Source organism: Macaca fascicularis, chromosome 13 (assembly GCF_037993035.2).
Source record: "Macaca fascicularis isolate 582-1 chromosome 13, T2T-MFA8v1.1".
Classification (NCBI taxonomy): Eukaryota; Metazoa; Chordata; class Mammalia; order Primates; family Cercopithecidae; genus Macaca; species Macaca fascicularis.
In genome coordinates this window covers 75,628,438-76,781,870 of record NC_088387.1, presented here as the reverse complement: position 1 = coordinate 76,781,870, position 1,153,433 = coordinate 75,628,438, and the positions used below count along the sequence as shown (strand labels likewise).

Here is a 1,153,433-nt window from a genome sequence, read left to right as displayed (position 1 = left end):
GGAGTGCCTATGAACAAGGCATTCACTTTATTTTCCATTCTGGAGCTGCCGATCAGAGGATATTTGTCTCTGTTGGGCCCAGAAGAAAGAAGTTCACCCCACAGTAAGGCAAGGGATCCAGCTGTGCACAGAAATGCCTGCCCGGAGGCTCTCTGCTGAGGCTGAAGAATGGCAGGGAGGCAGCTTTCCATGAAAAGCAATTTAAAGTGACATGATGTTAAAGGCCAGCAGTCCAAAAAAAAGGCAAACATCCCATCACCTGTGAGTGATCCCCTGGGCCTGGGGAACATTTTTTAAAAATCCATCTCACAATTGCCCAGTGTTTAACTTGAAGTCCATTTGTTAATTTAGTAAACACAGACATGATATTGACAATATGCTGCTAATCCAGGCAGGAAGGAAGTATCCGGTGTCAGGCAACTCCAGGCCCTCTGTAGTGCCCCTCACCTGAAGGACTGCAAGAGGCGGGACAGCTCAGACAGCAGGTGGAAGGGCAGTGGGGTCAGGGGTTCCTGAACCCTCTGAGGGTCAGGACACGTTCCCTTGGGAGTGGGGGAGGAATCTGTAAAGATCCTCTCTTCCCACCACCCTTAGCAGTACAAAGTGGTTTACAGTTTACAAAACACCATATTTTCTGACTAAATCTTCAGGCCTGTCCTATGAGCCAAGCTGTGATGGTTAATTTCATATGTCAACCTGGCTGTGCTATATAGTGCCCAGACGGTTGGTCAAACATCATTCTATGTTTCTGTGAAAGTATTTTTAGATGAGATTAACATTTAAATCAAGTTAAATGGGCTTTGAGAAAAGCAGATTATGCTCCATAATGTGGGTGGGCTTTATCTAAACAGTTGAAGGCCTTAATGGAACAAAGAGTTGCCCCCCAGAGCCAGAAGCAATGCTGCCGGCAACCTGCCTTTGGATTCAGCCCATGACTCACGCCTGAGTCTTCAGTCTCATGGTCTACCCTGCAGATTTTGGACTTGAACCTCTACAATCACATGAGCTAATTATTTAAATCTTTTTCTGTCTTCTCTTACTCTCTGTCTACTATATCTCTCTCTCTCTCACACACACACACACACACACACACACACACACACACACACACACACCCCTTGTTGGTTCTGTTTCTCTGGAGAACTCTGAATAATACACTGAAAGTGTTTTCAGTCCTGTTTTATGATGAGGAAATGGGCTTAGTGAGACTAGGAACTAACATTGGGCTACTGTGGTATAAACTGGTCACTCAGAATCAGTGCACTGGGGCAGGTTCACACACGATGACTTCATCATTTAGAAATGTAAAAGGCCAGGGCTAGGAAAGAACCCAAGAGGACAGGGCTGTGGTCTCTGATGTCAGACAAATATATGTCTTAATCATGTCACTTCTATTCTTGAAGATTTCTGGGGCTTGTGCCCCTACCTCCTACCCCCTTCACCCATTGCTTCTTTCCTCACTGCTGACTGAATCTACCTTCTTTCTTAATTTAACCCCATTTTTTGGTGGCATCATCCACACAAGGAAACATGCCTGATTGTAAAGTTTCTAGCAGGAGCCTTCTCCTCTAAATGACAATATTAAATAGCACATACACAATGCTCAGAGCATAGCAGATATACAGAATGAGCAGTCATACTAGTGGCATCCTACAAATGTAATCTGGGCTTTGTAAACCATAAGGCATTCAACAAAGGTAAGGAGTCATCATCATTATTGTTCTAGGTTGCAGGACTGAGTGAAGTTGAGAACACACAATTCTTAGGTATAAGAAGCAGGTCATAAAAGCTTCAAGTCCAAGGTTGAGACTACTCCATGCTAAAATTTAGTTTAAGTGAGATGGTATGAGACAAAAGACCCTGAACTTAGGTAAATAAAATCTGAACCCCCGGTTCAATCACCTTTCTTCCCAAACCCTCTCACTTCTTTATGGTAAAATAAATAGGGTCCCCTTCTTTATTAAGGAGAATTGTTTTGATTACGAGAAACAGAAACCAACTCAAGCCAACTTAAACTTGCAAGTGCAGTTCTCACAGAACCCAAGGGCCAGAACAGCTGAGCCTAAGGAAGGCCTGGAATCAGAAAATGGAAGGCCAGAGGGGAACCCAGGAGACTCTTTTTCTTCCTCCTCCAATGACTTCTTTCTTGTCCCTCTGTTAACTCAGTCCACATAGTGGAAAGAAGCCTACTCACTGGTCCTACATTTGTATTTTTCCTTTGTTCAGAAGTTTAGTCAAGAATGGAATCTTGGCTGGATGCAGTGGCTCACGCCTCTAATCCCAGCACTCTGGGAGGTTAAGGTGGGAGGATCACTTGAGTCCAGGAGTTGGAAACCAGTCTGGGCAACATCACACAAGGCTAATTTTTACATTTCTTGTAGAGATGGGGTCTACAAAAAAATTAAAAATTAGTCTGGTGTGATGGCACATTTCTGTTGTCCCAGCTATTAGGGAGGCTGAGGTGGGAGGATCACTCGAGCCTGGGAGGTAGAGGTAAGTGTTCTCAGTCCTGCTTTATGGATGAGGACACTTTTTTAAAAAGAGAAAAAAGAGGAGGAGGAGGAGGAGAATACGAAATGTAATCTCTTGTTCCTTATTCCAGATTTTAGGTTAAGAAATTCTGATGGCCAGTGTTTAAGCTAGATGTCCACTCCTCGTCCAGTTAGCTGGTGGGAGATGGTATCAGTTCCACCACCATGGCTGGCAGAGGCCTATCCTCATAACTCATGGCTGTAGAATGTGGACCTTTGCCCCCAAATGGGCAACCATACCAGCATTTCTCAGACCTGTCTCTGCATCAGAATCATCTGGAAAACTTGGGGAAAAAATGCAGATTCCCTAAGCCTATCTGGCACAGAGACCTTGGACTAGTGGCTGCAAGAAGTCTTGTCTACTTTTCCTGGAACATTCTAGGAATAGAACAGAATAATCAGTACATTTAGCAGTGGCTTCCTCCCCACTCTTCCATCCCTACTTCCTCTCACCCCATCCAAATGATTCTATGCAACTGTTTGAAGACCTATTCTGGGGAAACCACGTAAAATATCATCAGGCAATGCAGAGTAAGAGATGCAGAATACTAAGCTAATGACCTTGTTCACGCCTTTCACTGTGTATCAAGAGCTTTCCCACTTACCAAGTTCTTCCTGCCCAGCTGAGCATTGTGCTAGGCTGTTTAATAAGCATCACTTCATTCCATCCTCGCAACCCCATAAGGTACATACTTTTCATTTTCATTTGACAGACAAAGAAAATGAAGCTCGGAGAAGTTAAGTGACTTGCACAAGCCTCCTTAGTAAGTGACAAAACCACTTACTTATATATCTGTCGCCTTTGGTTGACCCTTTAGTGCCATGAAGTCACGGGTGAGAGGTGCCTACTTTTGCCCATCCCGGTATCCCCAACACTAAGGGTGATACCTGACATAGGAGAGGTGCTCAATAATGTCTGTGGGCAAATGTCAAGTAAATGAATGGCAGCCTGACAGTCTTTAGGCTGAGCCACTCCATGTAACCCAGGGAGAGCTTCCCAACCAGCTGGCTGTGGCACCTTCCCAAGTCCTGTGGCCTTCTAGGTGGACTGAGCTCCATATCCTTTCAGCGGCTGGGGCAGCCAGAGCCCTCAGACCTGGAATGTCCTCTGGCTGTTAGCATCTCGTCTACTTTCCCTAGAATGTCAAACTATTATCTTCTGCATGTGTTATGATTTGGGAAAGTGGGAAGCATAGCATAATCTCATTTAAAGAGTAAAGATTCGTCCTGCTCATGAAAGATTTGTAAGGTGGGCTGTACCCCCAACACAGCGCTTTTTGGTTATCCAAAAGCCATTCTGAGATCTTCAGAAAATTGTTCTGTATCCCCCATGATGGGAGAGTAACTGAATGACAGTCCTCCTGAGCCAGCAGCCACCTCCCTTCCGGCTAGAGCACCCCAAGGCTTCCTTCACCTGGTCCAGACTTAAACTCAGACCCCAGTGACAGACTGCAGGCAGGGGCAGAGATGTTGACTGAGGCCAAGGCTGACAGCATCTGGCATTCCTCATATGAAACCCAGAATCCCTAAGGCCGATGCCAGGACTCCAAAATGCCTTTCCTGCCGGGGATTATGTTCATTTGCACAGGATCTGAGATAGAAATTCCAAAGAGATGATACTGGAAACCAAAGGCCTATATCATATTAATAATAGAGACAGGAAGGCTCCCTCAGCAGCTGGTAGCAAACATATATTAAATAAAGAAAGGGACCTGGCCCCAGCCCAAACCCCAGCAATCCAACCAGGTCATTTCAGATTACAAATAGAAACAATTAAACCATATTATAGACCTTGTCTCTGGTTAGCTATTAGGTTTCTGCACTTACATGCTAATTTCTGAGTCAAGGAATCAGAGATCTCCCCAGATTAAGTGTCTACCACTGCCCAGCAGGCTACAAAAATCAAGCTGTATTTGCACGTCACTTGGATCCTCTGTGTCCACGACGGCTGCAGAGAGAGCTGGAAGCCAAAGTCAGCTGAGGGCTGCTTTGGCATCAGCTCTGCCTTCAGAGGGCTTGGGCCAGAGGCCTGGTTTGGCCACTCACCAGCTGAGTGATTGTGGGAGAGGCACATTTGACCACTTCTAACTTCAATCTGCCCAAGCACCCGAGCCCTCACCTTCTCAAAACCCCAATTCTAGTTCCCATCACTACTTCAGCCGGAGAGCAGCTAGCTGGCTAAGCTGATGTCAAGATTGGACAATCACATCTTTAAATAGTATGGGTTCAAATGTAGATGAATAAAACTTCAGCCTTCTTATCTGTAAAATGAAAATAATAATAACCCCTGCCAGGATTCTGGACCATCTGGGTTCATATTCTTGTTCAGGTCACTAGTTGTATAACTTTAATTACTTAAATTCTTGTGGTCTCAATTTCCTCATCCATAAAATGGGAACCAGCTTCTAGAAAAAAGTAATGAGATCATTGTATTTCTTATTTTGCAAGCTGCTAATTCTTGTCCTTTGTCCATTTTTCTTTTGGGACATTCCTTTTATTGATTTTTAAAGCTCGTTCTATGTGATAAACTTTAACCTTCATAGATGCCATGTTTTTCTCAGTTTATCATTTGTTTATGGTATATAAAATGCTTAGCATGGTGACTAACACATTGGCAGCAATTTTGTTATTGAGAAGTGGTCTGTAAGTAGGAAAGTTCCATACAAAAAAATGAGCTATCATTATTTTATTATTACTGACAAGAACACAGCTGGACCCAAAGAAGAGGAGCTCCACCTTCCTAGAAAACTGAAAGAAATGAGAACTGTCTGGAAGGAGACAGTGGTGTGAAGACAGACATGGCTGGCTGTGGCTTTGCCAGAGGCCAGGAGTCCTCAGGTGAGAAAGACAAATGCTGAGAGGAACTAAGACCTTGAAAATGAAGGGCTGTCCTTGAACGAGAATATATCCCACCCCATCTACATTGCTGTCCCTCCCTCCCTTCCTCTCTTATACACACACACACACACACACACACACACGCAATAGAAAGGCTCACATTCAAGACTATTCTATATCACACTGTTGGAGAAAACCTAAGAGAACAGCTTCCCTAAAGAGTTGGCACTGGCTAGCATAGAAACCAGTCCATGAAACGGCAGATACATTTGTGTGAACAAAGGTCACGACTAGTTATTAAGAGGAGGCCTCTGAAAGCAAGATGAATATGTTAACATGAGTGCCTATACTTGTACATCCACTCTCTCACTTGATCCTCAGAGCAGGCCCTCAGAATTGTCCAGGACAGATTTCCCGGGCCATTTCACAGAAGCTGAAACTGAGGCTCAGGAGTTCCATGTTTAGTTGATCAATGACAGAACTGGGCCTAGGATCTGAATCTCTTGACTCCTGTTCAAAGTTATTCATTCAATAAATATTTATTGAGACCCTACCTTGCTCCTGGCTCTGCACTGTGGGTTTGTTCTAATTCCTGATTACAGATGTTTCCAGGGTTGCTCAAGCCACTCCATGCTGGCCGCTTACACTCTGGGGTTCCCACAGTCAGTCTCAGGCTGGACGGACTCTTCCAAAGGACCCTGGCCAGATATCATGCCTCGAGGTTTTGCAAAGGGTCCTCCAATATATGCCTAAGAAAACAGAACATTGTTCTGTGGGCAACAGAACAGCTGGACAATGACACCTCTAATAAAGACGGAGCTTGTGCACCAAGCAGAATCTTCCAGTTTATTTTGATAGCATAAGAGGTTTACGAGCCTAGGAAATACCTTTGGTTTCACTGCCCCAGTTGAAATCCCTTTTACGTTTTAGTTCTTGCTAAATCAGCAAGATGAAGATGGCTTGGGTTAGGGCTGGTGGGGAAGAAGATACCTCTGGTCCCTAAACCCAGTTCACTGCCAAGCCCAAACAGCCCCCAGTGGACTCCATCTCATTCCATTCCTACAGTACACAACCCGCCCCCTCTTCCCTGACAACCACCACCACCACCACCAGGAAGGATGTGCACAGTGGTGACGCCACGGAGACCCAAAGCACGCCCAGAACCCAGCCGCCACACCGGGCTCACAGCTCTCTCGCCCCACCCGCTCCTCCCCGGCATCCTCTCCCTCAAGAACCTCTCTCCTTTCAGGAAGGGCGAATCAGCCAGCGGCCAGAGCCGTGGTAACGGAGCTCAGACACGGGATCGGGTGTCCGGAGGGCCCCACTGTAAACGGCGGGTCACATCCTTCAACTTGATGCCTCGCTCCATCTTACACTTCGTGTGTTTCCGGGGGACGCGGCGGCTGATGGTGAGAGAGACAAGTCCCTGGCATGGGCCTGTGGAATGAGGGATTGTTCTAAAATGGAAAAATTACTTCAGGTCCAAAGCGGAGCGGCTGATTTAAGAGCGTGGAGGAGAGGGGAGGGAGTGCCACCCTGGGGCGCTCTATTGCAAGTCTCCATTTCCCCTTCTGAGCCCCAGGAAGAGGACCCAGACCTTCTCTCTGCTCGTGCTCCAGGAAGCCTCCTCAGAACTGTGTCTGGAGGTTCTGGGCTCCCCGTTTTCTCAAGTATAACATGGAAATCTCTGAGAAAATGAGATAAAATATCAGTGCACGTCAGTCTTGGGAGGAAGAATCCTTGAAATGTGCAGGAAGGTTATTTTCCATCCTGGTGACAGTGTAACTGCAGAGAAAATGCTGCCTTTCATTCCCTAGCAGTGACAATGTTGAATAGGAATGATGGTGGCACCTGAGGACTTTTCACCAACGGTGCATATGGTGGGTATCTAAGAAGACAAAGTCCCTCACAGAGCTGCCATAAACCTCAGTCCTGTTTTCATGGGAGGAGTTGGAGGGGCCTCTCGCCCTAACCCAGGGCCCCCGGCCCCTGGACACCAGAAACAAAAGGGTAAGCCTGGGCAGGCCTACCCATCTCCATCTGCTCGCACCCTCAGGAATCAGCGAGGCGGCCCATTCTCACAGCAGAGGCCTCCTCTCTAGGGCTGCTCTGTGCCCCAGTACGCCATTTGTGTCACTTGAGTCGGTGCTTTTCAGTTGAACAAATCTCTCTCCCCCACAACAGTCGTGGCCTGACAGGCTGATGGTGGGGCTGCCGCACGACAATATTTAGACACATTGCTAACTATTTCCAGCTGCCTGGAGGACCCCGGTACTAGATGAGGTGAGACTCTTCCAGGTTTCACTGTAGAGGCGAGGACAGCCAGAGGGCATTCCCTAAACTTTATTCTACTGTCCTGCATTTGATGAAAGACTTGTGGTTAAACCTTTATCTTCCAGAAACATTTAAAATGCAGTTACCTTGATTTCCATGTCTCATTTTTGTTTTATTAAAAAAATGGGTTCCTTGCAGTAAAACATCTGATACTGTGGATGTTCTGCAGAAAACAGATGTTTCTCCATGTAATAGACGTCGGCAGGCCTCTGTGCGCCCACCAGGCCTCACTTGCACTCACACACACGCACGCACACGTGTGTCTCATGAAAGGCCAGGGCAGGACTGGCCCTGTGAGGAACGCTGAGGCTGAACAGCCACTAGGCCACAGGGCTTGAGTCCGTACAGCCATGAGATCTTTGGGCCAAGAGGCCAGAGGACACGCAAATGCACCACCGAGAGAGGTAACAAGGCCCGGAACTGTAACTGGGGGATTTCATCACTTCTGAGGTCTTGCTATAAACACTTCCCTCCATAGTTCCCTGTTTTCACTCTCTGGGGCCTCCTCACACACCGAGGCTCATCTGAGCACTCAAGCTCTCTCTGCCCGCAGCAGGGCTAAGGGCAGAGTTAAAACCCAGCGGGTACAATCTTTCTCGAGGGTGCACAGAAACACCTGGGGACCCTGCCAGGTCAGCCTCTGGCAAAGCTATAGGTAGTCCTTTTTTCCATCATTCTTCTCCTCTCACCACATCCCAGTCCTAGGCTGAAGGGAGGCCCATACAGGGCCCAGGGCCTTAGGAAAAGCCACTGTTTTTGCCTCCTCCACCCAGAACACACACACCTTTGCCAGCCTTATGCCTCAACCATTAGGACAGCCCGGCTCACTCATTTTCCCAGGAAGTGTGCTTCCCATCCCTCCTGGGAATTCTGCAAGAACTACCTGAGATACTGAGGTCTGCTCCCTGCCCAGAGACATTTGGACTTTTGTGGAGACCCTGAAAAATGAAGAGGTATCAAGACCAAGGAATTAATCCCTGGCTGTTGAATGCCTCCAGTGCTAAGGAAGCTGTTTCTGGGCAGGAGGGGTCTCTGCCATGCTGAAGATGGCCCCTCGCCACTCACACTGCCCAGCCCAGAGGGCAGCATCACAAAACACACCCTGCCTCAGGATAGCTGGGTGTCCTCTCAGCCTGCCTCCCTCTGTTCCGGGACCCCAGGAGCACCATTTCCCCTGTCGGTACTTCGGGATCACCTGAGGAGGGCTGGCTTTTGCTCAAAGTCCTGTAGTTCCTACAAGTTGAAACTTAGAGGCAGTAATTTTGTGAAATTATTTCCCTAGAATTGTCTTTAGTCATGTCCATTTCACCTCATTCCAAAAAGGATTTGTGAAGCTTTTAGAAATACAAATAATGTTTTTGTAAAAGGTGGTATTATAGCAAATGACTGAAAAACGAAGGGAGAAACATAAGATGTATTTCAGTGGCTACAGAATATTTTTGCTAAGAAGAACTGCAAATTTGGCTCCGGGCTTCCCAGATGCTACAGCAAAGAGGATATATGATCAGTTACAAGAATCACAGTGTCACTAAGGTAAAAGCAAACCATCACTCACAAGAATCACAGATTTTCCTGGCAGTGAGACTTCAAAGCAAGTCCGCACACGGGCTCACAGAGGGAATGTTTAGGTATGTAGTAAACCATTTGTTTTCATCTTGAAAAACAAAACAAACTTTAAAAACTGGATAAATCTTTTTCAAATTGAATTTCATACAAAAGGTAAAGAAAGTCAATAGACAGAAGAATTGCTCTGGCGGAGGGGGACAAGGGCTCCATGCTATGTTCAGGATGCCAAAGTATCCCATAACCTCACTCCCAAAACAGCTCAGTCAGACTGACTTGGCACTGCATGAGTCACTGTTTCCAAACCTGCCAGAGGGTATAAGTCCCCTGGAGGGCTTGTTAAGCACAGGGAGCCCAAGGCCCCACAGCAAACTGACTGCATCGGAATCTTGGGGAGGGGGAACGGGCATGGTCTGTAGCCCCAGGTGATCTTACGCCCAGGCCAGCTTTGGGAAACCTGCCACAGACAAATGTCTCAATCACCTGGCTGAGCTAGATGGTAAAAACCCACTGAAATTACTAAACTGCATCCTGGGTGTGTGGTATTCATCACAAGGTAGGGCCCCCGAGGAGGTCTCTGCCAAGAGAAACACTGTGGGAAAGACAGCATTAAGCTCTGAGGGCCATGGGCAGGCTGTAGTGATTCGGGAGAGGGGTAGAGAATTTTCCTGCCCCCTCCCTGGAAGCATCTCCCCCGCCTCCACACCAGCTACCCCTTCCCATCCTGCCCTCCCTGTTCCCAAGCTGAAGCAGCTCTTGCTGTCCTTTCCCCTGAAACATGCAAATACCACCAGGCAGGGTGAGTAACAGGTCTGCCCCTCCACGTGGCAGAGGGGGGGGAAAGACAACACCTCAGGTGAACTGACTGGTGTGGGCATTGCTCCATCTCCTTAGTTCAGCTCACCCCTCACACACAAGCCAGGGCAGACTTCTGCAAACCCTGTGGTCATCAGGTTACTTCCAGTTTGAAAAGTCCTTCAATGACTTCCCACTGGCCATGACTCTTGTCTAATCATATCATCGTTAAGAGCTTGGGCTCTGGAGCCATATGCGGGTTCAGACCCTGGTGTTCTCACTTTTGCTCTGTGTGCCCTTGGCAAGTTTTTAACCTATTCGGAGCCCTACTTTCCTCATCTATAAAATAATGATTCTGCCTATTGACTAGGCAGAATATGCTAGGATTTGCTGCAATAACAAACAACCCTGAAATCTCAGCAGATTACAACAAAGGTGTATTTCTTATTCAAGCAAAGTTGGCTGGAGGTTGAAGTCCTCTCCAAGGCAACTGTTCTCTACGTGGAAGCTCAGAGATCCAGGCTGTCTCAACTATGTGTCACCCCTGTCTACCATGTGCTTCCAGGATGCTGGAGGGCCTCATGGAGACCATTAAGTGCTTTAGCCTAGAAATGACACGTCTCTCCCATTCATCAGTCACTGGTCAAGCTACTCAAATGGTCTTGCCTCCAAAAAGGATGTGGGAAAGAGAAATTATCCTGTGTCTAAAAGAGACCCAGATATGAGGGATCGCTGAACACGGGTGATAATGTTTAATGGGTGCTGGTGATAACGAAAGGAAATAATCCATGTAAGCCTTCAGCACAATTTCTGCCACGTAGGAAAGGTTTAAAGAATATTCATCTTTTGCCTTCTCTGCCATTCTGCTTCTGACCAGTTTTCTGAAAAGCAGTTGCCCATTTCCTAGCTTATAATTTTACCCTCCAGGCTCAAGTCTTTGTAGCCTCTTATTTCCCTTAAGCCCAGTGTTCATCACGAAATTTGCATCAGCCATTGTGAGAACCCTTGATGCTACAGTGGCAAGAGGCGAAGGTTGATTTCTCATCTAATGTTCAATCACGCACACTACACACACTTACGTGTGTTAAAGAGTGCGTATTCCAGAGGTCATGAATTAATGTTTCATCAGCGCTGTTGTCATCAGTGAATAAGCTGATCCAAGGTCCAGGAACAGGAGGGGCCCCTAAACAGAGGAGAGAGCATTCCTGGGAAAGGAGTGAAGACTCGCCAGAGTCCACATCTGTAAAATGGGGCTGCTGTTCCTGCCAGGCTCACTGAGTTGTTGATAAGACTTGACAAGAGCAGGAAGCCTGGTCCCCTGTGACATGCCATCAAATGCAGAGCAGTATTCTCTGACAGGTGCCAAATATTACGGAATTTTTCCTGGAGAAAACGCATCAGCAGAATCCTTGGAAGATCTCCAGTGCTTCTCTCCTGTCCCTCTTCTGTCCCCACCCCCACACTCTAATCCTTACCCCCTGATAACTGACTCACCATACGATTGCACAGCCCAGTATCTCCTCTCTGCAGCCTCACTGGGAGGGGGCGGTCAGATTGCACTGGAGAGAGTGTGCAGCTTTTCCAGAGCTTTGCCCAGTAGAGCCCCAAGCTCTGGGGAACAGCTTACTGCTGCCCTAATCATAACAAGGCTCACACCACCATTACACAACTTTAATACCAGCTTTTATGCGGGCATCTGGGGATGTGTGTGCTTATGAGCAATTTGTAATGAGAAAAAGACCGACCTGCAGCAGGCTGGGAGGGGAGGGACTCAGAGCACCAGGAAAGACAGGCTCCATCACAGGGGCCGCCCCAGGCTCTGGGGACAGGGCTGCTGCCCTGGGATGTTTAAGGCACTATTTGATCTCTTGTTAAGTCCCACATGGCTTCAATTTCCATGTGCTCTGAAAGAGAATGGAATTAGAGTCAACAGATCCATCATGCTTCTCATAAAGATGTGCTCTTACTCAAGAAGAAGAAAAAGAAGAAATGAAAATTCACATTCATGGAAGACCTACTATGTGCCAGGACCATGCCGAGAGCTTTATTTTCATGCTTTATTTTACAGCCTCACAGTAACCCACTGAGGTAGATTTGTTACTGTTTTCTGTGGTAGATTGAAAAAAAAAAAATAGCCACAATATTTTGCACCTTATCCCATCGAGAAGTAGAATCTGTTCCCCCATCCTCTCAATTCTGTAATGACCATCCTGCTTTGACCAGTGGGGCATTAGCAAATACAATGTAAGGGGCTTGAAAAGTGCTTTTGCATCAAGAATTTCCCTCTCTCAGCTTTGAACCCTTTTGCCACTCTGTGAACAAGCACAGGCTAGCTTCCTGAAGGATGAGAGACCATGTGGAGCAAGGCCCCACCTCTCCAGCCATCCCAGCAGAGGTCACAGGCATAGGAGTGAGGCTATTCTTGACCATCCGGCCCTAGCTGAGGCTGCCCACACCTGAAGAACTGCCCAGCCAACCTACACAATCATGAGAAATATTCAGTGCTTGTTACCTTAAGCCACTATGTTTTCAGAAATTTGTTCTCAGCAAAAGCTACCTGATACATCCCTTTTTATAGAGGAAGAGCCCAAGGCTCCAAAAGCTCAAGTCATTTTGCCAAGAATCCTCAACTGAAAATTGGCAGAGCAAGGATTTGAACCCCAGGCTTATATTTAGTGCACTGAATTACCTGCTTTCCCCTGCAACATGCTAGCATGTGGAGAGAGACGCCCGAGAGAAAATTCCCTTGAGAAACTTTAACTCCCCCATAGGGTCGTCATCACCCATTCCATTTTGAGGAAAGCTGGAAAATCTCCAGTCCTCTAGAGAATTTCTGCTTGGATAGGCACAGCATAGACCTGAAAGTGTTTCTCTCGATGGCATTTTCATAAGTGGAAGCTCTCTTTTCCATTGCCTCTTGTTTACGAACTGCTGCATCCTTAGCTCTGAAGATTCTTCTAAGGGCACAGGCAGCTGCTGCTGGGGTCTCGGTCCCTCTGGCTAAGAGACCCTCAGCACAGGTGCTCAATGTACCTTCAAGTACAACTGGAAGTCTCCTTGTTCAGCAATTGTGCTAAGAAGAATCACTTTGGATGTTTGAATTTAAACCTTTTTTTTTTTTTTTTTTTTTTTTTTTTTTTTTTTTAGACAGAGGCCTGCTCTATCACCCAGGCTGGAGTGCAGTGGCATGATGATAGTTTACTGTAACCTTGAGTTCCTGGGCTCAGGCGGTCCTCCCCTCCCTCCTCAGTCTCCCAAGTAGCTGGGAATACAGGCACGTGCCACCACACCAGGTTAATTTTAAATTTTTTGTAGAGATGGAGTCTCACTATGTTGCCCAGGAAGCAACCCTCCTACTTTGGTCTCCCAAAGTGCTGGGATTACAGGCATGAGCTACCAAACCTGGCTGAAACTACCTTCTTATCCTGACATTATATTTCAAGAAGGGACTGCCTGAATGTGGACATACCAGGCTCAGGGAGGCCTAGTGAGTTTCATGTCCCAGCAATCAGTTCATGAGAATCAATCTCCCTGGCAAAGCCCTGTGGTGCTTGCTGGTATATTCTCAGAACAGCCTATTCCCATGACATAGGCAAAGGGTAGCCTATGAGTTCTGGGACCTGGGGGCAGGATAGCCCTCTGTCTTGATGCAGAATTGGCTTTAAGCGGAATTTTGAAATAATCACTGTTATATTCTAGCACTTCTGGGCTCTTTTTCAGGTCCCTAGCTTCTCTGCTTCTCCATTTTGGAATTTGGAATGAACCCTATCCCTCCTCTCACCTCCCCTGCCACCAGAGCACTTCATGCCTTAGAATTATTTCTCCTCTCCCTTCCATCTCCCTTGACTCTTCTGCTCTCCTTACCACCTAGATGGGCTGGACCTATAGAATGGGTTTCCTTTCGCTGTCCTCAGTTTGTTTGTTTCTTTGTTTCTTTTTCTTTTTCTTTTCTTTTTGTTTTTGTTTTTGTTTTAGACAGAGTCTTGCTCTATCACCCAGGCTAGAGTGCAGCGGCACGATCTCAGCTCACTGCAACCTCCACTTCCTGGGTTCAAGCAAGTCTCATGTTTCAGCCTCCCAAGTAGCTGGGATTACAGGTGTGCACCACCACACCTAGCTAACTTTTTTAATTTTTAGTGGAGACAGGGTTTCACCATGTTGACCAGGCTGGTCTTGAACTCCTGGCTTCAGCTGACCTGCCTGCCTTATCCTCCCAAAGTGCTGGGATAACAGGCATGAGCCACTGCACTTGGCCAGTTTGTTTCATTTTAACTACTTTTCATCCTCCATTTAGAATCGATGAATTATTTAGAAGCACTAAATATTTTTCACCTCTCTGTCACCTGGAAATGACAGCAGTGAGTCTGCTGGTAGCAGCCCTGACTCATCCATCAAAAATATTAAATTAGATTTTAATCACATCTGGAATTTCAGATATAAACTTTCACACATATGGTGAGGAGGGAGTTTGTACTTCAATATCCTTCCATTCTTAAAGGCAAAAATCTGAGTCCATTTAAGAATAAAATGCCTAAGAAGAAAGAAATCTTTTGATATGATTTATGGGATACCATATGGAACTCGGAATTTATTCTTGAAAGCAATTGTGTGCAAAGAAATTAGCAGATACTAATTGCTTGTGGGAGAAAATTGCCTCTCATTACAAACTATTGGATTTTTAAAAATGAGCTCCTTCCCAGCAGTGTGAACATCTGGATTCCCAGGGGCCATGGGCAATGCCAGAGCCCCATTTCAAGCCCAAGACAGAGGACAGGTATTGCAGACTGCTGAGGAGCTTTGCCTGAGGAAGGCAGCAGGATGTGGACGTGTCAAATGCTGCTTTTTGCCTCACAAGGTCAATCAGTATGGGGCCATCAGAAGCACTCAACTATTTATAATCTCAGCTTCAAGGTCGAACTCAGCTTGGCATTCAAGGCTCTGTAAAATCTGGGCCTTACCAGCTCCTTTTCCCTCTACCTTCTCTCTCCTCCATCCCCGAAACACCTATGCCCAGTCCACAAAGAACTCCTCCACCCTGGAACAACTGTCTCCCCTTTCTTCATGAATCCAAACCCCTAGCCTTCAAGGCCCATTGCAAAGCAACTTCCTCCCCACTCCCTAGGGAGCAGGCCAGGCCTCTCCCTAGCACCACCCTGGAAGAGCTCTGCTCCAGCCTGCCTCCTGCCGACTCAACTTCTAACAGGGGAGAAGGCGAGGCTGGAAGTCTCCTACCCAAAAGGTCCTTCTCAGGACTGATGCTCCAGATCCTTACGGGTTATACCCCTTTCCTCCCGCACAGTGCCATATTTTGGGGTGACCAGTCAGACAACTTTGTGCCCCAATCTATAATGATCAATAAACTGAGCAATAGTGTATCAAGATGGAGAAAACTGCATTCCCAGAACTGCCCCCAGGGCTCTTTGGCTAGAAGGAATACTTTGATAGCAGAAGGGAGTGAGGCAGGAGCCCCCAGGGGTCATTCTCAAGTAACTGTAGAGGGTCTCTAAACTGCACTTAAGGGCCCAGTTAACTCCATAGCTTGGGGCTTACTGAGAAGGGAACGTAAGTTGGAGCCAGAGCAGAATCAATTGCTCAAGACCAGAGGAGAAGCTGCAGCTACCATGGAAGGTCCTCCTTCTGTGTGCCCTCCCCATACAGCATTCCACCTCTCCTCAAAATAAAAAGGGAACAAATAGTTAAAAAGAACCCACTGGAAAGGCCCAAGGGAGCATGTTTAGGCCTTCCACCATGGGAGGAAAAAATGGGAAGGCATCATCTATGAACCAGAAAGCTGGTTCTCAGGAGACACCAGACCTACTGGCATTTTGACCTTGGACTTCCCAGTCTCCAGAACTGTGAGAAATACATTTCTGCTGTTTATAAGCTACCCAGTATGTGATATTTTGTTATGCAGCTGCAATGGACTAAAACAGATATATATGTATACAAACAATGAAATTCAGCTTTAAAAAGGAAAGAAATCCCAACATATACCACAACGCAGATGAACCTTGAGGACATTATGCCAAGTGAAAAAAGGACAAATGTGTGATTTCACTTGAGATACCTAGAGGATAAATCCTTAGAGTAGTAAAGAGATACTTAGAGTAGCAAAATTCACAGAAATAGAAAGTGGAATGGTGGTTTCCAGGGGCTGCCCACAGGGGGAATGGGGAGTTGCTGTTTAATGGGTACAGTGTTTCAGTTTTGCAAGATGAAAAGAGTTCTAGAGATTGGATGCACAACAATGTGAATATACCTAACACTATTGAACTGTGTATTTCAAAATGGGGCCAGGCATGGTGGCTTACGCCTGTAATCCCAGCACGTTGGGAGGCCAAGGCGGGCAGATCACTTGAGGGCAGGAGTTTGAGACCAGCCTGGCCAACATGGTGAAACCCCAACTCTGCAAAAAATATAAATTAGCCAGGCATGGTGGCACGCACCTGTAATTCCAGCTACATGGGAGGCTGAGGCACAAGAATTGCTTAAACCCAGGAGGTGGAGGTTGCAGTGAGCCAAGATTGTGCCACTGCACTGTAGCCTGGGTGATGGAGTGAGACTCTGTCTCAAAAATAATAATAATAAAGGCCAGGCACCGTGGCTCACGCCTGTAATCCTAACACCTTGGGAGGCCGAGGCAGGCGGCTCACATGATCAAGAGTTTGAGACCAGCCTGGCCAACATGGTGAAACCCTGTCTCTACTAAAAATACAAAAATTAGCTGGGCGTGGTGGTGGGTGCCTGTAATACCAGCTACTCAGAAGGCTGAAGCAGGAGAATCGTTTGAACCCTGGAGGCGGAGGTTGCAGTGAGCCAAGATCGTACCATTGCACTCCAGCCTGGGCAACAGGGCAAGACTCCGTATCAAAAAATTATCATAATAATAAAATGGCTAAAATGGTAAAATGTATGTTATGTATATTTTATCACACACACACACACACCTCTTTGGATCTGGGCCTTCACAGAGCAGCTTCCTGACTCTCAGCACTGCGGAGAGGAAAGATGCTCATCCAACGCTGCACAACCTGTGTTTCCACTGCCAGGAATGAAAATGTAAGATTGGCCATTAAGTCTCCACCAAGCCCTGTGATGTGCCCACAGGCCCCATGATGCGCTCGCGGCACACCAGCAACTAGTTATCAAGGCACTGTACCTGTGAACATCTCAGCACAGCACCAAAGTGTTTTCCAGCAACTAGTAAAATAGCCAAAGCATCATCACAACCCATCTGAGACTTAGTACGTTAGGATCCCAGGCTCCACTTCACCTTGGAAATTTCCAATTTATGGCTGATTTGACATACACTTTTGTTTTCAGTTGGCTGTTTCACCGAAGATGGAAGACGACTGACTGTGGATATTGTGGGGAGCAATGGTTTTCCCAAACTGTTTTAGTCATGGAACTCTTTCTTCAAATTGAAATCTCATGTGGAAGCCAAATACTTAAAACCTCAGGCCCACAGATTAGGCCCCTTCCTTTTTGATGCCTTAGGGTTTTGTCTTTAGCTCCCTCTTGGAATGAAAGTGATGAGCTCTGTCTTACTTTTTCTGCAAACAGTAAGACCTGCTAGACAAGAGAGAGAGGGTCCTCCACGCACATGCCATGGAAAAATGAGCTGCTGCTAACCCACTCCGGAGCCCCCTCACCTACTTTCCCCTGGCTGACTCCACACTGACCCTTGGAAATTTAAAGCTGTTCTTTTTCCTGATGAAATCAGGTAATTGTTCCAAAGTTCTAAAACAACAGGCAATGCAGCAGGTGTTGGGGTGGCAATTTGTACGATTTTTGAGCACCATGTTTTGTACTTGACTTCTCTGCATTGCACAAGGGACTACACCTCGCTGCCTAGGCTTCCAGAAAAAGAGTGATAAGAACACTTTTTTGGCCAAGCGTAGTGGCTCACACCTGTAATCCTAGCAGTTTGGGAGGCCAAGGCAGGTGGATCGCTTGAGCCAGGAGCTCGAGACCAGTCTGGGCAACATAGCAAAACCCCATCTCTATAAAAATAAATAAATAAGTAATTAAATAAAGTTAAAAAATGCTTTACCATTCCCTAACTCTCCCCTTCTCCCTTCACTTCCCTTTAACGCTTTCATCGTGGTGGGGTGGGGACCCTGACCACCTCCATACTTCCCCTGGAGGCTCTCCCTCTCTTCACTGAAGTGTCAGTTCCTAACTCCTGAGGTCCCTCCCCATCCCCTGCAAATAGGATAGACTCCAGCAGTCTCCTGTGAACATCCTGGGGCCTCTTTCCAGCCTGGCATCTGCTGCTTTAGAAAGCGAGGGAGGGTGCATCCTGGTCTCAAAGTCTTTGGACAACTTGAGGGCAGGGATAGAGAGAAGAAGTGTCCCTTTCTGAATGCAGTTGTCTTTTTCTCAACCTTAACTCACCATCATGAGAATCCATCCCTTAAAACAACAATAACAGAATTCCTTGGCTGGTCATCAGAAGAGATTTATATTCCTCCTTTAACCTGGCTTTGACCTATCTGATATTGGGGGAAACGAGTAACCGTGGTTCATGGATGGTATTATGTCCAAATCTCTTCTCTATAATACTGACTAGGATTCTTCCTTGGTCAGTGATGCGGTTTGGCTGTATCTCCACTCAAATCTCAACTTGAATTTTATCTCCCAGAATTCCCACGTGTTGAGGGAGGGACCCAGGGGAGGTAATTGAATCATGGAGGCTTGTCTTTCCTGTGTTATTCTCCTAATAGTGAATAAATTTCACGAGATCTGATGGGTTTATCAAGGGTTTCCCGTTTTGCTTCTCCCTAATTTTTCTCTTGTCACTGCCAAGTAAGAAGTACCTTTTGCCTCCTGCCATAATTCTGAGGCCTCCCCAGCCATGTGGAACTGTAAGTCCAATTAAATCTCTTTTTCTTCCCAGTTTTGGGTATGTCTTTATCAGCAGCATGAAAACGGACTAACACAGTAAATTGGTACCAGTAGAGTGGGGCATTGCTGAAAAGATACCCGAAAATATGGGGGCACTGCTGAAAAGATACCCAAAAATGTGGAAGCGACTTTGGAACTAGGTAACAGGCAGAGACTGGAACAGTTTGGAAGGCTCAGAAGAAGACAGACCTACCCTTCATCTGGTGGGCACAATCTAATCAGCTGCTACTTAATATAAAGCAGGCAAAAAAATGTGAAAAGGTGAGATGGGCCTAGCCTCCCAGACTACATCTTTCTCCCGTGCTGATTGCCTCCTGCCCTCCAACATCGGACTCCAAGTTCTTCAGTTTTGAGACTCGGGCTGGCTCTCCTTGCTCCTCAAGCTTGCAGACAGCCTATTGTGGGACCTTGTGATCGTGTAAGTTAATAATAAACTCATATATATATATATATATATATATATATATATATATATATATATATATATATATTTTCTGTTAGTTCTGTCCCTGTAGGGAACCCTAATACAATCAGAGACCATGAAAGGGGAGGGATTTATTTTGTTTGTCGGTTTTGTTTTAGCTAAATGAGGACTAGAGCTGGTCTCATTAAAATGGTGGGTGGGTGGTGGAATTCCCTGCCCTCTGAGCCCTCCACTCAACTCCTGGTAAACCCCCTGAATAGGGTTGCTACATTTTGCAATTAAAAATACAGGACGTCCAGTTAAATTGGAATTTTAGATAAACAATGAATAATATTTTAGTATACAGTAATTATGTCCCAAATACTGCATGAGACACCCCTACCCCTGAGATACCCCTGGGAACACCAGGACTCCACAAAGCACTAATTCAACCCACTCTTGCAGGCAATGTTGGTATCAATGAAGTAGGGGCTCAGGGTAGCTGATGTCCAAGGTTCCTTCATCTCAAGGATTCGGTGATGCCTTATGTACCAATGCACTGAGAGAGGACACAGAACATGGGTCAAGTCATGGTCCCTTCTGGAAACGGGCCCACTCCTTCTCAAACCTCAGCTCCTGACTAAACCCCTGACTGTGGCTCTGAGTGTGGTATTGTCTACTTTGGCTCAGGAGCCTCAAATCCTGACCCTTGTTCCTTCTTCATCCCCAACACGACCTCCTGTCAGCACTTCCAGATGACCACCAATACTTGATAGTGGGCTCTGCCTCCAGCATCTCCATTACCTGCCCTCCAGTCTGGGGGCCCTCCCTAGTTTTCAAGAGCCACCACCTGGCACCTCCAGTGAGTACTGTATAGCCAGGGCTTTGTCAGGACATCAGGCTCCCCTCAGAGCAACACAGACCAACCCTGCCTTGCAACAGGAAGGCCTCTGGCTCCCAGAATTAAAGTCCATGTCAGGAAAGTAAATGAGGGTTTCCCTTCCTGAAAACAATCAGCCAAGATCACCACATGAGAGAGAGAACAGTTTAGTTTGGCCAAAGTCAGGTCTAACAGAGAGTGTATGTGATAAGCATCTCCTGGCTCAGTGAGGGATACAGGCCAAGGGGGAAGGAGGAGCCGGGCAGGGAACTCATGTAACCAGAAGACAACGAATGAGAGGAAATACGGCCTGAAACACGGGAATGTTTTCTAGCTTGGTTCACCGGATGTGCTGAAGCAGGCTTGCAGTTAAAAAGATAAAGATGCTGACAAGAATGCTAGAGTCATCCTCCGACCTCATCTTTCTCTCAAACCTAAACATACAAAAACCAAGAAAAGAAATAGAAACATCAAAATTAACCTCTCCATTTCTGCCTCCTCTTAAAATACAAAAAGATCTTATTAGCACCAGGCACACAGCATGGACCTAGATTAAGCAACAATCTAATCACAGAGTAAATGGACAAATAAATGAAGGTAGCTGCCCTGTTAGAACTCCTTCTACACTGAGAACCAGAATATCTGAGTTCAAATCCCAGCTCAGCTTCTATTGATGCTATGCCCTCGAGCCAGCATTTGATTTCCCCAAAGCCTCACGTTCTTTATCTAAAAAACGGTGTTCACAACTGTATCAACTTCACCAGACAGCAGTAAGGACAGAATGACATGATGTAGCAGAAAGGGCAGTTAAACTCTAAAGCTATTTCCAAGTGTTAAATATCACAAAATTCAACCTCTACCTTGAAGCAGCCTGCAATCTGGATCTGTGCTGTCCACTGTGGGAGCCACTAGCCACGTGTGGCCATTGAGCACTTGAAATATGGCTGATGCAAATTGACACACACTGTAAGCATAAAACGCACACTAGGGAGCGTGTGTATTTTAACATTAAAAAACATAAAACTATATTGTTAATATGTTTTATATGGAACACATGGTGAAATGATAATATTTTGATATATTGGGTCAAATAAAATACACTATTAAAATGTCTCCTGTTTCTTTTTACTTTTTTTAGTGTGGCTACTAGAAAATTTAAAATTGCATATGTGGCTCGTATTGTATTGCTATCAGACAGTGTTGGTCTAGATGGACCACAAGACATGGGCACACATGAAGTCAACAATAATACAGCAACCAAACAATAAGACGTCGAGAAGCACAGATCAAGAGAAGTTCTCAACACTTTATCAATGCTCAATGATTGGTTGACGATGGCAGTAATTTATTGGCACACAAATGCTGGCCAATCGGTGTGCCTTGAAATGCAAACTGATTGTGTGTGTATCTTTCAGTCTCCACAGGTCCGAAGAGCAAACAGACATTTTGAACTTAAGCAGGCTTCAGGATCATCCAATCTGACATCTCATTTTTTTTTAAATGAGTGACCTCAGGTCCAGAGAGGGCTGGGACTTAACCAAGACCACAGAGCCCATGAATGACCCAGAGTATTTTCCATTAGACCACAGTGGGGTTTATAGAGCTTTTCAAAGCTTTTTTATGAAGATTGCCAAAATAATATCTCATAATTCTGAGACATAACAACCATATCCATATTTGGCAGGTGAGAAAACTGAGGCCCTCCATGAGTAACCACATACAATTAGTTGCCTTTTTGAAGCCAGAGCCTTAACCCTTTGCCCCATGCTCTGCCTCCCACCCCAGGCTTCCTCTCCAGATCCAAAGGATGGTCCAATAACACATAGCATCCCCCTTCCCTGGTAGCCCCACCTCCTCTTGCTCAGTACACGCCTCTGAGCATTCTTCAGCCTAATTAAATAATGGAACCACACTGATCCTTCCCTCCAAGCTCTGGGGGCACTGTTTCCTCTCCACCCCGGTTCTGCTTGGGAATGTTGACTTTGGAAAACGGCACTAAAAAAACTCCGGCTGCAATTTCCAAATCAGAAACAGCCTCTAAATCCTTATTCAGCAAAGGGTCGGAGACATTGGCAGGGCTGAGTCCATTTAGGCCATGGAAGCCTAGAACCTCTTCTCCCTACAAAGCCTCCAGAGACAAAAGAGTTATCAAAAGTCAGCTCAAATCTGGAAATAGGAACCCACTGGGTGTCCCAGGATTTAGAAATGAATCAAATGAAAGTCTCACCTCCTGGTCATTCCTAGTCCAATAGAGACTTCCACAAGCAGTTGATGGGAACATGAAACAGAAGGACATAGGCATCATACTACGGGGGCCCAGAATAAGGAGTCTCAAATCCAGATGGGCTTCCTGGAGGAGTGGGGGTCTGTGCAAGGTCTTAGAGGATAGGAAGGACATCATAGGCAGAGAAAGGAGGGATAGACCCTCCAGGCAGAGAGAACAGAGATCCAAGGAAACCTCAGTGTTTGTGGACACGTGACACTGGCTTAGCTGGTCCTTTCTGGTGCTCTCCAAGGTCTCTCTGGGCCAAGTTTTTCAGCAGCAACATTAATTACTATTACTTTTTTTTTTTTTTTTTTTTTTTTTTGAGACAGAGTCTCGCTCCATCACCCAGACTGGAGTGCAGTGGCTCACTACAACCTCTGCCTCCCGGGTTCAAGCAATTCTCCTGTCTCAGCCTCTCGATTAGCTGGGACTACAAGCACCTGCCACCACGCCCGGCTAATTTTTGTATTTTTAGTAGAGATGGGGTTTTACCTTGTTGGTCAGACTGGTCTAGAACTCCTGACCTCAGGTGATCCTCCCGCCTCGGCCTCCCAAAGTGCTGGGATTACAGGTGTGAGCCACCGCGCCCGGCCTACTATTACTATTAGTTACTCCTCACCTCTCTGTGAGGCTTCTTTCCCATGCCCAATCTCATTGGATCCTCACAGGCACCCTGGGAGATAGGCAGGGCAAATGTCATTCTCTGGCTCAGGAAAAAGAAACTGAGGCAGGCTAGTGCCCTGACTGGCATCACACAGCAATATTAAGGGGCAGAGCCCAGGCATCCCCAAGGGTTTCAGGCCCTTCCGCCTCCGCCCTTTCCCTTCCATACAGTCCAGCAGCTGTGAATTGCAAGACTCCAGGGCTTTCCCTCTCCTCTCTTGTCTTAATGGGAACTCAGTCACTGCCAAGCGCTGCCTATGGGGCATTTGCACGTGTGGCTTTTCCCTATGGCTGTTTTCTCAAAGTCTCTAGCTTATCTCTCGAGGTGCTCCTTTTAACTCTCACAACTCCTAGAACAGTGCTGGGCACACGGTAGGTATCAGTGGGCTTGTGGGTTCATTGATGGTAGACCCAGTGCAGAAGGAGTGTCACCAGGGAAAGGATAGGCTAGAAAAGGATTTTGGATATGATCGTCGCTACCTCAATTCATAGACACTTGCTTTGGAGGTCCTTAAGAGATAAGACTAGCTCCTGTCATCTCCTCACTTATGCCCTTAACCTGCCTACAAACATCTTCCTACTGTCTATCCACATCTGTTATTCCACTCAACCCACTTGCCTCCCAGATATTTTTCTTTTCCTTTTTTTTTTTTCTGAGACAGAGTCTCACTCTGTTGCCCAGGCTGGAATGCAGTGGCATGATCTTGGCTCACTGCAGCCTCTGCCTCCTTGGTTCAAGCAATTCTCCGGCCTCAGCCTCCTGAGTAGCTGGGATTACAGGCGCTGGCCACCATGCCTGGCTATGTTTTGTATTTTAAGTAGAGACGGGGTTTCACCGTGTTGGCCAGGCTGGTCTCGAACTCCTGACCTCAAGTGATCCGCCTGCCTTGGCCTCCCAAAGTGCTGGGATCACAGGTGTGAGCCACCATGCTGACCCCAGATATTTTGACTTTTGGGCTGGTGCAAAAACACCAGTCCATTTATCATCTATATCTTGGGCACTGGATCACAAATGTGTGTGTATGGAAGCTGTGGGTGTATTGTGACAGGGATTTGCACTGTCCACTAAGGCACAGGTGACTACTGAGCACTTGGATCATGGTAGTCTGAACTGAGATGTGAGGTAAGGGTAAAACACACACTGGATTTCAAAGACTTACTTCAGAGAAAACAAAAAGAATGTAAAATAGCTGGTTAAAATTGAATGCATGTTGAAATGATAATGTTTTAGATATACTGTGTTAAATAAAACATATTATTAAAATTAATTGCACCTGTTTCTTTTTACTTTTGTTAATGTGGCTACTAGAAAACATGAAGACATACATGTGGCTCACATTATATTTCTATTAGACAGTGCTGACCTATAGCGGGGTCTAACCTGGAAAGCAGATAGACTCGGCGACAATCCATTCAAGTGGGCCTGGAGTAGCAGGGGTGGTGTCTCCCTCTAAGCATTAGTCTCATGTGTCTTTCTCCATTGTCTCCACATTTGTTCCCTTAGTCTGTCCAACCCAACAATGAACTATTTCTATCTCTCCTCTGCCAAGCAATCCAAACCCACTCATTTCAGAATGCAACTCAAGGGCACCCTTCCCCACACCTTCCTGTCCATGCATGCCCCTGAGTCTCTTTTCTGCTCACTGCTTATTTTGCTCAATTTCTGCCTTATTAGCCACAGCACAAAGCACCTGCCATAGGTCCCTCAAAAGTGACATGAATGAGTGGGTTGCAAAAAAGTGGGCAAATAAATGAGTAAAAAGTGTATAATGCAGATACAACACCCCACCCCAGAGAGAGAGAGAGGGAGACAGAGAGAGAGAGAGACAGAGACAGAGAGAGACAGAGAGAGACAGAAAGAGTCCTGTTTGCCTATTCTTTTTCATATATACATGTCTTGTGTGTTTAACCAGCTATAAGACTTCTGCCTTACTACTTCAGTTAAGCCCTGGCCACACGGTTTTTATGTCAAATACACAATACATTCTTGCAGGCTGATTAATTCCCTCTTTTTTCAATGTCAAGCCAGAGTCTCACCTTCTTCATAAAGTCTTTGATATCTCATTCCACACAGCTCTTCCTCCTGACTCCCATGGCCGGCAAATCCTAGGCTGTGCAACAAGTATGTCTTGGGTTTTCTTTTTAGTTGTTTCATGGGTGCGAATCCTGCACTTCCTTTGACCCTGCCCCCACCCACATCCCTCGTGGACTGTAAACTTCTTTGAGGCCTGAAACTATCTTCACTTCAAGCTCTAGCACAGAGCCTAGCACACAGCCATTGTTCACTAAAGCCCTGCTGGTTGGTTGGTTGGAGGACAGAGGGATCTACCCATAAGTGTCCTCAAAAGAGATGTTTTGGGGAAGTTTGGTGGCTGGATTTCTGACTCCTTCTTTCCACCTTCAACATTCAACTACGTCTCGTTAAACATAAAAATCAGCCAAATAAAAATAACTTCAAAGGGTGGCCCACTGGGGCTCCATGCACTGCCTGGCAATGGATTTCTCCCCAAGAATGAATCAATTGGTCTGCACAGTGAGGCCCTTCAGTCTGGGGCTTCAGAAAGGAGGCTCTGGCCAGGAATTTTAGCAGAAGCAGGCACTGATTTAGACCTCCCTAATATATATCAGCTCTTACACTAACAAGAATGGCTGTGAGAGCAGCTGTGAGAGGGCCCAGCAAGGGGTGGGAAGCCAGGTGGGTCTCAGGTGGTGTACTCCCAAACTCAGGCAAAACAAGAACAAAGAGGTTAGGAAACTTCAGAACAATCACAACACCTCTCGCTCTACCTACACAGAGCTCCACTAGGAAGAGCCCATAAGTGCCAAAGGTTTGGTCCTTCTTGTCCACCAAGCCATCAAGCCAAAGCATAACCTCAGAGGACTCTACCTCCTGGGCCCTGCCCTCTGGTTTCCCAGAGGAGCCTCCTAGAGCTGGAGAGCCTCAGTGGCAGTCAACACCAAGAACACTGGGTGTGGGCTGCTTGGAAGGGGAGGAAGGACTTTTTCTTTTGCAGTTGTGTCTGGTTTATTCACCCTCTTTACCACAAGATCATCCTGTTGAACATTCTTGAGGGGGAAACAAGAGACCACCTTGATATTTTGACTCTCTTGAATTTCCATGGGGCTATGGGTATCTTGCCCATAGCATCACAGCCCCAGGCATAGACAAAAATGTGTATTTCATATATACAAATCCTAGGTGAGAGATCTAGGATTTGACCCACAGGTGCTCCCTGGACCTTTAGTGACCATTGTTGGAAACTGTCAGTGAAGCTGGCCACAGCCCTAAAATCAAGCCTAGGATCCTCTGACCTTCCTTGAGGGAGCATTAGGTCCCCTGCCCCTGGTCGCAGATCCTACAAAATCTGGCCTGGACCCCAAGGACCCTGCAGAGTAGTTCTTATTCCAAGCTAAACACCCCTTGTCTCTAGGACACCTCTCTCTTCGCCCAAGTAATCTCTTCCAGTCAGAACGTAAACAACCAGTTTGTTTCACCAAATGTCACTGGGATACACCTCAGCAGCTGTCTCTAAGAGTTCTCCGTAGTACAGCCTCTGAAGTGATTTTTGAGGGCTCATCCCTGACACATTTTTCATTTTACCCAGGCCCTTAGAAGACTGCACAACATAAGTACCCACCTCGCCACCAGTGTGGAAACCCAAAGACTGTGGCAGCCTCCAGACTTTGCCAGCATGTAGAGGTGGTGCTCTGGCTGTCCTAGCAGCCACCATAGCAGCCAGGCACCTGCAACTGACACATTCTGCCTGACAGTCCACTCACCATTCTCACTCCCCTCCCCTCCACGCCGTCAGGGATCTGAGTCCTTTGAGATTCCCCAGGAAGGCCAAGGTCCCAAAGCTGCTGGGACATTGGGATCATTAGCCTTTCCTAGAGGCCATCTCTCTTCACTGTTGCCAGGGTCTTAGAAAGCCCTGGCGTGTGAGAGAGGATCCTGCACTCAGAAAAAGGTACCTGGGGCTTTCACCTTGACCTGAGCCCCATTCCCAGGAGATAAGCAGAGGAAAGGGAGAGAATGAGCATCTCCCAAGCTCTAGGCACCCTGCTTGGTGACTACACCTGTTACTCACTTGGCAGCACACAAGAGCTATGTGTCCTCTCTGTAAAGCCCTTGCTTCCAGATGCCCCATTGGTTTTCTGGCAATGTCTGTGGGTGTGCTGTGTACACAGTGTGTAAGCTGTAGTGGAAGAGGCAGGTTGGAGCTTACAGCCTCCATTCAAAGGGCTGCCCTCTTTCCCAGTTTGGCAAGACTCCAAATGGACTTCTGAATGGTTTCTGGGGCAACTAAGGTTGAGGAATTATTCATGTACCCTGAAAACTTGATTGGCATGGAAAGTTTCTGACTTCACTTGACCTTGCTCAGGCCTTTGCTCAGTGTGCAGGCGCAGTGGAGCTTCAGAGTTTCTTACCAAGAGCTCTGTGCTTTAGTTCCTCTTGGGGCTAAAGTGAGGCTTAGATCCCGGGAATGGCACATGACTGGTGGGTACATGCATCTGCTATGAACATCATCTGCCACATACAAAAGCTGAGCATCATTAGGCTTGACTGCACATCATGCTTTAGAGCAGGAGTGTGTCTGCATGTCTTGTATCCACCACCCTTTATAGGGCCAGGGATACTGTAAGTGCTCACGAAGGACCTGCTGATTGATAATATATCAGCTTCTAGATGAATTTAGAGGTACAAGGGCACCCACACACAGCCTCTGTTGGCCATGAGATGTGCTGCACTGGGGCCCCCAGATGCTCATGGGGGCCAAGCCAACAGGCAGCGTGGGCAACAAGGCCTCCCACGTAGGTGTCAGGAGAGCAAGAATGAGGGCTGTCAGGAGGTCGGATGCAGGCATCCAGCACAATCTGGAAGGCTGCTGAGCCCCGGAGCAGATCCAGGCAGCTATGGATCCAGCATCAGAAAGGCCTGTCTGACAAAACAGGCATGTAAACTCACCCAAGAGTGCTGCTGTGATCCCAGGGAGTGCTACATACGGAGTCCGAGGCTCCAGATGAATCAGGTCCTCCATGAGGGGAGCAGGGCAGAGACTGAAGCTCAGCAGATCATCCAGGCCCAAGTCCTGAGCAGAACCTCAGAAGAGATGGCCTGATGCCGAAGGGCTCGTCCAGAGCCTCTGACCTGCAGCAGCTGAGTCCAAGCATCCAGGCAGAGCTGAGCTCAAGGCATTGCTCATGGCCACAACAGGAAGGTGACAGGGTCATGGTGTCAGGGCCTCAGCTTAACACTGCAACAGCCAAGTAGAAGCCACAGAAAAATGTCTAACTCTAAGGAAGGCAAAGAAACTAAATGCAACACACGATGTGCCTTCATCAATAACCCCGAGAAAGACAAGCCCAGGCCAGCCATCGCACTAACAGCCTTATTTCCAGTGCGTGCAAAAGCCCTACGTGCCCACAGCCTGATCCTCTTCAAGCTCCTGGTTTCCTGAATGCCCAGACCACTTCAGTCCACGCTATTTGCCTGTGTGTGCTCACCTACTTCAAGCATTAGAAGGCGTGTGTTTATGTTCTCTATTGTCCTCATAGGCATTTCTATTGAAGTTACATTTTTCTAAAATTTTATTGCTGGTGAAAGAAATGCATAAATGTGCAGAGTGGAATTACTGATACATTCAGGATATACGAGGGCCATTAAAGGCACTGCTAGGATTTGATGACAGCTGCCAAGAATCTTTTCTATAATCGTAAATGAGATAAGCACGAAGCAATGAAGACAACATAAAAAAACCTGGCACCAGCCAGGGGCAGGTGTTTCCCCTGCTGCAGTTAATGACCCTGTGGGAGCCCTCTGCAGGCTGGAAACACGTGCAGGCGCCCCCAAGGCCCAGGGTTCAGGGGGCTGGGGAGCCGAGGGGTAGCTCACTCATTCTCCACACCCATTCTTACCTACACACATTTTCCAGGCTGACACCCTGGCATGGAAAGCATCCCCTCCTGTGCTTTCATCTCCCAGAATCCCTGCCAGCCTTCCCAGCTTCAGCGGGAGCCCTCCTGCTCCCAGACGACTGACTTAACTTCTCCACTCCAAGTCTGCACTTGGCTCACCTTGCCTCTGGCTGCGCTCACAAGTCCCGGTGGGTCTTGAGTGCTTGGATAGCTGGGGCATTCCCTGGCCCTGAGGCGGTGCGTACTCTGCTCATTCAGGAAAATATTTTACTGGGCTCTTATGAGCTGCACATGGGAGATCACTCAGTAAGCAAGACAGGCCAGGCTCTTGCAGGTTCCTACTACCTCTACTGTGGTCTATCTTCCAACTGCCCGTCCTTTCCTTCCAAAAGTATTCGATTTCAAAACCTTCAAGCAAATTCTTATTGACACACCCTGCTCTGTTATTCTCTCAGTGGAGACGCTCAAGGGAGCAGCCTGGGGCTAAGACATCTTCGTCTTCCTCTCCAGACAGCTTGCAGCTCTGCAGAGGGAACTCTAGCTTCATGGCGCTCATGAACATGCGGATCAATCCAAGAGTCAGGGGAAATGACACCCCAAGTTATAAGCCTCTTGTTTTACTGTGGATTCATGAGCTGGAGTTTTCCCCCAAGCTCCGAAATAAACATGGTGGAGATCCACAGGCACCAGTATTTGGGAGGGAGGGGCTTAATGTGGAAGTCCTTGGGCAACCTAGTACCCAGGGGCATTCTGGGAAATCAGTGGGAGGCAGGAAAACCTCCCTGGGGTTTCCATCTGCTAATGTTACCTGCACTCACCCCAGGATTGCTCTCCTGCCGTCATCATACCCGGCTCAGCCCTTCCCACCTGCCCAGATGATTCCCGGTTCACCTCAACCCAACACAACCCTACCTACACCACTCATTTGCTGCCTTCTCTCTAAAAGCTGTAGCCTCTCTACGCCTCCGTTTCCTCAACTCTGAAATGGAGATAACAGCAGTGCTTGCTTTTGGACAGTTGTGAGGATTAAATGATCTGAACTAGTCCATGTGAAGCTTCTGGATCAGTGACTGACACACAGCAAGTGCCCATTGGATGTCAGCTGTTGCAGTTGGTATTATTATCAGCATCGTTATACCCCTGCCTGCAAGAGCTCAGGGTTTTCTGTGGTCAGTTACCTTTTATGTGCAATCTAGGGTCCTTGTGGGCCCGTGGGGAGGAAGAGGGAGCTGGGACCACACAGGGGCCTATGTATTGGTACCACCGCCACTGGCTCCTTTACATGAGCACACATTGTGTGCCAGGGATGTCATCTACACAGGATTTCTCAAACTTTAGTGCATCTAAGAACCTGCTGGAGACCTGGCAAAAGCACAGAACACTGGGCCACACCCTCAGACTTTCTGATTCAATCTGCGCTTCTCCCAGGTTCCCAGGCAATACTGCTGCTGGTGGTCCAGAGACCACACTTTGCAAACCACTGCTATAGGATGATGCAGGCATGAACTCTTCCACTTTGTCACAGCTGTATCCTCAGCACCCAGCACAGTACCTGGCACAAAAGTGTATCCTCAGCACCCAGCACAGTACCTGGCACAAAGTAGGGCTTTAATAACCACTTGATGATGATTTGTGTGTGCCTCGCTTATTCTGTGATCGTCCACCACGCTGCCTCCTGGCTCCAGGCAGTCACACCCTAGTTTGAAAGGCATGCCATCTGACCTACCCCAGCCCCTGGGTGAAAGCACCCCATCCCTGAACCACCTTAACATGCATCCAGCAGAGCTAGAGGGCAGTCCACACCTGGCCTGAGTGATGTTTCCAACCTTGCCATGCCCAGCCCAGGCTCTGCACAGCTGCCTGTCACAATTAACCACTGACATTTCCAACATTATTATTGACCCCAGGACAGGAAGAAGCCAGAGGTAAAAAACAAGTGGAGAGGTTGGGCATGAAAGAGCCATCTGACCCCAGAGATAGCCGCTTTTTGCCTTTCAACTACCCACAAACTCTTTCAGCTTCTTGATTTTTATTCCTCTTCTTCCTTCCTTCCTCTCTCCCTCCCTCCTTCTCTTTCTTCCTTCCTTCCTCTTTTTCTTTCTTTCTTTCTCTCTTTTCTTTTTCTTTCTTTCTTTCTTTCTTTCTTTTTCTTTCTTTCTTTCCTTTCTTTCTCTCTCTCTCCCTCTTTGTTTTTTTCTTTCTTTTCTTCTTCCTCTTTTCTTCTATCTTTTTGCTTGGTTTCCAGGGTTTTGTTTTTATCTTCTAAAATGACTTAACCATGACAGGGCACCTTCCCAAAACCAGCAATAAGCTTCAGGAGTCCTGAGTGAAGGGTATATAGAACTCTCTTCACTAGCATATTATTCTCACATAAAGTTTAAAAAATATTTGGTAGAACTTCCTTGGTGCTGGCTGCCTTACCTGCCTAAATCAGACTCTTCTTTTCTCTCCCCACTTTCTTTCCCGAGAAAAGAAGATGTGACATAATTCTTTGCTGCTGAAGCAGCATTTCTCCGGGGGACTTGCTCCAACAAGGAGAGTGGTGTAGACCCCCCTGCCCTGCCCCAAAGAAAGAGCACCTCACAAAAATGAGATGAGTCTGTAAGGGGTGCTGTGGGTGGAAGTCCACAGGGGCCTAATATTTCGGGTGCAGGATGGAGCCACGTTTCAAAGGGAGATTGGGAGTCTTCTTCCCAGGGCAGGTGCAATGGAGGCTGCACGCTGGTTCCGCACTCCTTTGGAGCTACGTCCTCCTAGGGTGTGCTGGGCCTTTAACTCAAGCAGAGAGGAACCCATGTAGCTGGGTATGTTTGACAAAACTAAGAAATGAACACTGGTACATTACAATGAATTAAACTCTGTATTTTATTTGGATTGTGCCAGTTTTTCTACGAAGGTCATTTTTTCTGTTTCAGGATCAGCTTGGCAAATGGATGGTTTTAGTAATTCAGCAAGTTTGTCTAGAGTTCTTTGGGTGCTTAAAATCACCATTAAGGAATCATGCCTTTAAAAAGCAAACACTTTCTGATCGTAAGAAGTCTCGAACATACCACACTTCTGGGATGGCTGATGCCATGAATGTACCATCAAGCAAGAGGATTCCATTTTCTGTCATTTATGGAAATGTAAAGATCACAAGCAGCTATATTCGTGACACAGCATGCCAAGAGTCTATGACCTGTAAGGGAGGCTGGCAGACAGCTGGCACAGTGGGTGGAGGCGCAGCCCAGACAGACTCTTGTGTTCCCAGGCACACATGGCATTGCTGTGCACCAGAGCACTTGAGGACCTATGTCGTCATCCTGGCAGTGTCCCTTTCCAAATAAGGGACTTAGAACCTTAGTGCCCCTCTCTGCTCCTCAGTATCTTTGCCTGCACGATAAGGGGATGGGCTGGGGGGTCTCCAGGGTCCCACCTGCTAACTCTCTACTGCTTGCCATGCAGAATGGCCCAGAATCTGACAGACAGGGAGCAAGAACAGACATAGTCTGGGCAACTCCAGGATGCCAGAAAGTGACTTTTTCAAACCTCATCTCCTGGGCCCCTACCAGGAGGTCTAGTATCATAAGTCAGCTTTGGAGACAGGAAGCATGAGGACAATTCCACAGTTAGGAGTTTTAAAGACACCTAGCTCCCTATAGCCTGTATGACTTTCCTGCCTCCCTTTCCCCAAGCCCTTCCTCAGGTTATACCCAAGGCCACTAACAGCCACCACGGGTTGGCTTTTCTGTGGGCATGGGGAGGAAAAGTGGTTGGGGTAGGGGCATGTCTCAACACACAAGGCTGCCTGCTGTCTGCCTGTTAGGAGAATGTATCCCATTTGCCCGGCTCCCTCATATCCCTAGGCCTGGCAGAGAATGAAGCAGCAGCTTCCCCCGAGGGCTGAAGAGTTACATAGCAGAGCCCGGGGTGTGGCTGGGGCGAAACTATTGTGGGAGGCACCTCCAATGAACTTGTGCAGTGTCCCCTGTGTGTGAGTATGAGGCCCAAGGGGCAGGAACTACATAAAGGATGCATGGCCCGAAAGTCTACCACCAGAATGAACCAAGAGGACAGGACTGCACTGGGCTGAAAGCCCATTTGCGGTGGGATGCGTTAGTCCCTTCTCTCTTGATTCTGGGGCTGGGTTCCTGGGCCTCCGCAGGGAAAAGGCTCTTCTAGAGCAGTACATGGAGCGTCCTGGGAATGAGCAGAAGGTCATCCAAAGGTAAGCTTTGAAGGACAACACTATGAGAATTTGCGAGTTCTCATGTGTTTTGTTGTTGTTGTTGTTGTTGTTCTTCTCTTAACCATAGTACATACAGCCCAACTGCCTGCTGCATTTCTCTGATTTTTGTTACCATAATTTAAAAGGTTTGGGGCTTCCTGGGTATATAGGAAAAGCAAACAGTTTTTCTCTATATTCTCAACATTTCTGGCACCAAATATGTGAGCGATTTCCCACACCAAGCACTTTTCCAATTCTCCGCAGACAACAAATGGGTGTCTCATAATTCCATTCAGCTCTAACACGATCTACTTGGAGTTAGTGAGGGATCCACAAGTTAAGGACTCACAAGATGCCCCACTTCAGATGCCACCTGCAAGCCCCAAGTTACCACCTGTACTTTTGACCCACGACTGGCTATAAACTGGGGTTCCCACAACCCCTTCTTCAAGCTTGGTAATTTCTTACAACAGCTCGCAGAACACAGGGGAACACATTTACCAGTTTATTCCATCCTAGAGGATAGGTAGAGACACAGATGAGCTGCCAGAAGAGGAGATGCATAGGGCGAGGGCTGGAGGGTCTCCAGCACAGGAGCTTCTGTTCCAGTGGAGTTGGGGGGCACCACCCTCCTAGTTCACAGATGTGTTCACCTGCACAGAATCCCTCCATGCCCTGTGCTTTAGGGATTTTTATGGAGGCTTCATCACAAAGGCATAATCAATTGTTAATTTAATATCCAACTCCTCTCCCCTCCCTGCGGATGGGGGTGGGGGCTGAATGTTCCAAGCCTCTGATCATGCTGTGGTCTTTCTAGTGACCAACCCCCATCCAGGGGCCCACCAAGAGTCACCTCATTAGAACAAAAGATGTACCTATTATCCAGGAAATTCCAAGGGATTTAGGAGTTCTGTGTCAGGAACCAAGGTCAGAGACTAAATATTAGAACAAAAGATGCTCCTAGCACCACTATCACTTAGGAAATTACAAGGGTTTTAGGAGCTCGGTGCCAGGAACTAGGGGCAGAGACCAAAGCTTTATTCTTTATTACATTACACAGGGCCACACTGACCCCTGTGGTTAACAAGAACCACAGGTGTATATTTATCAGCTTGTGTGGAAATCTTCTGTGGGCTATTCCATTCTTCTTTTGCATCTCCCCACTATACTTCCCACCATGCATTTGAATGAATGGTGCTCACCAATTTACTCCTATGGGTTCAAATGACAGCAGTGGAGAATGAGAGATTAAGTCCCAGGAAGAAGAGGTTGAAACTCAGAGCTGTTGGGCACCACCGCAGCACCATAGGCATCGGTTCTGTGGGTAAGATTTGGCAGGGCATGCTGAACTGAAGGCAGGACAATCAACTCAGTGACTCGACAGCGCTCTTTTAGATCAAGAAAAAGCATGTGTGTGTCTGTGTGTGTGTGTGTGTGGTGCGTGTGCACCTGTGGCCTGTCCCTGTGTGTTTTCTAATCCTTCCTCAAGCAAAATGAGAAAGAGAAGGGAAAAAAAAAAAAAAAAAAACCTCCAATGTTCTCTTAAGCTTGAGAGTGGCCAACTGCATTCCTCAACTGCAAGTGTATGAAATGTTTCTGTTTGGGTGGTTTCCTTGAGGAGAAAAGAAGATACAGCTTCTCTCCATTTATTTATAGTGTTTCTGGGATTGTCCACAATCATGCGACCTTTGACATTAACCCACTCTTGTCCCTGACTCCCAGCAGGAAAAGCCTCAGCCTGAAATCACTGCTTTCAGACAACATGCTCCTGGGAGTCTGCACCCACACAGCATCAACTTTTGCATCAAACATCCCCAAAATGAGTAGAAAGAGTCCTGTAAGCTGGCAGTAGAGGCAGACAAAACCCAGGGCTGAAGGCAGCTGGGATCCCAGGAGTCCTTGGCCAAGACGGAACATGATTCACTAGGGACAGTTCTCAAAGGGTGCAAGTCCAGGCCCCACTCCCGTGGTTCCTTTTGATAGGATCCAAGGCATCTGCATTTTACAGAAGTATCTCAGTGATTCCAGTGTGTACCCAGCGTTACCATACACAACTGAACAGTAATAGGCAGCCTCATGACCCTCTCTAGTTAGAACCACTGGTTTTGACCCAGCAAGGCAAGTAGCTTCTATGCAGAAACGTATTTTTATAGGATGGATAAGGGTATGATGACCCTTTACCAGCAATGGGAATAGTGATTGTCATTTCTATCTAAGGGCATGGAGAGGGTGGTAAGGAGAGCTTGGGGGCGGGTATGTTCAGGCCACACCACCCAGGAACGGCTCAAAATGTGAACCTGTGGCATATCAACCAGTCAGCAGGGTTCTGCCCAGGATTGACGGGCGCAGAGAACCTGAGACTCTTGAACTCTTTAGAGGAGAGCCAGATTTTCTTTTCTTTCTTTTTTTCCCGCTAAGTACAAGCCTCAAAATATAACCTACCGAAATTTAGGAGGAATGATCAAGAAGACATACTGCTTATTATCAATAACCAGCTACACTCTGCGGCCAACTAGACAAATTGGTAGTTAAGAGTGTGGATGCTGGGCCAGGCGCGGTGGCTCACGCCTGGAATCCCAGCACTTTGGGAGGGTGAAGTGGGTGGATCATGAGGTCAGGAGATCGAGACCATCCTGGCTAACACGGTGAAACTCTGTCTTTACTAAAAATACAAAAAAAAAAAAAAAAAAAAATTAGACGGGCGTGGTGGCGGGCACCTGTAGTCCCAGCTACTCGGGAGGCTGAGGTGGGAGAATGGCATGAACCCGGGAGGCGGAACTTGCAGTGAGCCGAGATCACACCACTGCACTCCAACCTGGGTGACAGAGCGAGACTCTGTCTCAAAAAAAAAAAAAAAAGAAAGAGTGTGGATGCTGGTGCCAGACTGCCTGGGTTCAAATCCCAGCACAACCACTTACCGTGTCATCTTGCATAAGTTAATCTCTCTCTCTGAGCCTCAGTTTACCTATGTATATAAAAGAGAAAAAAGTAGTACCTACCTCAGAAGGCTGTTGTGAAGAGTCAGTTAGATAATATGTGCAAAGTGCTTAGAACAGTGCCTGGCCCAGAGTGCTGAAAACAATGTTAATTATTGTTATTACTGGGGGCAAAGTTCTCAAAATTTCTGCCAGTCATTCTCAGGCATCAAGTCCTGAAAAGTCAGGATCTGAGGGGCTCTTCCAGGACCCCTGATGGCAGCAGCAAAATAAAGATGCTCCCTCTTCCAGCCCTTTGGAGGGCCTTAGAAAGAGATTAGGTTCAGAAGCTTCTGTATGGGGCTGGTTGAGAAAATTATGATACATCAAAATGATGCATTGTGATGTGGTTATGAAAAATAATGGTGAGCATATATGAATATACATGGGAGCTGTCACTCAGCTATCATGCTGAGTCAAATAAACAGGTACAGGAACAGGATAGTCTCATTTTGTTAAAAGTATATACGTGCAGCATGTAGGAATCATATTCCACATGCTTAGATCTGCAAAAAGCAACACATGTTGCTATTTTATTTAAACTGGCTCAAATCTGACTCGAAGTTTCACGCTGCTGGTCTGGTAGGAAATTCACTCTGAGGCATTGCCGGGGTTTCTTTCCCTACCCAACATCACTTGAGACTCCCACATGCTTCTGTGGTGTCCAGAAAACAGAGGCCACCTCTAGCCTCCCTCCCTTGTGGCTGCACTGACATTCTCATGGTTGAACCCACAGTCCTCTTGTGGATGCTCCAGGCTGTTTATCAGATGGGTGCTCAGGTGTTCATGGGCAGTCGCCTGGGGACAGTCATTCTCCACAAGTCTCCCTTTCCCCTCTTCAGATGCTGCCAGGACAGGTCCAGGTTGCCTGCAACTGGGGGCTCATCAGCCACCATTCCTGACCAGGGCTGCGGCACGGTCTTGTCCCCTCTCCCAGCCATCAAAGACATGTACATCTGACATAATGTGCAACTTTGGGAACCAGGATTTTCCTGAGAGACACCTCTTTCTTCTTCCTCTAATGAAGCTCCTCCAGGGGACCCATGCTTAAAATCCGGGGATGGAAGGAGCCACGGAGAACTTGCACCAACTAATAGCATGGGAAAAGGCTCGGCTGCATGTGCACATGTGTGCATGGGGTGACTCCAGCTGAGTGTCTGCTCAAATGTGGTTATCTCTGATAGAGCAGTGGAGAGGCTATTCATGAGTCTCCTCAGTTCATCCTTCCCAGAGCGCCATCAGTGCATCCTCCCCCGAGTATCCTCAGTCCATCCTCCCTTAGTCTTCTCAGTCCATCCTCTCCAAGTATCCTCAGTCCATCCTTCTGAATCCCCTCAGTCCATCTTCCGTGAGTATCCTCAGTCCGTCCTCCTTGAGTCTTCTCAGCTCATCTTCTGTGAGTATCCTCAATCCATCCTTTCTGGAGTCCCCTCAGTCCATCCTCCCTTGAGTCCCCTCAGTCCATCCTCCACGAATATCCTCAGTCCATCCTCCCCCGAGTCCCCTCAGTCCATCCTCCATGAGTATCCTCAGTCCATCCTCCTCCGAGTCACTTCAGTCCGTCCTCCACGAGTATCCTCAGTCCATCCTCCCCCGAGTCCCCTCTGTCCATCCTCCCCGGATATCCTCAGTCCAGCCTCCCCGAGTCTTCTCAGTCCATCCTTCCCGGGTATCCTCAGTCCACCCTGCCCGAGTCCCCTCAGTCCATCCTCCCTGGGTACCTCAGTCCACCCTGCCCGAGTCCCCTCAGTCCATCCTCCCTGGGTATCCTCAGTCCACCCTCCCCGAGTCTTCTCAGTCCATCCTCCCTGAGTATCCTCAGTCCATCCTCCCCCGAGTCCCCTCTGTCCATCCTCCCCGGGTATCCTCAGTCCAGCCTCCCCAAGTCTTCTCAGTCCATCCTCCCTGGGTATCCTTAGTCCAGCCTCCCCGAGTCTTCTCAGCCCATCCTCCCCGAGTATCCTCAATCCAACCTCCCCCGAGTTCCATCAGTCCATCCTCCCCGGGTATCCATCCTCCCCCCAAGTCCTCTCAGTCCATCCTCTGCGAGTATCCTCAATCCATCCTCCCCCGAGTTCCATCAGTCCATCCTCCCCGGGTATCCTCAGTCCATCCTCCCCGGGTATCCATCCTCCCCCCGAGTCCTCTCAGTCCATCCTCTTCGAGTATCTTCAGTCCATCCTCCTGGAGTATCCTCAGTCCATCCTCCCCCAAGTCCTCTCAGTTCCTCCCTGAGTCTTCTTAGTCCATCCTCCCTGAGTATCCTCAGTCCATCCTCCCTGAGTCTTCTCAATCCATCCTCTCTGAGTATCTTCAGTCCATCCTTCCGAGTTCCCTCAGTCCATCCTCCGCGAGTATCCTCCGTCCATCCTCCGCGAGTATCCTCAGTCCATCCTCCCTGAGTCTTCTCAGTCTATCCTCTGCAAGTATCCTCAGTCCATCCTCCCTGAGTATCCTCAGTCCATCCTCCCTGAGTCTTCTCAGTCTATCCTCTGCAAGTATCCTCAGTCCATCCTTCCCCGAGTCCCCTCAGTCCATCCTCCCCCAAGTATCCTCAGTCCATCCTCCCCCGAGTATCCTCAGTCCATCCTCCCCCAAGTATCCTCAGTCCATCCTCCCACGAGTATCCTCAGTCCATCCTCCCCCAAGTATCCTCAGTCCATCCTTCCCTGAGTCCCCTCAGCCCATCCTCAGCAAGTATCCTCAGTCCATCCTTCCCCGAGTCCCCTCAGTCCATCCTCCCCCAAGTATCCTCAGTCCATCCTCCCCCGAGTATCCTCAGTCCATCCTCCCCCAAGTATCCTCAGTCCGTCCTCTGTGAATATCCTCAGTCCATCCTCCCTGAGTCTTCTCAGCCCATCCTCTGCAAGTATCCTCAGTCTGTCCTCCCCTGAGTCCCCTCAGTCCATCCTCCCCCAAGTCTCCTTAGTCCATCTTCCTCCGAGTCCACTCAGTCCCTCCTCCCCAAATCTCCTCAGTCCATTTTATCTGAGTCCCCTCAGTCCATCCTCCCCTGTATCTCCCCAGTCCATCCTCCCCGAGTTCCCTCAGTCCATCCTCCCCAGCTGCCCTCAGCCCATTCTCCCTCGAGCCCCCTCAGTCCATTCTTCACCTGAACCTCCTCGGTCCTTTCTTCTTCGATGCCCCTCAGCTGATCCCTCTCTTTGTCCCCCTTGTACCTCCTGCCCTGAGATGCAGCAGTACCTCCAGATGTGTTTTTATGTGTCACCACCTCCTCCCCCTCACAATCCTTCATTGGGTGACAAAACAAAGAGGATAAGTAAGAGGATCTGAGCCTTGCTCAATCTGCCCTGCCCTTGGCGGGAGACCTGATTTATTTGTTTTGGTGAGCCGGCCAGCTGTGAGCTGTTTGTTTGGGGGCTATGGGATTAGGACTGTTTTCCTTACTGAGTTGGTGGAGTGGGTTGAGTGGAAGGATTCCAGGCTTAGAATGCCCAGGGCCTGGCCTTCGCTGTCACCTCTCACTGCTGCTTGGGGTCTTAGCTCCACTAAGAAATGTTGGGGATGCTGCTTTTCGGGGCAGGGCAGCTCTCCGGACACAGGTAACTAGGTATCCCCCCTGCCCCAGGGGCTAAAACACTCATAGCCTCTGGGGTTTTCCCAGGAGTGGTAGTCTTGGAAAACTCAGAGGAAACGGGAAGGAGAACAGCTCCTGTCTCAGCCTTGGGCTCCCAGTTTAGGCTGCTCCTCCCCCAGGCCTGTCAAAGGCCATTTTCCTCCACCTCCCAGCAGATTCTCAGCATCCCCAGGACATGCAGTAAGTAGGGTCCTCAAAGGTTCTTTGATCTCCAATCCATGGGAGTGCCAGGCCATAAATATTATGTTACTACCCCCGTCACCAGCCCTCCAGTGCGACAATGTCTATGCTTTTAATTCGGACTTAAATTAACAATGGTTACGTTCTATTTAATGATTCCTCTGTCTGGGCTTTTCCTCTTAACTTGATTGAAAGTTCTTTTAGGATAGACACCATTTTCCCACAAGCAAAAACTTAGGTTGAAAATTAACCAGGTGCCCCAACACACTTGTTGAATGACTAGGCTGGCTGGATGGATGGACGAATGGACAGACGAATGAATGAACAGATGGCTGGCTGGATGGCAGACATCCTTCACTGAGGTCTTCTCATAGCAGAAATAGTTTTTCTGTGCAATAATCTAACAAATATTTACTTATTGCCAGCCACTGTTATACATCCTTGGGATTCATCACAGTGAACAAAAACAAAACAAAACAAAACAAAATCCCTCCTTTTTGGAACTAATATCCCATTAAGAGAAAACTGTAAACAAAAAACGTTTAAAATAAGTACACTACGGGCCGGGCACAGTGGCTCACGCCTGTAATCCCAGAACTTTGGGAGGCCGAGGCGGGTGGATCACCTGAGGTCAGGAGTTCGAGACCAGCCTGGCCAACATGGTGAAACCCCATCTCTACTTAAAAAAAAAAAAAAATACAAAAATTAGCCGGGCATGGTGGCAGGCGCCTGTAATCCCAGCTACTCAGGAGGCTGAGGCAGAAGAATCACTTGAACCCAGGAGGCAGAGGTTGCAGTAAGCCGAGATCGTGCCATTGCACTCCAGCCTGGGGGGACAAGAGTGATACTTCGTCTCAAAAAAAAAAAAAAAAAAAAAGTACAGTGTGTAGACTGTCAGCAAGGGATAACTACTAAGGAAACAACATCAAATAGTAGAACAGGGTAAGAAGGGTTAGGATTTGGGAGGAGGCAGGTTGTAGCTTACAGAGGAGTCAGAGTGGATCTCACTGAGATGGTAACATGTGAGCAGATTGGAGGGAAGGGAGAGGGGATCATATGGCTATTTGGGGAAGGAGCACTCCAGGGAGTGAACAGGCAGTGCAAATTTTTTAAAGTGGAGCCTGCCTGGTGTGTTTGAGGAACTGACTGCAGTGAGGTTAGTAGGCAGGACCAGAGTAAACAAGCAGGGGAGAATAGAAGGGAATGAGTCCTGAGAGGTAGAGTTGGGATGGGCTGGCAGATCCCACAAGGCCTTTGGGAAATAGAAAGCCATGGAAGGGTTTTGAGAAGAGGAATAACATGATCTGATTTAAATTTTAAAAGCCTCTGTCTAATCTGCTGTTTTGAGAATGGATTGTAGAGGGACAAAGATGGAAGCAGTTAGGAGGGTACTGCAGTAATCCAGGTGAGAAAGGAGGGAGGTTCCAACCAGGATGGGAGCCAGGGAGGTGGGGAGCCCAAGCTATTGGAAGGATGGAGTTGCCAACAAGTGAGATGGAGATGGCTATGGATGAAGGAGGTTCACTAGGTAGGAGTGGGCACAGGGCAGATCAAGAGCTTAAGGTACCATCCAAGTAGGCATCCAAGTTGAGATTGAAGCCCAGATACTTCAATTTAAATTTGGTTGTCCATGGCATTTAATACTCAAGGTCATGGGATTGAGTGAGATCACCAAAAGAATCAATATAAATAAAGAAGAGAAGAGGACTAAGGACTGAGTCCTGGGGAATATCAACCCTAAATGATCAAGGAGATGAGGAGGAACCAGCAAAGGAGACCAAGAAGGAGCAGCTTGTGAGACAGGAGGGAAACAAAGAGAGCCATGCTATTCTGGAAGTCAAGTGAAGAATACACATCCTGGAGGAAAAAGGATCAATAGAGTCAAGTGAAGCTGCTAGATCAACAAAGTTGAGGACTGAGACCTGACCCCCGGACCCCGCAATGTAAAGGTTGACAACAGCAGGCTGTGCAGTACCGGGGCAAAAGGCTGGTTAGAGTAAGAGGCCAGGCACGGTGGCTCACGCCTGTAATTCCAGCACTTAGGTGTCAAGATTATGCCATTGCACTCCAGCCTGGGCAACAAGAGCAAAACTCCGTTTCAAAAATAAATAAATGAATAAACAAACAGCGGGTCTAGGAGAAAATGGGAGGAAACAAATGGCAAGAATGAGCACAAACAACTTTCTGGAGAAGTTTTGCAGCAAGTAAAAATCAAACAAAAAGTTGAAGGAGAAAACTTTCAAGAAAAGGTTCTTTTAAAATGGAAGAAGTAATCACATGCTCATATGCTGGTGGGAACGATTCAGGAGAGAATGAACAATGAAGATGTGGGAGAGAAGCAGGCAATATTGTTGGAGCAATATCCTTGAGTAGGTGAGAGGGTGAAATCCAGTGTGCAGGTGAAGAGGTTTGCTCTAGAGAGGAGCATGGAAAGTTCATCCCTGTTAGAGTCAAGGAAACAGAATATACAAGGTCAGATGCTGGCAGGTGGGGAGATGTGGTCTGAAGAGGGAAGAAGGTCATGTGCCAGGAGTAATATGGGGAGAAGGTGTTAGGGGTGTGAAGAGAGAAGGGATGGTGTAAAGGTGTCATCAAGGAGAGTGGATGGGCTCGGGACATAGTGCATGATGACCTAGCAGCGACTACTGACCTCCTTGAAAATTGTGGCCCTGAATTTAAAGGGAGATCAGTCACAGGGTTGTATTTTTTTTTCCATCAACAAGCATGGAGTAAATGGAGAGTTGGATCTAACCATGGTTATGGTTTTGCCAAAACAGTACAATGAAATGAGAGGGACAAGGACGTCAAAGGGATACACAAGGGAGTGATTATGGTAATTGACCATGGAATTGAAGTTGCGTTCTAGTAAGAAGGGTTTCCATTTTAGTAAGTGGGAACATGTGAGGTGTTTTACTTTGCCAAGAGTGAACTGTAGATGGAAAAAGTCTGAGACTTACTGCCTGGAGCCATCATTAACTCGGTGACTCCCTGATGATTTAATGGAGGTGACCTGCCTCCCAAACTTGCTCTCATAATTGGCTGGCCAAGACATATGATGTAGTAGAGAAGTAGAGAAGTCAGCGGTGGAACAGGGAGATTAGGAGCTGTCCTGTTTTACCAAAATTGCTGTTACACTGCCCGTGGAGCACCCCATTCGCCCAAAGACACAGTCCTCCCTGCCTCATCAGCAAGCCTGGTCTCACCAGGAGTAGCTCTAGCAGTCTCTGACTCAGCCAGGCCTTCAAGCTCCTCCAACCTTGGCTGAAGGAGCTCTGCCAGGCAGCTGCCTGTCCCTGTCCTCTGGCCTCCCTTCATATGGTTGGCTTTTTCCCACCCAGTCTGTTAGTCCTGGGATGGCAGCTCCCACTCAGTTCATAGCTTTGATTCCCAGAGATTTCTGATTCTCTTCTTCTGGCTTATAGGACAAAGTCCTTGGCTGCTCTGCCCTAGTCAACCCTCTACTCTTCCCCATTACTAGCCCCCATCCAACATCCAAGCTGGGCCTCACCAGCCAGCCTCATTCCTACATATTCAGCCCTGGGATTGCTAACTCAGCCTTCCCCTACCACGGGCAGAGAGTAACTTCTAGGCCTGTGTCCAGAATCATGAGGACGATAATAATAACAGTAGTAACTACCACAATGTAACCACGGAGAACAACCAGATCTACTTTGCTTCCTGCTACGCTCATGTTTCCAGAATGCAGCACAGAACCTTACACATTGTAGGTATTCAGAAATGTCTGAGGAATAAAGGAATAGATGAGTACCATCTATCAAGTGTTTACTAAGCCCCAGAAAGGCTACCTAAGTCTTGTTCACACATTACCTAATTTAACCCTCTAAACAAATTTTAGCAAGGGATAATACTGTCCTAATATTATGGGTGAGGAAATTGAGATGCTGAGGAATCATATAGCCAATAAATAACAGAAACAGATGTAAAACCCAGTTCTAAATGTCTTTTAAACCTACTACCCTATACAAATCTGGCCTGTGAGTCCCCACGGTCAGTCTGGCCCCACTAAGAACAGAACAAGAGATTACAAATCAGAGCCCCCTGGGCCACAGCCCTCACCAGTCAAGCTACATCTCATGATGTGTTACATAGAAATGGCAAGCCGCTGGCTCCCAGAAATGTTCTGGTTCCCCCTCAGCTCTGGGAAGCCAGGCTCCAATGCACGACTGCCCAATCCCCTCAGATAGCTCTGGACAGGGCGTACAAGCTGACCATCCAGAGCTTCGGCCAAGAACTCCAGAAATTCCTCCTGCTGGTGACCACCTTCAGCCCCTCCCCTCCACTGCTGGACCACTGTGCATTCCAGGCAGATGTCTCAGACATGAGGTGGGACCTCAGTGATTTGGCAGGCTGAGTACCTGAAACAGATGAAAAGACTACTAGTCGTCCCCAAACATTCATTCTCTCTAATAACAGAACTTCCAATTTTAGATGGGTAAGTTCTGGGAAATAGAATGACACCAGAAGTAATGTATACTTTTTCTAGATCAGTGGTCCTTAACCGGGGATGATTTTGCCTCCCAGGAGGTACCTGACAATGTCTAGAGATATTTGTCATTGTCACCACTGGTACCTAGTGGATAGAGGCCAGAGATGCTGCTAAACACCGACAGTGCACAAAATAGCCCCCGACTAAAGAGAGTTATCTGGCACAAAATGCCAACAGTGTCAAGGCTGAGAAATTCAATTCCAGATCATACCCTTAAAAGGACTGCACACGACCTCCTCTGGTTTTTTCCTCCTCTCCTCCAGGCTACAAGTTGAGGAAAATTGGAGCAATCTCCTTGGACTTAGAAAATGGAAACTAGGTCAGGTGTGGTGGCTTACGCCTGTAATCCTAGCACTTTGGGAGGCAAAGGTGGGCGGACCACGAGGTCAGGAGATCAAGACCATCCTGGCCAACATAGTGAAACCCCGTCTCTACTAAAATACAAAAAATGAGCCAGGCGTGGTGGCATGCACCTGTAGTCCCAGCTACTTGGGAGGCTGAGGCAGCTGAATCCCTTGAACTCAGGAGGCAGAGGTTGCAGTGAGCTGAGATTGCACCACCTTACTCCAGTCTGGGTGACAAGAGCAAAACTGTCTCAAAAAAAAAAAAGAAAGAAAATGGAAACTACCTGCTTGGGGATGTCAGAACCACAATAACAGCCTTGGATGATCTACCTCTACTATTAGCATGAAAGAGAAATAATCTGCCTTGTATTTTGGGGTACTTTTGTTATAGTAGCTTAGCCCATACCCTGATACAAGGGATTTTATGAGGCTAAATAGGATTTCAATTTAGCATAATTTAGTGTAATTCCTTTTTTTCTATCCTCTTTCTCTCTTAACCTTGCTTTTGATAACACCCTGTGGTGGGCAGAATAATGGCCCCCTAAAATGCCTCTGTCTTAATCTCTGGAACCTGTGAATATGTTAGGTTACATGGCAAGAGGGAATTAAGGTTACAAATGCAATTAAGGTTGCTAATCAGCTGATCTTAAACCAAGGAGGGTATCCCAATCACCCTGAATTGTCCACTGCAATCACAAACATCGTTATAAGTGAAAGGGAGAGGCAAGAGAGGCAGAGTCAAAGTGACACAGCGTGAGAAGGACTCAACTGGCCATTGCTGGTTTTGAAGATGAAAGGGAGCCACAAGCCAAAGAATGCAGGGAGCCTCTAGAAGCTGGAAAAGGCAAGAAAATGGCTTCTCCCCTGGAGCCTCCAGAAGGAACCAGCCCTGTGGTCACCTTGACTTTAGCCCAAAGAGACCCCTTTAGGACTTCTAACCTTCAGAACTGAAGGATAATCAAGTTATATCATCTTAAGCACCAAGTAGTGTGGTGATTTGTTACAGCAGACAGAGAAAAAAAAATATTCATCGCCTTCTTTCTTTCTCCTTCCTCTTTCCTCTGTCCCTCTTTTCAATCTAACTTCTGGGAATCTATTCATTTTCTGTGAAAGTCTGAGCCACTGTGTAGGAGAGGCCAAGGCCCTAGTTGGCCTGTGTCTGTAGTCTCCTGGAAAGCCCTCACCAGCAGGATAAAATGTGCACCTGCACATGGAAACAGCAGCCATGCTAATCTGGAGCATGAGTTCGGTCCAGCAACTTATGAATTTGACTCTAATTTCTTTCATGATATGTTTTCAGAAACACACTTCATCAACATCCAAGAACCTGCAGTAAGGAGCCCGGGCTGCTCTTTATGAAACCCAAGTCATCACTACGTGGTCTGCTTTCCCAAAGGTGCTCTGCCCAAAACCAAAGGGACCAGTAGGCAACAGCCATGCTAAATGTAGGCGGAATTAGCCAGCCCTGTAATTCCAAAGTGTTTAGCTTTGGAGCACAAAAAGTTAAACACCTTCTTGCAACACATTGTAAACATGTCAGTGTGTTTAACATGTTAACCATGCTCTGTTCTCCTGCCCATGTGTTTAGAAAAGAAACAGGTTATGATGTTTAACTAGTGAATGGATGTATGCGCTCATAGCGGCTAACACTTTCTAAACACTTGTGGATGCTTAAAATTATGATGTGTTTAAGATTCGAACACATTTGCTTTTCTACACTCTTAATCCAATGAGTGCTGGCAGCATTTTTTTTTTCTAATTGCAAGGGTTTGTCCACCTTGCAAAGGCCAGTCTGCCATGATGAGTTCCAAGAGTTGTCAATTGCCCTTTCTTAAAAATTAGCATTTTCTTTGATACACGAATCCCCTTCTCAAGGAAAGGATTAACTAAGAGAGTGTAAATAATAGTCATTGTTTAGAGGATGTTGAGAGTCCTATTCTGTTAGAGAATCTAAAGGGTTTTACTGGCATCAGCTGTGAGGCTTTACTAATTTCACCATATGGTTCAGAAAATGAAAACGAAAGAGACTCCAAATCCTACAAAGGTCACGCAGAAGTGTATGGAGGAACAGGGGATAATACCAGGCCTCCAGGTGCTGCCCAGGCCTCTGCTTACTTGTCCACTCTACCCAGTCTTCTCAAACCAGTAGCCGGAAAAGGCATTAAACACTGCCTCTCCCTTCCAAGCGTGGGCTCACCATTAGCAGTCATCCAGAGGATTGTTTGGGGGTGGTTGTCCATCCAGTCTCCTCTGTCCTGCTGTAACTTTTCTACCCTACACTTCCACACTCTTTCGCCTGATGACACCGAATCTTCCCTCCGATCTCCTTTATCTACTCTGTGTCTGCCTACTTCTCCATGCCCTCTTCCGACCACAGCCCCTCCTATAAGTGGCCTCTGAAATGGCCTATCTCTCTGCCATCAGACACCCTCCCTAACCAATCTTATTTCTTGCTGATGTCTCCTCTCCCCTGTAGGCTCGAGGCACCCTGGCCTTCTTTTAAGCTATTTCCTGCCTCGGGGCATTTCAATATGCTGCAAGAAAGCCAATCTTTCCTTGGTTCTTGTCAACTAGCTAACTGTTTTGAACACCAGTGCCTCGGGAGAGCTTTGCCTGACTATCCCACAACCCCCTCCAGCCCAGGTCATATCCCCCTTTTCTATCCCGACACTTTTTGCTTCTCCCCTTAGAGCTCCTAATTACCATTTATTTAGGTTTGCCTTCCCCCACTAGGCTAAATTTCCAACGAGGGCAGGGTCTAAGGCAGTCTTGTTCACTGTTGTATCCCAGGCACCCAATGCCTGACAGGTAGTTAGCACCTAATGAATGTTTGTTGAATGACCAATGGGACTTCCGGCTACCCAGTCACTCTTGGGGTGGTGGAAAGAAAGATCGCATTATGAGTTGGGGGCTGTGAGTGCGGTTTCCCACCTGGTGGGAATTTAATTTCTCTGACTCTCGGTCTGTCTGCATGCCAGATGGGGAACTGACTCAATTCAGCAAATATTTATCAAGCTGGCCTCATGTATAAGGATGCTGATAGGCTCTCTTGGTGCCTGCAGAGATGAAAAACACAGTCCTGGCCCTCAAGGGGCTTGTCGTTTAGTGTGTAAGATTAAGCGGCCGGGTGCGGTGGCTCACACCTGGAATCCCAGCACTTTGGGAGGCCGAGGCGGGCGGATCACCAGGTCAGGAGATTGAGACAATGCTGGCTAATGCCTTGAAACCCAGTCTCTAGTAAAAATACAAAAATTAGCTGGGCGTGGTGGCGGACGCTTGTAGTCCCAGCTATTTAGGAAGCTGAGGCAGAAGAATGGTGTGAACCCAGGAGGTGGAGCTTGCGGTGAGCTGAGATTGCGCCACTGCACTCCAGCCTGGGTGACAGAGCGAGACTCTGTCTCAAAAAACAAAACAAAAAAAAAGATTAAGACTTCAACATAAGTAACCACAATACAAGGCAAATTTGTTTTTTGTTTTTAGTATATGTCTCCATTTATTTCATTATGCCATTAATAATCTCCCTGCAATATTTTGTAGTTTTTAGTGTACTGATTTTTTACATCTTTTTCAGCTTTATTCCTAAGTATTTGATATTTTCCAATGATATTTTAAATTGCACTACTCATAATTGTAATGGCCAGTGATTCTTTGTAGATATATAAACATACAATTAATTTGTATTTGTTGATCTTGCATCCTGCAACCTTGTTAAATTTAGTGATTAGTTGTAGAATTTCTTTCTTTTAACTTTTAGGTTTAGGGATACATGTGCAGGTTTGTTACTGTGATACGTGTGTCACGGGATTTGTCTTACAGATTATTTCATCACCCAGGTATTAAGCCCAGTCCCATTCGTTATTTTTCCTGATCCTCTCCCTCCTCCCACCCACAAGACAAATTCGATAATGCTCCAAGATAATTCTAAAGGACTAGGGAATGCATAGAAGAAAGAACCTACCTCCAAGTGACATACTGAGAAGGCTGTATAGGGGAGGGACACCTGGGTAAATTTAGAACAGGCAGGACTTCAGCAAGCCAAAATGAGAGGAAATCCTTTCACTAATGCGGTGACGTTAAAGACACAGAGGTGGAGAAGCCTGAGAGAGGCTTGAGGAGCACCTAGGATCCAATGTAGCTGCCATGTAAGTTGCAGAGGAGGCGATGAAACTGGAAAGGTTGACTGGAGACACATCAGGAGGTTTTGAAACGCCACTCAGGAGTTTGGAATAAACTATGCTGTAGGAGCTAATGGAGGACTGTGGACAGGAGAGTGACCAATGAGAGCTACACTCCAGGGTGATTAATCCAACTTCCAGGACAAGAGGGATGATGTGTTAAGAGGCACCTGCAGTTATTCAGGAGAGAAGGGAGAAGGGAGATGGCAGTGAGAAAAGCAGCAAGAGGGGGAGGCTGAGCTCAAGGTGCTCTTGAGGACAGAAGCAGCAGGACTGGGGAGCTGGCCAGATGAGCAGGCCAAGGGGAAGAGTGAAGCCCAGCGAGGATGCCAAGGGCGCAAGCTCGGACCATCAGGAACAAGATGGGATAACAAACAAAAACAGAGGCCGGGCGCGGTGGTTCAAGCCTGTAATCCCAGCACTTTGGGAGGCCGAGATGGGCGGATCACAAGGTCAGGAGATCGAGACCATCCTGGCTAACACAGTGAAACCCCATCTCTACTAAAAAATGCAAAAAAACTAGCCAGGCGGGTTGGCGGGCGCCTGTAGTCCCAGCTACTTGGGAGGCTGAGGTAGGAGAATGGCGTAAACCCGGGAGGCGGAGCTTGCAGTGAGCTGAGATCCGGCCACTGCACCCCAGCCTGGGCGACAGAGCAAGACCCCGTCTCAAAAAAAAAAAAAAAAAAAAAAAAAAAACAACAACAAAAAACAGAGGCCACCAGACGAAGAGAAGTGGGTGGGGAACACATAGCATATCTCAGACACGCTTACTGCAAGGCCCGGTGAAGCCGTCAGGTGAACACTTGAAGGCAATGGGAAATGCAGGTCTTAAAACTAGAATGTGGATTAACACTTCCCAGCCTGGCCACAGGGCTATTGGGAAAATCAAAGGAGATGGTAAAGCAGAAGGTACGTTGGGACTTACAAGTCACCATGTACATGTAAGGCATGACAATTTGTATTTTTATTACCGCTCCACAATACATTTTAAATATCTCAGAAGCTGGGGATGTACATTTGGTCTCTCTCTAATCTCTAATCTTAGAGATTAGAAACCTGAAAGTATTCCCTGAGTGTTAAAACCAACCCACAAAAGAGCAGAATAGAGGTCTTCGTAAGAGACAGAATGGCTTCAGGGCCAGCAGATAGTGGCAAAGACGCTGAACCATCCCTGTGGACACGGGAAAGGGAGAAACATGGGGCATGACTGAGGCTCACCTGAGTACTGTCTAGGGGCACAGGGGCAGGAATATTTCCCTCGCTGGAACACCCACCCCTGTCATCACACAGGTCCTAACACCTAAGTGCAGAGACACACGTACAGACATATTCTCTGTGCCTGGATTCTACTCCCAGAGATGCAGGCTGGCCTTCTGGTTTCCACAGCAGCCTGTGCCTGTGCGAGTTTGGTTAATGTGAGTTATGCCATTCATGGCAAGCAAGGCTGAGCACTAGACGTTACACCAATGATTTGCCAAGTGAATGCCACTTGGTGAGTCCTTAAGGCATTTTAAGGAGACAAATGATCCTGAGCTTTCAAAACAATATTTTTAAAATACTTAACTCCCATTTAGAGACATAAAGGAGAAACTTATTTTTCAACAGTAATGAACATTCAACATATTTTCATTTAAAAAATTCTGATTAATATAAAACAGAATTCCAGACACTGAATGTGCCATTAGCCCCTCAGTGCATTTGGAACTGTCTCTCATTTTCCAGTTTTGGCATCACTGATAAATGGATAGCATTAGTCTCCTGCACTCACTGAAGTCTGAGGTAACATCCATGGATAACGTTACAAGGTCGTATTGAAAATATGATTTATGGTCTTTTTTCCTGGCTTTCCATTTTTCTGTAATTCTTTTGGAATCAGGTGGATGGACGATTGGTTTCCTGAAGCTGGCCTCCCAGAGAGGGAGCTGGCCTTCTGCTGAGTTCCATGACTCCTCTGCAGTTTTCTGAACCGGGCGTCTTCTTGGGAGGTATATTAAAACATTTAAATTTTAGATTATAAAATAAATCGCTCATTTCCTGAGAACAGCATTACTCCATGCATAATCCACTTTCAGAATTTCAGCTGGCTCTGCCTGCTAGCTCTGGGCAACAGTCAACTCGCTAGTCTCAGACCAGGTGAGGACACCCACAATTCACACCATGCAACTCACAAATGTGAGTTACCTAAGCACTTAACAGACACAGGTCAGAATGGTAGAGACTGTTTCCCATGACTGTGGAGTGCACTGTCTGTGAGGTCACAGTAGACTTTATTTGTTGTCCTCCTGGCACAGGAAGCCTGTACTTCTCAAGCCCCCTGGAGCAGGGCAGAGCCATGTGCTGGGCGAGGAAGTGACTCCAAGGCTGAGGCAGTGATGAGCCCATGCAGGGCTTTTTCTCTCCCTTCCTGTGCCTCATTGATTAAGAAGGTCATGTATTTTAGAAATGCAGCCCTCATGGCTCCCTGAGTTGTTATATGGAGCACATTTGCTTTGCAGAGTTGCCAGAACTGGTATAAGAAGTAAACCTGTGTGTTAGAACTTGGATATTTGAAGATTGTATATGGAAATGTGACCCATGCCAGATTTTTCACTTATTTGGTGACATTTCTGCTCTTATAATTGATTGGTGACTAGATTAATTCTCTATTGCTGCTGTAACAAATTACCACACACTTGGTGACTTCAAACAATACAAATTTATTATTTTACAGTTGTGGAGGTCAGAAGCCCAAAATCAATCTCAATGGACTAAAGTCAAGGTGTTGGCAGGGCTGGTTCCCTCTGCAGGCCCTACAAGGAGAATCCATTTCCTTGCCTTTTCTAACTTCTAGAGGTTGCCCACATTCCTTGGCTTGTGGCTCCTCCTCCATTTTCGAAGTCATTAGTGTAGCATCATCAAATCTCTCTGGCTTCTGTTTCTGTCATCACATCTCCCTCTGTAACTCAGACTCTCTTGCCTCCCACTTCTAAGGACCATTGTGATTATACTGGGCCCAGCCAGATAACCCAGGAAATCTCACCCGAAAATTCTTAACTGAATCACATCTGCAAAATCCTATTTGCCATGTAGAGAACATATTTACAAGTTCAGGGGATTCCACTGTGGATATCTTTGAGGGGCTACTATTCAGCCTTCCACAGTGACCCATGCATTTGCTTATCCAACTGATCTTTAATCCCATTCTGGTGAGATTTAACCAGTAGCCAGATGGCCTTTCCCAAGTAATATTCCTCCATATTGCCTACAGCCATATATAGCTTTTCTTCTGAAACACATACATTTCCATATATGAGAACTGATTATGGGGAAATAATCCAAATGAAGATAAGCTTTATGCACAAAGATGGTTATGAAGGATTATGGATTTTGTTATAAGAAAAAAATTGGAAACATCTAAAGTGCAATGATATAAGGAAATGTGCAAAGAAATTCTAGAATACCCCATGTGCAAATATCATGCAACCATTATGTTTATAACAAATATTTATCTCTGAAATGTTTTTTATAATAATTTTTAAAGAAATTTACACATATATATGATCTCAACTCTGAGAAAAACATGTAGAGGAGAAAATTCTGCACATGTATACACCAAAATGTCAACAGTGAGGTTTTTTTTTTCTTTCTGTAGGGTATATATAACTTTAGTTTTCTTTTTCATACTTCCATTTTTTTAAATATCCACAAAAAACAAGGATGGCTTTTGTAATCAGAAATCTCTATTGATGATAATAGCGGGTCACCAGGTTAGATAGGAGTGAGCTGGAAGTGCTGGAGAATTCTGTTTATTAGGAAAGGTGCTCTATCCTCCATCTGTAAGCACCTAAGGACTGGATGCTGGATGATTCCCCTTCTATGTGTGCTGGGACCCTAGGGCATCCCTTCTTTCAGGGCGTTTGCCCTGAGGGAATATCTAGGATTTCTCCAGAAGGTGCAGGAACCCACCACGCTTTGGGCCATACTGGACAATGAGGTACAAGGTTGGAAATATCACATGGATGGTTACCCTCAGGCTTCTGTTCAGTCAACAAGAAGATAATCGAAGGAAGGTCTTCAGTGTGAATATGAAAAAGTGTACCATCCTCCAGGGTGGCCAGAGCCAAGGTAAAAAAAGAAAAGAAAATATTAGGCCATAGCTCTTCACTGCAGAGAAGCAGTGCTGGTCTCAGACCACATCATCCCCAAGATGAAAATGAGTGGCAGTCGGTGTGATAGGAGTGGCAAAATGCGGACATTCAAAGACTGCCAGGGGAAGTGCAAACTAGTAAAAACAAAACATGCCTGTGGAGGGTAGTAGGGTCTGAATCAAATCACAAACATGTCAGTTCCTGTGGCCCTGTATTTCCACTTGAAGAAATGTATCCTAAAATAAGAAAGTTAAAAATCTAAATTCCTAGCTTTATGAGATCCACACAGTAGATTATGCAACCATTAAAAATCATGCTCAAGTAGAATTTTTAATAAATAGAGATGTTTATAATATATTGCTAAGTTTAAAAAGCAGAATATAAAATAACAAATACAGCATAATCAACTTTCATAGCAAATAAATATGTAAATAGATGTTCCTAGCAAAAAGCCTGCTTATACTAAAATCATCAAATGTGACAGAATAACAGGTAATTTGCAGGGTTTTAGGGGAGGTTGGTGTGGAGAGGTATAGATTTTCTGCATGAAGTGTGTATACCCTTAACGTAGGGCTTTTGCTTCCAAAATAATCAGCCTACAGTTCCTTCCACTGTTGGAACTCCTGTTCTGCTCCCTGGCAGACACCTTCATGTCCATTGTCCTCCCGGGTCACATCTGAGTGGCTATTGGAGAATGTGGACTTTGAAGAATTACCACGCTTTTGCAGGCCCTGTCCTGCTGTTGCAGGACTGGGTGCCCCGGAATGGTTTTAAGGATTGAACACGTTTTTTAAGGCCAAGATTATGGTTCATTTGATAACATCATTTCTTCAAATACATTTGAAATACTTTTGTTTCTGGTCATTCCATATGTAAAAAGCTACCACTAAACCGCTTGCCTATTCACAATTTTTAAACCTATAAACTGTTCTTTCACATACCGCCTGCTGGGCTCTGCCAGTGCTCGTAGTTTTATGGTAACTATGTTGAGGCCAGCTGAAAGCGTAGGTGTGGGTGGAAAGGCAGCCCCCCTTAAGCCCACCTAGACCACAGGCTCCCTATAGCTGTATGACAGAACACTAATTTTATCCTCTGCTAAGTCTATGACTTCTCAAATACCACTTACTCTCTGCTTCAGTTTCAGGTACAGAAACAATTGGCTTTTTCAACCCAGCAAGGTTCCAAACTACTGAACTCTCAGTCAGTTTAGACTCCAGGCTGCAGGCAAGAGAGCAGCACAAAGTCCTTTTCCTGTCCATCTGCTCTTGCAAACTAGCTCACGCTACCCTAACTTCACTGCATTCTTATAAGACTCCGTAAAAGCAACAAGCTGCAACCCAACACACACCAAGAATCTGAGTCCCTGTCATCATTTCCCTATGGCCACAAGCCTCAGGCAGCGTGTGATCTGTCTTCAGTGTCGGGCACAGTTTGATCAAATGTTTTGCCACACACAACAAGGGTCACTAAACAATATCTGAGTCCTTACTCACTGTCACCTCAAAATCTTTTTGGAACAAGAGAGAGTATGTAGCAAAATATGCATATCCCAATGCATGATGGCCACTTCGAGGGTGAAAACCTTCATTTGACTGTGTGCATTCTGTAAACTTCATTTTTAAATTGCCAACCTCAGTTTCATATTACTCACACTTAATAATTTCCTGCCCAATGTCCTTGGAGGGAGACTTTCTCCATATTTAAATGCCTTTCTCAATAATTAGCAAAAAGTGGACATGGGTTCACCTTGATTCATCATGTCATGTGTTAAGGTGTCTGCACATAGCAGGTAGGTCCAGCAATTCCCCATTAGATTCCAGTGAGATGTCTAAGGCTGATTTGATGACAGATATGGAAGCTCAACACTCAGGATAAAGTAATGTCCCCCAATCCCCAATACAGTTTGGATATTTTTTCCCTCCGAGCCTCATGTTGACATGTGATCCCCAATGTTGGAGGGGGTGGCTGGTGGGAGATGCTGGATCACGGCGGCAGATCTCTCATGAATAGTTTGGCGCAATCCTCTTGGTAATGAGTGAGTTCTCACTCTATTAGTTCACGAAAGAGCTAGTTGTTTAAAGGAGCCTGGCAGCTCTCTTGCTGTCTCTCTCTTGCCATGTGACATGTCTGCTCCCCGGTACCTTACGCCATGACTAAAAGCTTCCTGAGGCCTCACCAGAAGCTGAGCAGATGCTGGTGCCATCCTTGCACAGCTTGCAGAACTGTAAGCAAAAAAAAAAAAAAAAAAAGCCTCTGTTCTTCATAAATTACTCAGTCTCAGGTATTCCCTTAGAGCAACACAAAACAGACTAATACATCCCCATATCCCCAGTGCCTGACCAGAATGATGGTGTTTTTCCCCATGGTTCTAGACAGGACATGGCGAGTTGGACCCACCAACCCTGGTATGTGTGACAATAGCTCTCTTTAGGTGTCTGACCTGAGTCTACCAGCCCTTCTTCAATCAGTCATTTTCTTATTGATATAGCTGCAGGGAAGATTCTGCTTTTTCCAAGACGAACGATGGTACTAGTGACAACAGCTTTGCAAGTTTGGAGGAGTCAACCTGATTTACTACTGTCATCTCCCTGGTCAGGACAATTCTTCGTAAAAGACCAACGTGGGGGGTGAGGTGGGTGAGGAGGAGGGAAAATGAGAAGGCTGCCTTTGGAGTGTGACCTGTGTGTGCAGGTACATCACCAAAGCTCGCTGCTCACAAGTCTCTCTTGTCCCCTGCAGACTCCATAGTCCCCCATCAAGGTTCCTGTTCCAACACTGGAAACTTTAACGAGGTTACCCTTTTAAGTGTCTCTGCCCAAATGGGACAGCTGGTTATGATGCAGGCAAACCCCAACACTGGGGCTTAGCCCAAGAGGGTTCTCGGCTTCACTCAGGAAATAATTCAAGCATGAGCCAACAGTGAACGGAAGCCAGTTGATCTGAGCAACAGCATACAGCGAAATGGCTGCTCTATAGACAGGGAAGGGCTGTCCCACAGGCAGAGTAGCACTGGTGGATTGCTGGCTAGGTATATTTACCCCTACTCCTAATTATATGCTAAATAAGGGGTGGGTAATTCATGAACTTTCTGGAAAAGGGGCGAGCAGTTCCTAGAAGCATATAAAGTCATTTCTGGGCATTGCCATGGCATTTATAAACTGTCACTGTGCTGGTGGGAGTATTTTGTAGCATGCAAAAGTATTATAATTCCTAGTCCTTGCTGGTTGTGGACGGTTTCCTTGCTACATCAGCAGGGTCAGGAAAACAAGCCCTGCTGATCTCCTGGCTCAGTTAGGTTAGGGTTGGGGTCTAGGGGAGTGCCGTAGTGAAGACCCCAGCCACTGACCCATCCCCAGAGCCTCCTCCTCCAGGATCATTCCCTACTCATTCCTTTGCCCATTTCCTGTGTTTGTTTGGTCTCTATTTCAGCTCCTCTTCCTGGCTACAACATCCAGGTAATGGCTCTCCCCACTCAGCTCAATCCCTGGGGCTTCTGCTATTCACCATCCTTGAAGGGAGTGAACCCACCCACCACCAAATGCCTCAGAAGAGCTGCATCAACAGCTGCTTCCCAAGAGGCAGGGAGTGAGTGCTCAGAGAAAACTCTGCGTAGGGGTGAGGACGACGCCAAAGGTTAGCTCTGCTCCCACTGTGCTCATGACTATCTGGGCAGTCATGGTGCTTGGCCAGCTTCTCTTGGCATCAACCCCCTTTCTTCAGGTCCTGGTCCAAAACCCAGCCTTGAGGATGCTGCCTGTCTCAGATCCTGAGCTCCATAGGAGAAATGGGGCCATGCCCAGCACTGGGGCAGATGTAAAGAGCAGTTTAAAGACTATGGAAAAAAGGAGGACATAAAGGACATGGGAAAGGGAGAAAGACGAGGAGGAGGAGGAAGAACAACAGTGCCTCCTTTATTCCAGCCTCCATGCCTTTGCTCATACTGAAACCTAAAGCGTCGCCATGTATGATCTCCTCCCCACAACCATTCCCATCCTCATTGCTCTCCCCTGCTGCTGGCCTCACATCTCACAGAGCCTTGCCTCGCCTGTGCCCTCCCAACCCAGCCTGGGCTTACAGCCTGCAGCGCTGTAGCTGTTCACTGCATGTGCTTCAGGCTTGGGTCCACACTGCAAGCTGCTCCTCTCGCTTCCCTGCGGTGACTCACGGGCCCTTGCTGCAGCCTTGATTGATTGGGTGACAGGGTAGCCAGGGTCTGAGGCACCCTAGTGGCTCTTGCAGGAGAAAAAGGAGTCCAGGGCACATTCCAAGCCCTGTCAACGCTGGCTTAGCCCCTTAGTGGTGTAAAATCTCACGCCTGGAGTCCTGTAAGCTCCTGGTGCCAGCTGCAATTTTATTGGTGGTCTGTGACTTCAAAGGCCTCTCCTCCTGCGTGGCTGAGCCAGGCAGACTGCAGAGCAGAAGGCCTGTGCCCAGGGCACCAGGGAATTCCCCCAGGACCTGGACCCAGCCTCCTCTCCAACCTACACTGCCTCTTTCTTTTATAGTCACAAAAATCACTTTCCCAGCTCCCTTAGTAGCCAGAGCAGATGGAACTGCAGAAGAGGAACTGGCTTCGCTGGATCAGTTTCTTAGGATACTGCTTTTCTGGATCCGTTTGTCCCAGATTTGAGGTGAGACACTTCCAACCAAACATCTCTTCAATGTCTCAACTGGATAAGATACTTTTTTTTCCTCTCTCTCTAGAAAGTCCCAGCAGTGGAAAGACAGGAGGCTGGGGTGTGGTCTGGGTCATCCTCAGCACCCACTTGGCATCGGTCTGCCTCATCTATCAAGGAGGGTGACACTGAGGCCTGGCCACTGCCTCACAGCTCTTTGGAGGTTAGAAGAGGTCAAGTCTGGGAAAGCAGGCAATGAAGCTTTCAGAGAGAAGGCACTGCTCAGTCCACACTGCTGGTGCCCCTCGCTGGCCGTCTCCACACTCAATGAAGTGTTTAAGACACAGTGTCTGAATCTCAACCCTGACATTTCCCAGCTGCATAACTTCGGGAGAATTACCAACTCCTCTGGGCCTCCATGCACTCGTGGGGATTAGCTCATATTGGTGAAACACTTGAACAGTCCCTGACACCTGGTAGGTGCTATAGAAATGTTTGCTATTGGTTTTTTTGTTTGGTTTGGTTTTGAGACAGAGTCTTACTCTGTCACCCAGGCTGGAGTGCAGTGGCATGATCTCAGCTCACTGTAACCTCCACCTCCCGGGTTCAAGTGATTCTCATGCTTCACCTCCCGAGTAGCTTAGATTACAGGCGTGTAACACCCAGCTAATATTTTTTGTATTTTTAGTAGAAACGGTGTTTTACCTTGTCGGCCAGGCTGGTCTCAAACTCCTGACCTCAGGTGATCTGTCAGCCTCAGCCTCCCCAAGTGTTGGGATTACAGGTGTGAGCCACTGCACCCAGCCAGAAATATTTGCTGTTGTTATTATTGTCATACATATGCCTCATCTTGCTCATTTATTCCACATGAATAGGATTTGTGTGCCAATGAGATGGCAAGCTTCCTGTATCCTTTCCTCCCCAGCACACACAGACACCCAGCCCAGCCTGGTGTGCTCAGGCGAGAGCAGCTCAGACCCTGCTCGGCCTTTCGCTTGTGAAGTAAGCGTGCGCAAATGATTAAACCCCTGCAATCCGGCATGCTCGTTTATAAGGGGTAGCTAAGAATAACCTGCTTCACAGAGTGGCATAGAATTTACATGAAATTTAGATAAAACTACTAGTAAATATCAGCAAAGCTCAGCGCCTGGCCTACTACAGGCACTTAATGAACGTATTAATGAATATTTGTAGTAAGCATTGAATGAATGTTTGTTCTCCCCGGTGCTGGGCAAACAACAGCTCAGTAAACACTTGGTGGCTTCAGGTCAGTTCTGAAGAGCATGTGTTAAAGGGGGTGGTGGCATCAAGTGACCAGCCCCACCCTCCACCACTGGCCACACCTTCCATAGTGACTACACTGAGAAAACATTTAGATGGACCGATGGGTGTGAATCCCTTGAGAACAAGGACTGCACCTTCTCTCTTGCACTTGCCAGCATCTGGCACAGCTGGGTATTAACCATGCAAGACACAACCTCAGCAGTGGCAGCCCTGGATGTCTGAAATCCTGTCCAGAAGAAAATTGAGAGAAAGCCAAAGAAGGAAAAGCTGCCCTCAAACATGCCCAGGATCTTGCTGGAGATGGAAACTAACAAGGATGGAAACATGACAGCAGAAAAATACAGACCAGTTTGAAGTCTGCCCACCTGGGAGTCAAGCCACATTGAAAATCAATAAGGCATCAAGGCCGGGAGCTTGGAGAGCCGACTGGATACCTGCGTGGGCCTCCTTTAAAGAGGGGAAAGCTTTGAAGTTGCAGACGACCAATAAAAATACAGCTGGCATTTACAGCTTCAACTCCTCCTGCTTTTGCTTTTCACCGTGTTGCTAAAGCTGCCTACAAAGCTGCTCCAGGCTGGAATCTTGGCTCAGGTCGACAGAGCCCATTCCCGTTCCACGGACAAGAACAGGGGCTCTTGGTGTCTACAGGCCAGGGATTGGTGATCAACTGTGGGCACACTGGCAATTTCTCAGGGCAACCCCATCTTAGGTTCCAAACATCAGAGGCAATGGCTAAGCTCCCCCAAAGCACTTTGGTAAGTTCAGTTAGAAGCAGGCTAAGTGGTGGCCAAGTTCAGTTAGAAGCAGACTAAGCGGTGGCCAAGATGAGCCTCAGAGAAGCTCATGCTCTTCTGGGATACCTTCGCTCTATTTAATGTGTTTTCTGGTCTCCTGCCCATTCAGTGTTCCCTTTTCAATGCCTGTAACACCAGGAGGAGGAAGGGCCTTCTGGAATGAGCTCTTCCCCTCAAAGATGGAGCAATGCAGGCACAACAGGTTAGTCTAAAAGGGAAACAATGGTTCCAGTGAGAGGGAGCTGGACCCTGATTCCCAGCCCAGTACCTAGGATTTAAGATGCTGAAGCTGGAGGCTCTTCTTTCTTCTCTCACTTCTCTATTTACCACTCTCAGGAAACTCCAGGACCTTCCTTTTTTCTCAGTAAGCACAGAAAGGGTTCTCAGAACTAGGGGCTCCTGGCCCAGTCAGGGAGACAATACTTAAAGCCTAAAACATCCAGGCAAAAAGCTACAAAGCAGTCTCAGAATGAATGGAAGGTGTTATGCCAGGCAACATATATGGGCAATGTCAGGCTTAATGACCAAGCTGAGCTAATGTCAATAAACAGAGAACTATTAGGAAATTCATTAATCAAGGTCTTGTTTATACTCCTATTTGTCAACCAAATTATTTGTTTGACTTGTGGCCTCCTTGGTTTATTATGGCCATTTCTGTCATCAGTAGAGCTGGGCTGCTGGAATTTCACACATAGGTAGTCCTGCCTCTGTCTTCCGCATGCTCCTGGTCAACCTTCTCCCAGAATCACACCTCTCAGCAGGGGCCAAGGTCTGTCTTCAGTTAACAAACAACCGTTCTTTATAATCTAGTGATTTCTCGGGCCTTAATTAATTGATTTGCTAATCACTATTTCCTGTTTCTAGAAATGAGCCCAGAAAGTTGACCTTTGAAGCACTCCCCTGCTCTTGGGGGCATGTCATCAGGAAGAAACTCCAGGCTGAAAACACAACCGCAAGGCCAACAGGCCGGGGAGCAGCTTTCTCAGGACATCTGAGGTCCTGCCCCACCAGGCTCTGGTCTTCACACACCATCTCTCACTGTGTTCCAGCCCCAACTGCCCTTTGCCTTCCTCCTCCCTGAGCCCACGCTTGCCCCTCCCTCAGCATCTCCCTAGCCCCAGCCTGAAGGCCAACCTCCTCCAGAAAGCCTCTCCGTCACCACAAGGCCAGAAAGAGCCTGTCCTGCCTCTAGCTTCTAAGCTTCTTAGTCCCAACGACTGTCCCTGCTCCATTGACACCTTCCATACCCAGCTTTGTGAGCTGTGCGTATCTGTGGTTACCAGAGGGTAAGTTCGAGGGCCAGCTGATGCCTACTGTCTCCACTGTCTCACAGCTCTGCACCGGGTTTCCTTGGCCCCACTCCCCCACAGACACACGTACATGTACACACACAACACTGGACCAATAGAACTTTATCAGTAAGATGTAACTATTTTGTTACACCAGAAGCTATCCCTGTCTAAGGCCCTACCCCCAAAGCAAGTAGAGAATGACAATTACCTTGATAAGGAACAAGGGCCTTCCCACTTCCATCCCCTAAATGACACTAATTTCCGGGGTTTCCACCTTCTCTGAGCCAGTGCTTCCATGTGGGAAACAAATATGAAATGATTTCTCCATTCAAAGTGACAGATCACAGGTTTCTAGGTAGCAGGCAGGGGAACCTGCCTCACAAAAGGTAGACATCCTTTCTGACTTTGAAGGGAAAAGGGCGAAGGGCTTTGTGGGGAGTGGGAGCAAGGATTGGATTTCTCCAGAATCACTCGGAGTAATATCTATCCTCAGCAGCCGCCCTGTGGATTCTGACACATCTCAAAAAAGCAGGGGTCTGGAAAAAGCAGTCAGCATCTCTTACCTTCTGCAAAAGCTACCGTGCGGACTGTTCCTTTGTAGTTTGGGCGTAAAGAAAAAAATCAAACCATCTTGGAAAAATCAGAAAGCAGATGCGCCCATAATTGAACTTGGCAAGAGCAATAGAAACCTCGTTATGGGTGTTACAGGCACTCACACCTCAATTAACCTAGGGGGCTTGGGGCCGTCGGTTTCTCTGCACAGATGTCAGGGTGAGAGACCCTCATGGGCAGAAGACTTAGATACCCTGAGACCCCCTTCGGAAACCAAGGGCCCGGGATCCCCACCCAGCCCTGGCCTAGGATCCTTCTCAGAGCTTCGGAGCCTCATGTCCAGGGTAGTCTGTGGTGCACCCTGGGCTGCCTAGGCCGCCAAGCCCACCCTGGAGTGGCAGGAGCCCAGCCTGTGGCCAGCTCTGCACCCACAGCCACGACCTGCTGCCGAATTTTACTATCTGCCATTTACCATTCTGACGGGGAAAACAAATTTAAAACACCTGGAAATTTATGTCTCTGATGGGTCAGGTTGCACTGTTCCATTATATTAAATAATCCAGGCTGTGTGCTTCAAAGGCCGCCGGCCTCAGGAGGCCGCCAGGGCGTGGGGCCTTTGTTAGCGGTGGGAATGTGGGCAGCCCGTGGCCCACCTGAGCCTGGGAACACCCCAGGGTGCTTGGGCCTGAAGGCTGGGGGTTGGGGAGAGGGCAGCCTTCAGAATCAGCCCCAGGCACTGGCATGTGCTTGTGAGTTCTTTCGGAGGCCTGCTTTCCTTTTCCCTGGACTGGGGATGATTCTCATCTGCACTGGCCTGGGTTTAGAAGGTGTTTCCTTTCTCACCCAGTCACTCACAGGCTCAGCGACGTGGGGCCCCAGTTTCCTCCTCTGCGTAACAGGACCTTAGTGGCAGGCAGCTCTGTTCGCATGGCTGACGCCCCTCCCCAGCCCCATTCTGTCCCCTAGACTTACCGGGGGGTTCAATTGATTCCCTTCAAACTCTCAGAAGCTCTGAAGGTCAAGATGGGCAAGGAAGGGGTGAGAAGATTGGAGTTTGGAGGAATGATCAAACTGCTGAGACTTGGGTGGCTAGTGGGGTCAGTAGCAGAAGCTAGGAGAATTCACAGGAGGCGCTGGCCAAGCAAAGCTCTCAAGGCCAGGCTGGCCAAGAGCAGCACTGATTTGGGGGAAGAAGGAGTTCAGCACCCTGAGACCATCTGGCGAGTGACCCTCACCCAGCACTGACACTGCAGGGGAGGTGGCAGGGCCAAAGGGCAGGGGTGAGGACTTGTGTCCCAGAAGCTGGGCAGGAAGGATAGGTGAGTTGTGCCTGGAGTCTGAAACCAACAGATTGGTTTAAGAACTCACATGACGTCTTGGAAACTTCTAGAAAATGCTAGAGGATGGGATGGGAGTGGGCTCTGAGATGTTCTCACCCTATGGTGAGGCCTGTGAAGCTTCTCAACGTTGGTGCTACATCTATAAGATGGAGATGAAGCTTCCTGCTCCCTCTGCCTCACAGCACTGCTGTAAGGGCCAGCGGACAAGTCTTCCGGAAGTACCTTGTAAACCTAAGATTCTGTAAATGAAGACTTATTTTTGCAGTTGGGAAAAGGAAGCCTGGAGGAGGCTGGAAACATGGCAAAGCCACAGCAGAAAGAGAAGAAAGAGTGGGTGTTCTCACTCCCAGCTCTGTGCTGTCCAGCCCCTCGTCCTGCCGGTCATCAGGACCACTGCCCCCTCCCCCATGTCTCCTCTAATCCTCTAAGTGTGTCATGGGTCCTTCCCCGGGTCACTGGTGACACCTTGCTCAGCCACAGCACCAGAGAGGAGAGAGAACACCACAACAGTCTTCATAGAATTAAAAGACTTCCTGGAGCGCGCTTGCCCTTTGTTTTTATAGCTGCTGCTCTGTGGATAAGAGTCACTAGTTCAGCTCATACTCAGGACCAACAGAACGCTTCCAAAGGTGGCCCACCTCAGAGACTGGGACTCCAGAGGTCAGCGCGCCTCCATCTAGCTGTGCTTTCTAGTGAACACGTTACTTCACCTCCCCTGGGCTCAGTCTTGTCACTTTGGCAATGAGGGCATTGTGCGGCATTCTCTGAAGCCACCCTACCCCCTTCAATGGTCTGGAACCTTAGCAGCAATTGGAATCATCTGAGGAACTTTTTAAAAATACCTTGGCCTGGGCTCTGCCCCCAGAGGTTCTGATCTAATTGGTCTGGGATAGAACCTCAGGTGGTTCTCATGTACGGGCCAGCTCGAGGACCCCTACACTAGTGGCTATGAGGATTTTATTCAGCAAACATCAAACCCCACATGGAGTGGTCCAGGAGCCAGAACCTAGACATTCAAGAGGAAGCTCCTGTGAGTTTAACTTCCTCTCCTGGAATAAAAATTTTTAGAACTCAAAAAGCACAAAAGTTGATTTTTTGGGGGGTCTCTTTTCTATATGACACTAAGGTTAGGTCGCCATCAGTCATACACAGGTCAGAAGGGGCCAGTGCTGGCCTGGCTGCTGGGTGGGTTTATTGGCCACAGAGAGACTAACTTGAATTAATCTTAAAGGAGCCCCTTGGCAGGAGGAATCAGCAGCCAGCGTGGCCACTCCACTGCCTGACCCGGACCCCCAAGGCGAAGGAACCCTTTGAGCCTCCGTGCAGCAGCCCTGCCAGGAGGCACCACCGTGATGTATCGCCGTGGTCAACCATCCCTCTAAGCCTCAGGGCAGCCTTTGAACCGGGTTGCCCTGCCCACAGTGCGAAGCCAGTGCTCTGAACAGGCATGGCAGAGAATACTGCCGGAAAGTCACTCCTCAGGACCAAGTAGAGAAGGGCCGTAACGAGCAGCAAAAACTTATCCATCAACGTGTTTAAAAGAAATCCTTTGTTAACCCTTTTAAGGATACTAAATGGCAGATGCTGGTGCTTGAAGAGGCCTGGCCCAAACCCTCCCCACAGGCAGAACAGGTTCTCTTATCCCCATGTTTCCTCCACAGTAAAAACCCAGAGGAAGAGCTAATCATGTGCTGCCCACCTGGTCTACTCCCAGGACACAGGATCATTTCTAATTAACCAGACTCTAAACAAATGGGTGCAATTGACATGCTGGGAACATTTTCCTTTCTTAAGTGATAATGATAATATTTTCCCTTTATTACGTGCTTGACTCTGATGTGTTGCACGGGATGGCACTTCATAACCCCTTGAGAAAGTGAGGCAGGTATTCGTGTCTCTATTTTACAGATTAGGCACCCAGCATAAGTTAATGCCAGGGCAAGACTGTTTGTAAGCCAGGTCTCCTGGCTTATCCCCACCTCACGTTACTGTTCATTCTCTCTCCAGCTGCAATCAAGCTTACATTATCTGTGTGCTCAGCAATTTTAGTTTTAGTTTAAAGGCATATGTTGTGTTCCCAATTATAATTTAAAAAATTAAAAGTATGGCATTATATTTAAAGTATGAATCCAAGTCTGAAAAAACACATGTAAGTTATACTCATGTAGAATAAAATAACCAAAATAAAACACATCAAAATATTAACCATGATTATCTATAGATGGTGAGAATGTGCTTGACTTTCACTGTCTTTATTCTACCTTTCTATATATTTTGAGAACTTTAAAATGAGCATGTGTTAACTTGGAATTTCAAAACAAGATGCTTCAAAAATTGAGTTTTGGTTCAGCAGACTGTGCAAGAATAAGCTTCTGTTGGCCCCATCTGCGTCATCGTAAGTTTCAAAATGGCACTGATCCAATTGGGAATGGCAATTACCAAGGGAGAGCTTGTAGTTTAGCACCCCAAGCAAAGCCCAAAATTAATGGCTGTTAGCCATCACAATGGCCAATTTCTCAGGGATCACTCCAATTAGGATCTTCTCCATGGCTTACAACACTAGCCCTCTGACTTCAGACAAGGCGCATCTGCAGCACAGCTGGAGCAGCTGGGTTGGAAAATCAATCACTGCCCAACAACTGTGCAACTGATGGCCCATCAATCAGAAACATAAGGCGTTCACTCCATTTGTAAAACGCATACATTTGCTTGCAAATCTGCAAATGCAATAAGCAGCCCAAGCAGCTCCAGCCCTGGAAAAATGGCAGCACCTGTCAGTTTTGCCTGTAGAGAGTCACAGACTGTCAACCCAAATGAAGCACTCCCATTGCAAGAGTCCACAAAGACCCCTGACCCCACACTCACTGGCCCTCAAAGCCCTTACAACCCACAGGACAGAGTTCTCCAGATATACTCGAGACCTGACAACAGTCATACTTTAACTCCTTGAGAATCCATCAGTGCTTGAATAATTTCTTTGAGACCTTCTAATCCTTCCTTCCTTCCTTCCTTCCTTCCTTCCTTCCTTCCTTCCTTCCTTCCTTCCTTCCTTCCTTCCTTCCTTCCTTCCTACCTTCCTCCTCCTCCTCATCCCTTTCTCCCTTTCTTCCTTCCTTCCTCTCTTCCTTTCTTTCTTCTAAAATTCAAACATTAAAGGAGAAATGTCTTTTCCCTAGGTCATGGTCAGATGAAGACCTAATTTGTAGAACTTAAATGCACACCTGCACGCAAACCACTTTCTGCGGCAAATCTACTTTCTCGGTACCCAAAAACTTTGTTGCAAGGTCCACAGACAACATCACTCCATGCAGCATTTTAGATGCCCTCAGTAAATGTATTCAGAATAAATATATGAACAGAACACTTTATAGCCATAGCCGCCTCTGTTCCCTCCAGGACACCCTAACATTGCCTGGTGATGTCTCCCTCATTTGCCTCCGGAGTAAGATGAACAGCCCTTGGCCTTCGGTCTGGCACCAGGGTGGAGAGATAGCCCAGCCAATATTCCTGATCTCTGGCAAGACCACTTAATATGTTCCTCTCTGAATAATAATAATGGTAAGTATAAACATCATATATCACTTTGTGATTTATAGATAATCTCACTTGATCCTGAAAATCCTGCCAAATAAGCATTATCATCACCAAGAAAGATGAGAAAACTGAAAGAGAACTAAGGGAAAGAGAAAACCGAAAGAGAACTAAGAAAACTGAAAGAGAATAATAAGGACCTATCAGTGATGTGTAGCACTGTGCTAAGTACTTTTCCAATGTGAGATCATCCATTCTTTAGGATACCCCTGAAGAATGTAGCATGTAGATATTATTAGACCCAATTTATAGTTGAGGAATTAAGACTCAAAAAGGAAAAAGAATCAGAGAGTTGTAAGACACACCAAGGTCACATAGTAAGTGATGGAATGAACTTGGATTTAAACCTAAGACTTCTGACTCCAAATTCTCAAAACTTTCTGACTATAGTTTTGTGAATCCAAGTATGTTAGTGGCATAGTTCTTCAAGTCACGTGAGCTTTCCTGGTTGGTTGATAACCGGAAGCTCAGGATTTCTTTTCTGGAGCAGAAGACTGGACCAGGAAAACCCCCAAACAGCCCACCCTGAAGTCCAAACTCAATCTTGGGGATAGTCTTCCATGACCCACCCTAGCCCAACTCAGCCCTGAGGCTAGAGCTCAGGATTCCGGAGGCACCATTACATGAATAGCAAGTACAGTGTCAGGCCATCTCCCCATCCCTGTCCACTCAGCCCAGAACTGCAGGCTCTGTTTGCTCCTGAGGGAATGCTTCCTGAAACTCCAGGATCCTCCACCTGCACTGGTTTGGGAAAAGAAAGACTGAGCTGCCTCTGCCTATGGCTTTCAGAGCCTTTCCCTGTGTGAGCACAGAGTGCATGCCATTGTGGGGGCAGGAAGGAGTGCTGCAATGGGCTCCACTTCTGTTCTGAGAAACTTAATAGTGGTATTACTAATGCATCAGAAAGCTTCGGGCAGCAGAACCAGACTGCCAAACCACATCGTGCTTGGGGGTGAGCTGCAAAAGGCCCCAGCAGTTATTGAGCATGTGCCAGGTGGAAGAGCAATCAAGCTTTTCCATATGGTTCCAAGGAAGGACCACAGGGAAGAAGCTAAAGGGAGACCCATCTCAGGTTGTAAAGGGAAGAACAAGGCTATGTAGAGATACAAAGACTGCCTTGGTGGGTAGTGCATTTCTCGTCACTGGAGGTATTCAGACATAGTGTGGACAAGCCCTTGCTGTGAGGCTGTAGATAGGATCATAGAATAGGGCAGAGGGTAAGATCTGAAGATCTTCAATGTCCCTTTCAACGAGGAGGTTTCTGTGATTCTACTTTGGTGTCACAGCCTGGTAGCTCCTCTCTTCCATCCTTCAAACCAGGCATTCGCTGAACAAGGAGCAAGGTTGGCCCCCCATACCAGGCAGGAGAGGAGCTGAGGAGCTGCTCAGTTGCTCAAGGCCGCTGCGCCACCCTTCCAGGCATGGTGCATGGGGAAGTGCTTAGGGTGGGTTATGGAGAACTATCTCCAAGACTGAGTTTGGACTTCAAGGAAAGCTACATCTATCAGACCCCTCCTGCATTCCCTAATCTCACAAGCTCTTTGTAAAAACTCTCAGAGCCAATGGTAGCTCTTTTTGGCATTTGCAATGAACACAGAATCCAAAACTACTTTCTGTTACTGAAATAAACCCTGATTCCCAAAGAAACAGGTCTTTTGGATGGCATCAGATTCCTTCCCTTGCTATTGCCAATTGCTGTTTTTCTTTACTTTGTAACTTTCAGTTTTTCCCACAGTTTGCCACTCTGGAAAAAATGTGGAAATGGGGCTCTCACATGTTTGAGGTGGAGAGCAAACTCCTGCTGGAAAAAATGAAATCTCCAACCTGGAGCCCCAAGCCTGAGTCAAACTTTCCACGGAATCAAGATCTCTACTTACAACTTGAGAGGCAAAATTAAGTTGTAATATTCCAGCAAATAGCTGCAGCCATTCAGAATGCTACTCCTGGCTCCTTGGCTGGATCACAAACCAATGCAGAGGCAAATTTAATTACCTGTCAGGAACTAAATAAAAGGTTTGCTTCATCTAATATTCCCAGTGTGCGGGACAGCTATGAAAACAGTCTGACGCTCCATCGATTTGCTATTTACAGAGGCCCAAAGAGGCGCTGAGACACACAAATGGGCTGCTTGAAGCGTGCACAAGTTTAAATATTCCTTAGTGTATTTGCCGACTGCTCCCTATTCCTGAGCTACACTCAAAGTCACTGCCTATCCCCAAGGGCTCTTCCATCTGTTCCTTAAAAATATTCCATGATCTTTCCTTTCAGATGTTGAAAATGGCTGGTAAGGCAAGTCCCACTCCATGAGATAGATTACCCACAGCAGAATGCTCATCTCCCGCAGAGATAATCTGGCATTCTGCGGTCCACTGCCTACTCAGCAAGAGTCCAGGCTGCCTTTTACCTCCAGCAGCATCGGCCATCAGGGTGTCAGGGCAGAAAGGACATTTTTGCACCAGGAAACTGTGATTAACAAGGTTAAGTTCACATCCATTGCTCTAAACCTCAGTTTCCCCAACTGCAACCTGGGGAAACCTGCCTGCCCACTCACAGGGCTGTAGTGAGCCTAAGTGTGACGATGAGTCTGAAAGACCTGGGCTGATGTAAAGAGGTGTTACTGCTGATTGATACGTGCAATGGCATTTCGTTGTCTGGAGTTGGAGAGCCAAGGCTGGGGAAGGAGCAATTTCTATCTTCATGGAAGTCGGAAATGGCAGCTGTGAGCAGCACACGGAGAACACAGAGGAGGGGCAGGGCAGGACTGTGATGGGAGATGGGCAGGACTGTGATGGGAGATGGGCAGGACACAGCCAGCTCCCAACAGAGCTTCTCCTCCAAGGCTTTGCAGAAAGCAAAGTCAGCCCACAGAATTGCTTGAGAGAGCCCACCCCAACTTGTTTAGGGTAAGACCCTGAAGATGCTACAAAAGCAGCCGTCTGTTGGAAATGAAGGACAAAATCAGGACTGGAGACAGGAGCTTTAATGTTTTAAAATCATTTCTTCCCTGTGCCTAAAGTCAGCAGTATGGGTTTTTAGAGCAAGGACTCCATGTTGCTGTATCACTTGGACATGTTACTTAACGTTACTTAACTTCTCTGAGCCTTGGTTTCCTTACCTATAAAATAGATTCTGAAAAAAGTAAGTAATCTTAAAAGTGAAAATCATTATGTAAACAATTCTCGTACCATGATGGCTTCTGCCAGTTTTCACCTAGAAGCCTGGAGGACCTTGGTGAATAAATGGACTCATCTGTCCTCACTCTATCCTCAAGAATGTTGTTCCAAAAAGGGTAGTGTATTAGTCTGTTCTCACACTGCTATAAAGAGCTGCCCAAGACTGGGTAATGTTGAAAGAAAAGAGGCATAATTGATTGGCAATTCCACATGGCTGGGGAGGCCTCAGGAAACTTACAATCATGGCAGAAGGAGAACAGGCACATCTTATACGGCAGCAGGTGAGAGTGAGTGTGTTAAGCCCAGGGGGGATCTGCCATTTATAAAACTATCAGATCTCATGAGAACTCCCTCACTATCACAAGAGCAGCATGGGGGAAACGGCCCCATGATCCAGTCACTTTCCATGAGGTCCCTCCCTCAACATGTGGAGATTATGGGGATTACAATTTGAGATGAGATTTGGGTGGTGACACAGAGCCAAACCATATCAGGCAGCTTGGTGCCACCCAGGAGACACTGCAGACCTGGGTCAGTCTCCTCAACTCTGGGTCACTGGGCCAAGGAGACATTTTCAACATAAAGGCCCCAGGCTCTTGGCATGTATGTCCTGGAATTATGAAGCATGGATTAAAGCATGGGATCTTCCCATCCAGCCCCAAACCCTGATATCCAGGCACTATCACCACACCCCCAGCAGGGCTCCCAGGACCAGAGAGGCCTCCTTCCCCTTTCTCCACACTCCTTAAAGACAGGTTCTGGAAGGTGCCTGAGACAGCTGAGCTGGGACCAAAGTCTGTGACTCAGTCACCTCTGCTGGCCCTTCTGTCATTGTAGGAGTCACAAGGGGCTCTAGCCATATCCCCACCTCCTTGTCTCCCACAGATCAGCTTAAAGTGTTCTTTCTCTGGCCACACTCCCTAAGCCCTAGAAGGGACTGAGCACAATTTCATTCATCACCTGGCCAAACTCAGGGAGGGTCAAGTCACCCCAGCACCCCAGCCATAGCGAAGGATGAGCTAGATGAAAGCATTTGGAGAGCCTCTGGCTTCTTTTTCTAAGTGCTGGGTAAAGAAAGATGCTCCCTGCAGCATCTTCAATGATCTAATTATCAGGAAGACACCACATTTTAAATTTCTCTCCATGGTGACTTTTTTCCAAGGCAGTGCTAATAAAATCTCTAACCCACGTGGAGCCCCCCACTGCTCATCAACTATTAGCTGCCCTCAGGCTGTACCAGTCTGTTTATATTATAAATAAAGGCTGAAATATGCAGCTTGCTCGGTGCAGGCTCCTTGGGGGCCGTGGGGAGCGGAGCCAGCCCCCTCCACTGCCTGCCCACCCCAGGTTGGGGAGGGATAGCCCAGCAGAGGTTTTGCCTGAAGCCAGCTCCTTTGGACATTAACAAACCACTACAAGGACCTGCGATCCGTCCCTGGAATCCTGCTTAAATTATTTAGGAGGAAGAGTGTTTTGGCTTCCCCCAAGCTCTGCAGACCCCCAGAGCCCCCAGAATCATTGTTCAATGCTTATTACCGCCGCAGGCCCAGGCACGGTGTTGCAGAGACCTCATTTCAATATTTACCACTTAGATCACTTAAGGGCTGTCAGCTTTAATAACATTTTATCAATTGGATACTTATATTATTCACGGCTTCATAAAAATAACAAGACCTGCCTTAGCATTTCAATCATACCCGGACTAATTTCAGTGACTGCTCAGGGATTTCGTTTTTATTAACATTTAGATCCGCTGCGACTGATCTCTTCCTGGACGCATAGCGCATGAGGTGGCCACCGGCAGGCTGTGGGGGCGGGTGCGGAGCGATCTGCCCTGGGCATGTGGTCAGGGAAGGCACGGAGTTGACACACCAAGAGGCCAGGCTGAGATCCCGTCCCATTTGTGTGACCGTTCACGGTGGGTGGCCTGGCTCAGGGCTCTGTTGGGGGAAAACTTCCCCCTCCAGCCTTTGACAATCTGTCCACAGCCTGGCCTCCTTCCTCCCAGTCCTGGAGCTTGCAGCCACAGCGACTATCTCCTGGGCTCTGAAAAGCAGCGCTCAACTCCACAGGGCTCCGCCTGTAAGGCCTCCTCCCGGAAGGCCTCCTCCCTGTCTTCCACCGGCAGATCCCTATTCAGCCTTCCGGGCTCACCTCCAAGGTCACAGCCATGAAGCCCTCTCCTGCTGCCCAAGAGCCAGCAGCATGCTCGGGGCTCAGAGTATGTCTGTGGAGGGAATGGCATCCTCCTGGCCTTTCCGGTCACTTCCTGCCCAGGTTCTGATGTCCCTTTCTCCCCCAGGCACCAGAGTTCTGGGCTTTCCTGAAGCCGCCATCACGCGCCACTCTCCCTTCTCCATCCCTCAGGGGAATGGCATCGGAGTCTGCTAGTAACTGCGAGGCAACTCCAGGCCTTTTGTCCACTGTCCATGTTGGAGATGTTGTCCTTTTAGAGGAAACACCGCCTCGCCCAGCAGCTGCCACATCTTCAGGAGTGGCTCAGTCTCTCCTTTGCTGCTCCCAGGTCCTAGCGTCTTCTTCAGCGCCCTGTGGCCCCAGGAATCCTGCTGCGGCAGCCTCCTGCCTACCTGGCCTTGCCTGCTCCTTTCCCCTCCAGTCATTCTCCTCACAAAGGCCAAGGTCCTTTTATGTCACTCTCCTCTGGGCAGCTTTCGAGCTTCTCCTTCAATAGATTTTTATTGCTCTCAGAACCAAATCAAAAGTTCCTCCTAACCAACCCCTTGCTCTGTGTGCCCCCACTCTGGCCTCACCATGCAACCCTTCCCCTACGCACAGCGGGCTGGCCATCCTGGTCTTTCAGGTTCTGAGTCCACCAAGCCTGTTTCCCCCAGCAGCTTTGCAATGACAGCCCTCCCTGGGAAGCCCTTCCCACTGCTCCCCACGTGGCTCATGCTAGCCCCTGCTTCCATGTCACCTAAGAGAGCCATTCCCCACTGCCCTCTCTAACGTGGGTTTCTCCCTCCAGCCGTGTCATTCTCTATCTTGGTCCCCTTTGCTACCTCCATGGGACTGATCACCACCTGCAATTTTTACATTTCTTTGTTGATTTGTTCTGCTCCGTGAACTCAGAGACTGTAACTGGCGCAGAGCAGTTGCTCAATAAAAATGAATTGACTGATTGAATGAACTTATCCACTTCCTTAATCCTTTTCCCTTATGAGAATTCTCCCCATCAGCGTCCTTCCTTCTCACATCGTCTTGACTGTCTGTGCTGATAAAGGGAATTTGACTCCTATGGGCCACTCGCATCACTGGTAAATGTTCAGACTAGAGCCCACGGTCCACAGACAGGAGCACAGTGGTTGAGGACAGCCTCCCTTGTCAGCTGTGCCTCAGTCTGTTCATCTGTGACTTGGGGTTAGTATTATAATACCTACTTCATAGGGTCATTGTGAGGATTAAATGAGTTGATATATGTAAAGTTCTTAGAACAGCGTCTGGCACATAGTAAGTGCACTATAAATGCCAACTATTATTACAGTAAGTTTAGAATGGCCATCCCCATTTCCTACAGAGAAAATTGCCCTCAACATACACACACACTCTGTTTATCACACCCTGTAGGTCGCAGGGAGGTGATTTAATGAAGCTGTGACTCCCTCACTTCCCTGCAGTTGCTGTGAATGGCCTTGGGGTGGGGATGGGGTGGGGGCTGGGTGAGTGCTTCCTGCCGGCTCTCCAGGCAGACCTTCACCTTGAGGGGGACAGGCTTTCTTGCAAGAAGGTATTTCTCATTCCTGCCTATCATCCCAAGGTAGACTCCCTGAGTCTCCATAGAAAAAGCACATTCTTTGCAATAGAGACTTAAGGAAAGTCAGTGTCCAATAACTGCTCGCCGGAAAGGACTGCCACAGCTGCATGCCGCAGGGGGGCAACCAGTGCTGCTGGAGGGAAGTAGCTGGGGAAGCCTGGGACTGGCCAGATTCCAATGTCCTCTTCTTCCCAGGCACCACTGCTGTCCTGGCTGGAGTCCTCTAAACAGAGGCAGATATTCCAGAGCTGCCAGGCTCCATTTGTGCCCTGTAATTGGTACAAATTTGTCAGTAAATTTGTCTATTGCTTGAAGCTTCTATTTCTGTTAAAGAGATGTTAAATACCTCCCAGGTGACTGGGCTGCAAGGTTTCCAATCTCCCAGGGGCTGTGTGGGGTGTGTCTGTGTGTCTGTGGTGGGGAAGCTATGTGAAGTAAGACCTTATCCATTTTGACACCCTGAGTTGCCTGGGTTCTGTCCTCCCAAGTGTTCTAAATTGCAGGATAAATTGCCCTGACAGAACGTCCTGCTGACAGACAGTGTCTTTTGTTACAGACGGAGGTGTTGATCCTTCTGTAATCAACAGCTTAATTAGGTCTGCCAAGATGAAAGAGCCATTTTTACTTTGGGAGCTAATATTTATAGACAACCTTCTCCCCAGCCCCTGCACTGGAGGTGTTAACAACTTGAGGGCTAAATCAAATAAAAATTATAAAACTCATTTCTTCACTCTACAAAAACTACTGGCAAACTCAGAGCTCTGCAGACTGTAAGCTGCCCCATCGAGCAGCTTCATTCATGGCCATAGCGCCCAGCACAGATTTTGGCACACGGTGGGCACTCAGGAAGCATTTGTTGAATCTTGAAAAAGTGGAGAGTCAGTTTGATGCCTTCCTTCTCTAGCAGAAAACACGATGGCATTGTGGTTAAGAGCTTGGCTTGAGAATTAGACAGTCCTGGAATTAAATCCTAGCAGCCTCACCACTCGGCTGTATGACCTTGGGCAAGGTGTTTAACATCTCTAAGCCTCAGTTTCCATGGCTGCAAAATGGGACAATAATAATACCTATAATTAGGGCTGTTGCCCTTAAAACCTGTATGTAGCACAGTCTTTGGCACAGAGAAGCTCCTTTAGTGTTGGCTACTTGGAGCAGAGGTGGTAGCAGTAGGGGTGGAAGTGACAAGTAAATCTCAGAGCAGCTATTGCTATAGGAAGGTCTCTGGGAAACTTTTAAGTTATCTTGTTTTATAGACTGCTCAGTCCTGTTAAGAATATATTAGGCTTCCTTATTTGGGAAATGAAAATTAAAACCACAAGGAGATACTACTTCTTACCCACCAGGCCAGCTATAATAAAGAAAACCGGAAAATAAGAATGTTGGAGAGGATGTTGAGAAATTGGAACTCTCATACATTGATGGTGGGTACAATCAATGGTGCAGCCAGTGTGGAAAATGATTGGGTGGTTCTTTAAAAAATTCAGCATAGAATTACCATATATCCAGCAATTCCACTCCTAACTATGTCTTAGTTTGTTCAGGCTGCTATAAGACAAAAATACCTTAGAATGGGTAATTTATAAACCGTAGACATTTATTGCTCACAGTTCTAGAGGCTGGGAAGTCCAAGATTAAAGCACCAGCAGATTCAGTATCTGACGAGGGCCTATTTCTCATAGATGGATCCTTCTATGTGTCCTCACATGGCAGAAGGAGCAAGGGAGCTCCCTCAAGCCTTTTTTATAAGGTCAATGATCCCATTCATGATTGTGGACCCCTCATAACCTAATCACTCTCTAAAAGTTCTAGCTCTTAATACCACCACAGTAGGGACCAGGTTTCAATATGATTTTTGAGGGACACAAACAATCAGACCACAGCAGTTTATGCTCCAAAGAATCAAAAATAGAGACTCAAACAGATTCTTGTTCACCCATGTTCATAGCAGCATTATTCACAATAATCAAAAAGTAAAAACAACCCAAATGTCTATCAGCTGGTGAATAGAAAAACAAAATGAAGTATATTTACACAATGGAATATTATTCAGTCATGAAAAGGAATGCAATTCTAATATGTGCTATAACATGGATGAACCTTAAAAGCATTATACTAAGTAAAAGAGGCCAGACACAAAAGACCACAGGTTGTATGATTTCATTTACATGAAATGTCCAGAACAAGTCCACAGAGACAGAAAGTAGATTAGTGGTTGCTATGGCTACCCATTCCTCCTTAAGCTGGGGAGATATAGGAGAATGGCCTTGGGTTGGGGATGGAGTGGAGGTCAGGTGAATGCTTGCTCCTGGCCTGCTTGATAATGGGTATGGGGTTTCTTTTGGGGGTGATGGAAATGGAATTAGATAGTGGTGATGGCTGCAGGGCATAGTTAATATGCTAAAACCCACCAAATTTACATTTTACATTGTGTGAATTATACCTCAATTTTAAAAAAAGAAAAAAGAATGCATTGGGCTCCCAGTGGTTGACACTCAGCACTCACTCCCCTGGCACCCACGTGCCCACCCCTGCAGGCGGCTTTCTTCATCAACTTGCTGTCTGGGACATGAACCAACAACTGTAGTCACAGCCCAAACAGTATAAAACTTTCTCTAACACTTCACAATTTGCAAATCCCCTTCCAATTTGATCCTTACAATAGCCATGAAGGCAAGTATTATCATTACTATTCTACAGATGTGGAAACTAAAATCCACAAATATGAAGCAACTGGGTGAAGATCACCCAGCTAACAAGTGAAAGAGTTGGAATTGCAACTGAAGCCTTCAAATCCCAGCACTCCCTATTTTCCCTACTGATGACACACAGTTTGTTCAACAGCGCTTTCAAATCATCACAACTGTGAGCCACTTCTGAACACAGGCCAGAGTTATCTCTGAGTTTAGCCCTCAGCCTCAACTACAAAGGCAGCGTTCCTGACCCTGTGAGCTGAGGACCTCCAAAGTGCATGTCCCACAAGAAAGAGAAAACGTTTCACATTCTGCACCTGCAAAACAGGTCGCTCAATTCCTGTGTCACCCAGGCAAGGAGTTGGCCTGCAGCACAAGTCAGTATTCAGCTGCCAGGTACCGCTCTGTATGTCCTGCTGATTTGGACAGTGACTAAACACCTCAAGCAAGGAGCAGTAAAGAAGTCCCGGTTTTCACTCATTTCTGTCGCCTTCCAGAGTCTGCTGCATTTGCAAGAAGGTTTCTCATGAAGTTCAGAGGCTTTTACATCAGATTCATCAAGATGAATCAGGTGTTGGGGGCATCTAACCATCTGGGTCAAGAAGAAAAGGCCAGGCCAGGCGTGGTGGCTCACATCTGTAATCCCAGCACTTTGGGAGGCCGAGGCAGGCAGATCACGAGGTCAAGAGATCGACACCAGCCTGACCAACATGAAGAAAACCTGTCTCTACTAAAAATACAAAATTAGCCAGGCCTGGTGGCACATACCTGTAATTCCAGCTACTCAGGAGGCTGAGGCATGAGAGTCACTTGAACCCGGAAGGCAGAGGTTGCGATGAGCTGAGATGGTGCCATTGCACTGCAGCCTGGCCAAAAAGAGCAAAACTCCGTCTGAAAAAAGAAAAAAAGGAAAAGTCCAGATGCAAAGAAGCTGAGAAGAGTGAGGAGGGCTTTTCATTCCAAATGTTAGAGGAGTGAGAGAAAGGGAGGCAGAGGAGAACCAAGGAATAGAGTGGAGAATATGCAGTGTGTGGAGGGAACCATGAGGAGCCCAGCCTTCCTGGAGCAAGAAGGGCAGAGATAAGGCTGCAAGAGCAGGTGGGAGCCAGATTTCAAAGGCCAAGGACAGCAGGGTAAGGAGGGAGGCCCTCTCTAGCAGGCAGTGGGAAGCCCCTGGAACTTCTTGAGTAAGACACTGATATGAGAGTTCATATTAGTCTCCAAGATACAAGTTGTCGATGTGGAAAAGCCATTAAAAAGAAAAAACATCTGCTTATTTATGGGCCTTAGATGTAGTTTCTGTGGGTGCCCAAGAAAGACTTTAATGACCAACCAAGTTGGTTGTTGCCTCATGAGGAATGGAACTAGGGAGGTATATATAGAAGTAGATACCCAAATTTTTAACTATGAGATGTTAGGGAAAGGTCCTAAAATCTCAACACTCTCTTCTTCATTTGAGTGCCCGGTACTTTGTTGAAATAGAAGCTAACCCTTTCAGAACTGGTCAGATTCAACGGATGCAAAGATAATGGCCTTGTCTTCCTAAGGCTAAAAATGACCTTGAAGTCATTGATGCCTCCATGTGAAGCCCACGTTCCGAAGTAACATCCTTGCCAAACTGTTGTCCAGCCTTTGCCTGAATGCCTGCAGTAACAGGGTTGTCACTGTCTACTGGGGTAACCCTCTCTATCTTTAGAAATATCTGGCTTTTAGAAACTATTTCCTTAGATGAAGTCAAAACCTGACTACCTATGACCTCCATTCATTGGCCTCATTCCACCTCTTGGGGCTTCTCAGAAACACATTTGCTCATTCTTGCACATGGCGGCTCTTCCATGTTTTAAGACTGCTATTCATCCTCCATGCCTACTCGGTGAGTCTTCTCTTCGTATTTCTTATATGACACTGATTTGAAGCTCTAAACTACCCTAGTCATTTTGCTCCTTTCTCTTTTCTTACAATTTACTTTTCAGAGAAGGAAAAGTTCATATTCTGCATTTCCTCTGAAATACTTCTGAACTTCCCCTCCATGGGTTAGCACAGCATAGGAAAATTCAGTACAGGATCATTTATCTCCTCCTCACCTCCCAAGTGTTCTGTCTCATTGCATGGTCATGCCTGGATGACAGCAGGGATGGGGACCTGGAACTAGACGCATCAGCTGGGTTATAGCGGCTTCTGAGAGGATGTCAAGTGTAACAGCAGAATGTGACATGAGTTAGTTAATGGGCATGAATTAGCAGAATGTGACATGGGTTAATGGGCGTGAGCTAGTCCGACAATGAAGGTCTCAAGGAGGGTCTCCCCATAGATCCAAAGATCGGACATCCAGGAACAAGCAATACCCCAAGAATCAAGCAGACAGTGGCACCAGGAAAGCTTTACAGCAAGTGACCATGCCTCAGGCACAGGGCCATCATCTCAAGGAAACTGGTATTCTGCGAAGGCCAACAGTAACAAGGATGCAGGCACAGAAAATTGAGCCCCAGATCTGGGTCTGGATGAGGGACTTTTCTTGGCCAGGTTGCATACCAGTTCTGATTAGTTGGCAGTGAGTCCTGGGGCCCGAGGCTGAACAAGATTCTGGTACCTGCTCTTGCAACCTCATCTCTGCCCTTTTTGCTCTGGGAAGACTGGGGTCCTCATGGTTTCCACCACACACTTTGTATATTCTCCACTCTATTCCTTGGCTCTCCTCTGCCTTCTTTTCTCCCACTCCTCATCTCAACATCTGGAATGGAAAGCCCTCCTCAGTCTTCTCAGCTTCTTTAAGTCTGGCCTTTTCTTCTTAACTCAGCTGGTTGGATGCCCCCAACACTTGATTCACCTAAGACTCTAGGAATCGGAGACAAGATTCTAAGACTGATTCCAGAAAAGACTTTAATGATTGATTACAAATGTCATCCCAGGCACAGGAGGGAAGAGTAATGGCTTGAATCGTTGACTATTTCCAAACCAGCAACAAGGTTTGTCTGTAGAACTGGGGCCAGGGTCAGAATGGGAAGAGAATCAAATGGTACTTGAAGTTATTGAGTCCTGATGTGGAACCAGAGTTGCATCAATTCCTCCTGCCAGAGGACAGGACTCATCCATATAGAAGTGTATACCAGAATTTTAAACTATGAGATGTTGGGGAAAGGTCCTAAAATCCCAATGCTCTCTTCTTCATTTGACTCCCCGGTACTTCATTGAAATAGAAGCTGACCTCCTTCAGAACTGGTCAGATTCAATGGATGCAAAGATAATGGCCTTGGCCTTTTTTTCTTGGTATATACTTCTACACAGGGCAGAAGGCAACATACCAAACCTGTAGGGGGTATAGGGGGAGAGACTGCCAAGGCTGGAAGACCAGGCAGGACTCAACAGCCACAGTCTTCAGGCCAAAATGAGCTTCTGGCCATTTATAATTCCTCCAAATTGTAGCGATGCTTGACTTTCCTCAGTTTAAGTGGCAAAGTTATGCAATCGAAAAGCATTCTGCAGAAGCAATTGTTGCAGTGAACAAAAAGAGAGAATTCCAGCTGTTTCAGGTCAACAAAACAAAACAAAACAAAACAAAAACAAAAAGAAACAACGCCTTACAAAAACCAGGGGGCAGAGAAGGGAGATAAAATGAGGATGGAAATGGTAATAAAGAGATTCGCTTCCATGTTAAGTAACTGGCAAAATATTTGAAATTTCTTTATGTCTATTTAAAAGCTTCATATCACTGCTTGGAAAGTTATCCTGCATGGGAAACCTGTGATAGAAACTGGTTGGGTTTTCTCTGAATGACTTTATTGTAAGAAACCCACATTCTTAATGAGGCAAGGGAAGGCGGGAGGATGGACCACAGCAAGAAGGAGGGCAGAGCATCCTGAGGTGTTTGGAGCCTGTAAAGACATTTGAGTAGGATTTTATGTAAATCTAATCAGTTCCCAAATCAAATCACAATTATTTAACCCATTATCACTGGTCCAGAGTAATGCCAGGCATATTATTCTTACCAACCCCTCACCCTGTCAAGACCAGGAAAAAATATGAGTGTTTACTTTTATTATTATGCATCCTGTTACGAGCGCCACAGTTGCTAAGTGCACGCAGCACCTTTAACTAAAGAAACTAATTGCAAGCCACTTTCAATATCTCTTGTTTTTTAATTTAATGTCCTCAGAGATATATAATTGGGCTGGAGGGAAGAATTTTCACTGAAGTCATGAATTTGCTATATAAATACAAACAAGAAAGAAAGCTAATACAGTGAGGGAATATGGGATTAATTTTGAAATTGTCTGATTAGTGGATTGCTGCCCATCAATAATTGCCTTATATTTTCCCAAGGCCTTCTCTTTATTGGAGTCTGGCACCGCATCTGCCCACAGTCTGTCAATCAGCCTGTGCAGCTGGGAAGGTCTGGGGAGACCACAATTGGAAGCCTGCTGGGGCACCTTGTTAGACAAAGCAATATATCCCAGACGTGAAAACACTCCCATCTCAACTCGGCTGCTAACATCTTTACACTCAATCCTCCTGCCTTGGAGCAGGACCTCAAAGTGACTAAGTCTGATTTTTAAAAAGGAAAAGAAAAAGTCACAACTGCCTGTTTACGTGTATTTTACAGGCCTGGGTTCTGCTGGAATTGGAGGTCAGAAACACCTTATCCCTGGAGTCACTAAGTTGCCTAGTAACATCCTTGAGAAGAGCTCTGCAACAGCTGGAATTTTTAAAGCAACATCGGCGCCATGGGGGACACCTAAACATGCTTCAGACATTTAAAAATTAAGAAATATGATCAGAAGGGCTATGAGCAAGTGCGCAGATGGTGGGTTTCTAACTTAATCAATGCCTAAGATCTGGAATGTTCCTTAAGCTCCAAGAACATTTCCTATCTATCCTCTCCAGGCCTGATGCTCCCAGGTCCTTAAAGACTTGATCACAGAGAAGAGAGGAGGGTCTATTGACTGAACTCACCATAAACATCTTTTCAAACCACAGGCACATGTGCATGTGCATGCACACACACACACACACACACACACACACACACACACACACACACACACAGTTGCAGCCCTGCTAATGACATGTTTATACCATGCCCATTTCCAGAAATATTTATGTCTCTCTACCTTGCCAGCAATCAGTCAAAATACACAAAAATGGATTTGCATGTAAAGATGCTTCATTTAGAAGACCTAAAATATGATAATAGAACAAAGATAGCCCAGAGCATATTTTTGTTTTGTTTTCTTATCTTCTACTGCTTTCCTTTTCTGTTTGGTAAACTGAGCATTTGTTTTAAATTGGGATTTTGTCCTTGTGAGGTAGGAAATAAAATGATCTGGAGCCAAGGTCCCTAAACATGAGTTTATTTGTGTCAACCAAAAAGTGACTGGGGCAGATGTCAATTGATTTAGAGGCTTATTTGGCCAAGGTTGAGGACGCACCCAGGAGAGAGACACACGGGTCCCAGTAGGATCTGTGTCTTGCGCTTTTTCCAAAGAGGGTTTTGAGGACTTCAATATTTAAAGAGGAGAGAGGAAGAAGGAAGAGAAGGAGGGAAGGGAAAAAAAGGGGAGAGGGCAGGCAATGAGGCAAGTGGTCACATTCTTGTAAGGCTCTGATCGGCAATCAGTGAAGCTACATTTTACATGTGAGAAGAACGGAGTAGTGGGGAAGTCAATTATGCATTCCTATCTTGCTCAGTAGATCTACATTCTACATGAGATAAAGTAAACATGTAAAACTACAACTGTTTGGGAACAGAAGAAAGGTAGCTTTTTGCATGACTCAGTTCCCAAGCTTAACTTTCCCTTTGACATAGTGAGTTTGGGATCCTGAGATTCTATTTTCCTTTCACATTAGTCATTGAAAGGCAATTTCCTTTCCTCGTCACAGGGGCAGAGGTCTAAAGGACAGAGCTAGTTGCGATCCAGGCCTGCATGACAAGAAATCCAGCCACCGAATGGCTCACATCCATGTTCACCACAGAAACCTTAGGAATCATCCATCCCTTCCCTCTACTTTCCATTTGGTTTTCAGCTTTGAAGTTGGTCACACCTTCCTCCAGTGTGTCTTCCTCCTGTGTGACTAACAAGAGCAGGTGCTGGTGCTTGGAGCACTAAAATCACCCTGGTGGGCTGGGCGTGGTGATTCACACCTGTAATCCCAGCACTTTGGGAGTCCAAGGCGGGCAGAACACGAGGTCAGGAGATCGAGAGCATCCTGGTTAACACAGTGAAACTTTGTCTCTACTAAAAATACAAAAAATTAGCCCGGCATGGTGGTGAGCACCTGTAGTCCCAGCTACTTGGGAGGCTGAGGCAGGAGAATCACTTGAACCCAGGAGGTGAAGGTTGCAGTGAGCCAAGATTGTGCCACTGCACTTCAGCCTGGGCGATAGAGTGAGAGTCCGTCTCAAAAAAAGAAAAAAAATCACCCCAGGTGGACAGCTCAGCGCCGTGGGGTACACACTTACTGTGGCCTTGCCAATTAGCACAACTGGGGCCAGTCCAAAATGGTACATCTCCTGTTGAGAGATAACACGGATACTTACGTCACAGAGTTGTTGTGAAGCTTAAGACATAGAAGGCAGGTGGAAACACATTTTCAGCTCTAGTCTAGAGCATTCTGTCAAAGTAAGGTGATATTTTGTTATTACTAATTCTTTTCATGACTGGTCATAAGAGTGGTATCAAGGCAGCCGCCTTGGCTGCTTCCTTTGCTTTGGGTGAGTGGGCAGCCACCAGTTTAGGTCACAGGTCCATGGGACTTGTACTCACAACAGTGACCTTCCCAGGTGCTGGGCTTGTGGCAGCAGGATAGAGGAGTCTTCCCTGCCTCTGTTTCTCTTTTCAAATATGCTGGCCCTCTAAGGCCTGTCAGACATTGGGCCACTTCTCACTCTGGCTTAAAGGAAATCACAATTTCTTTGCCTTACGAGTTCAAACCTCCAGAAGGGCAAAGCCTCGGCAGGCAAAGCCCTTCTCTCCAGGTACCAAGTTGGCTTTTGGGACCTCTGTAGTATGTACCTGCTATCCCTGCCAGATATCCTCATCTTTTTCACAGGCTGATCCCATCAACCCGAGGGGGGCTAAATCTTCTACTTGTTCATGTTGTTTCCTCACTTGCAATGCTTCTCTTCTTCCTCTGGGGCCCAAGCCTGCCCTTCTTTAAAGCTACCCCTGACCTCATGGCTTCCAACTGCATCTCCTTCTACTTTCTCCAACCACACTAGCCCTTACTGATCTCCTCCTCCCTGAATCTTGCAGCATTCATGGTTGGTAAAGGTCACTGGACAGTGATGAGCCTCTATGAGCTTGTTCCTTTCACATTTGTTGAAAATTCCCTATGTGCTAAGCATTGTGCCAGGGCAGATCCAAACAAGAATATATAAAGTTATGCGATTCCTCATTTTATGCTAGCAAGTTTCATTTGCCTAAGCTCCTGGAGGGCAGGAACCATATCTTATACTATATTTTGCAAGATTCACAGTATCTGTCAATAAATACAGAGTGAATGACTCAGCGACAACCAGTGTTTGGAGAGATCCAAGAGTGAGTTTAAACCATAGAGAAAATGATCTTGAAAATCAAAATGTTGGTTCCCCACTCAGGACAGCAATGTCCCTTGCCTCCTAGGTGGCCTGCCCCATATTACCAAACACATGGCATTGGGGAAAATCAAAGTGTCACAAAATAGGCATGTCTCCTCTCACAAAATAATCAACTTTATGGTTCAGGTATAACATGGAAAGACAGCACTGGAGCCATCAGTTTGTTGATTCTAGGTCCAGATGTGGGCACCCTGCTTATAAAGAGGACCCAGGGCTTCTAACTAGAGCATAAGAAGGTCACCAGGACCTGGGCCAAGGACTAGATCTGTGAGATCTCCAAAGTCCCCATGGGCCACCAAGATATAAGACTTGCTCCTGGATGAAGGCCAGGAAACCAGGTGGAGAGTCCCACAAAACCACGAGACCAGGAGGGATGAGCTCAGGGGAGGCCTTCTCTTCCAGGTTTGTAAGTGTTGGAGAGCCCTACAGCTGTCCTTGGACCTGTCCTCTTCTCCATCTCCCTGAGTAACTCTGTCGAGTCTCATGGCCCTCAACTGATCAACGATGATGCCTATATTTACAGCTCCAGACCCAGACTCTTCCTGAGCTCCAGATACTTGGATGTCTGATAAGTATCCCAAAGTTAACACGTCCAAAACATATCTCTTGATTCCTACTCCAAACCAGCTCCCTCTCCACCTTTCCCTTTCTCAGGAAATAGCATTGCTGTTTAGCCACTCCGGCCAAAATCCTAAGAGTCATTTTTGAGTTCTCACTTTTCTCTCACACCCCATATGCAATCCTTCAGCAAATTCTGTTGGCTCCATCTTCAAAAGATATGCTGAACTTGATGGCTTCTCATCACCTCGACCACTATGGCAGTGTGTGAAGTCAGCCAACCCCACCTGCCCGGGCTGCTGCTGCTGTTTCGTGGGTCTCCTTGCTTCCTTCTTTCTCCCCTACCGGTCTGTTCTCCACATAGCAGTCATAGTGATGTTTGAAAACCATAAATCAAACCATGTCAGTCCACTACTCAAAATTCTCTCGTGGCTTTACTGTATGCCTAGAATAAGATCCTAAACCCCTCCTGTGGTCTACAACGTGCCACCCAGTGTCGCCTCATTTCCTGCCATGCCTTCCTTGTACCCTGAGCTCTGCTCACATTGACCTTCTGGCTCTTCCTTCCAAGAAACCCTCTTCCTTCCAAGAAACCCTGTTTCTTGCCTCTGGACCTTTCTACCTCCTCAGTGTTCTTCTCCTGGTTCTTAGTATAGTTCCAAACTCATTTCACTCTCGCGTCCACCCAAATACCTTCTGAAGAGGCTCTAGTCCATCTACTCTCCTCCACATCCTCATCACTCTTCACCTCCTTTCCTTGTTCACTTTTCTACATCATCACTAATTGAAACTATCTATTTTGCTGTTGTTGTTGACATATTCCCCGTATCAGACCCATGAAGGTAGCAATTTTGTCTTTTTTGTTATTTGTTATATCCTTAGAGCCTGAATCGTGTTTGGTACATAAAAGGCACTCCAGGAATATTTGCTGAGTACGTCAGTGAATGGATAAATAACCTCTAAACTTAATGTCATATTACTATACTCATGATCATGTACATAGTGACTCTCATGGAGTAATTTGTAAAACTAAAAGCACTAGATTTGTAGGAAGGCCTTTCTTCGTGGAGGAGAAAATGGTCCCCGAAAGAAAGGAAAACACTAGAGTTGCTGATAGGACAGTGCAGATGATAAAGATAATGACTAGCTCCCTTCTTAAAGCAAAGCTCAGGTTTTGCAAGGTTGAGCAAGCGTGGCTGGGCTTTTTCTCCTCCGCATCGTTCTTGTCCCACAGTTCCCCTGACCCTGCCCCAAGACCTCTGAACTATTAACACTTGCAGCCTAGCTCCAATTCCTTGCAGCAGAGCTGAGACCACACTGGATCATTTCACCAAATATTCAGGGAAACTGAAAGAAACGCTTTGTATACAGTGAGCCAGGTGCTGTGAGAGGGCACAGGGGAGGAGGAGGAGGAAAGAGCTCTGGCAATGTCCTTCCCTGAGGGCCAGGCTCACTTGCCTTGCAGGACAGCCACTTTGGAGAAGACAATGTAAGGTTTGGGAGGTAGAAGGAGGACTTCGAAATAGAGATGGGAAGGTGCCTATACTTCCAATTGTTCATACCCATCCTCACCACTCATGAGAGATGAAAACTTGAATCCCAGTTTTTACAAGAAAACACTGTGCTTGGAGGCAGGAGTGGCAACAGGTCTGGGTGCCGCAAAGCTGGTGCTTTTTAATCACCTTGGATCCCCATTCCACGAGGACCCATGGAACCAAGGGCCACTTCTCCAGCTGGGGCCTGAGGAACACCGGAAGTGTCCACTTACAGTCTATGGCTTTAAAAAGTCTGCAAACATGTGTGCTGGCTCGTTTTAAAATAAATGGTGTCACCTCTGGTTCCCCATGATTCTCACACCAAAGTGGGAGTGGGGGAGCCTGCAGGGGAAGGAAAGCTCTGAAGCAAAGCTGCTCCCTAACCATAAGGCCAGAACCCGGCTAGAAACATGACTGATGACGTGATAAGAGGGTGCCTGAACCATACGGAATGCAAAACAGGAATTCCAAGGTAACTGGCTGCATCTTAGGAACACAGTTTCCATTTACCCACTTGGAACAGAACAATCTGTAGCATAAAAGGAGAGTAAAATTTGGCAGGGCTCATTGTGAGCTGGTGAGGAGGCATGAGTGGAGAGAATTCCTAAAAGAGATCCTAACTTAATCAATCACTTGAAGCAGGAGGCAAAAAGCTGCTTTCAGAAATAGATCAAAAGAGTTGGATTGGCCCAGGCGTGCACACACTGTATCAATCTCTGGCCCAACCGTGCGAGGCTCCAGGCATCACCTCACAAGCGTGCACAGAGCAGCCTGGTTTTATTTGTAAATGCACAGGAACCACCTGAAACCCAACCCCAGGGTAAGGCTGATGGGGCAGGGGCCATGTGGAGTAGGAGTCAGGACCAAATGGAAATTCCCTTGGATTTATTTTCCTCCTGATTTCATGCTGGTGGAACACACACTAAATTCATCCCCAAACTAACAAATTAGTGGGGCCCCATCTAAGAGATGGAAAAGGGCCTGAGGCAAGAAAGAAAGGCCAGGGCTGGCTGGTGCCAAGGACAGACCTGCCTCCCTGGCTTGTACCTGCATAAACTCGACTCCCAGGAACTGAGGCCACTCCTGTCTCTCATCTCCGTGCTCATGGTTTTGAGCCCAGTATCCAGTCTTAGTTCACCTAACCCTCTGCACATGTAAGCGACTCTATTAGTAGCTTCTTTATTTACACAGAAGATACGTTGTGGTCCATCTTGCTTTTCTCACTTTGTATCTTTTCTCACTTTACAGTATAACTTGGAAATATTTCCAAATTAACTTTGGTCCTAGGAAGGAATTAAGCCCAAGCACTTTAAATTAGCAATGAATATCTGGAATTACGTTTTCTCCTATGCATTCAGAATGGCACTAGTCATGTACAACCCTTGGGAAAATTAAGAAAACAGTCACTCAAAACAGTTTCTGTTTTCTGGGGTTTGGATGAGGACGTGGGTTAAGAAAGGCTGATGGAGTATGGTGAACTGTAATGTAACCCATCCTGTATTGATGGACATTTAAGTTGTCCCCTCACCCCTCTTATTTTCCTATTACAAACAATAGTGCAATGAATATCCTTGAAACGTAACTTGGAGAAGTTTGGTGAGTATCTCTGTAGAGTCAATTCTTAGCGCAACAATGCTCCACAGCTAGATTTTAAGCTCCTTCAGAATAGGAAAATGTTTTAATCATCTTTCTTGCTCCCTCACCTAGCACAGTCAGTATATAGTAGGAACTCAATAAATACTTATTGACATGGATTAGTGAAAAAGATACAATCCATACCCTGAAATTATAGAGCCATAAGCACAAAGCAAACAACGAAACAAAATGGTTTATTATAAAGTGGTAAGCAAAATGGTATGGATCTGGTAAAAGGGCTGCAAGAATTCCAAATGGAAGGTGTTAGGTCTTTGATTTTTATCCTTTTTCTTACATCTGAATTTTATATAACATTGCTAATTAACATCTCGTTCCAAGAGACCAACAATGGATAGATCAGTCCTGCCTTCTTACTCCTGGAAATAACAAGCAGGTGGAAGAAAAAGATCCTGGTCAGAACTTGTTCCTTTCATTGTAATTTTTGGGAGACATATAGAACATCACAGCAGGCGTGATTTCAAAACACAATCTTCTAGTACATTGGCTGGCTCAAGATGTTAGTAAAAAGAAATATATATATATTCCTATATATATATGGGAAAATGCTAGAATTTGGAATTTCATATTTTTCTATCTAAAATAATTTGGATCAGAGCTACTTAGGAACATATCCCACTGCAAACCAGCAGTTTCTGAATTCATACTGTACCACAGATATGAGGATTCCAGGCTATCTATGGGATTTGGGACAACTGTTGTTCACTTTGATACCAGCTGATATTTCATTAAGAAGATGTCATCATTATTAACAGCACAGCACAACACTGTGAGATTGTATCACCATTTTGCAAATTGGGAAACTGAGGCACAGAGAGTACTTGACATCCCATAATTCCTAAATAGCAGAGCTGAGCTTGAATCTAGGCCTTTTATTCTTTCTTTCCTTTGCTCGCAGGAGTGGACTTATCTTGATGCTTGAGCTTCAGGAGCAATCTGCGCTGCAATTTCCAAGACCCTGGGAGGGGTCCTAGTGTTGTCTATATGGTCGTGTATGTTTGTAAAATTTTCAGATGTAAGCTATTGAGCAGTAGTAAAAACAGCTATCTCTTTTCATACTGACTTTTCTTTCTGACTCACTCCCTTCCTGTTGGGTGGCCTCTGAGTAGTGGTAAGGACATTTTTAGGATCTAACTAAAAGAAAATTGAGCTGGGGTACATTTAGTTTGGGTTTGATGAGATATGTTTATATGACTCATAATCATTTCTATGTAGAGTTAAGTTAATGCTGGCTGTCCTGCAAAAGCAAAATAAACAAAACCCTTAATTTTTACTAAAATAATGTATGTACTGGTAACAAATCAAATAGCACAGGGGGCTTATAGAAAAGTTGAATAGTACAGATTAAGCATCTCTAGACTGAAAACCCAATATCTGAAATGATCTAAAATCGAAATTTTTTGAATGTTGGCATGACACCACAAGTGGAAAATTCCACACCTGATCTCATGGGATGAACTGCAGTCAAAACACAGGTGCACAACGCACAATTTATTCAGCGTCCTAGGTCTTCTGGTGATGCCATTGTGCTGCCTGGTTACCCTGAACACACTGTTTTCTCATTGTGTTAATTGTATGTCATATTGTTTACTGTTAAGTACTTATGTGTGAAGAAGTATAAGAGTGATTGCTTGTTGGTAGCATATAAATTCTGAGTCATGAACGATGGTGACGCCAAACAACCACAGAGTGTCCACATGGGTGACTGACAGAGTGACACTTGTGCTATCTGATGGTCCAACATACACAAACCTTGTTAAAAATTGCACAAATTTATTACAAATATTGTATAAAATTATCTTCAGGCTATGTGTATAAGGAATATATGAAACAAATGAATTTTATCTTTGGACTTGAGTCTCATTGCCAAGATATCTCCTTATGTACATGCAAATATTCCAAAACAAAAGAAAAATCAGAAATAAGAAACACTTTTGGTCCCAAGCGTTTTGGATAAAGGATATTCAGCCTATACTACAAGACTGATAACCAAAAGCAGTGCTCCCACTTGAGATCATTACTTTCCATTATTTTGGCATTTTCTTTTGACATTGATCTCCATATTTTAATTTGTATCATTCTTTTTTTTTTAACTCTGTTTTTTTTTTTTTTTTTTTTTTGAGACAGAGTCTTGCTCTGTCGCCCAGGCTGGAGTGCAGTGGCACGATCTCAACTCACTGCAAGCTCCGCCTCCCGAGTTCGCGTCATTCTCCTGCCTCAGCCTCCTGAGTAGCTGGGACTACAGGTGCCCGCCACCTCACCCAGCTAGTTTTTTGTATTTTTTAGTAGAGATGGGGTTTCACCGTGTTAGCCAGGATGGTCTCGATCTCCTGACCTCGTGATCTGCCCGTCTCGGCCCCCAAAGTGCTGGGATTACAGGCTTGAGCCACCGTGCCCGGCCTTAACTCTGTATTTTTAAACAATATCTTAATACTTCTTTTTTTAAAGTCAAAAATTTGCAGGTATGTAAAACTTCCCTTACATAAATTATTTTAATTTGGTTTTCGTATGGGGAAATAGCTAAATTTGGCTTTGTATGTTATAAATATTAAATATTAAAACTAGTTTTATAATATTTTATATTCTTTATTGATTTATTAATATTAGACATTACCTATTAATTTCTTATTTCAGTAGATAAAGCTTTCTTCAACCTACCCCCTTCCTTTATCTTCTTTTTATAGTTATGTTATAATTTTTGGTTAAATCAGTAGTCAGAGTTTACATTTTATATGATAGGGATACTATTTTTTAAAAAATTTAATTAATACTTTTCTTTTTCCCCTCAAATAATTATTCCCAACAGAAAAGCATGCGTATGTTCATTCACCAAGAAGACAAATACAAGAATGTCCACAGCAGAATTACTTATAATAACCTCCTACTAAAACCAACCCAAATGCCCATCCACAGTCAAGTGTATAAATAAATTGTGCCATACTCATATACTTGAGTACTCTACATACATAATAATGAAAGAGCTATTTTTATAGGCAACAAAATGAAAGAATCTCAAAAACATAATATGGAGCAAAAGAAACCAGACACATCACAGTACATTAATCTAATTATATAGCATATAAATACAGACAAAACTAATACTTCAGTTAGAAATAAGTACAATGGATGCCCTTGAGGAAGGTATAATGACTGTAAAGAGGTGAGAGGGAGGCTCCTGTGTTCTGGTAATGTTCTAGTTCTCCATCTGGGTCCTTTACATATGGGTATATTTGTATGTTCACTTTGTGAAAATATAACAATATGTATACGTAGAATTTCTGTATTTTTCTATATGTGTTTTACTTCCATAAAAGTTTTTAATCATTATAAAATGATATTCACACTTTATTATCTTTTGACCTCCCAGATTTTAAATATTTTATTTTACTTGTAACATGTGTCTTTATCCCTTTTCCTACCAACTTATATTACTTTAACGCATTTTCACAATATCTTGGTTTATCTACCTTATATTTACATTCTCTTCTGTTATCAAAAACCCCACATTTGTTTTACTTTTAGTTCTGCAGTTAAATAGACTCAAGGCTCACCACCAGATTATTTTCCTGTAGTTTTCCAGTCTTCTCCTAGGTAATTAAAAATGCATGTTCTTATTCATCAAAAAAGCTCAATAAAATAATATTCCCTCCACTATGTTCTCATATATTCAAAACGGTGTGTTGCTTTAGTACAGTATTAGAATGACAGTTGAAGAAAGTATGTTCTATTGTCTTTTAGTCACTCTGAGGCTTGTCTGTTAAAGCCCTATATTACCTCCTATAAGAAATCAATTTCTTTCTTTCCTTCTTTCTCTGTCTCTTTCTTTCTTTTTCCTTCTTTCTTTCTTTTGCCTCTCTTCTCAAAGGATTCTTTGAAGTTCCGTAATTTTTTGAGGATATATCTCTAAGTTGACCATATTGGTTCATTATTTTTTCTGGCTGTGTCCTTTCCATATGAAGATTCACACCTCTCTTTTATTTCAGGAAAGTTTTTTTTATCTTTAAATATTTGTCCAGTCCATTATTTCTGCCACCTTCTTTGAAGACCCTACATTGAACCCCTTGGCTTGTCTTCCATAACTATCATTTCTAAGCCTTTCTACTCATTCATTTGCTTTCATTTCATTTCACTATTTTTCTCATTTCCATTCTGTATGCTAATAATCTTAAATCTCATTTCCATTCTGTAAGCTAATAATCTGGGCAAAGACTTTCTTAAGGGTATGTAAGCATAGTTTTAAGAGCATCAATTTCCACAATCTCAATTTCTTAATGTAGAAATTCTTTCCAAAAATCAGTCTGCCAGGAAATATATCTTAAGTCGAGATGTTTTATGAGTTATTTTTTTTCCCATCTCCTCTTCCCAAATCACTCACCATCACTAGTGTTGGTGAAGCCTCTTTTACTCAAGGCACCATAAACTCTCAGTAGGGCTTCATATCTTTCCTTCTCTCATATATATTTATAATAAGTTTGAAGGAAGACATTAGAAACTGAGAATTTTGCCTGTGTTGGCATGTTCTGAATTCATTGTAACATGGGGACACAAAAGAGATGACAAATTTTGTTTATTAATCTCACCTCTTCCAATCCTTAACTATTGTCAAAAAGTGCACTGCTCTTCAGGGTGAGACTTGTGAGGGCCTGCAGGGTCAAACTGATGACAAGCCCTGGCTCTTATGTATCTTATCCACATATCCATTAATCTAAAATTTTCAGTATTAATATTTATTTTTAAATGATATTTCTACCACAACTTGTTCTTTCTGAATGTCCACCATTCTTGGTGATAGAGCTTAGAGAATCCTCTCATTCACCCATGCCCTGATCCCTTCAGGGGTATATCTACATGACTTTGAGGAGGAGGAAGTGAACAGTTCCACACCCATTTCCAATGCTCTAGCAGGTTAGTGTCACATCTGGAAATGGAACAGATACCTAAGTTAGGGGTTTGTATTTCCTTGAACATTTATTCAGACTGGTATGAGAAACATTTTCATTAACTTTTGCCAATAGATTATGCTATAAAGTCCTGTTGAATTTTTATTTGAGCATACATCTCCTTCTCACTGCTACTAGTTAACGACTTGCTCTTCAATTACTCTGTTTTGCCATGCAGTTATTAGATTTATATTATATCAGGGATATGTTCTAGATACCACTGTAAATAATGCACACAGCAACATTTATTAATAAAGTTTTCATAAGTCCTCCACTTAACTAATGGCCCAATACTTTCCTTTTGCTGTTACTTTCCATAAAGTAGTTTAAATTGCATTCTTAAAAGTAGAACATCTACCTCTACCCATGTAGGATAAAATGTTCCCCAAACATATTACAGAACATGATATCCTGAACCTTACCAGTGCAACTTTATTTAATTAGAGATAATTCCTCCCCTTCAGATGTTGATTGTGCTTCTCTAGTCATATCAAACACATCACTATAAACATGCTCCTTTTCAACCATTAAGTAAATGACTAACTTATCTCTATATAACAACTGTCAAGGATACAACTCTGTTCATCTGTCTTGCCTTTTTAAGACATTTTAAGTTGTCCTAGAAAAGCCGAATTCAGCATGATTATACTTTGTTCACAAAATGTGGACAATTTCTAATTTTTTAAAGTGAAACTGTGAACTGAATTTCCAATTTTATGCATTCTTCTTTAAAATCTATGTTTAATTTAAGCTACAAAAATGAGGTTTCTCTAAAAATAACAAGAATAATTAACAGCAATTTGATAAATCATGAAAAGACTTTTTCTGGGAAAATTGAGAAATCAAGAAATTAAATGGTTCTAAAGACTAGAAAACAAAATTAGAACCCAAGTTAAGTGGGTTCTAATTCCTGGGTTCCAACAAAATTGAGGGAAGATCTAATCAAGTTAGATTATTGAAAATAATTTTTGATGATCACGATATAATTTTGGCACATAACGTAAAAGAATTTCCAAGTCTTTAGTGAAATTAAAAAAAAAAAAAGACTTTGACCTCCGTCTACTTATTTATGTGATCAGCTCTATCTATAAAAACCGAAAAGAAGAACAGAATTGATGCTAAGCCTGTCACATCCTGGAAATAAGTCATATTTACTTATGTACCTATGGATATGTAAATTGAAAAATGCCTCATCCAATACTATTAGGTGGTAATTTTCTAATAAACTTTTATTTTATACATTAATCATTATTTATCAAAATTTAGAACATTTGCTTAATTGTATACTGCTAAAAATTATATGATTTTGGTTGCAAAGAAAAATGATAAGGTAATCAATGAACATCTCTTAAATATAAGATATTGTACTGGCATAAAATTATACAGAAGAAGTGGAAAGGAAAAGGAGTTAAAGGAAAAAGGAATGATGTACAATACTGGACTACTAAGAAGCTCATGCATTTTGGTACGTATCAAAGCACTGTGATATTTAGGTCTGAATGGATAATTTAAAAGAGTTATCCAAACAGTTTAAAGTGTCTATTGGGTTATAGTTTGCTAATCCCTGGTCTAGATCTAAGAAAGTGATGGAAAAAAATGATAATAATGTAGATGAAACTTAAAAGTGTGTCATATCTGTAGCCATTACATTGTGAATAGGAGAGAAAAGTATTTTTCCAAAATTCAAAAACTATTATCCAATTCAGCAAAGTCAGACACACCATTGACAACTGAACTAGTGAAATTCCAACACGTCTTTATTGTTTCGCTTGCATCTTACTTGTTAACGTAAACAAAAGGATCTATCCATCAACACTCATGTCAGAACCACACTTGGAGAGTTGGCCGCTAAGCATTTACCAGGAGTACACACTATTGGGATTCCACGTGGGATTCCTCGTTTAGTCCAACTCCTTTTGCTTTTCAAAACCAATTTTTGTCTCAGAACACTTCTCCCACCAGCCTATGCATTTTCTTCTTGCTATCGTGCACAAAGGATTAGGTCTTATACTTTAGGATGTTTCCCTCAACTCTGAGAAAGACATTTGCTAAGGCACTTCTGACATTTGCAGAATGAATCCTCTCTGCTGCTTTTTGTATGCTCTCCTGCTTGAGCTCCACAGCTTTTGTTTTTTATCCAGGCTGTATTATCTCTGCCTTCTAATCAAAGTATTTAAACTTAAAGTAATTACTGATGTATTCGGATTTAAATCTTACTATTTATTTTTTATTTGTCCCATCTGTTCTGTGCTTTCACTCTTCTCTCTGCATTTTAAATGAAAAATTAATCAAGTTATTTTTTATCATTGTATTTCCCTTTTGATTATCTTGTTAATTATACATCATTGGCTGGCTGCGGTGGCTCATGCCTGTAATCCCAGCACTTTGGGAGGCCAAGGCGGTAGGATCGCTTGAGCACAGGAGTTCAAAAACAGTCTGAGCAGCACAGTGGGACACCGTCTCTATAAAAAATAAAAATAAAAATATTAGCTGGTTGTGGCATGCACCTGTAGTCCCAGCTACTCGGGAAGCTGAGGTAGGAGGATCGCTTGAGCCTAGGAGGTTGAGGCTGCAGTGAGTGGTGATAGCACCAGTGCACTTCAGCCTGGGTGTGTATATATTTATACACACACACACACAATTATTTTACTACCCTTTTTGTGGTTCCCCTAGAAATTACAACATACATCTTAATTATTTGCTAGGATCAGATATAAATTTATATTTTTACCAATGCAAGGACTATAGAATATTTTAGTTCCCTTTACTCTTTTCCTGCTTTTTGTGCTATTATTGTCAGGAATTTTTTTTTTTTTTACATATTTTAAACACCTCAAGATAATATAAGTGTTTTTATACAGTCAATATTCATTATATATATATCTCTACATACTTTTATGGTTTTGGTATCAAGGTAATGCTGGTTTCATAGAATGAGTTAAGAAGTATTCCCTGCTTCAATATTCTAAAAGTGTTTGTGTAGAATTAGTATTTTTTTCTTAACTGTTTGGTAAAATTTCCCAGTGAAGCCATCTGGACCTGAAGTTTTCTTCATAGGAAAATTTTAAACTATAAATTCAACCTCTTTAATAGATACAGTACAATGCAAATTATCTATTTCTTTTTGATTAAGTTTTGGTAGTTTGTGCTTTCATGGAATTTTCCCATTTTATTTAAGTGTTGAACTGATTGCTATAAAATTGTTATTTTACTCTTTATCTATCTTTCTAATATGAATAGGCTCTGTGGTTACGTTAACTCTCTCATTCCTGACAATGAAAACTTGTGTTTTCTTTCTTTTTTTTTTTTTTCTGGTCATCCTGGGTAGAAGTTTACCTCCTCCCTGAGCCCCACAAACTCTCACCCACCGAAAGAATCAGTTTTTGGTTTGTTTTTCTTTCTATTTCATTGATTTTTGCTCACATATTATTTTCCTTCTTCTGCTTATTTTGGCTTCATTTGCTCTTTTTTTTTGAGATGGAGTCTTGCTCTGTCGCCTAGTCTGGAGTGCAATGGCATGATCTCAGCTCACTGCAACTTCCACTTCCCAGGTTCAAGTGATTCTCCTGCCTCAGCCTCTCAAATAGCTGGGAATACAGGTGTGCACCACCACACCTGGCTAATTTTTGTATTTTCAGTAGAGACAGGGTTTCACCATGTTGGCCAGGTTGGTCTCGAACTCCTGACCTCAAGTGATCCACCTGCCTCGGCCTCCCAAAGTGCTAGGATTATAGGCGTGAGCCACCGCACCTGGACTGCTCTTCTTTTTCTAGCTTCTTAAGGTGGAAGTCAAGATCACTGACAGGACTTGAGGTCAAGAATCTCAAATAGAAGGATAGTACATTTTGCATAAGTTTTCCTTTCAGAGAATCTGCTGACCTTAAAAGTTTATGTATAAGAGTTGAAGAAACAAAGCAAAGAGCAGCAGCTTAGAACCTGGGAATCCAGGTGAATCTTCCAGCAGTCTCTCAGGCTGGGTGGCAGAAATTAGAGATCAGTTCCTACCAATGAGGAGAGGCCCTGGTGTACCTTCCAGGCTTCCTGTTAAGATGCTGGAAGAGTAACAGCACAGGTATAAGGTGGAAATAGAACAGCATGCACAAAGGACTGAAACTCGGCTTCAAATGAGCTCATTCCAGACTGGATTAAAGTGATCTATTCCTACTTTGCCTACCTGCCAAATAGTAGTAAATCTTCTCTAGAAAATTGGCCAGAGACTCAAATTACACTTACGATTTTCAAATATAGTATCTGGCATTCAATCAAGGAATTACCAGACATGCCAAGAGACAGGACCAGCTGAACAAAACCAAGGAATAAAAGAGACTTGAGAACAGACTCACAGATGATACAGATATTAGAGTTATCAGGTATAACTTTAAAATGACTGTGATTAATTTGTTCAAGACAATACTGGTCAAAATGGAGAATTTCACTAGAGAATAATTATCAACAATAAAGATAAAATGTAAATTTTCCACCTGAAAAACACAAATTGTTGAAATTAAAATTTTGCTAAAATTAAAAACTGCATAGACAATGAAGAAAAGAAGATTAACTAAAGGACAGGTCATTAGAAGATATCCAGAGTGAAGCAGAGACTAAAAAAGGCTGGTTTCACTGGTATATGCAAATGTTAAAACTAATCAAATGACACACTTTCAACATGTGCAATTTATTGTATACCAATTATTCCTCAGGCACATATTGTTGCTATAATGGAACAAGAATCATGGTGGCATCATATTTCTTTTCTGTAAAATCATTTTCTAGAAGACAACAGAGCAATAATTTGAAAATTCTCAAAAACTCCTACTTTCATTCTAGAATTCTATGCTTAAGTAAATTAGCAATTATGTGAGGACTATTTTCAAACATGCACGTATCAAAGCATTTACATCCTGGGCATATTTTTTGAAAAAATCTTAATAATGTATTATAAATAGAAAACGGAGTACAAGAAAAAAGACTGAATATTCAAGAAACAGTGACGCTTACCTAAGAGTGTGACAAAAAGAAATTCCAGAATTACAGATAAGCATGAAGGAAGAGTTCAAAGCACAGATAAAAGAAGTGACAGAAGTAATGATAAGACAACATAAGAAGGTAAAATGAAGCCCAGGAAAAATGTAGAAGAGAAAAGTCATAACATCACAGACACAGAAATCACAGAAAAAACAATAGATATTATTGAAAAGCTAAAGAAGTGGAGGACAGGCTTAAGAAAACTGAGCACAAGAAAAAAGAGTTTTAAAGAATTATAGAAAAAGTCACACACATGGGAAACAGCTAAGGGAGAGTTCATGTTCAATTACGGATTCTTCAGAAGACAACAAAACAATCAAGCACACAAAAGATTTTCAAAGTGTAATCCAAGAAAATTCTTCGAAATAAAAGACTTGAATCTATAAACAGGCATACTATCTTCCAGGAAGAAGTAACAAAAATTCATCAGCATAGAACATACTCTATACAAGTTACTGGACTTCAAAGATATGATCTTTCAGACAAAAAATCAAATTGCTTCAAGGGAAGAGATATAAATCAGGTTGGCTTCAGACTTCCTTAAAGCAACAGTCTACATTGCAGAAATTCACTATCTTCAAACACCTCATGGAAGTATGACTCAAGGATTTTATTTGTAGCCAACGTATAGTTCAAGCATAAAGGCAACATGCGGATGATTTCAAATATACAAATATTCAAAGAACACAGTTCCTAGGCTCTTTCTTGAAAAAAGTTACTAACAATTTGCTCTGTCAATTAAAGACAAATGGAGAATGAAAATAATTAAATGTCCAGTACAATAAGTTACAAAAAGAATAGCAGAGTAATCTTAAGAGCAAAAGAAGGGAAATATTAGTAAAGATAAGAGCAACAATTAAAGAACTAGAAAAGAGAAGAACTGTAGGACAAACAAACACCTTCTAGAGAATGTTCTTAAGGAAAAATGAAGGGTAAACTTTTACCTAAGTTAATCAAACAACATAAATAAAAAGGGAAGACACAAATAAATAATAAAAATGAGCATGAAGAAATAAGCATAGATACTGAGGAAATTAAATGTGTTTTAAGAGAATACATTGCTCAGCTTTATGCAAATAAACGTAATAGATAATTAGCTCAAGAAAAATTATCAAAACTGATCTCAGAAAAGACAAATCAATTTCTAAAAATTTTTACAAGTTAATTATATAAAATATTTAAGGAACATAAAACCTTAATATTATCTAAATGGTTGCAGAGTATAGAAAGGAAAATTTCCAAAATCTTACCAACTCAACATTGACAGTCTAATCCCTAAACACTATAAATAAGGATATTAGCTGGTAGACTGTAGTCTATTATTAAGCAAATACATATCATGATCAAGAAAGACTCATACAAAAAAATGCAAAGGTGGGCTGGGCGCGGTGGCTTATGCCTATAATCCCAGTACTTTGGGAGGCCAAGGCTGGTGAATCACTTGAGGTCAGGAGTTCGAGACCAGCCTGGCCAACATGATGAAACCCTGTCTCTACTAAAATACAAAAATTAGCTGGGCATGCTGGCACATGCCTGTAATGCCAGCTACTTGGGAAGCTGAGACAGAAGAATTGCTAGAACCTGGGAGACGGATGTTGCAGTGAACCAAGATTGCACCACTGCACTCCAGCCTGGGCAAAGCAGTGAGACTCCGTCTCTATTATTATAACTTACACATAGATCAAAGAAGAAATACTGCATAAACATTTCTATAGATGCTGAAAAGTCATCTAACAACATTTAATATCTCTGCTGAATTACAAAAAAAAGTGTATTAATGCAATATTAATAGATGAGTAGTTCCTTAACATGAAGAATATGCTATTTTATTTCAAAGGTCAGAAACTATACAGTGAGTCTCATTAAAATCAGAAACAAAATAAGGGTGTACATCATTGTCACTACTACTTAACTTTGGGCAATACTAGCCAATGTCAGTAGAGAAGAGAAAGAAAAAAAAATTAAGATCAGAAAGGAAAACAAAGAAAACATTATTAATAATTTGCAGATGAGATGATACTACTCCAGAAGGCCCAGAAAAATCAACTAAAAAAAAAATCCCTATTTCCAAAAGTAAGAAAATTTAGCAAGGTGGTTGAGAACAAAATTAAAACACAAAAATCAACAATTCCCTCTATATAAACAATAATCATCTAGAAAATATAATCGAAGTAAGTATCCAACTTATGTTACAAGAAATATAATAGAATCCTTAGGCGTAAACCTAAGAAACATGCATTATTCACTTGAAGCAAATTTGAAAACATTATTTAAGGCCATTAAAAAAGACTTGAATATATAATAAGGGGTATCATAGTCTTAGATACGGATGGTGGTAATGATGGCCTCCTCTCCAAATAAATCTATAAATAAAACTTTCTAAATAAAAACATTGACACCATTATTTCTGGCATAAAGCAAGAAAAAAGCAATAAGGGATAATCAGCCCTACCTGGTACAGAAAAGCATTATAAAAATTACAGTAATTAAAGTAGTTTGGTACCAGCAGATTAATGGGAATATCTATGGAAAGGAATAGATTTCCCAGAAACAGACGTAACTCTGTATTGGGATTTTGTTTCTGACAAAATGGGCATTTCAAATCTGTAAAATTGTGTATTTAATAAATGGTATTAGGATAAGAGGGTAGCGATCTGGAAAATATAAAATTCTTTCTTTCACCCCTTACACCAAAATAAATTTTAGATAGATTAACAATTTAGATTAACTATTTAGATAAGAAAAAAAAGGAAAATAAATTGTATATTTGACTTTATAAAAATTTTGATTTTCTTCATGGCAAAAATCCCAATTATATTTTTTATTTCCAAGCATTAATTTAGCCTGTTTTATTAGACTTCTATGGTCATTTAAAAATATTATTTTTCTCTTCATATAAATGATTTGGGTATTCAATCCCTTCTTTCATTTAAACAGATTAAATACACCTATTTTATAAATCTTTTCTAATAATTCAACATGTGAAGGCTTTGTAAGTCTCTTTCAGTTGTTTCTTCTCTGCTGGCACTTACCTTTGAGTGGCTTGTTGCTTGTTTTCGTTGATTTGTTCGTTTTTAGATTCTTGACTGTACTATCACATTCCTTGGAACTTTTCTAAAATAATTCTTCTTCAGAGGAGATTTGCATTCACTTCAGCAGTGGTCAAGGAACACGGTCATTTTAAATGATATTCTTGGCTTGAGGATTTGTGGATCACTGAGATGGTACAGTATCAGCGGTACTAGGTAGCGTTTTTGTTCATTTTGATAGGTGGTATTTTCTTCCTTTTAAAAAAATTCCAAGTATTTGCTATTTTCTAATTTTCACTTTGATTTCTTCTTCGATTGATGGATTATTTCAAAGCTTCCAGACTTTTTTTTTTTTTTTTTTGCGCTACCCTCAATTACCTTTATGAGCATTCTGCAAGTGAACCTTCATCACTACTGTTTTATTCAGGCCTTGGATGCCTCTTGCTTATACTAGAATAACCACTGCACACTGTCTATGGCACCAATGTTGTCTCTCCACTCATGTTCTTTGTTTTTTGTTGCTGTTGTTGTTTTAACTGTATGTACTGGCATGTCTAATTGAGATCTTACAGAACTATTCCACAGAAAAATTACCAGCCAAACCTCCTAGAGAGGATATCAGAGAGGAACTGAATCACCTGGGTTCACCTGAAACAACAGAGCCCATTGAATCAGGGCAGTCAAACATGCTTCCTCTGAGGACACAGTATTGATTTGTTTAATTTCTGAAAGGTCATCTGCCCTGAGAAAGGGAAGGGGAATTGTTCATTCTCTTCCATGGTCTGTAACCTCATCCCTAACAGCTGCAAGGACATGTGTATGGGGGAGAATCTCTCCTTCTCCTCATTCCCCCTCCTCCATTGCTATACACACATAACTGCTCGAATTTACACTCATCACCATGTCCCGAAATGGACTGTGTTTGCCAGACTTCATGTTTTCCATAGAGGCTTGCCATGGGAAAGCTTCTTCTTCTTAGCCCCTCAAATCAACAGACAATGCATTATTCCTTCCTTGGATTCATCCTTGGATTGACTTCAGTTCACTAATAACTCCTGATCAGTATACCTATCCATGCCTGATCCTAAGTCAGTGTCTATTCACACTGACTTACACATTACCAGCTCCAGAAGGCAAAACACAAGCCAACAGAGTCAAAACCAAGCCAAGTCCAGGCCCCCATTAACTTGTACCAACTGCAGCAACTACCTTCTGACTGATCTCCCTGACTTCTATCCCTCCCACCACCCGCCACACATCTGCCAGAGAAATTGTCCTCAAATATTACATATTCAAATGCCCCCCAAATCAAATCCTTTCCCCCACCAGCTATCTTCAGTGGATCCTCTTTGCTTAAAAAATAAGGTACAAATGAAGAGAACCAGAAATGGTAGATAACAAGGTTAATATAACATACTATATAAATATATATAGTTAATCCCCGTATTTGTGATTTCCACATCCATGAATTCACCCAACTGCAATGAAAAATATTCCTTCAACCAAAAGCGAATGCCTGAGTCTGTACTGAACATGTATGGACTTTTTTTCTTGTCATTATCCCTTAAACAATATAGTATAACAAATAGTGTTTGCAATGTATTAGGTATTGTAAGACATCTAGAAGTGATTTAAAGTATATGGGAGGAGGTGCGTAGGATATAAGCAAATACTACACCATTTTGTATCAAGGACTTGAGCATCTGTGAATTGTGGTAGCTTCGGGAGTTCTGGAACCAAACTCCCATGGATACTGAGGGAAAACTGTACTTGCTTTCTTTTCTCAGCATCTTTAATAGACATAAAGATATATAAATAATTATACCAACATATTGTTGGTAACAACAACATAATATATAACATAACAGTAACAGTATAAGAAGGGAAGAGAGGGAATAGAGTTATAGGAGTAGTATTTCTTTTTTTTTTTTTTTTTGAGACGGAGTCTCTCTGTCACCCAGGCTGGAGTGCAGTGGCCGGATCTCGGCTCACTGCAATCTCTGCCTCCTGGGTTTACGCCATTCTCCTGCCTCAGCCTCCCGAGTAGCTGGGACTACAGGCACCCGCCACCTCGGCCGGCTAGTTTTTTGTATTTTTTAGTAGAGACGCGGTTTCACCGCGTTAGCCAGGATGGTCTTGATCTCCTGACCTAGTGATCCGCCCGTCTCGTCCTCCCAAAGTGCTGGGATTACAGGCTTGAGCCACCGCGCCCGGCTAGGAGTAGTATTTCTTTATCTCACTGAGATTGTTAGTATAAATCTGAAGTAGGTTATGCTAGGTTAATGTGTATATGGCAAGCCTAGAGAAACACTAAAAATATAACTCAAAAGACTTAACAAATAGAGAGAGTGTGTTAGTCTGTCCTTGCACTGCTATAAAGAAATACCTGAGATTGGGTAATTTATAAAGAAAAGAGGTTTAATTCTGCAGGCTTTATAGGAAGCATGATGCTGACACTTGCTCAGCTTCTGGGCGGTGGGGGGCCTCAGGAAGCTTACAATCGTGATGGAAGGTGAAGGGGGAGTAGACATGTCACATGGTGAGAATGAAAGCAAGAGTGTGAGAGAGTGGGGGGAGGTGAGGTGCCACATACTTTTAAATAACCAGATCTCATGTGAACTCAGAGTGAGAGCTCATTTATCACCAAGAGGATAGCCCAAACCATTCATGAGGGATCTGTCCCCATGGTCCAAACACCTCCCACCATGCTCTGTCTCCAACATTGAGGATTATATTTCAACATGAGATTTGGGTGAGGACGAATATCCAGACTATATCAGCGAAGTACAGACCAATATCTGTTATGCATGCAGATATAAAAACCCTCAGCAAAATACTAGCAAATCAAATCCAGTAATATATACAAAGGATTATACATTATATGTAAGTTTGCTAGGGCTGCCATAACAAAGTTCCACAAACTGGGTGGTTTAAACAACAAAAACTTACCGTCTTACCGTTCTGGAAGCTGTAAGTCCAAGATCAATGTGTTGGGAGGGTTGGTTGGTTCCTTTTGAGGGCACTAGGGAAGGATCTGTTCTAGGCCTCTCTTCTACCTTCTAGTAGTTTCTTAGTTTGTGGCAGCGTAACTCCAGTCTTCACATGACACTCCCTCTGTGTATGTGTCTGTATCCAAATTTTCCCTTTTTATAAGGACAACAGTTATATTGGACTAGGGCCCACTTTAATCCCATATGATCTCATTTTAACTAATGACATCCACAATGACCCTATTTGCAAATACAGTCACATTCTGAGGTACTGGAAATTAGGACTTCAACATATGAATTTTTGGAGGTCACAATTCAACCCATAACATACCCCTTGACCAAGCAGAATTTATCCCAGGAATGCAAGATTGGTTTAACATTTGAAAATTAGCTAATGTAACATACCATATTAACAAAATAAAAGACAACCCTGCAAAATCATCTCAATAGATGTAGAAAAAGAATTTGAAACAATTCAATACCACTTTATGATAAAAATACTTAAAAAAAAAAAAGAATAGAAAGGACCTTTTGCAACTTGATAAAAGGGTACAAACAAAACCCCCCACATAGCTAACATCATACCTGATGATGAAAGAATGCTTTCCCCTGAAAATCAGGAACAAGACAACAATGTCCACTCTCACTATTTCTATTCAATATTGTACTGGAGGTTCCAGTCAGATAAATTAGGCAGGAAAATTAAACGTTTAAGAAATTCAGATTAGAAAGACAGAGATGAAACTCCATTCACAAATGGTATGACCTTATAATACAGAAAATCCAGAAAAATCTGCTAAAAAACTATTAGAACTAATAAAATGAGTTCAGCAAGGTTGCAGGATATAAGATCAATATAAAAAATCAATTGTCTTTCTATACAGTTGTAGTAAACATTCAGAAAATATAAGAAATCAATCTCACTTATAACTGCATTAAAAAATTAAAATACTTAGGAATAGATGCAACAAAACAAGTGTAAAACTTATACTCTTCTACCAACAAAACATTGTTGAAAGATATTAAGGAATGCCTAAATAAATGGAAAAACAGCCCATGTTCATGGATTGGAAGACAATACAGGTGTGCCTCGATATCTACAGGGGATTGGTTCCAGTATCCCCCTCGAACACCAAAATCCACAGATGCTCAAGTCCCTTATATAAAATGGTATAGTATTTGCATATAATCTATACACATTGCCTCATACAGTGTGCTTTAAGTCATTTCTAGATTACTTATAATACCTAATACAATGTAAATGCTGTGTAAATTATTATACTGTATGGTTTAGGGAAAAATGAAAAAAACTCTGTATATATTCAGTTATAGATGCAGCTATCCATTTTTTTTCCCCAAATATTTTTGATCTGCAGTTGGTTGAATCCACAGAAGCAGAAACCATGAATATGGAGGGCTGACTGTTCTATTAAGAGGCTGTATCCCCCCAAATTGACCCACAGATTCAACACAATCCCTATTAAGATCTCAGCTGACGACTTTGCAGAAATTGACAAGTTGGTCCTAAAATCCATATGAAAATGCAAGGAACCCAGAATAGCCAAAACAATCTTGAGAATGAAAAACCAGGTGCAGTGGCTTACACCTGTAATCCCAGCACTTTGAGAGGCCGAGGGGAGTCGATCACGAGGTCAGGAGTTCAAGACCAGCCTGGACAATATGGTGAAACCCCATCACTATTAAAAATACAAAATTAGCCAAGACTGGTGGCACACGCCTGTAGTCCCAGTCACCTGGGAGCTCAATAGACAGTTCTTCAAAGAAGATATGCAAATGACCAATAAGCATATGAAAAGATGCTCAATGTTATTATTCATGAGGGAAAAGGAAATTAAAACCACAGTGTGAAACCACTTCACACCCACTAGGATGGCTATAATAATAATAAAAAAATAACAAGTGTTGATGAGGATATAGAAAAATTGTAACCCTCATACACTGCTGGTGAGAATGTAAAGTGGTACAGTCACTTTGGCAAGCAATCTTTTGAAGAACTCCTCAAAAGATTAAACATAAAGTTACCATTTAAAGACTCATTAATTTCACTACTAGATGTACACCCAAGAAAAATAAAAACATATGTTTACACAAAAACTGGTATATGAATGTTCATGGCAGAATAATTCATAATAACCAAAACATGGAAATAATCCAATGTCCATCAATGGATGAATGGGTAAGTAACATGTTGTGCATTCATACAGGAGAATATTATTCAGCAATAAAAAGAAATAGACTATTACTACATGCTACAACAGGAATGAACCTTGAAAACATTACACTAAGTGAGAGAAGCCAGTTGCAAAAGACCATGTATTGTATGACTGCATTTATATGAAATGTCCAGAATAGGCAAATCCATAGAGACAAAGTAGTTGTCTGCTAATGGGGGTACAGGATCTTTTGATGGGGTGATGAAAATGATAATATGTATTGTAATGGTTGCAGAACTCCTTGAATATATTCAAAACCATTGGCTGGCACCCTTTAAATATGTGACTTGTATGATATGTGAATTATATCTCAATAAAACTGTTAGAGAGCAAAAGAGCAAGAGTGTGCAAGGGAAAGTTTCTAGACACAAACTTTTTGATTGTAGACTATTTTCTTTGGTTCTGGCCCTATTCACTCGGGCCAGCAAACTGTATTAGGGAAGAGTTGGCCAAAGCCCAAAGGAACTCTCTTGATCTGTGCTTTGCCCTGAGCAATTTATTTTTAAGTAACCCTTTGTCAAATTAGACATACACAGTCTGGTTTTGCATATCCTCTCCTAGGGTTTTTGATGTTTTTATCTTAGGAGGACAGGGGCATGGAGGGTATGTTTTCTTGTTTGGAAGATGTGGTGGGTTAAGGGCCAATTGTCAGTTTTAGTTTTCTTGGCCCCTGACTCATCCATTTTCAACTCCAACAGCTTCCAGTATCAATCACACAGGAGCCAAACTCTCCATGAGCCCCAGAGATTTCCCCTCTGCCCAGAATTTCTAATTTTCTTTCTTTAATGGATAGGCAGCTGTTGCTCAGTGTTCTTGGATATCTAGGTGGGAGGGAAGTGATCCAAGGGAACCTTGTAAACAATGAAGAAATAAGAGATATTTTGGCGCCTTGGTCACCCGGTGCTGCAACAAATTGTGAGGCCAGGCACAAGGTTCTGGGACTGGATTGCCTTGGAGCTGGTTGGGTTGTATGGGTTACAGTTGAGTTCCACAAGTAGAGAACAGGAGCAAAAAACAATTGGGGTGGAAGAGGGGGGCAGTTCAGGTAAGCTAAGTTAGTTTGAAAGAACCTCAATTCTAATGCTCTGGAAGCTGTACTGGACTGGTTTATGAAGCTCACTCAAAGCCACATAATCCACTCGGATTCACTCAGCCTTGCCTATATCCCTCCCACCCCTGTCCTCAGCCAGTGGCTCCACGGGAAGCCTCTTTGCTACTGCAGTCATGGTGCATGCTGTCTCACCTTAGCTAGGGGTGGTAAGGACCAGACTTCAGAGTGGTCTCCTTCTCACCTGCTACTGTGGGATCCAAAGTAGCTCAAGCACAAGGGTCTGACCCAACTGGTTCCACTTCTTAGCAGCTGTCCACAAAAGCCAAGTAATAAAACCTTGAAGTATGGAGGAATCAATGCCTGGTAAGGTGAACACTAACTAGTAAGAAAGAAACAGGAGTCAGGAGGGAGACAGTCAATGAGTTTCTCTTCCCTACTTTCCTTCCACCCTTCCAGTGTTCTGTGCCACCATCATACCACAGAGCTTCTTCCATGACAACCTGGTGACTAAGAAACTGGCAATGTTTTCTTATGAGTCTATGACTAGCTAAGTTAACAGAGCACTTCGTATTTGCTTCCTCTGCTTCCTGGCTCACTTCCTTTTTTCCCTTCTTCTTCCTGCTCTGGGATTATAACCCCCAATAAAGTAAGAGTACATATGCTTTTTTCATGCTCTGTTTTCTCAAAAAAAAATGAGCTAAGAGCTAAGACAGAGCCCAAGGCCAAACACTGTATCTAGAGGAATCAAAGGAAAAAGATGGAAGACTCAGGTCTGATGAAGATGGGGGCAAAATCAGAGAAGGAATGAATAAAAGGGGGGTGGTGAGTTTTCTGATTATCACAAATAGTGGTAGATACTCAAGGTTGCTGTCCTCAGAGAGTCCTCAGAGGAAGACATTAGTTGCATGCTGTTATCACGTACATAAATGTATATGTGCAGGAAGTGAAGCAAAGTCATGTGGTATAAGGACAGCCTGTAATAGTGAACTTGATTTAGTCTGGGAGAAAATGCCCTCTGAGGTAAGATCCAATACTGGGACCTGATAAATGGGTGGAAGTAAGAGGAAGGGGAGGCCGTTCCAGGCAAAAGGAATGACATCTACAAAGGCTCTGTAGTATGAGGTACCATGCTGAGCAGGGGAACAGCAAGAGTTCTTCCCATAGAGAAAAGTGCCTCCCAGTTTTGACTTTCATTTTTTAAAATCTCAATCCAAAATAAAGACTATAGTTTACATTTTAACCCAGTACCAATACACATATATGTGCTCATACAATTGAAACAAAAAGTCATGAAAAAATATTTAACCTTACTGTATTGGTGGTGGTGGTAGGGGGTTCACAATAGCTATTGACCTTTAAATGTGCACATTCTCTGACAAAGCGGTACCACCAGGACAATGTAGGATGGTGCTCACTGCAGCACTGTTTGCTGTTGTTTACAAACACACAATGAAATGTATTAAGGTAGATATGTAGGTACTGACAGGGGAACATGTACATGCCTGATTACAAAGAGAAAGAGAACAGTGTACATATGACACCAGTTTGTTAAAAATCTTTAGGAAGGAACATACATATAGAAAAAGGGACAGGGATGTATGTAAACTATAGAAGGTGGCTACTTAGCAGAGGAGATTTTTATTTTCCAACTTTTGTATTTCATTATTCGTGCCTTTTAGACTACACATATTGCTTTTTCAATCAGGAAAAATCGTAAAAATACAGTTACAACAAATGGTCCAAAATAACTTGATGTTTCTTGTGGGTGATAATACAGGTCAACTGACAGTGTGCTTCGCTGGAAATTCAATTATTTTGGTAATTGAAGTAGCAAATTACATCAAATTTGACTAAACTGGGCATTTTGAGTTTTAGCTTCATAAAATCACCTTAAACCTGTGAAACAAAGAACATGAGAATATCTTAGTTTTGACTTTCACTGGTGTTGCCTTCTCTTTCATTGCTAAGAGCCTTAAACCTCAGAAGCAGGTGGGCAAATGTCAAATGATCAAAGAACCAATCGTTGGGACTGGAGAGAGACATCCAAAAGCATGCTCCCTTGGGGGAAATTCCCCCTGGTTATTGTGGGCCTGGCTATAAGAAGGTGGAAAGTTTTGTCAGAAGTGAAAAGCTTTCAGTAGCACGCTTTCATCCATCTTAGTTGATTGCTTTTGCAAAATACTGCAATAAATCTAGAGAGAGTTATATTTGACCTAATTGCTTGGATAAAACTGAACTCTTAAAACTTTGTACCCCACCAACGTGAAGCTATTAAATTGCTCTCTCCCCCTTCCTCCCTCCGTTACCCCATGTCTCCCTTCACCATTGTATCTTTAACTTTAGATTTTTCTGGTAGGATTGGGCCATATAACATTTCAGGCCGCCATATTAGATGGGTCATACAGTTAGGATAAACTCTCTATCTCAGAAGCTTCCCTGAAGCATTTATGTTAATACTTTATTTCCTTTCTTCAGGATGAGAGTTTCTTCTTCAAAATATTTAAGGGGTGGCTATATAAACCTTAGATTCTTGATATGAGGCAAGAGAACAACAAGTCTTTCTGGGGGTGGTTTTTAAATTAATTTCTAAAAAGGTAATGTTTAGTGCTGAAAGGACCAGAGTCTGCTTATCCCACTCTCTCCCTAAGAAACGCAACCTTCATGCACAGAATCATCCTCACCATATAAAGTGAGTGAGAAGAAACCTAATCTTTCTTCCTGTGGAACAGACTGCTTTGGCAATGAGCCCAGCCATTCAGGAGTTCTCCATGATCTGTTATTTAAATCCAACTCATTATGACTGATTTTAGGCAGGAAGCCAAAATGAAAAGATGGGCTAAATATATTTTTGGTGTTTCCATCCTGTCCCTTCTTGCCATCTCCAATTTTAATACAAGTGCTAACTTTGAAGTCAGGGTTAGATATATAGACATCCCAATATGAGCACTCCACTAATCCAAAGCTAAGCTTTCCAAAAGGTCCTGTGGTTTCAGATGAGATGGGATGCCACCATATTCTCAAGTAGACAGCGGCCAGCTGAATTCCAAAATTCTCATGATATTGAACTTAAAACACCCCTTACAGTAGCTTAAATTCCAACTCCTTCAGGCTGAAAACATCCTCAAAAGATGTGTTATCTTTTTTATCCCTAGAACCTGGCACAGGATCTCATGGGTATTCAGGAAATGTCTTCTGAATGAAACTCTTACATCTATAGGTCTGTGTTTTCCGTTTTTCCTCACATTCCACAACTGTGGCTATTCAATCGCTTCTCAAAGCTCTTCTAGTTTGCTCTTAATTAAAAACACTTTATGTATAGTCCATCTAGAATGTATTTTTGTTTGTAGTGTGGCAATATAATTTTGCCCCAATCTGAAGTGCCATTTCTTTACATTAAATTCCTACTGGTTTTGAATTGTTTTTTTTTTTTCCCCTCTCACTTCAATAAGCTGGTCTATGAATTGTTTTATTCCACTCTTCTGTGTTAGTAACATACTATTTAAATGATGGCAGCTTTAGAGTATACTTGAATAGTAGGGCAAAGTCTCCCAAACCATACATACAACTCAATTATTCTTTTCTTTTTTTCTTTTCTTTCTTTCTTTTTTATTTTTATAGAGACAGGGTCTTGCTGTTGCCCAGGCTGGTCTTGAACTCCTGAGCTCAAGCAATCTGCCTGCCTTGGCCTCTAAAAATACTGGAATTACAGGTATGAGCCACCACACCTGACCTCAATTATTCTTTTGAAGTATTGATTTGATTTTTCTCACATACTTTTCCAAATAAGTTTTAAGTTTAAATAAACATACAGACAAAAGCAAAGCCAACTGGAATGATGACTAAAATTGTGGCAAATAGATATATATCATTTTTGGAGGACTGGTTTTTCTAGAATACTAATTATAGCCTTATAAGTTAGGAAAATGGTATACCTTAATATATTCTGCTTTTTAAATATTTATTAGTAATGCTTTATAATTTTTCTTCATATTCATCTTTTATATTGCTTATTAGAGTCTAAATTTTTTTTGAGAGGAAGTCTCGCTCTGTCACCAGGCTAGAGTGCAGTGGCACAATCTCGATTCACTGCAACCTCTGCCTCCTGGGTTCAAGCGATTCTCCTGCTTCCACCTCCCAAGTAGCTGGGACTAGGTATACACCACCATGCCCAGCTAATTTTTGTATTTTTAGTACAGAAGGGGTTTCACCATGTTGGCCAGAATGGTCTTGAGCTCTTGACCTCGTGATCCGCCCGCCTCGGCCTCCCACAGTGCTGGGATTACAGGTGTAAGCCACTGTGCCCGACCGAGTCTAAATATTTTATAGTGTGTTGTAATGAATAGGAATCTTTACTCCATTATATCGTTTTAACATTATTTTTTAGATGTTTATTTTACATTGAACCATTTTATGGAATTCTTAGATGTTCATTTATTCACCCAATCAATATTTATTGAGCAACTGTCACATGCTGGGCATTTTTCTAGATATAGGGGATATAGTAGGGCACAACATAAATGTATATTAAGGAATACATTTTGCTGTAAGCCCCCACCTCACTCCCCTCAGCTTAAATGAATGAGGGTTTTGTTTTTTCTCACAAAATGTGAAGTCCAGTGCAGGTAGTTTGGGGCTATTTTGGTTACTCCATAATGCCAAGATAAATTTGGAAATTTTCAGTCATTCTGATGGAATCTCCAGCACCTTCAGCACTCTATCTGCATTCCAAGCAGGAAGGAGGGCAAGGGCAAAGGTTAAGAAAAGCAAGATAGCTGAGCTGCCTGCACTCCCCACCCCTTTCTAACTTTCCTAGAATTCCATCCTATGACTTCTGCCTATATTTAATTGATCATGTTCACGTCCATTAGCCACATCATTGCTCCTCTCTAGGCAGGATCTTCTTAGAAAGAAGGGGAGAAATCTGAATAAGCATCTAGCAGGCCGAGCCTGAGACAAAATTTTGCCTGAGACAAAATTCTTGCCTTATGAAGTTCAAAAATTTTATAGCTGAGGGTCTTGGATTTCAACAACTTGGCCCTTGGACCCCTTCTCCACTTTATCTCCACTTATTCCACTGGTGGTCTCATTCAGTCTCACGGCTCTAAGTAGTTATGCTAGTAACTATTAAATTCACATTTCCAGTCCAGCCCACTCCCCTGAATATCAGCACTTGGATGTCTAATGAGTATCTCAAATTTAACCTGTCCAAAATTAATTCCTTTACCAAACTGTTCCCCCTGCCAGTCTTCTCATTTCAGTAGATAATTCTATATTCCTGATTGCTTAGGCCAAAAACCTTGGAGCCATCCTAGATTGTCTCACATCTTATGCCAGGAAATCCTGTTTGGCTCTACCTCCGCCTAACTACATCCAGAATCCCACCACTTCTCACCATTTCTACCACTAACATTCTGATCCAAGCCACCATTATTTTAGCTTGCATTACTGAGACAGCCTCCTAAAATCATTCTTCACATAGATAATCCTTCCTGAATTCTCAGTTCTTTTTTTTGAGACAGGGTCTTGCCCTGTCACCCAGGCTGGAGTGCAGCTCACTGCAGTCTCAACCTCCTGCATAGGTGGGACACAGGTGTGTGGCACCATGCCTGGATAATCTAATTTTTATAGAGATGGGGTCTCCCTATATTGCCTAGGCTGGTCTTGAACCTCTGGGTTCAAAACATCCTCCTACCTTGGCCTCCCAAAGTCCTGGGATTACAGGCATGAGCCAGCACACCTGCTCCAATTCTGTTCTTGACAGACCAGAATTTCTTTTATTTAATTGATCTTACCTTATCCTTTACTTCTGCTACTTACCCCACTTTCATTCCCTATGCTGTCAGTGCCAAAAACTGCAACTCCTCTGTAATCTCAAGGTTATGCACTGCACTTTTGACAAGCATTCTTACCTAAACCCATTATTTCCTCTATTATTCCCACTCCAACATCCCTCCAACTTCATCAGGGCCTACAATCCTTTAATCCCATACTTTCCCACTGCTCCTCACTGTCCCCTTATACTCTCATTTTTCTACTTAAGCTTAAATTCCATGGTCAATAGTTTGTCTACATGCCCTCAACTTCTTTGTCCTCTTCATTGTACTTGTTTGGCAAACCCCCAACCCTGATTAAATCACCTCTCCACCTAATCTGGGCCCACACCCACAAAGATGATGGGCTGGAGAAAAAAATAAGCTGATCTTAGATTCAATTAATGATCAATAACCTTAAGTGAAACATTTAACACTGCCTAGAAGTCACGCTGTTTCCCTAGGCTTTTCACTCTCATTCTCATCCGTTCCTCACACTTCCCTTTCTCTTCAATGTTTCATCTCATATGATGGTATTCCTTCATAATTCAATGAGAAAACTAGAAGAAATTCAGACTTTCCATGAGCTCCTATATTTACCTACCTACATTTGTGCTCATATACTTAGTCCTTTCTCTCACTGATATGAATAAACTCTTTGTATTCCTAACTTAGACCAACCCCTTGTGCACTAGATTCCATCTGATCTCATTTAGTCAAGGATATCTTTCCAGTAATTCTCCCCTCTGTCTCCTGTATCATATTTTCCTATTTTTACTGGATCATTTCCATTTGTATACATTTCTTTTGTCTTAAATTTTGACTCCATTTCCCCCTTCCAACCACTATGCTATTTCTCTTCTTCCTTTACAGCTAAACTCCCTAAAAGAACTGTCTATATTCACTGTCTGCAATCTAATTCCTCCTACTCTCTTAAGCCCACTCCAATACAGCTCATTCTCACTATTTATTGGGAAGAGTTATTATTATTATTTTTTTTTTTGAGGCGGAGTCTCGCTCTGCGGCCCAGGCTGGAGTGCAGTGGCCGGATCTCAGCTCACTGCAAGCTCCACCTCCGGGAAGAGTTATTATTAAAGGTCAGTAAAATTTGTCCTAGTTCTGGTCATCTTTCACATCTCAAATCCCACTGAACTACTTTGACTTTTCTAAGTCAACCCATTTATTACACGTCGTCACCATTATATCACTTATCTGATTGTAGTTTTACATTTTTATATGATTAATTATGCTTTCTCAATAGACTCTAAGCTCCATAAGGACAAAGATAATGATTATTTTTTTCTTTTTATTTTCTTTTCGTGCTCCCTACCCCTACCTATTTTTCTATCACAATTTCTGGTCAGTGACTAGCACAATGCCTGGCACACCAGGAGGTCACCAGTAAACGTACATGGGAATAAACGCTTTCTCATATGCCATTTTAAATTTGGAAAAAGGAGGTCTGTAGAAGTAAAGATACCAGCTCAAAGGCACACTGGATTACTAGTAGAACAGGGACTAGGAATAGAATATAATGGATCACCATGCACACTTTGCAGTTATAAATGAGATGTGGCCCCTCATTTTATAGCTTAGGCCTTACACCAGCCTCTACCATGTCTGGGCTGGATGGGACAAACTACACAATCCAGTGCAATGTCAAGTCCTTGTTGTGTCCATGAAAGCCTAGCTGCCAGGTCAACAGAGCAGCTTTACACTGTCAACTGTTCTTGTTCCTATATCTGAAGTGCCCAGGGAGAAGGCCTCTTCCTCTAAAACACTCATGTGAACTTATATCTCGGGCTTCAGAGTAAGACTCCTCAGGTACACATCATTCATCACTGATCTATAGATTATGAACCTGGAAGAATATTGGGAGGAGTGAGTAGGAAGATCGACTTAAAGTTATAACATTAAGATAGATCCATTATCAGTTAAAGACCAGTAAGAAACAGAGGAAAAGCATTTCAGAAATGAAATTGCTAGGCAAATAGTTATCTATATCAAAAAAGTTGATATATGCAACTTTTAAGGAACCTACTGCATTGTAGAACTATCATGAAATATAGTCACAGTCACTACTTAGTGACTACTATAGTTGATCATATGATTTATCATCCAAAATGGGGCACTCTGAGAATAAAGAGAGGCAATATTAAAAATTATGCCAGGACAATGGGTGTTTCCTAAGCAAATGAACAAGACTGGTCGTCTTTAGTAACCATCCCCTACTTATGCATGGAGAAAACCAAACACTCATTCAGTCATACAAATATCTTCATCAGGTAAATCAACAGCAGCAGCAGTAGTCAGAATGAACAGGATACCAGTCCACTGTGGGCTTTATTTTGACCCTGAATGGTCATGCTAATCCTTACAATCTCCAATGAATAAAAACAGAGTAAGAGTCACTTCCTTCATATACTTGTTTTTCTTGTCCCTTCACACCTGATCTACATTTGATCTTTAAAATGGCCATTTCTATCCCCACTTGAAGTTTAATTCTGATTTAAGAAAGGACACACTCTTCTATGCTAAGTCAAAGAAAACCATTCTTCAAATTTCCAAAGGCTTCCCTCTTCTCCAAGGGTTACATAAACCATATCTTCTTTCATCAAGACTGACTTCTAAGTCATTCACTGAATCAATATAGCAAAAACAAGTCACTAGCCACAAACCTTTATTGTTGGGGTCAATATATATATCCTTTTGAGAAATGTTTCGAACCATTCATTTGATGGTTACAAACACATCAAAATCTGTTTTGGTTTGCATGACAAAGGAAAAGAGATTATTGCAAAATGATGAATGAAGTCCAAAAGGCCTGATTAAAAAAAGAATCTATAAAATGGAAGGATTAAACACTGCCCAGCCCTACTGTGTCAACAAAGACTGTACAAGTCAAATCAAGAAGACAATCCCATACCAGTCCAGCAAGGCAGATGTTGGCAAGTAGAAGTTAAGCAATCTGTTATACAAAATGCAAAAGGAGTTAAAGGTAAATTACAAAAAAATAAAAACCAAAATTTTAGCCAGAAAACTATTACTACATAAAGCCATATAAGAATGTGTATTTTTGGCCGGGCGCGGTGGCTCAAGCCTGTAATCCCAGCACTTTGGGAGGCCGAGACGGGCGGATCACGAGGTCAGGAGATCGAGACCATCCTGGCTAACAAGGTGAAACCCCATCTCAACTAAAAAATACAAAAAATAACTAGCCGGGCGAGGTGGCGGGCGCCGGTAGTCCCAGCTACTCGGGAGGCTGAGGCAGGAGAATGGCGTAAACCCGGGAGGCGGAGCTTGCAGTGAGCTGAGATCCGGCCACTGCATCCCAGCCTGGGCGACAGAGCGAGACTCCCTCTCAAAAAAAAAAAAAAGAATGCGTATTTTAGTTGTTTCCTTTAAGGGGAAAGGAAATCAAACTGTTGGTTTTCTATTAATTCAGAAGAAAAAATAAAGGAAAGTGTTTGGAAAATATTTATGATATTAAGTGAATTATTTCTCATTTGCTACCTAAAGTTTACAAGCAACTGACTTATTCTTGTCAATCTGTAGAAATGAGAAAATAAAATCAGTGTTTGGCCTTCAGTTGGACACTCATAACACCCGAATGAGGTCCAGAGTAATCCTAGATCGGGGGATGTCAATGTTGAGTACTTGGACTTCCACCCTTTCTCCAGGGCCCAGTCCAAGGCTCCTTCTCTTCTTTGTTTTTGAAAGTTTTGCTTCTGTCACATTTCGTATAGGAATCAGCCCAGATTTCCCTACTCCTATATCCACAAAAATTCCAAAGAGAGTGGCATTCTCCACTTTGCCTGTAAGAACTGTCCCAACCTGCAGATCTTCCAGGCATACTATGCTTCTCTTGAAATCAGGTTTATCAAAATCTGTAAGGAAAGAGAAAAAAAGTAAGTGGAAAAGGCATTGTACTTCCTAAATACAACTTTGTGAATAAGCACTTAATACATATTGATTATGTGCCCAGACCAATATTAAAGATTAAGGGGGGACATACAAGGAGCTGAAGACTGAGGCTTGCCTTCAGAGAACATGCATATCGGTTGGAGATAGCATTCATGCAGTAGAAACAATTCAAGAAAATTTACTTTCTTCTACAATGCTACATACTAGCATTATATGTGAGGATTGAGAAGAGAGTCTTATTTTCCTCTCTGTGAAGAGGTGGTGAGAATATATATATTTGCTTAATAAATATACAAAGCTAAACTACAAACACTGAGAAAATAAGATGTTTGGAAAACAAGAGACTGGAAGCTTTTTTTTTGTTTTTCTCCCAGTGCCTGGATTATTAAATTGTTTAAAGGTGGTAGAAAGTACATCAACTTTTGGTCAAATGGGGATGAAATTCAAATGTTCTTTCTTCCTCACTTCTTCCCAGAAATTTGGAACTCAGAAAATCCATTCCCACCCATTTCAAATATATTTATCCAATCAACATTTATGGATTCTTGATTATCTATGACTCAGAATCCCAGACCAGGTAGTACCTAATATTATTTCTCTTTCAATTAAATTCATCAAACATTTATTAACTCTATTATCTCCTGGCCAGGCACTCTGCTGGGTGCTACAGAAACAATGATGAAGATACAGATTTCTGTTTCCAAGTTCTTTATAGCCCTTTTTTCTTGCTTACCCCAGCATATATTTCTTTGTTCATTATTGTCCAAAAGATAGGCATAAAGTATGCCAAGGAATCATTATGGTTCTAGTTTAAAACAATGGTTTTTATGAGGGAGACAGTTAGAACTAACAGTTTAAACGGGGCTGTGGATTATCTGTGGATTCCATTTATCCATGCTCCTCTTGAAGGCCCCCTTTCCTAGGATTACTGAGTGTTGACTCTAATAACAAAGAACACATTCTATGCTTGGATCTCCTTTTACTAAGGCCTCATTTTCCCCTCCACCCATTCCATTTCCTTTTCCTCCGCAGCTGTTGGCTTTATCCTGATGACTTGTTAAAGCTATCCTTTACAGTTGTATTAACAACTGGCTACCCCTTTCTTCCCTTCCCCCAGTCCAACCACACTGATACCAAGATGTTTTAAAAATTAAGCTTTTTCCTATAAAACAAGATAAAAATCTTCTTTAAACTCCAAATTTCACCATTGCCATGAAAAAGAGTAGGCTAAAATTGGGATTGATTCTGTGGAATTTGACCTGATGCTAAAGCAGTGAATTCCAAAAGCAAGAAACCTACTGTAATGTAATATTACACTAGGCTAAGGCTGTGTCACAGCAAAGTGGAACTAAGTCACTGATCGGGGCAGAGAGGCAGGATGGTCTCCGAGACCCCATAGGCATTGTTTTTATGCTTGGAAATTCTTTGTCTCTCTATTTTCTTGCAGAGGTCCAGCTGCTGCGGATTCCCTAAGGGTTCCTGATCAGCTGCTTAGTTTAATCTTGCATGGAAAATCAGAGTCAGGAACTACTTAACATATTCCTGAAGACAGTCTGGGACACTGAGAAATCAGAAAACTCTCCGTTTACCACGCAAACTTTTAACACTTTCATAGCCAAGCATTTTCAGCCCCTGGGTCTGGACAGCTTCTGATGAACACAATTAGGGAAATTAACTAGTCACCATAGTGTTAATACACATGAAATTAATTACACCATTGATAAAACAAAAGACAGAATTATTATGAGGAAAGAATGAGGCATTAAGAAATACTTTTGAGAAAATGGAGGAAAGAGATGTAACATAAAACATCATCCATGGAAATGACCAAAATGCCCCCACAAAAGTATGGTTTCTATGCCTTCCTCACCTTGGGGATGTGTTTAGTAGTAAGATGAAAGTTCTCAGACATTTTGAAAATTGTGACTTACATTAGAGCAAATGTCAGTTCCAAAGTTTGCTTAAAGAGACCTATTTAAAACTTCACTTGCCACACTGATAAACACTGCAGTAACTGGAAAGCTCAGCCCAGAGCCCAGATGCATCTGTCTTTCTGTTCAACAACTTGGTAGTTTAATTGGACCATATAATTTGAGTGCTGATCTTTGCTCTGAGTCTACAATGCAACTGGGATAATGGAACAATCGACACTAAGACAGAAAAATGAAGATGGATGTGAAAAATCCAGTACAGGATACCTGCAGTTACAGCATTTTTTGCCAACCCGCTAATGCAAAGGATGTAGCCATACCACCTCCAAATCCAGTATTTTTGAGAACCATTGCTCCACCCAGCACTCCAGCTAAAAACCAGCCAAGAAATTCCCATAAAAGGATACCGGGCCTCCAAATGGAGATGGATTTGTCTGCTGAAACATCCACATTGGGTGGAGGACCACTAGGAGGCTTCTACTCTCACATTTTTGGCATAGTTCTTACTGGGTGTTATTTTATTTTTCTTTAACTTAAAAAAAAAAAAAAAGAAAAGAAAACCCTACAGAAGGAGGAATAGCACAATGAACTTGCTGGATATATTTCAAAATTCCTTTAAACCCTTTCAAAGAAGTATGTCTAACCATCTCAACACAGCCTAAACCAGAATAAAAAGACAATGGTCTAAACATGGTATCATCAAAACTGGTTATAAGACCAATGAGCAGATTCATTTAAATCTCAGGGGTTCCTATTCAAACTTCCTCGGGAAGTAGGTCATTTGATACTGTAATTCTTTTTTACTGGGTCACTGCTCTCAACAACTATGGTTGTTATACATCCCTCACCATCTACCTGTGCTGAAAGCTGAGAGCACTTTTAATTAGAAGGAAAATCAACAGATAGATATTATCTTATTTGTTCAGTGTGTTCATTGACACGGAATCCAAGAACTTGGAAAGCTATAATTAAGGAAGAAGATTCACCTTTTAGCTTGTGAAGGGACTGCTTTATCTTGCACTTCTGGCTCCCAGGAGATAAAAAGAGCTTACAAAAGGACCATAAAAAAATGTGTGCCTCCATGCATACAGCGGTACACGCATGATGCATTTAGTTTAGTAAATGGGAAATACACAGTGAACAAAGAGTCCAGGGAGACCACCTGGCTTCTAGCTTTGGCTCTGGATATTAACTATAATGACTCTGAAGGAAGATCACTATGCTTTAATTTTCTCATGTATAAAATGGGAGAATAATATCCATTCTGCTTACGGCATAGGATTGCTGTGAGAATCAAAGGAGATAATGGGAGCTCTGCATATGCAAGGTGCTATATAATTTAAGTTCAATTGTTTACCTGTTCGAAAGTCAAAGCTTTCAGGCTGGCTGAGACCATCTATGATGACCTGTAAAGTGTGTACTGTTGTTTGCAATCTTTCTGCAATTTTCTCCATTCCTTCCTTTTCAAGGAATGAATTTATTTTTTGTTGCATTTCAGGCTTTCCAATCTCATACAGTGTCCCTCCAATGGATGACAAAAATCTGCAGTGGAAAAAATAAAAAGCCCAACACTTAACAATATTACTTCTTTTGCAGTCTCCTTATACAGATCACCCTAAAATTCATTCATCTTAGACCCATAGGTCAATCCATCAGTCTTTATTGAGAATCTATTCTGTGTCCTATGCTGTAAACTGTCTTGAAAAAGAAAAGGCCAAGGGAGAAAGTGGATTAAAGTGCTATTTATCAAATGAAGCACCTGCTCAGAGTCAGCACCAAAAACCTTTTTTTTTTCTTTTTTTCCGAGATGGAGTCTTGCACTGTCACCTAAACTGGAGTGCAGGGGTGCGATCTCAGCTCACTGCAAGGTCCGCCTCCCAGGTTCATGCCATTCTCCTGCCTCAGCCTCCTGAGTAGCTGGGACTACAGGTGCCCACCACCACGCCCAGCTAATTTTTTGTATTTTTAGTAGAGATGGGGTTTCACCGTGTTGGCCAGGGTGGTCTCAATCTCCTGACCTCATGATCTGCCCGCCTTGGACTCCCAAAGTGCTGGGATTACAGGTGTAAGCCACTGCGTCCAGCCAAAAATATTTTACAGTATAATTAGTTCATTATAAGTTTAGTGTCACATATGTTTTTAAAATGAGGCTATCTATATTTATCTCTTCCCTACAATTTCAGTTAGGAAAACATTTTAATTTAAATTAGCTAATAGGCAAACAATGAAATGATACCAAACTCTAACAAAATATGCATTAAATATTGCCAGTTTTTGAAAAATGAATTACTCTATTCATGTGTCATATCACTGCTTTTTACTTCTGTATACCCTTAATGGCAGCATTACCTGTGCAGCATACCATCAGCTGCCTTTTATAATTTTCTTTTGCTATGTTTACCATTACCTTTGATTGCAAAGCTACTTCTCAATTGCTTTCCTTTATAATTCAGTAAGAAGAAAAAATAATTAAAGAGTTAAGATGCATTTCCCTTTAATTTCGTGTGAATACTGGGCTGTAGCTTACTTTCTTGACATTCCCTGGCTGGGTATTTTTCTACACCATTAAGTTCCATTTCCTATGATTAATGGCACTTTAAAAATGTCAACACAGTAATCAGACAGATAGTGATACTAATGCCCACAAATCCTTTCCTCTAGGGATACCTCTGGAATACAAAAAGAGAAAAAGGGAATTGTTGCAGGTTTGTCTATAATCAGAATTGGGATATATCCCATTTGGCAGGTTGCTGCACTATCAAAAAAAGAATGCTTGTGATTTTAAGTCTTTTTTGCATTGCTGTGTTCAACCAGAAAGGTCTCTTCACAGTGATACTCTGATAGTAATGATCTGGCATCTAGTGGAGAAAGTTCTCCCATCTCTCATTTAAGTAGGGTATCTCTTTGGATTCAAATGTGCAACACTCCGACATTATTACAGCCATACATATAGCCAAAAATAGACACACTTTATGGCATCCGACTAATTCTCTTGAGAATATATTTTGGTTAATGGTTTAATAAAAGATCAAAACGTTGGTGTTTGGTCTCCCTCTTTGAAAATGAGCTTTCATCCACACTGGTGGCCAGTGAGATAACACCGCAAGTCTGTGTGTCCGTGGCTTCCCCAGCACGGTGGAAAGGCAGCCGGTATCTCTTAGTGCTGATGGACGAACAGTAGCATACAAGGGTCCTGGTGACTGGGAACAGCTGCTGGAACTCTGACTGATGGGACAGATGACACATGACAACCTCTGCCCAAAGCAAACTTCCTTATACAACTTTCTAAATAATGCGTGCCCTGCTCTGAGCAGGCTTCCCTGGTATTCACCTTCTTGGCTTTATTGGTCTGCAACTGGCTACTTAGCGGAGAATCTTTCAAATCATCAAGATTTTGGCTTCTAACCATCTGTTAAAAATGACAAAAAGTATATTCACGCACTGTTAAGTCTAGAACCTTGAATAGCATTTTATAATAAAAGTAACTAAATGGCAGAAACTTCCCAAAGCACTGTATGAGTCTATCTTAAGGTTGCCTGCACGTGTGTGTGTGTGTGTGTGTGTGTGTGTGTGTGTGTGTGTGTGTGTGTGTGACAGAGACAGAGGGAGACAGGAACTAACTGCTACCAAAGTCACTTCCAAATAAAGAATTCTGCCAAAGCGGTTGCAGATGTAACAAGAACATTGGTCTGTTGAATCTGGGTGCATATTTCATATATCATTTTCATTCTCACACACATAAGCCTGAGGGCATTGGTAACTGAAATCAATAAAAAAGCACCAACTTGTGCTCGTAGCTAACGCTTCATATTGATCAACCCTATTTTTAAACGACTACAAAGTCAAGTGCTCCTTTATTTTGAAAACTTTCTTAAAGTTAACAAGGTCACGCACACACACACAAAGAGCCAACGAGAGAGAGAGAGGAACTATAAAACGAACTGGGAATAGCATTTAGACTGACCTCTACCTTAATTAATTTTAAATATAGTCAACTGTATATGATAGAAGCAATGTTTTATGCTTAGTAGCCACTCAATAAACATGCTCCTTAAATATCCTAAGAAAAATTTATTCTACGTATTCTAAATTTCACTTCAGAATTAAGTGTGATAAGTAATATCCAATACAAAGTTTCACTTTAGAATTGAGTGTGGCAAGTAATACTCAATACAAAGTACTTTCTAGCTCAGAAGTACCAAATAAAAACACACTGCTTTATGAAGCTTGGCATATAGAAGTGAACATGCAGTGATAAATATCTGTCAGACATTATTCTAAATAGATTTTTCTCATTTAATCATGACAATGATTCTAAAAGGTAAGTATTACATCATACAGAAAAAAAAATGAGGTTCAGGGAGTTTAACTTGCCCAAGGCCATGAAGTTATTCTAACTGGAGTTTTATGCCACATACAATATATACGTCTGTGTATAACAAGATATGTAAAATTTAAAGTGCTATATTTGGTTAAGATAGAAAATAATACTTTTGGTAATATTTTATAATTTACTGGCAGACTACTTTTAACATTAAAAACACTGAGTAAACCTGCAAAGAAATTATATACATGCTTTTAAACAGAATTCTCTCAAAAGTCAATGAATTATTAAAGTTATATTCTCATTTTCTCCACTGTTTTTGGAATGCTTTTTCAGGTTGGTAAGGACTGCTGTTTTTATTTAATACGTAATTTCATCCATCTTAGTTAAAGTAAGAAAGTAGCATAAATGCAACAAATAAGCACATCATGTTCTTTAAGCACACATCTGCACAAAGTTAAAATACAGATCTTGCAGCAGCGTAAATGCTTATTTTTCAAACAGAATGCTATATAACCTAAAATGGCTAATATTTTCAACAGAAACTTCTTATAAGTACAGGGCTTTTCCCCTCAAAGAATAAGAAAAGTCTTGTAAGGCTTTTCCAAAGAATAAAAAATTCTCAAGATTCATGACTTCAGACATGGCCATTCAGTTTTATGTAATCATTTCCAGCATGGAGATTTAGGAGCTGAGGACTTGGTTCATTACATTAAAGCAACATGATACCCCACAGAGCATAGAAGAACCATGGTGATGCAACACAATCACTTTAAAAACAACTTAATATTAGCATGTGCTTTGTGGGCAAAACACATATGATTTACAACTCAACCAAGAACCATGCTATAACAGCAAAGTACATCTAGTAGTTTACTCATTCTCAACACTTTCAAGAGACTTTCCTACTTGCTTATTTTTACAAAACCATTAGCTTTACTCAGTTTTAATGTAGTAACGCAACAAGCAAAAAATTAAATGCAAGAACACATTTTAGAAATGAATAGGTACAGGTAGAGAGAACAGGTCCTAATTTGTAATACAGGTTAAATATTCAATAATTTAAAAAGAAAGCTTATACTCTAAGAAAATCTGGCCTTCTAAAAAACTATGTAAACTGTGGGGCATAAAGTTTAGTAGTAATTTGTTACTCTAAAAATCTGTTACTGTTTCTATATTTTCTCTATATATAACATATATGTGTTACTCTACATATACATTTCTTTAACATTTATTACTCTCTATTTTCAAATTTACTGCTCTTAATATTAAAAATGGAATATAAATTTAAGTGTGGCAAATGAGGAAAACCTGCTGCTCCTTTAGGCTCTCTACAGAGGAGCTGAATTGACACTGCTGAGTATATCACACTACCTATTTAGCTTAGCTTACAGAAGGAGCGCTGGCTCCACCACAGCTGCTGTTCTAGCAGTCAAATCAAAGGGACAGCAATGTGAATTACATTTTAATCATCATCGAGGAATCTTTTCAAACTTTTTTTAAAGACAGGGTCTTGCTCTTTCACCCAGGGGCTGTAGCAGTGGTGCAATCACAGCTCACTGCAGCCTTGGCCTTCCAGGCTCAAGCGATCCTCCTCCCTTGGCCTCCCAAGTAGCTGGAACCACAAGCCCAGCTAATTTTTAGTTTTTAAAAATGTTTTGTAGAGGTGAGGTCTCAATATGTTGCCCAGGCTGGTTTCAAACTTCTGGGCTCAAGAGATCCACCCACCTGGGGCTCCCAAAGTGCTGGGATAACAGGTGTAAGCCACTGTACCTGGCATTTTCAAATGTCTAACCTCCTTGTTAAACCAAGATACTGAAATAGGCCAGAATCCTTAAAAATCTATGCTGGTGCAAAATATACAAGTAATTATAAATTCAAGTATCATTCATTTATAGAGGCCCACAGAACTACCTATTGTACTACAGAAGCTAACAGATATCTACTGAAAATAATATTTAAATGGCATTTCTAAGCATAATAATCAACCACCAAAAGGGCAAATAATTATCCAGTAGAACTTAAGCTGAGACTGGTCTTTTTTTTTTTTTTTTAAACAGTAAATTAACATACTAAGATAAACATTTTAAAAATGTAACCCTTTCAGAAAGAGTCATCAAGTTGTCCTGAAAGCTCTTCCAGACTCTGATGAGAGAATATAGTTTTAAAATGCATGCAGCTATCTGGGCAGGGGTGGGGGCATTTTAAATGTTATTGCTTGGTACCATTTGGAGCACCTCCTGCATATATGAGTAGCAGAAAAAAAAAAAGAAATGAAAAGAGAAAGATTTCCTGTCACAGATGAAGGAATGTAGTTTGCCTTCCAAAGGACTCCATTTATAAGCATCAGACTGTTACCTGCTTCTAACTTCTGAAGAATTTACTAAACGTTTCCTGCTTTTTCAAAGATCTGTTATACATGTACAGAAACTGGATACTCATTGCATGTTGCATTCATTGTATGTAGGAGAACACATCCTTAGAAAGCTGTTTTATTTTAAAATTTCTATTACTTAGCAATTTAGCATTACTGAACTAGAGTAAAAAAATTTTTTAAAGTGCCATTTAAAAAGTCCTGAGATAGAAATCTTCTAAAAGATTTAGGATGATCATCTTTTCAGAAATAGTTGAACAGTGCTCATATAGTTACCTCAAAAGTATCTAAGATCAGTGAAATAATAACCAACGCCATACATAACCACAGTGATTATGTAGCTTTTCCTATTTCAGAACCACTCACTTTATACTGTGTAATTATCATATAATTTAAACAAATGTACATATACATCTAAAGTATAAGTTGATAAAAACAGGAAAGGTGTCATGTACTGAAATGTTGCTATTATTGCTCCAAAGACATCTAAACTGTTGTAGGATTTGTCTTAGAAATAAATTTACAAGTGACACTAAAAAACCAGTCTTCTCACATTTTGAAAAATAACAAACCATTACCCTCCCAAAAGAGAACCAGGAAAAAAAAAAATCAACAACCCAGTATTATGCAGCCTGATCACCCTCTTTCCTGTGAGTCTGGTTGTTTTCACACACCCTGCCATTCCCCTGCCCAAATGACAAAGATTTGCTAAAATCAAGGCTCTTCAAAGGAATGTGACAAAATGCTGAAACCAACTAAAAATAATTTAGAAAACCATACTCAGCTTTATTCAATAAACATTTATTTACTGTGGAGGAAGGCTCTATGAAAGATAACAGAGCCTTTGCTTTGAATGAGCTTACAATCTAATTTCAAGTAATGACAGTATAAAATAGTCTTCTGCTTATATCTGCTGTTTTAGAGGCAGGACTTTCTGTGCAGATAAACAGATACTTTGAAAGTGCCCAGTACAGATTCATTTATTTCTCTCAAATATTTATTGTGAATGTAGATTTGCTGATAAGAAAACAAAATCTCAGAGAGATTAAGAGACTTGCCCACACCTGACACCATAAGGTAGTGGCAGTGAAGGAAAAAGTTATAACAGATGACATCTTCACTAGCATGCCTACCCTTTTACTTTGGAAGATTTTCACGCAGACAGAAGATTTAGATCTCTGATAAACCTTGGCACCCAGGACCACTGCCTGGGAGCAATTTCTTACTATTTTTTAAACCAAATTCAAAAGGAAAAAGCTTTGGCTCTTTTTGAATTTCTGAATAAGAATTGGACAAAATTAAGTTAGTGGTTTCAAAGGCTACAGACTCTCTACAGCTCAAAAACACTGTGTTTAGAATTAATATAATTTAATTTACTGCCTGTAAAGTCATAATGTGGATTAGTGCCTGTGAATGTTTGAAAGAAGAGGGCAAATTTAAAAAGCAGTATTTAAAAACATACAGGCTCACGGTGGAAAAGCTGAAATTAAACAGACCTTGTACCACTAGGGAATAAAGCCTATGTATCAGAGGTAGAGGACTCTTCCTTAGGAAATAGCTTTTTTACTATAAATGCCATCCTGTCAAGGAATCCTCCTATCAAAAAATTTGAAAACGCTTAACATCTGCCATTTCAATAAATCCCTAGTTGTCCTCTGAATGGGCAAAAACATTGTTATTCCATTTAAAGAGTATAAACTGAGGTCAAAGAAACTCGCTTATGGTGACACTGAGAATCAGAAGACAGGCTAAGATTAAAATCCCTAGCTAGGCTGGGGGCAGGAAGGGCAGGAGGGAGATAATGGGAAACTAAATCAATAACCTACTGAGTTTCAGGCTCCAGACTGAGTGGTCTAAACTTGATGAAAAGAAAAAAAGGAGGACAGACAAATACTTTGAAGATGGAAGAGGCTGAAGCAAGCACAACTTTATGACTGGCCGGCAACTCCCTCACACTCCTCCTTCACTGGGTACTAATAGGTTGCTCCATAAACATAGGAGAGAAATCAGCATTTTCTCCAGTCTCAAAACCCAATATTAATATTCATTAACAATGTTAAATGCCTAAAATTACATCCAGATAACAGGATAAAACAACTTTTTTCCTTGGGGACCAACCATTGTAACTCTCCTCCATTCCCTCCACCTACCTCCATTTCTTTTACTGCTTAGCTTAGCCCCTCCTCAATCACAACAAAAATAACAGCAATAATCATCATATCAACACTAGCTTATTCTGTCTAGGTGCTAAGTATTCTACATGTGTTAATTAATATAGCCCCATGAGATATGGTACTATTATTATGCACATTTAACAAACAAGAAAACTGAGGTATAGAGAGGTTAAATAACATTTCCAGTTCAAACAGCCATGATTTGAATCCAGGCAGTCTGACATTTCACTGCCTCCAGACTGAGCTAGCGGAAAATGTAAAGTCTCAGGTTCTTGATCTTCCTAGTTTCCTCTACCAGCTTTGCCAGAAACCTCATGTGTGCTGTGTTTTGGAACAGTGTGTAAGACATTGGATATGACAATCAATCCATAGCCTGATCATCTAATTCTCAAGTGGGTGAAGCTTTTTCATCATTTTTCTCATTTGGAAGGGCACTTTTGAAAATATGATTGTTAGTTCCTGGGAACTACAATAAGATGTTTAGGTTTTAACTACTAACAACAACACCACCACACAAAGCTGGGCTCAGTGGCATACACATGTAGTCCCAGCCACTAGGGAGGATGAGGAGTAGGATCATTAAGCCCAGGAGTTTGAGTACAGCCTGGGCAACATAGAGAGACCGCTGTATCTTTAAAAACAAAATTCACTTTTAGTAATCTGTCCACTTAACATTTTCATATTTTAGGTTTGGCCTCTCTTTCATGATGCTATGTCTTTTTATAAGGCAATCTAATATTGTCTAGGCATAGCTCTATTAGAAATTAATGCAGGATAACTAATTGATACACATCTTATGTTATCATTTATTAAAAGCCAGGAATGAGTCTTTCTGCTTTGCTGCCAATTCTTATAAGGCAAGTCCAAGTCCAGAAAATTTTGGGCTCTTTCAAATTTGCAAATAATCTCTTAGGTCTGTTTACCTAATCATCATTTATTGTACAGCATTGGCAGTTGGATTTCTTTTCAGGCAAGCTTCCCACAAAGGAACATGTTTTTATCATTGCAGGAGTTAGCTGGCATGCCAATGCAGAACGAAGCTGTGGTGAATTTTAGATGTGGGGAGGTGTGTTAGACATATTCAGTAGGCTAATGACTCACCCGTCAGAAAAATTGCAAATTACAAGTCATGGGCCTTCTGGTGGCTCATAGTCAAAACTCTGAATATCAAATCTGTGAAAAGTCAACTGTTGCTGGTTTTTAAATAAAAACAATGTAAACTTTTTGCATTACGATCACTTATTAGTTAGAAGACTTCTTTGCTGGGCAGTAAGCCCAGGTTGGCGAGAAGGTAATGAAGTCTCTGAAGGCAATTCTCAAGGAACAGTTCAGAGATGCTAAATTCTTGAACAGGAATGGGAAAGAGACAGAGACTGTGATATGCCCACTCATTAAGGGTCTTTAGTAGTGGAAAATCTTCACTATCTGGCTTGACTTATTTTAGCTCCATGGCAGGGAGCTAGGCAGAACATTTAAAGGACCTCCCTCAATCTCAACTACTTTTTAGCTCAGGGCACCAGTTAGGATCCTTTATATTCATTTATCTCATGACGGAATCCTAGTGTATCTATTGGGTTAATCTACTTTTGGTTCTAAAAACCTGACATGAGGTTTTAGTAAATTAAAGAAAAACACGGCTTGGCTTTTGTACAGAAGTTTCTTCCCTCCCCAAATAAATATTTCGCTAGGTTATATGATTATTCCTGTCCCAGACCTGAATTTTACATTCACGGCTGTCTACTCTCTGATACTTTTCAACATTGATTGTAAGGGTCACAAATAAGCACATCAGCAGAAACAAAGGAAATCCTATAGCACAAATATCACGTACAAGTACTGATACAAATCATTCCTTGATATACATTTACCTGGTCCATTCCAATGCAACTGCATGTGATATTCCTTCTACACAGGCTGTTAACCACTTACAGAAACTAGTATTAGAATTCCTCCCTAATGGGAAAAATTGAAATAACAAATACTAGCTAATGCTTTATCAAAATGAGTGCCAAGTGACAGTCTTGACATTAAATTTCCTGATATTTTTCAAGTTAAATCAAGAGCACAACCACTTTCAAGCTTAACTATCTGGAGTGAATCAAATTCTTAATGCAGCAGATTCTCTGGGAGAGTGCCAGGTCTCACTGTGACACATACAAATCAGCATCATCTGCAGCACCAAGCACTACTCCTGGCACCTTATTCAAGAAAAAGAGGAAATCAGATACCTGCCTTAGCTCTCTGGATCAACCCAAATGGTATGACAAAAACAGAGGGGGTAGTAGTGGGGGAAGTAACCCCTAAATAGGCTGTTTCTGGGTCTCATTCTACTAATATAGCAGCAATTTTACTTATGGTTTATGGTACACAACACAACTCACTCAAACACACAGACATGAGAGTTTCTGGATGACGACAGAAAATGGTAAGAAATCCTCTTTCATCGTCTCTAGTCTTGTAGTCTGCAAAATCTAGGAGGGCCTTGGCCCTTCACAATGCTCTGCGAAGGCAAACGGGATTCAGTTCGGGGAGGTCATGAAATTTTTTCAATCCACAAGAGATTCTGGAAGAAGTACTTACACAACATGTAGGACAAGCAATGTTAGGAAAGGATGATCTATGTGTTCTACCAACAGTTTTGTTTATACAACTGCATTGACCACAGCCAGTTTAGATTATAGGAAAAAAAAATACATGAATTAAAGTAAAGCTAAACATTTCATTTTGTTCTACTGAAGTTATCAGTTCCTGAGTCGTTCCCTTCCTCAGTGTTCTTTTATGTAGTCATCTTTCATTATTAATTTCTATCATTTATTTTCTCATTAAACAAACATTGCCATATCAGTATTTGTCAGGTGCTAGGGATAGAGAGGTAAAACAGGCTCTTATGATCCATGCCCTATTGGAGCTTATAGCCTATAATTATAAACTAACCTGAAATTTAATTGTCACTAGCCTAGCAAATCTGATGCCAAATTTTCAGATGCATTATTTATTTTGCAGAGACAAGGACAATTGAAGGAGCTCATGGCTTTACTATGATATTCTACTATGTTATACTCCTTTTTGACCATCTGAACATATTATGAGTAAGTGGGGTATGGTGGAGTAACCAAGGGGTACATCAAAAGCAGCTTTTTAATTAAAAAAATTAACATTATTTTTCTTGCTTTTATGCAAGATGTGTTTCAAGATTCCTGATCTCTAAGATCAGTTCAGTGTTCCCCATATTCTTTGTATTCTTATTTTAATATTTACTCTGAATTTTGTTGATGATTTTATGCATCATTTAGAACGTGAGGAGCACTGTGGCAGGGGCTGAAGAATATAAAAATGAATAGAGGTGATTTATACCCTCAAAGAGCCTCCCAAAGTAGGAAGGATATAACTTACACTCACAGATACCATAATAGGGGTAAGAAATTAGTAAATGCCCTTAGTGAAGCATAAAGGTTGTTCAAGGAGAAGGATCTCATTTTCAGCTAAGGATATCTTGTCAAACCAAAGATGATTTCAAGGCTCTGAACTGAGAAACTGAAAGGATGAACTGAAATAATCTGAGATGAAAAAGATTGTAGTTGAAGATTTTGGGGAGAGATGGGTTCAGATTTAGGCATGTTAGGTTTGAGATCTTAAGTAGGCAGATACAGTTTGGAAGAGTGGTTTGGGCTAAGAATATAAATTTTGGAGTCATGTGCTTATGGTAGTCCTTAGAGCCATGAGACCAGATGAGATCACTATGGGAATGATCACTGTTTAGTTCTTTAACTTTTCCCTTTTCCACTCCCCTCCAATACAGTGAGTTTCCACTTCATCCTCCACAGTGTCTCTAGCATTCATATTATTTTTGCCATTTGTAACCAGTTACTAATTTTCATATCCTTCATCCAATCTTTCAGTAAATCCTATTGACTCTACTTTTAAAGTATATCCAGAATCTGAACACTTCTCACCATATCTTCTGCTGTATCATCTGGGTCTCAGTCATCATCTTTCTCTTGGATTACAGCAATTAGTTTAACTGGTCTCCCTGCTTCTACCACTGCCCCTTACGGTGGACTTAAAACAGCAGACAAGGGGATCCTTTTAACATGTAAATCAGATCATATCACTCTTTCAGAACTATAGTCAAGCCCCTATAATAGCCTCCCAATGCCCTTTTGACTCAATCTCCTATTTTTCTCTCCCTTGCTCACTCTGCTCTGGCCACACTGGCTGCCTTGTTATTCTTCGAACATGTCATGCCTGCTCCCACATTTGAACCTTCAAATGTGGCTCCTCTTCCTGGAACTCTCTCAAGATATCTGCACAGCTCTTTCCTCCATCAAGACTTTTCTCAAATGTCACCAAGTCAATGAGGCCTATGATGACTACCCTACTTAAATTTTCAAACCCTTACCCACAATCCTGGCAATCCCTATCCCATTACTCTGCTCTTTCCCTGTTTCCCACAACATTTTATCACACTGTATAATTTATTTATTATGCTGGTTGTATACTGTGTCTCTTTGAGAGCAGGGACCTTTGAATGTGTTCCAAGATTGCATAACAGTACTTGGAATATAGCAATCACTCAAAAGACTTTTTTAAATGAATGATTCTGTCAGTTCTAGCCTAAGTTAATGGAAAGAGATTCATGCCATTAACCATTCACTACTGAGCCTTTTTGTTTGTCTTGTCTTTGTGTGGGGCTAGTGAGGAAGATGGAGATGGAAGATAAGAGAAGATGGAGTTGTAAAAGGAGGGACAAAGGGGGGTGGTACAAGTTTCAATTTTAGATACATAGAGTTTCCATTGCTAAGATACTCATGAGAAAATCTCTCACAGACAAATGGAAAGGTTGGGCTAGAGTTTAGAAAGGCCTGGACTAGGGATGTTAAGACACAGGATTTGAATTATATAGTCTAAGACATACAGATGGTCATGTGTATGGGTAGAATCATCCAAGGGAGCAAGTAGAACAAGTAGAAAAGAAGATGAAGATCAAAAGCTTGAAGAATATATACATCTACAGGGCCACAGGAGAAAGAAAAACCACAGACAGTATAAAAGTCATGGTAGAAGGTCGGTAAGTTGATAGTGTCAAATGTGGCAGAATGGGTAAAAGAGTTAAGAATGGAAAGGAGGTGACTGATGATTAGTTGAGAGAGTAATTTCGGAAGAGGGGTAAGGATAGAAGCCAATCTGTAAGGGACTGGGAGAAAGCACGCAGAAAGAATTAGAGGCAGATAGTTCTGAGAGGGTCAGCAATGAAAAGAAGGAGCAATGAGTTAGAAGGTCTGAGGGAAAGTAAGATAAAAGGTGGCCACAGCTTCCAGCTTTTCATGAATGAGGAATAGGCAGACCCCAGCAATAATACATCTCTGGCCAAAAATGATGAGAAGAAGTGAAGACATTAAAGATACAAGAGACAGTCATAAAGCTTTATAAAGCTATTATAAAAAATCTTATACATTTGGCTGCCACCCCCCCACCCCTAACATTTAGAGGTGAGGCAATTAAGACACAGAGATCAATACAATGGGCAAGGTCAGGAGTCCTCAGCAACAACCTGGAAGAAGTCAGGGTGGGGAAGGAAAGAGAATCAAGATATGGAGGAGCAGTGTAGGGTTACAAGACCCTGAAACAAGTAAAAGGAATTTAGAATAGAATGGCTTCAAAGAACTATTGAGGGAAAATCTATCTGTAGCAACAGTGTAGAGCAATACTCTAAATCCCATGTTTCCCTTATATCTTCTATAATATGGGTTCTCTTGCCATATTTAATTGACATTCTACCTCCATTCTCCTGCTGAAAACCTTGCTCTGGCTCCAGGATGAACACGCTACTCCTGTTCTGTACCATACTCCTCTCCTAAAATAAGAATATAGCAAACACATGCCTCATATAAAAAACATGATGGAAGGGAATTATTTTTAATGGAATATTTTCAGGAAACAGCATATCTGCAGCAGAACAGCATAAAATTCTACATATTCTAGAGAAGAATCCATTTCCAACATATCCCTTAATAAAATAAATCAGCAAAGTTTCATTTATTGGAGGGGGTAATGTTTTCTTGAGAGAAAAGGCAGTGTCCAATTTCAGCCATGTGATGATCGAGAATAACACTCAAAGACAGCATATTCCAGATACTTTTTTTTTTTTTCCTTAAGAAGCACATTTAACACAAGCCCTGTTATTTTTCTGTACAGAATAACACATAGAATCTTTCGGGTACAATACCTTTAACTGGAAAGACCATTATGATTTCATTAAAATCTGGCTGCAAGCTAGCTTTTTCATTGTAGCCTAGTTAAGAGCTCAAGCTTTAAAGTGACACAGATCTAGTTCAAATCTTGGTTCTACTAGCTAAGTTAGCTTAGACAATTTACTTACCCTATCTGAGACTGTATACTTGAAGAAGTGGGAATAATAATAGTACCATAGTACCAACCTCATAGGGTTGCTGTGTAAGGTTTAAACATGATGATGCTTCTAACATGCTTGGTAATGAGGAAGTAGTCATTGAAAGTTGTTTGTACTGGACCATTAACTATTCCAAAGCTGGCCTGAGCTATATTTTTCTGTCTCCAATCTTTTAAGTGCCTCTTTCTACAGAATGAAATCCTTAAAAACCTAGCCTAAATGTAACCTTCTGCATAAAACTTTACAAGATTCCCCTATCTGGAAATGAGTTCTTTTTCCTGGGAGCAACCTTTATGCTTCACAAAGGGTACTTTCTAATTGTTCAGCACTACTGTGATATCTGTGAATGTAAGTTTTATCCTCCCCAAGGAGTTATTAGGCTCCTTGAGAGTATAGTCACCTCTATTCATTTTTATATACTTCAGCCCCTACCACAGTGCTCTGTACATTCTAAGTGATGAATAAAGTCATCACCAACAGAATTCAGAGTAATTATTAAAATAAAGAACACAAAGAATATGGGGAACACTGAACTGATGATCTTAGAGATGTGGGCTCTTAAGACACAACTTGCATAAAAACCAAAAAAAGTTTTACTTCATAACAATTAAACATTCATATTTCAAAAACGTAACATTATAAGCAGATACAAAAGGTGAACAAGTAGAAAAACAACGCCAGTCCATAAAACAAAGGGCTTTAATATACAAAGAACTCATACATAAATAAGGCTTTTTAAAAATTATATAAATAATAAACATAAACAAAAAAGTTGACTTTCTTTAAACCACTAACTCAGGCTATAAAATATCATAATCTCAATTTTCCTAAAAACACATATGAGACAGACGACCATAAACACGAAAGGAAAGACTACCATAAACACGAAAGGTAATCATGTTACATTTTGATGTATTTGTGTGGGTGATATTATGGAAGGGTGACATTAAAGGCATTTAATTTCCAATAGTTTTCTGATACAACTAAAACATGAAATGTACTGCAACAAAAATTCTTTTAATAGAACTGAAATCAAACCAATGATGACCTAACCACATCTTAAATGGGCTTTTTTTCTTCCCTGGGAAGACACTTGTGTGAGAATATATAGAGAGTATGAACGACCTATGATGGGTGATGTTTAAACTAAGCGTACTTGATAGCCAGAAATTGCTATCGCAGTTCCAAACTGGATGATGGGGATGGCAAGATAAATTGCTAATTTCATCTCTAGGTTTCACACTTGATCTTAGCCAAAAGGCTGAGAAGCGATAATCTCTAGGTTTTAAAGGTCAGGGGTTGGACTGCAACAGAAGAAATTTCCCATTAACTAGTTCACAAATACCTTCCTTCTGAGAGACAAGCACAGACAGAAGGGTGAAGTCACTAGCAGGGCATTTATATTTCACATGCAGAAACTGGACCATATAAAAGTTGGCCAAAAAAAGTCCTGTTTAACAGGAGAAATTCAAGATTTTTCAGGTTTGAACACTGCTGATGGCATTATAAATCAGTGTGTTACTTGGTGATGTATTTCAAGAGCCACAGAAACTTTCAAGCCCTTTAATAGAGTAATTCTACTTCTAGGAATGCATCATAATGAACCACTATTAGCGCTGCTATAGCTAAAATAAGTTACAGTTCAATCACTTGATGAAACATTAAGCTTTTAATGAGAGGGATATATAGAAACAAAAAACAGTGCTTACAATAGAAAGCAAACTGACAAAAATTGAGAAACTTCTAAACCATATTATAATCAGATTACGGAAACAAACAAAAACATACATTATAAAAGATACTGGCTGGATACAGTGGCTCACGCCTGTAATCCCAGCACTTTGGGAGGCCGAGTAGGAGGACTGCCTAAGCGCAGGAGTTCAAGACTAGCCTGGGCAACATGGTGAAGCCCCGTTTCTACTAAAAATACAAAAATTAGCTGGGCATGGTGGCACAGCACATGCCTGTAGTCCCAGCTATTTGGGGCTGAGGTGGGAGGATTGCTTGAGCTCAGGAGGTTGAGGCTGCAATGAGCCAAGATCACACCACTGCACTCTTGCCTGTGTGACAAAGTGAGACCCTGTCCACATTCCCTCCGATCCCCACCCGCCCCTAAAAAAGATAGTGATTTGCACAGAACAAAATAATGTAGTCCCCATGTACAGCTCAGAATTACTGCAAGAAGTCTATGAAACCCTGTGCACATATGCACCTTCTCATCAAACACTAAAAAGACAATTACTATGGAACCACAATTTTTTTACATTAAAAAAAATCAGAACCATGTCCCAAAGTTGAGAACAAGACAAGGATATCTGCTCTCACCATTCCTATTCAACACTGTACTGAAGGTCCCGGCCATTGCAATAGGCAAAAAGAAAAAAAGAAAAAAGAATAAAGTAAAGAAAAATAAGAGGCATGAAGATTAAAATGGAGGAAGTAAGGTTTAATATAGTTACTGATGACATAACTGCTTATATAGGAGAACTTAAGGAATCTACAAATACCTAGTAGAACTAGTAAGTGAATTTAACAAGTCTGCAGGATATAAGATTATACAAAATTCATATTTTTATATACTAGCAACAAACAAGTAGCAAATTTTAAAAACTCCATTTACAATAGTGTTGAAAAACATACAATACATTTAATAAAACACATGCAAAACCTGTACACTGAAAACTAAAAGACACTGCTTAGAGAAATAAGACCTAAATAAATGCTAAGATATAATAAGTTCATGGACCAAAAGATTTGATAAATATTATTAAGACAGCAATAAGACATTTCTTTTGGTCTCTAAAAAAAAGAGGTAAACCACAAACTGGGAAAAAATATTCATGAATCATATATTTGACAAAGTACATTTTTATATATGCAGGATATATTAAAAACCCCTAAAACTCAATAATAAAAGGGCAAACAATTCAATTAGAAAATGGCCAAATAATATGAACAAATATTTCACAAAGAAGATATACAAATGACTAGTAAGCACATTAGAAAGTGTTCAATGTTGCCAGGGAAATGCAAATTAAAACCACGTAGATCTTTCTACACACATTAGAATGGCTAACAACTACCTAACATCATATGACAAAAATGCAAGGCAACCAGAATTCTCATGGTGAAAGTGTAAAACGTGAAATGGTACAACCAGAGGGATTCTAAGAAAACTAAACTTTCATCAGACTTCATGACTTATCAATTCCTCTCCTAGGTATTTTTCTAAGATAAATGAAAACAAAGGTCAAAGGCAACAAAAAAACTGTGCAAGAATATTCACAGCAGTTTTACTCAGAATGGCCAAAGACTGGAAATAAGCAAGGTTCATGTGATATTGGGAAGTACATATCTGGCTTTCCTCCCATTTCCCTGCAAAAAGCTCCTAAAACCTTTGGAATCTCCAGAGTGATAGATAAGAGTGTATTTTGTATGACATGACTGGTAGCTGGGGTCCCCTAGATAGCTTCACAATAGGGGACGGTCACCAGAAAAACCAAACAAGTGAGTAGAGGGGTTGTCACTTTCAGCTCCAGACCCTCAACCTCCAGGGAGGGGAGAAGGGATGAAAGTTGAGTTGATCACTAACAGTCAATGATTCAATCGTGCCTATGTAATGAAACCTACTAAAAACCCAAAAGCCTGGGTTCCAATGAGCTTCTAGATAGCTCAACACCTGGAGGTTCCTAGAGGGTAGTATGCCTACGCAGAAGTTCCACATCCTTCCTCCCATATGCCTTTCCTCTCTACCTTTCCCTATACATCTTCTCCATCTGGCTGTTCATCTGTATCCTTTGTAATATCCTTTATAATAAATGGATGAACATTAAGTAGATGTTTCCCTGAGTTCTGTAAACTGGCAAATCAATTGAACTCCAGGGTCGTAGGAATCCTGAAGTTATAGGTCACAAACCAGGCGCCTGAAGTCGGGAGTAATCTTATAGTACTGAACCCTCAAGCTGTGGGATCTGACACTATCTCCAGGTAGACAGTGTCAGAAATTAACTGAATTAGAGGACACCCAGGTGATGTCTGCTGGATAATCTGCTGCAGAATCGACTGGTTGGAGGGGAGAAATCCCTACATATTTTGGTGACCAGAGGCCACAGAAGTGTTCTACATTGTACCGAATGTAGAGAGTATAAAAAAACAGTTTGGTATTTCCTGTACCTCTTAGATTAATAGGAAAATAGATTAACAGGAAAATAGATAAGCTGTGGTATATTCACACAATGGAATATAACTAAGCAATAAAAAATAAGCTACTGATACTTGTTACAACACAGATAAATCGCTAAATATGATGCTGAAAGAAGCCTTACACAGATGAGTACAACTGTATGGTAGAGGGAGAAAACTAATCCTTGGTAGAAAAAAATCAAGTAGTTACCTCTGGGAGGCTGCGGCAGTAACTGATTGGAAAAGGTATAATGGAACGTTTTCAAATAGAAATGTTCCTGATCTCAACAGCAGTTTGGTTACACAGATGTAGGTATTTGTCAAAATTCAGCTAATACAAACTTAAAATTTAATTGTATGTAAATGTGACCTCAAAAGAAAAAAATTGTAAAGAATTATCAAATTGTAGTTAATTATTTGAATGTTGACGTATTTAGTGCAAAGTGTACCAATGTCTGCAACCTTCTTCGGAATGCATCAAAAACATAAGATGGGCCAGGTGCAGTGGCGCATGCCTGTAATCCCAGCTCTTTGGGAGGCCAAGGTGGGCGGATCACTCCAGTCCAGGAGTTCAAAACCAGCCTGGACAACATAGCGAAACTCCGTCTCTACTAAAAATATAAAAAATTAGCCAGACCGTGGTGCTGTACACCTGTAACTCCAGCTACTCAGGAGGCTGAGGCGCAAGAATCACTTGAACCCAGGAGGCAGAGGATGCTGTGAGCCAAGATCACACCACTGCACTGGATGACAGAAAGACCTTGTCTCAAAAACAAAACAGAACAGAACAAAACAAAAAAGATGGATGGACAAGTAGATGGATATGTAGAAAAACAAATATAGTAAAATGTTAATGATAAAATCTAGGTGTGGCTATATAGGAATTCACTGTAAAATTTTTGTTTCCAATTTTTCTGTATGGTTAAATTTTTTCATCATAAAACTTTTGGGGGAAATCACGAACCAGCTGGATGTTGACAGAATATTATTTTTTACTTCTTTTTTCTAAGTTTTCTATAATATACTATAGTCTTTTAAAATATTTTTAAAAGAAAGCAAATTAATGACATAATGACATTTACTAAAATAATCAAATACAAGTGATTTTAAAACAAAAATCTCATTTTAGATTCAATAAAAGTCAAAATATTCACTATATTTCTTATACTGTCATATAATTCAGTAAGAATCTTTTAAAAATGTCATTATGTAGCAAGTCACTGTTTTTGAACTAATTTAAAAAATTTAAAACTAATTAAATATGCTATTAAAAAGTTTTTTCTTTTTATGCCTTAAACTTCCCTTATACTCAAAAGCTTCCCCCATGTCATTCTGTTAATGTATACTCACTAAAAGTACATCATTTCTTAGATTTTAATAACCAATAACCAATAAAAATATTACTTAAGAAAGCTGAGTTGGCTGTATACTTTCAAAAGGGTTTTATCTTTAGAAAAGCACAAGTTTTATGCCAGGTTCTAGTCAGTTGTGTCTTGTTAATTTCCAAAACAAACAGAGGGGAGTGCCATGCAATTTCCATTACACACACTTCACCATTAGTATCAGGGTTTATTAGCTTGACAATGCTCCAGGAGTAATGGCTTCATTCCTCACTGAAATAAAATAATGTGCCACATAACTCAGCAATGCAGAACTTCTGAAAAATGTTGTCACATTAAACATGGTCATATTTTTCAGTTTCCATTATGCCAAAACAAAGGCCATTTGCTGTAAAGAACTCACTCTGGATATGGAGAATTTCCACATGGGCCTCAGACTTACCTCATTGCTATGTCATATGATTCTGGATGAATACAAGTTTGGTCCAAAGGATTTGGCTTCAGTAAAACATTCACTGCAGTTTTGCTCTTCTTTTTGCCCTGCTTCTCATTTGTGACCTCAATGTCTGCTGAAGATGTAACAGCAACTCCTCGAATTTGGCCTGAAGATTCAGTTTGCTGACTATGTAAAACCAGAAAAAACCACATTTATAAAAAGGGGAAGGTTGGGCAGAAAAGTCTTCAAATTAAAATGTGCTTATTTCTCTGTCATACAAATATGCAAAAACAGCAACCAGATTCTGACCTTTCACTTCATAGAAACTACCACTTATTTGTTTAAATCACTGGGAAAAGGGCTTTCTGTTACTTAAAGCCAAAAACATTCTTAACTGATTGTCTGTATAACTGGCATTCTAGGAGAGAAAAGAGGAAAATGTAGGGAAACAAAATAATATTTCTCAGAGCTAAGAAAAACAAGCTCTCAAAAGAATCTATTGAGTGTAGAACAGGATGAACAAAAAAAGACTCATACTTGGCTAAGCGCAGTGGCTGACGCCTGTAATCCCAACACTTTGGGAGGCCAAGGCAGGCAGATCACCTGAGGTCATGAGTTCAAGACCAGCCTGGCCAACATGATGAAACCCTGTCTCTACTAAACATTTAAAAATTAGCTGGTTGTGGTGGTGCATGCCTGTAGTCCCAGCTACTTGGGAGGCTGTGGCAGGAGAATCGCTTAAACCTGGGAAGCAGAGGTTGCAGTGAGCTGAGATCTTGCCATCGCATTCCAGTTTGGGCAACAGAGGGACAGACTGTCTCAAAAAAAAGAAAAGAAAAAGACTCATACTTGACGTATCATGGATAAACTTTACAATATAAATAATTTTTAAAATTCTAAAAGGCTTTCAAGAAAGAAAATTAAAACATTACTTAAAAAGGATCTGGAATCAGGCTAGCATCAGATTTCTCATTGGCAAACATCAGATGTCAGAACATAGTGGAACAGTATCTTAAAAGTTCTGAGAGAAAATGATTTTGAATTTAGAATCACATACCTAGTCAAATTAGCATTTGAGTAAGAGGGCAAATTGAAATCGTTTGCAGGTATGTAAGGACTTAAGTATAACCCATACGACCTCTCTAAAAAGAATTTCTTAAGGATTAATTCTAGCAAAAACCAATAAATCGAAGAAAAATGATAATATGAATTACAAGAAACCGTGTAGAAACCACAAAAACTGATTAAGTAAATGCTAGTGAATGATGTAAATATATATACATTATGTGTATATACACACATACAGTATGTGTATATATGTTAAAATATACATCTATAAAAATACATATTTTTATATAGAGAGGAGTGTGTATAGTGTATGTGTATATTATATACACATATACACATGCATATGGTGTATACATGTATATGTACACACGCATAGTGTGTATATGTACAGACACATGCATAGTGTATATGTACAGACAGATGCATATAGTGTGTGTATATGCAGACACATATAGTGTGTGTATATGTACAGACACATGCATATAGTGTGTGTATATGTCGCAGATGCATATAGTGTGTGTATATGTGAAGATGCATATAGGGTGCGTATATGTACAGACAGACGCATATAGTGTGTGTATATGTACAGACAGACGCATATTGTGTGTGTATATGTAAAGATGCATATAGTGTGTGTATGAGGGGAGGGGAGGGGAGGGGAGGGGAGGGGAGAGGAGAGGAGAGGTGAGGAGAGGAGAGGAGAGGAGGGGAGAGGAGAGGAGAGGAGAGGAGAGGGGCGGGGAGGAGAGGAGAGGAGAGGGGAGGAGAGTACTGAAACTAAAATCCCAGGTCGTCTTATCATGAGAGGTAGACAGAGTTGAAGAGAGAAAGATTGGGAAGGATACTGTTTCTAGTCGTCTCTAAGAGGGCAGAGACACCTATTAACTCCAGAGGTCAGTCCAAAACAAATTTAAGGATGATCATCAGAAGAACAGAAGATGTGCAACTTTGAAATCACTAAGGAGAGATAAAGATGAGATGAGATAACAAGGAAACAGAAAACTTATTAACTGATAAATCTAATAAATAGCCTAAAAGGAAAAGAAGAATCAGAAAGCATGATGGAGGCAAAATACATAGGAAGAATAAGCCCAAACATATAAATAAATACAACAAATGTGAATGTATTAATATCAGATTGAGTAAAACCATGAAATCTAGCTATATGTTTCTAAGAGCCACATCAAAAATGTCATAGAAAGTATAAAAATTAGAAAAAAAAAAACCAGGCATATTTTGAAAAGGCAAATATAGTAACATTGCTAGCAAATAAATTTCAAGCAAAAAACATTAAATGTGGTAGCAATATTCCATTCTGAATAAACCTATGAACTATTCAGGAGATGTAACAGTCACAAATCTTCAAGTACCTAATTATCAGCTGGAAAAATACAAGGCTTTAAAACAAGCTCAATATTCATCAATAAGACACTGATTAGACTAAATTATAGCTCATCCATACAATTAAATATTATGCAGACAATATAAAGAATAAAAAGTTAGATATCTATATGTAATAATTTGGAAAGAGATCCAGAAGACTGAAACAAATAAAGCAAGTTTCAAATAGTTGCAGAGCCTGATCCCTTGTGTATACATTTTTAAAAAAATAAACATATACAAACAAGGTGACATAACTGTAAATTTACTTTCTGGAAGCAACATATAAGAAACTTTTTCAAGTGAGACTTGAGAGGCATCTTTGACTTTTTGTTCCTTTTTTATACTGTGAGTTTTTTTGGTGCTTTTGGGGTTTGTCTGTTTTTGAGATAGATAGGATCTTGCTCTGTCTCCAGGCTGGAGTGCAGTGGCATGATCTTGGCTCACTGCAACCTCCACCTCCTGGGTTCGAGTAGTTCTCCTGTCTCAGCCTCCTGGGTAGCTGGGATTACAGGTGAGCACCACCACACACAGCTAATTTTTGTATTTTTAGTAGAAACAGGGTTTCGCCATGTTGGCCAGGCTGGTCACAAACTCCTGACCTCAGGTGATCAACCGCTCCTGGCCTATGCTGTGTTTTCTAACCAAGTGTTCAAAGAACATGTAAACTAACAAAAACAGAATCATTTTATCTTCAATTTTTTTCAGTGCTGGCTTCTAGGTTTCATGATCTATTTAGAAAGAATTTCCATCACTCTAATGCTCTGCAATATTTCCCCATGTTTTCTTCTGGTGCTTTTACAGTTTTACTTTTTTTTTTGCATTTAAGTCTATGATAAACCTGTAATGTATTTGGGCACAGGAGTGAGAAGTGGGACTATAGCTTCCTTCACACATATTGAATTACTGACAGTTGTCATAATATCACTTGTTAGATAATTAATCAATTTTACCCTACCATTTGAAATGTCACCTTTACTATAAACTAAATTCTAACTATGTTTTGGTGGATTTCAGACCTTATTCTGTGCTATTCCTACATCAAAAGCAAACTGTTTAATTACCACAGCTTTATAATATATTCTAGTGAGGCTTAATCAGTCTTTTCCAGAATAAAGGTTATCTTCCATATGACCTCTATTATAATTTTGTCAAAAGAAAAAAGTACATATGAATTAACCAGGTAGTCCCAAAGTAGTAGACACGTAAATGTTCTTTCATGATTATACCATGCTAAGAAGTTTATCTAACAAGCTTTTGTGCTTTCAGGATTAGAAAGTAAAGAAATTTAGCTCTTGATACACACAACTGATAATCAACGCTTTGATCCATTTTCAGTGAGGAGGGAGTGGGGAAACATATCTATGCTTAGGGAACAGCTATGTCAATATAAAGTGGTCACTTTGAAGTCACCATTGTCACCTCATCTTGTACCAGTCCTTCCTATTTGCTATGCTCCAACTGTGTGCGCCTTTCCCTCATTTCCTGAATACATCAAAGTTGGTCCTGTCTTAGGACTGTGCACACTTAGTGTTCACTTTGCCTGGAATGCTTTCTTTCTGATACTTGGGTGGCATTTCATTCAAAACTCTGCTCAAATAAGTTTTCAAAAAATAACGAATCTAAAGTAGTTGTATTACTCCCCTAAGACAGTGTCACATATCCCTGCTTCAATTTTTATAGCACTTCTTGCCTTCTGAAACTACTAATTTTACTAGTTTGCTTATTGTCTGTATTACACGTTAAAATACAACTCCATGAGAATGCAGAATTTGCTGACTTGCTCACTGCTGTATTCCCAATGCCTGCCAAAGGACACTCAACACATATTGAATGAAGGCATGCAATGGACACTTAGAATTTACACTAATCAGTAGTAGGATAGGTAACAGTAACAAGAGAGGAGGTTGACAATAGAATCAAAGTGTATACTTATAATCACCTGCAAAATGTTCGGATATAATCCTGGTTGATTCTGATGAAGCCAGCACACTGTTGGAAGGATTTTGGACCCAGTCCTTTCACTTTCTTCAGCTGTTCTCGGTTGATAAAGGGTCCATTTTTCTCACGCCATTCAATAATATTTTTGGCTCTGTTGGCATTGAGTCCTGCAATATGCCTAAGGAAAAAAAAAAAAAAAGGCAAACTGAAAAGAAGATATCATCTGAAAAGACAATGATATAAAACATTTGGATCATAAAAACAACTGCAATGACATATCCTCATATGTATAAGTTAAGTTAATCCAAAGGGGAGTCAAAAAAAGAAAACCAGAGGAAAAAAAAGAGTTGTGCAAGAGGAAAGAAAAAAAAAAAAAAAGACAAAACCAATAGCTGTCATAAAGATGCTGGTAAGCTGGCTAACACTGATGCAAGAAAAAAATGTTCCTCACAGTTTTTCTATATATTCATATTCCTTATGTTTCTGGATAAAGTAATAATTTTGCCTATTTTTTTCAGCATACATACAAAGTGAGTTAGAAGAAGTTATAATAGCTACAACTGTGTTGTACTACCTTTTTTGCATGTTAGCCTGTTCTCAGTAATATAGAGCTGAACTATAGAAAGGTCCTTATCTATAATTGTCATGGTTAGTATAAATTATATATAAAAACTATATTAGGTAGTTTCCTTGGTGTTAAAAGATTATTTCAGAGAATTTCAACTTTATTATGAAATTCCATATATGAAATTATGAAATGTTTGTAGCTGTGTTAGAAAATCAACAACTTAAAATGTAAGGGATAGTTTCTCCTATACCTGTTTCAGCGAAAAAGGTCCAGATCAGAGAATTTCATGCTGCATTAGCAGACTTGTGTAATAAATGCAAAACTGTGAACAAAAAAGCAGCTCTTCTAAAACCACGGGGGAAAAAAGATTATATAACATGTGATTATACTATGATAAAAATTTTGACAGGTTTCTTGTAGAATCAGGGTAAAAATACGGTAACCATACTTTGAACCCTCAGAATTTATCTTTTGGTTACTGCCAGGTTTGACAGATGCATGCAAGAGACTTAACTAGTGAAAAATCTCTACTCTCATGTGGTGGGAAACAGCTCTTTTCCATGTTAACCTTATTTAAATTCTATTAGCAACACTAATGCACTCAATGGTTACCATATGCTCTATGCTCTTCACTTTAGACCTGCAATATTAAAAATGATAATGTGAATTGTTATAATTCTTTTCTTACATGATGTCTTCCCCTCTGATTACTTAAAGCAATGTATAAACCCATAGATGTTCTATACTTGACAACTTTATACACGTGTTCCCTTCCTCTAGCCGAGTTTGGACTGGATAGCCAGTTAAACTCGATTCTGTGATCTTCAGCCACAGATGTGTCTCACCTTAACAAAACTTCTGAACAGATGTTAATGTCCACTCCCACAAAGCTGACACATTCTTCTACAACACTGTCCAGTGTTGCCTTGAGTAAAGTCTGGGATACGTCATGCTGAAAAGACAAAGATCAAATATCAAAAGTGAAGGAGATGTAGTTCTTGGACTATTCCATTACTCTGCCTACATTACTGGTGTTAGTTAACACACACCATGGTAAATTTCTTCATTCCTCTTAAACACACTGTTAGCAGACATAATTAAGCTGAAGTCAAGCCATCTATGGTTTCTTACTCTTTAAGCTATGCATATATGCCTAATTTGAATATAATAGTACCAGTATTTTTCCCTTGCCTAAAATTCTGCCCAGAGCAGTGGTTCTCAAACTTTAGCTTGCATTAAAATCACCTGTATGGCTTGGTAACACACCCACATCCAGATTTCTGATTCAGTAGGTCTAGGGTGGGGTCTAAGAATTTGCATTCTAACAATTTTCCGGATAATACTGTGGCTGCTAGATCAAAATGAGACATAGTCTCTATGATTCATGCATGGCCTTATAGTGTTATGGAGAAGAAAACATAAGTTATAATAGGAAGCAGTACAATAATAGTAAGACAGTAAATCAAACTTTTGTTTCATCAAATTCAAGATAGTACTGTTTATATGAAGCACCATTATTTTATACACCACTAAGGAAGAAAATAGTCAAACCATGACACATGCTTTCTTATTGCTTAAATTATTTATTTATTTTAAATAGTGAAAGAGCTCTTTAGACTTATTTAGAAACTGTAAGAACCATATATTATGTACAAATAAGAAAAACATAAGCAATCTAAACTGGCTAAGTTATTCCTAAAATTTCTTCACATTCAGTGTTCAATTCTTCTGATCACTTTTATATTCAAAACCATAGGTGTCAAGGTTTTCCATGTAGTATTGTTTTTATACTATCAAGATCCTTGATAATGTAGCATTTCTTAAAACAGCGATCCTCTGTTGTCTCTGGGACTTTCTTTCAAGCTTCAGATGCTCATTCTTACAAGCTTTGATGATAGTAGCACTATCTTAATCTTAACAGAGGGTATTAACAGAAGAGATTTTGGACAGTAACAAAACTCCTATTCTTTTCTCAAAGGTCCTTAAATGGTTTATTATTCAATGGTTTGTTAATTAAAACAACGAAAGGTGTGCAGTTCAGTCATGTCTCTAGGATTACCAACCAAGTTCATGTGGAAACTACACCATGATTTACCACAGGGACAACAGCAACTGTAGGACACTATTAAATGTAAGCTGCATTAAAATGTCAGAAAATGCGCATCTTACAATTGGTGAAATGCAATATTTTAAAGTATTTGTTGACTAATTGAAGCTAGGTTACAACAATTAATACACTTGATGTTACTCATAATTCTAAAATTAATGATCTGTGGGACAGCAGACTTCTCTTTACCAACGTCAACGAAAACAAGGAATATAATCTAGTAGAGTCCCCAAGTATTGTGCTTACATTATTACCATTTAATAACAGCAGAAGCTTTTGTTCTGGAAGACTGAAGGGTACAGGAGTACTTCTGTATTTCAGAGATAACTTACTGGTAACTAGCCAGGCCTCAGCTAAAAATTTTGGATGTCATTTAAAAAATCTAATAAGCAAGTATCACCATGAAAAAGATCACGAAGTAAAACCTAAGATCTTACCGAGAACTTGGTTACTCAGTTACTCTTGAGTCACAGCTTTTAAGAAGCTAGTCTTTTGTCTAAGCAGATGAAAAGCAGCAAAATGAAAAGGGAACTTTTTAAAATGAGAGGGTAGGAGATAGAATGACAATATAAAGGCAAGCACAATGATAGCAACAAGAAAAAATATCTGAGGAACACAAAACTACAAACAAACCAGAAAAAGGAAGAGTAATTGTTGAGAGCCAATGGAATAAGGGAAACAAGTTGGTACAGTACTTCCAAGCACACCAGATGCTTAGGACAGTTAAATGAGTAAGCTACAGTCTCTGCAGCAGATTATTTTGGTTGCCTATCCTAACCTCTAGTTGTCAAACCCCTTCTCTTCCTTTCAAACAGAAGCCTAACGGTGTGTCTAGCATTTATCCCATTTCTGTAAGGCCATATGCTTTGGAAAAGCTGGTCCCACCTCCGATAGACAATGGTGACTGGTTAAAATCCATGTTTTTCAAACTGAGGGTTATGATCAATTAGTGGATCATAAAATTAAATCAGTGACTTGCCACTGGCATAAAAAAATGAAGGAATAGAATAAACCACATAGAGCATATTGCATATATCCTTAACATCGAATGAACAATAGGATGAACAATGCAGCCAATTGAGACTACCATGTGCGAGGAATACAACATAAATTGTTCAGGAATAGGTATTTGGTTCACTGATACCTCATTTGATCTTCTGACACAGATTTAATGAAGAGGTTAAAGAGTAACTCTGCAGAGTTATAAGCAAAGTATGTGAGAAGTTTATCTATTGGCAAAGTGCTGATTCCTTCACCAAGTTTAGTTACAAACTTTCAGTGCATTTTTCAGAAAGAATGTTATTGAGTATAAAATTTTTCAATTCTCAGCAACTGTAATATTTTAACTGATTTAATACAAGTGGTCCTTAAAATGAATCAATCTACATTTAGAAGAAAAAAAGACAGTGAAGTAAAACCTACAGAGGCAAGCTCAACTACCAGATTTGGAAGTGTTGACAGTGACAAAATTGAGAGAAAATGTTGACTTCAATCAGTAACCTTTGACTTGACTTGAGCCACGTTTTATATAGAAAATAATAACCATAAGACTTTAAAATAAGCTTGATTTAAAACATGGTTTTATAAATGTGCAAAACAATAAAAATGACTGAACCCAGATGTATTGTTGGTAATGATATTCTTGTAGATGACAGTGTTAAAATAAAACTTAAAACTTAAAAAACAAAATCACGTGGAACACCCCTACCACAGGGCTAAAATGAAAACAATGGAAAATACCAAATATTGATGTGAATGTGGAGCAACTGGAATGCTCAAACGATAAGTGCATTTTAGGTTACATATGCAAGGCAACGCAGTTTAATGGAGGATTTATTTTATATGGTTTAAATGTAACTTCACATAAAATTAAATCAGATATGTTTACACAATGCAAAAATGCATACTTGTTCCATATACTTTAAACCAGATACGTGGTAAGAGAAAAAATGGAAAATTACTAAGAACATCAAAATTGCCAAAACTGACTCAAGAAGAAATATAAAATCTGAACAAACCTATTAAGTACAGTTAATAAATAATCAAAAATCTCCCAACAAAAAAAAGTTCAGAACCATATGGTTTCATTGGTGAATTCTACCAAACATTTCAAGAACACCAATCCTTCTCAAACTCTTTCAAAAACAGAAGAGGAGCCAATAGTTCTTACCTATTCTATGAGGCCAGCATCACCCTGATACCAAACCCAAAGATACCTCAAGAAGAAAGAAACCTACAAATATTAATATTTCCTATGAATATCAGTTCAAAAATCCTCAACAAAATACTAATAAACTAAATCCAACAGCCTATTAAAAGGATTGACATACAAGACCTACATATAATGTATTCAGTATGTATGAACTTAAGAGCCAAACTCACATTGTTTTGATTTTAAAACAATCTCTCTTGACATTTTTAAATTTTAACTGTGAAATAATTTCAAATTTAGAAAAGGCATGCAAGAATAGTCCAAAAACTTTATTACCCTTCCTTCACATAAATACTTCAGTGTACAGTTCCAAATAACAAAAACATTGACTTACATACCCATAATACAATTATTAAAATTAGACAACATACTGATGTAATAATATCACCTAACATTCAACCCATGCTCAAATCATCAATTTTCTCAATTTTTCTTTACAGCATTTTCTTCCCAATCCATAATTCAACCCAGGATGACATACTGCATTTAGTTGCCTCATACTTTGTGCTAGGCAGCTTCCAAGATGGTTCCCAATGATCCTCAAATCCTGGTATTGATACACTTGTGGAATTCCCTCCCACTAAGTATAGACTAAGTATAGAATTCACTGATGAATCTCATCTGAATAAATTATTAAGATTATTTTACTACTCAAAATGTCCTGTTTGTGTAAAAAGGTATTTTTAATCTTGACTCAAAATTTGAAAAACACAGCTCAACCATGTACTATATATGCTCACAGCATTATCCTCATGCATTCCAGACTGAAAAAATTCATGAACAGCCCATATCTATATATTAACTTACATCTGTTCTAAATTTTTGTATTTAGGTATTAAAAACCTATTTAAATATAAGTAAAATAGCATTTAACTTACAATGAGTAGTAAAGGTAAGCATTATTTTGAGAAACTTATTTTGAATTACATTTAATTGTGTAAGAGAGACATACATATGCCCAAACAGAAGTGATGTGTGATAAGTGCCCTTATCATGACGAAGTAAAATGTATTTCCTAGTGTGTCAAAATCAAAAGGTAGGAAAAACAATGGTCTAAACTAATCATGGTGGTCCCATTCTATTTATTCAATAATGGCAAATGAAATGTGAGGGTAAATCTGCCAGGTACTTCAGAAAAAGATTTCACTGCCCTAAAATAGAGTGAAAAAGAATTAGCCTTTTCTTCTTTTGATTCAAGTATGACTCCCAGTAATCACTGTATCATGTGATGGGACACGCTTGAAGAAAAGCTAACTTAGCGAGAATGGCAGGTAACATACGTTGAAAGACTGGTTCTTCATTGATATTCTTGAGGTTCTGAATTAACTCGTTCTGTACTCAGCCCCCCTGAGCATCTTGTAATAAAATTTTTTTATCATTTAATCAAGAATCAGAAATTTCCTTATTGTTCAGGCCACTTTGCGTAAGGATCTCTGATGTTTTTCTAATTGAAGCAGTCACTTTATTTAGGAGCTCAAAGTCAAGTGGCAAGACTGTGACAATGAAAACAATGACCATACTATCAAAACCCCTTGAGATTTTACTGTCAGGCATTGTTGTAAGGCTTTATAATAGCATGTAACCAAATCCTCACAATTCTAAAAAATGTACATATGACTTTATGCAGCATCTTCATATATAAGATTTTTTTCTAAGGAAATAGCAAGACACTTGCACAAAGGGGTGTGTATGTGTGTACAATCTAAATATCCACATAGAGATGACTCGTACAAATAAAGTGTGCAACAGCCCCACAATGAATAATTCTGATGCCATTAAAAAACACACAGTAGGGGGTGGCTGGCAAGATGGCCGAATAGGAACAACTCCAGTCTGCAGCTCCCAGCCAGATCAATGCAGAAGGCAGGTGATTCTGCATTTCCAACTGAGGTACCTGGCTCATCTCACTGGGACTGGTTAGATAGTGGGTACAGCCCGTGGAGGGCAAGCAGAAGCAGGGTGGAAAGCGCAAGGAGTCTGGGAACTCACCTGGAAAGTGCAAGGAGTCAGGGAACTCCCTCCCCCCCCAGCCAAGGGAAGCTGTGAGGAACTGTGCTGTGAGGGACTGTGCCGTGAGGAACGGTACACTCTGGCCCAGATACTAAGCTTTTCCCATGGTCTTTGCAACCCACAGACCAGATTACCTTGGGTGCCTACCCCACCAGGGCCCTGCGTTTCAAGCACAAAACTGGGCAGCCATTTGGGCAACACTGAGCTAGTGGCAGGAGTTTTTTTTTTTCATACCTCAGTGGTGTCTGGAATGCCAGTGAGCAGAACCAATCACTCCCCTGGAAAGGGGGCTGAAGTCAGGGAGCCAAGTGGTCTAGCTCAGTGGATCCCAACCCCATGGAGCTCAGCAAGCTAAGATCCACTGGATTGAAATTCTCGCTGCCAGCACAGCAGTCTGAAGTCAACCTGGGATGCTAGAGCTTGGTGGGGGGAGGGGCACCCATCATTACTGAGGCTTGAGTAGGCAGTTTTCCCTTCACAGTGTAAACAAAGCTGCAAGGAAGTCTGAACTAGGTGGAGCCCACAGCAACTCTGCAAAGCCACTGTAGCCATACTACCTCTCTAGATTCCTCCCCTCTGGGCAGGGCATCTCTGAAAGAAAGGCAGCAGGCCCAGTCAGGGGCTTATAGATAAAACTCCCATCTCCCTGGGACAGAGCACCTGGGGGGAAGGCGCAGCTGTGGGTGCAGCTTCAGCAGACTTAAATGTTCCTGCCTGCCGGCTCTGAAGAAAACAGCGGATCTCCCAGCACAGCTCTAGAGCTCTGCTAAGGGACAGACTGCCTCCTCAAGTGGGTCCCTGATCCCCATGCCTCCTGACTGGGAGACACCCTCAGCAGGAGTCAACAGACACCTCATACAGGAGAACTCCAGCTGGCATCTGGCAGGTGCCCCTCTGAGACGAAGCTTCCAGAGGAAGGAACGGGCAACAATCTTTGCTGTTCTGCAGCCTCCACTGGTGATACCCAGGCAAACAGGGTCTGGAGTGGACCTCCAGCAAACTCCAGAAGACCTGCAGCAGAGGGGCCTATTAGAAGGAAAACTAACAAACAAAGGAATAGCATCAACATCAACAAAAAGGACGTCCACACAAAATCCCCATCCAAAAGTCACCAACATCAAAGACCAAAGGTAGATAAATCCACAAAGATGAGGAAAAATCAGCACAAAAAGGCTGAAAATTCCAAAAACCAGAATGCCTCTTCTCCTCTAAAGGATCACAACCCCTCGCCAGCAAGGGAACAAAACTGGATGGAGAATTAATTTGATGAATTGACAGAAGTAGGCTTCAGAAGGTGAGTAATAACAAACTACTCTGAGCTAAAGGAGCATGTTCTAACCCAATACAAGGAAGCAAAGAATCCTGAAAAAAGGTTAGGGGAATTGCTAACTAAAGGAAAAATAAGCAAAGGTTGCAATCCTAGTCTCTAACCAGTTTAGAGAAGAACATAAATGACCTGATGAAGTTGAAAAACATAGCACGAGAACTTCATGAAGTGTACACAGTATCAATAGCTGAATCGATCAAGTGGAAGAAAGGATATTAACCTTAAATGTAAATGCGCTAAATGCCCCAATTAAAAGACATAGACTGGCAAATTGGATAAAGAGTCAAGACCCATCGGTGGGTGTGCTGTATTCAGGAGACCCATATCATGTGCAAAGACACACATAGGCTCAAAATAAAGGGATGGAGGAATATTTATCAAGGAAATGGAAAGGAAAAATAAGCAGGGGATGCAATCCTAGTCTCTAATAAAACAGATTTTAAACCAACAAAGATCAAAAAAGACAAAGAAGGGAATTACATAATGGTAAAGGGATCAATGCAACAAGAGCTAACTATCCTAAATATATATGCGCCCAATACTGGAGCACCCAGATTCACAAAGCAAGTTCCTAGAGATCTACAAAGAAATTTAGACTCCCACACAATAATAGTGGAAGACTTTAAAACCCCACTGTCAATATCAGACAGATCAATGAGACAGAAAATTAAAAAGGATATTCAGGACTTGAACTCAGCTCTGGACCAAGCAGACCTAATAGACATCTACAGAACTCTCCACCCCAAATCAACAGAATATACATTCTTCTCAGCACCACGTCGCACTTATTCTAAAATTGACCACATAATTGGAAGCACAACACTCCTCAGCAAATACTAAAGAACAGAAATCATAACAGTCTCTCAGACTACAGTGCAATCAAATATAGAACTCAGGATTAAGAAACTCACTCAAAACCACACAACTACGTGGAAACCGAACAACCTGCTCCTGAATGACTACTGGATAAATAACGAAATTAAGGCAGAAATAAATAAGTTCTTTGAAACCAATGAGAACAAAGACACAACGTACCAGAATCTCTGGGACACAGCTAAAGCAGTGTTTAAAGGGAAATTTATAGCACTAAATGCCCACAGAAGAAAGCAGGAAAGATCTACAATTGACACCCTAACATCACAATTAAAAGAACTAGAGAAGCAACAGCAAACAAATTTAAAAGCTAGCAGAAGACAAGAAATAACTGAAGATCAGATCAGAACTGAAGGAGATACAGACACAAAAAAACTCTATTTAAAAAAAAAAAAAAGGAATCCAGGAGCTGGTTTTTTGAAGATTAACAAAACAGACCACTAGCCAGACTAATAAAGAAGAACAAAGAATCAAATAGACATAATAAAAAAATGATAAAGGGCATATCACCACTGATCCCACAGAAACACAAACTACCATCAGAGAATACTATAAACACCTTTATGCAAATAAACTAGAAAATCCAGAAGAAATGGATAAATTTCTGGACACATACACCCACCCGAGACTGTACCAGGAAAAAGTCGAATCCCTAAATAGACCAATAACAAGTTCTGAAATTGAGGCAGTAATTAGCCTACCAAACAAAAAAAGCCCAGGACCAGATGGATTCACAGCCGAATTCTACTAGAGGTACAAGGAGGAGCTGGTACCATTCCTTCTGAAACCATTCCAAACAACAGAAAAAGAGCGACTCCTCCCTAACTCATTTAATGAGGCCAGCATCATCCTGATACCAAAACCTGGCAGAAACACTACAAAAAAAGAAAATTTCAGGCCAATATCCCTGATGAACATCGATGTGAAAACCCTGAATAAAATACTGGCAAACCGATTCCAGCAGCACATCAAAAAGCTTATCCACTAAGATCAAGTTGGCTTCATCTCTGGGATGTAAGGCTGGTTCAACAAACACAAATCAATAAACGTAATCCATCACATAAACAGAACCAATAACAAAAACATGATTATCTCAATAGATGCAGAAAAGGCCTATGATAAAATTCAACACCCCTTCATGCTAAAAACTCTCAATAAACTAGGTATTGATGGGACATATCTCAAAATAATAAGAGCTATTTATGACAAACACACAGCCAATATCATACTGAATGGGCAAAAGCCGGAAACACTCCCTTTGAAAGCCAGCACAAGACATGTATGCCCTCTCTCACCACTCCTATTCAACATAGTATTGGAAGTTTTGGCAGGGCAATCAGGCAAGAGAAAGAAATAAAGGGTATTCAAATAGGAACAGAGGAAGTCAAATTGTCTGTCTGCAGATGATATGACTGTATATTTAGAATGTCCCATCGTCTCAGCCCAAAATCTCCTTGAGCTGATAAGCAACTTCAGCAAAGTCTCATGATACAAAATCAATGTGCAAAAATCACAAGCATCCCTATACACCAATAATAGACAAACAGAGAGCCAAATCAAATGAACTCCCACTCACAATTGCTACAAAGAGATTAAAATACCTAGGAATACAACTTACAAGGGATGTGAAGGACCTCTTCAAGGAGAACTACAAACCACTGCTCAAGGAAATAAGAGAGGGCACAAACAAATGGAAAAAACATTCCATGCTCATGGACAGGAGGAATCAATATTGTGAAAATGGCCATACTGTCCAAAGTAATTTATAGATTCTATGCTATCCCCATCAAGCTACCACTGACTTTCTTCAAAAAATTAGGAAAAAACTACTTTAAATTTCATATGGAACCAAAAAGGAACCCGTATAGCAAAGACAATCCTAAGCAAAAAGAACAAAGCTGGAGGCATCATGCTACCTGACTTCAAACTATACTACAAGACTACAGTAACCAAAACAGCATGGTACTGGTAGCAAAACAAATATATAGACCAATGGAACAGAAAAGAGGCCTCAGCTATAATGTCACACATCTACAACCATCTGATCTTTGATAAACCGGACAAAAACAAGCAATGGGGAAAGGATTCCCTACTTAATAAATGGTGTTGGGAAAACTGGCTAGCCATATGCAGAAAACTGAAATGGGACCCCTTCCTTACATCTTATACAAAAATTAACTCAAGATGAATTAAAGACTTAAATGTAAGACCTAAAACCATAAGAACCCTAGAAGAAAACCTAGGCAATACCATTCAGGACACAGGCATGAGCAAAGACTTCATGACTAAAACACCAAAAGCAATGACAACAAAAGCATAAATTGGCAAATGGGATCTAACTAAACTAAAGAGCTCCTGCACAGGAAAAGAAGCTATCATCAGAGTGAACAGGCAACCTACAGAATGGGAGAAAAATTCTGCAATCTATCCATCTGACAAAGGGCTAATATCCAGAATCTACAGGGAACTTAAACAAATTTACAAGAAAAAAACCACCCCATCAAAAAGTGGGTGAAGGATATGAACAGATACTTCTCAAAAGAAGACATTTATGCAGCCAACAAACATATGAAAAAAAGCTCATCATCACTGGTCATTAGAGAAACACGTATCAAAACCACGAGATACAATCTCACGCCAGTTAGAATGGCGATCATTAAGTTAGGAAACAACAGATGCTGGAGAGGATGTGGAGAAATTGGAACACTTCAACACTGTTGGTGGGAGTGTAAATTAGTTCAACCATTGTGGAAGACAGTGTGGTGATTCCTCAAGGATCTAGAACCAGAAATACCATTTGACCCAGCAATCCCATTACTGGGTACATACTCAAAGACTACTATAAAGACACATGCACACGTATGTTTATTGCAGCACTATTCACAATAGCAAAGACTTGGAACCAACCCAAATGCCCATCAATTATAGACTGGATAAAGAAAATGTGGCACATATACACCATGGAATACTATGCTGCCATAAAAAAAGAACGAATTCATGTCCTTTGCAGGGACATGAAGCTGGAAGCCATCATTCTCAGCAAACTAACACAGGAACAGAAAACCAAACACCGCATGTTCTCACTCATAAATGGGAGTTGAACAATGAGAACACATGGACATAGGGAGGGGAATGTCACACACTGGGGCCTGTCAGGGGGTGGAAGGTTAGGGGAAGGATAGCATCAGGAGAAATACCTAATGTAGATGATGGGTTGATGGGTGCAGCAAACCACTATGGCACATGTATACCTATGTATCAAACCTGCATGTTCTGTACATGTATTCCAGAACTTAAAGTGTAATAGAAAACAAAAACAAAACAGTAGACCAGTTACTTCACCAAAACATCCCACAAGAAAAAAGGTCCAAGTTAACACACTGAATTTAGAAGTTTTAAAAACTCCTTTAGCAGCTATGTATGTAATAGAAACTTCTGTAAGCACTGCCATCAGGTCAGCTGTAAATATAAACTTTGCCTACATTCTTCCCCAATTTTTTGCTTAGGAAAGTACTAAAGAGTTAACCTATTTCTTTTCTTTTCTTTTCTTTTTTTTTTTGAGATGAAGTCTCACCCTGTCGCCCAGGCTGGAGTGCAGAGGCACGATCTTGGCTCACCACAACCTCCACCTCCCGGGTTCAAGCGATTCTCCTGCCTCAGCCTCCTGAGTAGCTGGGATTACATGCATATGCCACCATGCCCAGCTAATGTTGTGTTTTTAGTAGAGATGGGGTTTCTCCATGTTGGTCAGGCTGGTCTTCAACTCCCAACCTCAGGTGATCCACCCACCTCAGCCTCCCAAAGTGCTGGGATTACAGGTGTGAGCCACCACGCCCGGCCAACACTATTTTCTAAAACTAAAATCGTATCTATTTGGTGGAAGGAATACTGAACAAAATCCCATATTGTTTCCATAATAATGTCTTTGACATTAAAGCAGAGGCATTCGTTTGCCATTCTAAAAACATTTCTAAGCAACTATTTTGTATCAGACACTGTGCAAGTTGGGCTATGTGTTCAAAGTATAGAAAAAATCATATGTATTCCATGGTCTTCAAAAAGCTCCATTTAGATTTGCTGAAAGCTGAGTTGTAACACATCACTCTACTGGCAGTAACTGGTACAAGAAGCAAGAGGGTCCCAGGACTAACAGTGCCAATAATCCCTAAGGACTTCATGCCAGGAAAAATGAACTGTTCCATTTATAAGTAGAAGTTACCCAACTCTGAATTTTTGGGCAAGTTATTTGAATTGTATCAACAGTCTCTCTTTCGAATTCAAGGAAATCCTGGGACATTATATTTTTATTAAAATTTATGAGATTTTTACAAAGGAATATAAGTGATCACTTATGCTAGTCAGCTTTTGTTCTAAGGTCAGAATTCCCAAAAAATAAAACTTTATTATTCTACCACAAACTTCTGGAAAACCTGCTCAAACTGCTGTGTTTTATTTTGACCTGAAGGACTAAAACTGTCTAACAACTATTATTTTTTTAAAGTCCTTCCAGATGAAACACTGTGGACTACAGTTTCTAGAGCAACAAAATTTCACTTTACATTCCCCATACTAAACTTGAAGTTTTTCCCAAAGTGGTTTTCTAGTGCAATATTCTTGAGTCTTTATTTTACTCAGTGATCATCATCCACTCACATGTCTCTTCCTGCCCCTTAGTACTGCCAAATTACAAAATGCAGCTAGAAAACCAAAGATGCAAAAAAGCTTTACAGGTGCAGGGTCACTAGGGTAAATGAAGATATACTGAATTCTTTAAAAATACAAAGAGAGTGGATGCTGAGTGCGCACATCACAAAAATAACTGTGAGGTAATGCATTTGTTAATTAGCAAGAGTTAACTATTTCGCAATGTATATGCACCTCAAAACGTCATGCTGTATGTGACAAATATATACAATGTTATTTGTCAAATTAAAAAAAATAAATTTAAGCTTAAACCATGAAAAAAAAGCTTTACAGGCACAGTCTATTCAATTTCAAATAAAGCAAGTTTATGTCTTCATTTTGAATCTCTTTTTCTTTGATTGACACGTGACAGTTTTTAAAAGAGTCATCCAGACAAGTGTGTGCTGAATGACCCATGATAGAACTGACAGGAGGCTGGGAAACATTTGAGAAAACAGTGTGTGCTTAAGAAAGCTCCTCCTCCAATTAATCAAATCCAGTAAACAAGAAGTCTTTATATAGTCCCTTTAAAGACAATGTTCAGCACCAAAGAAATGCTTTAGTTAACTATGTAAAAACCTATGTGTTCTAGCTCTACTGATCACAGACAAGCACACAGAATAAATAATATTGGAAGAAAACCTTGAAAAAGGTATCTTCATAAGCACATTCTTTTAAAAATACATACTTCAAACACCAGATTTTTATTTTGTAAATGCATAAACATGTAAAATAAACAACTCATTGTGCCTATAAGGCTCTGGTATTAAGATGGCAAAGGGCATCAGCACTGAAAGGATGTTTTCTAGATCCTGAAACATAGATTGAAGCATGGCCAGTGGTCATAAGAGGGAAAAAAATAAACAGGAAGACATTCTCTTTGCAAATCCTCCTCCTCTGATAAAACATATGGAAGGTATGCTGAAGATTCCTTTACTGCTAACTCAGTATTTAAGCTTCAGGTTTGCATCAACCTATTATCAATTACTCATGCCAACTTGACAGAAGGATCCTTAGGACCATGATCATCTTACTTGTTCTGCACAAGACAAATGGAAACTAGTTTTTAAAATCCAATATTCTAGGGCTTGAATAGCCTTACTCAAGGCATGGACCTTCTCGGGTATCAAATGAGTGCCCGTGTTGTTCAGTGAGGTCTCCCCACTCTGGATGGCTTCAATTCTTATGTTCCCAGGACAGTGTGTAACCCCTGGAATCTCCATTCAGCTCACAAATCTTTAGCAGCTTTTCTATCCCAGCCCTTATGCATCTTGGCTTACATATGTGCACCTTAATATTTGGCAACCAATTTTTTTTTTTCAGAGAAATAAAGTCAGTTTATTCTGTCAAGGATCTCCTACCTCTAAAAACAGATAATAATTTCATAAATTTTTAAAGGGTCAATGTTCTCAGATTTCCTATACAACCAGTTATGTGTTAGAATCAATTTAATCACCTCCTTTGCAGGGCTCTCAATTAGAATGTCAAGGGTCTCCAGTTGACTTAAACTTTTGGCCCAGAGTTGTTTGTGTCAGCAAGATCTGAAATCTGATATATTCCAGAAGCAAGCCTTTCTTGCCTATTTGCATTTTTTTATTATTATACTTTAAGTTCTTGGGCACATGTGCACAACATGAAGGTTTGTTACATATGTATACATGGGCCATGTTGGTTTGCTGCCCCCATTCACTGGTCATTTACATTAGGTATTTCTCCTAATGCTATCCCTCCCCACTCCCCTCACCCCACAACAGGCCCTGGTGTATGATGTTCCCCACCCTGCGTCCAAGCGTTCTCACTGTTCAATTCCCACCTATGAGTGAGAACATGCAGTGTTTGATTTTCTGTCCTTGCGACAGTTTGCTCAGAATGATGGTTTCCAGCTTCATCCATGTCCCTACAAAGGACATGAACCCATCCATCCTTTTTTATGGCTGCATAGTATTCCATATATGTGCCACATTTTCTTTATCCAGTCTATCACTGATGGACATTTGGGTTAGTTCCAAGTCTTTGCTACTGTGAATAGTGAATATTTGGCAACCAATTTCAGACAGTTATAGGACTATGATCCCAGGGAGAGGGAAACTACATAGAATGAGCCTCACAATTGCCCTAGCTTTCTGTCTGAGAACACTTTCTAGACTGTGGCACCAGGAGGTAACCCAAGCAGGACATAGTAATCTTACTGAGCTGGAGAAACAGACTGGAGGTCAGGATTCCTGAAGATTTTAAGAGTATGATATCAGAGAGAATGAAGCTCTGAAGAGCAGTACTCCGGTTACTCATATAAGTGACATCTTAAGTATTTAGCTAAATACTAAATACCCAGAACACATACCCAGAACACCAAGACAAGATAACACAAGGCCAGGGGGGGAAAAAAAACAACACAGCTCCTTGGGAGATGGCAGCTACCCAGAGATTCCAGAGATTACACAGAGCTGGGAGACATAGGATGTCCTACCAATCATAGTGAAGAGATTTCACTGAACACCCCAGATATTCAGCTGATACCCAGAAATGGGTAGAAGTGGGCTATTCTAGTCCTAGAGAAAGGATTACTCTACACCCACCCTAACAAAATTTTAAAAAATAATCCTTACCTAGATGGGTTCACTGATGAATTCTATCAAACATTTAAGGAAGAAACTATTCCAATTCTCTATAATCTCTTCCAGAAAACAGAAGCAGAGGGAGTACTTCCTAAATCATTCTATGAAACCAGCATAATCTTAATACCAAAACCAGATGAAGATATTACAAGAAAATGACAGACCAATATTTCTCATGAACATAGATGCAAAAATTCTCAAAAAAAACTAGGAAATTAAGTCTAACAACCTGTAAGAAGAATTATACGCCATAGCCAAATATAATGTATCTCAGGTATGCAAGTCTGGTTCAACATTCAAAAAATCAATTAATGCAATCTATCACATCAACAAGCTAAAAAAGAAAAAAAAAATCACATAGTCCTAGCTGCAGAAAAAGCACTTGACAAAATCTATCTAACACCCATTCATGATAACAATTCTCAATAAACTAAGAATAGATGGGAAACATCCTCAAGGTGATTAAGAACATCTACAAAAACCCTAGAGCTAACAAAAAATTTAATGGTTGGCCGGGCGCGGTGGCTCAAGCCTGTAATCCCAGTACTTTGGGAGGCCGAGACGGGCGGATCACGAGGTCAGGAGATCGAGACCATCCTGGCTAATACGGTGAAACCCCGTCTCTACTAAAAAAAATACAAAAAAACTAGCCGGGCGAGGTGGCGGGCGCCTGTAGTCCCAGCTACTCGGGAGGCTGAGGCAGGAGAATGGCGTAAACCCGGGAGGCGGAGCTTGCAGTGAGCTGAGATCCGGCCACTGCACTCCAGCCTGGGCGACAGAGCGAGACTCCGTCTCAAAAAAAAATAAAAAATAAAAAATAAAAAATTTAATGGTAAGAAGCCAGAATACTTTCCACTAAGATCAGAAACAAGACAAGGATGTCCCTTCTTACCACCACTCAACATCATACTGGAAGTATCACCTAATGCAGTAAGAAAAGAAAAGTTATGTAGGATTGTGAGGTGTATTAGTCCATTTTCATGCTGCTCTGAAGAACTTCCTGTGACTGGGTAATTTACAAAGGAAAGAGGTTTAATTGACCCACAGTTCCACATGGCTGGGGAGGCCTCAGGAAACTTACAATCATGGTAGAAAGGGAAGCAGGCATGACTTACATGGCAGCAGGTGAGAGAGAGTGTGTGTGTGAGTGTAGGGAAAACTACCATTTATAAAACCATCAGATATTGTTAGAATTCACTCACTATCATGAGAACAGCATAGGGGAAACCACTCCCATGATCCAATCACCTCCCACCAGGTCTCTCCCTCAACACCTGATTACAATTCATGATGAGATTTGGGTGGGGACACAAGTCCTAACCTTACCATGAGGAAAGAAAGAAAATTGTCTTTGTTCACAGATATGATCATCTATGTAGAAAATTCAAAAGAATTGATTAAAAAACTCCTAGAACTAAAACACGATTACAGCAAGGTTGTAAGATACAAGGTTAATATACAAAAGTAAACTGTTTTCCTAGATGCCAGCAATAAATAAGTGGTATTTAAAATTTAAAACATAGTACATTTGCATTAGCACTCTCCAAAAGCTTAAAATATAGATCTAATAAAATATGTGTAAGAGCTATATGAAAAAAGCTACAATATTCTATTGATAGAAATCAAAGAACTAAGGGGAGAGATATTTCATGTATGTGGATAGGATGACTCAATATTGTCAAGATGTCAGTTCTTCCCATCTATAGATTCAACACAATCCCAATCAAAATTTTAAAGTTTATATAGAGAGCTAATAGACCCTGAACAGCCAACACAGTATTAAAGGAGAATGAAGTTGAAGAACTGACACTATCTAACTTTTAAGACATAATACACAAAGCACAGTAATGAAGACAGTGCAGTATTGGTAAAGGAAAAAAAAAAAAAAGACAAATAGATCAATGGAATAGAAAGCCCCAAAAGACCCATATACATACAGTCAACTGATCTTTGACAAAAGAGCAAAGGCAATACAATGGAGAAAAGATATCTTTGCAACAGATGGTGCTGGAACAACTGGACATCAACATGCAAAATAATGAATCTAGACACAGATCTTATACCCATCACAAAAGTAAATCAAAATGAATCATAAGCCAGACATGGTGGTGCATGTAGGTAGTCCCAGCTACTCAGGAGGTTGAGATGGGAAGATCACCTGAGCCCAGGAAGGGGAGGTTGCAGTGAGCCAAGATCGTGCCACTGCACTGCAATCTGGGCGATAGAGTAAGACCCTGTCTCAAAATCAAAAAAAATAAAACAAAGTCACATCAAAATGAATCATAGATCTAAATGTAAAACATTAAACCATAAAACTAGGCAATAACATAGGAGAAAATCTAACTAAACTTGGATATGGCAATGACTTTTTTAGATACAACAATAAAGGCACAATTCATAATAGAAATAATTGATATGGACTTTGCTAAAATTATAGTGTCTTTATGATACTATAAATAGTGAATATAGGTTATTATCTGTTTGTCCAAACTCATAATGGATAACATTACACCATAATGTAAACTATGAACTTTGGCTGATAATGATATGCATTCATCAACTGTAACAAATGTGCCATTCTGGTGCAGCATGTTGAGAGTGGAGGGGGCTGTGCATACGTAGCGGGAAGATTTATATGGTAACTCTCTGTAGTTTTTGCTCTGTTGTGAACCTAAAACTGCTTTAAAAATAAGTCTTGAAAAAAATTCCTGTATGATTCATTCTGATCTGATAGTCTGATCTGAGAGTTAATTATCTGATTAACAGAAGAAAATGCAATACTCTTTAAAGGAAGACAACAAAATTTGTATTCTCAACAACACATAGCATCCACAATATCTACCATGTAATAAAAGTAGCTAGACATACAAAAATGCAGGCACATGTGACCAATAACAGAATAATGGGAGTCAACATCACTTATCCAGTAGAAACCAAACTAGGATGACTCAGATGTTGGAAATAGCAGACAAGAACTTTAAAGTAGCTTCAGGACGTAAAGGAAAATATGATACCAAATCAATGAATAGATGGTAAATAGCAGTAAAGGAATTAAAGCTTTAATAAACAAAGAATCCAGAAACACAGCATCTGAAATAAAAGTATTAAATAGGCTTAACAGCAGATTGGAGTAGAAAAATAAATAAATCCGTGAACGCAAAGAGAGATATGCAGAAATTATCCTATTTGAAGACTGGAAATAAAAAAAAAAGAAGGAGAGGTGAGGATGAGGGGTATAAAAGAACCTTAGTGAACTGTGGGACAAGATCACAATGCACAAACATATGTAACTGGAGTCCTGAGAGGGAATGAGAGAATAGGGCAGATAAATATTTGAAGTAGTAACAAAACTTTCCCCATTTTTTTCAAAAACATAACGTATAGATCCAAGAAGCTCAGTGAACTCTAAGATGGATAAAAACAAAGAAAACTATACCTAGAAACTTTAGAGTCAATGGTTAACTTTTTATCAGAAACAATAGAGGCCAGGAGACAACAAAATGGTGTCTTTAAAGTGCTGAACACACACACACACACACACACACCCACCCACCCACCCACCCACTTGTCAACCTCAAATTCTGTATCTTTAAAGATAATGGAAAATGGATTTTTAGATAAACGAGATCTCATTGCCAGCAGACCTATACTACAAAAAAATTTTAAAGGGAATTTTGCAGACTAAAGGAAATTGACACCAGCTGGAAAATACATGGGTAAATATAAAATTGTGTGTGTTTATTCTAATTTTACTTAAAAGACATATAACCAGAAAGCAAAAAGTAAAACATGGTATTACAGGATATATATAGCACAAAGAAGGAGGTGAGGTGGTAAAATATTAACCACTGTTGACTGTGAGAAGATATGAATATGCATTATAATCCCTAGAGTAACCACTTTAAAAAAATGCAAAGAAGTATAGCTGAAAAGTCAATGAATTAAAATGGAAAACTAAAAATGATTTGATTTTCAGCCAAAATAAGGCAGAAAAGGAACAAGAAAGGATCAAAAAGCAGATGGGACAAACAGAAAGCAAACAGCAAAACTGCAGACCTTAATTAAATTATATTAATACTTATATTAAATGCTAGTTAAAAACTCCAATTACAAGGCAAAAATTGTCAATAAAGACTGTATCACTTAAAATCTTTGCATTTTTTTCTGTAGGTAGATCATACCCCCACCCCCAAAAAAAGAGAACCCTAAGTAAAAATACAACCTAAGTTTCTAAGTTTCTAACCTGGTAGGCCAGATAATCAGTTTAGAAGACAACAGTGGTGCCCTTAACATCTGTCTCTAGGGTTTCATAGCTCTAGAGAAGGTGGCCGGGGTGCAAAATACAGAACACTTCTTCTGGTTTTTGTCCACTGGAATCTGACAGCAGATGTCCTCTCCGGATGTCTCACCTCCTGACTCTAAAAGGTAATTCTTTTCTATATAAAGTATTTTCTAAAGCCAGAATCATTCTCAGTATAGCTTCTGTAGATCACATGGGTACTCAGTTAATGACACAAGCTTGCTAGTTAGCTGCTTGTTTGGTTCTCATTCCATAAATAGATGTTAAGACACTGATCCTGCCTTTAAAAGTTTCTGGTGATGATTAAAATTTAAACAAAATGTATAACTTCTTTATGAATCACGAAACTAAAAAAATGAGTCTTTTTGTATGTTATCTAAGAGTCCTGTGTTTAAATTTTAATGTAGACAGACTTTCATTCTTTCCTCCAGTAGGTGCTCTTATGTCCCCTAGTGGATATAGGTCGATATGGTGGAGGAATGACAGGGCAATACCGGCTAAGTAAAGGTTCATAAATCCTAAATGTCTGCCTTGCCCACATATTTTTCCAAACCAGTACCTTGTACTATTCTAATTTACCATAAACAAAGAAAACATTAGCATATCTGAACTGGACCACACCTATCTGCCCCATGTGTGGTCACTGGGCTACAACACAGTTCTGGCTCATGACATATGCATGAACAAATGCACACCAATTAGCTACACATTTTGACCTGACATAATACAAAAGAGTTGACATTTCCACTGTAAATCTCTATTTTTAGAGATTTATAGCTTAGTCATAAAAGTGGACTTTAGAAAAATCAAGAGTGCAAACATTTAGCCATAAGAAAGAATTTTCCCTTCTAATAAATTAAAACTGTGTGTAGAAAATCTGATCTGAAACTATGGTTGTGTGTGAGAGAGACAGAAAGAGAGAGACAGAAATAGAGGGAAGGAGGGAAGGAAGGCAGGGAGACATCCTCCTGGTGCTCAGAAATTTTGACAGCCGTGTTTAAAAAAAAAAAGTCTCCTTACTAATGTTTCCAGTAGTAAGTTAAAAAGATACATTTTCTCTTCCCAAATACACATACATGTATGTGGCCACGCATGTAGTCAGATATTAACTGGCTTCCAGTCCATTATTATTATAGACAGTAAACTTTTCCCAATTAGACCTGAGGCTGACACTGCCAGGACAGGATCCACATTAATGAGGAGTCAGAGAATTAATATGGAAAGGAAAGGTTTCCCTTTGTTTGCATGTCCCATCTCTACATAACCACGGCGACAGAGCCCAGGCACTCCACGTGATCTGCAACGATCCTCCACACCTAGCCTCCGGCACTGGTGGCAGTGAAGACCAGGCTGCAAAACTCTGCCTCCCATACTATTCCTATCCCCATTTCCTATTTTATCCATAGTATTTATTATCACCTGATGCACACAGGTGTGTATGTGTGTAAGTAAATAAATACGATTTGTTTGTTGTTGTATCCTGGTACATAGTAGGTATTCACTCTTACTGCTGCTTTAATTTGTATTTCCTTAAGTACTGGTTTAGTTGAAGATCTCTTTGTGCATTTGCTGGCCATTTAGACTTTTCTTTGTATTCCCACTTCTTAACACCATGCTTCTTAGTACATAGTAGTTACTCAATAAATTGGGTAAAGGAAGGAAAAACCAGGGACAAATTTCTAACAGTTCAGCTTTTGGATTCTTCTTGCTGAAGCTGGGAATTTGGTTTAAGAAAAAGAATTGCCCTAAAATAGAAGGAGATACTGGTGACATGGCATTGCTTGAGGGCATTACAACAGCACAATCTAAATTCCTATTATAGAAAAGCTTTCTTAGCAGGCATCATTCAACAGCAAACTCAGAAATTTTAAAGTGAAATTTAAGATGTCCTAACACAACATGTTAAGACTGCCCATAGCCACAGGCCCTCCCACTGCAAGCTGCCAAATTCTCATGCAAATAGTTTCTGGGTAGGTTTTTAGGTCAATAAAGAGTTCCTGTTAACTCACACCCTAGTCAGACTAATCTCTGATGCTTTAATTAGAAATGCTTAAGTCTTTCTTTTCCTGGGAACTCAAAACTTAAGCTTCTGTCGCTTCAAACATGAACTAAAGTATGGCATCTCGTCATACAATAAAAAGATACCAAAGAAGCTGGGAGATTTGGAACCGGTATGCAAAGACACACTAGGAAGTCCTGACATGCCAGCGCCCAGGTCAAGCCTTATGAAACTCATTTATGGGATGCCACTTACCACAGACAGATTCTCTACCTTATAACTGACATGGTCAGAAACCAATTAAGCACCTCTAACAGAAAGGTCCAACAGCATACGTTGGTACAGACACATACCTTAATGCAACTAATAAATTTGGGAAAAAAATTATATGAAAATGTTGCCTTTAGACATAATATTTTCTTTAATGTTCAATGTAGTAGAACTCATTTTCCTGCAATATCTCAGGTTCTGGGAAAATTAGGTGAAACCACACCCATTTGACCCACAGACTAACTAGGCCATGGACAAGGGCTAGGTCACAGAGTTAAAGAAAATACAAATTGAGGAATTCTGGAATTTAGAAAAGAGATATGGATACTACTAACTCCTCTTTACCAGGGAGAGAATCCTATGGTATAGGAACCAAATGTTGGTCCTTAGAGGAAGAAACAGCTATATGAGCAAGATCAGGACTCAGATAATTCATCTTATTCATTCTCAACCCATCAAGGGAATATTCTATTGGAGTAAAATCTCAGCTTAGAACTGACAGTTTATTTTAAATAAGTTTGGGTTTTAAAGTGAATCAGCAACTTATTTCCATTTTAGTTTGAAAGTTTTCTGACACTGAGAAGAAATGGAGATAAGCCAGTTTAGCTACCTTTACATGCCACCCTTTTATACCATTCTAACAAAATTTCTTTCCTTCTCTTGAGGCAGTAGTGTCTAGTCCCTAAAAGTAAGTTTGTAATAAATATCTACTGTTTTGAATGGCCAGAGGTAGGAACAAGCTACAGTGTTGAAACTGAAAGGAGGGCAATGTGGCTGAGACATAACCAAAAACAGGAGAAAGAACTAAGAAATAAGGCTGGAGAGTAGACAAGCTCTTGTAAGTCTCCATGGCAAGGAGTTTGAATTCTATTCCAATGACAATGGGAACAGAAATGGGATCTGACATATTTTTTTTAAATTATGCTGTAGAAAATGGATTTTAAAAAGACAAAAGTGAAAGTAGGAAGTCCTGGTAAGAGACTTTCTCAGTATATCAAGAGGGAGATGATGGCTGCCTAGAGTCAGGTGGCTGGAGGAAAAAGAGGGAAAGAAGCAGATGGAGTTAATAGTAGAGAATGAGAAGCAAAAGGAAGAATAAAGAATTTTAATAACAAGAAGTTTTTAATGACAGCAGGTTTGTAGTTTTACTAATTGGGCAGATGATGATGCCATTAATAGAAATGGGAAAGGATAAGACTGTGTGGTGGTTTTAATTTTAAAATTTTCGATGGGGGGGGTTAGTGGAGGGAGGTCAACATTTTTTTTAGACACGTTAAGTTTGAGAAGCCTGTTAGACTTCCAAATTGAAAGGTCAAGATGGCAGGTGGATATATGGAGTTTAGAGTTCAGGGAAAAGATCTATGGTGAAGTATTTAAGGTAGAAACTGTCTAGCATGCAGATGGGAAGAACACTGTAAACATCTAAAACTCTGGCAGAGAGGCAGGGTGTGGTAGGGAGCAGAACCAGTAACATCAAGGAATAAAGTGGAAACGTGTATATTGTAAGCAGCTAAGTAAACAAAGAAAAACAAAACAACTCTTTTGCAGTTGTTATATGCAAATAATTCTGAAATTCTTTTGAAAAAAAAAAAAGAGGAGGTGATAACTACCTACTAGTTTTACAAAGAGTGTTGCTTCCAGAATCTTTCTTACACATATCTAGTAATTTTCATCAGACCAGGTGCTTAATCTTTAATGACAGGTACTCCATAAATGTCTATTACAGGGCTGAATTTCCAGGGAAATATTCATAATCTGGTGCAGCTGTTTTTTATTCTAAGGGGCAAAATACAAAATGTCACAGAGAATCTACAGGAAGTTTTAAAGTTCTTCAATAGCTCTACATAAGAAAATCCATTTTATAGTACTAACACCAGAACATATTAATATTTATACTGGCCAGGAGCAGTGGCTCACTCCTATAAAACCAGCATTTTGGAAGGCCAAGGCATGAGGATCTCTTGAGGTCAGGAGCTTGAGACCAGCCTGGGCAACATAGTGAGACCTTAACTTTACCCAAAAAAATTTAAAAATTAGCTGCGTGTGGTGGTACACCTGTAGTCCCAGCTACTCAGGAGGCTGAGGTGGGAGAGTCGCTTGAGCCTAGAAGTTAGAGATAACAATTACAAGCTTATAATTTCTTTACCAAGATATCCACATAACTTTAGTAAAGAAATAAGCTTAATATCTAAAGTCATGGAAACCTCCAGTATACACTTGGGTGAAGATGGGACAGTGGTAATTTTTTAAAAATCTTTTTTCCTTCTTTTCCCAAAGAACCACTTTTAACTTTTCAGGGAAAGTTTAAAATAGCTTTGTTTTGAATGAATCCTTTTTGTTAATTATTTAAAAATCAAAATATGCAACTAAATAGACAAAGGACCACACTATAGTGGTTCAAAGTTCTTTATCCTTCTTCTTTAGTTAAAAATAATCATATACATATGTTAGTTGTCATCATAATTGGGAAAATTTCAATAACCTTTTTCTCTAAATTTCCTGTGAATGTACTTTTCAATTGCCCAAATACTAATGCTCTTCTGCACTGGCATCGGAAGCCATTCAAGTTGGGGAACTCCCTTGGTATCAGTAAGAGACAAGCCTCTGGCCCTGTGACCGCTCAGTGTTCAGCAACGGCAACCTTCTGGCATGAAAGGAAGGCTTCAGAAGTCAGAAAGAATGATGCAAAATTTCTTGAAAACATTGCCAGATGACGAACATAAAAAGTAGAGGGCAAAATAACATTGTCAAATTTGCTCTCCATTTTAGGAACTCAAGGCAAGACAAAAGTCATCCTGAGAACAGTAGACAATGTTTCCATTGCTTTTCACTAATCCAGTAGAAAAAGCATCTAAAGTTTCAGGCATTTAAGAGTGACAATTGTCTTTCAGACAGTTGGAAAGGATGTGAAAAAACACTTGTTGGAATAAACGGAATGCGCCTTGGCTTCTGTGGTCAAAATTTCTGGGACTCAGCTGAAACAAGATTCTGGCTTAAGACTTATATGGTTTTCATCACCCCATAAACATTAACATTATTGATGCAGATCTGTCACTTGAAATATTTTACCCATATCCTCCACTGCAAGGAATTTTCTTTTTACCCATTCATCTCTAGTGACAAATTTGTGGCATTTACAAATTTAAAAGGCTGTCAAAATCTAATAATGAAATCTTGGGGGGAGTCACATGGGGCACAGATCAGAAGGAACCAAAATTAATTCTAGAGGATTTACTACACAGGTTAGGGGTCACAGTGAGGCAAGTTTCTCTCTACATTGTGAAATGCACAGAAGCAATATCTTCTCAGAGGTAAAGAAAAAGTAGAAAAGGAATTAGTGTTAGTCAAGCCATGGAACAAAGTTAGAAACATACTAAAGAAACCAATGTTTAGACAGCATAGAAAAACCACGTTGTCAGTGACTTAAACCATGCCAGTGTCCATCACTGTTTTAATAATAGCTATTACTAAGAGTCATACACACTTTTCAACTACTGATAACTCACCTATGAAACTTTTTCATCTCAATAGAGATTAAATTTAAAGGCTCGAGTTCTACAATTTTTCCCCAGTAAAGTTCAACAAAAATGGAAACATGGTTTAAAAAGTAAAGGCCAGGGTGTTTTCCCTTGCTAAATCCCCTATGATGTACCTGCTACTAGAGAAAGTTCAATGGCTAGGAACAGACATTTGCCTCAAAACCTCAGTATTATGTGTCATGAGTAAGAAAAGTCAGAAGGAAGAAGTTGTAGGCTGACACATTCATGATGGGGACACAGTTAAGAAGTGGCTCCTTTCAGGCAGACCCTCTAGAGAGGTCTGGCTTGGGATATGTCAGATAAAATATTGGATAGGATGTAGGGCATTAATTCAAAGTCAGAATATAAAACAGTTGTCTCCTAAGAACAAGCTGACTTGCCAAAGACTGATTCCCAGCAGGTTGGCTTCACACAGACGTTGGCCTTCTGCACAGTATGCCACGGGAACGACAGCATAAGCTAATCAATCCTGATAGAAAGCTGAGGTGCTGAATCAGATCCCTGCTTCATAATGTCTTTAATGCTGGAACTGCAAGTCTTGAGATCCTAAGTCCCCATTATCATGCCTGGGGAAGAGCAGGGAGTCCCCTAACCATGTATACTGAGGTAGGAGAACAGAAGAAGAGGCAAAAATTTTGCCATACCCTACCACAACCGAATCCTCCCAAATCATTAATTCTCACATCTTAAGGACTGGGGATCCTTTTCCCAAGTCTGAGTTTTCAAGTGTGAAGTCTGGTCCTTTGAACTTCTCGTGTACAGTCCTGAATGCAAAGAACTACAAGAGCAAGAGGTGATATTCAAAAGGTCTGGTAAGTATGCTAGTCAGGCCATCAAGTCTTATTTGCTGCACACCCCTCTCAGTTTCCTAGGGCTGCTATAACAAATTACCACTAACTGGGAGTCTTCAAACAACAGAAATTTATTATCTCATAGTTGTGGAGCCTAGAAGTCCAGAATCATGACATGGGCAGTGGATTCCTTCTGGAGGCTCCAAGACAATCTGTTCCACACTTCTCTTCTAGCTTCTGGTGTTGCTGGTAATCCCTGGCTTGAAACTGTATCACTCCAATCTCTCTTTCCATCTTCACTCAGTGTTCTCTGTGTGTTGGTGTTCTCTTCTTACAAGGATTCCAGTCACTGGATTAGGGCCTACCCCAATCCATTATGGCCTTATCTTAACTATATCAGCAGAAACTCTATTTCCAAATCAGGTCACATTCTGAGGTTCTGGGCAGATATGAATTTGGTGGTGGTAGGAGGTGTGTCATTATTTAACCAGTATGCCCCCCAAATTCATCACAAGTAGCATCCAAAATATTTATTCCACCTATACAGCCAAATATTTATTCTACTTCCCCTATCAAAGAAGAAAAAAGTATATAGGGTTCTTCCCTAAGGAGACTGGAGAGAACCCAGGGAAAAAGTCTTCTGAAATCTGCCGTGTAGACATTTCCCATTTTAAGAATAGCCACTTCCCTTCAAGAGATCCTGACAAAGCAAAGCCTGCTAATGAAACAAACCTTACCTTACATGTAGCAAAGCTCCGTTCGACTTTGCATGACCATATTCTTAAATAGGAAGAGACCATCAAAGGCCTTTCAAGAAGCTGAAAAGTCCCCATCCTAAGAGATAGCAAGACAACAAATAGAAAAACGAAAACAAACAAACAAAAAAACAGAAAAGAAAGAGAAGAGAAATCCAGCTGATTTGTTTCTTAGAAAAATTAAAGAAAACATTGTAGCTAAGAAAATGAACAATAAAAAGAATATAACACCACAAAAAGGATTTGAGATCAAGAGTATTTTTTAGAAATTAAAAAATGATTATCAAAATGAAATATTCAAAATAAAATGATCAGAAGATAAAGTGGAGTAGCTCCCCCAGTACAGCAATAACACAAATCAAGAGCTGAAAAATTTAGAAAAATTGTAGAGACAAAGATGTTTCACCTAACAGTCCAATATTGAAGAAGAAATCAAATATACAGCAAAAGATAATTTCCCAGAAGTGAAGGACATCTTTAGATCGCAAAAGGTACAAGAAGTGTCCAACCCAATTAATAAAAAGATATGAGCATCTAAGCATATAAAGATGAAAAAAAAAAAATCCAGAGAACACCCACAAAAAAACCAAAAGCAACAAAAACACCCCAAACTTCCAGAAATTAAAAACATAGGTCACCCTCAAAGAAATGAGCATCAGACTGCCATCAATACCACTGGGTGGTAGAAGGCAACAGAATGGATGCAAAAAAAATCACTAAGGAAAAAATATTTGCAACCTAAAATTCTACATCCACTGAAACTATTATTCAAGCATGAGGGCAAAATATCTTTTTCGACATGCATGAACTTAGAACACTTACTTCCTATACACCTCCAAACAGTCACCCATCAGTGGCAGGGTTTTACATGCTTATTCTTTTCTAATTTTCTATGTACTACTAGCGTAATAAATGTTTTGTATCTGCATAATGAATACTTTCTCCTTAAAGAGTTTAAAGCAAAAATTACTTCTGTGACTTTCTTCCTTTTCCCATCACTTGTAAAAAATTACTTTTAAAATGGCATGTCGAGGCTGGGTGCAGTGGCTCATGCCTGTAATCCCTGCACTTTGGGAGGCCGAGGCAGGTGGATCACGAGGTCAAGAGATCAAGACCATCCTGGCCAATATGGTGAAACCCTGTCTCTACTAAGAATACAAAAATTCTGGGTGTGGTGGCATGCGCCTAGTCCCAGCTACTTGGGAGGTTGAGGCAGGAGAATTGCTTGAACCAGGGAGGCGGAGGTTGCAGTGAGCCGAGATTGCACCACTGCACCCCAGCCTGGCGACAGAGCGAGATTCCATCTCAAAAAAAAAAAAAAAAAAAGCATGTCACATTTTCTAAATGGGTCAGATACAAAGAGTTAAGTGATGTAACCCTCATGAGAGTTTTAAAAATTTTGGAACACATATTTTCTGTTCCATATAGAAACCAATTTTCTCCCTCTAATCAGAATCTCCCAAATTGGTTTCTTTTGCCAAAATAGAACCAAAAGGCAAACCAAAACATATATTCGAAGAATAGGCATTAGGCATATAAAACCATGAAAGTTGAATATCAAATTATTTAACAGAGAGCTTTCTTTTAATACACTTAGATAGTTATTGTAGGGGTTATATTCCTGAATGTTATGTAACAAAAGCTGAATATATCAGAATTACACATTTTAAGCTAATATAATTTTGTATAAGAAGTGAGTGTACTATTCCTTGGGGGCAGAGAATATTTGTATCAAGTTTCCATAGTAAACAATATTTTCCCTCCATATCTTAACATACAACATACAACTACTATACATTTAAAATAACATGGTTTATTGTTTAGTAAGAGTATTAAAGGATGCATTTTTAATAATTTGTTGTTTAATGAGTATTAAATAATACCATGTCGTTTATGACATGCAAAAACAAGAAAAGCAATCGTACTGAGTTCTCTCTTCTACAAGATAAGATTATTACAGGTTAAAGACTTCCAGAGATGCTAAAATAGAATCATTCCACATATAACTTAGTTATCAATATTAAGAGCACAGATTTTGAATCCAGGTAGACTTAGTTTCAAATCTTGGCTCTACTATTAACAGATTCTTAACCTCTTTGTGCTTCAAGTTGTTTTATCTACGAAATGGGGAAAATAACAGCACCTAGCCATATAGAACTATTAGAACTAGATAGAATATTTTATTATAAACTGGGTGCTACAAAAGGGCTCAACAAAAAAATGTTATGATCAACACTATCGCCACGACCATTACCATATGCTGAGTGAGGAAAAAACCCCCAAAACCCAAACTTGGAGTGGACCACTACTATTACGACAAAGGTATTCAGCGTTAGGCACAGAGCTGGAAAAATACAACGTTTGCATCTCACAGGCCTGGGAGGTTACACAAACGTCTAAATCACACAGGCACAAGAGAAAAATGTCGAGACTGAGGGTAAACTGGAAAGGCTTGTGCCCTAACAACCTTCAAATTTATATTATTTAAAAATTTTAGTGTTAGATAAGCAAAAATACTCTGCTAGTGGAATAGACTTGCAGATAACTATTTTTCACCTCTTGAACTAGGGCCATTATTTAAGAACTGAAGCTACCCTGAAAGAAATTAGAAAACAGAATTTCTACATTCCAGTGTGTCACTATTTTTTTCTGGATTTCTCATTTAATAAACCATTTTTTCTCCTTAGTGGAAAAAAAGGTACATGTTTTAATTACAGCAAATTAGAGCAGTGCACAAATGCATACAGAGAAGTAGAAAATAATACACACAATCTTATCACCTAGGGCAACTCATCTTAACTTTTAGGGATTTTTCCTTCAGGTTTTCCTAGGCATATTTTTCTTCTGTAATACAAATGTGAACCCAGCTTTTAGCCATTTGAACATTTTATTTTCACATTTTATTAAAAATTGTTTGGAAGCTTAATTTTAAATGATTGCAGATTATTCAATTATATGAACAAATTTTAATGTCTTTTTTATTGAACATTTTCTTAGCTTTTCCAGTTTTCAATGATTATAGGTAACACTATAAGAACATGTTTATGCATAACAGTTAACTTGCTTAAGACATAATGCTCAAAAGAGAATTGGTCAAAACAAAGCAGGACATTTTAAGGACCTTGATACACACTGTCAGTCTGCACACTCAAACAGTTAAATCAGTTTACAGTCCCTCAGGACAGAGGAACGCCCTTTTGACTACCTGTTTACCGACTGTGGGTCCATGGATATTCCTAACAAATGTCAAATTAAGATTTAAAATTGCTCCATAAAATAAGAAAGGTGATTTTAAACTCTTATTTAAAAGTAATTTTGATTCTGAAATCACCATATGACTTAAAAGTAGTATTACTTTTACTAACAGTGCATTGTAAAGTTTTACCAATCCTCTGAAATCCTGGATATGTATGGTTTTATTTCAAGTATCTCAGCTGTATGATAACAAGGGTGTGATACTAAAATCCAGGAATAATATTAGGACTATAATTTTGGCCAATATTTCAACCACTTCAACCCTGAAGTTTTTTCAGAGCTATAAAAATTAAAACACGGTATTTTTATACCAACATTCTCAGAGGGCATACTACGTAGCACTAGCTTGTGCTCTTATGGATATGCTGTGGAAATAAGCTACCTAAGAGTAAAGCCACAGCAATAAGCGAGCTACAGTTAACATGAACTAGAGTCATCTTGAGTCAACTACTTCAATTCAACTTCAGGTATGTGAGCTGAGAACTCAAAAATCAGTGCTGCATAAGGGTGATCTAGGTCTACAGTGATTATATGTCACAGCCCTCTCTCTTAAGACAGGTGAAACCAGGTATCACATACAGCTATTCAGGGTTAATGGCTCCATATAACACCAATAATGCCCAAACACTTGGAAGTGAAACCAGGTTTTTACCTTTCTTAACAGATGACACAAGACCACAAAAATAAGCACAAGAGGCCTAGGATACTAAATTTTCCCATTCGTCTCATGAGAGTGTTGTATGGAAATCAAATACAAGAACAGCTGGCCATTTGAAAAATTAAAGATCATTATCACTAAATAATTTTATAAATCAGCACATTTGGAAGCATTAATTCTCTGTTAAGTATAATGAGAAGATATCGAATTCAAAGTTCCTTAAGGGCAGGGATCATGTACTTTGTGATTTGTGGGGTTTATAGCATATTGCCCTTGAAATTGTAGGTATTACTGAGTAAATGAATGAAAAATGGTAATAAAAGTGTATATTTGTATAGCACCAAATGCAAACTATTTTTCACATAATTAATCTACAGCTTTAGTAGCAACAACATGTTTCCAAAAATTATAGATCTTCTATACTGGAAGAGTTACAATACTCTTAAATTTTCTGTGCTCTGTAACATTAGTTATAAATTAAGAAGTTCTTCTCAATTAGCATTATATCTTAAAGCACTGTCCTAGTACATTAGATGTTCAAGGGAGGGAACAAGAGAATGACTATACATGTCAATTGAAGCAATTACAGAACAGAAAGATGTTGGGATGAATATCCATCAAGTTAGTTTTAGAACATATAAGAAGCATCAGAGTTTTGAAGGGAAAAAAGGCAAAAGTGCCCTATCTTGGCTGAGTAGCACTATTAAATTCAGATGCAGGGTTCTATTTAGTTTGGACAGGTCCCAGCCACAGAACAAAGTCAGTCTGTCTTAGTACCATAACTGAATTCTACAAGTTAACAGCTTTTCATGAAAAGCTGCCATTTCAAAATGTCAATCAAATCTGAGCATAAGTGGGAACTCCTGCAGAAATAACCAGCTGCAGGTTTGAAAAACATTTTTCACTGAAAGTGGAAACACAAAAGATGTTTGAACGGGATCTCTTTTCATTCCTGTAACAGTAGACGGCCACTTTCACAACATCAAGGACAGAAAACAAAGGACAAAATTGCAAATAATGTCTTGAAAGGGCTATTTGCAGGGTGATGACTGATTCAAGTTACAAATGACAGAATTATTGGCAAATGGGAACTCGTTAATATGAAATTGTTTGTTTCTCATTAAGTGATCATAGTCTCAGACTAATTTTTTTTTAATTGCACTTGAATGATTATGCCATACAGAATGAAATGTAGCCTCAAATTTTGGCATTTATTCTTACCGTCTTTACAGACACTGATGATGGTATCCCCTAACTTTATGGGGGGGGGAATTATTGAACACATGAAAAACATTATGTTGCTTTTCCGAATACCAAAGATAATAAAAATACTGTGCATCAATATTGCACCTTTCATCCAGGAAAAAGTCCCTTGTTGGCAATTATACAATAAAGTGACATTAAATGACAGAGTACTAGGTATGACATACTACGAGAGATTTTGTGGAAGAGAGATAGCATTCATTGAGATACATCACTTTTCTTTCAGAAAATACTCTGCAGAAGATCTGCCGGCATGCAATATCTTCAGAGACACAAAACAGCAAAAAAGATTAATCAGAAAATAGAATTTTAAAATTGTTCCACAACTTAGAAAGTGGTAAAGCACAAATATCTTCCAAACTTTTTTTTTTTTTTAACATCACATACTTCAAGTCTTTTTTTTTTTTTTTTCATTTGCTGGCAGCAACGAAGAGACTTTAAGTGCATATAAAAAATAGCTCCTCTCAACACCAATGCAATTGTCTGTCTGGGCAGCAGAGATACCAATTTTGATTTTCTTTTATATAAATGAGACGTAAAAATAAAAATTGTGGTTAAAAATGTACTATTCATACGATAATGTTTCATTAAAATTTTGGGGGATCCCGCAGTTAACCAATTTTTATTTGCTTGAAGTCTAAGTTTTGTTTACATATTTATTATACCCCATATTGTTACTTAAATATAAAAACAAAAAGGTATTTAGAAATTAGACTCCCACCCCAAATAAATGCTACAAACTGTTCAAACCAAAAACTGCTTTCATATGTTAAGGAGTAATTCAGGGACATTAGAATCTGTCTTTAAAATTTTTATTTTACAGTTCAATTTCTCATTTTCAGAAATTTGGGCTTTCACTGTTTCGATAAAAATTTGCCACATCTAACTTAACTGCAGATTTATTTAATTGCAGCAGGATAGTTTAATTAACATCCTTATTTCTAAGCCAAATTGTGATTCTCTGGTTTCACACACCTACCTTTATCTGAGAATTTCTCTCAGGCTTATAATCAGCAGCAGCAGTGCCCCCCAAGTAAGCATGTAATAATATCCGTAACATTTGTATATAAAATTAATTATGCAGAGATATAATCAATCTCAGTACACCTTTTTAACCTTTCCGAAAGAGCTACGACTCATGTTTAGCTAAATACCAACCACATTCTCCATTACAAACTCTTCATCCTAATTTGAATAAATTAATTTGGTTTTAAGACATTTATATGTGTTTCCAAATATAAGATAGTTAAGTCTTGGCATAATGATGTCTTTTGCTTTAAGAACTTTTCACCTAGTACTATAGCATTCATAGATCTTCCTATGAGAATATCCAATATTTGGTTCTGAATGTTTTTAATTCTTGTGTTCAAACAGCTGTATGGGGTTGTAGAGCTTGTTAAAAAAAATTGGTTGTGGTGGGGGGGCATAAGTTGGTTACCAGTTGTCACCCAAAAATAACAGTTTCTTTTATTAGGGTATTACAAATGCAAATGGTTAATGTGGTATAAACTGTATAGTAGGTTTTAGTTAGAATGTCTAAAGCTATCACACAAGGCATTCATCTGCATTCCCTGTTTATGGGGATGAAATATGTAGTCATTTGAAGTCCACAATATGTATACTGTGTTTGTAATAACTGCAGATTTTACAAGCACATTATTCTTTCCATTAGGATTAAAACCTCACCGAACAGCAATTTGTGAAAGAATTCTAGCAGGGCCCAGAGCCCAGAACTCTGACCTCTGATGAGATGCTTGGCAGCAACAAACTCTAGGTCTAGGCAAAACATCTGGTTTGAGTTAGACTTCCTGAAAAAATAGCCCCTGTACTGGGGAAACTGGTATTCACTGAGCTTTGTATATATACTTTGACTGACTTCAACACTGCTATAAGGAAAAAAAAAAAAAAAAAGAAAAGAAAAAGGAAAGAAAGACTCCACTAGAATGCTTGTCAATCATGGCAGACTCCTTGGTGGCCCCTCCAGAGTTAAGCACTCTTATTAGCTACAACAGTCTATTTCTCTCCATTCCTTAAGTACTTTTTTCCACATTATAGTATATAGAATATACAATAATGTCAAATTAATTTAAGTTTGTTATTAACAAACAAATTACATTACTTTTAATCACTCCAGGGAAGAAATCGCTAAATTTAACTTCATTCTGTTTACATACATGGAAAGAAAAAAGGTAAAAACATGTTGAGAGTTCCTATAAATTTGGCAAATATTAAAACTCAAAAAAATTAAATAGCTTCTAACTAGTGTTCCTTTCTCCTAAAAATTACAAACTTAAATGTGGTAGTGATGTTTATTGCAGAAGTTCTTTCTGTTTTTGTTTTTAATCTTCACTGCAAATCAGATGAAAAACAAAACTCAGAAATTACTCCTCTAAAATAGATATAGAGAGAGAGACTAGAGAAAAAATGTTCTCGGTTAACATGCAAATATAAAATAATTTGGAGACAAAACATTCTTTTTAAAGATTCTTCTGCTCATTTTCCTCTTCTGATAAGCAACTTTAGTATGACAAATGTGGCAATTCGTCCACTGCAATTAAAATAAATCTCCAGTTCATTTTAAACCTATCAAAATATATTAAATTATTCCAACATTCTTATATACACAGTCTTTTGAAGGAGAGTTCTTATATGTCAGATTGAAGACGGCCTCAAACTATGAATGGTGCTACAAAAGGAAAAAGCATTATCTAGCAAGATCTATTAGCCAAAGACTAATGTACAGCCCTAACAGAAGCATAAAAGCAGGATATTACAATGTGGTATTCCCTATCTTACCTATGATTTGATTTGAATTTCTAGCAAAAGCAAAAATATAATCCAATTTACCCCATTGTCAATGTGTAAGATCGTGGTACTACGGGATAATGACTGGGAGCATGATTCACTTTGAAAGACCTGGGAGAGTTTTGTCAATCTCAGGTGGTGGTAAATTGCCATTTTATCTTTCTATGTATTACCTTAATTTAATTACTACCTTTGTGAGTTGAAGTGTAAACTTATTTAAATTTAGTGTTTTGAAAGAACAGTGTGGAATATAATACAAATTAATAGTTGTACATTTCTTTAGGTACAAATTTACTTTTCCACCCAACGTTATTGCGAAGGACTCCACTGAATAGTAACATGTTATAAAACATCAATCTAATTCCCCAACAAATATCAGCAGTCTGAAAACTCCACTTTTACCATACTTTAGGGAGCAATTTAGGAATAATTATGATTACTTACACTCTGCTCGCAAGTTAAAAATAAAATCTTATTGACCAAACTCAAGCGATAGTCTGCTCAAAGTTCCTCAGAGTTCTTACAATGCATGAACATTTGTTTGTCTATTTCTCACAAACAGCACGGTTTTTCAAAATGTGTCACAATCATTCAGAAAATTATGAACTTTGTTATATCTTAACATTATACAATTTTTAAAAAGCACATTCATATTTCTACCACAAAATCTTGTTTCTATTCTAATTTGAATCAACAGAATAATCACGGAAAGTAAAAAGTAAAAAATTTTACTTCTCCAAGCTTTGTTTCTTGAATCCATAATTTTTATATATTTTAATAAAGTTTTCCTTTGCCAGTTTTGGGTAAATATTATGTAGCTCAAATTTAGCATCTCTTTTCTCCACACTCTTACAATCTCTTTGTGTACACCCACCACACACACAATTCCTCTACACTTCTTAGTTCGCTATAAAACGTTTTCCTAAGATATTCATTTTGACACAAAAGTTAATGAAGGACATGACAAACTCTTTTCATTTAAATTTTTAAGAGAATATATTCTGAAATTAAAAGAAGATTAATATTAGTAAATTTCTATAAGGGTGAATTTACTTTTCCACTTCAAAACCAGAATAAAGTAAACCAGTTCATTTCAGAAAGAAGGCAGAAGCATTTTTTAAAAACTGTGTAAGAATGTATGCAGTATTATCATACATATTTACATGTAATCGTATTGCAGGTATATGATAGTAGATTTAGGAATAAAGTTTTTAGAATAATCATTGCCTGAGCTGCCTAAATTATTTTTTAAAGACTGCTTTCCCTTAAACCTGACTGTACAACAATCTGCATTTAGGTCAGAGCATAAACACAAATGTGCATAACTTGACACGTGTAATCTTTTCATTTTGTCTGACGATGATAAAGAGGAAAGCCATTATCCTAACTCTGAAGGCCACTCAGAGGGAAATCTTCTGAAGCATAGGGAAGGGGACTTCCTTGTCATCCTCCTTCTGATAGGGATAACAAGTAAACATTTTCTCCCTGACACAACTTTGCAATGTATGTAGTTAGTTAAATCCTGCAAGTGCAGATTTTTTTTAAGTTGACTTTAACAATAAATAGTAACCAAAAAAAAAAAAACCAGTGGTGATTTTGTATTCTAGTAGTACTTTTACTCTGGAATTAAACAGCAAATTTTCTTTCCAAAAGAGCATGTCACTGCTAACTCTGTGCATTTTTGAAAGCTATTGCCACAAAGGCACATTTATAAATAAGCCCCACTTGTTAAAACTGTAACATTGCCACCATCACTAGAGTTTCACCTTAGTGAGTTAAATAAATATACATAAAGTAATAAACACTATATGTTTTATAGAGTTCTATGAACCAGAAAAAAAAAATCACCTTACTAAATAACCTCCTGGCAAATGCAAAAGAAAAGCTAAATTTGGTTTGCTCATATTTTCTGAGTCCCCAGAATATAAAAAGCAGTGGGGGAAACCTTATTTAACTGGAAGACTTTTGCTTATTTCATTTTCCACACTGGCCTTTCTGGAAAGTAAGGGGAAAAAAAGTATTAAACAGGAAAGAAAGAAAGAATTAGAAAACGGCAATCAATATATTTTATGTTTTAAGATGACCTCGACAGAAATTTTTCTACTGAGCGAGGTGAGAGACTGAAAATAAGCTCTGTAAGAATCAGACAGGATGGCCTGCTATCCCAGGTGGCCAAACGTCCAGCAAGTAAGTTAACCCTTTTGTTTTCTTGACGGTTAAGTGATGTTAAAAAAACTTTCCATGCTGCTGCTGTTAGATGGTTGTCATGTCAAATGTTTATTCAGAATTGAGGGATAGAAAATATAAAATACATTGTTTCAGACTTTCTAATATATAATGGGCATTTTGTAAAGTTTGAATATAATTTTCGAGTCATCACCTGAATGCTATCAATAACAACAACACTTATTTTAAATAGCCCCAAATTATATACAGTTGAGTAAATTTTAATTTGTTTTCATTTAAGGTCTTCTAAAGTTTAGGCCAGCATGCTGAAGAAAAATATTAAACTATCTATAACCCTGTGTCAACATATGATGCTACTGGGAATGGTAAGTGAATTAATTTTCCAAGGAAAATTAATTACTTATGACTTACAGTTGTAAAAGCAAACAACGTAACTCTGGATTAGGGCACGTTTAATTTCTGTTTGTAGTAGCGATTAAATTAATTTCATCTAATTCATGGTATGTAATGGAAAGCAGAACAAAAATGAAATTCTAGACAATGGCTGACATAGAAAATATATATATTTATGAAGCTGATTCAAAAATAAAGGTCATGGATATTAATCACTGGATAATAGACCTGTATTTTTAATGGCCCTATAATAATGGGTTTTTATAGCATCATTTTTTAAAAAGTATTATGAAATAGAAAAGTCTAACACAGAAAAAAATAGAAAACTGTAACATCACCTAATACTCTTCCCTGTCACCCCAAAGAAGGCCACTGGAATAAGGATTTATGATCTTTTATTTATAACTGAATAATTTTTGTCCACACAGATTTGGGCAGCTAAAATTAAATATACCATTAAATGATTTGTGGATGAAGTTCTTAAAATTACAACTAAATACTCTTCCCTTGACACCCAACCACTAAAGTGCTTTTAAAATGGATCATCTGTGATTCATTTGACTGGATTATGCACCTGAGCACTACTAGGACAACAGATTTTGGCCAACAGAGCCCTAAGAATACATGCACAGCTGTGCATATGAAAATATTCACCTTTTATGTGCCATTACTGCCTACCTGCTCCAATTAAGCTAGAAGTAATCTTTTAATTTCAAATCCCAACTTCATGGTATAGCTAATATTTTAAGATAAAGAAATAAATCTTGCCTTGATACTAACTGCAGTAAAAGTAATATAAAAAATGTCATTCTCATGGTGTCTATGTTAAAAAAAAAAAACAAAAAACCTACAAACACATCATGTTCTGGTAACAACCTAAATATTAACTGTCACTAGCCACCTGGTGAAATCATTGATAGTCTAATTCAGCTAACATTTGGGAGCTTTTGACTTCAAGAGAGCAAGAAATTTGACACATGCATTTAAACTATTTTCAATGACTTATGCTTTTAGGAAAAAAAGTAGATGTAAACTTCAGATGAAAAACAGTATGAACACAATGCAAATGAGAATAGAAACTATACTCATAAAATATGCTTTTCAAAATTGGACATTTTACAAATTTTAAACTAAATTATTCCCTTTCCTAGACACAGCTCATATCTCAAAAAGCACTTACTATTCGCATATTCTCTTTTAAAAGAAAAATTAATTTATGTAATTTATGTAATGTCTTTGAGATCAAAGACAAAATAAGCAAATATATTCTAAAATCCATTATAATTTCAAACCTATCAAACAAGGAGAACTTGTGATGTTACTTTAGAGTTTATGAAAATAAAAAATTTTGGCACCGTAGTTTTTAAGGAGATTTTTCTGAACTACTCTGCAATGTCAAAAGATTAATTGGAGAAACCTTTCCATTCCGAGAGAAGCTGTGACCTGAGCATGATTAGAAAACATTTGTTTTATTCTGAAGGGTAAAACAAAATAAAACCACAGAAGCCTCACCTTTCTGGCTTGTTTTCCTAAAACACAGGATTACCTTTATTTCAAAATGGGATTCACTCAGCATAAGCCAGATTGAAAGCAGTCTGTTTACAAACTGGCCTAAATTAAGTCTCTTTAGAGTAGGAGGTACTCTAAAGCTATTCAGCTATTTTTCTGCTACTAAAGCTACCCAGAAGACTGAAACATCATCTTGGACCCTCCAACAACTTTATTTCCTTTCACGCTTGGCTTCAATATTAGAACAGTGTTTTAAGAAAAAAGATAAAGACAGAAACAAGCAACCATGTCCTTCTTCATCAGAACAAAATCTATCCTGTTATCCACATCAGTGCTGCCTTACTACATTTTTGAAAACAGAATGCTTTTCAGATTGGCAGTGGAGTCTACAAGAGAGGGAAGAGTTACACCAATACTTCCTTTTTAGAACACACACAAAACACCCTCTACATTCCCTTATATCTGAAATGAATTTCAGAAGTCTCTTCAGGTATTTTATTACAACTCACATTTATATTTCAGTAGAATGACTACAGGGGAATCACTAATTTTTATGTAAACTATGACGTTTTGGCAAATATTATATGACCAACTGTAAATCCACAAGTCTTAAATACTAAAGAGTTGGTAATTACATGATGAGAAACAGCTTGATTAGGGGAGAGGAAAGGCAGGCTGTCAACAAACAAACAGCTGTTTCTTATTGCCAACCCATCACTAGCTCGTGCATTCCAACAAACTAAAGAGTTTGTTTCTGTTGTTGCTGCTGTGTTTGTTTTTAAGCATTCTACCCTCTTCCACTCCCACCTCCAAAATACTGAGTCAATTTAGATACGAACCACAACAGAAGAATCAGACACACAAGAATAACAAGTAAAACACTATAGACTTACAAAAAATTTCTGTAGGTAATAACTAACAGAAGTTTAAAGTGTACTTTCCAATTCAACTTCAAATGCCTATCTTTCCTTCTGCAACACGTCCTGTCATTACTATTTATAAGAGGCAGGCAATGGGCCTTCACTTCCTCATTCCTGGATTATGACCACAGCAATGCTGCCATTCTCTCTGATCCTTTGTTTTGGAAGCTTTCCCCATTGGCTGCTTCTGTCCTCCCTTTCAGCAGAAGGGAATGAACATGCTTATACCTGCCAGGTGTGAACTAAATGACCTTGAGGGTCTCTTGTAACCTGAAATTAAATGATTCAGTGAATATTTGATAAGGTTAGCATATGAATAAACAATAGGAATAAATAGGACCTCAACATCAAAGGTTTAAACAAAAAACTACTAAAGTGAATGAAATTTGTTTGATTTCATGAAGTGAAATCACTTCCACATATGCACCTTCAGGCACTTCCATGTCTAATTTTTTTCCCTTTAACATTCCTTCAGAAAACATACGGGTATCCTTATCTTATTTTCCAAGAAGGTAAAATTACTTTCCCAAGGTGACATGACACATGAGTAGCTAAACCAAGGTCCATAGCTCACTTTGGTGTCCAGGGCTCTGTGGTCTTTCCACTAAACCACACCGAACAAGGATGGTGCCAGTGAAAATGTTTCTGAAATTTTAGTTTAAAGCAGGCTCCTGTCTATGTAGGATCTTTATCTCTCAGGGAAATTTTCACTAAACACACCCTGAATAACTCAACTGCAAGGATGGGCATAGGTCATTGAGCATAGTTATGTGCGCAAGGTGTGACTAACCAAGTATTCTAATCTAGAATCCAAATTTCCTTTTACAAACTTAATGATAAACACGGGATTTATCCACAAGAAAACACGTCCTGGCTCACTGCCAACTTCCATGTTCCATTTTATTCACAATCATGCCCTGACCATCTAGCTGACTGGGTTAGAACGTCTTCTGCATTCTACTGCCATCACTGGGTCAGTGTTCCGTTAATGTTAATTCTGGGAGCGTGCCCGTAAATTTGTATTTTGAAAAACTAAAAAAAGTTGCTTAGATTTGTCAACACATATCTGAGTAGGCTTCAAATCGTAAACAAGGTTTGGCTCACTTTTTTAAAAGCCTGGTTGTATTTCACACCATATGAGGAGGGCTCTGAATGAGGAACTAGGGAACAAACCACCTCTTCAAAAGGCAGCTCACAGGAGGTTGGAAGGGAGTTGAGGAAACAGGCACATAGCAAGCAGGCACAGAAGGAAACGCTGAGGAAGGCAGGGAAGAGCAGAGATACACTTGAAATTATGGCTTCTCTATTATCTATGTTTTAAAAATAACTTATGTTCTGCATTGGTTTGTGGTGGGCATTTAGAAGGGAGAAAGGAAGAGTAACAGACTTTTCAAAACCAACTCCCAAGAATAACTTCTTAAATCTCAACCTTATAAAAAGTAGCAAAACCATTATGAACATAAATCCTCTTTTAAAAATTTAAATGCTATCTTATGTAATACCAAACATAACCTCCCCTGAAATGTCCAGGACATAGTGAAGATACCTGAAAGTTTGAGAGGCCCAACCAATGCCATTAAAACGAAGTTTTGCCGACAATCCAACTTTAAAATGAAATTTCTACCTCAATCTGGGGCTGTCCACGATCGTTACTAATCACCATGACGGAAGCAGTTTCAAAGTAGATACAAAGTCACCAGGAATGACTGGTCAAGATGACCGAATAACAACCTAACCAGGCGTGCCAGTGCTCCCTCCCAGTTTACCCCATTTACAGAAACCACGGGCGTGGACCTCTCTCCTCTATAGCCTGTCTTTAAACTACACAAATAACGTTTCTCCTGGACTTTGTCAACTCTCCTGGGGAAGGGTTATGAAGGAATGACATAATTTTTAGAGTAAATGTAGGGATCTGAAGAGAAATGTGGTGTGCCACTCCAAGGAAGCAGAGATAAAATACAAAACTGATTGTTATACTTCCTTTCATGGAGACTTGTAATGTTCCAGATATAAAATACCTTAATTGCTGGCAGTTAAAAGGCTTACTGATTTCCAAGGCTTCCTGTCTGTTAATGGTTGGTACTTGGCACATCTGGAAAATGATGGGGTCTTTCAGAAATATTTCTGGGAAGATGACCTATTTTCACTCTCTCTCTACGCAGGTTCACATCACCAGATGATGCTGGATATGGCTCCACTCCAACGAAAACAACTTTTTCTTGGTCTTTCAATGGCTGTTTATGAGTATACAACAAGTGCTTTCAATACACTGCAAACTCGTTAGACAGACAAGTCCCTCTGTCAATCTCACTCTACAGTGTGTGTGCTTCTGTGTGGTACACATCCTCACCTTCTCCCATAACTGACGCCCCCCTACTTTTAAACCTCAAAGATTTAACCGCCTCCCTCCCCCAACTTTTAAATCTCAGAGATTGTCTTGCAAGAGATTAATTTTCTTTTCCACTATCTGCTTAAAAATGCATCCTACAAAAGGGAAGAATAGGTGCCTCATTTTCCCGGACTCTTATTTGACTTCAGATAGCTATCGTCATTCATTGAGAGCTTAGAATATTGACTTATTCTGTGGAGTCCTCTTCTGAGGTAGATGTGGGAGATACTTGGAAGCTATAAAGATGCTACTCACTTTCGTAATGCCCTAATGTGTCAATCCTCCTCCCTTTTTTCTCTTTAGTTTGCTGATGAGAGCTGTTTAGTTCATTTACTAAGTTCTTATTTTCCCACAATAAAATGAAAACAAACATTTTTCTAAATGCCCACCACAAACCAATGCAGAAACAGAGATTTAAAATTGTACAAAAACACTATAGAAAAAAAGGGAATCATTTTGTAGATAAACTTCATGTTGTGGTGTTGAAAGTTAAGGTCCACAAATCAAAATGCAGTCATTTCTACAGAGTTAGGCTTTTTCACTGCACTCCCAGTGAATCACGCTGTGGTTAGTTGAAAGTGCTGTTCACATAATAAATTAACCACCTCATTTCCTTCATCACCAAAATATACATAGCGCCCTCATACAGATTTGTTTTAATAAAAGTAATAAAGCAAGCCCAGAGGTTATGGCTGTTATGACATAATCACACCTCTGAGATTTAAAAACACTCACTTGCACATCATGCCTCAAACAGTCTTTGCAAGTCCCCTTCCAACAAAACCTAACTGCATTCATACCCTCTGGCCCCAGGTATTCCAAATAAATAATGAAACAAAAGCCTTGTATATGTCAGAAAATTCTCCCTTTCAATTATGCATTTGAAAAGAATATACACTTTTTAATAATACAGTACAATAAACAGTTTGGGTGCCATGATCTAGATTATTAAAGACAATATATCAGCAGAGTTAAAAGTACACTAAGAGGAGATCGACACCATCCTGGCGAACATGGTGAAATCCCGTCTGTACTAAAAAAAATACCAAAAAAAAAAAAATTAGCTGGGCGTGGTGGCAGGTGCCTGTAGTCCCAGCTACTTGGGAGACTGAGGCAGGAGAATGGCATGAACCCGGGAGGTGGAGCTTGCAGTGAGCCGAGATCGCACCACTGCACTCCAGCCTGGGCAACAGAGCGAGACTCTGTCTCAAAAAAAAAAAAAAAAAAAGTACACTAAGAAGGCAGCCAACTTGCCCACTGTCCCACTCAAAAATAGATTTTTTAAGGTTAGTTGTTCAAAATGACAACACATGTATTTCTGTGGACTGATAAACAATTTTCATTCTACACAAATCTAGGATAAGTAACTTTTCTTACCTGGTAATGATATGTAATTATTGAGAATAACCCGGGGGGGGGAAATATCTCTTGTCAATATAATTTTCCCTCACTACAGACTTTTACCATTAGAATTCCTTTCCATGATCGCCAGAAAGAAAGACACTGTAACACAACTGTCTATAGCATAAGATAGATTGGGTGGAGAACTGTGCCATGAGTGAATCCATACCATAATTCAATAAGGCCACCATTCCTGTCTCTGTACCACATTATAATCAATTTGCAGGCAGGGTTTATTTCCCACCTCAACTCTTATACCTTAGGCCCTCCTACAGGATTATGCATTTAATGCCTACTGTCCCTATAATAATGATGATGTCTTCCCCTTAAATTCAAAATGTAAGATAATCTTACAGGCAATTACATTAGCTACTGTGCTATTCTTAAAGATCATGATCAACACACACTCCAACACACACATATAAAGGAATGAGTTAATCAACATACCTGAAAAATAACACGTATCAGATATTCAGGACACAGTTTTGAAATTCTCAGAAGTAGCCTCCCTAGTACTTATACATTTTATTTCTCTTCTCAATTGCTATAATCACCTAGCACAATCTTATATTTGGGTTCTCAACATTTTTTCTAATGTGAACATTATTATATTACATGGTATTTTCCCTGAGTAAAGTTAAACATTACATCCAAGATTCTTAGTGTGCCAAACATTATATCCATACATTATATCCCAAAATTCAGCAAAGCAGTAATACCTTTATGAAGGATTAAACATTTTTGGAGTAATCTTATTGCACTATTTTTAGTCTACAAACTGTGCATCCACACACACCATTATATGCATCCACACATAACCAGTATACTAAAAACTTCCTTAGAGCTCTGTATCAAAGATAAAATTACTAAGAATGTCCATAACTTACATTTTGATGAATAAGTTCACTTTAAAGGAAAAATTCTATTCTGATGAATCCCATGGTAACACAGATTTTTCTTGGATAAAGATATTATACTTTACATTAGAAGTCCTAATTACTGATTTAGCCATAATCAAAGAACATTCCTCTGATGTGTCCTGGTAAGGATTACTTCCACCAAAAACAGAACATGCATTGTGGAGGGGGTAAAGAAATGAAGAGATGTATGCTAAATTAAAGAACTCTAGTTCCTTCATCCATAGCACTCCTTCTCCACTTTCCTTAGGCATTCTCACTTCAACTACATGGCTGTTCTAATGCTCTCTGGCCCTAAATTATCAAACACCTTTCAAGCAGGTGCTCACATACAGAACTCCCACAGAAAGATCCAAGTCAAAAGAGAACAGAAAGGAGATGAGGTGTGCAAGATAGCTCTCTCCTATCCCATTAGGTTTCAAGAACCTTTTGCTTACCAATTCACAGAAAAACGATGTTCTAAGGCACCTTTTGAAAAGACATTTCATGTCCTCAGATCATTGGTTAAATGGCAAATACAATAAAGAAATAACAGTCCTTATAAAGGGTCAAGTAGTAAAGAGCTGTAAGTGTCACCTCCATACACTGAATTACACAAAGCATTCTATCACAAAGAAGGGAAAGAATGTGGCATTGGTTATTCTGGTCACTACCTCAGCTTTGAGACAGATTACATTCTGAATATGTTAACAAGGCCTTCACAAGGCCAGCCATTCACTATAAACTAAATCCAAAGGCTTGAAATTCACACAGAGAAAAACGCTGAGACACAAAATTGGAGACTGGATCAGTGTTCCAGATCACAGAATGTGTAAATGAGACAGAATATTTTCAGGAAACTGAAGTCTGAACACTGAAGCTCTAAAAATGTATACAAAAGTATAAAAAGTAAGTTGTATGCCAAATACAACCTAATAAAATAAGAAAAAAAGGCTATTTATGAAATAATAAAGTGGTTTTACCAACATCTTTACACATTTGTCATAACTATTCTCAATCGAGTACCAATACTCTGTTAAAAAGAAACTGTCATGGTTGAAATTGTGCGCACAATCATCCCTTGGTATCCATGGGGGATTTTTTCTAGGACTCCCTGCAGATATCCAAATCCATAGGTACTCAAGGCCCTGATACAAAATGGTGTAGTATTTGCATTTAACCTATGCTGCACAACCTCCTGTATACTTTAAATCATCTCTAGATTACTTACAATACCTAATACAGTGTAAAGGCTATTTAAATAGTTGTTATACTGTATGGTTTAGGCAACAATGACAAGGAAAAAAAGTCTGTACATGTTCAGTACAGATGCAACTATCCTTTTTTTCCCCTCAATATTTTCAATCCGTAATTAGTTGAATTTGGAAGCCCCAGATATGAAGGGCTGACTATATACACAAGTATATAGTATGTGTATATATATATATATACACATACACACACACACACACACACACACACACACGAATGTGACTATCAAAATTCTGCTGGGAAATGATCTAGACTGCAAGAACACACCATGGTCCCTGTCTGGACAAAATACTGAACAAATTCTTACCTTGAACATAAAGGACTTAACACTTTTAAGGATCAAAGTATAAGACTGGAAGAAAACTAGAAAGAAAAACAATGATTTTCAACATATTTTCTTCAAAGGAGTTTCATTTTAAAAATACTAGTTAACAGTTCAGGTTTAAAAATTTAAGTGAAAGGCTACACTTTTTAATGTAACCTTGATTTTTACAAGATTTCCAGGTGTTCTGAATGCACGTTACAGTGCATTACATTACAGTGCATTCAAAACACCTGGATCTAAGAACATTTGTGACCAGGTTACTTTTTTTTATTTTAAATGAACAAGAATTGTTTTAAAATTAAACACAACAGACACATTTTCAGTTCTGATCCCACTTCAACAATAATTTGGAGAGGCTACAAAATTTTATAGTGTGTTTATAATAAGGTTTAACAAATACAATAAATGGTCAACTATACCAATAATCTACCATGTATTCATTCAGAAATACTTACTGAGTATCTACCATGTGCCAGGTCCTGGGAGCTGTAAATACAAGAGGAGGAAACACCCTGCCCTCATATAAGGGCTTTTATTGCATTAGAAGAGAAACACAGTAAGCAAATAAATACTGTGATTTCAGACACTTAACACTAGCTGTTCTTTTGTGTGTGTTGAGGGGGCAGTTAGCCGGGAGCAGGTTCCTGCTTCACAGAGAAGATAAGAAATGTAGGGGAACAACTCCTCACAGTCCTGCTATCTTCCATCTCTTCCCAGGCACCTACTACCCCACAGGAGTCTCTCTGGAGTTCCTCTCCATTTTCTTCCTTAGGCTATTCCTGGAGGCATCCTGTGGATGCCATCTCCTCAGGCAACCAGCTGCCTCCCTCTTCAGCATATTCACCTTCTCATTCTCTACTTCTACCTCCTCCCAGTGACATTCAACACCTTCAAATCCTGACCTCCTTAAATAACTCTCTTCCCTAAACATTTGCATACACTTGTCTCTCAAATGCTTACCCTTCGTTCAGTCCCGGATTTACTTCTTTCTGACTTCCGCCTCCACCGCTCCAGTGAAATTATTTTTATGGTCATCATCAACATTTTAAATGGGTAAGTTCACTTAAAAGGAAAATTTCTTTAAAGGAAACATTTAAAATTAAACACAAAAGACACATTTTTCAGTTCTGTTCCTATTTCATCTTGGCAGTGTTTTATAATACGGATTTTTGCTTCTTCAAACTCTCACCCTTAGATACTGGCATGTCCTAATTTTCCTCCTATATTACATACACTGCAATGTGCATTCAAAACACCTAGAAATCTTGTTAAAATCAGATTCTGATTCAACAGGCCTGAGGGCCCAGGAGACCTTCAGCAGGGTCTCCTGTTAATCACAACAGACCAGCAGCACAGTTATCACCTGAGTGCTTACTAAGAAACACAGACGCTCATTGCTCACTCCAGGTTAACTGAATCAGAATTTGCATCTTTAACAAAGGGATTTTATAAGCACAGTCAAGTTTGAGGAGCATTAGAGACCACTGGTTCTCAAACCTACGCCAATAAAACACAGATTACAGGGTCCAATCCCCCAGAATTTCTGATCCTACAGGTCTGGGAGGGAAGTGAAAGAATGTGCATTTCTAGCAAATTGGAGATGATATTGATGGTGCTAGTCTAGTGACTGTATTTTGAGAACTAGTGATTCTCTGCCCTGGTTGTACATATGAATCACAAGTGAATTTTAAGAAGCTTGTTGACATGTGGGGCCCACCCCCAGACCAATTAAACTATAATCTCTGGGGATGTAGCCTAGGTATTTTTAAAAAGTCCCCTGCATAATCTTAAGGTTTCTCATTTAAATAATTTAAGAGTGAGGGAAGCAGGTAGTGGCGAAAAGAAAATAGTATATGATAAATGCTAGTTAAATGACAGTACCATTGTTGTAACATATACCATAATTCCTTAAACATCTGCTCTACCCAACTCTGCCCCGTATATGAGCACTAGAAATTTGGCAGTCTACAGGTTTGTCGTAGGCCACGTCTGTCTAAAATGACTACGGGGGAAAAATAACTATTTAATTCTTAAAATTCACAGAAGAAAAACCTACTATTTATGAGATAAGATATGTTTTAAGATAGTGTCAAAACTGTGCCTTACAAAGCATTTGACTTCGTGCAACATTAGGGGCCTGACAAAGATTTCTAAGAATATTATGAAGGGAAAGGTGACCTATAATATTAAATGTATATTTAAATTTTCACTAACAATGAAAATAGCTTTTTTCTGATTATAAGTAAATTCTCATTGTAACATACACACGTACACACACATACATCAATGTATAGGGAAGACACTAAAACCAACTGAAAGCCAAAGTTCCCAAGTTAAAGCATCTTTAGCATCTGATCAAGCTTTCCTGCATCTTTTTAAAAACTTATGAAATATTTAACAAAAGTTACAGAGTATAAGAGACGCCAACCAGTTTAAGAAATAAGATATTATAAATATGATTGAAACTCCTGGCGTACCTCTCCTAGTTCCCATTTTTCTCTCATTCAATGCCCCATCCAAACTATCATCTTATATTCTGTGCTTATTTTTATAATCTTACTATATATAGGTATTCATAAACACTATATTTTTAAATTTTTTATCAGTCCCATAATACTGTACATATTCTGCAACTTACGTTCTCTCTTAACATTACATCTTATGAGGTTTCTCTGTATTAATCTAGCAGCTCTAACTGGGTCATTTTCACTGCTCTATCTATCTATCTATCTGTCTGTCTGTCTGTCTGTCTATCTGTCTGCTCTTTCACAGTCTTGACTTTACTAGTATATCTTTCCAGTTTCCAGATGATGAGCACAGTATTTCCAAATTTTCACTACTATAAATATTGCTTCAATTAATTTTTTTTTTTTGACACAGGGTCTCACTCTGTTGCCCCAGCTGGAGTGCAGTGGCGTAATCACAGCTCACCGCAGCCTTGATCTTCCAGGCCCAAGTGATCCTTCCACCTCAGCCACCCCAGTAGTTGGGACTACAGGTGTGCACCACCGTGCTCAGCTAATTGTTTTATTTTTTGTAGAGATGAGGTCTCACTATGTCACTCAGGCTGGTCTCAAACTCCTGGGCTCCCAAAGTGTTGGGATTACAAGTGTGAGCAACCATGCCCGGTCTCAATGAATTTATTGTGCATGTCTTCTTATGTTCATTTTAGAGAATTTTTCTAGGCTATATACATTTTGCAACAGAATTGTCGAGTTGAAGAGAATTCTCATCTCCAACTTTGTTAACTTCCACTGTTAACTTCCAAAGTGGTGGTACCAATTTATACGGCTACAAATAATGTAAAAGATTCCAAGTATTCCACATGCTTGCTAACATCTGAATTATCAGACTAATTATTAACAACGGCCTGAAGGGTTTATGGCTTTAGCATGCATTTCCTCCATTCATGATGAGAGAGAGAATTTTTTTCCTATCTTTATTATTCTTTTGTATCTCCTCTTCTGTGAATTGCCTATTCATAGCCTTTGCCTGTTTTTCTCTGGAACTGTCTTTTCATGTCTTGATTTCCAAGAAATCTTTATATATTCCGTATCATTTACAGTTTATGTGTTGTAAATATAATACCTTCTCCCTGTCTATGGATGGTCAATATATTGTTTTCTGACTGAGAGATGTTTTATATTCTAACGCAGTAGAATTTACTCATCTTTTCCTTTATGATAGTATTTTTAATGTCATATAATTTTTTAAATGATCATATAATTATTAGTTTTAAACACTGAAAGTACCTTAAAGTTTTAGAAATTGTAACAGTGATTTTTGTGCTAACGTATGAAACTAGAAAACTAGAAGGTGAACTTGAAACTGAAATGGATCTAGTTTCACCGCCAAGGTCAATGACATACACAGAGTAAGCAAACAAAAGATAAAGGAAATTAGATATGTCATTTTAATAATTTAAGGCATTATTGCTAAAAGGTTCTTCAAATCACGCTATCATTTCACATTTCTTTTAAAGATAAGTAATGGTGTTACACTAGGTTATGTGTGTATATATATGGCTTATTACATTGTTGGTGATTTCTAGGAACTTGAGAAAACTAAAGCTAATATTTCAACATAGGAAGCATAATTCATCCTGAAGCGAAAAATACCCAGAAAAGAAATTTTAAAACTTGAAATTTAAGGAATAAATAGCAAATTCTAACACATGAGATGGGTTCATACACCTAGTCAAGGTCAATTACTTGTTTTCCTTCAGTTAGGTCTCTGCTTTGTCACAAGTAAATGCATTGGAATTGCAAGGCTAACTCTGAATTTCACTCATAATACCCTGTAAAGCAAAGATTCAGTACAGCCCATATCCTGGGCCTTAGAGTCAAGGGACAAGATTGCAAAACCATTTTGGCAGAGAATTCAGCTGTGTAAATAATGCCTCAGTTTTAGAACAATTTCCTCTGTTTCACCTTTGTGTTTTCTCTATTTCAAAATACTGCTTTTGTGTATGGGGCAAAAATCCAGACAAAAGTCACCTAGGTGACTGGGCATGGGACAGACTCTTTTCTGTATCCCACTATACAATGATAATTAAGGAATTAACATGTTTTAAAAGATTTGAGCAAACACTGTAGAACAGACGAGAAACCTTACTTTATTCAGACCTAAACTAAAACTCCATTTAATAATCTCTACATGTTGACTATAAACCAGTATAAGTTGTTTTTTATTTTTTTGATTTGTTTTTACATAGAATTGATCCCACAGAGCAGGAATGAAAGAAAATGCAAATTCCCACCTTTGAGGTTTTACCGTGAAAAATTTCCGCTGGGAAGATGATTTTCCTTTTACAGTAACTATTCATTATCCACAATAATGAAGAATAAAGATGGCTGGATATAGAATCCAATAAGAGTTCCAAAAACTTATTTTGGCCAACCATTTCATTCTCTATCATCATCAAATGATCTAACAGAGAGGCACAAAAGGAGGAAAGAGCACTGTTCTGAGGCTTTCCTACTTTACTGTGTGTGTTCATTACCAAATGGAGGTGTTAATGAGCATGAAAATATCTAAAACACAGTCCAAAGAAGAAAAAAATATCAAGTAAATCCAGTGTATTTAAGTTGTGCTTTCAGGATATGACAAGGCCAAGCTAAACCACCATTCCCCACGTCCCAGAGAACTCAACAGAGCCAACCCTGCATCATCCTGCTCTCACTCTGGAGTGTTTTCTTGGGAGTAACACCAAGCCACTTTCCAGCAAAGTCTTTAGGGGTCAGTTAGGGATATGTTGTCATTTGACCACACTGGCTGCCTCTCCAGAAATAATGACAGGCATGTGTTTTTAAAATCACCTCTCCCCATTTTCTAAGACAAGGATTGGAACGCTGCCTTTAGCATTTTAGCTGTTATTAAACCAAAAGTATTTTAGTTTCTATTGAAATAATATTATAGCTTCTATTATTTCATCTATTTAACATTCTCTCTTTGAACAGCTTTCATTTTTTAAATCAGCAGTGTTTGTCCATCTACTCATATCTTAAATCAAAATGAAAATAAGTATTAAGTTTACACTGAAAGTACTTAGAAGTCCAGATTAAAAATAAATTCAGTCCCACTCTGGTTGTAAGGGAAATCTATGGTAATGGCTACACATTTCACAACAAATTTTTCCTAATACATATTCACTATAGGAAGTCTGAAAAACAAAAAGTGAAAAAAAAAATCACATCAACCGAAGAATAAGTATCAGTCACCTGCTGAGTTTTTTTCTTCAATGTAAACGCATGCCTACATTTTTAAAACACAAATTGGTTTTCTTTTTTTATTTATTTATTTTTCTTTTTGAGACAGAGTCTCGCTCTGTCACCCAGGCTGGAGTGCAGTGGCGCGATCTCTGCTCACTGCAAGCTCTGCCTCCTGGGTTCACGCCATTCTCCTGCCTCAGCCTCCACAGTAGCTGGGACTACAAGCCCCGCCATCACGCCCGGCTAAATTTTTTTTTGTATTTTTTAGTAGAGATGGGGTTTCACCTTGTTAGCCAGGATGGTCTCGATCTCCTGACCTCGTGATCCACCTGCCTCAGCCTCCCAAAGTGCTGGGATTACAGACGTGAGCCGCCGCACCCGGCAAATTGTTTTTATTCTGCATCAACCACTTTGTTGAAATGTAAAAATTTTATGTCAAGAGCAATTTCTCACGTTATTAAATCTTCCTTGAAAGCCTGTTTTAAATAGTTGTATATTTCAACTCATACCATAATTTTAAAAACTATTTTGCTATTATAGTTGCTTCTAATATTTTGCTATTACAGCAAACTTATGTATGAATCTTATCAGCAGTTCTTATTGTCTTAGAACTAGCTAAAGGGAGAACTAAAAGAAATGAATTTTTACAAGTGCATTTTAATAGATATTAACTATTTGCTAGAAACAGTAATTTAGACTTCTACCAGCAGTGTATATAAATGTTCACCTCACTGTATCCTTCTGACTTGCACAGATTTTTTCATCTTATTGCAACCTTACTTAATTGTTAGGTTGAAATAATAACAGCTTTTAAAATTTGGGTTTCTTTGATAGAGAGAAATTTGTATATCTTCCACAGTAAATGGTATGCAGTGGCTCTTTACATATTTTATGTAAATATTTTATATAAACCAACTACAAATGTATATAAATAAAAAATAAAACAAAACCTTAATAATAAAATATGTAGTTATCACATATACATTTGTGGCAAATAATTTTCCTAATTCATGACATGGCTTTAAAATTATGTGTTAATAAATGACCCAGCAAATCCACTCTGAGGTATACATCCAAGAGAAATAAAAACATACATAGAAACTTGAACGAAAATGTTCACAGCAGCATTATTTATAATAGTTGAAAGGTAAAAACAATCAAAAAGTCTAACAACTGATGAATGAACAAAATATCTCACACACACATATATACACAATGGAATACTACTTAGCCATAAAAAAAGAATGAAGTACTGATACATACTGCAATGCAGACCACCTCTGAAAACATTATGATGAAAGAAGTCAATCATAAAAACCCACATATTGTATGATTTCATGTATATGAAGTATCTAGAGGAAAATAGATTAGTGTTGTCTAGGGCTGGCAAAGAAAGGACAATGGAGAATGGCTGCTAATGAATGAGTTTCTTTTTGGGGTGATGAAAATGTTCTATTTTCACAACTCTATGACTATACTAAAAAAATCATTGACTTGTACATTTTAAATGAATGAATTGTATACGTGCAATTATGCACATATCAATAAAGCTGGGTTTCTTTGTCTTTTTAAGAGATGAGTGTCTCACTATGTCATCCAGGCTGGAGTGCAGTGGTTATGCACAGGCATGATCATTGCTCACTATCGCCTTAAACTCCTGGGCTCAAATGATCGCCTGCCTCAGCATCTTAAGTAGCTGAGGCCAGGTGTGTGTCACCATGCCTAGCTTCAAGCTGTTTTTAAAATGTATATATTAATATGGTATGGTCTACTAAGACTCCTGCAAAAACAGTGAATTTGTCTCATCTAATTTTTAGAAAAGTTAGTAATATGCATATTTCTTGAAGCTATGCTGTTAGGTAACAGATTGTTCAGGGCACTTATATTTTCTTGGAAGACTATTATTAATATGAAATATCTTTCTTTTTCCTATTTAATGATTTTGCCTTAAGTTCTATTTTGTCCAATGTCAATACTGCTATGGCTGTCTTTTTCATTTAAGTGGAACATTTTAATCCAAACCTTTAATATCAAGGCTGTTTTTTTCTTTAGGAGTGTCTCTTGCACATATATAACTTAAAGCTGTGCTTTATTTTGTAAAGTCTGAAATTCTATTAATAGGAGAAGTTAGCCCATTCACTTTTAAATACCTATTACTTATTCCTATCTCCTTATATTTTATTGTTTATTTCCTATACTTTCTTATTTTCTCTTCTCTACCTTTGGATGAAATTATAAACTTTTTACATTTTACTCTCATGATTTATATTAACTATCTTATTTGTGGTTGTTCTTCATATGTTTCAGGTTACATTTTTAATCAAATTCTAGAGTTAATTTATATCTGAATCTTTTTCCTGAAAAAGAATCTTAATACTTATCATTTCTTTTTCTTCCACTCTCTCATGTTGAACTGATCTGATCCAGACTTAAATATTTAAAGATTAACATTATAGATTTTAAAAACTATCAGGCTCAACTATACATTTTACTGTGTGTACATGTTTCCCATGTCATGTCTTTCCCTTCTTTGGACACTCCCCTGCTTTTGGGAAGGGAGTACTTCTATAAATTCTTTCAAAGAAGGTGTGAAACAATCAGAGAAGGTTCAAAATTGTTTTTATTTTCCACTCACACTGAATTGATGGTTTGCCTCATTTAGAATTATAAGTTCAAAATGTTTTTTTCCCACAACTTCACAATTACTGCATTCTATCTTCTATCATTTATTTTTTATCAATAATAGGCCTGATGTCAATCTCATTCTTTCCTTTGCAGATAAACTATGTTTGCTCTCTGAACACTTTGTCAGTTCCTCTTTATCACGTATTCTGAAATTTCATAAGCAAGCATTTAGTGTAGGCCTTTTGTTAGTCTTTACTTCTGCCCTCATAAGGTGTTTTCAGAAGACTTGTCTGTCTTCAGTTTGGGAAAATTTCCTTCTATTACTTCTGTGATTATAACTCCATACTATTTCAATTTTACATCAGATGAACACTGAAGGTTTAGAATGTCTTCTATATCATGTGACTTTTGTTCATGCTTTCCACCGTTTTCAGTTCAAAACTGTATTCTGAAGGAACTCAATCTTCCAATTCATTAATTTGCTTTTAACTGTGTCCACTCTATTTAGTCCAATTATGCATTTTAATCCTGATAATTACATTCTTAAATTCTAAGATATTTGATAGGTTTGCATTCATTTTAATACATATGTTCTTTATAAATGCAATAATCTCTCTTTTCTCTCTGTGAATCTTACTTTCACTTATTTCAAAGTCTCTCTTACCTATTCATTGTCTCACTGGGTATTGCCTTTTGTTTATTAAGTTTGGTGCCTCATTTGTCTACCATAGGTTTTCCTCAAATGTTTAATCATTCTTGGTAGTGAGATCGTTTCAGAGTCCCTGTCTGTCTGTCTATGTATGCTGTTTCTGTTTACTATTCCTCACCTCCAGTGATAATGTGGGAAATGTGGGACATCATGCCAGGTGTCATGTACATGGCAGGAATTTGTCTTCTCAGGATGAGGCTCCTTGAGCTTCCTGACAATCGAAGGTCTCTTGAGGTATCTCCCAGCCTCTCTGGCCTATGTTAAGGTCATTGCTTTAACTTGGATTCAGAGTATATTGGCGGAGGAGGTTACTACAGGCCTAGCTTCTCTATATGTATCTCCTTATCTAATACTTCAGACCTTCTCCCCACTATTTGAATCTGACTAGTTTGGCTCTACCTGGAACTGCACCTACCTCAAGAACACATTGATACACAATGATCTGTATATGTTTTGAACTGTGACTCCACCAGGTTTTATTTCTCCGTGGGTGTGATTCTTCATGCTTAGTATCTGTAAGGAATTCCTGAGATTTCCATCCACTAATGGGAGGGACCCTTTCTTGTTTTCCCATGCCGTTATCAATTTATTCGAATAAATATATATTTATATAGGTACACATGTACACCTTTTCTGTCAACGCATGGAATTAAGAGTTGTGAATATGCAGCTGATGATGGTAGTGTAATTAAAGAAAAGCATTAATTCAGCCTACCATCTTGATCACGTTCTTAGTTTTATTATTTGCTGAACAGTGAGTAGTCCAATGCTAATACGGCTATTTTTTTAAATCTCAGACTCGTATATCCAACTCCTATTTGACATCTTTCCTTGAATTTCTTGTAGGCATCTCAAGCTTAACATGTCTAAAACTGAATTACTGATTTTAATCCACCAAACCTGCTCTACTCAAGCATCATCTACATATCAGAACCCTTGGAGCAAATTCTTCATAATTCCTTTTCCCTCACTTATTACCACATAGACCTGACAAAATAGACTTGACCTCTTTCCATCTTCACTGCCATTAACTTTGTCCAAGCACTATTATTTGTCACCTGGGCCAGTACAAGAACCTCCTAGTTGTTCCTATTGCTTCTCTTCTTCCTAAGTCACTCTTCCCAGATCAGCCAGAGCCAATGCTTAAAAATATAAATCAGATTATGTCACCTCCCATTGCTTAAAACTCTTCTATTACTTCTCACTGCCGTTAAAATGAATTCCGAAGTCTTTCACATTAAATGTTATCTCTGAATCCCAATCTGGAGGTTAAGTCTCCACTATTTATTTAAAGATCTCTTTGAAGTCAGTAGCTTATTAGCCTGCCCAGGTTTCATAAATTTGGAAGCTTCTCTTTATTCCACTACCTTGCCAAGATGCTCCATAACTTTATCTTGAATGAATATAATTCCTCTTCATTATAATGCCTGTATCACAAAACTGTTATAGTTGTACTTTTTCTTTTTCGAGATGGAGTCTCGCTCTGTCACCAGGCTAGAGTCCTGTGGCGCAATCTTGGCTCACTGCAACCTCTGCGTCCTGGGTTCAAGTGATTCTCCTGCCTCAGCCTTCCACGTAACTGGGACTACAGGTAAACGCCACCATACCTGGCTAATGTTTGTATTTTTAGTAGAGATGGAGTTTTGTTATGTTGGCCAGGCTGGTCTCAAACTCTTGACCTCCAGTGATCCACCTGCCTTGGCCTCCCAAAGTGCTGGGATTACAGGCATGAGCCACTGCATGTAGCCAGTTGTACTCTTTAGATAACAGTCATTTCTATCTACCTGTAGCTAGATCAGTCCCTTTACCAACTATCTTTCTGAAATGAGTAAGTCCAGTTAAAAGTCTGAATGCCTTAGTCCAACTTGCTATAAAATGGAAATATTCCCAGTTGAATCTCAATATATGACAGGTTAATCCAAGCTTTGCTACCATGTGATCTTGGGTAAATGTCTTAAGTACTCCAGGACACAGACTCTTTTTCTATCAAATGAGGAGGGTAGGGTTACACGAATTCTAAGGTGTCTTCCATATCTAGTAGTCACAAAATCCATGACATGATATATTTCTTTAGAAAAAGTGTAGTATAGTACCTATCATTCAAATACCATAAAAATTATACAGAAGGAAATACTCTATTTCACAATTAACAGCTTTTGACAAAGAGGAAAACAATTTGACCCAAACCTTCTGGAAACAACTTAAGCCCCACGTACCATTTTGTTATCACCATAAATTCACTCTGCCAACGTTTAGTGCTGTCTTGAATTGTCCAATGAACACATACAACCTCAAGAATTAAAAATACAGTAACAACAAAAATGAGTACTACTATTACCTACCACTTCTCTAATCACACATAAGATCTACTTACTACTGTGAACATCAAGATCAATGCACGATATCACTATTGTAATTATTTTAGAATGCCACGAACTGCACCCATGTAAGGTAACAAACTTAATCAACTGAATGGTTTTAGACTATTTTGGGTAATGACCAAAAACGAACTATAATAATCAAGTAGGAATGGGAAATACAGGAAAAAAACAAGAGAGAGAAGGTACCAAAAACATTTCCTTGAAAGGTCAATAAAGATCAATAGTTCATACCGGTTTACACAAAGAGCCAACATGTCCCTGTAGCACCTCCACTTTTATAATAATGTTAAAAGAAGAGGCTCTCTCTCCAAATTAATTATTAGTTTCATCCAGTGTTCTCATAGTCTTTAAATCTGACCACAGTCAATTCTAAGTCTTAATCAAAATCATTAACACCAGAACAACGATGACAAAAATAATTCCCTCCTTCCCTGATGACTTAAAACTCCTACTTCCCACAAACTGTATAACCTTGAAAATGGGAATCTACTCCCATAGACACTTAATTACTATGCCAGGTTTGAGTACTGCTCCTTGTATTGATGGATTTCATAAATTAAATGATCCACATTGCTTTACCTGATACATTCCAACTCCAATGTGCTTCGGCTCAATTTTCACTAGCTCAGCTAATGGATCTTGTACACGCCTTGCTATGGAAACTGAAAAAATAGAATCAGAAAACAAGTATGACTTAATGTGAAAAGCAGTACCTAATAATTACTTACATTAGTTCCTCATAATGTAAGTACTTAATCCTGTCCCTCCTCATCATCCCTCTAAAAAGGCCAACAATTTAGCTAAGTTTCAAAGTTCTCTTTTCCCCGCACACAAAAAGTAAATGCAAACTTTCATGATGAATTATGTCATCAGAATTCCTAAGCATTCTTGAACACAAGTAGTTTGACAGGATTATAGATTTAGAAAAACAAATAAAACGTTTATTCCCTATACTTACAAGATTACCTATTCATTCTTTATATAAAGCATAATAGGATACCTCATGCTTCACAGAGCAAGCAAAATCTTGTTTTAAATAATCCTGCATCATTACAAATATGATATTTTTATATGTCAAATATGCTTATTAGAACTAGGTCCCCCAAATAATGAACAAATGATATAATTACCTCTTTTTTTAAAGTTCCCTTTTTTTAGAGATAGGGTCTCACTCTGTTGCCCTGGATAGACTGCAGTGGTGCCATCACAGTTCACTGCAGCTTTGAACTCCTGGGCTCAAGCAATCCTCTTGCCTCACCCTTCCAAAGTGTTGGGATTACAGGCGTGAGCTACTGCACCCAGCAGAATCATATCTTAATGCAACCAGAGATCAAGCTACTTGGCTAATGAATATACTCATGTGGTCTTGAATATGACTGCAAGATTGCCCTGGCAAGTGATCTCCTTCTGTCCCAACTGCTTGTCTCTTAACACACCATAGTTCTAATTACATCCCTTTCTTGACCATTACAATCCATGCTCAAGAAACTTTAGAGTTAATTTCAAACATTCCTTTAACTGTGTCACGATTTTACTTGATCGTCATTTATTGTCATTTTTTTTTACCAAATATCAATAAAAATTCACATCTTTCATTTATAAGATAGAGTTAGCTAGAAAAAAAGATACTACAACTCTTACGAATAGTTCTAAAGGTAACCTCCCTCTCCAGTAGCATATTTACGTTGAGTCTTTCTACATGAACTGCTTCCATTTTCAAAACACATGGAAGCTGATCAGTGTCACCTTCTCATACAGGTTGGATGAAATATAAATTCATTAAGTGAAAATATTAAGACCATCAAGGAAAATCCTGTGCCTGTTTCCATGTTAAGCTGTTCAAGGTCTGGAAACAAAAGTCATCTCTTGCAAGTGACTCTTAGATTCTCCAGTCACTGATTTGTACCACTTCTCTAATCAGACATAAGATCTACTTATCTACTGTGAACATCAAGTTCAACGCATGATCATTCAAGTTTTTTTCATATCCTTTATTACTACATCTAACATATAGTGACATATAGCTCCTTGCAAAGCAAGCTTAGAGAACATTGAGCTGGTGTTATACAATCTATTTCTCTCCCAGAAGAGATAGGGATTCCAAGGCCTTCACATACATCTTTATTATTTAAAGAAATCAATTACAAAAGGTTAGTTAGTGCAAGCACTGAAGGTGATAGGAGAAATGCTTTCCTCTAATAACCACATTCATTATTACAGATTTAAAGTAGAGATATGCTTGAATTTCTCTAAAGCAAGTATTATTTCTTTAGCCTAACATTTAAATGTGTAATGTAAATGTAACATTTAAAAGAATGATTTTCAACACGTATACATTGCCTATATACTTTTGAGTAAAAACAACAAGAAAAGCCCCCACAACAGTAAACCAAGTCAAGAATTTAAGAATATATGGACACCTCATTGTATTGCATTTCATTTTATTGTGCTTCTCAGACACTGCATTTCTTACAAATTGAAAATTTGTGGCAACCCTGAGTTGGGTAAGTCTACTGGCACCATTTTTCCAACAGCATGGGCACACTTCTGGTCACTGTGTTACATTCTGGTAACTCTCAGCAATATTTCAAAATTAAATTATATTTGTTATGGTAATCTGTGACCGATGATCTTTGATATCACTATTGTAATTGTTTTAGAACATCACGAACCACACCTATAAGGTAACAAACTTAATCAATAAATGATGTGTGTGTTCTGACTGCTCCACCAAGTGGCTATTCCCCTCTCTCCCTCTCCTGGGGCCTCCCTATTCCCTAAGACACAATGGTATTCAAATTAGGCCAATAAATAACCCTACAATGGCCCCTAAGAGTTCAAGTAAAAGGAAGAGTCGCATGTCTCTTACTTTAAATCAAAAGCTAGAAATAATTAAGCTTGTTGAAAAGACATGTTGAAAGCTGAGAAAGGCTGAAAGGTGGCCCTCTTGGGCCAGTTAGCAAAGTGGTGAATGCAAAGGAAGAGTTTTTGAAGGAAATTAAAAGTGTGACTCCAGTGAACACACAAATGATAAGGAAGCAAAACAACTTTTTGCTGATATGGAGAAAGTTTGAGTGATTAAACCAGCCACAACATTCCCTTAAGCCAAAGTGTAATCCTGAGCAAGGTCCTAACTCTCTTCAATTCCATGAAAGCTGAGAGAGGTGAGGAAGCTGCAAAAGAAAAGTTTGAAGACAGCAAAGGCTGGTTTGTGAGGGTTAAGGAAAGAAGCCATCTTCCTAACATAAAAGTACAAGATGAAACAGCAATTGCTGATATAGAAGCGGCAGCAAGTTATCCAGAAGATCTAGTTAAGATCATAATGAAGGTGGCTACAATAAACAGCAGATTGTCAATGTAAACAAAATAGCTTTCTCGTGGAAGAAGATGCCATTTCATTTAGGACTTTCATAGCTAGAGAGGAGAAGTCAATGCCTGGCTTCAAAGATTCAGAAGACAGCCTGACTCATTTTATCAGAGGGGAATGCAGCTGGTGACTTTAAGTTGAAGTCAAGGCTCATTTGCCATTTTGAAAATCCCTGGGTTCTTAAGAATTATGCTAGATTATGTAGCATCACATGCTACAGATAAACCTTTTGTGACAGGAGAGTCCACTGCCTGTGCTCTATCAATGAAACGACAAAGCTTGCATGATGGCACATATGTTTACAGCATGGCTTACTGAATATTTTAAGCTCACCATGGAGACCTACTGCTCAGAAAAAAAGATTCCTTACAAAATATTAGTGGTCATTGACAATGCACCTGTCATTCAAGAGTTCTGATGGAGGTGTACAAGATTAATACTGTTTTCATGCCTACTAACACAACATCCATTCTGTATACCATGGGTCATGGAGTAATTTTGACTTTCAAGTCTTATTTTTTAAGAAATACATTTTGTAAGGCTATAGCTACCATAGATGGTGATTTCTCTGAGGATCTGGGCAAAGTATGTTGAAAATTTTTGGAAAAGGATTTACCATTCCAGATGCTATTAATAACATTAATAATTCATGGGAGGAGGGCAAAATGTCAACATTAACCAGAGTTTGGAGGAGGCTGATTTCAACTCTCACGGATGACTTGGAGAGATTCAATACTTTGGTGGAGAAAGCCACTTCACACGTGGTGGAAATAGCAAGAAAACTAGAATTAGAAGTGGACCCTGAAGATGTAACTGAATTGCTGCAATCTCACAATCAAACTTGACATAATGAGGAGCTGCTTTCTTAGGGATAAGCAAAGAAAGTGGCTTCTTGACGTGGAATCTATTCCTGGTGAAGATGCTATATGAACATTGTGGAAATGACAAAAGATATCAAATATTACATAAACTTTGTTGATAAAGCAGCAGCAGCAGGAATGGATAACATGGACTTCAATTTTAAAGTTCTACTGAATGTAAAATGCTACCAAACAGCATCACATGCTACAGAGAAACCTTTTGTGAGAGGAGAGTCCACTGATGCAGGGGACTTCATTATTGTCTTATATTAAGAAACTGCCACCACATCTCAGCCTTCAGTAACCACCACTCCGGTCAGCAACCACCAACATCAAGGCGAGACCCTCCACCAGCAAAAAGATTGTGAACTGCTGAAGGCTCAGATGATCATTAGCATTTTTAACAATATTTTCTAATTAAGGTGTGTACATATTTTTTTGAGATATAATGCCATTAGATTCTTAACACACTATAGTGTAAACATAACTTTTGTATGCACTGAGAAAACAAAAATGTCATACAACACTTTTATAACTCCTATATCCAGGCTTTAGAGAGAGATGGTGCTACTTTCCTGCCGGCAAGATAATCAAGAATGAGTTGTTTAGTAGACAGTAATAATGCAGAGCTCTAGGTTGAGAATGATCAAGCCGACAATAGATTCTTGAAAGTAAGAGGGAGATAGCTCAGGAAAAGGGAGTCTAATGAATTGCTGATAAAGATAATTAAAAGGGAGGAAGAGTTATGGCCCAAAACTTAGGGAACGTCACATTTTGAGACAAAGAAGAAAAGGAGGAAGTAAAAAAAGAGGCAGAGAATAAGTGATGAGGACAGCAAAGTAATAGAAGTCAAAAAGATTTCTGGAAAATGTTAAACATAGTTACACGTGTCCCACTTTTTATTCTCAGGTATACGCTCAAGAGAAATGGAAACATTATGTCCATATAAAATGTTATTCATGAATTTTCATAGCAGCCTTATTCGTAATAGCCAAAAATGTTAAAAAAAAAACAAACCATCAACTGATGACTAAACAAAATCTTGTATACCTATACAATAGAATGTTATTTGGCAATAAAAAGAAATAAAGGGCTGATACATGCTACAGCATGTGGAATCTTGAAAACATTACGCTTAAGTGAAAGAAGCCAGTCACAAAGACCACATATTGTATGATTTCTTTTATATGAACTGTCCAGAACAGGAAAATCCATACAGAGAGAAAGTACATTCATGTTTGCCAGGAGTTTGGGTGGTGAGTGAAGACAGTAATGGAAGTGATTGCTAATGGGTATGGGCTTCTTTTTGGGATGAAGTTATAAAACTAAACGGTGGTGATAGTTGCACAGCTCTGACTATACTAGAAAACACTGACTTGTACACTTTAAAAGGGTAAATGTTATGTTATGTAAATTATATCTCAACAAAGCTATTGTTTTTTAAAATGTAGTATGTCCAAATGTATGCCAAATACTATTTTGCCCACATATAATGACAATAGTTTGCTGTTTCACTACTATTCACCATTGTTCAGAAAACTCTAGTTGATGCAACTTGACAAAAAGGGAAGATATAAATATTGAAATGACATTATTTACATATGATTATCTACCTAGAAAACCTAAGCAAATCAAATGAAAAAATATCAGAACTAACAAGATTCCAATTAGTTGGGTAGTTTCAAGACACACAAACAAAAACTGATGCTTCTACCATATGCTATCAAACCAATAACACAGGAGTTGGGGAGTGGAGAGAATGAGGAGATGCTGGTCAAAGGGTACATACTTGTAGTTATATGTTAATAAATTACAGAGATCTTACGTATAGTATGATGAAATTAAAATGTAATAAAAACAATAAAACAATCGATTCATGGATAAAAACCTATTCACAATGTTAAACATACACACACACACACACATATATATATATATAAACAACCCATGAATAATAAAAATAAAACATGCAGAACAGGGATGAAAGTGGAAATTTTAAAGAATTTCACTCTATATACTATAGACTTTTACAAATACAGTCATCCTGTATCCTTGGGTGATTGGTTCCAGGATCACTGCAGACACCAAAATCTGTGGATGCTCAAGTACTTTATATAAAATGGAGTACCATTTGCATAGAACCTACACACACCCTGCCATATACTTTAAATCACCTATAGGTTACTTATAATACCTAATACAATGTAAATGCTATGTTAATAATTGTTACACTATATTTTCAAATCTATATTTTTTTATTGTTGTATTTTTTTTAAAATACTTTCAATCCACGGTTGAATCTGTGGGCACATGCAGAGGGTCAACTGTATTAATTAAATGGCTTTAAAGTTCATTTGCAAAAAAAAAAGAAATACTATGAAAAATGCAATTTAAAAAAATTAAAGCAAGGCATGTTATAAGCCACAGAAATTGAGAGTTGCATTGTGGTAGGCTACATAGACCAATGAAATGAGAACATAAAGTACATATAGGGATTTTAGAGGTTTTTTTAATAAATGCTAATTTATTAAATGGTAACATAGCTCAATGTATAGAGGAAGACAATTAATATGGGATAATAATACAAAAAGTTAAGCATTAGAGAAAAAAATTACACTTGATATGCCAAAAGTTGGGAAGGGACCCCAGACTGAGTAAAGATTATCATCCTAAAAGACATGCAACCAGAGCTACTTCCTATGGATAAGTGGTTGAGTATATAACTTGCATGCCCACATACAGTAACCTTGAAAGCAACATTTCTCTTCACTCATAATATGTCTTATATCCAAAGAAAAAGAATGTCATGGGTTTTGGCCTTTCAATTCTATGAAATATCTAGAATCCTAAAGCTTCTGGAGCAAATCAATTTATTTGCTTAAAAGACTATAGTGAACTGTACTCTCTTTAAAATTTGTCTCATCCTGTTATCTAGCAATATTAGACATCTGTATTTTTAAAGTCCAATATTCATCTCATTTTATCCTTCCCCTTGACGTCAGACAGGAACAGAGGAAAATAAGCAAAATTCCCCCACGTTGTCTTTTTCAGCCAACAACTCCAAATTAGAATTTTTTCACTATAATGTTTATTAAAATGTAGTTTTAGCAGTCTTGATGCAAATCTATTATAATCTTGACCCTCTAAGTAATAATTACATTTTTGAACAAGAAGCTGAGAAATATGTTGAACTGAAAAAAATTTTCTGTATCCTCACTGTAATGGAGGTAGACTGAAGGTTACCCAACTAGTGTAAACTTTTCAAAATTCATAGATGATGTACCTAAAAAGGGTGACTTTTATTTTATGTAAATATATCTCTAAATAAATAAAATATTTTTTATTTCTTTGAGAATGTTAAACTTTTTCTTCTGTCTTCATCATCTCTATTTCCTCCAAGTAGTTTTTTTTCTTCCCTAGTGTATTTTGGCATCTGTTTTTAATATTAATAGTATAAGTTTTCATTACATGTTAGGTGACCTTTGACTGTCCACCAGGGGCAGGATGCTAAAACAATGACATTAAGTGCTTTGCCCAGTGGTAAGGCTTATCAACTATGGCTTTACTTTGGGTGCTGTGGCCATTTCTTTGTGGTACCTCTAATCTCAAGTTTCTTCAATGTTGTCTCTTGTATTGGCAGAGTCCTCTTATCTGCATAGATTGATTCCTCTCTAAGATCTCTACAACTGCATGTAAATATTTCCTCAACTCCCCTTTACTTCAGTAGCATCCCCACTCTCATTTGTAAGCTGTGTCCTCCTTTGTAGAATCCTTCTGTTTAACCCTCTCCAGAGAACAAATCCCCAGTCTTCTGCAAAAGTAGTGAAAAGACTTGTGGAAGGGGATGTTAATTGCTGTTGTTATTGTATTGAGGTGAAATTCTTGTAACATATAATTAACTATTTTAAAGTACAGAAATCAGTGGTACTTAGGATACTTGCAATATTGTGCCTCACCACCTCTATCAAGTTCCAAAACATTTTCATTATGCCAAAAGAAAACCCTGTACCCATTAAGCAGTCACTCTCCATTCCTGTCTCTCCCCAGTCCCTGACAACCTCCAGTCAGTTTTCAATCTCTACACATTTGTCTATTCTGCACATTTCATATAACCATACACTATGTGGTCTTTTGGGATTGGCTTTTTTTTACTTATGTTGGCATGACATTTTTGAGGTTCACACGGTGTTGTAGCATGTACCAGTACTTCATTCTCTTTATGGCTGAATGATATTCTATTGTATGGCTGTACCACATTTTGTTTATTCTTTCATCATGTGAGTTGTTTCCAACTTTTAGCTATTGTAAATAATGCTGCTATAAGCACTTGCATACAAGTATTTTGGTTGAATACCTGTTTTCAATTTTTCTGGCAACATGTGTAGGAGTGAAATTGCTAGGCCTATGTTTAATTTGGTCTCGTTGCTTTTTAAACAGACTTTCAACCAATACTTTCATTTTCAACCCAGCCTCAACCCTCTCAGCATACTTCCAAAGTACTTGGCACCATTTCCTGAACCTATAGGGGTTGTGTGATCCATCCTAGGTTAGTTCTGTATTTTCTACAATGCTGTCTCAGAATTCAACATTCTCAAGTTGACTAGGTGACTTATTGCTCATCTATCCACTTTAAGCTTCAAATCTTGTTGTTGTTGCTATCTGTTCTCCCATTCCTTTTATCTTAGTAGGTTTTATCTTAGTAGGTTTATGCTTTCATTCTATCATGTCATTTAAATCAATTTCAGAAGGAGAGAAGGAATAAAACATACACTCAATCTTCCACTTTAAATCCATAATAAACAGTTTAATATTACCCATCTACTATATCCATCCAATTTAAAGGCCACATACAATGCATCATGGGGAATTTAAGCATATATATAGAAGACAACTTCTATTTTCAGTAAGCTGATAAACTGGTCAATGAGATGTAGTAATGAGGGTCATTTTCTTACACATGCTTAACACACACATGAATGCTGAAGTTCTGTTATATTCTTATACAGTAAACATTTAGAGGACTTAAAGGTAAAATCCACACCTGTAGGTAGCTCAGATCTCACATAAATTAAAAAGTCACCCCTGGCATCAATCACCAGGAAAAAGAAAGACTCTCAATGAGAAATAGGAATTGAAAAGAAAGTGGACTCTAGAAAACCAAGAGTAGAGACTCCAACCTCTTTGAATATTTGACTCCAGGACCAGACTCAAAAGTGTCTAGGTATATATTAAACATGGTCATTGCCACATAGAAGTGAGCTAAGACACAGAAGGAAGACACAGATACTTACACTGAATCACACACCGAAGACATAGCAGACTTTGAAATTAGAGTAATTAGAACCATACAATGATTTTCCATTTTATTATCCTCTATTTTCATAGAGTCTTGTTGGAACGTTGTAATTCTGTCTCACCTATAACACTGTGACAATTATTTACACACATGGGCCAGTGGTTAAGAAGAAACAGCAGTCTCTTCAGCAGTGGGAGGCCTGAGGGATTGTTATCTCTCAGAAAATATGGTCTAAATATTTTTTCCAACACACTATTGGGAGATACTTTCTCAGTGCCAACTTGAGAAATTCTGCATTTTATTTTTTTATATATGAAAGTGCCCTTTTATCATAGAAATTAGGTACACAAATATTATGTGCACATTTACTGGTTATCTGGCCTCTTTAAGCCTTAGTTTCCTATTTTAAAAGTGGGGATAATAATAAATATCTCACAGGGCAATAGAGAGGATAAAATAATCTTAGTAACATACCACAATGTTTCACATATACTAAGTGCTTAAAAAATTACTATTAGTAGATCCCAGTATGACTACTTTTCTATTCCTTCTGCCATTATTATTATAAGGCAACCACAAAAAGAGTACATGGTGAGGAGATAGAAATCACGCTGAGCTGCTGTGCTAAGCAGCAGCTTCCCAGGAGAAGCAAGATTTTTAGCTAGGATTTAAGAAGATGATCATTTTAGAGAGTGAATTATGTCATGAAACAACTGAAGGGAAACTACAAGTTCTTTTGGATGTAAGAACACTTTTAGATTTAGATTAATGTAAAAATTTCATATATATCTCTCCAGGTATAAATTTCAAGAACAGCCAATGAAATCTGATGATAATATTTAAGGAAAAAATTAAATAACAGGTCCATTACTAACCAAGCGGTCTAAATATTCACCTATTATACAGAAAAATGCACTGACCTGATCTAACATATTATGATACCAACTGCTTTCATGAGATGCATCAAAGTATCTTAATTTCTTCACACACAAGATTTTGACTATTCCCCATTACAGAAATCAAAGCAATCAAATACAACTAAAACCAAAGCAGACTGTTTTAAGTAAAACATGATCAAATGACAACTCTATTAGCAAGACGAGAAACTAGCCATTTGACAAATATTTGGCACTAAACTGAAAGTCTGTGTACATTCATAAATTTGTATTACAAATATTTTGTTACTATATTACTTTTTGCCAACAAAAAGCTTTAATAATATTTTGTAACAATAATAAAAGATCTTATTGAGACAGAGTCTCACTCTGTCGCCCAGGCTGGAGTGCAGTGGCATGATCTCGACTCACTGCAACCTCTGCCTCCTGGGTTCAAGCAATTCCCTCCCTCAGCCTCCTGAGTAGCTTGGATTACAGGCCCCTGCCACCATGCCCCACTAATTCTTGTATTTTTAGTAGAGACGGAGTTTCACCATCTTGGCCAGGCTAGTCTTGAACTCCTGACCTCATGATCCACCTGCCTCGGCCTCCCAAAGTGCTGGGATTACAGGCTTCAGCCACCGCACCCAGTCTATTATTTTTATTACTGAACTCTCTGGCATTTAATGTTGCTAAAGACTTTGTGGGTCAACTTTGCACTATAGAATAGTAGTGTTCTTTAAAATAGTACAATATTCTTCCTCTTCTTTTCCATAATCACTTTCTTTCTAATATGCCAATTCTTATGCATGTAGTGTAACTTTAAATTTTCTTTGATATTTAGAATATTTAGCATGCCACACATGCTGTCCAAAATATCAAAATCACATGTTTTTGTGATGGTTCATAGTTTCTTACCTGCACTTCTCAAATTAGGGTCCAGTCCTGGCATCTCTTTGTTAGCTTCAGGGCTGACACTGTAGATTGATGCTCCTGCTTCACTGACGATACTGAGAAGACAGAAAAAGGGGAATATCATTTTCCAAACTTCCTGCCTGGTCAAAGAAAATAAAGGAATGAAACCAGGCATTACAAGGAAAAAAAAAAAAAAAAAACAGGGCAAAGTGTTCTCTTCATATCTCAATGATGCTGACAGCATCTGATATTTCATTAATATAAAATGATGATGCAGTGTTTGTTTTTTTCACATACGAAATGCACAGACTTAAATCCATAATGAATTCAATCAGTTGCTTTCTCTGTCACTGGTAACAATAGATGGTTTACAGATTAATACAATGAATACTCTCCCATGATGCCAACGTCAAAATTTTCAGAATGCACTTAGCCTCTCCTGTGTTTATAATCCATATTGACTGACATTTATGATTCTTATCTGGATGAATCATTCTAAGGCATCTTGGAGAGCATATGGACATATGTGTGCATATGTGCACATGCAGACATACAAAAAACCACCATCATAAGCACTGTTATTGTTATTACCTGGTTATAATTTACAACCACAACATGGAAAAAAAAGGGGGATCAGACAGGATGTCATCCGACTTTTCAGGAGGGTCTGAAAATCATCATCCTTTCAGTGAACTTAAAGCCTTCCACTCAAGCAGGTGTTAATTCATTTCATCATTTATTTAATCAAATAGTCACACAAATCATTCTCTTTCATTCTCTTCCTTTCTTCTTTGGCTACAAATACCATAGAAACCGCAATGAAAATACTGTCTTACAGCTGACATTTGTATGGGGATTGCCATTTGTACAGCTTATCAGAAATTTTTACATTAGAGTTCTCCTTTATGATATGACATGCAAAGAAACATCATCTATTCTAAGTACACACAATACATGTGGTTCTACACCACGTGACCATGTAGGTGTCAATATTCAAAACCAGAAACATGTTAGGACTCACTTTTTAATCCACTCTTAGCAACCTCCCTCTTTCTCTGCTCCTCAGTATTTACTTCAATTGTATGAGGCAAATTTAACGGATGACATTTAACATATTGCCCCACTGTAACAACTGAACACTGAGAAGTATAATGTGGAAAAGTTAGTTTGCTATCCCCATCTTTGGAGAATTCTTGAATAAATGTTTATGACAAATGTAAGCCACCATAACTTGAAAAGATTATTCTGGGGAATGTGAGGACTTCTCTTTCTGCAACCAAGATCTACTATCTTAAATTTAAATAGAAAAAAATAAACACTACAACTGAAAAGCAAGCTGCTCATCCTGTTTTTCATCATCACCATCATCATGATACAGTAAGAACTAACTGAGTGCATATTATACACAAAGCAAAAAAACACTTTACAGACATTATCTCATTTAACAGAGTAGGTTCCATTTTGGGGATAAGTAATAAGCCCAAGATCATATAGGTGGAAAGGAACTGAGTTAGATTTGGACCCTAACCTGCTTGATTTCCAAGTCTGAGCCTTAACCAGCACAACCAGGTAACCCTTAAATAGTTTCTCAAACTCTCAATAAAATGAGAATTCATATTTTTGTGCCAAACAACAAATGCAACATATTTTCTAAGGAAGAGCTATTTTCCTAAACAAAAGATCCAGAAGAACTCATCTCTTTCTTCTTTTACCTTTATCTTAGATCAAAAGGTAAAGTGGATTGTTTACTTATCTAAAGCAGAACTTAAGGACATATAGGAGTCAAAATGTGTTCCATAATTTCAGAGACCAGCTTTAAAATTAAAAGGTAATATTGCTTTTTCTCCAAAATAAGATTTAGATTATGCTTATCTTCTAATAATATAATGATCAAGGAGAAAATGTAATGTTAAATAAAGCTTGTAGTGAAGAAAATGTAGTGTGACATAATAATGTGATGTTAAAATTAACTTAAGAAGTGATTTTTTCAGTTCCATTATAGTGGCATTTCCTAACCGGGGGCCCTTGGACTACTGGGCAGGGAGAGGCAGGATTAATCAGAACTGTACGTAAAATGTTTGTGTTTATATACATTTCCCCCCTAGGAAAACAGGCTCTAGCATTCATTGACTACTTAGAGAAATTCATGACCCCCTGAAAGGTTAAGAAACGGTACTTAACCCAGGATAAGAATATTTAGCAACCAGCTATGGAAAATTCAGTTTTAAATACAAATCAACATTCAATCTAAGAAAGTCTTTTCTAAAAAGACAGAGTATCCATAAAAGTACAGGCTAGACCTATTATTAAGAGAAAAGAGTATTTTTTAAAATATCACCACAGATTTATTTTCTATCACTTCCAGAAGCCTCCCAAGTTACAACCATTTAAATAAAAGGAACTTAAATGGTAAATAAAAATTCCAATTAACTGTGGTTTTTAGCAACTGGGTACCTGAGAATTTGCCGGGCTCTTGGAGGTTATAATTTTCAATAGACTGAGGGAAACTATTGCAAAGAAAAACACTCAGATAATAAATATTCCTCCAAATACCATACTGCCATTTCTTTTAAACAGAGGAATATAAAACAGATGTGACACATTGCACCCAAAGATTTTGGATTAACATTAATATTAAATCAATACAAAATGTAGTAAATTTCATATGCTTTAGTTACTGAATAATAAGTGTCTGATAAACAGTTCAGTGCTCAGCATAGATCAGAAATCTTAAAAACCTAAATGAACAGAAAAACCTCAACATTGAGTACTTCAATATAAAACCTTTAAGGACCAAAGAAGTATATGTGACAAGAATTCATGAAACAAATCAAACTGGGAGAGGTGATGATTTTTTTCCAGACGTTGTTAAGAACAAAAGCTATAATACCCTCCTTTTTTCATTCCTATTTAAGAGTTCAAGAACAGACACTTGCCGAAAATATACTAGATTTACAAAAACACTTTCTGTTTGATGGGAAATTTTCCAATAAACTATTGGGAAATTATTCCAATTATCTCTAATATATTTTGAAGAAAGCAAAAATGAACTTTATATAAAATTCATACATCTAACGATTTAATATTACATTTCACGAAACAAATTTCTCACCAGTACAAACAAATTAGGCTCAAAATTCTAGCAATTTGATTATTTTATGTATTTTGCCATGAAGCAAATAAGACTGAGCAGAATTTATTATTTGGGGGGATTTTAATTGCCACAGTTGTAATTCAACTCATTATTTACAGATTATTACAGTACTCAGAAGGCCCTTCAAATTGCTATAGTTGAGACCTTCACCTAAACCAATACATTAGTATTTCAAGCTTTAGATATAAGAAATTACACTTCAGAAGCTACCATTGAATTTACATTTTACCAGATCTATAATATGACAATTCTCTATAATTAAATTGATAATTAAAAAGATTTTATTTAAGCACTATTTTTAGGATTTTTATTTTAAGGAAACAAACCACACACTTATAAACTAAAAAGCAAGTAAAGTACCTACAATATCAATGCATTCACTTTCGTATTTTTTGACAAAAACCTTATGAGTTAAAAATGCTAAGTTTTATTTAATTAATTTATTTTTTTGAGACAGACTCTCGCTCTGTTGCCCAGACTGGAGTGCTATGGCGTGATCTCGGATCACTATAACCTCCACCTCCCAAGTTCAAGTGATTCTCCTGCCTCAGCCTCCCAAGTAGCTGGGATTATAGGCGCCCACCACCATGCTCAGCTAATTTTTGTATTTTTGGTAGAGACGGGATTTCGCCATGTTGGTCAGGCTGATCAGAATCCCTGACCTCAGGTGATCCACCCGCCTCAGCCTCCCAAAGTGCTGGGATCACAGGCATGACTCACCATGCCTGGCACAAAAATGCTAAGTTTTATCTTAGGTAAAATTCAATGGTGTTACTTACATAAAGCGAATCATTAATCAATATAATTTGTTTTCTTTATAAAAGATGTATGTTTAAACAACAGAATTGATATCGCTACAGTTTACAAGTCTTTTCTACCATGACAGATTGTAAATTGATGGACCTTTTAAAAACTAGGTTTCCCAAAACATTTCTTACAGTGACTATTCATTCTGACAGTAAGGAATGTTATTATCATTATTATATTTTGCCAAATTGAGATGGGAAGGTGAGATTATTTTCATGAGAAAGAAAAACTAGTTTTTTTTTTTTTTTTAAGTTATTGGGCTAACAGTTTTCACATTCATTTACAAGATTTCATGAAGACTCTGCATGAATTTCTTTTCTTCCGATTTCTCAAATATGTAAATAACTTGGTTTTTCTGATTTTAAAATTACATGCCTTCTTATGTCAACAGAAGAACTTAATTTAAAGGTAATTTGCTTAAATAAAAATGCAGTTATTTAGTAAGATACCAAAAATCAACTGGGATATAATTTCTCAATACTGACTGATATGTTTTTAATTCTTTGCAAAAGTATATTAGAATTCTTCAAGTTCTACAAATATCTAGCATCTTCCTCTTTTCCTTCCTTCTGCCTATCAAAAACAAATGTATTAAAAAGCTACTATGCCAAATGCCTAGCTCATCTCAAAGTTTTAAAAATAATTTATCTAAAAAACATTCTTCCAACTTGTCAGACTGAGAAACGTATCATGAGAGATTAAATGACTTCCACTAGGTTTCTCAACAAGTAATAGAAAGCACTAAAAACATGAACCAACCATAAATCTTAATTATTTGCATATGAGATAACCTGTTCTGAAGTATCAAAAGAATAACTGTTTGTATTTTAGGGCTAGGAGACAAGGCCAAAAACTAAACTACCACAAATAATAAGGGTTCTAAGATTTAATGCTTAAAGGGTACAGCTTACTTCTAAGAAAATATCAAAGCAATTTTAAATTCTTTTATTTAATGATGAATTATCATTTCAGGGATTCTCAAATGAGCAATACCTAGTCACCTTAAAAACTTAGGTAGGGCCGGCACGGTGGCGCACGCCTGTAATCTCAGCACTTTGGGAGGCCCAGGTGGGTGGATCACCTGGGGTCAGGAGTTCAAGACCAGCCTGACTAACATGGTGAATCCCGGTCTCTACTAAATACAAAAAATAAAATAAAAATAAGCTGAGCATGGTGGTGCATGCCTGTATTCCCAGCTACTCGGGAGGCTGAGGAAGGAGAATTGTTTGAATCTGGGAGGTGAAGGTTGCAGTGAGCCAAGATTGTGCCATTGCAATCCATCCTGGGCAACAGGAATGAAATTCCATCTCAAAAAAAAAAAAAAAAAAAAAAAAAAAAACCTTAGGTAATCTAGTGAAGAGGACATAGGGAAACAAGCAGAATCATGCCCTGTCAAAGACTCTCAAACTGTAGAACTCTTGGATGGTAAATTGAAAATCAGATCAAAAAATCACAAAAATGTACATTCTCTCTGAACAAGCTATTGTATTTTTAACAATGTATGTGAATGAAATGTAAAAATTCAAAAAAATTAAACCGCACTATTTATGATAGCACAACTGTGACTAAAACAAAGTGAAAAAAATGCCTATCATTAAAGGGTTCATTTAATTACACTGTCATTAGAAATTATTATTATAAAACATTTTTATCTTATGTAAAATATTTATGATAAATTATTAAGTTAAAACTGGGTAAAAGAAAAAAACAGAAGGCTTATGTAACATGTTAATAGTATTTAAACATGTATTATTACTTTAATTGTATTCTTGTTTCTTTAAGTTTTTCTGCAACAACCATGTAATACTCATATGTAATCAGAAAAGGTTTAAAATGTAAGAACAATTATTAATTGGACAAGGAATCATATCAGATAATGGCCAACTTTTTTTTTTAATCTACCAAACTTTCTTTTAAGGTTATTAAAGTTATTGTGAACTTAAATCTGGGTAAACACTATCATTTGTAGATCTCAAGCAATGACATTTTATGATATCATTATGATAATATAAAAGAAAGATAGCTAAGCAGAAAAGTTCTGCAAGAGTAAGTTCTCAACTTTTACACACAGGCCATATAAGAAGCAAATGAATGATAAAAAAAAAATCTTATAAGAAAATACATATTATACATCCTAAAATTTCACTTGGTCCTTGCCCTCTTGAATTTTACTTGGCCTCCCAAGTTATCCTTCATGATCACTAAGGCATAATCAGCTCACTATCTATAATATAAAAGATGTGAGGTGACACAGCAGTATGCCAGGAAAGTAGTATGTATGAAAAAATACTAAGGGCAAAATATGGTGAGGCAGAAAAAGAGAAAGAAAACACACAACCTCCTTATTTCAATACCAAAGGAGTTTACCTTTGGATACGTAACACTAGCACCATCTGGTGGAGGACAAGTTAGAAGCAATTCTTCAATTACCAGTGTTTTGTTTTTGTTTTTCTAAGTTTGTTATGTTTCAAAAAAGATGATCATTTTCCACAGAGACCAACTCTAGCAGTGGTACAGTTATCACACAAAGGATCCATACCAAGCCTGGGAGAATACAAAAAGTCTAACAACCAGAGGATCTAAGTATACTCCCAGATGGACATCCTATCATATCTTAGCTACAGAGCAATCTTTCAAAAGAACAGAATTCTCTTGGCTACTTCTCTTTTGGTGCCCCATACCAAAGTGATGAAAAGAACACTTTACAACCACAAAAAAACCTAAAATGGACAGATCCGAATTACCAACTAAAAAGCAGAGCTTTAATTTGGACTTTGGGATTCCAAACTTCACAGAGATGACAAACTCAATGGTACCTTCAAATGTCATCATGGGGAAAAGCAAATCAACAAACTGAAGGACAAAGAAGATGGAAAGTTTGTCTCCTATTTGTAGATTAAGTCCCTCTACTGAGGCAGAAGAAATTTCGACAAAGAATGGCATGAGCAGAAATTGTCGTTTCCCATTACCTTCCACAGTAAGCATCTCACTATCTCTCTTCCCTCCTTCCCCGCATTCTGCTTTTCTTTTTCAAAATCCCTCTTTTACCTTTTTTCTCCACCTGTATCTGATACCAACATAAAGCTGTTATAAGTACTGCATGGCACCACTAAGGGAACTGAAGAAAAAACCTGCCACAGGACCAACTACAAGACCTGCTGCATAAGTGGCATTAGACTAAGCAAGAGGCAAGGGCCTGGTTGACTCTGGGACAGGAAAAGCAGGCTCACAGAGAGGAAGGAACAATAACTGTGGAAGAAATCATTATTTGCAACAGTACTATAAACATTTCAGGTTCACCGCTAACAAGATACAAAACCTAAGGGGGCAGGGAATAAATACTGTTCTAATTTTATAATTAAAATGTTCTTTGGTCAACATTTTGAAATGTATTGACTTAAAAAACATAGTACGTCAACCCACCTGCCATCCCCCCAAAACACCCAAAAGTTGCTTCTCCTGATTCTTGCAGTTAACTCCAAAATTATCAATTTCTTATGTACTCAAATTTGTATTTACTCATATAATACCAGATTATCTGCATTTGTTTATACTTTTCAAGTGCAACTTCATTCAGATACAAGTTGCACAAGGAATTCTGAAGTTTTCTTAACGAAGAGAAAAGTTTGCTTTATTTACTCTTCTACTGCTCCTATGTCTTGTTTTTTTATTTTTAGCTTAAATGCATCTGTGGGAGTTTGTCCAGTAATAAATATGAGAAGTTCAGATTGCTATGGAATAGATTTTTTAGAATAAAATATATTGCAAATTATTCTACTCCATCATTATCTAATAACATAAGAGAGAATTAGCCAACTTTGAGAATATTCTAATATTTTGCTATATTTTCCCAATAATACTATTAAAAGCGTTAAAAAAGAATGACAACAAAAAAGAAAATCCCAAATAAACAAACAGAAAAAAAAAGCAAAAGGAAAGAACAGTAAGAAGTAAATAATAATTAAAAAGAGAAAGACAGAAGCAGAGATATACTTTGCCGGCAACAAACAGCCCAGTTCTTTTCTACCTATAGTTGAATATAGTTTTGGAAATAACAATGGTTTCTGCTATATTCACTAATATGTTTCTATACTGTACTGTTAACATCTCAGCGAACTCCGCTAACAAATGACATACATTCATGACGCCATTCCTCACTTCTCCCTTTCTCCCTTCTCTTACATTTGTTTATCCCTCTCCCCATGAACTCTACTTCCCTCTGTACTTATACCTCAGCAGGAGTCACCACTATCCAGTCAAAGGAGACCCTATCTACAAACTTCATCTAACATACTCACCTCCAGTTTGGATCTTGAAGCTCTATTCTGGAGCAGCCTCAACTTTTAAAATTTCTGTTGGCCACCCAGCTAATGCTGAAAAAAAAAAAATTCTGAAAACACATGCTATGTACAGATCAGCCTCTTTTCTAATCATGGTTTTTAAAGTACACTGAACAGATGGAGGGAAAGAATGAGTTGCTCAGTTCAGCCGGCTGCTCCATTTACTTCTTTATCTATAGTCAGATCTTTACTTTTTTGGGATCACTGCACATTTCTGACTCTGCTATATTACACTGTGTAAATATTTAGGAGACATAATTCCTTTCAGGGATCTAAATTTCTACTGTCGTTATGGCAAATGAACCTGTTTATGCTATGTTCATTAACTAACAGCAAGCCTAAAAGAACACAGGAATTTACCAACATATGGTACACAAACATCACAATCATAAAGCTTCTCACAGGGACGTATCAAGAACATGAAAGGCCAGTTTATTTTTACTCTCATTGCCCTATAATTTCCTTTAACTCTACTAAAATAGTCCTTAATTCAAACCTTTCCTGCAGTTACAGGAACAGGGTAGACTGAATGTACATAAATGGTACCAAAAACAACCCATACTTCCACTTAACTTTCCTTGAATCTAGAGCAGTAATTCTCAAACTGGAGCCTACATCAGAATTAGCTGGAGGGTTTGATACAGACTGCTGGGCTGCACCCCCCTAGTTTCTACTTCACTGTGGCTGAGAATTTGCATTTCTAAGAAGTTCACTGGGCCGGCGCGGTGGCTCAAGCCTGTAATCCCAGTACTTTGGGAGTCCGAGACGGGCGGATCACGAGGTCAGGAGATCGAGACCATCCTGGCTAACACGGTGAAACCCCATCTCTACTAAAAAAAATACAAAAAAAACTAGCCGGGCAAGGTGGCGGGCGCCTGTAGTCCCAGCTACTCGGGAGGCTGAGGCAGGAGAATGGCGTAAACCCGGGAGGCGGAGCTTGCAGTGAGCTGAGATCCGGCCACTGCACTCCGGCCTGGGTGACAGAGACTCCCTCTCAAAAAAAAAAAGAAGTTCACTGGTGAATTAGATACTTCTGGTCCTGGGACTACTCTTTTTAAGGTTTGTTGAGGTATAATTTACATTACATAAAATTCACCCATGTTAAGTGTATATAATTCAATGACTTTTAATAAATGTTGTACAACCATCACTAAAATTCAATTTCATATTAATTTTTTTCTTTTTTTTAAGAAACTGCCAGCCAGGTGTGATAGCTCATGCCTGTAATCCCAGCACTTTGGGAGGCTGAGGTGGGCAGATCACGAGGTCAGGAGTTCAAGACCAGCCTGACCAACATGGTGAAACCCCATCTCTACTAAAAATACAAAAATCAGCCGGGCATGGTGACACACACCTGTAATCCCAGCTACTCAGGAGGCTGAGGCGGGAGAATCGCTTGAGATCGCACCACTGCACTCCAGTCTGGGTGACAGAGTGAGATTCCGTCTCAAAAAAGAAAACTGCCTAGGTGCAATGAAAGAAGGCTCCAGTTTGTTCATATCCTTGACAATACTTGTTATTTGTCTGTCTTTTTAGTATAGCTATTTTAGTGGTTTTGAAGTGGTATCTACTTATAATTTTACTTATATTTCTTTAATCATTAATGATGCAAATCATTTACTCAATGTGCTTATTGGCCTTTTCTAATCTTCTTTAGTGAAATATCTATTCTGCCCATTTTTAATCGGTTTGTCTCCTTACTAGTGAGTCAAAAGTGTTCTTTATGTATTCTAACTACAAGTCTTTTATCAGATACAATATTTGCAATTATTTTCTCCCAATTTCGGTTTATCTTGTCATTCTCTTAATGGTTTTCTGAAACACAAAGTTGTGTGTGCTCATTTTGATTTTTGAAAATTACTTGATATATAACTGTTCATATCCTTGGGGTATTTTGGGGGGTACATGTGGTAATTAGATACCTGTATATAATGTGTAATGATCAAATCGGGTATAAGTGGGATATCTGTCACATCAAACATCTATTTTTCTTCGTGTTGAGAACATTACAATTCTATTCTATTTAAAAATATATAATAAATTACTGTTAATTATAATTTCCCCACTGTACTACTGAATACTAGAACTTATTCCTTCTATATAACTTCTTCATGCCCCCAACTCTGGTGACTACCATTCTAATCTCTATCTCCATGAGGTCAACTTTTTTGTCTCCTACATATAAGCGAGAACATGCAATACCTGTCCTTCCATGTCTGGCTTATTTCAGTTAGCATAATGGCCTCCAGTTCCATCCATGTTGCTGCAAATGACAGGGTTTCATTCTCTTTTATGGTTGAATAATATCCCATTGTGTATACATACCACATTTTCTTTATCCATTCATCAGTTGACAGATACTTAGACTGATTCCATATCTTGGCTAATGTGAATAGTGTTGCAATAAACACGGGAGTACGATATCTCGTCAACATACTGAGTTTCTTTCTTTTGGATATATACTCAGCAGTGGGATTGCTGACTTATATGGCAGTTCTATTTTTAGTTTTTTTTTTAGAGAACCTGTATAGAGTTTTCCACAATGGCTATACTACTTTACCTTCCCACCAACAGTGTATGAGTGTTCCCATTTCTCCACATCCTCTCCAGCATTTATTTTTTACCTTTTTGATAACAGTTATTCTAACTGTGGTGAAATGACATCTCATTGTGGTTTTGATTTTCATTCCTTTGATGATTAGTGATGCTTAGCATTTCTTTAATATATCTAGTGGTTATTTGTATGTCTTCTTTTGAGAAATGTTTGTACAGGTCTTTTACCTATTTCTTAATCACAGTATTCGTGGGTTTTCTTTTGCTATTGAGTTGTTTCACTTCCTTATATGTTCTAGTTATTAATCCCTTTGTGATAGTTTGCAAATAATTTCTCCCATTCAGTAGGCTATTTCTTCATTTTCTTGATTGTTTCCTTTGTTGTGCAGAAGCTCTTTAGCTTGACGTAATCCCATTTATCTATTTTTGCTTTGTCTGTGCTTTTGAGCCCTTACCCCAAAAATCTTTGCCCAGACCACTGTTCTGCAGCATTTCCCCCATTGTTTTCTTTCAGCAGTTTTATAGTTTCAGGTCTTACATTTAAGTCTTTAATCCATTTTTAGTTAATTTTTATATATGGTAAAAAATTGGGATCTAGTTCCATTCTTCTGCACATGGATATCCAGTTTTCCCAGCATCATTTATTAAAGAGGCTGTTCTTTCCCCAATGTGTGTTCTTGGCACCACTGTCAAAATGAGTTGGTTCCACGTGTACAGATCTATTTCTGGGTTCTCTCTTCTGTTCCATTGGTCTATGTGTCTGTTTTTATGCTAGTATCATGCTGTTTTGGTTATAATAGCTTTGTAGCATACTTTGAAATCAGGTAGTGTGATGCCTCCAGCTTTGTTTCGCTCAGGGTTGCATTAGCTATTTGGGGTCTTTTGTTGTTTCATTTGAATTTTTAGTATTTTTTTTCTACTTCTATGAAGAATGTCACTGGTATTTTGATAGGTATTGAATCTGTAGGTCACCTTGGGTATTAAAGATATTTTAACAATATTAATCCTCCCAACCTATGAGCATGGAGTATTATTCCAACTTTCTGTCCTCTTTAATTTCTTTCACCAGTATTTTATAGTTTTCCTCGGAGAAATCTTTCACTTCTTTGGTTAATTTTATTCTGTGTGTGTCTCTGTGTGTGTGTGTGTGTGTGTGTGTGTGTGTTTGGTTATTCTGTGTGTGTGGTGTGTGGTGTGTGTGTGTGTAGCTATTATAAATGAGACTGCTTTCTTGATTTATTTTCCAGATTGCTGCTAGTATATATAAACAATATTGATTTTTTTTTTTTTTTAAAGACAAGGTCTGGCTCTGTCACCCAGGCTGAAGTGCAGTGGCACAACCACGGCTCACTACAACCTCCACCTCCCACGCTCAAGCCATCCTGCCACCTCGGCCTCCCAAGTAGCTGGGACTATAAGCACATGCCATCATGCCCAGCTAATTTTTTTGTAGAGACTGGGTTTCACCATGTTGCCTAGGCTGGTCTCGAAATCACGAGCTCAAGCAATCCACCCGCTTTGACCTCCCAAAGTGCTGGGATTACAGGCGTAAGCCACCACAGTTGGCCAACAATACTGATTTTCATATGTTGATTTTGTATTCGCAACTTTACTGAATTCATTTATCACTTCTAAAAGTTTTTTGGTGGAGTCTTTAGGTTTTTAAAATAAAAGATCATGTTGTCTGCAAACAAGGATAATATGACTTCTTCCTTTCTAATCTGGATGCTCTTTATATCTTTCTCTTGCCTCATTGCTCTGGCTAGGTCTATGTTGAATAGAAGTGGGAAAGTGGGCATACTTATCTTGTTCTGGATCTTAGTAGAAAGGCTTTCAGTTTTCCCCCATTCAGTATATTAGCTGTGGGTTTGTCATATATGGACTTTATCATGTTGAGGTATGTTCCTTCTCTACTCAATTTGTTGAGAGTTTTCATCATGAAGGTACATTGGATTTTACTGAATGCTTTTTTAGCATCTACTGAAATGATCATATGGGTTTTTGTCCTTGATTCTGTTGATGTGATGTATCACATTCACTGACTTGCACACATTGAACCATCCTTGCATACTTGGGATGAATCTCACTTGAAACACAAAACTTTTTAATTTAAAAAAAAAAATTAATTTTTAATTTAAAATATTTTTAGACAAGATATCACTCTGTCACCCATGCTGGAGTACAGTGGCATGATCATGGCTCACTGCAGCCCCAAACTCCTGGGCTCAAGCAATATTCTTGCCTTGGCCTCCCAAAGTGCTGAGATTATAGGCATAAGCCACTGTACCCAGCAAAAGTTTTTAATTTTGATGAAGTCTAGGACCACACTCTGAGAATCACTAGAATCACTGTTCTAAAGCCTCAAAAACTCAAAAGAAATACCAAGCCCTTGAAAAATGTGAAAGCTTATACATAAATATCTCTCGTAGCTTCAACTTTTCTGTTTTGTTTTAGCAAAGCCTATCATAACTGGCATCCTAAACATATTAGCCCTTTTTATAAAGAAAAGAAAACTTGCAACTGACTTTAATATATTATGGAATAAATAAATCTATTTTCATTTATTTCAGCTTCAGATGGGCCTGAGCTATCCCCTAGGAAGACTGGATGGAGTGTTCATACTAAAGAATATGGATTGCTGTGCCAGTGTTTTCAGAATCATTGGTCAGTCCTATGGCTTTTGACATCCTACTTATGAAAAATATAAGAAATATGTCTACTTTACAAATTAATAAGAAAGATAAATGGTGCACTGTGGTAAAGATTACAGAGAACAGGCCGGGCGCGGTGGCTCAAGCCTGTAATCCCAGCACTTTGGGAGGCCGAGACGGGCGGATCACGAGGTCAGGAGATCGAGACCATCCTGGCTAACACAGTGAAACCCCGTCTCTACTAAAAAATACAAAAAACTAGCCGGGCGAGGTGGCGGGCGCCTGTAGTCCCAGCTACTCGGGAGGCTGAGGCAGGAGAATGGCGTAGACCCGGGAGGCGGAGCTTGCAGTGAGCTGAGATCCGGCCACTGCACTCCAGCCTGGGCAACAGAGCGAGACTCCGTCTCCAAAAAAAAAAAAAAGATTACAGAGAACAAGCATATCATCTTAAAAATACATTTGATTTATCTTGGCATTTTTGTCTAATTTTATTAGTCATTTTCATTTTAGAGCCATTTAAAATAATTCACATTCCAATTCAGCCCTTTCTTTGTTGAAAATCTATTGTACTTCAAGTTAAGAGGAACCAAAGATGGCAGCTAAAGTTCAAATCTTGTCTTATACCATAATTAGCAACAGTATGAAACATACTTCAACAAATGTAAAACATGTTTGATTCAGGTCAAAGTATTATTAAGGTTGTTCATTTACAAGGTGAAACCCAAAATAATGCATAGTTTTTCCTTAGTGATTATCCACTTCTAAAAAGTAAATCCAAAGAGGAGAAGGCTTATATGAATGCTATTTCTATAACCTAAGACATATATTCTGTGATGCTATAGAAAAACTGTTCTAATAAGAAGAATCCAGTTAAAAGATAAAGACAGTTTAAATTTGCAAGAAGAATCCTTCTTTATATAATTCAAGTCAGTGTAGCTAGCCTAAGCAAGAAGCTTTCTTTACTGAAGAGCTACTAAGCTTCTACTATAAAATATTTTCAAATATTTATGTTCCAATTCATGGATCTTATTGATAACATAAAAGTCATTAGTCCTTATTGCCTTCTAATTGCTCAAGATGGATTTTACATATCTACTAGTCTTCACAAATTATCTACTAGTCTTCACAAATTACACTATATGGAACAAGCCTGTTGGCCCATCTTCATTCTCCCTTTTCCATGTGCCACTTAAAGCCACTTGAGAAAAAGCTTTCCAAAGTGATGCCAGAGGATGTAGCTTCACATCTGACCCACAATCTTTCAACATGGTCTGGTTCCCAAAAAATGACTTTTAGGGCATTTTTTCATCCAATCTTTTTATGTTTTTTTGCAATTCAAAAAGATTACAGTCATTGGAATTTCTTTTCCAAATTACACCAAATTAGACTATCACCATCTCTGTGATGTAATCAGACTTGAGATTCAAGACAAAGATTAATATATTAGAAATAGAGGAAATAGTTTACTCAATAGCATACAGCCAATTATAATTTAACCATAATATTAAAAGGTAATAATATGCAAAATAATAATACTTTTTTACGCCTTCCTTTTTTACCAGAGTTCAATTTCCTTCCTTAAACAGGCAGCTATTAATTACTAGAAGGAAAAAACTTATCACTTATCAAGTAAACACTTCTCCTGTCTTTCATTACTAATCAATCACCTAGACTCAGAACATTTAGATGGCTCAAGAGGGAAAAGGGAAGAGGAAGCAGCAAGGACCTTAAACAGGAGGTCTTATGCCTGGCAGTTTTAGATTTGATGGTCATCAGTGTGCACATGTGTATGACATATAATCATAACAGAAGCTCATCGTCAAAAATCTGCAATTTCCTAGTGAAGTTTTTAATAAAAATGAGGAGTAAGGATGGGAACACCCCACCAACCCTCATTATTATCTAGTGAAGTCCAGAAAATAATCACTAAAACCTTTACTTCTACAAAGATCAAGTTAGTATCACACCAAATAGGTGCAAAGGAGAATAAGGACACATAAACACAACTGAACCTTCTACACAAAACCTGTGGTGCACTCTCAAAAATAACTGAACTGTACCACTTCAGCAATTTATCCATCTATGAACAAATGCCCTCAGCCTATTCCTGAGAAAGGAAAAAATCAGTTATATCTGTCTTCATCTTCATCTTGTCTGAAAATCTTGACATTTTTCAGCAAGTAAAGGTTCCAAATGGCAGGTGTCAGAATGTCTTAGCCTCACATGTGGTGCTAGAAGGCAGAAAAAGCAGCAGCAGCATGTGGTCATGTCAGAGCCACAAAAAAGCCGCCTAGAGAGCACATTTCGAAAAGAGCAAACCTCAGACTCAGTTAAATCAATCTAGTGCTAGATGCCACTATCAGAACAAAGCTGTGGTGCCAAGGATTAGCTGCCCAGAGAAACATTCAACTCAAGGCTCTCACATAAGGGAAAATAGCTGAGCACAATGGCACCTGTCCATATCCTGTGTGTATAATTGGATCAAACGGCAGAGAAGAAAATGGCCACCAAATTCTTTGTTTAATCTACAAATTAGTATAATTTTCTCAAGGTCCTTTTCAGTTATTCTAAGGTAAATAAGATGAATCTCCTGCATTTGCACAATACTTAAGAGCTTCCTGAAGTGTTTTAGGATCTACTAACTCAAACCCATTTTAATATTTACAGCTTTATCAGGAAGTCAGGAGCATAAGTAAGCTCCTCATATTTGGAGTAAGAGAGACCTGAAGAGTTAAATAATCAGACCAAAATAATCTAAAACCAAGACTTACATCCTCTGCCTAATCCTCTCCTTCCAGTCATCTTTTCACTGGTTTTACCAATAATAAGAAAGCTTTGGAGGCTTTTAAAAGTTGTTTGTGAATATCAGTCAATTACCATTTTTGTTCCCAGAAGTTAACATAATTAGCATGATAGTATACTTTGTTGCTACTCAGACCTGAGTCTAAGAAAGGATAATAATGTTTAAGGAATACTCAAAGCAGGAGATGCTGGAGAAACATAGGGAGGATCATTTATTGTCAAGCCATCTGGTTAGATACATCAGAAATCAAACAAACTAGGATTCACTCAGATGAGCAGTACATGATTAATAATACAATCCATCCATGGAAAAAGCAAATTTGTCCTCATTTAGGTTTTCTTTTTTTTTTCTTTTTTTTTTTTTTTTTTGAGACAGAGTCTGGCTCTGTCGCCCAGGGTGCAGTGCTGTGGCCAGATCTCAGCTCACTGTAAGCTCCGCCTCCCGGGTTTATGCCATTCTCCTGCCTCAGCCTCCAGAGTAGCTGGGACTACCAGGCGCCCGCCACCACGCCCGGCCAGTTTTTTGTATTTTTTTAGTAGAGATGGGGTTTCACTGTGTTAGCCAGGATGGTCTCGATCTCCTCACCTCGTGATCTGCCCGTCTGGGCCTCTCAAAGTGCTGGGATTACAGGCTTCAGCCACTGAGCCTGGCTAGGTTTTCATTCTCTAATGGAACACACACAGGGATCACTGGGCCAAAGATTCATACTTCAAAGCCACTTCAGTTCCTCTCTTATGGCACAAGATAAAGCACAAGCAGGAGCCAGGACTTTACTTGTATTTAACTTAGTAATACTTTAACGTAAAACAGTGCCAACAGAAAGGCCTTTGGAAGTATCCAGAACAGGTATGATCTTCTAATTCTCTCACAGAGAAGTTGAGGTTTCCTCTATAATATTTTTTACTCCCTAATGAAATTTTTTATTCCCCACTGACATTTATTTATTTGCCATACACTTGTGCCTATTTCACACTAAAACAGCCCAGGGGAGCCTACATTATCTTGCCTTGTCATCAGGTAGCAAGTACTATTCTTAAATTCTATGCTCAATTAATTTCTCATCTTCATATTTTCAGATCTTCTTCTAAGGCCAATTAAAATATACAGCATGAAAAGGATAAAAACACCTATTAATAACAGACCCATAGTCATATGAAGACTCAGAGTATTCTCACATATATGTTCTACAGTCTAAAAATCAAATGCAAATTAAATAAAGTGCATATTAAATAAAAAGTGTTTTCTAAATTAATTTCTTATTCACCATTTAGTCTGCAGGTTTCCAGTTCTTTAAAACAAGTCATTTTGATATGATTTCTATGTCTGCTGTCTTTTTTCCTACACACTTGGCTGACTTAATTGATTCCAGACTTTCTAGCATCTCACATATCTGTTTTATAGACTGAAATAGAGGGTTTTGTTTTTCATTAATATGGATAAAAACCGATTTGTGTTCATGTTTGGCATATAGTAAAGAATGAGTGTTGGTAAAAACGAGGTCTGATGCTGTTGTCGAGAAATGTTTATTGCTTAAGATCATGAAAATGGAAAACTGACACATGAAATGGAAAAGCTCTGCATTATCAGACTTGGTATGTATCTCGACTGAAATACAAGCAGGACTAACCAGACACATATCTCATAATTTTCAGTGTCACTGTACAATCATATTAACAGTGGTCAGTTTTTTCCAATCCACAGAAAAGCAAGCAGACAAACCAAGGCACTTAAATGTCACTTGGCTAACGACACACGTTTCAACCTCTTTTACAAATCACAAAACACTATGCTTATTAAAATCACAGACCATTCTCTGAAACTTACAAATAATCCATATTAGGCTAGGTGCAGTGGCTCACACCTGTAATCCCTGCACTGTGGGAGGCTAAGGAGGGTGTAGATTACCTGAGGTCAGGAGTTCGAGACCAGCCTGGCCAACATGATGAAACCCCGTTTCTACTAAAAATACAAAATATTAGCCCGGCGTGGTGGCAGGCCCCTATAATCCCAGCCTCTCAAGAGGCTGAGGCAGGAGAATTGCTTGAACCCGAGAGGTGGAGGTTACAGTGAGCTGAGATTGTGCTACTTCACTCCAACCTGGATAACAAGAGCAAAACTCCATCTCAAATAATAATAATAATCCATATTCAGTCAATTCTCCCTGAAACCATGAAAATCATCTAAAATTTCTTTTGATATCCCTGGCAATTTTAACACTTAATTGTTGGGTCTAATTTTTGGCAAATACATTTTATCTTAACAATTCTCAATGCTCAGATGAAATCCTAAGTGGTAGAAAAAAAGAACCAAGACAAATAAATAAATAAATAAATAAATAAACATAACCTGGTCTAATCTTACCTAAAAGGAATGACATTTCTCCCATCCCTTCTTACTGTTCCCTGCCCCAAGTTCTTAAAGCTTGACCAATAGATATTTACACATAATTTTTAAAACACAATATGCTAAACAAATTTAGAAGGTTGTTCAGCTATTCAGTCACACTATAAATGCATCTAGTCTTAAAACTGATTTTAAATATAAAAATAACACAAATTAGAAGAAAGCTAAAGCTGTGTTCCTCAAATTCCCAAAGGTAAACGAGGAAAGGAAAAGTCATAGCTGTCACTTAATACACACTGAACACCATGTGTAAAGAAAATTGGCAATATAATCTCATCCTGAAGAATTTAAACTACAGACTTCCTGATTTTCCAATGTTGGAAATTACCTCTCACAGAAACTATACACAATGGCTGAAGAAACTTTTAAAATTATTTTATTTCCTCTAACTTTATTTTAAGTATAAAGTCTCCATTCCAAAATAAATTTTAAAGGACGTGATGTTGTCCTAAAAATACAGTCTTTTATATGACAGGACTCTAGTGAATTTTTCCTGTTAAGTTTTCTAACTCAAAATTAGGACAACTACAAGTGAAATTAGTATCTCTAATATTATTGTAGTATATCACATACATGGAGTCATATTCCAACATTATTTTCAGGTAAAAGTTAAAAAAACAAAATCAAAAGTATGTTAGAATACAAACCCAATGTGTGATATGCTATGTTGACTTAACTTTGACTTTTTTATTCTTAGAACTTTCTTTTCCTTAGAGGAAAAGAGAACAGTGATATTTCTTCTTTATGAACAATTTTACCCAGTGAATTGCTAAACGTAATAAATGATTTTTACTAAAATAAATGTAAAAATGATTAAAGTCATAAGTCTTCATGAAACGAATTATTTATAGTCACAGGCATTCTTACACAATGGCATGAAAAATGCCATTTTCCCTATGTTTAAATGAGAGAAAAGAAAAAAGGAAGAGAAAGAAGAAAAGCAGACAGAAAAATGTTTGCAGGGCACGGTGAGTGGGGAGGTGGGGGCAGGGAGGTACACAGAGAGAGAACACATGCTAGCAAGGGAGGTGCACAGAGAGAGAACACATGCTAGCACACAAACTTACATGACCACCAAATCCATTGAAAATTTTTCTTTCACTAAAATACTTAGGATACCAACCAATAATGGCTTGTTCTGAAGCAAAAGAATGTAACCAGTTGATACCAAGCAACCTACTTCTCCAAATCATCTACCCACCCTAATCTCCGATTGATATATTGGTAATAAAATCAATGCATTTTCCTCACCTGGAATAAGTCACTATTATCAGCAAATTTGAGAGTACCAACTTCTAACCTTATCTAGTAAAGAACAAAATTATACGTATTAGAAACACACATACATGGCCGGGCACTGTGGCTCACGCCTGTAATCCCAGCACTTTGGGAGGCCGAGGTGGGCAGATCACGAGGTCAGGAGATCAAGACCATCCTGGCTAACACAGTGAAACCCCATCTCTACTAAAAATACAAAAAATTAGCCGGGCATGGTGGCGGGTGCCTGTAGTCCCAGCTACGCGGGAGGCTGAGGCAGGAGAATGGCATGAACCCGGGAGGCGAAGCTTGCAGTGAGCCGAGATCCCGCCACTGCACTTCAGCCTGGGCAACACAGCAAAACTCCGTCTCAATTAAAACACACACACACACACACACACACGCACGCACGCAAAGAAGAAACTAAAGGTCACATTTTCCCTTTCTTCCAAGCTACTCCACAGGCTTAGAAACCAGGTTTGTCTCCAGATATTTTTCATTTTCCTTTTTCTTTTTTAAGACAGAGTCTCACTGTGTTGCCCAGGCTGGAGTGCAGTGGCGCAATCTCAGCTCACTACAGCCTTGTATTCTTGGGCTCAAGTGATCCGCCCATCTCAGCCTCCTAAGTAGCTGGGATTACAGGCGTGTGCCACCATGTCCATCGAATTTTTAAATTTTCAGTAGAGACAAGGTCTCACTATGTTGCCCAGGCTGGTCTCAAACTCCCGAGCTCAAGCAATCTTCTCACCTCAGCCTTCCAAAATGTTGGGATTACAGATGTGAGCCACCATACCCAGCTAGATATTTTTTCAAACACCTATTTCATTTCTAGTTTGGTTATTTAAATATTCCCCCAAATACTTAGAGAAACACAGATTTCTAAGATAATTTTTCAGAAATAAATTAGCATGCATGCTTATGTGTATATACACTCTACTTGTTTAAAGCTTTAACTTCATTATTTTAAAATGTAAGTTTTCCATTATATAGAGATATACACACAAACACACAAAGAACCTGTAATTAAAATTAGTCTTATTCTACTATTTTCAAGTGTGGGAAGGGATATTTTTAAAACAAAGAGTACTTTTTGAGTTAGACAGATGTAGACTATAATACAATTAAAGGATAAAGGAGCATAAAATTCACACATTTTATACCTAAATTTATTGTCCCTCTGGAAAGTTATGCTTTTGTCACAAAGATTAGAATTTATTGCATTACCCTTTAAAATACAGAAAAGTCTTTCCACTGTGTTAGACTATTTTAGGTGAGGCTCCTATGAAAAAACCAGCCAAGCAGCTTGAACTATCACATTAAATGGATCACAGGGTTTATAAAGTGCTGCTTCAAAGGCATTCCCTGCACTAAGTATCACAAACAGCAAGGGAAGACGCCACTTCAGGCCCAAGACTAAAATCGTTTTCCTGAATTGTTTGTCAAATTAAAATGTCAAAAATTATTCTATCAAATTCTGTCCCTAAGGATTCTAGCTCAATCCAAAAAGTAGCTACCAATTAGTAAAGCCGGGCCTTTTAACAGTACAAGAAATTTTTTCTATTGATATGTGAAATTAGCAGGTTCCAAAAAGAAAAGTTTCATCTCAGCAGTTAGTTTAAGTGCTACTGATAGCTATAATCACATGCAGGCTGCAATTCCTTTTTCAAAGACTTTTCAAATGAACAAATACAAAGAAAAAAGAGAAACACAAGTGTATTCATAGTGAATGACTGCCTAGGATTATAGTTATAAAAAGCCAAGGTTAGAGATCCAGATATCCATGAGTATTGTGAACTAACAAACCAAAGTCAAACGAAATCTCTGCTAACTCTTTTGACAAGGTCAGCGCACCCATCCCTTAGCACAAAAACCGACTGAATTGCAGGCTGTACAAGGTGCTCCAGGAAAATAAAACCTACCACCAATCATTTAACATTTTTCTATTGCTTTGGATGAGCAAATAAAATCCTCTAAGAAAAACATTTCCTGTTCACTTTGTTGTTTCCCCAAAGCTGCATATCTTTCAGAAACTGACTTGTTAGAAGTATCCATTCATTAGCAGCATAAATATACAGATATAATAAGACATTCTTGGCAGCCAATCATACTGTATCTTTTTCACTTGCCACTCCAGATGAATTTTTATAGTACATTTATAATTTATCCACAGAAGTAAGAGTAATGTTCATCTACCAGAAAGAACTATGAGTGTTCATGAACTTCCCCCAAAAAGTTCTAAAACTTTATGTCAAGGAATAAAAATACAAGTAACAGGAAAAACATGCTCACATATAAGACTGTTTACATGAGGCATGTACTTAAGTTGCCTAAGTTTACGGTTTGGCAAAAATCATTAAATGACCTGTGGCTACTAGAGTGATCAAAGTTTCAATTTTAACTGTAGTGAGAAACAATGTTATCAGCAAAAATTTAATGGTATATATTCACATGCATATATTCCTTCTGCACTTTTCATAAAGAGCCTCTTAGACTTGAATTATCAAATACTTCCCAGTGTTGACGCTTTTTAAAGTCTCCATTCCCAGATACCAAGCATCTTGGCATTGTGGCTAAGCAATGACAAACATCATTTCCTATTGATTCTACTTACCTCATCAAGACTGCCAAAATCCAGTTACGTAAAGAATTATTTTCAACAGCCACCTTCAATTACAAATGTTTGACATGATCACAGACTTCCAATGCTAATCTCCTTTCAAGTTGAAATACTCACACAAGAGCCCTTTGAGACACACAGCATGGCTATTTGCTTTGCTTTGCTTTATCCTGCAAAGAGGCTGAAATACACTGGAATCTTCTCTTCTCCACAGTTAATGCAATACACATCTTTTATGCAAAGTGGTATGCAGACCAACATGCTTTTATCAAGATAAGAGTCTTGCCAAAGGGATTTTCTAGGTTGAAATACTATTTCTCTAACATGAGCTTCTAAACCTGAAGGCTGCTTAAAGAAAAGGAAAGAAAATTTACATGTAATTGACTATCATTTCTCCAAGTGTTCTACCTATAGACCATACTTCCTTAGTTTACATACATTTGCATGACTTGAATACTACATCTGTAACTTCAGAGTCCTATTGCTAACCACAATTCTGGACTTAGAAACTTTCAGCCTAGTTTAGTGAGAATACGCATCACTTACCCAATGAAAAGAAAAACTGAATCTATAAAGGATAATCCTATCAACATACTAAATTGTACTTATCTGTTGAAGAGATACTTTTAAATTCCAAAAAATAAAAATTTTCTGGCACACCAAATTCAGGCATTTATACCAAGGGCAAATATCAAACTCTACTATTTCCATGTGATAACCAACTAGGGCTTTGAACACAAAGACAATGATTATGCTTTACGTGTAGGAAGATTCATGAAAATCTGCTCTTACACTGAATTTTTATAAGTCAAAATCCATTTTAAATGCAACAAAGAGCTCACCAGCTAAAGGAACTACACAGTGAAATTTTTACATTGCCAAGGATTCACTGGTAAAGTGCTGATTATCCCTTATTTTATGAACTTTTAACTTATGATTATATGTTTGGAATTTGTATAAGTGAATATTTTTCTTTATGCCTGTATTATTCCTAGGTTAGTAATGGAAATATGGACCTCCAAATTCTGTTAGAGAAAAGAAAGGTCTGTCCCCCTTAACCTACTAAGGGAAGTAGAAACAGACACAAACCTCATGCTGAGAAGGACCAAGCAAGCACACAATAAACACACAAATTACCCCCAGAACACATGCCCCTCTGGCAACAGAAAGCAAAATCAAAAAGCAAGAAATCAAGCTCTACTTTGCTGTCAAATGCTCTACTTCTGAGCTATATACCCCCATGGCCTCAAACTCTACTTTGAAACTCTTTCCTTTCTGGCCCTAACACTATTCTTCTGTAACTTTTACCCCATGGCTCCGGCAAGAACATATCCATAGGATAGCATGCCAGACAGCTGGACAGATCTTCTTTCCCCACATGCTTCATCATACGAAACTGTGTTAGCCCAAACGTAATCCGTAACCATTTCTTGCCATCTGCTGAGATTTCAGGCTCAAAAAAAATGTCCACGTATAATGAGAATATATGGTACCTAGTCTAGTTATGTAACAAGGACTAGATTACAACCTGAAAGTTCCTCTTCTCCAGAATGCTCCCTTAAGGAAACAAAACAAAACAAAAAACTGACCAGTTAATAAAATACTTAGTTTCAGCCTAGCACTGAGACAAATTCTGTTCATGCTGAATTTGAATTCTAAAGTGTATAAAAGTTGAAGAAGATGAAAAATTCAAAAGGTGTTATATTTCACAACCTTAATAAAAACGATTTGGCAGAGTTAGGACCTATAAAGAACAAACTCTGGCTGGCTTCATCATTGAGTCCTCAGGTACCTTCAAGACAATGAGGAGTCAGAGCAGATCTTTGAGGGTATTCTGACTTAAATACCGATCATGTATAATTTACGGAAATTCCTTAATGCTGAAAAAAAAGATGACAATTCATTAATCTGAATATAAATTCGGTCTTGGTTCAAAAGTGTTTTGTTTTTTGTTTTTTGTTTTTTTTGCTACTGTCTCCTCAACCAAAGATAAAAGGTAAAATTAAAGGGTGCTAAAGGCAAGTTTATTCTCTCAATTCAAACTTCCTGGTAATAGCTACCATAATAAAACAACGGAGAGGTAGAAAGGCAGCATGGTGTGCTAGGACTGTGAGATTTAGAATCAGATGACTTGGACTTAAGTCCAAACTCTTTAATCCATATTAGTTTATCAGTTTTCAGTTCAGTTTCCTCACCTATCAACTGTGAACAACACTTACAACCAGGGGGTTAAAGTAAGAAATAAATCAGAATAGGTATAAAAATACTTGATAAGTAGCAGTAAACCCATGGGATATGATTACAAAAAGTCTGAATTAAAGAATTTACTAAAATCTAGTTTTATTCATCTCTAAAGAAAAGTACATTTGAAATTCTTACTAATTAAGAGTATTATTTCCTACAACCTGATTTTTCACACCTTTCCAGTTCAGGAAATCACATTCTACGAAGTGGTGAAATAGTAACAAAGCAAATAAGCAGGGACCATTTGTTGTGAAGAAGTAGCATCTAGGATAACTACCAGTTCTGAATAATGCAAATATAGTTTCACAAGTACATGAGTATGAATCTCAAAAAAAATCAAATATGAAAAATAAAATTTGTGACAACTTACCTACGAAAAGGGAAGAAAATGACTGCTTTACCACTATGTTTAACTCCTAAAGTGCTACTGAGCGCATTCCAACACAAGTCATTTAGCTAACATTTAAACTAAAATTTGGCAGAAAAATAATTTTCTTACATGCCTACATAATATATGGCTAGAATGAAAACAAACATATATCACACTTCTGGATCCTTCTCGGCCAGAATCATATGGGATGAGGGGGGTGTGGAGGGTATTGAAACTCTCTGAGTTCTTCTGGCTCCATCATTACAGAACTCAATGAATAGGCTCAGTCAGGATTTCCAGAGGAAACACCTATTTTCATCCCAGTCTCTCTGGAATAAATACTTCTGAAAGTGTTCCAATTTTCACTTAAACCACTTTTAAAATTACTAACAACTTCCTTACACCTTACAAATTTAATAGCACTAACAATTTTCAAAGCATTTTCAAACAAAAACTCCAAGTCTCTCTTAGATTATGAACAGCTATGACAGATCATATTCTTGATCAAATATTCTTATGCAGTCTTTTAATCACTGGATGTCACTTTTTAATTTTAAAAGGAATTTCTGTATTTCATAAGAAAATATACCAGTAAGCAATATGACTAAGACACTTGGAAATTAACAGTGTTTCAAGCTCAAGAACAGCAAATTCCATGAGAGCAGGGGAACAAGAGAGAGTAGAAATCATATCCTACATACATACATGTGGAACCATTTCAGAATTAAAGGAGATGTATTATTAGCTACTGAGTGTTAACATTTATAGTTTCTATGGTCGGACACTGTTATCCTACATGTGTATTAATTTCTTTAACTGTCACAGCAAACCTATTATTATCCCATATATTAGCTGAGGAAACTAAGGTAGAGAGGTTGGGTAATTGTTAAAGGTTATACAACTAGTAGGTGGCAGAGTTGGGATCTAAGCACAGACAGTCTGACTCTAGAACCCATATTCTTAACACATATTGTGAGCTATATACTATATTCAGTACAGTGTAGATAGTTTAGGTAATTCACATATTCCTGAGACGTGGGTATTTTAGAAAACTTAAGCTCAGAAAGATTCAAAAACTTGCCCAAAGTCAGCCAGCTAGCAAGAAGCAGAGCTGAGGTTCAAACCCAAGACTGTCTAACTCTGGAGTCTATGGCACTATATTACCTCCTAAGGAGGCAGTGACTCTACCACCATGACAAACCCTAACCAATCACTATGCTATTTATTTCTCCTCCTCTGTCTCACCTGATTATTGTCTTAATAGAGAAGGTATGAAAACAAAAATAGATTATATGAAGAAAGAAAACCAGCAGCCAAGAAAGACCTGAAAGATGATTTAAGTACAGTGTTGTAGTATTTCTAAGTCATCTCTATACAGAAAGACCACTGTCAACAATTTCTATCATCAGTAGGTAGGTCATAAATTCACCTTCTCATAATCACTGGGCATGGTGGCTGATTCACTCCATGACAAGTCCCACAGACACACTCCAAAGGGAATCCCTAGATATAACTTCAGCAGCCCCTGCCTTGCCCTCTGTGTTACCTATGTTTTTCTTTCACTCCCAAAACACTCCTAGTCAAGTATTCAGCCTTGACTTTAAATACAGAGGAAAGAAAAGGATAGACCTAATAAGCTCATTTCAAAGTGCCAGGAACTGTGTTTAATTAAAAAACAAAATTCTACATATAGCACTAAATATATGAATTGCACCAAAGGCTAAAATGAGAATCTTTTCCTGTTAAAAAAGGGGACAAAACAGACATTCCAAACATGTAAACAAAAATATATGACAGTACACTATTATTTTTCAAAAATAAATATTAGGGATAAGCAGCAGTTGGAGCTGTTTTGAAAGATGGGATCTGTGTGCTTAATAGTATCCCTGCCCCCACAAAAATCCATATTCTGAAAAAGTACCATAAAATATGCACATGCGATAAGATACTATTCAGCCATCCTTAAAAATGATGAGAGGCCTTTAAAATGGTATTTATCTGTAACACATTAATGAGTGAAGGAAAAAACAGGTATCACTGTTAAATTATGTAACACACACACATAGAGATATATCTGGAATAGTGTTCACCAATATAATAATGATTGTTATCCCTTGATGGAAGTAGAGATAATTCTCTACATTGCTCTTTGGATTATTCTGTACTGTTAAAAGTGCTTACAGGAGTAGATATTTCCACAAAAACAATAGAAATATTCTTAATTTGTAAGTGTAGAGGTATAAAAAGATACATTCTGATTTCATTAAAAAAGTATTGCTTTTTTAAAAAAGCTAAGTACCCTCACCATATATATGCTGTCAGGAATTTTAACGTGATTCTGTAGGAAAGGCATTTCGTTAATATAAATAAAAGATATATTAGAATTCATAGGTTCTGGTTAGCACAGAATATATTAATTGAGTCACTCAATGTATGAGTACCATATGCTAGGCACTGCTCTTATGTCTGGGGATACATCAGTAAATAAATACCCAAACATGTCCTGCACCCATGAGGCTTACATGTTAGCCAATATTTACTAATCCTTAAATTTTAAGAAGTGTGCAGCCCAATAGCTAAAAACATATATAGCAATGTTATAGCAAAAAATTAAAATATACCAAAAAATTAGCTCTTCAGAAGGGTTCTACTAATTCATACACAGTAATGAGGGTATCTAACGCACCATACAATCTTCATAATTAAATATCATTTAAACAGTTTAAAATTCAGTTCAAACGGTATTAGGCCACGTTTTCTTCCTACTGTTTTGCTATGTGTATTTTATCTTTTAAATGGTTAGGTCTGCTTTGGCATTTTCTATTGTTTTTATTGCTCTCTATTCCTATTTTTACGACTATCACATTGTTTTGTAATATGTTTAATTTCAATTAGAACTCAACTTTTATATAAGTGAGTTCATTGTAATATGTTGTGGTAACAAAGAAGCCTAAAAAACAAGTAGGTTACAGCCGAGCAACTAAAAGCAGAAAAAACAGTGAAATCCTTTGGATTAGGTGAAAGCAATTTCACGGCAATGAAAGGCTGATGTGACAAGTTTTGACCAAGTCTGTATACAGCTAAGTCATCAAACATTAATCAGAAATTTCCTGTTGACCTTAAGTAAAAGTTAACTCTCAGCTCAGTCTCTGAATTTGAGTTTCAGAAATAACTTGGGTCAATTTTATTCAGTTTATATTTTATTTTATTTATTTATTTTTTACTTTTCTTTTATTATTATACTTTAAGTTCTAGGGTACAGGTGCACAACGTGCAGGTTTGTTACACATGTATACATGTGTCATGTTGGTGTGCTGTACCCATTAACTCGTCATTTACATTAGGTATATCTCCTAATGCTATCCCTCTCCCTCCCCACAATAGGCCCCAATGTGTGATGTTCCCCTTCCTGTGTCCAAGTGATCTCACTGTTCAACTCCCACCTATGAGTGAGAACATGTGGTGTTTGGTTTTCTGTTCTTGTGATAGTTTGCTGAGAATGATGGTTTCCAGCTGCATCCATGTCCCTACAAAGGACACGAACTCATCCTTTTTTATGGCTGCATAGTATTCCATGGTGTATATTTGCCACATTTTCTTAATCCAATCTGTCACTGATATATTTTATTTTTTTGTACGTACAAGATTAACTTATGATAATAATTTATGTCTAGATAATTCAAGGCTGGGCGTGGTGGCTCACAACTGTAATCCCAGCACTTTGGAAAGCCAAGACAGGGGGACAGTTTGAGCCCAGAGGTGTCAGACCAGCCTGGGTAACACAGCAAGATCTTGTCTGTATCAAAAACAATTTTTTTTTTTTTTTTTTAAATTAGCCAGGTCTGGCAGCACGTGCCTGTAGTCCCAGCTACTGTGGGGGTTGAGGTTGGAGGATCCCTTGAGCCTGGGAGGTTGAGACTGCGATGAGCCATGATTGTGCCACTGCACTGCAGCCTGGGTGACAGCCTATCTCAAAAAATAAAGATGATGATGATGATTCAAAAGCTCTCTTTATTTGATGAGAAAGTGTAATCTCATAGTGGGCAGGCTTTTTTTTTTTCTTAAAGTTACCATTAAAAAGGTGTGTCTTAAAATGGATAACATCCTAGATTAATTGAAATATAATAATATATTTAGCCTCCACAATAATCCTGTAAGTATTATCATCATCATTTTTACAGGAAGAAAAACTGAAAGGTAAATAATTCACCCAAGAGCATAAAACTAGCAAAATATCCAAATTTATGTGGAAACCAGAAATCTGGCTCTGCTGTGCGATACTGTCCCTTCAAAAAGTCTATTGAATATTTAAGTAATTATCCACTATACCTATCTTCTAATTTACTTGAGCACTGCTATATGAGATTATTTTGAGCAGAATGAATGACAGAATAGTATTATAATTTCCAAACTAGGCTGGCAGCACTTGTCAATTCAGTTGTTTGCTGAGTGGAGCGGAAGAGAGAAAAAGAATATAGAGGCTGGTAGAGGTCTCAAGGCTCCATGTCATGCCTCTCATTACCTTAATCTACAGCGCCTTGTTACATGGAAACCACAGCGAAAGACAAGTAGGTAATAAACTTCCAATTTACATTTATACAACATGTTTGGGGCTTTTGTAAGAATCAACCAAGGAAACATCTTTTTTATGTTTTGGACAGACTATAAAGGGATAGTCTGAAAAAGCACAGATCATAAAATAACAACCTATAAATTTTCTATATAAAGGATACAGCTGTATTGGAGCAAATAAATCTCTTCAAACACAAATATCTAATTTGACTTGTTTTGTTTACATTAATGAGGCAACAATTTACAAACTGCCAAAACATATACTGTTTTGGTTTGTACAAGTAAAAAAAAAATATTTAAATCTCATTTTGCCCAGAGAGAAATGACAGATTTGAGCTTTCTCAGGGTGAGCTCCTAAAAATGAATAAGGCCAAAAAGAAAAGATAGAAATCTCACCATTTTTCTCTAGTAGAATTTCTAGCAAAGTAGATTAAGAAAGCCTAGAAAATTGGTAGGTAAGACAAAAAGCTGTAACAAAAACTTAAAGTTATTCTAGGAGTGACTATAAGCTATAATTTTTTAATCAAATCATATTTATAGCTCTAAAAAGGTTAAACAAGATAGCTCCTGAAGGAGGGCACAGAAAAATAAAACAAAATATTTAGTTTTTATAGATAAGTAAAAATGTCAGTTATTCCCAGGAAAGACAAAGGGTACAACTTTATAACCCTCATCACACTCCTATACTCAGGGGTCCTAAACTATACAACATGGGGACCCCACTGGCCTCACTAGCACCTCACTTCACACCCATACATTTCAGACTAAACCTTGGCCGCCATTGGTCCAGGGAAAGGAAAGCCTTAACTAAAGTAAAGCAACAAAAAGTTCATCTGGCCTGTTAACTCTTACAAGGACCCAGGTGCTGGCCACTTAAGTAGTTTACAAGAGTATCTTTGATTAAGCATGATTTTCATTGTGTCTCCTGTGTCCTCCAAAGGTGATTAATCCATTCAGACTCTTTCATTTCCTTAAATATATTCAACATTCTTATATTATACTCTCTACTCAATAATTCCGACAACTGCAGTGTTTGGTGGTTCAAAAGAAAATTTTGTTCCTTCTTCTGACTCAGGCACATACATTATGTGATTTTTAAAATTTTTGTTCATTTATTTTTCCTGGAATTTTAGTTCCAAGAAATCTTTGATGCCTGTTAAATGTGCTGACTTTCAAAGAAGGTGGCGTGTGTCTCTGCCATACAGTAATGGAGCCTTCTTCTAAGTACTTGCATATGTTAACTCATTTAATCCTTGCAACAACCTTATACGGTTACTATTTATTATCATTCCCATTTCACATATGACGAAAACAAGGCACAGAAGGGTTAAGTAACCAAACCAAGACCAAAAAGCTAGTAAGTATTGGAATTAGGATTCAAACTCAGGCAGATCAGACAGAAAAGTGATGATCTTAACCACTCCCCTGTACAAGTTCTTTATGCTCAGAAAAAATATATCTAAAACAGGAGACACCAACAAGACAAAAGTAAAAAAAAAAAAAAAATAGAAAATTACATCCCAGGCAATTATAATACTACTTAAAAAGACAGATGTTCCAAATGTCAGCCAAATAGAGTCCAACAAGCTGTCAGCATGAGCAGCACAGTAATAGCAGCAGGGTACCTGGCCTCAATGGTACTTCTGTGCTGTGACTGGGTCAAGTCAGGCCCATGTCTGCAGGAGCACATATGGTAAAGCTAGGAATGAATCTGGTTCTACTGAAGATGATCCAGAAGAGATCCTCCTCCAAAGCCCCATGGCTGGTCCAGGCAGCAGTGTGAGAACATGGATTAGCACCTGTTGACACTGCCACAGGCTGTTTGCTTTAGGCATTTCTGTGACAGTTACAAGATCCCTGAATTTGCTACAGACAGGAGACAGGGAAACATTGGGGAGAAGAGGGCAGTTCCCTGGCAAAGGCCCCACCCTCAAACCTGGATATCTGTGGCCCTAGTGAGATACAGGCATTCTTGTTTTCGCGCCCAAAAAGTTGCCTTTTGGCCCACCATGCCCTTCTATCCTGAACCCCTAAAAACCCCGAATCCCAGGCTCCAGGAGCAGATGAAGAGACAAGCAAATGGCAGAACGGCACAGCAGAGAAAGAGGAGAGAAGGAGCATCTAAACACCGAGATGAGTTTGGCTGGGGATGGTCAGAGAGAAGAATCGGCCACTGTACAGCCAAACTCCAGGGGAAGATCATCTTCCCACTATATGTCCAGCCCCCATCCATCCGGATGAAAGCCACCTCCACCACTCAATAAGACCACACATTCACACTCTTCAAGTCTATGTGTAACCCAACTCTTCCAGGATGCTGGACAAGAGCTTGGGATACAGAAAGCTATCACAATGGCCCTCTGCCCTTGCAAAAAGGCAGAGGGTCCTCTGAGCTGGTTACCACTTAAGCCGTCCATGGACGGCAAGGCTAAAAGAGCACACTGTAACATGTCCACCTGGGCTCCTGCACCTGTCTGTCAGCATGCTCCCCCTCCCATAAGAGGTTTGAACAGCAGCAGCAACTAAACAGACAAGCCACACCCCTGCTGCACATCCTGCGAGGGGAGTCAGAGAAGTCTCCCATTCCAAATCCACTACCTGGATGCTGCCCAATGACTGCAGGGAGATAGAAACACAGAGAGGGAAAGTGCCAGTTCCACAATATATAAGAACTCCTACAACTCAACAACAAAAAGGAAAACACACACACACACACACACACACACACCCCGAACCCAACTCAAAAATAGGCAGAGGAGTTGAATAGACATTTCTCCAATTAAGAGATCCAAATAGCCAATAAGCACATGAAAAGATGTTCAACATCTTAGTCATTAGGGAAATACAAGTCAAAACCAAAATGAGGTATCACTGCACCTCTACTAGATGTCTATAATTTTAAAAAGATAAAGTAATAAGTGTTGACAAAGATGTCAAGAAACTGGAACCCTCATGCATTGCTGGTAGGAATATAAAATGGTACAGCCATTATAACTCAAGATTTGATAGTTTTCAAAAATCAAAATATACAATTTGATTGTATATTTACACTCCTACGTATATATCACCAGCAATTACACTCCTAGGTATATATCCAAAAGGATTGAAAGCAGGAATTCAAATCCCAGCACTTTAGGTGGCCAAGGTAGGAGGATCGCTTGAGCCCAGGAGTTCTACAACAGCCTGGGCAACATGGTGAAACCTTGCCTCTACAAAAAAATTTAAAAATTAGCCAGGCATGGTGGCACAAGTCTGTAGTCCCAGCAACTAGGGAGGCTCAGGTGGGAGGATCTCCTGAGCCTGGGAGATTGAGGCTGTAGTGAGCCATAATCATGCCACTGCACTCTAGCCTGGATGACACAGCAACACCCTATCTCCAAAAAAAAAGAAAGAAAGAAAAAAAAGGAGGAGAAAGCAGGGATTCAAACACATAATGTACACCAATGTTCATAGCAGCACTATACACAATAGCCAGAAGGTGAAAATCACCCAAGTGTACATCAACAGTCAAATGGATAAACAAAATATAGTATAGATTGATCATCCCAAATCCAAATATCTAAAATTAAAAAATGCTCCAAAATCTACTTTTTTTTTTTTTTGACAGAGGGTCTCATTCTGTTGCCCAGGCTAGAACAGTGGCATGCACCGCAACCTTGATCTCCCAGGCTCAAGTGATCCTCCCAGCTCAGCCTCCGAAGTAGCTGTAGCTGGGACTACAGGTATGCACCACCACACCAAGCTATTTTTTAAATTTTTTTGTAGAGACAGAGTTTACCATATTGCCAGAGATAGTCTAGAGCTCCTGGGCTCAAGCGATCCTCCTGTCTCAGCCTTCCAAAGTGTTAGGATTATGGGCACGAGCATGCATGGTTCCTGGCCCAAAATCTGAGCACAAACATGAGACTCAAAGGAATGCTCACTGGAGCATTTTGGATTAGGGATGCTCACTGTTAAGTATATAATGCAAATACAGTTGACCCTTGAACAACATGGGTGTGAATCATACTCAAATTTTCCTCCAGTTCTGCCATCCCTGAGATACCAAGACCAACTCCTCTTCTTCCTTTTTCTCTTCTGCCTACTCAAATAAAGATGATAAGGATGAAGACCTTTATGATGATCCACTTCCACTCAATCAATAATACTTTCTCTTTCTTACAATTTTCTTAATAACATTTTCTTTTCTCTGGCTTACTTTATTGTAGTGATACCGAATACAAGACATACAACATACAGAACATGTGTTAATTAACTGTTTATGTTATCAATAATGCTTCCAGTCAACAGTAAGCTATTACTAGTTTTAGGGAGTCAAAAGTTATACACAAATTTCTGGCTACACAGAGGGGGTCAACATCCCAACCTCCACATTGTTCAAGGGTCAGATGTATTTTAAAATCTGAAATCCTAAAAACACTTCTGGTCCCAAGCATGTGATACAAGGGATACCCAACATGTGGATAAAACAGAATAATTAATGAGTCAAAAAAGAAATGAAAAAGGACATTAGAAAATATACTTTAAGATGAATAAAAATGAAAACACAACATACCAAAATTTATGAAATAAAACTAAAGGATATAGCTAAAAATTATAGTTATAAATGCCCATATTAAAAAAAGAAGAAACATCTTACATCATAACCCAACCTTCCACCCAAAACGCTGGGGGGGAAAGAAAAAAAAAAAGCAAACTAAACCTAAAGTAGGCAGAAGGAAGGAAATAATAAAGATTACAGCAGAAATTAATAAAATAAAGAAGAGAAAAAATAGAGAAACGAACTCCAAAGCTGAACTCAAAACTTGGTTCTTAGAACATATTAACAAAATTGACAAACCGTTAGCTAGACTGACCAAGAAAAAGAAAGAAGACTTAAATTACTAATACCAGAAATGAAAATTATAAGAACAACTGTATACCAATATATTAGGTAACAGAGATGAAACTGACAAATGCCTGGAAAGACACAAACTACCAAAAATGATGCAAAAAGGAATAGACAATCAATTTGTAATTTAAAAATAAAAAAAACTACCCACAAAGAAAAGTCCTGATCCAAGTGGTTTTAAAACTGAATTCTACCAAACATTTAAAAAAAGGATTAATATCAATTCACAAACTCTTCCAAAAAACAGGAAGGGAGAACACTTCCCAACTCATTCTGAAAAGCCAGTATTACCCTAATATCAAAATCAAAACAAGACACCACAGGAAAAATACCAAATAATATCTCTTATGAATATGAATGCAAAAATTCTTAACAAAATACTAGCAAACCAAATCCAACAACACCATCACCAAGTGGGATTTATCCCAAAAATGCAAGACTGATTCAACATCCAAAAATCAATTAATACAGTACATATAAAACCATATCAACAGAAACAAAAAAAGGCATCTGACAAAAGGCAATATCTTTTCATGATAAAAATACTCAACAAACTATAATTAGAAGGGAAATCCCTCAATCAGGTAAAAAGCATGTAGGAAAAACCCACAGCCAACATCACAATTAATGATGAAAGACTGGCTGTTTCCTCTAAAACAGGAACAAGACGAGAATGTCTGCTCTTGCCACTTCTATTCAACACTGCATTGAAGGTTCTAGCCATGGTAATTAGGCAAGAAAAAGAAATAAAAGACAAATGCCCATAGTAGAAAGGAATAAGTAAGACGATCTCTATTCACAGATAACATTATTTTACATATAGAAAATCCTAAGAAATCCACTAAAAACTGTTAGCACTAATAAACATGTTCAGCAAGTTTGCAAGATAAAATATCAATTATAAAAACCAATTGGATTTCTACATCCTTGCAAGAATCAATTAAATAAATGAAAAAAGAAAATTCCATTTACAATAGCATCAAGAACAACAAAATATTTAGGAATAAAGTTACCAAAGGAAGTATCAAACTTATACTCTGAAAGCTATAAAACATTGTTGAAAGAAATTAAGGAAGATCTAAGTAAATGGGAGGACATCAAATGCTTATGGATTGAAAGACTTAACATTGTAAAAAGGACAGTAATCCCCAAACTGATCTACTCATTCAATGCAATCGCCATCAGATTTCCAGTTGATTTCTTTGGAGAAACTGACAAGCTGATTCTAAAATTCAAATGGAATTGCAGGGGACGCCGAACAACCAAAACAATCTGGGGAAAAACAAAGTAGAAGACTTGTATTTTCCAATTTCAACACTGACTATGAAACAATAACAATCAAGATGGTGTGGTTATGGCACAAGGATAGACTTACAGATCAATGAAACAGGACTGAGAGTTTACAAATAAACACACTTGTCTATGGTCAACTGATTAGGACAGGGTGCTAAGATCATTCAATGGGTAAAGAACAGTCTTTTCAACAAATGTTGGTAGGACTACTGGATAGTCACATGCAAAAAAAATGAATTTGAACCCTTACTTTATACCATGTACAAAAATTAACTCAAAATCTGTCAAATATGTGGATGTAGGCACTAAAACTATTGAACTCTTAGAAGAAAACAGGAGTTCATCTTCATGACCTTGGATTTGGCAAAGTGTTCTTACATAGGGCACCAAAAATCTGAACGACAAAGGAAAAAATAGAAAAGTTGGACTTCAAAATTTAAAACTTTTGTGCTTCAAATGTAATCAACAAAAATGTAAAAAGACAACCCACAGAATGGGAGAAAATATTTGCAAATCATACACTTGGATAAGGGACTTGTATCCAGAACTATAAAGAACTCTCACAATATCTAAATAAAAAATAGCAACAGTTTCAGTTACAGAAGAGTAAGTTTAAGCCATCTACTATACAATATGGTGACTATAGTTAATAACAATACATTGTATTCTTAAAAAATGCTGAGAGTAGATATAAAGTGTTCTTACTACAAAAATAACTATGTGGGGTAACGCAGATAGATGTTAATTAGCTCAATTTAGTCATTACACAATGTATATGTACTTCAAAACATCATGTTGTACATGATAAATACATACAATTTTTACTATCAATTTAAAGAAAATATTAACATTTTTTAAAGAATTAAAACCACCAATTAAACATACTATCATGTGTCTTATTAGGTTCTAAAAATAAATGAGCAAAGAATCTGAACAGACATTGATCCAAGAAATACATACAAATTGCCAATAAGCATATGAAGAAGTGCTCAATATCATTAGTCATCAGGAAAATCCAAATCAAAAACCACGATGATATACTACTTCATACCCATTAAGATAGTTAAACCCAAAAAGTCAGGTAACCGTGGCAGGTTGTAGATAAATCAGAACCCTCATACACCGCTGGTGGGAATGTAAAAGAGTGCCACCACTTTGGAAAACAGTCTGCAGTTCCTCAAACAATCATAGGGTTACCATAGTACTTCTACTTTTAGGTGTATACCCAAGAGAAATGAGCACATATGTCCACACCAAAACTTGTACACGAATGTTTATAGCAGCATTATTCATAACCACCAAAGAGCGGAAATAACTCAATGTCAATCAACTAACAAATGGATAAACAAAATGTTGTATATCCATACAACGGAATATTATTCGGCCATAAAAAGGAATGAAGTTCTGATACAAGCTATGACATGAATGAACCTTGAAAACATTATGCTAACTGAAAGAAGTGAATTACAAAACACCACACAATATGACTCCACTCATATGAAATATTCAGGACAGGGAAATCTATCTACAGAGACAAAGTAGATTAGTGGCTGCTTAGGGCTGGAGTAGGGAAGGTGAGAACCGGGTGACAGGAGAGAAGGGAGTGAGAGCTAAAGTGTACAGGTTTTTGAGATGAAAAAGTTTTAAAATTAGTAGTGATAGCTGCATATCTGTGAATATACTAAAAATCACTGAATTATATACTTCAAATAGGTAAATTATGTGGTGTGTGAATATCTCAGTAAAACTGTTAAACAAAATAAATGAATCAAGACTTCCAAAAATTATAAACAAAACCAGAAACAACCCAAATGTTAATCAACTCAAAAATAGAAAAATATTGTACAATTATGTAATGCACCACTCAAAATGAATCACAGTTAAATACATCAAAATGAATGAATATAAAATAATCTTAAGGAAGAAAAATCAAGTTATAGAAGAGTAGGATTCCTGTAAAGGAAACGTGCAAAATAGCAACAGAATTATTAACACAAAACTCAAGAGCATGAACAGCTATGGAGGGGAAGTCAAGAGATGTGAAAAAGAAGGGACAGCCAGGGACTTCAAAAGTACTGATAATGTTATATGTCTTAAGCTGAGTGGGAACTGGGAACACAGATCATTTAATCATTTTAAGTTGTTTCTATAGTTTTTAGAATGTTTTATAAAATGTAGCTTTAATCTGAAAAGCATACCTTTTATTTTTTGTATCTTCCATAGTCCTTATGGGAGTGCCTTATTTACAGAAGGTTCTTACATAAAATATGAATATATATACATACTCTCCACATACATTATGTGCAGGGGGAGAGGGGCCAGTAAGTTTTAAATCAATTCAAATTTCTGAGTGCCAACATGGGCAAACCAGTGAACTAAGTACTCTTCCAAATGGATGAACAATAACGATTCTTCCCACCCCAGTCATAAGTGAATTTCCAAAAAAAAAGTTACATAAATCGGTACAGTACAAAGGCAGCTATTAAGTGTTATGGAAGTACATAGAAAATTTTAGGAGAGCACAGACAAGGGTGAGATTAATTCTAACCTAACTTAGAGAACTTCATGGAGAATGTATGTGAGTCAGGCCCTGAAGGATAGGTAAGATTTTGATAGGCAGAGGATGAGGAAAGGGTATACCAAGGGAAGAAAACAGGATGAGCAAAAATAATAATTACTATACATTTCGAAGTTATAATAAAAATAACAGGTAGTATTTACTGATTGTATACTATGTGCCAAGCACTATTCTAAGTATTTGTTAATGTACTACTCAATTTAATCTTCAAGAAAACCCTATGAAGTAGATACTATTATTACCCCCACTTCAGAGACGAAGAGACACAGGGAGATTAAGTAACTTAAGCACAGTCACCATGGTAGTAAAGGATGAAGCTGTAATTTGAACCTGGTTCCATAGCCTATGCTCTTAACTACAAAAGGGTAGAAAACTTCCACCTAACACGTTCAAAGAACTAAATTCCAACTCACCTTGTATACAGGTATCTGAGAATACACGGTATGAAAGGAAAGGGCACTTAAATGGAAGCCATGGAAAACAGGAGCGAAAATTTCCTTGTAAGTAATAGGAGCAGATCAGGAGAGATTTAGCCAAGGCAATTTTGAATAATAAAACAATGTTGAAAATGGATTTATCTTAGCTTATATATTTAATAAAATATAGGATGTAATTGTAACTCTGGGCTGATTCTTATAATGAATAAACTGTTGATTATATAATTCTTTAAATTGTATGATTCCTTAATGAATGGCATCACAATGGCATAATGTAAAAATAAATATGGAGACCCAGATTATGAATCTTTGAATGATGAACACCGTGTCTTGGGTTAAGAAGTGAGTATCAAGAGACTATACATGAAAAGTAGGTTGAGGCCAGCTCATGAAAGCCTTAACATCTCAAAGGAAGAAGAATGGTAAACAAGAGGCATTGGAAGGAAGAAATAGAAGACACATTTTAGAGACAGAATCAACAGGACTTCATGGTAGTTTGAATGGGGTGTATGACAGAATAAGAAATCAAAGAATGCAAATGTTGTGCCCAAGAGAATTAACATCAATAAAGGAGGGACTTATAAAAGAATAAAAAACACATAAAAAATAGGTTTGGGAGCCAAAGCAAAAAGCTAAATTTGGTTGAAACTGAGGTACCAGAGGGGTACTCTAAAGACTAGTATAAGCCATTGAATCTGAGTCCGTGTCTCTGGTGAGAACTTGAAACAATGTAGACTTAGAACCCACAAGATGCAAACGATGAAGCTCCAGAAGTGGATGAAGAGATAATCAAGGAAAAGAAGATATACAGAGAAGACAAAGGGGGTGAGGAAAATATCTGGGGTGTTGTCTAAGTTTAAGAGTGAGGAAGAGGTACCAGGATGCCTAGAAAAAATGATTAACAAGCTTAGAAGTACAATTACCAAAAGCAGGTGGGAAAAACCGCAGTGTATGAAACTGAAAAGGAATCCAGATAAGCTAGAGCTTAGAAGAGGCTGCTGGGTTAAACACAAAATGGTCAGTGGATATGGTTTTACAAATCTTTGACTCTACCATGCTAAGCACTATACAGATAAAAGTGCTCAAAAAATGTGTTGAGTGAAAGAGTAAAAAAATTTTGATAGTCAAAGGGAAAGAATTATCCAATATAACCAAAACATTCCTGAATATGTTAGTGAAAATGTCAATAATTAACAGTACTATATAGTAAGATCTCAGGCTTAACTGCAGAGAGGAATTTAAAAGAAGAATTTCCCTTCTATATAATGACAAAAAAGGATTCTGTGTATGCACTAGATTTTGGAGACAAATATCCCCCAAGATATTAAATTCAACAAGACAGATACACTTTACATTTTCCCACTAAGCAGAAACCTGTCACTTCTCACTAAGGAAATGTAGTCAGAAGGAAGATGGGGAAAAAGCAGTAAAAAAATGAAGAGTAGAAACAAATCAAACCTGAAATAACTAAGATATTTCAAAGGCCCAATATGTTCCTGACATATTCTTAGCTCTGCTTTCTTTATCCACTTCTTATAAAAACCTTAAATGAGAAAAATGTCAAGTCCCAAATCCAAAAATTTGAACAGGGATCCCTAACACCCTTCCAGTCTTTCTGCACCCAATAAAAATTTTATTAAAATAGAAAAAAAAACTCATTTCATGGTAGAAATTTTAATTATTACTTTTCTCACCAAAGTCTAAACCATTTAAAAGCAGTATTTCCTATTCAGAACCAGATAGAGTCTCCCAAATGAGTTGAGTTAGGGATCCCCCAAATAGGAGAGAGGAAAGAAAAAAGGTATCTGGGTTCCTCCTGTATAATCAGTGAATTTTAACTCAAACTAAGCCTAGAACCTTGAAGGCAAGGAAATCATTGAATGCTAGAAATTACAGCATACAAGAATAGAAAGACTTCCTCAAAGCATTTCTCCTTATGAAAGACAGTACAGAGGCTTCTTTGCACCCATATCCCTTAAACTTAAAATAGGAAGTAGAATATGACAATGGCAATGATGGCAGCAGCATGGTTTAAACAATGGAACTGTCTAAATTCAAACCAGGAATTAGAAGGGTGGCCTATCAAACTTCTTACGTAGTCCTAGATTGAGGAAAACCATTATGTTGAAAGGAAAAAGAAAAATGCTTCGAAAGGGAGTGGGAATTTTAGGTAAATGGACTGAGTAAACACAAGAATCAGTAAAAAATATACCCACCAACTGCTAACCTGATGATTCATTTGCAAGCTCAAGTTGCTTATTACTAAGTAATATCTTACGATCCTTGACTAGGTGAACTCTTATTAATCAAGCTTTAGACTAGCCTGTAGTTAATATATTTGAATGATAACACATACAACACTAGGGTCAATTCATGTGTATAACAATGCTGATCCTAAATTACGTAGGATACACAAAACCTCAGAATATTTAAAAAAGAAAGCAGCAACAGCAGCATGAATCAAAAGTCAATCAAAGGACTCCACAACTGTCCGCCTCAGGAAAGTTAAAGTGCTTACAAAATAAGATCTTAACTTTCTAAGCAATATCATGCTTCACTGTCTCCTGTCTATGACTATGATGGGTCATATCAAATTATTACAGACACACATCCTATATATGAAAGAAGATGCTATTAACTGTGAAGGGGACGGGGGCAGAGGCTGAAGGGAAATGTGGCATAAATAGAAAGGTATAGCACTTTCAACCTTTTTTCTACTACCCAGTTCCTAGTATCAGTCTCTAAAGCCCAGAGGTCACTCTTCCAAATACAGGGGCTGAACCATATATGGTATATGGCAAGGACAGCAAGATGTTCTACTTTGCCTATGTCAACAAAGGGGCAAGCTGGACATGGTGCAGCACATCTATAATCCCAGATACTCACGAAAGGCTGAGCCTAGGAGTTCGAGATCAACCTCGGCAACACAGTGAGACCCTGTCTCAAAAACAAAAACAAAACAAAGACAAATGGGCAAGATGTACCTCTCCACCCACTTTCTTCATCACAGAATCAAATGTCAAATAATTTGCATATACTGCTCCCTACACACACATACAAGGCTATCTCCCTTCACAAAACCCCAAGAAACCTCGGTAGCTTATTCTATACTGATGGTTACAGTCTGTCTCAAATATCTGCTTTCCTTGAAAAGAAAAGGTCACTACCAAACTCCTCTGTGTCAGTTGTGTTGGTTTCTTATCCTTCACAGGCCAAAGTCTTTAATTCAACTAACTGCCAAGTCCAGGTCTGGATTGAAATTTATTTTCATACTCACCATATATAAATAAAAAGATAAGCAGGTAAGTGAAAACAATATTACAGAATGTCAAGAGAATATACGACTTTAAAGCATTTCAATACATTAAAATGCACATTAAAAATACAATTTACAATAAAGTTTTTATTACAATAGATTTTTAAAGATCTCAACAAGTCAAGGTTACATTAGTAAATTGAAAATAAAGTATATATTTCAAGGCAAGTAAATATTATCTAAAACACTCCATAATTTCTATTTTTCACTATTCAGATTAAAAAGTTCTATGGTAAAGATGATAGGAATAGATCCAAAGACAATCATGGTGACAATCCAAAAAATAAAATGCTTTTAAATATTTTTTTCTTAAGTAGGAAGAAACAGCCAACTAGTATTTGTGAAACAAAGAAGTAACCAGGGTTTCAAAACTTAGCTGTAAGAAGTTCTACCCCCATATATTCAGCCTAGAACAGAGACAAGAGCCTCTAAAACATGTTTACAGGAAAATAAACATTCCATAATACATATGGCAAGACTTCTCTAAGTCCTGTTTCCTTTGTTCTTTCTTCAGACTCAGTTTCCCACTTTACAGCTTCTTCTCATATGACTCAATAAAGAATAAACAGGCTGGAAGTTAAACTGATTGAACAATCTCTGAATAAGATACTGACACTGCCTTTAATTATTTCCTTCACAAAAGTTTGATGACTTTGGCCACCCTCTTCAGTCTTCTGAAAACCAAGATGAGTGCCTCCTCCTCCTAATCATAAGCACTATATTAAAGACTCCCTAACCCAAAGAAAAACACAAAACAATCCTGGGAGGGGCACAGCTGAAAAAGAACATTTACTCTCATTTACTCTCTTCTCTGGCTAACTTTTGCCACGTCGCTGCCATCACCACCATCACCACCATCACAACCACCCTCCCCGCCACAACCCCAAGACTTAAAACAACTCCTTTAAATTTCTTTTAGTGCAGCAAGCAATAGCTTGTAAAAGGATGCAAACCAGCTGAAACATTTGACAGACAGTGTTAAATACCAGGGAATTCCTATCAACCAATTTACTTTAAAAGGTGCTTTGATGTTGGCTATCTTTCATGTACCTCTTTCATGGCACATTAATAAAGAAAACGGAGCTGAAGTAAATCAAGACCCAAGGTCACGTCTAGAATTACAGCACTGTAGGTACCTGATGAAATAGGGATTAATGCTGCATGAGTAGAGAATAAACAAAAGCACCTCTACCCACCAATCAGGCAAGTTTTAAAAGTGCTTCTGAACTTTATTCTGCAACTAGACCTGAGATATCTTTAATCCCCCATGCCCTTGAAACCTAATTATCATAATGTGAACCCAAATGTTAGGGTTCCTTCAAAATGCAAGTGCTATGAAGCAGAAAAGTAATGGGAATTAAACTGGGCGTAACCTTAGAAATGTACGGATGTGGGGAATTTAAAAGAGGTATTTCATTAAGTTAGGAGAGCATAATACAAAGATTTAGCCACACAAAATACACTAGAATCAAAAGGTATACCGACCCCCCACCCCAGTCAAAAAATATATAAAACACAAATAAGGTGAATTCAAGAACTACTATTTTCAACTATCAATTTCTGGCCCCCGAATCTCCAAGTCCTATACAATCAAAAGAAAAAGATCTCAACAAAGGATTTCAGTAATTTTGAATTCAACTAATGCAACTAAAATGAGAGAGAGAACCATAATAATTCTTCATAACCCAGTTTAAGAAAAAACCTAGATATTCCTTCAATAAGAAATTGAATACATTTTTTAAAATGTGTTGGCCAAAGGTGAGACAAAACAGTAAGCTGTTTAATCCCAAAGAAAAGAAGAAAATATGGATAAGAATAGGCCAAAGAGTCAACAATCTTAAAATAAAAATGGTTCTAGTGGTAACCATTGATAATACAGTCTTATTCCTCACACATCTAATTTACCCTAGAAACTATGATAGAAAAAAAAGAGCTAACACTGCTTAATAGAAATACATTCATCTTGAATTCACTACATACCTGTTGTTCACCAAAACACAGAATTCAGCAGAAATTAAGACTGCACTGGACCCTATCCACAGAGATGGTTACTGAAAGTCTTAAAGGATGGGCACTACAACCCTAATATGGTTCCTAACTTCACCAAGAACAGCATTAATAAGAGGGTCTATGCATAATTATTTCATCTACCTATTCACAAGCATTAAAGTCTTAGAAACTATCCTTTTCTACTCAACTGAAGTCTCTAACAGAAAATACTGTTCATCTGATGTATGCTCTTTAAGAACAAAATTGTATACAGGAAATTGGTGAATTACACTCTATTTTCAAAATGGCAGTAAAATGTCAGTTTGGAGGAGTATCTAGGAGTGTAAAACTGTACATACACAAACTGAGATTAGACAGAGAAAATATGTAAAACAATTGCTCAAAGTTAGGCATTGTTTCCTCTAGTTCTAAAGGTTATCAAAAACACTGATAAAATCCCAAAGTTCATCAACTGTTACATTAATGCTGAACATGTTTAATTTACATTTTAGGTTCTGTTAGAGCCTAAATATACTTGTCTAAACAGGACATCTGTTTTGGTTATAATACATTGTATCTTTGGCAAGAACTTATAATAAAACTAACAAAAACAATCAAGAATCTTTATTGGATCTGGCAACAAAAGCAGATTTGTAACCAAAAACCTTAAGACAAGAAATGACCATCACTGGGCTTTAGGCCAATTCTAATTTAAGTCAATAAACAAAAATCTGCAAGAGGGGCTACAGTGAGGGGGTGGGGTAACTCCTGCAGATATTTAAATTGGACTTTGGAACACAAAAACACATGGGTTACAAACTGGTAAAACGTTTTATTTTGATCAAAAACGGTCAAACTGAATTCAAATCCAAATAGTATTTTAAAACCATACACACATGTACATATACACACACCCAAACTATTCATTCCTTATGTCTCCTTTCCCAACATACTTCACTGAAATGGTCTATTTAAATATGTATTTTTAAAAACATTCTGCCTTTCAACAAAATGAACATAAATTGTATTGATTGTAAAACACAGTTTTACTTTGCAATTTACCTTGTATCACAAACATCCTAGAAAGGAAACCCTATAAACAAGAGCTCAGTGTTTATAATAGTCACAGAAATGGAGATGAGTATCAAGAGAAAAAAGGCAACAAAGTTCTAGAATGTCACAGTACATCATCTCAAGCCATTACTGTAGAAAGAAATGAGAAATTTAAATAACACAGCACCTTAACTTGTCATTAGGCATGATAATCTGGATATTAGTTTTAATATCCAGAAAACAATTTAGGCTATCCCAAGTTCCAAGGATGATATATGGTTTTTATCATTCCTAGAAAACTGCATATGGAGGAGACAGGATATTTAAATACAAAAATCCTGATTTCAAATTCCACATGTGAAACGGAAACTACGGCACTAGTGAGAAATTAATAACACCAACCACATCTTTTCCTCCATATAAAGCAGTATTAACTTCATAACATTATGAACTTTACATAGCTAGATAGATTTTAAGTTATATAGCTAAGCTTAGTGATTTTTTGGAAAGTAAGTTTCTTTACACCAAAGCAAAAGAAAAAGGTCCAGGTGGTTCAGGACAGGGGAGATCTGCTGCACATTATTCTGATAGAGTCACCCACAGAGTAAAAAGAAACCCTAGAAATCATCCAAAAATCTCTACCAAAAATTTCCCCTAGCATCACAAAATTAATTTATCCTTATTAAAATTCATATTGTTAGATTAGGTCCAAACACTCAAGTCTTTCAAAAACTTTTTTGGTCCTGATTCTAACACACCTCAATGTCCACAAATTTGAAAAGCGTGTCTCTAAACCTTGACTGAATTATTGACTAAAATGTTAGCTAATACAATGTTTGTGGCACAACACTAGAGACCTCAAACCAGACATCAAAACATTAGCTAATCAACATCTTTTTGGGAGCCACATAACCAAATCTCCAGTTTGTCCATAAGGGTACTAAGAGACTATCAATAGCTATGCTGAGGTCCAGATGTTTCTACCAGTCTAATTTTCCTAACAGAAAATGAAATAGGTTAAGACCAAAATGTTGTATTTGTAAGAAACGCATGGTGATGTCCAATGATTATTGTTCTATTGTCCCTTCCTAAGTGCTCATAAACCATTCTTTCATAATTTAATAATAATCTTGCCTGTTCAAGGTTACACTCAGTCATCTATATAACCTATTTTATTTTCCCTCTGGAACATCAAAATAACATTGGTTCATCTCCAAGCTTCTACAATTTCTCAACAATTACCAACAGTGGTATCAAAATTTTATGTACAAGTCCACCCAGAACTCCAGAAAATGTTTCATCTGGGCCAGAAGATAAAATAAGAAACAGAAGATCTCTTAATATCTTCTTATTTTAATTATATTTTAGTTTTCTTTTATTGATACTTATTCGTCTTTTCAGCCCCCCAAATCATCCTATCTTACAAATCAAAAGAGAAGTTGAACAAGTCTACTCTTTTATCCACTGATTACGATTATGATATTATCTACAAGCAATGAGATTTCTTTTCTAACTCTCTTTACCCAAAGATAATCATTAAAAAACTTTTATGCTATACATGGGGGGAAGCAGGTAAAGGAGGAATTTAGTTCTTAAGTTTTGGTCTTCCAGAACTATTTTTAACAGATCAGTAACTTCCCTCTTACATACATTCTTGGTTACTTACACTTCTTTCACCTTTGTATATGTCCTTGTAAAATCCACACCTGGCAGGCAGTATGCAGTCAATACATACAAATTAATTTACTTTTTTTTTTTTTTTCTTTGAGACGGACTCTCGCTCTGTTGCCCAGGCTGGAGTGCAGCGGCGCAATCTCCGCTCACTGCAAGCTCGGCCTCCCAGGTTCACGCCATTCTCCTGCCTCAGCCTCCCGAGTAGCTGGGATTACAGGCGCTGCCACCACGCCCGGCTAATTTTTTGTATTTTCAGTAGAGACGGGGTTTCACCGTGTTCACCAGGATGGTCTCGATCTCCTGACCTCATGATCCGCCCGCCTCGGCCTCCCAAAGTGCTGGGATTACAGGCGTGCGCCACCGCGCCCGGCCAAATTAATTTACTTTTAGTTCCCAATCTTTTTCTGGTGGCAAAGCCCCTGGAAGTCAATGTGTTCTACTGAGAACACAATAGAATATTTGCATATTACATAATACAATTAAATATATAAGAGCTAAATCAGATACTAGTTACTAAAATAAATTGTTCCACACTTGGTTTGGCAAAGAACCTTTCTTGTATGAATGACATAATTCATACAAGAAAGGTTCCTTTCTTTTTTTTCTTCTGGGGAAAAAAACACACTTGATAGAATACTTAAGCAATTTTCTGACATACTCTAGTAAGTAGAAGACTTGATCTAGCAAACCAATCACCCAAACATTTTTATTTGTGTTTTTCTCTACTGGAATTATGTTCTGTTTTCCATAAAATTTTGTTACAAAGAGTGCATCTCTGAATTGGCCTATTAGAAGCCTTTTCCCTTGAAATAAGATTATAATAAAGTTTTAACGTGTTAATAACTAAAGTATTTGGAAAGTTTTCTTTGACATGAGGAATTTTAATTGAGATTGGGAAAATTCTATTCATTAATTTAACTTTTTTCCAAGGAATATGGTAAGGATCATGGCTCATTATTTTACTGGAAGAGCACATCTGTCCAGCTTACATATCCCAATGTGTTCTGAGAACCATCCCTCTATTTACTTTCCTTCAGAGGATCTTTTGCAGTTGTACAAGGTGGTCTGAATTTTATTTCTAAAAGCTTTCTAACTTTTCACTGAAGACTCTGGCAGGCCAATCTTCTCTCTTAACTTTGCATTTTTAAAGGCTGAAAACTGTAATTTCATAGAACAATGTTCCTCAAACTTTTATGATCAACCATAAGAAATACATCAAAACCCAGTACACAATACATATATGTAACGAAAACAAATATTCATGAGGCAATACTTAGCTTACTACACAAAATGCCCTTTATTTCCTATTCTTTTCTATTTAACTTTTTAAAAATGCTGGTTGAGACGCACTAAATGGACTTCACATTTCATCAATGGGTTACAAGTTACAATCTGAAAAACACAGGCTTATACGACACAGAAAAATGAGGATAAAGAGAACATGAATCTGGATAGTAGGATAAAGGAGGACACAAATTCATCACACTGTACTTCAGCACTGGAGGCTTCTTAAAATGTGTCTCATATACCAAGAATATCGGTTATAACTATACTTATCTAAAAATTGTACCTCTTGTCACTATCGCCTTACCTTGCTTTTAATTCTCGATATAGAATTTTTCACCAACTGACATATATAAAAATACACACACACTTATCTTTTTCTCTGTTTTCCCCATTGGAATGCACACTTCAAGAGGGGTAGGGACTTCACCTATACTGCTCTCGTTCCCAGCACACAATACTATGCCTGTCACATAGTCTTGGTTCTGAGGGATACTCTGCTGACTGGATGATGGAAATAGGAGCAATGGGATGTTTTTGTTCTAGCTAAAGCATCAAAGGCCTGTTTTGTCAACAACAGCAATCATCCATCTGTGTCCTATAAAATGGATGTGTTTTGGGGGGAGGGACAAGAGTTAGGTTCGAGAGAAAAAAATTCTTTGGGAAGATGACTGGGATGCTATGCTATTTTTCCTGCTCTCTCAACATTTCACATAGAAGAATATCTTATCCATCACATGCCAAGTGGAAGGTGCTTTACTGGGAACACTTCGTGAGCTTCACATATGCTCCGAGTATGGAGTGCTAAACATGCCTTAGAAAAATGAAAAGGAAGAGCTACCTCTGAGGGCACAGAAAAGTATGAGAGGAAGGCAAGGATGGGTAAGAAAGAGAATACATAGCAAGCACAAGGTATGAGAGAGAGAGAAAATTAAAAAGGGAGACAGCTGTGCTAAGGATAAGTTGCCACTGGAGAGCAGGCAAGGAGGTATGAGCCACATGGGCCTGCAGGAGGAAGTGTATGGCAGGCTTTCAACAGATTCTGTCCAAGAGGACTGAGCAGCGAAGTAACTCAGATGAGAATGGCTGGTCTGAAGCCCAGGGCTAAAGAGGGAAAGCAGGAACCAGTCAACCAAAGAAGATATCAGCTACATCACAGCTTCCTTGCAGGGGAAGTCTCAGAAAACAAAAACAGAAAAATTCTTCATAACACCCCATGAAAGGAAGCATCAGCAATTGTATTTGGGCCACCCAGGGGGCCTTAAAGGGCCTTAACCTAGAATGCAACTGGTCCTACTTCCTAAGACCATGCTCTTTTTCCCCATGCTACTCAACTCTGAGGACTAAACTTAGAGGGATCAAAAATTCAGCTAGTGAGTTAGGGAAAATAAGAATAACAAAGAGGAAAAGAGAGAAGATACTAACTACAAATCCCAATAAACCACCTGCAAATCCCGACAGTGAAGTAGCATCTCCCAGAGTGAAACAGGCCTGACATTTAATTGAACTTATCTCAAGTTTGGAGCTCTGATTATTGCACTAGAGAAGATATTTCAACTGCTGAAATGAGACTATGCTAATAACTAAGAGAGACTGAAAAGGCTATGATACCTGTCCATTATTTCAGCCAGGAACTCATGAGTTCATCCAAACATGAGTTCATCCAAACATGAGTTGAATAAAGAGAGGAGGTAGTAAAGAAAAAGTTGTTCTCTTCTTGTACCTTACTGAGTCTATCTCATTCAATCTGACATTTATAGGTGATAAATATTTGCTGAATAAATGCATGCATAGGTAAAATAACTACAAGAAAATATATAATAACATTAATATGATTCTCTGAGTAGTGAGAGTACCAGTGATTTTTATTTTCCTCTTGGCATTTTTCTGGACTTTTCAAGATCTCCCTCTTAAGCATCCTTTTAAAAAAAAGAATATTAAATTGCCAGAGGATGAAGGTTGTATCGTGTACATGTTTCCACAGGCATAGATATCCTGAGGAAAGAACTAAAAGAAACAAGTAATTCTTAACTCAAAAGTGTAAATTTAGATGATTTAAAAGATCTTTATCTACTTTTCTTTATGGTCTGTCTTTGGTGTCTGAAAAGAGCAAATTTTACATTTTAAGAAAATTTAAAATACAAAACCAATATGAGAAATTAGCTACTTGGATTCACCTTTTACTGAAAACAACTAAAATACTAGACCTATCTTCTTATAGAGATGTGTGAGTTGGCAAGAAAGAAATTTTTTTGCTATAAAAAAAAAAAAATGAAGTATATGTGAGAACCTTGATTTCCAAAGCTGACTTTCAGCTGAGGCCATCTGCTGAACGAAGTGTGTTTTATTTTCAAGTTTCATGGCCTCACAGAGCTTCACAGAACCAGAAGAACAAAATACAAAACCCAGGATCCACCTAAGATACAGATGTTAACAAAAGATCCCCTACCTACTCTCACACATGTAAAGCTAGGACTCCAGAGTTAGGTTAAGCCCTCAATGTAAGAATAAAACAGAAATATAACTCATTATACTCTACCCCCAGGGGATCACAACGAAAATGGACTATCTCAAACTCAGTCACAGGCTGATGAAGGGGGGAATTGCTGATGAGAATATGGAACCATAAGCCATCTGTCTGGTCTGTAGCCTAAATTCACACTACCTGGGTGGTCAGAAAAAAACTGAAGTCGAGAATTTAATTTAAGTGATCCCAACCTGGGAGTACCTAAGGGAGTGCAGCAGAAACAAATGCAAATCCTCTTTGAAGCAACTTACCATCAACGCAGGCCTAAATGAATTCCCACAAAGTTCCATCAAAAGAAAAAGTTCACCATAAAAACTGAACAAAAAAGGAAAGAAAGCATCACAAAGCAGAACCAGCAATTACAGTATATAGCAGAAATAAACTTCCAAGGATTCTAGAATTATCACACAGATTATAAAATCAAAGATTTAAAAATCAAAGGTTTAAAAAAAAGACAGGCTTGAAAATTATAGCCAGGAAAAAACTGTAGGAATCATCAAGCAGATATGAAAAACACAGAACTTCTAGATGAAAAATAAAACTAAAATTAAATGGGCTAGGTATGGTAGCTCACGCCTGTAATCCCAGCACTTTGGGAGGCCATGGCAGGCGGATCATGAGGTCAGGAGTTTGAGACCAGCCTGACCAACATAGTGAAACCCTGTCTGTACTAAAAATACAAAAAATAGCTGGGCATGGTGGCAGGCGCCTGTAATCCCAGCTACTCAGGAGACTGAGGCAGGAGAATCACTTGAACCCAGGAGGCGGAAGCTGCAGTGAGCCGAGATTGCGCCGCTGCACTCCAGCCTGGGGCGACAGAGTGAGATTCCATCTTAAAAAAACAAAAAAAAAATTGAATGGATGTCAGTTCTCCAAAAATTAAATTACAGACTTAATGAGTTAAAACTATAAAACTTCTATGATTTTCTAGGAGAAAATCATAGTATCCTTGATTTTGCCAAAATTTTTTTTTTTTTTTTTTTTGAGACAGAGTCTCGCTCTGTCGCCCGGGCTGGAATGCAGTGGCCGGATCTCAGCTCACTGCAAGCTCCGCCTCCCGGGTTTACGCCATTCTCCTGCCTCAGCCTCCCGAGTAGCTGGGACTACAGACGCCCGCCACCTCGCCCGGCTAGTTTTTTGTATTTTTTTAGTAGAGACGGGGTTTCACCGTGTTCGCCAGGATGGTCTCGATCTCCTGACCTCGTGATCCACCCATCTCGGCCTCCCAAAGTGCTGGGATTACAGGCTTGAGCCACCGCGCCCAGCCCCAAATTTCTTAAATAGAAAACAAAAAGCAAAAACTATACCAAAAAATTGATAAATTGGACTTTCTCAAAACTAAAATTTTTGCTATTCAAAAGATCCTGTTTAAAAAAAAGTGAAAAGCCACAGACTGGGAAAAAATGTTTACAAAACATACACCTGACAAAGGGCTTAATTCAGAATAAACAAAAAATGCTTATTCAATAATCACAAGGAAAACAATCCATTTTTTTAAATGGGAAGATTTGAACAGATACCTCACCAAAGAAGATACATGGATGGCAAATAAGCAAATGAAGATGCTCATGATCATTAATCACTAGGAAAATGCAGATTAAAACCACAATGAGATATCACTACATATCCACTAGGGCAGCTAAATTTAAAAAAGGCTGACCGTACCAAGCACTGACCATAACTTCATAATTCCATTGAGGATATGGAGAAACTAGTGTTACGGAATCCTTAGGGTGTCACTTTTCCAGCCAGACACCTCTGTGGCCAGTGGCGCCTTTGTCCGAGTTTTGTCAAGCTCCCTGGGCTCATTCCACTCACTCAAGCTGGCAGGATGTGCTTGGCTGGTGATACTCGCCCGGATCTCACCCTGTCAAGGGTGAGCCAGGCGTAGTGTGGTGAGCAGTGTGTGAGTGAACACAGGGTCTGGCCACTGTGCACCGGTAGGTGTGCCAGCTGTGGCAGGGCAGGCGGTGCCATGCAAGGCTGTGGCTGGACGAGATGTATCGCACACAACAACCACTGCAGACACCCACATCTGGACAAGGGGAACGCAGTGGTGCTTGGAAGGTGGGAGACGCCACGAACCACAGAGTCCCAAAGAGGGTGTCATAGCCCTGGCTTAGGGAGCACCTAGGTCTGGGCTCCCCAAAGGGTTGCAGCTAGCTCTTTTCTCCTTCTCAAGGTCTGCAACATGGCAGGCAGGAGGGCATGTTTCAGCCCTGTTTGTGTTACAGTTCTTTCAGATCCACCATTTGGTGGGACCAGAGTTCTTGTCCCATGTCCAAGAAGAATGAAGTATGTGGACAACTGGAGGGTAAGCAAGGCGGAGAGGAACTTCATTGAGTGACAGAACAGCTCTCAGAAGACCCAAAGTGGATAGACCCTTTCCACAGGCAGGTTGTCCCAATGAGTATCTAAATCTCAGCAGAGGAGACCCACAGTGGGTAGCCCCTTTCTGCAGGCAGGTTATCCCAATGAGCGTCCAGCTCTCAGTGGAGAGAAGATGAGCAGTGGGTAGCCCCACTCTGCAGGCAGGTCTCCTGACAAGTGTCCAGCTCTCAGCAGAGAGCAGACCCAAAGTGGGTAGCTCCTTCCCACAGCTGGTAGTCCCAACATCTGTGTCAGTCTGGCTGAGTCCAGGGTTTTTATGGGCTCAGAAGTGAGGAAATGCATGCTGATTGGTCTACGGGTGGCCACGGGCACTGGAAAAAGTACCGTAAGTTCTCACTCCAGGCCACAGACTCCACCCAGAAATGGTAGCCCGGCCTCCAGGATTCATGTAGGCCCTGGCTTGGAGGTCGGGGTTTCACTGAGACCTGCCCCTTGCCACCCAGGAATGTCTGCCTCCCACCACCAACATGCATCCACGGTGCCTGGGCTGTTTGTGCCAGGAGACACCTGTAGGCCTGTGCCAAGCTGCCCTTAGCCATCACCCCACCCCAGCCTCACTCCTGTGTTTGTTGGTGCCCAAAGTCCTGAACAGGCTGAGGCAGGAGGGGCTGGTGTCAGCACTGCCCCGAGTGCATGCACACCTGTCCAGGTCGCAACAGTGCCCAGGCTCAGCCACAACTTTGCTCTGTACTGGAGCAGGTGCTGGGAGCAGGGAGAGACCAGGGAACTAGAGCAGGCACTTCCAAGCCTGCAGGGGCAACACAGGCCTCTGAGAGCACAGGGATGCTCAGGTCCAGAGCTGCAGCTGGGCAGCTGCAACTGCACCCAGGAGCATGGGGCTTCTGCCCCACTAACCTGGTAGGAGGTGGGGCTCCCATCACCTACGGAGCATGTAATCCCAGCCACAACTCCCCTGCTGCAGCCGGTGTCTTCCCAGCAGCTGCTCCAGATGGGCCGCCACTGCCACTACTAGAATTCTGATACATTGCTGGTGGGAAAGTAAGATAGTACAACCATCTTGGGAAAAAGCTTGACAGTTTCTTAAGTTAAACATATACCATACACCACACAACACAGACTTTCCACACCTAGTTATTTACCTAAGAGAAATGACAGCATATATCCATACAGACTTGTAAACGAATGTTCATGCTGCTTTACTGGTAGTAGCAAAAAATTAGCAACAACTTTAATATCCATCAACAGGTGATTGAATAATCGTGATACAGCCAAACAATGAATACTGTTCGGTAATAAAAAGAACCACTGGTTTCTGCAACAACGAGGATGAAATTTCAAAATAATCATGCTCCATGAAAGAAGCTAGCAAAAGATTATATACTGTATGATTCCACTATGTATGAATCTAAAAAACACAAACTAATGTATAACTACAAAAGCAAAATAAGTGCCTGCTATATGTCAACAAATTGAAAATTGCAAACCATTCTAGCATATACTTTTAACAAATGACCCATAAAACTGTATAATTTTTCATGAACATTTTCAACTTTCATTTTTTCATGAACATTTCAACTTCAACTATCACAACTCAGTATGTGATAACTGAGACATTCTGCAATTTAACCATTCTGCATGGTTACATTCTGCAATTTAACCCCAGTTTAACTTTTTGCTCCTTTGGTAATTAGAATTTGTAGCTTTGGATGGCTTGCCCCATAATATGTGTAAGTATCATGATTCGTAAGGTATTTTAAGGGTAGGGAGAGAAATGAATGAGAGAAAAGATAGATGAATGGGTCAGGTTTCATGGGGTTTATGAATTAGGATATATAGCATGGCATTTGCTAACCTATGGTAGCATGTCGAGGCAAAGAGTGTTGGAAGGAACAGATAAGAGGAAATGTGCTGGTAGATATGGCTGGAAAAGGTTTTTCAGGATGAGTGGCTGACAAGATTATAGAAATACCCATCAGATAATCTGTTCAGAAGGTATTAAAAATGACTGCCGGAGAAAGCCTGGAGATTTCAATTTCAATGTAACTTCAAAGTGTTAAGATGAGAAAACATACTTTTCTCAAATAGGCACTTTGAATTGGCAAAATGGTAATAAAATGAAATTAACCAGCTGATTTTTCTAAAGCACTTGCTATAAATTCCAATTACATATTTGCGTCATTTAAAAACTTCAAAAGCACATAATATTAGCAAAGAAATGCAAAAAGTACTTTAAAAGACTAATACACTATAAGTAGAGTTAAATCAGAACTGCAAAATTGGTTCAACTGTAGAAAATAGCTACTATAATTTAGCACAGGGGTAGATTTTAAAACCCCATATAATTATAGCAGAAAGGAGAAAACAGATTATAGGAGAAAGACTACCATCCAAAGCAAGTCTTAAATTGCAACAAAAATGGGGCTCTTCTGAAAGAAAATGCCTAATGGAGACTATATTCATAAAAGTGCAAAGAAGGGATGAAAGATCCTGGCTAACACGGTGAAAACCCGTCTCTACTAAAAACTATAAAAAATTAGACAGGCGTGGTGGCGGGCACCTGTAGTCCCAGCTACTCAGGAGGCTGAGGCAGGAGAATGGCGTGAACCTGGGAGGCAGAGCTTGCAGTGAGCCAAGATCGTGCCACTGCACTCCTGCCTGGGTGACAGAGCGAGACTCCATCTCAAAAAAAAAAAAGAAATTTTTTTTACATATTAATGGGGTCTCCCTAATGTCAAAGATTAGCCCACACTTAACATATTTACTAAAAACAGCCTTAAAAATAGGAGATACATAACACATTCCATTTTAAATCTTCACAATGGTCTATGGTGCTAACAGGTAAGTAACATTTCCACAGAAGGACATGCTAAAGCTAACAGAGGATTAAAAATATATGGCTAATCAGAGGCAGTAGGTGGCAGGCCTGAACCTAGGTCTGTCTCTATAGCTCACATACTTCACATCATACCACAGCACCTATTGTGAGGCTCAACTAAAACGGCATCTAATTCATATCCATTAATAAGACTGAACATCTCATGATACCACGATACATAGATTATTTTACAAAAGTGCGATAGACATTATTACTATCCAGTGATAGATTTTACTATCATCCTTATTGCATCAAGGTGAAAATGAACTTTATGTAGGTTTATTAATTTGCATAAGAAAATACTGCCTCTAATTTCACAGCACTTTTAAATACATATAATTTATATTTGTAATAAAAGTACATATATAAACAAACACTCATAAAAAAACATACTATTTATTAAAGCCTTAGTGTTTTGTTGTAATTTATGTTATCTCACTTTTAATACTGTTAAAAAACCTATAAGGTAGATATTCTTTTCCCCATTTTAAAAATGAAGGAAAGTGAAGCTAAGAAAGGCTAAGTAACTCTTCAAAACCTGCCTAACTAGTAAATGATTAAAACAAAAGATGAACCCATGGGACATACATATCCCAATCAAGGGATATTCTATAAGCAAATGCAGAAAAAACTGAAGACATCTTCACGACTTAATATTTTTTATGATTTGAAAGTTGTACTTACAACCACTACAAATGTATGCAAGATATTTACATGAAATTAACGTGAACGGGTTAAAAAAAAATCAGAGAAGGTACCTGAAATAAACTGAACCAGCTACATCAGTGCTTGTATTAGTTTCTCAAAAGGACTGGGTGCACATTTGCAGTTCCCAGAATAGGGAAGAACCACAGTATTTCCCAGGCCAACTTAAATTACAACAAGAGAGGCTGGGCGCGGTGGCTCAAGCCTGTAATCCCAGCACTTTGGGAGGCCGAGACGGGCGGATCACAAGGTCAGGAGATCGAGACCATCCTGGCTAACCCAGTGAAACCCCGTCTCTACTAAAAAATACAAAAAACTAGCCGGGCGTGGTGGCGGGCGCCTGTAGTCCCAGCTACTCGGGAGGCTGAGGCAGGAGAATGGCGTAAACTTGGGAGGTGGAGCTTGCAGTGAGCTGAGATCCGGCCACTGCACTCCAGCCTGGGGGACAGAGCGAGACTCCGTCTCAAAAAAAAAAATTAAAAATAAATAAATAAATAAATAATAAAAAATAAAAATAAATTACAACAAGAGAAAGAGGGAAAAATCCTGCAGTGGATGTTTCAATCTGTTTCCTTCTTGAATCATGATCCCATGGCACCTATAGTTTGTTCCTGACCTTCTCTTACTCCCCTTGTTACCATGAGTTTGTTTTTCTGACTCTGACTACACTCTTGGCACTCTCGACTATACTAACTGCCTGGCCCTTCCCTTTTGGCCTACTTACACAAATCCTAGAATTCTTCCTGTGTTAGGTTTTACTTTCTGTTGGTTTGTTGATCCTATCAGCCACCTACTCATCAGTCGACTATTCTTTTAGTTATTAGTTTTCTCACTAGCAGTGGGAGATAGCTCTTGAGCACTTTCTGTTAAATATCAGCCATTATAACTACCCTCTCTCCTAGAATTAAATCCTTTAGGACTTAATATTCTACTGTAGTTTGGAAAAGGTAGCCATGACTATTGAGATCCAAAGAGCAAGAAGGGAAACAATGGTGAAAGAAAGCAGAACTACTACAGATGCAGGGACAAGACTAGAGAAATTGGGTCTCTAATCCAAAGCTATTCACAAGTTATCTGTATGGCTATATGAAATAAAAGTTTGTGACCAAGGGATAAATGAGGAAAGAATACTGGAAATACTTTTTAATTCATAATACTTACCTTGGCTCTCAGTTCTGAAGGGTAATGATTCATAGGCTTCAAAGCTTTGGGAGAAGAAGGCTAAGTTATTCACAGTCTACTAGCTGCTAGCCTGCCTGGTACATCATTCTACTTATTATTCAATAGTTAACTAGAACCCTCAAACAATGTATAGCCTAGAAAATCCGATGAAACTGAGCCCTAATGTGCTGCTTCTGTAAAAAGTTTCTGGACTCTGTCCTGCTCTAATCATTCCTATCTCAAATGTCTCCAAGACTCAGACACTTTACATTATCCTGCAAACTTCTCGTGAACACCAAGAGGTGATCTGGAGGGCAAAGAAGAAGTACATCTTAAAAAGAGAAGGGAGGATTCATCACAAAAGGAACTTTAAAGTTCCCATGCTTCTCCAAGAAAAGAGACATACGTAACAGCCTTACCAGTAAACAACATCCAGTGGTGCAAAATAATTCTTCATTATCAGGTCAGCAAAGTAAGCTTCTGTTTCTCGGCAGGCAGTTCCATTTCCAATCACCACTGTGCTGCAGCTTCAAGTCAGAAACAGAATGACAAACTGAATTTCCAGGCATGCTTTGAAAACAACCAGAGAAAATGTACAGAATGCACAAATACTATTATATGATGTTCTTATTCTCTCATATATACAAGCAACCTGTCCACTATTGCACAAGAAAAACACAGACTTATATAGAATAAAAGACACTGCCCTGCATTTGGTATAGGAGGCAGCAAAGAAGTATTTTACTGCCACACTATCTCAAAAAAGTCAGCTTTCTTCGCATCAAGAAGGAACCAAAATTAGACATGGGTAAGTCAACTCTGCAGCAATCTAAGCCACAGTAAAATACTATGATTAAATTATATAATACATTGTCAATTTCTGAAACTTCTAACTACAACCACATCTATTCCTCAGATGGAAAGAAGGGAGGGAGGAAGGGAGGCAGAAAACTGGAACAGAAGAATGAACTGCTCACATCTGCCCATATTACCTCCTTTATTTGTGAAGGTAGCAAAGGAAGGGTGCAGCGTTTCTCAAGTCTCCACATGCAGAGTTCTCCAGCAATTTTGCCCCAGCACTGTTTTACATGGTTCCTTCTCTCTCACAAAGGCACCTCCCTTAATCCCTCCCTCCAAATTAGGGGCTTCAAAGGTATCTCTGGTTGGCTGAGCCACTGAAATATTCAAAAGATTACTTATTTTCATACTTGAAATTCAGCAAAAGCCTCTTTATTTTCTCTGCCTCTCGGAAGCCTTGTCCACAATGCAAGTAAACCACATCAGTGTGAAGTATCTGACCTTTAAAAAATGAAAAGAATAAGACATTTTACAAGAAATTACAAAGTGAAACACATCAATGATTTTATTAAGCAAGTTGTTAACACAAAAGAAGACTGGCTTGTTTTTTAAAATGAAGTCTGAACTGAGAACAGGAGAATCCCAAAAATGTCAAAGACTACTTCCCTGGAAATCACAACAGTCAATTTGAGAACGGCAGCTGAAACTGAGAGAGGTTTAGTACAAAGGGTGCCCAGTAGTTCTGAAAGGATTAGAAAACACTGATCCCTACGAACTCTTGAAACTAACTAGTAGAAGATACCTTTCAAGACAAAAAATTCCACACTGAGGAAAAACAATTGGTAATCACATCCAAACTGAGCAAAGTAAAGATAGTAAGAGCAAAGGAAAAAGAAAGCCCAGATAAAGGAAAGCAACAGAGAAGCAGATTCCAGAAAGTATAAACTGTCTCTCAATCCACACAAAATTTTTTCTTTTAATGATTTGGAAAAAACAGAAGAGAAAGTTCTAGAGATATAGAGTGAGAACAGTTTGCCTGACCCAGCCTCTACTGAAAGTTCAAGCAAACTAATGTATAAAACTAAGCAAAAGAAATGCATGATGGTCAAATTCTACATAGAATGATTTTTTTTAAAACAAAAAAAATTTTAAAGGAGTAATATAATGTCCTTACAGAAAGATGTGCCTAATGTATGAGAACAAGCTTCTTAAAAAGAAACATTACAGAAAATAAGAGTAACGTAAATCTGGCTCATGCCTGTAATCCCAGCACTTTGGAAGGCCAAGGCAGGCCATAGCTTGAGCTCAGGATTTCAAGACCAGCCTGGGCAACATGACGAAGCTTCGTCTCTACTAAAAATACAAAAAAAAAAAAAAAAAAAAACCAGGCATGGTGGTGCGTGCCTATGGTCCCAGCTACTCATGAGGCTCAGGTGGGAGGATAGCTTGAACACAGGAAGCAGAGGCTGCAGTGAGCTGAGATCGCGCCACTGCGCTCCAGCCTGGGTAACAGAGCAAGACCCTGACTCAGTAAAAATTAAATATATAAAAGAATAACATAAGTCAAACTTAGAAAATCTCAGAAATTAGATGAGATAAACTGGGAATTAATTAGAGATGAAAGAAAAAAAATTTCAGAAATGAAAATCTAAACTAAAAAAATAAAAATAGCAAATGCTAACAGAAAATAAAACAAGAAGTTAAAAGATCAAAAAATTAGAAATAAAGAAGTTCATAGGGAGCTATAAACTATTTTTTAAAGTATCAAATGGAAAGTCTAAAACTGAAAAACCAATCATTTGAACTCAGTAGATGGTTTTAGTAACAAATCAGACATAGCTGAATACAGGATTAATTAACTTAGATGATCAACAGAAAATAAACAAAAAGGAGAGAAGAAACTGAAAGGTATAATACGTATGTAATTGGAGTTCCAGAAAGAGATGCTAGCAGCTCCACAAATCCTAAGTGGAATTCATGCAAAAAAGAAAAGACAAGAAAACCCACACATACACACACACTGAAGCATATCATAAGAAAACTGAAAAACACAAAGAGAAAATCTTAGCAGCCAGAGGAAAAAGACATATTACCTTCAAAGGAACAATAATAACAGTTTGGCTGACTTCTCAACAAAAATTATAGTAGTCAAAAACAAAAAAATGACATATTTAAAATACTGAAAGTACTGCCAATCTTGAATTCTACACCAAGCAAAATATATTCTTCAAAAATGAAGGCAAAACAGAGATGTTTTCAGACAAACTAAAACTAAGACAATGTGTCTCATTAAAAGTAATAGCATAGAGTTCTTCAGGCAGAAAGAAAATAATCTCAAATGGAAGCATGGAAATGCAAAAGAAATGAATATCAGTGAAAATGTAAGTAAATAGGAAAAAAATATTGACTGGGCAAAACAATAAAAATGTCTTTTGGTATTCGAAATATATACAGAATTAAAGTGCATCATATACAAATGCATCACAATAATAGAATCTGATGGGAATTAATAGAGTTCAAGTTTGAGCCTAATTAATCCTCAATATCTCTACTGAGACATAGGAAGCATATAAATGATAGTTGTATATTAACGGGTTTGATGAACAAATGAGAGAAAAATGAAGTTTGATTATCTGGTTCCCAATACCCCCATATGTGAGAAAACTACTTTCTAAGTCTTAAAGATTAACATTATTTCCAAATCCTCATGAAATGTATGAAATGAAACTTATAACCAACTAAACAACTTTTATATGGAAAACTGCAAGACAACTTACTGGTAGGAGAAATTATAGCTAATTTGCAACCATGTTTATAACCAGGATCCACTCCCATTAAGGTGCGCCCTGGAACAGGGCTTGTTAAAAGGAGCTGACGAAGGTTCCGTCCAAACATCATTACTGATTCCTTCTCTGCATCTGATGTTAGTTTGGCTCTTTAGAAATAGAAGAAAAGGTTTTTCATTCACCCAAATTTTCTTTCAGAAAAGGAGCATTCATTTTGTACAATTATTTCTCAAAGGATAATTTATTATAACAATATAACTTAAGAGAAAAATATACAAAAATTATATTGACTCTATTTTCACTAATCACAGTAATATATGATAGCACAAGCAATTCTGAAGCAAGTCTTGTAAGTTTATCATACCTACATTACCTCTCTATCTGCTCTCTACTGTATATAAAACCCATGCTTATAAATATGTGTATATGTGAGAAAGAGAGTGTACACACATTTGAATGTCACATGGGATGGAAACAAAAGTAGGGACAGTGGGCAGGGAGAAAATACCCCAGACAATGGAAACAGCATATGTAAAGGTTCATGGCTCATTATAGAAACAGCAAGTAATTTCGTATGCTAAAGTAAAAAGAAACAGCGAGACAGAAGTAGAGGCAAGAAAAAAACAGATCACAAAGGGTCATGCATGTTCTTCTCAAGAGCTTGGATTCTATCCTGGAGACAAACAAGATCAGCTGAAAGAAGTATACAAGCATGAAATCATGAGATGAGAATTTTGAAAGGGCGATTTATAATATGCACCAGAAAAGACAAGACAGAAGACCAAGATCATCTATGACGCTTGTTCAGTAATCCAGACAAAAAATGATGTCCTCGATTAAAAGTCACCACGGAGATAAAGGGGAGGAAAAATTCAAGTTACAATAAAAGATGGCAAAACAGATAGCACTTTATAACTGACAATGTAGAACTGATGACAGAGGTAGATGTGAAAAATGACACATGGATGAATGATCATGACAGTCACGGGAATAAGATATGCAGAAGTAGGCTATGCATAGTATACAGTCAACCAAATTAAGTGACTGCAAAATAAAATAGTCTAAAAAACAAACCAAGTGGGAGTTTCCTCCTCTTTAACTGTTATTCAGGTAAGTATTCCTATCAGGAGGCGTATCTGTAGATAATACCTGCAAACTAACTTATAAACTGAAATAAGTTATATTTCTTTACGGGCATTTTAGAAAAAGAAAAAGAAAGTACTCTTGCTTATCTGCTGCTAATAGAATTCAGAAAAGGTTTATACATTAAGTGATCCCACATCAAACTGTTTACATTAAACCTTAATGAAATTATTCCACATGCAGTGAAGCTACTCAAATCAAAAATATATGCAAAAAATGTCAAAAGTGCCACTAGACATAAGCAACATGAGAAAACAATAAAAAGAAAAACATACAAAAAGAAATTGATATTTTAAATAACAAATTTTCCTTCAGGAAGAACCAAATTCCTAATTTTTAAAGTGTATGCCCTAGCTCTCAAAAGCAAGAGATGTTAGACAGCTTGAAATGAAATACAATTCTAAAAGGAACAATATTTTCAGGCTACATCTAGGCTAAAATGGATGTAACAAGAGATTAAATGACTTTGGTAAAAATAAATTGGACAACAAGACTATGTGTCTTTTTTAATAGTACCTGCTCACTCCCTGCTCTGAACCAATCTTAACTCAATGGTCAAGTCCAGCAAAAGAGAAACAAGCCCTACATAGGCTGCTAAAAATTCTAGAGAGGTTGAAGAGATGGCTACAAAACTACAGTTCTCAAGTCGCCCTTGCTGAAACTTACAAATAAATGAGAATGAAGACAATCTATAATACTTTGGAAGGAATGTATTAGGGAATGTCTAGTTTCTAAAGATTGGGTACAAAAACAAGGGTTACAGAGAAGTAAGAAAGAGGAGTTTTGCCTCCCTACATTTCTTTTCTTTCCATCTTCTGTCCTCTAAACAATTCTAAACCCCACCTCTTTTGCAGTTTTCATCTTTATTACTTAGTCCTTCTATTAGTCCATTCACATTGCCATTTTAATAATCTCCTAATATTTATCATTGATGATAATTTTTCATCCAAATAACTCCCATTTGGAGTTAAAAACAAAGTAATTGACTCATCATGTACCCTACTGATTTCTTTATGCTTTCTTTGGCTCTCTTACCTCTAAAAACACCTCCAACTAACTTCTCCATTAACTTCTCAGTTCACTTCTGCCAAGCCAAATTTCTAATCAATAAAACCACTTGTTTAGCTTGGTTGTAAAATTGCAAGACCAGTATCGTAGGATTTCAAGGGGTGCACATTAAGTGGTCAAGATTTGAAAAATATATCATAATTAAGAACTATTTTTATGATCTATGCATGTGAAAGCATCTACAGATTGAAATCAAGCCTTAACTTTAACACTTTGTGATGCAGACTAAATTTTTTCAATTGGTTAATCAATCAACATATATTTGCTACACACTGTAATGGGACTAGTACCATATAATAATAAGCAGTACACAAAATTAAACAAGACAAGATATATACCTGAATTCTCTACAGAGAAGAGGATAAATAAGGCGTTTAAAGGAATCATTCAGTGAATCACGTAAGATCTTCATTAACTCTGGCCTTGCAAAGCCACGTGGTCTCCACCTGCAAAACAGAAAAGCCCACACTAAAATTGATGCAACAACAAATAAGGCCATAAAAGGGCTCCCAAAAAGAAGGGAGGTGGAATACAGAAGGGGGTAAAACCCTTATTGAAGTCAAAGTAACATAATCTGCAAGGAAAGGCTGTGGTATCTGGAAATTATTACTATGACATCTGGAGTTTTTATTTTAAAAACCCTAGTAACTATCTATGGTCAGATATAAAACAAGGAAAAAATTTCCTCTTCAGTAAAGGGTCTCCAAAGCATTATTAATAATGGCCAAAATCTTAAGATACAAGAAAGGCACCAAAAAATTACTACAACTCTGCTACAGACTGAATGGATCTGTCCCTCCCCAGATCCATACCTTGAAGATGGGACCTTTGGGGGATAATCAGGTTTAGACGAAATCATAAGGTTGGGGATCTCATGATGGAATTAGTGCCCATCTGATAAGAAGAGATAACAGAGAGTTTGCTCTCTCTCTCTCTTTCTCAACCATGTGAGGACGCAGGAAGAACACAGCTTTCTACAAACCAGGAGGGAAGCCCTCACCAGAAAATGAACCAGCTGGCATTTTGATCTTGGACTTCTCAGCCTCCAGAAGTATGAGAAAACAAATTTCTCTTGTTGAAGCCACATAGTCTACGGTATTTTGTTATGGTAGTCCAAGTTAAGACAGCTACTGTATCCTTTTTTTTCCCCTTTCTTTGTCTTTTTCTGAGAGTTAAAGTAGACTGAGCAAAGCAGAAATTCTATTTTAACCCTTGCCTCTTGCCATTTTTGAGTAGAACTTACTCTATTGCTCAGGCCACAGTGCTCTACCAGGCAGCATCTGCATATGTAATGAGGAGTATAAATGCCACAGAATCAATTGTTAATGAACACTGGAGAAAGAATAGAAGAGAAAAAACACAAGCTAAAAGAACAAATGTAGCCTCACTGAAATTGTCCCTATAAACCTTATAAAATTAATCAGGAAAGAAGGGAGGGCTAGAAATGAAAAGAAACCAAGCTGGTAGCACATTTAACATTAACCATGAGGTCAGCTCACTCTCTGACCTGCTTCCTCATAGTTGTTTGGTGCCTACTGTCCTAGAATTACACAGACCCTGTTACTAGATTTTAGCTTCCCTTAACTGCTTTATAGGTAACAACCTGAACATTATGAAATGTTAAGTTTTCCATTTGAATACTCTTTCAGGTCCTGTGTACCAAAGAAACCACTGACAAAAGGTAGTATGAAAGACCCACCACCAAGAAGCTGACTCACCAAAGAGTACAGTTTCCATATCCTGATGATTTTATCCCCCTCACCCCAACCAATCAACGACCACAATTTTCAGGTTCCTTGCCCTCCATGATCCCCTTAAAAATCCTAGCCCAGGCTGGGCACAGTAACTCACATCTGTAATCCCAGAATATGGCCTCCCAGAGGCCAAGGTGGGAGGATCACTCGGAGTTCAAGACCAGTCTGGCAACATAGCCAGACCCTGTCTCTACAAAAAATAAAAATTTAGCTGGATGTGGTGGTGTATGCCTGTAGTCCCAGCTACTTGGAAGGCTGAAGCAGGAGGATCGCTTGAGCCCAGGAGGTTGAGGCTGTAGCAAGCCATGACTACACCACCACACTCCAGTTGAGCAACAGAGACCCTTTCTTAAAAACAAAACCAAAACAAACAAAAAAAACCCCAGCCCAGAACTTTTTGAGGAAATGGATTTCAAGTCTTCCTCCCATCTCCTCACTCAATGCCCTGCAATCATTAAACCCTTTCTTTTTTTTTTTTTTTTTTTTTTGAGATGGAGTCCCACTCTGTCACCCAGGCTGGAATGCAGTGGTGTGATCTTGGCTCACTGCAACCTCCACCTCCCAGGTTCATGCCATTCTCCTGCCTCAGCCTCCTGAGTAGCTGGGACTATAGGTGCCCGCCACCATGCCTGGCTAATTTTTTGTTTTTGTATTTTTAATAGAGATGGGGTTTCACCGTGTTAGCCAGGATGGTCTCAATCTCCTGACCTCGTGATCCACTGACCTCAGCCTCTCAAAGTGCTGGGATTACAGGCGTGAGCTACCTCACCAGGCCCATTAATCTCTTTTCTCTGCTACAAATCCTGCTGTCTTGGTGTATTAGTCTGTTACTGCACAGTGGGCATATAAACCTCTTGGTCCTATGATACTATCTACTCTGTTTCATCCATCTATAGCATCTCTGCCCTTGCCCTCTTGAATGAAAACCATTAACAAAATATTAATTAAAATTACCTTAAGGGTACTCTCATCCCCTTTACTTATCTTAGGCTAGGAAATGAACTAAATTTCACTGAACAAACATTTAAGCACTTACAATGTTTTATTCCAAAGATTACATAATAGCAACTAATTGAATCTCTTCCATAGAAAGTGCCATATAATTTTTAAATTTTAGTGAAAGTGCTTTTAGGCAGGATACATCCTTCCTTCCACCTAAATCCCTGCTGCTCCCTACTGTAACATTTGCCTGAAGGAATTAGGGATACAGAGGAGTAGGATTTCTCTACTCCATTGAAAAAAGGCATGAATTCAACAAATACACCTTTTTTCAATGAAACAAATATTTTAAAAATGTATGGCACAATAAATGTAAAAATAGAAATAAATGTTAAAGATATGAAGAGCTCAAAAGCAGAAGTGACAGCAAACAGCAGTATAATACACTAGTTAAAAGTATGATCTGTTCTGCTCTATTACTTTTTTTTTTTTTTTTTTTTTTGAGACAGTTGAGACAGAGTCTCACCTCACTCTGTCACCCAGGCTGGAGTGCAGTGGCACAATCTCGGCTCATTGCAACCTCCACCTCCCAGGTTCAAGCCATTCTCCTGCCTCAGCCTCCAGAGTAGCTGGGACTACAGACACGCACCACCCCGCCCAGCTAATTTTTATATTTTTAGTAGAGACAGGGTTTCACCTTTTTGTCCAGGCCAGTCTCGAACTGCTGACCTCAAGTGATCTACCTGCTTTGGCCTCCCAAAGTGCTGGGATTATAGGCGTGAGCCCCCATGTCTGGCCTTGCTCTACTTTCATGGTGGATTTACTTAAGTATATCTGTGCTACTATTTCTTCAACAGTAAAATGGGAGTAATAGTAGTCTACTTCATTGAATTGTTGTGAGTTAATATATGCAAGGGACTTATAATGGTGCCTGATACATTCCATGTAAGTTTTGCTGCTACTGCTATTATTATTAATTTGGGGAATCCAATGTCAAGAAAGACTTCCCAAAAGAAACATCTGAGATGGGTTTTTTAACGAATTGTAGTTTACCAAGCAAGAAAAAAGAATAAGAGCATTCTGGGAAGAAATCATAGCATATGTAAAAGCTCAGAGGCATGAAAAAGCATGGTAAATTGAAGTATAAGATTAGTGCTTCTAGGAAATAAAGTGGCAAGATCAACAGGAGGGAAGATGAGGGTAGAAAATATGGCAGTGACTAGATCATAAGGGGTCTTATACACAAACTATAGAGGTTGACCAGGTGGGAGAGAGAACATAGTCCTGAATCATGGAACAATATGCTAGACAGTCCTTAGAGGCAGGAAGACCTAATGGAGCGATTTTTTTTAACGTATGTATCTGATTTGTCTCCTAGGGTCATTCCCTTTAAGCCACTGCTTGCAGGAAAAAGCCTGAAATCTTAAATATCACCTACCCATACCCTCTCAAACCCCCAGTAGTCTTCTTCAAGTCTCAAGATCCTCCGTTGGCTTGGACTGCTCTCCTCCCCTTCCTGAACAGAGAGCTGTGGGTCTATTTAATACTTGAGGATGCCTTGATTATACCCATTCAGTTGAACTTAGACCACCAGACCCAGCCCTGAAAGAGAACAGCTTTTTCATTTCCTACATTATAGAAACTCCTTTTTGCTCCTTACACCAAAACAATTCCTGCCCTTCACAGGCTTCCTGGGATTTATTGAAGGCACTTAGCATAATAAGGGACCTGAAATAGCATAGTAAATTCACAAACCCTGTTACTTAAATCTTTAAACTTAAGAAAATATGATGGGTTTGCCTTACAGGATATCATCCCAAAACTTGATTCTTCCTCTAATTCAATAGTTAAATACATCTGAATAAAACTAAGGAGGATTCACTTAAACCAAATCGTACATTGCAAAACACATGCTATGTATGTTGCATACAATGAAGCACAAAATTGAGGTGAGGGATCACAAACTCCTCCAAAGAAATATTCTCTACTTTGGCAAAGAAATATGCTCTCCCCACTCCAGTTGTCAGATAAAGATAGGCTCTCTCCACTGTGCTTTTTTCCACATTTGAAAGACAGACAGTTTCCCTTAAATCTACACGAAAAACAGCAGCACAATTTTAGAGAACAAAAATTAACTTATCAAGTCAAAGACACAAAAATATGAAAACTCAAAAAGACAAGTTCTGAAGCCAGGTGTGTGTGCCTGTTGTCCCAGCTAATGTGAAGGCTGAGGCAGAAGGATTGTTTAAGCCCAGGAGTTTGAGACCAGCCTGAGTAACATAGTGAGATAATGTCTCTATAAAGAAGTTTTCTTAATTTTTAAAAAAAGTTTTCCTTAAATATGTTTTTATTTAAAGAGCAAATGCAGAAACTTAAATTTCTGAGGTTCTCACAAACACAGCAACTATTTCAGCATCTAAAAAGCTTAGAAATCCTCTTCATATTTACCTTGTACTAGTAACATACAATTCCAAATGAGGAATTGTTCAGCTGCTGAATTTGGACCTAAATATTAGTTTCAATACTAATACATTAGCATTAAATTCTTCCTTGTTATGCTAATTAACTTATGTAATAACAAGATTGCCATTTAAATCATTATTTGCCCTATTACATAGTTCTTAATATATTTATAGTTTGAGAGTAACTATATCATCTACCTTATTGTTCAAGCCACACAATTTTTTTTATTTATTTATTTTTTTTTTTTGAGACAGAGTTCCACTCTTGTCGCCCAGGTTGGAGTGCAACAGCACAATCTCGGCTCACTGCAACATCCACCTCCCGGGTTCAAGCAATTCTCCTGCCTCAGCCTCCAAGTAGCTGGGGTTACACGCATGCACCACCATGCCTGGTTAATTTTTGTATTTTGTGTAGATACAGGGTTTCACCATGTTGGTCAGACTGGTCTCGAAGTCTCGAACTCCTGATCTCAGGTGATCCTTCCACCTTGGCCTCCCAAAGTGCTGGGATTATAGGTGTGAGCCACCACGCCCAGCCGCTACACAAATTTTATGCTTCACTTCACCTCTCCCTAACCAATCCACCCACCATTTAATCAGATACCTTGTCCTGCCCCGTCTACCTCCTAAATATTGCCCAGATCTGTCTACTTATTCCCTATTGTTACCACCCTAGTCTAAGCTACGATAATCTCTTGTCCCATATCTACTCTTCATTCCTTCCAAATAATTATCTACACTATGGCGGCCTGATTGATCTTAAAATGCAATTTGATCATCACACACTCCTGTATTTAAAATCTGTATTGGCTTCCCACCATCCTTAAAAGAAAAAAGTATTTAGCATACCTGAAAGCTATGTATTAGGATCTAACCCGTGCCAACATCTCAATCTTCATTCCATGTCACTTCTCTTCCTTCTCCTTCTATCTCCGACCTAGGCTAGATGTCAAGTCCACACTACTCAGGGTTCTGTTACAAGCACTTTTCTTCTTCTTCTTACTGCACTTTTCCTTCATAACCTCAACATACTCTTAATGATTTTCTCGGTGTTGTTCTCATGAAACTACGTTGTCATCACGGACAAGCAGTATATCTGTCTAATTTACAGGTGAATCTCCAAAATCTAGCACATAACCTGAATATATGAGTACATACAGAAGAGGGTGGAAGAAATAGGGAAAAAGAGAGTAATAAAAGGAACAGGAAGATTCATCAAGTAAGCATTTCGGTAGTCATTCACACATGTTTAATGGGAAGAAAAAAAAAATTGAGAATAATTCTTTAGGTCCTAGAAGAATGTTTCAGCTCTTGGAATTATCTAAATTAAGAAAAAGTTTCAGGCCAGGCACAGTGGCTCATGCCTGTACTCCCAGTACTTTGGGAGGCGGAGGTGGGTGGATCACTTGAGCGCAGGAGTTTGAGACCAGCCTGGGAAATATGGCAAAACCCCTGTCTCTACAACAAAGAAAAATTTAGCTGGGTGTGGTGGTACGCACCAGTAGTCCCAGCTACTTGGGAGGCTCAGGTGAGAGGACAGCTTGAGCCTGGGAAGTCGAGGCTGCAGTGAGCCAAGATCATGCCACTGCACTCCAGCATGAGCGACAGAGTGAGACCCTGTCTCAAAAAAGAAAAGAAAAAAAGAAAAAGAAAAAGAAAAACTTCCAAACTTGACTGAAAATTATATTACTATGCCATAATGATGTAACATGTTACACTGTAGGCTAAATAATATTACAAATTTTTCAATTGGAAAACTAAATAAAATATAAATAAGTCATAGAAAAATAAATCACTGTAAAAAAATTCCTTGACATTTACTTAGTCTAAAGATAATAAATAGCTTAAAAGCATATTTTTCTTTAACTATTGAGGACTGACTCTGATACTGAGTATTATGAATATTTAAAGAAAAATAAGCCAGAAGTTGTCTTCAACTTACTGTAATTTACTAAAACATTTCTAAAAAGAATTAGCACAATAATCCACTACTTTGTAATAACAAATACCATCAAAGGCCTGTTCTTCACCAGGCATTGTGCTACACAGTTACATAGATTATCACTTAATTCTCTCAAATCTATAAGGAAAATATTACCATTTTAAGGATAGACAAAACTGAGAAAGAAATTAAGTAACAAGCCCATAGGTGCAGAGGTAGAAAGTCATACAACTGGAATTCAAACTCAAATATATCTACTTCTTAGGAGTTTCCTCTATGAAACTATCTTAGAGTTTTATCATATCTTACCTAATTTCCTAATTTTTTAAATCTAGGATTTCTTTTAGGCATACATTTTCTCTTTCCTTTCACTGGAATTTATTTGCTTATTTATAAAGAAAATAAGCATTCATAAAAAATAACAACTAGCCAGGCATGGTGGGTCATGTCTGTCATGCCAGCATTTTGGGAGGCTCAGGCAGAAGGGCCGCTTGAGCCCAGGAGTTCAAGACCAGCCTGGGCAACACGGCAACACGGTAAGACCTCATCTCTTTAGAAAAAAAAAATCAGTTTATCCAGTGGTGCGCACCTATGGTCCCAGCTACACAGGAGACTAAAGTGGGAGAATCACTGGAGTCTGGGAGACTGAGGCTGCAGTGAGCTATGATAGCACCTGTGTGCTCCAGCCTACGCAACACATTGAGACTCTGTCTCTCAAAACAAGAAAAAGAAAAAAGACAAGACAAGTATATAGGAAAACATATACAAGTAATACAAAGACATTTATTTGCCTCTAATGAAATCATACTATAAATAAATGCTAATTGTAAATTGTCTTTTTAACTTAATAAGACGTGTTCATACTTCAACTTCAGCTCTATTTCCACTTTTTCAAAATGGCTGCACAGAATTCCACCATATGGACATAACATAACTGGCTTAAGCAATTTACCTATTGATTAACATTTAGATTGTTGTTTTACTTAATGGTTGCTTAGTTAATAGTATTTGGTTGTTAAGCAAGTTGATCCTTCATGGCTTTTAATGAATTAACAAAACAGTTCTGTTGAATGAGATAACTGATTTCCAAAATCCATGATACTTATTCTCAAAGAACAATTCATCTAACTTTTTAAGTATCATTCCTAGGAATCTCTCTATTCTAAAGTTACATAGAGCCAGCTGGTGATGAACTTTATCAAAATTTACATCTCCTAGCTGCTAGGAAGCCACTTTACTTACCTCTTTGTATCAGTTTTCTCACTGGCTAAATGGTGACTACAAAATCTGCTCTACCAACTAAATAGATTGTTGTGAGGATCAATTACACTCCGAAAAATTAAAACTAAAAGTAAAAAGTATTATACAAACATAGTGCTATTTTATAGGCTCCTTAACAAATAAAAAGGGTAATAAAAAATTACATAAGCTTAGACATTTCCTTAAAATATCTAAAAAATTTAATGTTTCTTTCAATCATCCTTAATATGCAACATTTATTCCCACATACAGAATGCTTAGAGATTTATATTGTAATATCCAATAAGTTATTTTTTGTTTCCATCATCCTTAAAGAGCTAAACACTTCAGATATGATATATACAGTATATCTTTGTTAGTTTGTTTTTGCAAGGGAAAAGATGATCTTACAAAAGTTTCAAATAGTACAGAAAAGTAATGAAGTAAAAAAGTTCTTCTCCACAGAGATAATCACTATCAAAAATTCCTCATACACCTTCCTGGATATTCTCTATTTAAACATGCCTGACACACATACTTTTTTTTTTTTTTTTTTTAATGCAAAAGGGACACTATTTACCTTGTCTGTCATTGGCTTTTTTTTTTTTTTTTTTCTGAGACAGAATCTTGCTCTGTTGCCCAGGTTGGAGTGCAGTGGCACAACCTCAGCTCCCTGCAACCTCAGCCTCCCGGGTTCAAGCAATTCTCTGCCTCAGCCTCCTGAGTAGCTGGGATTACAGGCACGCACCACCACACCTGGCTAATTTTTTGTTTTTGTATTTTTAGTAGAGACGGGGTTTCATCATCTTGGCCAGGCTGATCTTGAACTCCTGACCTCATGATCCACCCCCCTCGGCCTCCCAAAGTGCTGGGATTACAGGCGTGAGCCACCGCGCCTAGCCTGTCACTGGCTTTTTAATAATTTTTACATAATAGACATCTTTACATATCAGTACATATAGATATCAGTATCATATTTTAGAAAAGAAAGAAAATTCTGTAAATATCTGTAAACAGACCTGTTTTGGATGCACCACCTACAGAATTCATCCTTCACTCCATCAGAAATATTGACCTTAACCGTCAGTACCTTCAAATTTTCTCCACGGTTAATTGCCAGAATCTGAGTGCAAACATAAGGCAAAGACTAATAATCCACAAAATATATGAAACAAATCAGGCAGCTATGTAGCTGACAGCTATATGAATTTTTTACTCATTTATTTACCAAGAATACATTTTAAAATAATCATTTACTTACACTTTTTTCAAGTAACATACCTCCCTCATAAGGAAAACCCTAACATGTTCTTAGAAAATAAAATGCAGATACAAAGCCTATCTATCACATGTACAAGAAGAAACTTCGATGATCTAAAAATCTCATTGCAGATTGTACTAATTAAAAACTTTTGATCATCTGGAGCTGGAAGGGTATACTTTTTATAATTTGAAAAGATAACCTGTGCTAAGATAAATACAAACATGTAAAATCCCTATGTGCAATATTTAGTAGCTACAAATTGTTACCATCCATTGAGCATTACTAATTGTAGAGCCCATCTAAGCACTTTAAATATATTATCTCAAGTAATCCTTAGAGTCACCAGTGATGCGTGTATTACCTTCATTTTACATAATAATTTTTCTGAAACCTGTTCCAAATCACAAAGCTAGCAAGTAGCAAAAAAAGAATTTAAACTCAGACCTGTCCATGCTCTTAATTAAAATATTAAAAGTATGACTGTCTTAAAACACATTTAAAACACTCCTTAAAGAAGTACAAACAAAACCAAAACAAGCAAAAGAAAATAATAAATAATAAGGTAAAAATAAAATAGAGAATAGAAAAGCAATAAATATCAACAAAACCATAAATTGGTTCTTTAAAGATATCAACAAAATTGACAGATCTTTCACTAGACTAATCAAGAAAAACAACAGGAAACACTCAAATAACAAAATCAGGAACAAGAGAGAAGCCACTATTAAGGACCTTATAGAAATAAAAAAGATTATAAGGGATACCATGAGCAACTGTATAACAAATTAGACAACTAAGATAAAATGGACAAATTCCTAAAAAGACACAAACTACCAAAAACAAACCAAAAAGAAACAGAAAATCTGAACAGACCTATAAAAAGTAAGGACACTGAATTCGTAATTTGAAAATTTTCCACAAATAAATGTCCAGGCCCAGATGGCACCACCACTGAATTCTACCAAACATTTTTAAAAGAATCAATATTCATTCTTCACAAACGTTCCAAAAGATATTAGAGAAGGAAAAGCTTCCCAAATATTTCTATTAGGCCAGTATTACTCTGATAGAAAAACCAGACAAGACTTCACAAGAAAACTACAAACCAGTATCTCTTATGAATATAGATGTAAAAATCCATAATAAAGCACTAGCAAACCACATCCAGAAACATATAAGAAGGATTATACACCAAGATCAACTAGAATCTATTCCAGGAATGCCCGGTTGATTTAACATTGAAAAAATCAATTAACCTAACACATTATATCCATAGAATAAATAATAAAAATCCTATGATCATCTCAATAGATGTGGAAAAACATCTGACAGAATCAGGTAGCCCTTCATGATAAAAAAAACACTCAACAAACTTGGAAACATAAGGAAAGTTCTTCAATGTGAGAAAGGGCATGTGCACAGAAATCTCACAGCTAACATCACATTTACTGATCAAAGACCAGAAACAAGACAAGTGTGTCCACTCTCACAACATTGTACTGAAGGTTCTAGCCAGGGAAAAGGAAGGGAGGCCATCTATATTGGAAAGGAAGATGTAAAACTTTCTCTATTTGCAGCTAACATGATCTTATATATAGAAAATTCTAAGCAATTCACTACAAAACTATTAGAACTAATAAAGAGCTCAGCAAAGTTGCAAAACACAAGCTCAACATATAAAATTAATTTCTACATACAAGCAATAAACACTCTGAAAATATTTTTTTAAATTCCATTTATGATACCACCAAAAGGAATAAAATACTTAGGAATAAATTTAACAAAAAAAGTTCAAAACTTAAATGGTTGACCTTTGAACAATACAGGTTTGAATTGCATGTGCTGACTTATATGCAGAATTTTTTCAACCAAACAGGGATTGAAAACACAGTAATTGCAGAATCTGAAACCCACGTATAAGGAGAGCTGATTTTTCATATACACGGGTTCTGCAGGGCCAACTCTGGGACTTGCATATACATAGATTTGGGTATATGCAGGGATCCTGGAATCAATCTCCTGTATATACCAAGGAACAACTGTACTCTGCAAACTACAAAACACTGTTGAAAGAAATTAAAGAAGATCTAAATAAATAGACATCCCATGTTCATGGATCAGAAGGCCTAATATTGCTAAGATGGCAATACTCCCCAGGCTGATTTACAAATTCAGTGAAATCTCTATCAAATCCCAATTGGCATCTTTTGCGGAAATTGGCGAACTAATTTTAAAACACATATAGTAATTCAAAGGACTGAGAATAGTCAAGTCAATTTTTAAAAATAAAAATAAACTTGGAAGATTCTCACTTCCCAATTTCAAAAGTTACTACAAAGACACAGTAATCAAGACAGTGGGGACTGGCATACGGATAGACATAGAATGGAATAGAACTGGAGACCAGAAATAACCCTATACACATAGAGTCAACTGATTTTCAACAAGGGTACCAAGAAAATTCAATGAAGAAAACCCAGTCTTTTCAATAAATCTGGGATAACTAGAATTAACCACATGCAAAAGAACAAAAGTGAACAGACACCTACTTCATGCTATACATACAAATTAACTCAAAAGTGATCTTAGACCTTAATATAGGAACTAGAACTATAAAATTTCCATTAAAAAAGAAGAAAATATTTATGACACCAAGTCATAAAGCCTTCTTAGATATAAAACCAAAAGTGTAATCAATAACAAAAAAACAGATTGAACTTCAACAAATTTTAGTTTTTGTGCCTCAAAAAATAGTACCAAAAAAGTGAAAAGAAAATGAACAATATGGGATAAAAATTTTTGCAAATCATATGTCACATAAGGGTATCTAGAATATATTTAAAACTCTTACAGTTCAACAATAAGAAAACAAAACCCAATTTATTTACTTTCTTAAGAGAATGGGGTTTCACCATGTTGGCCAGGCTGGTCTCGAACTCCTGACCTCAGGCGATCCACCTGCCTCAATTCCCAAAGTGTTAGGATTACAGGTGTGGCCCATCACGCCTGGACACAATCCAATTTAAAATGTACAAAAGATCTGAAGAGGTATTTGTTCAAAAATTATATACAAATGACGATAAGTACATGAACAGATGCTCAACATCATTAGAGAAATGCAAATCAAAACACAAAAAGATGGACAATAAATGTTGGGGGGGATGTAGAGAAATTGGAACCTTCACAAACTACTGGTGAGAATGTAAAAACGGCATAGCCACTTTGGAAAATAATATGGCAGATTAGGTTAAACGTAAAGCTACCATATAACCCAGCAATTCCATTCCTAGGTACATATCCAAGAGAAATAAAAACATATGTCCACACAAAAACTTAGACACGAATGTTCATAGCATTATTCATAATGCCCAAAAAGTAGAAACAACCGAAGTATTCGCTTACTGATGAATGGATAAGTAAAATGTGGAGAATCCATATAATGTAATATTATGTAGCAATAAAAAGGAAAGGTGTACTAATACGTACCGTAACTGACAAACTCTGAAATCATTATGCTAAGTGAAAGAAACCTGCATGTTGTACGATTCCTTTATATGAAATGACCAGAACAGACGAATCTGTAGAGATAGAAAGTTGGGTGCCTAGAGCTTGACGCAAGGAAATATTTGGGAGAAAAATGTCCTAAAATTGCTTGTGGTAACGGTTACACAACTCAGTGAATTTACGAAAAACTACTGAACTTATAAAGTTCTAATGGTTGCATTATATGCGATATGAATTTTACTTCAATAAAGCTATTAGAAAATTAAAACACTCTTTTCTTAAAGCACTCTTCAATACCAATTATTAAGATGACAAATCTTAACACAAATTAACCAAATAATTTAATCAAGTTAACAGCTTCCCTTAAATAATATTTGCTAGTCTACATATATTTATGTGTATTATATATTAAAAATAAAAGAAACAACATCACTTCAATATATATTCAGATTTTTCACTAATTCTTAATGGCTTTCTTCCAATCACTCTTAATGAATGGAGTTTTAATAAACTAAGTTCTCCCTTTACAGGACACAAACTGATATTTTAACAATTTTAGCACATTTCCATGAGGATCTCTAACAAAAACTTAGACTTCCTATCTGTGGTGAAACAAGCTTAAAATAATTCAACTTAATATTACCAGAAAATAATTCTGCTACGAAAATTTCTCAATTTGTGCTTCATGTTGAAAAGAATGTCAAAAGATAAAAAGCATATTTTTCTAACTTTAATTTAAATTTTTAAAATATTGAGTAAAATTTTAAATAAATTGTCAGAGTTTTAAAAAATATATAGAGGACTTTTTTCTTTTTTTTTTTGAGACGGAGTCTCGCTGTGTCGCCCAGGCTGGAGTGCAGTGGCCGGATCTCAGCTCACTGCAAGCTCTGCCTCCCGGGTTTTTACGCCATTCTCCTGCCTCAGCCTCCCAAGTAGCCGGGACTACAGGCGCCCGCCACCTCGCCCGGCTAGTTTTTGTATTTTTTAGTAGAGACGGGGTTTCACCGTGTTAGCCAGGATGGTCTCGAACTCCTGACCTCATGATCCGCCCGTCTCGGCCTCCCAAAGTGCTGGGATTACAGGCTTGAGCCACCGCGCCCGGCCGACTTTTTTCTTATATACTTGAGAAATTTCTAAAGTAAACGTCAGCAGAAATAAAACAATCACTTAGAAATAAAAGTTTAGGCTGGGTACGGTGGCTCATGCTTGTAATCCCAGCACTTTGACAGGCCAAGACAGGTGGACTGGTTGATCTCAGGAGTTCAAGATGGGCCTGGGCAACATGGTGAAATCCCAACTCTACAAAAAATACAAAAATCATCCAGGTGTGCTTGTGCACGCCCATAGTCCTAGCTCCTCAGGAGGCTGAAGTGGGAGAATGCCTTCAACCCTCATGGTGGAAGTTGCAATGAGGTGGGATTCTGCCACTGCACTCCAGCCTGGGTGAAAGAGCAAGATATTGTCTAAGAAAAAAAAAAAAAGTAAGCTTACATAAAACAATATATTCAATAATACTGCATAGAACTATCTACAAAGAAATAAATTGTGAATACAAAATAAACTTGTTTGAGCTCAGCAGAGACTTCCGTATTTGCCATAGGTTGTGCCAGCTTAGTAAACAGAAGTTCTTCATACAAGAAATTATCTCTAATAAATTAATTCAAGTAGAGTACAACAATATAGAGGAGAGTTATTTAATTCTGATTTATATAACTATGGCATAACATCACAACACATTATTGGAGGATTTTTGCTCTTTTTTACCATACCTAGTAATGTAATATGTCAAACTTACAAAAAATCCTGACACACAGGAAGACCCATGGTGGAGAGGGGAGTAAAGTAACAGAAATAATAAAGCTTGGGACAGAAACTGGAATTGAAAATGAGTAGTGGGTTAAAGCAAAATTATTGCAGATGGTGACACTGAACAGGAAATAGGTAGTATAAGACACAGGAAATTGCATGTCAGTGAAAATACACACCAATAAAGATAAGGAACAGAAACTCCCATGAGAGAATGTGAAGACTGAGCTACAAATTCATGTGGTAGAAAAGATCACACTAAGGACCAATTTGAAAAAGAAAGAAAAAAAGATGCAGCTGGAAGAATTTACTAAGCAGCTATTAATGGCTATTCCCACAGTACTCGGAGAGAGTTCCACAGTAATTTTCCTTCACCACACTGTCTTTCATCATTTGCATTCATTTCTGTATTCTGTGATACTATGTGCTAGGGTATTTACGTAAAGGCTGAAAAGTAAGGTTCAGAGTTGGGACATGAGGTTTCAGCACTACAGGAATTGGGAAGCTGTTTTTGTAACCTAGCATATCATCAATCCGGCCTGTGCATGATAAACTAAAAAGTTCGTAAAAGGGCAGTGCTGTTTTTCAAAACTGACATTTCCAAAATGCTCTGCTTTCCCAGGCCTGAATACCGTCACACCCAGAAGCCTGTGTCAATCATAATCTTAAATTCAGTCACTAACTCAGAATGCCACGTGTTAAACACAGCAGCTAAAATGCAGAGCCCAAAAAAATATTTTCAAGCAGAAATTAGAAGGCTAGGTTTAACAGAATAAAAGCATTCATGTTTTTCCAAAGTTGCAATAAAATTAAATAAACATAAAAGGTGGACAAAATAAGACAGAAAAACTACTTCTGCAAAAGGAATGTTAGTATACTTAGTCACTGGTACTGTTAAAAATTATTTTTCATTATGTTATATCTGTGTCAGTAGACTATAACAACTAGGTATGTAAAATTTCACCATACTTTCTTTCAAATTATTGAAAGTATGTACTTCACTACTTCACCTGATGCGGTAAATATAGTGTGCACAAAAGTAAAGTTGACAACTTTAGATATAATAGTGAAACATTTCAAATATTCAAAAGGGCAAGGGCCGTGTCACCTCTATACCCTAAATAGGACCCAACATAAAATAACCTTTCAGGAAATACTTGTGGGATAATCCAACACTCTTCATGTCTTGTTACAACAAAACAAAATTTTTTCACATCTGTGTCATCTTAAACGAAAAACAATTACTTTTTTATTTTTTTAAGAGGCAAGGTCACACTGTTGCCCAGGCTGGAAGGCAATGGCTATTCACAGGAGCAATCCCACTACTGATCAGCACAGGAGTTTTAACTTGCTCCTTTTCTGACCTGGGCCAGTTCACCCCTCCTTAGGCAACCCAGTAGTCTCCCATTCCTGTGGGGTCACCATATTGATACTGAACTTAATGTGAATACCCAATCGGCATGGCACACTTCAGTCCAGAAATTCTAGACTCAAGCAATCCTCCCACCTCAGGCTCCTGAGTAGTTGGGACTACAGGTATGCGCCACCATGCCAAATAATCACATTCTTAATGATGAAAATTAAGTATTACATGAAAGGTTAGGAATACTAGTTTTTTCTATTATTCTCTCTTTATAGCAGTAAAATGCAGATAGGAAGAAAAATAAATTTTAAAATTATTTTTTGAGAAATTCCAGGTTTGAAAAACACTGACAGTTTCCTAACTTCAAATCTCCCTCTCCCTTTCTCAAAAAACTATAAAACCAATAAAGAGAATAAATAAAACACAACACAGAACCCATCTCTTTGCATTTCTAGGAGACAGAGAATTATACTGGCATCAGATTTCTCAAACATAACATACAAAGGAAGCCAACAGCAGAGCAACATATTCAAGAAACTTAAGGAAAGAAAGTGCAAACAAAAATGATTATACCATGCCAAGCTATCCTTCAAGTTTTAAGGCCATAGAAAACAATTCTGAATGTGTAAGAACTCAGAGAATATTGTACACATATACCCTTCTTCAGATCCTTCACTAGAGCAGAAGTTAGCAAACTATGACCTATGGGCCAAATCCAGCCTGCCATCTGTTTTTTGTGAATAAAATTTTATTGAAACACAACCATGCTCATTCATTATGTATTGTCTATGACTGCTTTTGTGTTACACAGCAGTTGTGTAGTTGCAACAAAAGCCATCTGGCTCACAAAACCTTAAATATTTGTTCACTGGACCTTTACAGAAAAAGTTTACCAACTGTATACTAGTCTACAGAATAAGTTTCTCACTCTAAAGACTTTGGAAAGCTCTGGCAAAAGGACCAAGGGCAAGCATTAATATAATTCTAGGGCCGAGATTAAAACAAGAGTGGGGTCAGTTTCCTTTAAGAAAGCGCGGGTTGCAAGGCAATCCTCATACCAAAGCAGACTTCAGAATAAAAAGCATTAAACAAGGTAATAAAGAAAACTTTATATAATGTTAAAAGCCACACTCCAGCTCTGGAATAGAACAAGGAGCGTGCGATCCTGTACTTTAAAGATGTTGTTAGGAGTGACATCACTGAAAATTGTGGAGTAGGGAACTCTAAATATCATCCCTCCACAAAGGTAAGGTAGCAAAAACCATCAGAATTAACTTTTTCACAACTATGGAATCTAATAAAAATTTTATAACAACGAAAGAAACACTTACAGAAAGAAGCTGCAGAATTTCTATAAGAGAGCACTTTTAACTTACACCAGTCTCAGCAGTGGCCTCTGAAGATGACAGCCCACTTTCCTAGGGCAGGTTGCTCTTATCAGAAGGAGCAATATGGACCTTATTCTCAAATAACTACGGTTGTGTGTTTTGATGTCTGGTGGGTCCCTGAGGAACTGACTCAAGGGCTTGCCTTTATTTCACATGCCTTGGAGCTTACTCAGGACAGAAGAAGCCTCCCAGGTGGCCTTTGTCAAAAGTACTTAAAGGCAAACATATTAGCACCAGCCATGAGGGGTAAGGGATAACACGGGGGCAACTAACACACAGACCAAAAAACCTGTGAAAAATAAGCGTGGAAATGAGATATTTGAGGGAAAAGGGGCTTTGTAAAATTCCTGGGCATGCTGAGGGCCAGGGTGCATGCTCTGAAAAGATCTGAGGGAACCTTAAGCTTTCACCTCTAAAAGAACTTTGGGCTCCATGCAAACAGGAAGAAAAGGCTAAGGCAGAGCTGTTAGTGGCCTCACTAAGTGTTGAAGGAGTGCCCCAATAAAGAATCAATCTGCAAAGTCTGGGAGAGTTTGGGGTTTTTTCTTTTAGGGTTTATTTTGTTTTTGTTTTTGGCTCCAGGCATTCAGGGGAATCTCTGTTAAATAACTAGATGGTTACTAAGCTAACAAGGGAGACCTCAGTGGACACACATAACAAAGAATAAAAATTTACAAAACTAGTTAAGAAAAGTCACTAGAACAAACCACCCCACAAAGCAAGTAGCAACAACAAACACGAGGGAGGGGAGAGAATCTGATTTCCAGAGTTATCAAGGTATAATATACAACATATACAGACTTTACCAAAAAAAAAAAAAAAAAAAAATCAAAGAAACTGTCCATGAGAAAGCTTAGACATTGGCCTTACAAAACAAAGATTTTAAATTAACTCTCTTAAATATGCTGAATTCAAGAAAATCATGAACAGAGACCTAAAGAAAGCCAGGAGAATGATCTTTCAACCATATAAAAAATAAGAGTTAGAAATTATAAAAAAGAACCAAATAGAAATTACGGAGCTGAAAAGTACAATGACTGACATAAAAAATGTACTAGGGGTTCAACAGCAAATTTGAATAAAAAGAACAAATCAACAAGCCTGAAGACAGGTCAAACGGGAATATACAGTCAGAGAAAAAAGAAAAAACTAAAGAAAGGAAAGGAACAGAGGCCGAGACCTGTGAGACACTATCAATCATACTCTTTACGTATAATGGGAGACCCAGGAGAGGAGAGAAAGGCGCAGAAAGGATATTTTCTTTAAATTATTATGAAGAATTTATCAAGTTTGATGAAAAACATTAATCTACACGTGTAAGAATCACAATAAACTCCAGGTAGGATAAACTCAGAAAGACCCACAACAAGACACATTATAATCAAACTGTCAAAAGATAAAGACACAGAATCCTGAATGCAGCAAGAGAGAAGAGACTTGTCACAAATAAGGCATCGTAAGATTAACACCTGATTCCTCATAAAAAACCATGGAGGCCATACCATAAGAGTGGATGGTATATTTAGTATTAAAAGGGAAAAATTTAAAACCATCAACCAAGAATTCTATATTTTAAAAAACTCTCTGTAAAAAAATGAAGGAAATGTTTAATGGACATAGAGTTTCAGTTTTGCAAGATAAAAAATTTCTGGAGATTGGTGGCACAACAATATAACTATGCTTCCCATTACTGAACTGTATGCTTAAAAAGGGTTATGATGGTACATTTTATGTTAAATGTATTTTACCACAATTAAACATAAATTTTTTTTAAAAAAGGAGAAATTAAGATTTTCCAGAAAAAACAAAAATTAGGAAGTTTGTCACTAGTAGACCTGCCTTACATGAAATAGTACAGGAAGTGCTTCAGACTGGAATGAGAGGGTACTAGATAGTAACTTGAAGCCATAAAAAGAAGTAAGGAGCACTGATAAAGGTCGCTACATATGTAAATATAAATGCCAGTATTACTGTATTTTTTGTTATCTCCTCTCTTTTTTCCCTTTATAATTTAAAAGCTACATTCCACAACATAGATATAGCCTATGACTACATTTACGAAAAAAAAATTTAGTAAACTGAAAAATGAAACTAAAAGACTGAAGTACAACGACTATGATTTGTATAACTAAATGAGACCTCTCACACTTTATTCTAAATCAGGTATCTCAGATTTGTATTTCACATGGAAGAGATCCAGAATTGAGCTCAAATATAAGGATACTAGGAAGCAGAGTCTAACAAAAAGATCACCAGCCAAAAAGTCAAGATATCTAAAATGTTATATTGTCAGCTCTGCTATAATTCTCAATGTCACTTATTAACTAACTGCTCTGGGTCGTTCGTTCCCAATTTGTGAAGTGGCGAGGATATGACAATATTATAAGAATTTATATAAAGAAAAAAGAAAACAGTTGACATAAAATTCTTTAAATTCTTAGTAAAGTAGCAGGCAAATCTAAAATATTATCATTATTACTGTATCAGCATGCACATGCAGTTTCTTTATTTACCTGATGATGGTGAATGCTTCTTATGTTGCACGAAAAATGCTGGTAGAGCAGAAACTTATCAACATCTTTCTCATTTACCTTTTTTGAGGACACTTTTGCCAGAGATGACTGGATACAAACGTGTCTGTTCTGGCACCTGTTCAGATACCCAAGTGTTCAAAAAACAAGCATTTATTAATTTGTGCTTTAGTAAAGAATATATAGAAATAAGGATAGCAAAAAAGTCCAAGTGAGTTTTTTTAATGATGCCCAGCTATGAAATCAATATTACTGCCCCATCAAAAGAGGACTCTTTGCCTACTGATACTAGCATAGTCCTCCAGATCTATTTATATATCTACTCAATCTCCCCATAAAATGCCTAAATGAATTCAGAAACCATCTGCAATTATGTAAAAGATCAAAACTCTCTATAGAAATCAAACCAACAGCTCTGATCTAAATATCAGACTTTTCTAATCACTAAGTTAGGCAGTCATAGTCAATTAAAAACTAAAAAAAAAGAGAAACAAAAGGACGTGTCAGGACAGCTTCCAATAACAATTTATAATACTGAACCAAATTTAAGCAGCATAATTACTTATAAAAACACATTTTAAAACCTGAGCAAGAATTTTGCTTCAACTCATTCCTGCTGGGGCCTCTGAGAAAATAGAAAAGTTATCTGCCTTGTACTAACAAAAAACCCTGACAAGCAACAGTAGTCAACTAGGTCATCTCCTTTCCTCTTCTCGGCACAGCTCAAACAGCTAGATATGTGGAGGGAGAGAGAGGGAGAACAGACCTCTGGCAGAAACGTGTCTTCTCTTCTGATACACAGCAGAAAAAGAACAAAATATATAAAAAGAGAGTTTTAAATTAATGTGTTTTTGTAATGAGGCATAAAACCCATAAGCCCAAGAAGGCTCTAGGTCAAAGATCTTTAATGTCTGATAAACCAGGACTGTGATCCCATAGATAAGCTGCTCCCCCAACAGCTAAAAATCATCTGGAGGTCAGTCCTTTTACCCTCATCTGATATTACACATTCTCAAATTAAGCCAATCACTGGTAAACACCAGAAACAAGATACTATAAAATTAAGCATACATCACAATCAACATGTTTAAAAAGCAATGCCACTCTAAAGGACATCAATCTCTCTTCATATATATTGTGTAAGGCAATGGTTTTTAAACTCATCAGGCCCCTCCACTGAGACGCCTCAGCATAAAGAGGGTGAGTAGGCAGAGTTCCAGGCTCCCTGCCCAGAATTCAATTAAAACAACTTTACTTTTATCTGTTTTATATATTTCGGTTATGCTATTTGAACAAAGAGTTCTGCTCCTTAAAAAAAAAAAAAGGTCTGAAAACAAAGTTTTTAATGAACATTGGTATTAGCACTAACCGTGTGACCCTTAACAGCACGAGTCCATAAAGCAGAAAACTCCATAAAAGAGTTACTCACAAGTTCCGAATGAAGTCAAGCGTGTCTTTGTCTTTAGCAATCATGTCTGCTAAAATATGCTGCACTCCTATTTCAATATCCTGAAGCGTTGAAAGCCCTTTAGGAGAAGGGTAAAAAGGAAAACAAAAACAAAAAGTATAAGATTGGTTTTAAATTCTATAATTAAATCACAGTAAATTAATTCCAGTCAAAATAAAACCTTAAGTTGACAGCCTCAAGACAGAAAGATATTGTAGCGGTATACTAGCTTCCATTTGTAACAAAAACAAGTCTCCAAAAGCAATAATACAGACATAATACATAATATATTGCCCAGTGGTAAAAATGCATCTCTGGAGCCAGCTGCCTTGTCTAATCCTGGTTCTACCATTTGCCAGTTGTGAGACACTGGGCAAGCTACTTGACTTCTCTGTACCTGAGTTTCCTATAAAAATGGAATCATTATGTACCTTCTCTATGAAGTGATTACAAATATTAAAGACATTATAGGAAATATATATTAATAGAGTCAAAACAAAGGGACAGTACTCCATTTGTTTAAAAAAATTATCCTTTAGAAGCAATTTCTATTTTGGATTACGGGGCATTTATTCACATTTTCAACGACCCATTTGAATTTCACAAATCTCAAAAGCACAAAACAAGAGCTTTCATGCAGTTGTTCCTCTTCACAGTTAAATTGTGTACAGATGGGCATTAAGTTCTCTTTAAGCATTTCTTATTTGCTAATTTATAGCAATGAATCTTGTAGATCAAGGTTTCTCTGATATTGACTTACGGACAGAGATCATTTGCACTGCTTTGTTTCATTTCTTTTGCCTTTATCATTCTATTTGCATGAAAGATTTTTGCACTAAACTTGAATTACACAAGCACTGCCTATTATATGTATGTTTTCCTGTAAGTAAAGTTTTAATGAGTAATAAGGTACAAAAGCCAAAGAGAGGACAGGAGGACATTTATTACGGCATAATTAATAAATAGAAAAGATCAGTTTGGTTGTGTTAGGATAAGTAATTATGTTTACAGTTGACCTTTAAACAACATGGGTACAGGACCCTTTTTTTTTTTTGAGATGGAGTCTCACTGTCTTCCAGGCTGAAATGCAGTGGTGCGATCTTGGCTCACTGCAACCTCTGCCTCCTGGGTTCCAGCGATTCTCCTGCCTCAGCCTCCCAAGTAACAGGGATTATAGGTGCGCACCCGGCTAATTTTTGTATTTTTAGTAGAGATGGAGTTTCACTGTGTTGGCCAGGCTGGTCTCGAACTCGCGACCTCAAGAGATCTGCCCACCTCGGCCTCCCAAAGTGTTGGGATTACAAGCTTGAGCCACTGCACCCGGTCTGCACAGGTCCACTTCTACATGGATTAATCACAATAAAAGTTGGAACAAGGGTGCCTGCCTCTCATCACCCCTTCCACCTCCTCTACCTCTTCTGCTTTTGCTATTCCTAAGACAGAAAGAACTCCTCCTCCTCCTCCTTCTTCTCGTCAGCCTATTCAGTGTGATGATGAGGATGAAGACCTTTATGATAATTCACTTCCACTTAATAAACAGTAAATATATTTTTTCTTCCTTAAAATTTTCTTATTAACATTTTCTTTTTTCTAGTTTATCTTATTGTAAGAATATAGTTTATAACACATATAACACACAAAATGTGTCATCTTTATGTCATCAGTAAGGCTTCAGGTCAACAGTGGGCTATTAATAGTTAAGCTTTTAGGAAGTCAAAAGTTATACCTAAATTTTCAACTTTGAAGAGGGAGCTGGGGCTGGGGGTTGTTCCCCTAATATCTGTATTAGGCAAGGGTCAACTACATTTTAAAGAAATTTAAAGAAAGAAATTTAGCTAATGAAACTAATAGGAATTCTATTTACATTTTAAGAAAACTTTCCTATGAGGGAATTTTCATTAACAAATTACCTTTACGAGATGGAAGACTATATATCTAATGGACTTAAAACAGCTATAGCACGTAGAGCACTCAATAAACATTTGTTCTTGTGTTAGCTCTCTCAGTCATCACCTAGGAAAACCATTCACAAGAACTAATTCCTGGAGTTCCAAGTATCTCAGAGCATCATTACATGAAGTTTAATGACAACACCAGGGTGATAAGTCAGTAGTAAAGATGGAACCTACAGGGAGAACCATTAATGGAATCAGAGAACAGAAGAAATTATAGACCTTGCAATAAGAAAGGGCCTTTGAAAATCCCCCATCATAAGAGGGGAATATAATTTGAAACCTTACGTAATTAATGAATCTAATTAAAATTGTGCTAGAGCTCTAGAGAAATGTTGTAAAGTGTAGTCTAAGGACCCAAAAATAAAATCATACCAGGTACTTGTTAAAACTATGAATTCCTAGACTGGGGAACTGAAGTGTTTTTATGGAGTGTCCCAGATAATTCTGATACCCATTCAACTTTAAAAAACTGCTGCTAGGGAAATGCCTTGAGCTACTTCTACAGCAGTGGTTCTCAATGGGAGACAGAAATTACCAGAGTCATTTGGGACACTCTTTCAAATTACATTCCCCTTCTCAGTCCAACCAGGGAGAAAAATAATTTTAAAATAAAGTCTTCTGTGTTTTGAAAAAGCTCCTTTCCCAATCAAAGAGAATAGACCTTGTGGGTTTAAAACAGTCAAAGATAACAGATGTTCCAAAAGTTTAGCACCTCAGTTAAATAAGGAGGAAATATGGTCCACAGAACCAGAAAATCATACCCTTTGCCTTAAAATGAAATCTTTCCAACTAGAGAATCGTCAAACCTCCACACCTGTAAACAAAAACCGAAAGGCCAACATTTCTTTTCACTTTCTCTGCACTTCAGCTACCTCTTCTTATATATGACAGAACAATCAGTTACTTCCTCTTGGACACGAAAGTAGTATTTTGGATATCCCAGGACATAGTCCATTTGTGGCACAGTATAGCTTTATGATTCAGACCAAATGCTTACTGGTCTGTGGCAAGCAGGCAAGAAGTGTCTTCTATTGGGGGGGGAAAAAAAACGGAACTATCTGGTTTCTTAAATATTTCTTTCAGGAATGATAGGATTATGAAACTTATTTAGAAAAACAAAATTAAGGGTGATCATGATTGTGTGTAACATAAAGAAGGAGGAGACAAAGAGAAGGAGAAAACATTTCTATCAAACTTAAAAAAAAAAAGCAGTACCTAGCTTATATAGACTTACTTATAATAATTCTACATTTTTGATCAGGGTAAAGGAAAGAGGGAGTAAAGCAAACAGAAGTCCTGATATGTCTGCTAGTACAGTACTACTGTAACTGTGCTAGACCCTGAACTATCCACCTTATAAGAAGTATCACCAAATGTCCGTTGTCATATATTCCAGCAGCCTCACCATGTATGACAATCCAAAGAGATACGGTTATCAAAAACCTACCCAGTAGGAACTCAGTGTGTGAGAGAACTCAAGAGACTTCGTACCAAAGGTAGTGAGAAGTAGAAGGAAAGAAAATCAACCACAAAGAGAAAAATAAAAATAAAAACAGTCAATAAGCCTTTGTGCATCTAACATTCTGAGAGTTTCAACATTCCATTTTAATAAAACATACGATGACTGGGCACAGATAGTTTCCTACTGTGGTTAACTTAATGCTTAGCTATAGTCTTAGCTATTATTAAAATATTAAGTGTTGCAACCATTTGGAAATCTAACTATAAATACACATTAAAAATTAAACAAATTTGAATTTTATTCATTTCAACCCATCTCTAAATTCACAATCCTATTTTACTTTTTCACTATTGCCCTTCTCCAAACATTAAGATAAGTGTGTTTGGGTATGAACAGATATCTAGATTTTACAGACATACCTACTTGGTTTTTTAAATCACAAATTCACATTTGCTGGGTTATTTAAAATAAAAACAGGCTATGGTATGCTGTAATTTTCTACAGGTTAGTACATACTGTGGATTTTGTTATCAGAGACTGCCCCCTACAGACATTTACATGTCCCAGTCTATGGGATCCACAGAAGGACAAAAGAAACTGGAGGTGGGGGTGGGGTGGAAAGATGTAGGTCAAAGGGTACAAAGTTGTAGCTACACAGGCTGAAAAAGACTACAGTTCTAACATACAGCACGGGGGCTATGGTTAATAACATTGTAATGTGTACTGTAAATTTGCTAAGACAGATTTTAAGTGCTCTTAACACAAAATAAGGTAACTGTGAGATGAATACGTTAATTTGCTTATCATGTATAGAATACTTTAACTATAGTACTCACTTCACTATGTATTAATACATGTATATCAAAACATCATGTTGCACATGTTAATTATATAATTTCTTAATATTAAAAAAATAATTTTTTGAGAGTAGACACCACCAGAACATCAATCTCCCCACTCAATCTTAACAGCAAATTCCTGAGAAAAAGGCACTCTTAACCGAAGTTTTTACTCTAAGGCTCATTTTTACAATAAAAAAAATGCACCTTGACATTTATCAACTGTCATTTTCCTTGAGTTTTTCTTAGAAATATCTCTCCCTTACTTCTTCCCTCTCTTATTCTCTGTTGTGCATGCACACACACGAAATAGGAAGATACACTTGGAGGGAAATTTCAGAAAAAGACACTTTACTCCTAGAGTAGAGAAGTGTGAGAACGGAGCTTCGCTTTACACTTTCTGGATGTCAAAACTGTTGACATTTTTAAAGAATATTTATGACTTTTACAAGTAAACAAATTTTTAGAAATAAAAGCTTTACTAGACAATATAGGAGAATCTTTATAAATTTGGGATATGAAGGAATTTCTTTAAAAAGAAAACACAGCTATTATCTTAAAAGATGGTTAGCTATAATAAAACTCCACTAATACCTATTTATCAAGAGATGCCATAAAGAAAGTGAAAAGACAAGTTACAAACTAGGAAAAAAAGATTTGCAACACATATCAATGACAAAAAATATTTTAAAATAATCATTTGAAAAGAAAAACAATACAATAGAAAAACGGGCAAGACTAGAATAGGCACTTCATCAACAGAGAAAAGTTGAATGGCTACTCAATAGGTATGTCAGGATTTGTTTTATTTCAATTATTCTACATACGCTGTAATATTCTTTCGTATAATCATTACTTAACAGAACATTTTTTTAACACACGTTTTTAAATTTAAAAAAAAAAAAAAAAAAGAAACAAAGTTGATCTCTGTAAATAAAGCCAGTACCTTTAACATCAGGCCTAATGTATGATAGCAGACTGAGCTCCCCTGGTTTCTCAAGCAGTGCCCTGGCTGCTCCTTCTAAGCCCAACTGTCTTGCTCTCTGGGCTTTAGTCCCTTTGCTCCCAGTTTTATATGGAGCAGACTAGAAAATAAAGGCAGAAAACATATGATTCAGTTTTAAAAAAACAAAAGTTAAAACTAGGATACAAAATTAGAGGACATACTGAGAATGCTAAAGAAACCCTTTCCTCAATCCTTTCTTCTTCCTTCAGAGATGAATTAAAACTAATTTGAAAACGCTTACTGTAAGAAGATGGTATGTGCCTTCTCTTATTCTTCATATTTTTCTATATGCTAAATTAGTTGCTTGGTTTCACTCATCTTAAAAACTCATTGCTTGGACTGCAAAGTCCTCAACTCCAGCAAGTTCCTTTAAAAGTGTGCTACACACAATTCTTCTACTTCTTTGTTTTGTTTTTTTTTCTTCTTTTTTTGAGAAGAAGTCTCACTCTGTCACCAGGCTGGAGTGCTGGGGCACGATCTCTGCTCACTGCAACCTCTGCCTCCTAGGTTCAAGCAATTCTCCTCCTCAGTCTCCCAAGTAGCTGGGCCTACAGGCGCGCATCACTATGTCCAGCTAATCTTTTTTTTTTTTTTTTTTTTTGCATTTTTAGTAGAGATGGGGTTTTACCATGTTGGCCAGGATGATCTCGATCTCTTGACCTCGTGATCTGCCCGCCTCGGCCTCCCAAAGTGTTAGGATTACAGGCATGAGGCACCACGCCCAGCTGGTCAATACTTCTACTTCTTTTTTTTTTTTTTTTGAGACAGAGTCTTGCGCCCTGTAGCCCAGGCTGGAGTGTGGTGGCGTGATCTCAGCTCACCGCAACCTCCGACTCCCAGGTTCAAGCAATTCTCTGCCTCAGCCTCCTGAGTAACTGGGATTACAGGCGCCCGCCACCATGCCCAGCTAATTTTTGTATTTTTAGTAGCGACGGGGTTTCACCATCTTGGCCAGGCTGGTCTTGAACTCCTGACATCGTGATCAGCCCACCTCGGCCTCCCAAAGTACTGGGATTACAGGCATGAGCCACGAGCCACTGCATCCAGCCAATTCTTCTACTTCTTAATCCACTCACTCTAACACCCACCACCATCTGGCTTCTCTTCTCACACACCTTGCTGGAAACGGTATCACAAAAATCCATGATGATCTCCTAATTACCAAATACATGTATTTTTTTCAGTTCTTATTTTGCCAAACTTCTCTGCTACACATAACCACTGATCATAACCTCCATCTAAAACTCTCTTCCCTGCTGTTCCAGGGCACCATCATCTCCTGATTCTCCTCATACTTCTCTATTTTTTCCTACCTCTTTATGCTCTCCCATCCTCCATCCACACTTCAAAAGGTGGTATCCTCCAGTAGTCAATCCTGACCTGCTGACAAACCCTTCTTGAGTGAGTTCTTCCATTCTCATGGTTTCATGTAACAACTACAGGCTGAAGACATCCACATCTGGATCTCTAGTTCAGCCCTCTCTGATAAGCTTCACATTTGTATAATCTACTGTCCTTCCCTACTTGACTGGAAATTCCTTGAGACAAAGACTATGTATTTATTCATCTTTGTAAACCCAAGTGACTAGCATACAAAAACCACTTTATAAATATTTATTGAATAAAGAATATTTTGTTGCAATGGTGGCTAATGACGTTAGCTTTTTATTTCTTGGTGTTCTTTAATCATAAGAAGACCCAAATTACAATATATTCAGGTATTATGTTAAAAGATAAAAAGGGTTCCTTACCACGTGTTCTAGTTCTTCAAAAGTTTTACAATTCAGCATGGCTTTTAACAAGCACTCAGACATCTTCCCCTCCTTCTTAATTTTCTGGATTGTACTATGAACTTTCTTTGCAACAGCCCTGAAAATAGAAACTTTTGTAATCTACAAAAACTGTATGCCAAAACTTTCTTTTCAAAGCTACCTCAAACTTACAGAAAAGTTGCAGGTAAAGTAAAAGGAACTTTATTCTCTCAGAACTGTTTGAGGATAAGTTAACATCCCTGCACTCCAACACTTTAGTGTGATTTCCTGCAAATACAAATCTTCTCCTACATAACCACAAAATAACCATCATTATCAGGTAATTAACACTGATATATTACTACCATCTAATCTGCAGACCTCATTCAGGTTTTACCAACTGTACCAATAATATCCTTTATAGTGGATTCAGTTAAGAATTATGGGTTACATGTAGTTGGCGTGCATCTACAGTCTCCTTCAAGCTAAAACAGTATTTCAGTCTCTCCTTGATTTTCTTCTCCTTGATAAGGCCTTGATGTTTTGAATGCTACTGGACAGTTATTTTGTAGAATGTCCTGCAGCTTGCGTTTCTCTGATGTTTCCTCACAATTATATACAGATGGAGCATCTTTGGCAGAAATATCATAGAAGTCATACTGTGTTCTTCTTATTACACGTTATTAGCTGGTACATGATTTTGATTTGTCCCATTACTGATTACCTTGATCATTTGATTAAGGTTGTATCTGTGGGTTTCTCCACGATACAGGTACTCTTTATTCCTCTTGTAATTATAAGCATTTTGTGGAGAGGTACTTTGAGACTATATAATTACCCCATTCCTCATTAAACTTTGAATTTATTCACTGACTTATTTACATCACTATAGATTTAATGGTTTCTTATTTTACTTAGTGCTTACAATCCATTGCTATCATTTATCTTAATGTTCAAATTGTTCCAGATTTGACCAGAAGTAACCCCTTCAAGCTAGCTTCTGTGTCCTTTTGACATGTCCCTGTCATCCTGTGAGCACTTCCTTATTCTCTGGCATATGATATTTCAGGCTTATCTTCTAGTTTCCCTGCCCCAGCCCTGGAATCAGGAGAACGATACTTGAAAACCAAGGTATAGGTATTAGGTAAGCTCATTGCAACCGGAGTATCACTGCTCAGGATGGGCACACCCAGCACTCACAATTAGTTTCCCAATCCATTCCCCACTAAAAAGAACCAGGATTCCATGTAGAAAAGCTGATTCCAAGAATCAATTTACAGGCATCACTAAACAAGTAACAACAAAAGGGTGGGCACAGTAGTTCCCCCACTTTACAACAGGTTTTCACTGTGAATATACAATCCTGTTGTTATAGTTAATGCTTCTCATCCTATTGTATTACCTTCTATTTATAGAATCTGCCTAATAATGGTACTGCTAAAATGATGGGCAAAAGTTACAGATGATAATATGATTTACTCAAAATGATTGGTGGAAAAGAAAATTAAATCTACTTGTAAATTAAAAAAAAAAAAAAAAACCAAAGGCAGAAGACTGTAAATTACAGAAAAGAATATGCAGTACTTAGATTACAACCTGTATGTCTTCTATAATCACGGTAGCCCAAGACTGTTTTCAAGGGCTAAAGCCTACCAGGTCATTTTAACAAAAAGCCAATTCCTTTTGTCCTATTAGCCTGCATATAAGGAAGAAGAGAATTATCTTTAGAGAAAAATACAGAAAACTTTTCTTCCTATGCAGAATCATACTCTGTAATTCACTTTTCAAAGTGAATTTAAAAATGTTTTACCTTGCAACCCAGTATACACACATATATATGCTGCATAATTGAAACATTTCATGAAACAATATTTGCCTTTACCACATAAATGTACTCTTGTATTTTCTATTTACTATTTCATTTTTTAAGTGGTATGACTTATTAAATTGGTTTTACTTCCAATGTAGGGGTAGCAATTAACAAATTGAAAACCAATGCTCTAGTTATAGAAAATGCTGAGCTTAAGAAAAAATAAAGATCATATCTCATTACCAAAAAGAAATCTCTGTATTATAGAAAAAGATCTCTTAAGTTCCAGTCAATGCCCCCACTTACTTCAAGGAATATTCATTCCTCTACTAATATTCAATGTATTCTGGGTTCATAGAAACCCAGAGAATGGAATTCTTTTGCAGTAGAAGCGTTTTTTAAAGAAAAAGAAAATAATAATATTCTTGATATACAGCTCCTATTTGTCTCCCATACAACCAAATATTGTTAGACTACCCTTTAATTTTTAAGCAAGATTTTCTTGCTTGTTTATGACGCTTTCTCCTGTTTCAGATCCAAACCCTCAGACTTTCTTAATTACCTTGCCTTAAACCAAACAGAAAGCTTACTTCAGAATTTGCAAACTGCTGGCATTCTAGGTGTGGTCGAGAGTGGTTTTGTTTGGCCCAGAAATTTCTGACGTAAAAACCCAAATTACCAGCTTCTTTTCAGAAATAGGAAGAACCAGCAAACTGGGCAGACAACCCTCCATGACAGTCATCTACTGGAGATGAGCAAGGGTTGCCCCACTTAGACAGGATTTGTAATCTCCAATTCTCATCCCCCATGCTTGATTATCCTAGCCTGGCTCTGGAAGATTTGCATCTGAGACTATTTGATTTAGTCATTTATACTTTTACATTGGCTAATTGATTCTGACTCTCAATGAAGTATAACTTTCCACATATTAGCATTTTAATTCTTCTGACACTAAGAGAACGTCAACAAAAGAGGTAGAAAAGTTAGTGAGATGCAAGTTCCCCCAAAATAACAGAAAGCCTGTCAAGCTTGTTATAAAAATTACCCTTAATACTTTTAAAATGGCTTCATAGTAGAATGATAATCCAATTTTAATCAGATCTTTTTTGTACACTTGAAGAATGTACGCATTAACACAGTGCCCATAGGAGACATGCAATAAATGCATAAGCAGTGAAGTGTTTTAATAAACGCTATCAAATAATATGGTCAGTCTTATAGTCTCTGTACATATATTTCTGAGTTATTAACAGCGAGTCCAGAGGCATAATTTTTTTAAAAAGGTACTTTCCATTCTGTAACCATATAAAACTTACAATCCATTATTGTTAAATTACCATAACCATTAAAAGTATGGGGAAAAGGCTGGGCATGGTGGCTCAAGCCTATAATCCCAGCACTTTGGGAGGCCAAGGCAGGTGGATCACTTAAGGCCAAGAGTTCAAAACCAGCCTGGCCAACACAGCAAAACCCTGTCTCTACTAAAAATACAAAATTAGCAGGGCGTGGTGGCACATTCCTGTAATCTCAGCTACTTGGGAGGCTGAGGCAGGAGAGTCACCTGAGCCTGGGATGCAGAGATTGTAGTGAGCTGAGATTGCACCACTGCACTTCAGCCCAGGCGACAGAGTGAGACTCTGTCAAAAAAAAAAAAAGTATGGGAAAAGAAAATATACATATTTCCTACCAAACTCTATACTGTCAAAGAACTCTCCACTTAGGAACTTTATGAAATTAAAAGGACAGTTTTATGTGAATGGTTAAAAGATTTAGAATAAAATGTACTTCAAGTTTCTTGCTGGCAGTCCTAATTTTGCCATTATGCCCAACCTTTTCTATGAAAGAAGATGACAGCCAAACTCTGAGGCACACACTTTTACTGCCAACGACCTTTTTGCTAATACATGCTCAAGCTATGCATAAACACACCAGCAGAGGGACTCCATACACCCCCTAAATAAGTAAAGTAGAGCTGACTTCCTCTGTCAGAAGAGGACTATATCCAGATTACAATAATTCAAGGAAACAAAATATTGAAATTGTCAAATACACCATCATTCACTTTCTTACTGTTCCTCATTGGCCTTTTTCCCTTACACTAGGCTCATTCTTTCTTAGGTTTCTTACCGTAGCTCTTCTAGGGTTTGTTGAACTTCTCTCAAGGAATCAGCATCAAGGTTATTAATGAGCTCTTTTCGATAGCGTATAATGAAGGGAATTGTGTTATCATCATTAAATAGACGAATGGTGTTGGCACAGACCCAAGGTTCAATATTAGTTCTTTCAGATAAAACCTGCAAATTAAAGATACTTAGTGATTTAAAATGCTGAAAATTAAACATCTATATCATGTATAATTTAAAACATAGTATCAAATAATGTTCTCCAGTGACTTAGAAATTATTTGCTATAGTTTTTTTTAAAAAAGAAAGCCATATAAAATACATGTATCCATTGACAATCATAATGGTAAAATAGTCATTTCACAAATTCAATAAAATCTAATCCAGACCACTGTATCATTCAAATTCCAGTGTTCAACGAGGGCACTTTTTTTTTTTTTTTTTTTTTTTGAGACAGAGTCTTGCTCTGTCGCCCAGGCTGGAGCGCAGTGGCCGGATCTCGGCTCACTGCAAGCTCCGCCTCCCGGGTTTACGCCATTCTCCTGCCTCAGCCTCCCAAGTACCTGGGACTACAGGCGCCTGCCACCTCGCCCGGCTAGTTTTTTGTATTTTTTAGTAGAGACGGGGTTTCACTGTGTTAGCCAGGATGGTCTCGATCTCCTGACCTCGTGATCCGCCCGTCTCGGCCTCCGAAAGTGCTGGGATTACAGGCTTGAGCCACCGCGCCCGGCCAACGAGGGCACTTTTTAATGATGCAATGATACACTTTTCATCTCTCATATTGGTAGCAAAGCAAGGAGTTGGTAACTCACTTTGTCAGCATGAGAACAAAGGAAAGCCATTTTTAGTCATTGTTAGTAAGCAATTAGGCAATATCTATGAAAATTTACAATGCATAAATAAACTCTTTGGCCCAGCAGCAATTCTACTACTGGGAATTTATCACAACATATACATGCTTCTAGAAAATAATATTATTTATAATAATTTTTTTTGAAGAATTGTTCCTAGCAGAGTAAAAATAAGCAAAAACCTAAGTTTACAATGGGAGAACTGGAAAATAAGTTATGCCCATACTAAACACCATGCAACCATTTAAGAACCTGAGGCAGCTCTGTATGAACTAATATGAAATGATTCACAAGATCTGGAAATAGAAAGGTAATTGGTTGGGTGAGGGTTAGAGTTGGAAGACTGTTCTATATCTTTTGAATTTTGTATCATGCACAAAATACAACATCTTCAAACTAATTAATTACTTTTTTAAATTTTTTTTTATATTTTTGTGACAGTGTCTCACTCTTTCACCCAGGCTGTAGTGCAGTGGCACAATCGTGATTCAACGCAACCTTGAACTCGCAGGCTCAAGTGATCCTCCAGCCTCAGCCTCCAAATAGCTGGGACTACAGGCCATGCCATTACACCTGGCTAATTTTTTTTTTTTTTTTAGTAGAGATGAGGTCTTATGATGTTGCCCAAGCTGGTCTCCAATACCTGGGCTCAAGCAATCCTCCCATCTCAGCCTCCCAAAATGTTGAGATTACTGACATGAACCACCACATCAGGCAATTAATTATTTTTTTAATTATTTGTTTTAAAATATTATTTATTTAAAATCATAGGCATTTTAAATATTTATTTTAAAATATTATAAATAATTAAATACTTAAAATTATTATTTTAAAACATATTAAAATTGATGTTAATTATATTGAAATACTAATTATTTACAATAATATTAAAAGATGATTTATTAATTATTTAAATATTTAATTATTTTTAAGTCTATGGGTTTTAGCAAAATGTACAGTTAAGCAGAAAAGTTTACAAAAGTCAGTCTGGAAAAGAGAAAGAACAAAATCCAATGTTAGTAGCTTCCAAAAACCTAAGCAACTCTTTCAAAGTAAAGAACAAAAGGAGTACGTTGTATTATTATTTCAACCCTGAATGCCCAAGACCTGACAGAAACTGTGGTAAAAAACAGGGAAAATTTATTAAAGAATTATCATAATCAACTGATTACCAAAATCAAGTCCAGATACATAACAGACTGAATTTCAAGACTACATATGAAATAAATGGCTAAACTCCAGAGACTATAGAGGATATCTCATTCATGGGGCATCTTAAATCCTAAGGTCTACATCTTATCACCCATTATCCTGGATTGATGCTAATTTCGATAAGAACGCCAATTTCACATTTCTATCCCTGACTCTCTTCCACATGAGCTCCAGACTCATTTAGCTACCTATTTTGACATATTCTCTTGGAAATCTAATGGGCATCTCAAACCTTGCATTTCCAAAATTATCTTCTTCTCAAACTTATTTCTCCTCTGGTTTTACCCATATTATGCTATTCAAATGGCAATTCAACCCAGAAAACTAAGAGTCTAACTCTTCTAACTCCTTCAACTCTTAAATCCAATCCATCTTAAGAACCAGTCAACTTGAACTGCAAAATATTTCCTTACTCTATCACTGTTCTTCATTTCTTCTGCCCCACACCCCAGTCTAGTTCTAGCCTGAACTAATGAAACAGCTTTTACCTGTTCTCCCTGCATCCAATTCTAAGTCTCATCTATTCCAGTATACACAAAGCAACAAGAATGTTATTTTCAAAATGTATACTGGATGTAGATCTGTCACTGATTTCCCATTGCATTTGGAATCCAAATTCCCTACCATGACCCAAAATACATCAGCCTCTCTCCACCCTCATCTTATCCAGTCTTTCCCCAGATCATTAGATGCCAACCCAATAGCCTTCTCTCAGTTCCTAGAACAAGCCCAGTTACTTTGCTCTTAAGAGGCCTTCATGAGGCTCCTCCCTCTTTAGAAATGCTCCCATTACTTGTTATCTTGCCTGACCCTCACAAAATCAACTCATTTATATTTTCTCCCTCAAACCTGTACCTTTTCCTGTTTCCTATTCCAGTCCACATCATGTCATCTACCACAGAAACCTTAGGGGATACTGTGGTAATCTCCCATAATATTGTGGCCACCTCTCTCCATTATATAGCAGCTATGTGGCTTGACAGCACTTGACCCTAACTCCAGCTCCACAGCACGTGGCTCAAGTAACCAGCTGTTTTCAGAATTAACAGCCTGAGTGCTGCATTGCCCTGGCCAGAGAGATTAGCCCAATCAGCATGAAGTTTAAGATTTGGGCTGGAACTCTGGACCCAGGTACAATTTCTTCCTCTGAAGAAATAGTTTGTAGAGGTAGAAATTCAAAGTTGTAGCCATTTTATTGTTATGAGGATGGTAGTGCTAAGAGAATAGTAGATTGTTTCAGTGAACTGACCGAAATTTTCCTGTTACGTAGATCAATAAATCTCCTTTATTGCTTAAACTAGTTTGAGATAGTTTTCTCTTATTGTAATCAAAAGCATTCTAATCAATGGCCTAAGCATCACTGTATATTCTCTATCACATCCCTCTACTCTGTCACTAAGGAGGCAAACAGAACTTCTAAAATGTCTGTTCCCTCCCCCATCAAGCTCTGTTTCCACTAATAGCATCTTTTATCTGAACTCATAGTAGGTTTTTATTGTTGTCTATGCCTCCCACCCATCCCATCTGCATTACTACAGATTATATTTCTAAAATACAAATGTAATCAAGTCCCTTATTTTTTTTCTTTTGTTTGAACTTAAGCTCCAACGACTCTTAGCTACCTACAGGTAAAGGTCTAACCACTTCCCTCTTGAGAGGCCTTCATGAGGCTGCCCATGAAGAAGTTAGCAATCTAGAAGGGAAGATAAAATATTAATGCAAATAAGTAAAAATAAAACAGCATGTGCCAGGCAATAAGTGGTACCATGTTTTTAAAGAAGAGAAAAGATCTCCCTGAGGTAATCAAGGGAGGCCTGCTGCAGGAATAGCATTTTGGTTGACCCTTGAAAGATAGGCAATGGCCGGGCGCGGTGGCTCAAGCCTGTAATCCCAGCACTTTGGGAGGCCGAGACGGGCGGATCACAAGGTCAGGAGATCGAGACCAGCCTGGCTAATACGGTGAAACCCCGTCTCTACTAAAAAAATACAAAAAAAAAACTAGCCGGGTGAGGTGGCGGGCGCCTGTAGTCCCAGCTACTCGGGAGGCTGAGGCAGGAGAATGGCGTAGACCCGGGAGGCGGAGCTTGCAGTGAGCTGAGATGCGGCCACTGCACTCCAGCCTGGGCGACAGAGCGAGACTCTGTCTCAAAAAAAAAAAAAAAAAAAAAAAAAAGAAAGATAGGCAAGATTCTGAAAGACAGAGATGACAGGTGGAAACGACAGGAATGCTCATCATTTTGGAACTGTGTGATTGTTAGAGCAATCCGTGGGCTCCCACTACCCATCAGCTCATCTATTGTTGAATAAAACAAACCTAAGACAGCTAAGACTCCAGACCCTGGATGGTAATAGGTCCTAACAAATCCATATGGCATCATGTATGTTATGGGAGTGTACAGTGCTGCTTATGCAAATTCGATCCTTGAAATTAAGGCTAACAAAACCACACACAAGCAGTCTTCATTTTGGGGACTCCAAATCACCGAATGTTTTCTATATTGATTCAGTTGAACATTTATTTTAGCTCATATTATATGCCAATAACCATACTAAGCCAATGATAATCAAGATGTAAAAAAATCAAGTCCCTCTTCTCAAGGAGCTAACAAGCTAACAAAAGCAGACAGACATGTAAATAGTTGACATACTGTATGGTTCATACTCTGACAGAAGTGTTTATACATTGTTTTAAGACCACAGGAAAGGTGGAAACATCGAACTCTGCAGCAATGGAAAAGCAACAAGAGAATGAAGGTATTTCCAGGCAGCTAAATGGGGAGGCAGGAATTCCAGGAACAGAGAATAACACCAAAAGCCTCTGATGAGAAACCACTGCACATTTTTTAAATTGCTAAAAGTTCAGTAATGCTGAAATGTATAAAACTGCCTTTGCAAAAATCAAAACTGAGAAAATTATTACAGTGAAAGAGATCCGACCTAACCAACTCCATCTTGTTCCTAACCTCCAAGCTGTTCTTGTCCATTCCTAGGTGTAGGCTGAACTAACTTTGGGAGGAACTTAGTTTATAGTTTAGCTTTGAAACAAAGACAATAAAAGCATTTTTGCAAAACAAACCCCCTTCCTGCCTAGGGACTAGAGTACCTTTGCAGGACTAACAAATTAGCCACAAGAGTAGAAATTATGGTTCAGGAGTTGATATGGTTTGGATCTGTGTCCCCACCCAAATCTCACCTTGAATTGTAATCCCCATAATCCCCATGTGTCAAGGGCAGAACCAGGTGGAGGTAATTGAACCATAGGGGTGGTTTCCCCCATGCTGTTCTCGTGATAATGAGTGAGACTTACAAGATACAATGGCTTTCTAAGTGTCTGGCACTTCCTCTACTTGCACTTCTTTTCCCTGCCACCACATGAAGAAGGATGTTTGCTTCCCCTTCCGCCACGATTATAAGTCTCCTGAGGTCTCCCCAGCCATGCTGAACTGTAAGTCAATTAAACCTCTTCCCTGGCCAGGTGCGGTGGCTCACGCCTGTAATCCCAACACTTTGGGAGGTCAAGGCGGGCAGATCACATGAGGTCAGGAGTTCGAGACCGGCCTGACCAATATGATGAAACCCCATCTCTACTAAAAATATAAAAATTAGCTGGGCATGATGGCATATGCCTGTAATCCCAGCTACTCGGGAGGCTGAGACAGGAGAATCACTTGAACCAGGGAGGCAGAGGTTGCAGTGAACCGAGATCGCGCCACTGCACTCCAGCCTGGACAACAGGAGTGAAACTCTCAAAAAAAAACCCTCTTTCCTTTATAAATTACCCAGTCTCAGGTATGTCTTCATAGCTGTGTGAAAATATACAAATTCAGGAGTCATGCAGCTGAAGGCTTCAGGATTTTAAAAATCCCCAAATTGCTCCTGGGGATAACATTCCTATTGTAAAACCCAGTATCAGTGTTTGAGATATTTTGCAGCCCCTGCACTAGATGGATCAGTCGGCAACACCCAGATTGATAACCTAGTTCATCTGGTCTTGTGGCCCCCACCCAGGAACTGACTCAGCAGAAGAAGACAGCTTTGACTCCCTATGATTTCATCTCTGACCTGACCAATCAGCACTCCTGACTCAATGGCCCCCTACCCACCAAGTTTTCTTTAAAAACTCCAATTCCCCAGTTTTCAGGGAGACTGATTTGAGTAATACTAAAACTCCGGTCTTCCATGCAGCTGGGTCTGTGTGAATTACTCTTTCTCTATTGCAACTCCCTTGTCTTGATAAATAGGCTCTGTATAGGCAGTGGGTAAAGTGAACCCACTGGACAGTTACATGTACAAGGGGTGTGAAGATCAGGTGAGAAATGCAAAGGTAGATGAGGCTACATGGTGAATTCTACAGAGTTTGAAATTGATATCCTGTACTCAATATGAAGCTGTTACAGGTAGTTAGACAGACATGAGCATGGCAGAAGAGCCCCCCTCCCCAACTAGGAATTTTGGGGTGATGGTTCGGCAATCATCACATTGCCTCTCTAAAAGTGATAAATTGGCAGCCAGCCCCAGGAAGAGGCCATTTCCTGATGGTCCATACCTATTACACTGAAGTGTTAACTGAACGCAGACACTAGGGAGAAGTAACTTCCTGGGCATGCACATTGAGAAACAAAATGATGGATATGGGTGTGATATGGGCTGGCTGTGATATGGGTTGGCTGTGTCCCCACCCAAATCTCAACTTTATTCGTATCTCCCAGAATTCCCACATGTTGTGGAAGGGACCCAGGGGGAGGTAATTGAATCATGGGGGCCAGTCTCTCCTGTGCTATTCTTGTGATAGTGAATAAGTCTCACCAGATCTGATGGGTTTATCAGGTGTTTCCACTTTTGCTTCTTCCTTTTCTTCTGCTGTTGCCATGTAAGAAGTGCCTTTTGCCTCCCACCATGATTCTGAGGCCTCCCCAGCCATGTGGAACTGTAAGTCCATTAAACCACTTTTTCTTCCCAGTCTTGCGTATGTCTTCGTCAGCAGCATGAAAACAGACTAATACACAGGGACACACCACCAGAGAAGCAAATAAAGCCTCAGATGGTCTATGTACAACTTCCTAAACACAGCACGTGCTCACCTCCCAAGCGTAAGGAAGGCACTGCACATGCAGGCAGCCCACTCTAAGGGAAGAATCACGGGAAAGGGGCCAGCCTATAGAGACCTAGGATCAAAGTTAAACACCACACTTGACCTCAGTGCCTGCCTGGGTCTCTTCCAAGCATACTTTCCTTGCCTTTCTTTCCTGTTCTAAAGCCTTTTAAACAAACTTCCACTCCTACTCTGAAGTTTGCCTTGGTCTCTCTTGCCTTATGCCCCTCTGTCAAATTCTTTCTTCGGAGGAGGCAAAAACTTAGGTTGCTGCAGACCCTTACAGATTTGACATCAGTAACTGGGATACCTTCCACTGGTAACAAAGCCATTCAACAACGATTCCACTCGTGGTTTGGTTTCAGCTATTGAGTCAACTCCCTTTTCAAGAGTTGATGAGATCTATGAACTACAGCAGTGGTTTACAATGTGTGGTCCCCAAACCAGCAGCATAAGCATCATCTGAGAACTTGCTAAAAATGCAAATTCTTGGGTCCCAGCCAAAAGCCACTCAATCAGAAACTCTGGGGTGGGGGTTTAATAATGTGTGTTTTAGAAAAATTAGGCAAACAACAAAGAAACAACTAAAAGAGCTAAAAATAGAAAGCAAGTCTTAGAGTTGGGAAGGGGTAGGGCAAAGAACTACTACAGTTTTCACCTATAAGCGATTCACATTTACTACTTTAATATTTTTTAAAAATTAACTGGCAGATAGGAATGAGAGTAAGGGGGGAAAAAAGGCATTCTCAAGAATTTTTTTTACCTCTAAGACAGAGAGGGACTTATTTTGACTGTTGTCTTAAGCTAATTCCTCTATAGAGTCTATTATGTTCCAAACACTTTTACACAGTCAATATAAACTCATTTAAACTATATGAGAAAGGTACTTTATTGTTCCCATTTTACAAATGCAAAAACTGAGGGCCAAAAAGATAAACTGCCCAAAATCGCACAAACTATAAAACCTCTTCAAAAATTCAATTTATATGCCAAGCAAGATGATTCCTCAGGCATAATCCGCATGCGTCAATGACACGACCAGGTGGAGATAACTGAATTATGGGGGACGGTTTCGTCTATGCTGTTCTTGGAACAATGAGTCTCATGAGATCTGATGGCTTACTGCTCTCTCTCTAAAACCTCCAAGAAAATGCTTTTTCCCAAAGTGTCCTGAGATTTACTCCTCCAAAAGGAAATTCCTATTTCCTCAGTTAAAAAGAAAACATCTTGGTATTAAGCAAATAAACTACAGCCTTAATCATCCAGGCAGCATCTGCATTTTAAAAGAACATCTAAGTTAAATGACTCTCTAATGAGTGGAATTGAGAGAACTTTCTATTCTAAATCACTCCCAAACCAACAACTGGCCACCTCCCCTCTGAAAAGCTGTTGATTTCTGCTGTTCTCCTTACCCTTGCCTAGTTATTTCACTGTATCACTTATTCTATTACACACACAAGTTTCCTTACAGATTGCAAAAGGAAAAACTAATCTAAGCTGTCAGAAATCAGAAGAGTGGTTGTATGAGAGGGAAGGAGGAATTGGAAAAGGGTATAAAGGAGGATTTTAAGATGTTGGTAATGTTCTGGAAGCCTGTTGCACGGTTACACTTCTGAACATCCCTGAGCTGTACATTTATGTACAATTTTCTGTATGTTATACTTCAAAAAGAAGTTGGTTTTTTTTTAAAGCCCATAATAAATACTAGCAACTAAATTATATTAACCAAAAGTACCAACATAATTTCTCTTATTTAATTTCTCCTGGACAAAGAGGTTAAACCTAATAAGTGGTTCCGCATTTATATACAGAATTGCACTGAGATACACAACTGAGAAATGCTGACCACTTTTTTGTCTCACTTCTTTCCCCAATTTTGTCATCCCATGGCTTTCTTCACCCACATAATCCCACATAATCTCTTGCAACAAAGGGAAAAAAGCTAATAAAAAAGGTTTTGTTTGCCTTTTCTCCCTGTTTAGCAAACTTTACTAAGATATTACACATGGCTGCTCAACTCCCCTACACTCACCACTCCCGAAAGAAACTGGACAACCACCACCTTTGGAGCAGTTTAATTTTCCCAAAAATTGTCTGTAGCTAGTCACTTCTTCCAATTCTTACAGTTCATGGTATCCATAACATATTTGCAAAATACATTTAACAAAAACTTGTTTCTGGTCGCAATCACACATTTGCAGTTTGGGACAAAGGGCTGAAAAGGAGTAGGTTGCTTCTGTCAAAAGACCTGGTGATCCCCAACCCCTGATCAGGAAATAAGAAACAAAATACATTCATGTCTAATGTCTGTTAAAACATTATAGGAGGCCATTGTTTTGGATGAAGCTCTTGCAGTAGGCCCCAATAAATCCTATGGTTCATAGACTAAAAATCAAAATGGACTCACACTGGCTAAAGTTTTAGTCACCAAACCAAAACAAAGTTGTTATCTGACTTTCCAAGAAATCTAAAGAATAACAGCCAAGTTCCCATACAGGCCAATTTCAATCTTCAATGAGCATGATAATAAAGTTCCCTCTACTTTAATCCTTATACAAAAAGACTGAAGTAACTTCATTTCAGCTGTTATTTTTCTATTTTTCTGTCTCCCTCTCTCCACCTTACAAGGAAAGTAATCCACTTTCTGTTGTTTCTGCTTTCATTAGTCCTATGTATAAAACCAAGTCCCCTGCTCAATTCATTAGAACACTTATCCTATTTTATGAAACGAGGTGTTGCTTGATTCTAGAATCACACACCCAATTGAGATCTTTAAACTAAACTTGTAATTTTGTCCTTTTGACAAGCCTAAAACTAAATCAAGTGTTGACTATATATAGTTCTGCCTCTCCAAACAAGACAGTGATGTTCCTGAAAAAAGTCTGTAGTTTTCAGAGTTGAGAAATACACCTCGAAAGGAAAAAACAGAGGACCAAGTTTTATTGTGGCCAAGGCCATGGGGAATAGTACACAAAATGAAGGAAATATAAGTGACATTTCCACATGTTCAACTAGTAATACGTAATAATTTCTATATAATTAAGTTTCATTAACCATTCCTTGCTAACTAGACACTATTCAGGATTTCCCCAAAGAATTTGGACATACATTTTGTGGCAGATAATATGCATATTACAGGTATTTCATTGAGTCTGGTCCATACCCAAATGTTCAAGACTTTTTCTGATTTTCTGGCTTGGTATTACTTGACTCTCATTCTTGTCAGTTCCCTCTTTTTCCAACATCTACCCCTGTTCTCAACCATGTTTACAAGCAGGAATACAGTTTTAAGACAAAATTACTTTCTCTCCCACAAAGTTTCTCCTGTTTACGGAGAAATTTTAAAAGTATAGGAAAGGAAATCCACATATATCACAAGAATTGTCTGTAAAATTCAAGTTAAAATTAAGGAAAGATAATTGCAAATGGTTAAATAAAAAGAACCCAAACATGTAACTTCACACGTAATAGTTTCCCAGGCAATTTCCCTAAACCTACCAGGAAAATGCTGAGCTTAATAGTTGCCATTGGCTTGCTCAGCAAAGGTGGCAGCATCCCAAAAACCACTTCCCAGATCACAGGCAAGGAGTGCCCAGATTCTCAGAGAATAGGCTTTCAGCTGTCAAAATTCGCTTCAAAAAAGGAAGAAGAGGAAAAAAAAATTGCTTGGAATTAAAAGGAAAATCTAGTATGACTATAATTTTCAAAATATTTTCTAAGAGGGCAAAAGGCCATAAAATAGTTCTTGTGCCTTTAAATGAGACAACTTGCTTCCAAGTCACTATTCCCACAACACAACAAAGGACATTACTGCTACTGGCTTACAAATAAAACTTTTGTTTCTTTGCTTTTCCTTTGTCACTCACCTTCTGGCAGCTGGGCACCTATCGCTTATCATACACTTGTCCCTCCTCACTCTACTCAGCAAGTAATCTTGCCTTTCTCTTGGAACGTATTTTCCAAAAGGCTCTGTTTAGCTGCTATTTTAGTGACATTACAAAACTCATTAGGGAACCCAGGTATTCATCCCTAACAAAACATTAAAAGTCTAGGTTAACGAATTGCAGAACAAATTTTCTTCTCTCAAAGCTCTGAAATCAACTTTAGTTATACCTATTAGAGAAGTGATGCAAACTAGAAACTAAATTCTACAAATACCTTGAGTCAATTCTCAGTAATTTCTCAGTAATTATTAACTTTAAGATGGTTTCTCTGAACAAACGAAACTGTTTTCTATTCTACTCCTACCTGTAAAGGATTTTTTGATAACCCATTGTATCTACTAATCCATCATGATAATGTATTAAATTAATATAAAGTGCCTAGTACAGAGCCAAGCTCATAACAAGTCATCTACAAATAAATGGTAAGTTTATTATCCCTTGTCAATTAAAGATCTGTAAATCAACACCTTAAGGTATTATGGTAAAAGAAACCTATGTAAATCTTTGCCAACAGTGGCTAATCATCACCTACATTTATAAATTTACATTATAAAGCTGAACCCTGAAGCAGACATCTCCAGGTGGCCCAGAAATGCCCGCCTTTTCTCAGAGAACACCCCCGCCCACCCAACACACACACACACACACACACACACACACACACACACAGAGATGGAGCTCTGGCAGCCGTATTTCTAAAATACGATGAGGCCTCAGCACCCCAGGCACTGGACCAGAGGTAGATACCTGGCCCAAATTCTGCCAATCAGACTTTCTTCTTAAAATTTGGAACTGGAGGCCAGGCGTGGTGGCTCTTGCCTGTAATCCCCACACGTTGGGAGAACGAGGTGGGCAGATCACAAGGTCAGAAGATGGAGACCATTCTGGCTAACATGGTAAAACCCCGTCTCTACTAAAAATACAAAAAATTAGCCAGGCATGGTGGCACATGCCTGTGGTTCCAGCTACTCAGGAGGCTGAAGCAGGAGAATCGCTTGAACCCGGGAGGCGGAGGTTGCAGTTAGCCAAGATTGTGCCACTGTACTCCAGCCTGGGCGACAGAGTGAGACTCCGTCTCACCAAAAAAAAAAAAAAAAAAAAGGCCGGGCGCGGTGGCTCAAGCCTGTAATCCCAGCACTTTGGGAGGCCGAGACGGGCAGATCACGAGGTCAGAAGATCGAGACCATCCTGGTTAACACGGTGAAACCTCGTCTCTACTAAAAAAAATACAAAAAACTAGCCGGGCGAGGTGGCAGGCGCCTGTAGTCCCAGCTACTCGGGAGGCTGAGACAGGAGAATGGCGTAAACCTGGGAGGCGGAGCTTGCAGTGAGCTGAGATCCGGCCACTGCACTCCAGCCTGGGCAACAGAGCGAGACTCCGTCTCAAAAAAAAAAAAAAAAATTGGAACTGGAATACAGAAGTAACTGGTTAGTCTATGTAACTAATAAAACTAATGGCAAATAAACTAGGGAGCTGTCATTTTCTATCCTCTGTAAAGAAGCAAGGAAATCTTATCTGCTCAGAAAATAATAACACAAGCAGAGAAGCAGCAGAAATTGGTGATTATAAGACACCAGATAGAGAGAAAACTAACAGCATCTTCTCTGAGTCCTCACAGTTTCCCAATTTCTAGTTCAAGTCCTTTGGGAGACTTGACCACATTCTGTCCCTTTTGTTCTTTGAAAGGTCCCTATGTCCTTGGTGAAAAACTCTTTTCTACTTAGGCTCATTATAAAGAAGTTTCTACTACTTGTAACCTAGAGACAAAAAGTTAAGGCAGGGCCACTTTCTATATCTCTTTCCCTGTAACACAGGGTGGGAAGCAGAGTCATAGAATAAGTAGCTCTTTACTATGAATAACTTATTACCAAGTCTCAAAGACCAGAGACTTCACAGTCTAAAACTTCTTAACTTCCTCCTGCACACTGTCAACTACCAGAGGTGGATCTATGTCAACAATGGAAATAAGCTTAAAAAGTGTTAGAAAAAGAAAAGAGAAGGGAAGTGGTACATGTCCACCTGCCTCTGTAGGCCTGGTCTGGAACCAAGAACTTTAAGAAAGGCTTCAGGGTGAATGTGATGCAGGAAGTCCATGGACCACACTTTAAAAGCGCTGTCCTCTAGGTCTAAACGAACAAAGAGAAAGAAGGCATAGAAAGGAGCCTAATTATACTCTGTTTTTCCAAGATACCTTGGACTATTCATTCAGGAACAAGGGTAAGAGGAAAACCTGTAAAGCAACATTCTATTCCTTAGTGCACCAGAGAGAAGAAAAATCATGATTAAAAATTACCAGTGACATTTTACTAATAGGTAATAGAAAAGGCAGTATAGGTACAAAGACATTCCTCTGAAGAACAAAGGTGACACACAGGCAGTCCCAGATTGAGAAGTGGAATCAGGATCCAGCAGAGGCCCTTGGCTCTACAGCCACAATCACAGCAAGGGAAAGAGTACACATCAGAACCACATGGGACAGATAACAGACAGGGAAGTCACCCCCATCTACTCTGAGAGGCACTACCACAATTAAGTCAAAAATGGTCCCAGAGTGTGCTCGGACAGACAAAAGCTCATGAGCCACTCTTCAGGTCTCCAATACTGTCCCCAAAGCCAACCAAAAAAACTGGGAGAAATCTGATTTCCCCTGTAGTAAGACATATAATTCTGGCATCTCAAGTTGGAATTCTTATAGAATTTCCTTTCAAAAATTGCTAGGTCTTGTAGTACATTACATCATCATACTAAGGGTTAACTAGATGTATGAACAGCCAGTGACCTAATCACCTACACTGCTTTTATAGGAAAATACAGCCCAAGTTCAAAGCAAAAACTTAACAAAGAACCTGTGGGGGCCCGACCAGTTGGTACAGCCTGTCTATATAGTGTATGTTCACTAAAACACCATGGCAAAGGCCAAGTGAAGCCACACATCTTAGCTGAAGAACTGATGATTAGCTACAACACAAAACAGTGTCCCCAAGAAAGTATCAAGTGGGAAAGCCTCCAGAAATCATTGGCAAAACTGTAGAGAGAAGTGAAAACCCCCAGCCCTTCCCTTAGACAGTACAACCCCTATGCTAGTCAAAAAGAAAGCACTCAAACAAAAGTGACAGAAAAAAGCTGCACATACCTGTACTATGTCCCAATTCATTTCCACCTCCTCTTTAATATTATTGGCATTTGCTGGAAACTTGACAGGCTGCCCCTGAGGACATGTTTCAGTCTTCATTTTCTTTAAAGGGGACTGACCAAATGTAAAGTCATCTTCATTCTCTTCCTTCTTGCATGTACCTCCCCACATAGTGCTTGTGGATGGTGTCTCTGAACTATTACTCTCACCCTCTAAGTTGCTGGCTTTGCTGGTTTCTTCATCAACTTTCAGTTTTTTGGTCCTTTGAGCTGCATGTGGCTGAGCTGAACATTTTCGTTTTGTCTTGGCTGTTTTCAGAGTCTGTACGGTATCCAATTTATTTTTTCTGTCTTCCAAAGCAGTGTCAGCAATAGCCACAGAGCTATTCTATCAAACCACAAAGAGAACATATGAGAATTAGAAGATAAAAAGCAATGTCCAGGGAATATTAATCACAAATAAAAGTGAACAAATTATTGATACACACAATAACTTGGAAGAATCTCAAGCAAATTATGTTGAGTGGGGAAAAAAAATCTCAAAGTTATATACTATATGAATACATTTATATAACATTCCTAAACAGATTAGAGGTTGGCAAGGGTCAGGGATGATGCAGGGAGGTGGGTGTGGCTATAAAAGGGCAACACCAGGCATCCTTGTGGTAATGGAACTGTTCTGTCATGGTAGATACACAAACCTACATGTGTGATAAAATCGCATAGAACCAAGTACATACATATACATACACATGAATGAATACAAGTAAAACTAGAGCAATCTAAATAAGATCAGGGAATTTTATCAATGTCAGTATCTTGGTTGTGATATCTTACCATAGATTTGCAAGATCCTACCATTCGGGAAAAAATGGATAAAGAGTACATGGAATTCTTCTATTATTTCTTGCCATTGCATGTCTATTTAGAAATAAGCAGTTTAATTTTTAAAAATGAGTAAAAGATAGGTCTGCACATGCCAGAAAACCAAGATTAACACTTGCTATCAAAGTCAACCACTTAGCAGGGAGAAAAGTAACACTCATTCGCTCATACAACTCAACAGGCAACACATGCCACCAATTTCTGCTGAAGAGTAGAGGATAGAACACAGAATGACAGCAGGCTAATGTCAGGCACTTTTCCTTAACAAGAGTCCTCACAGCAGCCCACAGAGGTGTCTAGAGGTGTAGGTGTAGGTGTCTAGAGACTACACTCTGCAACGCCACTGCCCCCCAATCCAAGTGACAGCTCAAGTGTGAAGAAATGAGACTTGGCACCCATCTTGGCACTGGGGATAGTGTAAATAAGACAAAGACCCTACCCCTAAGCTGGTCTGTTTTCCATTACCTAAGTGATGCAGATGGCACAAACATGAACAGTTCCCAAACCAAATTTCAGTCAAAATTCTGTCTTCTCTTCTATCAAGTATTTTTTCCAGAGTCACTATTAAGAATATTTAGAACTACAATAAAGAGCACCTCCATCCCAATGCCAACTTACCACCATCACCAACTGAACTTGAAAATAATGAACATTACAGAGCCCTCTGAGTATTAAATTTTTTGCCCAAAATAGAATGGATCAGAGCAGAGATATAAAGATAAAATAACTTCCAGGCCTAAAAGAGTTGATAACCTAATCAAATGAATTGACATATCTAAAGAAAGTGTCAATCATAAAGGGTGTTGTCAGTCACAGAGGAATAGAAAAAGAACTGCAGAAAGCAAATATGATCAGCGTTTTTTTAAATAACACAAGAAAGAGAGGAAAGCTTCACAAACAAATTTTGAGTATTTTCACCCCAACAGTATGAGAGCCCTGCTCTAAGGTGGATACTTCATACTGTCTCAGCTTCAAGCTATTAAAACGTTCAATTGTCATTGTGACAAGCACAGTGCCTAAACCACAGCAGACATTCAATAAACGCAAATGAATGGATTTATTCATCATCCTATTCTGAGTCCATGCTCATCAAGTATATTTCTGATTACTATTTAATTCCCTATTTAGATTAGCCTCCAAGGAGAGCAAAATGCTGGCCATAAGAATTTCACATCTTTAAGATTATTATTTTAAACTATTAATTATTAAACCAGCACTCTGGCTGTATTTATCTCTCTTGTGAACACAGCTGATGTAAAAACACCCAAGAGAGATATATCTGTTCCCAAAACGCTGAAAAAATCATGTTCCTAACTTAGAAACCCAGTTCCATCACTTACTATCTGTACACCATGAGCAAGTCACTTAACATCTCTTTCTTCAGCTTTCTCATCTATAAAATCAGCATAAAAGCACTTGCCTCAATGGTTGTTATAAAGATTAAGTAAAATCATTTAAATAAAATGCTGAGCACATTGCCTGGCTAATGGTAAGCACTCAACTATTTGCTAATGCCACCATCATTAACAGCACTACCACACCCAGTCCAACTCCTAGGAGAGGGAAAAGGGAATAGACACAGAAACACAGTAAAGACCCAAAAATTAAGACCCATGGTAGGGGATGCCATTGCTGGCAGTTTTTGTCATTTACATGCCTTGTCCTACTCTGTAGAATAAGAAAGTAACATCACCAATCAGGAAGACACCACAGAGTTCCCTCCATCCAGCTATAGCACCTACCAGCTCCTCCTTAACAACGACTTCTGAGCCATCACTGATCTGTGGGGTATTCTTCTTCACCCGAGGCATCCTCTTTGGTTTGGATTCCTTGGGAGGGGGCTGCTTACGGCTTCTGGGAACTTTCTTTTGGGGCTCCCAGGCACTATCTTCCTTGTCATCTTCTTCAGAGGCAGATGATCTAGAAGTAAATCAACAAAATAATCTCCAGGAAAATAAAAGCAAATGTCAAAGGTAAGAAAGAGATGCATGATTCTTGAAAAAATGATAAAGTAGGAGGTGTTTAATATAAAATGGAGTGATTGAGTACAGGCTGTGAACAGTTATTGCTAAGAATTGAACCAACAGAGTTGATGACAGACCAGTGTAAAAATACCCCAGTGTGCTGTAAATCACAGCTCTGTCTCTCCATTCCCTTCTCACCTAACTGACAAACACATACACACATTCATTCAAGACATAAAAAATCATTTATTACCTTAAGTAATTTACTGGGTCATGTCAAACCATAGTCAATGTGAGCTTTTCAATTTTAACAGTGAAAAGCACTTAAATAAGTTTCCAACTACTAATCAGATTCATTTAAATTGTATTAAGTTATTCAAATCAATGAAAGGATTGAGAAATGGTTCTAGGAAACACCCTAAATTACATTAAAAGCCAGCACCAAGACCATTCCAACTGCTTTAATTAACCCTTTTTTCCTTTCACAGAATGGATTTCTTTCCTGATTAGATTGGATCAGGTGCAACTATGGTACTTTTCTAACAACCAAGAATCAAACTCACAGCAAGAGCAGAGAAAAAGCAGCCATGGGAACTCTGTTAAAGGACCATCATGCTCCTGCCAACCCAGTTAATTCCATTCATTTCTACTCTGATATAAAAGGTCAATATTAGTGAGACTTCCTTTACTGAGATGAGTGAATAGGGAGGTCTGGGTTTTTTAATGTTAAGTTCTTCCTGGGGACAAAAACCTAACTGGAATTATGCTCTAGAAGAGAATAATCATGATAGGTCAAACTACTGGTGTTCTCTTCAGAGGTGACACTAAGCCTGGTAAGCAAAAACAAACGAATAATCAAACAAAAAACAGGAATTATCAGAATAACATAATAGCAATGGAACTGAAAGAAACTATAATTAGAAAACCAATGAACTAGAAAACTAGGGTTCCATTCCTCATACTATCATCAAACTGAGCAGGATGACTTCTTCCCTCCTTAGTCTCATCACCTATCAACCAGGATTACTGACTAACCCTATTTCACAGAGGAATATCACCAAGATTCAAGCCCTTTAGTTATTATGAAGAAAACACAAGCACAGATACATGAAGCAGTTCTAAGGCAGCCAGTCAACTCTCCTTCCCTATCACCTGAGCTCTCAGGAGCATCTGGCACTCACCCCTTAGAGCACATCCCTTATATACAGGAACCCCTCCCCTTGGTTTTCATACTACTTCTTGGCAGTTTCTCTTTAGTCCTTTTGACTCCTCTTCTCCCTAATTTCTAAACATTGGAATCCCTCGAGGCTTAGCCCTCAGCCCTCTCCTCCCTCTATGCTCTCTTGCCAGCTAATCTTTTATTTTCTCAATACAGGAATCTCTATTTTATTTTTATTTATTTATTTAGAGACAGAGTCTCCCTCTGTCACCCAGGCTGGAGTGCAGTAACGGGACCTCGGCTCACTACAACCTCCACCTCCTGGGTTCAAGTGATTCTCATGTCTCAGTCTCCCAAGTAGCTAGGATTACAGGCATGCGCTACCACGCCTGGCTAATTTTTGTATTTTCAGTAAAGATGGGTTTCACTATGATGGCCAGGCTAGTCTCAAACTCCTGGCCTCAAGTGATCAGCCTGACTTGGCCTCCCAAAGCACTGCGATTACAGGTGTGAGCCACCGCACCCAGCTGGGAATCTCAATTTTATATAGTATCTCCAACCTCACCTTCCCTCCTTGAGCTCAAGACTTGTATATCCACTTTCACCTGAATGTCCAGCAATCACATCAAACTCACCAAGTCCAAAACAGAATTCCTGATTCCACCACTCTCACACCTGTTCCTCTTCCAGTCTTTCCAAAATGTCTGTCATTCTTTCATAACCCAAATCCAATCCAGCACCATGTCCTGTCCACTCTACCTTCAAAATATATCCCAAATTAGACCATTTCTCATCACTTTCATGTCTAGAACCCTAAGCTTCTATAATAATCTCCTTAAGTCATTTCCCCTACTTCCAGTTTTGCCCCCTATAGTCTATTCTCCACCAAGAAACCAGAATATTTTACAAATATAAACCAGGGCACGTAACATCCCTACCCAAAACCCTCCAGTGTCCTCCCAACCCACTTCAAATAAAAATCTAATACCAGGGAAGATCAAGTTGGAGATACTGTATAAAATTGAGATTTTTATATTAAGTCATAAGATAAGATCAGCTACCAACAGGGAGGGGAGAGGGTATGGGGGGGGGGCGCTTAGAATTAAGCCTTGAGGGATTCCAAAATTTAGAGGTTGGTGACAAGAGAAGTCAAAGGGACTAAGGAGAAAGATCTAAGCCTATTAGAGCCAGATCCTACTCATTACAATCTCATGTCTTACCACTCTCTGCCTCATGTCTCTAGACTGGCCACACTGGTCTTCTTGCTGGTCTTCTTGCTGTTCCCTCAACACACCAAACATACTCCTGCCTCACGGTGTTTGCACTTGCTGCTTTCTCTATTTGGAACACCCATCCCCAAGATCTTTGCAAGTTGCACCCCCAAATCTCATCTAGATCTCTTGCCACATCTTCCAAACTTTCTGACTACTCTATCCAAAACGCCCCCTGACTGCAACCACTCATTATGCTCTCTATCCCCTGCCCTGTTTTATTTTTCATTATAGTACTTATTACCATAAATATTGTCAGTCATTTACTTAACAAATATCTTCAGAGCACCTAATATGACATTCTAAAGCAGAGATTCTCAACTGGGGATATCTAGCAATGTCTGGAGACATATTTAATTGTTATAACTGGGCAGGAAGCTATTGGCATCCAATGGGTAGAGGCCAACGATGCTGCTAAAAATCCTACAAGCCAAAAGATAGCCCCTACAACAAAGAATTATCTTGCACACAATGTCAGTAGTGCAGAGGCTGAAAAATCCTGCTCTAAAGCAATAGATAAAACTCTGTGCGCTCATGGAGCTTACATTCTAGTGTAAATATTATGTTATATATTTAGTTGGTTACTTTCTCTCTCCTTTTAATACTTTATTAGCAACACTAGACAGAACCTGGAATACGGCACGAGTTCAACAAATATTTGTTGCATGAATGAATAAAAAACAGTTTTTTCTACCCACATCACTTAAGGAGTTAGAAAGTGACAGAATGCATTACTCCTTACTAAAATATTCATCATTCCCCTACCCACATATTAAACCAGTACGCTTACAACTCAGAGAATGAAGAAAATTCATCTTTCGGTAGCACACCCTGGACCTGTACTTTTGCTCTTCTTGGCAATGATGACATCTAGAAGAAACAGAACATAAAATCAGCAACACTTGAATATTCTGATTACTGGCTACAAATAATGGGTCATTCAAAACTAACACTTCATAGAAAAAAACAAAAACAATGATGTTTATTCACAAGCCCAAACAACAGTTTCCCCTGCTATGTAGCTGTCAATTAAAAGAGTCGCTGGTTGGGCATGATGGCTCATGCCTGTAATCCCAGCACTTTGGGAGTACAAGGAGGGTGGATCACCTGAAGTCAGGAGTTCGAGACCAGCCTGGCCAACATGGTGAAACTCAGTCTCTACTAAAAATAAAAAATTAGCCAGGCATGGTGGTGGGCGCCTGAAATCCCAGCTACTCGGGAGGCTGAGGCAGGAGAATCGTTTGAACCTGGGAGGTGGAGGTTGCAGTGAGCTGAGGTTGTACCACTGCACTCCAGCCTGGGCGACAGAGTAAGACTCAGTCTCAAAAAAAAAAAAAAGAGAGAGAGAGAGAGGAGCTAACAGTCTTCCAATGATTTAAAAGCCTTAAGAGTATGGGCCATCTTTTGAAAAATGTTTTGCGCTTCATTTTTTAAGAATTGTGTGCTTAAGTATTCTGTGTTATTTTATGATAATACTATCAGGCAGCCACTTATAAAGTCCTTTATTAAACTATATCTCAAAGACAGAAACTTTTTTTCCTATTCTATGTATTCTTTTTTTTATTTTTTGAGACAGAGTTTCGCTCTTGCTGCCCAGGCTGGAGTGCGATAGCACGATCTCGGCTCACCGCAAGGTCCACCTCCTGGGTTCAAGCGATTCTCCTGCCTCAGCCTCCCTAGTAGCTGGGATTACAGGCATGCGCCACCACACCCGGCTAATTTTGTATTTTTAGTAGAGACAGGGTTTCTCCGTGTTGGTCAGGCTGGTCTCGAACTCCCAACCTCAGGTGATCTGCACACCTTGGCCTCCCAAAGTGCTGGGATTACAGGCATGAGTCACCGTGCCCGGCCTATTCTATATATTCTTAATGCATAAAGTAGAGGTCTCTCTACAAAGTCAGCAATGAAATCAATGATGCTGATTGACTGAGTAAGCAGCCAGGTTATTCTTAAAACAAGATAACCATTCCCTTATAATAAAAGCTCATTAAACTTAAATAAAATGATTAATCACTAAGTGACTAAAAACTGTTTACCAAATTCGAAGGCCAAGCTGTAAAAAAAAGTTAAGACAACTAACCAGACACATCACATAATACAGGAAAGTAAATAAAATTACTTTAGCTATTAAGATTAATTATCTAAAGAATGTATGCCAAACCATAAGGACTGCACTAGACTCTGTTTGGAACCCTTCAAACAAGTTTCTGACCCAGTCATATGTTATAATGCCTCTGGTTCTAACATCCACTTAGAAGAGGAAGTAATCTCTCATGGAAATACTAAAGGGTTGTCACAAAAGGGAATATGTTCTCCCAGCAGCTATAGCTCAACTCAGTCCAGTAAGTACACAATGATTGGGCAAAACAGTGCTCAGAGGGAACCAACAGAACAACAGGAAAGCAGTCTGCAGGAAGTAGACAGGATAATCTTCCATCTTTCCCTTCACTCTCTCTTTGGCATATTAGGTTATAAAGGTCATCTTTTCTCAAATTAGCACTTTTTAGACATTGATCATGAAAGACCAGATAATTGTGATTTCTATATTATGTGTATCTTGCCACAACAAAATAAGAATGAAGGAAGTTAGTGTATGACAAGGGTGGTATTTCACATCAGGGCAGGGCAAAAATTGATTATTCAATAAATGGTATTGAGACACCTAGCTATTCCTCTAGAAGAAAAAAAGGAGTTTAATTCCTACCTCCACGCCATTAACAAAAATTTATTCCCTAATAACTAATAGTTTAAAATGTACAAAATAAAACTACAAAAGAACCAAGAAACAAAGGTGATTCTTTTCATACTCTTGAGTGGGGATGGGGAAATGGAGGTTTTCCTAAATATTACTTCTCAAATTCCAAAACCAAAAAGACTAACAGATTGCAACACATAAACATTAAAATCCCAAGCCAGTAGTGGGGGCATTTGAGAAACCAAGCCAATTTACCCTGCAGTATTCTCAAAAAATAAAACAAAAAAATTCACATGAAGCAGTAGTTGATACCTTTGGAACTAAAAGGTGAAAGGGGTTAGGGCTGTGTGTAAACTGACAAAGGAATAGCTCTAGGTGTCCTACCTCACTTCTTTCTATTAGGCAACTGCCCCAGGAAAAAGTCTGTAACTTTATTCTCTGGAGAAGGTACTAATGAAACAGTCTCTAGACTGTGGGCATGGGGACCATACAGACTGAATGCTAAAGGCAGAGAACCCTAGTCGTCTGCCACTAAGATCCCAAAATACGGCCCTCTAGGGAGAAGAATGGGAAGGCTTTTCTCTGGACAATCTAACCCATCCAAGAGTAAAAACTTGAAAGTGCTAAGCTTCCCATCAAACCCACCTGCCCAGATCACCTTACAATCACTCTTACCACCACATTCTACAATATGCCTGAATTCAGAACATTCCCACACAGACTACCATATACCAATTCTATCTCCACACTTCAGCCTTAACAGAAATGTGTTTAAAATAGGGACAGGCAAACTCTTGGCAGGCTTATGCTTTTGCTTAACCATTATCCTTAAAGAAGGCTCCCCTGAATCAAATATTTCCAACTGCCTGTTTATTAGGCACCCTGAAAGCAATATACCATGGAAAGATGAGTAAGTTGTAATATTTCTTTTCACAAATGGAAAAAATATGAATGTAAAAGGAAAGGTGGGAAAGCAGAATCTGCATGAACACACAAGCCAATTTCAAGCATATCAGATTTAGAAAGAATACATACAAAAGCTGAAGACCTGGAAATTATGTCTTTAAAACTACCTATGAGAGGTACAACCCCAGGAGTATGTATTCTCCAGTTTAAACACCAATATTCTTGAGGCCTGTTTCTCCATCTCCACTATTCCCATGTCCTCTTACTTTGTATCATAAAACCTGTTAGATTAACCAAAACCTCATCCATCTCCACAGTATTACACACCGATGTCACCTACTTATTAACAATCCTAATCCCTCCATCCCAAACCTTGCCTTTAACATTCAGATTTCCATAACAACTGCCTGTCTCTGAAACTATTTAGATGTCTCACAGTTAACTAAACTTAACACATCCACAATGGAACTCTTGATGACCATTTCTTGCTCTAAAACCTGTTCCTATTGCAGTCCTTCCCATCTCAATAAGTGGCATCCACCTACTTGCTAAGCCAGAACCTTAAAAAAAATATTTTTTTTGAGACGGTCTCATTCTGTCACCTAGCCTGGAGTGATCTCAGCTCACTGCAATCCCCGCCTTCTGGGTTCAAGCAATCCTCCTGCCTTAGCCTCCTGAGTAACCGGGATTAGAGGCATGCACCACCACACCCAGCTAATTTTTGCATTTTTAGTAGAGACAGGGTTCCTCACATTGGCCAGGCTGGTCTCAAATTCCTGACCTCAGGTGATCTGCCTGCCTCGGCCTCCCGAAGTGCTGGGATTACAAGTGTGAGCCACAGCGCCTGGCCAGAAAATTTTTTAACAGCTTCATTGACATATAACTGACATGCAATACACTGCACATGTTTAAAGTGTTCAAATTTGGTAAGTTTTGACATATGTAAACACATCACTATAATCAAGAAAATGAACATATTATCATTCTCTGAAGTTCCATTTGCTAAGTCAAAATGTTGCAAATCTTTTTTTCTTTCATCTCCTATATCCAGACTATTAGTAAGTCATATAAGATCTTCCTCCAAAATATGTACTGAATCTCCACAATCTTCAGTGCGCCTTCAGTCCTCAATCTCCCTCACCTGAACTACTACACTAGCCTCTTAACTGCCCTCCCTGCTTCCACTCTTGCCCTTGCAACTCATTCTCCACTTATCAACTCAAGATCACTTAGAAAATGCTTTAGAAACACCGAATTACTTCCCACCCCATCCTTCACTTAGAATCAAGCCACATTTTTTATGACTGCCTTCCAAAAGGCCCTGTTGGCCGGAGCTTGCCCACCTTTCTAACCACCTTTACTACTTGCTGGAGCTCCTCAGCTCTTGTCACAGCATTCTTTCCCACCTCAGGTTCTCTCTGCCTGGAGTATTCTTCCCCCTGCTTGTCAATTGGCTGGCTCCTTGCGTCCCTTAGATCTTAACGTTTTAGGCCTAAAATAGGTTTCTCAGTTATATTTTAAAAGGAGCCTATTTACTTCCTGTATACAGTAGTAGGTTATAACATAATCTATAATTATTCTTTTATTTTACTTGTTTATTGCCCGCATTGCTGTCAAGAGAGTAAATACCATGAAAGAAGGAAATGCATGTGACTTATGCACTTCCATATCACAGAGCCCAGCACTTAACAGATGCCCTACAACTATTAAATGAACATAATATGTACAAATACGGTCTCTACAGAGGAATATACATTTTCCACCACTCTTAGGCAATGCCACACATTGCACTCATCTCTTTCTGAAGAAATGATGGCACATAAGAACATTCCTATTCTTCAGTGACGGGATTTTTCCCTCCTTTCAAACTATCTTAATCACTGTGGGCACATGAGCATATTCCAAATCAATAATTTGGAGGTTGCTATGATGTTACTAAGGGAAGAGCCACTAAACTAGGACGACTGAAAATCAGGAGTATGGGGCAAAAGGACGTGTACACGAACGAATACTAAATCACAATTGGGAAAAAAAATTTTAATTCAAGAAGGCGAACAAAAGAGGATGATTTCTTAAGTGGCACCTAAACAAGTTTCCCTGAAGGATCAACAGAGTGCTTCAATATTAGCAGATTTTCAAGTCACAAAAACAAAATACTAGAGCTGAAAGAACCTCTGACATCAGATAGTCCTGCTATATTCAGAAACCTGAGACCCAATGAGGTTAAACAGTTTACTCAAAGGGGAAAGATATGTGGCAAAGGACTATAGCCCTGTGCCTGGAATACCGAGACTAGTCTGGTTTCCCATTCCACACACATTATGTTAATGACATGTCACGTGAGTGGTTCGAGGAAAGTTGCCTACAGAGTTGCCAATTCATTCCTTTCCTCCGGTTACTGAGCGCCTCCTAGACGCCAGGCGCACGACAGAAGGTGCAGTTGATTCAGACAGGGCCACCATGACCGTGAAAAGGGTGCTTCCTCTCCAACCTCCGATCATTTTAGGTACAAAAACAATCCACGTAAATTAGCCGGGCGTGGTGGCGGGCGCCTGTAGTCCCAGCTACTCGGGAGGCTGAGGCAGGAGAACGGCGTGAACCCGGGAGGCGGAGCTTGCAGTGAGCCGAGATCGCGCCACTGCACTCCAGCCTGGGCGAGAGCGACACTCCGTCTCAAAAAAAAAAAAAAAAAAAATTCAGGTTTGCCCAGGCTTTTCCATGTCTGTTAGGCGCTAAAAGCTGCAGCAATTTGGCTGAAAGGAGGTGTCACGAGGTAGCTAGGAGGGGTTTTCGGGTGGTAGGTTGTAAGAGACCGCTGACAGTAAGATGCAATGAACTTCTCACTTTTAAAAAAGGGGTGTTATTGCCCAAATGAGCGCTCAGAACTTTTTTAATGGTCCCAAAGATACCGGAGCCCGGGCGCCGGGCTCTTGAGAACCCGCAAGACGACCGCCAAGGCGCACGCACAGCTCACCTTCCCGCCCGGCACGTCAGAAGACCCGGGATTCCGTGTGTGCCACCGCACCTTCCGGTTCCCGCCGGAAGTTTTTCAAACGCCGGAAGGTCCGCCTCGCTTCTTCCGGACCAAGTTAACCGCAGGCTGCCAAGGCGCGGCACTACTGGGGCGGGGCGGAGCCAGGCTGGACGGAGGCGGGGCTGGAGTGAGGATCCCGAGAAGCGCCGGGGTGGGGCTGGTTCGTAGAAATGAAAAATGACTTTTTTTTAAATGTGTTTTTTAACCGAGCACATTAAACTCTTAAGCCCACAGATACAGCGAAGTAAATTAGGTTATGAAAGTAGGGAAGGCCGGGCGCGGTGGCTCACGCCTGTAATCCCAGCACTTTGGGAGGCCGAGGCGGACGGATCACGAGGTCAGGAGATCGAGACCATCCTGGCTAACACGGTTAAGCCCTGTGTCTACTAAAAACTTCAAAAAATTAGCTGGGCGTGGTGGCGGGCGCCTGTAGTCCCAGCTACTCGGGAGGCTGAGGCAGGAGAATGGCGTGAACACGGGAGGTGGAGCTTGCAGTGAGCTGAGATCGCGCCACTGCACTCCAACCTGGGCGACAGAGCTACACTCCGTCTCAAAAAAATAAATAAATAATAGTAGGGAAATAAGGCTGCTGTTGTCTACATTCGAGTTTAGCAGATCAAAACCCCATGGATTTGTTTTAGAAAATTCTAAAAATCAGTTTTCCACTGCTAATGACTTATTTCCAGGGACTCCGAGTACTGAACAGCCTAGCAAGTTATTGAAATAACCTGTGAACGTGCCTTGTTGCAAATCTACCCCAAGTGAGCATAGATTTTACTGGATAATTTTTGTGATTGGGGGGAAAAAAAAACAAAATCAGAACTCTTTCTAAATTTAGTAAATCTAATCTTCTATATCTGAGATTTTTGGCCACGAAAGATCAATTTCCGAGATTGTTTAGGGATTCTTTTTTTTTCCTTTTTGATTAGCACAGTCGTATGTTGCCTTTCGTGATGGTTCCAGAAGGCCTAGAATTGTCTACTACAATCACAGTCTCCTTCACAATTTATGGCCCTGAAAAAGTACTAGAGAACACCAGTAAGGATTGTGGGAAGAGAAACCAGATCATAGAAATCAACAACAATAATTTACTATTTACTATTCACCTACTTTTGATGTTGCATTTGCTACACAGGTTTATGGTAAGGGGTTGTCTTGGTCAATTTTCTGCTGCTATAACCAAATACCACAGACTGGTAGATTTATAAAGAAAAAGAGATTTGCTTGGCTCGTAGTTTTGAAGCCTGGGAAGTCCAAGACAGAGGGCATTGTTGTGTCAAAACATGATGGAGGGGCTCACACTGGGGTGGGTATGTGAGCCCAATTGACTCCTGAAATGACTAACCCTCCTGTGATAATGGAATTAACTCATTCATGACCTAATCATTTCCTAAAGGTCCCACCTCTTCATACTATTACAATGACAAATTTCAACTTGAATTTTGAAGGGGACATTCAAATCATTGCAGAGGTAATGAGGGTAAAGGTGAACCAATATACTGCAAAGTCTTTTGACATAATTCCTGCCCTGGAGGAATTTACGACCAAGAGTAGGAACCAGATACAGCCACAAGAAGCAGAGACACAAACAAAACAGTCTAGATTCAAGGGTTGGGGTATGCAGGTAGCAGCTTCACTACAGTGAGGAGGAGAGTAAGAGTGGGCCAGCAAAGCATTGAACCTTGACTTTCCTCTCCCCACAAGGGATTTTTGCCTTACAGCTGGGGAAGAAAAAAAAATCACTAAAATAAATAGCCTGTTAAGATTTTAGACATCAGACATCTGGGAAAATAAAGCCTGAAGCAGCTTTCTCAAAAATTAAACTCTGTAGGTAGTGGCCTACTCTAAAGGCAAATAAGGACTGTCCAGAGAATATTTCCCTTGGAATTCTGCAGGAGAGCCACTCCCACTACAGGCTGTCAAGGAAAATTTGTAATCACTTAAGTATAAACCAGGCCCTGCCACAAAAACTGCCTTTTCTGTCTAGGACCTTGCTCAATCTATTGTTTACTTTTGGATTTCAAGTGCTGAATTCCAAGAAATTTATGGGTTTAGACTGAGAGCCTGGAATAATCTGTACACCCACTTGAGACTATGCAATAGGGTTTGGGAGTAATGGAAACTTGTTTTGGATTTGATTGGAGGTTGTTTTATCACTCCAAAGTATATAGCTCTTCCCGTGATATTCACTGGTATATTATCATTTGTATGTTATTTTCTGTTTTCAAGTCCTTTCCCTATGGGTCTAGCTCCCTAGGGCAAATGTAATAATAATAGTAATAACTTACCTTTATTGATTGCTTACCTGTACCAGGCACTAAGTTAATGCTTTTAGATGTATTTATGTATATAATTCACAAATTACGCCAATGTAATATTGCTATTAAACCATTTTTATAAATGAGAATTCCAGGTATAGAGAAATTAAATAATTCATCCAAGGTCACATCAGCTGATAAATTGTAGATCTGAGATTCAAATCCAATAATCTGTTTTACTCCAAAGCAAGTACTCTTAAAGGCATCCACATACAATTTGCTGTCTATCCGCAAGGGATTGGTCTGAGGACCCCCCACAGATACCAAAATTTACAGATACTCAACCAATCAGTGACAGAAAAAGTAGGCCCACCATATCTGCAGGTTCCATATCCACGAATGCAGATACAGATGGCCAGCTGTACCGCAAACTCAAAGCGAAGACCATTTCTCGCTCCACTATGGTGGCCAGTGAGACTCGTAATGTTTAAGGTGCTCCGGAACTGTTGAATCTCTAAATACTGTAAGTAAAGTACTATCTAATCACCTAAAACATAACAAAACTATTTTCTCTAGTGGCCTCAAACTAAGTTTCACAAGAACGAAAATTCTTAATATATTAATAGATGCAACTGTTTCACCTACTAATAGATATTTGGATCTAGGAACTAAGTCTTGGTAATTTTTTATCTTCCCCTCTCCAACTTCTCCCTCCACCCACACAGTGCCTAATAATGCTTAATATACAATAGGTACTCAATAAGATAGTAGATTAACTCCTGGACCCAAAAACATGTCTAAAGTAAAAACAAATTTTCCTCCCCTGTCCACCTTCTCCCTCCACCCACACAGTGCCTAATAATGCTTGACATATAATAGGCACTCAATAAAATAGTAGACTAACTCCTGGACCCAATAATTTGTCTAGAGCATAAACAAATTTCTCTTATGAGAAAAGTAAGTTAAAGCTCTTGACACAGAATGTGGGTTGCCATTTTAAAAATCAAGTGTACTTATGAAAATTCAAACATTTTATCTCTGAGAGTCAATCAGTGTGATGGTTAATTTTGGGTGTCAACTGGATTAAGGGATGCCCAGACAGCTGATAACGCATTACTTCTGTGTTGTGTCTGTGAGAGTATTTCCAGAAGAGACTGATATTTGAGTCAGTAGACTAAGTAAGGAAGATCTGCCCTCACCCAATTTCAGTGGACACTATCCAATTGGCTGAGGCCCAGATAGAACAAAGAAGAAAGGAATATTTTCTTTCTCTCTCTTTTGGAGCCGGGACACCCTTTTTCTCCTGCCTTTAAGCATTAGAACTCCACATTCCTTTGGACTCCAGGACTTAAATCAGCGTACCCTCTCAGCCCCATGTTCTCAGGCTTTTGGCCGTGCAGTGAGAGTTACATCATTGGTTTCTCTGGTTCTGAGACCTTCAGACTTGGACTGAGCCCTACTACCAGCTTCCCTGGCCCTCCAGCTTGCAGATGGCCAATCATTGGCCTTCTCAGTCTCTATAATTTTGTGAGCTGTTGCCCTAAAAAATCTTTTCTCATATGTCTTTATGCTGTATTTATTATACACACACAAACACACACACACCCTACTGGTTCTGTTTCTCTGGAGAACTCTAATACAACTAGCAAAGGCAAAAAATAATGGCTGTTTTAGATTAAAGAATGCACAAACAAACTGAGCCCTAGTTCAAAAATTTGCATATTTAATTAGCCAGGCACGGTGGTGGGCACCTGTGGTCCCAGCTACTCTAGAGGCTGAGGCAGGAGAATCGCTTGAGCCCAGGAGGTGGATGTTGCAGTGAGCCAAGATTTCGCTACTGCACTCTGCACTCCAGCCTGGGCGACAGAATGAAACTCCATCTCAAAAAAAAAAAAAAAAAGTACATATTAGCTCCTATCTCCCCTCTTTTCCCACTGTCAGATGTTCTTATTCCTAAACACTAAAACTCTTTGGCTTCAATGAGCTTCTCTGACTAATTCACCCAGAAATCTAGAGATTTACTGCAAAATCTAAGAGACTAGTAAACAGAGAGAGGTCTACTTCTGTTTCCCAAATGAAAAAGGAGTTTCTTATTAGTGAGTCTGACCGGGCTGGTAGGTGGGTTCTCAATCTTGGCCTGTCCTATTACCTCTTTCAGTCTGGCTGGGAACAGCAGCATGATTCCAAAGTGCTAGACTAGTGCTGATGCCATTGTTCTAGCCAGAGTAACTTTGTCGGTCTTTCTTAAGAAAGAGTAAAGATTTAAGAGATTAAAACCTGAGTCTTTATTAAATATTAAATGGATCTGGAGGAGGCATCAGTTAAAGCTGAGGAAATTAATTGTACAGATTTGTCAAGGAATTGTAATCAAAGGAAAGTGATTACATACATTTAAATTTATCTCACACAAAGCAAAATTATGGAAACTGCATATTGAAATACAATATAATTTATATCTTTAGGTGAAAATTAAAATGTTCGGTGCTTTATCCTACTTATTTTGTACAAATTCCCAAGGTATTTTGTAATGAATGCAGTTATAAATAGGATTAAGACACACAAAAAAAATAAATATTAGATGAAATACCATATCTATTGCATGATCACTCTTCCACTCATCACTTACCTTGCAAAGTCACTGGCTAAGAGCCATTCAATTGGTTGCAATCATGAGTAAACATGTTGAAATTTTTTCTCCTGGTAACTTTCTCATCAGTAGTGCTCAGGGACCATCTCAAAGGCCCAAAATATCTATTAAACAGTCTGAGATTCAAGTATGGAAACCCCAGAGGGCTCATTAAGATCCTAATGATGCCATGGCTGGCTGGGTTTCAAGGAAGGAATAAATGGCACCATAATGGGGCCAGATTTATTTTAGTCAAATCTAGACTAACCACAGGTAGCCATGTCTGGATACTGTAATTCAGAACTAAATGTTATATCTAGTACCATTGGTCCATCTTCCACCTTAATAAATTGAAATTATTCTGCAAAGTGCTTGCTTAAAAACATTCATCTAGGAATGCATATGGTCAGAATTTTAGTACTAGAGCCTTCGCATACTGCAATTCAAATTCAGAAAAGCATGGTGTGTCAGATCAGTCTATGTTCAAATTTATGTGTACTTTTTTTCAGTCAGGTTTATTGAAGTATAATTTACGTAGAGTAAAAGTCAGCTTTTTTATTCTTGCAAACACATAGAGTTATGTAACCATCACCACAATCAAGATATAGAACACTTTAATCATTCAAAAAAAAATGCCCTTTTATAGTCAATCTTCTCCCCCTCCCCCAGCCCCTGGCAAACCACTGATCTGTTTTCTGTTCCAATAATTTTACCTTTTCCAGAATGTCTTTATTAGTCCATTCTCACACTGCTATGAAGAAATACTCAAGACTGGGTGATTTACAAAGGAAAGAGGTTTAATTGCCTCACAGTTCCCCATTGCTGGGGAGGCCTCAGGAAGCTTAAAATCATGGCAGAAGGCAAAAGAGAAGCAGGCACCTTCTTTACAGGGTGGCAGGACAGAGTAAGTGCCAGCAGGGGAAATACTAGACACTTATAAAACCATCAGATCTTGTGAGACTCATTCACTATCATGAGGACAGCATGGAGGGAACCACTATCATGAGGACAGCATGGAGGGAACCACGCCCATGATCCAATTACCTCCACCAGGTCCCACCCTGGAAACGTGGGGATTATAGAGATTTGGGGGATTACATTTCAAGATGAGATTTTGGGTGGGGACACAGCCAAACCACATCAATATTATGTAAATGGAATCACATGGCATATAACCATTTGAGTCTCATTTCTTTCACTTATTATAATACATTTGAGATTAATCCACATCATTGCATGCATCGGTAGTTTATTTTTATTGCCAGTTAGCATTCCATTGTATGGGTATACCACAGTTTGTTTATCCATTCATAAGTTGATAGACTTAAGTGGTTTCCACTTTTTGGCTGTTATGAATAATGCTGCTATGAACATCCATGTACAAGTTTTTGTATGGACATATGTTTTCATTTCTCTTGGGTAAATAAACACCTAGGAACAGAATTGCTGAGTCATAAGTGTGTCTTTAGTTTTATAACAAACTGCTAAATTGTTTTTCAAAGTAGCTGTATCATTCTGCATTCCCACCAGCAATGCGTGAGAGTTCCAGTTGTACCACATTTTTGCCAGAACTTGATGCTGTCAGGTTTTTAAATTTTTTAGCATCTTAATATGCATATTGCATTTCCCTTATGACTAATAATTTTTATTAGTAATGCATTTATTTGCCCTCCACATATCTTCTTTGGTGAAGTGTCTGTTAAAATCTTTTGTCAATTTTTAATTGGACTTTTTGTTTATTGAATTACGAGAGTTATTTATATTTTGTCGATACCAGTCCTTTATCAAATATGACATCTGGCTTCAAGAGTTGTATGTTATCACAGGCAACTGTCAACATAGTAGCACACAGAAAAATGATTCCTTCGTTGACCACAAAGAAAACTTTACTATGGCCAAGCATCCTTCAAGAAGCTGACAGGTGAAATCAAAACCACCAACATTTTTATCATATGGAAACTTTCCTAACCCCAACATCCATGCAGATAGAACACATTCTTTGCAGAAAAATGACCTAATTTCGCAGTGAAAGATGATAAAATTATGAGCTTAAAGTACATGAGTTATACTAAAAGAATGTTTTAAAATTGGGAAAGTGGCACTTATAAGCTTTAGCAAATAACGTGGAAAGTTAGCTGAGTCATAATATTCATATAATATAACTGAGTATTTTGTTTAGATTGGACCATGATCTGAATATAAGAAAATTCAGATTGTTTACCAAGAAACTCCTGTAGCATCCTGGAATATAGAGTTTAGCAGAAGTAGGTATTGCATATACAAGGGTCTCTCATGACTTCCTACTATAAGTTTTTGTCATTCAGAACATCCCAGGTCTGTAATTCCTGTAACTTTCAGGACTGTTACTAGAAATCATGTAGCTAGTGTCATGCGTGTCCATGTGAAGAGACCACCAAACAGGCTTTATGTGAGCAATAATGCTTTTAAATCACCTGGGTGCAGGCGGGCTGAGTCCGAAAAGAGAGTCAGCAAAGGGAGATAAGGGTGGGGCCGTTTTATAGGATTTGGGTAGGTAAAGGAAAATTACAGTCAAAGGGGGGTTGTTCTCTGGTGGGCAGGAGTGGGGGGTCACAAGGTGCTCAGTGGGGGAGCTTTTTGAGCCAGGATGAGCCAGGAAAAGTAATTTCACAAGATAATATCATCGCTTATGGCAAGGACCGGCCATTTTCACTTCTTTTGTGGTGGAATGTCATCAGTTAAGGCGGGGCAGGGCATTTGCACTTCTTTTGTGATTCTTCAGTTACTTCAGGCCATCTTGGCCTATACGTGCAAGTCACAGGGGATGCGGTGGCTTGGCTTGGGCTCAGAGGCCTGACAGCTAGTACGTATCAAATTTTAATTCACCTAAGAACCACCAGGAGAGCTTCTCAAAAATCTCAATGTCCAACTTTAATTTGGGATCTTAACCCCAAGATCCCAAATTAATGGGTGTAAGGTAGTATCTACGTGTCTATGATGACACCAGGTGATTCTGATGGGGTGTTCTATGCACTACAGAAAGATTACCCTAATTCTTAGTGTGTACTTTGCTTAGAAAGCTAGAGAACTGAGCTACAGCAGTATGGTTTTGAAATATTGTATAACATTTTATGGGGCTTACCCTTGAACATGCCCTTCCAAAAGGCAGACCAGATATTCACAGTTCCTGCTAGCCACATTGACTACTATTGTATAGTTTATTAATAAAAAATAATAAAAATAGCTAACCTTTATAGATTGCCTTAATATCTTCAAGATATTGTAATAAACACTTTATATACTTATTTTAGGGGTTTCACATTTTTGTTTCATTTCGTTTTTTAGTTTTTAAAATAGTCGTTTGAGACAGATAGTTGATATACTTATCTCCATTTTAAGAGGATGAAATTCAGGCCTAGGGAATTTAAGTATTTTAGCCAAAGATACAGAGCAAAATTTATTTATCAAAACCTCAAGAACTAAAACATAATTATTATTATATGCAGTACCTGCTTCAACTAAATCTGCATTTGTTAGTGATCTACTGCTGCAAATACATTATCCCAAAATGTTTTTTAATGTTGTAAATATTTTCAATAATCCACTGGCTCTCCTGGCAAACAACCTGCATGAGCTGAAGTCCAGAGAGCCAGAGTCAGAATAAGGAAGAGTGCCCATTCAAAGATATATTAAAATAATCAATATGCCAGATTATTTCAAAATATGAGAAACAGAATTTTGGTTTTTTTTTATTTAAAAGCAGTAGACTTCATTTAGTAGACAAATAATGGTGTTAAAGTCTTTACTGGTAATATACAAGAAAGTCATACTATATTGATGGTGTCAACTCAAATTTTTTTTTTAAAACAGGGTCTCCCTCTGTCACCCAGGCTGGAGTGAAGTGATACGATCATGGCTCACTGCAAACTCAACTTCCCAGGCTCAGATGATCCTCCCACCTCAGCCTCCCAAGTAGCTGGGACTAAAAGCATGTGCCACCACACCTGGCTAATTTTTTGTATTTTTAGTAGAGATGGGGTTTCACCATGTTGCCCAAACTGGCCTCAAACTCCTGGGCTTAAGCAATCTGCCTGCCTCGGCCTCCCAAAGTGCTGGAATTATAGGCATGAGCCACCGTGCCTGGTCAGTGTCAACTCAATTGAAGGGCAAAAAGAATGCTATGCCTGAATAGTGCACAGTTCAAATGAACACCAGAATAAGTCTGAATTAACAGAAGAAGAAGAGAAAGATAAAAAAAAAAAAAAAAAAAAGGAAGGAGGAGAAGGAATAGGAGGGGAGAAGAGGAGAAACCTCACTCAAATGTATTCCTCTTTGAATGTTTTAAGAAGTCACCCAGAATTTGGACCTGAGCAAAGCCTACTTGTTCTCTGTGACCGTATGTCGTATTTATTTCCTAAGAAACAGAAATCCTCATGAAGTTCACATCAAAAGTCTATGGGTTTGGTGGGGGATGAAATGGTTCTGGCCATAAGCTGTTATTCTAATTCTATCAAACCTTCCTTCGTCTACATGACCATGGAGAATCATTTCAGAGAGTTTCTAGGGTTGAGTCAGCAGGTGTCAATGCAGGTGGGGCCATGGAGTAAATGTCTGAAAAGCAGAAAAAGCTTTGACATAATTTAGGTCATCAAAGAAATATCCTGTGACTTTTTCAGAGGATATTTGAAATAGCATGGTCTATGTTAATAGAAATATGTAGTTTAGGCCGGGCATGGTGGCTCGTGCCTGTAGTCCTAACACTTTGGGAGCCTGAGGCGGGCAGATCATAAGGTCAGGAGTTCGAGACCAGCCTGACCAACATAGTAAAACCCCACCTCTACTAAAAATACAAAAATTAGCCGGGCGTGGTGGTGCGCACCTGTAATCCCAGCTACTCAGGAGGCTAAGGCAGGAGAATCACTTGAACCCGGGAGGCAGAGGTTGCAGTGAGCTGAGATCATGCCATTGCACTCCAGCCTAGGCGACAGAGCGAGACACCACCTTGAAAAAAAAAAAAAGAAAGAAAGAAATATGTATTTTTGAATATAACTATCCCTGAAGTGCTGAGAAACTGATTTGCCCATTTGCTCTTCATTTTGAACTCGAACTACTTCTGCCACCTACTCTGTTACCCCTTCCAATTTTTGAGTCATAGGAAACTATTTCATTGCTTTTATTTTCACCAGGGATGGGCAGGGAAAGGAAACTCAAGCATATTAAATATGCTACTTGTTAGGTGCTTTGTGGGAAGATAATTGAAATTTTGTTTGCTTGACTGTTTTTTAAGATTGAAGTGGGACTTCCAGCCTTGGTAGGGTGAAGAGGTCAGTAAATCCTCTCTCTCCTCCCCATCCAAGAAACTGGAAAACTGGAGAATATTGTCCAAAAATGCCACTTCAGGGCTCTGTGATATGTATTGCAAATATTTTTTCTCAGTTTATCATTTGCCTCTTAATTTTACTTATAATGATTTTCCCATCAGAAAATGTTCAATTTATATGGTTGACCTCTTAGATTTATGCCATACTTTAAAGAATTTTCTCACCCTGAGAAAGGTCTCATAGTCACTGGGAAACCAATTCACACTAGTCATTATCTTGCATTAATTTTCTTGGTTTTATTTTTGGCTTCTTGATGAGATTTGGAAAGCAATCTAGAGTCCTGGTGGGAGATTGAGATAATGCTCTAGTTTCCTGATAAGATTTGAAAAAACCTTAGCTTCATTAGCAGCATATTTTTAAAACATCATCTGTTCTGTGACAAGTTCTCCCATTTCGCTGTGTCTGGATATCACCTAGAAAACTTGCTTAAAATACTGATTCCCCAGTCTGACTTCCAGAGAGAGAGAGTTGGATGGGGCCTGGGAAATCTGCCTTTTTAATCAAGTTCCAAATTACAGTGATGTGGATCATCTACCAGCTGCACTCTGTAATACCCTGGTTCAGGGGCATTTTATTCCATTTGATCAAATTTAGGCTAGGTCTCCCATAGGGGAGTACATCAATCAGGGTCCCAGTAGGAGACAAATGTTGCATTCAAATCAAGATACACTGTTTGCAAGGGTGTGGGCAAGGAAGAGGGGACCACAGGAGGAAATAAAAGAATGCTGCTATAACTTCTGGACCTGAAGGCATGATGATGGGGAATGGTTACTGTAGCTGGAGAGAGTCCTGTATAGTTGGCCCCCTTGAGAGGAGCAATAAATATAGTTGATCTCTTTGGTTAAGGTACACAGCCAAACTGAGTTGGCAAAAGTGGAGAATACATACGCTGACTTCACCTCCTGTGCCCCTCCACCCCCAACCCTGATTTCCTGCTAGAGTTCCCCATAAGCCAAACTCAACTGAAAGCTGGTGGGTGTGAGCCCTTGAGGTTGCCCATAGAGGTCAGCCTCCTGGGGCAGAAAGTAGGGTGGAGAAAAGTGGCAAGTAGATCTGAGGAACAAAGAAAGGATATCTGGCCCAGGACCTATGGAAGAATTACATCACAGAGTACAAAATGTGTGACAGAGAAAGAAAAGCCACGGGGAAACAGGCAAGCCAGTGATTCTTAAAGGGAAATCACAGGAAAGAAGATTTGGGAGTAAAACTTATCATCTGTTATTTAAATAAGAAAACCGTATTTTCTGTACCATAGATTGGAACAAATAGTCTATGCTTTGCTTTAAAAAGTTAGTACAGGTAATGTTTTATGTTAGTTGCACATTGAATCATCAGTCTTATTGAAAAGTAAATTTATATTAAATTATTAAATTAAGTCTGGCCTAATTCTAGAAAAGGTCGTTATTGCATCCATACCCCAAACAAGCCACACAAAAAAATGTTCATTTTACTGCTGGGTTTTAAGTTGACTTCACCCTGTAACAACTTGCTGATAAGAGTGAACCACAAATGCCAACAAAGATTGATAGTAATAACCCTGGAGCCTGCCCTTTCCACACCAACGAGCACTGGCTTGGATTCTGTCTATGTCAAACTTGAAAGCTCTGGCCCTGAAAACGGTATCTCTATTCTGCATTAACCTTTTTGACTTATTTTTGGAATAGACCTAGTATCATAAATCTTCACTGGTTATCAGTTATTCTTTGCCATGCAGGATTGCTAGTATTGATTTTGCTTACTTCAGATGTAGTGTGGCTTTTTTGTGCATATAATATTCAGCATGGTCTAGGAAGTGGCTATTTGCATTTCTAAGTATCCTCATCAACAGGAAGGAATAAACAGTGATCCCTTTAGTGCCATGCACAACTGCCAACATCTTACAGTTATTTCCAGAATCTCCTGGTTCATTTAGCAAATACCACATATGAGCCATTATAGTAACTCAATTGTCAAGTGCGTTGGTGCCAATTAAACTGTTTTTCTTTTCTTCTCAAGATGTTTCTCTCATTTCCCTACAGGCTGTTCTATGGTTCTGTTGGAAGTCAAAATCTAGTAAGAGCAGAGCATCTGATATATTTGTGTCTTTCCTTATAGAACAATTGCATCAACAGGAAGGTAAAGAAAACAATGAGGAAAACAGTCATGTTGAACTTAATTTTAACCAATAAAGATCTGGTTAATGATTTAAACATGACCAAAACCTTGGGAGAAAGGAATGATATCATTTAAAGTTAGTCCCTGACCAGGCGCCATGTTGGACCCTGCATTAAGAGAGAAGCATACAGTGGCAAAGCCCTACCTTCACAGTGCTCATTGGCCATCTCTAGGAACAAACACAGAACTGCATGCAAATCTCTGCGAAGTCGTGGTTTTGCAAGAGCTCATGTCCAGTTGTACTTTTTAAATTGGAATCTACTGTCCTAATGTTTTATTTGTTGAGATTTGTGGTGTGATTCAAAATGTGAAAGATACAAAAGGAAATGCAATAGAAATTCTGTCACTCTGTTTCTTAGCTACCTAGTTCTCCTCCCTATGAGCACTTCATTTTACCAGTTTCTTGAGAATCCTTTCAAACAAAATACTGTGCATATGTAAACAAATGCAAATAATATATTTTATCAAACCTAAGATGCCATGGATTGCAAGATGTGCTATTGTTACGTATACTACTACAAAAGAAAAATTTTTTAAAGCCCTGACAATTAAACTATGATATGGTATCTGTTACACAATGCATTCTAATTTCAGAGACAACAAATGTGAAAATGTATGCATCTTAGAATGAATGAAACTAAGTGTGGTGGCTCACTCCTGTAATCTCAGCACTTTGGAAGACCAAGGGAGGATCACTTGAGCCCAGGAGTTTGATACCAGCCTGGGCGACATAGCAGGACCCCTGTCTCTACAAAAAAAAAAAAAAAAAAAAAGTGGCTGGGAATGGTGGTGTATGCCTGTAGCCCCAGCTACTCAGGAGGCTGAGGCAGGAGGATCACTTGAGTCCAGGATTTCAATGGGCAACATGGTAAGACTCCAACTCTTTTTTAAAAATTGTTTTAAAAGAGGAACTTATGTCTGACATAAAATAAAACAAAAAGTATGATGAAATCTAGATCTTTTACAGAAGTTACAACCTCTGAGCCTGAACAAATACAAACCACAGCACCAAAACAAACACACAGGTGTGACAGTCAGTGTTGTGGACTTTTGTGAAGTAATGAAGAAGAGGGGACTTTAGAAGAGGTAAAAGATTATTACTGGCCAGGTGCAGTGGCTCACGCCTGTAATCCCAGCACTTTGGGAGGCTGGGGGGGCAGATCACGAGGTCAGGAGTTCGAGACCAGCTTGGCCAATATGGTGAAACCCCGTCTCTACTAAAAAATACAAAAATTAGCCAGGAGTGGTGGCACACGCCTGTAGTCCCAGCTGCTCAGGAGGCTGAGGCAGGAGAATCGCTTGAACCTGGGAGGGGGAGGTTGCAGTGAGCCAAGATCGTGCCACTGCACTCCAGCCTGGGTGACAGAGTAAGGCTCCGTCTCAACAAAAAAAAAAAAAAAAAAAAAGATTCTTACAAATGTGGAAACTGTAGATTAGAAAAAACATGGAGTAGTACAATTTTCCATCCACAAGGTTGAGAATACATTATTAAACAGATGGTTTGTTAGATTTAAAGAGTAAAAATGGCATACATTTTTAATTTTTAAATAAGGAGATGATTAGAAAGAACCAGGAATATACACAGGAATATTATGCCACAGCTGGGTTGTGGCTGTGATATGGGGAAAGAACCAAGGAGACGCTTGCTTTGGCAGGCCCTTAAATGAGTATACCCTATATAGAATTTCCTGTCTCTGATGCTGTGAGTAATACACTACAGAGAACAACAGTATAACAGGGTGAAGAATGGAACTGGTTCAAGTCCTGTTTCAGACAATAACTAGTGAGAATGAGCAAGTCAATTTATTTTGTTTTTCCTTCTCTAAAATAAGGAGATTGCATCTGTTAATTCCTAAATTCCTTTCTACTAATTCCATTGTGTTGATAATCTGATAGGTCAGGAAAATCTAGAAGAACTAGAGTTATTTGATGTAAGCAAAATGTCTGATGTTATCTGTGATATATTGGTGGAAGTGATGAAGAAATCTGGATTAGGTTCCCATCGAATTCCAATCAGTCTGACATCTGGGACCTCATGAGAGGCCTGGAGCAGAGCCACTCAGCTAAGCCATTGCTGGATTCCTGACTCTGAGTCGGTGTAAGACAATATATGCTTATAGCTTTCAGCCACTAGGTTTTAGGGTAATTTGTTTCACAGCAATATAGGACTAGGACTAATATGCACACTTGAAGAGACACTGACAAGACTAAGTATGTCCCAAGAGGGACAGCCAGGAGGGCACTAGGTTTGAATCTCATGGTTTGGGATTCTATTTTAGGATACTCTGTCTGCAATTCAGAGTGGATCACAGCTAAGCTCTTAGCTTAAATGAATATAAGGAGATGTTCCTTCTGCATGAAACTACAAGGTATTGGAGTTCAGGATCTCTGCCCAGCGCTGAAGGCTGAACAATAGGGTGACAGCTTACCCACCCACCTTGTGGGGCGAGGATTTTCACAATTATGTTATTTTACATCTTCACCAACCTCTAACATTTTTTATGTGTTTTCACATACCTTCTCTGATTTGAGACCAACACTGTGAGTAGGTGGCAGGAATGACTTGCCTCTTTTGTACCAAAGAGGACACTGAGACTCAGAGCCATTAAGTGATTCACTTGGAATCACACAGCTGGTAACTAACTAGTTAGGCAGGGACTTGGTGCCTGGATCCTGTTCATGTTCTAAGAGAAATGTCACAGGAAAGCTGAACTTCAGGTGAATAGATCTTGCTTGGAAGATGACCAGAAGAGTCTTCGGGAAACTTTAAGGCTAATTAAAGCAAATGAACCAGTGAAGGAGAGACTAGTCTCAATCTGTATTTCCAGAATGCCTTTCCAGAGACAGCCTTCCACCTGCCTTTTCTGAACCAAACTTGTTAATTGAAGGAATAAATGTGTGGTTGCTTGATTTGAAAATCAGACACTTAGACAGTTTCCTTTACTGGAAAAAAACCAACCAGTTATCTTCTAAGGAAGATAAGGGGCAGTGAGAAGGAAGCGTGATTTTGTGAAACTGTGTGGGTGCAACAGAAAAATCGGTGATAATAACCAGGAAAGTGGGTGTTTAATGCTTTATATTCCCTGTGGTAAGCTGAACCTTTTTTCTCTTAAAAGCTTAGCTTCTGCTCACTGGGTAATTTCTTATAAATATTTGGAGGGAAAGGGAGACTCTGGCTTTGTTCCTAGTTATGCCACCCCTGAAGGCTAATGGCGCAGTTCAAACAGGGTGAGTATACCTTTTCCAGGATAATGTGTCCTACAGGCTGAGGGAGGGTGGATTGGGAGAACGGGGAACTAGAATAGGAAAAGTAAATAGTGCAGCCTCCTTTTTCAAATAAACTTTTGGCTCACACCTGCCTTGGTCACCAGGCCTGGGTAGAAACAAGCCCGAAAGCCTGAGATAGGCAAATACTGTTGTTATCTTTTCATCTCTGAGTGATCACTGGTCCCAACGTAACCTAGGAGCCCAGGTCTCCAGCGAGCCATGTGAAAGCTCTGTGTCATTTCATACACAGAGTGGTATTTCTTTCTTAAACAATCAGTCCAGACTTATTTCGTCAGAGTTGGTTCCTCCTTTCCAGGGACTCTGAAGATATTTTTCTGCTGTCTAGGGGGAAAGAACAATGGAGAAGCATGAACCCAAAGTTTCCCTCATTCATCCTTTGCCTTCAACCTTAAACCTTTTCTAATGAGGCAGAAATTCCTAGTGTGAAAAACATGGGCTTTGGAACTAAATAGAGCACCTGGAATCCTATTTCCATCACTTATAAGAAGTGTGAATATAGGCACATTATATCCTTCTGGGGCCAGTTTTCACATGTATAAGAACACTGCGACTACTTACTTCATGAGATTCTTATGAGGACTGGATGAGATTGTGTATGTAAAACATCTAACATGGGTCTAGGGTCATGATACTTGCACAACACATATTATTTCCTTTGCTTCCACCTTCTACTCTTAGCTCTGCCAGAATCTTCAACTATGTCAGTTACCTGAGCAGATTCATCTAGAGGAGTGAATCTACCAAATGTCCCGTTCTTGTGGAAGCCTAAAAGCTCATAGAGAGACATTCCTGAGTTTTACTCCCAGGAAGGAGAAATGTTTATACTGAGCAATCCACTGTACTGCTTATCTGGCTTTCGTGTGTCCAAGGGCATGCATTGGAAACACAATTGACCAAGGTGTGGAGCACCATCTCTAGCTAGGATCAGGTTAAAATGTGTGGTGAGGAGAACTTATGAATTTGTCTTTAGCTATGGAGCAAGGCACAGGCTAGCTGGCCCACTTAGAGTCAAAGTTGGGATGCTAAAGAAAGGCTGGCCGCCAGCAAACTTGGAGAGTCCACGAGCTCCTCTTTCTGACTCCCAGACTCCCCTTTTAGGATCTTTATTTCTTTTAAGCCCTCAGCAAGCCCATGCCCTCTGAATTAGCTTCCCAAGGCTGCTGCAACAAATTAACACACAATGGGAGGTTTCAAGAAACAGAAATTTGTTCTCTCACAATTCTAGAGCCCAGAAGTCCAAAGTCAAGGTGTCAGCTGGGCCTTCCTCCTTCCAGAGGCTGCAGGGGAGAATCCTTCCTTGCCTCTTCCAGCTTCTGGTGGCTGTCTGCATTCTCTAGCTTCTGTGGCTTGTGGCCTCATCACTCCACTCTCTGCCTCTGTCTTCAAGTCACTTTCTCTTCTGTGTCTGCATCAATCTCTATTTCACTCTTATAAGGATACTTGCCATTCAATTTAGGGCCTACCTGGATAATCCAGGACCATTTCTTCATCTCAAGATCTTTAACTTAATGGTATTTGTAAAGATTCTTTTTCCAAATAATAGTCACACTTCCAAGGATTAGGTTCCAGAGATTAAGACGTGGACATATCTTTTTGGAGGCACTATGCAAGCCACTATACCACCTAAACCTTTTTATCCTTTCTTTCTTTATTTTTTTGAGACAGGATTTTGCTTCATTGCCCAGGCTGGAGTGCAGTGGTACAATCACAGCTCACTGCAGCCTCAACCTTCTGGGCTCAAACTATCCTCCCACCCCAGCCTCCCGAGTAGCTGGGACTACAGGTACACACAACCATGCCTGACTAATCTTTTTATTTTTTTGTAGAGGCAAGGTCTCACTATGTTGCCCAGGCTGGTCTCAAACTCCTGGCCTCAAGTGAGCCTCCTGCCTCAGTCTTCCAAAGTTCTGGGATTATAGCTGTCAGCTACCACACTTGGCCTAACCCCTGTTAGGGAGCTGACCAACTAATTCAGGCAATGTGAGTCCATGTATTACTCTTCCCAGGGGTATATGTACTACAAATATCACATTAACCTAAAAGAAAAGGGCAATTATTAATTCAAAAGGAAAAATAATCACCAATAGTGCCATTTTAGGTACTAACAAGCAACTGCTTCTTTTTATCATTTTCTTCTCATCAGTGAGAAAACTTTTCCTGGAAAGCTCTCTCCAGAAAACTCTCCAACTTTCACTTCTCACTGTATAGTTTTGTATCATATGCTCATTCCTAAACTACTCTAAGGTGAGGGGGATGCATTATACTTCCTATGACTGGCTTAGAGTCTTAGACTGACCAGGAATTCACTCCAGCAGCTGAGGAAGGAGGGAGGACCCAGACTCTGAGAAACATATAACTTCCCATCAATAATAGAACAAAACAAGGAAGTGGAGATTGGTGAGGGGTTTTTGGAAGGCAATCACCAGTGTCTGCACTCCATGTGAGTTATTTCCTTTCCCACTGGCAGTTGCGTTAATCCTGCTATGTAGGCTGCTCCACCACATGGAACATACCTTGTTGGGAGCACTTGGCTGAAAGGCATAAAAACATTGGACATTTGATGTGCAATCCTGATACTTCTGAAATGCAAGAATCTGTGGGAGAAGGCGTTTTTCAACATTCTTTCAAAAGACACCTACCTAATCATCAGAGAAATAGCCAAGGATGTCCACTCAGTATTTTTAAACTCCTGAGGTTTTAGGCCAGGCATAGTGGCTCATGCCTGTAATCCCAGCACTTTGGAAGGCCGAGGTGGAAGGATGGCTTGAGCTCTGGAGTTTGAGGCGACAGTTTGAGGCACGATAAGCTATGATCGTGCCACTGCACTCCAGTCTGGGCAACAGAGTGAGACCCCAATCTCTAACAAACAAACATATAAAACCGAGATTTTAAAGGACCAGGAAGAAAGTTCTTTTCAAAACTCAGAATGTCTCCTTAGAAAAATGTTTGCCTATTCAAATATCCCCTGACGATGGGTTTGCAAAAATTTAGAAGAAAAAGGGTCAAGATATCGGATTTAAATCAGCCTGGGGACTATATAGGGAGATTAGCCATATCTAGCTCAGCCTGATTCTGAACCTGTGACCTGCAAGTAAAGGCTGAACCTTTTCCCTCCAGAGGAAATGTCAAAGCAGCAGTTTTCTTGGGGCAGCCCCTGCCTTTGAGTTAGCCAGGAACCCACCTCCCACTGGCATTACATTCTTGGGGCTTATATGTGCATCTGATACTCTACCAGTTTTATCCTATGAGATATTGCCTTAGATTATTCTTATCTTGTTATTAGTCTTGTCTTTCAAGTCTACCTCAGGTTTCATCAAAGCACAAAGTAAGGCTCTGGGCATCTTGCCCACTGAAAAGCACTGATAAGAGTATAGGTTTGGGCACTGTAGCAATGGGAGAAAAACTATTGCTTCATTATGCAGTTGTACTACCATAAGATGTATCTTACCTTACTCACACCGTTATACCAGAGACCTGCAACTGGCTGGCAACCTACCAGCCACATCTGGCCTGCAGTAATTTTTAACTTTTAGATTAGTTGCATTCAATAGGTACTGGGAACTACTAGAGCAGAGCAAGGATTGAAAAACTGACTATTGGGTGCTGTGCTCACTACCTAGGTGATGGGATCAATCATGCCCCAAACCTTAACATCATGCAACATATCCATGCAACAGACCTGCACATGTATTCCCTGAATCTAAAATAAAAGTTGAAATTATGTTTTTAAAAATAAAAACAATCAGTTGCATATTAAACATTTAAACATTTTTTAAACAAAAAGAGGAAGGTTTGGATTTGAATATTTGTCTGATCCTTCCCACTCTCTCCTCTCCTTCCAGGACTCCAATTACTTGTATGTTAGGATGCTTAAGTTGTTCCACAGATCACTGATGACCTTTTTATTGAAATCTTTTTTTCTCTCTGTGTTTCATTTTGGATCATTTCTATTGCCGTACTCAAATTCACTGAATCTTTTCTTCTGTAATGTCTACGCCATTAATCTCATCCAATGTGTTTTTCTTCTCAGATATTGTAGTGAATATCTCTAGATTTTTTACTTAGGTCTTTTAAATATATTTTGTCTCTGTTTAGCCTTTTGAACACTTATAATTCAGTTATAATAACTTTTAATGCCCTTGTCTGCTAATTCTAACATCTGTGCCCTTTCTAGGTCAGTTTCAATTGATTGATCTTTCTCCTCATTATGGGACATATTTTCTTGCTTCTTTGCATACTGGTAATTTTTGGTTGGATGCTGACATTGTGAATTTTAACTTGCAATGCAAATGGACATTTTTGTATTCCCTTGAATATTCATAAGCCTTATTCTGGGTCACGGTTAAGTTACTTGGAAATAGTTTGGTCCTTTTAGGTCTCGTTTTTTAAATTGTTAGGTAGAGCTAGATCAGTGCTCAGTCTAGAGCTGATTATTCCCCACCATGAATGCAAGACCTTTCTAAATATTCTAATCAATGCCCTGTGAGTCCTGAAATTTCCTATCCTGGCTGGTGGAAAGAGACACTATTCTTGGCCCTGTGGGAGCAGCAGACACTATTCTCTCTAATCCTGTCCTGTAGTTCTTTCCCAGGCTTCAGGTAGTCCCCCCAACAACCCCCCATGCCATGCACTAATCAGTACATAGATGAATACTTGAGGGAACCCTCTTCACATATCCAGGGGAGTCCCTCTATGCACTTCTCACCTCTCTAGCGCTGTGTCATGAAGGTGCTAGCATTGTGGTTTCTCCAGACTGTCAGCTCCATCTCCTCAGCTCAGCAATCTCCCACGCTCTGCCTGGAGTCCTCCTGACTGCATGATAACCTAGAAACCCTCTCAATGCATTAAGCTGAGTCACATGACTCACCTTGTTTTCCATCTCTTCACTATTGCCTGACATTAGCATCTAGAAAAATCATCGTTTCACATATTTTGCCTTTTTTATGTTTGTTTCAGATGAGAGAGTAAACCCTGTCTCTGTTAGTCTATTTTATTTGGAACTGAAAGTTTTTCTCATTCTTTTAAAATGTCATTTTAATTTTTATTTTGCATGTAAAATAAATAGTACATGTACAATAGTACATGTAAAAAAGTTATTAAAAATTAAATCTACATAGGCTGAGGGCATCCAGTTCTGGAAGGTGGAGTAAGCAGCTAAGAACCTAAACATAATGCTTAGAGAAGCCATCCAAAGGCTCTGAAAAGTAAATGATAACAGACATACAAGGGAAAGAAACCAAACTTGAAGTACTAATGAGTTGGTGGTGATTTTTATTTTTTTCTCTTCCATGTCTCCCAGCCTGGACTCAAACTAAGACCAAGAACTGTGGGTCCTGAGAAAAGCTTTTCTTTCTGGCCTGAAGAGCAGGAAGAGGGCCCCTGTGGGATACAGAGATTTGGGGGGAATCTTCTCCCTCATTTTAACGTTCTCTCCTATCTCAGCCCCAGGTGATCCCCAGACACAAAATTACAATTATGTGATGGCAGTGGCTGCCAACAGACACCTAAAACCCACAGAGAGAGGAATGCTGCTCTCTAATCGTTGGAACTGTGATCCTAAAAATATACGGTGAATCTCAGGTGCTTTTTTGTCTATGTATCCTCCTGCTGCTTTTCCCCAGAGGTAGACTCAGTTGTAGGGAACAGAAGGGAGAGCAAAGAGACTAAAGCCCTAGATTTCCATCAGAAGACCAGGAAGGGAGATGTGTTTAATATATATTTAAGATAACTGAAATAATACCAGGTTTCCCAAATAATACCAAACGGAATTAAAGTAGAGCTCAACAACAGAAAGACATCTGAAAAATCCTACAAAACTTAAACATCTAAATAATGCTTATTAAAAATCTATAGATCAAAGAGGAAATATCAAGGGAAATTATAAAGTATTTTGAACTAAATGAAAATTATGTAGCTAAAGCAATGCTTAGAGGGAAAGTTTTAGCACTAAATGCTTAAATGAGAAAATAGGAATAGAGAGAAAACTATAGACTGATAATCTGTCATGAGTATAGATGCAAAAATTCTTTTAACAATGTAGCAAATCTGGCCAGGCGCAGTGGCTCATACCTGAAATCCCAGCACTTTGGGAGGCCAAGGTGGGTGGATCACTTGAGCTCAGGAGTTAGAGAGCTGGGGAACACGGCGAAACACTGTCTCTACAAAAAATTAGCTGGGCCTGGTGGTGCGCACCTGTAGTCCTAGCTACCCAGGAGGCTGAGGTGGGAGGATCACCTAAGCCTGGGAGTTCAAGGCTGCAATGAGCCATGATCACGCCACTGGACTCTAGCCTAGATGAACAGAGTAAGACCCTGTCTCAAAAAAAAAAAAAAAAAAAAGAAAAGAAAGAAAGAAAAATTAGCAAGTCAAATACAGCAATATATAAAAACAATAATATGTCACAACCAAGTGGAATTTATTCTTGGAAGGCAAGGCTGGTTCAACATTTTAAAATCAGTCAGTGTAATCCACCATATTAATGTCTGAAGAAAAAAATGTTTGTACCAAAAGATACAGAAAAAGCATTTGACAAATTTCAACATACATTCATGACAAATAGTTTTTTTGGTATAATTATGTCTCATGAAATGTTTTGGACATAATTATGCTAAAAAATATTCGTTGTTTATCTGAAAATGAAATTTAGCTGGATAGCATGTATATTGTCTGGGAACCATATAAGATCCAAAATGATTTTATAGACTTGATGAATAACAATCAAAATATTAGCAGGATTTTTTAAAACATAAGCAAGCTGATTCCAAAATATATATGAAAAGGCAAAGGACATAGAATAAGCAAAACAATTTGAAAAAGAAGAATGGAGTCAGCTCACCCTAACCAATTTTAAAACTTAGTCTAAAGCAAAGTATAATAATTTTAAGACAATGTGGTATTGATGAAACTATACACACACTGATCAATGGAACAAAATAGGCAATCCAGGAATAGTTCCACAAAAATATGATCAATTGATTTTTGAAGATAGATTTTTTTATTTAGATAAAATTGACATAAAATACATCATTTTAACCATTTTAAAGTACAAAATTGACAATTTTTGAAAAAGGTATTAAGGCAATTCAATGGATAAAGGATAATCTTTTCAACAAATGGAACAACTGAACATCCATATGCAAAAAAATGGACCTTAAGTTATATATCAGAGTATAATCTATAGAAAAATTAACCTCAAATGGATCATAGATCTAAATGCAAAACTAGAAACTATAACATGTTTATTTTAAAACATATGTTTTTGATAATGCTTAGATATGACATCAAAATCCAATTCATAAAAGCAAAAGAAGATAGACAATCAAAATTAAATTTTTTCTGCTAAAAACATTGTTAAATACTTAAGAATTAAAAGAACAAGCTATAAACTGGGATCAAATATTAGCAAATTGTATATCCAACACAGGATTTGTATCCAGAACATGTAAATAACTTTCAAAACTCAATAGTGAGAAGACAACAATACAATTTTAAAAATAGGCAAAAATATGTGAATGAACATTTCAACAAAGAAGTTATGCAGATGGCAGATAAAGATATGAAAAGTTGCTCAAAATCAGCCGTTAGGGAAATGAAAATTCAGACCGCAATAAGGTACTACTCCACACCTATTAGAATGACTGTAATTAAAACACCACCCTCACCACCACCAACAAACGAGAATACCAAATACTAGTGAGGAAGCAGAGCAGCTGGAAGAAACTCTCCCACATTGCTGATGGAAATGTAAAATGGCAGACACTCTGAAATCTGTTTGGCAGATTCTTATAAAGTTTAACATGTGCTTACAATATAACCCTGCCATCCCAATCCTAGATATTTGCCCTAGAGAAATGAAAACTTGATGCTCACAGAAAAACTTGTACATAAACGTTTATAGCAGCTTTATTCATAATCACCCAAAACTGGAAATGCCCCTCGATGAGAGAATGGCGAAGTAAATTGTAATGCATTCATTCAATGAATCATACTCAGCAATAAAAAGGAACAAAGTATTGATATGATCAATGACATGGATGAAGCTCAAAGACATTTTGGTAAGTTTACAGTCTCAAAGTTTCTGAAAGAAACAAGTCTCAAAGGTTACCTATGGTACAATTCCATTTATAAGATATTCTGGAAAAGGTAATACTACAGAGATGATGAACTAATCAGTGGTTGCCAGAGGTTAGGTGTTGGAGACAGAGTTTCACTACAAACTGGTAACATGAGAGAATTTGGGGAGGTGGTGATGGAACTGTTCTGTATTGATTGGTGCTTGCACAGATCTATATATATTAAAGCTCAGAGAACTGTACACACACAAAAATTAATTTTACTCTTTGTAAATAAAAGAAAAAGATGATGTAAAAAATGTTGATCTTTGGATGCCTTTGGTAACAAAAAGAAAAAAGAGAAAAACAAATTTTGGAACTGGGACAGGCTCCTTATTTTACAGTTGGAGAAACTTCAGCCAAAGAGTGAAAGTAACTTAATCAAGGTCAAAAGAGGTAACAAGCAACTACAGGAGTAGATTTTCTTTCTGGAAATATTTCTCATCCCTGTCCCTGACCCAGGCCCATTCTGGCAAGTCTATTAGTGTCTATTTTTCTTTAGGGAATATCTAAGTTCAGAGTTTCTGTGGAAGACAAAACAGAATCATGTGCAAATTAAAACAAAAGAAATATAAATGCTATATGTATAAATAAGTTCATATGCATATAAAAGTGATGGGGTTTGGCTGTGTCCCCACTGAATCTCATTTTGGATTCCCATGTGTTGTGGGAGGGACCCAGTGGGAGGCAACTGAATCATGGGGACAGGTCTTTCCCATGCTGTTCTCGTTTTAGTGAATAAGTCTCACAAGATCTGATGGTTACAAAAAGGGGAGTTTCATCCAGGCACAGTGGCTCATGCCTGTAATCCTAGCACTCTGGGAGGCTGAGGCGGGCGGATCACTTGAGGTTGGGAGTTCAAGACCAGCCTGACCAACATGGAGAAACCCCGTCTCTACTAAAACATACAAAATTAGCCAGGCATGGTGGCACATGCCTGTAATCCCAGCTACTCTGGAGGCTGAGGCAGGAGAATTGCTTGAACCCGGGAGGCCAGGTGCAGTGTCTTGCACCTGTGATCCCGGCATCTTGGGAGGCTGAGGTAGGATGATAGCTTGAGCCCAGGAGTTCAAGATCAGCCTGGGAAACATAGTGAGAGCCTGTCTCTACCAAAAAAAAAAAAAATTTATTGTATTTTTTTTTTTTAAATTAACCAGCATGGTGGTGTTGGTTCCAGCTATCAAGAGGCTGAAGTGGAAGGACCACTTAAACACGGGAGGTCGAGGCTGCAGTGAGCTGTGATTGCACCACTGCCCTCCAGTCTGGGTGACAGAATGAGACTCTATTTCAAAAAAAAAAATTGTTAAGGCCGGGTGTGGTGGCTCACGCCTGTAATCCCAGCACTCTGGGAGGCCAAGGCAGTTGGATCACCTGAGGTCAGGAGTTTGAGACCAGCCCAGACAACATGGCAAAAACCCATCTCTACTAAAAAAACAAAAATTAGCTGGGCGTGGTGGCTCACACCTGTAATCCCAGCACTTTGGGAGACCAAGGCGGGAAGATCACCTGAGGTCAGGAGTTCGAGATCAGCTTGGCCAACATGGTGAAACCCCATACAAAAGTTCACTGGGTGTAGTGGAGTGCACCTGTAATCCCAGCTACTCGGGAGGCTAAGACAGGAGAATCACTTGAACCTGGGAGGCAGAGGTTGCAGTGAGCTGAGACCTCGCCACTGCACTCCAGCCTGGGCAAAAACAGCAAAACTCTGTCTCAAAAAAAAAAAAAATTAAATATTAATTTCTGGCACATAGTTCTCAACCAATAGTTGTTAGCTTTTATCATTGTGGTTACTACTACTACTATTTTAAGAAATGAATAGCAAAGCTTGTAATAAGTTGTAAAATGCTCCTCACGCTGTGCCCTTCTACTGCATCTCTTTCCCACTTTGCTGTTGAATTTTCAAGCCCTGGCACCTGCAAACATGAATGTATGGATGTCACCAGAAAAAAAACAAGAGAAACACTGACCACTTCTCAGTTCTTGTTAGAGGAAAACCACAATGACATGCTAAATGTTGTGGCAGCAGGGTCAGATCTGGCCTGCACATGCTGGTTCTCATGGGATGAGTGAGAACTGAGCAATGTTTGCATCAATCCTTCACTGAAGGACAGGGGACGAGGGCCACGTCCAGGGTGATAAGAACATGGACCTAGGCTGCGGCTCTGGATCTGCCACTTGCCAACCCTGGCACTTGAGGCATGTGGCTCAAGGTCATTTCAGTCTCACTTTCTTCTCTGTGAAAAATAACTACTCATTTACCACACTGAGAGATACATACCTTAGGGTTCCAGTGAGTCAAATGGCTGGAACAGCATGGCTGCAAAGGGAAAGGCACTTAACCACATTGTTTCCCTATATTTCATTTATATTATCATTCAAGTTCTTTGACTCTTTCCATGCAGTTCTATATCTCACTGTAGGAAGGAGCAGTGTATAGGGGGATACCCAGATCTGGTCCTGGAGGCAAACTTAGTGGGATGCTTGGTGCAGGGCAAATCCCTTTGTGTGCCCTGACTCTTCACACCAAAACCCCATTATCCAGGAACCACCTTGGGGGAAAGGGGAAGCTGTAGGTCCTAGAGCTAAAAGAATTAAGGATGAGGCCGGGCGCGGTGGCTCAAGCCTGTAATCCCAGCACTTTGGGAGGCCGAGACGGGTGGATCACGAGGTCAGGAGATCGAGACCATCCTGGCTAACGGTGAAACCCCGTCTCTACTAAAAAATACAAAAAACTAGCCGGGCGAGGTGGCGGGCGCCTGTAGTCCCAGCTACTCGGGAGGCTGAGGCAGGAGAATGGTGTGAACCCAGGAGGCGGAGCTTGCAGTGAGCTGAGATCCGGCCACTGCACTCCAGCCTGGGCGACAGAGTGAGACTCCGTCTCAAAAAAAAAAAAAAAGAATTAAGGATGAAATGTACCATAGGGACAGTGTATATAACGTAAACTATTATTTCCTGAGAAGCAGTTGTGCCAGGTACTGTATTTACTGGTAATTAGTGGTTACAACCCCCTGTTGCATTTGGATAAATGGAGACCGCCATTGAGAGGCAGGTGATTTTCCTAAGATCCTAGAGCTTCCGAGATGGATTTCTTCTGCACACTACACTGTGCTGCAGGGAAGGGAACCCCATGCGAGCCATCCAGATTGCCCAGGTGACAGTGCTGGGGAGTCTTCAGGAGAACCACCAGGCAACTAAGCACTAGCTAAGAATTCTTTCTTCCTTTCTCTTTTATTTAACAAATGTTTACTGGAACCTAGCAAGACCTCTAGACCCTAAAAGTACTCCATGGAACCTGACGCACAGTCCCTGATTCAGGAAGTTTGCACAGTAGTGGGAAAGACCACGAGCGAACCTGGGTTTCATGGAACCTGAAGCTTAAGCAATTTGGAGAGGCCTCTTTAGGAAAAGGAACACCAAATTAGAAACTGGGGCTTGGAGGGAGCACAGCAAATGAAGGGCCCTAAAGCTGAAGCCTTACAAGCATCACTGCAATTCTGCTTTCTGGGAAACAAGCGAGTAGAACAGTGATGACAATAAAATGTAGTGTGGGCTGATGAGAGATCAGGAGAGTCACTTAGAAGAAATGCCTTCTAAGGTGAGGCCCACAGGATGGGCCAGGGAGTCCTGGGAGAGGGAATAATAGGGGCAGGATGCAGCCAAGGAAGAGGAGCTGGTGTGGTTTTCAGGGAGTGAGAAAAGCATCCTTTTTTCCTTCCTTTCCTAGATCACGAGGCACCTGGGATGGTCCCAAAGTGCAGAGCCCTGAGCTGCCACACCCTAGAGGTTAACAGGAGCCTTTCCTCGGCAGGGCTATCACCTTTTCTTCAAGCTCCCTGGGACATCTCAGGCCCTAGGAAAAGGCTTCCATACCTGGTTCTCACGCTCCAGGAAGAACACCAACCTGCTTTGAGGTCCCTGGCCTTCGTTCCTGGTTAGCTTATATTTGCATTTGTAAGAACAAAATGAGCCAGAAAAGCTTCCTTTGTCAGAAGTTAACCCTGAGGTCTAACAGGCTCAGAGAAAGGGAAGACGGGGAGAGGCAGAGGGAGACAGATGTAGGGAAAAGACTAACCATAAACAGGAAATCCTTCAGTGAGGTAAAAGCTTCAGCGACATCTACCCTAACCCAAAGGTGGGGTAAAGTTTGTGCCCCTCAGAAAGCATTCGAAGCAAGGTGTCCAAGGGGCTGTAACGCCCCTTAGGGAGCAGTGAGGGCTTTGTTTCCCCGTGTGCAGCACAGTGCCTTGCCTGTTGAATCCTGATGCCAATGCACTCTCCTCTTTACCTCCCCAGCCCCCAGGCCAAGTCGGCAGCTAAGAGTGGATGGAGGCCCTGATGTCTGAGCCTGTGTCCCTGTGCAGCCGGCCAGCTGGAGCAGAAGCCTTTGCCTAGCGGGGTGTAGGGGCTTCTTTGGAGACTCAGATTCCAGGGAATTATAAAACACACTCACCAGCGCATTTCACACATAAAGTGGGCAAGATTGGTCATGGAGGGAAGCCTTGTCTAGGGGTCTGGAGAACCAGGCTGTCCTCTGGGATCTGATGCACTCGAGTCCTTTACTTTCTCTGAGTTCTAGTAGCCCCGTCTGTAAAATGGGAATAATACTTGCCCTGCACTGTGGTTGAGAAGAGGGGAAAAAGGAGGGATGGATATAAAAGCTCCCTAAAAAGTTCAAAGTATAGACCATCATTACATCTGAAGCCTGCGCCAGGTGACTTGCTCATCAGCCTTCACTGCATTGCAGCAACTCTAAGATCACCTGCACAGAGGACCTTAACCATGTTTCATCTGTGGGTTGGGAATGGACCTCCTCCCGCCCCCCAGGAAAGAGTCGGGGATGGCTCTCACCATGCCACAACTCACACCAGAGATGAGGGCAACTTGGCATTTTAATGGGCAGAGGGAGAGAATCTGGAAGAGATGTTCTTTCTAGACACACCTAGCCCAGTGCGTGGCCTCCTCTTCATCACACCTCATTGTCCTTATCTTGGCCCACACTTGCACCTGTGTCTCTTTCACTTGCACCACAGAGTCCTCATAGCCTTTTTTATAAGGAATAAGATGGGGAAAGGGAGAGGGAAATGGAGAGGGGTTCAGTTCTGCTCTGAGGGTTAACCCAAACAGATCATCCTCATCTCCAGCAAAGGACGAAAGGGCCCAGTGGGAGACGCTGTTCACTGCTCACCAAGAAGCCAGGCTCTCCTCTTCTTCCTGGGCACACTACAGGGCTGTGCTTCCCAGCCTCCCTGGCAATTATATGTGACCATGTGACTAAGTCCTAGCCAATGGGATGCGAGTGACCTGGCCCATAACATCCTCCCAGACTTGCTCCCCAGTAATCTGTTCTCTTTCTGGATGGCTCCACTGGTGACAACCTTCAGGGTGACTCTGGCAGCCTGAGGACAGGGCTACCCCTTGGATTTGTTGACTTACCCAATACTGGTAGATGAGCATGAAATAAATGACTACTGTGTTTGAGCTTTTATGCATCTGGGGATCTATGTGTTAGAGCACTCAGCTTATGCTAATTCATACAGATCATGATAGCCCGTGGGTTTTGCCACTTCCAGGAAGCCCATGTGATCTCTGCCTTCTTTCTACTGTCTTTATCTCTACCAAATGCTACCTTATAGTGCTATTTAATCATTTCATGGGAATACTAACTAAAATTTAAACAAGGGGCTCACATCTTTCTTTTCAATTTTATGCCATGTCTAGCAAAGTGCTAGCCCCAAAGAGATGTTTAATTGTCATTGGATTAAATCTTTAGGTTCACCTTTCTGTGTATTTAGTAGGAAGTTCCTCCACCAGGAATGTCCATTCTTTTTCTCTACCTCTGAACTTCTAGCACCTTGTCCATGCCCATTCTCCACCTCTCTTCGTCCACGGGGGCTTTCCTTACCACTTTAGGCCTCAGTGATCTATCTTTCCTTCCTTCAAAGTCACAGTACCTTATGGTCACTTGCCTGATGATTCATCAAGATAACTTCTACATAATTGTCTTAACAGTGTAACTATAACATAACTAATATATAACATATATGTACATATAACATAACTTACATATAACATAACTTACATATAACATAATTTACATATTATATAACACTAGTTGTGTTATATGTAAATATAACATAACTAATTCTGCAGTGTAACCATAACATAATGATGCATTTAAAAGATGGGCAGGGGAAGAGGAGAATAAAAGAAACTGGCAAGGAGATGCCAAGCAAGTAGGAAGAAAACTTGGAGAGTTCAGATGTCCTTGAAACTAGCAGAAGGGCTGGGCAGGTGACTCACGCTTGTAATCCCAGCACTTTAGGAGGCCGAGTTGGTTCGGATCACAAGGTCAGGAGATCAAGACCATCCTGGCCAACATGGTGAAACCCCATCTCTACTGAAAATACAAAAATTAGCCAGACATGATGGCACTCGTCTGTAGTCTCAGCTACTTGGGAGGCTGAGGCAGGAGAATCACTTGAACCCAGGAGGTGGAGGTTGGAGTGAGCTGAGATGGTGCCATTGCACTCCAGCCTGGGCAACAGAGCAAGACTCTGTCTCAAAAAAAAAAAAAAAAAAGAAAGAAAGAAAAAGAAACTAGAAGGGAGCATTTCAAGGCAAGAGGGGAGACAGCATCATTTGCTGCAAAGAAAGTGGTCAAATAAGGTACAGACCACAAAAGTGAGTTTTAGCAGCATGGAAATGAGAGACGTTCCAATGAGCCCAATGATGTGGGCTGAGGAGGGAGTGGGTAGTAAGAAAATGGAGACTGAAAATAAAAAACACTTAACAAGTGAGAGAGAGAAGAGGGTTAGGTGGTAGTTGGGCAGAAATGTGAGGTGAGGAAGGGTTACAATTTTTTATTTTTTAAAGGGCTGAGACTTACTGAAGGAAAATAAGTGGTAGAGGGAATGAGGGTGGAGAAGGGAAGTGAGAGGGGATCCACAGAGCAGAGCCCCTGGGAAGCTGGGCTGGGTGGTGTCGTCAGAAGACAGGTGGAGGCCTGAGCCCAGCAACCTGCTTCCATGATACCTGGTGGGATGGAGGAATTACATTCTTTCTTCCTTCTTAAGCTGTTGTCAGGCTTGGGGGCAAACCCAGCTGATGGCTTCTGTGTTTTTCAGAAAAGCAAGCCCAGCTATGTGCTGGGATGAAGAGAAACAGCCTCTGAGCAGGCCCTGACCTGCTCCCATGCCCAGCACCTCCCATCCTGGAGGCGATGCCTGCAGTGGGGTTATATGGCCACTTCCCACAACCCTCACCTCGGCTTCAGGAGCTGACCTGCAGCCTCGGGTTTAGGAAAATGCAGGGGTGGTCCCTGTGGTCTGTCTGAAGGCCCTTAGAATATCTTTATCTTCAAATTCTAGCTTCTTTCAAAACTAGACCACAAATCCTTTATCTCTATTTTTCCTGAACCCACCTTGGATTTAACTGTCAAATAGATGGCCTGTGGCTCTAATGCAGCGATAAGAACAGAATTCTTCACTTTGAGAAGCCAAGTTGCTTAAAAAAGAAGTTGGGGGGCAGAGTTTTGGCATACAGCCAGTGACTGCATTTGTCCTCCGCCTGCGAGAGGCATGTGGATAACGGCGGTGGTCCCATGCCGTGTCGTCTTCCTCTTGGCTTATCCTCCTAACTCGCTGCTGTCCTAGTGGCCATGTACTATGTGCAGGACACTTTCATAGACTGTGAACCGGTATTAGTCCTTTCATCCATAGAGCAGTCGTGGCCTCTTCTAATATCCACTTAAGAGCCAATGAAGCTTCCGGAGCGCAGGTAACCTAAGTCACACAGCTTGAATTAGACTGGACAGTGAGCCACCTTTCCACCGTCGCTGCACTCTGACCCTGGGTCAAACGGCCTCATGACCAACCCCCTCCACGCCTGTCCCCTTCTTCCCCAGGTCTGCTGCCTTTTCTGCTCCAGGGCCTTAGGAATTCTCCTGGGACTGTGGCTCCCCTCGCACTCGCCTCCCTCCCAGTTGCTTTCTGTTCTCCTGTTCTTGTGGGTCTCTGTTCTCCTGGCTCCGGGCCTCACGGCCGCCTCTTCCAACCTTGGCCTAGAAGTCTCTTGGGGCGGAGAAGAGAGGGGCTGCCGCCTGACCCCGACCCTGCGACCCTTCGTCGCCCGCTAAACCTGGATGGCAGGCGGACTCGCCAGACCCCTTTTTAGACCCAAGGCTCTTTTCGCCTTTCCATCCGGCGCCGGCCGGGGTGGGGCGACCTGAGGGACCCAGTAGCCGACGACAGAGAAACAAGACCAGGCAGGACGTAGAAGGGTCGCTTCCCCCAGGCTTGGTCCGGGGCTGAGCCGGACACCGCAGGGAGCCGAGACAGCGGAGGCGGCGAGAACCTCGGGAGCCACTGGGGCGAGCGCGTCAGTGTCCACCAGAGGGCGCTGTCGGCTCGCGGAGCGGGGCGCTGGCGGCCCGGGGCCCAGCGGTGCGGCCCAGCGTCAGAGCGCGCAGCGACTTTGTCACTGCAGGGTTGGAGGGTGGGTTGCAGAGGAGAGAAGAGACCCACCCATCCTCAAGGCACTAATTTGGGCAAGGAGGAAGAGACCCACAAGAAGACTATTTGACACTCTTCTCATTTCAAATGTGTATAGAGCACAAAGTTGCATTTACCATGTCCAAGATACCGAGGAGTACCTAGATGAGTCATTCTGGGTCTCCAAATTTAAAGACCTTTAGGGAAGTGGCAGTATCAAAGACAGGTACCAAAGAACTGTACTACAGTATAGTAGGGGGAGGCAGGAACTCCAACAAGACGTGAGGATGAAGCGGTAGGAGAGTTGAGGGAGGAGTTACAGCTTCAGCTAGGGGATGAGGCCCGGTGCATGGAGAACTTGGGTCTTAAAGTGGCACAGCTTCGCCGCTTTCCAGCACATGTGTTGCAACAGAACCTGTGGATTTAAGCAGTTCCGGTTATACGTTCTGTTACACCTAAATGCTTATCAGTGACAAAAGGCAATATTCCTTGCCCTTTAGCCCCAGCTTGTTGATCCTGAAAGGTAAATTAGAAGTAGAAACGGATTCACCAAATATCCAGAATGTGCTAGAGATATATAACCTAGTCTGAACAATTAGATCAGTCATTCTGCTAATTGGTAAAATATCCACAGGGGAGCCCGGGAGACAGCTGTTACAGTTGGTTACAGGTACCATCAAATCATTCGCCGAAAATACCTCAATACTTCTGTTGGTGTTGGGAGAGGAGACGCAAAAATATAGAAGTTGAAGAACAACAAAGTCTTTCAGTCTTTTTGTTTTAAAGACTTTTATTACCAAACAACTTAAGGGAGAACTCTATCAATATCATAGTTCCTTTGAGAATTACATTATTATAGTATAGATTATTATTGAAAGAATTATTATATTGCACTGTGCTAAGGCTAGTTTAATTTGGAGCCAATAAATTAAAACAAATCTAGACCTTAGGTTTATAAAAATGTTGTTTCCAAGGAATTAAAATGTAATTGACATGATTATCATTAAATAATGCCGCATTGGTTCCGGCAAGGCAATGTTGAAAGAACAGTCAATGTATAAGGTATAAGATTTGGGTCTAGACCTCTAGTTAGTGTTTTGGGTTTTTTTTTTCTTTCTTTCTTTTTTTGGCAAGTCAGTTAACTTCTCCAGGTCTCAGTTTCCTTATTTAACAGAGGAATTTAATAATAAAGAATATAGTCTGGGCGCAGTGTCTCATGCCCGTAATCCCAGCACTTTGGGAGGCTGAGGCAGGTGGATCACTTGAGGTCAGGAGTTTGACACCAGCCTGGCCAATATGGTGAAACCCTGTCTGTACTCAAAACATACAAAAATCAGCTGGGTGTGGTGGTGTGTGCCTATAATCTCAGTTACTCAGGAGGCTGAGACAGGAAAACCGCTTGAATCAGGGAGGCTGAGGTTGTAGCAGCGAGACGAGATTGTGTGCCACTGCACTCCAGCCTGGGTGACAAAGCAAGACTCCATCTCAAAAAATAAAATCAACCAACCAACCAACCAACCAACCAACCAACCAAGTGATCTCTCAAATCCCACAGAGTATAACAAGTAAGTCTTCTCATTTCTGTTGGGCCCAAATGCCTCCTTTGTGCTGCTGTGGTTCTAAAGTGGATTTAAGGACCTGCACGTCCCATGACGTGTTAAGCACATAGAGGGAGGGGAAAGCAGCTTGAATGGCTGCTGGTTCTGATATTAGGCAGGATTCTCCACATCATCTGGAGTCTTCTGTATGCAGTAGCCCAGAGCAAAAGGGAGGGAGGATGGTCAAACAGTCTGACTCTTACTGTGATTATTGCTACCCTAAGTTCCTACAGTGCTTTCTGAGTGGGCTGATTATTTGTCATTTATTGTGTGCCACCTTGAATTATTTTTCTGCACCTGTCATTTGAGAAGAGTGTCTATGGCAGTCTTCAGTGCTATTCACCAAATATTCCATGCTCCTTGCTGGTACGGATGGTAGAACTTCCCAGACCCTGTGGTTGGGGAAGGTGGGATCACAAGACTGGTTCTAGCTAACAATTAGTGAGCAGAAGTGATGTTTAGCACTTCCAGATGGATTTTGCGAGTGGGGGCAGGTGGAGGACAGGGTTTGGCTCTGTTGCCTAGGCTGAAGTGCAGTGGCACAATCTTGACTCACTGCAGCCTCCTCAAGCAATTCTCCCACCTCAGCCTACCAGGTAGCAGGGATTACAGGTGCCCACCACCATGTTCAGCTATGGTTTATTTTATTTTATTTTATTTTGTAGAGATGAGGTTTTGCCAACCAGGCTGCTCTGGAACTCCTGGGCTCAAGTGATCATCCCTCCAGGGCCTCCCAAAATGCCGTGATTACAGGCATGAGCCACCAGGTAGACTATTTAATTGCCTGTGTAAGACCCTCCAGACATCCTTTTTCTCTCTGCCCATGACTAGCCATGTTCCAGATGGTGACTTTTTAGCCAGCCTGGATCCAGGAGTGAGAATGATGCTAATGGGAAGCAGAGCTCCCAGACAATCTGCCATGGACCTAGAGAGCATGCCTGAGAAGAAAGCTTTGTTCTTTTAAGGTGTTGGGATTTGGGGGGTGCTTATTACAGCAGCATGACCTAGCCAATCCTGACTAATAAAGGGCCATTGTGTGTTGTCATTTTTTGTTTCCCCAGTGCTCCAATGACATGACACTTACAACTGACTGTTAAATAAAGGACTGACGAATTGATCTACCCATCTCCCCAGGTAGAGTAGAGATTATCCATATAGCTATTTATCCTCCCTGGAGCACCTGCCCTAGTGTCCTGGATATATAGCAAGTACTTAGTAAAGACCCTTGGATTGACATACGAACTTAAAAGTCCAAGACAGGGGCCTGGCGCAAGTGACTCACGCTTGTAATCCCAGAACTTTGGGAGGCTGATGCAGGAGGATCACTGGAGTCCAAGAGTTCAAGACCAGCTTGAGCAACATAGTGAGACCCCATCTCTACAAAAACAATCAAAAAAATTCAGCTGGGCATGGTGGCACATGCCTGTAGTCCCAGTCACTCAGAAGGCTGAGGTGGGAGAATTCCTTAAGTCTGGGAGGTCAAGGCTGCAGTGAACTGTGATTGTGTCACTGTACTCCAGCCTGGGCCACAGAGTGAGACTCTGTCTCTTAAAAAAAAAAAAAAACCCAAGACACAACCCAACATCCGACCCACAGAAGATGGAGAATGTTATGCTATTCTCCAAATGGCGTCCTAGCAAGCAGGGATCATAGCCACAGGCCCTGAGGAAGAGAGGCACCAGCCCATCTCCTCCTGCATCCATCAGCAAGCTCGATGGGGCTGCCTCTGATCCCTCCACCTCTTTGCAGGTATTAAGTGAAGCTTTGCCTGAGTCACTGCAACAGAATACAGAGCAGAGATGGGGCCAAAATAAGACATGGCAGGGCAGACAAGAGCCTGCCACAGGAGCACAGGTGTGGGGCAGAGTTTGAAGTGGGGCTCAGGGTCGGGTGGGGAATAGGCTGGAGCAGGGCCAGCAGAGCTCTGGAAGGTTTCGGTGTCATTGTACTGCTGCGCGTTCCATCCCATGGCCCAGGTGGTTGGATTCTGTTCAGCGGAGCATGTGTGGAATGTATGATAGACCCTGACCAGGCAGACCTTTGCAGAAGCCCATTAACATTCTATAAATGGCAACAACCAGCACAGCAACAGGGACATGAATATTAACGCGCTAGTCTAAGGTTCTGGCTCCCCCTTCCCCGCTTCCTCCAGCTGATCTAAACAGTATCCACAGACAGTTTCAATTTTTGATTATACAGAGCGTAAATCATCTTCAGACTTGGATCTTCTCTTTCTCTAATACCCTGTTTTGAGGTGAGCTGTTTCTGGAGGAAAATTACAGAAGAGAAAAATATTTATCCATCACAAAATCGCCTTTATAAAGCATTAACACTCGTTATGCTACTTGCCTGCTGGAATGTTCGGTGTCTCTCCAGGAAAAAGTTGAGACCCATCTGCAGGCCCTCTGAGGTCTTAACTATCAGGTTCCTACTTACTTCATCTCCTGTTACTCACTGCCACAAGTGGGGCACACCTGGCCACTTACCTGAAGTGCCATGGCTTTCCTACCTGTATACTTTATACTCTTTGCAGCCAGTAGCCTTCCCTTTCCTCTTTGCTGCTGGAAGAACTCCTGTCGGAAAGCCTAGACTCGGCTCAAAGGATTCTGCTGGTTGATGCCTTCCCAGGCTCCCCCGGCAAAGGGGTGATCCTTCCTCTGTGCCACTCCCATCCTTAGATCTACTGCAACCCTGATTGCCCTGTCCTGGGCACATTTGTTGTTCTATTCTTTTCTCATAAGCCTTAATTTTGAAAGGAGAAAGGCTCCGTTTTGGTCATCTTTGTTAAATTATTGTATCATTTTCTTCCTTCTCACAAAGATTATGAAATAACTAGGCCACAGTTGGAATCCAAAGGACATTTTACTCAATGTATATGCTAACCATTGTCTTATCCTTTGGGATTGGAGACAGGGGCCGAGGGTAGGATGAAGCTGGCAATAATTTCTGATTGGAATTTTACCTTCTAAGCCCCCTCCTTGGGCTTTTCTTTTCACATGAAACCTGGAGCAGGGGGTGGAGACCTGCCTCTCCTTCAGGAAACCTTAAGAGTTTTCCCTTAGACAAGCTCACATCTGGCAGCTCCATGATGCCCCTGGGGAATACACATTTTCATTTGGCCAAGTTTGAGAGTAGGAAGGCAAGAGATTTATTTAGAAATAAGGAGGTAATAAGGGCAGAAAACTAGCAGTGTTTGCACACAGACTACTAGCATTCTCCCTTTTTATGTAAACATTAATCCAATACAAAACATGTATTTTGTTTGACAAAGTCTTTTATTACCCCTACTCCGAAGGAGTTGCTGTAATGGAAAGGAGACAAGCATTGGTTGCCCCTGAGAATTGCAGTCTGGTGATTTACACAGAGTAACAGTCTGCTGAGAGGCAGAGGCTGCCTTCCCATAACCTCACCCAAGATGCTAGGAAATGGTGCTGGAAGTTTGTAGGTTATTTGTTTAAAGATAGTCACTGAGATGGTAACAGACCCTATTTAATATATTTGGGGGCTGCGCATGGTGGCTCCTGCCTCTACAGGACTTACCCAAAGCAAGTAGTGAGAAGGTATGAAGCACCAATTAGTCAAGGATCCCTAACTCCATGAAATCCTAGACTTTCCAGACTTCCCAACAGGATCAGGACTAGGGTGAGGTGAGTGACGCACTCGGCTCAGGTACAAAATTTAACGGGTGCCAATAAACTCAGTAGTATAAATATTTTAGTGCAATATTTAAAATTTAAAATTTAAATTTTAATGTTTTTAAAATTTAAAATGTGGATATTGTGTCCATTCTGGATTCTCACATTTTTATTTTTTAAAAATTGTACTAAAATCTTTATCTTGATTACGTTTATCTCACTCATCTCACTTTGGTGCTGGCTCTGCTTCCCAAATGCGTTTTCAGCCATATTTGCCACTGCCTTCCATCACATGCCCTGGAAAGGGGGAAAGAGGCTTCATGAGAATAGCAGGGTGGAAGGAAGAAGCAAAAGGGAAAAAAGTAATAATCAAAGAAATAAAAATTAAACAGCAGTGAGATACCTCTGCTTGTGCTTTGTCAAATGTACATATTTTAAGACATCCTACCTCCAGCTGGGGGAGTGGCAGGGTAAGACAACCATTGAAATCCTGGCTCTTTACATCGGAGCTACCTAGATCGTACGGAAGACTGAATCTTAGCACCATCTCTACCCAGCTGCCCTGTTCAACAGGGCAGGCTGCGAGAAATTACTGTATTAGGAAGCTCCAGAGCGGTTGCAGGCATAGAAGATGGCCGTGGGACTTTTCTGATCATTTTTGGGACCTGTTTGCTGCACTTGATATCCTGTTTTTCCAGAGGACTGCCTCCTTCCTCGCGTTTAAGCCTTTTTAAGCTTTTAAGCCACAGGCAATGATAACCTTTATCCACTGAGGAAAAAGTGATCGGGAGGCGCGTTTTAAATTTTGGTTTACACTAACCAGACCCGCCAGATGAACACTCAGCTTACCACAATACCTACAAATTCCCAGACTTGACTTGGCAGAAGGGCGAGGGCGGAGGTTTTCTTTCCCCACTTGCATAACCCCCAGCTCCCCGGCTGCGGAGCCGACCTCTTACCCGCCGCCGTCTTCGCGGGTGTCCCAGCCGGGGCCGCGCCCCGGGGCCCCGCGCTCCGGGCCCTGCCCTCCCAGGTTCCCAGTCTTGAGCGCGGGGCAGTCCCTCACCGGCCGCCGGCCCCGTCCCGGCTCCCCGCCGAGGAAATTTTTCCCCAGCAGCCCAGGACTCGCCTCACGTGACCAGCCGCAGCGGCGGCTTCCAGCGAGAGTTTAAAGGTTACGGAGGAAATTAGCATGGACACAGCCACTCACTCCTCAGAGGGCGCGCCCCGTTTTCCCGCAGTCCGGACGGCGGCTGTCAGCGCGCTGATCAGAGCCGAAGTCCCCCAAAGGGGCACCGATAAGGCCCAGAGCAAATAGGAACAGTCACTTTGCAAAAAATAGAACACAAACCAAGCCGGGGCTCTACCGAGTTTTCGCTTGTCAACAAGTTCTTGCAGCCTGCGAAGTCCAGGACAGATCCCAAAGGGGAGAATGTCCCCAAAGAAAGGCAAGAGAGAAGAATAGAGTTTAAAACCTCACCCGAGCCATGCTTGTCCCTCCCTCTCCCCCCTCCCCCACCACCGTGGATCACAGCGTCCCGGGACAGAGTGACAGATGGGCCAGAACTCCGCAAGCTGCTCCTGCCAGCCGCCGCCCGAGTGGCGGTGGTCAGGGCGAGGGTCCCGAGGCCTCTGGGGCAACAGGGCTCCCTCCACTCCCCCATCCCCGGCTCTAAAAGACAGTGTTGACCGCAGGGTCCCCGAGAGATGCGCGGCCCGGCGGGGCCCATCCGTGGCCATCCACGGCCCCCGGCACGCGCACCTAGCCCAGCGCCGCCGCTCCCGCGGGTCCCGCGCGGGGTCCTCCCCAGCTCCCCCGCCCGCCGCCGCGACCCCGGGCAGCCTCGCCCGCTCTCCACGGTTCTCTCTTCGGCTCACTTTTTCCGTATTGCTCCCCCAACCGGCAAAACTTTCTATTTCCCCAAACACTGCCGTGCGCGCGCGCGCGTGCACACACACTCACACACACACTCACACACACTGACGTCTTTTGCGCATTTCCTGCATTAGAGGGAGGGAGACTCGCTCGCACACCGACCGAGGGAGAGGAGACCGCGGGGGAGCGCGGGCTGGCGGGCGGCGAGCGAGCGGCAGCCGAGAGCTGGGACGCGGGGAGCGCGGCGGGCGGGCGCCGGCGCCCAGGAGGTGGGGCCGCGCTGAGTCGCAGTCCCGGCCCCGCCGCCGCGCTGCGCACCGCCGGGTGCTGGCCTGCGCCCCCGAGCCGGATCGGCGGCCGCCCGGACTCCGAGCCGGCGCGGATGTGAGATTCCGGGCTCCTGGCGCCTCCCGATCGCCGACTCCGGCGCGGCGCTGCTTCGCCCAGGAGGCGGCGGCCCCGGCTGGTCGTGGGGCTTGTGGATTTTTAAAAATTTGGCTCCGAGGAGGACCATTTCCTCTCGACATGCATCCCTCCGGATAAACTGAACATCCCTCCGTCCACCCCCCGCCCCGCGCGGCCAGAGGCAGGCGCTGAGTGTGCGAAGAGGATCCGGGTTGAAATCTGCGCCCCCGGTTCTCGTCCCCGCCCCGTCCCACCGCCCCATCCCCCTCCCGGAGTCGAAATTTCCCGGGATTATGTTTCGGAAAGGTAGGTAAGCGCCGGGCGCGGCGCCCGCTTTCCCGCAGCCCGGAGTCGGAGAGCCAGCGAGGCGGCAAGGCAGCCCCTGCGGCTTGCAGCGGAGCCGACAGCTCGTCTTCTCTTCTGGAGGTGCAGCTGGTGGTCGCGGGGAGAGACTTGCTCCAAACACGGACATTCCCCAGCTCTCCCCCCTCCCTGTTTTCCGTTAGGAACCCGGCGAGGAAATACATGCACTGGCTGAGACTCGCCCGCGCCAGGGCGCAACGCCACAAGGTGTAGGGAGTGTGTGGGGTGGGGCGAAAGGGGACCCAAGAGTCCCTGTGGCTCGGAGTGCCGGGCCGTCGGTTCTTCATTCCTGCCCTCGGGGCAGACGGAGTGACCCCGGCCCCCACTCCCCGCCCCGACCATGGTAGTGTTCAATGGCCTTCTTAAGATCAAAATCTGCGAGGCCGTGAGCTTGAAGCCCACAGCCTGGTCGCTGCGCCATGCGGTGGGACCCCGGCCGCAGACTTTCCTTCTCGACCCCTACATTGCTCTCAATGTGGACGACTCGCGCATTGGCCAAACGGCCACCAAGCAGAAGACCAACAGCCCGGCCTGGCACGACGAGTTCGTCACCGATGTGTGCAACGGGCGCAAGATCGAGCTGGCTGTCTTTCACGATGCCCCCATAGGCTACGACGACTTCGTGGCCAACTGCACCATCCAGTTTGAGGAGCTGCTGCAGAACGGGAGCCGCCACTTCGAGGACTGGGTGAGTCCGGCGCCTCCACGTCGGTCCGGGAACCCGGTTGTGGGGTCCCGGGGAAAGACTCGCTGGCCTTGATCGTAGGGGTCCGGGACTTATTGACGACTGGGGTGTGTGTGTGTGTCTGTAAATCTCAGTTTCCTTGAGGAGGTGCACTTCACTTCATAGTTGGGGAGAAACAGGCACTGGCGAGGAAGATGAGACTTGGAAAGAGGATGTGGCCCTCTGCCCCCTCTGTGCCCTCCAGATGGTGGGTGCTGCGGGAGGTTTGCAAACTGGGAGAGCCTGGGCCGCCGGTGCTGAAGGTTGGCCGAGGACCCGGCTTTCTTCCGCAGGCGCGTGGTGGGCTGGCTGTGTGTGATTGTGTGTGGGTGGGTCCCTCCGTCCTTGGAAAGGCACGTGGAGCCTTTGACTGAAGGCTTCTTGCACGTCCTGGCTTTGTCCTGCTTAGCCGAGCGAGGAGTTGCTTTATTTTTCCCTCCGAGAGGGAGCTGGCTTGTTTCTGTTCTCCTGCATGGTGGTTAGCTCATCTTCTGACATACGAGTAGAAAAAATGTGTTCTCCAGGATGTCTCCTCTACGGTCCCAGAAACATCAGTCGGGCTTGTTTTGTCCAATTCATTGCCCATCCATGCAGAATGAATGTTGCATTTTAAGAAGGGTTCTGCCTGTGGGTAATTGGAAGTCAGCGCTTTGAATCTTATTTAAAGTTATATTGTTTCTCTGTTTTGATTGTTAAGATACTGTGCAATAAAAGACGATTTCTAAGCCTGAGATTGAGTTGTTAATTGATTTCATTGTGAAACTATTAAGGATTTGGAAATAGGTCTTGTCTCAATCTACTATAAACCAAATGCATCCAACCTTGGCACTTGGACAAGCGAAGAGAAGGAAACCTTCGTTTTGCTTTTTGTATTTGTTTTTGGGGTTTTTTTTGGTTTTCTTTTGCTCTTCTTGGAAGGAAGGTATTAATTTAGGACATGGATTTTTGTGTTTTCAGGTTTGTTACATGTTTCCACCAAGAGCAAGTGCAAGCGTTCCTCTGGAGGTATATGCTTTCGGGGTTCTTTGGTCTACGGAAAAAGTGAGAGAGCTATCTAAGCCTCAAAAGTGGTGTAGAGCAATTGCTTTCTGTTGAAAACCAGATAACTTCATGAATGTCCTAGAGGTCAGAGGTTGCACATGAATCACCTTGGCATATCACCTTACACATTTTTTTCAAGGACACGGAGTTTTAGGGAAAAATAGGAGAGAGCCTGTTGTTTTTATGCTCATGGCTGTGATGTAGTCTGCCTGAAACCATGGTTACGGTTTCACAGGAAAGCTCCAACAAGCCACATGCGTAGAACTCTAGATTTGTGGTTTGCACTTTGGAAAGCAGGCAAACCTTTATGGAATCCTGAGAACTCCATGCCATTCTATTCTGCTTCACAGATGTCCCTCATCTCTGCTTCCCTCAGCCCCCACAACAGAGCTCCCACTCATTCCCCATTTCCTTTCCATGCATGGCCTTTGGGCTCTTTCCTCATGGAGGCAGTGCATGTGAGAGGGGGAGTGGAAGGGCTAACTCATTTCAGAGGCAAACCTTGACACTGAAAACCTGTGATTTTGGAGTTGTTGTTTTTGGACAGGAAGGGGATGGAAAAAACTTGACGCTGGTAGCTAGGAGATGGGGGCCTTTTGCAGTGTATGCAGTTGAGGGGCTTTGACAGTGGGGCAGAAAGCAGGGACAAGGAGCAGCAGGTCTGCATTTATCCATAGAACAGATGTTGGTTGGAGGGAGAGCGTCTTTGTATCTCTGGTGATGTTTTGCTGGGGCACATCACAAACTCTGGGAGCTTCAGGACACTGTCCCCACCTTCATCACTCCTAGTGAAGCATGCAGTGGGAACTTGTTTGGTGATCATCCTCTAAGGTTCTCAAATTCATGTTGGATTTGGCCCTAGACCAGATCATTTAGTGCACAGGCAAGTTTTACAGATGAGGACGTTGAGTTCCAGAGGGTTAATTGGGGACCGAGGGTCACGTGACAAGCAAAGGTGGGTTGGAAGTAGGGCCCTCACCTCCTGTTGCCCATGGCTTGTCTGATGGGGAGCCGAGCCTGTCCATCTGGCCTCCCAGCCTGTTCTCCCTGCAGATCCATGAGCTGTGTCCCCGACATTTTTATTGTGCTTGATAACTTCATCTCTTTTGCCTTATAGCAAGTGTGAATTAGGTATGGCAGGTGTTGGACAAACTAAAAAACTTGAGATAGAGAAGCCCAAAGTCTCAAGGGTGAATCAAGTGGTGGAGCAGGTACAGAATGCCCATCTGTTTTCACCAGAGGATGTTGTGGCCACTCTGGTTCTTCCAGGCTGAAGGTGGGGACTCACTGGTAGGGGTAACTGGCCCTTGGAAATGGAGACAAGTTGCAACTGGGCTAAGTTCACCTTTCCCAGTCTTAACATTCAGGGTAAACCCACGGGTTCATAGCTTTGGGTAGAATTCCCTGGGTTCAGGTCTCTGCACTCCTTACCTGGCAGGAATGAAGAGACACACCCTTCTCAGGTGTGGCTAAGAGATCTGGCCTGAAGTAAGGGGGTGTGGACAGCATGAAGCAGCCGCTTCTCTCATTGCTGCGGAACATCGAATTCAACTGCACTTTGAATTCACTTGTATTCCTGGAGTTCCTGTTTTGTGCTCATGTCTAACCAGGGAAGCTTCGTACTGTGGGCAATCCAGAGGAAAATGAGGCCCTGGGTTACTCTCAGGGGGCTTCCATTTCACTAAGGAATTGACACCAAGTATCCACATATACATCAAGCTTGTCTAACCCATGGCCTGTGGGCCGCATGTGGCCCAGGATGGCTTTGAATGCAGCCCAACACAAATTTGTAAACATTCTTAAAACATTATAAGTTTTTTTGCATTTTTTTTTTTTAGCTTATCAGCTATCATTAGTGTTAGTATATTTTATGTGTGGCCCAAGACAATTCTTCCAGTGTGGCCCAGGGAGGCCAAAAGTTGGACACCCTGATATAGACACTAAACTAACAATTAGGTTCCACACAGGTGGTACCATTAGTATGTTAAGAATTTAAAAAGGGAGTGTGAGCTAGGCACTGTGGCTCACGCCTGCAGTCCCCACTACTCGGGAGACTGAGCTGGGAGGACTGTTTGAGCCCAGGAGTTCAAGATCAGCCTGGGCAATATAGTAAGACTCTATAGCTAAAAAAAAAACTTAAAAATTAGCCAAGTCTGGACCTATGGTGTGGTGTGTGCCTGTAGTCACAGCTACTCAGGAGGCCGAGGTGGGAGGATTACTTGAGCCCAGGAGTTCAAGGCTGCAGTGAGCTATGATCTGACCATCAGGCTACTGCATTCCAGCCTGGGTGACAGAGTGATACCCTGTCTCAAAAAAAAAAAAAAAAAAAAAAAAAAGGTAGGGAGAACTGGAAGAATCCAGGAGGGCTTTTGGAAGGAGGCATGAGTTGGGTGTGAAACAGTAGGTTATATTTAAAGACGTATCTACAAGAAGGAGCAGTGTTCCTGGCATGGCCACCGCAGGAATAAAGGCAGACAATCCTGTGGTCAGGGTCGGAGAACGGATGAGCAGGGCGGAAACTGAGTGTACCTGTCAGAAAGGAGTGGGTAGGACAAGGTTTCCCAAATTTAAGACTTTTATCTGAGTACTGCCTGTGCTTTTATTTACTTAATATTTAAAAAATGGATCCTTTTATTTTCCACTTAGTCTTTTCTTAAGCGCCACTGTTCATGAAATCACAGGTTTGGAACATGTAGTTATAACTTTTCTTCATTCACATTAAAATAAACAGGGCTCTACAATGCAGAACGAAGTTCATTCCAGGTGCCTCTGAACATCATTGGTGATGTGGAGCCCACACTTTTGAAACATTGGAGTAGGAGAAAGTTTAGAAAACTGAGGTGAATTCTAGAATGCGTAAAAGCCAAGCCGAGATGATTATTCTCCAGATAATGAGAGATGTTTCAGTTGTGTTGACAAAGGGCGTTGCTTTAGAGAAAGCTCATTACAGAGAAGGAAAGATCGTGCTGATGCTTTGAAGTAAAATCTATTATAACACTATTGGTATAGCTGGGTTTTCCAAGAACCAGTTAATAACACTACTCAGACTTTCATGTACATAAGAATCACTAAGGGAGGGTATATAAAAATATAGATCTATATAGATTTATATAGATCTATGTAGATAAAAATATAGATCCTCTGGCTCAACCTTGAGAGCTTTTGATGCTACACTTTAGAATAAGCTGGGAATCTATATTTTTAACCAGCTCTCCCAGAGATTCTGACTAGACTGGGCTTGCTTTGAGAAACACTGGACTAGAATAAAAATTGCAGGCCACAGAGGACTCCAGATAATTAATGGATCAAGCATTTGTACATAGATATGTCCTGAAATGTGACTGTATAACTTTATAATTTTTAAAGAAAGATTTAGAAGAATAATTATGTGAACTAGAAGTGTTGGGATTCATGTTAGAAGCAGAGGCGGAATGAATGCTGGATGGATTGGCATTGCATTTAGCACAGGGGTGGGAGGCAGGCGGAGCAAGGATTAGAGCTTGAAGGGCTGCGTGCAGGTGACAGCTGGCTGGCTCATTCACATTTTGGATTTTTCTCTATCATTGCTTCAGTAGTCTACATACTGAGCTCAGTTTCCTCTTTGTTCTACTGCCCTGCCTCTGAAGACGTCTTTGGTGAGTGTCACTCCCTTGCTGTATTCTGTAGAAGAGGCAGGCACTCAGAATCCAGAGGTATAGAAAGCCATCTTTTGAGAGGCAGTTCCCCGGAGAGGGGAAGTCTGGAGTCACACTGCTTGGACTTGAATCCCACCTCTACCATCTACCACTTACTTTCATGACCTTTAGCTAGTGACTTAACCTTCCGTATTTCCATTCCTTCCCCTGTACAAAGCAGGTGATAATGAATATGTATCCCTATAATGAAATGGGGTGATTGTGGGGATTAAAATGAGTTAATACATGTACAATGCCTAGACCAATGCCTGGTCCCTAGTAACTGCTCAATGTATATCTACTACAATTATTATTATTATTATTATTATTATTATTATTATTATTTTTTTTTTTTTTTTTTGAGGCGGAGTCTCACTCTGTCGCCCAGGCTGGAGTGCAGTGGTGCGATCTCGGCTCACTGCAAGCTCCGCCTCCCGGGTTCCCGCCATTCTCCTGCCTCAGCCTCCCGAGTAGCTGGGACTACAGGCGCCCACCACCGCGCCCGGCTAATTTTTTCATATTTTTAGTGGAGACGGGGTTTCACTGTGTTAGCCAGGATGGTCTCGATCTCCTGACCTCGTGATCTGCCCGCCTCGGCCTTGCAAAGTGCAGGGATTACAGGCGTGAGCCACCGCGCCTGGCCTACAATTATTATTATTATTATAGCCCCCAAAATGAGCATGGGACTGGCCTACAGAGAGTTTTTGACTGAATTGATTATTATATAGGCCACAAGAAAGCCAGGTTTTCATATTCCTCAAAGTAGCTCTCTTCAGTCTGGCCATCTCATTTGGCAAAGAACGGGACACTAGAAGTGTCATTTCTGGTTTGTATTTCCCAAGTAGCCCATCGGCTAAGCTTTTCAAAATGATGGTACCCCTGCTGACTCTGGGAGACAGGCTTATACCCTGTTTGGACTCTGGGAGATAGGCCTGTTCACCGTTTGGAGAGGTTAGGCTCTGAGGCCGTTCTCCCTTGGCCCACCAGAATCACTTGGGGGAGATTCATGCAACACAGATGCCAGGGCACAGCCTCTAGCAGTGCTGATTCTGATGCCCCGAATGGAGCCGGAGTAAAGCAGGCCCCCTGCTGAATCTCCTACAATGGCGGCATGACCGCACTTTGATATATACTACTCTAGAGCCATCTCTATCTTCAGGACATTTGTAGGAAAAATTTTTAAAAGGATTTCTGAAACCTCCATTATCATTTAAACACAGCGGGGTGGGAAGGGACTACTAAGGGGGTAAGGAAGTAGGGAAGGGTTGGCAATTGTCCATACCTCCTTCATGTGCCCCTATACCCTGAATTATTCCCCCAGCAGCTGAGGGTCCCTGGAACTCTCCCTTTCCCGTACTCCTATAATACCATGTAATACAATATTGCTCTTGTTGGTACCTAGCTGATTGTTTAACAACTACCTAAAGGATTCGTTCTTGGCCCAGTGCTATCACAGATAACCTCTTGGCATTGGGAGTTAGCCTCCAACTTCATGGATAGTCAAGGGTTGTTTGTCCTGTTTCCTCTTCTTAGTGTCTTTGACTAGCAGCGGATTTAGTGAATATTTGATACCCCAAATTCCCTGGCTTCTCAGTGGACCCCTCTCCCTGGAATCAGTGAGTTCTAACTGGAAGGCGTCTCCACCACTCACTAGTTGTGTGATTTGGGCATGTGACTTAAGCTTTTTAAGCCTGTTTCTTCATCTGTAAAATGGAAATGTCATAGGTCTTGACTTTCAGGATTGCTGTGAGAATTAAATAAGGAACTATAAAGTTTGTAGCAAGTGGTCTGGCTATAATACATTTCAGCAATTTTATTAATATTTGAAGAGTCATCTGTGTGTGTTCATAGTTTTAGAATCTTAAATCAGAACATATGGTCCAGTGAAAGATATTTTTCTCCTTGATTTGTGAATGTATTTATATGAAAAGTCTTACATAGTCTAAAAATAAATTTGATTTAGTTATACTTAACAAATTGCCCTTTTGAAAATAATAGAATTACTTGAAATGAGATTTTTTTGGAAAGTCTAGAACCTGCGGTCATTGTAGACAAAGGTTAATTATTTATTGAAGCATATGGGTAATTGGAAATGAGGATATTTGGGAGCTGGTGTTTTGGTTTTATTGTGCCAATGTCATCTAGTTTCATGGATTTAAATACATTTTCAGTGCTGTTGACACTAAATTCCTAATTCCAGCTCATAGCTGACCCTGAACTCTAGAATTTATATATGGGATTGCCTTCATGTCATCACCTTTCATTGTGTAAAGGGCATCTCAAACTCCATATGCCTAATATTGTATACCTACTTTCCCCTCTCCCCAGTCTAAGCCCTTCTTCCTCAGCTTAAGAAATAACAACTCCATCCTTCCAATTGCCCAGCCAAAAACCTTGAGGGGCCATCTTTGATGCCTCTAATTCTCAGGTGCCCTATATCTTATCTATCAGCAACATCTGCTGTTTCTGCCTTCAAAATATATCCCAAATCACATCTTTTCTGTACCTTTGCTGACCTCACTTGGGCCTAAGTCACTATTATCTCACACCTGGATTATTGCAACAGCCTATGAATTGGTTCCACCTGTCCTGGCTTCTCAGCTCCTGTCTCTGCTCACAGATCCCTCAGGTAAGATTATCCCTTGCCATAACTTACAAGACCAACAAAATCAGGCCTTCTGCTGTGACCTCTCTGACCCCATCACCTGCTACTCTTCTCCTTGCTCATTCCTTTCTAGCTATCCTGACCCACTTGACATCCCTTAAATGCACTTACCATAATCCCGCCTCAGTCTTTATGCTTGCCATCCCATCTTTCTAGAATGCCCCTTTCCCAGATATCCACATGGCTCAAGTCTTCGCTCAGATGTTATGTTCTCAGTAAGACCTTTTCTGGCAATCCTATCTAAAAGTTCACCCTCTTATTTTATACTTCATATGCTCCTTTGCTGCTTTTTTTTTTTTTTTTGTTGTTCTTTAGGTCTTATCTCTATCTTATACACTATTTAGTTTTCTTATTTATCTTTGTTGTTTATCTCTAATACCAGAACACCAGACGCTCTATAAATGTAGAGCTTTTTGTTCACCACTTTGTCTTGGCGCCTGAAACAGTGCCTGGCACTTTGTTGAATGAATGAATTGTTGAATGAATGAATGAATTTCTTGGCACATTGTTGAATGAATGAATGAATATACACAAAACAAGTGTGTATTATGGTCTAGCACTGTTGGTAGATATGGGGTTTGGTAACACAAAAGTTGTATATGCATAATTCCTGCCTCTGAGGAGCATGGCATCTCAATAGAAACCAGTTGAATGAGTTTCTTAAACAATCCTCCTGTACAGTTGAAAGAAGTGAGGAGGAGGAGGAGGAAGGAGAAAAGAATATTTTATTTTATAAAAATCTGTGAGATCCCTGAAGATGTTCTTATGAGAGAATGCTACATTATTTTCATGTAGTGATTTGCGTCAAGCTGAAGAATCTCTGTCAAGTCTGAAGTTCCTAAAAGTAGGAATTTTCTACCCTCTGGGTGCCCACGGCCCATTCCAGGTGCCATGGTGAGGGAAGAAGAATAAGGCCCACTTGTCCTCCATTTGCAGAGTTTAAATGAAATTTAAATTCTCATCAGGGCTTTAGATACAACACCCTTTGTAGTTGGCAGCAACAAGAAATGAAATTTCAAATTCTGGCGCCTGAACTCATACAGCTGTTGAAGCATATTCAGACAAAGCTTCCAGGGGTTTCACTTAGGCTAAAAGAACTCCAGAGCAGGTCTGCAGTACTTTACATCAATACAAGCTACACTTGGCAAAACATTATATTTCTCTCCAAGTTCCTCCAGGTATATATGGGCTTGTTAAGTAATTACAATCTATTATAATGCTAATCAGCAGGATTGCACCTGTTTGAAATTTAGTTTTCTGGCAGAAACCATGTGAAGTGGCCAGAAGTCTGTACTGTGCTGGGAGAACTGGGAGGACGGGAACATACAGTTCATTGTAACTTACTGACATCTAAACAAAATTGAAACTCCAGAGGAAATATAACTGAAATCTGTAATACTGTGCTGGGGAAGAAGAGGAAAAACAGAAGCCTATCATGAAACCCATATGCTGAAATGAGGATCTCCTCTCTCCCCACCATCCCCTCTATCTCACCTTGAAGTCTTAAAGAGGTAGTTTTAAGCTAGTGAAAAGTCACCTGTATTTGCCAGCAAGGAGTAGACTCACTGAGCTCCTGACCCCAAGAGGTAGATAAGACTAAAAATGTAATCAAGCTTAAGAAGAGTTTTTTTAAAATTAGAGATGGAGTCTTGCTCTGTTGCCCAGGCTGGAGTGCAGTGGCGCGATCTCAGATCACTGCAACCTCTACCTCCCGGGTTCAAGCGATTCTCCTGCCTCAGCCTCCCAAGTAGCTGGGATTACAAGCCTGAGCCACCACACCTGACTAATTTCTGTATTTTTAGTGGAAACGGGGTTTCACCATGTTGGCCAGGGTGGTCTTAAACTCCTGACCCTAAGTGATCCACCCGCCTTAGCCTCCCAAAGTGCTGGGATTATAGAGAAGTGAGCCATTGCACCTGGCTTCAAGAAGAGTTTCAAAATATTTATTTATTTATTTATTTATTTATTTATTTATTTATTTATTTGAGAAGGAGTCTCGCTCTTTCGCCCAGGCTGGAGTGCAGTGGCACGATCTCAACTCACTGCAAGCTCCTGCTTCCCAGGTTCACGCCATTCTCCTGCCTCAGCCTCCCGTGTAGCTGGGACTACAGGCGCCGGCCACTATGCCCAGCTAATTTTTTCGTATTTTTAGTAGAGACGGGGTTTCACCATGTTAGCCAGGATGATCTCAATCTCCTGACCTCGTGATCCGCCCGCCCCTGACTCCCAAAGTGCTGGGATTACAGGTGTGAGCCACCGTGCCTGGCCAAGAAGAGTTTTAAAAAATCATGATGAGTGAATCTAGAATTAATTATTGAGGAGAAAAATAGTCTTTGATTTTGCTTATGTCCTTCTTGAATAGATTTGTTTTTTCAGACTATGGCATCTTTTGTTGCCAGTCTTCTTTCCCCAGGCAGATATAAGCATCTCGTGAGCAGGAAGTGTCCCCTTCTACCCCCCTTTAGCTCTCTGGGGTCTGTCTTGTAGAAGCTCAAATAGGCAGTATTCTTTCATCAGACTGACTGAGTTTGTGCTCTTAGAAGTTCATTTGGTACAGTGCTGAAAAAGAAAGAATTCACAAAAGATTCAAAGCAGTGGACAGAGTAGTGTATTCATTCATTGTTCTGGCCATCCTTTCATTCATTGAGCAAATATTTATTGAATATGCCAGGCACTATGCCCACTATGTCAAGAGCTGGTCATGGCTCTCAGAGAGCATATACTCTACTGGGAGATGTGATATTAATCAAAGAATAACATAAATATATGATTTGTAAAATTACAACTGAGAAGGACAGCTTACCACAATCCTTTCAGCACCTGGGGAAACCTAGACCTCACCTCTTCAGTACTAGACTGGCTAATAGTTTTTTCTTGCTCTAGGAAATGTATTGAACGGGGGAGTCATGTGACTCCTATTAATCCCCTAGCTGTGAAATCAGGAGTTAGGATAGTCTAGATGCTCCGTAAAGGAACCTGTTAACTAATGATCCTGACTCAGCGCTCTAGACCCTACATTCTGGGCCTTGGCTGCGGTTAACCTTCGCACTTGATAATATTTTGTCTTTATTTTTTTCCATGAAGTTTAGCCTTGTCTCCCCTAAAAAAGGGTCACCTCCTGCTTTTTTTCCCTTCTTGCCTTTCTTCTTTTTGTGATCAAAATCACAAAGCTATTTTTGATAGCTTGCTTCTTTACCTACCTTTGTTCAAGGCCCACAAAAAATAAATTTAATTCTTAAATGGAGCCCTCTCTCTGTATCATTAAGCCACTCAGAGTACTCTGAAAACAAACAAGCAAGCAAGCAAGCAGAATTCCTAGAATGTGAGGTGTCTGAACCTATCTCCCTGCCTTCTGTACTGATGATTATCTCAACCAGTTGAGGTAGCTGAGAGAATCATCAATCAGCCATTAAAGATGGAGCATATAATTCACCAGTGTTTACCAGACTGACTTTCAAGGAGTGGGAGCCTTATGATATTTTCAGGTCTCTGTGATCAAAGAGGCTGGGAAATGTTACAGAGTCAGATGCACATTAGTGTATTAAAGACTCAAGATGGTCTATTGCAAAGCGAGTTGTACACCTCTGTTTAACCAGATATGTCCCCAAAATATTTCATCATAGAATGCTCTTATTTGGGAAACATTAAGAACTCATGTTTTGTGGACATATTTTGAAAAACATTATAATGAGAAAAAAGAAGAAATGGATGTTCTCAAGTGGGCCATTTGGAAAATCAAGATTAACACCCTTTTATAAAACAGTGAATTTGAAGAACTGTGGAAATTCAAGGGAGAGGGGAGTTAATGTGGATTCTGCTAGTTGGCAGAGGCTTCTTGGTAATATTTTGAGCCAAGACTTGAAGAAAATGGGATCTAAATAGACAGGGAAGGGAGACCCTTTAAATTGGAAGAAGAACATAGAAAATGTTGGACAGCTCACGCCTGTAATCTCAGCACTTTGGGAGGCCGAGGTGGGCGGATCACGAGGTCAGGAGATCAAGATCATCCTGGCTAACACGGTGAAACCACGTCTCTACTGAAAATACAAAAAATTAGCTAGATGTGGTGGTGGGCACCTGTAGTCCCAGCTACTCGGGAGGCTGAGGCAGGAGAATGGTGTGAACCCAGGAGGCAGAGGTTGCAGTGAGCTGAGATCGTGCCACTGCACTCCAGCCTGGGTGACAGAGCGAGACTCCATCTCAAAAAAAAAAAAAAAAAAAAGAAAATGCTGGACAGGCAGTTTTTAGCATTTTGGATTATGAGGGTAGTCAGGAGACCAGTTAAGATTAAAGTAGGAATGCAATCCAAAAAAATTGCTTGATTAAAAAAACAAAAACAAAAACAAACTATCCAAAGAAATGAAACAGTAGCTAGAATATATGTTCATTCATTAATCTATCCATTCATCTAGCCAGCCAGTCATTCAGCAAATATATATTGAGTACTTTCTATGTTCTAGGAACTTTGCTTGGAGCAAAGTGTTGAACAAAATCACTTATGATATATTGAAGTCTTAATTATCCAGGAAATCTATGCTGACAATCTCACATGCTGCATTTCCAATTAATTTTCTTTTGTTTGTTTATTGATAGGTCTGATAGGGATGGAGAATAACTTTGTAGCATCCTTCACGTCATTGGATGGTGGTTTGTCCAAGTTCACGGATCTAAAACTAGTAGAATGGGCTTTGGAGTTAGTCCTGGGTTTGAATTCTAGTTTTGTCAGTTTTGGCTGAATATCATACAAATCATTTGACCTATCTGTACCAGTCTCCTCATCCATAAAATGGGAATAATAGCTACCTTATAGCAAGTTTACCATCAATGGTAACTACTTATTATTGGTAATTATCTGTAATTAATGTTTATTATTAGATGCAGGTAAAATTGTGTTTCTGTTTGGGGATTTTATCGGTAATAACCAACTGAAGGGTTGCCAGTAAAACGTTTTCCAGTCCTTATTCCCTCCCTCTTGGAAATGAATGAGCAACAGAAGTTGGGTTTGCTGAATTCCAAGTGTGCAGAACTAGAATTCCATACTTGGTCCTTTTTAAGCAGCTCCTAGGATGGGGAGGTGAAGGGGACATGGATTACCTTCTCTTGGACTGGCATCTGTTTTAGTGAGTGGGCGTGTCTGTCTGATTGCTCCCTCTTGTGTATTTGAAAAGCTGAGACATTGTTGCATTTTGACCTGAACATCCTTTGCATTAGCTTGTGGGCCTAGTGTGGTAACTGAGGCTTGAGGCTTTTTTTTTTTTACATCCCATTTTCTGTGGTCCAGGTGTATATCCCATTTCTCTGGGCCAAAGCATCTGACTTCATTGTCCTACCATGTGAGTCTTATATATGCCCAACCTCTAATGCAATGCACATTGATTGTTCAGTTGTCCTGGGTCAAATTTGGGCAGTGCACAAGGGTGCTGCCTTTTGAGAGCAAGGCTTTGCTTTTGACCAGGATGTTGGAATTGCTAAGCAGTAACAAAAGTTGAAACATAGCCAGCCTTCTGAAAAGATTACTGTACTCTCAGTAAGGAATTATGCATTTACTTGTAATTGTTTGTTAAGAGCCTTGATCTTTAAGCTCAGATTTCATTTTACATAATTTACATTTAAGTAAAAAAAATATATGTAGCACGTCGTTCACCTACCCTTCATTGAGGATCAGTTCTCAGAAATTGCTTTTTCTTCTTCTTTTCAATCATAGAAACCCTTTTCTTCCTTTAAAACGTTCAGAATTCACCCAGGAGCAGGAGATCTTGTTCTTCTGCTTTATAGCTTTGTGATTTTGAGAAAATTCACTTAACCTCCTCAAACTTCTGTTTTCTAATTTAAGAAAAGGGTTAATAACAGTCATCTTTTGCAGCTCGTCGAGTTGCTGTGAGGATTAAATAAGATAGATGTAGGTGAAGTGTTTGGGCATTTAAGCATCAACTCTCTGCCCCAGTTAGTGAGCAACTGTGAGCTTCTACAGAGTCACCATGTCTTGAAGTTGAAAACAAAGTTTCTCTTTGGTACCCATGCTCCTTTGTCTTCTTTGCTTCTTCATGACACCATCCTAATTCTCTTGCAGGTACACTGAGCCCAGAGTTGCCAGAGGAAATACAGGATGCTCAGTTAAATTTGAATTGCAGGTAAACAATGAATACTTTTTTTTTTCTATAGATATGTCCTAGGTATTGCATGGGACATTCTTATACTACAAAAGTATTTGTTATTTATCTGCAATTCAAATTTAGCTTGGCCTTCGATTTTTATTTGCTAAAGCTGGCAACCTAGGCTTCTGCTTCCCACTACCCCAATAATGAAACATGCCCAGGAATGGATCTGCTTGTCTTCTTTTCCCTGTGAGGGCAGAGGAGGGAAATGTAGCCTCTTGTTAAAATAATTCCAGCCTTAGTGTAAGTAGGTAACGTATTTTTGATGAGGGACCCCTTTCTAGGGCTTCTAGAGTCATGGAGAAGGCCTCCTACCTTAACGTTTGAAGTTCATTCCTAGCCATTAGCCTGCTACAGGACTGCTTCCCTCTCCTCCTCTGATGGTGAATATCAGGGCTCTGTTCATAGAAGGTACACAATTCTTGGCCATGACTACCTAGCTGACTTTAAAAAATATTTCCTTCATTTTAGAAAAGAATATCCCATTTAAGCTCCAGGCGCCTGAGTACTAATTCATGGAGACAGCTATAGGAGGGGTTTTTGTATCTTTATTAGTCTGGTTCCTTGGAATCCAAGAGATTTGTGTATGAGTTGTGTGGGGATCATGGCACTAAATACCCTTCCGGGTGCTCAGAACCCACCATTGTCTCCTGCCAGGCCCAGTTGCCTACATAGTGAAGTCTACTCATCCCTCTAGACATCCAGGGCCCTGTGTGGTTTGCACCTCCCCCGCTTCCATTTTCTGCCAGGTGGATCTCTTATCCTCTGGGGCAGGAACCTTCTGCTTGAGGGCTTGTTTCTAACTTTCATACCCAAACTCTTTCTATCCCTTCTTTGTGCTCTGCTCTCCCATATCCCCATCCCTGGAATACTCTAACCAGCCATCCACATCTCCTTCTCTTTGGGCGATCATTCCCAGAATTCTCTAGGCTACAGCTCTTTTGGCTCTGGGAATTGCGGTAACATTTACTGTTTGTGCCCTCCATTTAAAATTATTGATGCCTAGTGTTGATGCTTTCTGTCTGTTTTTTTAGCAGAGACAGAAGAGGTCTGTTCCTGAGGGTAAAACTCCTGCCTTTTTGTGCTAATGCTTGGCATATTGCCCCACACATAACAGATGCTTGATTGGTTAAATTTAAAAACAAATTTATTTAAGTGGGGTCTTCCTCTGTCACTCAGGCTAGAATGCAGTGGTGTGATCATAGCTCACTGCAACCTCGAACTCATGGGGCCAAGGGATCCTCTTGCCTCAGCCTCCCAAGTAGCTGGGATTATAGGCGCATACTACCATGCCTGGCTAATTTTTAAAAGTTTTTTTATAGAGGCTGGGTGCAGTGGCTCGCGCCTGTAATCCCAGCACTTTGGGAGGCCGTGGTGGGTGAATCACCTGAGGTCAGGAGTTCAAGACCAGCCTGGCCAACATGGTGAAACTCCGTCTCTACTAAAAATACAAAAATTAGCCGGACATGGTGGCACATACCTGTAATTCCAGCTACTTAGGAGGCTGAGGCATGAGAATAGCTTGAACCTGGGAGGGGGAAGGTTGCAGTGAGCTGAGATCACACCACTGCACTCCAGCCTGGGTGACAGGTCGAGACTCTGTCTCAAAAAAAAAGTTGTTTTTTTAATTGAGATGGAGTCTCACTGTGTTGCCCAGGCTGGTCTCAAACTCCTGGCATCAAGTGATCCTCTCACTTCGGCCTCCCAAAGTGCTGGGATTATAGGTGTGAGCCACCATGCCCAGCCTGGTTAAGTAAAATTTTAACATGAAATTATAATATTGACCTAAATAATAAATATCCTTTGGGTATTTACACTAGGGTATTCTTTCTTCCATGACTGAGGGGAGTGTAGTATTGTAAAAAAAAAAAAAATTACATGCACACACACACCTGTATGAACTTTAAAAAAGGAAAAGGCCAACACATGAGGAGGATTTTTATCTTTTACTTCAGCATTATTGTTAAAAATTAATTAACTTTATTTTTTAGAGCAGTTTTAGGTTTATGGAAAAATAGGGGCAGAAAGTACTGAGTTCCCATATACCCCCTCACCTCCACAGCTAGTTTTCCTTGTTATTATGTATGTCTTAACTTCAAAAAAAAAGTGAAAAAGGATGCAGCACAACCACCAGATATGGAATCAGGTGGCACCGTGGTTAAGTGGAAGGGCTTTATATGCTGTCATGGAGCATGGATTCTCCATGCTCAATCCATCCATGGAGATGGATTCTAATCCTGGTCCCACCACTGAACCAGTTGTGTGACCTTTTGACAAGTTGTGTAACCTCTCTGAGGTTTCTTCATCTGTAAAACAAAGTCAGTATTATCTATCTAATTGTGTTTGAAATGAATAACATAATGCATAGAAAGTGCATAGAAAAGTTCTTGTCACGGCTGGGCATGGTGGCTTATGCCTGGGATCCCAGCACTTTGAGAAGCCGAGGCAGGTGTGTCGCTTGAGGTCAGGTGTTCGAGACCAGCCTAGCCATCATGGAGAAACCCCATCTGTACTAAAAATACAAAAATTAGCTGGGCATGGTGGAGAGCGCCTGTAGTCTCAGCTACTTGGGAGGCTGAGGCAGGAGAATCGCTTGAACCCAGGAGGTGGAAGTCGCAGTGACTGAGATGGCGCCACCGCACTCCACCCTGGGCGAGAAAAGTTCTTGTCACATGATAAGCACACAAAAATGTTTGCTATTGTTATTATAATAGTATTGTAAAATATAAATTGTGGACTATGTGGTTTGGGACTGATGATATTGTCAAAGAATCCATTTGGTTTATAGTTTTTTATGTCTGAGAGTCACTTGGGGTTAGGGGTTGCTTTTCATCTCAGGAGTGTGTCCTAGACAGATGGTCTTTCTCCTTATAATGAGTTACATAGGAAATGGCTGTGGTTTGCCAAATGTGTATTTGCTGCCCACTGTCAAGCATTTATAGGCTAGCATATATTCATAAAGTACTACATTCACAGTTTGCTAGTTCATTTTTCGCCATCTCAGCTTCACTGCTAATGAGCTGTGTGACCTTGATGAAGCTGAAACCTCTCTGAGCTTCAGTTTCCTCAGCTGTGAAATGGGAATAGTCACATTGACTCTGCTTACCTCACTGGGTTGTGAGACTCATTTAATATGCATCTGAAAAGAAAAACAGGTCACATATATAAGTAATAGTGATGAACCACTTTGGGATGCAGGGAGGGCATGGCCCTTTCATATACAGTTTACAAATGGGGAAACTGAGGATAAAGGGTGCCTCTTGGTAGGGACTAGAATGGGACTCAGACCTTATTTCCCCAAGTCCCCGATCACACTAAGCAACATTTGGGTTTCTTAGCCAAATAGTCTGCCTCACTCTTTCACATTGTTGGGGCTGAAGATTTAAAATTAATCTGTGGGTTTTGTTTCTAGGAAACTTGTGTCTTAGAAGCCCACCCCCTCACACAAGAGAACGTGTTTCTTTCTCATTGCTTCCTTATCCCTACTTGGCTCTTTAAACATTCTTCTTTATCACTGCTTATCATATGACTGTGCACAGACAACCATAAAGCCAACTGTTTGAAGGGGGAAAAAGGGAGGAAGACAGATAAGACAGTGATTCAGAAACAAGCAGGAAAATGGAGTCATGTGGTTGTCCCCTTGTGGGTGGGATTTACAGCAGTGTTTTAGACTGAGAAAGTCTCCTTTTCGCCTGGAGAATAAATTAGGTCCATCAGGAATGTGTGTTAGAACCCGGAGCGAGCACTCCTTCACAAGTCTCTCTGTGGCCAGCCTCAGTGCTGGGCTGTGTTCTCCTGCCCTGCAGCGTGGCTGAAGCTCTGCTTTGTGTCTGGGACTGGACTGAGCTTGATATAGTGGGGGTTCCAATAGAGAGGTCTTGGTGCTTGTCCCCAAGGAATAAAAAAGGGACAAATGCCGACTTGAAAAGACTGATCTGATCACATCAGTTTCAGGGAGAATAGGAAGAAACTAGGCCTTGTCCTACTGTGTTGGTAGAAATATAAATTAGCAGCACCTTTTTTGGAAAGCAAAAGGGTAGTATCTGTAAAAATTAAAATGTATATCGGCCGGGCGTGGTGGCTCATGCCTGTAATTCCAGAACTTAGGGAGGCCGAGGTGGGTGTATCACTTGATGTCAGGAGTTCGAGACCAGCCTGGCCAACATGGTAAAACCCCATCTCTACTAAAAATACAAAAATTAGCCAGGCCTGGAGGCAGATGCCCGTAATCCCAGCTATTTGGGAGGCTGAGGCACGAGAATCACTTGAACCCGGGAGGCGGAGGTTGCAGTGAGCTGAGATTGCACCACTGCACTCCAGCCTGGGTCACAGAGTGAGACTTGGTCTCAAAATAAAATAAAATAAAATAAAATGTATATAATCAAGACAATCAAATTTGTTATTAGTTATTAGTCATATACAGATGTGTGACATACTAATATTATTTAAGTAGCTTGTCTCTGCTAGCTGAAGGGGTGGCTGTATGGACACCCTCACCCAGTAAGTCGGCCATGTGCCTTCTCTAATGGGATTTGAATTTTAGGAAAGTAAGGCATCATCTGACTCTTTCCAAATTTAAATCTGTTAAGAACCTTTAGTGTTTAATATGCTTTTTGTACAGGCTCCATTTTTCTTTTTGAAGGAGAAAGACATGAGAAAAAGAGAATAAAGGCATATCCTGTCTAGGCTCTTGGTTTTCAAACTCTGGGTCAGGACCCCTCAATAAAAATGATGAAATCAATTGTGTAGATCTCTACAATAATTTTAAATATGAAAATTGAACAATATACACATTATCAGAATGCTTTGCATGCAATATGAATAAATATTGCCTTATAAAACTCCTATTTCAGTTTTATTTGTATGAGTACGTATGATCTTAATTCTTACTGTGAGTCCCAGTTTAAGAAAACATTGAGAAATATTGCCCCAGAACACAGTTTCTCATTCAATCTAATTTTAATGAATACCAGTAACATGGAGAAAAGAAAGTAAAGAGGATAGGGTTCCCTGCACTCAATAAACTTACATTTTACTAACCGAAACAATTCCATAAAAGCAAATACGTTATCATTCCCCAGGGAAAGACTGACGAAGGCTTTGTAGAGGAGGTGGCTTTTGACCTAGGCCTTGAAGGATGGATCGGATAGACTGGTTCTGAGAAACCTGCCTGACTACTCCTCAGTAAACAAGTCTCTGACGACAAATAATGCTGCAGTGCCCTGATGAACGGAAATACCTTCTGTGGCCTGAGAGCCCCCATCTCTTGAAACCCCTGCAAGTGGTATTCAACATCAGATAGTGGTGCTTCAGGGTTCCTGGGTTGAATTGTTGGAAATTCAAGGTCAGAGAGCTTAGTTCATGCCTTGTTCTGAGGCGGGTTTCCTCATCTCTAGCCATACTTCAGCTGGCACTGGAGAGTTTTGATCGGGAATGCAGCATCTTTGGAAGATAAGGTGTGTGTGGCCTCACCCCTCAGGAGACTGCACAATGGGAATACATTTATTCAATAATTTGTACTGTTTTCTTTTGATTCTCCCATCAGACTTGTATGGTAGTGAATATATTCAAAGCGGGAATGAAGATATTCCTCTTAATTTGACATTTCAGGACAAGATCCAGGGAAGTTAAATGATGAATTGGTGGCCACGGCAGATGAATGAACACCTGGGTGTCTTGCTTTTTAGGACAGAGGTTTTTTACTGCACATGCACAGGTATAGAGTCTCCCAAACACACTAGGTACAGGAGGCCTAGGGCCTGGCCTAGAAGGTATTGATATCAGTACCATTACACGTTTAATACCATTATCCATTTATGCATTTAAACTCTATTTAAAAAGGCATTCAAATGAATCAAAATTTCTTCTTTTGTTATTTCCTTACTACCTTCTTCTTTTCCTTCCATTCCCCTCTGCCTCCCCGCACCAGCCTTCTCTCACTTTCTTTCTCTTAGAGAAGATTAGGTAGGGGAAAGATTCATAGACCATTTTACCTCCAATTGAAAAAATGTAAATCTGCTATCTAATAACAGATATTCATTAAATCTTCATTTCTACATAAAAATATAAGAGTTCAGAAGTTTAGTGACTTGATCAAAGTAAAAAGAAATCCAGTAGAGGACAGGTATGGTGGTTCACACCTGTAATCCAAGCACTTCGGGAGGCCGAAGCAGGGGGATTGCTTGAGGTCAAGACCAGCCTGGCCAACATGGCAAGACACTGTCTCTACAAAAACATTTAAAAAATTATCCAGGTATGATGGCATGCACCTGTGGCCCCAGCTACTTGGGAGGCTGAGGCAGGAGGATCACTTGAGCCTAGGAGGTCAAAGGTACAACGAGCCATGATTATGCCACTGTACTCTAGTCCAGGTGGCAGAGTGAGACCCCCGTCTCAAAAAAAAAAAAAAAAAAAAAAAGAGAGGGAGAGAGAAAAGGAAAAAAATCCAATAGAGATAGAAAAAGTATGAGTAAACAGGTTTCCTGATTCCTAGTAAGGTACTTACCTTGCTATATCATGCTTCATCCAGTCACCATTCATCCATCATGCTTCTATCATTCATCCATCTCTACATCCATCCATCTGTCTATGCATCCATCCATCCATCCATCCATCCACCCACCCACCCACCCATCCATTCATCTATCTCTACATCCATCCATCCACCCATCAATTCGTCCATCCATCACTCCATTCATCCATCCATTCATCCATTCATTCATCCATCTCTATATCCATCCATCCATCCATCCATCCATCCATCCATCCATCCATCCATCCATCTATGCATGCATCCATCCATCCATTCACCCATCCACCTCTCCATCCATTCATTCATCTATCCATCCATCCATCCATCCATCCATCCATCCATCCATCCATCCAGCTGGACGGCCAGGCAGCCAGACAGCCTGTCAGTTTATTGGTCATATAGTTAATGCTAATGCCATGTGTCTAAAATTTTTAGTAAGGGAGTCTGATTTATTATTATTATTATTTTCAGTTTGGTTTTCAACTATTGACTGAGGTTGCGGCAATTGACCAGACTACCCTCTGGGCTGATAAAACCTGAAACTTGTCTATTTGGTTGAGATTACCATTTGTCTGTCCCTCAGTGGTTGGTCTTTACATGTGAAGAGGATGGTAAAAACTGCCATAAGGGGCTGAACACAGTGACTCATGCCTGTAATCCCAGCACTGTTAGACGCTGAGGTGGGAGGATAGCTTGAGCCAGGAGTTTGAGACCAGCCTGGGCAACGTAGTGAGACCCGGTCTCTAAAAAAATTTTTAAAAATTAGCTGGGTGTGGTGGCATGCATTTGTAGTCTCAGCTGTTCCAGGAGGCTGAGGCAGAAGGACTGCATGAGCCCAGGAGTTTGAGGTTGTGATGAGCTGTGATGGCACCACTCTACTCCAGCCTTGGTAGCAGAGCAACAGAGTGAGTCCCTGTCTCTAATAAAAGCAAACAAACAAACCAAAGACCATGGTGAGAGATTTTATTTTAAAGACTCCTCCACTCCTTTTTTTGGATTACATTGTTTTTGTTCCCCCTACTTTCTGAACTCTCTGGAGTATAAGGATACATTGACTTTTGTGATTCAATCAGCCTACTGCAATGGTAGATTCTTCCTTTTGAGTTGTAGCTCTTTCCTTGGAGTAGGGTTTCCCAAAATGTGTTCCAAACAATATAAGAAGTTAATAGGTCATTCACACTCAAAAATGAATGCCATAATCAAGTGAATTTGGAAAACCATAGAATAAATGAAGCTAAACATTTACTGCAGAACTTTTTTTTTGTTTTACAGCCTTCAGTAAGCTAATTTCCATCAGTTTTCTGGATGGCAATTGAGTGAGGCAGTGTTTCCAACTGGGTTTGATTGTTCAACATACATTTAGGGACAGTACTTACATCTCTTGATGTCATTTGGGAAACACTATCTTAGAATCTGGCCCCTACTATTTAAAGTTAATACTGCATATTTGGGGCTGTTGGCCAAGAGAAGCTAACATGGTGAGGAGGAAATAATCATTATCTATTTATGTTAATATTTTTATCATAAAGACTAAAACTTTGTTTTTTAAACTAGGATACCAAGTGGTTTTGTTTTGTTTTGTTTTGAGACAGAGTCTTGCTCTGTCACCCAGGCTGGAGTGCAGTGGCGTGATCTTGGCTTCCTGCAATCTCCACCTCCGGGGTTCACGCCATTCTCCTGCCTCAGCCTCCTGAGTAGCTGGGACTACTGGCGCCCACCACCACGCCCAGCTAATTTTTTTTTTTTTGTATTTTTTAATAGAGATGGGGTTTTGCCATGTTAGCCAGGATGGTCTCGATCTGCTGACCTCGTGATCCGCCTGTCTCGGCCTCCCAAAGTGCTGGGATTACAGGCTTGAGCCACTGCGCCCGGCCCCAATTGTTGTTTATAGGCACTTGACTAAAGAAGAGAGAAAAGCTTAGGTTGATGAAGTGTTTGTAGAGTATATGAAAATAGAAGTGCAAACAAGGCCCCTATTAGCCAGATTTTCTAAATGATATTCTAGGAGTTCATCCTTGTTCTGTCTTTAGTGAGTGACATTTATAAAGCAGTGGCAAAGCCAATGTTATGGTTCCAGGGATCGTTCCTATTGAATTACACTGGTTGAGGACAAAGACCCACGCTTCCTCCTCTTTCCTGAATCAGGTCAGGGTGATTATTATCCAAGTGCAATTGAACTCTTGCTCCTTCTCTTCACAAATCAATTGTTGCTTGATTGGACCCAGAATGTTTGCTGCTCATCAACTTTGTTTTGAAGGTGTATCTTAATATTTCATTTCCTTGTGTCTATTGGAATATATTTTTTAAAAGCTACTTGCAAAGATGTAAGTGTGATCATTGGGGTTGACTTGCGGCGAAAATGTGAGAGTCAAAGACTGATTTCAGGTTTTGCGCACGCTCCTTCCACTTTTGAGCCCCTCCAAGCCGGGGGCCCAGCCAGGATTCCTCAGTTCCTCTTGGCTGAGTATAAACTCATTTACACGAGGTAGATGGCCGTAATGAAATATATAAGACTGGCACTTTAGAAGAGTGCTGTGGAGGAGGCCTTCCTTTATCCAGAGGGTGACATTGCAACCTCTGGAATTTTCAGTTATCAGTGACGGGAAAAGATGGACTTTTGGGTCAAGAGGACTCTTTCAAACCAGGTACTCACTGGAGACCAGGCTATTTCTGAGACCATACTCTGTGTCAAGGGCTAGGGGTCTTTACGTGAGCCTTCAACTGTAAGTCAGGGCCCGACTCACTGTGGTCAGTGCATATATTTCTAGATTACCTCACATTGGAAACGCTTGTCTCTCCCCTCTGTGAGGGATTAGTGCTTTTCCACTTTAAAGGAAAAACAGGCCATAAATTACTGAGGAATTTTATGACACAGTCCAAAGCACAGATTGGAGGCCAAGGGAAAATAAAAGTCCAGCTTCTTTATGAAAGTTGAATGGAAAAGAGAGGTTGCTTCCTGAAAAGAGGTGGGCACTGCTTGAGGAAGAGGAGGGAAAGGACTCTGAGTGAGTCTACAGGAGCTCCTTTCTGTGTCCTTGAGGAGTTTATGAGAATTCTCAGCCTCATCTTGATAAACTTGAAGGCAAAGTGAAGCAGGCGGTTGAACTGTTTGGGAAATGGATGAGAGACATGATTATTTTTGGTAGCAAGATTTTCTGTGTTTGGATTATGCATGTTATAAATCCAGCATCTTAATTTCCATTTGCCTTGGGTGATCCATATGCCTGATTTTAATTCAATGCTGATGAAATGTCAGAGAAGGAAAGGAAGGGATGAGGTGGGAGTTTCCAAGCCTGGCTGACCAGGAAGAAAGCAGGCAGATCCTGGAGACTGGACCTCATCAATTACAAAGAGAACAATCCCCTGTAAGTTACAAAACAAAATAGCACAAGAAAACACTTTGTAGATGTACACTAAGCAGTCTCCTTTCCAGAAAACATTTCCCCAGACCAGGAAGACCCAGCGTGCCCCTTAGCACCTTAGCCCAGGCCTTCAGCTCTTCTCAGTTCACCTTTTCCTACAGTGAATAAACACAATGCTGTTTTTAAGTCTCTGCTTTCTTGTTTTACTCCAGAGCAGTGAGGGCACTTGTGACCAGCTTTGGGGAGATGAATACACTGTCATTTATACATAAATGCACTGTCATTTATCATTTCAGAATTGGAGTGAATTCGAAATGAATCATAACAGTTGCATTTAATGAATTATTCTCCTGGGTATTGGCTAATTTTAAACAGGTCTGACGAGTTTTAAGGTCCATGTGGTTTGAGGAAACTCAGTGGTGCATTTCCTGGTTAGGTCCTCCTCATTTCCCTCCAGCCCTGCTCCTTTTCAACATGCCAGGCTGCTTGGCTGGGTTATCTTTAATCACTGTAGGTGGGAGGAGGGGAGGCGGGGAGGTACTAGGCCCAAGGTCATGCCAGAAGAGTTCAGGCCTCTGCTTGTCAGCTGGCACTGCTTGGAATTCTCAGGGGTCTCCGGGGGGCTGGCCCTCAGTTCACAGATGGGCCTGACCTCAGCGAGAGGCGGCCTTCCACCAGGAAGCCTCCAGCTGGCAGGATGGGTGGGTGGGGAGGGCTGAACTCTGACTGTGGAAGCGTCCCAGCATTTTGCTCCCCTTCCTCACAGTTGCTTCCTCACAGTTGCTGCCTCCACTCCAGGCTTTTATTCAAGCAGTACCGGTACTTGGCAGTAGCTCCTACAGTGTTTTCTACATTGGCTCTAAATCATGGCCCAGTAGACACCAGTGCTTGACTTTTTTTTTGTTTGTTTGTTTGTTTTGAGAAGTTGTTTACCATTGGAGTGAGGGGATTTTCTTGGCCTTGTGAAGTACAGGGAGCCTCAGGATGGCTTCACTGGGCGTGTCATTACATGGTCATTATCAGTGGTAAGTTTCCCAGTCTCAAGAGGGAACCCTCTGTTGCTTCTCTGCCACACGTTTGGCTCTGTTGACCTTCCATTGCTCACCTGTGCTTGTTCCCCCAGCAGCCTGATTCTTGTAAATATTTGCCTCATAAAGCAAGTATTCTAGTGAGTGAAGTGTTGCTGTACAATAGAGATCTTTTAAACTGAAACCAGTGCAACAAAACAATTTAAAACATTTTAATACTTTCTTAAAGGATACAGAGCCTTTTCCTCTCTTAATACATGCAGGTCAGAATGACGTCAATAAGGGTTATATTTTTGCATTAACAGGAAAACTAAGTTTATAAGACTAGAGTATGGATGGAAAGGAAGATGGTTCTATTGGGATATAAACTCTGATCCATACAGGGAAGCGGCCCAGTCCGTACAAGCACCATTGCCTATTGCATTCTTGACCGGACACACATATTGTCCCATTGTGAAAGGTTGTGATAATGAAGAGAGTAATAGAAGGCTCAGCTCAGGTTCTAAGGAGGGGGTGAGTAAAGGCCGTGCTGGCCCATCCTTCTGTGGTCAGTCACTGCTGGTTGGGGAAGGAAGGAGGTATTAAGTGTCTCTATCGTTTCCTCTTTTCTTCATAGTTTCTAGATCGTTCATTCAGTAAATCATTAGGGAGCCCCTGCCATCAACCTAGGTCTTGGGATATAACTAGGAACATGCCTAGATAGGGACCCTAATCTCAGAGGGCTCAAGCTGCAGTTGGGGGACAGATACTCAAACAGGCAATGATGACATAGTGTATAAAGCCCTGTGATGTATGCCACCAGAGTACCCAAAAGGGCCCCAAACTAGACATGGGGAGTTGGGGAAGGCTTTTGGGAGAAGGCGACATTTCAGCAGAGACCTGAAAGGAGAAACTGGAAATAATTTAATGTGACTACTGCGAAGTGCAGTGGGGGGTGGGAGTAGGTTGGGGGCATGGGGACAAGTAAGCTGTTTTTTGTCAGCTGCCCTCTATCTTCCTCCCTCTCCTCCTCCCTCCCTGCTTCCTTCCTTCTTTCTGATTTAACCCTGGAATCACGAGAGGTCACTTTAGGTGAATAGCAACCCTTGAGTTTGGGCTTTATTCTGAGGGAGATGGAGGAGCCAGTGAAGGTTTTTTAAGCAGGGAAATAACCTGATCAGATTCAAATTGTATCACCTGTGGGATGGACTAGATGTGGATTAGAACATTAGGAAACTGCTTTAGGTATTTAGCCTGATAAAGATACTCTGGCTTGTGGTCAGGTGTTATTTGCTGGGTGGGCTCTGGTTTAAAAGGCGATTGCTTTAGATCGCTGTGGGAAATTCTGTTTCAGAGACACAACCGCTTCAGATGGGCAGCGACAAGGACAATAGAAAGGCCAGGACACATGGAAGGTCTGAAGAGGTAGTGGGAACTGGTAGGAGCACATCAGTAGCTTTCCCTGCCCTTTTCTCTGCCGCTGCAATGTAAACTTGATTTTACATGGAGCTGAGGAACCTTTTAGAACACAATTGAAAAAGTTGGTGGTTCTACACTGAGCCGGGGGGAATACTTTGTGGTCATAAGGGAATTTATACTCACTTGGCTTCTCTGCCTTTCTCACCAATGCCTTTTTGGTTTTCTTTGGAACTGGATGTGTGCGTATGTGAATACATATTGCATATTGAAATTTTGGGTTTTCTTTTTTAGACCTTTAATGTTCTACCCATGTTCAAATGTGTTCAGGATGTTTGACACTGTTTTTATATAACGTAAACTATTCTTAAAATGTCTTTTTTTTAATTAAAAGAATAAAAGAAACCGAAGTTAATATTTTAAATTTTATTTTGTCATTTGCTACTGGTTGTGATATATAATTTTGGTAACATTAGTGAGGGATCAGGTTTAAAAAATTTTCTCCAATGTTGTTGCCTTCTGCAGATTGCAAATGTTTTGCAACTACTATTGGCAAACTACAAATGCTTTTGCTAGTTAAGGTAACGAGTCATTTCCAAACTTTTTTTCAGTTGTAAGGGCATAGAATGAACATGCACGCATGATTCAGTGTATTAAAACTAATATCATGTGGGGACATTTTATAGATAAGAGGTTAGAAGGCAAACGACTCTATTTTGAGAAAAATTTGGAGGGAACCTTTATTTCAAGATAACTAAATTATTTACTGTCCAGAAATTTATTATGAAATTATCTGGATTTTTTTTTTTCATTTCTCCGAGCTTTAACTCAGCCTTGATGGACTCTGACTTCATAAATACGGTATATTTTTCCATTTTAGAAGTCATGGGAAGAGGCACACAACTTTGGGAATTTGTGAAACTTAAAGCAAGTATAATGAAGAGAAACGTATTCATTTTGTTTGTGTTCTGTTTCCATCCCATTATCTTCTACTATCACCCAGGTTCATCCTTGGCGAGGCCTAGATGAGTGGAAAGTTTCTCATTTTGAAGTTAGTTGTTTTTTAATTGGTCACGCAAAAGAAAGGCTTACATTGATTTTGAAAGACAAAACATGTCATTGTTTTTTTCACTAATGCCCAACTTCTACATGGCTGACTGGATATTGTTCAAATTTTCCAAAAGAATAAAAAAGAGAGAGAAACACCCTTCTTTTGGATCTGAAGCTAGTCATGGAAAATTTCATCCTGAAAGGATAATTTTTCATAAATATGCAAGCAGCAGAATGGCAGTGTGGCTGCAATAGAATCTGTCCCTGGACTTCCATGCATAGTACTTTGCTGTAAACATGGAATTACAGGCACACATATACTCATAGTATTGGAAGCCTAATTATTTCCACTAAGATTGAGATTTTTCCCTCTAAAAGCTATACTGGAGAAAGAGATGCGTCTTACTTCACTTTATTACACATCAATTCAGAAATTTTTATAGCATATATACTCTGTGAAAGGTGGTACTGGGCTAAGGAAAATAATTCTGCCCTCCGTGTGCAATCTAATAGGGAAAATAAAGTCCACATATATTAAAATTTAAGTCTGTTTGTAATGAGTGCCAAGTAGACAATATGAACAGGAAGTACTGTAGATCTAAGGAGGTCAGGCTCATGGGTGTACAGGTTGTAATAGTCATGAAGTCTTTTCAGGAGCAGTAGAACTTGAATGATGGGCTGGATGGGGATAATGCACAGAGTGGGTGCATGTGGAACACTTATAAGAAAAGGGGGTATGGGGAGCTGATGACCACCAAGAACGGGGAGCCTCTAGTCTGCGGGTGTATGTGGGGCCCTGCTGTGGGGGTGTTGATTGACCTCTGTAGGCACTATGCCTTCCTTCTTCTGTGTTCCCTCCAGCTAGGGTGGAGAGGAGTGGCTCAGCTTGGCTCTTCCGGGCCTGCCCAGAGGACCATGCAACATGAAGGTCAAGTGCTTGTAGGGCAAAGGGCATGAGAAGTCTCTCTTCTAAACCTAGGCTCTGCCCTGTCTCCATACTTTTATTTCATGCTGTTAGATCTGGGAAGAGATTTAGCATGTTTCTGTGTTAGTAGAGCATTTGAGGGAGATGATAACTATTACACAAGAGAGTTAAAGAGAAACATTCAGAGATAAACAGGTGTATTAGGATAAAGGGTGAGGGTACAGATTTGAGGCTACCATTCACAGACTAGGGCTGGCTATTCTAGAAACAATATATGTCATTAGACAAATAATGAAATGATGGTTTGGTATTGATGTTATAAACCTCCAGAGGTTAATAACTTTGTTGGATTTCAGTGGTGGACACCAGCAATCTTGGGAGGTCTAGCAGCAAGACTGGTTCTTGCCAAGTTAGGAGATGTTAGTGCTGATTGGATGGAATAAGCATACTACCGCTCTGTGTGCCCCCTTCTCTCCCCTCTGCAGGGTGTGAGAATGGAAAAAGAGAATTACACTCCTGATAACCCAAATATTCGCTAACCTGTGGTGGGGATGCTTATTCTGGCCTTTTAGGCTCAAACTTGTTTCTTTAACTGTTAGTTTTATGGTTCCCAGGGTTAAACTTTAAAGTTGAACTGTTTACATGCTTGGGACATGGTGAACCAAACTGGGAAAGTAAGATAAAAACAGGCTGATAAAGCCCAGCCAACTTCTGCCAGTAGGCTAAAACTCACACACTCTCAGATGTATACATACATATATGGCCAAGATGTCTTGCTGTTGAATGATCTTTAAGAGAGCAGAAAAGCCTTTTTAACAAATGCACATATTATAAAGTCTTTCCAATCGCCTATACCTTTCAACTTGTGAACATAAATAAGAACATATGGTTTGTCTCAACATGCTTTTAACAAAAACCAGATGAACATATGTAAAACAATTAGAGAGTTGTCTTAGGTACCCTGAAGTTCTTATACAGGAGATTTGTTCTTCATTCAACATTTATTGACTACCTGCTGTGTTCCAGGCCACCAGGCCCTGTGTTAGAGGTTAGAGATTTAAAACTCTAGTCACTTATGTATTATAATCTATACATGTCATTTAAAGACATAGCATTTTTGGGCCAGGTGCAGTGGCTCATGCCTGTAATCCCAGCACTTTGGGAGGCCGAGTCGGGTGGATCATGAGATAAGGAGTTCAAGACCAGCCTGGCCAAGATGCCGAAACCCCGACTCTACTAAAAATACAGAAATTAGCTGGGTGTGGTGGCATGCGTCTATAATCCCACTTACTCAGGAGGCTGAGGCAGGAGAATCACTTGAACCCAGGCAGCAGAGGTCGCAGTGAGCCGAGATCGCCCCACTGCACTCCAGCCTGGGTGACAGAGCAAGACTCCATCTCAAAAAAAAAAAGAAAGACATAGCATTTTCTTAATATAATTAGCTTCCTGGTGGGAATTAATTGTGATTGAGTGTCTAGGGCAATGTAGTTATCCTAAACTTTAACCAGGTGATTTTAAAATCGCCATTTGGAAAATGGTCCCATTATATCTATTTGTAAACTGAGTCATGAAGGAAGTTTTCAGGGTACCCAGGTAGGCATTTATGATACACCTAAGTAGAAGTCAGCCAAAACTGTTTTGGTTTTAGTGCTTCTGCCTGTGATTAATGTCCCGCTTGACTCCTTGAGCCGTTTCATCTGAAATTATATTTCTGAAATTCATCTGGCTTTGCTGATTATCCCTACCTGGACCGGTGGATGAGATCAGAGAGACCAGAGCTGGGGCTCTTTCTTGGTGATGCGTGGACACAAATAGACAATGCCTGTGGGAATCCAAATCCCAAGGACTGTGAGAGGCACGCATGCCCTGTGTTAAAGCGGGAGTCTGGTTTGGCGCTCGCTAAGTGCATGGTCAGCAGTCACTACTCCTGTGACATGTATTGTCTGAGTCACTCATTTGGCACTTATTACATCCTGTCTTGGGTTATTAGTAACCTTTGCATGCATTTGTTTGTCCTCCCCAGCCGCTCCTCCCCAGTGGTGCAGACTCAGGGTTCTCCTTGCCATTCAAATTCTTCACCGGTGCTCTTTCTGGGCAGTAAACTTGATTTTTGTTTTAATTATGAAATGGTAGTGTTTAAGCTTATTAAAATGTAAGTATTGTTTATCCAAATAATTATAAATGGACTTACTAAACTTTTTACAAACAGCTTTACTGAGACATCTCTTGACACATAAACTGCCCATATTTAAAGTGTAGAATATGGTAAGTTTGAGCTTTATAACATGATTTCTTATTCTTTTTTTTCAGCTAACATGATTTCTAACTCACTTTTTACAGATAAAATGATTTCTTACTCATTTTCTTTTTCAAAATGATGTTTGATGAGAACTGATTTTACAAAGGGTGCCTATCTGAGAGTACGAGGTAGGAACTTTTGAAATAACACATTGGTGGTAAGGGGGTAATATGGTTCCCAGATAACTTTGAGAGTCTAGTTTTTTTTTTTTTTTTTTGAGACAGAGTCTTGCTCTGTTGACCAGGCTGGAGTGCAGTGGCACGATCTTGGCTCACTCCAACCTTTGCCTCCTGGGTTCAAGTGATTCTTGTGCCTCAGTCTTGCAAGTAGCTGGGATTATAGGCATGTGCCACCATGCCTGGCTAATTTTGGTATTTTTAGTAGAAACGGGGTTTCATCATGTTGGCCAGGAGGGTCTCGAACTCCTGACCTCCAGGGATTCGCCCACCTCGGCCTCGCAAAGTGTTGAGATTACAGGTGTGAGCCACCGCGCCCAGCCAAGATTCTAGTTTTCTGCCGTGGTAAATTGAGGTACTCCTGACATGCAGTAGGCATGAAATAAAGCCTGTTTATTGAAGGCTATGTGTACGTAGTTGTAAAGTCACCTCAGTGCTCTTTACAAAAAAAGAATATGGCACATCTTTTATTTATTTTTTAATGGGGGAATAGTTTGTAATGGCCTTAGTAACTTTGAGCATTTTATCCTCTTGACAAATCCAGCAGAGATTTTACTTCCTGAATGAAAGGATACTGGCTAGCCAAGGGTTGGTTGAAAGGTTCAGTGGGGAAAGTAAGTTGATATTCCTGTCGCTGCAGAATCTCTTTGTCTCTGGATTTCCCTTTGATTTTCATGAGGACTGAGCAAGTCCTGCAGGTAATTCAGTGCCAGGGCAGGCTAGCTGAGTTTTAATTGATGCTAATTAGCACCCCCATAGACTGTGACAATTTTTCCCCTCAAGCAGTCAGCCAAGTGGCATTAGGAAATGTGAGACATCTTTCTTTGGAATCGTCATAGGAACAGAACTATTTTCAGGCCCAGTCTCCTCAGCAGGTCCTGCCCTTCTCAGAAATAGTGAGGAAATGAGATAAGGAAAGTAATACCCCGAGGAGTAAGGTACCAGGTAGTGTGCATTCTAGACCCAACTGTGGGCTTAGGACAGCAGGGAGAAGATGCTGAAGGATTTTGCTCTCAAGTACTTTTGCTTCTAGTTGGAAAGAATGAGAGGTGGGATGGAATGAAATCTGACTGTTGCATGGGAGATGGGGAAATGCTTTGCGGGAGCAGTATTTATGGCAAGTTCAGAAGATATCTTCTTACCTTGAACAAGTCGTTAGAGCTGGAACTGTGTACTGATGCCAAAAGAATAAAATCCAACAAAATAAATGGTCCCCAGACAGTCTTGTGTGCTCCATCCTCCCAGCTATATACTCCATTTTATCCTCTTGACAATCCAGTGTCTGCCTTTGGTGGTAGATGTTCCTGTTTCTCCATCCCTTGGCTAGATATGTGTTTTCCATTGATGGGCAGCTAAGTTTGCAGCCAATTCTCAATCATTTCTGGTGGGGGGGCATGGGGGGGGAACAGAAATAATGTGGGAAGCTAAATTCACCATCAACCCAGGGACTTATTAGCGAGAAGTTTCAATCTTCCTTGCCACTGAACACCATAAACAACTTCAGACCACAGCTGACTTGGTGTTTACAGGTAGGAGGGAGTGAGGAATTACGCCAGAGGTGGGAAAAATTGTCAAGTCAAGGGGGATCTCTTTATTCTTCCCCTCTCCATTCAGAGAGGTGATGGTGTCTCTCTACCTCATTGAAACCTGCTCCCAGGAGCATCTGAAGTTGGCCATTTAGAGCCCGGTGTGAATATAAGGCAGTGGGTTCCCTTTTTCAGGAAGTTTGCATTTGAATCTAGACCTCTTTGATTAACCAGAAGGCCTTGGCTCCTGGTGAAGAAACCATAAGGATATAGGGGAATAGGCAGGCTTGATTCTGAAATGATGCTGGGGAGGATAAGGCCTATTTCATCGGTGTTCACATGAACACCACAGTCAAGCCTGAGGCTGGATTTTCAGATATCTGACCTAGACTCGCTGTAGAAAATTCTGCCTTGTGGCATAGCATGCACCGTAAGGAGCAGTGGAACAACACTTAACCTCACTACATGAGAGGCATTTGATCTATGTTAATAACCTATTATTTTACTAAAAAAAAAATGTTGGTTGGACCTACAACATTGTTTTTACAGCCCCCTGGTGGCATGTGACCCACAGGGCTAGGCTGAGTTGCTCTTTCTGGTTTCCTGCATCTGGGCGCCTAGTCAGGGGGCAAGTTGGGACTGCACCTCGACTCTCATTTTTTTTTTGCCAAATGGGCACCCAGACTCGGGGTTGGGTGTGCCAGAGGTGGCAGCGCCTTTTATGATGTGTGTAAGGGGCAGTGTGCACATCCAAGGAAGGAATGCATGGGACTTGTGTGTCCCCAGTTAACCCCGTTTGTAATTTGCAAATAGGATCTGTGTGACTGGCAGGGGGCTGGCAGTGTGTACCAGGCGGAGGAAACAGAAGGTAGACTCTCAGGTGAGGAAGAGCTAGATCCAGAGGGGGAAATGACACCCGCCCCGGCTTTGGCACTGGTTAGAGAGTCTGTTCCAGGCTTTTTCCTCATGGCCTTTCTTTCACTTTGTGGTCTGAAAATTGGCCAAAAGATCAGGAAGGTGCTGAACCAAGACAAGAAGAAAAGAGCACTTGAAACCTCAACACTGGCCAATGACTCCTAGATAACCAAGATTTGGCTAAAGGGAAGAGCTAACATTCTATCTGCATGGAGAAGTAAAGAAAGATCAGTTCTCTGATGAAAATGAGAAGTATTATTATTAAGTTGATCGACAGTTTGTTGAAAACTTTCTCTGTACCCAGTACTAAAATACCCTGTTGTTTAAATAGCTTCTTATAGTCACTGTGGATTACAGTAATTTCTTTTTATAAGATATAAGATTTGCCCATCTGAACGAATACCTGTATTTTAATTCTATGATTTGTCTTTACTTCTAGCTACTTACTAAACATACATTTCCTGAAAGCAGAAGAGATTCAACTGCTGTTATTCACATAATGACTATCGTGCCAGGAGGGAGTGTCAGGGAAGTTAACAAAACAGGTGTGGTGGCTCACAACTGTAATCCCAGCACTTTGGGAGGCCGAGGTGGGCTGATTGCTTGAGGCCAGCAGTTTGAGACCAGCCTGAGCGACGTGGTGAGACCCTGGCTCCAAAAAAATACAAAAATTAGCCAGGCATTGTGGTATGTGCCTGTAGTCTCTTGACTGTAGGCAACCAGCAGTCTTTCCCCAAGTACGGGGGGCAGTGGTGTAGGACAGCTTTTAAGGGGGAGGAATGTGACTCAGGCTTTCATGGATGAACCTGGTGACAGTCTGCACACCGTAGACTAGAGCACTCTGCTGTGACAGGTATGCCTGAATAGAACTTGCACAGCTCCTACTCTGGCAATTTAGTCACTGCCTATCCACGGATAGAACCCTGACTACTCAGTAGTCCCAATAGACAAATGATAGCTTAGCAGGTTTTGGTTATTATTACTATTTTAAAATTTAAGTATAGGAGATTTTGCATCAATCATATAGAGAATCACATATGGATGTTCTTAGAATGGGCTCTTAGTACCTTATCTTGTGTGTGTCCTGTAAAAAACACACAGCTGATCCTATGAAGCCCAGGCAAGTTTTAAAGGGAAGGGGTAGGGCTTTAGCAGGGGAAATGCAGTTGGAGAGGAGAGAAAAACTTTTCCTTCTTTATAATTTTCCTGCTTCTGCTCTGTTTCACCTAAATCCCAGAGCTGAAATCAGCAATTTAATTGTCTTCCTTTCTCTTCTTCTGTAAGGGTTTGCAGAATACAGAGCCAACGGGATTGCATGGGGCTTCAGGGGGTCATGCTGCCAACAAGATAAGGAGGTCTACTACTGCTGCCTTTATTCACCATTTTTCTGTGGGCACTAGCTGATGTACTTGGACAAAAGAGAAAAAGGTATACATGCAGAAAGAGAGATTGACTTATGTCCGTATGATATGCTTATATGCTATACAATATGCTATTTATTACAAACAATAAGGTAATACAGTGAGGTGACTTGACATAGAATTAATATACAAAAATAACCTTAGAGAACAACGAGGTAGAAAATAGAGTGGAAGCAAATGCTTCATTCATAGTCAGGATAAGTGAGAATAATAAAGATGAACTAGCTCTGCCAGATATTACATATTTTAAACCATATTATGGCTTAAACTATATTTAATGTACTAAATATAGTTTAATATATTTAAATATACTAGTATATTAGTAGATGTATAGTATATTAATATACTAAATATAGTTTAGTATATTTAAACTGTATTTAAGTAGTATAGAATTGACACTGTGTAGACAGAGAAATCAGTAGTACAGAATAGAAATGGAAAATTGGTGTCCAGAGCTAGACACCAATATACACTGAAAATTGGTCTTTGGTGACATTTTGTATTAGTGAAGAATGATAGATTATTCAATAGTTTGGGACAACTGGGTGGCCTTCTGGAAAAACAAAAATTGGATCTATACCTAGTTTCTTCTGCCAACATAAATGCCAGATGAATGAAATATTTAAATATTAAAAGTAATAGAACAAAAAAGAGAAATTTAAAAAATCTTGTGGTGGCACAGTCTTCCTAGGTATAACAAAAACCATGGAAATAAAAAAGAGAGAGATTGATATATTAAATTTCTGAAAACAAAACAAAACAAAACAAACAGGTTTCATGGAGCCCGAGTCCCTGAAAGTTTCATGGACCAACATAAACAAAGTCAAAAGACAAACAATGAATTGAAAATCACACATAAAAACCAAAGGACTAATATCCTTAATTTATAAAGAACTCTAATAAATTAATAAGAAAAGATCAATAGCATAATGAAAAAATGGAAGAAAGTTGTAAACAGACAATTGACAAAAAAGGAGTACAGATGGCTCTTAAATATACAGAAAGATATCCAACTTACAATAGGTTACCATTTTTATTAACTGTTAGAATGATAAACATAAAAACATTTATCGTTGAAGGTGGAGGGAACCAGACATCCATGCATGATGGGAATATAAATTGGAATAACTTCCACAGTGGATGTTTTGATAATCTTTATCCAAAAATGCACATACCCATGAACTCAGTAATTCCACTTCCAGAAATGTTATCCCACAGAAATATTTCTGTGTGAAGATATGTTTAAGAATATTTATTGCAACATTTTGCTCATCTGTAAGGTGGCAATAGGGATTCTAGTTTTCTGACACTTGAAATGGCTGGTATAGGAGCACCTCAGAAACAAGCTAGGCTACTAGAAAGAAGAAAGGTATTCTGTAAATTTAGAACATTATTCTGATATTTCAGAAAAGGGGAGAGTCCTAATTATAAGATAGTTGCGCTGTGCTTTGTAATGCCAGGGCAGAGATAGCTTAGTTGTACTAGGTTCTCGCTTGCTTTTGTGCTCTGTTTGGAAGCATGTTGGAGACCAGTGTGATGGGGGTGGCTGGTGGCCTTTATGGTATGGGGTCCTCAGAGTTGGAGCGTTAGCACCCAGAATATGGGCTCCTCCCCACTAGGAATCCAGCTCTGGCCCTCTGGCAGTATCTCAAGGGAGAAGTTTCTCTAGGGCCTTTTACTTGATGCCCAGCAAGTAAGAAGCCCTTATATTTGACAACATTATATTCACACCAACATTAATTTGACTCAGATAATGATGCCACCTGTTACACAGTCCATCAGCATAATTACAGGTGAGGAAATTGCTAAGAGAGGTCCCTGAGCAGTTGGAGGCCAGAAGAAAATATTTTCAATTAATTAATGGCTGGGCAGGTAATTTTTTTTAAATATTAAAAAAATTAAGAATTCCCTAGCATAAGATGTCATGGCTGCTAACTGTCTAGAAAGGGGGTACATATTAGAAGAGGGTAAGCTGAGATTCAGGATGTTCAAACTTTGGTTGTAAGCTCTTTTCTTCTTTAAAATATTATTTTAAAGATACTGTGTTAGGTTTTCTTATTTTTTTACCCCTTAACCCCCAAACCAACTCTAATAAAATAACCATTCTGTGAGTTTATAAGTGGCAGAGGCTAGAATTCAGCAAAATGAAAGGAATTTAACTTGGATGAATATATTATGCATAAGAAATTGAGCATCAGTCTGGGCTTTGTTAATGGCGAATGCCTAAACCACCAAATGATTCTGTTGTTTTTGTGGGTTTCTTGAAAGAGACCAAGTATTTAGACTCTCCCTGACTTATGTAACATTTCAGCTATTGCACTGGTAAGTCAAGAAAAATAAGGAACAGAGAACAGGATTTGAAATAAAGCTTCCTATCTGGCTTGGAAGAATATGCTTTCTAATTATTTGTTATGATAATTTTATCAATTGCACCTACTGCAAATGCTCCTTGTCCTTGGATCAATGTGCATTAGCCGGAGACTGTCTTATCAGTAAGCTTCTGAATTGCCTGTATGAGGCACAAATCATTGGTTGCTCATCGACAACTGAAGAGACTTGATGTTGGCCTTTTGGGAGCTCATGTTTCAAATCAGATTAGAGCGAATGTGACCAGAACATAAGAACACAAGGAAAAATGAACAAAATGTTGTAGGTATGAATGTGCGATGGGGCGTGCTTTGTTTAAAGCAAACCTCATAAAAGAAGAGCAGGGTTAAAGAAACCTATTACGTTAGGGATCACTTATTTGCTTTACAAGAAGGGAGTGACTTAAGCACAGCTCTGTGGCACATTGGGAATAGAATTTGACTTACAAAAAAATCTAGATCCCAGATTCTGCGTTGAAAGCATGTCATATACGTGAGATAAAGAACAGTGATGCCTCATTTAACTGGGGAACAGATTTCAGGTAATCTTGGGCTACCAGGACATGATCATGAATCAGAAAATGCTGTGGAAGGATAGAAAGAACGGAACTGAACTGAACGGCCGGGGGTCCGGCCTCCCACGACCCCCAATCCCACTCTCTAGACCTTGTTTCCTATTGGTGAAAAGAAGGTATTAGACAGTTTTAAGGTCTCTCCCCTTGTTAAAAATTGATAATGTAACTTATCCTTTATTTGTTTTTATCTATTTTATCTATTTATATCTTTGTAATATTTAAGAAAAGATTTAATTTAATAAATATACATAGTAAAGCATTCATACAGTGAAAAGGTAAATGCTTGAAAGTTTGTTTTCCGGCCAGGTGCAGTGGCTCACTCCTGTAATTCCAGCGCTTTGGGAGGCCGAGGTCAGGTGTTTGAGACCAGCCTGGGCAACGTGGTAAAACCCCATCTCTACTTGAAATACAAAAATTAGCCAGGTGTGGTGGTGTGTGCCTGTAGTCCCAGCTACTTGGGAGGTGGAGGCAGGAGAATCACTTGAACCCGGGAGGCGGAGGTTGCAGTGAGCAGAAGTTACATTGATGCACTGGTGTGACAGGTTGGGTGACAGAGCGAGACTGCATCTCAAAAAAAAAAACAAAAAACAAAAAAAAAACTTGTCTTCCCCTTATCACAGACTCCCACTTCCCTCTCTAGAGACTAGTTCCTTGGATATCCTTCCAGCAATTATTCTATGCATTCTGTAAACTTATGCATATGTCTTTTGGAAACAAACAGGAAAAGCATCATACACACTGTCCTGCTTCTTGCTTTTGTTACTTACCAATTTTGGAAATTGTTATGATAGGCTCATATTGATCTGCTTTCTTCTTCTGAAAGACTCTACAGTGTAGTAATCCATAGTTCAATACTTAGTTTAACTAGAATCTTGGTAAATATTTCATTTGTTTTATAAATCTAATCTTCAGTTCCCTGCAGCTCTAAATTTCTATGACTGTAACATCTAAGTTAAAAAGATGTCTGAGATGTCTGAGTAAGAAAAAAAATAGTTGTTGCAAATCACATGTGCTGCTTCTCTTGGGGGATAAAGGCCCATTTGTTCTTGGTCCCTGACCACTGACATGTATGGTGCAAAGAAAGGGCTGAAAATACTGGTCCATATGTCAGCAGGGGCAGGGGGGCGAAGGAAGCACATTTATTCACGGTGGGGACAGGCCTCTTGCATTGTCAATTTTACCCATGTGAGAACTGCTGTTCCTGTTGGTGACTGGGTCACTGATAAAAGATTAAATCGGATTGAAGACAAAAACTGCACTGCCTTTTAAAGCAATATATACATGTAAGAGGTTTTTTATGTTTAAATGTGAAAAAGTCATTTGGGGTTACAGATGAACCCCTTAAAGAGAGGGCTGTGTGTATCGTGTGGGGCCTGGAAATAAAGGAGTTGTAGAATTTGGGAGGTAGAAGGTTTGAATGATTTTCCCTCTCTGTATAATGATCTGAAGTGAAGAGACCAATGTACTTTTTTAGGGCTGGACTGGGGCACAAGTGGAAAGGCAATCATAGACCATCCAGGTGCTCCCAGAGTTCCCAGAGTTTAGGAACAACTTGGCATGGGCCATGCTGGCTCACTCTGAGGCAGATACAGCACATACCTCAGGGTGCCAGCAAAGTTGGGGCACTGCAGATTTATTTTCGAAATAGTTTTATGTTTTACCAAAAAGCTTCAAAATAGCCTTCATGGGAAAAGCCTGAACTTTACTGGATTTCTTTCTCTTATGGCTTAGGATTAGATTTATTTAAAATTACATACATGGGGAGCATTAAGTTTCAGGACTAAGGTTCTGAAAGCTGTAGCAGGGCCAGAGTGGGGCCTGTAGAAACCAGTGAGCTGTGTCCATCAGTGGGTTGGGCGGGTCTCCGTTACAATCTGTGCAGGGAAGAAGGAGCCGTTTGCATTTCCGTGGCAGGAATAGTCATTTTGCCACCCTCAGATTTGATTTCCTCAGAGGAACAGGCTGGGTGCACCTGTTGCTGGTCTGCAGTGTCTCCAGAGAGACTGTGGATTTTCACTGTGACTCATGAGAATTATTTATGGCCACCAAGCTGGTGGACACCAGCAGACTGAGTGACGCAGGCTCAGAGAGTGTCTCCCCTCTGTCCATCAGAGGTTTTTCTGGAATGCCTTCAGTATATGGGTTTTTAGCATTTGTGCAAGAAAGAAAAAAGAGAAGAACTAACTGTCTGGCACATTCAGTAGTGTTCTCTCCAGCCCATTCATTCCTAAAAGGCTTTCAGTTCAGGCATCCACTTTGTTGAACTGAAAGTGCATCAGTATCAGTGTTGGCATCTTATTATACTCTACTTCGTGTGTGAAGAGAGACCGTTTTTATCAGCCTTCCTTCCCCACACCCCCTTTAATGAATCTAATTTCTGCTGCTTGGATTTGATATTTGAGGTCATTAGCTCAGTGGAACAGAGCCCTGTGCTAATGAGTACAAGGTCACAGCTTTGCATGGAGGAGGCACTCTTTCCTGTAGCGGACACCTGCAGGCCCAGCCAACTGCTTTGCCAGTGTTTCCATGAGGCATGGGGAAGCCAGGTGAAGAAGGTACAGGTGGCTTAGAACTCAGCCCATCTCTGTCCTTCTCTGGACACAACACACTGCTCTGAGGTTCTACTGATTGTGTGTCCATCGTTTTATCTTAGGAAAATGATAGTTTCGGTGTTAATAATAACAGTCAAGCCTCAGAGGTTATTTTTTCAAAAACCTTCACTCATGAAAATAAGTTTCTTGGTGTGGATGGTTCATTTTTGTTCATGAATTCACCGAGAAGTTATTGAGTTTTAAGGACTCTATGGACAGTGAGGAGTCACTCAAAGGTAAATAAGATGCAGCTCCCACCTGTCTTAGTTTCCCAGGACTGCTGTAACAAAGCACCACAAACTGGGTGGATTACAAGCACAGAAATTTATTACTCTTACTTCTGGAAACTAGAAGTCCTAAATCAAGGTGTTGGCAGGACCGTGTTCCCTCTGAAACTTGTCTGGGAGTTTTTTCTTGTCATTTCCACCTTCTGGTAGCCCCAGGCGCTCCTTGGCTTGTGTTAGCACTGCTCCGCTCCCTGTTCTGCCTTTACAGGGCCCTTTTCCTCTCCTTGTCTTCTCCTCTTCTTAGAAGGACAGTCGTTGGATTAGGGCCCACCCTAATGACCTCATCTGAACTTGATTATTCTGCAAAGGCCATATTTCCAAATCAGGTCACATTCATCAGTACTGAGGGTTAGGACTTCAACATATATTTTTGGGGAACACAGTTCAACCCATAAAACTATTTGTCCTCAAGATGCTTCCAATTCAGTGAGGGAGACTGATGGAAAAAATGATGGAATCAGTGCTACAAGGGGCCCAAGCACTGTGCTGAAGAGTCCAAGGGAGGACACACACACACACACCCATGCACACACACAACCCCCACACACGCCACTCTGCCCCACACTAAACACACATCTATCATATGATGTAGAATCGGTCCTTTCTAAAGGCTCTGTGGGTGAGTTTGCCCTGGCATGTGGGCTTGAGGGATGAGTGGAATTTTAGTTGTAGAGACGTGAGCCGTGCAGGGCGTTTCAAGCTAAACATGAGCAATGTCATGAATGCACTTTTGGTTTGGCCTGGGAAGGAAGATGCTTCTGGTAACAATGTAAGGGAAGGGCTGGAGGCTAGAGACTAGAGACTTGAAGTTGACTGAGAGATTCTGCAGGGGGCCAAGGTGGCTCAGGAGGCCTGAACTTGGAAGTGGTGGTGGGATGAGAAGTCAGGGACAGATCCTGAGGAGTGTGGGGTGGGGGAGTGAAGTAGGTGGGAGGTGGCAATGGATGGGTGGGTGGGAGAAGGTCAGAGGCCACCCTCAGACTTCCTGAAAGGGTCGATTGGGAGAATGGTGAAGACTTTAGGCAAGATAGGGGGTTCAGGGGGACAGTAAACTTGAAAGGAAGGTAAGTTTTCTTGTAAAGATGTTGAATCTGAGACAATTAAAGCTCCAGTGTAGGTGCCGAGCACCAAGTGAGAAACTCGAGATTAGCATTCTGGAGGAGAGGCCAGGGCTGGAGGTGAGAATGCCAGTGTGATGGTTGGAACCATGGGGGTGGCTGAGGTGACCTGGAGAGAAAGTGGACAGAAGAGAAGCAGGGCAAGGCCCAGGTTTGGGAAATGCCCTGCGGCATGGGTAGGAGATGGTGCAGGCCGGAAGGGCGGGGAGGAGAGTCAAGAGGAGACAGCCACCCAACAGGGCTGGGTCCTGCCTTGAGCTAGCTGAAAAGAATGGAAAATGAGGAGGCTGTCAGATCTGACAGCTGATGTTCCGTGTGAGAGGCTGATCTCAAGAAAACTCTGTCCACAAAGTGACTGGGGCAGAATCCAAATTGCAAGAGGTTAAGGAGAGGTGGAGTAAGGCAGTTGGGGTGGACCGTCGCCCCCGAGAAATTTGGCAAGGAGAAGTGAGAAGGTATGGACATCTGAAGAAGCAGGGTAAAGAGAAGGAATTTTTAGTTAGGGAGGAAGATAGAGAGGATAGTACACTGAAAGGTGAGTTCTAGAAAAGATGGCAGGTGCTGGGATCCATAGCAGGGAGAGAAGTTTGACTGAGACTTAAAGGAAGTTAGGGAACATATAGGGAGTTGCGGTGTGAAAGAAGTCTGACTGGTGTGAAATGTTTAATCCGTGAGGGTCACTTTTCCAGCCACCTGAATCCTGGGGGATGGAATTATTGACCCGTGGACACAGATTTTGTGGTTATTGATCCCTGCTGTATCCTAACAATATGAGGATGAGAGGCTTACACCTCAGCTGCACGAGCTTCCCATAGCTTCTTGTGGCCATTTCCAGAACTAAGGGGAGCTCTGGCATTCCAGATAGGCTTTCTCTAGCCCCAAGTAGTAAAGCCAGGTGAAATGTCTAATCTGGGAAACAACAGTAGGAGCCTGAGCTGGAAATAGCAATTATTTTCCCTTCATCACCATCCAGGGGAACAACTATGCTTTCCCCTCGCCCCTGCCTCTCTCTAGATCTGAATTTTGGGATCTGGATGTGGACAATGGGCAGAAAAGTGAGGATGGGGTCAGGGAGCATGGAGTGTATGACTTCAACCCCATGCCACGCTTATCGGGTGCCAAAGGTTTCACTCCAGGCCTTCCCCATCTAAGTACTAACAGATACAAGAGGAACGGGTTTCCTGTCTTCATGGGACTTATGTGGGACTAACAGCCTGTCCTATGCTAGTGGGCAAGACAGGAGTTCCCTGGGAAATGCATATGAATGAGTTGTGTGGTTGAGGAAGGAGAGGCAAAGCCAATGTTGGGTAGAGTGGCTGAGAAAGGTTCAGGGAGGACATGAGTGAGACTTTGAATGGTGGGTGGATTGGATAGATGGGTAAGACATGGAATAGCATCGTGGGTGGATGGCCAACATGCTGGAAGCAATGTGGTGCATCCCTGAGAGAGTAAGACCGGCAGACTACAGGGGAGTGTATTTGGGGGTGAACGGTGATCAGGTAGGACAAACCTGAAATGTGGAGGGTTTTAAATATCAGGCTGAATAGTGTGGGCTTTTTCCTGAGAATGGCTGAGAGCTACTGGAAGTTCAAGAGAAGAGGTCACATGAGGAGATCGGTGTTTTGGAAAGAGACCTGCCTCTCCCTTCTCCTTCAGTTTGGCTATAAAGAGCCAGCTGCCTCATGTAAGATGCACTGGCCCTGCCCTCTGCCCCTGTGAGACACATACAAGAAGGCAGTTCCTTCTCTCTGTTTTTCCTGAGTCAGGGAACTTTCTCCCAGCAGCTTGGATGTATTCCTTCAAACTGTATAGAAGGTTATTGTAAAGTTCGAGGAGGAAAACCTGCTTTTCAGCGTTTCTCCTTTTTTCTCTTCTTCTTGACTTTGGTCGCTTCCCCTTAGCCTCTAAGGATCTTGGTAACATTCCTTTTTGGATTTTCCCTGTTCCCACGATGATTTTAATGAAACCATCACTACCCACAGAAAAGAAGCCAGAGTCAGGCTGGAGTTAGAGAGGTCAACTGCGTTACAGTCTTTCTTTCCTTTTCTGCAGGGAGATGGTGTATGCGTTAGATAAACGTACCACCACTTCACAAAATAACTGCCCATCACAGAGGTCCTTGAAGAAATCCTAAAGTAACAATAATAGAATATGTATAATAGGGCAGGTGCAGTGGCTCACGCCTACAATCCCAACACTCTGGGAGGCTCAGGTGGGTGGATCATTTGAGGTCAGGAGTTCGAAACCAGCCTGAGCAGTATGGTGAAACCTTATTGCAACTAAAAATACAAAAATTACCTGGGTGTGGTGGTATGTGCCTGTAATCCCAGCTACTCAGGAGGCTGAAGCAGGAGAATTCTTGAACCTGGAGGCAGAGGTTGCAGTGAGCGGAGATCGCACCACTGAACTCCATCCTGGGCAATGGAATGGGACTCCATCTCAAAAACAAAACAAAACAAAACAAAACAAAATACAATAATAGAATATGTACCATGCTTGTAGGTACATATTCTACATGTAGGCGAAGAGGGTGGAGAGCAGAAAAAAGAAAGAGAGTTTAATGTCAGGCTGACAAGAGTTTATTGTACACATCAGTGGTTAGAATAATTACTTAAAATTTTTCTTTTTAGAAATTGTTTTATAGAACAGGGGTCTCACTGTATTGCCCAGGCTGGTCTTGAACTCCTGGCCTCAAGTGATCCTTTCACCTCAACCTCCCAAAGCAATGGGACTATAGGTGTGAGCCACCACATCTGGCCAAAATAACTACTTTTTTAAATTATGAAAGAAAGGCTTTATTCCTGTTAAATACATATTTGCAGTCTTTACCTATTTAACAGGAATAAACCCTTTTTTATAATTTAAAAATTTATATTGCCGAGGCCCCAAAAGAGCCACCTTGTTTTCCAGGTCCCTGGGGCATTTGGCAACAGGCAGTGGAAGTGCGCCCCTCTCCTGGCCTGCTCACTTCAAGCTTCCCTCGAAGAATTTTGTGTGTCTTTGCCTGATCTCTCCATTTTACAGTTTGGGTTTGGTGTTGGCCTCACCACGGGGCTGCGTGGTAGGTAAAGCCGCTACTCAGATTCATCTTTTCACTGCGTTCAAAACAGGCTTTTCTGAATAAGCAAAATGTATGATGGGTAGCTTTGGAGTCTGTGGGGGTAAGTGGAGGCCCAAAAACCTGATTTTCAGTTTTCCCACCCGGCTAGAATCTTCTCATGGGAAGCTGAGAATGCTGATGATCACTTTGTTCCACGAGTGAAATCTGGCCACCATGCAGCCTTTCGTCCCAATAGCAAGCCGTTCATTAGACTTTTAGACTCATTGCGGACCTCACAGAGGCTCCGAAGCCCTGGTGAGGACCTAGAAGTGACTGCTGGGGACTCCGTTGATCATGTGACTGGTCTCATGACCAGAGCCGCTGGTCACAGACCTGCTTTCCTCCCAGGGCCCCACACGCCACTTCCTTTTTATTCCAGACCTCCTTTCCCCCTTGGCTTTTGTACTTGCCACCAAGGCCCATGTTTGGTGCAGAGCTGAAAGCAACTCCTTTTGTGACTACGTTAATGTCCATGGTAATATTAAAGATTATCCCCTGACTGGAAAAGGTGGATGTTGTTCTAATACTTAGGGGAACATGCCTTCAAATAAGATGAAATGCTCTAGTGTAGCTGACAGTGACTGCATCGTCCTTTCAACGAGTCCGTGCTCTACCTGGGAGGGCCTGCGTAGGTGAGAAGAGGGCGCACCCCGCTGGCTGGCCTGGCCCTCCTGGCTGCCCACATTCTGCTTGGCTCTGGTCCGGAGGTTTTATGGGGGATCTGGAGAGCTCTGGTCTGGCTGACGCTCTTGCCCTCTCTGCCTCTTAATGGCACTCTGACCTCCTATTGTTCTTGGCCAAAATATGGGTGAAAATCCATTTTATTTATTTAGCCAGGACAGATAAGGACTAACAAAACCAAACCAGAGTGGACATGGCAACCTGAACCTCCCCAGCAAAACCAAAGAATTGGAGGGACAGAGAACAGGCTCTGCTCTTCACTCAGGGTAGACTGGTTGGCATCTCTATGTGGGTGGCATCTCCAGCTCTTTCTTTTGTTCCGGCCCTCATTACCTCCCTCCTTAGGTGACATCCCTGCAGGTGCCATCTTCACCTGAAGACCTTTGGCTCCCACCTGCCTCTGTTCCCAGGTGCTTCCTAGAAGTTACTTCCTGTTTCACAGCCCCTCTCTTACTTTGAGGCTCCCATTTCCAGACTGAAAGGACAGACTAGCTCTGCTGACCACCCCAATTTCCAGCAAGCTTTTTTAAATGGATCAGCGCCTAGGGATTCCTGCAGGTGGGTGGAATTTATCCCCAGATTCTTTAATTGGATGTGTTTATTTTTTACACTGGAAGAAATTGAGAATATTAAAACTCTTGCACACATCTTCCCTAGACAGGGTGAATGGAAAGCAGCCCTTTGACAGAAGAAAGACAGAGACCAGTTTTCAGTGAGCTCCCGAGGGTACGTCAGCGCCATGTAGATTTATTTTCAATTTCCAAGCAGCTAAGATTCTAGTGGACGTCAGTTTGTGCTGGCTGTATTTTCACAAATGCTCCGTTGGGTGCCACATGCAGATGTGGCTGTTGGCTGCAGGTCTGGCGGCACACGCTCATTTTGTGGGCAGGTTCTGGAAAAGTGGTTAGAATAGGGTTTTGTAATGTAGTGATCTACGTTATGGATTTATATGTAAGTACCCAGATTGGTGGTAGGTGAATTTGGTGGAATCATTTTCCACCAGCATCCTAAAACCATATTTTAGAATTGTATTTTAGCAAAATGAATGTAATCTGCCTGGATATAAAACAAAATCTCCAGTTGGGGGTGCAAGTGAAGGGAAGGGCTATTTAGAGGGAGTATCCCCAGCCAGTGGGGACCTGGCTCCCTGGGGGCTGGGGGTGGGGGTGGGGGTGAGAGGCTTGATTTTGCCCATCTCTGCTAATGATGTGGAGCTCCAGTAAACAGCAAGTTAATGGACTTCCCAGATATGTGAATTTCAACAGCTGTTGCAAACAGCAGTGAGCACAGAAAAAAAAATATATAAAGGAAGAGAGAAAGGAAGAGGAAAGAGAGGAAGAGGGGGGAGGGAGGTCAGCAGTGGAAGTAGGAAACAACATGGATGAGATCCAGTTTTTAAAATCCAGATTTTTGTATCTGGGCCTGATTGCAAATGCCGTGTATCCTAGGAAGTCATCTGGAAAAACAGCCAATCTGAGAATGCCCTGAGGGTGGCCAAGGACAGCCTTGTGGAGGGAGTTGTCTGGGTTTCCTAGGGCTTGGTGTGCCTATAGAGGGGAGGAGAACAGGCATTCCATACAGAAAGTGTATGTGGTTACCCCTCCCTTTTGAGAGAATTAACATCCATGGACTTAGAAATTCACCATCAGTAGTAGGTTAAAATTTACGTATTGTCAAGCAGTGGTAAGAGAGTACATCTTGTCATCTTGTTTTAAGACTCTTTATAAACTAGCCCCAGTTTTTATCTTTTCTAGCTTCGTCTATTTCTATTTTTAATAGACACCTTATACCTCAGGCGGGTGGGGTGATTTGCTGTTCCCATATTTTTTTTTCCTTCTGCTTAGAAGCTCTGTCTTGTGCCACCAGCTCCTTCCTGTCCTCCTCCCTGTCTGCTGTCCATCCTTAGCAGGCAAAGGAGAGGCTTCCCCTGATCCCCAGAGGTGTCACCCCCTGCAGGGCCCAGCAGCCTTTTGCATGGACCTCTACTGGGACACTGACTCCGCTGCCTTCTTGTTATGTGCTTCTTTGTCTGTAGCTTCTCAGAGTTAAGATGCTGGAATATTGCAGTGAAATAGGCCTTTTTCTTTCTCTCTCTCTCAAGTGACTCAAATGGTTTCGCTGACCTCAGTAAAGAGCTCAGTAAAGGTTGGCTGAGTCCGAGTGAGTGAGTTAACCATGAGTTACAAAGTGATAGAATAGCCAGATTGCTTCCTCCGTGACACCACGCAGAGCCCCTCTGTGTGGTTGAGGGGCCGCTGGTGAGGGATGAGGGGCACCAGCCCCCATGCTGGGTGGGTCACTGTGGACATGGCTCTGCTGTCATCTGTACACAGGCCAAACTTGTTTTAGCCTCAGTAAGTGTTTAAAGCTGACCCCAAGGAAGCCAGTCTTGTTTTTTTATGGTCCTGGAGGACTTCAGAAGCAGATCTGGAGATGTGTGTGCACAGGGTAGGATGGTAAAGATATACAGTTGGGTCCTCAGAGAGCAGTGGCTTAGAGGAGACTGTGCTCTTGCTGCGGGCTGCTGCGGGAGGTGTGATCCTCTTGGGATCCCAGAGGGCACCAGTGTGGATGCCACCCCTTGTGTTTGATGAGAGTGGAGACACAGACGCTCGTTGCGCACACTGATGAGATTGAGGCAGTGTGGGGAGCCGAGGGGTGCAGGGGGTAGCAGGTGGGGTGATAGCTCTCTGGTTTTCCTGTGATTTCTAGGCTGTAAATTGGGCTGTTGAGGGAAGGCAGTGGCCAAGTCCAGCCCACCTGTGGAAGGCAGAAGGCATGAGCCACAAGATAAATGGGGGCAGTTAACTAACCAGGCCACCTGGGGCTGAGGATGAACTAGCTACCTGAGTTTTCCTTTTAAGTAGCAGAGCGCTAACATCTGAGGCCCTGACGGGGCGCCAGGGTCTCTGTGGAGCGGTGAGAACACACTTGTGAATAATATAGAGCGGTCTTTTTTCTTTGCGGGGCTCGCAGTCTGATGGCAAAGAGAGACATCTATGAAGTAACCCCCAAAGAAACGGAAAACTAAGGGTGGTGAGGAGGGCAATGAGAGAGACATAAATGGTGAGCAGAGGTCCTGCGTAGGGGTTTTTGAGCTGGTCTGGGAGGTCAGAGAAGGCTCCTTGGTCGGTATGCTTGAGCTGAGAGGCCAAGGAGGACAGGATAGGTTCGGTGAAGAAGGGAGAGAAGTCTGAAGCAGAAGGAACAGTAGAAGCAGCCTGGCACTGTCATTCTTTGATGTGATAAATTTCCTCCAGATAGTCAAGTCTGTGCTTCTGCCTGACTGAGGATCATCTAGGAAATGAAACTAAACTTTGACCTAGACCTTGTGTGACCTTGAGGTCGTCACCCTCTCACAGGTGGGTGCTATGAGTTGAAGTGTGTCCTAGCAGAAGAGACATATTGAAATCTGAACCCCCCCCCCCCGTACTTCAGAATGTGACCTTATTTGGAAGTAGGGTCTTTGCAGATGTAATGAAGTTAAGATGAGGTCTCTGGGGTAGGCTCTAATCCAATATGACTGGTGTCCTTATAAGAAGGGGAAATTCAGATGCAGAGGCAGATGCAGGGAGAGGGTGGCCCCGTGAGGACAGACACAGAGATTGGAACTGTGCTGCTGTAAACCAAGGAATGCCTGGGGCTCCCAGAAGCTGGGGGAAGCAGGGAAGGATCCTCCTTTAGATGCCTTGGAGCGAGTGTGGCCCTGCTAACACCTTGATTTCGGACTTCTGGCCTTAACAACTTGGAAAGAATGCATTTCTATTGTTTTAAGCCACCTGGTTAGTGGTTCCTTTTTGTGGCAGCCCTAGGAAACTAAGACAGTAGAGGAAGGAAGGACAAAGAAGGATTGTGTTGAAGATTAAGTAGAATATATTTATACCTAGAACAAGGCCAGGCACATAATAGGTGCTCAATGAACAGTAGCTACTCTTGTCTCACTGGGTAGAAAACGGGTACATTTTATTTTTGTATGTGTGTGATGGGGTAGGGTTTTTTTGTTTGTTTTTGGACAAATTGGAAGTACTCAAAGGTTAAATTGGGCTGCTACCTATCTATCTATCTATCTATCTATCTATCTATCTATCTATCTATCTATCTATCTATCTCTATCAAATTTGCAGTCACCCTAGAGAATCATTTACTTACCTATGCTGAAGAAACTGCTCCCATCAGTTACCCTATGATGAGGTCTCCAGCCCTTTCATCAGAAGACAGAGCTTTAAAATGCAGGTGGTTAACAGTGACCTGAAGACGTACTAACAGGTAAATGATGCATCTCCAGATTCTTCTTTGAGGGCAGTTTTGATTTTGATACCAAGGTGGGAGAGCACAGAGCTTACCAAGGCAATAAAGGCCTGAAGTACAGAGGAGGGCACCCCAGATGAGATAATGCAGTGAAGAAACCTCGTTTTGCCCACCTCCTAGGTTCACCCAGGCACGGCCCCAGATGGAGACAGAATATTTTCTAGTTCTCCAGGCTGCTTCCCGTTCCCATGTAAATTCTGATAAAGCCTCACCTTTTACACAGGTGTTTTAGAAAACATCTAGATTCTTAGAGACATGACGAGTCTAGATTATTTTCTTCCTTCTTCTCTTAGTATCTGAAATTTAGGACTCACTGTCACAACACAAATACAAAGCACGAATACAAAGATGGGCCAGGTGCGGTGGCTCACACCTGTAATCTCAGCATTTTGGAAGGCTGAGGCGGGTGGATCGCCTGAGGTCAGAAGTTCGAGACCAGCCTGACTGACATGGTGAAACCTCGTCTCTACTCAAAATACAAAAATTAGCTGGACTTGGTGGCACGCATCTGTAATCCCAGCTACTTAGGAGGCTGAGGCAGGAGAATCACTTGAACCTGGGAGGCGGAGGTTGCGGTGAGCTGAGATTGCACCCCTCCAGCCTGGGTGACAGAGTGAGACTCTGTCTCAAAAAACAATGACAACAACAAAAAAACAAATACAAAGATGACTTATGCACTTGAAAATGGGAGTTCTCCGCTCAGATACAGATGTGGAGATCTACCTGGTTTTAGTGGCTGGTAAGGAGGCTTTGGCGTTGGGCAGCCCAAGATACTCATCCCAGCTCTTGGGCAAGCTATTTGCCTTTCTGCACCTGTAAAATGGGGATGCTAATGCCTACCCACTACAAGCAGTTTTCATAGTGGTGATCAGCTGAGAGAGCATCTGTAAACTATCTGTCTATTGTGTGCGATATAGAAGGAGCTCGGTCAACATGGTCAGTTTTACTTGCATGTGTTTATCCTGAGCGATGGACTTTGTGCCCCCAAAGGTTGATTGTTGGGATTACTTCGAGCATCTAGTGCTGTACCTGGTTCCATACACATTTGTTGAATAACTATTGATTGAGATGTAGTCACTGTTTTACTATAGTGATATCTAAATCACTATTATTTCTTTAGTAGGAGAACCCTTCTTTTTTTGTTGTTTTTTTCAAAATAAAGCTCTAGGGGTACCCCAGCATATATAGTGAATCTAAGAAGAGCTTCTGCTGTTACAAGCAGGACATGAACCACCTTTCTTTTCCATTTCTTTCCTTCACCATTCCTCAAATGCAAGGAGCCATTTGAACACCTTACTCTGGGAGTAGAAGGGCTAAAAGCTCTACTAGAACCAAAGTTTGAAAGGAGTCGTTCCACAGAAAGACTTCTGGGCTTAGTCTTCCTGAGATCAGCTGCTAAGGCCGTAGCTAACAGCCTCGGCAGATAAGAGCCTCTCCTATTATCAAGTTTTCTTGAGAAAGCATTTTTTTCTTCTTCTTTTTTTTTTTTTTTTTTTTTTTTTTGCCCTCAGGAAGTCAGTCCTTATTCCTAACTAAAAGTTGTAAAATTTAGCTGTCCTTAGTGAAGGTGGAACATGTCAGGCCTCAGCTTCTGTTTTATTTTTATTTTTTTGTATTTCTGATGGCTGTTGTTATGTCACTCCTACCTGAGTTAGAGGCCACAGTGCTGTTCGCTTTCCTCCTATATTTTATTCTCTAGCCCTTAAAGGAATAATAATCAGAACTTCTTGGGCTGGGTGTGGTGGCTCACATCTGTATTCCTAGCACTTTGGGAGGCTGAGGCAGGAGGATCACTTGAGGCCAGGAGTTCAAGACCAGACTGGTCAACATAGTAAAACCCCATCTCTAAAAAGAATTTGAAAAAATTTAGCCAGACATGGTGCCATGCACTTGTAGTCCCAGCTACTCGGGAGGCCAAAGTGAGAGGATTGTTTGAACCCCCAGGTTTGAGGCTGCAGTGAGCTATGATTCTAACACTGCACTCTAGCCTGAGTGACAGAGTGAGAGCCTGTTTCTAAAAAAAAAAAAAAAAAAAAAGGAACAAAGCAATAAAAGAAAAAAAGAAAAGAAGCTCGTTGAAGGTAGAGGCACCTTTTTTTGGAGTCTCCAGAGAACCTTCCACCTGAAGGACAAACATGGGCTATCTGCGTGGAACTCATTCTTTTTTGGATTTTCCTTTATTGTCCTAAATAGAAATCATCATTTGTTCTTGTGAAGGTTCTTTCCTAGAACATTTATTTTGTTTTGGTTTTTAAAAGACAATAATTGGGCTTCTGTCACATTCTTTGGAAAACTATCTTTATGCAGCCTGTTCATTCATAACAAAAAAAATTCCTATTCTCTCATCCATATGCTTGCAGAAGATAAAGCTAAAATAGCTTGTTTTATATTACTGGTATTAAAATGACAAATATGTCTCCAAATAGCGAATGGGTAGAGTAATACAGATTTAAATTTCACCTGGGTTAGGAGGCATTATTTCTGACAACATTGTTATTTCACCCATTCATCCATCTATTAACCAAACATTCATTGAGCATTTACTTAGTGCCAGGCCCAGAGACACATGGGTGATGCATAGCTGAATAGAAAAGGGTCAAGGAAGGCATGGTGGGGAGCAGCATATAGTGGAATTATTAGCATTTTACCTCCATTTACTCCTTTGTTTTTAGGATTAAACATAGGGAAAAAAAAACTGTATATGCCTCTTCAAGGTAGTGTATCCCAAGGAAACTATTGGTTTAGTATGTTGGGGTTGGTTTTTCTGTTTTGTAGATTGTTCATTTTTCATTCCTTCTCTTGTCCCCTGAATATTCTGTACCTTCTGTGTCCCTCCCTCTATGTCCCTGTCCAGGGACTGGGCAATCAGAGTGGGAAAGAGAAAGAGGGGTGAACCCATAGTTTTGCTTTTTGTTAGCTACTCCAGGTAAAGACCAGCTCAGAACTCAAATCCTAAAGTGACTTTCCTGTATGAAATGTGACTTGGGAGTGTTGGGGGTTTCCTTAGCCCAGTGTTAAAGTGTCGTGACTTGGCCTTTGTTAGCAGAGTCACTGGATTCTTAATATTAACTCTGTCAGTTATTCTCTGGGTCCCTCCTCTACCTCATCTGAAAAGTGAGCATCGCTACGCCAGTCTTTCAGAAGTATTGTGAGAATGAAATGCCTGTGTGGTGCTGGCATGTACAGGTGCCCAGCAAGTGTCCATCTCTTCCTTCCCCCTCTAGTATTTCAAGGGGACAGGCAGCAGTTTTCACCTAAATGTTATGCCTAAGAAATGATAATAACACTGTTCACTGCCGTATTTTAAGTTTAACCCCTGTGCTTATTAAAGGGCTATCACATTTGGTTGAGGAAGACCAGAGGTCATGAGAATAGTCTTGACCTTGCCAACTACTGTATAGTGTGACCTTAAGTAATTCTCAGTCCCTTTGTCCCTCCCATCTTACCCCATCTATCAGGTGGGAGCCTGAATGGTCCCCTCTTCCTTGCAGGGGAGCTGTGGGGCACAGATGAGATAAGGCGGGTGGAGTACTTCAAGAAGTTTAAAACTTACAAATACCAGAGACTTACTATCATCAGTGTTTGGACATGGAATTCACTTTCAATTCCTTATAGTATCTCTATTGCGGGCATGTCTTTTACCACCATATTTCATGCATACTTGTGCCCGGTTCTGTGGAGCTTGGCTCTGTGCAGCACTAGGGGCCTGAAGTATTATTGTTGCTCTCTTAGGATACAATTTTATGTGGGGAGAAGCAGCAGGCTTTATTTCACCTGCTTAAAACTCTAGTTGCAGAGAAATTTGGCTCAGACTTTCCAAAATAAACTCACCTTTGGGCTGAATCCAGGAGTGGAAAATTTTAGCTGAAAATGATGGTTTGTCAGAAAACATAGGAGTGACTGCCAGTTGGGGGTATATGTACTCCAGAGGAGGCTGGGTGTAAACCCAGCTGTACCATTCTCTGCACGGCATGCTCCAACCAGACCGACCCAGCCCTCTGTGAGTTGAGGTTATAGGCTTATTGGAAGGAGGGAGGCGTGACAAATCTTAGGGATTGTCTGTTTTTTTTTTCCACTGTCAGATAAACCTCCAGGCTTTGGCTTCTAGAGTGATGGGTGGGCTTGCTTTCCTTTTGTGGGTTTGATGGCATTTGACTGTATAATTATTCTTCTCAGCTGAATATCCCTGAGTATCCTTTGACATGATGGTGGTATAGGTAGCTTTACCAGGCGTAATTCCTATAATCCATAGAGTGTCAGGAAGGTACTTATTTTCCTATCAAATGCTGCTGACCTGATTAAGTCTTCTGCCTGGCTTTGTAGCTGAAGATAATGAGTTTGTCCAGTGCAGTGGCTGTTGGGACCTGGGGGCTTTTTGAAGATGACTGTAGCCTGGGTGTTGAGTGGGGCTTTGTGTCAGTTGCTTTAAGTTAGATATCTGCTTTGGAGCTCTGGTCTGATTCTGTTCCCCAGATCATAGTAGCCAATAAAGGGACCTGGTCCCCTGCAGTTGGCCCTTGAATTTTTCCTGTTGTTTGAGAACTAGAAACTATTTCTGCCAGAGATTTCACCTGAGCAGAATATATCCAGGTGAGTGCTTGAGGGTATGGTAGGATGAGAAGCAGTGGAAGCCCTGGGGGAAAAGAATTCTGAGTTGATGCTAGGGTAGGAATGCCATGGGACTGGCCAGGAGAAAAGCTTCACAGCTGCTATTGTAGTTGGCAAAAGAAAGAGGCTATGAAGTGAAATATTACACAGGATTGCCCTAGACACTCAACGGAAAACTTTTTTCCCTCCTTCCACCAGAGGAAATGATTGCATGCTGATGGTAATGAGAAAATGAGGCTCTTGCCTGCTTTTCCTTCATTTTCATCTTTCCCTTCTTTTCTCTGAATCCTCCCTGCCCTTGTGTCAAGCTTCATTCCTGGTTCTGCTAGGTCAGAGGAACTTGAAGCAGTGTCTGTCAAGCAGTCTTGACTGAGAGGTGTCTGAGAAGACTGGGATCTACCCTTGCAGGAGTCAGACTGGATTCCAGAATGACCTCTGCTCTTGTTTCTGCTTTGAATGAATGAATAGTTTGCACATGTCTTCATCTCTGGTATCACATCCCAGCAGTATCTCCTCTCCTGTTCATCCTGAGGCAGGATTTTGTATTGGCCGCCTGACAGTTTGGTCCCCCACAATGAATTAAATTCCAGGAGAAGGAAAATGGGAACCCCTGTCTTCTGTGTGTAAGAGAATCTGAGAATACTGCAGGTGACTCATAGTAAGAGATTTGATCATCAATAGCAAGAAATACCTTTCATTTGAACTGTGTCTTTTAGTTACCAGAGTCCTTTCTCATTCGTTATTCCTGTGAGAGGGAAACTGGGGCAGAGGGTGGTTAAGTGATTTACTCAAGATCCCAAACTGAATAAGCGATGATAGACATGAACCAGTTTTGCTTTTCACAGGTCAGTGGAAATTGAGTCGATTTTCCACTTTCACTCGGGAACTAGCTTTCTCCCCGAGGATGGGGGTCTTGGCCAACTTTGGAATTCTGTGATTTTATGACTGTTATATTCCTCAGTCCAACAAATACCACATCTGAGTCTGCAAGAGCTGGCGGTTGATGAGTGCAGTGGAAGTCCCTCGTGGCTCGCAGTTCATTACTTCACAGGCAGATATTCCTCGTGTGTCCCAGAACTTACCAGGTCTGCTTGCAGCCGAGGCCTGTGCATCAGTCCCCGTCTCTTAAATGTGGAGACTGCTGCCTTTCTTCTACTCATCAAGAGTGAGTCCTAGCCAAGATTGTAATTGTTACCAAACATCTGAATTCATTGGAGAGGCAGGAAGGGTGAGTGGATAATAACACCTTATATTCCCATAGAAAGCTTTATACTTCCCAGAGCCATTTAAACATTGATTATCTCATTCTAACTTCAGAACAGCCTTTATTATCTTCATTTGACAGATGGGGAAGAAATGGAGGCACAGAGGATTTGTCACTTGGCCAAGGTCACAAAGCAAACTCATAGCTCGTCCTGTGACTTGCTCTTGCCCCTGTGCTGGTCCTTTTGGGAGAGGCTTTATCTGTTCATGGAAGTCAAGGGTGTTTCCTTCAAATATTTTCCCCTGAGCCCCTGCTTTTGAGGATCTGCATTGGGGGAGGGAGAACATTTCTTCTGTGGCTTCTCATGTCTGTGGGACACACAGTTCGTGACGAATATGAAATAAAATGGAAATAGCTCCTGCATCCTCCCACACAGACGAGCTGAGAGTCTGCCTCTGATGTGAGAGCCAGCATGGAAGGAGTGATGGCTCTGGCTGTCCCCTTCTCCTTAGTTCACAACTGCCAAGCCAGGAAGCAGACCTGGGAGTACAGGCATGAAGACCCAGTTAGGCAGGCCACAGCCTTCCTGCAGCATGACTTATGTCTGTCTGGTACCCCCGTGGGTTGCATTCCTGCTGCTTCTCATAAGGTAGACACAAATTGGAGGTCTCCTTGATGGCAGGCAGTGCATGAGGAATGCTGGGATGCTGCAGGACGCTGCACATGTTTCTTGCCTTCAAGTGAGCTCCTGATCTACTACCAAAGTCTGTGTCTGTCACTCCTCCCTACACATCATAGGTTGGACTTGAGAGCCGGCAGATTTCCTTTAATGTCTTCCTGGGCAGAGCAAGTTGCTAGTTTAAGCTGGGGCTCCAGTCCAGGATCATCAAGTACCACAGAACAAAGCTGTGAGGTCAGCTGTAGCAGAGATGGCTTATGTGTCCACCAAAGCCTACATCATGGGAAAACAGCTAGACTACACCTCTCATTCCCTTATGACCAGGTGATATGGCTTGGCTGTGTCCCCACCCAAATCTCATCTTGAATTCCCACATGTTGTGGGAAGAACCTCGTGGGAGGTAATTGAATCATGGGGGCAGGTCTTTCCTGTGCTGTTCTCATGATAGTGAATAAGTCTCCTGAGATCTGATAATTTTATAAGGGGGAGTTTCCCTGCACAAGCTCTCTCTCTTTGCCTGCTGCCATCCATGTAAGACGTGACTTGCTCCTCCTTGCCTTCCACCATGATGGTGAGGCCTCCCCAACCACATGGAACTGTAAGTCCATTAAGCCTCTTTCTTTTGTTAATTGCCCGGTCTTGGGTATGTCTTTATCAGTAGTGTGAAAATGGACTATTACACCAGGTATGGCCAGGAGTGGTCATGTGGCTCAATTCTGGCTAGTGGAATGTGGGTGAAAGGAGTAAGTGCTTCTTCTAGGCCAGCCCACGAAAACCTCCTGGGTCAATGTCCCAGGTGCCTCTCCCTCTGTTGACTTGGAGCAGTCAGTCATAGTGGTCTTGGGGGCCATGTGTTGAAGGTGGCAGAGTCAGAAGAGGGAAGGAACCTGGCTCTCCAAATTGCTGCTTGGCAGAGAGCCACTCCTGTGTGGATAGTAGCACACAGTTTCACCTTGAATGGCATTGAGCCACTCTTTGGGAATTTACCTGTTACTCTAATATACCAGTTTCAGGGGCAAAGACAATGGCTTGAGTCAGGATCATGGATTCACTGTGGATGAGACAAGTGGGATTTGTGAAACTTACTGGGGCTGCTGCCTCTGGAATAATGTCCTGGCCTGGAGCTGCCTCTGGGTGTGAAAGAGTAGGAGGTGAGGACTCCCAGTTCCCTTCTGGAAGAGGTTAGTAGGTCCTGCCAGAGCTTGGTGCCAGGTGCTGGTCAGGAGCACCCTGGGCTGGAGCCAGCATACCTGGCAGACCCAGCCAGGCCAGAGTGGCAGCTGCTCCAACCAGGCCAAGACCCATGCACTGAGCTCTCAGCCTTCCTGGGTCAAGGCCAGAGGGCTGCTGTGATGGAATATGCCCCAGTTCTAGCAGATCTTGGCTCTTGCTTCATGCCCCACATCAGCCAGCTACGTAACCTTGGACAAGGCCCTTCTCTGGCCCTCTGCATGATTCCTTTTCTTTGCAGCAGCCAGGTGTGGGCTAGATGATCTTGGATGTCTATGAATGTGAATTTGAAAACTTCAGTACAGACTATGCTCTAGGAGTTTGTAGAGTTCCTGGGCCACCCCACCCCCATTCTGGATTCCAAGGCTGTGGTTCTGCCTTAGTGTGGTTGCTGCAGCATGTTGTCGAACAGCACTTTGACTTTCCCTGTGACCCTAAGTCAGGGACTTCCAGATCTAAACTCTTTCAAACTCTTTTGAATGAAATGGAAAGCATCTCCTCTCCAGTCCCCATCTCTATTCACCTGGATATTGTGATATCCCCCACTGGGACAGATGTCTCCTGTCTCCCCTGTGACCATTTTTTTTTTTTTTTTTGAGACAGTCTCACTTTGTCACCCAGGCTGGAGTGCAGTGGCATGATCTCGGCTCACTGCAACCTCCACCTCCCAGGTTCAAGTGATTCTCATGCCTCAGCCTCCTGGGTAGCTGGGATTACAGGCACATGCCACCACACCTGGCTAATTTTTGTATTATTTAGTAGAGACGGGGTTTCACCATGTTGACCAGGCTGGTCTCAAACTCCTGACCTCAAGTGATCCGGAAAGTTCTGGGATTACAGACTTAAGCCACTGCTCCTGGCCCATTTATCTTATTTAATTAACATATCCATAGCACTGGCTAGGTGCTGGGCACTATTCTTGGAGTTTTCTATATATTAACTCACTTAACCCTGTAACAACCTGATGATGTCGGTACTATCATTATCCTCATATGATGGGTAAGAACACTGAGGCCCAGCCTGAGAGATTAAAGAGTATGCCCCCAGTTTTTCGGCAGTAAGAGGCCAACCTGGGATTTGAACCCAAATAGTCTGGCTTCAAAGTCCATACCTCTGCCCACTGAGGTACACAGCCTGTCGTAAGTACTCCTTGAAAGTCCATACATCTTCCAGGGTCTCTAACATGTCCTCCTGAGAGCTTTGCTCTCCTGCTTCCGAATCTCAGTCCTAGATGGTCTGGTCTCAGTGGAACCCTGGTGTGTTTTTTGGCTGTATTTTCTTCTGTATATTTTCCTGCATGTTTTTCTCTTTGTGAAGCCTGTCCATAGATTAATGATTCCATTGCCAGGCCCCAGGCCAGGATTCCCAGTCCCAAGAAGTGGAAGGAGAAGGCTCTGGACGTTGCGGCTCCGGCATGGCCCAGAGTGTGCCCAGGGCCTGGGGACTGGCTGTCATAGGGATTTACAGCTGTTACTCACTGACATCTTGTTTTTGCCAGGGCCAATCAGAGACACCCAGGCCTGATTGAGATACCATTGTTTGCCACCCTGCTGTTCCCGGAGCTGAGGCCTGCAGACCCTCACCCCCAAGGGATCAGGGTGTTTTACTGCCTGGCAGGCCAGATGACACAACCCGACTTGTCTGGAGGCTGAACCAGGGGTGCTGGGAGACAGGGGGGACCTTGCCTTCTCTTGCTTAACATGGGCTGGGAAAATTCAGCCAGGCAGAAACATATTCCATCTGATCTCTCACTATTCTAAGTGTTCAGTCTTTTTTCAGGTTGCTGCTTGCTCCCTGTCCCCTGTCCCCTGTCCTCTCCCTGTGGTTTTTGGGCTTTTAGATTGAAGGGAGTACAGCTAAGAGCGTGAACTTTGCAGTCCCAGAGATTGATGTGCAACTCAACCACTTACTTACTCTATGTGCAACCATGGGCAAGGTACTTATCCCCTTTGTGCCTCAGTTTCCTTAGCTATAAAGTAGGGAGAAAAAAGAGTGCCTACCTCACAGAATTGTTGTGAGGACCAGAGTAATAGACAACAGCTGCCAGGTACTTTCTACAGTGCTGGGCATATAACAAGAGATCATGGACACTGTGACCAAGAGAGAGGATTCAGGCCAGACTGCCTGGCTGCAAATCACAGCTCTACTACTTACGACCTGGTGACCTGGTGTAAGTTACTTAATGTCTCTGTGTCTCAATTGCCTCATCTGCAAAATGGGGATAATGAAAGTCCTTATTTCACAAGATCATTGCAATGATTAAATGAATTAGCATTTGTAAAGCACTTAGCATGCCTGGTGCCTAGCAAATATTCAGTATTTGTTAAATTAACTATATAAGTGTTCAAGACAAGTTGGCTATTACTTCTATTATGTTTCCATTATTGTTATTATTTATGTATTTTCTTTGAGACAGAGTCTCGCTCTGTCACCAGGCTGGAGTGCAATGGCATGATCTTGGCTCACTGCAACCTCTGCCTCTCTGGTTCAAGCAATTCTCCTGCCTCAGCCTCCCGACTAGCTGGGACTATAGGCATGCACCACCATGCCCAGCTAATATTTGTATTTGTAGTAGAGATGGGGTTTCACCATGTTGGCCAGGATGATCTTGATCTCCTGACCTTGTGATCTGCCCGCCTTGGCCTCCCAAAGTGCTGGGATTACAGGCATGAGCCACCACACCCGGCCTCCATTATTGTTAATAACTTTATATTTTGTCCTATAAAGGAGGCAGGACAAATACTGTTATTTCACTCTGCAGATGAAAGGTTATGTGACAGGGGCAGATCCTCAGTTTAGCCCCCACTGTCACTTGAGTAAAGAATTACATCTTCTCCACACTGTCTGTGTGCCCCCAGGTGTTCCTGTTGACTGACCTCTTGCCACTCTACGGCCTGTCCTTTTTTTTTTTTTTTTTTTGAGACAAAGTTTCGCTCTTGTTGCCCAGGCTGGAGTGCAGTGGCGCGATCTCGACTTACTGCAACCTCTGCCTCCCAGGTTCAAGCGATTCTCCTGCCTCATCCTCCCGAGTAGCTGGGATTACAGGTGCATACCACCACGCCCAACGATAGCTAATTTTTTGTATTTTTAGCAGAGATGAGGTTTCACCATATTGGCCAGGCTGGCCTCGAACTTTTGACCTCAAGTGGTTCACTCCCCTTGGCCTCCCAAAGTGCTGGGATTACAGGCATGAGCCACTGCGCCCAGCCTGTCCTGTCTTTTTGACACCCAAATCTGATCATGCTATTCCCCCTGCTTAAAGCCCCTGATGGGAGACCTATACTCTTGGTGGCCTCCAGGAATATCTCTCCTCCTTGGCAAGGCCTATGAAGCTCTGGGCCAATTGGCCCTGGCTGATCTCACTGACAGTTGCATTCTCTCAATGATCTGCTACACCTCTGGGGCCTGGACATGCCGTTCCCTGTGCCTGGAAGGGCCTTTTGCCTCTTCTCCATCCAGCTCAAGTGTCAGCTCCTCCCTGTACCTACAGGGAGAGTCTGGCTCCCTCCTCTGGGCTTCCATCTGCTTGGCGCCAGTGTTCTATTGTGTGGTCCTCGTTTGTTTAGGAGGTGTTCAACTCCTCCGGCATACTTCCCCGTCCTTGGAGGGCAGGGACCATGTGTCATTTATCTTCATATTCGCCCCATACTTCTACCTCTTTGAGTCTGAGAGTATACCTAGCATATGTTAAATGCTCAGAGATTGTGACTAGATGAATAATAATGATAATTGCAACACTGTCGCCTTGCATCTGTCATGTGCCTCATGATTCAAAAGCTCTCACACCTTTGTGTTTTCTTCTTGGTCCCAGTCTGGTGCTGACTTGCAGTGCTGTCCTCCATCAGCTATAGCTTATTTCCCTGGGCCTCAGTTTCTCTCCCTGTAAATGATCTGTAGTCACTGTCACCTCGAGGCTCTGGTAAAGGTGAAGTGGATGCTTATTTAAGAATGTGTTTGGAATCAAGTTCTAGACATACAGAGGCTGTCATTGTTTTTCTCATCTTGCCCTTGGACTCCGCAGCGGATCACCTTGCCAGATGGGAAGAGCCACGGGAGAGCATAAGCCTGAGGGTGGCTAATAATGTGTATTTTTCTTTGCCCTACATATTTGTGTGACACCTGATGGTAATGGATAGCCGTAAAGACTCATTATGTCCCGTGTAGCTGCAGGGATATGCATCTTCCTTCTGTGTTACTGATTGGGAGGCTGAGCCCACAGAGAACCATCCAGGGCACACAGGCGAACGCTGCTGTAAGAAACTCAGTATATGAACATCCGGACCAACAACATAGTGGATGGTGTTAAAGCAATTTTTAAAAATCATTCTTCATTTGAAGAAGGGATCCACTGGCATTTCTTTAAATAGAAACCCATGGCTGTTTTTAGGTTGAAGAGTTAAAACCTACCTAATAATGAATGTGGTGGGCCAAGAAGGGGGAGGGCAGAGAAGCCTGAAGCTGTGGTATCAGTTTCCACTGATGGTAAATGAGAAGTGAAGATAAAACACCTCTGAAAAAGTGCGTCTCTCTAGAAATAGATCTGGATTCGCAGGCATTCCATTTATGGGCGCCTGTTTTAGAAGTAGGTCTGTGGTTATAACAGAGAGATCCCCATAACAATCTTCATTTACACAAAGGACTTTTATTCTATAAAGCACTGGTTTGCAAACTTTTGTATTTCTTGAGACAGTAAAATGTCTCTTCCTTCAACCCCCACACCTCCAAAAGGGAAGGGCGTTGACCTAAAGTTATGTTCTTTTAATTTTACCAAGAATTTGAGCAATACATTTACTGTCATAATTATTTCATGAACAGAGCATTTTACTTCAATAATTAAATAAGCATTTTTTGAGAGCCAGTAGCCCCAAACACTGTGCTAAGTAGTGGCTGTTTAATGGCAGACACGATAGGCATGGCCCCTACTCTGATGGGACTTAGAGTTGGATGGAGGAGGGGCACGAAACAAGCCAATACATAAGGAAACATGGAAAGGGGGCTCTGAAGAGAGACACGGAGCTAAGATCAAGGTGAGGGGAGACGGCTTGCCTTTTGGTGGCATGGTCAGGGAAGGACTCTCCTATAAAGATGCAATAAACGGGGACAATGACATTGAGACACAGAGGGAGAGAAGGAGCTGAGTAAGGAAAGGAAAATAAGTGTTCCAGGAAGAGGAAACTGCACGTGCAAAGGCCATGAGGTGGGAAAAGAACTTGATGTGCTCAAGGTCAGAAAGCAGAAAAAGCAGGACAGATACATCTCAGGATACAGAATGGCTCTTTAAATGAAATACATTCAGCTTTATGAAAACTTACGACAGTGATTGTCTTTCTGTCTTGCTTTCTGCTTTCCTTCCTTCCTTGCTTTCCTCCTTCCTTATTTGGCTGTGGCCTCGTGAAAGGTCTTCTTGGCCCAGCACTACAATCCTGTTAAAGAGGTCATGTCTAGGGTGTATAGACCGTGTGCTGAGGGGAATGGGGAGCTGGAGGTGTGACTCGCTGAGTGTCTTCCCTGACTCAGGGGATGATGAGCCTTGAGCCTGTCCAGCTTGTCCTGGAATCTCCTTAGCATTCTTGGAGTCTAGTGTCTGTGTCCCTCGGAACCAAGGTGGACGTGAGGCATTGGCCACTGGCCTGAGAGTATCAGTCACTTTCATGAATGTGGGTAAGCTGGTTGCAGCCTCATGGTTTGGGTTTTTGGACGAGCACACAACCACAAGGTGTTTTACCTCTTGGCCTTCAGGTTTCCGGCATCTGCAGGTTCCTCCTTAGGATTTGTTGTTTTCCCTGAAATAGGCTGGAATTGTTTCCTGGCAGAAAATAAGACCGGGCTGCACAAAGCTCTTCCACAGGCAGGCAACTCGGAGCTGTGGATTGAATGCATAACTCATTCCCTCACTTAACAAATATTTCTCGAGTGCCAACGGCGTGCAACTGTGTGCATGACGCTGTGCAGGACACTGCAGGAAGCAGAGGAGTGCCCACCTCCAGATGCTCCTGGTCCACACAATGGCATCTTTTGCCTTGAACTCTATGTGTATTGATCTTGTCACCTCTGCCGGGCTTACGCTCCTTGTGGGAGGAAGCTTCTTGTCTCCTTCTGTTTTGACCCCTTGACACCCCTGATAGATGCTAGTGTATCTTGAATCATGTCTCTGACTTTTGCCATCTTAGGGAACTCAGAGTCCTTAAAGATATGGTTGGGTTTTTTTTCTTTGACCAATTTTGGCTTCTCCTGTTGGAGGATATCCCTCCCCTCTTGCTTCCGTCTATCCAGTGTCCTTTGTTGTCATAGGGTTTCTAAGGAGTAAGGGACTCCTGCTCATCTCTCCTAAAGACTTGGCTTCTTCTGGAATTTTCTACAAGTGTCAGTCTACAAGGTAGTCTATTCTAAGGTGTCAAGTCCCTTTTAAAAACAAAATCTGCATGGTAAGATATAAAGAAGAGGTGAGCAGGCAAAGCAGGGATTATCTATGGGTGGATTCTGAGAGCCCTCTGTCTTCTTTGCACTACACGAACTGCCTTTCCTTGGTGACTCAGCTATTTTTGGGGGTGAGGATGGGGTCTGATGGTTTGGGACAGGTTGAGCAGTGTTGGCTGAAGGCAAACTGAAGTCCACAAAGCCTGTCTTGATTCCTCTTCTTCCCTTTTCTGCACTCCCCCCATGATGCCTCTCATCTCAAAGCACCCCTGAACTCTCCCTCCTGGTTGGAGGCCTGAAAGTCTCTGCTCCCTGTGTGTGCTGGGCCCACATTCTCAGCAGAGTCTTTCCTATTAAAATCCTGCTTCAGTTTTAGCTTCTAAAGTGCTTTTGAAACCTACAAGCCCCTCTTTTCCCTCCCTTATCTTTCTGCCCTTGTCTCTTACTCACCTTCAATTGAATAGGGGCCCAGGCAGAACTGGAATCCCTGGGAGAGTTGTTTCTCTAGCTTTCAAATGTCAAGGCTGGTGCCATGGTGTATTACTTCATTCTCATGCTGCTATAAAGAACTGCCCTGAGGCCAGGTGCAGTGGCCCATGCCTGTAATCCCCGCCATTTGGGAGGCCAAGGTGGGCAGATCACTTGAGGTCAGGAGTTCAAGACCAGCCTGGCCAACGTGGTGAAACCCTGTCTCTACTAAAAATAAAAAATTAACCAGGCGTGGTGTCGCATGCTTGTAGTCCTAGCTACTTGGGAGGCTGAGGCACAGAATCACTTGGACTCAGGAAGCAGAAGTTGTAGTGAGCCAAATTTGTGCCACTGCAACTCCAGCCTGAGAAAGAGAGCAAGACTCTGTCTCAAAAAAAAAAAAAAAAAAAAAAAAAAAAGAAAGGAAAAAACTTCCCGAGACTGCATAATTTATAAACAAAAGTGGTTTGAGGTTTAATTGATACATAGTTCAGCATGGCTGGGGAGGCCTCAGGAAACTTACAATCATGGTGGAAGAGGAAGCAAACACATCCTTCTTCACATGGCAGCAGAAAGGATAAGAATGAGAGCAGAGTGAAGGGAGAAGCTCCTTATAAAACCATCAGACCTCGTGAGAACTCACTTAGTATCATGAGAATAGCATGGGTGAAACTGCCACAATGATTCAATTACCTCCTATGGGTCTCTCCCACCACATGTGGGGATTATGGGTACTGCAGGATGAGATTTGGGTGGGGACACAGCCAAACCATATCACATGGTGATGCCCCTGCTGTCCTGAGCCTGTCCAAGGTCCCTGAGTGAAAAGATGAGGATCCCACTGTTTGCCTCCCACAACAGGCTAGGCCCAGATTAGGATGACAATTACTGTGAAGGAGGAGGAGCCCAGTTCTCCCATTTGCCGCCCACAGTACAGCTTCTATTGCATCCAGGTTTGTGTGTCTGTCACGTCTGTTTGGACCTGTGGGTTAAAGAGCAGCACTTAGATAACAACTGGTTTGTTCTCTCTTTCTCTCTTCTTACCCCCCTCTCTCAATCAATCATCTGTCTCCCTACCCAATCACCTGTCTTTTTCTATCTATTTATCTATACATGGGCACATGCATGTTAACATAAATAAGTATGTATTTTGTAAAGTTTTACTTGCAAAGGAATCCTACATTGGGTTCTCCCTAAAGTATATTGCATGCTTTGTGCATATCTGCGTGTACCCTGGAGCAAAATACGTTCCTTCTTTTTTTTTTTTTTTTTTTTTCTTTTTTTTTTTTTTTTGAGACGGAGTCTCGCTCTGTCCCCCAGGCTGGAGTGCAGTGGCCGGATCTCAGCTCACTGCAAGCTGCGCCTCCCGGGTTTACGCCATTCTCCCGCCTCAGCCTCCCGAATAGCTGGGACTACAGGCGCCCGCCACCTCGCCCGGCTAGTTTTTTGTATTTTTTTAGTAGAGACGGGGTTTCACTGTGTTAGCCAGGATGGTCTTGATCTCCTGACCTCGTGATCCGCCAGTCTCGGCCTCCCAAAGTGCTGGGATTACAGGCGTGAGCCACCGCGCCCGGCCTACGTTCCTTCTAAGTTCTGTAATCTGTCTTGACTGCAAGAAGAGGATCCTGAGACTTTTTTTCCTAATAATTGTTGTATTTAATGGTGATGATGATATTTAATTTAGCCCGCCATAGTAGTCTGCAAGGGATGTCCAGACTTTTTCTTCTGCCCCTGTTTTGGGGGCTCCTGAGGGTCCCATACCCACTGGTCTGGCTACTTCCACAAGCTGGTCATTAATTTTTGAGCAAATGAGAGTCAAACTGCATAACTGGCCTCATGTGGCTGTTAGCTATGGGCAGAGGATGGGGGTAGAGGATGCTCCAGTATCACAGGTCTGCTGGGTAACTGGCATTTGTGCCCCAGCCCCATATTGTACCTCTTGTGGACGTTAAAGGAAAGTATCCTTTTACATGTAAGCAAAGATGGGCCCCCTCAAGAAGCTGGTGGCTGGTTCTAGAAGAATCCTTGTAGATACATCGTTTTGGTGAATTTACCAGGATTCTCAGCTTTGCGGATCAAGACCATGGGTTTTTGGCACTCAGCACTATTGACATTTGGGCCAGATAACTCTTTATTGGGGGAGGCTGTCTTATGCATTTTAAGGTGTTTAGTTGCATCCCTGGCCTCTGCCCACTAAATGCCAGTAGCACTTTCCTCTCAATTGTGACAACCACAAATGTCATTAGACATTACCAAATGTCCCCCGCAGGGCAAAATTGCCCCCAGTTGAGAATCACTGGGTTAGCATACAAGGGAGGCTCCAGCAATTTGGGGCGAGCCAATAAACCAAGTGCTTACAATTTTTTTTTTTTGAGACGGAGTCTTGCTGTGTTGCCAGGCTGGAGCGCAGTGGTGTGATCTCAGCTCACTGCAGTTTTCACCTCCCGGGTTAGCTGGGATGACAGGCACGCGCCACCACAGCTTATTTGTATTTTTAATAGAGACGGGGCCTCACCATGCTGCCCAGGATGGTCTCGATCTCCTTACCTAGTGATCTGCCCACCTCGGCCTTCCAAAGTGCTGGGATTATAGGTGTGAGCCACCGTGCCCAGCCAAGAGCTTACAATTGTTATATAAAGTTGATATACTAGTTCAAGTTAGGAGAATTGTGTGTTACGTCACCTGGGATTCTAGGATAAGTTTGCTAACCCGTTAAGCTCTGGAGGCAGGCTCTGCAGAAAACCCAAGTCTACGCTGGAACCAGAGTCACAAAAATAAATTGAGTAATTTCATGGTTTAATCTGGAGTGCCAAGGAACACTGGTTTTGGAATTATGAATGGTGGTTCCATGTAGAAAGAGTTCTTATGGTCAAATGAATTGGGGAAATATTTAATTAAAAACAAACAGATTTCTTTATATCAGAATTTATCAGAGCCTTTAATATGCCAATATGTGCTAACAGTCTCCTAAAGAATTGATATTCAGTGTTGGCCAAATTTATTAAAACTTGTGGAGTAATTCTTGAGACTATACTTCACAACGTAAAGTGTGGAAAAATGATTTATGAGCAGCAGCTCGAGAAGGCTCGAGGCATCTATCCTTGCCACCTGTAGGCGGTGCTAGGATGGGCACTGTCATCCTATGCTTGGGGACTTCCCTCTTCCTTGGCACTCTTGGCTGGTCCTGGCTACTCCCCAACCCTACCCCAGCTTCTGGCTTCTTGAAGATGATGTTAATGTGTTTCATCTGATTGACATCTAATCTAAAGTGATTGGTTTTGCTTCTCTCTGCATTGATTCATCATTGGATTAATCTTACAGTTTTATTCTGAGAGGGCAAACTGTGTTTCTTAACCTTTTTTCCCCCTAATGAGAATATCAGTGGAGGCCCACATGCTGACATCCTTTGGTCTATATTCCCAGGGTGTCCTGTGGGCCACGGGAAGGACCGTTTGGGCTTCCTTCCCTCATTAGGGAAAGCAATGGCACGCAGTTGGCACTTGGGAAATAGGTACTGAGTGACTGGATGGATGGTGGGTCACATCTGAAAGTCAGGACCAGGACTGTATCTAATACGTATTTCAAGGTGTGGCACATCTGAAATCTATGCACATAATACATGCTATGTAGCCATGAAACACACACGGCATATGGATATGGCTTGGAAGAAATTTTCTCTCCTCCTTTTACAATCTAGATCAAACAAAATCATAACCCTCCTGCCCACAAAAACAATTAAAATACCCAGATTGGCCAGGTGCCATGGCTCTTGCCTGTAATCCTAGCACTTTGGGAGGCCAAGGCAGGAGGATCACTTGAGCCCAGGAGTTAGAGGTTACAGTGAGCTATGATCTAGCCACTGCACCTAGTTCAGGTAAGAGAAAAAGACCCTGTCTCCTAAAAACAACAACAACAAAATAACAACAACAGAACTCTCAGATTGTTAGTAGGGAGTTCACAGACAGCTTGTTTGCTGGAGTCCCTTCCCATGGATCACGGTTCGAGCAGCAGAATTTAGATTAACAAGGAAACAGCATTTCTTGGCTGCATCCTTCTTCTCTGATGGAGCTGTGAGCTGCTTGCCAGGGACAGAGAGGGAGGGAGAGGGCTGGAGGGGTAAGAGGAACTGTAGCGAGGTGTGGTAGGTGAGGGAAACAAGCCCCCAAAGCTGAGAGCAGCCACTGTCCCACCCTTCTGGGAGTTACCATAAAGTGGGGGAGTTGAGATAAAGTAAAGTGAGTGCACTATCGTTTCCACCTATTGGTTGGTAAGAGAACTACCTGGGAGGTTGGTGGCAGGGTGAGGGGGTGGAGGACGGGGTGGGGGGTGGAGGGGAGGTGGGGGGTCGGGGGGGTGCTGGCATGGCTCCTAGGGATTTGAGGGCTCCCCAGTACCCCCTAGGGGTGGCTTAGGAAGTTTTCTATGAGCAAGTGAGAGGAACAACATGTGGCCTCACAATACTGAAATCATAAAGTTCATGTCTGAGATGGAAATCTGTGACATTTGGGTAGGGACTCTGAGATATGTCCCTGCCCACCAACGCCAGTAATTCATGGTCACTAAAAGCTGGTATCCCTCTTTGCCCACATTCATTTCCAAATGTTCCCCTGGGAGGGCAGTACTGTCCTCTGGTGAGATCCAAACTTAGTGTATTGGTTCATGCCTCATTCAGTCATTCACCTAATTATTCATGCAGGCGATGGTTAAGGTCATTCCTGCCTGTCATGGCTGTGAATTTGGAAAGAAGATTGGTCTGTTTCTAATATGCCAGCACTGTGCTTGGGGCTGGCTCAAGAGCGTTACTACTTTTAGTTCTCAGAAAAATCCTGAACTGGCCAGGTGCAGTGGCTCATGCCTGTAATTCCAGCACTTTGGGAGGCCAAGGTGGGCAGATCACAAGATCAGGAGTTTGAGACCAGCCTGGCCAATATGGTGAAACCCTGTCTCTACTAAAAATACAAAAATTAGCCGGGTGTGGTGGCGTACACCTGTAGTCCCAGCTAGGTGGGAGGCTGAGGCAAAAGAATCACTTGAATCTGGGAGGCGAAGGTTGCAGTGAGCTGAGATTGTGCCACTGCACTCCAGCCTGGGCACCAGAGTGAGACTCCATCTCAAAAAAAAAAAAAAAAAAAAAAAAAAAAAAAAAAATCCTAAGCTAGGTGCTGTTGGAAAAGCAGATAATTCCCTGGGTTTCACAGAAAGTCTGCCTGGTCTGCATTTTATAAATAAGGAAACTGAGGCTCTGTAACTTGCCCAAGGTCAGCCTGCTAGTTAAGAGGCAGAGCTGGGATTCAGACCCATTTTCACAGTTCCACATTGCCTTGGGGAAGCAAGACACACCCACGGAGAGAGTTAAATAACAACACAAGTTACATAACCCAGACAATAGTGCAGGGGATGTCACCAGGCAGTGTCTGATGAAATGCTAGGTGGCATCGAAAAACTAGTTGTCAGGAGAGTGCAGAAGGTAGAATTCTCAGAGGGATGGGGCTAGGTCAAGATTTGGTGGAAGACATGGGGGTCGTGCCAGATCCTGAACGATAGATAGGGTCTGATGGACAGAAAAGCAACAGAGTAGTCCCAATTTAGTTTCTCAAAACACATAGACGGGAGTTGGGCATGGTGGCTCATGCCTGTCATCCTAGCGACTCTGGAGGCTGAGGCAAGAGGATCACTTGAGACCAGTAGTTAGAGACCACCTGGGCAATATAGCTAGACCCCATCTCCACAAAAAAATTAAATTAGCCAGGCATGGAGGTGTGTGCCTGCAGTTCTAGCTACTTGGGAGGTTGAGGCAGGAGGCTTGTTTGAACCTAGAAGTTCAAAGCTGCAGTGAGCTGTGACCATGCCACTGTGCTGCAGCTGGGGTGATAGAGACCCTGACTCTTAAAAAAAAAAAAAGAAACACGAATGGGATTTGAACATCTTTCTTTCTTATGAACTACTGTTTTTCACACTCTTGGGTCTCAACATCAAAATTTAAATTATTTAAATTTAAATATTTTAAAATTATTAAAGATTCCAGAGAGTTTCTGTTTATTTGGGCTACACCTATCCATGTTTATCACATTAAAATTGAAACAGATACATTTTAAAATTACTTGATTAAAACATGAGCCCATTACATGTTAACACGAAGGGCGTATTTTTATGAAATAAATGACATTTTCCAAAACAAAAGTCTTGGAGACATTGCACTGTTGTATATTTTTTGCAAATCTCTTTTTTATTTTTTAATTATTTTATTTTATTTTTATTATACTTTAAGTTCTAGGGTACATGGGCATCTCTGTGATGTCTGGCTTCATAGAAGTCAGCTGGATTCTATATTTGCTTCTGCATTCAGGCTATTTTCTTATCACATGTCATGTAGCCTCTGGTCTCTCCTGAGAGTAAGAGAGTGAAAGAGACAAAAAAAAAGTGTTAGTATTATTGTAAGACTAATTATGACCTTGCAGACCAAATGAAAAGGCCACAGGGACCCCCCAGAGGTGCCCAGACCACACTTTGGGAACCACTGCTTACATTTAAACCTAGGCAGAAGAGGGTGCTGAACTTGGGCAGCAACTCAGGTCTTGGATCTCCCTTGGGAAACGGGAAGATGAGGGAAAGCAGATGGGTCACCATCCTTTCACTTCCTGGAGCCATTGTGTGGCCCGTCTCTCTGCGTCTGAGGGTACTAAGCAGGTGTGATTCAGGAGTGGTGACAGGTTTGGCCTATTTCCACTTGGAGTCCTAATCTCACCTTGTGTATGTAATAAAAGCACCTCATGGCTTTCTTCATAGAAACCTAGGAATGCATTGTCGTCAGTTAAAAGATAAGTTAACAGGGCCGGGTGTGGTGGCTCACGCCTGTAATCTCAGCTCTTTGGGAGGCCGAGGTGGGCAGATCACTTGAGGTCAGGGGTTCGAGACCAGCTTGGCCAACATGGTGAAACCCTGCCTCTACTAAAAATACAAAAATTAGCCAGGTGTTGTGGCGAGCACCTTAATCCCAGCTACTCGGGAGGCTGAGGAAGGAGAATCACTTGAACCCAGGAGTCAGAGGTTGCAGTGAGCTGAGATCACACCACTGCACTCCAGCCTGGGTGACAGAATGAGACTGTCTCAAAATAAATAAATACGATAAAAAAATAAGTTAGCAGTGTATTTATTCTCTGCTGACTGTGGAAAAAAGAATATGGAAGGCCACTTTGGCCCTCTTGGGGCTTTCAGTCCGCATGGTTTACACATGTGGTTATTCTTCCCCTAGAGATTCTTGTAGAAAATGCTGTGACTCCTCCCTGTTAAAATATGCAAGGTAGGAGGAGAGGCCCCAATTGAGCCAGCATCCAGTTCACATGTGTTTCCAAGGTAGTCATTATTGGTAATGTGCTGGTAATGATGTACGTACCAACATATAGTGCTGGTAATGAGCCTCAGGCGGCTTCCAGGGCCTGAGGTTGAAGTGTTAATTTTCAATACAGATATGCTTCTAGGCTTCTGGACATTAGGTTAAGTGTGTCCTCTTGGAGCTGATCTGGGACAGTGTTGCCCTGTTTTCTAGCCTGTTTGCTCTGTTGATGGTCACGATTTACCGTTCCTTCTGCCTAGTGTGGATTCTCTGCTACTCAGGACAGCTCACTGGTTTAACATTCCAATACATGTTCTTTTGTTTGGTTTTGTTTTTTTGGGACAGAGTTTCGCTCTTTTGCCCAGGCTGGAGTGCAGTGGCGCAATCTCAGCTCACTGCAACCTCCGCCTTCGAGTTTCAAGCGATTCTCCTGCCTTAGCCTCCTGGATAGCTGGGATTACAGGCACCCACCACCACACCCGGGAAATTTTTGTATTTTTGGTAGAAATAGGGTTTCACCATGTTGTCCAGGCTGGTCTCAAACTCCTGACCTCATGATCTGCCTGCCTTAGCCTCCCAAAATGCTGAGATTGCGAAGGTGAGCCACCGCCCTCGGCCCCAATACATGTTCTTTTAATTTGTTCATTCTGTGATGACACAGTCTGTTCTTACATTCTTTTACGAGACCCTACTTTCAGCTCTCATTTTGAGCAGCTAGCGGTCTAGAACCCCCACTTATCACTTCTTGGCTTCAGACTCTGGGCAGTGTGCTGGCATTTTGCTACATGCAGGCACACCTTGTTTTATTGCACTTCGCAGATGTTGTGCTTTTTACAGAATGGAAGTTTGTGGCAAGCCTGTGTCAATCAAGCTTATGGCACCATTTTTCTAATAGCATATGTTCACTTCATGTCTCTGTGTCACATTCTGGTAATTTTTGCAATATTTCACACTTTTTGGTACAATTTGTTTGATGTTACTATTATAACTGTTTTGGAGTGGCATGAATTGCACCCATATGAGATGGTGAACTTAATTGATAAATGTTGTGTGTGTCCTTTCTGCTCCTCCAACTAGCCATTTCCCTCTCTCCCTCCCTCTCCTTCAGCCTCTAATTCTCTGAGACACAATGATATTGAAATCAGGCCAATTAATAACCCTACAATGGCCTCTAAGTGTTCCAGTGAAAGAAAGCCTCAGAGCTCTCACTTGAAATCAAAACTAGAAATGATGAAGCTTAGTGAGGAAGGCATGTTGAAAGCTGAGACAGCTGAAAGCTAGGCCTCTTGCTCCAGATGGCCAAGTTGTGAATGCAAAGGAAAAGTTCTTGAAGGAAATTAAAAGTGTTGCTCCAGTAAATACACAATTAAGAAAGTGAAACAGCCTTATTGCTGATACAGAGAAAGTTTGAGTGGTCTGGATAGAAGATCAAACCAGCCACAACATTCCCTTAAGCCAAAGCCTGCTCCAGAGCAACTCCCTAACTCTCTTTAATTCTATGAAAGTTAACAGGTGAGGAAGCTGCAGAAGAAAAATTGTAAGCTAGCAGAGGCTAGTTTATGACATTTAAGGAAGGAAGCCGTCTCTGTAACATAAAAGTGCAAGGTGAAGCAGCAAGTGCTGATGTGGAAGCTGCAGCAGGTTGCCCAGAAGATCTAACTAAGACCACTGATGAAGGTGATTACAATAAACAACAGATTTCCAATGTAGATAAAACAGCCTTCTATTACAAGAAGTTGCTATCTGGGACTTTCATAGCTAAAGAGAAATCAATACTTGGCTTCAAGGTTTCAAAGGCCAGCCTGTCTCTCTTATTAGGGGCTAACACAGCTGGTGACTTTAAGTTGAAGCCAGTGCTCATTTACCGTTCTTTACATTCTTAAGAATTATGCTGATTCTACTCTGCTCCTGCTCTGTCAATGGAATAACAAAGCCTGGATGGCAGCACATCTGTTTACAGCATGGCTCACTGAATATTTTAAGCCCACCATTGAGACCTACTGCTCAGAAAAAGATTTCTTTCAAAATGTTACTGTTCACTGACAGTGCACCTAGTCAACCAGGAGCTCTGATGGAGATGTACAAGGAGATTAATGTTGTTTTCATGCCTGCTAATACAACATTTATTCTGCAGCCCATGGATCAAGGAGTAATTTTGACTTTCAAGTCTTATTGTTTAAGAAATACATTTCATAAGGCTTTAGCTGCCATAGATATTGATTTCTCTGATGGATTGGGGCAAAGCCAATTGAAAACCTTCTGAAAAGGATTCACCATTCTAGATGCCATTAAGAACACTCACATCTGTAATCCCAGCACTTTGGGAGGCCGAGGCGGGTGGATCATGAGGTCAAGAGATCAAGACCATCCTGGCCAACATGGTGAAATTCCATCTCCACTAAAAATATAAATATTAGCTGGGCGTGGTGGCGTGCACCTGTAGTCTCCACTACTTGGGAGGCTGAGGCAGGAGAATCGCTTGAACCTGGGAGGTGGAGGTTGCAGTGAACCGAGATCACATCACTGCACTCCAGCCTGGCGACAGAGTGAGACTCCATCTAAAAAAAAACAAAAACAAAAACAAAAAAACACATGGGATGCATGGGAGGAGGTGAAAATTTCAACATTATCAAAAATTTGGAAGAAGTTAATTCCAACTCTATGAATGACTTTGAGGGATTCAGTACTTCATTTGGGAAAGTCACTGCAGATGTGGTAGAAATAGCAAGAGAACTAGAATTAGAAATGGAGCCTGGCGATGTGACTAGATTGCTGCAGTCTCATGACCAAACTTGAACGGATGAGGAGTTGCCTCTTAGGGAAAAACAAAGAAAGTAGTTTCTTGAGATGGAATCTATTCCTGGTGAAGATTCTGTGAATAGCGTTGAAATGACAACAAAGGATTTAGAATATGACATAAACTGATAAAGCAGCAGCGAGGTTTAAGAGGATTGACTCCAATTTTGACAGAATATACATCGTAGATAAAATGCATCAAACAGTGTCACATGCTACAGAGAAATCTTTAGTGAAAGGAAGAGTTCATCATGTGGCAAACTTCATTGTTGTCTTATTTTAAGAAACTGACACAGCAATTTCTTGCTGTGGGGTTGCCACAGCCACCCCAACCTTCAGCAATCACCACCCTGATCAGTCAGCAGCCATCAGCATCGACGCAGGATCCCCCAACAGCAAAAAGATCACAATGTGTGCTGAAGGCTCAGATGGACGTTAGCATTTTTCTTAGCAATAAGGCACTTTTCAATTAAAGTATGTACATTTTTAGACATAATTACATCGCACACGCAATAGACTACATACAGCGTAAACGTAAATTTCACATGCACTGGGAAACAAAATACTTTTATTACTTGTTTTATTATGGTTATCTGGAACTGAACCTTCAATATCTCTGATGTATACCTGCACTTTTGATTCTCAGGATACATTCTTCTAAAAAATTCTGCTGATTTAAGGGGTCAGATATGTCTTGGGAGCCTGTGGCTACTGATCCTATTGCCTCGATCATCAGCCCTCCTGTTTTCCTAGGTGACATAGAGGGCTTGTAGGGTGGCTGTAGGGTGGTGGAAAAAGAAGCAGAACTGAATTCCAGGGCTGACTTTGCTGCTTGTTAGCTGGGTGACCTTGGGAAAGCCACTTAACCTTTCTGGCCCTTACTTTCCTCATGGGAAATAAGATTAAAAATGTATGCAAAGGCTTAATATTGACAAGCTCTATTGGGTTTAATATTTGACCTTGGAGTTTTTATTAATAGACCTGCCATTTGCTAAGCAAATTTTCTAGGTAAAGATGTATACCTGGATGCATGTCATTGTATAGTCCCTGTTTGCCCGAGATGAAGTTAATTTTATGTGATGGGGCATAATCTTTGGAAGGCAAATGATGCAGTCTTCTCTGGAGTAGAAAATTATGCGTAGACAAGAACAGCTTACCTACCTCTTAAGGCCATAGTTATTTGTTTAGCATAAGCCAAATACATGATGATAAGGGAGATACAGTAAGATCCTTTGGAAGTCTTTTTATGGAAACTGATGTGTATTGAAGGTAGAAGACAAGCAATGGTAAAATGTTGTGTATGTCCAACCAGTGCGCAAAAATGGGAGTGGGTACCTCTAATGGGAGAGATCAGTGGGAGCTTCCTGGAGGACAGGGCTCAAACTCTACCTAAAGGATAAGGATAAGAGGATTTGGACTAGGAGGGAGGGCATTCCAGGTAGCTTAGAGGATTTGACCAAGCTTTTTTACAACATCTGTCATTCCACCCAGATGTGCTGCTGGCCATCATTTGCTCCCTGATGCCTTTAGTTTCTTGCCATTGCATTGGTTGGACTTTGCTTCTTGACTTCACATTGGGGCATGTATTTTTTTTTTTTTGAGATGGAGTCTTGCTCTGTCACCCAGGCTGGAGTGCAGTGGTGCGATCTTGGCTCACCGCAACCGCTGACTCCTGGGTTCAAGTGATTCTCCTGCCTCAGCCTCCTGAGGAGCTGGGATTACAGACGTGAGCCACTGTGACCAGCCGGGGCATGTATTTTTATAGTAAACTCTGGGAAGCCAAGATGGAAGATCTTACTGGCTTAACCCAGGCTGAGGGAGATGGTCTCTTGAATAAACACCATGCCTCACTTTCTGTTTAAGCGTATCTTTTTTTCAAGCCTGCTTCTTCTGTGTAAGTATATTTTTTAAAGTGTGACTCCACATCCTTTTGAAAGTCCTTTGTATCCCATCAAGGGAGTAAGATGATGGCTGAGAAGCTACTCTAAATAAATTAAGGGTAGTATCTGTTTTGGCTTCAAAGGGCAAAGGATCAAGGTTAGGGCAAGTAGAAATTTCTCCCTCTTGATTTTAAGTGAAAATTTTTTTTATAAGACCTTAATTGCCTACCTCATACCTAGAGGGCCAGGAACATTCCTGGAGGCTGGACTAGCAAGCCAGAGAACAATCTAAGCAATGCCATTTCACCGGCCCCTTCTTCACCGGAACCCTTCCCCCAATACTCCCATGCCCAAAACACACGCTGTCTTCACAGTATCCTCTTGTGCACGCTGCTTGCTTTGAGGGTGGTGCATGTGCTATTGGGTGTCATTTTATATTACAGTTGTTATGCTCACATGTCACTGGAATCTTCGTATCTTAGTCACAGACTTCTAGAGTGTCTGAACTGGAAGGAACCTTCATTCTCAGCCCCTTGTTTTACAAATGGGGAACTGAAAGCCCAGGTTGCCTGACTGTAAGTTGAAGTCTGTCTTCACCAGTCCATGGTTTGTTTTCAGTATCTGAGCAATAACAGCTGCTACTTATTGAGGCCCTGTGCTGAGTGCTTTTCACGCATCATGTCACTTATTTTTCATAACTGTATGGGGAAGGTATGACTATCATCAATCCTTTAAGTTTAGAGAGGTTGAGTAATGTGTTTAGAGTTGGGTGTTGGTGTTAGCAAAGATTTGAACTCAGTACAGGGTGGCACTGGGGCACTGGCTCCTAACCGGTAGGCTGTGCTGCACTGTGTTTGCCAAGTGAGGCTTCTTCTATTCCCACTTCTTCCCTCACTTCCCATCCTCTTTCTTTTTCACTGCCCCACCAGGGATCTTGCTCTCAACTTGCCAAGATAGGATTCTGACCATGGTTACCATGATGACTTGGAAGCCTGGACTCTAAAGGAAGGAGCTCCAAAGCCTTGATCAGTGGTTCAGAAGCATTGTCTTTGGGACCTAAAGGAGCTGATACCACATCACTTATACCAGGATCCTTGCTGGTTAATTCAGATAGGGCAGTGGAGGACACAGTGCAGTCTCTGTTTGCACTGGCTTATGGGAGACTGAGAAAGATAGAGAGAAAGTAGATGAAAGATGCCATGAAAGCCATCCTCAGCTCAAGCCTGTGTCCTCTTAGCAGGGGTCATTGCATCCTCTTTATTATCAAAGGGTGTGATCCTAATACTGTTCTGAGACAGCCAGTGTAGATGTGATATCAAGCCAGCTAGGCCCTCCCTGGAGCCTCCACTGTATGCATCTGTGTCTCCCCCTTCATTACTTTCCTGAGTCCTTTTCCCCCTCTTATAGCAGTAGCCTGAAGGATATTTTTCAGGCCCCCGTGAGGCTGTGATCACTGACCCTTGGCTTATGAGAATTTTTACACCGTTTTGAAGGGATGTGCATACTCAGGAATATAGCTATTTTTGAATCTGTACGAGAGATTCTAGGCTGTATCCTCCATGGGGACTTATTTTTTAAGTTTGAGCAGAAAATATTCCAAGGGACATTAGTAGTATAATGGATGAGCCTGCATGCTGATGCTGATTAGGCCAGAGTGGAGCTGGACTGCTCTGGCCATCCTTGACCGGAGGAAGAACTAGTCCCTCCACCTTGCCTCAAGGGGAGCAGATTTGTCAATGGCTCAAAGCCTGGAGTGCAGGTCCTACTAGCTCCACCTGGAGTCTTAAGAGAGCAACAGGTAACCATGGAGGAGATCTTTGGGTCCTGGGCATTTTGCATTTTTCAAGGGTATAGGGTAATAATTTTATAGTTCAACAACATTGACAAGAATGGATGTTTTGTGTCCCTTGGTTAACCTTGGATTCGAAAAGAGGAAGAAAAACAGAAACCACACATTAGCAGGGCAGCACTGAGGTTATAGTCATGTTACCAAAGACGCCAGGCTTGAAGAGCTGTTTGGGGATAACTGAGCACAACATTTGAAAAAAATTTTTTTCAGAGACAGGGTTCCACTCTGTCACCCAGACTTGAGTGCAGTGGTGCTCACTGTAACCTCAAGTTTTTGGGCTCAAACAATCCACCCATCTTAGCCTCCTGGGTAGCTAGGACTACAGGTGTGGGCCACCACACCCAGCTAATTTTTTACTTTTTATTTTTGTAGAGATGGAGTCTTGCTGTGTTGCTCAGGCTGGTCTCAAACTCCTGGCCTCAAGTGATCCTCCTGTCTTGGCCTCCCAAAGCTCTGGGATTACAGCTGTAAGCCACCATACCCAGCCAGAGCAATTTATTTTTTTAATTTTTATTTTTTTCTGAGACAGAGTCTCACTCTGTTGCCCAGGCTGGAGTGCAATGGCACAATCTCAGCTCACTGTGACTTCTGCCTCCTGGGTTCAGGCAATTCTTGTGCCTCAGCCACCTTAGTAGGTGGGATTACAGGTGTGCACCACCACACCTGGCTAATTTTTGTATTTTTAGTAGAGATGGGGTTTCACCCCATTGGCCAGGCTGATCTCAAACTCCTGGCCTCAAGCTGTCTGCCCGCCTCAGCCTCCCAAAGTGCTGGGATTATAGGTGTGAGCTACCATGGCTGGCAAGCACAACATTTTTAATTTTCAAGAGCTACCAGTTTCTTTTCTGTCTCTGAAGAGACATTTCTTCCAAGGAAATTTCCATTAAAAAATTATTATGTGTGTCTGCCTGACAGATCATGGGAGACAGAGTGCTGTTTTTAAAATGTTTGTAAAACATTTAAAAAATACATTTCTATATTTATGGAACATGATAATGATATTCCTGGATTTATCTAAAAGGAAAATCCAACTGGTGTGGAAGAACAAGTGGAAGCTGTTAATGAAAATTTTGAAGTAAAGGAAATAGGAATGTGGGAATAGTGGGAGCCTGGGTACTCTAACCAGGGAGAACTCTCAGGCAGAAGGTGGCTACTGTGGACAGTTTAGAGACTGGTGAGTTTTAGGGCCAGTTGATTTCTGTTATTAGTTAGCATTGGCCTTTGTGTTTAGAGAGGAAGATGGTTATTACAACTAGTGTCAGGAGAGCAAGGGGTGTCTTAATGGAGGGATGCATGGGTTTTGCCTATGACAGCTCAGCCTCTAGAGCTCAGAGCATTCACTTAGAAAGAGCAGCTCCATTCCTTGTGGTTTTCTGGTCAGTATTTTAGGACCATCAGTTCCGTGGCTTATGCAGGTTTGATGTATAAATGTCTGGCCTGGGAGAGATGCCACAAAAGAAGTGGGGAGATGGAGTAAAAATTATTTGTGTGGAGGTTTTTCATTTACTGAGTCTCTTCAGGAAACTGGGAGAAGTTGAGTTTCCTTCCTTAATTCTCAAGTTCATTTTAGACATAAGAGAAAGAGACTCAGAGACATTAAGTGTCTTGGATCTTGTAGTTGCTAATGGGAAGATCTAAGCCTGAAAATAAAGAATTTTCTGAATTCCTGGAATTTTTTTTTTTTTTTTTTTTTTTAGGCAGGTCTCATTCTGTTGCCCAGGATGAAGTGCAGTGGCACAAACATGGCTCCCTGCAGCCTTGACCTCCTGGGCTCAAGTGATCCTCCTACCTCAGCCTCCCAAGTAGCTGGGACCATGGGTGTGTGCCACCACACTGGGCTAAAATTTTTTGTAGAGACAAGGTCTCACTGTGTTATCCAGGCTGGTCTTGAACTCCTGGACTCAAGGTATCCTCCCAAAGTGCTAGGTTTACAGGCATGAACCAGTGTACCTGGCCAATTCCTGGAGCTTTTTACTGCTGCAGACTGCCATCAGTAATGCAAATTGGGATTTGAGAATGACCTCCTACTCCACAGAACTCCATTTTCACTGTCAGCCACAATCCTAGAAATTCAAACCTTAGAAAGTCTTTCCTGTAACTTAAACCTTGTTATGAGTAGTTAAAATACAGATGTCCTAGAGAAGGGCCATACCGTCTTATCAGTCATGTGAACCTCAGTATAAATGAAATTTATGAGAGCGTTTTTTGGAACAGGCTGTCATCACAGAGGGAGGAAAGAATATGGGGGCTCAGGACATCCCAGGGCAGGCAAAGGGCTCCATGTGGGGAGGCTAAGGACAGATATGTCTCAGGGACTCAGGTTTTTCTATAGGTGAGCCTTGAATGCCATTTTAAGTACATTCTACCCAGGTTGTTAATGTTAAAATATGTGGCTATGTTGAGGTTCTTCGTATGTTAGTATCAACTCACAGGGCAGATTTACGTTTCAGAGTACCTATCATATAACCAGGAGATTACTAAATAATGAAATACAGTATTGTTGGTCATTACCTGTATTAAATAGGTTTATTCATCCATTGATATCCACCTTTTTGAAAAAAGGTTTGAAGTCAGTCTATAATATATTGTTGTATGTTTTACTTATAGCTTACTTTGGGCAATAGTAGTGGTGGTAACAATAATCATTATAATATCTTAGATGCTGCTTCCTCCAGGAAGTCTTCCTGGATCCTCCAAATCCAGCTACACGTAGCTTTCTATGTGCATCTGTAACGTCTTGCCTGCACCTTCCTCAGCCAGCACCTACCACACTATTTGGTATTTTCCTATTTGTTTATCTGTCTCTTTCACTATCTTTCTCAAATAAGATTCCTCATCTGGACCACAGAACAACATCAACAACAACAACAACAAAAAACTGACATGAGTGAACTGTTTTCTCAGTTCTCCTAAAGATGGTACATGATTGGTAATTTCAAATTAACAGGAGAGAAGTTAAATCGTTATAATTAATGGATGTCCTAGATCAAGGGTCAACAACTTTCTTCTCTAAAGGATCAGAGGGTAAATATTTTTAGCTTTGTGGGCCACACAGTCTCTGTGAAAACGACTTGGCTCTACCATTGTAGTGCAAAAGCAGCCATAGACAATACAAATAAATGAATTTATTTACAAACAAAGGCAGTGACTAAGATTTGGCCCTGGGGCTGTGGTTTACTGGTGATCCCTGTGGCATAGGGCTTGAGAGTTTACTCTTCTCTCAGAAGCTGGCTGAGGAGGTAGCAGACTGACTGAATGTGAGCTTGATGCAGGCAGAGATTCTGACTTGCTTCCCACCTTTTCCCTGATGGCTGGCCCTGTCCTGGTACACAGTAACTGCTCAACAAATATTAGCTCTTATTCATTCATTCATTAATTCATTCATTCAACAAGAATTTGTTAAGTGCCTGTTGTGATCCAGGCATGATTAGAGGAGATTGGGATATGTGAGAATAGAAAACAAATAAGGTCTCTGTCCTCGTGGAGCTCACATTTTAGCAAGGGAAGACAAATAATACACAAGAAACAGTAAATCACAAATGATGGGGTATGTGATAAGATGACATAGGCCATGGAAAAAGAAAAATTACCAAGCAAGGTAAAAGGCGTTGGAATTCCCTGGGGAGGTACGGGTTGGCCAGGTTGGGGTGTTATATAGGCTGGTCAGCACTGGCCTCATTGAGAGGGTGAGGTTTGAGCAAAGACTTGAAGGAGGTCATGGAGTCAGCCAAGTGGCTGGCCTGAAATGCCCTCTCTCCTCCCTCTCACCATCTCCACTCTCAACCTTCTTTCTACACAGGTAAGAGTCTCTCTTCCCCCAAAGTCGTTTAGTAGGAAGAGCTCAGGGCTTCAAGGGACATGGATTCTAGGCATGACTCTGCTGGTCATAAGCCCACTTGGGGCCTGCTGGCCCCTGCCTTCTCAGAACAATGATTTTGCTTTGAGCCTGTGCACATGGCATTCATTGTGTAGCAGTTTCGTGGGGTGGTCTTAGCTTCAAGGAAAACCTCCTTGAAGGCGGGGGCCATTCCATACTTTTTATATCTGCCGTATAGCACGTGGAACCACATGGGTTGTGCAATTGAGGCTGGGTAATCATGAAATGCAATCCAGTGGAAAACATTAAACTCTGGGCTGGGTGTGGTGGCTCACGCCTGTAATCCCAGCACTTTGTGAGGCCGAGGCAGGTGGATCATGAGGTCAATAGATTGAGACCATTCTGGCCAACATGGTGAAACCCCGTCTCTACTAAAAATACAAAAATTAGCTGGGCATGGTGGCGTGTACTTGTAGTCCCAGCTACTCGGGAGGCTGAGGCAGAAGAATTGCTTGAACCCGGGAGGCAGAGGTTGCAGTGAGCTGAGATGGTACCACTGCACTCCAGTCTGGCAACAGAGCAAGACTCCATCTAGGAAAAAAAAAATTAAACTCTCAAATTCAGTTCCATGTCTATAGTTGAGCCTGATTTTATGCTTGCAGTCCTGAAAGACAATATTTTATCCGTGTCAACGGGGGGTTGTCTGCATTCAGTGGTGTGAGCACTGGAAGTTAGCAAATGCCAGTGAGAGAAGAAGAAGCGGCTTGATGGTGTGACTGGGAATCTGGCAAACTCAGAAGGAGATGAGGTTACACAGGTCTGTGTGTTCTCCGCCTTTCTGGAGCAACAGGACTTTTGGCCTGGGCCTCTGTTGTGTGTTAAGAGAATCCTAAGCTTGAGTGTAGGGGTGGATTTTTTGATGCACAGATCCCCCCCTGCAGGCCTGAAGTACTCACTTTCCAACTGCTGGGAGTGTGGGCTGCTGACAGCATGCAGCTGCGCCCCTCCTCCCTAGGACTATTGCCTCAGCAGAAGAGAAGCCCCTTCCTGAGGGCAGCCCTCGTGGAAAGACTGATTTATGGGCAAGGTCTAGCCTCCTTTCCCCAAACTGAGACAGTTCTCCAAGTCCATCCTTGCTGTAGAGCTCCCCTGGGATTGCCTAGGACTTTTCTTACAGCTGCATCACAGCCTGCCTGTTCCCTCTGCCCAGTCCTGCTTCTGTCACCCCTTCCACCTATATCAATTCTGAGAACAGTCTTCAATAAACCTCCTACATGCTAATCTCCCTCTCAGAGTCACTGGGCCAGGCCAGCATCTGGTGGAAACAGTGGCCTGTGATGTGGGCAGGTCCCTTGGAGCCCTGGGCACATGATGTGATTGCAACACCACATGTGGTCCATCACCCCTGCAGGCTGGTTTGGTTCCTTGCATGGCAAGGTTGCCATATCTCCCACCACTAGAGGTTTCCATCTTGAGTTAGACATCGTCCTCCTGACGCAGGGTCTCCTTTGGCTCACAGAGTCCTCAGAGACTATCACTTCCATATGAACAAATAATCAAAGCAGCTATAAGACAGCTTATAGTACAGTTTGAGGTACTTTGGGTTTGAATTTTGCCTCCTCCATGGATTAGCTTTGGTCACCATAGGCAAGTCATTTGACTTGTCTGTATCCAGGCTCCATCACCTGAAATGACAGCATTCACCTCATAGCGTTGTTTTGCAGATTAAGCGAAGTAGTGCCGAGGTGCCTGGCACATGCCTGTGTGAGTGTTGGCTCTTAGCAGATTTGTAGGAAGGGAAAGGAGCTCAGGGAGATGGGAAGTGGCAGGAAAGCAAAGTGTTGGAGGAACCAAAGAGAAAATAACTCTTAGAACATGAACATTTTGTGCATTTGTCTGAAGGTGCACATGGGCATGAATGAGGAAGGCAAGCTGGATCCTTATTCTGAGGAGCATAGATGCCAGGCAGGAGGTAAGGATAAGAGATGCCGTCATAAAGGCCAAGGCTTTCATTCTTGAGTTGTGGAGGGTTGGGGAGGAAGGAAATTAATGCGAATTTGACAACTACTACGTGCTAGGCACTGTGTCAAGTCTTCCTATATATCGTCCCATTTATTTCTTACCATCTGACATACACATTTTCTTTTTCTTTTTTTGAGACAGAGTCTCACTGTCACCCAGGCTGGAGTGCAGTGGTGTGATCTCAGCTCACTGAAACCTCTGCCTCCTGGGTTTAAGCAATCCTCCCACCTCAGCCACCAGAGTAGCTGGGATTACAGGCGTGTGCCACCACACTCAGCTAATTTTTGTATTTTTAGTTGAGACAGGTTTTCAACATGTTGGCTGGGCTGGCCTTGAACTCCTGGCTCCAGGTGATCCGCCCACCTCTGCCTCCCAAAGTTTCGGGATTACAGGTGTGAGCCACTGTGCCTGGCCGACATACACATTTTTATTCTTATTTCTGAGATGGCAAACTGAGGCTGTGAAAGATTAAATCACTTGCCCAAGGTCAGAGAGCTATTACATGGTAGGTGGGAGCTGGAAGGTTGCTCTGGTGACAGAGCCCGTGTTCCTGTGACTAGATCATACTGCCTAAAGCATTTTTTCTTCACTACTGTTGTGTGCCAGGGCTTGAAGGGCAGTTGCTTACAGAAAAATCAGTCTATTAGGCAAATTAGACACGGAGAGGTCACCTCTTCTAGGAAGCCTTCCCTAAGTTCCCCCGCCCTGGAGTCTACTCCTCCCTCTGACTTCTTGACACTGCCTGCCTTTCCATCAACTTTAAAACTCCTCTCACTTTCTACCATGTGTTGTGGTTTGCAGTGGGGCTATCCTCATTCCTCTTACAGTCAAGTTTCTGGAGAACAGGAAGGACTGAACCTCTTTCCTCTCATTGTCCTGCATGTGCGCCTTCCTCGAGCATCCTCCAGTAGGTGTGAAGGACGTTTTGTGGGAAGAATTTATGGATAGGAACACTAGGCAGTGATGGTAAGCGACTGTGGATTCTGCATCCTCAGAGGCCTCAGAAATCCGATGGAGGTAAGGATCATTTTGGTTTAGGGTGATCAGGGGAGACTTGACTGAGTGGATAAAGCCCAAATCCTGGTCCCAGAAAATGGGAACGACTGGGGGGCTGGTTGAGCAGATGGAAGAGGGGCCTGGCCATGCTCAAAGGGAGCTGCTGCCTTCAGGAGATAGACAGTCGTCGGTCACCATGCATCTCTCTGCCTGTGTGCTGCCAGGCCCCACACCTGGTCACTGGCATCTCCCCTGCAGGACGGGGTTGGGGGCTGGACGACTCTCTCCAAGGAAGTATGGTTATGCTAGCCTTGCCAACTTGAGACCGAATGTTTCTCCCACGCAGCTGTCTTCAAAATGAAATCCTGAGAAGGAGGTGGGTGAGCGAGCGAGCAAGCATGAATTACCCCTGGCCCACGACTTGGCTCGCTTACAGATTCCTCTCATCTTCTGGATAAATCAGGAACTCCCAAACACTCTTCAAGGAGTCATCCCTCACTCCCCACCCTGCCTGGAGCCAGGCGGAATCAGGCCTGCCAGTCCTGGAACACGCTGTGCTCTTCGGAGCACTCAGACATCCACTACCTGTCCAGCCTTTGTGTGGGTGGGGACAGTGTCCCCATTCATGTAGCGGGAGACCCCAAGTGGGGCTGATTTGCGCACAGCCCGGGACTCCTCCTCTCAACTGTCCAGCAGAGGACCTCTCAGCTCCTTTTCTGCCTCTTTCCAGGTGTCTCTCCTCTCGCCTGTGATGTGGAGATGTTCCCCCAGCATCTGCCCTGCCTGGCCCCCTTCTCCCCTGGAGCCTTAAGACACAGAATGTCAGGGTGGAGTCAGGCCAATCATGTGCTCTCTGCATCTCCCCCTGCCCTCAGGCGTGCTGTCCTTGCTCTGTCTGCAGAGTTCATCTTGCCCATGGCCCTCCCTCACCTCCACCTGGGGCCTGAGACTCACCCGCTCTGCTGACTTGTATACATTGCCAAGTGCTTCTTGAACATTTCAACCTGGACATTGCCCCAAGTTCAACAAAACAGGAATGAATTTACATCCCTCACCCAACCTTAGCACCCCTTCCTGATTATACAGCACCTCCATTCTTCCGTCTTCCTGGCTTGAACCCTTTGTTTCATTCCTTTTCTCTGTGTGCTCAACACCTCCTGGCAGGTCCTGACAGCCTCCTATGCCAGCGTCCTCCTCTCCACAGTCCTGCTGCAGGCGACGCAAACCTTTTGTCTGGGCTCTTGGAATTTTCTCCTAACTAGCCTCCCTGCTGCCAATCTCACCCACCTCTAGCTTCATCCTGCAACTATTACCAGATTTACAGTTTTAATTATGTTAATTAAAATCATTAATTAACATAGTTTTAATGATGTTATTTTTCAGGGTTTTCTCTTTGCTTTAGCATTAAGCAATGACTTCTTGCATAGCAACTAGAGCCTTTTATGGCATTTACTCAGTCTTTCTGACTTAATTTCTTTACACCTGTAGATAAAGTACACTTCAGCCAGAAGAGTTGATTTGCTGTTTTCTTCTTAAGCTGTGTATTTCCTTCCTCTCTGCCTTTGCTCATGCCTTGCCTTCTCCCAAATGCCCTTCCTCCTCTCCTCCACTGTTGAAATCCCACTGTTTTCAGATAACCTGTCTTCGAGGGTCCTTTTCTGATTTTTGCAACCAGATGCGTTTTCTCTTTCTTTTGGATTGCCTTTATGAAGGAGATTATATCTTGTCATTCTTTATATAACCACAGATCTTAGCCTTGGACGTTGTTCTCAGTATTGACTGAATTGTACTGAATTTGAGCATCTTAGGAAGGATCAGTGTGAGTTTCTATGAGGGCCTAAGGTGTGAATAACTCTGAGATGTTTGATTGTCATATGGGGCCTAAGTGTTTTGCTTTTAGCCTTACAGTTATTGGGCATTAAGCTATGATAGCTCTTAAAGGTACAGGATTGGAAATCATGTTTCTCGAGACTGAAATAGATGAATTTTAATATCCAACAGCTATGTAGTTTTTACATGGCTTGATCACAGGTGTTATTTTGTGATCTTTGCCACACTTCAAAGTAATAGGTAATTTGTGCATTATTTTTATTAAGCTAATTAAGGGGCAGTATTGGTTCATGTACCAGTCCAAGGATAGATGGAAGCAAAGTAGGATGACTGTGCTCATATGATGTCATCATATTGCTATCATTGTCCCTCCAGGCTGCTGTCTTCTGGCTGGCTGTATTCTCAAGATCTTCCCAAGTGGTAGGACAAATGGCCACCAGCCTCTCCAGGCTTAAATTCAACTAGTAATATTTTAGGGACCTACAGAATGGTACCAGAGCACATCTTTCCTGGTAGCTTTAGCACAAGCCACTGGGAAGGCCCATCTTTGGTCCACTGCTGTGGCCAGGGACACATAGTGCTCTGATTGGCTGGGTCTGGACATCACTGGACAGAGGAGAAAATTATGAGCTTTGGAAAGGCTAAGTAGCTTTTCTAAGATCACACAGAAGACTGAATTGCCTGTCTTGTGACCAAGAGTGTCTCTGTCTAAGCCCTTTTTTTGAGTTTAGGGGCAGCTGTTGTCTCAGTTGCAAAGGTAACAGATTGTATATTTGGGGTTTCAACTTTAATTTTTCCATACCCTTTTACAGCCTGCAGAGGACTCAGCTAATTCTGAAGACTCATCTAATGTTCAGTCTCTTAAAATTCTGTTTCTTCTCAACCTTTTTAAAAAGCCTGATGTTTATATAAAAAAAAAATTATGTTAAGTGAAAGAAGCCAGACTGAAAAGGCTATATACCGCATTATCTCATGTATGTGGTTCTCTGGAAAAGACAAAACTCTAGGGTTAGGAAATAGATCAGTGGCTGCCAGGAGTGGGGTGGGGGGACGAGATTGAGTACAAAGGGCACAGGGAATTTTTTGAGGCATGAACTGTTTTAGATCTTGATGGCGGTGGTGGTTACAAGATTGTATATATTTGTCAAAATCCACAGAACTCTACACTAAAAAGGAAAATTTTACAGTATGTAAATTATACTTGAATGAAAACAACAAAAAACCTTAAATCCTTTTCAGGCCTGTGTGACAATAGGATTTGCATCTTAATGAGCATCAGAACTGTAGCTGTGATGAACTAAGTAGCTTTGAGACATACCATAATCTAATATCAAGAACAAGAAACCACAAAGTATTAGATTCATTTGAGAATAATTGACTGTCAGCCAGGCATGGTGGCTTGTGCCTGTAGTCCCAACTACTTGGGAGGCTGAGGCTGGGGGATCACTTGAGCCCCAGAGTTTAAGACCAGCCTGGGCAACATGAGACCCCATCTCAAAACAAAAAAAAAAAGGACTTATTCACTGGAAAGTGAAAAAGTTGTTCCTGAGCTGAGTACACCAGCGGCCCTTATGCTGCTGCCACTATGTGACTGGAGCAGTGAAGCTGTGCCCCCAACTCTCCTTCCTTGAGCTCAGTCAGGAGGCCCTAGGGAATGTGGGAATCTGGGATGGAGGCAGAGGGCCTAGGGTAATATTCAGGTGGAAGCATCATTATCTCCACTCCAATTCTGTAGCAAGAATGATCCTTCCTAGCCAGTTGATAGGCTGGAAGGGGAGTGGAAAAGTCTGACATTCGGGGTTTAGCATTGTTTCTCCTTTACACTCCTTTCCCCTCACTCCTCCCCCTCCACCACCACCTGGCACATTCTTTAGGCCCTACTTGGATGCACCCTTCCCTGTGCCCATTGCAAGCCCTCCTCGAACAGCGCATCCTCAGCTCCAGGAGTCTCCCCAGGGGCCTGACTTCTCAGTCTTTTCCATGCCAGTTGTTGTATTCCCTATTCTCTCAAACTCCTCCCTAGTCACTTCTAGCTCATCTCATTACAATCTGAGCATTTTCCTTTTTCATTCATGTCTGGTTATTCACTTTGAGCACTACCCTCCCAAATGTTTCAGTCTCTCCCTGCCTCATTCTGATTCTACCTGGGTTCATCTCAGAGCACAATTGTTTGAAAGTGCAGTATTACAAGGAGATACCATATAACATGCAAATTACATAGTGGTTTGTGAAGTTTTAGTAGCCTTCTGCTCAGTGAAAGTCTTTACTGACATGGAGGTAATAAATACTTTCCATTGTAGATATCACATTTTCTGATATAAAACATCCGACTAAAAAATATGTGTAAGATGCAAACCCTTTTATTTTTTCTGAAATGATCTTTTTGTGAAAAATAAAAAAGGTTGCTCACCAGTTGCTAAAATTAAATGAGGAAAGTTCCATGGTGGAATTGATGCATCTGAATGCTGGTTTCAGGGATCCCAAATGTGATTGCTTCTATCTGTGCCTGTAAAGGAGTCTTTAATTATGAAAGCAGTCTTAGGCTGTAGGTAAGATCTAGAGCCAGGGTGGACCTTTGTATGTTCAGCAATGAGGGGATATTTTTGATGAGCTGGAATATCCGATTGAACAGCTGTAACAAAGCTTCTGAGAGACATTTCCTCACGGTTGTTTATAATCTGCTTCCAGCACATCCAGATCTGACACTTTCTGGCCTTAAAGTTGCATAAAACACCCTGTCAGTTGTAGGGAGTAAGACAGGGTCTTGAGCCGACTGGGGACAAGTATCAGAATCTTCCTGGGGCCAGTAGCGCCAGAAGAATGGGGCCCGGCAGACAGAGAGCCAAGGCTCCTCTGGGAGAAACCAGCAATGCCCTGGTGGAACGAGGTCTCTTCTCCACCTCTGACATGGTCCCCAGCCAGTTTCTACCAATCAGATTGGAGCCTTTGCCAGCTCAGCCTGGCAGACGGGCATGTGCACGTTTTGGGCCTGTGCCCAGGCTGTACGGTGTTGCTGACAAGCTGCGGGCTGTGGTCTTGGAAGGGAAGGTTTAGGGGGTGGTGCAAGGCTAATACAGCCTGTGCTGGATTACCCAGGAAAGCTGCCAGCATGACCACTGGGTGACCAGAGAAGCTCAACAGGGCTTCTCTGCTCCAGCACAGTCCTCTCAGTGGGCATGTAGAGAGCTACCAGAAGGCCATGGGATGCCCAGGGTCTCACCTTTAAAGAAGACAGAAGTCCCCTGTAATGCTTGTTACCTGGTCAGCCTGAGGGCGCTTGACCGAGTGTCCTGTGCTGCCAGGGATGTAGACAGGCAGGCTGTGGTTAGAGTGTGGGCTTTCTATGTTCTTGCTTCCAGGTGCTCTCCATCTCCTTCTTGGGAATTTCTTGGATATCACACCAAAAGCACAGGCAACAAAAGCAAAAGTAAGTGGGACTATGTCAAACTAAAAAGCTTCTGCACAGCAAAGAAAACAATCAATAAAATGAAAAAAACCCGCAGAATGGGAGAAAATATTTGCAAATCATATATCCAATAAGGGTAGCTATCCAAAATATATAAAGAACTTACATAACTCAAAAAAAACCACGCAACTGGATTAAAACCTGTGCAAAGGATGGCTTGCACCTATAATCCCAGCTACTTGGGAGGCTGAGGCAGGAGGATTGCTTGAGCCCAGGATTTCGAGGCTACGATGACCTATGATCACACCACTGTACTCCAGCCTGGGAGACAGAGCAAGACCCTATCTCTAAAAAGAAAAAAAAAACTAGGCAAAAGTCTTGAATGTACGTTTTCCCAAAGAAGACATATAGCTGGCCGACAAGTATATGAAAGGGTGCTCCACATCAGTAATCATCAGAGAAATACAAATCAAAGCCACAATGAGCTATCACCTCACACCTGTAAGAATCAGTATTATCAAAAAGTCAAAAGAGAACATGTGTTGGTGAGGACGTGGAGAAAAAGGAATCCCTTTACGTTGTTGGTGATAATGTAAGTTGGTACAACCATTATGAAACAGTGTGGAGGTTCCTTTAAAAATCAGAAATAGAATGACCCTATGATCCAGCAATCCCACTTCTGGGTGTGTATCCAAAGGAAATAAAATCACTGTCTCAAAGAGAAATCTGCACTTCCATGTTCACTGCAGCATTATTTGCAATAGCCAAGATATGGAAACAACCTCAGTGTCTGTTGACAGATGGAAGGATTTTAAAAACGGAATATTATTCAGCCTTAAAGCAGAAGCAAATCCTGCCATTTGCAACAACATGGCTGAACCCTGAGGATATTAGGCTAAATGAAATAAGCCAGTCATAGAAAAATAAATATTGCATGATCTCATTTATATGTGGAATCAAAACAAGTCAGACTCAGAAACAGAGTAGAATGGTGGTTGCCAGGGGCTGGGTGGGGAGTGAGGGTAATGGGGAGATGTTGGTCAAAGGGCACAAACTTTCAATTATAAGATGAATAAGTTCTGGAAACCTAATGTACAGCATGATGACTGCAGTTAATAATAATGTATTATATTCTTGAAATTTGCCAAGAGAATAGATCTTAACTATACTCACCACACAAAAAAGTAGGTGAGGTGAATATGATAATTAGCTTGATTGTGGTAATTACTTCACAACGTGCACATATATCAAACCATCACGGTGTACACCTTGAATGTAAACAATTTTTATTTGTCAATTATACCTCAATAAAGTTGGAAAAAAAAATAGCCAGGAGCCACCTGATGGAAGTCTTTCTCTCCTGCTATTTCCCTTCCCTCACCGACAGAGGCCCAGGAGCTTTCGGGGGTAGAACTTGATGCTTTTTTGCCTTTGAAGTTGCTCCGGAGAAAGGAACCAGGAGGAGCTGGTATAGGAAGTTAGCTCATCCCTTCCCACTGAGCCAACTCTGGTTTATCTTTCAGATCCCGCCCTGCCTGGCCACATCTGTGTACATTTACTTATTCCTCACATCCGTATTGTGGGCGTGGATATCTTTCCCCCCGACTGCTTCTTTCAAAACCTTGCCCTAAGCAGGAGGTTTTTAAGACTGTGTTTAGTCCAAATACTTGGAGCCAACACATCCACATTAGCAGACTCCACAGAGAGCTTGATTCCGGCTCTGGTTCCTACAGATGTTCTGTTGGCTCTTGGGCCCTAGAAATAGGAAACTGGCCTGGTCAGAGATGGCCCAAGCGCCAGCATGACCTCATCCCCAGGCCTGGTGAAGGGCGAACAGACCTGAGTGTACAGGAAAGAGCCTGCCTCCTGGGAGCTAACTAGATTGTAGATTTGGCCATTGGTTTTTCCCCACCCCCCCCGCCCCAGATAATACATCTAATAAAAATGATGTATGGGAGAAAGGCAAAGAGTCCTGGGTTCAAATCCTGGACCATCACAAACTGAGTAACTTTGGCTAATGTTTCTGAGCTTAGTGTCCTTGTCAAATGGGAATAATAACACCAACCCTGTTGTTTGTCATGAGACATAATAGATACAATATGCGTAATATTCGTAGTTCAGGCACAGGAAGCCAGGAAGCGCTCAATCAATGGTAGTGGTTGTTATTTGGACTAGCAAGTAGAGCATCTGTAGATATTGTTTTCCAAAAAATTTCCTAGAGAAGGCAATGTTTTTCTCCCAATTCTGGCCACACATCAGAATCACATGAAGTGACTTTAAAAACCCAGTTGCCTGGTCTTCCTTCCTTCCTTCCTTCCTTCCTTCCTTCCTTCCTTCCTTCCTTCCTTCCTTCCTTCCTTCCTTCCTTCCTTCCTTCTTTCCTTCCTTCCTTCCTTCCTTCCTTCCTTCCTTCCTTCCTTCCTTCCTTCCTTCCTTCCTTCCTTCCTTCCTTCCTTCCTTCCTCCCTTCCTCCCTTCCTTCCTTCTCACTGTGTCACCCAGGCTGGAGTGCAGTGGTACCATCTCCCGCTCACTGCAGCATCCACCTCCCGGGCTCAAGCGATTCTCCTTCCTCAGCCTCCCAAATAGCTGGGACCACAGTGTGCACAACCATGCCCGGCTAATTTTTCTGTTGAATAGAGACAGGGTTTCACCATGTTGCCCAGACTGGTCTCGAACTCCTGGCCTCAAGTGATCCACCTGCCTCGGCCTCCCAAAGTGCTGGGATTATAGGTGTGAGCCACCGCACCCAGCCATTTGCCTGGTTTTTCAATCCTGGAGATTCTGATTTGTGAGTCTCTTGTGGTGCCCTGAAATCTGTATTTTTCCAAGTGCTCCAGATGATTCTGATATGCCCTCTGCTTTAACCCAAAGGAATGAACAGCCCTGAGTAGAATTTTAGGCAATTGCTTGGGGTGCTGTGGGGAGGCAGGGAGCGAGGGGAGTTTTAAGGGACAAGGAAGGCTGATTTCTGGGGACTCTGAGATCAATTCCATCTTACAATTGTCCCTATCTGTCATGGGGGTCCTGTAAACCATTCCATTCTGTGTATTCCTTGCCTTCCTGCAGTGACTGAGACAGATGGTGGTGGAGAGCAGGTGCCTGGTGGGGAGAGGAGGCCCGGGACACAGATGCCTTGGTCTCATTGCCCTGACAGGTCCACCCCACCTTTCCCTGCAGTACCTCCAGAACTTTGCCTGGAACTTAGTCACCCTGGGGAGCCTTCTTTCCCTGTTCGTTCTGTTGTGCTTCGCTTTCTCATTCCTGTTCTCAATGACGTTTCGTCCCCTCTGCCCCACTCACATCACTCGCTCTGCCCTGGGGAGAGCTGATCTCTACCTGGCTGTCATTCCAGGAAGTTTTCTCGTTGAAACAAAAACATGTGGAGGTTTTGCTTTTCTGTGTTTATGGTCTGCACAGATAACCACCCCCAGATGGAGCTGGGTATGGTATTAAAAAATTATAATCTTACTTTTAATCCCAGTTAATTTGGCATCTGGCGGCTAATGAGATGCCTGGGAGGTGGCGAGTTGAGCCCTGACCAGCCTTCTAAGGGAGACCACCGATACAGATAACACATGTGGACCAGCCCCTGAGCGTGTCCTCGGTATCTGAACAGTGGTGAGGTGGGGAAAACAGACAATATCAGCGTTCCAGTTTCTGTATTTCAGTTTGTTCAGCATCTAATTTCTTTTCCACCATAGTTGAATTCTTTCTAGTCCTGGGTCACTGCACTAATTTAAACGGATGGCCTAAGAGGTCATTACAGATGTCGTCACAAGCCTCTGGACTTCTACCAGGCTGAGACGTGTTTTCTTTTCTGTAAATTAGCTTGTTAATTATCACATGCCCACAAGTGATAGCCAATAGAGATCAGACAGTGGAACTGAAGGAAGTTAGGCAGTAATCCTAAGTATCTGTCTTTACTTTCTGAGATGTTCCTTCCCCTCCTTGTTTGTTTTGCTTTCTTTCAGTTTTCGTTTATATTTGTAGGGAAAGCTATCAGCTATATTCAGTCCCATAGTTTTAAATGATTCCTATATATTGATTATTATGGAATTTTCACTTCTGTCCAAACCACTCCTCTAAACCTTAGAGGTATATTCAACTCTCTAGGTATCTAATAGGCTTCTCACACCTCAGATGTCCAAAACCAAACTCCTGGTTTTCCTTCCCAAATCTGCTCCTCCTGCAGTCTTTCTGGTCCTCACTGTCAAGGAGGGCACCTGGCACAGAGTGGTGCTCAAAAAGTATTTACAGAATGAAGACTAAGAAATGGAAAAGTTTATACCTTCACGCTTGGAGTTGGGAGTGTAGCTGATCAGTTGTGTGTCACCTATTCTGTAGCTGATCAACTGTGTGTCACCAGATGACTCGCTTACCTTTGTCTTCCTCAGTTTCTGCCTCACTGAAATGTGGACAATGCTACTTATTCTTTGGTGGTTTGTGCCAGAACAAGGTATTATATCATGCCTGTAATAGTCTCCATATTTTCAGTGCCCCTCCTTTCCTACAGCATCCCATGGACATTATACAAGGCTTTTGTGACTGGCTTGTTTTACTTAGCATAATTTTACCCAGCTTTCATTCAAGACTGCTTGACACATCTGTATCCTGCCTACCCAAATGGTTTCCCAGTGTGCTGCTTCTCTCCAAGGACACAGACTCCCTTATTGTCTTAGGAACGTGTCATTGCATTCCTGCCCTTCAGTCTCCTCTCCTTGTCCCAGGCCTGATGCCCTCCTTTGTCCTCACACCCATCTAGCCTCTTCCTCCCTTTCAAGCCTCAGTCCCCGCTGCCTCCGCAGAGTCCCACCACTGTGCAGCTGCACTGATGACACGCTGCTCTGATTACTCCAGTACTGAGCCACGTTGGGTTTTACCCTGCCTCCTTTTGCGTGCGCTCATCTCATTTCCTCAGAGATTATAACCTCTTGAGGCCAAGGCATTTGTTTCTCATTCTCTTGCATCTCCATAGTACGTAATATGAAACAACTAGGCATTTTTTTTGCAAATTAAAAAAATTGTGGTAAAATACACTTGACATAAAATTTATCACTGTAACCATTGCTAAGTGTATAGTGCAGTGGCTTTAAGTGAGTTTGCATTTTTGTGCATGCAGTCTCCAGAACTCTTTCATCTTGCAAATCTGAAACTCAGTACCTATTAAACACTAACTTCCCATTTTCCCCTGCCCACATCCCCTGGAAGCCACTCTTCTACTTTCTGTCTCTGTGAAGTTCACTACTCTAGCTACCTCACATAAGTGGGATTATATAGTATTTGTGCTTTTGTGACTGGCTTGTTTTACTTAGCATAATGTCCTCAGGGTTCATCTATGTTGTAGCATATGTCAGAACTGCCCTCCCTTTTTAAGGCTGAGTAATATTCCATTGTATGGACATACCACATTTGGTTTTTCTAATCCATTGATGGATGCTTGGACTGTTTTCCCCTTTTGGCTATTGAATAATTATGTAATGAACGTGGGTGTACAACTATCTCTTTGAGACCCTGCTTCAGTTCTTTTGGGTACACACTAGAAGCAGAATTGCTAGGTTATATAGTAATTCTATTTTTAATTTTTTTTTTTTTTTTTGAGGCAGAGTCTCATTCTGTCACCTAGGCTGGAGTACAGTGGCGCGATCTCGGCTCACTGCAAGCTCTGGCTCCCGGGTTCATGCCATTCTCTTGCCTCAGCCTCCCAAATAGCTGGGACTACAGGTGCCCACCACTGTGCCCAGCTAATTTTTTATATTTTTAGTAGAGATGGGGTTTCACCGTGTTAGCCAGGATGGTCTTGATCTCCTGACCTTGTTATCCGCCCGCCTTGGCTTCCCAAACTGCTGAGATTACAGGCGTGAGCCACCGTGCCTGGTCCTATTTTTAATTTTTTAAGAAACCCTCTTACTGCTTTTTATAGCAGCTGCACCATTTTACATTCCCACCGACAATGCACAAGGGTTCTAATTTATCCACATCCTCACCAACGCTTAGTCTTCTTTTTTTTTTTTTTTCTTTTTTCTTTTTGGATAGTAACCACCAGTTTCATTTCTCTAATGAGTAATGTTGAGCATCTTTTCATGTGCTTACTGGCCACTTGTATATCTTCTTTGGAGAAAAAAATGCAATGACATGTTCCTAAGACAAAGGACTTCTGTTCAAGTCCTTTGCCCATACTTACATCAGGTTTTGCTGTTGTTATTAAGTTACAGGGGCTCTTTGTATATTCTAGCTATTAACTCCTTATCAGGTAAATGATGTGCAACAATTATGTGCTTTTGTGAGGGAACACGTTGACAACCGTTGGTTATTACAGGAGTCCGCATCGAAGGCAGTCATTTGAAAAAATTTTAAAAATCTATGGATATATGCCAGGCATCATCTCATGCAAAGCTCACAAACACCCTGTAAGATATGTGGCATCATTTTCATTTTGCAGGTGAGGAAATTGAAGCTCAGAGAAGTCCAATAATTTACTCAGCGTCCCCTAGTCTAGTAAGAGTGGCAGAAGCAGGATGTGATGTCAAGCCTGCCTGACTCCCCATGTTGCCTCCTGCACCTTCAGACTGCGTGAGAGAGCGCAAGCAGGCTTCACACATGTGTTGCTCATCACTCTTCTTCTCTGGATTTCATTAAAGAAACGTCTGTGCCTGGCAAGCAGGCCGCTGCCAGCATCCCTGACTCTGCAAAATGTGATCCTTCTGCACGTTTGGATCTCGGCATGACTCAAATACCTAGTGTCCCTTTACCCAGCCTTCAATGGGAGGGCAGATACTCTGCCTTTTTGGATCTCTCATCTCTACCCTCCAGTCTCTAGTTTGGGTCTTCTCAGAGCTGCTCACACACATCAGTCACTTCAACAGGAAGCTTTGGACAGGCAAGGCTTTGTGTTAGATTCAGTGGGAAGGGATGATGCTCCTGCCCTGAAGGATTAGCCTCTACAGGTGCTAGGCTAGGTGGGGAATGCACCTGAGAGCAATGTGAGATTTTGTGCCTTTGAAAACCAAGTAAACAGTTCAGTGCAGGCTACCAGGACTTCAAAAACAGAGAGGGAACAGGATTTTTTTTTTTTTTTTTCTCAGACCGAATCTTGCTTTGTAGCCCAGGCTAGAGTATAGTGGTACAATCTTGGCTCACTGCAACCTCTGCCTTTTGGGTTCAAGTGATTCTCCTGCCTCAGCCTCCTAAGTAGCTGGGATTATAGGTGTGCGCCACCATGCCCAGCTAATTTTTGTATTTTTAGTAGAAATGGGGTTTCACCATGTTGAACAGGCTGGTCTAGAACTCCTAACTTCAAGTGATCTGCTCACCTCAGCTTCTCAAAGTGCTGGGATTACAAGCGTGAGCCACCGCCCCTGGCCCAGGAACAGGATTTCAATGGGTTCTTGAACCATCTTCCCTGCTCAGAAAAGCCAGTCTATTTAATATTAGGCTGAGCAAAACCTATTTAGGAAGAATAAATGCTATAAACAAATTCTATGGTGCAGCTCACAGCTGAGAGATGGGATCTTCAGATCATACATTATTCTAGCTCCTGGGCCTCGGTTTACTGGGGAATCGAATGAGCATCATTGGCATGTGGTTTGCAGCTCATGGACGCAGTTCTGCTACAGGACACAGCCCAGTCTCTTGGATGGATGAATGTCTGACATAAAGTAAGAGAAGTTAATGTAAGAGGGCTTCACCAACCTCAAAGAGGGAATTGACAGTACTAGATATGAAATGACAATCATACAATGTGGACTGCATGATTTTAATGTTATAGCACACATAATGAAAATTAGTGATAAGCATGTTATGAACAGTGTCTCATTTAATTTTTGAAAGAATACTATGAAGTGTAGGTACTATGATTAGTGAGGCAAAATGAATTCTCCAGAGTTTCGTAGCTGATAGATGATGGAACCAGACTTGAACATGACTCTGCTTGGTTTCTCAAGTCTTTGCTCTCAAATGCTGCACTAAACCCCCTGTTCATTACAGCTGCTGCAGGAAGACAGGACATAGGTTGATAAAAGAAAGGATAAATGCCACTTACCCTGGCTCACACATAGCATTCTGACAGAGGTATTTAGAGGAGTCAAGAACTGCATAAAAGGATAAGGCCTTTTTAGGGGAGAACATATATTCTGTATTAAAGATATCTTCACTTGTCTGCAGCCTGTGTTCTTTCTTCATGGTTGATTTTTCTAGGCTCTTAAGTACAAGTGGTGAATAATGTATCATCTTCAGCTCCTTTTTCCGACACCCAAAGGGTTGGTCTATCCTGTTAGGGTTTTAAAAACATTATGGTGAAGGACATATAACATAAAATGTACCGTTAGTGAAAATGCCACTAATGTACATTCACAGTGTTGTGCAACCATCACTACTGTCTATTGCTAGAATATTTCCGTCACCCCAAAAGGAAACCCTGTACTCATTGAGCAGTCACTCTGTTCCTCCCTCCCCCAGCCGCTGGGAAACATTATTCTGCTTTCTCTCTCTAAGGATTTTCTGGCTCTGGGTATTTTATATAGATGGAATAATACAAGATGTGGCCTTGTGCGTGTCCTGTTAATTTCACCACTCATGGTTCCTCCTTCCCTTACTGAAATTTGCAGTCCCATTGCCCTGGTGTAGAGCTGTACCCCGGCATAGGGAGCTGAGTCCCAAGGTGGGTATCAGTTTGGGATCAGAGAGACTGTGCCAGGTTAGTGCCCAGACAAGTTATGTGACTTCTCTGAGTCTGTCAAGGTTGTTGGAAGGATTAAGTGAAATGATGTCAAGTTCCTTGTTTTTGAACTTGGGCAAATTATTTAATACTTCTATGCTTCAGTTTTCTTCCCACATGAGATGGGACTATAATCATATCTATATAATGGGTCATTCTGAGAATTACATGAGTAATACATGGAAGTATATAGAACAGTGCCTGAATGTGGGAGGTGCTTGGTATGCATTAGTATTGCATACTTGGTAAGTGTGTGGTGGCATCATTTATACCAGGCTCCACACCATTCATTGGAGCAATCATGGAGGCCCCTTCAGTGGTCTTTCTCCTTCCTGTCTACCCTTGCAGGCAGAATATTATCGCCAGAGTGTCGCTGATCACACACTCTTCATTTCAAGACTCTTCTGTTAGCTTTGTGTTTAAGGCCCTCTGCGTCTCACTTGCTTTCCTTTCTGGTTTCTCTTCCCATTCTATTCCCCAGGAACCCATTCCCTGCCACCGCTCTGGACTACCTTTGGTTCCCCAAGCCCCTTGGGCCTTTCAGCCTTTACGCCTTTGCTTATACTCTTCCCTCTTTTGGGAATGACCTTCTACTCACCGTCACCGGCAAAGCTGTGCTCATGTCTTTCACTCAGTTTTTTATCTGCCATAATAGTGTGTACTTCATAGGGTTGTGCTGAGGATTGACTGACATGATACATGACCGAGATGATACACTGTACATAATAATATGAACTGAGATAATAAAGCCTGGATATGTGGGTGCCATCTGGTAATTGTTCAATATGTTATCACATCATTATATAATTATATTAGGACTATTTGTACACTCCTGCTTTCCTAACTAGGCTGCAAATTCCTTGAGAACAGGGCAATGTCTTGTTATTCTCTGGTTCCTACTTATGCCAAGTATACTGCCCTGCATTAAGTTTCCGTATTGTTTATTTGGTTTCTCAACAGTTCCTATGTATAACTCTCGTTTCTCTAATCAGGTCAAAAAAGTCAAGTCTCTGAAGGAGGGCCTGTGGTTTCTCCTTTTCTCAGATCCTCCGCAGCTTTTAGCACCAGGTTGTGCAGACAGAATATGATTAATACATACCCAATAGATGTCAGAATGTAATCGACTTTAAAAAATGACCCAAGCAACATTTTTGAAAACACATTTTTGAAAGTACAGAAAAGAAAATGAAAATTTCCCATAACCCCACCCCCAGTGCCATTCTAACTCCAGCGTCCAAAGCTAACCACTATTAGCATGAAAAGTGAACATGGCATGGAATAACTGACATGTGTTGAATACCTGTTATGTGCTAAATATTCATCTGATTTCACTCATATTTAATTTTATTCCAGCTGTGAAGCAGATGTTATCGCTATCCCCATTTTACAGAACAAGAAACTGAGACACAAAGAAGACACAAGACACAAGACTTTTAAGTAGAGGAGTTGAGTTTTAAACCCAAGCAATCTGGCTTCAGGGTCTGTACCCTCAACCCTGTGCTGAACTCCCTGCCTTCGTCCCTCCTACATCTACTGAGATATCGCCCTCCCTCCCCTCCCCACTGTTTAGTGGATCCAATTCAGCACTGGGACTCAGAGAAGCTGGACTTTCTCCTGTGCATTCACTGGGTGTATGACGTTAGGATGATCACTTCACCGCTCTGAGCCTGTTTCCTCATCTATAAATCTGAGAACTGGTCTTGGTGATCTCCCTTGCTCAGCCAGAACGTTCTGTGATTTCATGAATTAGACACTGAAGCAGGGACTTGCTTTTCCACCATATGCTGCCCTCCTCTCATCTCCTGCGCCTGCAGGCGTATTATCTTTTGTACCATGCAGGCAGGCAGTCAGGTCACCCTGACCTAGGTACTTCTCTCCACCTCAGTGTGCCTGGAGAAGCTGCCAACCAGCTACGGCCAGAGACAGAGTACTCCATGGGGTTTGCTGAGTACTGGAACTTAGTGGGTTATATAAGTTTTTTATGACCCATTTTAATAGAGTTTGCATCCTTTGAACTACAGATGGGGCACCGGCTGTTAATGGGGCTTTCTGGAGCATAGACTTAGGAGGAGGGTCCTTGGGATTTATGGAGCTTTCCTGCAGCACACACATTTCATGGAGGCTGTGTTGTTTTGTTTCTTCTCCCTGTCAACTTTCCTGGTCAGGGCACAGGGTGTAGGGCAGAGTTTATCTGGGTAGGGTGCCTGCGTGTATATACCGCTGTTGTGTGTTTAACAGACTCAGGGTAATGGCTGGGTCACCTAGCACCCCAGGGCAGTAAGCCTCAGAACTACCTGAAGCCTAGTTAAAAACACACTAATTCTGCCCCACCCCACCCTCCTCCCCACGTTTCTGATTGAGGAGGGCTTGGGCAGCACCCAGGCCTGACAATGTGCGTTTCCAACACGTTCCCAGGTGATGCTGCACCTGCTGGGCCAGGAGCCACACTTCGACAACTACTGTGCGCCAGAGAAGTTTAACAGAGAATTTTACATCTTTTTAAGTACTAGACTGAAACTAAACTAAAACACTTCTGTCCACGTTTTTAGGTAAAAATTATTTACTCGTATTCCAATATACCAAAAATGTCATCTCGTAGCTTCTTGATCTGTAGTCATAATTATGACCATTCATTATTGTGGCTGGCTGTAATTCCAGGGTGTGCTGAACCCTCCTTGAGACTGACCCAGGTTGTTTGAGTTGTTGGTTTGCATTCTCTGTTTGCAGACTGGCTGCCGTGCCCGTAGCATTCTTCCCTTCCTGGAGCTTTAAAAAAAACCTTTCTTATTAAAATGTTCACACCTATAAAAATAGAGAGTAGTATGACCCACTCCCATGTCCCCATCGTCTAGATTTTTAACATTTTTGCTTCATCTTTTTCTTGCAGAAGTATTCTAAAGCCAATCCCAGACATCCTAACATTCCACTCCCAAATATTTCTGACTGCATCTCCAAAAAAATAAAGACATTTTCTTGCATAACCACAAAACCATGATCACAACAAATCCAGCAGTGATTCCTAAGTATCCTCTAATACTCAAACCGTATTCCCCAGTTGCTCAAAAAGGTCTTTGCAATTGAATGAGGAGACGAACAAGGCCTATATTCACATTGCCTTTGATTGCTAGCTCCTTTTCCCTTGGAATTTGCTTTTGTGGGCGTAGGGGGATCTGCAGTGAGCTGGGGCTAGCTAGTTGCAGCGAGTGACCCAGAGCTGTTGAAATGCATCTGAGGTGGGGAAAGCAGGTTTGAGGTAGGGTCTGTGAGTAGAGTACAGTACTGATTCTGGGGCCTGGAGATGGCTCTGTGCTGCTCAGATGCTTTCACTTTATTCTATTTTCTTTGATCTGAAGAGGCAAGGAGGCCAGGCATGTGACTTCTAGATCAGTGAGTTGCTTTCATGTGTGAATATGCAACTGTTAGAATATGTTTACAGAACAGATATGCTGCCTGGGGTAAGAAAAGGAGTTCTTGGCCCTGAAGAATCTTGGCTGTGGCTGTTCTAGAGTGTTTGAGGCTTGCGCTTTATTATTCTCCACGGGATTTTCTTTCTCTTTCTGTTAATAATCCAGGCTTCATTGCGGCTCTATGGAGGGAAAATATTCCTTTGAGCTCCAGGCTCTGAGAGCTCCCCCATACACCTAGTCCACTTGGGTGGCCTGGTTTCCTGCCAGAAGTATGATAAATAAATATTGATATGCTGTGCCCGCCCCCTTGAGGGCCTGCCCCTGGGTTCATCCCTCATATAAGTGTTTTGAACATGTTACAGGCTTCTAATTTAGCTTCCCCATCCAAATCAAAGGTCCCTCACTGCAATTTAAATGCCATGGTGTACCCATGACTGGGGCTGACGTGCATTGGAAGGCAAAGCTGTCCTGCGTCACACAGCATCAGCTGGATCACCATATGGACCACAGTGCGGTGCTAGGAGAGGCTGCCAGCGTCAAGCTGGCTAAGGATTGAGGTGCGAGGCTGCCAGGAGGGAAGGACTTTTCTGGACGGAGACCTGATTGTCAGGGGCTTCAGGGGGCTTGCTACCACTGGTTCGAGGTTGGGGAGCAGCAAGACTATGCCATAGATACTGAGAGTAATGTAGCCTGCAAGTAACGTGGCCGGGCCTTGGCAAGGAGGGCCTGGAGGCGAGGAGGGGAGTGTGCATTGCTGAAGTCCTCGTTTCGGCACAGAGCCGTCCTCTCTGCTGCTTCCTGACCCAAGGGGGATGGTTCTGATAGTCACCCTTGCACTTCTTCTGTGGCCACATTGTATAAGGTTGCCAACTATGTTGTATAATAATGGGCTGGTGTATAGTTCTTACTGTTCTCTGGACTGGAAGATCCTCAGGGGCAGTGGACTATTTTGCTCTTTGGTATACAGTGGCACTCAATAAATGTGCAGCAAACACATTTTTGCAGCCCAGAAAAGGGAGGGAAGGAAAGTGCTTGGGTTAAGCATATGATACAGAAATAAATCTGAGGGGGTCCTGAGTGTCGTAACAAATCTAACCTGCCCAAGACACTGGCCTGCGTTCTACAGTGACTTTCATTCTCCAGTGACTGCTAATGGCTGCTGTTTTGCTGAGAAACGCGTATTGACTTCCTGCGCCTCACATTTTCCTGCCTGGCAAATGCCAAACCTCCACTATATTTAGCTCGAATTTCTTATGGCAATTACCAGGTCATTTAGAAATATTTCAGTTGTAACCATGTCTTATTCCTGATCTGGATTTTATGTTGTGTGAGGGCAGCGATTCCACTCGATTTCTCTTTCTATCCTCCTTGGGTCCAGCCCTGTGGCTTGTATATATTATTGTATATGTTACCAGTGACTCAAAACTGGTTGCCCAATGAAATGCATGACTGCTGGGTTTAGTGAGTCCTAAAGAACTGGCTCAGACAGGGGCTTGTCAAGTTCAGGGGAGGGAGAGCTCCTTGGAGCTGGAGTCATCAGACGAAACTTCCTTAAAAGCAACTGGAACTGGCTGGCACTCGGAGAATTGGAGAAGGTGGAGGGGAGGAGGATGGAGAGTGGATTCCATGTTGGGAAGATCAGAGGAGACTTTGCATCCCCACAGCTGGGTATAATAAGGAGGTGCAGCTAATTTGCTGGGAACCGCTGGCTTCTGGGCGTTTACTAGACACACAATGAACTGCCAAGGACGATAGAGGCTGACCGCAGGGAAGGGTGGCTACAGAATTCTTAGAACATGATGCTGACTCCAGTCTTTGGTGAGACTGATGGATATGAGTCAGGTTAAGACAGGGATAAACATTTGCTTATCAGATGAAGAGCCACCCTGTTTTCTAGGATCCTGGACTTCTTTGAAAAAGCATGTCTGCAAATACCAGATGATAGGGCAGAGAGGAAGAAGAGGATTAAGAGTATCCTGCTCCCAGGCTCTAGGGGTTCTGCTGGAAAGGAAATAGTGGGGTGGATTAGAGAGGATGGGAAAGTGCAAAGCTTCAGATGTGGAAAAAGGTTGATTGTACAGTCTCTCTCTGGAAAACGTTTTGCAAGTTTCTTAAAAAGTTAAACGTAAACCTACCATGTGATCCAGCCGTTTCACTCTAGGCCTTAACTCAAGATAAATGAAAGCATTTGTCCATTCAAAGTCTTGTCATGAATGTTCATAGCAGCTTCACTTGTAATAGTCTTAAACTGGAAACAACCCAATCTTTCATCAAGAGAGAATGGATAAACAAATTGTGGTATATCTATACAATGGATACTATTTAGTAATAAAAAGGAATAGGCGGATTAATCTCAAAATAATTATGCTGAGTGAAAACAAATTAAAAAAACCAGACAATTTGGAATGTACATTATATGATTCCATTCATATAACATTTTAGAAAATGCAAGCTAATCTATAAGATAGGAACTGAAATAGTGGTTGCCTCAGGATGGAGGTTGTGTGGGAGGGGCAGGAGCAAGAGATTATAAACTCTATGAGGAAACTTTGTGGACTGAAGGATATGTTCATAATCTTGATTATGGTGATGGTTTCACAGGGGTATATGTATGTCGAAACTTATCAAAGTTTACTCTTATTTAAAGAGTGTTCGGCTGGGCGCGGTGGCTCATGCACTTCGGGAAGCTGAGGTGGGTGGATCACTTGAGGTCAGGAGTTTGAGACCAGCCTGGCCAACATGGTGAAACCCCGACTCTACTCCAAATACAAAAATTAACAGGTTTTTAAACACCTGTCTCAGGCTAATTTAGAGATACCTGTAGAGACAGGTGGCGCACGCCTGTTATCCCAGCTACTTGGGAGGCTGAGGCAGGAGAATCACTTGAACCCGGGAGTTCAGTGTGTTGAGATTGTGCCACTGCACTCCAGCTTGGGCAACAAAGCGAGACTCTGTCTCAAAAAAAAAGTGTTTGATCGATTGTGGGTAAAGTATCCATTAATAAAGCTATTATAAAGAGCTAGGAATCATAGTTCATGCCTGTAATCTCAATGCTTTTGGAGGTGAAGGCAGGAGAACTGCATGAGGACAGGAGTTTAAAACCAGTCTGGGCAACATAGTGAGACCCTGTTTCTACAAAAAATAATAAAATTAGCTGGATGTGGCGGCATGCACCTGTAGTCCTAACTGCTTGGAAGACTGAGACAGGAGGATTGTTTGAGCCCAGGAGTTAGAGGTTGCAGTGGCCATGATCACAACACTGCACTCCAGCCTGGGTGACAGAGCAAAATCCTGTCTCTGTTAAAAAAAAATAATAATAAATAAATAAAAGTGATGATTGAGAGATTCAATGCAGGTGAGTTAAACAAGCCATTATTGCGAACTCCTTACATTCCCATCCCCCACATGGAATTCATTCATTTCACTGGCAATGAGAGGAGAAAAAATAGCCTCAGTGTGCTTAGGATGGCAGGGGAGGGCACTATTAAAGCTGAATGTACATAAGGCAGGTCTTGATGGAGGTTGATGCTGGAAAAAACAAAAGGAACTGCCTTTGAGGACTAGTCAAGGGAAGCTCTGGGGCAGATGTGGGATCCAAGTGACTTCACTGACTGGGGACAATGTTAAAGGCAGTGAGTGAGGTACAAAATGAGCAAGGCCTAAAAGACGGAATCAACAGGCTGTGTTGAAGAACCAGGGAAGACCAGTACAGAGAAGGCTGAGGGTGCAAGGGGCTACTTTCAAGGATGAAAGCTAGATGGGCTGAGACAGATTGCCTCGCTGTGCGTGCTGGCTGCACCACTTAAAAACTGGGCAACCTTTGGGTAAATGACCTAAGTTCTCTGTGCCTCGGTTTTTCCATCTGTAAAATGGGAATAGTAATACATACGTCATGAGGTTACACTGAACATTAAATGAATTAATGTATGAAAAGTATTTAGGGCCGGGCATGGTGGCTCATGCCTGTAATCCCAGCACTTTGGGAGGCCGAGGCGGGCCCATCATGAGGTCAGGAGATGGAGATCATCCTGGCTAACACAGTGAAACCCCGTCTCTACTAACAATAGAAAAAATTAGCCGGGTGCGGTGGCGGGCGCCTGTACTCCCAGCTACTCGGGAGTCTGAGGCAGGAGAATGGCGCGAACCCGGGAGGCGGAGCTTGCAGTGAGCAGAGATCGTACCACTGCACTCCAGCCTGGGCGACAGAGCAAAACTCTATCTCAAAAAAAAAAAAAAAAAAAAAAAAGAAAAAAAGAAAAGAAAAGTATTTAGAACCATGCCTGGCATATACTAAGTGTTAATAAATGTTATTGGTACTGTAATTATTATCTACTCTTGGACAGAATCTTGAATGCTAGGATTATTACAAAACAAGCAATAGGTACAGCAGTGAGAACCCCTAAACAAAAGTTTGAGGAACTGCTTCTAGCTTGCCCCTTTCTCAGAGTCTTTGCACTTTCTGAGACAACTCTGCCTGGAACACTTTTCCTTGAGATGAACTCCTACCTCACTCCCTCACATATTTTGATCTGTGCCCAAATGTTACCCTGTCAGAGAGGCCTTCGCTGGCCACTATATTGAAAATTGCAGGCCCTTCCTCCCCTACTACCTAACACAGGCATGTATCTTTATTTGTTTATTTTTCCTTCCTCCCACTAGAATGGAAGCTCTGTAAGCTCTTTAAGAATAGGGACTTTGTTTTCTCTACAGCTATGTCCCCTGAGCCTAGGACACTGCCTGGAATGTAGCGGATGCTCAATAAATATTTGTTGACTAAAAGATTTATTAGGCTGTGTCTTGGGGGTGAATCATCTAGCATCTTCAGGCCTCAGCCTCCTCACCTGTAAATTGCAGAGGGTGCATCCCTGATGGTTTCTTCCAGCCTGAAGGTGATGTGAATTTGTGGGGAGTCAGGCGTGATGTCTTGAACAAGGAGTGATGTGGTGAAGGGACCATGTGAGAGTATCGGCACTCATGAGACAGCAGGAGAGCTTCTGGGTCATGCCTCCCACAGGGCGATTGAATTTACAAAGTGAATTTAGTTATTTGTAGGTGATTTTGAAGATGACTTTCCAAACTCTCCCCTCTCCCCATTAGGGCACTATGCTGTCCCTTGTCCCTGCCCTCCATTGAGAACCCCTGCTCTAGACACATGCAGGGACAGAACATGCCAGAACAAGGCAGTAGTGATAAAATGACAAATAAGTGGTATGTGGGGTCATGGTTTTACTATGTCATGAGCTGCTCCGTTTTGAAGGACAGCTGACTCCAGGTTCTGGGCATAAGGAGCACGTTAGGCTGAGGGGTCCTGGAGGCTGGAGAGGAGGTGACACACGTGTGAGAGGAGGAACCAGCCAGATGGCTCTGATTTATCCATGTCGGTGCAGGACTGGGGAAAGAGCTCCGCCCAGCTGGGACGCTGCTGCTGCTGCGAGGCTTCCTGTGCATCTCAGCCCTTGAGAGACCGAGCCTCTCTTCTCACACCTGAGGTCCTGCAGGAAGCAAGGGCTGTGGTGGCTGGGAGTTGCCTGTTGTTCCTCACATTCAGCAATTAGCGCCATCTCCTTAAGGGCAGACCTCCACATAGCTGTAATCTGAAATGTCAGTTATTACACTCTTTGATTTAAGTATAGAAGTGCTTCGGTTATGATCTCAGGAGTAAGACAGAAATAGCTAGTCAGTGTGGTGAGTAATGTGCTAAAAGCATTCACAGGGATCATCCTCGCCATGGCATTATGTGCTGTTTAAAATCTGAGTAAATGCTTAGGAGTCCAGCATTTGGAGATGCGGGGAGGGGCGGTGGAATCTCTGGGAGGAATCCTGGCTTAAGTTTCCTCACTGCTTCTGTTCCAGGGGATCGATCATGCCTATGCTATTCTTTGAGTTTCTAATGTGTGGTTAGATTTTATGGGGGATACTGAAGGGCATGGGAGCAGCCCTTGGGCCTTAGCTTAGGTCCCAGTTAGGAGGGACAATACCTATGCCCGCAAAAGCCGAAGTATTTGAAAGTGCTGCAGGAAAGGGCTGTAACAGCTACTGGAATTACAGGAAGGAGCAGTCTCTATGGAGTGAGGTGATCAGGGAAGGTTACTTGGAGGAGGTAGGCTGTGAAAAGGTAAAGAGATTAGGGGTAGAATGTTTTGCTTTTACTTGGTTCCTGACCTGCCTCTGTCTTCTCAGGATGGAGGCATCTTCTTGCAAACCACCTTATCCAATAAAATTGACACACAAATAGAAAATCAAGGCCACAGAAAGAAAGAAATTGGCTAGTATGGTTGCTCCAGTTGAGCACTGGATTTGGTTTTGCACTTCTTGGCAGCCAGGACGTAATGAAAACCAGGTCAATTGCACAGCTTTCTTGATCAGAAAGGGAAAAGTCTACCAACTCCTCAGGGGAGGCAAAATTCTTACTGGCACATTTTTCTAAAATCATTTTCTCATGTGGGACTTCACATAAAAGACACAGTGGCATAATAAACATAGGTCCATCGACAGCAAAAGCCTTCATAGGTGTGGAGGATTGAACACCAAGGCGTGACACGATGAAGGTAATTTGGCCAGTGTCTAAGCTGGCAAGGTCCAGTTATGTGACTTTTAGGGGCTCTGACTTGATGTAAAATTAACTTAGAATCATTTTCTTGAAGAGGAGACCGAAGACAAATTCCCAAAGGAGACTTTGTAGCGGATGTTCAGAGGGGAAAGCTTGTTGGCCTTGGTGAGATTATACCCGGTGAAAGGATGTGGGTGCCCTCCTGCCCGTGGGTTCCCACTCTCCATCATATAATTACTCTGACTGGGTATCGGATTTGGTGCCAAATGTCCTGGTGTCTAGAGGCATAAAGGGAGACACACGTCTGATTCCAGAGTCCAGAGCTGACCTTGTCTCTTTTACCAAAACCTTTAGTGCACTATTCCCTGGTTTATCTTAACCGGGACATTAAAGCACCTGCTCTTGGCTTTGACATGTTCTCAAGGAGTTTGAAGTCTAGAAAGGTGATTTTACTTAAAAAAAAAAAATCTAAGTACAGAAAGGAATACATGCCAGTAGGTTGGCTTTGCATCATTTCCTCCTATCAATAGCTGCCATGTGTTGAGTATTTGCTCTGTCGCACGCACTTTACCTACAACACTTACGTCGTCTTCACAATGACGTCCAGAACATACGCTTTTATTGTTTCCATTTTATCAGAAAGACCGGGGCTTGGAGAGATTCTGATATTCTCTCAAGCCCCCAGCCCGAGGAAGATTCCAATTGGCCTCACTTTTGGGTCTAGTGGCTCCGGACTTGGGCGTCAGTCTAATCTCTGGCGTAGGTCTCTTCCTCTCCCCTCTTGCATCCTCCTCTCTGGCCAGTCTTCTATTCTAAGCTTGCCCTGGGCCTCCTGCAAGTTTCTGGCCTCTTGTATGAGATAAGCACTTCCCTGTCTGATTTCAAAGGTTTTCTACTGAGCCCACGCTGCCATATTCTGACCCCCAAGTCACCCCCTTTCTCACCCTTTCTGCTTGAGCCAGGGCTGTCTGCATCCCATCAGTCCCTTCCAAGAATCATAAAAACAGAGTCCAGGTCTCCTTGTTTTTAAAGCCTCCTTGCGCTTCAGGACCACCCAGCAAGTTCCTGCTTCCCATCAAGGAGTTACTGCAGATCAGACATTAATGCGGGGTCCCTCCCAGCTTGGGTTTCCATCCCACCCTCTCCCATGGGTTCCCTTGGTTGGCGTGCACCATTCAGCCACTCTCTAGGGGAGTAGCTGCTGTATGCCACCACCATGTTATCGTATCAAAAATATGTTTTAAAATACATTGAGACTTTCACTCTCATCGATGGAAGAGAAGGAAAAGGATGGCATTTCGTCAAGCTCTCTTACTTCTGAAGGATTTAGGACTCTTGCTGCCTTTGGCCACCAGGATCAGTGAGCATTCATTTCTATTGGAAGAGATTGTGTATCTGGGGATGTTGCCCAGCGGGTCTCACTATGCTGGGAAAACTGGTGACCAACTGAGTAATACTCAAATTTATGCCAAAATTCCTGCCTTTTCCCCTGTTCAGTCTTCTTTTGCTCCCTGCTGAACTTTGTCACTTGGGAATGGGATGGGATGAGCTGGGTGGCCTCAAAATCACATTCTCAGAGGCAAGTCCCTTTTGGTACACCAAGGCTCTTTTTTATCCTTTGAAGCTTTTGAAGGATGTTTTCAGTGGATCAACATGGCGTCTTGTGCCTGGCTCTATCTGGAAGAGCCTGCCTGGGAAGACAAGGAAGACGGTTGTCTAAAAGATACACGGAGAGTGATTCTCCCCAGACTGGCACATCTAGAGTTGCATGGATAGCTTCATTTCTCCTATCAACACAATAGCTATTATTTATTGAGTGCTTATTTTATGCCAGGTCCAGTGCTAATGTATTTGCTTATGTAATCTACCCAGCAACCTAACAGATACCTGATAGCCCATTTTATAGATAAGAAAGTGTCAAGCCTAGGATAAAAGGCTTCTGTGCTGTTGGGGGCCCTCAGGCTATAACATGCAGAGTAGTCAAAGAGCAAGCTACAGGTGCTGGGAGAAAGCTGTGTCCCTTCAGGTGTTCTTTCTTTTCTTTCTTTCTTTCTTTTTTTTTTTTTTTTGAGACAGAGTCCCCCTCTGTCGCCCAGGCAGGAGTGCAGTGGCCGGATCTCAGCTCACTGCAAGCTCCGCCTCCCGGGTTCACACCATTCTCCTGCCTCAGACTCCTGAGTAGCTGGGATTACAGGCGCCCGCCACCACGCCCGGCTAATTTTTTTTATTTTTAGTAGAGACGGGGTTTCACCGTGTTAGCCAGGATGGTCTCGATCTCCTGACCTCGTGATCCGCCGCCTCGGCCTCCCAAAGTGCTAGAATTACAGGCGTGAGCCACCGTGCCTGGCCTTGAAGTGTTCTTTCTTTGGCCAATCTACATCTTGGGTGTGCTTTGCCTTGGGCCTGTGAATAGAAGGGGCATTTCCTCGTTAGATAAGGAACTTTTCGGTAAAAAACAGCAGAGACCTGTCTAGTGGATGATTAAGCCTAAGCTTATGCTAAAGGGCAGGGGCTGAAATGATTTCATAACATTTTTCATCCTCCCCATCTGAACCTAGACCTAATGCTGTGCAGCCAAGTACAGGAATTGTTAAGGCTTTGCTCACATCCCACCTCTCTCCCTAGTCTCCAAAGGACCTCAGCCCTCATTGATTTACCCTCTTCTAGGACAGTTTTCAGCGTTTAAGTTCAGTAATACACAGCATAGGGCTGGATTTTGTGATCTCCCTTGGTATAACCCGCCATGCTGCTGCTGGTCCCAGGCTCCCTCAGCTGTCTTTCGCTGCCCTTCTGCCCAGACTCAGTGAGTCCTACAGTCAGGAAGGGCCCAAGGGATTATGTAGTTTAACCCACTCATTTTATGCGTGGGGAGAGAGAAGGCCAGGTATAGGCTCTTTTTCACGGCGGAGGGAAAAGTTACACACACCTTGTGAAAAGAATCCGAAGCCGAATTGAACAGATGGGGAGCTTTGTTGTTGGTTTTGGTGGACTCTTTCTCGTCTGCCTGCAGTTTCTCCACTTAGATCTGACATCCTTTTACCTAATTAAATTCCCTCCCTGGTCCTCTGCCATCTTGCTTATGTTTTAGGTTGGTTCTGATTTTTAGTATCAACCACAGAATCTCAAAACGAGAAAGATCCTTTGATGTCCTGAACTGCGATCCCTGGGGTTGAGGCCAGTGCTTCAATTACAATACCCCAGGAGCTCTTGTTATCAATGTATCTTAGGAGGAACCAAAAAGAGTCCTCCCACAATAAGAATTGTTTTTATCTGTTCTTAAAAAGCCAATTTCCTTGAGTTTCTTACAGCAAAGCCCACCTGTATGAATGTCCACAGGTGAAAACATTGACCCATTTAAGTTACACTTGTGCAATGCAAGAGGGGCACAATCCCAGCCCACCTGAGGAAATTCAAACACATGTTTTAAGAGCTTATCAATGAAGGCACAAGATTTTAGTTCAAAGAAAGAAATGGTTATGGCTGACAATAAAAGCCAAAATGAGATCTTAATTCAGGATTAATTGATTAAATACTTAACTAATTAATCTTCTAACTGGTTTCTGTTGCAATCAGGGTTCAGTTTTTAGACATGACCCCTGCATGTGAAAGTGAGTACTGCAGCTCGAATGTGTGCAGTGGGACAGGCGTGGCCCTAAAACCTGACAGGGAAATTCAGATCTGAGGCTAAATGAAAGAGGTAGGTGACAGCAGGTTTCAGCTCCCCAAATTTCTTTTCATCCATTTCTTTTATATGATGTGTTTGAGAAAAAATTGATCTGCTCATTTAGTAAGCCCATTTAGAAATAAGCTCAAATTATTACTTCCATGCCAGAGGCTTGCGGTCGGGGTTACTGTTATTTTTGAGCTTGGAAATTGCCATTCATTCTGCTGGAAATGAATTAGACTATATATATATACACACACACATATACATATATATATATATTAAAAACCATTAAAATCAACATATATTAAAAATATTCCTAACTCCTGTCTTTTTTCTTGCTCTTATATCTCGCACAATGGTCTGACCGGAATGCCTTGGAGACAAAGGAGTCTCTGGCATCTCTCGAGTCTCTCCTTGACATCAAGAGCGGACATGCAGAAGGACGTGGACCCTACGTGAACCATAGCCTTCCTCCCTGTGGCTTTGGCCTGGTACAGTCCGCAATGCCAGGCCCTCAAAAACCAACCCACTCACACGGGCCTTGTTTTCAGCGAATCTTCAAGTCTTTACCCTTAATGTGTTCTTAAGCCATGCATAACTCTAAGCCTGTTTTAACCATGTGCTTCTAATTAATTTTTACTTAATTCTTCAGTGTTTGCTTTATTTTTGGTTTTTATAAGAAGCAGCCACATGATGAGTAAGCCTGGAGATTAAGCTTTCTGAAGAGGTTCTCTTGACAACAAAAACAATATGTTTATTGAAAGGTGAAACTAATGGCCAAGGCCAATGGAGTCTCCAGGTTGGGTTGTAAGGTGTGAACTGCAGATGAGAGTGCTGAGGAGATGATTCATTTGGACTCCCTGGTGCCTTGAAGTTGTAGAGTAACCATCTCCATGTGGCCTCATTCTTAAATTCTACTCCCTCCCTACAGGGCTGTTGTGCTGTGTGTAGCAATACCTTTTGTGGTTTGCTTCCAAAGTTCTTCATTCAATGCCTCATCTTTCCCTCTGCAGTGGTGTCATTCTTTTTCACTTCTTTCTTCCTCTTCTCCTTTTTCCTTTTCATTTGGGGGAAAGCGTTTATGAAAAGAGGTCAAGTATCTTGGCCAAAGTTCTGATGGTGCTGGAAATAGAACTCTGGACGTTGACCCCCACATCCTAAGCCCAAAGATGAGACCACCCAGTGGGATCCTGGGCTGTCTCCAGAGCGGCTTCCCAGAACCAGGCTCTTGGCAGAGTTTGCCTTTTAGAATACAGAGAATTAATGCACAGAAGGGGATTTCCCTTTCTTCCTGCCACCCTCCCTCCTCCCACTTCCAACCAAGAGAAGAGCCTGTCCAAGTGTAGGAAAGGGAATTATATTGGGTAACTGTGGGTAGCAGAAAGAACTAAGAACCTTATTGCAATGAACTTGCAAGTCCAGAAGTTGGTTCCAACCTGATCCCCTCCCCCACCTCCAGGCAAAGGAAAAGTTAAAAGAAATTCTGGAGATGGGGGAGATTATTTTAGGACTCTGGCAAGCACAGCAGTTCCCTTGCATTGCTGGCAGGTACCCAAGTTTATCTGTGTTTATGGGGATCTGCAGTGTTGATCTGTGGTGGATGGAAGTGTGTAGGTCCGGAGACTCCATAGTCAATTATGTTTCCTGCTCATCCAAAACTTTCAGGCCAAGATAATCAACTGGGAGAAGGAAAAGAGGGGGCTTTTGATTAATCTGAAGGACTTGAACAAATGTTCTATTACCTTTTTTGGTCCTGGGTGCTGTGCAGACCTCTGTCAATTCTGAAGGAAGACTTCAGTGAAGCCTAGTACTTTCTCAGTCCAGTAAGAGAGAAAGCCCTGTGGCCACTTGAGGGTTGGTTCTACTTTCTTCTTTTTCCCCGGTCTGCAGATCTTCTATTTTCCTTTGGGTTAGATCAGAAAGATTCCTAGAGAATTAATGGGGACACAGAGACAGAGAGAGATAGTTGAGGGAAGGTTGACAAACAAATCACAGTAAGACAAAGGGAGAACCTGAGGTGTTTCTAACCAGTAAGAAATCTTCATGGTGGAATTTCAGACCTTAGGATGGCCTAATAGACAGGGTATGTGTTGGTTAGGGTAACTAGCGTATCTTGGGCCTCTTGAATCATGCTTCATAGGTGCCTCTTCCACTCACATTCAAATTCCTAATTGTGGGACAAAAGAAAAAGTCTGGGCTGGGCGCAGAGGCTCATGCCTATAATCCTGGCACTTTCGGAGGCCGCGATGGGTAGATTGCCTGAGCTCAGGAGTGCAAGACCAGCCTGGGCAACATGGTGAAACCCCATCTCTACTAAAATACAAAAAAATTAGCTGGGCATGACAGTGTGCGCCTGTAGTCCCAGCTACTTGGGAGGCTGAAGCAGGATAATTGCTTGAACCCAGGAGGTGGAGGTTGCAGTGAGCTGAGATCGTGCCACTGCACTCCAGCCTGGGCAACAGAGCGAGACTCCGTCTGAAAAAAAAAAAAGTCACTTCCTATGGGCAAATTTGGAAAAATGGCACTGTCATGTTCTACTTTGGTCTTTGCGTTTGCTTCCCATAGAAATGTACTTTTTCTTTGAAAGGATCTGGGCAAATAATTATCTCAAACATAAGATGGAGGCAACAGTTTTCTCAAATACCTCTGCTTCTGGAAGGAGGATGGAGAGGAATTAGCCCAACCCTCTAACTTAATACATTGATGTTCTTTGAAACTTTTTTAAAAAAGGAACAAGAAAGTAAAAAATCTGCACAGCAATGTCTCCTTTTAACCAACCTCTTAATGGGCAATTTTAAGTACTTTCAGAATTTGAAAGAATGTTTATGTCAGAAATATGTATCATCTCAGAATCTTGGTTATGATTATCCAAAGTCTTGGCCTTCCTGCCTTTTCCTCCTGTAAGGGAATTTATGTAGAAAGAGGGTATGTAATCAACCATGTTCACACTGCAGAGAGAGTTTATACAGGAAGGCACTGGTTTGGGCTTTGTAATACTGAAGGCTTTACACCCAGAAGAATTTTGTAATCTAGCACACTCAATCTCCAGGGGCATACATTTTCTCCAGTTATTGCCTTGAAGTTTTATTAAGGATCAAAGGAACAGCCTTACAAAGAATGTGCCTTCGCTCTCAGCAGCACTTCTGTGGACTTGCTGCTTTCTCTAGCATTCATGTCCATTGGGAAAGACCCATGTATTGGATTCCTTATTGGATGGTTTTACTGGAGGAAGACTTAGGGCTTTATTTTAGGAATTTGAAGACTTCTCTTAGGCCACCCTTCACAGTATCACAGGCGTTTGCCTCCTAGAGCATTGTAAACTAGAAACACTAAGGGATAGAAAACATTTGTGGGAATGATGGATCCACGCAAAAATACCTCAAAGAGCAAAATTTGGCTTGATACCAAGCAGAGGAGTGAAAACTCCAAGTGCTGAGCTTCCAGAAGCTTCCTGGAGAGGAGCTATTCCTTGGCAGTGATGCCAGTGCCCTGGTGAGAAGCAAAATTGTTGGCCAGGGCTTGTGAGTGGTTACCCAAACCCAGATGCCAGAGGTTGTGGAGAAGAAACTCTAAAATGGCCAAGCTTTTCCCACTCTTCTCCTCCAGATGTTTCCCAGTGGGTAGATGTGATCTCTTAGGAAATTTGACCAGTTTGGTAGTAGAAAGAAACCAAAACAACGAAAGAGCCTCGAAAAGCTGTTACATTGCTAAATGTACATTATGGGAATGCTTTTTTCCTTGGCCTTATCCTGGCCTGGCCCTAATTATCTACAGAGACATCGGATTAACTCCAAATGACATGGTCTATGTGTGAGTCTCATGGGGATGGCTTCTAGAAGGAACAGTTCAGGGACCATATCACATTTCATTAGTTGGGTCCCCCCTTTCATGATTTCTCATTTTGGTTGAGAAATGAAGCACATTTTATCTTTCCCTTCCCTTTTTCCCTTCTGCAAAAACTTAAGTCTCTGATAGTTGGCCAGGGGGCTCAATGGGTAGGGGAGAATTAGGAGGGGACAGTGAGGGCTGGGAGATGATGCTAGGTGCTCTTTTCCTTCTCACCTGAGCCCTACCTGAACAATGGGCCAGACAGAGAATGGATGTTGAGCAATTATGCTGTTTTCTTTCTCTGTTTATCCAAATGCTCTTTCACATGCAAGATGAAGGAAAACCCATTTCTACTACTGATTTTCTGTCCCTTCTCTGAATATGTATAGGAATTACAGTCTTTACCATGCAGCTTAACACACATTTTACATCTGTCTGTCGGCTACTGCTTAATTATATCCAAATGTTGGGTCTCCACCTTGCAGTAGGCTATTGGAGGCCCAGAACTCATTGGACAACTTCATATCTCCACGTTGCCAGGATAGGGCTTAGCCACAGATATTTATGGATCACCTGATTGTTCTGCTACTGATGCATTCACCTCATCAAAACCTGGTTTCAAAGCTTGGCAAATTCTGGGCCATTTTGGCAGCAGAGCTGTGGGACAAGATTTAAATTGCGTGTTGCCATTTATTGGTGAACTGGACAATCAATCCAAATTTAAAATTCTCTAATCAGATTAGTTTATTTTTAATCATCTGGAGTCTGGCTGAGTTTGTTCTGTGTGGGAGCCAGTGAGACCCAACTGTTTCATTGACTTCCTTTGTATACTCTTGACGAAAGTCTTTTCATCCTCGCCCACCTTATGCCTTCAAAACTGTGAGTCAAGCTGCATTTCACAGAGCTTTTTTCTCCTTCCTCCCCATGGATACATCTTAGTTGCCATTTTTTCTTACACCCCTTTTGTTAGGTGTTAGGGCTTCAGTCATGCTGCCTCTGTTTGGCAGGGCTGGGAGGGGTGTGTGTATATGTACACATCTGCATCTGTGTGTGTGTGTTGTTGGGGTGGCTTTTTGTATGCGTATCTGACTGTTGTGTGTACACTCATTCTCGCACAATTGCTGATGAGTGGTTTGAGTAACATGGCATCCAGCAAGGATCTTGGTTGGGCCTTGGAAACTGAAAAACTAACCATTTTTCATCGAGAGACTAGTTTATTTCTCACTGATATTGTTTAACCTGTGATACAGAATTGTGAAGGGATTCTCTTTCATGAATTTGTAAGTTATTTTCTTTTCTATGGGTTTTAGCCAGTTTGTCTTTAATGTGAAATTTGTACTCTGTGCTCACATATTTTCATATGTTTTGCTTCTTGGGGGTCATACTTAGGGTACAGAATCAACCAGATACAGATTAACTTGTGGATGTTTAGCCTTTGCTAAGTGCATCCTTGTCTCTAAATTCTTAAATTGCAGCACCCTGGATAAAACAGTAGGAGGTGTGAGGAGGAACCCTTCTGAGAGTAGATAGGCAGAAACATGTACACGCCGCCAATCTCCCATGGTTCCTTGCTCTTGTCAGTGCAGCAGGCACACGCGCACCCCGTACTGTCACTCACAGACGCATGCCTGGATGCCCAGGTGCACACTCACGCAGCCATCACACAGGATTTGCAGTTCTGCAAGAGGTGGGGCTGTGAAACGCTCTCCTTCTCTATGCGCATGTCTTTTATCTTCTCTCTTGGGTGGCTCCTGCAGTAGCAGGGTGCTATTGGAGTGCTGCTATTGGAGTAGTGTGTGCTCCAGCCCCCTCTCAGACTGCAGCCCCAGGGGACACTGTTCTGCTCCCCTTCTGTCTAGGGAGTTGCTGCTCTGCCCTAGGGTCAAATGCAGACTGGTCAGGGACAATCTGGAAATACTATAGGGATGCATGGGGAAGGTAAAAACCATGCTTCCTCTGTCTGGAAACAACACCGACTGTGGCTTTTTTATTTTAGGGACATGATGTCGTTCTTGTGTTTCAAAAGTATGTATATTGCCTAAGGTTCTCACGTTCACGTAGATTTTAATTTTTGAGATCAGCTGTAAGACCCTAGATATATGGCATCCCTTCTGCCACTTGTGTTTCTCTAGCTCGCAGAAGGATGGTTTACTGTTTCCACAGAAGTCTGAATGTTGATTGAGCATCCTACCTTCACGGGAGGACCAGGCAGGGCACAGCCATGGTACCGCCCCCCGCAACCACAAAAACACCCTGTGATTTAGGCAAGAGGCAGTTATGGACATCTTTACTTCATAGGTGGATGATGAAATTGAGACAGTGAGAAGCCCAGGGACTGGGACGCCAGCTCTCTAACCGCACCCTCTCTCTTGACCTGCCGGTCACCAGTACTGGCCCCATCCGCAGTGGATTATTTCTTCCTTCCTAAAAATCCAGGCTGCTTCTTGCCATGCAGAGACAATGAGCTCCTTAACCAAGGGTGAAAAAGACCAACCAAATCAAAACAAACAAGGTTTTTTTTTTTTTTTTTTTTTTTTTTTTTTTTTTTTTTAACACTTTTCTTAGGAAGTCATTAAGGAATTATTGAGCTGATTAATGTGAGTGGAAAATATTTAAGTTTGGTCATTGTTTAGGCTGGCCAGTTTGATTGCATTAGCAATTGACTTGCAAAGCCGCTGTAGTGTTCCCTCCAAGCGTCCTCTCATCCCTAGGGTGACTGATCAGTGGATCCCTGAGCTCAGTGATGATGAGGGTCCCACAGTGTTTAGAGGGGCTGCACTGGGGATTAGAGAGTGCAGGGGTGGGAAGAGGTGGGTCAATGCGGACCTCCCCTACCAGGCTGAGATTCTCTCTTGCCCTTTGTTGGCAAAGATGGTGATGCTAGGGAATTTGGAAGCTGAAGGGAAAACAAAGGACGCGGCTCAGGCAGAAGGCAAAGTGAAAAGGAGCGAGCAGCATCTGTTTATATAGGGCTCCGAGAGGCTCACGTTAGGCAGATCCTTTTTCTGGCAGATGCTGTGAGCAGCCTGCGGAGGAAGAGCCTCTCAGACAGCTAATGACAGGTTCCTTCTCCCTGGCGCGGCCACCTCCCCTCTCCAGCGGGTGGAGATGGAGAACCTGTCGGCCGGCCTCAGGGTGACCTCTCTCCCCACAGTCCCCTGCACCGGCCTCATCTCCGCTGAGAGCAGGCACAACACAGCACACACTCTGCGGCCCAGGGTTTTCCTCCCTCTGAGAGCCGCCCATTGTGACGTGGACTAAATCCTGGCCATCTTCCTCTTCCTCCCCCTTTGTCTTTTCTTAGAACTTCTGTTCCGGTTTTGTACTTGCCTAAGATACAGGGGACGTGGAGTGACTCTATCTAGTGGGGCGTGTGTGAGTGTGTGTGTGTGTGTGTGTGTGTGTGTGTGTGTTGGGGACTGCTTAACACCAGGGGCAGGCAGGCCTTGCCCCTTCCTCCCCAGAGCCCTCTAGCCCATTTCTGCCCCTGCTATTGCCCTGGGATCCCAAGTCTTCCAAAGGTTGCTTGGGGCAGGGATGGTGGAGCTGGAACTGCATGTGGCATTCCAGCTTCTCAGTCGGCATACTCAGTCATTGCCATGAGGCCCAAACCACAGCCCCCAACTTTCTCTACACACACTGCTGACCATGGGAGGGAAGGGCAACCCCTTCTCATATCATTTCATACTCTCAGTGGCTCTTGGAGATGTGATTGTCCCCATTTGACAGCAGGGGAAACCGAGGTCAGAGAGACTGAGTAGATTGTTCAACCTGGTTAAGTAGGTAGTTTGAGTAGCAGCCAGAATTAGCACCCAGACATGCTGGTGCCTAATTTTGTGTTTCTTCTTTATAAACGTGGATAGCAGAGAGACTAAGGTGGAAGGATCCCTTAAACGCAGGAGTTCAAGACCAGCCGGGGCAGCATAGCAAGACCCTATCTCAAAAACAAAAAACAAAAAACAAAAACCAAGCCAGATAGCAAGGAAAAGGTAGGGAGTAAAAGTAACCTAAGAAGAAAGAGAAGCAGAGCAATGGGAAAGAGAAAAGGGAGGTGGTAGAAGTGAGGAGGGATTTAGGAAGCTGGGAGGGATACTCTCCTATCTCCAAGGGTCACAATGAGAAGGAAGTGCAGTAACTACTGTGTATCTCCTAGGAAATGCAGATTTTGTCAGCTTGCCCTGATATTCATTGATCACTTTCACTATTCAGTTGCTCGTCTCCTGGGCACTCTGTGTGATCCTAGGCTCTCTGGGGACCGTTGAGACTGAGGAGAGACAGGCTCTTCCCACAGTGAGCTTGCTGCCCACACTGGGCATCCTTGCTTGGAGAAGTTAAGTGACAGCTGCTTACTGAAAAAATGTGAGTTGAACATCTGCCACATGCTCAGCACCATTTAGGGTGAAGTCGTGGGTTCTGAGGAGCAAGCTCTGCACGGGGAAGGTGGTCAGGGAGAGTATCTCGGGGAAGAGGAGCAGGGACTGAAGAGGACAAGGTGTCCTCCTCCCATTCTTAGCATGGAAAGGCATGCTACATGAACCCTGAGACTGTGTGCTACACCTGTGACACCCTAGTGAGCCGCTGTTTATCATTGTTTAGGTGTTTAGGCTGGCTTGAATGGAGTGGTGATGGCAGGTGGCTGGGCTGTGTATGACTGGGAAGGCTTTCTGGGAGAAGTGCACAGTCTTGCCCTGGAAGGCAAGAGTCCTAGCTAATAACTTCCTTCTGGCTGCTCTGCCCCTTCCCCTTCAGGATTCCTTAGGCGCTGGCTGCATAGCCCCTCTGAGGGGCTTTTGAACAGGACCTCTCAGGGTGGGTCTTTGAAAGTCATCAACCCAAGAAGATCCGTGTTGGCTCCTGGGACCCACAGTTTTCCAACTCTGCTCTCTGATGTCGCTGTCCCCAGGAGAAGGGTCACCCAGGCTACAGGAGGGTGAGGCCTTTTGGGAGTGGTGACTGAGGAGACCTGGATCCAGGCTTGCTTCTGGTCAGCTGTGTGACGTTGGGTGGAGATGATGGTGGCTGGGGTAGCGACAGACACGATTCATTGAGCCTGGCCCTGTGCTAAGCACTTGACAGACATCAACTCATCTGCTATTCACAGCAGCTCTGTAAGGGAGGCGCTGTCATCCTCCTTGTGCAGATGAAGACACCAAAGCTTATGGAACTCCTGGGCAGCAACAAGTAGGGTTGGGATTTATACCTGCTCTTGCTGACTCCAAACGCCTTGTGCTAATGATTAGGCCACACTGCCTCCCCAGTTATTACTCCTGGGCCTCCCCTCTCACTGTATGATTGGGACTTGAATTAACTGACTGTTTGGGAGCATTCTAGAATTCCAGTGAGGGGTGTCCCCAAGTAGGCCTTGGCCTGGGGAAAGATGGTGCTTCAGAAATGGCAGGGAGGAGCAGACCGAAGATGCAGGGCCTCCTCTTGCCCCACAGCAGCCTTTGGGCTGCTTCTCACCTCCTTCCTCCCCTGGCCACCCAGAGTGGCCTGCCCTGCTGGAAGCCCATGAGGTATACCCTGGGGCTCCTGTACCTGGAGCTGCCAGGCCTCGGGTAAGGTGCCCTGGGCAGCTGCCCGAGGCTGCCCCCCTCACGGAGTGGGCCTTCAGCACACATCCCTGCTGAGCGATGCTCTTGCTCAGTGCTGTCTGCTGCTGTCATCCCGTGGCTGCTGCTGTCCGCCACATCAGGATAGAAGTAGCGATTTCCTTCTAGGCCCCAGAGTCCTCCCTTCCCCCGCTGCTGCTGCTGCTCATCTCGGGGGATGCACCTTTTGTTGGCAGGACCTCCCTTGGAGAGATGGGGGCTGGAGGAAGCCAGGGACTTGTCATCCTGGGAGTTCCAGGGCTGTGCTTGGCTGGGCCATGTTGGGCTCACCACCCCTGTGGTCCGGGCCTGCGACTGGTGAGGTTCTAAGGCCTCCCCTCTCTCAGCAGCTGCTTCATAGCCTCACAGGAGGTGATCTGCCACCAGCCTGGCAGGGCAGCCTCATCTCACCTTCTGTAGCTCCCAGCCTTCCACTGTGGTGGGGCTCCCTAGATAGGTGTTGAATGGAGTTGTGAACCCAGGACGAGGCAGAGTCCCGTCAGAGGCCTGTAGAGGCAAACTCAGCGCAGCTTTAGAGACCGAATGCCCACTTTTTCTCTCTCTTTTTTTTTTTTTTTTTGCTGAATTCCCTTCCTTCCCTGTCTCTCCTGTCTCCTTTCCATCATGCGAAAGCACCCCATGCCTTGGGGAAAGGTGGATGCCAGGAGTCGGGTGGCTTTTGGTGTGACCGTACAGAGCAGGCAGCGTGTGGGGTACAGTTGCACTGAGAGTGGTGTTCTGAAGTCACAGGCCCAGGGAGACAGACAGGCCGTGGTCTCTGAGACCACCTGACTTCCCACTTTGCCTCCTGATAGAAGAATCAAGCCAGGACGCCCAGTCACCCTGACTTTGACTCTTTTCCTGGAGGGACCCACCCAAGCTGCACATTCCCAGGGCCAGCGCACCCTTTCCCATGTGCCTGGGAGCCTCAGCCCTGCTCCTCCCATTCCTGAGTTCGTCTCCAAGTCCAGGGTATCACGGTGACCTAAGGAAGCCCAGTGACACGGTCCCAGCAGGGTGTGGTGAAGGAAGTTGTTTTTCTTAATGGTAAACAGGATAGTAAAATGACAATAGCAGCGTAGACACTTCTCAGTTATTTACAAGTGGATTCCTCTGCATTCTGGATGATCTCCCCAAGGTGGGATTGGTTCCCAAGGGGGGCCTTGAGGAAGGAACAAAGATTTACTGAGATTGTATTACATGTCAGGTGTTGTGGCAGACACTTTATGTAATTACCCCTCAAGCCCCATCGTCCATGTTTATATCTCATTTGCTCACAAGGAACTAAGGCTCTTGGACGTTATTAAATAAGTTGCTTGTGGTCATTTGGTTAAAAAGTGCCCTCAGCAGGCCGTCTCACTCCACGAGTTACTGTCTTCCTGCTCCGTGAGTGTGCCCCGTGTGCATGTACACGCGTGTGTATGTGGAAAGGGCACGTGGGAAGGTGGACTCCACGCAGTCTGCCCGTTCTCATGCTTCATGCAGTGCTCACAGCATTTGAGGCTCATGAAATTCTTGCACCAGCAAGAGCTTATTCATACTGCCTTTGAATTTCTGGGGCCATTTTAAATCAAAGAGCCCCCGAACATTTCCATAGAGTCGTTTTCAACGTATTTTCATACCTGCCTGGAAGATGGAAAGTAGAGGCTGAAACTATTGCAAGCTAGGAAACTTAGGGCCAAAGAAGAGAAGAAATCCAGAATCTGACTCCTTGTGTTCATTTCCACTACCCTGGTCTGAGCCTCTGCCATCTCCTACCAGGGAACTTGCAGTCACTTCCTAATTGGTCTCTCAGCTTCCACCCTTGAGCCCTCCCTGCTGCTTCAGCCAGCGTGATCCTTGGGTTATGTTATTCTTCTGCTCAGAATCCCACAGTGGGCTTCTGAGCCCATCTTCATGATGAGATCATGGGTGAAAATCCTTATAACAGCCTACAAGGCCACACATGGTCTATACCCCACCCCTGCTTCTCCAGCCTCATTGTGCATTTTTCTCTCCCAACTCCTCCCACTGGCCTCCTTGCATCCCTGAGACTTACTAGGCATCCCCCTGTTGTCCTGGCCATTCCCTCTGCCTGGATCACTTTTGATCGCTGAAACCCCCGCTTCAAATCTTTGTTGTAATGTGCCCACGATAAGGCATACCCTGAATACTCTACTTAAAACCCCAATGCCCTTCCCCCATCCCGATCTCCTTACCCCATGCTATTTATTCTTTAGTGTAGAGTATGTACTTATCACATTCTGAAAGATCATATAATTTACTTAGAGTTGAACAGATTTAGAATTCTGCCTTTCAGTAAAATTAGACAGTGAATTCTGTGCATATCACGGGTTGAATAGTGAAGCTTCTGAGAAAAGGCGACCTGATGGACACCTTCCTTAAACTCTCCTCACTTTCTGAGCCATCCCTTTGGCATTTTCCTTGAGGTCAGGGATCAGACATCATTACTTGAATCCCCTACGAGTTTCGGCTTTTGTGCTGGTACACACTCAGTAGGCGTTGGTGGACTTGAGAGGAACTGAAATTGCCATTGCTCCTGAAGAGAACAAATAACCAGGAACTTGCAGATTAAAGGATGAAGGGAGACTTTTTTAGGGTGTCCTAATAAACGGACCAAGCCCAGAATCTCACCCACGTGATCTTACAGGCTTTTGCTCAAGGGACTTTGATCTTAAGCTCAGTATTTTCCAGTAGGTGGTCTGCTTGCAAACTTACTTGCTTTTAATCAAGACCTGCCTGTGAGAACTGTTAATTCAGATGATCTAATCAAAACCACACAGGAGGCTTTAATGATGCTACTCTGCCCCTGCTCCTCCCCCTCCCTCCACCGTGACACTCTGATTCCGTTTAAAGAAGCCCAAATGTGGTTTCAGGGCCTTGGAGAAAACTGCTGGAGGAAGGCCAGCCTCATGGCCTTTTGTCATGTATGCCTGTGGTTCTTTTCTGACTAGAACTCTCCAAGCAAACTCATTCGAAGAGTCCAGAGACTGTTCTTCCTTCCGATCTGTGTATTTCGTCTCAAGGAATGACCCGAGCCTTAATATGAAAGTTATCATTGTTTTGATATAACTAAAAACCCCTTGGGAGCAGTGTGGCCTAGTGAGAGGAGTGCAGGCTCTCGTGGATTGCTGACTGACAGGCCGTGTGGGTCTTGGGTGAATAACATGAGCTCCCGGAACCTCAATTTGCTCATCTGCAAAATGGGGATCGTAGTCCACAATTAATAATTCACTCGACATTTGGAATATGTATCACAAGGGAAAGCATAGGGTGTTATGAAAGCATGAAACAATGGGACCTAACCTAGTTGAAATGGGCAGAGTGGGACTGGGGGTTGTCAGGGACAACTTTCTTGAGAAGGTATGTTTGAGATGGGTGTTGATAGAGGGCAAGTTTTAAGTAGGCCGAGTCAGCACCTGGGTTCCTCTTCCTTTATATTCACGTACCAGCTTGGTTTCCTGGGGAAATGTGAGAGAAGTGTGCTGGAGAAGCATGGAGGTTTAGCGCCACCGTGGACCTCTGAGCACATTACGTAACCCACCCTGTCTGCCCTCGCTCTTCTCAGTATTGCCAATGAAGGCAGTGGCACCCAAGAGCTAATGTGACTTCCCTATACCCCTCAGCTGATGAGCAACAGAACTGGGACTATGAGACATAGCCACCTTTGTCCCTATTATGTGCCAGACATATGTCTAGCACCCTGCATACTTGATATTGAATCTGCACTAGCAACTCTATGCTGTACGTATTATTACTACTTCTTGTTTATGGATGAGGAAACAGAGGCCCCAGGAGGCTAGGCACCCCTGTAAAGGTCATACGGTTCAGGAAAGAGTCAGGATCTGGATTCAGTCTGACTGCACAGCCCCTACACTCCTAATCACTATACTGTCCTTCCCCCTACCAGAACCTTGGTTTGCAGTATTTATACTGAAACATGGCATTTTACCTGCCCTCATGGAGGTATGGTCTTTTTGGAGAGAAAAGACAGTAACAACAATTCAACACAGACACCACACCAAAGGTTCTTGAGATGGAACAGAATGCAGGCCCCAGGGACTCAAAGTCACTTTTCAGCATGGGAAGACTTGGCACCGAGTCTGGATAACAGGATGAGCAGTGCTGTGCAGAGAAAACCCAGAGGACCCGGAGAGTGGGCTTTGGGAGGAGCAAGTCAGTTTATCTCTTGGGCTTCATTTTCCTCATCGGGAGCATTGAGGAAGAGTAAGGGTGGGAAGGGTGGGTTAGCAAATGTTTTCCCAAGTCCCTGGGGTGGGTGGATGGAGTTTAAGCCAATTGCTGATGGCTTTGCCACCAGGTGGCAAAGTTCAGACTTTGTCTAGAAGAAGTGGGGAGCCATGAGGGGTTTTGAGCAGTGGGACATGAAGAAGAAAGTATTGCTTTGGGAAGTTGGAATCCAGGAGGTTTTATCTTCCAGTCTTGCTCTCTGGAGACTGATGTCCCAAGAGAACGTGCCTGGCTGCTTGGCTCCATGGAGCTGGTCACATTAATACTACTTTTCAAGTGTGAAAGGTTGAGTCAAGGTTTGGACTTCTGGCAGGTTCTCGCCTCTGGCTGGTGTTCCCCCTTTGAAATGGTCCTGCTACTTTCACTCAGCGTCCCTACCCCACACACATCATCCCCTCTACACAGACACCAAGGGCTCCTCAATGGGGTTTTATCGTTGGTTTTTAGCGGATGTTCCTCTAAGTCGGTGCATTTTCTCAAGCCAACTTCTATTCCACTATCATGGGGAAATTAATTTAGAAATTTCCTCCTTTGTATCATCAATTTCAGATGACGTATGTTCCCGGCTGATGGCCCTCCCCTCTATTTGCATAACAGCAGGTAAACAATACTGCCACCTAGTGGGAGCTCAAGGTGTGACCTTCGGAGCTCCTCCTCCTGACCCCGGGACATTATTTCTGTTACTGTTAATATTTAAATTAATGGGCAGTTCTGAGCTCAGTGCTCTTCCCAGTGGGTGGATCCACGTGGATTTTCACATCTCCTTCCCATTCTCATAAAACTTGCAGTTACAAGTGTCAGAAAAGCTGTTTTGTGTACACAGAACGTTTGAAACAGGCGCAGGGAGCTTTACCTACTTTACTTTTTGACTTTTGCTCACAGCAGTCCAGGTAGGTACCTGGATTCCCGTTTTATACGCGAGGAAACCCAGGCTCAGTAAGGTTAAGTAACCTGGAACTTTATCGAGCACCTAACGTGCCCAACTGTGTCCTGGACTACCTAAGTAGTATGGGGATTGTGGTCTGTTTTCCCCTAAGAATGCACTATCGAGACACAGTGGCAAGGCGTGGTTAGCTCCTGGCCAACTTGCAGAGGAGAGGAGAGACCCTTGCACATGGCAGTAGTGCATCAAGACTGCTTGGATGGAAGAAGTAGGTCTGGAGCTGGGATTCGAAAGGTGGCATGGGAAGAGAATGTTTGGCGGATGAAGGCACAGAGGTGGCCCTAGTACTAGGGTTGTTCGCGGGTGAGGAAGGACTTGCTGGTGTTGGGCTGTGCCAGGTGTCGTGGGTTGAGGGGTCTGGGATACAGAGCCTGTGAGAGCTAGGTTGAGAGCTCCAGGAAGTCACTGCGACTACTTCCTTGCTCCATTTGTGAACCGAGAAGTAAGACTCGTTTGATGGACGAAATTTAAATAATGCAGAAATATATTAAAGTAAAAAAAAAAAAAAGAAAGAAAATCTCCCTCCAGGCCTATTCTCCCCCAGAAAACATAATTAATAGTTAAACATTTGGGGTACATGCTTTCAGAAGATTTTCTTTGCCTGTAAAACTATATAGATATATGTTTATTCATGTACATAAAAATTAATACATGCATATGTAGTGTGATTTATTTTAATAGGATTATGTTTTAACTACTATTTTATAATTTCCTTATAAAAAATTCAAAAATATATTACAGTCATCTTTTAACTTAAAAAAACCTTTTACTATGGAAAATTTTAAACATATGCAAACCTAGAACAGTATAATCAATCTCCCTCAGCTTTAACATTTATCAATACATAGTCAATTTTGTTTTCTTCCTACCTCTCTCCATAGGTTCTCCTGAACTGGATTATTTTAAATAAAGCTCCAGACATCATACATTGCATCTGTAAATATATCTGTATCTACCTCAAAAGATAAGGACACTTTTAAAACATATATAACCACAATGCCATTATCACGTTAAAGAAGGATGTATTCTTTCATATCATCAAATAGCTAATTAGTGTTCAAATTTTTCCACTTGTCTCATAAACTTTGAACAGCTGATGTGCTTGAGTGATGATTCAAATAAGGTCTATACGTTGCATTTGATTGATTTTTTTATGTCTCGTTTCATTCATAGGTTTCTACTCCCTCCTTTTTTTGTTGTTGTTTTTGCCATTTCTTTTTTGTTGAAGGAACTAGTTATTGTCCTGTAAAGTTTCCCACATTTTGGATTTTGCTGATTGTATTCTCATGGTGTCTTTTAACCTGTTCCTCTGGCCCTATATTCCTTGTAAACTGGTAATGAGTTCTAGGTGCTTAAGCAGAATTAGATTTGATTTCTTGGCATAAAGATGGGAGCTTCTTAGGCAGGAAAATGAGGCAACCAAGAACCAGAGTAGTGGGACTGAAGAAAGCAGGAGACATCTCACTGGCCTCCGCGAGCAATCCCTTTCACTTGTCTTTCTAGGCACATGTGGGAGACACAGGGGGCACCCCAAACCTCTGTAGGGTTGGCTTCAGGAATGCTGAGTTTCCAGAGGGTCGCATCTCAGAACCTTCCATGGGTGGTCCACCCAATCCCACCATCTGCTCAGCCGGGGCTGCTTAGCAACTTGTTCTCATGATGAATGGAAGTCATAGCTTCCTCTTCTCATTGTGGTTTCGCATTTGCTTTCTTCCCTTCTTCTTATAAATAACATGTTTCTATTTTCTAAGAAATCACAAAAATGCTCTCTTTCCAATTCTCAGCTAGCTCATCCAGTTGACACTGCTGAGCCACTGAGGACAGCTTAACTGTCTCAGCTCAGAGCCAGGAAAAATTTGGACAGTGTTTGCAGAAATTGCCAGGGCTCGTGAAATGCTTTACATATTGTATCACAAGCTCCTGAGGAAGAATCACTTAATTTAGAAATCAAATGACTAAGCCGGGCATAGTGGCTCAAGGCTGTAATCCCAGCACTTTGGGAGGCTGAGGTGGGAGGATCACTTGAGCCCAGGAGTTCAAGACCAGCCTGGGCAACATAGGGAGACCCCATCTCTACAAAATTAAAAACAAATTAGCCTGGTGTGGTAGTATGCCTGTGGTCCCAGCTACTTGGGAGATTGAGGTGGGAGGATTGCTTGAGCCCATGAGGTTGAGGCTGCAGTGAGCCGTGATCACACCATTGCACTCCAACATGGGTGACAGAGCAAGACCCTGTCTCAAGACAAACCAAAAAGAAATCAAATTACTACCTCTGACTCCTGCTTCCCGCCCTATTGCAGGGAGTCCATCCTCAGCCCTGTTTTTCTTAAATGATCATATTCAATTCTTCAGTATTTTGGATTAGTCTCCCCTCCCTCTACCATGGGAATAAATTGCATTCCTTAATGACAGTTTGTTTGTTATTTTCTATTAATCAAAATTTGCAGTTGCAAGTGTCAGAGGGGCTGTTCTGCACACAGGCAGAACCTTTGGAAACAGGTGCAGGGAGCTTTACTCGGAACAAGAGATGCTCATCACCAGCAGCTGATGCAGGGCCTCCACCCCCCCCCCCCCCCCAACATGATATTGGAGTCACTACACCTGATAATCTAGTTTGCTGTGTGGTCTGATCTCTGTGAAATATTTGCTTTTCTTTAGGCTTTCAGAAATATTCAAAATAGCTTCTCATTATCACTTTCCTAAACTCCTGTGGTGTCTGGAACACCACAGTGCGGGGTTACTTCTCTTAGTTATTAGTATCATCAATTGCATTGCTAGAGGGGACCACGGAAGCCACCCTGGTCTGGGTCCTGCCTCGTCCATCCCTCCCCAGTCCACTCACTTGAAAAACAAATTACCTGAATCCCAGACAGGTTACATCCTTTCTCAGGATCAATAGATAATAAATGGAGATGAGGTTTGAGCCTTGTTTTTGGTTATGAGTTTTACCAAAATTCTTTTCTTTTTAAATAATTCATCTACAGAGAGAACAAACCTCACATTAAGGGCCAGCCTTCATAGATGCAGTCTGTGAAATGGAAAGTGTTTCTCCTTAAGTCTGCCTTGTACACTCTTCGGAGCTGAGCCAAGAAAGGGGTACTTTCTCAATTCTAAGCTCTCAGTGCTTTACCAAGCCTCTGCTTGTCCAGGCCCATCTTCCAACTTGACCCCAGCAAGTGCTCCCAGCCCCAGGTGCCCATTTCCTGGGAATGAATGTTGATTTTAGAGACTGTCCTTAGGTTCTTTCATGGAGGCAGCGTGGTGTCACAGAACAAACCCCAGACAGACTTGGATTCAAATCCCAAGTCTCCACTTGGTTAGCAAGCGGCTGTTGGGCAAGTCACTTCGATTCTGATCCTCCATTTCCTTATCTTTAAAATAGGCCGAGAGTCCCCATCCCAGGTTATTCCTGACTGTGCATCTCCAGTGGTGACATATACCACGCGTCATAAATGGTTGCTATTGTTCCTGTGGAAAGGCAGAGTTGATTCTAGCCTCTAGGGAAAAGAGGATGGGCAAGACCTGAGATAGAAAGCCAGTGTTTCCAAGATAATGTACGCTTGTGTGTGACCCTCAGATCTGGGAAAGACGATTGTTTTTATGAACTATCCACTTTTCTTCCTCACCAGCTAGAAACTGAGTTGAGATAATCAACTCTCTGTCAAACAATCTCTTGAGTGTTTTTTTGATGGATTTTATACATAGACACACACACATAAATGTACATATACACACACAACTATATACACACACACACCCCCCGAAAAGGGGAAAAATACTCAGCAAAGCTCTATCCACAGGTTGGCATGTGATTTCTGGAACTTTGTCAGCCAGTTTTCTCGTGTCTAAATCCGGAAAGCAAGCTGGGTTGGAGACAGTTCACAAGAAACATCCCCTCAGATGACCTACTCAGGTACTTCCTCTATATTATTTCATTACTTTTTTGTCCCGACAAATTTTGCTCTTACAATTTCAAGATAATCAATTTATTTTCATGCGCCTTCCCCATCCAAATTGGATTATGAATATAAATAGCCATGTGGTGGCCCCAGCGGCCAGCATGCGCTCCCAGGCTGGTGCTTGGCAGCCTGGGTCCTGGGGAAGGATTGGGCTGTTTGTTTATTTTCAATTGAAGCTCTAAGTGCTGGAATGACTTCCAGCTCCTTTACGCACAGCCATCTCAAAACTCCCTTTGTTCTCTGGTTGCAGAGGCCAAATACTCAAGGTTTTCATTAGTTATGGTAAGAATGCCGGCTCTGGGCATCATCCTGCTGGTGGCTGTCCTGTGGTTAGCCTTTTTATATAAAAATCACTGTGTGCACTTGGGCACATATAGACCCTCACCCAACCAAGGCTGCACCCTGAAGTTTACCTTACTGTTGGTTTTCTTTCCAGGAACAGGGAAAGCACCACTGGGTAGTGTCGTAAGGGAAATAGGACAGAGTCTCAGGTCAGGAACTGCAGCCATCTCCTTTGCTGGGTTTCAGCATTTCCCTCCTTGGGAATCTACTTCTGTTTGCAGGTTTTTTATACCTCATGTTCACCTTTGGTTGTATGGAAGTGGTTCTCTTATTGTTTAATCCAGCCTCCAGTGACAGAAGTAGAATTAGCTAAAACACAAATTAGGCTCCATGCTAGTCAGGAACTTGGTTTTCCTTGGTCTGCAGATGAGGGATGTTCAGTATCCTGAAACCCTAACCTCTGGTCACAGGGTGGTGTTTCTCTGGGTGTGGCCCATGAGCCTCCCACGTTAGAATCTTCTAGGACCTGGGAAGTGTGTAAGCTCTAAGCCCTACTCCTGACTTGAATCTGAATGTCTAGTGCTGGGGCTCAGGACCTGTGATAGGAGAGCCACAGAAAGAGCATAGATCTGTCTGAAGAAACTGCTGCAGCCTGCATTCATTTCTTTCTTCATCTTCCAGGCCATGACTTCAAACTTTGTTAGAATCCAGCCTGTAGGGAGATTTCATGTCAGTTCAGTCACACACACATTCACCCACTAGCATCGCTGTATCCAGCATCTTCTCTGGATGTCAGAAGAGCTCTGTGCTGGCCCTCAAGGACCTCAGGGTCTAGTTGAAGGGATGAAGTATGCTCATATTAAAAGAAAAGTAGCAATGCAAGGCAAAGAAGTCCAACTGCAAATGTGCAGTATAAGTTTGATTTTAAGGGAGGGGAGAGGTTTTGGCCTTGGCCAAGATCCCAAGGAAGGACCTGAAGACATGGAGTTGGAGGCAGTGAGAAAGGTGGTATTTGAGGAGGGAGCAGTGTGAACAAGGCTCCTCTGGGTGTGAAGGCCATGTGCGGGTGAGGTGTGGAACCAAACCTGCCAAAAAAGGAAGAATTGGGCTGGCTGTGAACCTAAGAGAAGACTTACATTTGGGGAGCTTAAAAGATAATCAGATTAATTGGGATTTGGGGGAGAAACTTTGGCAAATCAGTGCTATAATCAGCTTCATGTTGGGATTTGCAAAGTCGGAATCCAATTTCCTAATTTGATGTCTTCCCATTTCATTAGTTCATGGTGCCCCAAATTGTAGATCGCATCCCATTAGAGGGTTAGAGGGTCTAGAGAAGATTTTAGATAAAGTAGGAACAGGGCATCTCCTAGCTTTTTTTTTTTTTTAATCTTTTTATTATGGAAAATTTCAAACACTTATAAAAGTATAACATGAGCAGAACTTTGATTTAACAGTGACAAAGCTATGCCTGTGAGCCAATAATATGAAATTCAAAAACAGAAAAAAATGAACCTATGGGTATAGAAAGGAAAATGATGGTTGCCTTTGGTTGAGTACTTGACTGTGAAGGAGAAGGGGAGAACTTTCTGAAATAATAATGTTTTTTGTCTTTATTGGAGTATATGTGTATTTGTCAAACTCAGCAAACTGTACACTTAAGATCTGGTACTATAAGTACACCTCAAAAAAAAAAAAAGGTATTTCTTATCCTTTTCCTCTAATTTTCTTTCAGTCCTTCTCATCAAATCAAAGAGAAACTCTCAGCTTAGGACTAGAGTGTCATTACCATCTCTCTCATACTTATCATCCTCTTCACACAGAGACAGAGGGCCTCAGCATAATATTATTTCATTTTCATTGCATTAAAAAAATACTATGGCCAGTGATTCTAATTTTCTTAAGTAGTATTACAGTATTTTTCTTTTAAAAGAAAAATACTGTAATATTTAAGAAAAAAAGAGGCCAGGCACGGTGGCTCACGCCTGTAATTCCAGCACTTTGGGAGGCTGAGGTGGGCAGATCACTTGAGGTCAGGAGTTCGAGACCAGCCTGGCCAACATGGTGAAACCCCGTCTCTACTAAAAATACAAAAATTAGCTGGGCGTGGTGGTGCACACCTGTAGTCCCAGCTACTCAGGAGGCTGAGGCAGGAGAATTGCCTGAACCTGGGAGGTGGAGGTTGTAGTGAGCCGAGATCATGCCATTGCACTCCAGCCTAGGTGACAGATGAGACTCCTTCTCAAAAAAAAAAAAAAAAAAAAAAAAAAAGAAATGTAAGTGGTAAACATATATGGTGAAAGCTGGAGGCAGTGCATGACTGGCAGAGGTTTGAGAAACGCTGTAGAAGGGGAGCTCCGACTTCAGGTGCCCCTGTGGGATGGACAAGGGCTCTTGCTGAGCACGTACTATTCTTACTGGGTGTCACTCGGGCATTCTGTGTAGCACCTAGTTTTGTTTTCCAAACTTACGGTGACCACTACCCTCAGAGCCAGTGGCATTGAGAGATGCCGGTTGGGGTTAGGGGATCTGTGGTGAACTGGAGATCACTCAGCCCAGGCCGAGGAAACATAACAGATGGGAGTGTTCCTATGACACCAGGAGGCCAAACTCGAACCTCTGCCTCACGTGCAGCACCGGGCGGACTGCACTGTTGGAGTAAGACGGAGACAGCAGGGATGGCTGGTTGCCTTGAAACCTGTCCCTGACGCACCTGCTGCCGACACCCAGAACCTTCGGGAGTTCTGCTGCAGTCATGCTGCCTCGGCGCTGCTCAGGGGTCTGGAGTCTCACAGCCCTGCTGGGTCATCGTGGGGGTGAATAGATACACACTTCTCTCCAGGGATCGATGGCCTGCCATAGACACCTGCTGGGGACCTTTATTTGAAATGAGCGATGTATTAATAGCAAGGGGCATTGATGACAGTCTGCCAGTGACTTATTTATCCCGCATGCCGCTCCTTGCTTTCTGGTTTCCAGGGAGTGCTGGGCTTTCCAAGTTGCCTGTCTAGCGTCTCTGTGTCTCCCTGGCCTGGCCACACAGTAAAATTCATCCCAAATTTCCAGGAGGAGTTATAATGAAGAGACAGTTCAAGTGACAGTTGCTGTTTAACCGCCTCATCCGTGGGGTTCCAAGAAAACTGTGACATCAGTGAAGTTTGTATTCCCTACCGCAACTTCCGTTTCTGTACCCACCCACTCCCTCTCTTTCTGGCTGCTCCTAGTGTCTGCTTTCAGCCATTTTATCTTTAGTTTCCATCTGCACACTACCTAATTCACTTCAACAAGACCTGAAGCAGCCAGGCCCCACTCCCAGCAACAGGACAGGCCTTAGGGGCCTTCAGGCCTCGGCACTGGAGGTTCAGCTGGGAAGCAGAGTATTTTGTGTGAGATTCAGAGGTGGGAGCGAGGGGGCAAGGGTATAAGTTCATTATCAACGAACAGCAGCAAACCTTCCTGGGGGTTCACCGCGTGCCAAGTGGGCTCTGAGTGCTGTGTACAGCCTCTCACCCACCTAATCCTCCAACAGTTCAGTGAGGTAACCAGTACCCTCACCCCCGTTTTACAGAGGTGGAAACTGAGGGTTTAGACAGCTTAAGTAACTTGCACAAAGTCACATGGCAATAGTGGAGATGCGATTCATACCCCAGGGAATACGATTCCAGAACCTCACTGTTAACCAGGAAATGGGTGTTTCTCAGACTCGCCTAGTGAATCACTTGAGGCTTTGGGTCAAGTCGGGATTTCCCAGGTGTTTCCCCTGGATCCTATGATCCTGTGGGTTTGGGAATCTGCACATTGAATAGAGACCCTGAGTGCCTCTTATCTGCTGGAGGGTGTAGGAAAATCTACACTTGGCCATTTGGAAGTGAGGTGTGCCCCCAAGCTGGGAGGAGCATGGCTGTAGCTGGCAGTCCTGCTGGGGGCACTGAGCTTCCCGACAGGAGCCAGTGGTAGCTGGAGCAGAGTGCAGGCTCGGAAACTTGACCAGAATGGGATTCCAGGCACAAGAACTCAACGATCAGACCTAGACAGTTTTGGGGGTGGATTTGGAGAACATATAGAAAGCCTAGTAGGATAAAATGTGGTGAGGGAGAGGCAGAGACAGAGAGAAAGACAAGGTCAGAGACATCTGAGCTGAATAGCAGCTGAGAGGCCCCTGACGAGTCATCACCTCTGGGTCATGCTGGCCACAGAACGGGACTGAGCCTGCAGGTGGGTCTGGGGAGGGGAAGTTCAGTTGTAGGCAATGGAGCCAGACAGGTCTTTTCAAATGGCTTCCTAACCAGGTGTTTCATGGGACCTGAAGAGAGGGAGGCGTGACAAGACTCCTGCTATGGAAAGCCCTTCTACCAGGGGTGTCCCATTTTCTCTTTATAATATATTTGGGTTCCATATAAGATTTCTTCTGGAGAGGGGAAAGGTACTGAAAACAACAAGGCTTGCTGTATCAACAAAAGATACCTGACAACTTGGCTCAGGGTTCACGATACAAGTATTAACCATCCCATGGATTTTTGCATCTAAAAAAAGTGTCTGGGTAGTGGGATGTATGACCTCGAAGGATGAAGTTCTCAGCAAGGAATTGCAGGCCTGGAGATCCTGTGCAGGGGAGTGATATGTAACCGGCGGCCCGCCCCGAGCATTGCGATCCTGCCAGCCACGGAGGCTTCTCACTGCTCTCCCTGTGCCTTAGCTGTCTCTCATGTTAGGTTTTCAGTGAAAGCTTGGAGTACCCTGTGTGTGCCTAGAAACCCTGAAGGTAAGGGTCATTCAATAGTTTTCTCCCCCACTTCAGGCCTCACTATGTTTTGACTCTGGGAGGGACGGGATTTCTTCCTGGTCAAGCCAAAACTTTTCCTGCTAAAGTGTCTCCTACAGAAGTCTGTGGCTACCTGGGATCCTCAGGCCATGAGTCGTTCTGGGTGGCTGCAATTTCCAAATAGCTAAAGATGCATTCCTTAAATTGCCCTTACCTTTTTTTTTATTACTATTTTGATGGAAGTCATCACCCATATTTCAGCTTTCATAAAAAGGTTATAATGAACATAATTTAACTCATCCTTGGTGACTCTGGGCTTTTCTTAGGAGTATCGGTCATGTTGCTATGCAGTGGCGCGTAGATGTTCACAGAGCCATTCTGGGTACATCAAGGTGTTTGTTCCTTCGTTAAAGAATCCTGACTCCAACGTTTCTATGTGCAGTGTCTACTTCAGTTTTTCTGTCTCTTCTCTATTAGCACTCACTTCTCACTGCAATCAGGGGACCTGCTTCTAATAGCCCCTCTCATCCTTTCTACCTCCCCCTCCATCACCTCTAATTTACTTGATTCTGATCAGCTGTTGGTTTAGAAACCAGATAAGTGATCTTGTTTCAACAGTGCATAAAACGAAACAAGCGCCTCATGAGGACCAGAGGGACACTCCGTCTGAAAGGGATGTATGTGGGCATTATAACATCAGATCTAATTCTCTATTCAGATGCCTTTATTACTTACTTTATGTCTAAAGTAGGCAAAGTAGTGCTATTCTTTGGATTTTTAGGTCTGAAGAAATATATGAAGATACATTTCCTGATTCTTTAGATTCATATGTTTAAGGATAAGTCAATCAGAGAGGGGCATTGACTTACACCAGTGGTCCTCAACTCTGGCCGAATATTCAAATATTATTCAAATACCAGAACCTAATCCTACCCCAGACCAATTAAAGGAGAATCTTTAGGGATGTGTCCCATGCATTGATATTTTAATAACTCTCCTTGGGATTCTAATGTGCAAGCAAGGTGGAGAACCACTCATTTAGACCCTCGCAAAACCACCACACTGAAGATTTGTGTCTTTTAAGACAGATGACAGGTTCTTGGTGGGGGAAGGTGGCTCATGCCTATAATCCCAGCACTTTGGGAGGCTGAAGCAGGAGGATTACTTGAGGCCAGGAGTTCAAGACCAGCCTGGGCAACATAGCAAGATCCCATGTCTACAAAAAAAAAAAAGGTGCCTCTGGATTTTATATAATAATGTGATAACTCAGAAATATGTGTACAGAGACCATAAGATTGACCATATTATTCAATAGGTTTATTAAAACACTATTCGCAGTTCATGCATTTATTGCATGTCTTCTTTCACTCTGCTAATGTGTATGTTTGACAAAAGCCTAGGACCATAGTGAGACCTTGTCTCTACAAAATTTTTTTTTAAATCATATGGGCATGTAACTCATCACTGTAACTCCAGCAGAGCATAGCTCCTGCCTATGGTCCTAGCTACTTGGGAAGCTGAGGCAGGAGGATTGTTTGAGCCCAGTAGTTCAAGGCTATAGTGAGCTAATGATCATGGAACTGTGCTCCAGCCTGGGCAACAGAGTGAGACTCTGTCTGTCTTGGGGAGGGTGGGGGGAAAGACAGGGATTCTCAACCCTTAGCCCTGGCTGTCCTTGAGAACCATCTGGAAGAGCTAGAAATCGTTTGAAAATACCCTTGCCATCCATTTTTAATGAGCAGTCAGGGCTGAGAATCACTTTAAGATATTTTGCCTGTAATTAATATTTATATTTTAAATCTGCATTTTCTGAGAAGCTTGGAATTTTAAAAAACGTATTAGTATCTTTCTGAAGATAATGATAACTTGTGTCTTTAGATTAGCTTTACATATCTAATACCTAAATGGTAGCATTCATTCCTATTGGCAGGATAATGAAGGGAAGAAGAGCTTTGATCAAACGCCTGGGACACCAAAGATTTATCTCTGGTCCCGAGAGTGGAAATCTCGAGAGTGGCCCGGAATTACAGAGCTGGCAGGAGCCCACAAGTGGTTTGTGGAAGGATCAGCTCTTTGGTGATGGCTCTTGGGACAGACAGTTCCTGTGTAACCAGCTCTTGAGTATTGTCTACCGTGCATTCTGTAGTTGCAAAAATGCACATATGCATACATGAGAGTATCCTTTAGCCTTTGAATGAAATGTGCAGCTGAATGAGGAATGCTGAAGAGATCATCAATGCCACCAAATCCTCCAGTGTCGTATGAAAGCAGCGGTTTCAACCGAGATTCAGGGGGAAAGATAATATGAAAATGTGTCGAGGGTGGCAGCACGTGGGAAAACTTGCAGGATGCGCTGAGACAAACACACACGTGTGTTCCAGTCTCACTGATTTGGAGCCTCAAATCTGCTAATAGGGCCTGTGCTATTTTTAGCCTTGTTATCAGAGTGTAGAGCAAGTTTTCAAGGCTTGTAGGATGTATCTATTAAAATAACCTATGTGACTGAGTGGCTGCTCTCTATAACATTTTTGTTCCACTGAAATACAATGAGAGGAAATGGGGCTGCAGGAAATGGCCATTCTATCAGAGGACCCAAAGCACACAGGCCAGTCCAGTATTTACACACATTCTGGCCATTGTGCTTGCAACCTTGGGTAACCCTTCACGTTTTTCTGCTCCTTTTTCATTTTCTGCAGACTTTGACGGTTATTGGGCTTGAGGAGGAGTGTCCTAAGCTCTGGGAAATTGATTTGTGAATACACTTTGTATCTCTTTCTGCACCATCCTTGGAAGTTTTCAAGGCTGTTGATTCTCTAACCAAGCAGCTGACAGTGTGACCTTGTGGTTCTGATGGTGGTGGTGGTGGTGGTGGTGGTGGTGGTGAGCGGGGAATGTGGTGGCACAGCTATCAGACACCTGAAGCCTGTACCTGATGAAGGACCTCTAGAAAGGCATGTAGGCCTCCCGCAGAGGCCAGGCCAGCATCTCCATACCTTTGAAAAGGGAACAGAGTAGGCATGTGTTCCAGCCCCTCCACCTCCGCATAAACCTCTGCAGTCTACAGCCAGCTCACTTCGGTGACGAAGGGAAGGTTTTGTGTAGAGGTCTCTGAATTGGCTGGTAGAAGTGCCTCTGACTGGTCACGGGGCTTGGGAACTAGGGATAGTGTCCTGGGCCCTGCTGAATCCCCTCATTCCCACCTAATTAGCCCCTTTAAGTCCTTTTTACATATTGAGCTTTCTGGTAAAGAGGTTCCTGCTGTCAAAAGATTGAAACCAACTAAGAAGAACAGAACGTGAGAGATGGAAAAGACTGTAAGGCCAGCTCTCTGGCTTTCCGTGGGGAAAAGCTGTAGCGAGCAGGTGGGGGTCCTGGTCCAGAGCCCCTTTTCCCATGGTGCCCCGAGAGCAGGTCCTACTCCCACTGGGCCTTGCCCCCTTCTAGTTTCAGGCTACCCTGAATGTGGGCCAACAGGCTCAGCATTACACTGTATTTGTATGATTCCCTATGTCCTTTCCTTCCATATCCTCTTTCTTTTAGTTCTTTCTTGAAGAATGGGGTCAATTGATTGATCTTGAGTAAACAAATAGAAGCCTGAGTGAATACCTGCAGAATTAAATTCTGAGAGCTTGTTTCACTCTAGAATCTTTATGGATAGCTGCACAAAGTGGTGTACTTTCCTTAAAGACAGGCTTTCCTTCATGCTGGGTTAGTGTGCTCCTCTCTGCCCTTGCTGATGCTAAAGGGGCACTGAGGCTCAGATGCTCACTGCCAGCTATAACTCCAGTGGAGTATAATGGTCAGGAGCACAGGCTTTGACCCCAGCTGTCTCAATGAGAATCCCGGTTCAAGTACATTTGATCTGCAGGACCTCTCTGGGTCTCAGTTTTCTTATCCCTGGAATGAGGATAATGGCACCTGTTCCACAGGGTATTGTAAATGACCACATGCCTGTAGTGCTTAGTTGACACACAGTGTTTTAGTCCATTTAGTGTTACTCTAACAGAATACCTGAGGCTGGATAATTTATAAGGGAAAGAGATTTGCTTAATTCGTGGTTCTGCAGGCTGGCAAGCTCCAGAAGCCTGGTGCTGGCATCTGCTCGGCTTCTGGTGAGGGCTTTCATGCTGTGTCACAATGTGGTGGAAGGGCAAAAGGGGAAGAGGTGCAAAGAGGCCAAACCCGAGGGGTGTCCTGGCTTTTAACAACCCAGTGTCACCAGAAGTAATCCAGTCTCCCCAGAGCAAGAAGTCACTACCGTGAGAATGGCACCAAGCCATTCGTGAGACATCCGTCCCCATAACCCAGACACCTCTCACGAGGCCCCACGTCCCAACACTACCACACTCGGGATCACATTTCACATGAGTTTTGGCGGGGACAACTCAAATCATAGCATACGATGAGTGCTCAGTAAATGCTAAGCTATTGTCAGTGGCCACTTTCCATCCCTACCCCAAACACAAAGCTAGAGAAACTGCCCTTCCCACCCCTTCCCTTCTATCAGCTTCTTCTGGTGGCTCTAACACGCAGGAGAGATGCTGGCCAAGGGTGGCTTCTGGTGCCTGGTGCTCAAGTTCATGTCCCACTTTTACCACTCACTAACTGTGTGACTCTACTTAGCCTCTCTGTGCCTGGATCTCCTGCCTTGAAAGATGGGGTTAAGGAGAGTTTCTTCCTTCAAGGACTGGTTGTAGGACTGGTTGTAGGATTAAATGAGATAATGTTCATTGTAAAAGTACATGCATCTTGTCGTGAGCACTGATAAATGGTAGGTGGTATAATTAATTAATTATTATTATTATTATTTTTTGAGACAGAGTCTTGCTCTGTCACCCAGGCTGGAGCACAGTGGCACGATCTCAGCTCACTGCAACCTCCGTCTCCTGGGATCAAGCGATTCTCCTGCCTTAGCCTCCTGAGAAGGTGGGATTACAGGTGCTCGGCTAATTTTTGTATTTTTAGTAGAGATGGGGGTTTCACCATGTTGGCCAGGATGGTCTTGAACTCCTGACCTCAGGTGATCTGCCCGCCTTGGCCTCCCAAAGTGCTGGGATTACAGGCGTGAGCCACCCCACCCGGCCTAATTAATTTATTTACGCTTTCTTGTTCCAGAATAGATTTAAGCAGGGCAGAGAAGAGGTGTTTAGTAAACAAAATGTCTTGGAAAGCTCTCTGCTGACTGAGAGAGCGCTGCAGAGGAGCCTTCCTATTGGTTGAATTTGGGCAAATGGGGAAAATGCAAAACTCCCAATCCCCCAATTTCTCCATCTGTTTCCTGGGCTGCTGTTCTTCTTTCTAGCTTGTTCTCTTTCTTCTTCTGCCCTTGTGTGTTCCATGTTTGGTTAGACAGTTTGAGGGAGGGAAGCAAGCTGAGAGGGGAAGAAAGAAGAAAAGATTATACCCAGACTTCCCCAAATCCTGCTCTTTGGAAACCCTGGGAGCTGACAGGTGTTCTATCTCGTTTGTCTGCAATGAGAATTACTGATGAATCCAAGCTGCAGGTTGTTTTTCTGTAGCAGTGGTGAGGTGTGTGTCCAAAAGCAACTCCAGACGGTGGCTTCAGCTTACTGATTTTCTCTCTGATGTTCTGGCCTTTGAGTTCTGTATGAGCATATGTCGGGCAGTTAGCCAATTCCAGGTGTGCAGTTTTGTTTTCACAGCCATGATCAAGGCCAACCACCATACTTTGATCGAGGCCATCAGGCACCACCAAAAACAGCGACAATTGTTTAAATTTCCCCCTAGATATGTTTGGAACTGGGATCCGGGCTCAGCCAAAACCTGTGCCGGTGCTTGTCAAGGACAAGGACAGGGTCTCACACTGACTGGTGAACAGCCCTGTTAAATAGCCAGAAACAAAGGACTCTGAGTCATGAGTGTTCACATTTTTTTTTTTTTCTTGCTTGTTTCAGATTGATTCTAGTTATTGGGATGTTAACAGAAATGAATAGGTTTAGATAAAATCCACAGCAATCCCACATCTCCATGCCTGAATCCCAGGGAGTATGATTCGGATTAGCCCTAAAACCTTGCCTTCTTGTCGGGACCCCAGCTAGAGAAGCGGGGAGACGCAGATGTTTCAGCTTGTTGCAAATGGAATTGTTGACCAGTCAATGCAGAACTCTTCCTCAGGAGTGTGGCATCATTGATTTATGAATTATGGCCCTTTTAAACTCTCTGCTTGCCTTCTCGGATATCGACGTTTTAAAAAGCGATTTCTCATGTGGATCCTTTTCAGAAACACATACACATGGCCCGAGATGAGCTCTTATGTCAGAATAAATGGAGTGGCGCATTCTGGGCTGGCGTTTCCTTTGAATAATGAATTATTCAGGGAGGGATTTTTGTTTTTAAAAGTGGCAAATGCATTGCCGGGCGGACAGGAAGGAATTACACTCTGGGCTGAGTACCTTCTTATCTTTCGGGGAGGGGTTAACCAGCCTGGATGAAGCAGAGTGCCAATTCGTTCTCATTCCTGCAGTATTCTAGCACAGACCCTGATGCAAGGCTTTCTGTGGTTTCAAGCGCCTAGGGAGGAACCTGGGCAAGGCTGTGGCAAGGAATCTCAGGAAGGGCATGGATCTCGCCTGACAGCCTCGTCTCTGGAGGGAGATGTGTGAAGGTCCCTGACCACTCACTGCTTTTTCATTTTCCTTCTGAGCATCTCTGACTTCCTTTCTTCCTCTCCCACTGCCAATGTTGGACTGTTCGAATACTAGCCTCCTCCATTTCTAATTATTTGAAGTATTCAGAATAACGATAGGCATCCTTTATTGATCACCTATAGAACCCTATGGGGGAGGGACAATTATTGCCCTACCCCCACTCCACCATTTCTTTCTTTCTTTTTTTTTTTTTTTTTGACAGGAGAAGAAACTGAACCTGTAACAAGTAGAAATGTCAAGATCACAGAGCTAGTGAGAGCAGAGTGATTCAGACTCCGTTTTTGCTGTTGTTGGTTTGTTGCTGTTGTTTTCCACACTCTTTCCTTTCATCTTTGTGCCACCCAGCCCTATCTGTTCTTGGTACATGATCCCACCTTCCAAGGAGATGAGGCCAGCACCTCTTCCCTTTCTTGAGGTCCCCCACTGGGTTTTCCAGAGAGTGCAGTGTCCACGCTGATGAGCCAGCCAGGGTCCCGGCCTCACAGTTTCCAGTCTTCCTTGGCATGGGTGTGTCGTGGAGTGACCCGACCTTCTACCTGGAGCTTTGACCCTGCCCTCAACCTCTCCCACCTGCCCCCGCCTCCTACCACATCCATGCTGTGCTCTCCCTCAAACCTGAAGCATTTGAACAGTTTTTTTTTGAGACTGAGTGTCGCTCTTGTCATCCAAGCTGGAGTGTAGTGGCGTGATCTTGGCTCACTGCAACCTCCTCCTCCTGGGTTCAAGTGATTCTCCTGCCTCAACCTCCCAAGTAGCTGGGATTACAGGTGCCCACCACCACACCTGGCTAATTTTGTATTTTTTTAGTAGAGACGGGCTTTCACCATGTTGGCCAGGCTGGTCTGGAACTCCTGACCTCTGGTAATCCGCCTGCCTCAGCCTCCCAAAGTGCTGGGATTATAGGCATGAGCCACTACGCCTGGCCTGAACATTTTTAATTGCCCAGTCTATTCTGCTGCTGTCCTTACTGGATTCCCTACCTGGCCTGAAGGTCATAGTCAGCTTCTTCAAACCACACAAACTGGCTCCATGGGCCCTGGTTCCCTCAGCAGGGTGCTTTCTGGGATCGGCCACTATGTTCTTTGTCCCTTCTCATGTCACTGTCTGCCAGTCGTGCTCAGGTGGCCAGGAGCAGAGCAGAGCTAGGCAATGCCGTGAGACACCCGCAGACTTGTCTTCTGCAGGTCTGCACAGTTTTAGCATGACCTCCACTCCACTGAGGCTTGACAGTGCTTTTTCAAATTTCAAGCATTCAGAAAAGTTGAAAAGAATAGAAAAGAAACACAGCTCATTATTTCTAAGCAATACTCCCATCCTCCATCTCCCTTCACTCTAAGCTTCTTTGCGTTCCTTTGAAAGCAGTTGTTCTTCACACCTCTGTGCCTTTGCTTATGCTGTTCCTTCAGTGTAGAATGCCCTTCCCTGCTCTACTCGCTGAACTCCAGCTAATTCTTTGATGTCTTCTCCAGGTTCCCCATTCCCAGGCCTGCCCCAGTTAGTTGTCCTATTCTAGGCTAACAAAATGTCCAGGTGTCGTTTGTATAACATAGTGATTGATGATAGACTCTAGAGCCAGGCTGCCTGGCTTCAAACCCCAGCTCTCTCACTAGCTGTAATAAACCATGGACTGTTGCTGAACACTTTATGCATTAATTTTCTCATATGTCAACAGAGGATAATAATAATTTCTACTTCTTAGGGATGTAATGAGCACTAAAAGAATTAATATATGTTATGAGAACAATGCTTGGTGTATGGGTGCCACATAATACAAGCATTGGCTGCTATTATATCTCTTATGGTAATTTTGCTGAAATTATCACTAAAGTTGAACTTCTTGAGGGGTGGCACTATCTTATCTTGACTTGGGCGGTCTACTTCCAGGCCAATTCACCTCTCTGACTTCACCTTCCCCACCTGCAAAATGGGGTTGACATGATGTACTGGGTGGCTGGAAGGATGAAACGAGTAAATACAGGTATGTCATTGTGGTCAAACAAGGGTGAGCCATCATTCTTAGCTCTTGTGCATTTTTCCCAGAGCCCAGGTCAAGACTTGCAGAGCTAGAAAAGACTTCACAGGTCATGAGGTTTTACTTTTCGTTTTGTGGAGGTGGGGGGGTCTCACTATGTTACCCAGACTGGTCATGAACTCCTGGCCTCAAGTGATCCTCTCGCCTCAGCCTCCCAAAGTGCTAAGATTACAGGCACGAAGCACCGTGCCCAGCCATCTTGAGGATTTTTGTTTTTTAATGTTAAAGAGCTCAGAGCAGTTGCCGGGCGCGGTGGCTCAAGCCTGTAATCCCAGCACTTTGGGAGGCCGAGACGGGCGGATCACGAGGTCAGGAGATCGAGACCATCCTGGCGAACACGGTGAAACCCCGTCTCTACTAAAAAATACAAAAAACTAGCCGGGCGCGGTGGCGGGCGCCTGTAGTCCCAACTACTCGGGAGGCTGAGGCAGGAGAATGGCGTGAACCCAGGAGGCGGAGCTTGCAGTGAGCTGAGATCCGGCCACTGCACTCCAGCCTGGGCGGCAGAGCGAGACTCCGTCTCAAAAAAAAAAAAAAAAAAAAAAAAAAAAAAAAGAAATCATTGAGGGGTACATAGCTCTATTTACTACTTATCTGAGAGACAATGGTACAAGAGGATGAATCCCTCGGAGTGTCAGTGTTTCAGACAAAGCAGCCTGAGAAGAGGGAGAATAATGCTTGCTGTCTAGTGTTTGATATTTTCACAGACTGCCTGTGACTGCCTGTATGTAACAGGTATAGTATCATTAGCTTGCTGTCCATGTGAGGAGACTGCACCCAAACCCATTCTGGCGACATCACACAGTTGGCAGGCCACTTTACTCATTCTGCCTCACTGCTTAGCCTTCATAGAACAAAACCCCTACCAGAAACAAGCTGCAGGGTGAAGGGGAGGGAGGGAGCCACGTATCTCCTTAAACTTACTAGGGTTTCTCAGCTCTCCACGACTGCAGTAACCACACACCCTGGTTTGCCCAGAACAATCTCAGTTTACACCTGAGTTCAATGGTGCACCGCATACTTGTTCACTCACAGAAGTGTCTGTTCCAGGGCCGGGGAGCCACATCTTATGTTTTGCTTTTTTAACCTGCCAGCAGGCTTCTTGCATACACCAGGCTGAGGCCATTGTTCTCCTTAATTAATTCGCTGTGCAAGCCAGCCAACCCCACTGAAGCTCTGGGAGAAGGACAAGAGGCATTTAAACTGGCCCGTCTTGGGTGTGGGGGTCTCCGCTGTTGGGGCAACAGCACTACGCAGAGGATGACTGGAGTCCACATGCTCAGGAAGGACTGCATTGCACTTCATAGTTATGTTTTCTTCCTAGCCCCATCTTTTTCAGTTGGGACTACTGTGGTAACTTCGGTGCTTTCAGCATAGGTGCTGCTATTCTTACAAGTGATCTACCTCAGTAAAGGTTGAGGGAATCCAGGCCTTCTCATGGAACTCTGGTATTTAGCTGGATTGTAGCTAGAAGGAGAATGCACATTGCCAACATAGCAAAACAGGCGCTGGGCTTATTGAGTTCCTTCGCCAAAACCCAGGAATGTAGACTTGTTCTCATTTCCTCATTTTATACTCCTGTGAGGAGGAATTCTTGGGACTGCATAAAGTGATTAACCCAGAAGCCAGCTCCTTGGCATGTCGGGTGGAGAGGCCAGGTTTAATGAGTGTACTTTCTCCTGCCTTGATCTCAAGCAAAAGTCGTTTGTGCAAATAAAGTATACAGTGGAAACCACTGTTTACTCCATTGGGTTAGGCTAAATGAGATTGTAAAAGGCAGATGGGAAAAATAAAAAATAAATAGTTCTAAAACAAAAGAGGAATTTATACATGTGGAGCATATAATATAAGCTAGGTTTTATGATGTCTATTTTAGAGGTATAGAAACTGAGGCTCCCAAGAGTTAAGAGTAGCAGAGCTGGGGTTTGGATTTGGAAGCCCAAGCTCTCCCCACCAAAACACATTGCCTCCTCCTTTGCCTCACATACATGCCTGCCCCCGACTTTTGTGGGACCTCCTGCAGGCGCTCAGGGAGAGCCATATACAATGTGTCCAAATATTGAAATGTTAAACGTCAAACATAAAGACTGTTAAGATGTGTTCCAGCCTCCTAGCTTGGCAAATATACCTTCAGAATGATAACATTTAAAAAATGTAAAGCCAGTGTTTTATATGATTGAAAGTTAGCAAAATATCAAGTTCAAGTTGCATATTTAATGAGGACATTTTTCTTGCTAATTTTCATTGTTTTGGTCTGTAATTGTGTCTTAAGTCCTTATTAAATTGAGACTTTGTAATATATTGTTTCAAATTGTATGTGGGCCATGCTCAACAGAAGTGGCTTTTTTAAACCCATGTTTTCAGTGTTTTTAAAATTAAAAAAACTATATTTTATATTTTATTTTTATTATTATGGGCACATAATCGATGTTTTCTGTTTTTTAAAATGTGAGCATTGACCGGGCATGGTGGCTCACGCCTGTAATCCCAGCACTTTGGGAGGCCGAAGTGGGCAGATCACAAGGTCAGGAGATTGAAACCATCCTGGCTAACACGGTGAAACCCCATCTCTACTAAAAATACAAAAAATTAGCTGGGCGTAGTGGTGGGCTCCGGTAGTCCCAGCTACTTGGGAGGCTGAGGCAGGAGAATGGCGTCCACCGGGGAGGTGGAGCTTGCAGTGAGCTGAGATCGTGCCACTGCACTCCAGCCTGGGCGACAGAGTGAGACTCAAAAAATAAAAAAAGTTTTAAAAAGTGAGCATTTTCATTCATTATTGATGTTCTATTATTCTTTTCATCTCCTTTTTTCTGAGCTCCACTTTTCTGTTTCAATCATAATCCCAGTTTGTACTCATTTTCAGTGATCTGAAGAATTACGCAAGGAAATTTAATTACATTCAAGGTATATAACAATTGAGTATATATTTAGTAAATAGATACATTGTAATAAATATAAAAATTAAAATATTTGGTCAGGTGCGGTGGCATGGGCCTGTAGTCCCAGCTTCTCAGGAGGCTGAGTGGGGAAGATTGCTTAAGCCCAGGAGTTGGAGGCTGTTGTGCACCATGATCATGACTGTGAATAACCACTGCACTCTAGCCTGGGCAACATAGCAAGACCCTGTCTCTAAGAAAAAAGAATATTTTTTAAAAAATTAAAAATTAAAATTATTTTGATGTTTTCAAAAAAGATTGTCTTTCAAATATTCAAAATTAAAAGGCACATGTCAGTATAATTAGTGCATACTCAAAATCTGATTTTTTTTAAAGCATGGGGCTCAGGACAGGTCCCCTTGTCCCTAGTCTGCAGATGGCACTGCTCACACATTTAGTTTGTACAGGGAGGAGATTCCATTTCTTCTTGCTGAGATGATGTCAGAAGTAGTTACCAGAATCAGGACCCAGTCCAGGGCCAGGGTTTTCCAGCAGAGGCAGGATCAGGAATTGGAGTCATGTCACCAGGCTGCAGCTTAGTGAGGTGTAGGTTAAGCTCCTGGCATCTGAATGTCGGGACTTCTTGTCCACAAGACAGAGAAAGCCTAGATTTGAGACTGTTTCCATGGTGGGTCCTGGGGAGGAGAAAAGCTGGTATGTGGGTAGCCACCTCCAGGTTGGTCAAATGGGGAGAGATTTTTCCCCAGTTCTCTAGTTTGTATGATGCCGGGTAGATGAAAATATATTGCAGGGTAGGGTAGTGGTGGCGCAGGAGTGACCAGCAGCTGGATACTTGATTGTGTGTTAAAGCAAAGGCATGGAACAATACGCTAAACTCTGCACAGTCAGGCTACAAGGTTGCTGGGTCAGGTGGGGGTCAGGGTGTTTTCACAAAATACGAAAGGACTGAACAGGAAAGGGTGACCAGTATGAGAAGTCAGCCTTGAGAGCATGAGGAATCACACTGCGCAGGCAGCAGCCCTTCCTTAATGCCACATGCTGGGGGCATCTGACTCGAGAGAGCAATCAGGTTGCCTATGTCATTGGTCATGCTTCTGGGCCAGGCCTGGAGTGGCTGGAGCCCAGGAAGACCTGTGGCACCTGGCAGGTGCCAAGGGCAGTTTTAACTGGCAGTTGGCTACAGGCTTTTGCCAACAGGCAATGAGAGCCCCGTCTAGACTGGGGTTGAAGGGCAGTCTTCACTCCTTACTCCTAGAAGGAGTAAGTGCTGGAGAGAAGGACAAGGGAGAGCCACAGTCTTGGCAGAACTGGGCTGCTAGGCAAGGGGTTAAGTTCATGCCTTAAGCCCCATGGGTAGTTTCAACCTATGGGGTTCAAGGCAGAAGAACAAAATAAAACTTCCGCCATTAAAACTGGAGAATGAACTTGGGGGTAGAACTAACAGTAGAGCTGGTTTCCTTCGGTCTATAAATCTTCACTAATTATCTCCTATGCACCATGCATTGTGCTAGGCACTGACGTACGTGTATGTATGAGCCATGGTTCCAGGTCCTCCCAGAGCAGGGGATTATAATCCACTATATGAGAGAGGCAGAAGAGCAGATCACTACAAAACATTGAAACTAACGCAGTCATAGAGAAATGCAGCAGTTGCCTGGGAAAGATTCCTCAACAAGTCTCAGAAGATGGTAAGAATTAGTGGGGAGAAGAGCATTCCAGGCAGGGGGAACAGCATAAGTGAAAGCAGAGAGGTGGGTGGCAGCATTGGAGTGTTCCCGGGTATATAGGCAGTTGAGTGGGCCAAGTTCTCAGCAGGGTGGTGGGAGATGTTTTGAGAAGAGCCAGCCACATGTGGGGACCGATGGCCATGCTCAGGAGATCTTCCTTTAGTCTCCTGTGCTACCATGGAACAGTGTTAAGCTGACCAGTGGCAAGGAAAAATTGAATTTTAGGAAGATATTTGGTATTTTTAGTGCCTTATTAGAGATTGGATTTAAAAATGAATTTTCAGGGATCAATGTGAAGAGGAGAAGGCCAGAGGAGGAAATCCATTTAGACTGCTGTTCTGGAATTTAGGCCAAGGGTTGCAAAAATGGGGACTGCGGCTGTGCTCATTGGATAGGAAGGGGAGCACTGGAGAAGGGGGTAAACCCCACAGGACTAATTCATTGATGGGTGCTCAGGATGAGGGACAGGGAAGAGGCAAGAATGCTGCCCAGGTTTCCAGCTCAGGTGATGTGCCCTAAACTCTGCATAGTCAGGATTCAAGGTGCTGGGGATTTAGGATGGGGTGCTGGGAGGGAAGATGGGGAGTGCAGTTTGGGAGCCAGGTAGAGAGGAGGCTGAGGAAGGCCATTGGGCAGAGCCAGCATGGGAGACTGTGGGAAAGGAAATGCAGCCTGAGAAAAGACGTTCTCCCCTGGTATGTCCTGGCTGTCCCTGGGACAGGTTGCCAAACCTGAAGGAGGCTGCTGTGGGTGTGGCCTGAGGGTGCTCCAGAGACCCACGTCAGAAGTTTCAATGTTATGCTGATCCTAGCCTTGCTGCTGGGTTCAATTTCGCACCTCTCCTTTCCTTTTCTACAAAATGCGGACAATAATACTTACCATCTAGGCTGAGATTTAAAAGCAATACTAGGCCAGGCCCAGTGGCTCATGCCTGTAATCCTAGCACTTTAGGAAAGCCAAGGCAAGAGGATCACTTGAGGCCAAGAGTTCAGGAACAACCTAGGCAACATAACAAGATCCTATCTTAAAAAAAAAAATAACCAAAAAACTTAGCAGGTTGTGGGCATGGTGGTACATGCCTGTAGTCTCAGCTACTCAGGAGGGTGAGGCAGGAGTTGAAGCTCAGGAGTTGAAGGCTGCAGTGAGCTATGATCACACTCCAGCCTGGGTGACAGAGTGAGACCCTATCATTCCTTCATACATGAGTAAATAAATAAGCAAATAACTAAAACATGCATTTGGTTAAATCTTACATTTTTTCGACTTTCAATTTCTGAGAATTCCAAATACATCTTGCAAAAGTAGCCTGTTGTATTTTATTTTGGCCCCATTTTAAGATAAAGACCACTTTAAGATAAAGGTCCATCTTAAAGTGATAGTACCTTAGATAAGATGACCTACTGTAATTGATGTGAATGTGTTTTGAAAACCTCAACAGAGTAGACTATTACAAAGCCTTTCACAGCCTGCCTCACACTGATGAGGCTCTGTCTTTTGGTGTAATCTTCACAACAACAAATACATTAAAATGCATTAAAGTACACTTCTAAAAGCAAATGGAGTAAGCCCTCCAGGGAAGTCAGTCACTTTAGAACGCTCCACTCCGCCCCACTTCACTGCTGGGGATTTGACAGATCTCTGAAAGCAGAAAGGTTGGAATACACATCGGCTTTTCTTTTGTTCTTTCCATAGGGATCCAGTTCAGTGGCTGTCACACTTGACTGTGAATTAAGATTGGTGGACATAGACGTATAAACATGCGCAGTATATGCAGTATATCATATGGATGCTTTAAGGTTTTACAGGACCATCTTGACTATTAGTCAAAGTTTTTAGTCACCAACTGGAGAACACAACTCGCTTCTGGATGTGATACAGTGTTACCTGTTTACCGAGGAAGGCCCAAGTGTTATGTGAATAAGCAACTTAGATTGGAACCAGTTGGCTCACAGTATGAAAGGTATAGACACATATGTTTTTAAGCAATCAGGTATGGCTTGAAAGGTGGCACTTGATTTCTAAACAATATTTCAAAGCAATCTTAAAGAGAAATTCAAAATTTAACATGTCTCAGACCGTGGTGGATCTTAGAGGAATCATTAATAAACATTATGAGCCTTGAAGAAAAAGGAGAATGTTTAGATACAAGGGAAGAAGATTTGGCCTATACCTAGGTGTTTGAATTGTACAAGATGATCTGGTCTTTTAGCTGTGACCATTTCACACCACAAAATAATACACTGAAATTCAGTCCCAGAATAAAGCGCTTACTGGGTAAGCGCTTTGGAATATGTTGAGCATCATAGGAGCTGGTGCTAGCCTTGAACACAGTGAAGTCTCTAGTGTTTATTCCCCACTGGAATTTTGCCATATAGACAGTTTCCACTCCCTTTAGGCATGGATTAGAAGATAGCTTGTGACTATGCTTTTCCCATTGGCATTATCAGAGACAGTGGGAAGGGTTTGCTAGAATCCCTCTGCCCTGCTTGTCACATTTGAGTTAGGGGAGTGGTCACGAAGATGCTTTTAAATGTAATCCCTCTTTGGTCCCCAGCTGTAGGTTGGCCTTTAATATTTATTGATGGTTTGGATTTGAACAGTCAAGGGCTTCGGACCTCAGCGGTAATGAGTACTGGCTCAGTCACTGTGGGCTATGCTCAATTGAGGTCAGTGGAATAAATGTTTGGTAAATTGTTTCTGAAATGTTTTAATAACAGAGTGCTTCCCTCCAAAATATTGTATACACTGTAAATTTAGTTAATTTCCATAAGGTATTATGTTTTGCAGGGTGAGTGGGGGCTCCATGAAATAGTCTGTCTAAAGTTGCAGAGATTCTGTAGACAGGATGTTGTTTAATGGGCAAAGCTGGAAGTCAGGATCCTCAGGTCCTTATCCTTGCCCCATCCAGGAGAGGGGACTTTAGTCTCCCATTTGAGCCAATCTAAGATTTACCATCTTGCAGGAACCTGTTTCTCCCTTACTAGACAGGGGGTCCTGAGTTGCTCGGGCTATCTATGGCTGGTCCATCACCACCACCAGGCACCCGTTCAGTGTCTTGCCTGCCAGGAGTGCTTAATGAATGACTCTAGTGGGTGCTTTATGATGATGCCACAGCCAGTAGGAGCAAACCCAATGCCATGTAGCCAAAGCCAAGGGCTGTTAGGAAAGAAAATGGAATGGGTTTCAACCTGACTAAACATCAGCATTATGTGGAGGAGCTTCAAAAACCACCAGTGCGCAGGCCCCACCCCAGCCCAACCTGAATCCCACTGAGAGGATCTGGGCATGCCGAGTTGAAGTGGTCATAGGTTATTAATGGCCTTCCAGGGTCGAGAGCTCCTGGCCCGGTTGGGCAAGGCAGATCAGGAAAGGCTTGTTTTGATTAGCAGTGACTTCTCCTATACTGAGTTGCTGAAGTATGTGGGTAGCAGAAGGAACAAGCTCTGGGAAAATCTCTACAGGCTGCTCTAGAAAGCACTCTGCTGCCTGGGTTTTGGAGTTGGCCAGCTCCTTGCAGAGGATGACTTCTTGGGGAAGGAACATGGTTCCACTCAGATAACAATTCAACTATAATTGAGAAAGAGGAGAGGTTGCTGTTCTTTCTCCCCAGTTACCCAGTAAATTTGGAGGCTGAGGGACTTACATTACTGGCAGTTGGCTTGGCAGTGTTGATGTCTGGATGTTGGAAATCGGAGATTAAGGCAAATTAGTATAGGGAGGCCAACCAGGAATCAAATTGGATTGTTTCAAAAGCCTTCCCTATTTGTTTCTTTGGGACAGGATTTTGTTTTAAGCCTTTTAAGGACTTTGTTTAGCTAAACTCCTCACCTTTTTTGTTTGTTTGTTGGCTTTTGCATTTGCTCTATGTTCTGTTTTATGCAAGAAGAGATGACCATTCTAGAAAACCTTCCTAGAATGAGGCTGGATATGTGGAAGCAAAGGAGAAGAAAACATAAAAGACAAGTCAAAGATTCAATAATTAGAATAGCTAAGCCATAACTATCTTCTTCTTTTTAGATACTGTTCTGAGCACTAATTTATCTAATCTTTACAGAAACCCTGTGGGTTAGACACTATTATTATGATTCCTATCTTGTAGATGAGAAAACAGAGCCATAGAGAGGGTAAATAACTTGCCCAAGATTGTATAGCCGGACTCAAACCCAGTCGAACAGCATGATTTTGTGCTCCTAGCCACTACACATAAGGCCTTTTAAGTTTGGAGCCTGGTGAGGGGTCGTCACACAATTATAGATGAGTCCTCCCTTATTGGTTTGGTTCAGTGTTCCTTCTCAGCATTTGTGCCCACACACAAAGGACACTGTAATACTGTTTACTTGTGTCACTCTTTACTTGTGTGACTCTCTAGGCCATGACTCCCAGAGGACAGGTGTGGGTCCTACGGTGCAGACCCTGGGAATTAAAGATTTTTGAAGAAAGTTCACTTATTGAAGCTTATGCTAAGTATTTGCATACATTACCTTCCTTTTTATTTTTAGACAGAGTTTCATTCTTGTTGCCCAGGCTGGAGTGCAATAGTGTGGTCTTGGCTCACTGCAACCTCCACCTCCTGGGTTAAAGTGATTCTCCTGCCTCAGCCACCCAAGTAGCTGGGATTACAGGCACCTGCCACCATGCCTGGCTAATTCTTTTGTATTTTTAGTAGAGACAGGGTTTCACCATGTTGGCCAGGCTGGCCTTGAACTCCTGACCTCAAGTGATCCTCCCGTCTTGGCCTCCCAAAGTGCTGGGATTACAGGCGTGAGCCACTGCACCCAGCCTACATTACCTTCTTTATCGTATCACAACTATCTTGTTTTACACAGAAAGAAATGACCTTCAGAGAGGTCAAGGAACTTGCCCAAGGTCTCACAGCCATCTGGTGTTTCTGCGTCCATGCTCTTCAGCTCCCCACTGTCTAACTCAATACATGTTTGCTGAATGAGCTCCACGGTTTTGATGCAGGGTTTTAGTTGCCTGGGATATTGGAGGAGGGGAGACTGGGGCACTCATCCCAACCTTCAAGGGGAAAGTTCTTAATCTACATTTACATCCTTGAGAATGAAGATTATAGAAGGATTTTGCTTCGGGAATCCTGGCTGGCGCCTCAACCAAAGGGTCCCGTGTGTGAGAAGGCTTGTGGGCAGGAGATGTGATTGACAGCTTTGCTGGGCCATGATTTGCATGTCAATGGTGCTGCTCTTAACCCACCCACTCACCAAGCAGGGACTCAAGAGATTTACTTCTCTTCTTTCACTTGATTCATTTATTCATTCGTTTAATTAGTTTGTTTATTTTAGAACTTGTGGCAAAATACACATAAAATTGAACATCTTACTCATTTTTAAGCGCACAGTTCAGTGGCATTAAGTCCGTTCACATTGTGCAGCCATCACCACCATCCATCCACGAAACTCTTTTCATCTTGTAGAACTGTAACCATCTCTTTAAACGACAATCCCCATTCCCCTCTCCTCACAATCCCAGGCAACCACCCTTCTACTTTCTGTCTCTATGAATGTGACTACGGTAGGACTTTGTGTAAGTGGATCACACAGTACATGTCTTTTTGTGATCAGCTTATTTCACTTAGGTCGCCGGATTCTTTACCCTTAATGATCCTCAGGATGAGTACAGATGAGGGAGGACCCAGGGGTGGGTGAGGAAGTGAGTGTGCAAGGAGAGACCATGTATGTCAGGGACTAAGGAGGGGAGGGCTGGGGAAGCTCTGAGAGCCCATGGGCCTGGGAAGGTAGAGTCCGGGCTTGCTGCTTAGAGCTTCTGTGAGGCTTATTTAAATAGCTGGGCCCCTGAGGACGTTTTGCCTTGAGAGCCACGGTGAGTAGACTTCATGAGGCTGATGAGACTATGCTGAAGCTGCTTCCAAGAGCTTTCTGCAGGTCTGGATAGATAGAACAGGACAGGCTGTGGGATGCAGGGCTGGCATGGGCTGGGGAGCAGATAGGCCTTGGTGTTGAATACTGGCTCTGCCAAAATTTTGTTAGAGGTGTGATCTTGAGCAAGCCACGTAACTGGTCTCAGCCTCAGTTTTTTCATCTGTAAAATGGGGATAATAATCACTATCTTGCAATGTTGCTGTAAAGAGGTAATATACATAAAGTGTGAAGCGCAGTGCCTAGCACATGGCAGACACTCACACATAATAACAGTGGAATGATCAAAGATGGGCTTCTCATACTTGGCATTTTTAAAGAAGATGTAATCTCCAACTGGACAGTGTCTTCTGGTCTTTTCTGATGGCCCAGAATCATGGCTGCTAATTTCTCTCAAAATGCAATGTGTTTCACACAGAAATGAGAAGTGGGAGTATGAATAGATGTGGTAGCTAGTGGTTGGTGTCTCCTAATCCCATTGACCCAAAACCAGAAAACAACAAAGGGTACAGAAAAGCCATTTGTAGAAATGGAGACGAGCACAGTGCAAATCATTCCTCCAGACAAATCATGACTTCCGCTCCATTTGTATTTACTCGAGGAAAGACCTCCCAGAGCTCCCAACTGCCCAGCATTCATGGCCAACAGTCTAGCTGGGTGGTTCTCAAAGCGAGAACTCTGCACCAGCAGCATCAGCCTCACCTGGAAACTTGTTAGAAATGCAGATTCTGAGACCGGCACCTCAGACCTCCTGAGTCAGAAGCTGCGGATGGAGCCCAGCAATCTATGCTTTAACAAGCTCTCCAGGTGATCCTGATGCAAGCCCAAGTTTGATAGCTCCAGCCCCTGCCCAACCCCATTTCTACTTTCTCTCCCCCTGCTGCTTGACACATACTTCCTGCTCCAGCCAGACTGGTCTCCCTTTTGAAAATACAAAGCGTATTTCTACCCTCCCTCCCTTGCTGTGCCACCCCCTGCACCTGGACTGTCACTGGAAGCCCACTCATCCTCCAAGGCTGCCCGCAGATCTCAGCGCTCCCAGACTGCTGCTGGTCATGGTAGCTCATCGTGGTCACTCCCTCTCTGACCATCTGTAACCCTTACCACCCGAGCCTCACACTGCCACTTTTATTGGCAGTTAACTGGTCTTTTACCCAAGCCAGAGTTGTAAGTGTCTGGTTGGCAAGAACCAACCAGTTCTTTGCTTTGCCTTTAATATTCAATGTGTATTTTACCATTATGAGCACTGGAGTAGGGCACATGGTAGACACTCAGTATATACCTAGGTGATGAATTGACATTTGTAGGTTTGGAGGTTGTAGAAAAAAGAACTGTGGAAAATTGCCCAGGGAATACTGTCCCTGTCATTTTTGATGGTACATCGTGATCAACACTAACAACCATAAAAAAGTGTTATTCCCTAGATGCCCAACTTTTCACATCATTAGAGGAAACTCAACAGGTGTTGCTGGAGTGCTGATTAAACAATTATCACTCCTCCCTGGCTTCCTGTTTGTGTACAGTCTGGAGAATGCCAGAGTCACTGATGGTGCCAGCCCTTCCCATTGTCACTTGAGCTATCTGCCAGGGAGCTGCCAGGATTGGAGCCCCCTAACCTCTGGCACTGGGTTGGGTGGTGGGAGGGCTGTCTCTGCACGTGACCCTGCTGAGCTGAAGATGCTCTCAAGGCTGCTGAGATTGTTTTGTTCTAGAAGTATATAATCTTAGGACTGGAAATTGGTTAGTCCAGTCTCAGATGGGGAATCTGAGGCCCAGTGAGTGAGAGTGCCTTGCTCAGTGAGACTGCCAATTAGCGGGAGGGGATGCTGGTTCCTCTGATTCCTAGCTTAGTGCTTGTTCTCCAACAATACCTGGGATGGGCATGAACAGAGCTATAGTTTAGGGGGGTCTCCTCATACATCCTGCCCCCTCCTACTGCCCTCTTCCTAAATTTTTACTGTACCTGGCTCTAATCTGCCCAGAATCCTGTGCCTGAGAGTCCTCGTCTACCCTGGTGGTGTGTCCCTTCTGTGATTTCTGTGGGTATGGGCCTGTGAGGAAGCTCACTGAAGGGAAGGGCCTTGGGCTTGGTGCATTCTAGCCTGATGGGACTGGTCATCTAGACTAGGGCCCCCTTCTAGTCCTGAGACTCTGTAGGCATTCATACAGGTTCCTATAGTTTGCTGCCCTAAAACCTCCCAGGAACAAGCGGGGTATAAATCAATAAGTTTGCATTAGAACCTGGACAACTGAGAAACTTGTACTGATTTGTGATCCTGTAGCAGGAATGGTAATTAAGTGTCATTCATAACTCTTTTTGATACTAATGGCCACCTAGAATGTGACCTTGAGAAGCATTTTGAGTCAGGACTCTGGGGGGGAAAAAAGCTTGATAATTGATTAATGATGTCTGCCAAGAACAGTAAAAAGGAGAATTTGCAGCTGTGCAAAGATGAAATCACTACATATTCTATTAGTAAAAATTTCTCTTGAAGTCCTTTCATTGTTAGATTTGGCTGTAACAGAAAGCCTCCAATAATAAGGACTTAAAGAAGATAAATGTGTTTTTTTCTCACACGTAAAAGTCTGGGTACGGTTGGGCACGGTGGCTCATGCCTGTAATCCCAGCACTTTGGGAGGCCAAGGCAGGCAGATCACCTGAGGTCAGGAGTTCAAGACCAGCCTGGCCAACATGGTGAAACCCTGTTCTACTAAAAGAAAAAAAATTACCCAGACATGGTGTAAAAAAAAAAAAAAGTCTAGATACAGGTCCAAGGAGGGCATGGCTCTCCAAAATCACGGATAAAAATCACCTAGGCTCCTTTATCTAGAGGTAGTCTCAATCCTATTGTTCAAGATGATGGCATCTCTATTCCAGGCAGCAAGATAGAGAAAAGGATGTTTAAAGGATAACTTTTTTTTTTTTTTGAAATGAAGTCTCGCTCTTGTCCCCCAGGCTGGAGTGCAATGGTGCAATCTCGGCTCACTGCAACCTGTGCCTCCCAGGTTCAAGTGATTCTCCTGCCTCAGCCTCCCGTGTAGCCGGGATTACAGGCGTGTGCCACCACGCCCAGCTAATTTTTGTATTTTTAGTAGAAACGGGGTTTCACCATGTTGGCCAGGCTGGTCTCGAACTCGTGACCTCAGGTGATCCACCCACCTCAGCCTCCCAATATACTGGGATTACAGGTGTAAGCTACCATGCCCGACGAAAGGATAACTTTTTAAAAAGATGAACTCTTGACTATGAAACAAATATTATCTTTGCACGTGGCAAAGATTTTATTTAACTAATTAATTAATGAGGGAAACAGTAAGACGTTATAGCTGGTTCAAAGAAGGACTAAACATATATTCACACAGAGGCTACCAAGAATGCTGAGGTAAACCTACAATTAGCTGCACAATGAACCAATATTCCACTGCATTGTTAACTACATCTCCATTGGGCATCATTTGCAATGTTTTGGGGAGGACAGAGTCCCACCCTGTTGCCCAGGCTGGAGTGCAGTGGCAGAATCTCGGCTCAGTGCAGCCTCCACCTCCCAGGCTCAAGTGATCCTCCTGCCTCAGCCTCCTGAGTAGCTGGGACTACACACATGCACCATCATGCTTAGCTATTTTGTTTTTTTTTTTTTTTTTTTTGGTAGAGAAAAAGTCTCAATTTGTTGCCTAGGCTTGCAATTTTATGATAGGGCACATTCATATTATTAACAGTATTCTTTCACTCACAGAATGATAAAATGGCTCAAAGACAATGCAAGTCTGAGATAATACAAAAGTGTCCTCTAGACACGATACCCAATCATCATTTTTGTCCATTTCAAAGTCTTTCACAATTTTTCCTGATGAGGTGATAATGGAGAGTATTAAGGGAGTACATTTGCTTTCTCTTAAGGAAAGTTCCTGAAAATTGTCACATATACATTTGTTTGTATCCTATGGCGAGATTTAGTCACATGGTCACACCTAGTTACAAGGGAGGTTGGGAAATATGGTCTTTATAAAATATATGTTGTACAGGAGAAAGGGAATATGGATATTGCCAGGAACTAGCAGCCTCAGCCTCAGCCATCACCTCTAGTTACTGCTGTAGCATTGCTCTTAATAGCAAGCAATGAGAGGCCACTAAGGGGCCGTCAGATAATCTGTGGTATGTCCATACAATGGAACATTATTTAGCCACTCAAAGAAGGAGGCAGCTGCCTAAGTACTGATAGAATAGTCTACAAGATACAGCATTCAGTGAAAATAAGCATGCAGGAGAGTGTGTATAACAGATTACTGTTTGACCTGGAAAAAAATTATGGATATGTTTGTAAATCCATAGATTCTTATTAAAGGAATAATAGAAAGGACAAATGGTCTCTGGATGACTAGGGGCCAGACAAAAGAGGGAGGTTGGCTCATTCTGCATTGTAATTTTTCTTATTCTTTTTGAATTTGTACCATGTTCATGTTCTCTATTATCAATAGGATAAAATAAAGTCACCATCTTTGTATGGCTCTAAAAAAAACTGAAGTTGATCTGAGGCTGGGAAGAGGGTAAGGTTTATAAATCGTTTCAAGATGTTCCCCAATTATGGGGAGAAGTGGGAACCTTGGAGAAGGTGGAACCCTAGAATAAGAACGGATGATAAGGAGTCATCCCACTGCATATCTTTCTGGTATTCTTGAATTTCAAACCATTTGGATTTAATATTATTTTAAAGCCTTAAAATGTTTTTAATATTAAATAAAAATTGTAAAATTATGCTAGCTATTATAGATGTTTATACCTCCGTGCGCGCATGCGCACGTGCACGCACACACACACACACACACACACATCCAATGTATTTACTCATTCATCTGTTCATTCATTCTTGCTAGGGGATTCCACCACAGGGGAAATCTCTTGGCACTGTCTGTAGTCATCTCTTCTTAAGTGGGAAGAAGAGAGAACCAAGAGTTAAGAAGCCTAGTTTTTAGCCTCAGCCTCAACCCTGATGAGCAGTATGACTTTGGGTGAGTCACCCCACCTCTCTGAGTAAAGATGAGTATCTGTGAAACAGGCTTCACTACACTCGTTTTACTTACCTAACAGGATCATTTTCAAGATTTATGTTTGGAGGGGAGGTAATTTGTCAGCACTTGTGAAAAATGTAAAGCATTGCTCAAATGTAAGGGATTTTGATGGCCCACGGAGAGAGAAGCCACAGATCTTGTATGGGAAATTCTATCCTAGGCAGTAGAAAGGCTGTTTGAAACATGAAGCCTAAGGAGGGAACTGTTGAACTGTTACCCAGCAAAACAAGTACTTAAGGAGTGTTGGTGTGAGTCAAGCCCTGTGCAGGGGATCCCATAGAAGGCAGCAGAATGTGATGGTGAAGACAAGAAACTCCAGGAGTGCTGGCTTCCCCTCTTACATTCTGTGTGACCTCGGGCCCTTCTGTGCCTCAGTGACCTCCTCTGTGCGGGGGGAGTAATAATAGTATCCACTTCACAAGCTCCCGATGAGGGTTAAATGAGCTAACAGATATAAAACACTTACTACACCCATGCCTGGGCCGTCGTATTGGTAAATGCTGTGAAATGGTAACATTGGTGTCTACTTCAGTAGGTTAGAACCCTTAAATGTGCTGTTGATTTTAAAGCACCAGCAGGGACTGGATCCCATAGCAGTAGTGGTGGTGGTAAGAATAGAAGTAGAATTGATAGCATTGTTCTCTGCTCTTGCGTGACTTAAAATCTAGTTGAGGAAAGACTCACGTGAAACAACACACATTAGCAAAAATAGTAGTCTGCCAGGAAAATGTTTATATATGGAGTGGACATATTTGAATTTTTTAAAGCTTTGACAGGTTAAGAAGTGCCTTAAAGTTTTTAGCTTTGTTGCAAAAAACACAAAAGACACGAATTGGAAGAAAATGGCGATTGAAAATTCTATCTCTAGGGTTTCCTGGCCCCGCTAGCGGCCCAGGAATGAGCTTTGTTTGGGATGGAGAGAATACACTTTTGGCATCTAGTTCCAGGATGCAAAACTTCAGGGAATTCTGCATGATCTCATCCAGTGTGCTAATCGCCAGCCAGGAAGCCATTACACCTTCCTGAGGCACTTATCTAACTGGATTCAGAAGTGCAGCTGCCTCCAAGGACCTGGGATGGGCTCCTTGGCTTCATTCTGCCGGGACCTTGCTGGCCATGGGTCATTTTAAAAAGAAGGCCTTGAAATGACTCCCTGACTGCATTAGCAGGAAAGGGCACGCTGGGGTTAATGGCTAGAGGCAGATCACTCTTCCTCAGTGACGCAGTGTGAAGCAGATGCAGTGCTAAGGAAGGGGCTTATTCCTGAGCCGAGAGGAGACAGGAGTGGAGATGGGGGCTGTAGTTTGTTCTCCCCTTTCTTTCCGGCCATGTGCCCAGCTCCCTGGCAGACACCATGTGGGATATGAGAGTTGAGAGCTGGAAGGAACCTCGGGAGACAACCCTTGTCCTTCACAAAAGAGAAAATTGAGGTCCAGAGAGGAGCAAGGAGGTCACCCAGAGACTTGAACCAAGCTACTTCCAGCGTGCAGGACTTCAGAGCCCAGGCAGCGCAGGAGGCCAGGCAGTACAGCAAGAAAAAAGAACACAGACAGACAGAACAGGAGCTAAATTGTGGCCTGTTGCGAATTCTCCTCTGTGAAATGGAAATGACCCTGTGGAGCATTTGTCAGGAATCGTTGTGCTGATGTAAAGTGCCCAACACAGCCCACAGGACACGTGCTCCAGATTGTCTGCATCCGTCGTTCTCTTCTGTTACGGTATAAATACAGCTGAGATTAGCTGAATATTTGTGAAATCTAAACCTCCAAGACACGTGCAGTAAATTCATAACTGAGTATCGTCAGTGTATAATCAACATGAATCTCATAAATGGACCTTACCAAGGTGGGCAGGACATCAGAGAAGCGCCCCCTGGCCCCCTGCCACCCAACACACACAGAGGGGAATGATGCTGAGAAAAGGAGGGATTTGGCTAGGTGAGTTTCAAGTTGGAATAGTGAAGACGGTGACTCCTCTGTTGCCACTGTGATGAGTCTTGCTGTGACTGGGACCCAAGTGTGACTTTGGTGCTAGGTTGAGAAAAATCTTGAAGCCAGAGCTATAGATTGGAAATGGCAAACTTGATGGATTTGATCACTGCAGCTCACCAAGAATGATGAGGAGCCATTTTCCTAGAGAATCGCAGACCTGAGTAATTGGATGCCCCCATACCCTTGCCTCGTAGCCGAGGCCGACGGGGGCTCTGCAGAAGTGCTCCCTGCCTGGAAGGCAGTGGCTTGCTGATTGCAGCTGGAGGTCAGAGCCCTGCCTCTGTCCTGATCTCTGGTTTCATTCCTGGCAACACTGCTGGGGGCTGAGTTCACTCCTCCTCCAGAGGGATTTTAGAAATCTTTTATGCTGAAAATCAGGAAGGCAAATAAAACTCATGGACAAAATATGTACTTGTACGTGGAAAAGGAGGGATGGGATACTCCCTCATCACCACCGATTTGGAAGAAAGTGAGGAGCACCAATTCTCCTGGGGTCTGCGCTATTTGGGGTTGTGAGCCAGGCATCTTGATTCTTTTAGACCTCAGGCACATTCACGTTGGGTGCCAAGAATATTTGGTGCAGCAGAGTTGCTGACATGTCCTAGCTCTGGACAGTGTCTTGTAGAGTACTTCATCCTCTCTGGAGGGAGGAGGGGGGGGAGTTTTCATAGCACCTTAGCCACAGGCTGCAGTTGTCCTGATGAGCCCTTATTAGGAGAAGAGACCCAAGAAGGGTCCTGTGCTTTGGAGGCTGTGGCAATGTGACTTCTCCGAAAACCAACAAGGTGTTGGTTTGGGTGTTCTCTAAGTTCCTTTCTGCTCCGAAGCTCCATGTTCCTGGTTGGAGATGGCTTCAGCTCACTCACTTAGAGCAGGAGATCAGAGGTCTCTGTTCCCACCCTGTGTGATAGAATTAAGCATCCTCCCCATAGGAGAATTACCCTGTGGCATAATTTAGTCCCCAAGCCAGAACCTCATTACCATTTAAGAAGGCACTAATCTCATAAGAGGATTATACAGGAAATTTGATACACCAGTTACCCCCCTTCTTTGGTCTCTCTTTGGTGGTTCAGGGTCAAGAATATAATGTTTTTTTACAATGTTTATCCAGAAATACATTTGACAAAGTGTTGGTTCTAGAACCTAAAGAAAGCAGTATGTTCTTTGAGCTGCAAGTGTAGCAGGCAGGCAGTGATGCCAGAAGATTCTGAATCCTTTGTTCTCCTCACAAGCTGAGGGGGTGTGTTCCTAGACTGCCCCAGCCTGCACCATTCTCTCCCTGATTGTGTCCTACATTCCCCTACTCTTAGTTTGCAGTTGGTTGTCTCCTATTAGGTTCCAATCCCGGTGCTTTGTCTTTTTCTTCCTGGGTCCCCTCCATTAGACCTCAATAGAGAAGTGCCCAAGAAGCGCTTCCTGACCAGTCACTTTGCGGTGGAAGACAGCCTAAGTACAAATCTCTCAGGTAAATGTAAACAACCAGGTGTTTGCAGCCGGAGACTCCATGCAGGGAGATGTTTTATTGATAGAACATCCCAGCAACTATACTACTTTCTGTCTTATTTGTAAGGAATAACTAGGGAGGTTGTTGAGGAATGACATGGATCTGGAGTGGAAAATCACTACTTCTAGTAACTCCTACTTTTAGAACTAGTAGATTCTAGTTCTGCCCCAGCTGCTTTCCAGTTAGGTGACCTTGGGTATCATCCTCAAGTCCCAATTTCTCACCTGATAAGTGGGAGCACTGGTATCCACTCGACAAATCCCCTGCCAGCCCTGGGCTGAAGAATGTGAATGCCAAGAGCTGCAAATGAGAAGCCAAGAGTGTTGATCGTACCTTTATGGCAATTAATGCAAGACGTATCCCAAGTGCATTTGGGGCTCTCATTTAACCATTTTATCTTGGCCTGTAAAGAGTACTGGAAAGGCACAACTTTACTTATGCTTGTATTTATTTATCTATTTGCTTTTTATCACAGCTACCAAAATTCCTATGGTCATCAAGGCCGGGCACTGCGTCATACAGAAGTTTCATGTGTGGACTGTCCCAGTGAGAGTGTGATTTCAGGATCTGCTTGAGAGGCTTTGTTTACCTCTTTGCTGGGCTCAGGCCTGCTATGAATGTAGGAGGATAATTCATCCTAGATGACCAGGCTGAATGATATTTGTTCACAAGGTTTAAAGTTTTTGGGGTATCCTGGTGCTCCGGAGCTGGGAAAGCCATCGGTGCTTTTTTTTTTTTTTTTTTTTTCCCCTGGGGATGAGACCGCAAGGGCTTCATCCCTACAGCACAGGGCTGGATAACTTGGCATCTCGCCATCCCTGACACCCAGAGGTGCCTTTTTGTGTCAACTAGGGAGCTGGCAATTTAGCACTGTCCAGACTCCAGGCTTCTTGTGAAACTCCTGGATTTTGTTTGTTTTGTTTTCTTTCCTTAGCCTTAGATTCATGCCATATTTTGATGATAATTATGCCAGGCCTTTGTCTGTGGAGCAATCTTCCTTTCCTCTGTGCACTCTAATTGCACAGCCTACTCCTGTACCAGGGTATCTCCAGCGCCACCCTGCGTGGCCCCAGCCCCATGCATCAGATGGCCCCTTCCCAGCCTTCTCATTGCCCTGTTACCTCCTCGATATTCCTGTCCATCCTCCCTCCCCCTAATTGTTAGAGGTGAGCTAGCCCTAAGTGTAAACAAGGGGATTGGCTTAATTCCTTTTGGAGGTACAGCTCCAGAGAGCCCCTACTCGGGGTTTGAGGATGAAATGATTAAAAACATGTTTTCTATAATTACCCTTGTGAACTTATAATAGCAATAGGTGTCACTAAACATCCACAGAGACACAGAACGTTGGGGACGAACAGATCGTTGTGTAAAGAAATGACTTAAATTATATACTGTCAGTAGAGAGAGAGAGAGCGTGTGTGTGTGTGTGTGTGTGTGTGTGTGTTGTGGGTGTGTGTGTGTGCGTGTTGTGGGTAGGGACATGCCTCAGGGGGAGGGACCTCTTTTGGGCAACCCTTTGCAGCCCCGCCTGCAACCCCAGACCTTGTCGTGATAGCAGCAGCTCGTTTCTTATTGAGCTTTGCAGTTTGTGTGTAATCAGGCTTCACAGTTTATCAAGTGCCAACTTTCAAATACCTTACTTATTTTTACTTTATCTATATTTTTAAAAGTTTAAATCAGGGTAATCCTGTTTATACAAACTCACCATCAGCTTCAGTCAAAGTTATGTCTCATCACGAATCAAATACTTTCTTTAAAAAAACTTTCCAATCCTGAGACTCTGCTGACACTGACGCTTTGCTAGGTTCGGTGGCCTGTCTGCAGTCACCCTGTGGACAGGGGTGACAATGAAGCTGGGAGTGTAATCCTGCCTTTTAAGGCAAATCTGGCGCTCTCTCTGCCTGCCCTCTGAAGGTGAGAGGAGCCAGGTGGGCATCTCACCGCCTGCTCTCGAGGTGTCTGGGCAAGCTACAGGCCGAGTTTCCTCCAGCTTCAGTAACCAACAGAACAGGCTCAGTCTCCCTGGAGTTTGTCCTTCTCAGCAGAGTTTAAATCACTTTCATCCTTAGAGTATGACCAGAGACAAGAGGGTAGCACATTTGTGATTCTGTGACTTTTTCTCTTTCATGGGCTAGGCAATGGGGATTTCATAATCATTTTACACAATCAATTGGTCCATAAGGCAAAATGTATTATGTGCCACATAGAAATTTAAGTTCTGTTTTTGTTTTTACTTTCTGGCATTCACAAGACATGTTTTGGTACATCAAAGGGCTCATTCCAAATATTTGGGATTGAAGATGTAAACAAAAAATCAATCTTGTGACTTGTAGATTTCTATCTTTTTTGGCTTCAGAAGACGGATGAACTGGCTGCCCCACACCCCCTCTGGATTTGAAACTTGACTTTCATCTGAGCCATAAGGATAACATTTATGAGATCAATACCCCACCGGAAGTTTTAGCAAAGGAAGAATAAACTATCCTGGGTCTCAGTCATCCTAACAGATGTTTACTTAGGAAGGACGGGCCTCGGGTGGGCAAGTCTCTCAGAAACTGTGCTGTTAAAGGAGAACATCTAAAGGGTTCAACTTACACTTTGAGATTCAACCCTTCTACCCGCCTTTCATCCTCAGTTTTTCCCATCTGCCTTATCTCCTTCCTAGGCCAGCCCTTTGAGCTGGCAGTTTGAATTCAGAAGAACAGAAAACTCAAAGGAGCCTCTGGCTTCGGGGGAGAGTGACCACAGCAGTTTTAACATGAGGAGGTGGAGACCTGTTTTTGATCATTTTAATACCTTGTTTTCTCGTTTGCCCTGCCTCAGCACTCACCATGCCTGTTTCCAAAACATGCATAATGATGAAAACCTGTGTAAACACTCTTGCATTTGCCACCAAGTGTATCTAGTAGCTTGTAAGAATCTGGGGTGTTTTGCTGAGGGAAGAAAGCAAGTACAGCCCAGTATGAAGGCTTTGAATGTTCGGATAGAGATTTGATGTTTGAAGTATAGGAGGCACTAAAAGGAGGTAGGGAGGAAAAAGGATTTGGGGCATGGAGCCTCCTGAGACAGGAAGTTCTGTATTGAGAGTGAGGCATTTGGTCTCCTCCCTAAACAAAGCAGAGAGGAGTAGGTATAATAATAACCAGGGAGATGCTGCTGCTGATGCCGATGATAAATATTTACTCTGTCAGGCATTGTTTCTATGCATTTTAAATAAATTAACTCATCAGATCCTCACAACAATTCTGTGAGGGAGGTACTTTGTCCCCAGTTTGCAGATCAAGAGTGAGGCACACAAGGAATAATGGGTTTGCCCAAGGTCACACAGCTGTTAATGATGCCTGAGCCCAGGCAGTCTGGCTCCCAATCCCATGTGGTACCCATATCTTGTTCTTGCCTTGAGAACCCATCTGGCTCAGAGTGCTGCCTTTCCTCTGGGGCTGTCAGGGGGAACACCACGTTTATAAGTCAAGGTCCATAGCATGGATCCAAGAGGACATATTGTCCTCAGTTACAGCTGAGTGGCCGTTCTGTCCCTCCAAGTCTCTGGTTTCAGGGATGGTTCTCTTCCACCTTGCCCCCTGCCAACCTGACTGGTTGTTACTTGTGGTTTTTCATGTTCCTGGGCCTGGGGACAGTCCAGGTGATTGGACGGAAGCACACACGTACTACAGATAGGATGTGGGAGGTGAAAGGACTGAGGCCAGCCTGGATGACACCGTATAGCAAGCTGTGTTGTGAAACTGTTCAACTAAAAGCCTTGAGAGCCATCGACTAGAGCTTTGAAACCCATGGTGGTGCTCTGGGAAGTGTGGAATATAAAGCAATCATATTCATTTTTCCTATAAAGCTTCAGACAAAGCCATCTGGGTAAATAAAGAACAATGGTAAGACTACAACGAAGCAGCGACACAGGGAAACAATTGCATCAAGATGGTTTTGGGCTGTGTCATTGCACAGCCCACTGCATTCCTAATGTATGGATCTGGGGTGGCAGTTTCTTTGAAAACAACAGTGAGTTTAAGGGGTGTTGGGAGTAATCACTGCTGTGGGGATTGCAGATGGAACTTAAATGCAGTACTTTTACAGGACTGAGATGAGCTCAGAGCAAAATAAAGGAGGATGTTTTAAGTGGGTTGGACTGAAGGGGTGAATCTTCAATGGGATTTTCCAGCTGAAGGTAATGGAAACATCACAGCGCATCAGCTTTTCTTGGTATTACATCATTCAACCAACAAGAGTTTATTAAGCACCTTTTAAGTGCCCAGAAATGTTCCATGTGCTCCTGGAACACACAGAACATTGCCGGGCACTTAAGAAACATGTGGAGATAGGGTAATCTCCAGGGACCAGCAAGAGGGATACGGGTGTGGACCTGCCTGGTGGGGAACTCCAGGATCGAGAGGGTAACAGATTCGAGGTGAAAGTAGGCCTGAAAATGTAGGTAGATTTTATTTGGAGGGGGAAAGTGGGAGTTTGGAGTTGGGGAGGAATGAACTGTGCTAAGGAAGGGCAGAATGAGAAAGGCCTGGCATAGTAGGAGGGCAATATGGCTAAGGCATAAGTGGGTGGGAGAGAGTTGGGAATTTCAGGGCTGGGTTTTGAAAGATGTTAAATGTCAGCAAGAGAAATGACTCGTGACAGTAGGAATCACAGAGTTGAAGATTTTTTAATTTTGCTATTTGGAAGTGAGGTCCTTAGGAGGCCTTTTGTCCTTGAGTCTTGTTTCAAGACACAAATGCCATTGAAGTTTTCAAACTGAAAGCTTCTCTCTCTTCATTCGTTGTTCTCGATCATTCCCAACTTTCTGTTTGGTGCATGGTTGTTGCAGATTTTTGCATTGTCCCTTCAAGAGTTTACAGTTGAGGCTCCAAGAGATTGTCCTGGGTCATGTTGACCTTACAGGCAGAAGCAAGGCAAGACAGCCTTCTGTCTCCCCACCCCCTTCCCACCCCCCAGCATGGCAACAGACTGCAGTCTTACGAGGGTCTAGCTCTAGCTCCCTCACATCCAGAAGGCTTGTTTAGGTCTGGTGACAAATCACCTTAGAGATTACACAGCCAGCATCTTTGAGCCCCAAGGGTCAGGGGAGCCAAGCCTGGGGTAGGGAGGTGGAGGAGGCTCTTGGTTCAGAACTTCCAAGGCTAGTCTGGGATAATTCACCCCTTCAAGCCTCTTGTGCCCTATCTCACAGGCTGTGGGCATACTTCCTTTTTGTAATCTTTAGAAGTTGGTGATTGATGGAGAGGAGGGACAGCATTTAAAAATATTATTTATGTCTAGAATTACTTTACTCAACATTGAGTATTTACAAGTGGAAGTAATTATCTCCCCTAAGTTATAGTTTCTAAAGGAAGAGACAGACCACCATAGCCTGGAGTGGACACCATAAGCAACAAATGTTAATTGAACAGCCCCTAAGTGCGGGACCCTTTGCTGGGCCCGGGAGGATGTTGGGGGTTGAGGTATAGAGCAGGCCACACCTCTGAAGGGCTGCCTGTGGAACCTACCTGGGGACTAGTAGTACAGGTGAGAAGAGAGTTCCTGACAGCCCAGTTGACCCCCAATACCAAAGGGGTGGCTCAGAGGGAGACTGCTGGAGAAAGGAGTGAGGAGTCAGGATGTGCCCCAGAAAAGAAGGTATTTGGAGCCCAGCATGAAGCTGATTTGGGGACTGGCATGTGTTGGGGGACTTGGGCAGGATGGTGGTCAGGGGAGCCCGGCCTGAGCACTGGGCACTGGTGGTGGTAAATAAGGTATGATTGGAATGCAGGCCACAGTGCAGAAGTGGGTTACAATGTTGTGGAACAGAATGTCCCCCTGGGGACAGAGGGAAGTCTTGGGCAAGAAGTGTCCCGACGGCAGCTGTACTGTAGATTGGCTAGTTGAGTTTCTAGCTCAACTAGCTGGGTGGATTTGTGCTGAGGAGAGTAAGGGAAGATCTAGGAGCTGTCAGGCTAGAGGCTGAGGATTGGCGCCAGGGACTAGAATGGAACCGAAGGGTGGGCACAGCAGCTTACAATGAAGGGATTGAGGGGGCTTAGTGACTGAGGAGCTCTGAGGGGCGGGGTGTGGGAGGACCCATAGCCGGCTTTGGATGAAGGGCCTGGGAGAGCAGGCTGCAGAATGTTCTGGCGCCTGTCCAGGGTACTCTCTTTCTGAGTCATTTGTGTATACTTTTTCAGAAATGGTTGTGTCATGTCCACACATATCAGTTATTGTAGATATCAAATTTGTGTGTGCACAAAGGCACACAGAGACAGGGAAGCTAAATGTTCCTGTCACCTCCAAAAGGGAGGATGGTAATTTTGTAGTTTAGGGAAGGCCCATGGCATTTTAACAGCAGTTGATTTACAGAGGATGAAACTTGAGCCAGCCCTGGAGGAAAGTGCTGTGGGCTCTTGGGGAGAAATTAGAAAGCAGCCCACATTGTGCACCCACGAGCAACCCCAGCAGATGAGGTCAGGGCCTGGGGGTGCAAACGCTCTGGGGTGGCCCAGGTCCTGCCTGCAGGGTCGTGGCTGTCTGCGGATGTGTCTGTTGTTGGACGTGGACACAAAGGTAACTGCCAGCCATCCCCAACTCTGCACAGTCGCTCGCTTCCTTATGCCTGGGCTGGGGTGCCCTGTAATGACTCTGGGCATAGAGAGCTTTGTGCCATGGGATTTGCACTTTCCACCTGGGTAACTAAGAACAGCTTGGCAATTAAAGCGGTGGTTGGGGTGCCTTTGGAGGTGCTGTGGGGCAAGACATCTGAATACGTGTCACTCACTGAATGAGTTCCATCATTGCTAAGACTTTTCTATAGACTGAATTCTCTTTTCTGCCTTAGTTAGGAGTGCTTGCTTTTTAACCTTCTGTCTCTGTAAGGAGAGTTGCTTCTTAACTTTTTATTTCAGTAATGATTCCCTTATACAAAACTTTCATTAGTAATTACCCTTGTCTTCCACTAAAGGGTATACGATTGGTATGGGATGGCCAAAACAAAACATAATCACAGATAAGTGATGATCTATTTCATTTTCTGATTGGGTTCTGTTAGTCACTCCCTTGTTGCTAATTCCTGTTAAACCCCCACTCCCACCCCAACTGACCAGGTGCCATGCTAGGCCCAGTGGAAACAAAGATGTATGGACCCTGTCCTCAAAGAGCCCAGGCTCTGTTCCTTGCTGTCAAGCCGTGTGCTCCAGGAAACTTGTCAAGGAATAAAATGGACTCCACTAGGGCTTTGAATATTGGGCTAGATTCCCAGGCCTGGGATTCTTAAGGCTTGAGAAGTTTGTCCTTGAGGACCACAGCCTTCCTACTGCTTCAAGCAACACACCTGGGTCTATGAGAGTTATCAGTAGTAACGTTGAGCCTCTGCTCTTTCTGGATGAAAAGGAACTGGAATTGGTTGGAAAATATTTCACCCCTAGTGGCTGAGCTGTTGAATTACTTTCTCAGACAGGCTATTGAAACTTTTGGATCTCATTAAATCAGGAAACCTGCCATTCACTGACACATTAGTGAATTAAAGAATCAGAGAGTAACTTGACTTTCAAGGAGAGTAAGTGGTGGATTTTCTTCTATTTGACTAATTGGGTACCAGGGGATGTGTTACACTCCAGGATAGTCACTCCACAGCAAGAAAGTTGGGGGTAGGGAGCAGAAAGGAAGCCAGGAGTGGGCCATGGTGGCAGGCACTCCCAGCTTCTTAGTTTAAATGCCACCTGCTGGCTTCCTGGGAGAGCAGCTTCCATCTGCCTGGGACAGAGAGCTTCCGGGGACAGAGGCATACCTGTGTCTCTGGCTGATTTCCCAGGTTGTTCCCTGGGCCCAGTTCCACCTCTGAGGGCATGTCCAGCTTTGCTGCTGGCAGCCACAGAAGCATCTGAGAGGCATGTGCTCTGGACAACTGGGTCTGTTCCGTGCTGGCAGAGCTTTTGCAGAGGCCTGCCCAGAGGCTCGCAGCTCCTGGGAGGAGCGAGGATATGGTGTCTGGCTCAGCTGAGATGGACCATGCATTACACTCACAAGATGTGCTCACTGGCTCACTGGCTTTCCTTGGCACTGCTGGGAGGTTGGCAGGCTTATGTCGCACACCCTGCAGGCTGCCACAGCTCCATCCTGTGTAGTGCTGACTACACTCCCAGCTTTCTATGAGGGCACAGCCCAGCACGGCTGTATGCAAGTTTACTATGTTTGTTGGTGGAGAGGTAATCTTGAGGCAATCAAAGAGAATCAGGGATAAATTTCAGGCTTCAGCAGGACTGTTCTGTTGTTAACACAATTAGTTCCATTAATCCTCTCCAATCATCTAAGGTAAACAGACAGCCTTTGAAGTCAGGGCAAACATCTTTGTGAAGAAAGGAAAGGATGAAGTGATCAACTCCTTTCTTTCCAAAGCCCTTACCATTGTGAATCATGAACAAAACGTTAAAAGCATCACCACCTGCTATATCCACACAAGAGGACCAGGGAAGCGGCTTGGGGAGTCTCTTAAGCGGGGCGTGTTGTGTCCCCAGCAGGGGATTGGGTTGGACTGGCGGGCAGGACTCCCTTCTCCAATTGAGATCTTCGAGAAAGCCTAGAATTAGCCTTTGGATAACAGTCCAGTTGGGCTACTTAAGTTGACCATTTCCTCTCTCCCTCCCTCCCTCCCTCCCTCCCTCTCTCCCTCCCTCCCTTTCTCTGTTCTTCCCTCTCCCTCATTTCCTCCCTTCTTTTTTCTCCTCCTTTTCTTTTTATTTTATTATGGAAAATTTCAAACATATGCAGAAATAGAGCAGAATAATGAACCCTCATGTCTCTACCACTCAGTTTCAATAGTTATCATGGCCCATGAGCAATTTTCCAGTTGGTGTTTAATGATCACCACCCCTCCCTCTATGTGAGTTTTCTGATTTGTTGTGTGTTGCTTATCTGTGTATGAATGAAGGGGGAAATTCTAACAGAGATTTCCTGTCTCTTCTTTCTCTTCTCCTTAGAAGTTGAAGGGGCCAACAATATTCATTGGTGTGGAGGTTATCTGGGCCAAGAAAGTTGCAGTCAGGGCAGGAAAAGGGGTTGGAGAGGTTGGGTGGTGGGAACTGGGAAAAGGTTCTGCTGAACGTGGGTCCGGGTCCGGCTGGTGGGGTACATGGATTGAGAAGTGGGACTGCCTTTTTGTTTAGATTTCAGCAAATTTGCCAACTCTGCATTGCTTTTATTCCCCGGGGATGAATGTAGAAGTAGTAGACTTCGTAACAACAGCTATGCCAGTGTCATCTTTGCCTGGCCTTGGTTCTAATCCTGTTACTCCCTTTTCTGTGTCTTACCTTAAAACAGGAGCTGCACCTTGTGGGGACCTTGTGGCTCTGCAGCCTAAGTAAGAGAGCATCTTGGGCAAGGGGTTTAGGCACTAGCCACAGTTTTCCTGCAACAGGCCTGGGACTTGGGGTGCCCTGTTACAGCCCCCCACCAGTGTATCTTGACAGAATATCAGAGCTAAGGTGTTTAGTGGTGAGGGGTGGGACACTCAAATGTGTTAGAGCAACAGCAGCAGGCAGATAGGTTTCTTAGCAACAGGAAATGCCATTATGCCAACTTGAAACATTAGTTCAGTTTTTCTACTTTTTTTTCCCACCACACAAACCCCACTTTGCAAAAAGTGCAGACAGTTAGTTCAGTGGTGCATGAAATCAGTGTTACAACTGATGTAATAAAAACTACAGTATGCAGCTGGGCCCAGTAGCTTGCTCCTATAATCCCAGCACTTTGGGAGGCCAAGACAGGAGGATTGCTTGAAGCCAGGAGTTCGAGACCAGCCTGGGTAACATAGTGAGACCCTATCTCTACAAAATATGTTAAAAAATGAGCCAGGCATGGTGGAATGCACCTGTAGCACCCAGCTACTTGGGAGGCTGAGGCAGGAAGATCACTTGAACCCAGGAGTTAGAAGCTGTAGTGAGCTGTGATCATACCACTGCTTTCCAGCCTGGGCAACAGAGCAAGATCCTATCTCAAAAACAAAAACATGCCTACAGTGTATGTTTGGCAGGGAGGAGGGGGATGGGGGGATGATAGACTTGGGTTTTTTTTTTTTTTTCCCCATCTCTTTAGAAGATATACAGAAAGTTAAAAGAAGCAAGGCTTTTATAAGCCATGTGTCTGTGAAGAGGGTGCATGTTTGGTGATGAAGGTTTGGAAGGAGGGAAGTCAAAGTAGACCCCACCCAGGGCAGCAGAAGTCAGGCCTCTGCATTTTCAGACACCTGAGCAGATCCTCCTCACCCTCCTCGTCTCATTGTGTTGGAGGGCTCCAGGGTCAGTCCTCATTCCTCCAGTTTCGTGGCTCAAACTACAGATCTATATCTTTTATCCAAAATGCTTAGGGCTAGATTTGTTTAGAAATAAAGAATTTGGGGGAATTTTAGAAGGTTAATGTAGTAAATATTCTGTATATTACATAACATTCCCACTGGGTTCTGGGGCAGCTCTTTGTGATCAAATAATATTTCTATATCACAAATGTACAAATATTCACAGGAAGTAGAATCAACATAGACAGTAAATAGCCTTATGTCATTTTGGGTTAGGTTTTATTGCTGAATAATTTTGACCCAAACTTCAATGAAACTTTTAGTTTTTAGAGCTTCGTGGCTGTCAGGATTGTGGATCGCGGGTTGTGGGTCAGTCCCATCTCTCTGCTGCCGACTACCAAATTCAGGTCTGAAGCTTGGACCTGCCCCCCGAACTTCAGACCTATAGATGCAGCTGTCCCCGGCTGTCTCACAGACGTCTCCAACGTGGCTGGTGCAAACCTGCTCCTGTTCACCCCTCCCACCCTGTTCTGATCCCCGTCTTCTGTTCAGCCAAGGGCAGCTCCATACAATGGAGCTCAGGCCAGAAGTCTCCGTGCAATCCCTGCCTCCCCTCCTTATCTCACACACTACGTGCAATCCCGCAGCAAATCTTTTGGCTCTATCTTCACATTACATTCAGAATCTGACCAATTACCATCACCTCCACTACCACCACCCCTTCCCAGCCACCGTCATCACTTGTCTGGACTATTGCCATAGGCTCCTAAGTTGCCTTCCTACGTCCTCATGGGTGCCTCAGATTTATTCTCCTTGCAGCCACTTTTTAAAGTGTGAGTCACAGCATCTCACTGCTCTGCAGTCTCTCCTCTGGCTTCCCATCTCCCTCACAGCCAAAGCCTAGGCACATGCTAGGCCCTGGCTCTCTGACCTCATCTCCAACTGCTCCCCACACTCTGCTCCAGTCACACCCATCTGCTTCAACTACTGGCAAAGACTAAGTCTTCCCCCACCTCCGTGCCTTTGCATCTGCTCCTTTCTCTGCCCCCAGTCGAGCTGGCTCTTTCGATGATCAGGGCTTTCCTGGATAAAAGGTGATATAATTCTTACGTGTATTTGACCAAAATATCATATGGAAATCTAATATCTAGGATAGAAGGTCATAAACGAAGGACCCATTCTGACATTCAGAGCTTGAACAGTTTTCAGATCATTTTTGCTGTGTGCTTCAGGAAATATCTTCCCTCCTGGTTCAGATCGTGGTGTGGGCTTCAGCATATGTGAGTCTCATTTGTTGTCCAGCTGTATGAGCCAGAATTGTTCATTTTTAAAAGCCTGGACTTCATAAATCATGTAGAAAACAAGCATAGATGTATAAGGAGAGTTGCCCATTTTCAGAGAATATATAGTGCCTGCTTCCATATATAATTTGTACCTCAAAACTTATGTATTACTTAGTTACAGAAAAAAAGCCAGTTGGACAGTTTAGTGCACTCATTAGATTACATGTTAAGGCAGGTTTTATCCCAGAAAATAGAAAATCATGCCCTACTTCTTATTTACGTCTTGTTCATCGTTTTGATATAAAATCTAAAAGTCTTAAAAATTTGATTTATACCTTTAAAATTCAACACAGAGTCAACTGATGAATATTGGATTAAAGGAAAATGTCACTGATTTTGACATATCTAATCAATTCTGTTTTACTTTATGTTATATAATTTTGAGACTTATGCTTGGTTTCCTTAGAGAACCAGCATTTTTCTTTTTTTTCCTTTTTTCCTGTCTTACAAAGAATTCAAGACAAATAGGAGAATATATTCCAGTGGATTTCCATACATACAAAGATAGTGACTCTGAATAGGTTGATGATAGGCACTGTATGGTCATATATAGCAGAAATGTTTGCCCATTCCTGATCAATGAAGTCTGCTGTTATGACAGTTTGTTACGTGAAAGGTAGTTAAAAGGTAACATTGTCTAGGATATAAAAAATGTAGACTGCCTCACCTCACAAAAGTGGAGGAACACCATTATATGCAGGAGATTTGATCAAAGCAAAGGATTTTTCAGTTAGATTAAAAATCTATTGAAAAGTCTATTGATAATCCCAACTACTCGTGAGGCTGAGGCAGGAGAATCGCTTGAACCCAGGAGGCGGAGGTTGCAGTGAGCCAAGGTAGCTCCACTGCTGTCCACTCTGGGCAACAGAGCGAGACTCCATCTCAAAAAAATAAGATAAAAATCTATTGAACTATTGAAGCTTTTCCTTAATATGTTCAAACTGTATTCAACTAAGAAATACACTTGACTACTCACCACTCAGAGTTGGTGATTAGGATTGAGTAGTGCTGTAATTATTTGACCAGGAAATTATACTTTTCCAGAGATAAAATTTAAAATAATTTGTCTCATTTTTAATTTGTACCTTAAAGAACTGAAAATCAGGATAACTGAGTTTCTTTTTTTTTTCCAACTGTAGGCAATTTACTCAGGTGCTTTAATGGATTGTTTAACCTCATTATGACTCAGTTTCCTTACCTATAAATGAGAAGAGTGAACCACATAATGTTCTTAAAGCACCAAAAATTTACTTATTTTTAACAAAAAAGCTATAGTAGAAAGTAGAAGAAAAGTAGAAAGTTGAGAAACTATAGATACATAAAAAGAAAAAATTATTCCACTCCCCCATAAACACCTTTTTTCTTTAGCATATGTACCTACCACATACATATTTCAGTTTTACAAAATTGGATCATAGAATACATGTTCCTTTACAATCTCATTTTCTCCCATTGAATACAATATTGTGAATATCTTTGCATGTTATTACATATAATTCAACAAGATTTTTTTCCATGATGGCATGGTGTCTAATGGTTTGAATATGCTACAATTTATTTAAATAATTTTGTATTTAATGAACAATTAGTTTCTAATATTACACTCTTAAAATTTCTGTAATGATTATTCTCATAGTTAAATCTTTACACATATGTGTGATTTGAGATAAATTCCCAGAAGTGGAACTGCAAGATTAAAGGATTTTTGTCATGTAAGGCCAAAACACTCTTTACAAATTTTGTGTCAATTTACATTTCATCAGCAGTGTATAATAGTGTTTGTTTCTTCCCCATTCTCATAAGTACTGCATAATAGTACTTCAGATGACATATTTTGGAATTTCTATTCAAGGTGGTCCTGGAGAAAATGAGTTTTGGGGTTTTTGTTTTGTTTTGGTTTTGCCTACTCAAGACCCCATATAAATTATAAAAAAGGAGAAAAAGGGGAAGTCTGTATTAACCAAGTGGGCAGAAAGAGGTCGTCATCAAACTATTTCAGAGAATTCTGGGAGATGAAAGTAGAAGGTGGGGTGGCAGCTAGTGGAGCAGAATAGAGGGCTCTGGAGCTAGAGCCCAGAACATGTGCAGAGGGCACAGGAACCTAGCATAGAGCAGCTTCTCTGCAGGACTCTAAAGGGCTCCAGGCTTGAACACCAGGACCCTTGCCCCAGGTGATAACAAGTGACCATTGGAAAGTCTGTATGTGGAACCATATGCTCCCCACTGTCACTACAGAAGGGCCTAACTTTCACATAAAAAATTGGAAGGTTCTTTGAAAAAGAAATAGTTTAATGGTTTGAGGAGAACTAGCAAAGCATTGTGGGTATTACTCTCCAGAAGAAATCAATTTCTCATTCAGGGACCCCCTGCTCTAATGGCCAGATCCCACCATCTAACACTATGGCAAACGGGTCCACAATTCTTAGAAATATGCTGCATTCGTAAACAAAAATAAATGAGAGAGAGAGAAATGAGAAAATAGGAAGGCACTGCCTGTACATGAGAAGGGCATTATGAATAAATAGAAAGGCATTTCTGGAAACTCAAGATATTGTCAGAAAATTTCAGAGGAAGAATTATAAGATAAAATCAAGGAAATCTCCTAGACTATGGAATAAAAAGATAAAAGAAATGGATATATTTATATCACATAGTAAGAGACATAAGGATCATTCCTACTGGTCCAACATCTGCATTAGGAGTTTCAGAAAGAAAATGAAGAAGAGACCCATGACAAAGAACAAATAGAAGAGTATCTCCCACAAATTCAGTGTCACTTAGGACAGTGAATCCAAAAAGATGCCCTGAGACATATCACTGTGACATTTTAGAACACTGAGGATAAAGAAGACCCAAAAACTTCCAGAAAGTGAAAACAAGGTCACCTATTAAACAACAGTAATTGGGCTGACATCAGAGTCCATTGATAATATTGATGTTAGAAGAAAGTTCTGATAGATTGTGATTTTTTTTTTTTAAACCTGGAATTCTATATTCAGCTAAACTATCAATTATGTGTGAGAACAGGCATGAAAGGTTTTGGTAAGCTGGTTTTCTGATTAATATTTCAATGAGAATGTACTGTCCTAGCAAAAACAAGGGAATAACTCAGAATAAGGAAGAGAATGGATTTCCAAGACAGTGACTGCACCCAGCAGAACAATGAGATACGCAGTGCTACAGTTGTGCGGCAGACCAGAGAGCGTCAGCTCAGATCAGGGAGAATAGGACAGTGGAGTGTCCCAATAGGTACACCCTGCAAGAAAAGAACACTGGGAAGACTTAAAGATCTGAGAAAGGCAATTGGTAGACTGTAAGATGAAGAATGCATTTGAATTAGATGCTAGGTATATTAGCCATTGAGTGGCATGTGGATTGTTACATTGGGCCCATGGGAAAGAAGGTGTATGTAACACCATTTACAAAGTCATAATAAGGAAAAATGATTAGTTTTCAGATTTTAGAACTAATGTATACACAAAACATGGAAATTAACTATGGTTAGAAAACAGAATATCAGTGTTGTCAACCTTGATAGGTTAAGAGTAAAGACAAAAATTTCAGAGGTGGCTGGGATGCAGGGTGGCAAGCAGAGGATGGGGAATGCTGGAAGCACTAATGTCCTCTGGGTACAATGTGGAGGGTCAAGGGATATATTCTCTACAGTTAATGGAATAAGAAATTGACATTTTAGGTGTGTGGGTTTTTTTGTAGTTGTAGAGAACAGGGAATAAACAGAATTTTTGATGTATAACTTTTGTGGAAGGGCAAAGAGGAGGAAAGTGGTAAGTAAACTGAATCCTCTTCTATCATAGCAGCAAGGTAAAAGAGAATGTCTAAAATAATAAATCAGGAAATTGAGGCATACACATTTTATTTAGGGATACAGCAGTGACCACCAGAAAAACCCATGTAAAAATTCTTAAAATTGGTCCCTCTGAGGAGTGATGGGGCAGAGGACTGTTGCTTCTCACGGCAAGCAGACATGTAGCTTTTGGTTTCTTAAAACTGAACACATCACAGTACTTAGTTTTGGCTATATTTTAATGAATAAATAACACAAAAATATATAACCCAAATAAAACTTTGACTAATTTGATAAGCAAAAGAAAAGAAAAAAGATATTATCCTTTATTTTATTTTTGTATGTATTTTTAAACTAAATGATTTTCAAGTCATTTCTGACTCTTAGATTTCATGCTTCTATAGTTTTTTATAAGACTGTTCTTTTTCTCACAGGACATGGTTCCAACTATATGATGAAAAGCAATGGCAAATAGAACTGGTATACAGAGAATTATGATACAGGAATATTCCCCAGAGAGCAATTATTCCCCAAAGTTGGGCATCCTGCATCACATGTGTATGTCATTGTCTGAGCCTCTCAGCCATTTTGCTGTGGGTTTAGTGTACCTTACAACTATGAGCTCCAGGAGGACGATGAAGGGGCATTACTCTCATTGCTCTTGTGTCCAAGGAGCAACTTTTTTTTTTTTTTTTGAGACAGAGTCTTGCTCTGTTGCCCAGGCTGGAGTGCAGGGGGGCGATCTTGGCTCACGCAACCTCTGCCTCTTGGATTCAAGCAATTCTTCTGCCTCAGCCTCCCTAGTAGCTGGGACTACAGGTGCAAGCCACCATGCCCAGCTAATTTTTGTAGTTTTAGTAGAAACGGGATTTCACCATATTGGCCAGACTGCTCTTGAACTCCTGACCTCATAATCTGCCCACCTTGGCCTCCCGAAGTGCTGGGATTACAGGCATGAGCCACTGCGCCCGGCAAAGGAGCAACTTTTTCATCATTCATGCAGTATGGGCTCCATGACAGCTCACAATGTGTTCTTTCTGTAGATCTCCCAGAGCTCAGGCTGTCTGTGGGGCAGCCTGCCAGGTCTCAAGGTACCAATTGGAAGCATTGGGTCTCCAGTTGGAGAACCCAGCTTTAACGCACACTCCTCTTCTGCAAATTGTGAGGATGTGTGCAAGTTATTTAAATTCCTAAGCCTCAGTTTTATCACCCATCAAATGGTTAAGAACAACAATATTACCTTCTTCACATAGGTAACTCATGTAGAGTATTCAATAAAGGGTGCTTATTAGAGTTGTGATTATATTAGTATTCATAACACAGTCTCTCTTTTGAATAACTCAGAAAGATGGAAACGAATGATAATGTCTTGGCTTTTAAAGGGAGTCAAGAACTGAATATCAGCCCGGTGTGGTGGCTCATGCCTGTAACCCAGCGCTTTGGGAGGCCAAGGTGGAAGGATCACTTGAGGCCAGGAGTTCAAGACCAGTCTGGGCAACATGGCAAGAAAACAAACAAACAAAAAAGAACTGAATATTTTTGTGAGCAGCCATTGGTAAAAGTTCTATTAGGTTGTGATACCACAGAGACAGAAAATTTTCTGATACGAAGGTAATTTTTCTGGTTGCAAAATCCTGAGTTCCTGACTGAGCTTGCCTCTGTTCACATGGATTCATTCAGTTCCACTTAGAGTCTTTATTGACTACCTATCTCAATCCCAGCCCTGAATCAAGAGCTGTGGAATCCTCAAAAGAAGGACATGGCTTAGCAGGAGAGGTGCTCACAGTCTGGGTGGGAAATAACAATCATAATGACCCGGCAGCTCATATTTACAGGAAGTTGTGTGCCAGACAGTTTCAAGTGCTCCACCGTCTCCTCGAATCCTCCCAACACTCTGAAGCAGGTCCTGCTGACATTCAACTTGTAAGATGAAGAAATCAAAATAAGTGCCACAGAGCTTTAAACAGGCAGAACTGGATTGGAACCCAGGTAGGCTAGCTTCAAAACCTTTACTTTCAATCACTGAGAATTGACTTAGTGTAAGAAATAGGAAACATAAGATAAAACACACACATTCAAATATAACCTAGTGATAGGGACCATTGCCAATCAAAATGCAAAATGTGAAATGCAAAGTGCCGACTGGCAGTGGATTATCTGCTTCAGAATGCTTGGGTAGCTGGCTACATTGCCTGCTATTAGTACTCACCTACCTCTTCTTAGGATGTACAGTCATGTACCGCCATTTCTCTCAAAGTAGACAGGCAGACTGCTGTGACCAGATGATGCTGTGTACCCTTATATACTCTCCACATTAGTTTAGGCACTTTTGGATGTTTTCTCAGCTCAAGAAAGCATTTATGTACACATAGAGTTATTCATTTTTAGCTACCTCTGTCATCGGAGGGAGCCAGCTCTCTGGGGCCATTTCTGAGCCTGCTAAAAAGAGGAAGTAGGTGCTAACTTGAGCCGACTCCATTTGTGGTGTGTTGAGAGCTAAGATCTGTAACGTGGGCCTCCCGTCCAGCCAACAGGAGTTTCACAAAAAGATGATGGCTGCTGCTAACTTGGTTCCCAGTGACCTGGCTACGGGTGAAAGAGAAAGCAGTGTTTCTGCCAGTTTTGAGGGGTGTTTATTTAAGGTGTGTCTGGCAACTGAAGCAAGCTGTAGTCTTGGGGATTGGAGATTATAAACAGCCAGTGCAGTAAAAAGGGACATTTTATTTTTTTTAAATGGGTAGTAACTTAAATTTTTAACAAGTTAGCTCAGAACATGGTTTTGTAAATGGGCATAGAATAACGAATAAGGCCTCCTTTCCTGATTTCTGGTTTGCTCCTCCTGTCATGTCCATCTCTGGAGTCAACTCTAGCCTTTTGCTGATTAAGACTGCTTCTAGAGATGAGGACATATGTGCAGAACACGTGTGTGCATGTGCGTATGTGTGTGTGTGTGTGTGTACACCCATATACTCCCCCATTGTATTCACACAGCAGCACAGCATCAAAAACTTACGGTGTGTTGCTTTATTCCCCCTCCACTTAATGTATCACAGAGCTAGTTCCCTATCAGTTGGTACATTTAGATCTTTTTCAGTCTTTTTAAGGACTCACATGGTGATCTACCATATGATGTACCATAATTTATTTAAGCAGTCTCCTATTCATGGATATTTAGGTCATTAAGTTCATTAAAAGGCTTTCTAGAGCATTTGGTCTAATTATCTTGTTTTATATATGAGGAAATTCAGATCCACAAACACACAGACAGATTTAAATAATTCAGCAGACTCTCAAACCTACATTTTGGATGTGTTTATCTTGCTATTATTGTATTTTGATCACAGGAGACAGGAGAAGGTGGCTCAGCTGTGTGCCTGTGAGTGTGTTTGCACATGTGGGTGTGTGTGTGAATGTGCGCGCCTACACAGGTAGGTGTACATTATGTTGTGTGACAGATGTGCTCTTGAAAAACTCTGAATGAGTCCTTTTATTTTTAAAAATGGAATATGAAATTTTAAATGCTCCGAGGGTGGGAATAGGATTTGTTATTTAAAGGAAACTTGTGGAGGAATCCTTTTGCGAAATAAATCCTTTTTTTCCATTTTTAAAAACTGCTCCATTGAGGTATAATTTACATACAATTAAGTGCATTCATTTTAAGCGTAGGTTTGATTTGTCCCGCCAAATGTCTACATTCATGGAGCCGCCACCACAATCAGGATGGAGAAAACTCCCATCACCCAGGATGTTCCCCTGTGTCTCCTGGCATTCACTGGCCACCTCCGTCTCCAGAGAATCACAGATGTGCTTTTTGTTATTGTAGGTTTGTTTTGCCTGTTCTAGAACATCGTATCAGTGGAATCCTGTGGTATATACTCTTTAATGTTCGGCTTCTTTCACATAGCATCTGTGTTGTTGCATGTATTAGTAGTATATATATATATATATATATGTATGTGTGTGTGTGTATATATATATATATATGAAACAGGATCTCACCTAGGCTGGAGTGCAGTTGTGCAATCATAGCTCACTGCAGCCTCAAACTCCCAGGTTAAAGCCATCCTCCTGCCTCAGGATCCCAGGTACCTGGGACTGTAGGCATGCACCACCATACTCAGCTAATTTTTTTAATTTTTTGTAGAGACAAGGTCTCAGTATGTTGTACAGGCTGGTCTCAAATTCCTGGCTTCAAGTGATCCTCCTGCCTCAGCTTCCCAAAGTGTTGGAATTACAGGGGTGAGCCACCATGCCCAGTCCTCATTCTTTTTTATTGCTAAGTAACTTTCCATTACACGGATGTAGTGTGGTTTGCTTATTCATTTACCTATTGTTGGACATTTGGGACATTTCCAGTTTTGGGCTGTTAGGAATGAAGCTGCTGTGAACATTTCTGTATAGTAGATGGCTTCCCAATAAATCCACGCCACAACTCAGTGTACAGATCCAATTTTTTAATATATTGAAGTAGTATAAGCTAAGGCCATCCATTCAATAAGTCAACATGTAGAAATCTGTATTGAATCCCTCCCGTGTGCTGGACAGACAGGGTCCTGCCTTGCAGGGATGTACACTGAAGCCTGCATGTCTTTGCACTGCAATGGAAGGTGTTTGAGAAAAACAATCTGCCCCTCCTCTTATTTTCTGAAAGCAAGTGCTATTATAAGCCCATTAACAGAATAGAATCTTGAACGTATTTGATTACATGTGTACTCTCTGCTTTTTGACCAGTCACTGCACAATACCAATACAGCTAGTAACAAATTTTACCCCAAATGAAGAGTCTTTAATTAGCTGCTAACTTCAAAATCAGCACCCCGCAGCTGCTGATGAGTTGCTCATTGTATTGCCTCAATGCTTTCTGCTTTCCAAATGCAGAGCTGGGAGGACACCTGCTGCCTGAATGTCCCCTGCTCTGTCCAGCTGGCCTCTCCCATGCCAGGTGGGTCTGGGGACGGTAGTGTGCCTGTGGTGCCTCCAGGGGAGAGTGGCCATCAGTGAAGGGGTACAGGCCTTGGGCAGTGGACCCCCTGCTTTGGGAACTAGTCCCCCAGTCTTCTCTCCTGATGGTTCCCCGTCTGCCTCCTCCTCTCTCACTCTCCACCCTCCTCCAAGTAAAAAATAAAAAGACACAGCAGTAGATTATCTAGGACCTTACTGGTGGAACGAAGGCAGTGCAAGCCTTCCCTTGTCCTTCTCATCCTTTCTGGATTCATCTTTTTCAGACCCTGTCCCTCCCTTTTGCCTCTCTCCACACCTTCGTGCCTGACAGCAGATGGGAAGGGAAGTGAAACTCAAATTGGGCCTGTGAGACCTTTGTGGGCTGTCCTGAGGAAAGGTTTGCTTAGACATCTCAGGCAAAAGTTGAACCTATGGTTAGGAAGCTCGACTTTGTATATTAGACCTCCCTTCCCTTGAACCCAATAACCCCCAACATGTAGGCGTACAGATACCTGTGGGTCACATGGGGGGTGACAGCAGCACATCAGCCAGCAGCCCGGAGAGCAGCACAGGTGGAGTCCTTTCTATTTTGCTGTTGTGGTTGTCAGAGCTCCTGCTGGGCAGGTGTGGTGTCGAGGAAGGAACATGAGTCTGAGAAACAGGAGTTGAGGGAGCAAGTTCTTTTTTTTTTTTTTTTTTTTTTTGAGATGGAGTCTCGCTGTGTTGCCTAGGCTGGCATGCAGTGGTGCGATCTTGCCTCACTGCAACCTCTGCCTCCCGGGTTCAAGCAATTCTCCTGCCTCAGCATCCAGATTAGCTGGGACTACAGGTGTGTGCCACCACACCCAGCTAATTTTTGTATTTTTAGCAGAGACAGGGTTTCACCATATTGGCCAGGCTGGTGTCAAACTCCTGACCTCAAGTGGTCCACCTGCCTCAGTCTACTAAAGTGCTGGGATTATAGGCGTGAGCCACCACACCCGGCCTAGGGAGCAACTTCTGATTCTGCCAGTCCGGCTTCAGGGGTTTCATGTACAGATATAGGTGTGAATGGTACCCCCTGGGGTTGTGCAGCTGGTGTGACCTCACTAGCACACTGCATGATATAATGGCCACCTATCTTCCTTAACCCCAGCTTTCTCAGATGTTCAACAGCACTAGTAATACTTGTTACCACGCCTGTAATCCCAGCACTTTGTAAGGCTGAGGTGGGAGGAAGGTTTGGGCCCCAGAGTTTCAGGCTGCAGCCATGACGGCACCACTTCACTCCAGCCTGGGGGACAGAGCGAGACTCTGTCTCAAAAATTTCTTCTTGAAAATAGCAAAACTCGCTACCTTACAGATTAACTGTGAGGAATGAATAAATGAATGCATATGAGGGGCTTTGTAAATGACTGAGCACCACCCCAAAAAAGTCCCTATCTTTTTGTTTTTCTAAGATTGCCTTTTCAGGGCTTGCTGTGGGTCGGGCTCTTCCCCATTGCCATGTTCCTAATTCACATGAGAGGTACTCTCGTTGCTGCCCAGACCTCCCCTCAGAGCACCATGGGGTGGTCCAGGTGTCTGAGGCATTGCTGTGCCTTCCAGGTCTGCCTGGGGAAGACAGTGACACCTGAAAAGGGGAATGAGCCCACTCTGGGGACGGGAGGGTTGAAGGAAGGAGAACGCACCTTGGACTGGATTGTCAGAGGAGGCTCAGTTGGCCAGGCGGGGCTGGGGGTTGTGAGCGTGACTTGCAAGCTCTGTCGACCTCTCCTCTGTGCCCCAGGCTGACCTGGGTGAGAATTCTGGCTGAAAGCTCTCTAAGCCTGTTTTTTCATCAGGAAAGTAGAGAATATCGCGGTCTCACAGGAGAATGGATGAACTAATGCAGGTGAGGTGCCTAACATGGTGCCAGAGGCACAGTAGGTGTTGTTGCCCTTCTTTCATGAGTACCACAGGTCCTCCTGATGCCCAGGTATACCCTGGGTATAGCCCTTCCTGCCCCGGGTTTCCCCGAGAAAGGGTACATATAATACTCTTACCTTGGATTTTAAAGGACAATAATCTTATCTTAGTTAAGAAAATCTTTTCTAGAGATACGATCTCACTTGTCACCCAGACTAGAGTGCAGTGGCACATCGCAGCCTAGATCTCCTGGGCTCAAGCAATCCTCCCGCCTCTGCCTCCCAAGTAGCTGGGACTACAGCTGCATGCCACTGCACCTGACCTTTAGTTCTTTATTTAATACTCACAACAACACTGGAAAGTCATCAAGTGTCCTGGAATTACATGTAATAATACCAACTTCATTGAGGAAAACTTGTTATAGTAGAAATAACATTGGACTAAGAAGCAGAAGGCTTGGCTTTTTCATGATAACTGCACCAATGATGACTATTTTATGCCTGGTGCCTTTGCTAAGCACTGTTCATAGACTATCTCATTTAACCTCATAGCAGCCCCGTTTCACTGACAAGCAGGCTGAGGCACAGGGAGGGTAGCTGCTTGCTTCAGGCCACATGGCCACTAAGTTTGCTCTTACCCACCACGTGCAGAGTGTCTCCTGGGTGTTCAGTTAAAAAAATTTTTTTAAACTAAGGTAAGCTGCCAAGTGCATGTATGTTTCATGGAATTTTCATGACAACCCATTTCACAGATGAAGAGGCTAGAGGCTCAGGAAGAGTAAATAATTGCCTGAGGTCACTCAACTGATAAAGGACAAAATGGATTCTGCCCTGATTTGACACCAAAGGCTGTGTTTGTCTCCCCCAGTTTGACTGCCTTGCTTCTGGCCCCTGCTGGAGGGGTAGCTGAGGCACCGTAGTGTGAAAGAGAATCATAGTCAAAGAAAATAGAAATAGTAGCTGGGAAGATGTGTAAAGTTGGGGTATGAGGTCTAGGGAGGTTTGATAAATTGGGTTGCATCTGGGAGAACTGGGAGGAGCATGGTGCAAAGAAGGGGCTCAGAACTAACCCTGGGAATGCCTGGGAGGTGGTAGCGAGCCTGCTTTTGTGCCATGACAGCTGCATGGTGCCAATGCTGACTGACAGCTTGCAGGGTTGTGCAGGGCTGGGCACCTACGTTGCATCGTTATTTGGACCATGTAATCGTGAGCAGAATTTATGATTAAACTAATTCAGCGGTGAAGTTGTGTCACACTCTTCACCATCTTTTATACTTGGTGACCCCTCCAGTCATTGAAGACCCACCACCTTGGTTGGATTCTCAGAGCTTCCTCGCTTGGCTGGCTGGGGCTTGGCCGGCGATCTGTGGCCATCTGCTCATGCTGCAAAGCTCTTTGTTGCTTTTGGCATGTTTAATAGCTTAATTTCTATTTTTCTGTTTGGAAATGCAGTTCACCAGCACTGAGGCTGCAGTGGGTGCTAAAATGGTTTCTGATTGCTATCTTGAATGTTAATATCCGAATACATTTTATCATGAATGACCTGTCCTCCCTGCCACGAGTTCTCACTCCCCTTTTGCAAAGATGGGCATGGTGCCTGCCTTTGGATAGGCCCCGAAGCCCATCTCATTCCTTTGCTCTCTCCCTGCCTGCTTTACACAGATAGCATTGTACTTTGCCAATAAAGTCCACAGTCGTGGGAAATCTTTGAGTTGGAGGATATGAGAAAGAGTTTCATTTTGCCGGCAGGGTTTAATAGGGATGATCTAATCTCTAAAAGGCATGCAGTATTTAAATTCCATGCTTTTGGGCAAGAGGGCCCCTGATATTTTTGAACTTTGGCAGGGAGAAGATTCTGGTTTGGCTCTATTCAGTAGAGGCAACTGTTGGTTTTCCTGTTTGTCATTCGCTACAGGGGCTGGTGAGGGTCAGCACTAGTGGTGAGAATTCTGGAGAACATTTTCTTTTCCCAGAAACTTAAAATCATGGACTCTTGGGGAGAAAGGAATGAGAAAGGCAGCATGCGAAATTACCAATTTGGTATTTGGTTCCCATCTGGATTTAAAACCGAAGATCCCAAATTCAGGTGAGCAGCTCCCCCGGGGTGCCCAAGGGGCAGCGCAGGCCTGCTTGTGGCACTCCCTCACTCCTGTGCTGATGGAATACCTCAGCTATCACCAGTGGCCTCTCCCATGAGGCACTGAAGAGTCTTGTGGACGAAAATGAAATTTTGAGGGAAACCTTAAGCTCTCCTAACTATTGGAGGCTGAGTCAGGAAACAAGATGGGGCTCTGGAGTGGCTCTGGGAGCCTCCTGGATTGTGTGTAGGGTGAGACGTTGGGAAAGTTTAGAGAACATTGTTCCAGCTGGTTGCTTTGTCTCATAGGGACATGTGGGGCTCATGGTATAGCCGCCTCATCTTTCCTCTCCCCTTGTTCAAATGTCATTTTAGTAGAGATCACATGCCTGCCTTTCTTCCTGGGGATGGAGCCTTGGGAAGGTGAATGATCCCAGAAGACTCTGGAAGTTCTGAACACAGAGCCTTTTCCCACCTCCACGAGTGTGTGCTGGGTGTTTCCTAAGAGACAGTGAGCTAAGAACTAGGGATGCGAATCTGGTTATCATACTTTCTGTCTAGCAGGACGGAGAGGTAGATGGACAAAGTATTACAGATTCATAGGAGCTGTATTAGTCAGGTGTCTCTAGAGGGACAGAACTAATAGGATATATGTATATATGTATATATGAAGGGGAGTTTATTAGAATTGACTCACACGATCACAAGGTGAAGTCCCACAATAGGCCGTCTGCAAGCTGAGGAGCAAGGAAGCCAGTCCGCGTCCGAAAACCTCAAAAGTAGGGAAGCCGACAATGTAGCCTTCAGTCTGTGGCTGAAGGCCCAAGAGCCCGTGGCAAATCACTGGTGAAAGTCCAAGAATCCAAAAGCTGAAAAACCTGGGGTCTGTTTGAGGGCCGAAAGCATTCAGCACAGGAGAAAGATGAAGGCCAGAAAACTCAGCAAGTCTAGTCTTTCAAACTTCTTCTGCCTGCTTTATTCTAGCCACGCTGGCAGGTGATTAGATGGTGCCCATCCAGATTGAGGATGGATCTGCCTCTCCCAGTCCACTGGCTCAAATATTAATCTCCTTTGGCAGCAGCCTCACAGACACACCCAGGAACAATGCTTTGCATCCTTCAGTCCAATCAAGTTGACACTCAATATTAACCATCACAGGAGCCATGAGTAAGATGTGTCTGGTGTATTGTGGGAACACAGATGAGGGGCTAATTAATTCTGACTGGGCATATCTGGATAGATTTCAGAGAGGAGGTGATAATTGACCTTGACTTTGAAGGAGGAGGAGATATCCACTAGACTGACTCTTCTGAAGTAATTCTTGCTAAATGCGTGCCTGCTCTTTGCTGGGGACAGTGAAAAAGGAAAAGGAGGGGGATAGTGGTTCCTGCCCTCAAGATATTCACAGCTTGTTGGGGAGAGAGCCTGGCACTATGAACCAATGAAAGCTCTGTGTAGACAGATGGGATTGTGGAGGCGGAGAGGCTAGCAGGGGGACTTGGTGATCCAGAGTTTCCAGAGTTACTACTCTCTCTTATAGAGAGAACACAGTTTCTGTAAGGATAGTTCAGTCCTTTCCATAGATGTCTTTAACTACAAGAGGCCTAGCCCTCTGGCTTTTGTCTTACCTGATTATTTCACCACCCTGCCTCTGTATATTATAAGTAGTTAGCTGGATTTGAGGTGGAGAGGGAGGAAGTGAGGGTGCCTGTGCTGTTTCTTATGCCTTGCATACCTTCCCTTCCCTCTTCCCTTCCCTCTTCTACACTGATGTCAGGCTCATCAGATGCTTTATCGGTTGTTTTCCGTCCTTTATCATTAAGCTAGGTTCAGCATTGTTCTCCATTTTTTAACTCTGTAATGAGATGATAAATGCCGTAAAAGCAGGAATAGTGTCTTAATGCTTCTCATATTTCCCCTGGGAGCAGTTTGTGTGGTATAAAGAATATGGATTTCTCAAGACAGGCTTGGCATTGAATCTCAGCATTGTCACTTACCTTGGAATTTGGCCACAATTTCCATATCTGTAAAATAGGATTACATAGGACTTTTTCAACCTCGACATCATTGATGACATTTGGGGCTGAATGATTCCTTGCTGCGAGGGGTCATCCTGCGCACTGTAGAACATTTAACAGCATCTCTGGCTTCCACCCACTAGCTGCCAGGAGCAGCACTCTCTCTCTCCAATCATGACAAAACTGCCTCCAGATGTTTGCCAAGTGTCCCCTGTGGAGCAAAATTGCCCCCAGTTGAGAACCACTGGGATGGTGCTACCTATGGGGTATGCATCAGACCTCCCAGGTCTGCATCTGGGACACAGTAGGCATTCAGTAAATGTTGATTCTCTTTCATTCCTAATTCACCTAGCACTCAACACATTGTAGGTAGGTGAATTACATGGAGCTGTGTCTCTAGGTCTTAGCAGTTTGGGGTAGAAATGTTGTAGAACTCTCAGGTTGTCCACACAATGCACTAACAGAGTCACTGTCATTTTCTTAATTGCAGATTGATCTGGAGCCAGAAGGAAGAGTGTATGTGATCATCGATCTCTCAGGGTCGTCGGGTGAAGGTAGGAGAGTGTGACCTCTCATCCCTGTTCTCTTCCACTGGCCCTTTGCCTTCTGGGTCTCTTCTTTCCCTCCTTGGCCAGGACACATTATAGTGACATTTAATTAATTGGCATCCTTTAAAGGAAAAGGTTATTTTGAAGATGCTTACGCCTGTGTACCAAAAGGGATCAGCCATCTGTTAACTTTGGTGGAGCAGAGGGAAGATTTTGGACTTACCACGTGAGGCCAATAAAACGGGCGTTTTTGCATGCTGTGTGCAAGGCAGGCTTCAGCGGCGGGGCAGCCTCTCCCAGGAGGCTTGCGTGGGGTTTGTGTGTGTGTGGTGGGAAGGAAGTAAAACTAGTTGGTCTAACGGCATCCAGAAATGAAACAAATAAGGTGACAAACTTCAGAATCTTCTTTAGAGCTTCGATAGAAGTGGGACTTCTTTTACCAGTTCTTTACACAGGCAAAAGCTCTGCTCTTAAAGAGAAATAATGGGGGGTGGGGGAACATCTGCTCCCCACTGACTGATTCGATGGCGTATTACACCCTCTTCCTCTTACACCTTCTTCTTTCAATCCTTTCTTTGCTCACTTAATACACTTAAGACCTTTGGAGCACTTGCTGGGTGTTGAGGACTGAGCAGTCAAGGGAAGAAGGGAAGCCTAGAAAATAAAACCTTATCCAAATGGGAACAAGGAGATATAACTGACTTATGCTCTAAGAAAGATTTGGAATTCAGACTGAAATGTAGTTATTGTGGCCATCTTTTCTCTACTGCTCCTCCATCTGTGGGCAGGGGGACAGAACACTTGGCTTTAATGCCATGGCAGGGATATTGGAAGACAATGTGTAGTTCCTCTTGGCAGTGAGAAACAAGCCGTGTTTGGGGACTGTGTCCCAAAGGGAAAGATGGACACTCAGCTCTCTCAGCTCTCCTGCCTGGAACACTTGGGCCTCTCACAACATCTCCCCAGAATACTGGGGATCACAAGCTCAAAGTCACAGTCCCACACACTGTAGTTTAAAGCTCAGTGATAGAAGGCAGGATTATATATTCAGTTAGTCAAATGATGTGCTTGACAGTGGTGCCTGATGATTTCCATTCGGCTAATTTATCACCCAATCTCAACAGGTATTTGGAAGAATTCAATAATTGTGTATATATGGGGATTATAATAGAATTAAGCCCTCTTTTAATAGATCTCAATTATTTGGCATAGATTTAAAACTTTAAACAGCCTTCCAAAATTGGTTGCTTACATTTCCTGCTCTTTATTGCAATTACATTTTGGCATTTCCAACTTCCCTTCTCTGCTCTCAGCTCTGAATCGCCCAGAATAGAACCTGTTGTAGAAGATTTGAGGATTTAACAATATTTCATATGAAATATTTAAGACCTACAAAAGGGCTTAAAGACAAATTAAATGAGCACCAGTGTGCCCACCACCCCACTTAAGAATTAGAGCAAGCAGTGAGGTGAAGCCTTGTCCTTGCTTTTAACATAGCAAGTGATCCAAATTCACCAGACCCGACTTAAGGTTTTGCAGTGTGGCCTCCTGATTCTAGACACTGGCGAAACATTTGATGGGCAAAATCAATCCCCTTTTTTCCTTACATAATCTATGTGCAATATGATAATTAATTAAATATGTATTTCCTGTGCCAAGATGCTGAGCAACCAATGGGAGGCTGGGACTATTTTCTCTTTCTTTGAAAAGATAAATGACTTGCAAAATTATAGAAGACATCCTTTTTTACATTAGAGGGAAAGGAGATGGACAAATGAATGAATAAATAAATCAGAAGCAATTGATTTTTTTCTGCTTGCTTCCACAGCTTATTGCATGTGAATAGCCAAAGCAATTTCCATTGGGCTAAATTCTGAGTCTATTTTTTAAATCTCTTTCATCTAAAGAAAATAGAGTTTACTTCAGAAATGCTGACACATGCCAGAGTCTGTAAAGTGCTAGCATGTGTTGCTCTGAAGAAAAGAAGACATTTTTCTAGTCTTTTTTTTTTTTTTCTTTAATTGCTGTTCTTGGACTTGGGATCCTTTCTTTAGATGGTGGGTAGGACCTTCAGTAATCCGTTCTGAGAAGCTGCTCTTGTTGTTTGTGTTATACATGTCTGTTCCCCATCCTGTTCCTGGGACTGTGAGGGCTCCTAGCCTGGAGAGGGTTTTGGAAGAGTTGGGAGGGCAAGGGGAGGCCCTAGAGAATGAGAAACCATGACATTTCATACCTAAACCATGTGAGATGGGTCTGGGGTGAAGCAAGTTGTCACAGCCACCCTCCTGGATTGACAGACTGTAGACTTTCACAGATTCTTGTCTAAGTATTTTTTTTTTTTTAGTGAAAATACCTAACTCTGCAGTCTGTGAAAGGGAAAGAGTTGAAATGAGGCACAGCTGAAGTTTCACCACTCCATTATTCTGCCAGCAAGCATCCCTTCAGCTCTCATCTCTCAAATGCTGCAGCCCCATCAATGGAAAAAAATACATTCATGGGAATTGCACAAAGTTTACAACACATGCAAATTCCAAGGAACTCAGAGAGAGGTGTGGGGGTGAGATGGTGTGACTACACCCCCTTCTTCTAGGATGCGCTGAAGGATTCTTTTCCTTGCTCACATGCTGTTAGAAAGCTTGGGCGTTTATGTCTGCTAGAGCTGGAGCTAATGTGATTTCTAACTGTCTAATAAAATTCCACTGCTTGCATGTCCTGTGCAGTTCACTATAATGGAATCTGACCAGTGTGTGTTTTGGCTAAACCAGGCATCCTAACCCAGATGTAAGGGGGTCAGGCTGGATGACAGTTAAGGTCATTTCCGGCCATGTGATTTTATCCTTTGGTACAATTTGAATAGACATCTGTCAGAGCTCTGGACTGAGGGCTGGCTAATATGTACAGAAAAAAGGAGTTGCAAGAAATGGACTCGTTTCGACAGGTATGGTGCTAGGCACTTTACCTACATTATACCAAGTAGCAAACCTGCTCAAAATGCTCTTATGGGAAGCTCCAGTCTCAGTCCGTGTTTTACTTACGTCGTAAGTAATAATCACAGGGGTTCTGGTAAGCATGGCACGCCAGGCTCTCCAGATGCTTAAATCAAAGCATAATTAGCCCAGGTAACAGAAGCGTAAGACAGCAATGTAATTCTCACCTGTGCAAATGATGGTTTCCTGCTGTGCCCATTTGTTAGTATTTCTTCCTTTGATATGATGTAATTTGCATATTATTTCTTATTCTTTTTAATAATGTGGCAATGTCCCATGATTCACAGGCTTGCAGATGAGAGATGGTCGGGACCTGACCTGGGGAGTGATAGGTTCTTCTTCCCATGCCTTGCATCCAGGTGTCATGCTCACCTGGGAGAGTTCTTCAGCATCTAAACCAACAATAGCAATGACAAGTACACCTCGTTGGTATGTTTGGATCACCAAACTGTTTCTCCAACAAAATACAGAGGATACAAAGGAATAGGAATGATTTTTGCAACACATACATCACAAATCACGCAGAAAAGTCAAGTTCTGGAGGGATTGCATATTGTGGAAGCAGAAGAGCACAGAACAGGAGGCACCCTGTTTGTTTCTGCAGCCACAGGCTGACAGTGGTCAGTCTCCTCTGTGGGACTCAACAGATAAAGGAGAAAGAGCACAGCCTTAGGAGTCCCTCAGACTTGGATTGAAATCCTGGCTCTAGTGTTTAGTAGCTTAGAGTCTCAGATTTCTCACCTACAACACAGGGATAATGGTACCTATGGTAGGTGCTAGGCCAGGATTGTCATAAAAACAGTGCTTTAGTACAGTGCCCTTGCATGTAAGAGATGCTCAGTAAATACCATGAAGCCTTGGAGACCTGAGGGCAGAGAGGTTGGCATAGCTCTACCCAGTGCCCATGAAGGAGCATCAGGCAGGGTATTCAGGGAAACTGTTCGAGGGCAGGTTTCTGATGCTGGGGTGGGACATGTTCACAAGGGCCAAGAACAGAGCAAGGTACCAAAGAGGACTTAACAGAGTAATCTATCTGGCAGGGACTGTGAGACTGCTTTCTGCAGAGTTCAGGCCTTGCCTCGGTTTTGCCTATTGTCACTCTATTTATTCCTCATCCTCTCCCAAGTAAAGTAATTCCTGGAAGGACATTCTCTAGCATCCCTGAGCCACTCATTTGCATTCCATGGCCCTTAATGCTAGAGGCTTCTCCTTGTCAGAGCCTGGGTTTGTCCCATCCCTGCTTAGTGTGGACCAGAACATGTGGTCCACATCTTCTCACCAGCACCTGGGTAAAAGGCCTTTAAATATTTGAAGACAGTTATTCAATATCTCTTTTTTCAGGCTGAATCAATCAAATCCCTTAACCTTTCAGAAGGGATATTTTAGAAATCTTAACTCATCTTTGCAACCTCTTCTGGACTTTTTTCAAGTTGCACAGACAGACGTGATCAAACCAGCTTTGCTTGGTTCTGAAATAATAACATGTGTGTAGAGCTCTTAGCTTTACCAAGTTCCCAGCGGTATTACCTCCATGTGGGAGATGGTGAAATTGAGAGGTCAGATGATGTGCTCCAGGCCAAAAGGCTGATTATGAGACCCTGCTGGGCCACAATCCAGGTCCTGCTTCCAATCATGACCCCAGTAATGAGTTTGCCACATGGCAGTGATTCCCCACCCCACCCCTCGTTTGATCTTTTTATTTTAGTTCTTTTCTTCAGAAAGCTTTTAATAGAAATATAAAGCCAAAGTTCTTAGCTTTGAATCCAAAGGTGACAAGAGAGTCTCTTTCATAAATAAGCAGATCCCTTTTCCACTGTGTTAGAGATAAAAGCTCTTTTGGTCCGAGCTCAAGGTTGGATCCTTCTCAGGTTGTCTGTAATGTGGATCCATAGCTAAGTCTTGGTCTGAAACTAGACCTGGCTCAAATCCCAGCAGGTTAGTGATTTTTCCTACTGACTTTCCCTCCTTGTTAGAGATGTTAGTTTTGTACTTGAAGACTCCAAGTCCATAGCAGACATTAGAGCAGTGCCTCCAGGGTTGAAATCAAAGTGAAAGGGGTTTTTCTCTTGAAACTCTGTCTTAGCCAGTGGGCAGGATGCATATCGACAGGTTCTCTCAGATTTGAGTCCCACTGGAGCTTCAATTCATAAGAATTTTACCTCTTTTCTTCTACATTCTACATTAATAATCCAATGTCTTCTAGTTAGTAGAAAATTAAAAAGAACCATTCATTCAAATGACCAGTAGTTACCAATTCATTTTTTTTTTTTTTTTTTGAGATGGCGTCTTGCTCTGTCACCCAGGCTGGGGTGCGGTGGCAGGATCTTGGCCTACTGCAACCTTTGCCTCCTGGGTTCAAGTGATTCTCCTGCCTCAGCCTCCTGAGGAGCTGGGACTACAGGCATGCACCACCATGCCCGGTTAATTTTTGTATTTTTAGTAGAGACGGGGTTTTGCCATGTTGGCCAGGCTGGTCTCCAACTCCTGACTTCCTGTGACCCACCCACCTTGGCCTCCCAAAGTGCTGGGATTACAGGTGTGAGTCACCGCCTCCAGCCTACCAATGCATTTCAACAAATGTGCCCAGCTTTGTGTTTGTGTTGGGTTTGGGGAATGGAAAGTGGAGAGGGAAGTAGAAAATGGGAGATGGCATTGACAAGAAGTGTAAAACCCTTTGCCTTCAAGGAGCTTGCAATTCAATTAGGCACCCTAGACTTGTAGGATGAAAGCATTAGAGAACAATGCAAGACATTATGTGTTTGATTAGGTGTTACCAAGAGTTCTCCAAGTGGGAATAAGTCGGGACCAAAATAACCCAGGAAAACGTCAAGAAAGAGGCAAGCCTTGGGATGGAAAGGAAAGGATAGTCAGGCTGGATTGGCAGGGAAGAAGTGGAAAGACCATTGTGAGTGGAGGGAATCGTGTCATAATTATCAAAGACAACTTTGAAGCTCTTATTTTTGGGGATGGCTGGATAGATGGGATAAGTTAAATAGATGCAGTGTGAGCTCTCTAGGAGCATCCAAACAAATGCAGTCATCAGCGTTGCAGGCAGAAATTTTCATGCTAGGCAAACAAGAAAATGAAATGCCTTAAATGTTTAAACTGTCTGAAGATTGAAGGCAGTTCCTTCTGGATGTGACTTCTGGGTCAAGTCTCTCTCCCACCATGACCTACAATGGGAAAGAGTGTTCCAGGTCAAGTTTGGTCAAGTCTGGGACACTGGGCAGAGCACATTTTACAACTCTGACACTGAGGCATTTAGAAGATCAAGCCCAGGTACAGGCATCCCATCGTGGTCTTTGTGGTCTCTTTTCTCACCTAGCAACCTCATAGAGTCCCATCGCAATCCCTCTACCATCCTCAGCATTCTCTTCCTCTCCAGCCTTTCAGAGGTATCCCACAATCAAGCCCAGATACTCCCACACTTTCTGTTTTCAAATTCTGTTCAGTCTTTAATAAGAAATGTCACTTGAGAGGTTAAGGAGAGCTTCCAGCTTCCCAAACAGGGGACCTCAAAGCCAGAAACCAGCTCCAAGGTGCTGATCAGGCTCCCTCATATGTTGTGCCTTACGCAATGAGATCCTGATCCTGTTCACCACACAGACTCTCTAGACATGCATGGACATGTCAGATCCCCTGGCAGTGCATGGAGTCCAGAAAACAACAAAATAACAAAATCCAGATGTTCAACAACATTGATCTTACAATATGCACCCCACGTTACCACACCCCACCCCAGCATAACTTCTTCCTGTGACTGATTCTCAGATCCAGGGAGCAAGCCTCTGTGTCTTGGGATTTTTGGCTCTATTTTTGGTCCTGATGGAATAAATTCTTGTTCCTAGAAGTGACTATATGCACCAGATGAGACCAAGGGGATCAACTGGAAAACAGTGAGCACCAAGCCCCCATCAAGGAGTTTATAATGTCACAAAGAGACGTTGCTGAGATGCTTGATGAGACATAAGCCAAGAAACCCTCATTTCCTTCCAAATAGCCTCTAGATGCACAGCAGTTCCTCTGAAATGAATCATCCATGGTTAACAACACCAAATGCCAACCATTAGCAGATGAGAAACAGAACTGAATCTTGAGTGTTTGGAGAGCAGAGCTCTTTTGATCACTACTAGAGCCTCCTTCCCCTCTGCCATTACAGGAGCATAGATATATATTTCCTTTTGACTTGTGTGCCTGTCTTACTAATAAAATAATTGAAGGAAGCATAGTTATGTTGAAGAAATAAGCTTATCGGAAAGGTGGATTTCTAATAGATCCTTGGTCAAGAAGTGGGTCCCACATGGCCTCTAGTTCTATCTCTATTGTCTTGCTCTGTATCATTTCTGTGTCCTATAAAGAAGATTGTTTCTGGAAATTCCTGCTTGCAGCTGAGATCATACTGGCTTAAAATGGCTCCTAATTTAATCATTTATTGTTGCTGATGTCCTCATGATTTGGCTTAAAAGAAAGGGTATTTCCATTCATTTAACCTAATTTAGAGTTGTTTGTCTTTCAGGACCAATTACTTTATTCTTTTATCCAGTTGAAAATGGCCAGTGCTAACAGTTTTATTGATTTTCCTTATTACCTACCTTTGTTGAAACATGCACGTTTTCACAATCAAGTGCATTCACCATTTTTAATCGAGCTGTTGACACTGGGGCTTTTATCTTCCTCCTTTATGTAAACCTTTGGTGTGAGCTCCTAGGGGCCAGTGTAGGGGTGTACATGTGCCCATGTGCACACAGGTGAGAATGAATGTCTCTGAACCACCTATTCTGTCTCCCCCTCATCCTCCGTTTCTTCCATTAGAAGCATCATTTATTTGCCTATCTAATATATACAAGGCCCTGGGGATGTAGAGCTCATGAACACAGTGCCTGCTATCAGGAAGCTCATGCTGTGATAGAAGGAGGCAAGCAATAGACCAGTAAGCACAATCGTGTGTTTTAGTTGTTGGGTAGCTATTGGTAGGGCAGGATGCTGTGGGACCACCAAGGAGCCTTCCTTCTATTTGCAGGCTCTGCTGAGTAGGCAGTCAGTAAATGACAGCCACAAACACTTCCACGTGATCACTGATCCACACGGCAACCCTGAAATGCAGGTACTAACAGTAATCATCTTTCCTTGGTTGAGGAAATAGTGCCACTGCCCACTGAAGATTCATTTGAACAGGAGATAAAATAAAGAGGGACTAGGATTTGATTGACCACAATTTGAATTTTTCAGGAAGACATGGGATGTGTATATTCACTCATTCAACATATGGCTATGGGGCACTTTCTGTATGCTGGTTACTCTTTTCAGAACTGGGGGCGCATAAGTGAACAATAGAAACAGAAATTCTTGCCCTCATGGGGCTTACATTCAGGTGGATATGCTTGTGTGTGTTTGGGAGGGGTATGTGTGTGTGTTTGTAGGCTGTCTCTGCAAGGATACACAGCACATTGAAAACAATGGCTGTCTCTGGGGAAAGGAAAGGGAAAATTTGGAAAGAAGGAGACATTTCTTGTCAAGCTTATTATTTTGTTTTTCTTTCCCATGTATGTGAATGAGCTATTACTTTTTTATTACTTAGAAATGTTGAAAAAAAATTGAATTATATAGAAATGTGACCATTCACATTCACACAGTGACTTGCCCATGGCCAGAGGCTACAAGAGGCTCCAGCAAACCCTGCCAGAGAGAAGTGACTCACCAAATCCACAGAACACCATGTGTAAGGACAGGGAACTCCACAAAGAATGCTTCTCCATTCATGTATTGCTTAATAGACACCTCTAATGTATAAAGGGCTATGTTGAGGGCTGGGCGCGGTGGCTCAAGCCTGTAATCCCAGCACTTTGGGAGGCCGAGACGGGCGAATCACAAGGTCAGGAGATCGAGACCATCCTGGCTAACATGGTGAAACCCCGTCTCTACTAAAAAAATGCAAAAAAACTAGCCGGGCAAGGTGGAGGGTGCCTGTAATCCCAGCTACTTGGGAGGCTGAGGCAGGAGAATGGCGTGAACCTGGGAGGCGGAGCTTGCAGTGAGCCGAGATCTGGCCACTGCACTCCAGCCTGGGCGACAGAGCGAGACTCCATCTCAAAAAAAAAAAAAAAAAAAAAAAGGGCTATGTTGAAATTCGGGATTCCCTCGGGCTATGCCTGTCACCGAGGACTGAATGCGCCTGCCATGGAGAGGCAGGTGGGCCAGGTGGCCTGGGCTCCCGCAAAGTGGGTGATGCAAGACCCCCTCATAGCAGTAACTCCAGGAGCCACTTGCCTTCACCTGCCAGCCCTGCCTGCACCTTGCTGGATGGACAATCCCACAGTGGCATTTCTGATGGCAGTATTTTTTAGCATTTAGCTTCCGCTGGTACTTGTCCCAAACTTGTTCATCTCCCCAGACAGAGTGCTTTCATTAGCTCTGCCCTTCTACCCACCTAAGTAGGGCAAGCCAGCTACCAATGGGCCATACCTACTTTCCAGGCATTCAAGTTTGTGTGTTTCCTGACATTGAAAATAATGGTGATGTTTAGTTCAAAGGGAGAAATGTTCTCTGCAACAAAAACCCATGACCTCTACTGTTAGCCAAGTGTGAATTTGTTTCAAACTGTTTAAAAAAGTTAACTCAAGGGAAGTTAAATTTACTTCCAGGTGTATCCATCTGTTATTGGGTTCTGCATTGTAGTTTCTGCTCCATAATTAGTTAATTACTTGATTGACTGATTCATTCAACAGACGTATGCTGAGAGTCTATTGCCTGCCCAGGCACCATGCTAAGAGCTAAAGAAACAAAGATGAAAAAGACATAAGTCCTGCCCTCCGGGAGCTCCCAAACCAGGAGATGTCCAGTGACAAGTCATTTACTCTACTTGGGTCCCACTGGCCTGCTCCGTACACAGAGAGGGGTGGCACGAAGGGCTTCGTCTAGCTCTATAGTTCTGAGTCAAAACCAAGAGAGGTTTGCATACAGCTGGGCACCTGGAAGGGGGAAGTGGGAGATAATAAAAATGTTCAAGCCAGATCTCAATACAGAAATTATCTTATTTAAGCCTAAATGGATCTGCCAGGTAGGTTTTATCATCCCTCTTTTACATATTGGAAAAATGAGGCTTAAAGAGCTTAAGAATGTGAATTGCCTGGAGAGCCTGTGAAAATGCAGATTCTGACTCGGGGGGCCCAGGATGGGTGCTGAGATTCTGCATTGCTAACCAGCTCCCAGGAGATGCCTGTGCTGCTGGTCCCTGAACCTCACTTGGAGTAGCAGGAGACTGGAAGCCTTGAGATGTTCTGCCTCTGAACCATGCTGAGCAGGCACCAGTTCCTACTTGATGGAAAACTAAGAAGGAAATGTGCAGATTTTTCTTTCTCGAGTCCTGATCATTTAGCCTTCTCGAAATCAATGCCCTTGAATCCTTTTCTATTTGGAATCTTCTCCCTCCCTATTCTCCTTTCTTATGAGGAAAGGAGTTGAGAAGGCATCAGTGTTGTTAGAGAGCTGGGAAATGCCCAGGCCTTGGATTTTTCATTCTGGCTTTCATAGTTTGCAGTTTCCATTTTGAGAAGGTCAAAATGGACAACATCAGTGTTCTTCCAAGAAGAGAACAAGAAACAATTATACCGGGAAAACAAAGCACTAAGTAACCCTTTTAAAAGCAGCCAGTCAGGATATTGAATTTTTTGTTTTCGTGTTTGTTTTTCTATAAATATCCTGAAGTATTGAGTGGTGCCTGAATTTGATCCCACTGTGCTAATTTTTTTCCTGGTTCCTGGGGCTTTAATTAAAATAACTCACCCAGGGACCTTGCTAGAACTTACCTCTATGTGATCTCCCCTGAGGTAGGCAGGTCGCACCTGCTTTTGATGGAAGGGGAAATGCAGAGTTCTGGATTAGGTGCTGTGTACGCAGTAGGGGCATAATTTTTACTTGCTGGATAAATGAATGCATGACTAAATGAAAATAACAGGAAAAACTGTCACTTTTAAAGGAAACTACTGAGATAAACAAGGTGTTTGGACTGACTTTGCTTTGGATAATCGGTTGTTTCATATTCCACTGTACAATCAATTTCATGAGTGGGCATGGATCTGAATGTTTAAGCTTACTGTACCGGATGCTTATTAGGGACTTTCCAAGGCCACTCAGGGCCTGCATGCACACCAGGTCCCCAGTTATAAAACCCTGTCCTCTCCCTGTTTATTTAGCTACTTCTTTATCCTCAAGTTTGCCACCTGCTGGGAGCCTTCCCACACACGGCCCCATCCCACCAGCATTCCCCTGGTTCATGAAACTGGATTTGCCCCCACGCTCCTCTGTGTCTTTCTATACAACCATGTACTCACATATTTATATTGTACCTGTAATTGGAATCCAGGTTGTGCCCTGCTTGCCCCATGTAAGAGCACAAGGGCAGAGGTTCCTGTACTGGTCCAGAGCTGAGAGCTGGCCCGGTGCAGCGTGGCTCCCTGCTGGCCTTGCAATGTGCCATTGCTGAGCCAGGAACACCATCCTACCATTCTGACTACACAAAACAAGCATGGGGACAAGGACTGTCCCTGTACTTGGGGCCTCTCGGTCCAGTGGGGAGCCAGACCTAGAGACAGACTACCAAAACCCAGTGTGAAACAAGTTACCATAGAGAGGCATGGATTAAGTCTATGGGGGTCTTGCTTATTCCAGGGCCTCAATAGCACTGTTCACAAGACCCCCAACTGGTTACACCGAATTAGCATTAGGTGGCTTCATGATGAGGTATAGTGGGAGGAATCCTTGTATTAAAATAAGAAGCTTGGATTCTCTTCCTAGCTGCTACTAACTAGCCTATTGAAGGTAAACAAATCATTGGGTATTTCTGATCTTCAACAGGATTGCATTAAGATGCAATGATTCAGCCAATGCTCAGGAATTTGAATTCTCAGATTGAAGACTTGCCGAACACAGGTGTGAGTCCATGAGAAAGTTTCCTAATCTCTCCTTACACTTACCACCGGGGAGCCAGACCCAGTTATTCTTGGCCGAAGAACAGGAACCTTAATATTAATAGTAGATGAGACCTGGTAGGTGTCTTAGAAACTTAAATTGTGGCCAAGTGGAATAGAAAGAGAACTTACTCTGTGGCTCCTCTCGCAGCTTTGGGATAGCAAGGGTTACAAGGAGTTATAGGGAGGCAGATTTAAGCTTAGTTTAATGTATGGAAAAAGTCTCCAACAAGCAGAGCTCACCAGCAGTTAAATACACTCGAACAGTAAGTAGGGAGTGCTCCATCTCTGGAGGTATTCAAGGGGAGACCAAATAAGCATTTTGAAATATCGTAGAACAAATTCATATATTAGCGGAGGGCTGTATTGGATAATTGCAGTTCTTTTTTCTGATTTTGATGAACCAATGTTTCCATTTGTTCTATTACAAGACTCTTCTTTTAATGATCTTTTGTAAGATCTGGATGTAACAAATAACTTCCATAAATATATACAAGTGGAGGCTGATAGGGCAGTGTTTATTTTATTTTTTAAAAATCCAAGGCTTACACTGTAAGAAGGTAGAGAAAAAGAGTGTGTGAAATAAAGGAAAAGGGAAGAAGTTGGATCTTAGCAGGTATTTACAGAATAGTTAAAAACCTTACAAATTCAGGCAAAAATGGAAATATTAAAATTTGAACCTTGTTCCCAAAGAACTAGGGAAGCTCCCTATCTGAATGAACCCCCAATTGTGTGAACCCTTCCTAAGAAAAGTTTTTAGAAGTGAAAAAGTCTGTAACATCAGGATTTGCTCCTTAATGTCTCTGTCGTGTAGCTGCACACGTGGAGTCTGTTAAAACGCAGTGCATTGGTGTGTGTCTGGGAACAGGTCCATCTGGGAGAAAGGGAAATAGTAACACAAGCCCTTGACTTTAGGGGAAACATCCTTTCATCGTGCTTGCTCGTGTGTCCTGTGAAGTAAAGATTTTCTCCTCAAACTTACGAGAGTATTGTCTGGAAGCCACAGGAGTAGAAAGAGACTGAGGTTTCTTTGAGAAGAATTTAGCTTCTTAACTTGAGAAGGGGTTTTGTTTTGGGTAGAAAGCTTCTCACTTCAGTGGGTGATGTATTGCCATAAATGGGCTGAACAATGTTTTGCTCCTGTGAGGTGGGGCACAGTAAGGCTGTTGACTGCTGCCCCTAACACTGACCTACTTTCTGTCTTTGCTTGAGATCGTGCCTTCAGGGCTTTCACGATGATGATGGTTTAAAGTCTCCATGTGCATTAAAAGGCCAACCCTCCCTTCCCTCAACAAACAAAAACAAAACCCTTATGGAAAGATGGAATCCTAAGCCTTGCTTTCTTTCTTTATAAAAACTTTTTAAGAAATTATAATTGATACATAATAATTGCATATATTTCTGGGATACAATGCATTGTATATATTTCTGGCGTTAAAATGCATGGTGTACATTGTATAGTGATTAAATCAAGGTAATTACCATACCCCCCTCTCTAAACATTTATCATTTCTTTCTTTCTTTCTTTCTTTTTTTTTTTTTTTTTTTTTTTTTGAGATAGAGTCTCACTCTGTCGCCTAGGCTGGAGTGCAGTGACGCAGTCTCCGCCCACTGCAGCCTCTGCCTCCCAGGTTCGAGTGATTCTCGTGCCTCAGCCTCCCGAGTAGCTGGGATTACAGGCGTCCTCCACCACGCCCGGTTAACTTTTATATTTTTGGTAGAGACAGGTTTTCACCATGTTGGTCAGACTGGTCTCAAACTCTTGACCTCAAGTGATCCACCCACCTCAGCCTCCCAAAGTTCTTGGGTTACAGGCGTGAGCCACACGCCTGGCCCATTTATCATTTCTTCCTGTTAATAGCATTCAAAGCTCTCTCTTCTAGCTCTCTTGATATATACAACACATTGTTATTTGCTGTAGTCATGCTACTGTATAATAGAACAGGAAAACTTATTCTTCCTGTCTAACTGTAACTTTGTACCCACCAACCAACTTCCTTCCATCCCCCTTGCCTTCTATTTTCCTCAGCCTCTGGTAGCCACTATTTTACTCTCTACTTTTATGAGATCAGCTTTTTAAGATTCTGCCTATGAGTGAGATCATGCAGTGTTTGTCTTTCTATGCCTGGCTTATTTCACTTAACATGATGTGCTCCAGGTTCATCACGTTGCTGCAAGTGACGGGATTTCATTCTGTTTTATGGCTGAATAATATTCCACTGTGCTGATGTGCCACATTTTCTTCATCCATTCATCATTAGATGGGAGTTTAGGTTGATTCCCTATCTTGGCTGTTGTGAATAGTGCTGCAGTAAATGTGAGTGTGCAGATGTCTCTTTGCCATTTGATTTCATTTCTTGTGGATATATACCCAGTAGTGGGATTGCTGGATCATATGGTAGTTCTATTTTAATTTTGTGAGGAACTTCCGTACTGCTTTCCATAGTGGCTGTACTAATAAAGGACCAACAGCTAGATTTCTAGGCGGTTGGTTCCCTAAGTTGCACGTGATGCTTTCTAAAAATGTCAAAGGAGTGAAAGTTGAATAATTCAGTTGAACGTTATCATGGAGGATTCCATTACCAGAAAACTAAAATGCGTTATAAAATTCCCTCACTATGTCTTATTGTTCAGAAAAAATTTCTGGTAATATTTCCAGCAGTTTGATCTTTAAAAGAGTTTTTAAAAAAATGTTCACATGATCATCTGGGCAACCTGTCAACCTGCTTAAGTTCTGGAAGGGCCCGGCTGAGGCTAAAGCTTTGATGGTGTGCCCTGTGAGCCTCTATGCTGTGAGGTGGATCTATCGCTGTCATCACAAGGGCCCACATTTTATTTATTTTTCTAATTCATTGTTTTGATTGATTGATTTGTTTGTTTATTTATTTATTTTAGAGATGAGGTCTCGCTATGTTGCCCATACTGGTCTCGAACTCCTGAACTCAAGCCATCTGCCTGCCTTGGCCTCTCAAAGTGCTGGGATTACAGGCATGAGCCACTGCACCCAGCGTTTTGTTTTTTTTTTTTTTCCAAAGGGTAGGAGGCAATAAACTATTCAAATAATTGTACAAGCTCTTTAGGATCTAAGCTGTATCAGGGCAGGGACTGTGTTTATTTTCATCTCTGCTGTACTTTCATGACCTAAAACAGTGCCAGGATACAGTAGTTCTTAGGAAATATTTGCTACATGAATTAAGGAATGGCTGTTGTAAATAGTGCCAGGTAAAAATGGCAAAGCTGCGGAGGTGGCTGAGTTGCTTGGCTGGCAGAAAGCATCCTGTGACGTGTGACCGCCAGCTGACGGCTGAGCATCCACGTGTGGCCTGTGTGCTGTTTGAAGGCTGAAGGGATGAAAGGCAAGAACTGCCTGTAATAGGTGGGTTTGGGTCACCAGGGTCATTGGCAGAGCAGCTGGAGCTTGGAAGACAGACTTCACCTGCTTAATTACAGATGTTGCTCAGGCCGCCCAGCCTCTCTCTGCCTGTAATGATGGCCCTTCTAGCCGCGACACTACCAGGCCAACTGGAAACACCTGGCTCTGCCTGGCGACGAACCTATTTTGCTTTTATTTTTAATTTTTTAAAACATAAATCAAACCAGCATCTTTTGGATTTAACATTCACTTCCTGTACTGCATGAGGCCTTCATCAGGCTTCTTTGTCTTAGAAAAGAAATGATGGGTTTTTTTGACTTGAGAAAAAAATATCCTCTCTGATTTGTTTCCTTTGAATCAATCTGTCTTTTGGACTTAATTTAAATCAGACTTACCCTCCCTTCCACTATTCTTATTCTGAACTTCTATTGTATGTCATGGGTCATATGTCCCTATGATCCAGCTTTAAAATAAGTGCATCGCCAGTGCCTTTGCAGCCCCTGGGCATCCTTCACTGACTTTGTCTTTGTCATGTTTTTCCCCTCAATGGGGGGAAAGTTTGTAAATATCTTAAATTTTGTATTAATTATTTTCTTGCATTTTTTATGATTTTAGCACCTAAATGTATGTTTTCCCAAATAATATATTGTTTTGTTTTACCTGCTTTTGAGCTTTATTTAAATAGTATCAGGCCGGGTGTGGTGGCTCATACCTGTAATCCCAGCACTTTGGGAGGCCATGGTGGGTGGATCACTTGAGTTCAGGAGTTTGAGACCAGCCTGGGCAACATGGTGAAACCCCACCTCTACTAAAAATACCAAAATTAGCCGGGCATGGTGGCGGGTGCCTGTAATCCCAGCTACTCAGGAGGGAGGCTGAGGCAGGAGAATCACTTGAACCCAGGAGGCAGAGACTACAGTGAGCTGAGATCACGCCATTGTATTCCAGCCCGGGCAACAGAGCAAAACTCCATCTCTAAATAAATAAATAAATAAATAAATAAAATAGTATCATCCTATATAAATTCTTTGTGTTTCACACAACATTATACTTTTGAGATTCATCCATATTGATGTGTGTATGGCTGCAGTTCATTGTTTTATTGCTGTATGTTATTCCACTATATTAATATATCAAAATTAATTTATCCATTCTTCTATCCCTAGACATTGGGAATACTTTCAAGTTTTTTTCTGTTAAGGACAATAGTGTATTTCGGAGGTGTACTTGTTTCTATGTATCGTTTCTCTAGGTTATTTATCCAGGCATGGTAAAAGATGGTTCAACGGATATGTGCACATTTGGCTTTGCTAGGTAATAAGTTGTTTTCCAAAGTGATTTTACCAGTTGATGCTGCCACCAGACATGTTTGCAATATCCAATTGCTTTCTATCTTCATGACTATTTGGTATTATCAAACTTTTAAATTTCTACCAGTATGGTGGGTGATATGCCATTATAGTTTTAATTTGTATTTATCTGATTATTCATTATATTGAGAGTCTTTTTATGTGTTTTCGACCTTTCCTTAAAAATGTCTGTTCACTCCCTTAGTGCATTTTTCTGTTGTTTTTGCCTATTTCTTAGTGCTTCAGGGGTAGTCATGTATTGCAGTATCTTCCCCTCATTTGTAGCTAATCTTTTCATTCTGTGGTTATCCGATACATAGATATCCAAAGAATGAAACTTGGTAGATCTTGAACAAATCATGTCACATATTTGGGCTTCCAAATATGTTTCTACTTGGGCCAGTGAGCATACTGATGCATTCTCACCCTGCTAACTCAATAGGTAGCAGTGGCAAAATGAGCTGATGTACATGAAAGCTCATTTTGAAAGTAAAGCACCACACGCTTGTATAATGTAGAAAGTCTAGTTTTCTTTCTATCATCCTACTGTCTCCATTTTTATACATAATATACTTCCTGGGAATCTTTTTTGTTACTGGAGCTGCTTTTATGTCATTGTGCTTAGTGCCTTATGAAACTAGTATTTGTTTGTTTACTAATTATCCGTTTGCCCCTCTAGAACATAAGCTCCCGAGGACAAGAATCTTATCTAAGTTGTTTGTCATTGTATCCCTAGCAACCTGGAATAGAGCCTGGCATATAGCACATGCTCAATAAGTATTTGTTCAATGTATGACTGAAGCAGAGGTGTTAATAGTAGTCGGGTTATCATTGCCACGTAATCACCCAAATGCTGTGTTTAGGGGTTACTCCTTGTTCAGATAACTTGCAAACTTACGTAGTGCTCTGATCCATGTAACTCTGGCCTTCTCCTTTTCAGAGAGGGTGGGTGGAGCCAGAGGAAGGGAATTGTGCCTTTGGGAGCTGAGGTTTTAGACTTGTAGCTGGGGCCCCCTGATGGGCTGGCACTCCTCTGAAGGCAGATTTCTAGGGAGAGAACAGAATTTCCCAGGCTATTTTCTTTGCCCTTCTGTATGGTTGCTGTCAAGTTTACTGCTTTTTCAAACCCTGTTAGCTTTTGCTTTGTTACTATAGGAACCAGAGCTGGTAGTTTGGGGGAAATATACGTGCATGTGAGTGCTGGGGGAGGGGATGTAGTGGCTGTGGTGGCTGTGGACTGGAGGGAGTGAGGACAGCGGAAGATGGTCACTGCTGAAAGTCTCTCTGGGGGCCCTGCCCACTTTGGCCAGCACTCTCTTCAGAGAGTTTTTGACTTTGCATGGTACACTCTTGAGGAACAGGCATCCCTTTGTAGATCTGCGGCACTCTCCTGGCGCCCATCCAGCCCTTCAGTGGAACATCTGGAAAGCCTCGGCCCCTCCCCATGCCAAAGCCACTGAGCCCTGGAGACAGAGATCAATGACCTCTTCTTGGCTGCTCCTTAACCCGTGTCCCAGACAAGTGTTTTTCTGGGAACCAGTGAATAACACAGATCTTTGATGCCAGCACTTGTGTGCTGTTGCAGTAACACTTTCACTTTTGATGAAAGGGTAGGGGCAGAGGAAGGGCCTCGGTAGGGAGAGCAATGAGAATTTGGCTTTTCAGGAAATCAGAACTCAAGTGGGGAGGCCTGCTTCCTACTCACTCGTTTTCTGGCTGGGAAAACAGCAAGCTGAGCCATTGCCTGATGTGAGTGCTCCTTCACGCTGGGACTGGTATTAGGGGTAGCGGTGGGCTTGAGGCTAGGGACTGATTTGGTTCTAAGCGCCCCCGGCAATCCTTGTAACTCCTGGGAGATAATGCAGAAAAACTGCATGGTGATTTATGCATATAATTTATAACACACTGAGTTATGCTGAAAACAGTGAAAAGAACTTATGATATATAATAGATTGGGGGTAAATATGCCATGTAATTACCTGTTCTGCAGTAATGTTTTACAACCCGTGTATTAGGTTGCACATTTAATAGTTATCAAAAATATATACATTATATATGCATACAATAGCAAAAAAATATAGAGTAGAAATGCCCTTAGCCCATTCTTCAATAACTCCCTCTTCACATGAGGCTTCAGGTCCCCAAGACCGGTTTATTTTCAGTGTTACTAAAATAAATTTTCTTTTATTCTCCCTTCTCTCTTGCACATTGTAGGTACTCACTAAATGCCATTTGAACTGTTGACAAGAATGAAACTAGAGTTTTCCTTGACCCAGAAACTGCTGTAGGTTTACTTCACTGATGAAACTGCCCAGGTAATACACAAAGTGCCAGGTCGAAACAGCAGAATATTGGAGTCAAGGTAAATGTTTACAGCTGAAGGGCATTTGGTAACTCCTATAATGGAGTAATTAACAACAATGATAAGGTTTTAGGTTTATTTTTATATGTTAATGAAGAGAGGTGTTGAAAATAAATGGTTAAGTAAAAAATGTAAGTTGGAATAGTAGCTATACTGTGATCCCATTTGTGTGAAAATGAGGAAAGAAACACACAAACACATGCCAGCATTGTGTACACACACACAAATTTACCTCTGAAAAGTAGAAACAGGGACCAAGGGACTTATGCTCCCCGCCTAGCCTTGTAACTCATTGACATTTTTGCTGTGAGCTTATATATATGTGAAACAATAACTGCCCTGGAGAATGGTCTTAGGTACTACCCCGTCACCCTAATGTAACCTTTCTTCTTGTATATATATAGTGTTTCAAATTTGTTACTCTGAATTCTTCATTGTGTTCCCTCCTGGTTTACCATGACTACTTCCATTTTCTCCAACAATCTGCTTCCTCCTCATCTGTCCAGGTCTCACCACCACCTCCATGTCACCTCCTGGATCCCTCTCCAGTGGAGCTTGGCCCTCTTTGAAGAGCCACAGAACTTCCTGGTCATACCACCTAGTGGTGCATTAAGCCCAAGATGGTTCCGTCTTTTTTCTTGGTGTCAGCTCCTCCAACCAGACTGTCAGAAGTGAGCATGGTACTGCGTACAAGAAGGCGTCAGGCATTGCCTACCTGTGCAGTCAGAGGGGTAGGGGATTCTTTGGTTGGATCTTCTGGTTTTCTGTGTCCCTGGAGCTGGACTTAGTCACTAACTTCTGCACTTCTGGGAAACCAATTGCCAAGTTACCCTACAGATCACGGGAACGAAGTCGCAATGCGCAGGGCTTTGGGGATTGCTAGGACTCAGTGCAGGCAGCTTATTACCAAAAGTCAGCTCTATTCTGCTCCCCAAGGCTGTGTGTGTTTATATGTGTGTGGTGTGTGTACATACATGCATGCAAATGTGTGCACACATGCACCCATAATCACTTGTGCAGGGTGCCCCTAGGCTCAAAGCTTGGCAGGGGCTGTATTCACATTGAAAACTTAGGGACCCTGTGCCCCAGATCAGGGACTTCTGGCTGAGATCCATTTTGAAAACTGGCCTTACTCTCTAATCTACTCCCCGGTGTCTCCACCCCCTCTACTTGCCGTGGCCCCACTGCTGGAGGAGAAGGGAGCAGTTGGGGACAATATGTGTGGTTTGAAGGACTAGGGGGTTGTGGGAGAGGGAAGCTAAGCCCACAGTTTGTCCTGCTAGTGTGTGCTTGGGGTTCCTGGAAGTTGGGTATGCAGAATTAGGGTACTCATTTCCTGACAGCTCATAGCCTTCAGTCTAGACCCTACTGTCTAGGGTCTAGGATACTTTGATAGGAAGATCTTGACACTTCAGGAAAATGGAGGGTCTCAGGGCCACCCAGTGTGTTGCCTGTATAATGTAGCCCTTGGTATTTCCTATGTAAAGGTAGGAAAACTGTTTTGCACCCTCAAAAGGCTTAAAATTTAGTCCTAGAGACAGGCTTATCTGCAAACACAATACCAGGGTAAAATAGCACTTGCAAAGTCCCAAAGGCTGCTCCATGATGAATCAGGACCCCAAACAACACTATCTGCAAGGACCAGAGTGGTGCCTGCCTTTCCTCCCTCCCTTCTTCTTGCCCTCCCTTCCTTGTTAAGTGCTCATGGGCTAACTCTGGGGATGCAAAGATGAGTCACAGGCAGTCCCTACTCTCAAGGAGTTCATGTTTTAGTAGCAGGAATAGGCATTTAAGCAGAGTAAGTGCAATACAGTGCCACAGATTTAGGAGCTCATTCTGTTCAGGATTCATTGAGTCTTAACAGATGAACTGGCCAGCTCTTCCTGGCTCCGAATAAGGCTTGCAAGAGATGGCTCTTTTTTGCTGGGGAGAGGACAAATGGTCATGATAGCAGGCTTCATCTGGATGTGCAGGAGGTGAGCTCTCAGGGTGGGAAGGGCTAAACTAGACATTAGGGATGGGAACGGTGTGCCTGGCTGCACTGAAGAGTCTAAAAGGCGGCATTGCATCCGGCTGGACAGCAGATGGCCCTATTCAAAGGCCATAGAGGTTACAAGTCTGACCCTGCCACTGGCTCTCCTAGACTAGCCCCTACTTTTCCAGATTTCAATTTCCTTACTTGTAGAATGGCAACAGTAAAACTGCCCTTCCTACTGCTACTTTTTTGTTGTAGAGGAGGAATCTGAGGCTCTGGTTTAACTGGTTAGAGAGAAAGCCAGGATTTAGCCTGGGTCTGAATCCTTCTACCCCTCAAAGAGCCTCGTTCTGCTCTCTCTGGCTGCTTCCCACAGCAGAATGGACACCCTCAACATCAGTCCCATTGGACTAGAGGGCCTGAATCTTCTGATATTGCATGCAAGATTTTCTGTACATTCTGGAAATGCATTTTAAGGGAAGAAGGTTCATGGCTTTGCTCTAGCTCTTGGAAGAAGGCAAGACCTCAGAAAGCCTAACAATAACTGCCCTGGAGAATGGTCTTAAGTCCTACCACACCACCCTCGTGTAACCTTTCTTCTTATCCTTCCACGGTTTTAGGAACAATAGACTGTCCTAAGTAGTTATTTTTCACTTGAAAGAAACATAACCCATTGTAATAGAAATATGTTTTTAAATGTAAATGTAATTGCCTTCTTAATGTACTGAGAATTAACTGAACGAACACAACTTAAGGGCTTAATGTTTTACACATTTTTACGAACATCAGTTATTGGTTTGTGCTCTTCTAAAGAGTATGGGGCGCATAGGATTTATCCCTATACCAAGGGACCCCAGGTTGCTTGCTTGCTTCTTTAATTCCTCCCCAACCATTCCTATGGATTATAAAGAGATATTTCATGCATAATTGTTTGCATGGGAGCCCGAGGATGACTTCAGCCTCTCTTTTGAAGTAGAGTACATGTTTTCACAATCATCTCTTGCTGCTTGGAGCTCTGGATTCATAACAATATGGAGCTGTGTTTCAGGCTTCAGAGCAGTGGGCCTCGAACTTGAGAATACATCAACATCACCTGTAGGGCCAGTTACAGCTTGCTGGGCTCCACCCTCAGAATTTCTGATTCTGGAGTTTTGGGGTGAAGCTGAAAATTTACATTCCTGAGTTCCCAGGTAACCTGAGACCTCTGGTCATAGGACCAAGTGTTGAGAACTTCTGTTTTAGAGTAGGACGTTTCAAACTTTATTGTGCATATAAGTTACCTGGGGAACTTGTTAAAATGCAGAAAGTCTGGGGTGGTGCCTGAGATTTTCTTCTTTTCTAACCAGCTCCTAGGCAATGCCAGTTCTGCTAGTCTGTGGAACAGGCTTTGTGTAGAAAGACGTGAAAGCAGTGATTCTCAACCCATTTTAATCAATTGGAATTCTCAACCTATTTTAATCACACGAGGAGCTTGTGGCAAAAGGAGGAGGAGGAGAAAGAAAGAGTCATACTTCCAAATAGATGATAAATCATAATCTCAGAGGGTGGGGCTTGGGCATAGGTGTAGCTCCCCAGGTGATCTGAATGTGCACTCAAGTTGAAAATATCTCTCTCAAGGTTGTGTGGCTGCTGGAAAGTCTGTCCTCTAAATAAATGGAGGATCGTAGTCCTGAATAGTGCCATGTGTTGAATATGTCCCCTCCAAAATTCAGATGTTGTGCATGTGATAGTATTAAGTGCCGGGGTTTTTGAAGAGGTTATTAAGCCGTGAGGGATACTCCCTTGTGAATGAAAAGAAAGACCTTATAAAAGAAGCTCCATCAGCATTCAGCCTGCTCAACTTTCCACCATGTGAGGCTGCTGTGTTTCTCCCCTGTGGAGTCTTACAATATTGGAAGCAGAGAGCAGCCCTCATCACACAACTGAACCTGCCAGTGTGTTGATCTTGGATTCTCAGCCTCCAGAACTCTGAAAAAGTAAGTTGTTTCTTCTCCTTCTTCTTCTCCTTCTCCTTCTCCTTCTTCCTTTCTCCTTCTCCTTCTCCTTCTTCTCTTCTTCTTTTTCCTCCTCCTCCTCCTCCTCCTCCTCCTTCTTCTTCTTCTTCTTCTTCTTCTTCTTCTTCTTCTTCTTCTTCTTCTTCTTCTTCTTCTTCTTCTTCTTTTTCCTCCTCCTCCTCCTCCTCCTCCTCCTCCTTCTTCTTCTTCTTCTTCTTCTTCTTCTTTTCTTCTTCTTCTTTTTCCTTCTTTCTTCTTCTTTTCTTCTCCTTCTCCTCCTCCTCCTCCTTCTTCTTCCTCCTCCTCCTCCTCTTCTTCCTTCTTCCTCTTCCTCCCCTTCTTCTTCTTCTTCTTTTTTTTTTTTTTGAGACAACAACTCACTCTGTCAGCCAGGTGGAAATGCAGTGGTATAATTAAAACTCACTGCAGCCTCAACCTCACAGGCTCAAGCAATCCTACTGCCTCAGCCTCCCAAGTAGCTGGGACCACAGGTACATGCTACCACACTCAGCTAATTTATCTTCATATTTTGTAGAGACACAGTTTCCCTGTGTTTCCCAGGCTGGTCTCGAACTTCTGGGGTTGTGAGACCCTCTCTCCTCAACCTCCCAAAGTGCTGGGATTACAGGCATGAGCCACCGTTCCCAGCAGTTCATTTTCTTTATAAATTACCTGGTCCCAGATATTTTGTTATAGCAGCACAAATGGGCTAAAACAGTAGTTCATTGCTTTCCAACTGGGGTTTTACATTTGAATCATCTGGAAGGCTTTAAAAGCTATGGATGAGATAATATGTCTGGGATTTTCTATTTATTTATTTATTTATTTATTTATTTATTTATTTATTTATTTTGAGATGGAATCTCACTCTGTCGCCCAGGCTGGAGTACAGTGGTGCGACCTCAGCTCACTGCAAGCTCCACCTCCCAGGTTCATGCCATCCACCTCAGCCTCCCAAGTAGCTGGGAACACAGGCGCCCGCAACCACGCCCGGGTAATTTTTTGTAGTTTTAGTAGAGATGGGGTTTCACTGTGTTAGCCAGTATGGTCTCGATCTCCTGACCTCGTGATCCACCCATCTCGGCCTCCCAAAGTGCTGGGATTACAGGCGTGAGCCACCACGCCCTGCCTGGGATTTTCTTCAAACAAACAACGGTGGGGAAGCAGGTGAAGGTGTTGATCTGCGTTGTTCAATATGTAGCCACTAGCCACCTGTGGCTATTTAAGTTAATTAAAACTTAAAAAATTAAATTCAGTTCCCCTGTGACACCAGCCACATTTCAAGTGCTCAATAGTCAACATGTGGCTAGGGGCTGCCATATTACACAGTGCAGATATAGAACATTTACATCATTGTGGAAAATTCTGTTGATAAATCTATATTCATCAGCACTGGCTCATGAAATAACATTGGCTATGTGTTAGTAATTGTTGAAGCTGGGTGATTGGGGCTCTTGGGGTTCATTATCCTTTATTGTCTACCTTCATATGCCTTTAACTTTTTCCATGATAGACTGTTCAAAAAAGATGCCCAGGTCCCACTCCAGACCAGCTAAATCAGAATCCTTAGGGGTGGGGTCCAGGCCTCTGTTAACAGTTTCAGCAGCTTCCAAGGTGCCTCTAACGTGTAGCCAGGGTTGAGCCTCACTGGGCTGAATAGGTGTGCTGAAGAATGATTGTCCTGCTTGCCTCTCAGACATGTAGCAAAATCCAGAGAGAAAAAGAGTAGAAAAGACATTGGAAAGTGTCAAGCACCAAAAACACCTAAGAGGTTTATTGCTTTTTCTTGTTCTGAGCCTTGCTAGTGAGGCCTTGGAATAGGGTCACCGGGATTAGCAAATAAAAACCTGGGAGGCACAATTAAATTCGAACTTAAGACAAACTGAATAATTTTTAAACTTTTAGAGTATAAGTATATTCCATGCAAGATTTGGGATATAAGTAAATATACTACAAGGTTATTTGTATTTTACCTGGCAACCCTATGTTGGAGCCTCCTTCCCTACTGCAGCCAGCAGGGGTAGAGGACCTGAGCTGCTTATTTGCAACTGAAAGTCCATAGGACTACTTTTATTTGGGGGATTTTTTTCTGTTAACTGTCATTGTGAAAGTGATCAGGATGAGAGATTCAGATTTATTTTTAAAATTCAGTGGAGGAATATCTCCTCATTGATTTAGATCTTTGATTTTTTCGTCAGAGGTTTAGTTTTCCTGGTATAGATTTTGTGCATCTTTTGTTAGATTTATACCTGAGGGTTTTGTCTTTTCGGGGGGTGTGTGCACGTGTGCACATGTGTGCACTAATGTGTTTTTAAGTTCAAATTCATCGCTGGCATATAGCAATTGACTTTTGTATATTACCCTTGTGAAAAGAGCGAAAGACCTGATGGAGCCGTTGTGTGGGGGCCTTCCATCCTACCTCATCACTTGTACAGGACAGCCCTTTGGGAAGCCCCCAGGTCACTTGTTTTGGGGCTCCTCAATGTCTCCCTAGTTGGCCACAGGAAGTCCACTTGCATTTTTTGAAAAAGAGGGCGTATCATTATTTTGATGCCTCATTTCAGCCAGGTTTTCCTGTGGCCCCACATGGTTACAGCTTTTGAACCACTCTTTGGCTGCCTTGTTCTCCATGAGTGGTGGGTTCAGTCCTAGCTTCATACTGAAATATCTGCAAAGCTTTAAAAAAAACAACCAAACAAAAAAAACAAAACAAAAAGAAACACCAATGCCTGGTCTGGTTGAGGGGTGTAATGGAGCTTTCTGTTGTTGTTGTTCTCAGGTGATTCTACGGCCCAGCTTGGGTTAAGAACATCTACCCTAAAGTCTCAAAATCCCCAATCCCCTTTCCTGTCCAAAAAAAAAAAAGGTTTTTAGGGCAGTTAGTCCATCTTAGGTAAGGAAGGAAGGAAAACTGAGTAAATGAATGTACACTAAGGTGTGAGTAGTTGCTAGCCCAACTCTCCTGAGCCCCTTTTTTCCCTCCTGGACTTTTGCTTTTTTTGTTTTGTTTTGTTTTTTGTTTTTTGAGACAGAGTCTCGCACTGTTGCCCAGGCTGGAGTACGGTGGTGCCATCTCGGCTCACTGCTACCTCTGCCTCCCAGGTTCATGTGATTCTCCTGCCTCAGCCTCCCAAGTAGCTGTGATTACAGGCATCTGCCACCACACCAGGCTAATTTTTGTATTTTTAGTAGAGACAGGGTTTCCCCATGTTGGCCAAGCTGGTCTTGAACTCCTGACCTCAGGTGATCTGCCTGCCTCAGCCTCCCAAAATCCTGGGTTTACAGGCGTGAGCCACCGCGACTGGCTGACTTTTGCCTTTTAAATAGCTGGTAGGGCTGGTCACAGCGGCTTACGCCTGTAATTCCAGCACTTTGGGAGGCCGAGGTGGGCAGATCACCTGAGGCCAGGAGTTCAAGGCCAGCCCAGCCAACATGAGGAAACCCCGTCTCTACTAAAAATACAAAATAAAATAAAATAAAAATAACCAGGCGTGGTGGTGCATGCCTGTAATCCCAGCTACTTGGGAGGCTGAGACAGAAGAATCTGTTGAATCTGGGAGGCAGAGGTTGCAATGAGCCGAGATCGTGCCACTGCACTCCAGCCTGAGTGACAGAGCAACATCCTGTCTCAAAAAAGAAAAAAAAAGAAAACATAAATAAATAGCTAGTAGAATTTCCAGTTGTGTGGTTTAAGCTGCGTGGTCAGGTGAAGAAAAAAAGTTCATTTGGTGCATGGGTTTTCTTGACCTTCTAGGTCCTTTGTGATAGGTGATCTACTTTTTAGCTGAATTTAGGAGCTGATAGAAATATTTGAGAAACAATTTGTAAAATATTTGGCTAAATACTTCAAATGTGAAAATCAGTAACTTGATATTAATGACTGAAGATTCATGAATAGCTTTAGAAGAATGCAGCTTGTACTAAATGTTAGCCACCATTGTTATTATCCTTATGACCAAGATACTATGCATTCCAGCCACGTTCTCAGGGAAGAGAGGATTACCTGAGGGAATCCATTCTCGGTTCTAGTTAAAACTGTTTGTAATACTGCTAGTAATTACTCATAACAATGAAAGTCACAAAATACTGCTAACGATGATAACAAACACAAAATTTACCATTTATTTAGCACCTATTATGCACCAGGCACTGTGCTGAGCCTTTCGCACATGCTACCTGTTTCTTCCCCTCATAGCAACCCTAGGTGAGGTAGGGACAACTCTTCTTCCCATTGTCCTGAGCATAGAGAGGTTGAGCTCACTAAGGGAGCACACCTAGCAAGCCGGCTTCAAATCCTCCTGGGCCGTCTGGCCCCAAGGTCCATTACGTTCTTCTTTTTCTTTTTCTTTTTTTTTTTTTTTTTTGAGATGGAGTCTCACTCTGTCACCCAGGCTGGAGTGCAGTGGCGTGATCTAGGCTCACTGCAACCTCTGCCTCCTGGGTTCAAGCAATTCTTCTGACTCAGCCTCCCGAGTAGCTGGGACTACAGGTGCGCACCACCGCACCTGGCTAATTGTTGTAATTTTAGTAGAGACGGGGTTTCACCATATTGGCCAGGCTGGTCTTGAACTCCTGACCTCCTGATCTGCCCACCTCGGCCTCCAAAAGTGCTGGGATTACAGGCGAGAGCCACTGTGACTGGCCACATTACATTTTCTGTGGAGGAGCTCGGTGACCAAGGATAAACTGCTCTCCTTCCTGGCCTGCAGTGTCCTTCCCTGCAAGCCAGGTCATTTGGATTTGCGTTTCCATCAGGCCCATTGCAGCTACCTCTGAAGGGCTCCTCACATCTGAGTCCTTTCTTTAAACAGCCCTCAAGTATTACTCTGCTCACTCTGGGGAGGAAAGTCAGGAGGCCTGCTGGTTGACCAGGTTGCTGGAAATGCAGAACCCAAGACAGAGAGTACAATTCATGGAGTACTTGGGGTAAGGGGATCCTAGGAAAGGGGCCTGACCAGCCTCAAGGAGAAAGATCCTATGTAGACAGCTATTAGCAGCACGCTCCAGTGTTTGTGTGCATGTTCGAGATGCTAACCTGTTTTAAAAGTATAATTGGGGGGAGAACCTCTTTATACTCAGTCATTGTATTTTAACATCAGCTATTGATTTGGGCATTTAAGTGATGTTCTTTCATGAAAGAATTCACATTCAGGGGTTTTGTTGTTGTTATCTCTGTTTGTCTTGCCCTCTCATCAGACATGCAGAGCAAAATTTCAGCCCATTTCTCTTGAGCATCATGGAATCAGTTTTGAAAGTAGGGAGATGTGTGTGGAAGTCAAGGGGGAAGAGCCTGGTGGTCAAAGGTGTAGTTTTTGGAGCCAGACACACTTTGTTCAAATCCAGTTTCTGTCGGTTACCTTAAGCCATGTCACCTTGGGCAGGCTTCTTTAATTGTTCTAAATCTGGATTTCCTCACTTGTGAGTGTGCATGCTAATTCTCTCTCCTTCACTTGTAGTGACGAAACGAGGTGAGTAACATACTGGGCACATAGTGAGCGCTCGGTGATGACAGAGACCCTAGATGTTTGGAGGGAGTAAACCCCAGTGAGAGCGATGGCACTCGGGAGAAACGGGCTCCCCAGAAGATGGTGAGTGAATGCCCAGTCCCCACCTGTGCCCAGAAGTTTTGAGGCAAACAGCGGGGCCTGGTTGTCAGGGATGTTGTGGAGGAGACCTCTCAGAGTAGTGGTTGCTCCAGGGGCCCTGCAAATGCTTGTCTTCCAAAGTTCCAGGGCGTCCTAGTCCTTTCAGGACTGCAGTTGCATGTGGGGACTGAGAGAGCAGGCAACTCTGTTAACCACAGGGATGGAAGCCCCCTTCCTCAGTGGCTGGCCTGGTCTGTTGGTCCCACCCTGTCAAGGGGAGTCTCATTTGTGTATGGCTGTGGCTTTGAGAGCATTTCATGCTCTCTCTGGTGAGGACAAACGGAAGGTCATGCAGGTTCACACTTGCAACTGGAGTTGGGGTTCAGGATCTTCATCCAGAGGAACATTTAAATGAATAAAACGCTTTACCTGTTGCAGATTATGTGCTCCGGGGAACTTGTGGTTAGATAATCTGGGGTCCGCGGTGAAGGGGGCTATAAATAATTGCTCTATGGCTTTGCTTTCTCTTGGTGGAAATTCAAAGTTGTTTTCTCAGCAGCAAGAGCAATAAAAACATCTTCAGAAGAGCTGTCTCTTTTCTTTTTCCCTGACTCCTTGAGAGCAGATGATTTAAAGGTATCTCTATAGGAGATTAAATGGGATTCAGGTAAACAGCTGAAGGGTTTACATGGGATTAAGTTTTACAAACCCCATCCTGAGGGTATTTTCCTTTGCAGAGATGAGGGTGCAAACCACAGCTTTAGAAGCCAGAAGCCAGGTCAGTGGTAAGGATTTAAGGGAGGAGGAGTGGACTTCTCCACAGTTCCATCCTGAGACTACCCCAGAGACGAGAGACAGCCTTCTTTCCCCCTGCCAGAATATTCCCCTTACATGCTGAGGTGTTTGATGTCTGGGTCTGGTGACCAAGTGGAGAAGGGAGGCCACCTGAGGACCTTGGAGCAGCTGGAGCAGAACTCCTGTCCCCATTCCACAAGTATACTGAGGATGGAGTTAGTGTGACAGTACCCTATGCTAGGCACCATGGGAGGCTCTGGGGAGATGATGTGAACAACAGACAAAAATCTCTGCCCTCATGGAACTTACATTCTGGTTGAGGAGACAGACTGTAGATACTTGATAAGTCCTAGTTGTTAATAATTATAATTGCTAAGGAGGGAAAAATTAAGCAGAAAAGGGTAATATGAACTGTAGAGGGTGGGGATGCTGGGATATTAGGGGAACAGGGAGCCCTTTGGGTAACTCTGGAAGGAAACAAAGTCAGCCGTGCAGGAATGAAAGAACATCACGTTGGGCAGAGAAAACAGCAAGTGCAAAGACCCTGCAAGCAAAGAAGTAGCGTGACTGGAACAGAGCATGAGGAGGCAAAGGGCGGAAACGAGGTCAGAGCGGCAGCAGAGAGCCAGCTCGTGCAGGGCTTTGCAGATCAGTTAGGACTCTGGCCTTGGCTCTGAATTAAAGCGGGAGCCGTAGGAGGGCTCTGTGCAGAGGAGTGGCCTGACCTGAGATTTAACAGCATCATTCTGGCTGCTGGGTAAGAATGGGCAGCAAGCCAGAACCAGAGGCCAGTTAAGAGCCACTGCCATGACCCAGGCCAGTGATGACAGTGGCCTGAATCAGGGTGGCGGGGATAAGAAGTAGTTAGAGTTTGGATATATTTGAACAGGGAGAGTTGAATCTTATTGACATGCCAGAAGTGGATAGTGAGATAGAGAAGTCAAGGAGGGCTCCAAGGTATTTGGTCTGAGCAACTGGAAGGATAGCGGTGGTGTTAACTGATATGGGACAGACCTCAAGGGGGAGGGATCATTTCAAATTTGAGATGTCTAGGAGATATCCAGATGTCTGGATAAATGGCTCTGGTGTTGGGGTGGGCATGGAGGGGCAGGGTCAGGCTGCAGATGTAAATTGAGTCATGGGCATGCAGGTTGTCTCTGGAGCTGTGTGCCCAAGGACAGCATGGCACCTGGGAGCTGGAAGGTCCTTAGTGACTGTCTGGCACAAATCCAGCATCTTCTGAAGGGGAAAGTCAACCGCATGGAAACAAAGGGTTATACATTGAGTCAGTTGGAAAGACTGAACTAGAGCCCAGGTCTGCTAAGGGCCTACCTAGATATACTTCTTTAGAGTGTTTGAAACTGGAGTGATGGCTCTCACATATACACACTAGACTGTCTTAATACTGGACGGCCCTTTCCTAGTCTTCCAGCCTAATTCCTGGAGTGAAGCTTAAGAATGGTACAGTCCATGAACTGTCTGCCACTGGTCAGTAGAAAGGTAAAGCAGGAAGACCAGAAACTGAGCAAAAGCATTTGGAAATTCTCATGACAACTCCTAATTGCTGCAACATCCTAAGGCAACATCAGTAGTCTTGTCTTGTTGAGCAGAGAATGGAAAAGTCTGGGTGTTGTTGATGTCACATGGTCGCTTGTTTGTGGTACAAGCTGCATATGAGTCGGGCGTACCAAGACCACATAGATAGTAGATTGCAAAAAAACAAAAACAAAACCAAAACCTGAGTCCTCCACCACAGATAGTTTGAGAGGTATGGCCCCAGCATGGTGCCTTCTGAGATGAACCCTCAGCAAATACTTGTTAGATGTAAGTGTAGAATCCTGTGTTCCTGCTGGGCGCGGTGGCTCACGCCTGTAATCCCAGCACTTTGGGATGCTGAGGCGGGAGGATCACGAGGTCAGGAGATCGAGACCATCCTGGCTAACACAGTGAAACTCCGTCTCTACTAAAATACAAAATAATAATAATAATAATAAAATTAACAGGGCATGGTGGTGGGTGCCTGTAGTCCTAGCTACTTGGGAGGCTTAGGCAGGAGAATGGCATGAACCCGGGAGGTGGAGCTTGCAGTGATCCGAGATTGCACACCACTGCACTTAAGCCTGGGTGACAGAGTGAGACTCCATCTCAAAAAAAAAAAAAAAAAAGAATGAATCCTGTGTTCCTGTGTTCCTTTTTCTGTTTAAGATGCAGGTACTCTCCTTTGCCAAATGAAGTCAGCAGCTTACCTTTGCTCCTATGGGCATCTCAGCCGCCTCCTCACTCCTCCTGGACACCTGTGTCTCCACTCTCCCATGTCCCAGGAGACAGCTTGTCTGTCACCTCAGTGTCAGAGTGTTCCCTGAGAGCAGTCCTCCCAGTGAGCCCCAACCTGTCTTAAAGTGTGAGCCCAGCAGTGTTTACCAGAGGATGCCTATAACCACCCACTCCGCCCCAAAAAACCAACTGAGTCTCTTGTCTTGGCATTTTAGGCCAGGGAGGAGAGATATTTTGGTTTCACTTAGGCACTGAGCTATTTTAGAAAGAACAGGAGTTTTGGCAGGAGACAGATCTTGGACAGATGCCATTTACCTTTTTGAATATTTCTTTGGAAAATGGGGCCGTGTTCTCCACCTCATGGTGGTGTGAGGAGGGTTAGATGATATAGTGGTATAAGGTACCCACAAGGGCTGGTGTGAAGAGATTGTCAACACAAGTTCTGTGAAGTCACACCATGTAGGTAACTTTCTACTTATGAATCCAGACTTACCCCAAACTTCCATCTCTCACACCTCAATCGGAGGCCTATGTGGGAGTCCCCTTTCTCCTGGTTCCTCCCTTCATGGCCTTGTCTGCCTGCAGGAATATTTAGTCAACATGCTGGATCCCAGGTTGTTGAACCAGCTCCTGGCAAAGAAAGGAAGTGGCTGCAGGGGCTTCGCGATTATGCTGGTCTGCCCTGAACTTGTGCCTGTCCTCTGGCCTCCTGTCCTGCCATCCTCAGACTGAGGGAGGAAGGAGGCTGCTGAGCCTGGAGTGAGCCGCCAGCTACCAAGTAGTCCCTCCCACATTTGGGCAGTGGCTCTCCCAACTTGGCAACTGGCTTAGAGGCAAGTGACAGCCTTCCCAGGCTCCCTGCCTCCTTTCTGTCTCACTCTCTGGAGTAGGTCTTTAGAAGAGTCACATGGGGAGGGTGTGTCAAATATCCAGCTCAGGTGCACCACCTGTTTTATTTCCTGACAGTGCCGTCTTCATCCTAGCCTTCAGGTTCTTACTTCCTGGTGATTGAAAAGCAGCTGGTGGTTTAGGAGTCCAACAAGACGCAGCCCACTGCTTCCAGAGAGGATTCTTGCTTCCTGCTTCCTGCTTGCTGCTGGCACTTGATCTCAGATTTCAGAATATGCCACCAAACGGATAGCAGCTGGGGATATTTGGAATGAAGTGCCTTATTCTATTTGCCTCGTTCTGGCCTATTTTTATTTGGGGGTATAGCTTATGTCTATTTGGCCTACATTCCAATTAGGTAAGAATATCTTGTTTTTCTCATTGCAGTAAGGGGAAATGTAGATGTTGACATACTAAATGTGAAGAGTGTGTATGTGTAGATATACATATACCCACATCACACACATGCATGCAGGACCCCACCAGGTGCCTCCAGTCTCCACAGGTACCCTCAGATGCTACAGGATAGAGGTTGTGAATGGCATGGGCATGAGCGACCCCCTTTAGGCAGATCCAGGTGAGACTTGGAGTGAAAATATTGCAGTGCAGTCTGGGAGAAGAGAGCCAAATGAATATTTCCTTGTAAATTAGTAGAGAATATTATACACTTGAACCCAAGGTTCAACCAGCAATGTTAATGGTAAAACTCCCACAGCATATCTGATCTGTCTTAGCATTTTCATCTGTTGCCTTTAGGCATCATGCTTTAAAGCCTGCTAATGCAATGTCCACAAGCATACTGCAGAGTCTTTGAGTTGGGGCCAGTTCTGGTGTCACATGCTAAGGAGGATGTTGAAACATCAGAGTCCAGCTCTGTAGGGACCAGGAAGAGGGATCTGGAGGCTTGGACAGAGGAGAGTCTGTAGCAGAGACACCTTGCATGTATCAAGCCCTCCGGGCAGTGATTTACACATATGGGAAAGGAGGCTTGTATAGAAGAGGGATTGAGGTTTTTTTTTTCTGCCTTGATTAGGAAGACAGTAAAAACCAGTTGGGGGTAAAATGTAAGCTCGAGATACTTTCCCACTACTAAACTGGCTGCTTTTTTGGTGTGGTGAGCTCCCATCCCTGGAAGTGTTCACAAAATGTCAACTAATCTTTCACCTAAAAGGGGCTACAGCAGTGCCCAGGTGGTTGGACTAAATTAATTTGTAAACTCATCACAGACGTTTTAGAAAACAAATGACGGATCTTCTCCTTCTTTAAGGTTCTGAGCACTTTTCCTAAAGTGCTAGGCAGATGTCCAGTCCTCAGAAAATGCTAAATAACTTTATTAATAGTTCAGATGACAGGTTTTAGAATTTCAACGTTAAGCTGATTTTTGAAGAGGTTTAGCAGCAGTGGGAATAACCTTCTATGGGTGCTAAAAATCCACATCAGCTTCCCAGATTTTGGTCTCTCCATCTTGGGAATAGAGAATAAGAATTCTCACTTCTTTGTACATTACTGAATACCTGTATTTAGGATAATAAAATATTACAGTGGCTCTGGTCTCCCTGCTTCCATCTCCCCTTATTTCATTTTCCAAACAATCTTGCCTAAGTGGTTTTAAATGAAAATCTTGTCAAATCACTTCCTAGTTTAAAATCCTTCATCATTTCCCCATCTGCAAAGTATAAATCACAATTCTTTTATCAGAACACAAACCCTCTGTCATCTGGCCTCTCTGGTTCTTTCCAAGTCAACTCCAGCTTATCTTCACCTCACATTTCACACTCCAGCCACATCACTTCCCAGTGATCCCAAATGTTCTTTATTATTTCTACTTAAAAGCACTAGCTCTTTGTATTTGTGTTTAAGTTTATAATATTGCAACTTGTGGTCACAGATATTGTCTCCTGTGCCCCCTCCAATACTTTTCAACCATTTGGGGGTAAATCCCACCTTTTAATTTTTGCCTATCCCTGTGTAGACTGGTCCAGCCTACCCTGCAGGCTTGATTTGGGCCATATTTCCCTTTAGTCTTTACCCCTCACCACACTGATCTCCTGTTAGTTCAGCTTCCCCCTGCTGCACCTTTGCTGTCACTCTCTCTTATGCCTGAATAGCTATCTTGGCCAGATTGACAGCTTCTCATTCTTTGTATTTTACCTCATTTCTTATAAACAGCATACTGTTAGGTTTCAAATCCAGTCTGACAATCTTTGTCTTTAGTAGAGTATCTCGTCTATTTACATTTAACGTAATTACTGATATATTTGGGTATGTAGCCTGGTCTGGCTTTTTTTCTTAACTTTCTTGACTTCTTTTGAATTGAATTTAAATTGGTTTCTTCATTTACTAGTTTGAAAAATGATCATTCTTGTTATTCTTAGTGACTACTTTGGAAATTACCACTTAAGTATTTATGCCTACTTATAAAATTAAAGTTAACCAAAACTTTTACTTGTTTCTGGATGATATAACCACCTTTTATTCTTGCATGGTTTTGTTTGTTTGTTTGTTTGTTGCTAGTATAGGATTCTAGGTAGGGAGCTATTTCCTTTGAGCACATTAAAGGTAACATTCCACTGTCTAATATGGTTGCTGTTGAGAAGTTAGCTGTCAATCTGTTACTCTTTTAAAGATAAGGTCCCCTTACCCCATGTCTTTAAGATTTTTATTCTTGTCTTTTTGTATTTTAATAATAACATGTTTAGGTATGGCTTATTTTTTCTTAGAGTTCAGTGGACTTTTAAATTTACATATTATCTTTCAAAAGTTCATTATCTGTTCTGTCTCTGGGATCCTGATTAAATATACTCCATCCTCTCACTCTTTCTTCTACGTTTTCTATCCTCTCCTGTATTTTCCATCTTTTTCTTTCCATGGTTTGTTCTGAATAATTTCTGACTGGTCAAGTCTCTTTCTGTACCTAGTGTGATATTAAACTGTTACATCGAGTTTTAAAATTATGGTATTTTTAGTTTTTAGAAGTTCTATTTGGTTCTCTATAAAATATTCTAGGTCACTGTGTTTCCTGTTCCTGACATGTTTCTAAACTTTAAAAAAATTCTTTAATATAAGCGTGGTTGTTTCATAGTCTGATAATGCCAACACCTGAAGTCTTTGGTTGTTCTTACAGTTTTCAGTTGGTTCTTGCTCATGGTGCCTTTAAAACTGATCCAATAGTCCTATGGACTGTTCTTTTTGATGAACATAATTATTCATCCTTCTGGTCTTAAAGCTTAAAACTTACATTTGTTTTATCTGAGTTCCTTCCTTAGGAAAGGACCTTCAAGCCTCTCAAAGTATCAGAGAACTGAAACTTCACCGAATCACCACATCCAGACAATGAGATGCTGGACTCCTCACTCATCATGATTGCATCCTTGTCCTTCCCCAGTTCCTGTTTCTTGCACGTTGTTGCTTTTCTTCCCTGCTATATAAAGCCTCAGTTTTAGTTGGTCAGGGAGATAGATTTGAGACCGAGCTCCTATGTCCTTGGCTGCAGTACCTGATTAAAACCTATCTTCCCTGGCAATGCTCATCACCTCAGTTACTGGCTTGCCATGTGGCGAGCAGCAGAACCTAGACCAAACCTCTGGTGTTTCAGTAACATCTTGTTTCCTTATAGACTTGGTTATCTTTGGACTGGTTCATTGCGCTTGGAAATCTTATCTGGACCTCTTATGAAGGCATCCTCCTCTAGTGTTTGCATCTGCTAGATGCCTGGTAGTCCACATCCACCTTATAACAAGTTAAGGGCTTGAATATCCCAAGTTACAAATCTGCACAAAGGTTTATTTCCCGTCTACCCTTATCCTGAGTCTGGGCCTGGTATACTCAGGGGGGATAATCTTTGACTTGCACCTCATCTTTCAGCAGGCTCTGGTCTTTTTTATCTGTCTTCCTAATCTTAAAGACTCTTCCAAACTAAATTTTACTTTTCTAGGATTGGCAAATGCCCTTAGGGCAAAAGTGACTCCCTGGGTTCTCACTGTTCTTTAATTTCCCTAGTTCTTCACTACTATCTTGCCTTTGTTTTACTGCTTTAAAGAAGAATTTTAACAATTTTTTCTAGCATTTTGGGGGGTTGTTATTTTTAGTGGTACAGTTGGCTCAAATAACCTACTCTGCCATTGCCAGAGCTAGAGGTCTCACTTTTTTAAAACAGCAGAATAAAAACTTTAATACCAAAGACATAATAAAGAACAATCAATGAAATATGTTTAGCTTTAAAAGATGCACTTATTTTTCTCAGTCAGTTTCATTAGTATTTGCTCTATTTCTCCTCATGCTGGCAATCGAAATGCAAAGTTTGCTCTTGCTGTCTTTTTTTAAATCCACTTTGTTTCTGTGGATTTGCCTGTTGTAGACATCTTTCTAAATCGACATAAAATAATTATGATACGGACAGGAGGCAGAGAAATTCTAGGCAGAAAAGGGCTGGGTCCCTGGTGAGGGCCCACCCTCAAGCCTAGAACTACGGCTAAAAGTGAGAACTTGACATCCCCGTTTTCCCATTCGAATGTTGCCTTTTCCAAAGCGCCCTGGCCCACCCTGCCTCTGCATCCTACACATAAAAACTCCAAGCTCCACTGGCAGAGAGCAGAGAAGAGGGAAAGAGAAGAAGCAGCTGAATGTCAGAGAGAAGCAGCTTGACTTCAGAGGGACAGCTTGATGGTGGGACTTCGAAGAAGAGTCCAGCCGAGGATGGCCAGACTTCAGGGGAAGAATACCTTCTTACCCCATCCCCTTTCCCGCTCCCCTTCCTGCTGAGAGCCACTTCCATTGGCAGTAAAATCCTCCACATTTACTATCCTTCACTTCATTTATGTGACCTGATTTTTTCCTGGACACTGGACAAGAGCTCAGGATATAGAAAGCTATCACACTGACACTCTGCCCTTGCAAACAGGCAGCGGGTCCACGGAGCTGTTAAACACTTAAGCTGTGCACAGATGGCAAAGCTAAAAGAGCCCTGCCTGTAACACATGCCCTCTGGGGCTTCGGGGGTTGCAGGTACTCCCCTCTAGATGCTGCCACAGGGCTTGCGCGGAGTTTTGCCCCTGCTGGCACCCAAAAGCACTTGCTCTGGCTCCTGCACCCTCTCACTTTCCTGCTCCCCCTCCCACGAGGGGTTGAGAGCTGTGGGCTGAGTAAGCGAGGCCCATGAAAGGGTCAAGGGAAATTTCCTGTTTCAATTATACGTATTTATAGGGTACTGGTGATGTTTTGATACATCCGTTATATAGTGATCAGATCAGGATAATTAGCATACCCACAATCTCAAACACTTATTTCTTTGTGTTGGGAACATTAAATATCCTCCTTCTACCTATTTGAAATTATATATTAACTACATTAATCCTATAGTGGTATAGAATGCTAGAATTTACTCCTCTAACCTAGCTGTGTTTTTGTATCCTTTAACAAATCTCTTCCAATACCCTCTTCCCCCTACCCTTCCCAGTATCTAGTATCTTCTTTTCTACTTTTTATCTCTAGGAGATCAGCTTCTTTTAGCTTCCACATGAGTGACAGCATGCAGTGTTTAACTTTTCTGCTCCTGGCTTATTTCACTTAGTGTCCTTCAGTTCCATCTACGTTGCTGCAAATGACAAGGTTTCATTCTTTTTTTTATGGCTGAGGAGTGTTCTGTTATGTGTATGCACCACATTTTCTTTGTCCATTAATCTGTTCTCAGACACCTTGGTTGATTCCATATCTTGGCCATTGTGACTACTACTGCAGTAAACCTGGGGAGGGGGATACAGATGTCTCTTTGTTAGAATGATTTTCTTTCCTTTGGATAAATGCCCAGTAGTAGCATTGCTGGATTATATGGTACCTCTATTTGTAGTATGAGGGATGGAGGACTCACTTTGAATGTCAACTCTTACAAAGAGACTTGGCCGAGCCCAATCTTAATTAGGTCTCCTTGTTTTACGCTTTTATAACCCTGTTTTTTCCTTCTTGGCATTTACCTCAATTTGTAATTTTATGTATCTTTTTGATTAAGACAATCTGTTTGCTCCCTGGATAGCAGTGTAAAAGCAAGGAGTATATGTATACCAGTGTCTCACACAGTGGCTAGTTCATAGTAGGTGCACAACAAATATCCGGTCTTTAGGAAGGAATGCAACAGAGTATTTGTATAGGGATTGGCCAGATACCAAGGACTACTGTGGTTTGAATGCAGTCTTATTAAAGAAGCACTACTTGTCACTTTCATTATCGTAGATCAGTAAGTAAGAACTAGATATTAAGAACTCAGAACAGCTCTTTCAAGATTTCAGGGTGTATTTTCCTTCAGGGCCTGCAGCTGGTATCTTAATGAGCCCACCTTCTCCTGCTCTGTAGTATCTGTCTGGAGAAGCAGAGCCATGAAATTAAGTCAATCCATATATAGAACATGCTGTGTCTAATTTAGTCTTGTACAGGCTGAAAAATAAAGGATGAGACAAATGTTGCAATCCAGGTGGACACATTTTAAAACACTTAGATGGACACATTTTACATAGAATTTCTAGGCCTCATTATTATTTTTGGATATAATGGTACTTAAATAACATTTCAGTACCCAAATCAGACATTTATAAATATAGTGATTGCAATGAAAAGCTTTTGTATTCAAAGTGCTTCCTAAATCCTTAATATGCACTAAATAATATAATAGCCAACTCTTACATAGTGCTTACTATTCCCCAAGAAGGATTTTAACTATGCGATGTTTATTCTCTTAATTATCTCAGCATCATTATGTGGTAGATGCTATAATCATCCCCATTTTTACAGATGAGGAAACTAAGGCCCAGCACAATGGAATGACTTACCTAAGTCACACAATACGAGGTAGAGTCAAGTTGCAAACTCAGCCCTTCTGGCTCTGTGTCCTTAATCTTACTATTTACTATTGAGGGAACAAGATTGAATTGTAACTAGCTGCCTAAGGCTATCCAGGGCTATATAGCTGTGCAGGTTAACTAGAAACCAGAAGCTCAGTGGTAGCTCGAAGACCTGTGGAGCATGTGGAGCTCCGTGTGTTGTCATGACAATAGCCTAAGGAGACATTTCCTTGCCTTCCATTGGGTTTATGAGCTATTTCCAAAGTACTGATATGTCAGGTCTGACTGGCCAGTGGGGAAAGGTGTTTCTGTAGAAAGGCATAAACTAAGCATGAATTAATATTTTTAAAGTTTAGAAATGAAATTAAGGTGTTATAGTTGTTTGTTCTGCTTTGGTGACTTGTCTCACCTACATGTTTTCCTTCCAATATCATGATGTCATAGCTAATATGTGGTGACTGGGTTTTGAGTTTCAGGTTGAGGATGCCATGGTGATATACCTCCATGTAGAAGCTGTGAACTTACAACACCGTTGTTTTCACGTTAGTTGGCTTTTGATGCTGTCCTCCAAGACAGCTGCAATATCTCCTGTAGCCATGTAGTTCTGCATGTGGGTTGATATTAATATTTGTACGCAAGCATCACACATGCGTTAATGCAACATCCTCACTCTGATGTCCACAGTCTCATAGTAGTCTGAAGCCTCATTGGATGAGTCTACTCTGTGGTACTGGGTCCTCCTTCATTGCTGGGATTGACACATGCAAAGATGTCTTGGGGACAAAGAAAAATGATGTTTGGAAAATCATCACTGCAGAATAAACAGTTGTTGACTGGCTTTCTACTAGATGCTTTGCCTTATGGTGATATTTGAGGTTTTTCTTTCCTGAGTTATTCAGAAAATTGGCTTATTCTCAATTACTCCTTGACCCTGGAGGCCCATCCACCAATGGAAGAGAAGGACGGAGAAGACAGTGAGCGGAAGGGAGCCTGCCTTAAGAGCTGGAATCTGATTCCACTTGCCCCTTTGGGCCTGCACTCAACGTTTCTTAAATGTTCACGTGTTACCTCCGAGTCTGCTGATTCCAGGGAAGCTCTGGCTTCTGTCATCACCTCTGGCAGGACAAGCAAGCAGGCTCCCTGCAAAAGGACTTGGAAGCTAATAAAGCTGGCCGCTGCTTCGGAAATGCAAAGGCTTGACACGTGTTCATCTGGCAAAGCGGGACTGAAACCACACTCCCCGCAGCAATGAGTGGCGACGGCCAGTCGCTACTCAAATACTTGGCACTCTGGGCTTAAATTTTAGTTGGGTAAAAAATGGGAAAAAAGCCTTCTATATTCAAATTCACATTGTAGTACTTCTTTGAGGTACTGACTCTTATTCCTCCAGCCAGCCATTCTGTATGTTCGTTCTGTGTGTTCACTGCATATCAACGCTGCCATTTGGGGACTACCCTAAACAGATTGCTCTTAAATAGAGCCAAGTATGGATTTGGATTTTGTGGAGATTAACTGGTCACTGAGCTTGCGTTGTCAGAAAGCTGTAGTGTTGCAGCGCAATCCAGAGAGGACTCTGAGGCACCCTGCAGGGATGACTCTTGGCTGGCCTGTGGTGTGGGTGAAGACCCGAGGGAAGCCCATTACAGCCCCTGCTGCTGACTTAGCTGTGGCCAGTGTCTAATGGCCTGTGGGAGCCAGGCACAGAGTCTGGAAGGCTCCTAGAGGTGAGTTCCCCATCGTGCTGGGGGCATAGGCAGAGCAGAGCTACCCTTCTCCGCATGTGTAAGCCTAACAGGTCCTCCCTTGCTCATCTGCGTGGGTTTTGCCTTTTTGGGGTGGGAGGCATTAAATGTATACTATAGTTCTTACACATTTATAGTTTTTCTCATGCCTGTGCTGAGAGTGAGTCTGCACAACTACCATGCCACACTACACTCCCCATATGATGTCAGTCAGTTCCTTAGAAAGACGTTGTCCTCCCTGCTTGTCATGCTGGAAGGAAGGGCAAATGGGGCTGGCATGTCCTTTCTGCACAGCCACTGTGGGAACAGGGTGTGGGACACACACAGGCAGGACAGTGTGTGGGAAACTCCCTTCTGTCTGCCTGGGGAGGGGCTTGGGCTTTGGGGAGAAGTCCTGGGAATCCTTGGAGCTTGCTTCCCACATTGTCAATGCTTCACAGAGCTGAGGTTTTTCCTTTACTGCAGAGTCGCTCAGAATCCTTGAGACTGCCCAAGGCCTTCTGGGGCATAGAGCTGGGTTTTTGGCAACTGCCTTGAGAGTGGGTGGTGTTGTCGACTGCTATCCAGCCCCTCCCTGTCACAGTTTTTAGAATACTTGTTTTTGCAAACAACCAGGACTGTTGTGAACATCTGGGTCCTGAAACCAGCACTGTTTCAGGTGGAGGGGAAAGTCTGGAGAGGCCTGGCATCTCAGCCAGGAGGTGGGGTGAGAGGATTCTGAGTTCAGGTTCTGCCACTGGGCAAGTTACTCAACCTCTGAGTTCAGTTTCCTCTTTGATAAAATGGAAATGCTACTGTTGACTCACTTGTTGAAAGGATGCCTATGATAAAGTCTCCCTTTTATTGCTGGGTAAACCAAAACCAGAAGTGACCTGTCCAGGGTTCACGGTATGACAACAGGATCGTGGTGAGGAAGGAGGCCTGGGTTCAAGACCAGATCTCCCTGTTCTGCAACCCTTGTGGTCTTAGGCAAGTCCTCCAACCTCGAAAGTCTTCATTTCTGTGGAGGTAAAATGCGAGCAGTAACTGTGGCAGGAAGTGTCTTGTCTCAACACCTACGACAATGTTATAGGAATAAAGGGAGCTAGCGTATGCCTTGTAAATGGCAAGGAATTTGCAGCTGCAAAACATTTCCACCTCTACAGCTTGTTGGTGACTGAGCCAGTCAACAATGAGCTCTTTAGAGTTCCTGGCCTGTGGGCTCTTAAAGTGATTTTTTAAAAATGTTTTCATGGCTAGTTTTTCCAATTTATGAAAGTAATACTTGCTCATTGTAAAAAATTCAACCAGCACAGAGGGGCGAAGAGCAAAAGACACCCTTTCCCCAACCAGTTCTGTTCCCCGGAGGCGACTTCTGCTTACTTCTGTCTCCTTCTAGAAACTGTCTGTACCTGTGCGTATACACGCAGACACAGACACATGTCCGATTGTATAAGCTGCGTGAGATTTGTTATAGATGGTCCATATATATATATATATATATATATATACACACACACACATACACACACACACACACACACACACATATATATATATATATATATATATTTTTTTTTTTACCAAGAGCTCAAATGAAAATCCAGGTAGTTTTCAGGATTTTGGTTATTAGAAACAATGCCACACTGAGTGAGGTATACTTTCTTATAACTTGGTCTCTCTGGCTTTAAAACGAATGTTGAAAGCAGCTAGTGGCTCAGAGCTTTCAGAATTATCTTTTGCACTTGGCAGAATGAATCTTTCCCCAGAAAGAATTATGTCGTTAATACTGTGGTTTTCCACTGCTCCACCCAGTTAAATTTAATCACACCATGTGACTTCCAAATAAAATGATGTGTGTGTCTGGAGGGAAGGGACCTGACAAAGCTTCCTTTTTTTTTTTTTTTTTTTTTTTTTTTTTAAATCAACCCTGGGGAACAGAGCAAAGCTCTCTTCAGAAGGCCTTGCTTTCAGAGACCTTCTGCCTGGGACATTTATATTCGCAGCCCATTCTCCAATGTCCTTGGAGGAAGCTGCTGCTATTAATTGGGTTGGAGAGAGAGAGTGGCTATGTGTATTTTGATACATGTCTTCCTACACACAACAAGCCTGGCCCACTTCATTTAAAAAAGTTAATCTACATGAATTAATGTATCTGTCTGATTGCCTCTGGCCTGGATGGCTATTTGGGCAGTGCATAATCGTAGCCCGGCCAAATTTCTCTGACTGTTGTTGACAACAAATAGGATTTAGTTCTCTAGCCAAAGCAAACACTTCATCCTAAAGTGTATATTTGGGGGTTAAGGCAACTCCTGTGATTTCATATTGCAGTGGAAAATGGTTTCTCTTATGGTTAAAAACAAATCCACAAATTTGTGGGTTTTGGGTGCTTTGAATTTTGTTATTTTCCCAAAATGTTGTGTGTAGGATAATTTAAAAAGCAAAGTCTTATTTTAAATGCATGAAGGAACCTCGGAGAAATCCCATGGAGTTGCTTTTTAACGAAGGCTCTTTTGGCAATGTAAATCCAAGAATCAGGTGTGTAAAGAGTGTTGGACCCACACCTCCCCAGAACGTGAATCTTTCCCACTGAACTCCCTGATCAGTGGCCTCCTGCTCCTCCTCTTCCTCCTCAAGAGGCCTACATGGGAGTCTTGCCACTGACCCCACATTTCCTGGCAGTTGGAACCCTTACCTGTCCTGGCCATGGGCTCTGGGCTTCACATGCTGGACAATTTCTGTTCTTGGCCCTAGAATGCATGGTGAAGTGCTTGCAGAACTGTCCTCAACCCAGGGAGCTCTGGCTCCAGGTGACTCTCATTTCCTCTCTGTCAATTGTCCCAATTCCTAACCCACTCCCACTCTGAGCTTCTTAGCCTGTGTCTGGCTGCTGCCTGCTTTCCTGCCTGTTCTGTCTCTTCCTGAGAACCCCTGCCCATGGCTCTCTGGCTATCTTAGAGCACACTCTGAGATTGTGTGAAGAGGATTTGCTTAGAGGGGACTTGGCATTTTAATGCTAGCAGTAAAACAGACCTGCCATGCTGACTTCTATTGCATTAAAAAGTGAAGTAATAGGCTTGCTTAAACATAAACAGTAACAGTAAAAACCCAGAACTACCTAACTACATGGGCACAGGAAATAGTCCAGCCATCTTGGAGAATAGCACAAAAATACAGCTGACATGATAACAGTAACCCTGCAATGAGTCTTGACAATACTGAAGTCAAATGACTTTTTAAAACCTTTCCAACGCTTGGCTATAGTCTAAAGGAAGCATTGCACTTTGAGTGCTGATTTTTTATGAAGCTCATAAACCTTTTTCTTTAAATGCCAATGTGCTGAAAAGTTATGAGTATTAAATACTTAGCAAGTACCTTTAAAAGTGTGGGAAAAGGTCCCTCTCTTCTTGGTAATGATTCTCCAATGCTAGTAACAATAGTAGCAGTAATAAATGTCATTCTTTACTAGAATAGTTTTTTCTAAAGACCTTTTGGGTTTACTCTCAAGTTCTTTCGTATCATTGTATGAGGTGGATGATGTCAGTAGCCTCACGTGGCAGAACGGGGTCAGAAGCCCAGAGTTTAAGTAACGTGGGCTGGAATTAGAACCCAGGAGTATTGCCCCTTCTCGTAAACTCTGATGCCTGGGTTTTTACATGGTGTCTATCTGTGGTGGCTTGTAACAGAATTGCTCCTCCAGAAGTTTTAGCCTCATTTCTGCTTGATAGGCAGGGCCTCCCATTGGACCTGACCCAGGGTACATGCTTGGTTGCAGAAAGCCAGCTTTGCAGATTATACTCTCAGCATTTTGGCCACAATCAACCATGCAGAAGGCTTCCCACCTGGATGGACAATAGATAGTGATCTGTGTCTGAAATTCCACAGCCATCAAGGTGAGACTGAGAAGCTAGATCATCCTTGCTGGAACACAGCTTGAGTTGGGGTGTGGGTCAAGGTTCGGTTGTAGAAAACAGAATATATTACAGCAAACACGAGAAAGGAATTTATAATAAGGAATTAAATGACTTACAGAACTATGAAGAGTTCTGAAGACAAAGGTCTCTAGGTGGCGGTTTCAGGAATAAGTACCCTGGAACCACACTACAGAACTAGAACACCAAGAAAGCTGCTGCCGCTCCTACAGATGAAGCCACTTCTCCAGAATCACATTTCAACAGTCATGATGGAGAGGGTCCCACAATCAGGAAGCAATGACTTTTATGATTTTAGAACCATTGCCACATCGGCTATGATCAGCATCTGCAAATGATGTCCTGGTCCTGCCTCCTGGAACCCACAAAGCTGGTACCTGCATGCTGCAACACTGGCTAAAACTGTCATAGAAGAACCGGGTGCCTCTTGGACTTTGCTTGCTGAGCAAATGGCAGCTGCTGCCAAAATGTGGTCTCTGCCTCACTTTGGCGTTCTAAATTTCACAAAAGCACATCTAACTGGCCCAACCTAAATCACATCTGGAACTGTAGCTGCAGGGACTTTGAGAGTTGGCTTTAGCTTCCCATCATCTGCAGGACAGGTGAGCACACTAGAAGGATAGAGTGTGTGCTGGAAACCAGTCTGATGTATCTCCTGTGATCTGTGATCATTAGAAATGGACTTAGATTTCCAGAGTCAGCAGATGAAAACAGAACTGAGGTTATAGCCAAAACATGGAATGGTTGTGAGTATTTTTGGGAATGTGTGTGTGGATGATCCTTGGTATAACAGATGGCAAAGAATTAAAAGTGGCAAAAGACCCTGGGTTTGTCCTCCAGCTCCTGCTTAGCTGCTTTGAAACTGTTAAGCTGTAGTTGCAACAGCCCAAGGAGTTCTGGAGAACTCTAGTCTCACTGTGTATTATTTGGGGAAACAATATGTTAAAAAGGTGTCTTAATTGCCAAGCCTTTACTATGCTGATGTTTGTTGTGAATCTCTAGATATGGACACAGCATGCAAGCGTTCCCCAAACATTTGGCCACAGGAAAGCCTCGTGCCTCATGTTTAAAAAATGCAGAAGTAGTATTTCCCAACAGTCTTTTTTTTTTTTTGAGCTGGAGTTTCGTTCTTGTCACCCAGGCTGGAGTGCAATGGCGTGATCTCGGCTCAATGCAACCTCTGCCTCCTGGGTTCAAGCAGTTCTCCTGCCTCAGCCTCCCCAGTAGCTGGGATTACAGGTGCCCGTCACCACACCTAGCTAATTTTTGTAATTTTAGTTGAGATGGGGGTTTCACCATGTTGGCTAGGCTGGTCTCAAACTCCTGGCCTCTGGTGATCCACCCACCTTGGCCTCCCAAAGTGCTGGGATTATAAGCGTGAGCCACCACACCTGGCCAGAAATACTCTTCCAAAGAGGAAGCCGGGGAGTACTGTGGAGAAAAGGCTCGTTTGATTTCCAGGGAGTTAACCTTTTCAATAGCCTCCATCAGGAACGTTTACCGTCAAGATGATAAGATTTCCTCAAGTACAGATGGTGCTCTGCCCTTCAAGGAGAACTGAAAGTGGGGAGACCTTGACCAGCGAAACCAACCTGTGGTTGGTTCTCTCAGGAATTCAGATGGCCTGAGCCTTATCCTGAGATACCTCCAAAGAGGTAACCTGTGATCATAATTAGAAATTACAACAAAATACTAATTATCTGTAGACCACATATCATTTGTGTTGCTCTGTTATAGAAGCAGATGGTGTTACAGAGAAGGAACTGCATTTAGCTTAAGGAAAGTAGGGGCAGCTGGGGCAGGAGCTCAGCGACTAAGAGTATACGCAGTTGGGGGAGGGGAACACGCTGTGGGGTGTGAGTGCAGGAGAGCTGACAGCTGCAGTGGTACCACGTGAAATATATGGAGGGCGCAAGAAAGCAGACTCCACCTTATAAGGACTTGCAGCCAGGACAGCAAAGCCCCAGGGACAGTGATGAGAACTGCACCAGGCATAAATAGTCCATAAGCGCCCTGCAAACACTGGATGATGCAGAAGAGGGTGAGAGAAGACGCCTTCAGATATGAACTTGTGTCTTACAGCAAATCTCCCATCAATTTTGATTTTCTATGTTAATACTTAACAGTTTGTCTGTGGCATGTGTGTGTCATTCTCAGGCAAGTCCTTTTTGAAGTTTCTGCTTAAGTATTTAAACACAGTACTGGCTATTGGTGGGGTGGGGGAAGCCCTCAAATCTGAGTGTACACCTCTGCTTCTTAACACTAGGTGTGTTCCAGAGGAAGTCAGGCATGCCTTAAATAGACTTCCCAGGAATGGGAAATGGCAGCTGCAGAATTACAGAAGTTATATCTGCAGAATTATGAGCATGCTTCTGGCTCCCTCCATTTTTATGTGTTCTGATTTAGTGAACTTGATATTCTGGGATTGGTACCAGCTTCATATGGACACAAAGGTCACACACTCCTCCTCCAGTTACCACAAAGATTAACATGTGGGCTGGAACTGCATGAGCTGTGCAGAGGATGGAATCGCTACCCCTTCACCCTTCTGTGCTCTTTAGGCTCAAATCCTCAGTTGTCAGTCCCTTATTGAATTGCCTTTTTTCCCTGAAAGCACTCTAGTAAATGGAGGTTTAGCATTATTACTGAATCCCAGCTTTTTCTAATACACGGAGCTCAGTGCTTACTGTCTGTTCCAGAGCAATTACTTATCACCATTACCGGAGATTTGAGTCCTCTCCCTTGGTGCTTAGACTCTGAAGGATAGGCGTTTTAATTTTGATAGTTATGATTTAATCTTTTAAAGCTTTTATTATGGACAATTTCAATATGAAAAGTAGAGAGAATAATGTAGTTCCCATGGACCTATTCCTAGTTTAGTTATTACCCATGGCCAGTCTTGCTTCATCTGTACTTGTACCCATTTCCTCTTCCCCTTGGATTATATTGAAACTGTCATAGAAATGCTTCAGTACATAGTACTCTCTGTTCCTTCTGTTTCTCAGTATCTTTTCAAAACGTGTGTGTGTGTGACAGAGTCTCACTCTATTGCCCAGGTTGGATCACAGTGACGTGATCTCGGCTCACTGCAACCTCCACCTCCCAGGTTCAAGCAATTCTCGTGCCTCAGCCTCCTGAGTAGCTGGGATTACAGGCACCCACCACCACACCTGGCTAAGTTTTGTATTTTTAGTAGAGATGGGATTTTCACCATAGTGGCTAGGCTGGTCTCAAACTCCTGGCCTAAAGTGATCTGCCTGCCTCAGCCTCCCAAAGTGCTGGGATTACAGGTGTGAGCCACCACACCTGGTCTTTTCAAAACTTTCTAAAATCATAGCAATATGTGCTGAACTCATGAGGCGCTTTTAGATTTTTGCCTAGAATGAATAAATTCAGATTGCTCTACAGGTATATGGAGTGCCTACACTGCATAAGGCACTATGCTGTTTGAGGGATGGGGTAAAGTCAGATTTTGTTGGATAGAGTGGAATTATGCAACAGAAGTGGATTTAGAAGATGTTAGGCCCCTGTCCTGACGGCACGCATGGTCTAGTTGGACCTTGGAATGTTGGCTAACAGAAGTGAGCACAAGTTAGGTGCTCAGTGAAGTCGCTTGCTTTGTTTGCTTAGCAGAGCTGGAGGCTATGAAGTCTGGGTATTTGAAGATGAGGGCTTTTAGGAGGGGCATAGATACTGGGTTGGATTTGTTAGTTGTCAGCCAGCAGTGGAAAGCGATTCTGACTCAAGGAACTTTTTGGAAGACCATTGCATAACTAAAAAAGAAACGGGCAGGCTGGTGTATTGTTAGCAAAGCACACTCTGCCGTGCCACAGGAACTCAACCCAAATTGTACCACAAAAGCTGCCACCATTGCTCCCATCCTGATGCTGGCTATCACTACTGAATGCCTTCTCTGGGATTGCATCCTAAACCATCCCTGTGTCTTTTCCACCCCCTCAAGTTTCCAAGTCCCAGGTAGGACTGTGTGATCAAGGTGGGCCACACACCTGAACAGTGGGAGGAAAATTGTGTTGGACTCCTTCGGCTTCTGTAAAGACCTGGGGCTCTGCCTTCCATCAACAATCATGCAGTGGGGATCTTCCCCACGTAGAGTGGGGGTTTCAGAGCTAAGCACTCTTACCTTGGACTGCTTCCTCTCCCTTGTTCTCAGTCACAAGGCCTTGGCTCTCCTTACAAATGCCATGTGCACCTGTTGCTCCTGCTTTCCTGTTCCCATGGCAACCACGCTAGCCCAGGTGCTCCTCACTGTCAGGTGCCTCAGAATCTCTCGTACAGACTCGCTGCTCTCAGTGGCTCCCGTCCCCACGTCTTCCTACACAGTGCTGCCGCAGCATTCTTGTGAAGCAAAACAACACGGCGGCTCAAATCTGATGGTATCTTCCTGTTGGAAGGCAAAGGCTACCTGCTCACCTTGGCCCCGCTTCCCACAGTTGACATCTGGCTTCTGTTTCCAGCCTTATCTGCCACTCCAGAAACTCTTCTCTCCACGTAAGCAGGTCCCCAAACACCCTGTACCTTACCACCTCCACGACTGCTTTTCGATGGTTCTGTTTTCCAGAAGGCTTGCCCTTGTGCTCTCTGCCCAACAAAATCTGTTCCACTCAGGTTCTGCTGACCTCCCCAGAGAAAGGTGACAGCTCTCTGTGAGCTCGCATGGCCCCAGTGTGCATTGCTCAGTAAGCCCGTTCATGTCCCATGCCTGTCCACTTAGATGGATGAAGCCACTGGACAGCATTCTGCTGTTCTTTGTATTTCTCTTAGAGCTTAACACAGTGCTGGATGCACGGGGGCTCACTAGATATTTGATACTTTTTTTTTTTTTTTTTCATAAGAGAGCAGAGGGAAAAAAAAAACTAGGAACAGGAAAAGTGAAGTGTATAAATCATAAGTTGAGTGTTGACAAGCTGAGGACTTGAGGACTCAGGCAAGTTGGAGTGAGGAGGAGGGGGACAAGTGCCTCTGGAAAGGCAGTGTGGTGAAGTTTGTGCTCTGTTTGTGTTACAGACCAAATGGAATTGCTTTGGTTGTGTGCTTCCCAGGTGTGCTGAGTGCCCACCTGGTTTTAAAGGCTGCTCTGGCGGTGGCCCAGAAGCAAATGTAGCATCGTTTGCCAGAGACTCAAGAATGTGTCTGTATAAATAAAAGTGAAGGTGGCATGTGCTTGAGCAAAATTGGCCTAATGGGATATGGATTTACCCGACACACACTGATAGCAAATAGATTGTCCTTACAGCCTGCACCAGTATAGAACTGTGATATGTACCATTCTGTTTGCAGAAAGAGCAACCAGAAATGTGCAGCAGTCAGTAATGTACCCCCCGGGTTTGCTGTTGATTGATGACTTCTCAAGGGCAGCATCTCCACGGGGCTCAGGGAATTCACCATGAAAGTCAGCCTGGGCCTCCTGCCTACTTTCCCATTGCCTCATTCCGCTGCTCAGAGAAGTGTTGAAAGGGGCTCTCCAAGATGGACTGACTGCGGCCCTCACAGGACCCCTCAGGCCATATTCACAGCAAAGTTCACATGCAGAAGAATGAGAAGGGAAAGTTGGGAAGGGTCAGAGCACATGCAGCACTCAGTTGAGTAGTTTGGTGGAAAGAAGTGGCCTGTTCCGTCAGAGAACTTGGGGGCATTTGGTGATAGAAGGGCATGACCTGTGAAAATGGCTGCAGTCCGGCAGGGTCAACGTGATGGACTCACAGGGAGAGGCTGTTCTCAGGATCATCTCCCACAGCACAGCCTGGCTCATGTCTCTTCCCTCCCCTCCCCTCCTCTCTCCTCCCCTCTCTTGATGGAGTCTCACCCTGTCGCCCAAGCTGGAGTGCAGTGGTGCAATCTCAGCTCACTGCAACCTCCACCTCCTGGGTTCAGGCAATTCTCCTGCCTCAGCCTCCTGAGTAGCTGGGATTACAGGCGCCCACCACCACACCCAGCTAATTTTTGTATTTTTAATAGAGATGCGGTTTCACCATGTTGGCCAGGCTGGTCTCCTGACCTCAGGCAATCCGTCCGCCTCAGCGTCCGAAAGTGCTGGGATTACAGGCATGAGCCACATGCCCAGCCTGGCTCATGTCTTTCTGCTTGGGGTCCCCCCCAGTGCCCCGCTCTTCCCACATCATGGGCCGCTCTTATTTGCCCACTCATTGATCCCCCTGCAAATACTCGCTTGAACTGTAGGGTTTTTTTTTTTTAATGAGCAGCCAGGCTTCCCAACTATGCGGTGAGCTCCTGAGGACCGGGGCTGGTCTGTTCTTTGTATGCTGGAGGGCTCTTTGCACTGTGCCAGGCAGCAAATAGGAGGCCTCCTGGAGAGGCTGGGGCTCCATGGCCACAATCCTAGCCTCTCTGTTTCCAGGCAAGGGACTTCTAACCTAGGTCTCCGTTTGCCCATTTGTAAAATGGATATAAATGTACCCCAGATTAAAGAGGTAATGTGTAATGCCCCTGGGCATAGTAGGCACGCAAACACTGTCCTGATCCCTTCCACGCGGTGCAGCCCATACACATTGTTGCATGGGGTTGGCACACATTAGGTGTTCAATAGTGCATGTCTGTTGACTAGTGGTAATGAGAGTTGTTGTAATATCAGTTTTTGAAGGTCTCTTTTAGAGCTGATTTTAGCCAGCCAGCACTCAGTAGCAGAATCGCTGGGGGTGGGTTGGGGATAGGGAGTGATTAAGGAAACAGGTTGTTTAATAAAGGAAGATTGAGGAAACTGATTACTTTGAGCGATGAACACCTGGTTAATGCCAGGTAGCGACATCTTAAGGGAAAGGAAGTTGAGTCCAATAAAGAAGTCAATAAAAATCAATAGGATAAACTTGAGATAGAGGGAAACTAGATGGAATGCTCTGGGGAGTAGTGTCATTTAGTTAACACTGAAGAATCTTTTAAGATGAGGCATCCTTGCAGGGTGTGAAGGAAGGTGGCCTTGGGCAAGTTACTTAGCTTACCTGAAATGTGGTTCTCTTCACTCTAGGATGAGGGTTAGTGATACATTTCCTGGAGTGGACGTGAGGATGGGTTAACGGTGCATGTGAAACATTCTCCATGATGCCTGGCACACACACAGTAGTTCCCTTTCACTTCCTCTAAAGTAGAAAAAAGTTGTGTGTTTTGCCTTTTGTGTTTTCATTTGTTTGTTTGTTTGCAATGGAGTCTTACCATGTTGCCCAGACTGGAGTGCAATGGTGCGATCTTGGCTCACTGCAACCTCCGCCTCCTGGGTTCAAGCGATTCTCCTGCCCCAGCCTCCCGAGTAGCTGGGATTATAGGTGCCCACCATTGCGTCTGGCTAATTTTTGTATTTCTAGTAGAGACAGGGTTTTGCCATGTTGGCCAGGCTGGTCGCAAACTCCTGACCTCACGTGATCCATCTATCTCAGACTCCCAAAGTGCTGGGATTACAGGCGTGAGCCCCTGTGCCCGCCTGTTTGTTTGTTTTGAGTGAGCACGTAAATGTCACCAATGATTCCGTCTCTACCTGGGTAAACTTCAGAACTAAAGCGTTAATTTTGAGGGTTTGGCCACATGATAGGGAGAATGAAAAGGCACACAGGTGTCTCTTGAGAAAGGAAGTAAGTTTTTTTCAGGCGGAGTGGGGTGGATGAGGCACGTGTTTGCAGATTGCTCTCTCACCTCTGGCCACTATCAGTTGTAGATGTGCCCTTTCAGAACACACACAGCTATGGTAACAGTACCTCTCCATCCACAGCGAGTTATATGGACTTGAGGGAGTTTCGGTGGGGGAAGAAAGTGGGACTTTTTCATTAAAACAAGACTCTGCTATACAATGAGGGGAGGTCTAACTGTGTCTCCACACCCTGATGTCATCTGGCTGGTCCCTGGATGGTGGGGATATATGGTACAGCCACCCAAGGCATGGCAACCATGTGGTGATTTAAAAAGGAATAACTGTTAGGACACCAGGAAGTGCTCAATTAATTCTTCTTCAATTTGGTTAGAAGAAAAAAATGCTTTTCTGAGTTTATGCAAAATGATCATGTTTTATTCATTTGGTAGAAGTCACTCTAATGGCATGCAGGGTAGATGATGTCAGCTTTTCCATCTCAGCTGAATCAAATTGTGCTGAGCCCTTATTCTCTGTTAGGGGCAGGGGAAATTCAGTGGAAAAGGACATGGTCTCAATCTAAGTGTATTAGGAAAGCAGGAGTCAGCTCAGTGAGGTGCGATCCACGCAGGTGCACAGGTGTAGAGGAAGCGCTGTAGGGCCGCAGGGGGTGGGACTGTGATAGAGAAGGGTAGAGGATGCAGGCAAGGGGCTCCCAGAGGAGTTGGTGTCTGGGCTGTGGCTGAAGTTCACCATGTGACACTGTCCATGAGGAAGGCCTCAGATGGAGGAGGGCACTTCAGGTAAAGCATGGGCACTGCACAATGGTTGTCCTGGATGCGCAGGAGTGAGGTGGTCATCCACAAATGAGTGTTGCTAACCTAGATGTTGCCTCTTTGAGGTATAAGCATATCTAGGTCTTTGTCCTTCAACCTGGCTGTGTTGCCTAGTCCAAGTCAGTTCACCTTGCTCTTTGTAGGTTGATTAAATGACCAGTTATCCCTGCCATGCCTAGAGCGGTCTGTGTAGGATCTAAGGGAAGACACTTGAAAGGCATGGGCTCTTTGCTAAATTTTAGAGGTTAGGGTCTTGCTATGTTGCCCAGTCTGGCCTTGAACTCTGGATCTCAGGCATCCTTCCACCTCCTGACAAGCAGAGCCTACATGCTCGTGCCATTGCACTTAGATGAAAGTCATGGACTTTACGTGGCTGTGGCTGGGAGGGGGTTAAAAGAGTTTTTGCTCCATTACGTCTCCTTGGAAATACTGTTCCCAAAGGATGTTACGACCACCCACATGCCTGTTGCCTGTCCTTCCCACTTTTGCTTGTTTTCTGAACTTCTCTTTTCTGGCTTTTATATACTAGGTTTACATATTCAAATCAAGCAACTGGTTTTTCTGGGAAATGTGCGTAAATACTTACAAGACAAAAGGCAATTTTGAGTCACTATACCTCTTATCAAAGTAGCATAGTGCACATATACTTTTATTAGAGTAGATTGCAGAGAAAACATATGCAGTTGGCAAATAATCCTGAGACCAAATGTGCTCTCCTGAGTAACCAACAGTGACTTATATGTGCACTCGAGCTTCATGTGTAGCCTTTGAAGCAAGGACATACAAGAAAATGACTGCCAGGGCACCGTGGCTCAGCCTGTAATCTCAATGCTTTGGGAGGCTGAGATGGGAGGATTGCTTGAGGCCAGAAGTTCAAGGCCAGCCTGGGGAACATAGCAAGACCCCATCTCAGTAAAAAATTAAGAAATTAGCTGAATGTTTTCGCCTGTAGTCCTAGCTACTTGAGAGGCTGAGGTGAAAGGGTCCCTTGAGCCCATGAGTTTGAGGCTGCAGTGAGCCGTGAGCATGCCACAGCACTCCAGCATAGGTGACAGAACAAGACCTTACCTCTTAAAAAAAAGAAAATTACTATTAATAACTGCATTGGTAGTATCAAATGTAACAATTTGAAATATCTAAAACTGTATTACACATATACTCAAATTATCTAGAAAACTTCGCTCTTTAGTTCAGTAAGTATAGGCATGAATATATTTCATTCATCAGTCCATCTATCAGCCCATCCATTCATGTAATCTTGGCCAGCATTCCCAGACCGTATCTCCTGGAAGGTGATGTAATATCTGTAGACCTGCAGACACTGGTCTTCCTCAGGACACAGCCTGGTGATCACTGTCAGAGACAACATCATTGCTAACTAGCAAATCAGGGCCGCTTTTTTGGTCAGGTTGCCCATCTTGTTTTGTGCTAATAGACATATATCATCTTTATTTTTTGTTTTTATTTTTAAAATTTGAAGAAAGTTTATATAAGTCAAAGGGATGAAAGAACAGTTAGTGTTACAGAACAGAATGCAATTGAGTATCTTCAGTGGGGTAAAAGGCACGTTGCCCATGATAATTGCCAGATGTTTAGAGGGGCAAGAGGAGATGGTGCCCCATTTTTTATGGCTACATTTCAGTGGCTTTCATGACAGAGATGATCTGTTTTCTGCCTTGGTTGCAGCCCAGCTGAAGTAAGAGGAGTCAAGGTCAGTGTGGGGGGTACTGAGATGGAGAAAACAGCAATATGGTTTATGATTTGAGAGAAATGTTCTCTTAGCCACTCACATATCTTTCCATGGTTCTTCCTGAAACTCCATCACAAGAAATTAAATTATTTGAATTAAGAAGTGGCTTTTAATAATCACTGCTGACCAGGGCATGATGAGACACCTGGATAAACTGCTGGTAGGATACCGATTTGCCCAATCTTTGATGTGATTTGGGCGATCTCTATGACAGTCATTTCAGAAGTATATACCTCTTCTTGCCCAGCAGTTTTATCTCAATCAGTAAGGACTTAGTTGGGCAAGTGCACATCAGGCATAGGCATGGTTCCCTTGTGATAGAGATGACTGGTGATAGTCTAATTCCCAAAAACAGAAAGCAAGGATGAAGCCACGTGGCTTTTATGACCTAGTCTCTAAAATCACACCTCATCGCTTTACCTTATTTATTCATTAGAGGCGAGTTATTAAGTCCAGCCCACACTAGAAGGGAGGGAAATTAAGCTTCACTTCTCAAAGGAGGAGTAAGAGAGAATTTGTGGGCATAGTTTAAAACAGCCACAAACACATGATATTATGTTCAGTCTGCGCATGTTAGTGTGATTAGGATCTACCTGCTGGAAGCTGTCTGTCTTCTCCGTGGATAACAGAGAGCAGCAGCAAAGGGTGGGGCATTTGACTTTAACACTAGGAGGTACTTGGATAACACTTAGGGAACAGAAAGCTACTCAAAGAGGACTGGGTGGTTGGAGTCGGGAAGCTTGGTCCCACCACACATTGCTGGAGGACTCTGAGTAAGTCAGATGTCCCCTGGGCTTTCTTATCTGGTTATGCTGAGGATCTAATAAACCAGTGCAATTGAAAGCACTATATAAAACATGAAGCTGGCTGTTACTATCATTACCACTACTGTAACTGTTGGAAGAGAGTACCAGTGTGGGAGATGGAGAGGGGTGGGACACAGAAATAGACGGAGGAGTAGAGAGAGGGATTTGAATACTATTGTAACCAGATCAGGGTTTCCTAGGGTGGCTCTGAGGCGGGAGTGGAGAAGGCCTGCCTTGGCTGGAGTCGTATGAGGCCATGCCGTGATGATCACAGGGACTTCTGTGAAGGACCCCTGTCTTGGGTCTACCAGAACTCTAAGGCCTGGTCCATGAAAAAGGCATCAGTCAGGGTGGAATGTTCCAAGAAGAAAGCAGCCCCCAATCTTCTTAGCTAGGCCGTGCACCCGACTCATTGTCTCAGGACTTATGTATTCATTCCTGGCTTTGTGCCAAGCCCTGGGCTAGGGGCTGGGGAGATGGTCCAATAGGCCACAGTGCCTTCTCTTTAGGATCCAACTCCTGCAGGACAGGAAGACTGCAGCTGTTTTGAGTGAAAGGAGACTGAGCTTTGGCTGGTGGCTTCATTCCCTAAGCCTGGATCTGACCTTGGAAATGTTTTCTCAGATGGCCTTATTCTCTCAGAGGTCACATAGCTCTGCAGACTTTGGCTTTGGAAATTAAACTTTTTTCCCCTTTTGATATGTATAGGCTTCTACAGTGTTGGGCAAAGACAAAGCCAGGCCATTGCAATCAGATGGTTAGAATTGCCACTCCTCCTTCCTTCCGAGTCTTTATAAATTTTTTTTTTGTTGTTGTTGTTGTTGTTTTTTAGATAGTCTCACTCTGTCGCCTGGGCTGGAGTGCAATGGCACAATTATGGCTCACTGCAGCCTCAATCTCCGCAGGCTCAGATGATCTTTCCACCTCAGCCTCCCAAGTGACTGGGACCACAGGCGAGCCCCACCATGTCTGGCTAATTTTTGTATTTTTTTGTAGAGACGGGGCTTTGCCATGTTGCCCAGGCTGGTCTTGAACTCCTGAGCTCATGCAGTCTGCCCGCCTCGGCCTCCCAAAGTGCTGAGATTACAGGCGTGAGCTACGGTGCCTAGCCCCTTCCAAGTTTTAATGGCCAACACCATCGTTCCCGAAGGCCCTGCGTTCTCTCTCAGAAGGGGCTGGGCCTGGAGGTAGTGCTGTGCAGGGCATCGCTGCCTGAAGTTCCACTTGCTGTTGACCAGGGCACTGTGGAGAAAAGACTGACACAACGTGGGGAGAAAGCTGTGTGGCAATTGGGTCTCTTTTCATTTCTTGGTTATATTTCTAGCAAGAAGGGGCTCTAAATATCCAGAAATAAATCTTTCTTCTACTAGCCTAGGCTCAACTATGAAAGGTAAGTTACTTTTACTTAGCTGTTTGTGATGTCTGACTATATATTACACAGTAAACCAAGTCAGTTCAGTGTCTTACTAGATCAGCTAATCTATAACAGATTTAAGTGGGAACTATTGCTTTGGATAAAATGCAGTTGGAAAAAACCGAGAAAATAAAAAGCATTGATGAAGATGTGGGGAAATGGAAGCTGTTGTTTTTTGCTAGTGCACATGTAACATGGTACAGCCCCTGTGGAAAATGGCATGACATCTTCTCAGAAAATTGAATTACTATATGATCCAGCAATTCCACCACTACGTCTACATCCCGAAGAACTAGAAGCAGGAACTGATCAGATGGATATTTATACACCGGTGTTTATAACAGCATTATTCACAATAGCCAAAAGGTGGAAACAACTCGAATGTCCATCAATAGGTGAATGGATAAACAAAATGTGGTCTATCCATGCAGTGGAATATTATTCACCCCCAAAAGGGGGGGAGTTCTGATACATGCTACACCATGGACAAACTTGGAAGACATTATGCTGTGTAAAATAAGCCAGTCACAAAAGCACACATATTCTATGATTCCACTTACATGAGGTCCTAGAACAGTCAAGTTCATAGAGGTAGAAAGTAGAATCATGGTTGCCAGGGACTAGGGGGAGGAGAGAATAGAGGATTATTGTTCAGTGGTAGAGATTTTCAGTTTGGAGAGATGAAAAAGTTCTGGAGATGGATAGTGGTGATGGTTTCACAACAACGTGAATGTACTTAATGCTAATGAATTATATACTTACAATTTACCATTGTAACCATGTTTGTGTAATTTACCCCTGTAAAACAAAATGTTTTAAAAATGTAATTGATTCGTAAATTTATGCTGCCAGGCATACGATTTTGGGATATAGGATTGAACCAGACAGAGGGCCTGACTGCAAGGAGATCTAGATTGCTTTCTGCTGAGGAGAGATGAACAATACACACTTAACAAATGAGTAGGGCAATACAGGTACTATAAGGACTTTGGGAAAGAAATTGGGTAATTAACATGGTACAGAACCATGCCTCTCATGTGTGGGGTGGAGATGCTTTAGCTGGGGTGGCTAGGGAAAGATTCTGATGAACTGACATTTGGGCTAAGTCCTGATGAGGAGAAATGATGTGATATCGTAAACTCTACTGTGTATATAGATGTTCGGAATCCATTTTACTGGAAATCTCATTGAGATTTGAGATGCAGAAAAATTGCTACAAAATCCAGAACTTAGTACAAGTTGTGCTTACAGAACCGTCTGTTTTGAGTATTCCTAATCAGTCGCTTGAGGATTGAGTTGGGGACAAGCAAGGCATTAGTGTTTCAGAATGTTAAAATGTTTCTTACCCAAGGCCAAACGCTCAGACCTGGTAATGTTTTCATCTAGGTAAGGTATTAGCCTGTTCACATTTTTCTCATGTAATATTTTTAGGAACTCGATCCAATAAAGTTTGCCCTGGGCCTTCTTGGAAAGACTTGTACCTTTTAGAAAAGAACCGATTTACAAAAATCAACGTATGGCTGATAGATTTTTAACTTGTTATCATTTAGAAGATCAGTCTATTTCTTTCACCTTGGAAACTAAGGCTATTTAAAGCTCTGAGTGTAGAGTTTGAAGGACTTTTTTATAATTCACTTGAGATGGGAAGAAATATGCTGCTGGGACAATGAAGTGTGTGCACAGTTGATTTGTACAATGTGTTTACATTTCCCATTATGTATCTTAGAGACTCTCCTGTTGTTGCTCAAGTTTTTCTTTTTAAGTCAGTCTTGGGGTAGAAGATTAAAGTTCCCTGAAGAACATGGAAATGCAGTTGAATTCTTGGAAGTCTGTATCGTACTGGCCTTGGTTTGTGATGAAGCTCACATACAATGTCTGTAAAATCCTGAAGTCCAGCCAGGTGCATTAAAAGAGTATGGTGACTTCAGAGTTTAAGAGTAGGTCATTTTGCAATAACTTTTTATAAGAGTATGTGGCCATCTTTGCCTTAGGATAGTGAAGTGGTATTTTCCAGGACAGAAGAACTGAAATCATCTGAATTTCTAGTTTGTAGATCCTATAGTCCTTGGGAATTTTGACTTACAAAGTAGGAAACTATTTCACCCTCATGAAAATCTCCAATGCTGTCAGGTCTTTCCCACTTCCACTTGGGTTGGAATTGGAGTGTTTGCCCTGGTATGGTGATGATTAGGAGGTGTAGCAATATGGGCCTAGAAGGTGACTTTGGGATTCATCTCTCATCTCTCATAGTGCATGAGAGAAGCCAGCTCGTGGCTCTCTTAGAAAACATCCATTGTTCCTGAAACCTGCAGTAATTGGAACATGAGTATAATACATACAATAAACAGAATTCTGCCTATAAGCTCTTACCAAAAGCCTGCCGATGCCCAGCTTATCTTGCACTAAGGGGCTGTGGTCCCACAGGAGGGTAGTGCCCACGGGTAGCTTCAAGTCTGCCTGAGGAGCTAAGGTAGAAATGAAGTAATCAGAAAATACTAGCAAAAGTCAAATCAGGATATTTCGATTAACATCCTGAGGACATGGGATGTGTGAAAAGCTGTGCTGGGAAAAGTCAGAAACAAGGAAGTGGCTGGAGTGGGCAGGAGAGGCCAGGAGGGTCAGGGAAGTTCTTGGAGCTGGAACTTGGGCAAGGTCTTCGAGAAAGACCGTGACTGCACTGGTCTGGGAGCTTGGCTAGGAAGACCTCTGAGGAACCCAGACCTAAAGTAGGGGGTAGAAAGAAACAGTAACTCAAGGGTTAGTTATGTTTCAAAAACATTTACATTTCTGATATCCAAAGTGTTCTCTGTAGGATTAGTAGGTGTTAGAAGGGAACTGGAGTTCAGTGGGCTCTGTGGCCAAATACGTTTGGATAGTGCTTGAGTAAGCACTGGGAGTTTCTGGACTGCAAGACTCCTCAGGCCTTTGTATGCTGAAGTACAGTGACTTTCCCAGATGGGCATATATAGCATACAGCTTCCTGCTTATTTGATTATGGAATTATGTGTTTTCCCCCCAGGAGGATCCTACATAAATATGGTTTAGTTCCAAATAATATAATTGAGTTGAGAAAATGCTAGCCTAAATGATTTCACTTCAGTATGTGTTTTAGTGTGAATCACTATCAACAGTCATGTTTTCAGTGGTCTCAGTGCCCAAGGGAGTTGATTGGAAGGACGTCAGAGGGACTTCATTAAATAAGTCAGTGAATGAGGAGCCCTCCAAGGGATCCCCGCCTGGCAAGAAATACCCTAGGGCCATCTTGGTTCAGAAGTTATTCCTCCATACACTAACAGGCACATAACACAGGCTTTAAAAAAATACTAATTTTGTGAATATTATGGCTAATCCGTAGACAGAGCATCCCCTTTTCTTCACTTGAGATACAGGGAAGGATTTTGTGTCAATGGTATAGCGTCACCATCCCCCTGGGACAGGGTTGCAGCAGCTGGGGCTGTGAGGGAAGATGAGGCCAAAAGACCCGGCAAGATTAGGGTTGCAGATAAGATACAGGACACTGTTAAATTTGAACTTCAGATCAACTCTGTGTAACATTTGGTGTAACTATGTTCCAGATATTGCCTGTCACATACTTATAAAGCATTATTTTTTCTGGAATTGAAACTTAACCAGGCATCTTGTATTTTTATCTTCTGTCTGGTAACCCCATGTAAGAGGTTCAGGGAAGCCTAGACACACAGACCAGAAAGTGATGTAGAATGTACAAGGCAAGGCCAGTGAGGAATGATTCCAAGTTTTAGACAGCCCAGGTCCTTGTTCTTTTAAATGGGATAATACATCCTCAAACCCTCTTCCCACCTCATCACTTTTATCATATCCCCCTCAGTTTGGGAGCATTTGTATATGAGAGGTTGTAGCCTGGCAGTTTTTTTTTTCTCTTGGCAGAGTCTCGCTGAGCTGCCCAGGCTGGAGTGCAGTGGCATGATCCCGGCTCACTGCAACCTCCCCCTCCTGGGTTCAAGCGATTCTCGTGCCTTACCCTTCGGAGTAGCTGGGATTACAGGCACGCACCACCACACCAGCTAGTTTTTGTAGTTTTTAGTAGAAACGGGGTTTCACCATGTTGGCCAGGCGGGTCTCGAACTCCAGGTCTCAGGTGATCTGCCCACCTCCGCCTCCCAATATGCTGGGATTAAATCAAGTGCAAGATCCAAAATGTTACTGAAAAAGCTTTTCAGCTTTTTTAGATTCTCTTAAAAATGCAAACAAACAAAACAGTTTCTTAGAAAGAAGCTGGTTGCATGTAAACCGAGAAGTCTTGAAACCAAAAGAACTCCAAGTTCCCTGCCTGTGCTGAACACTATGGGGGTGGGCACGTGCCCGTCCAGGGCAAATCACAGGGAGAAGGTGAGGTTTCTTAACAGTACCACCTGTCACTTTTGGTATTTGTAATGGAGGACACAGAATTATATCACATGTGAAAATGAAACAATGGTTTAAAAAGTCATGTCTCTGTGCTGGCTTTGGATGAGATGAGCCTTTTGAGAAGGCAGAGGCATGCTTGGTGGGTTGGGCTCTGGGCATTTTTTCCCCTGCCAAGAAGTGAAATGTCTTAGCTCCATGTGCAGTGATGATTACTAGCTGACCAGGGCTTACTGTAAGTGGGCTGTGCTCAGGGATCTCACTAGGAAGAAAAAGAATCAAACTAATCCCTTTCTGGAAACCATCTCCCCCGGTTGCCTGGGCCACCTGTCCCAGATGTGCTCCTCTTTCCCAAGACACTTCCTGTCTCCCTGCTGCCCCAGAAGCCTACCTTTTCCCCAGCCCTACATGGGACCTTCTCCTGATGGCAGGGACCCATAAGAGGGGGGCTGGGTGAACCTATGTGCTGTGAATGTGTTGGTGAGCCCTGAGGGAGGAGTCATGGGAACCTGGGGACCTGGGGTTCCACATGTGAGATCCAGGGCATGGAGCATGGAGAGCCAGTAGCCTTTGTTGACCATTGTACTGACAGTGACAGGGGCTCCATATCACTTCAGCAGGCACGGTGACGCACAGGACTTACTGGCTGCTACGGTGTTAATCACACCACTGGTGCTTGCTGTATCCTATGGCAACTGCAGCTCCTTGTTAATTCAGAGTAATGCTGGGTCAGGCAGTAGCACAGGCCACCTCACACTGGCTGGGGCAAACCCTGGCTCAAGAGCATCCTTGATTTATGGCCAAGCCCCAGGAACCTCTTGACTGGCTCTCCAACATAGCCCACCCTAACCCAGTTTTGGAATCTGGTAGTGGGAAAACAGGGAAGCTCCAAAAAAAGTAACTCAGAGGTCAAGGTGAACCCTGAATGAGTCCATTACCTTCCACAATCAATATCCAGCTTCTAAACTTTATACATATTGATGAGCTGATTGCTAGGAGACTAGTGCTGAGAGAGCTGAAATCTATTTTGCTGGGGCCAAATTGGCTGTTGATGGGCCATAGTAGACTATGGCTTTAATAATCAGGTAAAAACACCTGCCATCTAGTAAAACACAGCTTAAGCACATTGGAGCCCTGTGAGCTTTCCTGAAAGCCGGGCAAAGCAGGGCTTTCACCGGGCTCTGTATCTCTTGGCCCTGCAGGTCCTTCCTAAGGAGCTGAGGGCTGGCTGGGGCCCTAGCTGGGGAACCTCTGGTGCTGGGAGGGTGGATGCCGGGTGGTGGAATGCTGCAACTGTGATCTACAAAGATAGGATGTTTACTGAAGGGTAAATGGAGACTGGCCCGTGCTCTTTATAGTCCCTGAACACACGTGTTGACCTGAACTGCTTACTCAACTCTGTACTCACTCACAAATTGGGTGAGATGTGGCTCCCACAGTGGGAATAATTTCCTTGAAGGTCTTTAGTCCAAGAGTTTCCCTGGGAGGAAGGATGTGCCAGTGCGGGGTACGCTGTATGCACACATGAAGGGCCGGGGTGGGCAGGCTATCTTCAGTGATGATGCGCTTTCAACCCTCCTCCCTACCCACATGACCCGGGTATGGAGCATGGCTTGGTATCGTGACAGCATGCTGGAATCTAACACGAATTACCCTAACTCACTAGACCCAAATGCAGCGGCTTTCCTGCTCCCCCCAACACTGCCTGACACATTGCTGGAGCTAGGGAGGGAAAGCCACTAGCTGATTGCTAAGGCCTAGGTGAAGAGTCTCAACCACCTGGCCTACTGGGCATCCCCTGGTCATTTGGATCACCGCGAGGTGTGCTGGTGCTGAGTCCAGGAGGCTGCACTGCTCACAGGGCATACGCAGCTCTGCTTGGGGCAAGACATTGCCAAGGTGCAGAGAACAGGTTTCTGGAGGCAGGAAGTCGAAGGCAATTGGGTTAATTAAACCCCTGTGAATCTTCTGCTGCAGAATTGCTCTGAGGTACTCTGAAGACTTAAAGTTGTACGTTTACTAAAGCAAAAACAAAACACCCACAGTTAAAACAAGGCAAGTCCTTTCTACCTGTGGTGCTATGCGTGGCTCTAATTCAAGGGCAGGGAAGATGGGGACGGGTTTCCAGTGTCTCCCCGAGCACCTTTCCTCTGGTTTTGAGCATGAGCCTGTCTGATGGGATTCCAGGGCCATCCTCTGGTCTTACCTCTGCTGGGTTAGGTTGGGGGAAGCTGTCTCTGCCTTGACAGGGTGATGCTCCCCTCTACTCATGTGCTCTGTATGGGAGGCAGCAGGAGCCAAGGTCTTGCTCTGTTGCTGCTGGCCCACCCTCCGTCAGGCAGCAGCTCTGGGCATCAGTGTGCTGGCAGATTCTGAGGTGCCTGCTGTGCGTGCCCGCCCTGCAGAGGCCTGGGGCCAGCACTGATGGGAACTTCTGTTTGATTCTCAGAACATCTTCAGAGATGCGTCACACCCTGTGCTTGGCTGGGACAGTGTTTCATGGGCTTCTCCTGCCGCCCTTCTTTAAGGGGCTGCATTGTGAGTGTGGGCCCAGAGAACACAGTAGGAGAGAAATGCAGTGTCTCCCCATAGCCCCCTGCAGGGACCGTGCTGGATGGGGCCCCAATTGCTCCAAAATCAGGCGTCGGAGGTCTAAGTGGTATAGACAGAAAGAATGCGGTCAGACGGGACACGCTCCATGTTAAATTTCTGAGGAGCAAAGGTTTTGCTGACGTGATCAGGCCAGCAATGGAAAGAAAGCCCGAGAGAAGAGAAAAATGAAGGCTTAACTATCACAGAGCATCTGACTGAGAATAAAAAGGTTTTAAGTGGACTGGCAGTTGGCAAAGGAAAAAATAAATCAGCCCCCTATTGAGTGACTTTCAGGAATGAGAGGCAGGCAGATTGGATATTGAGGAAATATCTGAATGCACTGGATTGTGTCTGGGTTCAAAAGCCAAGAACATCTGCGAGGCCTGCATCGCACTTGCTGAATAGCTGTTGGGATAACACTCCTGTGAACAAAACCAAGACGAGTTTTGTCCCTGCCACAGAGGTAACGATGGACGAAGCACACAGCAGGCCCTGTTCGTCTCTCCATGCAGTGGCACGGCAGGTGGTGAGCGTGTGCCCAAGCCTGCTTCCCAGCTTGTGTCATTTTCCCAGCACCAATCATTGTGGTCCCCATTCTATGGACTGCTCTGTCCAAGGAGAAGGAGCATGAGCCCACATCTGCTGTGGCCACCTCTCCAAGGCCAAGTGGAGCACAGAACCACTGTGCGGCTGTACCACCCGAGGGCGTGACTGAGCCAATGCCCACCTCTGGGTCTCTGCTGCCTCCTTCTGAAATGGGCGTCATAGCAGTCCCTACTTATAGCCTCACCGTGCCCATCCTCTGAGCTAATAATACTTGCCGAGTGCCGAGAACAGTGTCTGGTATCTATGTTAAACAAAACGCCTTGTCCAGAATGATCTTCCATGCGCCTCCCAGTTTTCATCTTCTAGGATTCTGTCCGACATCATCCCTTTCAAATCTCTGAAGTGGGAAGGGCGATTATCACCCCATTTTTGAGATGGGGGAAGCAGAAGACCTTTGAGTCATTTTCCAGAGTGTAAGTGGCTGGTTAATGGATGGGCAGGGATGGAAGCCAAGACTCTGGGCCTTTGATCACACCACTGGCCGAGGGGAAGGAATTACATCTGAGTCATGTGGCCCCTCACTGTGCCTCTGTTTATCCTTTACCTCCTTCGGTTTCCCAGTTTCATCATTGGCCCTATGGGTCTGCTTCTCAGGCGCAAGTTGAAGGGAAAGAAACAGATGATAAAATAACTCCTAGGCACTGGGAAGAAGCGAGTGCTGAAGAGGCAGCTGGGCCCTGGGCCATGCAGAGGAGGACAGCATTGCAGGCCAGGCAATACACAACCTGAAACGGACCAGTAGCAAGGGCCCTAGGGTGTAGAGACTTGAAGACCCAGTCTGCTCCCAAGCGCTAAGGAAGTGTGACTGGAAGCGACGCTCCACTCTCTCTCTCTCGCCTGCTGGATGAAGGCTTAGCCAGCGGGAAAGGTGCATTGTGTTACGATGCAGATTCTGACTCAGTGGGTGACCATGTGGCCATGGCTTCTGCATTTCACACCAGCTCCCGGTCTTGCCAATGCTGCTGTTCGTGGCCCTCATCTGAGGGGCAAGGGTCCTGAGGATGCATTGGTATAGCGTGGATGTCTTTCCCATCAAAAGCCATGGCTCATTGTGAACGAGTCCTGTGTTCCTTCTCATGCTTAGGTTTCTCAACACTAGCCAGATAGGAAAAAGACTGGAAGAGGCTGATGAGGTCCCACTGGGGCAACGTGGAGGATCTCTCCAGGAGAACGTTGCCACAGTTTCCCTATGTGAGAAGGATTATCCTCCAGAGTGGACAACACCACAGAGATGGGGGCAGGCAGGCTGTACAGTGGGCAGTTTCATACCCCTCTCCTTCCTCTGAGCCCCGCAGTCCTCTGTTCAGGCAGCTTTCTACTTAGCACTCTGATTTCTGTGTCCAATCAATTGGCCACTCTTTGCGCCACATAAAAATGCGTGACTGAGCCTTGACCTTGAAGCCAGCCAGTCACGGAGACTTCTTTCACCATCTGTTTTTGAACTTAGAAAAAGATTGGCAGAGAACAACACCAAACAGTTTTGCTAAAATAACATCATTAGTAATGCAACTTCTTTGCATTAAATCCTGCATTTATTAGTAATAGTACCACTTCCTTCCATTTGCAGATTATATTATGTCTTACAAAGCACTTTCATGGTCATTATCTTATTTGATATTCAAAATGCCATTATGAGATGAATGAAGATTATTGTCCCCAGGAAACTAAGGCTCTAATTGGTTTATGAGTTTGCCAAGTATTACGAGGTGGTGGGCACCAGAAGGGGGATGTGGATGTTCATTTTCTTATTAGAGCTGATATTAACAATGCAACTGACTTGCCAGTACTGTGCATCATAATCTCCCCCATCCCAAACGTTATGATTCCATTCCAGGGGAAATTCTTAAGGTGTGGCCAGCCTATAGCTAAGCTAGGACTGTTCCTGAAATGATTATTGGTCGTATATTTCCTAACGGGCATAGCTGAGAATGCTCTAAAATTTAGAAAGTTGTTAAAATAGCAAATAAACAAAGCTAACAAAAATCAGCAAAAATAAAACCTTAGGGAAACAAGCTAGCAAGTATGTTCTAAATTATTCTTCCTCATCTCCTACCCTCATTCTGTGCTTGGTTTTCCTGGTGAGGCTATCATTTCACAGTGAGGCATTTAGAAAAGTCATCCAGGCAGGAGTCAGTGAGTCAGTGCTTGCTGGACTTGTACTTAGAACATCCCTTCCAGGTCACCATACCTGTCTCTTTCCTTCAGGCAGGTATTCCAAGCCACTGCCCATGACAAGGTGGGGCAGACACGTGGCCAACAACTTAATTTTCCCCAAACCTTATTTAGGCTCTAGTTGCACATGCTGCTTTGGGTTGCCATGGAGACAGTCTACTGCCTTCTCCCTCAAATAGAACCGGAATCACACTTCTGCTTATGTGCAAGGTAGAAGTGACAGAGTGGCATTTCTGTAAATGGCCCTTTCCAGTAAACTCAGCCCCAGCCAAGTGCCCAGGAATGTGTGACCAGGATACCTCAACTCGTGCTACAAGGTACTTAATGCAAAATAAGACAGCTAATAACAATGACATGTAGTTCCGTTTGTAGTTAATGATTCTAACAATGCCAGTGCTAAATTGCTGTTAAAAACATCCCACATAACTGGAGCCTCACCTTAACTGTCTCTGAAGGCCATCGCCACTGTGAACTGGTTGTTCTTGAGTCCCAACGGCTGTGTGCAGAGTTCCAGACCAGGAGTAACTGGGAAATGGAAGGAGGAAGTGGGGAGGAATCTAAAGGATGCTAAGATAGGAAGCCCACTCTGAAAGCACTTGCCACATTTGTGTCCACAATCATGCTTTCTCTAGCCTAGTACTACTTTGGGGGTGTGAGTTGCACGATAGAAAGGATAACCTGGGAGCGCCTTACCTGGGGGTAGGCTAGGGTTCAAACCCTAACTCCTCTGGTTATTAGCTCAGGGTCTTTGGGTGAGTTTCTTAGTATCTCCAAGCCTTGACTACTTCACACTTCCTAAACAAGTTTGTTATGATCGTTAAATGAAATGTTATCTGTTGGACAGCCCAGCTCAGTATCTCACAGCTGAGGGGCTCAGTAAACACTAGATTCTTTCCTTAAATACTTCCTACCTGTTGGAGGTAGGTGAGCCCATGGTGAACAGGGAGGAAAGATGGTTCCAAGGGTGGGAGAGAAACTAGCCAAGGTTAGGGGGTTAGAGCTGCAGGCCTGGCAGGAGGTGGTGAGCAGTCCAGGATGTGCTGGACAGAGTCCTACGCTGGTCCTGTTGTGCAGCAAACCGTACAGCGTGAAGGCCTGGCAAAGAGACTGTGCCATGGCGAGTCTGCTGAGAGTCATGGGTGTGTAGGAGGAGAATGGGAGACCGGGGAATGGGAAACAGGGCAAAAAGGGATGACGATCACAGAGTGAAAAATGGGAACCACTAGTCCGGGCTTTTTCAATGGAGAGGTGGACTGATTGCAGTGAGCAGCTGCCGTGTGTGGGCCTTCGTTTCAAACCTGAGCAAAGGCTTGAGTATTCTGCATTTACCCAGGAGATACTGACCACTGGCCTTTTTTAGCCTAAAGGGGTTTTCTTTACAAATTTCCAGGGAAGATGCTCATCAATCAACATTAGGAAGAGCTGGGTTTATTTTTAAGTTGTTTTTTCCCACTGACACCTGCCTAGCCCCACTGTTGCACAACCTTCCCTACCATTCTTCTCAGATAAAGGAATCACTGAGAATACAAACCAGGGCTAGATAGCACGTGCGCTGCACTGGACGGGAGTGTTTCCCCTAATCAGAAATCCTGCATTATGCATGCAGAGCATTGCAGAGTCTCTTGGGGGTCAAAAAATCCCAGATGTGGCTTGAAGCAGCTGTGACTATTTCCAGGAGGCCATGCCTCTGGGCTAAACATGGTCCCTTTCCCCCGAACCCTAGAGACCAGATGACAAATTGCTTTGAAAGAATATTCTTTGTTAGCCCTGGCTGTAGGCAGAGGGATGGGCTGATTGTATGACTCCTCACTCTCTGTCAGTTCATTTTCTATGACTTTAGGAATCCCCTAGACCTGAAGGTAACTGACTTGGTCATGTTACCTGGCTTCAAGGAAGCTGGGGGGATTGCCCCACAGTGGTCACAGGCGAGAAAGGTGAGCTGGGCCTGCGTTTAGTCCTATAGTGCCACTTGCTAGCTTTGTTATTTTACCTTCTCCAGGTTTTCAGTTTTTATTTGATAAGGGCAGATAACTTATAATTTCTGTACCTACCTGGTAGGATTGCTATGAGAATTAATGGTGATAGTGTGTGTCCTGGTCTCTGGTAAGTCTTAGCAGGTGCTGATGCGTCAGCTGCTGCTGCCTGTTGTGGTGGTGGTATTTTGTTGTGTTGTTGTTGTCTTTATTTAGAATGAAAAACTAGAAAAAAGTTTTCAGTTTTCCAGGGAGTTGGGAGAGTGTTTCCCAAACATTTTGGTAATGGAGTTTCAGTGTCTTTCTCTTTCCCCAGTTCTTCTAGTGTAGCAGTCATAGCTACACCCCTCTCAAAGAACTGGGGAAAGAGAAGAACAGTACCAGGAATGATGGTAACTATTTTGTTTTTCAAAGTACTTTGATAATCCCTGGGGTCTCTACAACGCTCTGAAGATAGGCAGGGAAGGTGTTATCCCGTGTCAGAGTTGAGATGAGGGGTGAATGTCCAGCCTGGAGCTAAATGGCTAATCAGTAATAGATAGAGGGCCCCAGGATCCACATCCCTGCAGCTGCAGGGCCTGGGCACTGCCCTGGAGGTGAGCTCCAGGTGCAAGAAGGATGAGAGAGGAAGAAAAGTACACATCGCCATCATCCTGGGCCTGCTTAGCCTTCACTTGGTGGAGGAGGAGTGCTTTGCCTTGGGAGTGGGTGGGGGGCTGGGGTTCTGCCACACATTGCAGGGCCTTGAGTGGGGAAGGCTGAGGCTCACAGCTTGAGCCTTCATCAGAGGAGAAGGCTTCTGACAGCTCCTGGCAGTCGAGATAATTCAGGAGGCTGGAAGGAGCCTCCCTGGGGGAGACAGGTTCTGCAGGTGGCATGGAGTGACCTTAGGAATGCACCTTAGAAGCACATCTCACCAAAAGTCTGCACCGGAGCAGCCAGGTAGAACTTGGAGGCTTCTAACACAGTAGATTACAAAGGAAAAGCTTTCGAGAGAAGGGTCTGTCATTTGGAAATGACAAAATAGACTTAGTTCCAGGGTCTGGGGTCACACGTACATTTGCAGTCAGCTGCCTAGGCATGTCCTGGGGGCCACCATCCAACCCACGCCAGAGCCCAGAATGAAGTCCTGATGGAGTTCAAGCCCATACGTTATGGGCCATTCTGAGTGGTTCCACAGTGACATTGTCAAAATATCTGGAACTGGTGGTCAGGAGTCACTCAGTGAGGGAGCTAAACAAGTACCACCATCAAGTATGTCTTCTCTAAGCCCCAGACTTATGGAGAAGTAAGGTGGTGTCTTGAATACTTTGTGTGAGAAGGTGCTGTCAGACAGCAGGAGAACCTCCCACCTCAGCCTTCTGAGTAGCTGGGACCATGGGTGAGCACCACCACGCCAGACTAATTTTCGTGTTTTTTTTTTGTAGAGACGAGGTTTTGCCATGTTGTCCAGGCTGGTCTTGAACTCCTGGGCTCAAGCGATCTGCCCACCTTGGCCTCCCAGAGTGCTTGGATTACAGGCATGAGCCACCACACCCGGTCAGCAAGAACTCTTGGCTCCTGGTACAGACTCCCTGCTCAGTGGAGCTCTGGGTTCTGGTGTTCCTTGGATTAAATGACTCTTAGTTCCAGTATCTGGAAAAGGGGCCTCATGTACCTTCAAGAGCTGCTTGAAGTCCTGTGGCCTGGCCTGATCCCTCCAACCCTAGTTTTTGGGACTTATGGCTGAAAGACCTACTTCAGCATTAGTAAACCAGTTTTTCTGTCTATCCATCCATCTATTCACTCACTCACTTGAACAAATAATAAATTGAGTGCATTCCAAGGCTGTTGGGAATATAACCTGCAGACATTGTCCCTGCCATCCAGGTGTCTAGCGTGTAGTCAAGGAGAGGAGCCAGTGTATAAACAGACACATTACAGCCCAATGCAGCGTGACCTCTCATCCATGATGATTCTAGGACTTCCCTGATAAGGTATCCCACCCAAACTTGAGTGTCTGTTCCTCAAGTCTTAGAAAAACAAGAATTTGCATCCTCCTTTGTTTTTATCCTTGATGCAGAATTTACTGAGATTTTATTTGTGGCCTACAAACTTAATGGAGCCTAGTACTTTTCTTCCTGGATTGAAACCATTAACAATGTCAAGAGCTCTTAGCAGATACAGCTCTGCACGTGTAGCAAAGCATAATTCACATTGTAGTCTTCACATAACTTATTGATGACTTAAATTACATAGAAGCATACAATATCATGCTAGTTGCTATGAAGGCATTAAGGAGTTTATAATTAGGAAGATAATAAATTCATATATGAATTCAAAAAATAACAATGCAAGCCAGGTGGAGAGTAAATGCTGGAGGGTCTAGAATAGCTAGTAAGATGGGTGGATGATAAGTCCAGTGACTGAATGTGGAACACCCGGGGCAGTGATGAGCAAGCTCTGTTTGGACATGTGGAGTTGGATGTGTCTCAACGATGTATGGTCCAGAGGGCTGGTGGCTCCCTGGGTCTGAAGCTCAGGAGTGTTCTGTGCTATAGATCTAGATTTAGGAATTGTGGTATGTAGGTAGCCATGGTGGTCCAGGAAGTGTGCGAGACTGATAACTATTTATTTGCTCTTTGGTTGGGGAACCAGTCCCTACCTCCATGTTTTCTCCCACTCCTCCAGGCTGATCATCCCCCGTCTGCTTCGTAGGTTCTTCTTCTTCTCCCTGGACCATGCATTTAGAGCTTCCTCAGCAGGTTCTTTCTATACATTTTAAAGCCAATGAACCATAATCTGATTAGAAATTTTAAAGAGTCCATAAAGTCTTTCACTGATGGCAAGTTAATCAAGTGTTGCTTTTATTGGCTTGGCATACATAGGAAGTAATGAATGCCATGTATAGCTATGCAGGAGCACTCAGCTGTTGGGGAGCGATCCATACATACATAATAGGGAACTCTTTCTTGGTTTTCCCTCAAAACCCCAGTTTCTCTTACTATTAGCTGCTGGAAAAAAGTATCCTTTTGCTAGGACTTTCCATATTGTTTTGTTTGTTTGTTTGAGATAAGAGTCTCTGTCGCCTAGGCTGGAGTGTAGTGGCATGACCTCCGCTCACTGCAACCTCCACCTCCTGGGTTCAAGCAAGCATGTCCAGCTAATCTTTGTATTTTTATTAGAGATGGGGTTTCACCATGTTAGCCAGGCTGGTCTCGAACTCCTTACCTCAGGTGATCTGCCCACCTCGACCTCCTAAAGTGCTGGGATTACAGGTGTGAGCCACTGCGCCCAGACTCCATATTGTATTTTAGACTGAGATTTTTGTTCTTTCCACCTGATGATTTTTTGCAAAATAATATAATGAAGGAGTAAGGCATGCTGTTCTTTCAGCCCAACAAGTCTCTATTTTTTTTTGTTTCATTTTTTAGTAATTAATAGATTTAAGGATTTAATGCATCTGTTCTTAGCTTCTAAGCACATCTTTAAGATCTATGGCATGAATTTACAAGAAGAAAGAGTTTAAATATTAATAAGATTGGGAATCAACTGTTTTGTATGAGTATTTTAGAATCTCCCAAAGCTCCAGTGAACCCTCAAGAATTCAGCCTCCTTATCATTAGAGATTTAGGTTATTTTGGGTCTTTCTAGGAGCAAGTTGTTTCTACTTGAGGAGAAGACAAAGGACAAATGAAAGGTTCCAAAGCCTCCTAGAGGTAGATGTAGATTTTCAAGTATCTCAAAGTTTTATTCATATGATTTTTTTCTCATTTGCCTTTAGCTCAGCAGAGGGTGGTGCTGGTGGAGCTTAGTCGTGACCTTGTTTTTTGTGTCGATTGACTCACATGTGCCCTTGGTCTCATGTACAGACATGGCCTGACTAGAGGTCACTCAATAACTGGCAGAGCCAGGATGAGAGAAGCCAGTTCTTAGATCCCAAACATCCTCCTCTCCCACTGTCCCACAGGTGACACACACCTGTACTCACGGGTGGATTTAAGGAACCTGAGAGATAAATCGGGGTATCTCTCCCACTGTGGTGAATTATGCAGCATCTACATCCCCTCAACACAGACTTGTAATCAGGGAGAAAAATTTGTCTGGGTGGGGAGCCTTGAAAAATTGGTGGTAGAACTTGGAGAGTTTAGGATGGCTCTAGGGCTCAAGTGAGAGATGATCATATTAGGAAGGAACTCTAAGGACATAGAGAAGGGTGTGGTATCTGATGGATTTCATGTTAGTCTTTTCTATCTCTACTTACTTTTCCTTTAAAGTTTTCTAAAATGTAGTATCTTTATGACAGGAGAGAGAACTAGTTCTTTTATATGCACTGAGAAATTTCTTTTTTTTTTTTTTTCTTTTTTGAGACAGAGTCCAGATCTATTGTCCATACTGGAGTATAGTGGTGTGAACATGGCTCACTGAAGTCTCGACCTCCTGATCTCAAGCAATTATTCCATCTCAGCTTCTCAAGTAGCTGAGACTACAGGTGTGCACCTCCACACCTGGCTAATTAAAAAAAATTTCATGTGTGGAGATGAGGGTCTCATTATGTTGTCCAGGATGGTCTTTAACTCCTGAGCTCAAATGATTCTCCTGCTTTGATCTTTCAAAGTGCTGTGATTATAGGTATGAGCCATTGTACCTGGCCCAGGAAATTTCTTATTTGGCAAAGTCTGCAGGTCATGTTTTATTTGAGCAATTTTGACAACCTCTCAAATTGAGTTTTTCTTTAGCAAAAATGGGAATCTTGGGTGCTCTGATCTCTTAGATTACAGTACATTTAAAAGAGCATATAATCTAAACACAGTAAAGCCCCATTACAGAGTGTCTTGTTCATACATTTACTTCCTACTACAGGTAAAATCTCATGTGCTGGCTGTGGAAGGGGCAGGTGGGGCCTTTCCTTCCCCAACAAGGGTGGGGACTGTGTAATGTGGGCTTTAGCTTTCTCTTGTCTACTCTATGGTACAGCTTTAACTTTTTTTTTTTTTTTCCAAAATTGTAACTCATTTATTTTTAGTTAAGCTCTGGTCATTGTATCAAACAATTTTATCAACAATACATATTTACAATTCAGCCTCTATTCAACTAGCATTTTGCAAGGACTGTGGAGGAGAACAGGGCCAGAACAGAAAAGGGTTCGGACAATAAATGCAATTGGAGGAGGAAAAAATAATCACCACATAAACCATTTTTCGGTTTCTATAGTTACTTTCAAACCAGATGATTCAAATTCAAACCAAATCTCTGAAGCTTTATGGTTGTATATAGTAAACCAATCTGTCCACCAGCTGGAAACTAAAGACACATGTAGGAATGACTTTTCATGGACCAGAGTCCTCTGCAGTGGGCCTGGGGCTGAGGCACCTCAGGGCTGAGGTTGGTGAGGGGGCAATGGGAAGGGAGGGGAGAGGTGCAGGTCTTCAGAGCGTGTCCTACTAGTTTGTATTTTGCAGAAGCCCAAAGGACAGGCCGTATTATTGAATGTTGCAGAGGCTGGAGGGTCTCACAGTGCCTTTCACCGTCTAAGTTGTGTTCATTCCCCTTTGCTGTCACACACCCCTCCTCTTCAGGGAGAGCTGGCATGCTATGGCAGTGGCCAGGGTATGCCAGCTGGGATGGACAGCCACCTGGAGAGGGTGTCAGAACAGTTAGGCTGGAGGCCAGCCCACATGGGCTGGGTAAGCTGCATGTAAATCAAGGTTGTTATATGGAAACAGCTGGTTCCACTTGAATTTAATTGAAAACAAGACATCAGGGGTAGGGAGACAAGGAGGGGTTGTGGGGTGGACAGAGGGGAAAAGAGCTGATGAATTGGGCTCTTGAGCTGATGCCGTACGGACAACCTGTCAAGGGAAAGAACACAGCCAGTGAGTCAGGATCAGTGTGGAGCTTGGAAACCAGGTGTGGGAAGGTTGGGCTGGGCTGTGGACTCTGCAGGCTTGGAATCGGACACCTGCTTCCTTTCCAAAGCATGTGATCTCTAAATTACTTGGCTAGAGAAACCACAGGAAAGCCAGCGTAGGCAGCGGTATTTGCCTTCTGCCCTCTGGTCTGTCTTATTTGCTGCCTTTCCACTGAAGTATGTTTATGCCTTGTCTTGGGGTTGAATTTGGGGAACTTCCTCCTGCACCCCTCTTCCAGTGTGAACTGGCCTCCAAGGGACGGCCACGGCACGTTCTGTGCTGTTTGGCTCATGTTTAGAGAACATCAATAGGATCTGGGGTGGGCAAGGCCACCAGGAGACAAAGGCCACTGAAGAGGGCATCCCAACAGATTGTAGATCATTGTCATGAAGTCTCCTCAACCTTTTCTTGGAAAATCTAGGCTTTCTTTGGCTCTAGGGCTGGGGCTAGAGAAAAATACAGGAAATAACCTACAGGCATGTACCATGGCATGTGTGGAGTCCCTTCTGATGAGTGAAAGCAGAAGGAAATAAATATCAGAACCTCCCCAAAGAGGTAAACACATGGGCAGGACATCCTCATGGCTCAGGCAAACACTAGCGCCAGTGTTCATTAGGTGTGGAAAATGGTGCGTGAGTGGGTGAAGGCAGACACTGGGACAGTGGGAGAGGAGGAGGCTTGGGACCTGAGAGCTGGCTTCTCTCATCCTGGCCCTGCCAGTTACTGAGTAACCACTACTCAGGCCATGTCTATACATGTATTTGTGGCCACGGCTGGTTAGACACACCCCTCACCCTAGATCTCCAGAACTGGTAGCCCCACGGATAGGAACAACTCTTCAATGTTTAGGCAGAGTCTGAATAATCTCTCAAACAAACTCCTGTTTGATAAGAGAAAAATGTATCTTAAGGTCTCATGGAGGGAAACAAAGTGACATCAGCTTGAGGATAAACTTTGAAGGATGATGGAGTGCACACTGAGGCCTCAGCTTGGGGCTTTCTAACTACCCACTCAGTAACCCAATACAGGAATGTAAAATGGTGCAGATGCTTTGGAAGACGCTCTGGCAGTTCTTCAAATGATTAAACGTGGTTGCCATATAACCCAGCAATTCCACTCCTAGGTACGATCCCAATAGAAATGAAATCACAGAGACCTGTGCATGCATGTTCATAGCAGTGTTATTCATAATACTCAAAAAGCAGAAGCAACCCGAATGCCATCAACTGCTGAATGGATAAATAAAATGTAAAATATCCATGGTTGAGCCATAAAAAGGAATGAAGCACTGACATGGATGACCCTTGATGATATTATGCTAAGTAACCGATGTCTGATTCAAAAGACCACATATTGTATGACTGTACTCATATGAAATGTCTAGAACAGGGAAATCCATGGAGACAGAAAGTAGAATCGTGGTTGCATAGGGCTGGGGGTGGGGAATTGGAGAACAGGGGGTGATTACTAAAGAATAAGGAGTTTCTTTTTGAGGTAATGAAAATGTTTTAAAACTGATTGTTTAGTACATCATCTCTGAATATACTAAAACAATTGAGTTGTACACTTTATATGGGTGAATTTATGGTACGGGATTTATCTCAAAGCTGTTTTTAAAGAAAGTCAACCAAATAATTGTCATCCTACCCCCATACACGTGTCTGTTGCTCCCCCATTTTCATAAAGCAAGCAGGCTCTCAGCTCATCCCTCCATCAGCGAGCTGAAGCCATCAGAAGAGAGAGTATCTCCCTCTGAGGACTCAAGGAAGTCTGGAAATGTCCCCTGCCCTAAAATGTTTAGGAAATATTTTCACAAAATTGAAATAAACTGCTTAGGCACTGGTCTTCAATGAACTGAAGGAGGTTGAAGAATAAGGGCCACATAAAGGTATCAGGGAGGTGGTCTTTTACACAGCCAAGCCCCTCATAGAATTCCTAAAGTTCTTGGGAAGAGGAGACTTGTCCAGACAAAAAGGCGTGTGGAGTTGGAACTGCCAAAATTCCTATAGCCTTTGAGGGAGATGGTGGCCAAAGATGATAGGAAATATAAATTGTTGGAAAATATATATATATATACATATATCGTTAGCAGAGCCCTCTTAAAAGATGGGAGAAAATAACAATAGTTTACCTTTCATGAGCACTTGTGTGCCAGCTACTCTTTCTTAAGTTTTGCGTATATTAGCTTATTTGTTCCTCACAATGGCCCAGTGAGTTATGTACTATTATTGGCCTCATTTTCTAGATTAGGAAGCTTAGTTATAGAGTCACTGGGTCACTTGCTCAAGGTCCTAGCAGGTAAGTGGTAGAGCTGGGTAAACTGACAGTGTGACCAGAGCTCCAGGTCACTCATTTCTGGCTGTGAGTGGCTTCATCTGGTTGCTCCAGTGTTCTGATCTACCATGAGTTTTTCATGTGCCATCATACAACAAAGGTAAGGGAGGCTGAGTTGCGGCCCTTCTGTGAGACCTGTGAGGGGAGGAGTGTCATTTTGCTATTTATTCCTGGTGTGATTCCTGCTGTCATACAGAAAGGAGTCAATACGTGTTTAATGCTTTAGAATGAATTAAGTTGGATGGATAAAACAGAGGCAGTCAACTGATTTCTATATTGTTTTTGCTATTTGTTTTAGTAGTGGAGATAGGATTATAATTATCAATATATATCACATGTTCCCTCATAGAGGGAAAATGAACTAAGGCTCAAATGAGATTACAGGTGGGCAGGCACTCTGCGATCACAAAAACAGGCCCTTTCTGCATAGGGAAATCCTTCCTCCATGGGACTATTTTCCTAAGGGCACCACTTGGTGTGAATGTGGTTCCTAATGAGCTGATACTCCTCTGGGAGGTCAGGTTGAAAGATCAAGTCGAAAGATAGCATGAGAGTGTCTCTACTGGCATTAGTTTGAGGTTATCTCTGACACTAGGGGATTGCTGTAGCCTGGGTAATTAAAATCCGTAGGATTGGTCTAGGGCGGAGACCAGTTAAGACTTACTCCAAAGGAGCTGTCCCCAGGAGCCCTCTGGATTAGTGTGAATTGCTTTTCCTATACTTTCCTTTGCCCAGCTTTCAGGCAAGAGGTTAGTAAATGGGACAACAGGAAAGACTCTGAGCTCTTGATTCCCCGTTCCTTCAGCCAAAGCCGTCTTTGCCACGAAGCTGTTTACTGTATCACATTGTCTCAGGTGTTTATGTCTCTCTCCATCTAGTCTGGAACTTTCTTAGGTGAAGCACCTGGATTTATCATGATATTAATACTACAGCTCTGCAGAAAGGCAACACTACTTCCACACACACATTTTCTCATTGGTCCGCACAATAATCCTGGGTGAACAGGTAAGTACTATTATCCCTCTTTTATGGATGAGGCTTGATAAGCACCTTTTTCAATGCTGCAGAGCTGGGGAATGGTAGAGTCTGGTCTTCAGCCCAGGTAGCGTAGGTCCAAAATCATCACATCCTCTCTGATTTTATGTCCTTGTTTCTATTCCCCATAGAACCTGGGAAAGCCTGAGCTTTGTAAGATTTCATTAAACGGTAGTTTTACAAATTGCCATTAGCTTTCCTATCCTATGTCGTGTGGCTTAATGGAAAAGAGCTGGACTAGAGGCCCCAAAATTCTTTATACTGGCTAACCCACGAAGTGTTGTCTCCAAAGCCAAGCCCCTTTACACCCTTGGGGGCAAAACATCTAGAGCGGGGGATACAGAAGTAAGAAGCAACTGCTTCAGAACTTCCACGGAGGGGGTCAAATGCCCTCCCTGGAATTGTAACCTGTGCCTCATTTTAAATTCTTCCTTTACCTTTTGGATGACCCACCACCTGCTCTCTTCCTACTATCTTCATTAAACCCTTCCCCCCGGGCTGCCTCCACCCCAAGCCCATGTGGGCCCAGTCTCTGCCCAGCAGCAACTGCCTGGGGTGCCTTCAGCTCAAGCTGCACTTACCATGAGGCAAGAGCAGCTCTTTAATAGAGACGTGTGAGCTGATCCTCTGGCTTGTGTTGCTAAGCAGCTGGCTTTTGGTTGCCTGGAGATTATCATGGAGTTGAGACCACACAGTGCAAACGTGTGTATCATCCGGTGCTGGGATGTGCTTAAATGCCTAAGAACCATCACACCTTCCTCTTGAAGCTCTGATTTTATGTTAAATCCCTGTAACTTGAGGGTACATCCTTCACATATTAGTCGTTGGAAATAATACCTGCACAAAAGATCATGTTTCGATATCCCTGGCTTTACAGGGCTTGACGATAATTTCCTCAAGATATAAGAGGGGAGAAAATACCACACACCTTCTGCAGAGCCGAATAAAGGAAAGAAACAGATACTGAACCCTTGTGCTTATAACAGAGGGGAGGAAGACAGCGCTTCTGAATTTTCCTCGGCGTGACTGTGTATCTGCATGGGGGGAAATAGAGGAGTAGGCCTTGCTGAGTGGAGAGCATTTCAGAAAGTTCTGATGGGAGGGACTATGGCACTAAAAGTCTTCTAGAAAATATGGAAATTGTAAGGCTCTGGACCCCTGGTATTGTGACACATATACCTCTTCTTGAGGTTTTGACAGCTCTCAGATAGGAGATGGGAGTGCGGAGCATGTAACCAGGCATTCTGCTAACAAGCATTTGTGAGCCCAGAGCAGTGCCCATGTGGAGAAGCCATCAGCCAACTCCCTGAGGCTCTCAGGCTAGGGTCTGAATTTCCTCCTACAAGGAAGAAATGCCAAGTGGGGTCAATAGGATGTATGACCTTGGACTGAAATTGCCATTTGGAGGCCAGCTTTGGAGCTAGAGCAGAGCCCAGGGACATCTCTAGTTTCTGTCAACCAGCCAGGTGTGTTTATCACCTCAACTGTGCCCTCAGCCCTGTCTTAGGTGCTGCGTTGGATACAGAAGCCTAAGACACAAAGACACCCGTGAAGCAATGTGTGCCGGTTTGTGATTAAGTGCTGACTTGTGCAGCAGAGACTGTGGTGGAGGAGGGCAGAGCAGGGAACCCTCCCTCAAGTTCCGGGGGTTGGGACGGCCTCCTGGGGAGGGGGCTGGGCTCACCTTGGAGGGTGGCTTTCTAGGAGCTAAGGGAAGGTGGGAGGAAACTCGAGCCAGGGAGAGCCTGGAAAGCAAAGGTGAGGAGGTTGGAGTGAGCTTGGCATGTAACAGGAATGTGAAGAAACCACACTGGCCAGAGTGGAATGTTCTTGGGTGCAGCAGGAAGAAAGGTTGTTGTTGGAAGTTTTGAGGAGAGAGGTGTACATTAATCAACATTTCACATGAGTTTGTTGTGTCCCTGGGCTCCTTGGAGATATTGAGAGGTGGAGAAGAGAAAGAAGCAGCACTCCCTCCATGGGCCTTGATTCACAATCAACAAATGGACCCAACCCACTAAACCATATTCTTCCATCTCCTCCTGTGCCTTAAACCATCAGGGACTTCCATGGGAACTTTTCCTTATGGGTGGGGAATGAGCAATGGAATTGGCTGTTCATTCCTGTCCTGGCCATTTAGTTGCTGAGTAATTTGTTTTTTGATCTTTATAAGAATGGGAAAGAGACGTATTTTTGTTTGGGGAGAGGTATAACAAATATATCCACTGCCAGGGAAATAAATCCTTGCGCCAATTTTGAGGCTTTCTTTACCGGGTAGGACAGTTGTTTCTGAATAGGAAGATAAAGGAGGGAAGCGGAGGAGACATTAAGGAAACAATGATTGTTGGGATGGATGGAAAGGAAGCATTCTTCACTGAATGTTTGTGTTCTATGGAGGCAGGATAACAGAGAGGCTGGGAGTGCAGGCTCCCGTGCCAGACTGAATCCAGACTCTGCCGCTTCCTAGTAGTGGACCTTTAGGCTGGTTGTTTAACTCACCAGGAAAAACGATAGGACCCACTTCCCTACCCCATCAGGTTTTGTGATGGTTAACAGGGGGTTAACACATATAAAATGTATGAAAAAGCACTTGGCAAATAATCTTCTCCCAGAAAGTGTTAGAGATGCTGCTGTTACATTACTGGCCTATACAGTGCTGAGAAAAAATATGTGTTTTCGTCTATACTTAGTAGCAGCAAAGAGTTGCACGGAAATTAATTCATGGGAGAAGTGAGGCTGAAGGCAGGACTTGAATTGAGGGCAGAAACAATGGAGGGCGTGGGTCAGTTACCAAAGCCAGGCCTGGGTCTGCAGGAAACAGCAGAGCTCTGAGTTCCTTGGTGCTCATCAGTGAGCAGGAACATGGACAGCTCTGAGTGTAGGGGACAAGCCTGCGGACATCCAGGGCTGCACAGCCAGAGCTCTTGGTAGGTTCAGGGATGGGAAACTGAGGAACCCTGAGCTGGGCAGGGTGTTTTAAAGGTATTCACTCTGGACACGGGTAGTCTTGCTAAGGTCTTAAAGTAGAAAGAGAACTATCTGAAGCTTGATACTGGGCAGCCAGGACATGAGAACTGTTCTTTAGGATGTCCAGTTTCTCATTTCCAAGACTTGTACTAAAGGGAGAGGGTGTTCCCCTTTCCTTTCCTAAAGGCCCTGTGAACAAGCATATTGTCCTAATAACTCATCTCACCTTTTCTCTCTAAGCATGCTGTATTTTTTATTTATTTATTTATTTTTGAGACAGAGTCTCACTCTTGTTACCCAGGCTGGATTGCAATGGCATGATCTTGGCTCCCTGCAACCTCCGCCTCCCAGGTTCAAGTGATTCTCCTGCCTCAGCCTCCCGAGTAGCTGGGATTGCAGGCACCACCACCACGCCCAGCTAACTTTTGTATTTTTAGTGGAGATGGGGTTTCACCATGTTGGCCAGGGTGGTCTCGAACTCCTGATCTCAGGTGATCCACCTGCCTCAGCCTCCCAAAGTGCTAGGATTACAGGCGTGAACCACTGCACCCGGCCAGGCATGCTGCATTTTTATCATCAATTACGTCAGTAAGCATTTACTGTGTACCTAAGATACATCCATCCGAGTAGTGAACCCAAGGGAAAATTCTGGAGCATAAGCTCGGGGAGCTCACAGGCTGGCCAAGGATCACCTAGACTGAGCTGACTTCTATTAGGACTCTTCTAAGACCTGTGATGTTGATGACAGAAGGCTGCTTTCAGTCATCGTGGGCTGGGCAAACTCTGGCAGGCTTCCAGCAACAGTGGGACTTGAGCTAGGACTTAAAGGTTTTGCATAAGCAGATAAAATATTGGGGTAGTCATTCCTGGCCCAGGTCAGGGATGCCCTGAGGGTGGGGTTCGGTGGGGGAGGCAAGGCTAACTTCAGTGGGTGGAATCAGGTTGGGAGAATGCAGTGGGGCTGAATATTCGAAGCCTCAGTGCCACCCACTTTGGCTTGAGAATTTCTAGAATATCATGCCAGTTTTTTTCTACATCCCAGGAAATGGGGGACTTGCATCTCACAGACTTGTGAAGTATAAATAACTCAAATGTTGAGAAATGACAAAGTTGGCAAGCATGAATTTTCGGTCTGCTGCTCAGCGGCTGACTGCTGAGGCCTGCAATGATATGCAAGGGAACTTGGCTGGCTCATTTTGAATTTTCTTTTCTCCAGGGCCATGGCAAGAGGGATGTGGGGAGAAGGGGGATTCAGTGTTTTGTTTCAGGGCAACCACCATACATAACCACTGTCTTCAAAGAAAAAGCCTTTCACAAGTAGGTTTCCATTACACAGCAAGTCGAGGAGGAGCTGGTGAAATCAGTGAGTTAGGTGACTCACCCCATCCTCAGGATCTTTTGATATGGTGGTGGTGGTAATGGTTGTGATAGTGGTGATGAAGAGGAGGGGACATTGCACTGAACATAGTACTGACATATTACATAGCTCTTCATACAGGTCATCTTATTTGATCCTAAAGCAAAACTGTGAGGTAGGCAGACTGTTCTCTCCAGTTGAAAGTCAGAGGCTGAGAAGGATTTGTAAGCCAGTGCTTTTTTTTTTGTACATTATAAACTACTGTGTTTCTTGTTAACAACATTTTGTGACATGGACAGCCATGGCTAGAAGCGCTTAGACAGAGGGGCTCCTGTGGGCCAGAGGCACCAAAAACGATTTCTGGAAATAGAATTTGAGCTTAGAGGTTTGGGCTAAAAATAGGACACAGGATAGTAAGAAGTATAGAATGTGTGGTATACGCATGTGTGAGTGTGCACAAGACAGGATGGTGAGAAGTATAGTATGTGTATGGTGTACATGTATGAGCGTGCATGGGACACAGGATGGTGAGAAGTATAGAATGTGTATACATGCACGTGTGAGCGTGCATGGGACACAGGATGGTGAGAAGTATAGAATGTGTATATGTGCACGTGTGAGCATGCACAGGACACAGGATGGTGGGAAGTATAGAATGTGTATATGTGCATGCGTAAGTGTGCATAGGACACAGGATAGTAAGAGGTATAGAATGTGTATATGTGCACGTGTGAGCATGCACGGGACACAGGATGGTGAGAAGTATAGAATGTGTATATGTGCATGTGTGAGTATGCATAGCACACAGGATGGTGAGAAGTATAGAATGTGTATATGTGCACATGTGAACATGCACGGGACACAGGATGGTGGGAAGTATAGAATGTGTATATGTGCATGTGTGAGTGTGCATAGCACACAGGATAGTGAGAAGTATAGAATGTGTATATGTGCACATGTGAACATGCACGGGACACAGGATGGTGAGAAGTATAGAATGTGTATATGTGCACATGTGAACGTGCATGGGACACAGGATGGTGGGAAGTATAGAATGTGTATATGTGCATGTGTGAGCATGCATGGGACACAGGATGGTGGGAAGTATAGAATGTGTATATGTGCACATGTGAACATGCACGGGACACAGGATGGTGGGAAGTATAGAATGTGTATATGTGCATGTGTGAGTGTGCATAGCACACAGGATAGTGAGAAGTATAGAATGTGTATATGTGCACATGTGAACGTGCATGGGACACAGGATGGTGGGAAGTATAGAATGTGTATATGTGCATGCGTAAGTGTGCATAGGACACAGGATAGTAAGAGGTATAGAATGTGTATATGTGCACGTGTGAGCATGCATGGGACACAGGATGGTGGGAAGTATAGAATGTGTATATGTGCACATGTGAATGTGCATAGGACACAGGATGGTGAGAAGTATAGAATGTGTATATGTGCACGTGTGAGCATGCATGGGACACAGGATGGTGGGAAGTATAGAATGTGTATATGTGCATGTGTGAGTGTGCATAGGACACAGGATGGTTAGAAGTATAGAATGTGTATATGTGCACGTGTGAGCATGCACGGGACACAGGATGGTTAGAAGTATAGAATGTGTATATGTGCATGTGTGAGTGTGCATAGGACACAGGATGGTGAGAAGTATAGAATGTGTATATGTGCACATGTGAGCATGCACGGGACACAGGTTAGAAGTATAGAATGTGTATATGTGCATGAGTGAGTGTGCATAGGACACAGGATGGTGAGAAGTATAGAATGTGTTTATGTGCATGAGTGAGTGTGCATAGGACACAGGATGGTTAGAAGTATAGAATGTGTATAGTCCATGTGTGAGTGTGCATGGGGGGGTGTTGTCAGAGAAAAAGGAGGTGAAATTGTAAAGATATAATTTGCGAGTTAACAAATGTAGTTGGATTTTTCTGGGATTGGAACCTAGAGTAAGGAAGGAGACGAATATTCATTGACATCCCTCAATGTGCCAGGCTCTGTACTAAGCATTTTTATGTATGTCATCTAATTTAATCATCACAATCTTCCTGTGAAGTAGGTATTATCTCTGTTTTTTACAGCTGAAAACCAATGCATAAACAGAAGAGGTACCTCCCTCAATGTCTCATAATAAAGCCACGGGCATCCAGGTCTGCCTGAGTCCAAGGTCCGTAACTGCCTACCATGCCCCAGGACCAAACCTCTGGGCCAGTCTGTACTGCTGATCCAGAGATTATGCAGCCTGGCATATTATTTGATTCTGCAGCCCAGGCTAAGGAGAATTAGAGAAAGAGAGGATTTCGTCTCCAGAACTGTAAATCAGCAGGAAGTAAAATCTCTCTCATAGAGGCTGATACTCTCTCCTGCAGTGGATTTGAATATTTGTTTTCTCATTAAATAGATAAACACATAATTGCTAGCTGCTGATGTGTGCGGAGAAAAAAATATATCTTTATTTTTCCTTAGCTCTAGAATAACTTTTCCACAGTGACTTCAAATAGTCTTTGAGATACCCAAGGCTTTGTGCACATGTGTGCGTTTCTAAGTGACTGTAGCCTTCACTCATGGAGGCAGGAGAGGGTGGGAGGGCCTGGGTGGTACTGGAAGACCAAAGGTAAGTACCAAAGGTAAGTCCGTAGACTTACCTTTGATGAACCCAGGGCTGAGGAAGAGTATCTGGCTATATTGTATGTTCTTTTGGGCTCTAAGATAGTACCCCTAGCGCTAAACTCCTTGACTTTGAGGATGCCCTTTCTCCTCCCTCCAAGCTTTCCTAGGCTTTAGTTCTATAAGAAACTGGTTCTAGAAGAACTTATTCTGTGTTGTAATCTATGGAAAGAGGTGGCTGAGTCCCAGTGACCTCTACAAATTTTGCTTGTGGTATGTGACTATGGGTACAGTTCAGATTCAAAGCTATAATGCTTTACATTTGAATATAACTTGATACTTCTTTTTGAGATAGAATCTCCCTCTATTGCCCAGGCTGGAGTGCAGTGGCGCCATCTCAACTCACTGCAACCTCCGCCTCCCGGATTCAAGCAATTCTCATGCCTCAGCCTCCCGAGTAGCTGGGATTACAGGCGTGCATCACCATGCCCAGCTAATTTTTTGTATTTTTAGTAGAGATGGGATTTCGCCACGTTGCCCAGGCTGGTCTCTAACTCCTGAGCTCAGGCGATTCTGCCCATCTCGGCTTCCCAAAGTGCTAGGATTACAGGCGTGAGCCATTGTGCCCGGCCCATAACTTTATACTTCTCTGAACATACTGTTTCATTTTAGTCCTTCCACAACAATGTGTGTAAAAGTAATGGTAGATATTTTTAACATAAGGATGCCAAAGCATCTTTGCTAGAATGGCAAGAATTGAGACAGAGATGAGGTTAAGGCAAGCCTTCCTCAGTCCTTCATGCTTTTTCCTGCCCCCCACTAATAGTATGGATGAACTTTTTTTTTTCCTAGAAAGGTCTGCAGTTCATGCATGTAATGCATGCACATAATCCATGCACAACCAGAATTAGACTATTCTGCAGGTGATGGAGCACCTGGAGCCTTTTGTACCCTGAGGCTGGGAGTCTGGGGGCCCCTCTGTCAGTGCTGAGCTCCACCTGTCTGAGTTGTGCTTATTGTAGGCGGGAGCAGCCTTTTCCTATTAGCTGTGCCACAGTTCAATTTGGAATTGTGCGTTCTTTCTTCTTTCCCCTTTTAGAAGGGATGGATTTAGCCTTGGCATGCCAAATACAAACCCTCACTTCATCTCGAGAGCTCTCTTCCCATCCACCCCTCCTCTGGCAGGCTATTTACAGACTTGTCATGATCTGCTCGTCATCCTACCACGCGGGTCAATCTACCAGTGAAATGAAAGGAAAGAAAGGCCCCAAGCCAACGGATTTGGGCAGATGAGCCTTATATAACACGTGCTAAAAATATGCAGCTAATTGGAATGGAAAAGGGAAAAATGAGTTGTGCTTTAGTCTTAATCTGAGACACGAAAGAGCGATAGCGGAGCCATTCTTCCCGGCGGAAGATGCCCATATATAAATAATTTTACTCTTGTGCGTACTCTCCATTTTGTGGCTTTTTAACCGTGTTTAATTCCCATTTATTCCCCACAGGACTGAGTTCAGGCAGCAGAAACCGAGACTAAGGGAGCATGAAAGAAAAGATGCAGGAAACCGTTGCCCCTTCAGGGTAGAAGGAGGCAGTGTCTAGGTGGGTGGCTGGGTGTTAAGATGCTAATTAAGCTCCCACTCTTGATTTCTTCCAAAGCTAAAAACTTAGAAAACTCATATTATCAAAGGTTCTTATTGCCCTGGAAATTGGTTACCATTTGTAAGCATTGCAGGGAATACTGTCTTCTTCCTGTTCCATCCGCATCTTCCCCCCACCCCCCAGGACCTCACGTCATATAATTTTCTCTAATCCTTCTCTTCCATCTTTCATACTTTTATTGTGTTTTCTTCCTCTACCTATGATATGCTCAATCCTCCCTTTTAGTGCCATATTGTGGATGGTTCATGTTCAGTGTCTACATTTCCTATAGAGAATGAGCATCTCGAGGGCAGGGCCTTGGCCTAACCCACTGTCAAATTTCTCTAACGCCCAGCATAGTGCCTGGGCCAAGATGGCACCAAATATATGCTTATAGAGTACATGAATCTTTCAGTGAATCAATGAATGGACAAACCAAAGGTGGCATATTGTGGTTTCTGAAAATATAGTGTGAGAAATGAACCCTGCTCTTATTATTCAAGTCTGATGTTGGTTTCCTTTGGCAGTCAGATGACGCCTCCATCCATCTCAGTCACCTGATTACTGTTCTGTGCGACACCCCACAAATGAGGACATGAGCATTCTAAAGATAGCAGAACAAGATGTCATGGAGTGAATTAGAAATAGAGGAAGGCTAACTTTGGTGTTTGGAAAGCACATGGATTAGAGTATCACAGGTTGATAAGTGATTAAGAGATGGCCTGTTACTACTTACCAGTTTAAAAATGAAGAAGTCCTAGGGAGTTCAGAAAACTTGACCACAATTATAATTAGCTAGTGGCAGATCCAGGAAAGTGCCTGGTGGCTCATGTTGGATGCTTAATAAATCTTACAAACATAAAGCATGTCTCCAGAATCAGGCCCTGCCCAGTCACCACCATGCCTCCCACTGGTGGGGGAGGAAGCTTCACACATACACAGGCAAATCCAAGGAGGGCTGTGGGTGTCCACCTTCCAACTGGAATGCCTGTCCTTTGTCTGTGGAGGGCATGACAGCTGCAGTTACTCATAATGAACTCTGCTGCCTCCTGACTGGGAACAGATCACCATCGCTTGCATGATTTATTGCACCTAGAATCCACTTAATGCATCTGTTGTTTGTTTGACATTGCAGCCATACATCTGAGTCAGACTTAAGGGATTCCAGGTGTCAGATCAGAAAGGCTTGATGTGCAGTCCCTCTAAGAGTTGGCTTTAGGAAGTTTCGAGGAGATGAGAAGCAGGGAGAAGTAGTCAGATTCTTCTCTGCTCAGGGTCAGATTGTATACCGGGTTTAGGAGAAGGTAACTTACCCTACTGGTGTGGCGCTGCTGGGGACATAATCGTGTCTCTGATCCTCATTTTCTCCTATAATTTATTTCATCCTTGTACCAACTCTATAAGGTCACTACTGTCCCCATTTTCAGGTTGCAAAGCAGAGGCCAATAACATTACGTGACTTGCCCAGGATCCGTCATGCTTCAAAGTCTAAGTTCTTTGTTTAAGATTGCCTCTGGATTGATATTTTAGTATTTCTGTTAAGTCCTTGCACTCTGATAACACATTTAATTTATTGTTCTGTAATTCTGGTATTATGGTGTATTGTTATTAAACAAATGGTTTCGTGATTTATGACATGCCTGGCTCTGTGCTTAATGCCGTGATTTATGCTAGAGAAACCATCCCAGAGTCCCTGCTTTCAGGGAGCTTAGAGTTAAGGTGAACATTCCTCAGACATTTAAATAAGAAAACAAGGCTCCATGTGATTAGATGCCAGAATGAATGACATAGGTGGTAAATGCTCTAACAACACCTTCTAGTGTCATCAGCTCGTTGACCTAGATTTTTCCCACTCCCTAAACAACCCCCTGATGGTAAATTACTCTAGTTGGAGCAACATGCATTCTTTTGCTTCACCATTCCATTGGGGCTTAACTTCCCACCACTGCTGGTGCTCCAAATGTTCTACAATTGAACACTTCGTATGTAGTGCTGCATATGACTGATTCTGCCAACTTTTTCATTAAAGTAACATAGATACAGAAAAATGCATGGCTAGTGAGTATACAGCTGACTTAGGGTTTTTTTTGTTTGTTTTTGTTTTTGTTTTTGTTTTTGAGACAGAGTCTCGCTCTGTCACCCAGGCTGGAGTGCAGTGGCGTGATCTCAGCTCACTGCAGCCTTTGCCTCCCGGGTTCAAACGATTCTCATGCATCAGCCCCCCAAATAGCTGGGACTACAGGCGCCCGCTGCCACACTCGCCTAATTTTTGTATTTTTAGTAGAGACAGGGTTTTACCATGTTGGCCAGGCCAGTCTCAAACTCCTGCCCTCAGGTGACCTGCCTGCCTCAGCCTCCCAATCCCAGTGCTGGGATTACAAGCATGAGCCACCACACCCGGCCGCGGACTGAATTTTTAAGATGCTGGGTGACCAGCATCCAGATGGAGAAAGGGAACATGACCAGCCCACTCCATCCTCTCTTCTGCTCACTACCCCTCAAGAACATGGAATAGTTTTACTTGGTTTTGAACTCTATATGGATTCATACAGCGTATACTCTTGTGTCTGGGTTTTCATTCAACATTAGGTTTCTGAGATTCATCCATGTTTTTTCGTGTAGTTTATTCATTTTCATTGCTGTAGACTAGTCCATTGTGGGAATATATCCGTTCTACAACTGATGGACATGCGCTTGTTTCCAGTTTAGAGGTAGTACGAATAGTGCAACTATGAACATTTTAGTTCATGTCTTCTGGTGAACAAATGTACACAGTGGCATTGAGTGCATACCTAGGAGTAGCATTGCTGAGTCATGGGTTGCAGCTGCTCAGCCTCAGTAGATACAGTCCGTGTTCCAGAATGACTGTACAAATTTACACTCCCACCAACAGTCTGAGAGTTCTAGTTGCTTCACAACCCTGCCAAAATTGGAATTATTCATCTCTTTTCCAAATTTAGCTGTTTTGGTGGGTATGTTTTATTGTATCTTTTTTTTGTGATAAAATATACAAAATATTAAATTTACCATTTTCAGTGTACCATTTCAGTGTACCAGTTCAGTGGCATTTAGTGTGTTTACATTACTGAACAACCGTGACCATTATCCATCTCCAAAACATTTTTCGTCTTTCCAAGTTGAAATTCCGTACCCATGAAACACTAACTCTCTACTTCCCCCAGCCCCTGGCAATCGTCATGCTACTTTGTCTCCATGAATTTGACTATGTACTTCATATAAGTGGAATCCGGCAGTATTTCTTTCTGTGACTGGCTTATTTCACCTAGCTCAATGTCTTCAAGGCTCATCCCATGTTGTAGCACGTGTTAGAATTTTAAGTCTGAATAGTATTCCATTATATCTATAATATATGCCACATTCTGTGTATCCACCATTCTTTGATTTTATTCTGATTTTAATTTGCCTTTCCCTGATGTCTTTGCATTGCTCTTGAGTGCCTTTTTATATGTGTATCATCTATTTGGATATCCTCTCTTACAAGTGCCTACTCAAGTCTTTTGCCCATTTTTCTGTTGGATTGTCTGCTTTAAAAAAATTGATTTTTAGGAGGTTTTCATAGATTTTGGATATGAGTCTTTGTGAAGTATATGAATTGCAAGTACCTTCTTGTCTGTGGCTTCCTTTATAGCTCCTTAAGAGGATCTTTTGATGAACAGAAGTCCCTGAGGAATGTATCAATTTATCAATTATTTTCTTTATGGTTTGACCTTTTTGTATTCCATTCAAAAACATGCTGCCTACCTGAAGGTCTTAAGGATGTTCACCTATGACTTCTTCCAAAAGTTTTGTTTTACCTTTCACCTCATATGCCTGCCTTTGTAACTGGGGATAGTTATGTTGACCCTAGGGGAACTAGGCTGCTTATAGCACAATCAGAGGATTTGGGCAGCGCTGTAGTAAAATCGTGTTAAATTGGTAACAGGATCAGAGGACTGGTGGGAGCAAACATACGTGCAGGTACTCCTGGCTTCAGGCATCATGTTTTTCTAAAGAGTTGCATATGAATTTTATCCAGTGAATTTGGCTGTATCATAAACACTGAGTCTGTGACTTTTCAAAGATTTCCACCAAAGTTCCAGAGGTAGTCTCCTAACTGACCTCTGCTGTCACCAACTTGCCAAATGAACTCTGTCTCCCATTCTCTCTGACACACGCTCAGGGCACACTTGAAAGCTCACAGCCACAGTGGAGCAGCTAACGCTGTACTCCCACTCTGCGCTTCTGTCCCCACCAGTAGTTGTGTGTTTACCAAAAACCACTTGTATTTGTTCTTATTGTAATAAATAATTTTAATTAAATCTTATTTGAGATGAGTGTGAAAAAAAGTTTCTATTAAGACTAAGTTGAATGTGATGGAAAAAGTAAAAGATAAATTTCCTATAAAATTACCGTTGGCCAGGCATGGTGGCTCATGCCTGTAATCCCAGCACTTCAGGAGGCTGACACAAGCAGATCGCTTGAGACCAGGAGTTTGAGTCCAGCCTGGTCAACATAGCAAAACCCTATCTCTACTAAAAATACAAAAATTAGCCAGACATGGTGGCACGTGCCTGTAATTCCAGCTACTTGGGAGGCTGAGGCAGGAAAATCACTTGAATCCAGGATGCAGAGGCTGCAGTGAGCTGAGATCACACCACTGTAATCCAGCCTGGGTGATAAAGTGAGATTCTGTCTCAAAAAAAACAAAACAAAACAAAACCGTTAAGTTATATGTGAGAAAAATAATAAAGCTCTAAAAAGATTTCGAATTCACATTACTTCACAAGTATCTTTAAGTTTTTGCTCCACTAAAAAGAAACCGAAATTGGGCTGGGCATGGTGGCACACACCTTTAATCCAAATACTTTGGGAGGTCGAGGCAGTAGGATTGCTTGAGCCTAGGAGTTCAAGACCAGCCTGGGCAACATGGAGAGACCATGTCTCTACAAAAAATATATATATTTTTAAATTAGCCAGGCATGGTGGCATGTGCCTATAGTCCCAGCTACTTGGGAGGCTGAGGCAGGAGCATTGCTTGAGCCTGGGAGGTTGAGGGTGCAGTGAACCATGATCATGCTACTGCACTCCAGTCTGGGCAGCAGAGCGAGACTCTCTCTCTCTCTCTCTCTCTCCCCCCCACACACACACTCACACACACACACACACACACACACACACGTAGAAAATGGAAATGGAAATCATAGATAATGTTTGTCTATAAGAGACGATGAGGGGGACCATACCTTAAAGAGCTTGGCCTTCTGTTATTGGCAAGTGAGTACATATATTTGTTTTTCAGTGTTTTCAGTTTGAATATTGTTAGTTAAAATACTTAAAGTACATACATCTTTTCTTTGCATGATTCTCTGCTTTACTGACTTTTTATTAAACAGACACTCTTCCATTCACCACAGATAAGTGGGGCAGAAGAAAATGAACCCCCTCCTCTCAGAGCTGGCCTCAAGCTAAGAACTTTTGAAGTACTGTTTCACCTAAAAAAATTAATACTTTAAAATTTGCATACTATACCATATTTATAAACAAAAGTGTTTTTCTTTTCCAAGGTCTTCATATAAAATTGCAGCTTAGGACTGGGTGTGATGGCTCACGCCTGTAATCCCAGCACTTTGGGAGGCCAAGGCAGGTAGATCACTTGAGGCCAGGAGTTCAAGACTTAGCCTGTCCATCATGGTGAAACCCCATTTCTACTAAATATACAAAAATTAGCTGGGCGTGGTGACGTGTGCCTGTAATCCCAGCTGTTTGGGAGGCTGAGGCAGAAGAATTGCTTGAACCCAGGAGGCAGAGGTTGCAGTGAGCCGAGATCATGCCACCGCACTCCAGCCCACATGACAAAGTGAGACTCTGTCTCTCAAAAAAAGAAAAAAAAAAAATTGCAACTTTGCTGAATTCTTGATAGAAGGTGGTGACTTAGATGCCTTCTCTTCTGGTTTGTCTGCTGTGTCTGTGTGCACTTGGACCCATTGTGCTCTGGAAAGCAGGCACACTGGAGCCCTGGAGTGCAGGCTGGCTGGTGCCTTGTAGTGCCTGGTGATGGCTGGGGTTTGGTCCCTGGTCTGTCCCCTGGGGTTCCCATGTGTATTGGTGAGGCAGCAGTGTGTGCTCATAGGAGACCCTCTGTCAAGAGGCTCTGTCAGGAGCCAGCCTGCTGCCCTGCCTTTGAGGCTGATCCTTCACCCTAGGAGGGCAGGCACTGATGGCCAGCACTCTGGTCACGCCAAGGACACTATGGCAACCCACTGAAGAACGAGCTATTACCCTGCCCACCCCTGCCTGCTGTGCCCCCAAGCACTCCTTGGGGGTTACTCACTTGCCTTCCTGGTATCAGGTTAAGAGGTTATTAGACCTTCCATTTATTTACTCAATTCTCCTTCCTGATCTCCTGAGAAATAACTCAGGAACCCGTGCCCCAGCCATGCAGGGAACATGCTTAGAAAGTAGGGGAAACCTTTGGGCCAGCACCCACGTGGTTTTGAATCACTCAAGGACAATCCTCCTGAGTCACTGGCTTTTGGCCGTGGGCCAAGCAAGGAATCATCCAGTAGCACCTCTGCCCTCACTGTCCTCCTCCTCCAGGTTTCTGTACCAAGAGGAAGCCAGCGGGAGGTCCCACATCCAAAACATTGACTAGTGTGCCCCCGTGTGGCTCTGGTGGAAGGGTTCAGAAAATGCAGCCAGGTTTTCCCAACCTTACTCACCAAGGCCAGAGGATGCCCTAAGGACAGCCTGCAGCCCCTGCACTCTTCTTTTTGCATAATCTTTGATTTTTCTTATTGTTATTTCTTAACAGTTAAGCACCCTTAACTCATTTAACTTGAGTTAAAGAAGTGTGGTTTTGGGGGACCCAAAGATTTTCCATTGGTGTAGGGAATGTCTCCTCCCGGCTCTGAGAGGCTTCCGCCACTCCACAGCCTACCGCAGGTTTATGTGTTCTTATTAAAAGGGGCAGGGACAGAAGCTCTGCCTGTCCCTCTTGTACTTTCAGGCTATAACCAATCAGCAGGCAGTCACCAAACACCTGTTCAGACTGTGAAGTTGAATTTCCGGGATCAAGACCAGAGCCTGGTACAGACACAAGCCTTCCAGTGCTTGTATTTTAAGTTCCATAGATGCTTGGATCTTTTGTGGGCTCCTCAGACAGTGATCATGAAAGAAGAGCGGTCCCAGGGGATGAGCAAGGTGATCCCCTTTGGCTGGGAAGAAAAGATTCCATGTCCATCTGTGTTTTTTACTCTAACAATGTTCCCTTTGTAGTTTTATAATTGCACTTAAATAAAAATAATTGCACTTAAATATTTGGGAGGTTATAGTGGAAGCTGTTGGTGTCCTGGCCATAGATGTGTCCCTTGGTCTGCCACAGAGGTCACTCCCAGCATACACTTAGGACTCTCTGTGTCTCCTTCTCAGGGTGACCTGAGCCACGATGTTATGGGATGGAGGCTAACACCTGGTAGGCCCCACCTTTTTGACAATTTGGTTTTAAGAAAACTCGTAGGTATGGCTGGGCGCGGTATCTCACACCTGTAATCCCAGCACTTTGGGAGGCCGAGGCGGGCGGATCACGAGGTCAGGAGATCGAGACCATCCTAGCTAATACGGTGAAACCCTGTCTGCACTAAAAATACAAAAAAAAATTAGCCGGGCGTAGTGGCAGGCACCTGTAGTCCCAGCTACTCGGAAGGCTGAGGCAGGAGAATGATGTGAACCCAGGAGGCAGAGCTTGCAGTGAGCTGAGATCGCGTTGCTGCACTCCAGCCTGGGTGACAAAGCGAGACTCCGTCTCGGAAAAAAAAAAAAAAAAAAAAAAAAGAAAACTCGTAGGTATATATCATCGTTCCAATAACAGCTGCCATTATTGGACACCTACTGTGTACCTGGTACTTGATAATGATTACATTCTGTCACACCAACTCTGGAAGGTAGATATTATCCCCTCCCACCCCACTTTAAAGAGATGAGGAAACTGAGGCTCAGCCATGACTCTGGGGATCTGGGAGCAGACCGCAGGTCTTGCTGGACCCAAGGCCTATTCGCCCTCCTTGCTGCCATGCTGGCTTCTCTATGGTGAGAGCAGCCTTTACGTTTTGCACCACTAATGTCACTCAGAGGGTCCTGACCCTTCCCCTTCAGCCTCTTCTTGTTCTCCTCCCTCTGTTCCTCTTGGATTCTCAGGAGCCAGCGTTACCCCAGAAATGAAGAATTAAAGACTGTTCACACCCACATAGAACCATCTGCTCTCTTAGCCTCAGGGCAGGGCTGATGGGGATGGTATTTAGCCCCTTGGAGAGGTGGTGCAAACATAGAAGCTGGTGTAGATGGCTTGGCTGGAGGAGGGCTATCTGGCAATTCAATGCATCTTGTGAGTTTGGAGAACTAGGGTGACTATATCATTTATCCTCCAAGAAAGGACAGAGTTGAGAATGATAAGTGGCACTCTACATCATTACTCTAAGAAAACAGGCAAAATCTAGAACTATCCTTAGTGACTTGGAACCTCCATCCTCCCTACCTACTCTATAAATATCCCTGAATTTTCCACCTTGTGTCTGTGGTTGACCTGTTGGGTTCCTTTCAGCATTTCAGTGCCCACCCCTCAGACCCCCATCAAGCCTTGCAGCAGCTATTTATTCAGTTAGCAAACTTTTCCTGGCCTCCAATTTGCATTCTTTCCTAACTCATGGGTCCCTTCTCTTTTGCCTAAATGCTGCCTTTCCCTGGCTGTTTGACCATAAACTCATGGTATCATGCCTTATTCAGCAACTCTCAGAACAAAGTAAACAAATGTGCAAGTTTGCTTAAATTGAGAAAGCTTATATTTACAAAGTTGCGCAGTTTTCTTTCTCACTTGTCTACAATTCTCTCAAACATTGGCCCTATTCCTGATGTATTAGACTGTAAACCCCTGAGGGCAGAGGCTGGGTGTTCTCACCCAGTTACGCATGGTGGGCACCTCATTCGTAACTCATTCTAGCACATTCAGCGCTCTCCCCTCTGGAGTCTTGCGGCTGAGTCAACACTCAGGAATCCAGCGCAGTAGGCTAATTCCACGCTGGCTCTGACCTCATCCAACCCTGCTGTCCCAGTGAAATCCAGCCCACAGCACCCTGCCAGGGTGGAGGAGGTGCCGGGCTATAACTCTCCCCATTGTTTCTTCTCCCGGAAAATATAAAACCAAAACCAAACATTATACATTATGCCTTCACTCACAGGGTCACTTGGAGGCTTCAATGAGATAAGGGATATGGGTGGGTTTCGGGAAAGAAATTTGGTACAAGTGCCAAGTGCTGCTATTGAAGACCTTAAACATTTATTTTGGTAGCACTCCAACAGTGACAAGAGATGGGCTTGTCTAAAGCCAGCACTGCCACCTTCCCCTGTGTTCACTACTTCATTCCCTGATGTCTTACTGTCAAGCAGTCGGGCCTTGGAGCTGCCCTTCCTTCCGCTTGTTGCTCTTTCATCATTTCATACCATATTCTCCTGTGGAGTAGCATCTGGGCACCTCCCTTTGTCTAGGTAACTAAGACTTTCAAAGAGACATTTCAACCCCATGTCACTAAGAGAAAATGTAATGCAGTAAGTGATTCCAATGGCAGTTAGCTAATGCACTGTTTTTTTTTGTTTGTTTGTTTTTTGTTTGTTTTGAGGTGGAGTCTCAGTCTGTTGCTAGGCTGGAGTGCAGTGGCACACTCTCAGCTCACTGCAACCTCCGCCTCCTGGGTTCAAATGATTCTCCTGTGTCAGCCTCCCAAGTAGCTGGGACTACAGGCGCCCACCACCACGCTCGGCTAATTTTTCTATTTTTAGTAGAGATGGGGTTTCATCATGTTGACCAGGATGGTCTCGATCTCTTGACCTCGTGATCCACCCACCTTGGCCTCCCAAAGTGCTGGGATTACAAGTGTAAGCCACCGTGCCTGGCCCACTAATGCACTTTTAAGGCATGCTTGCTGTAAATTGTTTTGGGAGTCTGCTGTCATTTCTGAGATGTGGGTATAACCCAGCCCCTCACCATACTGGGCTGGCAGTGAATTGCCAGCAAGTGCATTCAGAAATATGAACATTTCTCCCCTGCTTCCAGTACAGCCTCGAAGAGTCTCCTTGCTTAGTTAACCTGATGTTTTACAAGTTGTCTCTGCATCTTCCTACCTTCTTACTGGTTCCTGAAACTGGCATCAGCAATGCAAATTGGAAGCTTCCCTCAGACCTCATTTCCAGTTCATCACCAGACATTTGCTTCAGGTTATCTGGCACCAGTCCTCAGCAAGATGTGTGTCCAGGAGTCTGGTGAGAGGCCAGATTAGGGGCAGCTGTGGCTTCAAGGAGTGGCCTGCAAAGTGGAATTTGGACACAGTGCCCAGAGTAGGCAAGATGAGCTACTGGGATTTGGGAAAGAGACCTTCCCTCTGTATTCATTTTCTTACCTATGAAAAAAGAACATGATTTAGCTTTAATATTTGATTATGGATGGCCAGAGTATGTGTTTATAATTTATATGAAAACCTATCAAAATGTTTTTGCTGGTATATGTGGTCAAAAATATTTGGAGACCTCTGGCTTAGTAGACCTAAGTAAGTCAAATAAATGGAAGAAGCAGAGAACATGTTATTGGAGCAAGAAGAAGATGATGACTTGTATCCAGGGCCAGGTGCATACACTGGTCCACACATACACTCTGTTCACACAGCACACACTCTTGCACTCACAAGTGTTCACTCTCATGTACCGCATGCATGTCACACATACTTTCACACCCACACATACTCTCAAGCACATACATGTACCTTTTGCTTAATAACTTACAAGAATTAAAAAGTTGATAGGCACCTGGCCAGGCACAGTGGCTCATGCCTCTAATCCTAGCACTTTGGGAGGCCGAGGCAGGCGGATCACTTGAGGTCAGGAGTTCAAAACCAGCCTGGCCAACATGGTGAAACCCCATCTCTACTAAAAATACAAAAAAATTAGCTAGGCATGATGACAGGTGCTTGTAATCCCAGCTACTCGGGAGGCTGAGGCAGGAGAATCGCTTGAACCTGGGAGGTGGAGGTTACAGTGAGCTGAGATCACGCCACTGCACTCCAGCCTCGGCGACAGACTGAGACTCCATCTTAAAAAAAAAAAAAAAATTGATAGGCACCTATTCCCTACTGAACAAATGACTTATATACTAACCAAAAGAGGGCCACATGCTCCTGGGAACTGAAAGCAATGCAGTAGCCTAGTTAATCCCTTGAAGAAGCACTCATGTGGCCACTTGCTGACGGACTTAACCCATTCTAGTGGCTGAGATTAGACCTAGACCTCAAGAAGCCAGCATGTGGTACATGCACAGTGCCTGGCGCTCCGTGACCTGGGCATTTTCTGTGTGTTCAACAAATATTGGATGGACATCATTGGTATATTTATCTATAGATTAGGTGATCTGAGGGCAGGTGAGAGGAAAAGACATAGCATCCAGCCTTAAGAAACTTATTACTATTTGGACTGGGAGATCCGATCCGACAGATGTACATCAAACTGGGTACGGATGGATGTTTATAAAGTGTTTGACTCTGCAGCTCAGAGGAAGAGGAGCTGTGAAGGAGTAGGTTAGTGGGAGGGCTTTGAGGAAGACACAGAACTTCAACTGAACCTTAAAGAATGGGCAGTTGAATTAACAAAGGGGAGGGGAGATTCAGTCAGCACAATTCCATCTGTTGAGGGACTGAGGACCTGCTGAGCTAAAGATGCTTTTTGTGAATTGAGTGGTGCCTGGGTCACTGAGTAATTCAAGCATGCGCTGGAAGAGCCTGGGAGGGACTTGAAGTTAGGGCCTAGATAACCTCTATGGTCCACTGGAGCCCTGGAGTGGTCTGATTACATGACGGCCTTCCCTGATTGGTTCTGTCTAGAAGGTTATAGATTCACTAACTATGGGGGAAGGGGAGGTTCTTTACTGGGATAAAATACACTAACTGGAGGAGAGTTTTACTTCTACCCTGATTAAAACAGGAGAATCAAGCAAGAGGCTGCTGCAGGTAGCTGAAGTTTTTTTCTGAGTTGGCTCCATCTTTCAAAGAGCTGTCAAAGCACATGCTTAGAAACCAAACCTAATTGCTGTTATGAATTTGCTAGTTTGAGGCACGGCACCTCTGGGATGGTCCATGGAATGTGAGCACTCTTGCTTAGAGATGTGTGGGGGCCAGGCTTTCAAACATTTATGTCTCATGTTCATCTGAGGCAGTTGCTATAAGACACTGATTCTAGTTCTACCTGTTACATGTTGACAGGATGAATCGTTGTGCTGGTTAAGGACCAAAAACACCAATGAGAGAAACGTTTCTGGCCAAAGACAATGCTTATCTGGGTGGACCCTGAAATGCCTCAAAGTTTACATGTGGGGTAGGTGAATGACATCATTTGGCCGATGACTTCCAAATTGTGCAAGGGAGAAAAAAATCATATAGGCATATGTTCCTCCCTAGAATCCATTTAGAGGATATCAAAGAGCAAGTCTCCTGTAAATGTTATTGTAATTCATATTGTCATATTATGTGTGACACGTCACATATGAGGAACATGCAGCCATTGTGATGTCAAAGGTCCCTGTGGCTCTCATGAGGGGAACAGCAGGGGCTGGCGTAGGGTGTGCACTCAGTAAATTACTGTTGGTCTAATGATGAGGTTCCCACAGGAAGGATTAGAACACGAATGGAATACAAATTCCTCTCTTTCCTGTGCTTTGTTGCTTAAGCACACTCTGTTTTATGGTTCTGCAATTAACTCTTGAAAAAGTCACTTAATCTCCTTGAGATTCAGTTTTTTTCAACAATAAAACGCATTATAATGCATTATGTTTATTATAGTACACATGTAACTAAATGAGTATGTATATCAAAATTTTCTGTAAACTTCACTTTTAATTAAACATCAGTGAAAATTTGCTTACAGTAAAACATTTAACAGTAACAGTGCTTTAAAAGCGTAAAAGAGGCCGGGCGCGGTGGCTCACGCCTGTAATCCCAGCACTTTGGGAGGCCGAGGCGGGCGGATCACAAGGTCAGGAGATCGAGACCACGGTGAAACCCCGTCTCTACTAAAAATACAAAAAATTAGCCGGGCATGGCAGTGGGCGCCTGTAGTCCCAGCTACTCGGGAGGCTGAGGCAGAAGAATGGTGTGAACCGGGAGGTGGAGCTTGCAGGGAGCAGAGATCGTGCCACTGCACTCCAGCCTGGGCGACAGAGCCAGCCTCCATCTCAAAAAAAAAAAAAAAAAAAGTGTAAAAGAAAAGTTGTCCCCCTCAAGCCTCTTATTCTCCACTCCCCAGAATTTAGGTGCTGCTGTTCTTAATATACTTTTGAAGTGTTGCACAAACACATGTGATCGTAATTACCACTTAGTTCAGATACTATTTCTACTTTTATGGAATTTTGTAAATTGATGAATCATTTTAGCCAAAGAGAATGATTGCATCTCGGGGCTAGGATTCAGCTGTGAAGATTCAGGAGGCTTTAAGAGCTCATTTTAGGTAATTTTCTGCTTTTGAATATTGTAGAAAAGAAATTCCTTTGTTAAAGGACACAATTAAATTTACTCTAAAGCAGACTAACATTCATTTCTTTCTTTATTTAAAAAATGATTTGGCAGTCATGTGTGAAGCAGTTACCCAGTCTGTGAAAGTTTAGGACCATAGCATCTAAGCCAGTACATAGGAGGTGCACATGGGTGCTATAGCACAGAGCACATCTGCCAAAAGAGGGGTAGGGCAGAGGGCCACGGAACTCACTGTGAGCCCCTCTAGCCGGGGCTTAGGAAGGGCTGTCAAGGGGCACTAACATTTGGACTTGACCTTGCAGGTTAGTTACAATTTAGTTTTACAAGATGAACTATTTTTCTCCCACAAAGACTCAAAATGGTTGAGGTTACACATGTCGGAATTTCTTCTTTCCAGAGTCTTTTTTTTTTTTTTTTCGTCTTAAATGTTTTCCAGTTCCACTGTCTCAGAGGCCTTTGAGGAGGACACAGAATATGAAGTTGTCACCAGGCGCCAGGATATAACAAATGTCAGCTAAGTTACACGTCTTAGCAGAAACCAAGCCTCCTCTCCTGCTTTCTGGGTCCCCTTAGTCAGGAGAGTTCCCAATTTGCAGAATGCACCAGGGGAGGCTGTATCTGTGTTAAGTAAACAAAGGTGAATTTGGAGTGACCACGCAGTGAAACTGCCCTGTCTAGATCATCAACGCAGGATTGTTTAAGTTGTTTGAGCTAGAAAAGGCACGAAGTGTTTCGTCTGCTCATGTGGTTTTACAGTTTTGGAAACTGAGGCACTGAGCTGTGATGTGATTCATTCAAAGGCAGATAGATGGTGGGGGCGATGGCTGAGTCAGATGTGGAAGGAATATAGGTGTTAGGAATCTATTCCAGGACTCAACCGCCTTGGCAACCCTGCAGGGCCATTCCATGCATATTCTTGCCTAGATTCATTGATCCCAAAGCCTTTTAGGCCTGAACCACTTCACTGGTGACTCATTTCTACCCTCCATTGTGCTTTGACTGCTGTCCATTTGCTCCATTCAGACTTTTTGATGCTCCTTTTGTTCCCCGTATTGTGGGGTGCCTCGGGGTACCAGGGGTATAGGGAAAGCTCCAGCTTCTCTCCAGCAGCAGGCATTCCTGCTGCATGAGCTCTACCGGAAATGCTGTTGAGCCAGTATAGTATCTAAGGCACAGCTCAGATTGGAGTGATGGCTATGCTGGTATACAGTTTTCAAAACTTATTGACTCATAACCTTAAGATCTATACATTTTACTTTATGTAAATTCATCCTCAATTTATTTTTATGTATTTCTTTTTTTGAGACAGGGTCTTGCCCTGTGGCCCAGGCTGGAGTACAGTGGTGTGATCTCAGCTCACTGCAACCTCAGCCTCTCAGGCTCCAATGATACTCCTGCCTCAGTCTCCCAAGTAGCTGAGACTACAGGTGTGTGCCATCATACCCGGCTAATTTTTTTTTTTTTTTTTTTTTTTGTAAAGACAGGGTTTTGCCATGTTGTCCGGGCTAGTCTTGAACTCCTGGGCTCAAGTGATCCATCTATCTTGGCCTCCCAAAGTGCTGGGATTACAGGCATGAGCCACTGTGCCGGGCAATCCTCAATTTAAAAACAAAAACACAAAAACCTCAAGTGACTTCACTTACAAATCTTTGGACATTTAGGTTGGCATATTCTCTTTGAAACCATTTTGCAAATGGATACAGAGGTGGCCCTAGGTAAAGTGGAGACACTTGTCTTTGTGCTCCCAGCCTTCCCTATCTGTGCCATTTTCCTTTCCAATAATGGTTCTTCCACTTCTTGTTCCTCTTTCAACTTCCCCCCTTCCTGAACCTTCCATTGCCACAACTTTCTCCCATTAGGCAGGGAAATGATGGCCACACCAACGCGCTAAGAGTAAGGTGCGTTCTGTGAGGATTTCAGTTTCAAGGAACACCTGGGGAAGGCTGCTGTGAGTCTGTTCTTGCCTTGCTATAAAGGAATTCTTGAGGCCGGGTAATTTATAAAGAAAAGAGATTTCACTGGCTCACAGTTCTGCAGGCTATACAAGCATGGCACCAACATCTGCTTGGCTGGCTTCTGGTGAGGGCCTCAGGAAGCTGACAATCATAGCAGAAGGTGAAGGGGAAGCCAGCTTGTCACATGGCAAAAGCGGAAGTGAGAGCAGAGAGATGTCATACTCTTTTAAACACCTGGATCTCATGTGAATTCAGAGTAAGAACTCTTGTTATCAGGAGGACAGCCCCACGCCATTCATGAGGGATCTGCCCTATGACCCAAATACCTCCCACCGGGTCCCACCTCCAACGTTGGGGATTACACTTCGTCATGAGATTTGGAGAGGACAAACGTCCAAACTATATCAGGCTACGCCACAACCACAGCCATCACTGGTTGGTCACATGCTATGTACCAGGCACCATACTAAATGCTTTCCATGAGCTATCACGTTCAACCCTCACAGTCCCCTGCAAGGCAGGTAATCTTATTACCCCTTCCTCAGAGATGTTTTAAAGAGATGCTGCATCACTGTGCTCCACTGGTGGGGGGCCAGATTAGAACACAGGCCTCTGGCAAAGTTAGGGCTGTCTGTTTTTATACAACCCCTTGAGAAGAAAGAATGACTTGTTAATGGTGGAATGTCCTGTACTGATGGGGGAAGACCATTTGAAGGACTTCTCTATCTCCTTAAAAGACACCACATGAATGGCCACTTATCCCTATGTGTGATGCCATGGTTGAATGGTGGTGACGATAAACCAAAAAACGGGGTGGATTCAGTGCAGTGCTCTGCACGTAAAAGTTGTTTTGTATTCACTAATGACTAGAGCTACTGTTAATAGCTCTGGACAGGATTGGTTATGAACGTGGCAGATGCCCTCCCAGGGTGTAGGATGTTGGCTAAATACCAACCAAGGTGACCAGAGTTTGCAGAACCACTTTGTAAAGGAACGAGGAGGAGCCCTGCATCCCTTAAATCCCTGTGGTTCTGAGACCACAGGATTCTTGATAAGACTGTGGTGGTTTGTGAGTTATGCCCTGTCACCTATGACTAACAGTGCAATGAGGCCATTTGGCCTATTCACTTTTCCATTTGTTTTCTGGCTCTCTTCACTTGAATCTATTTTCCATTTAAATTTTATGGTATGGGTTATAAATGACCCAAGTCAGAACCTTGGGATGTGCTGGCTCAGCTCTTCCCAGGGCTTACAGGGGAAGCAGGTACAATGGAAACATCTGTCTATTTGAGGGGAGAGAATGCAAGGGCCCAGAGAACAGAGCTGTCTAATCCCAAAGACATCAGCCCTCCAGCTCTTGTTCAAAGAAGGTCAGTGATGGTGACAGTCCCCCTGCCAGCTCATTGCTCCTAATCTTGGTGAGATCCATGCTGGTGCTCTGGGAAATAGCCAGTTATAGGAAGTTTTTGGTGGAGTTCCATGGAGGAGGAGATGAATTAAAAGCCAGGGGAACCAGCCTGTGACAAAGGTATCAATATGACATACTGGGTTAATAGCTCCCCTGCCTGCCCCATGGGATTTTAGTGCAAAGAAAGTACCAAAAACATGTACATGACCATGTTCTGGAACAGTTCAGGATGCTGCATCAGTGCAAGCCTTAGCTATCACTCCCTGTTAGAGGGGTCAACTCCTATTAACTATGGATATGTGAAGTCTCCTTGGGTTGATTTGCCACAGCCAGGAGCTCCAAGAACTGCTGACTGATGTCAGCAAACCCAGTAGACCTAGACTCTATGAGATATTCAGCTCCTCTCATCCTTCAGCACCCCCTAAAGTAATTCATGTCAGAATAGGCTAGATAGAAAACTCTCTCTCTCAACCTCTCTCCATCACCTGGTGTGTTTATTGTTATTGCAAAACAGTACCACATAAAGTGTGGTATATCTGTGCAATCGAATGTTATTCAGAAATAAAAAAGAAATGAAATACTGAGATATGCTACAATATGGATGAACCTTAATCACTATGCTGAGTGAAAGATGCCAGTCGCAAAAGACCACATATTGTATGATTCCATTTGTGATAGGTCCAAAATAGGCAACTCCATAGAGACAAAGTAAATTAGTGATTGCCAGGAGCCAGGGGGGTGGTGAAGAGAGGCAGGAGAGAATGAGGGATGCCTGGTAAAGGGTGTGGAACTTCTGTTTTGGGGTGATGAAACTGTTCTAACATTGACTGTAGGGATGATTATGTGACAGAATATATGCAAAACCAGTGATGGTATACTTTCAACAGGTGAATTGTATAGTATGTGAATTATATCTCAAACTGTTACTCAAGACAAATTATGCAAGCTAAAATAACATAATACTAAAATAACCAATAACATAATACTAACACAGCTATTTGAACTTTTGCGTATCATCCTCTGATCTTTGGCAGCTTGGAGACATCTTTTTGCGTGGTTATAGTCATAGTGTGCTGTTTTCAGTTGTCTTTATAGTCCTTATAATTCTGTCAGTTTGATGTTTGGCTTAATTACTTTCCAATTGATAGGCACTCTGGCTTCCAGACTTCTTGTGATAATGGTTATCACTATAGACAGCATTTCTATAGAACTAAAAAATTTCTTTAGGATTTTCTTTGAAGTGGGACTATTGAGTCAAAATTTCTTCCTCTAAAATGTATATTCCTTTTATAACCTATTATACTCAATAAACTTTGGAGTTGTACAGATGGCCGAGAAACAGGAGGAAGTTAGAAAACAATATATATGTGAAGTCAGCAGTGTTGTCTTTGTACGGTAGTAGACTCACCTGCCACCCCATCCTAGACCATGTTCAGGCATTGCTCACGTACATGAATGTCTTATATCTAAGCGTTAGGCACTGGCTGATAACTGGAGGACAATTTGTGAATTGCATCTGTTTTAAAGTTGTACTGTGCAGGACAATCACTTATTAGTGTTCATATGTTACATCTTCAAGTTCAATGCACTGAGGTTAAGTCTCCTTGCTATACCCATAATGTGGCACATGCAAAACAAACGTTCATTGGCCCATAGACATACAGAGCCTTTAAAAACATTGGAAACATTTCCAATATAGATGAAAAGGCAAGAATGATTTAGTGACAATCTAATAAACCATAGTTAGCAAATATAAAAAAATTTGTAATTAGGCTGTGTGTAGTGGCTCATGCCTGTAATCCTAGCACTTTGGGAGGACAAGGTGGGATGATCACTTGAGGACAGGAGTTCAAGAGCAGCCTGGGCAACACACTGAGTCCCTGTCTCTAAAAAGTATTTAAAAATTAGCTGGCATGGTGGTATATGCCTATCGTCCCAGCTCTTCAAGAGGCTGAGATGGGAGGATTGCTTGAGCCCAGGAGCTCGAGGCTGCAGTGAGCTATGCCAGCGGCACTGCACTCTAGCCTGGGTGACAGAGTGAGACCTTGTCTCTTAAAAAAAAGAAAAAAAAATTTCACTTGCTTTCTTGAAGAAGTAAAACATCAGATACAGTTCAAGTCTCCTCGCTGGGGGATTTCTGCTCTTTCTGTCTGCCCAGAGATAACCACTGGGCTGAAGTTGATATTTAGCTCATTCACATGTGCACACTTAAAAAAATATATACAAGTCTGCCAATAAATGTTTGTTTTGTGAATTTTATTTTATGTAAATGATATACTGTACATACTGTTTTGTAGCTTGCTTTTTAAATGGAACATAACTTTATAGATTTATCTGTGATATAGATCTGGTTCATTCATCTTAACTTCTCTATGCTATTCCTCATATGACAATACAGTATCACAGTTTTTACCTATTCATTTGTTAGTGGACATTTAAGTTGTTTTCAGTTTTTTATGACCACAAACAGTGTTCTAGCGAACATCATTGCATGTGTCTCTTTGGGTATAAGTGTGCAGATATCTCTAAGATATATACGTGTATACTGAGGAAGGACCTGCTGGGTTGTAGAATATGCACATCCTCAGTTCAGTTGACATTGTGTGATTGCTTATCAACATGGTTACATTAGCTTACATCCCCACCAGCAGTATGCAAGAGTTGGTTTACATCCTTACTAACACTTTAATGTCAGATTTTAATTTTTGTCAACTAATAAATATGATGTGGCATCCCATTGTTTTAATTTGCATTGCCCTCATTACCTTTAAAATATTATTTTAGGATTATTGGCCAATGAATTGTTCATTTATTTTGCTTATTTCTCTTTTTGATGGTTGGGTTTTTTTCCTTGATAGTAGGAGTTTTTGATATACATTGAACTAAATCTGAGTCTGCTACATGTTGCAAATATCTTTTCTCAGTATCTTTGTCTTGTCATTATTTATGTTGTCTTCTGTGCAGAAGTCTTACATTTTAATGATCACAGTTGGTATTTGCTTTTTGCATTCTGTTTGATAAATCCTTCCCTATCTAAATGACACAAATGCTTTCCTGTTTATTTTTTAAATAAAAGTTTTTATATTTTGCTTTTTGCACTGGGTCTAACAGTTTTTTCTCCCCCGGTTTGACAACCGTGGACCTAGGATCATATTTTGATTGGTCCATGGTTTCCCTCTTGAACCACCTGTTTCTCATCTCTGTTCTGTTCCTTTGGTCTGTCCTCCTGATACACAATGTTTTAATTGCTTTGACTGTGAAATTTTGATATTTGAGAGTGAAGGCTTCACTCTTTGTTTTTTAAAGAAAACTCGGTCCAAATATTCTTTATTCTTATCAACTTTTTTGTTGCTCTTTTGGCCATTTTTCTTCTGTGAATTTTAGGATTAGCTTCTCAATTTCTGTGAGAAACCTACTAGGATTTAAGTTGAAAATGCATTAATTTTTGAATTACTAATGAGAATGGTTATACATCTATTCAAGTTTTTAATTTCTTTTTAAGTGTTATGAAGCAGAACACTGTCTTAAAATGAATCCTTAGAAAATATGTCTCTAATTGGTATCCTGGGAACATAACAAAATAGTTTTCTGCAAAAATGAAATTTGGATCAAAGGCTGAACCTGTCTTCAGTGAAGTTGTTTTTACCTTTAGTGAAATCAATATATTTACCAAAAATGAATGCTTAGTTTTAACACTAGGAGTAGAAAGAGATCACTCCTTTATAAACCAGACCATTTATTACCCCATCATGGGACATCAGCCAATCTCTGGTCTTTAGGAGAATGCATTTTATTCCCACTTCTTCTTATGAAAAGCTTTAAATGAAATTTTCTGGCAGAATTTCAGTTACACTGAGTTAATTTATTTCTGCTTCTCACATTCTAATTTTGAGGATAGCAGATAAAGATGTCACAGCGCATTTGCATGAGGAACTCTGGCTGGATGAGGAGAAAATAGCTTTCAAGGTCATTACCAGGGTTTATTCTCAACTGTGCCCCAGTTTCCCCAGGGATTACAAGATGCCTGGTTTGATGATGCCCCAGGCCAGGTGTCTAATAAGCCATGGAGTGAAAAAGATTACTTCAAGCGCGCAGAGGGCAAAGTGAGAGATGGATATCAAGGGGCGGGGTGCAGATCCACCCTTGTGTCTGCCAAGTGTCTGTTGTTCACACTTCCTTTGGCTCAAGGTGAGAAGTGCTTGGGGATAGCAGCAGCAGCTGGTGGACAAGAGGGAGGACTGGTGTTCCTAGAGGACCAGCTTTCCTAGAGGACCTCTCATAACAGGCTCTTCTAATGAAGTCCTAGAACCAACAGCCTCATTTCTTTGACTTAACCTCTGCCCATTTGGTGGCTCCCGATCTGAGACCATGTTCACTCAGCCACCTAGACAAAAAGCCCCAAATAGTGTCCTTATGCATCCCCGCTCATGACTGTGAATGGCACTACAATCCTTCCCACAGCCTAATGCTCAGTGCCCAAACCATCACTGTAAAGCCAGTGTTCAAACACTAGCATGTTGTCCGGTGCTGTTCTGGCTGCAAAAGATTTCCTGGGGCGTTGATTAAAGTTACAGATTTTCAAGCTTCACCTGGTGGAACTGGGGAGTGCCCCTGGAGTTTATGGCTTCACTAGCTTCCCAGGTGATTCTGGTAAGTAGTCCAGATTGGGAACCACTGCTTTAGATGACTTTAACCTAAGGCTCTAAGGAGGAAGCCAGTCCTCTAGGAAACAGCTTCATATAGTCTGTCCAGGAAGTCATGTTTCCAGTCACTGTCATCCCAGGTAGGTCCCTCTGTCTTGCAAGTCTTTGGGCTTTCATAATTCCTCCCTAACTCTGACTTCCTCACTGAGACTAGGCAGTATGTTTGTGTCTACGGCCCCCACACCTGAGCCAAGGTTTCTCTCGGCCCAGAAAGACAGCCCTTTTGGCTTGGGGCCACACTTAGATGTTAACCACAAGATATGTGCTCTGCTGCCTTTAGGTTTAAAGGTGGTGCTCTCCCTAGGACCAGTGCATCATCTCACAAAATGAGGGCCCCAGCTGAGCCAGTGCAACTCTGTGCTGGAGGCAAATGTAGCAAAGGCTGACCACTTTTGTACACAACCACATGCAGTGAGTCTGGTTCTTCCACACCTCATCCTCTGAGTTTGTGCCAAGCCGGATCAAAGCACTAGTGAGTGGTTTAAGACTGTAAAATGTGACAAACTCAGTTGATCCAGACTCTCAGATACTTTTTTTTTTTTTTTTTGGAGATGGAGTCTTGCTGTGTCGCCCAGGCTGGAGCACAGGGGTGCCATCTTGGCTCACTGCAACCTCCAACTCCTGGGTTCAAGCTATTCTCGTGCCTCTGCCTCCTGAGTAGCTGGGATTATAGGCATGTGCCACCACATCCAGCTAACTTTTGCATTTTTAATAGAGACAGAGTTTCATCATGTTGGCCAGGCTGGTCTTAAACTCCTGGCCTCAAGTGATCCAACCACCTTGGCCTCCCAAAGTGCTGGGATCACTGGCGTGAGCCACTGTGCCTGGCTGATTCAGACTCTTAAAAGAGCCTGACTCCTAGAAATGTTAGCGCTATCACCTAGTCTGATTGTTCCATCACGTAGATAAACAACTGAACCCCAGAGAAGGAGAGGGACTCACCCAACTAGGTGGTGGTGGGCAAAAGGGCCCAGGCCCCCAAGTTATAATGATATGCACATTTCATTACACCATGCTGCCCCTGGGCCTCGCAAGTATACATAAGTCATCACTATGCTGTTCTGTTCTTGTTCTCTCTCTCTCTCTCTCTCTCTCTCTCTCTCGGTCTTAACACATAGAAGCACCCTGAAGTTTAAACCAATAAAACATCCCTCCTTTTGCTGCAAGTATACATTCTAAAGGAACATGGACTACACGCAGAATTTATTACAAAATACTTCAGGCTTCCTTGTTAAGGGTTCAAATTAAAGGAACATAAAGCAACCCCTATTTTACGTTGAAATTGCTATGTTAAAAGTTTAGATTTACCAAACAGTTGAATTAAGATGTAATTATTAACATTTCCAAAAAATGTAGTCGTTCTTCAAAAGCACTCACCACAGGGTTCCCTTATGTAGCACTTAATGTACTTAATGTACTGTACATTTAAAACTGGGTTTGATTGATGGGAGGGCCATTGACATGCAGCTTTCCAGGAACACAACTTTTTATAGATCAAGTAGGAACGCTGAATGTGCTTTGTTTAGGCCATTATGTGCCATGTCACAGCAATTGACATCTAATAGAATTGTCTAATTCTATTAGACAACCAGTGTCTCTTTTCAAGGAGCTTATACATTAACAGCACAAAACACAGCAGCCAAATAAAACTATAGATCACAGTATGAGGATTTGTCTTACGCGGTAGGCTGAGTTCACCCTGACATCTCATTTTACGGACAGGGAGGTCAAGCCAGTTGCCTTTCTTGACATTACTGAGCAGTGTTTGAGATAATGAAATTCTCAAATAGTAGTAATTCTGGAGTAACTCTAGATCTGTTCTCAAGTTTTAGCATTTGCCATGGATTACCTGGGAGGTGAACACAGTTCTGAAACCCTTCTCCATGGCCAGGTGGTCCAGGCAAATGCATGTGTAATGCCCCGGTAATTTTGATGGAACATACCTAGAGGATCTCAGAAGCAGAAGGAACTTGAAAAACATGAACCATCCCATGTAATTTTATCTTGGGCAAGATGAGGCCAAGGCAAGAGAAATGACCTACCCATGGGTCACATATTTGGTTGTGACACATGTCAGAGCCAAGACGATTCTCCATTACTGGACTCCCTGCCCAGGGCACTTTTCATATGCTTTTCAATTTGGATAGAACATCCTCCTTCCTCTCTCTCCCCGTCCCTTCCCTCTCCTTGAAAAGCCAGCTACCACTCCCTTTCCTCCTCCTCTGGAACACCTCTTCTGGAATACCCAACTACGGGCTGTGCCCAAAACCAAAAAATGACATTGAACCCCAAACACTCATTCAGTGTCTCTGCTGAGTCAGAAAGTCACCGGCTTGATCAATGCGGTTGTCCCTGGATGCCTCTCCTACATTTTAATTGCACTACCACCCACTCTTGTTGTCACTGCTTCTAAACACTGGCTGCACATTAGAATCCCCTTGTGAGCTTTAAGAAAAGTACCAGTGCCTGGGCGCCCCCCACAGAGATTCTGATTCAGTTGTCTGCGGTGGGCCACGGGAGCTGACTTTCTCAGCACTCTCCAGGTGAGTTTAACGCGCAGGCAGAGTTGAGAGCCTGTGTGGTGCAATAATAGTCCTAATTATTTTCGTGTACCTCCTGGACCTAATTTACCAGTTGATGTAGGTAAAGCGCAGAGGAAGTCAAGTTTTCACGGAAGTGAATGGATTCACAAAACTGTCTATTTTCTTAAGACAACATAAACTGCCCTCCCTACTGCAATCTTATCTAGTGCCAGTGCCTTTCCCTATTAAAAAATTTAAAAAGACTTTCAAATGCCATTTTCTATAAATCTACTGGCTGGTTCTTGGAATAAGACAAATCTCCTTGGTCCTGCTCCCAGTTTGAAGGGGGCCTCAGGTGCGCAGGGACTTTGTATGGCCCCAGTGAATCTTGGCAAAGAAAACGTTCTCAAACTTGTTCACAAACATGTGCCTATGTATTATTGAAATAAGTTTGTATACCCAAGCCAAATGACAGCTAATGGCTTCCTTATCACTAAATATGGGAGTCAAAAGAATTTACAGGTCAGGTAGAAAACCTCTGAAGAACAGACATTTTTCTTGTGATCAGATTGTAAGTTCCTTATCAATATTGCATCATCCATTTACCCTTTATTGTAAAATAAGCAAGGAGCATGTAATGAAGTGTGACATGAGACTCTGAATAGGATGAAATCAGCCCAGCATGATGGTCTTGCATCATTGTTCTGCAGGATTAAAAGACTAATTAAACTGGCCTATCTAATTTAAACATAAGCATGCATGAAAATAGGAAACGTTCATAGAAGGTCCATATTAACTCAAGATGCTTGGCCAGACTTCTACAAGAGAAAAGTAATGTACAGAATTTGTTTGATTAGTGTTTAAAAAAGGGGGAGAACCCTCATTTCAATGTGCTATCATGAAAGGAATCTTACTTATACAAGGAAACAATTACTGTCAAGAAATGCACGTACTTATTGCATGCTGTTGTGTTCCCTTTAGGGATTGTTAAACTGTTTAGAACCGAGGATAGCTTTTATTTTGTGAAAATACATTTTAGGCCGGGCGCGGTGGCTCAAGCCTGTAATCCCAGCACTTTGGGAGGCCGAGACAGGCGGATCACAAGGTCAGGAGATCGAGACCATCCTGGCGAACCTGGTGAAACCCCGTCTCTACTAAAAAATACAAAAAACTAGCCGGGCGAGGTGGCGGGTGCCTGTAGTCCCAGCTACTCGGGAGGCTGAGGCAGGAGAATGGCGTGAACCCGGGAGGCGGAGCTTGCAGTGAGCTGAGATCCGGCCACTGCACTCCAGCCTGGGTGACAGAGCGAGACCCCGTCTCAAAAAAAAAAAAAAAAATACATTTTAATCATGTATGCAAGATAAAACACAGTGATTTTGAGCTGTTAAGTGGATGAATTACAGTGTGTGTGGTGCCACATTGCTTCTCCTACCTACTATTGTCAATACTTTAGTATTTCATTTAATTAATAATGATTAGAACTAGGCAATGGTGGTGTGGGGTGAGGTTGGGGAGAAGCATGCAAAATAAATCTTAAGGGCTACTGTTCCTAAAGTAACTAGCAGTCTAGCTGAGGAAACAATATGAACGCTCCATCAAGCACTCAAAGTATATAATTAAATGTTTAATGGATGAATATCCAATTGAATAGTAAAGACTCTAAGTACGATGATAGTTCAAAGAAGAAAAAGATCCCTGTGAACTGCCCTGATATCAAAAGGTTTCATGGAAGAATTAGATCTCAAAGGATGGGAAGGATTTAGATGACCAGAGGGCAGAAAGCCCTAGGAAGAACGGGTATGATGAGAAGTTTGGAGGGAGGAATGAGCTTGGCCTCTGAGAGGGGTTGCCAGGAGACCGACCTGGTTGGTGTGATAAAAACATGAGAGGAAGAAAGAAAGGCCCGTAGCATAAAAGTAGAACCAGACAGTGCGGGGGACCTTGTTAATATCTGATGCCCCAGCTTTCTCTGAACTCTTATGTTTAGTCTCTTCTGCTCAGCTGAATTCCTAGTTATAGGCTATTTACATGCTCCAGGCATGCCGGGCTGGTGGTACTCACCTGTAGTCCCAGCTACTCCAGCGTTTGAGGCAGAAGGATCGCTTGAGCCCTGGAGTTTGAGGCCAGCCTGGACAACATAGTGAGACCCTCATCTCAAAAACAAACACCCAAATAGATAAATAAATGCTTTAGGCAGATGTTCATTCTAAATTGTGCTCAGAGTTATTTTTGTATCTTTAGTAGCTCCTGACACAGGGCTGCAGGTATAGTAGGTGTGCCCTAATTTTTCCCTCTACTTAAAAAAAAAAAAGTCATTTACGTGCAGTAAACTTCACCCTTTTTAGCATATAGTTCTTTGAGTTTTGACAATTACATAGTCATATAACCATTACCACAATAAAAATATAGAATAGTTTCATCACCTCCCAAATTCTCCCATTATCTTTCCCTTTTCATAGTCAAGCCCTTTGTTCACCCTCATCCCCCAGTAATCGCCACTGTTTTTTCAGTACCTATGACTGTGCTTTTTCCAGAATGTTGTTTAAATGGAATCATGCAGTATATATGTAGCCTTTTGAGTTTGGCTTTTTTCATTTAGCATGATGCATTTGAGATTTATTTATGTCATTGCTTGTGTCTGTAATTCATTCATTTTTGTTGCAGAATAGAACCCCCCACTTTATAGCTACACACCAATTTGTTTGGTTGTCCTTGCCTCAATTGAGAGATGTCTGGATTGCTTCTAGTTTTGGGTACTTATAAATAAAGCTGCTATAAGTATTTTCATACAGGTTTTTATGTAAATGTAACTTTTTATTTCATTTGAATAAATATCTGGAAGTAAGATTACTTGATTATGTGTGGTAAGTGTGTGTTTGATTTTATAAGAACCTGCAGGCTGGGCACAGTGGCTCACGCCTATAATCCCAGCAGTTTGGGAGGCCAAAGTGGGTGGATCACCTGAGGTGAGGAGTTCAAGACCAGCCTGACCAATATAGTGAAACCACATCTCTACTAAAATATATATATAAATATATGTAATATATAAATATGTAATATATAAATATATAAATAACTATATATTATACATATAGTTATTTTATATATAAATATATATTACATATATTTATATATACATTTTATATATATTAGCCAGGCATGGTGGCATGCACCTGTAGTCCCAGCTACTCAGGAGGCTAAGACAAGAGAACTGCTTGAACCCGGGAGGCGGACGTTGCAGTGAGCCAAGGTCACACCAACACACTCCAGCCTGGGCAACAGAGCAAGACTCTGTCTCAAAAAAAAAAAAAAAAAAAGAACCTGCAAACTGTTTTCCAAAATGGCAGGACCATTTTGTATTCTGACCAGCAATACATGAAAGACACAATGGTGAAATTGCATGTTCACCAGCACTTGAAATTTTCAGATTTTATTTTATTATTTTTTAACATTAGCATTCTAATAGATATCTAGTGGTATTTCACTGTCGTTTTAATTTGCCTTTTTCCAAAACTAATGTTGAGCATCTTTTCATGTGTTTAATTACCATATACCTTTTTTGGTAAGGTATCGTTCACATCTTCAGCCCATTTTTTATTCAGTTGTTTTCTTAGTATTGAGTTCTGAGAGTTCTTTACATATTCTGCATGTGTTTTACCAGATGTGTGATTTGCAAATTTTTTTCCCCGTGTTGATACTTGTCTTTTCATTCTCTTAACATCTTGCAAACAGCAGAGGTTATTAATTTTGACAAACTCCAATTTGTCAATCTTTTATGAATTGTGCTTTTAATGTCATAGTTAATCTTTACCCAAACCCAACATTACAAAGATTGTGTTTTCCTCCACTGTTTTATAGTTTCGGTTTTACATTTTTGTCCATGATCTATTTTAAGTTTGTTTTTGTAGAAGATATGGGTCTATCCTTATTTTTTATGCATGGACATTCTATTGTCCGAGCACCACTTGTTGAATGACTGCCATTTCTCCATTGACTCCTTTGCACCTTTTTTGAAAATCAGTTGTATGCACATATATGGACTAATTTCTGGACTCTATTCTGTTGATCTATTTGCTTATGTGTTTGTTTTTTGTTGTAATGATAGGAATGACGGTCTTTCCAGCTTTCTACATCTTAAGCAGTGTTCTAATTACTTTTGAATAAGTAAGTTGATCACTTTTAGGCAGTTCAGATAAGATACATAATGAGACCTAGATAGTTCTTAAATGTGGCAGCCAGGCATGGTGGCTCATACCTAGAATTTGGAAGCACTTTGGGAGGCCAAGGTGGAAAGATTGCTTGAGGCCAGGAGTTTGACACCAGCCTGGGCAATATAGCAAGACCCCATCTCTGTAAATAAAGACCCACCCAGGCAGGGCATGGTGGCACACTCCTGTAGTCCCACCTACTTGGGAGGTTGAGGTGGAATGATCGTCTGAGTCCAGAGGTTCAAGGCTGTAGTGAGCTGTGTTTATGCCACTGCACTAGATCCAGCCTAGGCAACAGAGCGAGACTGTGTCTCTATTGTTTTTTTGTTTTTTAATGTAGTCCTGGTCACATCATCACTAAACTTGTTAGAAGTGGTTCTCAACCCCTTCCCAGACCTGGCCTGCTGAGTGAACAATTCTAGAAGTGAAGTCCAGCAGTATATGTTTGAGCACGCCTTCTGGGTAATTCTGATGCATGCCAAAATTTCAGTTCACCGTTATTTTAAGGAGAACCTCAGAATTTAGTTCATTTAGAAGAAAATGGTGATGGTGTTATATTAATAGACCTAATCTATTAGTCTCGCAAAAAAAAAAAAAAAAAAAAAAAAGAAAGAAAATTGGGCCAGGCACGGTGGCTCACGCCTGTAATCCCAGCACTTTGGGAGGCTGAGGTGGGCAGATCATGAGGTCAGGGGTTTGAGACCAGCCTGGCTAACATGGTGAAACCCGTCTCTACTAAAAATGCAAAAAATTAGCCGGGCATGGTGGCGGGCACCTGTAGTCCCAGCCACTTGGAAGGCTGAGGCAGGAGAATGGTGTGAACCCAGGAGGCAGAGCTTGCAGAGAGCTGAGATCGCACCACTGCACTCCAGCCTGACCAACACAGCAAGACTCCATCTCAAAAAAAAAAAAAAAAAGAAAAGAAAATGAAAACTCATAAAGACAACTCCCTGTCATACCACAATCCACCTGCCAGGGAGCACCCCCTTGAGATGCCCTGGCCTCTCACACACCCCCTCTGTTTCCTGGCATATATATTGTGGTGTGAGAGGGAGTTGTCTCTGTGAGTTTTAATTCTCTGGGAGTTTTAGGTTCTTCTGTGTGTTAATTCAGGTTTGTCAAGGGATTGTGGTTATTGTCTGAAAGAGAGAACCACCATTTTTCCCCTCCTCTGGCCTTTAAAACATATTTTTGTTTTTATAGAATCCTTTAGCCATCACACTCCAACAGGAAATGTGTTTCCCCCCTAAGGAGCAGGAGGCATTTTCTGATATCTAGAAAGGTCTTCAGGCTAGCTATCAACATCAGACGGAGCCACGTTAGGGGTCTAACAGGTGCACATTTCAGACTGACAGGTTAAGAGTCAACCTGAAGTTCTTCTGGTTAATGACTAATTAAGTTGCAGGTAGTTCTTACCTAGAAATCAACTGGAGTTCTCGTGAGCTGAAAATAGGGAGAATAATATCTTTTGAGCTTTTAAAATGCACCGTGCTTCCCCAGGGCAAGAGGAAGGTCGTTGTGGTGGTCTTGCCTGTTTGACAGTAGATGCAGGAAGACCTTTACTTCCAAGGAATTATTTGGGCCAGACTGCTAGCCAGAGAGGCCAGGGCATCTCTAGAATGAAGGAGTAATGCCTTTTTGCACACTGCAATCTTTTTCTCAGGCAGGTGGTTTGGAAGAACAAGCGATACAATGTCATGTCTTCATTTTAGTTCTCCTGCCTTAAACACATACATGCACACAGATGCATGAGAGTTTAACCTTTTACTTCAGACTTTCCAAATAGATTTGATCTGGGCCTTTGCTAACTGCTGTGTTTAGAGAAAGAAGATCATGTTTATTTAAAAAACAGAGGCATTAATTTCAATCTTTGTAGCCTCAGTATTGAGGAGGGGACTGACCTGGAGAGAGAATAGACTTTTTCTTCCTGGCTAGATGTCCCTACTGGGCACAGGATGGCTCAGATCAGATTTAGGGAACACTTTGATCTGAAACTTTCTTCCTTGCTTGGCTCAAGCAGATACAAACTTTTTGTTCCCAGAGGTTAATGACTGTGTGATGATTATATTTGCTCCAGAATCACCTAACTTACCCTCTTACCTTTCAAAATTCTGCGTGAAACAGCAAGGGAGCAAGGGTCCATACAAATGAGCTAAAGTGGGACCTCTAGTCTTCTCTCTGTCGCCTCCTTGTGCTCCCTGGCATGTGAGTTGTGGTGTGAGAGGGAGTTGTCTACATGAGTTTTAATTTTCCGGGTTTTTTTTTTTTTCCCAGCAGTCTGGTTTCAAAAAAACTTTCATAACTTCTTATCAGATCCCATATACATTTAAAAGAAGTTGGCCTCTCCTCTTCCTATCTGCTAATCCTTTTTCACATCATTTTTTCATTTACAGCATTTGGGAAGGAAAGTTCACTTTAAAAATCTTTAAACTACCTGTTAGAGAAATACAAACAGAATGCTTGTTTTCTGGAATGAAGAGGGGAGAAAAAACCCTCCATTTCATATTTTTTAATATGTGTGGTATGGTGGAAAAGACATGAACTTTGGAACCAGACTGGCCTTGGGACCAAATCAAACTCTACCACTTAATAACTATGTACGCCTGGGTGAGTCACTTGGATTTTCTTAGCACCGGTTTCCTCATTGTGTGGTGGAGGTAGTGGTACCAATCGTGTAGAATCCTTTCGAGAAATAGAGAAAATACGGTTTAATCACCTGCTATGCCATAAATCAGTAGTCCCCAACCTTTTGGTACCAGGGACTGGTTTCATGGAAGACAGTTTTTCCACTGATGGGCAGGGAGCGGTGTCGGGGTCAGAAGGGGAAGGACATTAGATTCTCATAAGGGGCCCCCAACCTAGATCCTCCACATGTGCAGTTCACAGTAGGGTTCCTGCTCCTAAGAGAATCTGATGCCGCTGCTGGTCTGACAGGAGGTGGAGCTCAGGCAGTAACGCTTGCTCACCCACAATCATCTCCTGCTGTGCGGTCGGGTTCCTAACAGGCCACAGACCAGTACTGTGGTCCCCTGGGAACTGGGGACCCCTGCTGTAAATGGTGCCTATTATTTCTAACATTCTGTTTTTAATATATTTTATCTTTTGCTTTAGAGATGCCAAGTACCCATCGGCCTTTGACTGCAAAATTCCCCAAATTTAGCTCCTACTCACTCTCCTTGCAGTTCCTACAATCCTTTCTGCCCCACAGTTTTCCTACCTGCCCAGCACAACCTCTCCAAAAAGTATCTGAGATTCAGCTATGTTGAACTTATAACAGCCCTCCCAGAGGCTTTCTGTTTCAAAGCCTCGCTCTGAGGAGTAAAGTGAACACAGAGGGGCTGGAAGCAAGAGGGATCACTTTATTTTTTAGGATCCCAGGACTTGATCAGTGTCTCTGAATTCCCAGCTCTCAGGAGCTAGGTCAGCATGACTCGTTTTTACACAGGCCGTGGTTTCCATGTGATAGTGACTTTAATGTAAGCTGACCTAACATAGCATTGATCCTTCCTCTGCTTCTCTCCATAGGCAGGAATGTGTAACACCGAGTAGAGTAGTCACAATACCCACCTCCTTTTTCTCCCCCGCAAATCTTGGTTGAGCAAATGCACAGGTCTCAGAGTTAAAAACATTTTTCCTTCCAAAGTTTACCCTAACTTTCTCCTGCTGGTTTACCTATTACCTCTTGAATTAAGTATTTACTACTATATAACAAGTTATCCCAAATGTAGCAGCTTAAGATAGTAGTCAAGATTTATTGTCTCATTCAGTTTCCGTGAGTCGGTGTCTATAACCCTATAGCCTTTAGGGCTGCAGTGCCTATGGCACTAAAAGGCTTGCTATTTATTTGAGGGGGAATGTCCCATTTCGCTTGGCACATTCACACCCTTTCCATGTTCACCAACTAGCACCCGGGGACAGGCAGAGGCCCCATTTAGACTTTGAGTTCAGGAGCAGCTTTAGCTGAGGAACCAGGCTTGCTAGCATTTCAGAGGTGTAGCAGCGTGCCTTGGCCAGGGTAGTGCTACTCCATTGCCAGGGAATCTTTTTTTTTTTTTTTTTTTTTTTTTTGAGACAGAATTTCACTTTTGTTGCCTGGGCTGAAGTGCAATGGTGCGATCTTGGCTCACTGCAACCTCCGCCCCCCGGGTTCAAGCGATTCTCGTGCCTCAGCCTCCTGAGTAGCTGGGATTACAGGCATATGCCACTACGCCTGACTAATTTTGTATTTTTAGTAAAGACAGGGTTTCTCCATGTTGGTCAGGCTGGTCTCGAACTCTCGACCTCAGGTGATCCACCTGCCTCGGCCTCCCAAAGTGCTGGGATTACAGGCGTGAACCACCGTGCCCGGCTACCAGGGATTCTTAAAACTCTGGTAGACCTCAACCCCCAGCCTCGCCTTTGCTACCTATTCCCAGGTACTGCTTAAACCAAAACCTTCTGAAAAGGCAGGTGCGTGACTACCATCTGCAGGGCTTAGATTTTTAGATTAGGAATGTGACACTTTAGGTAAAGACACAACTATTGGGCTTTCCTGAGGTCAGCAAGGTGTAGGATGGAAGGTGAATTTTAGGAAAGAAGTTGGGTAATAGGGAACCATTCCTACTTTCCCCTCAGGGCCCTAAAGAATATATATCTATAAAAAGTCTGGCTGAGATTTAAGTCAGGGCCTGTGGCCAATCATATTTACCTTCTAGACAAAGATAACTCACGCATGTGAGGAATTTGGCCTCTACTTTTACTTCATTAGCACCAAGAACTGAGCTAAATGGATCTCCCTTAAGCATCTGTGGCCTCAGAATTTTTTCTCAGGTTCATTAAACTGAAAACGCCCACCACCCCACCCTCCTTTTTATTCCCCTCTTGGCAGTTTTCATGTTCTCCAAATGGAAGTTTATAGATATGCAGCTCAGCATTTAGCTGATGTTTCTGTTGGTTGCAGAGCTATTAGAAATAGACTTTTTTCCTCACACAGTGACTCTTCCCAGCGTTCTCGTATCACTAGAGAAGACAGCTCAGGGGGAGAGAGGAGCTGTCAAGCCCTAAGGCCTGAATAACTGGGAATCTGGCAAATTTCCTGGATTATGATGTCCCCTGGCTTGGGAGAAGTGCCAGCAGCGGGGGTGTCAGGGAGAGGCACAGTGTGCATGTGCGTGTCAGAGCTCATGAGCCCTGAAGGAGCATGAGTTAGATTCTGGGATGCTTTCAGTTATGAAAAGCATTATTGCTTTTGACCTTCTCATCCCTCTCTCCGTGTGCAGAGTTTTGGTCAGTCTCAGTGGAACATAAAAACTGGTAAGAAAAAGTTTAATTGAAGCAGGTTTTTGAAGCCAAAGGAAAAGATATAAGCTCCACAAGAGCTGTGGCCATTATAGCTGTTTCTATGGAAAGACTTGGGGCTTGTTCACCTATCTGAAGCTTCCTAAGGGAGGTCTATCTCCCAGTGCCCTGCCATGGGGACTAGATGGGCCTGGGTCAATAGAAGGGAGGGTGGAAGGAAGGCAAGCTCATTTCCTGATCAGAAGGAACCAAAAAACCAGGGAGAGTAGATTGTGTTATGTAAAATGAGTCCCTCTGCTTTCTGGGAAGATGTGGGTTCATTTAGGTATTTACCAGCTCAGACTGGGTGGCATAATAATCATCTTTACTTGTTTTTATTTATTTTTTTTCTTAGACTGAGTCTCGCTCTGTTGCCCAAGGTGGAGTGTGGTGGCACAATCTCGGCTCACTGCAACCTCTGCCTCCTGGGTTCAAGCAATTCTCCTGCCTCAGCCTCCCGAGTAGCCGGGATTACAGGTGTATGCCACCACACCTGGCTAATTTTTGTATTTTTATTAGAGACAGGGTTTTGCCATGTTGGCCAGGCTGGTCTAGAACTCCTGACCTCAGGTGATCCTCCCACCTCGGCCTCCGGAAGTACTGAGATTACAGGCATGAACTACCGCACTCAGCCACCTTAACCTCTTTTTATCCTCTTTCTCCATTTCCTTTGCCTTACCATTCTTTCATTGCCTTTTATCTCCATTTTATTTTCAGACTCCTTGAAATTCTTCTTCCTTCCCAGGTCATCTAATCAGAATACCCACCTGGTCAGCGTTCTGGGAGTCCTGCCGGGACTCCAGATCTCTTGGGAAAGACCATTCTTTTTCTTTTTAATTCTGACTTTAAAATTAGCAAGTGCTCAAAACTGCCTTAGTAAAGAAGGAGCTTGAGAAACTAAAAAGTTGGCTCACTGTGGTAGTCTGGGAAATTGTGCAGGCACGTTCCTTTGAGAAGCTCTGTGGAGCCCAAGGTGAGGTAGCTGGGAGCCTTGTGACGTCGAAGGGTGTGATCTTGAGGTCACTTTGCTTTACTCTCATGGAATGTGGCCTGCCACTGACTGGGTGATGTGGAATGGCTGCTACCAACAGCACTGGAAGGGTGTGGGTTTTTCAATAAATAACCCCATAGCCCTTAGGGCTGCAGTGCCTATGGCGTTAAAAGACTTGTTATTTGTTTGAGGGAGGAATGTCCCACTCCACTTGGCAAATTCACACCCTTTCCATGTTCACCAACCAGCACCTGGGGATGGGCAGAGATCCTACTAAGACTTTTAGACTTGTCCACTGGTCTGTTTTAATACAGCATTTTAGAAGCATGAACAGTGACCAGAACCTGGCCTCATGGAACGTGAGCTCCATTGTGCTCAGGTGCCCGATAATGCAGCAATTGCTCAGTTTCCTGTGATTCATCTCAGATCATCACTGGCACCAACAGGGATTCTGGTCCCACCCTTGGCTGGTGCCCCACTTGGCAGATTTCCCAGGCTGGGAGCACTCTTTGAGCTTTCAGCAGGTCTGCCTGGGGGGATTTTGCTCTGTGGTTTCCTCCTGGAAGTAGTAATTTTTCCTGGGTACCAGAGGCACGCAGTAAAGTTCCACCATAACTCTAATATATAACTGTAAATGGATGTAGGAGGGAATGAATGAATGGGCGAATGAATGAATGAATGAATATAGACTAGAGGCTAGCAGGCTTCCTGCTTAAGTGAAATCACTGCTCCTCAGTGCTTCTTCGTGTTCAACACAGTGTGCTTGGCATCAGAAACCATGGGGCAGTGAGATTGGAGTTTGGCATCTTCTTTTCTCCCGCTGTCAATCACCATGTTTTGCCTCAGTTTACCCTAGTGCTGCTGTGCCTACCATATCAAGGTCTGAGGTTTTCACTTTTTTTTTTTTCCTATATAGTGAACACTAGCTGCAGTTTTGTTTTCATACCTGGACAGAGCATAAGTCCTGCCATGAACACAGCAAAGATCCTTCAGAAAGTCAAGAGGAAGAAGAAACAACGGTTCATGTTAAACTTGAGACGTTAATCTTGAAATGCCACCGGTTCTCTTCTGATTAGATTACATGCAGAATAAAACATGCAGGCAATCCCAAACCTCTCCTTTCAGATGTTTCTGATTCTCATTGTGTGCCTCTCTGGGAAGATACAGATAGCATCGAATAATCTCTCTGAGGGAATTAGTTGCTGTTTCCTCTTTCCTGTTTTGAACAAATTTTCTTTAATGCATTGTGGGAGTACACATGTAGAACATATTCTTTGACATTGCATAAATATTTACACAATATTTAAAACTCACTGTCATGAAGTATTTATTTCACTTGCAAACATTATCATCTATTTTTCTATGGAAAATTACAAAATAAAAGGCGCGGCTGCTTTGATTTTTAGTACCTGGTTTTGTTTGGTTTGTTTTCTTTCCATTGACCTTGCATATTTACCAGTAAATTTATAAAGTCAAAACAGAGCATTATTGAAACAGAAAATTCAGTAGGCTGCCCAGAGATTGAGAGGGGAAGGTTGCAGACTAGCTTCTGTGAGGAGCACCTCCCAGTCATGACCACTGTAATCTGGACTATCATGGCAATTCCTTGCTTTGTTAGCAGAGACCTGCCTATTAAGGACCAGATCCAGAATTTCTGAGAACAAAAATTGAGAGAGTAGCCATGGGTTATCGCTTTGTGCCTAGAACATTGCCTGGAATCCAGTGTCCACATGATAAACATTTTTAGGATGAATAGCTTATTATATACCCTTTCAGAAATTTTCCATCCGCAGTCTTGCTTATATGTGTTTGAGTATATTCTTTTTTTTTCTCATTTTATACAAATAAATACACACTATCAACGTGTTTCTTAGTTTTCTTTTTCTGCTTACTTTCTTGGTGGGCTTGGCATAGCTACTTTGTTAAACCGCTGCATTAAGTTCCATTATGTGGGTGTGCCATGACTTAATCAGTCCCCCTCAGCTTTCTTTTCTAAGTCTCTAGGTGAAAGCAAGGGCAGATGTGTGGGGAGGTGGGTGATCAGCAGCTGACAGGAACCTTCTACACACACAGTTGGTGCAAGTGGGACTAGGCTATTTCGCCATCCTTGGAAGATGTGGATGGCTGGGCCAGGGTGGGAAATCCCAAACTGACCTTTACTGTTGGCTGCATGGCCTTTCACAAGACAGTTATTTAACCTCTTTGAGCCAAAAGTAATGCCTGTGACATTAGAGGAAATATGTAAGATGCTTACATATTGCATGAATATTTAATATTGGTACTTCATAGATGCTTAACATCACCGCGGGTGCCTGTGATGCTCTCATGCATGTGTGTATGAGATACCATCTCACACATGTGTGTGATGCTCTGTCACACGTGTGAGCTACTACCTTGCACGCATGTGGGACACTATCTCGTGTGTGTCAGATAGTAGTACCTCATACACTTAAGGTGCTTAGAATCATGCTCAGCATCTGGCAGGGGCCGCATAAATGCTAGCTGGCATCTTTCGGCTTCTGAATATCCAGGGTTTGACAGTTATTTAGACCAAAATACCAGGACAGTTGAATTGCTTTCTTTGTGTTGTAAAATTATCTTGAAGACTGGAATCACTCCACCTGGATTCCAAGAAAAGCCTCCCGATGAGCTGCCCCGCACCCCAACCCCAGGCTTTTCCTCAATCTCGTCCCGTTTCTGATTTTGTTCTAGAGCTAAGTCAGTGTTCCTCGCCCAGCCCAGTCTTCCTGACAGTTTTCCCAGTCTGGAGATGGAGTGAGCTGTCCTAAAGCCTTATGGGATGGGGTGTGGGAGAGATAAGGCAGACACTCCCTCTTACAGTGGCAGGTATGTAACATCTGGGGGTAGCTGAACCCCAGCAGGGTGGGGGCCACAAGGGAGCATCAGAACAGGTTCTGCAGGGTCAGGGCTGAGGCTGTCGTTCTTCCTCAGTGAGGCATTGTTGGCTCCAGGGAGACAGAGATACAAGGTTTCTGGAAGTCAGTATTGGATAACTAAAGCCATGGCGTTGGTGGATACAGCCTGTTTTTGGAAAGATAAAAGAGAAAGAACCTGAACCATGGCTGTATACGTCTGATCTCCTCAGGGCCAGGAGTGTGCTGGTGGTAAATGCTTAACAACAACCTCCCCAAGGAAGTCCTGATTTGTAGCGTTTGTTGATTTTCCTGTAAAGGCCCCCACGGTGGCCATTTCAGGCTACTATGTGTAGTCCCCAGATGTGGAGTGGTGTGTACTACAGGATCCAGAGCCGGCTCCAAACCCCACTGCCATGGTCATAGGAGGAGAAAACCCTCCCTTCAGCATGTGCTAGATGCCAGGCGAAATTCAACAGTCACCATCTGAACCAATCACATTTTTGGCAGTATTTTTTCTCTGTCACTTCTGGTCCTTACACTATCGATTTTGGGGGCCATCCTGGAGTGTCCCCTGGGGTGAAGGAGGTCCTGGAAGCCTACCTACCACCCCACAGTAGACCAGCAGAGGGAGAGAAGGGCACACAGGAGCCACCCTCCCACCACCTTTGTGAAGCCTGGAGTGCTTAGGAAGGAGAACTTCACGTGGGCCTTTATCAACCATTATAGTCAAGGTCAGGACTGTGGTGCAAGCAGAATTTAGGGCTGCCCCAAGTCTCAGAAATCAAGATAAATAATATTGTAATGTAGTAGTTTAGAAAATCAGATTAATGAAGGAAATAACAAAATTTGAAATAAAGATACAGTCAGGATGACTCACTTTTTTCTTTTTTTCCTTTTGCCTCGGGATCCAACATGGGTCTGTGCTGCTCCACTCAACTTGAGGTTTGGGTTGAGCCATGGAATTGCCCCTCTCCTGATAGATAACATAGGAAAACAGTGGCTCAAAGAGATTAAATGACTTGCTCAAGGATATTAGGCAGGTTTTGGGAAAGAACAAAATTTGTCCAGTCTGCTAACACCTCATTCAACCATACTGGCAGAAAGGGGAGGTCAAAAGGGAGAGCTCAGAGAAAAGAAAGAAGATCCCACAACGCACCTGCCTAGGGAAAGATCCCTGTGTGCCCTGAACACAAAGGGTAGGGGACTGTCCTGCAGTGAGGAATGACAGTGGTGCCCCAAGATCATGCATGTCGGCAAGTCTGGCCCAGGCAAGGTTGACCCTTGTTCTTGGCAGTTCTTGCTCCATGCACTCTAGAAGGGATTGCTGGCATCCAGGCATACGTCGGTGTGTGTTAGAAATTCACTGTTAGAGATTCACAACTGCAGAGATATGGAATCAATCTGAGTGCTCACTAGCCAATGAGTGGATAAAGAAAATGATACACACACACACACACACACACACACATACATAACATACATACCATGGAATACTACTCAGCCATAATCAAGAATGAAATCATGTCTTATGTAGCAACTTGGATGGACTTGGGGGACATTATTCTAAGTGAAGTAACTCAGGAATTGAAAACCAAAGACTGCATGTTCTCACTTAAAAGTAGGAGCTGAGCTAAGGGTATGCAAAGGTGTACAAGTGGTATAATGGACATTGGAGACTCAGAAGGGGAAGGATGGGAGGGAGGTGCTGATGAGAAACTACCTATTGGGTTCAATGTACACTACTCAGGTGACAGGTGCACTAAAATCTTAGACTTCACCACCATATCATTCATCTGCATAACCAAAAACCATTTGTACCCCAAAGCTATTGAAATAAAAAAAAAGTTTTGTTTTTTTTTAAAGAAATTCTCTGCTGACTATTCCTAAACTGAAAGGCATCCTAAGAACACTGAGGTTGTGGGTGCCCATGACCCCACATGAAGAGGGTGTTCAGTTTTTCCAGCTTGTTTTTTGTGTGGGAGGAGATGTGGTGGGTAAGAGAAAAGACAGTGGAACAGTGAAAACTTCAGTGACCAGACTGGCCAGAAAATGTGGTCTAGGGTTTGGCACCAGGGGCTGTCTCTCCCTGAGTCCCTGAGTGTTCCTCTGGTGCAGACTGAGAAGTCTCACCCCCAAGGAAAAGGGGCCAGGTGAAGTTAGACAAACAGAAGAACTGCACAGTAAAGACCCCTTTTTGCTGTTCTTGCCACCTGCCTACAGCCTGTGAGAGATTATCCTGTGCACTGGGGCCGTAAAATGTTCATTGATATAAAAACTTCTGGAGTTTGAAATTCATAGCCTAATTGAATCAAGGAGAAACCATCCCTGGAATGTTGTTGGAGGTTGGGGTTACTGTGGGTCTTGAAGCTGCTTCAGAGGACGTCCCTGCTTAGCCTTATGCCTTTGTGAATTCTTGTTACATCTGCACAGCCAAGTTCTGCATTTCCACAGAAAGCTTCCCAAAAGTTATCCAGCTTTGTCTTGGCCTTTCCTTGACTCAAGTTCACCCCTTCTGCAGTGAGGCAGATGCAGGCATAAAACAAGGGACCTCCAAAGAACCAAATGGGTCCTCTGGGAGGTCAGCCAACCTTGGTGTTGCCTCAGAGGTCACGGCAAATGAACTGTCACTGTGTTTGAGCATGCCAGCATCTTTTGGAGCAGTTCAGAGGTGAAGGGGGATGGGTCCAGTAACTCTGGTGTGCAGCGGGCCCGGCGTTTACTCAGTCCAGAAGCACAGGCAGCTGGGAAGCTGGTGGTTTCCGTCTTCTTTCCCCTTCTCCACGGCAAGCTGCAGTTCCCTCACCTCCTGTTTGTGCCAAGCAGCCCCCCACTCCTGCAGCATGATGGAACACCTCATTACCTAACGCTTTTTAGGCAAGTGAAAGCTTTAAAAAGTCATTAAAGAGCATTAGAGAACACTTTTTCAAATGTCAACCTATCTAATCCCATCATCCTAGTGGAGCACCGTTCTTATCTTCAGCCTGCAAATTTGCTTGACATAGAGGTGTATTATTGTTCATTCTTTTTTCACAATATTACATCACATTTCTCCAGGTTTCTGTGGTCTTTCCTCACCCTTTTAAAGTTGCTGTCAATGTAATGTAATTTATCAGACCATTTGCCTAATAGTAGACAGTCAAGTCATTTCTGTTTGTTGGCTAATATAGATATGCAAAGGGAAACATCTATAAGGATATGGTTTTTAGTTTGTTTAATTATTGACTTAGAGTTAATTCCTAAGGAGTTGCCAAATCAAAGGATGTGAATCTCTTTGAGGCGTTTCCTGTGTGGTCTCTGTGTCTTGTGATACTGCTTTCTGAAAACATTTTGCCAACTGGCATTGCCTCTAGCAGTGAATGAATAAGTCAGTTTCATAGTAGACTTGCCAATAATGGAAAATAATTTTAAAACAAATTGGTTACTTTTTTAGGTATTAAATGGTATGTCAGTGGTATGCCAAAACTGTTCTGCTTTGCATTTTAAAATTTCTGATTATAGTAAATATCTTATGAAAATTTTACGTTTGTGTCATTTAAGCCGTTATCTACGGGGATCTTGATGTATATATTTCAATTTGTTGATCCATAGGCCTTTGTGGTGGTCTTGTATCATCAAAAGGATACATTTATGTATCTAGAACAGTAAAGGAAACTGTTCTAGACTAAGATTAAGAAGATATGGCAACCAAATGCAAGGCATGAGCTTTAGGTAACTCCTGGATGAAAATTAGAAACTACAAAGGACACTTGGGAAACAATTGGGAAAATTCAAATACGACCTATATATTAGATAATGCCATATCAATGTTAAATTTCTTGACTCTGTTATTGTGATTATGTAGCTGAATGTCTTTGTTCTTAGGAGATAAAGACTGAAGTATTTAAGAGTGAAGAACTACATCTATAACCTTCAAATAGTTCAGCAAAACTATATATGTATGTATCATACATATTATATATACTATATTATGGATCAATATATAATATAAAGTATACATACTATATGTACATACACATATACATACATTTGTGGATCTATTATTTTATACATCAGACACATACATATTACCTCTACTATGAGAGTTGCATTTTATTTATTTTTTTGTGATAACATTTAACCTAAGATCTATCCTTTTAGCAAATTAAGTATACAATACAGTATGTTAACTATAGGCACAAAGCTGCACAATCTCTAGGACTTACTCATCTTGCATAACTGGAACTTGGTGCTCTTTGCTAAAATCTCCCCGATTCCTCCTTTCTCCCAGCCCCTGGCAACCACCATTCTGCTCTCTGCTTCTATGAGTTCAACCACGTTCGATTCCTCATATAAGTGGTATCATGTAGTATTTGTCCTACCATTGACTTATTTCACTTAGCCAATATCCTCCCATGCATGTTGCCCCAAATGGCAGGATTTCCTTCTTTTCTGTGGCTGAGTAACATTCGATTGCATGAATACACCATATTTTCTTTTTTTTTTCTTTTTTTAGAAATTGTAACAAAGCATTTTATTTACATCAAGGAAGAAAGCTATGCTAAGGACATAGAACTCTGCTTCAGCTTTCCTTTAGCCTTACACTTCATAAAAGTATCAGGTGGCTCTCTTTGGCTTTTACTTAGTCATCTGTGTAACTAGGGTTGAAGACAGTAGAACACTGCGCCTTAGTGTAAGTCATTCATTTGAGAAGACAATCTCTTTTGAATTATGGTTTCTCATTGTTTGTTGTATCTTTTTAAAAATAGCAATAGAGATTCTTTTTAGAAAATACAAAGAAGCACAAGGAGAAAAGTAAAAATCACCTGTAATTCCACCAGTGTCAATGAATGACCAATGTTAATGTTTTCTAAATATTTGGAACATACCTTTCTGCCTTGTGTTTTCTTTTGTGTGTACGTGATGAATACACCGTATATTTTTTTTAACCATTCATCCATAGATGGGCATTTAGGTTGCTTCCATGTCTTGGCTATTGTGAATGATGCTGCAGTGAATGTGGGAGTGCAGATGCATGAGGACTCTTCAAGGTCCTTATTTTCATTCCTTTGGATTTGTAGAAGTGAAATTGCTGCATCAAATGGTAGTTCTGTTTTTCGCTTCTTAAGGAACCTCCATACTGTTTCCCATAGTGGCTGTACAATTTTACATTCCCATCAGCAGTGAACAAGCATTCGCTTTTCTCCACAGCCTTGCTAACACTTATCATATATATATATATATATATATATATATATATATATATATATATATATGTTTATTTATATATAAAATAGCCATCTTAATAGGTGTGAAGTGACATCTCATTGTAGCTTCAATTTGCATTTCCCTGATGATTAGTGATGTAGAACATCTTTTTAAATACCTGTATACCTGTTGGCCATTTGTATGTCTTCTTTAGAGAAAAATCTACTCAGTTCTTTTGCCCGTTTTTAAATTGGATTGTTTGTTTTTGCCATTGAGTTGTGGGAGTTTCTTAGGTATTTTGGATATCATATATTTCTCAAATATATGGTTTGCAAATGATTTTTTTCCATTCTGCAAGTTGCCTTTTTATTCTGTCAATTGTTTCCTTTGCTGTGCAGAAGCATTTTAGTTTGATGTAGTCCAACTTGCTTATTTTTGCTTTTGTTGCCTTTTTGGTGTCATATCTAAGAAATCATTGCCAAGACCAATGTCAAGAAAGTTTTCCCTATGTTTTCTTCTAGGAGCTTTATGGTTTCAGGGCTTACATTTAAGTATTCAATCCACATTTAGGTGATTTTTGTGTATGGTAAAAGATAAGGATCCAGTTTTATTCTTTTGCATGTGGATGTTCAGTTTTCCCAACATCATTTATTGAAGAGAATATCCTTTTTCCATTGTATATTCTTGGCACTCTTGTTGAAGATCAACAAGAGTTGTTGATCTTGTTGACTCTTCTTGGCTTGGAAGAATTAGGGTTTGTTAAAATGTCCATACAGGAATTAATGTTTTTTTGAAAGTGACCGCAAATTTAATATGCGTCCCATCAAATTCTCAAAGGTGTTTTCAATAAAAACAGAAAAAAAAAATCCTAAAAGTTGTATGGAACCATGAAAGACTGAACAGTCAAAGCAATTCTGAGTGAAAAGAACAAAGATGGAGGCATCACATTTCCTGATTTCAAAATATATCACAAAACGTCAGCAATTAAAACAGTGTGGTACTGGCATAAAAACAGACATATAGACCAGTGGGACAAAGGAATTAAGTTCATACATATATGGGAGCTACATTTTGGAAAAGACCTTTCGTAGCGGATGGAAATGCTGAAGGGATCCCTTTCTGGTGGTGGACTCCAGGCCCCAGTAGGGAGGTTCCTGGGGACTGAGGGACCTAGTAGCTCCCCTTTTCACATCCTATAGGCTACTTTCTTCTCCACCTGTGGGTGACAGAACTGAGGATACTCTGGCCTGACCCGTGGCTTTCCTGCCCAGAGGAATGTGGAATTGGGGTGTTTTCACTAGCCACAGGCTCCAACCCCTTTCTCATATCACCTGCTTTGTAGCTTTGCACACAAGCCTCACTTGAAGCATGAAGTTTACCCATGTTCTTTCCCTCCTGTGACCTTCTGTTTTTCCATATCTGACATCAAATCTGACTTAAAAGGCAGTGCAGATGCTCCTTTGGGGCAACGGTAATAGAAACCCTGGAGGAAGTTGGACTTAGAACTCTGACTTACAGGAGTTATCCTCGGCTGTCTGCCTAGCCTGTGCCTGAGGCTCCCCCTGCACACCCCCAGCAACTTTAAACAGCTTCCCCCCAGGTATCAGGGCACCCCGCTGAGAGAGCTTTAAAATGAATGGAGTAAAATTAATTGGTTGCTATATTGCCCTATTGAATTGATGTCAACACAGTTTAGAACGTTTGGTTTCATTGCTAGTCATTTCTATAAAAAGTTGAGAAATAAGGCTCTTAGGGAGGACTGTAACCACCATCATAAGTGTTCCTTTGAGAAAATTAGATTGGTTCCATCATCATTTTAACTGAAAATAGTTTCCCAGGATGAAAACAACTAGTCAATTTGAGAGATTTGTAAATCAAATTGCATCTTAAATGCATTAGGGGATGGGCTTACTGTTCAAATGTATTCCATGGCGAATCCTGTGAAAGGAGTTCAGGATGCTCTTTTACAAAAAGAACCTGCATCCTGTGTCCTACGATGCCCAGGGTTGATGTTTCTGGATTGAGTTTTTGTAGGTAAGTTTAAAGCAAGTAAGGGCTACTGAATAGATTTGGGTTTTGGTGATCACATTTTTGTTCTTGCTTATAAAAATAGTAGAACATTCTCAACACTGTGAAAGTATGAAGTGGAACAAAAACTTGCCTATGATGGCAGCACCAAATAGCGATTGCCATACTTCTGCAGGTGTGTGTGTTGCTGTCTCTATACTAGAACAGACCTGGGTCCTCCTGTGAGAATTTAGTCAGCAGGTCAAGACCCCTAGGTTGGAGCAGGGTAGGAGGTGGTGAGCTTTCTTTACCCAGAAGGTCAGTGATGTCAGAGACTTTTTGAAACAATAAGCACCACTTGAAACCCAGGTAGGCTAGGGGTCAAGAAGCAGGGGGTCCACAAGCAGACCTCCACCTGGGTCATCTGAGCCTGTGTTGAAGATGCAGTCTGGGAACACCGAGGGCAGATTTCCAATAAACAGCTTCCAGTTTGCTCAGAGGCTGCTGCTTCCTTGAAAGCACACACTGCACATTTGGTCCCGTTCTCACTTTTTACCTTCAATTTTACCTTCCCTCTACCCTACCCTCCAATAACAAGATGCCCTTGGATTAATCCGTTGTTCGGGTCACACATATGACCTTCACTTCAGGGAACCTTACATTCAGAGAGGTCCAGGAAGGAGCAATGCTTCTTCCCCTGAAGACTGGCCCTGTTATGGTGAGATGTCAAGCACTCACTGATGCCTGGAGATATTTTGGGGGCACAGAGCCTTCCAGTGCATTTTAAGCTGACCTGTGCAGGGGACCTTCTAGGAGACCTTCTAGAAGGTGTCAGGAACCTAGGAAGAATCCCAGAGCCTGTCCACTGTGTTCTTGGGGAAGCCACAGGCAGCTGGACTCTTTGGTGATGAGAGCCACTCAGATGAGAGCTTGGGGACTTTCTGTAAGGAGTGCAGGCCATCCTTCAGAGCATCATGTGGGTGGAGGAACATTGGCCTCTTTCTCACTCTCTGGGTTAGAATCTGGGCTTCCCCACTGAGTAGCTGTGTTAACAGGAGTAGGTTACTTAAACTCTCTATTTCTCGCTTTGCATACCTGTATAGTGGGGCTAATAGCAGTACCTTTCAAGTGGAGTTGTTTTGAAAGTTCAGTGAGATGTGTTATATCACCAAGATATAACACACTTAGCATAGCACTTGCCACAGCATAAACCCACGATAAACATTTATCATGGTTATCCTTGTCTTAATCAGCTCAGGCTGCAATAACAAAACACCAAAGACTGGGTGTCTTAACCAACAGGCATTGACTTCTCACAGTTTTGGAGGCTGGATGTCCAAGATCAGAGAGCCAGTATGGGTGGGCTCTGGTGAGGGCCTTCTTCCTTGCTCACATGGCAGAGAGCTCACTCACTCCGGTCTCTTCCTCCTCTTATAAGGACACTAACCCCATCATGGAGGCCCTACCCTCATGACCTCATCTAAACCTAATTACCTCCCAAAGGCCCCATCTCCAAATAGTATCACTTTGGGGGTTAAGATTTCAATATATTAATTTTGAGGGGGCAAAAATATGTAAAGATAACAATTATCTTTATTATTTTTGTGATCATCTGTGAGTCCCCTTGCAAGGCATTCTCAGTTGGCCGGGCAGTCTCAGAAGTAGAGGGAAGGAAGGTATAGGGAAGACCTTTTCGACCCCAGTGGGATCTTACAGTCCATGGTGATGGTCTTGAGCCTTTGGGAAACTGCTTTCACTGTGTCATATTTCCCTCTCCTTTTGACCTCTGGGAAAATACTCTCGGTTGGCTTAGTCTAGGTCAGAGAAAGAAGGAAGAAGTCAAATTTATTAGGCAGCTACTTCTTGAGCTAGGTAGCTCAGGGTGTGGAGATTCATCTCATTGCATCCTCTCAGCCACCCGTGTGGCCGGCACTGCCATCGCCATTTACAGAGGGAGATGCGCTGAGATGCCTCGGGGAGGAAACACCACCTATCCAAGGTCACACTGCTCAGGAATTGCACTAAGATGCGAACCTTGAGCCTTTTGACCCCCAAGCCCTTGAAACCAGCTGCAGCCTGTGTAGGGAGGAAAGGGGCAGCCAGCCTGGAGCAGAATTTGGATTGGATGGATCCAATGTAGCAGGAACAGGCACACTCTGGGCCTTTCCACCCTGCGTGTGCTTGCTCACTCCAGCTGCTCAGTGAGACTCCTCAGACCCCCGAGTCCCTCCGCACACAAAGGCTACCTCCCACTCACCCCAGCTCCACTCTTTCAGGGATGGAGTAACTCTCTGGAGGGAGCTCATTTGGAAGGTACACTAACCCAGACTCTGTTTTCTTCCCTGCTCTTGTCCTTCCCCAGCCCCTAAAGACAATGAAGAGCGCGTGTTCAGGGAACGCATGCGGCCGAGGAAGCGGCAGGGGGCCGTCAGGCGCAGGGTCCATCAGGTCAACGGCCACAAGTTCATGGCCACCTATCTTCGGCAGCCCACCTACTGCTCCCACTGCAGAGACTTCATCTGGTAAGCCTCTCTCGGGAACCTTTAGTTACAACATATCTGTGGCAAGAAGTCGGGGATGGGGTAGGGGAGACTATGCACCTCGTTTAAAGAATGCTGGCATGCCTCGTTTCTTCCTTATGTGAATGCAGGGGACTATTCTGGAGGGCTAAGTGTGTGTTTAGTACATGGGGGGAAATACATGGAAAGAAGTGATGGTTTCTGGCAACTTTATACCTAGAGTTTTATCTTATCAAAGGAGTTAAGATTTTATAACCAACAAGGATATTGTGACTGTGTGTGTGTGTGTGTGTGTGTGTGTGTGTGTGTGTGTGTATGTGTGTCTTGTTTTGAGACAGAGTCTCACTCTGTTGCCCAGGCTGGAGTGCAGTGACATGATCTCCACTCACTGCAACCTCTGTCTCCCAGGTTCAAGCGATTCTCATGCCTCAGCTTCCCACATAGCTGGGATTACAGGAGCACACCACCATGCCTGGCTAATTTTTGTATTTTTAGTAGAGATGGGTTTTCACCATGTTGGCCAGGCTGATCTAGAACTCCTGGCCTCAAGTGATCCACCCACCTCTGCCTCCCAAAGTGCTGGGTTTATAGATGTGAGTCATTGTACACAGCTGATTATGTGTTTTTAAAAAGGATCCTTACCTTTTAGAGACATACGTCAGGAATCCAAGGTGAAGATTCCACTGAATAATAATCCACTGAATTATTTAGAAATGAAATTATCTGATGTCTAGGATGTGTTAGAAAATCGGGAAGGAGGCTGGGTGCAAACGCAGTGGCTCATGTCTATAATCCCAGCACTTTGAGAGGCCAAGGCAGGCAGACTGCTTGTGGTCAGGAGTTTGAGACCACTCTGGTCAACATGGTGAAACCCTGTGTCTACTAAAAATACAAAAATTAGCTGGGCATGGTGGCATGTGCCTGTAATCCCAGCTACTTGGGAGGCTGAAGCATAAGAATCGCTTTAACCCGGGAGGTGGAGGTTGCAGTAAACCGAGATCACTCCACTCCACTCCAGACTGGGTGACAGAGTGAGATTCTGTCTTAAAAAAAAATTAAAAATAGGCCGGGCGCGGTGGCTCAAGCCTGTAATCCCAGCACTTTGGGAGGCCGAGACGGGCGGATCATGAGGTCAGGAGATCGAGACCATCCTGGCTAATACGGTGAAACCCCGTCTCTACTAAAAAATACAAAAAACTAGCCGGGCAAGGTGGCAGGCGCCTGTAGTCCCAGCTACTCGGGAGGCTGAGGCAGGAGAATGGCGTGAACCCGGGAGGCGGAGCTTGCAGTGAGCTGAGATCCAGCCACTGCACTCCAGCCTGGGTGACAGAGCAAGACTCTGTCTCAAAAAAAAAAAAAAAAAAAAAAAAATTAAAAATAAATAAAAATAAATAAAAAAATCTGGAAGGAGGAGAGGGGCAGGGATAAAGATGATCCATGACCAGCTCCATTCCACTAACAATACCAAGGCTCAGAAATGAAAATAAGACTGGCCTGATGTCCTCCAGCTAGGAAGTGTCAGAAGTATGATTCTACCCCTAGCAGTGTGACTTTTAACGTTTGTACTTTTCCTGACACCGCAGCAGCCTTTCCGGCAAGCTGTCTGAGCTCTTTGAAGCTGAGGTAGAGGTTGCCTTCATGAACCCTTGGATCCAGCCAGGGAGGGCGAGTTAGGCAGTATGAACCCAGCCAGGGACATCTGCACTGGGCTCTGAGGACCCCTTGGATTCCAGGTATCCAGGAGTCACTTGTCTTATCCTTGCGATGTCACAAAGTCAATCATCCAGGTTGGCGTAGACATCTGAGATGATATAGCTCAGAGCAAGCCCAGCCCAACTGAGGCAGAATTAATGCCCCATTCCAGCCACAGATACTTCCAATTACCAGGGCAGACCCAGCTGTCTGACCTTTACTTGCTATATTTGGTCATGAACTGAGTGGCTGGTCTTACAGATTCAGGTCTCCTCTAAGCCCATGGGTGAAGGCCACTGAGCTCTAGGTTCCCTGGGGTGGAACCCGAATAACTTCTGGCTTCCACTGGGCTGGGAACTGCAGGGAGCTCCCTGACCAGCTGTAGTTAGTATATAAGGACAGGGGTAAGGCCAGGTTTGTGTGATTGTTCTGTGTCCATGCTGACTTTATGTCTTGCCCTGGGAATACCACTCTGGCCATGGAAGGAACCTCTAATGTTGGCCTTCACCTAGACAACCTCTTGAACCCCCAGTTCGGGGCACAGATTGGCTTAGAATCATTGGTGGTCTTTGGACTGCCCAGGGAAATCTACGAGCCAGCTGCAGCACTCTTCCACAGTTAGAGGGCCCACAGAGCATGTCCTGGTGCTGGGAGAAGAGGAATGTCCATTCTGTCCATGAGGAAAGGTATGCTTGACTGCTCAGTGCCTACCAGGAGCAAGCAGGGTCGTTTGTGGCTTTCTAGAACATTGCTGACTGCACAAGAATGGCTCTCTGTGTGCGAAATCAAGCTCTGACGCGACCAAACCTTGCACCGTCCACAAGCACTGGGGCTGCCTTCTGTGACCTTCTGGAAGGAGACATTTAAGGCACCTTGCAAGTGGGAGAGAAATTACAATATTCTGCATACTCCACGTACTTGGTGCAATGTGGGTGGTGGCCCGAATTGGGTGGTTTTTCTGTTTGTTTTTTGACCTGGTAAGATTTCACTTAAAAAAAAAATTATTCTTCTTTTCAGGGGTGTCATAGGAAAGCAGGGATACCAGTGTCAAGGTAAGAGGCATTTATGAACTAAATCTTCAGAGGCCCATGGTTAGATCCAGATCACTGGCACCCATAGGAGACAGGTGCTGGGTCTGATGACATTTGGAGGCTCTCCACAGCTTGCATGCTTATACTTCCTCTCCAAGAGGCAGGACCCTGCTTTCTTTGTTCCCACTTAGCCATTACTTCTGCATATATGGGAATATATATGGGAGGTATCTTGCAGGTGCCACCCGTCTCCAGGTGTCCTTGTGGTCTCAGCAGGTCCCCGATCCACCCAGCCTTTGTGTCCCAGCTGGAGCAGGTGGCACTTTCATCTTTCTGAAAGAGACATACTGCTTCAGTTGGAGGCTCTTTGAAAGTCCCACTTTGTCCTGAACTGGGTCTGTGTATTCTGCCAGCTCTCTCCCTCTCTCCCTCCCTAGAGAAGCTTCCTCGCCTGCTCGTTGTACTTGGTATCACTGAAAGGTCCTTGTCGAATCCCTTTTTTTGGGTCTCAGCTGTATGATCATTAGCCCTGAAAAATTTAAAGCTCACTTGAAGGTACTAAGATTATTCCTTTCCAGTTAACTGACTACAAATGCAAGGTTAAGCTATACAAAATTGGAGGGTAGAAATGTGGCATGGTCGTGTGGTGGTTTCGCTGAGGTTAGAGCAGAGAGGTTTTTCTATCTCCTCACCCAGCACTGCTGGGTCTCACCCATGGAGTAGTGTCTGGTGGAAGTTGCTGTTCTTTGGGGTAACATGTACACAAACAGTTACTTACCTCTTCAGCCACCTACTGCCCACATTGCCCTATGACACTAACAACACAGATATAGGCCACTTCTTGTGGACGTATTAAAGTCGATGGGAATTTTAAAGTTTGGTATATCAGGACACAGTCAGATAAAAAAGCCTCAGAACCTCTGCACCGCCTGCTGCAGTTCCCCCTGTCGCATCAGCCACCCTGCATGGTCCCGAGTGGGGCGCGAGGCCACTACAACACCTCTAACAGGCAATGCTCCATGGGAGGGCGGGAAGGAAGTTTTTCCCTGACCTTGGCATATTGAAGTGAAAAAATTGATCAGTACTCCCTGAACTGGAGAAAACTGCTGATGTCCTTTGAATATAAATGTTACCTTGCTCTCTGGAGCATTTAGGAAACTCTGATGGCTCTGATGGCACAGTGTTTAGAAATAGCTGCATGAAAGACTTTCAGGAGGGTGTTAAATTAAGACTCAGTGGCAGAAGGGGCCTGGCCCCCCTTGTCCCTCCACCAAGCCCTGAATAGATCCTGGGAGGGATACTCCCTTCCCCGAGTGTCGCTCAGTGTTCCTGTCTTTGCTATTTGCAGTTTGCACCTGTGTGGTCCACAAGCGGTGCCATGAGCTCATCATCACCAAGTGTGCTGGGTTAAAGAAGCAGGAGACCCCCGACCAGGTAAGTGTGACACAGAAATTCTGGGCTTCTTCACTGCCAGCCCCTCCCTTCACCGCCTCTTCTGTGGTTCCCAAGAAAACCTTCTCTGCCTTGAGACCCTGTCATTTCATTGTGTTGATAAAAAACAAAGGGAGCTGTCCGCAGTCTTCCGGCATGAGACACCATCCGCAGGATGAGCACAGGTCCAAGTTAGTTCTATCCCCTTGGATGTTATGCCAAGTACAGTGTGAGCCCAGCGCTCAAGCCCACAAGAAAAATATGAATTCTTTTATTTCATCATCTCATCAGAACTAAAGTGGCTAACCGATGTGTCACTAGCTCCTCACAGGTAATAAACAGTAATAGAAACACAAGCAGGAACCTTATGTTTAATGAGCTGATGGGGGAATGGTGTGGAATGAACAAGCCCAAGGAATACTTAGGAGGTGGCAATAACCACAGCAATAAAAATAGTCAGCATTCACTGGGCACTTACCATGCCCTGATTGAAGTACTTTAACATACATTATTTAACCGCATAGTAAGCTTAATGAGGTAGACGTTATTATCTTCATTTTACAACAGAATAGAAGCACAGAGAGTAAAATTAACCTGCCCCAAATCACACAGCTAAGAGCCACATTCAAACCCAGGCAGTTTGTTCTAAAGCCTGAGCCCTTGACCACTGCACTATGTGTTGTCTCTTCATCTTAGAAACTAGCATCCGATTGCCTAGTTTGGTAGAGGTAAGGAAGCAGAAAAATGCAACAGTGAAGCTAGGTTCTCCTAACTGAGCAATTAGGAGAATTATAGTCCCACTGATAGATTAAAAAACCTTTTTGAGGAAGATGACAGTTGTGAATGTGGATGTAGGTATTATCAGAACACTTGATTTCAAAAGCATGCTCTTAATTCTAGGGGAAATAAATTCTGTGTAGTCATAGGCTATTATAATTGGGGGTTAGAGAGAAAGGCCCTGGGTAGGTTTATAATCAGCTGGTCCACAATTTGACTTCCAACGGGACTGACTTACAGAGACCTTCTGCCTGCTCCTTAATAATTCAGTCAAATAGCATCCTGGCATTTCAGGCATTTCCCATCTTCTCTCTTCTTCTGCTTTCATACTGTCTCGGGAAAGCAGCAAAGGACAAGGCTTAGACTGAGCCTTCCATGTCCGTGAAGGGTAGTCTGAGCCCAGAGCACCAACGTTGTTTGCAGGGGCTCTCTTGTGGTTAAAACTGCAAGCCAGTGCCTGCGCCTCCTGACTCCTGGTCTAGGATCATGACCCCAGTACATCATTGTTGTTTTCACAGGGAAATGAAAGAGATGGCTTGCTTGTTGTCTGCCTTATTTCCTTCCTATGGACATTCCATTGAGCTTTTATTGGGTATGTCCTGTGTGACAGGCGCTATGCTGTGTCCCATGGAAGCAAAGAGGAGTACACTAATCGTTCCCTCAAGGATCTCAGTCTCATCACCTGCAGGTCTCTGACTCTGCAGGACTCTAAAGCTCATCTGCACTTTTTGGAGGGAAAGGTCCCATAGGAGTCTATGCCATGCACGTTAAAGCATTGAGATTTGAAATGTTCAGAACCCAGCTTGATCTGCGACCCAGTTCTTCTGACTGTCTTTCCTGGCATATTGAGCAGTGAGAAGAAGTCTCCAGTGAAGTGTGTTCCCAAACTTGGCATGTACCACCAGGGACAAATTGCCAGGGACTGAGAGAGGGAGGCTCTGGGTTTCTTAGCTTGGCAGAGTTGACTGCCAGTCCTGGCTCTCCCCGCCACCATCTTGTGCTTCCCGAGGCCAGTCTCCTTTAGTGTCAGCATATCTGGCCCCTCAGGGTCATGGGCGTGCCCTCTGCCGGGTTACTGAGCTGTTAGGGACAAAACTTTGAGTTCATTCTTTTGTGTAACCACCTTTAGTCTGATGCCTGTGCATACACACATCATACACGCCACAAACACATGTAGCCCTAAACACCATGCTTTCAATGCCCTCCTTCCTATTAAAAGGTGCTCTGGTGATGGGCTTCTTGGGTGTTCTGCACCATGAACACTCTGGTCCACCCCCGTCTCATGTCTGTGTGTCTTAGCATGTGGTGGACTCACACCCTGCCTGCACTTCCAGGTGTGGTAACCAAACAATGCTCTATCTCCACTGATAGGTGTCACCTTTTTCTTCTTGAATCTCACAATTCTTCCTGCCGTTTTCTTCCTCTCCATGTTGTCTCTGTGAATCTTACTCACCCCATTGTATCTGTGTCCTCCTCAGCAAGCACACGTGTGACATGTCCCCCTGCATGCGTGCCGTCTTTGTGTTGGCCTCTCGGTCGGTCTGATGCTGTGGCATGCTCTTGTGTGGGCTCCTTCATCCTCCTCCCTCTGTTCTCTGATACCTTAGAGTTTTAAGTGGTCCCAGCTGAGGGTCATGTAGCTCTTTCCACCCCCACACTGAATTTCTTGGCCACCTGGGACAACTTCCCCACTTTTTCACCTTAGTCTGTCATTCATACCCCTATGAGGTGATTCCTAAGAGACCAAGATTGTATTCTCAGTATAGGGCCACCATGCCTTCAGGGTTTGTGTAGGAATAGAGTGGGCACAGTAATCTCATACTTCCTTAGCAGTGAGAGAGACCATGGCAGAGGCAACAAGTCTACATTCACAGGCACACCTAAGCTACGCATCTAAGGATGGGTGAGTACAGTTGTTTTCAGTAGAGCTGACATTCTTGTTCCCAGGCAAGACCCTAAGTGGTAGACCATCCATGTCAGTAGGGATCAGTGAAATCTTGGCCCAATGGAAGGATCAGCCATTCCTTGGAACTGGGTGCTAGGGAACTTATCTTCACGCTTGTATTCAAGTCGAGCTCCCTTTCCAGCTCTCATGTCCCCCCTCATTAGTCCCCCATGGGGGCCTTTCCTTCATGAGTCAGCTAGGGAGCTGAGGCCCAGCTTTGCCACATGTCAGCCACTTCCTAATCCCCGGGGTAGCAAGACATCCCCAGCCCATGGATGTCTTGGGTGATGGTCTCCTGCCGATTCTGAGATGGGCTGGGGGTGCAGCTGCTCCACTAGAGACACAGATGGAGGGTAGCACTGTGGAGGGGCAGAAATGACCCAGAAAAGTAGCCCAGCAGACCCTTGCTTCCATGAAATGTGTTATGCTTCTAGCCTCTTCCAACCCTGCGGTCTCATTGACCCCGCCATCCTGTGGCACTGGGTGGGATGGGGTGGGGGGGGCATCCTTATTTGCCACCTGAGAAATCCAAGGCTCCGAGAAGTCAGTAAACCTGCCTGAGACTCATGAGTGGGTCATGGCAGACCCAGGCCCCCGATCATACACCTAGACTTCTGTTCCTCTTCCTTCCCCTTCTGTCTTGCCACCATCTCTTTACCCCTTTTAAATCATCAGTAGGAGGCAGCATAGTAGTTAAAAAGCCTGGGGTCTGAATGCAGATTCATGGGGATGGAAGCCCGTGTTTGTTTCTTGTCAGTTTATAGGCATCTTTCTTGATCCTGCTGTGCCTTCATTTCCTCTTCTGTGAAGTTGGGGCAATCATGGACCTCTGCCCTGTAGGGTGGTGGTGAGGTTTAGCTGAGATAATGGTGCCTGGTGTGTGGTCAGCGCTGAGACCTGAGCATTCTTAGTGTTCACCACGCTGTATTAGCCATCTTCCTCCTAATTGTTGTCTGTCCTAACTGATCCATAGTTTCCACAACATTGTGCAGGGTTTACACACTGCTGCACAGAATCCTGTGTTCCACAACATTGTGCAGGGTTTCCACGCTGCTGCACAGAATCCCGTGTTCCACAACATTGTGCAGGGTTTCTACGCTGCTGCACAGAATCCCATGTTCACCATTGAGCTCCCTAGAGGCTTTTTGCCTCGGTGGGTCTTCCAGGCACACAGCAGTATTGAAGGTGCAAATTTTTTTTTTCTTTTTTTGGAGACAGAGTCTTGCTCTGTCACCCAGGTTGGAGTGCAGTGGTACGATCTTGGCTCACTGCAACCTCTGCCTCCTGGGTTCACGCAATTCTCCTGCCTCAGCCTTCCGAGTAGCTGGGATTACAGGCGGCACCACCACACCCGGCTAATTTTTGTCTTTTTAGTAGAAACGGGGTTTCACCATGTTGACCAGGCTGATCTTGAACTCCTGACCTCAGGTGGTCCGCCTACCTCAGCCTCCCAAAGTGCTGGGATTATAGGTATGATCCACTGCAGCTGGCCTGAGGTACTCATTGAGGACACTGTACTGTGATTGCTTGAAGTCCTGAAGTCCTGGAGGGGACCATGTTGGGGAGCAGGCCTGGTCTTGCACAGTGAAATGGAGCAGCCAACAATGAGTTAAGAGCATCAGGAGCCAAGGCCGGGGCAGGATGGGGCTCTTTTCACCTCAGGGCAGCTTTCAGAGCCAAGCTAGGGCCTGCCACCTACAATGACACATGCTCTCTCGGAAAGAAGTTCTGCAAGAGTTCTGATGACAAGCCCTCTGGGACACGGAGGAGCTCGGTCGTGACCCTGTGTCTTGCCATCCCTGCAGGTGGGCTCCCAGCGGTTCAGCGTCAACATGCCCCACAAGTTCGGTATCCACAACTACAAGGTCCCCACCTTCTGCGATCACTGTGGGTCCCTCCTCTGGGGCCTCTTGCGGCAGGGTTTGCAGTGTAAAGGTAAGTTGCTCCCTGCCCCGCCCTCAGCCCCTGCATGTCCCCTTCCCCGCTGCCTACCCCCATCCCTGCTTTATAAAACACCCTTGTCTGTTCTCATAGCCTAGAAAGTAAATTTCAGATTTGGCCAAGAACTGAGCACAAGCCTTCGTTAATCCTGCATTAGTAACTCTGTGCATTTGGCAGGCAGTCTCTGGGCAGAGACCATCCAGGACTGGGTGGAGGGAAACACCGAGGAAGGAGGAGGGCGAACCCCACGCCTTAAGATCACTTACAGTCTGGGGAGACAAGATGAGTCTACAAAAGCATAATAATTTAAGGAAAGATACATCAGAGCAGAAGGAAAGTAATATTTTTGGAGTTAGGCCATGAAGAAAGTGACAGCTGTGAATTGGGGCTTTTCTTGCATGGTCCATGGCTCAGTGCTTACTCTGAAAGAGCCATCGTATGTATCCTATGTATCGTATGTATCGTATGTAACCTTGTCACATACGATAGCTTGCTGATTCGTCACTGGCTTGGGACATAGGGGATTTTATCCCCATGGCCCTGGTGAGGAAACAGAGGCTCAGAGACTAAGCAACTTGCTCACATCACACAACTTATTAGCAGAAGTAGGATTTGAACCTTGACTCTTGCATCCTGGGTACCTTCCTGTTTCCTGCCGTGCCACCTGCAAACAGTGCGCTCAGATGATGATGCTAAGTGGCACAGGGAGCAGCACATAACACAGGGAGGTAGAAATGTATTCTGGTGGCCTGAGGAGTGTGTCCAGTTTTATAAGCCGGTCCAGCCTGCTGGCAGAGTTGGGCAACTGTGAACTACTAGGCAGGGATATTGCATGGATATTATTTTAAAATAGTGTTTTATTGTTTGTGTGGAATGTATTATTAATAAATTCCCATTGTAGAAAAGTTAGAAGAATAAGTAAAGTATAAGAAAATAAACCGAGGATATAACAAATTGGTCATTGAAGGGATCCCAATGAGAAACTATGAGAATTGGAAATAAGATCAGGGCTGCAGTGGGAATAAAGAGGAGAATGACTTTAAAATATCAAGGAGGAGTGATTTATTGAATGTAGTGACCAGAAGCATCTGGGAGGGCAGTGATAGCATTCACTGAGTTGGGGATACAAAAGGGAGGACAAGGTTGGAGGTAGAAATAGAGCCTGAGTTGGGGACACCTTAACTTGAGGTGCCCGTGGCAAATGGACATGAAGCTGCCCACCTGTTGGACATTCTCACTGACACTTGGGGAATAGGTCTAGATTGAACATTTAAATGTGAGTTTTGTCAGTATCTAAGCAATTAAAGCTATAAAGTCAATGTCATTCTCCAGGGTAAGCACATTGAGTATGAAGAGAAAAAAGTCAAAGATAACACCATGAGTAGGAGCTCTCTTAGTGGGACAGTGGGATGGAGCCCAAGTGCTGTAGGGTAAAGTGAAAATAGAGGGAGATGTTTTTTCAGAATGTTTTAGTCAGGAAAAAGTCAGTGGCAAAGGAGAGATGGGTGAGGCAGGAGGGAGAGGGGACTGGCGGTTGATACAGCAGGGAAGGGGAGGGGAATGGGGACGGGCCTTGGGGAGAATGATGGACACCGTCTTCCCCAGATGGAGGGCAAGCCTGGCCACCAGGCATGGGCACAGATGAATCTTGGGTGTCAGGGATAGAAATCCAGGAAGAGGTGAGTGGACAAAGTCATCATTTAAGTTTTGAATCTGTTGAGGGCATTGCAAGGAGATTCCCCTTATTTTCTGAAATAGGAAGTCTTTTTTGAAGTAGGAGGGAGAAGTGGGGGTGTGAGAGGCACAAAGAGGGTGGTGAGGGCTGGAAATAGCAATTGTGGGGACAGAACACAGTCCAGCCACTGGACATGAGGAGGTGCTGACTGTGGACACACCCAGCATCCTGTGAGCTTCCCAGCACCCCTGGAGGCGGGGGCGGAGCCATTCCACTTCCCTGTTGGAATATTGTTTCTAGCGTGTGACCCTGAACAAAACGGGGCCTGCCTGTAATCCTTTAGGTGAGATGAAGAGAGCAGAAGAGGAAGAAGGGAGGGGGCAGGAATCTCGAGTGTCTAGCAGAGGAGCGATGTGCTTTTGGAAAGATGAGTGTGGTTGCTGGGAAGCAGGGCCTGCTTTGGAGGGAACCCTGATGAGCTGATGTCTGGTTTTGTTGTAAATATATTAATTATTGATCTATCTAGGGAACCTAAATGAAGATACCATCATCATAAATATTGATATTTTAAGAAAGCAGCTCAGACACCCAGACGTCACTGTTAGGGCTGTGGGTCCCCGATGACCCTGGAAGAAGGAGGGGCAGGGACAGTGTATTCAGCTGTCATTGGGCAGGAAATGCTCTTGCCCCTGCTCAAGGGAAGAAGGGGCAGAATTAGGATGCCTGGAGCAAGGGTGTCTGTCCATGGGAGCCGAGGAACCCGGAGGGACTCAGGCCACATAAGGGCTAGAAGACGAAGGCTCAGACCTGAAGCTCCCCAGCCAAAGTGTGCAGACTTTTACTCTCCTGCGGCTCTGATGTTATTACTTGGCCTTTTTTTTTTTTTTTTTTTTACCATTGCTGCTGTTCTCCTGTGACCCTCTCCTTCTCCTTCTCCCTCCCTCTTTGTCTTTCTCTCTCTTTAATTAAGAGACTTTATTTTTTTTAAGAGCATTTTTAGGTTCACAGCAAAATTGAGCAGAAAGTACAGAGAGTCCCCGTATTATGTGCCCCCCAGCACACACAGCCTCCCACCACCAGCATCCCCAGCAGAGCAGCCACGGAACCTGCACTGCAGACATCATTGTCACTCACAGTCTGTGTTTCACCTTGGGATTCACTCATGGTGTTGGGCATTCTGTGGGTTTGGACGAATGGACAGTGCTCGGTATCTACCATGATAGTATCATACAGAGTAGTTGGATGGCCCTGGAAAATCACCTGCTTCCACTTACCTCTTTAGATCCTTCTTCCACCTTAAGTCTTCTTGGCCCTGTAGACTCCTTACCCTGTGGAGAGGGGTCATGGCCAGAAGAGGCCAGCATGGGCCCAAGGCAGGGACTGCTTGTGCCCAGGTCTAAGCCTGGTTCTGCTACTATGATTAGTAAGAAAAAGAAATCAAGACTTAGTGACTTGCAAGCATCCCTAAGCAAGTCCCTACAAAGCTGGCTCTTGCGCCCAGGCAGCCTGGCTCCGTTCCTGACTCTGGTAGGTACTCTATGCCACCCTCTCCTGCTTAGGAAGACTCAGCCAGGCTTTCTCTCTTGCTGGACCATGCTAGCAGGGCCTCCTGGGCTGGAGCCCTGGTCCCCTGGTCCTGGCTGGAAATCATCTATTTGGCCTGCTGCCCTGTGGATTCAGCATTTTTGCCATTCCCGTTCCCATTCCCAGAAATAGATTCCAGTATTTTCAGCAAACCAGGTTTCTTCAGAGCCTGAGTCTACGAGGAAGGATCCGTGATACCGTCCTAGTCACTCTTTCTCCGGTCTAAAATTGTCTGAGCCACACAGGTTCAAGCATTGTGTGTATACCCTTCCAGGCACTGTCGCTTTGTCAGCCAGGTAGAGGGAACATAATTATGTCTGCTTTTACTGACAAGGAAATGGAAGACTGGAGAGAATGGGTGCACACAGGGCATACAACCAGGACCTGTGGGTGCACTCAGCCCTTGGGGCTGTCCTTTTCCTGCCCACAACCACAGAGGGGCCAGATCTTTGAAGGATGCTCACACGATCACTGGGTAACTGAGATCCTTAACCGAGGGCAGAAAATCACTGGCACAAAGTGAGCAGGCAAAATAGTTCATTTCTTTCTTGCATTTTGTGACTCAAATGCCTGCCGTGTCTGAGTCTCTCCAGACTCATTCATGGGTCTGTCTGAGCCCTTCAACCATTATTAAACAGTCCAGAAATGAGCTTCCCAGGTTCCAGGAGCAGCATCACTAGTCTCGGGCGTTTGGAGCCTTTTCATTCTGCACTTGGTTGGAATGGTGCTGCTTTCTCCAGTCTCAGGTTCACTAGCACCGCGGGCCTCTCTGGGGCCCTTTTCCACCTGTGTTTTATTTTCCCACTGACGCATGGAGTCAGTGCCCCCTGGAGGCAGAGATGCCCAATATCCTTTGATTGCAGTTTCCTTCTCTAGAGAAGATCCAGTTCTCACCTGCCCCCGTCCCATCCCCCACACTCATGTCTCAGCACAGCTGCTCTGAAGTCATCCGGCACCAAGGGGCAACTTCACAGGAAAGCCAGACCTCCTGACGGAGCCTGCAGTCAGGCCTGCGGGGGCCTGTGGAAGTGAAAGCCCTGCTTTTCTCATCCCCATCTGGGGTGAATGCTCTGCACCTGCAGTCCTCCAGGACAGGGGACGAGGCACAGGGAGGAAGGTATACTCCACGAAGGCCTGGCCTGGAGATTCCTAAAGAATCTTCTTCCTCGCTCCTGCCTCTCTCCGACACACATCTTAATAACTGCTCTGATCTGCGGCTGTTTTCAGGGGCCAAGGGGACAGGGTGTCCCCTCCTCTCCAGTAAGTAGTAAACAGGAGTGGTGGCCTGAAGAGATCACAGGCTAGGATTTGGAGGAGCTGTCCTGGTTTGGGTACTGCCTAACTGGGGGATGGCAAGCAGGTCAGCCTAGCTTGGTACCCTTGGCTTTTAACCTCAACTGCCCTCTGCCCTGCTGAGGACAGTAATAAAAATAATAAAAATGGAGTGATGTTAGCCACATACCTTGGGGTGACTGTGCAGAGCCATAAAGATAAAAGAAAGGCCTGCCTGTCTCCCTCCTTCCTTCCTTTCCTTGTTTTAAAAAAAAAGTATTTTGGATACTTAAAAACACTAAAAACATGAAGAATAATTTTTAATTTTCAACATTTCTGAAAATGTCAGTCCTTTACTATTTTTTAACAGCTAGGCCCCTTGTCGTAACTTCAACTTTTATTTTTAGAATTATAAGGAGCACAATACATAAATACATTCTCACTGTTCTTACTGTCAAAGATCCAAGCGAGACTGAAGTTAGATATATATTAAATATATTAAAGGCTTTCTTTGTATTCTCTTTCCACTTTCATCCTCAGACTTCTAAAAATGTGCTATGGGTCCTCTCAGGCTTTTTGTGTATCTTTGCTGCCTGGATACTCACACACACTGTGTTAGAATCTATTGCTACATAACAAATGATCCCGGGACGTAGTGGTGTAAAACAACCAATGCTTATTTTCTCAGAGTTTCCTCTGGTCAGAAATCCGGATGGAGCTTAGCTGGGTGCATCTGACTCTTCATGAGGTTTCAGTCAAGCTGAGAGCTGGGGCTGTTGTCTCATCTGAAAACCCAACTGCAAGAAGCTCGCCCACATGGCCATTGACTGGAGACATCAGTTCTCTGCCATATGGCCTCTCCACATGGAGACAAGAAAGTGAGAGAAGATGCCCTAGACACAAGCCAATGGGACTTCTCGTCACTTTTGATGTTTTCCGTTCATTAGAAGAGAATCACTATGTCCAATCCTCTCCAAGAGAGGGAGTTACATAAAGGCATGAACACCAGGAGGCAGGGGCAATCAGGAGGCAGCTTAGGGGCTGCCTGGCACACCTGCACCTCCCCATCCACATCCCCTTCACCTCCTCACAAATGCAATCATCTTGTCTGTGGGGTCTACCCTGACCACTGGGTAGCTCTCAAGCTCTCATCTCTCATCTCTTACTTCCTCTGATTTTTTTTTCTAACTTAGCACTTATCTTCTAATATTCTAAATTGCTTTTTTTTTTTTTTTTTTTTTTTTTGAGACGGAGTCTCGCTCTGTTGCCCAGGCTGGAGTGCAGTGATGTGATCTCAGCTCTCAGCTCACTGCAACTTTCACCTCCCAGGTTTAAGCGATTCTCCTTCCTCAGCCTCCTGACTAGCTGGGATTATAGGTGTGAGCCACCACACCAGGCTAATTTTTGTATTTTTAGTAGAGACGGAGTTTCACCATGTTGGCCAGGCTGGTCTCAAACTCCTGACCTCAAGTGATCTGCCCACCTCAGCCTTCCAAAGTACTGGAATTACAGGCGTGAGCCACCGCACCCAGTCTAAATTACTTATATAATGTTAATTTCTTTCTCTTTTTTTTCTTCCTTCCTTCCTTCCTTCCTTCCTCTTTCTTTCTTCCTTTTTTTCTTTCTCTCTCTGTTTCTTTCTTTCCTTCTTCCTTTCTTTCTTCCTTTCTTTCTCTTTTCTTTCTTTTTCTTTCTCTTTCTTTCTTTCTTTCTTTCTCTCTCTTTCTCTCTCTTTCTTTTTTTTTGTGAGACAGAGTCTCACTTTGTCACTCAGGCTGGAGTGCAGTGGTGTGATCTCAGCTCACTGCAACCTCTGCCTCCTGGGTTCAAGCGATCTTTCTGCCTCAGCCTCCCAAGTAGCTAGCATTACAGGCACCCACCACCACGCCCAGCTAATTTTTACATTTTTAGTAGAGACAGGGTTTCATCATGTTGGCCAGGGTGGTCCTGAGCTCCCAACCTCAAGTGATCCGCCTACCTTGGCCTTCCAAAGTGCTGGGATTACAGGCATGAGCCACCGTGCCAGACCTTATCATGTTCATTTCTATCTCTCCTAATCCAAATACAAGGTCCATGAGGACAGAGATTTTTTTTTTTGTCTGTTTTGTTTTCTGTTTACCCAGCATCTAGAACATTGCCTGCACACCGACACCCAATAAATATTTGTTAATTCAACCCCCCATGCATAGTTATATAATTTGCTTTTCTACAGTATGTCTTGGAGTATTTCCAAGGCAGTGCACAGACGTCTACTTTACTCCTAATGACTGCCTAAGAGTCCACATTGTGGATGTTCCATAGATTATTTAAAATGTTGCCCTCTTGATGGATGTTTACTGGTTTCTGTGTCGTTGCTATTTTAATATACGCAGACATCCTCATACATGCCTCTTTATGCATAAGTGTGGATAATTATGAAAGAAAGGCCCCTAGAAGTTGAACAGTCACTTTAAGCCCTTGTCTTTTTGTGGTTGAATTATACAAGCAGGGAATTACATAAGGGCACTTTTACTTGTTGTCTGCTTTAAAGTCAAGCCATGTTAATGGACTGCTTTACCTTCCTTTTCATTGACATTTAATTTGTGTGGCTTGCATAGTGAGCTTGGGATTCTAGTTCCTTGTTATCTGTTGGGTCTGGTCTGAGAGGTGTCATTTATGCCACTCTACTTTCCGTAGAGTTAGAATAACTGAAAAGCGTGGTGTCCTGATTTGTGCAGGGTGTCGCAGCGAACCTGGAGATAAAACATTACTTTAGTTCTCTAGAAACTTGCACTGTACTTGGTCATTGAACATAGTAAGTTAAATAATAGGCCATAATTCAGGCAATGAGTCAGAAATAAGTGTAAGCAATTTACAGGCAAGAGAGGGCCTGGAAAGGGGGGCAGGGAGAAGGAATGCCACAGGAGTGCTTTGGTTGACTCAGAATCCTTTGCAGTAGCATCCACAATGCCTGGGGACCATGAGAATGTCTCCTGCACACGTGGCAGATTGGCTGAAGATTCAGTCTGAGCTCCGATCTGAGGAATGCTGGGTAGCAGACAAGCGGCCGACTGTGGTCCCAGGAAAGCTCTGAGTCACGGTTCTGGTGTGATCAGGACTCCGAAATCTCTTTCTGGTGATGACATTTGGCCCAGCATGACCCCAGGGGGCCATCCCTCTTACCTCCTTTCTCCTCTTCTGCCTGGGACTTTGTGGTTGTTCGCTCTCACACCCCTGCCAACTTCCATTGCACAAGCACATGATTTCCCATTTGCAAATATTTGCTCTCTGTCTCTGAGTGTGGCATGACTGGAACCTGTTATGAAATCAAACCATTGCCCTGGCTCACCCTCAAGGGCCAAATTGCCCCAACATAAAGAAATTCCTGCAGCAGACATGGACCTGGGCCCCTCCATAGGCGTGGCTTTGTCGCCGTTCCCAGAAGGTTGTCTGCTTGCTTTGGAGGAATTCCCAGGAGCCTGGCCAGCCTTTTGCTTCAATCTCAGCTGTAAAAAGGGTGGAAACATGGAAACCAAGTCTCTCCAAAGGATGGTAGGTTGTGTAATAGAAGGTGAAAGCCAGAATGCCTGAACCCCAGCATGTCCCCAGAAAGCACTGCTGCTGCTGCACCACCCAGCACATAGTAAGTCCTCAACAAATGTGTGGTGAATAGCTGGGTAGTAGTAGAAGGGTGCTTCTCTTTTCCTAAGAGCCCCTGGCAAAGCAGATCTATTTCTTCCTGGTACAACTTCATCCTAATGAAACCAGTGAAAATGAGCACTGAGAGGCATTCTGGAAAGAGAAGCCTTAAAGGGCAGCCTAGGGCTGGGAGTGGATTGGCAGCCAGGACTCACGGCCTTTGGCCTTGGTGCTCCCCAGTAGTGTTGTCAGGGGTCGGGGGTTCATTTGGCCACTTTAATGAGAATGCCTCTCAGGTTTCTTTTGGTTCCAGCAGGGACACCACTGCCCTTTGCTGGTCTGTGGCCTCGCAGTGACACCTGCAGCCTCCGGGAGCCCATCATGCTCCCGTTGTGGCTGCCCGAAGTATCCAGAGCTCCCCTTCTTCACCACCTTTGCCCTCGCAATTCCAGACTTTTCAAAGCACTTTCAAAGTCACTGTCTCACATCGTGCATGCTAACTGATGTGTGATTGAGATTGTTTTTTACATATTCAGATGACTGCATAGCTCAGGGGAAATAGCAGACTTTTAAAAAATAAAAGGCAAAGTCCTCAAACCCAAAACCAAAAAAGATAACTCCTTTGCCGACCTGCCAGCCCAAGTTGTTTTGTCAGGACAGACAGGTCTGGCATTTCAACACCAGAGGGCGCTAGTGGTCAAGTTATGTAGACAAGTTAGCTGCCCTTGTCAAGAAATTCTCAATTTGGCTCTTTTTTTCTCCTCTCTGTCACCTCACAAAGAGGCAGAAGACAGCTTTCATGGGTTTGGTGGGCAGAGCAGGTGAGGTGAATGGGCCTCAAAGGGCAGCTGATGCAATGGGGCAGGGTAGTGGGGACCGAATTCCAGGCACAGTACTGTTGCCTGGTCTCTGATCAGCCCGTGGATCAGTTATTAGTGATAACCCCATTAGTCAAGACGGTGCCATGGCCTGGCTGCGGTGGAGTTTTCTTGTTTGTTTTGCTCTGAGAAAGCCACCCTGCCACCACCTCACCCCACCCCCACCTTAAGCCCAGTGGGCATCTTGGGTTCAGTAGCTCAGTTGAACTCTCCAGGCTGGGTTGGGGGGCTCTCTCCAGACCACTGACCGGGTTATGTAGAGCGTTACAGAGGTCTGACGGCTCATCCTGCCTGGTTTCACTGCAGGAACAGTTTTGGTTTTTAAAAAACTTTTAGTAGACTTTACTAAAAAGTAAAGTAGAGTAGTTTTAGGTTCCCCACAAAATAGGTCAAAGGTATAAAGATTTTCCACATACCTTCTGCTTCCACACATGCACAGCCTCCCTCACCATCAGCATTCTGCAACAGAGAGGTATATTTGTGAATGGTCAACGAACCTTCATTGACACATCATCATCAAAGTTCATAGTTTACGTTAGGGCTCATCCTTGGTGGTGTACATTCCATTATTTTGTTATACGTTATACAAGTGTATAATGACATGAATCTACCATTATAGTATCCTACAGAATAGTTTTACTACCCTAAAAATCCTCTATGCTCTGCTTCTTCATCCCTCCCTCTCTCCTAACCCCTGGTAACCACTAATCTTTTTACCATTTTCATAGTTTTACCTTTTCCAGAATGTCCTAAAGTTGGAATGATACAGTGGGTAGCCTTTTCAGATTGGCATCTTTCACTTAGCAATATGCATTTAATGTTCTGCTATGTCTTTTCACAGTTGATAACAGTTCTTTTTAAGGCTGGATAACATTTCAGTGTCTGGATATACCACAGTTTATCCGTTCACCTACTGAAGGACATTTTGCTTGCTTTCAAGTTTTGGCAATTATGAATACAACTGCTATAAACATCCATGTGCAGGTTTTTATATGAACATAACTCTTCACCTCATTTGGTTAAATATCAGTAATATAATTGCTGGATCTTATGGTAACGATATATTTAGTTTTGTAAGAAACTGCCAAACTGTCTCCCAAAGTGGCTAGACCACTGTGCATTCCCACCAGCAAAGAATAAAAAGTTCCTGTTGCTTCATATCCCAAATAGCATTGGGTGTTATCAGTGTTTTGTATTTTGGCTATTTTAATAGGTGTGTAGTGGTATCTTATTGTTTTAATTTGTAATTTCCTAAGACATGTGATGTGGAGCATCTTCTCATATGCTTATTTACCATCTGAATATCTTCTTTGGCGAGGTGCATGCTCAAGTCTTTTTGCCCATTGGGTTATTCATTTTGTTATTGTTGAGTTTAAGAGTTTGTTGCCTATATTGGATATTATAGGCATATATTATCATATATGTCTTTTGTAAATATTTTCTCCCAGTCTGTTACTTTTCTTATTCTATTGGCAGTGTTTGGTTTGGTTTTGTTTGTTTGTTTTGGTTTGGGGAGGTGGGGGACAGAGCAAAAGTTTTTTGTTTTAATGAAGTTCAGCTTATCAGTTATTTCTTTCATAGATCATGTCCATTCATCATGGTGTTGCATCAAGAAAGTTATCTCTGTAGCCAAGGTTACCTATATTTTCTTCTATATTATCTTCAAGGACTTTCATAGTTTTACCTTTTGCATTTAGGTCTACAGTCAATTTTGGATTCATTTTTGTGAAGATTGTAAGGTTTGTGTCTAGATTCACTGTTTTGCATGTCTAGTTTTTCTAGCACCATTTGTTGAAAACTATCTTTGCTCCATTTTATTGCCTTTGCCCTTTTGTCAAAGATCAGTTGGCTGTGTTTGCGCGGGTCTGCTCTGGGCTCTCTGTTCTGTTGCTTTGATCTATTTGTCTGTTCCATTGATGTTTTGCCAATCCCACATTGTCTTGATTACTTCAGCTTTCTAGTAAGTCTTGAAATTGGGTAGTGTCAGTCTTCTGACTTTGTTCTTTTTCTTCAATATTGTGTTAGTCTTTTGCCTCGGTCTTTTGCTTCTCCATGTAAACTTTAGAATGAGTTTGTCGATATCCATAAATAACTTGCTGGGATTTTGATTAAGGTTGCTTTGAATATATAGATCTAGTTTGGAAAGACATCTTGACAAATACTGAGTCTTTCTATCCATGAATATGGTATATCTTTATATGTATTTAGTTCTTCATTTCTTTCACAAGGGTTTTGTAGTTCTACTCATATAGATCTTGTACATATTTTGTTAGATTTATATGTAAATATTTCATTTGGGGGAATGATAACATAGATGGTTTTTTTAATTTTTAAATTCCATTTGTTCATTGCTGGTGTATAGGAAAACAATTGACTTTTGTATATTAACTTTGTATTCTTCAATCTGGCTATAATCATTATTGGTTCCAGGAGTTTTTTGTTGATTCTTTTGGATTTTCTACATAGACAGTCATATCATTGACAAACAAAGATAGTTTTATAGTTTTATTTCTTCCTTTCCAATCAGTATACTTTTTATTTCTTTTTCTTGTCTTACTGCATTAGTTAGAACTTCCAGTATAGGGTTGAAAAGGAGTGGTGAGAGGGAACATCCTTTTTGTGTTCCTGATCTTAGTATGATATTGGCTATAGGGGTTTTGTTGATGTTCATTAAGTTGAGGAAATCTCCTTCTATTCCTTGGTTGCTGAGATATTTTATCATAAATAAATTTGGATTTTGTCAAATGCTTTGTCTACATCTATTGTTAGAACTATTTGATTTTTTTCTTTCTTTAGTCTATTGACATAATTGATTACATTAGTTGATTTTTCAGATGTTGAACCAGCCTTGCTTGCCTGGGATAAATCCTACTTGGTCATGATGTATAATTCTCTTTATAAATTGTTGGATTCAATTTGCTGATTGTTGTTGAAGATTTTGCATTCATATTCATAAAAGCTATTGGTCTGTAGTTTTTAAAATAATATCTTTGCTTTGATATTATGGTAATGGTGGCCTCATAAAATGAGTTAGGATATACTACATCTGTTTCTTTCTTCTAGAAGAGATTATAGAGAATTGATATAATTTCTTCCTTAAGTGTTTGGTAGAATTCACCATTTGGGCCTAGTACTTTCTGTTTTGAAAGGTTATTAATGATTGATTCTATTGCTTTACAAGATAAGCCTATTTATTGTGTATGTCTTTGTGTGTAAGTTTTGGCAGATTGTGTATTTTAAGGAATTAGTCTCATTTTGTGTGGATTATCAAATGTGTAGGCATAATATTCTTTTTTTTTTTTTTTTTTTTTGAGACGGAGTCTCGCTCTGTCACCCGGGCTGGAGTGCAGTGGCCGGATCTCAGCTCACTGCAAGCTCCGCCTCCCGGGTTCACGCCATTCTCCTGCCTCAGCCTCCCGAGTAGCTGGGACTACAGGCGCCCGCCACCTCGCCCGGCTAGCTTTTTGTATTTTTTAGTAGAGACGGGGTTTCACCGTGTTAGCCAGGATGGTCTCGATCTCCTGACCTTGTGATCCGCCCGTCTCAGCCTCCCAAAGTGCTGGGATTACAGGCTTGAGCCACCGCGCCCAGCTAATATTCTTTATAATACTCCTTTATTCTTTTAATGCCCATGGGGTCCATAATGATGTCCTCTCATTTCTGATATTAATACTTTGTGTCTTCTCTCTCTCTCTCTTTCTCACTAGCATTACTAGAGGCTTATTGAGTCTATCGTTCTTTTCAAAGAACCAGCTTTTTGTTGTTGATTTTTCTCTATTGATTTTATGTTTTTAATTCAATTGATTTTTGCTCAAATTCTTATTATTTCTTTTCTCCTGCTTACTTTGGATTTAAGTAAGCTACTTTGGTCTCCTTTTTCTAGTTTGCTAAGAGAGAGGCTTAGATTATTGATTTTTAGAATCTTTTTCCTAATGTATGCATTCAAACTTCCTTTGAAGTACTTCCCTTGAAGTACTGCTTTTGCTGTATCCCACTAATTTTGATAAGTTGTATTTTATTTTATTTATTTTTTTTGAGACAGAGTGTCACTCTGTCACCCAGGCTGAAGTGCAGTGGTACGATCTTGGCTCACTATAACCTCTACCTCCCGAGTTCAAGCAATTCTCCTGCCTCAGCCTCCCAAATAGCTGGGATTGCAGGCATGCACCACCACACCTGGCTCATTTTTGTATTTTTAGTAGAGATGGGGTTTTGCCATGTTGGCCAGGCTGGTCTCAAACTCCTGACCTAAAGTGATCTGACTGCCTTGGCCTCCCAAAGTGCTGGGATTACAGGCATAAGCCTCCATGCCCGGCAGATAAGTTGTATTTTCATTAATTCAAAATATTTTAAAATTTATCTTTAGATTTCTTTTCTCAGTCATATGCTGTTTAGCAATGTGTTTAATCTCCAAGTATTTTGGAATTTTTGAACTATCTTTCTGTTATTGATTTCCAGGTTAATTCCATTGTGGTCTGAAAGCCGACATTGTATGATTTCCATTCTTTTAAATTTGTTAAGGTGTGTCTTATGGCCCAAAATGTGGTCTTTCTTGATGATTGCTTCATGTCTTGAGAAGAATGTGTATTCTGTCACTGAATGAAGTTGTTGATGGATGTCAGTTATATTCGGTTGATTAATGTTGCTGTTGATTCAACTATGTTCTGATTTGCTGCCTGCTAGATCTGTTTATTTTTGAATAAAGGAGTGTTGCAGTCTCCAACTATAATAGCAGCAGCATCTGTTTCTCCTTGTAGTTCCATCAATTATTGCCTCACTTATTTTGATGCTCTGTTTTTAGATACATACATGTTAAAAATTACATCTTTTTTGAGAATTGACCTTTTTATCCCTAATAACTTTCCTTGCTCTGAAGTCTGCTGGGTCTCAAATTAATTTTGCTATTTCTGCTTTTTTGGGATTAGTGTTAGCATGGTATATCTTACTCTATGTCTTTCCTTTTAGTCTGTATGTGTCTTTAAGGTGGGTTTCTTGTGAACAACATACAGTTAGTTGTGTCTTGGGTTTTTTTGATCCACTCTAACAGTTTGTCTTTTAATTGGTATATTTAGACCATTGATATTTGAGGTCAATGATTATTGATTATTAATGTTGTTGTGTTAATATCTACTATACTTGGTACTGTCTTCTATTTGTTGCCCTTGTTCTTTGTTTCTATGTTTGTCTTCCACTCATTTGCTGCCTTTTGTGGTTTTAATTGAGCATTTAATATGATCCTATTCTATTTCTCTTCTTTCTTAGCATATCAATTATGCTTTTTTTTTTTACTTTTTTTAGTGCTTGCTGTAGAGTTTGCAGTATGCATTTATGACTAATCCAAATCTACTTTCAAATAATATTGTGCTGCTTCATGACAGCACAAGTACCTTATAATAACAAAATTATCCTAATTCCTCCCTGCCATCCTTGTCTCATTACTATAATTTATTTCACTTACACATAAGCATACCTAGCATATATGTAAACACTATAATTACACATAATCAGCACATTGTTAATATTATGATTTTGGGCAAACTATTAGCTGTTAAATTAATTAAGAATAAAAATAAAAGTTTTTATTTTACCTCCACTTATTTCTTCACCTTTCTTTACCTGCTCTTTCTCTTGTAGATCCAACTTTCTGAGCTGTATCATTTGTCTTCTCTCTGAAGAACTACTTTTAACATTTACAAGGCAGATCACTGCCCATAAATTCCTTCAATTTTTGTTTGTCTGAGGAAGTTTTAAGTTCTCCTTCGCTTTTGAAGGATAATATTGCAGGGTAGAGGATTCTAGATCGGTGGGGTTTTTATCTCAACATTTTGAATGTTTAACTTCATTCTCTTCCTGCTAGCATGGTTTCTGAGGAGAGGTTGGAAGTAATTCTTATTTTTTCTCCTTTATAGGTAAGACTTTTTTTTTTTCCTTTGACGTCTTTCAGCATTTTTTAAATCACTGATTTTCTGTAGTTTAGAAATTATATGCCTAGGTATAGTTTTTTTGTTTTGTTTTTTGTTTGTTTGTTTGTTTGTGGCATTTATCCTGTGTGACATTCTTCAAGCTTCCTGGAGCTGTGGTTTGGTTTGGTGTCTGACGTTAATTCTGGGAAATTCTGTCCTCATTGTATCAAATATTAATATTTTGTTCTGTTCCTTTCTCTTTCTCCTTGTAGTGGTAGTCTCTTTATGCATATGTTACACTTTTTGTAGTTTCACCCAATCCTTGGATATTTTTTCCAGTCTTTGTTCTCTTTATTTTTTCATTTTTGAAGCTGCTATAGGTATATCCTGAAGCTCAGATATTGTTTCTTCAGCCATGTCTAGACTACTAACAAGCCCGTCAGAAGCTTTCTTCATTCTGTTAGTGTTTTTGATCTCTAGCAGTTCTTCTGATTCTTTCTTGGCATTTCTGTCTCTCTGCTTATATTACCCATTTGTTCTCACATGCTGTGGACATTATCCATTAGAACCCTTAGCATATTAATCACAGTTGTTTTAAATTCCCAGTCTGATAATTCCTGCGTCCCTGCTGTATCTGAGTCTAGTTCTGATGTTTGCCTTGTCACTTCAAACTGGGCTTTGTTGTTGTTGTTGTTTTTGTTTGTTTTGCCTTTTAGGATGCCTTACAATTTTGCTTGCCAGACATTATGTACTGGGTAAAAGGAACTGCCAGTAAATAGGCTGTGAGTAATGTGAGTGAGGTGTGGAGGGAGGGAAAGTATTATATAGACCTGTGATTAGGTCTTTTCATGAATTTGTGCCTTTGAACTGTGAACCTCACAAGTGCTGTTCAGTCCTCCCCTGGCCTTAGACAGAACAGGATGGCTAGAGTGGGCTGGAGTTGGGGATTTCCTTGCCCCCAGATCAGTCAGGGTCTGATAAAACCTCAATCGTTTAAGCTCTGATAAAATAGTTTCTCCTAAGAGAAATCCTCGTTAAGAAGAGCAGAGTGCTCTGGCCTATTTAAAAAAATAGCTCTCTCCCCATGTTCCCCACCCCCAACCCCCACACCAAAATCATGAGATTTTCTCCATATTTACTATGAGAATCTAGTTGAGCTCCTAAAGAGCACAGCTCTCAACTGAACATACAAAGGTCTATCAACTCAATGACTGGGTCCCACTTAGAGTTTTTGACTCTCAGGTTTGTCTGCTCTGAGCCCCCCATTTGTCAGTTACAGTTACAGTTTTTCTACCCCAGCATTGTTCTTATAGAGATTTCTGCTTCAGTAAGTTGTGATTCTCTGTATTCGCCTGGCTGGCTGTCTAATTTTGGGAGCAGCAGTTTCAGTTTGCTCTAGGACTTCACTTCACTTGGTGGATCTCGGAAGAGCTGTTGATTTTGTAGTTCGTTCAGCATTTTGCTTGTTAGAATTGAGTGCTGCTGACTTCTAGGCTCCTTAAGTGCCAGACTGAAAATGAGCAGGTTATTTTCACCTTTGATGTCCTACACCAAGGACAACTAAGTTAAGAGGGAAACACAAAGGAATTCATTGAATTCAGACTGTAGATTTGAAAGGGGCCTTAGAAGTCCAACTACTGGTTATTCTTCTGTCAGTAATGTTCCAACATTTTAATCAAGTAATGGAGTAGACTGTATACACATGACCTATTTGGGTCCAGAATTCAAATTAGCTTTTTTCAGAGAAAGGAATTAATTTCTTCTAGAGTCAGTGTCCACTCCCTGGAAAGAAATATAAATGTGAGATTTACTTACTTATCCATATTTCATATGCATAGAAAGGATGGCTGGAAGGAAGTACTAGAAACAGTGGCTATCTCTGCAAGGTAGTTTAATGAATGATTTTGGTTCTGTATGATGTAAGACTTATATATATATATATTTTTCTATATTTTCCAAATTATATCTTAAATGAACATGTGATATTTCATGAACATATAATACAATCTCAAAGGAAAGAAGTAACATCTTAGGCCATGAATACTTATCTGTCTTTTCTCCATGTCTCCTTACAGTCTGCAAAATGAATGTTCACCGTCGATGTGAGACCAACGTGGCTCCCAACTGTGGAGTGGATGCCAGAGGAATCGCCAAAGTGCTGGCTGACCTGGGCGTTACCCCAGACAAAATCACCAACAGCGGCCAGAGGAGGAAAAAGGTAACTGGCTGTTTGGCGGTGTTTCTGGAGCCCTTTTCAGGCTGGCATTTCTGTGCTGGCTTCCAGAGGGTGCTCTGGAGTTGAGGTAATAAGATTCCTGGGTTTGAGGTATTTTACTCAAAACTGCAAGTGTTTCAAGCAAAAAACAGAGATAGAAGCCAGGCAGGTAACTGTCTTCTTCAGCTCCAAAAGTGAAGTGAAAACAAAGCAAGCCTCAAGGGTTAGTTTGCCAGACAAACATAAACTTTGAGATGAGGAATTTGAAATTCCTTCTAGAAAAAGCTTAACAACTCTATACAAGGAAATGGACTTATCTGCTTCCAGAGCTGGCATGAAAGCAATGTTAGTGTCTGAACTTCACCCTTGGTATCATTATAATGAAGATAAATGGATGAAGAACTGGAACCACATTCTTTTCTAGGGAGGAAGCCAAGATGATTTGTGATCGTACCAGCACTGAGCTGCCCAGGGAATATTGTTAATGTCTCGCGACACGAAACATCTGGGCCTTTCTTTGGAGACCAAAACTGTCTCTATCTCTGTGACATTCTAAATATCAGTAAGAAGAGATCCATTTGCCAAAATGTTATTTTGGTAAGTCAGGACCCACAGATGTAAACAGAGGGAAAGGCATCTGTAGCATTTCGTTTGTAGGCTCTTCTTTAGCCCTGGCTCCTAGCCTAGAAAATTTAAGATGTCTTTGAAAAGTAAGTTATGAGATAATTAGAACCATGTTAACGGGGCAGAAAATCTGAGTGAGGGGTGCAGTGGGGAGTGGCCCTCATTGCCCAGTGGCAAACATCCTCAAGCCGCCTGCTAGAAAAGCAAGTCTGACTCTAGGTACCTTTGCAATCTTGACACCTAAATAGTCTCCCTGAATTTTGCCCTGAAATGTCTTCTAAAGGCATTTCCTGCATTTCCTGGTCATCTTGTCATGTTAGAAGCTACCCATGGCTCTTCCATGTGGCTTCTCTTGTATAGGAAAGGTTGAAGTGTTCTTATTTTCTTAAACTTCTCCTTCTACTCTGTTTTCTCAATAAGCAGAGCTGTTTTGCAAGGGTTGCAGAAGAAATTCTCTTCTCCCTGGTTGAGATAACCGAGACTTTGTGCTTTTGGTGGCTCTTCTCGGCTTTGTAAATCCCATTGGTGGAAACAGGACTTCAGTTGTTGACCCAAGGCGCTGGAATGGCAAGCAGAATATCAGTACCCGAGAATGCTAGGGCCCTGCTGAAGAGGCGAGCTGAGCGAACACTCTGTGATGACAGTGTTATGCAGACACATTTAAAAGCTCTAGAGAGAGCCCTTTTCAGGAGATGTGGCTTTTATTCTTGTCTAGAAGTAAATTAAGACAGAATCTTTGTCATGAAACATTTAAAAGAAAGCTCAGTACCAGCTCTCTTTGCCCTATATTTACATGGGCTATCATGCCAGCTGTGAGGCATTCTCTGCCTTGTCTTGGATTTGGAAGAACTAACAGGTAAGAAGCCAACATGGAGAAATTCAAGAAGGGGCAGGGTAGAAGGCTGATGGGCTGTAGTCCTGATATTTGTATTGCTGGGATGCTTCTGATGCAAAAATTGGAAAAACTAAGTTGTAACTGAAGTCACTATGAGAGGATGGGAGAGAAGCGCCCTTGGTCTGAAGCTTCAAGACCTCTTTGCAGGAATATCAGACTTTCTGGTGCTTTGGTAGCCCTCGTGTTGCCCCTTGCAACTAGTCCATCATCCAGAAAGGATGTGTGTGCACAGTGGGTAGACCAAGAGTAAGTACTAAAAGGGAGCAGAAGTGTTTGTGATCTTTGAGTCTAAGCCACTGATGTTAATGGAGACTCAAAGTGGGATATGCCAGCATCTATGCCAAGGAACAAACCTCACTAGAGGTGTTCTATTAAAATTTGCCAACAAATATCAATATATCTGAAAATATTTATTGAGCATCTATTATGTTTCTTACTTTGTATAAGTCACTAGGGGCATTAAAAGTGCCGGACAGAGTCTTACCTTCAAATATCCTATAGTCTACTTAAGCAGAGAACCCCTCACAATATACATACAAAGGTGCTAACTATAGAAAGCTGAATAAGATAATTAATAAGTGCCAAACAGGTGTTAGAGACAAGTATCACATTGCTTTATGTGAGATAACTTGCATTGCTTGGATAGTTGGAGGGGGGCTTTATGGAAGACGTGGGGTTGAGCTTTGCTTAGAAAGGTCAATTGTATTTGGGTAGAATAAAAAGTGAACAAACTGAAGTCTCTTGTTTTCTTCCCTTTAATTGGCAAATGAAAACTTGAGTCTGTGCTTTCAGAATATCAATTCAGCAGGTGCCACTGGGTACTAGGAACTCTCTCTCTCTCTCTCTTTTTTTTTCATTTTAGCAGTTTTTAATGAAAGTTGTATGTAAGATTTATACCTGAATCATCTCAATTGTTTTTTCGTTGTATTTGCCCTTCTCCTTTCCTACATGGTGAGATGTGGCTTTCCGTTCAAGGATCTCTTTGCAGTCTTTGTCCAGCTTTAGCTTGCTGGGGTAGATGCCTACATGGATAGTTGTACATTAGTCTTTTCCTGCTGTACCCATTCAATGTAGATGATGTATTTCTTCCTGTAAACCTGGACTACTTTTCCAATTTGCTGACCTTTATAGTGTCCTCGCACAACCCGAAGTACTTCATCCTTTTGGATGGGGTTGGATCAAACATTGTACCTCTGTCTCAGCTCTTTGGAACGAGGGGAAGGCATCATCCTTCTGTGAACATGGGAAGGTGCATTGAAATTCCTTTTGTGGTTCTTGCTCTGGTCAGAAGTCACAGAGAGATCCAACTTCATTTTGTCTACTTCAGTGATGGCTGCAAGAGGACAGAGATCTACTGAGTTCCCGCTACTCTGGGAACTCTCACGGCTCTTGTATGGCATCTTGATGCTTTTGACATCAGAAAACTCTCAACCTCCCTTCTGATGCCTCTGTCCCTGCTTTCTCTCCTCTCTAGCTCATTGCTGGTGCCGAGTCCCCGCAACCTGCTTCTGGAAGCTCACCATCTGAGGAAGATCGATCCAAGTCAGCACCCACCTCCCCTTGTGACCAGGGTGAGACCCTCAGATTTGCTTCCTGACCTCTGAGTTCTGCCATTGGATGGACCAAGGAGCTCTGAGGCCTCTTTAACCAAGAGTGAGCTTGTTAGCTGAAATAGCTAGCAGCCTTGGCGGGTTTTCAAACACCCTTTGCCTGTTGATTTAATAGTTCTTTCATTCTATAAGACCTTCTTGAGGGCTGGGCATTCCATGGCCATATCGGCTTTAAATTCCTTCCAGGCCAGGGTGAGAGGAGAGCAAGTGTATGATGTTATGGTTCTCTGTTTTCCCTTGCCTCTGTCCCTGGTTCCAAGGGTACTAGAGAGAGAAGGGTACAGCTCCCTCTCTTAAAGCTCTTGCCTGGCCCTCGACCTGTCAGCGCCACTCCCTTGAGTTGAGTTTGACATTCCTTTCCCCATCATCATACCCAAAACCTGAGATCAGCTTGAGTTTGGGGCTGGGTGAGGGAAGATGTCTTCCATCCTGGCCTTTGAGTGGATGGGGATAGAAAGATGAAGCTAGAGGAGAGACTGAGAAAAGAAGTGGGAAGGAGGCCAGTCCCAGGCCTGATTCCCCTCTATAGCTCCAGATAGCTCCTTCTGTCTGAATATGCTTCAGACAATAAGTTCTGTGGACATAATTTGCACAATAATAATTCTGCAGCCATCTGAGAATGCTGAGGCTGAAGAGGGACTTACACTTGCAAAAACCTCCTACTCTGGTGACCATTACCAGATATGACTGGCAAGGGACATATGCATCTGCAGAACAGGAATACCCAACCCAGCCTGACAATGGTGCCTTGGTGTTCTATATCCCCTTTTGTATTCGTTATCCTAATTTTATGCCCACACCCACTCTATGGTGGTGCTTCATTACTGTCCCCCAGGTTAGCGCGTGGGAAGTGGAAGGTCAGAGTGTTGTCAAGGTTTGGAGATAAGTCAGTGGTAAGGACAAGACTGTACCCATGCTGGCTGAGGGACCCACTCTCAGAAACCCTGCCATCAAACCTTCCTTGGAGGTCACCACCATGACCCAGACCTTCTTACCCAGGAGTAAATAAAAAGAGCTTTGGGGTCATGCGCCAGCCATGAGGCCACAAAATAATTGGTCTCAGTCCCTCTTCATGCTACTCCAATTAACTTTCTGTGTCTTTACACTCTACCTCATTCCAAATGAGATTTGAAGCATTCATAAGCAGCCTGACAGTACTCTGGGGCTGCAGAACTTGTAGCTATTTTCCCAGACCAGTTTGGGGGTTTTCACGTGTTCCTTTCTGAGACTGAGATCCCCTTTGGGAGCTTCAGGGAGACAGGGTCATATGGGAAAGAGAGCCCAAGTAAGAGTTCAGAGACCAGGGTTTCTAGGCCTGGCTCCTGCCCCGCATGCTCTCTGGCTCTGAGCTCTGTCATTGGATGGGTACAGTAGCAGGTTGCAGTGCTCCCCAGGGCCTCTGCTCATCCCACTTGACACAGGGGCCAGGATTTCCCAGTAGTGATGTGAGCACAGATGTCCCTCTGAGTGACATTATTACACAACAGAAATCAGACATAGTTTATTTTTCTTCCCTTGTAAGAATAAATAGAAAAACTTTTTCTTCAATCTTTGGTGTCCCTAAACAACTATGTTCTGCCTTCCAAAATTCATTTAATAACTGAGGCTTTTAGCTCTATGGTGAGATTAAAAGTTACTTAGTCAAGCTAAGTGATAGGCAGATAACTGCTGAATTGGCAAGGGGAGGGTCTGCAGACTTAGCAGCTTTCCCCCACTTCACCCTCCCCAACACATCTCAGAGGAGCCAAACTCCAGATCTAGGAAAGATCTCTGGATTCCTTGAGTGAGCCCTTATAGGACTCTGTCCTCCTGAAAAGAAGCTGAAGATCTCTTTCTGTCACTCATGCCTAATTCTGATTCCCAAGGGCTAATAGGCTGTGTTCGCCTTCTGTAATCCGTTATTCACAAGCATCATTTAAAATCGGATTATGCTCAAGACGCCCATTTCCACACAAAAGACTGCGTGTCTTGATGAATGAGTTGCTAACAGTAAAGCTTCTTCAAATAGAAAAGGTCAGAGGATCATCCAGCATTATCTCCCCCAGGTAATTCAAGTCACAAGCTCTAGAGTAGGGCACAAGACTGTCTCATAGTTGAGAAGTTTTACTGAGAAATTCCCGCCCCATTGGAGATAAGTTTGCAACATGTCACTTGGGAAAGCAATTCTGTTGTTAATAATAAGCCCATTGCTCGTTTTGTTAGATAACCTTGTGTGAGATGGGTATTTAGAAGAAACCCGGCAACAAGGCTGAGTAAAGGCTTTTAGAAGGTGTGAAGATTTCCACCTTCAGTGATCAGCCACCATTCTGATGGCTCGGTTATTGAAATAATTATATCACCAATGATTACTGTGATGACAGTTCCTGATTCGTTGTTCTCATCTTCAAAGGAAACTTGAAGGATACCTATGACTCTGCAGAATTCTAGAGAGGGCCCAGATTTGTGTGCTGCACCTAGAACAATGGAATAGGCTACTAGCCAAAGGGGGCTTTCAGAGAGACGGCCAGGTCCAGTGTAATCTGGAGTTTACAAGGGCAGGGAAGGGACTGTGTCCTCCTCCTCTTTGCATACCTAGGCTCTGCTGCGCATTGGGTGCCAACGAGAATATGGTGAACAGATGAGGGAACATACAAAGGGATGCCACACTGGATCTGTTGTTATGAAGAACCAGAAAGAGGACTGAGAGCTTACAGGGGAAAGTCTGAGTGTTGAGTCCTAATGGAACAGCTTATGAGGTATGCACTAATGCAATTTCTTGTTCCCCTTGGCCCTAGAAATAAAAGAACTTGAGAACAACATTCGGAAAGCCTTGTCATTTGACAACCGAGGGGAGGAGCACCGGTCGGCATCATCTCCTGATGGCCAGCTGAGCCCTGGGGAGAATGGCGAAGTCCGGCAAGGCCAGGCCAAGCGCCTGGGCCTGGATGAGTTCAACTTCATCAAGGTGTTGGGCAAAGGCAGCTTTGGCAAGGTCTGTGGCACACATGGGTGGAACTGCTGGTTTTGTTCTACTCCTTAGCGTTGTTTCATCTGTTTGATCTAAGATTGAGAGAGGAACTTTTCAGACTGATCTCGTTAGGTTTTCTTTCCTTCCTTGTAAGTGCAAATGACCTGAGGCCAAGCAGATAGGAACCCTGGTTCTACTATTAATTGGCTATATGAGACTTTCACATAGTGATTTAATCTCTTTGGAATTCAGTTTTTCTCATTTGTTGAATGGGGACAGGAATCAAGTGAGATGGTAAATGAGAAAGCACTTTGGAAAGTTTTAAATGCTCAGTGTTCCAAGTTAATAATAGTATCAATACATGTCTTCCCTGCTTCAGAGATCCAGCTGAAATTCTGTTTTTAATTCATTATGAAGACTTTGAGAATGAATTCCTGCCCTCAGTAAACCTAGGGTTCAAAGCAAATTTAGCATGCATTACTTTGGAAGGTAAATTTTATTTAACTGATCTTTCTGGCATGTAGTAAATGTTTTGTTTATCCTCTATATGTGGCAAGAGAATGGGAATAATCATCTCATGCCTTGGATCAGGGTCCTCTGTCCTTGGTGTCATTCTCCATATCTTGTTCCCCACTGAGATGAATGCAGTGGTGTGGGGTGTGGCGTTTAGTATGCTCAATAAAGCATAAAGGTGGTCAGCCACCATACTGATGGCTAGGTGAAATGAAAAAATTAACCCCTGTTCATTTTAGAAAGAAGATGAAGGGGCAGGAAGCAGAGGAAGCTGTTTGCATTTCACCTGAGATCTCTGATTTTTCCCTGGCTCTATTCAGAGCTGAGCCTGGGAGTCACCTTTCTGGGGCCTCCTGAGAGGTTCTGGGAGGTCCTGCTCTGGGGACCAGGAAGCTCCTGGGATCACATGCCCTGGCATGTCCTGGACTCTTGAAAGCAGCAGCCTGTCAATCAGCTGGTCCATCCCACCTGGTTCCCAGCTGTCTCACCTGCCCCTATCTCACCCTGATATCACTCTGGTGGGAAGGTAACTGGGGTTTACTTAAATGGCAAAAGCTGAAGCAATTACATTCTTTAGAGACTGGCTAAATAAGAAGAGGTCCTCTGGTTAGGCATAATTCTGGGGCGTGAGCAGGATGCAGTCTAATTTTGAGCAAGACTCCAAGATTCTAGGTTTTCATATAGTGTAGGCAGGATGGGAACTTAGATGACTTTGGAGCATTTAGGTTATCTCTTAGGAAAAATCACAGCCAAAGTTTGAGCCAGTTTTAAAGAGTCTGTAAAATATGTGGGTGACAAAAAGTCTTCAGGTTAACATCATGAATTCCCTCATTAAGTTTCTGATGGCTGCTTTTTAGCTTTGATGACTTACATTGGAATACTGTACTTAGGAGTTACTTATTTAAGAAGAGAAAGGCTTGTGACGTTTGTAGGTAAATGAGTGCAAAAATATCAAATGATAGGAACACTTTAAGAAAATAGAACTGTTAATTAGCTCTCTTGAATAGGAATCACGTTTCCAGCTTCAAAGTTATAAAAGAAACTATAAAGGCAAACAAGGACAGATTCAACTACATAAAGATACATGATTCTTTTCAATAGAATAAAATAACAGAAAATCATAAAACAGGCTTAGAAAAACTTTTACAGAAAGTAAAGGGTTAGTATCTTTATATATCATATGTGTATAAATTTGTAAGAAATTAATATGATAGCAGCATAATAAGACAAAAGAGACGGGAGTAATTTACACAAAAAGAAATACAGTCAGAAAACATATTTTTAAGGTTTCATTTTAAGTTAAAATAGCATCACTGTAACATTTCACACCTATTAAGTGAGCAAAAAGACTTTTTAAGTGAAACTACTCAGTGTTGTTAAGTCACCATGAAACTCCAACACTCCTACATTACTAGTGCCACATTGTATCACACATCCTTTTTGAAAATAGGAAATGTGCAAAATGCTTAACCCTTTACCTACTTATGAGAGTTTCCATCTTACAAATGTAATCCAAGAGGAATTGTTTTAATTGTGTACAAAAATACTCAATGCAATTTACATAATACTTAATGATTAGATATAACTTAAGTGTCTAATTTGAGGGAAATGGTTAAATAAATTATGTTTACTTGAATTGAATATAAGCAACCGTGATAATGATGGAGACCACGTGGAGAATGTCTGTAAGATAACGTTCAGTTAAAAATAGTTACAACTGGCCGGGCGCGGTGACTCAAGCCTGTAATCCCAGCACTTTGGGAGGCCGAGACAGGCGGATCACAAGGTCAGGAGATCGAGACCATCCTGGCGAACACGGTGAAACCCCGTCTCTACTAAAAATACATAAAAAACTAGCCGGGCAAGGTGGCGGGCGCCTGTAGTCCCAGCTACTTGGGAGGCTGAGGCAGGAGAATGGAGTAAACCCAGGAGGCGGAGCTTGCAGTGAGCTGAGATCCGGCCACTGCACTCCAGCCTGGGCGACAGAGCGAGACTCCGTCTCAAAAAAAAAAAAAAAAAATTGTTACAATATTTTACTGTAACTGTAAAAATATTTGATGTACTGTAATTGTAAGTATGACAAACACATATAAACATATGAATAACCATTCAACAGATGTGCATTGAACTTCTCTTTTCTATGCCTGGGCACTGTGCCAGAGATTAAAAATAAATAAATTGTAGTAACTATTAGAATGTAGTAATGGTAAAATTGTAGTAACTGTGGAATAGGAAGTTTTCTTAAACATTACATATACATCTTGAGAGGGGGTCTTGCTGTGTTGCCCATGCTGATCTGTAACTCCTGGGCTGAAACTATCCTCCTACCTCAGCCTCCCAAGTATCTTGGGTGCATGCCACCACACCTGGCTTGTTATAATATTTAAAATTACACACGCCTGTAATCCCGGCACTTTGGGAGGCCGAGGTGGGTGGATCACGAGGTCAGGAGGTCGAGACCATCCTGGCTAACACGGTGAAACCCCGTCTACTAAAAATACAAAAAAATTAGCTGAGCGTGGTGGCAGGCACCTGTAGTCCCAGCTACTTGGGAGGCTGAGGCAGGAGAATGTTGTGAACCCAGGAGGCAGAGCTTGCAGTGAGCCGAGATCGTGCCACTGCACCCAGTCCGGGTGACACAGCAAGACTCTGTCTCAAAATAAATAAATAAATAAATAAAAATAATATTTAAAATCAAAGAAAAAACATAATTAGTTTTTAAAGTATTTGGTATTAGCTTATGTTTCTTCTTTTTATTCCATGCATGCATAGATTGATGGAGGCAATTGATTGATTGCAGGTCATGTTGGCAGAACTCAAGGGCAAAGATGAAGTATATGCTGTGAAGGTCTTAAAGAAGGATGTCATCCTTCAGGATGATGACGTGGACTGCACAATGACAGAGAAGAGGATTTTGGCTCTGGCACGGAAACACCCTTACCTTACCCAACTCTACTGCTGCTTCCAGACCAAGGTATGTTAGGAAGAAGCTGGCTGGCTGCCATGTTGGGGCATCTTGACTATCAGATAAAATACCGATTTTAGACCCTCTACATTGTTCTCTCAAAGACTTTGTAAAGTGGGATGGGTTTTACCCTTGAAAAGATCAGGATATATTTGAACAGCATCTTCTTTTTTAGGGCACTGGATTTTCCATTCAAGGTTGTGCTTGTGAAGGGATGAGAGAGCTGTAGAATTCTTTGCAGCTAGAGCTGGACAAAGCCAAATGGCTAAACTCACTGTTTGCTCATTGGAAAAACCAAGTGCCGTTAGTCCTTGCTCTGCTCCTAACTTTCTATCACTGATCAACTCACTTAACTTGTAAGTTATTTTCATGTCATATGAAAAAGAGTAAAGGCCACCTTAATCTCTTCTAATCTGTGTAATGTCATCTGAAGTAAAGGATGTGAACAAATGCTTAAAATTTCGTAGTGAAACACAAATATAAGGCAGCATTTTTAATTTACCACATAGGTGTCTGGGAACCAGAAGGTGGCAGTAAAGAAACAAAGATCATCCATAACTCCATGGTAGAGTCTGACTTGAGTATCATTAACTGATTTGTTACCCGTTTTTAGTAAAGAAACGACAATGTTCTTCATGAAGCTCTAATTTTGTTATCCTTTTTGAGGGGTTGGGAGGAGTCTTTTAGGATCATTATGGATGTTTGTAGTAGTTTGCTTTTTGAGAAGGCAAAGATAGACATCGCCTGAAACTCCTAGCCATGGCTTATGTGGAGCCCAGACCCTGAGGGTGACATCATGGGGAGGTGATACCCTGCTTCTGGGTGTATTCTCATCTCCATGTCATTGTGAATGCCAGTTTTTCCACTTAAAATTCAACAGTTATTCATTGAGTCATTTGGCAAACTTTTTAAAAATTATATTTCATTAAATCCTTCCCGTGTATCTGATGCCATGCCAGGTGCTGGAGATACAGTGGTAAACTAGACTAGTCTCTGACCTCATGGAGTTTACATTATCTTTGGTACACTGTTTCCCAAAGAGGATTTCTCAGAACCCCAATCACTTGAGCAGCTGTAAGGACAAAGGACTCTGTGACCCATAGTTGGAGTCACTGCAGACATAACCTCTCTTAGTCTCAACACACATTTATTTATTAGCATCCTTGAGGAGACCTGCAATGAAAACAAAATTACCTTGTTTAATCTACTTTTCCCAACTTATTTGATTCCAGGGTCCCCATCTCTGTCTTACACACACATACACATGCACCCACACACACACATATACATGCACCCACACACACACACAATGCCCATTCCATACTGAGGAACCCTGATCCAGTGGAATGTTTCCTATCCTTCTGATCTCTCAGGAGAATAAGAAATATCATCTGAAAATCTGGAAATCATTCTGCTTATCTTAAGAAGGACATATATTTCTTTGTCTATGAAACTTTCACCTGAGACCCCTATTTAATAAGAATCTATCCCTTTTTCTGAACAAGTATAAGAATTACTAGCTATTCTCATTTTTGATGTGTGTTGTGTAATGCCTAATATTTATGGGTTTATGTGTGTACAGAATCCTATATAATAGAGACTCAGTGATAGAGTTAACTTTTCTTCTTTTTTCCACTGGAGCATAATTTTAGATTCATGAGAAATGTGTCATATTTTGTATTTTCCATGGTGCCTATCACAGGGCCTCACACTTGACAGGTACCCACTAACAGAATTAAAGACTTGGAAGATTTTTTCAAAGTCACCTTATCTTTCTTTCTCTCTCTCTCTTTTCCTTTCCTTTTTTTTTTTTTTTTTTTCTTTTCTTTCCTTTTGGTACCAGTGAGAAAATTGGGTTTCAGAGAAGTAAAACTATTTTGCTCATAGGCATTCCATCTTGGCAGAGTCAGACCTGGCATCTCATCTAGTCTCTGGGACTCCCAAGGTAGTGGGGCCTTGCTCTGATTCACATTGCTGCTTTCTTGTGCCTGACCCAGCGTGGGTCCCTTCTGTCGGAGGAACCCTCCCACTTCCCCTGTCCCCAGCAAGTAGCCCTTTCTCTCACTGTCTGAAGTGGCTTTCTAGGCAGGGAGCCACTCTGGCACATTTTCTTTACACACATTGTCAAGAGGCCCAACATGCTAGGAGGGGTCCAGTTTAGTTGTGAGGGCTGTATGGAGCCCCTCTACCTGGTGTATCATGGGAAGCCACAGTTGAAGGTCAGCTTGGTGAATGAGTGAGGGAGTGGGAATGGATGTCTTCAGTGTCAGCAGTGTTCTCCTTTGTGCATTGTAGAGTATCAAGGCTAAGGATTCCTCATCACATGGCAGCTTTTGGAGCACAAAGTGGTGTTAAATGACGCCAGGGATTTCTTTTATGGCAGAACAATGATCAAACTAACATGGATGTTGTCATGGATGGCTGTAGGGTGAGGATGGGCAGAGAAGGAGCTTCCGCTGTAGTTGAGATATTTACTCTCTTTTCTTGGGCCACTGTCAGGCAGCCACAGTCACAGGAGCAGCTTTGCACCAACTCTCTCATGCCAGCTCAATTTCATAGAATACTTTGCTTTATGTAACAGATGCATATTCACTGAATTGTTCTAAAGTGAATCATATTTTAACCTCATGGAAGGATCTTAACTTACTTATGAAAGGAACCTGATGAAGAATCAGCTTATAAACTTTCAACTTAACTTTTTTAAAATGTGACTTTCCCTATGACAAACCAATAGTTTGTCATGGTTTTAAAGAGACCTGACGCTGAGGTAGATGCTGGGGGTTATTAACATAAAGGAAGATAGTTCTCAAGTGGAAGCATTCAGTGATAACAGAGTGGGAGGTTATTCTAACTTCCACAAGCTAAGAGGGAATAGCAAACAGCATTGAATAGTTATGTTCTAGATGGGAGTATTCAAACCAAGAAGGCTCAGAGGATGGGGTCTTCCCTAGGATCTAGTGGAAGAAGTGCGATCAAGCCAGGCTTTGAAAGGTGGAGAGGATTTGGACAGGATTTGGTAGCCATAGAATTCAGTCTTGCTTGAGTTTCACTTTTCCTGAAAACAAAGGACAGTTCCTCTGAGCCACCTTAAACCTGGTTTCCACTAAGACTCTAATACACCATTCAGGAACACAAAGACCCGATTGCAATCCTATTAAGATTTCTTTCATACTTGTTTAATTATGATACACAGAACAGCAATAATGTTAAGTCGAGTTTAATTATTTTTAGGTGAGCCTTTATTTTTCAATGTATCGGAAAAAAATGGTCCTTTTGGAAACATTACTTTGAGAACTTCTTCTGACAGATTACACATAGCTTCAGGCTGCACACTATACACAAGTTGCCTGGAAAGACTTAGAAGTGTGTAAAGTGGTGATACCATATCTAATATGGCAACCAATGGCAATGGTCATGCAAACCCATTGACATCAGTCATGATGACGTAGTCAGGTTCAGGTCTGGTCAGTGCAGCCCACTGAAGGGCCAACTTACTGCTGAAGAGGGAGTGTCCAATGGCAATGGTCGTGCGAACCCCTTGGCATCAGTCATGATGACATAGTCAGGTTTGGGTCTGGTCAGTGCAGCCCACTGAAGGGCCAACTTACTGCTAAATAGGGATTTGGGCTTTTCTGTACTGAACCCGCCTACCCTTGGCTCATGTGCCCCATCCCTCTCCTTGGGATCTAGAAAGGCAAAAGCAAATAAAATGGCTCCAGCTCTCCAGGCTAGTAAGAAAAAGCAGACAGAACAACAAATTAAGCCAATGGTTTTAATTTCAGTCAAATTCAAACCAGTGTGTCTTTGGAATGCAAGAGTAACCTGAACCATGTAGGTAATTCTACAAAACTTGATTTAATTCACTGTCAAAACATAAGGTACAGAAAGAGGAATAAAGGACTTCCAATTCCAGTTAAGATCAAGTAGCCACATTCTCCCAGGTCCTCCCTCTTACAACTAAAAAACCCTGGACATAATTCTTATTTTATAAAGGTAGGGTGCTTACCAAAATTGGCATAGCCACAAAGAACTGTATCTGTTGATGTGAACAAAAGACCAAAATTGTTATATTTAAAAATTCCAGATAACTTTTAAGTGGGTGACATTGTCAGTGGTGTTTAATATTTTCTTGTATATGAGAAAAAAAATTTCTTATACACCCACAGTTGTTTCTTGCTTTAAAAAAATTATGGCCTGTAATTGTTTCAATTACAAGTCTTTATTGGTAAGTATTTATTGTTAAGCATCTATGTGCTAGACACTGTGTTAGATTCTAGGGCTACAAAGCTAAAAAATACCAGCTCTGAACTCATGCCAATTACTGTCTAGTGGAGAGATAGACATACAAGGAGTCAGTCAGGAAGGCTTCCTGATGGAGGTAGAACCTACCCTGGACCTGGAAGCATGGGTAGCATTTGCAAGAGGGTAGGGGCAAAGACATGGCTGCTGAAACCTAGAAATTATTTCCAAACCTCATTTGTATTATTTTTCCAATTCTTGAACTCCCAACTAATTCTATCTCCTACTTCTTCCAAGGAAATGATAATGGCTGAATCAGAGCAAAGAAGGAAGAGGAGAAGGGGAGGGTATTTGGAAAATAAGGAGACAGATTCCTGCATCTACAAGATCAGATGCCGGTCGGTAGAGACGGGGAGGTAATGCTGTGAGCCCTCCTTATTGGACTGCTAGGCTCTAAAACTTAGGGACTTGGTCAGGGTTTAGGCCGAGAAGTGACTCTTGGAATTGCCTCTCCCAGTTCCCAGGTTCCCATTCAGGCATTGACTACAAGGGATAGGAGAATCACTGAGAGGTAGTTTTGTTTTTGCTTTTTTTTTTTTTTTGAAGTTACAGGAAATGAAATTCCCAGATTTTTAGAGTCTGTGCATTTGTATTTATGACCCCCATTGTTGAAACCGTTCTCTCCAACAGGATCCCATAAAACCTGTCTTGAATAATTTCATGATTTTTCCTCTTTAAAAATTTCATCTCTACACAATTCTACCCATCCCCCACCCTTTGGCATTTCCTGCCAGGCCTGGGAAGCCAAATTCTGGAGGGCTTTGCTGCAAAGGAAACAAAGGGTGAACTAGAGAATCTCCCTCAGCCAATCTCCCTCGCTGCCCTAGGGAAAATGCAGCATGGAAAAATCCTGGAAAAGCAGCAGGAGACATTCTTCAGATCATCTGTGTGATTTGCGTTTGAATCATCTGTGTGAGCACTGGGAGAAGTGAGAAAACGAGCATTAACAACTTAGGAGCGAAAGTGTCATTTCAAGGAACTCAACTCTAAAGAACAGAAACACTAAACCAAAAAAAAAAAGAAAGAAAACAAAGTAAAAATTAGGCCATTGGTAGATTTCCTTCTAAAGAGATGGCTATGTCAGATTAAATCTAAATGAGCTGACAGAGCCATTGAGGATGGGTCTCTTTCCTGCTAGACCACAGTGTCTGCCTGAGGCAACACCACTACGACTCTGAAGGAGTTGGAGAGTGTGTGAGCAGGTTTGGTGAGTGCTTTTCCAGAAGAGATCGAGATGCTCAACACAATCAGTTGGTTTGTGGGTCAGGCAGCCACCTGGGAATCAATATGCTCGCCAATAACAGATTTCAAGCAGAGATAGCCTCAGTAATTTGCAATGGAGTTTAGCGAAATGAGATCCGTGGTAGAGGTTACAGGCTTAGTGTTGGTAGAATCAGTTATTAATAGAATCGGACTCTAGGGAGCTCCATCTCTTTACTTCTGAAGACCATCTTTGCCTGATAGTGGGCTGGACAGCAATGCCATTTATTCTGATCAGCCAATTAACACATCTTTAGTGAGGACCTATGGTGTGCAAATCACTGCAAGGTGTGACAAGACTTTTATGGCAGGGCCTTTGGTCAAATTAGTTGAGGGGTAAGCTCTACTGTCTTGTGAAGGAACGCAGGGGTGTATGTGTGTGGTGGCATGTGTCTGCGTAGATGGGCTGGCAGTTCTCTGGCCAGTCAGAGAAAGACCGTCACTGGTTTCCACCATCAAGCAAGGCTTCATGGAGCAAGACAACTTCACCCAGGTCTTGAAGCATAACAGGATTCATTCGGTATGATAAAGGAAAAGTTGTGGAGTTTGTTAATGCTGTGTGTCCCAGGGGCAGAGAAGGATGTGTTGGCTCTTAATCTAAATGCTGCAGCTTCATGTAACCTCTTTGCATATAAGGAAACCTTACCTTTGAATAGCACCTTTGCTTTTAAAAATGCCCTGACTCGGCCGGGCGTGGTGGCTCAAGCCTGTAATCCCAGCACTTTGGGAGGCCGAGACGGGTGGATCACGAGGTCAGGAGATCGAGACCAACCTGGTGAACATGGTGAAACCCCGTCTCTACTAAAAAATACAAAAAACTAGCCGGGCGAGGTGGCGGCGCCTCTAGTCCCAGCTACTCGGGAGGCTGAGGCAGGAGAATGGCGTGAACCCGGGAGGCGGAGCTTGCAGTGAGCTGAGATCCGGCCACTGCAACTCCAGCCTGGGAGACAGAGCGAGACTCCGTCTCAAAAAAAAAAAAAAAAAAAAAAAATGCCCTGACTGGCAACGTGCAGTGGCTCATGCCTGTAACCCCAGCACTTTGGGAGGCTGAGGTGGGTGGAGCACTTGAGGTCAGGAATTCGAGACCAGCCTGACCAATATGATGATACCCCATCTTTACTAAAAATACAAAAATTACCCAGACATGGTGGCAGGCACCTGTAATCCCAGCTACTCAGGAGGGTGAGGCAGGAGAATAGCTTGAACCCGGGAGGCAGAGGTTGCGGTGAGCCAAGATCGCACCACTGCACTCCAGCCTGGGCAATAGAGCTAGACTCTGTCTCAAAAATAAAAAAGAAAGAAAAAAAAATGCCCTGACTTAGATCAGCCGTTTTATATCTGCTTCATGATGTCTCTGTGAGTTAATCTACCATACTCCATGGTTATTCACTCCCCATTTTTTTTTCAGAATTTGTTATTGTGATAAAATACACATAATATAAAATGTGCCATCTTAACCATTTTTAAGTGTACAGTTCAGTGGTATTAAATACATTCATAATGTTGTCCATCCATCACTCCTCTCCATCTCCATGCCTCTTTTCACCTTACCACCCTGAAACTCAATACCCATTAAACAGTACTTTCCTATTCCCTCTCCCCACAGCCCTTGGCAACAACCATTCTGTCAGTCTCCATAATCTTGACTACTCTAAGTATCTCTTATAAGTGGAATCATACAGTAATGTGTTTCTGTGACTGGTATATTTCATTTAGCAGAATGTCCTCAAGGTTCATCCATGATGTAACATATGTCATAATTTCCTTCCTTTTGAAGGCCAAATACTATTCCATCGTATGTATAATACCACATTTCACTTATCATCTGTGGATGGACATTTTGACTTCCATGTTTTGGCTACTATGAATAATGCTGCTGTGAACATGGTTGTCTGAATATTTCTTTTGAGGTCTTACTTTCAGTTCTTTTAGCTATATACCTAGAAGTGGGATTCCTGGATTATATAGTAATTCTCTTTTTAATTTTTTGAGGAACCTCTGTACTATTTTCCATAATGACTGAACTACTTTACATTCCCATCTACAGTGCACCAGGGTTCTGATCTGATTTCTCTATTACTTTGCTCAACAGTTGTTACTTTCTTTATTTGATAGTAGCCATTCTGATGGGTGTGAGGTAGTATCTCATTATAGTTTTAATCTGCATTTCCCTAGTGATTTGTGGTCACTCATTTTTACAGATAAGAAAACCAGGGTCCAGTCAAGTCTTATAATTTCTTTGCAGCACAACCCAGATTGGAATCAAGGTTTTCCAACAGCCTTTGTTGTTCACTGTGTATTTCTGTGTCCATCTCTGTCCTCCTGTCCAAATTCTCCACTTCAAATATCCTCACCTCCAAATCCCCTCTTCCCCAATTCCTGTCACACACATGAAAAGGGGTCTGAAGGGGTGTCAGCTCTATTTTACATGAACTCAATGACACTGGGATTAAAAAATATTAATGTCCCTTAAGCTGGCAAGAGGAGCAGGGTCGATCAGGGCCTGTTTCTGGAAATGTTTCTGTTTTCTGAAAGTATAAGAGAGAAAGGAGGAAAAAGGGGGTGTGGGTACAGGAAGGATCCAAAATGGGCTGGAGTAGAATGAGACCTTCACACTGTCTGTTTAGCCATTGCTTACTGGAACACCTGCTGTGTGCCGTGCCATGGGGCGTCACCGGGCGTCATGCTGCCTGCTGAGGAACACAGGCATGGGGAAAGGTAGGTAGGAGTCCTGGCCTCATGAACTTGAAGCCTCATGGGAGCATGAAACTCCTGGCCTCTACAGAGGTTACAGTGAGCCAAGATCCCGCCACTGCCCTCCAGCCTGGGTCACAGAGTGAAACTCCATCCCAAAAAATATATATTTAAAAAAGCCCTTCTGGCATCTATCCAGTGCCCAGAACTCAGTGCTTTATTTTCCTTCAGAAACTGTTGACCTGATCTTTTTTTGTAAATTGCTTTTTAATCACAAAGATTATTTATTAATTGTAGACAATTTGCAAAAGTCACAAGAGGACAAAGAAGACAATAAGAACAATTCACATGACTACTCCTAACATTTTGATGTGTGTAATTCCAGTTTTAGAAAAGTACGTGTCTGTTCATACATATAAATTTATAACATCAGTATCATGCTCTATGTAAATGGTTTCACTTAGTAATATAGCTGTTTTCCTTGTCACTAAATATTCTTCAGCCAAGGGATTTCTAGGATTCCGCAGTATCTGAGGCCTCTTGTAGACATTCTGCATTGGGGGTTGCAGGTGGCTGGTAAGTGCCTGGCTTCCTGCCAGCTGGTGTTAGCAGTGAGTGGACCGTATGTTCTGCCCAGTGCTGGCCAGTGATGGTGCTGCCTTCTCTGCAGCAGAACTGCCTCCTTCTACTTACATTTCTCTCTTTCTGTAACATCAACTTGAGTACAACTTGTAAATAATCTATTTGGCATTGATAGAATACAAACGAAGACTTAAACATCTTTAACATTAAATATGTGTGTATACAGCAGGTCTTTGAGTAACCTGATTTTGTTCAATGTCATTTGTTTATAACGTTAATGAGAAAAATATCAATTCCTGGCTAGGGCCACTGACTATGTGGAGTTTGTACTTTCTCCCCATGCCTGTATGAGTTTTCTTCAGGGACTTCAGTTTCTTCCCAAATCCCAAAGCTATGCATATCGGGAGAATTGGTGTGTCTAAATGGTCCCCATCTGAGTACGGGTGTGTGTGAGTGTGCCCTGCCATGGGATGGGGTCCTGTCCAGGGTGGTTCCCAGCTGGCACCCTCAGCTACCAGGAGAGTTTCCAGCCACCCATAACCCTGAACTGCAGCTAGTGGGTAAATGATGCTCTTACTCATTTTTCTTCATCTTTCTTAAACGTATATATAGCTCACATTTACTTCAGTGTTTAATATTAGAAGTGTTATTTCAGTTTTACTATTCAAAGTGTTCTAAATAATTTTTCTTAGAAGTTTGATGTTTTTGTAGCCAGAAATATGCCTTAGGAACTTAACTCTTCTTTATACCAATTAACCTATGGTAAAACTGGTTTCCTTACATGTCTTTTCATTGAAGTCGCAGTTTCCAAGAACTTATCAATGACATTGTGAGGACTTACTGCATACTGTTTGGCTAGTAGGGTTTTTTTGTTTTTTTGTTTTTTGTTTTTTGTTTTTTTTACCACTAAGGAATATATTTACCCATTCTCCTAAACTATTTACTTATTCTTCTAAAGCTGTTGGTTTTCTTTTCTTTTCTTTTTCTTTTTTTTTTTTTTTTTTTTTTTTTGAGACGGAGTCTTGCTCTATCACCAGGCTAGAGTGCAATGGTGCAATCTCGGCCCACTGCAACCTCTGCCTCCCAGGCTCAAGCGATTCTCCTGCCTCAGCTTCCCGAATAGCTGGGATTACAGGCATGCACCACCAGGCCCAGCCAATTTTTGTGTTTTTAGTAGAAACGGGGTTTCACCATGTTGGCCAGGCTGGTCTCAAACTCCTGACCTCAAGTGATCCGCCTGCCTCGGCCTTCCAAAGTGCCAGGATTACAAGTGTGAGCCACTGTGCCTGACCAAGCTGTTGGTTTTCAAATTATATTTTGTGGAGGTGCCTCTGTTGCTTCAGTGTGTGGTGGGTGGCACACACACCCTGTATGCACTGTTCGGGGAGGACCTACATGCACCACCTACTCCACCCGGCTGCACAGCTCCACGCCGACTGTTTCACATGTTAGCATTCCAAGGAAGATAACGTTTGAAGAAAGGATTTCACTTTTGAAACAGTTTAAAACCACTACAACTTCGACTGGGAGCTGGAGTGAGTCTTGTTTTGTTTTTTTTTTTTTTTAACCTACCCATATTATAATGTAATGTACACAGGTGTCATTTCCTGAAGGTCTCCATTACAAATGTCCTTTCATTATTAAAATGGACACATTCCTGAGATTTGGGCAGAAATGGAATTTTAGAAGCAGATTCAAGATTCTGGTATTTTGTCTGAGTAATATATTTCATTGTTTAGATCACTCACAGAAGTGCCTGCTGATATGTAAAAGTGTGTGTTTAAACCTTTGACTTACTGCTGACAGGTGTAGAGGCCTGTGAGAGAATGTAACTGGGATGTGACACTGCTTCATTGATCAGGAGAATTTGTGTCAGAATCTTTTGAGGCACAGTTGGGAGATAACAGGGACTGGGAAGGAGAGATGTGACAAGGCACAGCAAACAGTAACTTAGAATAAGGCAGCATATATGTGATAAAGAGGAAGGAGAGATGTATTTCTTGAGTACCTATTATGTGGCAAGCCTATCCAAGTTGTTTAAAAGCTGATTTCATAAATCTTACCCAAGTCCCATGGCATGTAGGTATTAAAAAACAATTTACAATAAAAGATCAGGTCAACAGTTTCCGAAGGAAAATAAAGCACTCTCATTTTTGCCAGTTCTTTGGGCAGGTAAGGAAACAGACTTAGGGAGGCTCAACCATTTAGTCAGGATCACACGGAGTTAAGTGATAAAGCTGGGATTCAGACCAACAGTCCCCACCTTTGCCTCCTGAGGGTGAGAAGGGCCAGTGTGGAACAGGGTGGATGCTGGGGCGTTGGGGAGCAGGGCACAGTGAGTTTGGGGGCAGGAGGCATTTGCAGAAACAGACCCCTGATTTAGGGAGTGTAATGATGAGTCCTGCTGGTGTCGCAGGCTCATGCTGGGAAGCCGTGAGGAAGACAACCTCGTGAGGAGGTTCTGGCTAAGTTGCAGAGTTCTTCCTATGCTAGGCAAGGAGTTTGCACTTCTTCTGGAAGTAAAGGGGGATTCCTTGAAGATATTACGGGAAACGATGACTTAAAAGCACAGTCTGACAGCTCTGCGTAGACTGCATTAAAGGGAAAAATGAAAAGCAGAGATACTTGTGAGCAGGCTATTTTAATAGCCCAGGAGTCCAGAGGCAGTGGGGAAGAACTTCTGCAGGAAGCACTGACATGGCCATATGCTTTCCCCTCTGCATCTGCAAAGGCCTCCAGCGTGTGAAGAAAGCATAGCCCTCCATTTAGCGCTTAAAAACTGTCAGTTGTGTAGCCCCTGACTGATTAGAAACAAGAACTTAAGTTGCTGCTAATTTCAGCAGGTGATCTACACATTTCTAAGGTGTCCTTTGGTCACAGTTCAATTGGCACATCATAATCCAATTTAAGTAAAAAGTTTCGTCTTGAAATTTAAAACTAGAGGTCTAAGTTATCTAACCTGGTCACCAAACAAAACCAGTTTCCTCGTGGCTGACGTCAGATTCTCTCACCTCTCTCCAACGCCCACCATCTATTGGATTTCAGGATTTACCTTTTTTCTCGTGTGTGTGTGTGTGTGTGTGTGTGTGTCCATGTTTAGATTCGTGTTGAATTTTGATAGTGGTCTGATGGTGTTTTCTACAGGGAAAGTCACCTGGGGCCTTTCATAGGGAGCTTCTACCTAGTCTATTGAGATGACTCCATTGAAGCAGCGGGTCTTCCCCGTATAACCCGAACTTTTTGTCCTAGTGGTCTCAAATACTTCAGACAACCGAGATGATTCCCAATGTTCTGGTTTTGAAGACTTTGCTGGGTGGTAGGTGCAATCTATTCAGCTGTTTGTGTTCATGTATACCCTGTTGACGTGTGGAGAACACAGGATGCAGTAAAGAAGGTACCACAAGTCAGGAAACTGCAGGTCTAGCTGTGACTTCTGCCACTGATGCTTGCTCTGAGACAGTGATCTGGGCACTGACTTTTCTCATTCATAATAAAAGATGTGGGGAGGACACAGAGAGGGGAGTTCTGACTACATGATCTATACGATCCCTCCAGAATCTGATTCTAAAGACCTGTGACAATGCAGTTCGTTGGGAAATACGCATGGTATCACTACAGGTTTACCTGTTGCTAATGCATGAGTGAGATAAGGACAATGATAAAACCAGTGAGCAGTCCTTCTGTTTAGTGGTCTAGTGGTGTTTTCTACAGGGAAAGTTACATGGGGCCTTTCGTAAGGAGCTTCTACCTAGCCTATTGAGACAACTCCATTGAAGCAATGGGCTTTAATTATATAACCCGAACTTTTCAAAGCTCAATTCAGCAAATGCTTCTACCTTGATCAAAGCCTCTATGTTCACAAGGCTGTCATTTTACATCAGGGCTCCAAACTCAAACACACTTTCAATGACTAATGCTCCTACATCAGAAAATTTACCAGGAGGTTTTATAGTTGTCTCTTTAAAGTACAGCATAGTTTCTAGCACACAGCAGGTTCAATAAATTCTAGCTTCTGTCTTATCCAGTTAACAGTTTCAATATCATCTATATAGATAGATCCCAAGCTGACCTGAGAGCTTTGTCATGTTTCTCTTTGCCTAGAGTGAAGGTCTGTTCTGGCCAGTTGACCAACTGTTCGTAAAACAGAATTGAGACTACCTGAGTCTACCATTGTTGGTAGATTTGACCCCTGGCACACTTGTTTCATAAAGAGAAAATATGTCTTACCTATCCCCTAATCTGGGCCCACATTGCCTGTAACAACAGCGATGGGCCAACCCTGTAACCTGTTTAGTCATCTCACAAGTGCCTGTTCAGGAGGGCATCAAGCAAGAAATGACTGAGAGCCACCCCTTTTCCCAGAAGTTTATGCCAGCTAGAAGATGAATGCTTTGTGGTAGCACTTTCGTTTCTTAATTATATAACCTGTTTTTGAGTTTAGAACTATAGCTGGTTAATGTGAGGATCACATCTTTGGCTGTGTGTCCTCAGGAGTTCGAGAGCCCTTCCTCCTGACTGCTTGACCCATAGCTTGAACTAGGGCTAGCCACAAGATTCCAGTGAATTCCTACTGGGCCCTTTGTCTCCTTCCTGTCACTGAGGAGGAGGTCACAAATTGGGGCTGGCTCCCAAATGTGGGAAGAGGAGGTTCCCGGTTCCAATGAAGAATAACTTGGACAGAACTGCGCCCCCCACTGCCTGTGGTTTGTCTTTGGAGGTTGCTGGTGTAGCCTGAAAGGAGAGAGGGGCCATCTGGGTGGGCCAGTCACCACCTTCAATTTCAGGGTCATCCTTGGCTCAATAACAAAAATGGCAGGAACTTTCATAGTGTTCATTACATGCCAGGTTCAACTTTGAGCATTTTACACGTATTAATTTAATCGTCACATCAACCCTATGAGGTATGACTGTTCTTCCAAAGAGGAGTCATACAGCTGGAAGCAGCAGCCTGAATTCAAACCTGGTTAGCTAGCTTCTATTATAGAAACCTCATTTTGTCTGAATGCCCAGGGGAGATTAGGCTCCTGAGGATGGATAAACCAAGAGCCCAAGGTGTAAATAAAATGTCAATTGGTTGATTTATAGTGGGGTGACTGGACTCCTTACGTGAGTTGCCCAGGGCATCCTCAAGTAATTCTTTAGGGGTGATATTCTAGGCAATCTGAGTTGCACTGGGAAAGCAATTGATGGAAAAACAGACCCTCTGCTTCCTGTTATGAGGACTTTTTTTTTTTTTTTGCAGAAGCAATAGGAAGTTGAAGCCTCCACTTTTGACCTCATTGGAGCATTTTGTTTTTACCGTGACGTTCCAGGGAGAATGCCAGGAAGGATCACGGGCAAAAAGAATTCTCTCAGTCTGCCTCCTTAGTGTGGCAGGAGGTACAAATTAACTCCTTTGTTGGGTCAGTATGATATTCACTTGGGATTCATCAGCAGTATGTAATCCATTTTATTGGGAACACTTGTGTGCAGGTTGCTAGGAAGCTAAGCTTATTACATGGCTCTGGCTCTTAGAGCTGAGCCTGCTGGTGCTAACAGATTTGGGCTTGGGAAGTTTGTGGCTTTCCCTGGTCCTCTAAAGAGGGTGGAAGGTCCAGTAAAGTGTCCAAGGGTGAGAGTGAGTGGGGAAAATGACTTTTGTTCTCAGTGTTTCTTTCACCATTTATCCAACCTTTCCCCATGTGTTTTTGGTATTTTTTTTTCTTTTCCGGGTAAGAGCTTAAATCCAACCAGCTTTATCAAGCCCCAGTTTATGAAAACTTTCTAGATTCACCAATGTTAACACTAAAAACATACCAACACAACCAAATGAAACACGTTGCCATGAATGGTGCAATACTTCTACCGTCCAATTTGCCCAGTTTTATTCCCTTGGAGAGCTTCTTAAAGATTTAGGAAGTATCTTTTGACGTACATAACTCAGAGATTAAACACACTTCACAAAGTATAAGTAGGCTCCACTGAAAGAAAGTTCGAAAATCTGACTGTAAAAAAACAAATGTAGGTGCGATTGTTGACGTTACAAAAGCTAACTCCTATTGTAAAATGTTTACAAAAAGAATTCACAAGAGAACTCCCTGGGTTGGCAAGAAACAGTGGATTTCCAAGTGGGGTGGCTGAGGTATAGTGGTGCTAGGCAGAGTAACTGAACCCCAAAGTGTTAAAAAAAACAGTTGTGCAGGAGCAGTACCAGGGAAGGTAAGACATCTGAAACACACACCTCCAGCCAGGGATGAAGTGCTCTGCTCCGGTATACACTAGACAACCAGTAGTTTTTCTTTTTTTTAAATACCTGGTACGGTATGTCTTCAACTTAATATCAGGTATTCCAGGGATAGAAAAAGACACAATCCTTGTTCAAAGAACTGCTGGTCTACCTAGGGAGGTTAGGCTAATAGGTGAACCAGAGAATGAAAATCAGAGGAAGAGATGAGTGGGCTGACTAGTAGGTATACTACTACAAATTGGAGGAAACTGAGGCACAAGCATTGAAGTCCCCCGTCCGGGTCACATACACGCTCATGTGCTCCCTCTCTCTTACTTGTTCTCACTCTCTCCCTCTGTCACTCTCTCACTGTCTCATAAGGGACTTTGTCACAGGAATAAGAACCCTGGGTTCCACCTACCCCACAGGAGCACAGTAGCGAGGTCCCATCTGATTCAAGGAAATTGGCTTTGTAGGGTTGTTATTGTGTGAAAAGGAACAAGCCTTGTCCAAGGCAGACCTGGATGTTTGTGTAGTTCGGATCCATTTAGCTTCCTGGCCAGTGTTGATCTCTGCTGCTTTAAACCACATTAATCTCTGGGGGGACAAACTGACCCATCGCTATGGGAACCAGAGTGAGCCTGTGTCCTGGGTACTAGACAAACACTGGAAGTCAGTACCTGGTAGATGCCACAGGCAGAAGCAAACTGGGGCCTTCCGAAAGCTGAAAATGATCAATAGATGTGACTCTTGTGCATCCATATCCCAGGAAGGATGGATTCTGTTTAGCTCTTTGAGTTAGTTGTTAATTTTCAGATCTTGAAGACACTGTTTAGCATGAAATACAGATATTCAAATGTCCCTTTCTCCTTGGTGGGAAATGGTACTGACAGTCTGCAGGATTATGGGAGTCTAAGCACATAGGCATTCATAGGGAGAGTATACAAAGTTAGAGGGTATAAAAGCTATGTGGATGGTTCAAAGATTAAGGTAAAGATGTAAGAGCTAAAATCTCAGTTCTCTAGAATGGGACATTTAGACTTCATGGATAGGGGAAGATAAGAATCGGGAGTATGGACAGTTAGACAAAATCAGAAAGAAGCATAGAAGACTATGCAGAAACATTAAGAATGTAGTGGTGGAAATGTTACCTTTTTGGAAGATGGTATCATGTGGAAGGTTTGAATGCATTTCTTTGATCTTTAACTCTACCAAAGGTGTCACTCTGATGTGAGGAAATATTTGGGTTGAAAAGCTGAGGAACTGGCCACAGCTTACCTAAATGTGGCTGACAACTTGTATCCAAGAGAACAGAATGAATTGGTTGATTTGCTGTGTCATGACATTTTAGGGATGTTTTTGGGATGTTCGAGGGATGTTTTTGAAGGGGATTTTTAAGAGAGAAAATGAGACCCCTTAAAAACAGAGATCTGAGGCATAAGAGCTGGTAATTTTTAAAGATACACAGCTGACTATAGAATGAAAGAAGCAAGTCAAGAAATACATATGTAGCATGTTTCTGTTTATATGAAACCCCCAAACAGGCAAGACTAAACAATATATTATTTAGGAGGAAACACATGGATGATGAAACCGTAAAGAAAAACAAGGGGCCGGGAGTGGTGGTTCATGTCTGTAGTCCCAACGCATTGGGAGGCCGAGGCAGGAGGATTGCTTGACCCCTGGGAACATAGTCTCTACAAAAAATTTTTAAAAATTTGCCTGCCATGGTGATGTGTGCCTGTTGTCCTAGCTACTCTGGAGGTTAAGGTGGGAGGATCGCTTGAGCCCAGGAAGTCAGGGCTGCAGTGAGCCATAATCATGCCACTGCACTCCAGCCTGAGCAACAGAGCAAGACCCTGTCTCAAAAATAAATAAAAAAAATGGGCCAGGGATGGTGGCACATGCCTGCAGTCCCAGCTATTCTGGAGGCTGAAGTAGGAGGGTTGCTTGAGACCAGGAGGTTGAGGCTGTAGTGAGCCATGATCATACCACTTGTACTTCATCCTAGGCATCAGAGTGAGACCCTATCTCAAAAAACAAAAGGAAAGAAAGAAAGAAAAGAGAAGAAAAACAAGATAATGATTACCAGGGAAGTCCAAATGGGGACTGAATGAGGATAGAGAGAAGGGTTGCAATTAAAGGGGGTTAAAGGGGCTTCAAAGGCCAGCAACCATGTTCTGTCTGTCAAGGTGGGTCACAGCTAAAAGTGTGTCTCATTTGATCTTTAAACTGCATATGCATATTTTACCTACTCATTTGTAGGTGTATTTTACAATAAAGCAGGGAAGGGGAACAAGAACATGAAAGCATCCAAACTATCATAGACACCAGCATTTTAAATAACGACACGTCCTCCAAAAATTCTAACTTTAGTAAAAACCGAGCTTGCGCACTATCTCTTTATATCACTCTTTTGCCGCTAAAGTTTCAATTTTCCTGTTGTTTTGGCAGTGTGGTCTGTCTCTAGGACAGGATGTGTGGTGACTGGTGACATGGCCTATTTAGCTGGAAGAATGAAGTGTAGTCCCCATTCTCTTTACAAGACCAAGGCCACGATGGGGCTGAAGACCAAGGGGTTATCCACAGAACTGCTGGCCTACCCTCCACCTACCCTGGGGCCTCCCTCTTGAAGGTTGGGATTCTTTTTTTTTTTTTTTTTTGAGAGACAGTCTCGCTCTGTCACCCAGGCTGGGGTGCAGTGGCACGATCTTGGCTCACTGCAACCTCCACTTCCTGGATTCAAGTGATTCTCCTGCCTCAGCCTCCCAAGTAGCTGGGATTACAGGCTCCTGCCACTGCACCGGGCTAATTTTTATGTTCGTAGTAGAGACGGGGTTTCACCATGTTGACCAGGCTGGTCTCTAACTCTTGACCTCAAGTGATCCGCCCACCTTGGCCTCCCAAAGTGCTGCAATTCCAGGCATGAGCCACCGTGTCTGGCCGAAGGTTGGGATTCTTAAAGAGTAACCTAGCCCAGCCTCACTCTTTCAGCAAGCAGCTCTGAGTAAGGGAGTAAACCTTCCTCACTGCCACAACTTTGGTGTCTTGCAACATATTTTTAAACCATGTTTTATAACTAAGATGTCAAACATTTCATTTGGCAGTTTGTATTATGAAAACCATAGTTGTCTTTCCATCTTCACCTGTAAAGTGATGTTATAAATTAAACCTTTTAAACTGTAGATGTATGTGTTCTTTCTGGATTCTGGCATATTCTGTGGGGGACATGGCCTTCGCTGTGCTGCCCTCCCCAGCTGCCACCACTGGTTGAAAATAACAGCTTTCCTTGCTGCCGTCACATATGTAAATGTAGCTAACATTTATAGAGTGTTACTATAAGCCGAGAATGATAATAGCTGTTGTTCTTTTTAAAAACTTTTAAGTTCAGGGTATATGTGCAGGTTTGTTACATTGGTAACTTGTGTCATGGGGGTTTGTTGTACAGATTATTTCATCACCCAGGTATTAAGCTTGGTACTCATTAGTTATTTTTGCTGATCCTCTCCCTCCTCCCTGTTCCAATAGGCCCCAGTGCGTGTTGTTCCCCTCTATGTGTCCATGTGTGCTCATCATTTAGCTTCCACTTACAAGTGAGAACATGTGGTATTTGGTTTTCTGTTCCTGTGTTAGGTTGCTAAGGATAATGGCCTCCAGCTCCATCCATGTCCCTGCAAAGGACAAGATCTTGTTCTTTTTTATGGCTGCATAGTATTCCATGGTATGTGTGTACCACATTTTCTTTATCCAGTCTATCATTGATGGGCATTTAGGTTGATTCCACGTCTTTGTTATTATGAACTTAGCTAATGTTCTTATAGCGGTTACTATATACCTGTCATTTTTTAAAGCTCTTTACGTATGCTAATTAACTTAATCTTTGCAATAGCCCTGAGAGGTGGATATCCTGAGACACAGGGAGGTAGACTGACTTCTCCAACATCACATAGCTGAGAAGTGGTAGAATTGGGATTTGGACCAGGGCAGTTTCTGTTCCATTGTCCTAGTGTTCATCATTCCACAGTGCTGTCTCAGATAATATGTTAACTTTACAGTGTGGTTTCATCTTTTCCAGACCTCTGACAATTTTTTTACTCCCCCATTTTATGGATAAGCACATTGAGGTTGGGATTTCATGTCACACAGCGGTAAACAGCAGGGGGAGCCACAAAAGTGGCTTGGAAGTGGGGCCAATGAAGATCTTGTTTGTTCATTGCCCCCACTAACACCACCCCTTGTGAAATGAAAAGGCCTCCCTGTATCCCTCAACCCCAGGGTGAGTGGCTCCTGGAACAGGAAGAAGGAGCAGGTCCTAGACCAAGAGCGCAAGCAAGCCTGTTCATGTATCGCTAATTGCTTAAACATCAGGGAAAGGGGTTTGTCGTCCTATGAGTTTTTTTTGTGGGAAAGCTTTTCATACAATGCTGGCTGACTTCTGAGCCTTAAAGTAAACAACTACATCATCCTGTACAGAGGGAGTCAGGAAAAGGAAACTAAGAAAATATCAAACTCCTGCAGCTTTTTTTGAAATGTAACTGGAGGAGGAAATGATGTTTAGAAGGCATTTGCTGGGGTCCTTGTACCAGGAGACTCCATGAATAATGATCCCCTTCCCAAGCTGTGTATCTGAGTAAATGTTTCCCACACTGTCCTTTCTTCTAAATACCCTCTCTGTGACGCAAGGAGGAAAACCCACCCGCAAAACGTGACTAGAAGATTCTGTAAACCCATTAGAAAGTTAAGCTATTTCCCATGAGGGAGTAATGAAAAGCCTCACTTGCAAAACTGCTGAGTGACTGAGCTGATCACTCCCTGAGGTCCCCACATCCTGAGAGGGCAGCAGCCTCACTACTGTCTCCATAGTCTAAGAACATGGACAATATTCTAGGCATCCGCCTTGAACATGGAGAAGACAGCACTGGAGAACTTTCCAGATATAGATATACTCAGAAAGACAGCAGACTTGTTGAAAAACAAACTTATTTTCTCATTCATACAACAGACACGAACCTCCTCTCTAATGCCTATGTCCTTTAAACCTACATGGGGCACTCTGGAGTGCTTTCCTGCTTCCCTAGCTAGGTTTAAGTCTCTCCTGTTCTCCCAGAATACCTCAAGCAGTGGGGCGGTCCCAAATACCAACTTGATAGTCCGGGTTAGAGAGAGGGAGAGACTGAAATGACAGAAGACAAAATTATCAAAATCATGTGGCTGTTCCACCATGGCCCCCACCCTGGGGATTCTGAAGTCCTGTCCCTTCTCCCTCTTGTTGTTACTTCCGAAGAGCTATTGCATCTTTCAGGTGTGATTTGGGGATGCATAAGATCTAAAGCTGCTACCTGCAGGGTCTCTGAAATTAATGTCTCCTAGGATTGCTGCTAACACTTTCCTGTAGCAACTTGTAATTATGTCCCAACAAAAAGGAATTATTCGCTTAAACGACTTCGCCCTTTTCCACCTCCTAACCCACCATTTGTTTCTCCTAGCCCTGTGTGATATGGGGTAGTCCCTGTATTCCTGCACCACAAACTCTTAACATCCTTGCAGTCTTTGTCATCCACAGAATATTTCTTCTCCGTGAAGACAGTTTTCATTATGTGTTTCCTTTTATGATTGGTGGGAGCTTCTCTGGAGTGTCTTGCACAGTCCTGTATACATCATTTGTTACCTGCAGGGCATTCTGTATTTAAACAACTGTCTTGTGAATGACGTACCATGCTCTAGGTGGGTAGCGATGAATATTTAAATGGATTTCCCTTAAATACTACTTTGGATAGTAACTGAAGCCATGGATTAGAGTCGGATAGCCAATTAGATTTTTATTTGAAATAAATCACTTGGGAAAGGATTTTTACAAATAAACCAAAAGAACTTGCCCACTTTTGTGACCCTGTTTTGAGACTTTGAGCACCATTCATGGCCAGCAAAAAAAATGTCAATATATCCTTGTTCCTTTGCTGGCTCTCAGCCTGCCATCTTCGATCTCACTGCCCGCTTTCTGGAAACATTGGCATGTGAATTCTTGCCTGTTCCCTCTGCCTGGGATGCCCCAGCCCTGCCCCCTGATGTCCTGACCTCCCACTGCTCATCTCACATCCTGCCTCTTCCACGAACCCTTCAGTTCATCCAAACCCCTGTAGCATTTATAAATTTTCCTTCTCTCAGCCCATGGCTAGAGAATCCTGAATATCCCACATGCTCCTCACAGCCCCTACTAACTGGTTGCAATTTACATGGGAGAGAATCCAAACTTATTTTTTTTAACCTCTTCACACCCACACAAACTCATCTCACAGCCCCTTAGCAGGAGGGTATCTCATTTTGAACATTTATTTTTCAGAAACTCGTTTCGTTTTTTAAACTTCCAGCAAATATTAACTATGTGAATGAATCTTGGTGTTCTCCTTTGCAAAGTGGAAATAATATTTCCCTTAGAGGACCGCCGCAAGAATTTAGTTAAAACATGTATGGCCTTTAGCACAGTGCCTGTCATGTAGCACACATACAGCTTTGAAACTGCTTTACAAAGTCCTTTGTCCATGATCTTACTTTATCTTCACGGTGCTTTTGCGATAGGCAGGGTCCTGGGATATCTTTCTTTGACAGATGAGGAAATAGGCACAAACGATGAGCTGGGACTGGAACTGAGATCTTTCCAGAACCACGCCTGTGCCCTTCCTGTTCCTGGCAATGTTCATTTTGAGGAGGGGAGAGAGGACAGCATTTGTCTATGGAATGAGCCCTGGCACCCAGCTTCCGCCTGGGAAAACCGCCATCCCTCTCTTAAAATGGGCACGGGTTTGCTGGCAGGACTTGCCCTTAATTATGGTCAGGCCACCTCTTCACCCCCAGCCTTCTGAAACCTTCCCCCTGGTTGTCCCCAAATGTACAGTTTGTTAAAGGCTACCGTGTTTTTTTCTTGCATCTTGGTCATCTCCAAAAGTTGCAGGATGACTTGGGAGTTTTTATTGGCTAGGCTGAAAAAATGCCCTGGCAACAATGGTGTGTTGATGCTTGGAGTCAAACTGGCTAGAGCAAGAAGTGATTTATGTAACTCTAGAAGGTCCTAATCGGGAAGCTGAGAGAAAGGGATGAAGCACGTTAATCCTTTCCACAATTTTCTCTTAAGAATGACTTTAGTTAGTCATGGGTAAAGTTTCTCTTCCAAGGTGTGTGCTTTTGGGATATCAAAAGATTTCATGTTTCCCAACTGAGATTTCCACATCTGCAGGCTGCCAGTGTTTTCAGCTGTGAGAAAAGAGCTCTTTCCCAAAAATTCATCATGGACTGGAAACAGGGAGGTATACGTTGAAGTAGCCATCAGTGGTGCTTCTAAAGGTCAGGGTTTCATGTATAGAACTGGAGCCATCCAGTTGGAAGAGAAGCCCGTTCTCACCTATAATCAGATGAAAAATGTAGAAGCATGAGTTGGATGGCCTCCACTTGTGATGCAATGACAAGAAATCAACATGTAGTATTTACAAAGATCAGTCATTTCTGGGAGGATTAGAGAGGAGAAAAGGTGAACCAAACATTACTTATGGACTTAGTCATATCATTTTCATTGATGGTGATGACAGCACGTCAACACATCATATGGTGAGAGAGGTCTGGTAGTCATTGCTCATCATCTTCCTCACTGGGTGTGGTGGTGGCAAGTCCCACCACAGCGGGAGGTTTCCTTGGCATTCATAGCAGAACCCCACACCCTGTCTTCTGATGGCCCTTGGACATGGATCTTGCTATCTCAGTTGACTATTGCATTGTTGCTCATGGCAGGGTTCTTAAACATGAGTGTGCTTTGGCTCTCCCAGGGAGCTGGTTAATTGGCAAATTGTAGGTCCTACCCCTTGAGATACAGATTCGGTAGGGCTTGGGGATCTGCATTTTAAATGCAAGGGGGTTATTGGCCACACTTTGAGAAATACTGCCTGATAGTGGCATAGACACCTACTGTTGGAGACAGTTGGCTTTAGAATCAGTCAGCAAATGACTGCCCTAGGCACTGTCCTAAATCTGATTGGATTTAGAAAAGATCTGTAAGCTATGAGCCTTATCCTCAAAAATGTGTGTATGAAATGAGGTAAGCAGTGCAGGATTCGAGAGAATCAGATGCCAGACTGCTGGAGGAGTTCCTAGAAGAATGGAGAGTCAGGGTGACTTCCAGGCATGGAAGGTGGCATTTCACCTGAGCCTGGAGGACTGTAGGATTTGCACTGATGACTCAGAGGGGAAAGAGCATTTCTGATGAGAGGAACAACTTGAGGGGGCACCAGTGTGAGGACAGCCTCGAGCTTGGGACTTCACCAGCCTGAAGGCCTGTGTTTCAGTTTAGAGAAAGCCATAGGCTTTCTAATGTACCTGAAACAGGCACCAAGTCTCGGCAGATGGCCCCAGCCCACTGACAGTGGGTAAGGATATAGCCCTAAGCCATGCTGGAGATGACAGCACTCTAGGCTTTTAGAAATTTGACTCTGAAATAAAGGATGTCTTGGGGCATCCCAGGAGCCAAGACTGTGGTCTGTGAGAGTCCAGAACCTCAATACTTATACCTCAATGTTACTTGTAAAGCAGTTATAGATTTTCCAAGCACTCACTTCCTTGTTATCCTTAGATAGGGGCTGTCACCTACCCCATAGGGTTGCAGGAGGATTAAATGAAATAAATTGGGTAAAGCACTTACCCAACAGCACCAGGCCCATAGCAAGCATTTAATAAATGATGGTGGTGATTAAGGCTCTTCCCCCTACTTTCTTAAGGAGGGGACTGTGTGCTCGTGTTTGCATATTTGGTATTGTATTCTTCCTTGGTCAGAGTATCTTCCATTCCAACTCCTAATTTTGAAAACATTGCATAAAGATCTCTAGCCACCAATCCTTCAAACCTCAAGCAACAGCAGAATTGCTGCTTCCTTCCGAAGACCCTCCCTCCCACATCTGAGGACACCACAGTAACTCAGTCTCTGCCAGCTTCCCCTCCTGTAGCCTTGGGAGCATGCTGAGGCTGTGAGCTTAGGAGAGGCAGCCTAGTGTGCTAGACAGAACCCAGGGCAGGGTTCCTGTCTGGGCTCTGCTGCCCAACCACAGGGAGTCCTCTGGCAAATTAACTGCTCTGACCTCCTTCGGAGGCTTGTTGGGAAGATTAGAGATATTATTTCTAGCATAGTGCCATGCATGTATCAGAGGCCAAACAGTAGCCAGATTCATTACTGGTGGTATGTTCTGAGGTTTGCAACTTTGCAAAGCCTTCTGAGACTGCTTGCTTGTTGGCATGCTCTGCCTACACGTTAGAGTGATAGCCCTACTATGTGTGGTTTCTGTACATCTTGGTTCTGGGAAGGGGCTACAAATCTGGATTAGACCCAAAGAGTTCATTCTCGAAAGCAGCATATCTGTTATAACTCGTTTGCCTCCATGGTGTTAGGCTATGTGTATGTATATACACTTACTATATATAATATGCCATATACACCATATATAGTAATTTATGTTTACCTTACCATCTACCATATACACATGCACATATAAGGCATATACCAAATATATGATAAACGCTCAACAGATATTTATGAACAACGTTATTATTCTCTCCTTGAGCTGAGACCTCTAATGGTTTTTCATTTCACACACTCCTTCCCCAAGTCTGGGAGGGCACCCCCTGGACTACAGAGGGGGGTTATGAGGTGGGGATGGAGCAGGCAGGGACTGGGAAGGACAAAGTGTCCTGTTTCAAGTTAGGGTCTGCGCAAAGGAACCTGCCCTGGGGTATGGTCTAGTTAAACAAAGCCCTGACCTTTTGTGCTTCTTGCTCACACAGGAGACCTGGAACTTGTTTTCTCTATGAGAAAGGAGTTCAGATCCTTTGGGCTACAGAGAAGGCTCTGGCCTTTCAGGCCAGCTTCAAAAATCCTGATGTTTCTCTAGAGGTATCAAAGAAACCCTGAAGTGTGGTGTCACGAGCTATGGGCAGCCCTGTGGTGTGTGCATTAACTTAACATCTGTTTATCTTGTATCTGCTACATGCAAGGCACAGTCCTAAGTCCTTGAGATCCAGCAGAGAACAAAAGAGCTGGAAACCTGTCCTCACAGAGCTTCAAGTAGTGGCAGAAAGGCAATAACGGATTAAAAAATCCCTGATGTCAGGTGGTGATAACAAACGAGACCACAAAGCAGGGGAAGGTGGACGTGCTAGGGAAAAGGTGTTTGTTTGTTTTATTCTAGGGTGGTCTCTGATGAATTACAGTAACATTTAAGCAGAACATGAAAGAAGTGGAGGAGCCAGCCACTCACATGCCTGGGGGAGGAGTGTTCCTGGCAGAGTGAGTGGCCCATGCAAAGGCCCTGTGGTAGGAGTGTGTCTGGGACTTCTAAGGAGCAGTGATGCTCTGCTCATGGCTGGAGGCAGAGGGAGTTAAGGGGAAAGTGGGATGAAGTGGGATCGGAGGGAGAGCAGGCACTCACCTGACCATTCTAGAAAAGAAAGAATAACTAGGCCAGCTGTGTGGTGGCTCATGCCTGTAATGCCAGCACTTTGGGAGGTTGAGGTAGGAGGATTGCATGAGACCAGGAGTTCAAGAACACTCTGGTCCCTATTTCCACACACACAAAAAAATTTAATTAAAAAACATTAGCCAGGTGTGGTGATACAGACCTATAGTCCCAGCTACTTGAGAGGCTGAGGTGGGAGGGTCACTAGAGCCCAGAAGGTGGGGGCTACAGTGAGCCATGATCACGCCACCACACTCCAGACTGGGCAACAGAGAAAGACGTCTCAAAAATAAACTTGAGTATCTGGACAAGGCAGGACATGGCAAGCCCACACTAAGGAGCAGAGCATCCATCTCAAAACTCTCAAAGGGGAGGGAGCATCGTCTCTGGGCTGGGGTGGTCAAGGAAGGCCTCCTGCAAGAGGTAGGACTTGAGATGATGAGAAGGATGCTGCAAGCCCGGCGGACGCTTGAGATGTTCCTGGTAGGAGATAAGTGAACAAACCCCTGTGGAGAGTTTGTGTAGGGGCCTAGTGGAAGATAATACAGAAGAGAGAGGTCGGGGCTATGTTTAGAGGGCCTCAAGTGACAGAGAAACTTGTAAAACCAATGGAAGCCTGGCTGTCCTCTGTCGTCTTCTCCCAGTCAGCTACCTTGGCCTAGGCCCTGGGAGATGCTGACTCTCGGAAGCTCCCTAGCAGCTGCCAGGGAGGACCCTCCTCCTCACCTGCTTCCCCACAGCTAGCATCCAGGACGCTTGGGTTCAGCCCCTTCATTTGCTGACTCAGACTTTCCTGTACCCATTCCAGTGATGACTATTGCTCTGTCAGGGCCCCCTCCCAGCCACAGACACCCTCCCCAGACATAAATCTCTGCGGTCTGCAGGAATTCTCTTCCGCCTTTCTGGAACCACTGGAATCCCACAGACTGGGGTGGACAGCTATTCTTATGAAGAGTGTGGCTCCATTTCTGGACTAAACAGGCTTACTAGCGCTGAAGATAAGGATCCCAAAACCAAGTCAGGCCTATCTGCAAGCAAAGTCTCAGCCTCGCTCACCTCTTCCCTTCTTCCATCAGTCATTAGCCCTGTGTGAGAAAGCAGGGGGGCCATTGTTACTATATGACATGGCAAAACGGATTACCTGCTAATGCCATTTGGTTTAGTGATGCCTTGTTACATAAACTACTCTGGAGGAGTTCAAATATCCCCCAGGCGAACGCTTCCATCCCCAGGTTGGTAACTCTATAGCTGAGTATTGTTTTATTTGCCATTTTTCAAAAGAGGGAGAAACATACCCAAGCCATTATTCAGCCTCCTAGTAATACATTTGAAGAAAACAACCACAACTCCCAATCCTTTCTTCTGAGGGCAGGACGTTATGGGACTATTGTTCCTTCTCAGGCCACTCTTCCACCCACAGAAACTGGTCTGGGCTACAGTCAGATTACAGGGGGTATCAGGAGGCCTTTGGGAGTCAGGAAGAAAGTCTTACAGACAGAAGCCCAGCTCTAGCAAAGAGGGAAAGATCAATGCCTTTGAAGCTGGATGCATATGTGGCCTTTGATTTGGGTGCTGGTTGGCTGACTTTGGGCAAATTACTGAAACTCCTTGATGCTTATTTTATTTATCTTAAAAACATAAAAAATAAATGAGGATAAGGTGATGATGACCATCATAGGGTTTTTTAAAATTATTATTATTATTATACTTTAAGTTCTAGGGTACATGTGCACAACGTGCAGGTTTGTTACATATGTATACATGTGCCATGTTGGTGTGCTGCACCCATTAACTTGTCATTTACATTAGATATATCTCCTAATGCTATCCCTCCCCACTATCCCCACCCAACAATAGGCCCCAGTGTGTGATGTTCCCCTTCCTGTGTCCAAGTGACCTCATGGTTCAATTCCCACCTGAGTGAGAACATGTGGTATTTGGTTTTCTGTTCTTGTGATAGTTTGCTGAGAATGATGGTTTCCAGCTGCATCCATGCCTCTACAAAGGACACAAACTCATCCTTTTTTATGGCTGCATAGTATTCCATGGTGTATGTGTGCCACCTTTTCTTAATCCAGTCTGTCACTGATGGACATTTGGGTTGATTCCAAGTCTTTGCTATTGTGAATAGCACTACAGTAAATATACGTGCACATGTGTCTTTATAGCAGCATGACTTATAATCCTTTGGGTATATACCCAGTAATGGGATGGCTGGGTCAAATGGTATGTCTAGTTCTAGATCCATAGGGTTGTTTTAAGGCTGGGATGCAGTGACGTGTGTGCAAGCTCCTGGCACGGCGACTTAATACCATCTCCTCTGTCCTGTTTTGCATCTGCTGAGGATGAAGAAGGAGAGCAGTTGAGTGTGGCCCTGCCTGACTGGGGGCCTTTCCTCTGTAGTTATCTTCTTTATAAGCCATTTATACTCTTGGTATGATTTTAAGGGGAAAAAAGTCAAGAAACTACCTTGCATTTAAAATTCATTTTCAAAACATACTGGCAGCAAACGCCGCACTACCGAAGTCAGGGAAGACAGGAGAGCAAATGTCAGGTCTTGGCAAAGTGGGGTGGGGAATTTTTTTAAGTGTGACATTTGAATAAAGAAATCTAAACTAGGAAAAAAAAAGTTTTCCCCGATCTTATCATGGTACAATGAAGAGTTGTATAAAAACTGTTTGTCCCCGCTACATGTTTACTTACCCATGGGCAGGATATCTCACAGGCCAAAAGTTCAAACTACTGCTAGCTCCCAAGCAATGTGTGAACTTCAAATGAACTGGCTTCAGAAGAGGCTCGAAAAATGATTCGACCCACAAAGGTTCTCAGCTCCCGAATGTTCTATCAGTACTTGTCATGGCCTTTGGTGTGGTGTTAAATATATACAAAGATGGAATGAAGGCATGATAATAACTTCACACACACACACACACACACACATGCTCACGCTCACGCATACACACACATATTTTACAGATATTTCCTTGTGAATGACCGTCTTATTCCATTACATCAAGCATCTAGGCTTAGCCATGCTTTATAATGATAAAACAGAGCTCTTCTACCAACTCCAAACAGAAGAATGACAGAAATAGAAGATTTAACATGTTTTTCTTAACGTTGATTGAGTTTTCCTACTTTTTGCTGTAGTAACTATGAACATCTTCAGGTCGGGAATCAGATCTTACCAATAAACATTTGAAGTGCCAATATAGTTCCTGGCTGAGAATGTCTTTTACATGTAACTTATCTAGTTCCTTACGTATCTGAGATACAGTTAAAATGCAATTTAGCATGGTAGTAAGAATACGGCTTTAATGGCTAACATGGTTGAGATCCCACCTCTGCTCAAACTAGCTGAGCAATTTTGGTCAATCTACTTTTCTGTGTTTTGGATTCTTGATCTGCAAAATAAGATAATGGTCATGAATAGACTAATTTTCAGGATTAAATGAGTGGATGCAATGTGAAGTCCTTGACATGACACACATGATTTGCTATGCTTTTAATTATGATTCTCTTCAGGTTTACCATCTCTTGCTCACCTGCTTCCCACCCAGTTTCTCTGTCCCTCTCACACCTTCCTCCGGTGAGAGCAGTCATTCCAAGGAGCTTGGAAGCCAGCTGTCGGTTCTCTGCCATTTTCTTTTCACAATGGCATTTGACCCCTCAGAGTTTCAGATCTCCATATGTACATTCCAAAACATTATTGCTCAGTGAGCCTCCGCTGAGGCCTGTTCTTCTAACCCTACTGACCATGATTTTTTAGCTGTATTCATGTTTTTTGTTTGTTTGTTTGTTTTTTGTTTTTGTAGAGGGGGAGGGGAGAGGGAAGGGAAGAGGGAGTCATGTTATTTTAAAAAAAATAAATTTTGCTCCCAGGGTCTAAGTTAGATCTTTGGGTTGGCTCAGCCTTCCTCTTCCAGAAGTCTACTCTGGCTAATATCCTTTAAAGTGTTTTTCCTGTTGTTTGTTCCAGAAATAGTTCAGGATGACGATATTGACATTTGGGCTAAGGCATATATAAGGCTCTTCAATTAGACACAAGGCTCAGTGGCTCATATTCTCCACTGATCCAGGAGGGGAATATTTGGGTTCACACCACAGGCTGCCCTCATTGGGGTTATTTGTGGGTCTCTGCACCATCCTAGATTTACTTCTCCGCTACTGGGATGGATTGTGGTTATGCTTGTGGGCTGCCATGCTTACAAGCCTGTGCTGTTTCTGGAGTTGCCATTTTTACCTACTGAGGGGAGGACATTTAATTTGAGTAAATATGTTAGAAAACCTGTTTCACAACCTGGTCAACACACCCGTTAACCATGGCTAGAAGTTTCCTGAAGACAGGGCCTGTATGTATCTCTGAACACACACAGTGTTTAGACACAGAACTGAACACAATGCCTGGCTCTCATGGTAGGTGCCTAGGGGATGTTAACTAAATGGAACTGAACTGGGCCTCGAAGGATGAGTAGGATTGTAGCTGGTAGAGCTGGAGAGCTAGGGGCATTCCGGGGAGAGGATCCACACAGAAGAGGAGACGAGTGGAAAGCGGGAATTGTGAAGGGTGAACAGCAATTACACCGTAATCTGGTTACACTGGAGGGTACCTGGAGGACAGACAGATGGCAGAGCACCGTGAATACCTTAGGATAGTCTTGTCTACCTTGGCTTCAGCTTAGAACCACTTGGGCTCCTTTAAAAACATACCACCTCCTGGCTCACCCCAGTTCAGTTGAAACTGAATCTCCACGGTGGGGCCTGGGGGAGCACTCTGGGGAAGGGTTGAGAGCCAGTGTCTAGGACTTCCAGGGACACTTAACAGGACGTAGGGAGAGCCCCACACCAGGAGACCTCTTGTACTGTAGATTGCTAACAATCTTGAGAAAATGGCAAAATCTGCCTTTAAGTCTTCTAAGCTGGAGTTTAGAATTTTAGAGTAAACCTAGAAAGAACTGGGTAAAAATGATGGAAAGAGATCTATTTATGACACAGAGTTAATAGTCAGGACTAGTAACAACCTGAGCAGGCAGCTAAAGACGTACTAAGATTTCACCTCCCCTACCTTTCCCTTAACTCTAACCTTTGCACTCTGAAAATCGCTGATTTCCCAAAAGCTTGCAAACTGACGAATCTCAGTTTTAAATGTAGTTCAGACTTTACCCTCTAGCTAGGTCACAGCTAAAGCTGCCATATGTACCAAGAATGAGAACTTGATAAGTTAATCAGGGCACTGTTTATATTTCCAGGATTCAAAATAAATCATTTCATTTGCTGTCATATTCTGACTTTTTGAAAATCATTTCTATCTGTGCGTAGGTGGCACGAGGTACTCATTTCATAAGTAGGTGTGGATATTTTGCAGGTCTTCAAGTTCACAGCAGGGACACAGTCTCCAGTTTTTCTCATATTGGTACCAGTTGTTAAGCCATAGGTTTTAAACTAACACATGATTACCCTTGACGTTAGTGTACTGCGTACACCCAAGTCCAAAGTCAGAATTTTAAAGCAATATTAAAACAAAACAAAAAATTCCTTTTCATGTAGGAATTGGCTCATTGGTTTTTCCTTCCATAAGTCAATATCTGATGCTTTGATTTTCTTAAGGCATGTATATTTATAGAGCCACATACACCCGTTAGGACACACGTTGAGTTTTCAAGAGAGAAAAACACATGTGCATGTGTTTCCCTGACCTAACTCAGTTCACATCCAGACTGGCTTCTAGAAGAAAGGAAATTTACAGTGTGGAAAGTTGCAGCATTTGCAGGGACTATGGGAATCTCAGCACATAGTCTTAGATAAACTTTACAAGTATTGGCCTAAGTAACCCACAAGGCAGTGATTTGGATTTGTTTACCAAGTTAACTGCCAAGTCACAAATAATAGCTTTTTCCCTTAATTTGGAATGAACAACATAGTACTGAAGTGTTTCCTTGTGAATACCTTTCCATATGCGTCATGACAAAATACTGTATAGATCAGTTTACATTAGATTGTTTAATTAAATTTAAAATTCTTTGAGCTGGAGGAATTTGCCCTAAAACTGTTCTGCACTACCAACAATTTGATGTTGAAAAAACCAGCCTCCATGTTAACATTTCAGCTTGAATACCCTTATTTTCCACACTGGAAACTTACCATGAGCAGTTCTTTTCAGAGGTTAGCTTTCAGTTATCAAAATGGGTGACATCTATATCAAAGGTTATAATGTAATTTGAGGCAGCAGTCTCCCTTCCAGGAATCCCATTTTATGGTTTGATTATGTCTTTCAATTACATGATCTATAGCTGAACTCCATATACTGACTACTGGGATTACCAGCCAAGTTAATATTAACATTATTGAAAAGAGTCGGTTAATGGGAAAAGGAAAAGTCAAAGGTATTAAATTAGCAGTTTGTTAGGGATCAGTACCTGCTGGTCTTTAGAGTGTGTGAATTTCATCAATTCTTGTGGCTGGGACAGGGAGTAACGTCCACAGCTGACACACGTTCTGTCTGGGTGAGTTCTTCCCTCCTGTTCACCCTTTCCCTCAACATTGTAGTCTCAGAATGTTGCCACTTTTTATTCTTGTTGAACAGGTGAGGAAAATAGTTTCTCCGGTTTGTTTATTGCCTGGATCAGTTGGAGTTTTTTACAAGGAGCATTGGTAAGAAAAGAAAACAAACAAAAGTAAACAGGAGAGGTTAGAGTCCAAGATTCTGTTCCAAATTTAAATCAGGACTAGCCACAGGGTAGATTGGCCAGCAGGGCTTAAGAGGTATTTGAGCCAGCCTGAAGTTTTCTCTCTTTGCCTCTGGAAAAGCGTGGCCAAGGCTTGCTTTTAAAGCCCATCAGATAAACCCCTCTTGGTCCTTCTACTTAATTTCAAATAATAGCATGAGCCCTGAGCGGTATTCTGTTAAGTAACTAATGGGAGAAGAAATGTCTCCATGGGAGGCTTCTCCCATGTTACAGAACACCAGAGGCGAAGGGTGGGCGCACACTCTCAAAAGCTCAGCTAGAGATCCCCACCTAGTTCTTCCTGGCTCATCAGGAATGGTAACTCCAGCCTGACTGTAGGCTTCTTCCCGGCATCCTTGTTCACAGGCACTGCCCTGGTCAGGGTTTTGATTTCCACACAATGCTCTTGTTTGGTGTAGCATTTTTACTAGAATAAGAAAGTTTCAGAAACCACATTGGCCTCTGTGTAGCTCCTGTCTTTCTAAACCCTTCTAGAATTGTGGTCGTTTCCTGAGGGACCCTCTTTGTTTTGTTTTGTAACTTCATTCTACACTCACAAGGCAACTTCCCATCCAAATTAAACATTTGAAGTGGGAAGACTTTGTAGGGCCTTCAGAAAAACAGTTTTTTTCAAGGTGTTCTGTAAATATGGGATTATTGCTGATCCTTGTGCCAATGTCATGTTAAATAAAACAGTTTCAGATATGTACTTCTGACCCAAAGCCCTCTTTCATCACAATTAGGTCCTTAATCTGTTCTAGGATTATTGCCATAATATTATCACTCTAATTACAGTCCCTAAAAACGTGAAATAGGTTATATAACTCAGAGCTTGTTTGGACTTCTTATAGTCATGCTTATATGGCAAGACAAACAACTTTCAGTCCAGCAGTGAAGGGGAATAGTCACACACACAGTAACTATTTCCATTTTTTTAAGTAACATTAGAAATACCCATTGGTATCTTTTTAATATATTAAGTTACAAATGTTTTAACTTACAAGAGCAGTATTATAGTATACCCCTAGAGATAAGGCCATTGTTGCCTATAAGGTATTATGGTAAGTAATAGAAACATCCCCCAAGCTTCTTCATTAGCAGTAAAAATGAGTTCTTGGTTGTGTGTATGGGCAGTGGGGATGTGGTAGAGGTGGAGGAGGGGTGGGAGAGGGTTTTAGGCAACTGAGATGATGTATCAGAGAAAGTAAAGTGAAAAGGGGGTTTCTGTGCTTCTGATTGTTCCCCTGGAGTTCCCTTATGGAACTCCAGATGCCAGGAATCAGAAAGGAGTTTCTGTTTGTCCATGAATCACTATAACGCATCAATTTGTTCTGAAAACATGAATGTTTTGTGATTGAAATAGTGGCTTGTTGTTTAGGAGTCTCCTGTTTATTTTTGTGGCAACAGTCTCAAAGCGGATGCCGAATTCTGAATGGGGAAGACCTTTCTGCTTAGGAAGAGTCATGAGTATCTGGCCCACTGGCTGGGGTGTCCTGAGCATAGCAATAATGAGTGGCATCATGGTCTCTGTCTTTGTTAGGATTCCACGCTAGCCACCTTGAATGGGAGGCCAAGATATGTTTCTTTTGTTGTTGTTGTTGTTATACTTTAAGATACATTTCTAATCCTAGTCACCAGCTATGCAAATTCAATTCAATTGTGTATTATAAAAGTATCCACTGGGGACTCTGTTCAAACCCTGGTTTAGAGAACTAAGAAGATTATAAGAGAAGAGTAATTTGGTGCTAAGTGGGTACAGAATGTTTGTTGAATGAATGAATGAATGAATGAATGAAGAATGAATGGAAAAGTCTGGGCTTGGCCCTTACATTCTTGTTTAGTAAGGAAGATCTAGCTACGTGAAATAATTAAAGGATGCCTTAAGTCCCAGTGATTTGTTAGAGAAAGGAGATATCAATATCGGCTTAGGGTAATCAGGGCAGGAATTAGTGAGACCAGCAAAGGCCTTATGCTGAGCCTGTCTGGTGCTTTGGGGGCTTTGATTCAAGTATGAGCACTTAATTTTTGGCTGGGGACATTCATGGAATAAATACGCTTGTATTTAACTGTGATGTGGTCCCATTTTTGTGCTGTGCTCAGATTTCTCTCTTTACATTCTCGGTCTTGAGTTGAGAGGGTTGCTAACCTAGCATGCTGTTATTAAATCTAGGGTTTATATCTTTTAGCATTTTAAATGCAAAGTCCTGTAGAAACCCGGAATGCTCAACAGCTCCTAATAACAGTAGGAATGCTGTGAGGTCACCACACACAAAGTTTTAATTTATGCTAATTTAATTAAAGGTAGTTGGCAAATAAATAAACTAGGGAAAGTGCACTGAGTTCCTCATAGCTCTGGATGAGCCTGATATTGGAGCTGTGGACCCGCTCTGTGCCCAGGGGCCCTCAGCTCCACTCTGCCTCTCCAAACAGGAGAATCTGGTCACAGGGAAGGCTTCACTCCACGTGGAGTGGGAATCTAGTGTATGTTACGTGTTTGTATCTTCTTATTCTATACACTTTGTTATGTGCATTGTATGTTCTCATATTTTATTTTACAGAGCAGTAGACATACAACCACATATGCTATATTCTATGGGTGAGTTAAAGAGCATTCTTCAAGCTCTAGGTTGTGTTCAATTAGTGGATCACAAAATTCATGTAGTCTGTCTCCGTGGGCATTTTTACTTTATTGAAACAGAGTAGGATAGACAATCTAGGGTGTACCACATATAGTAAAAATAAGAATTCCATTGGGGAACATTTAATTTGAGTTACTTATATGTATGTACACATCTACAGTATCTTACATACATACACCCCCATGTGTGAATAAGTTGGCCATGTATGTGTCTACATGTTTATTTGCTGGGTCATCAGTACTGCATGTTGTGGTTAAAAATAAAACACTGGTTTAAGGGATGTTAAAGCAATTTTGACCATCCTCATTGACATACACAGAATTTTGCCTGACTTATTTATCCCTAACTCCTACCTAAGACAGGCTAGCGCCAGGTTCGTGGGTTGGCGGAGATGTTTAGGCTAGTAATATTGCAGGAGCTTCTCATGCTCCAATGAGTAGGATCTGCATGTTGTTTTGTTTCTTCTTTCTCCTTCCTCTGGTGTCAAGGGATATCCACTGTGCTATGGAAAATGAAGCATATGGCTGGGCACAGTCACTCTCACCTATAATCCCAGCACTTTGGGAGGCTGAGGTGGGAGGATCACTTGAGGTCAGGAGTTCACAATCAGCCTGGCCAACATGGCGAAGCCCCATCTCCACTAAAAATACAAAAATTAGCTGGGCGTGGTGGCGCATGCCTGTAATCCCAGCTATTTGGGAGGCTGAGGCACAAGAATCATTTGAGCCTGGGAGGCAGAAGTTGTTGCAGTGAGCCAAGATCATGCCACTGCATTCCAGCCTAGGCGACAGAGCAGGACTCTGTCTCAAAAAAAAAAAAGAAGAAGAAGAAAGAAAATGAAACGAAAATGAAGCATGTTAGACTGTAGTGTAGGTCTTATCTTACAGTATGGAGCCCTGGTAGAGGGAACTGAGTCAGCAGGTGAGACGCCAAAACAGCATCTCCTGGGGGACAAAGATAATGGCTGGAAGGAGGCCTGAGTCACAGACATCCTCAGCTGTCATGGGAAGATGGTATCTGATGGTAAATGAAATAACTCCCCTTCTTCCAGTGAGGCCAGTGCCCCTGCCTACCCAGTGGGATGGCTGGGATTCGTTTCTGGTGGCAGTACTGGGTGAGAACCACAAGGGCAGACCTGTTTCCTGACAGATCAGCTGCCATCCTTTGTTCGGAGTGAATCAGCTGCTCCAAGTTGGCTGAGCAGCGAGCCTCCTGCCTCCACCGCGCTCAGCATGCTCTAGCCTTGGATATGGGCTCTGGGGCCTGCCCTGCCTCTAGGGCTAGAGATCATTTCCCCCCAACAACATGCAGTGACACCTAGCTCCACATGACAGTGTTTCTCAATGGCCCTCAGAACCATTGCTTCTCATCAAAATCACCTCCTGAAGTTGAAGCTCTGGGCTGAGGCCCAGGAGATTTTAGTAAACCTTGTAGAGGCTTCTTCTGCACATTCAAGTTGGAGAGTCTCCGCTTTTGGGTTTCTTTGATGTACACATCACATTGAAAAATGGAAAAATTTAAGCATGTAACATTTTTCTAATTAAAAAACGTTAAGATGGCTTAATTTTGGGTTCTTCCTGGTAGGAGTTTACATAGCTGGTTGAAACTTTAAAAGTCAGTGGGGGAGGCGGGGTGTCAACTGTGTAGCCACAGCAGCAACATGATAAGCACTGTCCTTAGGGTCTACACATGGGCAAGACCCCTTCAGGAATCCTCTTGAAAATACCATCTTATAAGCAAGAACTTAGAGCACTTTAATAGCCAGGGTCCCTTTGGATGGGATTCAAGAGGGACTCCACATTCTCTGTTTATTTCCAGTGTAGTCATTGAGTGATCATTGGTAGAACAGCCCTATTTCCACTTTACCAGTTCACAGGCAGCTTTTAAAATCTCATCATGTGCAGGACGTTGAGCTTTCTTCAACGTAATGTAGAAGGCCATAGTCAGCCTACTTTCTGTCCCTTCTCCTGAAGTGAATTCTTTTTAGGTCAGGAGAGATGTATCTGATATTCGAGAAATGATTGAGGCAGGAATCCAATGGCATCTTGTTCCAGGAGACCCATATTTATCCCTACTTAGAGACATTTCGAGGCACAGGATTAAGAGCAGGCTGGGCCAGGTGAGTCAAAGGCCATGGGCTTTCATTGAACTGCCCTCCTTGTCTGATACCTCCTTGCTAAACTCATTAGAAAAAGAGTACAGGAAATCTCATCTCCAATTGGCCAAGGGAACCCCAGGAACTTGATGGGGTCAAGTTCCTGGACAAGATCCCATTAAAGGTTGATAAACACAACTGATGCCTGGTGATGAAGGTCTTCTTTTATATAGCAATGAGGACAGGTGGCTGGAACAAGAGGCAGAAAAAACACATCGTGGAAGACATTGTTCTGGGAGGCGATTGTACCCTCTGCCCTCCCAGCAGGCTGTGAGCTCACAGTGCTGTGTGGTCAGTGGAAGGAGGGCTTTAGTTGGCACATCCTGTGTAACTTACTGAGTTAGAGATCACAATAAAACTCAAACCTATTAATCACTTGTTAGGTATTGAATGTTTGAGAAGCTGTGCATTTCAAAACACTGAATTTGATTAGGACACAGTCTGGACAATGTCATTTGTTGAAAGCTTCAAATCAAAGTGGTTCCCATTTCCCTTCCCCTTATTTACTTAACTCACTTATTTTTTAGTAAGAATGGTACATAACTCAAAAACGAAAACTAGGAAAAAAGATTTTTTCAATGGGGAGGATTTCTTGGCTTAAAATAAATACCATCAAAGCATTTCCACTGCTTACTAACCTTTGACTTGCATACAGGAAATTTTCTGTCAAGTACCAAAAAATCCTGGAAAATTGAATTTGGTTTTAAAATGCAATTCTCCCTTGTCTTCAGAAGGAGTGGCTGGGTAGCTCATTAAATGTAAAAAGTACTTTGAAAATTGGAAGACCAACTCACATATTAATTATCATCAATAGTTATCAAACCAGTGTCTTTTAATTTAACTCACCTACACAGTGATCAAGGACTCCATAGAGACTGCCTTCTGCACCGCCCCCTCCCCCTGCCCTTTCCATAATAAGGTTTAGTGACTTGCTTATGGGCACTTAAGGGAAAAGGAGAACTAAGTTCCGTTTTCTCTTCTTTCTCTGACTAGCCATAGGACCTTAAGGCAGGTACATGGTCTCTTTGAGCCTTATTTTCCTTATCTGTGAAATGGAGACAGTACTCCCTCCCAGCTTCATTCTCAGGACTGTCCTGGGGCTTCAGCGACAGCCTTTTGAAAAGTCTCAAGGGTATTAACAAAATGGAAATGTCCCATATTCATGTTGTTTTGTATTCCAGCTCCCATCAGCTTCCCATGTCCAGAGATGCTTTACAGCCAACAGGGATCCATATGGGGTTCACTGGGCTCAATGTCCCACCAGAACCCCTCTGCCAGTGCCTCCCACTGAACGGATGACTTTCTAAGCAAGGTGCTCGGGTCTTGGCACCAAGGGATGTACCTGCCCAGTGTCAGGGTCTGTCCAGTTGTCCCTGATTCCCCTTTGTCCAAGCACTTGGCCTTTCTCCAGGGGGGAGACGGATGATAGCTGGAAGTGATCTATTCTGCTTATGGGTTTTGGCCAGTTCTCGCTCTGGTTAGGGGTGAACCAGTGTCTGACAGGTGAACTTTTCCTTAGGGTCGGAAACACATTGGCTTTTAAATGCAAAAGGGTACCTGGTCGGTGAACTCAGAACCTTCACCAGCTCTGGAAATATTGTTCCTCTTGCAGGACTCAACTCGATGTTGAGGACCCTTGCCCTCCTCATTTCTCCTTCCCAGAGAGAATGTACTCTGCATTTTCCTATAGCTCTCTATGGGGCACCATCATGGGTTGTAATAGTTGGTGTGGACTGTAGAGACTCTCCTCCATCTGACCTACATAGGGAGAACTCCAAAAAACTTTTATAAGCAATTTAGTTAGGCTCTTCTCTGTAGTATAGAGTCCCAGGGCCTTCCTTGGAGTCCTCTGATGTCTCTTACCTTCAAAGTCAGAATTGGAAGGCAGGAAGGAGATACACGGTCCTTCTTTCCCCTTCTTGACTGAGCTTGGGGCAAGATTGTCCAGGCCCATTTTTTCCTAGAGATTTCCTTAGTGTAAACCTCACCCTATTTGATGGTCTCCAGGGACCTCTGGGTTTCTGCTTGGAAGCTTCCCAGTTGTCAGTATTACAGAGTGGGCCTAGAGCCTGATAGAAGCCCGCACCTCACTGGATTAGTGCTGCCCTGGTTTCTTCCCAGTCCTGACAATGCACATAGCCCAACTCTCTCTCAGGCCCACAGATACTTTAAGCTTCTGTTGACTTAAAGTGGCCTGAGATAGGGCCACAGGAGATGGGCAACCTATCCCAGTTGGTGCAAAGCCGTTTACACACATATCTTGTAATTAACTGTGAGCCTAGACCAGAGTCCAGCCCTTGGGCAGCCAAGGTAGTTTCTGCCTGAATTGTTCCCGAGCAGACTGGTCACAGGGGAAGCAGCTGCAGGTTTTATACCCGCTGCAGGAAATACCTTCTGGTATCCTTGTAGCTGTGGGAAAATATTCTCACTTGAGTTCATGAAGGTCACCAGAGGGGCTTCCCTCTGCTTTCCAGTCTGCACTCTCGTAAGTCCCACCTTTTCTAGAAAGCCTGCCTCAGTTTCCCATCATGCATTTCCTTCTGCCCAGTTCCTTGTGTTACACAACAGTTTAACTCTTCATAATACAACATTTTGTGTTCTGCAGTTGATTTCATGTAATTTACATTTTCACATCTTGACTAAGACCCTGAGGCAAACCCGAGGCAGGTCCTTCTGTCCATCGAATCCAACACAATACTGGCCCTGATGAGTCCTCTGAGAGGTGCCCCCAACATGGTCACCATGACCAATGTAGAAGGCTGGGGGTAAATCTGAGCCCACCAACTGATGGGGAAACCTAAAGTTCTTACAGAATTGGAGGCTTGGCACTCCCTCCACTGGTTCCTATTGCCCGCCCTGCTGCCTGGTCCCCAAGTGTAGGGTGGCTTAGGTGAGCTCATGGCCTGTGATGCACATTCCCAGATCTTTGAAGTCATTTCCCTGAAATCACATTTACCGTTCACAAGAAAAAGGCCAAAGCTGGACAAAGGCACTGCTGCCAAGACTCGAGCACTGTTAATTTCTTATGAGCCCTTTGTGATGGCAGAGTTTATGAAATGTAAGTAAACAGGCTTCCTCCTAATCCCTGAGCCGTGAGAAGCTGTCAGGGTTTATTTGCCGAGCCGTCCCTGCATGCCTGTGCATGGCACACCTAGGCTCCAGTGTTCCGCTCGTTAAAAGGTGTCTAATTTCTGTAATCACCTTGGAGTTTAATGGGTTTAAACCATGTGGGTTGCAGTGGAGAGAAAACATTATTTCTAGTCTTTTGGCTTCCTTTCCTGCCTTCCACACCTCTTCTCTTTCCTTGCCCCTCCCTTGTGAGCTGAATGGATTATAAAACATTAGCTGTGACCTTGTGGGTTGGGAAGGAAGAAAGGTTTCTGTTTCCCCCTCCTTCCTGCCTTCCCAGCCAGCACTGGCCCCTTAATGAGGTTCTAAAGATAAAGGTATCTGGGGACAATTTCAGGACACTGCCACCTGTGGCCTGCAAAGAGCATGACTTGATGGATCTTTGATTTTTTTTTTTCCCCCAGCCGTGTCCTGGGAATAATTTAGGAGTAGGCCAACACATTTTGATTCATCTTCTCTCATTTCCTTCATTCTTGTCAAAGTCTCACTCTTTTCTAGAAAAAAAATCATGGTCTTTCTCAGTGCCCACAATGGGCAGAAACATCTCTGAAGCCATCACCTAAGGAGTCTTAGAAGTCCCAGTTCTTCGTGATCCTCCCTTCCTTTCACTTCACCTCAGTGTCATCACTTCCTCTGTCTCTCCCACTCCCTAACCCCCAAATGAGAGATGGAAAGGAAGAAGGAGGACAATATGTGCGTCATGTCAGGTGAGAGGAATTAGCCTCCTCTATGGATTCTGCTTTTATAGTCAAGCCACAAATAAGTACTGACATGACTTCAGGTCCCCCCGCAAGAATAAGCTGATAACAAATCCTCTTTTCCACTACAAGTCTCAAAACTCCTTCAACTTTCAGCTCATGTCATTAAATGCTGAAATCTGACCTTCCCAGAGCACCACAGTGATAGCCTGGGTAGTGGGCCCCTGGGCTGGTGGTTTCTGGTGGCAAGAAGCTGTCCACATGCCTCAGTGCACCATACACATGCTGTCACCTTCTCTCTGAGCTGTGACTGTGAAGGTGGGGAGCTGTGGGTAGGGCAAATGTCATGTTCTCACTTAAACAGGTGAGGAAACTGAGGTTCAAAGAAGTTATATGGCACATGGCACAGCTGATCCCCCTAGTGCCAGGCAGTGCCTTTGCCATTCTTCTCCTAAGCTGCTGATTTTAAGGTGGCTCTGCTCTTCTTTGGGGGAACCTGGAAGACATTCCCTGAATCTAGCACCCTCTTTGAAGGCATGCTGCATCTCAGTTGCTGATGGGCGTTTCCTATTTTCTTTGGGATTTTTCCACTTGCAGGTATTGTTTTCTGTACTTTATTCCCCCTGCTGTTTTTACCTCAGTGAAATAAAGTGAGAAACAAATCCTCAATGGTGCTGTATTAGTCTGTTCTCACACTGCTATAAAGAAGTGCCTGAGACTGGGTAATTTATAAAGAAAAGAGGTTTAATTGACTCACAGTTCCGCACGGCTGGGGAGGCCTCAGGAAAGTTACAATCATGGCGGAAGGCACCTCTTCAGAGGGCGGCAGAGAGAGAAGTGCTCAAGAGCAGGGGAAACTGCCTTATGAAACCATCAGATCTCGTGAGAAGTCACTATCACAAGAACAGCATGAGGAAAACCACCCCCACAGTCCAGTCCCCTCCCACCTGGTTCCTCCGTCAACACCTGGGGATTACAATTCAAGATGAGATTTGGGTAGGGACACAAAGCCTAACCATATCAGGTGCTTTTCAGTGCGTGGGAAGGGAGGAGAAAAGCCATATAATCTAAGATTGTGTCACTGTCAACACAGTCCTCTCTTCCTTCCAGTAGTTGAGTCTATCTACGATTTGAACCACTTTCAAAAGGTAGTATGTGCAGACAACACCATCTGATATGTAGAAAATACTAATGAATACACATGCAAAAGAAGCTACTAGAACTAATAGAAGAGTAGAGCAAGGCCACAGGAGACAAGATCAACATACAAAATCAATTACAGTTCTTTATACTAGCAACAAAGAATCCAAAGGCAAAATTAAGAAAACAGTTCAATTTGCAAAGGCATCAAAAAGAATTAAATGCTCAGGAGTAAATTTGACAAAAGAAGCTGAAGACTCGTATACTAAAAAGTACAAAACATTCCTGAGGGAAATTAAGGAACATCTACATAAATGGAAAAACAGTCCATGTTTGTGGAGTAGAAGACATGGTATTATTAAAATGACAGTTTTCCCCAAATTGATCTCTACATTCAGTGCAGTCCCTATCAAAATCCCAGCAGAGTTCTTGGCAAACATTGACAAGCTGATCTTAAAATTCATAAATTCATATGAAATTGAATAAGAAATGCAAAGGGTTCAGAATAGCCAACGCAACCTTGAAAAAGAACACAGTTGGAGGACTTAAATTCCTGGTTCTAAAACATACTGTAAAGCTACATATTCACAGTAGTGTGGTACTGGAATAAGCGCAGGACATATAGGTCAACAGAACGGAGTTGAGAGTTCAGAAATGAACCCTTACCTTTATCATCAATTGATTTCCGAGAAGAGTACCAAGACCATTCAATGGGAAAAGGATGGTTTTCAATAAATGGCACTGAGACATTTAGTCCTTGCTGTCACATTATACACAAAAGTGAACTCAAAGTGGAGTATAAACCTAAACGTAAGAGCCTGTCACACAACTGCCTGTGAACTTATGGATGAGAAAGCGAAGGCCAACTCTACCAGCAGCAGAAAGATGGGTAAGAAGATAAGATTATTGTATTGTCAAAGACGTCAGTAATTTCAAAGAAATAACTGAATGAGAGAGAGAAAATCATGTAAACATGGGGAGAATCCCCACTCTGGGAGAAAGCTGTTTGGATTCCACTAGACATTTGCAGCCTAGGAAATTTGGACCGAGAAATTTAAACCTAGAAAAATCCCAGGAAAGCGACCTTATTATGTTATAAAGGAGCTTACTTTAAAAAAAAAAAAAAATAGTTACTCCCCCCCAATTATTTATTGTGGTAAAATATGCATAAAATGTACCATCTTAACCAGTTTTAAGTGTACAGTTCAGCGGCATTAAATACATTCATAAAATTATGCATCCTTCACCACTATCCATCTCCATAATGCGTTTCATCTTGTAAAACTAAAACTTTATGCCCATTAAGCAGTAAACTCCTCATTACCTACTTCCTCCAACCCCTGACAACCACCATGCCACTGTTGATCTCTATGAATTTGACCATTCTAGGTACCTCGTGTGAGTGGAGTCATACAGTACTTATTTTTTGTGTCTGGCCTATTTCACTTAGCATCGTGTCCTCAAGGTTCATCCATGTTGTGGCATGTGTCATAATTTCCTTTCATTTTAAGGCTGAATAATACTCCATTGTATATACATACTGCATTTTGCTTCTCCATTTATCCTGTGGATGGACACGTGGGTTGCTTCTGCATTTTTATAGTTGCAAGCAGTGCTGCTGTGAACATGGGCCTACAAATATCTCTTCAAGACCCCGTTTTCAATTCTTTTGGGTATATTCCCAGAAGCAGAATTGCTGACTCACACAGTAGTTCTCCTTTTAATTTTTTTAGGAGCTGTCATACTGTTTTCCACAGCAGCTGTACCATTTGACATTCCTACCAACAAAAACAGCTACTTCTTATTTCAGAGTAACCCTGTGCATAGCTCCTTATCTCTCTCTCACAATCTCTTAGTGAGATAAGAGAATTAGTTACCATTGTCCTTGTGTAGGCTAACACTCACTTTGTGTTTTTTATATAGCAGGCTGTGTCCCTGGCACTTTAGAAATGATTAACTGATCGAATTCTCACACTAGCCCTAGGAGGCTGTTACTGTTATTACTTATGTATTACTGATAAGAAAATGGAGGCAAAAAGTTATTTTGTCACTTGCAGCTAGTGAGATGGGCAGTGTGGCTATGGCAGTGACCTCACCATGCTCGGTACCACCTCTTCCCACTTGCATTTGATAACTGAGGAAACTAACACGCAGGACATTAAGTGATTCCTTCACGGTTATGCAGGAAGTTAGGCATCAGAGCCAGTGTCTCTTGACACCTCTAGTGTTTTTTTTTCTACTATGTCAGAATACTCCCTCAGCCTGTGTCCACTAGGAGTGCGTCTCCACATATCTAAAGTGTTTGGTAGAGAAGAATTACAGGAGAACAAAAAAATCTTCCATTCTTAGGACAACTCATGTCCAAATTTAGAATAACTGCAACCCCAACCATACACACAGAATCTCAGGGCTTGAAGGTGTCTCTCAGAAATCCTCTAGTTCTGATAGGGACAGGAGGCAGGGAAATTTCGGGGCAGAAGAGGGCAGGTCCCCAGCAAGGACCCCACCCTCAAGCCTAATACCATGGCCCAAAGTGAGAACAAACATCACTGTTTTCCCACTCCAATGTTGCCTTTTCCAAAACCACCCATGGCCCGCCCCACCCCCTATCCTGTGCCTATAAAGACCCCAGAACTCAGCCAGCAGAGAGAAGAAGCGGCTGTGCATCAGAGACCATGGTTGGACATTGGAGAGAAGCAGCTTGACTTCAGAGAGACAGCTTGACAGCGCAGCTTCAGAAAGGAGTCTGGACATCTCAGGGAAGATCACTTCCCACTCCATCCCCTTTTTAGCTCCCCTTCCCACTCAGAGTCACTTTCACCCTCAATAAAATCCCCCACATTTACCATTCCTCCTGGATGCTGGACAACTTGGGTGCTAGGTGTGCAGGTGGAAAAGGCTGTCACACTGACCCTCCACTGAGCTGTTCATACTTAAATCACCATGGATGGCAAAACTAAAAGGACAAATGGCAAAGCTAAAAGGAAACTGTAATACTGCTTCTGGGGCTTCAGGGATCACAGGCACCACCTTAGATGCTGCCACAGGGCCCTCACACAGTTTTGCTCCTGCTGGTGCCCAAAAGTGCTTGCTCTGGCTCCTGCACCTGCTCACCTGTGCTCCCCATTCCACAAAGGTGTAACTCAGCGGGACCAGATGAGTGGAGTCTGCCCCTGCCAGCACCAAAGCAGCTGGCTAGTTCTAGTGCCCATGAACTCTAGTTCCCTCCCACGCAGGGGTCAGGGAAATACCCTGGTTCAGTTCAGTCTCTCAGTCAGAGTTAAATTAATCAAAGCTAGTTATCTAGCTTGTGCATTTTCTGCAATAGGATACCCTTTGTCTATAACTTTGATTCTTTTATACCCCTACCAGATAGAAAATTCTTTTTGAGCCACCATTGGCATTGACCTTGCTGTGACTTCTATTCGCAGTCCTGGATCTGCCCTTTGGAAAAATGCTAAGTCTAATTTTTTTTTCTTTTTCTTTTTCTTTTTCTTTTTTTTTTGAAGCAAGGTCTTGTTCTGTTGCCCTGTTAGCTGGAATGCAGTGGCAAGATCACCGCTCACTGTAGCCTCAACCTCCTGGGCTCAAGCGATGCTCCCACCTCAGCCTCCCTAGTAGCTGGAACCACGGGTGCACACCACCATGCCTAGCTAATTTGTGTATTTTTGGTAGAGACGGGGTTTTGCCATGTTGCCCAAGCTGGTCTTGAACTCTTGGCTCAAGTGATCTGCCCGCTTTGGCCTCCCAAAGTGCCGGGATTACAGTTGTGAGTCATTGCGCCAGGCCAGTAAGTCTAATTTTTGCATGCCAACCCATTCTGGATAAAAAAATACAGGACTTCAGGAGTCCATTTTTCTTCTACCACCAACATGCTCTATAACCTTAGGCCCTAATTTTCTCATCTGTAAAATGGAAGCAAGCTGTTTCGAGGACTGAATCAAGTATACCCAGTGCGTAGGAGCTTTATCAGCTGTTCACTGTTGCCATTTTTGGAAACAATAATTGCATTTTCTCTTGATCTTACTTCTTCACTGTTAATGTTTGTGGTTCTTGAACCTTTTTTTTTTTCTTTTTCATTTCATCTTTTGGCTTTCAGGCACATCAGTTTCAGATCTCTCTCCTCCAGGTGTGCTTTGTCTTCAAACGTCTGTCCCAAAAAACAGAAGCCAGAACCAAGCTCGGTACCTCTGGCCTATTTGCCCGTGCTGTGAGCTAAACATACAGTAACTTACATGGGAATAAGTTTTCCTAACAGGGGCTTTCTGATAAGCTGTCCCTGTCCTATGTGTTATTTGGAGTGATTGTATGGTACTTTCCCCAAATCCTTTCATCTTTTCTTTCTTAAAAGGTATTGTGTTGATTAAGACAAAAATTGTTAGCAATTAGTGAATTCAGATGTTTCCAGAATTTAGATCTTTTCCTCTTGAATGTCTTTTCATTACAAGCTTTACTCTGCCTCATGAGTAATTATTTTTCTATCTAAAAATATGTGTTGGATACTAGTCAAGCCTAGAGTTAGATCTTGTCATCATTATGTCATCCTTCCAGCAGGTGGTAGCAGGGCTGAAATTCCTTCTCTCTTTCTTAAAGACAGCCTTCAAACTTTTCTTTTTTTAAGTAGTAAATCATGGTTCTAATATTAATGAGAGAACTCAAGTATATAAGACAGATGAAAGCACTTCTACTCTGACTGATAGGGGAAACTTGGACCTGTTTGGATCACTATTGCTACAAAATAAATCACCCCAAAACTCAGAGGCTCAGCCGGTTGGTTCCAGCTCAGGGCCTCTTGTGTGGCTACAGAGGGTTTGAACAGTGGGGATGAAGGGAGTGGAAGCAACTGGGGGCTGGCTGGGCATCTCTTTCTTTGTATGGACTCTCAGAGCTTCTCTATGTGATCTCTGTGCATGGCCTGACTTGGGCTTCCTCATAGCATGGTGGCCTCAGGGCAGTCAAGCTGCTCACCAGGTGGATGAAGTGTTCAGGAGAGAATATTCCAGTGAACGATGTGGAAGATGCACTGTCTTCCATGACGTACTCTCGGAAGTCACATAGCATTGCTTCTGCAAAAATAATCCCACCTGGTATCAAGGGACGTGTGAAATGGGAGACATTCCTGAAACGATCTTGAGAAAATATGTTCTTCCCACCAATTCCCCCAAATTTAGGGCTCTTTAATACATAGTTGAAAGTTATTGGTATAAAGTATTGGAAACAGAGTGAGACAGGATAAGAAAAAATATTCTCTTCAACTGTTTTTGTGTGTGTGTGTGTGTGTCGGAGTTTTGCTCTGTTGCCCAGGCTGGAGTGCATTGGCACAATCTCAGCTCGCTGCAACCTCCACCTGCAAGGTTCAAGCGATTCTCCTGCTTCAGCCTCCCGAGTAGCTGGGATTACAGGCACTACCCCCACACCCAGCTAATTTTTGTATTTTTAGTGGACATGGAGTTTTGCCATGTTGGACAGGCTGGTCTCGAACTCCTGACCTCAGGTGATCCACCTGGCTCAGCCTTCAATTTTTTTTAATGTGCTGAATGTCTATATGACCTTGTATTTTTGTTTTATTTGAGTTTTTATTTTTTTCTCAAGCATTCAGTAGTCAGTTTGTTCCTTCACAAAAATGGAGAATAGGGCGTAGCCACCTGTCTCCCTCACCAAGCTGTTGTGAGGATCAGATGAGCAACAACTTGTGAAAAGATCTAAATATAAATACCTCTGTTACGGCCATCCACAGTGATTCTTTTTTACACTACCTGAAATGAAGGAAAGGCAAAAGCCACTTGCCGGCCACAAAGAGAATGCAAACCTTGATCAGACCTCAGGAGTTACCTCCTAATCCAGTTTCCTTTCCTCTGCCCTCACTTTTCAATTTGCAACAGTGAAATAATGGGCAAATTCATGGTTTCCTCTGCACTTTGTAGTTAGAACTGGAAGGAACCTCAGGGACCATCTAGTCCCGTTCCCATTAGGTAAAGTGACCTGCATAGGTGCACACAGATGTTAGACAAGGCTGCACGGAGGACCAAGGTTTGCTGCTTCTGCAGACCTGAGGCTTCCCTCTTGGCAGGACACAAACATCCAGGGCTTGGTGGCCCATGGCAGGTCAGGACAAGAGGAGGCTAACTGGCCACACCACCCATCCAGCCTCTAAAAAGCTGGGACAGGACTGGCTGGGATCCAGATGCTCATTGTGTGGGGATGAAATGTCAAGTTCCCAAAGGAACTGGCTCATTGTTTAAACTGCCAAATATTTATTTAATCAACCAAACTTCAACTAAAGAAGCCAAAGGGTCTGAATTTTAAATCCCATCAACCTGGCTTGAAGAAACAGGCAGTGGAGAAGTGGAGATGAGAGTCGTTTCAAATCAGAACATTGTGGTTAAGAGGTTAATGCCAGACTCATTGTGCATATCACCTGGTGGGGGAGTGTTGGACTACTCACCGTCAAGACAGGCCTCGACACTTCCAGTCTTCCAGATGTCCCAGATGCTGTGGTTTCACTCAATTGAATTGATTGGTTGGTTGACTGACTGAGACAGGGTCTTGCTCTGTCACCCAGGCTGGAGCACAGTGGCATGAACACAGCTCACTGCAGCCTCAACCTCCTGGATTCAAGTGATTCTCCCGGCTCAGCTTCCTGAGTAACTGGGTCCACAGGCGTGTGCCACCACACACTCAGCTAATTTTTAAAATGTTTGTTGCTATGGGATCTTGCCCTGTTGCCCAGGCTGGTCTCAAATTCCTGGGCTCAAGTGATCCTCTTGCCCAGGCATGAGCTACTATGCCTCACTAAAAGTGTCATTTTAAGTGATAGAATAAAAGATCATTCCGGCTGGTTGCAGTGGCTCATGCCTGTAATGTGGCAAGACCGTGTCTCTACAAAAAAAAAAATTAAAAATTAGCTGAACATTGTGGTGCTCATTTGTGGTCCCAGCTACTTGGGAGGCTGATCCATGAGGATCACTGGAGCCCAGGAGGTTAAGGCTGCAGTGAGCCATGATCATGCCATTGCACTCCAGCCTGGATAATAGAGTGAGACCTCGACCCCTAACCCTCCAAAAATCACTTTTAGATCAAATAAAATAGTATTAATGCCTATTTATTTGCACGTTGTTTTCCTTTAGCCAAAAGAATTCTCTTCTGCAATCACTGTATACAGTGGCCTCAGCCCACAAGTCATTACACTAACCAGGGATGATTCTCCTCACTCCTTTAAGTAACCAGCAGCAGTGACTAGCCAGTCATGGTGCAAGTACTTCAATATTCTCTTTCTAGAATCTTATTCAGAAAAACTCAGGCCATTGGGATGTATCTCACATTTGCAGAGATTAGTTATTTTTCTAATATTTCTAAGCAGATTTGAGAGGCAGTTTATTATTTTAGTTATTCCCTACCTTGCCTGCACTTCTCAACATTCTCAAAACCCAGAAGCCAGATGCCTAGAGTGTCAGCTACTTGGCAGGCTGAGGAGGATCACCTGAGCTCAGGAGTTCGCGGTTGTAATGAGCTATGATTGAACCTGTGAATAGCCGCTGCATGCCAGCCTGAGCAACATAGTGAGATCCCTGTCTCTTTAAAACAACAACAACTGTGCCTGGTTTGGGCCATTTGCTTATAAATAAGCATTTATTTAGTTCAGCATTTGAATTATTTTTGAAATAACTTAACTTCAAAGGATATTGCACACTCTAGAGATTATCCAGGAGCATTTCTTATTACTAATTTGACATTTCTTATTGCTTTGTGCTCAAGGTCATGTGTTTGCATTATTGCCACATATATGGGAAAAAATTAAAACCAAATAAAAATTTAAAAACTTTAAAGGACTAAAGAAAGAATAGTAAATAAATTCAATGTGAATTATTCTGTATTTTATTAACCTCAGAGTATATATTTGGCTTTGAATTGCTTACTATTAATGGTTGGGAGAAGAGTCCTTTTGCCATATCTTTTTTCTAGGGAACATAACTATTTCAGTTTAGGGATGCATTTTCAGCCCCCCAAAGCTGAAGTTAAGCAAATGTATGAGTGAGGTAGCAAGTTCATGTCTAATCTCCATATGTCAGGTCAGACAGCCCTTTCCTTCCTGGACATTGCCCGGGCAGCCCAAGAACCTGCCCCACGAGAGAGAAGACCCTGTCCAAGGTTTTACAATACCTTCATGATGACATTGGAGGCAGGCAAAGCAGTAGAGGGTTAAGTGAGTTGTCTGGGAGCTCTCCTGCTCCTGGGCACCACACACACTCATCAACACGGAGCTGTCATCCAGAAGGAGAGGGGAAAGACCAGAGAAGGAGAACAGTACCCACTCTTGTTAGCTCCCAAAGCAGTCCTTCCCTCCAGGACCACCGAGTTCCAGTGGGAAAAGAGTCCCAGAAGAGTTCTGTGTGATTATAAGACATCCCTCCTGCCCTCCCCATTGCTGTATGCACCTGTGCATCCATCCCACTCACCCAAAGAAATTGTCTAGTTCTGTCAATCTTATAGTCAGATTTTTTCTTTCTTTCTTTTTTTTTTTTTTTTTTTGAGACAGAGTCTTTCATGTCACCCAGGCTGGAGTGCAGTGGCGCAATCTCAGCTCACTGCAACCTCTACCCCTCCAGTCCCCTCCCCTCCCCTTCCCTCCCCTTCTCTTCCCTTCCCTTCCCTTCCCTCCCCTTCTCTTCCCTTCCCTATAGGGTCTTACTTCTGTTACCAGGCTGGAATGCAGTGGCATGAGCAGGGCTCGCTGTAGCCTTGAATGCCCAGGCTCATGTGATTCTCCCACCTCAGCACCCCACCCCCCCTCCCCCGGCGAAGCTGGGACTACAGGCGTGCCCCACCACACCCAGCTAATTTTTGTATTTTTTATAGAGATGGGGTTTTACCATGTTGCTCAGGCTTGTCTCAAACTCCTGGGCTCAAGCAATCTGCCTGCCTCAGCCTCCCAAAGGGTTGGGATTACAGGCATGAGCCTTGGTGCCTGGCCTTTAACGATTTTTTATTCTTTTTTTTCTCCCTATAATTTAGTTACCATTGTTTTCTCTGGGTCAGAGAAGAACCATTTCTCTCAAGTCCATTGTTACTGTGCTGGGGCCAATGACCTAGAGCAGTCATTTCTGGCTGTTTTAGTAATAGAATCCTTCCTTAATACGAATCCTGCAGAGAAGCTCACTATATAAACTTATGAAAGAGGAATCCTCCCTTTACTGAAGTGAGCTGGGGGCCAACCCCCAAGGCACCTCCTTGGTATCTGTAAGGATTCCCGGAGTAGCATTTTAAATCCCCTGGTTCCTGGGAGAAATCAGGACTGGAAATCAAAGTACCCTGGAGATGAGCATGGTGTTTGCTTTCCTGAAGACCCTTTCAGCATCTCGCTGTCACTCATGCGTACATTAGGTATTTCTTTTCTTTCTTTCTTTTTTTTTTTTTTTGCAACAGTCTCATTCTGTCATCCAGGAGGAGTGCAGTGGCACAATCTCAGCTCACTACAACCTCCACCTCCAGGGTTCAAGAGATCTTCATGTGTCAGCATCCCGAGTAGCTGGGATTACAGGCACGCGCCACCATGCCCAGCTGATTTTGTATTTTTAGTAGAGACAGGGTTTCGCCATGTTGGTCAGGCTGGTCTCGAACTCCTAACCTCAGGTGATCCACCTGCCTTGGCCTCCCAAGGTGCTGGGATTACAGGCATGAGCCACCGCACCCAGCCTCATGCATACATTAAGTATTTCTTGCCCTCCTGCTGGGTATAAAGCCCTGTGTCAGATGCTGGGGGCATGGGAATGAACATGATAGACATGTCCCCTACTCTTTTGCTGAGAATAAGGTTTTAGCCTTTCAGAAACAAAATCTGGCCCAGTGCCTGAGGTCGTTTGTGTGTTCTGGCGACAGGTCATCCTGTGGGTGCTCCCTGGGCAGATATGTCCTACTCAGATTAGTCAGACTCTCTTTCAAACTGTGCCCCTTAGGAAGCCATGAGAAGCCCAGTGTGCCAAGAACACTATGTTGTGATCCTAAAACCATCCCCGGGGATTAGGACTAGACACAAACTGTGAAGACTAAGAGGTAAATAGGAGAGTTCCACAGAATCATACCTCAGGGGCTGCTTACAATGCAGTAACAATCTGCTTTCTGTGTTTATGCATTGACCAACCCTCCCCCACTTCACCCCCAATATTCTTTTAAGTAGGAGTTGAAGGGTATAAAAGCTCAGCCTTTTTTTTTTGGAGACACGATCTCGCTCAGTGGCCCGGGCTGGAGTGCAGTGGCACCATCTCAGCTCACTGCAACCTCCACCTCCAGGATTCAAGCGATTCTTCTGCCTCAGCCTCCTGAGTAGTTTTAGTGGAGACGTTGTTTTACTATGTTAGCCAGGCTGGTCTCAAACTCCTGGGCTCAAGTGATCCTCCCACCTCAGCTTCCCAAAATGCTGGGATTACAGGCATGGGCCACTGTGCCCGGCCTCATCTTATTAATGCAGGTTTTCCTACACTTAAATCAATTACATACAAATCTTCCAGTTTTCTCGTTTTAAGTGCATTCTTAGAAATCGCGAAAGAAAGCAGAGTGGGCAAGCCGATCATTTTGTTCACCATGCGCAGTCGAGTCTCTAAGTAGCTTGCAGTTAACTGCTTTTGCCACGAGAGGGCGATCATTGCTGGAAAGGCAGAGCTGAGTGGGCCAAGGTTGGACCCTAGGGACGTTGATGAAATAGCAACTGGTTATTATGTTCCATTGATCCAGGGCCAGAAAGAGGAGACCAAGGACCTAAAATGCTTTAGGCTTAGCTAGGTGATATTCTAGGAGGAGAAATTTTGGAACTGCTTCAGTTTCCAGCATTGTATTATACTTTTATGTGTAAGAGCCTGAAGTTCAACAGAAAAAAAAAAAAAAAAAAAGTCGGGGCGGAGCTGTCTTTTCTTTTAAAAATAGACGCATGGAAGCATGTGTTTGTTTGTTCCTACTTGGTGTTTTTGTTTTACTTATAAAATGAAAACAGCTGAAATAATTTCTGGATTGTTCTGAACTTTTGAGCACAGACTCCCAGACGGTTTCTGCGGTCTGGGCCCTCAAAAACCCACCTGATGGGGGATGGCGCCCATCTTTGGAAAAAGCTATTTGAGGCTCTGTGAAGCGGCTGGAGTTTGTTTGTTTTCCCTTGTATTTGAAAATGGAAGTCAAGCATGCTCCCAGGGCAGAGAATTCCGCAACTGTGACCATCTTGCAAGGGGCAGGAAAGGATTTACAGTGTTTTGCTAGACTGATCTCCACTTCCTTCTGGGGTAAAAATCCTTACCAGCAACTCCTTACCAGCGACTCCTCTTCTGGCTAAATTGGAGTAGCATTTTCCTATCAAAGTCATTTAAGATACAAATTACTCAGTAACCTGAGAGAAGGGTGGAGTATTCATTTCTAATGACTTCACAGAATTCCAGTCCTCTCTGAGCCCCAAGAGTTGTTGACTATCATCAGATGTTAGGCCTCACGTCTTTCATTTGCTCACAGTGTTTTGTTGTCTATGAAAATGGTTAACTGGCCGGGCACAGTGGCTCACACCTGTAATCCCAGCACTTTGGGAGGCCAAGGTGGGTGGATCACTTGAGGTCAGGAGTTCAAGACCAGCCTGGCCAACATGGTGAGACCCTGTCTCTACTAAAAATACAAAAATTAGCCAGGCGTGGTGACACACGCCTGTAATCCCAGCTGCTCGGGAGGCTGAGGCAGGCGAATGGCTTGAACCTGGGAGGTGGAGGTTGCAGTGAGCCAAGATCATACCACTGCATTCCACCTGGGTGACAGCGAGACTCTGTCTCAAAAACAAAAAACAAAAAAAGAAAATTGTTAACTGCCCTTAAAAATATAGTCTTACTCCTTTGACACTCAAAAGTTCTCTAAGTACATTTGCAAATTAAGTTCATATGAATTTCAGTTAATGATTCACTGCTCAGTAATTGGCAATCCCAAATTAATCAGATTTCCTTATACTAATGGTTTCTTTAATACATGATATTAGATAGTAATAGAAAGGACAGTCTTGCCAATAAATGCTTAAATCATAGCATGAGGGATTTAGATTATCATCAGCAACTTGCACCAGAAGCAAATATTATGTCCTTTGTAGATTAGATAGAAGAAGAATTAGGGAGATACAAAGAAACATTTTCTAAGCATAGTTAGACTCTGATTTTGGTGACAGTACAAACTAGGGAAGTTGGAAAATGCCTCATTGGCCTAAAACTGGTAACATATTATAGTAAACTAGGACCGGAGGCAAAATTACAGAATTTTTTTTTTTTTGGTAATTCTCTTGAACTCTTTCTGAGGGATTCTTAGTCTTACAAAATGTTGCTACCTGATGCTCATCCATGGCCTGTGGAGTTTATTGTCCTTTCATGTGGGTGTGGGGAGAAAAGGGCTGGGGCAGTGGGAAAGGGGAGGCCCCGTTGCTAACACCAAGCCCAAGCTTTCTGTAGATGTGGCTCCTCATTTTCAACCAGAAGAAGGAGAAATTTTCGATGTTCGAGCCTGAGAGACCATGCTCTTAAGTTATTTGACCCTGTACATCCTCAACCCTTCAAAATATTTAAATTATTCCACACTTCAGCACTGGGATCACAGATTATACGATAATAATTTACCAAGCTTCTTTTCTGCAAACAGGTAAAAGAGGAGGAGACATGGATGGTAATGTAATTTCTGGATAGTTTAAACCTAAAAGCCTGCTATTAAGAGAAAAGGGGAAAGTGACTGTTCAAGACCTGTATCTTGAAAGAATGCTGTTTATCTAGTATTCAAGGGCCAGGGAGTGTGTCTATGGGTAAACTAAGCAATTCCTCCAAGAATTCTGACGGGAAACAGTTTTGGGGTTTGTCATAGTTTCTAATATTCTCTTAAAATAATCTGTTTCCCAACAAGTAAAAGCAGACGTCATTTCACGTAAAGAATTTCTGTGACTCTACCAATAGCCCTTCCGTCTTCTCATCTGTCCGGTTAAACTTGAATCAGAAAAAGAACACAACAATTTTGGTAAAAAATTTGTTGTTCTTCTCATCTGAAAAGCCAAAAGTTACTGGTGTGTGAGGACCACAGCTCAGATAAGAGCTACTGTAACTAAATTTAGAGAAATTACTTTTCAGATGGACTTTTCTGTTCTAAAATTAGGTACTTCTGGTTGGTCTTTGCTTTATCTTCCTAATCAAGATCTGAGGTCACTGGAGGTCAGAAACATATGACAAAAAGGAATTTACATATTTTCCAATTGAAAAAATTATCCTAAAATATCTTTATTATATTTCGAAGCCATAAATGATCACAGGTGCTTTGAGCCATGGTACTGATCCCAGGAAAGTGTTTGCAAAAGTTTAAAAACTAGAATGGATCAGTTGATTCATGCTTTAGCTGATGGCACTGTCTCTTGGGAAGCTAACCCACTCGCCTCTTGCCCTTGGGGCCAGTGGAACACTGCTGTTTAGTTTGTCTTAACTCCTTCTTCTGAGACTGTATTGGTCCCCAACCACCCATTTGCAAAGATCCAGCATCCTTCAAGACTATTTAACAGACACGCCAAAAAGCTGGATGCTGACAGTCCAATCGTCATTTTAACCTTGGCATCTCCCATGACAGAGTGTGGAGCAGCAGGCTGTGACCTAGAGGAAAGACACAGAAGTGGTGAGGGGTTGCAGGGGCTGTGGCATGGTGAGATGACCCTGTACAATATCAGGTGAAGGGGAAGTATTTATAAACTTCCTTTCCTTTATTTTGATGTATCTGTTTTTCCCCCTATTTCTGCCTATATACCTACTTGAGCACTGGCTTGACTAAAGTTACCCCTAAGAAAATGTTGAAGTAATGAGTCACCTACCTCACTTCATTTTTTTGAGGCCTCACTTTCTTTCCTTCCTTTCTTTCCCTCCAAATTTATTAATGAAAATAGATAGGCAGAGGTTGAATTGGCTAAGGCTGTCTGTTCCTTTTTGATTTTTCCATTTCCAGGGGAAGAGGGCAGGGAACTATCCACTCCAATTAAGAATCCTAGACTTATATTCATTTAACAACTTTATATTATCTAGAACATTCTGTACAAATACATTGTAAAAATAAGTTATTTCTAGTGCTTGGGGCATAGTCTGTGAACTGATTTGTCTGTATATCTCGTAAATTTTCCATTTAGATGATCAGATCAGGACAGAAGTTTCTTGCTGTGCTCTTAGGCTACAGGCAACTGTTGTCACTGGCTGACCCTTGGTTATAAGTACGTGGGAACTATGTCCTGGGCTTCACAGACTGGAGGAGAAGAGTTAGTTCTGTGGTGAGCTGTGTCTTTGGGGTGGTAGGAAGTCAACCCCACAGAATGATTCTTCTTTTATCATTGCTTCTTTTTTAACTAAGTTGGCAGAGTTTTATCTTCTCAGAGATACATGGCAAAGGAAACTCATTTGGGCAATTTGAACTGGTGGTTAATCTAAGTAATATGGAATATGTTCAAACTGATGACATTGTATTACTCCTATATGCATGGGCAGGAATTAGAAATGCTAATAAAATTGTTGTCAGGTAGAAGTTCTGAAGAGCCTAACATGATAAAAAGATAAGGATCATTTTAACCAGCACATTTGCTAAATAGGTAGTTGTTACTGCTATGCCCACAATTTCTTTCTGTTCTTAAATTATTAAAACATTGTCTACATTTGCATTGGCTATTAACTGGCCAAGCAATGCATTTCTTTCTACAGGTAAACGTTCAGCCTGGTCCTATACAAGACATCACCATATCCTATTTGAACAAGTGCCAAATGAATGACATGCATTGTATATACTGAGTCTTTGTCCATCAAAATAATTTTATTTAAACAGTTTGGATTAATAGGAAAAGAATGGTACTTAAAGTAGTGGTTCAGAGTCACAATAAATGGCCTGAGGTGACATCTGAGAGGCAGTTTTGGCGCGACTTGGAAGGCAGAGGTGACAGGAGTGCCTGTTAGCCGAAGGCAGTGAGTTTTGTGCCGTGGCCTGGCCTTTGCTCGCTGCAGTCTTTCTCGTCTCTTCCACGTGTTCGGTGCATATTCAGGTTTGGGCCCAGCCTACGTGGTGCAAAATGAAACACCATGTGTAATTTCAAGGGTGGACACGTCTTAGAGTTCTGAGCAACAGAAGAATGGGCACTTTATGTGTTACAGGAACGCCGCTTGCATAATAGATGCTCACAACTTACCTACTGAACATTGAATGGCATTCACAAAATTAATGCATAAAACTTCCAGTTAGTTTAAAGCAGAGCCTGGAGGTCTACAGTGAAGGGATTGCCCATCCTCACCAAGCTAGACCACTTGGTAATAACTACTTAGCTAACTCTCCTAACCCTACAGACCAAGAATGTAACGCAAGGTAGGGGTACAGTAAAAGTCATGTGAATCTGGAATGCCGGTATTCCAGGCATTTGTTGTGGGTTTCCTGGCATTAGATTGTTCATGGGTCAGTATTGCAAGAGAATGCACAATTTTTACATCATATTCTCGTTGAAAGCAGGGTTTCCTTACTGGCTTACTGATTTTATCACTCGCTAAGGGATTAGTCAGAATGCAATGGAAACATCTTTCACTTTCATTGTTTATGAGAGAGACTGGTGATTTGTCTACACTTTTACATTATCGGTGGGTAGAATCTCCCTTTGGGGATTCTTAAAAGAAGGTCACGAATTAGTATTAACCTTAGCTGGTCTGTATCCAGGATGAAAAAAATAATAATCTATTTTGGTGAGCCACTTGAGTCATAGGCTATCTAACTTATGAGCATGCCTACTCTGCTAGGTCCAGTAAAGGATTCAGAAGGAGACTTCAGGGGCTGCCCTGGGAAACAAGATCATAAAACAGTGTTGAATTGGGTTTTCTAGAGTAATGGTGCTCACCCACCTTGGTAATTCAGATAATCGTAGCAGAGCAGAACCAAAATAATATTAAATATATTAATTTATATATCTAATTAATCAGTCATTATTTATTGGTGTACCATTAGGTGCAAGGTATAATTCCTACTCATAAGGACTGAGAAAGACCAGTTGAAGAAGGGTAGAAAAATAATACCAACTTTAAAAATCTCTCTCTGATGTAACAATACAAGGCAATGGTAGAAGGTTGTCATATACAGAATAAAATCAATCATCAGATGTGTAGTTTAAGGATTGCTGTGAATTCAGAAGCAGAAGAGTTCTCCAAGGGCTGTCTGCATTTGCAAAGGCATCACCAAGGAAGAGGAGGATAGGAAATGCCTGGCATGTAGATGGGAAAGACTTGGAGCAGTTAACCAAATACCTCAGAAGTAACCAAGAGCAGGAAGTGGTTGTGATATTAAAAGAAATGAGCTCAAGTAGGGAGTTGTGAGATACCAGATTGAAATTTAGATTACCACCGGACGAGGGGAGCTCTGGCCCTTGCGACTCCAAGTGTGATCCCTAGACTGGCAACATTGCATTACCTGGGAGCCTCTTAGAAATGCAGAATCTCCGGTCCCAGCTTAGACCCTGCAGAATCAGAGTATTTGGGTGTGGAGTCCGGGAAGTACGCTGTAAAAAGTGTCCAGTTGATTCTTCTGCATGCCCAAGTGTGGAAAGCACTGCTGCTTACAACTGGGGCTTGCTTCCAAATGACAATGGAGATGCTTTGAAGAATCACTGAAGATGCTTGGAAGAGGAGAAGTGGCATGTCTTCTGGTGAGCAGACAGACCAGGGCATTTTGGAGACTTTCTTTTACATGGTAGCCTCTGCTGTATTCTCACTTACCTGTTGCTCACCACCTGGAAAGTGAAATCTCTCCAACTTGCCAGTCACTAAGTATTGAAGTAGAAATGATATAACTGTTCTCTGAAGTGGTTTCTGAAGGCTGTTGGTAGGCCTTTTCTGGATACTGATATGGTATGCATCTAAAATATGTTCCTGTACGTAAGGATTTTTTAAAGTATATACTTTGCAAAAAATACTCCAATCAGCAATAAGAACACCTATAGCGTACTTAGAGTTTAGAACATAAAACTCATTCATATGTTTTCTAACCATTTAAAAAATCAGTTTCCTGTATTTTGATTCCATTCATTTATCTAGCACTTATCAGGAAATTCAGGTTTCCACATTACACAGTTAATATGGGCTATTATAAATCAGTATACCACTTTGATGGAAAAAACTTCCAAACTGAATCATTGCATAATCATTCATAGCAATAGCATCACTGTTACAATAAAATTAGCACGAATTTTAAAGTCTTGGTAAAAAGATTTTTGAATATTATTTTAGTTTTTCTTGGCAATGTTGGTGTAACAGTTGGCTGTAAGAAGGGCTATAAGAAGTTAGGATTGCTTTTCGTGCTTTAAATAGTTCCAGATTGGCAATTTTGGGGCATTTCTTGCGGTCACCTATTCCCTTATTTCCTAAGCTGGGAAGAATGGAATTTTCTTAAGGTTGAAATCCTAACCTGAATTTTACTGACAGAACCACAAAGTGGTACTTAGCCGACAGACTCACACATGACGTTCACTTCTGCTGTTGAATAGCATGTGGGTCCTGGTGCTGGTGTTTCCTTTCCCAGTCAGAGAACCTCTTCTCTCTTACTGATTTACAGTGATGTCCAGATGGTGGAGTTTGCCACAAAGCAGCCCACTGTATGAAAGACATGACATTGTATTCACCTAGACTCTAGGTGACTCTAAAGAAGGGAAGGGTCCTTTGGTCACAGGGAGAACTGTTGTGCTCCTTCAAAAGGTAGCAGAGACTTTGTGTTCTAGAGACTCGAGACCACCTCTATAAATATAACCAGAGCAGAGGCTTCCTGTGTGGACCCCAATACACATTTTTGAAACTTAGCCTCAAGCACCTTCATTTTTGATGTATAAAAAATGGCATTTTATGGCTGGGCACAGTGGCTCACACCTGTAATCCCAGCACTTTGGGAGGCCAAGGCGGGCAGATCACAAGGTCAGGAGATCAAGACCATCCTGGCCAACATGGTGAAACCCTGTCACTACCAAAAGTACAAAAAAATTAGCTGGGCGTGGTGACACGCACCTATAGCCCCAGCTACTTGGGAGGCTGAGGCAGGAGAATCGCTTGAACCCTGGAGGTGGAGGTTGCAGTGAGCTCAGATCATGCCACTGCACTCCAGCTTGAGCAACAGAGCAAGACTCCGTCTCCAAAAAAAAAAAAAAAAAAAAAAGGCATTTTATTGACAGCTCTATTAAATAATGTTGAGGTGACTCCTGGAGTAACAGAAAGAGCCCTGGCTTTGGGACAGACATGGGCTCAAATTCTGGCTCTACTACTCACTATTTCTATGGCTTTGGGCAAGTCAACTCCTCTGAGCCTCTGCATCTTTGTGTCAAATGTGGATGTTAACAGTGGCTTTCAGAATTCTTACATCAATGGAAAAGTAGCTTATATTTGAAAATAGGAGGTGCTCAATAAATGATAACCATGATTACTCTTTACTTGTTAATTATGTCCTCACATTTGCCTTAGATTCTCATTTTCTAAGAAAATAAAAAGGCCAAGATGGAGATGGTTTGCTCCAAACAGCTAGGTCTCATCACTGTTCTCTTAAGTAAACCAAATGCGTAGAGATGCCCATGCCCTCGTGGCTTTCCTGCACCCAGAAAACCCAAACCCTACTGATTTTGACGTCCTCCCCCTAAATCCCCACTCTTCTATGGAAACTTCCCAATAATAAAATACCATCTAATAATGTTAATGTATTTCACTGGAGTTTCTCATCTCTCCAACCAGACTGTAGCCTTTTTGAAATCCTCTATAAATATATACTAGTCAGCTGATTTGAAATGTGTTCATCATGGAGCCATGGGCAGCTACTGAATGAAGACTAGTGAATGAAAAATCAGAACTAATATTTTTCTGAGCAGTTTTTAAGGGGTAGGCAGCTACAATAAAGATACGTTATTTTAGTTTTCCATGAAGTAGCTACTATTGAATCTCAATTTTACAAATAGGGAAACCAACATTTCCTTTTGTCCAAGTTAATGCAGCCAGTTCATGCAGCTGAGCTAGGATTTGAACCCAGGCAGTCAGGATTCTGAGGCCAAGTTTGAGCCACTATACCACACCAGTGAGAATGCAGGATGAAGAAAGCTCTAGGAAACTTTGAAAACGTCCATGGAAGGAGTGCCCAAACAGGGACTGACAACAGTCAAATCATGAACTGTTTCAGTTAGGTTCCCAAGCGTTTGTGACATTACCCACTCTGTTTAGATAATGAATTTATGTGTTTAGAGAGACCAGCCTCCTATCTGAATGGTCAGCCATCAGTTTAAATCAAAGCTTCCACCCAGTCCTGAATCTCTCCCTTACTTGCTCTAACCACCTTTCCAAGTATTTAGGAACAAAAGATTTGTGAACAGATTAAACACAGGTTGCTTTTGTTCCACTCCTACAGCTACCTATGCCTGCTTAATGCAGACTACATGGTGTTGACTGGAGTCTCTGCTCACATATGTTAAACACATGCAGGAATTCAGCACCTTCTTCCGACAGCAAAACAATGGTTCAACAATTCTTCACAGAAGACCCCGCGCTATTATAGCAAATATTTATAGGTTTATCTCACTACACTGCTCAGTGTTCAGAGTAAATCTGAATGGAAATATGGAGATCAAAGAATTTAATAATTAAAAAAAACGTTTTCACGCTTTATCTGTCATCAAATGAAAGTATTAGTGAAGTGGTATGGAAATCCTCTTCAGCGTGCCTTCAGCCACCAGCTGTGCCACTTAAGATTTAAAACAATGTGATCAAGTGTTCAGAATCCACAGGATTGAGTTGTATGTTTACGTTAGTGTATTATTTCCAAGTTTCCAGTTTCTCCTGGATTAGCACATTTTAATTTCAGCTTTATTAAAGCAGTCAGAACATGAAAAGGGATTTAGCAGAGTGGAGATGTCAACCACGCTTTCTTACCATCATGAAATGGTTTACTTGGTTCTGGGCAGCCATGCATGTGAATCCAACAACATGTCTATAAGACTAAAAGTCAGCCAAGTGGGACAAGAAATGCAATTATGGAGTGAAACCACAGCTATCTAGACATGGGTGGGACCTTCAGGTCCTCAATTTGATTTCATATGACCCCACAGTTATGAAAATCCAACACAGCATAGTATCAACTAAACAGTAAATGCTTTAAATGTTAGGCATTCCTGGAGTGGCTCACATGAGCCCAGTATGGTGTTAGGCATTGTAGAGACATGGTCAGATACATGAGACATGGCCCTGGGAACTCCATGAGATACCTGTCGTAGGAAGCCATGGTTTTGATGGGGTGTACTTTTGTCCATCAGTTGTGCTGGGATAGAAAACTAAAAGCCACTGGTCCAAGAAATGACTCTTTAGTTAGATTTACCAACACATGAAATTATCAGAGAAAAATGCTAACCAAAATGCAGTAGAATTACCAAATGTTCATGTTAGAAGGCACCCCAGCAGCTGCCTAGTCCACTGGTTCCCAACCCCCACTAATCAGTGGGAAGTACCTGGGGAATTAAAAAAAAAATGCACATTCCCAGGGCCCACCCCAGAATCAGAAGCTTTGATAGAGGGGCCTGGAAATCTATATGCTTTAAAATGCTACCAAGGGGTTCTAAACGTCTGCCAGCTCATCTGGTCCAGCCTCTCAGTGAACAAAGAGTATTTCTGTTCATAGCCTTGCAAAAGTGATCATCCAGCCGAGGCCAGCATCCCCCAGGTTGGAAGGAACTCATTACAGAACAAGGCAGCAAGAATCCGATGTTGCACAGAGGGTTGGAGTTACTAGAAGTTTTTCTCTTAGTGTAATCAAAGGGACCTTGCTGTAACTTCTACCCACTGGGCTTAGTTTGACCCTTTGCAGTAACACAGACCAAATCTCCTTCCAATGTGGAAATCCTTCAAATATTTTAAGAGTTTCTCTTCAGTTTGTCCTTTGTCTGATACTTATTTTATTTGCCCATTCATTCAGTTCAGATTGCCAGTCTCCTCTAAGACTGGATTTACTGGGGCTGGCTGTTACACTTCCCTCAGCTGCTTCTCGGAGGTCCTGGCTTCTCCTCGCCCTCCTGTTTGCCTTCCTCTGGATGAACTCTACTCAGTCAGCGTTCGGTGTAGTGCACAGTGTCCGACACCACATTGACCGTGTGGTCTGACCAGCTGAACCCAAGAGGAGTAGCAGGAGCAGTTGCTTCCCACATTCCAGGCTGTGTCCGGCTTCAACCGAAGACTGTTCTGAGACTAATCAGGGACCCAAATTGATGCAGACAGAAATCTCCGTGGCAGATCAGGAAGGGAAAATGTCAGTGTGGTTGAATTTACCAGGCATGAGTCACGTCCTGGTAAATGAATACATTTGGGGATGGAAGAGAGACACCGTCCTTCCAGTATTCCGGGTGGAGAAATACTGTTTCACTGGATACCTGAGTAACTGCTGCACAGACCACACTATGCATGTATGATCAGGTCTGGAAGCTGAACAGATGCTCTCACATGTCATCTCTTAGCGGTAGGATCAGTCCTGGCTGCTACACTCAACCAGGGAAGGTAAGAGGGGGCAGCTTTTTTTTTCCCTCTCTTTGTGTAGTGTGAGCAACCTAAATATTTCCATCTAAGCAGGTTATGGTTCCTTCCCACAATTGAAGGGAAATGTTGATGTGCCTGTTTATTGTGGGGGTCAGCTTCCTGGCCTGATTTGCTTATCTTTAAAACAGTCACAAGAATTTTGCATATTCTTAGAAAAGAAAAGGGTAAGAAAAGAATCATTGTGACTTGACAACTGGTTGTAAAGTGAAGGAGTCAGTTAACAGGTTGGTGGTTTTACATACAAGAGATTGAAAAATGTTTCCTTGATTGTTTTTCCCTGAATCGGCTGGTCATTTTAATATCGATGTGGGCATGTTCTAATCCCCTGGTTAGTCAGCAGGATTTTTTTCTAAGAAGATTTAAACAGGCCGGGTGCGGGGGCTCAAGCCTGTAATCCCAGCACTTTGGGAGGCCGAGACGGGCGGATCACTAGGTCAGGAGATCGAGACCATCCTGGCGAACACGGTGAAACCCCGTCTCTACTAAAAAATACAAAAAAACTAGCCGGGCGAGGTGGCGGGCGTCTGTAGTCCCAGCTACTCGGGAGGCTGAGGCAGGAGAATGGTGTAAACCCAGGAGGTGGAGCTTGCAGTGAGCCGAGATCGAGCCACTGCACTCCAGCCCGGGTGACAGAGCGAGACTCCGTCTCAAAAAAAAAAAAAAAAAAAAAAAAAAGAATTAAACAAGCAAAGAAACAAACAACAACAACAAAACAAAGATAGAAAAAACAGCAACAACAACAACAATAGCAGCAGGAGGAGCCACGATGAAATGGTTCAAGGATTGACCTAACCCAGGACTGCAGGTTTTATTTACTGCAGTATTCAGTACTTGAGCCTCCTGGAAATCAGAACTCCAGCATGACCTCTGTAGGTTTTGCTTTTTTTGTTGGTACAGGAACTGATAAGGTGACTCTTGAGTTTCTGGAATCAGAGTGGCAGCCACGTGGGCTGCGTAGGTTCTGTGGGGGGCTCAGCTCCAGCATCAGTGATTGGAGACCAGGGAGACTCTGAGTTCTTCTTTACTGAGCTGCACGTGCACTGAGCCTGGACAGATGAGGATCTACAAGGGGTGTTTTGAACACCAGCTGTCAGCCTCTTATGTCTTGCCTGGGACACAGGAAGGTGTAGATGTGGGAAACAGGCAGAGTCTGATGCAGTCCCCACACCGGGTCGTGGGGAATCGCCTGAGCTTACAGGAAGAGCGTTGGTAGAGGGCAAGCCATCATATGGGTTTTGGCTGGGTTGGGGAAATGGGATTAGAACAAGAATACTTTTATTTCTACGCTGAAAAATGTTTTTTTTGTCGCCCAGGCTAGAGTGCAGTGGCACGATCTCAGCTCAGTGCAAGCTCTGCCTCCCGGGTTTACGCCATTCTCCTGCCTCAGCCTCCCGAGTAGCTGGGACTACAGGCACCCGCCACCACACCCGGCTAATTTTTGGTATTTTTCAGTAGAGACGGGGTTTCACTGTGTTAGCCAGGATGGTCTCGATCTCCTGACCTTGTGATCCACCCACCGCAGCCTCCCAAAGTGCTGGGATTACAGGCATGAGCCAACGTGCCCAGCCTGCTCAAAAATCTTATAAGAAATGTTCCATAGGTCCTAAACTTTGGCTGCAAACAGCTGGCTACTGGTGGCAACAGGTGCCAGTGAGCAACCTGTTTTTTGATTTCTATTTAAGTTATTTCTTGGCTTGATGCAGTGGCTCACACCTGTAATCCCAGGATTTGGGGAGGCTGAGGTAGGCAGATTGCTTGAGTCCAGGAGTTTGAGACCAGCCTGGGGCTGGGTGACATAACAAAACCCTCTCTCTACAAAAAAATATGAAAAATTAGCCAGGCATGGTGGCATGCACCTGTAGTCCCAGCTACTCAGGAGACTGAGGTGAGAGGATCGCTTGAGCCTGGGAGGCCAAGGCTGCAGTGAGCCAAGATCATGCCACTGCACTCCAGCCTGGGCAACAGAGTGAGGCCCTGTCTCTCAATAAATAGGTAAATTCTTGATAACATCAAAAAGGGATTTGGCTAAGGCATCCTCTTGGCCAGAATGGGCAGACCGGAGAGTGAAACTTCTGCAAGATGATGAGGACGCAGCGTTGGGTAGAGGCCTGAGGCAAAGGTTCCTGAAGCCTTCCAGCTTTTCTGAAGTCCAGGTGAACAGCCAGGGACAGAGGACAGTAGCCAGATGCCATGCCCCACAAATGGCAATTGATAGAGAAAGCAGCCAGTGGGGCGAAACCAGGAGGAAGCCAGGATACTGGAAAGTGATGATTCAGCCTGGACATTGATGCTGGTCATGCAATGGAGGAAAAGAAAGAGTCTCTGCAAAACAGTACCACTGTGCTTTCTATTGGCCGGGTTCCCCGTCTCAAACCCTCCTGATTCTGTCATTTTCAAAGAGGAAACTAACAACACACCATTCCTGCTTAACTTTAGATGCTGCTATTGTTCGTGGCAGGAGATCGCTCTGGTGGTCAGCATTAACGAGATGTAGCCTAGTTGGGGGCTGCTCCATTTGTGCTGTCATATCATGTGATAAAAACTTCTTTTTCCTAAGATGTTGATGACCCCTGGAAAAGGAAAGTGTTCTCTGATCTATTGGACCAAAACTTTTCTTCTTTCCCCTGGCTTTCACACACAGATGGAAGTGAGTGGGACAGGGTGGCGGTAATTTGAGGTCATTCCCTGGGATAAGTGCAGCTCTAATTAGAGGCAGGAAATGTTTATTTGAATTTTATTGGGTGAGTCAGTTTGGTGCAGCTTTAGGTCCCTCTAAACTTGGGGTATCCTGTTTAAGTCAAGTAAGCATAGTTTTAAGGAACTGGAAACAAATATCAGATGTATGTGAGTAAAATTTTCACTTTTTCAACCAGCAGACTATAGAGTGGAATTTTTACTATTTGGTCAATTGTAATTGAATTGAGCCTTTTCTCCAACAAAAAAGGCATCTCCCCTTTTACCAAAAGTGGGATGGACTCTGCCCTCTCTGACTTATAGACAATCATTATTAGAAAGAACCATGTCTACAGACAATGGAATATTATTTAACCTTAAAAAAGAAAGAAATTTGGAACAACGTGAATGAAACAGGGGGACATTATGCTAAGTGAAATAACCTAGACACAGAAGGATAAATACTATGTGATACTACTTACCTGATGAGTCTAAAATAGTCTAACTCATAGAAGCAGAGAGTAGAATAGGTTGGTGGCTTCCAGAGGCTGGTGGAGGTGGAATCAGGGAGGTGTTCAAAAAGAGGTACAAAGTTTCAGTTAGGAAAGATGATGGTAAGTCCTAGTGATTTGCTGGGCAGCATAGTGTCAATTTCACAATACTGTATTGTATACTTAAACATTTGCTAAGACTGGAGATTTTATGTTAAGTTTTCTCTCTGTCTCTCTCACACACACACACACGCGCGTGCCAAAATATAATAATAATAAAAAGAATGGACAGGAGCTTTGGGAGGTGATGGATGTGTTTATGGAATAGATTGTGGTGATGGTTTCATGGGTGTATACTCATCTCCAAGCTTATCAAGTTGTACACATGAAATATGTACAGCTTTTTGTATGTCAATCAGACCTCAAAAAGTAGTTTAAAAAAAGAAATAATAAAAATACAGCATTGCATTTAGAAAGAAAGGGAAAAAGAAAAGAACTAGCCATGTGAAAACCCATTTTATACATCCCATCTTACAATTGGTGTGGATGGAATTGGCCTTTGCTATAGGAGTTTGGTTGTGATAACCCTGAATTCGGGGAAAGACCACAAGAAGGTTGTTACACACTTGTGTATGGCTTTGAACAATGGGAGTTAGCAGGGGGTGAAGGCCTAGTAGAAGAAGGGCTGAAAGCATGTGAAAATGACTTTTTAAACATCATTAAGGTGATTATTTTTGTTATTATTGCATAGGAAAATTGACATCACTAAAAATTATTATTACTCAGATGAGACTTTTTCATTCTGTATGAATTGACAGGCAAGTCCCCAGTAAGAAAAAAAAATCCTTCTTTCTATTATCTACACTGACCTCCTAGCAATACAGAGTTGGAAGTTCTGGGACACTGACTCAACAAGGCTCTGCCTGTAGTTCACACATAGTCTGTCTCCTTTAGAGCGGGAAAGTCCCACTCATTATCTACTCTTTTCATTTATTGTAATGATGGTTGTACTTTCTTTGTGGCTTAACATTCAGAAATGGGGAAATAAATTTGATTTGGTTAAGTTTCCCAAAGTGGCTGTATGTTTATTTCATTTCTACCAAGGAAGTGTAGTAGTGAGGAATGAGGATTGCTTGTTTATCTTCTTCAAAGACAATACAACATTTTGGACAATGGAAATGGGGAAGAGAGAGAGTAATTTCAGGCTGCCTTCTTCCAATTCACCTTGAACTCTGCTTCCAGAAGAGTTTTCCTTAAAATCAACTAGATGCCATTTTACAACTCCAAAGACTTCCAGGGGCCGGACATGGTGTCTTACACCTGCAATCCCAGCCTGTAAGAGGCTGAGGCAGGAGGATCACTTGAGGCCAGGAGTTCAAAACCAACCTGGGCAACATAGCAAGACCCTGTCTCTAAAAAAGAAAAAATTAGCTGGACATGGTGGCACATGCATGTAGTCTCAACTACTCAGAAGGCTGAAGTGGGAGGGTCATTTGAGCCCAGGAGTTCAAGGCTGCAGTGAGCTATGATCGTGCCATTGCACTATAGGCTGGGTGACAGAGCAGGACCCTGTCTCAAAAAAAAAAAAAAAAAAAAAAAGACTTTAGGGTTATTTACTGCCTACCTATGTTCTCAGAAGCACTTTTCTGTCTCCTTCCTACCTATTCCCTGCATCTATGCACTATTCCCTAAATGACAGTTTTTTTTACTGAGCTCACACCTGCCTTCCTCATTCCCACATGTAATTTTCATCTCTGCTTACCTCTGCCCTTCAAGGTTGTGCTTCTAATTTACCAGGCCTTCTCCTCTTCCCACTCACATTGTTCAAGATTTTACTTAAATGTAGTCTTTGCCCCAGTTCAGCTTTATCTCAAACAAATTCCTATAGCAGTGGTCAGTTTCATCAACACCAGTTATATTATAGAAAATATAGGAGTTTCTGGCCAGGCACGGTTGCTCACACCTGTAATCCTGGCACTTTGGGAGACCGAAGCGGGTGGATCATGGTGACCTCATGAGATCAAAACCATCCTGGCCAACATGGTGAAACTCCATCTCTATTGAAAATACAAAAATTAGCAGGCGTGGCAGCGTCCGCCTATAGTCCCAGCTACTCGGGAGGCTGAGGCAGGAGAATTGCTTGAACCTGGGAGGTGGAGGCTGCAGTGAGCCGAGATCATGCCACTGCACTCCAGCCTGAGTGACAGAACAAAACTCCATCAAAAAAGAAAGAAAGAAAGAAAGAAAGAGAGAGAGAGAGAGAGAGAGAGAGAGAGAGAGAGAGAGAGAGAGAGAAAGAAAGAAAGAAAGAAAGAAAGAAAGAAAGAAAGAAAGAAAGAAAGAAAGAAAGAAAGAAAGAAAAGAAAATATAGGACTTTCTATAGGACTGTTTTGTATAATGATCTTCTCTAAGTGATAAAGCCTGGATGAAAGATGATTATTCTCTAGGGGGTGCTAAGATACAATCCAGATACATAGGCTTTACAATCTGATTTGATACAGGAGAGTTTAGCACATAATTATACAACATTTTGTGCTGCTTTCCATGATTTCCTGTCTTCAGTTTCGAGCTCTTGAAAAACACAAGCCATGGCTTATGTCATCTTCTATATCCCCCAGCCATGTACCCAAAAGCTGGGCACCCAGGAAAGACCTGTTGCCATTGATAGGTTAGATGATATAGACATGGAGGGGAGAAGATGTTTTAGAGTGTGAAATTAGGACCCACAATTTCTTTATATGGTACATTGGAGAAATTGCTCATGCTGTCACCAGCACATCAAGTAAGGGCTGTTCCAAGCCTGGTCTTTAGTTGGTCATTTATGTGAAATTGATGTAAGAGCTATAAAATCTTTGCACGTATAAACAGCTGACAGGTGACGGAGAATCTGTGTATCCAAAGAAACCAAACTGCTGCTGAGGGGAAGCCTCTGGCTATCTGTCACACCTTGAAAGGCAAACAGGACAGGCCTAATTTTCTCTTCAAAGGCAGGAAAGGTTAGCGCTCTGGGAAAATGGAGCCCGATGGGAATTTCAAACACACGGTGTGGTTCTTCCAGCTCGAAGGTCATTATTAACTATTCTTACCCTAAATGGCCGTGACACATAATCTCTTTCCTAATTTTATTATTTTACTTGCTATCACAGGACCGTAACTTTTTAGACATTCAGGTGAGATTAAGGGAGGAGGAGGTGGAATAAGGCTTTTAAAATCTTTGATTACCTCAGAAAACATATTTGCTTACTTTACCAGGAAGTTGATGTTTTGTTTTGTTTTGTTTTCTACCTATGCCAAGAGGGGATTAATGAGTAGCTGCCGGGTTTGCCAGCTTTCTTTTGATTTCAGTTTATGTAATTAAGCAGTTCTCAGAATGACTTGAGTTCTCACCCTGCATCAAAACATGCTTCTCAAATGTGTTAGATTTGAAGGTCAGAAACAATGCAGACTCAGTAAAGAGAGGGGAAATGAAACTTTTACCTTGCTTTTAAAACAGCCTGAATGTATAAAAAAAGAGTTGATCATGCTTTGGGGTCATGAACATGGAGCTCTGTTGAATAGAAAGCAAGTTAAAACTAAAGTTCAAAATGGGCTAAAGTTAGAATAGCTCAAGATGAGGTTTTACAATAGAAATGACATGGGGAAACCAGCTCTGGATTACCTTTGAGTTTCTAGCAATCTGAACCTTGTCCATGGTGGGTATTCAAGAACTCAGGCATTTGATGCAGACATAATAGGAACCCACCATATGCCTGGCTCAATTCTAGTTGCTGGGACTACCGTAAGGAACTAAAGCAACAAAAATTCCTCCTCTCATGGTGCTCCCTGGAGCGAAGGTTGGATGAGCAGATTTTGCTTGAGCACCTTCTCAGATGTGGAGTTTGGAGCTAATATTGCTTAGGATTGCTAGGGAGAGTAAGTGTGTTCCTCAAGGAGCTGAACATTTCACTGGGAAGTGAAGACAGCTATCCAAAGAACAAAAGAATCACTCAAGTCTGTAACCAAATACTGAGGTGTTGATATAGACAGACCCTCTGAAATGGTGAGAGTGGGCACCCAGCTCCAGATTCTGCAGACACAGGCTCACAGCAGCAGTCTGACTTAACTAGCTAACTTAACTAGCTAAGCAGTAAGAATTTGCAGTTATGCATACACACACACACACACACACACACACTTTTTTAGAGGCAGGGTTTCACCATGTTGCCCAGGCTGGAGCACGGTGGTGTGATCACGGCTCACTGAAGCCTTCACCTCTTGGGCTCAAGCAATCCTCCCACCTCAGCCTCCCCAGTAGCTGGGACTATAGGTGTGCACCACCATGCCTGGCTAACTTTTTAATTTTTTTTTATAGACAGGGTCTCGCTATGTTGGTTAGGCCTCAAGCCATCCTCCCACCTCAGCCTCCCAAAGTGCTGGGATTCCAGGCATGAGCCACTACACCTGGCCTGCAGATATAAATAGTTAGATCACTCTTTGCTTCTTATAGCCCCCTAACATTTTTTAGTTCTTCTATTTACAAGGTGTTTGTTTTTAAAAGAGATTATAACAACTTCTCTTTCAGGTTAGTTCAATTCCCTTAAAAAACAGCAAGCCAGAGTTACCAACAGTTCCTGCCCTCATGAAGCACACAGACTACGGGGGGAGAAAGTCATAAATTAATTACACAAATAACACCTCAAATGTGTTAGATTTGAAGGTCAGCATTCTGCTGCGCTGAATGCCACAACAGAGAGTGTAGCACATCAGAGGGGGATTTGACCTTGTCAGAGAAGTCAGGGGCAAATTCCTGGAAGAAAAGATGGTTGTGCTGAGATCTGAAGGGTGAGGAAGGCAGGGGAGAAAACATTCTAGGCAGAAAGAACAGCGTGAATAAAGCCCTGGGGCAGAGGGAACAAGGGACAGCTGGAAAGGAGAAGACTAAGAAGACCACATAGACTTTGAGGCATATTAGAGAGTTTTCCGTTTATTCCTAGAGTACCAGGGAGACTTTAATAGAATCGAGCTATAGAGTCTGGGCACGGTGGCTCATGCCTGTAATCCCAGCATTTTGGGAGGCCAAGGCGGGTGAATCACTTGAAGTCAGGAGTTTAAGACCAGCCTGGGCAACATGGCAAAACCCCATCTCTACTAAAAATACAAAAAATAGCTGGGCATGATGGCATTTGCCTTTAGTCCCAGCTACTTGGGAGGCTGAGGCAGGAGAATCACCTGAACCCGAGAGGCGAGGTTGCAGTGAGCCAAGATCACACTATTACACTCCAGCCTGGGTGACAGCACGAGACTGTCTCAAAAAACTAAGCAGTAGACTTAGAGGAGGAAGGGGGATGGGTTACAAGCAGATTTCTGTTTCAGCAGGGTCCCTCTACCTAGAGCATGACCAGCATTTGGAGGGGGAACTGGAGTAAATGTGGGGAGCATCAGCAGCAAGGCATCTGCAAGAATCTAGACAAGGGATGATAGTTGCTTGGGCCAGAATGGTGGGCGTGATGGTGGTAGAGAGGGAGAGAGAAATGGACAAGTATACAGGGGAAAAGGTACGAAATGCAAAGGTACGATAAGTAAACATGACAGGACTTGTTGAGGACTGAGGGAGACAGAGGTATTAAATGACTCAGGTTTCTGAAGGGTGAAGGTTTGCCATGAGACCTAGTTCATTGGGGTAGATCGTGAAGTCAGTTTTGGACATGTTGGGTTTGAGTGCCTTTGGGGCATCTGGATGGAGATGTCAGAACCGCATTTGGATGAGTGGTCTGGAGCTGGGAACAGAAGTCTAGGATGGAGGTCTGAGCTTGTGAGTCATCTGCATAGAAGTGCCTTGGAAACTGGGCGTGGAGGAGATCCTCAGTGAGCACTCAGTGAAGATGGGGAGCATCTGGAGCCCAGCCTTGTGGGATTCCGACACTTAACAGCTGGGAAGAGGCAAAGCCCATGAGAGAGGCAGAGAAAGCCCTGCCAGAAATTTAGGGGGGAAATCTGAAAGCCAAGGGAAACAAGTGTGTGTTGAAAGAGGATGTGGTCAGGGAAGAAAGCTGCAGAGAGGTCAGAGAAAATGAAGACTTAAGATGATAACTGCTCAAATACCATCTATAGCAACAGTCATAGCCAATCTTCATTTTGAGCCAGGCATTTTAACATATAATTTAACCTTCATGAGAATTCTGTAAGGCAGATTCTATTACTCAATCATTCGGATTTTTTTTTTTTTTTTTTTTTTTGAGACGGAGTTTCTCTCTGTCACTCAGGCTGGAGTGCGATGGTGCAATCTCAGCTCTCTGCAACTTCCACCTCCCGACCTCAAGCGATTCTCTCTCATGCCTCAGCCTCCTGAGTAGCTGGGATTACAGGAACGCGCCACCATGCCCAGCTAATTTTTGTATTTTTTGTATAGACGGGGTTTGGCCATGTTGGCCAGGTTGGTCTTGATCTCCTGGCCTCAAGTGATCCGCCCGCTTCGGCCTCCCAAAGTTCTGGGATTACAGGCGTGAGCCACTACACCCAGCCCATCCTCACTTTTACAGATCAGAAAACTGAGCACAGAGAGTCAAAGGCATTTGCCGGAGTCATTTGCAGCCAGTGAGTGATAAAACAGATATGGGAACGCCTCTTTCTCACCCCACAGCCCCTACTCTTAAAAACTGTGTCCAGTGTTGGTAGAATAAAAAGCAGCCAGGGAGGATGATGGGGAGGGGAGGTTCTTCCCCTTTAGAGATTTGGATTCTCCTAAACACAGTCAAGGAAATACTCCATTGTTGCTAAAGTCCAAGTCCAGGGCTGGTGACTATGGAATGGGCACCTCAGTGGCTGTTTCAGGTAGTGTGGTTTAGTGTTCAGTGAACGATCCAGCTGTACTTCCCATGTGAAAGGCTTGCCCCAGTGCTCCAGGGCAGAGGCTGTCACAGTGTTGTCCCGGGCCTGCCAGCATTGCCCGGAAACTTGTTAGAGGATTCAGATTTTCAGACTCTGCCCCAGATCTTCTGAACCAGATATCTGAGTGGGGGGCTCAGGAATCCGTGTCCTAACAAGCTTCCATGTGATTCTAATGCATGAGTTGAAGAGTCTTTGTTCTTGGAAGGAATCCTTGAAACGACAGAAAGGAGACCAAAATAATGTATAATCCTTATATTGCACAGATGCAAGATATCTAGGCAGAAACCAGATGGAGGAGAGTCAGTGCTTCTCAACCCTGGCCACACATGGGAATCACCTGAGGAGCTTTTACAACTACTGAGGCCGGGCCCCCACCCTTAAAAATTCTGATTCCGATGGTCTGAGATTGGCCAGAGCATTTAATTTTTGAAATGAGGATTTGAATGGAGAATGGATGATTGAATAAATAGTCAGCAAGGCAGCCCATGTACTTCTCATTACAAAATTATACTCTGGGGAGAAAACGAGGTAGGCCTGGAAGAAGGGCAAAATAAATGGAAGAAAAACCGGACTTAGGTCCTTTGTGAATGTCAGTAAAGATTGAATAATTCTAGAGACTGCAGTGGGGATGAAAGTAGTTTGAATTAATAACAATTCTTAACTATGGACTTTATTTTCAAAGAGATGTCAGTAGTAAGATAGATATGCTTCCTAAATAAAGAAGCTCATTGGTAAATTTTACTGAGACCTAATGGAAAATAATATGCTAACATCCTCTGGAAGCTTCACTTAGATTATAGCTATGTGTTAAGAACGTGAGCCAGGCACGGTGGCTCACGCCTGTAGTCTCAGCACTTTGGGAGGCCGAGGCGGGCGGATCACGAGGTCAGGAGATCAAGACCATCCTGGCCAACATGGGGAAACCCCATCTGTACTAAAGTTACAAAAATTAACCGGGCATGGTGGCGTGTGTCTGTAATCCCAGCTACTCAGGAGACTGAGGCAGGAGAATTGCCTGGGAGTCAGAGGTTGCAGTGAGCTGAGATCAAACCACTGCACTCCAGCGTGGCGACAGAGCAAGACTCTGTCTCAAAAAAAAAAAGAATGTGCTCTGCCTCTCTGGCCTCTTAAACCTCACCATTTACTTTGCTAACCTTCCTCTACAACTGATCTGGTCAGTTTACTGGCCCCTAAACTTGCTTACTCCATTCCCATGTCCTGGCATTGGTTCCTGCCTCCCCCGACCTTCTTTTTCTCTCCAGGCCTAGCTACATCTAAAATCCTCCATGGCCTCCGGAGTCAGAGAGCTCCTTTTTCTCTGAATCTTTTTAGCACCTGGTGTTTTTCATGCATTTGGCTCCTATTTTGTTTTTTTTTATCATTTTGCCCATTTTCCATCTCCACCCCTGGATTGTAAGCTCCCCTGGACAGCAATGGCTTATAATTCTTTGCCCTCACCTAGCAGAGTGTCCCACACCCTAGGAGCTTAGAGTATAATAGTCAAGAAACGGTGCAAAGAGAATTCAGTCCATCCTCTCCCCACATTGTCATAGATTGCAGGTAAGAAGGGGCCATCTACAATGAGGTGTGACTGTGGTTTGGCCGTTCTGAGGGCTGCCTTGAGGGAGGAAGCCACAGGGGATCCTGGAAGGAATATCCTCCAAAGTAAAAAGTGGCCCTCACAGTGAATGGGGGTTCACAGTCTCATGATTCCACATTGCAATCTGTTAGTCTCCTGGGACTGCCTCAACAAATTACTGCAAACTTGGTGGCTTAAAACCACAGAAATGTATTCTTTCACAGTTCTGGAAGCCAGGAGTCTAGCATCACTGGGTCTACATGAAGGTGCTGGCCAGGCCATTCTCCCTCCAGAGACTCCGCTCCTTGCGTCTTCCAGCTTCCGGGGCTGTCTGCATCCTTTGACTTGTGACGGCTTCACTCCAATCTCTGTCTCTGTGGCCACTCGGCCTCCTCCTCCCTGTCTCAGGTCTCCCTCTACCTGCCTCTTATAAGGACACTTATGATTATATTTAAGACCCATGCTGGTAATCCAGGATAACCTCCCCATCTCAGGATCCTTCACTTAATTACATCTGCAAAATCCTTTTTTTTTTTCTTTTTTTTTTTTTTTTAGCCATATAAGGTAACATTGACACATTCAAGGGTTAGGACCTGGATATCTTTTAGAGGAGGGTTGTTCAACCTACCACACATATAAAGGCAACTGGACCCCAAAAGGGCAGAGACTTGTCCAAGGCCACACTTCCAGTTGGCAACAAAAATCAAAGATCCCGGTCTCCTTTCTGTCCATTTAGGCTACTTCCACTAGACCGAGCTGATGCCCACCAAAGGAAGACAGAGAAAAAGTAAAATTGCACTTCATACTCTAATCTGTGTGCTTTATTCCTTTGTCTTCTTTCTGGATCAGGTGCTACCAGGATTCACCCACCTTTGAGGCTTCTTCCCCCTTGATTCCTGGTAACCTTATGCTGAGCTCACACTAAGCTGGCCTGTGTGGGCAGCTGCAATCGAATGACCCAAATGGCATTTTCTTCTCTCCTTTCAGGACCGCCTCTTTTTCGTCATGGAATATGTAAATGGTGGAGACCTCATGTTTCAGATTCAGCGCTCCCGAAAATTTGATGAGCCTCGTTCACGGTTCTATGCTGCAGAGGTCACGTCGGCCCTCATGTTCCTCCACCAGCATGGAGTCATCTACAGGTAGCTTCTTCTCTCCTCTCTTTGCTGAAAGTGAAGAAAATAAAGGATGCTTCAGATACTTGAACTGACTTCAGCTCCTGCCCACTCATCTCTTAGCAACCTGCTTTAGATTAGCTGTTTGTTCCAATTTGCTTACAGAAGGGTTTTTTGGGGGCTGTTTATTCCTGTGAATGTTAGTATTTGAATGGCCCTGGGAGATTTGACCCACTGTTTGTGCCAGTTTTGATTTAAAGCTCAAGCATGACATTTTAAAGGCTTGGTGCCAGGTGACCTTGGTGTGACCTTCATTTCTCTCTCTCCTCCACCCTCTTCCTTGAACATCAGGGCATTCTCTTTACGTTTTTCTTCTGTGCCATGAACTTCCTCCCCTTCCCAGTCTCTTGCCACTTCCTGAGTTTGTTTGGCTTAGTTTTCTCCAGCAGATAGAATCAGGGAAGGAGGAGTTGCTTGAGGGACTGGGGGTTTATGATCTTGGGTGGGGAACAGGGAATGGGAACTAGACAATATCCAACAGGAAGTGACTTTTTGCAGATCGTCCAATCCTTTATTACTGCCCGCTCCCCTTCCAAGAAACACACGCACGTCCACACACACATGCACGCGCACACTAATTTTCCATAAAGAGAACAAGGCTATGCAGGCTTTTCTGTGAGGTTAGGAATGCTGGGAGGAGTAAATATTTATAATTAGCAACAAGAACACTAAAGTTCCTTAAGGTTTTCTCAATGCTGTTAATTTCTTCACTTGGTCTTTGCTTCCTCTTTTTTTATTTTTATTTATTTATTTATTTATTTATTTTTTAATTGAGTAGAAGGGTAGCTGGCTTGGTTTCACCTAGAACTTGGTTACTCATCTGAACATTACTGACCTGCTCCTGGGAGCAGGGCCCTGGCCAGATGTTCTTCAAGGCATTCTGGTCAACCCCACTCCAGGCTTCCCTTCCTTCTGCCATCTCTAAGCTTCCTCAGTCAGTGATTTCCTAGAACCCATATAATAAAGCCCATGCTTCCTAGGCTGCCATTCATGGCCCTTTGCCATGGGAGTCCATGCATTTTTTTTCTGTTGCTGCATATCCAATGACCGCAAACGTAATGGTGTCAAACAGTACCCTTCCATTATCTTGCACTTTCCGTGGTTCAGGAGTCCAGGTATGACTTACCTACATGCCCTGTTCAGGGTCTCATGAGGCTGTGATTGAGGAATCAGCTGGGGCTGCATTCTCTTCTGAAGTTTGGGCTCATCTTTCAAGCTCATGTGCTTGTGGGTAGATTTTTTTTTCCTTGCAGCTTTAGAACTCATGTGACTTGCTCCTTCAAGGCCAGCAGCAGAGCAAGTGTTTTCTGCCGTAAGTCTCTAACTTCAGGGAAGGTCTGGGCCTTCTTGTCAATGGCCCTAATCAGGCTTACCCAAGATAATGTCCCTTTTGATTAACTCAAAGTCAGATGATTTGAGCCTTAATTATATCTGCAATATCCCTTTGCCATATAATATCGCATAACCCCAGTAGTGATATCACATCAGCTTTGCCATATTCTGTTGGTTAGAGGTAAGTCACAGGCTCCACCTTACTCAAGGGCAAAAGATTATAGGATTATACCAGAGTATGAGTTGGGGGTCACTTTAGGCTGTGTCTGCTACAGCTTCATACACCTTTCTCTCCTCACTTCCCACACCCCTTGTTTCGCACCCACAAAGGTTCTTAGCTTTCCTCAAACTCACCTGCCAATTTCCAACTTTGCTGTGCTTCTGCCCTCATTTGTACCTCCTCTGTCCAGCCGCAAAACCCCATGCAGCACTGCCTGCCTGGCTCCATTAGCCAGAGTGAGTCTCTGCATCCTTCACACTTTCCTTTGTGAAGAAATTGCAATTTGAGACTTTCATTGCTGCACCTGCCACTGTTCACCTTGTGGTAGGATTGGACATCTATATGGATCCTTCTCTAAGTTTCATACTCAAAGGGCCATTTCTTCTTTTTATTAAACCTTCAATCTTCCTTTATTCTTATTCTACATGCTCTTCTTGATTTGTGCATAATAAATATCAACATAGGATCACTGACTTCAGTTAATGGTCTGAATGGCCTTAATCCCTATCCTGAAAGCAATTTACAAGCTACTTAGAGATGCAGGAATTGGATACAATGCACGTACTTCAAGGCTGTGCATTGTTAGGTGCCAAAGACAAGAAGAAAAACTGCCATTCCTTGAGATGTCTTCCCCATCTCTAATAGAGTGGGTACAATCACCAACATTTTATTGCAGGGATACAGAGACTCAATTTAAGGAATGTGTCCAAAGCCATACGTGGTAAATGACAGGCATAGGAGGTGTAACTGACACACCAACTAATGCTGCACACCATGACACTTGGTACCCCGCCTTTTCAAGTTCAACTCTAAACTCCTTTGCTAATCATTTTAGGTACTCCAAAACTTGACCTTCCCTTACATTTCAGCTTCCCTAAATGAATGTCTTCCTCTCACCAACCTGTGACCACTTTTGCTCTATTGGCTTCTATGAGCCATTCTCTTCTCCCCACCTCCCTTCCCATTGTCCTAACCATTCTTATCACCGTGGCTGGCTCCTTCATCCTGTAAATGCTGGTTTTCCCCAGGGCCTTCATGCCTCTCCCCATTCTTATTCTACACACTGGGCAATTTCAGCCTTCCCATGGCTTCAGACAACTTCTACATGCCAATGACTCTTCACATCTCTGTATCCAGCATTCCTCTATATCTAGCCCTGCATTATTTCCAGAGCCCCACACAAGATCTCTTCTGTTAAACCTCTCCCCATCAACGTTGGACCTTCCTAGCCCTCTCCCTTCTTCCCTGGCTAGTTTGCAGTAGTCACTGTCTTCACTAGCTTACTGCCTCTTGGTTTTCTGCCCTCCAGTCTATCCATCCACCTCCCCTCCATTGCTGCCCACTATTCTAAAACACAGACTGGTTGTTGCATGTTCCCCTTCTTAGCAGCCTTCGGCCCTTATAAGATAAAGTCCAAACATCTTTGGGAACCAGACCCCAGGCCCTGGGGCTGCTGTGCATAGCTTTGTAGTTTGGGCCCAGCAGAAGTGAGGGGCACAGGTAGTGGGTAGGGGAAGGCATCCAGCCCCTCTCCACTTGCATGGGGAGCTTCAGCCCTCAGCAAGGGATGCTTTTCTACCCAGAGGAAATGGAGTTTTGTGCTTCTCACAAAGACACTGTACTGTTAACAGGGCCCCATGGCCCTGATGACCTTTTGGCCCTTATCCCCATTGCCACCCTTTAGGCATTCCAAATTACTTGCCATTATCCCCAAAATACCATTCCCTCTCACTTCTCTGAGCCTTTGCCCCCATTGTCCCCAGGATTCCCTTGCTCCTAATCTGGTCTGCATCAGTGGTTCCCAGTTCACATCCAAGATCTGACTGCCTCAGGGTCCCTGGTTTAAAAAAATACAGATCCTATAATACTGGGGAAGGGGAAATAGGTAAGGGGATGGGTGAAAACAGAATGGTCATGAGTAGGTGATTGCTGGAGATGGATGATGGGCACTTGGAGTTCACTATTCTGTCTACTTTCATGTATGTTTTGCCATAATAATCATAAACACAGATTCCAGAGTAATACTCCTGGAGCTATTGATTCAATAGATCTGACGTATGGAGTTTAGGAATTTGTATTTTTTAAAAAATGTTATCTAGGTGATTGGGAGACCATAGCTGAAGAGAATTCATCCTCGGGACCTCATCAAGCACTCCAGCTGTGAGCGGCCTCCCCTGACTCCCTCCCATAGTGGGATCATGCCTCCCCTGAGCAACATGACAGTCTCTTTATTGCGCATTCTGCTTGTTCCCTCTGCTACCCTAGGGTTTTTACTTATGACACCTCTTCTGTCATTGAGAACTCCACCTGAGAGTGCTTACCTAGTTGATCTAAGACGGTATCCTACTTGGCAGTAGGTGATCAATCAATATTTGTTCTTGTAGTCTCTACTGCCCCAGAGTCTTCTAATCCAGTGGGTTGCTACCTCACAGGTGTATATTTCTCAAGTCTTTGTTTGAAGCATTTCTAGTATACAACATATTTCTTTTTCTGGACCCCCAAAAACACCCATTTCTTCTTATCTTTTATTTTATGGATTCTTGAGGACCCTGTGGTCTGTGTTTCCCATGCTGCCTTTGTATCAAGCTGCAAAAGGCTCTGAGAAGGGCTCTCTGGGGAGGTCTGTATGAGGTTGATGGAGAAGTTGTGTGTATGTGTTTCTGCCTGTTGGCTTCTGGCTATTCTGATCCAGGCAGAGACCATGTTTTGTGTGTGATACAGGGAATTTATGTGGGAGACAGGCAAGACCAAGTTTAGGAGGATAAGCGTCATTGCTTAAGTTGAGATAGAATTTTCCGGCTTTCCTGTTGGAATTGATACACAAGCTAATTAGCAGCTAATTGGTCCATGTCCAAGAAGTAAGAGAAGTCATTTCTCTGGCTCACACTTGAAAGAGAACCCAAGCAGATAGACACAATCTCCTTTTCCTCTGGTCTCTTTCCCCCTACACAGCAGAGGGCGCTGTCTCTGTGTTCCCTGCTGGACATGGAGTGTGGGGAGGGGTGGGGGTGGGTTCCTGTCCCTTGTGCTGTAGTAGAAGAATGCATTAGATCACCTGTTTCCACTCTTCCTAATTATGGCATTTAACAACCCGCCCCCCCATATACTTGTAGACACTGTGGGAGGTTTTGGAAGGGTGGGCCTTCCGTCCAAGGTTGATTCAGGGAAATTCCTCCTCCTCAACATGCTGCTCAGTGCTTATGCATGTGACTCTCCGAGCCACTCAACGGCAGCAGCTGACTTTCAGAGAATACTCCCTCTGTCCACATGTCATGAAGGAGAGATTTTGCAATGATGCCTCAGACAGTGAAGGGAGCAGAGGGGCCTGGGAATGGAGCTGAAGGCTTGGCAGCCAGGAAAGTATCTTTTTTTTCTTTTGTAATCCGGAAGTCAGGAGCGCTGTGCAGCAGACGGTGGAGAAAGATGTATATTCCACAGCCCTGACCAAGTGTCCCCATGCTTTCTGCCTGCATCCTCATCAATAAAGTGGGAATGATAGTTATACCTGTCTCACAAAGTTGTAGGGATTTCATGGGTGGATAGGTCTAAATAATTTAAAATACCACCTGCCACACAGTAAGTTCTCAGTAAATGTTAGCCAGTCACATTATACCTCAAATTTACATTGTTAAGATACAGTGAAAGAACATTAGAGATGTCTTATCCATCCCAGTCACCAAAAGGAATGCCTGAAATCACTTTAGAGAAATGAATTATTTCTTGTCCTTTTTTCTTCATTCTTTCCTTCTGATAAAATTGAACTCTTTCTTTTTTGAAATGATAAAGTAGTAGTCACAGGGAAAATAAAAATTTAAGCAGTGAAAAATGGTGTAAAGTCCATTTTTCTTCATCAAACTCATAACTACCCAGGGGTAAACAGTTTAACAGTTTCTAGAGAACTTTCTGAAAAATCTTCTTGAGCAACTTACAAAACCTCTTTGTGACTGCTCTCCACTTGTGAAGTTCAGATAGTACCTGCCTTGTCTCCTTCAAAAGGTAGCTGAGAGTGATTACTAGAAGTCAGACTGTGATAGAGGATATGAAAGCCAGTGGGAAATGACAGAGCATCTTATTATGTCACATATCACGAATAATTAACATTTGTCATTTTGAGCACTAAAATTTGGTCTTTCTCCACCAGCGGAGAAAGGTATAAGTTATAAACTCTCCCTCCCTAGATTCTCCAAGCCTTTTGATTTCTAATGAGCCCTTATCATCATTCCCTGGGAGTCAGTCTTCCCCCAGTGCCTGTAGTGTGCCCGGTGCCAGAGTTGGGCAGAGGGGAGAGAGAGGAGGTGCCTCTGCCTTGGCGAAGCCTAGATTCTTCTGTACTTGGGAGGTGCTTAGAAAGGGCTTTCCTTGTTGACCATGATGTTTACAAAAAGTCAAATAAGAATTAAGAGCAAGGAACAAAAATTTAGTCAGAACCTCAGTGCATCTTATAAACCTGTCTTTACTATCTTGTTCTCTCCAGAGACGGGGAACAAAGCCCATAGGAGAGACTTAGGAGGGCCTTTCCTAGAAGGAGCTGGGGTTGTACTGAGGTCTCTAGCTGTGCCCTCCAAACCAGGCCTCCGTATGGAAAATGCGTATGAAGTTGTGATATAAATTTTAGTCCTGCCATCCTGCTAGTCAGAGGGGAAAGTGTGTGCCTTAATCTCTGGAATCATATCCTGCCATTGGCACACAGTTAGGGATTTCCTGACTTGGATGAAGGTCTTTAGTTAAACCTGAATTAATAACTGGAAGGTCTAATGTGTAGTCTCATCCTCTATTAATACATTATCAAGTTATTTAAAACTCTAATACAAAGAAAGGGAGGAGAAAGTAAGGGCATCTCTTTTTGCCTTTGAGTCTTCTAGGACCTGACCTTTAGAAAGTCACTGAGGGTACTTGGGGATTGTTTTCCCCAGAGAGCATTGTTCTCAGCTGTCAGCGTTACCCCACCCATTATAGAAAATGATATTTTGACATAAAACTCCTAAAGATCTAAGGACCGAGTCTCTAATGGAAGGAGATCAGCTACCATGGCAGAAATGATGAGTGAATGTTAAATCAGGGAGGGCCTTGGAGACTGCATAATCCATCTCCTTCGTTTTGTAGATGCAGAACTTGGAAACCAAAATTGGTGGAATAACTCACCCGAGTTCACAGAATGAGATAGTGTAAAGCTTAGATGTTACTTTAATCAAAGATATACATGTAGATGAATCAGTTCTACATGGTGTTCTGGTAAATAACAAAGCAGGTTTTTTTTGCCTTCCCTCCCCTCAATTTCACCTTCCAAAGAAGCAACCACATTCAGCTCGTAGCTGGGTCTTTTGATATGTATGTAGAAACAACGTTATCTTATTGTTACTTTTTTTTTTTTTTTTTTTGAGACAGGGTCTTGCTCTGTTGCCCAGGCTGTCATGCAGCGTTACAGTGATAGCTCACTGCAACCTGAAACTCCTGGGTTTGAGGAATCCTCTCACCTCAGCCTCCCAAAGTGCTGGAATTACACAGCCGTGAACCATGGCACCTAGCCTTATTGTGATTTTAAAAACAATTATTTTAGACATTCTCTAGTGACTTTCCACTGTGGAAGATGAGGATTTCGTTCTGTTTCTCACCCACTACCCACCTCCACAGCCCTATCACATATGCACACCCTTCCCAACCTCCCATCCTCTCAATATAGTTTTCTGTAATTTTGGTTAAATGAATATATAGTATACATTAGTATGACTATGAAATACTATTTGGAATTCAGTTATGTGGTATGCTATAGTTACTTTTCCTTCTCAATGCATTTTTTTCTGTTTATTTTCTCTGGAGTTAATAAATATCTCTTTGTTTTCTATGTAATTATTATTGATTCAACCACAAACTCTTTACAAACTGTCCATATCTCCTTTTAGGATGTTTAAGTATAATCAGTATTCTATTAATTTCATATTCTTGGATACATCCTTCGCCAAGCTTTGTAAACTGTTCCAGTCTAAAAGATTACCTTCTGCCCTGTGTGCGTGCCACAAAGCTGTCACCCTGGGATTCCCCTTCACTTTCATCCTAGGCTTCCTTTTCCCACTGTCATGTTAAGTTCCTGGTTCCAGTATCTCCTGCCTTCCTCTTTTTGTATACTGCATCAGTTTGGTGAAGCACCTTTAGTAGATTTCTGAGAACAAATATATAGGAAGTGAAATTTTGAGACTTTCCTTTTATATCTAAAATCATCTTTATTTTACTCTCGGACTTGATGAAGAGTTTCACTGGGCATAGAATTTTAGATTAAAAAGAATCTTCAGATGAGATCATGTCCTTTGCAGGGATGTGGGTGGAGCTGGAAGCCGTTATCCTCAGCAGGCTAACACAGGAACAGAAAAGCAAACACCACATGTTCTCACCTGCAAGTGGGAGCTGAACGATGAGAACACATGGACATATGGTGGGGAACTACACACTCTGGGGTCTGTTGGGGATGGAGTTGGGAGGGTGGGGAGAGGGAGAGCATCAGAAAGAATAGCTAATGGATCCTGGGCTTAGCTAGGTGATAGGATGATCTGTGCAGCAGACCACCATGGCATGCATTTACCTGTATAACAAACGTGCACATCCTGCATAAGAACTCAGAACTTAAAATAAAAGTTGAAATTAAAAAAAAAAAAAAGCATTTTCACTCAATTTTAAGGTATCGTTCCATTGTCTTCCAACTCTCAGTGTTGCTGTGCAGAAGTCTGAAGTCAATTGAATTCTCGATCATTTGTATGGCTCGATTTCTGTTTTCCAGAAGTGTGTTAAAGCTTTGTCTCCATTATTCTAAAATTATTGAATGATGCGACATAGGTCTGTTTTCATCTATTGCACTCACCCAGGATAGATCTCTTCAATTTAGAAAATTAAGCCCTTCAGTTCTAGAAAATGTATTACTTATTTCTTTAATGATTCTTTCTCTTCTGTTTTCTCTTTCTGGAACTATCATTCAGATATTGGACTAGTCAACTTGGGGTTCACCGTAGACTAATCTGGGTGGCCCACTTAGTTGGGGAGCCTCAGACTATCACTATTTTTAGGACTTTCCTCTTGGAGTGCTTCGATTACTCCCAGAGTCTTGCCTAAAGGGAGATGGCCTAGTGGCCAGCACCGCAGGAACCAAGTGAAGCCAGATTGGAGGACCCAGCTTCCAGAGTACACATGTTTATTTAATTCTCCTGTGTTCAGTACTATACCCTCATGCCCAACTACCCTCACTCCATGCTTAGTCTAGAGATCCTGTTTCACTGCTCCAGAGAACAAACCTCTAGGGACAGGGAAGGGGCCATGCCAAGAAGAAAGAAGAATCTGGGTTTATAACTAGTTTTCAAGCAAATCTCTCTTTTATCTCTCTCCACATCACCCTCATCTCCAGAGTAGCTGTTACTGCATATTTCCTGAGCTTTGGGGATAGGAAGGTGGAAATTCTGCAGCATAAATTTGATTGCTCTTGACCTTCCCCATTGCTGGTTCAGGATTCTGTTTTCTTGGCTCTACTAATTCAGTTACCACTCATCCGTTTACTTTCAAGATTCCAACATTGTGTTGCGTTGTTTCTTTCTTATTCTCTCCATCTTTGTAATTTTAGGAAGGAAAGTAAAATAGTGGTGAATATTCAAAATCTGCACTCTTTATCCAGAAATGAATAAGAATCATAATAATAGCAGCAACAACAGCAGCAATAATAATAGCAAAACACGTACTTAGCCTTTGTGTAGCCAGACACTCTTCTAAACACTTCGCACATATTAACTTATTTGGTCGTCACACCAACCTTATACAGTGGATACTCTTATTGTCCACTGAATTTATGACCTTTCCAAAAAGGAGATCTTGCCACATCCCACCACCATCACTGGCACTGTCGGGTCACCCTGTCCTCTTTGCTGCCAGTCCCAGTTTTACGTGGGAAGCAACACTGTATGTTGGAGACAGCACAGAGTTTAGGGTCCGAAGAATGAGGCTGAATCCTGGGTCTGCCTCATCTTTGTTGTGTTTTCCTGGGTAGAATAATTAAACTGTTTGAAATGCAGTTTTCTCACTGTTCCATGGGAATTATAATGCAAACCTCTCTGGACTACTTTGAAAATTACATGAGAAAACATTTGCAGAAGTGCTGAGTGCAATCTTTGATACCTAGTAGGCTCCATTATTATTGGTTGGCTAAGCGGAGAACACAGTTTTGGAGTCAGAGGGTGAATGGGCTGAATCATGCCCCCGACCCCCAGATTCATATGTTGAAGCTCCAATCCCCAGTACCTCAGAATGTGATGGCATTTGGAGATAGGGCCTTTAAAGAGATAATGAAGGGAAAATGAGGTCATTGGGTGACCTAATCCAATATGGATGATGTCCTTATAAGAAGAGGAGATTAGGACACAGACAAGCACAAGGGAAGACCTTGTGAAGAAACTGGGAGAATACAACCTTCTACAAGCCAAGGAGAGAGACTCAGAAGAAACCAACACTGCCAGCACCTTGGTCTTATGCTTCCAGCCTTCACAACTGCGAGAAAATAAATTCCTGTTAAGTCACTCAATCTGTAGTTTTTTGTTATAGCAGTTCTAGCAAACTAATACTGAGGACCTCAGTTCAAGTCCTAGTATTGTCACTTACTAACTATGTAGTGCTGGGCAAATGATCTCATCTCTCTGAGCCACAGTTTCCTCATCTGTAAAAGGGCACCACTAATGTATATTAAAATAAGAGTGCAAGGCCTGTGGACCTGGCATAAATTATAATAGTTAAATAAGCTACTGGGCATAAAAATGTCTCCGGGGTTGTTTGGGGGCTCAGCCAGTGCCTGAGGAGTTACAGGTACCCCCACGATGGTGGCAGTGCAGTAACACTGCAGTCTGGGAGGAGCAGGTTGGTAGATATACGAGTGTGTGTCTCTTTTGCAGGCTAGGGGCCCAGATCTCATAATCAGGTGATATTTTATTCATGTGGTCACTTTGGAACCCAGGGACAGAATACGTAGATACTGATAAATGTGCATGACAGTAACCAATAGGCTGCAAGCGCTGACATATCTGCTTGCATTGTAAACCTGCAAAGTCAGCCAGGTACAGTGGCTTACGCCTGTAATCCCAGCACTTTGGGAGGCCAAAGCAGGCAGATCACGAGGTCAGGAGATCGGGACCATCCTGGCTAACTCATCTCTACTAAATATACCAAAAAAAAAATTTAGCCGGGCGTGGTGGTGGGTGCCTGTAGTCCCAGCTACTCGGGAGGCTGAGGCAGGAGAATGACGTGAACCTGGGAGGCAGAGCTTGCAGTGAGCCAAGATTGTACCACTGCACTCCAACCTGGGCGACAGAGCAAGACTTCTGTCTCAAAAAAAAAAAAGCTACAAAGTCTGACTTTGGTGCCTTGACTTCCCTGTTGGGCTCCCTTTGCTCCCAGCCACCTTCATGAGAACCTGGCCCCACACCCTTGTCATATAGGGCTTCAGCTTCACCAAAGAAGCCGACTTTGGAAATGTGCACTTTAGTCATAAGAATCATTCTGTCCCTCTCCCATGTCATATAAATGAAGGGCTTGTCCCCTAATAAGGGAATGCCAAATGCCAGCATGAGTTTTTCAGGAGTCATCACTGTTTTTTTTTTTTTTTGAGATGGAGTCTCACTCTGTCTCCCAGGCTGGAGTGCAGTGGCGCAGTTTCGGCCCACTGCAAGCTCTGCCTCCTGGGTTCACGCCATTCTCCTGCCTCAGCCTCCTGAGTAGCTGGGACTACAGGTGCCTGCCACCATGCCCAGCTAATTTTTTTTTTTTTTTTTTTTTTTTGTATTTTTAGTAGAGACAGAGTTTCACCGTGTTAGCCAGGATGGTCTCGATCTCCTGACCTCGTGATCTGCCCACCTCATCCTCCCAAAGTGCTGCGATTACAGGCGTGAGCCACCGCGCCTGGCCAGTCATCCCTTTTTCATGGGTCCAAATCTACTTGAGGCTGAGACTATCTTTATTCCAAACTGATTCCATGCAGTGTTACGTGCCAATGACAGTTGCAGAGGTGAAAGCATTGTGACCTAACAAAGGGGAAGGGAGGAGGAGATAGGAGAGACCCAGCTGACTGGGATGAAAGCCAAGTTTACATTCCTTGGAGGAAGCAGCGTTATTGCTGACCAGCTTAGAAGTAGAATTCTGACTGCCATTGACATCAGAGGTTCAGAGCAAACAGGAAGTTTGGCACCAAAGGGAAATTCCTGATTGAATTTGTTTGAGTGTTTCAGCTAGTAATGTGTGTTCAGAGCAAAAATTATGAGGGACCCCGTCATCTCTTATTTTTGTGTCTTTCATGGTAGCTTGTATAGAACTGAGAACCCATTATAGTGGTTAAGGGCACAACTCTGGAACCCCTGGTCTCTAACCCTGCCTCTGCGCTCATTAGATCTGTGATGTCGGGCAAAGAACTTAACTTCCCTAAACCTCAGTTTCTTCGTCTGTTAAATGGGGTTATTACTCCCCCTCACACAGAAATATTGTGAGAATCAAATGAGAGTTAACACAAGTAAAGCAGTAACAACTGGTTCTAGTACAGAGTAATTGCTCACTAAACGTTAGTTACTGTTATTATTATCATTGTTGTTCTATTTTGCAAGTGGCTGAGTGCAGACTTCGTAAGATTCACTTTGTCCATCTCAAAAATGGGGATGAATGTATCCTGCTAGTTAGTCAACTGATGAAAATACTTTGTCTGGTTAGAGTCTTCCAAACGAGGGCTAATTTGAGGTGTTGGGACCTGTCCTATATAGGGGAATTTGGCATCAATATATTTTATTTTATGACTATGCTGTGTTCTATAAAGTAGATGTCTTGGAACAATTATCGCTTCAATATGTTCAACAGCCAGTACTGAATGCTCCAAGGCTTAGTCATACGATTTTTGTTCCTTCAATGCCTTTGGCTAATGATTGAGCTACTAAAAATGGGAATTGTTTCAGCAAACAAGTGGCAACTTTGCCATGGTAAGCAGAGTCCTGTGTGAATGTTTGAAGCTGGTCTCTGTGGGTCGGTTCCTCCCAGTTGGCCGTGTTTGTTTCAAGATGACTCAGGCTGGAAGTGGGGTGAGGAGGAGAGTGGTAGGGGTACCATAGTGAGCTGAGGCCGTGGAGACTACACTTAATTGGTTTTGCTTCCCTCTGGTCATGCAGCAGCGAGCTAAGGATTCATACTGGTGATTGTTGCCTCCTTCTCTCTCCTTGTTTCTGGGTCTCTTCTTCTAACATTCTTGGCCAATTAATTCTGATAAGCAAGGAGTTGGGTTGCTCTCCTGCTCAGAAGCCTGCCATGACTCTGTTATCACAAGATCACGTCCACACTCTTCTGCCACTTACTCAAAGCCACTCATAAGCTGACCCTGCCCCTAGCTTCCTCTCTGGAGTTTGTATACTGGTCTCTTTCTACCCCACAAGATGTCCCCTTTCCATCTCCTCAATGGCTTCTCCAGCCAATCTCCTCTTTGAGTCACTAGTTGAGCCTAACAGAGGTGCTCATTGACAGGCCTTTGACACACCCAGACACAATGTGCATTTATTACCAAGATCCTAAGCATCAACAGTCACAACACAACATGTTTCTACCACTCTGTGCCTTTGCTTAGGAATACCTTACCTTTTCCTGGAATAACTTTTTTTTTTCCTTTTGTTTTTACGCTAACTTTTCATCCTTTGAGATTCAGCTTCAGATCATTTTTCCTGGCTGTTAGTTATTTCTTCCAGCAAAGTTAGTTATTTCTTCCTCCTGTTAGCATTGCATCTGCTACATTATATTCTAGCACTTCTTATACTGCATTGCAACTATTTCTTGGTTGGCTGACCCTACAGAGTTCCCATGGGTTATGATAAATACATGGTTATATCCAATGGCCCATGATTTCTTGATTAACCGATTTACATTTATCAAGAAAACAACTCTGGGGAGGTGAGGGAATTTTCTAAGCATATTTGGCTACAGGATACATTTTCTAATGGACTTCTCTCTGGAGCACTCTTTCCCTGGGCCTCCTTTCTGTGTGCATGGCCCCATTTCACCTGTCTTTTTAGTCTTCACAAGGTCTGGTTGGTGAGTTGCTGCAGTGGAAAGAACACAGAGTTAGGAATTAGGGACCAGAACTCCAATAAAGCTCAGTCTTAGTTGGGTGGCCTTGGGCAAATGACTTCTCCTTGCTGCGTCTCAGTTTTCCTACCCACAAAATATGGTGGCCAGACTGGATGATCCAGCTCTGTGATCCTAAGATTGTTTGGTCTGGGAATGCCTTGAACAGCATCTAAAAATGACTTTCTGAAAATACTGTCTCAAAATCACCTCAGTGAGGCTCCAGAAGGTAACTGATCCCAAGTAACAAGAGTGCCCTGAGGAACATTCAGAGATCCGGGCCCACAATTCCTGTCATTCCTCGGAAGGTGAGACTTCATTGGCCGGTGGTCCTGTGCTCTGCTGTCTGTATGTCAAATCACCCTCTGTGGGTTTTCCTCCCTCTCTAATTTACCCAAAATCCTCCCTCTTAACCAAAACAGATAGCTTTTTGGGGATCTGATGTTGCCAAGTTTAACTATTTCCTCCTGTGGCAAGCAGAGCTCCTTCAAGGGGCTATAACCAACCATGTAAGCAAGAACTGCTGGCTGAGGAACAGGGATGCTTGCTCAGAAGTCCTAGTCCTGTCAGGATTGAGAATGCCACACGCCCGAGACAACACCCTCTTGGAAGCAGGGCATCTCTCGTGAAATCCCCTCCCTTGATGGAAATCTGCTCATGCAAAAGCATTAATCAGAAGGGGGTTTCTTTCTAGATTTGTACTTTTGTCTGGGGAAGCAACTAAGAAAAATATCTATTGTTTGGAGAGCAGTATAGTTTAAGCAGACCTTCATTTATTCAGTCAACAAACAACGAGTAAGTCATTGTTGCTGTGCCAGGTATAGGACTCCAAGATGCCATGGCAAGGAAGAGGAGCACATTCTGTCTCTACCCTCTTTTTGAACCTTCCTTCTTTCCTTTTCTTTTCTTTTTTGTCTTCTCTTCTCTTCTCTTTTCTCTTCTTTTCTTGATGGCATCTCGCTGTCACCCAGGCTGGAGTGTAGTGGCATGATGTCAACTCACTACAACTTCTGCTTCCCAGGTTCAAGCAATTATCCCACCTCAGCCTCCCTGAATAGCTGGGATTACAGGCACCCTTCACCATGCCTGGCTCATTTTTGGATTTTTAGTAGAAACGGGGTTTCACCGTGTTGGCCAGCTAGTCTCAAACTCCTGACTTCGAGTGATCTGTCCGCCTTGGCCTCCCGAAGGGCTGGGATTGCAGGTGTGAGCCACCATGCCTGGCCTATTTCTTTTTTTTTAAACTGATAACCAGAGAGACAGTCTCTGCCCCTTTGGCACTTGAATTTAGGTGGGGATGGCAGACCATAAAAGAAGCAATAACAATAAGAGTTATGATAGAAAAAAAATATGGTGTTGCCAGAGAAACATATCACAGGGATACCGCAGCTGGTTTGGAGAAAGTCAAGGAAGGCTTTCTGGAGGAAGTGACCTCTCCCAGAGAGATCCAATGGGCTAAGTAGGAGTTGGCCAGAGTAAGAGGACATGGAAGAGTGGCCCAAGGAGTGGGAATAGCATGTGCAAAGGCTCTGGTGGAGGGAGAGGGAACACCAAATGGGTCTGTGGCTCTACAGAATTTGTATATGCCTGGAACCCAAAGCACAAATAGAGGCCAGGGACCCTAGCCTGAGAGGCTATCGAATGACTGTCAAAGCCCTATAAGTGCATAGTGACATGACCTCAGGTTGTATCTGGAACAACATGTGGGAACTGAAAGATGATCCTAGTATTTAACAGAATGTCAGAGGTGGGAGAAAACTTGGGAGGTTAGTCCTCCAATTCTCTCTTTTATAGATGACTAAACTGAAACTCAGAGATGGTGTGGCTTGTCCGAGGACACTGGATCTCATAGCAACACAGACAGAACCATGAGATGGGACTCTGGTGTTTTGATGGTGTATGCTGATAAGCTGGCTTTCAAAATAGAAAAAACAAAAACCCAAAACCCTGATTTGTAGCGTTAACTGATTTCTATGGTATAAATATTCCCCCTGGGGCCGATTTCAAGCTATCCATGTTGAACAACCAGCTCACAAAATTCTGAAATTTTAACAATCTGCTCTTGTGAGCTGGTGTGAGTTAGCTACGGCTCCCGGCAGGAAAGCTGATTATACGTGTCTCTTCCCCGTTCTGTGTTCAGTCACATTACGTTGGTAGCTTGAAATCAGCCATGATGGTAGTACTTATACCATGGAAATCAGCAAGGTTTTTCCCCATTGGAAAGCCATTGTTAAGCACTTACCAGGACTCCACTGGAGTATGCAGTCTTCAGGACTAGTAGTCAGAGACTCTCTCATGAAGATAACGGAAAGCATTCCAGTGCGTTAACAGGCCTACACTGGGTTACTTTACATCTCTGGTCTTGATTTCCTCACCTGTAGAATGAGGATAATATCATATTCAATAAATTTCAGATGTCTCTAAGATACACCATTATTTTTATTTAAATAAACTTTTTGTTTTAGAACAGCTTTAGATTTACAGAATAGTTGCAAAGATAGCACAGAGAGTTGCCACACACCCTACACCAGCTTCCCCTATTAATGAACTAATACTGATACATTATTATTAACTAAGCCCATATTTTATTCCAATTTCCTAAGTTTTTACCTAATGTCTTCTTGTCGTTGTTCTAGGATCTCATCCAGAATATCATATTACATTTAGTCATCATGTCTCCTTTGGCTCTTCTTGGCTGTGACATTTTCTCAGCTTTCCTTGTTTTATGACCTTCACAGTCTGAGGAGTACTGGTCAGGTATTTTGAAGAATATCTCCCAATTGGGATTTATCCGATGTTTTCCTCATGATTAGACTCTGATTATGGATTACACAGGAAGACCTCAGGGGTGAGGTCTCATTTTCATTACATAATATCAAAGGTCCATACTATCAACATGACTTATCATTGATATTGACCTTGATAGTCAATATCAAATGTTTGCCAGGTTTCTCTACTGTAAAGTTTCTCTCCTCTTTCATACTGTATTCATTGGAAAGAAGTCATTATATAAAGCCCACACCTGAGGAGTGACAAATTATATTTCACCTCTGTGAGGGCAGAGTAGCAACGTAATTTATTTAGAATTCTTCCGCCTGGGTGCATTGTCTCCTCCACCATTATATATGTATTTGCTCATTTATTTATATCAATATGAACTCATAGATGTTTATTTTATATTTTGGGTTATAATTCAATACTACTTTATTTTGTTGCTCAAATTATTACAGATCTGCTTATTGGGAGCTCCTTTAGGTGGCTCCTGTGTCTCTTTGACATACCCCCATCATTGTGGAGTGGTTTGGTTTTGAGCACTTTCTTACTTTCTGGTATTACAAAATGTGTATTTCTTGCCCCAGTCCTAGAATCAGCCGTTTTTTCCTAGGATTCCTGGCTTCTTTTATTGGAGAATAGAAATAGAAACCAAAATCTAGGTGTGAGGTGTGCTAGTGGCTACTGGGATGTCATTTCTTGTAGGCCCTCTCAAAGGACAGAGCAAGGACTTGTATGTGTTCTAATTCATGAATACACACATACACGTAACTCATGTATAATACACATAGTAAGTATTTCTATAGTTGACGCTTGAAAAACATGGAAGTGAGTGAGCAAATTGAAAAAACAGTTGAAAATCTGTGTATAACTTTTGACTCCTCCCAGGCTTAACTACTGACGCCCTACTGTTGCCCAGAAGCCTTACTGATAACATAAACAGTTAATTGGCACATATTTTGTATGTTACATGCATTATATACTGTATTCTTAAAATGTAAGCTAAATAAAAGAAAATATTTATAGAAAATTATAAGGAAGAGAAAATATATTTACAATTCATTAAGTGGAAGTGGATCATCATAAAGGTCTTCATTCTTATCTCCACATTTGAGAAGGCTGAGGAGGAGGAAGAAGATGAGGGGTTGGCAGAGATGGAAAAGGTGGAGGAGGTGGAAGGGGAGGCAGGAGAGATGGGCATACTTGGTATAACTTCACAGGAATATATCATAATTTCTGTCAGACTCCTTTGCCTTTTCATTTCTCTAAAAATGATTCTATACTATACCAATTCTTCTTCCACCATTTGCTTTAGTTTCAGTGCCCATAAGATAAAAAGATCCATGTTCTGAAAGAAGTCAAAAGCAACCTTGAATAATCAGAATCCTCTGCCAGATTGCCTAACGTCAGTTTTTATTCTGGCACTGCTGCTCTACTTCTTCTTCCTCATCATCTGGCATTGCTTTGGAAGCCTTCATCTCCATCGAGTCACCTTCTGATAATTCTTCTGATGTGGTGTCTATTAGCTCTTGAATTACCCCAAGATCCCTATCTTGAAACCCTTCACCTTGTACCTTTTTTTTTTTTTTTTTTGCCATATCCAAAATCTCTTTCATGATTTTCTTGATTGGTCTGTCATAAATCCTGTGAAGTCATGCACAACATCTTGACAGTTTTCTCCTGCAGGAATTTATTGTTTCAGGCTTAATGGCTTTCATGACTTTTTCTAGAACAAGGATGGCATCTTCAGTGGTGTAACCCTTCCAGACTTTCATGATGCTCTCTCTGTTGGGGTTCTTTTCTGTAGCATTGACAATGCTTTCCACAGAGTACTATATAGTACTATATATAATGAGCCCTAAAGGTTTTTAGGATCCCCTTATTAAGAGGCTGAATTAGAGACATTGTGTTTGGGGGCAAGTAGACCACTTTGACATCTTTGATGTTCAACTTGTGGGGTTCTGGATGGCCAGGGATATTGTTCAATATCAAAAGAACTTTAAAAGGTAGTCCTTTACTAGCAAGGTACTTCCTGACTTCAGGGACAATGAAACCAATTGTCCAACGAAACCAATCCAGAAAAGGTGTTCTTGTTGTCCGGGTCCTTTTGTACAACCAAAAGACTGGGGGCTGGGGTTTATCTTTTCCCTTCAAGGCTCTAGGGTTAGCAGCTTTATAGGTAAGAGCAGGGTTGATTATAAACCTGACTGCATTTGCACAAAACAGTGGAGTTAGAATATCCCTTCCTGCCTTAAATTCTGGTGCTTGGTTATCTTCCTTACTAATACATCTTCCTTTTTTTTTTTTTTTTTTTCCAGAATAGGACACTTTTGCCTGCATCAAAAACCTATTTGGGCAGATGTCCTTTCTTCTCAATGATTTTCTTAATGGTGTCTGAGAATTTGTCTGCTGCTTCTTGGTAGACAGAAGCTGCTTCTCCTGTTATCTTGACATTTTTTAAGACAAATTTCTTTCTGAAATTATGAAACCATCCTTTGCTGGCATTATATTTTTCAGCTTTAGATCCTTTACCTTCCTTTTGCTTTATCATATAACTTCCCTTCTTGAATCATATTAGAGTAAAAAGGTATTTCACAAAAAGTGCAAGGTTTTCATGCCTGCTGGCACAGCTGCAACAACTTTACAAATTATCTTTATCTTTCCTTTTTTTTTTTTCCCACAATAGTGCTTACATTTGATTCATTTATCTTGAGATATCAGGCAACCACAGATGTATACCTCAATTTATGGCACATATCAAGAAATTCAACTTTTTCTTCTAATACCATGACTTTTGAGAACACTTCCAGCATCACTAGTGAATGGCACTGAGTATTGTACTAAACACAATGAAAAATACTCAAGAACTGCCAGAGATCACTTTTTACTGTGATACACAATTTGCTGGAGAGAGGAACTGCTCATATGGAGGTGATTAGCATCACATGGCCTTTTAAGGAGATACTCACAACACTTGAGCTTACCACAATAGCAACAGGAAGTGGCTACAAAATTATTATAGTAATACAGTATGTAGTACAGTTAATTTATGCAGTTATGACTTAATATTGCATCTTTATTTTTCATGACTGAAAATGGCACCAGGTATGGTTGGTGTTTGCGTAAGTTTTGATAAATTTTAGCTTTTTATGATAGATTTATGTATACTTTATAGTAGTAAATGATAAAATAGACTACTGTCTACATATATTGTATTATTCGTGACATGCCTAACTTGTGCTTAATTTTTTCAATATTTCTAGGGTATGTGGTTTGTCTGCAAGTTTTTTCAAGTTGTCTAAATCTCCAAACATTTTTCCAATATATTTATTGAAAAAAAATCTATGTATTAGTGGACCTAGGTAGTTGAAACTCATGCTGTTCAAGGGCCAATTGTATATGTAACCATCTTGGTCTATGTGAAGCTATGTGAGCTCACACTGATGTCTAATTCTAATCTGTTAACATATGGATCATTCTAGCCTCTTGCTTATCTGTGAACTCCCACTCTGACATTAAGAAACCTAGCTCCCACCACCTGCCACCCATTTACTTAAGTGTTCATTCCTGGTGTATATGCATAGAATTGTTAACCCACAGTACTGTGGGAAAAACTTTTATCAACTAGGGTACTGTAGTAGTTTGCTTGGGCTGCCATAACAAAATACCACAAACTGGGTGGGTTAAACAATAGAAATGTATTTTCTTATAGTTCTGGAGGCTGGATGTTCAAGATCAAAGTACCAACAAATTCCGAGGGCCATAACAGAAGGATCTGTCCCAAGTTTCTCTCTTTGGCTTGCGGATGGCTGCTTTCTTGCTACTTGTTTGCATGGTCACTCCTCTGTGCACATGCACACCTGGTGTCTTTCTGTATGTCTGAATGTCCACTTCTTATCAGGACACCAGTCAGATTGGAGTAGAGCCCATCCTACTGGCCTTATTTGAGTTAAATGACCTCTTTAAAGGCCCTGTCTCCAAATACAGTCATTTTCTGAGGTATAGAGGGTTAGGGCTTCAACATACAAATTTTTGAAGAACACAATTCAGTCACATACCAAGTGTAGTGCTTAGGCTTAGGTCAGCACCTTTCTTACCCACCCTTCAATGAAGTTGTTTCATACATTTGTGATACAGATAAGTTATTTTGTCACATGTTGCACTCCATCTGGGATTTCTCAGTTTCCTAAATAATTTTTCAAATTTGTGTATATTAAGTTTCACTCTTTGTGCCGTAAAGTTTTATGGGTTTTAACAAATGCATAGCATCATATAACACCATTACATTGTCATACAGAATGGTTATATTGACTTAAAAACCCCCTGTGCTTTACCTATTCAACTCTCCCCTCCTCCCCTAAGCCCCTGGTCACCACTTATCTTTTTTACCAACACCGTAATTTTGCCTTTTCAGAATGCCATTTAATTGGAATCAAACACTATGTAACCTTTTCGGACTGGCTTCTTTCACCTGGCAATATGCATTTAAGATTCATCTATGTCTTTTTGCTGCTTGACAGCTCATTTCTTCTTATTTTTAAATAATATTCCACTTTATAGCTGTACCACAGTTTGTTTATCCATTCACTATTGAAGGACATCCTACTTCCAGTTTTGGTGATTATGAGTAAAGCTACTACAAACACTCACATGCAGATTCTGGTGTAAACATGTTTTCCAATCAGTTGGATAAATACCTAGGACAGCAATTGCTGGATCATATGGAAGACTATGCTTAGCTTTCTAAGAAACTGCTAAACTGTCTTGCAAAGTGACTGAATCATTTTGCATTTCTATCAACAGCAAATGAGAGTTCCTGTTGTTGCACATCCTCTCTAGTAATTAGTATTGTTAGTTTTTGGATTGTAGTCATTCTAATAGGTGGGTAGTGGTATCTAATTGTTGTTGTAATTTGCAATTTACTAAGGATAAATGATGTTACACATCTTTTCCTATCTTATTTGACATCCGTATATCTGCATATCTGTAAAGGTATCTTTACAGATCTTTTGCCCATTTTTTAATTGAGTTGTTTTCTTATTGTTGAAGGGTTTGTTTTTGTTTTTGTTTTCTTCTAAAACAGGGTCTCACTCTCATGAGACTGCAGTACAGTGGTGTGATCCTAGCTCACTTAACCTTGAACTCCTGGGCTTAAGCTGTCCTCCTGCCTCAGTCACCCAGGTAGCTGGGGCTACAGGTGTATGCCATTGCGCCTGGCTAATTTTTTAGTTTTTTTGAGATGGGGTGTTGCTCTATGGCCCAGGCTGATCTCTAACTTTTGGCCTCAAGCAACCGAAAGCTCTTGGATTATAGGTGTGAGCCTCCATGCCTGGCATTATTGTTGAGTTTTAAGAGTTCTCTGTATATTCTGAATACAAATCCTTTATCAATTAAGTGTTTTTCAGATATTTTCTCCCAGTCTGTGGCTTGACTTTTTATTATCTTAATAGTGTCTTTTAATGATATCATATCTTTTGCAGCAACACAGATAGAATTGGAGGCCATTGTCTTAAGCGAAACAACTCAGATACAGAACAGCAAATATTGCATGTCTTCACTTGTAAGTGGGAGATAAATAAAATATGCATGCACATGTGAGTAGAGTGTGGCATGATGGACAATGGTGACTCAGGGGGGTCAAAGGGAGTGGGTGATAGGAGGATGCTTGATGGGTACAATGTGCATTGCTCCAGTGATGGATGCACTGAAGACCCTGACATCACCACAGTGCAGTATATCAATGTAGCAAAATTGCATTTCTACCCCATGCATATATACAAATTAAAAAGTATCTTTTGAGGAGCATAAGTTCTGAATTTTAATAAAGTCCAACTTATCAATTGTTTTATTTCATATATTGTGTTTTTGGGTGTGTTGTATCTAAAACCTCATCACCAAACCCAAAGTCACCTAGATTTTCTCCTGTGTTTTATTCTAGAAGTTTTGTAGCTTACTGTTTGATATTTAGATATATGATCTATTTTGAGTTAATTTTTGTGGAAGGTGTAAAGTCTATGTCGAGGTTCTTTTTTTTTCAATATTGATGTCCAGTTGTTCAAGCACCATTTGTTGTCAAGACTATTCTTTTTTCATTGCATTGCCTTTGCTCCATTGTCAAAATTCAGTTGGCCGTATTTGAGTCTATTTTGAGGCTCTCTATTCTGTTTCACTGATCTTTGTGTCTGTTATTTCCCCAATACCATGCTGTCTTGATTACTATAGCTTTATAGTAAGTCTCAAAATTGGGTAATGTGAGTCCCCCAACTTTCTTCTTCTTCAGTAATGTTTTGGCTCTCCTATGTCTTTTGCTTTTCCATACAGATTTTAGAACAAGTTGCTGATATCTGCAAATTAGCTTCCTGGGATGTGGATGGGTATTGTATTGAATCTATAGATTAAGTTGGGGACAATTAACATCTTAACAATATTGAAGCTTCTAATCCATGAACATGAAATAACTCTTCATTTATTTAGATTTTCCTTGATTTCTTGTGTCAGCGGTCTGTAGTTTTCTACATGCAGATCCTGTACATATTTTGTAAGATTTATACTTAAGCATGTAATTTTTTTGTGTGCTACTGAAAACGGTATTTTTTTTTTTATTTCGAGTCTCAATTTTTCATTGCAAATATATAGGACATCAGATGACTTTTGCATGTTAACGTTGTATCCTGTAACCATTCTATTATGCTTATGAATTACAGGAGTTTTTGTCAATGATTTTGGATTTTCTACATAGACAATTATGTCATATGTGAATAAAGACAATTTTGTTAATTCCTTCCTAATCTGCACACCTTTTATTTCCTTTTCTTGTTTTATCATATTAACTAGAACTCCAGTACAATGTTGAATAGGAATGCGGGGAGAGGACCTTCTTGTCTTGTTATAGACCTTAGCGGGAAAGCATCCAGCTACTCACCATTAAGTATGATATTAATAGTAATTTTTTTTTGTAGATGCTCCCTACTAAGTTCAGAAAATTCTCCTCTATTCCTAATCTGCTGAGAATTTTTATAATGAATGGGTATTGGATTTTGTCAGATGCTTCATCTGCATTACTTGATAAGATCAAATGATTTTTCTTCTCTAGGCTATTGATATTTTCAAATGTTGAACCAGCTTTGCATACCTTGAATAAATCCCACTTGGTTGGGTATATAATTCTTTTTATACATTGTTAGGTTTGCTATTTTTTTGAGAAATCTTTGCATCTATGATCATAAGAGATATTATATTGGTCAGTAGTTATATTTTCTTGTAATATCTTTGTCTGGTTTTAGTGTTTGGGTAATGCTGACCTCATAGAATGAGTTAGGAAGTACTCCTTTTGCTTCTATATTCTGGAACAGATTGTGGAGAATTGGTGTCATTTCTCCCTTAAGTGTTCGATAGAATTCACCAGTGAAACTCTCTGGGTCTTATACTTTCTTTTTCGGGGGAGATTATTAATTACTGATTTGATTTCTTTAATAAGTAGAGGCCTATTCAGATTATCTCTTTCTCCTTGTGTGAATCTTGGTAGTTTGTATCTTTCACAGAATTGGCCCATTTCATTTAGTTATCAAATTTGTGGGCATAAAGTTATTTACAGTGTTCATTTATTACTGTTTTCACATTCCTGTGATCAACAGTGATGACACTGCTTACATTTCTTGTATTGGTTATTAGTGTCTTCTCTCTTTTTCTGGGTTAGCTTGGCTATAGTCTTGTCAATATTATTGGTCTTTTTTAAAAAGCAGTTTTTGGTTTTATTAATTTTTCTCTATTGTTTTCCTGTTTTACATTTCATTAATTTATGCTCTGATTTCTATTATTTGTTCGTTTCTGCTTTAGGTTGAAATTGCTCTTCTTTTCTAGTTTCTTGGAACAGAAGCTTAGTTTATTGATTTTTAAGTTTTTCTTATTTTTTAATGTACACATTAAATGCTATAAAATTCTGTTGAAACACTGCTTTCACCGTATTCCACTAATTTTGATAGGTTGTATTTTCATTTTCACTTAGTTTAAAATATTTTAAAATATTTCTTAAGAGTTCTTCTTTGACCCCTGTGCTCTTTAAAAGTATATTGTTTTATCTCCAAATAATTAGATAGTTTCCAGCTATTTTTCTCTTATTGATTTCTGGTTTAATTCCATTATGATCTGAAAGTTTTTTTGTCAATTTTAATTATTTTCAATTTAAGGCAGTTTTTCTGGTCTAGATGTGATCTATCTTGATGACCATTCCATGCAAGCTTAAGAAGAATGTGAATTCTTATGTTATTGGATAGCTATTTTATAAATGTCAATTAAATTAAATTGATTGCTAATGCTGTTCAGGTCAACTATATCCTTACTGATTTTCTGCCTGCTTGATCCATCACTGAAAAAGGGGATTTGTCTGTTTCTCCTTTCAGTTTAATCAGTTTTTTGGTAGCAGCTTCATTGAGATATAATTCACATACTATGTAATTCATGCATTTAGAGTATACAAATCAATGGTTTTTAGTATATTCAAACAGTTATGCAATCATCACCACAATCAACTGTAGAAGATTTTCGTCACACCAAAAAGGAACTCTGTTCCTTTTAACAATCATCCTCCAGTCCTTCCATCCCCTCACCCTGAGCCTTAGGCATCCACTTATCTACTTTCCTTTTAGATTTGCGTGTTCTAGACATTTTGCATAAATGGGATCACACAATACATCGTTATTTGTTACTGACTTCTTTTATTTAATATTATGCTTTCAAGATCCACTTTCTAGCGTGTATTAGAACTTCTTTTATCACTGAATAATATTTCATTGTTTGGATATACCACATTTTGTTTATTCACTCTCAGTTGATGGACACTTAGGTTGTTTCTACCTGCTGCTGTAAATATTAGTGTGCAAGTTTTTGAGAAGACTCACGTCTTCATTTCTGTTGGGTATATACCTAGGAGTGGACTTGCTGGGTCAAGTAGTAACTCTATGTTTAACTGAGGAACTCCATGCATGTTTTCCAAAAATGGCTGTACTATTTTACATTCCCACCAGCAATGTATGAAGGCTCTAGTTTCTCTAAATCCTCACCAACACTTGTCATTATCTGTTTTTCTTATTATATATCCACCTGGATCATCACATCCCACAGTGGTTTTGAGTTCTATCATTTCTTGCCTCTGTCAGTTTTGACACCCTGTTGTTAGGTGTATACCTGTTTAGGATTTTTAGACTATCTTGAGGAACCGACATCTTTATCATTATTTAATGCCTTCTTTTTGCCTGATAATTTTCTTTGTTTTGAAGTCATCTTTGTCTGAAGCTAATATAGGCACTCCAGCTTTCTTTTCACTAACGTTAGCATAGTAATTCTTTCTCTATCCTTTTACTTTGAACCTGTCTGAGCCTTTATATTTAAAGTGGTTTTCTTTTAGAAAACAGATTGTTGAGTATTGTGGATTTTTGGTTTGTTTTGGTTTGCTTGCTTGTTTTGCTCATTTGTTTTATCCACTCCATCTCTGTCTTTTAATTGATATATTTAGACCATTCACATTTAAAGTGATTATTGATATAGTTGGGTTAATATCTACTCTCTTTATCCCTGTTTTTGTTTTTTTGGGGTTTTTTTGTTTTGTTTTTTTGTTTGTTTGTTTGTTTGTTTGTTTTTGAGACACAGAGTCTCACCCTGTCACCCAGGCTAGAGTGGTGCAGTAGCATGATCTTGGCTCACTGCAGCCTCCACCACCCGGGTTCAGGCAATTCTCATGCCTCAGCCACCCCAAGTAGCTAGGATTACAGGCACGTGCCACCATGCCTGGCTAATTTTTGTATTTTTAGTAGAGACAGGGTTTCACCATGTTGGCCAGGCTAGTCTCGAACTCCTGACCTCAAGTGATCTGCCCACCTTGGCCTCCCAAAGTGTTGGGGTTACAGGTGTGAGCCCCCGTGCCTGTCCTCTTTATCACTGTTTTCTGTTTGTTATATTCATTTTTTATTCCCTTTCCCCCTATCTTTTTTGTTGTTGTTGTTGTTTTTTAACTAAAAAGAAAAATTACCAGTTGTATGTTGCATCTTAATTTCAGATTTGTTAAAGTATGAAAAAAGTGTGTTCTAGAATCTATAACATATTGTCATAGCACCCTCCCCATAGAGAGATTGTGAGGCTTAAATAGAACAATGCATTAATGTACTTAGCCCAGTATTTGGTTAGGCAGTGAGCACTAGATATTAACTATTGCTATAATTACTGTATTAGTGCTGCCCAGCTACTTTATGGACCTCACAGCTGATTTAGACACCCCAATTCTATCACTGCATCACAGTTGAGAATAATTACCCTAAATACATAGTTCTGGCTGCTGTTTTGTGGTCAGCTACTGCAAGTATGTTCTCTTTGCATGTTTATTCTATGGTCTGTGGTTAAATGCAGAACTCTAAAGTCAGACATCCATGTGTTTGAATACCAGACTGTAGTTACAGATATCTGAACTTAAAGAGGTTTCTTAATCTCTCTCAATCTCATTTTAGTCACCTGAAAATATTTATACTAATACCTTCCTCACAGAATGTGGTCAGGACCTAGCAGGGGCCCAAATCATAGATATTATTATTGTCATCAGTTGTCCTCATATCTCTTCCTCTTGACAAGGTGCTCCCTGTGGCTCAGTCTCCCTTTTTGAGCTGGCAACGCTGGGGAGAAGTACTTTGGACCTGACGAAGGCAGAGGCTGCATATAAGAATTTAAGCATTAGCAGGGGGAATGTCTTGACCTATGGTGAAAGATCTCTGCAGGTAGACTTTGCAGTCCCTGACTTGCAGTGGAAGGGGGATGTGCTGCCTGCTCACCTGCCTCGTGGAGAGGCTCCCACTTAGCCCTGGGTAGGGGTAGCTTTTGGGCAAAAAGAGATTCCTGAGGGATGAAGGCAACAGGGGTGACATGACATGTGACCCCTTCTCACACCCATCATATCATAAAGCAGTGAGTCCTGAACGAGGACCAGCCACTTATTCGTCAGTCCTGGCTCTGGTGGGGACCTCAGATAGATGACTGGGCTTTGTCTCTACAGTTTTCTCTTCAGGACTATTCGAGATACTGCTAGTTATTCATCTTCCTTTATTTCATTATTTTCCTCTTATATTTTTGTCATCTGACTCTGCAGTTTGGGTTTAATGGGAAGGAATCACTGCCTCTCTCTTCACTCCCCAGACACATTTTAATGTCTGAACATCTACGAGGCTGGGCCTATGGACCCGAATGAGCAGGGAGAAGCATATCTGCAGAAGAACCCTGCAGTTCTTGGCTCTGCTTCGCAGCAGTGGTGGGTATGTCGACTGGCACAGAACTCGGGGTTCTGTATAGACCTCGGGGGTATAAACCTGTGTAGAACTCAGCCTGCCCTGAGAGGACATTTCTGTGTCTTTCTTAGTGTCCAGTGATCAGGGGGGCTTTGTGGATGATTTTTCTGAGTTAAGATTACAGTCTTCCCAGAGATTGGGCATTGCCTGACCAATAGGGCTGGAAATAATATTGTCCTCCCAGAGTCCAAGGCTTTTAAGAGAATCTAAAACCCTTTCCCTCAAGAAAGCCCATTCACTGTGCCTTATGATTTCGTGAGAATTCTAATATACTGATGTGAGTTTAAAATATATGTGTGTGTGGTGAATTAGAGTAATTGTCTGGATTACTTAAGCCAAAAAAAAGGCAAGATTTAGAGAAAAATATTCGAGACCTTTATAATATATGTTTAGGGATCTTTCTTATGATTATGTATTCTAGAAGGGCCCAGGAACTCTTGTGCCATTGACCTGGGCTGGTGAGGACATACCAGGACAGTCCCATGAAGGTGTCCAGCCTCTCCCAAGTGGCCCTCCACATGAGTCACGCTGCTAGAGAATTGTTCCATCTGATGTTCCTGCTTGACCACAGTGTAGTGCAAGCGTCAGCTCTAGGCACTGGCACGTTCTCTTTGGATTAAGATGGCAGGGAAGTAGTATTTCACAAGTATCAACTATCCAAAGCAGAACAGAGGTGCTAAGCTCAGTCATTCACCTTGGCCTCTTGCCATCTGCTCTTCTGCACTTCCATAGGGCAGACATTCCCAGATGTTGCCGCCCATCCTGCCAGGTCCCTGTGAAGCAGGGGGAGTGATTTTGCTATTGGCAAGAGTCTAAAAACCTAACATTTTTTTTTGCACAAAGAGATGCACATAAAACCCATAAAATCTCCTAAAACTCAAATCCGCAGTGAAAAATTTTCATCTAGTCTCTCTTGCTCAGAGATTTGAGCCACCAAACACATGGCTGGAAGAATAAGCTGAGAGGGCTGTCAGGAACCAAGAAGCCCCATTTCTTTTCAAATTCCTCAGCATTCTCCACTGGGGACCCCTTTATCATCTAATCTCATGCTGTGTATATACAACATGGTATCTGGCCATTGTTGCATACAGCAGGCCAGATGTTGAAAATACCTCTATGTGCATCAGTGCTTGCATCAAAGCTCCCAAGTTCTTTTTGTATATTTGTCTGAATTATAAATCAGTGTTTTAGATTCAAGCAAGATTCAGAGGTAAAATTAAGCCAGCCTGGAACCAGACACAGGCCGCTTTCCCCCTCTGTAATTAGCACCCCATCACAGAGGGTACCAGGTACCACGGGGAACTCGACTGCGAGAGAGTGATCCCACCCTTTGCCTTCTCTTTTATCTTTGTATATGACTCTTCATCTTTGATTTTCTTTTTGATATAAGACATAGACATTTATATTGTGTCAACCAAGGGCCTAAAGTTACAGAGGAAAGAGTTTGCTTTATAATGTTCCAGGGCAGGAGGATTGGGGTGAGGTTTCTCCAAAAGGTGAATGATCATTTGCCCAGTGGCTTATGGGATTTTGGAGTGTGGGTACAGATGTAATGCTTGCTTAGTCTCAAAATCTTTCATTTTTATTAGTCTTGTCTCCCCAACCAAATTGCTAGCCCTTGGAGGTCAGAGACCATGACCTCTCCTTCTCTTGGATCCTCCAAGGTACGCAGCTTAGGGCTGTGTCTAAGGTAAGCCAACTTCAGAGAGGTGACCACACTCCTCTATGATGGAGAATGTCACGGGAGAGTTGCTTTCTAGGACTTCTCAGGAAACAGTGTGCACAGGTGGACATGAGCTGCCTTGCACCTGTAATACACAGGATTCTAACGTAAACATCCCTGTGACCCAGTAATGAGCAGTTTGGTAACTGTGACCTGGTTGCTTTCATCCCAGTTTCAAATAATAAGATGATTAGGAAAAATGTGCAAGGAGGTTGGAGAACTGCTGAGGTCACTGTTGACACTTTGAAACAATTAGGAAATCAGAAGGCTGGGTTACCATGAGTATATGCTCCCCACCTTTACAGTCTGCCCTTCACTGAAAGCAAGTGAGTCCTTTGATTGATGGGGTTTGGTCTGTGCAGCCTTCATTTGCTTGTTAGCCAAGTTCATGGTCTATACATCTGTCCCCACCCTCCTCTGTGGCTGGCCGGAGACACTAATTCAGTCATCACGCATGGTGTTGTTTCTGAAAAGGATGCCTATTCGGAGAAAAAAAGCCCCCTGAAGTTCTGGCTAGAGCAATAGGAGGAGTAAAAGCATCCCTTACTGAAATGAGGGAAAGGAGAAAGAGTAGCCATGGAGAGTGCACTGCAGCTGTTAGGTCTAGGAGGGGAAAACAAAACCGGAGAGCAGGCATTTCACTTGGAGAATCTAAAGAATTGCAGGGTGGTTTCTCTTGCTATTGTTTGAAGGGAAGTCAGCAGTCAAGAAAATTATTGGTCAAATTTCACAGAAGAAGGAACATGACACAGAAGATTTTAGTTTTAATAGCTCAGAATCAATCTGATGTTTCAAGGAAAATGAAGAGAACAATTGACTACCAAAAGTATTGGAGACTGCCACTGAGCTCTTCCCAAAAGCAAGTAAGGGCACCAGAGTGGGGGGAGTTTCTCTCTTTTGCCATAAGGAAATAGACTGACGTTTTTAAACCAACATACCAGAGTTTATACATTCAAATGAGTATTGTCCTCTCCTTTAATGGTCCTCTTGGGAGACTTCATTCTCAGGGCAAAAATACTGCTTTTACATTGAATATGTCTACATTCCTCTCTAGGTTTTTATTTGACTACATAGTCTCTTTTGGCTAATAATCCTGCTTTGGGGGTAGATCTGATTTCTGAAAATCATTTTGTATCCAAAATAATGTAAGCCCATAAAGGAAAAACCTGATTTTTCTGAGTTGGCTGTGAAATGATGGATTCTGAAATTAATTCTACATGAGGTCCGGAAATCATATGGGCAGAGATATCAGTGCTCCCCATGGTACCTTCTGGGGAGCCGGAAGTTCAGCCAACCTGGGTGATTACTCACTTGTGAGTCAGATACTCCTGTGATGGGATCCTCCCTCCACATGTGGATCCTAAGCCAGTTCTTTCTACCTTCTGATCCTCAATTTTCTCACTTAAAAGCTGGGATAGTAATAGTATCTACCTCATGGGATTACTGTGAATCTTAAATGAGGTGATGCTTGGGAAAACTCATAGGAAGGGCTTAGTAATTGCTTATTATTATTATTATTATTATTATTATTATTATTATTGATCCCTTACATTGCCATAATGTGGAGCCAGGTACATGGTAGGTAATCACTAAATCTTTGTCAATTGGTTGCAGGGTTGTTGCTGAGGGTGTCAGGTTTTGACTTGAAAGTACACCTGTATTTGAAGAGTTGGGTCATCTGAGGTAACTCCAGGACTAGAAAAACATTTCTAATCCTCAATCCTGTAAAACACTTCAAAATGGCATTTGTTCACCTCTAAGATCTACCCTAGCTCTAATAGTCCCTGAAATCATGATGCTGAATTACATAAAACAATGGGATTAATGTGAACAATGAGAAAAAATGTTGATAAATAGCATGGATAATTGAAGAATGAATAGTCAGAGCCAGGTAACTCTAGAGGAAAAGCTTAGATGACAGTTTTGTGGAATGATCAATGGGAGAGACTCCTTTGAGGTTGTTTAAAATGATGACATCATTGTTTAACTCGAGCATGGGAACCATCACCAGGAGGAAACCTACCTGAAATTCTACACTCAGAAGAGTTGGCACTTGGGTAGCTGTGGGACATGGTGGAGAAAGAAACTAGGCAAAGTTGGCCAAAGAGCTTGTCATTGTTCTACAATGATCTCAAATTGGAAAAGGAGGTTTTCACCACTTTTCCAAAGGTTTGGAAGAGAAAATAGCTACTGGTGGCTGTGAAAACACTGCATTGGCTGCAAAAACCAGTGTGATCTGGTATCAGAAGCAAGGTGTTAAATATTATCCAAAAAATGCAGACACAACATACTCTTCATGGAAAGCCTTGGACTAACAAAAGAGAAAAATGGAGATGGCTTCAATAAGGAGGCTCCCCATGCTGTTATAACCACAGAATACAGAGCATGAAGAAACGGACTTAAGTTACAGCCAAAGAGATGGCAGATGAGGCCTAAGGAAAAAGACTTTCTTACCCTTCTTGAAGATAAGGCATAAGAATGAAGATCCCTAGAGATGGATGGGAGTCACTGTGGAATCTGGAAGTTTGGGCGTTGACCTGTGTGAAAGCAGGCCCAGAGCAATGACCCCAGGGAGTCTGGGAGCCTCCAAGAAAGCAGAGACTTCACCCAAGAGTCTCATTCGAACAACCTGACTGAATCTCAGCCTGCAACAGATGGAGCAAAAGTTCCATCTTAGGACGCTGGAGGCTAAATGGGTTAGGAGTAGAGGGGGAAGTGCACGAACTCAGCTCTGGGAGGAAGAGAGCAAATGGCCTGTGGAAGTTTTCCTATCTCTGGCTCTTTGGAACCATGGAGTCAACACGATAAAATTAGCAGAGCTAAGTAGGCAGATTTGTGGGGATGGAGGCATAATTGGTCCTGTTTTTCTCTAGTCTTGACCTAACTGAAGTTCACTGGGTATGTAATGGAAAAAAAACAAGCAGCTTGATATAAAAATGCAGGAAATGCCTGCAATCACTGCTGATTACAGTAGCAGCCTTCCTTCTGTTATTTTTGTGAAAGAGAAAAAAAAAAAGAGGGGGGTTGTTAGGTCTTTTTTTTTTTTTTTTTTCCCTTTCCTAAACTTTAGAAACAACTTGGGCTATTAGTTCTTTTTAGGGCATTCTTTACTCTAGCTAAATGATGTCACTTAATCTTTATAAATAAAGTGGGTGGGGGGAGACATTTAAATTCTTATCATAAATAAAATTCCTGAGTATAAAATACATACAAATGGTTCTAAATATGGTTTATTGGCCCTAAGGGCTTGTGTTTTCCGAATTCCCCTAATTTCTAATCTCTCTAGGCTGAACAGGATGAATTTAGTTTTTAGCGTAGTGCCTCATTTTGCAGTATGGTTTGCGTTCGTGCTAGGAGAGGAACACCGTTTCCAGCGATTTATCTCACAGAAACCATCTCTGCTTAGCAAGTGAAGAAATATTTGCAAAGAGACTCTTTCAACCAGGGGATTGAGAAACACGCATTGTTCCGGCAGCAGAGAGAGAGTACGTAGATTCTCACCAAAATGGAGCTTGTGAGGAACACTCCACTCAGCGTGTTAGTATCACTACTTATATCTTAATTTTGGCTTCAGGATTCTCAATTCCTGTTGCTAGAATTTAGATAGAACTGTTGAAGTCTGTAATGATAATGTGTCTTTTAAAATGTCATCTTGGAATTTGTTGGATTCTGCTGGCTGGATTTGTTGGATTCTGTTGGATTTTAGTTGGCGGGTACCCTGGGAGTTTGCAGCTGGGAGGCTCCTTGGGCACCTTTTGGAGATGCTGTGCTTTGTCTGTTAAGCCCTGGGGCTCCTTTGTTCATAAGGTTTCAAAAGATGCTGTCATTCTGGGACTGAGAAAACTCTTCTCCCCAGCATGAAGCTCAGATAAAAAATAGAATTTGGTTCTTAAGCAGAAACATTGTTAGGAGGAAACGCACTGACCTCATGTTCAGACACTCATCGGCCATAGTCTCTTCACCTCCCCGATGAAAAGTGGTTCTTGGTGTTCCTCTAGCATAATGGTTCTCAACCACTAGTGGTCATTTTATCTCCAGGGGAGATTTGGCAATGTCTGGAGACATTTTTGGTTGCTGAAACTTGGGGATAGGGGCCAGGAGAGTGCTGTTGGCCTCTAGTGGGTAGAGGCCAAGGATACTGCTAAACATTCTGCAATGCACAGGACGGTCCTCACAACAAAGAATTATCCAGCCTAAGACATCAGTAGTGCCCAGGCTGGAAAACTTGCTCTAGATGCAAAGTTCTGTGCTTCTGTGACTCTGAAAGTTTGGGGTAGCTGTGAGCTAACAGGTCTCTTGTTTTGGCTAGTAAGGTGTATACAGATTTTGCTGTGGTGTTTAGGTAGAGTACAGCCAGCTTTGCAGGTTTCTCAGACCCTGGAGAAATCAGATGGAGATGGTGTAGGCTTTTTAAACTCTTCTGAAGATAGGAGAAGGCATAAGGGAGAGACTTCTATTTGTCATTTCACTTCTTTTCTCTACTCAACACGTTTTTGTAACTTCTCAGATTGTATTGAACTTTCTTTCAAAGGATGCCACCCATGTTTCAAAAACCAGAGGCTTGTTTTCTTTTCCTGTCAATATTAAGTCAAGAAATATATTTAATCTATCCATACTGTAGAAACTAGAATAGTCTGAATAGAATCCTGTCTTCTTACTGATGTGTTAATATCAACTTTCCACCACTTGCAGCTGTTAGTTTGTTCACTATGAATCTGTGGCATTTGACCTACATGATCAGGAAGATGATTTTTTAAAACCCAACTCAATCAAAGCTGTAAAATTTATTGTCTAAGAAAGCATAGGAGCCTTTTGAACTACTTGGATTCATTCCCAAATTAAAACCCTTTCTTTTGAGATAAACTGTGTTTCAAACAAACCGAACTTTTTAAAATGTCACTTTACCATCGCAGCGCCATCTAACCAGAGTGTCTTCACCCACCCTTTCAGCAACTTTTGTCGGGATTGTGTGCCAATAATGCTTTGGTATTCTTGGGGTTAATAAGCTTAAGAATATACAGGCAGACAATTTTCATTTCTACCTTGGTGCACCCATTGTAAAGTAGTCATCGCATTGTTTATGGCCTCTTGGGGCCAGACTGCCTTGAATGTTTTATGGCATGAGATCAGTCCCCATGATCTGAGGTGAGCCCCACCCTGCACACTGAGAGATGTCCCCTGGTCCTGTTCTGTCTGACACCAGGGTGCCTGGCACAGTCATTGCCTGTCTTTGACATACAGGTACCTGCAACTCCCTGCCCAGTCTGTACAGTATCACACGGTGGACTCTGAGATATTATAGAGGTGCCCATAGGGAATTTACAGGACCTGGCATGGTGCTGGGCTTGTAAAAGACGGCTAAAATATATTGACCAATTGGTGGATGGGAATTCCGGGTTGATGGTCAGGCTTACCAAATTCAAGGCAAAGATCATAAACGCTAGGCTTTCAGCACATATCAGTGAGCACATTTAGTCTGACAACAGACAGGTGTGCCAGCCCTAAATGCATACCCTCAGGGCCTCGTACACCTAAACATGTACTGAACTGGTGCTCATGAATGCCTGTGGACAGGAGTCAAGATCTGACCATGGAGAAAAGACAGCACTGTTCTTTCTTGCCAGTCAGCTCACTCATTGAGACGGCTTCTCCTAAGCTGGGTTTGCAGGGAACTTAAAAGGAGTAAATCAGACCAAGGGAAATCATTTACATTCACCAGTATTCTTCTCTTTTGACCCTTTTTCCCTCCTTCCCTCCTTTCTTTTTTCCTATTGAAATATAATAGGCCTACAGTCGAGTACCCAGTTCTTAGATATTAATGAATTTTTATATGAATACACCCCTATGTAACCCAAATGAAGATACAACATATTCCCAGCACTAGGCAGACTTCCTTAGGCACCTTCCAGTCAGTGGTCCCCACTGCCTGGAGAGGTAGCCACCATTCTGCCAATAGGTAAGTTTTGTATTTAGGTCTCTTTATTTGTGTTTTGTGTTTGTTTGTTTTTGTTTTTTTGAGATGGAGTCTTGCTGTGTCGTCCAGGGTGGAGTAAAGTGGCGTGATCTTGGCTCACTGCAACCTCTGCCTCCTGGGTTCAAGTGATTCTCCTGCCTCAGCCTCCTGAGAAGCTGGGATTACAGGTGCATGCCGCTATGCCCAGCTAATTTTTGTATTTTTAGTAGAGACAGGGTTTTGCCATGTTGGCCAGCTGGTCTCAAACTCCTTACCTCAAGTGATCCACCCACCTTGGCCTCCTGAAGTGCTGGGATTACAGGCATGAGTCACTGCACCCAGCCCACTTATAGGTCTCTTTAAAACTGACCTTAGTGATGAAATACATAAATAGTCCTCACTGGGCGAGGTTACATCCCTCTGACCTTACCCAGGTTTGGGTTGATAGATGAAGTTCCTCACTTTTATAAAGAATAATAATTATATTTGAGGGGTTAATTGGGCCTAACAGTAAGTGTTTTCTGTACATTCTTTCATTTAACCATTGGGAAGGTAGCTGCAAGAGATAGATAGCATTGTCCCCATTTTACAGGCGAAGAAACTGAGGCTTCAAGTTTTAACATGAAGCAAAAAGTCCAATGGCCAGGAAGTGGGGGCACAGTGTTGAAACCTGGCTTTTTCTGGCACAACAGTCTGGGTTTTTGTTTTTGTTTTTGTTTTAGCAGTACACCAACAAGCACTAGTCACCATTATAATCAGGAGAGTCCTGGTGAAATCAAATTATTTTTTATGTAATACTGAGTTCTTTCCTCCCTGGTAAAATCTGTTGAAAGATCCTAGAAAGCTTTACCAGATCACCTTGACATTAGTCATTGTGGCAATATTACTGCCCAGGGGCCATCGTTTCTGAAACCTGTCTCTGAAATGTAGTTTAAACTTTAAGAGGAAAGCTGACTTAAGTTCACTAGCAAAAAAAAAATGTGCAAATACAAGGAAAGGAAAAGCTTTACAAAGGAAAACACTTGCCTTTTTTTTTTTGGTCTACACACAGCTTAAAGGAAACTCAGAGTAAAGAGATAAGCAAAGCACATGCTTTAATGTCTTAAACTATTCCCTGCAATTGTGGAGCAGTAGCTGACAAGTAGTGAGGCTGAAATGAGGATCATTTGGGGGAAGTCAAATGCAAGGGATTACTTTTATTGAGGGGAGGAATGATTTGTCCTGTTTACTCTTAGAATCCTTAAGATCACATAGACCAAAAGCAAACTTTATGGGTTTATTTCTTTCTTTCTTTTTGAAGACAGAGTCTCGCTCTGTTGCCCAGGCTGGAGTGCAGTGGCATGATCTGAGCTCACTGCAACCTCCGCTTCCCAGGTTCAAGCAATTCTCATGCCCGAGCTTCCCGGGTAACCAGGACTACAGGCATGCACCACCGTGCCCAACTAATTTTTGTATTTTTAGTAGAGATAGGGTTTTGCCATGTTGACCAGGCTGGTCTCAAACTCCTGACCTCAAATGACCCACCTGGATTATAGGTGTGAGCCACCATGCCCTGCCAATTTTTATGTTGTATCTATTTCTTCTTCAGCTCTCTCAGATGTTTGGTGGTAAGGATTTGTACCTTTCCAAATCAAAGAAATAAAGTTGCCTACAATGAATGAAGAAGCAAATGTTTATGAGGCATGCACTGATTGACAGGGTTGCTAACTCAAGGCAGTGCTGAGTGCCAGCAGTTGGCAGGTGTCAGACAATTTCACCAAACCATCCTGGGTTGAAAAGTGATTTTAAAATGTTTACTTTTTAATAAAGAGATACGGGCTGGGTATGGTGGCTCATACCCATAATCTCAGCACTTTGGGAGGCTGAGGCAGGCGGATCACTGGAGGTCAGGAGTTCGAGACCAGCCTGGCCCACGTAGTGAATCCCTGTCTCTACAAAAATATAAGAATTAGCCAGGTGTGGTGGTGCATGCCTGTAATCCCAGATACTTGGGAGACTGACGCAGGAGAATCACTTGAACCCAGGAGGCATAGGTTGCAGTAAGCCGAGATCGCACCGCTGCACTCCAGCCTGGGTAACAGAGCGAGAGTGCATCTCAAACAAAAAGAAAGAGAGATACTAGTGTTGGGTGGCTGACACTATTCTTATTTCTAATTTTAATGGTGTTGCTGCCTTCTGAGATGTAATAAGGAATATGAATAGATGGCAATCTATAGAGAATTTCCTCTTAATGAATGGTTCAATTTTATCCACTGATACTAATATAAATAAGAATCACCTCCTCTGTGAAACCTCACTTCATTGGTTTCCTTGATACTGCCCAATCACTTTGTGTTCATTCCCCAATTAGAGACCCCTGCTTATGTTAAAAATGACCATATAAGCCATGGCTCTGCATTTGTGTTCGCACTTGTGGGCAGAGGAAAGGGATCATGTTCTTTGTACCCAACACTTCACTCATCGATCTATGTGTGACAAACTACAAACTCTTTGAAGACTGGGCTCATTCCCAGTCTTCTATCTCTCTGATCTCCTAATGTATCCAGCAAAGATCCTTAGTCACTGTGGGGAATGATAAGGATGATGTTGCTGTACGGTTATAAAATATCACATGCCCCAAAACAACTAAAAATATTTCTCCACTAGCAACCTCCACTTAATCCATGAATATGGTAAGTCTTGAAAGGAACTTTTTAGACACAGTTAAGTCTTAGCTGGAAAAAGGGATGTCTCACTTGGCCTATCCCAAAGTGGCACAAATAAAGAGACTTCGGTAGTTATTTGCAATGGTGTCTTGCCTAGTTCAGCCACTGATTGCCCAGTACTTTCTCCCTGTAGCCATTTCTCAAGTTCTTTACTGCCGTGCTTAGTTATATGTCTGCATGTAAGCTTTAGAAAATTGGAATCTAATTGATTTACACTTCTCTAAATATTAGGAGAAAAGTCTTTGGGAAGAGCATTTGGGAAAATGAATTGATGGTCAGTACTATAGTCCATCCAGTCTGTAGAGCTCAGTGATACAAACGGATAGGAAGGGAAAATAGGCATCATCCCCAGTATGTGGTTGACAAGGAGTACTGTTTGGTTGCTGATATGCTGTGCCTCTCTAGAAACTCCTTTGTACCCAGCCAATAACAGTGACTTTGGGGGGACATTTTAGGTAACAATGACTGGATTTAAAATAAAAGTTTGAATTTGTGGGAGTCATTTTATCTGAAAAAGAGAAATATTTTCTCAAGTCGGTATGTTGTATGAGAGGTGGCTGTTACATGACGGCGTTAAGAAGGGGATAGGGGAGGATGGTCGGTTTCCTAGATATGGTTAACCATACATCATCAGGAGAGAGAATGAACGAGTCATTGACTTCCTCTAGCCAAATACAACCGACTTTTCAGTGTCTTTGAATAATTTTTTTCTCTCAAATTCATGCATGCCAATAAATACAGACATAAATATACCTTCACAGTATACAGACACTTAGTAGGCACGTAAGAGAGAATTCTGAGAAAAATCAATGTTCTACCTATGACAATGAGTCATTCTTAATTCACATTAGAATTAAATAAGCATAAGAATCAAAGTCCATTGCATACATGATTACTGCTAAAGCAAAATGGAGTGTGAATCAAAATCCAATTGTACATGTCTTCATTCTGTCTGAGTGAAGTACCTGTTTAAAATGATTAAAAATGATTTAGGACAAGTTAATCTGCTCCAACAGCGTGGCAGATGTAAGCAGCAGGCTTGGACCGCCAAGCCAGAGCCCTAATACCCCAACAGGTCGGTTCTTGCCGAGTGGGCTCAGGCAGTGTTGTTTTACCAGCCTGGCATCCAAGCTCTGGCACAGGTAATGCTGTTTCCAGAAGAAAAGTACTTAATGGATGTTTCTTTGGTAAATACTCCAAGGTGCCTGTTGTCTTAGAAGCAGATTCCGTTCAACCCACGGAGATCTCTCTGGGTCTCTTCTTAACCCCTCTGTTCATTCTTAGCCATCAAATATTTACTAAGGGCCTGTTACATCTTAGGCACTGTGCAGCGTACTGGGGGAAATACAGTGGTAAACCAGACTCAGTTCCTTTGTCCCCTCTTTGTAGACCTCGCTGCCTATTGGGGGCATTCACATTTTCTTGCAATATATACTATACCAGAAAAGGTATAGTGCCTTGGACCCCTTAGGAGGGGCAGTGAACCCCCACATGGACTCCCATGTGGGAGTCCATGAATGCTTCTTACAGAAAGTGATGGGAGTTGGCCAGAGAAGGCATTGGGGGACGCTGTTACAGACAAACAGTTTATGCAAAAGCCTGAAAGTGAACACTTAATAGGCATACCTTTTATTTGATATTTACTCGTAATTAAATATGTATTTCCCATTTGAATATCAGATTAAAAGGCTTTTCTTGGTGGTAATTTTTTTTTTTTTTTTTTTTTTTTTTTGCTTTCTTGTGTCTCCCCATAGGACCTAACACAGAACTAGGTCTATGGTAAGGGCTTGACAACTGTGAATTTCCTCCTCCCTTCCCTTGAGCAGTCCCATGGGAGGGTGAATGCTGCTGTCACAGCCTTTACTGGGGGCTGATGGGTGAGGGCTACAAAGAGCATGGAGCCAGTAGGTGCTGGAGGCAGGGCAAGGGTGAGATGAGGAAAGGCTACAGACAGCAAACACACACCTCAGCGGTTTACAGTTTTCTTAAGACCCAACATTAACAGATTTGTCCTAGGTGAGCTCCTTTGAAATATGAGTGTTGTTGAGCTTAAAAATCTAGAGTCAGTGAGTGCTATTTTAAGCCTCCAGACCCTTGGCCTAGGAGTTCAGGGGCAAATGCAGAAAAAGGAAAGCTTGAGAGCCAGAAAGCCTACAGATCTGGGCCTTCCCGGTTAGCTCTAGGGGAATTCTAGATGCTTCAGTGTCCATTCTATGTTTAGCTTCCAAGATTGTTCAGTTCAAAATTGTTGACCCTTGCCCTTAAGCAATTTATCATTGATATTTTCTTCACATCACTAAAATCCTGTATTCTTAGGATCTTTTAAATACAGTGTTCCGCACAGTGAGTCCTCCAGGTTTTAGTAATATACTTGATGTTTTCTTTTATTTTGAAGCTGCAGTAGAAACAGCTGTATAGACTTTTTTTATATATATAAAAGAGAGAGCATGCCCTAAACCAGCATCTGATCCTAACCTCTCAGCGTCTAGATGTTCACAGTCATGGCAATATTCATCCAGTAGCTAATTTTTGCCCTGGCCTTCTCTTAGGGCATAGAACCCCACTGCATTTGTAATGCTGGTCATATCGCACTCGACTGCTTTTCACAGTATTGGTCTCTGCTATCAATCAGTGCTGTGCACTTGTGGGGAATGTATGATGGCCAGCGGGGCCTCTCCACACTGACTTGGATCTTGAGATAGTTCTGAGTTGGTAAACCTTTGACAGTGAGTGGCTATCATTGTGGGCAGCCTTTTACCATTGAGGATCAAGGGTTAGACTGTCCTGGAACTTGGGAGTTCGGTCAGAGTTCTCAGTAGCATGCACAGCTCTGTCTAACTTGCATGGATAAAGAATTTGCTGGAAAAACATGAGACAGCTCACAGATACAGTAGGCAAACTGGAAAATCAATGGGAAAACGGACAGGAACTAAGGAGGCTGGAACACAGCTGTGCTTCTCAGACACGGCCATGGGAAACCACAGCCGGTCAGCTCACAGCCGGTTTGCCTTCATGCCACTGCCTCAAAAGTCACGGGAGTATCAGGAAGGCCAAGCCTTGGTGTTCCATGTGCTTCCCAGTTCACACACTGAGGTACGCCCTTTGTGGCAGACAAAGTCAGCTACAGTGGGCAGTAAAGATAAAATGAAAGCAAGCAGGTACACCCACCAGGTTGCAATTCCTGGACGAATTATTCCAATGATATCCTCTTTCTATTCCTCACCTGGTTCCCCCTCTAGTTGGTGTTGTCATTGGCCATTGTGTTGTTCCCTTCCAGCATCACTTGTAATGTCGTCAGTCAACAAAAAAAAAGAGCAGATATTCGAATCTGTTTACGTGACAGTGGTTTTTTTAGTATGTGAGAAAGGGGTAATGAACTCATGGTTTAAATGGTTAAGTTTGGAAACTGCTCATGAAGGGCAATTGGAACTACTATTTGTTAAGCACCCACTCTGTGCCAGGAACTGGTATAAACCCTTTCCATATTACCTCATTTAGGCATCATAGTAAGCCTTTCAAATGAGTACTGTTATCCCCATTTTACGGGTTAGGAACCTGAACCTAAGTGAGACTAGGACATTGTATTCACACATTATTAATACTAAATCAGAGTAATCTTCAAACTTAGCCTGGGAGACGTCACGTTCTCCTGCTCAGGCTCAGGCGTCTCGGCCTTACTAATCCTTAAGTAGCATCATGGGGGCTCCCTGTTTTGGTAAATGTTCTCTAATCTTTATGTCTTTGATTTTTTAATCCCTTTTCCAATGGCCCCAAATATGTGGTTGACCATTACAAATAAGATTGATAAGCCAATGAAGTGTCATCATTGAGAAGTCAGGGCTGGATAACCACACACCTAAAGACCTTCTGCACTGAAAATGTTGGTGATCCTGGGGAGAGACCACCAGAGAGTGACCAGGCAGTCAGCATTTCTGGCTCTGCTCCTGGGCACCTGACTCTGGAGCAGGTGCTATGGACTTGAGGAAAATATGGACAGCATAGCAGATGTGGGTCCTTCTTGGAGGAGCTCAGGGCTTCTCAGGACCTTCTCCTCCACCGTCCAGCCTAGAAACTGGGTGGCTAAGGGTTTGCTCTGTGAGTTTCAAATCTTAGTTTTGCACCCCCATACTAGCTGTGGGCCCCTGGGCAAGGCGTGCACCCTCTCTAGGTCTCAGATTTGTCGTCTTTAAAATGGGAGTGATGATAGTACCTATTTCAGAGGTTGGGGAGAATTCAAGGAACCCCTCCACATGAGGCACACTAGTAAAGGCTCAACAGCACCATCAGTGAGCACAGGGTCTTCATGGTTTTCTCCTTGTTTCACATGAGGATGGCAGAAGCCGAGTCTCAGAATGATACCTCCCATCCAAGGAAGGCGGGAGCCCAAGGCAGGTGCTTAGTACATAGCTGTTGATGAGTGGAAAAGAAACAAGGGCATGGACCAGAGTTAATCTCAGCATGTACGTTTTACTCCTCAACGTTATTTTATTTATTTTATATCTGTTGATTGTCTCTTTCCACGCTGGGATATAAACACCAAGAGGATAGGGAACATGTTTCCATAGTGCCAAGAACAGTGCGTGTCACGTGGTAGTGACTCCATGAATATTTGAATGCATGAGTATATGGGGTTTTTTCTATGAAAGGGAACAAGCTGACAAGGAGCCTGTGGGTAGCCTCTGCCCTGGAACCTCCTAAGCCCTGGGCTGACTGTCTCATTCTTCCACCAGGCACTCCAGGCAGCCTCGTGTTCTTGCTGGCTGAAGGCTGCCCACAGGAAGCTGCCTGTGCCTGCTTCTTGCCCTGGCAAACTACAGGGCTCAGGGCAGAGCCTTGCAGATTGGAAGCTGCTGAGTTTGATGTTGTAAGACTCGCTGGGAAATGCTGCCATTTGGATTTATTATTTTAATTGTTTTATAGTTTATATTTATGCCCTGCAGTGGTTTTCCATTAAATCAGAACACTTATGTTTTCAAAAAAGAGCAGGTATGGTTGTGGGTGTATATCTTAACAGCTAATCTCTGGCAATAAAAGCTGTTTGACAGTCATCAACAGATTAGGAAATTAGTATTTGTTTAATTTACCTCCCTTAGGGACTATTAGCACATGAAAATAGCGATGTTTTTGTGTGATTTTCTTTTTTTAGCCTGATAAGATGACAGATTTTGCTCTTGTATATTCTTAAGGTTTCAGGTATAATTGTTTTTGTGGTTGTTTTCATTTTTATTAGCATAAACCATTGGGTTGGTAAAAGTAATTACAAAATTGGAAAGAGACAACACAAAGTATAATCTAATAAGTTATAATTAAACTTTTATTGATTTTATGTCATATTTATACCATATGTATATATTATACCATATAAAATATGAACATGTATATATAAATATACCATTACATATATTAATCATACTATATACTTTATCATACATACTTTGTTATACCTTATATGTATACTTTGTTATACGTAATACAGTATATAGTATGATTAATATAACATGACACTGATACATAGAAACATTGAGAGTTACATGTTGTCTGGGCACATTCTCACAACACATGTTAATTATCTTTTTAGCTTTCACTGAAGTTTCAATTTTTGTCATAGCACTTGCTAAAATAAATTTTTAAGTCATGATTTCCTTATTTCAGAATCGACTGCTTAAAGGATTTATTTGTCATAGATCTGAACCACCAACAAATTCCACATTCCTTTCTTCAGTTTGGTCAAAGCACTTGCTTTCTGGCTGAGAAATATTCCTTCCACAGACCTCATTACTCTGTTTCCACTTGGTCTGGCTCATTTGCTGGCCAGCTAACCTACCCACACGTAACTTCATTAGAAAACACATTAAGATATGTCCTCTACACAGGTAGAAAGTGCTGCTTGTTTTAGACCCTTACAGTAGCTTGAGAAGAGTAAAACTACAAATGGTAAACGTGAGGGTCCACTATACTATGTGTGCGCACCCTTGTGCCATCAGGATGCTTCCATGACCTGAATCGTAATTGAGAGACTTTGCTTAAAACCTGGGGGTCACTTTTTCCCAAAGCAGAGATAGGTTATCCTTTTTAAGTACCTCTCTTCCTTGAATATAACTTACTAATATTTCATCCATATCTATGGCCAAACAACCTGCTCTAGTGTGAGTATAATCCAGCTGATGACTGCCAGCAAAGTCAGGGATTGAACAGCACTCTGATTTTTAGCTGAATGGCTTCAAGAAAATTCAAATCTTGCTCCAAGTAGAGTCTTCAGGTTAAAGGAGGTAAAAGGAAGCAGTTGGCTGGGGATGGACTCAGAGGCAGGGGTAAGGCCGTGGCCTTCAGGAGGGCCCTGGAGAGGGAAATCTAGACTCTTCCTGCCAGGATTTGAGAAGTGGTCTTGAAGCTGTGCCCCATGCCTCATCACCTCTACTGACTCTCCTGGATCTTCTGATCCACCTCTGCAAGTTCCCTGGGGGAAGTTATATTTCAAGCCATAAGGGTCCATCTTAGCTCAATGACGTGGAGCAGATTTGCAAGTAGTTCAGAAGGGATCATAGTTTAGGGAAGGGTGATTTTTAAAAAGAAGGAAGTAAAGAAATGTCCAGAGTACAGGCACCCCTTCTGATGGGCCTGGTGGAGTGGAGAGGAAAGAGATCGCCCAGGAACACTGAGCTGATTTGGGCTGGGTCACCATTGCCCCAACTAACCTGCTCCTCAGGGACGGCTGAGGGTGGGCAAAGGAGAAGCTGCTGGGTCCTTCTTGCTTGGAAGACTGGAAGGCTTATGGAACACGGAACTCTGGTGGGTTTTTTTGGGGTTTTCTCTAAATGGGGTTTTTCTCACATGCCGACTCTACTGCCTTGAAAAAGGGCATGTTGGCCGGGTGCGGTGGCTCACGCCTGTAATCCCAGCACTTTGGGAGGCCAAGGCGGGTGGATCACAAGGTCAGGAAATCGAGACCATCCTGGCTAACCGGGTGAAACCCTGTCTCTACTGAAAATACAAAAACTTAGCCGGGCGTAGTGGCGGGCGCCTGTAGTCCCAGCTACTCAGGAGGCTGAGGCAGGAGAATGGCATGAACCCGGGAGGCGGAGCTTGCAGTGAGCTGAGATCCGGCCACTGCACTCCAGCCTGGGCGATAGAGAGAGACTCCGTCTCAAAAAAAAAAAAAGAAAAAGAAAAAGGGCATGTCTCCCAGTGTCACTCCAAGAGTTATTGCTGCTTTTCTTTTTTTCTCCAAGTGGAATTCTGGAACTCTCCTTCTGTCCCATTGGCAGGTTTGAGGTTTACAGTTCCTTTCTTTACTAAAGCTATTCACTGGGCAGACCCTGATACACAATTCCTCTATTAGTCTGGAAAGTCTTTTCTCAAAAGATATAACAAGTTATTATTATTATTATTATTTATTAGTATTATTTCTAAATCAGAGTCTCAAAGCATAAAAAGAAAAAATAAATAAATAGAAGTAAGGGCAAGTGACTTTATCTGCCTGGGCCTCAGCTGGATGAAAAGACCTCTGAACCACCCAAGTTCAGAGCCCTTCACGGACTGACTACACTCTTTGTTTGAGATTCTCTCTCTTTTTGGGTTTCTCGAACACCAAAGTCCTATATGGTTGCTCTGTCCCAAGTCCCAGCCATCAGGCGTCGTGCTTGCTCACAGATCATTTCTAGCCCTCTTCTCTTCTCACACTATATGTGATCCTCTTCTCGAAAAATCTCACCCACATCCATTCTTTTCCTCCAGCCCAAACCTTCACATATTACACCTAGCCAGCATGTCCAGTGAGGTCCCTCTAAGGAATCAGTAATGTTTAGCATGCATGAGCTCATGCACGAGCTGAACTGCTGCTGTCCTCCTGCCTCCCTCCAAACCCTGGGCCTTCCTGGTGTGTCATAAGTGCTCAGTAGACGTCCATCACATGGAGAAATGGAGGCTGTCTTTATCTCTAATTGCCTTTGATTTGTAAACTCTACCAGATTATGTCCTCTCCAATGAAGAGGAGGACTCTTCTTAACCTGCCTCATTCGCCTGAGCCCGTGCAGCCTCGTTGTCCATCAGACCACAGGTCTAGGCCCGTAACAGGGCGTAAGCGCAGCCCTGTACCCTTTCTTATTGGCATGTATGCATATGCGCACACGTGCGCGCACAGACACATTTCTTAGCCGTTGGAAAGCACCGCATGGTCTTAAAGCAAATACCTTCCATGGCCAAATTAAACAAATACAAATGTAAGACTTCTTTTTTAAGAATAATAAAATCTGTTTTCTGTCACTTCAGAGGTCAGTCCATTTTCAGCCTTCTAACCTTGAATGAGGCCTCTGATATCCTCCAAGTAACTTGGGTGACCCCCACTTTGCAGGAAGACGTGCCTTCCCTACATCCCCGTCAAATTGTGTGGAGTTACATTTGCGTTTCCTCAGCTCTTTATCTGGGCTGGGGTGACCTACAAGGGGCTAACCAATCTCCTAGCACGTGGCTCTTTACGTGGCTGGACATGGAAGACATACGCCTACTAGTTTTGGCAGCTTCTGGTCCTGACAAAGGAGCTTGAAGTGCAGTTTTCTGGCCTTCCTGTCCGGGAATTCTGGACCCTGCATTGGGTTCTATGGTCCACCTCCACCAGGCTCCAGGAACGCCCCCAGAAAGGTTACTCTTGGTCCTTTAGCTGGAGTGGCCCTTTCTGTGGCGACAGAGTGCTGGCTGGACTTGGAGCTGCAAATCTCTGGGCCCAAAAGAGGTGAGACCAGCAATCCTTGCCTTCTAAGGCAGTGATGATGTCCTGTTTCTCCCTCTGGTTTCAGAACTTGCCATCCTAGTACTCTGGCCTCATGTCCATCTGTCCCTCTAGACCCTAGGCATCTCCTTGAAAACAGGGATTGTGTCTTTCTTCCCTCTCCATATCCTCAAACAGACTCTAAGTAGAAACTCAGTAACTATTATAGAATTGTTACATAATAGGGCCAAGTAGACAATCAATGAATGTATCAGTAGTTGTAATCATGCCGCCAATTAGATGGATGCTAAAATGGACTTCATAGAGACCCTGCCCATCATTTTGTTCTGACATTCAGTGAACATCGAATACTGGGTACTTTGCAGGGCCCTGGGGACCAATCTGTGAACACGAAGGCACCATCTCTGTTCTCCTGGAGTTCATGTGAGGAAACCAATAATGCTCAAGGAAATAAGCAAAATAATGACAAATTGTGGTCATTGTTGTGGAGGAGCTGACCAAAGTGCTGTGATCGAGATTAAAGGAAGGGTTGGGGTTGGTAGTGAGGGGCTGCTTTAGGTAAAATGGCCAAGAGAGGCATCTTTGGGATAAAGGCAGAGACCTCACAACAAGAGGGTGTTGCTTGGTTCTCTTCCTGAGTATAATAAGGAGAATGGATTGGAGAGTGCAAGAGAATGTTGGATTCAGCTGCCTCTGATAGTTTTGGCCTTAGTTTTAATAATTTTCAATAAAAATCTTTTAATCATTCCATACATTATCTGGAAATGCATGTTCATATCATCTGGCTGCTTGGGGCCACGATCTGTGAATTCACTTTTCTGATCTTATTCCTTCATCCATTTTGACCAGTAGGTATTGAGACACTGGGATGCATCAGACACTGTGGGGACTTGGAGACCCTGCCCTCATGGAATGGTCGCTTGTGGAGGATAGACACTCATGGTGGAACAGGAGACAGGGACCACCCAAAGGTTCCTCTGGCCTTCTAGCCTCATCCGTCATCATACACTCTCCTGATCCAAACTGGATGGATGAGGCTAGAAGGCCATGGGGGACCACAAAGGGCCTCTCACACCATGCTGACAACCCTGCTTCTGGGGTGCCATTGAAGAATGCAAGCAGCAGGGGAGCATCATCTGATTTACATTTCGTGTAAAAATGCCTGCTGGCAAAGGTTTGCTCCAAAGTGGAAAGGGGAAACATTTGGTGTGCAACAGCCAGGACTGCAAGTTCAAGCAAGTTCTTTCACGGGCTCCAGCTGCCTTTGCTTCCTGGATCTTAGACTGGAAGGACCCTTGGGGATTAACTTATCCAGCCGTCTTATCTCATATTTGAGGACAGTAATGGTCAGAAAAGTGACTTGCTTGTGGTCAGTCTGTCCTGGGCTCTGCCCAAACAGCTGTTTTGATGACCAAGTTGATTGACCTGGAGAGGGATAGGGGAACTAGGTGTAAGTGTCACGATGGATCATCAGGGTAGCTCACCCACATGCTGGAAACACAAGGCAATGCGTTTCTCCTCAGCAGGGATCAGAATTTTATCCATGAATATTAAGGATAAGAATGTACTTTCATTATTATGGGTTAAAAAAAAGTAATTGGATGATCATGCAATCAGATAAGCAACTCTGTAGTGATTCCAAGGCTTAATGCCCAGGTACAGCCACAGGCTGTTTATTATTATATTTTCTGTTGGCGGGATCAACCAGGTACCAGGCTATTTATTTTGGCTTCAAACCGAGATGTTGTTTGACACCTCAGGCTTCCAGCTGTCAGTGTAGTGGCTCAAAGCCTTCTCTCTCGAGTTGAGAGGACATCTATTTGATCAAAATAGCATTGTCTGGCTTATCAGTTACATCTTATAAGCATGTTTCCATGAGTTAGAAACAACCACCGCCCCAAAAACTACAACTGTGTTCTCTGTCCCATGAAAGGGCGGCCGTGTGGACACAATGTATATTTTTTTCTCCTCAAACAACACAGTGAAGTGATTCACAGCATGGAAGTGGGGTCAGGCAGGGTGGACTCTGTTGCTCACTCACCACCTGTATGTCCTGGGCCAATTAAATAACCCCTCAAACCCTTTTTCCTCATCTAGCAGGTAGGGATAATATAGTCTTACCAGATTCACAGAACACTTCTGGGATTAAACGAAGTAAGGGATAGAAAAGATTCCACACTGGGCTTGGGATATAAAAGCATTTGGAAGAAGAAAAGTAGTTCATTGTTTTGCTTCTAAATGATTGAATTTTTCTACGCAAAGACTTGGAGAAGAATTTCCCTGGACATTGACCCAGAATGAAATATTATCGTTGACTCTCGGTTATCAGCACTGCAATGGAGAACTTGAAAATCATTTACCTTGGGCTCAGAAACAAATTATGCTTTTTTTTTTTTTTTGATGGAGGGGCAATAAACGCACTTTGTTTGCCTTTGTGTTTGGCCTCTGGCTGGTGGTCTTTGAGGGACTTGCTTCCTGCGAGTGATGGGAGGTGCCTGTGCAGAGAATGTCAGGAAGAGGGTGCCTGCCAGTCACCAACATTTGCCACAATGTTGAGCTGGAAAAAACATCTTTCTCTCAAGTGTATTACTAAATTTATGAAGGTGCCTGGTAACATCTGCCAGAAGAGCCAATATTCCCCTCTGATTGACCACAGCCATTCACGAGTCTTCACTGTTTGTCCCAAAACAAGCAGGATTTCTTCATAATCTCCCTCGAGGGCCTGCTCTAGGACACGAAGTAATTTTTCTAATCTCTTATCTTCAAGTTACTGGAGGAATTTGCTGTTATTTCTGCAGCACTCAGGCCTGAGCTTTGTGGAATTTGCATGCCAGGGAAGTGAGGGCATTGGAAAATGAGCGAAGAATAAAGGAGCATTACAGGGCTCTTCAATGGTGAATTTTCAGGTCAAGCATAAAAGAATTGTTTCCCATTCTTTCTGATATGTTAAGGGCCTCACACGTGCTAACTCTTTGCTGGATCCTGTATGGTTTACAGAAGGAGAGTTTTCTGGCTGTTATTCTTAGGGAATCTACCATCAATATAGAAAAATACAATTTTCCAAATGGGAAAGGATAAATTCAGATGAGATAGCTGAGGTGCAGGGTAAAGAAAACAGGATTCCACTAAACATCTACAGGTCAGGTCCCAGTCACCTCCCTAGTCTTGTTTACTCACCCCCACCCCACCTCAGGTTCTTTATCTGCAAACCCATGATGATACCGACTGCCCAGGGCTATTGTGGGAAGGAAAGGGATTCTGTATGTGATAGCACACAGTGGTGGCCAGTCCTGAGAAGTATAAGTGTCTGGAAGCTGTTGCGTGAATCCTGTTGATCAGCATCTGCACAGCCTCACCCCTACCTGTGAGCCCCATTGTCTTTGCTTTCTTCCCGGGGAACTTTGCGTTTCTATACACCGTGTCATTCCCCAGTCCCAGGGAAAGGAATCCTGACTTTCTCACTGGGCTATGCTAAAAGTCTCAGTCAGTTTCATCTCTGTTCCACATCGTTTGTCCCTTTCCCCTATGTTACAGTCGTGTATACTTCATATGTTTCATCCCACAGCATCTATCTCAGTGCCTTATACACATAAGAGACCTTAAGTATTTTTCAAAAATAAAAGGATTTTTATGGATTTAGTGACTTGCACTGGCATGGGATGTATATTTTAAGAAATGAGTGTTAGACCCCTGGAGGAGGCAGAATTTCTGGGATATCATGGATCTGGCACTGTGCTAGAGCTTTCGCAGAGGTTACATCATTCCATCATGGCAATACTATCCTCATTTAACAGATAAGAAAACTAAGTCTTCCAGATATGTTGGACCAGCCCAACCTTACCCAGCTGGTAAGTGGCAGAGTTGGGATTCAGATTCACAGCTGCCCCACTTCCGGTCTGACATCTGGAAGAGAAACATTGGGCACCCACTCAGCATCTCAGATCACATGTAGGCACAACTTCTTATACATAAATTATTATACACAGAATTACATACATGCATAGCCAACCTGGGAGGCAATTCTTAGAAGCCAAAATATGTGTTTCAAATTATTCTAGACACATTGCTAGAGACCTGAACCGTCAGTTTCTTTGCTGGGCGCGGTGGCTCACGCCTGTAATCCCAGTGCTTCAGGAGACCAAGGCAGGTGGATCATTTGAGGTCAGGAGTTCGAGACCAGCCTGACCAACATGGTGAAACCCTGTCTCTACTAAAATTACAAAAAAAAAAAAAAAAAAATTATCTGGACAGTAGTGGTGCATGCCTATAATCCCAGCTACTTGGGAGGCTGAGGCAGGAGAATCGCTTGATCCTGGGAGGCGGAGGTTGCACCAAGATAGCGCCACTGCACTCTAATCTGGATTACAGTGTGAGACCCTGTCTCAAAAAAAAAAAAGTCAGTTTCTTGTCACGTTACAAGTAGAAGTAGAATTTGACCCACCACTGGTCTCATCCCATCTCCAGCAGATATCTTGATGAAAGACCTTCCTTGCATACCAGTTCTCCCTCAGTCTTAGACCATTTCTTCACTGCCTTGCAGCAAAATCACGTTAGGGATCTGTTTGTACTCACTGATGCCTTTCCATTTTCCTCCCCTAATAAATTAGTTTGTATAGTTGGTCTTAGAAGTCAAACTTTTTGTTTTTCCCCTGACACTATAACTGCTAGGTCTTATTTTTTTCCTGCTCAGATAGGTTTTATAGAATATTTTTAAAGTACATTGTTTAGGGAATTTCCTTTCTTGCCATGTTGTGATTTTCTGGAAGAGATCTTCCAGAAGAGCCTTCACTGTGTCACCCTGCTTCGAAGTGGGTCTGTGCCTGGAAGTGTCTGTGATCCATTGGGCTCCATGTTCTCCTCACCACAAAGACTTCTTTTCCCAGCCCAGAGGAATTTTAGTCCAAGCGTCAAATAGAGATTTCCAACTCATACCTCTCTCATTTTATCTAATAGGTGGTCACAGGCAGTTATGTAGGGTCAGCCCACGCTGCCTCTTACCAGCCATGTGACCTCAGACAAGTTATCTTTTCTGAGCCTCAGTTTCCTCATACATTTAAAAATGTGGGTTGAAGATGCCAAATGTGAGCAGGCTTGGTAGAGTCAGGATTCCCGTTTCCCAGGAATAAAATGGCAGAGGATGCGCCAGGCGAATGCACCCTTTCCTTGTGGCTAGGGCATGGTTTCCAAATCTCTGTCTGGCTCCAGGCCAGGCCACGTTAAGAGCCCTGATCACTTCTTAAGACTCAGATTAGAGCAGTGGTCATCAACCAGAGGGCCTGCAAGGGACATTTAGCCATGTCTGGAGACAGTTGGTTGTCACGACTGGAGAGGGGGCGTACTAATAGCATCTAATGCATTTAATGCATAGATGCATAGCGTCTCATAGCATCTAATGCATAGAGACCAGGGTGCTAGTAAATATCCTGCAGTGCACAGGACAGCCCCCCACAGCAAAGAATTATCCAGCCCCACATGTCAATCTGGTCACAGCATGGCAAGGTTAAGACACACTGGACTCGAGGGAAGCTGAAGAGCCTCGTTCTTATCACCTTCCTATAGCCCACATCCCATTTGGCTCTTGGCACTGGGGGAGGAAGTGGGGTTCCATGGAAGTTCTCGTAAGTCTTCATTCAAGTGAAGAGTAAAGTAGCCATCCATCCAGGTGTCAGGCAACAAGGGCTATCACAAAGGCATTCAGGCTGAGGGGGAAATGCTAGGAGTGGCCCTCCTAAAATCAGGGACCACCAAAGATGCTATCACGATTATTACTTAGCATTTTTCTTGAGGTTCCAGTCAACACAATCAGACAGAAGAAATGAATTAGAAGTATAAGTACTAAAAAGGAAGAGGTAAATTAATCATTAATAGCAGGCAATTTGAAAAATCTAGGAGAATCAACTGGAAACTGTTACAAAAACTGAGGGTTCGGTATAATGGCAGGGCACAGAATGATAAACAAAAATCAATACCTAGCCTATACGTGTGCGACCAGATAGAAGACATAACAGAAGAAAGCCCCCATTTACCAGAGGAATTTAAAATATAAAATAATAGCCTGTATTATTTTGAAGTGGATTCCATTACAATTAACATATAAACCCAAAACAACTGTGCTCTAAATAAGATACCAGTTTATTTCTTTTTCATATGAAAGTTATCTGAAGGCTGATGGTCCAGTGACCATTCCTAGGACTTAGTCCTTGTCTTTATGGTTGTAGGTGGCTGCTACTACTTTAGGTATTATATCCTCATTCATGCAATATACAGAATATATAGAAGAACATATATGTATGTGTGTATATATGTATGTGTATATATGTGTGTGTGTATATATACATATGAATATATGTATAAATATATATGTGTATATATACCCCCCCACACACACACACATATATATATAGAGAGAAAGAGAGAATATATAGAAGGAGGAAAGAAAAAGAAGAGTAAGGCTCTTCCTTTTAAGGAGACTTCCACACATCTGATTGCCTAGAACCTAGTCATATAACTACACCCAGCTCCAAGCGCAGCTTTTTTTTTTTTTTTTTTTTTTTTTTTTGAGACAGAGTCTTGCTCTGTCGCCCGGGCTGGAGTGCAGTGGCCGGATCTCAGCTCACTGCAAGCTCCGCCTCCCGGGTTTACGCCATTCTCCTGCCTCAGCCTCCCGAGTAGCTGGGACTACAGGCGCCTGACACCTTGCCCGGCTAGTTTTTTGTATTTTTTAGTAGAGACGGGGTTTCACCGTGTTAGCCAGGATGGTCTCCATCTCCTGACCTCGTGATCCGCCCGTCTCGGCCTCCCAAAGTGCTGGGATTACAGGCTTGAGCCACAAGCGCAGCTTTTAATTCTAGTTCATGGCTACGTAGCTATGTGCCTGGCTTAAAAAATAGAAAGTAAATGTTCTCTTACAAAGGAAGACAGTGAGAATAGATATTGGGACAACCAGCAATCTGCCATAAAATGTCATAAGAAATTTACAAGATCTATATGAGAGAATTTTAAAATGCTTCTAAGGGACACAGATGACATGAAAATGGAAAGACACAAAGTATTATTGGATAAGAAGGGAAGACTCAACATCATAAAAATATCAACTCTCCCTAAGTTAATTTATAACTTCACACATATTCACAATAAAGACATCACCAGGATTGTGTTTTAACTAGACAAATGATTCTAAAGTTCATATGGAAAAATAAACAGGAATGGCCAGGAAATTTTGAAAAATAATATGTAGACTGGTACTACCGAGTGTTAAAAGGCATTATAAACCTGCAATAATTAAAAGAGTGTGGTATAGAGTGACGTTGTAGAATAAAAGGTACAGGAAAAATCCAAGTGCATGAGAGGATTTAGTACTAGTATTTGTTGATGAAGGTGGTATTTCAATCAGTGAGGAAAAGTGACCTATTCTGCATATGGTATTGAGACAACTTACTAAGTTTCTGAAAACAAGTGAAGTTGGATATATATCACACATCTTTTATCAGAGCAAGTCCCAAATATATCAAAGACTTACATTTATCAAATGAAAACATAAAAGTACTAGGAGGAACCTTGGGAGAATACTTTTATAACTTTGAAATGGGTAAAGCCTTTCAAATTAAGACTTAAAATCCAAACCCATGTTATAAAACATCAATTCAATTACATAAAAATAAATAATATTGGCATGACAAAACCACCATAAGCAATGCCAAAAGTCAGACAAAAAACTGGGATGTTTGCAATTCTTATCTTACTGTATGCCCTTTCATGCTTGAAGTTTGTTTCCTAATATAGAAAGAGCTCCTAAAAATAGATAAAAAACAAACACCACAAAAGAAAAATGGGCAACAATTCATGGAAAAAAAATACAGATCTCTTTTGAATATATGAAAATATGCTCAAACTTACAGAGAAACTTAATAATATAATGAGATATTGTTTTCACCTATCAAACTACCAAAACTTGATAATATACCATGTTGGCAAGGATGTGGGAAGCAGGCACTGTCATATGTTGCTGATGGAAGTATAAATTGTTCTGCCTCCAAGAAGGGCAGTTTGGCGACATCCATCAAAATTCACATTCTTGTAGTACCTGATTCAGAAATTTCTTTTCTAGGAAATGTGTACAGTTACCTTCACACATGTGTGAAATGTCCTATGTAGACGGTTATTCACAGCAGCATTGTTTGATAGCATATGCTAGAAGTATCCTAAATGTCCCCCAATAAATACAGTGGAGTATTATGTAGCCACAATAAAGAATTAGAAGGCTCTTTAAGTGCCAAGACAGAAAGAGCTTCAATATATATTAAGTGCAAAAGATAAAGTCCCAAAGAACGTGTACAGTATAGTTAAATGAGGGGAAATGAATATATAATCATATTTTCTTATTTATATATAAAGTATGATCAAGAGAATATACAGGGCATGAATAAAAAGAAATCGCCTGTAGAGAGAGAAAAGGGTGTCAGGGAATGGATGCAGGAGGGAGAATTTTTACTGCATGCCCTTTCATACTTTTTGGTTTTTTGAACACATGAATGTATTACCTATTGAAGAAAAATTGAACGAAACTGTAAATAGATAAATGAGTATAGGCTAGTCACATTGGCTCACATATTAGGAAAGAAATTTTGCTGGGTTTCCCCCCTTCTATTAAAAAAATGACCCCCCTCTTTAAAAAATGTCCTATTCCTCAAAAGTACCCTGGCCTTGCATTTGAGGACCGAGTACACAGGGACTAATACCTGGGCAGTTGTCCCTCTTTGCAAAGCTGTCAGTCTCCAGCAAGTTTGATGAGTACTTGCTACCTGCCTGACCATGTCCCCTGAACACTGAACACCATGGGAACCCTCAGGAGAATAGACAGCCTGCCCGGTTCTGCCTGCCAGCAGGACCCCAAAGTAAGCAAGGCTGGGAAACCATTATTCCCAATCTTCCTCCCCAGGAGTGTCTACAGGCCCCTAGCAAAGAGGCAGCACTGAAAACATACAGCCAGGAGACTCCTGGGGCAGGAATAAGGAGTGGAAATTCAGAGATCCTGGGGTAGCAGTGCTGGTAAGAAAACCATGAAGGAATCTCTTAGGGAAAGACTAGCTCTTTCTCTTCCTACCACCTTCCACCTCCACTGCATCTTGCCCCTACCCCCACCCCTGAGCCATCATAGGCACTGAGCTTCCCTGAGCCATCCCATCCACTGAAACCCCACTCATGAACAGCTTACCACTGAGAGCCCAGTGCCAGGCAAGTTTAGTCCCAGAGGTGTGAGCTCTTTTCTTTATAATGGAACTGAAGACCCCCCAGAGAAATAGGAAGTCCTGGCAATGGCCCTTCTGGGTCCCGGAAGTCTTTGGACCCACTCTAACTTTTTCTGTCATTAAGGAAAGGAACATAAGTCCCTAACTCTTCCTGGACTTGGTTTTACATGGACAGTTAGAGTTTTCAAGAAATACAGAGGGGTAATTGGAGGAAGTGACCAGGGGCAGGCTTCAGGCCTCAGTGGCAAGACAGCAGGAGGAAGCATTTTGGCCAGGGCCTCCCCTAGTCACAGCCAAGGGCAGCTGCTGCGTGCTGCCTGCTGACCATGCTTGGCTGTGGCAGCCACCCTGGACCACATTTCTCCTGGGGAGAAGAAAGGGTAGAAAGCAAAGGGAGGGTAAGCTTCTGGGGCCAGTGCAGGGGCAGGCAAAGAAGAGCAGGAGCTGGGGAGCAGTGAGGCCTTCCTCCTTCTTTGCCCCGCCTGAGGCAACCCCGGGCAGAAGGAAAGGCGGAGCCTTGCAGCCTGAGTCAGAAAAGGGGCAAAGTTCAAGCTGGCTTGGAATCTTCTGAATCCACTCAATTTATGCAAAATTAGAAGAAGTCCTTCCTCGGACATAACAAAGGCTTTGAAAAGAGTGCTTAGGGGGTGGCATTTGGGGTATTTTATGAAGTTGGGCTTGGTGACTGGCATTAGAGGAAGTCAACCAATGTGAAGGCAGGAGGGCAGAGGAGCGCGGCACACGGGGACAAGGATGCTGGCTTGCAGGGCAGATCCACCAAGCCTTCACCACCTGTAATCACCTAACTTCTTCTGGCTTCCACTGACTTATTTCTGTAAGGGTAGTTGCCACGTGTGCTTGTTCTAGCTCACAGTACTGTGCAATGGAACTGTTTAATGGAATTCACAGTGCTGAGCGTGGACCGTGAACTGCGAGGTGCTTCCCACACATAAAGAAGCATCATTGTTGTTCCTTTTTCAATTAGTATCACCATTGTGCTGATCGTGTGTGCCATGGGGGTTGGCAGCACTGGATACTACAAAATAGAGGAAATAGAGGGGCATGTGACTCAGTGGGGCCCCAGCTGTCAGCTTCTCAAGGACTCGGACATTTGCAAGTAGGCAGACAGTTCACCCGGTTCCCTTGAACTTGGTTCCTTCATGAAGAAAATGAGTGTGACAATGTTAAAGACCTTCTACTTTACACACATCATCAGTCCTTCAAATAAGCCTACAAGCAGGAGCGTGTCATTCTGATTCACCAGATAAGGTCACAGACCAGCAAGGTGACTTTACCAGGACAAGGCTGCAACCAGTGCTACAAACTCAGGCCCTGAGTCCCAACCCAGTATTTGTCTCACTGATCCATCACCCATAGCCAGAGCTGGGCCTTGACCACACACAGTGGCCAGGGTCGGGGTGAGGGAACCCTGGTCCCAGGGGCTCAGCTTGGTTGGGCTCACTGTTCTTTCTGTAGTTCATGAGCATTTGCTTAGAGCAGCACATTTTATATGCTCTTTTCTCTCAAGAAGTCCCAGCTGTAAGCAGAAACGGGGTCATGGGTACAATGCAGGCAGGTCCTAAAGTGCTTCCTGCCCCACCTTTGCGCTCAGGCCTGGATCCCCGGCAATGACCGGAGTTCACATCTTGACACCAGCAGGCCCCCCTGCTTTCTGTGTGCAGAGGAATGGGCCTTATTTGCAAGACCCGCCACCCTCCATCCCAGAATGGCTGTTGCGGGGAGCCCAGGGTGGAGACCACAATGCAGTCTGGGTTCTTCTACGGGATCAGGCTTGCAGGTTCCAGGCATGGTGGCAGGGAATTCTTACCTAGAACCCCAAAGTGTAAAACAGGCCCCAAGGGAGCTGCACTGCTCAAGACTGGCATGCCCCTATGGCTCTTGCTTGCCGCACAGAACCACGTGGGCTCTGTGGGTCCAGGTGATTATAAGCAATGTGCTTGCCTTCCTGCCTCCAGACCTTTCCCCCACCCAGCCTGCTGGCCCCTAGGAAAGAGATCTTACAAATGCGTTGTGCTCATGCAGGCAGGATGCTTATTGCTGTTAGCATGCATTTCAAATTCTTTTTCCTAGCATTCCAGGCTCTTTGAGCAAAACATTCCTGTCTTGCTTCACCATTCACTGCGGCCCAATTCTCTGGCCTCCTCACTACCTTTTGCATCAGGTATATTGGCCTTCTCCTCTCTCCCATCTTCTCTCCTCACAGTGTATCCGACCCTTACCTCCTAGCCAAGTTTCTCTGGAGGGGCGCTATTTCCTGGAGGCCCTCACTGCCTGCACTAGCTGTTTGTGGTCTCCCGCTCTGACACACAATAGCTCGCTTGGTGCTCTATAAAGTAGCGCCTGACTCTTAGGTGGTTTTATCTGTTTCATTGATGTCTCTATGTGTCATGCAGGGACCCCCAGCTGATCCCCATGGTTAGTTCATGAGGGACAGGGGTAGATGCTTTTTCTTTCACAGCAGGGTCTGATTAATATGAATATGGGTGCATAGCAGGGCTTCCATATATACCCACTGACTTAGATCTATGAAACCACAGCAGTTGATATATTCCTGGGGTTACGGAAGTTCCTCCCTCTTGCTGAAGAAAGCGGAGGTGCCATTAGGGGCTGACTAACGTGAGAGACAGCCCCTGGACTCAGATGAGTTTCAAGAAATGCAAGCTTCTTTCAGGACTTTTTTTCTGGAGATTTCCCTAAGATATGCACATACCTTCAACTCAAGAAGATTATATTGGGGTGAGTGGCATATTGACAATATGATTCTGGCCTATCTTGCAGGGATTTGAAACTGGACAACATCCTTCTGGATGCAGAAGGTCACTGTAAGCTGGCTGACTTTGGGATGTGCAAGGAAGGGATTCTGAATGGTGTGACGACCACCACCTTCTGTGGGACTCCTGACTACATAGCTCCCGAGGTAAGACCTGTGTGCAAAGGTTCACCTCCTCCTGGTGCCAGGACCGAGGCTGGGGTCCAAACCCATGCACTGGGGTCATCTAGTGGTACTGGGGGAAGGCTCTGGAAAACCAGGATGGATTCTAGGGAGGAGGGAGAAAAGAGAAGGTAAGAAGTTTGCTGATTGATGTCTGTCAAGAAGTCCTAGTGTTGGGGAGATGATGAGTGAAATGAGAGTAACAGGCTATTTCCCAAACCTGGGCAAGTTCTCATTGAACATCTCTTCCCATCCTAGTCCAGAACCACCAATAAATCTTTGACCAAGAGAAATTTGTTGACTTTTATTATTGTTTTCATGTCTTTAAAATCAGAATAGGGTGGGCACAGTGACTCACGTCTGTAATCCCAGCACTTTGGGAGGCCAAGGCAGGTAGATCACTTGAGTCCAGGAGTTCAAGACCAGCCTGGGCAACATGGTGAAACTCTGTCTATACAAAAAATACAATAATTAGCCTGGCATAGTGGTGCAAACCTGTAGTCCCAGCTACTCGGGAGGCTGAGGTGAAAGGATCAATTGAGCCCAGAAGGTTGAGGCTATAGTGAGCCATAATTGCACCATTGCTCTCCAGCCTGGGTGACAGAGCAAGACCCTGTCTCAATTAAAAAAAAAAAAAAAAGTAAAAAATAAAATCAGAATAAAGGAGCATTACTGATCACGGGAGCACTTCACTTTATCAGCTATAATTTACTAACAGTAAAACCAGGAACTGTTTGCCATTTCCCGCATAGTGGCAGCTGTACGCTGTGGGTACACAGGATGGAGCAGGAAGAGGAAAGTGACTGCACCTCATTGTATACAGATATCAGAGATATTCACTGTGGCCCATTCCAATAGGTCGCCTTTCGTGAAAGTTGTTTGGGATGTTTTGCTCGGCATGAAGTGTTTGTTTGCCTTATTCCTGCCCAAACTGAGAGATACCTGGTGTGATATGATTCAGGTTTAAGACATGGCCTGTCATAGACAATCAAAATGATCTTCATGGTTCTGAGACATGTAAGATAGGAAAGAAGTACCAATCCCCACTAACATCGCCCATGGCGGATCAGATAGGTATTAGCCCATTCAGAGCTCATTTCTTTCAGTGGGCATTGTTAGAGCACCTGCTAGGCACAAAGCAATGTGGGGATAAAGAAATCACTGAGACACTTGTCCTATTCTAAAGAAACTTTTGGTCTAAAGGGAGTGACAGATAAGTAAACAACTAATTAAGCAGAATAAATAGGCACATAAAACAAGATGGTATCCTCAGGGATCAGGAAAGGCTTCTTGGAGCACCTGGTGGATGAATTGAGTTGTAAAGAATGAGGATTTCCTTTGACGGAAGGGGTGGGGAGGGTATTCCTGAAAACAACAGGACTGGAACGGGGGCAGGACAGGAAAGGAGGTTCAATGTCCCTGGGCCCTGGATCCTTTGAGGGTAGGGTCTGTGTTTCTAATCTGGGTACTGCCAGGATCCAGCACACAAATCAGGCTCTTATAGAAAGGTTTGTTAAAAAATGAGAACTTATGACCTTCCACCATGAGCAAAGGCCAAGGGACAAAAACATCTTGGGCTTTTCCAGGACAGTTAAAAAGTGTAGCTAGATCATAGGGTTTCTTGGTACTCATTGTAATGAATGAGATTGGGATAAAGACCCAAGGAATGTGGCTTTGATCCTGTAGTATCTGTGGACCCACTCAGGGTTCCAGTGGAGGAGGGTCCTAGTCAGATCCATCCCAGGAGGAAGGCAGGCCACAGCCATGCAGATCAGAAGGCAGGGAGTGAGGGACTGACGGTCAGGAGGCTTCACAGACCAGACAAGACAGGGGAGGCCTGAGGAACATCTCGAAGTGAAGGTGATGAGTAATAGGTGGTTTCCCTTTAGAACTTTTATCTTCTAAGAGATCTGAAGAGTAGGGATTTCAGTCTCTCTGCGAGTGTATTCCCTTAGCAAGAACACTAGGAATTCAACCTTCAAGGAGCAATAAATGAAAGTGAGAGCTTTCAACAGGGAACTGCTTTTCTCATCTTCTTCATTCATTCTTCATTGTCAGAATACTCAGTTCCAGTTCCTCTGTAAGTTGATGCCAGAGTCTAACAGTTGACAGCCCATGGTATAGTTAAGGACCCAACCCAAGACAGAACGTTCGCTTTATGATGAACAAAACAGCCACTCAGCTTTCATGAAAAGCAATCCATTGATGAGACTCACAATGAACAACTCTGATCTCTGTTCACAATGAAGCACAGACACTCTTCCTTCCTGCTCTAGCCTTTGTGCCCACTATGCAGAAACATCTCTGCACTGGCAATGACAATCCCTGGTCTTGCTGTAGGCAAATTACAGCTGATAAAGGTACTGCTGCCTTCATCGAGGGCTACTGGGAAGATTAAATGAGATTATGCCTCTAAAGCATTAGCCCAGTGCCCGGCCCACAGGGAGTGCTGGCTAAATGGTGGCTTCATTGTTATCATCATTGTTGGGTCGTGTGATGGGATAGGAAACACAATCCTGAGAATTGAGTCTTGAGTCCAGACTTGTCCACAAATGCACACATGTGACCTTGATGAAGTCACAAAATGTTTTTGAGTCTCAGGTTTCTCATCTTTCAAAGGAGCCATAACTCCTGCCCTACCTACCTCATCAAGCTGCTTTGAGAATCTGAGATTAGAGCATGGAAATGCTTGAGAAAGCAGAAGCCTCTATTCAAATGGGAGAGGTGATAAGCTGCTGAGCTAACCTCAAAACCAGAGACACCTTCGGAGGCAGGAGCTCTGCCCCAAGGCTTCTCTTCCTACCACATGGTATGCCCCGTGGCACCCCCTCTGCTTTCTCCACTCCCAGCCCCTGCTCCCCAGGAAGTGGCCACCAGCCTTTGGTAATGGCATCATCAGGCCCAATGCCTTCTCCCTTCTCCCCAGCTCTGACACACTTGAGGGGTTGGCTGCCACTCCAGGTGCCTTCCCGTGGCATGGAAGCCTTGCCCTTCTGCCCAGATCCATTGCCGACAGTTAAGTAGGAAGCAGATAATTAGAGCCAAGCCTTAAAGGAATCTTACAAAAGATGCCACCCAGAACGAGAAGGCTGTGGGAGGGGCCTGGAGCGGGGTGGCAGGGTGGCTCTGCAGTTTCCACAGCACCATCCAGTCTCAGCACACACAAGCCACCTTCTCCCCACCCCTTGAAGGCACAGAACCCAGCTGCCTCCCTCCGAGAAGCTGGAGGGTGGCCACCGTAGCACCCAGTGTGCCCTGAGCCCGGGAGAGAAGGGAGCATGCCCGGTAGATACACACAGTGGCCATGCATGCTAGCCAGTCACAAAATGTTGACTGTCTCCTGGATGATAGAACAGGCTGGCCACAGCAATGGGCTCAGGAGCATGTTACAGCTCCTACCCTCTGGTACCTTTTAGTTGCACTGGGGAGACAGTTGGCCATGAAAAAATAACTAACAACGCAGTGGTATGTGGAAAGTGAGAAAGTGCCTGCAACTCGTAGGGACAGGCAGGGGTCTTAAGTTGGGCGCTGTGTCTTTCCAGGGTGAGGGAGGAGTTGGCATTGGCTTTGGAGCACAGAAGAATCGCTGGCTCCTCCGGACAGTGGAGCCCATGGCTCTGACCTTACAGCTCGAGGAACACTAACCACTGGGCTTAGACCAAAGGTATTAGCTAAAAAGATTACCAGACCCAAGTAATGTAGAGTTGGCTGCATTTGCTCACATTCCTTTTCATTCCAAATTCAGAAGATTCCTAAACTGTGAGTGTTTTAACTGTTTCTAAATGTTTCTTCTATCCAAATCTGTCTAGTTAATCCTAAGCAATTTGTAATCTCTAGAAGGGTATTTTGAGTAGACCACAGAAAGTCCAGATACTTGAATTCAGCCTCCTCTTCCCTGGCCACCATGAAATCTGAGAACTAAATTGGAGCCTTGTCCCCAGCCTGAGACATTATCTGCCCAAGGTGTCCTATGGGCTGGAATGATGAGGCATGAACTTTACCTTGTTTTTCAGGGTCCTCAAAGTGTTCCCCCTTTCAGGACATGCACACCAACCTTATTTCTCCTTCACTTTTTGAAATTCTTTATAGAATTATGGACCTGGATAGGCCATCTCATCCACCCTCCTGTTCTGGGCAGAGCCATGCCTAATCCTACTCTAATAAGAAGAGAAAATAATTGTGGAATGGGAATATCACTTCATGATCTCTTCCTTGTAGAAGGGACAGCTCAGCATTTATTTTTCCTCTGAGCCAAACACATCATTGACCTGCTACATATTTTATTTATATATGTTATATTTTAAAGGCATACTGTAAAATACAAAGCTCTCTATAGCTGAAAGGTGATATTAAATTCTAGTCTTTTCTATTGGATCTCGTCTCCATATATATGATATATATGTATGAATATATATGTGTGTGTGTATATATATATACACATCATTGACTTGCTACATATTTATATGTGTGTGTGTATCATGTATTTATGACATATGTGTATGGAGAGCAGACCAAATAGAATAGCCAATCAGAAAAGATCCTTTTTTTTTTTTTTTGGAGATAGGGTCTCACTCTGTTACCCAGGCTGAAGTGCCGTAGCGTGATTATGACTCACTACAGCCTCAACTTCCCGGACTCAAGTGATTTTTCCACCTCAGCCTTCTGAGTAGGTGAGACTACAGACATACCACCATGCCCAGCTAATTTTTTTTTTTTTTTTAAGAGACAGGGTCTTACCATATTGCCCAAGCTGGTCTCGAATTCCTGGACTCAAGTGATCCTCCCACCTCAGCCTCCCAAAGTGCTAGGATTACAGGTGTGAACCACTGCGCCCAGCCAGAAAAGATGTCTTGTATTCAGTAGCATTATGTCATACATGCATTTAATCTGAGTGAATTTGACTCTACACCTTTGGCTAGAGGAAAAAAGAGAGACAGAGAGCATAGATAAGACAAGTGACTGTTGTCAAAGGCAAAATGTACCAATCAAGGAGATGGTTTGATTCTGGCTATTACAATAGGGGGTTCATTAGTGAAAGTGGCCCCAAAGGAAAGGAAGGGGGCCTAGGGTTTCGTAGAGGCAAAGCAGGGGATTCCTCAGTGTATCTTATGGGAATCATGATGAACAATAGAGATGGGTTTTTTCTTAGAATATGCAAGAGTATAGTAGTCCTTTATAGGTAGACCGTGACAGGGTGGGGAGACTTATTCATTGCAGTTTCCTCTCCAGAAGCACAGGGCTCAGGTAAATTCAGTGTTGCACCATTTAAAGAAGACCTCTGCTCACCTTTCCACTCAGGCAGTGAGCTGTGCCCTGCACTGTGTGTGAGATGGGAGACGTGACCTCGCTGCACTCTGAGTCACTTACAGCTCGCTCGTTCTCTCAGTCTGCATTGTGCTCCCCTGACCCTGATTTTAGTGTCAAAATATGCAGTTTTTTCAAATGTGGCCCTCATGCCAGTCAGGAACTTTCTCTGGTGCTCGTGTTCCCATTGGAAGACAGACTGTCGATATTGACTTTGGAAAGACGATAGCCGGCCCCCAACATAGTGCCTCCAAACTCAGCTGCCACTGAATTTGCTGATTTAGAACTTCACATGGACTAGGACTCAATGGTAGGGAGGAGTGAGTTAAAATTGAAGTCCTTCCCACGGGCGTTCGTAGCACGGGTGTCACTGGGGTGGGAGCCTTTGATGGTGCCTGACATTGCCGGTTTCCTGAACAGATCCTGCAGGAGTTGGAGTACGGCCCCTCCGTGGACTGGTGGGCCCTGGGGGTGCTGATGTACGAGATGATGGCTGGACAGCCTCCCTTTGAGGCCGACAACGAGGACGACCTATTTGAGTCCATCCTCCATGACGACGTGCTGTACCCGGTGTGGCTCAGCAAGGAGGCGGTCAGCATCTTGAAAGCTGTGAGTCCCTGCCCTTCACCCATGGCTGTGCTCTCCTGGGCTCCTCCCCTACACACACACACACACACACACACACACACACACACACACACACTCCCTTCTCCCTTTCTCTGTCCAGCTTTCTCCCTCCCACTTCTGCTCATCACCATGGAATGGGAAGGACTAAGGGCAGTTGCCACTGGGAGTTCAGGCGCAGTGCAGAGGGCTGCTGCCAAGAGAATGGGGCCTGAGATGACTTGCTCTTCTGGTGGGAAAAGGAGCACATGTCTGTGCTTCCTGAGATGAGGCACTGTTTACATCTGTGTCCTCCAGCCTTTCAGAGGGAACAGAAGCAACTCAACTTTGCTGACATCACCTCTGCCACTTCCGTCACTTCCTTACCTGTGGCCTGTCTTCATCAGGGACCTGTGAGGGAGAACAGAGAGGAGGGGAGGGAGGGTGGGCACTGCCCAACTGTGTCCATGACAGCATCGCTGTGGCTCAAGAGCCAATCAGAAAAGATCTGGTCCACTGGAAATTCATGCAGTCCCGCTGGATGTAGACACATAATACAGAGACAGACTCTGCCCTAGGAATCATCCCTCACATGGGAAAACCCCTTATGCTTTCTCAGCACAGCCATCTCTACGATGTAACAATGCTTGTACTGTGTCAAGTGAGTGATGTTACCTGTACCCTTTTGAAATCCGTGAAAGCTGAGGTGCAGGGAAGTTAAGCAAGAAGTCTGCCCAAGGTCACCCCTCTGAGCTAAGACAGGACGAGGGTGACAGCCCAGGGACCATGACTTCCAGAACTTGGCTTCTTCCATGCATCCGAATGCCCCAAAATTTAGTCGTTTGCACATTGTAGTCACAAAATTTGCTATCTTCAAGTGTCTTCTGCACTATTAGTTGCTTTTCTTGTTCTTTTAATCAACTTCCAATATTTACCTGATTATATGTATTTTATGAAGAATTTTTTTTTTTTTCTTTTTTGAGACAGAGTCTCGCTGAGATGGCCAGGCTGCATCGTAGTGGTGCTCTCTTGGCTCACTGCAACCTCCTCCTCCCGGGTTCAAGTGATTCTCCTGCCTCAGCCTCCTGAGTAGCTGGGATTACAGGCACCTGCCATCATGCCTGGCTAATTTTTGTATTTTTAGTAGTGACGGAGTTTTACCATATTGGCCAGGCTGGTCTTGAACTCCTGACCTCAGGTGATCTGCCCACCTCAGCGTCCCAAAGTGCTGGCATTACAGACATGAACCACCATGCCCAGCCTGTATTTTACAAAGAAATTTTATACCATTATCATAGGTAGAAAATCAGTATCCCTTGCCATAATGAATTAATGTAATTTTTTTTCGAGCTGGATTCTTGCTCTGTGGCCCAGGCTGGAGTGCAGTGGCGTGATCTCAGCTCACTGCAACTTCCGCCTCTCAGGTTCAAGAGATTCTCCTGCCTTAGCCTCCCGAGTAGCTGGGATTACAGGCACACACTACCACGCCCAGCTAATTTTTGTATTTTTAGTAGAGATGGGGTTTCGCCATGTTGGCCAGGCTGGTTCCTAACTCCTGACATCATGATCCACCCACCTCAGCTTCCCAAAGTGCTGGGATTATAGGCGTGAACTACCATGCCCTGCCTAATGTAAATTATTGTATACAAATTTTTGAAAGATCTAAAACCATTTTGTAGGTATCTGAGGATGCATGTACCATGTTTTAGAAAATTCCACATCAGAACATGTTACCCTTTTCTGTAGTTTTTTTTTCTCCTTCCTTTCCTTTTTCCCTCGCCTCATTCCGTCTTTCCCCTCTGCTCTTACTCTTCTCCCTCTCTCTTTCATTCGTTCATTCAATGAACTACTATCTATTGAGCGCTTCCAACATGCCAGGCATGGTGCTAGATGCCGAATAAGTATTGGTGAGCCCTGGTCTCTGCCTTGTGAAGTTTCCAATCCAGTGAGATTATTTGTTATTTTTAATAAATTAAAAATATATCAATATGTAGCCACAATTGGGATAAGAGAAGTGAAGGAGGCAAATAGAGTATGTTCATTCATGCATTCATTTATTAAACAAATATTTATTGAGCATCTAGTAATGACTATTTTATTCATTTATTCCATAAATATTTATTGGCAGGCATTATGCCAGGCACTGGAGATACAAAGAACACAGTCCCTGCTAACAGACTAGTGAATAAATGAACAGACAAATGACTGTATATTATACTCAATGGTAACAAGTGCAAAAAGACACATGCAGCGGCTCAGCAAATGAGGAGTAACAGGCTGCATGGGGAGCTCTTGGGTCTGGAAACACCTATCCCATGAGGGGACACTAAGGGGAGGTTTCAGTCAGGTGGCTACTGGGGGGAAGGATGTCTGTTCAGAAGGAACAGTGAGTGTGCATGCCTTGGACTAGAAAACATCTGCCAGGGTGGACAGCCCAAAAGGAGCTCAGGGAGAGTGGGTGCAAGGAGGGTGATGGGATGGCGGTGCCTGAGTATGCAGGGCTGCTGCTGCTTCTTTTTTTTTTTTGAGACTGAGTCTCACTCTGTCGCCCAGGCTGGAGTACAGTGGCGCAATCTCGGCTCACTGCAACTTCCCCCTCACCGGTTCAAGAGAGTCTCCTGCCTCAGCCTCCTGAGTAGCTGGGACTACAGGAATGCAGCACCATGCCTGGCTAATTTTTGTATTTTTAGTAGAGACGGGGTTTCACCGTGTCAGCCAGGATGGTCTCGATCTCCTGACCTCGTGATCCCCTGCCTCTGCCTGCCAAATGCTGGGATTACAGGTGTGAGCCACTGCGCCTGGCCTGAGTATGCAGGGCTTCTTATGCCACCATGAGAGCTTCTATTTGATTCCCAGTGCAGGGCTAGCCCTGGGAGAACCAGGCAGGGGAGTGACCTTGCTGGTACACCTAGAAGGTAGATCTGGCTGCTGGGGAGAGCATGGTTTGGAGGGTGCCTCTCCTGCCAGCCTCCAAAGTCCTCCGCCCTTGCCCCAAGCCAGTGAGAAGGCCTCAGGGGTACTAGTTTTATTTAGGGGAACTAGTTTGTCCAACTTTCCAAATTCAATGTGTGTTCTGGGCCGGGCCTCTCACTCCGAGCTTGGTTCTTGCTACTCATGGAAATGACTTCTGTTGCACTTTTCTGCCTTGATGTCTTCACACCCGCATTTCTCCTTGGCGCCCTGTGGCTCTTTGAAGCTTTCAGGATCCCTGCCTTGGAGCCTCCCAGCCACATTCACTGGCTCAGTCAAGCCCTTCTGTGTTAAAGCCCTCCTTGTCCTTGCCCTCTGGGACTGGGTCTCCTCTGGTGTTGGGCAGCTGCTTCTCCATCTCCTTTGCTACCCCTTCTGCTGCCCTCTGAGTGCCGACATTTTCAGAGGTTGACTCAGTAGTGTGTTCTCAGTGAGGCTTTTTTTTTTTTTAATACAAAAAGCTAAAACTTGTCCCCTTCCCTATCCACCTTTATCCTGCTCAGTTGATCCCTAATAGCAGTTTCACTTTCTAATCCACTATATGTATATTATGTATTATGTTTATTGTCTGTTTTCTTCCACAAGATTGAGCTTCATGAGGGCAGGAACGTTTTCCAGCCTATTTCTCAGACGCATCCCAAGGACTGAGAACAGTGCCAAGCACATTGTAGGAGCTACGTAACTGGTGAAAAACAGAAACAGCTCTTAGCTCTCTGTTCTTCCCATTTTATCACAGATTGCAAAGTTAAATGCCTGCAGGAACCCAGCAGGAGCCCTGGAAGGTGAACAGGACTGGGTGGGGCAGGGTAAATGGAGACCCCTGATGATCCCCTAGCAGCAATGAGGACCTCACCTCACCAGATCTGGCTTTCCAAGAGAAGCACAAAATCCAGATTTTTATGTAAAATCTCGAAACGTTAACTGATTATAACTAGTTCAGTGAAACGATTATAACTAGTTCAACTGAGAGCCAAGGAAAACTTCGACCTGGGTGCCTCTTGGGTGACAGTCTTTGAGGGACCCCTGCTCTTCCCAGCTCCTTGCTGGTGTCACTCACCGGCCCCTGTTCAGCCAGACCCATCTTCCAGCCTCCAGGCCTGTGTTTCCGGTTCCCTACTCACTTCCCCCCCTCGGCTGGCCAGGGGTCCCTCACATTCAGTATACACCCAAACAGCTCTGGATGGTCCCCCTCAAATCTGCTCACTCTCAAATTCCGTGGCTCAGTAAATGGCACCCTGTCTTCCTGTCTAAGCAGACCAGAAATGGGGTGCTATCCCTCTCTCCCCATCACAGCTAGCCAGACATCAAGTCCATTCCCCCTGCTAACCTTTTCCATCTGAGTTACCTTTCTCCATCCTCCTCCCTACTACCCCCATCGGAGCCACTACCACCTCTCCCTTGGTGAACTGCAGGACCTCCTAACTGGCAGGCGGGTGGCCCCTCTTGCCTCCTTCTTATCTCTGTAGAGTGATCTCTTAAGAATGCAAATCTAGCCATTTCATGCCTCATCCCCTACTTAAAACTCATCACATTGTGATTAAAGATCTTTATCTTCCACACAGCCTCCAGGGTCCTGCATCAGGCCCCGCCTCCCCCTCAGCCACTCCCCCTCATCTGCTGGGCTCTGCTGGACTATATCCAGGGCCTATAGAATGCAAGTGTCTTTAGTGTTCCTTCTCCCTGACCACTCTCCCCCTGTGCCCTTTTTGCCTAGGTACATTCCTCCTTCAGGTCTCAGCCTAGGTGTTGCTTCTCAGGGAATGATTTGCCAAGTTCCTTGCCCATCACACTGTCAGAGCCTGCTGTGCTTCTCTCGGGGCGTTCATTACAGTCTTCGCTAATTGATTCTCTAGCAATGACATGTTTCTTCTCAGCCTCCCTTACTCTTCTACATGCCCCGTGAGGGCAGGAACCATGTCTCATCACCACAGCACTTGATGCAGAATGGAGACTCGTGTGTCCAAAGGACGGAGAGGAGGGATTTTCATCGATGAGTACAGGGCACCTGCTAGGCCAGGCATTCAGCGAGACTCTCAATATCCAAAAGGGGCTCCCAGCCTCTTCCATTCTGACTTTCCTACAGGAAAGCACTTTAGGAAGGGCACGTCACCCAGTGGGAAGGAGCATTGCTTAGGGGGACTCAGTTGTCCAACTTTTCAAATTCTGTTTTGTTCAGTTTATATATTTAGGCCTTAAATATTTCATTATTTGCTTGCTTGTTTGATCGCATGCTATTTAAAAAAACACACACACAAAGCATAAAATGGGAAACAGTGAAAGGTGTCTGTCTCATCCTTGCTTCCATCTGCCCATTTCCCACACACTCTCTACTTATGTTTTGAGGCTTTTACATATCCTTCTGGAATTTCTTTAGATATATACAAGCAAATACAAATATAACTTATTTCTTTTTTCTGTATTATACAATTGTAGGAATGCTGTACACATATCTCATTTTCCTGTCAGTGGTGTATCTTGCTTTTTCCACTCAATGAGATCTTGCAACAGGCATATCTTCACTGGTTCTGCCTCTACTTATACTTTGGAGCTGCAACTCCAAATCACTGCAGAGAACTCTCTTGGGTAATTAACTTGGGGTGGACATGGGAGCTTTTGCCTCCTGATTCCTGGAGCCCCATCTCTTCCCAGGTCAGCTGAGTAGCTAAGGGAAAACCTCAGCTGCACCCGAGGCCACCAGAACACTATGCCCAGCAGAGCTGGCTACTATCCCAGGCCCCAACACCAGCCCATCACATCTCCCTGTGAGTCCCCTGCCAGCATACCAGCTGAGCCCTTTTATTTTGGAGACCTTAGAGCAGTGGCCTTTAACTAGGGGCAATTTTGTCCTATTCCCTTAGACATTCAGTAATGTCTGGAGATATTTTTGGTGCTGCTGGCATGCAGTAGGTAGAGGCCATGGAGGCTGCTAAACTGCCTGCAATGCACAGGACAGCTCTCCCCACCCACCCTGCAAAGAAGTATCCAGTCAAAAATGTTAACAGCACGAAGGCTGAAAAACCTTGACCTACAGAGATCCAGAAGTTAGAAGTCATGCCTAACCGGTTAACCAGTTCGTGAGGGTGAGACATTCATGAGAAGAGCATTTTCCCCCTGAGAAGAGCGTCTGGCTCAGGGGCAGCTTCCTGAGATGCCCAAACCTCTATGTTTATCCCTGACCCTGATATTTCCCCTCCCAGAAAAGGGAGGACGGGAGGAGCTGAGGAAGTGAGGAGTCTACTGCACCCTTGGCCTCAAAACACTTCATGCAGTCACTTGACTACAGGGCCAGACCAGGATTTCCATGACTCTAGCCACTGGGCTGTGTCTCCGAGGGCCTATGTGAAGGTGATGCAGAACTTTAGAGAAGGCCATTTGTATCACAGAAGTATGCAGTGCACAACCTGCGCAACAGTAAGTGGCTGTGCCACAGTCTCCCTCCCTCAGCACTGTGCCCTGAGACCCAACCTTTAGCCCCTCACTCCATCATCACGATTTACTGAGTGTACAATGGGAACCAGGCACTGAGCCAGGTTTGGGGCAGATAAGACAGATTCCTAAATCATAGAGCTCACCAAGGGGAAGAGATGTTTAGACAAATTATAATTTAAATAAACCAGAAGCATGGGGTCTACGGTATCAACAGAGGAAGGAATCTGGGGAGGCTTCACAGACAAGGTAGCATTTTGAGTAATTCCTAGAGAAGGCCTAGGGACTGGAAAGGGACTTTCAACCAGAGGGAAGAAAGAATGCAAAAGGACAGCAAGGTAGATAGACAGGGTTCAGGCTGAGGAGCTCCTGTGTGCCAAACTAAGGAGTATGGACGTCATGGTGGGAGCCATCCAAGGAGTTAAAGTAGGGGTTACCTTGCTGACTTGTAGATGAGAAAGATGAGGCACACTGGTACCATTCCTGACTCACGCCTACTCTCCATCCCTTTCACTCTTTATCTGGGGCTGTCCCCTCCAGTCGCATTGAACTCGAGGCCAGGTGCTTTGGTTCCAAGGGCACCAGGCAAGAAATAGTTAGAGGCTCTCTCCCTTGCTGATTAAGCCTGAAATTATACCAAAGATGTATTCCTTTGGATTATAGTTTATTCTCTCAAGTTCTTCTGTTTAGATATTCAGCCTTCACACTATGAAATGTGACATTTTGTCTCTAACACACATACACACACAACACACACGTGCTGTTATTTCGGGTAGCTATCAGAAATATTTCCACCCACTGGCACTTTTTTCCCCCAAGATTTTATTGGTATACGTGTGTTCGATTAAATTAATGTTTACCCTCAGGACTGACTCATTTAGTAGGAATAACAAGTTCACCTAGGGTGTGAGGCACACAAGACACCACCCAGAAAATATAAAACACATCTATGTGATTTTTACCTAGAAGCATCGAAAAGGAATAAGCCTTTTTCTTGTTTTTTATCTTTTGACCTTCATGAGCATTTTGTGTAGAGATTGCAAATTCAAACATAAAAACAGTGGAGAGGGGCTGGGTCCAGGAATAGGAAAGGAGCAGGAGGAGGTATTAATACATTTGATCATTTACCTGGTCCTTATTCCTTACCTCAAAAAGGACTGTTGACCTCTCCGTGTAAATGAGTTTATCAGACCGCAGTCTCCCTGATGAGAAGACCTGAGAATCTGAGGGCGATCAGAGAGTAAGAGCCAGAGTTCCTAATCCCAGCTTGGCCCCTTGCTAGCTGGGTGACTTTGGCCAAATTAGCTGACCTCTGTGTGCTTCTAGTGCCTCATTTATAATATAGAGACAATGATAGTACCTCATAGGCTGAAATGAGTTGATACATGTACTAGGTCTAGAATGGTGACTGGGACATAGTCAACTCTATGTAAGAGTTTAAAAACAAAACCCAACAGATGTGGCCCCTGAAATTGCAAAGAACAGACTCGGGAGGCGATGCTGAAGATGCTGCCTTGGCTGACGTCCATCTGTCCCTCATAGCCTGTGCTGGCCAGGCCTCTGTCACTAATTCCGACTCTGTCTTCATCCCCACAGTTCATGACGAAGAATCCCCACAAGCGCCTGGGCTGCGTGGCATCGCAGAACGGCGAGGACGCCATCAAGCAGCACCCATTCTTCAAAGAGATTGACTGGGTGCTCCTGGAGCAGAAGAAGATCAAGCCACCCTTCAAACCGCGCATTGTAAGTTGGTCCCCATGCATGCTCGGCACCGTGGGTCGGGCCCAGGTACTTGCGGGGCAGGCTTCGTGCACCCAGGAAGAGCGGTCAGGGGATGTCTATTACAGCAACAATGACAAAGGCCGGAGGTGGCTGAGGCTCTCCCTAAGACAGTGTCTTTAGGCCCCACGTGTTTGCTGTTGAAAACATGTAACCTACTACAGCAGCACCCAAGATGATGATTTACATGGGCCACAGGACACCTTTTGTGTTAATAGAGATTCAATTTATTTATTTAGATTGAAAATGACTAATGACACTAGTTTTCTATGTATGGCAGAGACATAAGGTTTCTTTATGAAGAACTGGGTTTGTTTTCTAAATGGGTCAGTTTAAAGGCAAATATTAATTAAATATTAGCCATGGTCATTCTGTGGAACTAGCACAGAGCGCGAAGCTGGGATTCACTGACTGGCAGCGGGAAGGATGGTCCTGCGGGGAGCTTCTGGGAGGCCCACTGCGTAAAAGCGCATTTCTGTGAGATACCCTCTCCCTTCTCGGCCGCACTTTCCCTTCTACCTTCCAGATTCTCAGGCCTGCTGTGATGCCAGTTGGAGGGGGCATGTAACACAGGGCAGTTGAAGCTCAGAGCTTTCAGTCTGGGCTTGATTCACAGAATAAAGACCGTGTCCTGGCAGTGGCCTTCTGCTGGAATGGGACGAGGGTCATGTTGCAGTCCTTAAAGTTATATAGTGTATGTGTCTTAATTCTGTTGTGTTGTAGCCCATTGAAGCAATCAGTCATTCAGACTGAAAATTGAGGTAGCCAGCTGGCAGGCTTGCTGGGAGGTGAAGGGGATGTGCAGTGTAGGAGTTTACTAGGCAGGGGCCCCAGTGCTGTGGGGCTGTGGAACTGGGGTCCCAGGCAGGGAAGACTTGCCATCAGGCAGTCAGCCCTCGGTCACCCGGCATACTGTCAGATGAGCCCCTGCTCCCCTTCTCCAAGTGCAGAAAAGACCTTCCTGTGCCTTGTGAACCATCAGAGAGGAATTCCATTCTATTCAAGGAGATTTTCTGGGGAGCCGTTACTGACAATGTTGTGATTCTTAGAAATGTTCCACGGTGGGAGTGGGGGTGGGGGATAGTGTCAGTGGACGGGTGGGGTCCAGGCCTCAGCCAGACTCGAGCACATGGGGTTGAACGTCCCCGGATGCTTGGTCCCGTCACCACTCCTCATTTGCTTCCTCCTTTGGTTTTCATGTTTTTGCTGGATAGCACAAGCTTGGAACAGCCCAGATTTAGGATCACCTTCTTTCTTTGTAAATATCACTTCCTCTTCAGCCCCTCTCCACCACAGCTCCAGGCCCACTATTCCAAGCCAGGAGGGCTTAGAGTCTAAGCTCCCTGGGCCAACTGTCCCCTGCTGCCACAGGGCTCCCTGCACATGCCACAGCCTGCCCGATGGCTGGGGGCTGAGGACCTCTGCAAGTCACCTTTAAGGACAGGATTAACTGTGCCCCTGGCAAAATAGGGGAAGTAGGACCCCAGAGGCCTAAAAAAGGAGGAGGAGAAACTAAAGGCTCAGATGGTAGGGTGAATTTTAATTTCTCTTTAATCTAAGTTAATCAACCCAAAGAAGAATGAGAAGTAGAGCTAAGAATCCAGGCCCAACTAACAGAAACGCAGGATGAGACTGAAGCTGAGGGGATTATCAGTGCAGGGCTACAAGATGACTTAAACTTGAGTCTCCAGATCTCAGCAAAACCACATTAAACCAGGCTTACGGAGCACCAGGCTCCAGCTGTACTGGCAGAGATGCAGGAGCAGCCCCCTCCTGCCTGGGGAAGAGTGGGGAGGACCAGTGGAGCCCCAGGGGGCACCGTCAGCAAGGGGTGTGAGGAGAGAGAGGGTCTGGGGTGTGGCAGAGGACGCCAGGGGGTTTTTGTTGAGAGGCCACAGGGTGGGAAGGAAGTAGGGAAGAACCTTAATCATAAAAGACACAAAGGAAGTTTTAGAGTGTGGATTCATGAAGAATCATCTCTCCCTGAGGTACAGCAGATTCCAGAACACTGCCAAAGCCCTTTCCAAAGCCCTGGCAGTCACAGGAATTCCTCACCGGGGCTCACAACTTTCAGTTTGAGACTTTGAGCCAATGAAAGTGCAGGCCTTCTGAGAGGCATCCCTCTTTGAGCAGCACGTGGCAGGAAGGGTGTGAAGAACAGGGGTGAGGTGAACAGGTGCGGAGCTGAGGGATGGGGAAAAACCTAGACAGAGAGGAGAGAGGAAGAGAGGGAAGGACAAACCGGGAGGGAGGGAGGCACATGACTTACTCCACTAACATGCAGGCGTTGCCTTGCCTCAGACAGGCAGGGAGCCCCTTAAAGCTCTCCCTGGCCAGAAGTGAAGGTGCTCCTGTGGGGAGGGGTATGAGGGGGCTGGGAGCCAGCAGGAGGAAATACATCCCTGAGTCAGGGGTCAGGCAGGAGTCCACCTCTGCCTGGACATCTAGAGCACAAGGGACCTGTGCTTTCTGTCCTTGGGCCTCTTGAGAGTTTCCTGCTGGGAGTAAAGAGCAAGAAAGACCCTGTTTGTTTTCTTTTGCCTGGAGGGTCAAGGAAGCCTTCAGGGTCCTTATCACCCCATGAGAGGCCTGGCAAAGAGAAAGGATGGGGCTGTCCAGGAGCTTCCGCCAATTTCAAAACTGCCTCAGTCTTCCTAAAGACTGACTTCGTCATTGCCTTGAAGGGATCTCCTGTGCATGTTCCCACTCCCCCTGCCTCCCCAGACCTTCAGAGTTCACCTCAATGCTCAATGCTGTGGAGAGGGGCGGGGTCAGGGGAGAGGGCATTGATTAGGTAAGTTTGAATTCAGTTGGGAGGAGAGAATTAGAACATCTGGAAAAAGGAAGGCTGAAACGGAAAGCTGACGTTGTTTAAGAGGTGTTTCTGGCCACACTTGGAGCTGAGTAATGTTGATCCTTAGAGAGTTCTCAGTGCAGGTCTTTAAAGACTTCTTCAAGTTGTTTAAATGTCTGACATTTACAACCTTGGTGCTAGAGATTTCTCTCAGGAGAAATACCAAAATTGGGGGAAAACAATAAAAAAGAGCAGTCCACATCTAGTTAGCAGGTTGGAAAAGTGACCCAAATCTGTCCCTAAGTCGAAAGCTCTTTTCTGAAAAATGTCAATGGCACCAGCCCGAGTCATCTGTGGGCTTGTGTAGAAAGAGCAGAAATACATTTTAAATAGGATGAAAGCCCAAGGAGTAAAGCCCATGGCAGTGATGCACATACTGCATTTCTCATCTCAGAAAACCTCAAAAGACTAACAGGAAAACTCACTTAAGGTTTCATGCGCCATCGCACCCCTGTAACCAACTCGGGGCTGAGCCCGGGGATGTGGGTGCCTGCCTAGCTCAGGTACCAGCAGTGAGGACAACTCTGTGCCACATGAGCAGAGTCAGCCTTACCATAGGCAAAACAGATGGCCACCCACAGAGGCCACTGGAGAGCCACGGGGAAGCTGAGGTGCACCCCACAGAGGCCACTGGAGAGCCACGGGGAAGCTGAGGTGCACCCCACAGAGGCCACTGAGAGACATGGGGAAGCTGAGGTGCACCCCACAGAGGCCACTGAGAGACATGGGGAAGCTGAGGTGCACCCCACAGAGGCCACTGAGAGACATGGGGAAGCTGAGGTGCACCCCACAGAGGCCACTGAGAGACATGGGGAAGCTGAGGTGCACCCCACAGAGGCCACTGAGAGCCACGAGGAAGCTGAGGTGCACCCCACAGAGGCCACTGAGAGACATGGGGAAGCTGAGGTGCACCCCACAGAGGCCACTGAGAGACATGGGGAAGCTGAGGTGTATCCCACAGAGGCCACTGGGGAGACACAGGAAAGCTGAGGTGTACCCCACAGAGGCCACTGAGAGACACGGGGAAGCTAAGCTTCATCCCCACAGAGGCCACTGAGAGCCACGAGGAAGCTGAGGTGCACCCCACAGAGGCCACTGAGAGCCACGAGGAAGCTGAGGTGCACCCCACAGAGGCCACTGAGAGCCACGAGGAAGCTGAGGTGCACCCCACAGAGGCCACTGAGAGCCACGAGGAAGCTGAGGTGCACCCCACAGAGGCCACTGAGAGACACGAGGAAGCTGAGGTGCACCCCACAGAGGCCACTGAGAGACATGGGGAAGCTGAGGTGTATCCCACAGAGGCCACTGGGGAGACACAGGAAAGCTGAGGTGCACCCCACAGAGGCCACTGAGAGACACGGGGAAGCTAAGCTTCATCCCCACAGAGGCCACTGAGAGACACGAGGAACCTGAGGTGCACCCCACAGAGGCCACTGAGAGCCACGAGGAAGCTGAGGTGCACCCCACAGAGGCCACTGAGAGACACGGGGAAGCTAAGCTTCATCCCCACAGAGGCCACTGAGAGACACGAGGAAGCTGAGGTGTACCCCACAGAGGCCACTGAGAGACACGAGGAAGCTGAGGTGTACCCCACAGAGGCCACTGAGAGACACGAGGAACCTGAGGTGCACCCCACAGAGGCCACTGAGAGACACGAGGAAGCTGAGGTGTACCCCACAGAGGCCACTGAGAGACATGAGGAAGCTGAGGTGCACCCCACAGAGGCCACTGAGAGACATGGGGAAGCTGAGGTGTACCCCACAGAGGCCACTGAGAGACATGGGGAAGCTGAGGTGCACCCCACAGAGGCCACTAAGAGACACGAGGAAGCTGAGGTGCACCCCACAGAGGCCACTGAGAGACACGAGGAAGCTGAGGTGCACCCCATGGAGGCCGAGAGACACGGGGAAGCTGACCTTCATCCCCAAAAAGGCCACTGAGAGACACGAGGAAGCTGAGGTGCACCCCACAGAGGCCACTGAGAGCCACGAGGAAGCTGAGGTGCACCCCACAGAGGCCACTGAGAGCCACGAGGAAGCTGAGGTGCACCCCACAGAGGCCACTGAGAGCCACGAGGAAGCTGAGGTGCACCCCACAGAGGCCACTGAGAGCCACGAGGAAGCTGAGGTGCACCCCACAGAGGCCACTGAGAGACATGGGGAAGCTGAGGTGTATCCCACAGAGGCCACTGGGGAGACACAGGAAAGCTGAGGTGCACCCCACAGAGGCCACTGAGAGACACGGGGAAGCTAAGCTTCATCCCCACAGAGGCCACTGAGAGACACGAGGAACCTGAGGTGCACCCCACAGAGGCCACTGAGAGCCACGAGGAAGCTGAGGTGCACCCCACAGAGGCCACTGAGAGACACGGGGAAGCTAAGCTTCATCCCCACAGAGGCCACTGAGAGACACGAGGAAGCTGAGGTGTACCCCACAGAGGCCACTGAGAGACACGAGGAAGCTGAGGTGTACCCCACAGAGGCCACTGAGAGACACGAGGAACCTGAGGTGCACCCCACAGAGGCCACTGAGAGACACGAGGAAGCTGAGGTGTACCCCACAGAGGCCACTGAGAGACATGAGGAAGCTGAGGTGCACCCCACAGAGGCCACTGAGAGACATGGGGAAGCTGAGGTGTACCCCACAGAGGCCACTGAGAGACATGGGGAAGCTGAGGTGCACCCCACAGAGGCCACTAAGAGACACGAGGAAGCTGAGGTGCACCCCACAGAGGCCACTGAGAGACACGAGGAAGCTGAGGTGCACCCCATGGAGGCCGAGAGACACGGGGAAGCTGACCTTCATCCCCAAAAAGGCCACTGAGAGACACGAGGAAGCTGAGGTGCACCCCACAGAGGCCACTGAAAGACACAAGGAAGCTGAGGTGCATCCCACAGAGGTTGTCCTTCTATTCAGGGGGCAGATTGCCATCACAAGACAGGATTTCCTTGGACTTAAGGCATCAAATAACTTGAGGACATGTGAGATGCCTTCCTAGAAGAACTGGGAAAGAAAGGGCTTTGACAGGGAAGAGGGAAAACTGGTTTAGATCCCAACATTGGGGAAAAGCCTCCAAGTCACCGGATCACAAGCAGCCAGGGACAGTGTGCAGTTGTTGGTCCTGGCTCTTTGACAGACTCCAAGTCAAAGGCAAGACACTGTGAGAAGGGAAAGGATCAAGTCCGTGAGCAAACACCGTCAGCCTTGCAATTTGGCGGTGGCCTCAAGGAGACATTGGGCATGTGTTTAAGCAAGCAAGGAAAGCAGCTGCACCAGTGCCCTAATCTGGCAAAACTGAATACCTCCAGGGTGATTCATTCAAGTGCCTGAAGCCCCTGAGGGAGCTCCAGGTTTCCTCTGTCTTGGGTTACCTCCACTTGCTTCCAAGCCATGCCCTTTTGGCATCATACCAGAATGCCACCAGTCTCCAGAAACCTGAATTAACCCACTCCTCAGCTGGCCATACTGAATCTGGGTGACCTGGGGGGTGCCCTGCCTGTCTGATACAGGGAGGATCTGGTTTTGTCAGGTGGTTGGTGCTGGAGGTGAGGCTGGGAGAGGTCATGTCACTTACAAAGAGCCAGGATGCAGTGGCATATTTTTCCAGAGCTCCTGACCCTCTCCACTCTCACTACAAGGACAGAGCCCCTTCGTGGAAGAACCTGCCAGGCACAACAAGGCTGTACTCTGCCCAGGCTGGCTCGCTAGAGGCTGGGGGCCCCTGGGTCACCACCACAGAGGCCGAGGATGCAACAGCACAACAGCTTTCAGGCCTGACTTCCATTCCTGCACAGGAAGCCTCGCCCCTCTGAAGCTATCACCAAGGAGATTGTCCAGATTCATAGCTGGAATTTGGCCTCTGGTCAGGTTCCATCACATACCTCAATTGGCTTCTGTTCCCCCCAGGCTTTTGCCTTCTTGAGATGTCTGCTAAGCTGAGATTTCTGCTCCCCTGGCTCCTAAGCCTCCCTTGTCTAACCCTTGCCCTGACTCACCAGCTGTCACTAGTCCAACTGGGTTTCCTGACTACAGGCCAACATCCCTTTGTACTAACCCCCACCCAGTGCAGTTTTCAGTGGCCTCTGCTTCAGCGTGGAGACTTTCCTGTCTTTCGTTCTCTCAGCTCTCTTACGTATTCTCCCTCCTCCACTTTCCCTTTTGTATTCCTGTTGTTCACCCTCTGTCCACCCACGTAATGAACTGAGTTTGTGCAAGCGATGTGCCATCAACACCAAACCAAAGACTTTGCACCATCACGTACTCAAATCAATTTTCCGGGGTGGCTTGCTTCAGAGCAAGGACACACAGTGGGGGCCTGTTTGGTGGCAAATACCCCAGCACTGAAGAGTCGGGGAGACAGGAAAGCCAGCAAGGCTGGAGTCAAAGCCTTTGATGCTGGAGAAAATCTCCAGCCCTAGAATTCACTGGTCTATCCCATGGGGGATTTCATCCCAAGATAATGGCATGGTCTCATTGCCAATGAAAGTAGCACATTTCGCTTTTGTGTTACCGGTGGGCTTGCCTTCTTTGGGGACTGTAGGGGCAGAGCGATGTGTTTGGTGTGGTTGAAGGGCACCATCTGACCTTGCAGATCTTGGGGACGTTCTGCTCACTCCTGGCTTCCCTGCTGTGTACGCATTCCTTCCCCTCAAAAGCGTTCAGCTCTGAGACTCTGGCTCCCAGGGCTTCAGCACTGGAATGGGGGGAAGCCAGCTTAGGAGGGAGAGATTTGCCTCCCCAGAAACCTAGTTGTCCTCAGTGAAAGCCAGAGGCAATGAGGGAAATGCTGGCCAAGTAAACTTCTCTTTGTGTACATGTTCTCTCTTTTCAAGTTTGCTTCAGTGTGAATGTCCCTCTTTAAGGTAAGGCCTCCAGAGTGGGGAGTCTCTCCAGGTAGGTGAGCCCTCAGGCCCGGTGACATAGAGGCCCCTCTCAACCTCATGATCCGTTTCCATCCAGCCATCCGCGCTGCATGGCGGGACCCCCGAGGGAGGCCTCTCCTGCATGCTCCTGCATGACTGGGCTGTGCTGAGAGAAAACCTGGGAAGTGGGCTCGAGACCCGCACACTTCACCAACTTAGCGACCTGAGGAGGAGCCCTGTTGAACAGGCAGCCCCTTCCCCTAAAGCCAGCCCACCTGCCTAGGGACCACCAGATAGCATGGGTTGTGATGATGGAGGCCAGTTATGACACCATCCTCATCCTCTGTCCTGGCAGAGCTGGGGCAGGAGCAAGGCTGGGTTCTGCAGCCCCTCCTGAGGACATCCCCGTGGACCGTGTCCACCACATCCAAGCGGCTTACCATCCTAGAGGCTACAAGATCCCTCCAAGAGCCAGGGCTCTGATCCAGGGCTGGAGGGCATGGGAAAAGTCCAGAAACCTGTTTTTGGTGGTTGGCCCAGCAGGTGGCATGGCACAGTGGACAGGATACTGGCTTTGACTTCTGAGAGACTTGGGTTGGAATAAAATTGCTGTCACAGGAAAGCCATGTGACACTCAGAATTCACCTCACCCCTGGACCTCTGGCTTCCTTGAGCCTCCTTATCTGTAAAATTGGGTTACTGTGAGAATTCTCCCCTCATGGAATTATAAACAGGAATAGCTGGGTACTGTGGTTCCTACCTATAATTCCAGCACTTCGGGAGGCCAAGGCAGGCAGATCACTTGCACTCAGGAGTTCGAGACCAGCCTGGACAACATGGCAAAACCCTGTCTCTACAAAAAATGCAGAAAGTAGCCAGGCGTGGTGGCATGCACTTGTAGTCCCAGCTACTTGGGAGGCTGGGGTGGGAGGATCGTTTGAACCCAGGAGGTTGAGGCTATAGTGAGCCATGTTCATGCCACTGCACTCCAGCCTGGGTGACAAAGTGAGATCCTGTCTCGAAAAGAGTTATAAACAGGAATAGATAATAAGTCTAAGCTACTTTGTGCACTGTAGATTCTCAATGAATTTTAATTTCCCTCTCTCCATTCACCACCCCTACCCTGGCCTTTTAAAGGCCCTCTTCTTCTCATCCCCAAACTCCAAGAATCAAGAGTTAAGAATTGCAGGAGGTTGGTGTGATGTTTGGAGGCTGGGTTTTGGAATCAGATGCAACCAGGTTCTAATTTGGGCTATGGGATATTGGGAAAGTCACCACTTCTCTCTGAGCCTCGGTCTGCTGATCATAGTACGGGGGTTTTAAATATCTACCACCCAGGGTTGCTGTGAAGAGTCAACAAACCTAATTACATGAAATGAGTAGCACAGTGCCTGATCCAGGTGAACACTTGGATGGTGTTGATGCTGATGGTGAGGAGGACAACAGGAGACTGAGGCCAAGGGAGGCTGGACTGCATAACACTCCTGTCCCAAAGGGACTGAGGAGCCAGGAGTTCAGATGAGGGGATGGCACCATCCAGCAAGGCACCAGCCATTACAGGGCAGAAAGCATCTGAAGACAGGGAAGGAGCACAGTTCAGAATGCTGAGGCACCCGTGGTGGCATCATTCCAGCACAGCCACTGGTATGAGCTGAGTGCCAAGAGGAGGGAGGTACTGTGCGAGGGAGGTACTGACTCACCCCAGGTGCCAGCATTCCCAGCCCTTTTTGCCTCTTGGGATGGCACCCCAAGTTCCCCCACATTTTCAGCACCCCCCACCCCCCGCCGGTCCCCTGCTTTTACTCTGTGACCATGCTTACCACCTTGACGTTCCCTGCCTTCATTCTCAGTAGTGTTTTTGCTGGGCACAGCTGTGCAGCTCTCAGCACCCCAGCCTTGAAGTGATAGCGGTCACCAGTGAGACCCTGTTCCAGCACAGCAAGCTCCCAAATATTTCTAAGCTAAACAGCCTCAGCAGAGCATCTTTGACTCCACACAAGTGATTTCACCATTTTAGAATTCCGATTGCAGGAATTTTGCCATTTGAGAATTCTGATTGCAGGAACAATGATTTTGCCTTTTGAGAATTCTGATTGCAGGAACGTTCCTGTGGCCTGGGGGTGGGAGGGCCAACGAACACATCATTTTCATCCCCTACCCCCACTCCGGGGAAGACTTTGAGGCCTGGGCTGGCCTGGGCTTGGCTGGGCACTTTCATAAGCTCCTGAGCTTTTCTTTATGTCTTAATGGCTGTTACTTTGGTATATGCCTTCCTGGGTTCATCAAACTAGTGTTTCTTGAACTTAATCTCCTCCCTGCCCCACCAGCATTTGAAGTAACACACACACAACTCACTGGGGAGCAGGGGAGGACTTCCTAGGCCATGCCTGATCAAGCCAGAGGACAGCAGGAGGAATCAGGGAACATTTCACAGAGGAGCTGGAACTTGACAGAAAGCTGGGAGGGGTCAGGAAGAAAGAACTGCCTCGGAAAAGGCATAAAAGGAGAAAGGGGAAGGCAGGATTCAGATCAATAATATTCAACAAGGATTTGTTGAACATGTCCTTTGTGCCCTTTGTGAAGCCCTGAAGCCCTAGAGGGAGAAGCTTGACAAAGGCAAGGAAAGAATCTTCTGCCATCACCCTAACATTGCCACCTTGAAAAGCCTCGATGGCAGAATACGTGGTAATGCAAAACACTTAAGGAATAATAGGCAGTAGGGTAAAATCTGGCATCTGACCCCTAACAGGATGCTCATTTGGGAGAGGGATTTGGGGCTTTGCCTTTCAGGGTTAGAGGACAGGGAGAAGAGGGCCTCCCCAAACAGGCTGGGAGCCAGGGTTTCTGTGGGTCCTGAGAGCCTGTGTCAGCCCACTTCCGGTCTTGGGTCTTGCAGAAGATCCTGTCCAAGTGGGGCTGCATTGCTGGATAAGTAATGCCCTCCTGCCCATCTCTGTGGAGAGGACTAAAGGATGGTCTAGCTGCCAGGAGGGACAGGGGTCAGAGCCTGGTTTGTGTGTATTGAAGTGAAGGCAGACAGAGCCTCAACCCTCCCTCACAGAGGGGCTCAGCCCTCCAGCCAGCGTCTGTTCCTGGAAGACTACAGGCACCAAGGGGCACTTTGCAAGCTGACGGGGTTGGCGGGGGCGGGGGTGGTTCTGCCCGCGTCAAGTGGAGGACCTTTGATCTCTGGAGGCATATATGTCATGGAAAAGAGACACTCTGGGGAATCCAGTTTTGCACTTGGAGGATCAGTGCCCTCTTTACTTCCCATTGTTTGTGCTGGGGAGGGGGATGATAACAGAATTAGGTTTGACCGAAACTTAACATCCCATTGTTATTCTGGAATTCTGGGATTTGACTAATACACAGTAGGTTTGTGAAGGTTCATTAAGTTTCCACATCAACCTCAGTCTCCTCAATGTGAGAAGGCCTGGCCACATAGTGGCAGCCCCCTGCCCTCCATGTTCCTCTGGCTACTCCTTTCTGGACCTACTCCACCTCAACAGCAGCTTTCTCGGAGCACAGAGCTTGGATGTCAATGGAGTATTTCAGGTGTGAGAGCCTAGCTAGGTGTGGAAGAAGGTGGTGAATGGCTAGGCCAGGGAAATATGAAATATATTTGCCTTAAGTAAGGACATGGAAAGATAAGCCCTCCAGAGTAGGGCTTATCAACTGAGATGACTTAGAAAATAAACCAGATCCTGACCTAGGACTTTAGCCGCACTCCTTCCCCCCCAGCGCAGCAGCTGACATCTCAGCTAGTGTTGGCAGTAACAGGATTTGCAATCTTTCTGGGAGGTATGGCAGACTCGGACTATAGGGACCTGGGGTGTGGGTGTTCAACCAAATAATTGAGAAGACAGTCACCCAAAATGTGGCACTTCAGAATGCAGCACCCACCTTGTATCACTGACAGTGAGCTAAGGGGAAGTGCTGGACAGAACGGGGTGCTGGTCTCCACTGTTACTATCTGCGAGACCTTGAGAAATTCACTGACTCTCTCTGCTCATTTCCTATAAAATGAGGGACTTAAGTAATCCCTAAGATTTCTTCCAGCCCTAGCTACATGAGAGCAAGGATTTGCAGGGTTTTTTAATCAATTGTATTGCAATAAAATTTACATAGAATAAATGCACCCATTTCATGTCCACATTCTGATGCATTTGAAAAATGTATATATCCGTGTGACCACCAGCACAATAAGTATATAGAACACCTCCATCCTCCCAAGAAGTTTCCTGCCCATAGCCCCAGGCAACCCTGGTCTGCTTTCTGTCACTGGAGATTAGATTCGTCTTTTCTAGAAGAGTTTCTTATAAATGGAGCCACATAGCATGTACTTTTTTTGTGTCTGCCTTCTTTTACTTGGCATCATGTTTTTGAGATTTGGGACTTATAATTTTAACTTTAGTATGGAAATTTCCAAACATATGTAAAAGTAGAGCAAATCATTGAAGGGATCCCCATGTGTTCATCACGCAGCGCCAACAATTAGCAATGCACAGTAATTAGCAATTAGCAATCAAGGGAGACAGTTCTATCTGTTTTGTTCACAGATGCATCCCCAGCAATGAGAACAATTCCTGGCACATAGTAGGTATTCAATCTGTATTTGTGGAATGAACAAATGAATTCTCCAGATCTACAGTCTTTTTTTCAGCTCTATCTCAAAATTCTCCTCTCACCTTTTATGGCTCAAGATCAGTTCCAGTGTATGCCCGGGGATTTGGGGTCATAAGATCCTGCTTTAGGAAACCTGAAATTATTGTTGAATGGTGAGAGAAGGTGGGTGACCTCATCTTGACTTGAGAGGCACATATTAGAATGTTTACAGTTCCCATTTCACAGGCAGTGCAATAATAAATCCTGGGCCAAGAGAACTTCTCTCTATCTAGAACATTTTCCTAAATAAGTGGGGGAGAGATTGGTAAGTGGAGGAACTGGGTCTTTGCCAGGGCCATATTGGAAAGCTTCTTCTTTGGATACCAAAAATATCCCTGGAATGGTAAACCCAACAGCTGTCAGCAATAACACGGCTTTGAAAAGTAGACGATAAATGAAAAAAGGCCCCCAGTTAGAAGCAGAATGAGTCCAAGTTGCCACTGTTTTCTTACCCACTTCTAGTTGGAGACACAGGCTCCTGCTGCATCGCCAGGTTCGGGTCCTGCCACTGCACATCCTGCTGCAGGGGGCCAGCTCACTGCAGGGCCTGGCTCAGCAAGCTCAGGCCCCAGGCAAGCCAGGGCAGGCAGGGTACTGTCTCCTCCTGAGGCTCTTTATTCCTGGATAGCCACACAGCATTTTCTACATCATGTTCTGTCCCAGGCATCTCCTGGGGTGCCCCTAATGTCTATGAAACAACCCCAAAAGACTTGGTGGGGATGGCGGCCTCTTGCACTGTGAGGGGTACATGGCAGAATGCAGTTGTTTGTTTGATCTTAACACAGCAACACTGCTATTGACAGAAACCATTGAACTGGCAGCTTGTGCTGGGCACAGTGCTGCGTGTCTTTGTGCAGATGGCTGCATCGATGCCTCCCGGCAGTTCATCATAGAAGGCAGGATAGCACATGCCAGGGGCACAGCCTCGGGGTCAGAACAAGCTGATTCCAAGTCCTAACCCCACCTCTTGCCCAGCCTGCACCTTAGACAAGACATCTAATGCCTCGGAGCCCATTTCCCCATCTTTACAATGGAGATGTGATCACAGCACTCTGCTCCCTGTGGAGTGGGTGTGAGGTTACAAGAGCCGGGCGTGGAAGGCATCAAAGCACTGGCAAACTCTCCATCTGCAAGCTTTGTTATGTTTTCCTCCTAAAGAAGCTCAGGCTGTCCCAGGCACTAAGCTGGTGCTAGAAATACAAGGCAGATGCCCATGTGGAGCTCCAGTCCAGTGGAAAAGACACTTCAGACTGAGTCATCATTTAGCCCCAGTTATGAGGAGTACCAAGAAAGAGAACCCCGTCACAAGGGTCAAGGTATATATAGGAGGGGACTAGCCTGGTTTGGGGATCATTCCCCCAGGAAGAGGTATTTCCTTTCCCATACAGCAGCACCAGACACGTCCCTTGAGTGGCCTCATGAATGGTTTCAGAGCTCACATGCAGCATCCTCTCAGTCTGGCTCTTGGAGGGCTGGTGGGCTCTGGCGGAGAGAACGGCTGTGGCGCTCTGCCGTCCTCCAGAGACTCTGCAGGGTTCATTCCATTAGCTGGGAGCTTGCAAAGCTAGGCTGAGCTGGGCCCTGCTAGTGTCAGAAGCCCCAGGCCCTCTTTGCCCCCAGGCACTGCCAGCCTCTTGGGGGAGCTAAGACTCCTGGGGCACTTAGCAACATACCCAGGCTGTTTCTAAATCCCAGAGTGGATGTCATCTGGGGCCAGCGTACACTAGATGGACGATGTGGACTCATCCATAACCAGGTGGCCCGATGTGGCTGGAATGTATGCTTTATATTTTTGTTACCAAATTTCAGAATCAACGTGTCACAGCCAAAGGAGTGCGTAGGTGTGGGCCTGGGAGGGCCTGGATGGGCGTGGGAGGGTTTGAGGAGCAGGAATAAGCGCCACCCCTCAGAACTGCCCCGAAGTGCCTCCTTCACTAACAGGAATGGAGACATAATGTGTTTGGAGCTAATGCTTTGAGACTATTGGCTTCACCTGCACGTAGAAGACGCCTCTGGAAAGAGGCTTAGATACAGAGTCTACATCCGGGGGAATGTTCTCAGCCATTTTTACATGAGACAGCCTTCCCCGCAGAGCACCGTATGGTCACTGAGACCAGAGGGGATGCCCCGTGCTGGGGACCCGACCCCTGTGATCTGAAAGACTTCAGCAAAAGGGGGCACTTCAGGTCCTGAAAATACTTCTCAGGGCTTTCTCCTTTATGTGGATTCCTCAGAGACAGTTACTGTACCACTTAGAAAGCCAGGCTTTTTATAAGGGAAATGTTTAAATCAGTGGTTCTTAACTTAGCAGTGGTATCACTACCCCCTTGGAGAATCTGATATAGTAATCTCTCTCTCCAGGAAAACCCCGAGGTGTCCATAAACACAGTACACTGTTCTATATTCTACCAGGTTCATGGAAACTCTGAAGCCGTCCTCCGAGGCAGGGGTCTGCAAACTGCAGCCCATGGGCCAAATCTAGCCCACCACCTGCTTTTGTGCAGCCCTAGAATAAGAATGGTTTCCACACTTTTTTTAATGGTTGAAGAATACTATTTCATGACATATGGACACTGTGTGGAATTCAAACATCAGTGCCCATAAAGTTTTATCGGAACACAGCCACGGTCATTCATTTACATAGGTTCATGCTGCTTTTGGGCTACAGTGGCAGAGTGGAGTGGTTATGACAGAGACCATATGGCTCACAACATCTAAAATATTTCCTACCTGGCCTTTCACAGAAAAAAATCCAACCCTTGCTCCAAGGGTGGGAACCCCATTTAAGAAGCTTATTTTATATTCCTTACTTTTGCTTAAAATGATTGAGCCATGGAATTTAGACATAGAAGCAGCATTGAAAGTCTCCTTGAAAAGCTTCTCACTTTACCAATGGCAGACGAGGAACGTGTTCCCCAGTTTTGCAGAAGCAAGAGCCACGAAGGGGCTCTGTCCTGGGCCCTCCCTTTTTTCTGTAGGTTTCTGAATTGGCACTGCCTTCTGAAGGAACCTTTAGGTAGTTGCCCTGAAGTTTTGTTTCAAAGCATCATAACACATGTTAGAAGTTTGGTGGCAATCCCTGAAAGCTGTGTCTTTAGACCCCAGCTAATTCCCAAACGATAGTTGGCTGAACTCCTTTGATCTCTATTTGCTGGGTGTAGGGGAGGAGGTTTGCTGTTAGCTAATACCTGAAGCAGAGTTTTCCTTTTTCCTAAAGGAACTCCTCAAATGGAATTTGTAAAAAAAAAATTTTTTTATAGTTTAGCAAACAATAATGAGACTGGAGAGGGGAAATAGTTGAATTCCATCAAATAGCGGACCTGATAGAATTCAGTTGTGGTTGATTGTTCAGAATGCCTGGCAGTCTGAGAGAATTTGGTCCATTTAGCAAATAGATATGTGTGTCTGACTGCCTCCAAAGGAGTGAAGCAACTTTCCCTCAGAAGTGGTTTAGCGAGGAAGCCAACCAGATTATGGGGAAGGGGCCTGTGAGGCCCGGCCTGAGGCTTGGGCAACTTGTCCCTACGGCTGCAGGGGCCACCGAGCTGCCAAGACCCTTTCCGTTGGGCTGGGGAATGGCGGGCCAAGTGGCTTCCCATTTTAACTGCCATTTGTGCCCTTGTGCTTAAAAAGCAAGTGGGTCTTCAGTTTCTTCTCCCTTAAAAGGTGGAAGCAGTGATCTTTTCAACAATGTAAAGGTCACACACTGGAGGATTGTGAGACCCATTCTGCCAGGAGATAACTTTTTAAAATCGAATTAGTAGGCCACATTTAAAAAGAGATGTAAGTGAAAATGTAGACTGGGGCATTTAGTGGCAACTCCAAAGACCTGGGATCCCTGGGTCTGTGTCCCCGACAGGCGGCAACAGCTGGTGAGGCATGCAGCCCTCAGCTTGCTGGGCTCCTCAGTTCCCGGGGCGCCCAGGCTCCCCCGTGCCATTGGACTTTGTGCACACACAACACAACATACACAGACATCCAAAGACACACACATGTCCCACTCATTAGAAAGAAAAGGAGAGCTGATGCTTTTTAATGTTTTTGAGATAAGATCTGGCACTGTCAAACCCAGGCTGGAGTGCAGTGATACGATCTTGGCTGGCTTGCAACCTCTACCTCCTGGACTCAAGCCAACCTCACACCTCTGCCTCCTGAATAACTGGGATTATAGGCACATGCCACCATGTCTGGCTAATTTTTGTATTTTTTTGTAAAGAAGGGTCTCACTATGTGGCCCAGGCTGGTCTCAAATTCCTGGGCTCAAGCTATCTACCTACCTCGTCCACCAGAAGTGCTGGGATTGTAGGCATGAACCACCACGCCCAGCCAAGAGATGGTGTTACAGCCTGCAATTTTAGCCAGCCGTGCTAAAATTTGCTTCCTTCCTTGTTTTTCTAAATTCCTTCCTTGTTTTTCTCGTCTTATTCCAGAAAGTTTAAAGATGGCCCACCAGTATACATAAAGTTTACTATGAATGTAATGTCAGTGGAAAGGAAGAAAGAGAAAACAGCACAAGAAGGCAAAAAGGAATCAGGAATGTTCTTTTGGGTGGGTCACATAGTTGGCTCTTGGCCTCCAGTGAAAACTAATTAGTTCTAGATTTCATGTGCATGGGAGAAAAATGCACACAGGTGGCCCAGGTGAAACAATGATTATTCCGTGAACTAAGACCAAATAGAAAGTTCTCTCCAGGATCATCCCAAAGACAATTCTGTTTGTTCTAACCATACAGTTGTGATCTATAGATGTATCGAGGAAGGAACAATGCCAATAATTTACTCGATGCCATCTACTGTTCTTACCACTTGATTGTATTCTTTCATTTAATCCTTATAACACATATGTGGGGAGGACTACTAATGTCCCCATTTTATGGATGAGAAAATGGCGGCACAGAGATTACATAATTGGCCCCCACAAAGTTAGTACCTGGAGTGGCAGGCATAGAATTCAGGCAGTTGGGTTGCAGAGCATGAAGGCTAAGCCACTAAGCTACCTCTTCTCACAGATCGGCATTTAAAGAAACCAGTCTGATTCCACGAGAGTTCTCAGATGTCCCGATTTTATAAAGACCAATATAAAATAGACCAAGAAGTCATGAAGCTGAGAAGGAATGCCAGTATATAGCAGGAACTTGCTATGTGTTGGAGGAGGCCAAATCTAGAATGGTCTTCGGCTCCTAAGCAGGCCTTTGGACAACAACAACAAAAAAGGCCTTTTGAAATTGTTAAAAGAAGAAAGAAAGAGACCCATGGCCTTTATATGGAGGGACTCCACCAGGCTGCCCATCAGAATCACTTATGGAGCTTTAAAAACTCACTGTCTGGAGATTCCAATTCGTCAGGTCTAGGACCATGCTCAGGTGTCTAAATAGCTGTGTTTGGCTTTTATGCACAGCCAGGATTGAGAACCACTGTGTTAAAAAATGGCAAAAGGCAGACCTGTTATTTTGCCTCCAACTTTTCTCCAAAGACAAATAGCTCCAAAGTACAAAGGTAAGGGTGAAAACCACAAAGGGAAAACTGAAACCCAAGACAGGCAAATTACATTTAATAAAGCTCCCCTGGGGAACCCTATTATTCCATGCCCAGACCAGATCCCAGAGCAATTAAACAGAATCTCTAGAGTGGGACGAGCATCTCAGTGGGTTGAAGCTCCCCCGGGTGACTCCAGTGTAGGTCCAGGTGAATTACATTCCAGGTTACAGAAGAATCTGCTCTGCCTACTGGTTGGTAAATTGGAAATGATGGGATAGAGTAGTGATACCAAGTGATAGGAGAAAAGCAAACAGTCTCCCAGTATTCAGAAACTGGGAAAATGTGGACTTAGGACACTTTGAAATTGATATTATTAAAGCAAGTTTCTTGAAATTCTTAATGAGAAGATAGTTTGTGGACATTTAGGGAGCAGTAATAATCACGTGAAGCAATTAACTTCATTTCCAGCAGAGAAATGCTCAGCCATTTGTATCTTTATTCCAGCAAAGCAACTGAGCAAAATGAAAACAGTGACCATGGCTGGTTGCTTCTCAGTCAATTTCACAATCACACCCCAAAGAGTGCTGGTGGGACTTGATGTCACCTTTGTAAGAGGGCTGTTTCAGGGGCCAGGTCAAATGGCTCTGGTCCTGATCCTGGGCTAAATAATATTTGCATAAGTGTCCCAATAGATTGGAGGCATGCCAATCAAATTTTAGGATGACATAAAGCTGGAGGATATAGCAGATAAGATGAATGATAGACTTAAAATGGCATTTGCATTGTATTTTAAGGTTTATCTGGACTTTACCTATAACCCTCAGAAAGCTAGGTATGTCTGTTATCTCTACTTCCTAGCTAAATACACTGAGATTCAGAGAGGTAAATTGCAGAATCATGGTGATCTTGACAGGCTAGAAGTATGTCCCAAAATAAGAAGAAATCAAGGTTAAGTGTAAAGGATTACGTCTGGATTTTAAAAACCAATTTCAAGCTGGGTATGGTGGCTCACACCTGTAATCCCAGCAGTTTGGAAGGCAGTGGTGGGAGGATCGCTTGAGCCCAGGAATTTAAGCCCAGCCAGGGCAACACAGCGAGATTTCGTCTCTCTACTTTATATACTTAAAAAAAATTTTTTTAATCAATTTCAGAAAAATAAGATTGGAGTTTGTATTAGTTGCCCAGGGCTACTGTAACAAAGTACCAAAACCTGGGTGGCTTAGAACAACAGAAATTTATGATCTCACAGTTTGAGGCTAGAAGTCTGAAATCAAGGGGTTGGCAGGGTCTTGCTCCCTCTGAAACCTACAGAAGAATCTTTCCTTGCCTCTTTCAGCTTCTGGTAGCCGCACACGTTCATTGGCTTGTGTGGTACAGCTTCAGTCTTCACACATGTGTCCCCGTGTCTCTTCCCTCTGTGCATGTCTGTCTCTGTGTCCAATTTCCCCTCTTATAAGGACACCAGTCATATTGGATCAGGGCCCACTCTAATGACCTCATCTTCATTTGATTACATCTGCAAAGAACTTATTTCCAAATAAGACCACGTTCTGTGGTGCTGCGGGTTAAGACTTCACATATCTTTTTGGGGAGACACAATTCAGCTCATAATGGGGTAAAATTGGATTGATACAACTAAGAATGTGTCAACGTTTTCTCATAGCTATTTAAGAAAAGATAAAACATTGATACTGCCTTAGACAATGTTAATATAATTTAAGGGTTCACGCCTACTAGAAAGTAACACCACTGCACTTGGCACTGTTCAGACCGCAGAGGCAGGAACCTAGCACTCACCTCTGGCCACCACCTTCTAAGAAGGAGATGGATTTAAAAAAAAAAAAGGCTGGGCACGGTGGCTCATGCCTGTAATCCCAGCACTTTGGGAGGCCAAGGCAGGCAGGTCACCTGAGGTCAGGAGTTCAAGACCAGCCTGACCAACATCGAGAAACCCCGTCTCTACTGAAAATACAAAAGTTAGCCAGGTGTGGTGGCACATGCCTGTAATCCCAGCTACTCGGGAGGCTGAGGCAGGAGAATCACTTGAACCTGGGAGGCAGAGGTTGCAGTGAGCCAAGATTGTGCTATTGCACTCCAGCCTGGGCAACATGAGCAACACTCCATCTCAAAAAAAATAGAGAACTGCCATGGACTCCTGATAGAAAGTTCCATGGGCAGTCCAGTGCCAGATGACCCCTTTATATGTTTTGACCTGTTTACTATAAAGAAAATCCAAAAGTATGAATATTTCTTGGCTAACAAAATTATAAAGAGGAAGAAGGGATGACAGATGATTATGTTTAGAGAAATGTTTAACTAGAGAGTTAAGAGATTCTCATTTTTGCCAGGCAGGGCACTATGCAGTGATACCTTCTTTATTTCATTTAACTTCACACATCAGTATGAGTATATAAACATATACACATATATTATTTTAATTCAAATGTATGGCTATAAAGAATATATGCATCTATGTGAGGATCTAGTTGATGTTGAGGAAGTGTTCTAATTATTTAAATTCTTTTTCTTTTAGAATATTTAAAGGAGAAAAGTGGAGCTTAGATAAGAATATGGACATTTCAAAGCTAGGATGAACTTGGGATTTGGCTGTTATAGTGACTAAAATTATTTTCAGCCAATGAACATTAAGTGTCTGCTGTGTGCCCTGCCTTGCAGTAGGTACCTTGAGGGGTATGATGGGGAATACGATACACATGAAATAGCAGAAGGGGCTAAATGCATGATCCAGACAGTGCTATAGGAGCTGGGAGGAGGGCAGGGTGAAATGAGACTGGAGTTAGGGAAGTTATAAGAAGGAGGCTCACATTGGACCTAGAAGGATGCTGGCATTTGGGAGACCATGTAGAGACAGCATGTCTCAGTTCAGGTCACACCCCATGAGGCAGAGGACCTCTGGCTTGGGGTCACTAGGCTACTTGTGCTGTTGCTGTCACGCCAAGCAGAGTTAAGGGGGAAGGTAGGGACCAACAAGGTGGCCCCATGAAAGCCAGCCCCCTGTGCCCCAGCCTGTAAGATCAGGAGGTTTCTCATGCTTTAAAACAAAGTCATCTGTTGATCTCCTGGGAATCAAATGAAGACAGAAGCAGAAGCTGCTGGCTCCTCCGAAAGCTTGAGTTTATGACTTCAGCACAGTGAGGGCTGTGAGAGATTGTGCTGGCCAGACAGGAAGTAAGCATTGACGCTGCCTGCCCACCTCTGTCCTGGGCTCCCACCACCACCACAGCCGCTGAGCCTCTAGGCCTCAGAGTTGCCTGAGCTCTAAGGCGGGCCCAGTCTCTGAGAGGGATATGGAGTGACCTGAAACTCTTATTTTGTTCAGTTCCACCTCCCTCCCTGACTACAGACACCAAAAATGTGCCCTTCCCCCAGAGTCAGTCCCAGATTTCTCAAATCCAAGACCTTATTTCTGAAACGATGCCAGAGGGAATTGGAATGTTGTTTTCCTCTAACATCAACCACAGGGGTCAGGGACATACCCACCAAGTCCCTAAACATATCTGTCTTGATGGAATTTTCCCAAACCGTGGTCGAACCTGTTTCTGTTTCTATCTTGAGTCAGCAATTAGAGAACTCTAGTGCCCCAAGTCCTGGGAGAAGACATTTCATTAATTGGGCCTAAGCCTACCTGCTTTGCAGGCTCCATGGTGCTAGTGATGGTCTGGCTCCAGGCCCTTCATGAATCAGACTACAGCCGTACCCCTCTACACCCCCTGCCTCCACTTCCCAAAATCAAAACACCCCCTGACGGGACAGTAGTCCCTGCTCCTGAACCCAGATCACGTTACTGGCTCTAGATAAAGTAGCAGCAAGAGAGGTGCATTTATTAATTTTTTCTAGCCGATATCTATTGAGTACGCAGTATGTGCCAGGCATTGTGCTAGGCTGGGGATAGAATGGTGAGTTCAGCGCAGTCTCTGCCTGCAAGGAGCTCATAGATTAGTTGAAAAGAAGAGGCCTCCTCAGTGTGGCGAGTGCTAAGTTAGGAGAGATGGTGAGGGCACCCACAAGAAGCTTTGTTCAAGTAGCCTTGGAGGGACAAGGAGAGTTCCTGAAGGAAGGGCACATACATGGAGGTGGGGAAATTGCATGGATGTGGGGCAGAAGGCAGGGATGGGGGAGGGCATTCCAGGTAGAGGGATAGCTGTGCAAGGCTGGAGGCAGGAGAAAGCAGGAGGAAGCCCCACAGTTGGACAGTGCCAGGGAGATGAAGCTGGGGGAGGCGGCAAGGACAAGCTCCTGAAGGGCCTCAGAAGCAGGTGATTGAAAGATCTCAGGACTTTACCCCAAAAGCAGTGATGTGCAATGGAAGCATCTCAATTGCTGGAGGAAGCACTAGGATGTTCAGGCAGTCCTGGGCTCAGCCCTAGTTCTGGATTTGGAGGCACAGAAAGAAAGGTAAGACTCAGCCCCTACCTTCAGGAAACTCATTGATGGGCAGATTCCATGCACTGTGTTGGGTAACAACCAAGCTGTGCGTGATGCATGCCCATGGCACACGAATGCTAAGATTTGAAGGCATGATGGGAGCTATCATTTATTGAGTGCCCTCTGTATGCCAGGTTCTGCAGAAGGAACCTAACATCGCATCTCACTCAGTCCTCAAGGCAGCCTATAGTGTGCCTGTTACCACCCCCATGTGACAGATGAAAAGATCACGGCTTAAAGAGTTTAACTTCACAGCTTCAATAACCAGGAAGGGATGGCACCAGGATGAGCTCAGCCAGTGATCTTCCTCCTACTCTATGCAGCCTTCCCTAAGTGTGGGCCGAAGGTTGTAGGAAAGGCTTCAGGGATTAGGAGGGGACCGGAGAGTTAGAATGTTGTTCCCTGTGTCCCACTGTCATCTCTCAGGCTCTGCAGTGGGGGGCAGGAGCCTGATATTTAGGCATTAGGGGAGGCAGGGATAACTGAGGATCACGATAAACAAGTGTCTCTGAGAGCCTGCCCCTCAGAACCTTTAAGTCAAGTCCTGTGCCTGCTCTGTGAGGGAGGTAGCAGCTTTTCAAAGAATGAAATCGGTGAGTAAAGAATATAATCTGCAGTTCTTTCCAAATTCGAGGATGCTGTGCTACCTACATACCATTAATAGGGGATGGGTTTTCCCAGGGACGTTTGCTTTGGAAAACTCCCAAGCCTCTAATGTTAACACTTAGAGATTGCACATAGTGGGGATAGTTATTTGAATTAGAAATGGGTGACTCACATGTACCTAAAATCTCTCCAAGGAAAGTAGGGTAGGGGCCAAGTAGTGTAAGGAGATGGGTGAGCCAAGTCTGTAACGATCATGAAGAATGGCATATTCTCTCGAATGCCACAAATGATTCTGGAACCTCAAGAATCGTGGAGCTGAGCTAAATGGCTCTCCAAGGTAGACCACCATGAAGCTAAAGTCCTCTGGGAATGACACCACTAGCAGTATTGACTGAGCCTGGTTCCCTGGTTCACAACAGCAAGTTGTGAAATTCAGACCTCCTGTAGAATCTAGCTTTACCATTAAGCTCAGTTGACCTCAAGAAATGAAACCAGCTTCCATGATTAACAGACACTAATGACCAACAGGTGAAACACAATCAGGTAAATAGGGAGAGCCAGTGCCAGACAGCTTACAGATTTTCTGAAGTCCTTCATACACAGGTTCCTCTCATTAGCAGCCAGCTGGGAGGGAGCTGGGGGTGATTCTGAAACCTGGAGAATCCTGGTCACTATATCATACATGAGTTGAAAAGAGGGGGCCTCCTCAGTGTGGTGAGTGCCAAGTTAGGAGAGATGGTGAAGGCATCTCCTGCCTCCACGCCTTATACAGCCAGCCCTCTGCCTGGATTATACTAGTCTACCATAGACCTGGACATGGCCCGTCTTTGGTGATGTTACAAATGGAACATTCCTCTTGCTGTATTCCTTGACTCTCTTTTTCTCTCTACTGCCACCCCTACTACTCCATTGTCCCCTTCGGCTCCAGCTCCCCCCAGCGTGGATGCCCCTGGCTTGCCTTCTGGGATGATACCCAGTGCTTCCCCAATTGTTGCCACAGCCTGCCCAGCCCACTCCTCCCTCTAGACTCACTTCACCAGGCACAGAGGGCCCATAGCCTGCAATCCTCCCCAGTCAGTGAATCCCTCCCCCTTCCATAGAGATCTTCAGAAGAGGTGTCCCACACCCTTTGCCCAGGCGCCACCCTCCCGCGTCGATGTGCGTCACTGTTGGGATGGTCTTTGTTGTTTCCCTCTCAAGCAGGGCCCTCCTTTTCCTCTTGTTCTGTACACACTGGAGAGGGAGAACAGATGGTCCTCCTGCTGGGGGCCAGCCCTCCTGGCAGAGGTGACCAAACCACCCAGCTTTCCCCTCTCAGGGGCAGCATGGATGCCCCTCAGCTGCAGGTTCTGTTTCTGGGAATCCCTTGGGTTTTCTGTGTGTCCTCTCCTTCCGCCTTCCAAGGTCTCTGAGACCTGCTGACCTATGCAGCTCAAGCCCAGAAAGAAGACACCAGGCAGGACTGGTGGTGCTAAAAGATGGTAGAAATCAGTTTGTCCCTTCTCCGTGCTGTTTGTGACTCTGATTTCAACCTGGGGCCATTTGAAAACAGTCCCCTGCGCAGCTCACCCGGCCCATGTTACCCCTGTCTTCCCGGACTCACAGCTGTCTCCCACCATGCTTGCCGACTGGCAGGCCTTTCTGGCTTTATTTTGCCTAGTGGTGTTACCTAAATGTCTCCTGGTTGAACTTGACTCTTGTTATATCTTCCAATTTCTCCCGTGTCCAGATTTCCAGACCTTACCCACTGTGGAAGGCATCACACTGAAGCCCAGACATGAGTTCTGGCTCTGTTCTTAACCAGTCCGGTGACCCTGGGAAAGTCACCAAACCTCTCTGAGCCACAGTTTCCTCATCTGTAGGATCAGGATGTTCCCGGCCTGTTCTGAGGATCAAATGAGCAAATAAATGCAAAGATGCTTTGTAAACTGTAAACCAACATTCTCCAAACTGCATTCTGTAGAACCTGCTCTCAGGAGAGGTGTTCATAAACTATTTAGGAAAAAAAAAAGAAAGTTTTAGGTCAAGTTTGAGGAAGCCTGGCCCAAACAAAGCAAACCAGATTTCCTCACTCCAGAATTTCTCGGAGACTAACTTACCAATGTGCATAGCAAATCTCCAAGAGCAGGGTAGAAAACATGGCTTTGTGTCAAAACCCCTTTTTTCATGGACTACTTATTAACATCTTTAGGTTACCGGTTTCCACAGAGCATAGTGTATATTAATATTATTTCTCCTACAACTAATAATATGAATCTTTCCACAAGACTTATTCCATCATCCAGGTCACTAATCCTGGGTAATACCAGTTAATCAGTGTCTGAAAAAAGTATTGCTGGAGTCCTTGCCTTTAATCTTCTGGGCATTGTGCTCTGTGCTGTGGGGGAGAGGGTACCCGCTATTGAAGGCCTCTGCCATTGGACTCCAGCCCTAACTCCCACCATCCCCATGCTGCACTCTGCCCCTGCAGCTTGGTGAACCCATTGGCCTGTGTATGCATCTTTTGTCTTCCTATTCCCTGCCTTTGTTCCATCCTTCTCCCTGCCAAAGTACCTCCCTCCCATTTCTACCAGTACAATTGTCACCCATTCCTCAAATTTTAGTCCAAACCCTGCCTTCTCCATGGAAATTTTTCTAACTAAAGCGATGTGTTCTACACAGGACTGCTGGCCCCTCAAACTCAACTCTAAGCCCCTAAAGGCAGACAGCATTATTTATACTTCCTGATTTTCTCCAAAAACCAGGATTCATTTGTGGATTGATTGATTGCTCCCTTCCACCCCATCCCCCAGAACCATAAGGCTCACAGTTGTACTTTGGGAACTTGAACCCAGAGGTATGGGTCCTTCAGAGCTGCAGAGTCAGTGGTGAGTTTACACTCTTCATTCAGTAGACACTTACTGCTAGGGAACTGCTGGGAACCCAAGGTTGAACAAGACAGGGTCTCTGCCTTTAAGAAGCTCTTGGTCTAGACAAAAGCATAAAAACATGGCAAGTCAATGTGCTGAGTGTAATAATTGAAAAAATATGGGAGCACACAGTTGGGTTCATGGTGAGAATAAGTGGAAATCGAGGCAGGCTTGTAGAGAGGATGTCACCTGGAGCAGATGTGGCCGGATTATGGGGAAGAAGGACCTCTGGGAGGGGATTCAGAAGGGAGGTTGTAATGGAGCCAGAAGGTTATAGCAGTTGCTGGAAGAGGGTGTGAGATGGGACCTTTGCATCGTACACACACACACACACACACACACACACACACACACACACGGCTGTGGGAATCCCACTTCCCTGCTTTTCCATCATACCCTCTCACCCCTTCTTCCTTCTCACCTTGACTCATTCTTCCTCTCCTCCTCTGTCACCTCCGGGTCCTGGGGCCATCCATCGTTACCTCATCGGGACAGCCCCGTGTCTGCTGTCTGTTGGTAGCTAGAGGCCTGCTTTGGTGACAGGCTGGTCAGTGCGGTGCCCACTCCCCGTGGGGGGCCCTCAGGAGGGAGGGCAGCCTCCACTTACCACTTTCTCTTTTCTTCCCACAGAAAACCAAAAGAGACGTCAATAATTTTGACCAAGACTTTACCCGGGAAGAGCCGGTACTCACCCTTGTGGACGAAGCAATTGTAAAGCAGATCAACCAGGAGGAATTCAAAGGCTTCTCCTACTTTGGTGAAGACCTGATGCCCTGAGAGCCCACTGCAGTTGGACTTTGCCGATGCTGCAAGAAGGGGTGCAGAGAAGACTCCTGTGTTGCAGAGACTCAGCAGGTCTTGAACTACTTCTCCTCCTCGGAGCCCCAGTCCCATGTCCACTGTCTATTTATTGCATTCCCTTGCCCCAGGCCACCTCCTCCCCCTCCCACCTGGCGACCAGAAGGCGCTCTCGGTTCTTGTCTCACCAGTAATACAGACTCATTGGGTCAGCAGTTAGCTGTATACACTGCCGTGTTTGGACCGTTGGCAAGCCTGGTTCCACTCCTCAGGGGCTCCTGGCAGTGAAGCAACTTCAGTTCTTTTACTGCAAAGAAAAGAAAAAAGAAAGCAAGCAAACAAGAAGACTCTGGCTCTGCTGTTGGACACAGATCCTGACCCCTCTTGCTTCTTTTCCCTCCTGCGCCCCAGCTTGCCATCCCTGCCCTTCTGTCCTGGAGAAGAGACTGGTGCTTCTCCGCACGCACAAGGGACGGCGCCCTCAAGGCATGCCCTCTGAGGGAGGGAGACCAGAGATGCAGGGATTGGCCAGCTGGGTTGGTTTGCTCTGGAATGGCTAACTCTTGCCTGCTTTGGTTTTAGCTTTTCAGCATGCCAAAGTCATGTAAGTTTGTGTCTTGTGGAAGAAATCCTCTTTGTGGAAAAAGGAACGGGGTTTTGAACTCTGTTAACATTTGAAAGATATATTTTCAAATTCACTTTCTAATTGGCCAAAAGATATAAATTCCAGTCTGAATACAGGTAGATATTAAAGGGCTAATACAAAATGAGAAACCGGTCGTCCAAGGTGGATGCTGTCAGTGACCGAGTGACACATGAGGGCTGTATGAATTGAGAGAAAAGGCAGCAAGTAGCGTTCCTCATCATTCAAGTTCTACCTGGACACAAAGGCCAGGACCCGGGGGTTCCAACAAAGCTCAGCTCCCAGATTCTCTTTCCAGTTTCATCCTAAGTTCCTAGCATAAACACTATTTATTTTCTGCAGCAGTGTGTTATTTTAGCGCACTTATACAAAATGGTAGTACTACTGTGTTGTGGTTTTTAAACATTAAACATGTAAAGTTATATATGAAATACCTGCTTTTGGAATAAGCAGAATGAGGCTAAACATGGGTTATACAAAGGGTATCTGGAGACTGAACGGCAACTTGTTTGAAAACTGACAGTGTCACAAGATGTACTCAGTTTTGTTTCTGTGTGACATGCAATGGCAACTCATGTGGACACTATTTAAGGGATGTGACATTACCTCCTGTAGATACGCTAACAGTGTTATTCTTTCATTTCCAAGGGTTCTGTGTGGCTTTGTGTATATGTTTCCTGGAGGTCATTTGATTACCTAATTTACTGAACTGATTTAGCAGGGAATGGAATCCATTCCAACTATTGCACGTGGATTTCCCAGCTGCCCCTAAATATATATACTTGTGAGTGGCAAAGTGGCACTAATGAAGCTTTTTGCCTTTTGTACATTTGAGATTTTTGTATATAGTGTTTGCTGCAAGGCCTGTGGAATTAATTCATTGAATATAGAGGTATCAACTGCTGCATGTTCAGGCATATTATAAAACTTTAGTCTATGAAAGAATAATTATAATAATGTCCAGGTGCAATACTCTGTAAGTGTATTGGTTCAAGTTACCGAGACATAGGTGTGTTCCTTTATGGGGGATGGGGGGTGTGTTGGGGATTCTTTGTATTGTTTATTTCATTTTGGTTTATTTTAAAAGATGTAAACATGTATTAAGCTATATTAAATCTCACATACAGTTCTCCTGTGCTCTATTATACCCTGATAGAGATGGGGGAGAGAAAGGAATGTTTTTGATGGTGGTTTCAAAGCTTGGACAGTAACTATCTTGAGCCCATAGAGAGTCTGTGTCCATATTTGCATCTGGCTGGTCATAGCCTTTGTTACTAATGACGACATTCAGTTCTCTTTTGTTTTTATTTTTTAAAAACTCAGGTGTAATTATTATCTGTTCTTATAATAATTGCAAATATTAAATATTATGATATATCAATTCATGTGTTTGGCATACCAGTGAATGATGAAGAACATTAGATTAATTTAATTTATCTTCGGTAACTTGACATTCTGGAGAGAGACTATCTTCTGGAGTTGAGTACAAGCACAGAAACATCTTTACGGTGGCATCATCTCATTTTTTAGGAAGACATGATAATACTGCCCATCATACTCATGTGTAACTACTGTTCTTTCTTCTGCTTTCTTCACCATTTTAAACTTTGGACAACCAAGCAAGCTCTAACTGCAATGCCAGATGGCCTTGTCCAAGGGTCTGGTGTTTGCATGGCAGTGGGGACTGGGCCTTTCCTACAGGACAACTGGCAAGTTTGCTGGGAAGTCAAATAATACATTCCACCTGGCAGCTGAAGGCAGTCAGTCAGTCTGTCCCAGAAAGGGCCCTTTTTAGCACCCAAGGCTGGGCTGGCTGGGATGCCTCTGGCTGGTGACGTTCTCACACAGGCAGATTTAAATCCAGCAAAGGTCTATAGAAAAAGGCTTGTGTGTTCCTTGAGTAATCATTGTTTCATTTTCATTTTTACAAGAGTTTGAAAATAGACACACTGTTAACACTTCTGCCAGTTTTTTCTAATCTTTCCCGCCCCACCCCCTTTCTCTTTCTCTCTCTCTAAAAAAAAAAAAAAAAAAAAAAGGGGGGGGGAGTGCAAAAAAAAAAAAAAAAGCCAAAAAATATATATGAAGGATAGCTGTTCTCCTGTGTTCTCTCATTATGGGCTTTGTGAAGTAGAAACATAATTTTTTTCCTCCAAAGGTGAAAAAACAACTTATTCTTGCTTTTTTTAAAAAAAAAAGAAGGCTAAAAAATTACCTCTTTTTAAATTATGTGCAAAATAATTCTGGCTAACTATAAAATGTATTCAATTTTAGGATTTTTTTTTTGTATTGTGATGCTTTATTTGTACATTTTTTCCTTTCTGGATGTAATTTTAATCTCTTGCCATTCATTAGTGTTATTTCATTGTAAACATTATTGTGCCAAATGTACTGTATTCAAAAGGATGTGAATGTGTATTGTTTCAGAACCTAATAAATACAATGATGTTAAGTCTTATTTCTCAGTGCCAGTAAGAATTTTTAATCTCCGTTATGAGTGGCAAAGTGGCACTAATGAAGCTTTTTGCCATTTATATATTAGAGATTCAAAAATTCCTAAACCTAAACGTGGTTTCAGCTTTCCTTTCTCCTTGGAAGATGCACAAAAGCTGCAAATGACCATATTTGCACATTCCCCCTTCCTCTGTGCTTCTGGGCTGTCAGAAGGAATTAGGGGACCTGTGCCGACTGGACATGGCTCTCAGCTGCCTTGGCCTGTCTGCCTTGGGGTGCTGGGAGATAGGCAAGAAAGCACCTGCATTTTTGTCTTTCCAGAGAAGCAAATGCCGGACCACCTTGCAGCCGATGCCCGTTTGAGCCTCCTCATGACTCAGTTTTGGGCCTGATGCTTGGAACTATAGGCCTTTGGGGTCCAGGGACTCCTCCTAGGGCGAGAGTTCTGGCCTGGAGCACAGACTGGCCGGGGGACTCAACGCTTCGCTCTTGCCCACCTGCCCCACGCAGCCCATGTCTGTGCCCATCCTGCCGACTCCTGGGCTCTCCAGGTTCCTCCTTCACTCTGGGATTCCTTTTCTGCCATTCAAGCATGTTGGCCCGGTACTGCAAGACTCCTCCTCTTTCCCCAACACAAACTTTTCAAGAATGTTTGAAATTCAAAAGCACCCTCTTGAGTACACCAGAAATTTCCATTGGCCAGAATTTCCTGTTCCTTAAAAGTTACAGAAATGGGCCGGGTGCGGTGGCTCATGCCTGTAATCCCAGCACTTTGGGAGGCCGAGGTGGGCAGATCACCTGAGGTTGGAAGCTCAAGAACAGCCTGACCAACATGGAGAAACCTCATCTCTACCAAAAATACAAAATTAGCCGGGCATGGTGGCGCATGCCTGTAATCCCAGCTACTCGGGAGGCTGAGGCAAGAGAATCGCTTGAACTCGGGAGGTGGAAGTTGCGGTGAGCCAAGATCGCACCATTGCACTCCAGCCTGGGCAGCGAGCAAAACTCCATCTCAAAAAAAAAAAAAAAAAAAGTTACAGAAACGATTGCAGTTCTACTATTTCTTATCCTAAGGTAAGGGGATGGCCTCCCTTGTCACCCTCTACTCACAAAATCACTTCCTCATAAGCCCTCCAGTGACTGGCATGTCTGCCCGAAAGGCCTCTTCTCTCACAGTTTTTCCTCTCTCAGCAACATCTCCTGCCCACCTGGAGATCTAAGCATGAATATCCAGACCCACCCCAAGAAGGATGTGTTTAGCACATAGTTTTCTCTCTGATTCAGGCAGTTGTTTCTAGGTAAGTGACCACCGAAGGAGAAGCAACCTCCCCACCAGCTTGTCTGTCTTATCACAAAGTTAAACAAAATTAGGAGAAACATCAAACTCATAGAGGCAGAGAGTATAATGGTGGTTGCCAGGGTCTGGGATGAGGGTGGGAATGGGTAGATGTTGGCCGAACTAACAAAGTTTCAGTTAGGATAACTACGCTCCGAAGCTTGATTGTAGAACATGGTGACTATGGTTAATAATTATGTATAATTGAAAGTTGCCGAGAGAAGATATTATGTGTTCTCACCACAAAAAAAGAATGGGCTGGGGCCAGGCACAGTGGCTCACACCTGTAATCCCAGCACTTTGGGAGGCCAAAGTGAGAGGATCATTTGAGCCCAGGAATTCAAGACCAGCCTGGTCAATAAAGTGAGACCTCATCTCTCCAAAAAGAAAAAAAAAAAAAAAAAAAATCAGCCAGGCACTGTGGTGCACGCCTGTGGTCCAGCTACACAAGAGGCCACAGCAGGAGGATTGCTTAAGCCCAGAAGGTCAAGGCTGTAGTGAGCCATAATTGTGCCACTGCACTCCAGCCTGGGCAAGAGAACAAGATCCTGTCTCAAAATAAGAAGGAAGAGGAGGAGGAGGAGGAGGAGAAAGAACGTGAGGTGATGGATATATTAGGTTGGTGCAAAAGTAATTGTGGTTTTTGCCATTTTTAAAAGTAATACTAACACTTTTACCTATGTAACAAACCTGCACATCCTGCACATGTACCCTGGAACTTAACATAAAAATTAAAAGAAATACTATATACTATTTTAACAAATTTTAAAAAGTAATGGCAAAACTACAATTACTTTTGCACCAATCTAATATCAATTAGCTTGATGTAATCATTTCACAATGTATACTTATCAAAACATCACATATACTGCGAATATACACAATGTTTACTTGTCAATTATAACTTAATAAAGCCGAAAAACATCAGCAGAAACAAAAGGAGCTGTTGTAGGAAGGTCAGGAGATACCCGCAAGCACGTGGCTGAATGAAATGTGACCAGCCTGCACGTCCCTTTACCTAGAGCTCTGGAAGAGAACAGCTCCAAAGTGCTGGAGACAAGGGACTCGTCCTCTCAAATTTCTGTGCTCCACAAAGCACTGAGAAAGGTCAATTCCTGTCAGTATATCTGGTTTGGAACCTCTCTTCCCACCCTCAACCACATTCTAGCTGAGAAAGCCAGGCGCTGACCCACCTGTTCCAGGGGAGCTCTGGGCAGGGTCCCTAGCAAGGTTCAGGTGGCTGCAGAGCTGCTTGAGGAGAGTATGTGTGGCTGTGCCCTGAACTAAGAAACAGCCAGACTAATAGATTTCTTGCCAAGGAAATCTATGGGGATATTATCCCTTCTCTATTTCCTTGTACCGAGGTGCAGACCATCACTCGGGCTACCAGAAGCCCGAAGATCCCCATGCAAGGCAATCTCAGAAGCACTAGGCATGTGTTGTCCTCATGTTTGGAGTGGCAGAGAGCGGGTGGAAAGAAGGCTTGAAAGCCACATCATGAAGTCTGTTTCCTACTTCAAAGTACTTTAGTCCAGACAATGACATTACATATGTGGTATGTTAGTTTTAAGCTATACTTGAAGGAGGACCCTTCAAGTACAATCAGAAATACATTTTTCAGGGATGGACAGCAGGTTGAATAAATAGTATTTATTCAGAAAGCTACTACAAGTTCTTCAGCCTTCTTTTACCTCCCAAAGCACCTGGGAGTTTTGCCATTAACATAAGGGATGCTAGAAAACTATTTTCTCAAGGAAAATGGTGGCTTGTTAATTAGCATAAAGAATGTTAGAAAGGTGACATTAGTGGTGTCTGAGATATGCAGATTGGCAAAGATATCTCAAGATAAATCTCCATGTTTTAAAACACAGGATATGAAAACCTAGGGAGACTTCAACTTTTCTAGTAGTTGGAAAAATGCACATTTAAATCGAACTGCGATACCACTTTACCTCCACCCAAATGACTAATTCAAAAAAAAAGTCAGACATAAGATGTGGAACAATTGGAACTTTCAATGTTTCTGGTCTCAGCAGAAAATGGTACAAGTACTTTGAAAAACTTCGTCAGTGTCTGTGAAAGCCATATTGTATACCTTTGACCCAGGAGAAAAATCTATCCACTGCGGAAAGAAAAATGAATTGTGAAATATTCCCACGATGGAACACTATATAACCATAAGAATGAGTGATTTAGGGCTACATGCAACAACACAGAGGACTCTTCTAACATAATGTGAAGGGAAAGAAGCCAGGCCGAAGAGTACACACTGTGATTCTATTGATATAATCCATGCTCTTGGAAATCAGGCTAGTGGTTAGCCTTATGCGGAGGCAAGGTCGTGACTAGGAGGGGGCACAGAGGGGCTTCTGGAGGTACTAGTTTTGTTTTCAGAACGAGGAGCCGGCAAACAGGTGGGTTCACATTGTGACAATGCATTAAGCTCTATCCTTAAGATCTATGCACTTCTCTGTAGCGCACTTCATGTAGAACCCCATGGCCAGGCGTGGTGGTTGGTGCCTGTAATCCCAGCACTTTGGGAAGCCGAGGTGAGCAGATCATAAGGCCAAGAGATCGAGACCATCCCGGCCAACATGGTGAAACCCTGTCTCTACTAAAAATACAAAAATTAGCTGGGCATGGTGGTGCACACCTGTAGTCCCAGCTACTCGGGAGGCTGAGGCAGGAGAATCGCTTGAACCTGGGAGGTGGAGGTTACAGTGAGCCGAGATCATGCTACTGCACTCCAGCCTGGCGGCAGAGCAAGACTCCGTCTCAAAAGAAGAAAAAAGAACATAAATAAGTGAATAACCCTCTGCTGGGTACAGTGGCTCACACCTGTGATCCCAGCACTTGGACAGGCCAATGTGGGCAGATAGCTTGCACCCAGGAATTCAAGACCAGCCTGGGCAACATGGCAAAACCTTGTCTCTACAAAAAAATTAGCCAGTCATGGTGGTGGCGCCTGTAGCCCCAGCTACTTGGGAGAGTGAGGTGATCACCTGAGCCCAGAGATTGAGGCCACAGTGAGCCGTGATGGCACCACTGCACTCTAGCCTGGGTGGCAAAATGAGACCCTGTCTCAAAAAAAGAGAAAATACCCCAAATCTAGAAAGACCTTTGTCTATCGCCCTTGGAGACAGCAACCTTGGCTGAACCCCTACATGGCCTGTGTTTCCTGCTGTCTTGGAGGTGTCCTGTTGTCTCACTCCCACAGACAGCCTGATGCTATGGGGGAACAGGGTCACATTTGTTGTGGGAAAGCGTTCCTGGGAGGCACTATCAGAAACACCCAAAAGGACGGGGACCTGGGACTTGATGGAGCTTTCAGAATATCCACAAGGCTCTCTGTGCCTACTTGCTAACAAATTGTATTTGTCTCGGAGGGTGGGCTGAGAACTTGTTATGGAGTAACTACGTCTCCCCTTCTTGCAGCTGTAGGAATCTACCAAAAATAATGCAGGGATGTGCACCAAAAATTGGCTTAGGGAGCTTGCCCACCTTGGGTGGGTAACTGTACCTTTCTAAACCTATTTCTGTATTTATAAAATGGTGGTAATGAGACCTACAGCCTCAAGACCTGTTGTGAAACACCAGTGAGATCAAAAGGTCCAAGGCACAGCATCTGGTTCCATTGCCATCATTTCTCCTCCCTGAGGCACTCGCACCCCCACTTCTTGATCAGAGTGCAGGCTGCACCACAGGAAAGCCTAGCTTGGTGTAACGAGGGCAGCCTTTCTTTTCTGTTTTCTCTTATCTTTCAGATGTCCTGCTCCTCAGCACTCCTGGGGGCGCCTGACACAACCCGCCCCACCAGTGAGGGACCCTCACTGCAGGCAGAAAGGAGCATATCCAAGGCAAGATTGTGGCCCTCAGGGAACTGACAACCAGCATGAAACAAAACAGGCCCCACGCAGGAGGGCAGCGGAAGGCAGGCAAGAGAGACAAAGAAAGCCCTGCTGACGATGATACGAGGGAAGTCTAGAGAAGCGGGGGAGGTCTGCATTATCGAGGCAGGCTTCCTGGATGAGGTAGTGCTGAGAGGGCACTAATAGGGGAGGAAGATGTGGGCAGACAAAGGGCAGGGAAGGGCAGTCAGCTTTGCATGGCATGGAAGGGCTGGGAGCTTGGGGGGCTTGGGTTCCAGGACAGTCCTGCAGCAGCCTTCAACTTCATTTCTCAACATGAGAGTGTCAAGGTCATGGAAATTGTTTATAAAGTGGTTTGATGGTTTTTGCAGGGGGGACAATCTTTGAGAGCCCAACCCACCCCTTCAATAAAGACACCCTTGTCTCTGGGTATGATGGCAGAGTTTATGTTTCAGTGCTTACTTCCCCCAGTTGGATCAGGTAAATACTGCCAGAGGGTTGAGATCAGACCAGGCTCAGCTTTGGAACCTATGTGCAAGGTGAACAATTATACATGCCACTGCCTCTCAGGCCTTACGTACATTGGAGCAGGAGGCCACCCACTGATTGCTTTGGGAGGCTCTGAAAAGGCTGACTTCTGGGAAACCAATTGCAGAATCTACCATTCATGCTTCCTTCTTTAGGTTATTAATAATCTAAAAAACCTTCTTTGTTCTAGACACTATACTAAGTATGTCACATAAACTAGCCTATTTAACCTCACCAAAATCACATGAAGTAGATACTCCAATTATCCCTCATTTTATAGATGAGGAAACTGAGTCTCAGCAATTATATAGTTTATTTAATTCTTACAGATTCATAAAGCTGTTGTATTTGTATGTCAGTTGTACAGTTAAGGAAACTGAACATTGCTCAGTTCACAGACCTAGCAACAGGCCAGATCTGGCTGAACCCCAGAGACCATACAGAAGGTACTTGCACACAGGATAGATGACACACAGAACTATTCATTCACTCATTCATTCATTCACTTATTCCACAAATTTTCATGGAGTTCCCACTACATGTAAGCCATCCATCTAGACATCAGTGAACAAAGACAAAAATCCTCGCCCTTACACAAGGCAAGGATGTTGGCAGAGAATAATAAACTGTAAACATGACCATTAAGTAAATTACATAATGTGTTAGAAGGTCGAGGCTGCCCCTGACATTTAAGGAATAGTATAAATGGACCAAAGGGCTAAATATTTTTAAAGTTATAAATCAGGGTGTTGTTAAGTAAAATACATCCTAACTTTGTCCCTTGAGATACACATTTTCATAACAACCTGAAAGGCCAGGTTTGAATTTGGAATAGGACTCCTTGGAGTCCTGGCTCCCAGGAACGTGGCTGCCTGGGGAGAGCTGGCTCTGCTTGTGGGCTACTCCTTCTCTTCCCACTCCAGGTTGTGTCTCACACCAGTAGGACACCCCCAGTCATCATGTCCAGCTTCCATCCACACTCCTTGGCCAAGGGTGCACGTGCTGGGGGTTGAGTCACCCTGGGAGGATGGGCCCGAGGATGTGCAGACTCTGACAGCAAACTCTGGACCATGAGTTTGCTCATGGCAGGGAATTCCACATCCTAGGTACCAAGAGGTAGTCTAGCAGCAGGGCTGCTGGCTGCAGCTGCTGGCTCCTTGGCCCTTGGAAAGGGGGAGAAGCTGGAGAAGGGATCCCTCTAAATTGCAGAGCCTGGGCAGCACCCCTCCTGCCTGGATCTAGGAGTGTCCTGAGAAGGTGGCACATGCTATGGAGAAAAGAAAGAAAACAACGCCGGAGAGATCACAATGTGGGATGAAGTCATTGTGATTTTCCCTAGGGCTGAACTATATTTATATGTAATTAAAAGAATGAATGAATGAATGAATGAATGAACCAATGAACAGTCATTCAGGGCTCCCAGAAGCATCCCAGAGAACAGACTGCTAGGATGAGGGGTGGGAAATGGCCTGCCGAGATTCACTCAGCCTTCCTCTTCCTGCTAGGACCAAATCAAATAAATAGACCCTCCCAAGAACCCTTCTTTGGCATTTGATCCCATCTGGGTGGTGGTTTTTCCTGGAGCAGAACAATGTTGTGATCATAGAATTATCGGCCACCCACAGCTCTGAGTTCCCAGGGCTCCTGCAGAGAATGGTTTTCTGAGAGCACTTCCCCCAGGAATATATTCACCCAGGGCCTGCAGGCCTAGCTGTGCCTCCACCCCAGATCTTTACGTGTGCATGCGTAGAGAAATTTTCACATCATTGCCAGATTTCCTAAATCTACCTCACTCCTACTTTATTGTCCTGAGGAAGGCAGGAGGGCGAAGAGGAGAGAACGAGGAGAGACTCAGGAAGGAGGAGAAAGGCTACGTGGGCAGAGTCCCAGCCAGGCTCAGCTGTGTCCGGCTGTTCCCTGCTCAGGTGAGAGCGGGCCTCTGGCGGCCTCTGTTCTGGGCAGTTGTTAGGTCACTCGGTGCCTCCAGCAATTCAGCTGCTCCAAGGAGGCACCACTCCGAAGGGAAAGGTGAGGGCCCATCTTAATGGACATTGTCCATCCAGAGGCAAGGGTGGTGACACAAAAGACAGCAGGCCAAGGGCCAGATGGAATCTGAGCAAGGCTGGGCTGGCGGGCCCTCCCCACCCTCCCCTGCAGCCTTCCCGTCTAGGCCAGTTCCTCCACACCTGGACCCACCATGGGGATGGGAGCTGTGGGCCTCATCTGGCCAACACCTCCTTCAAAATTATGGTCCGTGTTAATGACCTTCATAAATGGCCTTACTTTCTACCCGCTCTCTCCCAGCTGTGCAGGGGGCTGTTAATCTGCACTCCATGTTGATGTTGGGGGTTGGGGGTCCTGGGTGATCCCTAGCAGGGGCAGAGGAACTGACAGAGTCTAGTGTGGTGGGGATAATGGGGGCCAAAGGTAAGGCAGGTGGGGCCAAGCAGGAAATTCTGTCCTACCCCGATCCTCTTTCGACCCACCACCAAAAGAGACAATACAGGAGAGCCAGAGCTGGGCAAGTGAGGGGCGGGGGACCAGCTTGTGCCTGTAGGTCATAGAGAAGGCGGGAGAGAGGGCTTGGGGAGGGGCAGCAGCACCAGCCTGGAGCCTTCACTTTGGCGGAAGTGGAGCCGATTGCCTTGTTTGGGGAACAGATGCGCCTCTGGACCCTTCTCCCCCTGCAGTCAGTTGGAAGGAAGGAGACTGGCTTCCAGTGGTGCCTGGGAGGGGTTTATTTGGACCCCATTCTAGAAATGAAGGCTCTGAGGTTCAGAAAGGCCAGGAATTTGTGCACGCAATATACCCAGCCTCAGGGACAGATGAGCACTCAAGCCTGTGATTTGAATCTGGGTCTGGGTGGCGCCAAAGACCCAGCTCTTTCAACATGCTTCTGGTCACCATGCCAACATAGGTCCTGCACACTTGCTTTTCCTCTCCAGAGAACTTTCACCTCCATGTGAAATACACACAATTGTTTGGGGTATGATTATGCTGGTGTTGCTCCCCCTAAGGGCTCTGGTTGTGAACACAAAGGCACAGCCAGGAAACAGGCTGAGGTGTCCCGGGGTTCTTGCTCTCCTTTCCCACTCATCTCCCTGGGCCTCCTCCTACCAGGACCCTGAGAGCTTGTCCTCAAGTCCAACAAAGCCTCTGCCCCCAGACACCCTGCCCACCATCAAAAAAAAGAAACCATCCTTACGGACTGTTCTAAGCAGGAAGCTGAGTTTTCAGTTCACTGGAAAACAGGAAATGCCTCCAAGGGTCTGAAGTCTTTTTAGTGGCTGCGCCCTTCATGCAAGGGCTGTGTCCCAGGCCAGCTGCTGAGGACAGCCCTAGAACCAAGGCTATGCCAACTCCAGCCCGATGAGCGAGTTCCTTGGTGCCCTACCTGAGTCCCCTCTACCCCTGGAGAAGGAGCTGATCCCTCCATCCTCTGCTCAGGACACTGGACCTTCTGTACTAAGGCAAGAGGGCTTGGGATGTCAGGGCTGCTGCATGAAGCACCAGAGGTTGATCAGTGTTGCAAGAAATAAACAGTGGCCATGGACTGACACGACCCCAACCTAAGGCTGGCCTCTTACTCCAGCCAGATTGACTTCTAAACCCCATCAGAGATAGGCTGAGCCTCAACAATGACTGACTTCCCCATCCTGGCTACAGGCTGACCCTCTAACCTTGACCTTGTCAGAAACCAACTTTTAATCACAGGAATCTAACCCTGGTCATAGACCAAACCTAAAAACGTGCCAGCATCCTCATTCATTCTCAGTCACTGATTGAGCTGCTACTGAGCCCAGCACCACCCTCACAGCCCCCATAGCCTGCAGTAGGGGTGGCGGGCCCCTCGTGTGAAGCTCTAATATGAGACCGGTTGTGAGTGGGGGTGGGGGAGGGGAGAAGAAGTCTTGTTTGAGACCTGATCTTATCTCTACCTTGCTACGTGACCTTGCGCTGGTCACATCATCTCCTGGGCTAGGCTCTCCATTTCTTCTTCCACAGTGGGGTGACAGGCCCAGATGGTCTCCAAGTCCCTACCCTCATGGCACATGCCATTGGGGGAAAGCCAGGAGTGATCTAGAATGTGAGGTGTCACGGTCAGGACTGACGTTACTCTGGGAAGTAGGAAGATATAAGAGATCAGGAACGTCCACTTTTGCTTAGTAATTAATATGGTTAAAGGAATTCCTCCGTTTGAATGTTGTTTTCCTGGTTCTACCACAGCCTCTGGAACCCTGACTGGATGCCATCGATTCTCCTTCCTGCCTCAGCTTTTCCATCTGTAAGAAGAGCTGTGACATCAGCAGTTCAGGAATTTGGAAGGATGGACAGATGGGCCTGTATGAACATGAACATCTGCAAATTCAGACAGAAGACTTCAACTGGAAGACAAAGTCACATTCTGGCTATCTATGTTGCTCACCCCAAAGACAGAAGCAATAGGAAAATTTGCAGTGACGGCCCTCCAAGGCCCCAGTGCATGAGTTGTAGGGTTGCAGTTTAGTTCCCCAGAGAGCACCAGGATGGGGGTGGGCAGGGTGTGGGTTCACTGAGGAGGGGACAGACTCCACCTGGAACCTGCCATGATCTCATGATCTGCCATCATGTCCCCGATGAGCTGCACACTGCCTGAATTTCCACACTCAGGGAGCAGCAATGCGACGCACAGGCACCGTCCTGACCCTGGAAACGCACACTATCACCTGTTACTGCTCACCTGGACAGGGCCTCATCCCTATACAATCCTCTTCCTGAGAGCAGGGCAGTGAAAGAAGAGGCAGATACTGACTGGATAAAATCCACAAGAGCAGTCAAAGAGGGATAGTTCTAGAGTAGCAGTTCTCAAAGTGAGGTCTGGGGACTCCTGCGTGTCCCTAAGACCCTCTCATGGGTCTATCAGTTGTCCAATGTTGTGGAAGAAATTACTCCAAAGCACAGCAGCTTAAAACAACACACATTTATCTGTAAGTATCTCACAGGCAGTCAGGAATCGGGGCAGGCCTAACGGATGCCTCAAGGTCCCTCACAGGCTACAATCAAGGGGTCAGCTGAGGCTGCAGTCTCAGCTGAAGGACCGACTAGGGGAAGATGTCCTTCCAAACGCATTGCCGTGGTTGTTGGCAGGATTCAGTTCCTCGCTGGATATGGGCCAGAGGTCTCCTTCAGTTCCAAAAAGCCGGTCTTATTGTAATGTAATCTTCAAAGTGATGTCTCACCACTTTAGCCATATGTATTCCTTAGAAGGAAATCACTAGGTCCAGCCCACATAGAAGGGGAGGGGTTTACACAAGGATATGAATGTTGGGGGGCAGGATCACTGGGAGACATCTTAGAGGCTGCTTAACACAGGATCCTTGAAGTCCTCTCTTTTCCAACTGCATATCTCTGTGATGCTGGATTTTCTTCATATGCTCTGACCAAAGCATATCTTAACGTATTTAATGCAAAAGCAGATATAAGAATCCAGCTGTCTTCTACTCAGCTGCACATTAAAGAGATTTATAAAAATATAAAACAATGCCACTATGTTGATAGATACAGCTCAATAAATACAAGCTCTTTGGAGCCCTCATAATTTTTAAAAGTAAAAAGTGGTCCTGAGGCCGGGCGCAGTGGCTCACGCTTGTAATCCCAGCACTTTGGGAGACCGAGGCGGGCAGATCACCTGAGGTCAGGAGTTCGAGACCAGCCTGGTCAACACAGTGAAACCCCATGTCTACTAAAAATACAACAATTAGCCAGTGTGGTGGCAGGTGCCTGTAATCCCAGCTACTAGGGAGGCTGAGGCAGGAAAATTGCTTGAACCTGGGAGGTGGAGGTTGCAGTGAGCCGAGATAGTTCCACTGCACTTTAGCATGGATGACAGAGCAAGACTGTCTCAAAAAACAAACAAACAAACAAAGGGGTCCTGAGATCAAAAAGCTTGAGGACTACATGTCCAGAAAAATAGAGCTAAGAGACTGCCCGAGGAGGGCTGCCCTGGGTGGGCATGGGGGACAAAACTGTAAGAAGCCTTCCAGCAGCCAGACATTACCAGAGCCCACAATCCTGGGAAAGGTGGGGGGCGGGGGTCAAATACAGCAAGGGAGAGGAAGGGCCTAGATTCCATCTTTTGCTTTCTTTACACTTTTACACAATGTCTCTATGTTTGTCTTTTATACATTTGTGTGCATAGAGGTTCACCGTGCACACACATTTCTTGGCATGAGCACGTGTGCATGTACATACATGGGTGTATCTGGGCACCTGTCATGGTTGTCATGTGTGCACATACATGTGTGTACATATGCCTGTTTAAGCACAGTGTGCCTGGAGCCCCTGAGAATGAGCAGGGCCTGACCAGCAGGTCCAGGGGCATCCTGTGAAAGGAAGGGGCAGCAAAGGGTTGGGTGGCATGGGCCTCTACCACCTCCACAGCTGTGTATCCCTGAAATCCCCCAGGCCTCAGCCCTCTGCTCTCAGCATGACTCTCAAATATTTTCATCTTCTATGGGAACTTCCTGTCCAACTTCCTGTTGTTCTTGGACTTTTCTTTTTTCGTTTATTTGAAGGTTGTAATTCTTTAATCTGCCTTTTTATTTTGCCCAGAGAGGCACTGTGGTCCCCAGCCACCTCTGAGGAAGGGAGAAAAAAATCTTGCCAGACAGGCCAGGTCCTTGGCTGGAGTTAAAGGCTCCCAGGAATTGAGCACAGGAACTGAACTCCTTTTTCTATTAAGATAAACGAAATAGTTTAAAAACCCCAATTTGTCTCAGAAGATATTCAAGAGCTTCTGCCTGCTGTGCACCAGAGCGGGAGAGAAAGAGGCCTCGGGACAGGTTTCTTGGGGGCATGGGAAGGGCTGCCCTGAGGTTTACAAGGCACCGAGTCTCATCAGTTCTGCTCCTCCATTCTCCTTTCCTTCAGAACCTGCCAAAGGGAGACCAGCCAACAAAGAATCCAGAAGCACCTGCTGGCCAGAGCCCAGCCTCAGCTCAGCCCAATCAAGTCTCCAGCCTCATCCCCCCGATCAGTGCCTCCCCACAAATGGTGGTTCCTCTGCAAAGTCCGGTGCCTGTGCCCTTGCTGTCCTTCTATGCCCTTCATTTTCCATCCAGCCTCTACTTGATCAGATTATTCTTTCCAGCTGTCATCAAACGGCCTCTGAGACGCCTTCCCTGGTCTCTCAAGCCGAGGAAAGTGCTTCATCCATAATGCTCCCTGGCCAGGCCCTCCCCAGGGCTCCTTCAGCACTGGGATACCTCCCCGGTATCCCTCAGCACTGCTCCTACTGCCTGCCCCTGTAGCTGGTCCTGTGGTTGAGTCATCCTTGTCTTTGTATTCTGGACTCCCTGTGTGTCCCAGCAGACCCCAGATGCCTGCAGGCCTACCGCAAACCTGCTTCTCCCAAGGTGAGCCGGGGTTCCAAACTCCATTCCCTTTTCTCCTCACTTCCCTCTAGCTGCTTTCAAAGGGCAGGTCCCCCGCTTTTCTCAACTAATCTCCCCTGCCCAGGCTGGGACCTAGCACAGTTAGTCCCGAATAAGTATTTGTTACTTGTGTTGTTTCATCTCCAGCAGTGCATTGCTTTGTTAAACTCACCCTGTTCAATTGTTAATAGCTGATGTGTCTTTCCCTTATCAAGCCCTCCCTCCTTCCCCAGCTGAGAGGTGTTTGCATTTTAGCTAGAGACAAACCTTAACCGAAAGAAACAAATGAATCTGCAACAGTGAGATTTTACAGCACCCTGAAGAAGGTGGGGGTAGAGGGTGGAGGGGAGCACCCCTCAGGCCTTGAACTGTCTCTTTCACCCTTGCTTAGGGCTGAGCTCTTCCCAGCTGTAGGATGCCAAAGCTAGACCACTCCACTTCTCTGGGCTTGCCCAGAAAGCAAACCAGTCTCCTCTAGCAGGAACTTCTGTAAATATGTTCAAATGAAAATGCGACTCTTGGGCTCCATCCCTTAACTCCTGAAGTCGGAATTGGAGGGTGGAGGGTTTCAAAGGTGACCTCATGTGTGGCTAAGGCTGTCGAACTCTGTCCTCACAGTGTCCTCAGTTTCTAGCTGAGTGACTGCCATGGTAGGTACCCCATAAATGTTTGAAGAACTGAATGAGAGGCAGGGAAATAGAGTGCGAGCAGCCTGGGTCTAAGGGATCTGCCATGTTCTACGGGATCCTGGGCACATTCTGTGCACTGCTGAAGTGGAGACACTCTCCCCTGCCTTGCAGGGTTGCTGGAGGGGCCCCTCAAAGGCCAGGACGTACAGTGGTGCCCAAGGAGGGTGTGTACAGAGAAACTGCTCAACCCTGTCTTCTGAAACTAAGGAAAACCAGCAGCAGCCATATGCTGGGGCTTTCCCTCACCAGCCTTGGCCGGAGGGGCTCCTTGGAATCAATGTTTATGGTACTGGGATTGTTCCTTGGGCCAAGCTCAAGCAGGTAGCATTCCTGGAATCTGTTGTTTATTAGCAGGGATGAGAGGACAGGACACCACTTGCTGGTTAAACCATCTCCTCTAGACCTTATCTCTGCCCAGCACTTTTAAACACAACCTTTGCCCTGGGGCTGCAGCCCTCTGAAGCCACCGCAGCTAAATGAGGTACATCTGGGTTTTGAGTCTGTTGATTCACACTTAACCTCCAGGGAGTTCTCCTTCCTCCCCTAAAGCTCCCTCTAGAAACTTCCCGCAGGACCCAAGAGGGAACCTCTGCCAAACCAACCCAACCTCCACCATCTAATTCCATTGGTACGGATAAAGCTCACATCACCCCAGGCCTCAAAACTCATAAGACAAGGAGTTCAGATGGTAGTTTAAAATGTTTCCCTTCTCCTAGCCCTGCCCAAGAGACTAATTCCCTATTCAGCCTTCACCAGAAGTCCAGAGTCCTCCAGGGTCTTACTGCTCTGATCCTTCGGGGCCTAGTTTTATCCAATCCCCTAGCTATTCCCTCCTCAAACCCTCCCACTGGCCTCTGTCATGGACTATAACTGTAGCTCACTGTTTCTCTCTCCTGACTTCTTTCTATGAGGCTTTAACATCCACGTAGCCACCCCACCACGTTCTCCCAGTTCCCTGCCCATCTTGCCTCCAACTTTTCTTTTTTTCTTTTTCTTTTTTTTTTGAGACGGAGTCTGCTCTGTTGCCCGGGCTGGAGTGCAGTGGCGCAATCTCGGCTCACTGCAAGCTCCGCCTCCCGGGTTCGCGCCATTCTCCTGCCTCAGCCTTCTGAGTAGCTGGGACTACAGGCGCCCGCCACCACGCCCCGCTAATTTTTTCTATTTTTAGTAGAGACGGGGTTTCACCGTGTTAGCCAGGATGGTCTCGATCTCCTGCCTCATGATCCACCCACCTCGGCCTCCCAAAGTGCTGGGATTACAGGCGTGAGCCACCGCGCCTGGCCTCCAACTTTTCTTCTACCCTCACTCAGTCATTTCCCTGCCCCCATGGTCGCCCCACTCCTATTCAACACCAGTGACTCCGGCACCTCTGAAACTCAACCACAAACCTCCCGTCTTCTCACCACAACCTTCTAGCTTTCTAGGCAAAAGTACATCGACTTTTGTGTCCCGTCAATGTGTTTTCAACTTCATTGAGACTTCCAATCCATTGATTCCATCACTTTTCATTATCATCTTTCTTTTATCTTCAATTCTTTTTGTACAGCTTAAATTCTATAATTACTACCTTTCAAACACTCTCAGCTTCCTTGGGATTTAGTGTTTCTTCTCTGGTAAAATCCTAAACTAGGTTAAACTCAACAATTTCACCATGCCTATCCCTGAGCAACTACACATTGGTTGAGAAAATCACAAACTATTTATTTATTTATTTATTTATTTATTTATTTATTTATTTTGAGACAGAGTCTCTTTTGCCCAGGCTGGAGTGCAGTGGTGCGATCTTGGCTCACTGCAACCTCCACCTCCCGGGTTCAAGCAATTCTTCTGCCTCAGCCTCCCGAGTAGCTGGGACACCAGGTGCCCGCCACCACACCCAGCTAATGTTTGTATGTTTAGTACAGACCGGTTTCACCTTGTTGGTCAGGCTTGTCTTGAACTCCTGACCTCGTGATCCACCCACTTTGGCCTCCTGAAGTCCTGAGATTACAGGCGTGAGCCACCACGCCCAGCCGAAAGTCACAAACTCTTACTCACTGGTTTCCTCTTCCGTTCATGAACAGTAAACACAGTGGACATTTAACTTTTTCTCACAGTCCTTGGATGGTTCCCGAATAAGTTTGCTCTCCCACTCTGCAAGATGCTTAGTCAATAGCTTCCCCTCTTACCAAACCTCTGACAGCTTCCCACCCACGTTCAGCTGATAACCTTGCCTCATGCTTCATGGGGAAAATTAATGCCATCAAAGAATTCCTCATCCTCCTACCTCACAGTCTACCCTGGGGAGGACACAACCAGGACAATTCAAATAGAAACCATTATTATGGACATTCTTGATTTGCTCCTGGTTTTAATGGGAAATCTTCCATACTTCAATATGAACTATGATGATTGCTATAGGTTTTAGAAAGATGTCTGTTTTCATGTTACCTTCTAGTACCAGTTGGCTATGAGGTCTGTTTTGTTTAACATGAGTGAGTGTTGAATTTTATTAAGTACATTTTCTGTATTGATTGATATAACTAAATGGTTACAGAGATCCACAGACAATAGAGTGGCAAGTGTTGTAAGTTACTGAGATTTGGAGTTATTTGTTACATGACATGAGTGAAGCAAAATTTAGCTAATATATTTTGTAACATGGATTTTTAAAAAATATTCTCTGAAATAATTTATATATTTTTCTATTCTCTGAAATGAAGCTTTCATGTGAAATCATCTGTGCCTGGTGTCTTTTGGGAGAAGGCTTTTGGTTACCAATTCACTTTCTTTCAGTCTCATTTTTTTTTTTTTAATTTGCTTTATGACTCAATCCTTATCATGTATGTTGTTCTAGGAATATATTCATTTCATTCAAGTTTTCAAATGGTTTCACACTATTTTTATTTTTATATAAGTGAGGTATTCACAAGGCCCACAAATCAGAAGGTATAAAGAGCTTCTCACTATATAATTCTTTATATCTTTTGATTTGTGAGCCTTGTGTTATCAATGTGTTATCAGTTCCATTTGATAACAATGGACTAGGTAACTCCAACCTACCCTGCTGCTGAGAATAAAGAAGATATAATACTTTAAAAAATCATAGATATATCAAAAAACTTGCCGCAGGCTGAGAAATCTTTGGGAGACAAGGGAAACCTGGAGAGTTAAGCCTAGTGATTCCAAGCTGTGCTTGGCCCTGGGTAAACAGCTGTGAAGCAGACCCTAACTCCTAGTTGATTGCTTTATATAATTCACCGTAGTAATAATTATAAGCCAAAACTCATATAATAGTTTCAGTTGATTCAGAAAAATATTTGTTAAAAATAAACAACCATTTATGATAAAGATATTTTTAAAACGAGGCAGACAAGAGGCTCATAGAGCACTGCAAAGAAGCAGATTTTTCTGGAGCTCTTAGGGGGCAAGGCCATCTTTCCTCTCCCCTTCACCCAAAGCTCAGCTACACTATGAAGAATATCAAAGCCAAAATTCAAAATGAGGAAGGAAAGCAAGACTTCTAACCAACAGCTTCTGATTTTCGCTAGCAAGCTGCTCAGGGATAACCTTACTCTCCACACTCAAAATACCTAAACAGAATTTATCTACCATGTCCCTGGTGCTGTGTTTTGGGGGCATTATCACTGGGTCTTTCTCTGCCAGTCTACCCAGCGATATTACTGCAACAATTACCTATTGAAAATATTACACCTCGCTGAATACCTTGCTTCAACACAGAAAAAAGTGCAGTTGTGCCATCAATTTATCCCCAAAGAAAGTCAAATAAAGGCCTTCTCCTCATTTGCCTGATAAAGGTGACCTCATTTCTGAGTTTTGTAAGACTGAGGTCTCAATGAAGCTCCCCTTTGGTTGACAGTAGCAATTAAACAACAAGAAGAACTATAACCTCTTAGCAAATTAGGAAAAGAAGAGAATTCCCTAAATTTGGCAGCACATCTTACATTCGATAAGTAAAATGTTGGAAGTTCTGCCTTTGAAATTGTGAGGAAGACAGATACCTGCTGTCACTATGTAATCATTTCCTCTATTCAGCATTGTACCAGCATGTCCTAGCTTGTGCAACAAGGCAAAGTAACTAACGAAACTAATACCAAGAAAAAAGAAACACTTGTGAAAGTAGGAAAACAAGAAACAAAAGTTATTTCCCAAACAGATAATTGTCTGTGAAGTAAGCCTAAAAGAATCTACAGCTAAATAATTTGAATTAATAAGAAAATTTTACAAAATATCTCTGTACACATTCATTGTGCAAAACCAAACTGTATTTCTATATATCAGCAATAAATAGGTAGAAAATGAAATTTCTAAAAATAATATTTACAATAACATCAAAAAACATGAACCACCTAGGAATAAACAGCAAGTTGCATACAATACCAAGGAAACTACAGAATATTACGAAACATTAAAGAATACTTTAAACAATGGAGAAAGCTACTATGGTCAAAGTAGTAGAAAATTTAATTTATGCAATGCTGCTGTGGGAAAATCTGAGCCTACTTAGGTTTTTTCTCCCTTATAAATGATTTAGTCTTTTTTCATGACTGGCCGAAAAGATTTTCTTTCTCTTGGTTCTCTTGATGTAGATGTGATATGGTTTGTCTCTGTGTCCCCACCCAAATGTCATGTCAAATTATAATCCCCGCATGTCAGGGGAGGGACCCGGTGGGAGGCGATTGGATCATGGGGGTGGATGTCCCCCTTGCTGTTCTTGGGATAGTGAGTGAATTCTCATGAGATCTGATGGTTTAAAAGTGTGTGACACTTCCTCCTTCACGCCAGCTCTCTCTCCTGCCACCATTTAAAGAAGGCCCTTGTTTCCCCTTTGCTTTACACCATGATTGTAAGTTTCTTGATGTCTCCCAGTTATGCTTCCTGTTAAGCCTACAGAACTGTGAGTCAATTAAATCTCTTTTCTTCATAAACTACCAGTCTTAGGTAGTTTTCTGTAGCAGTGTGAGAATGGACTAATACGCTATGTCTTCATATTGGCCACTCTGTCAGTTTGCTATGGCATATGGTGTGCCCTTTCATTATGTAGACTCAAGCTGCCATTTATTGCAAGGTTTCAAAATTCTCCTGAATTCTGCATTCTAACTTAAGATTATCTAAATATCTGTCCCACTCCATTTTTCTCTTTTTAATAAACAGTGACTCCAGTTACACGTATGTTGATCTCCTTCACCTGTGTTCTATATATTTGCCCCTCTCATCCTTTGAAAACCTTTATTTCTGTTTCACTGTAGTCACAGTTTCAGAAATTTCTGACAACCGTGTAGCTCACTTATTTTCTGCCATGCCTAGTTTGTCTTATTTCCCTTTTAATTTCCTCTTTGTTTCCAGGATAGTTTTCTTTGTTTCTCTCTTTCCTGAGTGCTACCAGCTCCTGTTTTATCCTCTCTATTATTTTACCATCAACTCTTGATTTCCTATCTCTTTCCTGAATTCTTATGTTTTTTTGTGTGTGTGTGTGTGTGGTCTTTTTTTCACAGAAAGTATTGCTTTATTAGGTTTTAATTTTTAAATTATAATAAAGTGTTTTCATAGGATTTTTTTCTCTCCCTTGGCAATATTTTTCTGATGAGCGTTCTGCATCTAGTAAATATTGCAGCCCTTTCCCAAATGATTTGTATTTTCCTGGCCCAGCTATTTCTATGAGACAGTTTCATGGAGTTATTTTTGCTGATATTTTTCACAATCTGCTATCCTGAGGCTGTATTACCATTCTCTGCATGTTTCATTGTACTTTTCCTGTGCCTCATACCCTATCCAGCCCTGCCCGTGATTTCTGTCTCATTTCTGCCCTGTCCTTCTTGGACCTTGAAACATGTATTTAAAGGTACACGATCATCACTAAGGGGTGGAATTCTTATCCCCACGAGTAAGTTTTTGACAGAGTTCTCTCATGCCTGCTGCACCTGGGCTGTCCAGATATTGTCAACAGTCTATGGTACACTCTTCCAGATGTTCACAGCTTTGGGGTTTTAGAATGTGGATAAGGATTATGGATCTTTATTTCTTTTTTTTAAGTCTACCTGTAACTGGTTTATTTTTGCCTGTGTGTGTTCTATGTTAATAAAAGTCATTTTTTTGTTTCTTGAATATCCTAAAATACTAATTTTTAAAACCATTTCAACTTTCATTTTAGATTCAGAAGGTTCATGTGCAGGTTTGTTACATGAGGATATGGTGTGTTGCTGAAGTTTTGGGTATAATTGATCCATCACCCAGGTACTAAGCAAAGTAGTCCAAAATTAGTTTTTCAACCCTTGTCCCCCTCCCACCCTCCTACCTCTAGTAGTCCACAGTGTCTATTGTTGTCAACTTTATGTTCATTTGGTACCCAATGTTTAGCTCCCACTTATAAGCGAGAACATGTGGTATTTGGTTTTCTGTTTCTGTATTATTTCACTTAGCATAATGGCCTCTGGCTACATCCTTGTTGCTGCAAAGAACATGATTTTGTTCTTTTTTATGACTGTGTAATATTCTGTGGTATATGACATTTTATTTAACCAATCCACTGTTGATGGGCAGTTAGGTTGTTTCTGTGTCTTTGCTATTGTGCCTAATGCTGCAATTAATATATAAGTACATGTGTCTTTTTGGTAGAATAATTTATCTTTTTTTGGATATTGACCCAATAATGCTGCTCCTGGGTTGAATGGTAGTTCTGTTTTAAGTTCTTTGAGAAATCTCCAAACTGTTTTCCACAGTGGCTGAACTAATTGACATTCTCACCAATAATGTATAGGCTCTCCCTTTTTTTTGCAGCCTCCTCAGCATCTGTTTTTTTTGTTTGTTTGTTGTTTTGTTTTTACTTTTTAATAATAGCTGTGGTGTGAGATGGTACCTCATTGTGGTTTTATTTTGCATTTATCTGATAACTAGTGATGTTGAGCATTTTTTCATGTTTGCTGGTCACTTGCGTGTCTTCTTTTGAGAAGTGTCTGTTCATGTCTTTTGCCCATTTTAAATGGGGTTGGTTTTTTTTTCTTGTAGAATTGTTTACGTGCCTTATAGATTCTGAATATTAGATCTTTGTCAAGTTCATAGTTTACAAAAATTTTCTCCCATTCTGTAAGTTGTCTGCTTACTCTGTGGAGAGTTTTTTTGCTGTACAGAAGCTCATTAGTTTAATTAGATCCCAGTTGTCAATGTCTGTTTTCATTGTAATTTCTTTTGAGGGCTTAGTCATGAATTCTTTCCCAAGGCTGATGTCCAGGATGGCATTTCCTATGTTTTCTTCTAGGATTCTTATAGTTTGAGGTCTCATGTTTAGATATTTAATACATCTTGAGTTAATTTCTGTATATGCTGAGAGGTAGGGGGTCCAGTTTCATTATTCTGCATTTGGCCATGGCCAGCCAGCTATCCCAGTACCATTTATTGAATAGGGAGTCCTTTCCCCATTTTTAATTTTTGTTGACTTTATTGAAGATCAGATGGCTATAGGTGTGTAGCTTTATTTCTGAGTACTCTGTTCTGTTCCTCTGGTCTATGTGTCTGTTTTTTTTGTACTAGTACCATGCTATATTGATTACCGTAGCCTTATAGTAGAGTTTGAAGTCAGGTAATGTGATGCCTCCAGCTTTGTTCTTTTTGCTTAGGATTTCTTTGGTGATTTTGGTTATTTTTTGGTTCCATATGAATTTTAGAGTAGTTTTGTCTAGTTTTGTGAAAAATTACATCGATAGCTTGATATGATCGTGTTGAATCTGCACGTTGCTTTGGGCAGTATGGCCATTTTAACAATATTGATTTTTCTGATCCATGAGCGTGGAATGTTTTTCCATTTGTTTGTGTCATCTTTGATTTCTTTCAGCAGTGTTTTGTAGTTCTCCTTGTAGGGATCTTTCACCTCCTTGGTTAGATGTATTCTTATATAATTTTTGTAGCTATCGTAAATGGGACTGTGTTCTTGATTTGGCTGTCAGCTTGAACATTATTGGTGTATAGAAATGCTACTGATTTTTGTACGTTGATTTTGTGTCTGGAAACTTTATTGAAGTCATTTATCAGTTCCAGGAGACTTTTGGCAAAGTTTCCAGGGTTTTCCAGGTATAGAATGATATCAGTGAAGAGAGATAGCTTGACTTATTTTCCTATTTGGATACCTTTCATTTCTTTCTCTTGCTTTATTGCTCTGGTAAGAATGTCCCATACTATGTTGAATAGGAGTGGTAAGAGTGGACTTCCTTGTTTTGTTCCAGTTTTCAAGGGAAATGCTTTCAGTTTTTGCTCATTCAGTATGATGTTGGCTGTGAGTTTGTCATAAATGGCTCTTATTATTTTGAGGTATGTTCCTTTAATACCTAGTTTCTTAGGGATTTTTATTATAAAAGGATGCTGGATTTTATTAAAAACTTTTTATGTGTCTATTGAGATGATCATATGGTTTTTGTTTTTAATTCTGCTTATGTGATGAATCACATTTATTACTTTGCATATGTTGAACAAACCTTGCATCCCAGGAATGAAGCCTACTTGATCACGGTGAATTAACTTTTCAGAATACTGCTGGATTCAGTTTACTAGTACTAAAATACTTATTTAAAGGGTTTATGTATCTCAGAAAACAAACAGAAACAAGAAGCATTTGGGAGGGAAAAGGAAACCTCACAAAAGCAAGAAGTACTATTCTTAATATCCTTAAGAGAGAAGAGACTTTTCAATTTTAAAACCAAAAAGTGGTATGTTATTTTTAAAGAGAGTAAGGAATATTTGAAGAAGAAGAAGAAGAACAACAACAACAAGGCTCTCAGAAATATTTTTTAATGGTAGCAGGAAAAAAGTCCCAATAGAATGATTAGAAAATTCTTGACCATTATTTCTTTAAATATTGCTTCTTTTCCCATTCTAACTTTCCCTTCTTCTGGGACTCCAATGATATGTATGTTGAATATTTGTTACTGTGTCTCATATCTCTTTTATGCTCCTTTTTGATTTTTTCCCATTTCTTTTCTTTCTGTGTTTCAGTTTAGATATTTCTTTTCTTTTCTTTTTCTTTTTCTTTTTTGAGAAGAATTTTGCTCTTGTTGCCCAGGCCAGAGTGCAGTGGTGTGATCTCGGCTCACTGCAACCTCCACCTCCTGGGTTCAAGTAATTCTCCTGCTTCAGCCTCCCAAGTAGCTGGGACTACAGGCATGTGCCACCACACCCAGCTAATTTTGTATTGTTAGTAGAGGCAGGGTTCCTCCATGTTGGTCAGGCTGGTCTTGAAATCCTGACCTCAGGTGATCTGCCACTTCAGCCTCCCAAAGTGCTGGGATTACAGGCGTGAGCCACCTCACCTGGCCTAGACATTTTTTCTTAATCTCTCCTTTAGTTCTGTAAATCTGTCTTCTCTGTGTCTAGTCTATTGTCCAACTTGAGAATAAAAAATATTCCTATTTTCTTAGGTAAGAATACACTCTCTAGCAATAACTAGTCACCAAAAGTGGTTTTATATTCATTAGTCATGCTAATTGACCGATTACAACTTGTTTTAGTAACTATGCTTCTGAATGCAGCAAATCAACAACAACCTTCATTTGATAATCTATGCTGCTATAGCTAATGATCAGCCATTTCCTGAATACATTTACTTCTGAAACTCTTCTAATCCTGAGCTCCACCCTTCCTTAAACTCTATACAAGATCAGCTTTAAGCTCTACTCAAAGATAATGTGTCTTATAATAATAGCACAATACATTCAGCTTTTTATCATATAGTAAATGATGGTCTCTTTTTTGACAATCTAATCCAATGAGTTTTGTTTTGTTTTGTTTTTGTTTTTGTTTTTCTGACAGAGTCTCATTCTATCACTCTGTCACCCAGGCTGGAGTGCAGTGGCACAATCTCTGCTCACTGCAACTTCCACCTCTCAGGTACGAGTGTTTCTCCTGCCTCAGCCTCCTGAGTAACTGGGTTCTTTATTTTGTTCCATTGGTTTAAATGTCTGTTTTTATACCAGACCATGCTGTTTTTGTTGCTATGGTTCTGTAGTATAATTTGAAGTCAGGTAATGTGATTCCTTCAGTTTTGTTCTTTTTGCTCAGGATACCTTTGGCTATTCTGGGTCTTTTGTGATTCCATATAAGTTTTAGGATTGTATTTTTCTATTTCTGTGAAAAATGTCATTGGTATTTTGATAGGGATTACATTGGCTCTGTAGATTGCTTTGGGTAGTATGGATATTTAAACAATATTAATTATTTCAATCTATGAACATGGAATATTTTTTCATTTTTTGGTGTCCTCTTCCATTTCTTTCATCAGTGTTTTATAGTTTCTATTGTAGATTTCTTTTACTTCTTTGGGTAAGATAATTCCTAGGTATTTAATTTTATGTGTGGCTATTGTAAATGAGATTACTTTTTAAGTATATTTTTTCACACTGTTCACTACTGGCATATCAAAATAGTTTTTGTGTGTTGATTTTGTATCCTGCACCTTTACTTAATTTGTTTATCAGTTCTAGCAGTTTTCCTGCAGAGTCTTTAGGTTTTTCCAAATATAAGATTATGTCATCTGCAAACAAGGATAATTTGACTTCTTCCTTTCCAATTTGGATGTCCTTTATATCTTTTTTTTTTTTGTCTGATTGCTCTAGCTAGGACTTCTAGTACTATGCTGAATAATAGTGGTAACAATGGGAATCTTTGTTGTGTTCCCGATCTTAAAGGAAAAACTTTCAGTTTTTCCCTGTTCAGTGTAATACTAGCTGTGAGTCTGTTGTATACGGCTTTTATTATATTGAGGTATGTTCCTTCTATCCCCAATTTTTGAGGGTTTTTTTCATGAAGCAATGTTGAATTTTATCAAATGCTTTTCAGCATCAATTGAAATGATTATATGGTTTTCATCTTCTTTTTGTTGATATAATGTATCACATTGATTGATTTGCATATGTTGGACTATCCTGAATCTCCGGGATATAAATCCCACTTGGTCATACTGAAAGATCTTTCTAATGTATTGTTGAATTTCATTTGCTAGTATTTTGTTGAAGATTTTTGCATCAATTTTCATTAGAGATGTTGACCTGTGTGTGTGTGTGTGTGTGTGTGTGTGTGTGTGTGTGTGTTTTTAATGTGTCTTTGTCTGGTTTTGGTGTCAAGGTAATACTGGCCTCATAGAATGAGTTTGAAAGTATTTACTCCTCCTCTATTTTTGGAATAGTTTGGGTAGGATTGGTATTAATTCTCTTTAAATGTTTGGTAGAATTCAGCAGTGAAGCCGTCAGATCCTTGTTTTTTTCTTTAGTGGGAGACTTTTTATTATGGTTTCAATCTTGTTACTCGTTATTTGTCTGTTTGGGTTTTGGATTTCTCCCCAGTTCAATCTTGGTAGGTTGTATGTATCTAGGAATTTGTTCATTTCTTCTAGATTTCTAATTTATTGGCATATAGTCACTCATGTTAGCCCCTAATGATCCTTTGAATTTCTGCAGTTTCAGTTGTAATGTCTCGTTTTTCATTTCTGATTTTCTTTATTTGAATATTGTCTCTTTTATTCTTAGTCTGAATAAAGATTTTTCAATTTTGCTCAATTTTTCAAACAATGAACTTTTTGTTTCATTGATCTTTTGTATCGTTTCTTTCACTTAATTTATTTCTGCTCTATTCTCCAGTATTTCTTTTCTTCTACTAATTTACATTCTGTTTGCTCTTGCTTTTCTAGTTCTTTAAGAGGCATCATTAAATTGTTCATTTGAAGTTTTTTTCTCTTTTTTGATGTAGGTACTAGTAACTACAAACTTCCGTCTTAGTAGTGCTTTTGCTGTATCCCATGGATTTTTGGTACACTGTGTTTCCATTATCATTTGTTTCAATAAATTTTTCAGTTTCCTTCTTAATTCCTTTATTGACCCACTCAAGAGCATATTGTTTAATTTCCACGTATTAAAATTGTTTCCAAAATTCCTCTTGTTGTTAATTTCTAGTTTTTTTCCATTGTAGACAGAGAAGATGCTTGATATTATTTCAATTTTTTGAATGTTTTAAGACATGTTTTGTGACCTAGCATATGGTCTATCCTTGAGAATGATCCATGTGCTGAGTAAAAGAATGTGTATTCTGCAACTCTTAGGTGAAATGTTCTGTAACTATCTATTAGATCCATTTGGTCTATAGTGCAAATTAAGTCTGATGTTTCTTTGTTAATTTTCTGTCTGGAACATCTTTTCAATGCTGAATGTGGGGTGTTAAAGTCTCCAGCTATTACTGTATTGGGGCATATCTCTAATTAATATTTTTCTCTATTTCTCTCTAATAATATTTCCTTTATATATCTGTGTGCTGCAGTGTTGGGTGCATATATATATTTAAAATTGTTACATCCTCTTGCTAAATTGACCCCTTTATTATTTTATAATGACCTTATTTGTTTCTTCTTATAGTTTTTGTCTTGAAATCTTTTTTTTTTTTTTTCTGATATAAATATGGCAATTCTTGCTCTTTTTTGGCTTCTATTGGCATGGAATATTTTTTCCCATCTCTATTTTCAGTCTATATGTGTCTTTATAGGTGAAGCGTGTTTCTTGTAGGCAATAGATCAATGTGTCTTATTTTTTCATCCATTCAGCCAGTCCATATCTTTTAAATGGAGAGTTTAGTCCATTGACATTCAATATTATTATTGATAAGTAGGCCTTCCTCCTCCCATTTTCTTATTTGTTTTCTGATTGTTTTTTGGTCTTCTCATCCTTCTTTCTTTTCTTCCTGTCTTCCACTAGGGAAGGTGATTTTATCTGGTAATATAATTTAGTTTCTTGCTTTTGTGTGTGTGTGTGTGAATCCATTGTATGATTTTTGGTTTGTGGTTACCATGAGACTTGCAAATGCTATCTTATAACCCATTTTTTTAACCTGATAACAACTTAACACTATTTGCATAAACAAACAAGCAAGCAAATAGAAAACTCTCCTTAACTTTGTCCCCCTGCTTTTTACCTTTTTTTGTTTCTATTTATATTTATTGTACTATATCTTGAAAAGTTGTTGTAAATATTTTTGATTGGTTTTTTAGTGTTTCTACTTAAGAGTAGTTTACATACCACAGTTACAATGTTATGATATTCTGTGTTTTTCTATGTACTTACCAGTGAGTTTTATACCTCTAGGTGATTATTTATTGTTTATTAATGCTCTTTTCTTTCTTTTTTTTTTTTTTTGAGACAGAGTCTCGCTCTGTCGCCCAGGCTGGAGTGCAGTGGCCGGATCTCAGCTCACTGCAAGCTCCGCCTCCCGGGTTTACGCCATTCTCCTGCCTCAGCCTCCCGAGTAGCTGAGACTACAGGTGCCCACTACCTCGCCCGGCTAGTTTTTCGTGTTTTTTTAGTAGAGATGGGGTTTCAATGTGTTAGCCAGGATGGTCTCAATCTCCTGACCTCGTGATCTGCCCGTCTCGGCCTCCCAAATTGCTGAGATTACAGGCGTGAGCCACAGCGCCCAGCCGGGAGTTTAATTATTAAATGCCTTGAGGTAGTCTTCTCTGGGTTAAATCTGCTTGATGTTCTATAACCTTCTTGTACTTGGATATTGATATCTTTCTCTAGGTTTGGGATATTCTCTGTTGTTACCCCTTTGAATAAACTGTCTACCCCTATCTCTTCCTCTAGCTCCTCTTTAAGGCCAATAACTTTTAGATTTGCCCCTTTAAGGCTATTTTCTAGCTCTTGTTGGCATACTTTTTTTAAATTCCTTTTTCTTTTGTCTCCTCTGACTGTATATTTTCAAATAGCCTGTTTTCAAGCTCACTAAGTCTTTCTTCAGCTTGATCAGTTCTGCTATTAAAGAACTCTGTATTCTCCAGTATGCCAATTCCATTTTTCAGCTCCAAAACTTCTGCTTGATTATTTGTAATTATTTCAATCTCTTTGTTAACTGTATTCAATGTAATTCTGAATTTCTTTGCGTTTCCTCAACACAGCTATTTTCTTGAATTCTCTATCTGAAACATCACATATCTCTGTTTCTCCAGGATTGATTTCTGGTGCCTTATTTAGTTCTTTTGGTGAGGTCACGTTTTCATGGATGGAGTTGATGCTAATAGATGTTCTTTGCTGTCTGGACATTGAAAGGTTAGGTATTTATTGTAGTTTTCACTGTCTGGGCTTATTTGTAGCCATCATTCTTGGGAAGGCTTTCCAGATATTTGAAAGGTCTTAGGCGTTGTGATCTAAGCTGTATCTGCTTTAGGGAACATTCCAAGCCCAGTAACACTATGGTTCTTACAGACTGACTCATAGAGGTACCATCTTGATGGTCTTGGCCCAGATCTGGGAGAATTCTCTGGATTACCAGACAGAGACTCTTGTTCTCTTCTCTTACTTTCTCCCAAGCATACAGAGTCTCTCTGTTCTGAGCCACGTAATACTGGGGAGTGGAGTGATACAAGCACCCCTGTGACCACCACTACTATGACTGTGCTGTGTCAGACCTGAAGCTAGCACAGCACTATGCCTCGCCCAAGGCCTGCTGTAACCACTCCCTGGCTACTGGCTACATTCACTCAAGTTCCTGGGTCTCTACAATTAGTAGGTGACAAAGCCAGCCAGTGTCCTTCATTTCAGGGCAGCAAGGTCCCCCAGTCCCTGGGTAGGTCCAGAAGTGCTTTCCAGGAGTCAGGGACTAGAGTCAAAAACTTTAGAAGTCTACCTGGTGTTTCATTGCATTTTGGCACAGAAACCACAAGGTACAGTCCTTCCCACTCTTCCCTCCCCTTTCCAAAGGCAGAGGAGCCTCATCCTATAGCCACTGCCACCCCAGGCCATGAGGAGTACTGCCAGACTACCACTGATGTTCCCGTAAGGCCCAGGGTCTCTTAAGTCAGCTTGTTGTAAATGCTGCCTGACCCAGGACTCATTCTTTAGGGCAGTGGACTCCCCTCTGGCCCAGGGCATGTCTAGAAATGCCATCCAAGAGTCAGGTCTTGGAATCAGGGATCTCAAGAGCCCACTTGGTTCTCTTACCCCCCATTTGGCTGTGCTGGTACCTAAGATGCAAGACAAAGTCTCCTTTAGTTTTCCCTCCACTTTTCCCAAGCAGAGGAGTTTTGCTCCATAGCCACCACAGCTGGTAATGTGCAGAGTCTCACCTGAAGCCGGCAAGTCTGAGGTTCACCAATGCCCTCGATGTAGTACGTGGCTGTCAATGCTGGTTATTTAAGGCCCAAGGGCTCTTCAGTTAGCAGGTGATTAATGCTGCCAGGACTTGGTTCTATCCTTCAAGGCAATAGGTTCCCTTCTGGCTCGCAGTGTGTCTAAAAATGTCATCTGGGAACTAGTGCCTGGAACAGGAGCCTCATAACTCTTTGCTCTATCCTGATCTATCCTCTGGCTGAGCTGGTATCCTAGATGCAAGGCAAAGTCCTTTCCACTCTTCCCTCTCCTCTCCTCAAGCAGAAAGAAGGGCTCTCTTTTGGAGCCTTGAACCTGGGGTTAGGGGAGGGGTGATGCCAGCACTCCCTTAGCTGCCCCGGCTAGTGTTTCAGTATGTTGTGTGTCCCCTCAGTCCACTGTCTTTGGGTCTAGTTCAGCATTAAAAGTTGCAGTCCTTATGGCCTAGACTGCCTTTCAAGTTTACTTGGAGATGCAGAGTGCTGTAACCCTTGGTGGTGAAATTTGCAGGCACTCAAGTTCTGACTGTTGAGCTCAGTGATTTCCTTCTGGCTAGGGCTGGTTTAAATGCTGCCTTCATGGGCAGGCATCATCTGAGTTTGGTCTGGGTTTCCTTTCTGCTCTAACAGGACAGCACTGAATCCAATGCATCACAATTGCTATGCTCTCCCGCCCCCAGTGCTCAGAGATACTCTCTGCACCATGCCACTGCTGCTGCAAGGGGTGGGGTTGGTGTCAGCAATTCACAACTGTTTTTTCTGTTTCTTCAGTGCCTCTTTCAGTGATACGAAGTTAAAATCAGTTATTATGAGTGCTTGCCTGACTTTGGGTTCTTATGAAGGTGGTTTTTTCCTGTGTAGATAGTTGTTAACTTATTGTCCTTGCTAGGGATATGATCAGTGGAGCTTTCTATTCTGCCATCTTGCTCCCCCAGCTCTACCATCTTGCTCCCCCATCTGATTATCTGTTGAAACACACCATTATTCATCCATTTATCCATTGTCCCTATATATTTTTTCTTCTACCAATGGTGGTTGTTTAGAAATCCTTGTCTGCTAACTCAATGACTGTATCTTTTCTGTGTCTAGTTATATTGACACTTCTGTCTCTTGATCAGTGCTTCCCATCTTCACCCCCCTCTCTTTTTTTTGCTTGATTACAAAGTTTTTAATGCAAGCTGGATATTGTGGATGACATATTTTAGAAGCTGAGGATTATGTTATCTTTATCTAAAGCAGAGATATACAAACTACAGGCAAAACTGCTGCTTGCTTTTAAAATAAAGTCATATTGGAACACAGCCATGTCCATTTATTTGCATAGTGTCTATGACTGCTCTCATATTACAGTGGCAGAGTTGAATAGCTGTAATAGAAATCTTCAAAATATTTACTCTCTGATTTTTCATATAAATATTTGTCAACCTTTGGTCAAAAGAGTGTTGAGTTTTATTTGAGAAGACAGTTATTAATATATTACTGTGAATCTCCTTGACCCAACTAAGGGTTGATTTTTACTTTGTTAGGGCAGGTCTATTTTAGTTTTGCCTTCTTAAAGCATAGCTCTGGGCTGGGCATAGTGGCTCACGCCTGCAATCCCAGCACTTTGGGAGGCTGACGTAGGTGGATCACCTGAGGTCAGGAGTTCAAGAACAGCTTGACCAACATGGTGAAACCATGTCTCTACAAAAATACAAAAATTAACCAGGCGTGATGGTGGGTGCCTGTAATTCCAGCTACTCAGGAGGCTGAGATGGGAGAATCTCTTGAACCAGGGAAGCAGAGGTTGCAGTGAGCTGAGATCACACCGTTGCACTACAGCCTGGGAGGCTGAGTGAGACTCCCATCTCAAAAACAAAAACAAACAAACAAATAAAAAACACATAGCTTTTACTCCTAGGACATGACTTTTTTGTGGTTCTATCAAATGCCATGGATGCTCATCAAAGTTTCTCCACTCTGGCCAGATAGAATCTCTAATGTCTCTCCAACTCTAGACAATCTCTAAAATCTCTATGCAGTTTCTAGGGCACACCCCAACAGATCTTTTCTTTAGGCTTTCTGGGGTCTCAATTTGTGCATGCACATCTGAGGACTAATCTAAGGATTCAAGAAAACCCCTACACAGATTTTTGATGTTCCCTCTATGTGGCTGTCTTCAGCATCATGCCCCCTCCAAATCCCATCCATCACCCTACCAACCCCAAGCTCTGAAATTTGTTTCCTCCACTCACCAAGACTTCCTCTCTCTGCTTGGGCTCTACTTCCTTGTACCATAGTTATGAAATGCTTCCAGGAGGAAAGCCAGAGTAAATGTGGGGTTCACTTTGCATGCTTCCCTTTTCTTAAGTCTTGCAACCTTGCACTGTTAGGTATTCAGTGCTTATAAAAATTGGTTGTTACTACTGGTACCAGCCACTGCAAAAACATGCCAAATTGTAAAAACCATAAATGCTAGGAAGAAACTGCATCAACTAACGAGCAAAATAAACAGCTAATATCATAATGACAGGATCAAATTCACACATAGCAATATTAACCTTAAATGTAAATGGGCTAAATGCTCCAATTAAAAGACACAGACTGGCAAATTGGATACAGAGTCAAGACCCATCAGCATGCTGTATTCAGGAGACCCATCTCATGTGCAGAGACACACATAGGCTCAAAATAAAGGGATGGAGGAAGATCTACCAAGCAAATGGAAACAAAAAAAGGCAGGAGTTGCAATCCTAGTCTCTGATAAAACAGACTTTAAACCAACAAAGATCAAAAGAGACAAAAAGAAGGCCATTACATAATGGTAAAGGGATCAATTCAACAAGGAGAGCTAACTATTCTAAATATATATGCACCCAATACAGGAGCACCCAGATTCATAAGACAAGTCCTTAGAGACCTACAAAGAGACTTAGACTCCCACACAATAATAATGGGAGACTTCAACACCCCACTGTCAACATTAGACAGATCAACGAGACAGAAAGTTAACAAGGATATCCAGGAATTGAATTCAGCTCTGCACCAAGCAGACCTAACAGACATCTACAGAACTCTCCACCCCAAATCAATAGAATATACATTATTCTCAGCACCACATCGCACTTATTGCAAAACTGACCACACAGTTGGAAGTAAAGCACTCCTCAGCAAATGTAAAAGAACAGAAATTATAACAAACTGTCTCTCAGACCACAGTGCAATCAAACTAGAACTCAGGATTAAGAAACTCACTCAAAACCACTCAACTACATGGAGACTGAACAACCTGCTCCTGAATGACTACTGGGTACATAATGAAATGAAGGCAGAAATAAAGATGTTCTTTGAAACCAATGGGAACAAAGACACCACATACCATAATCTCTGGGACACATTTAAAGCAGTGTGTAGAGGGAAATTTATAGCACTAAATGCCCACAAGAGAAAGCAAGAAAGATCTAAAACTGACACCCTAACATCACAATTAAAATAACTAGAGAAGCAAGAGCAAACGTTCAAAAACTAGCAGAAGGCAAGAAATAACTAAGATCAGAGCAGAACTGAAGGAGATAGAGACACAAAAAGCTCTTCAAAAAGTCAATGAATCCAGGAGCTGGTTTTTTGAAAAGATCAACAAAATCGATAGACTGCTAACAAGACTAATAAAGAAGAAAAGAAAGAAGAATCAAATAGACACAATAAAAAATGATAAAGGGGCTATCACCACCGATCCCACAGAAACACAAACTACCATCAGAAAATACTATAAACACCTCTATGCAAATAAACTAGAAAATCTAGAAGAAATGGATAAATTCCTGGACACACACACCCTCCCAAGACTAAACCAGGAAGAAGTTGAATCCCTGAATAGACCAATAACAGGCTCTGAAATTGAGGCAATAATTAATAGCCTACTAACCAAAAAAAGCCCAGGACCAGATGGATTCACAGCCAAATTCTACCAGAGGTACAAATAGGAGCTGGTACCATTCCTTCTGAAATTATTCCAATCAGTAGAAAAAGAGGGAATCCTCTCTAACTCATTTTATGAGGCCAGCATCATCCTAATACCAAAGCCTGGCAGAGATACAACAAAAAAAAAAAGTGAAATTTAGACCAATATCCCTGATGAGCATTGATGCAAAAATCCTCAATAAAATACTGGCAAACAGAATCCAGCAGCACATCCGAAAGCTTATCCAACATGTTCAAGTGGGATTCATCCCTGGGAAGCAAGGCTGGTTCAACATACACAAATCAATAAACGTAATCCATCATATAAACAGAACCAGAGACAAAAGCCATATGATTATCTCAATAGATGCAGAAAAGGCCTTTGACAAAATTCAACAGCCCTTCGTGCTAAAAACTCTCAATAAACTAGGTATTGATGGGACGTACCTCAAAATAATAAGAGCTATTTATAACAAACCCACAGCCAATATCATACTGAATGGGCAAAAACTCAAAGCATTCCCTTTGAAAACTGGCACAAGACAGGTATGCCCTGTCTCACCACTCCTATTCAATATAGTGTTGGAAGTTCTGGCCAGGGCCATCAGGCAGGAGAAAGAAATGAAAGGTGTTCAATTAGGAAAAGAACACCTTTTCCTAATTGTCCCTGTTTGCAGATGATATGATTGTATATTTAGAAAACCCCATCTTCTCAGCCCAAAATCTCCTTAAGCTGATAAGCAACTTCAGCAAAGTCTCAGGATACAAAATCAATGTGCAAAAATCACAAGCATTCCTGTGCACCAACAACAGACAAACAGAGAATGAAATCATGAGTGAACTCCCATTCACAATTGCTTCAAAGAGAATAAAATACCTAGGAATCCAACTTACAAGGGATGTGAAGGACCTCTTCAAGGAGAACTACAAACCACTGCTCAAGGAAATAAGAGAGGACACAAACAAATGGAAGAACATTCCATGCTCATGGATAAGAATAATCAATATCATGAAAATGGCCATACTGCCCAAGGTTATTTATAGATTCAATGCCATCCCCATCAAGCTACCAATGACTTTCTTCACAGAATTGGAAAAAAATACTTTAAAGTTCATATGGAACCAAAAAAGAGCCCGCATTGCCAAGACAGCCCTAAGCCAAAAGAACAAAGCTGGAGGCATCATGCTACCTGACTTTAAACTATACTACAAGGCTACGGTAACCAAAACAGCATGGTACTGGTACCAAAACAGAGATATAACCCAATATAACAGAATAGAGCCCTCAGAAATAATACCACACATCTACAACCATCTGATCTTTGACAAACCTGACAAAACAAGAAATGAGGAAAGGATTCCCTATTTAATAAATGGTGCTGGGAAAACTGGCTAACCATATGTAGAAAGTTGAAACTGGATCCCTTCCTTACACCTTATACAAAAATTAATTCAAGATGAATTAAAGACTTAAATGTTAGACCTAATACCGTAAAAACCCTAGAAGAAAACCTAGGAAATACCATTCAGGACATAAGCATGGGCAAGGATTTCATGACTGAAACACCAAAAGCATGGCAACAAAAGCCAAAATTGACAAATGGGATCTAATTAAACTAAAGAACTTCCGCATAGCAAAAGAAACTACCATCAGAGTGAGCAGGCAACCTACAGAATCGGAGAAAATTTTTACAATCTACCCATCTGACAAAGGGCTAATATCCAGAATCCACAAAGAACTTTAACAAATGTACAAGAAAAAATCAAACAACCCCATCAAAAAGTCGGCAAAGGATATGAACAGACACTTCTCAAAAGAAGACATTTATGCAGCCAATAGACAAATGAAAAAATGCTCATCATCACTGGCCATCAGAGAAATGCAAATCAAAACCACAATGAGATACCATCTCACACCAGTTAGAATGGCGATCATTAAAAAGTCAGGAAACAACAAGTGCTGGAGAGGATGTGGAGAAATAGGAACACTTCTACACTGTTGGTGGACTCTAAACTAGTTCAACCATTGTGGAAGACAGTGTGGTGATTCCTCAGGGATGTAGCACTAGAAATACCATTTGACCCAGCCATCCCATTACTGGGTATATACCCAAAGGATTATAAATCATGCTGCTATAAAGACACATGCACACATATGTTTATTGTGGCACTATTCACAATAGCAAAGACTTGGAACCAACCCAAATGTCCATCAATGATAGACTGGATTAAGAAAATGTGGTATATATACACCATGGAATACTATGCAGCCATAAAAAAGGATGAGTTCATGTCCTTTGTAGGGACATGGATACAGCTGGAAACCACCATTCTGAGCAAACTATCGCAAGGACAGAAAACCAAACACTGCATGTTCTCACTCATAGATGGGAATTGAACGATGAGAACACTTGGACACAGGATGGGGAACATCACACATTGGGGCCTGTCGTGGGGTCGGGGGAGGGGGGAGGGATAGCATTAGGAGATATACCTAATGTAAATGACAAGTTAATGGGTGCAGCACACCAACATGGCACATGTATACATATGTAACAAACCTGCACGTTGTGCACATGTACCCTAGAACTTAAAGTATAATTTAAAAAAAAAAAAAAGAACAGTGCTTTTTAGAAGAAGGTAATATTCCTCTACTTTAAAGATATGCATGTTTTCAGTATGCATATCTTTGGTTGCTACCTTTTCTTTATATTTTAGTGTTTTCTCTGTGTGTGTGGCGCAAGCAGGTTATTCTGATGCTGACTACTTCATCATGATCTTAAATAAAAGGATTTAAAAATAAATATGAGGAAACCTCCAGAAAAATTGAATGAAGAAACACTGAGATAATAAATAGGAGTAAAACAATTAGAAAATCAGAGATTTAGTTCAGGAGATCTAACACCCAATAATTAGAGATTACAGAAAAAAGAGTATATATTAATGATCCATTTGGGGTGACAAATTACCCCAAAACTTAGTGGCTTAAAAAATGATAAACATTTATATCTCTTTCATTTCCTGTGGCCACGAGTTCAAGAGTGACTCAGCTGAATGGTCTGGCTCAAGGTTTCTCATGAAGTTCAGTTGGATGTTGGCCAGGGCTGCAGTCTTCTTAAGACTGGCTCTAGCTGGAGAATTTGCTGCAAGGCAGTACATTCATGTGACTAGCAGGTTTATGTTCTTTCTCAATTTCTCACTATGTGATTCTCTCCACAGGGTCACTTGAGTATCTTCATGACATGACAGCTAGCTTTTCCCAGAGAGAGTAATCCAACAGACTAAGAAAAAAGGTGAAAGGTCTTTTATGACTACCCATTGATGTCATCCATTGTCACTTTCACAATATCCTACTGGTCACACAGGTCCTCCCTTTTAATGTTGAAAGGGACTACACAACAGCATGCATAGCAGGAGGCCAGGATCATTGTAAAGGGGCAAAAATAATCAAAGAAATCATAGAAGAAAATGTCCTATATGAGAAGAGCATGAAATTTCTACTGCTGTGGATTAAATGAACAATACCATGAAATTTCAGAACACTGAAAATCAACAGAAAATTTCGCAAGATTCTAGGAAGGAAAAAACGAATGCCACAAACAAATGTTTAGAATAAAAATGGCTTTATAGGAGTTGGTGCAGTGGTGTGCCCATGTAGTCCCAACTATTTGGGAGGTTGAAGCAGAGGATCACTTGAGGCTAAGAGTTTGAGGCCAGTCTGGGCAACATAGCAAGAACCCATCTCTAAAAAGAAATAAAGAAAAAAATAGCTACATACTCCTCAAAGGCAACATTGTAAGACATAATATATAATGTCAAATAGAATAAATGAAGACATATCATAAAGCAATATCTTTAAAATTCTGGGAAAAATTATTTTAAACCTATAATTTAATAGCCAAGTCAAACCGTCAATTAAGTTTCAGTGTAGAATAAAGACACTTTAAGATATGCAAGTTAAAAAAATTATCTCCCACACACCCTTTCTCAGAAACCTTGGGAAAACAGAGGATTCAGGAAACAAAGGATTCAATACAAGGAAGAGGAGAAGGAAATCCCCAGAATGATGAAGAAAGGATTTCCCAAGACAACAGCTATGTGCCAAGTGCAGAGGGCAAACAGAACAGACTTTAAAAGGGCAGAAGATTCAGGAGATTGTTTCAAGGTTAAATTGATAGAACATCTAATGTGTTTAAACACACTGAGAGATTTACACAAGTGGGGAAGAGTTTAAAGTTGAACTGCTTCAGATAGTGAACTTAGTGATAAGTTTGAACTTAGTGATGAATTCTTCAAAACGGAAGGCAATGGAAAAATCAGCATTTATTCCAGACAAAACAATAAACTGTGCAGGAAAGGTAACACAACCAAAGTTTACTATATATCTCTGCTGGAACTGGCATTTACAAAGTCATAAAAATGTGAACACAGAATACTGATCTAGTGAAATCATAATATAATTATACTGAGAGGGCAGAGGAATGAAAAGTATGCATGTATGTGGCAGTACAGGCCAGGGATTAAAAGACAGCTAAATCTTCATTTTTCCATAATGGAAAATCAATAGGTGGTATCTTGAACTGAAAAATCAATAAATAGCAATATAAGCATGTTCTTTAGAGATGTGGAAGTAAATACCAAATGAATCAACTATAGTTGCTGAAATTGGTTGCCTCTGGGGAGCAGGAATTAGTGAAGGGTATGGCAAAATTCTTGCTAATTTTCTTAACAAACCTCGTAAAACTGGTCTATTCTTTCAACTATGTTCATATAAATTTTCATCAGGATAAACTAAAAACTATTAAACTTGAGAAAAATCATGGAAAAGCAGGGAGTAGCCAATTGCGTTGAACACTGCTGAATACTCAAGAAGATAAGAACAGAGAATGGTTCATTAAAGGTGACAACATGCGGATCATTGGCAACCAGAGGAGTCGTCGGTGTGGAAACCCCTTAATATTCAAAGAGAAAAATAGGCACGGAATATAAATAGACATCACAGAAAATAGGTATATAATCGTCCATAGACACATGAACAAATATTCCATCTCATTCATAATAAAAGAAATGCCAATTCAAGTGATATCATGATATTTGGTAATATATTGGCATCAAATAAAAGAATACTGTACTCATCATTGGTAACGGTGAGGACAGAATGGCAGCCTCATACACAGTATATGAGAGCGTAAATTGGGAAAGACTTCACTGAAGGCTAATTTGGAATATCTATGAAAATGTATAATGCACCTGCTCTTTGAGTAACCCCTCTTCAGGGGTTGTGTCCTACAGACAAACTCACGGAAGTATGCGGTACGTTTGAATATACTCAGTGGAAAATAATACAAATGTCTCTCAGTACAGAACTTGCTAAACAAATGATACGTTCTTCCCACGGAATACTAGGTGCATCCGTAAGAAGAGTGGCTGTTCTGCACGTGCTCATATTGAAGAGGGGACAAGATACCTTAATTTAGAAAAAAAATGTTAATAGTATTTATAGTTATAAGTCTGTATGTGTGACAAATGAAGACAAGTCATTTGTAATGATCTGGCACCTACTTGATGGTCAATAGAAAGTTCTTAGCTACTGTTCCTAATGCAAGCTGTAAAACTAAACAATGATTATGATTCCAAATAAAAATGCATTGGATAATAAAGTTCACTTGGCTGCAGAGGTCATGCAAATCGGACTTTACATTTTTCTGTGTGATTTACAACAGCTTTGCTGTTCTCATTGATCAACTTAATCATGATTTAATGTAATAAATTTGAATTTACAAACTCATATAACATTCTACTGTCATGTGTTTTGTATGTTTTGCCTATTGGGTTTTTTCTGAACAAGCTTTCTTTAAAAGTTATGCAATTCTTTGGCTTAAAGAAAAAACCTAGAAAATAATATTCCCCAGTTGGCCTGTACTTTCCCGACCCAGTAAGCCTTCAGCAGATTTGTCTTGGACTAGAATTCAAGACACCTGGGTGCCAGTCCTGGCTCAGCTACTCAGTAGCTGGGTGACCTTGAGCAAACCCTTTGTCCTCTCTTAGTTCTTCTTAGCTATCATATGGGATACAGTATCTTTCCTATCCACCCTGTGGGACCACTGTGAAAAGCAAATGAGGCAACAGGTACATAAATTTGTAATCTGTAAAAGCATGCAAATGAAAGCACTTTTATTTTGATAGCTAGGAGGATCCTCTCGGAGGTTAAATATTTCTGTTTTCTGGTCCCCCAAGTAGAGGCACGCCTGGGAATTTATTCAGTAAACCTTGAGTGCCTTTCTGGACCAAGCAGGGGCTAGTGAGGCAGAATTGAATATGATGCAGTCCCTGTTCTCAAAGAACTCAGTTTGGTAGGAGAGGCAATTACAGTAAAAAGTGAGAAATACAATATAATGGTTATAGACAAAGACTGGTGGGACTGACAGGAGTCACAATCTCTGATTAGGGAAAACATCACTGACAAGTGACACCTGGATCGAGTCTTCAAGAACATGTGAGAATTTACCAGGCAGAGAACTGATTGATTGCTGGGTGGAACCCAGGCAGTGCCCCAACTTTGGACTGATTTCTAACCCATCTTTCTTTATCAAGTCTTACCTCTGCTGTGAGACAGCAGACCATCAGAAACTTGCTCCCAGCTACCTATCCTATTGGAGAATATTTGAAAAAGATGTTAATGACAGGTTAGGTGTGCTTCCCTCCAGAATAGATGCATCTGGGTCCAGAGGGTGAGATGGTTCTCTATACACAGAAATATCAATAATTTTTTAGATTTGTAGCTAAATAGATTTAGGGAAAGTACCTAAGTATTTTCTTTTTCTTTCTTTCTTTCTTTTTTTTTTGGAACCAGGGTCTCACTCTTTTACTCAAGTTAGAGTGCAGTGCTATGATGACAGCTCACTGCAGCTTGACCTCCCGGGCTCAGGCAATCCGCACACCTCAGCCTCCAGAGTAGGTGGAACCACAGGTGTGCCACCCCACCTGGCTATTTTTTTTAAAAAAAAAACAGGGTCTCATCATATTTCCCAGTCCAGTCTCAAACTCCTGGGCTCAAGTGATCCTCCTGCCTAGGCCTCCCAAAGTGCTGGGATTACAAGTGTTAGCCACCATGCCTGACCAATACCTAAGTACTTTCTGTGGTCACCAACTGGTATCAGATCATTACAAACATTACCTTTCTTCATTATCACAACAACCCTGTTTTTTCTTATTATAGGTGGCAGAACAAAGGACCTGAATCACCACCCAACCAGTTATACCAGAGCCAGGATTCAAACTCAAGCCATGATCTTGCATATCCATTGACAAATTGGTTCTCATAACCACCCTGGAAATGAGCAGGAACGGAATGTTATCCCCACTTAAGATGGAGAATCCAGGCATGGAAAGCTCTGTGGGGGGACTCCCCACTGGGCTTCCTGACTCCTGCCCCTAACCGAGGTTGTTACCTTGAAATGGAGGTCAAAGTCCTGATAGGCAGTGGGGAAGATATTTTGGGGTAGGGCTGTCTCCCTGGTGCTTCTCAAATCTCATCTTGTGAAACAATTGGTTCAAGTTCACTGGGCCCGGGTGTGCAGCCTTCCCTGGCTGGAGCTGGGACCCTGCTGTTCTGAAAAGCTATTTGGAAGGAGATTTCTTTCCTTCTCTGATGATCCTCACCACGAGGTGGGATGGAAGCTGTCTACCAGAGTCTGCTGCAGGTTAACCCTTCCCCTGCCCTCATTCAAGGACATGACAGGGATGTTCCAGGTAAACGTGCCCCCTTGGCTTGAGACAGCACTTGGGGTAATGGAATAGCTTCCTCTTCTATGGACTGCTTGTGTTAGTTCCCTGAGAATGGACCCTCTGTGGGTTCATAGAGCGCAATAATTGAAGAGCTTGAATAATGGTTAACCAGGATGAAGTCACATCCGAATACGCATCACCTCACCACCTCCTTTGCTGCAATCCGAAAACCCCACTGAGTCTTTGTTCTTTTTCCATCCATCTGTCTCTCTTAGTATCTGGCTCTCTCTTTCTCATCGCCCCTTAAGGGTATTGATGCTTATTGGTACTGGATTTTCTTTCTCGCTCCTGTTTTTCCTATCTCTGTCCACCTGTCTTTCTCCCTCCAGCTCTCCCTCACTCTCTCTCCCTCCCCTTTTCCTCCCTTCTTGTTCCCCATTTTACTGACCTCATTGTAGACCTGCATTCATTTAGGATACGTTATTCTTACTGAAGAGATCCTTTAATCTTGTCTGTTAAAAAGTGAGTTGCACTCTATACACCAAGAAAAAACAAAATCATCTTTATTTAACTTTTTTTCTGGCCATGGGCCTGTGGCTGGAGCAAAAATAGTCTCCCTGTTTCTGGCACACACACCAGTCTCCCCAAGCTGCAAGCCAGCCCAGTGGGCAGACACAGCTGCAGGGCAGGAATCCTGTTACCCAACTCAGGGTGGTGCCAGAGCTCCGAGTGCCCAGGAAGGCCTCCCCGCCAAGGCAGGGATCGCTCTGAGGCCAGAGGAGGCCCAGGGGACACAGCCAAGGCTCCTGCTCACCTGGCCCTTGGTCTGTGGCTGGTGCTCATCAGCCGCTTCCTCCCCTTCCCTAGCAGGGCAGCAGGAGGATTCTACTGGAGCCCAGCCCCGTCTCAGCTTGACCCCTATACCTGGTGACATCCCGCAGCCTGGGTCAAGCTGTCAGGTTAGCCCACAGCCCAGTTAAATGCACTGGGCTAACATCTGGACTTAGAGTTATGTAATGTTTTCACCTCATAATATTGTAACCTAGTAGAGGACATTTTATGGAGTCTTTAGAGGTGGCCAAACCAAGGCTCATGGAGGTTGAGTTATCCAGTTAGTCAGGGATGGAGCTGGTGCTCAAGACTCTGGAATCTCTTGCCCAAATGTTCCCAAACCAGGTTGCATGGGCTGCTCCCCTAGGCCTGTTTCCTAGGGTAAATGGTAGCAAGGATCCCCATCACCTCCAGTTTTGAGGGCAGCCACAGGGCAGTAGTTTGCTGGGGGGAGGGTGGAGCTTGGACATGTAAGCTGGAGTGTCCCCTGGCATGAGTGTGAGGTCCTCTTCAGGGCAGGATGTTGCTGGGGGCAGGAAGTAAAGGCGGGTGGGACGAAGGCTGGGGCCTGGGGGCCTGCTCTTCCTGAACCACCACATTCAGGCATGGAACTCCCGGGAACCCAGTGTTCTGAATTTGAACCTGGCCTTCCAGGTCATGATGAATGTGTGTTTGCAAAATTAGAAGGATAGAATGTATTTTACTTAATGATTGTTAACTCAATAATTTTGAAATACTGAGATGTGAATTGGGCTATCACTAGACTTAGGGGCTCTGAGCCTCACAGATATTAGAATTGGACCTGTGAAGCACTTTTTCACCTGTTTATTGGTCGTTTGGTTTCCTCTTATGTGACACACCCCTACAGCTGCTGTCCCAATTCCCCTTCAGATCCTCTCCTCTGGGGCCCGGGAGCTCCTCTTTACCACTGTCCTGCCCCCAGCCTGGCTCTGCTCTATCCCCTTCTCCATTCTGCTGCCAGAGAGACGCTCCTAAATGGCTCAGAAACTTTCCAAGCATCCCACTGGCCATGAACTAGAACTCCAGCTCCCAGCCTGCCCTTCAAAGCGCTGGTTCCTTGTGGAGCTAACTGTAAAGACCAAGTTGCTTTCTGCAGTGAGTTGGGGAGGCCAGGTGAGGATGCACAAGGAAGTCAACTGTGTGGCTAGACCTAGTCAACACTGTGGCTAGGCAAAGGCCAGGAAGTGCCACCAAGAAAGAGCAAGGAGAAGAGCAGGATCAGGGCTTGTGGAGACTGGGGTACAGAAGGGGGCGTTCAGAGGTGGGGCCACCCTATTACCTACTCAGCTCTGTGCTCCACTCTTACAGAAGGACGCACAGCCCTCTGCTGCTCTCTTTGCTTTTTTCCTTCTACTCTCAACACCAGCCAGCTACCTGTCTTTTTCTGTCTCTCCATTTACAATCCCCCAGGGGAAGGATCTATTGATCCAATTAGTGCCAATATTCCTTTGGGCAGAATGTTCTTGCCTGACTGCAAAGGGAAACAGAGCAGGTACCCAGGCTGACCTACTCAACTGAGAGCTAGGAGGTGGGGTCACATGGTTTCTGAAGCTGGTCTTCTTGTTCTGGGGTGGATAGGCAGGTGTTCCAAGGTTTGGCCTACCCTGTTCATCAGCCAGGCTCCAAGGCACCATCTCCAGAGGCCCAGCTGCTAAGCCCACATGGTCTTTGCTTATGCCATTCCCCTCACCAGGTACACTTAGCTGTCAAGCTCAGATAAATGCTACCCCTCCTTCCCTTTCCCTCCCGGGAAGGCTTCCCTAAACCCCTCCAGCTAGAATGAACCCTTCACTCTGGGCCCATGTTGCCAGTGCTTATAACCTTTTGTTAGCGCTGATTTCCTTCTTTCTGTTATTATTATTATTGAGATGTCGTCTCACTCTGTTGCCCAGACTGGAGTGCAGAGGCTCAATCTCAGCTCACTGCAACCTCCAACTCCCAGCTTCAGGCAATTCTCCTGCTTCAGCCTTCCAGGTAGCTGGGATTACAGGTGCCCACCACCACGCCTGGCAATTTTTGTATTTTTAGTAGAGATGGGGTTTCACCATTTTGGTCAGGCTGGTCTTGAACTCCTGACCTCATGTGATCCACCCGCCTCAGCCTCCTGAAAGTGCTGGGATTATAGGCGTGAACCACTGCACAGGGCCCCTTCTTTCTGTCACTATTGTGAGTTGTCACTGATCTATCTCCTTACTGGGCTGTAAACATCATGGAAGCGGAGACTTTTATGCATCTTTGTATAGAGAGTCCAAGTGCCTAATACAGAGCCCTGCATAATAGGCTTTCAGTTCAATATTTTGTTAGATAAATGAATAAATGATCTGGATAAATCAGCACAACAGACCCTAAAATTAATTCTCTTTTTCCTTAGATGCATCTTTTAAATGTTTTAAACACTAAGAACAGATTTTTAAATGCTGGGGGCTCAAATACTGCCCCCTCCACCCCCATCTCACCCCGCAGCAGCTCCTCCTCAGTCAGGTCCAGGGTTCTGCCTCTGTCCCAGTGGCTACCTGGCGGTGGGGGCAGGGTGAGCCACCCAGGAACCTGTGTGGTCCGGGCTCGGCGTGGAGGGGCTGCCAGGGCAGCCTGGGATGTGGCTGGGCTGCTGCTGTGGACTGGGTGGGGTGGGAGGTGTGGACAGCTCCAGCGTGCTCTCCCTCACGTCCTTGAAGTTCGCCCGTCCTCTGACTCAGCTCCAGCATCTCAATTCGTGGATGAATGCCCTGGTCCTAGACAGAGAGCCAATTCAGCCCAGCAGGGTTTCTGGAGGGCTCCCAGGAGGGGGAGTCCCGGAACATGGCCCGGGACAGTGAAGTTGGGGTGACGGCCAGTTCACTCCAGCTGCAGCCTAGGACACATTCCTTTCAATTCCCACCCCCACCTCACATTCTGCTGGAGCCCTCCATAGTGCCCAGCTCTATGGGTAAACAGGAGACTCAAATCTACCTTGGGGGCTCAGCTGCTAGTGCACTCAGCTCCTCTGCCCTGTGCCTCTGCTTCCCTCCATCGGGCTTTGTGTATGTGCACATGTGTGCTTGTGTGTGTAAGGGTGTACACTCCTGGTGGCACATGCAGATGAAGCCTCCATTCAGGGTTCCTACAAGTCCCCAGGACTGCCGTACACAGAGCTGCAGAGGGAGTTCAGCCTCCTGTTGAACTGAAAAAGGCCCCAAAGGCAGGCTTAAACTTTTTTTTTTTTTTTTTGAGACAGAGTCTCGCTCTGTTGCCCAGGCTGGAGTGCAGTGGCGTGATCTCAGCTCACCGCAACCTCTGCCTCTCTGGTTCAAGCAATTCTTCTGCCTCAGCCTCCCAAGTAGCTGGGACTACAGGCTCCCGCCACCATGCCAGGCTAATTTTTTTGTATTTTTAGTAGAGACGGGGTTTCACTATGTTGGCCAGGCTGGTCTCGAACTCCTGACCTTGTGATCCGCCCTCCTCAGCCTCCCAAAGTTCTGGGATTGCAGCTTAAACTTTTTTTTTTTTTTTTTGGAGAGGGGGTCTCACTCTGTCTCCCAGGCTGGAAAGTGCAATCATGGCTCACTGCAGCCTCAACCTCCTGGGCTTAGGTGATCCCCTCACCTCAGCCTCCTGAGTAGCTGGGACTACAGGCACACACCATCATGCCCAGATAATTTTTTGTGATTTTTGTAGAGACAGGGTTTTACCATGTTGTCCAGGCTGGTTTCAAACTCCTGAACTCAAGTGATCTGCCCACCTTGACCTCCCAAAGTGCTGGGATTACTGTGTGCCACTACATCTGGCCTATTTTTTCTATATAATTGATATTATATTAAAATGATATCATTTGATAAACATACAATAAAAGGTACATATCAATTGAGAATGTTTGACAATCTGTGTGCAACTATCATCCAAGTTATAGAATAGTTCATCTCCCCAAAATGTCCCTCATATCCCTTTCTACTCACCCCTCTCCCTTTTCAATCACTATCTGATTTGTATATATTTTTATACATATACCTCAACCAGTATTAAGGTTTAAAATTTAAAAAAGATCTTCTTCAGACAAGACATCACATACTATGCCATTTGAGTATAGAGACAGCCACGTGGCACCCAGTCCTCCTGAAGCTAAGGGGTTCTGACCTCCTCCCACCTTTCTTCCAGGCATCCCTACTCCAGGGCTACACCAGGGACTGCATGACAAGACAGTGGCATTTATAAAAGCTCCAGGGAAAGAGCCCAGGACTTGAAGTCAGAGGCTGGGCAGGGGTCCTGGGTTTGCCCTGTGTGGTTGGGACAAGGCACTGGATCTTTCCAAGGCTCAGGTTCCTTAGCTATACACTGGGGAGGTGATGGTCACCCATAAGGATGCTAGGAGGATTAAAGCCCATTTTGCAGCCAACTTTATTCTTCTGTAGATGGAGGCAGGGCATCAATCAATTAACACAAATAGCTAACATACACTGAACTCTCTTTGGGTGCCAGGTACGAGGCTACCAACTTCCTTTTAACCCTCAAGTAAGGGAATGGGGACTATTGTTTATCCCCATTCTACAAATGAGAAAATGGGCTCAGAGGAATTAAAAGACTTGCCTCAGGTCAAACAGCACACCATAGAGTTAGTGTTTAACCCTAGGGAGCCACTGCAAGCTCATACTCTTGTGTACTGTACCAGTCTTCCTCCCAGATGAATACGGTAATAGATAAAAATAAACTTTAGGCTGGGCACAGTGGCTCACACCTGTAATTCCAGCTCTTTGAGAGGCTAAGGCAGGAGGATGGCTTGAGTCCAGGAGTTCAAGACCAGCCTGGGTAACATAGCCAGACCCTATCTCTACAAAAAAATTTTTAAAACTAGCTGAATATGGTATTGCATGACTGTGGTCCCAGCTAGTTGGGAGGCTGAGGCAGGAGGATCACTTGGGCCTAGGAGCTTGAGGTTGGAGTGGGCTGTGATGGCACCACTGCACTCTAGGCTGGGCAACAGAGCAAGACCCCTATCTCAAAGAAAAAAAGAATGAACTATAGCTAATAGCAGTTTGGAAACAAGGATGTGCTGTGCAAATACTACTTGTAACTATTTCTACCAAAAGGTTTTGAGACCCAGAGAAGTGGATGACACCTGCAGGCCCCACCCCCTGAGCTGGTCTGTCCTAGTACATTTCAGAATCATGGCTGCTGCCTCCTCTTCTTGGATCCACAGAGTATTGCATCTCAGCTTCTGAGACAGAAAGTCCTTTATATCTAACTTCAGTCTCACCTGCAGTGGCATAGCCAACACCAAGCTCCTGGCCTTACACAAACTGATGCGCAAGGGTGCCAATCAGCTTTTGTATCCCAGAATGCTCAGACCTGAGAGGGGCTGCTCTCCATAGTGCCCCTCCCAATCCTAAGCATGACAGTTTAGGGTTTCTGTGGGGTCATTCTCTGGCAAGGAAGGAGTAGAAAGGGAGGAAGAGTGCAGAGAGGGTACCTGAGCTGCCTCATCTGCTCCTCTCAGCTCCCGCAGTGGCCACTGTGCCTGGCTGAGAATTCTCCACCCCCCATAGACTTAGCCCCCATGTCTTTGTGGTATTTCTGCAAGTCTTAGGGAGAAAGGGGTATGGGGAGAAAGGAGAGCAGGGGGCTGGGAGAAATGCCCTGCCTTTGAGAGAGAAGGCCTTCTGGCTTGTCACTTGACCTTGGTTGGCCAGGGCCTGTCTTCATCCCCTGCCAATGGAGATAATGAGATCTGCCTCCCAGGGTGAACACCTCTGAGCTCAGAGGCTCAGATAATACCAAAATGTGAGAAGGACTTGGCAAAGAAGAAAGACTTGAAATTCAGCCCCAGGGATTGCTTAAAAAACACCATGTAGCGGAGAAGGGCTCTGACTCACCTAAGGGAGCTCAGGGTCAAGGGCCTGGCTTGCTGACCACTGGTCTAGGCTTCTCATGGACACATGCTGTGCCAAAGCATGAGGCAGAAGGACAGACAACCCACCCCAACCTCAAAGCAAAGGGCCCCCTGCCATGCTGTGTGTGGGTTGGTCTGTGGGCCTCTATGACTGCACACTAGTCTGTGCTATAGGGTGCCAGTGGAGGTCTCTCTGTGATTACAGGGGAGGCTCTGTTGAACCATGCAGCTCTCAGGGCATCTCTGTGTGTCTGCTGTGTGTCTGTGTGTCCCCCTTCGTGTCTCACATGCATCTCTGTGTCTGTGTATGTTGAAATATCTGTTTTTTATAAAGCAGTCCAGGATTTATTGTCTGTTAAATGGAAATGAGGCATCTTAGTCGCTAAGCATCTGGAAGCATATGGTGATTGTTCTGTGAAGTGAGGGTGGGATGTCCACAAGGGCTTCAAAATCATTCCTCAATGCAAAAGCCTTAGCCTGACATTCAAGGTTCTCTGCAGCCTGACGCACACGGGTGTCCTCAGCACAAGTGTGCATTCTCACTGGGCACGGACAGGAGAGGCTGCCACTTCCTGGAGAGGTTGCCACTTCCTGGCTGTGTGACTTGGGGCCTGTCATTTCTCCTCTGCCCCTTATTCTGTCAAATGTGAAATGAGCTATGAAAAGTTGATTGCGGAGTGTAAAGTATGGTGTGTGCACAAAGGATGTTTCCTGGAGGCCCTCCTGGACTTTGGGGCCTCTATGCCTTTCCTCCTGTTACTCCTGTATCCTCCTGTATGAGCACCCTCCCCCGTTTCTCTGAATACTCAGCAGCTGCCCAGCTTCGGCACTCAGCTGCCCTCTGCCTGCACTTCTCCTCAGCCCACACCCTTCCCCAGGTCCCCTCTGTCCTCATGATTTCATGAGGGTCCGTGTGTGTGTGTGTGTGTGTGTGTGTGTGTGTGTGTGTTGTGGGTATTCTCTGTGTATGCATTTGGCTCTACCCTCTAGATATACCTTTAATTCATTCAACAAATATTTCTTGAATACCTACCAGACATGGTGCCAACTGCTAGGAATTCAGTGTGAACAGGGCAGATGCAGGGCCATCACTAGCCCATTGGGCATCTGTGCAAATTAGAAACCGGTACCGTTGGTAGATGCAGATCTGTGGCTGAATGGCCTGATGAGCAAATGATGCTTTCGCACAGAGAAAAAGAGTTTTTTTTTCCTCCCGGCAGGCACAGCCCCAAATTAAGATACAAAGCTTGGGAAATAGAGGTGGGGGTAAACTTTATCCTCCATTCACCCCACCTGGCTAAGCCAGGAACCTTTGTGCATTGAACAAACATACATCTCAAAAAGCAGCCCAGGAAATCTCCTACCTATCCTTGGCACGCAGACCCCCAGCGTGGGGTGTGTCTGTGTACCTGTGTGCTGACTGTGTCTATTTCAGCCTGTGTGAGCCTGTGAGGTCTGTTGCACCTCTGTGCACGTGTCTCTCCCTTTTGTACTCCTCTTTGGACTCGTGTCTGTGGGCGTGGGGACCTACATGTAGTATAAGCGCATATGTGTGCACCTCTAGTGCTGACGGCCATTTCCTCAGCAGCTTGCATATCTCTTCTTGGATGGCCACCTCATCTTCCCTAGTTGCTCTGTGTTCCCCCGCTGAACCCCATGTTCTCTGAAATCTTTCTTGCTGTCTCCTGCCAACCCACCACCACCACACACTCCACAGCCTCAGGAACTCATACAGCAGAGGGGAGTCGGGTCACTGGCACAGCCAGACCAAAGGTGAGTCTCGCCCTCCTCCAACCTGTTTCCACTTCTTCATTCTTTCTAAGAAAAGACTGAACCCCTCATGGGGCAGCGTGGGACAGGGAAAAGGACATAGCCATAACCCAGAGGGCCTAGGTTCCTTCTGCCTCAGAGTTTCTGGGAGACCCTGGCTAGTTCCCTAACCTCTGCTGACCTCCTACCCATGTGGAACAGGATAAACTTCTTTGTTTTTTGCTAAATAAGTTTTGCCCAGACTTGCCTCTGCACCTTTGCTCAGACTGTTACCCTTGGGACGTGCTCTTCCATCCGTCAAGACTGAGGGCCACCTCTCCTATAAAGAGCAGCAGCAGCCCCCTTGACAAGCACTCACTGCACCCAGGCGTGTGTGGAAGCATGGATTGCACATATTGCCGTACACCTGCCTGTTATACACACAATCTCAACCTTCACAATGATGTCATTAAATGGATATTATTACCGTCCTAGTTTTACAGGCAAGGAAACCAAGGCCCAGAAATGTTCAAGCACTTGCCCAAGGTCACAGTGCCTCACTAGCCTTCCAGGTAGTTGGGATTGGACTCTGCCTGACCCTTGGGCTCCTGCATTCATATCCTTGGGTCAGCCCCTGACCCCTGTGGCTCACTGTCAGCACTCCAGCTCTGAGCACCTGTGGACCTCTAGGCAAAACTGTGATCTGAATTTATAACCCCAAGCCATTGTCTTAAAAATCTATACTAAAATTAAAATTGTGTAACATTGTAGCTACCTTCCTGATATGGCTTGGCTCTGTGTCCCCACCAAATCTCATCTCAAATTATAATCCCCCACTATTAAGGGAAGGACCTGGTGGGAGGCGATTGAATCATGGAGGTAGATTTCTCCCATGCTGATCTTGTGATTGTGAGTCCTCACAAGATCTGATGGTTTAAAAGTGTTTGGCAGTCCCCATCTACCCTGCCTCTTGCCACCATGTAAGATGTGCCTTGCTTCCCCGTGGCCTTCTGCCATGATTGTAAGTTTCCTGAGGCCTCCTAAGCCGTGTGGAACTGTGAGTCAATTAAACCTCTTTTCTTTATAAACTTCCCAGTCTCAGGTAGTTCTTTACAGCAGTGTGAAAACGGACTAATACACTCCCTGGCTAACTTGTATGTTTCTGAAAGTAGGTACTGCGTCTTTCGGCCATTTGTTTCTTCAGTTCCTTATGCCTAGAAGGTGGTGGTGGTGATGATGGTGATATGGTGATGGTGGTGAGGATAATGACCATGATGGTAGTGATGGTGGTAATGATGGTGATGATGAATCATCCTTCTGCCCGCAGCTGCTTCCCAGTCTGTCTCCTGGGCCACGAGGTCATGGTGTGACCTAGAAGAGCAGTGTTTCTTGTAGACAGTTTCCTGATTTGGGAGGAGGAACTGTGGGCAGCTGTGGTCCTCTGGCCTGGCTATGCCAAAGGAGCTTCTGCACCCTTAAGGACAGATGTAGAGAAGGCTGCTCCCTCCCTCCTCCTGAAGCCTCAGTTCTTGCCAGCTCTCCCGCTCTGACCACCCAGGGCACTAGGCTTTGCAGGCCTGAGTGGATAAGAAGTAGGTAGGAGGAGGACCTCCTGCTTCTTCTGTGGCTAGAGTATAAAGTTTTGTGGTCCTTTCAGTATGTTCAGAAACCCCATTCCCACAGAGGTCTGGACCAGGTGGAGCTGACCTCCTGAGGGCAGCCTAGTTGGATGGTCTGGGCCTGGGAGCCACCTTAGAGGTACCTGACAGGTGCCACAGGATCTGAGCTGTGATGCCTCAGTTCACCTGAAATCAGCTGCCCAAGTCCTAGCATCTGAGAGGCCCACTAGTAGTAGCTATGGGAACATAATTCTCTGCAATTTAGCAAATAATCAAGGACATGGCAAGCACCAGACACTGAGCGGAAAGGTTTTGAGATGCATTTCCTGCCCTATGCATAGGTGAACTAGATACACACAGTCTGCTCACTCCGGAAATGGGTGATAACTTCAGAAAGCAGTGCTGGGTAGCAGCAGTGCTGTGTTACGCTCAAGAGGGGAGGGCATGGTGAGCCAGAGGAGTCTGGGAAGGCAACGCAGAGGAAGGGGCTGGTGGTTGACAGGGGAGAAGGCTCAGGGGATCTGGAAGGTTATCCTTGGGGTAATGTGCCCACCATTTCGTAACATGATGGTTTCCATCTCCCTCTAGAGTGGATAGAGGCTGGGGCCTGGCATGGGCTCTTCATGAACATAGAGGTACCTACTCAAGATAGACCTGACATCTGATGTTGGCACTACTGACTTCTAGGCGTGTGAACCTGGGAATGTTATTTCACATCTCTGAGGCTCAGTTTCCTCATCTGCAAAACAGAGCTAATGACTCTTGCCTCTGAAACTTTTTTATTTTTGAGTCTATCATTCTCTGGAGTGAGATAGCACTCTCAAGAGACACTTGTAATCTTTCTCTAATTTGAATGAGGTGGAGAATGGTACTGTTTGGATTCTTTGACTTCTAGCTATCAAAAAGTATTTATTTTCTCACAAAACAAACAAACAAACAAACAAAAAAACCAAATATGTATGATCTCACTAATATGAGGTACTTAGAGTTGTCAAAATCATAGAGACAGAAAGTAGACGGTTGGCTTCCAGGGATTGGGGGAAGTTTCTTTTAACGGGCAGTTTCATTTAATGGGTACAGGGTTTCTGTTTTATGGAAAATTTATGGAATAGATATTGGTGATGATTAAACAACATTATGAACATATTTAATATCACTAACCTGTACACTTAAAAATGGATAAGATAGTAATTTTATGTATGTGTATTTTACCACACTAAAAAAAATTGGGAAAAAGGTACTGAAGTCCATAAATTGTGTGTCATGAGGGAAGCAGGGGACGGTCTTTGGAATCTTCAAGCCTCTTTTGAGACACAAGATTGGTCTTGGTTACAAGAGTGGCTCTGAAGAGACAAGACTGTGCCTTGCCACAGTCCAGGGCAGTGTAGACAAACTGCACAGACCAGGCAGCAAGGGCTGCAGTGGCTTATAAAAGGGGACAGCAATAAGGGCTGGAGAAGCCAGGATATACTGCTGTAGAAGTTGATACTTGAATGGAACTTTTGACTTTGTTAAAAATGTCCCATCATGTTTTATATGGATGATCTTTCTGCCTATCCTTTGAATAATTTTTATGTTAGCATATAAGTTATCTATTGCTGCCTAACAAATTGTGCCAAAATATAGTGGCTTAAAACAACAAATATTTATTATCTCGTAGTTCCTGCGGATTAAGAATTCTGGAATGGCTTAGCTGGGTGATTCTGACTCCGGGTCTCTCATGGGGTTGCAGTCAAGATGTCAGTAGGGGCTGCACTATAATCTGAAGGCTTGACTGTGCTGGAGAATTCATTTCTAAGTTCATGCCCATGATTATTGGCAGAAGGACTCCGTTCTGCACTGGTTGTTAGCTGAGACTGCAGTTCCTTACTATATGGGCTATTTGAGTGTCCTCACAACATGGTAGTTGGCTTCTTTCAAAGTGAGTGATTCAAGGACAGGGCAAGGAGAAGCTACACTGCCTTTTATGACCTCATCTTTGAATTACACACCATCACTTTCACTCCTTCCTATTCATTAATAGCCATCACTAAGTACAGCCCACACTCAAGGGGAGAAGGGAATTAGACTTCACCTGTGCAAGGGAGGCATATCACCAAATTTGTAAACATATTTTGAGACCATCACAATTATGGATTTTTTTCTTTTTAACTGAAAAAATGTTAAACACATGTAAAAACAAACAGAATAGGATAATGAACTCCCATATACCCATCATCCAGCTTCCAATTATGAACACAGGCCAATATTTACCAGCCTTATGGAAGCATGCCTGGCATACAGTAAACTGCAGATAATGAAGAACACAATCTGCTATTTTTGACATCTGCTTACACCCAAGGAATCATCACCACATTCAAGATAATGAGCATACCCAGACCATCAAAAGTTTCCTTATGCACCCATTTGCTTCTCATTCCCTTTTCTGCCTACTCTGTTATACTGGTTTTAATATAAAGACTGTAAAACTCCATTTGCAAAAGTCTATTGTGAGGAGAGCACATCGGCAGGAAGGATTCTTAAACTTTTTTCTCTATGAGTTTTCCTATTGGTTTTGCTAGTTAACAGTTAAATATGAGACCCACCATTTTTGCAGATTCATCTGAAGCTTACAGCTGTATTCACATTGCTTTTCTTTTTTCTTTTTTTTTGAAATGGAATCTCACTCTGTCACCCAGGCAGGAGTGCAGTGGTACGATCTCGGCTCACTGCCACCTTCGCCTCCCGGGTTCACGCAATTCTCCTGCCTCAGCCTCCCAAGTAGCTGGGATTACAGGTGCCTGCCACCATGCCACCATGCTTGGCTAATTTTTTTTTTTTTTTTTTTTTTGCATTTTTAGTAGAGATGGGGTTTCACCATGTTGGCCAGGCTGGTCTCGAACTCCTGATCCGCCTGCCTCGGCCTCCCGAAGTGCTGAGATTACAGGCATGAGCCACTATGCCCAGCCCACATTGTTCTTTTGAAGCAGTCCTGCTCCTCTCAAAATTGATCAGAATCTGAGCTTCAGTCTACAGGCAGTGAGATCAACAGGCAGAGAGCCCATTTAGCTCTGCCTTTGAATAGCTTTCAGGAAGTATGATTTCTGAAGGGGTATGCATTTCATGGATTTGCACATGCAGCTCTGTTTGTTAAAGTGCATTCTTCTTTCCAAAAATAAACAAAAGGAATCATCTTTATCCTCTTTAACCAAGGCACTTAAAAAAATGAATTTTTTGGTTTCTCAGCAGATATTCCCAAATTGATTCTATCACTATTAATTTTAGCCTTCTGTTTACAGACATTTAAGGGGTACAGGTGGAGGGAATCTTATACAATTAAAGTCGTGGCTTCTCCTGAAGCAAAAATCAGTTCGACAAATTCATACATAGGAATATACACTTGGCTTACAGTGCATAAGCATGTGGATATTTACACAGAAATTGAAGACATCCCCCCCGCAAAAAAAAAGTGATTTAAAGTAATTTCCAGCCTAAACTGTCATTGTACATCTATATCAGAAAACTGTCTCCTGCTATCAGATTTGGTTTTAATCCATTCATATTATTTCTGTACATTCTCTCCTGGCAGAATGTCAGCCCCAGCTTTGGAAGGAAGAATCTAGTTTAAGGAAGCCCTTTGTGCCCCTTGGTAATTCATTTTTTGCCTCCCGCCCTATCTCCATTCCCTGGTGACCACTGATCTGCTTATAAAATAGTTCACATTCTCTAGAATATTATAGAAACAAAATCATACAGCATGTACTCTTTTTGTTGGATTCTTTCACTCAGGTTAATTATTTTGAGATTCATCTATGGTGTTGTGTCTGTCAATAGCTTATTCATTTTTATTGTTGAGTAGTATTCCACTGTAGGTATATATTGCTATTTGTTTATCCATTCATCTGTTGATGGACATTTGCATTGTTTCTGGTTGTGGCCATTACAAAAAAAGCTACTATAAATATATGTGTACAAGTCATTGGGTGTACATATGATTTCATTGCTCTTGGGCAAGTGTCTAGCGATGGAATGACTGGTTTATACAGTAAGGTATACTTAACTTTTTAGAAAACTACCAAACTATTTTGTAAAGTGGTTGTACCATTTTATATTCCCAGCAGCAGTGTACGGGAGTTAGTTGTTCCACTTCATCACCAACATCTGACAAAACCAGTCTTTTTTATTTTAGACATACTAAAATTAGTAGTGGCATTTCATTGTAGTTTTAATTTACATTTCATGGCAGTGCACGGTGACTCATGTCTGTAATCCCAACTTTTTGGGAGGCTGAGGTGGGCAGATCACTTCAGGTCAGGAGTTCGAGACCAGCCTGACCAAAATGGAGAAACCCTGTCTCTACTAAAAATACAAAGAAAATTAGCCGGGAGTGATGGCGCATGCCTGTAATCCCAGCTACTCAGGAGGCTGAGGCACGAGAATCACTTGAACCCGGGAAGTGGAGGTTGCAGTGAGCTAAGATCACACCATTGCACTCCAGCCTGGGTGACAGAGTGAGATTCTGTCTCAAAAAAACAATTCGCTAATGACTAATGAAGTTTAACTTCCTTTCAAGTGTTTATTTGTCATCCTCTTACTGTCTTTGGTAGAGTGTCTGCTGACAGGTTTTGCTCATTTTTTATTGGGTTGTTTGTTTACTTCCAGTAGAGGTTTTATTTTTCTTTTGAGGTAACACTCAGAATTATTTTTTAAAGCACTTTTTTGAGGTCTGATTGACATATAAAAACTGTACATATTTAATGCATGTAACTTGAAATAAGTGTATGTTTTGACATTATCACCACAATCTATGGCATAAATATGTCCAGCATCTCCAAATGTTTCCTACCCCCTCTTTACTTATTATTATGCTATATTATTGTTATTATTATTGCTATTTTACTATTTTTATAAAGTTTTGAGAGGTCTTCCTATATTCTGGATAAAAGTCCTGTTTCAGAAATGTGATTTGCAAATTTTTTTTTTCCCAGTCTATGACTTCTCTTTTCATACTCTTAAATGTCTTTTAAAGAGAGGTTCTATGTTTTTAATTTTAATTTTTATTTTTTGAGATGGAGTTTCACTCTTGTTGCCCACGCTGGAGTGCAATGGCATGATCTCGCTCATTGCAACCTCCACCTCCTGGGTTCATAGGAGTTCCTTTCCGCAGCCTCCCAAATAGCTGGGATTACAGGCGTGTGCCACCCTGGCCAGCTAATTTTTTTTTTTTTTTGTAGAGACAGGGTTTCACTATGTCGGTCAGGCTGGTTTCGAACTCCTGACGTCAGGTGGTAAACCCACCTTGGCCTCCCAAAGTGCTGGGATTACATGCGTGAGCTATCACGCCTGGCCTAAAGAGAGGTTCTTAATTTTGATGAAGTCCGATTTAGCCTTACTTTTCTGAAAATTTCTTTTTAAATAAAATATCCTTACTTTTCTGAAAATTTCTTTTTAAATAAAATATCCTTACTTTTCTGAAAATTTCTTTTTTATTTATTTATTTATTTATTTATTTATTTTTTTGAGATGGAGTCTCACGCTGTTGCCCAGGCTGGAGTGCAGTGGCGCGATCTCGGCTCACTGCAAGCTCCGCCTCCCGGGTTCCCGCCATTCTCCCGCCTCAGCCTCCTGAGTAGCTGGGACTACAGGCGCCCGCCACCGCGCCCGGCTAATTTTTTGTATTTTTAGTAGAGACGGGGTTTCACTGTGGTCTCGATCTCCTGACCTTGTGATCCGCCCGCCTCGGCCTCCCAAAGTGCTGGGATTACAGGCTTGAGCCACCGCGCCCGGCCTCTTTTTAAATAAAAATATAAATAAATTTCTTTTTAAATAAAACTCATGTTTTTTGGTGCTGTTTCTAAGAACTCTTTGCCCAAACCTAGGTCATAAAAGTTTTCCGGTATGTTTTCCTCTAGACCTTTTATAATTTCAGGTTTTATATTGAGGTCTGTGATCCATTTGAGTTAAATTTTGTATATACTTCAAAGTATGGGTCAAAGGGTTTTTTTTTTTTTTTTTTTGCATACATATATCCAGTTTTTCCAGAATTGTTTGTTGAAAAGACTATCCTTTCTTTACCTTTGTTGAAAATCAATTGGCCATCTATCTGTGGATCTAATCCTGGACTCTCTATAATTTTCTATTGATTTGTTTACCTATCTTTAAACCAAAACACACTTTATTAATTCCCGTAGTTTTATAATAAGATTTTTCCTGTTTTTAAAACCTGAGATATAATTCTTGTATCATAATATTTATCTTCCTAAGTATACAATTCAGTGGGGCTTATGTATGAACAAAGTTGTGCAGCCATCATGACTATTTAATTCCGGAACATTTTCATCACACTCCCAAAACACCCTGTACACATTAGCAGTCATTCCTTGTTCCCCCTCCACTTTGCCCTTAGTGGCCACTAATCTACTTTGTCTCTATGAGTTTACGTGCAATGGTATGGTCACTTCTCACAACTAATTTTCCCTTCCTTCCACACTTACTAGGTAATAATAATACTGCATCCTGCATCCTTCATTTCCTTGTACTCCTTTTTTCTTTTTTTAAACTTTCCAACTTTTAGGTTCAAGGTATACATGTGCAGGTTTGTTACATGGGTAAATTGCGTGTTGCAGGGGTTTGGTGTACAGATAATTTTGTCACCCAAGTAATCAGTGTAACACCCAACAGGTAACTCTCACTCTCCATCCTCAAGTAGGCCCTGGTATCTGTTGTTCCCTTATTTGTGTCCATGGGTATTCAATGTTCAGTTTCCACTTATGAGAACACACAGCATCTGATTTTCTGTTCCTGTATTAAGTTGCTTAGGATAATGGCCTCCAGCTCCATTCATGTTGTTGCAAAGGACATGATGTCATTCTTTTTATGGCTGCATAGTATTCCATGATGTATATGTACCACATTTTCTTTAGCCAATGCACTGTTGATAGACATCTAGGTTGATTACATGTATTTTCTACTGTGAATAGTGCTATTGTTGGAAATGCTTGTTTCCCAGTGCTGTAAAGAAATAGCACTTGAACATAAGTTTAATTTACTCAGCAAGGCCATTTTTACTTGCTGCAGAAAGAGCACACTCGTCAGCAGTTTTGCCACGAGAGTACACTGAACAAAGGAGACAAGGTCATTTATAACCTGATGCAGCCACGTTATTGTTGTATCCAGTTTCCATTGGTTGAAACAGGACCTCACATTGTGTATTTGTCCTGAGTAGCTAGCAACTTAGAACTTTTTAAAAGAGGCAAAGGCAGAGAAGAACAAAGGAAGGAGGAAGTAACTTGTGGAATGCTGAGAAAGGTAAAAAAACACCTTCAAATAAGGAAGAGGAACAGGCTATGACCTAATGCTTGCTTGGACCAGTATAAGCATGCCAGGGCAAATATTTAGGCTAAATTGTGGGAGTGCAGAACATAAAGTACATTGATTTCTTTATCATGGCTAGCAGATATTTAAGAATGTTAGCACAGGTCTTTGAATAAATTTTGCTTCTAAGAGAAGTTACTATTTATTCCTAATTAAATGGGGAGGAAAGTCTTTGAAGAGGAACCTCTACTTTACTTTTTACACTATGATGAACATACACATTCATGTGTCTTCATGGCAGAATGATTTCTGTTCCTTTGGGTATACACCCAATAATGAGATTGCTGGGTCAAATGGTAGCTCTATGTTAAGTTCTTTGAGAAATCTCCAAACTGCTTTCCATTGTGGCCAAACTAATTTACATTCCCACCAGCAGTGTATAGATTTTTCTCCACAGCCTCACCAGCATCTGTCATTTTTTTACTTTTTCAATAATAGCCATTCTGACTGGTGTGAGATGGCATCTCATTATGGTTTTGATTTGCATTTCCCTAATGATTAGTGATTACATTGAGCTTTTTTTTGTATGCTTGTTGGCCGCAATGGTTGTTGTTATAAGCCTTCTTTTGAGAAGTGTCTGTTCAATGTCTTTTCTCATTTTTAATGGGATTATTTGTTTGTTGCTTGTTGATTTAAGTTCCTTATATATTATTGATATTAGACCTTTGTCAGATACATAGTTTGCAAATATTTTCTCTCACTCTGTAGTCTGTTTAATCTGCTCATAGTGTCTTTTGCTGTGCAGAAGCTCTTTGGTTTAATTAGGTTCCACATGTCAATTTTTGGTTTTGTTGCAATTGCTTTTGAGAACTTAGTCACAAATTCTTTCCCAAGGCTGATGTCCAGAATGCTGTTTCCTAGGAATCTTATAGTTTGAGGTCTTATATTTAAATCTTTGATCCATCTTGAGGTAATTTTTGTATATGGTTAAAGGTAGGGGTACAGTTCCATTCTCCTGCATGTAGCCAGCCAGTTATCCCAGTACCATTTATTGAATAGGGAGTCCTTTCCCCATTCCTTATTTTTGTTGACTTTGTTGAAAATCAGATTGTTGTAGGTATGTGGCTTTATTTCTGGGTTTTCTATTCTGTTCCATTGGTCTATGTATCCGTTTTTGTATAGTACCATCCTGTTTTGGTTATTGTAACCTTGTAGTATAGTTTGAAGTCAGGTAATGTGATGCCTCCAGCTTTGTTCTTTTAGCTTAGGATTGCTTTGGCTATTTGGGCTCTTTTTGGCTTCCACATAAATTTTAGAGTAGTTTTTTTCTAGTTCTGTGAACAATGTCTTTGGTAGCTTGATAAGAATAACATTGAATCTATAGGTTGCTTTGGGCAGTATGGCCATTTTAACAATATTGATTTTTCATATCCATGAGCATGGGATGTTTTTCCATTTGTTGGTGTCATCTCTGATTTATTTTGTTGTAGAAATTTTTTACCTCTCTGGTTAGCTGTTATTCTTAGGCATTCTATTTATTTTGCAGCTATCGTAAATGGGACTGTATTCTTGATTTGGCTCTCAGCTTGCATCTTATTGGTGTATAGAAATGCTTTTGTATTGCTTTTTAGTAGTATTATTGTATCCATATAACTTCTTAAATGTAATTTTAAAATTTTTACCTAACTTTGTAAAAGTGACGTCATGCTGCATGTAGTTTGGGGAAACTTACATTTTTCACTTGATATTATACTGCTTAGGTTTATTCATATTATTGTCTATCACTACAGTTTATTTATTTTAATCCCTATGTGAGAATATGCCAGAGTATAATCTTCCACTCTCTGGAGATAGACATTTGGATTGTTTCCAGACTTTGGCTATTGTGAACAGCGCTGCTATGAACACTCTTACACATGTTTCCTGAGTACATGTGAGTGAGTGAAAATCTGGGGCATAGATTATGTTTGTTTTCAACTTTAGAAAATAATGCAAAACTGTTTTATAGAAATGGTTTCACCAATTTATGCTCCCACTAGCAATGTGTAAGAGACCCTGTAGATGTGGATCCGCACACTCTAAAAACTTGATATTGTTTGACTTTTAAAATATTTCCCGATTGAATGGATGAAAAACAGTGTTTCATTATGATCTTGATTTGTGTTTCCTAATCACCAATGATGTTGAACATCTTTTCATGTTTATTGGCCATATGGCTTCCTTTCTGTGAAATCTTCGTTCATGTCTCTTGTCCATCCTTCTGTTGGGTTGAGTGGGCCCATCCTCTTATTCAAAATGGTTGTTTTATATATGAAAATATTCTTGATACTAATCTTTGTCAGTTGCATATATTGTAAATATCTTTCCCAATGTATAATTTATCTTTTTTACTTTAAATTGTCTCTTGAAAAACAAAAACTCTTACTTTTAATATAATCGAATTATCATTCATATATATATACATGTGTGTGTGTATATATATGTTTTTTGTTTTTTAGAGACAGAGTCTCGCTCTGTCGCCCAGGCTGGAGTGCAGTGGTACCATCTCAGCTCACTGCAAGCTCTGCCTCCCAGGTTCACGCCGTTCTCCTGCCTCAGCCTCCCGAGTAGCAGGGACTACAGGCTCCCACCACCACGCCTGGCTAATTTTTTGTATTTTTAGTAGAGACGGGGTTTCACCATGTTAGCCAGGATGGTCTCGATCTCCTGACCTCGTGATATGCCCACCTCAGCCTCCCAAAGTGCTGGGATTACAGACGTGAGTCACCGCGCCAGGCCTTATCTTTTATATTTTAACCAATGCTTTTTGTGTTTTAAGAAACCCTTTCCTAATTCCCAGGCATAAAAGATATTCACACATATTTTTTTTCCTAAGAATATTAAAGTTTTGTTCTTGATATTTAAGTCTAATCTGTTTGTAGCTGTAAAGAAAGGATCTAATTTAATCTATTTTTCTTTGAGTAACCATTTTCTCCCAGTTTCATTTATTGACTAATCCCTTTTGTCCCCACTGGTTGAATGTACGACATCTATTATTTACCAGAGTTTCATGCTATATGAATCTGTTTCTGCACTCTGTTTTGTTTGTTTGTTTTTGTTTTTTGAGACGGAGTGTTGCTCTGTCACCCAGGCTGTAGTGCAGTGGCGCCATCTCAGCTCACTGCAACCTCCGCCTCCTGGTCTGAATTCTCTGTTCTATCACACTGATCAATTTGTCTATACCTACACCTCCCAGGGATACCACATTGTTTTGACCATGAGAGCTTAAAAATAAGTCTTGATATGCAGTAAGGCAATTCCCTGCTTATCTTCAGAAGTGCCCTATCTATTCTTGGTCCTTTGGTTTTCCAATTAAATTTTAGAATTGTTTTCTCATGTTCCATTTTTTAAAGCCTCCTAATGGATTTTCAATGGAATTGTATTTAATTTATAGATCACATTGGGAAGAATTGACATCTTTATGATAATCAGCTTGTCAGTTCATAAATTATTTTCCATTCATTTATGTGTTTTAAATATCTCTTAATAACATTCCCCTGTTCTTCAACATCACTTGTTAGATTTATGCCTGCATATTTTATATTCTTTAATGCTATTGTAAATGATGCCTTCTCTTCAGCTGCATCTTCTATTACTTGTTGCTTATACATAGAAATGCAATTGACTTTTGAATATTAATTTTCTATCCAGGCATCCTGATGAATTCTCTAGGCTTTTAGAATATTTGTCCTTGATGGTCTTAAATTTCACTGCATTATAGATAGGTATGAGTCTCCCCTTTTTTCTCCTCTTTGGTGCTCTTATAGGTCCTTTCAAACTGAGGTTGCTCGGTTTTTCTTTTTTAATTTCAGGAAATACATATCTATTATTTCATAAGGTATTTTATCCCTTTTTCTCTTTCTCATAATTCCTGTTAAACAGACATTAGCATTTCCACCTCTCAAATTCATATCCCCTAACTTCCCTTGTATGTGTTCTAATTCTTTCCTTTTTCTCTTTGAGAGCTTTTTTCCATTTCATTTTTGGGCTTAGGAATTCATTTCTAGATTGTAATCACCCTGCTATTTATCCATCTATTGTGTTCTTTAATAAGAGTATAAGCTCCTAACTAATACTTCTACTTGGTTCTTGTATTACGAGCTTTTCAAATTGCCAGACTATTTGGGCTGGGGGCTCATTTTCTCCTAAGGGTACTGGCTAATGTGTCAGGCAATAACTATGTGGGGAGGGCCAGATTCAGTCTCTGAAGATTTGAGAAGACTCAAGAGATGGCAATTAATAAACCTGAGGGTGCAGAGAGCTTCCAGCACCTGAAAACCGCAGTCCCCACCCAGGACCAGCTTATCTACCAGCCGCAGCACACACAGTGTCTAGGGTCCACAACATTTTAAAATGCCACAGAAATGTTTTATTTCTAATTTATTTCACTATCTGAAGAAAGATATGAGTATAATAATTATGAATATGTAATAATGAATGAATTCAGCATGGAATTTTTTTTTTTTTGAGAGGGAGTCTCACTCTATTGTGCCCAGGCTGCAGTGCAGTGGCATGATCTCGGCTCACTGCAACCTCCGTCTCCCGGGTTCAAGCGATTCTCCCATTTCATTATCCCAAGCAGCTGGGATTACAGGTGCCCACCATCACACCCAGCTAATTTTTTGTATTTTTAGTAGACGTGGGGTTTCACCATATTGGCCAGGCTGGTCTTGAATTACCAACCTCAGGTGATCCACCTGCCTTGGCCTCCCAAAGTGCTGGGATTACAGGTTGAGCCGCTGCAGCCGGCCCAGCCTGGATTATTTTCATCTTTATATCAATGCAGGCATAAAATATGATTTTTAATATATTTTATGAGGGAAGGGTACACAGGACTCACTAAGTCATAACACAGGTCTGTCCTCACTCCCATAAAACAGTCAATCACTGCTCAATCTACAAAACAACTGCCAGGCCAGTTCTGGTCTTTTCTCCTCCTCCTCCCCCCATGCCCCAGACTGAGAAGTGCATTAGGAGGAGACACTCCCTAGGGTGTAATTTCCAAGCCCTCAGGACTAGAAGGAGATGGAATAGGAAAAGAGGCCAGTTGGTCCCTACCTATTTTTGTCACTTCCTTCTGAGCACAGGGCTCCTGCTCTGCCTGATTTTAGTTCTGAGGCACCAGAGGTATGAGGACAGCACCTGTTTGACCCAGAGAAATGGTAGTGGACAAGCAGGAGCAGAACTCCAGCAGTTCACTGCTCCGTTTACCCTCCTAAGAAGTGCTGGAAGCCAGAACACGTCTAGGCCCCAGCCAGAGTCACTTCCCACACCACAAATGAAAACAGTTTCTATCATGCTAGGATGTCCTCACAGTTTTCCATCTCACAGTTCTTCCTGGTTGATCACGAGGGAAGAAAGCCAGCAGCTGTACTCCTTAAAGATGCAAATCTTACCTTGCCACTCACCTGGCTGAATAGCCTTTAGTGTTTCCCACTGGGCTTTCAGAGTCTTAATCTGATTCATTTAGGAGAAAGGAGAATTTATTATAACCTCCACTCCTATCGTATTCTAAGGTCTTCTCTGCTGCTTCTTCCCAACTCTCTCTCAAGAAGTATTAACTGGAAAGCTCAGCTGATTTGGTGCCATGGAGAAGTAGGCGGGCATGCTGTGCATTAACGAATCATGTGTATCCATGTGTTTTTCTGCATCCAGCTGATGAGCAAGTTGACTTAGTAAATGAGTTCATATTTTACTGTACAAACCTGGCTGTATTAATTCCCCTCTACCTCTGATTTCTGCCATGCAATCCCAGCCAGAAGATGGTGAGCTTACAAACTGGATTTGGGCCTGGGGGCAAGCAGGACATCTTATCCAGCTTAGAGTCTAAGCCTCATGCTTCAACCCAACCGAAGACCTGCACTTAAGCAGAAATGGAGTGCAATTTTGATTCCTATTTGGCCCCTGTTCCTTCCAATGGGAAGTTTCTGGGGCTGAGAGGAAGGGAGAAGAAATAATCTGCAGGACGGGAGAGTCTGATTTGCCAGGATTCCTGACCACATGCCATCAAATGCCAGCTGTACCTCTTCCCTTGTGATGGTGAAGCTTTTCCAGTCCCTCTGTGAACTGGCTCAGTCCCTATCGCTGCAGTCTTCTTGCCATTTCACTTCTGCTTGCGGCGTTTCTGAGAGCTGGTCCTTCCTGTGTGTCCCCAGCATTTAACATGGTGTCTGGCACCTCCCTTATATTTGTAGAATGGACATGTTAAATAGGCCTTGTCACCCCTATTTCCTGGATGTAACTCAGAGAAACTCAGTAATTTCCCCAAAGTCAGACAGCGAGTAAGTGCTGGATCTGGAATCGACATCAGGCTGGCCTGGTTCCCAGTCCCTGCTCCTCTCCACAGGGCAAAGCAGAGAGCTGCTTTCCCTGGCACGGCCCCATTTGCATCCGGAGAGGGAAACTTCAGCTCACAGAGATTACATGCTCCGGTGCTGACAGCTTATTCATCTCATCCACTTATCTGCTGTCTATCTTTCATACTAGTGAAGGTACTGGGGCATAGTTCTTATTAAATTAAGCATAAGACAAAATCATTTATTTAAAGCCATTTACCTGTCCATTTCCCCAGGGCAGCTCTTTATTAAGTGATTTCTCACATTTTCCGGATGACTCAGTCGGTGTGATGGGTTCTATGCCAGGGGAAGAGAGAGGGAGGGCAGAGACAGGGACAGAGAAAGCCAATAAAGCTGACTGAGTAGCTGGAAGGGAAAGCACAGTATCATGGCACAGGGGTAGAGAGAGTATCTGAAGCTTACTGTGAAGGCTGTCTGTCCCCACAGAGCACTGGGAGCAACCCAAAATGTCCTCATGAGCAATTATGCCCTTCTGAGCCACTCCCTCTGAAGTGCTGATTTCCCCCAGGAGGAAAAGCAGCTGCTGTTTGCCGGGTCAGGAACCTCAGGGCAGAAGGCAGGTCCTGTGTTCCCAGAGGCCTGGGAAGCAAGGTGGAAAGGCCTAGAAACGAGAGGGACTTGGGGATAACACCAGAAGCCAGACTTCATCCAGGGGAGGGTGTTGAGGGGGCTGGGCCCCTGTGAGAAAGAAAGCCTCTCTATGGTGAGATTCAAGGCCTGAGAGCGACACCGCCCAAGGAACGGACACATGGCCAAGGTCTCATCGCCATCACTGTCAAGATTTTGGGAAATTCAGAGTAAACCAGTAAGGAGAATCTGTGAAAAGAAGAGGCAACTGTGCTGGGATCCAAGACACTAAACTGGGTGTCCGCCCGCTCTTGGGCTCGAAGGCCCTGCATGTGGAATGGAGTGTTAATCTGATGGTTCTCTCAGGGCCCTCATGCCCAAGGTGGGATCTTCGGCCTGGGTCAGAGCTTCCTGGTGGTGCTGTCTGGACCTGACCTTTAAAGGCACCTGCCATACCACCACATGTGGAACATATATGGGCTCATGAGGCTCAGACCTTGCCCTGAACCCCAGTGTAGACAAAACATTTCTGATACTCCACAGGGCTCAGAGCAGGCTGGCTACCTAAGCAACCCGAAAAAATCCAGATCACTAGCCCTGGATCAGGATACCTGGACCCTAATACCAGCTGCCTGTGTGACCCTGGTCAAGTCTCTAACCTTTCTGGGCTCCAACTATAAAATAAGGAAAATAATATTTACCCCTTCTACCCCACGGGGGCTTGGAGATCCAAATGGGATCCGTCTGTCAGGAACTTAGAAGAATGTGCAGTTCTCCTGCAGAGGAAGGCAGATGACCAACACAGACGTGGCTATGCAACTGTCAGCACAGATGCTCAGTGTTATCAACAAAGGTGGTTGTCTTTCTTGGAATTACTTCAGAAGTGGATCATTTGCTTTAAAGAACGAGATCATCATGGACTGGCTACACAAGGAACAGGCGAGAAACACTTCCTCCTACTGGGAAGCCTGGGTGGGTGCTACACCCACATCCTGGGAGATTCCCACCTAGGGGGCCATCAGGTTTGGGGACCACATGACAGCCAGCGCTGGCCACAACCAAAATGACACGGAGTAGTTATGGGCAACCTAGGCTGGCAAGGTCTCAGCTATGAGGTCTCTTACCCCAGGGCTGTGCCCTGCCAGATGCTGGCTGGGTGATCCATGGCACATGGTGTTCCATCCCCCAATCCCTAACCCCAAAACTTTTCCATCACCTCACAACCCTGTAGAGCCGCATTCTTCTGTTCCACTGTATTTCAAAACTCCTTGAAAGAGTTGTGTAAACTCACTGTCTTCTGCAAGAAGGGGTTCCTCTCCTTCCCTTATTTCTTTTTTTCTTTTTCTTTTTTTTTTTTTTTGAGATGGAGTCTCGCTCTGTCACCCAGGTTGGAGTGCAGTGGTGCAATCTTGGCTCACTGCAAGCTCCGCCTCCCAGGTTCACACCATTCTTCTGCCTCAGCCTCCCGAGTAGCTGGGACTACAGGCATCTGCTATCATGCCTGGCTAATTTTTTTTTTTGTATTTTTAGTAGAGATGGGGTTTCACTATGTTAGCCAGGATGGTCTCGATCTCCTGACCTTGTGATCTGCCCGCCTTGGCCTCCCAAAGTGCTGGCATTACAGGTGTGAGCCACCGTGCCCAGCCTCTCCTTTCCTTATTTCTTAAACTCATTTAGTTAGGTTTCTGCCCCATCCCTCCACTCCCGTCAGAGCTACCAATGGTTATCATGCTGCAAACTGATGCACGGCAGTCACTTCTCAGTGCTCATCCTCCTCCACCTCCCAGCAGCATTTGACGCAGTGGTCAGATCACTCTCTTCTCTGTGGCCTCTCTTCTTTTGATGTCCAAGACCACCGTCTCTTGGTTCTTAACTTCATTGGCTGCTTCTTGGCCTCCTTTGCAGGATTCACTTTGTTTTCTTGAATTTCTTAATTGAACCCTGGGATTCTCCAATATCCAAACAAAATGTCTTTATTTATTTATTTATTGGATATTGGAGGATCCCAGGGTTCAGGCCTCAACTCTTTCTCTTCACCATCTATACTCACTCTTAGTTTAACCCATCCAGTCCCATATTCAACAATGAATACGCTGATAACCCCCAACGTATACTTCGGTCCAGACATTTCCCCTGAACACCATGTATATATTCAATTCCTGTTCAAAATGTCTACTTGGTTGGCATCTCAACTGAAATACATCCAAAATCAAATTTCTGACTTTTCCCACTCCTCATCTCCAATATTTCACTCTCCTTGCAACTTTATTTTAGTTACTCTAGCTGAAAACCTTGCCATCATCCTTAATTCTGCCCCCGCTCTCTACCTGCCCCCTCCATGTAATGCATCAGCAATTCCTTTCGGCTCTACCTGACTGCCTCATACCACCCCCATAGCCACCACCTGGTCCCAAATCACCCACATCGCACCCAGAGACCTGCAGCAGCCTCCACACTCTCCCCTTGTTCCATCCTCATCCCCATCCTTTCATCACAGCAGCGTGAATAATCCTTCCTAACATAAAAGTAGATCATGCTGTACATTTGCCACAACTCATAGGATATATGCAACTCAAATAGTGACCCCTACTATGAAGAATGGATTTGAGTAGATAATAACGTATCAGTATTGGTTCATCAATGATAAGAAATGTACCACACTAATATAAGATGTAAATAGCAGGCGGACCTGAGGAGAGTTGGTGTGTAGGAACTTTCTGTGCCTTTCCACCAATTTTTCTATAAATCTAAAACTGCTCAAAAAAATTATCTTAATAGAAAAAAAGTAGATCACATCACTCCTCTGCTGTAAACCCTCCAGGAGCTTCCATCTCCTCATAGGGGAGAGAGGAACAAATCCCCTACAAGAGCCCAGAAGAACTCCTGTGGTATTGACCTCCTATGAGCTCTAGAGCCCCAGCCTCATCTCTCCACCTCTCCCTCTCCCTTTCACTGTGTTCCAGCCACACTGGCCTCTTTGCTCTCCCTCAAACACAGCAAGCACCCTTCCCCGCCTCCCCCAACCTAGGGCTTAGCATTTACTCTTCCCATTGCTTGGAAGGTGCTCACCAGATGTCTCCTTGCTGTCTTCAGATCTCACTTTGAAGTTTAGCTTCAGAGAAGTCCTCCCTTACCACTCCATGAAACATGGCACCTCCTTTCACTCTCTCTCCCGTTATGTCGCTTTGTCCTCCTTCTCTGCATGTAGCACCATCTGACCTTTAGTAAGATTGTCAATGTATTTCCCTACACGTCGCTTCCTCAAAATTAAAAGAACAAAAAGTCCTGAAGTTTAGAACTGGATCACTTGGCCCTTTCTCCTCTTATCTCCTCCCAGCTCAAAGTTCTCGTATCTCTGTATAGCCAGCATCCTCTTGATCTGCAGTTGGGCGTGACATGTTCCAGCCTTGGCACAAAGCTCTTGGTGATGTTAGCCTTCCTCTGGAAAACTGGCTTTGTTTGCCCACCATTGCCACTCTGTTTCCCATCACAGCAGTCTTTCCCTGGGCACTCAGAGAATCCTTGCCCTTCTTATGCCGGGTGACTCTGTGAGGCTGATGTGTGCCACACTTCTTATAGAAAGTTCTTCAGTTTCCAGGTACTTTGACATCTTGCAGTGGAGGTGTCTACATGGTGAAAATGGAAATCTGGCATCTGCCCTCTCTGCCTTGCCCTCCTGGAGCCTGTCACCTGATGTGTCTGTGCAATTTTTTTGTCTTCCTCCACTAGAATATAATCACCATGAGCACAGGAACTTTGTGCATTTTGCTTAATACTGTATCTTTGATGCCTAAAAAAATCTGGGTACTGATTTATGTTTAATTAATATTTGTTGATGTAATGAATTACCAAAACAGAACGAATTAGAGTCCTTCCAGGCAGTCGGTCCTGGAAAGGCTCAGAAAGTCAGGAGTAGTAGGAGCTGGGTAGCCAGAGGATAAGAATGGCTCAATCGCCATAATGATGCAGTTTGACAGAAAGAACTTCAGCCTCTGTTGCTAAGGGGATAGCTAAACACCCATGTCACTCCAGCTGTGTTGTTCCTAAACAATAACGTATTTTCCAGCTGGTGATTCAGCCTCCCTGAGATCTGGCTTGTGGTGCACTTGAGGTCGCTTCCTGTTCATTACACTCTGTACACTTTCAAAAAGCCCTCATTAGCGGAATTAACCCAGCTACCTTTATTTGCAAACAGAAGGATCCAATTTATACAGAGAAGTAGAGAACTATCTTCATGCCCAAGTCTAAAAATTTACTATCAGTTTAACATTTTTTACCTACTTGTACTCTTGTGGTTTGTTCTCTCTTCTTGACCACCTTCAATTTGTTCCAGGTTTTGAGGAATCAAAAACAACGGATGACAATGTTACCTCAAAATTTTTGATGTTATAAATAACATTTTTGCAAACAAATCTTTCTTTGCGTCTCTGATCATTTTCTTAGTTTCTCTTTCTAACAGAATAAAGCTATGAATCCTGATTATGCTCAAGTGTAAGGCAGGGTTTTTTGTTTGTTTGTTTGTTTGTTTGTTTGTTTGTTTGTTTTGAGATGGAGTCTCACTCTGCTGACCAGGCTGGAGTGCAGTGGCGTGATCTTGGCTCACTGCAAGCTCCGCCTCCCGGGTTCATGCCATTCTCCTGCCTCAGCCTCCCGAGTAGCTGGGACTACAGGCGCCTGCCACCGCGCCTGGCTAATTTTTTTGTATTTTTGGTAGACAGGGTTTCACCATGTTAGCCAGGATGGTCTCGATCTCCTGACCTCGTGATCCACCTGCCTCAGCCTCCCAAAGTGCTGGGATTACAGGCAGGAGCCACTGCGCCCAGCCGGGTCTTTTTTTTTAATCCTAAATTATTCCTCAGAAAAGAAGAAATCACTTATCGTCGCCTGCTTATGAATGCTTTTATTAGCAGCACTCTTTAAATTATAGTTCACCTTTGAATAGTGCCTTCATGCAGTTGAAAATCCATGTAGAACTTTTGGCTCACCCAAAACTTAGTAGTAGCCTACTGTTGACTTGGAAGCCTTACTGAGAACCTAAATAATTGATTACAATATACTTCGTACATTGTATGTACTATATAGTGTATTCTTACAATGAAGTAAGCTAGAGAAAAAGTGTTATTAAGCAAATCTTAAGGAAAATAAAATGTATTTATTAAGTAGAAATGGATTATCACAAAAGTCTTCATCTTTGTTGTAGGCAGAGAGAAGGAGGAAGAGGAGGGCTTGGTTTTGCTGTGTCAGGGGTGGCTGAGGTGGAGGAAAATCTGTGTACAAGAAGACACCCGCAGTTCAAACCTCTGTTGTTCAAGGATCAATTGTGCTTTATCTTTTAACAGCAAAGTGCTGTTGGAAGAAGATACATAAATTTAATACTTCTCAACCCTGGCCAGAATGTTGGGGGTGGGGGAGTTTAAGAAAATACTGATGATCAGATCCCACCTGAGACCAAGAATATTAGAATCTCTGGGGTGGTACTGGGCATTGGTATATATTTTTAAGCTTCCCAGCTGTTACCAGTTCATATGGTTTGGATATTTGTCTCCTCCAGATCTCATGTTGAAATGCAATCCCCAGTGTTGGAGGTGGGGCCTGGTGGCAGGTGTTTGGATCATGAGGGTGGGTCCCTCATGAAAGGCTTGGTGTCCTCCCCATGGTAATGAGTGAAGTCTTGCTTTATTCATTCATGTGAGAACTGGTTCAAAAAGAGCCTGGCACCTCTCTTGCTCCCTCTCACCATGTAACATGCCTGCTCCCCCTTTGCCTTCCACCATAATGCAAGCTTCCCGAGGCCTCACCAGAAGCAGATGCTGGCACCATGCTTTGTGTACCACCTGCAGAACTATGAGCTAAATAAACCTCTCTTCTTTATAAATTACCCACCCTCAGGTATCCCTTTATAGCGATGCAAAATGGACTAATACACCAGTGTAAAGCTAGGACAGACAGCCTCTGTCCCTAAATGACCTCAGTCCTTGCTAATTTTGTATATTTATAGAAGCCACTTTTCAGAGTCAGTGTCCAAGGAGCTAAAGAAATTTAACTTTGATTTTGTCATTATTCTTGGAGGTGTGGCTTCCTTCTCTTCTTATCAACCCATTCTCAGGAAACTGACAAGCTCAGTCACACTGAGGTGTTAATGACTGATAACACTTCATGTGTTAGTTTTTTAACAGAATATCCCTTGCCCTGAACAGGAGGAGCCATGGGAACCTTCTACATCCACTCCTCCTTTTCCACCATTCTGTGGGTGACCAGCTGCTTCCTGTAAGGCCTGTCCAGATTCCTGAGAGAAGCTTTAGGGCTTCTGGCCATAAAAATAGGGTGTTCCAAGGACATAAGCAGGGCAGTGAGCAGGGCAGTGTCCCTTTAATTTGCTGCTGGAATTGGGCAGCATCTGAGATCGGGACCTTTGAAATATTTATCTGCTTGTTATTTATCTGGGCAGGGTGTAGGGGAGAGGAAAGGTCCTGGGAACTCTACCCAGAGTCAGGGAGAATGCAGGGAAAACTTTGCTAAATTTGTTTTAAGAACTCTTACTGTACTTTTTTATTGTAAAAGTAACAAATGATTACTAGAGAAATTTCGAAACATACAAAAAAGTGTAGAGAAGAAAGAAACCATCTATAATCCCACAACCCGGTGATAGCCAATGTTAACGGGTTGGCATATTTCCAGCTAGGGCTCTTTTTTAAGCACAGACACATGCGCTGTATAGAATTCTGTATAATTTTGCATCCTCTTCTTTTTCCTTGAACGTTACAGCATAAGCACATTCCTATGTCATTAGAATTTCTCTTAAAACGTAATTTGGAATGGTTCCATAGTATTCCCTCATTTGTTGTCTCACAATTTATTTAACTGATTTCCTATTGTTGGATATTTAGGTTATTTCCAAGTTTTCATTTTATGAAGTTAATGAGACTAGTAGCCGTTCGCAGATCTGCTTGTATTTCTGCTTAATTTTTAGTTTAATCTTTGACCAGAAAGTCAACATGGTTTTGAGAAAACTCTACCTTTTTTCGTTTTGCTTATTGTTTTTTTTTTTAATGGAGGCAAATTTTATTTAACATAAAATTCACCATTTTAACTAATTTTAAGAGTATTTTTTGTGGCTTTTAGTACATTCACAATGTTGTGCAACCATCACCACCATCTAATTCCAGAACATTTTCGTCACCCCAAAAAGAAACCCTGTACCCATTAAGCAATCACTCCCCGTTCCCCCTCCTCCCAGTCCCTGCTTTCTGCCTCTGTGAATTAAAGCACACTGTTCTTGTTCTCAGGAATACCAGGATTCAAATCGTTGTTCACCGGCTGGCTAGGTTTATGACTGTAGGAAGTTACTTAGCCCTCTTCAGTCTTAGAATCCTCATGTGTAAAAACTGAGCTCTTGACAACTTAAATGAGATATAATATGGGAAAACTCATGGCATATAGTAGATGCAAAATAATTTTGAAAATTAAAACATTACAGCTAAACTGGACTTTTAGAAATAATATCATACTATCTACTCTACAGATGAGGAAACTGAGGCCCAGAAGGAGTAAATAAGTGGTGTCTTCCCATTGTAACTATAATTGAGCTTATACCTAATTACTTTGCATGCTGTCCCAAGTATGCTACTACAATCCAATGTGCCCAATATATATAGCTATAGTTCAGTGTAGCTGCACTTGAGCTATGTCTACACTAGTTTGTATACATGCTTTGGAGTGACAATGCTCTGCTTTTTATGAAAAATACAATCCTCACTTCAAATGATTATAAATAGCCCTTGGGCCCAGAAGCCAACAGCTTGCAGAGGCACTGGGGATTCCAATGCAGCTGGTCTCAGATTAGTGTTTGGGAACCAGGCATCTGATTACTGTTGTACCATTGTCTCTTTTTGTGTTCCCAAAACACCTACAAAGGTGCTAAATAAGCCAAAGGTGACAGTCTCTAAATGTCACTCCGCAGATTGCTTATGAGTTAAAAACGGAAAAGGGTCACTCTACAATGGATAAAGCCAGTGGAACCCACCTTAACAATGTGGACAAATTTGACATCGCCAATAATGGGACAAACTGACATATTGGCCCCTGATGTGATATACTGAAAAGGACACGAAATCACCTCTGTAATATTCTTCCCAAAAATGTCTGACCTTTTATCATGAGGATACATAATCAGGCAAATCCAGACTTAGTCTTCAAACAACTGGCCTGGGCTCTTCTAAACTGGCCATGATATGAAAGACAAAGAGGGCAAGGGAACTCTTAAAGATGAGATGATAGCAGAGGCGCTTGACATCTAGTACAATGTGTGATTCTGGACTAGATTGGGAATTTTAAAAAGAAAAAAGAAAGTATTATGACAATTGGGAAAGTCTGAATATGGACCATGCATTAGATAATATTATACAATGTTTAGTTTCTCAAAGCCAATTGTGTTACGATTATGTAGGAACATGTCCTTGTTATTGGGAGATAGATGCTGGATTATTTAGAAGTTAAGGATCATCATGTTTGTAATTTACTCTCAAATCATTTAGCCAAAAAAAAAGTGTGTGTGCGTGTGTTTATGTGTGTATGTGTGTGTGTAGGAAGAAAAGGAGATAAATGAAACATGTGTAAACGTGTGAAATGCTAACAATATGTGAGCGTAAGGAATACAGGTGTTCATCTTACTTGTCTTTAAACTTTCCTGGATTTGAAATTTTTTAACATAGCAAAGTTTGAGGAAAAATAAAATGATATCTAGCCCATAGAAATGTACTGTTTTAGCTTTACAGTGTTTAAAATTTGGAGGGACCAATATTTAAGCATCAAGGAATTTCACTTATAAATCTAATTTTCAACTTTTTAGGGAAAACTATCAGATCTTGCCACACAGCCCACATTTTTGGCAGGATAGCAACTGGTGCTACTAAATGGTCTCTTTCTGCTTTAAAAGGCCCTCTGCCCCCACTGCAATCCCAGGCTCTTACACCTGTGGTATAGGAGCAGCATTTGGACCGAAAAGCTTTGAAGGTAGAGAATTTTACAGCAAGCTCTATATAGGGAAGGAGAAGGTTCTGGATCAAAAGCCCTCAGAAACCTATAGAGCAGGTTGGGTTGCCAGTACGGCCAACCAAACCAGCATGACCTAACAACTTGACCACATTCCTCCTTCCAGACAGATGGCTTGCTAGGATGGGGGCTGAGCCTCCTCCTTCTGAGTGGGGACTACCCCAGAGTCTTACCCTTGTCAGATGAGGGGCTTCCTGAGAGCAGAGACTGTAGACTTCTGGCCTTACTCCAGAAGAAGGTGTTTGTTAGGCACGCATCTTTGACAGCAGACACTCAAATAACATTTTAGGAATCTTGACCACACCAACATCCATAGAGTACTCCTAACAAAGTGTTTCACTCAGAAGCATGTGGGTTATTGGTGGCCAACCTATCACCATGGTGTCCATCATGGTAGCCAACCAATCACAGATCAAAGCAGGCTGGGGCAAGAGCAACAGCTCATGTCTTTGTAGAAAATTTTGATACTTAATTGGCTAAGATGAATCCAATTAGGAGACACATACACCTGACCGACATGACATCATTTTAATGGGATAATGTCCTTGTCATTGGTGGAGGAAAAGAAAATGTCAATTCTGGTCTCAACTTCACCACTGACTCACTCTACAAGATTGAGTGAGCCACTTAACTCATCTGAACCCTCAGATGCCTCACTGATCAATTGGAGACAATTGTCTGTGCAGGCCCTTTTCACTGGGATGTTGTGATGAGGTAATAAGATATGTAGGAAGGACAATATGTTGAAAAATATTTAAAAATACTGAAATGATATTAATGTACTATTTGAGGACTGTCCTGTTATTTTTCCCCCCAGAGATATCTTCCCTACTTCAAGGTCATCTATTTTTTGTTTGTTTTGTTTTGTTTTACTTGTTTGGTTTTTTTTTTTTTGTCTGTTTGTTTTGTTTTGTTTTATCTCGCTTTACTTCAAACTTTCCCTCACCCTATCCTGGAGTTCTTAAAGCTCTCAGGAATGGCTTTTCTTGAAGACTCTGGCACCAAAACATACACAGATGAGGCCTGGACACTCAAGCCACAGGACTCCCACAGGAGCAAGAATGGGCCTTATCTATCTCTGTCACTTTTGACTGATACGAAGAGGCTCTGCCCTGGATCTGGTGTTAAATAGGAGCTCAGTTTGTGTTTGTTGAGTGAATAAGTGAGTGACTCAGGAATGTGGGATGGACCGTACCTGAGGAGGGCTCAGTTGGGGAAGGGAGGAGGTGGGATGGGTACCAGCAGCCAAGTTTCTCTGCACAGCAGGATGGCCCAGGGAGCAGAGAGGAGGGGCCTAGGTTTGCGGCTAAAGGAGAGAGAGACCTGCTTGATTATGTGGAGGAACTTCTGGCTTGGGCAACGTCCCCCGCTCTCTCACACCCCAGTGATGTAGGAGCCAGTTGGGTAGTGTAAATGGATTAATAATGGTCTATAGCCAGCAGGGCTGAGACTCCATGCCTCACCTGCCACCTGGCAGGACAGTCTCAAAAACCACTGTGTTCTCAAATTCACCAGATGAAAGGAAAACAACTTCACTTTAAAGCTGCCCAATGTCACTCTCTGGGTTTGTTTTACATTTCTTTGGTGCAGGAAGGGTTTGGTGTTCTGCCTAGGTACAAAAATCCAACTAACTGGATTCAGCTTTGCAAACAATAGATTAATGGCCAGGTGCAGTAGCTCATACCTGTAATCCCAGCATTTTGGGAGGCTGAGGCAGGAGGATCGCTTGAGCCACGAATTCAAGATCCTGTCTCTCTAAAAATAAAATAAAATAAAATAAAATAAGCTGTTCGTGGTAGAGTCTATCTGAAGTCCTAGTTACTCAGGAGGCTGAGACAGAAGGATCACTTGAGCCCAGGAGGTCAAGGTTACAGTAAGCTATGATCGTGCCACTGAGTTCTAAAACAGGCAACAGAGCAAGATGAAAAGAAAAAAAAAAAAGAAGAAGAAGAAAGACAAAGAAAAGAAAACAGTAGATTAAGGAAGATGAAGTGGCCCACTGCTCTGAAAGCAACCGTTCTCAATCTTGTGAAACTGGGTGTTTTTGACATCCAGAAAATGCCAGGCACTGTGTTAGACTCTAGAGACAGAGATTAAAAAAAAAAAAAAAAAAAAAAAAGGCCAGGCGCGGTGGCTCAAGCCTGTAATCCCAGCACTTTGGGAGGCCTAGACGGGCAGATCACGAGGTCAGGAGATCGAGACCATCCTGGCTAACCCAGTGAAACCCCGTCTCTACTAAAAAATACAAAAAACTAGCTGGGCAAGGTGGCGGGCGCCTGTAGTCCCAGCTACTCGGGAGGCTGAGGCAGGAGAATGGCGTGAACCTGGGAGGCGGAGCTTGCAGTGAGCTGAGATCCGGCCACTGCACTCCAGTCTGGGCAACAGAGCGAGACTCTGTCTCAAAAAAAAAAAAAAAAAAAAAAAAAGACTTCCATACCCTCAAACCACTTCTAGTGACAAGAAAAGAGGCAAAAAATGGACAAGTGAATGAGTGGTCAGTGTGGGGCTTGGAGAAGAACCAGGTGCTGCAGGAGCCCGGTGGAGGCAGTCCTAACCCAGCCACCAGAGGACAGCTGGAGGCCTGTGGGAGCTGTGGAGGAGGGGAAAAGGGCATTATACAGTGGTTGTTCAAAATCAGCCACTTTTTAAAAAGAACCATTTGTGTGTGTGTGTAGATATATATCCATGATAAAAATCATTATATAACACAATTGTTGCTTCTAATCCTAAACTCAAATGCTTCAAACACACAAGGAGTTGGGAAGATGTGATAGAAAGATGTGATTTGTGTAGGTATGCATGCAGAATTATAAAATAAGTCCTTTTCTCCTCAAATTATTATAGCTCCCCTCCTCCATGAAGCCCTCTTTGACTCCCTCCAATGTGATCCCTTCTCTTCAGCAACCCTAGAGCACCCATTCTGCTCCTCACCTGTGACGAGACGTGTTAGTCATTTTTATATTAGTTATTTTTGCATTAGTTATGTTTATCGTTTAGCAAGTACTTTCTAAGAGCCTGCCACATGCCAGGTGCTGTCTCTAGTGTCTAACACAGTGCCTGGCATTTTCTGAATGTCAAAAACACCCAGTTTCACAGGATTGAAGATGGTTGCTTTCAGAGCCACTTGAGAAACAGTTTGGCAGTTTCATATAAAGTTAAACATGCACTTACCAGATGATCCAGCGATCCTACTTCAAGGTATTTACCCTAGAGAAATGAAAATTTGTGTTCACACAAAAACCTGTGTATGGGATGCTTGTAGTAGCTTTATTTATAATTGCTAAACTAAACCCAGGTGTCCTTCAACCACAAAATGGACCAACAACAGTGGCACATCCATACAATGGATGAAATGCTACTCAGCCATAAAAAGGAACACAGTATTGATTCAAACAACAACATGGCGGAATCTTAGATGTATTTAGTAAACGAAAGAAGCCAGAACCAAGAGGCTCCATATTGTGTGATTCCATTTATGTGACATTCTGGGAAAGGCAAAACTAGAGGGGTGGTGAACAGATGAGTGGTTGTCAGAGGTCGGGAGGAGTTAATGACAAAGAGGTAATATGAGGAATTTGGGGGTGATGGACCTGTTCTGCATCGTGGCTGGTGGTGATACACTACTCTATGCATTGGTCAAAACTCTTAGAACTATACATTAAAAAGAATGAATTTTACAGTACGTACAATTTAAAGATCAGTTAGGGTGTGGCGTGAACTCAAATCAGGACACAAACTAACAAATGAACCTAACTATAAGTGAATAACATTGCCACACTGATGGGGGTGGTGAAGAAAAGAACTAATCTAAGTAAGCAAGCGGTGTTTTGACTGGGAATTGCAAGGTTAAAGAAAAATGAACTATGCACAAATAATGTAGTCAGTAAATTTGTTTCTCATGAGGACATGTATCAGTAATTCTGAAAATGAATACGCTTGGGTTGAACAATAAGTAAATATACTATGCATAAGAAGAGCCCAATTTCCCCCATCAGAGAAAGAAGTTACAAATAAAAACAAAGGGAAAGGTAGAATGAACTCTGTGTTACTGGATTGGATGCAAAAGTATCACCATGAACTCATGTTTGTTTACGGTAAAATACACGCAACATAAGATTTACCTTTTTAACCTTTTAAATTGAACAATTCAGTGACATTAACCACATTCACAACATTGTGCAACCATCACCACCATCCAGTTTGGGAACTTTTTCATCATCCCAAACACAAACTCTGTAACCATGAAACAGTAATTCCCCATTCCTCGACCCTTCCCACCCCCAGTAATCTCTGTGAATATGCCTATTCCTGTACTTCAAATAAGTGGAATCTTACGCTATTTGTCATTCTGTGTCTCACCGATTTCACTTAGCATGCTTTCTAGCTTCATCCGTGTTATAGCATATATCCAAATTTCCTTCCTTTTTGAGGCTGGATAATATTTCATTGTACTATATATCACATTTTATTTATTCATCTGTTTATGGACACTAATGGTCTTTTAATATATATAGAGAGAAGTAGCTACAAAAGTAAATATAGATACATGTATATTTACATATTAGTGCACATACTTAAAAATCCTATCTCGGCTGGGCACAGTGGTTCATATCTATAATCCCAGCACTTTAGGAGACCAAGGCAGATGGACCAGCCTGGGAAACATGGTGAAATGCTGTCTCTACAAAATATACGAAACTTAGCTGGGCGTGGTGGTGTGCACATGTAGTCCCAGCTACTTGGGGGCTGAGGCAGGAAGATCGCTTGAACCCAGAAGGTTGAGGCTGCAGTGAGCCATGTTCATGCCACTGCACTCCAGCCTGAGCAACAAAGTGAGACCCTGTCTCCTGGAAAAAAAATAATTATATATATATCCCATCTCTGTCTGCTGAAAGAGCCTAGAAGCAATAGCATCCCAGTGGCAATGAGCACACCAGCTCTCACAGGTTTGTTTAAAATATCATTCTCCAATAAGAGAAACCAGGGTGAAGTAGATGATGCCAGGTCAGGGGCAGGGAAAATGCAAGATGATCCTGAAGCATCTTGTGGTGCCAGAAAGATGTGAGGCAATATGAAAGAGCTCCCAATAGCCAAGGCTGGAACAATGGGAGGAATAAGATAAATAATGGTAATAATAATATTATTAGATTATAACCATATAAATATCCATAAGTTTATTCTGATATAAAGAAATAATTGGAGAAATAAATAAGTGGGAAGGAAAATAATCTCTTCCTTTCAGAAGAATTTCAACTAATAAATGTGGAAGGAATGAAGGAAATAGAAAAATCACCATTAGAACACTACAGTAATAATATCAAAGGCAAGATCCACAATAGATATTAAAATTAAGGGGCAAAAATTTGGGACGAAAGATATTTGCAAAGTGTCTTTCTCCAAATATTTATTAACTACAAAGGTTAAAATTGTAGCTTGACAGTAGGGAAACCCAGCAGACACCACCTCAACTAATTATCAAAGTTAACATCCTCAATAATAAAACATACAGACATCCTGTAGCCCCTGGTATGATAGACTCAGAAGAACACATTGGCTCTATGCTATTCTTGCCAAAAATCTATAACCACAATATAAACATCAGAAAACCTTATACAGACCCAAACTGAGGGACATTCTACAAAATGTTCCAGTCATGAAAAACAACGAAAAACAGAAACTATCACAGACTGGGCCAAGAGACTAAAATGACAGGACAACTGAATACAATGTGGGATCCTGGCTTGGATCCCAGAACAGAAAAAGGATATTAGTGGGAAAACTAGCGGAAATCCAAATAAAGGCCATAGTTTGGTTAGTAGTATTGTGTCAATGTTACTATCTTAGTTTTGATCATTGTCGTATAATGATTATACAAGATACTAACATTAGGAGAAACTAGAAGAATGTATGAACACTCTCTTTCTTTTTGCAACTTTTCTATAAGTTTAAAATTATCTCAAAATAATACGTTTTAAAAAGAAGGAATAAATGCTTTGCTGCTCTCTGTATGTTTTTCAAATATACGTAGTACGTTAGTAAAGTGGTATAAATGTATTAATTTATAAAGTAATAACTCTGACATACTGGTGGTATGTGTGCTAAGATATTTAACAGTGGGAGTTCATGGTTAAAAAGGTTTGAAGACCACTCTTCTTCAGCACAAGCAAGAAATTCTAGACATACTTACTGTAGTCAAGTTCACATATAGCCAGAAAGTGAAATAGTGGCTCCAGGGGCTGGAGGAGGAGGGAATGGGGAATTACTGTTCAATAGGTGAAGAGTTTCAGTTTTGCAGGATGAAAAGAGTTCTGTGGATAGATGCGGGTGATGTTGTGCAACAATGTAAATATTCTTAATGTCACTGAATTAGACACTTAGAATGGTTAAAATGGTAATTTTACAAGTATCCTATCACAATTTTAAAAAGAAAAACAGGACTGCAGAGTTTATCACTCAGCTCTGCACTATCTCGGTTTTACATATTTCTTGCAGGTTAGATTTTGCTTCCCACAGGCTTCACACGATCTAGGTCTGGAATACACCTTGTTCTGGAAGGCATGGCACCAGGCTGAGACCAGTTTATGCTTAGTCCATAGATAGAGACTGACAGGAGTTGGGAAAGGTCAGAGTGCACAAAGGAAAACTTACCACTTGTGTTCATTTAGGGGAAACTATTAACAAGGTTTCATTGAAGATTATCTCAATCTCGCAGAGACAAGACAAGCTTCCCTCAGGTCTTTGAAGCCTGGCGACTCCAGGCTCAGATGTAACCTGGGAGACGCATGCTCCTTCTCCATGGGCACTCAGCCCAGGCTATAGGTGTTCCTTGGTTCTGTGATATCTTCCTACCTGATTTATGTTTAACCGATTTGTATTTGTCATGAACCCATCTGTAGAGGCAAGGTTATGCCATGGTAATGAACAATCCCCAACATCAATGGTTTCAAACATCAGAGGTTTATTTCTTGCTCACTCTGCATATCTACCATAGGTTGGCTGGGGGTTCTCTGTGCTCTCATCCCTGTGGATCCAGGATGATGCCACAGCCACTGTCCAGAATGTTGTGGTGACCATGGGAGCTGGCTCTTGGAGCCTTTGCCTGGAAATGACCCAGGTGGTTTCTGTGCACATTTCATTGGTTAAAGTGTGTTACAGCCAAGCATGATTTAAAGTAGATAAGAAATTCGAATCCTCATGCTATCTATTATTGGTGAACAATAATATAGTCCACCACTCTTGTACTTTCCCCGCAACATTTCCCTACTCCCAAGGAGAATAAGTTTTGGGGCTGGAGAGAATCCCCAGTCCCAGCCCACCCCCACCCCACACACCCTACACCACTGAAAGAATCCTTAATGCCTCTGCCTCCTGGAGGTAAGGTCACAAAGTCCAATTAAGATCATTTGTTTTGGGTTTAGAGGTAGCAACAGAGACCTCTAAACCCAAAACAAATTTAGTTCTATTTGCACGCTCCAGGCTGAGTCCATCCAGATGGCTGTGAGGGTCCCACCCTACTCCTTCTGGGAGAGGACTCATGGCCATTGATGAAGAGCACTTGTGGGCTGCCCACCGTGGCCCCGTGTGACTCACTGGTTTCCCAGAAGCTAATCAGCCACTGGTGATTAGTGATTCTCCAGCCCTTTTCCCCTCTACCCCTACTGGGAATCCGTAGCTGAATCAGGAGCTGCAATCCCGGAAGATTAGGAGAATCCCTATCCATTATTTGCATTTTTAAAGGCAACAGCACTAGTGAATTTTTTTCCCCTTGTTTTTCTTTTAAGATAATGTAATGTAATCCTTATTTTAAGATTGAACCCTTAGCAACAGAACACATGGGAGGGTGCAGTGGGTGCAATGTGTCTGTGTGTATGCATAATTTCTGTGGTTTAGCTGGGTTTTACCTTACACTGATTTAACAAATTATTCACTTCCTATACAACTTCACTGCATTCTTAAAATAACCAATTCACATTGTGCATTTAAAATACTAAATTGTCTCATAAAAATCCAACTTACACCCAACTTTTTGGGAGCGTTGTTCCTTCATAAAGCAAAACATTACTTTGTTGATGTTTCTCAGCAAATTCCTAGAACTACAGACAATATGGAAATGGAGAGTCTTGGATATAACAATTGGAATATTTGTGACTTGCCCAAAACTTGCTTCCTTTTAGGATAGGGGATTTCTAGCATGGAGGAAACAGATTCATATATTTGTTCAACAAACATTTGTTTGACTGAGTGTCTTCTAAGAGCTGAGCACTCTGCTAAGTACCCTAGAAGATAGAAGGAGTGATTAGCACCCATCTCTCTCTGCTAGGAGTTTACAGTGTGGATGAAGGATCACATGTCACTTGCAGGGCATCCTCCCTAGAGAAGTATTTTCCTACCCAAAGACCCAGTGAGGAAAGTGAGACCTAGAGAGATTAGGGCTCTGGCCCCAGCCCACACAGCCCCTGGCTGAAACCTCCTTGTGTCCAGCTCCATACTTATTCCACTGGACAGGTCCCTATGCAGATGGGAGCTGCAAATGCAGCCCTTACCTTACAAACAATCCCTACCCTTTTCTCCCAGGCACACATCCCCTTGAAAGTTATCCTTGGCAGATATGACTCTCTCCACCAATCCTGTGGCCTCCCAGGACCCAGTCCTGCCAAAGGACAGGCCGTGGCCCCATATCAGTTAGGTACATGGAGCATGTAAGCTCAGGTTTCTCTATTTGCTTAAATTAATCCTTTGTTATTGTTCGACATTAATGTCTTATTAAATCAGGGTGGGCCTTCACTGGCATGTGAATGCTGGTAAGGGTTTGCAGAGCTGGGCATAATTGTGCTCTGGGTACAGAAGTCAGCATCTTAGTTTGCCAAGATGGGTGTGGTGGCAGCAGCAGTAGCCTGGAGCAGTCTTTTAGGATGTGGGAGATCTTGTCCATCACATAGCCAGGAGGTGATGGAACTGTCCTGGCTGAGAAAGGCCACTGGAAAAAGTTGGTCCCTCCTTTACAGTCAAATCACATGTTTCCCCCAAAGGGAAGGCGATTTTAATGTGAATGGCGCGATACTAATGAATTGAGAAATTTCTCCAAACCTGACCTGCCATTTGGTGTCAAGACCTCTTCTATGGAAGTTCTAAGAAGGGGTTGGGAAGATAAGCTGGGCTCCCCTGGAGGCTGATCTGAGGCCCCCAAAACTTCTGCAAGAACCCTTGGGGAGCCAATCATCTTAGAAAGCCAGTGAGAGTGCACACACCCCCACACAAGTAGGGGGCTAATACCTTTTGAATCCCTGCAGAAAGCAGCCACCTTGAGCGCAGAGGTGCTGGACAAGGCAAACTGGCTAATGTGGTACTTCTGTGGGATTGCTGTTTTACTCCTTGAAGGGTTATGGCTGTAAACATAAACACCCCTGCAGTTATAGTTTAGAGTTTAAAGAAGTGGTCTAACCAGCGTAGTCCCCTGGGCAGGATGTTATTTAAGCTACATGGTTTTTCTTTTCTGTCTTTTTTTTTTTTTTTTTTTTTTTTTTGAGACGGAGTCTCGCTCTGTTGCCAGGCTAGAGTGCAGTGGTGCGATCTCGGCTCACTGCAACCTCCAACTTCCTGGTTCAAGCAATTCTCTCGCCTCAGCCTCCAAAGTAGCTGGGACTACAGGTGCATGCCACCACACCTGGCTAATTTTTGTATTTTTAGTAGAGACGGCGTTTCACCATATTGGCCAGGATGGTCTTGATGTCCTCACCTCATGATCCGCCCGCCTCAGGCTCCCAAAGTGCTGGGATTACAGGTGTGAGCCACCACACTTGGCCACCACATAGTTTTTCTAATGCTTCCATGTATTCCCTCTCATCAGGCCTCCGCTGTATCTGCTCACCTTCTTTAGAGTGTCTCCCACAGAAATACTATCTCTCCTCTCTTTCTGTACTTCGTTCATTCCTCAATTCCAGGCAGCACAAACGACTTGCCTCTAGTTGAGAATGTTGAAGGCATTCTCTTCATCTTGCATTTCTCGTTTTAAAGTAGATAAGAAATTCGAATCCTCATGCTATCTATTATTGGTGAACAATAATATAGTCCACCACTCTTGTACTTTCCCCACAACATTTCCGTACTCTCAAGGGGAATAAGTTTTGGGGCTGGAGAGAATCCCCAGTCCCAGCCCACCCTCACCCCACACACCCTACACCACTGAAAAAATCCTTAATGCCTCTGCCTCCTGGAGGTAAGGCCGCAAAGCCCATCGCACAGATCATTTCCAGATGGTAGCATAGTGCCAAGCACCAAGTGGCTGCTCAGAGGGTTCCAGAATTGACTAGAATGCTTCCCCCTGAGAGACTTGATGGACTCTGTCAGTGGCTGCTTTCCAACTCCCCTGGGAGCCAGTTCCTAATCCAAATTCTTTACCCCGGATCTCAACCTTCTTTCGCTTAGAAATAATTACTAGAGATGAAGGACAGCTTCTTCCTTAGTCTTTGGTTTCAATGAGGAGGGAATTATCTGTGCACTCCTGGCAGGTTACTCCACCATGCCTGACCCCTGACAGAGGTGAACTGCGGTAGTGACTGAGTGAGTAGTTTGGGAATGGATCAGGACCCAGTTGGGTGTGCCTCACAGCAGGTAGTTTGCACTCTAAGCTGCTCTGACAGGCGTAGGGGTAAAGGATGTACCAACTAGGGGGTGCCTATAGCAGGTTGGGGGTCTGCTGAAGCTGGTCTTCTCAAGGGCCCCCTTGGGAAGTCCCTGGTCCTCAGCAACTCAGTCCATAACAGAGCCAACGTCTTTCCATCCATCCGCTGATTCTATATTTCAGAACTTTGGGCGTGGCACAGTGGTTCACACCTGTAACCCCAACATTTTGGAAGATGGAGGTGGGAGGATTGTTTGAGGTCAGTACTTCAAGACCAGCCTGGGCAACATAGTGAGACCCTTGTCCCTATAAAAAAATTAAAAAATAACCAGGTATGGTTGGCGTGCATCTGTAGTCCCATCTACTCAGGAGGCTGAGGTGAGGGGATCACTTGACCCCAGGAGATAGAGGCTGCAGTGAGCTATGATCATGCCACTGCACTCCAGCCTAGGCAATAGAGTGAGGCTCTGTCTCCCAAAAAAGGAAAAAACAGAATTTGGATGGGGAAAATATGATTGTTATGTATCAACCTCCTCAGGCTCCAACAGGCCCAGAAAGAAACTTAAGAGGCACTTTTAAGAACTGTCTTGGGGCCCAGAGGCACATGGGAAGCTGGGTGCCCAGGGTCTGGAAGCCTGTTTTACAGAGTGGCTATCTGGTTCTCTAAATCTGTTCTTGGTTGCTTTTTCTCCTTAGGGCCTCTTAACACATACAGACGCTTGGCTGAGTCCCGGAAGCTGCAGTGTTGACTTAGACACTGTTCTCAGCCCAGTGTAACTACCCAGGGTCAAAATGAGTCAGCAGGCACCCCAGGCCCTCATTCATTTACCGCAGTCTCCTGAAGGAAATCTCTGGGCAGACGGGGAGGTATTAAGGAGCCACCAGGGAGCTGGGTTGAATTCTGGGTAAGGCAGGAAGGACGATGAGGTGTCTCAGGAAGAAAGTCAGGACACCCCCAGCACCCATTCTCCCTTTGTAATTAGAGCCCCCACCCATCTAGCTCTCTGGAGATCGGGAGTACTGGCCAAGACTTCCTGTTTAGAGCTAACATTTGCTATAGCTGAACTTTGTCTCCAATCCCTGAAATGGGTACATAGGAAGGGTACCCTGAAGCTGAATAAAACACATATCTTAGGGATTTAAGTCAGGCTAAACTTTCAGTGTGTACTTCCTGAGCCAATTGTGGAGAATTCTTAGCTTTCCATTTCCCTGAGGAGTTAACACTTGACAACTTTCACGGAGGAGTGATTGGAAAAACCTGCTCTAAAGAAGTCTTGAAATTTCTGGGCCCAGTGTGAGCCCCAAATTAAACAATTCTAGTGGGTCACTCTATCTTTAACCGGCTCAACTCTATGACCCAGATGGAGGGAGGGAGCTGCCTACCTTGGGGACGTTCCTGCCTTATTCAGAATTCAGACCAGCTCCCTGGTGGCTCCTTGATAACTCCCCATCTGCCCAGAGATTTCCTTCAGGAGACTGGAAAATGAATGAGGACCTGGGGTGCCTCCTGACTCATTTTTACCCTGGGTAGTTACACCAGGCTGAGGGCAGTTTCTAAGTCAACACTGAACTTCTAGGACTCAGCCAAGCATCTATACATGTCAAGAGGCCCTAAGTAACTGGCACTGGGTGATTTTACAACTTGGTTAAACCCAAGTTGTCACTTCCATGGCTAGTGGATTGATCATTTACCAATCTTTAAAGAACAGTTCTGTCAAGCAAACCTAACCAATCCTTCTCTGATGTGTCAGACATATTTCAGGATCTCTTGGGGTTTCAGAGTACTCTTGGAACTATCATTCCCATTGCACAGATCTGTCCACTAAGAGAGTAGGAAGCTTATGGGAGGAGCTAGGGCATTTAGTCTAGAGAAAGGATGACTCAGTCTACAAATACAGGAAGGGCCAGACAAATCTGGTCTCTCCCAGAGAGCAGAATCATGTCCAATAGATGGAGGGAGGGAGCTGCCTGCCTTGGGGAAGTTCAAAGAAAGACTGTATATGCATCAGCCAGGATGCACAGAGGGAGTGTTTATGTCTCCCATGAGGCCTGGTTTCCAAGACACTCCCACCTGTTATGGACTGTGTTCCCCCGAAATGTGTATGTTGAAGCTGTAACCCTCAATGTGATGGGGTTAGGGAGCAGGACCTTTGGGAGGTGATGAGGTATTGATGAGGCCATGCAGGTGGAGTCTCCATGATGAGGTTAGTGCCCTTATAAAAAGAGGATGAGATACCAGAGCTTCCCAGCCTACAGAACTGTGAGAAATAAATGTCTTTGGTTTAAACCACCCAGTCTAGGGTATTTTGTTACAGCAGCAGGACTGGCTAGGCTACCACCCATGAGTGATGGGGCTGAGTCTACACCAACCTTATGAGATGCCCTGAACATTATAAAAAAGAAAGAAAATGTGCTCCTTTGTCTCCTCCCAAAAGCAGGCAAAAAATTCCTATGGTTTGTACTTTCATTGAATTATGGATAAACAGGAATCTGACAAATCTTCATGTGCTTTCCTGGGATCTGGAAGGTGCTATTTAGCGATGGCCTGGGGGCAGAGGTATTCTGGCCTTCACTGTATCTTATGAGTCCATGAGTATCCTCAAAAATCCCCCACTTGGAGATTGTAGTGACAGGTAGAAACCCAAATTTCCAGGAGATGACATTGGCTGGACCACTACTGCCAGAGACCACCTCCCAGGTTTTCTTCTTTTCTGTTCATCCAACTTCTCCACCATCTAATTCGTGTGGCAACAATTGAGGTCTAGGTCAGAGGCAAAAAATAAAACATGCGGGAAGCCAAGGAAGAAAGGCAGGCCCTTTATGTGGGAAGAGCAGGTGGCTCTCTGCATGGTGAGCCTTGAGAGACACTTACAAAGTGCCTTTGTCCCCACTCCCACCCTATCCATACTCCCTGACCCCTCATTCTGCAAAGCTCTGCCCCACCACACTGCCATGGTGCTTTGGTTTACCGACTGGTTATACAGCAACACCAAGGCTGGATCCAAGGTGTTCATTAATTCAGCAAAGTTCCAAGTAGTCATCATAGAAAAAAAATATATGAATCTTGTTGATTCATATATTTATTAGCATTCTTCCTTATGTTCTTCGTTATGTTTCCTTTATTTTTAACCTTGAAGTGTTTTAAAGTTACAGAAAAGTGAAAAGAACAATATAACCAGCACCCATATTTTCACCACCTAAAACAAGCCTTCTTTCTCCCATTTGCTTCTAATCACTTTATTTTGCAATAAATAAACATTTCAGATAGAGCTAAGTGTCCCTGTGTTCATGCCCCAATCCTACTCTTACATATCTGTTTGTGTCTCTTTCTTTTCATATAAACAAATATAATTATAAAATTATGAATGGGTACCGGGACACTGGGATATTTTCAGTGCTTGGGACCCTGTTTAGGAGGACTTTGGGGTCCAGGAGAGACCTCTCATTCAGCAGTGAGGTGACCCGCCCCCTGGGCTTGTGCCCAGCAGCCAGTAGGGCCTTGTGAACTCAAGTTCTCTCTCCTTCTCCAGGCAGGCAAGGCAAGGCAAGGCAGGGTAGGGCTGCTTCCTAGAAAGCTCCGCCCAGGCTTCCCCGGCTGACTGGGGGGAGGTGTTTCCGGGACGCAAGACCCCGGCAGCCTGGCAGGGCCGCCCCGCGGAGGAAGTGCTTTATTCTCCGAGTGGCACGTTCGCCCCAGGCCGTGCCAAGTGCCCCGCTGGGCGGCAAGGAGTAAGTGGAAACCGCGCCACTCTGGGGGGCCCAACTAGGCCTCGGGGTTTGCAGGAAAACCCGAGGGCACTCACTTGCTGGCGCCCTAATGATGGTAGCATTTCTTACACACATGCATACGTCTCACAGCTCTGTGCTGGGCACTGGAATTACAAAGACGGTTTCTTCCTTCATTCATTTGTTCCACAGATAGTCATTGAGCCTCTACCTGTGCCAGGCACAGCTCTAGGTATAGGGGAAACAGCTGGGGAACAAGATATATAAAGATCTTTGCTCCCCTGGAGTCACATTCCCCAGAGACAGACAATGAGTAATAGACATAAGAAGTGAACATATTCTACTGTAGATGTTAAGTGCTATGGAAAGAAAAAAGAAAGGAAGAGGATAGCAGTGTCGGGGAGATTAATAATAGAAGGGGGAGCGGGGAGATAGTTGCCAAATTAGGTCTCTGGGGGAAGAGCATTCTAGGTAGAAGAAACAGAGCATGCAAAACCCTGACATGGGAACCCGCCTGGTAGAATGTGATTTATGCAGAGATGGTTTTCTCCCTCAGACACTTGTGCCTCATCTGGACTCCCTAAGCTCCCCTAGAGGAAAAAATGTAAAACTTCCCCAAGGCAGGTCCAACAGTGAGTGGCCACATCTGAGCTCCAATGGCTACTATGATCTACAGGATAAAATTTATACGCCTTGGGACACCTACAGGTATCCTCATTACCTGGACCTTGTGTATCACTCCGGTTCCATTTCCCACCCGTTTCTACTTTCTCCCCTGCAGCTTGACCCGTGACTTGTGGTTCTGTAGTTGCACCATGATGCTTTAGTCCTTGGCTCAGAGCATCTCCTGGAATGCAATAAATGTACTTTGCTCCTACCTGCATTTACCCGACAAGCCCTTTCTCTTCCTTTAAGACTGTTCAACATCACCTCCTCTGTGAAGCCTTTTTTCATTTCCCTCTGAACATTCCAGCCCCATCCTCTGCTTGTTTGACACCTGGCACAGATCTCAGCCAGCAAGTGTCTGGCTACATTGCAGCCATGTGTTGACTTGTCTGTGGCCCCACTGGATGTGGTTCTGTCTCCCTCACCTCCGTGTCCTCAGCATCCAGCACCTGCCTCATGCAAAGTAAGTCCTCAAGAAAGACATGCTAGGTGACCGAGTGGGCAGTGCTTGGTTGCTTTGGGCCCCTGAGAGGGCCCTGGAGGCCTGCACCAGGCAGCACCTGGCCCGTCTTGAGCTATTTAACAGACTGTATTCACAGCTGTGAACTCCCGGGACACGGATTTCCTGTGGGTGAGGGACTGGCGGGGAGAAAGGCCCTCCTTTTAACCACAGAAAATGGCAGGCTTGGGGGCATTGTTATCCAAGAGAATAGGAGGAGCCGCCCTTCTCCCTGACCCCACCCTTGCCCTGGGTGCCAGTCTGTACTGGTGCACAACTCCTGGAAACCCTGGTCAGAAATGTGCTTCCTCTCCCTCCCCCAGAGACTCTGAGCACTCCTGGGGCAGTGGCGCCTCAGCTGCTGAGACCAAGGTATACAAAGAGTGTGCTGGGCTGGCAGATTGGCTACCACTCAGCCCCCGAGGCCTGCCCAGTCTTCCCTTGAAAGTCCTTCGCCACTGGTCCTTTTCTTCCCATTCCCACCTCCACCATCCTAATCCATGCTCCTGGCATCTCACCTGGATGGTATGAATGTCTCTGACTTACCACTTTGTCTATAATCCCTACCAGTTCCTACTGTCTCCTGCCAACGTTTAGAATTACCTTCAGATACCTCTTTTCAAAGTCACCTCTTTGTTTGGAAATTTGCAGGTGCCTCTCATTGTCCAAAGGACAAAGTCTGGACACTCAAACCTGGCATCCTTAGTCCTTTGCAAACTGACCTCAACTCCCTTGCGTGTACTTTTCCCTACTCCTCTCCTTCACCAACCTCCTTCCAACAGTCTACACACTGTCCCTCAAATGTCCCAGCTCTGTGCTTTACCTGTCCTGAAAGCCTTTCCCAGTCCTCTGTGGCAGTCCAGCTCTAACAATCCTTCTGCACTCCCAGACAGTCCTGGCTCAACCCATGTCTGAGCTCTGTGTCCTTTGTGCTTACACCTCTACAACAGTTATTTGATAACCAATTGGAAGGTCAATCTTGAAAACTTTTAAGATTCTTTCAGTCCTGCAGTTCCATGCTACCATATGTTTTTGCTGTTATTTTTCACAAGTCTGTCTTAGTTCTCCATTTACAGAGTAAGAAACCTGAGGACCAGACCTTGCCTCATATCGGTCTGCATCTTCTGTGATATAGTAGTGCCTGGCACAGGGTAGCCTCAGTATGGGTTTACTAATGGAAAATTCCAGACCCCCATCCCCAGGTATGTCCATTCTCAGTAGTTCCCTGTTCAGTTCCCTTATGCAGGGGCTCTCACATACATGTCTTCTGAAGGGGAGCTGATAAATATATACATATCAATATGTGCATATTAATATGTTTGTCCTCCAAAGGGAATCTGCATCATGAAAGGTATCTTGAAAGAACATTCAGCTTTACTGGTGGGATGCCAGTTATCAGCAAAGGCGAAATGCTTGGTGTAGGAACCTTCCTTAGAGCCATCTCGCTACCTTCTTTCCCTGGATGTTCTGCTGGCTCTAGACTGGGGGGATAGAAAGAGGAGAAAAAAAAATCATTTACAAGGAAACTCCCTCTCACTCCTTCACTCTATGCAAACTTTACCTCCCTAGATGTCATCCTGAGAAGAAACCCTTAATATGGGTTGTCAGGGTGAAGGGAAGGAGGGATCATCCCCGTTCCTCCATCACTAGTCAGCAAGGCTGCCTGAGCTCCCGCTGGCACCATGCCTTGAAGGAAGGAGTTAGCTCAGTCCTCCTGGGCCAGCAGACCTGCTGAGAAGACAAATGTTACTCGAGTAAAGGAGAGTGAGACAGACTGTCAATGGCACATAGGGTTCAGAGCAAGAAAGATGCGTGCAGGAAAGAAGAGGGAGGCGGAAACAAACCTGCATTTATTTGAGCATCTGTTATATGCCAGGCACTGTGCTGGTCACAATCATCATCTAATGTTCTCAACAATCTTGATAATTGTCCTTAGCTCCATTCTCCAACATAGAAGTTCATTTCTTCTCAGACTCTTTCTCCATTGTTCTTTTTTCTGTTTTTTTAAATAAGCTCATGAAGTATTGATAGTCATTATAGATATGGTATATAAAAGAATATAAAAGTATATGGAAGAAAATAAAAATCATATATAATCCCATGCCCAAGATAAAATCATTGCTAGCATTTAAGTGTGTGCATTCCAGGTTTTAAAATTCATTTTAAACATATATTTAAAATACACATTTTAAATATATACAATTTCCTGTTCTTTTTTTAATGACTTTTATAACTGTTATAACTTTTATAACACAAATATTTCCATGTCATTAACATTTTAAAATATACATTTTAAATTTATACAATTTCCTGTTCTTTTAACGACTTTTATAACACAAATATTTCCATGTCATTAAAATTTCTAACAAGCATCTTTAGTGCATTCACAGTGTCCCATTATGTGGAGATACAACTAGTTTCTTAACTGTTCTCCAACCGCTAGATACTTTGTTTTCCTACCTTTTAAAATTATAAGTAATGGTTTAATCACCATTGAGTCCTGGCTCTTTATACCAACATGTTTCACTGAATTTCTGATTTTTTAAATACATTTGAAGAAGAGGAATTACTGGGTCAAACAATGTAGTTGTGATTTTAAATAGTAGTTTATTTTCTCATTTTAAAAGTAATGCTGGTTTACTGTGAAAAGCTTAGAAAATATAAGAAAACGTCATGTATGACCTTTCAAATTACTATTGTTAACCTTTTGGGGTGTTTCTCAGTCTATTTTCTAATGGCATACATAATATGTAAGCATAAATATAGCTGCATAAAATTGAGATTATACATTATGTACGTTATTTCCTGCTTATCAGCAAATATTTTATTGTAATCACATATCATCAATCTATAAAAATATTTTTATTAGCTATATAATTCCACTTTAAGAATGTATTATAACCAATTTAAACATTCTTTTACTCATGGCCCATTTAGATATTTTTCCAAAAATTTCCTGTTAATAACTCTGTGATGAACATCTGAACATCTGTGAATATTAATCTTTGACCTCATCTCTGATTATATCCTTCAAACAGATTCCTAGAAGTGAAATTACTAGGTCCTAGAAGTGAAATTACTAGGTCAAAATGCATGAGCACTGTTAAAGCTGTTGGTACATATTGCCAAATTGTGTTCCAAAAAGCATTCATAATAACCAAGTGGAGGCTCTCCATCTTATCACACCCTTGTCAATACTGATTATTATAGATTAAAAACTATAGTAGCTTTTCAGAAGTGAAATATGTCTCATTTCTTTAATTTTCACTTTTAGTATTAAGGATGCTAAACATGTCTTAAAATGTTATTAGCTACTTGGATTTCATCTTTTGGAATTATCTGTTTGTGACTCCTATCCACTTATTGTTTTTGTCTTATATTTCTTTTCAAAATTTATTTATTTAATTTTTTGTGACACAATCTCACTCTATTGCTAAGTCTGGAGTGTAGTGGTGTGAGCTTGGCTCACTGCAGCCTTGACTACCTGAGCTCAAATAACGCTCCCACCTCAGCTGAGTAGCTGGGACTATAGGCGCATACCACCACACCTGGCTAATTTGGGGGTTTAGAGACAGGATTTTGCTATGTTGTCCAGGCTGGTCTCAAACTCCCGGGCTCAAGCAATCTGCCTGCCTCAACCTCCCAAAGTGCTGGGATTACAGGCATGAGCCACTGCACCTGGCCCTTAGTATACTTCTTGTTGTTTTAGATGAATTCTTTATATTTTAAGGATGTTAACTCAATGCCTGTTATATTCATTCTTGAAGAGTTGTCCAAAAAAAGAAGAAAATAGCCCCATTTTTATAGAAGAGGAAGCCAAGACTCAATGAGGAAAGTGAATATCTAAGGTCAGCCAACTGGCAAGTGGCCTAGCTGGGATTTGAACTCAGGTATGACTGGCTCCAGGGCTCTTCATCAGAAAAAATAATAAGAGAAATAGCAACAATAGCAGTAGCTGTGGAAGCCTCAGTGGTAGAACTTGAGTATGTTCTGTGGGATGACTAGAGGTCAGCTGTTGGAGGGGTTGGGGACACATATGGGGAAGGAGAAGGAACAAAATGCTGTAGACTTGGGAGCCAGAAAGGGACCTGGCTTGGTGCCAGCTATGCATCTTTCTACCCATTGCCTCCAAGCTGAGGAACATGCTCTTGGCACCCCTCATCCCTTCACAACCCTTCAGAGGATTGTCTCCAGCTACTTACCCACGTCTTCTCCAAATCTGCCACGTGTACAGCACTGCAATCTTTGACTTGCCCTCAACTGTATATTCCCAAGGCTTTGAGGGGGTCCCTTTTATCTCTTGCCCCATTATTTAGGGATGAGAGGGGCCTCAGAGGCAATATTCCCTGCAGAGTTTAGAATCTAAGGACTTCTTTGATCAACTTTTCTTACCTAATCACGCTTATTCCAACTCACAGTTCTATGATCCTTGCTAATTGGCAGGGAAAGAAAGGGGAAGAGGAGGGAGAAGAAACAAAAAAGAAGATTGGATTGCTGATTTCCTTAGGAGGGGTGTCCATGCTCTCCCATCTAGTCTATAAGCTCCTTCACTTCCCTGCAGCCTCTCCACCTCTGCCTTCCTCTTCCCCTAGCAGAGGGTCTGCACCAAGGAGGGGGCTTAGTAAATACCTGAGGATAACTGAAGGGGATCAGACTGCTGCTGCAAAGGGCTTGATGCTCTCCTCCCTGGCCCAGGAAGGAAAGAAGGTAAATAATAATAATAACCATCATCATCATCCAGTAGTTTACTCTGGAATTGCAGTGTCAGAGAGGTCCCCTTTGGGGAGTATGGGGAAGGTGATGTAGGAAGGAGGAAGAGGAGATGCTTCTGGTTACTTGCCCTCTCTTCTCTTTCATGGCTCCATCTGGGCCTGTCCTTAGGGAGTTTGGAAATGCCAAAAAATTTATCTTGGCATTTAACTGCATTGTGGGAAATGGTTGGAAACTTGCAGGTTTTGGAGCTGTATGGAAATAGGGATGGAAGGGTAGAGAGGCTGCGGTATCCCTGGTAGGGGAAGAGAATTGTGAAGTTCTGCAGGTTGAAGGGAAAGAAAACAGAAACATGACCTACGGAAATGAATGAAGAGCCTCAATGACCTACAGAAATGAATGAAGAGCATCAGTGACCTACAGAAATGAATGAAGAGCATCAATGACCTACAGAAATGAATGAAGAGCATCAGAAATTGTTAAGTGTAGTGGTAACTTTAAAAAAATACTTTTTCAATTCTTAATGTCTTTAAGACATAACTATCTAAAGCAATAACAACAACAATAATAGTGGGGCTTATAACATATGCAGTACTTAGGTATATGATAACAGTAGAACAAAAGATGGGGGTTACAAAAGGGAATGACACTGGTTTAAGTTCTTTTATGTGATTTCAATGTAGACTATGACAAGTTTAAGGTACATATTATAATCCCTAAAATAAACTCAATCGAAACAAAGAGGTTTAGCTAAAAAGCAAATGGAGGAGGCAAAATGGAGTACTAACTAATGCTTGATTGATCCAAAAGATGGCAAGAAAAAGGAAAAAAGAACCAATGGGACACATAGAAAATAAATGATGGCATGTATTCATTGCAATATTATCCCCAAAGGGAAGAAATTCGATTATCTCTAAGGTCTTTTCTAGCTTTCAGTGTCACCAATTTTAGTCCATACCTCCCCCATCAGTTTCCACTCAGGGAAACTGAGGAAGATCTAATTAAGGTTCAATATGGCAGGACTGGGATAACAGTCTGTCTGGCCTGCTTATGTCTAGGATTCTTATGGCTCTTATGTCTAGGATTGGCCCATTGAGTAGAGGGGACGGTGCTTATGGATTTGGGTTTGCCATTGAGATTAGAGTGCCAAGTTAAGGTGGTTATTAGGGACAGGATTAAAGTTAGAAGAAGGTGTTGTTTTCACAGTCAGGCCTAGGGTTAAGGCCACATTTAGAGTCAAAGTCCGCTCTGGAGTTACTGCTAGGTTTGGCTTGTTGATCAGATTGGAGAGGGGGCGTGAGCCTAGGGCTCAGGAGCCTTAGATCAGTGGGGATGGGGTGACCCAGCAGAGCTTGTGCAATCTCTGATAGCAGCTATTCACTCATATTGGGCATATCGTTTCCCATCGTTAATAACCTCTTTTCCTTCATTCTCCCCCAGGACTTTTCTCTCTTTCTTTTATCAATGCAGTACAATATCCATTCATTCAAAAAAAACCTTCATTGATTATCCTGTAAGTTCCAGGTACTAATCTAGATACTGGGGATGCAGCATCAACAAAACAAAGGCCTTGACCCCATGGAATTGATGATCTGCTGATGGGAGGCAGGAAACAAACATGTAAACAGATAAATGAGATGATTCCAGAGAGCGAAAAGCAGGCAGTGGGACAGAGTGATCTGGAGGACAAGGAAGCCCTGGGATTGAGAAGGAGGCAGGCTGTGGAGAGTCAGTGGGGGAGAAGCATGATGGCGGCCTGGTGTGAGAGATGGGGAGGAAAGCAGCTTAAAGAAGGTGAGCCACCTGCACTGTGCTCTCTCTATTGGGAAGCTATGGAGGGTGTGAGCCAGGAGTGACACGGTCTCATTGAGGTTTAAAAGATGACTATGGTTGATGTGTACAAACTAGCCTATGGCAGAAGAGAAAACCAAACAAAAAAAGAATAATGGACTAAGAGAGAGGAGCCCTGGATCCCTCAATATGCTGTGTGATCTTGGATATGCCACTTAGTCTCTAAATAAATGCTGATAGTAACATCTGTGTTGTTGATGTCCAGAAATAAGGCGGGAATCAGTGCTAGACTATTTAAAAAGTTACTTTTAAAGAGCAAAGGGCTATACAAAAGCTAAGTCTGTGGTGATTTCCCTCCTTCTTGATATATGGACACTTGCTAAATGCAATTGATGATGTGGGGTGTGTATAATAATAATTTGAGTTAATTTCCTCCATGAACATTGGGGCATCTGAGACATCACTTGCACAGCGGCTGGTTAGCTAATTTGGTTAATGAGGCCAGACTCAGCTGTGTAACCCTAGAGCTAGCCAGATTCTTCCCCTCCGTTCCCAGACCAGGAATGCTCAGAGACCCTGATCGACAGCTTTTAACTGGATATTGCTGGTCACCACCAGCCCCACTGAGAGAGTGAAGACTATTTCCTGTGGCTGCACTGCTGAGGCAGCCCCTGGTGCAAGGAATTCTCACTCCTCAACCTCTGGGAGTGACACGAGCTTCAAGTCTGGTGGCCCCACATCTCCAAGGCAATTGGTGGGGGCGGGTGGGTGGGAGAATTCAGGCTCAACAGAAACCCCTGGGGAGGTGTCCACATGTTTATTGTGTTGTTGTTGATGTTGCTGATGAAAGCTTCCCTGTCCTTAGTGAGAAATAAGAGAAATAAAAGCCTGTGGCACATCAAGAAAGGTTTTAGTGTTCCTCCAGCAGTGTTATCTGTGTCCAGACCTGGCCCTGCAGGCCAGATCTCAGTGATAGGGCATTTTGTTTAACTACACACATGCACAATGCAGAAAACCATCAACTAAACAACAACAACAAAATGCAAGAAGCCAGACCCCATCTGCACATACACTTTGAGTGGTGCTATAGGTGATTTGTGTGTCTGAACACTGTAGAGGCCTTGGAGATTATTTAATCCTTACAGCACTCTCTGAAGTAGATAACTTCATCCCCATTTTACGGATAAGGAAATTGATATCAAGAAAAGTTAATGGATTTGTCCAAGGCTATAGGATGAATTACAGAGCGGGGAGGCCGACCACATCAGTCTGATTCCAAGACGCCGTGCTCTCTGGTCCTCAGGCTCGGACAGTCCCAGAGCATTTACTGTACCTTTTCTTTCTTTCCATGAAGCCCAGAGTTCCCAAAACCCTGGAAACTCCTCAGGCCAGAGATGATGGAGGACAAGCTGAGACCTCATAGGGCTGTTTGTCATTCAATCCATCAAAAGACAAATGCTCAATCAGCTGGGCTGCATTAATTGAGGTCTGTGAGGGGTATGGCAGGACAGGCAGGAGGTATGCATCCCTATGAATAATTTGAGAGCAAGATGCAGCCGTGTCTGCAGCCAGTGGAGGGGTAGTGCTGGCCACTGGGAAGGAGCTGACCAGGGGTTAAGGGTGAGGCAGAGCCAAGGGATGCAGGGTGTATTTGGAAGAGGGCAATGCCATGGGCTCAGATGCCACCATGGGGAAGCCAGAGGTCTGACTGCTTCCCTTCCTGGGGCCTGGGACTCAGGGTCCAGGATTCCTCTGGATCCTAGGAGAGGCCAGGCCAGGGCCACTGGGAGCGCCAAGCAAAGGCTGCACCCACATCTCAGGCTTGCCCAAGTGGCCCAGGTGCCAACCCTGGCCCCATCCTCCTCTCCAGGGCCATCCTTGGCACTGCCAGCTCCTAGCTAATGTCTGGATGAGTGACGGAGGTTGCCAGGGTCTAGATACAGGAACGGGGCTAGGAGCAGGGGTTTCTTTCTATGTGCAAGGAGGCCCCGGAAGAAAAGGGAAAATCGGGGGAAGGAGAGGTTCTCATGGAAACACTGTGTGGGGCCAGGGCCATGCAGCACCCTCTAATTTGTGGGGCTGGGCTGACAGCTCCCCTGGGGTGACAGAGTGACTGGGTGTGGGGCAGGTGGGGAGGGAGGGCAGGAAAACCTGTCCTTCCTGTCAGGTGAGCCTCCCTGCCTGCCTGCCTCTCTCTCAACACTATTTTTAAAGCATAACCAGAGGCTTACCACACTCCCACCCAACTGCTCGGGGGGACGGGGAGGGAGTTCACCCAAAGAGTCCTACACTAGTGAAGTGGGAAGGGAAGAGGGCCTTCTCCTCCAGAGGCAGGCCAATGTAGCAATGGCAAAGAGCAGGGAGAGAGTCTTTCCCAATACTTAGAAATGCTTCTGAATTTTAATAGAAACTGATTTTTAAATGATCTTACATAGAAACTAAGTTTTAAAATGTACTGAATTTATATTACCCTAGTGTACAAAATGTAGTTTCTTTGGTTCCTTCTGAGGCTATTTTATCTTGCTAATGTTCTCCCTTTGGAAATCCATTGGTATAAGAAACACCAAGATATTAATGATAGGATATTAATAACCACATTTGTATTGTGGTTTATACAGTGACTTTGGGCTTAGTATTGCATTTGATTCTATCCCTAAGTGTGTGAGGTGGGATTAGAATTCTCGTCTTGCAGATGAGGAAGTGGGGACTCAGAGATGTTGTTCGGGTTGATGGAGACCTAACCTGGGCTCCAGGATTCAGGCTTCAAGCCCCGCTCTGCTCCCTCCCCTTCTCCCACAGTGAGCTCCACAGCATCATCTGATCCAGGGATTTCTAGGCCCACAGGAGAAAAGGGCAAGTGAAACTGCTTCCTATTCCAAGTCTAGCCCAGCTCGGAGCAGCTGAGCCCACACAGACCCAGTTTAGATGGGTTCAAACCCTTATATTTATATTGAGCTTTAGACTTATCTTATGTCTCATTTATTTCTCCACCATATGAGGAAGATATGTTTCCTTTAATTTGGCAGAAAAATAAAGTTAGGAATCAGTGGGAAATGGGACTTCATTGCATGTCCTAACGCCTTCTCTCAGGTTCTCTCTGCCATACCTCTCTAGCATTCCTTACCCTCAGGCTACCCCAGGACCACCCCCAAGGCCCAGCACAGTGTTGGGTTCTTAGGTACTGGCCTGAGTGACTTAAAGCCATTCATCTTTCCCTCCAGCTCCTCATAAGCAGTCTGGCCAGGCCTGCAGAGAGGAGCCTCTGCTGTCTGTCATCCAAAGACAGCGATGGAAATAGCCTTCTTATCTCTGTAATCAACATGGTCATTGAAACCTTCAAACTCAGTAGAAACTTCTAGAAAAAAAAGATATATTTACTGAGAAAGAGGAATGGGGAAATAAGAGAAGAATTGGAGAGGAGAAATAGAAGAGAAGGAATAGGTACAGAGAACAGGGGGGGGCAGTGCCCAGGGTGAGAAATTGAATGGAAACTTGCAGGGTCCAAGGACTCCCCACTAGGTGTCCACTCTTCCCAACTCTAGAGACCTCTCTCATGTTCCCTGTGCCTAAGAATAACTCCTGAGTTGGGCCATAAGGGAGTCTGATTTGCTTTTGACCCCATTTAACATCCTCAAGATGCTGTGGCCTCCACAGCCATCCATCTGTACTTCCAGGCCACAGATACTAATCAGTGTCCCCTCCAACTTCAGGGCTGCAATAATTGGCTCTTTGCTTAGAGTAAAGTACTCTAGGAGATTCCATAACTCATGGGAATGTTGCTCTGATGCTAATGGCTACTGTGCAAAATTTCAGTTTTAAGAGAACATTAAGGTTTATAAAAATTGGGCTGAACGAGAAAGATACATCTTCTCGGGAAGAACTTGAAGAAGGTGACTGGTAACCTGAGTCGACTGCTGCACAGGTTAAAGGCATCTGCACTTGGTTCCACAGATGCTCCTGGAGTTTGCAGAAGAATACTCACTACCGTGCTTTGGTGTCACTACTGCTGTGATGGCCACTTAATTATTGGGAACAAACCCAAGGTAGGAGAGCTGGAATGTCATGACTAAAAGATGAGGGTCACATCCCATTCATCTCCAGCACAGGCATTACTGTCATCCTCAAAATGCCCTATCAGGCACTCACTTAGGTGGTCTAAGTACTGCACAAAGTCAGTAGCAGCTGATAGTCTAGCATGGGCAATAATAACTAAATCTCTGCAAAAGGTCTTTTGAGTTGCTCCTGTATGACCTGACATTTGCTTTGTGGATTATAAGAGAAGACTCTGTCCTAATTCTCAACCCAGAATGCTCTTCCTTCCCTGTTCTAACTAGCAAACTCCCGGTCACCCCTCAAGATGCAGCCAAAATGTCACCTTTTCTAGAAGCCTTCCCTAAGTTCTCCTCCCTCCCACCTCCATCCCCAGGCAGAGTTATTTCCCATTCTGAGCTCCCAGAAAAATGGGGTTTTCTCTTTGGAGGCATGGTGGTTTTGTTTAGAAGTCTGTCTCCAACAGGAGAGAGTGAGCTTTAGAGGGTAGGGCCATGTGTCATTCAGCTTTCTCAGCTGAGTTTCAACCACGGCCATTCATATGGACTGGACAGTCAATAAAGGCCAACGAATAGAAGAATTAATAGATGAAATTTATTCAACAAAGATCAGAATGCATGCAGTCAAAGAGGATGGTGCCTCAAGCACAGTGGAATTTGAAAAGGAAATTGGAAAGCTGCATTGTGTAAGCATTATCATTTTATTACTTATAAAATGAGTTTTCTACTCTTAACAGGCAAAGCTAACTTGGAATTGTGTACGGCTTTTTTCATTACTCTTATAATTAGGCTCTTAATTATTCTTTAAAACCTTGGGCACATGAACTTCACTCTGTAATTCTTTTATACACAGTGCACTCTGGGCTCTCTGCCTTGAGGTCATCTACTTAGAGATTTACCCCTGACATGTTTTTAGGCCAGAAGGCATCTCTTCACCATAAATTACTATCTGATCAGGATGCATTTTAATCTAGCCTAAGATGGAAGTAATTAGGAGAGCTAATCTGGTATCATATAAAATTAACAATTAAAATTAAAATTAACATTTTAATCTAGCCTAAGATGGAAGTAATTAGGAGAGCTAATCTGCTATCATATAAAATTAACAATTAAGATAGGGCATGCTGGCTGGGTGCAGCAGCTCACATCTGTAATCCCAGCACTTTGGAGGCTGAGGTGGGCGGATCACTTGAGGCCAAGATTTCGAGACCAGCCTGGCCAACATTGTGAAATCCTGTCTCTACTAAAAATACAAAAAGTTAGCCAGGTATGGTGGCGCATGCCTGTAATCCCTGCTACTCAAGAGGCTGAGGCACAAGAATCACTTGAACCCAGGAGACGGAGGTTGCAGTGAGCGGAGATTGTGCCACTGCACTCCAGCCTGGGAGACAAAGTGAAACTCTGTCTCAATACAAAAACAAAGAAGATAGGGCATGCCAAGACCCACTGCCTAAAGGTTTTGAAATGTCTGTATCTCGTCTTCCTTCCACTGGGTAGATCATTGAGCACATAGGGGCCAGATGGCCTTGAAACCCCAGGATTCATGCACCACAGACTACAACCCTCTGAGGAAACCAAGAGAAAATCCTTGGAGTTTAAAATCTGAAGTATTTACAGTCACATTCTCAGCATTGCATCCCTGGTTTTCTTCAAACGGCAAAGACAGAGGTATGCACTTAAGAGAAATGAAAAGTTTACAGTGAGGTTTGTGTAGAACCCTATTTCTGAGCTTGGCAGCAGCAAGGTATATGAGCATGTACAAGTGTGTATGTGCAGGTGCATCTGGGGACATGTCAGTGTGTGCTTTAGACATCACCCCTGTATCTCTGTTCTATAACACCATGACTTCAGAAGGACCCACATTCAGTCCCCAGAATGATGCAGATATAGAAGGCCCTTACAAAGTCACTGGGAATCATAAAGCGGCAAACATTTTCCTCATTCTTAGTATATTATTTATTGAGTGTCCATTTTATGCCAGGTGCCCTGCTAGGCATTGAGGACGCCAAGACATTTTCCCATCTAGCACCTCTACCCCATCCCCTTACTTGCCTCATCTTGGCCCCTGTAGGGTAGCAGGGAGAAAAAAACAAGGAGTAGGAGAGGCCTCCCTGTCTGCCTTCCTTCCTTCCTTTTTCCTTCCCTCTTCCCTTGATCCTTCCCTTCCTTTCTCCCTCCTTCTCTCCCTCCCTCCATCCTCCTTCCCTCCTTTGTGTCTAGCATGGATGAAATATCTCTTTGATCTTCCCTGGCCATGGCTGGTGCTTCCCTCTTTGGTATCTTTGTCACCTTGCATGTAACCTTCCTGGTCCCCTGGGACTGCAGTCCTCATGGCTCCAAAGGGGCCTCACCTTCAGCTGGTCACTTATGGTCCTCCTTCAGCCTCTATCTCTAGTTGCACCTCCACCTTTTTCTTCCAAGGTCTTTTTGAAGAAGCCCATGTGGACAGAGTCCCCTTAAAAATTGCTGGGCACAGTGACTACTTGGGAGGCTGAAGCAGGAGAAGTGCTTGAGCCCAGGAGTTCAAGGCTACAATGTGCCATGATCACACCTGTGAATAATCACTGCACTCTAGCCTGGGCAACATAGCAAGACCCTCACCTCTAAATTTTTTTTAAATTCTAGGTGGTTATTCTTTTCTTTCTTTTTTTTTCTTTTCTTTCTTTTTTTTTTTTTTTTTTTTTTTTTTTTAGGTGGAGTCTCTGTTGCCCAGATAGAGTGCAGTGGCGTGATCTCGACTCACTCGACTCACTGCAACCTCTGCCTCCCAGGTTCAAGCGATTCTCCTGCCTCCTGAGTAGCTGGGATCACAGGCACCCACCACCACGCCTGGCTAATTTTTGTATTTTTAGTAGAAACAGGGTTTCACCATGTTGGCCAGGCTGGTCTCGAACTCCTGACCTCAAGTTATCTGCCTGCCTCAGCCTCCCAAAGTGCTGGGATTACAGATGTGAGCCACTGTGTCTGATCCTAGGTGGTGATTCTTCTTGCAGGTTCCACATCCGGTACCTGCATGCCATGTGCCATACTGGACCCTGTGATCACTGCCCAGATCTCCCCTTAGGAATGAAGGACACATTCCCCCAGATGCTGTTGCTCAAGGTCACAGCCTTTCCCCAAGGTCAGCCAGAAACAATGATCGATCTGTGGCAGGGGTAGAAAGGTCCCTTGGCTCTGTCTTGGGACAACTCTGAAGGGCCATCCCAGCTTCAGATCTGGGCAGTGGGGGTCCACTTCTCTCTATGATCCTGCTTCTTCTCTTTTCCTCCTCTGGGTGCTATCCCAAGAGCACTCTCTAAAAAACCTTCCTCACATTAATCTTCCCCCTCAGAGTCATCTTCCAGGAAACTCAACCTGCCACACACTCCCTTGCCATGATATAGGCAAGAGAGAGTGACTTCCAAATGGAAACATCCTCTACAATAGGCCTCTTCAGCCAGCTGCTCACCAGTGGGCAGTCTCCTGTGTTCCACAAGCTCCAGGGACATATATCAAGCTCTGTGTGTGGTCTCAGGTAAGCCCTAGTCACTGGACTTAAGAGACAGGAGCAAAGCATGTCCTCTCTCCATGGTATGGGGAGGAAAACTGACCACAATGTTGACAACCCAATCCTAGAACTCCAACTTCGAGTCTTCTTCTGTATCAATCCATGCACTCCCTTGAGGTGGACAGTGGCTGGAGAAGGCATGCAAAATCATTTTCAAGGAGCTCTTTCTTGTGTTCTACATTTTGGAAGTGGCAGTAGTTGGCATTGATTGTCTTGGGAACTCAGCTGAAACTGAAGTAGGAAGAGGCCCATTTTAACATTTTGCTACAGGCCAAAGCAATGCCACAGGATAGGGAGGGTGTCTCTGACTATGCCCCCACCGGCCCTGTCCTCTATGCCTGTCTTAGCCAGGTGCCAGAGAAAATTGGATGCTTGGGGCCCAATGTCATCATTTTTAGCGATACAGCACCTTCATTTCTACTCATGCCTTTTTCTAAGGTGGGGCTGGCATGTCCTTCTTATCGGCCATTCCTTCCACATGGGTGTTATTTTATCACCTCAGAGGTCACACTCATTAGCCTGGCAGCTGGGCCAGTCCAGGCTAGGCTTTTCCGGGTCCTAGCAGTGGACATGGCTGGGACTCCAGATTTTCTGGTTGTTCACCACCACTAAATTCTTACCACTCCTATTGTTTAGGCTATAAGATTTTGCTCTCAAGTTTCACATTAAACAATTTTAAGAGCATATCAATTGTATATATTTACCAATTTAAAAATTGGGGGAGGAAAAGGAATTACCATGTCAAAAGATAACTGATTTTAGAAGCCTTAAAAAATGTGTATTCAAAATCTGGGAAATGCAGTGTGTACCCAACTGAACTATGTTCTCTTGGAGGGAAGGAAACCACCAGTGCTCTCTTCCACAGACTGATGTCTTATGCTGTGGCCGGAGGCAGCAGAGCACATTGGCCCTGGACCAATGACTCCTTTACCATTGGTTGAATGACATTTATAAATGCACAAGCCCCTTCATAGGCAAAACTTCATCCCTAAGCGTAGGAATGGAAGGTGTTAGTCTCCAAGTCATCAATATACAGGCGTGAGGAATGGAGAAGCTGGGGTTCTTTAAAACTGCATCCTTCATACCAGTAAGTACTTAGGAATTCAAGTGGGAAAAAAAGTTTGACTCTTGCCTCAAAAAAAAAAAAAAAAATCACAGAACTCTTTTTGAAAGATGACAAATTCTAGATTTGTGGGGTCAAAAGTCACAACATTTAAAAGACGATACAGCACATGTCTGTGTGGAATATCTCACAACATTGGCCTAAAGCCAAACACAGGGGGCAGAGTTTTCTGGACCTGGAGTTCAGTGACAGGGAGTGTGAGGATAGATTTTGTAAAGTCACAAAAGGGGCTGGTTTCATTTGGATGGAGTAACATGCAAGTGCGAGGGAAGGAGTGACTCAGGCAAGGCTTTTCATAAAGGAGGAGCCTCTGCCAGCTTGTCCTCTCTCCCATCTCTGCTCCCTACCTCCCCTGCTCTCTCCACCCCCAAACCAATGAAATAGACAGACAAGGGTCAGATGGGTATTACGTGAGATAACGCATGTGGCAGGACAGAGGCCAGTGTACTTGCAAGGCCTCTCTTGCCTCACCCTGGTCCCAACTCCAACATGTGACAATGCATTGGAAGTTGTAAGGTACTAATGAGATAGCCCATCCTTCCAAGAGCTCTTCCTGTTAGATCCCACCCATTCCAACCTAATTTCCAACCGCATCCTGGAACATACTGTTACTTCGATGGGACTACTGAGGCCATCTTTCTTCCACCAGCCCACTGCATCCCAGGTGCTTGCTCTCTGCCAGGTTTGTAAGTTCACACTTTATTCTATCCCATCCTCCTGAGGGCACACCCTACAAAGAAGAGAGGAAGCAAGAGAACCAGATTTGTCCCTTGTCAAAACAAATACGTGTTTCACTGGTGCCACAGCTTTTGTTCCCAAACCATCCAATCCAGAGCTGGGGGGCAGGTAGGGAGATTTGCTGGGAGGTGGGCAGTTTGCTCCTATTTTAAGCAGCTTGGAAGCTTTGCTTACTGGTGTCCTCTGCTGCCCTCTGTGGCCAAAACATCAGTGTCTCTAAAGACACCCCTCTAAATCCAGGGACCCAGCTCCCCATCCCCCACTCCCTCCCCCAGCATCACCTTTCAAAGTTTTTCTCCTTTAGTTCTCTATGGGCTCTAAAAAGTAAAATTGGATGTAGCCTAGCCACAGCCTGCATCTGGTTTACACTCTCAGCTCCTTCCTGCAAAGGTTATTGAGCTGAGTCCTGGAAGAAATCTTAGGCCACCCAGCTCTGCTCTAAGCAAGAGCTTTTGAGAATTTATATACAGTTTTTGGTGAATCTCAGACACTGCCAAAATCCTAGACTTGGCAAGGCATAGTGGCTCATGCGTATAATCCCAGCACTTTGGGAAGCCGAGGTGGGTGGATCACATGAGGCCAGGAGTTCGAGACCAGGCTGGCCAACATGGCAAAACTCCATCTCTACTAAAAATACAAAAATTAGCCGGGTGTGGTGGTGCACATCTATAGTCCTGGCTACTTGGGAGGCTGAGGCACGAGAATAGCTTGAACCCGGGAGGTGGAGGTTGCAGCGAGCCAAGATTGTGCCACTGTAATCCAGCCTGGACAACAGAGTGAGACTGTCTAAAGAAAAAAAAAAAAATCCCAGACTCAGTGCCAGCTGTTTGCCTTAGCTTGGGGAGCTTTCACTTACAGGGTGCAGTCTGGCCAAGAGGAAGGAGCTATATAATATGGTTGACGAAATTTCTAACCTTTAAGTTCAGAGGTACATGTGCAGGATGTGCAGGTTTGTTACACAGGTAAATGTGTGCCACGGTGGTCTGCTGCACAGATCATCCCATCACCTGGGTATTAAGCCCAGCATCCATTAGCTATTCTTCCTGATGCTCTCCCTCCTCCCACCCCTCACCCTCTGACAGGCCCCAGTGTGTGTTGTTCCCCCCAAGTGTCCACGTCTTCTTAGGTTGATGTGGTCTTGAGTGATCCCTCCTTGCCTTTCCTCTTTCAAGACAAGATCTAAAAAGTTATGTTCTCTATGCGTTGGAGGTATTGCCTTAATCTGTCAAGCACAGTCCAGGATGAAGAGGCTGCTGTGGTGAACTACTGTAGGCACCTGGAAGCCACCAAGGTGCCCTTTTCCCACAGCCTAGTCCCAAGTAAGGGAAATAAGCTTATGGTTAAGGGAGAACTGTCTACCAATTTGAATTCATTAAAATACATAAATGTGTCCACTAGAAATGGCTGGCTGGAGAAGCCCAGTACGAAATCACCCCATTCCTGAAACCCACCAGCCCCATGAAATAGTTCACTAGAGAGCAATTTGCAATCTTTGAATTTGTTGACTATCAACCTGTATAGGTGCTCCGTGGCCCCGAGATCTGAGAAAATGACAAAATACGTCTACTTCCCGGCCGGTCACAGTGACTCACGCCTGTAATCCCAATACTTTGGGAGGCCAAGGCGAGCAGATCACTTGAGGTCAGGAGTTTGAGACTAGCCTGGCCAACATGGTAAAACTCCTGTTTCTACTAAAAATGCAAAAATTAGCTGGGGGTGGTGGTGGGCGCCTTTAATTTCAGCTACTCTGGAGGCTGAGCCACAAGAATCGCGGGAAGCGGAGGTTGCAGTTAGTCGAGATCCAGCCACTGCACTCCAGCCTGGGCGACAGAGACAGAGCGAGACTCAGTCTCAAAAAAAAAAAAAAAAAAAAAAAAAGTATTTCCCAATTCTTCGTCCGTTTTCCTCTGTCCCCACTTTGCCTTCTCCAGGTTCCTGAAAAGTATCTCCCCCAACCCTTTCTGTGTACACGGGGAAAATACGCGTTCATTTTTGTTGGGGCACTGAAACCTACCCTTCTCTTCAAATCGTTTACGTAGATTGTTCTAGTATAAAATGTGGCAAGAGTTTAAAGGGAGAGATACAGACCAGTTCTCTGGCCCTCGCTTTCCCTTCAAGTTACACCTGTGAAACTCATGGGTCCTTCCACAGGCTTCAAAAACTAAGGGCGTCCCCTGTCCTCTCTCCAGATGTCCCTTCCCCATCGCCAGTAGCGAGTGGGAGACAGCTCAGCGCGGGGGAGGGGAGCACTGGGCCCAGAGATTGAAGGCAGCGTCAAAAGCGCTGCTGGAAAATCCCTGAGCGCTAACCGTTGCCTGCATAAGCCCTTAAATCTACGAATTTCCAACACCTGTAGCCTTTGCGTTCCCCAGGACTTCAATCGACCCTGGCGATAGAGAGGGCAGGCCTGAGATGCAGTGACTTGAGGGCACGTGGCCAACTCTGTCACTCCAAGATCACACTGGGGAACCAGACTGACTTCTCCAATTCTGAACTCGCCCCGGCCCGCGCAGGAGCGGCGGGGTGCCGAGAGCAGGGACAGAAGGTCGGGCGGCTCAAAGGGCCTCCTCTCCCGCATCCCTGTCAAAACCAAATCGCCTGGCACAAGCCCGTAAGCAACCACTGTACTAGGAGAGGGAAGGAAGGGCAGGCGCAGCCTAGATCAATTGATCCCTAGATCAATTTCCTTGCGCTGTTTCTCCCAGACAGTCAATTCAGCTGCGTCCCACCGAAAAGGGCGCATCGCCCACGCCCGAAACGCAGCCGCGAGGGGCCGAGAAATCATCCCCACCTGGCCCGAGGCCCACGTCACGGGGCCAGGGACGCGGGAGCGCAGCAGCGTGGAGGGGCTCCAGGCCGGCCGGGCGCTGCCCGCGGTCCTGCCCTCGTTCCAAGGGCACAGCGCCGGTAGGAGGACAACGACGCTGTGGCGGAACTGCCGCCCCCGGCAGCAATCCTGGAGCCCTGCTCCCGGCCGCCCCTCAGCCCCGTGCAGGCCGCGTCTCCCTGACGCGGAGTCCCACCCCACTACCCGCCGCCCAGACGACCTCATAAACAAGTCCTGGAAGTGCGGAGGCAGGAGGCGGGGCGCAGCGCGGGGGCAGGGGGCGGGCCGGGGTCAGGGCAGAGGCTGCGGCCGCGCCTCCCCATTGGCCAGGACGCAGTGAGCTGCCCGGAGCGCGGCGCGGGCGGGGCCTGCCGGCGCGTGCCCGCCCCCACCCCCGCGCCGGTGCCCGCACCCCGCCCTCCGCGCCCGCCCAGTGCCCGCCCCGAGCCGGCCGACGGAGTTTTTAAAGTGGGCTGGCGGCCGCGGGAGCCTCACACTCGCGAGCGGCCCGCCACACAGCTCCGGCGCCCGCCGCTCTCCCTCCCCAGCGCTACTGAGGCGGCCGTACAATCCTCGGCAGTGTCCTGAGACTGTATGGTCAGCTCAGCCCAGCCTCCGACTCCTTCCGACTCCCAGCATTCGAGCCACTTTTTTTTTTCCTTGAAAACTCAGAAAAGTGACTCTTTTTCCAGGGAAAAAGGAACTTGGGTTCCCTTCTCGCCGTCCTTTTTTCGGGTCTGACAGCCTCCACCCACTCCTTCCCCGACCCCGCCTCCGCTCGCAGGTTCCTCCCCGTCACCTTTCTCCACCCCCACCCCCGCACCTAGCCCGCCGCGCGCCACCTTCCACCTGACTGCGCGGGGCGCTCGGGACCTGCGCGCACCTCGGACCTTCACCACCCGCCCGGGCCGCCGGGAGCGGACGAGGGCCACAGCTCCCCACCCGCCAGGAAGCCCAGGTGCTCGGCGTCTGAACGTCTCAAAGGGCCACAGCGACAATGACAGCTGACAAGGAGAAGAAAAGGTAAGCGGGCGTCCGGGCCGACCAGGGGGCCGGTCAGGGGCCGGTCTGAGGCCAGTGCCGGGCTGCGCTGGGCAGGCGCGACCGAGAGTGTTTGGGAGAAGAGTGCGGAGAGGTGTTTGGAACTCGAGGCTCGGTTTGGAGGGCTGTGAGGGGGAGAGCATGTGCCCGGTTTGGGGGCGCGGAGCAGCAGCTTTGCAGTGGAGACTTCTGTGGCTCGGAGGAGTCGGGGATCCGCGCGCGCAGCGAGGCCAGGAGGCCGAGGGAGATGGCCTGGAGGTCGGAGGTGCTTCCGCGGTGCCTTTGAAAATCTCCCAGCCACCCTGCACCAGATTACCGTGGCCACTGGCGCTTGGAAATGTTTGTGGGTGCATGTCCTCGACTTTCTCTGGTCTCTCATGTTGGGGCAGCATCCACGTCTCTATTTTTCTCTGGATTCCCGGGGTCCTTCCAAATGCGCTCCTACGCCCGCGACGTGGCCCAAATGGGCAAGGGGGGCGGGAGGCGGAGAGCGGCTCAGGGACAGGATCCCACCGAAAAGCCAGGACCCTTCAGAGCGCCCCGCTGCCCGGCTCCACACCCCACTGGAGGTTGGAGAACCCACTTCCCTCGTGCCGCACCTTAACTCTGGGGAGAGTAGGTAGTGAGTGACCTGGATTGCCCTGCGGGGGCAGGTGGTTCGGTGTGTAGGGAGCGGACAGCAACACTGGACGTCCCTGGCAGGTCCGGGTGTCTGTCTCCCAAGAGGACAGGGAAGGGCAGCCACGATCTGCCCGCCTGCTCTCGCGAACCTCTCGGCACTGGGTGAGAGGCAACTCCGGCCAACTCTTGCTGCCCTCTCGCCCTCTCCCGGCCGCTCCCAGTCCAGCCGGGCCTGGCGCTACCCGAGCGAGGGTTCGAGCCCTCTGCGCGGCGGGGCAGAAGCAGGTAGGGCCTCATCTTCTGCATATGTGTGCGGCTCGCCGCCTGTCCCCTTTCTCCTCCTGTCTCCACCCCTGCGGCCCCAGTGGCCTGGAGCTTCCAACCCCGCGCTCGGCCGCGGCTTGGCGAGGCTATGCTGCGGGAAGCTGGAATCCAACGCGCGGCCGGCTGAACCGCCTGAGCCGCAGGAAACCAGCGGCAGGGCGGTAGTGAAGAGGTGCGAGGATGAGGAGGGCCCACCTGCGAAGGAAGGGAGGTGACTGGCCGGGAGGGCTCACTGCCGAGGTTGATTTGCTCTTGTTCCAACTTCCACTACGGGACTGGAGCCAGAAACCTTGTATCCTCCGGTTGAAAGCGGCGGTTCCCACCTCGGGGCACCGATAAGGATTTGATAAACGGGAGCGAATCGCGCCTGTCCTGGCTCGGCGCCCGGGCCCTTCATTGCGGGATCGCTAGGGGAGGGGACTGGGTCCTGCTCCCCTTTCCTGGCCGCAGTTCCCCCTTTCGCGTCACCGTCGCGCCCTCACACCCAAGACAAGTGAGGGAGCCTTGAGACTGCAGCCGGCACATCCCCAGGGCCCTCGGAGCCGTCCTGGGGTTCCGTGTCTTTTGAAGGCAGCAGAACAAGGAAAAGACTCTAAGATTCCAGTGCGTTTTGTGAAAACCAGTTATAATGCTAATAATGACTGAACCATCGAAAAGCAAAATTATAGACAGCTCCTCTGCAGGCGCTCTCGGGTCCGGAGCCGGCGAGGGAACTTGTGTATTTTACAACTGCGAAGCCTATCGGGAATGTGCCAATCGCCAAGGTGGGGCCTGATAGTAATCTTGACAAATGTGTGAAGTGTCAGCTCCTCCTGCGCGCCTTAGCGCCGGGTTTTGTGCAGTTTTGTACCGTATATACCGAGAAACTTGGGAGCAGGGGAAAAATGATTTCGACACACCTGGCTACAGTACCTGCTTCGTTAGCGGGCTGTTGGAGAGAGAGAAGGAGCAGGAATGGGAGCGGGAAGAACGTTGACTCCCAATTATTGGCGAGGGCGGCCGCTTTAAGAACCACTGTCGGGACTGCCTGCGAAACGCCTTGGAAGCCGCTGTGTGAGCTGCGGCTCCGGGCTGGTGGCCACGCCAGGGTGTCCGCCCTCTTCGACCTGCCTGGATTTTTGTGCTGCAGAATGGCAGGGCAAACAGCGTGTCCTTCACCATCTAGAGCCCCTTAAGGGGCTGTCCAATTCCTGTTGGACTAACCATTTTGAGACTCATTTACTTTTCGTGCCTGGGTCTGTTTGCTGGCTACAGCTTCTTTAGCGACTAAGATGTAATTAAAATATATGAACCAATGCATTGAAAGTTGGTGTTGTTATGTAAGTGGGTGCTGTAGCTTTCCTGAGTGCCTCACAAGGGCGATGTGACGGTGAGAGGGCTCTCGGCTGATGATTCTGCCCACTAGTTCTTACATTTTGTGTTTCTTTGGTTTAGCAGAGCAATTTCTTCCCCCAAATGCAATGTGGGCAGAACATTTGGAATATTCCTTCTAACAATGGCCCCTCAAAAAGTGGGCAGATGATTGTGTCCCAAAACGTTAACGCGTCGATAAATATGTTAATGTTTAATAATAAAAGAGTTTGCTTTCTAAACGGTAGTTGGCTGGCTGGCCTCGATAGTACCAGTTTTGGTGGTAGTGGGCATTTGCGATGACATCACAAATGTCAGAAACTGAAGCCTGGTGGGTGGGGGTACTGCACTTTCACCTTTTTGTGCATGCATCTATTAGGAATGCCCAAGTCCTTTCACTGGGAAAAAATGTGGAAATTCTGGGGTGCATGGCGTTTGGGGAGTGGTTCAGGCAAATGTAAATGAGATCCTTGGATAATCAGGGATCAAAGTCCCGTCCCAAAGCCAGACCTAGGTCCAGACACCTCCCCGGAGTGCCTCTACAGTAGTGCTCAGTACAGGTCTAGCATGGAAGGGGAATTGGAGACACCTGGATCAGAAGTTTTCAAGCTATCTCCCCTCTTTCTGACAGCTGGACTTAGTTGTTCCTCTCCTAAAATCAAATCAAACTCCATCATTCCAACTCTGAAGGGAAAAAATATTGTTGGACAATTTCTCTCAATTTAAACATATATTTTAAATATTCCCTCAACACTTGATATGTTTCCATTGTATTATGAGTAGTGCAGGATGATACAGAATTGATGTAACACATTGTTGGCTTGAGTATTTAAGTTTTAATTCATACAGCTTTCATGAAGTTCAAAAGAATGCCATCATTTCAAGTTTTTTCAGTGGTGCTTATAGGGAGCCTAGAAATATTTTATAAGAGACCATGGAAACCATCTAGTCAGACTCTTCTCTTTCTGAATAAGGAGACTGATGCCCAGAGAGGTTAAAAGACTTCTCCAGTCATAAGGAAAATTAGTGCTGATAAGAGTCAGGGCTGGTAGTGGTGGCTCACGCCTGTAATCCCAGTACTTTGGGAGGCCGAGGTGGCGGATCACCTGAGGTCAGGAGTTCAAGGCCAGCCTGGTCAACATGGTGAAACCCCATCTCTATTAAAAACACACAAAAAATTAGCTGGGTGTGGTGGTGGGTGCCTGTAATACCAGCTACTCTGGAGGCTGAGGCAGGAGAATTGCTTGAACCCGGGAGGCGGAGGCTGCAGTGAGCTGAGATACCACTGCACTCCAGCCTAGGCAACAGAGTGAAATTCTGTCTGAAAGAAAAAAAAAAGTCGGAATCCTGGTTTATTACTTTCAATTAAGTATCTATGTTCCTATTGTTCACAGGAGAGTACCCCAGCCCAGAAATATCTCTAGATAGTGAGGATGATTTCCAAAGGAGTGTTCTCCCCATCACAACTCTCAAACCGCTGAACCTTATAGAAAGGAGATTTGCTTTTCTAGATAATTAATCAACACCTTTAGGCTGCAGTAGAAGTGATTCTGTTTGCTTCTTGCGGGAAAAAAAAAAAAAAAAGAAGCAGAGTTGGAATTGATGCTGTTCCCAGTGTCTGTAAACTTTGGAAAGTATGAATTCACTGTTTTAGTTAGAAAAAATCTACTTGTATAGGTAGACCTCATTAAACAAAACCAATGCAAGGACCACTCCCAGTGGAGCACATTGCTGTGGGAGGTAGAGAACATTCAAGCAGCTGCTAGATTGATTTTCATACTGGGTGAGTTGGCATTTTCACTAGAAGTGAAAACCATGAGACTAAGTTTAATTTACTTAGAATGTCCCTCTTCCTTTCTCTGTCTGCGTGTGTGTCTGTGTGTGTGTGTGCGCGCGCGGGAGGGGGTGATTCTCAACTTTCTAGGAATGTATTAAGTGCAGTGTTTAGAAATGGAAGGAACCAATGAGATAATTCTCAGTGCTCCAGGATTTTAGGCTCACACATTTGAAAATACTTGCTGTCATTAATTGTCTTGAGATTTAGGCTTTTCCACTTTTCAGGAAATCTATCTAGTAGTTTTTTGGGGGTTTTGTTTTGTTTTCCCTGGTTCTGCCCTATGCCAACCTGCTAGTTTCCCTTTTCATTTTAGCCTGATGAATCTTCCCGTTTGCTTTCAGTACTGACCATCGCTGGTAGTTCATAACAGGTCTTTTACCAATATTGTCAAGTTAGCAATATTGGCTCCTGGGGCCCTAGTACTCTATATTTCCACCGCCCTCCCCACCAATACCATGCTGCCTGTTCACATGATGTACACCAGCTCTGATACTCTCCCTAAGATATAATCCATAAGACAACAAACTTGTATTGAACACCTACTCCTAATCTGGCTAAAATGCTGAAGAGAATACTAAAAAATAGGGCATATGGTCCTGGTTATCAAGTTGCTTAGTCTGATTAGAAAAAAAAAAAAAGGAGATACATGGAAGCTTAAGTGAAAATATAAGGGGTTGGGCACCGTGGCTCATGCCTGTAATCCCAGCACTTTGAGAGGCCGAGGCAGGCGGATCATGAGGTCAGGAGTTTGAGACCAGCCTGGCCAATATGGTGAAACCCCATCTCTACTAAAAATATAAAAAATTAGCCAGGCGTGGTGGCACGTGCCTGTAGTCCCAGCTACTCGAGAGGCTGAGGCAGGAGAATTGCCTGAACCCAGGAGGCAGAGGTTGCCATGAGCCAAGATCACACCACTGCACTCCAGCGTGGGTGACAGAGCAAGACAACAAAAGAAAGAGAGAGAGAGAGAAAGAAAGAATATAAAGAGCTGACAGCCTATATGCTTTTCTGTAGAAATCTATTATTTTGAAGCAAAAGATAAGCTCTGAGTAGCATTTCAGGTAATAACCACCCCCCCCGCCCCCCCCCCCCACATAAGCACACACAATTATTTAAGAGTATTATATGTATTTAGAGGTGGAGAAATTTGTTCCTAGTGTCCCTGGAACCACACAGGGTAGGTGCTGACCACCAGCTTAAAGACTGGCTCAGAAGGAAGGTCAAATGGGAGAAGGCAGTGTTTGGGGGATAATGAGAAGAAAGAAAACACACAGGGCTCCCTGTGATGTATTCCTTTTCGTGTACTTCGACCCCATACACAGAAAGGCCCCTGAAATGGAATGTTTCCTGTTCTTCACACACTTGCTTTGGGTGGGGACATGGAGAGGGAGCTGGCGGGGGTCCACAGATGACATGGGTAGTAATTTCTGTTCCCCCGAGAATATCAGTGGAGACAGCTATGACTCCAGGAAGGCCAAGAAGGCAGAGGGAGCTTCTTAACCAGGCTTTGTGAATGGGTTTCAGAGGCTGGCGTGTAAATCTCTGAAACTGTGTGCAAGGCATTGTGCATAGAAGCAACTTGTTCTGAAGGAAGTCTGTTCAGCTCTCAGTAGCCTTTCGAAGGTTCTAGGCTAGGGAAAAGGCAAGCCCTTGCTCTCGGATGCCTGATTTGGTGACTGCCTTATGTTTCAGAATCTTTCTATTCAGATCCCAGGCAGTTCTTGTGTTTCACTGCCATTGCCGCTCCCTGTGGTGGAGAACGGGGAGGAGGATGGTGTATCTAGTAAAGGTTCTGAGGTGCCGCTTAATCTTCCCTGTCCCTGGCTGGCGTGTCTGTCCACCTACATGTCTGCCCTCAGTCTTGGAAGAACGGGAAGCTGAGTGCCCTGCACAGGGTAAATACTAGTATGATTCATTTTGTTAATGCTTCTGAAAAATGACTGTGAAAACAAATTTATTCTCAAATATTCCATCATCCTCAAACAGTTATTTGGAGGACCTTCATGTACTAGGAATGTATGTGTTCTTAATAGAAATTATGTTTTGCAGCTTGGCGCGGTGGCTCACACCTGTAATCCCGGCACTTTGGGAGGCCAGGGTGGGCGGATCACGAGGTCAGGAGATCGAGACCATCCTGGCTAACACGGTGAAACCCTGTCTCTACTAAAAATACAAAAAATTAGCTGGGCGTGGTGGTGGGCACCTGTAGTCCCAGCTACTTGGGAGGCTGAGGCAGGAGAATGGCATGAACCCGGGAGGCGGAGGTTGCAGTGAGCCGAGATCGCGCCACTGCACTCCAGCCTGGGTGACGCGAGGCTCTGTTTTAAAAAGAAAAAAAGAAAGGAATTGTATTTTGCATCAGGACAAAACAAAAAACTGACAGTCTTATTTGTGCCAGTGCCGTCCTCAGAACTTTATGTGGATTAATAATCCTGTGAGATAAGCCCTGTTATTATCCCCACTTCATTGATGGGAAAGCTGAAGTCTAGAAAGGTTAACTGCCCAAGGTCATATAGGTAGCATGGGCAGAGCTGCATTCAATCTGAGTAAAGGAGGTCCCCAGAGTCTATACTCTCAATGGGTGTTCCATATATCCTTCCCTTACTGAAGATATCTATAAAGTATGTAATACCGCTTCTGACTCACAATAAGTGCTCTATAAATGATAACTGCCTTTGTTGTTTTCCTTATAATTATTATAATTACTTCTCTTTTTGTGATTTATCACTTGCGTCAAACCTCACAAGCAGATAGGGATGGAAGATCTGAAAGGCCAATATGGAACTCCTGGAATTTCTTATTTTTCATGGGTTTTCCTAGACCCCGACAGGAGGTGGTTCTCTCCTGCCCCAAGAAGTTCAAAGCTTTCCACCTCCCACCCTTCGCTGGTGGCAAGACTTCAATAATTACTTCAGCCTTCGGACTCCATTGTGCAGGAGAACCTGTTAGAAGCTCTTCCTCTGTGGCTTCTGAAGAACCATCAAGATGCACAGGAATTCCTGTGGCTCTTTTGATCCTTTTGAAATTGCAAGCACAGGAAGGAAAGAATGGATAGGGGGATAAAAAATAGCTGTGATTGTTGTGATAATAGCATGTTGCATTTCTATAGCGCCCTTTCGCTGATGAGTCCTGAGCCTTCACAGCCATCACACTGTTGGCCTCTGCACTGTGAACCTAGAGGGTACCTTGAGTTTTTCCAGTGCTGTCAAAAAGAATTGCATTGACACATACCTTAACCAAGAGAGAAGCGAGCCGTGTTGGCACCTGTGCATCACAGTCCATGTGGTGGTCATCCATGGGGTGCCCCTAACAGCATCTGTAATTTTCAAGTACATGTTGGGTGTAATTTGGTGACCGTTGTCTGTTCCCACTGTTGGAAGCCACAGAACTGATCTGATGAAAGCATATAGTGAAGAAGAGTGGCGAGACCCTTTGTGAGATCCCTGGAGCTGAAGAGTCAGGTGTGGAATGGACAAGAATGTTATCCTCTTCTAAGTGACCTTGCTTTTTCTAATTTCTTAAGAAATACCTGTTTGCTTGACTGCCTTAGGCTGTTTGCAGGGGCCACTTGTACGTCAGCAAAACTCTTACTAGATGACATCACTGCCAGAAGTTCCACGTTTCCAGGAGGTACATTTCCCACTGCCCCCACCCCCCCGAACTTGGAAAGATTCCTCAGTTTTAAAGCTGTAAGTAATTTCCATGCCAGACAATGATCCTGTGAACAGACCCTTTTCTCATGTGGAAAAATATTTCAGAAAGGGTGTCTTGTCAATGAGAAAAATGATCCCATTAAAACACGTTTATTTGCCATGTACTCATCTGACATTTTCTGAATTCTACAAAGCCATGGACTTGGATTGTTAGAAGTGTCTTATACACCCCTAGTGACTTCTTGAACTGTCCCCCCCATCCCCAGCCATGGAACTCTCCAATTAAAAAAAACTAAGAGAGAAGTGGTAACAATCATAACAAATTAGTGATTTTATGTGGTTAGGCTGTGTCATCAAACACATGGTCAGGAAAGTGGGTCCAGTATGTTGTACTCTTGACTGTGGTGCTGAAGGTAACCCCCATTGCCCTGTAGGCTGCCCCCAGAAGCAGGGGGTACAGCCGATAGTATTCTTACAAGTTAATCAATTCTGTAACAGCTTTAGTTGAGTTTTTTGGTCTCATTTTTAGTCCGAGGTGCCCTGATGTTGGCCTGTGACTATGGGGAGTCAGTGGCTTGTTATGAATAAGAGGACACATGAGCTGAATCTGAGAAAGTTCAGAAGCATTTTATACGTTGTTTAAAATACATCTGTTAAAGTATATGATTATTTTTTGGTAATCACTTAAATCATTGTGCTGTGTGTCTACCCAGGCAGTATTTATCTGTCTCTCCATGTTGTATTAGTATAGTATTAAAAAAATACACATATTTTACTCTCGATAAAAACTTTGCATACTGTCACTACTTTGTATAAGATTTTTCCTGACTGCCTCTGGGTAGGGGGCAGGGAGCAAGAAGACCATCATTCTTTCCTTCCTTTATATTTGGGAAATGGAGGTGCTGAGAGAAACAAGCCACACTGTCTGAAGTAAAACCTACAAGTGGACCTGGGTGTCCATGGTGAGGGAAGGCCCATATGTACCACCTTGGGCTCCAGTTACAAGGTAATGAGCCATGAGCACAAAAGGGTGACTCAAAATTCAATGCCAACCATTCTCATTACTAATGAGTAATTACAGCAAATATTTACAGGCCTCCTTCCTACCTTTACGACTTCCTGTTACTGAAGCACTTTGGAGTATTGAGAAAGATTGTCCTGGAAAAATACGTCACACACAGTTGCAGGAAAGAGTGCCTTTAAGCACACAGAAAAAATCGGTTACTTGGCTTTGTTTATGAATTCCACATAGAAACAACAGAAAATTGTGCCTTTTGAGGGACTGCTTGAGAATCCTTTCTTCTGCATTTCAAGATAAGATTTAAAAAATCACATATATCAAATATATGGGGAAATGAGACACAATGTTTTAGAGCGTGTCTAGAAATAATAGGACCGTGCAAGTTAGTACAGCAAAATTTGGGATCAAAGCACGGGTCATTTGATAAACTCTCTTTTATGAACGTTACCTCTACAATATTTTTCTAGATGAAAACAATCACGCTTAATAGAATTAATCAGGATGGGAGCTAGAAGCATATAATTCACTTTACACAGATTGGAGTCAATCCTCATAATGCCCCTTTCCTGCATATTTAGATAAAAAAGCACTCCAGTAAGATTGCTTTCGCAGTAAGTTTCTGCAAACCACTGTACCCTTGTATTTCTCTCCTGTGTTTCCAAGAGTTCTCAGATGCTATTTTCGAATGGCAGCGTTCACTCCAGTGCTGGCTGAGGTCGACGAAGCTAATTTTGGTGCCTTGGTGCCCAGGGTGAAGGGAGAGAGAAGTCCTCTGCAGAGCTAAAAGGACTCTCTGGGGCCTGGGTTTGGAGCAGTGTGGTGGTGTTGGACACACCACATTTCACCTTTAGAACCTTTATTTGTGTGCTTGCACAACAAATGTTTACCCAGATATTAAGATAAGGAAAGTATGAAGGTCACATTTCACTGGTGACAAGAGAGCTTCTATAAATGTAACCATATTGTGCGGCAGGAGTCTGTCTTTTATTCTGTACCTGGGACTTAGGGGGAGTTATTGGTGGGTGGGGCATGGGAGTTGAGGCTCTTCTTGGTTTTTTGGCTTTCCTGCCATCACTCTGTTTGTCTTGCTTTAGCTGACGTGTCCCTCCCATTTGGTGAGGGCCTTTGTCATGGCCAAGACGTCTAAGGAAACCCTAGTCTGTGTGGCTGGGCACTGTGTGGTCCCCTGACTCTCTAGAGTCTTCCGGAGTTTCATGGAAATTAGTGCCCCTGTGCATTTCCCTGCTAACTGACTGGAAGGCACCCTGGCTGCTGAGATCGCTCTCCTAGTCCCCCGGAAGAGGTCCGCGTGGTGCTGATCCTGCAGCTGTTTTGGGCCTCCTCAGCAGGATTGTCCTGTCCTCGGAGCACGGAGAATCCTGAGTGGGACAGGGGTTTCTTTTGTGCATTTGGGTGCTTCTCTTAGGGATCTCCAAAGACTAGCTAGACACTCAGGGCCTCAGTGAAAACATGGGTCCTTGGTCTAGTTTTCTTCCCAAGGGCAGCCACCATGGCAGTGGGAGTTCACCTTGCTGACTACAAGGGACCCCACCCCACCTCTATCACCCATTCGCCATCATTCACTGTGCCTCCTAAGTTCCTAATACACAAGCCTCCTCCCACAGCCTCAAAGGCAGTGCTTCCGTACCCATTCCCACTTCTGTTCCCTCACACTAGCTCCTCCATTTGGATGCTTTCCCCCTCTCTTCCTATTCCAATAGCTCCGACTTTTCTATTGTGAGCCCAGGCTTCCCGAAATCTTGCACAAAATCACTAAGGGAACGTAGAAATTTCCACAGTGGCACTCCCACTCCCTGCATTACTAGCTTCTAGTTGTTTGCCAAAGAGCCCGCTTATATTTCCTTGTTATCTAATGACACTTTATTTGTTTTTGCCTTTCTAACAATATAGCATGTTCCTGAAGGCCAAGGATGTCTGATTTTCTGATGTGCCCTAATACCTTACTTTTTTTTTTTCCTTTGGGGCTCTGAAATCGTGCTTAGTTTTTTTTTAAAAAAAATAATAGAATTGCTTTGTTCATGCCCCTTGGGTTACTTGGAAAGCTTGCCTCTTGTGCTCTGCTTTCTTCATTTATGTAGATTTGACCCCTTTACTTATTTCCCTTTAAAAAGAAAGAAAAAGGAAAAGAAAAAATTGGGGGGACCACAGTCAGGTCTTATTGATACATAACTTTATATCAGATGCAAACATCAGGCTAGTATTATATTAGTTCTTCACTTCAAGAATGCCTTATACACTAAGGTGAGTACAGCCAAACAAAATACTCCAGCTTAATCTCAAAGTTAAAAGCAAGATGGGGAAGTTGTGCAAGAGGGCACTAGCTCTCAGTTCAGAGATCATCTTCCCTGGGAAGCCTTCCCTGATTAACTGCACATTGGTTACCCCTGTGTTTGTATATGGTCTTCAGTCTGTGTTTTGTTATTTGTATGATGCTTTTACAACTTGCTTTTGAAGACTGGGGGTGGCATATGTCCCTGATCACCACTTAAGTGGTAAGCCCTTCAAGAGCAAGGACCCAGTCATTTTTTCCTGTTATTTTTTTCCCCACAGAAGTCAGAATAGAGGTCTCTTTAGGTGCTCAGTAATTATTTGTAGACTGAGTAATTCTGTCTGTGTCAGGAACTTTGGGAGTTTGGTGTAGAGAACTGGAAGCACAGGTAGACACTTTGCTCACATCAACCTAACTTATCCTCATTGGTTATCCACCATGCGTATAGGAGGGTTTGTGGGGATCATCACTGTGTGTAGACATTTATAGGTTTCTCCCAAATTCAGGTGCTATGCTGTACAGGGTGAGGTTACAAAGAGGCGTTAGATGGACCCTGAACTCAGGATGTCCTAAAATGATTTGTTTAAGCAATATAAGATGGTTTATGTTAATGGATGTCCAAGCTCTGGCTTTACAATGTTGCCATCTTGTTAGGAAGTCAAAACCAACTCAGATAAAACATTGAGCAAACAATGGAAGATTGATAGTAATAAAGTGAGAGTAAGGGTAAATAGATCTTGTGTACTGGGAATAGTTAGGGAAGTGATTAGTGGAGATTACAGAGAGGTTTCCTGGAGGAGCATGAAGATCTAGGTCTGTCTTGAAGATAAGGTAGAATATGGATAGGCACATGAGTATCGGGCATTCCATTTGAGGTGAATTGCATAAGTAAAACGAGGAGGCAGGAATAAACAGAGTGTGCAGGCCAGGACTGGTGAGCCAGTTCCTTCCAAAGCTGGATCTGGAGCTCTGTTAGCAGAAACGAGTTGAGGACCAGGCCTGGGCTGGCATTGGGAAGTTCAGGGGCAGGCCTTCCTGAGTCATGTTGTGATGGAATCTTTGGGTTGCCTTGGGGCCATGGGAGCAGCGCATGCCTCTTCTGGCACATGAGAAGCTGCTCAGGACATCTCCATTAGCCCTCCAACCAGAAGCCTGGCTCTAGTGTGAGCACCAAGTGGGTGGCTGTAGGAGGCCATGATTTGTCTTCTATAATATTGACCTCAAAGCCTCCCCTGCTAGCCCTTAGTAAATCAGTCATGTGTGAATGTGCCCAAATCAGTCCGATATGTTTCTTTTTGGCCTGTACCACTTCTCAGGGTAATAAATGCCATGTCTGAGTCTCCTAGTCTATGGAGTAGGAGCTGGAAGAGGACTGCTTGCTGTATCCTAAAATAGCAGTGACCCTCATCCCCATGTTCTCTTTCTGACGGTAAAACCTTTGTCCCTCTCATTATCTGATGAGGCTCTCATTCTTTTCTCATTCTGGATTCTAGGTTTTTGAGTCTAACCATTATGGAAAGATAGAACAGTCCCTTCAACATCCCACTATTTGTAGGGCATGAAACAGCCAAATCCAAGTCAGACCATCCCTTTTATGAGTTTCTACCAATAACTGTTAATTGCACACCCTGTACAGAGCACTGTGACCAAGTTGTTCCTTGACCTTCTCCTTTCCTAGTGTTGGTCACAACATTCCCTAAAGCCCTAACTCAAGTTCTTGGGATGATACCGCCAGAAGAGGGAAAAAAGGAGCCGTCTTCCTGAAGTCACCTGGGTAGAGCAGCTGGGGGGTTTTCCCTCCTTGAGCAGGTGTAACCTTTTCCCTGGAGGAATTTAGAAGCACTTAAAGTCACAGCTGAACACTGTGGGCCAGGCCTTGGCCAGAGATCCCAAATCACTGGAGAAGATTCCATTCCAGGGACCAGTAGAGGCCAGCCGGTCTCATCCAAGTCACTTTAGCTCACTCTGTCCACTGGTACTTTGAGGGAGGCCATATAACTCCTGAGTACTTTTGGCTTGGAATTTAACCTCACAATGACAACTGCATGTTTGGTCTTTTTTTTTTTTTTTTTTTTTTTTTTTTGGCGGGGGGCGGGTAGGGAGTCTTACTCTGTTGCCCAGGCTGGAGTGCAGTGGCGCGATCTTGGCTCACTGCAAGCTCCACTGCCTGGGTTCATGCCATTCTCCTGCCTCAGCCTCCCCAGAAGCTGGGACTACAGGTGCCTGCCACCATGCCTGGCTAATTTTTTGTATTTTTAGTAGAGACAGGATTTCACTGTTTTAACCAGAATGGTCTCGATCTCCTGACCTCGTGATCTGCCTGCCTTGGCCTCCCAAAGTGCTGGGATTACAGGCGTGAGCCACCGCGCCTGGCATGTTTGGCCTCTTATTCCTTTTCTGTCCCTCTAGTAATAAATGCCTGTAGAACTGGGAAACTGCTGCCTGGTCCAGGCAGGATTGGTTGGTTCAATCACCTACTCTACAGTCATCCTCTGCTCATTGCCTACTCTGTGCAGGCTGCTGAGCCTCAGGTCTGAGAGCAGGGAAGGGCCCTCTGCAGTTAGGTGGAAAGGAGCCTGGACTGTCAGAACCAGGACCTGCAGTCCTTTCCTGCACTGGAGCACAGTGCAGCCCAAACTAAGGGAACTAGTCTCAAGAATCTCCTAAGAACTCCCCTAGGCCAGAAAGTGTTGTTTACCCAAATCTTGCCATGGCTAGAAATTTGAGTCTAGCCCGGCGCGATGGCTCACGCCTGTAATTCCAGCACTTTGGGAGGCCGAGGCGGGCAGATCCCAAGGTCAGGAGTTCGAGACCATCCTGGCTAACATGGTGAAACTCCGTCTCTACTAAAAATACAAAAAAAAAAAAAAAAAACTAGCCGGGCGTGGTGGTGGGCGCCTGTAGTCCCAGCCACTTGGGAGGCTGAGACAGGAGAATGGCGTGAACCCGGGAGCGGAGGTTGCAGTGAGCTGAGATCGTACCACTGTACTCCAGCTTGGGGGACAGAGCGAGACTCCATCTCAAAAAAAAAAAAAAAAATGAAAAAGAAATTTAAGTCTAGCATCTACCTTCTCACAGCTCCAGGTGGACCTCCAGAAGGAAAAGGAAGATGTCCTACCAAGCTAACCTGTGACTAGATCTCTGTTAGAGTGTGAAACCTATGAACATATCCATGTCTATTCCGTTGTGTTCATTTCCTTTTCTCTTCCTTTTTAAAGTAAAACATCCTTTTGAAAAGTTGCAATGTTGCCTTTGCTGAACTCCTAGGAAGTACTTTTCCCCACCTTGGCTAGTGAGATGTTGAGACACGGGCACACCTGAGGGTGGTGTGGTCACTGTGGCCGTCAGCCAGCCCAAGGCCTTGGGAAAGCCTGGTGAGCAGAAAACCCAGGCAGAAAGGAGTGTGGGTGACTGTGAGCATTGATTCCTTTGTTCCTGAGCCATCTCTTTTGAGCACATTTGAAACCATTTTCCATACCCAAATCAACATAAGCCTGGTGATTCCAGGCCACCTGTATCTCCTTGTATGGCTCCAAATATTACCAGGGCAATGACGACAACTTAATTCTTCTTGAGTTAGATCTTCAGGGACAAGGCAGAGTACATGTTTATTTTGGAGAGAGACAAACTTTCACCCACTTGAATTTCTTTGCCTCCAAAATTAGCGTTGGGATGACCACAGGGTTCTGTGTTTCTTGGCTTTTATCTTGCCAAATGGATTGTAAATGCTCCCGAGTCACCTTCTCTCTTTTTGTGTCCCTGGCAAAGCCTACCTCCACATGGGGTTCAGAGGAGCTCTCAAGTCTCTAGGAGTTCGAAAGACTTTTCTAGATCTTTCTATGATGTGTGTGACCTAGGACAGGTAATTTAACCTTTCTTTCTTTAACCCCTTTCTAAATGGGGTTAGACATATTTGCTGCTTTCTCAGAGTACTATTATGAGTTTGAAATGAGCTAGAGTTTCATAAAACCATGCATTTTTAAAGTCTATTACATTTTAAAAATCACTTTTGCAACTATTATCTCAATAGAACTTTGAAAAGTATAAAGGGCAGACCTTCAAGGCATCATTATTAACAAGCACAGCAATATAATCATTAGGTACATTATTGCCTGTTGATGTGATTTGGCTGCAGTTGGAAGGGAGCCTTAGGAAAAGCTAGGAGACTCTTGCTCTCAGGCCTTTAAATTTCTTACCTGGCTGGGATTTTCAGAATTATTAGTTTTTGCTAACAATGATTTTTGGCTATAAGTTCTATTTTTGCCCATACCCTGAGATGTGAGGAAATCTGATTATACCAAGAGACCAAGGACACTTCCAGGATTCTGGATAAAGGGTCTGACCAGTTATGCTCCTTTCCACATCTGACCCGTTTTTCCCTCCCCTGTGGAGATGGAGATTGTTTGTGCCAGATGTGAGTCTGTCGAGAATGGGAATATCCCTTCAACTCAGCACACCCAAATCTCTAAACCTAAAGAGCTACATCTGTACCATGTCTGCTCAGGTCCTACTTGTTGCTTTGCATCTTATGAGCAAGACCTAATTGTGGGCTCCCAAAGAAAGCAGATGACTTGCCTATGGTCTTTAAGAGGTCAGACAGCTACTAGCCGATAGAGAAATAGAGTGAATGCTGACACCTAAAAGACACCTTGACCTTCTAGTGTTTCTAACAGTGGAAAAAAGGCTTTGAGTGCAAACGTCTGGCTGTGCTATATACTGACCATGAGATGTGACAGGCCACTCAGCTCTGGCCTCTGATCCTTCATCTGTAACATCTCTGATGCCCCTAATGCCTAAGCTTGCTCATCCCTTAGCCCCACCCATGAGGCTGGCCAGCTGACTTCGGTCTTCAGGTCTCAGCTTAAATATCACCTCCCTAGGGAAGCATTTTCTCAACTCTTTTAGTTAACCTCCCTCCTGTTTTGTTTTGTTTTGTTTTAACAGCATTTCCCACATGTTATTTATTTATTTATTTATTTATTTATTTTGAGACAGTGTCTCACTCTGTCACCAGGCTGGAGTACAATGGCGGAATCTCAGCTCACTGCAACTTCCACCTCCCAGGTTCAAGCGATTCTCCCACCTCAGCTTCCTGAGTAGCTGAGATTACAGGCGTACACCACCATGCCATATTTGTATTTTTAGTAGAGACGGGGTTTCACCATGTTGGCCAGGCTGGTCTTGAATTCTGACCTCAGGTGATCTGCCCACCTCGGCCTCCCAAAGTGCTGGGATTACAGGCGTGAGCCATAGTGACCAGCCCCACATGTCGTAATTGATTTGCTTATTATCTATCACCTTTGCTGCCCCCTAGTTTGTAAGCTTCATGAAGGCAGGGACCGCGCATTACATGCTTACTGCCATATCCTCTGGGTTTGGGGCGGTGCCTGCACACAGGAGGTGCTTCTTAAATGTTTGTTCAGTGAAATGATGTGGGGTTGTTGGGTCTTTGTCTTCAACATTATTATTTCTTTTTTTTTTTTTTTTTAGACGGAGTCTTGCTCTGTCACCCAGGCTGGAGTGCAGTGGCACAATCTCGGCTGACTGCAAGCTCCGCCTCCCGGGTTCACGCCATTCTCCTGCCTCAGCCTCCCAAGTAGCTGGGACTACAGGTGCCCGCCACCACGTCCGGCTAATTTTTTTTGTATTTTTAGTAGAGACGGGGTTTCACCGTGTTAGCCAAGATGGTCTCCATCTCCTGACCTCGTGATCCGCCTGTCTCGGCCTCCCAAAGTGCTGGGATTACAGGCTTGAGCCACCGCGCCCAGCCTATTATTTCTTATATTTGTTCAGTGCTCATTTTTTTTTTCAAAGCTCTTTATATAGATTGAAGCTTTTGTCATTTTTTTGTCAAATAGATGAAACAACTGAGGCACAAAAATGTGATCACCAGAGAGTGGCAGTGCCTACCTGAACAGCTCCCAGACCCAGACTCTTTCCACAGACCCCTGCTGTCTCTCTTGGCACCTTCTTTTTCTGTCGTGGTGATGTTATTGTTTGTCTTATTTGGCAGTGTTTACACCAGAGGAGTAGAGGCCATTGTGTGTTGGTGGCGTCTGGAAATACACAACATAGTCCCAGGAGAATGCCACTGTCAGTTCCTACCACAATTAGCAATTATCAGGCCAGGGGCAGTGATTGGGTGGGTGTCACTCTCTACATGGCTGGCTCTGCATGTTGAAACGCCACTGCCTGCCCCTCCACAGATGCCAAAGGGATTGGGGGTCCTAGGACTACAGCCCCATTTCTACCCAGCCCTGACTATCCGTCCACTCAGATCTAGGTCCTTTCTGTTCGGGAAAACATCCTATTTGCATATCTATTCCTGTGGCCTGCTAGTCAGCAAAGGCAAGTGCTAACCAGCTGGATGATATCTCTGGGCCTCAGTTTCCCCATCTTCCAAATGGACTAGTACATGGGAACCAGTCAAAATTGGCTCAGAGATCCCCAGTAGGGTTCCAGCTCCATGGTGAAGTAAATTTCAAGTGGAGCCTGGTCCTGACTCCTGTTTTCACATGCTCCCTTAGAGGGAAGGAGGGTGGATGATTAAAGATAATTGGTGGGAGGTTGTAGGAAGGAACTCCCCGTTCTTCAAGAGGAGGTTCTGTTGTAGAGGGGGAGAGACTTGGAAGTCACTGTTGGGCATGGCCCAGCCCACTGCCATGACAGCAGCAGGACCACCACCCTCAAGAAGGAGGTGGGCTAGGGTATGAGAAGCTGGGCTGCCCAGTGGTTTCTACAAAAAGGGAGAGTTGTGCTTGCAGGAGGGGTAGTGTCTCCATCTCCCGATGCCAGGGAGAAGGAGGCAGGCTGCTGGGGTGATGGTGAGCACCCTCAACTAGGTCACACTGCACTCCCTCTGTGCCTCAGTTTCCACTTCTGTTAGATGGTTGATATGATCTCTGCCCTGCCAGTTGGATTGGGGCTTCCAAAATATCAACTACTGCAAAAGAAGAGGTTGTGGCCGCTGTGACTCATGTACACGTACATGAACGTATCTGAAGTTTTCAGCGCTGATACTGATGTGAGCCACCCCCTGCAGGCAAGCCGGAGGAACTGTGTCCCTCATTCTGAGACAGTGAGAGAGGACTGAACTGGAAAGCTGGTGGCCGTGAGAGGAGCAGGTTTGAAAATCACTGAATGAAGTCATGTTGTACAGAGGGGGCGGGGGTGCATACTGTGGGACGGAGGTGAGTCACAGTGCGTAAGTGTCGGGGAGTCACCTTGAACTTGGGCCAGAAGAGTAGAAATATTGAGACTTGGGTTTATCTGCCTCACATCAGGTACATCAAGTTCTGGATGGCTGCCCACTGGCCAGAGACATGAGGTGGACGGCTCCCTTTTGCTGCCCTGGGAAGGCTTTCTGCTGGCTTCGGCCCCACTGAGCAAAGTCTGCTTGTTCACTGGAGTTCACACAGACTCCTTGCCAGGCCTGCCCAGAATCCTGTCTCCTCTGACTTCCTGTGCTCTTGCATAATATTTCCTTGCTCCTTGAATGGCTGGCCCCAGTGCAGGAGCAGCTCACTCACACTGCTGGACCGAGGGCAGGATGTAGAGGGAGGACAGGGATCTGCAGACGTCACCCAGGGGTGCTCTGGGCTCTGAGGGTAGAGGGCAAGAGGGGCAGAGCCCCCTCAAATTCTTTGGAAGATTATAGCACAAGGGGAGTTAGGGAGGCTCTGGGACCATGTGCACACACATCCATCTCCATGAATTGTCTCTCCTGTAAAATTATTTTTAAAGTTGCTATGTTGTTTTCTTCTGATTATAAAAAATACACATGTTGCCCATAAAAAGTCATAGTAAAAGAAGGCATGGAGATAAAAATAAAAATCACCAAAATTCCACCACCCAGAGATAACCACTGTTAACTCTTTGGTGAACATACTTTTCTCTGTATCATGAATATTGATATATAATTATAGAATACAGGCATACTTCTAAGATATTGTAGGTTTGTTCCAGGCCACTACAGTAAAGTGAATATCACAATAAAATGAGTCACATGATTTTTTTTGTTTCCTCGTGCGTATGAAAGTTATGTTCATATTTTAGCATTATGTCTAAAAAAATGTATGTACCTTTTTTTTTTTGAGACAGTTTCACTCTGTTGCACAGGCTAGAGTACAGTGGGGCAGTCCTGGCTCACTGCAACTTCTACCTCCTGGGTTCAAGCGATTCTGGTGCCTCAGCACCCCCGAGTAGCTGGGATTACAGGCATGTGCTACCACACCCGACTAATTTTTATATTTTTAGTAGAGATGGGGTTTTGCCATGTTGGCCAGACTGGTCTTGAACTCCTGACCTCAAGTGATCTACCTGCCTCAGCCTCCCAAAGTTTTGGGATTACAGGCATGAGCCACCGCACCTGGCCAACAATATCTATACCTTAATTTAAAAATATTTTATTGCTAAAAGAAATGCGAACAATCATCTGAGCCTTCAGTGAGTCATAATCTTACTGGGAGAGAGGTTCTTGCCTCCATGTCGGTGGCTGCAGAACTGATTAGTGTGATGGTTGCTGAAGGCTGGGGTGGCTGTGGCAATTCCTTAAAATAAGACAGGAATGAAGTTTTTTACATTAATGGAGTCGTCTTTTCATGAAAGACTCTGCAGCATGTGATGCTGTCTGATAGCATTTTACCCACAGTAAAACTTCCTTCAAAATTGGTGTCAGTCCTCTCAAACCCTGCCACTGCTTTATCAATTTAGTGGATGTAATATTCTAAGTCCTTTGTTGTCGTTTCCACAGTGTTCACACCATCTTTACCAGGAGCAAATTCCATCTTGAGAAGCCACTTTTCTTTGCTCATCTGTAAGAAGGTCTGACTCATCTGTTTAAGTTTTATCATGAGGCTGCAAGAGTTCAGTCACATCTTTAGGCTCCACTTCTAGTTTTCTTGCTATTTCTTCCACATCTGCAGTTACTTCCTCCACTAAAGTCTTGCACCCCTCAAAGTCATCCATGAGGCTTGGAATTAACTTCTTCCAGACTCCTGTTAATGCTGATATTTTGACATCCTCCCACAAATTACAAGTGTTGTTAATGGTATCTAGAATGGTGAACTCTTTCTGGATGGCTTTCAATTTACTTTGCCCAGATTCATCTAGGAATCACTATCTATGGCAGCTGTAGCGTCACAACATTTCTTGAATAAGACTTGGAAGTCAGAATTACTCCTTGATCCATGGGCTTCAGAATGGATCTTGTGTTAGCAGGCATGAAAACAACATTAATTTTGTACATCTCCATCAGGGCTCTTGAGTAACTAGAAGTATTGACAGCGAGCACATACACATATGTGCTGTCATCCAGGTTTTGTTGTACCACTGATAGAGCACCAATGAAGTAGATTTGGCATAATTTTTAAGAACCCTAGGATTGACAGAATGGTAAATGATAAGTGGCTTCAGCTTAAAGTCACCAGCTGCATTAGTCCCTAGTAAGAAAGTCAGCCTGTCCTTTGAAACTAGGGATTGATTTCTTCCCTCTTGCAGTGAAAGTCCTAGATGGCGTGTTCATCCAGCATAAGGCTCTTTCATCTACACTGAAAATCTGTTTAGTGTAGCCACCTTCATCAATGATCCTAGCTAGATCTTCTAAATAACTGGCTGCCGCTTACATATCAGCACTTGCTCTTTCACCTTGCATTTTTATATTATGGAGATGTCTTCTTTCCTTAAATGTAACGAACCAACCTCTGCTAGCTTCATACTTTTTTTTTTCTTTTTTGAGACAGCATCTCGCTGTGTCACCCAGGCTGGAGTGCAGTGGCTTTATCTCGGCTCACTGCAAGCTCCGCCTCCCGGGTTCACACCATTCTCCTGCCTCAGCCGCCCGAGTAGCTGGGACTACAGATGCCTGCCACCATGCCTGGCTAATTTTTTTGTATTTTTAGGAGAGACGGGGTTTCACTGTGTTAGCCAGGATGGTCTTGATCTCCTGACCTCGTGATGTGCCCGCCTCGGCCTCCCAAAGTGCTGGGATTACAGGTGTGAGCCACCGTGCCCGGCCGCTTCATACTTTTCTTATGCAGCTTCCTTACCTTGCTCAGCCTTGATAGAATTGAAGAGAGTTAGGGCCTTGCTCTGGATTAGACTTTGGCTTAAGGGAATATTATGCCTGGTTTGATCTTCTCACTAAGCTTAATCATTCCTTAACTTTTGATTTAAAGTGAGAGATGTGTGACTCTTCCTTTCATTCGAACACATAGAGCCCATTGTAGAGTTATTAAAATTGGTCTAATTTCAATATTGTTGTGTCTTAGGGAATAGGAAGGATTGGGGGGGTGGGGAGACACACACACGCACGCACACACACACACAGTCAATCACTGGACCAGTCAGAACACACACAACATTTACTGAGTAAGATCACTGTCTTACATGGGTGCAGTTTATGATGCCTAAAAACAATGACAGTGGTAACATCAGAGATCACTGATCACAGACCATCATCATAATAGCTATAATAATGAAAGTTTGAAATATTGCAAGAATGACCAAAATGTGACGCGGAGATATGAAGTGAGCACATACTATTGGAAAAATGGCATGGATAAACTTGCCTGACAAACCTTCAATTTGTAAAAAGTGCAATATCTGCAAAGTGCAATAAAGTAAGGCATAATAAAATGAGGCATGCCTATGTTTCTTAACCACTTAACATGTATAAAACTGTGCCACCATTTTTATCAAGTTCCCATCTTTTTGTGTTGCTGAGAAAGTTTTTGAGTGTTATACCCTAACCTCTTCTTTCCCATAAGCTCTGTGGTTTTTATTTTTGCATAGTGTAGTGATTTTTAGAAGCTCATATGCCATGTTGTAGCAGCACTACTTGTAAATTCACATGACATGTCTCCCCTAAATTCACCATTAATTATTAGTTATTAACATTATTAATTGTGAAACACAATAAAATGAGGTATGCCTGCATTATGTTATATGCTATTGTGAAATGCATTTTTTATATAGCAATATATCAGAACTATCTCTTGCTACTAAGTTACAAAGATTTAATACATAGTTGTATTAAGTTCCACTTATAGAGGTATCATAGTGAAACTCTTATTCATTGTCCAGGCTCAGAAAACAAGCTGTAACCAGCCCAACATTATTTTCAAACCTGAAAAGCAGCATCTTTTCTATATTTCTGACTAATGTGTTACCTGAAAAGTGGCATCTTTTCTATATTTCTGACCAGTGTGTTAGCTATGGTGCCCCAGAAATAGCTACAAAATAAAAGGTTAAGTGCCATGTAGGCCTTTCTCTAGACTTAGAATAATTCACTTGATTACATAGGAAGAGGCTGCAATGATGACAGCTTCCAGGGCTGGGCCAGACCTTATTCTGGGTAAAATGATCCTCCAGTGTGGCCCATATATGTATTGCTTTGAGCCAGGAGCTGCTAGCTGGGAGAACAAGTTTTTCTTCAGTGGTGTTCCTGTGACCAAGATTTCAAATAAGCTCCATTTTTAATTTTAATTAGTTATTGTCCTCTTGAAATTTTATGACACAGTCTGTATCTTTAAAAAGGCACTCTTTCTTCTTTATACAATTGTTTCCATGATATTGAAAACTTTAAAGAAAGTATCATTCAGATTTGCTGACAGTTGGAAGATTATTTTAAAAACCCAACTAGTTTAGCTGAAAAAGGTGCTATCAGTGTTTCTATCTCATCCTTGGAAATGGTATATTTTTAAGGGTTGTGATTAGCTTTTTCTCCTCCATTGCTGATCATGGTTGGAAGTGTGGCATAGATTTACAATAAACTTTGATATTCTGGTGATTCCTCTTCATTTTGGAGCCAGGTGTCTGTGGCATTTGCTTATTTTCTTTGATTCATTTTTAAACTGAATTGAATGTTTGATTTAATCAGAAGTTATAGTATGAGGCTGGGGATGATCGCTTGTGGCTGGGAATTGCTTGTAAAGTTTACTGTTTAGTCAAGACAAATCGTTTCCTAAGCTCTCTTTTTCAGAATTTTTTGTATCTGTGGGAAAGCATGATAATGCCAGTCAGTTTGAACATATTTAAGAGTTCCCAGGCATCTTTTAAAACAAAAATTTGCAACAAAATTTGGCGACAGCAGAATGCGAGGATTTTGCCTCATTTTGTTTATAGTTGTCTGCTCTTCAGGCAAATGACTTATTACAACAATTTGAATAATTATAGTCTCTCCTTCAGTTTATTCACCCTGGACTCCTTTTTCTAGAATTCCTGGCCAGACTCTTATTACATCAAATTCCTTGACTCTGTATTCCCGAGGAATGAGGATGGGAGTAGGAGTACAAGTTAAAGAGAGGAACTAATTGTTGCCTGCTTTTCAAAATTTTCGGTGTGCAGACATTTGTTGATTTTGTAATTCCTCCCTTAGTTGGTCATTACCTGATTCTGGTGGGGTCCTTGCCATGTGTGCACATTTGGGGAGTGCAAAGGGACAGTAAGACTGAATTGGTCCTGAGAATTGTTGAACGGGACTTTGTTGAAATGGCTACTTCTGTACAATGCACATGGAGCAGCTGTTGGCATAGCAACTCCTACGTGGAAAAGTGCACGCCGCTTGCAGATGACTTTTGCAGTACTCAGTGTTAATTTGATAAATGGCTTTTCTAATAGTAGTTTGTGGGCTAATGGAAAGATCGAAGCAAACCTTCATTAATGGAAAGGAGAATAGGGATTTTGAAGCCACTGGATGAACACACTGGACAGCCAGAGCTAAATCTCCATTTTCAGCTGTGTCTCTTTTTCACAGCAGATATGCTTGGAGTGTGGCAGATGAAAGTACATTAAGAAAACTGTCTGCCCGTGCCATTATCATCTTAGATTTCAAGCAGGGAGAGGTTTTGGAGTCTTTTCTATTCAAGATACTTACTTCATGTGAGAGTTTAGTTTAAGAGTACTGTAGAAGCTTTGCATTGTGTTGTTGTTTTTCTTTGCTGGTAGTAGTGGGGTTAAGGTGGTTAAATCTTCTTTTTTTATTGTGGTAAAATATACCTAACAAAATTTTTTTTACCATTTTAACTATTTCTAAATATGCGATTCAATGGCATTAAGTCTATTCACATTGTTGGGCTACAATCACCACTGGTCATCTCAATAACTTTTTCATCATCTCAAATGGAAACTCTGTACTCATTAAATAATAACTCTTTATTCCCCACATGCTCCAGTCCCCGATAACCACTATTCTACTTTCTCCATGAATATGACTATTCCAAGTAGATTGTACATATAGACATATAAAATATTTGTCCTTTTATGTCTGGCTTATTTCACTTAGCATAATGTTTTCAAGGTTCATCCAAGTTACAACATGTATTCGAAATTTTATTTCTTTTTAAGGCTGAATATCCTATGGTGTGTAGACACTATATTTTGTTTATCTTGTCTTCTGTCAAGGGACATTTGAGTTGTTTCCACCTTTGGGTGTTGTGAATCATGGTGAACATGGTGTACAATTTGAGTCCCTATTTTCAGTTTTTTTGGGTGTAGACCTAGAAGTGGAATTTCTGGATCATATGGTAATTCTGTGTTTATTTTTTTTCAGAAACTGCTGTACTGTCTTCCATAGCAGCCATAGCATTGTACATTTGCATGAGCAGTGCATAAGAGTTCCAGTTTCTTCATTTCCCTGCTAACACTTGTTGGTTTTTTTTTTTTTTAAGATATCAGCCATCCTAGTGGGTGTGAAGTGGTATCTCATTTTGGCTCTGATTTGCATTTTCCTAATGATTAGTGACTTGTCTTTATAAACATATTACCTGTTTTCCCCGGCACCCCCCCAACAGCCTGAGCAGGAATGGAAATCACTGCCCCGTTGTTTATACCTGTGAGGCAAACAAAGACTGTATCAACATCATGATATTTGGGAGAGAAGGGTGTCAGGGAGAGAAGGATGGAGGCACCATAAGTTTATTGTATATAATACCTGGTATATAGGATATAGTACAGGCACCTCAGTAGACCTATTTTCAGTTCATCCTGTGGAGCATGTGAAACTATTTTAAATAGAGGCCTTTGGGACTTAAGTAATTTCAACTCTCTGAATGAGGTTTAAGGCAAGCTTGCTGTGGGCTGGATCTGAATCCTTCCTGATTTGGGTGATGTATAGGTACCCTTCCCTGAAATTCTTCCCTGAGAATAATTATTGTTGTCAGCTGCTACAGAATCCTGGGCCCACTTACTTCCTTCTTCTTGGGGGAGGAAATCTCCCAGACATCTTGCCAAGCATTTGCTTAAGTCTTTGAACCACCGCACTAGCTAATTTCTCCACCTGAAACAATACACAAACCCCTTCTCTTCCCCACCCACTAGGTTCTTATGCTGGCAGCTCATATTTTTACAAGAAAAAGAGGTTAGAATGTATTGAGCACCTGCTATAAGCCAGGCTTTGCTAGTCACTGTGTGGCAGATGACTACATCAGTCATGACTGATAAAACATAACTTCTATCCTTGTAAGTACTGCAGGACTTATTTGTGACTCTTTACAACAGGGGTTCCAAACCTTAGTGTGCATCAGAACTGCCTGGGGCTTATTAAAACTCAGACTGCTGGACCTCATCCCCAGAATTTCTTACTCAGCCCCCAGGTCTGAGGTGGGGCCTGAGAGTGTGCATTTCTAACAAGTTCCTAGATGATGCTGATGTTGCTCATCCCTGGACCACACTTTGAGAACCACTGCTTTCCATCAAGCCTGTGAAATAGATATTATTCCCATTTATAGATGAGGAGCTGAGATGTAGAGAGGCCAAATGACTTGCCTCAGGTCTTGCAGACAGAGCCAGAGCCCAGATTTGAAGCTGAGAGGCCTCACTCCAAAGCTTTTGCTGTTTCCATTATATCGGGGATGGCAAATGCATAGATACCACTTGTGCTTCCCTCACCCAGTCCACCCCCAAAACAGGCAATATTAATCAGTTACAGCACCTCTGAGCCCAGAGGTGTCTTCGGAATCTTTCACACACTGCTCCTGATAGCCAAACCTACCTGTCAGTGGGACCTGAAGTTTGCAATTTCTGTACTAACCTGTATGGCCTTTCTAAAATGGAGACATTACCAAGGAATCAATCTATTAACAGCTGAAAACAAACCTTGCGTGAGCTCCAGTCTTATCTGCCTCGGAAGGAAGTGGGTGGCAGACTGTGGGCTCTGTGAAGCACAGCACTCCCAAATTGTATGGCAACCTCATGGATCATAACTAGAGTCTACAGTCAGCACACAGGCAACACGGAGCCGTTACCCTTGAAAAGTTTAAAAATCTAGACGAAGTTAATGAGGAGACTTTTAAAAGCTGCTATATTTTGTCTAATTCATATATGCTACATTTTATTCTAAAAATAGTTATTCTACTATTTGGTGCTAAGTTTGGTGATGGATATAAAATAGTGCTCAATAAACAGTTGTTAAGAAAGGTAAAATAAAGTAGGTGCCAGAGGCAACTGTGTCCACAGCTGATGAGGTCTTTTAACAAATGGATGGAAGAAATAAACAAGACTGAATAGGGAATAACACCTTGAATTTACAGAGCCTCTCTGAGTCCCAAAGTCATCCACAGATTGATGTCTTGCTTCTCTTCTTATGGCATAAGAGACTGGTAGAAAACTGACCAAACTCATCAAGAGAGTAAGACTTTTTTCCTCTGAAAGTTGTGAATTGTATCAGATATTGCCACTATTATGCCCCTATGTCACTTGCTCATCTGTTTTCCACAGGGAAGTCAAAACAGAATTTTACAAAGATACACATGAGTAATCGAAGGAAACTGACTATATCGGGTGTGATTCTCCTGTCTTCTGAAATAACCCACCATGATCTTTTGCGTGTTTCTGCCAGCCCATACAATGTTTGGTCTCACCACCAACAACAAATATTTAGTCTATGGTTACTGTGTATACAGGGCAACCTCTTGTCTCATTTGCTGTTTGTGCAGCTTAAAAGCAAGGGCAGGATGAATTATGGGGTTTTTGTTTGTTTTTGAGATGGAGCCTCGCTCTGTCACCCAGGCTGGAGTGCAGTGGTGCAATCTTGGCTCACTGCAAGCTCCACCTCCTGTGTTCACACCATTCTCCTGCCTCAGCCTCCCAAGTAACTGGGACTACAGGCACCTGCCACCACGCCTGGCTAATTTTTTTGTATTTTTAGTAGAGACAGAGTTTCACCATGTTAGCCAGGATAGTCTTGATCTTCTGACCTCATGATCCACCCACCTCGGCCTCCCAAAGTGCTAGGATTACAGGCGTGAGCCACCACACCCAGCCTGAATTACGTTTTTATATGTCTCGCGCACCCCACAGTTCTTAGCAAGGCCCATGGGCAGTAGATGCCCAATAAATATTTATCATCTGAAACTACAAATCTTGCTTGTGAAAATACAAAGCATAGGTGCATGCTGGAGGTAGGGAACAGTAACCCTGAGAACAGACTGGTTTAAGGCCATCTCTGGCCAAACCAAGACACAGTTAGAGGGAGCATTTATGTCCCCGTTTGGCTGTGATATGCCATATAGACTGGGGCAAGACTGTGGCAGCCTGGCCAGGATGAAAATGCTCATCCTCGAGCTGCCCCTAGATGCCAAACTTTTTCCACCTAAGTTTTCAAGGCACATATGAAAAGCAGTTACGTAAGTGGGAAACTAACTGCACCTTATAAAAGGCTTAACAGGAGAGACAGAGTCCTCCGTTTGGAGCCGTTTTGTTAAATGTTGAGAATAGAGAAATCCAGAAGTGGTTGGTGTTTCTGCTCTACACTGAAAATGAATTGGGTTGGAGCCCATCTCACAGCCTTTCTTCCTTTCTTCTATCTCACCCAGCTTGGGCACAGGCTTTCGCTATACTATTGGATTGGGCAGTTCCCCATTGATAGAGATGTTGTTTGATATTTAAGTATGTTGTGTAGCTCTTAACATCAAAAGAGAAGAAAAAAGGTCCAGTGTATCTTTAGGGTGAGCTGACCTTTCCAGATGGAGCAGGGAAATCTCCTAAGGACAGGACCCTGGGAGGAATCCACTTCCCTGCTTAAAAAGCACAGCGAGGAAGGTTCCCCTGGGCCTGTTGGATCCAGTACTGTCCAGTGGGCAGTGCTCTGTATGTTCTAGGCTAAAGTCTTAGATAATATGGGATTTGAAAACCAGCATTGTATTACATTAGAATATTAATGCCCTTGGGAATTTTTTAAATAGTTCCTTTTGGGGAGAGAACTGTTTTGTCCTACCCATTGGAGATGGGAGCAAGAACATACAAAAGAGCATAAAGAAAAATTCTGCCACTGTGGGCATTTCCTTGAGGCTGAGGGACTAGGAGAGGCACCAAAGGGTGTGCTTCATTCATGGTAAAAGCCCTAATAGCCTCAGTGTAAGAGTATCCTGTAGGCAGGCGAAGGATGACATGACTCACTTTGGTGGTGACCTCCTAGTACAACTGAGAATCCAGGCAGGATAAGATCAGTGCAGGGTAATTGTATGGTAGCTAGTCAACCTTTCCATTGCTTAGCAGGAGAATTCTGGCTTTTGTGCTGGTGATGTCAGGCAGGTGTTGGAGGAGGAGTTCCATAACCATTTTCCCTGTTCCTGCCAACCAGAAAGCTCCACTGGGACATGCAGGCTCACTTCCAGGGTGTTTTATATTCATCCATAGCTGCTGCATGGATAAAAAATTTGGTGAAAAACTTGAAATCCTATTACCAGCCGGGCACGGTGGCTCAAGCCTGTAATCCCAGCACTTTGGGAGGCTGAGACGGGCGGATCACAAGGTCAGGAGATCGAGACCATCCTGGCTAACACGGTGAAACCCCGTCTCTACTAAAAAATACAAAAAACTAGCCGGGCGAGGTGGCGGGCACCTGTGGTCCCAGCTACTCCGGAGGCTGAGGCAGGAGAATGGCGGGAACCCGGGAGGCGGAGCTTGCAGTGAGCTGAGATCCGGCCACTGCACTCCAGCCTGGGCGACAGAGCCAGACTCAGTCTCAAAAAAAAAAAAAAAAAGAAATCCTATTACCATGATGATCATTAGAACTCATGTTAGGGCTTTTTGTTTTTAAAACAGGGACACAAAGAAGAAACAGAAGGCTGCTATATACAAGGTTAGTGAAAGCCCCTTACCTTCACCCTATTTAAATCCTGAAGACAGAAAATAGCTAAGCTGTAGTGATTACTTCCTGCAAAGAAAATCATAATTATGGCACCCAGTTATTCTTCATAAGGGGCAGCCTTGGAATACTGTGGATGCTATTTTGAATATTTGAGAAAAGAGTGGCATTCAATGTGAAATGGAAATAATTCTGTGCTGCTGGGATTGGGTCAGTTCCTTCTAGGCATCAGTTGCCCCTGGGGTTAGCCTAGTTCCCCCTCCTGTGTGAATCTGGGAAACACTGGGATCTTGTAGTTGTTGCTGACTCTCCCACCAGCAGGGAACCAACTTATGCTCTTGGGAGAAGTAGGGGGAGTGGGGAATCTGCTTTTCTCTTTTAAGCTTCCAATCTCAACTGCCTAATAACAAGGGAATTAGACTATCAAGATTTCCTGGAGTGGCCTAACTTAAGTATGGGAGCCAGGATGAAGTCTTCTACACAGAGTGAAAGAAAATGGGGGTAAAAACCATGATGAATAGGTGCAGAGAGGAGTGGCTAGATCACCTGCCTGGGGGATGAGCCTCCCACGTGACTTTAAGGTTGTGCAAGAATTGGGCAACGTTTGGCCAGGGTGGAGAGGCCTTGACAAAGGCATTTGTACTCCCAATAGATTCCTATCTCCTCCATGGGGAAAAACAAGTATTTAAAGTTCTACACAGTGTTTTAGGAGGAGGAAATGGATTGCCTTCTACCCTAGCATACTTCATTTGTACATATTTGGAGTTCTATTCACTAAGCACCCACTGTAGGAAGGGCACTGGGCTGAAGATCCCAGAAAATTAAAGGAGACACCTTTGTTCCTGCCCATAGGAAGTATAGTCTAGTGGGGGCCAGGTAGGGGTAAGACGAGCATATAGGTGATCATACTCAAGACAGGAGATAGTAAATACCCTGATATGGAAATAGGGGAAATGGTTTAGGGGTTCCGGAGAGGAGAAGTGAGAGGGAGGCGGTAAGCCTGCAGGCCCTGGAGCCAGATTGCCTGGGTTCCAGTCCTAGATTTACTACTTACGAGTTGTGGTATCTTGGAGAAGTTACTTAAACACGTTGTACCTCTGATTCCTCAGAGGTACTGCAAAATGTGGATCACTGTTGTACCTGTGTCAGTAGGTAATGGTTTACTGCCCGTAAACATTGGTCTCATTGGTCTCAGCTTCAGGACCAGGAGGGGCTGTGCTGACCTTGAGCTCATGACTTTCAACCTCCAGGTCTCAGTTTCTTCATCTGTACAATGAAGGGATTCGACTGGATAAATGCTAACATTTTCTTTATTCTAAAGTGCCATGATTTCATGGTTGAATATGTATTAAATACCTGCCGTGTCCAACACTGTGTTGGCATAATGAAAAAGAGAAAAAGTAGAATATGTGGTCCCTGCCCTCAAGGAGCTATAATCTAAGTGAGGAGAGGACATTAATATACTGGAGAGTATTAGAGGATTAGAGAATATTAGAAATTAAAAGCTAGGTGGTATGGGCAGTGAGAATATAGGAAGAGAGATTTTAGAATGGACCAGAGTAGTGAGGAGATTGACAGCGACCTATATACTGTTTAGAACCACAGAGACTTTAGACAGGAGCTCAGACTTGTTTACAAAATCCATGAATTCTGAAGCTTGGAACACTGCCATTAATATTTAAATTAAAGTTGAACTGCAGAAAAACAAAAGTTACCTATTTGGAATGTAAGGTGGGACAAAGTTTATAAAACATATCTAAAACCGGCAGTGTGGATGGAAGCTATAAAGAGGCTCAAACCAGCTTCCCATATGTCCTTGGATGACAATTCCATTAGAATATAGCCCCTGGCACAGAGTAGGCACACACAAAAATTCATCTGTTGAGTGACTTGTGGAAAAACAGTGTTCTGCCCTGTTCAGCTTTGAACAGCTGTGGGCACCCTGGTGGTGGTCTCAGCTCCACCTCCAGAGGGCAGTGCACAGAGGAGGCCCCGCCAGAGCCCTCCTGCCAAGTCTTTGGGAAGAGCTTAGTATTGCCTCATGCCTCCTGAGCCAGCCCTCTATCAAAGGTGAATTTTCTGCTCCCAAATGTTAACCCACCTCCAGGGGGGCTACACGTAATCCCTCCCCACCATTGTCTGAACTTAGGTTTTGAGAAAACTTGGCAACAGCCTCAAATTTTTCTTCCAGTCTAACTATCCCATGGTCCCCCAGGGTCCACATGCAGATTGGGCTGTTAGTGACCCTGGCTTACACAGGTAAAAACAGACTTAACAAAACTTGGCAGAGACTGCTAACTGCCAAAAGAGTGGTGTAGATAGTAAGTGAGGTCACCCCGGCCAGGAAATTGGGGGCACCTCCTGGAAGAAGGGAGAGCTAAGAGTTTGAGTGGGTCTTGAAGAATGAGTAGAGGCCACGCTGGCAGGTAAGACAGGTGGAGGCATGACGGACTTCTGTCCCCACGACCAGTTCCCCCCATACCACTCTTCATTAACCAAACATGGGAGGTGTCAGGCTGTCTAGATGTAGATCTGCTGCTTTATTCTAGAGGAGGAAATGAGATGGAAATGACAGATGAAGTGCAAGCTTGAACTCCCTGGCCTCAACCAGTCACTGAGAATGGCTGCCCATCACCCAGTCAGTGATGGCCTGCCTTGATGGGCCAGTTTATGACCTCCTCGCTTGAGAGCAGCAAACCACAAACCTTCACAGAGCTCTCTGCTGAATTTCCTTCCCAGTACAGAACCCAGAAGTCCTGGTCATACATGTCACTACACTTTATTTATGTAGCATCCTCTGTGAAAACACGAGTACATATCATATCTACCATCAGAACACACCTTCAGCACTCACTCAGAACAGTGGGGAGGACACGGTGGGTCTTGGAGGTTCAGAAAGGTGAAATGTACAATATCTTCCCATTGTAACTCTTCAGAGCAAATCAGAGGTGAAAATGTTCAGAACACAAGTCTGCCTTCCAGGCCAGTCTTCTAAGCACCTTTTTCTTCTCTTTCACATTTTACCCTGGTCTCAATCCCTGTTCCCTCCTCCTTTTTGTTCATAAAAAAGTTATTTCTTTCCAAATAAGCAAAATGGAATCAAACTTTGCAACCTCAAAATGTATGAAGTAAACATTATTCCTAATGAGCCTCTGGGAAAGTGCTCACCTTTGAACTTGGCCAAGGATTATGGAGCAAAGAAAAAGTCTTAAGAACTTGATAGAGTGTTAGAGCTTCCTGGGTTTTTAAAGTCAAGTTGCATATTACATTTCTTTTCCTTAATAGGGGCAGTTCCAGAAACCCTTCCTGGTTGAGTAGGCCAATGTCTCAAAGTGAAGCACTGGGGTTGGTGACTGACAATCTGGTTCAGGGATTGTCATCTAGGTGCCAGGCAACCACAGGGTAGGAGGCACCATTTCTAGAATGCTTGCTCTTTCCTAGGACTCAGCACCTATGCCGACAGTCCTTGCAACACAGGAGAGGAATGTGTGGCTATCCTATTTATGGTAAGGGGAGTCCTAGGAAAAAACAGGAAGATGGTCAAGGGAAGCTGGCACCAAAAGGCAATGAGACCAAGGAGTTCTCCCTCTAAGATAAGCTCTTTTCTCCTTGGAGACTTTGCCTATTCATTGGCCTGTGCTCATCTCTGTAGGCTTTCTTATTAAAATACACACAAGGCCAGGTGCGGTGGCTTGCGTCTGTAATCCCAGCACTTTGGGAGGCCGATGTGGGTGGATCGTGAGGTCAGGAGTTCGAGGCTAGCCTGGCCAAGATAGTGAAACCCTGTCTCTACTAAAAATACAAAAATTAGCCAGGTACCATGGTGGGCGCCTGTAATCCCAGCTACTTGGGAGGCTGAGGCAGGAGAATCGCTTGAACCGGGGAGGCGGAAGTTGCAGTGAGCCGAGATTGCACCACTGCACTCTGGGTAACAGAGCAAGAGTCTATCTCAAAACAAGCAAACAGACAAACAAAACACACACACACATCCTTCTTAAAGACAAAAACACCACTGGCTGTCTGCATAGCTTCTGCCTGCCTCTGTGGAATATTATACATTTTAAATTCCCCAACTATTGCCTCATAGCCAAGAAGTTCACTTATAAGCATTGAGATGAAGCATTCACAGAATGACTTAAATCCAACTAAGAATGTGTAACTGCTGAACACATTCTGATTGAGGTTCCAGACTGTTTATGCCACATGTTTGTTGTAACACGTAGAAGCATCAGTAATATTTTGTTTCTCTTTTCTTGAAACTTTCCCTCTAAGTATCCATCTTAATGCTTTAAATCATGACAGAATCAAGCAAGCTCTGTGCCCTCTGCCCCTGCCCCCTGTGATGGTATGAGCTTCACCAAGCACCCCCATTCCCACAGAGATCTGGGATAAAAGGCTTTACAGAATCCAGAATCCAGCTCCATTTCTGAGCTGTTATCGCTTCATAGCACAGGCTGCCTTTTTCTCTTCCCTCAAATCCCTACCCATCGAGCTAGGCACACACAGACGTGTAGTGCACTGTCCCTGAATTGAGGCTCTCTCAAGTCCAGGCTACCATCTGCCCAGCACCTACTTAGTGTAGCTTATCTTTTAAAAGAAGCCATCCTGCAAAGAGCAGGGTTCCCAGTGGCCTTGAGGTTTGTCAGAGGTTCTCTAGAATTGGCAACTTAGCTGTGACCTCAGAAGTCTCGGCTCTGGCAAAGCAAGGTCTTTGCGCTAAAACAGGCTCAGTGCCCATGGAGATAATCACCTCTTGTAATATCCACACAATCATCTCATTGTCAAAGCACAAGGAATGCAAAAATAGAAGAAATGCCACAATAGGGTTGCCCCAGGGTTCAGCTAAACCAGGATTCTGCTTCCGGCTGAGGGCACCTTGGGACACCTCAGGAGGGATGGTCCCGAACATTGTTCTGGAGTTCAGCCCCTGTTGGCAAGACCTGTGCTCCTACAACCATAGCCTCACCAGGCCTGATTTTGTCCCATCTTTTTGGGACTCCTTTACTACTTCCTTGTCCTGGCTAACTCTCCTTTGTCCTTAAATTCACAACTGGGGAAACCCTCGAGGAATCTTTTTTTTCCTCCCCACTTTGGGTTATGTCATCTTTCTTGTTCCCAGAGCACTCGCTCCTGACTTCTGTGGCAATGGCCTCAACACTGTTGGGTGTGTAGTATGTGTTAGACATGGTTCTCAGCGTGTTACATGTACATATTATTTATTCCTCACAAGGGCTCTGTAAGGCAGGCACTCATAGAGTAACTGTTTTTATAGGATGCTGAGGTTTAGGGAAACTTAAGTAACTTGCCCCAGGTCATACAGTAAGTGTCCAAGCCCTCAAGCCCGGGCAGTCCAACTGCATCTGCATGGCACATGCCCTTGGCCTGGTCTGCTCAGTGTGTCTCCTTGACTGGGCTGTCAGCTCCTGGAGGGTAGGGATCTGTCTTCCCTTCTCTATCCCCAGTGCCTGGCATGTAGTAGACACTCGGTAATTGTCAAATAAATGAAAGCCATAGCTCATCAAACAAAGACCAGATGTGACTGAAATTCCAAGGAGCCATACTTTTTACAAAAATGTTAAAATGCCAAGAAGTACTTTTTCATTAAAACAAAACAAATCTGTTTTAGCTATGTAAGGGTGGCCTTTTAGAACTCTGATTGCTTTAGATCTTTCCTCTAGGTGGCATAGAGTGGTGGGGTTTGGCAGACCACCATGGGAAAAGAACAGATGCATTTGTCAGAGTCTCTGTGGCCATCAGACATCACTCCAATGAAGCCAAAGCTCCGAGGCTTAAAAATAATTAAGGGAAATAACTAAGCAGAGAGAAAAGACCACTTCTTCGTTGATTCTGGAAAAATGAACCTTTTCTTTCTACCAACCGGCACCAAAATCCAGAGTATCCTGGACACAGCTGAGCGACAACTCAGGGAGAGCCACTGCAGTCACACCCCACCTCCACTTAGGTCTCCCTACAAGGCTAATCTTCTAAATCGTTTAATCGAACACGGCGCTGCCTCTGAGGCTTCAGGACTTTCGAGCTGTTTTTCCCCCGGGCTTAAAGTCTTTCTCTGCTGCTGACTCACATGTTAATTATTGCTTTGCACAAAGTAGAATTAACAGTGCTCCTGCACTCACCTGCCTGGGTGTTATACAACTGTTTCATCTGCTGGGCAGAACTGAGTGTGCATGCCAGCCGGCCGCGGTATCACCAGCAGCCCCTTCTGTCAGGGCAGTGAGCATCACAAACACAGAAACCAACCATTGTTTTAGAGGCTCTGGGGAAGAGGCTGTAGGGTGTGCTCTGCTTGTCCCAGGAAAAAGAGGGTTAAGTACCAAGTTTTGACCAAAATCTTATAAGAATGGCCCAGAAGTTTCAGTTCCCTGTCACCTGTCAATGTTAATGGACAGAACTGGTGTTTCACAGAAAAAAAAAAAAAAAAAAATATATATATATATATATATATATATATATATACTTGTTCTCTCTTTGACCACTGGGCTGGATAATGAAGTAAAGATGACATTATCTCTAATAAAAGTGATTTGCAGAAATCACTGACAGGACCTCAGTAGCAGAGACTCGCCATTAGCGGACTAGCCAGATAAGAGGGGCAGCTGGGTTCTGTTAATCCCCTCCTGGTCTGATGTGTGTCTTGCAGGGAAGTCAAAGGCTGGGGAGTGGAGGAGTGGAGTGGAGTGGAGTGGGGAGTGGAGTGGGGAGTGGAGTGGAGTGGAGTGGGGAGTGGAGTGTAGAGTAGAGTGGGGAGTGGAGTGGGAAGTGGAGTGGAGTGGGGAGTGGAGTGGAGCGGGGAGTGGAGTGGAGTGGAGTTTTTGAAGTCTGGGCTAATGAAGAGTGTTTTTTCAAAGTGTGGGCTGTTCTTTAGCCCTACTTGGTGATCTTTAGGGTTGTCATTGGGTTTTTAATTTTTGTTTTGTTTCTTAGGATTTTTGTGTTAGTGGCTTTTTTCTCCTGGGGCTTGGCCCATTTTCTCACCTTCATGTTATATCACCAGAAGGGTGGAACCCTGGCCAAGCCCTGGCATCCTCTCTGCCAGAAATCTGAGTCCTCACATGTGAGGTGAGGGCTCTGGGCCACGGGTGTTGGGCAACAGATTGTTCTGTAGTGTCGAGGAGGTGGGATCTGAGGCCGAAACCTCCCTGGCCTCTTAAGGATGGAACCGGTCGGTGGGGGAGGGGTCTGCCCTTGTCAGGACTTGTTCACCTGTGTCAGAGCTGACTAGTAGCTGGCTCATGAAACACACCCATGATGTGGACAGCAGGCACAGCCAGCTACTTCTGTGTGAAAACATCCTTAGGACATGGGGATTTGTTTCCTGGGGACAGTGAGGAGTCATGGGTTGTTAAGCAACCTAATGATGAATATAACCACCATCACTCCCCTTTATTAATCCACTTTCTACTGGAAAGCACTAAAGCATTGGAACTCTGCAATACTGATCCACAGCTGGGGGACCATGACTGATTTAATCTTCATGTCAGCTCACCATACCATAACTGAAAGGGCCATATGACACTATTATTGTTGGAATAAGGTACTCGGATACATGAGAAGTTTGACATTTTGCCTGTGCCCTCAGAGAACCTTAAAACAAGGACTAACAAGGTGATGGTGACTTGTAGTCAAGTAGCACAGATTGTCTAAGTGTTCCAGGCAGGAGTGAGGAGGAGACACCAGTGTGGGCTCAGTGAGATGCTCAGAAAAGCCTCTGTGGAGGTGGCAGGCCTATGTTGGCTCTCAAACTATGGGGTTTAGAAGGTCAGAAAGGAAGAAGCATTTCAGGTGGAACAAATCAACTGGGGACATGGCTGGGCAGCAGAAAGGGGTGCTGAGTTTGGGGGTGGCAGGGCATAGTGCGGTCTGGCTGGAGTAGGCATAGAGCTACAGGATTTTAGGAGCTAAGTTTGGAAAGGGCTGGGAGACCTCAAGGAGCATGTCCAGCTTGAACATCATCACGAGGATAGGAGCAATTTTCATTTTAAAACGGGGGAATGACAAACTGAAAATGGTTTGAGGGAGAGTGGTGGGCTGGCGAGCTGTTCCTTGCTCCAAGGTCTGACTCAAATTTTATTCTTGGTCAGTGGTAAAGAAAGTGAGGGGCAAGGGAAACAGAAGATGGGGACTAAGGTCTGTGGAAATAAATAAAACACCACCGGAGCCAGAGGAGGCGTGTGCCCTGGGTGAAGTTTGTTTTTCATCCCATGGGTAACGTTTATGAGTTACTGTTCAGCAAGAATGCCTTGCGGAGGTCTCTGTGGACTGAGCTGAGGCTCCAGCCTGTGGCAGCCCAAGGGTTGCTGCCATATTTAGAGCTTCCAACAGAGGGTTTCATTTTCCTTGGCTTTGGTGCCAAGAAAAGAGGGGTTCTCACACTTGCTGTCCAGCAGGGCCAAAGCATGGCTAGCAGGAGGAGCATGGAGGTTGGGTTCTGGCACTGCCCGCCATCTGGCACCTCAGCCACTGATCAGACAACAGGCTAGGCAATTATCTGGGCGTCTGACTTTAGCTACCTGTCCTTTTGTTTAAAGCCATTTTTTGTGCTTGGCACCTTATGGATACTCAACAAGGGCTGTTTAATGAATGCGTTCTCCCCACCCCTGTCTTGCTCTGTGTTCTCTAGCCTGTCTCCCGACCACTGGCACCTCTGCTCATTCCTACAGTGTGTCTTTGTCATCACTCTGCCATCCTGATTGCCTCCCCATATCCTGCTCTTCCTTCAAAGCCTACCTCCAGCAGAAGTTCTCCTTCTCTTCTCCAGTCTTGCAGGCTTTCTCCTCCCAAACTCCTAGAGCCCTGACTATTCAGCCCAGTCTTCAGGACTTGATTCTTCACCTCTCTGCAAGCTCCCTGAGGTCAGGGATAGTTGTTCCACATTTCATTCTACTGCTCACAGCCCCAGCATAGGAAGAGGGAATCATTAATATATGTTGAATGAGCAGAGGGAATAAGCCATTGCTGGGGGAAAAATACAGTTTTATTTCCCAAATTGCTCAATGTTATTTGAGAGCATGATAATAAATTTGGAAAAGACTTTTAGCATTTCCTGTGGCTTTTGATGACTTCTTTACAAAGGAATGGAAATGTGCACAGACATCTCACTTCTCATCAGAGCAAGAGGGGGCAGCAATAGGGGAAAGCAAGTGTTTGCGCTGTGGCATGAATCAGATCCCACAATGCTGGACATGTGAGCATGTGAACAGGCCTCAGATCAGGGTTCTTTATAAAGGAAGCCCAGGAGAGATTCTCTACCAGCTCATTCCTCTTTCACTTTTCCTTTTTCTTTGCTTTCCTTTTTCTTCTTTTTTTAATACAGAGGGGAGAAGGGGTTATGGGATGGGGGTAGGAGAGTGAGGGATCCGTGTTTTTTCCCCCTTCTCTTTCTGTTTTGAAATACTTTAAATTCCGGGAACCAGAAGTTCTGGCAACATGTTGGGATTAGTAAGGCAGATCCTAGGATATTTCACTATTAGCATGTGATCAAGCATCAGTCCTGATTAAAAGGCTAAACAAATGTTGTTTTCTTTGAAATTAAAGTGTCTGAAATAAAGAAGAGAGAACTGACCCTTCAAATCATATTCTGTGCTTGAAAAGAGTCCCTACAACTGTCTGTCCCGGTTATGTGCACCCCCACCCCCCGCCCGTCTTTTTCCATCCAGAATGTTTGACGACACTGCCAGGGGAATTTCTGCCCCCTCCTTCCTGTATATACCCAGTGCTGGCCTCTGAGGCCGTCCAGCTCTGTTTTCTCATGACACAGTGATTATTTTTGGCATTGCAGATATTTTCTCTAATGTTATTACCCACCCCCCTTCTTGGTTGCCTTTTGTGGAACAATCTTTTGGGTAACTCCCTGTAAATCTGAGGGTTAATTTTAGTTCGGTGTGGTAGAGGAGGCAGTAGGAGAGAGGAGGAACGACTTCTACTCCGAAGCGCCCCACCCCCACCTTAGAAGAGCCGGAGAGGTCCTCTCACGCCCTGCTCATGAAAGAGCTTGCTTTCACCAGCTCTGTGCTCACCATTCATCCTTTCTGCCGGCAGGCTTGAGGATATGGATATCCAGAGGTGACGCTGGGGGCTGCACCTCGGGGATGGCATCTTAATGACTTGACTTGGCGGGTGTTAGAACAGCCCCATTCAGAGTGAGTTCACTCCCTGCGCAGTTGGCTCACTCAGCCTCTGTCCATAGAGTTCTCTTGTTCACGCTGCAGGAGGAAATGGAGATTTCCAAGTGGGAAGGAGGCTTCCCGATGCTTTAACTCTTCACTGAAGGGAAGAGGAGCTGCAGAGAGCGAAATAAAATCTAAGCCGCCCCAGCTGCAGCGCCTGGGAGAGGAGCGAGGCTGGGCTGGGGATGGAGGCCAAGGCAGCTGGGATCACTTTTTCTTGCCTCCTTGAGAGGGAAAGGAAAAGAGTAAAGGGCATTTTTGATTGTCTTTCACAATCAGCAAATATTTACGCAGTTTGTCTGCCCTAGCCCAGGTTCCAGGGAAGGATACGCAAAAGTGGAAGCTGTTGTGTCTGTGCCCTTCCCCCGGTACTTATAGTCCAGTTATAGGAGCAGGACGTTTGCATAGAAAAGCCACCAAGACAGGGAGGCCTTTAATAAAGGCCTGTGAGTAATGTGGGCAGAAATACCCTGGATTTCTGCGGCCAGGGACACTGCTGGAAGAAGTAGGGCTTGAGCTGGTCTTGAGGGGTGGGTTCTGAAGAAATAGGAAGGAATAAAATGATGCAAATAGGGAAGACGTGAAGGAGGAGAGGGACATTAATGTAGGGCTTAGCAAAATCCCATAAAGGAAGACACAAAGAGAACAGGATTCTTCCTGGCAAGAGAGAAGATTGGACTTGTTGGACTTTATGTGCCTCAGATTAGGATGGCAGCAGGCAGCACTAACCCTGCCAGGTGGCATCTTCAGTCTCAGGATCGCATGTGTTCCTGGGTCTCTTTCTACTCAAAGTGTGAGGTCACAGACCAGTAGAATCAGCATCATCTGAGGGTTGTCAGAAAGGCAGAATCCCAGGCTCCAGCCTAGATCCTACTGAGCCTGCACCTTAACAAGATCCCTGTGTGATTCCTAGCCACAGCAAAGGTTGGGAAGTGCTGCTCTGGGTAACTCCACAGGCAGCTGTCAGCAGCACTAGTTCAGACCCCAGATTTGATTCACAGAGGTGAGAAAACACCGACAGACACACACACACCTTGAGTGTCTGCAAGGTGACTCTTCCCAGATGGAAACCGCCTATTCTAATTAAGAGCTGAATTAGAATTCTTAGGAAAGATCTAGAACAGTGAGCAGCTTTGAGGAATCCACAGAACTGAAGTCATTGAAGTGGTTTTTATCCGATGTCTCCAGTTTGTACCACTTTGTACTACTGATGCTTTAGAGGACACCAAAAGAACAGGTGTGGGGTTCTTTCCCTGAAGAGTATGTGGTCTAGTTAGGGAGAGAGAAGCCACAGAAGTGAAATCAAGGGAGAGCAACACAGGGCCGAATCGTGCGTGTGTCATCTGTGAAGTGGGACTTGGAGGAGAAGCCAGTGCAGGTGAGGCGTGAGGCCTTCCTAGGGAAACGGATGCATAGGAGACCTTGAAATATGAGCCTAGTTCAGACAGGCCTAGGACATGGAGAGAGTATATTCCAGGCAGGGAGTGGGAGGGGCAGCAGCAGGAGCTAAGTCCCCCCTAGAGGCTGAAGTGGGGTGGGAAGCTGCTCCCCACTTGCCCCACGGAGTTTGCTTCATGCCGAGGAATCCGTTTTACATCTCAGGCCCTTTCTTCTTGATTCTACTGCTGTGCAATTTGTCAATTTTCTTAGCTGAAGGCAGTGTTGTAGGAACAGGATGGCAGCACAGGCAGAAGGGTTTGAGCCAAACCACAGATTGTGCTGTTGGAAGCTTGTGAGATCCAAAGGAAGAAGGCTGCTGATGGGTAGATGCCCTAAGGAAAAAATCTAAATCAGATCTGGTAACAGCCTGATGTGGGGAAATACCTTCAAGCCCAGAGAGGTGGCACCAAAGAAAACAGTCTAGTGAAAAGGAAACAACCTGTGGCAGCTGTAGACTCCGCAAGCAAAGCACAAATCTTTTTTCTTTTTCTTTTAAAGGCAGACTTCTCCAAGCTGAGAACTATCCCAAGGGGGCTGGTCTGCCAGCTGAGGGGCTGACCTCAGGCAAAAGGGTGGCCAGCGTGTCTCACTTTGCTGCTTCCCAGACCAAGTGTGTGTCTCAAAAAGCTCATCAGATTTAGTATCCTAGAAGGCTTCACCCTCAAGATGCCGAGCTCCCCTACATCTTTTGAACCTGTAATAGGGACTTGCTTATTGGCCTTGTAGGGAAGGTCACCCAATTACAATCAAGAATATGGGATTTAGGGTCAAATGATCCAGGTTTGAGTGCTGGCTCTATCACTGGGTGATGGCTGGGCATGCCACTAACATCCGTGGGGTCTGTCTCCTCGTGTGTAAAATGCGAGTGATATACCTGCTCTGCAAGATTGATTCAAGATTAAACAGAAGCAATATGCTGAGAGTTCTTTACTAGCCAGAAAGAGTCACACGTGGTTGTTTCCTAGTTGTATAGTCAGTATCTCAGCTTGCCGGAGGTTAATTAGTCCCTTAGCTGAAGCCTGTGTGGTGTCAAGGGTCGGGCAGTGGCAGACATCAGAGGCCACAGAGAGCAATGGAGAGCCAGGCAAATGCCTCCTACATCTGCTGGCTTTCTCCCCGCTTTTTCATGAGTGAAGACAGCACCAGGTCTTTTCTGTACATCCCTGCAGTGGATAAGATGAGGGGTGGGGAAGATGGAAAGAACACTTTATTTTACACTGGGGGAAGAGGTCCTGCTCATCAACAAGGGTGACCCTCTTCTCAGAACTGGATTCGAGTCAAAGGAAGCCGCCAGTTTTAGCACAGCTGGTGTTCTCTTCAGGTGCTTTGACCTGTGTATGCATAAGGAAGAGAAGCAGTCTAGAGAGAGCTGGCCATGGGGAAAGGAGGCTGAGCCTGGTTCCAAGGCTGAGACTGTTGCATGTCCTGTCTTCCTTCCCTCTGATACTGCCCTCTGAAGCACCGCAACCCGTGCTCTGTGCTCAGTAATGCTGGCCGTGGTCCTGAGGATGCCGGTGTTGCCAAATCTGCCGACTCAGCTTTCATGGGGTGGGTGTGGGGTCACTGCGAGGTGGCTATGGGGAGCTGGCAGCAAGCTGGATACATATCTTTTATTGTAAAATAATAAGCAATACCTGATGCCAAGGTAGTCACCATGGTGTTATTTATAACAGCTAAAAATTAGAAACCATAACTGAAAAGCAATCAGGGAATAGTAAAATGCATTGTGGTTCAGCCACATGATATGATATTGCCGGCTATTATGAATATTTTGAAAGAATTCTTAATGGGACATCCTGTTAAGTAAAAAGAGCAAAGTATTATAAATCCAATGAGATCTCAGTTTGTTTTCTTCATACCTTTTTGTATTTTTGAAGTTGCTTATGCTAAATATGCATTACCTTTATCTTCACCAAGGCATTTTTAAAAAGGAAATGATGTGTTGGGAAAAGCTAAGCTATAGATGGACAGATAATGAAGGTCTGTTTCTAATCGTGCCACATGTCCAGCGCTGCTTGTCAGCAGGTGCTCTGTTCACAGGTTCTTGAAAAAGCCAGAACTCGGGGCTTTTGTTCCAGTTCCACATATTCCCATTACCTTTCTAAACCTCAGTTTTTCCTTATCTCTAAAATGGGAATGATGGTAGCTGCTCTTCCTATCCTACTGTGTGAAATTTACAAGGTTAGTCACAGATTTCCAGATTCACTCACAAGTTTTTTACAGACTGTAATGTGTGATCCAAATGTAAAGTGGTATTACTCACTAATATGTACAATAAAGAATGCCCCACTGTCTTAGCCCATTTGGGCAGCTACAAGATACCATAAACTGAGTGGCTTATAAACAACAGAGTTTCATTTCTCATGGTTCTGGCTGCCAGGAAGTCCACTATCCAGGTGCCGGCAGATTCAGTGTCTCGTAAGGGCCCACTTTCTGGTTCATAGCTGTGTCTCCACGTGGTGGAAGGGGTGAGAGCGTTCCCCTGGGCCTCCTTTACAAGTGCACTAATCCCATTCACGAGAACTTCACTGTCATGACTTAATCACCTCCCAACGGTTCCACCTTCAAATACCATCACATTGGGAGTGGGGATTTCAACATAAGTATTTTGAGGGGACATAAACATTCAGACCTTGGCACCCACTAAGGCTTGGGCTTGAGGAAGCCCAGCACAGGGACAGTTCATTATGATTATTCCTGTGTATGCACAGCTTTTCCCAGCTGGGCTGGGGAGTCCACGTGTCCTCCGGTTACGTAAGGAGCTGGGTTATCTGGAGCCCCAGATGGGCTGCTTAGTAATTGAATCTGCTGCTCTCTTCTATAAGGCTGCCTGGGGCTGAGAAGGCCAGTAGATAAGTATCTCCAGTCAGCCCAAGCAGAATTGACCATTAGAGGGCCACGCTGGGTGAGCCCCAGACATTACTGTCAGCTCTGAATGCAGTCCAGGGCCTCTGCTCCAGGGACACAGACCGTCAGAGTAGGTCAGAGAGCTGGAGGCTCAGCCCCAGCGGAGGGGAGGTTGGGAGGCTGAGGTATGAGACGCTTTCCAGGATTCCTCGTTCAGGGAAGTGGCAAGTGAAAGCATTTGTCCCTGTTTCAGCCACTCCAGTCTCATGTCTTCTCTCTTCTTTGTCCCCTCTTGTAGACTTTTGATATACTAGTCTGGATTATTAGTCTTATCTCCCAGATGGTCTGTGGTCTCTTTCAGGATAGAGACCATGCCCCTCAGGAGAGGTGTGTATATTAAAGCATATTAATGCCTTTTTTCTCTTGTCAAAGTCTGTCTGATCTGGCCAGCTCCTCCTCAATTTGCTAATTTATATTTTCTATTCTGAATTTGTAACTTTTTGTTGTTTTGCTTTGAGATGGGTTCTCACTGTCACCTGAGCTCGAGTGCAGTGGTGCATGGCTCACTGCAGCCTCAAGTTCCCAGGTCAAGGGATCCTCCTGCCTCAGCCTCCTGCGTAGCTGGGACCACCAGTGTGTACCACCATGCCCAGCTAATTTCTAATTTTTTTAGAGATGGGGTCTTTCTGTGTTGCCTAGCTGGTCTCAAACTCCTGGGCTCAAGCAGTCCTCCTACCTCAGCCTCCCAAAGTGCTGTGATTAATAGGCATGAGTCACTGTGTCTGGCCTATTTTCGGTGTTCACTATCTAACACTGATACCTTTCCTCCCCTTTGTGATAGATTCCCCTACTGATCACTGCAGCCGTTGGACATCAGAATGTATCTAGAACACTGACCACTGGAACACTGCCTGCATCTCAGACATTTCTGTCACTCCTTTGGAATGGCCCTCAGAGCCAAGACCATTCTTTTCAATACCTTCAATTGTGGCAAAGTCTTATCTTTTGAGGGCACATTTTATCCTATCAAACAACCACAATCCATCCACAGCTAAGTCCAGTGAATAACGGGGTGGGTAAACTGGATATTGTTTAGGGTTTGAAATGAAGTGTGTCCTTTGAAGAGTTGTGACTGATTTTCTTATGTGGCTCTGAAGTTAATTGTAAAAAGACTTCCCAAAAGACAGAGCAATGGCCACCCACCAGCATAAAGTTACAGGCTTCTCCCAAGGTGGCTTCTTTGAAGGGTAGCCACCTTCTGTGTGGCATCCATTTCAGATGTCTCATTACTTTCATCTCCCTCTTCCTATTAGCCATAGCGCCTGGTACAGTGGTGATCACGCCAACTCCTAGATAAACAACTATTTGGCTTGTGATGGTGACTTCAAATTTGCTGGACACAGTGCATGGTAGAGGGAAAGAGTGTGGTTAGGTTTTGGAAGTGGATCTCGGTGTCAGTATTCCATAGACACATGATCACAGGCCCAGAAATCTATGTATTAATAAGTCCTCCAGGTGATTCTGATGCAGGCTAAAATTGAGAACCACTGCTCTGCAAAAATGGGGCCAATAACACTTCATCATTTAAGTGAGGATCAAATGAGACTGTTTATTAAATGCACCTGGCCCCAGTACTAAATAAATGTGTTTCCTTTTCTTCCTACTCTTTGAGAAGGTGACATAGCTGTTTGCATCTCCAAAAACATTTAAGTCCAACCCCATCTGCCTCCCCCCACCACACACCCCCACCCACCCACCCACCCTTCCTTTAAAAACTGGCTGCTTTGGAACTGTGGTCCTCAGCCCTGGCTACACATGGGGAGCTTTTAAAACTCCCATTGCCCAGCCTGCACCTGAGACGTTAAATCTGAATCTCGGGGGTAGAGCCCAGGCATCTGTCTTTTAAGGTTCCTCTGGTGACTCCAGTGAGCAGCAAAACTGAGAACCAGTGACTTTGGTTCTGCCCCAATAAGTATGGGGACCAGTGACTCTTCCTCATCTCTGGAACCTGGAGCTGGGTGTGTTTCTCCCATCAGACAGCCCCTGTACAGCAGCCACAAGCCTCATGGAAGTGTCACTAGACCTCTCCCAATTGCATTTGACCTTTATTTCCTCCATTCTCAGCTTCTTGCAAATTGGCACCAGCTTAGAATTTCACCACCAACCAATAGACTGATCCCAGCTGGCTTAATTAGCTTCAGTCATCTCTACCTGCTGAAACCCATTCTGTTTCTAAGCCATTTAACCTTATAGGGTAATAGGCATATTGTTCTGATACCTGAATGGCCACAGGCATTAGGCATGTGAGTTCTAATCACTCTACAAGTCTAGCTCATTAGGCAGCCAACCCCTCGGTGTTACTGGTGACAGACATCTTGGGGCCTCACTCCAGGCTATGTTCGTATGGAAGTCAGGAACCAAGGTCATCTTGACCAAGAACAGATCATCCTTAGATTCATGACTTAAGTAGGGATCCCTAAGCCATGCTTGGAGCAGTGACCTAAAAGAAGATGTTTTTAAGATAGCGAAGCTCTGGGCAAAGAGGTTTATCCTGGATGAATTGTAGCATATCTCTGCTGACAATTTTAGGACGTTCAGTATTGTTTTATCTTTTGACTGGCTGCCTGGCTTAAGTGGTTGTTAACTTTAGCTGGGATCAAATGTTTCAGAATGTGAGCTTCCACCTCGGGGAGACTAACTATAAATTTGTGCATATTAAAATGTCCAGGGGAAAAAAACCAAACCCAAAACAAACAGAAACAGCTTGTTCTTCACCTGCGGCATAGATAGATACTGCGGCAGGGTTGGACCTGCTGCTTTTATGGAGCACTGCCGAGCCACATCTGATAAGATTCTACCACATTCCGAGCACTACTGTGACTGGCACCTGTGTCTGCTAAGGCCCACAGCACTGAGTCCCTTCTTCCCCCTCCGACCCCATCTGAACTCTGATGCTAGTTCTTAGTCCTACTCTTAACATTCCAGGTGTTCTTCTAAGGTGAATGGGTGCTCGCTTAAAGACAGGAGGCTCCCCTCATGAAATTTTTGTCACTGTATTTAAAAAAGTCTTAGCCTCTGCTTCCCAAAGTATGTGTGAACATCCAGGTTGTGGGAAAGTATCAGCACAGCACTGGGAACATCAAAGTTGTACAGTAAATGATAGTTTCCTTGCTGCCAATGGAAAAACTTTTGATCTTGGACCCAGAAGAACTAGGTTTGAGACAATGTTTTTAGCAAATTATTTAATATCTCTAAATCTCCACATCCTCATTTATTAAATGGGGATGATAATTTCTATCTCTCAGGGTTGTGAGAATCAAATGAGACAACACATGTTAAGAAAAAGTGCTTTCTGCAAAGGTATTATTATTTGTCCTTTTAGTTTCAGCTGACATCCCACCTCCCTAACTTTTGAACCAAGAGGCTGCCTTAGATTCTCAAGCTTTCTTTTTCTGGAAGTTAAGATGTTGCTGTTTCTTTATTTCTTGCTAAAGCCACTATCTCCTACCATTAAGCAGTGAGAAGAGTATCCGCCTAGGAAGAGCAGGGTTCTAGCCCTAGCTCTGCCACTGATTAGCTGGATTGCTCTAGGCAAGTAACTTACCTGCTCAAGTGTCTGTTTTCAGATCTGTGAAAGGGGAACAGTGACAACACCTGTGTTGCCCACCTCACTTGGTTGCAAGGATGGAATTAGATAGGAATCCCCTGTGTATTTCAGGACTTCTAAGTGTCTGCTCACTGACTACAAAGCCTTCAATGGCTTATGTAGGCGTTGGCTTTGTGACATTGGGCAAATGACATACTATGCCTGAGCCTCAGTTTCCACATCTCTAAATTGTGTAAACAATACCTACTTTATTTTGTTGTTAGGAAGAGTATAATGAGCTAATATATGAAAGGTTCTTGGTATAGCACTAGGCACAAAAATTATAGCAAGACTCACATATCAGATACCATTGTCAGAGCATTGACTCCAGATTGCCTTTTCCCTACCTGGCTTTTCCTCTCTGCCTCTTCTACTCCAAGGAAGGGGCCAATGGCAGAGGGAAGCCTTGTGCATGCAGATATTGGCGTTAATGCCATAGCCTGTGCTGGGATTGCTTTTGCTTCAGGATGGCTTATCTTGGCCCCTGATGATGAAGTTATGTGTTGATGATGCTTTTGTTGGAGAGCCCAAGAGTTAGTGCTAGAGAATGAAATCCAGCATCTTTCACCTGACTCTCATGACCCAAAGGCATGATGTGTGTGGTTTCAGCATCCTGCCCTCTTCCCATCCTCCTTTCCTGTGCCAGAATACGTGCAATTCTTTAACTTTTTCTCCACAATCAGGTCAGGATTAAAATGCAAATGGGAGGGACTAGTATAAAAACTGCCACTAAAGGTCTAATCAGGGCAATTCCTGAGAAGGTGGGGAAAGAAGGGTGCAGGAGTAGGTGTCCTGAGGGTTGGAAGTCAGGGAGAGAGGGAAACAGGGATTAGGTAAAGGAAGCAGAAAAGGGAGCTAGGACAAGAAAAATAGTTTCACTCATTTCACAATTTTTCTGAAGGTTCTTCTTGCCCATCAACAGCTGTTGGACAATTCGTCCTTTAATCCGAGTATATGATGCTTAATCCATCCACAGAGCTGGACAGTCTGTCTTTTTAAATGAAGCATGTTGTAAAATCAAAACAGTGCTTCTGCCCCAAATCTTGAGGGATTTGAGAGGCATGTTCACATTCCATGAATCCCAAAATACAGATTTTCTGTCCAAATAACAGGCTGCAAAGCCAAACAAAAGGAGGAGCAGTCTCTGGAATCTCAGATGGCAGGACAGAGCAAGCCAGCTGGAGCTAACTGAATTGAGGCCTTGAAACCTATGAACCGCGCTGGACACTTTTTAATTTTATCTTATTTATATTTTTATAGAGACGAGGTCTCACTATATTGCCCAGGCTGGTCTTGAACTCCTGGGCCCAGGTGATCCTCCCATCTCACCCTCCCAAGTACCTGGGACTACAGGTTCAAATACTACCATGCCCGGCTTAGATGCCTTTTAAAAAATTAAAAAAACAGATTTGTTTCTTTATTAAATATGCAATATAGGTTATTTACAGAAACACAAGAAGACACAGATAAGCACTATAAAGCAAAACAAAAACCAAAAAAACTTCCTGTAACCTCACTACCCTGCAACTGCTAACATTTGTGAGTAGAAGGAGACAGGACAGTCATTGGTGGTTAAGTGCCATGATTCTGGGGCCCACCTGCCCAGTGCAAAGCCCAACTTCCCCATTTACCTGCTGGAGGCCACAGGTGAATTACTTGGCCTCTATGGGGCAGTTTCCTCATATGTAAATTAGGTATAATAATAATAATAATGCCTACTTCCAAGGCAGTTGTGTGAGTTTAAATAAGCCAAGATGAACATCACACACCGGATCCTATTGTGGGGAGGGGGGGCGAAGGGATAGCATTAGGAGATATACCTAATGTAAATGATGAGTTAATGGGTGCAGCACACCAACATGGCACATGTATACATATGTAACAAACCTGCACATTGTGCACATGTACCCTAGAACTTAAAGTATGATAATGAAAAAAAAAAGTACTTGTAAGAACTGTTTCTGTGATACCTATAATAGTAGTTATTATACATCTAGCCTTTCTCCTATATAAGTTATAGAAGTATTATGTATAATACATTTCTATGAAAACAGAATTGTCCTGTACTGTTTTGTAACTTTTTAACTCTCATGATTGCCTTTTCATGGCCATCTTTTTAATTAGTATTAGCTAACATCGATTGCTTACAGTTGGTGGAACAGGCTTAGTGCTAAAGATTTTATATAAATTATCACATTTAGTCCTCACAATTAACTCTGTAGGGTAAGCACTATTGTTGTCATTTTACAGATGAGGAGACTGAGGCTAAGCAATTTAAATTATTTATTTACAGAGCTAACGAGCAGAGAAGTTAGAACTCCAATCTAAACATTCTGGCTTTTAAATTTGCCTGTGTTAGAACTTGCCATGGACTTTATAAGAAAGTCCAGGATTTCTTTAGGACTTCCTGAAAAGAGGCAAGCTTCAGTGCGTGTCATCTTTCCTTCCATCCTGCAGCAAAGAGGAGAATGCGGCTGAGACAGCCTGGCAACCTATGCTGGCAGTGCTTAGAAAATGTTTGTGCCCACTCCTTTTTAATCCTTGACAGAATGCACGTTGGTACTCTAGACTGTTGGGTGTCTGGCTAACTGTTCTTGGGCTGTAATGGTATTTTCAGTTTTTACTGTGGAAATCACTCTCTGATATGAAGCGGGATCTAGGGTTCAGTACTACTCTTAATTTTTTCTGAATGTGTCTTATGCAGAAAAAGAACCTTAAAGCAGTTTTTTATCGTGTTCTCCAGAGCCCTTGACAAAGCCATCTGAGCCACTGATCATAGCTTCCTTATCCTTCTCTTTCCATCCCTGGACATTCACCCCTATCCCCAGATAATCCAGGGCCAGGTCCCAGGCATTGCCAGTTAATTTAATCAGCAAGTCTTTGCCCAGACTCCACCCATGTGAAGCCCTGTTCTGGCCTTCACAGGGCATGCAAGAGGAGGACGTTGGTTGCAAAGACACCAACACACACAAAAGCAGAGCTAACAATACAAAGCAGCTTGTGTGTGGCTCAGATGACTGGTGTGAGCCCAGATCAGTCCAGTGGGGTAGTGTGGCTGCGCTGTGGGTTGGGGCCATGGGGATATCCTGGCCAGAGGTATGATAGGCTGACAGTAATCTTACCGGGACTAACCCCTTCTTTTCCACTTAGGAGTAGCTCGGAGAGGAGGAAGGAGAAGTCCCGGGATGCCGCACGGTGCCGGCGGAGCAAGGAGACGGAGGTGTTCTACGAGCTGGCCCATGAGCTGCCTCTGCCCCACAGCGTGAGCTCCCATCTGGACAAGGCCTCCATCATGCGACTGGCGATCAGCTTCCTGCGAACACACAAGCTCCTCTCCTCAGGTAAGGCCAGCAGGCTCCCCTAGGCTGGGCAGATGCCAGCCTTACCAGCATGTTCCTATATGCAGGGGACCCTTCTGCTGCCAGAGCTGGAAAGTCTTCCCACTACAGAACTTTCACCCACAGAATCACCATCATGAGTGCTTTATTCCTTCGTGTTAAACATCTCTCTTCCAGCAGTGACCTTCACTGTGAATCCAGCCGTGAGAGGAGGGCAGGGACAGGACCAGGGAAGAACACGGGCACCCAGAGGCTGGGGAGAACACGGGCTGGGAGAACCAAGGACAGCTTTTGCTGACTTCTCAGTTTGTTGCCATCTGGCCCATAAGACCCATCCTCCACACTAGATTGAGTCTGTAGGATGCCTTCTCATCCTTAACTTCCAGTGCTTTCCCTAGAACAGCAAGTAGGCGTGCCCAGATGATCTTTTCCCTCTGAGAAGCCAGTTAGGCCAAGCAAATCATTTAGTCTCTCTGAACATTGGTTTCCTCATCTATAAAATGGCGTTAAACATACTTCTTGCCCAGGCTGTCGGTGAGAATGGACTGAAATGATGTCTGTAAATCACCTGGCCTGGCTGAGCTCACTCACACTGGGGAGTCCTTGACAGCTGACAGCCGAGAGCATCACCCCTCCCCAGAAAACAACTGGTTCTCCCGTCCCGGGTACCTCTGCAACTCCACAGTTCACACAGCATTTGCTTTTTCTCAGTTACATTCTTCAGGAAACCATTTCCTATGCGTCCTGACCAGAAACAGGTGTCCTGAGAAGTCTTCTGGTTTCAGATCCTATGTGACATTCTCGTCAGGGGTGTCAGTTCTGTCAGGATGCTGGGCAGCGTGTTGTGCTCCTCCCCGCCTGGTCTGGTGCCACAGGTGGGGACAGTGTCTGACGGGTGAGCGTGAGGGAGGCACTCGGGGAGGGAGGGTTCTTTGGTGGTGGTTTTTCAGTTTTCCGGAGTAAGCCTGGTGCCTTGGAGACGGTGGATTCCGCCATCCTGTTATGAAGTGGCTATTCTGGGAAAGAGGGAATCCAGTGTGAGGCTGGGAGGCCAGACCAGAATGTACTATTCTAGTCCCTGGAGTACAGGAAGGATATGGGGGACAGACTTTCAGAAAATAGGACGACAGTTCAGTGGGCCTGGGGTTGGAAGGCTAGGCCTAAAGAGGCGAAATGTGCAGACAAGAGCAGGAGAGCCAAGGGGGAAGATAGGGTCTATAAATACTTTCAAAGAACAATGCAAGACAATGGCAGATACATGGCCCTAGATGCTGCCGAGAGAGAACAGCGGGCTGAGCCCTGGCAAGGGTTGGATTGCTGGATATAAGAAAGGCCGGGAGACTCCATCACAGGGCATTTGTGCACCCCTCCCTTTAAAAAGGCTTGTCTTCCTGGATAACTGAGGGCAAAGTCAGCTAATGTTGCAGTCATCTTTACATATAAAGAGTAGACAGTGGAGGATTTCATGACTGGATGAAGGCCCCTTCCCCACAATGAGACCCCTCTTCCCTGCTTTCCTGCTGTGGTACTTGAGATTGTGCTCTTAGACATTAATTCCTTTGGATTAATCATTGCTTCCTTCATCACCACTCCAATTCCTCCACCAACACAAAGCCCCAGAAGGGGTAATACAGGTTGAGTATCCCTTATCCGAAATGCTTGGGACCAGAAGTATTTTTGATTTTTTAATTTTTTCGGATTTTGGAATATTTGCATTGTATTTATCAGTTGAGCATCCCTAACCCGAAAATCTGAAATTTGAAATGCTCCAATGAGCATTTCCTTTGAATGTTGTGTTGGATTTTGAAGCATTTCAGATTTCAGATTTTCAGATTAGGGACAGTCAACCTGTATATTAATTGTAGAACGCCTCTGACTAAATTTGGACTCGTTGAGTGTTTCTCCTTGTTACACAGATAAGTGAAGGACAGACAGGTTAATATTGCTCAAAGTCACACATTTAGCACATGGTGAACTTGCACCTGGAATTCAAGTCCTTTTGAATTTTGGTCCATGGGAAAACAGACATGGGACGGCAAGAGCATTTAGTAAACCTGGTCAGGCTAAGATGTTGACAAGGGCTGGGGTGTCGGGTGTGGGGGAAGGGAGAAGGTAGGGGAACGAAGGTCAACAGAGGCAGCTGGGGGCCAGTGTGATGGGGAGGAGGTCCTCACACATTCAGAGAATTATTCCTGTCCTTCCCCCTAGTGCAGGGCTTCGTTTTCCATGCTTGCCCTCCTGGGCCTGGCTGTCTGTCTCAGTGGTTCAAAGGTTGGCCTGGAGAAGGCCAGGAGTTAGGCTGGGCTCTCTGAGCACATCTACCCGTGTGTGTGCTGGTGTGAGCCCTCGTGTGCTGATGAGAACCCCTGTGTGCTAAACACACCCACAGAGATAGGACCAGAGTGGCCACACTGGGACATCCCTTATCTGTCCCATCTCAGGAGCCTGTTGAAAGTTGTGGACACAAACTTGCCTGCCCTCTGGCTGGGCTTGGCCCTATACCAGCTAGAGCCCTTAGCCTGTCAGCTCTGGTCCTCTCTGTCCCAAGGAAAGAAATGAAGGAAAGGGATAAAAAGTTTCTACTTTTGGCCATGTGGTCCTGGTGTCCTTGAAGGAGAAGTTCTCACCGAACGAGCACAGACCAGGGAGGAGGAGATGGTTTCTCAGCACCCGCTTTTCTCTGACTTCTCTCTTAGACTTCGGCTACGCATTCTCTAGACTGATTGTTGAATTACTTTCAGAAATTGTGAGACAAGATCTTTTTCTTTCTAAATCGTATTTTGCTTTTCCAACACATGTAGCATCATGAAGAAGAGTACAGGATTTGTGGGCAGATAGACCTGCACTGGAATCTTAGTTTGGCTGCTTTCTTTCTCTGCAATGTTGTAAAAATTTCTCTTTGAGCTTTAGTTTCCTCATCTGCACAAAGGGAATAATGGTGCTTACCCTGCAATGTTATTTGAGGATTGAGATAATAGATATAAAAGGCCTTATCCTCTAGCCTGCCACATATTAAGGTCTCAATAAGTTACAGCTTAGAAATAAAAATTATTATAAACAAATATATTGATTTATATTAAATATAGGCTTCTGGAGAAATGATGTAAAAGAAAACCCAATGTAAATTCTTACTATCCTGTAACCTATCTTCTAGCAATTTCTATCAAAATGCAGAGTTGTCAAGCTTTTCCAAGGCAAAACAACCCACACATTCATTATTTAAGCATTTCTAACAAAGGTGAGTACCAATTTTGGCTCACTTTATAATAGGAAATAGCTGGTTGCATACCTCAAAGTTCAAAAGGCTAAAAAATACCAGGTTTTTCTTTAGAAAAGTTTCTCTTTACTTAGTAACATGTTTCCCTTTGATTTTCACAGTAGGCTGTTCTGTGTGGGAATGTTGGAGAGGAAACCTCAACGTTGAGAAATTCAGGCTGTGGGTCTGGGCTGCCGATTGAGATTCATATCACAGGAAGCAAACTGAAACAATAGCTTTATGATATTAGCTTCCACGCTGGGCTGAGGACAGAACACACTCTTACAGGAACATCGGTGGAAATGCCACTTGATTGTCTTAAATCCTCTTTCAAGATGAGCCCCACAAACCATGAGCGAATCAGGGTCAACTCTGCATTCTGAGGGCATTAAACCGCAGTGAATATACAAAATTTGCTTTTCATTGTAAAATTAAATTTTGGGCTTGCCCAAACTCATGCATGATGAAGTCAAATTCATTTTCCATGGAGCTGGAGATCAGCATGAAGCAGGGTTTCTAAAGAGAAGTGTCAGTTGCATTATGGATTCATCATTTGCTTAGCAAAGACATCAGTTATAACAAGAGGTTGTTTTCCTGATCTGTAGACTACTAAGGGAAAGATACTAAAATGTGATTTTAAAGTTTTTAAGGCTCGATATGACCTTCCCATGCAGGAAAAGTGGGACAAAGAACTATGCAGGCAGATACATGTTCTGGTACCCTCTCATACCCCACTTTCAGACTTCTGTTCCCAGGCTTTCACCCCTACCTCCACCCCTTTGTCCCACCTACTCCAAATCAAGGCCTTTTTCTGTCCTGTTTGGAAAGAGCTCAATAAGCTGATTCATGTGAGGATGTTAATGGGTGAGAACAGCTAATATACAATCTCTTCTAGAGATACTGACTTTGTTCAGATCATTCCTTTAACTTAAACTAAAAAGTCTGCTCAGTCAATAGATGTTTGCTGAACCCAGTCCTGTACTACATCTTATGGAGGGTAATGCAGAGAGGCAAGATAGGATAGTAAGATATATGCAAAGAACAAAGGCATGAATCTCTCCTAGTGGACTTTCAGGACTTCCAGGGAGTCCAGGAAGATCAGGAAGGACACAGTGCCTTCTGTCAAAGGCATCAGAGAAGCCCAGGCCTGCTAATGGTGGCATTTAAAGGTATGGCTAAGGCTCCAGTAAGCAATCCCAGAATGATTTCCCTATAGTTTGACTGGCACTGCTCTTGCAGTCTGCACATCCGGGAGGGCGGGGATTGGGAGTCAGGCCGTGGGTCAGGTGGAGGGGAGGAATCGGTTTAGGCAGAGCCTTAGAAGGAAGGCCCCTGTGGTGGTCACAAAGTGGTGACTGCCAAGCACGTCTGAACCAGGAAGACCCCATCAGAATGGCTTTGAGAACAGTCAGAGCAGTCCTGGAACTTCTCGGAGTAGGAAACAAGAGGTAAAGTGACCTTGGTCGAATAAAATTGCAGCCAGTATTCTGACCAGCAGCACCGTGGGGCAGCCTGGTCTCTGAGACCACTCAGGAGCCTCTGCTCTGCCACTCTGCCTGCTCTCTCCCAATGCACAGCCCCTGCTGCCCAGGAAGTCCCACCCCACATGGGCGGTGCTGCTTGAAGGAAATGAGCGATGCTCCGGAAAAAGTGCTCCAAAACCTCAGCCCGCGCATATCCTGGCTGTGGGGAGTCATCAAAGCCTGTTTACTGGGGCTATTTTTAGCATTAAAGAATCTTGTTATGCTCCCCAGGATGGGCATGCGCCGTCTCAGCAGAGCACCTCTGGTTTTAATGACCCATCTCTCATCTTTGGGGTCAAACCCTGCAGGGTCCTCGGAAGCAAGTAACTGAGATCTAGAGCCCAGGATGATTTACAGACCCAGTTGGTGGCTTATTGAGCACCTACTCTGGGCTCCTCACTTGGTTCTGACGAAGAGTTGATGCTGGATGGTTGCATCACCTTACAGCAGTTTATCTCTGTCTTCCCCACCAGTCTGTCGATTCCGAGGGGATTGCTCTTACACCTTTCAGTATCCCTGATTCTCCTTAGGACAGGACTGAGCACACAGTAAGTGACACTTGTGGACAGATTACCTTGTGCCTAGCATAAAGCAGACATGAACACAGCAGAAACTTCATAACGGTGTAGGGAATGAGTGCATTTTTCCATGTCCCTAACACTGAGCAGGATATTAATGGTACATCAGGGAAGACACAATGTTCACAGGGGAAGGGGCAGAGGGGTCTTCAGCCAATTTGTGACATGAGCCTCCAGGGTGACTAATCCCCCAAAGCAATGCTTTGAGATGCCTCCAGGGTGAGGGTCTACCTCCTGGCTCCACAGTTTTCATTCTTAGCTGCAAGCTGGGAGTGACCTGGCCAGGTTCCTTCAGAAGCTCCCAGGAGAATAAGCAGGTGCTGAGAGCAAATAGTCCCACAGAGGGAAGAGACCCTGCCCCAGCCCTGCCGTTGCAGGGTTCCTGGGGCCAACCTGGTGGCTTCCTGCTCCTCCAGCCATTGTGACCTTAGTCCCAAGACATTCTGTTTCCCTTCGTGGCCCTAGATTGCCCCTCTCCCTCCCAGAGGCCAGCTGACCCGAAGCTGTTGTAGCCAATTTCGCCACCTCCTGGAAGCAAATGCACTGGGCATGGGTGGAAACCAGTTTGGCTGTGTTGGAACCGTTAAAAACAGGAAATTTTAAGCAGGACTATTTCCTCTGGGACTAGTTAACCCAAATAGGGTTGTCTTGGGATTACTCCAGATTTTGAAGTCAGCGTTACCACTGAGATCAAAGAAATTGAAGAGAAAATATCTTCTCAGTTGGCTAGAAACCACAGGGTTGGCCTCTGTGTATCTATAGAAGGTGGTCACCTATCTGGTGTGATTGAAGTGGCGCTGAAAACCTCTCCTCACTCATCTCCAAAATAAGTCACCACCTGCCAACACAGGCTAAATAAGGTCACTCATAGGACCTTTGAGTTGAGGCAGTAGCTCTCAGCATATGGTCCTATGAGTAGAAGCTAACATTCACAGTGGCATCACCCACACCTGGGACATTGGTTAATCATCACTTCAGCGGGCTGGTCAGCTGGCAAAGAACAGCATCACCTGTGAGCTTTTTAGAACAAACAGATTCAGTTCCCACTAAAGACCTACTGAACCAGGAACCCAGCAGGGGCTCATCCAGGGCCAGCTTCATGGGCATGCAGCACAGGCGGTCTTAGAGGGCACCACACTGAGAAGGTTCTCAGGCTTGGTTTAATTTTTCCAATGAGAGGTCTCGCATTTTTATTTTGCACTGGGCCACACAAATTATGTAGCAGTCCTGGTCCCAGACATTTTTCTTTTAGCCTGGCCTATAGATGATTCTGATGCATACTCAAATTTGAAAGCCCTGAGTTAAGTCATTTTCTACCCTAAAGCCCCCACTCAAAAGAAGATTTTAGCTGGGAAAGCTAACATTCACAGTGGCATCACCCACACCTGGGACATTGGTTCATCATCACTTCAGCGGGCTGGTCAGCTGGCAAAGAACAGGTGTATCAGCAGAAACCCCAAGCAGGGATCAGGTGTGCGTATATGTATGGTATAAGGCCATTCCCATGACCTGTGGTTCTCCTTTCTCCAGGCTACCCACCTGAAACAGGGTGTAGAGAGGAAAGAATTTCCCTAATTTTGTTTCACCATTTTAGCAAAACAGAGGGAAAGCCACGGGGCCTTACTCTGTACAGCCCAACTCTTGGCTCTGAAGGCTTGCCCATCCCTGGATAGGACCCACTGTGATGCTGTGCAGAAGGCATCTGTGACTCCGGCGTGTTCTCTCATCCTGTGTCCTGAAAGGTAGCTGGTCCCCTGTGCCTCCACTGAAGCCTCTTGGTAGGAAGATCTTGTAATGTGGATTTGTTCTTCTTGAGGAGTAACGGCAGGTAACCCAAAGCTTAAATTTAGAGGCTCGAGGAAAAAGATAAAAGAGAAATCCAGTGCCCTTGCAGAAAGGCCCTTCAACCACATTTCACAGCATTGATGTGTCCCTGGCCAAGTGGCCCATACATTGAATTGCATTTTGCATTCCTTAGAATAGTCTCCATTTGAAAGACTCCTTTTAGTTAAGTGAATATTAATATTTGCAAGTGACAAATTATTCTCTAATCTCCTCGTTCTGTAAATCAAGTGAGGCATACTTTGATTGATGTTTGCACTGGATAAATACAAATTTTCATAAGTAAATTCTTTGGAGTTAAATAATGAACTAGGAGAAGTGGGCTGAAATAAAGTCTGTGGTCTGTGTATAACAACCAGAGACCTGGTGCCTATGAGGTTTTTTTGGTCTGGGACAAGAGCCGAGTCTGTATTTTTCAGATAGCAGAGGTATACTAGACAGGCCAGGATACTCAAAGTGTGGGTGGTTCGGGTGGAAGTTTTCCCAGGCTGCACCCAGCAACCACCTGTACAGCCTGCTGAGAATGCAGTTGCCTGCTCACTCTGTTCTGCACCTCTGGGCTTCACTCTCTCCAAACCACTCTGTATGCCATTGCCAGACTAATCTCCCCAAAGCAGTGCTTTGAGATGTACTCCTCTGATCACATTTGCTTGACACATGAGGCCCCTCCAGGACACTGGGCCTGTCTCACCAGCCCAATCTCTGAGACTGGAAGATGGATTCTCCTCTTGAGCCAGATGGGCCTCTCTTCAGTCTAGGAGGGAGCTTGCTCCAGGGGTTTTCCAGTGCTCACACAATCCCATCTGGTTCAGAAGGCCCTTCTTTCATTCCACAGAGTGAAATCTGTTTTTCTAAGTCTCTGCAAATCTTCTTTGGAACAGTTAGTTGTCTGTGATCACCCCAAAGTGACCCCCTCGTCCTCTGACCCTTAGAGCTCGTCCCATCTACACTTTTCCTTGGAAGCCCAGCTATGACACCCTTGAACTTTTACTTAGCTTTGCATCTCTGAGTGCTATATATTCCTCACCCGGGATCTGAGCAATTTGAGGGTAGTGCATGTCTTGGAGCAGAAAGAAGAAAGAATTTACTGTTGTTATAGTTTTAGGCACTTTACATACTTATCTAATCCTTACAATTCAGAGGTGGAAATTGTTATTCCCATTTAGCTGATGAGGAAAGTGATATCCAGAGAGGTTGTTCCTTATTCAGAGTCATAGCCTAATAGGAGGGTGATCTAGGAAGAGAACCTGTGTTTAACTCCAAAGTCTATGAATGGTTGAGTGTGGCTTCTGGATTCAGCTGTCAAAGCTTGCTAACTTTGCAATCTTTATACCTTTGGACAAATGGCTTAACCTCTGTACACTTCATCTGTAAAATGAGATTAAGAATAGTATCTACCTCGTAGGTCACTGTGAAGATTACATAGCATGCTTAGTGCAGTACCTTTCATGTTGTGATTGCAGTATATATTAGCAGCTAAAATTTGTTCCTGCTTCTATGAGTACCGTTATATTCAGGCATACTTTGATTGATGTTTGCACTGGATAAATACAAATTTTCATAAGTAAATGTCTTTGGAGATAAATAATGAACTAGGAGAAAAGGGCTGAAATGAAGTCGGTGGTCTGTGTATAACCACCAAAGACCTGGGGCCCAAGAGGTGTTTTTGGTCTGGGACAAGAGCCGAGTCTACAGGCTGTACAGGTGGTTGCTGGGGGCAGCCTAGGAAAACTTCCACCCCGAACCACTCACACAGCAGCTCCTACTGCTCCCGTTGCTAGTGCCAGAAGTACTGTTGTCACAACAAGCACACTGTCCTCACAGCCCCTGTCAGGGTGTCCTCTGTGCAGTGGTGCTCATCCAGTGCCTGCTGCCGGGCTGGGGCAGACATTCAGATGGTCGGCAGTGCGCGTTTCCAGAAGAGTCCACCCGATGCCTTTGCGCCATCCCTGGCAAATGCCTATCTGTGCCAGTCACATCTGTTTTCACTCCACATTCATGTAACTGTCCCACCCCCCTCTCTTTCCAGTTTGCTCTGAAAATGAGTCTGAAGCTGAAGCTGACCAGCAGATGGACAACTTGTACCTGAAAGCCTTGGAGGGTTTCATTGCCGTGGTGACCCAAGATGGCGACATGATCTTTCTGTCAGAAAACATCAGCAAGTTCATGGGACTTACACAGGTGACACCCCCCTCTATCTCTTTCAAAAGAAGAAATGTTTCCATCTGGGGGTAGAAATGAGTAGAAGGTGCTAGCCACAATCCCACTTGACCTTTCCCTGTAAATGGCCACTGTGACCCTCGCTGACCTCAGGCCACATGCCTCAGGCCACAGTCCCACCCCCAGGCATTGGGTTTGGCTTTGCTTATGTCCATCCTGGCAGACAGCTCTCTACTGACTCATTAACAGACTCTGTCATCAGTAATCCCCCATTACATCTTTCTGTCTGTGGACCTGACACTGGACTGGGATTATGAGAAAACCCAATTCAGTCTCCTCCCTGCCTCCAAATCTGGAAGGTGGCTCAGCTTCCTCTTGGAGTCTTTTACTTCACTGTTAGGAATAATGATGCCTAACCTTGTTTTTGAAACAGGTGGAGCTAACAGGACATAGTATCTTTGACTTCACTCATCCCTGCGACCACGAGGAGATTCGTGAGAACCTGAGTCTCAAAAATGGTATCCTTAATTGTGTTTATTTCCTTCTTGCCCCCACTGGGTGGGAATCTGCCTCCCCTTTGTCTACAAGTATAAGGGAGATAGCTCATGGCCTTGCAATGCAGGAAAAATGGATGTCCTTAAAAAATTTAGCTAGGCTGGCCCTCCGTTTAAGTGTGTAGCCTGTGAGATGAGATTGGGGCATTGAGAGGACCCGGTACTCAGAAGTATCTCCTGCTGGCCCCGCATGGTGCCTGGTGTCCCACTACTAGGGGACTCCTTTGGGTTAGGACACTGTCTCTAGGAGGTTTCATCACCCAAGAGTCAAGCATCTCTGCCAAATGACACCACCCAAACCAGTGAGAAACCAGTCTGTGCCAAAGTGCTTATAGGAACTACTGTAGTTATCTATTGCTGTGGAACAAACCACCTAAAACATAGGGCTTTGATGATTATCTCCCAGCGTTCTGTGGGTTCAGTGGGTGGGTCTTATACTCCATGTGATGTCAGTGGGGCTGCAGTCATCTGGGGGCCAGACTAGGCTGGGGTGATCAGGATAGCTCACACATGTCTGGGACCTTGTGTCAGGTGGCTGGAACCCTGGATTCAGCTGGCATGCTGGGACAATGGGACTGTTCAGTCACTCCATGGAGTCTCAGAGACTCTCCCTCTCCATACGGTGTCTCTAGGGTAGCCAGACATGTGGCAGCTCAGGGCTCCCAGAAGCACTAAGGTGGAAGTTGCCAGGCCTTCCCAAGGTTTTGTCCTCAAATTAGCAGAGCATCACTTCTGCCCCATGTTGTTGGTTAGAGCATGTTACAGGACAGCCCTGGCTCATTGTGGGAGGAAACTACACAAAGCCATGAGTGTCAAAAGGCATGGCTTGTTGGAGCTACTTTTGGAGATGAGCTACCACAGGAAATGGTACCCTGATGAGACATAGGTCAAGTAGGTTTTGACGGAGAAGAGATTTAAAAAGATCTAGCGTACAGGACCTTACCCATGGGGATACCCAGCAGGTGCCAGTGGATGAGAGGACCCACACAGGCAGAAAGCACGTTGCAATGGCAGTGGAGCTTCCTCTCTCGTAACTGTGGCCATTCAACAAAGGCATGAATAGGGACATTGTTAAGAGGACTGAAGCTTTGGGCAGAAGTGGGGCTTAATGACTGTCAAGGTCCCTTCCAAACCTGAGATTCTGTCACTGGTCTTGGCAGATTCTGTGCATGTCTAGATGTCCTCTTTAATAATATCACCTGTCACTGCCATGGGGCTTATGCTTGTCCAACCTGAATAACAGAGGCAGTGAGGCTAAGCCTACAAGGTTTGGCTCTTATTACCACACATGCTGCAAAAGCAGATACTTCATTGGCTCACCTCCACCCTGTTACAGACTGAGCCTGCAAAGTACAGAATTACAACCACCTCCTCTTCTACCACTGCCACAGCTCCCTCACCCAGCTCCTCTGCTCTCTCATCTGCAGGCCTTAGGCCACCTGGGTCCTAGAGTACACTGGCAGAGAGCACCCGATCGGCTGCTCAATGTCTTGTCTGGTTCTATGGGGAAAGGGCTACCACACTTTCTAAATTTCTCTAAAAAGAGATTCATGTTCTGAATGGGTAGGTGCTGAAAGCCTGAGGAAACCAAAGATTGATTTCTTCTCTACTCCAGAAACCCTTGGGCCTTTGGGTTCTTAGTCTCAGTTCAACCACTGACCATAGTCTGAGTTTGAGTCTGTGACCAGAAGCAAGTACCCTACTTCTCTGTTCCTCAGAGTCTGTCTTTTCAAATTGCTGGTATTGGACTAGGCAAAGGTGACGACCTTTCAGTTCTCAAGTGCCATGATTCACAGCCAAGTGACCTCTAATTATCTGAGTAGAACTTTAGATCTCTTGATCTGCATATTGAGGACTTGGGATCAAACTCATGAATCAGCAAGTCTTCACTGAAGGTACTAGCCTGTGGATGGACTCATAATCTAGACCTAAAGGGTTAGTGTGAGTTCCTAGAGGAAAACAAAGCCATGAGGCAGATTGCGGAAGGTTTTGAAGGCCAGGTGGAGGGCCTTGAACTTTATTCCATAGACAATGGGGAACTATTGAAGGTTTTTGTGCAGGGGTGGAGTGATCTATGTGGAGCAGTGTTTAGAAAGAATGATCAAGGCCGGGCACAGTGGTTCACGCCTGTAATCCCAGGACTTTGGGAGGCTGAGGTGGGTGGATCACGAGATCAAGAGATCGAGACCATCCTGGCCAACATGGTGAAACCCTGTCTCTACTAAAAATAGAAAAATTAGCTAGGTGTGGTGGCGCACGCCTGTAATCCCAGCTACTTGGGAGGTGGAGGCAGGAGAATCACTTGAACCCAGGAGGCAGAGGTTGCAGTGAGCCAAGATCATGCCACTGAACTCCAGCCTGGCGACAGAGCGAGACTCCATTTCAAAAAAAAGAAAGATCCAGTGTCAACATGGGGAGAATCTAGAGGTTAGCAAGTTAAAAGGCCTCAGTAATACCCAAGCAACAGCCACAAATGAATCCCTCCAGCCCCCTCATACCCAACAACTGGTCTGGTCCTCGTGGTGGGGCCAGATCCCAAGATACAGGTATATCTCATTGTATGCTAACCCCACCTCTGAAAATTAAAATGGCAAGAATCATAATTTGGTGTGGGAGAAATGGTTTTATAATCGTGATGAAGGAATGTTCTCTCCTTTTTTAAAAAAAATTCACTATTCAGTCTCTTACTGAGTGGGGTCCCCTAAGGGTGTTGAAGTTTTGTTCAAGGGTGCCACAATTCCTTTGACACATAACTCTTCAGGAATATGTGAGTCAAGTCATGGTCCTCTGGAAGTTTAAGTGCAGGGGCTGGTGACTGTTCCTGGAGGAAGGAGTGTGACTATTTGAAACAAGGCTCCAGATTGTTCTATGATGCTGGGTAGGGGCAGGATTATATCTTTGAAAGTAGGAACCAGAGATGGTGGTGTAGGCAGGATTTGGACATAGACAAGTGGGATTCAGCTGGCACTCTATTCATTATTTTGTTTTACAAAAAGTGGAAAATGGTCCTGAATGGGTAGGCTGTTTGGCAACTATAAGGAAGGAAGCTATATTGCTGGTCTTGGTGATTTATTTAATTCTTGCTGAAAGAGAGGATATGATCCAGGTTGAGTTAATCTGTAAAGTGGACTTGCTCACCAAATCCACTGTAAGGAGATTCGTACCAGAGGTCTCTCTAGAGCCTTGATACATATGTCACTTCAGGGAGAAAGCTAATGGCATGGTATCCTGAACACAGCTATTGCATTTTGCAAATGGAGTACAGGAGGGGTTAAATTCCTCCTGAGAGACAGGTTATATAAAGGAAAGACGGGAGTGTCTGAGAGACATTTCTAACCTGTGAGGCTTACACTCTTGGAGTAACTGTGGCCTCACCCAGATTGTCCCTTGGAATTTCTGCAAGGACCTGGTCCTTGCCCCAGAAAAGGGTTGCTGAGTTAGTGGCTGATATGCACTCATTGTCTCTGAAGTGTTGCTCTGAAGGAACCACTGACCATGTTTCAGACGCAATGGGAAATCAAATGATGCAGCAGCTCCTACCTTGTGGGAGTTAATGCTCCAGTGGAGGAGATAAGCTGGAGAGTGGGAACCATTAGTCCACAGGCCATGATGGAGCTCAGTGTTGATGGCAGACTACAGGTGCTAAGAGAGCAGATATTTGGAAAATACAAACAATAGGCTGCCAAAAAAACTGCAGCTGGGCCCCTCTCATGAATATCCATACAAAACTAACTTCAGCTGGTTCTTCCCATCCTTCCACATTCAGGCTCTGGTTTTGGGAAAAAAAGCAAAGACATGTCCACAGAGCGGGACTTCTTCATGAGGATGAAGTGCACGGTCACCAACAGAGGCCGTACTGTCAACCTCAAGTCAGCCACCTGGAAGGTAGGGCAACATCAGGCCTGGGTTGGAGTCCCAGGTGTAGGGCGATGGCAGTGTGGGGGATGCCTAAGACCCTACCCCCACCCCCAGCACTCGGCCCCATGTCTGACCCTTCCATGCCTATCTCAGGTCTTGCACTGCACGGGCCAAGTGAAAGTCTACAACAACTGCCCTCCTCACAATAGTCTGTGTGGCTACAAGGAGCCCCTGCTGTCCTGCCTCATCATCATGTGTGAACCGATCCAGCACCCATCCCACATGGACATTCCCCTGGACAGCAAGACCTTCCTGAGCCGCCACAGCATGGACATGAAGTTCACCTACTGTGATGACAGGTAGGGGGCCATAAGTGTGTATGCTGTGGGCAGAGATGGGTCTTACCTGTGTGGGGGGGGAGTTGTGCCCGTATTAAAGGTACGGAACTAGACATAGATGTGGTATTGCCGGGTGCCATGTTCATGGACCTGTGCCACTGTTTCATTGCATCAGTGCCCCTCAGAGGTTCCTGGTACTGTATTTGGTGGTCTCCCATGGACAGAGTTACAGGGTCCATCTGCAGAGCTTTCCTGGTACGCAACTCTTCTCATCATTGTGGTGTGAACATATTTCTCCATACATGTATCAGGCTCCTGAGGAAATTCTCAAGGCGGTCTTCTGACCCAGGAGAAAGAGAAGAGTCTAGAGACTTCCATCTGTACTCCTGCTTTAGAGGCCAGTAAGGAGCATCAGCTTCTGCCCTGGAGACTGACCCTCTTCCATTACTGACTGAGCCTTTCCCTCTGCCTTATTCCTTCCTGCATGCAACTCCATTCCGGCCATTGTTCAGCCATTTTGAAGGCTAAGATGAAGGTAGCTAAGCTGGATGCTAAACCCCCAGTGCCAGGCCCAGTGTCTCTTGGCAGTCACAGTAGTGATTAAGAGCATGGGCTTCAGGTCTAGATGGCCTAGGTTCAAATTTAGTAATAAATGTTCAGTGTTAGCTCTTATTATCACCTTTATTAGAGTTGTTGAAAGAATGCCTAAGACTGCTTATGTAAGTCATGCCATCTCGGGTTCTTAGCTCATTTAGAAGATTGAAGCAGGTGGGGAAGAGGCTGGAGTTGTCATAGGAAGGAGTATTTAGACACCCTACAGCTCCTAACTCCCCCACCAGCCCTGCCTCTGGGACTGTGGAGCCTGATGATGGGAAGTAGGAGGAGGAAGATGGGGAGAACCGATGCCCGGAGCAATGCCCGGCCCCAGGGAGGGCAGGAAATGCAGAAGACTGGGCCCAGGGTAGGCCTGGCTTGAGTAAGTGCCACTGCGGCTTGCTGAGCAGCACACCCCGGATGTGCCCTTCCTGGCAGAGATCTCCCCGCCCGACCTCAGCTTTCTGCAGCATCTAGAGCCGCCATGTGTCCCAGGGTGATAGTTGCTGTGGCAGCTCTTTGTCACTCTTTTCTCATCTTCTAGGGTTTCTCCTCAGGAAACCCTGAGATCTCAGTTTCCCCTTCTCCAAAATAGAGATAACACTTTCTCAACCTGTCTCATGGGGTTGTTGTAAAATGAGATAATGGCTGTGCAAGCACTTTGAGAAGTCAAGACACCACAACACGTGTGAGGCTTCTTGTTATTGCTTATATCTTACTTCCTGTCCTTGGCCTCCTCCAAAGCAAAATCTTCCACTAAACTCAAGGAGCTGAAATCACTTCTGAAGGCAGTTAGTGGCTGGGGGGCAGGAAGAGGAAGAATCTGCCCCCCAGATCAGCAAGAATCTGCCTTGTCTTAGCCAGCAGGAAACCACGGAACCCCAGGAAAAAAGCTCCTGCTCAGCCTCCCCTAGGCCTATCCACTTTTCTCTTATCAGCTGGACATCCCAAGGGCATCTGGTTTCTTCATGGGAGGGACCCTTCTCTCCAGGATGGGGTTTCTCTCCTCTGATTCCAGACTGGTCTGGTGTTGGTTGGTCGCCCCTTCTTAGAGTGGGCCACCACTTGTGGCACAATTTCAGAACTTTTGTAAAAGTATCCTTGAGTCATTCCTGTCCTTCAATTCTGACCACAGTAGGGCCAAGACTCACAGCTTTTGCAGCTAGTGGGAAGTTATATAAGTAGAAAGAAATGCTCTAACCTCATAGGGAGAAAATGTCATGTATGAAGCCTTTCGTCCTGGAACTTCGACACAGTCACCATTTATTGCACTTGGTGGTGGTGGTGGTGGTGGTGATAATGATGGTGGTTCAAGAAGAAGATCGCCCTTTTAGTGACAGGCACTGTAGGAATCCATGTTATAGGTAAAGTTATTTATCAGATGCAGTCTTTGTATTCAAGTGAACATTCTGGGCAGAAGACACAGCTTCATGCACCCCTCTCAGTAGTCTTGTGAGATAACATGGACAATCCCAGTGCATAGCTCCTGTGTCACTGGCTTTGAGGTGAAGTGGCTCAAGCTGACCTAGCCATATAGCCTGGGGGCATATATAGTGCTGTGGATGATGAAAGTCAGATACGTGCTTCACCCTGGTGAGTGAAGCACATCCGTAACGTGACTCTATAAGCACTCAGAAAACCCTACTGTCCCAGAAAATAACTTGGCATCCCTAGATAATAGAAGAGTTTTTTTTCAGTTTAAGATTTTGATCCTTGTTACAGTGAGAAGAAATCCTCTGGAAAGGGTAATTCAGCATTATCCTTTATTCATTATCTTGGTTTAAATGAGTTTCAGGTAATTTTCTTAAGGTACTAACCTTTGGACAAAAGAAGAGGGGGAGAAACACAAGGAATTGGATGTCTAAATGTGGCTGGAGAGGAAATGTACATAGAAAGGGGAAAGACGCTCTGCTGACTTCTTAGTTTGGCTCAGGGCTGGTAGGCAGGGTAGCTTCTGGCTTAAAGGAAGTATCAAGCCTCGTGATTTAGGACTTTGTGACTCATAATGTAGAGGGTGATATTGCTTATAAGTTCTGTGGGACACACTGCATTTTCAGCAAAATCTTGCCTTTCAAGAAATCTAATTACATGGCCCCAAGTCTGAATTCAGTGGTGCTGGAGAGCTGCATGTAGAAGCATTTAAAGACATAGAATGCTGTGTCACACAGAAGTTGTGTTTAACCGATTAGCAGATTAGTTAACAAGGGCACAGACATGGCTTAGACAGTTGATGAAGTGACTATTTTAAGTCCTTAATCCCTAAGTGTTATATCTTAATTGCTTTGATGAGGCCTGGGATTTTTTGGTTTTGGTAGCTCATTTTGTTTTCACTCGTTGTGTTGGGATGGGGAGAAGCATATGCACATGCACACATATACACACTCTCCGCCTCAATTCCCCTTCAGAGACAAATGCTGCAAAAACCAATGCCTGTCCATGATACCTAATGGGGTGAGGGGTTCTCCATTTTAATCAGAAAATTCACTAGGTTTAATGACATCTGCACAAGGGGCTATGATTCCCACAAAGGGGATTGTTTTCCTACAAGAAAAGTTAGAATCTGAAGAAAATGTATGGCAGTTAGAATCCACAAAATCAATTTTGAAGCAGTTTGGTACTTGTCTTAGATATACTGAGACCACAGACACGATCAAGCAAAAAAAGAAACAGGGTCATGGAGAAAAAGATGAAAGCAGACAGGAAAGAAGGGAGAGAAGTGGAAGAGAAAAAGACAACTCTAATTTTACACTGAACTCTCAGGTCAAATCAGTTGAATCTGAAACAACCTATTCTGAAACATCTGAAATTGAATAAAGGAATACAGATGGTTCAAAATGCATTTGTCCTCCTGTTAATGAGGGATCAGAGTACCATATTAAGTCTTGCATTAATTATTTTAAAAATAGTAAATACTTTAAAAAGTAAATTTCATAACAATTATGTCAATCACATTTATGTACCTATGGTCAACTGCTCTAGACAAGGGAGCAAGTTGAGTAGCAGGGTAAAAGAAAAATGTCCTGATTATTGATGGAATTAATGATCTTTTCTTCATTTATGACTCAAATATAGGCATCATACTCTGTTTCCCAAAATACTGAGCAACCAGTTACGAACTGTCATTTATTGAGCATCTGCCATGTAACTGTGTGCCAGAGACCACTACATCAAAGTAAAAGAGATGATTCCTGATCTCCAGGAGTTGAGAGTTTGAGACATAAGCCATTTAATGAAACCACAGTGAATGGTACAAAATACAACATTCCATTTACCCAAAAGGAAGATAAAAGTTGTTCCCAAGTAGTTTAACTTTAAAATAGGGTGGTTCTTAAATTCATGTGGAGGTGCCATCTAGTGGTGAAAGAGAGAACTGTGAAGGAAGCCAAGCCATCAGGAAGATAGAAGCAAAGCCTTTCTAATTATCATATAATCCTACTAAGATTCTGTTAGTTTTAGGAGTCTTCCTGTATCTTAGAAAAATAAATTATAAAACCAAATTATGTGGATAGGAGCAGTATCACGAGGGGAAAAGTTTTCAAAATTACAGTAAAAATTTCAAATCAACAAAGAGGGTCATACAATTTTTACAGGTAAAGAATTTGAGGGCAACCCTGTTTTGTCATTGGATTCATGCAACATAGGACATACTAATATCAGGAGTTACAGTTTAATAAATCAAGATGCCTACATTCCAAGTTCTGTGGATAAATTTATGGTGAATTGTTTTTGTACAAAGAAGTTGAGAATAAGTAAAAATGGTAAAAGTGAGGGAAAGGTTGAGGATCCTAAAGATAATGTCAGTAAGGATAACTATAAATAAAGAGCCACAAGTTGTAAAACACACACACAACCTTCCTACGTATACACTTACCCCCACAGGTACCCTGTAACACTCCACAGACAGGATAGAAATGGATTTCCCATTAATTACAGAGCTGGTTGTATAGATTTCATATAACCATGTAGTATTTGAGGAAAACACAAAGCTTAAGTACCGTTTAAAGCAAACAAAATCTAGATGAAAATACATTAAAACCAACCAAAGGCACTGAAATCTGAGTTAGTAAACAGTGTAGGTATTAGTAAGGAAATGCAGTGTCAAAGCTTATAAGCACATATAGAAACCAAAATGAGATAAATTACGGGGTGCTGAGGAGAGGCGATGGGCAGAGTGTGGAAGGAAAGCAAGCCGACTTGAAGTATTTATTAGCAGATACATTCTTTGGAAAACAAATAGGTGGTTACGAAGTGCTTAAAACTTTTATCCTCTTAAACAGTTTAAATACTCTCTCACCATCTTGCTTACATGATTAATTTACCTAGCAAATCCTTTACTCGTGTAGGGAACGGGGTAAAAACTGCAGCCAGATCTTGCGTGACTCCAGGCAGTGGCATCTGAAGTCAAGGACTGTGGCGCTGCACCACACATGGATGGGTGCTGGCGATTACACGTGGGGAAGAAGAGCGAGCCTTCTCAGGCCTTTGGGTGGATTTTTCTCTGCCCCTTGAGGTGGCAGCACTCACACTGAAGCCAAGAGAATAATTTTTTTTGCAAGCACTCTGCTATAGGTGGTGTATTTTGAATAGAGCTTCTAAACAGTTTTGAGAGTAAAGGGCAATGAATCATTCATTTTACATTTTGAAGGCACATCTCACTCTGAAGTCTGGAGCTCAGAGAGCTGGCCCACATATGCACTTGGGGTAACACCAACTTCAAAGTTTAACAACCCCCTTTAAAACCGTATTTCCTATTTCCTTTCATCCTTCCTCTGCCTCCTTGTGGCTGCCTATCTATCTGCATCTCTCTCCTCACTGCATCTTGGTCTGCTGTTTTTTGACTTTATTATTAAAAAGTATCCTCTGTTCTTATGTTTGAAATCTGGTGAATTAAGTCCTCGTACATTTCTCTCTTCTCTTAGAACAGCCCTACTGAGTTGACTTTTAAATTTATGGTTGACCTCCAACTGATTTTCTTTTTCCCAGTGAGTCAGGGGTCCTTAATTAGAAAGAAAGAAAGAAAAAAAAAAAAAAAAAAAAAAAAACAGTTCCCTGGCCCCTGATGGAGAGAGCAGATGAACCTGTGTTATCACAGCCCAGCTCGGAAGGCTTGTCTGGAGCCTGGGGGAAATGAGCGGGGAAGGCCCTTGTGTGCCGTAGGAGCGACCTTATAAACAAGCTCGGTTCATTAACCTCCCCACTGGCGTCTACGTGCCTGCACATGGGGGCGAATGACCATGAGCTTTAAGTTGGGGTTTCCTGGCTTTGTGAAGTTTGACAACTCAAATGTTCTTCAATTGTGTTTGGGATGTGGTGTATTTCCCAGTTTTTATAGTAGTCTGTTTAAAGGAATGAAGAAAGACATTAAATATTTATTTTAGTTGACAAGATAAATGAAAGCTGCTACTGGGAAGATATCTGGCAGTTCTGAAATCTAGGTTTGTTTGTCCACTTCCAAAACATGCCCATTGTGTGCCTTTGAATGGATGATACATTAATTAGATAAACATTTTATTATGAGGCTGATTATAATAAACATCTACTTTGAACATTTTAATTTAAAGATTGTAATCTCGAAAGGAAATTTAATTCCTTCGGAGAGTAGAAAGACATCTTTCCTAGCATGCCAGTAGACTCATTTTGGAGGGTCTCTAGAAAATTCTATACCTGCCCAGGAACAGAAGCAGTTTATCTGGCAAGTCGGTGAGCCTGTAGATGGCCAGGCCATTGTCAGCAGGGCTCACTCATGCAGTTCTAGTTCCCAGGCTGAGCTTGAAAGTCATCTGACCCAGCAGCGAAGCTAGTTGATCGTAGGACCAGCACTGTTCTGTCTCCTTGTTCCCCCCCCCGTCTCCACCTTTGCCAAGGTGTACTTGGGTGCCAGCCCCAGGGTCAGGTTGCCAGATAATGTATCCATTGCTAATGAGTTCAGAGACCTCTCTGCTCAGGGTCAAGCGAAGGGACAGATCCTTCTGCTCTGAGACTAGCTGGCTGGCACAAATGAGCTGCTAGGATCTCACTGGAGAAATCTCCATTGGGCTGAATCAGCTGAGACCTAAGCCTCTCAGCCCTGTTGAGCTGCTCCTTGTTTGACAAAGGCTTTAACCTCCAAAGTCTCACCCAAGCAGAGAACTTGTCTCTTCTCTGCCCACTTCAAAACCAGATGCCTTACAGAATGAAGAAAGGATAGACAGAATATCATGACAGGTTCTGTGTGTGTGTGTGTGTGTGTGTGCATGTGCGCTTGTGTGTGTGCATGCACATTGAGACAGTTAATCGCGTTATTCTAGAAAGAAAAGTAGATCCTTAGTGCCCAGGTTCCTTAGCAGTGCTGGGATAGACAGGTGTCTGTCTGTACCGTAGGTTCAAAGAGAAAATCAATCTACTGGTCAGCTGTTGAGGTTTTTACTAAGCACCCATTATAGAGGAAGCAAAAGGAGAAAGTGGTCCCTGAGTTAGAGATTGACAGCCTAGGATGTGAGGAGACAAATGCATAATTTTCTGTAATACTGTGCATACTCCTTAGGACTTCATGAGAGATGTCATGCTGGAGGAATTGGAGAGGGCTCTGGGAAGAAGATGAGGCTTTGAGCTGGTCCTGGAGGTGTCAGGGCTTGGAGAAGAGGGGAGAAGAGAAGGCATAAAGCTTCTGCAGCAAGAATGAGTTTTCCAGGCATGGGGAACTGAGGGGAGAGGGGTCTTCCATGACAGAGGGTGCGTAACATTTTACAGATGAGTTGAAAATCGAATTGCTCAAAAGGTGGAGAGTAGGTTCTCAGGGGAACTGAAAGTTAGGCAGCATTTACTCTTGGTCTGGTTGGCAAAAGTGAAAGTTGTAGATACTTAAATAGGGGTGTGGCAGGATGCAAATAGTATTTTAGGGCAATTTGGTCTGACAGACATATGAAAGCTGAACTGTTTGGGGGATGGGTTTAGAGCAGAGACAGGAAATAAGGAGCCACTGCTTCTGCTTTCCTCTCCGTGTTATTGATCCCCTACAAGGATAAATTACAGGACTGTATCCAGGAGTCATGCCTTCTGAAGTAGGGTTGTAATAATGAGACTGTGGCATCACTTCTAACTCGTGATAGGCCAAGTGAACAAGACAGTGAAGCCATCATTTAAAGTTTGTGAGAGAACCTAGATTTTGAGAGATAATATGGAGGTATTATATAGCCTAATATAATAGGACATGATACTGGGTAAAGCGGCCAACCTGGTGGTTCTCAGGCAGGGCTTGTTTTTATTTTAGGGATTCCAGCACAGAACAAAGGGTCCTAAGAGTGTTAAGTGATCCTTCATGGTTCTCCACATGTACCCCTTCCTCTGCCCACTTCCCATCAAAACCAGATACCTTACAGAATGAAGAAAGGGACACTGAAATGACAGCCAAGTGCTGTCATCTCAGAGCTGCCTATTGGAGTATGATAAGGCACATTTCTGTGACTATGATTTAGTATTTCTTCCTCTCAGCACCTCCTTGCCGCCCTCCTTTCCTTGAAATGTGGGGGACAAGTGGAAAAAGTCATGGAAGGCAAACCTGGTGTCTGAAGGCACCTGAGGTCACAGGCAGGCCCTGCAGAAAAGCGAAGGCTTAAGCACAGACTGCCTCTGCCTGCCTGGACTCCCTCTCACATGCTGGTTGACACAGAGACAAAGGTGGCTCTACCTGGGGCCACATCATTTTCATGTTTCATTTATACTGCCTTCCACTAGAATGAGCTTGACATAGCAACTAGAGGCCCCAGTTTTCATTCTTGCTCTGTCCCTAGACACCTGTGTAGGCATCAAGCAATTGTCTGCCCTTCCTGGATGTCTGCTCCCTCATCTGCAAAAACCTGGGGTTGAGCCCCTTCCAGTGGTACTTGGAGAACAGACATGTGTGTGTACCGGGGTGGTGGGGAGAGGGAGTCCTCAGAACTGGTGCTTTTCTCTCCTCCCAAACATGGCGTCAGGAAGGGCAGGACCAACAGGGGTTTGGTTAAACTTGCAATTGTAGATTGAGCACAGTGTTCTTTTGCTTGGATACATGGTACAACGAGAAAGTCTGGATTGTGTTTGTCTGCATGTGTGTGTTTCATTTGCCTTCTGGGGTTAGCTGCTGCCTACATGCTGTGCTAAGTTAATATGGTCTTTTTTCCTTACATGCTGCCTTTTTGAAAACTCAGAATCACAGAACTGATTGGTTACCACCCTGAGGAGCTGCTTGGCCGCTCAGCCTATGAATTCTACCATGCGCTAGACTCCGAGAACATGACCAAGAGTCACCAGAACTGTGAGTTCCAGGAGTGCCCCTTGTGGCTTCCTTGTGTCTGTGGTATCTGGCCTTGCGTGGGGGGTGATTGGTGAGAAAGAAGACCAGGTCACTTCCTCCACAGAGCTGCTGTCTTGTGTGGCAGACAAGACTCATGCCCTCAAGATGGTTAGAAAACCAAGGCTGGCCACCAGCCTATAGACTCCTTCGTGCATATCAGAAAAAGGACACTTCCTCCAGGGAGACACACCCGTGCCAAGGTACACAGCTGAGACACTAGAGGGTGGGTTGAGTCTCAGTCTCCCATACCACCTCCACGGAGTGCCTGTGTGTAGTCAGTGGTTTGTACACCCTGTGGAACAGCACTGTAGAGAGTAACATGTAATTCAACATATCATCAACTTGGGTGCATGCTGTAGATTCAAGTACATACGTTCACAGAAGAGGAGGGCAGGGGGAGTTGAGGCAAGGACACTCGAGTTGGACCTTGAAGGATCGGGGAGGCTCAGGCTGAACAGAAGGGAAAATAGTATGGGTCCAGCTTAACACATGTGTTGAGGTAAGCCACAGTTCTCAGAGAGCTTGCTTGCTGGATCAAGGGAGCTTTAGAAAAGGCTGTCCAGGCAACCCAGGGATGGCGTATGGAAACTCTGCTTTGCAGTTTGAAGGAAGCCTGAGTTGTGCAAGGACTCTAGAAGAGGGCTGCCCGATAGAACTTTCTGTAGTGGAAATGTTCTTGAAATGTGGCCAGAGAAACCGAGGAACTGAATTTTATACAATGTAGTTTTAATTAATTTAAATGTAAATATCCACACTTGGCTTGTAGCTACCATATTGGACAGAGAAGTTCTAGAGTGTATCCTTGGCTATGTTCCCAATTCAGGCTTCCTATAGGCAGGTGATCCAGGACCATTCCCTTGAATCCATGCAACTCATCACTGTGCAAGGGCTCTGGGCCTATAACCCTGTACTTGGCCCACTGGGGGTGATGTAACTTGGTAGAATTGATTCCTGCCCTAAGGGGTCTTATTTCTGAGGAAAAAAAGAGGACTGTGGGCTCTGTGGGAACAAGTGGCTCATATCTTTAACCTCAGTATCTAGCATAGGGTCTGGTACAGAACAGGCACTAAATGCACTATATAAACCTATGGGCAAAACTATATTTGGAAAAGAATGCTTCAAAACAAGTGCCCACAGTGGTACAGACAGTGGTGCTGAGAGGATTATGGGAGGATTGAAAATGGGTAAAGTAAGTCTGAGAAGATTCCCAGTGGCCCTGCTGGCAAGGGAGAAAATGAAGTGCAGCCATTTGTCCATGGTTCCTAAATCCATCCATCTACCCCAAGGCTAGGGCAGCCAAGTTCAGAGCAGCCAACAGAGCCACAACCCCGCAAGCTGTATGTGAACATGGTTAACACTCTTAAGGAGTGAGATCTTTTCTTTCTTATTGGTTCCTCTGCCTCTTCCTCATGGCTTTGGGTTTGATTTGACAGTACAACAGGGCCCATTATGATTATCTCAGAGAAGCTTCTCACTGTGCTCTCTGGCAAAACACACACACACACACACAACAACAACAACAACAGCAACAACAACCACCACCACCACCTAGATTCAGCCCCACTCAAGAACCCAGAAATGGGGTAGGGGTGGAGGTACTCTTTTATGCCTGTGAATGTGACCCCACCTTAGCCTGCCCAAGCTTTGAAATTGTAACATCTGGTTCCAGCCTTCCCTTTGGGATTCCTTCATGCTTCCTGGTCCCTGAGGGGTTCCTGTTTTCAAAGGCAGGTGACAGAATCATTCAGGCACTGGGACTCAGGGGCCCAGGCTCTGGCCCAGCCGACGCACTGATTTCCCAGGGCCCGGCTTTCTGGACCTTCCTGACTTTAGATGTAAAACTAGGGAAAAGTCTAGCCTTCCTTCCAAGCTAAGGGTGAAGCCAAAGCAAGGGACAAATGTAAAAATTTCTGGGAATTCTTGGAGGACGGTATTGTCTTTTATCTTCTAGGATGGGAAAGCAGAAGAAGCTACTGTCAAAGGAAAGAAAAATTGTGACTTCTCACTAGGCATATAAAAAGGATTTTCCCTCTTGTTCTTCTTTAGAACATCTTCAATCTATAAAAAGGCTTAGGATAAAAATGGTTCATGTTTTCTGCTGACTCTAGAGAAAATAAGGTGCTTTTCACTGAATCCATGTATTTACGCATTAGGCACACTAAAAGGTAATTCACAGCCCAAATAGAAATCACAGGCTCTCTCTCACCCTGATGGAGCCAAGTAAAGCTGCCCTGAGCTCAGAAACCCATAGCTAGCAAAGGGACAAGCCCACATCCAGCAAAGGGAAATCTGCATGGGTTGGAAATTGGGTTAATGACAGTTATAACTGACAGGAGCTTGCCTCTTGCCCCTGACCCGTGTCTCTCATTTGTCCTTGAGGTTTTGCAAATAAAGTTGCACTGCAGAGTCACACACATGCTCTAGAATAACTGGACGCTCAGGTTTGAGACGGGTCCAGAGTCACACACCGGGGTCCCCCATTGACACCCATGTATGTCTTAGCCTGTAAAGGTTTACCGTTGAAATGCCTGGAGAAGCTCAACCAGATTTAGATCATTGAAAGCTGTAATTTCCAAATGGATTAATAATTTGTACATTGTTACTCTGGGGGCGAGGTTAGGGGTCAGTTTGCCTTTGTTATATGAGGATATTATGTGCTGTTAGGCTTTTTATGGCCTTTAATCTTATTTTCCTATCTATTAAGCAGCAGGCCCTTCACTAAGGCTGGCATTAATGACCAGATGATTAGAAAGCTGGCGTTAATTATATTCTACTGACAGAGCAGGCCCTTGCCTGCAATTGTTAGAAATGCAGTTAAAACCTTTGCTTGCTGCACTGTTTGATCAAAAAGAGTAAGAGCCCTGAATTTGGTTTGCATTAAGGACCGTCTAAATAAGTTAAATACAGGCACTTGAAATTGTGCAAGAATCATTTTAGTGCAGCAGAGGAGCCTCTGGCACAGCTAAAGGGAGAGCAGGAAGGGTAAAAGTTGTTTCCCTGGTTGAGTCCATGATGGTTTAGGACAGTGGCAACAGCAAATTTGGTCTTTCCAGTGATTTGTGGACCCAGGTAATCAAGAGACCACTGTACTAGGAGCCACGAGACGTGTTGTGTAGCTCAGACTCTGTCACTATTGTCTTGTAAGCTGTGAAGCAAATCATAACCCTCTGGCCTCAGTTTCCTTGTATTAAAAGAAAATACTTATCCTTCCTGTGGCACAGGATTTTGTTTAAAAGATTAGACAAGACGATACAACCACTTTGGAAATAACTTGGCAGCTTCTTACAAACATATACTTTACATGTAATCCAGCAATTGCACTCCTAGCTGCACCCACGAGAAATGAAAATATGTCCATACAAAGATTTATGCACAAATGTTTACAGCAACCAAAAACTGAAAACAACTCAAACATTCATCAACAGGCAGATGGATAAACAAATTATGGTACATCCATGCAACGGAATACAACTCACTGATGAAAAGGAATAAACCACAAATGCCTGCAACACCATGATGAATCTCAAAACATGCTGAGTGTAGAGAAGCCAGACACAAGAGTAGATACTCCTATACAATTCCACTTACATGGAAATCTAGAAAAGACAATTAGAATATATAGTGGCAAAAAGCAGAAGAGTGGTTGCCTGGAACCAGGGTGGGAATGAAGATTGCCTAGAGGCATAAAAAATGGAGTGGTGGGGGCGGTGATGGAAAAGTTCTACGCTTTCACTGTACGTATGTCAAAACTTGTTGAACTGTATACTTCAAATGGGTGTGTGTTTTATTGAAGGTAAATTTGACCACAATGACATTTATTTTTAAAAATTAAGAGCAAACAGAAAAAGCTTAGACTAGGAATCTTTAATTTGAACTATAATTCTGTCTACTGTTTCCACTGAGGTGGAGTCACTCTGTAGTTTTAAGCCTCAGTTTCTTCAGCTGTAAAGTGGGAATAATAACAGGCACCCCATGGTGTTGCCTATGAAATGCAGTGATGATGACCTAATCCTTAGTGAGTGCCCTATGTGCCAGGCACTGTTCTAAATGCTTTGCAGAAATGAATTCATCTTATCAGATAGTTTTGAACACTATACAAACGTAAGTTACAGGAATTCTTGCACCTTGCAGGTGCTTGTTAAATTTTGAAGAGGAAAGCAAAACGTAAGTGTAAAGGATTACTAAACTGCACTAGTATGAAGACAGCCACATTCTTCAGCTGTACGGGGCTGGTGAATGGGGAGGAGGCCTGCAAGCCTACCAGGAGAACCTGGATATCCTTCCAAGTGGCCCCTCATGACACTCTCTACCAACGTGTAACAAATTGTCTGTGACAGGGCATGGGCACAATACGTATTAGTACCTCTAAGAAAGAGGTGGCTTTTCCTATACAAAATTTGTTGGTGACAGTTGGTCAACACTTATGTACCTGATAAGCCATGTAGATATATTCGATCCTCAGTACAAATGGCAGTGGTATACTGGGTAGCTAATGATGACGATTATTACCATTACTACTATTATTATCAATATCCTGTTTTGCAGAGGAGGAAACCAAAACCAAGAAGGATTGTTCCTTTCTCAAAATCCCCAAACTAGCAAGATTTCCCAATCCTCCCTCCATGCTCTTTCCTAACGTCTCTGTGATTTGGGAGCTTCTGAGCTGCAGTTCTGTAAATTCCCAAGGAATGGGCAGTTCAGAAAAATACCAAAAATTCTAACATTATTAGACTTTAAAGAGATGTATTGATTCCTTTTGAATGGCAGAAGATGGAGCATTCTAGACTGGGGAGGGACAGTCCTGTGATGTGAAACCCTTCCCCAAGGTAGACAATAAAAGCACTTTTTAAATGAACACTTGGTAGAACAATCTAGAAGAGGAAAAACCTCATAAGCAGGAAGCCTAGCTGGGCAGTTGGGAGAAGAAGGAGTGTAAGAGATTTATTACAGCTTATGAAGAGACTGTGTGGGCTGCCAGGGTCCCAGACCTTTCTCAACCCCAACTGAGAAAGGGTGAGGTGGTTTGCCTCTGCCTTTGCTGTGGATCACAAACCTTCACCGCACCGAAAGGTGGCAAGCCTGACAGATGACCTGGAAAAATCAAAGATGTCAATTTTTTAAATGCTTTTATTCATAAGCAGGTATTGGTGGTGGGTCTGCTGGGAAAAAAAAAAAAAAACAAAAAAACTGCCCTGAGGTCAGGCTTTCTCTAAGCTGCTTAGAAGTCCCCCAACCTGGAGTGCTTGACAGGGGATGGCTCCCCTTACCCAGTGTGAAGGGGCTTCTTCCCATTGAACCCCGTGAAGAAAGCAAGGCAGGTTCTGGTCTTGGTTCTGCTTATAGCTGAGCTGGTCTGTGAGCCCGACTTGTCCAGGGATTGGGGATGGGCCACTGCACAGTTGTACAGTGAGTGGGTCCCTCCCTCAGTAGACAGCCTTGGGCAAGTCACTTCACCTCTTCTCACCTCTTTTTCCTAGATTTAAAATGAAGAGTTGGCTGAGGTGATCCCTAAGCTCCCTCCCAGGTCACTCTCCCTGGTCCTCACTGTCCTGGTGCCCTGTTCTGTCTGTTCCTCTGCAGATTAGACTGCCCTCCCATGGGATCTGCTGAGCCTGTGGTGCACACCCCTGCCCCACCTCCCTAAGCTCAGCTCTGTTTCTCCCCTAGTGTGCACCAAGGGCCAGGTGGTAAGTGGCCAGTACCGGATGCTCGCAAAGCATGGGGGCTACGTGTGGCTGGAAACCCAGGGGACAGTCATCTACAACCCTCGCAACCTGCAGCCCCAGTGCATCATGTGTGTCAACTACGTTCTGAGGTGAGTGTGTGAGGGCTGGCGGGCCTTGGTGCAGGGTATGTGGGGGTGCCCAAGCTTCCCAGACTGAGGATGACAGGCCTAGGAGATGCCAGGCCTCTCAGCGCCCTGGGCACCACCTCAGGGAGCTCTTGCAGGGCTAACCCTAGTGACTGAGAGGATTCCTGTGGATGTCTTGGAACAGTGGGATACTGGGTTGGGATTTTTTTTCTGCCCTTTCCCTGTCATCTGTCATTTATGCCATGCATCTGACCCAGGTGGGGAGGCAGATAGCACACAGTAGTCAATATTTTCTGAATGGGGAAAAAGGAAAGAGAATTGGTCATGCTTTTGGGAAAAAAAGATGTCATGCCTTCACTCTATAGTACCTGGAAAGAAAGCTAGAGGACGTCATTTCTAGTTGTTTCTAGAAATAGGGAAAAACAAAAGCATTCAGACCTCATACATACTACCCCACTCAAGTGCAATAATATTTAATAAAACACAATCCGAAATGGACATACATTCAGAGGATACCCCTGTTGTCACTACCTCCATGGCTCACACACTTCTATTGTGTGGTTCTTTATAAGATGCCAATGCCTGGGGTCCTACCCATTTTTTGTCTGAGAGCTTAGCTGTCAGGGTTTCCATGCATCTGGGGGAGCAGAAGTTTTCTAGAAAATGTGGAAGATCTGAACGGCTCTTTTCCCCCATTAGTGAGATTGAGAAGAATGACGTGGTGTTCTCCATGGACCAGACGGAATCCCTGTTCAAGCCCCACCTGATGGCCATGAACAGCATCTTTGATAGCAGTGGCAAGGGGGCTGTGTCTGAGAAGAGTAACTTCCTATTCACCAAGCTAAAGGAGGAGCCTGAGGAGCTGGCCCAGCTGGCTCCCACCCCAGGAGACGCCATCATCTCTCTGGATTTCGGTGGGTGCTTCTTAGCTAAGCCAGGCCTCTGGAACCCTGTTGGGGCTGGGAAGAGTTCTTATCATAACAGGCCTCCCTGGCTACAGCTTTTTCTTAACCAGAGCTACCCCAGCCCCTTCCCCAAGTCTTGTTAATCACCTGTTAGAGGCCAGGCTCTGCTGAGCACAAAAGAACACCACACGCTTCTGCCCTGATAAGACCATCCCATATCCAACCTCAGCAAGTGCTGTATGAGGAGGGGTTAAGAGAGGACGTTCCCCTGAGGAGTCGATTCTCCACCACGGGTGGTGAGAGTCTGAGATGAGAGGGAGGGGAGAGGTGAGGGATCTGCTCCGAGGCAGCTTGGACACTGTCAAAGAGAAGGGGCCAATTCCTACCAGGGTCTGGAAGGACAGATTGCTTATTTAGGCAGAGAGCTAAGTTGGAATAATGTTGGGAAGGATAATTCCAAAAACACAGAGAACATACTGAGGCCTGGGATTAAGCCCTCAAACCAACGACTTCATTCAAGTGTCTGCCTGTCTCTAGGGATGTAAGTCACTGGGGACCCCAGCAGGGTTTTCAGCCCTCTGCTGCTCCTATCCTGGAAACACCCTTGAAGCCCCATGCTCCCCAGTTGGCAACCCGCTGCCACCCTCTCCTGGCCTTGCTGTGGCTGCAAGAGTGGTGCTCACCCTGGACTGTGCCAGCCCCTTTTAGATGCGTTCTACAGCAGCCACGTGAGGATTGCCGCTAAAGAGAATCTCAAATGCAGCGGGCCCTTGGCCAGTAGGTCTCGCAGCTTGTTTGTGGCAGTACTGAGGCAAATAGCCCAATTCTCCTCTCATACCTTCCTTGTCTACCCTTCCGGATTGCTCCTTAGGGAACAGTGGCTCCTACTATATTTAGTCTCTGAAAATTAAATGTTCCAGGAGACTGTTCCCTTTACAGGGAGTCTCTGCATTGACTCAGCCAGAGTCGGAGGCCCGTGTGTCCCAGCTAAGCCCCAGGGTGTGCCTAGCCCCAGGCATGCCTTCCAGACCCTCTTAGGGCCTTCTCTGCAGTGTTTGGGACTCGTCTGCCTTGGGGTGAGCCCGATGGTTGTGGGTGTTCACCTCCCAGGCCCTTGTCTCCACAGGGAATCAGAACTTCGAGGAATCCTCAGCCTATGGCAAGGCCATCCTGCCCCCGAGCCAGCCGTGGGCCACAGAGTTGAGGAGCCACAGCACCCAGAGCGAGGCTGGGAGCCTGCCTGCCTTCACCGTGCCCCAGGCAGCCGCCCCGGGCAGCACCACCCCCAGTGCCACCAGCAGCAGCAGCTGCTCCACGGTGAGCAGCCCTCTTAAGGCGAGCACACAGAGAGGGCTCCTTATGTATGACTGCTGCCAGATGGCTGAAGGGACATTTGGGACAGGTACTGTCCTTCTCCTTCTCCAGTTATCACAGAGCCCCCTAGAGTGGCCGTGACACTTACCTACCAGGTATCAGAGCTATTTCCTTCCTTTCAGTGTTCATCCCCCAACCCCACTGAAATAAGCTCCTTGAAGGGCTTTGAGCCCCCAGCTCAGTCCCTGTGCAGGGCAGTAACATCCCATATGTGGCATAGAGCTGCAGTTTGCACAGCCCTGCTGGCCGCAGCCTGTATTCTGTTTGTTCCTCAAGAAGGACCTGTGAAGCGATAGTAGCCTCATTTTATGAGGAGGAGACTGGAGCTGAAAAAGGTTGATGAATTGACCTAATTCATACAGCTTGTTAATTAGTGGCCCCTCTACAAATAGTTGTGTGGTGGAATGGAATTGAACCTTTGGGTCCAGGAATGCATTTCTTCTTCCGTGCTGGAGTTCTGGGGAGACCAGTGCCATATCTTTGACTCTGTCCCCCTCCTTCCTGGCCCCTAGCCCAATAGCCCTGAAGACTATTATACATCTTTGGATAACGACCTGAAGATTGAAGTGATTGAGAAGCTCTTCGCCATGGACACAGAGGCCAAGGACCAATGCAGTACCCAGGTAGGTGGCTGTGGAGATCAGGGTAGGGTGTGTGCCTGAACAAGGTGAGAGTGCAGGCTAATGGAACCTGTGGTCACCCCCTCCTCCCACTGTCAAATCCAGTTCTTCCAGCATATCTATCTCCTTAGATAACTTTCTTAGTGCACATGAAAACCGAAATACCACTGCACCTTTCTTTAAATAGGCCCTACATTTAACAAGCATAGCCAAATGCAAAAAACATGTATAAACATAGGGGACAATCCCTTTACAAACACATTCATCTTGTGATTTAAAAAAATAATCATTTTATATGAAATGCATTTTAAAATAACATCTGTTTGACAATTTTTCATTTACATAAACTTTTCAGGAACACATTTATTACATAAGGCCAGTGTTCTTGCAAAAACTATGTAAACAAGGATAAGGTAGAGGGAGGGGTACGTGTCTTACAAAACCCCAGGGAAAACCATTAATCCCCCATTTATCTTAGTCTTGAGTTCAACCAGATTTCTGCTTTACCATTTAGTTTGTATCTTGATCCTACTTGGCACAAATCCCAGCTACTCTGCAAAACGTTCCCTATTTTAGCTTTTCTATCACCCTCCCTCCTCAGAACTCCTGTAGTATGTATCATGTGGCACTTAATCACAACTATCTGCTTCTGCTCCTTAAAGATTGCTTAGTATTGCAGTCATTAGTCAGCTGACACCCAGTGAGGGTGTCAGTCTCTGAAGGTAGAAACTGTTTTCCGCATCTGCTTATATTCCCTGTAGCGTCCTTCATGACACTGCCATGCTAAGGGATGATCTGAGTATCTGCTGATTGGAACCAAAGTCCTTCTATCCCTGGGGTCTGGCTATTCCTCTGCAAGAGTCCACAGATGGACCTGGACACTCATTGCTTGCTTAGGCCCGTGCCAGCTTACAGGAGGGAGAAGAGGACAAAAAAGCCACAGTGTGCACCACAGGCCTAAGCATTGTAGGACAAGGACAACCACCACAGGCTGGAGTAGACAGGGCTGGCTCGGCTTCAAGAGAGAAGGCGGGCTCTGGCAGATGGGATGGAGAGAGGAGAACATTTCTCAATGTGCAGGGTGAAGAGGGGGTCACCTCGGGAGAAGGCTGGTACATGATACAAGGTCATGTACATGACACAGCCAAGTCTGAGGTTTTCCTGATAGGCCCTAGGGAGCCAGTGGAGGTGTTTGAGCAGCACTGTGAAATGGTACTTGAGATGAATGGCTCTGCAGGAGCCGAGTTGGAATAGTGTTTGTGAGGTCGTACCAACCCCCTTGCCTCTTTGCCTGTGCTGTCTCCCCTCAGACGGATTTCAATGAGCTGGACTTGGAGACACTGGCACCCTATATTCCCATGGACGGGGAAGACTTCCAGCTGAGCCCCATCTGCCCCGAGGAGCGGCTCTTGGCGGAGAACCCACAGTCCACCCCCCAGCACTGCTTCAGTGCCATGACAAACATCTTCCAGCCACTGGCCCCTGTAGCCCCGCACAGTCCCTTCCTCCTGGACAAGTTTCAGCAGCAGCTGGAGAGCAAGAAGACAGAGCCCGAGCACCGGCCCATGTCCTCCATCTTCTTTGATGCCGGAAGCAAAGCATCCCTGCCACCATGCTGTGGCCAGGCCAGCACCCCTCTCTCTTCCATGGGGGGCAGATCCAATACCCAGTGGCCCCCAGATCCACCATTACATTTTGGGCCCACAAAGTGGGCCGTCGGGGATCAGCGCACAGAGTTCCTGGGAGCGGCACCATTGGGGCCCCCTGTCTCCCCGCCCCATATCTCCACATTCAAGACAAGGTAAGTGGCAGGCACTCGGCTGCACCAGTAGGGCCGGAACAGAGAAGCACCCACTAGTGAGATAGCTGGACCCCCAGGGAGGCCCCTGCCCCTCTCCACAGCCATCTGATACCCCATTTAGCCCTTCTCTGAGCTCAGACTTTGGGGAATCACCTCGAGCCACGTGAGGCCTAGCATAGGACAGGTTTTTATCTGGGCTGGAGGAGACTGAGGGCAGGCAAAGAAGTGGCTTGTTGAGAGCCCTGTACCTCAGTGTCTCCCTTCGAACTACCACCAGAATGCCTTTCTTATCTGGGTTCATCATCTGAGCCACAGAACACAGAAAACTGAGTGATGATTTTCCCTGGTTGAAAAAAGCAAAAAGATGCCCATGCCTCCCCCTTGCCTTTTGACTGCCCCCGGGTCCCCACCACTGCAGCCTCTCCGAGCTGTGCCCAGGCTCCAGAAGTGCCTTCCCATCTCCCCAGCATGCTCATTTCACCAGCTGAGAGCTCGCTGGGCTAAGCCACAGTGGTGGGTACATGACCTGCCACTCCCAGGGGCCGGTGGTACTTGACCTTTAGAGAGCAGCCTAACTAGTTTTCAGTGGGAGCAAAAGGCAGGGGAGAGACGGAGCAGAAGAAACCACCTAAGGACTAACACTACCCAGCCAAGCGGCCACCGTCCCCAGACCAGGAGGCTTGAGCCCTTCAGCATCTTACAGCTGAGGAAGGAGGCAGAGCTCGGGCTTGGCCTGCGGGTACACAGCCTGCCTCTGAGACTCTGTCTTTTGGGTCTTTGAGTCATCACAGGCATAAGCATTGGGCCTGGAAGGGCCCCTAAGATGAGAAGGCACTGGGTGGCATGAGGCTTCAGACTCCCTCATAGCCTGCTCTCTCGGGCTTGCAGGTCTGCAAAGGGTTTTGGGGCTCGAGGCCCAGACGTGCTGAGCCCGGCCATGGTAGCCCTCTCCAACAAGCTGAAGCTGAAGCGACAGCTGGAGTATGAAGAGCAAGCCTTCCAGGACCTGAGTGGGGTGAGCCATCCCGACTGGCCACAGGGGCCTGTCCACAGACCTTAGGGAACCCAGGGCTGCTGAGAGGGGTGGGGATGTGGCCCTTTCAAGCCAGTGACAGCCCTGTTCCAGGCCCAACCAACCCACCCAGTCTGGGGACCTGGTTTTCTGGCCCTTTCCCCTTTCCATCTGCCCTTCTTACTCCCAGGGGGACCCACCTGGTGGCAGCACTTCACATTTGATGTGGAAACGGATGAAGAACCTCAGGGGTGGGAGCTGCCCTTTGATGCCGGACAAGCCACTGAGCGCAAATGTCCCCAATGGTGAGCAGCGGCCACAGGCCTAGGCCTCCTGGGGGTTCTGCTGAAAGGACTGGGGCTCAGGAGCCTATCTTGGTTCTTCCATTCACTCACCACAGACCGTACCTGCCTCTCTGAGCCTTGTTAGAATGGGGTGATATCCTCTGTCCCTCTCCCAGTCCCACACACCCAACTTTTCCATTTCCACTCGGACTTAGATGACGCCATCAGAGGGTCCTGAAGGCTGGCTGTAGTTCTGGTGACTCTGAGCACCTTTTATAAAGGAAAGGGATGCTAGGGCTTCCTGGCCTCTCCCCTCCCTCAGGCCAGTGCTACCGTCACCCTCTGACTTTGGTCTTTCAGGTAAGTTCACCCAAAATCCTGTGAGGGGCCTGGGCCATCCCCTGAGACATCTGCCGCTGCCACAGCCTCCATCTGCCGTCAGTCCCGGGGAGAACAGCAAGAGCAGGTTCCCCGCACAGTGCTATGCCACCCAGTACCAGGACTACAGCCTGTCGTCAGCCCACAAGGTGTCAGGTGGGTGTACTCAGGATCCAATGCCGGGGGAAGCCCACCTCTATTTTTTTTTCCAGCGTCTGCACAGTGCCAGGCACAGGGAAGTGCTTGACTTGAAGTCACATGTCCAGGGCTCAGGTCTCCTTGGATTTAGGGAACCTCCTCACAAGTTCCTTGTGACATCAGTGACCAGGCCCCCCAGGGGGTGGGTCTGAGACACAACTAAAAAACTCAGGCTAGAATACTGAAGGAAGAATGCAGACCACTACTTGCTGCCCACAGAGGGCTGAACACTGGGTTGGCCACCCCTAGAACACTGGCCCACTGTTGACTGACAAGAGCACTTTCAGAAGAAAGAGCGGGCAGCCACAGTGGTGAGGGCCTGTTAAAGAGAAGGTTCAGAGAGTTGGGAAGGGGTCTGGGCAGAGGATCTCTGGTCTATGCAGGGACGAGCTTGCTGCGTGGAGAAGGGAGTGCTCCTTCCCTGGGGCTTCAGAGGGAATCCTCCCATGATCAGGTGCCATCCAGGGCTCTTTCCACCCTGAGAATCCCAGAGCCTTCCCACTTCCTCAGTTCTTCATATGGATGTGTTTTTTTAAAGTCCCTTGGGCACACTGGGGTGTCTCTCTGAGTTCGGGCAGGTGCTGAGAGCATGCCGAAACTTGCTGCAGGGAGAGCAGCCTGGAAAGCTCTGGTAGGCCCACCCCACTGGAATTGGTTCAACTGCAGGCACCGATGCCTGCCTTCAACCCTGGGCCACCTTCGTCTTGATAGTATCTTGTGAAACATAGATGTCTTCATGAGGTTTCTGTTTGGCATGAAAATAATGCATGGTTTACGGAAAAACATACCAGGCCCCTGTCCTAAAAGGCAATTTCCTCAGCAGTAGAGTTTGGGGAAAGTTCTAGTTCTGTGCTTCAGAGTCCAGGCTGTAGAACCGCCAGACAGCCCTGGCTTAAATTCTGGCTCTGCTGTTGAGTTCAGTGACTAGTATACATTTATGTGCAGTAAGAGGTAGCCAGCACTGTTCTTCCTGTTATGAAGCCCACAAGTTACTGTGAATATTGAAATCAAGGGGAAATCATATTCTTTTCAAAAGAATTGAATCCTATTAAACTCTCTTCTGACCATGAATAAGAGAAGTTAGCAAGGGATGGTGAGCAGGTATCCATTGATACTGTCCACAGGAGCAGTCAAGCTGGGGAGGCAGGCATGGACCCCAGCAAGGACCTGGGCTAGGAGCTGCAGGAGGGAATGGCCTCCTGCAGAACGAGGAACGAAGCTCTGCAGATAGGGCAAGGGAAGGAAGGTGGGCATCTCACATCGGAGGGGCAGAACGCAGGGCTTCCAGGCTCTCTGCTGCCACCTAAGCCTTTCCTCCCTGGGATGGGGCCTGTGTGCGTACTGGGAATGTCCCCTCTGCCACTCACTGGTCTGCCTCCTCAGCAGAATAGCACAGAGGCAAGAAGAAAGGACTGCTGAGGGTGGTGACTGGAAACTGGATTTTCAGACCCTTGAATCTTGAGGCAGGCTGTGTGTGCGCGTGTATGTATGTGTGCGTTCTGCATGTTCTGTGTATGTGAGCATAGATGCCAGGTGGTTCCGAACTCCCTCTCAGCCTTTCCTCCCTGCTGCCAGCAGGCATGGGACCAGCAATCCACCTCCCTGTGCTGCAGCCCGCACCTCGCGCTGTCCTCTTTCTTGGGTCTCAGCACCCCGCCTGAGGCAATGGGTCTGAAGGCAGACACGTTCCCCAGGCGTGCAGCAGACCATGGGGGAGACACCACTGAAGGAGCAGAGTGAAATTAGGGCTGCCCTATTGGTATCGCCCAGTCACTTTTCCAGATGTTTGATTTAGGCCTTTAAGTTATGGTACCAACCCTTCTTTCAGGCATGGCAAGCCGGCTGCTCGGGCCCTCGTTTGAGTCCTACCTGCTGCCTGAACTGACCAGATATGACTGTGAGGTGAACGTGCCCGTGCTGGGAAGCTCCACGCTCCTGCAAGGAGGGGACCTCCTCAGAGCCCTGGACCAGGCCACCTGAGCCAGGCCTTCCACCTGGGCAGCACCTCTGCCGACACCGTCCCACCAGCTTCACTCTCTCCATCTGTTTTTGTAACTAGGTATTTCTAACACCAGCACACTATTTACAAGATGGACTTACCTGGCAGACTTGCCCAGGTCACCACGCAGTGGCCTTTTTCTGAGATGCTCACTTTATTATCCCTATTTTTAAAGTACACAATTGTTTTACCTGTTCTGAAATGTTCTTAAATTTTGTAAGATTTTTTTTCCTCCCCACCTTCAATTACTTCTAATTTATATTATCTATAGGTTTCTCTCCCTTTCTCTCCTTCTCACACACAACTGTCCACACTAACAAGTTTGGTGCATGTCTGTTCTCCTGTAGGGAGAGCGTTAGCTTCATTTTACTAAAAAGATTCCTCGTTACTGTTGTTGCCAAAGAGAAACAAAAATGATGTTGCTTTCCAAGCTTGTGGCTTCTCCCTTGCAGAGCCCTTCTCCTTTCTTTTTTAAAACTAATCACCATATTGTAAATTTCAGGTTTTTTTGGTTTAAGCTGACTCTGCTCTGATTTTGGAAAAAAAGAAATGTGAAGGGTCAACTCCAACGTATGTGGTTATCTGTGAAGGCTGCACAGCGTGGCTTTTCCTAAACTGGTGTTTTTCCCCCGCATTCGGTGGATTTTTTATTATTCAAAAACATAACTGAGTTTTTTTAAAAGAGAAAATTTATATCTGGGTTAAGTGTTTATCATATATATGGGTACTCTGTAATATCTAAAACCTTAGAAACGGAAATGGAATCCTGCTCACAAAATCACTTTAAGATCTTTTCAAAGCTGTTAATTTTTCTTGGTGTTGTGGACACTGCAGACTTGTCCAGTGCTCCCACGGCCTGTACGGACACTGTGGAAGGCCTCCCTCTGTCGGCTTTTTGCCATCTGTGATATGCCATAGGTGTGACAATCCGAGCAGTGGAGTCATTCAGTGGGAGCACTGCGCGCTATCCCCTCATGTTCTCTATGTACTATGTATGTATGTATTATTATTATTGCTGCCAAGAGGGTCTGATGGCACGTTGTGGGGTCGGGGGGTGGGGCGGGGAAGTGCTCTAACTTTTCTTAAGGTTTTGTTGCTAGCCCTTCAAGTGCACTGAGCTATGTGACTCGGATGGTCTTTCACACGGCACATTTAGACATTTCCAGAACTACCATGAGATGGTTTAGATGGGAATTCATGCAAATGAGGGGTCAGAAATGGTATAGTGACCCGGTCCACGTCCTCCAAGCTCACGACCTTGGAGCCCCGTGGAGCTGGACTGAGGAGGAGGCTGCACAGCGGGAGAGCAGCTGGTCCAGACCAGCCTTGCAGCCCCCCTGAGCTGGCAGCCAGATGGCCCTGCAAGGCCTCCAGGGATGGCCCCGAGCTGCGGGCCCTGGCTGAGGTCTCTGGGTCGGGCAGTGACAGGTATAGGTAGGAAGCACTGAAAATAGCGTTCCCAGAGCACATTGCAACTCACTGGGTAAGAGGGACGACACCTCTGGTTTTTCAATACCAATTACATGGAACTTTTCTGTAATAGGTACAACGAAGAAGTTTCTAAAAACACACACAAAGCACATTAGGCCAACTATTTAGTAAGCCCGGATGGACTTATTGCCAGAAACAAAAAGTAGCTTTCAAAAGAAATTTAAGTTATATGAGAAATTCCTTAGTCATGGTGTTGTCTAAATCATATTTTAGCTGCACAGCGTTACCCCACACAGCGTTACCCCACACAGGCAGAACTTGAAGGGTTACTGACATGTAAATGCTGGTATTTGATTTCCTGTGTGTGTTGCCCTGGCATTAAGGGCATTTTACCCTTGCAGTTTTACTAAAACACTGAAAAATATTCCAAGCTTCATATTAACCCTACCTGTCAACGTAACGATTTCATGAACATTATTATATTGTCGAATTCCTACTGACAACATTATAACTGTATGGGAGCTTAACTTTATAAGGAAATGTATTTTGACACTGGTATCTTATTAAAGTATTCTGATCCTACCACTGCTGGTGGCTCTTATTTCCTGTGGATTTATCATGGGTTATGCCAATGTAAAGTGAAATATTTATTAAGTAGTTTATAGAAATTGAACATTAGCACAGACCTTTATGAGACTACTGAAGTGAGCTGATAAGACTGGTGAAGGAAAGACTGTTGTTAAATACTCGGCAGTTAGTCAACTGATAAGTCTGAAAATTCATATTGTATCTTCCTTATTTCTGCAAGTATTTTTCTATCTGCCTCAGAGCCATTTTTTGTATCCTATGGGGAACCAAAGGAAAGAAGTCGTGGTCCCTGCTTTCAGAAAATTACATGAAGTCGTCTGAGAGCCACGCTGCTCTGTATATTCACATACCGCACTTTGGGATGGAGGTCCCGAAGGGAAAGGGGCAGCCTGGGCATTAGTACTTCAATTTGGAGGTGGCTGGGCTTAGTAGGGTCTTCCCAGGTAGACTGTGGTTGGGAAGAGCAGAGATCCCCTCAGCCAGAGACAGAGCACAGTGAAAGCCCAGAACTGGACATGAGCATGATGTGTTCCCCAATTCAGATTTCACTTTTCCAAATCATGCCCTGCTTGTGAGCAGGCCGTTAGTCTTCATGGAGCGATGGGGGCAAGGGGAGAGACTGTGCAGCAGCCTGCACTCTCACTGTCCATCCTAGAACCAGCCACTCCAACAGCATGTACTTTGCCTACGCATTTGGTCCACATAGTGTAGTCTCATATGTTAGCTTGTTAGCTCACTGGATCCTAGGTCTAAGCAATGCCATGAGCGCCCATTCTACAGCTGAAACTGAGGAACTTGTTAGATGACTTAGCAAATCACAGCTTGTTGATGGGAGAAAAAAACTTAAACCCCCTCCTGGCCAGTGCATCTCTCCTCTCACACCTCAGACTGATGGCTGGGAGGCTGGTTTTATGACAGGACCCTGTTCTCATTTCTAAACAGAAAACTCATGTCTTTATTACTTTAGCCTTTAGACCTCCTTCTGGTTCTTTTGCTTACTCTTCTCTTCCAAAACTTGGGGCCTGGACCTTCAGATTGGAGTTTCTAGGCTCTGCCAGGTTCCTACCCGCCTTTGCCTGCCAGCTGGGACTTCCTGAAAACACCTGTTCTTTTCTGAAGGTTTTCTGTGAATGACACATCTCAGCCCATCCTTCAGGAGCAGAGTTGCCTCTGAGCACTGGCAAATTCAGGATTCAGGCCTGGAAAGGTGCTATCCCAGCCCCCTAACACCTGCAGGGTCCCATGGGGTCCACAGTGCTGTCCTTGGGCCATGATTGTACCCTCCTGCCCCTGGGGGTGCTGGGCAGCTCAAAGCTCCTCTTGCTTCCAAGTCCAGCAAGCAAGCCAGAGAGGAGCACAACGAAGCCATTGTTCCTGATGGGTCAGAGGAGCTCAGCCTCCAACCACAAGACACAAGACCCACACAAGCCATCACTGCTTCACGTTTTGCCTCAAGCAGTCCAGTGAAGACTGACTTAAATGTTCCTGATTTTATATTTTCCAAAACGTAGGTGACTCAGGAGTAGGTACATGCCTGTGTGGCCAGATGTGCAAAGACCAAGGCAGGGGCCTGCACAGAATTAGCAATCGTTCAGCCACTGGGGGTCCTATTGACGCTAGATATGTTCCCCTCCAGGCAAGCAAACCCTGATGGGCTGCGACAGCATCTCAGCACTTGTCTTGGTTGGCAGGCTTATGGATGAGAAATCTCTCTGGGAGAGGGACTCTGACCCAAGGCTGGAACATCAGAAGGCCCTACCTGGGAAAGAAGGGCCAACCCTGCCCCTTCTGATCATGCAGGGCAAAACTGATCCCACTCTGCAGCATGGGCATGGATGCCCATTTTCAGCTGGGGATGGAGAGTGAATGAACTGTGTTTTTTCTGGAGATCAAGGAAATGCAGATTCATTTCTTTTACAATATGCAAGATTCAACCACTTAACATCCTTCCCCTCCTAGATCCCGCACAAAAGACTCTCTGCTGTTTTGTGAAAAAGAACTTTTACCAGGAGGCCTGTAGAAGAACGGTCAGGTTAACCTGGCTCTTCCTCCCCCGAGGCAGTGGCCCAGGGTAGACAGCACAGGATGTGTTATCTCAGATGCACTCGGGATACTGAGAGGAGCTGAGAAACAATGTCACCCAACCCCATCACTTCTTTTTTTCAACCTCCTCATTTTAGAGATGAGGAAACTGAGGCCCAGGGAAACAAAGCAACTTGCCTGCAGTCACACAGGGAGTTAGTGGCAGGACGGGGACTAGAGCCCCGGCCAGCATCATGGGAATTGGGGCTGAACTCACGTAAGTGAAAGGGCAGTGTTCTCTGCCCCAGAGGTCACTGCTCACTGTCTCAGCCAGCACTGGGCCTCCCACATGGCCCTTCCCACTTCTTCCTTCCAGTCTCCTGCTCCTCACTTCCCTCCAGCACTCTCAGTTCTTCCAAAAATGATCCTGTCACCCCCGTTTCTTCCAAACATTCCTTTGAGCTCAGTGACCCCTGTGGGAACTGCTCGGCCTCTCTGTGGCCTCCATGAAGTCTAAATTAATTCTTTCACTACTGGACTGAACTTTCCTTGGCCCCCCAAGACCCAGGAGAAAAGGATTTTGAAGTACTTCCCCAGGCCCACCTAATATACACAGTGTTTAAAAATGATACTTATTCAGCACTCATGATCCTTCTTTCTAGAAGCTTCCCAGTTAGTAGGTAAAACCAAACAAAGCCTGCCTGGATGACTGAGACCCTGTCTGAGATGGTGTGTGATGATGGAGGCCCATGGCCCAGTTTTCCCAGCCAGTCCCAGCGTTAGATCACGTGCTTCCGCATCCTTGTGGGTGCAGCTGTACTTGGGCCAAGGGCGCCGTCGTGGGTTCAGAAAGCATGATAACTATTGATGCAAATGAACCCTTGGTTGTTTTAGGGTAGACTCCAGCACCTGCAAGTGTCCAGAGGAGGCCAGCAGAGATCGGCCTGGGTCTTAAGAGTGGAGCAACTCCCACCAGAGCTGGGATGGAAGAGGATTAGACAGGCAGGGGGAAAAGAGGTCATTCCAGGAGAAGTGGACCAGGGAGACAAAGGCCTGAGGCCAGAATGAGCAGGACATGCAAGAGGCCCTGGGGAGCAGGTAGGACGGGGGCTGGGAAAGGAGGGGGTGCCCGGGCAGCCTGGCAACTCACAACACAGGCCTAGAGTCAGACAGACCTAGGTTCAAATCCCAGCCCTGCTGCTTCCTGCTGTGTAACCTCAAGGAAGTCCCTTAAACATCTGATAGCCTAAGTCTGCTGTTTCGTAGAATGGTGGTGACAGCAGTCCCTACCTCATAAGGTTTAAAGCTGGAGATACAAATTTGGGAATGTGCAGTAGGTTAATTGTACTGAACTCCATGAGATGGGATGAAATATGCCTATGAGATAAGAGTGCAGTCAAAGAAGAACAGAGGTCCGGAGACAGAACGTAGGCCACTGGTAGAAGCCAGATGGAGCGGGAGCAGCCAAGGAGCAGGAAGAAATCCAGGGGTATAGTATCCCAAAAGCCAAGTGACAAGGGTGCTGTGGGAAGGAGGGCATAGTGAACTGGGTTACACACACACTAGACTGAAAGGTAAGGGAAGGGGAAAAAATGGACTCAGATTTGCCAACATGGAGCTCACCACCAACCTTAGTAAGAGCAGTTTTGGTGGGAAGCTAAGGACAGCAGATTGGAGTGGACTGAGGAATGAGCTGGCTGGAGTGGGGAGATAGAGACCGTAGCAATATACAACTCCTTTGGGAAGGTTCCCTGTGCAGGAAAGCAGGGAAATGGAGTGAAGCAAGAAGATGACATGGGTCAGGGGAGTGTGTGAGAGTGTCTGTGAGTGTGTGTGGTTTCATATTTAATCAACTTTTATCTTAGAATAGTTTTAGGTTTACAGAAAGCCTGTGAGACTATTATAAGAGTTCCCTGCACTCAGTGTCCTCTGTTATTTTATTTTATTTTAATTTTAGAATAGAGACAAGGTTTCCCTATGTTGCCCAGGCTGGTCTCGAACTCCTGGGCTCAAGTGATCCTCCTGCCTTGGCCTCCCCAAGTGGTAGGAATATAGGCGTGAGCCACCGTGCCTGGCCTTCTCTATTGTTAACATTACTATGGCGCATATGTCACAATTAATGAACCAGTATTGGTACCTTATGATCTAAAGCCCGTACTTTATTCCAGTTTTTAGTTTTACTTAATATCTTTCTTTTTCTTTTCTAGGGTCCTATTCAGAATACCACATTACATTTACTTGTCATGTCTCCTTAGGCTTCTCTTAGGTTTTCCCTGCTTTTGATGGCCTTGACAATTTTGAGGAGTGCTAGTTAAGTATCTTGTAGAACATCCTTCCATTTGGATTTGTCTGGTGTTTTTCTGGTTGGACAGAGGTTGTGGGTTTTGGAAAGGAAGACCACAGAGGTACAGTGCCATTATCATCTCCTCACATCACAGCAAGGGTACGTTCCGCCATCACGACTCGTCGCCTTGATCACCTGGCTGAGGTGTTTGTCAGGTTTCTCCACTGTAAAGTTACTGGTTTTAGGAGGCCAGGAGGGACATTATTTTTGAAGATGCGCTACATTAGGAAATGTATATATGGTGATGGCAGAAAGAGAAGTTGATGAAGACAGGAGAGGGGATAATTGCAGAAGGAAAATGATTGAAAAGGTAGGATGGGCACAGATGGAATCCACTGCACCATCGAGGGGCTGGCTTCAGACAGAAGCATGGACAGCTCATCGTTTTAAAAGGGGGAAGGCAGAGAAGGGAGTAAAGCCTTAGTCCGTCAGGTGGAATTGATGGTGGGAGGATAATGAGCAATCTCTAGTCTGATCGCTAGTTCCTCAGTGATATATGAGGCTGTCAGAGGTTTGAAGAGATACAAGTATAAAATAGTCCCTAGAAAGTCAGACCGATCGATGATCAGTATCAGAAGCTCAGGTGAGATTTACGGTCATGAAGTCGCCTGCGGCACAGCTGCGTTTTCTTCTAGCCACACTGTTCTACTCTAATGGAGGCTGAATGGGTGGGTAGTTGAGTTCACCAGGTTGTGGTTCAGCCAGGAGGGTATGTTGAAGGGAGTGAGGAAAGTTTCCAGTAGAATGACTATTATGATGGATCACTAAGTTGTGTGAGAAGGAACGAAAATAATGAATAGGTTCATGATCAATGAAAAAAATGGCAGGCTCGGTGAATTGGAGGTCTTAGTGAGGTCACAGTGGTCAATGTGATATGTTAGAGAAAGGAACCATGTGGATGGGGCACAGTTGTCAGAGGAGAGGAAACTTACAATTGAGATCTCACATACATAGGACCCAGCAATGACCACTTCTAGGTATTTTAAAGAAGTCAAGATTTTAAGTCCACACAACATCTGCACACAAATGTTCATCCTCACCAAGAACTGAAAACACCCAAATGTCCTGCAGCAGCGGTAGATTTTTTAAAAAAAACTGTAATGTATCTACACAATGGACTACTACTCAGCAATAAAAGTTAACACGCTTGATTCAAACAACAGCGTGGATGAATCTCAAAGGTATTACTCTGTTGAACAAAAGAGGCCAGTACCAAAAGGGCACATTCTACATAATTCCACATATATGGCATCCTAGAAAAGGCAAAAATGCAGGAACAGAGAACAGCTCATTGCTTGCCAGAAGGCAGGGGTGAGGAGAGATGAGGGCGCTCTCTGGAGTACTGGAACTGTTGCATGTACTGTCTGTGGTGGTGGCTATGAGAATCCATGCACGTCTAAAAAACCAAAGCCCTGTACATCAGAAAAAGAATTTTACATACGTAAACTTAAAACATTTTTTAAATAAAAGCAAATGTTGAGATCTCAGAGGTGGCTGAAATCAAATGAGGGCAAGAGTCTGAGGAAGTTGGGGAGCCAGGATGTCGTCAGAGTGCTCCAGGTGGGTGTCAGTGCCAGTGAGAGTAAAGGTGGACGGAGAAAGCAGCTGGGGACTGAAGTCACTGGGGGAAGAAACCAGAGTCTGAGGACTGAGGGGGAGGAATGAGTAACTCCTCCACATCTGGCCCTGCCTGACACCTGCCTGTAGGCAACAGAAACCAGCCTCAACCTGAGTGGTTGCAGGGAGCAGGGACCTTGAGGATAGGCAGGCTTCAGTGAAAGACGGTGAAGGCCCCTTCAGAGGAGGGGAGGCTCTAGGAGACAAGAGTTCCGGAGAGTGCAGTGGAAGGGTCTGGAGGCTGAGGAGGGGTAAAGGAGGAGCTGATGTGCAGAACTCCCCAGAACAAGGGCCACGTGGTGACTGATGATCTGGAAGGCTCGGTCTGCCGAGGCAGACAATTAGGAGGGATAGCATGTTGCCCAGCGTCTCTCAGAGGTTCGAGCAAGCAGGCCAGAGGGGGCAGGGGGCTGACCTCTTCTGTAGCTGGAAGGAAGATCCAGCATGCTCCCCACGCACGGGCAGAGCCTTCGAAATGGCCCTCCTCTTGTCCTGCAGTGCCTAGGGACCAACATCCATGCACACTCACGGAACGCAAAGTGGGTTTGTGTTTGTTCGTTGATTTCCGACAACAGGTATCAGGGTGGCCAGGGGACAGCTCCCTCCCTCTCTGTCCTGATCTTGGCTTTAGAGTATGTGGGTGGGCCCAGCACTTGTAGGAACAAAAAAAGAAAACAGCTGCAGTTAGAGAAGACCCATTTGGCTTAAAACAAGGAACGTTTTCCCCATCCTCATTAGCCTGGTTGAGGCGAGGGCAGCTGAGCATGAACACTGACATCATTTTGGGGGCCTCACTAAAGGCCAGGGCAGTGCTCTAAGACTCAAGTCTGGATGGGAAAGATGACTCAGACCGGGGTGGGTTGGCCTGCATGGGTTTGGGAGATCCTGGGTATGTGTGACCCGGTCTCTGCTCAAGGTTCCAGGAGCCAGCTGTGGGTGGCATCTGCAGCTCTGCAGGGGTGCGGATGGGGAGGATACGACTGATAGATCTTTAACTTCCTGGGTCCAATAATGACTCACATGGGTGAAGGATGAAATTCCAGGCATCAAAGCAGGATAGCAAAAGGCATCTTCTAAACAGGAGGAGGTGGACGGGCTCTTCTCAAGTCACTCCAGGTGGACCCATCCCCTCGCATAAATCTGCTCCTTTTATTTCTACAAGCAGAGGTGGGGGTGGACTGGTGGCAGTACTCACAGTCAGAAAGTAGAGACGGTCACAGTGACTTTATTATTTATTAGGCTGAGCTTGACCAGAGTATCTCATTCATTCATCACAACAGTCCTGTGAGCTCATAGTATAATTATTGCCATTTGGAGATGACGAAACCAAGACAGAGAGAAATACTTTGCCAAGGAAGTGCCTTTGGTATGGAGTATGGGAATTTCTGAAAAATATCTTATTAATAAGTGAGTACTAGCCTATAAAGTAATCATAGTAATAATGTGACCCTAAAATGCATTAATAGAAGAACAATTCTGAGCAAAAAAGGAACGGGTAATCCCGCAATACTGTGGGCTAGGAAGCCACCCTGATATATGATATCCCTCTCTGGGCACCAGGTTTTAATAAACAGGAATGTATTCAAAGAAGGATGACTAAAATGGTGAGGAGACTCTCAACTATGTTACAAACACTCACTAGAAAAGCTGAGGAAGTTGGTACTGGAGAAAGTAAGGTTTGGGGGAGCTCAAAAGCCCACCTGCAAGTATCTGGAGAAGCAGAAGGTGTAGAACTTTTCTGGGTGGCTCCACAGGATAGGATCAGGCCTATGGGTGCAGGAAAACAGAGTCCAGCTGAACGCAAATACACTCGGAAACAAACCTCACCCTTTCCCTAATGTTTCAGTGTTTACGTGCTCGGAATGACAGAGGAATCTCTTTACTCTGATCACCAGAGAAAGCTATTTAGAACACGACGGGCTAAGAATAACAGGAAAAGGTAATGAAAAGCTAGGATTACAAAACTTTGCTCACGTCTCTGTGTAGATAAAGCCTGGTCGTGAAAGACAGATGGCCCGTACGCAACCCAGGATGACCAGAGGGGAACCGGCACTGCCCCTTAACGGTGAGCCGAAAAAATGGTGCGAATTACGGTGAATTTAGATTTTAAAATGTGTTTCTTCCTTGATAGAGATTTAGACTGCATGGCCTTCATGGACTACTGTTTCTCTTTGGGAGGTACTGTGGCACTGCATCTGAAGTTAGGAAGAAAGCAAAAAAAAAAAAAAAACCCCACCAAGTCAGAATTCCCCTCGAAAACCCCTAAGGAAGGTGTGACCACGCTGAAAACCAACACCCCACTTCTCCAGCACAGTCAGCTTTTCCTCCGGTATCAGAACAACTGTGGTTTCTTTGGATGAGCACCAGATGAAACAGTTGGCTCATATCTAGAGATCACCTTGTAAAGAAAACACATCTTTAAACACAGCTATACTCAGCACAGCAAGATGCTCACATCTCCAGAGGGATGTGGTGACTGAGATTCCCTAAAGAAACATAGGATCCACAACTCCTTTCTCAGGGGCATATGGTCATTTCCTGGAATGATCTGTTAGCATACTTACCCGTATTCAGAGGGAGATCTAGATTTTGAAGGGCTTGTTAATGGTATGTGCCTTTGCTGGGCATGGTGGCACACACCTGTAGTCCCAGCTACTTGGCAGGCCGGGGCAGGAGGATCACTTGAGCCCAGGAGTTCAAATCCAGCCTGGGAAACATAGCAAGACCCCATCTCAATTTTTAAAAAATGGTATGTACCCTTGACATGATATAATAAAAACCATATTTTACCTCTACGATTCTTCCCCCTAAAAACTTTTAGGGAATCTCAGTCTAATAACGAGAAAGAGAATCAGACAAGTCCCAGCTGAGGAACATTCTACCAAAAAAACCTCACCAGAATTCCTCGAAACTGTCAAGGTCATCAAAAACAAGGGCTGGCCATGTGGCTCACGCCTGTAATCCCAGCGCTTTGTGGGGCCAAGGTGGGAGGATCACTTGAGCCCAGGAGTTCAAGACTAGCCTGGGCAACATGGCAAGACCCTATCTCTACAAAAGAAATTTAAAAATTAGCCAGGCATGATGGCACATGAATAGTTCTACATTTACTTTGAAAAGTGAGTCTTTAAATAAAACCTTCTCACTAAGAAAACTTCAGTACCCAGATGGCTTCACCACTAAATTCTCCCAAACGTGTGAGGAATATCATTCTGTCTCCAATACATTTAGAGAATAGAAAAAGAGGGAACACTTGGAACTCATTAGTGAGGCCAATATATCCGTGACATCAAAGCTTGGCAGACATACAATAAGAAAAAACATTGCAGGCCAATCTCTCTCACAAGCCTCAATTCAAATATCTTCAAGAAACTATTATCAAATCAAATCCAGCGGTACATGAAAAGGACGATGCATTCCAAGTAATCTGGGTTTATTACAGATACATGGTTAGTTTAATAATGAACAATTGGATCAATGTAATTTACCATATTAACAGAATAAAGAAAAAACCTATCTCAAGAGATGTAGAAAATACATTTGATAAAATTTGAAATGCATTATTTTGTTAAAAAAAATTCTTAGCACACTAAGCACAGAGAATAACTTCCTGAATCTTATAAAGAATATTTATTTTAAAACTTATATCAAACATCATACTTAATGGTGAAATCTAAAAGCTTTCCCCTGAAAGAAACAAGACAAGGATGTCAACTATTGTCACTTCTATTCAACATTAAATGAGATAGAAAAACACAAAGTCAGTTTCTCCTATTCTTTACTTTCACAGTTACTCAACACAAAACTTTTGACACACCAACCAACCAATTTTCCAGCAGACGCCAACTGGATGTCCTATAATTCAACACAATTCTGACACTACCTATCTGGAGATAGTATCAGATCCCACAGGTTGAGGGCTCAGTCCCACAGTATTGCCTCCGACTTCAGATGCTAGTCACAAGTAATAAACTCTACCTATACTTCTGATGGACTGGCAATACATTGGGGCTTCTTGTAAACCCCTTGTTGGGCTCTATTAATTTTCTAGAGCATCTCGCAGAACTCAGGGAAACACTTTACTTATGTTTACCCATTTACAATAAAGGATACTACAAAGGATATGAATGAACAACCAAATGAAGGAGATGCATAGGGCAAGGTATGAGAGAAGGAACACAGAGCTTCCATGCCCTCTTCAGCAGTGCCACCCTCCAGGAACCTCCGTGTGTTCAGCTATTCAGAAGCTCCTTGAACCCAGTCCTTTTGAGTTTTTATGCAGTATTCATTCCTTAGGCATGATTAAATCATTGGCCACTGGTGGTCAACTTAACCTTCAGCCCCAGAGGTTGGGGGGATAGGGCTGAAAGTCCTAACCCTCTAATCATGTCTTGGTCTTTCTGGTGACCAGTCCCTACCCTGAAGCTATCTAAGGGCCCTCTGCCACCAGTCATCTTCTGAGCATACAGAAGACACTCATCATCACTCTGGAGATGTCAAAGGTTTAGGACCTGTCAGGAAAAGGGGATGAAGACTAAATATATAGTTCACAATATTACAAATATATTAAAAAACCTAACGCGTGTAATAAGACAAAAAAAAAGGTATGAAGATTAGAAAGGGAAAAAAAACCTATTATTATTTACAGTCTACATGACTGTATATACAGAAAATGCAATAGGATCTTCAAAGAAATTATTTTGGTTCATTAGTGAATTTAACAAGATTGCTGAATTCAAAGATAATATACAAAAATCAACTATCTCCAGCAACAAATAACTGAAAAGGTACATTTTTAAATGGCTGTTCATAAAAATGTACATTTTTATTGTACTAATTAAAAATAAGAAAAAAATCTAAGACATACAAGAATGCTAAATACAGAACTTTAGAAAATATGGAGAAAAATAAAACACCAAAATAAATCCCATGTTCACAGATGTCACCATCCCATGTCTAAGATGTCAGTTCTCCTCATATTTGGTTATATTATTAAGAACATTCCCAATCAGAATACTAGTAGTTTATATGTATATGTATGTTCATAGTCAAAAATTTATTCTAAAATTTATGTGGGAATGCTAACAGCCAAAAGTATCTAAAACAATACTGAAAAGGAACAAGTTGGAGAATTATGCTACTGGATATCAAAACTTATTTTATTAGTTGGGCCTGGTGGTGTGACCCTGTTGTCCCAGCTACCCTGTAGGTTGAAGTGAGAGAATTGCTTCAGTCCAGGAGTTCAAGACTGTAGTGCACTATGGTACCTGTGAACAGCCCACTGCACTCTGGCCTGGGCAACATAGTGAGATCCAGTCTCTTCATTAATTAATAACAATAAAATTCAAAACCTTATTTTAAAATGACAATAATTTTGACAGTGTGGTATTGTGTATGGATAGGTGAATACACCAAACAGAAAAGAAAAAAACTATCACTGTTATCATTATTAAAAAATTATCACTAGCCCAGAAATTAACCTACTCATATATGGACACTCTGTATGATAAAGGTAACACCACAAAGCAAAGAGGAAAGGTCAGTCTTTTCAATAAATGCACTAAGTCAATAGGACATTCATATGGGAAAAAAATTATTCTTGACTCCTACCTCACACTAAATATAAAATGTCCAGGTCAAATAGAGATCAAAATGAGAAAAATAAATTAGACTTCTAGAAGATAACATAAGAGAATGCCTTCATGACCTCAGTAGGCAAGACTTTTTGAATATGAAAAGATGATCCACAGAATGGGAGATGATATTTGAAATATTTACATCTAACAAAGGATTCATATATCCAGGATATATAAAGAACTTCTCAAATTAGTCCCAACAAAAGAAAAAAAAAGACAAATGACCCAACAGAAAAATGAACACAAGACTTAAATAGTTACTTCACAAAGTTTTTATGGCCAATAAAAGTAGTGCTTAAACTCAGTAGTCATTAGGAGAATGAAAATTAAAACCACAATCAGAAACCGCTTACATACCCACTAGAATGGCTACAGTTGAAAAAACACTGTCGTAAGTACCAAGTCCCAGAGAGGCCATGAAGCAACTGGAGCTCTCAGATATTACTGGTGGAGGTGAAAATTGGCACAACCACTTAGGGACACTGAATGTATGCATACTCTCTTACGCGGTTATTCTACTCCTGTGTATACCCAAGAGAAATGAGTGCATTTGCCCTGCAAACGACAGGTTTAAGAACACATCTAGCAGCATTATTTCCAATGACCCCAGACTAAAAACAGCCCAATTGTCCATCACTAGTAAAGTGGACAAAAAAGTCATGATCTATTCGTAAAATGGAATATGCTATAGCAATGAACATAAACGAACTACTGCCACTTGCAACAACATGCATGAATTTCATATATGCTGTGTCAGAAACCGGAAACGACAGATTACAAATTGTGTAAATTTCATGTAACAGAACAGGCAAAACTAACCTAGACCATTAAAAGTCACATATTAGTCATCTTTGGGCAAAAGGGTGGGTTGTGACAAAGAGGGACAGGAGGAGGGCTTCTAGGATGCTGTAAATAGTCTAGTTCTGACCTAGAAGGTTATACAGATATGTTTCACTTTGGGAAAATTCATCTAGTCAAATACTTACAATTTCTGTGCTTTTCTGCGTGAATTTTATACCTCAATAAAATTTTATCAATAGAAAAAAAGTTGATAAAATATTATTGATGAGTATGTAGTGAGACAGGCACCGTATATGTGGTAGAAGTACACACTAAATATCTCTGAAAGGCAAATTGGTCATATCTACACAAACTGAAACGCTATATATATCCTTTGAACCAACAATTCTACCTTGGATATTTACAGTTATACTTCCACATACGCAGAAAGATACACATAAAAGGATTTCCATCCTTTCATGGCCACATCATTTTTAAGCCTAAACATCTAAAGGCTTGTCTGAAAAAAATCACAGTGCATTTAAACAAGAAAATACCAGTGTTTAAAACAAACAAATGAATGTCAACCAAATCTGGCCCAAATCCATGAAGTCACATTCTAGGTTTACATATGTTAGGACATCTCTGAAAGGGCACACAAGGAGCTAGCAGGCATGGTGGCCTCTCTGGCATGCACTAAGGGATGGAACCTCAGGGTAGGAGGAGGATGATCCCTTGCACCCTTTGCAATTCGCACCATGTCAGAATATAAACTTGTTAATCAAAACAGAAACATAGTCCTAGCCTTACAGTGGAGTCCAGATGTGAGAGCATATAGGATGCCAGAGGGCAGGGTTTCAGAGGCCATAGCATCCAACTTTTCCTTACACAGGTGAAGAGACTACCTATGATCTGCATTCCTTCAGAATGGAAAAACACATTACCTGGGAGGTAAACACACCCAAGCCCCACCACCCTCCTATCTAAGTGCAGATGAAGCTATCAGATAGCAGCTAAGGCCCCAGGAGATGTGCGCAGGAAAAGCAGGTTTTCTGGGGAAGCAGGGGGTGGGTGGGGGGTATGGTTGCAGGTGACAGCAGTGGGGTAGGAGGCAACCACAATAAGGTCCCGGTGGCACCCTGGGCAGACTGGAGGTGGGAGAAACAAGAGGCAACTACTGATAAAGTTCTCCTGCTTCAAAGTAGGCTCGGGATAGAAGAGCTGGTTTCGAATCCAGTCGCTTCTCTTAAATGTCTACATCCATTCATTCACTCAATCAATTATTCATCTATCAATTTTGTGCATGAGTGATATGCACTAGGATGTGGGCTGGGCGTGAAGAATATAATGAAAAACAGTCCTTGCAGAGCTCAGGAGTTACTATAGCACTTACTGGCCCAGCGCAGATAAGCTGTGGTGATCTATTGAGATGACTATTGACAACCCCCTCTCCTCTTTTTAATGTTCTTTTGTAATTCAATGAAATGTGAATGTAGCATGAAAGTATACTGTCATCCTTTGTGCTCAACTGAAATATCTTTTTAATCTTTTCCCAAAATTTATTGTGGTATAATTGAAATTCAATGAACTGCACACACTTAAAGTATACAAATTAATCACTTCTGACATATGTATACAGCTATAAAACCATTACCACAATTAAGATACAGAACATTTCCATCACCCCAAAATGTTTCCTCATGTCCTTGTGTAATTACTCCCTCCTTCCGTCCTTATCCCTAGGCAACCGTTCTCCTCTAGAAAGCCTTTTTGGAAATAAGGAAGACTTCTGACTGCTATCAGGCCAATCCTTGGAGGGCAGAGGTGAGGGAGGATAAAGAAGTATCAGGAAATGGGGTAAGTGTGGAGATATCACAGGCCCAAGGCTTAAGGAGACCTGAAGGGCAAATAGCTTTAGCAACATATAGGCATTTAACCCTTGCAGCCAATGTAAGGGAAAGGTTCATGATCCCCCTTTTTATGAATGAGGAGACAGCCTCACAGAGGGTAAGGAACTGGGTGAAGAACACACAGGTAGCATGTGGCAAAGATGCAGTCCAAAGCTCACACCTGCCCAGCTAAGTGCTTTCCCTCCAGGACTTGCTGAGGTCCCCACCTGTGCCCCAGGGGTAGCCTGCCCAACGTGCACTGAGCCTAGCTGTGTCCAGTGGGATTCCTAGCACCTCTCCCCTCATCAAGAATACGGACTTCCCACCCACCCCTCATACCCCAGCCCCATCTGATGCTGAGACCAAGGAGCCCCAGCCACGCAGGGAGACCGGCGCCTCCCCAGGGAATTCCCCAAACTGCAACACTCCGGCACAGGACCGATGTTGGAACAGTTTAATGCCACCTAAAACCAAAACAACAGCAGGCACATGCATCCAAAATTTAGCTCCTGAAAAGTTACCAAGTAATATGCAAATGCTTTCTTCTTTCCCACACCTGCCTCATCATCATGTGAAGATCAAGCAGGGGCTGGGAAAGTCAGGGTCAGGGCAGGGTTGAGGAAGAGGAAAGGGAGAGACCAGGTGGGGGTGACATGGCTTACAGAGATCCCTGGGAGATACTACTTGGTAACTTAAAAAGAAGTTTAAGTTACCAGTGGTTTTGCACCTGGGTAAAGTCATTTTGACACAACCACACCAAAATGGCTACATGTAGGCGGCTGAAAGAATATTCCAGAGCCCTCTCTGAGCCTCAGTTTCCATAAGCAGTGTTGGGTAGAGGCTGCAAGAAGCATCTGGGAACGAAACATGTCACAGGATTCCATTCCTCCAGAAGCTGAGAGACAGAGGCAGGGGACACATCCACTTGGTGGGACAGAAAACTGAAACGAGGAGGAGACATGTCCTAAATTTTCAGTGACTGGCATTAGAGTCACCAGACTTTCTGGGGTGGACACTTGATGGGTAAAATGACTCCTGGCTCAGTTTCCTTCTCTGTACAGTGGACACGATATCCCAGCTCCTAGGCTTTCAGGACTCAGTGAAACCAGGTGTGCCATCTGCCAGTCCTAGCACCAGCACAAGACCTTCAGCAGTAGCTCCCTCCTGCCCCACTGCCACTCTTGCCCACACCCCTGATACCCAGGTCATCAGTCTGAGAGGAGCTCTCTGGATGCTGTGGGAAGTTGGCATCAGCCTCACAATGCCCTTCCTGGGTCTATCTCCTTTGTTCTGCGTATCGATCCGTTACAGTCATGGGGACAGGGTGGCTGTTTGTTCTGCATTGGGATTCCTTGTTACTCTTCATCATTTGAATTGGGAAGCAAGGGGCTGTGGTGACAGAAGAATGTCCCAACAGGATGCACTGCTGTTGTGTCTCCTGCCCTTACCCCCAACACCTTTCTGCACTCTCCCTTCCTCCCCGAGCTGGGCAAGAGCATTAAGGTGTGATCTGACCCACTAAGCTGCCTTCTCCCAAACAAAAAAGAGCCAGAGCTTCTCCCCAGCCTGCTGGCAATGTATGGCTCCTCTGCCATCAACAAACCTAATCAAGAACTGACCACCAAGAGTTCGAGACCAGCCTGGCCAACCTGGTGAAACCCTGTCTCTACTAAAAACACAAAAAATTAGCTGGCTGTGGTGGCGGACACCTGTAATCCCAGCTACTTGGGAGGCTGAGGCAGAAGAATCGCTTGAACCTGGGAGGTGGAGGTTGCAGTGAGCCGAGATCGTATCACTACACTCCAGCCTGGGCAACAAGCGCAAAACTCTGGGGGAAAAAAAAAAAAAGAAAAGAAAAGAAAAAGAAAAAGAAAGGAGGGAGGGAGGGAAGGAAGGAAGGAAGGACGGACGGACGGACGGACGGACGGACGGAAGGAAGGAAGGAAGGAAGGAAGGAAGGAAGGAAGGAAGGAAGGAAGGAACCATATACACATGAGCCTTGTGCAAGAGAGAGGCTTCCAGCAAAGGAAGAGAGTGAGGGTGAGTGAGGGTGAGTGAGGGTGGGTGAGGCTTCAGGAAGGATAAGTGTTGGAAACAGAGGGCCAAAGGCTGATGGAAGCAAGAAAGCATTCTGTCAAGTCCTACAGATGACACTTCATTCACCAGCTCTTTTGGTTTAACAAACATCTATTGCGCACATACCAGGTGCCAAGCACTGTGGGCCATGAGGATGTGAGAATGAACAGAACACAGTCCTTGCCCTCCAGAGGTTCGTCGGAAAAAGCACTGTGACAAACAAATGCTGTGGCAACAGTAGTCACCAGCACCGAAGGGAAGCACCAAACAGTGCCCGGGGAGGCCAAGTGGGCATCAGTGGGAGGGCAGTGCCTACGAGGGGCTTGAGACAGAGTATAGCGGTCAAGCGCAGGTTCTAGCACTGGCTGCATGGGTTTGCACCCAGGCTCTGCCAGTTACTAATTCTATGAGCTTAGTCAACTTACCAACCTCTCTGTGCCTCAGATTCTTCATTTATAAATGGTACCCACTCCAAGAGGTTGTTGAAAAGATTATATGAATACATGTAAATCACAGTTAGTATAGCGTCTGGCTACTGGGTCTATAAATGTATTTATTAAGATTGTCTTTCATGCAATTTACCTAACAAATGTGCACATGTACCCCACACCTAAAAGGTAAAAAAATTTAAATTTAAATTTAAAAAAGATTGTTGTCTTGATGGCAAAGCAGGCATCTAGCAGGTAAAGAAGGATACAGGAAAGATGTAAAGCAGAAAGCAGAAACAGCATGAACAAAGGCAAGGAGATGGAAGTGTGGGTCATGGTTTGGTATGGCTGCTACAGGGAAGCGTGTGGTGAGAATTAAGCCAGAAGGGTGGGCAAAGGCCAGGTCTCGCCAGGCTGTGCACACCTTGGAGGTTGTGGACTTGATTCTGGAGTTGATAGAGAGCTCCTGGCCGCCTTTTTGTAATGATCAGATTGGGCCACTGTATTAGGATTGTATCAGATTTGGGGACTGTATCATGCAGCTGGCTCAGGAGCTAGGAACTCACTACTACAGAAAAGAGAGAAATAAAGAGGCCCTCAACTAACACAGGGCCACAAGAATGGAAAGGCAGTGAGGACTGGGGCCTAGAGATGACTAGATATGGGCACGGGCAGGACACAGGGTGGCCTGGGTGAACCACTAAGCCACGAACCAGGACCGGGAAGACTGGAGCACGAGCAGGTTTGGGGCTGGAGTAGAGAGACGATAAAATAATAGGTGCTAGGCAAAGATCTAGGAGCTTTATATGAATTATTTCATTTAGGCCGGGCGCGGTGGCTCAAGCCTGTAATCCCAGCACTTTGGGAGGCCGAGACGAGCGGATCACGAGGTCACAAGATCAAGACCATCCTAGCTAACATGATGAAACCCCGTCTCTACTAAAAAAAATACAAAAAAAAAAAACTAGCCGGGCGAGGTGGCGGGCGCCTGTAGTCCCAGCTACTCCGGAGGCTGAGGCAGGAGAATGGCGTGAACCCGGGAGGCGGAGCTTGCAGTGAGCTGAGATCCGGCCACTGCACTCCAGCCTGGGCGACAGAGCAAGACTCCGTCTCAAAAAAAAAAAAAAAGAATTATTTCATTTAAATCCCACATTGTGGGACCTTTGAGAAGGGCACAGCTATCATCCACATCTATAGATGAGAAAACTGAAGTGTAATGTGATTGAAAACCCTGTAAGAAGCAGAGCCATGATGTGGTTTTCAGAGCCTGCACCCTCCTTTCTGGGCTCCACGCTGACTTGGAGACATCTGAGGGCAGAGGCTGGGCATCTAGGGCTAAGCAGAGAGGCCTGGGCTGGAAGCTCTCTGTCGAGCCACAGGAGAGATGAGACTGAGATTGGCAGGGAGTGTGACAGAGTGAGGAAGAAGGCAAGGCCGGACCATGGAGAGAGGGGCTGTCACAGAGGGTGGTGGGTAGGCAGAAGTCCCGCCAGCCAGGAACCCATCCCAACCCCGGAATCCAGCAGGAGCCTTCCTCAGCCCTCTCCCCAGCCCACAGGGAAGGAGTCCAGCCCTAAAATTTGGCCTTTTGCCTACCTGCCCTGCCCACAGCCCACATAGCGCACAGAGGCGGCCTGGCCCTCCTCCGGTGCCTGGAGCTAGTTGCACAACCACCTGAGCCGGTGAGGCAAGGATAGCGTTCCCTTCCTCCCCCAGAGGAGTCCAGAGGCAAGGGCTGAAAGGATTAGGCTCAGCTTTGGGAGACAAAACCCACGCTAAGTGGAAGCATGCCAGCCCTTGCTGGGCTATTGTGAGGCACAGTCATGGTTCCCAGTCCACATGCGGACAGGGCTTAGGATCTGTTGACAAAAGCGACTCAGGCGTTTACCTCAGGCCCAACACCCGCTGGCCCAGGTCCCGCCTGGGTGTGTCATTGGCTCAAGTGAGGTCCCATGAATACACATACACACACACACACACACACACACGCGCGCGCACACACACTCGGGAGCCAACTCCCTGAGTCACCCAATCCCAGCCAAATTCACCTGAAGCACCTGGCATTTCTCTCAGCACTCAACAGGTCATTGTGCTGAGCTGTCAGTGCAGAGGAGGCTTAGCCGGCTCCATCATTCACATCACGAGCTTCATAAATTCCTGAGGAGAGTGCCAAGGGCCGAGATTGCTGCAGCACTTTCACCGGAGGAGGAGGAGAGGCTAAGCAGGCAGGTGGTCGGGGAGAGCCAACAGAGGGAGCAATTCCAGCCTCCACGTACTCTCCTTCTGCCACTAGGTTCCATCACATGCAGGGGCAGTGTCTGGCCTCAGTGTGGTGAGAGAAAAAAGAGAAAACACACACAGAGAAGCGGGGATCACAGAACATGGAATGTGTGTCCTCAAGGGCCCTTCCAGACCTTTAACTAGTGTGGCTCCCTCATTTACAGATGAAGAAACCATTTGTCAGACACTCAACGGGTGAAGCATGAACAAGAGACAGAACTCAGGGCTTTCAATGTCCTCTCAAATGTCCTCTCAGTGCTCTTGCCCCTACATCACACGGACTCCAGACAAGCAGGACTGGAAGAGGCTAAGAGAACCATGAGCCTGACCCCACACCTGCTACTGGAAATACCCACAGCCTCCTCATCTGGGCTCTTCTGGCCATATGGCACAGCCTGGTGGGCTAGGTTTTACTCACTGTGGCTTCTCCAGTACCTGGGGCACAGTAGATTCTCAGAAAATGTTGCATGAGTTAATCTAATGGAATACCAGTTTCTCCCATATGGAAGTATGCTAGCCACTCTTTTGGAAGCCACAACAAATTTAAAGCAGACCTTTTTAAAAAAAAAAAAGCAGGTATCACTTCGCTTCAGCCTGACAAGAATTTTTCTGGCTGGACAAGAATTCTTGACAAATATGCATTTAGGCAGATAAGTTCACCTTGTGGCATACCTGAACTGCTCTCTCCCCCCCGCCATGCAGGTGCCCAGGAAGCAAGGGATGGAGGTAGCTGAGACAAGGCCTTCCCAGCTAGCCGTGGTGGTGGGAACACCATGATCAGCTTCCCCACTACATCCCCAGCAAACAGGAATCTTAATGCCACTGCCAGAGCTGCCCGAGGCACGTGCCCTGCTCCTCTCATCTTTGGCACAGCTGAGCATGTGTTGGCCAACAGCCCATGCTCTACCCAGAACGGGTGCCCAAGATCAAGTGGAACCTTCCTGGTCAGCTGGGAGAACAAACGCTGAGAACGTTTCTTTACCAAACATTCCTGAGTACCTCTTCAGGGCCAGCCCTGCTCCAGGCCCTGAGGATACAGATGTGAAGGAATATAGGCCTGCTCCTGCTCTCATGGGGCTCAGAACCCTCCCTACTGTTCCAGAAACACAAGTGCAGCTGTGTTGATGTAGCCACACTGGCTCCATTAGATGAAGATGGTCATAAGGATGGATGAATGAACACATGTAGTGAAGAGGGGAGGTTCAGGGCCTTGCTAAAAAAGATGACTATTAAAAAGCAAGTTAAGAGAGAGCAATGCTTGAGAATTATCACAGCAAACACTCACTGAGCCTTTCCAGTGTGCCAGGCCCTGTGTGGAGTCCTTATATGTCTTTACTTACTTAATCCCTTACCTACGCTGAGGCCATTAACTGTTATCATCCCCGTGAAAAAACTGAGCCCAGGGAGGTTGCTAAATTTGCAAAAGTCTCACAGTTGGGAAGTGGCAAGTGAGAACTGGAACCAGGCACCAGGGCACTGGTGCCCAAATGCCCAGCTGGCATACTTCATAGCTCCCTTCAGAGGCTTCTAGCTGTGTTAAAGCTTTGAACTGAATCAGGTGGGGGTCACAGATGAGGCGACAAAAGGGTGGTAACACCAAGGGATCTCAGAAGGTGACACTGCTTTGGCATTTCTTGGCAAATTTACCATGATCATAGTCTGGCCTTAACTGACCAGGAAGAGGTGTCTGTCATTCATGCAGAGATGAAAATACTTATTAGTAATCAACTGATGCTGATCCAGTGCAGAAGAGATCTATAAAATCCCATCTAAATGCATTTACATTGGGTGGGGTATATGAGTAATAGTGACCAGAATGCTCACTCCTGTCAGGGGTCACCAACCCAGGAATAGGGCATGGCCACTGTGAGACAGGAGTGAAATCAGCGCACAGGAAGCAGACAGCACAGGAAAAACAGGTCTCTTGCTGAGGCAGTCTGCCCCCAAGGCACAGCATACCTCTCTGGTCATGGCCCATTAGACCTTTTGCTGGGCAGTGGCGAACCATCTAAGAACCAGACCAACCGAGGCCCTACCTCACTGAGTGTATGTTCCTAAAAGAGAAGCCAGACACTAAACATGTCATTACAGGCGGGTAACAGTTACCCAAACACACACTAAGGAATGCTCTTGCAAAAGAAAACTGAATGACATGCATTCCCCAGAATTGAGTCTCCTCTCGCCTGGGTAGACCTGGGTAGACCTATTGGGTGCTCACCATCAGATTTTTTCCTCTGATCCCCACTTTCTTATATCCCATGATATAAGACAGATGACACACTCCTGAGCTCTAATGGACCTAAATGACTCTCCTGTCTCAACCGGGGACATCCAAGTGAGCTCAGTTCTTTCCCTGCTTTTGTTCCAGGAGGACCAATTCATTATTTTGGGCCAATTCCAGCTCTGCTGAACCTGCATCTGCTGCTGGAGAGACCCCAGAGCACACTTCCCAACCTCCTTCTGAGAGCTCTCAGGCTGCACGGCTCTATGTCCTTGTTCCCCTCATTGCCAAGTTTCAGGGGTAACTGTCAGCCCCACATATCACCAGCTGCCAGTGTCTATCACAGAGAACTGGAAAGACACAGAGTGATCCAGGTTGTTGGAACCAGCAGGATGCTAGGAAATGATGTTGCTATACCGTGTAGACAGATGATTACACATGAGCACCCTGGACAACCCAGGAATGTCCTGGAAGCACCTGCTTCACACCCAGACCTGGTAGACAAAGAAATCACACATTTGGACAGCTAATTTCTCTGTTATTTTCTCTGCCAAGCCCAGAAATGAACAGCCCAAAAAGGGCAGGAAGAAATAGAGCCAAGAGTTTATATGCTCCTGATTTAAAATATAAGAATAAGAGAAATATTCCCACCATGCAAATAACAAATAGACCAACCTTTACTCCCCAGCCAAATATTGATATTTCCTTTAAATTTTTGACGAAAATATCTGTGCTTGGGGGTAGGGAGAGACTTGTGGTTATTTGGCCAAAAGCTATTCTAGGTCATAGGCAGCCATTAAAATTATGATTTTCAAACAAAAGTTACAGATTTAGATTGACTTTTGAGCTCAAAGTTATTTTGACATTTCATAAAATAAACCATCAGATAAGCACATCACATTATGTTGACAACAGTGCCCAAAATAGTTTCACTATTTTTAGTATTTATATCATTTTATTTTTATTGATTTATAATTATATAACTTATAATTAAATAATATCTATATTTGGGATTTTAAACAGCCAGTATAGATAGGGAAGAATGGAACAGTTACAGTCATGTATATGGCAGGCAATATGTAAGGCATCAGTTTTCCTGGAACGTGTGATTTCTCTCCTGAATGGTGATTAAATTCATCTCCCAAGAAGCTTTTGGTTTGAATCCAGGTAGACCAAGCAAAACAAAAGACAATACAGCATCGGACCCAGTTTTAAACCTGTCAGCTAAACAATTCAGATGGTCTCTTTCTTCAGTCATGGCCACTGTGCGCTCAGTCAGCTCAGCCTGTAATTGATCCCTGTCCTGAATCAAATGCCAAGGACCCCGTTCTTAATACTCCTGCCCTGACTTCCCCCAAAGGTGTGGCAATGGCAGTCTGAAGTGGGAAAGCTGTGTCTGGAGCCTGCCTGCACCTCTTGTAAAAAACTGAACTGAGAAATGCCAGCTTGCAATTCAATGCACAAAAATTGACATCCATTTTAGAAGCAATGCTCAGTCAACTAACTTGGTATTTGAGGGGGTGGAGAGCTGCCTTTTCCAAAAAGAACAAGGCTACATGGGACAGGATCCTGCCTGTAGAAGTAATAAAGAAAAGGAGGCTGAGTGTCGTGACTCACACCTGTAATCCCAGCATTTTGCGGGGCCAGGGCCAGAGGATCACCTTGAGCTCAGGAGTTTGAGACCACCCTGGGCAACATACTGGGATCCTGTCTCTACTAAAAATTATTTTTAAAAAAATAGCCAGACATGGTGGTGTGCACCTGTAGCCCCAGCTATTCAGGAGGATGAGGTGGGAGGACTGCTTGAACCCATGAGGTAAAAGCTACAGTGAGTTATGTTTGCAGCACTGCACTACAGCCTGGGTGACAGTAAAAACCTGTATCAAAAAGGAAAAATTTAAAAAAAAAAATAAAAAATAAAAAGCAGAGGGACAGGATTCCAACATTCTGAGTAGCTCTTAAATGGCTTGGGAATAAGACATCTTCTCAAGGTGAAACTGTATTTACTAGCAAGAAAATAGGGACCAATTAAATTGGTCCAAGTTCTGCACAATTTGGAGCAGTTGACCTTGATTTGTAAAACTGCATGTTAATTGTTATCTGAGCTTTTAGGAGCTTAGCCCCAAAAATCATACCTGAGGTAAGGGAGCCCTAGAAACCACTGAATGACCATACATAGGTAGTACAGCAGAGTGGTTAGGCCAGCCTCCAGAACAGTCAGGATTTGAAGAGCAACTCTATTCTCTACTAATTGTGCCACCCTGGGCACATATACCTCTCTTTTTCTTTGTAAAATGAGAAAAATGCTACCTACCACATAGTTGGTTTATGGATAGAAGAGAAATCCAAAGATCTGCAGAGCGTCCCTGTGGGTTTTTCAGCTGGGAACAAATCAATGCATTCCTGTGAGGAAGTTACCTGGTGCTAAGGAAAGGACCACTCAAAAAGAAAAAGCAAATCACTGGAGCTCACGCAGCACCAGCAGCAGTTTGTATTTCCAGCAGCCAGAATAGAAAACCTCATTATCCGTGATATACCAGGTGAAGGACTCAGATATTGCCTCAGTAGTATAGAGAAATGTAACCCTAGACTAAAGATTATGATGGTCACACCTAACTTAAAAGAAAGACTCAATAGTATCATACTGTTTCCAAAAAACTTAATTGTATCCCAGAACCAAATTTCAGAATATTTGGAGGAATACAAAAATATCTAGAATCTGAAAAGGTAAAATGTATAATATTTGGCATTCAATTAAAAAAAACAAAAACAAAAAAACAAAAAACAGAGGCCAGGCCCTGTGGCTCACTCCTACAAATCCCAGCACTTCAGGAGGTCAAGGTAGAAGAACTGTGTAAGCATAGGCATTCGAGACCACAATGGGCAACACAGTGAGACCTCATCTCTACAAGAATAATTTTTTTTTTTTTTTTTTTGGACAGTGGTGCATGCCTGCAGTCCCAGGTACTCGGGAGGTGGAGGGGAGGATCGCTTGAGCCCAGGAGGTCAAGGCTGCAGTGAGCCAAGATCAAACCACTGCACTCCAGCCTGGGCAACAGCCCTGTCTCTGAACGAAACAAAAACAAGCAAACAAAAATGACAGGAAACAGGAAATATGAAACGAAACAGGAAAGGAAATTAAATAGTCATGAAGGGAAACAGGATACATAAGGGAAAAAAATCAATCAATAGGAACATAGGAAAATGGCACAAATTATAAAATTGGCAGAAAAAATCTTCAAAATAATTAGTATAACTATATTCTATATGTTCAAGTCGGTAGAGGAAAAATTGAATACGTTAAGCAGAGACATAGCAAGTGAAAAAAAACTTCAAATCAAACCCTAAAAATAAAAACCTCAACATCTAAAATAAAATAAACACTGGATAGAATAAATAGACACTATTTCCTACCAAGGAAAAGACTTGTGAGCTTAAAGACACAGCAATAGAAAGTATCCAAAATGAAACAGAAAGAAAAGACGGGGTGAGGACAGAACATCAGTGAACTAAGTGAACAAATTACATGTAATTAAAGGGAAGGGGAGAACAAAAATATTATTTAAGGAAACAATGGCCAAAACTTTCCAAAAATGATGCAAACTGTAAGTCCACAAAAAGTCTCCACAAACCCCAAGCAAAAGAAACATCAAGGACATTACACTTCAGAATATCATAATTAAATTACTTAAAACCAATAATAAAAAGAAAATCTTAAAATCAGGCAGAGACAAATGATACACTGTAACAGAGTAACAAAGATAAGAATTACATCAGAATTTTCATTGGAAACAATGCCAGCTAGTAATTAATGGAGTAAAATCTTTAAAATTCTTGCGGGGGGAGGCGGTGGGGGAGGAAGAAGCCTGTCAATCTAGCAATCTAGATCTAATGAAAATGTATTTCAAAAACAAACACAAAATAAAAACCTTCTTAGAAATGCAAAAGCTGAAATTATTCTTTATCATCAGAGCCATATTACGAAAACATATATTAAATGAAATTTTTTAGATGGAAGGAAAATACCAGATATATAAACATTGGAAAGGATTAATATGTGAGAAAATATAAAATAATGTATTATGTTTAGAGTCTTGAAAACAAAATTGACTATCTAAAGCAAAAATAATAGCCAATAACTTACAATGGATATAAAACTAACATATATGACAAGAATAGCACAAAGGCCAGAAGAAGGGAAATACAAGTAAACTGTTCTAAGTTTTCAATACTATGTATAAAGCAATAAAGTATTACTTGTAGACTGTAAGTTAATATGTACAATATAAAGCCTAAAACAACCACTAAATAAAACAAATGGATAGAACTATAATCTAACAAAGAAAGTAAAACGGAATAAAAAATAGGCAATAAATCCAAAAGAAGGCAAAAGAAAAGGAAAAGGGGAACAAAGGACAAATGAAATGAAAACAAACGACAAGATTGCAGATTAAATCAAATCATATCATTAATATTAAATGTAAATGGTCTAAATACCTCCAGGTCAATGACCGAGAATGTCAGATTGGATAAAAACGCAAGGCCTAACTATCTTGCCTATCAGAAATTCACTTTAAAAAGACAAAAACAGGTTAAAAGTAAAGAACAGACATAACACTAACCAGAGCACACAGAGTGAAAGAACACATTTAACACTAACCAGAGCAAACCAGGAATAAACAGGGGCATTTCATAGGAAAGGTTAAATTCATCAAGAAGATATAATCCTTAAATGTATATGGGCCTATGTGACATTATGAGATACAGATACAGGTGGGTTTTTGTTCATGGCTCCTGGCTCATAATTGACATAGCCCTTGTTACAGTAAAAAGAATTTCTCTCTCTGATCTTCTCTTGCCCAAGGCAAAACTCTGAGTATGGAACATAAAAGCCTCATTGCAGAAAGAGTCCTGCCTCATATTTTGAAGGAAGGAATGTTGCACAGAGACGCCAAGAAGAATCTGAACAGACAGGCTTTGTTGTATTTAGATCATACCCTTTTAGTCCACTCACATTTGTACATGGTCATCAATCACACCTATCCAATGAAATCTCCATAAAAAGTCCAAATGTTCATTCAGGGAGCTTCCAGATAGCTGAACATATGGAGTTTCCTGAGAGTTGGCATACCCAGGGAGGGCATGGAAGGTCCATGCCCCTTCCCATACCTTGCCCTATGCATCTCTTCATCTGTAGCCTTTGTAATATCCTTTATAATAAACTGGTAAACATGTTTTCCTGAGTTTCCGAGCCACTTAAGCAAATTAATCAAGCCCAAAGTGGGGGTCATGGAACTTGAAACCCAACTTAAAGCTGGTTAGTCATAAGTTCTAGAGGCCATGAATTATGACTGGTGACTAAAGGGAGGGGCAGTTTTGTGGAATGAGATCTCAACCAGGGGATCTGACACTATCTCTAGGTAAATAATGTCAGAATTGAATTAGAGGATACCCAGCTGGCACCCACTACAGAACTGATTGCTTATTTGTTGGTGGGGAGAAATCCCAACACATTTTGGGGTCATAGAAGTCTTGTGTTGATATAAGATGAAAGGAATAATGGTTTGAATTTTTCCTAACAGCCTAATAACAGAGTTTCAAAATACATAAAGCAAAAACTTATGAAATCACAAGAAGAAACTATGAAATTTAGAAAATCCTTAAATATTCTGAGGCATGAATTGCAGAAGAAATTTAAGAAGAGCAAATTAGAAAGTAATTTTTAACTGGAGGGAAATGAAAACACAACATATCAAAATTGTGAGATACAGTGAAAGCAATGTTTTAGGAAATTCACAGTACTGACATGCTCTTATTAGAAAACAGAAAATGTCTCAATTCAGTGGTCTCAGCATCCACATTAAAGATTAGAAAAAGAACCCAGATGAACATATATGTAAAAATTCTCAACAAAGTATCAGCAAACTGCAATAGCACATTAAAAAGATCATTCGCCGTGATCAAGTGGGATTCATTCCTGGGATGCAAGGATGATTCAACATATGCAAGTCAATAAATGTGACACACCATATTAATAAAAGAAGGACAAAGCCCATATAATCATCTCAATAGATACAAAAAAAATCATTTGACAAACTTCATCGTTTATTATAAAAACTCTCAACAAACTAGCTATAGAATGTACAAGTAATATTCCACAACATCATACTCAACTCAACATCATACTCAACAGTGAAAAGTTGAGAGCTTTTTCTCTATAATCAGGAACAACAGAAGGATGTTCACCCTCACCACTTCTATTCAATATAGTAATAGAAGTCCTAACCAAAGCAATCAGGCAAGAAAAAGAAATAAAGGCATCCAAATAGGAAAGGAAGAAGTGAAACTGCCATATTGCTGATGACATGATCTCATATATACAAATCGCTAAGGATTTCACACAAAAAAGTTAGAACTGATCAGCAAATTCAGTAAAATTGCATGGTACAAAACCAACATACAAAAATCAGTAGTGTTTTTATACACTAACAGCATATATAGAAAATAGCATATATATCTCATATATAGAAAACTGCAAGGATTTCACACACAAAAAAACTGTTAGAACTGATCAACAAATTCAGTAAAATTGCATGATACAAAATCAGTAGTGTAGCATACACTAACAGCAAACTATTTGAAAAAAAAAAGAAAACAATCCCACTCATAATAGCATTAAAAAATGAAATACTTAGGAATAAATTTAACCAAGGAAGTAAAAGATCTATATACTGAAAACTATAAAACATTAATGAAAGAAATTAAAGACGACACAAATAAATGGAAAGAGATCTTGTACTCGTGGATTAGAATTAATATTTTTTAAATGTCCATACACTACCCAAAGCAATTCACAGATTCCATAAAATCCCTATCAAAATTCTGATGTCATTTTTCACGGAAATAGAAAAAACACTTCTAAAATTTGTATGGAACCCCAAAACATCCCAAATAGCCAAAGCAATCTTCAGCAACAAGTTCAAAGCTGAAGGCATCACATTCCTTGACTTCAAAGTATATTACGGAGGCAGGACTAGCTTGCAGCTCCCACTCAGATGGACAGAGCAGCACGTGGCGACCACGTCGTGAATTACTGCTCCAAGAACTACTGCAGGAATATACCAGAAAAACTAAGGGAATTCACAAACCCTTTGCAGGAATTAGATCACCAATGCAGGCTCCCTGAGACGACAAAAAACTAACTGCAGTCAATGCACTCTTGAAAGTGCCACCTCCTCGCTGCAGGCAACCAACACAAAACCAGCACACTAAACAAAAACACAATCAAGGACCCCCACAGAGTCCACTTTGCTCTCCTGCTGCCTCCACCAGAGCAGGCGCTGGTCTCCACAGCTGAAAGACTTAAAGACGAATCACATCACAGGACTCTGCAGATACTCCCCAGTGCCCAGAGCGTGATAGCTCTACTGGGTGGCTAGACTCAGAAGAGTAAAAATCCAGTTCAGCTCTTGGGAAGCCCCACTCCTAGAGGAAGAGGGAGAACACCACATCAAGGGAGCATCCCGTGGGAAAAAAGAATCTGAACAGCAGCCCTTGAGTCCCAGATTTTCCCTCTGACATAGTCTACCCAAATGAGAAGGAACCAGAAAAGCAATTCTGGTAATATGACAAAACAAGGTTCTTTAACACCCCAAAAGATACCAGCTCACCAGCAATGGATCCAAACCAAGATGAAATATCTGGAATTGCCAGAAACAGAATTCAGAAGGTTGTTTATTAAGTTAATCAATGAGGCATGAGAGAAAAGTGAAGTCCAACTTAAAGAAATCAAAAACATGATACAGAATATGAAAAGAAAAATCTCCAGTGAAATAGACAGCAAAAAATAAAATACAATTACAACTTTTGGAAATCAAGGACACTCTTAGAGAAATGCAAAATACACTGGAAAATCTCAGCAACAGAATTGAACAAGTGGAAGAAAGAACTTCAGAGCTCGAAGACAAGGCTTTTGAATTAACCCAATCTGCCCAAGACAAAGAAAAAAGAATTTTAAAAAGTGAACAAAGCCTCCAAGAAGTTTGGACTATATTACATGTCCAAACCTAAGAATAATTGGTGTTCCTGAGGAAAAAGAGAAATCTAAAAGTTTGGAAAACATATTTGAGGGAATAATCAAGGAAAACTTCCACAGCCTTGCTAGAGATCTAGACATGCAAATACAAGAAGCTCAAAAAACATCTGGGGGCCGGGCGCGGTGGCTCAAGCCTGTAATCCCAGCACTTTGGGAGGCCGAGACGGGCGGATCACAAGGTCAGGAGATCGAGACCATCCTGGCTAACCCGGTGAAACCCCGTCTCTACTAAAAAATACAAAAAAAACTAGCCGGGCGAGGTGGCGGGCGCCTGTAGTCCCAGCTACTCCGGAGGCTGAGGCAGGAGAATGGCGTGAACCCGGGAGGCGGAGCTTGCAGTGAGCTGAAATCCGGCCACTGCACTCCAGCCTGGGTGACAGAGCGAGACTCCGTCTCAAAAAAAAAAAAAAAAAAAATCTGGGAAATTCATCACAAAAAATAATCACCTAGGCACAAAGGCTTCAGGTTATGTAAAGTCAAGATGAAGGAAAGAATCTTAAGAGCTGTGAAGCAAAAGCATCAGGTAATCTATAAAGGAAAAGCTATCAGATTAACAGCACATTTCTCAGCAGAAACCCTACAAGCTACAAAGGATTGGGGTCCTGTTTTTAGCCTCCTTAAGACGATTATCAGCCAAGAATTTTGTATCCAGTGAAACTAAGCTTCATAAATGAAGGAAAGGTACAGTCTTTTCCAGACAAACAAATGCTGAGAGAATTCACCACTACCAAGCCAAAACTAAAGAACTGCTAAAAGGAGCTCTTAATCTTGAAACAAATCCTTGAAAAACACCCAAATAGAACCTCCTTAAAGCATAAATCTTACAGGACCTATATAACAATAATACAATGGAAAAAAAGTATTCAGGCAACAAGTAGCATGATGAATAGAATAGTACCTCACATCTCAACATAAACATTGAATGTAAATGGCATAAGTGCTCCACTTAAAACATAATGGCACTTAAAATAGCAGAATGGATAAGAATTCACCAATCAAGCTTCTGTTTTCAGGAGACTCAGCTAACACATGCAGACTCACAGAAATTTAAGATACAGTGGTGGAAAAAGATATTCCATGCAAGTGGACACCAAAAGCGAGCAGGAGTAGCTATTCTTATATCAGACAAAACAAACTTTAAAGCAACAGCAGTTAAAAAAGACAAAGAGGGATATTATATAATGATAAAAGGACTAGTCCAGCAGGAAAATATCACAATTCTGAGTATATATGCACCAACACTGGAGCTCCCAAATTTATAAAACAATTACTATTAGACCTACATGAGATAGATGGCAACACAATAGTAGTGGGGGACTTGATGAACACAGATGCAAAAAAATTCTCAACAAAATACTAGCAAACTGAATCCAGCAGCATATCAAAAGATAATCCAATATGATCAACTAGGTTTCATACTAGGAATGCAGAGATGGCCTAACATACATAAGTCAATAAATGTGATACACTACATAAACAGATTTAAAAACAAAACAAAAATCACATGATCATCTCAATAGATACAGAAAAAGCATTTGACAAAATCCAGTATCCCTTTATGATTAAAATCCTCAGCAAAATCAGCATAGAAGGCACATATCTTAAGATAGTAAAAGCCATCTACGACAAACTCACAGCCAACATTATACTGAACAAAGTCGAAAACATTTCCCCTGAGAACTGGAACAAGACAAGATGGACCACTTTCACCACTTCTATTCAACATATCCTGGAAGTCCTAGCCAGAGCAATCAGAAAAGAGAAAGAATTAAAGGGCATCCAAATTGGTAAAGAGGAAGTCAAACTGTCACTGTTTGCTGATGATATGATCGTATACTTAGAAAACCCTAAAGATTCATCCTAAAAGTTACTAGAACTGGTAAATGAATTCACCAAAGTTTCAGGATACAAAATTAATGTACACAAATCTGCTATACACCAATAGCAACCAAGCTGAGAATCAAATCAAGAACTCAACCCCTTTTACAATAGCTGCAAAAAATATAAAAAGCTTAGGAATATACCTAACCAAGGATGTGAAAGACCTCTGCAAGGAAAGCTACAAAAACACTGTGGAAAGAAATTATAGACAACACAAATAAATGGAAACACATTCCATGCTCATTAATGGGTGAAATCAATATTGTGAAAATGACCATACTGCCAAAAGCAATCTACAAATTGAATGCAATCCCCATCAAAATTCGACCATCATTCTTCACAGAACTAGGAAAAACAATCCTAAGATTCATATGGAACCAAACAAGAGTCTACATAACCAAAGCAAGACTAAGCAAAAAGGACAAATCTGGAGGCATCACATTACCCAACTTCAAACTATAATATAAAGCCATGATCACCAAAACAGCATGGTACTGGTATAAAAAGAGGCACATAGACCAATAGAACAGAATAGAGAGCCCAGAAATAAGCCAAATACTTATAGCCAACTGATCTTTGACAAAGCAAACAAAAACATAAAGTGCTGAAAGGACACCCTATTCAACAAATGGTGCTGCCATAGTTGGCAAGCCACATGTGGAAGAATGAAACTGGATCCTCATTTCTCACCTTATAGAAAAATCAACTCAAGATGGATCAAAGACTTAAATCTAAGACCTGAAACCATAAAGATTCTAGAAGATAACATCAGAAAAACCCTTCTAGACATTGGCTTAGGCAAAGACTTCGTGACCAAGAACCCAAAAGCAAATGCAACAAAAACAAAGATAAATAAATGGGACTTAATTAAACTAAAAAGCTTCTGCACACCAAAAGAAATAATCAGCAGTTAACAGACAACCTACAGAGTGGGAGAAAATCTTTGCAATCTATACATCTGACAAAGGACTAATATCCAGAATCTACAAAGAACTCAAACAAATCAGCAAGAAAAAAACAAATAATCCCATCAAAAAGTGGGCTAAGGACATGAATAGACAACTCTCAAGAGATATACAAATGGCCAACAAGCATATGGACAAGTGCTCACTATCACTAATTATCAGGCAAATGAAAATCAAAACCACAATATGATACCACCTCACTTCTGCAAGAATGGCCATAATCAAAAAAGTAAAAAAAAAAAAAAAAAAAAAAAAAATAGATGTTGGCATGGAAGCAGTGAAAAGGGAACACTTTTACACTGCTGGTGGGAATGTAAACTAGTACAACCATTATGGAAAACAGTGTGAAGATTCCTTAAAAAGCTAGATCTACCATTTGATCCTGCAATGCCAGTAGCAGGTATCTACCCAGAGGAAAAGAAGTCATTATACAAAAAAGGTACTTGCACATGCAGGTTTACAGTAGCACAATTTGTAATTGCAAAAATATGGAACCAGTCCAAATGCCTATCAATCAATGAGTGGATAAAGAAAATGTGGTGGGCTGGACGCAGTGGCTCACACCTGTAATCCCAGCACTTTGGGAGGCCGAGGCAGGCAGAACACAAAGTCAGGAATTGGAGACCATCCTGGCTAACACAGTGAAACCCCGTCTCTACTAAAAATACAAAAAATCAGCAGGGCGTGGTGGCGGGTGCCTGTAGTCCCAGCTACTCAGGAGGCTGAGGCAGGAGAATGGCTTGAACCTGGGAGGCGGAAGTTGCAGTGAGCCAAGATCGTGCCACTGCACTCCAGCCTGAGTGAGAGTAAGACTGCGTCTCAAAAAAGAAAATGTGGTAAATATGTGCCATGGACTACAACTCAGCCATAAAAAGGAAAAAAATAATGGCATTCACAGCAATGTGGATGGAATTGGAGACTATTATTCTAAGTGAAGTAACTCAGGAATGGAAAACGGAACATCGTATGTTCATACTCACGTGAGAGCTAAGCTATGAGGATGCAAAGGCATAAGAATAATACATTGGACTCTAGGGACTTGGAGGAAGAGTGGGGAAGGTGAGGGATAATAAAAGACTGCACAATGGATACGGTGTAGACTGCTCGGGTGATGGGTACACCAAAACCGAAGCCACTGAAGAACTTATTCATGTAACCAAACACCACCTGTTCCCTAAAAACCTGTTAAAATAAAAAATTTAAAAGATCCACAAAGAATAGTGAAATCTGAATAAAGTCTAGAGTTTTAGTTATTAGTTTTTTTAAAAAAGTTGAAGTCATAGAAACAGAGTAGGATGGTGGTTACCAAGGGCAGAGGAGTAGGGGTGGGTTTAGGAGACGTTGTTCAAAGGATACAAAATTTCAGTTAATCAAGAGATCTATTGTACAACATAGTACTATAGTCAATAAAATGTATTCTTGACAATCTTTAAGAGTAGATTTTAAGTGTTCTCTCTATAAAAAATTGTGTAAGTATGTTAGGTAATGTATACATTAATTAGCTCAATTTAGCATTCCACATTATATACATATTTCAATACATCATGGTATATATAATATATATGGTATATATAATATACAATTTTGTTGGAACATGACAGCCTCTCCACGTATGAATGCCAATATTCAATATTGAAAAAACGGTACATTATAAAGCTACTGTAATCAAAACAGCATGGTAATGGCATATAAAACAGACACTCCAACCAATGGAACAGGATAAAAAGCCCAGCAATAAACCTACACTTTTATGGCCAACCAGTGCTCAAGACCGTAATCCCAGACTTCAGGAGGCCGAGTCAGGCAGATTGCCCAAGCTCAGGAGTTCAAGACTAGCCTGCATAACATGGTGAAACTTCGTCTCTACTGAAAATACAAAAAATTAGTCAGGCATGTTGGTGTGTGCCTATAGTCCCATCTACTTGGGAGGCTGAGGTGGGAGGACTGCTCGAACCCAAGAGGCGAAGGTTGCAGCTAGCCAAGATCGCGCCACTGGACTCCAGCCTGGGCAACAGAGTGAGACTCTGTCTCCAAAAAAAAAAAAAAGGGAAAGCTCCATGACACTGGTCTGAGTAATGACTTCTTGGATAAGAACCCAAAAGCACAGGTAACAAAAGCAAATGTACAAAAATGAGACTGCATCAAACATAAAAGCTTCTATACAGCAAAGGAAATAATTAGCACAGTGAAGAGACGACCCACAAATTGGGAGAAAACATTTGCAAACCAAACAGTTGATAAGGGACTAATATCTAAAATATATAAGGAACACAAACAACTCAATAGCAAGAAAACAAATAACCCAGTTACAAAATGAACAGAGAACCTAAATAGACATTTCTCACAAGAGGACAACTGACCAACAGATATAGGAAAAAATGTTCAATATATTTAATCCTCAGGGAAATGCAAATGAAAACCACAGTGAGCCTCACACTTGTTAGAATGGCCATTATCAAAAAGACGAAAGACAAGTGTTGATGAGGACGTGAGAAAAAAAAAAAAAAGGAAGCCTGGCCCACTTTAGTGGGAATGTAAATTAGCACACCTATTTTGGAAAACAATATGAAGTTTCATCAAAAAACTAAAAACAGAACTTTCCTATGATCTAGAAATCCCACTTCTGTATATCCAAAGTAATTGAAATCAGTAAGTCAAAGCGATAGCTGCACTCCTATGTTCATTTCAGTAGTATTCACAGTAGCCAAGATATACAATCAACCCAAGTATCTATGCAATGGATGAAGGGATGAAGAAAATGTATATATAAATTATGGAATGCTATACAATCTTAAAAAAAAAAAAAGGAAATTCTGTCATTTGGGACAACATGAGTAAAACTGGCAAGCATTATGACAAGTGAAGTAACCCAGGTCCAGAAAGACAAATACTGCAAGATCTCATTTATATGTGAAGTCTAAAAACGTCAAACTTATAGAAGCAGAGAGTAGAATGGTAGTTACCAGAGGCAGGAAATGGTGGGTGGGGTTGAGGAGGTAAGGACAAGAGAGATGTTGGTACAAAGCTTTGGTTAGAGAGGGTCTATTTTTGGTGATCTATTGTACAGCACTGTGACCATAGTTAAAAATAACAAATATTTCAAAATTGCTAAAAGAATAGATTTTAACATTCTTATCATAAAAAAAAATAGGTTAGGTGATGAATATGTTAATTAGCTTGATTTAATCTCTCTACAATGTATTTATATTTCTAAATATCACACTAAATCCCATTATATAATTTATCAATTAAAATTTTTAAAAATTAGAAAAAGATGAGAAAAGTAAACCAAAGTTAGTAGAATAGAAATAAGATATAAACAGAAATCAATGAAATAAGAAAAAGGCACATTGGCTCATGCCTATAATCCCAGAACTTTGAGAGGCCAAGGCAGGAGGGTTGCTTGAGCCCAGGAGTTTGAAACCAGCATGGGCAACTAGTGAGACCTCACTTTTACAAAAAGTCCAAAAATTAGTTGAGTGTGGTGGTGCATGCCTGTAGTCCCAGCTACTTGGTAGACTGAGGAGGGACGATCACTTGAGCCCAGGGTTGAGGCTACAGTGAGCCGTGATTGCACTATTGCACTGCAACCTGGACAACAGAGCAAGACCCTATCTTAGAAAAAAAGGAAAACAATAGAGAAAAATCAATAAAATGAAACCTGATTCTTAGATAAGATCAATACAATTAATAAATCTTTAACCAGACTAATCAAGAATAAAAGAGAGAAGAATGAATTACCAATATCAGGAATGAGAGAGGTAACATTATTACATATTCTAGATATCAAGAAGATAATTAGTGAATACTATGAATAATTTTATGCCAATAAGTTCAAAAACTTATGTAAGATGGACAAGCTCCTTGAGAGACTGAAAATACTAGACCTCATTCAAGAAGAAAAAAATAACCTGAATAGTTTTATATCTTTTTAGGAAAACTCTGGCCTCCAATGGCTTCACTGATGAATTCTAGCAAACATTTAAGAAATAAACATTAGTTCTACATATACTCTTCCAAAAAGAGAAGAAAAATCTTCCCAATTCATTATTGCAATCTAGCATTCTCCTAATATCAAAAACAGGCAAAGATATCTAAGTAAAAATAAATAAATAAATACAAAAAACAAAAAACAATATTCCTCAAAAAACATATCAGCAAAAATCCTTTTTAAAAACTTCATCAAATTGAATCTAATAGCATACGTAACGGATAATAGATAATGACAAAGTTGTGTTTATCCCAAGAATACAAGGTTGGTTACACACTTGAAAGTTAATTATTTAATTCATTTTAATATATTAAAAAGGAAAATCCATACAACCATATCAAGACACAGAAAAAGCTTTTTATCAAATTAACCACCTATTTCTGATTTTTAAAAAAGTCTCAGCAGACAGAAGAAGAGAACTTCCTTAAATTGATAAAGAGCATCTATAAAAAACCTATGGTGACATCTTACTTAATGGCAAAGACTGAATGCCTTTCCCCCAAGATTATGAATAATGCAAAGATGACTATTCTTACCACTTCTAGTCAACGTGATACTGGGAGATTTTAGCCACTGTAATAAGGCAACAAAAAGAAATAAAAGGCATCCAAATAGGAAAGGAGGACGTAAATTATCTGTATTTACAAATGACATGAATATCTTTCTAGAAAATCCTACAGAATCTACAAAAAAGCAAGTAATACTAATAAGCAAATTCAGCAAGATTGTAGGATATAAAATCACTATACAAAATAACTTCTATTTTAATATACTAGCCATAAACAATTATAAAGTTTAAAAAATATTGTACTTGGCTGGGCACAGTGGCTCACGCCTGTAATCTCAGTACTTTGGGAAGC

At 43.0% G+C, this 1,153,433-nt stretch overlaps 3 protein-coding genes, 3 long non-coding RNA genes and 1 pseudogene across 12 annotated transcripts; 2 read left to right on the top strand and 5 right to left on the bottom strand.

The window, feature by feature from the left end:
- Nucleotides 1–34,333: 34,333 nt before the first annotated feature.
- Nucleotides 34,334–39,541, bottom strand: LOC135966837 (uncharacterized). Of its 2 annotated transcripts, XR_012421758.1 has the most exons (3): nucleotides 38,000–39,541; nucleotides 36,303–37,952; nucleotides 34,334–34,621 (listed from the first exon to the last, which is right to left on the bottom strand). It is a non-coding gene; the product is annotated as an uncharacterized lncRNA (long non-coding RNA). The 2 variants fall into 2 exon arrangements; XR_010580464.1 differs by lacking the exon at nucleotides 38,000–39,541 and having other exon boundaries at nucleotides 36,303–37,992.
- Nucleotides 39,542–115,397: 75,856 nt separating this feature from the next.
- SRBD1 (S1 RNA binding domain 1) lies at nucleotides 115,398–336,714 on the bottom strand. Of its 4 annotated transcripts, XM_005575971.5 has the most exons (21): nucleotides 336,649–336,714; nucleotides 330,864–330,943; nucleotides 327,422–327,599; nucleotides 324,796–325,182; nucleotides 310,567–310,733; nucleotides 306,630–306,747; nucleotides 304,819–304,957; nucleotides 299,599–299,695; nucleotides 298,152–298,287; nucleotides 287,333–287,436; nucleotides 278,316–278,423; nucleotides 275,758–275,915; nucleotides 273,391–273,481; nucleotides 272,602–272,709; nucleotides 214,280–214,371; nucleotides 203,543–203,625; nucleotides 145,629–145,735; nucleotides 144,217–144,393; nucleotides 139,833–140,012; nucleotides 119,945–120,129; nucleotides 115,398–116,619 (listed from the first exon to the last, which is right to left on the bottom strand). In XM_005575971.5, exons 2-21 carry the CDS (start codon nucleotides 330,941–330,943, stop codon nucleotides 116,330–116,332), a joined length of 2,985 nt encoding a protein of 994 aa, XP_005576028.3. In that variant the 5' UTR covers nucleotides 336,649–336,714; the 3' UTR covers nucleotides 115,398–116,329. The 4 variants fall into 4 exon arrangements, with proteins under 4 accessions (XP_005576028.3, XP_045225328.2, XP_073867957.1 ...); XM_045369393.3 differs by lacking the exon at nucleotides 119,945–120,129; XM_074011856.1 differs by lacking the exon at nucleotides 287,333–287,436.
- A 37,590-nt stretch (nucleotides 336,715–374,304) lies between these two features.
- LOC135966836 (uncharacterized) lies at nucleotides 374,305–375,371 on the bottom strand. The gene is made up of 2 exons (XR_010580463.2): nucleotides 375,187–375,371; nucleotides 374,305–374,524 (listed from the first exon to the last, which is right to left on the bottom strand). It is a non-coding gene; the product is annotated as an uncharacterized lncRNA (long non-coding RNA).
- Nucleotides 375,372–376,221: 850 nt separating this feature from the next.
- PRKCE (protein kinase C epsilon) lies at nucleotides 376,222–916,972 on the top strand. Of its 2 annotated transcripts, XM_005575969.5 has the most exons (16): nucleotides 376,222–377,559; nucleotides 567,895–567,958; nucleotides 702,051–702,210; nucleotides 704,917–704,951; nucleotides 706,279–706,364; nucleotides 710,889–711,018; nucleotides 728,030–728,172; nucleotides 731,163–731,259; nucleotides 734,073–734,269; nucleotides 737,559–737,732; nucleotides 813,922–814,076; nucleotides 873,019–873,157; nucleotides 878,897–879,085; nucleotides 887,072–887,218; nucleotides 894,941–894,970; nucleotides 913,704–915,899. In XM_005575969.5, exons 1-15 carry the CDS (start codon nucleotides 377,212–377,214, stop codon nucleotides 894,953–894,955), a joined length of 2,079 nt encoding a protein of 692 aa, XP_005576026.1. In that variant the 5' UTR covers nucleotides 376,222–377,211; the 3' UTR covers nucleotides 894,956–894,970; nucleotides 913,704–915,899. The 2 variants fall into 2 exon arrangements, with proteins under 2 accessions (XP_005576026.1, XP_005576025.1); XM_005575968.4 differs by lacking the exon at nucleotides 894,941–894,970 and having other exon boundaries at nucleotides 913,704–916,972.
- On the bottom strand, nucleotides 729,333–731,001 carry LOC107127131 (large ribosomal subunit protein uL24 pseudogene; annotated as a pseudogene).
- A 101,983-nt stretch (nucleotides 916,973–1,018,955) lies between the features above and the next one.
- Nucleotides 1,018,956–1,025,520, bottom strand: LOC135966835 (uncharacterized). The gene is made up of 3 exons (XR_010580462.2): nucleotides 1,025,223–1,025,520; nucleotides 1,022,300–1,022,423; nucleotides 1,018,956–1,020,801 (listed from the first exon to the last, which is right to left on the bottom strand). It is a non-coding gene; the product is annotated as an uncharacterized lncRNA (long non-coding RNA).
- A 231-nt stretch (nucleotides 1,025,521–1,025,751) lies between these two features.
- On the top strand, nucleotides 1,025,752–1,116,345 carry EPAS1 (endothelial PAS domain protein 1). Of its 2 annotated transcripts, XM_074011854.1 has the most exons (17): nucleotides 1,025,752–1,026,281; nucleotides 1,055,438–1,055,474; nucleotides 1,076,748–1,076,938; nucleotides 1,086,164–1,086,315; nucleotides 1,086,728–1,086,812; nucleotides 1,090,615–1,090,733; nucleotides 1,090,860–1,091,065; nucleotides 1,099,804–1,099,910; nucleotides 1,105,617–1,105,764; nucleotides 1,106,461–1,106,675; nucleotides 1,107,793–1,107,983; nucleotides 1,108,553–1,108,663; nucleotides 1,109,971–1,110,461; nucleotides 1,111,350–1,111,476; nucleotides 1,111,664–1,111,778; nucleotides 1,112,118–1,112,291; nucleotides 1,114,162–1,116,345. In XM_074011854.1, the coding sequence occupies exons 3-17, from the start codon at nucleotides 1,076,890–1,076,892 to the stop codon at nucleotides 1,114,311–1,114,313; spliced, it is 2,442 nt and encodes an 813-aa protein (XP_073867955.1). In that variant the 5' UTR covers nucleotides 1,025,752–1,026,281; nucleotides 1,055,438–1,055,474; nucleotides 1,076,748–1,076,889; the 3' UTR covers nucleotides 1,114,314–1,116,345. The 2 variants fall into 2 exon arrangements, with proteins under 2 accessions (XP_073867955.1, XP_005576022.3); XM_005575965.4 differs by lacking the exon at nucleotides 1,055,438–1,055,474.
- The last annotated feature ends 37,088 nt before the right edge of the window (nucleotides 1,116,346–1,153,433 follow it).

What these genes read in the sequence shown, in the direction of transcription:
- SRBD1 (XM_005575971.5), bottom strand. Translation starts at nt 330,943, where the DNA reads ATGTCATCATTGCCAAGAAGAGCAAAAGTACAGGTCCAGGGTGTGCTA. An exon ending in CTTGACTTCATTCGGAACTT is followed by an intron (nt 298,288 to 299,598) that starts GTGAGTAACTCT and finishes GTATCTGAACAG; the next exon opens with GTGCCAGAACAGACACGTTT. An exon ending in CTTCTCTGTAGAGAATTCAG is followed by an intron (nt 275,916 to 278,315) that starts GTATATATCTTG and finishes CTATTTCTAAAG; the next exon opens with AGCCAAACTAACATCAGATG.
- PRKCE (XM_005575968.4), top strand. Translation starts at nt 377,212, where the DNA reads ATGGTAGTGTTCAATGGCCTTCTTAAGATCAAAATCTGCGAGGCCGTG. An exon ending in CAGCATGGAGTCATCTACAG is followed by an intron (nt 814,077 to 873,018) that starts GTAGCTTCTTCT and finishes CCTATCTTGCAG; the next exon opens with GGATTTGAAACTGGACAACA. An exon ending in CTGACTACATAGCTCCCGAG is followed by an intron (nt 873,158 to 878,896) that starts GTAAGACCTGTG and finishes TTTCCTGAACAG; the next exon opens with ATCCTGCAGGAGTTGGAGTA.
- EPAS1 (XM_005575965.4), top strand. Translation starts at nt 1,026,256, where the DNA reads ATGACAGCTGACAAGGAGAAGAAAAG. An exon ending in ATCTCCACATTCAAGACAAG is followed by an intron (nt 1,110,462 to 1,111,349) that starts GTAAGTGGCAGG and finishes TCGGGCTTGCAG; the next exon opens with GTCTGCAAAGGGTTTTGGGG. An exon ending in GTCAGCCCACAAGGTGTCAG is followed by an intron (nt 1,112,292 to 1,114,161) that starts GTGGGTGTACTC and finishes CCCTTCTTTCAG; the next exon opens with GCATGGCAAGCCGGCTGCTC.